This window comes from Stigmatopora nigra, chromosome 7 (assembly GCF_051989575.1).
Source record: "Stigmatopora nigra isolate UIUO_SnigA chromosome 7, RoL_Snig_1.1, whole genome shotgun sequence".
In the NCBI taxonomy this organism is placed as follows: domain Eukaryota; kingdom Metazoa; phylum Chordata; class Actinopteri; order Syngnathiformes; family Syngnathidae; genus Stigmatopora; species Stigmatopora nigra.
In genome coordinates this window covers 12,210,001-13,342,500 of record NC_135514.1, presented here as the reverse complement: position 1 = coordinate 13,342,500, position 1,132,500 = coordinate 12,210,001, and the positions used below count along the sequence as shown (strand labels likewise).

The 1,132,500-nt window shown below is 38.0% G+C and overlaps 71 protein-coding genes, 6 long non-coding RNA genes and 3 other non-coding genes across 131 annotated transcripts in view; 43 read left to right on the top strand and 37 right to left on the bottom strand.

Moving 5' to 3' along the window:
- znf385d (zinc finger protein 385D) overlaps window positions 1–81,203 on the bottom strand; it is a 104,147-nt gene extending 22,944 nt beyond the window's left edge. For 3 of the 6 annotated variants that reach the window (XM_077720167.1, XM_077720165.1, XM_077720162.1), the window contains exons 1-2: window positions 35,221–35,392; window positions 16,393–16,541 (exon numbers count right to left, since the gene is read on the bottom strand). In XM_077720167.1, the coding sequence (XP_077576293.1) occupies window positions 16,393–16,541; window positions 35,221–35,242 (171 nt within the window). In that variant the 5' untranslated portion in view covers window positions 35,243–35,392. Of the gene's footprint in view, window positions 1–16,392; window positions 16,542–35,220; window positions 35,393–35,549; window positions 35,645–56,681; window positions 56,792–59,677; window positions 59,830–79,766; window positions 79,894–80,372; window positions 80,457–81,127 lie in introns of those variants that run through there. The other 3 variants (XM_077720163.1, XM_077720164.1, XM_077720168.1) reach the window with 3 other exon arrangements.
- A 13,026-nt stretch (window positions 81,204–94,229) lies between these two features.
- On the top strand, window positions 94,230–114,649 carry LOC144199283 (ubiquitin-conjugating enzyme E2 E2). Of its 2 annotated transcripts, none has more exons than XM_077720804.1 (6): window positions 94,230–94,547; window positions 96,521–96,707; window positions 98,764–98,814; window positions 110,589–110,721; window positions 112,322–112,469; window positions 113,247–114,649. In XM_077720804.1, the coding sequence occupies exons 2-6, from the start codon at window positions 96,529–96,531 to the stop codon at window positions 113,342–113,344; spliced, it is 609 nt and encodes a 202-aa protein (XP_077576930.1). In that variant the 5' UTR covers window positions 94,230–94,547; window positions 96,521–96,528; the 3' UTR covers window positions 113,345–114,649. The 2 variants fall into 2 exon arrangements, with proteins under 2 accessions (XP_077576930.1, XP_077576929.1); XM_077720803.1 differs by lacking the exon at window positions 94,230–94,547 and adding an exon at window positions 94,666–95,196.
- A 1,195-nt stretch (window positions 114,650–115,844) lies between these two features.
- Window positions 115,845–120,687, top strand: LOC144199633 (ubiquitin-conjugating enzyme E2 E1). 3 transcript variants are annotated; one of them, XM_077721400.1, is made up of 6 exons: window positions 115,845–116,211; window positions 117,107–117,290; window positions 118,539–118,589; window positions 119,455–119,587; window positions 120,245–120,392; window positions 120,510–120,687. In XM_077721400.1, exons 1-6 carry the CDS (start codon window positions 116,202–116,204, stop codon window positions 120,605–120,607), a joined length of 624 nt encoding a protein of 207 aa, XP_077577526.1. In that variant the 5' UTR covers window positions 115,845–116,201; the 3' UTR covers window positions 120,608–120,687. The 3 variants fall into 3 exon arrangements, with proteins under 3 accessions (XP_077577526.1, XP_077577527.1, XP_077577528.1); XM_077721401.1 differs by having other exon boundaries at window positions 115,853–116,182; XM_077721402.1 differs by lacking the exon at window positions 115,845–116,211 and adding an exon at window positions 116,606–116,750.
- Window positions 120,688–123,774: 3,087 nt separating this feature from the next.
- Window positions 123,775–130,243, top strand: nr1d2a (nuclear receptor subfamily 1, group D, member 2a). The gene is made up of 8 exons (XM_077721539.1): window positions 123,775–124,137; window positions 126,523–126,750; window positions 126,829–126,917; window positions 127,007–127,151; window positions 127,732–128,282; window positions 128,370–128,555; window positions 128,863–129,073; window positions 129,458–130,243. The coding sequence occupies exons 1-8, from the start codon at window positions 124,107–124,109 to the stop codon at window positions 129,655–129,657; spliced, it is 1,641 nt and encodes a 546-aa protein (XP_077577665.1). The 5' UTR covers window positions 123,775–124,106; the 3' UTR covers window positions 129,658–130,243.
- Window positions 130,244–137,328: 7,085 nt separating this feature from the next.
- On the top strand, window positions 137,329–153,184 carry LOC144199148 (septin-7). 2 transcript variants are annotated; one of them, XM_077720576.1, is made up of 13 exons: window positions 137,329–137,431; window positions 141,320–141,426; window positions 143,520–143,620; window positions 143,682–143,816; window positions 146,715–146,832; window positions 146,955–147,047; window positions 147,824–147,920; window positions 148,585–148,636; window positions 148,716–148,844; window positions 149,810–149,830; window positions 151,054–151,189; window positions 151,266–151,408; window positions 152,230–153,184. In XM_077720576.1, exons 1-13 carry the CDS (start codon window positions 137,422–137,424, stop codon window positions 152,267–152,269), a joined length of 1,182 nt encoding a protein of 393 aa, XP_077576702.1. In that variant the 5' UTR covers window positions 137,329–137,421; the 3' UTR covers window positions 152,270–153,184. The 2 variants fall into 2 exon arrangements, with proteins under 2 accessions (XP_077576702.1, XP_077576703.1); XM_077720577.1 differs by lacking the exon at window positions 149,810–149,830.
- A 3,031-nt stretch (window positions 153,185–156,215) lies between these two features.
- On the bottom strand, window positions 156,216–167,799 carry col28a1b (collagen, type XXVIII, alpha 1b). Its single transcript, XM_077721500.1, has 34 exons — window positions 167,528–167,799; window positions 165,976–166,541; window positions 165,323–165,343; window positions 165,177–165,236; window positions 165,049–165,102; window positions 164,933–164,977; window positions 164,451–164,477; window positions 164,298–164,342; window positions 164,183–164,227; window positions 163,298–163,351; window positions 162,384–162,452; window positions 162,219–162,287; window positions 161,902–161,970; window positions 161,375–161,443; window positions 161,195–161,263; window positions 161,057–161,125; window positions 160,785–160,853; window positions 160,031–160,102; window positions 159,860–159,928; window positions 159,713–159,784; window positions 159,575–159,643; window positions 159,447–159,515; window positions 159,315–159,383; window positions 159,176–159,244; window positions 159,041–159,109; window positions 158,904–158,972; window positions 158,766–158,834; window positions 158,606–158,686; window positions 158,391–158,426; window positions 157,963–157,999; window positions 157,347–157,901; window positions 156,977–157,140; window positions 156,476–156,677; window positions 156,216–156,385 (listed from the first exon to the last, which is right to left on the bottom strand). Exons 1-34 carry the CDS (start codon window positions 167,646–167,648, stop codon window positions 156,216–156,218), a joined length of 3,462 nt encoding a protein of 1,153 aa, XP_077577626.1. The 5' UTR covers window positions 167,649–167,799.
- Window positions 167,800–168,764: 965 nt separating this feature from the next.
- On the top strand, window positions 168,765–179,556 carry mios (missing oocyte, meiosis regulator, homolog (Drosophila)). 2 transcript variants are annotated; one of them, XM_077721025.1, is made up of 12 exons: window positions 168,765–168,860; window positions 169,391–170,269; window positions 171,204–171,697; window positions 172,765–172,859; window positions 172,918–173,172; window positions 176,305–176,474; window positions 177,133–177,198; window positions 177,284–177,442; window positions 177,520–177,672; window positions 177,800–178,004; window positions 178,080–178,209; window positions 178,912–179,556. In XM_077721025.1, the coding sequence occupies exons 2-12, from the start codon at window positions 169,448–169,450 to the stop codon at window positions 179,000–179,002; spliced, it is 2,640 nt and encodes an 879-aa protein (XP_077577151.1). In that variant the 5' UTR covers window positions 168,765–168,860; window positions 169,391–169,447; the 3' UTR covers window positions 179,003–179,556. The 2 variants fall into 2 exon arrangements, with proteins under 2 accessions (XP_077577151.1, XP_077577150.1); XM_077721024.1 differs by lacking the exon at window positions 168,765–168,860 and adding an exon at window positions 168,867–169,070.
- Window positions 179,557–181,623: 2,067 nt separating this feature from the next.
- LOC144199413 (glucocorticoid-induced transcript 1 protein-like) lies at window positions 181,624–196,478 on the top strand. Of its 5 annotated transcripts, none has more exons than XM_077721030.1 (9): window positions 181,624–181,785; window positions 181,905–182,271; window positions 186,699–186,847; window positions 190,872–190,961; window positions 192,368–192,490; window positions 193,417–193,542; window positions 193,747–193,924; window positions 194,008–194,128; window positions 194,878–196,478. In XM_077721030.1, the coding sequence occupies exons 2-9, from the start codon at window positions 181,983–181,985 to the stop codon at window positions 195,116–195,118; spliced, it is 1,317 nt and encodes a 438-aa protein (XP_077577156.1). In that variant the 5' UTR covers window positions 181,624–181,785; window positions 181,905–181,982; the 3' UTR covers window positions 195,119–196,478. The 5 variants fall into 5 exon arrangements, with proteins under 5 accessions (XP_077577156.1, XP_077577159.1, XP_077577158.1 ...); XM_077721033.1 differs by having other exon boundaries at window positions 181,902–182,271; window positions 192,371–192,490; window positions 194,881–196,478; XM_077721032.1 differs by having other exon boundaries at window positions 181,902–182,271; window positions 192,371–192,490.
- ica1 (islet cell autoantigen 1) lies at window positions 196,479–202,667 on the bottom strand. 4 transcript variants are annotated; one of them, XM_077721035.1, is made up of 11 exons: window positions 202,557–202,667; window positions 201,349–201,386; window positions 201,121–201,265; window positions 200,409–200,481; window positions 200,217–200,340; window positions 199,174–199,498; window positions 199,021–199,077; window positions 198,877–198,953; window positions 198,138–198,180; window positions 197,650–198,044; window positions 196,479–196,718 (listed from the first exon to the last, which is right to left on the bottom strand). In XM_077721035.1, the coding sequence occupies exons 2-10, from the start codon at window positions 201,366–201,368 to the stop codon at window positions 197,793–197,795; spliced, it is 1,116 nt and encodes a 371-aa protein (XP_077577161.1). In that variant the 5' UTR covers window positions 201,369–201,386; window positions 202,557–202,667; the 3' UTR covers window positions 196,479–196,718; window positions 197,650–197,792. The 4 variants fall into 4 exon arrangements, with proteins under 4 accessions (XP_077577161.1, XP_077577160.1, XP_077577162.1 ...); XM_077721034.1 differs by having other exon boundaries at window positions 199,021–199,498; XM_077721036.1 differs by lacking the exon at window positions 199,021–199,077.
- An 11,755-nt stretch (window positions 202,668–214,422) lies between these two features.
- LOC144199687 (neurexophilin-1-like) lies at window positions 214,423–232,285 on the bottom strand. The gene is made up of 4 exons (XM_077721499.1): window positions 232,252–232,285; window positions 230,548–230,960; window positions 216,755–217,121; window positions 214,423–215,990 (listed from the first exon to the last, which is right to left on the bottom strand). Exons 1-4 carry the CDS (start codon window positions 232,283–232,285, stop codon window positions 215,584–215,586), a joined length of 1,221 nt encoding a protein of 406 aa, XP_077577625.1. The 3' UTR covers window positions 214,423–215,583.
- A 3,616-nt stretch (window positions 232,286–235,901) lies between these two features.
- Window positions 235,902–238,081, top strand: LOC144199418 (uncharacterized). The gene is made up of 4 exons (XR_013326904.1): window positions 235,902–236,098; window positions 236,191–236,280; window positions 237,117–237,308; window positions 237,752–238,081. It is a non-coding gene; the product is annotated as an uncharacterized LOC144199418 (long non-coding RNA).
- thsd7ab (thrombospondin, type I, domain containing 7Ab) lies at window positions 236,867–307,041 on the bottom strand. The gene is made up of 29 exons (XM_077721038.1): window positions 306,636–307,041; window positions 277,368–278,193; window positions 274,629–274,868; window positions 274,371–274,555; window positions 273,040–273,108; window positions 270,629–270,784; window positions 270,260–270,463; window positions 268,648–268,842; window positions 267,507–267,738; window positions 266,251–266,366; window positions 264,783–264,918; window positions 264,590–264,693; window positions 262,470–262,664; window positions 261,385–261,624; window positions 256,252–256,430; window positions 254,731–254,736; window positions 254,508–254,641; window positions 253,196–253,349; window positions 250,485–250,626; window positions 249,208–249,323; window positions 246,274–246,391; window positions 244,988–245,133; window positions 244,199–244,382; window positions 242,282–242,455; window positions 241,000–241,098; window positions 239,830–239,912; window positions 239,548–239,761; window positions 239,396–239,483; window positions 236,867–237,653 (listed from the first exon to the last, which is right to left on the bottom strand). Exons 1-29 carry the CDS (start codon window positions 306,766–306,768, stop codon window positions 237,560–237,562), a joined length of 4,962 nt encoding a protein of 1,653 aa, XP_077577164.1. The 5' UTR covers window positions 306,769–307,041; the 3' UTR covers window positions 236,867–237,559.
- A 15,009-nt stretch (window positions 307,042–322,050) lies between these two features.
- LOC144199871 (transmembrane protein 106B-like) lies at window positions 322,051–326,005 on the top strand. Its single transcript, XM_077721752.1, has 8 exons — window positions 322,051–322,173; window positions 323,168–323,356; window positions 324,125–324,188; window positions 324,281–324,440; window positions 324,542–324,685; window positions 325,051–325,100; window positions 325,179–325,232; window positions 325,344–326,005. Exons 2-8 carry the CDS (start codon window positions 323,182–323,184, stop codon window positions 325,459–325,461), a joined length of 765 nt encoding a protein of 254 aa, XP_077577878.1. The 5' UTR covers window positions 322,051–322,173; window positions 323,168–323,181; the 3' UTR covers window positions 325,462–326,005.
- A 1,694-nt stretch (window positions 326,006–327,699) lies between these two features.
- Window positions 327,700–329,907, top strand: LOC144199417 (uncharacterized). The gene is made up of 5 exons (XM_077721039.1): window positions 327,700–328,071; window positions 328,748–328,843; window positions 328,915–329,019; window positions 329,479–329,574; window positions 329,670–329,907. Exons 1-5 carry the CDS (start codon window positions 327,849–327,851, stop codon window positions 329,780–329,782), a joined length of 633 nt encoding a protein of 210 aa, XP_077577165.1. The 5' UTR covers window positions 327,700–327,848; the 3' UTR covers window positions 329,783–329,907.
- On the bottom strand, window positions 329,793–340,304 carry LOC144199686 (uncharacterized). The gene is made up of 20 exons (XM_077721498.1): window positions 340,191–340,304; window positions 338,523–338,787; window positions 336,882–337,111; window positions 336,711–336,800; window positions 335,960–336,122; window positions 335,683–335,894; window positions 334,970–335,189; window positions 334,533–334,670; window positions 334,186–334,377; window positions 333,733–333,900; window positions 333,579–333,674; window positions 333,323–333,418; window positions 333,160–333,255; window positions 332,256–332,351; window positions 332,080–332,175; window positions 331,708–331,803; window positions 331,541–331,636; window positions 330,927–331,022; window positions 330,754–330,851; window positions 329,793–330,115 (listed from the first exon to the last, which is right to left on the bottom strand). The coding sequence occupies exons 1-20, from the start codon at window positions 340,302–340,304 to the stop codon at window positions 330,101–330,103; spliced, it is 2,673 nt and encodes an 890-aa protein (XP_077577624.1). The 3' UTR covers window positions 329,793–330,100.
- plin6 (perilipin 6) lies at window positions 337,236–346,433 on the top strand. Of its 2 annotated transcripts, XM_077721026.1 has the most exons (9): window positions 337,237–337,442; window positions 340,175–340,331; window positions 342,871–342,913; window positions 342,989–343,187; window positions 343,266–343,348; window positions 344,050–344,287; window positions 344,362–344,543; window positions 344,630–344,896; window positions 345,833–346,433. In XM_077721026.1, exons 2-9 carry the CDS (start codon window positions 340,327–340,329, stop codon window positions 346,211–346,213), a joined length of 1,398 nt encoding a protein of 465 aa, XP_077577152.1. In that variant the 5' UTR covers window positions 337,237–337,442; window positions 340,175–340,326; the 3' UTR covers window positions 346,214–346,433. The 2 variants fall into 2 exon arrangements, with proteins under 2 accessions (XP_077577153.1, XP_077577152.1); XM_077721027.1 differs by lacking the exon at window positions 340,175–340,331 and having other exon boundaries at window positions 337,236–337,442.
- Window positions 346,434–347,101: 668 nt separating this feature from the next.
- On the bottom strand, window positions 347,102–353,128 carry dcst2 (DC-STAMP domain containing 2). The gene is made up of 15 exons (XM_077721127.1): window positions 352,988–353,128; window positions 352,241–352,506; window positions 352,008–352,178; window positions 351,841–351,942; window positions 350,986–351,180; window positions 350,800–350,865; window positions 350,051–350,264; window positions 349,820–349,977; window positions 349,519–349,683; window positions 348,693–348,860; window positions 348,522–348,622; window positions 347,668–347,789; window positions 347,520–347,605; window positions 347,363–347,456; window positions 347,102–347,279 (listed from the first exon to the last, which is right to left on the bottom strand). Exons 1-15 carry the CDS (start codon window positions 353,038–353,040, stop codon window positions 347,144–347,146), a joined length of 2,097 nt encoding a protein of 698 aa, XP_077577253.1. The 5' UTR covers window positions 353,041–353,128; the 3' UTR covers window positions 347,102–347,143.
- A 441-nt stretch (window positions 353,129–353,569) lies between these two features.
- On the top strand, window positions 353,570–358,602 carry dcst1 (DC-STAMP domain containing 1). Of its 2 annotated transcripts, XM_077721368.1 has the most exons (14): window positions 353,570–353,695; window positions 354,326–354,454; window positions 354,524–354,663; window positions 354,740–354,881; window positions 355,013–355,156; window positions 355,630–355,751; window positions 355,814–355,971; window positions 356,050–356,149; window positions 356,426–356,521; window positions 357,074–357,200; window positions 357,267–357,383; window positions 357,444–357,586; window positions 358,274–358,366; window positions 358,450–358,602. In XM_077721368.1, exons 1-14 carry the CDS (start codon window positions 353,614–353,616, stop codon window positions 358,519–358,521), a joined length of 1,665 nt encoding a protein of 554 aa, XP_077577494.1. In that variant the 5' UTR covers window positions 353,570–353,613; the 3' UTR covers window positions 358,522–358,602. The 2 variants fall into 2 exon arrangements, with proteins under 2 accessions (XP_077577494.1, XP_077577493.1); XM_077721367.1 differs by having other exon boundaries at window positions 357,074–357,383.
- Window positions 358,603–359,978: 1,376 nt separating this feature from the next.
- Window positions 359,979–370,891, top strand: adam15 (ADAM metallopeptidase domain 15). The gene is made up of 25 exons (XM_077721632.1): window positions 359,979–360,126; window positions 360,222–360,329; window positions 360,773–360,864; window positions 362,036–362,112; window positions 362,201–362,279; window positions 362,355–362,431; window positions 363,065–363,305; window positions 363,885–363,950; window positions 364,015–364,086; window positions 364,164–364,333; window positions 365,106–365,190; window positions 365,258–365,406; window positions 365,860–366,037; window positions 366,135–366,227; window positions 366,655–366,850; window positions 367,050–367,158; window positions 367,227–367,422; window positions 367,813–367,890; window positions 367,950–368,061; window positions 368,770–368,920; window positions 369,023–369,131; window positions 369,812–369,880; window positions 370,210–370,275; window positions 370,347–370,447; window positions 370,538–370,891. Coding segments are annotated over exons 1-25 (2,742 nt in total). The 5' UTR covers window positions 359,979–360,125; the 3' UTR covers window positions 370,605–370,891.
- A 235-nt stretch (window positions 370,892–371,126) lies between these two features.
- LOC144199685 (semaphorin-4A-like) lies at window positions 371,127–379,178 on the top strand. Its single transcript, XM_077721497.1, has 14 exons — window positions 371,127–371,253; window positions 372,056–372,195; window positions 372,280–372,342; window positions 372,896–372,994; window positions 373,700–373,790; window positions 373,863–373,985; window positions 374,628–374,755; window positions 375,360–375,529; window positions 375,605–375,740; window positions 376,254–376,443; window positions 376,508–376,623; window positions 378,109–378,296; window positions 378,400–378,473; window positions 378,537–379,178. The coding sequence occupies exons 1-14, from the start codon at window positions 371,127–371,129 to the stop codon at window positions 379,061–379,063; spliced, it is 2,172 nt and encodes a 723-aa protein (XP_077577623.1). The 3' UTR covers window positions 379,064–379,178.
- A 408-nt stretch (window positions 379,179–379,586) lies between these two features.
- On the bottom strand, window positions 379,587–381,986 carry pkdc (protein kinase-like domain containing). Its single transcript, XM_077721020.1, has 3 exons — window positions 381,926–381,986; window positions 381,078–381,460; window positions 379,587–380,317 (listed from the first exon to the last, which is right to left on the bottom strand). The coding sequence occupies exons 2-3, from the start codon at window positions 381,449–381,451 to the stop codon at window positions 379,717–379,719; spliced, it is 975 nt and encodes a 324-aa protein (XP_077577146.1). The 5' UTR covers window positions 381,452–381,460; window positions 381,926–381,986; the 3' UTR covers window positions 379,587–379,716.
- A 706-nt stretch (window positions 381,987–382,692) lies between these two features.
- dpy19l1l (dpy-19-like 1, like (H. sapiens)) lies at window positions 382,693–392,230 on the bottom strand. The gene is made up of 22 exons (XM_077721366.1): window positions 391,878–392,230; window positions 391,619–391,643; window positions 390,847–390,934; window positions 390,545–390,682; window positions 389,675–389,795; window positions 388,805–388,898; window positions 388,682–388,739; window positions 388,519–388,610; window positions 388,345–388,444; window positions 387,475–387,552; window positions 387,302–387,388; window positions 386,239–386,298; window positions 386,089–386,169; window positions 385,797–385,898; window positions 385,652–385,723; window positions 385,493–385,578; window positions 385,332–385,356; window positions 384,613–384,732; window positions 384,366–384,540; window positions 383,660–383,759; window positions 383,464–383,589; window positions 382,693–383,140 (listed from the first exon to the last, which is right to left on the bottom strand). Exons 1-22 carry the CDS (start codon window positions 392,092–392,094, stop codon window positions 382,978–382,980), a joined length of 2,208 nt encoding a protein of 735 aa, XP_077577492.1. The 5' UTR covers window positions 392,095–392,230; the 3' UTR covers window positions 382,693–382,977.
- A 400-nt stretch (window positions 392,231–392,630) lies between these two features.
- Window positions 392,631–411,659, top strand: LOC144199937 (uncharacterized). Its single transcript, XR_013327010.1, has 3 exons — window positions 392,631–392,712; window positions 397,068–397,202; window positions 411,584–411,659. It is a non-coding gene; the product is annotated as an uncharacterized LOC144199937 (long non-coding RNA).
- Window positions 393,977–395,865, bottom strand: gbp (glycogen synthase kinase binding protein). Its single transcript, XM_077721711.1, has one exon. It carries the CDS (start codon window positions 395,761–395,763, stop codon window positions 395,242–395,244), a length of 522 nt encoding a protein of 173 aa, XP_077577837.1. The 5' UTR covers window positions 395,764–395,865; the 3' UTR covers window positions 393,977–395,241.
- A 9,354-nt stretch (window positions 411,660–421,013) lies between the features above and the next one.
- Window positions 421,014–493,826, top strand: LOC144199665 (neural-cadherin). Its single transcript, XM_077721478.1, has 34 exons — window positions 421,014–421,943; window positions 453,970–454,158; window positions 456,918–457,143; window positions 458,574–458,778; window positions 461,067–461,178; window positions 461,242–461,491; window positions 462,524–462,666; window positions 463,924–464,096; window positions 464,188–464,356; window positions 465,199–465,369; window positions 466,104–466,276; window positions 466,345–466,512; window positions 468,948–469,197; window positions 469,272–469,399; window positions 469,468–469,654; window positions 469,738–469,881; window positions 474,124–474,407; window positions 478,064–478,693; window positions 479,640–480,636; window positions 482,129–482,222; window positions 482,870–483,054; window positions 483,846–484,078; window positions 484,336–484,613; window positions 485,346–485,563; window positions 485,922–486,049; window positions 486,268–486,380; window positions 486,444–486,555; window positions 486,626–486,806; window positions 488,035–488,204; window positions 488,280–488,523; window positions 491,461–491,641; window positions 491,825–492,084; window positions 492,729–492,886; window positions 492,953–493,826. Exons 1-34 carry the CDS (start codon window positions 421,028–421,030, stop codon window positions 493,388–493,390), a joined length of 8,508 nt encoding a protein of 2,835 aa, XP_077577604.1. The 5' UTR covers window positions 421,014–421,027; the 3' UTR covers window positions 493,391–493,826.
- A 1,237-nt stretch (window positions 493,827–495,063) lies between these two features.
- ube2s (ubiquitin-conjugating enzyme E2S) lies at window positions 495,064–497,573 on the bottom strand. Its single transcript, XM_077721554.1, has 4 exons — window positions 497,386–497,573; window positions 496,396–496,543; window positions 496,108–496,298; window positions 495,064–495,501 (listed from the first exon to the last, which is right to left on the bottom strand). Exons 1-4 carry the CDS (start codon window positions 497,386–497,388, stop codon window positions 495,142–495,144), a joined length of 702 nt encoding a protein of 233 aa, XP_077577680.1. The 5' UTR covers window positions 497,389–497,573; the 3' UTR covers window positions 495,064–495,141.
- Window positions 497,574–498,199: 626 nt separating this feature from the next.
- On the top strand, window positions 498,200–501,822 carry josd2 (Josephin domain containing 2). The gene is made up of 4 exons (XM_077721555.1): window positions 498,200–498,755; window positions 499,729–499,854; window positions 500,149–500,346; window positions 500,929–501,822. Exons 1-4 carry the CDS (start codon window positions 498,625–498,627, stop codon window positions 501,056–501,058), a joined length of 585 nt encoding a protein of 194 aa, XP_077577681.1. The 5' UTR covers window positions 498,200–498,624; the 3' UTR covers window positions 501,059–501,822.
- A 1,270-nt stretch (window positions 501,823–503,092) lies between these two features.
- Window positions 503,093–523,438, bottom strand: ttyh1 (tweety family member 1). 3 transcript variants are annotated; one of them, XM_077721653.1, is made up of 15 exons: window positions 523,118–523,438; window positions 518,623–518,788; window positions 515,405–515,634; window positions 513,162–513,273; window positions 511,717–512,051; window positions 510,894–510,989; window positions 510,740–510,812; window positions 508,883–508,958; window positions 508,687–508,742; window positions 508,310–508,402; window positions 507,725–507,817; window positions 507,284–507,423; window positions 506,375–506,536; window positions 504,751–504,829; window positions 503,093–503,787 (listed from the first exon to the last, which is right to left on the bottom strand). In XM_077721653.1, exons 2-15 carry the CDS (start codon window positions 518,755–518,757, stop codon window positions 503,704–503,706), a joined length of 1,764 nt encoding a protein of 587 aa, XP_077577779.1. In that variant the 5' UTR covers window positions 518,758–518,788; window positions 523,118–523,438; the 3' UTR covers window positions 503,093–503,703. The 3 variants fall into 3 exon arrangements, with proteins under 3 accessions (XP_077577779.1, XP_077577782.1, XP_077577781.1); XM_077721656.1 differs by having other exon boundaries at window positions 506,476–506,536; window positions 523,118–523,436; XM_077721655.1 differs by lacking the exon at window positions 504,751–504,829 and having other exon boundaries at window positions 506,476–506,536; window positions 523,118–523,437.
- A 2,444-nt stretch (window positions 523,439–525,882) lies between these two features.
- On the bottom strand, window positions 525,883–533,698 carry leng9 (leukocyte receptor cluster (LRC) member 9). Its single transcript, XM_077721759.1, has 8 exons — window positions 533,679–533,698; window positions 533,364–533,455; window positions 532,088–532,208; window positions 531,627–531,748; window positions 530,477–530,803; window positions 530,173–530,335; window positions 528,977–529,079; window positions 525,883–527,881 (listed from the first exon to the last, which is right to left on the bottom strand). The coding sequence occupies exons 2-8, from the start codon at window positions 533,452–533,454 to the stop codon at window positions 527,249–527,251; spliced, it is 1,560 nt and encodes a 519-aa protein (XP_077577885.1). The 5' UTR covers window position 533,455; window positions 533,679–533,698; the 3' UTR covers window positions 525,883–527,248.
- Window positions 533,699–533,914: 216 nt separating this feature from the next.
- On the top strand, window positions 533,915–540,626 carry flcn (folliculin). 2 transcript variants are annotated; one of them, XM_077720766.1, is made up of 12 exons: window positions 533,915–534,100; window positions 534,196–534,402; window positions 534,985–535,131; window positions 535,243–535,464; window positions 535,799–535,965; window positions 536,166–536,257; window positions 537,054–537,193; window positions 537,337–537,450; window positions 538,571–538,694; window positions 538,769–538,888; window positions 539,725–539,827; window positions 539,917–540,626. In XM_077720766.1, exons 2-12 carry the CDS (start codon window positions 534,196–534,198, stop codon window positions 540,122–540,124), a joined length of 1,644 nt encoding a protein of 547 aa, XP_077576892.1. In that variant the 5' UTR covers window positions 533,915–534,100; the 3' UTR covers window positions 540,125–540,626. The 2 variants fall into 2 exon arrangements, with proteins under 2 accessions (XP_077576892.1, XP_077576891.1); XM_077720765.1 differs by having other exon boundaries at window positions 534,985–535,464.
- Window positions 540,627–543,543: 2,917 nt separating this feature from the next.
- On the top strand, window positions 543,544–551,509 carry LOC144199825 (uncharacterized). The gene is made up of 5 exons (XM_077721700.1): window positions 543,544–543,928; window positions 544,912–545,012; window positions 547,515–547,586; window positions 547,683–547,829; window positions 548,735–551,509. The coding sequence occupies exons 1-5, from the start codon at window positions 543,916–543,918 to the stop codon at window positions 549,101–549,103; spliced, it is 702 nt and encodes a 233-aa protein (XP_077577826.1). The 5' UTR covers window positions 543,544–543,915; the 3' UTR covers window positions 549,104–551,509.
- A 1,263-nt stretch (window positions 551,510–552,772) lies between these two features.
- Window positions 552,773–558,247, top strand: grwd1 (glutamate-rich WD repeat containing 1). The gene is made up of 7 exons (XM_077721409.1): window positions 552,773–553,047; window positions 554,269–554,386; window positions 554,684–554,840; window positions 555,543–555,753; window positions 556,408–556,553; window positions 556,618–556,809; window positions 557,561–558,247. The coding sequence occupies exons 1-7, from the start codon at window positions 552,831–552,833 to the stop codon at window positions 557,867–557,869; spliced, it is 1,350 nt and encodes a 449-aa protein (XP_077577535.1). The 5' UTR covers window positions 552,773–552,830; the 3' UTR covers window positions 557,870–558,247.
- Window positions 558,248–558,817: 570 nt separating this feature from the next.
- On the bottom strand, window positions 558,818–561,254 carry cdc42ep5 (CDC42 effector protein (Rho GTPase binding) 5). The gene is made up of 2 exons (XM_077721410.1): window positions 561,092–561,254; window positions 558,818–560,328 (listed from the first exon to the last, which is right to left on the bottom strand). Exon 2 carries the CDS (start codon window positions 560,324–560,326, stop codon window positions 559,511–559,513), a length of 816 nt encoding a protein of 271 aa, XP_077577536.1. The 5' UTR covers window positions 560,327–560,328; window positions 561,092–561,254; the 3' UTR covers window positions 558,818–559,510.
- A 3,327-nt stretch (window positions 561,255–564,581) lies between these two features.
- Window positions 564,582–573,238, top strand: leng8 (leukocyte receptor cluster (LRC) member 8). Its single transcript, XM_077720692.1, has 15 exons — window positions 564,582–564,909; window positions 565,514–565,649; window positions 565,741–565,863; window positions 565,939–566,016; window positions 566,936–567,347; window positions 568,079–568,232; window positions 568,315–568,485; window positions 569,282–569,524; window positions 569,609–569,767; window positions 570,310–570,604; window positions 570,689–570,790; window positions 571,779–571,847; window positions 571,910–572,039; window positions 572,116–572,323; window positions 573,076–573,238. Exons 1-15 carry the CDS (start codon window positions 564,869–564,871, stop codon window positions 573,236–573,238), a joined length of 2,484 nt encoding a protein of 827 aa, XP_077576818.1. The 5' UTR covers window positions 564,582–564,868.
- Window positions 573,239–576,233: 2,995 nt separating this feature from the next.
- rbfox1l (RNA binding fox-1 homolog 1, like) lies at window positions 576,234–585,376 on the bottom strand. The gene is made up of 12 exons (XM_077720496.1): window positions 585,110–585,376; window positions 581,611–581,847; window positions 578,746–578,922; window positions 578,302–578,355; window positions 578,147–578,239; window positions 577,993–578,062; window positions 577,864–577,923; window positions 577,665–577,797; window positions 577,344–577,383; window positions 577,199–577,260; window positions 577,019–577,100; window positions 576,234–576,688 (listed from the first exon to the last, which is right to left on the bottom strand). Exons 1-12 carry the CDS (start codon window positions 585,194–585,196, stop codon window positions 576,644–576,646), a joined length of 1,140 nt encoding a protein of 379 aa, XP_077576622.1. The 5' UTR covers window positions 585,197–585,376; the 3' UTR covers window positions 576,234–576,643.
- Window positions 576,851–583,237, top strand: LOC144199815 (uncharacterized). Its single transcript, XR_013326972.1, has 4 exons — window positions 576,851–577,103; window positions 577,218–577,327; window positions 577,669–577,753; window positions 583,099–583,237. It is a non-coding gene; the product is annotated as an uncharacterized LOC144199815 (long non-coding RNA).
- Window positions 577,444–577,516, top strand: trnak-cuu (transfer RNA lysine (anticodon CUU)). The gene has a single exon. It is a non-coding gene; the product is annotated as a tRNA-Lys (tRNA).
- A 783-nt stretch (window positions 585,377–586,159) lies between the features above and the next one.
- rps9 (ribosomal protein S9) lies at window positions 586,160–588,681 on the top strand. Its single transcript, XM_077721802.1, has 5 exons — window positions 586,160–586,273; window positions 586,833–586,948; window positions 587,036–587,158; window positions 587,269–587,455; window positions 588,407–588,681. The coding sequence occupies exons 2-5, from the start codon at window positions 586,852–586,854 to the stop codon at window positions 588,582–588,584; spliced, it is 585 nt and encodes a 194-aa protein (XP_077577928.1). The 5' UTR covers window positions 586,160–586,273; window positions 586,833–586,851; the 3' UTR covers window positions 588,585–588,681.
- A 163-nt stretch (window positions 588,682–588,844) lies between these two features.
- Window positions 588,845–594,575, top strand: mboat7 (membrane bound O-acyltransferase domain containing 7). 2 transcript variants are annotated; one of them, XM_077721707.1, is made up of 9 exons: window positions 588,845–588,919; window positions 589,420–589,505; window positions 590,023–590,152; window positions 590,233–590,359; window positions 591,065–591,203; window positions 591,504–591,699; window positions 591,790–591,942; window positions 592,653–592,829; window positions 593,471–594,575. In XM_077721707.1, exons 2-9 carry the CDS (start codon window positions 589,430–589,432, stop codon window positions 593,838–593,840), a joined length of 1,368 nt encoding a protein of 455 aa, XP_077577833.1. In that variant the 5' UTR covers window positions 588,845–588,919; window positions 589,420–589,429; the 3' UTR covers window positions 593,841–594,575. The 2 variants fall into 2 exon arrangements, with proteins under 2 accessions (XP_077577833.1, XP_077577832.1); XM_077721706.1 differs by having other exon boundaries at window positions 588,849–588,919; window positions 589,423–589,505.
- Window positions 594,576–594,581: 6 nt separating this feature from the next.
- On the top strand, window positions 594,582–600,458 carry tmc4 (transmembrane channel-like 4). Its single transcript, XM_077721496.1, is given in 16 exon segments — window positions 594,582–594,814; window positions 594,902–595,118; window positions 595,201–595,352; window positions 595,792–595,941; window positions 596,706–596,791; window positions 596,862–597,007; window positions 597,636–597,783; window positions 597,866–598,024; window positions 598,094–598,251; window positions 598,458–598,578; window positions 599,338–599,435; window positions 599,508–599,691; window positions 599,766–599,896; window positions 599,965–600,120; window positions 600,190–600,268; window positions 600,348–600,458. Coding segments are annotated over 16 exon segments (2,148 nt in total). The 5' UTR covers window positions 594,582–594,762.
- Window positions 600,459–600,674: 216 nt separating this feature from the next.
- On the top strand, window positions 600,675–603,690 carry leng1 (leukocyte receptor cluster (LRC) member 1). The gene is made up of 5 exons (XM_077720742.1): window positions 600,675–600,753; window positions 600,996–601,167; window positions 601,954–602,136; window positions 602,967–603,286; window positions 603,351–603,690. The coding sequence occupies exons 2-5, from the start codon at window positions 601,036–601,038 to the stop codon at window positions 603,568–603,570; spliced, it is 855 nt and encodes a 284-aa protein (XP_077576868.1). The 5' UTR covers window positions 600,675–600,753; window positions 600,996–601,035; the 3' UTR covers window positions 603,571–603,690.
- Window positions 603,691–604,509: 819 nt separating this feature from the next.
- Window positions 604,510–620,010, top strand: lmtk3 (lemur tyrosine kinase 3). The gene is made up of 16 exons (XM_077721495.1): window positions 604,510–604,707; window positions 607,230–607,363; window positions 608,086–608,230; window positions 608,353–608,426; window positions 608,489–608,607; window positions 608,682–608,769; window positions 609,393–609,541; window positions 609,607–609,691; window positions 609,903–610,024; window positions 610,105–610,254; window positions 610,938–615,948; window positions 616,032–616,174; window positions 616,244–616,371; window positions 617,540–617,874; window positions 617,946–618,021; window positions 618,935–620,010. The coding sequence occupies exons 1-16, from the start codon at window positions 604,617–604,619 to the stop codon at window positions 619,051–619,053; spliced, it is 6,969 nt and encodes a 2,322-aa protein (XP_077577621.1). The 5' UTR covers window positions 604,510–604,616; the 3' UTR covers window positions 619,054–620,010.
- A 206-nt stretch (window positions 620,011–620,216) lies between these two features.
- On the top strand, window positions 620,217–628,549 carry prpf31 (PRP31 pre-mRNA processing factor 31 homolog (yeast)). Its single transcript, XM_077720751.1, has 14 exons — window positions 620,217–620,388; window positions 620,860–621,078; window positions 621,833–621,893; window positions 621,972–622,055; window positions 622,126–622,223; window positions 623,229–623,335; window positions 623,413–623,582; window positions 623,652–623,809; window positions 624,648–624,737; window positions 624,813–624,940; window positions 625,013–625,085; window positions 625,154–625,282; window positions 625,366–625,464; window positions 628,296–628,549. Exons 2-14 carry the CDS (start codon window positions 620,860–620,862, stop codon window positions 628,407–628,409), a joined length of 1,530 nt encoding a protein of 509 aa, XP_077576877.1. The 5' UTR covers window positions 620,217–620,388; the 3' UTR covers window positions 628,410–628,549.
- Window positions 628,550–628,731: 182 nt separating this feature from the next.
- On the bottom strand, window positions 628,732–639,565 carry cnot3a (CCR4-NOT transcription complex, subunit 3a). 5 transcript variants are annotated; one of them, XM_077721091.1, is made up of 18 exons: window positions 639,321–639,565; window positions 638,682–638,752; window positions 638,472–638,539; window positions 638,326–638,400; window positions 637,443–637,532; window positions 637,249–637,377; window positions 637,082–637,177; window positions 636,776–636,995; window positions 635,455–635,588; window positions 635,221–635,277; window positions 632,833–633,715; window positions 632,649–632,754; window positions 632,437–632,578; window positions 631,884–631,983; window positions 631,610–631,805; window positions 631,399–631,531; window positions 631,190–631,315; window positions 628,732–629,570 (listed from the first exon to the last, which is right to left on the bottom strand). In XM_077721091.1, the coding sequence occupies exons 2-18, from the start codon at window positions 638,704–638,706 to the stop codon at window positions 629,472–629,474; spliced, it is 2,679 nt and encodes an 892-aa protein (XP_077577217.1). In that variant the 5' UTR covers window positions 638,707–638,752; window positions 639,321–639,565; the 3' UTR covers window positions 628,732–629,471. The 5 variants fall into 5 exon arrangements, with proteins under 5 accessions (XP_077577217.1, XP_077577219.1, XP_077577218.1 ...); XM_077721093.1 differs by having other exon boundaries at window positions 635,455–635,582; XM_077721092.1 differs by having other exon boundaries at window positions 638,682–638,737.
- Window positions 639,566–639,694: 129 nt separating this feature from the next.
- Window positions 639,695–642,946, bottom strand: tfpt (TCF3 (E2A) fusion partner). Its single transcript, XM_077721102.1, has 7 exons — window positions 642,721–642,946; window positions 641,832–641,933; window positions 641,622–641,744; window positions 641,474–641,544; window positions 640,824–640,893; window positions 640,561–640,719; window positions 639,695–640,465 (listed from the first exon to the last, which is right to left on the bottom strand). The coding sequence occupies exons 2-7, from the start codon at window positions 641,928–641,930 to the stop codon at window positions 640,391–640,393; spliced, it is 597 nt and encodes a 198-aa protein (XP_077577228.1). The 5' UTR covers window positions 641,931–641,933; window positions 642,721–642,946; the 3' UTR covers window positions 639,695–640,390.
- On the top strand, window positions 642,902–643,897 carry ndufa3 (NADH:ubiquinone oxidoreductase subunit A3). Its single transcript, XM_077721099.1, has 4 exons — window positions 642,902–642,996; window positions 643,258–643,332; window positions 643,400–643,477; window positions 643,571–643,897. The coding sequence occupies exons 1-4, from the start codon at window positions 642,939–642,941 to the stop codon at window positions 643,660–643,662; spliced, it is 303 nt and encodes a 100-aa protein (XP_077577225.1). The 5' UTR covers window positions 642,902–642,938; the 3' UTR covers window positions 643,663–643,897.
- Window positions 643,898–656,592, bottom strand: LOC144199454 (BAR/IMD domain-containing adapter protein 2). Its single transcript, XM_077721100.1, has 15 exons — window positions 656,271–656,592; window positions 654,195–654,327; window positions 653,433–653,508; window positions 653,274–653,360; window positions 651,236–651,297; window positions 651,075–651,146; window positions 650,869–651,006; window positions 649,856–650,008; window positions 648,662–648,838; window positions 648,078–648,594; window positions 646,933–647,149; window positions 646,764–646,853; window positions 646,510–646,669; window positions 646,390–646,430; window positions 643,898–645,777 (listed from the first exon to the last, which is right to left on the bottom strand). Exons 2-15 carry the CDS (start codon window positions 654,240–654,242, stop codon window positions 645,705–645,707), a joined length of 1,911 nt encoding a protein of 636 aa, XP_077577226.1. The 5' UTR covers window positions 654,243–654,327; window positions 656,271–656,592; the 3' UTR covers window positions 643,898–645,704.
- Window positions 656,593–658,444: 1,852 nt separating this feature from the next.
- Window positions 658,445–664,821, top strand: LOC144199452 (neuronal pentraxin-2). Of its 2 annotated transcripts, XM_077721097.1 has the most exons (7): window positions 658,445–658,592; window positions 660,667–661,249; window positions 662,042–662,158; window positions 662,201–662,348; window positions 662,819–663,066; window positions 663,161–663,340; window positions 664,099–664,821. In XM_077721097.1, exons 2-7 carry the CDS (start codon window positions 660,746–660,748, stop codon window positions 664,306–664,308), a joined length of 1,407 nt encoding a protein of 468 aa, XP_077577223.1. In that variant the 5' UTR covers window positions 658,445–658,592; window positions 660,667–660,745; the 3' UTR covers window positions 664,309–664,821. The 2 variants fall into 2 exon arrangements, with proteins under 2 accessions (XP_077577223.1, XP_077577222.1); XM_077721096.1 differs by having other exon boundaries at window positions 662,042–662,348.
- A 2,795-nt stretch (window positions 664,822–667,616) lies between these two features.
- Window positions 667,617–676,048, bottom strand: cyth2 (cytohesin 2). The gene is made up of 12 exons (XM_077721101.1): window positions 675,856–676,048; window positions 674,524–674,674; window positions 674,386–674,452; window positions 674,185–674,303; window positions 673,399–673,479; window positions 673,201–673,313; window positions 672,276–672,424; window positions 671,512–671,623; window positions 671,046–671,122; window positions 670,899–670,970; window positions 669,897–670,051; window positions 667,617–669,073 (listed from the first exon to the last, which is right to left on the bottom strand). The coding sequence occupies exons 1-12, from the start codon at window positions 675,920–675,922 to the stop codon at window positions 668,986–668,988; spliced, it is 1,251 nt and encodes a 416-aa protein (XP_077577227.1). The 5' UTR covers window positions 675,923–676,048; the 3' UTR covers window positions 667,617–668,985.
- A 394-nt stretch (window positions 676,049–676,442) lies between these two features.
- Window positions 676,443–689,641, bottom strand: sphk2 (sphingosine kinase 2). Its single transcript, XM_077720626.1, has 9 exons — window positions 689,468–689,641; window positions 689,291–689,376; window positions 685,114–686,141; window positions 683,756–683,905; window positions 682,925–683,019; window positions 682,736–682,851; window positions 681,853–682,056; window positions 679,624–681,130; window positions 676,443–678,955 (listed from the first exon to the last, which is right to left on the bottom strand). The coding sequence occupies exons 3-9, from the start codon at window positions 685,595–685,597 to the stop codon at window positions 678,893–678,895; spliced, it is 2,619 nt and encodes an 872-aa protein (XP_077576752.1). The 5' UTR covers window positions 685,598–686,141; window positions 689,291–689,376; window positions 689,468–689,641; the 3' UTR covers window positions 676,443–678,892.
- Window positions 689,642–689,660: 19 nt separating this feature from the next.
- On the bottom strand, window positions 689,661–692,874 carry rpl18 (ribosomal protein L18). The gene is made up of 7 exons (XM_077720627.1): window positions 692,768–692,874; window positions 692,130–692,216; window positions 691,918–692,025; window positions 691,044–691,142; window positions 690,846–690,969; window positions 690,507–690,576; window positions 689,661–689,806 (listed from the first exon to the last, which is right to left on the bottom strand). Exons 1-7 carry the CDS (start codon window positions 692,768–692,770, stop codon window positions 689,731–689,733), a joined length of 567 nt encoding a protein of 188 aa, XP_077576753.1. The 5' UTR covers window positions 692,771–692,874; the 3' UTR covers window positions 689,661–689,730.
- A 154-nt stretch (window positions 692,875–693,028) lies between these two features.
- Window positions 693,029–694,031, bottom strand: LOC144199440 (mpv17-like protein). The gene is made up of 4 exons (XM_077721076.1): window positions 693,689–694,031; window positions 693,490–693,560; window positions 693,401–693,430; window positions 693,029–693,323 (listed from the first exon to the last, which is right to left on the bottom strand). Exons 1-4 carry the CDS (start codon window positions 693,999–694,001, stop codon window positions 693,204–693,206), a joined length of 534 nt encoding a protein of 177 aa, XP_077577202.1. The 5' UTR covers window positions 694,002–694,031; the 3' UTR covers window positions 693,029–693,203.
- A 539-nt stretch (window positions 694,032–694,570) lies between these two features.
- trnae-cuc (transfer RNA glutamic acid (anticodon CUC)) lies at window positions 694,571–694,642 on the bottom strand. Its single transcript has one exon. It is a non-coding gene; the product is annotated as a tRNA-Glu (tRNA).
- A 3,255-nt stretch (window positions 694,643–697,897) lies between these two features.
- On the bottom strand, window positions 697,898–734,989 carry myh14 (myosin, heavy chain 14, non-muscle). Of its 7 annotated transcripts, none has more exons than XM_077721383.1 (44): window positions 734,653–734,989; window positions 729,926–730,097; window positions 726,448–726,654; window positions 725,309–725,465; window positions 723,376–723,403; window positions 722,501–722,615; window positions 722,241–722,288; window positions 720,297–720,389; window positions 720,171–720,234; window positions 719,932–720,030; window positions 718,707–718,850; window positions 718,423–718,637; window positions 717,796–717,948; window positions 717,544–717,717; window positions 716,713–716,886; window positions 716,521–716,635; window positions 715,824–715,892; window positions 714,985–715,193; window positions 714,780–714,901; window positions 714,512–714,581; window positions 713,437–713,597; window positions 711,961–712,069; window positions 711,743–711,874; window positions 710,855–711,061; window positions 709,891–710,028; window positions 709,692–709,815; window positions 708,503–708,887; window positions 707,484–707,628; window positions 707,199–707,405; window positions 707,007–707,111; window positions 706,771–706,923; window positions 705,985–706,233; window positions 705,795–705,908; window positions 704,857–704,955; window positions 704,575–704,787; window positions 703,481–703,642; window positions 703,261–703,389; window positions 702,617–702,705; window positions 702,415–702,538; window positions 701,271–701,479; window positions 701,099–701,207; window positions 700,275–700,447; window positions 700,080–700,103; window positions 697,898–699,042 (listed from the first exon to the last, which is right to left on the bottom strand). In XM_077721383.1, exons 2-44 carry the CDS (start codon window positions 730,082–730,084, stop codon window positions 698,853–698,855), a joined length of 6,165 nt encoding a protein of 2,054 aa, XP_077577509.1. In that variant the 5' UTR covers window positions 730,085–730,097; window positions 734,653–734,989; the 3' UTR covers window positions 697,898–698,852. The 7 variants fall into 7 exon arrangements, with proteins under 7 accessions (XP_077577509.1, XP_077577503.1, XP_077577505.1 ...); XM_077721377.1 differs by lacking the exon at window positions 722,241–722,288 and adding an exon at window positions 721,475–721,486 and having other exon boundaries at window positions 734,653–734,988; XM_077721382.1 differs by lacking the exon at window positions 722,241–722,288 and adding an exon at window positions 721,475–721,486 and having other exon boundaries at window positions 698,896–699,042; window positions 700,076–700,103.
- Window positions 734,990–735,775: 786 nt separating this feature from the next.
- Window positions 735,776–743,399, bottom strand: kcnj14 (potassium inwardly rectifying channel subfamily J member 14). Of its 3 annotated transcripts, none has more exons than XM_077721386.1 (6): window positions 743,214–743,399; window positions 741,302–741,411; window positions 741,147–741,214; window positions 739,548–741,056; window positions 737,907–738,224; window positions 735,776–737,398 (listed from the first exon to the last, which is right to left on the bottom strand). In XM_077721386.1, the coding sequence occupies exons 4-6, from the start codon at window positions 740,433–740,435 to the stop codon at window positions 737,216–737,218; spliced, it is 1,389 nt and encodes a 462-aa protein (XP_077577512.1). In that variant the 5' UTR covers window positions 740,436–741,056; window positions 741,147–741,214; window positions 741,302–741,411; window positions 743,214–743,399; the 3' UTR covers window positions 735,776–737,215. The 3 variants fall into 3 exon arrangements, with proteins under 3 accessions (XP_077577512.1, XP_077577513.1, XP_077577510.1); XM_077721387.1 differs by lacking the exon at window positions 743,214–743,399 and having other exon boundaries at window positions 739,548–740,864; window positions 740,970–741,056; window positions 741,302–741,559; XM_077721384.1 differs by lacking the exon at window positions 743,214–743,399 and having other exon boundaries at window positions 741,302–741,559.
- Window positions 743,400–753,732: 10,333 nt separating this feature from the next.
- uts2r3 (urotensin-2 receptor 3) lies at window positions 753,733–754,989 on the top strand. The gene has a single exon (XM_077721183.1). The coding sequence runs from the start codon at window positions 753,733–753,735 to the stop codon at window positions 754,906–754,908; it is 1,176 nt and encodes a 391-aa protein (XP_077577309.1). The 3' UTR covers window positions 754,909–754,989.
- A 7,429-nt stretch (window positions 754,990–762,418) lies between these two features.
- khdc4 (KH domain containing 4, pre-mRNA splicing factor) lies at window positions 762,419–766,995 on the top strand. The gene is made up of 14 exons (XM_077721167.1): window positions 762,419–762,597; window positions 762,824–763,004; window positions 763,087–763,215; window positions 763,356–763,435; window positions 763,524–763,576; window positions 763,649–763,812; window positions 763,889–764,100; window positions 764,500–764,560; window positions 764,621–764,681; window positions 764,753–765,102; window positions 765,168–765,314; window positions 765,541–765,650; window positions 766,024–766,115; window positions 766,628–766,995. The coding sequence occupies exons 1-14, from the start codon at window positions 762,569–762,571 to the stop codon at window positions 766,849–766,851; spliced, it is 1,893 nt and encodes a 630-aa protein (XP_077577293.1). The 5' UTR covers window positions 762,419–762,568; the 3' UTR covers window positions 766,852–766,995.
- Window positions 766,996–767,072: 77 nt separating this feature from the next.
- On the bottom strand, window positions 767,073–772,489 carry LOC144199498 (NADH dehydrogenase [ubiquinone] flavoprotein 1, mitochondrial-like). The gene is made up of 10 exons (XM_077721168.1): window positions 772,286–772,489; window positions 772,049–772,125; window positions 771,330–771,500; window positions 771,083–771,266; window positions 770,025–770,214; window positions 769,733–769,945; window positions 768,829–768,995; window positions 768,670–768,751; window positions 767,847–767,992; window positions 767,073–767,777 (listed from the first exon to the last, which is right to left on the bottom strand). The coding sequence occupies exons 1-10, from the start codon at window positions 772,355–772,357 to the stop codon at window positions 767,682–767,684; spliced, it is 1,398 nt and encodes a 465-aa protein (XP_077577294.1). The 5' UTR covers window positions 772,358–772,489; the 3' UTR covers window positions 767,073–767,681.
- A 182-nt stretch (window positions 772,490–772,671) lies between these two features.
- On the bottom strand, window positions 772,672–776,219 carry LOC144199239 (nuclear inhibitor of protein phosphatase 1-like). The gene is made up of 7 exons (XM_077720743.1): window positions 776,133–776,219; window positions 775,715–775,775; window positions 775,225–775,378; window positions 774,933–775,147; window positions 774,717–774,861; window positions 773,930–773,994; window positions 772,672–773,843 (listed from the first exon to the last, which is right to left on the bottom strand). The coding sequence occupies exons 1-7, from the start codon at window positions 776,183–776,185 to the stop codon at window positions 773,490–773,492; spliced, it is 1,047 nt and encodes a 348-aa protein (XP_077576869.1). The 5' UTR covers window positions 776,186–776,219; the 3' UTR covers window positions 772,672–773,489.
- LOC144199993 (small Cajal body-specific RNA 1) lies at window positions 775,428–775,566 on the bottom strand. Its single transcript, XR_013327021.1, has one exon.
- A 401-nt stretch (window positions 776,220–776,620) lies between the features above and the next one.
- On the bottom strand, window positions 776,621–786,097 carry drd2l (dopamine receptor D2 like). The gene is made up of 8 exons (XM_077720697.1): window positions 785,990–786,097; window positions 782,244–782,614; window positions 780,503–780,612; window positions 780,283–780,419; window positions 779,395–779,597; window positions 778,491–778,574; window positions 778,056–778,413; window positions 776,621–777,319 (listed from the first exon to the last, which is right to left on the bottom strand). The coding sequence occupies exons 2-8, from the start codon at window positions 782,586–782,588 to the stop codon at window positions 777,123–777,125; spliced, it is 1,434 nt and encodes a 477-aa protein (XP_077576823.1). The 5' UTR covers window positions 782,589–782,614; window positions 785,990–786,097; the 3' UTR covers window positions 776,621–777,122.
- Window positions 786,098–786,963: 866 nt separating this feature from the next.
- xrcc1 (X-ray repair complementing defective repair in Chinese hamster cells 1) lies at window positions 786,964–801,478 on the bottom strand. 2 transcript variants are annotated; one of them, XM_077720705.1, is made up of 18 exons: window positions 801,375–801,478; window positions 801,089–801,162; window positions 800,890–800,982; window positions 800,473–800,580; window positions 799,987–800,145; window positions 799,718–799,792; window positions 799,518–799,629; window positions 798,873–798,976; window positions 796,771–796,924; window positions 796,463–796,697; window positions 795,001–795,117; window positions 791,772–791,853; window positions 791,606–791,690; window positions 790,111–790,156; window positions 788,652–788,773; window positions 788,491–788,581; window positions 787,451–787,526; window positions 786,964–787,382 (listed from the first exon to the last, which is right to left on the bottom strand). In XM_077720705.1, the coding sequence occupies exons 2-18, from the start codon at window positions 801,137–801,139 to the stop codon at window positions 787,275–787,277; spliced, it is 1,818 nt and encodes a 605-aa protein (XP_077576831.1). In that variant the 5' UTR covers window positions 801,140–801,162; window positions 801,375–801,478; the 3' UTR covers window positions 786,964–787,274. The 2 variants fall into 2 exon arrangements, with proteins under 2 accessions (XP_077576831.1, XP_077576830.1); XM_077720704.1 differs by having other exon boundaries at window positions 801,089–801,476.
- Window positions 801,479–801,817: 339 nt separating this feature from the next.
- LOC144199536 (B-cell receptor CD22) lies at window positions 801,818–805,407 on the bottom strand. The gene is made up of 7 exons (XM_077721243.1): window positions 805,009–805,407; window positions 804,413–804,718; window positions 803,506–803,769; window positions 803,152–803,427; window positions 802,919–803,027; window positions 802,329–802,482; window positions 801,818–802,167 (listed from the first exon to the last, which is right to left on the bottom strand). The coding sequence occupies exons 1-7, from the start codon at window positions 805,373–805,375 to the stop codon at window positions 802,027–802,029; spliced, it is 1,617 nt and encodes a 538-aa protein (XP_077577369.1). The 5' UTR covers window positions 805,376–805,407; the 3' UTR covers window positions 801,818–802,026.
- Window positions 805,408–807,634: 2,227 nt separating this feature from the next.
- On the top strand, window positions 807,635–810,088 carry lim2.5 (lens intrinsic membrane protein 2.5). The gene is made up of 5 exons (XM_077721795.1): window positions 807,635–807,798; window positions 808,743–808,955; window positions 809,034–809,183; window positions 809,702–809,836; window positions 809,947–810,088. Exons 2-5 carry the CDS (start codon window positions 808,781–808,783, stop codon window positions 810,006–810,008), a joined length of 522 nt encoding a protein of 173 aa, XP_077577921.1. The 5' UTR covers window positions 807,635–807,798; window positions 808,743–808,780; the 3' UTR covers window positions 810,009–810,088.
- A 503-nt stretch (window positions 810,089–810,591) lies between these two features.
- On the bottom strand, window positions 810,592–817,618 carry vsig10l (V-set and immunoglobulin domain containing 10 like). The gene is made up of 11 exons (XM_077721797.1): window positions 817,476–817,618; window positions 816,732–817,061; window positions 815,910–816,188; window positions 814,675–814,941; window positions 814,357–814,596; window positions 814,017–814,289; window positions 812,592–812,684; window positions 812,176–812,394; window positions 811,228–811,367; window positions 811,071–811,154; window positions 810,592–810,982 (listed from the first exon to the last, which is right to left on the bottom strand). Exons 1-11 carry the CDS (start codon window positions 817,537–817,539, stop codon window positions 810,908–810,910), a joined length of 2,064 nt encoding a protein of 687 aa, XP_077577923.1. The 5' UTR covers window positions 817,540–817,618; the 3' UTR covers window positions 810,592–810,907.
- A 522-nt stretch (window positions 817,619–818,140) lies between these two features.
- Window positions 818,141–820,753, bottom strand: etfb (electron transfer flavoprotein subunit beta). Its single transcript, XM_077720693.1, has 7 exons — window positions 820,588–820,753; window positions 820,072–820,230; window positions 819,836–819,994; window positions 819,699–819,761; window positions 819,177–819,335; window positions 818,630–818,852; window positions 818,141–818,483 (listed from the first exon to the last, which is right to left on the bottom strand). The coding sequence occupies exons 1-6, from the start codon at window positions 820,639–820,641 to the stop codon at window positions 818,682–818,684; spliced, it is 765 nt and encodes a 254-aa protein (XP_077576819.1). The 5' UTR covers window positions 820,642–820,753; the 3' UTR covers window positions 818,141–818,483; window positions 818,630–818,681.
- A 1,269-nt stretch (window positions 820,754–822,022) lies between these two features.
- Window positions 822,023–839,792, top strand: usf2l (upstream transcription factor 2, c-fos interacting-like). Of its 6 annotated transcripts, none has more exons than XM_077721506.1 (11): window positions 822,025–822,390; window positions 822,820–822,860; window positions 823,420–823,517; window positions 824,586–824,705; window positions 826,760–826,922; window positions 829,801–829,885; window positions 832,678–832,716; window positions 834,746–834,804; window positions 834,992–835,086; window positions 836,132–836,260; window positions 838,585–839,792. In XM_077721506.1, the coding sequence occupies exons 1-11, from the start codon at window positions 822,356–822,358 to the stop codon at window positions 838,672–838,674; spliced, it is 954 nt and encodes a 317-aa protein (XP_077577632.1). In that variant the 5' UTR covers window positions 822,025–822,355; the 3' UTR covers window positions 838,675–839,792. The 6 variants fall into 6 exon arrangements, with proteins under 6 accessions (XP_077577634.1, XP_077577633.1, XP_077577632.1 ...); XM_077721505.1 differs by having other exon boundaries at window positions 824,583–824,705; XM_077721508.1 differs by lacking the exon at window positions 832,678–832,716 and having other exon boundaries at window positions 822,023–822,390.
- A 3,937-nt stretch (window positions 839,793–843,729) lies between these two features.
- On the top strand, window positions 843,730–845,053 carry hamp (hepcidin antimicrobial peptide). Its single transcript, XM_077721714.1, has 2 exons — window positions 843,730–844,005; window positions 844,629–845,053. The coding sequence occupies exons 1-2, from the start codon at window positions 843,919–843,921 to the stop codon at window positions 844,812–844,814; spliced, it is 273 nt and encodes a 90-aa protein (XP_077577840.1). The 5' UTR covers window positions 843,730–843,918; the 3' UTR covers window positions 844,815–845,053.
- An 11,003-nt stretch (window positions 845,054–856,056) lies between these two features.
- Window positions 856,057–1,003,553, top strand: iglon5 (IgLON family member 5). The gene is made up of 9 exons (XM_077721482.1): window positions 856,057–856,306; window positions 868,083–868,763; window positions 977,462–977,540; window positions 981,650–981,882; window positions 985,093–985,212; window positions 996,328–996,459; window positions 996,533–996,653; window positions 999,243–999,394; window positions 1,001,157–1,003,553. Exons 2-9 carry the CDS (start codon window positions 868,703–868,705, stop codon window positions 1,001,261–1,001,263), a joined length of 1,005 nt encoding a protein of 334 aa, XP_077577608.1. The 5' UTR covers window positions 856,057–856,306; window positions 868,083–868,702; the 3' UTR covers window positions 1,001,264–1,003,553.
- Window positions 1,003,554–1,019,702: 16,149 nt separating this feature from the next.
- Window positions 1,019,703–1,048,454, bottom strand: LOC144199094 (free fatty acid receptor 2-like). 5 transcript variants are annotated; one of them, XM_077720472.1, is made up of 11 exons: window positions 1,048,083–1,048,454; window positions 1,042,886–1,043,032; window positions 1,042,700–1,042,781; window positions 1,040,065–1,040,400; window positions 1,036,697–1,036,960; window positions 1,035,058–1,035,345; window positions 1,032,784–1,032,897; window positions 1,032,235–1,032,302; window positions 1,030,701–1,032,131; window positions 1,030,471–1,030,548; window positions 1,022,169–1,022,314 (listed from the first exon to the last, which is right to left on the bottom strand). In XM_077720472.1, exons 3-10 carry the CDS (start codon window positions 1,042,740–1,042,742, stop codon window positions 1,030,519–1,030,521), a joined length of 2,574 nt encoding a protein of 857 aa, XP_077576598.1. In that variant the 5' UTR covers window positions 1,042,743–1,042,781; window positions 1,042,886–1,043,032; window positions 1,048,083–1,048,454; the 3' UTR covers window positions 1,022,169–1,022,314; window positions 1,030,471–1,030,518. The 5 variants fall into 5 exon arrangements, with proteins under 5 accessions (XP_077576602.1, XP_077576598.1, XP_077576597.1 ...); XM_077720471.1 differs by having other exon boundaries at window positions 1,042,700–1,042,763; XM_077720475.1 differs by lacking the exon at window positions 1,042,700–1,042,781.
- On the top strand, window positions 1,042,490–1,049,993 carry LOC144199095 (uncharacterized). 2 transcript variants are annotated; one of them, XM_077720478.1, is made up of 6 exons: window positions 1,042,490–1,042,802; window positions 1,047,211–1,047,270; window positions 1,048,100–1,048,477; window positions 1,049,151–1,049,390; window positions 1,049,468–1,049,567; window positions 1,049,718–1,049,993. In XM_077720478.1, exons 2-6 carry the CDS (start codon window positions 1,047,219–1,047,221, stop codon window positions 1,049,776–1,049,778), a joined length of 831 nt encoding a protein of 276 aa, XP_077576604.1. In that variant the 5' UTR covers window positions 1,042,490–1,042,802; window positions 1,047,211–1,047,218; the 3' UTR covers window positions 1,049,779–1,049,993. The 2 variants fall into 2 exon arrangements, with proteins under 2 accessions (XP_077576604.1, XP_077576603.1); XM_077720477.1 differs by lacking the exon at window positions 1,042,490–1,042,802 and adding an exon at window positions 1,046,258–1,046,404.
- Window positions 1,049,994–1,055,842: 5,849 nt separating this feature from the next.
- Window positions 1,055,843–1,076,340, bottom strand: ago3a (argonaute RISC catalytic component 3a). Of its 4 annotated transcripts, none has more exons than XR_013326832.1 (20): window positions 1,075,637–1,076,340; window positions 1,068,125–1,068,296; window positions 1,067,920–1,068,040; window positions 1,067,641–1,067,849; window positions 1,066,544–1,066,680; window positions 1,064,874–1,065,008; window positions 1,064,707–1,064,794; window positions 1,063,542–1,063,689; window positions 1,063,333–1,063,452; window positions 1,063,119–1,063,262; window positions 1,061,844–1,061,977; window positions 1,061,585–1,061,769; window positions 1,060,456–1,060,615; window positions 1,060,306–1,060,396; window positions 1,060,030–1,060,224; window positions 1,059,045–1,059,179; window positions 1,058,720–1,058,821; window positions 1,058,082–1,058,281; window positions 1,057,145–1,057,386; window positions 1,055,843–1,055,956 (listed from the first exon to the last, which is right to left on the bottom strand). XR_013326832.1 is itself a non-coding variant. In XM_077720440.1 (20 exons), exons 2-20 carry the CDS (start codon window positions 1,075,653–1,075,655, stop codon window positions 1,057,278–1,057,280), a joined length of 2,604 nt encoding a protein of 867 aa, XP_077576566.1. In that variant the 5' UTR covers window positions 1,075,656–1,075,957; window positions 1,076,072–1,076,340; the 3' UTR covers window positions 1,056,682–1,057,277. The 4 variants fall into 4 exon arrangements, 3 of the variants coding, with proteins under 3 accessions (XP_077576566.1, XP_077576565.1, XP_077576568.1); XM_077720440.1 differs by lacking the exon at window positions 1,055,843–1,055,956 and having other exon boundaries at window positions 1,056,682–1,057,386; window positions 1,075,637–1,075,957; window positions 1,076,072–1,076,340; XM_077720439.1 differs by lacking the exon at window positions 1,055,843–1,055,956 and having other exon boundaries at window positions 1,056,682–1,057,386.
- Window positions 1,065,101–1,075,183, top strand: LOC144199075 (uncharacterized). The gene is made up of 2 exons (XR_013326833.1): window positions 1,065,101–1,065,205; window positions 1,073,972–1,075,183. It is a non-coding gene; the product is annotated as an uncharacterized LOC144199075 (long non-coding RNA).
- A 731-nt stretch (window positions 1,076,341–1,077,071) lies between the features above and the next one.
- ago1 (argonaute RISC component 1) lies at window positions 1,077,072–1,091,386 on the bottom strand. Its single transcript, XM_077720720.1, has 19 exons — window positions 1,090,986–1,091,386; window positions 1,087,485–1,087,671; window positions 1,085,942–1,086,062; window positions 1,085,239–1,085,420; window positions 1,084,925–1,085,061; window positions 1,084,697–1,084,831; window positions 1,084,527–1,084,614; window positions 1,083,708–1,083,855; window positions 1,083,509–1,083,628; window positions 1,083,311–1,083,433; window positions 1,083,093–1,083,226; window positions 1,082,253–1,082,437; window positions 1,082,021–1,082,180; window positions 1,081,855–1,081,945; window positions 1,081,039–1,081,233; window positions 1,080,815–1,080,949; window positions 1,080,642–1,080,743; window positions 1,080,356–1,080,555; window positions 1,077,072–1,079,728 (listed from the first exon to the last, which is right to left on the bottom strand). Exons 1-19 carry the CDS (start codon window positions 1,091,008–1,091,010, stop codon window positions 1,079,620–1,079,622), a joined length of 2,577 nt encoding a protein of 858 aa, XP_077576846.1. The 5' UTR covers window positions 1,091,011–1,091,386; the 3' UTR covers window positions 1,077,072–1,079,619.
- Window positions 1,091,387–1,091,902: 516 nt separating this feature from the next.
- Window positions 1,091,903–1,095,548, top strand: dhdds (dehydrodolichyl diphosphate synthase). Of its 2 annotated transcripts, none has more exons than XM_077720774.1 (9): window positions 1,091,903–1,091,993; window positions 1,092,298–1,092,378; window positions 1,092,707–1,092,823; window positions 1,092,891–1,093,033; window positions 1,093,719–1,093,835; window positions 1,093,905–1,094,006; window positions 1,094,507–1,094,621; window positions 1,094,696–1,094,803; window positions 1,094,972–1,095,548. In XM_077720774.1, the coding sequence occupies exons 2-9, from the start codon at window positions 1,092,316–1,092,318 to the stop codon at window positions 1,095,212–1,095,214; spliced, it is 1,008 nt and encodes a 335-aa protein (XP_077576900.1). In that variant the 5' UTR covers window positions 1,091,903–1,091,993; window positions 1,092,298–1,092,315; the 3' UTR covers window positions 1,095,215–1,095,548. The 2 variants fall into 2 exon arrangements, with proteins under 2 accessions (XP_077576900.1, XP_077576901.1); XM_077720775.1 differs by lacking the exon at window positions 1,091,903–1,091,993 and adding an exon at window positions 1,092,000–1,092,207.
- Window positions 1,095,549–1,097,189: 1,641 nt separating this feature from the next.
- On the top strand, window positions 1,097,190–1,098,210 carry LOC144199253 (uncharacterized). Its single transcript, XR_013326874.1, has 5 exons — window positions 1,097,190–1,097,228; window positions 1,097,310–1,097,336; window positions 1,097,446–1,097,493; window positions 1,097,555–1,097,608; window positions 1,097,681–1,098,210. It is a non-coding gene; the product is annotated as an uncharacterized LOC144199253 (long non-coding RNA).
- A 1,118-nt stretch (window positions 1,098,211–1,099,328) lies between these two features.
- LOC144199927 (uncharacterized) lies at window positions 1,099,329–1,105,064 on the top strand. Its single transcript, XR_013327009.1, has 3 exons — window positions 1,099,329–1,099,477; window positions 1,103,149–1,103,241; window positions 1,104,425–1,105,064. It is a non-coding gene; the product is annotated as an uncharacterized LOC144199927 (long non-coding RNA).
- Window positions 1,105,065–1,111,281: 6,217 nt separating this feature from the next.
- Window positions 1,111,282–1,113,245, top strand: LOC144199682 (uncharacterized protein C1orf232). The gene is made up of 4 exons (XM_077721493.1): window positions 1,111,282–1,111,406; window positions 1,111,995–1,112,075; window positions 1,112,143–1,112,249; window positions 1,112,870–1,113,245. Exons 1-4 carry the CDS (start codon window positions 1,111,326–1,111,328, stop codon window positions 1,113,243–1,113,245), a joined length of 645 nt encoding a protein of 214 aa, XP_077577619.1. The 5' UTR covers window positions 1,111,282–1,111,325.
- A 348-nt stretch (window positions 1,113,246–1,113,593) lies between these two features.
- The window catches only part of slc9a1a (solute carrier family 9 member A1a), a 64,743-nt gene continuing 45,836 nt past the window's right edge, over window positions 1,113,594–1,132,500 (top strand). The window contains exons 1-2 of the mRNA XM_077720604.1: window positions 1,113,594–1,113,679; window positions 1,128,654–1,128,845. The gene's annotated coding sequence lies outside the window, so the exon portion shown is untranslated. The remainder of the gene's footprint in view (window positions 1,113,680–1,128,653; window positions 1,128,846–1,132,500) is intronic.
- fam110d (family with sequence similarity 110 member D) overlaps window positions 1,121,585–1,132,500 on the bottom strand; it is an 11,707-nt gene continuing 791 nt past the window's right edge. Inside the window, exon 2 of the mRNA XM_077720605.1 lies at window positions 1,121,585–1,123,846. Within this exon, the coding sequence (XP_077576731.1) occupies window positions 1,122,216–1,123,457 (1,242 nt within the window). The 5' untranslated portion in view covers window positions 1,123,458–1,123,846 and the 3' untranslated portion in view covers window positions 1,121,585–1,122,215. The remainder of the gene's footprint in view (window positions 1,123,847–1,132,500) is intronic.

Genomic DNA, 1,132,500 nt, shown 5'->3' with positions numbered 1-1,132,500 from the left:
AGATTTGGCCCCCGGGCCGCCACTTTGACACCCGTGGTTTTGTTAGTAGTTGCGTTCGGACCGTGGAACCAATTAGAGAATTTACATATAAAGTACACATCTACTTACGAAATTTTCAAGTTAACCAAAAAAAGTATTGGAACCAATTAGTATTGTAAGTAGAGATACTACTGTGTACATATCTTATATTGATATATGACTCATTAAATTCGTGTAGGAAAAGCCGCGAATGTCAGATTTTAAAAGCTGAACCCGTGTTGCATTCAGGGACCTCGGTTGTTTTATTCCAGCTTCATCCACCCACCGCTAGACTCGAGGGTGCCGTCTAACCTCGGGCTTCCCGTGAGCCACGAAAACGGAGAACACCCACGCACTTCCGACAACATCCCATAACGCTCTCTTCTCTTCCTGCGTGAAAGGCCGCCACTCGGAGCTGTCAATCATTCGGATGAGTCGGGCCTCAAGAATGAAGGAATTACACAATTTGCGGGGGTTGACATTTCAGAAAGGACGTCATGCCATCCACGTCAGTTCAAATCAACACAATTTCAATATCATACTGCACCCTTTTATAATAAATACTTGAGTTATTGTAAAAATATCCTCAATTCCATTGCAATAAATACTAAAATTGAGGCAGGTACTGATGTACCAATTATGATAGAATGCTTTCGATCACTGGTGTCAAAGTGGCGGCCCGGGGGCCAAATCTGGTCCGCCGAATCATTTTGTGCGGCCCGAGAAAAGTAAATTATGAGTGGCGACTTTCTGTTTTAGGATCAAATTAAAATGAAGAGTATAGATGTATATTAAATTTCCTGATTTTTCCCCTTTTAAATTAATAATTTCCATCATATAGCTCCTCCCCCACTGCAAGATTTTATACAAAAAAAAATCCAAAACATCAACAATGGCTGGCTCTAGAGGAGACTGTGGTGTAGTGAGTGCTTCATACCTGGAAGTCAATAGCAATTACCGTATTTGCACCACTATAAGGCGCACTTAAGTCTTACATTTGCGCCTTATAATACAGTGCGCCTTATATATTGAAAAAATGTCATTCATTGAGGGTGCGCCTTATAATGCGGTGCGCCTTATAGTCGTGAAAATACGGTAATTGTATTTTTGACAGAAACCCAGTTAAGCTAACTCGCCCTACCTGTCAAAACGGATTAGACATGTACCCTGTTCGATTGCGGCCACTGAGTTAACCTCTCGTTTGATTGGCTAATCCTCCGTCACGCTGACATGGAAGTCGGACGGACCATTATTTCATCAGCTAGCGTCCTTTCTTAATAGAAATGAGCACAGATTGATACTTTTTGCAAAATATTATGATTATACGTTTGAATGGAGTCCAGATGGCAACACTGGCTCGGCAAGTCGGGATCGACTCCAAGAAATGCTTTGGACAGCACATTACTTTCAATGGCGTACTTTTTTGGACATGATAACACGCACACTTGCACTCAAACGTCATCTCACACGATATAAATCAACTGACGGTAAAATCAAGTCTGAGTTAATAAATCAACAATTATTTGGCTGGTGTATTAATCTGATTATTTTTAAGGGGGAGTTGACGTATGGTAGGTGAAAAGGGAATAATGTTCGTGTTTTAAGATTAACATGGGGGGGGGAAACAATGAAAAAATGCAATATTTTTTATATCGTAGATATAAAATATATAATATATATATAGAGCCTAGTGCAGGGGTGGGCAAATTTTTGGGCCCAGGGGCCACATTGACTTTAAAACTTTGACAGATGGGTCAGCACAAGATATGATACATATAAAAAAGTGCATCCGTTAAAAGTACATAAACAGAAAAAAAGGACTAAAGTATTAACATACTCATCACTCATCATTAAAGTCAAAAGTATAAAGTACAAAGTAAAGTCAAAAGTATAAACTACAAAGTCAAGTCAAAAGTATAAAGTAAAAAGTATAAACTACAAAGTCAAGAGTATAAAGTAAAAAGTAAAGTAAAAAGTACCAAGGAAAGTAAAAAGTATAAAGTAACAAGTAAAGTAAAAAGTATAAAGTACCAAGTAAAGTAAAAAGTATAAAGTACGTAGTAAAGTCAAAAGTATAAAGTACAAAGTAAAGTAAAAAGTACCAAGGAAAGTAAAAAGTATAAAGTAACAAGTAAAGTAAAAAGTATAAAGTACAAAGTAAAGTAAAAAGTATAAAGTACCAAGTAAAGTAAAAAGTATAAAGTACAAAGTAAGGTAAAAAGTACCAAGGAAAGTAAAAAGTATAAAGTAACAAGTAAAGTAAAAAGTATAAAGTACAAAGTAAAGTACAAAATAAAGTACAAAGTACAAAGTAAAGTACAAAGTATAAAGTAAAGTAAAAAGTACAAAGTAAAGTATAAAGTACAAAATAAAGTAAAAAGTACAAAGTAAACTAAAAAGTACAAAATAAAGTACCAAGTAAAGTAAAAAGTATAAAGTACAAAGTAAAGTCAAAAGTACAAAGTCAAGTAAAAAGTATAAGGTACAAATTCAAGTCAAAAGTATAAAGTACAAAGTCAAGTAAAAAGGAATGTATTAAGAAATATTAAAATGTCATTTAAAAGAGATAAAAGGGCTGTAAAACACGAAAAACTAATAAGAGTGGACACAGCCATAATAATAATAATTTGGACAGCGTCAACGGGCCGGATTTAAAAAGGCTAACGGGCCCATATGCGGCCCACGGGCCATAGTTTGCACATGTCTGGCCTAGTGTCGTCCTCACTGGATGTAAAAAAAAAAGGTCTTATTTTTCCCATCTGTGGTCTTCAAAGACTTCTGGAGTATGTCGTGGTGGCCTAACCCTGCCCTAACCTTTGACCTTTTCTCTGCTTGAATTCCTACGCCACCCTCATTTTAAGAGCCCTTACCTCAGCTTGAACCCCGACTTAAAAAGTCGACAATTGGTTTTTCCAAAACATGCGCAGTAAATCTTTTGAAAGTTAAAAAGAAAACGGTGGCGCGTTTCAGGGCGTATAAATCCTCATCTGTCCGCCGAATGGGTTTTCGATCGTTTTTTTTTTCTTTCAAAAATTCCCTTTTGGGGTCAATTGTAATCTATCATCGGACGGAGCCACGACGGACGGACGGACGGCGTTCGATAAAACGCCAGATTAAACCATTTATCTTGCTGTAATATTCCATCATGAATATCAAACGCAGTAATGAAAGAGACGGGGGAAAAAAACAGTGTCCTTGAACGTGCCAAAAGGAGGAATTATTAACGTCTTGGCGGCCAGTGACCGTGGTTAGATTTCATGTGGTGTCCAATCCTTTTTTTGCAGTGAATTTACGTCTGAAAATGGTCGTGGATTGGAAGTCCGTGCTTTAACGTGATTGGTTGAGGGATGTTTAGGTTAGTGAATGGCATAGGTGTTCAATAAAGTGGCGTTTTTCCACTTTTTGTTGTGATTTTTTTAACTAATTTGGAGGTAGTAGACGTCTAGTCTATTTGAATTCAGCGAGTGTAAATATACCGTATTTTAATGACTATAAGGCGCACTTAAAAGTGTCAATTTTCTCCAAAATAGACAGTGCGCCTTATAATCCAGTGCGCCTTATATATGTACAAAAACAGAAAACCAAAAATGAAAAACCACCACTGTTGGATATTAAAAAAAAACACAAAGGCCTGAACTGAAACAATACTGTTAAATATGCAGATCAGCCATCTTAGTTTACAAAATCTTCCATCATATAGCTCCTCCCCCACTGCAAGATTTCATACAAAAAAAATCCAAAACATCAACAATGGCTGGCTCTAGAGGTGACTACTAGTGAGTGCTTCATCCCTGGAAGTCAATAGCAATTACCGTATTTTCACCACTATAAGGCGCACTTAAAAGTCTTACATTTTCTCCAAAATAGACAGTGCGCCTTATAATACAGTGCGCCTTATATATGGGAAAAAATGTCATTCATTGAGGGTGCGCCTTATAGTCGTGAAAATACGGTACTTATTTTTTTTGGTTTAAAATATGGATGTTTTAAATTGATAAGTACAAAAAAATGTTTTTTTCTTTTTATATATATATATATTTTTTAATTTTTTTTTATTGTATTCATTTTTCTTGAAAAGAAATATTTAAATATTGTATCTAATATCATCCTAATAGATTAAATAAGTGAATATAAGTTAATTTTATACTTGTATAATGACAATAAAAGCATTCAATTCATAGCATAAAATAATATAAATCTGATTTCTATAGTCCTCAATGAAATCTAATAAATATAATACATATAATATATAATAACTATAAATATCATTTTTACAGGGAAAACCAGATATTTGAATGATAATGATAAAAAAATAAAATAAAATAAAAAATCTAAAATAATAAAAATTATATATATTCAAATATGTACCTTTCACTGGCAAAAAATATGATATTAATAGTTTTCTACTACTAAAATATTACCCTAAATCGATATATACCACCTCATAACCCAACTAATCACAAAAATAATGAGCCACCACTTTTCTCCCAAACCATTATCCATCATCAAAAATCTCAATTGAACATTCTCGCTCTACTTTAACCAACTTCACCCTTTAAAGTAAAAAAAAAATAACAACCAAAACAAATATAATCTCTTCGAAAAAAAACTCCATTGCGCCACCCAGCCAAGATTTTAATCCGTTATCGATCTTGTCGAAGCCGCCATGCCAAAAGTACACATAATAGATGGCGATCAGCCACTTTCAATGGAGTCCCTGCGTAGCCACAATAGCTCATTACTTTTTTAATAATACCCATGCATTCAAATCAATAAAAAACAATTTAAAGTCCGCCTACAAAAACTCACGATTTTGCCGCATTTGGAAAACGCCAAAATTGACTTAATTCCAAACTCAATATCCAACCATCTGTCTTTTTAAACGAGTACAGTTAGCAAATGTTAGCCTCCAGCATGGCCTGTACATTAGCCTCCCGTCGCTAAGTAACTAGCTCCATTTTTTGTCGGATCTTTTTAACGACCTAGCGGCTTTTAAGGATGATTTACGACAAAGCGGGTGGGGGGTGGGGAGCCCCCTCACCGCCGATGACCACCTTCAAAACCAAATGACCGGTGGCAAAAATTCATAGAGTTCATTAACTCCCAGTGGGCCAATTTGGCATAGACGGACGAAGGGAGGGACGGTATAAATTCTTGGTTAATGTGTTTCATTCAAGTCTAACTATCGACCATTTTTACACAGTAATTCGATGATATAATCTCTCAAAATTCACAAATTTATCACTATTCAAATTAATTTCCTTCATTTTCAACACTGCTTATCCTTGTGAGGGTGCCGGAGCCTATCCTAGCTGACTTGTAGAAGGCCCATGACAAACTAGATCAGGAGTGGGCAAACATTTGGGCCCGGGGGCCATATTGACTTTAAAAATTTGACAGATGGGTCAGCACAAGATAGGATACATATAAAAAAGTGCATCCGTTAACAGTACATATTAAAAATAAAGAGAAAAAAAGGACTAAAGTATTAACATACTCATCACTAAGAAATACAAAGTAAAGTCAAAAGTACAAAGTCAAGTCAAAAGTATAAAGTACAAAGTCAAGTCAAAAGTATAAAGTACAAAGTCAAGTCAAAAGTATAAAGTACAAAGTCAAGTCAAAAGTATAAAGTCAAGTCAAAAGTAGAAAGTACAAAGTCAAGTCAAAAGTATAAAGTACAAAGTCAAGTCAAAAGTATAAAGTACTTCAAGTCAAAAGTATAAAGTACAAAGTCAAGTCAAAAGTAGAAAGTACAAAGTCAAGTCAAAAGTATAAAGTACAACTTCAAGTCAAAAGTATAAAGTACAAAGTCAAGTCAAAAGTATAAAGTACAAAGTCAAGTCAAAAGTATAAAGTACAAAGTCAAGTCAAAAGTATAAAGTACAAAGTCAAGTAAAAAGGAATGTATAAAGGAATATTAAAATGTCATTTAAAAAAAGATAGAAGGGCTGTAAAAACACCAAAAACAAATAAGAGTGGACAGAGCTACTGCCCCTGGCTACCGCGTTACGGCGCCATCTTGGGGCAAAAAAATTGTGGACAATGTCAGCGGGCCGGATTAAAAAGCCCCTATGTGGCCAGCGAGCCGTAGTTTGCCCATTTCTGTTATAATCTACAATTTAACCATTATTATTCTACCACTACCTTTTGTCATTATGGTTCCCCTTGTCTTTATTACCACGCCACCTAGCCCATATGCTAACTAGCTCCTTACCTAGCGCAACCCTTTTTACACCTATCGGCATTCCGGCATAGCATGCAAAGCGTCCAATCAGCTTCTTGCACAAGTTTAAGGTGAACAAACGAGATTGCTTTTTACTCTTTTTCCCCGAAGGGAAATTGGTGGCGCGCCCGGACAAATTTCATTATGTTCACTTCACGCACTCCAGACTTTTTTTACTCTTTCATGGCGGCTAAACGTACACGTTATGGCAAGTGGCGTTCTCTACGTCGGCGTTCCCCGGGGGTGACTAAATCTTCATTTTTGAAGGTCTGTCTCGGGGGAAATATTTACGGCAAAGTCGTCTGATGTTTTTTTTTAAAGAATCATTCGTTCTATTCGTAAAAAATCCGTCATATAAAGTCATCCCAAAAGGGGGCGCCGTCACTATTGATTTATTTGTTTATAGCAGATGTTTTAGCCAGCTGATGTTAATCCAACATTTTGTAATGATGATGTCATTAACGGCGTTTGACGAATATTCCAAATTGACTGAATGTTGCGCAATAATCATTAAAATTAAAAAAAATCCAATCTGATGAAGGATTTTTTGGATTGTTTTATGCCATAAAAAACGATAGAATCACTTAATATATAATTCACTTGTATTGAAGTTCATTATTCACTTTGCAAATATCTTCCCTGTAGTGAATAATTAATGAGGATTATTTAAATATGAGTTTTAGTAAGTTGCATTATTATTTTAACAGTTTGTAAAAAATGATATTCATATAGTAGGTATGGTGTATTTGATTAGTTGTTTCAACTTGAATGTTTAAAAGAAATGTATTTGATTTCTTACTTTTGTTTTTGTAAATATTATTAATTCTATGAACTGACAGTACTTAAAGAATAGTTTTGCCATTGAATCAACTTTAGAATTTACTATTTAAATGTTAGTATGTAATTATTTTAATCCATAACATAATCCATACATTAGATAAGGAGCATTCAAGCCACATTTTAAGACGCTATAGTTTACTACATCAAAAGTACTACTATAGGGATGAATAAAAGATTATTTCAGGAACAATTGCAAAGTTATGTGGTTAAAAAAAGAGCATTTGATGAAGTGAATTATCAACAACAAAAAAGAGCAATTGATGAAAATAATTATCCCAAAAAAAGCATTTTATGAAGTGAATTATCAACAAAGAGCATTCAATGAAGTTAATTGTCAAAAAAAAGCATTTGATGAGGTTAAAAATCACAAAAAAAGTATTTAATGAAGTTAATTCTAAAAAAAAAAGAGAATTTGATGAAGTTAATTATCCAAAAAACACAATTTAAGTGAATTATCAAAAATAAAATAAAAAAGAGCATTTGATGAAGTGAATTATCAAAAAAGAATAGCATTTGTTTAAGTGAATTAATTATCAACAAAAAGGAGCATTTTATAAAGTGAACTATTTAAAAAGAGCATTTGATGAAGTGAATTATTTAAAAAGGGCATTTGATGAAGTGAATTATCACCATAAAAGCATTTGATGAAGTGAATTATAAAAAAGGGCATTTGATGAATTGAATTATCAACAAAAACAATAGCATTTGTTAAAGTGAATTATCAACAAAAAAGACCATTTGATGAAGTGAATTATCAACAAAAAAAGTGCATTTGATGATGTGAATTATCCCCCCCAAAAAAGCATTTGATGAAGTGAATTATGCCTAAAAAAAAGAGCTTTAAATGATGTAAATTATCCCCAAAAAGTGCATTTGATGAAGTGAACTATCAAGTGTCTTCAATGACTAAAACAACGAATCAATTGACCCTTGCAAAACAGATTAGCTTTCTGCTGTCGAATCACTTTAAAAAAAATCAATTTCCAACGACAAGGGACTATTTGATTAATCACATCCATGACTGACTCTTCTATCAAGTGATTAGCGACCATTCCATAAATTGTTTCCATCCCTGATTGTGCTATTTAGTCCACTACTTATCAAAAGTCAATGATTTCCAACAGTTTGATTTCAAAGCTCAGCCGGAGGGCGGAGTCACAACAACGTTAAGAAACTACAGCCTGAAGACATTAAGGTTATCAGCAAAGCCCCCCGACTTATCGGTGGGTCGCCACGGCAACCGATCTTGAAATATGCCGGCCGGCTCGTAAATCTGGCAACGCATTATAGTTCGTTTTTTCCACCCGTTTTTTTTGGGTTGCTGCTTTTTTTTGGGATATGTGATGAGGCGTCGTTTAGAGGCTCCGCCCACTTCTCCCGGTCACATTCCGATGGTTGAGGTAAGACGTCGGGGTTTTAAAAGACGGGCGCTTTACGAGTTAGGCGATACGCTAAAAGCTCTTTGGGTGTCTTGAGAGTCGTCTTATCGGAGGGTTTAGCCATGAGCAGATGTGTGGCGCTAGCTGACGTAGCGCTTTAGCTATCTCCTTTGAGGAGACTGAGAATATTACAGACAATGGAGACAAAAGTTGGGTTTAAATCAAGGGTGTCAGACTCAGGTTGGTTCGCAGGCTGCTTTAACGTCAACTTGATAACATGTGGGCCATTTTGGATATAATATTTGGATTTTTTGTTTAATAAATGGATTAAAAGAACTGGATTAAAAGCCCAGAATAGTCTGTTTTGTATAGATCTAAAACAATGTTTATTTTAGCATTTTTTTAAAATATTTTTTAGATTTTACAAAATTATTTTTGGACTAAAAACATGGATTAAAAAAAGACAATTATTGATTTAAAAGGAGGAAAATCAGGACATTTAATATATATCTATACTCTTCATTTTAATTTGATCCTAAAACAGAAAGTCATGATTTAGCTTTTTTTTTTTTTAGATTTTACAAAATGATTTTTTAACTAAAAACTGAAAAAAACATTAAAAAAATGACAATTATTTATTTAGAAAAGGGAAAATCAGGAAATTTAATTTACACTTATACTCTTCATTTTAATTTGATCCTAAAACAGAAACTCATGATTTAGCTTTTTTTATATATATTTTTTTTAGATTTTACAACATTATTTTTGAACTAAAAACACAGAAAAAAATGGATTTTAAAAAAAGACAATTATTGATTTAAAAAGGGGAAAATCAGGAAATATAATATACATCTATACTCTTCATTTTAATTTGATCTTAAAACAGAACTAATGATTTACTTTCCCGGGCCACACAAAATGTTGCGGAGGGCCAGATTTGGCCCGCGGGCCGCCACTTTGACACCAGTGTTTTAAATTAAGGGTTTGCATGTTCCCCCGGGGCTAGCGTGGGTTTTCTTCGGGTACTCTGGTTTCCTTCCATGTGCCCAAAACATACATGCTAAGCTATTTGTAAGCTAAATTGGGCTTTGGTATGAGTGAATGGTCGATTTAGGTTGCCCATAGCGGGTTGGGATAGGCTCCAGCACCCCTGCGACCCATGTGAAGCGGTAGGGAAAATTAATGTATTATTTACACAGAAGTTCTTTATGTTTAAAGGACATGCCCTTTTAAATCATGTCCTGTTCTTTTTTTACAAAATTAAGTCAGAATTAAACATCGATTTTTTACGGCAATTCATTGAAAATGTAATAGATAAAATTTACTTAATTTTCCTCTCCGGGTTGATTTATTCTCCAAAATGTCATTGTCTGTTGGATGTTTTGCAGCATTTTTCCCCTTTTGACCTTTTCATTCCAAGACACGCCACATTCACTTTAAAGGACTTTTTTACAAGACTCACATGTTTCCAATGAATGGTCACCAGCGCATTCCTGCCCCATGCCCTCATCGTCTGGAGAAGGGCGTCCAATCAACGACACCAGAAACAACAAAGCCCAATGGCTGTAAACATGGGAGCGCAATCTCCTCGCCTCGCCTCGCCAGGCCGGAGAGTTCACGTGGCGACGGGAAGAAAATATCATCCGAGGCGCTGCCAATCAAAGCTGCCCATCTGTGGCCGCACCTGTCGCTCGCTTTCCAGGTGGCGACCCATCTTTGTGCATTATACGGTTAATCCTTGCCAAATCCCCAATTTGATCTCATTTTTTCCCAATTGAAATGAATGGACAAATTCATGAATATATATACACGTTATATGTATAGACATAAATACACATGTATATACACTTTTATACACAAATATATTCATATATATATATACACGTGTATATATATATATATATATATATATATATATATATATATATATATATATATATATATATATGTGTATATATGTATATACGTATATACGTGTACATGTGTGTATATGTGTATAAGTGTATCTGTATGTATGTGTATGTGTATATATATATATATATATATATATATATATATATATATATATATATATATATATATATATATATATATATATATATATATATATATATATATATATGCGTAAATATGTGTGTAGATGTGTATAGATGTATATATATGTGTATATGTGTATCTCTATATATATAAATATGTATGTGTATATATATGTATCTATGTATATATGAATATATATGTGTGTGTATTTGTGTATATATGTATAAAAATGTGTGTATGTGCCTATATATATGTATATATGTATATGTATATATATATATATATATATATATATATATATATATATATATATATATATATATATATATATATATATATATATATATATATATATATGAATATATGTGTATGTGTATTTGTGTATATATGTATAAATATGTGTGTACATGTTTATATATGTATGTGTATATGTGTGTATATGTATATACGTGTACATGTGTGTGTATATAAGTATGAGTACGTGTATCTATGTATGAGTACGTGTGTATATATAAATATATGTGTATTAGTGTGTATATGTATATATATGTATATATATGTATATGTGTGTATATATATGTATATACGTGTACATGTGTGCATATATGTATGAGTACATGTGTATATATGAATGTATATATGTATATATATATATATATATATATATATATATATATATATATATATATATATATATATATATATATATATATATATATATATATATATATATATATATATATATATATATATATATATATATATATATATATATATATATATATATATATATATATATATATATATATATATATATATATATATATATATATATATATATATATATATATATATATATATATATATATATATATATATATATATATATGTATATGTATATATATGTGTGTATGTATATATCTAGCTGGTCATTTGAATCTCAACACAATTCCCTATTGCGGGCCTCACAAAATGATACAGTGGGTCCAGATCTGGCACCCCCTTTCCCTGCACTTGAACACCGATAATTCGAAGAGTCCAATCGGCTGTTACAGAGGGATCAAATAACCCTAAACAAGCAATGATGAAGATCCCTGGACTTCTTGAAGCCGCTTCAAATGGCGAAGACAACGCAAACGCTAACATTGATGCCGAGCGAGGGCGGGGCCACGCCCCAAACGAAGTATGATGGAAGCCTCCACAAAGCAATTTCCCAGCGTGCACAATCAATAAATCACACTACTGATTACTCTGCAGGGGGAAATGGACTCGGTATTGTTTCTCCAAGACAAATGTCGGCCGCGGGCGACACAGATCTGATTTTTTTTTAAAGGCAACGTACAAACACACACACACACTTGATGTGTTAAGCCCTGCTTGAAGTTTCTCTTTCATTGCACTACAAAATACTTCAATTCTGTCCTTCTTCTAAGATTTCATCCATTGAGAGCTGCCATCTCATCACAATCTTCACGGCTCTTATTTTTTTCTTCCTTTTTGTATCCGAGCGGCACAATAACAACATCTAGCCGAAGCTCACCAATTGTTGGACTTCTTGACGTAAGTTAAGTGTTCAGATTGTTATTTGTGAGAGAGACAAAATAACTCCTGTACTTCAGTAAATGGAATGAAATAGAAAAAATTGCTAGGAACCAAGTTGTTGTTAGTTGAAGAGCTCTACATTGGAGAGTCGTGTTCCGACACAAAGAACTACAGCATTTACTCGCATATAAGCCGCCTCTGCATATAAGCCGCACCCTAAAAATGGCCTTAAAATTGTTTGGTTAAGAGATTCTAAGAGAATTATCGTATTTTCTCGCATATAAGCCGCATCCACATATAAGCCGCACCCTTAAAATGGCCTTAAAATCGTTTGTGTAAGAGATTTAAAAATAATTATTGTATTTTCTCACATATAAGCCGCATCTGAGTATAAGCCGCACCCTTAAAATGGCCTTAAAATAGTTTGGTTAAGAGATTTAAGGAGAATTATCGTATTTTCTCGCATATAGGCCGCGTCTGCATATAAGCCACACCCTTAAAATGGCCTTAAAATTGTTTGGTTAAGAGATTTAAAGAGAATCATCATATTTTCTCGCATATAAGCCGCCCCACATATAAGCCACACCCTTAAAAATGTTTGGTTAAGAGATTCAAAGAGAATTATCGTATTTTCTCGCATATAAGCCGCATCCACATACAAGCCGGATCCTTGAAATGGCCTTAAAATCGTTTGGTTAAGAGATTAAAAGAAAATTATCGTATTTTCTCGCATATAAGCCTCATCTGCGTATAAGCCGCACCCTTAAAATGGCCTTAAAATGGTTTGATCAAGAGATTTAAAAATAATTATTGTATTTTCTCGCATATAAGCCGCCCCCACATATAAGCCACACCCTTAAAATAGTTTGGTTAAGAGATTCAAAAATAATTATTGTATTTTCTCGCATATAAGCCTCCCCCACATATAAGCCACACCCTGAAAATGGCCTTAAAATTGTTTGGTTAAGAGATTAAAAGAAAATTATCGTATTTTCTCGCATATAAGCCGCCTTAAAATTGCCTTAAATCATTGAATTTTACAATTTCTCTCGTATAAGCCGCCCCTGATTTACAATTTTCACCTCCATATTAATTGTTTTAATAGGGAGTACAAATATCTTACTTTGAAGGGCAAATCTTAAGAAAAATTGCATTTTGGTGACAAAAAACTACGTTGAGATGAGTTGAGCCACTTCATGAAAAAATGTTTAGCTATCATATTAGCTTGGATAATCACCAATTCACCTGGTACCTGTGGTTAGGAGGGATAGGCTCCAGCACCCCTGATAAGCAATTCAGAAAAATGAATGAATTAATCTACCAATAGTGGCAAGGATTTGTTTTGAAATGATTTAAAAAGCTTTATATATTATTTATAAAGGCATTCATGTGCTTTTTTTGTCTTTTCCGTAAAAATTTCCACTAAAAGTCAAATCCAATCATTCAAAAACAACCAAAACCTATTTTAAAACCATCTTGTATACTTTTGTTGCTGAGAAACTATGTTGGGAACACATGAGGAGCTCCAATTCAAAAATATGTTAAGAAATGTTGACAATATTGCAAAAAAATGCAGTTTTAGACTTCCCAACATGATAAAACATTATTTTTCCACATTTTAAAAGTCTCCAACTGTTTTTTGTTGCTGTTTTTTGCAGTTTTTTCCCATCAAAAACGTGGATGTTCAAACACGACATGTGTCAGCTGTGCGGTTGATAAATTGACTGACATTTTAATGTGAATCGTTTTGATTGAATGCCGGGGAAACATCATCATCATTCGCTTCAATGTAAAATAAAAGTGTCGCCATGGTAACCACACATTACAGCATTGTTTGGCAGGCTTAGCATAGATTTATTATTTTTTTTACATGCCTTGGAGAACATTTTTGCGATGAGGAAGCGGCGAGAATATCTACCGACTGTAAATCATAACGTCGTACGCCATTGGTCGTAAATTTAAAGACGCTTTGACACAAAAAAAAAGACCAGATTGGCTCGCAGGGGGCGCTATAAACTCGTCGGGTGACAATTTCTTCTCCCCCAAATCATAAAAAGCTAGAAGTTAAGTCATGAAATTTGGCGAGTAATTTTTACAGATTTTTTTGGAAGCGCCAAAAAGCCTGCATGCCTATTTTTTTGTCATAATTTATAACGCGGAGATGATTTTTTGAGGAAGAAGATGCCAAGTGCGAGTCATCTACTCGTTAAATCTCACACGTGTTCGCTCTCGCTTGGCGAGTAAAAAAAAAAAAATGAAACCTCACCTGAGAAATATGCAAAAAAGAGGCCATGGCGTGCTTAGACGTTTTTTTGCAAATATAAATTTCAAACGCGGGTGAGAGAACAATTTATTCTAGTTGACAGTTTGCACATGGAAGTTAAGAACGTACAAAAAAAATTTTATAATGTCGCTTTGAGATTCATTTCGGGGTTTGCCTAAACAATAATGAGCAATTTGAATTCCGGAAAGGGTGACTTTGATATATTAAAACATAAAAAAGCCTCAAATCGTCGTCAATTTATGCATGGAACGTGATTGGACTGAATTGTTTTTGACGTTTTGTTAAAATGTTTGTTGAAAAGTCTAACTAACTTGAAAAATCACTTTCCCGGGTAAAAATACAAATATTTATATATGTAAGAACTAATGTATGGCCTGACCCACATTTGCATACAACATAAAACCTAATATTGCTATCTTCTGATTGGCAAATTAGAGCTAAAATTGCTACAAGTTGGATATATAATGAGGTTTATTAATACAATGCTAGCTAGCAGCCTGAAACTCATTCTGGGTGTGACATCATCATTTGTTTTTTAGTGGGTGGGGCCAAGGCAGTAACAAAACCCTGACCCCCTAACCCTAAACTCGTCCCTAACCTCAACCCTAACCCTAAATAAAACCCTAACCTTAACCCTAACCTCAACCCTAACCTCAATCCTAACCTCAACCCTAACCTCAACCCTAACCTCAACCCTAACCTCAACCCTAACCCTAAATAAAACCCTAACCTTAACCCTAACCTTAACCCTAACCTCAACCCTAACCTCAACCCTAACCTCAACCCTAACCTCAACCCTAACCTCAACCCTAACCTCAACCCTAACCTCAACCCTAACCTCAACTCTAACATCAACCCTAACCCTAACCTAACCTCAACCCTAACCTCAACCCTAACCTAACCTCAACGCTAACCTAACCTCAACCCTAACCTAACCTCAACCCTAACCTAACCTCATCCCTAACCCTAACATCGACCCTAACCCTAACATCAACCCAAACCTTAACATCCTCCCTAACCCTAACCTCAACCTCAACCCTGACCTCATTTCTAACCTCATTCCTAACATCATCCTAACCTCAAGCCTAACATCATTCCTAACATCAACCCTAACCCTAACCTCAATCCTAACCTCATTCCTAACATCAACCCTAACCCCTTCCTAACCTCAACTCTAAGCTCAACCCTAACATCATTCCTAACATCAACCCTAACCCTAACCTCAACCATAACATCAACCCTAACCTCAACCCTAACCTCAATCCTAACCTCAACCCTAACCTCAACCCTAACCTCAACCCTAACCTCAACCCTAACCCTAAATAAAACCCTAACCTTAACCCTAACCTCAACCCTAACCTCAACCCTAACCTCAACCCTAACCTCAACCCTAACCTCAACCCTAACCTCAACCCTAACCTCAACCCTAACCTCAACCCTAACCTCAACCCTAACCTCAACTCTAACATCAACCCTAACCCTAACCTAACCTCAACCCTAACCTCAACCCTAACCTAACCTCAACGCTAACCTAACCTCAACCCTAACCTAACCTCAACCCTAACCTAACCTCAACCCTAACCTAACCTCATCCCTAACCCTAACATCGACCCTAACCCTAACATCAACCCAAACCTTAACATCCTCCCTAACCCTAACCTCAACCTCAACCCTGACCTCATTTCTAACCTCAACCCTAACATCATCCTAACCTCAAGCCTAACATCATTCCTAACATCAACCCTAACCCTAACCTCAATCCTAACCTCATTCCTAACATCAACCCTAACCCCTTCCTAACCTCAACTCTAAGCTCAACCCTAACATCATTCCTAACATCAACCCTAACCCTAACCTCAACCATAACATCAACCCTAACCTCAACCATAACATCAACCCTAACCCTAACCATAACCTCAACCATAACCTCAACCCTAACCTCAACCATAACCCTAACCTCAACCCTAACCTTAACCTCAACCCCAACCTAACCCTAACTATTTTGCATTTAAACACACCCTAACCCTAAACTCTAAACCCTAAAACCCGAAGCCGCAAAGACTTACCGTGTTAAATCCGTGGAAGAGGCTGACGGCGGGAGAGGCGTTGTTGTCCAACGGGAAGGGAAGAAAGTGCTTGATGCCCAGAGCGCGGTGAACAGACGGCAAGGCCGAGCGGGCCATGGGGGGCACTAGCCCGTTGTGGCATGTGTTACCTAAAACGCAAGGGGAGAACACAAAACAAAACACTTATGAGTACATATGTGTACATATGTGTACATATGGCCTTCAAACGATCCAATTTTTCATGCTTCTTGATGTGGTATATATTTTTTTTAAACATTGAATTAGTGTAATTCATTCCATAATCTTTAATACAACAAAGTATACCAATTTTGTAATATGTATGTAAATGTATGTACTGTATTTTTCGGACTATAAGTCGCACTTAAGTATACGTCGCATTAGCCAATGAAGTAGAAAAAATATATAAAAGTAATGCTAAAGTATAAGTTGCATTTATGGTGGGAAGATTTTGAATTAATCAAAAACCAAAAATAAACATTTTAAAGTGATAGACAACAACAAACAAAATAAGTATAGCCAAAATATTTGTAAAAAGTGTATAGTGTAGGAACAAAAATACAAATACAAACACTAGTAAATAGTCCAAATACTATGAAATAAACACCATAAAAACATTGTGTTATTCCGGCAGTTTTTGGTACCGAAAACCCGCAATAAACGAGGGATTACTGCATATTTATGTACTTTGTGAATGCCAAAAAAGCTTTAAAAAGGGAAACAATAGTAAAAATTGGTCTAATGATGTCTGGTATGTCGAAAAAACGCGGGTTGTCGCTATCTGAAAGCGCAGATGTAATTATTGAAGGTTAGAAAAGTTGAGAAAAATGGCAAGAATTCCCACGGTATTTGAAGTAGACATGGTAGTTATGTTTAATTGCTGTGATTATGAAGATGACCTTGGAAAAAAAATCATGTCAAACTGCACACAGCTGAACTCTAACCAAGATTACATATTTCAAAAATGGATACAAAATATGCACATATCGCCTTTGCCAAAAAATATTTCATCCTTGTGGGCACTTTTGTTTCATTCCATTTTTTTTTTTACCTTGAAAATATTAACTTAATAGCTGCCCTTGACAAAATAAAAAAATGAAAATATCATTTTCCAAAACAAAAGCAGATATTATTTAATGTTTCAATCCAAAAGAAATGTAAACCCGAATGACTGGATTTAGCTTTAGGTTCCATTTTCTGAACTGCTTATTTTCGCAAGGGTCGCAGGGGGTGCCGGAGCCTATAAATATTTTTTATCTATTTATTTGTTTAAGAGTTGCTATGTGAAAAATAACAATATAAATATATATATAAATGAAAATCTCTTAAAAATTGAGACAATCCGCATTTAAATTTGTATGATAATATCTAATAAATCAATTTAGAATTTTTATATTATAGCTATATTATATTTAAAAAATGTGCTATATTATACATAGTCCATTTTTTAAAAACTAATTAAAATGAGAATGAACTTATTTTAATTAATGTTTTGAAAATGTACTTTCTTTTTATTGTTTTTTTTTAATATAATATAGCTTATAAAGAATTTTAAAATGAATTATTAGATATTATAATACATTTAGATGTATTTTAATTTAAGAAAACTATTGTTTCTATTTTAAAGAGATTTTTATTTTAAAAGTGGTAAGCACGGCCTCGCAGTTCTGGGGTCGAGGGTTTGAACCCTGGTCAATTTTCAAAAAATGTATTAAAATTAGAATATGCTCATTTTAATTAATGTTTTGAAAATTGACTTTCTATTTAATATGATCATACATGTATTCGATATTATCATACATTTGTTAGATATTATCATACATTTGTTAGATATGATCATGCATTCATTAGATATGATCATACATTTATTAAATATTATCCTACATTTATTAAATATTATCCTACATTTATTAGATATGATCATACATTTGTTAGATATTATCACACATTTATTAGATATTATCACACATTTATAAGATATTATCATACATCTATTAAATATTATCATACATTTATTAAATATCATCATACATCAATTTTAAAGAAATTTTGTTAGATATTATCATACATTTATTAAATATGATCATACATTTATTAAATATTATCCTACATTTATTAAATATTATCCTACATTTATTAGATATGATCATACATTTATTAGATATGATCATACATTTATTAGATATTATCACACATTTATTAGATATTATCACACATTTTTTAGATATTATCATACATCTATTAAATAATATCATACATTTATTAAATATTATCATACATCAATTTTAAAGAAATTTTGTTAGATATTATCATGCATTCATTAGATATGATCATACATTTATTAAATATGATCATACATTTATTAAATATTATCCTACATTTATTAAATATTATCCTACATTTATTAGATATGATCATACATTTATTAGATATTATCACACATTTATAAGATATTATCATACATCTATTAAATATTATCATACATGTATTAAATATCATAAATCTATTTTAAAGAAATTTTAAAAAAGCTTTTTAAAAACCTTAAAAAGCAGGATTTCAAGTACTTTCAGGTAAAACAATCCTTCCAATCCACCATCTTTTTTCTTTTTTGCATGCTTTTTAACTTCTTTGATAAAACAGCCCCCCGAATCCCACTTTAGGAACAGCTATAATTTTATCAGGCATCTTGGACATGGAAAATAAAATAAAAAAATAATAAATCTCCCCCCCTCAGGCTTTCATTCCAACATATCCATTACTTTTATGACATTATTAACGCTCTTAAATCATTGACGCCAACTCTCACACTGCTGACCTCCAATCAGGTCAACCACTAAACACTTTTACCACGTTTATTTTTAGCATTTTCACTCACCTTAACCCACAAAAAACGACCCAAAAAAAAAAACAACGCAACCCGATCCTAACATGTTTTTGAATGACGTCGACTTGTTGTGTTTTTTTCGCAAAGTTACGAGCCCAACATCTGCTTTAAATGAAAAAAACTTGGCGACCGCTCCGACATCCAAAAAGACAGACACCCCCCCCCCTAAGCCCCTCCCCCCCTTCCAGATGAATCCTCATTCCGACATTCTCACAAAAAAACACAAAATACTTTCAAGTAATTAAAGATTAAAGAGTCTTCTGGGCAGATTTAATCAAAAAATGAGCAAGTCTGGTTTTAAACAAGAAAACAGGAAGAAATAAAATGATGGGATGGCGCAAAAACACACAAAAAAGTGTCCATTCTTGGGTGATTTAGGGTTATGGCCGCCATGTTAATGGTGGAGATCCAAATTATTCATAGCTTGGCCACTCGCTAAGTTTACGGCGTCTCCAAATCTTGGAGAAAGGACTCTTAATGATGAACGGCCATGTTGCCTTCCTCGGAGGCCCTGAGTCCTATCGGATTTTTCCAGAGCGTATCGTGAGCCGCTACTTTTTCTTCGGTTTGAAACCCTGAGGCTTTTAAAACAAAGTTTTTTTTCATGTTTTTAATGGGCTAGCTAGCATTGTTCGCGCTCTATTCGTTTCTTAAGTTTAGTGTCAGAGTGATGTTGTCACTAAGGGGTGAATTCCCGAGTTTCTAGCCAAGAGCGCTAGATGGGTTTGTCTATCTATCGCACAGGTGTCAAAGTGGCGGCCCGCGGGCCAAAATTGGTTCGCCGTGTCATTTTTTGTGGCCCAAAAAGTAAATCATGAGTGCCGACTTTTTGTTTGAGGATCAAATTAAAATGAAGAGTATAGATGTATATTACATTTCCTGATTTTTCCCCCTTTTAAATCAATAATTGTCATTTTTTTAATCCATTTTTTTCTGTTTTTAGTTCTAAAATAATTTTGGAAAATCTAAAAATATATTGAAAAAAAGCTAAATGTTGACTTTCAGTTTTAAGATCAAATTAAAAAGGAAGATTATAGATGTATATTAAATTTCCTGATTTTCCCCTTTTTAAATCAATAATTTTTTAATCCATTTTTTTGTTGTTAGTTTTAAAAAATCAGTTAGTAAAATCTAAAAATATATATTAAAAATGCTAAAATATATATTTTTTAAATCTATAAAAAACGGAATATTCAGGACCTTTAATCTATTTATTAAAAAAAAACAATCGAAATATTATATCTTAAATGCTCCGGCCCACTTGAAATCGTTGAAGCATGTTTTTAGTTCAAAAATATTTTTTTAAAATCTAAAAATATATTTTAAAAAAATCTAAAATAAACATTGTTTTTGATCTATAAAAAACTGAATTTTCAGGGCTTTTAAATCCAGTTTTTTTAATCCATTTACAAAACAAAAAAATCTTAATATTTTAACTAAAATGGTCCGGCCTATGTGAAATCAAGTTGACGTAAACCAACCCGAGTCTGACACCCTTGGCCTATCATATGACTCAGAAGAAGACCAATCAGTGTGCTAGGAGGGTTGTTTTGGTTAAGAAATTCAAAAAGAATAGTCATATTGATGGGTACAGCTTTCCACTAAAAATGAGAGCAAAAATATGAAAAAAAAGTGGTCAAAAAATACTTTTTGTCCATTAAAAGCAGTGAAATGACTAAAAAAAACACACTTTCATGCATGTTTTCTTTTAAATCATGAAGAATAACATTGAAAATTTGAATTTAAGTCTGTTTTTGTCCAAAAAGCTTCCCGAGTCATCTCCAAAACCATCAGGTGGTTTTATTTTTGATTAAAATTGGGCACCGTACTGCTGAATATGCAATGCGGGCGGTGTTACCGTTTTGTTTAGCAAAGCTGAGTCCCAGAAATGAAATAAGTGCAATTACTAGTCTTTCTCTTGAACTTGACGGTTGTGACATCATGCAAAAAAAATAGAGTGGAGCCAACGTCCAAAAAAAAAATAAAAAATCAGATTTTCCTGTCAACACACTCGGTTTTTGTCTCCATCCCAGCCGCAGTTTTCCACAAATTCCACTTCGGGTGACTCAAAAAAAAAAAAGTGGAGCGTGCCATGTAGACCCAAAGGCCAAATTTTTGTAAAAAACGTATAAAAAACGTTAAAAAAATATACAACGACAAAACAACGATGACCACCTGTGTCCTATCCCCTCATTTGAATGACGAGTAGGTCATGCCAGCTGAAGATTTCATCAAAAACTAATTGGAAACAGGACGCCATTTGAGCCAAAAACCAAAAAAAAAGAAAAAGCAGGCGGCTCAACGAAAAAAAAAAAAAAAACGCGGAGGCCGTTCTGAACTTGAAAGAATTAAAGGATTGGCTAATGAAAAGCAGAGAAGCGAAACGGGCAGGCAACGTTTCAGTCGAGAGTAAATAAAAGCAAACATCGTAAAAAAACAGGCCGGAATGTGATAGGACGAAAGCTTGAGTGGTGACGCCGTCGCCATCTGCTGCCAGGGAGGCTCTTCTGTCCAAAAAAATGGGAAGAAAAAAAATGGCCTGAAGCCTAGAGGCATGTCTTGTCCGGGTTTTTGTTCGGGATAACTCAACGCCTTGGTTGACATGTGGTTCAGAAAAATGGGGAGGATTGACAGTGAATAATCGTGTTTCAGTGTTATTGGTGGCGTCTTTGAAAATTCAGCCCCGGAAGGCAGTTTTAGTTATCTGTATGAAATTTGGTGGACATGTTGGACGAGGGTAGAGCTACAAAAAAGTCTCAAGAGGCGGTGCTGAAAAAGATATCAGAACTGGGCTACGTTGGATTGAAAACAGTTAACGTTGAAAACAAACAGCGACTCATATATAGGGAAGGAGAAAATGTAATCAACTTTAAAAATTCAGCCCCGGAAGGCAATTTTGGTTATCTGTATGAAATTTGGTGGACATGTTGGACGAGGGTAGAGCTACAAAAAAGTCTCAAGAGGCGGTGCTGAAAACGACATCGGAACTGGGCTACGTTAGCTTGAAACCAGCTAACGTTGAAAACAAACAGTGACTTATACTTATATATAGGGAAGGAGAAAATGTAATCAACTTTAAAAATTCAGCCCCGGAAGGCAGTTTTAGTTATCTGTATGAAATTTGGTGGACATGTTGGACGAGGGTAGAGCTACAAAAAAGTCTCAAGGGGCGGTGCTGGAAAAGATATCAGAACTGGGCTACGTTGGATTGAAACCAGCTTTTTAAAGGCGTACTTGGACATGGATTGAAGTTGGAGTCGTTTCAATTGTTTGGACATTTTGTCCCAGGAGTGAATTTTTACTTTAAGATTTGAAAAATGGTGGGTGTATCAGAACAACAAAAGAAGTTTTGGGAAAGTGTTTCAAAATAAGTGGATTATGGGGAAATTTTTAAACAATTATTTGACTCATGGAGAGGGGAGGAGAAAAATAATTACCTTTAAAAATTCAGCCCCGGAAGGCCGTTTTGCTTATCTGCTTGAAATTTGGTGGACATGTTGGACAAGAGTAGAGCTACAAAAAAGTCTTAAGAAGTGATGCTGAAAATGACATCGGAACTGGGCTACGTTGGCTTGAAACCAGCTAATGTTGAAAACAATCGGTGACTCATGGAAGGAGAAATGTAATCAACTTTAAAAATTCAGCCCCAGGAGGCCGTTTCACTTATCATCATGAAATTTGGTGGACATGTTGGACAAGAGTAGAGCTACAAAAAAGTCTCAAGAAACAATGCTGAAAAAGATGCCCGAACTGGGCTAGGTTGGCTTGAAACCAGCTAACGTTGAAAACAATCAGCGACTCATGTATAAGGAAGGAGAAATGAAATTAACTTTAAAAATTCAGCCCCGGAAGGCAGTTATACTTATCTGCATGAAATTTGGTGGACATGTTGGGCGCAGGTAGAGCTACAAAAAAGCCTCAAGAGGCGATGCTGAAAAAGACACCTGAACTGGGCTACGTTGGATTGAAACCAGCTAACGTTGAAAACAATCAGTGACTCATGTACAGGGAGGGAGAAATGTAATTAATTTTAAAAATTCAGCCCCGGAAGGCAGTTTCACTTATCTGTATGAAATTTGGTGGACATGTCGGACGTGAGTAGAGCTACAAAAAAGCCTCAAGAAGTTTTGCTGAAAAATACACCGAAACTGGGCTACGTTGGTTTGAAACCAGCGATTTAAGGCTTACTTGGACACAGATTCTAGTTGTAGTTGTTTGGATTGTTTGGACATTTCGTCCCAGGAGTAAATTTCACTTTGAAATTTGCAAACTGGTGGGCGTATCTATAAGTAGCAGAGCAATAAAAAAATGTTTATGGAAACTATGTTAAAAAAAAAAGTGGATTCACAGGAAATGTTTAAACAATTATCGACTCATGGAAAAGGAATGAGAAAAATAATTAACTTAAAAAATTCAGCCCCGGAAGGCAGTTTAACTTATCAGCATAAAATTTGGTGGACATGTCGGACGTGAGTAGAGCTACAAAAAAGCCTCAAGAAACAATGCTGAAAAAGATGCCCGAACTGGGCTATGTTGGCTTGAAACCAGCATTTCAAGGCCTACTTCCATGAATTATAAGAGTCAATTTAATAACTAATTTCCTATTTTAACCTGCTATTTGACTACCATAAAAAGTCTTCCAATTTCAAAATGCCTGTTTACTTTAATGAAAAAATTCCAAATCAACGTTATCACAACACTTTTAAAACGTCTCAATCGACAACAACTCCATCGAGACAAAAACTCAAACATTTTTCTTCCATTCCGCCAACGCGTTGACCTCAGTCCAACGTGTCCAGACACAAATTGGTACATTCCAAACTTAATAACTGTCAGCCATGTTTACTGGAAGTCCTAAATCTCATCAACGGTCGCCAATGGCAACATGTCAAAGGCATTAAAGCCGGTCAGCAATAATGAATTTAATACACTGGACAAAAAGGACAACATAGCTTCGCAGTTTCCACATCCCCTTAAGACGAGCGTGTCTTTTTGTTATGGCGTCTTCGAGAAGTGAACGTCCAAATGGGATAACATCCTCGAATGGAGCCTGGAATGACTTGCGAGAAGCCGAAACTCAAGTCAGCCTTGACGAATTGGCTCTCCGACTGAGCTAAAGTACTCATAAGACAAGGTTGCGTCTCTGTGAGGAAGATAAATGGACTACCGTATTTTCACAACTATAAGGCGCACTTAAAAGTCTTAAATTTTCTCCAAAATAGACAGTGCGCCTTATAATCCAGAGCGCCTTATATATGGAAAAAACAGACAACGAAAAACCACCACTGTCGGATATTAAAAAAACACAAACGGCTGAACTGAAACAATACTGTTAAATATGCAGAAGCCATCTTAGTTTACAACATCTTCCGTCATATAGCTCCTCCCCCGCTGCAACATTTTATACAAAAAAATCCAAAACATCAACAATGGCTGGCTCAATAGGTGACTGTAAAGTAGTGAGTGCTTCATACCAGGGAGTCAATAGCAATTACCGGATTTTCACCACTATAAGGCGCACTTAAAAGTCTTACATTTTCTCCAAAATAGACAGTGCGCCTTATAATACAGTGTGCCTTATATATGGAAAAAATGTCACTCATTGATGGTGCGCCTTATAATGCGGTGCGCCTTATAGTCGTGAAAATACGGTACATGTCGTAAATGCTTGTACCAAAAAGAGCTTTTTACCCATTTTTCGATATTTTTTGCTATTTCCGATTTGTGATTATCTCTTATTTACTCCATTTTTTATTTTTTAACTTGCTACATGGTCTATTCAGTCCATTAATTCTTCCTTTATTTACTTTTAAAGCAGAACAAGTTCACAACCTAAATGAATTAGCCAAGTTAATTACTTGCATTAAATCATCCCCGATGAGTCAATATGAATAAAATGTAGCTTCATTTGGCAGCACATTAAAAATAAAATTGTGTGTCGCTACTACTTTTGAATTCGTTATCAGAATTGTGGGCGTTACCCGAGTGATTAATTGCGGTTAATCCAGGGTAATTAAGCGTGTCATCGTTTCTTTTATAATAAAAATGTGGAATTCATTATGGGATGGCGTGTATGACGCCGGGATAAAGTAATGACAGGGAACCTGAAATTAAATGAGTTTGTGACCAGCCTAGTAGTTTTTGGGACATTCTTAGGTGAGGTTAAATTCATATTGTAACTATGTATGGTAGTACCTTGAGATATGAGCTTAATTTGTTTTGGAACTGAGCTCGTGTGTCAATTTACTCGCAATTTAAATGAATGTTTCCCATAGGAATGAACTAAAAACTAATTAATTTGCTCCCAAAAACACCAAAAACAGGAAATTGCTAAATTTTACTCGTATCTCAAGATAAATATTTGCCCAAAATTTGTCTTGTATCGCAAGATAAATATTTGCCCGAAATTTTACTCGTATCACAAGACAAACATTTGCCCCAAATTTAACTCGTATCTCAAGATAAATATTTCCCCAAAATCTTACTCGTATCTCAAGATAAATATTTGCCCAAAATTTTACTCGTATCTCAAGATAAACATTTGCCCAAAATTTGTCTCGTAACTCAAAATAAATTTGCCCGAAATTTTACTCGTATCACAAGACAAACATTTGCCCAAAATTAGTCTCGTATCTCAAGATAGATATTTGTCCCAAATTTGTCTCGTATCTCAAGACAAATATTTGCCCAAAATTTTACTCGTATCTCAAGACAAATATTTGCCCAAAATTAGTCTCGTATCTCAAGATAGACATTTGCTGCCAATTTCTCTCGTATCTCAAAATAAATATTTGCCCAAAAATGTACTCTTATCTCAAATTGCTCGTATGTCAAGGTGCTACTGTATAAGTTCGTAGCGCATTCATACAAAATTAAACCCTCTTATTTTTGGGACACTGGTGCCATAAAACCAAAATTTTGGAGCGATTTTTGATAGATTTGCACTTGGCTGCCTTTCCCATCCTTAAAACAAATTCATAATTTTGTCAATGGCTGCCGATGAGTTAACGAGGAACCTTAAAAAACGCCCCAAAACCGACTTGAAGTAGATCATTGACAGGACAAATTGGATGCAGTATCTCCCGCAGAGGAAAAAGAAAATTATTAGGTCAATCCCGAAAGGCATCTGTGGCTATATCACGTGAGGTGGGGGGGGGGGGGGGGGGGGGTGGGGGGGGGGGGGGTTGGAGTATTAGTGCCCGGGTGCATGATGGGTAATCGGCGCATCTGCGAGGCTGCCACTCTCAACGCTGGAAGGGCCGAAGCGATTTTGGCGCCACATATGCTTCCACGCACGGATGGCGCTCGCCTGCCCGCCCGCCCGCGGTGCTCATTTCGCCAAAACCAAATTTGTTCATCCAGCACAGATGGGAAATTAATTAATTGATCTTTTTTTCCTTTTTTTTTTGTTAATTTATTTTTAATTCGCTCTGGTGACGCAACACACATGTAACGTGATGGACACCAACGAAGAAGAATCCAGACTTTGGTCTCGGAATTCTGAGTTGAAAAGAATGGAAGGAAAATAATGTGTTGAACAAGAATGGGACGTTCATGTCATTATTCTGATTTGATTCAGATCTTACTTCATTGTCATAATTCTGTCTTAATCAAGATTTTACTTTATTGTCATAATTCTGTCTTAATGCAGATCTTACTTTATTGTCAGAAATCAGATTTTACTTTATTTTCTGAATTCTCACTTTGAGTTAAAGATCCGAAATTTGAAAAAAAAAGGCGGCCAAGATTTTGACGTTAAAGTAATATATACATACATATATACATATGTAAATAAATATATACACATATATACACATATACATATGTACATATATATACACATACATATATACATGTATACACATATATACAAGTATACACATATATATACAAGTATACACATATATATACATGTATACACATATATATATACATGTATATATGTATATATATATATACATGTATACACATATATATATACATGTATATATGTATATATATATATACATGTATATATGTATATATATATACATATAAACATATGTATACATATACATACATACATATATATATATATATATATATATATATATATATATATATATGTACATATGTATATGTATATTTATGGATATATGTATATGTATACATATATATATATATATATATATATATATATATATATATATATATATATATATATATATATATATATATATATATATATATATATATATATATATATATATATATATATATATATATATGTATATATATGTATATATATATATATATATATATATATATATATATATATATATATATATATATATATATATATATATATATATATATATATATATATATATATATATATGTATATATATATATATATATATATATATATATATATATATATATATATATACCTATATACATATATATATATATACCTATATATACATATATATATATATCTATATATATATACCTATATACATATATATATATATACCTATATATACATATATATACCTATATATACAGATATATACCTATATAAACATATATATACATATATATACCTATATTTTTTTAACTTTAAGGTGCAATGCGTTCATAATTGATTTTATAGTAAATAATTGTCTACTTTAAAATCAGCAACAAGAATGAACTGAAAAAAATAAATGTAAAAACAAAAATGCACGTTCTGGATTTCCTATGTGGCTCCATTTTTTTTAATTAGGTCTACAATGTCTTCTGTGTCTGTCTTACTACTGAAACCAAGAAATTTCCCAAATACGGGAAGAAAAAAAAATCTAATCTAATCTAAAACAGTAGACTTTGATATTTACATTAACATTGAAAAATCCACCTCTAAAGTCATCCTGAACAGTATTTCCCAAAAACACTTAACTTACTCCGAAAGATTTGACAGCAAGTGCTTTTATTGTGAAATATCAACTACTTTTTACGTTTCAATAAAAAAAAACCCAACCACAAAAGTTAGTCAAGTCGAATGAGACGTGTTATGGCTACCTTGCCTTTTATTTCACATTATTGCTCTGCATTTCTAGCCGTAAATGTCCAAGAAGGACCATTTTTGGACATCATTGAGACGCTTTTCCACTGGCCTACGGGGCAGAAACCTAACCGCAACATTTAACGATATCATCCTTCCCGATAAAACCAAAATTCCAGGCTAAGTACTGCACTCAACTGTCCGAACTGGCGTTTATTAGCGTGTTGGCGGAAGAGACTTAAGGTAAATATATCTGGCGTGTCCTGAAAATAACACACGAACGACCCCGAGCAAAAAGCAGCTCTTGAGCAGTAAATATTTGACTTGTTTTTTTGGGATTTTCTCTACACAGGTGGGTTTGGCACGAAGGCCAGAGGGTCCAGGTGTCCCAAAAAAAGGATGCAATGTCTCCTCCAGGTTCTAATGAGGACAAAATAGTAGGGACAACAAGGTGGTGAGAACCCAAAACAACCTATAAAAACGTAGTAAAAGTGCTTAAAGGTTGTGTAAAGTCAAATTAAAATGGATATATTGTCATATTGGGTAAAAATGTCCTGTTAGTCAGTGCAAAATGGCGGAGCTTGTTCGCTAATACGAGAGGAGTATATAATACTTCTTGTTTGTGTGTTATCTTATTGTGAGGACATTTGTGGGCATTATTTTGGGAATATTTTGAAGGGAAGACAAAAGTAAACAACCCTTGATAGGTTGGATCTGAAAGTCAGGGTGGGGGTGGAGCCTATAGAGACAAACAGGAGAAGAAAGGTATCAAAATTTTAAAGAAAATTAGAATGAAGTTTAGTGTAAGGTTAGATTAAATGTATTTTTGAGTAAACTATAAAGTAAAAACTATAAATTAAAAACTATAAAGTAAAAACTACGAAGTAAAAACTACGAAGTAAAAACTACGAAGTAAAAACTATGAAGTAAAAACTATGAAGTAAAAACTATGAAGTAAAAACTATGAAGTAAAAACTATGAAGTAAAAACTATGAAGTAAAAACTATAAAGTAAAAACTATAAAGTAAAAACTATAAATTAAAAACTATAAAGTAAAAACTATAAAGTAAAAACTATAAAGTAAAAACTATAAAGTAAAAACTATGAAGTAAAAACTATGAAGTAAAAACTATAAAGTAAAAACTATAAAGTAAAAACTATAAAGTAAAAACTATAAAGTAAAAACTATAAAGTAAAAACTATAAAGTACAAAGTAAAAAGTATAAAAGACAACATAAAGTAAAAAGTATAAGGTAGGCACAAAGTCAAGTAAAATGGAATGTATTAAGAAATATTAAAATGTCATTTAAAAAAGATAGAAGGCCTGGAAAACACCAAAAACAAATAAGAGTGGACACAGCTACTGCCACTGGCTTCCGCGTGACGGCGCCATGTTGGGGACAAAAAAAACAAAACATTATTTGGACAACGTTGGCGGGCCTGATTAAAAAGCCTAATGGGCCGTATGTGGCCCGCGGGCCGTAGTTTGCCCATATCTGCTCCAGACGAATCTTAACTATGACATTTTCTGTGAAAAATACAACCACCCAATTCCTTATTAGTTGTCAAACTCACTAAATCCCCCAAATAAGAGTCCTTAAAAACCAAACTAGCCAACTTCCAGTACTATGACATCACAGCATTTCCGCCATTTTCACTTAACCTCGACAACACCACCAAAAAAACATCGTCACCTAACTAAACTAATTCTACAAGTCAATTATTTTCCGAACTTTCCAGGCACGACTACAACAAAAGTTTGATTTCCCCTTAAAAAAATAAGTCCAAATCCACCTCGCCTACACAATCTGACAAAAAAACCGTCTCAGGCTATAGTGAGGCGTCTCAAAAGGCCATTGGTTTGTCGGAATCGGCTCACTCGGGAGTGTAATCACATTGGAATAACTATCAAAATGGGTTCATCATAATTGGATTTCTTCTATTTGCTGAGAGGAGAGCGAAGCGGCGGTGGCGATGGCGGCGATGGCGTTCAGACCGCCGGACTCTCTCGACCTCCATCTCCAGTCGGCGACACGAAAAAAAGAGCGAGTAAGCGCCGGGAGGCGATTCATTATTAATGTCAGTCGGCGTCCTCCAGACATTTTTTTTTTAAAACTGGCTCTCGCCACAGCTCTGTGTCCAGATAAGTGAATGTTGAAGGGTAAGGCAGAGGACGGCCAATGAACTTCCACCGCTAGGCCGTGTGACGCTTAAGGCCGCCTGTTGGTAATATCGGACTCGACATATAGCAAATATGAATTCAGATATATATTTTTTGCATGAAAACAACGACAGTAGTGCCTATACTTACAATATGTAATGGATTTTTCGTATAAATAAGTAGTATTTTATCTGTAGATATTCTAGTTTGTTCTGTAGTCCTAAAAAATAAAAGTAAAACAATTTAAAATTGACCAATTCAACCCCGAAGATATTTGCAGTCTCCAATTTTTGTATATAAGACATGAAAAAAACACAAAAAAGATGAGAAAATTAGCCATTATTGTATTTGGGTGAATAATTTGGGGGATTTTGTCACTTGGATCTTGTTTTAGTATAGTGGACGAATCATTTGCATATCAAAAGTGTTTTTGTAACTTGAGACTGTTGTAAGTAGAATCCTTTGTAAGAAGAGTTGTTAGTAAGTAGATTCGTTTGTAAGTAGACTCGTTTGTTAGTAGATTCATTTGTAAGTAGTCATTTGTAAGTAGATTTATTTGTAGGTAGAGTCATTTGTAAGTAGTCATTTGTAAGTAGAGTCATTTGTAAGTAGAGTCATTTGTAAGTTGATTCATTTGTAAGTAGAGTCATTTGTAAGTAGAGTCATTTGTAAGTAGAGTCATTTGTAAGTAGAGTCATTTGTAAGTTGATTCATTTGTAAGTACAATCATTTGTAAGTAGTCATTTGTAAGTAGAGTCATTTGTTAGTAGAGTCATTTGTAAGTTGAATCGATTGTAAGTTGAATCGATTGTAAGTTGAATCATTTGTAAGTAGAATATTTGTAACTTAAATCATTTGTAAGTCGAATCATTTGTGAGTCGAATCATTTGTAAGTCGAATCATTTGTAAATTAGAATCTTCTGTAAGTAGAATCATTTATAACTAGAATGACTTGTAAGTAGAGGTACGACTGTATCAAGAAAGTACTTATCTCCATCTCCACCCCCGCCCCCCCCCCCCCCCCCCCATGTTTTCACCTTTAGTAATTGGAAGTGCAAACCCACAGCTGCGGTAAACCAAATCTTCCCGGCAATTTGTAATTATAGCTTCCTGTGATACGAACTTAAAGGGATAGCGAGCGCGTGGCAACCCCCTCTGGGGGGGGGTCCTCTCGGTAATCTGAGGTTAACCAAGGAGGCGTTGAAATCCGGCCCGCCGCAAAGCAAAGCCGCTTCTTTTTTTGCCTTTCAAGTTAACGCCGGCCGGGGTCTTTTGGAAAGGCTGACGTCGGTCGGGCAGGACAAACTGTTGGATGAATAATTGAGGAGACGCGTGGTCTTCTATTGGCCACTCAGGATGCTTAAAAGGTTGAGCCATGCGCTTGTTTCACTCGGCTTTGATCGCAGATGAGTTAAAAACATCGATCGGTTGCGAGAGAGGGAAACAACGGAGGAGATTACAAGGATGATGTTTAGGCTCTTGGATTTGCCCAAAGACGGGGATAGACGTCAACAAGCTTGGTTGGAATGGGTTTTTGGCTTGGATAAACGTCATTGGGACTCAAATACGATTGGTCGCTGTTAAAAAAAAATGGATACAGGTCTATTGTCATAGATGGAGATGGATTTAAATTCAATAATTTATGGTTTTCAGGAAGGAATGTATTAGCATTTTTTAATGAAAATAAATAAAATTTAGAAAAATTGTTCTATTTAAGGAAATTAAAATGAGTTAAAAATATGATTTATTTCGCCATTGAACAATTATTTTTTAACTATATACGGAAATTAAAATGAATTAAAAATATGATTTATATCCCCATTTAACAATTATTGTTTTTACTTTATACGGAAATTAAAATTAATTAAAAATATGATTTATTTCCCCATTGAACAATTTTTTTTAACTATATATGGAAATTAAATTTAATAAAAAAATCTGATTTTTTTCCCCATTTAATTTTTTTTTTAACTTTATACAGAAAATTAAATTAAATAAAAATCTGATTTATTTCCCCATGAAACAATTATTTTTAACTTAATACAGAAATTAAAATTAAATAAAAATCTGATTTATTTCCCCATTTAACAATTATTTTTTTACTTTATACAAGAATTCAAAATAATTAAAAATCTGATTTTTTCCCCATTTAATTATTATTTTTTTTACTTTTCCAATAATTTATCCTCCAGAGTCTTGGGGGTGCTGGAGCTCACCCCAACCAAGAACACCTCAAACTATTAGCCACCCAATCACAAAGCACAATTAAACTCAAGCTCACAAATCACCAAGTCGGGAATCGAACCCAAATCCAATTTTACCGCAAACCTCAAAGTCACCACAAAAGAACTTTCTCGGACCACCCAAACAAACATAACAGTCCACATCTAGCCCCCTACCCTACCGTTGTACCACCCTAACAACAACCAGATTCTCCAAGCCCACTCTTACTCCCTCTAGCGGCCACAAACCACATTACACCCCATTTAACAACTACCCCAACCTCACCAGCATTCTCCAAATAAAGTTTGACAACAAATAAACTGGGCTACACCTTTTTTATGTTTTTGATATTCCGCCACCCTCGGCGAATAAATTTAGTCTAACAAGCCCGACGCGTATTGTCGAAAAACGGCGACCGGTCTCCCGCCGGCGTTGGCGACCTCGTCGAAAAACGTCCCGCGGGCTGGCGAGAACGGGGGAAGCGATATTTTCCCGGCAAATTGGACGCGGGTAACGACATTTTCCTTTTCATTAGGGGCACTTGAAAAAAAAAAAAATACAAACGTTATTACTCAGCTGACCCCCCCGCTGGGAGCATTTTTCTCATGATTGTTGCGCATTATCTCGCAAAAATTCATGCAGAGGCCCAAGGCTGACAGTGTGAAGACAATTTCTCCTTTTAAAAAAAATGATGCATAATACATACAGAGAGGTAGAAAGGGAAATGAAAAATGAACAGAATTCTGTCTTAAGAAATATTAGGGTACCGTATTTTCACGACTATAAGGCGCACCGCATTATAAGGCGCACCCTCAATGAATGGCATTTTTTCCATATATAAGGCGCACTGTATTATAAGGCGCACTGTCTATTTTGGAGAAAATTGAAGAGTTCTAAGTGCGCCTTATAGTGGTGAAAATAGGGTAATTGCTATTGACTTCCAGGTATGAAGCACTCACTACACACACAGTCACCTCTAGAGCCAGCCATTGTTGATGTTTTGGATTTTTTTTGTATAAAATCTTGCAGTGGGGGAGGAGCTATATGATGGAAGATTTTGTAAACTAAGATGGCTGATCTGCATATTTAACAGTATTGTTTCAGTTCAGGTGTTTGTGTTTTTTTAATATCAGACAGTGGTGGTTTTTCGTTTTTGGTTTTCCTGTTTTTTTCCATACATAAAGCGCACTGGATTATAAGGCGCACTGTCTATTTTGGAGAAAATTTAAGACTTTTAAGTGCGTCTTATAGTCGTGAAAATACGGTAAATGAAAAGTCAACTGAGTCAGGATGGAAATCGCCATAAGTCACTTAAGGGGGAAGTATACTTAATTAATGTGAGGTCGGGAAAGTGGAATCAAAAATGATGATGTATGTTTTTATTCATATTCCAGGGCATGCTAGGTAAGGTGAGGGAAAAGTTTTGAGGGTGCTGGAGCTTGTTTCACATAAAAATTCAAAAAACAACTTTTAAAAAACAACCACCAATTCCGCAAAAAATGCACAATCTACAAAATCACCTAAAAATTCAAAAACCAACATTTTAAACCCAACCACCAATTCCGCAAAAAAATGCACATTCTACAAAATCACCTAAAAATTCAAAAACCCACATTTCAAAACCAACCACCAATTCCGCAAAAAATGCACAATCTACAAAATCACCCTAAAATTCAAAAACCAACATTTTTAAAACCAACCACCAATTCCGCAAAAAAATGCACATTCTACAAAATCACATAAAAATTCAAAAACCAACATTTAAAAACCAACCACAAATTCCGCAAAAAAATACACATTCTACAAAATCACCTAAAAATTCAAAAACCAACATTTTTAAAACCAACCACCAATTCCGCAAAAAAAAATACACATTCTCCAAAATTACCTAAAAATTCAAAAACCAACCTTTTAAAACCAACCACCAATTCCGCAAAAAAATGCACATTCTACAAAAACCCCTAAAAATTCAAAAACCAACATTTTAAATCCAACCACCAATTTATGCAAAAAAAATGCACATCCCACAAAATTACATAAAAAATTCAAGCCAAAATATTCACCCAAAAAACTTCCACCCAAACAATACATTCCCTCCCCACTCAAACATCCACCAACCCACCCAAAAAACACATATTCTTTAAAAAAGTTTGTAATTCCCACCCACAACAAAGCAAGTCAATTCCCACCACTAACACCACTACCATCATGTCCACCCCCCCCTCCCTCCCTCTCCTCCCATTTCAAGTCCAAATGCCTTTATAATCCCCGGGATTACTCCCCCGCTCGCCCGAACAAGGTCACCCCCGCCCTCCTACCCCCCCAAATCGGACCCTGTCTCCCTTTCCCTCTCCCTTTCCCCACATCTCCACTCTCTTCTTCCCCCCCTGGCGACCTCTCTTTTATCGTTTCCCACATTTCTCCGAGCGTCTCACCTGCCGGACGCCACGGCACGCCACGCGCGCCTTCACTTTGATCCAAAACGCATTTCAAAACCCGCAAAAAAAGGGGGTTACTCACCGAAAAAGATGCTTCCCTCCATGTCCGCTGTTGCGTTAACTCCCAGTCAGCGTGTGCATTTCTAAAAGGATTGGTCGTACACTTGTGCGTGCGCGCCTGTCCGCTTTCGCCGTCAATTGTCGGTCGGCAAACTGCACGAGGATCGCTTTCTCTCTCGTCTCCTCCTCCCTCCTCTTTCTCCTCCCCCAATCTCTCTCTCTTTCTCTCTCTTTCTCTCTCTCTCTCTCTCTCTCTCTCTCCCCCTAAAGTGTCTATCTCCATTTTCCAGCCTCTCCTCTCCCAGGAGGTCCTCTCATCTTTGTTTTATGTGTCAACCAAGACTCTCTTACCTTTTATTTCATCTGGCGGCTTCTTCCTAGCTCAGGTTTGGAGTGGAAATCTCTTTGGTTGCCATTGACGGCGATTGGCGTCCAATCCGATTCAGCTAGGGAGAGACAGGGATTGGTCAGAGACAGGAAATGTGTTCATCAATTCAATGACAACATCATAAAACATCCCGGCTTCTACCACTTAGACCTACTGCCCTCGAGAACACTGGTGTGAAAGTGGCGGCCCGGGGGCCAAATCTGGCCCGCCGATGAGTTTTGTGCGGTCCGGGAAAGTAAATGATGAGTGGCGACTTTCTGTTTTAGGATCAAATTAAAATGAATGGTATAGATGTATATTATATTTCTGGATTTTACCCCTTTTAAATCAATAATTGTCATTTTTCATCCATTTTTTTGTGTTTTTTAGTTCAAAAATCACTTTGTAAAATCTAAAGATGTATTATAAAAAAAGCGAAAATAAACATTGTTTTAGATCTATAAAAAACGGAATATTCAGGGCTTTTAATCCAGTTCTTGAGGAAATTCAAATGAAGATTGTACATTATTACCCATTTTTGCACATTTTAAATCAACTGCAAAAATTTGTGCTAATTTGAATGTCCAAAAATTAGCGACTAGCACAATCGAGAAAGCTGTCCATATTATTAATCGATTAATTTTGGCAGCCTAGTTGGAAGACATAAAGGCATAACAAAAAAAATGAGTTAGACCCCCATGCTCTAGAGGGCGCTATAGAGCCATAACAGCCAAGACAAACAGACTCAAGAACAGTTTCTTCCCAAGAACAGTCCCCATACTCAGTTTCTGCACCTAAAACCTAATCAAGACTTACTACTACTACTAATACTACTACTACTACTTATACTACTTATTATGTTGACCACTTATTAATCTATTACTATTTATTTAACATCACTATATACTAATTATCTATGTATTTGTTTTCTTGTTTGTTGTTGTTTGTCCATAGCCTCAGTTGTTATAAAATACATAATATTTATGTAACCATATGTACGTATAAATAAATATTTACCTTGTCCCTTTTCAAATAAGAAATGCACAAAAGAAAAAAAGGGAATATTTTCTTTTCACCAATTTTCATTTCATCGTTTCCCCTTTTATTTCATTTTTCTTTTCAAAGCTAAGCCTTCTGGCATGGCTTTTTTTTTATACATTTGTGAAGAACTATTCATGACCAATGGCCTGTTCTTAAGTCAAATTGGTTGGCGGCGATGCAGTTTCTAAAGGAGACCTGAAAATGTCCAAAATTAAGACACACTCAAAAGTGTTGCTTCTAGTTCCAATGGCTGCCTTTCTGTGTCTTTTGCAGTTTAGCTTCTTCAGACATTTTGGTGCTTCTACCTCGACAAAAATCCCTGTTAGTCATAGCAAATGGCGGAGCTTTTTCGCTAATACGAGAGGAGTATACTTACTACTTCTCGTTTGTGCGTTATCCTATTTTGAGGACATTTTTGTGTATCATTTTCAGACTATTTGGAAGGGAATACAAAAGGAAACAACCCTCGATAGGTTGTATCTGAAAATCAGGGTGGAGGCGGGGCTAATAGAGGGGGGGCGGGGCTAATAGAGCCAACTCAAGAGAACAAAGATATCCAAATGCTAAACAAAATTTGAATTAAGTATAGTGTAAGGTTAGATTCAACTTATTTTTGAGTGTCTGCATTGTAATATAAGTTCATTTAAATTTTTTGATGTTATGTTACGAGCGCGTTGCCATGCAAAATGTTTACCCCCTCTTGGCCCTCTGCAAAATCTGTCTAATTTTAGTACTAATAAACACATTTTAGTACTATTAAACACATTTTTGTACTATTAAACCACTAGTTATTTGTTACTTTGTTAATAGATGGCGAATTAGAACAAATACAAAAATATTCCAAACCAATATCCTGTTTTTGGTGTTTTTTCAAAAGATTGAAACAAATTAATTTGTTTTTAGTTCATTTCCATGGCAAACATTGATTTGAGTTACAAGTCAATCGACATATGAGCTCAGTCCCAGAACAAATTAAGCTTGTATCTTAAGGTACCACTGTACATAGTTCCAATATGAATTTAACCTCATGTATAATGTCTCAAAAACTACTAAGTAACCCCCTATTGATGACAAACTCATTTAATTTGAAGTTCCCTGTCAAATGGTCGTGTGTTATCCTATTGTGAGGACATTTATGTGCATCATTTTCGGAATATTTTGAAGGGAAGACAAAAAGCAAACAACCCTTTATAGGTTGCATCTAAAAATCAGGGTGGAGGCGGGGCTTATAGAGCCAACCCGGGAGAAGAAAGGTATCCAAATGTTAAACAAAATTTGAATTAAGTATAGTGTAAGGTTAGATTCAAGTTATTTTTGAGTGTCTGCATCGTAATATAAATTCATTTAAATTTGTTGATGTTATGTTACGAGCGCGTTGCCATGCAAAAAGTCTACCCCCATATCTGCACTTCGCAAAATCTGTCTAATTTTAGTACAATTAAACACAATTTAGTGCTAATAAACTACTAGTTATTTGTAACTTTGTTAATAGATGGCGAATTAGAACAAATAAAAATGTTTTTCCAGAAGGTTGGAACAAATTAATTCTTTTTTAGTTCATGTCTAGGCCAAAATTTACAAATAACTCGACATACGAGCTCAGTCCCGGAGCAAATTAAGCTCATATCTCAAAGTACTACTGTACATATACATAAAAATGTATATACTACTTCTCATTGGCAAGTGGTGGTACGTTATCCTATTGTGAGGACATTTATGTGCATCATTTTGGTAAAATTGTGAAGGAAAGACAAAAGCAAACAACCCTCGATAGGTTGCATTTGAAAGTCAGGATGGGGGCGGGGCTAATAGAGCCAAACTGGTAGAAGAAAGGTATCAAAATGCCAAACAAAATTAGAATAAAGTTTAGTATAAGTGGCTGAATTCTCATAATTTCTACAGCTGGTCTCTCATTGGTCCCTAAAACCAAATGACTGATCTTCATATCAAGGTCATCAAGACCCACATGTGGACTGCGTTTTCAGCGCCAAAATATGTGGCACGCGCCAACAGATTTGGATTGACGCCTCCAAGCGGCAGGTGGTGGCTAATCTTCTCCAAAATGGAGGTAATGATGATGCGGGTCGTTCAACAGCCACTCAGCTGGGGCTGTTTGGATTTCACAACCCCGTAACGTCGGAATCGCTCTTCGCCGACGCCATCTATCAAGTTGGCGTTGAGATGGCGAGTTCCAGAAGGCGGGGGTTGGGCCGAGAAAAATATAAAACTGTTATGCTAGCTGCTAAGCTTCAAGAGCACAGCTGCTTATTTCCCTGAGGGGTCACCACAAAACCCAAAACGGAAAAAAAATCTAAATAGTCAATTTGAGGTTCATCAGGTGGACTTGCGGTGATTTAGCAAAGTTGACGTCTTAGAAATAAGACGCCTAGTGGTCATAAAGGGGAATGGATGGGAAAAAATGACTAAAATGGCAAATTATGTCAAAGGTCATAGATGTCAAAAGAGTTTGTTTGCAGTTACTTATTATTTTACTTTTTTTGTTAAATTAACTTCAAAATACATATAAAATAAAAATTAAAAAAAACAGTCTTTATATATTTTATCTACTTTTTGTATTAAAATAATAATTTTCAAGTTTTACGATTAGCCGAGTATATGTTTGCAGTTCCTTAATCCTTTACTTTTTTTGTTAAATTAATTTTAAAATACATATAAAATAAAATAATAAAAACTGTAAATATTGTATTTTTATTTTTTATCTATTTTTTTAATTAAAATAATAAATTTCAAGTTTTATGTTTGCAGTTCATTATTTTTTTTACTCATTTGGTTAAATTAACTTCAAAATAAATATAAAATAAAAAAATTAAAAACAGTAAACATTGACTTTTTATTTTTTAACCAATTTTTTAATTAAAATAATAATTTTCAAGTTTTACGATAAGCCAAATTTATGTTTGCAGTTTCTTATTCCTTTACTTTTTTGTTAAATTAACTTAAAAATACATACAAAATAAAATAATAAAAACAGTAAATATCGTTTTTTTATTTTTTATCTAATTATTTAAATTAAATAAATAATTTTCAACTTTACTCTATGCATTATTTTTCCTTCGGTTACGTATTTTATATTAAAACGTAAAATCCAGATTAATATGAGAATAAAAAAATAATTTATGCATGAAGCAATTGATGGACAGGTGTATAAAATAACCACTAATTAATTAATCATCAACAAAGAGGTAATACTTGTGCTAGCAAGTGCTAGCATTCCCAAGCTAGCAGAGCTAACAAACATGTTAAGGGTTCCAATTACTGAAAAGACCACAAAAGAACCAAAAGGCTACCATTTGATATACTATATCATTATTATCAAATATTTATTGAAGAAAGCTAGCATTTGAAATGGCAAAATCAAAGCAAAATCCCGCCCTCTTTGATTACATTTACATGAGTGCATTTAAATTGCTTCAAGATTAGCAAGCGGGACAAAAAGCCAGCACGGAACCCGACAACAATTACCACTGGAAAAAAAAATGTCTTCACTAAAGTAAAATGTCACGCCACACATTTTTCCCATCAAGTTATTATCTTTTTTTTTTGTTATCCTTTAAAAGTCAACATGCTAATTATCCGCATTGTTGGTGTAAAAAAACTTTCTATTCCGCCACACTGTAAAAAACTAGCTAAAATCATGGAGGAAAAATAATAATAATTTATATAATTATGCAATTCATTCATTTTCCAAACTGCTTATCCTCACAAGGGTCGCTGGGGGTGCCGGAGCACACCCTAGGGCACTAGGCAAGGGACACTGAATCGGTTGCCGGCCAATCACAGGGCTTCAGGAGACAAAAAGTGACCAATCTTATAGCTAAAGGCTATTTAGCGTGTTAGCCAGCTAGCCTAGCGTGCATATTTTTGGAATTTGAGAGGAAACTGGGGTCCCCGGAGGAAAAAAAGCAGTGGACCCCAGTTTCCTCATATCCCAAAAATATGCATGCTAGGCTAAATGGCTAACACGCTAAATAGCCTCTAGCTATATGATTGGTCACCTTTTGTCTCCTGAAGCACTGTGATTACTATTGCTATATCAAGCAAGATCACCTTGAATTGGTAGCGGCCAATCACAGAGCTTCAGGAGACAAAAGGTGACCAATCATATAGCTAGAGGCTATTTAGCATGTTAGCCAGCTAGCCTAGCATGCATATTTTTGGGATTTGAGAGGAAACCAGGGTTCCTGGAGATAAACTACACAAGCCCAGGGAGAACAGTCAAACTCCACACAGTAGGAACCAACCTAGGATCGAACCCACGACCCGAAAACTGCGAGCCCAAGGCGCTAACCACTTATCCACTGAGCCAAAAACTGATTCTTTTTCTTTTTTTTTGTTGAAAGAAAATTAGAATCCATTGAAACGGTTGTGCTTAGATCATTTGTTAACTTGGCAATAAGTCATTTAGCTAAAGAAAGAAAGCAAAATCAATTAGCAAAATAATCAATGACAACGTGTTAGCGAGTGATTGCGAAAGGTCTCCAGCGCAAAGCTTGGCACTGATTGGCCGAGTGTATCGCTACGGCTGAAGGTCAGACATTCATTGAGCGATTCCATCCCGTGAACATGCTATCGACTACAAATGAGATGCTTTTCTTAATCAAAGCCACCCGCGCTGAAAATGACACGCGCATGTTGTGTTGTGTTGTCGAAGCCGAGCTGAACGCCGCCAATCAGAAAACAAGAAATAAAAATGTCTCGGCATTTCTCGCCTTCGGGCTTCTTTCAATTTATCCTGGATTCTCGTTCTGGCTCAGAGGGAAGTGGATTGCTGTAAATAATATTTTTTTGGGTAGGTTTTCTGTCAGGGTAGCGAGGGTGCGGGATCATACGTCGTTAGCTTGACGGTCACTTTAACAGTGATTTCAACAGGTGACATTTAAACAATTAATTAACGATTTGTTTGGGAGAAAAAAGTCTGTTATTTTTTTTTATGTAAATAAATTGGGTTTTTATTTATTTATTTATTTTAAATTTAATTAGATTTAAATCTTATTTAAAAAAACTGGAAATATTTTAAAATAAAAGGGAAACTGATTTTTTTCATGGTTTTAATTTTTTATTAATGGATTTTTTTATGGATTCTTAATTCATTCAAAACAAATAAAGTGGAAAGAAAAATATTTTCTGTTTACTGCAATCAAAGTATGTTGAATTATCGTTGTAATGAATTAAAATAAAATATTTATAAACATTTGCTTTTCCAAGCAGTTAGGACAATTCAGGAATCAAACCCTCGACCCTACAACTGCGATGCGCTAACTGCTAATCCACTTTTTTAATCCACTTAATTACTCATAATTCATATCTCAGAAAATGATGAAATCTGGTCACTCAGTCACAAAAAAACATTACAATTTAAATTAGGAGTTTAATTGGTCATATTATTTAATTTTCATTTATTATTTGACACCCCAATGATCCCATTTTAGATTTTTATGCTTTTATTACTCAAGTATAAGTAATTCATTTCAAGACCATTTTTAAAAAGGTTCATTTGAATGACTAATGAGCTTTTCGCTATCGATTAGCAAACATACACGTCTTATTTTTTCGTCCAATCATAGCCATCGATGTTTTTTAACCTTGTTCCAAAGACGTTATTTGTCACAGTGTGGAGGAGATGCCCAAGTGTGCTCCGACCTGGAAGCCCGGATACGCCATTAATCCCCATGTCACTTTCACGACGCTTTCCATTAGTTTTAGGACGCCGGGATCGCCGGGGAAGCCAAAATCGGGTTCCGTTGGGAGCGCCATGACCCGCCGGACCAAAAAAAAAAATGAAGCGCAATCGTCCTAACCGAGCTCTTCCGAGACGGAGGAAATTGCACCCCCGCTTTGATCATCTCCAGCGGAGGAAGCGCGGCAAAATGTATTCCGTCCGCCATGCGTATCAAACGGAGACAACATATGTTTCCATATCAAAGCAATTTTTTTTAACCAAAAAAATAAATAAATTGAGAATAGCATCCAACTAAAAGCATATAGCTTCAATCATGCAGTTTTAGAAATCATGATGGCGCTGGGACTAAATAATTATCTGATTTAAATGTGTAAATATTGTCTTAGTTAAAGAAAATATATCAAAATCTGGGAGCCATTTTGGGTGTTTTAATTTTGCTAGTTATTGAGGGAAAAATACTTATTAATGCAGAAGTATTTTTTGAAGTGAAATTTCTTAGATACAGTATGAATCAAAAGCACATTATTAGGTTCAATATCATAAGGACGTAAGTATGCCTGTATTTGTAAATGTAAAAAATATGTAATATATCTTGATGAGCGATTTAGTGTTCACCAAGTCTCTGGGAGCAATAATAGCATGGGATACACATCACCCAGGTATTGCACAGGTAGACATACATACATATATATACATACATACATATATACATACATATATATACATACATACATATATATATACATATACATACATACATAAATATGCATACATACATATATATACATACATACATATATATATATACATATACATACATACATAAATATGCATACATACATATATATACATATATCCACATATATACATATACATACATACATATATATACATATACATACATACATACATATATATACATATACATACATACATATATATACATATACATACATACATATATATACATATACATATACATACATGTACATATACATACATGTATATACATACATACATATATACATATATATACATACATATATACACATACATATACATACATACACATATATACACTTGTATATATACATATACATACATACACATATATACACTTGTATATATACATATACATACATACACATATATACACTTGTATATATACATATACACATATATATACATATCTACACATAGACTTATATATATACATGCTTATACACATATATACATACACATATATGTATATATATATATAAATAGAAAAAAATATATATACTTATATGTATGTGTATATATATAAATAGTATATATATATATATATATATATATATATATATATATATATATATATATATATATATATATATATATATATATATATATATATATATATATATATATATATATACATACATATATATATATATACTTATATGTATTTGTTTATATATATATATATATATATATATATATATATATATATATATATATATAAATATAAATATATATATATAATTATATATAACCCTATACACATGCATATATATGCACACACATATATATACATATATATGCAAACACACATACATATGTATGCACACAGACATATATAAACATATCTGCACACATACATATATAAACTTATATATGCACACAGACATACATACATATACACACACATATATACATATGCATGCACACACACACACATATATATATATATTTATATACATATATATGCATGCACACACACATCCAAGACCCTTCCATTTGAACAATAACCTTCATTATTTGTACATTTGTCTTGAATTAGTCTGGCTACTTGACCGCCTTGTTAGCGAGCGCTCGCGCAGCCGTTTTGCCAGATCATTCTCAATTAGCCAAGCAGGCTTTGACGTTCCTGAAAAGTGGCCAAATGTCTATTTGTATACATTTAGAGAAGGAGGCTACACGTATAAAAAGACGCAAGCTAGGTGGAAAATTGTTCCAAACGGAAATCTTTCTCCCGTTGCGTATGAGAACATTTGTTGGCGTACGGCGCCGCGGGTTCTCGCCGTGGCGCGCAGGTGCTCCGGATTGAGCGTCTGCGTCAACTTGTCCTCGTTGATGAGTTGGACGCCGTCCAAAATGATGTAACGCTACGCGAGGGCTGCGACTGATTCACCGCGCAAGAATGTCCTGTTGTGCCGCTTGGTGTTTGCGCGAGATTTATTGAGCGCTTGTCACGCTTTGAAAACGCGCACAATTAAACCTCTTAAATAACAAAATGTGTTTTGGAGTTTGAATTATTCCTTTTTTTTTGCGGGGGAGTTAGATTTACATCACTCAGGAAAAAGATTTTGCCTAAACCCAGCCCGATTTGATAGCAGATTTATTCGTTTTCACTCAACTTTTATACGATTAGATTCCAAGATGACAAAGTCGTAACTTAGCAAAAATCTCATGAGAGTCTTCCATAATTCATGTGACTTTTTTGGGACTTTTACAAGCAATTTATTAGATTTTTGTTTTTATGGAAATCCATCTGATACAAAGCGCATTATTGCTAAGCCAGGAGTTGCGAACATGTGGCTCACGAGCCACATGCGGCTCCCAGCAAAATGAATGCGGCTCTTTGCTGATCTGTTTCACTTATTTTTATTCTCTCTTAAAAAACACTTAAATGTATCAGCGCCCATTAAAACAAATAAAAAAATAAAATAAACAGCATAAAAAAATTCTATCTGCCAAATTATTAGAAAAATTTAAATTAAAAAAATAAAATAGGCAGCATAAAAAGAAAAATCTGCCAAATTAATTAATAATTATAATATATTAATTAATATATTATAAATTATATATATATATAATTTATAATATAAATTATATATATATATAATATATGAATAATAAAAAAATATGCATATTTATTTTTATATGTATGTATTTTTTTAATTATTATGAATATTTTTTTTAATTATTATTTATATTTTTTATTAATATGTATTTATATATTTTTAATTATTATTATGTACATACATTTTTTAAATTATTATTATGTATGTATTTTTTATTAACATTATGTAAATATATTGTTTTATTATTACCATTAAGTATAAATATGTTTTTAGATAAAAATATAAATACATAATTATTTAATATATATATATATATATATATATATATATATATATATATATATATATATATATATATATATATATATATATATATATATATATATATATATATATATATATATATATATATATATATATATATATATATATATATATATATATATATAAAAATAAAAATAAAATATATTTTGTATTATTATATAAATATATATGTATATTTACATTATAATATGGCAGATTGAATTTTTTTCATGCCCCCTCTCACATAAAATATGGCTCTTTTGACTCATGTTCAGATTTCGGCTCTTTACATATTACATGTCACCCCCCCTTATTCCCCCCCCCCCCCCCCCACGCTACGCTAACAAGAGAGACCTTTCACGGCAGCGTCTCGGCTTCACATGGGAATTTGTTAGGAACACGCAACCCCCGCGCGTGGCCCACGACCCCCACTTAGCCTGCTCCAACTTCCCGGCGCTTTTTTTCCCCCGCATGTGTTTCTTATCAACGGGGTCCAGATACACCCTCGTACCCACGGGCGTACGAGCCGAGCCCCCAAGGCGGATGGGCCAAGGCTGGAACAAGTGGCAGGCAGCACCTCCCAACAATTCGGCCTCTTTCCATTCCCAGCTGTGACTCATCCAGCCCGGCAATTATTAATACGAAACCTTAGCGGGGGAAAACGTGTCCAGTTAAAACCCCCAAAAAAAGCCGACGTAGTTTGTCAAACTCCAAACTTTTGACCTTTTTGCCTTAACTTGTTTTATGTTTTATTTTCGGCGGAGAAGATCTAAATATGCTTGCTATTTTTTCCCTTTTTGACGTGGACTAACGTTCGTAATTAGAAGCAGACGTGGAGTTACAGCGCCCCGAATGGCGGACGTGATTGTTAGCAGGCGGCCTTTGAAAACGCGGGTGAACACGATGAAAACGAGGTTGTCGTATAGTTAAAAAAAAAAAAAAGGGAAAAGCGTTTTGCTTTACAGCAAGCCAACTCGCAGTTCGTAAAGTATTTCACAGATTGTAAACGGCTCGAGCCGTGGTTACATTTAAAGTAGATCAAAAAGAATGGGATTTACGCCACGTGCGACCAAAAGACAGTCGGAAATCATCCGGGGTGCGATCGGGTTCGGTCCAAATAAGGATGAAATTTTGAATATGTGGATTTAGCAGTGTCGTTGTAAATATGGAGGGAGATAGGAAGTTTTGGCAGATATCTGGGGAGAGTTTTTGACTGGGATTAGGTGGAAGTTTTGCACCGTTTTGCATTACAATGGCATTGGATGACACTGGTGAGATTTGAAAGAATCTCGCGAGATTTGGGGAAAGTGGCAGGAGATTTTGGTGAAGTTTTTGAGAGATTCCAAAAAAATCTTGAGCAGCTTTTTCATATTTCTTGGAAGTTTATGATTTGAGCAAGTCCCATAAGATTTAACAGATGTATGGAGAGGCTTAATGGATGTTGAGATTTTGAGAAGTTTTGCAAGATTTAGGAGGATTTTTGAAAATTTTGCAGAATTTTTGTGACTTTGGTGGAAGTTTATGAGATTTTGAACAAGTCCCATAAGATTTGGCAGCGGTGTGGAGAAACTTGGTGGATGTTGATGAGATTTTGAAGAAGTCGAGCAAGATTTAAGAGGATTTTAAAAGATTTTGCAGATTTTTTTTAAGTAGTTTAGTGGAAGTTCAGGAGATTTTGAACAAATCCCATAAGATTTAGCAGTGGTGTGGAAAAACTTAAGGGATGTTGATGAGATTTTGAACAAGTCTTGCGATATTTTGAACAAGTCTTACAAGATCTAAAAGGATTTTTAAAATTTTTACAGAATTATTGTGAAGCACTTTGGAAGTTAATGAGATTTTAAGAGGATTTTAAAACATTTTCCTGATTTTTTTATAAAGCAGTTTAGATAGAAGTTCATGAGATTTTGAACAAGTCTTGCAAGATTTAAGAGGATTTTTGAAAGATTTAGCAGAATATTCGTCAAGCAGTTTAATGCAGATTTTGGACATACATTCAACTTACAAGAGTCAAGAGAACTTCACAAGATTTAACAGAGATTTTAAATCGGAGTTGAAGATTAAGATTTGGAAAAAATCTCACAAGATTCCTGAGAGATTTTGCTAGAAAAAGCAAAGGTAATTTTAAGAAAAACAGTGATTTAACTTAAGTTTTAGGCGACCCCAATCCCACTCATTCTTTCTTCCCCACCCCCACCTCCTAAAAACAACAAATGACGGACATGAACTTAAAAAAATACTGCAACAACTTATAAAATACAGTAAAAATGAAATAATTGGCTGCAATACACATCAATAACCAAGTTAATGTTATTCACTGCCAAGTAATGGCATATATGTACAATTCCTCATTAAGAATCCCCCTATGTATATACATATACATAATTAATAATCATCAAAAGCATGACCTATACTTGCTCTCCGAAATATGATTTTTTTCTCCCATAAAATTACAAGAACCATTTTGCAGTTCCCTGCTTACAAATATTGTCAAAGTGTTTTTCATTTTATCGCAGCTGAAAGTCAATCAAAGGCGGGCAAGTGGCGTTTTGATCCGCCAAAAAAAAAAAATGTCCGTAATCTATACAAACCGACGTGGACGGCGTCTTTTGTCCCGCATGCCTCACTTGACAGTTTTTTTTAAATGTTTTTTCCCGTTTTTCGTGGGCCAGCGGCGTTTTTTGACTCCAATTTGTGCTCGTTAGACTGCGGCGACGGCGCCTAGCCCCCCGAGATCAATACCTGCGTTCTGCTCGACAAGCTGCTGGGACAGATAACGCAGAAGAAGACGAAGAAGACGAAGGAGAAGAAGTGGGAGATTGCCGAGAGACGACTTTGCGTGTGGAATGACAACGAGCTAGAACTGGAATTGGTTTTATAGCGGAGGCCGCGACCCCTGGTGGACCTCTCGCCGACCTTTTTGCTGGACTTTTAATTAGAGTGGCGATGAAACCGCTGGAGGTTGGCGGAGTTTGGGGACATAAAAAAAAAGCTGGCCACTGATTAAGAATTTGGTTCAATTCCAGGAAATATTATTTATTTGAAAGAGAAACTGAGTGGAGAGGCGTGTTTTTTTTTAATTAATATTATTAAAGACTGTGGGACATTCATTTTCTGAACCGCTCATTCTCACAAGGGTGACAGGGGCGGAGCCTATGCCAGTTGACTTTGACCACAAGGTGGGAGGGCATCCTGACTTGGTGGCCAACCAATGGCAGAGGAGATGGACAACCATTCGCGCTCAAACTCATACCGAAAGGCAGTGTTAGCTAGCTAGCCTAGCATGCATGTTTTTGGATATGTGAGAGCAACCGGAGAAAAAATATGCAAGCCTAGGAGAACTAGCAAACTCCACACAGGAGGAGCCACCTGGAATCGAACCCAAAACCCCAGAAATGTGAGCCCGACATACTAAACACTAGGAACCCCCCACCCCGCGGTGCTCAGACGTTTGGCCGCCGGTCTTTTGGTCGCCGGTCAAATGGTGACAGTTTACTGTTGAAACCAGATCTCTAAATTATATTCATGAGAGTTTAATATCAAAGTATTGTTTAAATACCTAAGTACTGTTTAAATATCTAAGTACTGTTTAAATATCTAAGTACTGTTTATATATCTAAGTACTGTTTAATATCTAAGTACTTTTTAATATCCAAGTACTTTTTAATATCTAAGTACTCTTTAATATCCAAGTACTGTTTAACATCCAAGTACTGTTTAATATCCAAGTACTGGTTAATATCTAATTACTGTTGAAAACAGTAGATATTTAGATATAAACTCTCATTAATATAATTTTGAGAGCTGGTTTCAACAGTACTTAAATATTAAACAGTACTCAGATATTAAACAGTACTTGAATATTAAACTCTATCTCTTAGATATTAAACTCTCTCATGAATATAATTTTGAGAGTTGGTTTCAGCAGTAAACTCTTTGTTACCATTTGACCGGCGACCAAAAGACCGTCGACCAAAAGACCGGCGACCAAAAGACCGGCGGACGTTTGGTCGCCGGTCTTTTGGTCACCCGCCATAATATCTAAAAATAAAAATTCTTGAAAATGTAACTTTCCACAAAACATTTAGACCTATTTCTGTGTATGTTTTTAAACATTAGTTAGATACTCTCCATTACTGCTCTTCTAGTAGTCTCATTTTAGCAAAACATTTTTTTTAAAACTAGATTTTTTTTCCCCCCACCTTTCCCGACACGTGACTTATTTCACGGAATAACTTCATCCACCAAATTATTTTCATAGGGATCAACCACATGTGTCGCTATTATTTTTTCAACCAAAACTCCCCAAAAAATGTATCCATTCACTGTAGACAACCTTGGAGACCTTCATCCAATATCAATGATCCAATAATGGCTGCGGTATGAAAATATCATTACCATTGACCAAAAAAAATAAATAAAAAATACAAATAATAAACTCCTCCCCTCTTTGATAGACTGACAATTGGTCCCTACGCTCCACGGTGGCTGGGATTCGACTTCATTGGTGGAAGACGGCCGTTTTTGACAGACTAATTGGACACTGCTGTTTTCCCCGGCGACCTTCTTCCCTAATGCTCGGCAAAAAGCGTTAAATCAAACTCGCGGCAGACGGCTACTGCCTAAACAAATCCCATTTTTTTTTACTTTACGAGGAACGTCCAGAGTAAACTGCGGTTTTTGTGCGACTCGTAACCCTGAGCGAAAGCCGCCCCGGGCCGGCGGCCGGGGAGAGGATTAAGACCAAGGACGGATACGTTGCTATTCAGCCAATCGTATTGCAGCAAAAGTCAAGACGGGCATTGGAATGGGGCCAAATGAAGTTGGGGACAAATGAAGGCCTCGGGGCTAACTGGGTGGAGGGGGCGGAGTCTAGTTGGGGAAGGGAACTTTGGAACAATAGCGGGAATGGATTGGAGAATGAATGTTTTGCACATGCATGGCCAAAATAATTTAAAAAATGGAATTTCCTACTTTGGTTATGTAAGCTTAATTGTAAAATTAAAAGATGTCAAGGATATTTTAAGGGTGAGGCTTATACGTGAGTAAACAGGGTATGTTTATCGAGTGGGAGGCAGGTTTATTTATCATTTACATGGGCAAACTAAGGCCCACGGGCTACATATGGCCCGTTGGGCTTTTTAATCTGGCCTGCCAAAGTTGTCCAAATCATTTTTTTTGTTTTTTTTTCCCCAAGATGGCGCTGTTACGCGGAAGCCAGTGGCAGTAGCTGTGTCCACTCTTATTTTTTTCGTGTTTTACAGCCTCTTTATCTTTTTTAAATGATTTTTTAATATTTCTTAATATATTCCTTTTTACTTCACTTTGTACTTTATACTTTTTACTTTCATGATGAGTATGTTAATACTTTAGTCCTTTTTTCCTGTAAATGTTTCATAGGTACTGTTAACGGATGCACTTTTTTATATGTATCATATCTTGTGCTGTCCACTCTTATGTTTTTTGTGTTTTACAGCCCCTCCATCTTTTTTTAAATGACATTTAAATATTTCTTAATACATCCCTTTTGACTTGACTTTGTACTTTATACTTTTTACTTCAATGATGAGTGATGAGTATGCTAATACTTAAGGCGTTTTATTCTCTTTATATTTCATATGTACTGTTAACGGATGCACTTTTTTACATGTATCCTATCTTGTGCTGACCCTGCCCATCTATCAAATTTTTTAAGTCAATATGGCCCCCGGTCCCAAAAAGTTTGCCCAACCCTAATCTATGATATCTATTAAAATGGAATAGAAGAGAAGAATTTGCGTCTTATGACAATTCCTGATTTTCTTGACATTGGACACGAGTTCATTTGAATTAGGGGTTTATCTTAAAATGTTTATTTTGTACATTCACAGTCTGTACTTTTCCCCCTTTTTTATTGAAGTCAGCAAATCTAAACTCTTAACTTAATTTACATAAGAATCAGCACTTGCGAGTGCTTTTTTTTGCTACCTCGCATGAAAGAGGGATTCCGTTCTACCGCTCTGCGGCTCATCTGCCTTACATTTCGTAGTCCAAATGCAATCCCGATGTCTGGCGTTCCCAGCCAACCAGAAGTGACATCATCATCAGAGAACCCATCCAAGAAAGAAAGCCCCGCCGGCAACAACGGCCGCCGTCCAAGCTGTCAAATCATCAAAGCAGCGCAAAGGGTTGAGACATGGCTCTTAATCCATTCATCAATCAATCAGGATCACAACAGGAATGACACTCCCAAAACCGGGTTGCCAAATTTGTTCAAAAACTATGGGGAAGTTCCTTTTTTTTGTGTTCCAAAACAGGAATTTGGGATGAAACGACCCCGTCAGACCTCATAAATGTACAGAAAAATTAAGATTAAGATTGAGAACAACTTTGACAGGACCTACCGTACGTGGTTTCAATCTGTTTTGCTAAAAAAAATCGGATTTGTGTGTGTATATGAATGTGAGGATTCCGGAATAAGGGCGTATGATTGGATGGAAAACAGTCGTCGAGACTTGTTGTCCTTAATTAAGGTTTCACGTGGTATGTGGAGTTGGACTCAAATGGAGAGTGAGGGAGTAGTAATGAAACTTTAATGTTCAGAAAGACAACAAGGCCTTAAATACTAAAAACTGGGGATAGTGTCAAACTAAGTCAGATTAACCAAACTTTTGTGTTTTTAGCATCGATTGGAAAAATATTTTTACTTATTGTAATTAGCCATGTGTTAACAGAGTAACAAATAACTAGTGGTTTAATTGTACTAAAATTAGACAGATTTTGAGGAAGGGAGACTATTTTTTGCATGGCAACGCGTTGGTAACATAAAATAAATAAATTTTAATGAATTTGGATTACAATGCAGACACACAAAAATACATTTAATCTAACTTTACACTAAACTTAATTCTAACTTAGTTTTAAATTTTGATACCTTTCTTCTCCCGAGTTGGCTTTATTAACCCCGCCTCCACCCTAACTGCACGGCAACGGGCTAGTAACATAACATAAACTAATTTAAATGAACTTGAATTACGATGCAGACTCACTCAAAAATCTATTTAATCTAACCTTACACTAAACTTAATTCTAATTTAGTTTTAAATTTGAATACCTTACTTCTCTATTGGCTCCGCCTCCACCCTGACTTTCAGATGCAACCTATCGAGGGTTTATTTTAACTTCCCTTCAAAATATTCCCAAAATGATACTCCCAAATGTCCTCACAATAACACAACACAAGACCACTTGCCAATGCGAAGTAGTATACACTCCTCTCATATTAGCCAACAAGCTAACAAACAGGGAAAAACACTTAAAACCCCAACAAAGACGCAAATTCTTCTCTTCTATTCCATTGAATACATATGATATATCAGGATTGAGCAAACTTTTTGGGCCTGGGGGGCCACATTTACTTTAAAAAATTTGATTGATGGGCCGGGTCAGCACAAGGTACGATACAAATAAAAAAGTGCATCCGTTAACAGTACATAAGAAACATAAACAGAAAAAAAGGACTCAAGTATTAACATACCCATCACTCATCATTAAAGTAAAAAGTATAAAGTACAAAGTAAAGTAAAAAGGAATATATTAAGAAATATTAAAATAGTTTAAAAAAGGTAGAAGGGCTGTAAAACACCAAAAACAAAGAAGAGTGGAGAGCACAAGATATGATACAAATAAAAAAGTGCATCCGTTAACAGTATATATGAAACATAAACAGAAAAAAATATTCAAGTATTAACATACTCATCACTCATCATTAAAGTAAAAAGTATAAAGTACATAGTCAAGTAAAAAGGAATATATTAATTCTACACTAAAAACCCCAATAAAATACGACAGAATCTCTACCTAACAGTTCTATTCAATCTGCTACTAATTGGAACCTTTCCCAAATGTATATAGGAAGAGGCCTGATTCCAAATCTGAGGGTTTTACCCTCTTCCCGCGTTTCACCGCAGTGCCACTTGAGAGCAACAAAAAAAAATCTAAACGCTGTAATGGAAGCCATGTAAATCCAACCATTGGTGGTAAGGCAAGAGGAGCCCCCCCACTGTGAGTTAATCTCTTTAGTCAACACGATGCCACTAAGAGCTTCTTTGTATGGGAACGTTGTACGACCAGTCGACTCGAGTCGACGTGACGGATGACCCGCTGTGTTCGAACCCCCCGCGGTTTGCTAATCCGTCGCCGATGAAACATCAACGAATCTTTTGAGGGATGTGGGGGGGTGCTTTGTAAGGGGGCCCGGAAACTTTGGCAGGCTAACGTCGCCCGAGTGAGGATGGCGTACCTGTCGGTGTTGGTAGATATTTTGGGCTTTTATGCCTGTGCATGCTTGAAGTGTATTTTGGGATTTATGAGGACTTGTGGGTGTGTTTTTGGGAGATTTGCGTGACCGTTTGTGTGTATTTTTTTGGGGGTGGTTTGGTGGTTTGTGTGGTGGATGTGTAGGGGAAGGGGGTGGGGCTTATGTGTGTGGTAGGGGTATGTTTTTGGTTTGGGGAGTTGTTTGAATTTGTGTGTCCAGTTTGTGTGTTTTTGTATGAGGGTGGGTTTTTGGGGAGTCCGGTGGGATTTTGTGCATGTATGTATATTTGGGTTGTTTGTAGTTTGTTGGGTTGTGCGTTTTTGGAGGTTTGCATTAGATTTTAATTTTGTTTTGGTGGATTTTTGGGGTCAGGTTTTATGTTTGGGTATTTCTTGCATGTTTTGGTGGATTTTGGGGTCAGGTTTATGATTTATTTGGGTATTTCTTGCATGTTTTGGTGGATTTTGGGGGTCAGGTTTTATATTTGGGTATTTTTTGCATGTTTTGGTGGGTTTTTAGGGTCAGGTTTTATGTTTGGGTATTTCTTGCATGTTTTGGAGGATTTTGGGGTCAAGCTTATGTTTTTTTTTTGGTATTTCTTGCATTTTTGGTGGATTTTTAGGGTCTGGTTTTATGTTTGGGTATTTCTTGCATGTTTTGGTGGATTTTGGGGTCAGGTTTATGTTTTATTTGGGTATTTCTTGCATGTTTTGGTGGATTTTTGGGGTCAGGTTTTATGTTTGGGTATTTCTTGGATGTTTCGGAGGATTTTGGGGTCAGGCTTATATTTTATTTGGGTATTTCTTGCATATTTTAGTGCAGGTTTGTCTGTTTCTAGATTGAATGCTTTGTTTTGTGTATGTTTGAGTTTTTTGGGTTGTGTTTGTTTGGAAATGTATGTTTTTTATGGAGATGTATTTATTTATGTATGATTTTCTGTATGTATTTGTGTTGTATCTTTGTTCTCGATATGTTAGGGTATTTTCCATGGGTATTGTATACTTGTATTTTGTGTGTGGGCTTGTAGGTACATTGCAATTATGTATATGTGGACATGCTGATGCTTTTTTTGTGTATTCTTGCGTGTTTGTGTGCATGTTTGCTTGCTTCATGTTTTGCTTTCTGTGTTTGTTTTCCGTGTGCTTATTTATGTTTTTCTGAGTGTTTGTCGGGGGCTGTTTTTTTATTCTCGTGTTTGTGTGCTTGCCTTTTGAGTGTAGTTTAGTGTGTGTACATGTACATGTGTCTTGGCTCCTATTTTTAGAAGACTTTGAGCAAGTAAAAGAGCATTCATGCCATGTTTTTTTGTGCACTTTTCCGCACCAGTTTTTCATTTGTTCTTAACTCAGTGAAAATATGAGTTTGCCTTGTCACTGTATTTTTTTTTTTAACAGTTAAAGTAGAGTGGAATTGTCAATAAGAAGCGAAATGGAATAATGTTTGCGGCGTCCCAGTGAAGGGAAACAAATTGCTCGTTTGAAGGCGTTATAGTCGACGCTCGCCAGATAAAAAGACGAAAAACGTCTTTGTGGAGATGGATTTTCAAATCAAGTCCAACTTAAGAGTGCTAAATCTTCCAGGGTGAGGAAAAAAAAGTACCGAGCTTCTCTAAACAGATGCTGACAAGAAGTAAACGTGCTAGCGGGTCGACGTATGTTAAGCGGATTTTAGCTGCCAGCCGTTTTGCTTTGTCCGGTTGGTTGGTGGCTTTTGAATGGGGAAGCAGCACAGCTGCGACAATGCCGCCACGGCTATAAATCAGCATTCAATAAAATATGCAAGCGTGAGGTTATTTATGGGGACCAGCGACTGCCATCATCGCCGGCGTAATGCTCGTAAAGAACTCGTCACCCGCATAAATCCAGGCGGGACTATTTTCTCCGTTTAGCAATGACCGGCGTCAAGGTCGTGCCAGGACAACGGTGGTAGAGTATTTGGATGTGACCACGTGGAGGGTTATTCTTAGGGGGGGCGGGTGGACTGAAAAGATTGTGAAATTGGAAAGTTTTGGTGAGAGCTGAAGTGTTTGTTTTGGGTTTTTGGGGGAATGGAGGTGAGTTGGATTATTATTAGCAGATTTTTTCGGTTATACGCTGAATTTTTCGCTAAAAAAATTATATTGGGTCAAGGGTAGGGCTTATATGCGCATAAATTAGACTTGATATGTACGAAACTCAATAACAAGACAATACGGTCATTTTTTTTGCAAAGTAGAGAAAAGATAAACAGATAAAACCTTTTAAAAAATTATATTGTGACGTCTATGAATGAAATTCAAGTAAAAAACTGAAAATTTGAAGAAAAAAAATACTAAAGAAATTGTCTGAATTCAGGGTACGGCTTATATGCGCATAAATTAGACTTGACATGTACGAAACGCCATAACACAAGACAATGCGGTCATTTATTTCAAAATAGAGAAAAGATAAACAGATAAAACCCTTTAAAAAATTATATTGTGACGTCTATGAATGAAATTCAAGAAAAAAACTGAAAATTTGAAGAAAAAAATACTAAAAAAATGGCTGAATTCAGGGTACGGCTTATATGCGCAGAAATTAGACTTGACGAAATGCCACAACGCAAGATAATACGGTCAATATGGTCATTTCTTTCAAAATAGAAAAAAGATAAACAGATAAAACGCTTAAAAATATTATATTTTGACACCTATGAATGAAATTCAAGAAAACAAACATCTTTTATAAAATGTGACCAAAAGTACTGCTAAAAATATTGGCTGAATTCAGGGTACGGCTTATATGCGCATAAATTAGACTTGACATGCGCAAAACGCCATAAAAAAATATATGTATTAAAATAGAGAAAATATAAAGAGATAAAATGCTTAACAAAATATATATTTTAACATCTATGAATGAAATTCATGAAAAAAACCTACCTTGCATAAAATGTAAAAAAAACTTACTTGTGCCTGTCTTTGCTCTCTCAGGGCGCCGCCATCTTGACAATTCCATCATCACCATTGCACAAATCTTGTAACTTGTAATTTTTCAGCTCGTTTTTGTTGTTTCTTGCCTGTAAAACAAAAAAAACTTAAGTCACGGAATCCAAAACAGGTTTTTAATCAAAATTAATCTCATCTTAATCAACTCAATTCAATATTCCTACTTTAATTCCTCATCCTAAAATCTGTTTATTAATTTATTGATTTTCTATTTGATTCCACCTGCTGTGTCATTTGTACCGTGAAGCAAACATTTCCAAATAAAAGTCCTTTTTTGTTGTTTTTTTTGTGCTTTTTCTGATTTGATTTCTATTCTAACGCCAGACGCAATATCTCCGACACAGATTGGAGTTTTTGGTTAAACAAACACAGCTGCACGCCCAGTGGAAATAATCATATTGCCTGGTTAAAGCTCAACAGTCAAAGCAAATAACCATGAACTTTTTTAGTTTTTTTTTAAGTTTTTTTTTTTGGTCAAGCCTTTCTGCGTGCGCAAAAAAGCCAGAAAACCAAAAAAAAAAAAAAGATGAAAATAATTGGAAAAGGAAGGCAGAACATCTGCATGAAAGAAGTTAACCGCAGTACATTTTCCATTATTTTTACTAGCTCATTTGGTATAAAGTATTTTTTTTTTTTATAGCCGTCTTGTTACAACTCACTTCATTAATGAATCATGACGATTCCAGCATCTCATCAAGCTTCTGGGTGGTTAATTGTTATGATTATTGTTGCAATTAATCAACTTTCAAAAGGAAATTATTATTATTATTATTAATTACAGTATTATTGTTACTATGGTACAACATACTCACTATAACAGCAACTAGATGATCTTTTTGGGCCGTTTTCATAAAGGAAATTCATTATTTAGTTTTTTTTGTCTTCTCTTAAAGGCGTACACACACTTATAGCCAACAATGAGGCACTCTGAAATCTTCCTAGAAGTCAAACTTGTGCAGAAAAGTGCAAAAAAAATAGCAAAAAAGTTGCTAAAATTCTTGTGCAGTTCTTAATTTTAAGTTAATTTATTTTTAGGACTCCATATTGACTAATTTATGTATTAAATCGAACAAAAAAGTATGTAATATTGAAATATATGCCTACATTTCAGCTCCACTGATGAAGACAAACATAAAAGTCTCTGAGGTAGGAGTTTATTCACTAGCTTGAAAATGAATAGAAATGAAAGGGCTCAAGTGGTTAGCACATTGGCCTCACAGCTCTGTGGTCCTGGGTTCAAATCCAGGTCATGACCATCTGTGTGGAGTTTGCATGTTCACCCCGAGCCAGCGTGGGTTTTCTCCGGGTACTCCGGTTTCCTCCCACATTGCAAAAACATGCATGGTAGGCTGAATGGACACTTTAAATTGACCCTACTATGAGTGATTGGTTGTTTATATCATCGTGCCCTGTGATTGGCTGGCCACCGATTAAGGGTGTCTAGCCTGAAGTCAGCTGGGATAGGCTCCAGCACCCCCCATGCCCCAAGTAAAGACAAAGCAGTTCGGAAAATGAATGAATAAATGTAAAATAAGTCAAAAATAACACTGAAAAACCTGAAAAAACACAATAAATAACACTAACTAAAAAAAACTAATTCAACCGCAAAGGTTCTACCGAATGGCCTCATTCTTCCAACAAATTGGACATCAAGCCATGTCAATGGCCGCCAATAATAAGTCAAGGATAAACCCAACACATACAGTTGGTCATTAATAACCCAGCATGTCCAGCATGACCAAACGAAGGGTCGCTAACGGCACCTTCATTTTTTTTTTTTATCCTCTCGGTTTCGTGCCGGTCGGTCGGTCGGTGTTCAGCAAATATGAATCATACAACACAATCCAGCCCGGCGGACGCACGGGAGGCCCACTCGGCCCCTCACCTGACAAATAGGAGATGACAAGATGGTGCCTGGTTCATTTGTCACCCCCCCCCCCTCCCTATGTCGCTCTGCATAGAGATTGCAAAGCCTCATGGGAAAAAAGCACATCTGTGACATGCTCACTCAGCTCAATCGATGCGTATTATTTACATTGTGTTTAATGTATCCTATTTACATAGAATTGATTGTATACAATATGTTCAGCTAATGAAACCTATTTACACTTTCCTGATTTTTTTTTTTACATATACATATGCAATTCCAGTTTCTATAGTCGTTTGTATTCCTCTAATGTACAACAAATGTGCTCTATAACCTTTTCATATTAGAATTAATGGATTAATGGAACTAGCTTGAATGTTAGCATGTAAACAAGATCATGTTGAAGCCACGCCCCCCACCCCCCAGAGTCAAATGATTGGATGTTTTTTTGTCATTTGTGGTGGGGAAAGAGTTTATTAATGGCTGACTGTATTTTGCCTGTAGTTTCAAGGTGTGGCCATAGAGGGAGTCGGGTGGTCGTAGTTCATTTTTGACTTGCAGCGTCAAATTTTAACAATTAAATTTTGGTTTTTAGAGCATTTTTAATATTTTGAAGAATACATTTAACATCTATATATTATATATATACATTTCAGACAAAATTTTTAGTTGATAAATCATACCTTCATTTAAAAGCAAATTTCTGTTATTTATACATTCCATTATGACATTAAATTTAATGTCTAGATTCCTGAAATTTACATTTATTCTGCGCAAAAAAATAAAGGTTCTATGCCAAAAATGTAACATCCTATTTTTTTAGATCAAATATATATTTATTTTACCTCAAATATATATTTTCTTACCTCAAATATTTATATTTTTTTTACCTCAAATATATACATTTTTCACATCAAATTTAATCTCTTTATAGCTCAAATGTACAATTATTTTTGTCCAATTACAAGACTCAAACATGCTATTTTAGCTGTCATGCACTTGATGATAATATTTTTATTGGAAACTTGAGACGTATCCGAGGGAAAAAAAAATACATTCTTACTTTGAGATAGAGAAGGAGAACACTCACCTGGTATCGCTCCGGAGACGCTGCGCTCCTCGATCCATTAGCGGACCCCCACAATTCCACCTCGTGCCCCCGGAGACCTCATCGCAGTCGTCTTGCTGGCGAAGGAAACGTTTTGAAACGAGACACCTCATTTGTCTGGAATATTGGCCTGCCTGACAGGAACAAAAGAGGTTCAGCTACAAAAATCCAACTAACAATGGTGCTTACAAGGGAAAAGTACTCGGAATATATATTAAATATGACTCAAGTTATACTTCATTTGTATCACAGCGGGTACATTACATTTTCAGGTCATCAAGAACACGTTATGATGGAAAAGGGAAGGCAAAAAGGTGGAAAAGGGGAATAAAATAAAAGCAAGAAAAACAAATATACAGTCCAGGATATCCGAATCAATTATTTTGAGGGTTAATAAATCACTGATTAGTGACATGTGTGCTTATATAAGTGTATATGTGTGTGTGTGTGTGTGTGTGTGTATAAATGTATATGTATATGTGTGTATATATATATATATATATATATATATATATATATATATATACATATATATATATATATATATATATATATATATATATATATATATATAAAAATGTGTATACATGTATATATGTGTATACGTGTATATATGTGTATACATGTATATACATACATGTGTACATATATATATATATATATATATATATATATATATATATATATATATATATATATATATATATATATATAAGTGTATATATGTATATATGTGTATGTGTACATATGCGTATATATGCATGTGTGTACATGTGTATATATATGCGTATATATGTGTATATATGTGTATATATATGTGTGTATATGTGTATATATATGTGTGTATATGTGTATATATATATATATATATATATATATATATATATATATATATATATATATATATATATATATATATATATATATATATATATATATATATATATATATATATATATATATATATATATATATATATATATATATGTATATATGTGTATGTGTGTATATATGCGTATATACGCGTATATATGTGTAAATGTGTTAGTGTATATATGCGTATGTGTATATAAGCGTATGTGTATATATACGTATATATATGTGTAAATGTGTATGTGTATGTTTATGTGTATATGTGTGTGTGTATATATGATTTCATTCATTTGATCACCAATAAATTGTCGATTTGTTCATTCATCATTGCAGACCTGAAATTTGTAGTATATGAAAGTATCCCACCATTCCTGCAACTAAAGTTGAGGTTGGTAGATGTTAGCCATTGAAAAAAATGGCTGCCGCGTCTTCTACTTAGCGTCTATTAAGCACACTTTCAAATAAATCATTTCAAGTATTTTCTCACATAGTCCTTTAGCCTTTTTTAACACTGCAAAGTTTTGGTCACTTTGCTCTAATTAGTGACAGCTTAGCAGGGAAGTCCTGGGTACAAGTGGGAAATAAATGTAATTTCCTGTCAACTTATGAACGCAGCATGACTTCAGTTTAGCACATTCCAGTTACTTAACCGCGGCAGAAACACACGAAGACGCTCTGCGGGACACAAGGGTTGTTTGACATGGCCGCTTAAAATTTTAGCTTTGACCTGACAGACATAAAATGAAGCTACGCTAAGTAATAAGTAACTAAGTAATAGAACTCCTAGACGTCCAATTCATTTGAATTGGTGATGATAATCATTTCCTTCTCTCTTGACTTATCTTAAACACATTGATAAAAACAGACAGATGTAATAATGTTCCCCTAGAAAAGTATTTTTGTTAAATTTTGCGTGTACTTAATTATACATTAGAAGAAAATTAGTCAAATGTCCTGAAATGTGATCTAAAAAGTCTTGTCAGTAAACATAATAATAATTATGTTCACGATTATTATGTTGACTACTACTTTATCGATTACTGTATTTTCTCGCATATAAGCCGCATCTGCATATAAGCCGCATCCGCATATAAGCCTCCCCCTTAAAATCGTTGAATTTTCCAATTTCTCTCGTATAAGCCGCCCCCTGATTCACAATTTTAACCACCATATTCATGGTTTTAATATTAGTCCAATTTTTTTTTACAATTTTATCTGTTTATCCTTTCTCTTCTGGAATAAATGACCGTATCAACCGCATTTTTTGCGTCATGGCATTTTGTGCATATCAAGTCTAATTTGTGCGCATATAAGCCGTACCCTCGATTCAGTCAGTCAATTTTTTAGCTGCAAATACGGCTTATATGCGAGAAACGTAACATATTTGTGCCCTTCATAGTGAAGCTTTAATCTTATTACAACTGTATAATGATGACAAAAGGCATCCAATTTAGTTATCTGACCTAAAAAATACACCCTCAAAAATTTGTTAGACAGAAATCTGCTAGCTAACATCAAAATCCCAAACATCTCAAAGAAGCTATTAAAGCTAGCATCGTTTTGATGCAAATCTAATTCTCAAAGTGCCCGTATAAAAACGCTAACCCCTCCAAAAAATCTCGACTATAGCAAGAAACAAGATGGCTTATACGAACGACATGAGCAAATCACCGCACAAGGAGAAAATTCCCTTTACAAGCTCCCCGGTGAGTGTAAGCAGCGACGGTGGCGGAACATTCTGCTGCTCTTGTTCTTTAAAGAAATAAATCATCCTCCCATTTGGAGTCCCCTTTCTCACCTCCAGCCCGAGAAATAATGTGCAAAAGAACAAATCAATGGCAGAGAAATTATCCTTAGCGGATGAAGGAACCGCGGCGATACCAGAAAAAAAAAGCAAGGAGTCATCCCGCTTGCCGTCGATAAAACTCGAACGTGTGACTCGAATTTGATCAGCGAGGAAGACGGACGGGAATTGCTTGGCGTTCATTTTATTCTCCTCGGGAAAAATAAGCCTATGAGCCAGGCTGGGCTTCTTCGAGGTGGGGAAATAAATGAACAAATAATGGTTGTGATTTGGGTCTAAAAGTAATTAAAGTTGCAAACGGAGTGCAAAGTGAAGGGAATAAATGGGCCGGAGTTTGAAAGAAATGGCGAGTCGGGTGATTAACTTGTGGACATGACAAGTTAGTTTGCGGTTTTATGGCAACTTCAATTACGCTACCATGTTCGACTCCCAAGGAAACGAGTCGAATCCCAAGAAAACGAGTCGAATCCCAAGAAAACGAGTCGACTCCCAAGAAAACGAGTCGACTCCCAAGAAAATGAGTCGACTCCCAAGAAAACGAATCGACTCCCACAGAAACGAATCGACTCCCACAGAAACGAATCGACTCCCACAGAAACGAATCGACTCCCAAAGAAACGAATCGACACCCAAAAAAACAAAATCGACTCCCAAAAAAACAAAATCGACTCCCAAGAAAACAAAATCGACTCCCAAGAAAACAAAATCGACTCCCGAAAACAACTCGACTCCCGAAAACAACTCGACTCCCAAAAAAACGACTCAATTTGTCATGGTTTTGTCTTGAGGTTCAAATTCGGAGGCCACAAGAAAGAATCTAATGGTTTAACCATAAATGACACTTTGAAATAAGCCAATGTATTAAAATGGCCACTTGGAAGAATATTTTTTCATTAAATATTTGGGAATCATCCCAACAAGTATTAAATATCATTCCATAAGTTCCATATAGGCCGTATTTGTCGAAAAAAAATGATGACAGAATCAAGGGTACGGCTTACATGCACATATATTAGACTTGACAAGGACGAAACACCATAAAGCAAGACAATATGGCCGATACGGCTGAATATTTCAAAATTGAGAAATAGAAATACTTAACAGATTAAACACTTAACAAAATGTATTTTGACATCTATAAATGCAATTCAATGGGAAAAATGACCTTATCTTGCATAAAACATGAAAAAAAAAACACTTGCGCCTTCCATTGCTCACTCAGGGTGTCACCATCTTACTTAGGGATGACAATTTAGACCGCTATGAACACACTTCCTGGTTGTACTGCTCACATGACTTACTTTTTGAATTTGTCTACATGCAAACAACATGCTTTAGCAATGTCCTACCTAGCAATTCATAAACAGTATCTCAGAAATACCACATGCGATTTTTCTAAAGATTTTCCCTTCAAAGTAACACATTTGTACTCTATTAAAACCATGAATATGTAGGCGAAAATTGAGACTCTTTCATGAGAGAAATTGTAAAATTCAACCATTTTAAGGCCATTTTAAGGCTACGGCTTATTCGCGGAGCCGGCTAATATACGAGAACATACGGTCCCACTTTTTTTAAATGACTAATGTTTTCCTCCAATACGTTAAGTATACTTGTTAAATATAAATGCAGTGATCAACGGTTTCAACAGGCTTCAGGGGCTGTATTTCCAAACATTTCGGTATTGGGCCAACAGCAAGGACCTTTTTCTAAACATGCACAGAATTTTATTAGAAAATGCGCCGTATTTATAAGCCATTTGGACATTTTATTTATATTTTGAAGCTCCCTATGGAAGACAGAGAATGCAGAGTTGCAACATAACAGAAAACATTGGAACGTCAGAGGAATAACAAAACATTCCGGTCGGTCCCTTCCCGCTTGAGACTTTTATTGTGTGTACTATCTGACGACTTGCTTATCTTTTTTTGCACGATAATCAGAGTGCGAAGGCGCACTGTTGATAAAACGGCATTTTCACGCTGCTTTTGCCAACAAATCGTGTCAACGCAGTGAGTGCTATCAGTGATAGCATTTTAGTCGGTGTTTATCCACCCAAAAGGCACATGAGAGGGACCCAAGGGAGTCACATGGGAAAGTCAAAAAATAGCGTTGTAGTATTTACATGTAGATTTAAATACTCATGTATTTGGACTTTGAAGCCTGCTCATTAAAATTGTGCTTTTTGTTTTCGATTCTTTGAGTGAACGCACGAAGCACTAAAAATCCAGCGAATTCGCAAAATGGGTGCTCCAAGTACTGTTTAATATCCAAGTACTGTTTAGTATCGAAGTACATTTGACCGGGGACCAAACGTCTTCGGGGACCAAACGTCTTCGGGGACCAAACGTCTTCGGGGACCAAACGTCTTCGGGGACCAAACGTCTTCGGGGACCAAACGTCTTCGGGGACCAAACGCCCGGGCGACCAAACGCCCGGGCGACCAAACGCCCGGGCGACCAAACGCCCGGGCGACCAAACGCCCGGGCGACCAAACGTCTTCGGGCGACCAAACGTCTTCGGGCGACCAAACGTCTTCGGGGACCAAACGTCTTCGGGGACCAAACGTCTTCGGGGACCAAACGTCTTCGGGGACCAAACGTCTTCGGTCGACCAAACGTCTTCGGTCGACCAAACGTCTTCGGGGACCAAACGTCCGGGCGACCAAACGTCCGGGCGACCAAACGTCTTCGGGGACCAAACGTCTTCGGGGACCAAACGTCTTCGGGGACCAAACGTCCGGGCGACCAAACGTCTTCGGGGACCAAACGTCCGGGCGACCAAACGTCCGGTCACGGCGAAATGGCTAATATACATCAAGGCTTGGTAGGCCGCAACGTATTCCATCTCGCCATGATGTTTTTATTTTCCCACGCAGGTCGTTAATGCAAATTAATAACAACCCGCCAAGAGAATAGCGGACAATGACGATGATGACCCCGTCTAAATGCTGGAGCGCAGACTTCATCGCTACTCGGTGGCTTTATAGGCCGTTGAAGGGCTTCATCTCGGGGGGGCGCTCCCGCAGACAGATCGGATAATTACATATTGATAGAAAGATGGTAATTAATGACGAGTAGGATGGCGATATTATCCGCGTGGGACCGAGCGGAATGGAAAGGGCCCGGGTTGGACCTGCGGGTCAGCGTAGCGCCGTGCCGCGCCGCTTCAACGCCGGTCGTTTGTCAAGCTCGCTGACCCGATTCCGTAGCAGTGCTCTGAAAAGCGGCGGAGCGACAATGAGCACGATTGTTTTGGTTTTCTCCTTTGCTGTTTTTGTAACGTGTCAGTGACAAAGTGTCGAGTATTTTGGGAGGTGAAGGTCATTTGGCATTGCACCCTTAGTATTTTAAAGAATCCACATTAAGAAAAAATTTAAAACAGACAGTTTTTGAATAAAATAAATTGTCTAAAGAGCAAATTCTGTATTTTCTCGCATATAAGCCGCATCCGCGTATAAACCATACTCTTAAAATGGCCTTATTGCAATATTCAGTAGTATTAATGAGTACAAATGGGTTACTTTGAAGGGAAAATCTTAAGATAAATTATTGCATGTAGTATTTCTGAGATACTGTATACATCAATTACTGGATTGCACATTTTAAAATGGTGTTACCTGCATGTAGACACATTTAGAAAGGGAGTCATGTGATCAGTATAACCAGGAAGTGCATAGAGGTCTGGTTCCAAGATGGAAGCGCCCTAGCACGAGAAATGGCAGGCACAAGTCAATCAATAATCAATAAAAAGGGGATAATAGTGGTTGTGATAAAAAGCTAACATCAGTAGTTACTGGAATTATAGCAAATATGGATGTCAAAAATAGTCACTAAAAAATATTACCATTGAAACATGAATATGAGCCAATCAAGACTTCAATAGTTTATTACATATTATTGATGACAACGTTTTAAAAAATACCAAAAGTGAAGGCTTTATTATTGAACTATTTTGAAGTCAAAATCCTGGAACTGTCCACAAATGTTGAACTTTTGTCTCCTATTCTCATGATGTACAACCTGAGCAGCAACAAAAACCATATTCAACGGTTGGAACAAGGATTAAGATCTCACTATTTGGCAGGGTTTTTTTTTTAAACCATGAACTGGGGTTCGCAATACTCCAAATCAAAACAAAGCGACCCTATGATGGATGCTTAATAATTCCATTTTGAGGTTCCTCCACATGCCTCCCAGTTTTGTACATCCTTCACAGCAAATACATCTTCTGTGGATTTAAATCTGTTGGAATTCCCGCCGAGTGACTGGGCCACAGCTGGCGTGTCTTTCCTAAAGACGAGGCGGTGTGCCGTCCCCGTTGTCCTCCTCAACCTTCTCATCATCTTCTGCTAATTAATAACAGTTCGCTCCAATGTTTCTCATTTATTTTCTTTTCCCCTTTCCTGAGCGTCCAGATGTGCGGGTGTGTGTTCACTTCCCCCGTCCATTTACCGCTCCGTTTGTTTTTCCAGCTCCGGACGAGAATCGGCGGCTGCTCATCCTTCTCGTTAGTCGGCTAATTATTATTGGGGGGAAGGCGAGTGGGATTATTCGCTGATATGATCCTCGTTAATAATGTTTTGACCTCGAGGGAATGAAGTGGAGAAGTACGAAGTTGCCCGAGGGACTCCACCACGTCAGCGCCTGACAACAAGACACAAGATGGAGATCCTTCAAGCGGAGTTGAAGGTTAGAGGTTGCTTGAGTAGAGAGTATGAAAATAAAAACAAATATAAAATGATGTGTAGTGCAATAATCCAGTCTTAAAGTATCTCGGTATGTCGTCAGTAGGGGCTTGTAGTACGAAAGGGGGTGGAGTCACAACTTGCCAATGATCTGTAAAGGCCTGTGTTGGGTTTATTCTGTTTTATTATTATAATAGTTATATTAATTCATTTCTTTATTAAATCATTCTCTTTCTTTTCTCTGTATTAATTCATTACTTTGTTAAATCATTCTCTTTCTGTTTTTCAAAAGTGTTAAGGTCACACCAAGTCATCTTTAACCTAGACAGCCTGTTCCAGGATGGTTATACAAACAATCCACCCAATCTGGGTCCTTGAGATTTGGTGGGCCCTTGGTGACGAGGACAGGGCTATTCGGACAATAACAAGAATATTGTTATCGTTATGTAACCGTACACTTCGGGTTTTTCTGTATGTAACGATTATATGATTATGATTATATTATATGATTCTTAGGTCAAGGAGGTTGTATAATTACTCTAATCTAAATGTTGTTAGGTCTAGTCCCTGTTTTTGTTATTAGTAAAATACTTTGATTGTTATTGTAGTCCCAGATGTTGTTTTTACTCATACGTGATGGAATGATCAACAACTCTGTAACTTGTGACCATAAGAATGGGACGAAAACGTCTGTTCGAGGAGACGTTCGGAAGTTGTAAGGGACACTTGCTGTAACTCTCCCTTCCGGAGGCTATCTGTTGTATCCATTTCTATTTAATTAAATGTCAATAATTGAATAAGATGTCTTCCTGCAGTTATTGATAATTACGGACGAAGGTAATTATTAATGAACCTGACATTTTGGTCCTTCGAGCCATGGAGGTCAATATACCGGAGCGAGAACCCAGGCGCTGCTGTTCGACATCTGGTAAGTGACCGTGCGCACGGCGTCTTCAAAACCCTTGGTGGGCCGGAGTTTTCGACGGGGGCGCCTGGATTCTCGGCGGTTGAAGACTTTTCCTGCTGGAGGGAGACATCTGATGGATCTCGGGTAAGTCCACATTAATGTCTGCATGTTGTGAAGGTGTTTACAAATGCGTTAAAGGGACATTGTATGTGAGGCCCATTGTTGGGCTGGTTTCGCGTCCTGGGTGACGGCGATAAAACCCTGTGTTTATACTAGTCAATGGCAGGTACGGTGGGGCACTTTGCTGGAAAGTGTCCTGTGTCTCAGGGGTAGGCACGAATGTATTGTACTAGAGGTACAATATTGGGGCCGGGGAGTGTCCTGTGTCTAAAGGGTAGGCACGAATATACGTTGTATGTTGTTTGTGTGGTTTCTGCAGTAAAATTAAGATAAGCCTAGGAAATACAGTCGAAGGAGTGATAATAATAAAAATAGATATAATAAAGTTAACTCTGTGAGGCACACGAACTCACTACAAAAAAGTAAAATATGGGAAACACGTGTTGTAAGGCGGGTTTGGATGACGATCCAAAAAATACGTCTAACTTGTAAGGATTGGAAAAAAAATTGGAAAGACAAAGCGCTTTAAAAATATTACACAGCTATATTTATGGATAAATAAATATGGGTTTGCTGGCCAGCTTAAAATGCATAAAATGCAGGATAATATATGCACTAATGCATAGAGGTAATATACATATATAAATAATATGTGAGTGGATAAAAGTGTAACAGCTTGTTCCACAGACACTAATGGAGGTAATATACATATATAAATAATATGTGAGTGGATAAAAGTGTAACAGCTTGTTCCACAGACACTAATGGCGAAATAAGGCCGGGGAGAAGTTAAAAAATACTATTTTGGGAAAATAGTGGGGGCTCCCTCGGATAACGGGGATATATTTAAGACCGTGGCGGCGGGAAAGTACTGTTTGGTAAGGAAAAATAGCGGGGCCTCCTCGGCTGACGGGGAAAATATTTACCGAGATAGGTGACGGGCGCGGAGGAAGTTTAACAAAAATAAAGGGAGCTAGAAAATTAATGGGGACACTGGTATTTGATTTGGTTAATCCGGGTATGACGTTTTGTGATTACAATAAATTGGGTTTTTTTGTGATGCTTGGGCTTATATAACAACAATTAGAATGGTTATTTCCAAGTGCTGGTGGTGCTTTGTTAATATAACCTATATGTACTGTCAATTTACAGCAATGTGATGGCTTATTGCAGCTTGGTTTTTGATCCCGTCCGCTAGCGGGAAGATGGTGTTTAAAAAGACAAAAGAATATATACAAAATGATCATTTAAATTTTAGCAGGGAATGTCACCTGTGTTTTTATTATGCTCTAGACTTGCCAAAAAATGTGTCGACTGCGGGGGAAGCGTTTCTGGTGCAGCGGCTGCTGATTAGATGGGAGTGAAACATGTGGGCCGCGGGGCAGACGATTTAACTGTGTTGGGCTTTCGGGAGCGTTCGGACCGTGTAAACGACTAAAATTTTGTGATCCTTTCCGTGAAGACATTATAATAATAATAATTGGCCTTGGGGGTGCTGAAGCAAACTTGAGGGCAGAAAATGGGTTTTTGCCATATTGTTGTGCTTGCAGCATACATATTCTGGATATATGGGGTCTTGGAAAAATATTGTTATGTAGTTGAATATCGGAAGAGGGGTTAATTTGACGTTTTAATGGTTGTCTTCTCTAAAAAGCGTTGTATTTGGGCACAGGGAAAAAGCTGGTTTGTAAACATAAGATAACAATGCTGTTTTCGCAGCAAGAGTGGAGGTCATAGTTAACGGCTAATTGCGTTTTCTGTTTGGACTTTTCAGAATAAGAACAATACATGGGCTGCAAGAAATGCAAGGTTATGCGAATGCTTTCGCATTGATATTTTGGGTTTTAAAATGAAATGTATTAAGAGGATAGAAAATCTGTTTAGTAAAAGGTTGATTTGGTAAAAAGCTTTGGATTTGGGAAATAGACCAAAATAGTCATTTTTGAGCAATTGTGGATTTCAAAGGGCTCTTAGTTAAAGGAAACTAGCTTTTGGAGGATAAAATAATATTAATACTATTTCAGAATTTTTTGATTATTCAAAATACTTTAATCCAGGAGGTTGGCTGTTTAAAAGAAAAAAAGGCCAGGATGACAAAATTTACAATATTATGGTATATTGGTGACGATAAGGTTTTTAAAACATTAAAGTTTGTAATTAGGAATTGTCTAACAAAAGGTTGATTTGTCTCATTTAATTGTTGTAGATTTTTGTTTTGGTAACAGGCTATGGGAAATGACTCGTGTCTTAAGTAAACATCATATGAGGTGATTTACAAAGTATAGTAGGTATTGAATTATTTGGCTGTTAACGACATCAGATGGGAAATTTACAATGCAATAGTGGCATGATAAAATTCATGGCATTCATCCAAATAATTAGGTGAATTGTAAATAAAATAATTGGTTTAGGATGAGCATATTTTCCCTAAGAATGGAGTAACATGGAATGTTTTTCAAAGTGCACTTGAAAGAACATTGTCTGTTGTCCTGGCAGGAGGAAATATGCTTTGTCACAGGTCATATTGATGACTTTAAGGATATTACGGATTGGATAAGCATTGGTCAATTGATACAACCAAATAACGTTGCTTTTACGGCTTTAAGGGCATGCAAATTGGTTAGAACTTTAGCAACGATGGGGTTAATACGCCTGAATGTTACAGTGATAACGAGTGACAATAACAAGCTTAGATAAGGGAGGGAAAGGAGAAATTCTCCAAATTCCAGAATCTGGCTTAGAAACAGGTTATGTTAGTCGTTTTGGGTTTTTGACAGGATGTGGTAGTACATAAATTCTGGGAAATTTTGGGAAATTGGGGACCCCATATCTAAAACAAGTTTGAGACAAATGTGTAAATAGGCTCTATTTGGCTGGATGCACGAATTCTAGTGGGGCCTTTCATGTTTTGAAACAAGTGACGCTTTAGGTAGATGGGTTGTCTATGAACAAAATGGGATGGGCGAAATTCGCTTACAAATTAGGCGTGTTATCTTGGTTCATAGAATTTGGAGTCAAGGCGACGTAATAAAGGCCATAGGCGTCATGTTGTATAAAATAGGCGTGGATGAATTAGTTTTACAAATGGGGGAGATTATCTTATCACCTGAAACAAGTAGAAACAAAATTGGATGGCCGCATTAAAAGGTGATTGGCATGCTATTAGAGGGAATTGGGATTTTCCAAAAAACCTGATAGGGAGCCATTAGGTCATGGCGGCTGTAAAAAATAAAAACTTTAGATGTGAAACTATTCCCACCTCAATTCGGGGAACAAACAGGTAAACGGATAGCATTAAAAAGGATATAACTTTGTGTGAAACTTGAAGGTAATTTTTTACAAACGGTTAAAATGCTAGAGTGGGGGTGTGTATATTAAAGGATCTACTAATGAATGCGGGGTGGTTCCAGACCTTCCGGAATGTGGGGTATTCATGGCGTCCTCAATGAATTTGTGGATTTTCTCCGGGTACTCCAGTTTACTCCCACAAAATGAAATTATGGATGCTAGACTGGTTGAACACACTAAATTCTTCTGTTTATGAGTGTGAGCGTGAATGATAGTTTGTCTTTTTGTGTTTTTTGATTGGCAGACCACCGAGACATAATCTATCAATAAAAGATCAATAAAGAAAATAATTTGGGCTTGAGTCAAGGGAAGACCTATGTCTCGACAAGGGGGAGGTGGCCTTGCTACAACGGCACTACAAGGCTTAGGGTTTAAATCTATATGCATACCCACATATCCATTTCAAAAAATACATATAGATTTTATTTTATTTTTATTAGATCATATTGATATCATTCCATGATATGGAATTCCAGAAACTATTTATAGTGATAATGGCTCCCATTTTGTTAATATAATAGTTGTCTACCATCCACAATTGGCGGACCTTATATGAAGTCCTGTTTGGTAGACCTTACAAATTGTTATTATTCACTACACAATGACAATTGGATGATGAGGCGAATCTATCAGAGAGAAAAAAAAAAAAAAACGCACACACCAAATTTAGACTATCAGAGGGAGATTTTGCTTCTCAACAGGAAACGGACGAAGCGACGGTGATTCTTGAAGACTGGATGCTGATAAGCAGCATAAAAGAAGAAACATCGGAGCAACGCAAAGTGGGAGGGTCCTTGTTACTGAAAGGGGACACGGATGCACCTTTCCCACAGTAAGAAGGTTGTCTAAATTGAAACGTTTCAAGAGGAAAACTCCCTAAACAAAGACAAAAAGTCATGTTGAAAACAATTATTGCTTTTGGGGCAATGAGATTAATGATGATTGTGATTCTATTCCTTTCCACAGTAGGGTTGTTTTCTCCAGTTGGAGAAAAAGGCGGAGGCGTTTCAATTGAGGATACACCTTCTTACGGGAGGGTAAACCGAGAAACATACACATTTACATTTAATTAACATTACCTACTAAATCAAATTTCCACATTGAAAATATATATTTGGACTCGGCGACGTCCCGGTTGCCATACAAAAAGAGATGGTGGGAAATATGTGTGGTACATTAACAGCAAAAAATTAAAGATTGGGAAAAGCCTTGTTGCAGAAATTGGTCAAGATTGGAAAGCTTGGACTGACATATTAACCTGTGAAATTTATTTCTGAAACAGGGATTTCCCAAACGGGGGATAATTGGGCGCTGTTAATGGAGTGTAAAGAAGGCAAGCACTATGTGGAGCTACTTTGGTAAAAGGGTGGTCTCAATTGAAACATTGAGGGGACGGGTAAGATAAACTTTCTGACTTAATAAGATACGGGAAACACCAATATTAATTGAAAAGATTATTGCTCAGCAAGCAATACCATAAAACTATAGGGAACTCTTTTATATTGGGTTTGACGTCTCCATATGGTTTCAATTGAGACTAAACCATCTTACAAAGGATTAGGATAACCTACCAGACAAGAGAAAATACGATGGGGTCTAACAACTCCCTCAATCACCATTCTTTTGGGGAAAAGTGTTTTTACAAATGAAAAAACGTGTCCTACTTGGCAAGAAAGAAAAAAAATATTGAAACAGTGTTTATCTTGTTACGCAGTAAATAGGAAGTCAATTTTTCCACTGTTTAATCATTTTACCTGCTTAAACCTTACAGGGCATGGTCTGAAGCTGGGGGCGATAAATGAGACGTGGTGTACCGGCGTTCTAAAACAAACTACACCCCTGATACCACGTTCTGGCCTATGGTGGCGGGGTGGTAGATAAATTATACGACTCCTGCCGACACGCGGCAGGACTAGGTACTTTGGTCTCACTGCTCTTACCGATGTCTGTTTTTCCATCCACAGTGGAGGAGATACAATTGGCGGCTCATAATTCGGAAGGGTCGACCCTCCCGACATCGTCGAGAGGCATGGAGGGAAGGAGATCCAACATACATTGATGCGATTGGCATCCCCCGGGGCGTACCAGATGAGTATAAGCTGGCTAATCAGATCGCAGCAGGTTGGGAGTCTATCTTCCTTCTAATCACCCCAAACAAAAATGTGGATAGAATAAATTACTTACATTACAATGTTCAAAACTTGGAAATTATACTGAACAGGGATTTGTGGCCATGAAGGAACAACTGGCAGCTACCAGTCTGATGGCGTTCCAGAATCGCATAGCGGTGGATATGATCCTTGAAACAGGGGGCGTGTTTGCAATGTTTGGAAAACAATGTTGCACCTTCATACCGAACAACGCGTCACCCAGTGGATCTCTCACCAGGGCCATTACTGGCCTGCAAACACTGAACCGCAATATGCAAGCACTCTGGAGTAGATACGTCCGCATTGTCAGATTGGTGGGATAAGACCTTTGGAAAATCTAAAGATTTGGACTATAGGCACAATTACCGCTATCCTAACATTGTGTGGGTGATGTAGTATCCCCTGTTTGCGCTCCTTGCTAAGCCGACTTATAACTACTGAAATTGCCCCTACAAATTCTAAAGTACATGAGTTGTATCTTATGGGACGGTTTGGGGAAAGCAGTGAGGTCCAGGAGTACGGTAAATCCGAGGACCAATTGGAGGAATATAATTATGTTTTTTCTCTTTCAGACCAGCCATGGGAGTAAGGAGTAGGCGGATAAAATCGCAGTCACCCGACATTACCATTTAGTGATTACTAAGAAATGACTAATAACATACATTTTATAAAAACGGGGGAATGTTGGGTTTATTCTGTTTTATTATTATAATAGTTATATTAATTCATTTCTTTATTAAATCATTCTCTTTCTTTTCTCTGTATTAATTCATTACTTTGTTAAATCATTCTCTTTCTGTTTTTCAAAAGTGTTAAGGTCACACCAAGTCATCTTTAACCTAGACAGCCTGTTCCAGGATGGTTATACAAACAATCCACCCAATCTGGGTCCTTGAGATTTGGTGGGCCCTTGGTGACGAGGACAGGGCTATTCGGACAATAACAAGAATATTGTTATCGTTATGTAACCGTACACTTCGGGTTTTTCTGTATGTAACGATTATATGATTATGATTATATTATATGATTCTTAGGTCAAGGAGGTTGTATAATTACTCTAATCTAAATGTTGTTAGGTCTAGTCCCTGTTTTTGTTATTAGTAAAATACTTTGATTGTTATTGTAGTCCCAGATGTTGTTTTTACTCATACGTGATGGAATGATCAACAACTCTGTAACTTGTGACCATAAGAATGGGACGAAAACGTCTGTTCGAGGAGACGTTCGGAAGTTGTAAGGGACACTTGCTGTAACTCTCCCTTCCGGAGGCTATCTGTTGTATCCATTTCTATTTAATTAAATGTCAATAATTGAATAAGATGTCTTCCTGCAGTTATTGATAATTACGGACGAAGGTAATTATTAATGAACCTGACAGCCTGCTTAGTAGTAAAGGGTCACTTGACCTGAAAAGACTGGAGTGGGTGATCAATACAGGCTAAAAGATCATCAATTTTCTCCTACCTACCCTGTCCAGCATCTCCAAATCCTGTTCCCTTTGAAGGGCAGAGAGCATTATAAATTCTCAATTCACACTCTGGTTTCCAACATTTCAACCAGCTGCCCTTCTGGTAGGCGCTACAGAACCATAACAGCCAAGACAAACAGACTCAAGAACAGTTTCTTCCCAAGATCTGTCACCATACTCAACTCATGTTAGGAACCTAAGACCTAATCAAGACTTATTACTACTACTTATACTACTTATTTATTAAGTTGCCCAGTTATTTATCTATTACCGTATTTTCACGACTATAAGGCGCACCCTCAATGAATTACATTTTTCCATATATAAGGTGCACTGTATAATAAGTCTATTTTGGAGAAAATTTAAGACTTTTAAGTGCGCCTTATAGTCGTGAAAATAGGGTAATTGCTATTGACTTCCAGGTATGAAGCACTCACTACACCACAGTCACCTCTAGAGCCAGCCATTGTTGATGTTTTTTGTATAAAATCTTGCAGTGGGGGAGGAGCTATATGATGGAAGATTTTGTAAAGTAAGATGGCATCTGCATATTTAACAGTATTGCTTAAGATCAGGCGTTTGTGTTTTTTTAATATCCGACAGTGGTGGTTCTTCGTTTTTGGTTTCAGTTTTTTCCATAGATAAGGCGCACTGGATTATAAGGCACACTGTCTATTTTGGAGAAAATTTAAAACTTTTAAGTGCACCTTAGTCGTGAAAATATGGTACTATTTATTTATTTACCCCCAAATCCTGTTCAAATGAGTTCCACCACTGTTTCAATGGCATTTGGAGTTTCAAATTCCTTAAGCACCCCGTTAACTATCCTGACTGCCTTCATACACTCTAGAAAAATGCCAGACTACCCTTTAATGCAACGTTTACATTACGAACACCCAAACATAGTCCGACCTTATTGTTTTTTCTCACACTCCATCAGGATAGCCATGACAGGCGTCGAAGGGGGAGGAGCCTCAGCTTCGTCCCTTGGTCTCAAAGGCGCACTACATGGTTTACAACAAATGCTGGGAGCTCCTTCAAATTTCTCACGGTACGTAGAGGTTTTCCCCAGATTGTGAAATGAAGCCCCCCAACGCGTGGGAGGGGGGCGCTTACAGCAAACAGCTCAATAAAAGTTTGATTACATTGGCTCTATGTCAACAGCTAATTCGCTAAGCAGCAAACAAAGACAAGAGAGACTAAACTAAACAACGCACTGCAGATGACTTCCAATATGGAGTTCAGTTAGGTTCATCATGGCCAATTAGGTTTCTCATCTTCACCGTGACTGGTCGTATTTTGAAGATTTCTCACGGTCAATGAGGTTATCTGAAAAACAAGCCGTAGGGGAGCAGGGGGTGCCGAATTCCAGAGACTCAGAAGCACTTAAGGGTTCTGTCCACAGTATGCCAGATTTGTTTTTCTGATATGTCCTTTAGAGATGAGGTTCCATCTTGTTTTCTTGAGTTTCAGTCATGATCCAACTTGTTTCTTCTTATGTTTTTGTTTTTATTAAATCCTCTGGGCAACTTTAGAGCTCCATTTTGGCCAAGGCAACCAATGTTTAGTCCACAAAAGTCAAAATATATGAGTGACCTAAGGCAAACTGGCCCTCAATAATGCATTTTTTTTCGATCCGGTATTCCCCGCATTTTCTGAAATCAGCCAAAATCTTAAACACGTGAACTGAGTTCAACAAGGCGAAGGAAATGAGCTTAGATAAGTCCTGTCTTTGATCAACAGTAAAGAAGCCAGAAGCGATGAATCACCGTCACTTATCTGACAAGCCGTGAACACCATGAAAAAGATCACTTCTACACAGCGGCCTTGGCGGCCGTTTTTTCGAGAGAAAACGACACTTTGTTGATTTATAAAAGGTACCAAAAAAATGCAGACGTGCACACATATTTTCATCTTTGAATTGAATTTGATACTCCACAATTTTTTGGACTTACCGTTTGATTTTGATCCCCTTTGCTTCCTGATGTAGAAACATTAAAACTGACAAAAAGCAGAATTCAATGGTCATGCGTTGATGTTGGACAAGATTTTAGGGAGCGTTTTGGTAGAAATTTTGTTCGTCTAATGGCCAGGCTTTAAGATGATTGGCCAAGAGGTTCAGAGACAGAAGTTCAGCTATGTTAATTGAGTTACAGGTATGAAGAGAGAAGTAGCTTTGGCTAATTTAGCACTGTTTTTTGAAGGGAACTACACAGTCACCTCTAGAGCCAGCCATTGTTGATGTGTTGGATTTTTTTGGTACAAAATCTTGCAGTGGAGGAGCTTTGTGCTGGAATATTTTGTAAACTAAGGTGGCATCTGCATATTTAACATTATTTTGAAGGTGCAGAGAAGTGCATTGGCTAATTTAGCTATCTTTTAAAGAGAACTACACAGTCACCTCTAGAGCCAGCCATTGTTGATGTTGGATTTTTTGTTGCAAAATCTTCTAGTGGAAGAGCTTTGTGTTGGAATATTTTGTAAACTAAGGTGGCATCTGCATATTTAACATTATTTTGAAGCTGCAAAGAAATAGCTTTGGGTAATTTAGCACTGTTTTTTAAGGAAACTACACAGTCACCTCTAGAGCCAGCCCTTGTTGACAAGTTGGAATAAGTAGAAACAGAATTGAATTGTTATATTTTTACTATTTTACCTGTGTATACAACACATTTGCTCACTTCTAATCACAGAGCACTTATTTTAAAATTGAGTTATACACTATTATAAAGCTACGTGAGAGGCGTTCTTTTTTAACCATAATAAAAAGATGTCTATTAAATCCAAAAAGGACCACACCGAGTGATAAAAAAAAAAAGTCCAGTCTGGAGGGGGATTCATCTTTTACGCTCCAAACCTTCTGGCTGGAGCGAGAGTCGACCGCTTGGCAACGTTTACGAGCGTGGACATAAAACGGAGGCCGCGAGGAAAACAATCGCTAAACAACGACAAGTGAACGAGGCCGCGAAGCCACGCTGTAAAAATAAAAAGCAGCATTTTTTTTAAAAGACTGCTGCTCTTCAGGTATCAAAAGGTTGACATGTCCCGTGAGGGCCCGATGCTAGAAAAGTCAGTTGTTTGGATCTCAATTCGACCATCAGATAACAGCAACAAGTCAAGACGTTAACTCCACTGAGAACCCGTGTTAACTAGCCGGGGGGGAATTACATTCCAGACCCGCCCTCTGTAGATGACGAGTGTTGTTTTCGGATATAAATACCACAAAATTCACGTGTAATGAGTCCTGGAATCAACGCGTAATTTGTCTTTACGGATATTGGGCCATGTGATGCTTCATTTTTAAATCGCTTCATTACAGCGTGCACTGAAAACTGACTGAGTAATAATAATTACTAGAAAATGTGATTTGGAGAGAAATTGCTATGGTAGCCTTGCTGTGATGGTCGGTAACAACTAAGATAGTTTCTATTGATTTGGGGGCTTTTCTAGTTGTTTTGAGGCAGTTTTGGGTCAGTTCCTATTGATTTTAGGGGCAGTTCTGCATTATTTCCAGATACTGTTAGGTCACTTGCTGTTGATTTGAGTTAATTTCAGGGCTTTGATTTGATGGCCTTCTGGGGTCACTTGTTGTTCATTTGGGAGCATTTTGGGGAGTCTATGGGGGGTCTTCGGGGGGTCTTCGGGGGGTCTTCGGGGGGTCTTCGGGGGGTCTTCGGGGGGTCTTCGGGGGGTCTTTGGGGAGTCTTTGGGGAGTCTTTGGGGAGTCTTTGGGGAGTCTTTGGGGAGTCTTTGGGGAGTCTTTGGGGAGTCTTTGGGGAGTCTTTGGGGAGTCTTTGGGGAGTCTTTGGAGAGTCTTTGGGGAGTCTTTGGGGAGTCTTTGGGGAGTCTTTGGGGAGTCTTTGGGGAGTCTTTGGGGAGTCTTTGGGGAGTCTTTGGGGAGTCTATGGGGAGTCTTTGGGGAGTCCTTGGGGAGCATTTTTGGGAGCATTTTTGGGAGCATTTGGGGCCATTTTTTGTGGGAATTGAATGAATTTTTTCTATTTTGTGTAATTGACAGATATAGTGGTCTTTAAAATTGACAGAAAAATGTCTCATTTAAATTATATAGTAGTCTTCCATTACATTGACTGACATTCATTCAACACTAAAACAGCCGCAGTGCCTAACATAGTTCTAACCTCAATGACTCAATGGGATTCGACGGGGAGATTTTAATTAAGAACAAAGACCCCCAATGGAGATTTTTTTTGTTCGTAAAAACGTCAATGTTAGCCAATGGGTATTGATTTTGTACCCCGTTGATCACTCAATAAGACCCAGTTTCAAATGAACTGAATTGCCATTAATGCCGGTAAATGTTTATTTTTTTGTGCTTAATACAGAAAAAAGAATAAAGTCTACCAAGAAAATGGTCTCAAATCAAGCAAGACCAGTTTAAAATGTCAAACAAAACACCGGACAAAAAGGTTGACTGTATCAGAGCGTGTCCATTCGTCCAGCGGTCGACCTTGACGTCCCCCTACCGCGACACCCCCTCCGGGTCAAAAGCGGGTGTTTGAGATTCAACGCTGTGCCGGCGAAACCCACGACGCAAGGCAGTGAATCAAGATGAGGCTCCATTACGGCGCTGCCCTATTACCACCATTCTATTATAAGTGCGCTATTATCAATCACCACTTGAGTCACCTTGGTAAACGACCCGGCGTGAACAATGACCCGGCGTTAACACGGCCCCAATGTGAACAATTGTCACCTGAGTTCTTTTGTCCTCGCCTCACGTTGTCCACTGCGGGTTGGCGTCCACGTGCTTTCGTCATTGTTATTGGACGTCCTTCCTTTCTTATCTGAAGGGCGACGGCGTCGAGATCTCAGCGGCAGTCCTGGAAGCCAAACCGTTACTTCATTGATTGAAAATCTTATGACCTCTTCTGAGGAAGACATATTTTTCCGGAACGTTGGCGGAGGTTGTTGTTGTCGTTTGATTTAGTTCGGGTGCTATGGGAAAAATTAATAAACTAAAATAAATAAACTATTTTTTTATTTTTTTTTAGCTTTTTTGGGCCGTCATGATGAATCGAGTCATTGGGATTTGTTTTATAATTTGTTTTTGAGCGACTTTATAGTAATACAACATGGGGAAAACAAATTGATTTTTTTCTTTAACTTTTTTAGACAATAAGTGGGGCTGCCAAAGTTGCTTTCATTAAAACATTTTACTGAAAACTGCTTTAACCAAGTAACAAATCATGAGTTACCAATGAAGAGTTGTTAACAATGACATGGAAACTGGAAAAAAGGCTTTTGCTAGCCCAGATAGCGTCATACAAAAATATTGTATTAGTTAAAATACAAAACCTACCAGCAATTTTGACTATTTCTTGCCTCAAAATAGTTATTTTGCCATCTTCACTCAATATACGCATTTTCAGTCTTGTTTAGGTTCCTGTGAACACATTTAACAAAATAAACATTACACATTTTAATCATCAAAACATGTACTTAGTCATTTCACATTTCTACTGTAGTCATTTACCTAATTGACATAATTATGTTAGCTGAAACTTTTAGTCCAAATATTTTACATTCCTTATGAGGACGCTTAATAAGAGAATAAGTCTCTAACAGTTAAAACAACATTCACACAAAGATTCAGCAATATGTAAACAGTATAGAAACATTTGCCCTAAAATGGCGCCTAGACGCCATTTTGACACGTAGTTAAATTGAACTAACTCCGCAAACAGGACTCTACTATGTGTAGGCCTCAACCTGGTATCTACGTTAACATTGCCATTAGTTGGCTACATATAAGCCTGAACCTGCTAACTACGTTAGCATTGCTATTAATGGCCAAACTCTGAACTTAAAGCACACTCATTTCACTATAGTTCACGTAATTGCCTAAATTAAAATAAGTTACAAACACACAGGACCCACAAAATGTTAAATTAATGATGTTACCAACTTCCGTTTAGCTCAGAGCTAGCTGCGCTAACAAACATTTTACAGGAGTACTTAAACCAGGCTAAAATTCATTTAGTATAATAAATAGACATCACATCCAACCCGTTTATACTTCTAACGTTGATCTCATAAATAAAATATAAAACAAACCTGTTATTAGACGAAATATCAGCAACAGGGAAATCGTGTTGCTCGTGCTCCATTCAATTGGATTATGAACTTCCGCTTTAAAGTAAAAAAAAAAAAAAACAACGTCTCGTTTATTGAGTGTTGCCACCCAGTGGCCAAACACTAGAACTGCGTTAGACGGAAAAAGCGTTACAATTGTCTAGAAAAAAAAATGTTTGAAGACATAATAACATTATTTAAAACTAGTTTCGGGAATATCACATATATTCTTTTAAATTAATTTGATTTGGGACCGCCGTGTGGCGAGCCAGCCCGGGCTTACATAACGTGTCGTTATTAGTCATGTTCCAACAACTAATTGACAGTAATGGCGACTATCAGCAGTGAATGGAAAAGCTTTTGGAAAAAAAAGGCACACATGGTTTTGCTTTTGCTTCTTCCCGTCTCAATTTTTTTTTCCATTTCAAAATGACACGCCAGCGGACGACGGGCCGACCTCTGGGAACGGCGTGTCGCGTCCCGCCCGGCCGGCTGTCACTCTTGCCGCCCTAGTCGCAAAAGTCCAATCAAGTTGTTTACGTGGTTGGCACACGGGGTTCGTATTTTGGGCTTCCCCCCGTGTGGAATGTTTTTTAAGAGGTTTTTCTGATTAATGGTGGGCACCTTTGCCCCTTTGCGGTGGATTTTTCTTCTCTAAAAAAAACAGTCACATAATACGTGGTTTGTCTGAGTCTCGCAAAATGGCACGCGAAGAGTCGGGATTCGATCCCAGGCCTTGATTTTTTGGGGGGATTCAAAACATGAAATAGAAATAAAAATTAGATAATGACACACTTGTGGGTGTTTTGAAACAGACCACGTGTTCAAATGTTCAAAGAGAAAGAATTGGAAAACACTTTTCGACATGAGATCAACTTTGTCAGTTATTTTTTTATGCTATTTTGTTAGTCTACATCAGCATGGGCAAGCTACGGCCCACGAGCCACATGCGGCTCGTTAGGCTTTTTAATCCGGCCCGCCGACGTTGTCCAAATATTTTTATACGGAAGCCAGTGGCAGTAGCTGTGTCCACTCTTATTTGTTTTTTTTTGTTTTACAGCTCCTCTATCTTTTTTTAAATGACATTTTAATATTTCTTAATACATTCCTTTTTATTTGACTATGTACTTTATACTTTTTCACTTTAATGATAAGTGATGAGTATGTTAATACACTTTAGTCCTTTTTTTCTGTTTATGTTTCATATGTACTGTTAACGGATGCACTTTTTTATACGTATCCTATCTTGTGCTGACCCCGCCCATCTGTCAAATTTTTAAAGTCAATGTAGCCCCCGGGCCTAAAAGTTTGCCCACCCCTGGTCTACGTCATATGTGTGGAAGAGTTGTCCATGTTTGTGTTCTGTCTGTATTTTCAAAATAAAATCCTTCAGAACAAAATTACAGTATTTACTCGCATATAAGTCACCCCCAGCATGTAATCGACACCCTTAAAATTGCCTTGAAATCATCAAATTTTATTAAAAATAGTTATAAAAGTAATTACAGTATTTACTCCCATATAAGCCACCCGCCATGTGTAAGCGACACCCTTAAAATTGCCTTAAAACGGTCAAATTTCACAATTTCTCTCGTATAAGCCGCCCCCTGATTCAGAATTTTCACCTCCATATTCATGGTTTTAATAGGGAGTACAAATGTTTTATTTTGAAGGAAAAATCTTAACCAAAATCATCACAATTGGTATTTTTGAGATACTGTATGAATCAAAAACACATTATAAGGGTCAATATCATAAGAAAATTACTAATTCATCCAGTAATGATTGTTTTCGTACAGCAAAACAGAAAATAACCAACAAATAATAAATACTACTGGTGAAAAAGAGCATAACAACACTTTAGTCTTCTATGTCATAATTTTTACGTTACAAATACAGCTTATATGCAAGAAAATACGATAATAAACACTAAGAGGACATCCTAACACTGGATCTACTGTACTACCCTGACACAAAACTTCCAAACCATCAAACAGAGGACCATAAAATATCCCTGTGTGCACCAAGTGGCCCCCAGGCTTCATGTTAAAAACCATTTTTCCATCACTGGAAGATGTGTGATATCACAATACGCCAGAATGTGCATAAGACTGATGATGGCTCCCACTTCTCTTTCTACAGCACCGGCGGGCCAAACACACAACATTTAGCTCGTTAGCATTATCGTCGCTACGCTAAGAGCACAAATGAGTCCAAGTGAGTAACACTTGCCTCATTTTTTTCTTACAGGCAAGCTATGAGCGTTGACCTAAAAAAAACACGGGTGGAAATGTCAAATTATAGAAAATGCTATCGTTTCTTTTCAGAGGAACACACACACACACACACACATACACAGAAGCGCTAGCTAAGTTAGCGGTGTTCCCTAGCGGTGTTGCGTGGGTCAGAGGAGGGGCCTCGTCGGGTAGTAGACGGTGGCGTTCATTTCACACTCGGGTGCACCCACATAACACTTCTGGGTCGACGCAAACCATCACTCAAACACGTGCTGGATAAATTGCCTGCTTCACCTTTTTTGTGAGAATACAACGTGAACACAAACGCCTCCTTTTGTTTCATTGGTATTCAGACAGGGGTTGAGTTCTATGTTTTAATGTCCAATCCGGGTTGGACTGGGAGAATGAATGGTGATTAATGTTAGGATTCTAGCTTGGAGGCATTAATGTGAATTGTAGGATTGTTTTGATTTGAGTTTTGGAGTTGGTCATCAAGTAAAAAGGTTACAAGGTTTTGTTGTTAATTTTAGTCAGTTCATTTTGTTTGGTTGACATTATCTGCATTATTCTAGCCAACTGGTGTCAAAGTGGAGGCCCGCGGGCCAAATTTGGCCCACCGCATCATTTTGTGTGGCCCGGGAAAGTAAATGTTGAGTGCCGACTTTCTGTTTTAGGATGAAATTCAAATGAAGAGTATAGATTTATATTACATTTCCTGATTTTCCCACTTTTAAGTCAATAATTGTCATTTTTTTAATCATTTTTTTCTGTGTTTTTAGTTCAAAAATTATTAAGTAAAATCTAAAAATATATTAAAAATAGGCTAAAAGACACATTGTTTTAGATCTATGACAAAAAGAATATTTTAAATATTTATTTTTAGATTGTACAATATGCTTTTTGACCTAAAAACACCAAAAAATGATAAAAAATTGCAATTATTGATTTAAAAAGGGGTAAATCTGGAAATATAATATACATCTATAATCTTCATTTTAATTTGATCCCAAAACTGAAAATTGACACTGGTGATTTACTTACTCTGGCCGCACAAAAGGATGCAGCGGACCAGATTTGGCCCCCGGGCCGCCACTTTGACACCATGTTCTCGGGATTAATGTGCTATTGTTACTTTAACATATATTTGTTTTGGATTTCTAATAAGAAAACACTTAAAATTGCCCTTTTAAAATTTCAATGTATAACCCCAGTTACTCTTAATTATGTATTCTTTAGCTAGTATGAAAAAAATGTTAAATATTTCATACACAAGAATATTCTGAGGTTGTAGAATTGTTAGTGTTGTGCCATTTTGTTTTAGCTGTAAATATTTTAAGGGGAAATGCCATTTTTTTCTCCCTCCGCAGGCACTAATGTGAAAATATGCAAATGAGAAGATGAATATTCATGAGCAGAAGTGTCTGGGCCCAACGCGACAGTTAAGTTCAGAGTTCATGTCAGCGACGGGGGTGTCGCGACTCCATTTTCTTGTCAAGTGCGTGTTTGGGTATGATTTGACTTTGTTCTTGTGAGGCTCTTTCCCAGGCAGTGCTGCTTTCTTCTGCCTGAGTGCACTCAGGGAGTCGAAAAATGACTTTTACGAGGCGCTCGCATGACAGCCCAATAAAAGGCCGGGAAAAAAAAAGATGGGATGAATGAATGAACGGGGTGTAATCCGGAGCTCTCGAACCTCCCGCCGCATCCACACGGGAACGTATTTGAAATAATGTGCCATTGGCGTCTCTAGGCGGAACGCCACTCAGACAGTGTCAGCTCTAGACTTGTTGCCGGGCAGAAAAGAAATGAAGTGCTGTATACATTCATTGGGTTTAATGTTTGGTTTGAATATAAGACGGTGTTTTTTTTGCATTGAAAAAATAGTGGAAAGTGTGGTGGATTGTAGTTGAGTGGTTAGTGTGTTGGCTTTGCAGCTTTGGGGTACTGGGTTCAAATCCAGGTTGGTCCACCTGTGTGGAGTTTGTATATTTCACTGGGCTTATATGGGTTTTCTCGGGGTAATACAGTGGTAGCTTGGAAGATGAGAAATTTGAGATAGGAATAAAAAATTTGGGCAAATAATTATCTTGAGATACGAGTAAAATTTGGGGCAAATGTTTATCTTGAGATACGAGTAAATTTTGGGGCAAATGTTTATCTTAAGATACAAGCAAAATTTTAAGCAAATATTTATCTTGAGATACGAGTATAATGTTGGGCAAATATTTATTTTGAGATAAAAGTACAATTTTGGGCAAACATCTTCAGATAAGAGTAAAATTAGGGGCAAATATTTTTTTTGGAGATAAGAGTACAATTTTAGGAAAATATTTATCTTGAGATACGAGACAAATTTTGATATACAAGCATACAACTCCCTCTTTGTGATGTCTCTACGAGCACTGGGCGGGGCATTGCATTTTTTGTTTTTCCAATCCAATATTCTGTTTTTGGTGTTTTTTTCAGACGATTCGAACAAATTAATTTATTTTTAGTTCATTCTATGGGAAACGTTCATATGAGTTACGAGTAAATCGACATACAAGCTCAGTCCTGGAACAAATTTAGCTCATATCTCAAGTTACCACTGTATTAAGACATTTTTTCACCCTAACATTACAAGAAGAGCCATTTTGTTTTTACACAGACTTAACATTGACATAAATTGAAGCCTGGAAAAGCATTATTAACAGTAATGTAATAAAATTAACTTTCTTAAATGACATTTTTTTAACCTTCTTCTATTGCCATTTTTTGCACGGCACTTTTCCCTCCATGTTGACGTACCGCCTGAAAACGGGTCAATAAAAAACAAGGAGAAAATGTAAAGCAATCACAACAAGCAGCTGTTTGTAGCCTATAATACCTATTTTTTTATTTTCTTACACTCTAAAGTCTAAAGGCCTTTTTTTAACGCCTTACATTGTTTCTTTTTCGCCGACCGCCCACCAGTTAAAAAGCAAGTTGGAAATCTGTAACCGACTTCAAACATTGTCTCTTTTTTAAAAGGCGTCTCTGGTGAACAGATTCAATTCTTTTATACTTCAAACGAGTTTTTTTTTCGGCGCGCTGGGTTCGCATGTTGCCATTTTTGTGGCAGCTTTTTTTTTTTTTTTACTATCAGAGCAATGACTCAGAAAGTTAGGACGACCCGAGAAACATGCCGTAAAAAAGATGCGGTTGAGGTTTTTTTTGGATATTTTTTTTATAGCACACGTAAAATATCAGTACCACAGACCTCGCCGCGGGATTAGCATCCAAAATTTATTAGCGTCTGGACAATTGGTGGAGACGTGTTGTCAGAATTTTGAAGGAAATTCATTAAAAAAATGATTTTTTTGCCAAAAAAGGCAGAATTTATTAGCGCCCGGACAATTGGTGGAGACGTGTTGTCAGAATTTTGAAGGAAATTCATTAAAAAAAATGACTTTTTTTGCCAAAAAAAAGCCAGACATGTTGTCAAAAATTTGAAGGAAATTCATTAAAAAACTGATTTTTTTTGCCAAATATAGCTCAAGGAAAAATAATTTTGTTTTGCTACATTTTTTTGCCAAAGATAGCCAGAATTTATTAGCGCCCAACAATTGGTGGAGACGTGATGTCAGAATTTTGAAGAAAATTCATTTAAAAACTGTTTTTTTTGGCCAAATTTAGGTTAAGGAAAAAAATTCTGTTTTGCTACATTTTTTGCCAAAAAAAGCCAGAATTTATTAGCGCCCAGACAATTGGCGGAGACGTGTTGTCAGAATTTTGAAGAAAATTCATTAAAAAACTGATTTTTTTGCCAAATTTAGGTAAAGGAAAAACATTTCCGTTTTGCTACATTTTTTTGCCAAAAAAAATAGCGTCTGGACAATTGGCGGAGACGTGTTGTCAAAATTTTCAAGAAAATTCATTTTAAAAAATGACTTTTTTTGTCAAATTTAGGTCAAGGAAAAAAAATTCTGTTTTGCTACATTTTTTTTGCCAAAAAAGACGGAATTTATTAGCGCCCGGACAATTGTTGGTGACGTGTTGTCAAAATTTTAAAGGAAATTCATTAAAAAAATTACCTTGTTGCCAAATTTAGGTCAAGGAAAAAAAATCTGTTTTGCTACATTTTTTGGCTTCGATTGCTGGTCCCAAAAATAAAATAATAATTCAAAGACAATCAGTGAAAGGAACACTGGGTTCCAATTGGGCCACTGAACCCGCCATAAATCATCGCTTTTGTTTGCCTCTCTGGGAGCATCAAATAAAATATAAAAAAATAAAAAAATAAACATGGCTGTTTTCTTTTCTCGGGACAGATTTGCTGATCGTTTGTTTTGGGTGTTTTGGATTTTTCTTGGCAGCGCTGTGACGTGTTTTGGGAAAACAATTTGAAAAGAAGAGAAAGGGGGCCAACAGAGCGAAACGTGGAAAAAAAAGAAAAAGAAGAAGAAGAAGAGCTGGGTTGGGTTAGGAATGGAGCTAATTAAAGAAAGAGGATATATAAAGTCATCCTTAAAAATGACTAAATGTCATTCTGGTTCCCTCTACAGTTCACTATGAGGACTGCAGTTGGTCTATGTGTTTCTGCTCGCGTTATTTGCCATTTAAAATGACATAAAAAAACATTTTCAAAGCATACCTGGCAACCTCGGCCAATTGCTCCCCTTATTAATGTTTACTATTTCACGTATTAAGCAATTAAAAAATGTGCAAATGCAATATGGGACATATTTATTCACATAGGGTGCACTTAAAAGCCTAAATTTTTCCCCAAAATAGACAGAGTGGCCAATCAGTTGGTGCAATAAATGTAAAATTCTGTAGATGTCGCGATATGACGCTGATATGATGATTGTTTGGGTACATTGCTTGCTGACACGCTATATTTAGATAGTGAAAAGGCATATGGACATCTGAAAGGGGACTATTGTGAGCATAACACTATGATCGTGGGCAATGGGGGTGCTGGAGCTGCATTGGTGGCCAGCCAATCGCAGGGCATGAGGAGAAAAACAACCAGATACAGTTTACCATACAATTAGCTTAGCATGCATGTTTTTGGAATGCATTAGGAAACAGAATACCCAGAGAAAACCCACGTAGGCACATGGAGGACATGCTAACTCCACCATATGGACCTCCTGGATTCGAACCCACGACCCCAAAGCTGCGAGGCCAAAATGCTAACCACTCAAGACACTATGCTAGCCTCAATTACAAATTATGTTAGTTAAGTCAATATCTATTAAGTTTGGTAAGTTGTTTTTTGGGGGTTATGTAAGTTTATATGTTAGTTAAAGAACTTTAAATTGTTAGTTCTTGGCTTTGTGACTTTATATAGTCATATTTAGTTAAAATAAGTTAATTTGTTTATCCAATTTTGTAGCCTTTGTGTCAGTTTCTCAATTTGGCTGTTTTGTTCGTAATGGCCTAAGAAAAGAGCTATGTTTTATAAATATATATAAAAAGATGTGAGACATTGGGACAAAAGCGTTTTGACCACCGAAGCGTCCTTGGCAAAAGTGAGTGACCAGGCCGCAGCCTTTGGTCGGCAATCAGGCGCCATTGTGTTCTTAAATTGGACAGCTTTTCTTGTTCTTATTCTCTTGAGTGCGGCCTCTTGATTGTGACTCAATAGCCACTGATTGATTTGCGCCGACCTCCCACAGAGCACGCTCAAAAAAATTGTATTCTCGTCACTAAAAGGGAAAAACAACTTAAAAGAACACCATTGTTTGTGTGATTGTGTGTGTGTGTGTGTATTTGTGTTTGTGTTTGTAACACGACTTTTATGTCCGGCATTGTGTAATCTGCTCTATTATTTCCAATAACGACTACCACGCACTCAGGAATTATGTCGATAGTACAATAACATCACACTTGAAATTACATCTTGCACTTTTTGTGTTGCATTTTGTTTACCAGAGATAGCGTAACCCAGTCGATAATTTGCGAGAAATTCAATGTACTCTACATGGACTTCAAAGCAAAGAAACACACACACATACACAAACATACAAACACATACAAACACACACAAACACACAAACACATACAAACACACACAAACACACACAAACACACACCAACAAACACACAACCCCTCCACACACACACACAAACACATACCCACACATACATAAACACGCACACAAACACACACAAACACACACACAGAATCACACACACGTACACACAAACACAAACACACACACACAAACATACACACAAACACACACGTACACAAACACACACGTACACAAACACACATACACACACTCAAACATACACACACAAACACACACACAAACAGACACACACAAACATACACACACACAAACAAACACGTACACAAACATACACACACAAACATACACACACACAAACATACACACTAACACACACACATACACACGTGAATACACTCACAAATATACAAAACACAAACACATACACACAAATAAACACACAAAAGAGAAGGGGAGAGGTTGATCCGATGCTTATGCAGGTCCTTTACCGCCCCCTGGTGTTTAAACTGAGAAAACACCCAAGACAGACATAAACACTTCTATTAAGCTGAAATTTCATTTATTTTCTGAACTGCTTCTCCTCCCAAAGGCCACAGGTGGTGCTGAAGCCTATCCCACCCAACTAGGGGGACACTCCGAGTTAGTAGTCAACCAATGACAGGGCACAAGCAGGACAACCTAGTGGCAATTTAGCATACAATTAGCTTAGCATGAATGTTTTGGGGACTATACTTGTTTATTTGTTACTTATTTATTTAATGATTTTTTAAAAATTGTGTATTTTTATCGTTTATTTGTAAGTTTATATGTTGTTTTTATTCGTGCACTTGGTGGTGAAGCTTTAAATCTCATTATACGTACTTTTATAATGACATTCAATTCAATTCAATGACCTGAATTATAACTCTCATTTCAATATAGGTTTCTGGCCACTAGATGGAACCAAAGCAATGTTTCTATATTACATGGCTTATACTAAGAGAGCTTTTTTTTTGGTCCAATCAGATTTCCATCCTCTCTATGTTGCAATTTCAATCTCAACAATGAAAAAAATCAATCATAGCTTTGCAGTCTAGACTTCTCTTTCATGATGTGGCATTATTTGAGTGTTATTGAAAAACAGATCTTGTTTACATGTGTGGATTTAAAGCCAAAGATTGAGCATTTTCTTCCTCTTAGTTTTCAAAGTATCCCCTCAGGCGCTCATACTCATCTCCAAGGATTTCGGAAGGAAATCCTGGAGAGGAAAAAAATGGCGAAGGGGGGGTGAGTGGGTGTGGTGGTGGGGGGGGGCGTCTTATATTCAACCACTGAGCGCTTGCTAATCCTCCAATGGAGCACAATAGAGCACTTTAAGATAAAAAAGGAGTACAAGAACAACCCAATGTCATGTTAATGTAACTAATCTTTACTTTATTGGTCTGCCATTTACAGTAATAGACGTCCAAAGTAGATTTGGTCGTTAAATTTAAAAAATAACACAAAAGTGTGAAAATATTGAACAATTTTTGTTTTTTTAGTCAAATTGACTGATTATTCACCAAAAAAACCCACAAACAGTTCATTTTTTGGTTCGAAATCACAAAAAAATGACAAAAATGGGTTAATTTGCTTTAATAATTGTTTTTATCATTAATCTTATAACATATATCAAAATAACAATCATAATTTAGAGTTGCTATCGTTTTCTACTCATTTTTTAATGAAAAAACATCAATCTGACACACAAAATCAACAAACAATTGACCCCAATTCAAATGAGTGATGATAAACTGAAAAAATGTCAACATACAATTCAAATAATCTAAATTTAATAACCCATAACGTCTAATTCATGACCAAATAGGATCTATCCATCAACTTTAGCCCACAAGTCGAAATAAATCCCGCTTACCTTTCATTAAAAAGCAGATTTTTATCCATTTTACGATACTTTTACGAGGTCCGTCACCTCCAAAACGACAGCCATGTGTTTGCAATTATCTTCCCAAACTTTAGCTGTTACGCATTAAACGCAATCAGGGCCACGTCCAAGCTCCGCACCACGTGTTGACCCCCCCTGGAGGCCTTTTCGTGTCACAATTAAAATGGAAATGTGAGGATGTAAAAGTTAAAACACGGGTTTGTCCCCGCGGGGCGATTCAATGGTGGCGGGCAAGAGTCAAGTGTTACTTATAGAGGTCACGTGATTACCCTCGGAAAAATTAGCCCGGAACACTGCTTTTACTGAGAAACCCGAAATTGGGGCAAAGGGGGCGTGTCTAGGAAGACGAGACACACCAAAAAAGCCTCAGGAAACTATCTCATGTCATTTTATGAAACTGCTTTAGGGTCGTAGGGGGTGCTGGAGCATATCCCAGCTGACTCCGGGTTCGAGGACAAATCCAGGCTGATTACGAAATACCATGTGCGATGATTTTTCTGAAGATGTTCCCTTCAAAGTAAGATATTTGTATTTTCTATTAAAAAAACATGAATATTGGGGGCTAAAATTGTGAATCGGGGGGGCTTATATGCAAGAAATTGTGAAATTCAACGATTTTAAGGCAAATTAAGGGTGTGGCTTATACATGAGGGTGGCTAATCTATTCATTTTCTGAGCCATATAGCCTCACAAGGGCCGCGCGGGGTGCTGGAGCTGATCACAGCTAACTCCGGGTCAGAGGAAAAACCCATAGCTGGTTGTTGATTTATGCTAATTACGAAACGTGATGATTTTTCTTAAGATTTTCCTTTCAAAGTAAGATATTTGTAGTACCTATTAAAAAAAATATGAATGTGGGGGTAACATTTGTGAATCAGGGGGCGGCTTATATGCGAGAAATTATGAAATTCAACAATTTTAAGGCCATTTTAAGGGTGCACCTTATACACGAGGGTGGCTAATCTATTAATTTTCTGAGCTGTATATCCTCACAAGGTCCGCGGGGGTGCTGGAGACTATCCCGGGTGACATCGAAGACCAGGTGGGCGTCAACCTAAATCAATGACCAGCAGTTAGCCTAGCATGGATGTTTTAGAGATTTATAGGGAAACTGGTCGACACAGGGAAAACCCACAATTTGGCTCAAAGCGGCCATTTTGGAAGGATTCTATGGGCCAAACAAAACAAATGAGGCCAAGAAACCATTTTCACAAATGAGAAAATGGATGAACACGCCTATCATGACAGGATCCGCCCAAAAGCCTCAAGCTAAAACTGAACAGGAAATTTCATGTTTAGCATTCAAGCCGTCATTCAAGATCAGATTTCAGAGTTCACACGGTCGCAAAAAGCTCCCAAATAGATTATCACCAGTTGAATCAATAATTCGTAATCAATACGTAATTGAACGGGCGTGTCTATCCTGATTGGACGCAAGAAGCCATCACTAAAATTCCAGTATTTGTGTATGTTAGCATCATCTAAGTTAGCTTGAAGCAATTTTAACGAATGTCTTTATGCATTGTTTGTATTTATTCCATTTTCTTCTGTTTATTTATTTTTGAAAGTGTTTGCTTGAGGGCCCGACATCCCATGACGTGAAAGTCGGACCGTTTAAATCTCGTGCGTTCCCCGCTAGCCAAGCATGAAGACGCGTTGACGTAATAAGATTTTAACTCGCTTGCCCCAAGCACTTTTGGGATCTTTTTGGCAGGCTTTTGCATTTGTATTCAACTTTAGGAAACAAACTTAAGCTATGTGTGCATGCTGTAAATATATCATGAAAACACGGATGCTAACACACTAATACCTTGACATACGAGTGCCCCGGCATAGGGATATTTGAGTTACGAGTCAAATTCACATCTGCCTTGACATACGAGACATTTTTTTTTAGATATGAGCATCCGAGATAGCCTTTTTCAAAGGATGGGAATGAATTAATTTCTATTTAGTTCATTTCTATGGGAAAAGTTGATTTGAGATAAGAATAAATCGACATAAGAGCTCAGTCCCGGAACGACTTAACTCGTATCCCAAGGTGGGAATGAATGAATTTCTATTTTGTTCATTTCTATGGGAAAAAATGATTTGAGATACGAGTAAATCGACATAAGAGCTGTGTCTCGGAACGCATTAACTCGTATCTCAAGGTATTACTGTATTTCAATCTTGAAATTGTTTGTATCCGTCTATTTTCAGCAGTCTAGTCATTTTATTTATTTATTTTTTAATCCCAACTGATTTTAACTTTAACAGCAAAAGACAGTTATTTTAATAGTGGGTAGTTAGAATGCAATAATTAATTAAATACAAGTTTTAAGTAAATACAGTTTTAATGAGTCTGATTTCATGGAAGGTTACAGAAATCTGAGATATAAAAAAAGGAGAATAATTGTTCACTTTTTGGGTAATATCATTATAAATAAAAATAAATAAAAAATAGAAATTAGTTTAAAAAATATCAAAATACAAAATATAATGAAAGAAATGTCAAATCTGGGTCTTTCTGTATCACTGCCAGTGACGGTTATGGACGTCAAATCTCCCAGTCCAAATAAATTGGGCATCCAGCTTCATCAATGGGTCTGAAAAAGGAAGAACACACCTAACTTAACATTTTTGGGGTCGTTTTTTTAGTTCTGATAACCCAAAATACTTCAATAATTCCTCATATGACATGTGGCTGCTAACATTTTGATGTTATTTATACTTCTAGTAAGTTAAAATACTTCAATGACTTCAAATATAACAACTGCCTGTTAACTACCTGTAAACCAACCTAAACAATTATCACAAGAATTGAAAATATTATGCCTAAATCTCTTAACATTCCGAATCTTTTGTTCTCACAGTTTTTTAATTGATTCATTAACGCGCACGCGCAGTTTAGTCCTCAGCAGTGTTGCGCGTCCCCGTGTGCACGCATCGTGTCGGGAGCGCGCACGCGGAGGCGGTCCGGAGGCTTACCTCCTCGTCTCTCCTCTCTCAGCTTCTTCTTCTTCTCCTTCTTCCTCTCCTTCTTCTTCTTCCTCTCGGTGCTGTTTTGCTCCTTTTCTCACCGCTTGCTTCCACCACGCGAGTTTTGGGGGAATAAAATCACCAAAGGACAACCGGGAGCGAGCGAGCCAAAGGCGGCTGTGTGACTAACTGGAAGCTTTTCGTTCCTTCGACCTTTTTTTGTTGTTGGTGGGGATTAAAAATCACGCCGAACGCAGCGTTGACGGCCAAGCGCCAAGCAGGTACACGCCGTAAAGTCGAAGTCAACGTCCCGGGGAAAGTGTTTGTGTTTCCCCCGCGAGAAGGAGGATGTTCCGGGGGAAGGGGGGTAGCGAGCCTCCCTTTGTGCGGAGGCGCCAGCGGGGTCACAATGTGGACGTTCGACGGACGCTCCGTCGGCCCCGTCGTCGAGCGTCCTCCCGGAGCAGCCGTCGTTCCCCCGGCCCAAACGCCTTCTTTTTTTCGGTGTCCTTTCTTCAAGTTTCCAACTCCGAGGCCTATTTCTCACCCCCTTCCCCCTCGTTTGCGTTTAAACCCCCCCATCGGCGATGTTGTAACGCACCCTACTTTTAGCCTTGTAGCTAGCTCCCCTGTGACGTTCACTGACGGCTCGGTTTCCAGCCCCCGCTTGACCCCCATTGTGTGTTGAACCCCGACAATGCGGCGAGGAGGGGTTTGTAACTAACGCGGGGGGCTATGGCGTACCTTAGCCGACGTCGGTTGTTGTTTTGGGGGTGTCGTTACCCCCGAATGTACGGTGATATAGCTAAAGATTCGGTTGAGTGCCGACGTTTACCATCGCCATGAAACGCCCCCCTCCGCCAGCCCCGCCAAAGGAAGGCGAGCTTGTTGTCTGTCCACTTCGCTGTCCTGATAGCATCCAAAGATACTGTAAATATGGATAAATATACGTGTTTTAACCTCATATGTTGTGAATGGGATGCATGCTCGTGTTTTAGCCTTGTTTTTGTCACCTGGGAAGGGCGTAAATGATGGTTTTCTATCGAATTGCTGATGTGTCACCATTGTTTTGGCTTAATTTGGTACCATGCTATCGTAATGCCATGCTAAAATAACCTAACACGACGTAAAACGTGAAAATAATATGTATTAATTGTGTAGAATGGCGTGGTTTTGTCAGAGTTGTACATTCTTTGATTGAATACAGGAACTTTCCATAGGAATTTACTCCAATTTATGGTGATAAAAAGGCATTTTTTAATATAAAACTTTACTCTAATTTCATTTACTGTCAGGCGTTTTTAGGGTCGACTTCACCCGTTTGGCTCACCTTTTCAGGACCCCAAAATATTGTGTTCTGCTTCAATAAACTTGGCTTTACTAAAAGAATAAATAAATAGAAGACCCTTCTTATTTATTCTGGGAAAGTCCTGTGTTTGTAAATACTGTTTTAAAAAAAAGAAACATAAATTGTTTTCAAAAAGTGACTATGATGTTCTGAGTTTGAGGGTCTGCGATTGGCTGGCGACCAGTTCTGGGTTGTACCTCTCGCCTATAATCGGCTAGGATATGCTTCAGCGCCCCCGGGACTCAAGTGAGGGTAAACGGTACATTAAATAGATGGATGAAAAATGTCAAGCAGAGCAGTGACTGTGAAGCTAATGATTTTGCCTTTGTGACATGTCAATCTAACAAAAATGTCTGTGTAACGATAGCAAAAGGGTCCTTGTTGTTAAAATGATTTTGATACATTTTTTTTTTGAGAAATGGGCTCTGAGGATGGTTGTCTGCTTGGCTCGAGTTTAAGGAATAAGTGGCTTTTTAGAATTACGTGATGTTAAAGATTCAATCTGATAAGATTTCCCAGAATGTCAAAGTATGGTCTTGTTGGATTGGTCATTCCAATAAAAAAAAAATCAGATGTTTGTGACGTCTTAGTCAAAATTATCCATCATTAAATTTGTGGAGGCCAATTTTTTAACAGATTTTCAGAGTTTAATTGTCAAAATTACTGCAAATTTGGTTGCCAGATTGGATTATTGGTATTTTATCTTCAGTTTTTTGGTGAAATTTTGACCAAAAGTATATTTCAGAATTTAAATGACATAAAAGTCTCTTTGCTAAGAATAAAGGCAAATTGGAATGAGTCCAAAAATGCTCATAATAGATATGGACAAGATAAGAGAGTGTATCTAAAAGGCAGAGTGTTTTTCAGGCATGTCCATTTCCACTAATGTTTCCGTTCCTCTTTTAGGCCCCACCATGTCCAGCGAAGTGCAAAGACCGGACGACAGCCCCAGCACCAGCGGCGGCAGCTCGGACATCGAGCAGCGAGAATCGTCGGTACCGGCCGAGCAGGAGCGCGAGCAAGCGCAACCTAAAAAGAAGGAGACTAAAATCTCCAGTAAAACCGCTGCTAAACTCTCCACGAGTGCCAAGAGGTAAGACATGCTGGCACCCCCTTTATACGCCCCCTCCTCCCCCTTTTCCAGTGTAGAGGGTACACTGAGTTGTTTGTTAAAATGGCGCCCCGAGGGTGTGAAGCTGTGTTAAAAAAAAACAAAAAAAAACACTGCAGTCCCGAAGGTATTGTCATTTCAAACATGCTTGCTATTGGACAGGACTGTAAACCTTTACAAAGGGGCTGACACACGCACCCACGCAAATAAATGGGGGTTCATTACCCTCATTGGAAGCACGTTAGTCAATTCGTCAATAAGTCATTGCCTTCCGTTGACATTGATAGACATCTTAGAGCTTGCACTATTGAATTGAATGCAGTTATAGTCATTATATATGTATAATGAGATTTCAAGCTTTCACCACAAAGTGGACAAATAACAACAATGGATAAATGAGGAATAAGTGGTTATGGCATAAAGAAGTAGGTAAGTGCACAAATAACAACAAACATATAGATAAATGATCCATCAATAAGTTATCAACAAAGAAGTAATAAATGAGTAGTCAACATAATAAGTGGTCTACATAATAAGTACGTGGTCAACATAATAAGTAGTCAACATAATAAGTATGTGGTCAACATAAATAGTCAACATAAGTAGTGAACATGAAAAGTAGTCGCCATAATTAACAAGTAGTCAACATAAGTATTCAACATAAGTAAGTATTCAACATAAGTAAGTATTCAACATAAGTAAGTATTCAACATAAGTAAGTATTCAACATAAGTAAGTATTCAACATAAGTAAGTATTCAACATAAGTAAGTATTCAACATAAGTAAGTATTCAACATAAGTAAGTATTCAACATAAGTAAGTATTCAACATAAGTAAGTATTCAACATAAGTAAGTATTCATCGTAACTAAGTAGTCAACATAATTAAGTAGTCTACATAAGTAAGTAGTCAGCATAAGTAAGTAGTCAACATAATGAATAAGTAGTCAATATAAGTAAGTAGTCAACATGATTCATAAGTAGAAGTAAACACAATAGATAAATAAGTAACCTCCATTTATGGGAGCAAAACAAATGCTTTTACCCCTGTGACGTGTTCAAACCGATGCAAAACCACTTCTTCACATGTATTCTATGGTGTTTATTCACTGAACATTGTATATTTGAATACCCCGAAGTTCAGCCAAGCCGTCATTCAGAATCAGAAAGCCCCTTCTTGGCCAAGTATGTTTGAAATCCACGTTGAATGAATCTTTTCACTTCCAATCTGCCAAAGGAACATAAAGACCACATGTGTTAAAGCCACACGCAACCTGGGCGCCACATCCGACCCGTGCGAGTCAAATCATGCATCAAATCGAGCGATGACCTCCATTTTCCACCAAAATGAAATTGAACCAAAATTTACGACTACTGTACACATCACAAAGACAGAATATTTAATGTGCTTTGTTTTTTTATTTTTTTATAGGAATTGTAAACACCTGCTACAAGTGTCATTTCATCTGAAATAAGGTTGACTAAAGTATTTAAATATGCAAATGTTGCTTTTCTTGGTCAAAAAAGGTCCAAAGTAGCTTAAAAAATGCTTAAAGTTATAGTTTTTGTACCTCTGCAATCTATCTTTCTCAATTTTTTTGTAGTTTTTTTTGGTCTGCAACACTTTTTGCGTCCACTCAAGGTTGTTGTTAATGCATAATTGGTACCCAAGACACAAAGTAAAATACTCACATTTGATTGGTTGAAATAGTACTGGCATTTCAAACAGGCCAAATTTTTGTTTACATCCGTAAAAAAATGTATCTTTCTCACAAAGCTGTTCAATAAACTCCGAGCGGAAACTCAAAATTAGCCACATTGGTCTTCAAGAGTTGAAAGGAAAAGAAAATAGCAGTTTATAGTCCGGAAAATATCAATGGAATTTCACATTTTCGCTTCATGTTCGTTTACTATGCATCTGCTCAAGTGTTGCCTTCAGGGACCATCTCTAGGGTGGGAAACGGGAAATAATCTCATCACATTTAGAGTCTATATTCACTGTGACATTCAATAAATGGCTATTTTTCCTTCTTTTTAGGATTCAGAAGGAACTGGCTGAAATTACATTAGACCCGCCTCCTAACTGCAGGTAAGACGCTTTTTTATCCATTTCCGGACGATTGCCTCGTAGATGTTTTCGTATTTGTGTCGGCCCGCCTCGTTCTCACGCTCGAGTGTGGTAAAAGGTGCTGCGTTATCACTTTTAAAAGCCCTTTCTATTTTTGTATGCCATTTTTTTGTACGATTAACCCCGCCTCTATGCAGTCCCTTCGGGGATGCCAGGTTTTTTTTTATTCGTTTCCGTGACGATGCCTTTGTTGTTTGAGGAGACCATCATGGTGTTGTTGATGATTTCTGGCTTTGAAATGGGGATGCCGGTTTACTGTTGTCTGCCTGTTGACTGCTTAGATTGCGGTGTAAAGCTAGCAGGGTTTATAAGATGTAATTTTGGTTGTTTGCAGAGAATTTGTTGACTGATTTATTTATTTTTGTTGTTGTTTTTAGCATTCATGGTTTGGTTGATGCTACAATATACAATGCTAACTATTTCTACTGTGTTTAGGGGGATTGCCTGCCAAATAATCAGCAACTATTTTAATTATTGTTCACTTGTTGATTTTGGGGGTTCTTTGATGAAATTAGTAAGTCTTTGGGAGGAATCTAAATATTTGAATATAGATGCTTTTGCTTAGCAAAATACTTACAATTGATATGGTTCATCTGATCATAATAGCAGATCCGTTGACTATTATTTTTTTCAGTTTTTTATGTTATATCAAAGACACTTCAAAGACACCTCAAAGGCACCTCAAAGGCACCTCAAAGGCACCTCAAAGACACTTCAAAGACACTTCAAAGACACCTCTAAGACACATCAAAGACACTTAAATGTATTTAATCTGTACCAAAACAAACATCATTTGCGCTAAATATTATTCAACCATTTAGCTTTTCTCAAAGAAATTACACAACATTTTGTCAGACAAAAACTTTTTGTCAACGTTTACATTCAGTACATCAAAGACACTAGCTCCTAGGGGACTGTTAGCAAATGAAAATCACAATTGGCACAAAACATTAAGTTTTCCACTACTAATTTTTGATATAACATGAGGTTTGCTAAAGAAGCGTAAATGATATTCAATGTTTATAAACATGATTAGCCCCGTTTATCAAAGAGAGCATTTTCCACCATGATGAAAACATGCAAGATTGATTAATCAAAGAAGCTCCATCATCATTTTGGCAGGCTTTGTTGGTCCCAACGTTTTGAATCGAAGTCATCTGGCCGTTGACGTCCTCATTTACAACCAACATCAATCACTGCCACTGCGGTTAGCCCTAACACCAAGCTAACCTTTTTCGCTACAGTTCCAGTCCCTGTTTGTTATGATACCCCAGGCTAAAAAGACATGTTGTTTTCCTGGAGGACTCTAATCTATTTCAGACCGCCCCCCCCTCTTATTTAGAATGAGAAAAATAAAACCAGGTTAGCTCACATGAAGGATTTGACCGGAGGAAGTCATTTTGAAAGTAGAATAATCGCCAGAGGAGATTTCGGGGTAGTGGTGGTAGGGGGGGTTGCCGTGGAAACAATTAAGCTTTCTCCAGATAATCCTTACCAATGTGTGTGTGGGTATGGGGGGAGGGGGGGGGGGTGATACCTAATAATTACCGTATTTTCACGACTATAAGGCGTACTTAAAAGTCTTAAATTTTCTCCAAAATAGACAGTGCGCCTTATAATCCAGTGCGCCTTATATATGGAAAAAACAGAAAACCAAGAACGAAAAACCACCACTGTCTGATATTAAAAAAAAACACAAACGCCTGAAGTGAAACAATACTGTTAAATATGCAGATGCATTCTTAGTTTACAACATCTTCCATCATATAGCTCCTCCCCCACTGCAAGATTTTATACCAAAAAAAAATCCAAAACATCAACAATGGCTGGCTCTAGAGGTGACTGTGTAGTGAGCGAGTGCTTCTTACCTGGAAGTCAATAGCAATTACCGTATTTTCACCACTATAAGGCGCACTTAAAAGTCTTAAATTTTCTCCAAAATAGACCGTGCGGCTTATAATACAGTGCGCCCTATAATACAGTGCGCCTTATATATGGAAAAAATGTCATTCATTGAGGGTGCGCGTTATAGTCGTGAAAATACGGTACTCTACGTTGATGTATATGGTAGGGCCGCTAGCGTATGAGTAGCGACATTAGCTCAGGCTCGTTTGGTATGCCACCCGCCCGCCCGCCCGCTCCCCCGCAGCTTTTCCCCCGGACCGAGCCCGCTTGAAAGGTTATTCATCGAAGCGGCTGCGACAAATGAAGTCACAGGCTGTTGGCCGTCTTCGGGAGGCAGGAAGGAGAGCGCCGCTAAAGACATCCACTTGGGAGCGTTCCATAAACCTGGTGGTGGGGGGAGTGGGGGTGGGTTGCTCGGTGGGAGGGATTGGGGTAGGGGGACGGTTGATTTATGTCGACGTATCCTCACCGAACCCTGTCGGTGGGGATTTTCCAGGTTGTGGTAGGGTGTGTTTATGTTTCATGATTTTGTTGGTGGCTAATGAATTTAACCTGGGAAGGCTGGCTTTGATTTTTCTTAAAATTTTCCCTTCAAAGTAAGACATTTGTACTCCCTATTAAAACCATGAATGTGGAGCTAGAAAATGTGAATGGGGGAGGCTTACATGAGAGATACTGTCAAATTCAATGATTTTTGGGGTGCGACTTATATGCGGAGTGGCTAATATGCGAGAAAATACGGGGTATACAAAGGGTGTCAGACTCCATTTTAGATATAATATTTACATTTTTTTTAAATAAATTGATTAAATGAACTGGATTAAAGGGCCTGAATATTCCGTTTTCTATAGATCCGAAACAATTATTTTAGCTTTTTTTAAATACAATTTTAGATTTTACAAAATGACTTTTGAACTAAAAAACAGAATAAATGATTAAAAATGACAATTATTGATTTAAAAGGGGGAAATCTAATATACATCTATACTGTTAATTTTAATTTGATTCTAAAACAAAAAGTTGGCACTCATGATTTACTTTCCCGGGCCACACAAAATGTTGCAGCGGGCCAGATTTGGCCCCCGGGCCGCCTCTTTGACACACGTGGTGTATACAATCAATTATGTCATAAACAGCATGACTGCAATGGTTATTTAACACTATTTTTTACAGTATATGGTTACAATAATTGGTTACGTTCAAGTGTTAAGGTCATAATTCGTTTATTTGTGGACAGAATCAACTTGAAGCTGCAATTTCAGTTTTGATTAGCATAAAATATTCTATTGCAGCCATTGAGTTAAATAGCAAACTTGAACATATTTGACACGGTCATTATTCTCCATTGTGTTTACATAACGCTCCCACCTGTACACACGTCGCTGTCATTTTAGCGTTCGTTAAACACCCTTCGACAAAGAGAAAGCCACATCCGGTTCGCCATTGGCTCGTTCCACACACTCGCGAAAGAACCGATCGGTGTCATTCCGGCGAAGAAGATCAAGCGCCGTCGTCATGAAAGGCGACAGCAAAGTGACAGACGGCGTTACCTCCGAGCGGCGGGGGGCAATTAAAGTGTAGCGGGCGTCAAAACGCAAGACTTGAGTAATAACCCGACTACTATCTCGCTAATCCCGCTCTGTCGAGTCTATGAGTCACTCCATCTTGGTGGAGGCACTTTGATGACAGGGCTGGGCTTTTTTGATTGACGCTACCAAAGAGTGGTGGGGATGTTTATTCCGATTGTACAAGTGCGTCGTGCTCATATCTTAACTGAGATTTTATACAAATGCCAGATTATGACAGATTATTACATTTGCACCCACTTTGACAAAAAATAAAAACAAAAAACAGTTGGTTGGAAGGGTGTTTTATTCAATTTTGGTCTGTTCCAGTTGATTTTGTAACAATTTTAGTAATTTAGTGTAAATAAAAAGATTAAATTTAATGTTTTAAATTTTGTTGCATTTTTTTTAACTAGGTCTACAATGTCTTCTGTGTCTGTCTTGCTACTGCAACCAAGAGATTAAAAAATAAAATGTATAAATTTAGTAAAAAATGTTTTAACTAGGTCTACAATGTCTTCTGTCTGTCTTGCTACTTAAACTAAGAAATTTAAAAATAAATAGTATACATTTAGTAACAATTTCTTAACTAGGTCTACAATGTCTTCTGTGTCTTGCTACTGCAACCAAGACATTTAAAAATAAATAGTATAAATTTTGTCACATTTTTTAACTAGGTCTACAATGTCTTCTGTGTCTGTCTTGCTACTACAACTAAGAAATTTAAAAATAAATAGTATAAATTTAGTAACAATTTCTTATCTAGGTGTACAATGTCTTCTGTGTCTTTCTTGTTTAAAAATGAATAGTATACATTTAGTAACAGTCTCTTAACTAGGTCTACAATGTCTTCTGTGTCTGTCTTGCTACTGCAACCAAGAAATTTCCTGAATACTGGTTAAAATAAAGATCTAATCTAACATTTACCGTATTTTCTCGCATATAAGCCGTATTTTTCGCTCAAAAAAAGATGACTGCGGGCCATATTTGTCGCAAAAAAGATGATTGACGGCTTATATGCGCACGAATTAGACCTGACATCACTGAAGAGACTGCAATCGTTTATTTATCAGCATCTATGCATCATATGAGCTGAAGATGCTAATGACATCATAAATGTCGCTTTCATATCGTGATTCATCTCCAAACAAGCCATTTTTATGGCATATCGCGTCCTCCAACTTGTCATTTCGCCGCTACTTGTTATCAATATTCACCACGGGTTGTTTTTGGGGTAGGGGCGGGGCTTTGGTGTCGGGTGACCCGGGTGGCTTAACTGCGGTGATTGTTAGCTGAAAGACGTGAGCAAAAACAAGAGTGCCGTTTGCGTTTGACCTCCACTGATCGATTGTTGTCATCGCCCTTACTTGCTTATGAATATTGATGAATCATATCCAGCCTTCAGTCAGCGCCATCCTATACATGACATTAACCTTTCAAGGGCTTTTAGGCCATGGAATTCCGAGGATTTGGGTCACTACAGAACCTTTAAACAGGGCAGTTATTTAAGAGTTGTCAGCAAGGCTCATTTTAGTACACAAAAAATGTTTTTTATTCACTGGTGGTATTATTTTTTACAGGTTTTAAAACATTTAGCATCCCTACTAACAAGGTGGCGTGTTATTTGAATTAAATTGAATTAAATGCTTTTATTGTCATTATACAAGTATAATCAGATTTAAAGTGCACAAATAACCACAACAAACCAGCAGACATCAACATACCTGGCAACCTCGGCCACTTGCTCCCTTTTGCAAGTGGCCGAGGTTGCCAGGTATGTTTATTAATGACTGCAAGTCCCCTTATTAAGCAATAAAAACTGTACAAATGCGTAAAAAAAATCCCAATACAAAGGTTTTTACACCACATTCATAATTTGAAAATGAACAAAAAAAAAAAATTTAAATACGAAAAAACATAAAATCAATAAATAACAATAAATAATTATTGAATAAATAAGCAGTCAACACCATAAATGAGGAAGTGCACCAATAAAAACAACAACCAAACACAGATAAATAATGAATACATATTAATAAAAATAACAAATAAGTAGTAGGCCATGTATGCACGCAACCTTTATTAATTATTATTATTTCTATGCTATTTATCCATCCAAATTTTTAAGTTGACGTCCCACTTCCATTAAAATACAATGAGAGAAGGAAAATATATGTGAAAATGTTCCATTGCCTGAAGCTTAAAAGCTCCAAAAACTGTCAAATTGACAAAATACTTATTATGTAAACACACCCTATCGCAGGTGTTACTTCTCTGTTACCGGGTAGAACATGTGTGGGAAGACACCCCCGCACACACATGGCGTGTCAATGCCGACGACCCGGAAAAAAAAAGTGGGAAAACAATTCCGGCTTCCAACAGCTAACATATGCTCAACGCCGACTCCCAAACGTCGTATTTTCCAAACTGCTCTCCATTTCCCACAATCCTTTTCTCCCGTTTTCCCACCCGCGTACGGAAAAGTCAACGCCGTTTCCCCTATTCCATCATCGCGTGCCAGAAAGTGTTTTATTTCCTCGCTAATGTTTAGCAATGCGCCCCTCGCGTCTGATTCATGAGCATCATGGAATTCTCGGCGCTCTCTTGGCGGACATATTTTTTTTTCACGTAAACGTCCTCGTACGTTATCGATGGCCTCGCCGCCACCATTTACGGAGCGTTATGTCGTCGCTTGGACGTAACGACGAGAGGAATATCCTTTTAAACAGAGAAAATACAGATTATGTCCCCCATAAAAATGATTTCTGGGATTAAATACCTATAAAAAATATAAATGATCGCCGCCGTTCAAATGGATTGGTCATCGATTGGTCTCAACATCGCTGAAATATGTATTTTCACGACTATAAGGCGCACTTAAAAGTCTTAAATTTTCTCCAAAATAGACAGTGCGCCTTATAATCCAGTGCGCCTTATATATGGAAAATAAACTGAAAAACGAAAAACCACCACTGTCGGATATATATATAAAAAACACAAACGCCTGAACTGAAACAATACTGTTAAATATGCAGATCAGCCATCTTAGTTTACAAAATCTTTCATCATATAGCTCCTCCCCCACTGCAAGATTTGATACCAAAAAAATCCAAAACATCAACAATGGCTGGCTCTAGAGGTGACTGTAAAGTAGCGAGTGCTTCATACCTGCAAGTCAATAGCAATTACCGTATCTTCACCACTATAAGGCGCACTTAAGTCTTCAATTTTCCCCAAAATAGACAGTGCGCCCTATAATACAGTGTGCCTTATATATGGAAAAAATGTCCTTCATTGAGGGTGCGATTTATAATGCGATGCGCCTTATAGTCGTGAAAATACGGTATATATATAATATATTCCCTTTTAAATCTTAAAAAGTCATCTTTTATTAGAGTAGGACTTTAATTTATGGCAATCCAATTGAGGTCACTTGACTTGAATATCATTTTATAATATCTCAGATTAATGATGGTTATTCCATGCCATTCAACGATACTTCACTTCACACATCATTATTCATTCAGTAGAATTTCTTACATTTATGCCAAGTCACTGCCGTTTATAAATGATTCAGCATGTGTTGATATCGTGCGATGATTGCACGTCACAAAATGATTCCACTTGATTCAACATCACGTACATTTATTTCACAAAATCATTATTCCGCTTTATTCATTAACAGTCGTCCTCATACTCAAGTATTGGATATCAGGCTTCCTGATTGGACATTATTCCACATCTGTTTACATTTCAGTCTTCACGCACAAGTGCTTTCTCAAATTTTGGATTAGTTTTATAATCTACTGTTGCAAATACACGTGATTAGCACATTTTTATACTTAGTGTAGCTAACAGCAAGATGCTAACCTGAGTTTAGTCACTTGCTTTATTCATTCATTAATTTTCTGAACTGTTTATCCTCACAAGGATCATGGGGGTGCTGGAGCCTATCCCAGCCAACTGGCAGGAGACACTCTTAATTGGGGGCCCACCAATCGCAAGCCACAAAGAGACAAACAACCAATCTTATCTAAAGACCATTTACCGTATTTTCACGACTATAAGGCGCACTGTATTATAAGGCACACTGTCTATTTTGGAGAAAATTTAAGACTTAAGTGCGCCTTGTAGTCGTGAAAATACGGTATTTAGTGTGAGCCAGCTAGCCTAGCATGCATGTTTTTGGAATGTGGGAGGATACTGGAGCACCTTAAGAAAACCCACACAAAAACATAAGGACCCACCTAGGGATTGAACCCTCTACCCCAGAGTTGTTAACCCACTCGACCACACTTTACTCACTTTTTTCCAATATTGATTTCATTAGAACAAATATGGATGGTGTCAAAGTGGCGGCCCGAGGGCCAAATCTGGCCCGCCGCATCATTTTTTGTGGCCCGAGAAAGTAAATCCTGAGTCCTTTCTGTTTTAGAATCAAATTAAGATGAAGAGTATAGATGTATATTAAATTTCCTGATTTTCCCACTTTCAAATCAATAATTGTCATTTTTAATTTATTTTTTTGTGTTTTTAGTTCCGCTAAACGGCGCTCTTGAAAAGCATACTGCGCCATTGGCGTCACCTCCGCCCCGCGTCGCCGCGTGCCAATTGGCAGCGGGGCGCTTTCACGGTCAGCGCCAAAGATTGCTTCATTAAAGCTCTCCTCCAGTTAGCGTCAACGCTGCAGAAAGGAGACGGCGCCATTAGGAGGAGATCAGCCGCAATTGTAAATAATGCAGATAATGGCTTTATTTGCGCGCCGCTCTACTCCAAAAGCGCCATGCACGCGCAATCAATTATTGCTGCTTCAAAATGGCCGCCTATCATTCCCTGGAAAGCTAATTATTATATTTTCTCGCATATAAGCCGCCTCCACGTATAAGCCGTACCCTTAAAATTGCCTTAAATCTGTATAATTTTACAATTTCCCTCGTATAAGCCTTAAAATTGCCTTAAAATCGTTGAATTTTTACAATTTCTCGCATATAAGCCGCCCCCTGATTCACAATTTTCAACTCCATTTTCATTGTTTTAATAGGGAGTACAAATATCTTACTTTGAAGGGAAAATATTAGCAAAATCATGGTATTTCTGAGATACTTTATGAATTGTAAGGATTGTCTGCTGGATTACGCATTACGAAAGGGTAGACAAATTCAAAAAGTAAGTCATGTGAGCAGTACAACCAGGAAGTGTGTCTGTAGTGGTCTAGTTTTTCATCTGTAGGTAAGATGGCGGCGTCTCGTTTATTTTTATTCTTGAATTTCATTTATAGACGTCAAAATATATATTTTTTTGCGTTTTATTGGTTTATCTTTTCTCTATTTTGAAACAAATTACTGTAACGGTCACATTTTTTTGCATTATGGCATTTTGTGCATGTCAAGTCTCAATTTATGCGCATATAAGCTGCGCCTTCCATTAAGTCATCATTTTTTTAGCAACAAATATGGCGTGTATGTGAGAAAATAGGATATTTAATGATCTGTAATGTTTGTATAAATTGAGAGTAAAAGTGAGATCATTTTTTTGGATTCTGTACCCCAAAATTAGCTTAAAAAAGCTTTTTGACTTAAAACAACACCCACCAAAAACATCGCCCAGTAGTGTTATGATTCTGGTTTGGTCCGGAAATTCTTTGGCAAAATAGCACAATGTAATATTTCATTTTGTTGAAACCCACTCCAAAAGTTTGAGACCATTTACCAACTGAAGGCTTATTAACTTTGGACTCATTTCTTGCTAAATAATATCGTCAAACAAACAGTTATCGTAAGTGAAGGTTTCAAACTACCGCTACACTGATGCTAATTATTACGTCAATCACAAAACCCTGAGATTTGGGGGGGTGGATGTCGGGGTGCTTTCCCCCGCCTGAGTGTAATGTCGGCAGACAGGACCTGGGCGAGAATCCCGCCCGCTAATGTGTCCCAGACCCTTGAAAGAAATGACCCAAATAGTCAGTGAATTCAAGCCTCGGGCTGACAGATGCGGATCCGTTCGCTTCCAGCTTCTGGCAAGCGGTGGCGGCGGCCCAGGAAGGTCGGCAGCTGCGCCACGCTAAGGATTTGAACCCGCATGATGCTTCATTAGGAACACCTGCAGCAAGACTTCGATCACAATTTGGGGTTTTTAGTGGCTTAGAAGTGCATATTTATGTGTTGATTGAGTTTATCCCAGTTAACTATGGGCACTTGGCGGGGGACAACAACCTGAATTGCTGGACAGCCAATTAATTCAACCTAGAGGCAATTTATTTATTTAGTACTTATTTAGTATCTATTTGTTTATGTATAAAAATGTGTTTTCCTGTGTCTGTATTCTCACCCTCTTGCTACTGCGACAGTGATTTTCCCAAATACGAAATGAATAAAATTATCTAATCTAAAATAAGATAAGATAAAGTAAGTTAAACTAAGATGGATCAAAAAAAGTTAAGATGAGTTAAGGTAAGGCAAGATAAAATTCAGTAAGGTAAACTAAGATGAGATAAATAAGTTAAAATAAGTTAGGATGAGTTAAGGTAAGGTAAGATAAACTAAGATGAGTTAAGGCAAGGTAAGATAAAAAAATAAGGTAAGGTAAACTAAGATGAGATAAAGTAAGTTAAGATGGGGTAAGATGAATTAAGATAAGGTAAGATAAAACAAGTTAAAATAAGATAAACTAAGATAAGATAGACTAAGATAAAATAGGCTAAGTTAAAATAAGGTAAGGTAAAATAAGATAATGTAAAATAAGATAAAGTAAGATAAGATAAAATAATCTAATCTAGAGTGTTCAACCAGCTAGCCTAGCATTTTTGGGATGTGGAAGGTAACCCAGACTACCCAGAGAAAACCCACGCAAGCCCTGGGGAGAACATGCAAACTCCACACAGTGAGGGCCTCACTGGGATCGAACCCTCGACCCCAGAATTGTGAGGCCAACGTGCTCACCACTCCCATCACTTGATCACCTATATAAACAAAATAAAATAACAGTCTGTAACATTTAGTTTGAAAACACTTGCATTTGTCACAACCGGCTACCAAAATCCACCTCATATGATCCCCAATTAACCATAGCGATTCCTATAATCGTTCCGACGGCTCTTTCTCCGGAATTCCTCGCCGACCTGGCGCTCCACACGCCTCGACCTTCCGCCAAGTACCGTGAAAATCCCCCCGTGTCCTCTTTTTTTTTGCAAACTAACAAACAACCCCCTTCAGCTTTCATCTACACCGAGAAGGTCAAAAGCCTGATTCCCTATAACACAATAAACCAACCCCCCCCCCCCTCCTACCAACACCAGGAAAAAAAACAAAAAGCCGATCCCGGACCGATTTCTGTCGGACTCTCCTGGGACGTTGCGCCTCGTAATGAGCTAATTAACTAAGGCTTAGTCAGCGGGGGCTTCGGTAAAGAGAAGTGGCAAAGTAGATTACGCCTCAATGGCGGAAGACCACTCCTATTTGTCCAGAACCCGTCTTATTGTGACGGTCTGTTTTCAGGAAGTCCCTCTTGGGGTTTTTTGTCCATATCAAAAAAAGATGGAGTGGCCATTTATACACACTTTGTGTGTGTGTGTGTATGTGGAAGGGGGCGGAGTCTTGGCATCCAACACCCTTGCCGGTAATTACATGAAATCACAAGGCTTGTTCATTGTTCCCAGGCTTTGTGATGTGGACATTGTCCCCGGTGTCTCGCTGGCGAGGTGCCAGTTAAGGGTCTTATCGTAAACAACAGTGCCAGCGGGATGGGGGGGGTCTTCATTATGGAAATGGGATTGACCACAACAGATGTGGTGACGCTCAAACCGGCGCGAGATTGAAAGTTAGTGTAAATTCCGTGTTATGGGGATCACCTGATTTTAAGCCAATGATATTTAAGGGGAGAAAATACCCCAAGAAAAATTCCCCAAGATGGCGCCGTCACGCGGAAGCCAGTTTCAGTAGCGGTGTCCACTCTTATTTGTTTTTTTGTGTTTTACAGCCCCTCTATCTTTTTTAAATGGAATTTTAATATTTCTTAATACATTCCTTTTGACTTGACTTTGTACTTTATACTTTTTACTTGAATTCCCAGTGATGAGTATGTTAATACTTTAGTCCTTTTTTTCTCTTTATGTTTCATATGTACTGTTAACGGATGCACTTTTTTATATGTATCCTATCTTGTACTGACCCCGCCCATCTGTTAATTTTTTAAAGTCAATGTGAAAGTTTGCCTACCCCTAATCTATAACGTCATAATATATATATATATATTTTATTTTTCCAGTGCGGGCCCCAAAGGAGACAACATCTACGAATGGAGGTCCACCATCTTGGGACCACCGGGTTCCGTGTACGAGGGAGGCGTCTTCTTCCTGGACATCGCTTTCACGCCAGACTACCCGTTTAAACCGCCTAAGGTAGGCTACTCCCGACCCTAGAACTTAAGGTCACATGACACAGTGTTTAAATTTGGGGGTTGCCAGATCCTGGCGTGCACTAGCGGTAGCGCAGCGTTTTTTACCGCAGTGCACCTCCTTCTCGCCTCTCCGTCTTTGTCGAGATAACTCGGCAGACCCCGCCCACACTTCCCCTCTCTGGAGGGGCTCGAGTGCTTCCGCCTATGCCCCCCCCCCTCGCTCTCCACCCCGTCGTGATGAGCAGCCAAAGCTTCGCTTTCTCACAAGTCGGTGGTCTTGGCGGCCCACAGCTGCTCAACGCTTTCTCCCGGCCGTGTGAATTCTATGGCGCGAAGTGTGCGCTCAGATAGACGTGAGCTGTTTCGTTTTGTTTTTAAGTGAGGGTGATTTGAGGCGGTTTTGGTAGATTTTGGGAGATGGGGGATTGCTGGTTGAAAAATATGGGATTTATTGGGAGTAAAAGGGGAATTTTAGATTTTGGTGGAGAGGAAAGTGGGAGATTTATGTTGTTTTCGGGTTAATTAGTGCTAAAAAATGACACTTTTTGGATAAAAAGTCACTTTTTGGACAAAAAGTTGTCTTTTGTGAATAAAAAAAGTTGTCTTTTGTGAATAAAAAAGTGAGTTTGATGCTGGAAAAGGGTTTTCCAATGCAAAATTTAAAAAAATGCTGTTTTATTTTTTGACTTAGGTGATGATTATTTACATATATTTTAATTCCAGTTCAATTTTTTCCCATTTGATAATATCAATAATTATTTTTTATTTTTTTTAACCCGTGAATCTGATTGTTCATTTATTCGCAAGCTAGATTTAAAATTTACAGTGCAGAAATTAGGCTAATTGATTGATTCAATTGTATTTTTGGATGTAGCATATTAAATTATAAGTTTTTAATGTAAACAGTTTCCTGTCACTTAAAAAGACTTTATTGAAACCAATTATTTTCAAGCTATTTTAATTTAATTCTTTCAATTGACCTTTTGCCCTCTGACGCCACATTATAACTTTTAAGGGAACATTTTGCTGACTTTTTTTCCTTTTTTTCTCATCATTTTAATCCATACGTTTTATTTCTCAACTGAAGCTTCCAAGCTTGCAAACCTCGGAAAAGGGGAGGGGCTTAAGGAAGGTGGAGGCTATTAATAACGTCCTGTCTTGTGGGAGTTTGCAGAATGTCCAGGCCTATTACAGCTTTGGTCTGTGTGGGTGTGTGTGGATCAAGCCAGACCAGATGTTGGTACTGGGAGAAGTCAAGGAAAAACACTGGACTCTTGTGTTCGACCCAAAACGGATATCCAAACCCCTTAGGACACAGGTGTCAAAGTGGCGGCCCGGGGGCCAAATCTGGCCTGCCGCGTCATTGTGTGTGGCCCGGGAAAGTCAATCACGAGTGCCGACTTTCTGTTTTAGGATCAAATTAAAATGAAGAGTATAGATGTATATTAAATTTACTGATTTTCCCCCTTTTATATCAATAATTGTCATTTTTTAATAATTTTTTTCTGTGTTTTTAGTTCAAAAATCTTTTTGTAAAATATATTTTAAAAAATGACTTGAAGTGGACGATAATCTGGCTGTGTGTGTATGTGTGTTGCTAGGTAACTTTCCGCACTCGGATCTACCACTGCAACATCAACAGCCAGGGCGTCATCTGTCTGGACATCCTGAAGGACAACTGGAGCCCCGCCCTCACCATCTCCAAGGTCTTGCTGTCCATCTGCTCCTTGCTCACAGACTGCAACCCAGGTAACAATTCAGCCACTATGATTTTTCCCACATTTCATGTGGGCCGGACCATTTTAGATATAATATTTATATATTTTTTTTATAAATGGATTAAATGAACTGGATTAAAAGCCCTAAATATTCAGTTTTTTATAGCTCTAAAACAATGTTTATTTTAGCTTTTTTTAATCTATATTTTTAGATTTTAAATAATGATTTTTGAACCAAAAACACAGAAAAATGTATTAAAAATGACAATTATTGATTTAAAAGGGGGGAAATCGGGAAATTTAATATATATCTATACTCTTCATTTTAATTTGATCCTAAAACAGAAAGTCGGCATTCTTGATTTACTTTCCCGGGCCGCACAAAATGATAAGGCGGGCCAAATTTGGGCCCCAGGGCCGCCACTTTGACACCTTTCATTTGGGCCGTTTTCATGGCCCCTAAAAAAATTAAAAATTCAACACTTTAAAGGCCATTTTAAGGTGCGGCTTTTACGAAGAGGCGGCTAATACACGAGAAAATATGTTTTAAGAAAAATATGGCTATTTTTCAGTCATTTTAAATGAAACTATTGCTGTTTTCAAGAGTTAAGAAATAAAATATGAAAAAAACGAGACCTACACTACGGACTTATACGAGAGAAATTGTAAAATTCAACCATTTAAAGGCCATTTTAAGATATGGCTTTTACGAGAAAATAAGTTCAAAAAAAATCTGGCAATTTTTCTTTCATTTTAAATGAAAATATTGCTGTTTTCAAACCCCTCCCCCTTTTTAATTATGTTTCAGCCGACCCCCTGGTGGGAAGCATCGCCACACAATACCTGACCAACAGAACCGAGCATGACAGGATAGCCAAGCAGTGGACCAAGAGATATGCTACATAAACACACACACACACACACATACACACACACACACAAACATGTACACACAAATGAGCCATGCTCTTCCTCTTCTTCCTCCTCCTCCTCTTCCTCCTCCTTCTCACTCTACCACTCTACCTCTTTCTCCCCATCGGTCCGTCAAAGCACACTCACTAAGTGCATCGCTCCAAAACCCGATCCTCCTCTTCCTCCCCAAACATTTTATGTGTTGAAAAAAAACGAAAAAGGCCCAAAAAAATTATAATAAACAAGAAAAAAATCCTCTTTTTTCCGTTCCTTGTTGACTTGAAAGCTTCTTTTTATACAAAGAGTAGATTGGGGAATTATTTTCCAATTGTGAATGTCGAAAGTATTGTTTTTGGTCATAAAAACACGCACGCATTTATAAGCAGGGGGCGTGGCTTAGTTTACTCATTAGCTGAGATTGATGGTGAGGGACGTCGGAGATGTTTGAATTGGGGAAAAGTCGTTAAAATAATTCAAAGTTAAATGAACTTAACCCATATCAACACAATTTAACAAGTTTTCGATTTTTGCAACATTTTCATAAAGTGGGAAAACTTCTTTATTGTCAAATATGAAATTAATTACAGGCTATCGTCGAATTTAAAATAAATTACGGACATTTTTTTACCATCTTCTTCGTTAACTGAAACTTGCTCTAAAACTAGCGTTCACTTTCGAAACAGCGCCCCCATTCTTGCTTGTGTTTGAATTGTGTAACTACAGTTTCGATTCATCCAATTTTATCCAAAGTTTTTATTATTTGTTGAAAAAATTGAGTTGACCATAATTATCCTCATTATTTTATCGCCCAGGCCTAGCTGCCGACCTCCCCATATTCAAACAAATTGGACCTCTATCGCCTCAAACCCATCAAAACATAAAAATACCCACGTACCCCTGATTATAAAAAAAAATCATCCTCTCTGCTACACACACACATATGTAATTCTTATCTTCCGTGGCACCCGGAATAAAAATGTACGCTTTTGACTTTTTATTTTTTCGTTGTTGTTGTATTCGTCTCGACGTGCATGGAACACGAGTCCTCGTGCTTCTTTAACTTCCTCCGCTTTTTCTTTGTACTGTATGTATTTTTTCAAAGGCTTTTTTTTTTCAGGCAGACCGCACGAAAAGCGAAAAAAAATTGCGTGCGTGCGTGCCGGTCTGCCTGTGAAAAGAAGGCAGGACTTGTATATTTGACTGGCAACCCGCGCCGCTGCTCTTGTGCACTTGTATTACTGAAAACACCCAATAAAACACACTGTGGTTGGCTTGTGAGGAAAGAAAAACACACCAAAAGGCTCTTCTTGCTCTATTTTTTGACACATTTCCGCTTCTTTTTTTCATTTATGTATGAGTGCAAGCAGGGATTGTGTCATTTTTGGACAGGTAAAACTTGTTTATGGAGAAAGTGTAACAAATATGGCTATTTTGTCTATTGCGGAATTGAAGTAAGTGCCTCAATTCACTAATAATTAATGTATGTTAACAGCAATTTTATTGAGTTCCTGGAAATATTGACTTTTTTGTTTTTTTACAGGATGACTTGGCAGAAAAAGGCATGTTTTTTATTCAAATCAAGGTCTTGGAAGGAAATAATTAAAAAGTGATGCACATCTTTTGCTCAGTAAAGGGAAAATCACAGTAGCTTTTTGTGTATATTTTAAAGTGGTCTTATAAAATTGCATTTTTTTCTGAAATGTGAAATTCAGATAAATATTTGCTGAATTCATATGTCATAGCAGTTGACAGAGTGCTGAAATCAAGTAAAAAACGTCAGAGGTCTTCCTTTTGTTCTCCTCTCATCACTCAATGCTATTCCTCGCCACAGGAGGGTGCTAAAGAGCAAGAATAGTCTCATCCAAAACGGACGGCTCCTGGAAACGAAGATGAAAGGTACTAATTGTGTGTACATGACCCTAGAATAAATTGACAAATGGTACTTGAAAGACTGTTTTTTTACAGTGTAATCTTAATCCAACAGTTCCTGCAAAGACAACAAAGAAAACAAGATTTTGAAACTGTGGCATGAATGGTAATATCAACATTATGCTCCCCACATAAAAATGTTGATTGAATTCCAATCTGATGGTTAAAACCAGCAATTACCACTAGGATTTATGACCCCAAAAATCAATTTTTATTTCTGACAGCACCTTCCCAACACTATCATTGGAAAAACAATGAAATTGACCTTCCCTCAGAAATGACACCCAAATAAATCAATTACCAACTATTTAATTGAACCAAAATGAATTGGACGTCTACCACCGTCATTCCCACATAAACACAATCATTCCCCTCCATAACTTCTTAAACTGCCATATTAAATGCTAAAATATTCCCACTAAATCCCCAAAAATGCCAATTCAGGAAAAAAAACAATCTTTTAGAGATTCTCCTAGCATACCCCTTGTGATTTGCCACTATGACGTCATTGTTTACCCAGCACTTTTTTGATCTTCGACTAAAACCCACGTTTGCCTTTCATCCCATTCCCAATTGGATACTCCATAAAACAGGCACCAAAGGCATATCTCATGATTGCACTTGACTTTGAACTTTAAAAAAACATATATAATAATAATTTTATTAAATGCTCATACACTTGTCCGTGTGGGGGGTGACGGCGTCTTTCTGAAAGGGTCGTTGCGGTTGCGGCTTTTTCCATCTCCCATCACCACCACCACCACCTCCATCACCTTCCACCAGGCACCGACGCAGTCCAACCCCTCACGCCGAGGAAAGCTACTTCCGTTCCGCATAGGGCGACAAGGCAGCAGCCAGCCAGCCAGCCAGCTTGCCGGCGGAGGTCCAGACACAAAAGACTGGGTGAGTTCGGTTCCAAGTGATGAACTCGGGTATGTCACGAAGCTAAAAACGACATTTATCATACCACCATTTAAAGACATTTATATACCCCGACGGCATTGTTTTTGGTTAATATTGTTGTGGCCGCTGAACAGCGTTGAGAAGCCGAGACAAAACATAATAGACGGCAACGGGAAAAGCGGCTACGGCTATAAACTGGCAAGGCCTCGTTTTGCGTTCGGTTCAAATGTATTTTGTTGTTTCAGGACGCACTTTGTTAAGACTAAAATGGTTATTCGTGCCTTTGAAGATGTTTAAACGTTATTGTAAAAATGGGCGCTTGTTTAAAGGTACGTCGCAGCCACGCCGTTTCAGGAAGTAGTCCTGGCCCTCATTGGGCCTGATGAAAAGCTCTTTCCCGTTAACGTTTTTCCCCTTTGCAACATTTTTTTTTTAAAAACAACCCTTTAGAAAACAGTATAGCGATTTAAAACCACCCCGTGACGCAACGGTGACATTTGAACTTAAACGACATGGGATGGAAATGATAGCGCTGTTAGCTGGGAAGCTAACGGGGATGCTAACTAAGGTTGGAAATAAGTCGATTCCTCTCGTTCTCAGGTTGATAAAAGTATTGTAACAATTGTATTTACATTTTTGTTAGGAAAGGAAACTAAAAAGGCAGATGTTAGACCCGTTCTTCATCGACCTTGTGAGACAAGTGATGTAATGGCGTTTAAAGAGAAGCACCAGAAGAAAATAACATAATTCAATTCGGATTCAATGAGAACCAACGGGAAACATAACATGAAAATCCTTTGGGCTCTTTAGCGTATCATAATTTACATTATTACCAAGTTCAAATGAAAAGCCAAACTGCGATTGGGATTTTCTGATCATTTACAAATGCCAATATGTCACTATTTTTGAATCTATCTTTAACAGGTCTCGGTTCTTCTCCAATCCAAACCGGAATGTCGGATGAGGATTCTCGTGCCAGCACCAGCTCTTCATCGTCGCCGCCCTCGTCCAGCCAGAGCAGACAGAAGGACACATCTTGCAAGAAGAAGCGCGAGAGCAAAGCCAGCATGAGCAAGACCTCCAAGCTGCTTTCCACCAGCGCCAAAAGGTTAGTTACAGCACCACCATTATTCACCACCTACCAACGCCACACGGTTCTTCACTTCCTATTCCACCTTCTCCATCACCCTGGAATGTTGTCGTGTTCTCATAATTCTGGTGCTCGGTCTTTTGGTCGCCGGTCAAATGGTGACAGAGAGTTTACTGTTGAAACCAGCTCTCTAAATTATATTGATGAGAGTTTCATATCTAAGAGAGAGAGTTTCATATCTAAGAGAGAGAGTTTCATATCTAAGAGAGAGAGTTTCATATCTAAGAGAGAGAGTTTCATATCTAAGAGAGAGAGAGAGAGAGTTTGATACTAAGAGAGAGAGAGTTTAATATCTAAGGGAGAGAGAGTTTAATATCCAAGAGACAGTTTAATATCTAAGAGAGGGAGTTTAATATCTAAGAGAGGGAGTTTAATATCTAAGAGAGAGAGAGTTTAATATCTAAGAGAGAGTTTAAGATCTAAGAGAGTTTCATATCTGAGAGAGAGAGTTTCATATCTGAGAGAGAGAGTTTCATATCTGAGAGAGAGAGTTTCATATCTAAGAGAGAGAGAGAGTTTCATATCTAAGAGAGAGAGTTTCATATCTAAGAGAGAGAGTTTCATATCTAAGAGAGAGAGAGTTTAAGATCTAAGAGAGTTTCATATCTAAGAGAGAGTTTCATATCTAAGAGAGAGAGAGTTTCATATCTAAGAAAGAGAGAGTTTCATATCTTATCTAAGAGAGAGAGAGTTTAAGATCTAAGAGAGTTTCATATCTAAGAGAGAGTTTCATATCTAAGAGAGAGAGAGTTTCATATCTAAGAAAGAGAGAGTTTCATATCTAAGTTAAATATATAGGTACTGTTTAATATCTTAGTACATTTGACTGGCGACCAAACGTCCGGCGGCCAAACGTCCGGCGACCAATCGTCCGGCCACGCATCTTCCAGAGAGACTTCCTGACTCATCTGTCCGTCAAACAAAAAGGGTCTCAAAGGGGAACCCTGGGGCATTCCCATCTTCTGTCACGCCCACTACACACTTGACTACTGTAATACACCTGTCAATCATGTCCAGAAATTTGCTTTCTGTCAATGTACAAAGACGCAATGCAGTTCCTTCCCACTATCCGCGTACTTCTCCATTCTTAGCTTCAGCTTAGCGATAGCGTCAATTCAGTGCAAAAATAGCAACTTGCCCATATTTGGAAGACAAGTTTCCACTTTTTGTGCTGATGAGGTTCTCCTTTTTTTAATGCTTGTGTAGGATTCAGAAAGAGCTGGCTGATATTACACTGGACCCTCCACCAAACTGCAGGTCAGTCACAATACAATGGCTTCTTTTTGTAGAATTTCGACGATCGAAAGTCGAAACCGCCAAGTAGACTTCCTCAAGATAATTTGCGATCAATTGTAGTGATGAGTGAATTTCAAAGATCCTTTTAACATTTTTTTGGACCAAAATTTTAACGAAACCAGCCATCTTCAAACCACTTTGGCACCAGATTGTGTCGGTTTTGTGTGCTCTGTCCAGTTGAACCATATCAACTAAAAAATGGCCATTTCTACAATGTAAATTAGGGATGTCCGATCGCAAATATTGGCACGTGGTTTTGTGGATATGCCAAAAATTAGTATCCAACAATTTCAGCTAAAATTTCAATCACTGTCAATGTTATACTTGAAATAGATCAATAAAAAACTGTTTTTTATTTATTTTTTATTCTTCTGATCCATTCAAAATGACACAATCCATTCCCAATCTAATGTTGGACATCCTCTATCTAAAAGTCATATATACAATATTCAGCCAAACTAATTTTGCCTAATTTTGACCCACATTTTTACTCCAATTGGAAAATGTATAGTCCTGAAAAACTCACCAGACTTTCCATTGTTTAAATGTTAAATATTAGGACTTTTTTGGTGGGTAATGACTATTTTCTATGAATAACCCAATGACACTGGACAGCCAACATAATTCCCCCAAAAAGTCGGAATACCAACTGACCCTTAAATGTATTCATTTTGATCAAAATGTTACTATACCCACTTTATTTAGATATCTTAAATACCCACTTTTCACATTTTTTTTATGTCACTTGACTTTTCAGGATGTGGTTTTGGGGCGCCACTCTCCCTTTTCTCACTCTTAATGTTCTATTTTTTTTTTTGACGCACAGTGCGGGCCCCAAAGGAGACAACATCTATGAGTGGAGGTCCACCATTTTGGGACCGCCGGGCTCCGTGTACGAGGGCGGCGTTTTTTTCCTGGACATCGCCTTCACGCCCGACTACCCCTTCAAACCCCCCAAGGTGCGTCTCCCGATTGCATCCATGCTGTATACTTGGGAACGAATGGTCGTGTAACTCGGTTAATGCCTGTTAAAATGGAGAAAAGCGTCCAATCGTCTTCTCCTTTGAATTTAGAGGAGTTTGTCACTAGTAGATGATATTGGACGTCCAATTCACTTCCAGCTTGGTATACATAGACGTCCAATGCATTTGAATTGGAAGGTCTGAGAGTGAATCAATATGAAGGAATATTGAACGGCATGTGCATACTAAAAGTAGCCGCCAGAGGGCGCCAATGATCTCTAGGAAAAAAGCTCTTCTCGTTAGTCTGTCGTAAACCGTATTTTATACGTTTTTTTTATTATTTCAAAATGTGTAAGCTATATAATTTTTGTTTAAGTTTTTTTTTTTTTTAAAAAAACCGATTTTACCCATTTTGGCATCAGAAAGCCATCCAATTGGGAGACATTTTTAGACTTTTACATGCGCCCTATGTGAGTAAATATAGGCTGTGTTGCATTTTTATGTTTTTTATTGCTTAATAAGGGGAATTGCAACCATTATTAAGTGTGAGTTTGAGAATAGTTTATTTTTACTGTAAAGTAAATGAGTTTTGGACAATTATATTAAGTTCTTGTCTTTTTACTGTCCATGTTTTTGCCACTTTTGCCTTTTTAGGTGACTTTCCGCACTCGGATCTACCACTGCAACATCAACAGCCAGGGCGTTATCTGTCTGGACATCCTGAAGGACAACTGGAGCCCCGCCCTCACCATCTCCAAGGTCTTGCTGTCCATCTGCTCCTTGCTCACAGACTGCAACCCAGGTAACAATTCAGCCACTATGATTTTGCCATAGGAAATTCTTTAAAAAAAATTCAGCCAATTGAATTTGGTGGACATGTCCACCAAAAAATAAGTGAAATATCCCATTTTACCCACAGCCGACCCTCTGGTGGGAAGCATCGCCACCCAGTATACGACCAACAGAGCCGAACATGACCGAACGGCCAAACAGTGGACCAAGCGATACGCCACATGAACCCCCAGGGGGCGACGGCGAGGGATCTAAGTGGGCGAGGAACGAAAAAACAAAAGGTGGAAGAAGTGGTGGTGGCGGGGTTCTGCTTGGTCTGTGCTGGGGGGCTTGGGTGGGGGAGGGGTTTTTGGTTTTTATCTCAGATTTTTAGTACTTTATTGTCTGGTATATTTTTTTGCTTCCTGATTAAGTTATCTGCGCAAATATGAAATAAAAGAACACAACGGAAAAAGAAGTGTATGGTTTTTTTTGGGGGGGTTATTTTGGATTTTTCGAAATTGTAGTTTTTAAATGGTATTTGAAAAGTAGACATCAATGGAAGTTAATGAATAGTACCGTATTTTCACGACTATAAGGCGCACTTAAAAGTCTTAAATTTTCTCCAAAATAGACAGTGCGCCTTATAATCCAGTGCGCCTTATATGTGGGAAAAACAGAAAACCAAAAACCACCACTGTCGGATACAAGGGCCTGAACTGAAACAATACTGTTAAATATGCAGATGCCATCTTAGTTTACAACATTTTCCATCATATAGCTCCTCCCCCATTGCAAAATTTTATACAAAAAAAATCCAAAACATCAACAATGGCTGGCTCTAGAGGTGACTGTGGTGTAGTGAGTGCTTCATACCTGGAAGTCAATAGCAATTACCCTATTTTCACCACTATAAGGCGCACTTAAAAGTCTTAAATTTTCTCCAAAATAGACAGTGCGCCTTTATAATACAGTGCGCCTTATATATGGAAAAAAATTAATTCATTGAGGGTGCGCCTTAGAAAATACGGTACACGTTGGCTTTTGTAGTTTTATTGTTTTTAACTCGTGTACTTGACACGTGCATCGTTTAGATAGAATAAAGCACCTTAACCGCAATGGAGGAAGATTTCTTTGAAATATCTAATCTAACAAGTCTGTGTCACTTCTCGGTTTCCTTATTATATAATATGACGCCACTGAGACAAAAGAAAGATTTTGCGGATTGTATGCAAATGTTGCCGCTTGTTAATTAAGGAAGTAAGAGTCAAAAAGTTAATGATACAAACGTGAACACGTTGGATTTGTTGCGTCACCAGTTGTGGGTGCTGATAACGTCTTGAAAATGAACATGATGTTCAATCAGTAGTTTTGACTGTGTCAGGAAATATTGGATCAAAAATTACTAATGGGAGATATTGAGGTACATTATTTAGGTATAATATAGGTATTTTTTAAGTTAGGGATTGGAGAAAATGGTTTTTTACATTTTTTAAAGAGGTTTTTAGGTGTGGCAGAAACTAAATGCATGGGTTTTATTGTTTGTTTTTATGGTTAATTGATGTATTTTATTTTTTTGGTTTGGAATTTTTAAAAAATGCTTCTTTTTAAGCAAATTTATAGGATTTTTAAGAATTTTATTTAGGTGTGGCAGAAACCAAATGCATGTTTGTTCTTTATTTTTTTATGTATAATAAATTGATTTTATTTTTAAGATTGAAATCTTAAAAAAATGCTTTATAACGTTGAATTTGTTTTAGTAGGTTTCATTGTAGGTCTTTTTTGTCCAAAAAAATGGATTTTATTTTGAGTCTGGCACGAATGTATCAAAGTTAAACAAAATTCAAGTTTTTAAATGGAAAAACAACATTTTGCAACATTATTATATTGTTCTTAGACTTCAAAAATAGTAATAAACATTTTTTTTAAGGTTAGCATGACAGAGAATAAAATAACATGCATGCTTTTCAAAGTAAACACATTTCTTCTCAATAAAACAGCCAAAAACAACAACAAAATTTCGAAATAAAACCATCATATTTGTTAAAAGCCAGTGTTTTGTTTACAATACAGTGCCATGTGCTGTACATTGTCAAGAGGAGCATGCGGTCCTGCCAACACGTGCGCCTACTGTGTGTCTTTTCAGCTGTTGTGAGCACACGATGTTCCAGGGCCGCAGGAAAAGCTCACTCTAAGGAAAACCTCCATAAAAGAGGGAAAAAAATAGAAAAAAATCTCCCGTTCAGGGTGTTGTTGCCTTTAAATAGATGGTGTTGCTCTCCAGTGTGTTTTAGTGGTTTTCATGTGTACATAACACTTAAAACAAGGACATAACAGACGCCATGGAACATTTTGGTGACTTTTTGTGTTTGTTTTTAATTCAAAATATCAATGTTGTAGGTCATCAAAGTGTTTTTTGGGTGAAAGTTTCCCGAGAGAGCTCTGGGAAAATTTTGAAATTGTTATTAGGTGGAATTCGTAGCGGGGTGGGGGCAGGTCATTCTGGTCCACCGCTAGGGGCGCTAGAGTTGTGGTTCAATTTGGATTTTACGAGGGAAGTGCAAAGTTTAATTTTTTTTTATTAGGAAAAGAAAGTGTTTATAAGGAGTTTTATGTTGAAGGGGTGGGGTTAAATTTTACTTTTATATTTTAAATTTGTTAAAATTTTGAATGAAAGTTAGGTAGTTATGTTACAGATATGATTTTTTATCATTTTTTATCTTCCAAACCAACAAAAATGCATGTTTCTCTTAGTGTTGTTTCATTTTAGAAGGATTTTTCTATAGAATTTCCCCAAATGTCATATTTTTAAACTACTACCTAATAAAAGTACAAATAAATGCATGGTTTTCATATCTAATTGAATGCCAATTCTTTCAATAATTGAATCCCAGTTATGTGCATCTATCTATTGATGTAATAATTATACAAATTAGCACTAATCACAAAATCAGACGTCTGAATCATAACACATGAACATAATTTCCTGTATATATTTTTAAACTGCCATTCATCCACACTCCCATTGTTAATATCAGACTTATTACACCACTCTTTGACCAAAAAAAAAAAAACATGTGTAATTATTTCCATTCACTTACAAGACTTTTGTTTCACTAAAGGTCAATCTATTACATACTTGTTGTGTGTCATTTAATTTCGTGTTTACACAAGTAAACGCATTGGAAAAAAAATGAGGTTGGGTGAGGCTGCCACTGCTTTTGACACGAGCTCTAACTTTAAGCGCATGCGCACATGGACTCGTCTCACGCAGCACGTTGTGGCTGCAACGTGACCATCGCGTATGCTGCCTCGATTGCGTGTGTTACGTCACTCGCGTCGACCCAAGCTCCGCCCACGCTGAGGACCTGAAAGTGTGTCACTGGGTTAAAGTGGCTGCAACGGGGCTGGACGAAGAGGCGTGGCCTGGGGGGAGAGGCTGGAGCTTGGTCACATGGGCGGACAGCCCATGAGCGCAACGACGGTGGTGGAGAGGAACATTCAGTACTAGTGCGGCCAAGCTGAGCACAAGAGGAGGGGGGGAGTTCCTGCCATTACGGGTCCCTCCTCTCGCTCTCATTTTTTTTTCACTCTCTTAGTCGTTACCTCTCTCATACACAAGCTTTTGAGTCACCGAAGACGACCTCAAGAACCTAACCGCCTAAACCTACTCGTCGCAGTCTCAATTTTAGCTGCAACGTTGTTATTTTGAGTTTATTTTGCGGTCTTTTTCCTCACCGTCGACATGCCTGAGGACGTCGGACCAGCCAAACCTGGTAAGTTAAAAAAACTATTTAAATGTAAAAATGCAGTTTAAAGTGACGAATGTGTCGTTAAAATGTTTGCTAGTTTATTTGTGGAACCGAACACCTGAATTTAATCACCCGATACATGTGTAACATTGAGGATTTTACGTCAGGCGGATTGAATGGGCACCTCTAAATGTGTTATTTTTTTGTTAAAGTCGTAAGATGCTAAAAATAGCTTTAAATGCCTGATAATGTGTTTATAAACGATATGCACGACGATAAAAGTCGAATTTAGTGTGTTTTCGGCGTTTTTACTTGTCACATTGACCTCTTTGCACTCCCTCGACCAGAAATAAATCGTTTTAAAAGTCAAACTTGGTTTTAAATGTTAAACGGGTTATCCTTTAAAAGTTGCACCGTGAAAAAGTCGACTTTAATCATGTTTTGGGGTGTAAAATATATGTTCAGACTGGCAGTCCATTCACTCCCATTCGACACAACAATCCTCTTTTCTCGACATTTACCTTTATTTTCAACGCTATACATTCAGAGTGGGGCTTAAAAACCCTTTATGGGTGTTCAGGGTGGGCTTTCGTGGGGTTAAAAGTCGAATGTACCCCCGTTTTGGTGTCAAAAAGTGGGTTAGGAGTCCTTGCTTCCCTCACTTTCCACTTGACACAACAACCGTGTTCCACTTCCTCGCCCGGCTCACATGGACACGACAGCCTAGCCATGTGCCTCTGTGTACACGCTCGTCTCCAGCTGTTCCCTCATTGGCTAAGAATGGAGAGGTAGGCGTGACGTCGCTGTTACTTTTCGCGAGTGTCCTGCACTCTCATTGGCTGAGGGCGAGTCTGTGACGCGTTGTATTGCATAATCAAGCAGCGGACACCAGTGCTGGGTACACGTGAGTCCGGATGACCCACATTCTCGACGGCTCGGCGGCCACCCACGGCCAGGACTCGCGACACGTGTGCGTGGGGGCAGAAACATAGAAGTCACGGTGCATGTTAGGTAATCACTTACGTGGATATAGCGACCAGAATGGAAAAAAGGCTCATTAAGTCTCCATCCGAATCACGGTGTCTTTAAGTGGGGGAAAAAGACGTTTAAATGCCGTTCGTTGGCATTCTAAAATGGCCGTTTGTAGTTTTTTGGGGCTTTTTCTAAAAATCACTTAATTCATCAATTTAGATGCAAAACTACTTACAGGAAGTAAATGTTGACAAATTGAATTAGAAAATGTAATAGAAATCAGAAAATATTATTTATTTTCAATGTAAGTGACGGTAATAGACGTCCAAAACCATAATTTCTGATTTATTCATTCATTTAATTTTTTTTTTAATTCTGAAATGTAAGAATACAAATTTAAAAAAGTCCTCAATAGATGTTAGTTATGTTGATACCGATTAATATTTTACTCCCTGGCCGCCATTGATAGAAATAACCGTCCAACCCACTTGAATAGGTTCAAAGAATCTTGACGCTAAATGGAAATTTCCTTAAACATTGTTTGGAACGTGTCATACAAGATATCAAATATTCAAATTGACAAAAAAAAACCCTTCTTGTATCATCCCACAAAATCCATTAAACCTTGCCAAAATTCAAATTCGCCTCCCCCGTCACAAAATATGTCATAATCCAATTGGAATATTGCCCAAATATATTTTTCTTTTTTTGTCGTCCTTTGCACGAATGCATCGTTTTATTTAAATAAATAAAAATTAGATCTTTTTGTTGTTCCACTGGTTTAGTGACCCGTTGTCAATGTACATGATACAATGTGTTCACATTTGAACACATGGCTACATGCACATGGCCTGCCTCTTATGTAATACTCGTTATCCAACTCGCAGGGTGGAGGTGATGAAGCAGGTCTCACAAACACACACACACACACACACACACACACACACACACACACACCCACACACCCACACACCCAAGTATCACCTTTAAATTTAAAAGGGACATGTGGGAAAAACCTTTTGAATGAACTGTGCCTGACAAAAAAAAATCTGCTAAAACACCCGTTATCTTATTATTATTTCATGTTTGAAATTTTAGTTTATGTTTAAATTTAGATTTTTAAAACTTGACTTCAGGAATTTAAAGTAAAAAAATTAACCATGTTTTTTTGCCTAATTATCTTTAAAAAATAAGTTAAACCAAGAGAATCATTACAAGTGAAAGTGACCAATTAAAATGCTGCAAAAACTCAAAAATCTGAACAAAAAACAACAAATATTGACCACCAAAAATCTTTCTTTTTTCCAGGCATTATCTTTACAAAAAATACATCAAGTTAAATCAAGAGAATCATTACGAGTGAATGTGACCAACTAAAATGCTGCAAAAAAATTAAAAATCAACAAATATTGACCACCAAAAATCTCTCTTTTCCAGGCGGCGTGATCGCCTACATCTCATCGGGTGCCGCCTCCAGCCCCGAATCCTGCATGAGCACCAGCCCCAGCGCCGGTACCGGCTTCCTATCCACATCGCCGGTCCCGACACGCCCCTCGCTGCCCAGCAGGGCGGTGGGCATGCTGGTGGACATTGCACCACCTACCAAGACCTCTACCCGAAGCTCTGACAAGACAGGGCGCTCCGCCACCAAGAGTGGGATCACAAGTAAGTCCAGTTAACTTCCTTCGCCACCATTGCACGGACGCCGTTTCGATCCTAATGCGTCTTTTCTGCCCTCCCCAGAAATTAACGGCATGGTGCTGCTGTGTAAAGTCTGTGGAGATGTGGCGTCGGGCTTCCATTATGGCGTCCATGCCTGTGAAGGCTGCAAGGTGAGAGACCGCAGCGATAATTTGGCATTTTATGCAAAAGAAAATGGCGTACGTTTGTAGGCTAATGTGGTGTGTTGTTGTTTGTTCAGGGATTCTTCCGCAGGAGCATCCAGCAAAATATACAGTATAAAAAGTGCCTCAAGATGGAGAATTGCACCATCATGAGGATTAACAGGAACCGATGCCAGCAGTGTCGCTTTAAGAAGTGCTTGGCTGTCGGGATGTCCAGAGATGGTCAGTACTTGTGGGATGAGGGGGGGGAAATAGTGGGTTGTTTGAGGATGGGGGGTTGGGGTAATGGGAGGGGGCGGAGTCGATTGGGGGAGGAATGGTCTTGGGAGTAGGTGTCTTAAAAAGGAGGAAATTGGAAATTAATTAATTGACTTGTTTGAGTCTAATGAATTGGAATTTTTTTTTGGGGGCAGGTTAGTTTTGGAAAAGAAAAAAAATATGGCTGTTGTGACACAAGTTGGCCAACAGAGGGCGACAAAGCCAATTCGAGAAAAATGTTCCTGAGAACATTTTCATTACAGAATGGGATGAAATGATTCGAATTGTATAAGTACGGTTAAAATAATTTTCTTCATTATTATTCTTTTTTCTTATTTAATTTATATCGTGAAATGAACCAATTATTTAATTATAATATCTTAATTCAAAGCAATTGAAAAGTACCATGTAGGACACTTGATACAGAACTAATCTTTTAATTATTGCATAAAAACTGAAATATACATTTAAAAAATAGCATTTTTTTTGTGATTTCACTAAATGTAGAACATCAAGTTTTTAACGATAATCTTTTCTGTTGCAGCCGTGCGATTCGGCCGCATCCCCAAACGCGAAAAGCAGCGCATGCTCCTGGAGATGCAAAACGCCATGAACAATATGATGAGCAACAACAACGAGTTGCACGGCATGCTCCACGGCCACCAGAGCCCGCCACTGCCGGCCGACGCCAGCCCCTCGCCCTCGGCGTCCTCCAACTCCAACTCCTCCTCGTCCTCATCCTCATCTTCCTCCTCCTCCGACTCGCCATCCTGCTCCAACCCCTCGTCCCCACGCTGTCCACTGCGGGACGCCGAGTCGGCCGTCTCCATGGACACCAGTTCGTCCTCGTCCTGCTCCTCGGACAGTGGCGAGGACGAACTGCGGCCCGCCGAGAAGACCCCCTCGGCGGCTGGCCCCCACGCGGAAACCTGGAACCGCTGGAACGATAATGACAATGCCCCGGCTGCCCCCTCGGGGTACCGGGAACCCCCCACCGCCGATGTTTTCACTCGCTTCGAGCGCCACGCCGGCGCCCACGCTTGTCCCGCCGAAGCGCAGCGGCAATATCGGCGCTCTAACGGCAGAGCTCACTTGGTAAGAGGCGGACCGCCACTTTCTCTTAAGTGGGGCGGGGTCTTTGTCACCGACTGGGTCACTGACGTCTCTCTGGCACCCCTACAGGTGTGTCCTATGAACACATCGCCATATGTGGACCCTGACAAGCCCAGCCAAGAAATCTGGGAGGAGTTTTCCATGAGTTTTACGCCGGCCGTGCGTGAAGTGGTGGAGTTTGCTAAGAGGATTCCGGGCTTTAAAGACCTCCCCGAGCATGACCAAGTGGGGCTACTCAAGGCTGGGACTTTTGAGGTAAGATGGCCGCCCTAAAATCCTACCTATTTCCGTGGTGCTCGGACTTTTGGTTGCCAGTCAAATGGTGACAGAGAGTTTAATTTTGAAACCAGGTCTCAAAATTATATTCATGAGAGTTTAATATCTAAAAGAGATAATTTAATATCTAAGAGAGAGTTTAATATCTAAGTACTGTTTAATATCTAAGTATATTTGTCCGGGGCGACCAAACGTCCGGGGCGACCAAACATCCGGTCGACCAAATGTCTGGCCACGATCTCCGTCATTCCCTCCGTTACTTAACGTCATGTCGCCTCCCCCTCAGGTTCTGATGGTGCGATTCGCCTCGCTCTTCAACATGGCCGAACGCACGGTGACCTTTTTGAGCGGCAAGCACTACAGTCTGGACACGCTGCGGGCGCTGGGCGCCGGCGAGCTGCTGGCGTCCATGTGCGACTTTAGTCAGAAGCTCACCGCACTCGGGCTGGACCGTGATGAGATGAGCCTATTCACCGCTGTCGTACTTGTCTCTGCCGGTAAGAAGACACGCCCTCAGATTGACTTCAAATACCGCCATTTTTAAATCAGAATGGTTAATCAAAAAAATAGTCGTTTTTGGTGATTGTTCTTAATATTACCCACAAAAAGTGGGATGAAATAAATTAAAAAATCTCATCCATTTTTATTACTATTTCATGCAAACACAGTCATTTTAAAACGTCAATCAAATAGTCATTTTAATAATAATAATATTTTGTGATTTTTTTTAATATTACCCCCCAAAAAAGTGGGATAATAAATAAAAAAATCTCTTCCATTTTGATTAAAATTTAATCCTCATTCAATGTCTGAAATTAAGAAAACACCAGAAATGAGCCATTGATTTTTCATTCTCCAACATTTTATTGTTTTTATTTCAGACCGTTCAGGCCTGCAAGACCTTCCCGCAGTGGAAGCCCTCCAAGACAAACTCATCCGAGCACTACGCCAACTCCTGATGCAGAATCACGGCGAGGAGGCGGGCACTACCTTCACCAAACTCCTCCTCAAACTACCCGAGTTACGCTCACTCAACAACATGCACTCGGAGGAGCTGCTCTCCTTCAAAGTTCACCCTTGACTGACTTACAAAAGGCCCTTGGCTCAAACACGGCATCGAACCCGCGAACATACCACCTCCGAACATTGTGAGAGGACCCACCAAGCCGACCGACGACCCCCCCAAAGTCGAGCGGCTTTATGCAATCTGTTTTGGACGGTTCTCACGCATGTTGATGGCGACAAAAAGTGACCAATGCTAATGCTAATGCATGGCTAAACATGTTCGTGGCCACTTCCTCTTAAGGTGCGCGTATTCGTCGTGTTGCTCTCATCTTTACCGTATTTTTTTTGCGCCTCGAACGCACCATCCGGAGATTTTCGGAACTTTCACAAACGTACTGTACGCGCTCGAGGTGATGTCATGTTTTTTGATTTTTTTTTTGGTTTATTTTTCGTTTGTTTTTTTTACTTGGTATGATTTTCTCATTTTTTGAATCAAATGTCGTGCTCGACAAGGAAAGAAAAGTGTTTGTGTTATTGTACTTGGCAACACTGTCAATTGTAAATAAGTATACATACAAATATATATATATATAAATATCTCTTGGACATAGGCAAATATGTATAGTTATTAATGAATAAATATGGGATATGATGAAAAGAAATTGTGTGGTGTTTTTTTCTATTTTTACAATTATTTTAGCCATCAACATTTTTTTTCATGATCATATCTATGCAAAAAGTTTTAGTTTATTAGATATTAATATTCTATAAATCCACAAAAAAGACAAATTTTCATACAAAAATAGTAATATTACAGTCACAAATCTGTATTTTCACAATGAGAAAAGCTTGACCTAAAAACAACATCAAAAATATGTAAAAAAAATCATATTTTTTATTAATAACCCCCCAAAAAACTCATTCTAACCTACCTATCCCATTGACGGCAATAGACGTCTAATCAATTTGAATTGGGCAAATGTACAGGTGCTAACCTAGCTAAAAAAAATAGCTCCATGATTGGACGTCCATAACCGTCAATGGCAAACTGTTAATATAAACCCAAACGTCTCCCACAAAAAAACAACAACTACCTAACTCTTCCCCCCGACCTACTCTCTCTTACATACAATATCCAAGCCGATATCCGATATAACAAGGCTCCAAAGTACCCCCGACATACTTCCAAATCGTCCGGTTGCCTTTCACATCCGGACAACATGTCAACATGAACTCGTCAACCTCTCATAGGGATCTTCCCTGTTTTAGTGACCCACATATAATCCCACGCGTTAGCGTTACGTAGTCAACTCAGCTTCCAATTGGCCGAGAGATGGTCACGTGGCCTCAGAAACAGCCTGTGACGTGTTACGTAACAACGACTTCACGTGGTTCTGTGCACTATGACACATACGCTCAAAACATGCGCGGAGGAATACGAGAAGGACGTCAGAGGAGCAAGTGCCTTACATTAGGAAGTTTGACGTAAAGACACCCAAGAAGAAGAAGAAGAGGGCGTAGAAGAAGAAGAAAATGTAGGGCAGCCTATTGCGTAACTATGGTTGCACACGTGTAGTAGACAGTGGGACGTTTTATGCCATGTGGACGGACAAAGACTGAAAAAACTGCCATTTTAGGAGAGAAAAGTCACTTTATGAGAACAAAAAGGCGTCATTTAATTGGAATTGGTTGTAATCAAGGCGGTGTATTGGTACCAAAGTAAACATGTTTGTGTTTGAACAGCAGGTGGCTTTTGGTGTATCATTTTTTAAGTTTATAGTCCAGATATGCTTTTGTGCAAGCAGTTTTAGTTCAAACCTGCCCAATGCAGGATTCTAAATGTGAAAAAACATTGGAGGATGTAATGTATACTCAATATGGGATTTGAAATGGGCTGAGAGCTGAGAAACAGCGCCTTCGAACGTCCTAGGACGATTACTGCTTGTCAGGGCATTGCAGCTGATTACTGCCGACTAGTGGACGTAGTGGAAGTGCAGATACTTATAGTTTATTCCCAACGAAGTGTAAACTTTGACATATTTTAGGAAAAAGTCATAATGTTGAATTTTTTTCGTGATATTTGTGTCAAAAAGTGTCAAACAAGAAAAGGAGATCATTTAAAATTGTATTCAAATTCAATTTAAAATATACCTGAACATTTTTATTCTAATTTATTTTATACAAATAAATGATATTTTTAAGATATGTAAACATTAGAATTTTCTTTTTTAAGTAATAGATTATTTCTAACAACATTTCTTTCAGTGACAAATCTCATCTCTTTATGTCCTTGCTAGAGTCGCAGGGGGTGCTGGAGCCTATCCCAGCTGACTTCAGCTGGGGGACACCCTAAAATCATGCAACTGAAAAATGTATTTCATTCCAAAATATTCACTCGAAGGAAAAAAAACTTCAACACACAACAACATGACGGCAAAAACTAGTAAGTCACTCATCTTAGGGGTCTCCGTCAACACCTAACAGGCCTCGACATTGTGAGCTCATTTCCTCCATAAACTTGTTTTCCTCATTTTTATTTGGCCTTGCAGTTTTGCACACACACACACACGGACGTGGGTGTGTTTTTGCCACCTACCAGCGGGCTGGCCGTTCGCACAGGAAGCAGCTTGTCACCACGGCGACGCTCACCCGCTGCCTGGTGGTAGCCTCTTTCATCCACTCTACCGGTGGACAATTTTTGCTTTGAGCTATATGGGCAACTACCCAAGGTGCAATCTATTTTGGGGCGCACCGCAACCCTTATATCAATTCCATGTCAAGTTATTTGATAAATACTAATATATATGATATTTTTGTGCTGTACTAAGTCAGGATTGGAGGGTGCTGGAGCCTATCCCAGCTGACTTTGGGGGAAAAAGGTAGACTTGTGGGTGACCTTATGAGTCTTTGCTTGAAATTTGAACCTTTATTTTGTCCAATTGAAATTCCTCCTCACAGCTGCGGTCGGGAGGGTGCGAGCTGTGGAATCTGTTGCCGCCCACCTTGTTGTGATTCAACACCTGCAAAACACACCATCTTATTGTCGTTGGACACACCCGAAGAAAGATGAGCTGGGTTGTATCGTCATCAAAATGGTGTTCTTTGTTATCATTTACCTGGTGTATAGGATTACTCAGTTCAAATGCCCTGTCAAACAAAAATAGGGTCAAAATAACACCCTAATTTTCCCACAATAGGACAAAATGTGGGCCAGACCATTTTAAATATAATATTTCCTTTTTTTTTTTTTAAATAAATGGATTGAAAGAACTGAATTAAAATCCCTAAATATTCCGTTTTATAGATCTAAAACAATGTTTATTTGAGCTTTTTTTATATATTTTTAGATTTTACAAAATGATTTTTGAACTAAAAACACAGAAAAAATGATTAAAATGACAAATATTGATTTAAAAGGGGAAAATCCGTAAATTTTATATACATATATACTCTTTATTTTAATTTGATCCTAAAACAGAAAGTAAGCACTCATAATTTACTTTCTCGGGCCACAAAAATTGATGTGGCGGGCCAGATTTGGCCCCCGGGCCGCCAGTTTGACACATGGAGTGGCATAGAGTGTTTACTGCAGTTTTACTCAGGAAAACATTGACATTAGAATACCAACAAAGAAGAAACATAGTCATCACACCCTGCAATTTGATGTCATTCATATTTAATTATGAATGATGTCACAGACACTATTGGACAACAGCCCAGAGGCGCCTTTGCTAGTTCGCTTTGGATTGCAGAGGATTTGAAGGCTTGTCTGTCTCCCTTTTTGACTTGTTTGGACATTTTCAAACGCGACTGAGTCACCCATGGAGGTAAACACAACAATTATAGCTAAATTGGCAGCTAGCATTTGCTATTCAAGAGTTGCCTTGGTTTGGCTAGCAAAGCTAATCAGTCGCAAAGTAACAGTATAACCTTTCAGAATTTAAGCAAAATTAATTTATTTTTAAAGTACTCATTGTTGTTAATAGTATTTTCTCTAAAATAATAAAACAAGAAAAAAAATAATTGTAGCAGAGACAGACTTGGTTTCCATGGATACAAACGACGCCTCATGTTTCGTGATGGAATGTGCTAAATATTATTTTAAGTCTCTATATTAAATATATTTTATTCAATTGCGTAAAATATTAATGCGTAAAAACACGTATTTAATTTAATTTTTTTTTTATTGATATGTCACAAATATGTACGATACTTCCTGGGCTGAAACACCGCGATACTACGCCAAGTGTGAAAAGAACTAGGCGTTCTCGCGATATTGCAACGATTTGGAATTCCCGTAGAAGTTGCGTAGAATTTCCTGCTTAAGAATTTGGACTCAAAGCGGCACTGCGCAATTTATAGTACGTTACGCTGGGAAATGCGTTGAGACTGGGGGAATGTCGGCTCGTGAATGATCGGCTATTGAGGCGGCAGGGAGCGTCAACGCTATGGGTGAGAGTGCTCGCTTCTTCTGCTCGCGTTTTGACACATTTATCTCCTAAATTGGTTATAAAAATGTGACGGTTGTGATGAGGGTTTCTTCCCATTCCGATACACTTAAATGAGATGGCTTATTGTAAAACTTATAGAGTGTTCCGAGCAACCAACGCCCAGTCGTCCGCCTCCAGTTGGATACGCTAGTTTAGCTTTAGCCTCATTTTTTGCTTAGCAGCTAGCGGGAGTGTCATTTCCTGTCGCCTGCTCTTTAGCAAAACTCCTGAATTAAAATATCCAAAAACTCATAAAAAACGACAACACACGTTCGTTTATAAAACTAAATATTTTATTTCGACATAAATGTTATCTTAATTTGTCCCTAGCTGTATTTATTCAGCTATTCTTGGTCGTTTTATGGATTGAACGGCGATCGATAATTGTTTGTTTGTGGGAGAAAAAAGGCTTTCTCGTCGCCTGCCTGTTTTGTTTCTAGATTTATTTTTCAAATTGTTAGTTTAAAAGTCACAGAATTTAAAACAAGGACATTTTAGGTCGTAATTGTGACCCACGACGATAAACTTGGGGTCCGTGCTGTAGTATTTCCATGCGTTTTTTTGTACTAAAATCGTTATAAAATGGCGTAAAAATGGCTTCGCTAATTGTTTGAAACCAGACAAGCAAGAGGATGGAACGTCAAGGTTTAAACTCAAGAAGAAGAAGACAGGCGGCTGCTGCTTTCTAATCTGGATTAAAGTGGATCTTGTCTCTCACGGGGCATGTTTTGACTTTTAAAATCACTGCACTCAGACTATTGCAGTCTGAAAAGAGTATTAACTTACCCTGTGATTCATTATCATTAGTTTATTAGCTTTTGTCATAAAATGTTTGGGTTAAGGGGATTTTGGACTGTTCTTGGAGGTTTACTTGCTACAAAAGAAATTGGATTTAATCTTGTTGCTGTATTAAATTGAGGTTTTATTACAAGCCATTTGAAGGAAGGGTAATAAAATCATGGAAAAGTAATGGAAGGCGAATAGAATGATGTGATTTGGTTCTATTCCTATTTGACATTGTGCACCAATGCAGTTTTTTTCGAAGTGGAAACAGGAACTAACTAAATTTAAAGTATTTTGTTAAAAAAACGAGCATCTGGTAGTAAATTTACAGTGGCGTACTCTTTTTGTTTATGATTGTGGTTCTGTGGTAGCCCACTAAGGTCCGGTTGCCCGCCATTTGAAATATGTGACCTACTCATCGTGTTATTAAATTGTCATTTTTTTTAATGGAATAACATAATCCAAAAAGGAGCGCCAAATAGTGGAATGCTAAATCCGAGATAAAAAACAAATTGGCAGGTTGTCATAATTTAGCATTTGCATATTTGGAGGGTTTTTGAACCAAGAGAAGAATTAAAGTCAGGAGTAACTTGATTTATGTTTTAATTCTTTAAATTTGGTTGAAAACTTGGGACATTAAATTTAATTCAATCTAGTTAGCCATGATATTGGTTTCTCGTGGCTATCTATTTATAATTGTCGCTCTGTGGTTATAATCTAAATATATCTTACTAAATTCTTTTTTTTTGTATGAAAAATCTGATTAGAGGTCAGTGAAAAATGATAAAACATTCTAAAATATTACTAGTGTATTTTAAAAACCGCATCTAACTTCTAATCTCAGTTTTCCATCTTGAAAGAACCATTTTTTTATCTTTAAAAGACAAACAAACAAAAAAACTAGATTAGTTTTAATCTGAAATGAAAATAATAAAACCGTTTTTCATGCCTGTCAAACTGATTAAATTAGATTAAAAATAGGAAAAATGGCAAACCATTTTAAGAAAAGATTTTATGAAAAAAAGGAAAATATTTTCGCTCAATTTTTAAAAACAAAAATATTTTTAGTGCACCCTTTCTCCCCAACGATGAAATGACTTTATATTTGTTTGTGTTGTAGATAAAAACATTGATTATTATGTTTACAGTTCATCTGAGATGAAAAAAATCCATTTTGAGGTTATGAGGTCAAAGGTTACGGATTACAGAATCGTGCAATGACTTGTTTTAGTCTGTCCGACTTAAATTTGCAAGGTCCAGTGCCTGTTCTTCTAAATATGGCAATGCTTTGAATTGGGCTGCTTTGGCTGAAATCCATGCTTTCTAGCCTCAAGCTAACACTGAAATAAATAAAGCTTTTTCTTCAAACTCTTCAGTCAGATGTCTACTTTTGCTACAATGTCATTTACAGTATTGAGGTAGTCGTTAAATATATCAGTCATGTGCTCTATATCTCATTTTGTGTCTTCTGTTTTTTTCTTTTTTTAATTTTCATGTCTCCTTCTCTTTCTACATCCCGATGTTGGAATGTTCCGCCATGCCGATCTTCATAAAACAGCTGTAAGTATTCAAAATGTTCTGACGTGGCTTAGTCGTGACAATGAATCAGAATTGGAGAGTGGACTAATAAAGACGCCCACATTTTTTGACGGAAATTACTAAAAGAACTAAAAATGAGCTGTTAATTCGCGTCTTGGCTGCAATTGATGATGATAGGCGTCCAATCATATTTGACTGGGGGGGTAGTGGTCATGTGATGTGGCTAAAATGTGGTTAAATAGTGTACAGTAATTCCTGGAATATCATGGTTAATGTGGATCAAAGATGGCCGCCATAATGGAGAAATCGTGATAAGGTCACCCCTATAATATTTTTTTATTTTATTTATTTAGATTTTTTTTCGTCAGTTCTGAGTCCCAGTAGCAATAGTAGCATGAATTTTCATTTTTATAAACTTAAAAAAAAATAAAATAATTTCTAAAAAATGTAATAACAGGGTTAAAAAATCAAAATGTTGAATTTGCAATACGTGAAGACACAATAATTGAGGGATTACTGTATTTGTTGACTTTTGTAGACCAGTTTTAGCCTTGCAGAGTGTACAAAAAACATTCTAGCGCCCGCCAGGTTTATAAATCAGTAGGGGAAACCCATTTATTGCTATTTTCTTTACCTTTCTTCTTCAAAATGATTTTTTTTTCGCGTTAATCAAGGGATTACTGTATTCGTTGACTTTTGTAGCACAGTTTTAGCCTTCCAGAGTCTCAAAAAAAGATTTTAGCGCCCCGCTAGGCTTATAAATCGATAAATGAAACCCATTTATTGCTATTTTCTTCACCCTCCTCCTTCAAAATGATGACAAAATCTTTCCCATAGTATCTTGACAGAGCCCACCACGACACCAACTACCAAATATCTCATTTAAGCGCTGCTTAAACCCCCCACCCCCACTTAAACATTTATTTATCTTGCAGCAGCAAAAAAACCTCGAAGGCTACGTCGGCTTCGCAAGCCTCCCCAACCAAGTGTACAGGAAGTCGGTCAAGAGAGGATTCGAATTCACCCTAATGGTCGTCGGTAAGTCCAAACAACTCTCCCGCCTTTCTTGTTTGTCTGTCATTTGTCGCATTGTCCTCCCAAAAAGACGACAGGCATTTATTTCAATGCCTCCTCCGCTGTGGTTTGTTTTGCGCAGACCAATTTCGCCACAAAATCGCGGAGGCGGCGCCGAATAATCGCCGACATCTTGCAGAAACTCTCTTGGAAAAATATGTGCTTTATTCTGCTAGGAGGGAAAATGTTTGCGCGGGTCCCAAAGCATTTCCTGTCCGCAATGCTTGGAATAGCTAACGCTGCATTTTTTTTTTGTTGCTTCAATGTGCAACTGGACTGACTCCAGAAGTATCAGCAGGAGCATCTTTGGCGTTGTACTTTTTTTGTGAAAAAAAAGGCTTCTTTTTGGCGCCCCCGCGTTGACGCTATTTATAACAGTGTGGTGGACTATTGGTTAGCAAGTCCGTATCGTTGTTTTGAGGTGTTGGATTTCGGATTTGGGATGAGAAGTATGTGCGTGTTGGGTGTTTTTTTTGGTTGTTGTTATTGATTGCTTTGGTTTGTAGTCGCTGTTGTTGGAGTTAAGTGCTTTATTGACACTTTAATGGAGGGGATACCAAGATGGAGTTGGAATATAGGTCGCATTTTTAGAAACAGCATTTTTTTTTATCTAATCAGCAACCAAGAACTAATATATTTTAAAGTAAACAGTTATTTTCTAACATATTAGTCGCCTCTGCGCGAAAGCCGTACCCTTAAGATTGACTTAAAATCGTTGAATTTTACAATTTTCCTTATATAAGACGCCCCCTTGATCCACAATGGCAGGCACGAATACATCTTTTTTTTACGTTTTATGAAATACAAGGGTTATTTTTTTCTTAAATTTCTTTCATAAAGGTCAAAATACATTTTGTTTAACACTAACTGTTATTTTTGTCTCTCTTTTGATATAAATGACTGTCTCGGCCAAATTATCTTGCGTTTTGCGCATGTTACCTTGCAGTTTTGGGCATATCACGTCTCATTTGCGCATATAAGCCGTACCCTTGATTCAATCATCATTTTTTTTGAACAAATCCAGTGTATATGCAAGAAAATACGGAAATTGAACATCTAAAGAGGCACCTGCTAATGTGACAGTTTTTAATGTAACGATAGCCTTAAAAAATGTCACAGGGGGAAAAACATAAGTGCGACCTATAGTCCGGAAAATACGACACGTTAACAAAACTTACTGAAAATGTACAAACAAGTCATCAAATAAAAAAAAATCATTAAACATAAAGTCCGTTTCAGTCTACTCACAGACTATTACTATAAACAAACATTCACACAACTTTCACACAGTTTGCACAGATGTTAAAGTCAAAGTCAGGCCAAAATTCCCCCTTTTTTTCCCCAATGAAAAAAATGGAATATAGTTTCCGTTTTAATATATAATTTTTGGAAATCTGTTTAACAGCCCTGATTTACAGCGTGATTTATAGCTCCATGCTAACAAGCTAACATGTTTTTGGAATGCTCACTGTGCTACCTAAACAGTTGTCTACTGTCCTGCTACAAAAAGCTAATTTGCCCATTTAAAAATACCTTTTAAGATGTTTATAGTTAATTTACCCATTTAAAAATATCTTTTAAGCTGTATTTAGAGCTAATTTTCTCATTGCAGAAGGCAACCCGTCATCCAAAGCATTTTTTTTCCAGTCCACATTTTAGCAAACGGCTTGTTTTCTTTGTATTGCCACTCTCACAAGCACACACTAACTGGAGTGTTAAGCTTTTCTTGGCTTTTGTTCGCGTGGATCCCACTCGGCCCCACAGCGCAATTCAAAACGTCACCGAGGGAGGGGTTCATCGCCGGCGTGCCAGCGTTCCACGCCACGGGCTTCCTGTTCCCTTGCTCCGGCCAGCCTTTTTTTTTTTTTGCTCCAAAACAAATTCTTTAGCCACCACCACCCCCCACCCGTTCTGTTTCAACCGTCAGCCGGACCCGGCGTTCACGTGAGCTGGTGATCCTTTTGGAACGGCTCCACGCCACAGCGCCACAGCGCCGTGGCTTGACGGGGATCCAACACCCCAACAATGAGATGCTGTGTTGGTGAACACACTCGGATGCTTGTGCACTTGCTTTGTTGCAGTCGATTGTAATGCCACGCCAGAATCTCGGAGGTCCAATGTGATCTGTTCCGAGCCAGCGCTTTTATAGAACGGCCGGTTGCAACTTTGTGTAAATGAGGTGCTAGCTTTGCCCTTTTAGTTATTCGTGAGCTACCGATCGGAAACCCGGGATCGGCACCCCATATACAACTATTTTTTGTAGTATTGGATTTGCTTACAAGATGGTTGTGTGTGTTTTCAGTTCTGATGGAAATTAAACTGTCCAAAGTATGTATTGGATTGGATTGGGTAACTTTATTCATCCAGTTTTGGGGAAATTTCGTTGTCACAGTAGCAAGAGGCTGAGAATATAGACACAGTAAAATACATTATAGATGTAAATAGATAGGTAATAAGTTAATAAATATATACATGAATAAATATATAAATAAATAAGCGTGTTTCTGAAAAAAAAATAAAAAAAATAAAAAAAAATATATATATATATATATATATATATATATATATATATATATATATATATATATATATATATATATATATATATATATATATATATATATATATATATATATATATATATATATATATATATATATATATATATATATATATATATATATATATATATATATATATATATATATATATATATATATATATATATATATATATATATATATATATATATATATATATATATATATATATATATATATATATATATATATATATATATATATATATATATATATATATATATATATATATATATATATATATATATATATATATATATATATATATATATATATATATATATATATATATATATATATATATATATATATATATATATATATATATATATATATATATATATATATATATATATATATATATATATATATATATATATATATATATATATATATATATATATATATATATATATATATATATATATATATATATATATATATATATATATATATATATATATATATATATATATATATATATATAAGCACATATATACATACACATAGATGTACATGCATGCATATGGTAGGTCTTAAAACACAGCCATTTTCTTTGTTAAAGAGCCCGACTGCAGATGAAAGGAAGGTTCTCCCATCAGTACCTGTCAACTTATGTTTTTTTCTTATTTTTCCTTATCATTTCAATTTGTGTGTACTATACAGTAATCCCTCGAATATCGCGGTTAATGTAGAGCAAACATGGCCGCCATCATGTAAAAACTTCAAATTAGGGTCATCCTTATTATAACTACCTTTTTTTCCTTCAGTGCTGAGTCATAGTAGCAAGAGTGGCTTTCACTTACAAGTTTCAGCTTGGATTTTCACATTTTTATGAATTTAAAAAATAAATAATTGCAGAAAAAAATGCCAAATGATTTCTCAATAAAGGAAAACTGTAACAACTTTTGTACAGGATTTCTTTGTACATTTCTTTTTGCAAAACCGATCTGGTTTTACCCGTTTCAGTTGTAATCTGGATTGTCTCGGTCACTGCTAGCAGACGAAAACGCTATTGACTGCTAATATTGTCATGCTTTAAGCATAATAATCTAATATTATATTCTTCACTATCTAAATATAGCGTGTCAGCAAGCAATGTACCCAGACAGTCAAGCTGACAGCGTCATACACTGACATCTACACAATGTTGAATTTAGTCCATACAAAAGATTTACATAAACAGAAGTTAACTGTGTTTGCTTTTTACTACTTTACATTCATTACTTATCTACATTCTTTTTTTCTACAGGCGAGTCCGGGTTGGGCAAATCCACGTTGATCAACTCCCTCTTCCTCACCGATCTGTACTCATCGGAGTATCCGGGACCTTCACATCGAATCAAGAAGACGGTCCAGGTACTAATCAAGAACTAAATGGGGCTAATATAAATAGGGGTCAACATTTTATTTTTGAAATATTGGTTCAACGAACGTGGCATTCAGTTAAAATGAATTGGAAATTAGATGTACCAGGAAAAAGCAAAAACTAAAGTATATTTTGTAATATCCAACATTTTACCCAGATCAGAAATCGGTTGTTTTAAATTTTTATTTATTTTTTTAATCGCTACAAAGCAACAAAATAACCAAGATGAGCGAGGATATTGTCAAAATAAACACGAATGTATGTTTTGTCGCCAGTTCATTCTAGAGTATCATGGGCAAACTACGGCCCCCGGGCCACATCTGGCCCTCGAGTCCTTTTAATCCGGCCCGCCGACGTTGTCCAAATTATTATGAACAATATATTATGAACAAGAGAATAACATAAGAACATAAATAAATGTCAATTCATGTTGTCTGCACGTACTAAAACCCCCTAGCGGATAATACAAGAACTACACATTTTAAAGAAAATTCTTTTTTTTTTTTTTACAATGCAGCTTTCTTCCCCGGGCCGTACCAAACCACCTGACGGGCCGGATCCGGCCCGCGGGCTGTATGTTTGACACCCCTCTTCTAGAGGCCTTTGTACCCAGACTAAAACCCCACAAAGCATTACTTTTTCTTAATCATTCTACGAATTTGTCTTCACCCCAAAAAAAAAAACCCATCCAGTAATGACATGAAAGTATTTTCCCACAAAAAAATACTCGTGTTCACTGTCAGCTCGCCGTGTAAAATTGACGTCCGCGACACTTCTGTCTGCCTCGCCTGTGACGAGGTCCCCATTTTTTGTTCTACCGGTTAGTCAGCATAGTTGACTAATAGCGCGGAATGACAGTGGCCTGTTTGGACACGCCGCCGGCCGGCCTCGTGTACGGTTGCCGATAGCCGCCCGGCGCTAATGATTTTAATGAGCGACCTCCAAAGTCATTAACCTTCAGGGAAGTGATTAACCATTCCAATCCATGCATTAACTCCATTGAATGAGTCAATTGACGGGTTCATTTACAAGACTGGTTATTTATTATATCACGTTGGGCTTTTGCGTTTTAGCTGCAAAATAGTGTGAGATGAGAAAAGGTGGACAGTGACTATTATGTAAGCAGTATTGAATTAGATTATGTAATGCTATAATTGATTTTCTGCATAAGTAGTGTTTGCAAATGTCTCATTTGGATTGATTTCAAACGATGCTCATCTGCTTTCATGAGGATGACACAAATGAGCATGTTTACTGCTTTTGAATACATAATATCTGTTTTTACACAGTATATTTTAAAGACTATAAGGCGCACCGCATTTAAAGCCGCACCCTTAATGAATGACACATTTTATTTTTTTTCCTATATATAGAGCACACTGGATTTTAAGACTGTATTTTGGGGAAAATGTAAGACTTAAGTGCGCCTTGTAGTCGTGAATATACGGTAACTCAACATTTTTAAAAATGAGGGGGGGAAAATAACATTACAATGTGAAAATAGCAAGAAAAACTATTTACCGTATTTTCTCACATATAAGCCGTATTTGTAACTAAAAAAAACGATGATTGAATCAAGGGTACGGGTTATATTACAGTTCCTATACTGTTTTTTGTCAATAGATGTCAGCTAATTAATATTTACTATTTGTTGGTTATTTTCAGTTTTGCTGTAAGAGAACAACCATTACTGGATGAATTAATAACTTCATTATGATATCGACCCTAATAATGTGCTTTTGATTCATATAGTATCTCAAAAATACCAATTGTGATGATTTTCATTAAGATTTTACCTTCAAAGTAACACATTGTTAAAACCATGTATATGGAGGTGAAAATTGTGAATCAGGGGTGGCTTATACGCGAGAAATTGTCAAATTCAACAATTTAAGGCAATTTTAAGGGCGTGGCTTATAATTGGTGAGGCTTATATGTGAGAAAATTGGTAGCTCGGCAGCCAATAAGTTCAGTATATGAAATATAAGTCAAAATTAGCTAGAATTTTTCTCTTTTACATGCCATAGTTTATTATTCTTGTCGTTAACCATTTTGTCATCCACCTGTTTCTTTCCCATCTCAGGTGGAACAATCCAAAGTGCTCATTAAGGAAGGCGGTGTGCAGCTGTTGCTCACAATCGTCGACACCCCCGGCTTTGGAGATGCCGTCGACAACAGCAACTGGTAACAAACCCGACCGATTACCCATAGTTCACCTCGGCAATGACACGGTCTGTTTACGCAGCTGGCAGCCAATCATCGACCACATTGACAGCAAGTTCGAGGATTACCTGAACTCGGAATCGCGGGTGAACCGACGTCAGATGCCCGATAGCCGAATCCACTGCTGCCTCTACTTCATCGCGCCGTCGGGACATGGGTGAGTGATGGAGGGAGGGGAAATTTGGGAATCAGGGGGCTTCTTATACTAGAGAAATTGTCAAATTCAATGATTTTTGAAGCAATTTCAAGGATATGGCTTATATGCGAGAAAATATGGTATATCTCTTTAAAAACCCATGAATAGGATCTTATATCTCAATGGATGTGTGTCAAAGTGGCGGCCCGGGGGGCCAAATCTGGACCGCCGCATCATTTTGTGTGGCCCGGGAAAGTAAATGATGAGTGCCGACTTTCTGTTTTAGGATCAAATTAAAATGAAGAGTATAGATGTATATTATATTTCCTGATTTCCCCTTTTTAAATCAATAATAGTCATTTTTTAATCCATTTTCTTCTGTGTTTTTAGTTCAAAAATCATTTTGTAAAATCTAAAAATATAAAAAAAGCTAAATAAATATGGTTTTAGATCTATAAAAAACTAATTTTTCAGGGGTTTAATCCAGTTTTTTTTAATCCATTTATATATATAAACAATCTAAATATTATAACTAAAATGGTCCGGCCCACATGAAATCAAGTTGTCGTTTTTTAACAATTTTTAATGCCAGCACTAGAAAAAATATGCAACTTTTCTTTTTTGGGTTATTCCTTGAAAAAATAGTGAAAATAATTCGGCTGTCTATTTCAAAAAGACAAAAAATGTTTATCAAGATTGGAAAAAAAAACGGCAGCCACCAGCTAATTGAAATCTCCAAATGTTTCAAGGCGCTAACAACATGAAAATGAATTTTAGCATGTTAGCATGTTAGCATGCACCCACAGTGTGGCAGCACAAACTCTAATTAATAAAGAAAGCTCTGTCCTCTTTTACGAGACGCCATATTTGCGCAAGCCATGTCCTCGGTCTGCACTTTTGCGTCCAAAACTCGAGAGGTTACGCTAGATTTTATTTTTTGGGGGGGCGTAGCTGACTCTTTAACTGTTAATCATCCCCAAATTCTTTCCATATAGGACCGCCACCGCACGCACACGTGTTTTCAATAAAAAGGCTCGACGTGAAGCCGCAGATAAAACGACAAACTTGATACTCGCCGGCTTTGCATTTTTTGCTGAATGGGCTGCGGGAAAAAGTACGGAAAAGGACGTCGAAATGAAATATTCATAGCGGAGAGACGCCCTTTTGAATTTAAGCTATTAGCGTGTGCATAATTGTCATATCCATGTTTAAGTGGAATGTGTTGTGACTTGTTTTTGGTGCTGAATTCCTGTCTTGGTGATGGATGCGTTATTATGAGTATCAAAGGCAACTGACTGAAAATAAGTTACATTTTAATTGGGTTATTAATTTCACATTCTAAGCCTTCAGCAAAGTATTTTGTGGTGGGAAGCTTGTATTAGCAAGTCTTTTTGACTCGTTTGTTTGCATTATTAGACGAATTGAAAATGGGGGTTTGTATTTATAATATCCAATTAGAAAAATGAAAGGGTTTTCCGCCATTTTTTTTTGAATAAAAATCTGTAAATATTGAAATTTTGCTAACCTTTGAAAAAATGAGGATTTTTTTCCCATTTTTTAAAAATAAAAACCTGTAAATATTCAAATTTTGCGAACCCAGGAAAAAAATATCTGTCATTTGTTAAATAACCTGTAAAAATTCAAATTTCAATAGCCCTTGAAAAAAATAAGGAATTTTTCTATAATTTTTAAAAATTAAAACAGATTTTTTTCCCGTCACTTTTTAATTAAAAACCTGTAAATATTCAAATTTTTCTAGCCTTTAAAAAAAAAATTCCCGTCGTTTTTTAAATAAAAACCTGTAAATATTCAAATTTCGCTCGCCCTTTAAAAAAATTAAGATTTTTTTCCCCATTTTTTAAATCAAAACCTGTAGATATTAACATTTCTCCAACCCTCCAAAGCATACGGTCTTGTAATTAATCAAAGTTAGCATGTTTGCAAACCTCTAGGAAAATAACAGTTATGTAGTTACATAGTATTAATTGTCCATTTTTATCCCAAATACTGTGATTCATAGTAATGGCGTCATCGCGAAAATAATCACAGATTAAAACAATGATTTGTGGCTAGGCCTATTATACAAACCAAGTCTGCTTCCTTATTTATGGTCGCATGTATGTGGAGGCTCCACGTCAAACAAAAGCTTAAACAAATGTAATTTGATGCCCAAACATGCAGTGTTAGCATGCCATAAATGTCAGGGGGTTATTTATCCAACTCTCAGACAGGCCGAAAATAACCCTCTTGCTTTTCTCATGACTGCGAGGTCACTCTTCACATTCCGAACATCCATCTGCTGCCGCAGATTCCTTCCTTCTTTCTTTCTTTCTTTCTTTGTGCTTTCCATCCCAAAAGTCCCTAAAAAGAGAACCAAAAAAAATGCAAATCCTCTCCAGTCCTATAGGGGGCGATCTTTCTCAGCTCGTTGTTTGCTAGCTTTTATTAAATGCAACATAAAATAAATAGTTGAGAATTAAATCTGGGCAAAATGACAAAAAAATAGAGATAATTATCACGAGAATGTTCATATGAAATTTGATGGTTTTAAAAATTATTTTGTTGTTCTTTTGTGTAATAAAGATAAAGCTACTCCCTCCTTATACTATGAAAAGTAAAGAATAAAACTTGCAAACATTTTGACAGGCGTTTTTTATTTTTCTTAATTTGCCTGGAATGTGACTTGTTTACGTTCATTTCACAACAGCGCCCCCACTCTTCGTGGTGGTGGGATGGTGTAAGTGCAATTTAAAATGATGGGATTTTTATCATTTTTTTTCATATTATTGTTGACAAAAATTATTTCAAGATAATTATAGTTATAATTTTATCGCTCAGCTCTACCTATAATGTTTTATTTTGATAGACTTTTTGTAGCGCTTTTTGATGTCCGCTAATTTTCATGTCCTCGTCCCACAGCCTGAAGCCGCTGGACATCGAGTTCATGAAGCGTCTTCACGAGAAAGTCAACGTCATTCCACTGATCGCCAAAGCAGACACGCTCACGCCAGAGGAATGCCAGCAGTTCAAGAAGCAGGTCAGCAATTTCCACCGCCCCCCACCCCTCTTTTTCTTCCCTCCCAAAAATGTCCCAAAGGCTCCCTTCCACTTCCTCTTCCCGTGGTGGACCACCTAAAATGGCACCTCTCTTGCTCACAGATCATGCGGGAGATCCAGGAGCACAAGATTAAGATCTACGAGTTCCCCGAGACGGATGACGAAGAGGAAAACCGTCTCGTGAAGAAGATCAAGGTGGGACTCGTACCCATCACCCACATTTTAAAATTAACACTTATAACTTTACAAGTCAACCTAAACAAGAATATGACGTTTAGGACTCATAATATAGCTCATAATGCTAATTGCTAGCTTGCCTTAAAGTGAAAAAAAAAACATATTTTGACCATCTAACTTGTCAAAATTATCAATTTATAAGTAGAATAAACATGGTTAACATTAGACTGTGATAATGTGAGCTAATGCATAAATCGCTAATTTAAATGCTAGCTTGAATTGTTACCGGCTAGCTAGCAATAAAGACAATAAAGCACATTTAGCATTTAGCTTTTTCCCTATCAACACCCTACTTAATACTATTTTTGACACAAATCACATTAACAGACTGTGATAACATGCTAATGTTTGCAAGCCAACCCCCAATGCTAAATGCTATCTTGAATTGTTACCGCTAGCTAGCAATAACAAAAAAAACACTTTTCATTTAGCTTTTTCCCTATCAAAACCCTGCTTAATACTATTTTTTGACACAAATCACATTAAAATAGACTGAGATAACATGCTGATGCTAGCAAGCTAACCCCCACTTAATACACCAGCTTCAAACGGGCCAATGTGAGATGCAAGTTATCATAATACAAAACAACATATTTTTTATGTCCTATTAATATGAATACCGCACATGACTCATCTATACACATGCAAAAACGGTGCTAGGTCCTGCCATTTTTGTTTGTGGTTTAGAAAATGGGATGTTTGTGGCATAATAGTGATGTAAATGTCATTTGCAGGACAAGCTGCCATTAGCCGTGGTGGGTAGCAACACCATCATCGAGGTGAACAGCAAGCGTGTCAGAGGACGACAGTACCCTTGGGGGGTTGCAGAAGGTTTGGATTGTTTCCATTTTTATTTTTTCATTTCTCTACACTTAATCAACACACAAAGAGAGCATTGCTGACCCACTATTGAGATTTTAACCCCAACAAATGGTGAAAAATGTCTCCCAGAGGGTCAAAAAAACAGAAATAGGCACAACATTTTAACATTCTTCATTAATTGCATTAACTGACAATTTTAGAGCATTTTGCCATTTTCCTCATGACCCGCTAATGAACTGATTTTTACTAAATAAAATAGATGTCAAAGTGGCGGCCCGGGGGCCAAGTCTGGACCGCCGCATCATTTTATGCGGCCCGGGAAAGGCGGCCAACTTTCTGTTATGGGATCAAATTAAAATGAAGAGTATAGATTTTGTATCCATTTTTTTCTGTGTTTTTGGTTCAAAAATCATTTTGTAAAATCTAAAAATATATATAAAAAAAAAACCTAAAATACACATTGTTTTAGATCTATAATAAAAACTAAATATTCAGGGTTTTTAATCCAGTTCTTTTAATCCCTTTATTAAAAAAAAACTAAATATTATATCTAAAAAAAATTCCAGCCCACATAAAAGTCTGACACCATTTTGCCTGAACAAAACTATAAAAAAAATTAATTCACCCATTTTTTTTATTATTCCTATATTGATGGATTTGTTTTGCCCCCTAGTGGAGAACAGCGACCACTGCGACTTTACCATCCTCCGAGACATGCTCATCAGGTACGTTTGTTTGGACGCTATTTCAGAAAATGGCCACGATTGGACGCGAGTGCTCAAAATAGGCTTGTCATCCACACAGGACTCACATGCAGGACTTGAAGGACGTGACCAACAACGTCCACTACGAGAACTACCGCAGCAGGAAGCTAGCTGCCGTCACCTACAATGGCGTGGAGAACAACAGGGCTAAAGGACAACTGTCCACCAAGTAAGACATACGCCATTATTTTAGGACTGCTAATTTCACTAATTGACCACTAGTAGGATATCAAATTAATGACAATTCCTTCGATAGTCGATACATTTTGGTTTTTGTCTTCAATTTTGACCAAAAAAGTTGGGGTGCTATAATCTGAAGGGTCCCTTAACAGCCAATACAAATAAACAGTAAATTTTTTAAATATTTCTTTATATAAAAAAAGCAGAAAAATATTTTGACTTAATTAAATAAAAGAATAAATATTGTAATTCATTTTTAAACCAACAAAACTGACAACTGTGCTAATTATTTAGTTCTCTACGTCCAATCAAATTGGGGCTGGTCGCCTTCAACAAAACTGAAAAATAAGAAAAAAATGCTAATTATTTAGTTTTTTATGTCCAATCAAATTGGGACTGGTCGCCTTCAACAAAACTGACAAATAAGGAAAAATGTTTTTGCTAATTATTTAGTTCCGCATCCAATCCTATTTGGATTGGTCGCCTTCACTAAAACTGAAAAATGAAAAAGAATTTAGCTATGTAAAAAAAATCATTCAAAAATTAAATTGAATTACAACCTAGAAAATCACCTAAAACCTATTTATTATTTACTATCTATCTATTATAAAATTTTCTCAATGCATAGTTTTTGACTACAATTAAAACATGATTTACACACCAGCAAATTGACCAAAACATGTCAAAAATAATCACCCAATGGACTAGTTAGCTCATCTGCTGCCGTTGACGTCCAGTCCATTTGCACACTTTAAACCGATTGGACGTCAAGTGCCGACACTGACATCACAACACACTGACTCACTGTACAATTGCTAGATTTAGCCACTAAGCGCTAACACGCTAAGCTAAAACTACAACTCCTAACACGCGATGTGCGACACACTTTTTTTAGTGCATGAGCTCATCACCGCATGCCCTGTGTGTGTGTTTTGTGTCGTCTTTTTTTTTTAGACTTGACGCAGTTGAAGGAATGTAAGTGGTCATTATTTTTTTGTTCTTTCACTTTTATTTTTATTGGTTTTACCCACACCTTTTTCTCTCTTTCATTCCTTTATTGTTCCCTCTGGGTTTGGCCGCCGTGCGCTCGGCGGCCAGCTGGCGGTCGCCTCCCGTTTCTGGGCGTGGCGCCAATGTATCACGCGGCTTGTCCAATGGACAATGGGGCATTGGTCGGTGGCTTGGCTATTGTGGTTAAAGTGGGGGTGCACATATTTTAGAGTTAGTTTTAGACATGATTTACTTGACTATGAATACAAGAATTGTACTTTTTGTTACTCAGTGTATTACAATGGTATTAATTTGTGTCAAAGTCAGGTAGAGATGTTCAATTATAGTGAAGGAAGAAAATGTAGTATTTTCAATTCAAATTGGTTAAACAGTATCATTGTATTATTTTTAAATCTAGTATTAGTATATCGTAATATTGACTACAAAAATATAACACTTTTTTTTGTTTATTTTAGTCTAAAAACTAGTATTGTATTTTCAAGACTATAAGGCGCACTGCACTATAAGGCGCACACTCAATGAATGACACATTTTTTCAAATATAAGGCGCACTGTATTATAAGGCGCTCTGTCTATTTTGGAGAAAATTTAAGCCTTTTAAGTGCGCCTTATAGTCGTGGAAATACAGTATTATGTTTACAGCTTATGTAGTCAAGTATCCATTTCATTTGCACTAGTGATAAGCCATATTTAGTTATTACTTACTTAAAATACAAAATACTTTTTTATTCCATTATAATTTCTTAAATTTAAATTTGTAAAAACACCCGTCAAGTATAGTCAGAATATGAAAAGGTGTATTTTGTATTGTTTAAAAAAAAAAAAGTACACCAAAAACGTATTTTATACATCTTGTATTGTTTAAAAAAAATACACACAAAAAACTTCATTTTATACATTCACAGAAAGGAAAACAAGTAAATTTACTGAATTAAAGCACCTGGAAAATCACATCAGCAATATTTCTCCCCTAATATTATCCCCCATTAATATATATTTTCATTTTAACACATCCAATCAAACCGTTATCCACTCAATGTGAATATGTGCACACCCCGGAAGAGCATGCCAATTCTCCTTTCTCTACCCCTGCTGCCCCCTACCTGTCATCTGTGCGCATGAACACCCCCCCCAAAAAAAATCATCCCCAAAAAGTCCAGTCGTTGACGACACTAATTCTCGTTTAGGAGTCCTCTGGCCCAAATGGAGGAGGAACGGCGGGAGCACGTGACCAAGATGAAGAAGATGGAGATGGAAATGGAGCAGGTCTTTGAGATGAAAGTCAAGGAGAAAGTGCAGAAACTCAAAGACTCTGAAGCGGAGGTGACGATCTGGCGCCCATTTATATTGACTTTTTTTTTTGTCCGTGCCTTGACATTTTTTTGTACCGCTTTTGCAGCTTCAACGACGCCACGAGCAGATGAAGAAGAACCTGGAGGCGCAGCACAAGGAGCTGGAAGAGAAGAGGCGTGTCTTTGAGGAGGAACGAGCCCATTGGGAGGCCCAGCAGCGCCTGGAGCAGCAGAAATTGGAGGCCTCCAGGTGGGTGACAAAAAAAAGGAAAAATAAACAAATAGCATCAAAGTCACTCAACTTTATTCCTTTTTTAAATAATTAAAATGACTAAAAATAAATGAGACCATTTTTACAATGATCGCTTCAAAAATTATCAAAATTGAATTGGATTATTTTAGTTAACAATCTCTCAACAATTAATATTTTGCTAATTATTTAGTTCAAGATGTCCAATCAAATTGGGATTGATTGGTCGCCTTCAACCACTGAAGAATGAGAAAACATTTTTTGCTAATTATTTAGATCTCGGTGTCCAATCAAATTGGGATTGGTCACCTTCAACAAAAACAAGATTTTTTGCCTATTATTTAGTTTTCTACATCCAGTCAAATTGAGATTGGTCGCCTTCAACAAAACTGACAAGAATTTTTTTTGTGCTGATTTAGTTCTGTGTCCAATCAAATTGGGATTGGTCTCCTTCAAAAAAACTGACAAATAAGAGATCAAAATTGCCAATTATTTAGTTCTAGACGTCCAATCAATTTGGGATTGGTCGCCTTCCACAAAACTGACAAGATTTTTTTTTGCTAATCACTTAGTTCTGTGTCCAATCAAATTGGGATTGGTCACCTTCAACAAAACTGACAAATAAATCAAATTTGCCAATAATTTCGTTCTAGACGTCCCATCAAATTGGGATTGGGCGCCTTCAACAAAACTGACAAATAAGAAATCAAAATAAAAAATTAAAAAAAAAGCTGCCATCATCAATGCCAGTCAAGAAATTCCTTAAAGTCCAAACAAATATTGCATAATATTTGAACAAAAATGTATTTTGTCTTCCTCAGAACTCTGGAGAAGAACAAAAAGAAAGGCAAGATCTTTTAAAGAGACAGTCACCCCCCGCCCCCCACCCCGGAACGCCTCGCGTCCGCTTAGTTCGGTTTGCCAATATTTGCCGCTCAGGGCACTGACGCCCCTCCCACAAGTAAGACCAACCGTAGCCCCTCCCCCTTTCCATCTTCCTCTTTCTTCCAGTGTTTGTCGCCTCGGGATTGGTCATCCTTGAAGAACGTGTTTACCTTAACAACAGTAAAATCTACACATTAGCAAAAAAAACAAAAACAAAGGCCAAACCCTTTATATTACAATTATTATTATTATTATTATTATTATCGGTGTTGTTCTTATTATTGTTAATACTGGCCCGGCCCCTTCCTGCTGCGCTCCGCCCCCTAGCCACGCCCATAGCCCCGCCCCCGACCTCATTCACAGTTTGTGAATGATGAAAAAAACGGCAATAAAATACAATTTGGGCCTTTTTCGCCAAATAATAGTTATTTTTTTTGTTTTCCGTATATAATAAACGAATTTTTTTCCTCCCACCCTCGCCATTTTGACGCGTTTTTCCATCGGACCACCCTTTATACGATGTTCAAAGTATTATATTCCACGTTAGTTTTATTTTTCTATATAAATATATTTACCGAGCCAGCTAAAGTAAGGCCAGCTTTTGTACGTGTAGAAGAAGAAATAAAAAAATAACGCCGACAAAACGCGAAAGCTCTCGCGTTCACTGTTTATATTGTTTTGTAATCAAAAAATAGGAAATTGAGATCACGAAAAAACCTGAAAATATTTCAGTCACGCTGCGTTCAAATGCCAGTGGGAAATGAAGAGTCAACACCTTTTTTTTCTTTATTATTTTCTTTATTTGCTTTTTGGCTATGTACTCCATCTTGTATTTTTAATGTTATTTTTCATTTGTATTGTACAAAGTCACTTAATAAACCTGTGATCATGTGATTGACTTTGTTTTGTAGGGAGGACGTGAAAAGGGACGATTTTTTCAAGTGACAGTGAACTCAACGGCAATGAATGAGTTCATATCAAAAGTTTTGAGACACTTTGTCATTTGACTCAATGGTGTTGTGTCTCAAAACTTTTGACAACACATTTTTCTATCTAATTTAATTATTTTTTATATACTTTTTGTAGTTTTGAATGTTAATAGTACTTTTTGACACAAAATCATACTAGGCAAATGTTTTTGTTATATTTTTTTGGTAATTTTAACAAGTTGATATTTTTAAATTCTTATATTTATAAAATGCATATTTTTATTAGTTAATTTTAATAACGTCATTTAAATAATTGTACCGGAACTAATGTAATTACATTGTTTTAATGATTAAGCAAGTATTTGCAATCTGTATTTCTTTTTGAAAAATAGTTGGATTTTAATTGTTAGTATTTTTTTAAAGAAATCCTTAACTATTTTTTACCAAATAATAATTAATGAAGATAATTTCACATGAACAAATTTATATTTCCCATTAAAATAACAGTCAAACTTGTATAGAGTAACAATATTAAATTCGAATATAAATACTAACGTACTTTTTTTCATCCCAATATGTATAGAACAATGACGTCACTTGTTGCAGGTCTTCACCCCACCCCTAGATGTCACTACTCTACCATACTTGTAAGTTGGACATCACAAACTAAAAATATACAACTTAAAGTACTACAGTAAAGTTATGAAGTTTCCTGTAGTGGCCATTATGTAAAACATGCTTAGTATTTTTGACGCTATTGTTGAATATTTTTGTTTTTTTCTTTATTCTTCCTCTTCAGCTTCTTTTGCCCATCAGACCGACAAAGGTTTGAAACCGCTGGACTGCCAATTGAAGAAAGAAAAGAACCAAGTCAAGATATATACAAGGTATTTTTAGATTTACATTACTTTTATGATGATGTGTTAGCTTACGTTTGCGTGCAGCCCGACTTCTTGTGCCTTTAGTGGGGAGATTGTTTGAATTAAAATTAGGACTTTAAATTATGTTAGACTCGGGTCAGGGGTGTCAAGCTATCACATTCATAGCATCATTTTGTGTAAAAATAAAAATTAAAAAAACAATACAAATATTGTCACGTTTTTCCATAATATGACATTTTTATAGTCCAGAAATTGGAGAATATTAACTTATATTTATTTTGGTTTCTTTCCTCTTAATTCCTTCATTTAAAAATACTTTTTAATCCAAACTAATAGAAAAATTGTGTAAATGAAATAAAAATGACAAGTAAAGATATTTACGTTTATTTTTGTATTCCTTTTTAACGTTAAACATTGTTTTTAAACAAACTATATTTATTTTCCCACACTTATTTAGCTCAAAAAATATTTTTGGCCCTTTTTTCTAATTAAAAAAATAAAATAAATGTAAAAATGATCATCAAATGTTTTTTTATTTCCATTTAACAAAGGAATTATTTACAAAATAATCCTATTTACTACCAAATGAATAATGTTAAATAAAACTAAATAATTTGGTCAATTTTAAGAAAAATCTTCATTAAAAATTCAATACAAAAACAAAAACTAAAAATACTTTTTTTAAAAATACAACACTATCTTAAAAGAACATCTAATATCATGAATTGTGCTTGAATGAAACCCAAATAATTACAAAAAAATTCTCTAATATGAACAAGCTTGGCACCCCCTGACTCGAGATAATTAACTCACCTGCATTTTTCCCGACAAATCTCAGCGGCGGTGCTTTTTTGGCCATCCTCGTCAAAATAGTCCCAATCCAATTGGACTCTGCACATTTCACCTTTTAGGAAAAAAACTCAAAATTCTATTACACTAAATTCCCCCATCAAATACAAAATGACCCTTCTTACCTGATTTGTGCACTCGCCAACATCCAAACAAACAACGTTTGCCAACAGGAGAAACAAAAGGGCAACTTTCAGCATCTTGCTTGAATTCCGCTTCATTTGCAACACTTTTAACACTTTTAAAATCGTCTTTTGATGCTTCGATAGCTCGTGACCGCGTCTCGTTTCTCTACACGGTTCGAGTGTTTACCTCCATGCGTAATAAATTGCACACACACACACACACACACACCCACACACACATACACACATACACACACACACACACACACACAAAGTCAATTGACTTGGCTCCCTTCATTAAGTGTCAGTCATTTAATTTGACTTTCCTCAAGAGATGTTTATGAATACTGACAGCAGCTTGAGTCACTCATATTCAATTTAAACTCCACTATGGATGACAGACTGTGTTCAAAAATGTAAATGGAATTAATATTTTCTGAATATGTAGATGGAGAAAGTATGACAGCCATATTATAGTATTGTATCAATATATTATATATGTGTACGTATGTGTATGTATGTGTAGATATATGTATATATACACATACATATATATATGTGTATATATATACATATATACATATATATAGGTGTATATATACACATATATACCTATATATATGTATATATACACATATATACATGTGTATATCCACATTTATACATATACGTATATAAATGTATATATAAATACATGTATGCATGTCCTTTTATATTAATATATTTTGGGATTAATGTATGAATTTTATATATTAATATTCAGTATGTGATATTTGATTTTAGCAAACACTATTTATTTTTCTATTTTTTTTAGTAAGTATTGTTGTTAAAATCATGAAAAAACTAAACTATGACTAAACTTCCCACTTTTATAAAACAAATTTAAATTTGAAATTCAGAAAAATAACTTCATAGGTATTTATATTTTGTTATTTTAGCTAGGTATTTTTTTTAAAACAAATGTGTGACAAGAAGGATTCAAAAATAACATTTATTCATGCCATTAACAGTAAAAGTCAAATATATGACACGGAACTTAAAAAAATATAAAGTAAAAAAAAGTTAGTGTTTAAAAATGTTCAAGTACGTAATGTTACAGACATCATTTTTTTTTAAAGAATTGACAAGTCCGCTTGATTCAAAGGCGTACGCAGGTTTGCTTGCACGACTTCTCGCTTTCAAACTGGTTGTCGTTGCCATGACAACCGCCAAACCAGAACTGAGCACAGGCGTTGGCTTCCGAGTCGTAGTACCAGCGCATCGTGTATTCCCGGCACGGACCTGGATCCAGGGGTGCCGTGCACCTCTCTACTTGGACAAAAAAAACATTTTTACCGTTTTACTCATACATATGTTTATGAGGCTTGTATTTGTTTTTTTTTTAAGCATAAGGAATACCCGGGCTGGCACGTTGAGTTGTGATGGGCGTCTCCGGGGTTGGCGCGGTGGGACCGACCAATCCCGAGCGAGCCTGGTGTCGCATGGGCCTGCCGTCCGCTCTCAAGTGCATCCTATCCAAAATTGGAGGTTTCCACTCCTCCGGGTTTGGTGGGGGACTGGTCGCTTGTCTGTCAGGATAGGGCACTGGGGGGACGGGCTGCTGGCCCACATAAAAGTCACAAAGTCAGCCATTTTGGCTCAAATGTTCAATTTGAACTGTTCCAGTCTTTAAAAGAACCAAACCGCTTAAATCCCTCCACATGAAATTTGGTAGACATTCCTACCATAAGAAGATTCACAAAAAAGTCTGAATTTCCTGAAAACAGACCTGGGAGTCCTCCATTTTGTTTTGAAGAACCCCATTTTGAAACCCATTGGTCTATTTCCAGAAGATATCATCCACATTTGGCAAATTTACAGAACAGCATTTAATAACCAAGAAGCCAAAAACATCCTTACCGTGGACTGAACCCGACCAAAGTCCCCCGCCACGGTACCCCCAGTCCGGGGAGGCTCCCTGAAGTCACTACCAAGAACTGAAGAAGATCCTCCACTTGGGATGGCGCTCCACAGAAAGCCGGTATTGTCTTCACAGATATGGCTCAGTAGTTTCTTCTCCAGGGCTTAAAATCGACACATAACGAAGAAAGAAACCATCAATGTGGACTTAAAACAGGCCCCACCCCCAACCAAAAGCATCTAGCCACGCCCCACCCGCAACCAAAAGCATCTATCCCCGCCCCACCCCCAACCAAAAGCATCTAACCACCCCCACCCCCAACCAAAACCATCTAGCCCCGCCCCCAACCCAAAACATCTAGCCCAGAACCTGGCAATGTCTTGAAGTCATCAATCAGGTACACATGGTCTTCATCCGGTTCCGAGGCCATAAAATCCAGCTCCCTTTTGACCTGTCCGAAAAGTGGTTCACTGGAATTGACCACCCCGATCACAAAAGTCTCGATTCCGGCGGCCCTGGACTCGGCCACGGCGCTCTCCAGACTGACAGAGTCCCTCTGGTCGGCTTGACCATCCGTGATGACCACCGTCACCTTCCGGACCCCCGGCCGGGCCGCCCTTAAGAGCGCGTTGGCCCGCCGAACGGCGCTTCCAGTGAAAGTACCCTCGCCCACATAGGTCATTGAACGCAAAGCCGCTTTGACCTGGTCCCGTGACGCATCCTGGCCCAAACCCACCACCACCACGTCCACATGGCTGTAGAGCACCACGCCCACCCGTGTGGTGTCCCGGCCCACCGAGGCACGGTCCACTAGGGCGCTGACGAAGTCTTTAACCGCCTCAAAGTTGTCGGGGCCAACGCTCTCGGAGCTGTCGATGACGAAGACCAGTTCCAGGGGGTTCTGGCGGCACTCCAACCCGCAACCTTCGACAAGAAACTCTGAGGTGAACCCAATCGAGACCCAGAATGGATCATGAGGACTTACTGCAGATGGACCGCACAATTTGGATGATTTCTTCCCTCTGCCCAACACAAAAAAACAAGTTTTCATGAATGAGGGTAGTTTCAAGGTTTGTGGACAGCCAATCACAGGCCACAAGGAGAGAAAAGGGCAACCAATCACTGCTAAGGCTGATTTCAAGGGTCCTATCAGCCTACCATGCATGTCTTTGGAACGTGGGAGGAAACTGAAACCCACATAGGCCCAGGGCAAACATGCAAACTCCATACAGGTGGTCTTGACCAGGATTTGAACCCAGATCCCCCATTGTGAGACCGACACACTTACCACTCAGGTACTGGACTGTCCCTCTTAGCTAATTTGACACCGAAAAATAACTAAACCTTTTTTCAAGGACAAAACCTCCCAAAAATAGATTGTAAAACAAGTTATTAGGACAGAATCCCACTTACCGTAAGTCCAGGTTCTCCTTTATGGCCGTCTTTGCCCTGCAATTTAAAAAGGATTAGTCCAAAAAGTTCCTTTCAGACCTTGTTAGGACAACCCTGAAAAAAAAGACTATAAAAAACTGCACAGATTGGACTTGACCCATATAGTCCCATTCTTCGGAACTTGTTCCCCTTTGTAAAAACTCCAAAACTGAAGAAAGAACCACCAAATTACATACCGGTGGTCCAACAGCCCCCGGTTCCCCAGCCGTGCCTCCGTCTCCCTTTTTCCCTTTGTCACCCGGAATACCCCTGTCCCCCTGTAGAGAGAATGGCCGCATCCAACTCATGAGGAAGGTTGTCCCAGTAATCCACCAAGAGAAGTTAAGACCCAAGTACCTTATCGCCCTGTAGTCCAACACCAACAGGACCCCTTGGTCCAGGGATCCCTTGAAATCCAGGCTCCCCCTGTAGGAGGAATAGCAGTATTTTCACTTAACCAATGATTGGTTAGAATTTAGAGTCCACAACTTGTACCTTTTGTCCTTGGATGCCCTCTCCTGGAGGTCCTTGTGGACCTGGAGGTCCTATCATACCTGTGGAACCCTGCAGTTTCAAGGCAAAAACTTTATATTTTTCAGAGGTGCAGATCTTAAAGTGTACTTAAGGTCTACCTTTGGACCCTGTAGTCCTATTCCCGGTGGTCCCACTGGTCCAGAAGGTCCAACCAGTCCGCGGTCTCCCTGGATTCAAATCAAACTTGGCTTCAAGCCTTTATCCTTTCAGTACTTCTGTACTTCAATGTGTACCTTTGCCCCCGGTAGGCCTACACCATCTGCTCCAGTTTCTCCCGTCAATCCAGGTCGCCCTGGAGGACCCTAAAACCAAGATTTAGGCCAGGTGAAAATTTGCATAGCCTTGGTTCCGATTTTGGACTTTGATCCTTACCGCTGGACCTGGAAAACCTTGGCCTTTATCTCCAGGTAGTCCCGAAGGTCCGCTCGGCCCTCTATCCCCCTTCAAAACAAACCAGATAGTCAGGACCTAGACTCCCAATCGAAGACCGGTCCAGAATCTCACCTTGGGTCCAGTTGGACCCCTTCCGGGTTCTCCCACAGCTCCAGGGAGACCTTGTGGACCTGGATCTCCCTGAACAGACAAGGCAATTAAAGTCAAAACTCGTAAATCAAGGTCTCCAGTGGTCTTACCTTGGGTCCCAGTAGTCCTAACCCCGGTTTTCCAGGTGTACCAGGTGGCCCAACAAATCCAGGATCCCCCTGGTTATAAAAAACACCAGAATTGAGCCCAAAATACCCGTGGTGACTTCTTCAGAAGTCAGTCCTTACTTTTGGACCCTCTGGCCCCACGGGACCAAGAGCCCCGGACTGGCCTCTGGAACCTCGGTCCCCTCTGGCTCCCTGAAAAAAAGGCAATGCAAAGTTTTCATGTTGAAAAGTCTAATTTAAAGAAGACAATTTAATCAAGAGATTCACCTTCTCCCCTGGGACACCTTTACCAGGACTCCCATCCAGTCCCCTCGTCCCAGGATACCCGACGTCCCCCTAACGAAGGAGAACTAAATTAATTGATAGCTTCATTGGAATGGGCATGGGAATCCGTCCTTAGAGATGAAAGAAAGAATTCAACCATCTGATTGGTCGCACCTTTTGTCCTGGGGTTCCGTCCTCTCCTGGCTGACCCGGTATGCCTTGTGGACCATGGGCCCCTACGTCCCCCTTGAACAAAGTCCAGTCAGTGGTCAGTTTTTCCTCAAAAATCTTATAACCATTTTAACAATCTAAACAAGATTTGTAGTACTGTATTTTCACAACTATAAGGCGCACTTAAAAGTTGTAAATTTTCTCCAAAATAGACAGTGCGCCTTATAATCCAGTGCGCCTTATAATCCAGTGCGCCTTATATATGGAAAACAACAAAAACGAAAAACCACTGTCGGATATTAAAAAAACACAAACGGCTGAACTGAAACAATCCTGTTAAATATGCAGATCAGCCATCTTAGTTTACAAGATCTTCCATCATATAGCTCCTCCCCCACTGCAACATTTTAGACAAAAAAAATCCAAAACATCAACAATGGCTGGCTCTAAAGGTGACTGTGTAGTGAGTGAGTGCTTCATACCTGGAAGTCAATAGCAATTACCGTATTTTCACCACTATAAAGCGCACTTAAGTCTTAAATTTTCTCCAAAATAGACAGTGCGCCTAATAATACAGTGCACCTTATAATCCAGTGCGCTTTATAATCCAGTGCGCTTTATAATCCAGTGCGCTTTATAATCCAGTGCGCCTTATATATGGGAAAAAAATGGTCATTCATTGAGGGTGCCCCTTATAATGTGGTGCGCCTTATAGTCGTGAAAATACGATATGTAGAATTCATTTCTAAATACGTACTTTAGGGCCTGGTACCCCGACACCCGTCTCTCCAGGCGATCCTGGAACTCCTGGAAATCCTTGAATTCCCTGAATTTCACAGCAAAACCTGGTTAATTTATTCCCCCACCTCGTTTTTATTCATCATACCAATCAATGAAGTTAATTCCCAAAACAGCCCCATTTTTAAATCACTGGCAGCTGGAACAATTCCACCGTAATCAAAATGCTAAATAGCCAATTTGTCCATCAGGATTAGCCACGGCGCTAACTGACGGTTTCTGTTGTCCTACCTTTAGACCTTGTATTCCCAGACCTGGACCTCCTCGGGGGCCTATGGGTCCAGGTGTGCCTTGATCGCCCTGAAAAAAACGTAAAAAAAACTGTCTTTTGCAGTTTTTATGAGATAGCCCGTTACGTCACATTTGTACCTTTTCTCCCTGGATTCCGATCCCGGGGACGCCAGGCGGACCTGGTGGGCCGAGGGGACCCAGATTACCCTAAAACCAAAAACAAGTATTTGTCAAGATCTTTTTTTACCCATTATTTAGCTAATGAAGCCATTATTTTTTAATATTTAATTAATAAAGCCGATTTTTAATTTTATTTACCTTTTCACCTTTGTATCCAATGCCAGGCAGGCCTCGACTCCCCCGGGGTCCTTCAAATCCTCGATCCCCCTGTAACATGAAAAAAATGAGGTTTTAGGGATTATTAATTAGATTATATTAGTGGTTGTCAAACTGTGGTATGCGGGCTCTCTCTAGTGCACAGATGTCAAATTGGCGGCCCAATCTGGTCTGTCTAAGGATTTGTTTTTCTCAAAAATATAAAAATATAAATAAAATTTCTGATCTGGCGCTCCAGAAATTAGAGAACAATTTGATTTTTGTTTTTTTACCCCCATTTTTTCAACAAAAATTTGATGAAAACATTAATGAAAACAAAATAATTTTTGGAGTTAAAAAATGAAATATAAAAATTCCTCAAATAATTATTGAATGAAAAAACAATAGTTTTTCTTTTTGGAATTAAAAGAACAAAAATAAATATACTTGATACTTAAAAATACCCAGTTTATGTATTTTTAAACTGTTACTTGCTGTAAAATAATTGAAAATGTACATCTAAATCTTACTTTGGGACCTGGAAAGCCTTCTCCGGGTAATCCCGGGTTTCCCCGAATTCCGGGCGGTCCAATCGAACCCTAAAGGCGACAAAAAAAAAACACCCAAAAAAATTTACAAGTTTATTAATCAATAAGAATCTGTGGTATTAACTAACGTCTGTTTTTACAGGCCACACAGTAGCAGTGTATGTGTTTCGTTTTTATTTCTTTTAGTGCTTGCAGTATTTCCTTTCCTGTGCTTTTATTTTGAAATTTTCAATGTTTGCCCTTAACATTTCTTGAACACCAGCATACTTACTGAAGTTCTACTTTGTCTTGATACTCACTGGTAGTCCAGGTTCCCCGATACCAACCGGACCAGTCGGTCCTGGTCTTCCGGGGTTGCCCTTTTCTCCCTAAAATAACAATATGTTTATGTATTTTTAGTTCAAAGATTTAGATTTGAATACATGTCCTATAATAGGATAAAGAATGGATGCAATTTGAGTCACCTTAGCCCCTGGGAAACCAATGGCAAAGTCTCCTGGTGGTCCAGGATTTCCACTTGGTCCTCTGTCACCCTGTTGGCAAACGCACATTTTGAGTCACTATCAAAGACACTTTGAGTCGCTCTCAAAGACACTGAGTCAGTCTCAAAGACACTTGGAGTCAGTCTCAAAGAGACTTTGAGTCACTCTCAAAGACACTTTGAGTCAGTCTCAAAGACACTTGGAGTCACTCTCAAAGACACTTGGAGTCACTCTCAAAGACACTTTGAGTCACTCTCAAAGACACTTGGAGTCACTCTCAAAGACACTTGGAGTCACTCAAAGACACTTTGAGTCACTCTCAAAGACACTTGGAGTCACTCAAAGACACTTGGAGTCACTCAAAGACACTTTGAGTCAGTCTCAATGACCCTTTGAGTCACTCTCAATTACCCTTTAAGTCAGTCTCAAAGACACAGTCACTTTCAAAGACACTTTGAGTCACTTTCAAAGACACTTTGAGTCACTTTCAAAGACACTTTGAGTCACTTTTAAAGACTGAGTCTTTCTCAAAGACACTGAGTCACTCTCAAAGACACTGAGTCTTTCTCAAAGACACTTTGAGTCTTTCTCAAAGACACTTTGAGTCTTTCTCAAAGACACTTTGAGTCACTCTCAAAGACACTTTGAGTCAGTCTCAAAGACACTTTGAGTCAGTCTCAAAGACACTTTGAGTCAGTCTCAAAGACACTGAGTCACTTTCAAAGACACTTTGAGTTACTCTCAAAGACACTTTGAGTCACTTTCAAAGACACTCAGTCCACTTTGAGTCACTCTCAAAGACACTCAGTCCACTTTGAGTCACTTTCAAAGACACTTTGAGTCACTTCTAAGCCAGTTAAAACAGTCACATGAAGACAAAAAAAAAATCCATGTACTTTTTGTCCATGGCGTCCCTCAGGGCCAACTTCTCCAGGGGGTCCCAGCTCACCCTGTAAAACCCACAAAATGACTTCATCCAACCCGAATTCTAAGAGATGTTAGAAAGGAAACAGAAGAAGCTTTTGGCGCGGCTTCTCACGGCAAAAGAAGTTTGATTGGGACGAGCCGGCGGCGGCGGCGGCGTCCAGGTCGCCGGCACTAATCCCGTCGCACAAAGTCCAAGAAAAATATCCCGGCAGGCCGGATTCCCCCCGCTTTTGGGACGAGGATTAGCCGGAAGCCAATTTTCACATTCCATGTGTGCAGAGGTGAACAAACCCAAATTCGGCTTCCACTCGTGTCGTCAAGCTCGCTTTGAAGTCCACGTTTTGTAGCAAAAAAACAAGGGATGGGAAGAATTATGTCGCCGTTTTTGTTCATATTGCCGCAACAGTACGGCGGAGGCGGAGCTAGAACGGCGCCAAGTTGAAAGGAGGCCAAAAAGTCAATTTGATTGGTCCGAACAATGAGGGACTTAGGTTGGTTTTTCTTTTCAACCAAAAAAGTGGAAAAGGTAAAGATGACAAAACTTTGTTGTCAAAAAGGGGGATAGAGGACAGAGTTCAAATAAATATGAATTAAAAAAATCATATTTTTATATAATCCTATTCACATAACATTATCTTTATAGACAAATTTAACTCCAAAATGTTTAAAAAATTAAATAAAAAAGAGAATTAGGTTAGAAAATGATTGTTTTTGGTCTTAAACATCATTTTTTGAGAATATTTTAACCCATTTTGTCAATTAGATTCTGCTACTTTTCTCCCTTTTAATATTTTACTTTTGTTTTTGGGTTTTTTTTTTAATTTATTGACTTTAATGTCCATCCAAAATATTACCTGTTTTCCCTTTGGTCCTTGTGGTCCTAGAAGTCCCTGCAAACCCTTAAAAAAACACCATCACAAATTAATATAAGCAATAATTGTGAGCTAACATTTTTATTTGGGCAAATACCTGGTCACCTTTTAGACCCGGGGGTCCACAGTCTCCCCTCTCACCCTGAGAAATGATATATTAATATTGATGAGTTATGTATTAGTGATTTTTTTTGCATTGGACGTCTATCACTGTCAATGGCAGCCTAGTAAGAGCCAAAATGGCACCCACCTTGCTTCCATGGTAACCTGAACGTCCCTGCAAGACAATAGCCATGATAACTCGTAATAAAACATAGTATTTGTTTTTTTTATGTGATTTATCTAATTTTTCTTCATACAAAATTTAAGATTAAACATTTTTTTCCATAACTAGCTCATGAAAAAAACTTTTTTTAATAATCCCGTGCAAATGGTCTTATTTTTACATGTTAATTCAACAAATGAGTCATTTTTTTAAATAGTTGACTTTTTTGTTTATTTTTTTTACATGTTAATTCATCAAATTTGTCTTTTTTTTAATAGTTCAATTGCGGTTGATTGCTAATTGTCTCATTTTTCATGTTAATTGAACATTTTTTTAATATTTTAATATTTTTTTTTATATTTGACCAATTTTCCTACTGTTAACTAGCAGTTAACTCCAAATTAGTCCCATTATTGTGGTAAATAGTCCCTTTTTAAAGAAAAAAAACTGGTTAAAACCAGATTTACCTGTAAACCGTGACTTCCCGGTGGACCGTCCACACCATGCTCCCCCTTGAATGGCAAAAACCACATAAAAAAACCCCACATAGTTTTTGTTACGAATGAAATTTTTGATATGTTACCCTGGCGCCTTTGGAACCGGGCGGTCCCCTGTGACCCGGATCTCCTTTTCGACCCTGAAAAGTTTTCCCATTGAAAATCTGACGATCAGTTTCCGTCGCTAACTCGGCTAGCTAGCTAGCTAGCTCACCTGAACTCCAGATGGGCCCGGCGCACCGCTTTCGCACCCGCACGCCTCTGTTTCCGTGCACTGATTCAAAAATCATAAAAAGATAGTTAGATGGATTGTTCAGGTAGTTGAAATTGAATTAAATAAATCATTAAAATTAAATGTACCTCTTGTAAGACAACTTCACCCTGAAAACAAAAAAGTCATTTTTCGTCAAAATGATAAATATCGTATTTTCTGGACTATAAGTCGCTATGCAGTATATATATATTTTTTTTCAGAGTATAAACATTATACTTTATCAAATCTTTTAAAATGGTGTCAAAGTGGAGGCTCGGGGGCCTAATTTGGCCCCAACACATTCTTAACACTCCCTACATAAGGTCTCCATCTTGAATTTTACTTGTGAACGACTTCAAACTTTTTTCATTCATCCATTCATTTTCTCAACTGCTTTATCCTCACCAGGCTCGCAGGTGGTGCTGGAGCCTATCCCATCTGACTCCCGGGCCAGAGACAAGGACACCCCACTAACCATCCAATCACAAGGCACAGTGAGACAAACAACCAATCACAGTAACAGCAAAGAATAACATAGCATCCAATTAGCCTAGCATGCATGTCTTTGGAACGTGGGAGTAAACTGGAGTACCCAGAGAAAACCTACACAGCCCGAGAAGAACATGCGAACTCCACAGAGCAAGAACCCACCTGGATTTGAACCCAGAACCCCAGAACTGCGAGGCCGAGGCACTAACCACTCAACCACCGATCCACACATTTCAAAGAAACAAAAAATATGGCATCCATATTTGCTCACCATCTCCCTGAGCAGTTTTTTCTCCAGTTGAGGATCTTGAAGACTCTGCACAAATTGGCGCGCGGGGGTGCTAGCCACAGCCCTCAACTTGGCGCTGTTCTCCCCCCGCCTAGCCGTGTCGGACAGCCCCACGGCGAAGACTTTAACTCCAAGTTCCTTCGCCCGGATGGCGGCCGCCGCCACATTGGGATTCCGCGGATGGTCGGCGCCGTCGGTCATCAACACAGCCACGCGTACGGCGTCCCGCGGACTCTCGGCGGCCAGCAACTGGGTGGCGTTCCCCACGGCGTAGGTGGTGTAAGTACCATGGCCGATGTAGCTCATGACGCTAACGCCACCCTGGAAGGCGTCCAAGTCTGTCCAATCGGAGAAGCGGCGTTCCACCGATACGGAGCTGCTGTACTGGAGGGCCGCCATGCGTACAGCGGGGGTCCGTCCGGCGACTTGCAGTGCCGACAGCCGCGTGCTGAAACCCAGGACGAAGGCTTTCTGCTTCTCGAAGAGGAAGATTTTGGCGCTTTCTGAGCTGTCCAGGATGAAGACCACGTCCAGTGAACAAGCCCCACCTGACCAACAAAAAAACAACTGTCTGATTGGTCCTTTCAATCAACTAAACCCAATCAATTTATGACCGACCAATCACAGGGCACCAAAAGACAAAGAATCAATCACACTTACATCCAAACCTAGTGACAATCAATATATAGCATGTTATTAGCCTAGCATGGATGCCTTGGAGATATAGAAGGAAACAAAAAATAGTACTTGGAGAAGATGCAAACTGGTGATTGAACCCCTGATCTTCAGACTGCGAGGCAGGTATGCCAACCACTTTTCCACCGAGTCGCCTACTCAAAATTAACTGACCTAATTACAGCAAGTACTTAAGATGACTCCGTGACCGACCATTATTTTGTCAAATGAACTAAACTTACCGACTGTATGACTTAAGTTAATTGAGTCAAGTATTATTTACAGTAATCCCTCAAATATTGCGGTTATTGTTGACCAAACATGGTTGCGCTAATCCAAAAGTTGCGTACTAGCGTAACTATAACTACTTTTTATTCAGTGCATGGGTTTTCACATTCTTAGGAACTTAAAATATATATATATTTTTAAATAATTAATAGCAGAAATACTGCAAAGAAGTGAATTTGCGATAAGTAAAGTTGCAATAATTGAGGGAAACTATAGATAATAGAAAAACATAGGGTCACCCCTATTATAACTACTTATTTTTCAGTGCGTGTATTTTCACATTTTAATAAACTTAAATATATAAATATATATAAATATTTTTAATAATTAATAGCAGAAAAAAATCGCTCTAAGTGAAGTCGCGCTAATCGAGGGATTACTCTAGTCAGTTGAACAAACTCAACTAACTCACTCATTCATCCACCTCACAGAGCAACTCAAGCAGGGTTTTTCTAAGCCCCCCCACCCATTCCCAAGCCCACCATCTGATGAACCACCCCTGATCCTATAAAGCTAATAATCTAAATAATAATAGCTTTAGCTATCAATTTGGAGGCCATTTTTTCCTCACCATTTTGTCCATGTTCATACATCTTGTAGTTATTCCTCCGTCCGTTCCGCCTCTGTCCGTCCATCCCACGCAGCGAAGCCCCCAATAGGAGGAGGATCCACGCCAATTTGCACCCCTCCATCCCCCTCACATAGACGGGATACAATTCAAACTCATTCACATTAAAATAAGTTGAAGAAAATGTCAAAATATCCTCAAAATGTCATTGGACCGAGGTCACACGATGCAGTTTGGTCACCTGTGGTGCTTTTGGGGGCATCCCAACTTGGAAATCCCAGTTCTGACTGACTGTGGGAGAAGCTGATATGTGCGTATATGTGTTGTATATGTGTGTGTATTCATGTGTGCATGTTTGGTGTGTGCCAGTGAGGGCGGGGAAATCACTGGTTTACAGTTTAGTTCCATCATACACAAAAAAATTGGTCCCCAATTGTCCAAGTAACATTATTTTCCAGTTTTTTTCTCTTGTGTTTTCAGCTGTTGTACATAGGATGTTTTTCTGTGCAAAAAAAAAAAAAAAAAAAAAAAAAATCCAACAAGAAGCCATCAAAAGTTGCATTCTCGCCCATTAATGCAGAAAACAGATTTTGTTGTTTGTTTTGCAGGTTTTGAGTTGTTTAGAGTGCTGAAATCTAGTTGAAATAAGCAAATTGTTTGTTTAATTTAACATCTTGACTTGCGATTGACTATCAAATCAGTGAATGAGTTCATTATACATACTGTACTTCAAGTACTACTTTTTATTAGCTTTTAGTTATTTGTTTATTTTTAATCAAGTCCACCCCAACATTTTCACAATGGTTTAAAAGTGTAAACGACAGCAACCTCTGGTGGCTAAATATCAAACTTTTTTACCAATTAAAAATATCCATATTTCCTGATTTAAATAATTTTCATGGTGTTCAGGTTTATTTATTGTTTAAATTGTATTGTTTTGTTGTTTTAGGATTCAAAGGTGAATTTGGCGACGTAAGTAAATAGCGGCCATCTTTCAACGCAGCAGATCGATAGTAGCCGACAGAATGAGGAACTCGCCTTAATTTACTCAGTTTCAACGGATATATAAATATGTTTTTCAAAACGCAAGAATGTAGTTATGTTTCATGCTGTCGGAAAATGAATAAATTGACCATTTCAAAGTACACGCTCCGTTTTCTAGAATGATTTTTAACCAACGGCTCTGACACAAGATGGCCGACATGTGACGACATTCATTCGCATTGGTTTACCATATCTAGTTTGAGAAAAAAATTGGAGGGGAACTTTTGAACCAGTATTATTTCAATTACGGACCTGTATTCATGTTACACACAACAAGAATACTACGAGTGAAGTAAGTCGTCACCGCCCATGCATGTGCAAATTTAAGTTTTAATAGTTATGCAGTTTAAGCATTGAAGTTAAACGTAAATTCTACTCATAATTGCAAACTACAGCTATAGAATTATTACACAGCTGCACAAAAGCTCATAATCAAAATTCTTAACTCCACTCCGGTTGTGATTAGCCTTGTGTTGCTAGCATGCCAACAAAACTACAACTTGTAAGTATTCTTATAACTTTGCGCTGGAAAATTGCAGTCATAAATTTGATGTTTGTAAGTCTCTTCATTTTTTAAGTGTCTACATTTACTTAAATTAACTCGAGTCGGAATTCGGCACTAATGTGTCACATATTTGGAGGGTATTTAAGGTACTACATTTATTAACTGAGTTGGAAACACATTTTAGTGAATAACTTCAGCCCTTTATATAATCCTACGAATTGGAATGAGTAATATATCCCCATTTTATAATGTTTTAGCAATTTAATTTTTCACATTTCCAACCTTTTCATGTTAAAATATTCTCTTCCCATACCTAGGTAGGCTTTCCTACATAAAGCAGATCCACAGGAGGATCTTTTCCTCACCGGTCAATCATGAGCGGCTCCAAACCGGACATATTGTGGTCCCCACACCACCCGGACCGCTACGTCATCTGCGACTCCGAACTGGGCCTATACCGCATCGGTCCAGCAGGTGGCGGGGGCGAGGTCAAAGCCGGTACGCTACCTCTCTCCGGGGAAACAGCCGCTACTTTGCTAGCCATTAACTCGGACACACCTTACATGAAATGCGTAGCATGGTACCCCAAACAAGAACCAGAGTGCCTACTAGCGGTGGGACAGGCTAATGGCAGGGTGGCGTTGACTAGTTTGGGTCAGAACCACAACTCGGCGTGTAAAGAACTCGTGGGTAAAGAATTTGTACCCAGGCACGCCCGACAATGCAACACATTGGCATGGAACCCGGTGGATAGCCACCTACTGGCGGCGGGTTTGGACAAACACCGCGCCGACTTCTCGGTACTCATTTGGGATGTCAGCGGGAAGTTTTCCCCGGATGTTGCCACCTCGGCTGAGAAGATCCGACTGTCATCCTCGGATGTGGACCCCGGTTCGGTGGTGACCAAGCCTTTGTACGAACTGGGACAAAATGACGCATGTTTGTCCTTGTGTTGGCTTCTTCGGGACCCAAAGCTTCTCTTGGCTGGCATGCATCGGAATTTGGCTGTTTTTGATTTGAGGAATACAAGCCAGAAGACGTTTGTTAACACTAAAGCCATCCAGGGGGTGACAGTGGATCCGCATTTTCCTGACCGGGTGGCGTCCTTTTTTGAGGGTCAGGTAGCCATCTGGGATTTGAGGAAGTTTGAGAAACCTGTGCTGACCCTCACTGAGCAGCCTAAACCTCTAACTAAGGTAAAAACAATTTAAAAAATACCCAGAATGTACGCTAGGTGGTGGAAATGTTGCGCAATTTCATTTTTTTCGAGTTTTTTTTTATTATTATTAGAAACCAACTTTTAAATTCACGTTTTTTGTTTAATATTAACATCAAATTAGCCATGTTGGTCATAGTCAATTATACTTTAATAATTATATAGTATACTGATAGAAACAGAGTAGTACAAGGTAGCCATAAAACACAGGTGTCAAAGTGGTGGCTCGGGGGCCAGATCTGGCCCACCGCATCATTTTGTGCGGCCCGGGAAAGTTAATGATGAGTGCCGACTTTCTGTTTTAGGATCAAATTAAAATGAAAGGTATAGATGTATATTAAATTTCCTAATTTTCCCCCTTTTAAATCAATAATTGTCATTCTTTAATCATTTAGTTTTCTGTTTTTAGTTCAAAAAATATTTTGTAAAATCAAAAAATATATTTAAAAAAAGCTAAAATAAACATTGTTTTAGATATATAAAAAACACTGAATATTCAGAGCTTTTAATCCAATTCTTTTAATCGAATCATTAAAAAAAATCTAAACATTATATCTAAAATGGTCCGGCCCACAAACCACCCTTGCCATGAACAATTCATATTTTTTAAAAGTAACTCCAGACCTAGAATTTCAAAGTTAAAGCAAATTCGTCCATTTCTTAGTCATTAAAACACTCTTAAAGTACAATAAGCATCTAAATTCTTTTAATACAATGGTTATGTACAATGACCTACTCATGCCCACTAGTGGACATACGCGAAATTGCAGTCGCCAGTTACTTTTCTTTCCACCCAAAAACATAGTCGCAAAGCTCAATTCAGGGCAATTTTAATCCAATCATCCCATGCAATATCACTATATCTCACAAAATCAATTTTGTTGACCACTTTTTTGTATTTTCATGTCCATCAGGTGGCATGGTGCCCAACCCGCACAGGCCTCCTCGCCACCCTAACCCGCGACAGCAACATCATCCGCCTCTACGACATGCAACACACCCCCACCCCCATCGGCGACGAGACAGAACCCACCATCATCGAGCGTAGCGTGCAACCCTGCGACGGCCTGATCGGCACCTTCGCCTGGCACCCGTCCCGGCAGAACCGCATGGTGGTGGTCTCGGCCGCCAACCGCGCCATGACCGACTTCACCGTCTTTGAACGCATCTCGTTAGCGTGGAGCTCCACCGCCTCGCTCATGTGGGCGTGTGGGCGCCACCTATACGAATGCGCCGAAGACGGGCCCGACGGCGCTCAGGGTGTCCTGGAACGGGACATTGCCACCAAGATGCGCCAGAGGGCGCTGTCCCGCTACGGCCATGAAACCGTACAGGTGTGGCGGAACCACCTGCTGGCGGGAGGAAGCGATTCGCAGCTCAAGTCTTTGTGGTTTGACCTCTTTTATATCCTTTTTTTAAAGTATTGCCACTTATTATCAGTAATTATATGATTTATGATTATTGATAGTGCACTTTCAATTCAAGAATGATTTTTTTAAAGATGTTATGTAAGGGGAAAGTGCTCTTATCAATGGAGATACAAACAGTCGATCGTTTGTTGAAGTTTTAATGTCGCCTTCATTTGATGTTTTTTTTTGTAGTCACATGAATAGACAAAGTGGTTTTGAGATAGGTTAGCTGGGAAAGTAATATAAGGCTTTTTATTCATACAAATATTTATTTATTTAGATATATATTTAGTAGTGAGTGCAGGGTAGCAAAAACTTAATTAAAAAAATAAAAATACAAATAAACAATATCAAAAAATATAAAAAATGGACAGCTCAGGAAGAAATATTTATTAAATTATATAAATATGATATATATATATATATATATATATATATATATATATATATATATATATATATATATATATATATATATATATATATATATATATATATATATTAAAAAGTATATTGTTTATTTAAATATTTTATATATATATACACACATATATATCTATATTTAATAGTGAATGCAAAGAACCAAAAACATTTTTCCTCAGCTCTCCATTTAAAAAAAAAAAATATATATATATATATATTGTTTATTTGAATATCTTTTTTAACTGGACAAAAAAAAATCATTAAATGACCAGTTAAGAAAAACTATCCAGACAAAAGTATTTGTTAATCTATACAATGTTAACAAAAGCACATTTTTAACCTTTTTAACTCATTTTAAAAAGTGAGGTATTTTATATCCTGCCTGCTTCTTTATTTTTTAATTCTAAACTGTTTTACAAGTACTTTTGTCAAACTCAGTGTTTCATTTGATGATTCGCTGCCATTAACTTCATTGACACTTTTTATGTATGTGACTATTTTTCTCATTTCAAATGATTAATCACTTCTGAACTATACAAAAAAATAGGCCATTTCATAGATGTGTATATATACATATATACATATTTTCAAATAATCTCATCTCCAAGTACTATGTAACCATTCCTATCAAAGTCCCACATATGAAGCAATGCGCCGAAGACCCGGAACCAAAAACACCGGCGAACAAGCAGGCGGCGGCCTACTCTGGCATCAAAAACATCGTCAGGACCAGTTCGGGTAAGCCAACATCTACTCCATCCATACTCCAAGAAACCTCATTCCCGTCCCTCGCCAGGTACGACGGAGAGCCGCAAATGCTGGAGCGGCTCGGAGCGGCAGACGGAGGCCACGCGGTACCACAGCGAGGAACGCGGCCTGGCGCTCCGCCTTTGCGGCTGGACGGCCCGGACGGCCGACGCCGACGTGGAGCCATTTTTACGCTCGCTGGAACAAGAGCGAGAATGGGAGAGGGCCGCCGCCGTGGCGCTCTTTAATTTGGACATCCGAAGGGCCATCCAGATTCTCAACAGGGGAGCCATGGCCGACAAGGGTGAGTATGACTTCAAATTACCGTATTCTCCGGACTATAAGTATACGTTTTTTTCGGATTGTAAGTCGCACTAGACCAGGGGTGGGAAAACTTTTGGGCCCTGGGGCCATATTGACTTTAAAAATTTGACAGATGGGCCGGGTCAGCACAAGATAGGATACATATAAAAAAGTGCATCCGTTAACAGTACATATGAAACAGAAAGAAAGGACTCAAGTATGAACATACTCATCACTCATCATTAAAAGTATAAAGTACAAAGTCAAGTCAAAAGGAATGTATTAAGAAGAATTAAAATTTCATTTGAAAAAAAGATGGAGGGCCTGTAAAACAACAAAAACAAATAAAAGTGGACAGAGCTACTGCCACTGGCTTGATGGCGCCATTTTGGGGAAAAAAAATAAAAAAAACATTATTTTTTTTAGACTTGGCCAGAAAAAACAACAACTGTTGTGCCATTTACAAAAATAAAAGTCGCAGGCCTACCAAAACAATTAAAAAAATGAAACTTATAGTCCGGACAATACGGTAGGTAACCACATTTTAATATAATTTCATTTTTTTTTGTCTCTCTGACCACCGATAGCCAATTCTGTTCTTTTTTAGGCTTCAATAATATTAGTATCTGAACAAATGAAACTTATAGTCCGGGAAATACGGTAGTTTAACCACATTTTAATTTAATTGAAATATTTTTTTTCTTTTTGACCAAAAATAGCCAATTCTGTTCTTATTTTTATGCTTTAATAATTTTAGTATCTAAACAACAGATGCCCAATTAGCCTGTTATCCGCCATTTTTGTTATTCTAAAGCATATCCAATAAAAAATCGCCATCCAAAACATGCAACTCATCCACATCAATGCTTTTCATACTACATTTTTTTCTCTTTTTTGTGTACTTTTGGAAAAAACACACTCATTTCCAAATCCCTATTATCTAATTCCATCCTCCCAACTTAATTTTACTGACATTCAAAACATTCCTCCATTGATCTCACCCCCCCCCCCCCAAACTTCGCTTTCCATCCATGTGTCATCCATCTTTATGTCTTCATCTAAAACCGCCATCTATAAATAAACCGTGAAGCAATTGTATCGCAATATCCTGCTGTTTTGAAAGGAAATTGGGCAAGTCGCTCTACAAAACACAGACTCCTCCTTTCCCTTCCATGTTTTTATCAAAACCGGATTTGTAAAATACAGTGTTCCCTCGCTTATCGCGGTTAATGGGGACCGGGACCCCCCGCAATAAGTGCATTTCCGCGAAGTAGGCGTGCCCTTTCAAAAATGCTTAAAGAAACATATAACACGTGTACAAAAGTACCACCAAGCAAAAACATCATAGTAGTCCGTATGGAGGATCTTCTGCAGTTTTTTTGCACGTAAGAAACATCGTTATTGGGAGTTGTGAACATTGTTTTTTTGAAGATGCGCCATGACGTCATCAATTAGATTCCTGAACTCTGTTATTGACCATTTTTTGGCCTTTTTTTCATGCAATTATTAATTCTTATTGAATATTTTGTTCCCCCCTCTTGTAAAATGATGTCATTTATCATTTTAACTTAATATCTTTACATTTTTTATTTATTTTTTTCCTGAAAAAAATCCGCCAAGCTCTGAGTCCGCGATAGCTGAAGCGCCAAGTAGCGAGGGAACACTGTAACCCAAAAAATGCCCGAATCCTAAAACCCAATGAAAGAAACCAAGTTCCCGAAAAATGCGTCCGGCGCTGCGAGATTTTTATGAAAAACGTGCGCTCTTGACTCACCGCCACCGGGCGGCCGGTTTGTCCATGTAGGTCAGATGTTTTTTTCTACTGTGTGCGCTAATGAGGCTTTCCTGAGGGCAAGCAGCTGCCCGCGTCATTAGATAAGACCCGTTAACGGTCGCTCTTAAGTGCATAAAGCTGGGGAATGGACCGTATGTCACATGCGGCGGAACTACACAATAGAGCCAATGGCGGCTTGTTGTTTTTTTTATTAAGGACCAAAAAAATTGGACCCTGAAGGCAACACTGTTGAGATAAAGATGACGAGTTGGTTTAGAATGGGAGGGTCGGCAGAGACAATAGGTGTGAAATTGACATGTAATGGGTAATAAGTAATATTTTTTTATGTAGAAATGTGATATTGTGGGTTTATTTTTTTTTAAAGAATATCATTTTTATGGCAACCATTTTTCATACTATCTACTACTTTTAAAAAATACTTTTAATCCCTCAGTATAATCTTATTCTTACATTTTTAGCTAGGCCAGCAGAGACAATAGGTTGAGGAGAAATTGACATGTAATGAGTTAAAATAAAAATGTATAATTATTTTTGTGTAAAATGTTTTAAAGTCTAGTTTTTTAAAGAATATAAGTTGTGTAGCAGCATTTTTAAATATTTTTTAATTTTTTAATGTATATTATAATGCCAGTATAACCCTATTCTTATATATATATATATATATATATATATATATATATATATATATATATATATATATATATATATATATATATATATATATATATATATATATATATATATATATATATATATATATATATATATATATATATATATATATATATATATATATATATATATATATATATATATATATTCTTATGTAATCATTTGTTCCATTTATTATTACAACTAAACTTCCTCTTTTTCATTTTAGCAACATCCTGCAAGTTTAATAATAATTACATACTTTTTCAGTTATCACAACATAATCTCATATTCATGACCTTTGACCTCTGACCTCATTATCCAATTATCTGGTTCTTTTCATTAGTGCTAGAAATTTAGATAACTTTGTCACTAATAGAGACCGAATTAACCAATGGTCATTCGCTGCCGCCCTCCCAGTTCAAACCAATTGGACATCTATCACTCTCAATGGCAGTCAATGAGTTAAGTTTAATTCCATGACCTCTGCCTACCGTCATTTTCACTTACTTGCAAAGATAAACATTCACTTACTCAAATGTTACACACAAAACAATCTCACGCACGCTAGAAAACACACATGAAGGCAGCCATTTTGGTTCGGGCGGCCATTTTAGGCCTGATTTCTTGAAAGGGGAAGATACATGTTTTGATTACTAATATATTTTTTTCCATCCTTCGTCGCAGGTGACTTAAACTTGAACGTGGTCGCCATGGCGTTGTCGGGGTACACAGACGAGAAGGCCTCGCTATGGCGGGAAATGTGCGGGTCGCTCAGGCTGCAACTCAACAACCCTTACCTGTGTGTCATGTTCGCCTTCCTCACCAGCGAGCCGGGGTCCTACGATGGCGTGCTGGTACGCAAATATCTTTCCATCCCCTAAAAAAACGACATTGTCTCCTCTATTTTTATAAATGGAAAACATTTACATATATACATACATACATACATACCTATAAACTACATACATACATATAAACTGCATACATACATATAAACTGCATACATACATATAAACTGCATAAATACATATATACTACATACCTATGTACATACATACATATATACTACATACCTATGTACATACTTACATATATAGACATACACATATATATATAAATATATACATAAATACTACATACATACATACATATATATACACATACACATATATATAAATCTATACATATACACATATATATAAATATATAGATATATACATGTATAAATATATACATATATACATATATATACATATATAAATATATATACATATATATACATATATATACATATATATACATATATATACATATATATACATATATATACATATATACATATACACATGTACACATACATATATACATATATGCATATATCCATATATACATATATACATATACACATACATACACATACATATACATACAATATATATATATATACATATAATTACATATATATACTTATACATACATATACATCTAATATTGAAATATACTTCATTCCAGTACGAAAGCAGCGTGGCTGTTCGCGACCGAGTTGCCTTTGCCTCCATGTTCCTCAACGACAGTCAGGTACTACAGTTCAATCTCGCCAAACCTCTAAATTTTTACAAAACACGCCCTTCAACCGTCCCCGTTTTGACGTCTTCTGCCGCAGCTCCCTCGCTACGTAGACAAGCTAACCGGTGAAATGAAGGAAGCCGGCAACCTGGAAGGAATTCTGCTTACGGGCCTGACCAAGGACGGCGTGGACCTCATGGAAAGCTACGTGGATCGCACCGCAGACGTCCAGACGGCTAGCTTCTGCATGCTAAAAGTAACACTTGAATTATTTCGTTATTATTAGTTCAGCGTATTTTCTCGCATATAAGCCTTTACTTAAATTCAAATTAGGGTTCCCCAGGCGAAGTGCTGAAGGACCCCAGAGTCCAGGGCTGGATTGAAAACTATCGCAACCTGCTGGACGCGTGGAGGTTCTGGCACAAACGGGCCGATTTTGACATCCATCGAGGAAAACTTGACCCCAGCTCCAAACCTCTGGCGCAGGTGAAAACTCCCAATTTTTCCTTGACCTTGTTATTTTAAAACCTGAAATGGCGAATAGCATTATGGGAAAGGACATACTGTATTTTCTTGCAATGAATTTCGCTATCTCCTCATCTATCCTCCACAGGTATTCGTCAGCTGCAACTTCTGCGGCAAGTCCATCTCGTACAGTTACGCCGCCATGCCGCATCAGGGGCGTGGCTTCAGCCAGTACGGCGTCAGCGGTTCTCCCACCAAGTCCAAAGTGACCAGTTGCCCGGGTTGTCGGAAACCTCTGCCGCGTTGCGCCCTGTGCCTCATGAACATGGGCACGCCCGTCTCCAGCTGCGCCGGTGGGTGGCAAACAAAAAAAAAGTGCGAGGGGGCGGAGTAACCAAAACCTGAGCGCTTCCCTTATTTTTCCGCAGGAACGGGGAAATCCGACGACAAGGTCGACCTGAACAGAGAGAACAAACTGGCCCAGTTCAACAATTGGTTCACCTGGTGTCATAACTGTCGCCATGGCGGCCACGCTGGACACATGCTCAGCTGGTTCAGGTGAGCGGGCGCCGAGACGTCCAATCGCGCCCATTGTTTTTTCTGTTGTGGAGTGAAATACCTGTCCGATCCCGTGACTGGACGTTTGGTCTCTGGACATTTGGTCCCCAGACGTTTGGTCCCCGAATGTTTGGTAGAACAGACATTTGGTCCCCAAACGTTTAGTCCCCGAATGTTTGGTCGAACAGACATTTGGTCCCCGGGCATTTGGTCCCCGGACATTTGGTCCCCAGACGTTTGGTCCCCGAATGTTTGGTCCCCAAACGTTTGGTCCCCAAACGTTTGGTCCCCGGACATTTGGTCCGCGGACATTTGGTCCCCAGACATTTGGTCCCCGAATGTTTGGTAGAACAGACATTTGGTCCCCGAACGTTTGGTCGAACAGACATTTGGTCCCCGGACGTTTGGTCCCCGGACGTTTGGTCCCCGGACGTTTGGTCCCCGGGCGTTTGGTCCCCGGGCGTTTGGTCCCCGGACGTTTGGTCCCCGGACGTTTGGTCCCCGGACGTTTGGTCCCCGGACGTTTGGTCCCCTGGACGTCCGGTCAACCAACCGTCCGGGGACCAAACGACTTACCGACGAAACGTCCGAGTGCCGTCAGATACTTTTTTAAATGGGAGGGCCGCTAGCCAATGACCGTTGGTTGTGGCCACCCTCCCACTTGATTGGACATCTCTGAATAACCATCTTGTGGTGTTCTAGAGATCACACGGAGTGTCCCGTGTCGGCGTGCACCTGTAAATGCATGCAGTTGGACACCACGGGAAACCTGGCGCCATCGGACAGCGGCTAAAATGAAGGTGGGACCCCTCGCATCACTTAAAGGGAAACTCTCAGGAGAATCAATAAAGGGCCTGAAGCTGCCTAACCTGAATTATTCAGGCTCAAGTCAAGAACTTGAAAAAGTCATCATCATAGGTGCCAAAAATGTTTTTTTGTATTTAATCAAATGATATTCATACCTCATGAGCATTGGTAGGATGAAACGGAAGCAAGTTTGGAGACACTGTCAAACTCATTTACTGCCTTTTGACGTTGATACGCGTCAATGGAAGCAATCAGTTCAGGTTTGTGGACACCAAAAGCTATTGTTACAACAAAAACGATTGTTTTTAATCGCAAATTGTGCCGTAAGATGACAATATTTCAGCATGCTATGTAAAATACTATTCTATTTGATTGAGAAGACTGTTAATTCACAGAATATATCAATCATGAAAAAATGTACTCTGACATACCTCCCAAAAAATGATTTGTTTGGAAAATGTGGCGTGAAAGATTGTTACAAGCCAATGAAATCCTTATTTTGGCCTACATTTTCTCACTAAATGATCATTTTTATATCAACTGGTTGTAAAATGTCATATTTTGCTTTAACCCTTTCATACACCAATTATGATTTTTATATTTAATCCCTACAAGACACTCATTGGATTCCACTAACTATACTAATTCCCTTATTTGCCCCTCCCAGTCAAAATAAATTGGACATCTAGCGCCGTCAATGTGCAACACAAATTTCATCCAAAAAAATGTATTCCGCAATGTTGGAATTTATCATAACTACGACCCAAAATGAGTTCTAGGGAAACTTTGTTTTTAATAAATCCTCATAATTGCCCTTATCATGTTCAGTTATCATGACAGGAAGTACGGCATGAAATAAATATGATTCATACCCGATTTAATCTCAAAACTATGCTTGACATGTTCAATTTCCCCCTAAACAACTATACTTTTTGTCTTTCCTTATTCATAACAGCCCAAAAACGACTAACATCATGCAACTCATGTATTCTTCATCCTCTGCAAAGAACAACTCATTGCCAAGCAGTACTTTTTGTCACATTAACTCAAATATTGCTTATTTCCCATCCAAAAATCATCATTCCTATTAACCCATTGCATACAAAAACTTGAGTTACACCCGATTAATCTACTTTTACCTAAAGAAACTTCGACACAACCATTTTTTCCGTAAAAAAAACCCTAGCGCAGGTGAATCCAACTTTCCTTCTTTGGCCATTTTTGCACATTTTCAAGGGAGTCTCGTGGCAAGGGGGGGTTAGGTTAGGGAGTTCGCTTGTATTGAGCTTAGCCACTTGAGGCTCACCCTACAATGAAAAGAATCTCCCCGGAATACAGCAGCTGCTCGGCACTCGGGACAAGAAGATTGCCCCCCCCCCCCTCCACCCCCCCCCCCCCTCCCGCCTCTTAATACAGAAGCTCAGCTGCCCATTTGAAGGAAAAACACAACCCTACACCCTCGCTTTCTTTCACCATACCCACATTACCCCCCGAAACTATGCTTCATCAGCCCGAACAGACGGCGCCCGTCCTCGTACTTGTATTTTTTTTTGTGTAAGCCCCCCTAACCACCAATTTTCCTTTCTTTTGCCACCAAACCCGAGCAGGCCAGAACTGGATAAATCACTTTAGTCATGGCCATGTGGATCTCTAAGGTTTTTATAGGCCCGCGTGGCCTTTTTTTAAAGCATTTTGGATGGAACTAAAGGCTGACAAATTGGAGGGTCTGTGTAGAACCATGATTGGAATGGCATAACCACATAAATATGATTTATTTATTCATTTATTTAGTTTATAAGTTTGTTTTTTTGAATAGTACGGTGATACAACTGGTATTGATACAAGAGTAAAGGAAGTTTTTTTGAGTAAACAGCTGCCAAAAGGTCAAAAATCATATTTCGTAATGGGTAAAGAGAAATTTCAGATTTAGTTTTTGTGTATAAAAGCTCAATAAAAATGCCAAATCTAAATAACAAGTCACTTCTCAGTGAAAAAAATACTTTTGTGTTAAATATATACTTCATTTGATCCCATAAAGTCACTATTAAGTCCTCGTTTTATATTTTACAATAAAATGTCATGTTTAAAGTAGTTTTTCATGTTTAGTTACAGGCAATTTTTTTCCATCAACTTATTTTTACATGAGTAAAATACCATGGAAATTTAATATCTCGTAATTAAAAGTACATTTGTTTGATAAAAATACTTAATTTGACCACTTTGAGCATAACAAGAAATATTGTTTCAGTGGCCTATGATAATTTATCATGTAAAGTTTTAGATATATATTTAAATTAAACCAAATTTGCTGACAGAAATCATCTAAAAAGTCACTTCAATGGTCAATAGAGCTGCAAAAAGTTTAGTTTGAGCGTTCTTCTATAATTATTAAGCAGGTGTACGAATTGAACCATATTTTAATGAATTACTACCATCGCCATCAAGAACAATACAACTTCCCCCTTCATTACTACTCAACTCCTACTTGGAACGTCATTGGCTGAAAGTGCAATCTTAGATAGACTCGGACCAATGGGTAACATTACTGTACATCAAATCTATCCAATCACAAGCCATCACTGATTCAAACGCCCGCCCCCTCGAGACGTCAGCTAGTAGTCTAGCCGAAACAAGTCATTTCACCGAGTGGGCGAGTTGGTCAGCATCTACTCGTGGTCTCAGCTAACCTCCAAAATAAGTTATACATCCAACTTTAATCTTTCCATATTATGACTAAACTTAAACTTTGCTAGTATTCATAACTTGAAGGTAAGTTTCATGTCCCAAACGCCTCTTTGTTGCTGTTTTTCTTCGAGCGCAAGAGTCGAGTACACACAAAAAAAAGAGGAAGCTAACGTGTTGTGCTAACTGTTCTTCCACTCCAGCAGCTACTGCTGCTGCACTTTTTTCTCTCTCCTGCCCCCGGTTTCGCTCTCCAAACTGCGCCTTTTTCGGTGAAAAGAAGGATGTCAGGCCCCGGAAACTCGCTCCAACAACCCCGAGTGAGGCGCAACAACGCGGGTTCCCCGGGCTGCCGCCTGCACCCGCTCCGAGCCACCGTGCCCTACCAGCTGCTGCGCGGCGGGCAGGGCAGCCCAACGCGGCCGCCACACAGCCTCCACGGCGGGGCCGCCGGAGGCAGTCGAGGCTCCAGCCCCCCCTCCAGTCCGACCCTCCTTCTCCCAGGAAGTAAGCAGAGGTTGTCGCCCGAAAACAAGGACGCCTCCTGCCCACCAGACTCGCCCGTTTCCAAAGGTAAACAACATCTACACACTAAATACTCTTGCCACGTTGTAGAACAGCGCACTTTTGGGGGAAAAAAGTACTAAAACTTAAAAGTTGAAACAGTTTAAAATTCCCGCATGTTTTTTTGAGTCAGTGGAACTTTTTAACCAAAAATTAACTATCTCTTTAGTCGGAAACTTTTATGTTAACCCTTAATTGGGCTTTAGCTGCCATAGACAGTGTTAGTCGTCCAATTTATTATGACTCGAAGGTCTTGTAGTTACTGTAAATGGTACTGAAACGTGACAATTCAGTCAATGCCTGCTTTTTTTTGGGCAACTCCCGTCCACAAGGGGCGCTATTGGGTCTGTTTTCCATATCTCCCCCCACAAACACATCTGAATCAATTAATCAGTAATGATCCATTTGATTCAGGTGTGGTAGAGAAGGGAGATATGCAAAACAGACCGGATTCCAGCTCTCGAGGACCGGAGTTGGACATCCTGGCATTTAAAAAAATTAAATAGGCTATTTTTGTACTCATCACAAGTGTATTTTCATTCATAAGGTTGAACTATGTATAAGGTAGGTGCATTAATGCATTAATATTCTGCAACAACCATCCCACACAAACTCAAAGACAACACATGCCCTCTACTGGCCAAGTCCAAAATCCATTCTTTCAAAAATAAATGTAAAAAGGTCACTAAATTTACATAAACCACAAAATATCTTGCCTTACAAGTTCAAAGTTGTTTAAACCTTCCCCATAGCATCTTATATATAGAGGCCCAAGGGCTAATAGCTAGCATTAGCCCATAACATAGCAGCTTTTATGTAGCGTTGTTTAAAAAGCAAAAGAGTCAAAACACTCGGGGCTAGCCGTAAACTATTCTTCCGTAATGCGATCACGCCTCAAATGTAAAAATATCCTGGTAAATAACATCATCTGGTTGAAAGCAGCTAATGGGAGCTAGCATTAGCATTGCGTCCTCTTGTCGTAGCAAACAGTTTCTGTCCATCTTTTCAAAATTGTTCTTTTTTAGTAGCATTTAGCATCAGATGGAGTCCAAAACATTTGTAAAATCCAGTTTTTTTTAATATTCTAGTCTGAAGAAGCTTCTGACAAGCTTCGTTGGCTAAAGTTTAGCAGCCGAGAAGCATAAAACAGCCAAATTTGGGTATCCTTTCTTTTAAAATATGCTTAAATAGACTCAAATTGGTCTTCTGTAGCAAGGTTTTTCTCTTAAAATGTTATTTACTTGATACTAGCAAATAAAACTAACTGGCTGAGGGCGTGTTTGGAGAACAGAATACACACCGATACCCTCGAGAATTTGTCAAAATCAAACACTCACTATAGTGGTTACAGACTTTGAACACACCCTAAGTCATCATAAAATCCTAGCCTGCAGAATTAAATTAAAACATTTAAAAAACTAAAAAAATATGAAAATACATGAAAAAATATTTAAAAAATGACACCCAAAAAATGGCAACTCCCTTTGAGAATGGTGCTTTTAGACAGAATAACATTAACACCGGTACCCCTGCATTCCTTCCACGCCGCAGGAAATAAGAAGGAACGTGTTTTCTTCTTCTAAATCCACGACAGGTCGCCCGTTTCCCGGCCCGACCGCATGCCCGGCATACTTTGGTCCCAGCGCGGCGGCGACCTCTCGACTTGTGGCCGGAGTGCACCGTCGCTTAACTGTAGAGACAAAAGACTAGCATGCTACGTAGCTTAGCGTCAAACTCCACAGTCTCCGCTTTGCCGCACCTGGCCCTGAGTCTCCTACAAAAAAAAATTCCTCGTTCTTTGCGGTTTCTTGACGGCGTCGAGGCACTTTTTGTTTTGTCTTGCAGCGACTCGTCCGCTTTTGCTCGTTTTGCCGACTTGCGCAAAGATGCTAATGAAGCTAGCTGACTAATAGTGAGCTTTAATGTGTGGTATTGGTTTAGAAACTTATAATTCTTAACTCCTTGACTGCTATTGACCATGAAAGATGTCCAATTGTGGGTGGAGGAGGCACTATATTAGTTTACATAATTATTTCTATGAATTATATTTAATAAAAATAGGGAAATTTGAAAATTAGCATTTTTTATTTGCAGAAAATAGCTAAAATAGGACCAAACAGACAAATTTTGTTTAAAATAAAGTATTAGAAACCACAAAAAATGAATAGAAAAAATAAATAGAAATTATTTAAAAAATAATATTGCCAAACACAAACCTCAAAATTTCAAAAAGTTAAAAAAAAACTGATATTCATTAAAAATGTACACAACTTTTGCCAATTATACACAGCCTCAAATACATTTTTTTACAACAAAACAAGGCGATAAAAATTCCTTTCACCTACCAAATTTGTGGCATAATACTATTACATTAAAAAAATGAACAATTGGCATATAATCATTAAAAAAAAAATCTACGTCCCAAACCGCAATTCCAAATCAATTTCAACGAGATGCTTTAAGATAAGAGCAATGAATACAAGTCTTATCTCAAGCCCTCGCCGCGCTGCACACGAGGATTTTCCCATGAGCCCCGCACGAGGAGTTTCGAAAGGCCGCCCGCCACATTCGTTTTCACCTTTGGCTCCTCCCCCTTATCCACAAACCGCCGACACTTCTCTGGAAAATCAGCCCCAGCTAAAGGGAAAGTTTTCATTATACCACCAGCCTCAAAAACAATCCCACTTCATCCCCCCCGAACTGAGGGCGCTTTGATCGTCTTGGCCGCCGCCGGGACGGTCGGGGGGGGGGAGATTATTCTGGTCTGGCAAGTGCGGAGACGCTGGAAAACAAGCGCTTGCGGGGGCCTGAATCAATATTGATGGAAAATGGAGCCTGCCGTCTTTGTTAGGGGAATTGTACTGTAGCCCGGCTAGCTTACTTAGGCCATACCTTTGGCTGGACTAGGCCCTGTATGTTCTACCAACAATGGCTGCTTGTGTGGAAGAGATGGGAAGGGGAGGTCCTCCCCCCTCCGGGTTGGTTGTAGGGACAAAATGTACAGCATCTTTAAAGGGATTCTCATGTACGAGGAATTCTATTGGTGGAAACTGGAAAGCTTCATGCTTGGTGGAGATAATGTATTTGGGTGCATGTAATATTTATGTGCATTAGTTGCAATTAGTAGTTCACATGGTAAAATGTACTAGTGCATTATGCGGAGTATAAGTTGCAGTTTTTTTTCTAGAGTTTGGTTGTGCTTCAAGTGCAATGTGTTTTTGTTGTTGTTGTTTTTTTTAAGTTTCTGAGCATGTTATGTTGTTTTTTTAGGTTATAGTGGAAAACATGTTAGGTTAGTAGATGACTATTTAGTTTAGTTACTTTAAAGGTATGTTTGGTTAAATTTAACAAAAAAATGTCTTAAAAAATTGCAAAAAAAAGCTCAACGACTAAGTATCCCCATTTTGAACAATGTTATCCAACTTTTTAAGGAATATAAGAAGGTTTTGATGAAAAAAAATGAAAAATATTTTTTTTTCATTGATAACCTTATATTGCTTAAAAAGTTGGATAAAATAGTTCAAATTGGGGATACTCAGTAGGTGAGTTTTTTAGCAAATTTTGGACAATAATTTTTTTCAAAATTTAACCAAACATACCTTTAAAGTAACAGTAGCAAAATTGAAAACAACATGCTAAATATTCATCTATTAAACCAACATTTTTTAACTATAACCAAAAAAATACAACAACATAACAGGGTGCTCAGAAACTTAAAAAAACAACACATTGCACTTGAGGCAAAACCAAACTATAGAAAAAAAAACTACAACTTATACTCCGCATAATGCTGTTCAAGTTGGGGTAAAACATAGGTAAGGGTACAAAAGTATGTGATGTATAATCAGATGAAACAACATTTTAAAAGGCCAAAAATACAAATAATTCATTTTTTAAACAAACAAAATAATATAAAACATTCGACAATGCCCAACATTTGGATGACAATGTTAAAAATGACCAAAAATGATTTAAAAAAAAAAATGGAATTTTTCAAACTAGCATTTGTAGCTAATGTGGAACATTATTAGTATTTCAACACATATTAAAGAGTAAATACCATTTCCCAGAATAAAATCGAGTAACTACTGTACAAAAATGTGCAAATAGCTGGAAATAATAAAAATATTACAAGGAAAATTAATCCTTTAATGGTAAAGCCATCTCGAGACCACGTCATAAACATAATGTCCACAACTTAATGCACTTTTGTTGTTGTTGTCAAGCTCATTTCCTTCTTTATGCACATGCAATATTAATGCGTCCATGAGCTCATACGCCGCCTTGTTTGTTTTTCTCGTACGAGCGCCGGCCGTTGCGCAACGCCGTTTTAACTACGCGTTGAACTTTGCCGTTTTGACGCCACGCCAAAACCAAACGCTGGCTTTAGACTAATAGCCGTTATTGAAAGTGCCGTTCGTCCTATTTGTTTGTAGGAGAAAGGTCCAAGTTGCAGACACGGAGCTCCAGCGCCATCCGCCGGACGTCTTCATTGGACGCCATTACGGGGCCCTACCTTACCGGGCAATGGCCACGAGATGCTCATGGGCCCTACCCTTCCTGTATGAAAGACAAGTCCACTCAGGTACTCATTTTTAACCTGTGGGAACGTGTGGTTGACGTCCGTGTTTTATAGTGGGTTCGAAATTACAGTAATCCCTCGAATATCGCGGCTTCACAACATTGCTGATTTTTTTTTTTTGCGGAATTTTTTGTTTTTATTATTAATATTTTTTTGTAAGTTCGTAAAAATGTGAAAATCCATGTTGAATCTCGCAAGAAGAAGCCACTCCCCTTTCCTCCGCTGGCTACTAGGACTCGGCACTGAAAAAAAATTAATTATTTTTTTTAAATAGAGTTGCCCCTGTTCTGAAGTTAAAATATATATATATTATTATTAGATTTTTTTTAGATAGGGGTGACGCTACTTTGCAGTTTTTTGTTCATGGCGGCCATGTTGGGTCTACATTAACTACGATAATCGAGGGATTACTGTATACTTCATGTGAAAAAGATTCGTTCCAAGATATGTTAATTTTTTCGTTGGAAATGAAGCTGGTAGGAAACCTGTTTTTGACAGAGGCGGTATCCGAATGTATAAAAATAGTTTTATGCTAAGTGGGAGGTGTTTATGCAGTGAATTTATTTTCAATGGGGTTTAGTTTTTGGTCTGACAAACCGTTTTTTTCACAAAAGTGAGTGTCCAGATGTCCTAGTTGCTTGTAAAGTTATTATGCTAACATTATAAGTAACTTGGATTAGTACAGGAGCTTTAACTAGCATCTTAATATAAACAAGCTAGCTATGCTACAGTTTTTACCTAAGCAACGCTGCCCTCTATGGGCAAATATCCAAAAATAAGACCATTCAGCCTATTGTAGCAAATTTATCACATTCTAAATCAAATTTCCCAAATATTAGCCGTACCCGTGAGTCATTTTTTCGACATACATGCGAGAAAATTTGGAAAAATATCTTATTTTTACTATACTACTACAGTTGTCTGGGATAGACGCCGAAAGGTAATTATTTAGGGCCTGCGAAAAGGCTTTGGACGGCCCCACTCCCGTTTTTACTGCGGCGTAAGTGCATGTTATTGTGACTTACTGGGCGATTATCTAAACAATGCGAACGCTGAGTGAAGCTGCAGTCCGACGCGCATTTGCTGAAATGGGAACTCGTGCTAGATAGATAGAAAAAGAACCCGCCACTCTACAAACCTTGAGCAAATAAACCAGGGGAAAAAACACCATTGGGCAAGGTTAGCGACATTAACAACGTTAGCGAAATTAGCGCCACATAAAAAGGACTTTTTGGGGAATTTTTTTTTCTTTCTTTGGGCTACGCGGGTGGTTTGCACCTGTCCCGATGGGTGAGGACAAATCCCCCCCCGCCCGTTCGCCACCTGGCCCCGTGGAAGGGCTTTCTTTTGTGTCGCTCATAGACATGCTAATGTCCCCAGAGGCCTAACACACAACGTCTCTATGAACCTCAGGGAAGCTCGGCACAAAAGGGCGACTCATCAAACTGTTTTTCCCTATGAAAACGTTGCGCTACGGCACCACCCCGCTCAGAATTAAGGGCTTTATGATAGTTTATACACCTGGAAAAATATTAACTGGTTATACGAGTTCATATTGTATTTTAAAGCTTAAAGTTGGCTAATTAATGAGGATTTTTCGGGTATGTTTACTAAGCTGCTCACAAGATAACAATCCTGTTTTATGTTGTAATAATATTTTAGCTGCGGGAATGGATTTGAAGCAAAAATGTGGTTGAATACTAGCTAGTGGGTTATTAGCATAGTATGGCTAACAGTGCTAAGGCCTTTCTGTACATGTTTTCTCTGTGCCTTAGTGTTTTTTTGGGGGGTACTAAGCCAATAAATTTCCCATAAGTGTAAATTTTACTTCATAAAACCTGTTAGTAACCTGAATTATGTTTTTTAATTGTTTTATATCAAATCTATTAGCATAGCAGAGCTATGTTGATGTCACTATTTGCATTTTTTTGTTTTTTATTAAAACTTTTCACCCCTAATCTGGAATCTCCCAAAACCAAACCTGTTGTCCATGGGAACAAAACTATTTGTACAAAAAAGAAAACTGTTAACTCAGATAGTTGGCAAACTACGGCCCCCGGGCCACATACGGGCCCATTAAGCGTTTTAATCCGGCCCGCCGACGTTGTCCAAATAATGTTTTTAATTTATTTTTTCCCCCAAGATGGCGCCGTCACGCAGAAGCCAGTGGCAGTAGCTGTGTCCACTCTTATTTTTTTTTCCGTGTTTTACAGGCCCTCTATCTTTTTTTAAATGACAATTTAATATTTCTTAATACTACATTCCTTTTACTTGACTTTGTACTTTATACTTTTGACTTTAATTAATAAGTGATAAGTATGTTAATATTTGAGTCTGTTTTTCTGTTTATGTTTCATATGTACTGTTAACGGATGCACTTTTTTATATGTATCCTATCTTGTGCTCACCCGGCCCATCTGCCACATTTTTTAAGTCAATGTGACAATAGACGTCAATTCAAGTCCCCAGTTTAAATAGATTCCATGTTTACTAGGTAGGAAGTCATTTCAATTCCCCAGCAAAAAGACGATTGGACGCCACACGTTGGTGGTAGCTTTAAACCAGACCCCCCCCACACGCCAAAACGTTTTGTTTTGGACCCGTATCACATGACGGATAAGCGGACTAACTTTCATGACATGACTCCGACAAACCGTAGCGGCGAGCGTGCCCCGGCGTGCAATCTAAACAATCGGAATTCCACGGAAGCAGCGAGCCTGTTGATTTCCTGCTTTGGGATTCTTGAGGATGTCGCCTGCGTGCCGCTCACTGGGTGGGATCGCCGCCGGGGAGTTTTTATCTGCCGGACGGCGAGCATTCGGCGTCGTATTCGCCGTCTCGGTTAACTCATTGGCCGCCAGCGTGGACGCCGGTTTTGCTCATTTTGGGCCAACCCGAGCGACATCGCCAAGTTTTTTACGAGACGTCGTCAAAGACAGCAGTGTGTCCGCCGACTTATCTGCGAACACACACACACACATATACACAAGTAAATGGAGGAATTATGTAAATGTATGCAAAAATAAGCGAACCGGCAAACAAACTCGTTTTATCCCCATGATGGCGAGGCCTGAGTTTGACCTCAAGCGGTAGCGTTTAATTGACCAGTCTTGGTTTTTTTAAATTAGTGTTTTGTATTTGAGGTAAAATGCCAGTTAGAAAAAGGAACTACCGTATTTTCACGACTATAAGGCGCACTTAAAAATCTTAAATTTTCTCCGAAATAGACAGTGCGCCTTATAATCCAGTGCGCCTTATAATCCAGTGCGCCTTATAATCCAGTGCGCCTTATAATCCAGTGCGCCTTATAATCCAGTGCGCTTTATAATCCAGTGCGCCTTATAATCCAGTGCGCCTTATATATGGAAAAAAACTGAAAACCAAAAACCAACACTGTCGGATATTAAAAAAACACAAACGCCTGAACTGAAACAATACTATTAAATATGCAGATCAGCCATCTTAGTTTACATCATATAGCTCCTCCCCCACTAAGATTTGATACAAAAAAATCCAAAAATTCAACAATGGCTGGCTCTAGAGGTGACTGTGGTGTTGTGAGTGCTTCATACCTGTAAGTCAATAGCAATTACCGTATTTTCACGACGATAAGGTGCACTTAAAAGTCTTAAATTTTCTCCAAAATAGACATTGCGCCTTATAATACAGTGCACCTTATATATGGAAAAAATGTCATTCATTGAGGGTGCGCCTTATAATGCGGTATGCCTTATAGTTGTGAAAATACGGTATTTGAAAGTGGTTTGCGGCCATGTTAAGACTTGTTGGTTTGATAAAAAACTTTTTGAGTGAGTTTATGAGCTTCATTTAGAAAAAAAATTGGGATTTGTTAACAACAATTTGAAAATAGAGCTTTGCTGCCATGTTATGGTATCTTAGTTTGAATACATTTTTTTATGAGTTGAGGAGCTTCAGACAAAACATAGTTTTCTGCCAAAAAACTATTTGTAGAGTTTTTCTTCCCCCAGTCAATGAAAGCCACTTATTTTCCAACCTATTATTTCAGACTCCGGGCGTGTGGATGGACGAAAGCTCCGACCAAGGCAACCCGCATCAGAGGTCGGCGTCATGGGGGAGTGCGGACCACCTCAAAGAGGTACGCACACGCATCCTCGCATGGGTTCACTCCAAGACCCTCCTCCAATGCACGCCGCATTCAAATTGCGTCCAGCCACATGTGGGAGTTCGCAAATAGAAGCGTCTTTGTGGCGGTTTAGCGCCTGAAGACCACGTCGTTTGTCTGACTGGGACAAATGTGTCCCTCAGGGCCATGAAAGCCATCTTGTTTTAGCGACTAAGCAGGGTAGACAAATATATCATATTTTCTCGGATATTAATTGCTTTTGCGTATAAGCCACGCCCTTAAAATGGCCTTAAAATGGTTGAATTTGACAATTTCTCTCGTATAAGCCGCCCCCTGATTCACAATTTTCACCTTCCATATTCATGGTTTTAATAGAGAGTACAAATGTGTTACTTTGAAAGGATCATACTATTTGGGTCAATATAAGGGAGGTAAATTGAAAAAGAAACTTTTTATTTATTTTTTTTCTTTAATTTTAATCGTAGACATCAAAATAATTTTTGTTAAGCGTTTTTATCTGTTCATATTTTCTCTATTCTGAAATAAGTGATTGTATTGGCCGCGTAGTCTTGCGTTATGGCACAGGTGTCAAAGTGGCGGCCCGGGGGCCAAATCTGGTCCGCCGCATCGTTTTGTGCGGCCCGAAAAAGTAAATCATGAGTGTTAACTTTGTGTTTTAGGATCAAATTAAAATGAAGAGTACAGATTTATATTACAGTACTGATTTTACCCCTTTTTTAAATCAATAATTGTCATTTTTTTAATCATTTTTCCCGTTTCTAGTTCGAAAATCATTTTATCATTTTTTTTCTGTTTTTAGTTCAAAAATCATTTTTTAATCAATTTTGTCTGTTTTTTGTTTCAAAAATCATTTTTAATCATTCTTTTCAGTTTTTAGTTCAAAAATCATTTTTTAATCATTATCTGTGATTTAGTTCAAAAATCATTTTGTAAAATCAAAAAATACATTAAAAAAAGCTTAATTAAACATTGTTTTAGATCTATAAAAAACTAAATATTCAGGCCTTTCAATCCATTCATCAAAAAATCTAAATATTATATCTAAAATAGTCCAGCCCACATAAAATCAAATTTAACTTGTGCGCATATAAGCCTTACCCTCGATTAAGTCATCATTTTTTTGCGACAAATAAGGCCTATATACGAAAAAATACAGGTAAAGTGATTTTCCCATGATCCGCCAAACTACCAAAAAGCATGTCATTGCCTTTATGTCATCATACTAAGTCATTACTGATAACTCAACAACAAATCTTAAAAAGGCCGCATCATCCCCTTTAATTTGACACACTACTCCATGTGGTTATTCTTCAACAAAAAAATCCTTTTATGCCTACTTATTCGCTCTCTGACTTTAGTTTTTTTTCTCTCTCTATGTTGCCATGTTCATTTTCCAGCAGATTGCTAAACTGAGGTTGCAACTCCAGCGTAGTAAACAAGGAAGTCGACAAAGCAAAGAACGAGACGCTACATCCGGACCCCCCCACGTGCAACATGGCGCCGCTACGTGCCCCTCACAGGTTTGTTAAAAAAATATAAGTAGCGTCATTTATGGGCAAATTGACCAAAACTTAAGAAAAACTAGATATTTGGAAGAAATTGTGTTTTACTATAGGCTGGTCAAATGTCATTGTCATTCTCATTCGTATGCGAAAATATGGATAAAAAATACATGTAACTCTTAACTGGTTGGCTGCCATTGGACGGCTAGAGATATCAATGGCATCCAATGAAAAACAAGTTTGTTTTTTTAAAGGTAAACATTGCCAAAATATACATAAACAAGGAGAAAATATACAAAAAAAATACATGACAATTGTATATCTCTAAAATGAAGTTTAAATAAGAAAATATGACAATTACATATCTCTAAAATGAAGTTTAAATAAGAGAATATGACAATTACATATTTCTAAAATGAAGTTTAATAAAAAAACATGACAATTATATATCTAAAATGAAGTTAAAAAACAGGACAATTACATATTTCTAAAATGTACTTTAAAAAACATGACAATTACATATCTCTAAAATTAAGTTTAAAAAAAATATATGGCAATTACAGATCTCTAAAATGTAGTTAAGAAATATGACAATTACATATCTCTAAAATGAAGTTTAAAAAAAACATTACAATTATATATCTCTAAAATTAAGTTTTAAAAAAAGTACATGTATTAAAGATATATAAAACATTTATCTCCCTATTTTACAGATCTTTTTGACCTGAAATGAAATTTTAAAAGCTTATAATTTGACTAAAACCAAACTTTAACCTTTTTACTACTATTTTCTTTTTGCATTTGGTTCAGACCCAAGCAACACAAATTCCATCTTTTCAGGCCAGAAAAAAACATGGTGTTATCTGACTTATTACTACACACACCCTGCTTTCAAATATTGCTATGTTATGGTTTCATTTTATGTCTATTTTTTTTCCCCCCAGCATAAAGGGTCATCTTGTTCATTGTCCACCAAATCGCTGATCTGCCGAGTTCCCAGCAGCGTGGAAGCCATCAACCACGAGTTGGAAAACGTCTTCATCAGACACGACTGGGAACACACCGTACATGTACTTACTTTCACTATTATTATCATTCATATTTCCATAATTGTGACACTTATCATTGCTGATAACTTCATCTTAGTTGGCATCATTCAAAAATCAACTAAAACCTCTTTCTTAAAAATGACCTTTCTCCTATTTTTTATGTATTTTTTTTAAATAAAACTTTGGCTTTTCTCAACAATATTAATTATTTCTTGTTTTCGACAGGCAACAGACGCGGCAGACGGTCGCCGGGCGCCGTTCCCGCTCCAGCGTTACATCGGAGAGACCCGGGACACGGACACCCAGGCCCCCTCCAGCGGCGAGTCCAGCCCGTCTCCCCGCCCCCAACACCCGCACTCCCCGGACGGAAGCCCCTCGTCTTCAGCCGACGACGTGGACAAAGGTGAGTGACGCCACCTCCACGGTCATAACATTTATTGTTATTTACGGTCCTGACCCGAATTGTTGTATTTTTGTTCTTTTTAGATGGTTTGTGTGGTTCGCCGCTACCCAAATTTGCCACATCCCCAAAACCCAACAACAGCTACATGTTCAAACGAGAACCCCCAGAAGGCTGCGAGCGAGTCAAGGTCTTCGACGAGATGCTGTAAGATCACTTTTTTTAACTAAAATTTTGACACACTTATGTTTGGCTGATAGTCCTCCAAAACCTAATATTTTTAAACCAGTAAAAAATACTGAAATATGATGTAAATCTTTTTTATTTTTTTATTTCAGATATAATATTTAGATTTTTTTTATAAATGAATTAAAAGAAGTGGATTTAAAGCCCGGAATATTCCGTTTTTTATTGATATAAAATAATGTTTATTTGTGCTTTTTTAAAATATATTTTTAGATTTAAAAAATGATTTTTGAACTGAAAACACAGAAAAAATTGATTAAAAAATGATTTTTGAACTAAAAACACAGAAAAAATTGATTAAAAAATGATTTTTGAACTAAAAACACAAAAAATGATTAAAAGATTTTTTGAACTGAAAACCCAGAAAAAAATTATTTAAAATGATTTTTGAACTAAACACACAGACAAAATTGATAAAAAAATGATTTTTAAACTAAAAACACTAAAAATTGATTAAAAATTATTTTTGAACTAAAAACACAAAAAAATGATTAAAAAATGATTTTTGAACTAAAAACAGACAAAATGGATAAAAAAATATTTTTGAACTAAAAACAAAAAAATTATTAAAAAAATATTTTTGAACTAAAAACACAGAAAAAAATTGATTAAAAATGACAATTATTGATTGCCACCCTTATGTGTACTCCAATTCGATTGGACGTCTATTGATATCAATAGTGAAATTTGTTTTTGTTTTTTTGTTTCAGCAGTTGTGGCCAATCCAAAGGCTTCCCTCTGTTTTCATGTCCCGACAAAAACAAAGTGAACTTCATCCCCCGGGGTTCGGCCTTCTGCCCGGTCAAGCTACTCTGCTCGTCCCTCTTCTCGCCCGTGGCCCACATCAACGACGGCACCCCCGGCGGGCTCCGCGGCGGCGACGAGCCGCCCGATTCGCCAGAAGCCGAGGCCTTCGTCGGCAGGAATATCAAAGACGCCGCCACGCTATAATTACCGTAAGAGAAAAAGCTTTGCACTCCGTTAATTCCAAATTGTGAGTACTTGTCCACACATTCAGCAGTATTTTCGAGTGACTTTTTTGGTAGAAAAATCGGGAGGAAATGGGTCATTAAAATGCCACAAAACATAAAATATTTTTTAAAAAAAAATAGTTTAAAATATGCTTTCTGGTAGTCTTAAAAGATGAAATTATATTTTGAATAGGCTTTGTAAAAAAAATCAATTAAGTCGTTCAATGGCAGCCATTTTAAACATTTTTAAGTCCTATAAAATATTGTTCTATAACCATATATACATAAGAAAATCTAGAAAATGCAAAAAAAATAAGAAAATGTTATAATAGTATTTTTTCCACTTTTTTATTAATATACAATATATTGTGGTTTTTAAGATCCAAAATTTCTACCAAAAACTCTCAAAATGGGCTCTACTTTGCTTATCTATGACCTTTGACCTCAAACCAAAACAAATTTGAGCATTACTAAATTATGGGCGTGTCCAAAAATGTTTGTGTGCGGCCATTTTGACAAAAAACGTCTCTCCATAAATGGCAGAAAAATGAGTAAAATGGATTGGCCTATATTATAAAATATTTAATTTATAGTCACACAACTGGAAAAAAAACAATTCATCATTCCATGTTATTTATGTGAAACTAAATATTGAAAATCTAGTTTCTTACATAGATTAAAACATCAGCTTTTAACCGCTAAGCTAATGGAGACACACCTTTTAAGTGACTAGCTCCCACTAGTGTTAAAGCTTGAGAAGTGCAAGACAATTGCCTAAACTCAAGCTTCTTGCGCGGGCCTTATTCAATAATATTTTTGTTCTCCATTTTTTAAGGGCCACTAAAAAAAGGCAGCTTATTTGTCCTTGCCATATCCAGAATACAAACACGCCCCCATCGTTTGGGCCAATCAGAACGGAGGGCTCGTAAAATAGTGCCGATTGTGTGGACCAGTCCTCCACTTTCCGCCCCCTGTTGGCTAAAGCAACTTTGTTTTGGACCGGTTTCCGTAGCAACAAACTCTCCAAACAGCTTTTCCCGCCACCGACGACTCTGCTGCTCTTTGTTGTCCGTGACTAAATGACCCAATTTGGCTATTATTTTTTTTATTAAGAGTGACCAAAAGACTGCTTTTTTAAAAAATCTTCTCGTACAACCTCGAAAAAGCTAGCTGGCACATTCCGGAAAAGTGTTTGGTGGTGGATGGTGACTCCGCCCATTTTTCCCAAGTGACAAAATGTTGGACCAAAGCGTAGCACGGAGAAAACAATTGGACCAGCCAATGGCGCCCGGCCGGGTGTGCTTTGATTCCCAAATAAAAAGGATCCAGCCACACCACAATTTGTGTTGTCGTTGTATCATGATATGTTTTATTTCCATTTATAGTCGTCTTCATACAGTCAAAAGTTCATTTAGGGGCATTGCCACTGTGACGGCGGGCCAATCACGCGTTGTGGAGTTGCTGCTCGTCGTGGCTTTTGCCCACAGCGTCCGGGTTGGCCAGCGGGTCCAAGACGGCCAAAAGGTTGAACCACGCCGACAGGTCTTTGGATGGCCCCCGGCGACTCCCGGAATTGGACTCTGAAAAAGTCATTTGGTTCAAATTTCATTGTCCTTTTGAAGGAATATATATTTATATGTATATATATGTGCATATATATGTACATGTATATGCGCATGTGTATATATGTATATGTGCATGTGTATATATGTACATATATATATGTGCATGTGTATATATGTATATATATATATATATATATATATATATATATATATATATATATATATATATGTGCATGTGTATATATGTATATATATATATATGTGCATGTGTATATATGTATATATATATATATGTGCATGTGTATATATGTATATATATATGTGCATGTATGTATATATGTATATATATATATATATATGTATATATATGCATGTATGTATATGTGCATGTGTATATATGTATATATATATGTATATATATATGCATGTGTATATATGTATATATATGTGCATGTATGTATATGTGCATGTGTATATATGTATATGTATATATATGCACATGTGTATATATGTATATGTATATATGCGCATGTGTATATATATATGAGCATGTGCATATATATGTATGTGTATACGTACGTGTATGTATGTGTGTATATATATGTAGATATATGTACATACATATGTATGTATATATGTAGATATGTATATACATATGTATGTAGATATGTATATGTACATATGTGTATGTAGATATGTATGCATATACATATGTATGTAGATATGTATATACATATGTATGTATATATGTAGATGTGTGTATATATGTAGATATATGTATGTATATACATGTGTATGTAGATATGTATGTATATACATACATATATATATATATATATCTACATATATACATGTATGTGTATGTATATCACTGCTGTCAATGGTAGCCAATAGCATAAGTTAAATCTCCACAAGTAATTCAAAAATACAATTGCCCCTTCCTTACCTTGTATGCCTTTCAGTCCTCCGTCTCCTTGAGTGGTCGATGCGGCGACAGGCTGCACAGTAGTCCCGCCTCCTTCTGCGCCAGTCCCCAAAAAATAATGATATCCAATAACGTCTTTGTCTTTCAATTTGACTGTTTGACATTTAGTCGATACCTGAAACTTGAACTGATTGCAGCGCCATCAAATTTGAGTCCAAAAGCTGAGAAGGCAAAAAGACAGCACGGGAGTCCGCGGGGGTGCCGTGTCGGGCTTCTCCGAACAGCGGACTCAGCTGTTGGGAGGTGGGTTCAGGGAAGGGGGCGGGGTCTTGGAGTGATACCCCGCCCAGGATCTCCTCTAGCAAGGCTATGCTGTCCTTGTCTTCCTCCCAAGATGGGATGGACGGTTCCCCTTCAAATTAAAAGCAAAAAAATCACTATTGACCTTAAAACTATATATTTTAATACCCATTTCCTCTTGATTTTAGGCAAATTAATTCATATTCACCTTTTGATGTACTGCAAGTGCTGTCATTTTTTAGTGAAACCAGTCTGCAAAAACAAAAACATTTATTTTATAAAATACATATTTTTGAAGTTACATGTTTTTGCAGATTGGGAAAAAAAAACTTTTGATGTGTGTAAAAACCTTTAACCATTTATATAAATGTATTAAAACTAGTCTCTTTTTCATCCATTTTCTGACCTCCTTAATCCTCACAAGGGTTGCGGGGGGTGCTGGAGCCTATCCCAGCTGACATCAGCACGAGAAGAGAACACCCTAAATTGGTTGGACAGCCAATGGCAAGACACGAAGAGACGAAGGACAACCAATCGCATTCATAGGTAGGGGAAATTTACAGTTAAATTAAAAATAATGTAGTAATTTAATTTTTAAATTTAAACCCTCAACTCAAATAATAATAAAAAATAATATTTAGAAAATACTATTAATCCATAATATTTTGGTTTATATATATTTTTTTATAATTGTCAGTATAGTAACAATATTAAATGTTGATAAAAATAATTAAAATGACTAAAAAACTGACATACACAACAGTATTTTTAAAGAATATTTTCTCGGTAATATTTGACTTTTCGCATTTATTATTCAGTAATTTTAAACCGAGAAGACTGCCAGTCAATACCCACGTTTCAGTACCATTGACGGCTATAGACGTCCAATCCAGCCAAAACGAATGGACGTCCATAATTTACAGTTAACGAAGTAAAAATCTTACGTACTCTTCTTGCGCTCCCTTGTCTTCATCTTGCGTCTCCACTTTATTTTTCTTCCTCTTCTTCTTCCCCCTCGACGCCTCCTGCCAAATTCCCACCATCGACATCAACAAGCGACTACGACACCCCCGCAAACCTCGAAAAACCCACCTCATATCTTGGACATCCCTTAAAGTTCTCATGAATAGCCGCCATGTTGTGAGACGTCTTCTCCCAAAAATGCAGTAACGTAGTCTGCGGGCAAACGAAAAAAACTAAAGGTAGGCGGGACTTTGAGGGGAAGGGGCGTGGCCATAGTCTTACCTGATAGGTGGCGAGTACGTGCGAGAGGAGGTTGCAACGACTAGCGCCGAGTAAGTCCACTTTTTGACATACGTCCGCTTTTAACTGGTCGAATGCTAGTTTGGAGACCCGGACTTCGCTTTGGACTTTGCGGAAGCGTTCCATGTGTTTTCCCGCGTCCGGGTCTAGCTCGGCAGAGACGTCTTTCATCCACAAGAGGGCGCCACGGTAGTCAGTGCGCCCACGTTCCATGCGTTCCACTGTCAGCCAAGTGTCCGACACGGCCCGGAAGCGGAAGGTCTCCACTTCCTGGTACAGGCGGCATAGAGGCTTCCTCAACGCCATTCTGCCCGGCAACAAGGGTTATTTCATTTTTTTTAACACTTTTAAATAGAATGTTAGGGTGATATTTTGGATTTTTACCTGATATATTGAAATAATGGATATATTTGATTACTTATCTTTCCTGTAAAGGTCAACTGATATTTTTGTTAGCCAATAGGTGGACTTGTTTGGTAATTTTTTTGGAAGATTGGTTATAAGTGATGTAGAGTAACATATACTATGTGTGCTGTTTGGGTGATGACCTTTCCTGTAAGGGTCAATTGATATTTTTGGTGGTCGATAGGTGGACTTGTTTTCAAGATATTAGGACTATTTTTTTTGGATAGCCTATATAGAATAAGATACTGTGATTACTGTTTCGATTTATCATGTTACAATATATATACATATATTTTTTTACTGGTTAAAAGGTCAACTGATATGCAAATTAGGTGGTCAATTGTTTTCAAAATCAACAAAATTTACATTTTTATGAACTTAATTTAAAAAATATATATGTATATATTTAATAGCGGAAAAAAAACACTAAGTAGTGAATTCGCGATAATCGAGGGATTACTGTACTTATGTTTTTGCTGTTTGGGTGGTGACCTTTCAGGTAAAGGTCAATCCATATGTTGGCCAATACATTTTTTAGCAGCTTTTTTTGCAGTTTTTAGCATTGAACCTGTGTTTTGAAGTTAGGGCATTTCTACTAAGCATGCTAGCGTGATGCTAACCTTTGCTGAGAGGAGAAACATAGTGCCTTTCCCGTGGCTTGCATGATCTTGCCCGCCTTGCTCTTGTCCTGAGAACCTTGCGAGCGTAGAAAGCGACCCAACTCGTTCTCCTCCTGAGAAAGAACTGCACAAAAAAATACTCGGGACGCTTGACTAGTCGTTCCCGATGATTATTTCTAGCAGGTCACTTACAGCAAATCCTTCTCTGGTACTGCTCGATTACTTTGAGGAGCTCCATGCATGTCTTCTGAATAGAGTGAAAGACCTGGACCCAGTTTGAAAGCCAAGTGTTACTAGATTCTATCTCAGCCAATTAGGGACACCCTGAATCGGTGGCCAGCCAATTGCAGGGCACAAAATTTAGAGGACAGGTGTCAAAGTGGCGGCCCGGGGGCCAAATCTGGCCCGCCGCATCGTTTTGTGTGGCCCGGGAAAGTAAATTATGATTGCCGACTTTCTGTTTTAGGATGTAATTAAAAGAGTATAGATGTATATTATAATTTCTAATTTTCCGCCTTTTAAATCAATAATTGTCATTTTTTAATCATTTTTTTCTGTTTTTAGTTCAAAAATTATTTTGTAAAATCTAAAAATCTAATTAAAAAAAGCTAAAATAAACATTGTTTTAGATCTATAAAAAATAGAATATTCAGGCCCTTTAATCCAGTTCATTTAATCAAATTATTACAAAAAAATCTAAATATTATATCTAAAATGGTCCGGCCCACAAACCAACCCGAGTCTGACACCCTTGAGTGAGAGTGCTAGCCAGCTAGCTAGCCTAGCCATGGGGGATGTGGGAGGAAATCGGAGTACCCGGAGAAAACCCACACAACTCAAAACTAGCTGGGATTGAACTGTCAATCACTTGAATTTTGCTAAGAAAAAAGTAAAAGCAGGTTACCTCCAACTTAGCGTCCAATTCGGCGTCCGAGGCCACCACATGCCGGTCCTCCTTGCCGCTCGCCCGGATCAACGTTTGCTTGGTTTTCCAGTAACGCTGACGAAAGCGGCGAACCACAGACCGGGAGTCCTCGCCCATCAAAGTGCTAATGCACAAATATGGTCGTTTATCCATGAGGAGTTCAGAAAATGATGTGGTGGTATTGTAGTGACCGCAAAGTTAACTTACAGGGAACTACTGGCTTCCATTTTTGGGGGGGCTGAGCTCTGAAAAAAATATGTCATTCTTTTAGGTCAACAGGACTTTATTTCAGTTTTTTTTTCGCAAATCAGGTGGGCAGCATAAAATAATATAGCTAACAAATGGTATTTAAGTATTGTTTATGTTGTATACAAATAGGTTTAGTCATCCAATATAATGAATTGAGCTAGTTTAGTGGGTTTTGGGGGCTTTTTTTTTGGTCATAGCTAAACATTTCAGGAATTAGCTAAAATACAAAGTAATTTAAATCATGGTATATATCTTTAAAATATTTTTAATAGCTACTAACAGTTATAAATGAAGGACAAACCCTGCTAACCCTCTCGATTAAAATGGATTTGACGTTTATTAGGGTCAATTTGCATACAATTTTGGCAAAACAAATTAATAAGCATGCAAAAAACTTGAAACAACGCATTAAAATATCTCACTATCTTATAAAACTTTATTTTCATTCTGACGAAGTTAAATTCTAAAACATAAAGCTAAAATTAGCATGGAGGAAGCGCTCATTTCCTGTTTCGAGACATGTCACGTTTCTACTACATCGCCCCTAGCGTCCAGGAGGACGAATTAAATACTATTTTTTTATTTCCACTATTTTCTGGTTTACTTTTCCCAATTACGACCATAAAACACGCTTTAACGTCCCCCATATGATTAAGATAATGCATTTATGAATAACTTATTCTAATTTTAGAGTGTTTAAAATACATATTTCCGCACATTGCCTATTTTACGAGTTAATGGGCGTTTTCAATGCACTAGCGCCCTCTGTAGGTTACGGCTAACCAACAAATGTGCACAGAAGTATACACATTAAACCATTAAATTCCAGTAAGAGCCTGATTACTGCTTTCAGTCACAATCGTCATTAATATATTAATAATTATTTCCGCCGCAGCACACTCGTCACGACTCCTACTTTCTCGTGCACGCGCTTTTGTACGAAGATGTAAACATCCCACGAGCATATAATATCAACATTTTATCATTTAACAATCATTTATACACTTAAAATCGCATTAATAACTAATCGTGTGTCGTAGGGCGGCACACAAAGTCATTGCGGAAGCCTCGAATGTGCTTCAAAACGACATATTTTACCCGCATTATTTTCATGTGGAATATTAATATAGGAATTCATTACAAATATGGAATTTTAAGACACATACCTTGCCGCAGATGTCCTTAAATTGTGTCGATAATGTGCCGTCTCATCATCAGCACTGCATCGTTTTTTTGCATTGACGGTGTCTTTGAGGGAGGGGCGATTCCCTTTTGCTCTTCTCTGATTGGCTGCTTTAAGATAGTGTTTGTCTTAGCTAAATAAGAGATGGCCATAATATTAAGCATGAATGAGTCGATTGTACGTCAAACTGGTTGGACGGGGTTCACGTTTAATGGGTTGTGGTGGATGATGTCATCAAATATTTAAAGTGTTGTATTTATGTAGCTAACGGCTAGTATGTGTTAGTGGCTGCCATTGACGGCGATATACGTCCAATCTAGGAGTATGAATATAGGCTAAAGGCTAAGCTATAGTCACCAAAAACATTAAAACTCAATTCAATTACTGTATCTTCCATTAATTTTACACATATATACTATATAAAATAAAATAAAGTTGTAATAAAAGAGTATATAATACATACTTGTGTATCTGAAGCTATAAAAAATAACCTAAAATAACAACAAATGTTAAATATATATTATATACACGCATAAAATAAATCATAATAAATAAAAGCATAACTGCAGACGATAAAAAATATAATAAACGGGATCGATTAAGAATAGGGCCACCAGAAAATGTCACATTTATATTATAATGAATGAATAAAATACATAAATCTTTAAAAAGGAACAATACAAAATGTAAATACATCCTTGCAGATGAAAAAAAATAAAAAAACAACATAATCTTTCAAAATTCGATTACCAAACAAATACATAAACAAAAACAACACATTAAAATACAATATACAGTAAAAACAACTCCACGGAGGATAAATAACAAAATCTAAATTAAATAAATGAAACTAAATTCAATAAAGAAACCAAAAACAATCCCAAATCTTAAAATTAACAATACAAAATATAAACCCATCTTCACAGAGGATAAAGAATCCATGCACAAAATATTTATTTACATGCGGGTCAGTAGCTCATGACTCAGGGCTGCAGTTCCTCTATTGACCCATAGATGACAGTAAAAGACAAACAAAGCGCTTTCCTGGCGACCCCCAGCCAAGTCAACTCCCTCCCTGGCGGGGTCCCCTAGTTTTTTTTCTCCCCATCTCTCCCTAGTGCGGTTGATCTAATAGCGTGTAGGTTTTCTTGTCACCCGAAGGCACTTTGTTGTCACGCCCTAAATGGATGTACCTGTTTGGAGAGTTCACACAATTTTACAGCTCAGCTCACCGCCGCATTACACCTCCGCGGGTGTGTGTGCGTGCGGGTGTGTGCGTGCGGGTGTGTGTGTGTATGCCAGCTTTCCAAATTGATTAAGTCGCGCGGCCCCTTGATCCGCGGGCGGGCGGGCCTCCTTCGGGTCGCCCTTCGCCGCCGGCGCCTCGTAAATTAGCGAGGCGTTTTTGCATCTCGGCCTTTGAGGCGAACCCTGAACCCCCCTTCACCCACCGCCTTCCTTTTGGACGGACGTTATCCAATGAAAGTCGTCGCCGAGGTCGCTTTGATTGTCGGGTGAGGGAGTCGTAGTCAAATGAGCTTTGACGGTTAGATTGATGGGATGTTTAGAGTAGGGGTGTCCGGAGTAGTGACGGGAAAAGTTAGCGGGGGGATTCGGGGGCAATGCGTGGCAATGGGATCCTTTACTGGGTTAATGAGATATGGTAACAAAATTATCTATAAGTAGTAGGTAGTCAACATAAGTAAGCAGTCAACATAAGTAAGTAGTCAACATAAGTAGTGAAAATATGTAAGTACTCAACATAAGTAAGTAGTCAACATAAGTAGTGAAAATATGTAAGTACTCAATATAAGTAAGTAGTCAACATAAGTAAGTAGTTAACATAAGTAAATAGTCAACATAAGTAAATAGTCAACATAAGTAAATAGTCAACATAAGTAAGTAGTCAACATAAGTAGTCAACATAAGTAAGTAATTAACATAAGTAAGTAGTCAACATAAGTAAGTAGTCAACATAAGTAAGTAGTCAACATAAGTAAGTAGTTAACATAAGTAAGTAGTTAACATAAGTAAGTATTTAACATAAGTAAGTATTTAACATAAGTAAGTATTTAACATAAGTATTTAACATAAGTAAGTATTTAACAAAAGTAGTTAACATAAGTAAGTAGTCAACATAAGTAAGTAGTCAACATAAGTAAGTAGTCAACATAAGTAGTCAAAATATGTAAGTACTCAACATCAGTAAATAGTCAACATCAGTAAATAGTCAACATAAGTAGGTAGTCAACATAAGTAGGTAGTCAACATAAGTAGGTAGTCAACATAAGTAAGTAGTCAATGTAGGTAAGTATTCAAGATAAGTAGTCAACATAATAAGTAGTATAATGAAAAAAATGTAAACTATACATTTTGACACTTGAAAACAAACCTTTGAACTAAAACAAGTAAACAGCAAACAAATCACATCTAAAATACCTCAATTGACTCCATTGGGTGACTCTGAATCAATGGACAGCCAATCACAGGGCACAAGCAGACTTGCCCAATTGCAAAAAAATGGGATCACCACACTGGAAACAATGTATTTTGCCTAACTTCCAATCCTAGCGCTCCAAATTGGTACCACGTAACTCGTTAGCCTCCGTTGACGTCTGCTCGATTGGAAGCGGGATCCCGGTCCGACCCCACGGATTTGGAGAGGCGGCCAAGGAGTCAAAGCCAAACGGTTTAGGCCTCTGGGACGCCATTCCCCCTCCCTCGCTTCCCTTCGCTTTCCTCGCCAGTAAAGCCCGAGCGGAACACATCCGGGCCAGCCGGCGACTCCCGGGCGCCCACTCATCACTCGGCGCCGCGTTTGAAGATTACGGCGCTCCGAGGCATCCTCGGCGGGCGCTGGGGCGGCTTAAAGGTCCGTCCGCCGTCCCTAATCCCTTCCCCTTCACGGGGAATTCTCCACGCGCCGAGATGCGCCGCTCGCCGGGGACTTTGGGCGCCCCCGGGCCCCGGGGAGCCAGATTGCGAGATGGGCCACGCCGAGGCCGAGGCCGTTCAAAGTCACGCTTTCGTGCTCGCCGCGTTTCAGGTGACGGGTGGGAAAAAAAATGGGATCAAGTCTTCGTCCTTCAAAGCGTCTAAATCGTCCACGGTGCAGTCGATTCCGTTTTTATGCTTAGCGATTCCTGGGCCGATTCCGATTCTTTTTTTTAAATAGAAAATCGGGATCTTTTTTAAAGAGTAAATGCCATTGATGCCGATGGATGTCTGTTCTATTTAGAGATGGGGAGTTGGTAGTGTCGTTTGTTGCTTTAAACAAATGGTGTCAAAGTGGCGGCTCGGGGGCTGAATTTGGTCCGCCGCATCATTTTGTGCGGCCCGGGAAAGTAAATGATGAGTGATGACTTTCTGTTTTAGGATCAAATTAAAATGAAGATTATAGATGTATATTAATTATTCTTATTTTTTCATTTTCCACTTTTTAAATCAATAATTGCAATTTTTGTGATCATTTTTTTCTTTTGGTGTTTTTAGGGCAAAAAACATTTGGTAAAATCTAAAAGTAAACAAAAATATTTTCGGTTTTCCACTTTAATATTGAATATGAATATGAAGTATTAGAAGTTTTCCCTCACTTAGAAAAAAAAGTTCAAATAAACAGTTTTATATAAAAAATGGGCCATTTTAGATATTATATTTAGATTTTTTTTTAAATAAATGGATTAAAAGCCCTAATTATTCAGTTTTTTATAGATCTAAAACAATGTTTATTTTAGCTTTTTTTATATATATTTTTAGATTTTACAAAATGATTTTTGAACTAAAAACACTGAAAAAATGGATTAAAAATGACAATTATTGATCTAAAAGGGGGAAAATCAGGAATTTTAATATAAATCTATACTCTTCATTTTAATTTGATCCTAAAACAGAAAGTCGGCACTCATCATTTCCTTTCCCGGGCCGCACAAAATGATGCGGTGGGCCAGATTTGGTCCTCGGGCCGCCACTTTGACACCAGTAGTTTAAAGTGATCCCTTTTTAATGCCAGCATTCATCGCTGGCGGCCATCTTGGGTAGGGCAGTCAAACAGTAGATGTCCAATGTACATATTATAGAACATCATCCATTTTTTGGACATATTGGACGACTATTGCCGTCAAATGTTGTGAATAGTTTGAAGATGAGGGTGGCAGCGAGGAGTAGTGAAGGTGAGCAGATCTGACAAAGACGGATGATTCGCTAGCTGACAACCGAGAGAAGGATGATGTCGTAGGTTTTTCCTTTTTTTTTTTTTTTTTTTGGGCGCCTTGTAAAAAATGCATGGGCCGACCTTGAGCGGACATATCAGTCCGGCGCCACGGCGTGCATGTCAAACAGCCTGGCTACTTTTGGTCTTCAAAAATGTGAAATAGGTCAAGAAATACTTCTGGCCAATCAAAATGCGTCGGACGTTTATCATCGTCAATGGCAGGGACGGTTATGATTCAAAAAGTACTTGAACTATTGTCGATTCATTTACATCACTGGTGTCAAAGTGGGGGCTCGGGGGCCAAATCTGGCCCACCAGATTATTTTTTGTGGCCCGGGAAAGTAAATGATGAGTGCCGACTTTCTGTTTTAGGATCAAATCAAAATGAAGAGTATAGATTTATATAAAGTTTCCTGATTTTCCCCCTTTTAGATCAATCATTGTCATTTTTGATCCATGTTTTTCGTTCAAAAATCATTTTGTAAAATCTAAAAATATATTTTAAAAAGCTAAAATGAAGGGTATAGATGAATATTAAATTTCCTGATTTTTTTCCCCCTTTCAAATCAATAATTGTCGTTTTTTAATCCATTTTTTCTGTGTTTTTAGTTAAAAAATTATTTTGTAAAATCTAAAAATATATTTTAAAAGAGCTAAAATGAAGAGTATACATTAATATTAAATTTCCTGATTTTTCCTCCTGTTTTAAATCAATAATTGCATTTTTAATTCATTTTTCTGTGTTTTTAGTTCAAAAATCATTTTGTAAATTCTAAAAAAATATTTTAAAAAAGCTAAAATTAAAAGTATAGATGAATATTAAATTTCCTGTTTTTTCCCCCTTTTAAATCAATAATTGTATTTTTTTAGTCAATTTTTTTTGTGTTTTTAGTTCAAAAATCATTTTATAAAATCTAAAAATATATTTTTTAAAAAGCTCAAATAAACGTTGTTTTAGATCTATAAAAACGAATATTTCGGGCTTTTAATACATTTCTTTTAATCCATTTATTAAAAAAAAACTAAATATTATATCTAAAATAGTCCGCCCCACATTAAATCAAGTTGACATTAAAGCAGCCCGCCAACCAACAGTCTGACACCCCCTAATCTACATAAACCACTTTCAACATTAGCATTAGCTTAATAAAAACCCCCCATTAACGTCAACTTTTTAAACGATCACTCCATAATCCTCAAACATTAGCATCGATCACGACACAACAAAGTTTCCCGGTTGACGACATGACGGTTCAAGTACACGAATTAAAATCCATATTTATGTTTTTTAAAAATATGAAGAATTTGACCACACACACACAAGTGTGCTTGACAATAACGGCTATGCTGCGTCAGCTGAGAGGAGGATTAGCGTTAGCTTAGCGTCAACGGCACACAAATAGCCAGCGGGCGGACGAGTAAACGGCGCGCGGGCGCATCAAAATACTTCTTCCCGAACGCCCCGTTTGAAATGTCAGCGCTACAAATTTATTTTCACTTGTTTTTAAGCCTGCCGGCGCTATGCTAATGCTGTTAGCGACTCGGAGTTAGCTTTTACATTCGTTACGCTTCTAAAGAAAGATCTTGGGGATTTTTACCGGATGCTAAATTCGGAAGCTTTTATTTATTTATTTATTTTTAGAAATTGGATACACTAAAAAGTATTTACATGGCTTGTGTTGGTGTTGAGAAGGAGTGGCAGCCATTTTGGTTGAAGGTAGCCATTTTGGGAACATTGGTTTGATGTGTTTACTTTAAGGAAGTGGATAAAATATGGAAGTTAGCTATTTTGTTTGAAAGTAGACATTGAATAGGAAGTTAGCCGTTTTATTTCGAAAGCAGATATTGAATAGGAGGTTAGCCATTTTGTTTTGAAAGCAAATATTGAACTGGAAGTTAGCCATTTTGTTTAAAAGCAGAAATTAAAGAGGGATTTAATGTTTTTAGAAAAACAAATTAGACTCTAAGACTAGTTTAAGTGTGTAATATGAAAGTTTTTGGTCATTTGAATTGTGATAGTTTTTATATCTTAAGGTTTTGTGTCCAGTTTAATAAAAAGTCCGCCATTTTGTTTGTAAGTAGACATTCAAGAGGAAGTTAACCATTTTGTTTTGAAAGCAGACATTGAATAGGAAGTTAGCCATTTTGTTTTGAAAGTAGACATTGTAAAGGAGGTTAGCCATTTTGTTTTGAAAGTAGATATTGAATAGGAAGTTGGCCATTTTGTTTTGAAAGTAGACATTGAATGGGAAGTTAGCCATTTTATTTTGAAAGTAGACATTGAACGGGAAGTTAGTTTTGTTTGAAAGTAGAAATTAAAGAGGGTTTTATTGTTTTTTAGAAAAACAAAAGAGCCTCTAATTAGTGTATTTATATCTCAAGGACGCCATTTTGTTTTTAAGCAGCCCATTTTAGGCGAATTATACTCTTTGTACTTTAAAGAAATGTTACAAAACAAATTAACCGGACACAGCAGTTTTTCAAATATAGACAAATTTGTGGGCGTGTCCATCTTATCAAAACACAGGAAAAGGAACCCAGTTCAAACAGGAAGTCAGCCATTTTGGCTAACCGATTTGTACTTTGTATACATTGTTGTTGTTGTTTTAATGTTTTACATCTTAAATTTGATTTTTTTGTGTTTATTTTATCTATTTTTGCTGGGGAGCAAATAGAAAAAGAATTTCGTTGCGTAGTTTGTTTTCCGGCGCATTAGACATCGATGAAATTATTTGATCCTGTCCAATCCGCCGGAGGGAATTTGGACGTTTTTTCCGAGGCGGGCGGAGTTATCGTAGCGTGGGCGGGAAGGCGCCGGAAAATGGCATCCCCGGGAGTCCTTGGTGACAGCTGCCCGGGTAAACAGGCGACTTAGCGTTGGCCTTTTGGCATCCGTGCGTGGCGGAAAGATGGCGGCGCGTTGACATTTGGCGGGATTAGAAAATGGCCGTCTCGGCGACGCAATCACGTGCGACGAGAATTATCCGCCGAGAAGCCGGAAAAGTCTTTGGGGTAACTAACTGACCCGGGAATGCCCCCCAAATCATTAGAAAGTCACCAAAACCAAAAAAGTAACCAATCGACGAGAAAGGAAATGGGAACCGCCCAAAATCATCAAAAAGTAACCAAAAGCAACAAAGTTTTTCTTCAGCTAGAGGAAGTGACCCAGAAATTCCCCAAAAATTAATAAAAAACCCACAAATTAACAGAAAATACCCCAAAAACTACAGGAAATTAGAAAAATCGATAGGAAAGGAGAGGGGAAATACCCCCAAATCATCAAAAAAGAAACAAAAAACAACAGGAAATGACCAAAAACAACAGGAATTGACGAAAAACAACAGGAATTGACCAAAAACAACAAGAATTGACCAAAAACAACAGGAATTGACCAAAAACAACTGGAAAGGAGAAGGTTAATACCCCAAATCATAAGAAAAACAACAAAAAACAACACAAAGTTACCAAAATCAACAGGAAAGGATAGGCCAATACCCCAAATCATCCAAAAAGTAAACAAAAAACAACAAGAAATGACCAAAAAACAACAAAAATGACCAAAAACAACTGTAAAGGAGAGGGTTAATACCCCCAAATCATAAAAAAATCAACAAAAAACAACACAAACTGGCCAAAATCGAAAAGATAGGCGAATACCCCAAATCATCCAAAATTTTTTTTAACTCAAAACAACAGAAAATGGCCAAAAACCCCAATTTTTATATATATATAAATGTGTGTATAAATAAATAAATATATATAGTTTTCTTATATAGTTAACTATTTTTCAATTCCTACTTTCATTTCCCACAATGCATTTTGACAGTACACACTTTTATAGTAATGTCAAATGTTAAAGGCTTCAAAATGTATAACATAGACATACTAGTTGGCGTACTTAATGAATTGTTGCATGTCAATTCCCCACTGTTGGTGTTTTTCGTTTTTTTTCCTTTAATTAATTGTATACTAATTTGCGTACGAGGTAAAATGGAAGAATTCATTAACCTTTGTCATCTTAATTGCTTTGGGGGCGTCCCGCTGCCAGATGAAAACTGAGAAGCTCATTAAAGTGGAAAGACGCATTACAACGTCGTTAAGGCGCAGAACAACAAAAAAAAAAGAAAAAAAATCAGGCTTTGTAAACATTTGGCGTGACGCATTACGCTTTTATTTATTCAGAGGAATGTGATATAATCATAATATTGATGTAACCAAGTTAAAATAATACATGGATTTATAAATCGGTCTGGATGATGAAATCCCTAGGTTAAGACTTTCAAAATAAGATAGGAATGTCATTAGAAATATGTTTAAATAATGTAAAAAAAACAATTTTACATTGAAATAACTATTATTTTAACATATTACTTTATTCTCAAATAAATGGTTTGCTCTTTTAATTTTTTGATCGATTTAAATAGTAATAGTAGAATTATTTTGAAAATTGTTCTTAAATGATTAATTCAAATGCAAACAAATTGACTGAAAGCCAAAATGAAGCCAAAAATCAACAATATGGTTAAGACTTTCAAAATAAGATAGGAATGTCAATAGAAATTTGTTTAAATGATGTAAAAAAACAATTTTACATTGAAATAACTATTATTTTAACATATTACTTTATTCTCAAATAAATGGTTTGCTTTTTTAATTTTGTGATCGATTTAAATATTAATAATAAAATTATTTTGAAATATTTTTCTTCAATGCAAACAAATTGACTTGAAAGCCAAAATGACCCCAAAAATCAACAATATCAAATTCATCAAATATATATCATTAAAAAAATAATAAATAGTAATATTTCGATTAAAACAATATCTAAACCCACAAAATATTTGTACTTTACAACTGTAAATGTGCTTATTTGCTTTTAAATTATTATTTTCCTCCAAATATGTAAAGTTACATAGCATCTCGACATGAATCTAATTTAATATTATGACTTTAACCCTATAATATTACGACGCGTGACTTTACACTCGTAATATTAGAAGATTAAAGTCGTAAAAGTGGCTTTATTCCTGCGTGCCGACTTTCTTAGCGTGGCGCTAATGCGCCGTCGTTGCGCCGACTCATTAGCGTGGCATTTTATTCATACATTTTACGACCCTGACCTTTTTACGCTGTTATTTACACTACTTTGTCGTGCTAAACTTTGAAAAGTTTAGCGATATCCCCACCAAAAAGGGCTTAAAATTTCTTATTTACATCCCAAAGCAGGAAATGTGCATTAAGGCTGCTAGCTAGCTAAACAAATTGGAATGCTAACGAGCATTTGCTCCATATTGCAATGCCAAACAAACTAGGAAAGGAAAAGGTATAAATGAAGTTGCCAAATATATAAAAGGTTTTGTCTTTAGTTTGCAGTGAGTACTTTAATTTTGAAAGTTTGCTGTTCATCTTGTTGTTGTTCTTCTTGTGTTTACTAACTTGACGTCCTATTTCTCTCAAAATTCTGGACTGGTCGTTTTGAAACATTATAGTATTCATCCTTAACTTGAACGTATTTTTAATGTGACAATAGTAATCAGCAGGCCCTATTTCGGACACAGGTGTCAAAGTGGTGGCCCGGGGGCCAAATCTGGCCCACCGGATCATTTTGTGCGGGCCAGGAAAGTAAATCTTGAGTGCCGACTTTCTGTTTTAGGATCAAATCAAAATGAAGAGTATATGTGTATATTACATTTTCTGATTTTGCCCCTTTCAAATCAATAATTGTAATTTTTAATAATTTTTTTCTGTTTTTAGTTCAAAAATCATTTTGTAAAATCTAAAAGTATATTAAAAATGCTAAGTTTTTTATAGATCTAAAACAATGTTTATTTTTGCTTTTTTTAAATATATTTTTAGAGTTTACAAAAGGAATTTTGAACTAAAAACACAGAAAAATTGATTAAAAAATGACAATTATTGATTTAAAAGGGGCAAAAAAATCAGGAAATTGAATATACATCTATACTTTTCATTTTAATTTGATCCTAAACCATAAAATCATCATTTACTTTCCCGGGCCGCACAAATTGATGCGAGGGGCCAGATTTGGCCCCCGGACCACCACTTTGACACCGGTGCCTTAAATCATTCCCTACCATTGACGTCAATTAATTTGAACTGCGAATCTTGATGGGAATTCAACTCCCAAAAAGTCATACAAAATTCTAACCCACAACCTCGATGGCGGTGAAAAAAATAAAAAAGAAACCCGGCATATAATTCACCGACGCAAAAAAGCGGCGCGCGGCTTCCATATTGGCGTTAACGAGAAGACGGAAAGCCGCGAAAATAAAAGTCGGCGGACATCCGTCATCCCTCCTCCGTCGCCGAAGGGGGAAGAAGAAGAAAAAAAAAGTCTGCAATTTACGAGCGGGCCGCCCGCAGCTTTGTTCCGCAGCGTCGTAAATTGTTTCTTTGTGTTTTGGCTCGTCCTTCAGGAGTCGCCAGCGAGCGCCGCGTGGATTTTCCGCTTCACCTTCCCGCCGAGATCATTTCCTTTAAAAAGTTTCACGCCGAGACGAGCATTAGCGTAATAACGAAGCCACCAACGCCATTACGCTTAATAGGCTGGCGACGGCGTGCCAGTCCAAGGCGGGGTTCGACGCCAGGCGCCCCCTGCTGGCTCGCCGCACGCCGCGTTCGCTAGCTAAAAATTTGCATAGTGGTGTATCAATTAGCTTAACGCGGGCGGGTATTGTATTACAATTAGCGATGTTTTTGATATCATTAGAAATACGGCGTCAAAATGTAATATTAATTATGAAAAATATATACATATATATTTTGAGGGTTTTTTTTCAAAACATGCATGCTAGGCTAGCTGTGTAAAACCCTAAATTGCTAGCTGTGAATGGTTGTTTGTGTCATTGTGCCCTGTGATTGGCTAGCTAAACTGGTTCATTTTAGCTAGCTAAAATGAAGCTGTTTTAGCGAGCTTAAATGAGGCAGTTTTAGCTAGTTATAATGAGGCAGTTTTAGCTAGTTATAATGAGACAGTTTTAGCTAACTAAAATGTAGTTTTAGCTAGTTAAAATGAACCTGTTTTAGCTAGCTAAAATGAACCTGTTTTAGCTAGCTAAAATGAACCTGTTTTAGCTAGCTAAAATGAACCTGTTTTAGCTAGCTAGAACGAACCCGTTTTAGCTAGTTATAATGACGCAGTTTTAGCTAACTAAAATGAAGTAGTTTTAGCTAGCTAAAATGAACCCGTTTTAGCTAACTAAAATGAACCCGTTGTAGCTAGCTAAAATGAACGTGTTGTAGCTAGCTAAAATGAATGGGTTTCTTTTAGCTATCTAAAACAGGTTTATTTAGCGAGCTAAAACGGGTTTATTACAGCTAGCAAAAACTGGTTAATTTTAGCTAGCTAAAACTGGTTAATTTTAGCTAGCTAAAACTGGTTAATTTTAGCTAGCTACAACGGGTTCATTTTAGTTAGCTAAAAGGAACACGTTTTAGCTAGCTAAAATAAAACCATTTTAGCTAGCTAAAATGAAACAGTTTTAGTTGGCTATAATGAAGCAGCTACCCCCCAAAAAGATAAAATAAGACAAATATTTGTATAAATGTGAATATTCCGGAAGCTCCGCCTTAAAAAAATGGAAATAATCGCATCTCATATTTTTCGGTGTATTTTTATTCACTCACTTGATGTGATTGGTCGCCCCCGTCGTTTAGGCGACCCTTTAAACACATGACACACAATAAAGACATTTTTTGAATGAAACAACAAAAGTTAATCCCTGACACGAGCTTCAAAGTAAAAGTCATTAACGACATTCAATGTATTTTGAAGTAAATTTTGGATTAAATGTACCGTAATTTCCGGACTATAAATCCACGACACCCTGTTTTTTTTTAGGTTATATTTATATCAAAAACATATATTAAGGGATGCATATTTAGCCCGTTTTTTCTCCTTTTGACTATTGTTACTTTATTTTGTATATTTGTGCAATTGACAGTGGTACCTTTACTTACAAAATTGCTTTTTTTGTTATTTTTTTGTAACTTGGATTTTTTTGTATATAAAGCAACAAGTACAGAATTTTTTAGCATAATTTGGTACATAATCTTTAATATTAACTAGTATAAACCCTTTAGAATTGATAAAATTATACCAATTTTTTATGAAATGTCTAGATATCCCAAGACCAAAAAATATGAGAAAATTTTGTTAAAATTACTTGATTATTATTATAATAAATCATTAAAATGATGAAATAAACCAAAAAAATAATAAACACATGCAATTTTTGGAAAAAATTATTGTATCTTGGGACAGAAAAAGTATTTTTTAAGCTAAAAATGTTGTCTGGTATAACATTCGTAAGTAGAGGCAACACTGTATGCATATTTTTCCTCTTGATGGTGCATAATTTGTCCAGTCTGGCTTATAGTTTGAAAAATACGGTATATATAATTATGGAACACAATGTTCTTTGGGCGTCAGTCACAATCCTCTGAAACGTCTCGTTTTTTTTTTCTCAAAATGGCATCAAATGTTTTTTTTTTTTGATAATCAAATCCTGTGATGAAGAGGAAACGAGCGCAGACAAAAAGCCAATTTTCCCCTCCGGGACTGATTGTTGGCGCATGATTGGCGTCGGCGAGCTCGCCGCAGATGACAAACAAAACAAATAAACGAAAAAAAACAAAAAAAAACAGTCTGGGTCCGCATTCTGGGTATTTACACGATCTCATTTTGTTTGAGGGAGTTGTCCCAGGTTCTCTAAACTCACCACCGAGTGGCCCGGAGGGGGCGGAGTCCCATATTACTCTTTATACCTAGTGGGCGGGGTCAACCAGTGGGCGTGTACGGCGTGTCGCTATGGTAGTTGTAGTCGGGACAGACCTTCTGGACCAGCTTGTAATCGGTACTGTGGAAGGTGATGAAGATACAGATGACCTTGAAGGGTTTGGAGCACAACCAGGACACGTGGCTTTGGGTCTGGTCCTGGGGGCAGCTCTGTGACGGGTCGTGGGTACACAGGGAGTTGCGGGTACCACGCTCCACCTTCTCGTATTCCACGCGGCAGTTGAATAGCTTGCTCTCCTTGCTCTCCATCGCCGTCTGCTGGCGAGGTGGAGGGAGGCGCAGCTCCTGAGGGTGGACTTGGAACTCTACTGCCTTGGTGGGAGGGACTAGACCCACTGACACGTTGCCCTGGCCGGTGGAGTTGTGGCGGAAGTAGACGCTGAAGGTGCCTGGGGGGGATGGGAGGATGGGTGAGGTTAGGGAGGTGGGGTGGGAGGAAACTAGAGAGGATGTAAAAGTAGGCAGTTTGGTTTGGCAATTAGAGCTCATAGGGGCTGGAACTCATACCTGGCAACTCATACCTGGCAACTTATACCTGGCCACTTGTACCTGGCATTTTATACCTGGCGATTTATTCCTGGTGACTCTTACCTGGCAACTTGAAACCTGGCCACTCATACCTGGCCACTCATACCTGGCAACTTATACCTGACCACTTATACCTGGAAACTTATACCTGGCAACCCATACCTGGCCACTTATATCTGGAAACTTATACCTGGCAACCCATACCTGGCCACTTATACCTGGCAACTTATACCTGACCACTTATACCGGGAAACTTATACCTGGCAACCCATACCTGGCCACTTATACCTGGCAACCCATACCTGGAAACTTATACCTGGCGACCCATACCTGGCCACTTATACCTGGCAACCCATACCTGGCCACTTATATCTGGCCACTTATACCTGGCAACTTATACCTGACCACTAATACCGACCGGGAAACTTATACCTGGCAACCCATACCTGGCCACTTATACCTGGTACCTAATGGTCTCCAAATCAATAGGGAGTTACTCCAACTAACAGCGTGTTACAAAATAGTAGGAAGTGACCCAAAATCAACAGGAAATGCATTGGAATTGTCCCAGAATTCACCAGGAAGTCAATCAGTAGAAATTTAAAGGGACAGTGTCATTAATTACCGTTGCCATGGTCCACGATCTTCCCGGTGATGAGCAGGTTGAGTTTAACCGTCTTGATGTTGGAGTGGAAGTCGCCCCAGCCGAACATTTTCTTGAACTTCCCCGTCTTGACGATGGGTCGCCTCTTAGCCCGAGAGCGTCCCGCCGAGGCCCACGGCAGCGCCGCCGACTCGTACGGCCGACTCCACCCCTCCGCATCCTCCGCGTGGAAGTCCAAATCCACCGAGGTGAAGTTGTCACGGCCATCCGACGCGCCCATCAGAAGGCGGCTGACTGATAGGGTCTCAGCCGCCTTGCTGCCGGACCACCAGTCCGGTTTTGTCTTGGATTGGTCGCCCTTTGTCGAACTGGAGTCCCCACCGAGCACCTGGAACGGAAAGATGGACCGTTATTGGCGGCAAACAGGTTGGAAATTGACTCAGAAAAGCTTGATAATGAACATAAAGTGATTACCGTATTTTCACGACTATAAGGCGCAACGCATTATAAGGCGCACCCTCAATTAATGACATTTTTTCCATATATAAGACACACTGTATTATAAGGCGCACTGTCTATTTTGGAGAAAGTTTAAGACTTAAGTGCGCCTTATAGTCCTGAAAATACGGTAATTGCAATTGACTTCAAGGTATGAAGCACTCACTACACAGTCACCTCTAGAGCCAGCCATTGTTGATGTTTTGGATTTTTTTTGGTATAAAATCTTGCAGTGGGGGAGGAGCTACTTGATGGAAGATGTTGTAAACTAAGATGGATGATCTGCATATTCATATTTAACGGTATTGTTTCAGTTCAGGCGTTTCTGTTTTTTTTCATATATAAGGCGCACTGTCTATTTTGGAGAAAATTTAAGACTTTTAAGTGCGCCTTATAGTCGTGAAAATACGGTAAAAATGAAAAATGGAAGTTTTGAACAAATTGGACGTCTATTGACGTCAATGACAGACGAAGAATTAATCAGTTTTTCAAATGCTAACAACCGTCAACGACGATGCTATGTCCGCTAAAGTGTCTTTTGCATGCTGGCTAAATCAAGACAGAGGGATTTTCTCGCCAACTCAGCCACGGCACCCCCGCTCGGATGACGGATGAGTGGTCGGCGACAATCGCGCAGATGACGGCGCCAGGTACACGAGCGGCACTTCGCCGCGACATGACAGCAGATCCATCTGCGCCCGGCCTTCGCCGTTTTGGGGCCGATCGATAGGGTGAAAATAAGCTCTTCTTTCACGTCGCACAGGTGCATTGTGGGAGGCCGCCAGTGATCTTCTACAGCGAAGGACTTTGAGAGAGAAAGATGGCCTCCGGTTGTTTTTGAAGGCAACGGTGTGACGGACGACCCGCTCGCCGTGCTAAAAAACGTGAGTAGATCGTTTTTTTACCCCCCTCTCTTAAAAGGTATGGTGTCAAAGTGGCGGGGCGGGGGCTAGATATGGGTCCGCCGCATCAATTTGCACGGTCCGTGAAAAAATATTCGCCATGTTCCATGCTAAAATTCAAATGATTTTTTTTAGATTATAAATTCCATTAAAAAAATAGATTTTTCCATTTCTTACTTTGCCAAATCTAAAAGCAAAGTACTTTTGTTTTCCACTTATTCTTTTAATATAAATGTAAAAAATCTTAAAAAATTAACTTGCCTTTTGTTGTGGAAAAAAATGATAAAAAACGAATTAGATCTTTCTACTAAGAAAATAATTCCAGTTATTTTTTTAAATCAAAAAATACAAAAATGTAAAATAAATCCGGTTATTTTTTAATTCAAAAATATAAAAATGTAAATTAATTCCAGTTTTTTTTTTTATTCAAAAATATAAAAAGTAAATAAGGACCTGATTAGTGTTTGGACATAAAAAAATAAATTTAAAAAATACAAATAGTCTGGCAACCAATTCAATTGCCTACTGCCCATGATAGATAGGCTCCAGCACCCCCTGCGACCCTTATGAGACAAACCAACACAGAAAACAAATGAAAAGGAATATTAACAGTCTTTTCTTTTTAATTAAACCAACTATATTAAAATTAAAATATAAATATTCAATATTTCCCCCTTTTTCATATGTAAAAATACAAATACATTAAAAAATATATAAAATAAGAATATTTCCTGTTAATAGTCTCAAAAAGAGAATTTGGTCAATATAATTTAAAAAAAAGACACCCCTATTTTAAGGAAATCATGGCGGATAAAATATTTGCGCTGACAAGGTGAGATGAAGTATGAATTGGAATGTTTTGTGGCTCAGCGGCGCAGTTAAACGGCGTTAATGAAGCGCGGCTTTTGTCTAACGCCGCCGTGATGAATTATCCGGAGATGAATTCGGCAGCCGGCGTCGGCCGCGCGCCGGATTTATGGACGCCATTACTCGCTGACGTAAAGCTCCTTAAGGATGGACAAGTTCAAGCGAGTGGCGTCTCGCAAAGTGCCGAGCAAGCAACAAAGTGGACTCTCCTTCATTTTTACGTTAAAAAGACCAGCGGCCTTTTCGCCTCCGCCAAGACAAACGTCCCCTAATTAAACAGAAAAATGACACTTCCATTTCACCGGGCGGCTGTGCTATACCAACGTGTATTTTACGTGAAAATGGCTGTGTTTGTATCATTTTAACAGTCGTTTCTGGACAACAACAACCCTGTAGAGGACGTTTCCTGTCACTCACTCTTAATGTTATCAGTCAATATGTTAAAATTAGTACTATAAAGTGGTCATTTCCAATCTAAATTGAATTTTTCTGTATGTATAAATATTTTATTAATGCTAAAAATAATATTCATCTTGAGCATCGCCGCAAAGATTGCAATTTAAATACAAAATACGTTTCCTGAGTGCTTCAAACTTGACAGAATTGCGTTCAGGCAAAAAACTTAAAGCCTAAATTGGGTCCTAACGCCATCATTTACAATAATACCAACACAGGCCATACAATGTGAATATAAATATCTTTATATAGTTTAGTTGAACAAGCAAACATTTTCAGCAAAAAAATCCCCATACTGTATTTAATAAATCAGTTAAACATTAATTACGGAGGACCCTTCGGGTTTCAGTGTCCCCAAATTATGGCGTTTTTTTGTCCCCTTTTTCTACATCAATAATTTGGTTGTGAGTGTGGGTCAGAGGTCACGAAGGTGCTGCTCTGCTATTAGTCGACGTATATACGTCACTGAGATTCTGGTCTGCCATTGGTTGGCGTCACACATGCGCCCGGAGATTGGCCAAATCCCCTCCCACAACGCCTGATCCAGGTGATGCCCCTCTCTGCATACAGTCAATTCTATTGCCCGACATACGACCCCTACCCCGAAATAGATTAATGTCGTCACTTGGGGGTCCACGCACAGTAAGTTGTACATGAAGTGCATCTTCTATCGTAGCGATTAACCACTCGCAACCAGCGCTCGCTTCGTGTTAATCGCGCTAGTGCCGTATTTACACATTCGCAACCAGCGCTAGCTTCGTGCTAATCAAGCTAGCATAGCGAGTAGCCTCTCGCAATCAGCGCTAGCTTCGTGCTAAATGCTAGTTAGCATTACTGTACCTACTCAAAAACAATAATATGACGTCTACAATAACATTGGACGCTTCTAGGAGTTTCATTAGATTGTTAATGGATTGTTACATAAGTCGTAGTTTAGCTAAATAACATTTTAGACCGTAATTTGACATTGAGGCTTGACCTATAGCATGCCTTGCTTTACAGAGTTCATCATGGGTGACCCAGCTCTTCACAACAAAATGAAGGAAATCGTCATTGTGCTAACAAGTAAGTAACTCGTTAGACAACATAGGATTATTGTTTATATGTTTTATTGCATTGTATTTCGCCCCGGAAGCTTTCTCTACTAATTTAGATGCTCACAAAATGCATCTTAAATATGCCCATGGCAGACCAGTTCATAGGGTTGTTCTTATTACCACCAGAGGGCAGTGTATTCTCCTAAATCAATTCAACTAAATGTAACACTTAAAAACGAAAAAAAAAACATTGCAACGCCACTCTAATAATTAATCCACGCAGTTAAACTGAAGCTTTTATCCCAAATGAATGAGTCGATTAGACCAATTAATCGTCGGAGCTCTGCTTCCATTCAATTATTTTCTGTACCGCTTATCCCCACGAAGTTTGCAGGGGGTGCTGGAGCCTATTCTGCCAGAAAATTTCAGTTTTTTTCCAAATGAATCACTCAATTAGACCAATTAATCGTCAGAGCTCTGCTTTCATTCAATTAATTTCTGTACCGTTTATCCTCATGAGGTTCGCAGGGGGTGCTGGAGCCTATTCTGCCGGAAAACTGATTTTTTTCTCCAAATAAATCACTCAATTAGACCAATTAATCATCAGAGCTCAGCTTTCATTCAATTATTTTCTATACCGTTTACCCTCACGAGGTTCGCGGGGGGTGCCGGAGCCTATGCTAGCCCACTAGGGATAGCCCTGAACTAGTTGACAACAAATTGTAGGGCTTTATTGTGTTAGCCATGATATGTAGCCTATGCTAGCTAGGATTTCCTCATCAATGTCACCGTGTGTAGTTTTTATGCCAAATCTGGCCATATTTTTTTTAGAGAAATCCGAGATTCACGAACCGGCGTAGCGAAATAGTCTTTGGAAAGTGACTTTTGAAAAACGGGTCACCGTGACTCATATTTGGCCACGGCTTGCTACACATGGCAACCCAAAGCCTGGCTGGCCTCGACCGTGCGCCACTTGTGAGAAAAGTTGTACTTCAAATGGACTTTGCTGTCGTTTTCTATTCCGAGTCATGAAAGCGATTCGGAAGCTTCTCAGCTAAGTGGGTTAAGTCTCAACAGATGCGCTGCCGTCACAAGAAGGGATGTCAGGAAGCCGCTTTACGCATCCACACACACTCAAAATGGCTGCCAAAAGGACTCAAAAACTTGCACGAGAGAACATTTCGGAATTTGAAAGAACAAAAAAAACCCAAAACAAAAACGTTGGGGTTTTTCCATCCGTTTCCCGCACCTTTGGGCAAGCCCCCCTAACATGTCACCGCGGCGACACATAATTAGCTGGCGCGTAAAAGCGCACCTGACAGGATTAGCGGCACAATCGCCCGGCGGATTACAGCGCCGACCTGTAATCGCAACCGGGAGATTAGAGGAGATCACCACTTGGGTGTGTGAGTGCTTGCGCCTCAAGGTGAAAGCGCCGCGCTGTTTAAAGGTCAGCGGTGGCACCCAGATGACTTTGCCCAGCCCGGACGGAGAGATATCGATTGCCAGGCTTTAATGACGTTGAAGCCGCTGTCATTCCTCCTGGCCAGAGGGGGCAGCAGCAAAAGTGCAATGTGTTTAATGGGTGCACACAGTGCAATTCAGTGTGGATTTTTTAAAAGTTTTTTTTAAACGTCCAATTTGGCCAGCGTTTCAGTATCAATGATAGTTGCAATTTTGCAAGGTTTTAGTCTATTTGTTTTTGTTGTAATCTTATGGGAATAGCTGTCATTTTTTAAAACTGTCCCGTTTTGCACAAAAAAGTTTTTTTTCAACTCGGCTAAAGTAAACTGGATGAAAGTAAGATAAAGCCTTTGCGTATTTTTTTGGTGAGCGTGTTAGTTAATGTTTGTAGAATTTTTTTGTAGAAAAATTTGTCAATTTTTTTTAAAACTATCCCGTTTTGAACAATTTTTTTCAATTCGGCTAAAGTAAACTAGAGAAAAGTAAGATAAAGCCTTTGTGTATTTTTTTAGTGAGCGTGTTAGTTATTGTTTGTTTGTAGAAAATTTTTTGTAGAAAAATGAGTAAATTTTTTTAAAACTCCCGTTTTGCACAAAAAAATGTTCAATTCGGTTCAAGTAAACTAGAGAAAAGTAAGATAACGCCTTTGTATATATTTTTTGTCAGCATGTTATTATTTGTAGAATTTTTTCAAAATTTTTGTCATTTTTACAAGATTTTTATTTTTTTTTTACAGAAAAGTTGATCCGAAGAAAACTTCAAGAAGAACAACAATCTATGAACGGTAAGATTATTTCTGTCAATACGTTTCTATCAAAACGGTGATGTTTTTTTGTTTAAAAATGTAACTTAGACATATTAACTCAAAAAATTTGGAAACAAATGCAGTCAGTGTCTGCCATTGATAGGAATGAATTTTCAATACGTTTAGTTTAAAAACAAAAGAATAACTTCTCTAATTTATGCACTTATGAGGCCAGTTGTACAAATAACTTATTTACGATATAAACGTACAATAGTGCCGGGGCGACATGGGGCACGGCCAGGTTAGAAAAAGTTGTTTGATCGGCTTGAAAGCGACAGGGAAGATGAATAATATTGATGGCGACAGGCAGAAACATCATCAGTTATCCGCCAGGGGAAGAACAAACGATCATCTGTCACGCAAACGACCTCAAAGAAAAAAACATCACGTGCTACGCATTCTTGATTCACACATTTCACATACGACCAAAAAAAAAAAATAAATAAATGGAACCAACCTGACAACCATGAAAATATTTGTTAATTTTTTATGCATGTTTGAGGAATTAATGAATAGTTCAAATGGGATAAAATGTACTTTTAGTGGACCTGGAAGTGGGAAAGATGACCGAAACTCAAGTTTTTTTAACTATTTGTTTTTGAATATGCTTATAGAATTGTAGTATGAATATAAAACCATAAAACACGCAATTTTTACGCAAATTTAACTACTAGTGTAGCCCAAAGTAAGAATTACCTTTTTGTAGTCACAAATCTGCTTAAGTAAAAAGTACTTTGTAGTAAAACTACTCATATTAGTATTTTTTTTTGCTGTAAAAGTTAGATATTTTTCAATCTATAAATCGCACTAGCCAAAGATGAATAATGAAAGCGAGAAAAAAACATTCTGGAGTATAAATTGCACTTTTGGTGGCGGGTTTTGAATTTATCAAAAACAGACAACAAATGGGGTACATTAAAGTAGGAGTAAAATTGGGAATAAAAGACTAAATAATGAATCATATTAGCCATTTATTTAGATCAACAATGTAAGCATTCAGAGATAAACATGACTATTAATATAACCAGATTAAAATTAGCATTGACTGGTGTCAAAGTGGTGGCCCGGGGGCCAAATCTGGCCCGCTGCATCATTTTGCGCGGCCCGGGTAAGTAAATGACGAGTGCCAAAGTTCTGTTTTAGGATCAAATTCAAATGAAGTTTATAGATGTATATCATATTAGCCCCTTTTTAGATCAATAATTGCAACTTTTTATCTTTTTCTGGGTAATTTTAGGTCAAAAATCATTTTCTAAAATCCAAAAATAAATATTAAAAAAATAGTTTTGGTTTTCCACTTTAATATTGAATATGATTTAAAAAAATGTTTCCATTTGAAATGAAAAAACAAATTATTAGATGTTTTCCCTTACTAAGAAAAAAAGTTCAAATAAACAGTTTTATATCTATTAAAAAACTGAATATTTAGGGCTTTTGATCCAGTTCTTATAATCCAGTTAAAAATTAAAAAAATATCGAAATATATCTAAAATGGTCTACTTGTTTTAAATGAAAAGATTTTCATTGTGTTTTTTTAATGCAAAAAGTGTGCCGCAGTTCAAAAAACTTTGGTAAACACTAATTTAGATAACAATAGTCTGAAAAAAAGCATTAAATAAAGCTATTGCCGATCAGAGTGGAAAAAAAACAAAGACGTTCTCAAGTATAAGTCCAGCCAAACTCCAAAAACAGAGCGTATTATAGTGCATAAACTACAGTAACTGTAAAACATCCCTACCCACCTCAATTTGAACCCCCCCCCCCCCTCCGGTAAACACGACTTTCCCTAGTACCAAGTCCATTAGTTTTATCGTAAACCATTTTGTGTTTAGCTTAGCTTTACAGTCCATCCTTTTCCTTTTTTTCTTTTAATTGCATTTCTCACACGCCTTATATAAAAAAAAAAGAAAAAAAGTCAACGTCCCTTCTAATAAAAAAAAAAAAGTGTCGTTATCTCGGCAATGGAACATTTTATTGCTGGCGGCTCGGACACTTCATTTACATTTTACATTTACCGCACGCCCACTCTACCGCCACAAAGTCTATTTAAGGGCTAGCTAATATGATTCCAGGTTTTTCCATGAATCGCGGCGGCGGTAACGGCGGCGCCGGCATTCCGGGCGGGCGCCACCAGAACAGATAACGCCACGCTCGCCCGCAAAAAAAAAAAAAAAAAAGGCGCTTGTCGGACAAACGCAACGCTATCGGCGCGGCGCCGGGGCGGGAGATAACGCGAGTACGCCGCCGCCGCCGCCGCTTTTAAGATAAACAAGTGCTGCCGCTTCTAAACGTGCACCCCCGCGCGCACGCACTCCATCGCCCGAATTGAAGCAAAACGGCCGGCCAAGACAGAGTGCGCGTGTCAATTTTCATTGGCTTCAATGTGTGCGCGACCATTCAAAATGGCCGTGAATGGAGTGTAGATAGGCAATCTAGGCTGGGGAAAGGCGAGATTTACTCGCTATTATATACACGACGCTGATTTATGGATGGGAGGAGTCGTATATTTACCCCCACCCCCCTGGAGAAATGGCGACTTTAAATCGCAAGTGGGGGATTGGACACTTGAAGGGGATTAAATCGGAAAGTGAGAGGGTTGGGGGATGATTAAAAGGGGAACAATTTAAACATGACAAACACAATACCCACTGTGTTTGTCATGTTTAAATGGGAAAGACAACATCATGTTACAATGGGAAATATCCATTGGATGATGTGGATTGGACGACTAGTGTTGTCAATGACGGCTGATTGTGATCATTTAGATTATGAGTGGCATTTTTTTTTCGGTTTTAGTTTGAGGGTCGTTGTGTCGTCTATTTAGGCTGCATAAATTAGTTTGTTAATTAATTGATAGCTTTTTTGACTGTTAGTAGATCATTTTTGGAGATTAAAATTAGTACAAGTCTAATGAAAATGTTGATTTAAAAAGGGGAAGATGGAAATATTCCATATATATCTAAAACAAGGGTGTCAGACTAGGGTTGGTTCGTGAGCCGCTTTAATGGCAACTTGATTTCACTGGACCATTTTAGATATAATATTTAGATTTTTTTTTTGAAATGGATTAAAAGAACTGGATTAAAAGCCCTGAATATTCAGTTTTTATATATCTAAAACAATGTTTATTTTAGCTTTTTTTGTATGCATATTTTTAGATTTTACAAATTATTTTTGAACTAAAAACACAGAAAAAAATGGATTAAAAAATGACAATTATTGATTTAAAAGGGGGAAATTAGGAAATGTAATATACATCTATTCTCTTCATTTTAATTTTATCCTAAAACAGAAAGTCAGCACTCATGATTTATTTTCCCGGGCCGCACAAAATGATGTGGGGGGCCAAATTTGGCCCGCGGGCCGTCACTTTGACACCAGTGATTTAGACCAATGGGGTCACACGTACAGCCTACTATAGCACTTAGCTCAATCTGCAGTCAAAATGGCGCCCTCAATAGCAGCCAATGCGTTAATAAGGAACCTTAAAATGGCCCAAAATCAGCAGAAATCAACCAAAAAAACATGAAATTCCTCAAACGACAACAGGAAATGACCCAAAATTTACAGGAAGTGACCTTTGAGTACCCTATAACATCAAGAAAGTGGCGCAAAAATTGACTAATTGCGCTAATAAGTCCAAATCACTTAAATTTGGGAGGAGAAAAACAGCATTCAGTGGCGGGCCGTCAATTCACTTGGCAAAATTAAAGTGGCCACGCCCACATCCTATCGAATTGGCGTTAATGTCACCCCTGATTCAGATTGTAAATTTAAGCCAATGATATTACAATAATTCCCCCAAAAAACGGGTTATGATAGCTTTAAGGTTACACACTAAGTTTTGGAAATCTTTTGAGGTTAACTTTTAAAGCTTTAGAAAGTTTTACAAAGATTTTAGGGGCTTCCATTAAAAGTCCTACTGTCCCCTAAGGGGGTGCTTTACTCAATTGGATAGATTCAAGTTGCCTGAGCTACAACCCCGGCCGGCGCCCTTTTCGGTAGAAAAGAAACACCAAAAAAAGCGCAAAACACAGTTTTAATTCCATTTCGCTGTTAGCCAAAGTCACTTATAGAATTGGTGCAAGTTGTAGATAAGTTTTAGGAAAATTTGACGATTTGAAGGGCAAGAAATGACTCACATTGACTTGTTATGTTACAAAACAAGGTTCTGATTTATGACTAGATTTTAGAGCACATAAAAATGTCTTGGCAGGTTCCAAAACAGACTTCTGTGAAGAGTTTAAGACTACTTGCTAATGGTTTAGCACCTCTACCATGAATTTAGGCTGGTGATTAAGGTTTTATATAGTTCCATTAAGGTTTTGGGTTGTTCAAATACGGGAATTTGAGAAATACTTTATGAAAATTTGAGGTGAACCCTTTTTAAGAACCAAAACGGTGGGAAATCCGAAGCTAGTTTGGCTAATTTTGGGTCCTAGCATATTTTAGAACCCGTTAAAATACTTTGGCAGTTTTAAAAACAGGTTTTCATGAACAGTTTAGGACCATTTCCAATGTTTTAGGACCTTTACCAAAACTATGGGATTTTTTTAAAGGCTTTTTAAAGTTTTAAATTTGAGGCGACCCCTTTTTGAAGAATTTAAGGGCGGGAATCTCTAAAATATTGAGACGCTACAAAACAGTTTACTGACTTCCATTAAGGCCATTTGTAGTTTTTTAACCATATTTTAGAACTACACTAATAATAGTTTCCAAAACATGATCCCATTAACACTTTAAAACCACTTACCGTATTTTCACGACTATAAGGCACACTGCATTATAAGGCGCACCCTCGATGAATGACATTTTTTCCCATATATAAGGCGCACTGTATTATAAGGCGCACTGTCTATTTTGGAGAAAATTTAAGACTTTTAAGTCCGCCTTGTAGTGGTGAAAATAGGGTAATTGCTATTGACTTCCAGGTATGAAGTACTCACTACTTTACAGTCACCTCTAGAGCCAGCCATTCTTGATGTTTTGGATTTTTTTGTATAAAATCTTGCAGTGGGGGAGGAGCTATATGATGGAAGATTTTGTAAACTAAGATGGCTGATCTGCATATTTAACAGTATTGTTTCAGTTCAGGCGTTTTTTTTTTTTAATATCCGACAGTGGTGGTTTTCGTTTTTGGTTTTCAGGTTTTTTTTTCATATATAAGGCGCACTGGATTATAAGGCGCACTGTCTATTTTGGAGAAAATTTAAGACTTTTAAGTGAGCCTTATAGTCGTGAAAATACGGTACTAATGTTTTAAGACCCCTTACCAAGTCCTTCCCTTAAAGTTTTAAGTTTTCCAAGTTAGTCCTTTCCCCCTTTCCAAACTAGTTTTAGAGGTCCAGCTCAGATTTTTTTTAGAATTCTTCTTACTAAGCTCTTAAAGACATTTTTTGCACTTAGTTTGGGGGTGTTTTGGAGGCCCCCGCTAAGTGTATAGCAGTTTTTATCAAAGTGCTACCTGAGGGCAGGAGAGATGATGATGACAAATCAAGAGTGTGGCAGGAAATCACAGGTGGATGCGGCTTATCTCCCGAGGAGTTGAGGGCACAATTACCAGCGTGACCCCTCGCTGCCGATATATGGGAAAGCGACCCAATTGTAGACTGGTTTTCTGTTAAAAAAATAGTTTTTTTGGCTTCAAAAGTGGTGCCGTTTGGACGTCCATGGCCGTCAATGGCAGATTTGGAGTTTGTCGTCTTGCTTTTTAGGAGTTTTGGATGCGGTTTTAGTTTTTTTGGGGGGCTGGGGGGCGGAGTTTGTAAATGATTAGCGAGCTCAGTCGGCTGTGAAATTGAGTTTATGCTTTTCAAGACTGCAAATTCAATTGGATAATGGGAATGAAGTTGTAGAGAATAATTAATAGTAATTGACTTCTTTCCATCACTATGCAAATTAAACACTGATAACGCCGCGGGAGCTTTTTAAGTGAAGTTTTTACGCGGATTACGGACGCTGTTTCCCGTCGATTGCTTTGTTGACGCCAGGCGGGACGATGGGGCGGCGAGGTTACTGGCTCACGCCGGATTAAAGCAATTGGATTGTCACAAATGCCAAGCTTGACAAAAAAAAAGACATTTTGGAATTAAACCGTTAAGGCTGTTTTAGTTCTTTTTCTTTTTTTTTTCTCGAAGGGGAATGTACAAAAGGTTAGTTAGGATTTTTTTAAATCTTATTTTTTAATAGTTGCTAATCAATGGAATAGTTGTGGAGTAAAAATGCATGTTCAATAGATTGCTTTTTTATAATATTTATTCTTATAATTAATTTTATGTTTTTTTATTTTTAAATGTATTAGTCATTTATTTTTATTTTCTTTATTTTTTAGAGTCATATTTTGGTATTTTTATATTTTTTGAGTACAAATGCAAGTTCAATAGATTGCGTTTATTTTTTAATATTTATTTTCATGATTTATTTTGATGTTTTTTATTTTTAAATGTATCAGTAATTTATTTTCTTTATTCTTTAGATTCATTTTTGAGTATTTTTTTTTTTGGCGTAAAAATGCAAGTTCAATAGATTGTTTATTTTAGAATATTCACCTAATATTTTATTTTGATAGTTTTTCATTTTTCATTACTTTAAATGTTTTCGTAATTTATTTTCTTTAATTTTTAGAATCATTTTTTTGTTTTTTTAATTTTTTTTATTTAAAAAAACAGAATTAAAAATATTTATTTCATTTAAAATTTTTGTTAGAAAGGGTTAAAATTATGTGTATTTTAGTCTTTTATCACCTTTCCCCCAAAAACATATATTTTCATTAAAGAAGAAACAATAGAACAAGAAATATTCTGTTTTATTGAGATTTTCAATAATACTTTTGATAAAAATCTAAATATTGAATTTTTGTAGATTTTTTTTGGTCAAATTTGTTGTTTTTGCATGAAACATGAGGTTGACTCACATTTTTTTTTACTTTTGCAGGCCTCACTAAATGACGTTTGTTGCTCCGCCCCTTACAAATGGATTGGACGTCTAGCACCGTCAATGGCAACCATGTTCAAGGTTAGTGACTTTTTGGTGAGTTTTCTCAAAACAACACACCACACACATCAAATGTAGCATCCAAAAAACATATACTGCACTTTTTAAAGGCTCAAAACATCTTTTATTCAATTTTGGGGCAATCAGGTGAAAGGTCAAAGGTCAGAAAGGGCACTTTTGTGATAACTCAATAACAAAAACAAAGTATTTTTCCTCCAAAAAACTTGCAGGAATTTTTTTTAAAATGAAACAGGACAGGTGAGGAATTTTTTTTGGGGGGGTCAGGTCAAAGGTCACAGAGGTCAAAATAGGATTTTCATGATAAATTAAAAACTAATTAAGGGATTTACACTTGTTTGGAATATGAAATTAATTATATTTAATGATTAGATTATGGGCTTTTTAGGTTAAGGGTCACAGGGGTCAGAAAAGAAATTTCACAATAAGATAAAAAAGTAATTATTATAAGTAATTATTTCAAAACTTGCTGATTTTTTTTCAAAATAAAACAAAAATTTGTGCATTATGAGGTCAAAGGTCACCAGGGTCAGAAAAGTAATATGCCTTAATTTTAATGTAGCTTTTAAAATGACACATTAAGTTTCTAAATCTGGTTTATTGTCATTAAAAATATAATATTTATCCCATTTTGATCATTTCAATAGTGTCAGAAAGTCCCATATTTACATTTCAAATCAAATTCCTCGCAGCTAAACTAAAAAAAAACATCTACTCGACAAAAACTGGTTTATTTCCGAGAAATGTTGCAAAAATAACGGGACGCCAACTCACCAGAGAGATGATTGACAGCAACAGAGCCCAGCAATAGCGTGCGGCGTGCATTTCGGGACCGCCGAGCGTCTCGCCTCGTCTCGTCGTCCTCTCGGATACGGGGGGGAAAAGAAAGACCCCCTCCCCGAAAAAAACAAAACGAAAGCTCCCGTCCACCCAACTTGAAATCGAGTGTGGGGTCGGATAAAGGTGGTGGTAGGGGGAGAGGGGGGCTGGGTTTCCCCCCTGGCCAAATTGATGAGGGGGTCCGAGGGTAAGGGGGGGCGCGGACGCTGAGTTCGGGGGGCGACGCCGCGCTGTTTGTACATGGGAGCGTCGGCGATGTTTTATACTCACACGCCGGGATGCGGGATGAGAGTAAGTGGGGTGGTGGGGGAGTGCGGGTGGGGGTCTCAGGGGGGCGAGAGATGGAACTGAAGTTGAGATGTTGTCAGGGTGCCCTCATGTGGACATAAGACTTACTGCAATGTATTTGACAGCGAGGCAATGGGAAAAAATAATGATAATCAATAGAATGTAAAGTTAAATGTGCTTTAGCCCAAAAATATATTAATTAAATACATGCAAAAATTAATATGAAGTAAAATACTAATATACAATGAATCAGAACACCAAAAAATAAATTAGATATAAAATATAATTTAAATAATGGATAAAACATAAACACTGATATACATTTAATTCTTGATTGATTACTATAGAATTAAATAGAATATAAAAATATGTGAAAAATAGTCTATCTAAAATACAATAATTAACAATGTTACAAAGAAATTAAGTAAAAAATATATTCAACAAAAAAATAGACTTTTAAAATGCATAAAAACAGTTCTCAAATTTAATGAATATTTTATAAATATTATAAATTCATTTTATCTCATTTTCTGAACCGCTTTATCCTCATTTGGGTTGCGGGGGGTGCTGGAGCAAATCCCAGTTGTCGGGGGAAACCCTGAATTCTGCCTTAAATTACACACAAATTAAAATATTTGAAAAATACTAATACACAAAATACACAAAATAAAATGTAAAGAAAACATAAAAATTAAAGCAAAAATATATCAACTTTGATTAAGAAATAATACATAAACATCTAATGTCTATTCAATAAAATAATACATAAACAGCCAATATTATCTCAATAAAATTAAAAATTTACAACAGCACATATATTTTTAAGATAGCCAAAATGACTTGCAAAGGGGTATAAATCATTATATATATTTTTTAATGAATGTGTTAAAATAATCTACATTGACCATCCTCCATATTTTTAGGTAGACATTTTTTAGTCATAAATTGCCCACTACAGCATCTAACAAAAAAAATGTCCCCCCTTTGTATTTCGACCCGTAAAGTGCTTCTTGTTCCATGCTCGTGACCTTTTTTTCGTCCTTGCTTCCCCAAGTAAATCGATAACCTTATCTTGTCTTCTATCTTATCGGCTAAAAAAAAAACAAAAAAAAAACGACACATCCACCATTAAAAAAAAAGTCAAATTAACGTCAGTCCGCCATCTTTGCTATTGAGAAAAAAAAGGCACACAAAATCCGTCATTATGACATCCATCAAAGAATGTTTTTTTTGGAGTACTCTCGCCATTTGACAAAAACAAACAGAAAAGGAGACAAAAAAGAAGAAGTAGCATACGAGCAAAGATAAGAGGAAAGGTCAAAATCAATCTTGTAAATGGTGCCGCGTCACAATCCGTTGGAGGTTGATAGCATCTCAGCTGCATCCAACCCCCCCCCCCCCCCACCACCACCACAAGCCCCCCAACCCCCCCAAAAGATGGGCCCGCGGCTCAATTGGCTTCACTTGACCGCAAGATTGCGTTTGTTTTAATTTTTTGGCGAGTGCTTTAGCATGAATTGTTGTTGCCAGTGTTGTGTAGTGTAGTATTGAGGCTAGCAGTATTGGTACTCATGTAATATCTGGCAACCTCAGCCAATTGCGCCCCTTATTAATGATGGCAATTTCCCTTATTAAGCGATTAAAAAAAATAATCGTACAAATGCAATACGGCACATATTTACTCACATAGGTCGCACGTAAAGGTAAAAGTTTTTTTTTGTAGTACACAATTTGAAATGATCAAAAAATGTATAAAACATAGGGAAAATGTATAAGTTGACAGTTATGCGATACTAGTGTTAGGCATCGCTAACAATACTAGTATTGGGTATTGGTACAAATACCGATGCTGGTGTTGGTATCGGTACAGATTACAGTATTGGCATCAGTACTAATGCGATATAATACAATTTTAAAAATTTTAAAAAATGTATAAAAAATAATAAAAAAGGGACTAAGGATGGAAATTAGCTGGCGGCTACAATACACACAATATTTATATTTAGGTATGGATGTATAGATGTATAGTTGTATAGATGTCTAAATGTATAGATGTATAGGTATAGTTCTATAGGTATGGGTATAGTTCTAAGGTATAGATGTATAGGTATAGTTCTATTGGTATAGATGTATAGGTATAGTTCTATAGGTATGGGTATAGTTCTAAGGTATAGATGTATAGGTATAGTTCTATTGGTATAGATGTATAGGTATAGTTCTATAGGTATGGGTATAGTTCTAAGGTATAGATGTATAGGTATAGTTCTATAGGTATGGGTATAGTTCTAAGGTATAGATGTATAGGTATAGTTCTATTGGTATAGATGTATAGGTATAGTTCTATAGGTATGGGTATAGTTCTAAGGTATAGATGTATAGGTATAGTTCTATTGGTATAGATGTATAGGTATAGTTCTATAGGTATGGGTATAGTTCTAAGGTATAGATGTATAGGTATAGTTCTATAGGTATGGGTATAGTTCTAAGGTATAGATGTATAGGTATAGTTCTATTGGTATAGATGTATAGGTATAGTTCTATAGGTATGGATGTAGTTCTATAGGTATAGATGTATAGGTATAGTTCTATAGGTATAGACGTATATTTTTTCAAAATTAAACGCCTTTATTGTCATTATACAACAGCTGCGTTTAACACAATTAGTAGTTCTACTCCACAAAGTGCGTATTTCAATAAAAACATAATTAAGTCATTTAAAAAGTCACGTCCAGGAAAGATATATTCTAAAATATTGCACATTAACCTGTTATGAACATGCACATATTTACCAGTATGTTAATTTAAATGAATTTAAATTTGTTAATTAGTGTGCTGTCCCTTATCAAATATATTAATATCTCAATAATACGTTACAAATGGATTTGACCTCTATTGTTGTCAATAGGATTAAGAAATATCTGAAAAAGTTATAATCTTAGTACTTTTTACTGCAGACTCGAACGTAAAGTACTACATTTTTAAAAAAAAAAAACACAAGCTGAAACGCGTTCTTTCACAATCGTAAGCTAACATAATTGTAGCCAACGTTAAACATTTTTTAAAGCCTGAAGACTAACAAAAAAGTAAACAAAAAACTGAGTCAACACCATGTTTTTATTGTTTATTTTTTTATTGTGTTGTTTTCATCCCACACACACAAACAACCTGTACAAAAACGGAAGAGCTTTTTTATCTTTTGTGTTTTTGCTCCTTTTGTTTTTTTTGTGTTATTTTTTTCATCCGCTGTTACAGAAACAGCAAAAAAAAAAAAATATCATACAGCCACTTTTTTTTGCAATATTCAAACTAAACATTTTCTGTGTAATACAAAATAAATGTACACATATTTTTCCAGAAAACAAGAAAATAAAAAAGTCGCCGCCTGGTTTTTTTTTATTCATTATTTACAAATTCAAAGTAAACAACGTCTTCTCGCATCAGTCGTTCTTTGTTTTTCTCGCTTATTTTCCCAACTCATGAATAATAATAATAATAATAACGCTTATATGAAAAAGATGAGTGTTCATTTGTGACTGACTGCGTTTTAAAAATGGAGCCTCTCGAGTAGAAAAAAACTGCAATTGAAAGTCAGTAAGGCAGATCCAAAGAAAAATAGGGAAGGAGATCCATTGGCCACTAGGGGCGCTAAAATCGCGTTGTTGGTTTTTTTTTGGTAAATTGGGGAAATTCGCTCACGCACTATGACTTCACAAACAAAAAAATACATATTTTTTGTTTAACTAGCTAATGTACGTGCTGGGTAACAATCAGGCAAAATTTAAAGGAATAGTTTGTCTTTAATCGATAGGCAAAATGACTTAAAAATTAGGTAAGTGCAAAGTTTATGGGATTTTTGAGACATTTTTACAGAGGTTTTTTTTCGTGGGTTTATGTAATAGGCATGTTTACCAATTTTAATGTTGCTATGTTGAACTTTTTTTGCAGATTTTTTGACTTGCCAAGATTTTTTTTTATCAAAAAGTGGCAAATAAAAATTCAGATTTTTTTTTTCTATTAGACTTTTTGGTGGCCATATTTCTGATAGACGTGCCTACCAATTTTCATGTTGCTAATTTGAATTAGCTTTAAAATAGCTGCAAAATTGTCATTTTCTGCTTTAAACCAAAATTCAAACCAGATTTATTATTATATCTACTAATTTTTATTTGGTTAATTTGAACTAGTTTTTGGGGCTGAATTTTAATAAAAATGTCTTTATAAATACTTGTACTAAAATGGCTGTTTCAAATCAGAATGGCCGACTTTCTGTGTTGTTTTGGAACGTCACTGTTGTTTTTTTTAGACTCACAAAATGGCCGTTTCAAGCAAAAATGTCTTGTTTTATCGTGTTTTAAAAGAATGAATATGTCTTTCAGCTTTCACGTGATACATAAGATGACCTCCACAAACCACAAAAGGTACTCATTCTTTTTTTTTGCAATAAAAAAATCTGTACATTTAATGTTATCTACAAATTAGTGTTAGGGTCACACTTTAAAGAAAAAAAATGACAATTTTGGGGGCAGAAATCATTCAAATCCAAATAATCGCAAAAAAAGTCATTTTTGGAGATTTTAATTGTTTTTGCAATTTGAAAAAAATAAAAAAAAATCCAGTAAGATTAAGGTCAGGGGTCACAAATATTTGAAGAGGAATTTTGCAGTAATTCAATAATTTTTATTTAAATTGCAAGATAAATTTGTCAAATAACAATATTTTTTATTCAAATTGCAAGATAAGTGTCAAATTAAAATATTTTTTATTCAAATTGCAAGATAAATTTGTCATATATTAAAATGTATAGAGACATCAATTTAGGGATCAAAAGGTCAGAAAAAGGATTTCCACTCTGCCATTTTTGTTGTCATTTGTTATAATGGTCTAAATAAATAATAAATAAAATAAATACCTTTTGAGATATGTATTTTTTTTGGGTGAAATTTTACCTGAGGAAAAAAAAACATTTTTTTTTCCCCAATTTTTTTTTTTTTTTTTTTGTCATTTGCAGTGTGTCCCTAACACCGTTTGTTCTTTTTCTCATCTCTAGCATCGGCAGTCATGCGCCGCACTAATATAGTGCACGTTAGCGGCGACGGGTAGCGCAGTTTCCATGGCGACGGGATCCCCCTCCACCCCTCCATCCCTCCCCATCCAACAAGCAACGGCAATGGCGGGCGGCGTGGCTCTTTTGTCCAGTGTGAGGATTGGGCCCCATTTTGAAAGCGCTTTCTGGAGATTTGCCTCACGTACGTCCCCCTTATCTTTTTTTTTTTTTTTCTTTTTTGGCAGGAGGAGGATGCGACATATCCCGTAAAGCCTCCGGCAGCTGCGGCTCAGCGTAGAAGAGAAGAAGAAGAAGAAGAAAAGAAAAAAAAGTCGGTGGGTCTCTGGGGCTGAGTGTGGAAAAAAAAAAAAAGGAAGGCATTTAAGTCCATACTACGGAAGTGGAAGAGGATTAGGGACACTGACTGACAAAAAGCAAGAAAAGTGGCCATGATTCGGACTTTTGAGTCATAATCGCGGCCATCTTTTGAGGGCGACTTGGAGGTTGAAGTTAGAATTTTTTGATTTTTGGAAACTAAGTCAGAAATGTGTGTTTATTCCCAGAATGCAGATTTTAATTTTAGTCACTTAGTCTGTTATGAGAGTAAAGTTAGCATTATTCTGAGAATTGTAAGTAATTCTCAGGATGAACATTTTAAAGTCTGGATTGTTACTTTTGTGACTGGACGTTTGGTCGCCGGGCGATTGGTCGCTGGTCAAATGGTGACAAAGAGTTTACTGTTGAAAGCAGCTCTCAAAATTATATTCATGAGAGAGAGTTTAATATCTAAGTACTGTTTAATATCTCAGTACTGTTGAAACTGGCTCTCAAAATTATATTTGGGAGAGTTTAGTATGTAAATATCTACTGTTTTCAACACTACTTGGACATTAAACAGTACTTAGATATTAAACTCTTATGAATTTAATTTTGAGAGCTGCTTTCTACAGTAAACTCTCTGTCACCATTTGGCTGGCGACCAAAAGACCGGGGGACCAAACGTCCGGGCACCCTCACTTTTAATCTAAAAAAATACAGGGTGTTCCAAAATACCCCATTCCTTCGGCCAATAATTTTGACAATTTTTGTCGTAATGACCTCAAATTTTCACAGTTTATGTTAAATAGTTTCAAATTTTTATGTCTAATCTTTGCCATTTCTCTCTTTTCAGGTTAAGAAATCCAACTGACTCCAAAAGAAAAGACATTTTGGCTGTTCAAGTGCTCGGATTTCGTCACCCAAGCAAGAAAGTACAAATTTTGCAGAGAAGACACCAACTAGAAAACCAATGAGGACCAAGAAAAGAACTGGAATGTGAGTTCCAACACCTTCTCCACTGTTGATGGTCTTCCTGGCGATTTAGGTATGCATACGTTTTAAATTTCTTATCTTGAAACTCCTAATTTTTATTAGATAGTCCTTTTTTTGCAAAATTTGTGAAGAAAGTGACTAAAAATAGCTTTTGAATTCCAACTTGTAAACTTTATTTGTTCTTCAGTGGCCCTAATCCACTTCCAGTATAGTAGAGGCAAAAAAAATGCAATTGGGCAAAATTAAGATGTCGTCCTTCACTGTCAACATAAAACAAAAAAAGTCCCAAAAAGGGGGAAAAAACTACATGTCCGTGTCACCGTCGTAGGCCAACGTCAGCGGTTTGAGACGGTTGTTCTGATGCTGCCTTGCTCGTTCCACTCGCTTTGGCTTCTTGCTGCCGTTAGCACACAAACATAGATTAGCATAGTTAGCCACGATATTGTGTTTATGTGCACCAACTGGTAGAAATGTGACAATACTGCCCCCTTACAGGAAAATGAAATCAACACAGACCATGAAGAGGAGCATGCAATGGCGGGATTTGACCACAAGAGGACAGCAAATCAACATCTAACCATCTCAACATGGTAAGCTCCATTTGTCATTTTTTTGTTTTTAGATTAAGAAGTAAATGTTGACTTCATCTTTTTCTTAGAAAAATAAATACTTTATTTGGTATTTGTTTAGAAAAGTAAAGGTATAGAATATATTTTAAACAGCAAGATAACATTGTAAAAGTTATATTATATATTTTTTATCTACCAAAACTGCTTTATCTTTACTAGGTTCACAAGAGGGTGTTGGAGCCTATCCCAGCTGACTTCAGGCCAGAGGTGAGGGTCATCCTGGATCAGTGGCCAGCCAATCACAGGACACGAGGTGAAGGACAACCATTCACTCCCAAACTCATACCTTATGGGCAATTTCGAGTGTCCAATCAGCCTACTATGCAGGTTTTTGGAATGTGGTAAGTAACTGGAGTACCTGGAGAAAACCCACGGAGGCCTGGAGGGAACATGCAAACTCCACACAGCGAGGAGCAACCTGGATTTGAACCCATGACCCCAAAGCTGTGAGGCCGACATGCACACCGCTCAAACCACTGGGCCACTTAACATATAAGTGGAAAACTGGGCAGCATGGCGGCCTCACAGCTTTGGGGTCCTAGGTTCAAATCCAAGTTGCTTCTCACTGTGTGGAGTTTGCATGTTCTGCCCAGGCTTGTGTGGACTTTCTTCAGGTAGTCCAATTTCCTCCCACATTCCAAAGACATGCATGGTAGGCTGATTGGACACTGGAAATTACCCCTAGGTATGAGGTTGAGCGTGAATGGTTGTCCTTCTCCTTGTGCCCTGTGATTGGCTGGCCACTGATTCAGGGTGTCCCTCTGTCTCAGGCTCAAGGTCAGCTGGAATGGGCTCCAGCACCCTCTTGTGAACCTAATGAAGATAAAGTGGTTAAGAAAATGTAAGCAAGAAATAACATAAGTATTTTATTTTTACTTACCTTTTAAAAGTGCTTTTTGTAATTCAAAACAAACTGTAAAAATCCAAATAAAACATTTGTTGAACTAAAACAAACTGTCGTTATTTATTTTGTTAAATTGGAAAATAGTAGCAATTGTCAAAATATATCTTTAGTCTACACTTTCAAGTTTAGCCTGAAACATGACGTCGATCTACACAAATAACATTAAAGGACCGCTCTAAATGACGCAACGGGCCCCAAAGTAGCCCCCGCTCCGCCTATTTCACACCCGCTAGCTAATGAATCAATTATGCTCACCTGCTCGTCGGAGTTGACCAACATGCTACATGGCGAATGGCGCGAGGGGAGGGGCCGCAGGCACTTGAGGAATGGCATGCGGGAAGGGGCGTGGCCTTTGTTTCCCCCCACTTCCTCTCATCAGCCTCCATTTTGAGCCAGCTCCTGACAGTCGGGGCAGGTATAGGCATCCCGCCGACCTGTCGGCACGGCAACCCCGTCCACGCCGCGCTCCTGGGAGGCCAGGGAGCGGTGTAGCCGGGCGCAATAACTGCTGCGCTCGCCGTCGGGGAGGAACGCGGGGGGTGACGGATGAAGGATGATGAGGACGTGACGATGAGGAGGGTGAGGATGAAGGATAGCTAGACTTACCAAGCCAAGTAGATCATGGACACCACGAAGATGAGAAGCACGAAAGCGCCAGCCGCTACGCCGTATACCCAAATTTTCAATTTGCCATCTGTGAGGGAAATATCGGTTAGCGTGACACTTTAGACGCCATTTTGGGACAGTGGAATTACGACCTGGTCCATAAGGCTGCAGGTACCACGTGCGTCCCGAGCGGCCGGGCAACGTGGTGGTCGTTAAAGTGGGGTTGACGGCACGGCTGGTTTTCACGTCCCCCTTTTTGTCGCCCCCTGTGGGGATTTCCAAGATGGGGATGGGGGCGCACTGATCCAGGAGCCCAGCACTTGACAGCACTTCCGTGTAGCCTTCCTCGCAGACGCATGTTGCAGCCTGTGGGAGGAGACAGACGGACATTAATTATTTGGGATTTTTGGCCTGGTTTGGATGTCCTGTCTCGCCTCGCTGCAGTATGACGTCGGGGGGATGCAGGGGGGGTCGCAGGCGGTGCCGTCCAAGGCGGGGGTGGAAGGAAGGCAACCTCCTAAAATAGGGAAAATACATTAGCATGTTTCTAATATTATTATATATATATATTTTGTTATTTGTGTACCTTCCTACTTATTCATGTTGTTGCCTACTGATTTATTTATTAGTATTTTATTTTTAAAATTATTTATTATTAATATTTATAATTTATTGTTAATAGGTATTTATTATTTATTGGTAATATTTATTGGTTATTTATTGGTAATATTTATCGATTATTTATTGTTAATATGTATTGATTTTTCATTAATATTTATCGATAATTTATTGTTAATATTTATCGAATATTTATTGTTAATATTTATTGATTATTTATTGATTATTTATTGTTAATATGTATTGATTATTTATTGTTAATATCTATTGTTAATATTTATTGTTAATGTTTATTGATTATTTATTGTTAATAGTTATTGATTATTTATTTGCCTATGTTTTTGTTTGTGCAGCTTTAAATCTCATTATACTTATTTAATAACAAAACAATCAATTCAATATATTATAAATGTGTATTTATGAATTAACTTGGAAGTTATGAATAATGTCAGATGCCAAATACTATAAATATTCCGTTAATTACTACGCCTGTTTTTTAACTACTAAAATAAACATTTTAGATCAAAAGTACATTTTTTTCAACAATTTACAAATTATACAAACAAAATTTTAATACGTTTTAATATGTTTTCATCATTTGGCTCACCATTTTAGCTTAAAAAAACTTAGTCAAACTGTCATTTTATAATTCAATTAAGTCCAATGTTGATTGGCTAAATTAGCATACATGCTATCAATTTTAGGAATATCTTATTGAATAATTTTAGAAAAATTTGAGGGCGTAACTTACTTATCACAAATCAACCAAAAATTGTGTTTCCAAGTAAAACTAGTTATTTTTGTCTTTTTTGGGGCCATGATTCAGCAAAAACAAAATCTTAACAGCTTAACATGACCCAAATTTGTAAAAACCCGAATTCATCCATGCGTCCGTACTTAAGTCAAAAAGTGCAACCGTGACTTTAAAAAGCTAAATTTTCCCCAAATACTTAATATTTACCGTCGAGTGACGCTAATGTTCTTACCGCTGACGTTGAGTCCATCAGAGCGCTGACACCAGATCAGCGCTCGTGACGAGTTGACTCGAAAGCTGCTCAGCCACTTGTACTCAAAACATTCGCCTCCTAAAATTCCCCCAAAAAAAACAAGAATAACTTGAGGAAACGATCACAAAAAGCAATAACGTCAATTTGTACGCCTGTCGGCCGTTAGCATTAAACGAGCGAAGCCGAGTATTTTAATGTTGGCCCGGAGCCCGGCCTTAACGAGCGCCGAGAAACGATAACGGCAATGGCGTCTCTGCGGATTCGGCTGGAGGAAATGAACAATTTAACCTTGGAACAAAGAAAGGACGCCATTTTTTTATCCGTTCGTCATTTACAGGCTCTCGAATAGTGATTTATCTTCGTATCTTAGGCAACCTACTGGAAATGGAGTCTTTCCGGGGTGAAAGACAGCCGTAGGTAGACATTTTTGATCAAAAAAGTCTCAAGAGATGAGCTAAAAAAAGACACTGTGAACGTCAGCTATTTTGGTCGAGCTTCGTTCGAAGCTATTTTTCAATTTGGAAAATTCAGCCCCCGAAGGCTGTTAAACCTAGCTAAATGAAATTTGGTAGAGATATTCAGGGAGCGTAGACGCACAAAAAAGTCTCAAGGAGTAATGGTCAAAAAGACACAGGAAGTTCGCTATTTTAACTTAAATTCATTCAAGACTTGGTAAGAAATTCTTGTTTACGCATTATTTTTAATTTAAAAAAATTCAGCCCCTGAAACCTGTTAAACCTAACGACATGAAATTTGGTAGAGATGATCAGGGTGAGTAGATGCACAAAAAAGTCTCAAGAAGTCATAGCCAAAAACACACAGAAACTTGGCTATTTTAACTTAAACTCTTTCAAGACTTGGTAACAAATTCATGTTTGCGCATTATTTTTCATGTTAGAAAATTCAGCCCCTCAAGCCTGTTCGACCTAGCAACAAGAAATTTGGTAGACATATTCAGGGAGCGTAGATGCACAAAAAAGTCTCAAGGACTCATGGCCAAAAAGACAGAGGAAGTTGGATATTTTAACTTAAATTGTTTCAAGACTTGGTAACAAATTCTTGTTTGCGCATTATTTTTAATGTTGAAAAATTCAGCCCCTCAAGCCTGTTAGACCTAACGACAAGAAATTTGGTAGACACTTTAAGGGTGAGTAGATGCACAAAAAAGTCTCAAGGAGTCATGTCCAAAAAGACATGGGGCGTCCGCCATTTTACTTTGAATGCTTCAAAGATGCTCTGATAATGCCAAAAAAAGTCATACCTGTGCAGGGTTCCGATTCCCAGACTTGATCCGGACACAGTTGCAGGTTCTCTGGCTCCTGAGCCAGCACGGCTCGCGATCTCACCCGAACGGAACCAAAGTCCACCCCGGCGTCTTTAACGCAGATGCTGACGCAAGAGCTCCAGTCGGACCACTCCATCAGGTAACATTCGCCTGACCACAAAAAAGACCAAAACACCATTTAAAGTCATCAACCAGCTAGCTTAGCCTAGCCTAGCATGCACGATTTTTTTTCAGATGTTGGAGTAAAGCGTACCCAGAGAAAACCCACGCAAGACAACATGCCAACTCCACACTGTAAGAACCAACCTGGAATCGAACCCTCGACCCCAGAACTGTGAAGCCAACACGCCAACCAAAAATTATTCCACTTTGCTAACTAATGAATGCTAATCCAATTCCGCCAAAAGTAAAAGCTTCGCCATCGGATGTTATCTCGCCATTTTTTTTTGCGTTAAAACGTCGAAGCGACCGCTAAGCAAACACGTCGCCACCGCGCCATTTTTTTTTTTGCCTTTTAACCGCTTCAAAGGTTAATTACGCATTCCATTTGTCGGCGGCCTCGGCTCGCCAAAGAGCGTCCGGAATCGATTAGCTTCATTTTTTTGCGGATAATTGCCGATGACCGCGGCGATGGCGCGGCGCTAGTTGCTCATTTCCTCCGCGGCGTTAACGGGCGTGGGAACGGATGAGTGAGACTAGACGTGCTTGGAATTCTCGCTGTTTTCATTCAAAAAGGGACAACATTTTTGTACAATCTGGTATTAAAAAAGTATGTCAGAAAAATACAGCCAAAAATAAAATGAAATGAGATGCGTTAAAAATAAATGTCACCCAAGTGAAATCTTTTTTTTTCTCCATAGATGACCATCTATAGTAGTATAGTGAGACTTTTTTTGTTAAAAAAAGACATAGTATAGTAAGGCTTTTTTTCTTTAAAAAAACGACATAGTATAGTAAGGCTTTTTCCCTCCGGTAAAAACAACATAGAATAGTAAGGTTTTTTTTTCCCTAAAAAACTACATACTATAGTAAGGCTTTTTTCTTTAAAAAATGACATAGTATAGTAAGGCTTTTTTACCTAGAAAAACAACATAGTATAGTAAGGCTTTTTTTACCTAAAAAAACGACATAGTATAGTAAGGCTTTTTTACCTAAAAAAAACAACAGAATAGTAAGGCTTTTTTTCTTACAAAACGACATAGTATAGTACTAAGGCTCTTTTCTCTAAAAACGACATGGTATAGTAATCTTTTTATCGTTAAAAAACGACATAGTATAGTAAGGCTTTTTTCCCTAAAAAACTACATCCTATAGTAAGGCTTTTTTCTTTAAAAAACTACATCCTATAGTAAGGCTTTTTTCTTTAAAAAACGACATAGTATAGTAAGGCTTTTTGTCTTCAAAAACGACATAGTATTGTAAGGCTTTTTTGTTTTAAAAAACGACATAGTATAGTAAGGCTTTTTTTCTTTAAAAAATGACATAGTATAGTAAGGCTTTTTTTCTTTAAAAAACCAACATAGTATAGTAAGGCTTTTTTTTCTTAAAAAACGACATAGTATAATAAGGCTTTTTCCCCTAAAAAACAACAACATAGTATAGTAAGGCTTTTTTTTTCTTAAAAAACGACATAGTATAGTAAGGCTTTTCCCCCTAAAAACGACATGGTATAGTAATCCTTTTATTTTTAAAAAAATGACTATGTATAGCAGGGCTTTTATCTTTAAAAAATGACGATGTATAGTAAGACTTCTTTTCTTTTAAAAAATGACTATGTATAATAAGGCTTTTTTTTCTTAAAGGGCTGTGTTATGGCCAATGTATGGAACGGCCACTCGGCATTGGCCAATGATAAAAACCGCAATGGACGTGGAAGTGTATTGAAGCACTCACCAGGGCAGGGAAGCGTGCAAGCCTCCTTCAAGCGGATTCTCTTATCTCCATCCACCGACAACTCCAGAGCACCGCACAGTTCCTCGTCCACTTGGCTACCGTCGTCCACGCCGCCGCCGTCACCGCCATCCGACACCAGGCACGTCAGATTTCGGTAGCGAGTGCCATGTCCGCACACCACACTCTGAAACGGCAAAAGAAATATAATATCTAATATATCTTAATACATTCCTTTTGACTTGACTTTGTACTTTATACTTTGGACTTTAATGATGAGTGGTGAGTATGTTAATACTTGAGTACTTTTTTTCTGTTTATGTTTCATATGTACTGTTAACGGATGCACTTTTTTATATGCATCATATCTTGTGCTGTCCACTCTTATTTGTTTTTTCGTGTTTTAAAGGCCCTCTATCTTTTTTCAAATGACATTTTATTATTTCTTAATATATTCCTTTTTACTTGACTTTGTACTTTATACTACTTTTTACTTTAATGAAGAGTGATGAGTATGTTAATACTTTTAAAACCTTTTTTTCTGTTTATGTTTCGTATGTACTGTTAACGGATGCACTTTTTTATGTGTATCCTATCTTGTGCTGACCCCGCCCATCTGTCACATTTTTTTTAAGTCAATGTGGCCCCCGGGCCCAAATGTAAGATGTACTGTATTATCCGCACTATGAGGCGCAACTCAAAAAAGCTTCAATTTCCTTAAAAGCCACCACTTCACCTTATAAATATCAATTGATCACCATTGTTATAAGACAAAAATAAACAGTCACTAACCTCTACCCGACACTCTGACCAGGCGCTGTACCGCCACTTGTAACATGGCCGCACCGGGCACGGTTTCCACTGCTCCAGGGAAGAAGAACATGGCCGACCATCGCCCTGCGAAGCCTGCACTACCGTTCTCTGACGCCACATCTTGCCTGGAACAAAGAAGCAACTGATATTGAAGAAGAGCCTCCGGCACCCCGGCGAACGAAGTGTCACACAACAACAACAACAGAAGTTGATTGAACTAGCTTTGCAAAAACGATCAAAAACTGACAATGTTTGATTGCAATGGTTGATTTTGCAGCACTTCTTGTTAGTTATGGTGTTTAGGGCACCCCTAGTGGCCGTTCTATAGCAGTGCTTTCATGAATGTGTAGTAGTTTATTTGTATTTCTGTGTAAATTAGCACAACTGCTATTGAATTTTGGATGAGAAAGTGTTTTTAATTATTTTTAACAGTTATTAAGCAAGAAAATAATCAAGATGGACACTGTTAATGTCAAAAAAAAAACATAAATCTTTTGTAAAAAAAAAAAAAAAAAGAATATCCACAGTATGCACCCTCAAAATCTGCAAAAAAATGTCATCCGAACTGTAACGACAATACATAAATTACTACCATTTTTTTCTGATTTATATTGTAATAGCTAACTTTAACCACCAGTGTGCACTATAAATCTTTTGTGAGTTGTCTCGGTCATTTTATTTTTTAATTGCTTGAGCTATCTTCTCATTTTTTTTTTGATTTTCATCATTTCATCAATCAGACAAATGTTCCTGTTGAGTTCATCTGGAACATTAATCACATGACCCATGAGAGCAGGTATAAAAATAGGCGGGATTACGTAAGAGACCACGTTTGAGTGACCCTGTTTCCATCAATAGTGGATTCATACACACACCTTTCATCCCACGCACACGTGTACTGCAAGGAACTAAAAAAATAAAAGCACAAAAGTAAAAGAAAAACAGCAAAAATTGAAAAAAAAATCATACCCAAGCTTTTTTTGTTGGATAAAGGCATCCATTGTTGTTGTTGTTTATACTATATATTGCATGACTGTTTGTTTTATAGTTCAAATTTGAGTTGAAGCTTTTATTTTGGTAGGATTGTACTTCCCTGTTTCGTTATACAATGTCGTATTCTTTAGGATTCATTTCAAATGAATTTGAACTTTAATTGCTGAATAGTGTTTTTAGAACATTTTTCAATTCATTTAGATTTTATAATAACTTAATGAATACCTAAAATAAACCTTTTTCTTCAAGGAATAGTGTGATAAATGACTTACCGTCTAAACCGCAGGTCTGCGAACACTCGGACCAAGCTGACCAATCGGAAAGCTGGCAGTTGACGGGACATTCCACCACGCAGGAGATGTTCATTTGCCACTTTTTCTCCAAGTTTAACTACGGGAAAAAAGCCCAGAAAAATTATTAATACGACTACATCTTAAAACCAACAAGAGAACATTTATAAATTGAAAATGCGCCACAATGAAAAGAGAATTATTGATTTAAAAAGGGGGAAAATCAAGAATTTTAATATACATCTAAAACAGAAAGTCATGATTGACTGTCCTGGGCAACACAAAATGATTAACCCTAACCATGTCGTTTTTGGTCTTTTTCGAGGAAAAGAGCCTTACTATAATGTCGTTTTTGGTCTTTTTCGAAGAAAAAAGCCTTACTATACTATGTCGTTTTTGGTCTTTTTCGAAGAAAAGAGCCTTACTATACTATGTCGTTTTTGGTCTTTTTCGAAGAAAAGAGCCTTACTATACTATGTCGTTTTTGGCCTTTTTCAAGAAAAAAGCCTTACTATACTATGTCGTTTTTCAAGAAAAAAGCCTTACTATACTATGTCGTTTTTGGCATTTTTCAAGAAAAAAAGCCTTATTATACTATGTCGTTTTTGGCGTTTTTCAAGAAAAAAGCCTTACTATACTATGTCGTTTTTGGCCTTTTTCAAGAAAGAAGCCTTACTATACTATGTCGTTTTTGGCCTTTTTCAAGAAAAAAGCCTTACTATACTATGTCGTTTTTGGCCTTTTTACAGAAAAAAGCCTTATATACTATGTCGTTTTTGGCCCTTTTCAAGAAAAAAAGCCTTATTATACTATGTCGTTTTTGGCCTTTTTCAAGAAAAAAGCCTTACTATACTATGTCGTTTTTGGCCTTTTTCAAGAAAAAAGCCTTACTATACTATGTCGTTTTTGGCCTTTTTCAAGAAAAAAGCCTTACTATACTATGTCGTTTTTGGTCTTTTTCGAAGAAAAGAGCCTTACTATACTATGTCGTTTTTGGTCTTTTTCAAGAAAAAAGCCTTACTATACTATGTCGTTTTTGGCCTTTTTCAAGAAAAAAGCCTTACTATACTATGTAGTTTTTGGCGTTTTTCAAGAAAAAAGCCTTACTATACCATGTCGTTTTTGGCCTTTTTCAAGAAAAAAGCCTTACTATATATACTATGTCGTTTTTGGCCTTTTTCAAGAAAAAAGCCTTCCTATACTATGTCGTTTTTGGCCTTTTTCAAGAAAAAAGCCTTACTATACTATGTCGTTTTTGGTCTTTTTCGAGGGTAAAAGCCTTACTATACTATGTCGTTTTTGGCCTTTTTCAAGAAAAAAAGCCTTACTATACTATGTCCTTTTTGGCATTTTTCAAGAAAAAAGCCTTACTATACTATGTCGTTTTTGGCCTTTTTCGAGGAAAAAAGCCTTACTATACTATGTCGTTTTTGGCCTTTTTCAAGAAAAAAGCCTTACTATACTATGTCGTTTTTGGTCTTTTTCAAAGAAAAAGCCTTACTATACTATGTCGTTTTTGGTCTTTTTCAAGAAAAAAGCCTTACTACACTATGTCGTTTTTGGCCTTTTTCAAGAAAAAAGCCTTACTATACTATGTCGTTTTTGGCATTTTTCAAGAAAAAAGCCTTACTATACTATGTCGTTTTTGGTCCTTTTCAAGAAAAAAGCCTTACTATACTATGTCGTTTTTGGCCTTTTTCAAGAAAAAAGCCTTACTATACTATGTCGTTTTTGGTCTTTTTCGAAGAAAAGAGCCTTACTATACTATGTCGTTTTTGGCCTTTTTCGAAGAAAAAAGCCTTACTATACTATGTCGTTTTTGGTCTTTTTCGAAGAAAAGAGCCTTACTATACTATGTCGTTTTTGGCATTTTTCAAGAAAAAAGCCTTACTATACTATGTCGTTTTTGGTCTTTTTCGAAGAAAAGAGCCTTACTATACTATGTCGTTTTTGGTCTTTTTCAAGAAAAAAGCCATACTATACTATGTCGTTTTTGGTCTTTTTCAAGAAAAAAGCCTTACTATACTATGTCGTTTTTGGTCTTTTTCGAAGAAAAGAGCCTTACTATACTATGTCGTTTTTGGCGTTTTTCAAGAAAAAAGCCTTACTATACTATGTCGTTTTGTGGCCTTTTTCGAAGAAAAAAGCCTTACTATACTATGTCGTTTTTGGCCTTTTTCAAGAAAAAAAGCCTTACTATAGTATGTCGTTTTTGGTCTTTTTCAAGGAAAAAGCCTTACTATACTATGTCGTTTTTGGCATTTTTCAAGAAAAAAGCCTTACTATACTATGTCGTTTTTGGTCTTTTTCGAAGAAAAAAGCCTTACTATACTGTGTCGTTTTTGGCGTTTTTCAAGAAAAAAGCCTTACTATACTATGTCGTTTTTGGCCTTTTTCGAAGAAAAGAGCCTTACTATACTATGTCGTTTTTGGCCTTTTTCAAGAAAAAAGCCTTACTATACTATGTTGTTTTTGGTCTTTTTCAAGGGAAAAAGCCTTACTATACTACGTCGTTTTTTGGGTGAAAAATCAATTACTCTTTACTTCTCCTATAGTGATACACCCTAACCCCGTCAACAGCGGCAAGTTAACTTAACATAACATTTCGGGCCCAAAAAATAAATTCCATCACCCGAATATCACATTGTCCATGAACCAAACCGACCAACCCTGACTCCCCCCCCCCCCCTCCTAAAACGACACCAGTACATTAACAGCAACACAATTCCCAGAAGGCTTTGCGTGTGCTTCACGAGTCCCACGACGAACGTGGCGAGCTCTCTCAACGGCGTCGCAATCAAAAGGAAGCGGCAACTCGTTAGGAGTGATTACAATTCCCCGGCCCAAGACATCCGTGCGATAATTTACTCTCGTGGAAGGAACAAAAATTATAAAAATGGAAAATGGGTGACTTGCCTCTTCGCAAAACTTGATGTCGACCGATTTTCCGTCGCTTCGGACGCAATCCAACATGCGTGTTTTGACGCCTGGACCGCAAACGCCGTTTGGACTCAGTTGGCAGGTGCTCCAATCTGAAATAAGTAAACATAAAGATATTAATATTCTTGTCATGGAGAGTCTGTTTTCTTGTTGTTTGGTTTCTAGGGAGTTGATTAAAAAAATGTCAATCAACTTTGAATGAATGTGGCTATTTCGTAATGACAAATATGAAAGTTTTTATCTATAATGGAGGCAATTAAGTATTGGAGGGAAATATAAATTAATATTTGGGATGGGGGGGTGTCTGATGGTGTTTGTTTGTGATGAAGTCGAATCGAATGCAAAAATACACAAAGTTAGGAAACTTAGAAAAGTTTTGAAGGAAAAATCTGCATGTAACGTAAAAAGAACAAAATGCTAATACATGACAATGTCATCCAAAAAATTCTGTCCTTTTTTGGACTAAATAAAGAATTTTGACAGTTTTTTCTTCATATTGTTCAACATTTTTAAATGAAAATGATGGAAAATGAACAAAAAATGTAATGTCAACAATGTCCACAAACAAGATTTTTTTCTATTAAAAAGAAAATTCGAAACTGAAATGTTATCAACACTTAAAACAAAAAATATGATATCTACAGCTGTTTCCAACCAAAAAACAAATAAATAAATAAAAATAAACATTAATTCTCTCCTTTTTTAATCGAAAAAAATGGTTTGCCTTTCCCTCGTTTTTAATCCAAATTCCAAATCAACCAAAAAATAGACCTCATTCATTAAAATACTAAGCATATATATTTTTTAAATGATATTTTTGTATTCCAAATGGCACACTGGGTTAAATAAACCACATGAAAAAAATGGAGAATGGCAGGCATCCAATTGTTTGACTCGCCGTGTGTTAACTGTTTTCTCCCAAAAATAAAACAACGGGGCTGCTTTTAAACCTCAGCAGGCGCCCCGCTTTACCTACAAAAAAATAAATAAACACCTGAAACATCAGGGAGGCTACCGACAAAAACAACTAAGTCTGTTTTTAGCAGCCAGTTCGTATAAAAAAGCACAACAACAACAACAACACTACCAGTGTGTGTGTGTATTTGTGTGTGTGTTTTCCAGCTGGGAGTAAAAAATGCGAAATGATGGTGCGCCAAATCTTTGATGAATAATGCGCTCTTTTGCATATTTTTTCCAAGATATGTATTCCAACATATAGACGTCCAAGCCGTTTGGAGTGTGAGGGATTTTACCTGTGATGTTGTAGAAGTAGTTGAAGCAATTGAGGTTGAGGCCACAGGCTTCTTCTTCGTTGGTATCGGGGCAAAGTCTCCCCACGCTGGGTGAACGGAGTGTGTAGGCTGCCCGGATGCGGCTTTTGTTTTTGGTGCATGGCTGGAAAAAACATGAAAAATATTTTAAGATAAAAAATTAGGCACTTTTTGCATGGTAACGTGCTAGTAACATAACATAAACAAATTGAAATTAACTTGAATTACAATGCAGACACTAAAAAATAAATTTAATCTAACCTTTCACTACACTTAATTCAAATTTTGTTTTAAATTTTGATATTTTTCTTCTCCCGGGTTAGCTCTATTAGCCCCGCCTCCACCCTGACTTTCAGATGTAACCTATCAAGGGTTGTTTGCTTTTGTATTCCATTCAAAATATTCCGAAAATGATGCACATAAATGTCCTCACAATAGGATAACGCACTACCACTTGCCAATGAGAAGTACTATATCAGGGGTAGGCAAAAATGTTGGGCCCTGGGGCCATATTGACTTTAAAAATTTGACAGATGGGCGGAGTCAGCACAGGATACGATACCAATAAAAAAGTGCATCCGTTAACAGTACATATGAAACATAAACAGAAAAAAAGGACTCAAGTATTAACATACTCATCACTCATTACTAAAGTAAAAAAGTATAAAGTACAAAGTCAAGTCAAAAGGAATGTATAAAGAAATATTAAAATGTAATTTAAAAAAGAGAGAGGGGCTGTAAAACAAGAAAAACAAATAAGAGTGGACAGAGCTACTGTCACTGGCTTCCGTGTGACGGCGCCATCTTGGGGAGAAAAAAAAACATTATTTGGACAATGTCAACGGGCCGGATTAAAAGGACTAGCGGACCGGTTTTGGCCCGCGGGTTGTAGTTTGCCCATGTCTGTACTATATACCATTCGCACTGACTTCCGTGATTTTTTTTACTCGTATCTCAAATTGCTCGTATGTCAGATACCTAATTTACTGTCCATAAAACCAACCAACCAATGAACCAAATACTCTCCTCAAAAAACCTCCCCAAAAACCAAGCAAAACACTATCTGACTAACATCTAAAAAACTACCAACTCCACCAATTGCCACCAATACAAGCAAGCCCAATTAACTTTGAAAGCAACTAAACAACCTCATGCAACTTTTACCATCTTCAGCTTTGGCTTCCTGTGTGAACCCACCACATAAAATCCATCCCAGCCGGCTCGCCTTCCCGCAAATCTAGTTTTCATCAAAATATAAAGCACCAACTTTCATTTTATCTTATTTTTTTTGTAGTCTCGACTCAAGAGCCTGACGGTCCAATTAGGCAGCCTGAACCGAGAAAACGCGTTCCGGCTCGGGAGCGGCGTCGTCCCTCCTGGGAAACGTTCCAATATCGGAAGACGCTTACCAAAAAGGCAGAGCGGATAGACGAGAGCCAAAAGGCTCTCAAAGTTTCAAGGATGTCGTCGACGTCTGAGCGAGCGCCTTGATTGGGAAGGTTAAAAAGCAACTAAGTTTCTCCTTCATTTCAAACATAGACGCATTACACACTTGGTACATTCCGCTAATCCAGGGGTGGGCAAACTTTTGGGCCCGGGGGCCACATTGACTTAAAAAAAATGTGACAGATGGGCGGGGTCATCACAAGATAGGATAACATATAAAAAAGTGCATCCGTTAACAGTACATATGAAACATAAAGAGAGAGAAAGGACTCAAGTATTAATAGACATCACTCATCATTCAAGTAAAAAGTATAAAGTACAAAGTAAAGTCAAAAGGAATATATTAAGAAATATTAAAATATAATTTAAAAAAAGATGGAGGGGCTGTAAAACACCCAAAACAAATAAGAGTGGACATCGCTATTGCCACTGGGTTACAATAAAAGTTGTTATACGACATGCATAATTTGAAATGATCAAAAAAACATTTAAAATACGAAAAAAAACGTATAAAATACAGAAAAAAACCCTATAAAATACGAAAAAAAGTATAAAATACGGAAAAAAATGTATTAAATACGAAAAAAAGTATAAAATACGGAAAAAAATGTATTGAATACGAAAAAAAGTATAAAATACGGAAAAAACTTGTAAAATACGAAAAAAACATAAAATACGGAAAAAACATAAAATACGGAAAAAAACAAGTATGGTATGAATTTGGTTTTTGGCTACATTAATGCCAACTAGAGACATTATGGCCAGCAGAGGGCGTTAAATTTGTACAGCCCTATTACATTGATTTTGCTAATAGAAACGCCCAAGCCATTTAAACTTGCATTCCGGCAGCGAAAAAACTGAACATTCATCCACTACCAGTTGAGATACGAAAAAGTGTAAAAAAACAAAAAAAACAAACTCCCAGTCCAACCAGATTGGACATCTCTCGCCGTCAATGACCGCAAATAAGAGCATTTTTTTCCCCTTCATAACCCGCTTTTGCAGATTTAGGGATTAAGCGTTAAGACTTTTAGAGGATTTAGCGACACCTTGCACTCAGGGCCGCCCGCCGTGGTTATTAATGCCAAAACATTCACGCGGCCACGTGAAATTTGGCGGCGTGTCGAGGGGGTGACGTGGGTCATCTATCACCTCGCCGAGTGTGAAGGCCCCAGCCTCCATCGTCTATTATGCACGGACTCTCTCGCTACGCACGCTAGGCTAATATGAGCTAATATTTTTCTTACCAGGCTGCAGCGGCTCCAGGGGCCCCAGTCGTTGAGGACACAGTCTTCTGGGCAAGGTAGCCGGCTCTCACGGGCCCCCAAGGGCATCTCCTCGGGGTCACACAAGTAGTCCTCCACCGCCTCCGAGGGCCCGTCAATGGTGTTCAGCATGCACCTGAAAACAGCAACAGTTATGTCACATATTGAAGTGATTGATGATTGTGCTTAATTCTCTAATTTGGAGAGTTGTCCCAATAAAATAAAGTTAAACCCCCCAAAATGACCACATAAATCTGTTTAGAAGGTGAAATCATAAGGTGTAATTTTTGTAAGGTGGGCAATAGAAAATATTGTTATGGAAGTAAATCATGTAAGATTGGCAGATGCAGCATGTCATTTTGGCCGCCATGTTTGAATTTTGTATCTTTTGGTAGTGAGAGAAACTCTTGTTGATATCATAAGACATGGGTAGGGAACCTATGGCTCGGGAGTCATATATGACTCTTTTGATAGGTGCATATGGCTCTTTTGATGGGTGGATATGGCTCTTTGGATGGGTGGATATGGCTCTTTTAATGGGTGCATATGGCTCTTTTGATGGGTGGATATGGCTCTTTTGGATGGGTGCATATGACTCTTATGGATGGGTGCATATGACTCTTTTGATGGGTGCATATGGCTCTTTTGGATGGGTGCATATGGCTCTTTGGATGGGTGGATATGGCTCTTTTGATGGGTGCATATGGCTCTCCACTAACCTGTGAGGTAAACTATGGAAACTGCGAGTGAGAAAGCGCAGTGAGTGTTACGTTTGTATTATGTCATTGATACTACTACCCCGAGTGCCTTATAATCATTTTTTTTGCCATTATACTCTTTACCATGTATTTTCTCATTGATACTCCTTGATTAGCAGTAAAAAAAATATCAAAAGAATTCAGAGACTTTTTTGTACTTTAAAAGTAGTGAAGTGAGTAAAAAAAGGTACATATTCTCAATGTATGTTGACTTCTAAATTCGGACAGAGCATTGGCTCTCAAGGATTAACATTGAAAAAATATGAATTTTATATGGCTCTTTTCATCAAAAAGATTCTACAATTTTTTTTTTGTGGATGCCTTGACCCAGGAAGGTCTAAACCTGGGACTCAAGTCTGGATTTTAGAACTTCGAGGCCAACACGCTACCCACTTATCCACCGGCTAGCTTAATGCTATTATAGAAACAAAAACAAACAAACAATTGACATGCTAACAACCATCATTGACATCTCAACTCGCAAATTAACTTCTAAAACAACAAAAACACACATAAACACCCAATATTTTCCATACCTGACTTTTCTGGTCTGCACGCCTTCTCCACAGTTCTCCTTCAGGTCCACATTGCTGACCTTCCACACACTCCAAGGCTCAGCCACCCACACATACTGGTTGCAGTCACTCCGGCACGGCACCACCTCGTACACCTAGAGGGGGAGGTCACACCCACACCTTAAGCCACACCCTTTTTTCCTCAAATTCTCCAGAAAAAACTAGAATGGTAAAAAAAGCCAACCTGAGCCTGCAGCCATCATGGTCGCCCAAAAAGTCCGATACAGCAGAGGGCATAAAAAAAATGAACACAGAGGGGAAAAAAACAGTTCAGTAGTGACAGCAAAAGGCTTTTAACAGCAACATTATTATTACTGTTAAGGGCAAGGAAAGGTTGCCACTTTAAGTTTGGCGTAGTCATTGCTCAGCAAAAAAAAATAAAAAAATTGCAGGGACTGCAATAACCGCAGTGGGCTTCCGCCAATAGCTCATTAATAATCAACTCCTCTCTCTGCACCACCCGTATCATCGTTGTGTCATAAAAAAAAGCTTGGCTGCTTGTAGGTGTTTAATGTTTGGACGTATAATATTTTTGAAATGAACAAACGCTTCATTTTTCTAGTTTCGATATGCCGGGGAAACAAAACAAGTGAGTGGAAAGTACATGAAAGGGTTAAAGAGAAGAAGAAATGGTTCTCTGGAATGGGGGCATAGTCTGGAGTTGGCAAAAAAACATGAATAAATTCAAATAGGGTGTGGAGTGTTAGATTGGAAAAGGGAAAACAAAAGGGTGGAAGAGGGAAAACTGCGGAATACAATGGGGTAATAACAATTTAGAATTTGGTTTCAATATTCCCAATAAACAAAGATATTAACATAAACAGGATAGGAAAGGGTGGAAGAGGGAAAACTGCGGAATACAATGGGGGCAATAACAATTTGGAATTTGGTGTTATTAGTCCCAATAAACAAAAAAAAAAGATATTGACATAAAGAGGATAGGAAAGGGTGGAAGAGGGAAAAAAACAATGATGCTCTTATGGAAGGGGGACAAAGTGTAGAGATGGGGAAAAATGACTTGAGGAAATTAAATAAACAGTGTGGAATGTTAGATTGGAAAAGGGAAAACAAAATGGTGGAAGAGGGAAAACAGTGCAGAATACAACAAGAGCAATAATTTAGGAATTTGCTTTCAATATTCCTGATAAACCAAAAAAAAGCTACTGACATAAAGAGGATAGGAAAGGGTGGAAGAGGGAAAACAGTTGCTAATTATCCACCTATGGAAGGGGATTCAGTGTGGAGATGGGAAAAAATGACTTGAAAAAATTAAAGAAACAGTGTGGAATGTTAGATTGGCAAAGGGAAAACAAAATGGTGGAAGAGGGAAAACGAAATGGTGGAAGAGGGAAAACGAAATGGTGGAAGAGGGAAAACAAAATGGTGGAAGAAGGAAAACTGCAGAATACAAAGGGGCAATAACTTGAACAAAATTTGGAGTTTGGTTTCAAGATTCCAAATAAACAAAAAATGCTACTGAGATAAAGAGGATAGGAAAGGGTGGAAGTGGGAAAAACAATTGCTAACTATACTCCTATGGAAGGGAACACAGTGTGGAGTTGGGAAAAAAACAACACTGCAAAAAAGCAACAGACAAACATTAAAAGGTTTGAGATGCTAGATTTGAAAAAGGGAAACAAATGGGTGGAAAAGGGAAAAAAAAAATCTCAACTATGCTTCTAAAGAATGATCGCTGGTCCACTACCTGATTGACGTGGTCCAGCTTGGGACAAGGTCTCCCCCCATTGTAGGGTTTCTCCCTCAGCCACTTGGAGCGCACTTTGACCCCACTTCCGCACGACTTGCTGCATCGCGACCAGTTGGACCACTCGCTCAGCTTGCAGTCGGACGGACATGGGATGATACACGCCTCCTCGATGTAACCTGCCAGGGAAACAGTCACCAAAAAATTAATTGGCTGTGCTTCGTTTTTTTACCGGTGAAGACAATTAGGCACCGCGGTCATCATCTGTTGCTATGCTTGAAAAATATTTAGCAATTAGCTAAAGTACATTCAAAAACAGGAGGATAAAGAGGACATTTTTTCTGATCTTGGTTATTGTCGCCATGGATTTTTACAATGGGTTTTAGCTCAAAAGATTGAAAGAATCTGTTCTGAAAAACGACAAAATATTAATTTTTTTATCACTTTGTGATGTGAGTATCAATACAATGGTTAATGGATTAAATTAAGTTGATTAAAAATAATATAACAAATTTTTGCTGGTGTTATAATGGTTTGTTTTGAAAGTTTTTTGTTGAAATCTTATAGCAAAAAAATGATATCGTAGTTTAACTTTTAACTACTTTATAATGCGAGTATAAATACAATGGTTAATGGATTAAATTAAGTTGATTAAAAATAATATTACTAAATTTTACTGCTTCATTTAATTTTTTTGATCATAATGGTTTGTTTTCAAAGTGTTTTATTTCAATCAAATAGCAATTTTACTTGATTTTTTTTATCAAATAGAACCATACAATGTATTCTCTGGACTATAAGTCGCATCGGCCAAGTCAAAACATGCATACAGACATTTTATTTGATTAAATTGTAACTTTAATTAAAAAAAATGGTAATTTTGTCCAATATGTAGAAATTTTGAACTATACACATGTTTTAAAGCATATAGCATGATATTTTTTGTGTTTTTTTTGCACATTTTGTTGTTATTCTGCATTGTTACACCCCCCCAAAAAGTTTGCTTATTTTATCAAAGTATTTCTGACATTTTTTTCCTCTTTTGGGGGTGATTTGTACACACCATTATGTTAGAACTCAACGGATTGGATGTCTATTGCCATCAATGGTAGCCGGGTTATATTTTTTTGTGGGATTTACGAGTCTTTACGTCTTTCTTCTTGCACGGCAGCATTTGCAAAGAAAGAAAGACACTCAGCCATCCTAAATCAGCCATCTCATCTTTACACAGTCTCCAGGGCCGACCACCTGTCGGGTGCATTAAATCTATCGCGTCGTCAGGTCGACTCATCTCCACTCAAGGGCGCCGAAAAAACACTCCTGGCAGAACGCGACAAGAGAGGAAGTTGGGTTTTATGCCTACCGGCGACGGTAGAGAGAGAGAGGATTTACTTTGGAAATACTAGTTCAAAATGCTAGGAAGATTAAAGTGTTTTGATTTCAAGTCTAGTAAATGAAATACAGTGTTCCCTCGCTACTTCACGGTTCAGCTAGCGTGGACTCAGAGCTTTGCGGATTTTTTGGGGAAAAAAATACAAGAATTACATTGAAACAACATATTTTACAGTTTTTTTTTTTGTTATAACATGAATTTTACTCTCTCTACCCGTATTCTTTATGGTGAACTGTATACAGGGGGTAAAAAAAAATAAAAAATTAAATTAAATTAAAATAAAAAATTGAATTAAATTCAAATTAAGCATTTTTGAAGGGGAATCCCTACTTGGCGGAAATTCACTTATCGCAGGTGGTCCCGGTCCATATTAACCGCGATAACCGAGGGAACACTGTAATAAAAAATATTCTCTATTAGTTATTGATTGCGATGTTAGCTAACATGTTGACGCTAATGTAAGCGTCGATAGATAATTATTTATTTATTTATTTTTGTGCTGCTCCAAGATACAAAAAATGAACTCACCTTAAGAATTGTACATACTTAAGGTTGTAAAATAAAAAAAAATATATATATATATACATATATATATTAGAGGCGGTCAATTGATAACCATCAATCTTAATTCCTTTTATTTGTTATGAGAAAATACTTTTTGTATTTTATTTTTTTCTGCCAAACTTGAATTAGGGCGGTACGGTGTGAAAGTGGTAGTAAGTCCGCCTCACAGTTCTGAGATCGAGGGTTCAAACCCCGGTGGGTTACTGCATGTTTTTTTCCGGTTATTCTGGTTTATTCCCAATCTCCAAAACAAGCATGCTAGGCTAACAGTACGCTAATTTGTCGCGAGGTAAGAGTGTGATTGGTTGTTTGACCCAGTTTGCCTTGTGATTGGCTGGCTGGCTCACCTATGGTTGGTTGGTGTGGGCTCCAGCACCCCCAACATACAGGGAATTTTAATAGTCTAGCCTTAGGGTGATAAAATCCTGAATAATTTTGATTCAAAGTAAACATTAATAAAATAAGTTAATAGTTAATAGTCGAAGTAAAGGGAAAAAAAGCTAGTTTTAACTAAAATGCTATTGTTTAGGACAGTATTTTCATTATTGTCCATATTGTTCATTTGATTTATTTTTTGGTCTAATTTCTATTTGCCCTTTTAAATGCAGTTTTTAAATGTCTATCCATCTTTTTTGTTTTGTTTATTTATTTGAATAATACCACTTGCCGCCTCTTTTGCTTGAAATTAAAAGCAAAGCAACATCAGACAAACATTGTTTTTAGCTAATGACGCTAATATTTACTTTAGGGAAAAACAGCGAAATTTCTCCTCATTGAATTGATTCAATGACCAACTTTATTTTCGCTCTCTTCATCACTTTTCTTGTTATTTTTCTTTACCGTGGCACAGCAAGTTTTTTAACAACTCCAAACCAGCAAATATTCCAATTGCTTTTTTTCCCTTGCCATTAAGACGTCTATGACTTTTCTCCCTAATTTCTAGGTTCCCAATTTGCAATCTCCATAGTGCTCAGTATTTCTGGTTCATTAGAACTGCAATCCAATCTTATTTGATAGTCTAAAGCGTTTAACTAATTCACTGCCAAAGACAGCGAAACACGTCCAATGATTTAAAGTGAGTCGTCAACGGCAACAATCGAGTTAACATGCGAGACGACAGCTTTATTTTTCACTCAAAATTGATTTGTCGCACTTTTTCTAACGTGTATTTGTCAGCGTGACGCTGGCTTTTCCCGCCTCATCACCTCATTGATTTTGCCAATCAACGGCGGAACAACAAGACGTTGGGGAGGAAAAAACAGGATGATAAAGACCTACGCGTGTAGTTTTTGAATGTTTCCTCTTATCTACTTTTAGAAAATGAAAAAACTGTCTTTCGGGTCTTTGATTTTTATGTGAAAATCAAAGACCTCAAAGAGAGTTTTGGCCATCAGGATGATAAAGACCTGCGTGTGAAGATTTTGAGTGTTTTCTCTTACCTACTTTTAGAAAATGACAAAACTGACTTTGGGGTCTTGGATTTTTATGTAAAAATCAAAGACCTCAAAGACAGTTTTGACCATTAGGATGATAACGACCTGTGCGTGTAGCTTTTGAACGTTTCCTCTTATCTACTTTTAGAAAACGACAAAACTGTCTTTGGGGTCTTTGATTTTTATGTAAAAATCAAAGACCCCAAAGACAGTTTTGACCATTAGGATGATAAAGACCTGCGCGTGTAGCTGTTGAACGTTTCAGCTTACCTGCTTGTAGAAAATGACAAAACTGTGTTTGGGGTCTTTGATTTTTATGTAAAAAATCAAAGACCCCAAAGACAGTTTTGGCCATCAGGATGTTAAAGACCTGCGTGTGGAGATTTTGAATGTTTTCTCTTACCTACTTTTAGAAAACGACAAAACTGTCTTTAGGGTATTTGATTTTTGCTTAAAAATCAAAGACCTCAAAGACAGTTTTGACCATTAGGATGATAAAGACCTGCGCGTGTAGCTGTTGAACATTTCATCTTACCTGCTTGTAGAAAATGACAAAACTGTGTTTGGGGTCTTTGATTTTTATGTAAAAATCAAAGACCCCAAAGACAGTTTTGGCCATCAGGATGATAAAGACCTGCGTGTGGAGATTTTGAATGTTTTCTCTTACCTACTTTTAGAAAATGACAAAACTGACTTTGGGGTCTTTGATTTTTTTGTAAAAATCAAAGACCTCAAAGACAGTTTTGACCATTAGGATGATAAAGACCTGCGCGTGTAGCTGTTGAACGTTTCAGCTTACCTGCTTGTAGAAAATGACAAAACTGTGTTTGGGGTCTTTGATTTTTATGTAAAAAATCAAAGACCCCAAAGACAGTTTTGGCCATCAGGATGTTAAAGACCTGCGTGTGGAGATTTTGAATGTTTTCTCTTACCTACTTTTAGAAAATGACAAAACTGACTTTGGGGTCTTTGATTTTTATGTAAAAATCAAAGACCCCGAAGACAGTTTTGGCCATTAGGATGATAAAGACCTGCGCGTGTAGCTGTTGAACGTTTCAGCTTACCTGCTTGTAGAAAATGACAAAACTGTGTTTGGGGTCTTTGATTTTTATGTAAAAAATCAAAGACCCCAAAGACAGTTTTGGCCATCAGGATGTTAAAGACCTGCCTTTGGAGATTTTGAATGTTTTCTCTTACCTACTTTTAGAAAATGACAAAACTGACTTTGGGGTCTTTGATTTTTATGTAAAAATCAAAGACCTCAAAGACAGTTTTGACCATTAGGATGATAAAGACCTGCGCATGTAGCTGTTGAACGTTTCATCTTACCTGTTTGTATGAAATGACAAAACTGTGTTTGGGGTCTTTGATTTTGACAGACAAATCAAAGACTTATTTTTGACCATCAGGATGATAAAGACCTGCGCATGTAGATTTTAAACATTTCCTCCTTTCCGCTTATAGAAAATGACAAAACTGTCTTTGGGGTCTTTGATTTTGACATAAAAATCAAAGACCTCAAAGACAGTTTTGGCCATATGGATGATAAAGATCTGCGTGTGAAGATTTTGAATGTTTCCTCTTACCTACTTTTAGAAAACGACAAAACTGTGTTTGGGGTCTTTGATTTTGACATAAACATCAAAGACCTCAAAGACAGTTTTGACCATTACCACATTTTGAGACCATTTTAAAGTTGAATACTCTCGGAAATGTTATAATTGTCAAAGTTTTCGGACTGACCGTGACTGTTGCACCTGGCCGTCTCCACCAGTCGTCCGTCCTGGTCGTAGCAGACCATGGCCTGGTAGCGGTAGCCCTGTCCGCACTCCTTGGCGTCCTGGGGGCCGTCGGAGGAACCCAGGATGCAGTCGGACCAGTTGCCCACCGGCTGTGCGTTGTACTTGTCACATGGGCAGTACTGCGTCTCACTCAGGGGGTACATCTGTGTGTTCTTGCACTTGTCCTTCTTCTTGCTACGCCCTGATTAAAAAAAGTTTTTAACAATTTAAACTTGACTATTTTGACGGAAGGAATTTTCATTGTTTACAAACTGCGTAGAACTGAAAATTGTTAAATTGCCATTTCTTAATATTCATTTTCTGACCCATGTGGGGTGCCGGAGCATATCCCAGCTGACTTCAAATACTAGGCAGGGGACAGGATGTATTGGTGGCCAGCCAATCGCAGGGGAAAACAGAAGCCCCACCCCCGCCCAAAAAAACAATTACACATCTAACGTATCAACACAAGAATGTATGTCATTATTTATGTTTATCAAATACAAAAGTAGGTCTTTTAATATACCATATCATTAAAAAAAATCTAATTTAGACCCAACAGACGAGTACAAACAACATAAACAGCAATTAAAATTGCACAAACCTTGACCCACTAATATAGAAGAGAATACATTTTAATAGTTTCAACTCATTAACATAAATAATCTTAATAATTCAGTGCTTAGACTGTAACAGTTTTTTGTGGAGCCATTTTTTTCCAAAATTCTGTTCGAGACCATTGCATTAACCAAAAAACTTTTTGGCCTCTAACAAAAATCATAAAAATTATTTATGTTAAGAAAAATACATTTTTCCAAAGGCAGAGTGTCTACTTTAAAAAAATATAGATTCAAAATGAGAGATAACAATCTAGACTGCTAATATCATTAAAATATATGTATATATAAATATTTAGAAAAAAATATATATATATATTTGAGGGTTATAGTGTGCCCCCTTACAAATGGCGCCTTAGGCAGTCACCCACATTGCCCATAGGTAAAAGCTGCCCCGTCCCAGAAAGCAAAAATACAAAAAGGAACTCACCAATCAAGGCCCTCTTGCGGGTGCGCACCCCCACGCAGTCGGCAGAGCAGGACGAGAACTTGGACCAGTTGGTGAGTTGGCAGTCGTCCTGGCAGGGCAGCTGGCAGCGCTGGGTGAGGGTGGGCATGCCGCGGGCCAGACGCAGACACAAGCCCACGTCCGCCTGGCTTCCGTCGGATCGTCGACACGACACCGCTGCGACACAGCAAAGACACGGACAAAATGAGAAAATGTCAAAATTAGATTTCAGCATGGTAATTAACTTTGTCATTTTATGGTGTTTATTTTAAATGGGAATGAATTGTTTCTATTGTATTTTGTGGCAAATGAGTAATCTATTTTTTCAAAATATTAAACATATTCCTTATATTCTATTTTGGCTTATTTGGGGGAGTGGAATTAAATTGTTTTTATGTATGGATTGATTTTTCCCATACATCAACTACTTCAAGAATAATGGAAAAGATAGGAAATCTATAAAAAAAAAAAAATGAAAAAAAATTGAAAACCTAGGAAATTGATTAAAAATTTGTTAAAAAATAAATAAAAAAAGAAGAAAAACAAATATATACACAGGAAATTGATTGGAAATTTTAAAAAAATAGAAAACAGAAAATTGATAAAAAATTAAAAAAAAATTGAAAACAGAAAATAGATTGAACAACTTAAAACATAATAAAATTCATCCGTGCTACCCTGAAATAAACAAAATAAATGCCAACAAAAATCTTGTCATTTTTTCAAGTGTCAGCAATTAATTTGATGCTGCCTTATTTCTTAAATTGGTTAAAAAAACAACAACAAAACCATAACTAATCTATTTCAAATGGATTGTGCATCTCTCTACTCCTTTCAATTGACAGCATATAGAAAATTGAACATCTATTTCACCCAACGCATCAACAGAAGACATTTCCCATATTCCCAGTAGAGATCCAAACCCGAGCTAACTTTTCCCAACATCAAGCCGCTTCCCGACCCACGCGTCCGTCCATCTTAAGGAGAACTTCTCCTCAAAGTTCCGCGGAGAACCCCGCAGAGTCTCTTGGACGTCTTCCACCCTCCCCTACGGTCGCGGAGGGCAGCTTAAAAGTTAATGAAAAACGGGAGTGCTCGCTATTGCGAAAGCCCCCCGGCGGCGAGGCGAGCTCGATAACGGCCGGCGTTATTTCGGAGAGAATCGATCCCGAAGCCCGGCGGCTACGGCGAGTGTGCCTTTTAGAGGTCGCGTTTGATCCGCTCTTACTCCGGAGACTTTTGCTTCCTGTCCATCTCGAGGTAACGAGTACTGCCTCTCGACCTCGGGATCCTTCTTTTTCTGAACCGTTCATCTTCACAAGGGTCGCGGGGGGTGCTGGAGCCTATCCAGCTAACTACAGAACATGTCTGGCTAATCGCAGAGCACATGGAGCCAAAGAACAAAGTTTTTTGTCATAGTTTTTCGATTTTATCTGGAGAATCCAACTAGTTTGCCAAAATTAATTGATTAATGAATTGACAGTTTTTCTAGAGATATTTTTTTGGACATAAAATGTAAAAATTGAGCCTCATAATATAACAAATATTCTCTTGTAGTTGATTTTTGACATTTATGAATATTTTTCTTTAAATCAGAAAAGGGTAAATATACAATGTTTATTATGTTTTAACCTTCAGTTTTTTTATTTAAAAAGGAAAAGAGTTAAGATAGCTTAATTTACAGTAAAAAAATAAAAGCATTTTTGATATAATATTAAGATATTTAAAAAAGATATCAGATTCAAAGTAGTGGATCAAAAGCCCTGAGTATTCCGTTTGTTATAGGTCTAAAACAGATTTTATAAAATTGCTTTTTGAATTAAAAACAACACCAAATATTTTTAAAAATCACAATTATTGAAAAAAAATTTGAATGAAGCAAGTGCATTTTTTGTCAGCTTAGTCATAACAATTAAAATAAAAATAATGACATTATCATACTCGAGTATAAGCCGCACCTGTCAAAAAAAAATCACTCTATTGGCCTTATTTGCTTGACTACATTTCTTCCGATTTTTATTTTTTTTTCATCCGACCAGATGCGTTTCTCTAACGGACGGTGCCGCCCACACCCTGTGTTTCCCCGCCAAATTAAGATGTACCTCGCGTTTGAAGTCCCGGACCGCAGTTCTCTTGAGCACCGGGTCGGTCCTGCCGGAGTACCCACGGAACCAGTTGGCATTTTCTCCACTTGTGGGTCTTCCACCTGGAAGGCACACCATTGGCTTGAAATAATGTTCATTCATTCATTCATTTTTCTAAGGTGCTTAGGAGTAGGGTAGTAGTGTTTCCTACCTGACGCCAGGACAGGTTGACGGCGGCTGACAGTCTTTCTCCTCCTGGAGCACCTCAGGGCAATCCTGACCTCCGTTGGAAGGCGCCTGGATGACCAATCGCTTTCTGTATTGTTTGCTCTTCAGCGCGTTGCCAGCTGTGGAAAAACGAGACGGATTTAGTGAGCTGGAACAAAAGCGGCTGGCATCGTTTTGAGTTGTCAATCAAACTATTTTGGTCTGTATCCAAGAGAGTGAAAAGTAGAATTAAAAAAAAACAATCTAGAACAGGACTGTCAAATTTATTTTTGTGGTCGGCCACAATAAAACGACAATTCTATTGACAGCATTTCTGATTAAATCCAATTGTCCAAATCCTGTCTTATTCCCAATTATTGTCTTGTATTCTTATATGTAATATATGTAATATATGTAATATATGTGATAAATGTGATATATGTAATATATGTAATATGTGTAATATGTGTAATATGTGTAATATATCCAATACATGCAATATATGTAATATGTAATTTATGTAATATGTAATTTATGTAACATATGTAATTTATGTAAAATATGAATTTATGTAACATATGTAATTTATGTAACATATGTAATTTATGTAACATATGTAATTTATGTAATATATGTAATATATGTAATTTATGTACTATATGTAATATGTAATATGTACTATATGTAATATGTAATTTATGTAATATATGTAATATGTAATTTATGTAATATATGTAATATGTAATTGATGTAATATATGTAATATATGTAATATGTAATATGTAATATGTAATTTATGTAATATGTAATATGTAATTTATGTAATATATGTAATATGTGATTTATGTAATATATGTAATATGTAATATGTAATTTATGTAATATATGTAATATGTAATTTATGTAATATATGTAATATGTAATTTATGTAATATATGTAATATGTAATTTATGTAATATATGTAATATGTAATATGTAATATGTAATTTATGTAATATATGTAATATGTCATATGTAATACATCCGAGAAAATACGGTACTCGTCAACATCCAATTAAAAACGCATTAGCGCGTCGAGGCGCTCAATAACGACCTCAATTCCAACCTGTTGACCCGGAAGGCCAACATCTCATCTCATTTTCTAAACCACTTAACCTCACTAAGGTCGCGAGGGGGTCCTGGAGCCTATCCCAGCTGACTTCAAGCCAGAGGCGGGGGTAACCCTAAATCGGTGGCCAGCCAATTACAGGACACAAGGAGACAACAATCCGCCAAAAAAAAAAAAACAGTGCAAACGAATTGTGAGTCTATCAAAGTCGACCTTTTAAAAATGATGTCCTGCATTGAAGCGGACTAGAAAGAAAAAAACAAATCAAATCAAAAACAAAAAAAAATAATGGAATCCACTGCCGGTTTTTGCATGAGTCACTGAGCAATTTGGTGTTTTTTTTTTTACCCTGGGTCAGCGTACCTGCGTCACAAGCGGCGGGGCATGGCGTCCATTCGCTGAACGGGGTCACGATGCAATCCTTCCTGCACGGCAGCTGGCAGGGACGCACCGTGCCGGGACGTGGACCGTCTGGACACCTGCGCCGGAAGACAAACGTCAAAATCGCTTGTCCAAACGAAAAAAAACATTGTTTTTTCTTTAAATCCTGGGAGGAAAAAAAACACAATTTTCCTAATGGCCCTTGAAGTAGCCGTGTTGATTAATTAGCGTCATTGTGACAAAGTGGCGAGAGTTAATTAAAGCGCTCGTTTGATTTTTATTTATTTGAGCGTGGCTGCGAGGGAGAGATTGCGTGGATGGCGGCGTCTTTTTTGCTAGCTTGGCGTCGAATTAGTTGACTTTTGATGAATTGAGTTACAAAATGATTTGTGAGGAACGATTAGTTTATTTGGCTTCAGACGTATTAAAATAGTGGCTTGTTTGGTATCTTTTGAAGATTTTTTGTGGTACTCATTAGTTGCCGTGGCAACAAAAGGCATACGACAGACAAAATGGACGTCTATTGCCGTCAATGGCAGTGAACTGTGATCACTTAATTGTTTTTTAATTATATTCTAATACAATCTATTTAATTCTCTACTTTCCATCTAGTATAATAGTAAAGTACTTTCTAATTTTAGTATTAAAGTATTATACATGCCTTTAAAAATATAATTAAGCATTTTTTCCTTTAACATTTTCAAATTCATATTTAAATTATGGTATTTTGGGAGTATATTATTTTTTTTTTTAATCTATAATCCGTTTAATTATTTTCTTTTAAATTGCTAAATTTTTAGTTTAATTAATTTCTTTTTCAAATATGTTATTGTTTTGATGTTGGATGCCCTAAAATCCATTTTTAATTAAATATTTGATAATATTTAAAACATTGCATTAACATCCATTTTTTGTTAAATAATTAATATTAAAATATTGCAATATTTTTAGTTTAATTCAATTTTTTTTCCAAGTTGTGCTTGTTTTCATAATGGATTCCTCTAACATAATTTCTTTGTTAAATAATAATACAAATGCAATATATTTAGTTTCAAATGTGTCCTTGTTTTTATCCCTTAACATCCATTTTTGCTAAATAATTTATATAAAAAAACTGCAATATTTTTAGTTTAAAGCAATTTCTTTTAACAAAAGTGCGCTTGTTTTCATGTCGAATGCCTTTCCATTATTTCTAGCAACATACATGCATATTTGTCAATTTTCAACATAGAACTCACTTTTTGGGGGGCACCTGTCCCACGTTGACACGCACACACATGACCTTCCTGGTCTGGACACCTCGGGAGCAGCCGATTGGCTCTTCGGACGTCCCCGAAGTAGCGTTGGGGGCGGAGGGGTCTTCGGCGCAGGCCCCCCAAGGACCCGTCTGCCAGTGGTAGACTGCGCATGCGTGTTCGTTGCAGTTGCGTACCTCTAGCAGCGCACTGCTGTTGGGGCACGCTGCGCCACCTCAAACAAAACAGACATACACTTGACTTGAAAACGGTTTGACGTTTATCGCTGTCAATGGCACTTAAAGTGTGACTAAATCACGTTGACTATTCAAAACAAAGAGAAAAATTACCCAAAATTTCAGGAAACTTGGGCACCCGTGAAAGACCTTGGAGAGAAATCAGCATCAACATAACGGACGAGCTAGTTAGCTAGCTAGCTCGTCAGCTAGCTAGCCATCCTGTTTTTAAGTGGTGCTAACGATCTAGCTAGCAAAACGTTCTATTTTTAAGAGGTGCTAAAGGGCTGTATAGCTAGCTAGCTAGTCGCTAATAACTTCTAACTATTTTTTACCCTCCATGACTGTAATCCAAGCCACAACCATGGCCGTGACTGCATAAAACAAACAAACATACACATGGTTGAAAGTGCTAGTTAGAGACAGGAAGTGACGTCATAGTCACACAGGTGGGGTGGGAGGGGCCAAGATCCCACTTGCCAAATGAGTTTGTGCGTCGACTTTATTATCAACATATTTAAAATATATTTTTTTACTTAATTCGACAAGATGGAATTTATAAAGATGTTTATACAATACAAAAAATGTCATATTTTTTTCTTTTTTAAGGGAACATTTTTTTTACTTTTACTTTGTACATAGTAATATATATCTTTTTTTTCATTTATTTTTAATATTCATTAGTATTTCCTTTTTTGCCCAAATCTTTGCTCTTTTTAAATGAGACAAATAATTAAAACATTAAAAAGCAAATAATTAACAATTTCTTCTTTGAGCAAAAACCATTTGTGAAATCCCAAACTGAATATTTAAGTTGTTTTTTTGAACCATATCTTTTTTAAAAACCAAAGGGAATCTAACATCTAACCGCCACAATAACACGACTTTGGACAGCGTCTCTGACTCACCCTCTCCGGCGTTGTAGGCCAAAACGGATCTCGTCCTCTGCTGCTTTCCCTCTGCCGTTTTGCCGGAACACGTCTGCGAACAGCTCGACCACAGCGTCCAGTCGCTCAGCACGCAATCCCTTGAGCAAGGCACCCGGCAGGCAGCGGGATTCGGACGCGTCGCTGCCGAGCACAAGCCCTCATCTGCCGCTTCCCCTGATGGACACAAACGCCACTTATTTTTTTCAGATTCAAGTCTTGGCTCCTCCCACTCCAAAATTCCCAAAATTCAACAAAATTATTATTGTATTTTTTTATTCACCGGGAATCGAACCCTTGACCCCCAAACCGTTAGGCCAGTAGGCTAACCACTTGGCCACCATGTCACCCATTTTTTTTTATATAAATGTATTTAATTAATGTGCATAAATGTATAAAAACATAAATGGGAGAATATTTGAGAAGAAATATGCATCTATAAACAGATTCCAGATCAGCCGTCGTGTCAATATGTGCATCACGTCACATGTTTTTTTATGTATATGTTTTTTTTGTTGTTCATTTCTTCCAATATTGGAGTGGCAGTGCATTTTAGTTATTTATTTTTTTAAAGGCAAATCCATGGAGGATTTAAACTGGAAAGCGTATGAATTATTAATAACGTGGATATAAACCTGACATACTTTCTAAGAGGTCAGCATAGATATGGAAGAGGAGAAATCTATATGTTGATTTAGTTTTGGAATCAATTGAAAGTGCTGTTTTGTTGGGTTGCTTGCAAAAATAATATCGTTTAAAGTAGATGGAGAACATTGTTTTTTTACGGAATTTTCATCTAATAAATTAAAATCATATCACGACATTACAAGAAAATTTGCGAAAACAATAATTTTTACCATATGAAACTAGTAAAATGAAAGATACATACATTATATACATATTTAAACATCAAATATTGCAAATCTAGCGGGCATAGCTTGAAATCGGAAAAAGATGGCTTCACATATAAATGATAATAATTTAAAACTTGAATTTGAGTTTTTAGCTTTTAGCAGCTAGAATAGGCTAGGCTAAGATATGCTAAATTAGCCTTAACTAGGCTAAACTAGGCTAAGATAGGCAAAACTAGGCAAAGCTAGGGAAAGCTAGGCTAAACTCGGCTAAATTAGGCTAAAATAGGCTAAGCTAGGCTAAGATAGGCTAAAATAGGCTAAGCTAGGCTAAGACAGGCTAAGACAGGCTAAGCTAAGATATGCTAAAATAGGCTAAGCTAGGCTAAGACAGGATAAGCTATGCTAAAATAAGATAAGCTAAGCGAATTTTCTGCTATTCTCGACTAAATTGATCGGCACATTAGCTTAGCTAATGGCTAATGAATCTGAAAAATCCAATTATATAACAACCATTAATTTTTTAAAAATCTATGTTTGTCTAAATACAGTATATAATGTGCCGGTCTTTAAATAATTCAACCACATCTTTTTACTAAGGTAAATACGTTTTCGTATCCATAAGTTTTCTTGTTTTTCTACCAGTAAAAAGATCTCAAGTAGATCACATAAGTTTTGGGACATTTCACCATTAGAATGAATGACAAATAGTCTCAAAACTTTTGACCCGTGGTGTTTCTTACCGCTACTGTCAACGCACTCAACCCGGATGGCCTGCGTCCCGGGCCCGCACGGCTTCCCGTCGGCGGGCTGGCATCGGTCCAAGCCGATTGGTCGCCAGTCGTAGCAGACGGGTCGGTCGCAGGGCAGCGCCTCCACCAGGTGGGGGCAGTCTGCTGGGCCGCCGGTGGGCTCGTTGCTGATCTGGCGCCGCCTCAGTTTGAAACCTGCCGCGAGAACCAATCATTACGTTTGATTTCCTTTCATTAATAGCTACCGACGTCCAATCCGTAAGAAATGAACCAACGTCCATTCGTGGCAAACAACCAATCAGAAGCTGTGGCTAACATAGGAAGAACGCAATGATTAATGGGAATTGACATTGTGTTTACCTTTCTTGGCCGACTGTTCGTCGCAGTTTTCGAAGGTGCACGGCCCCCAGGCACTCCAGGGGGTCACCTGGCACTCTACGGGACAGGTCACTTGGCACAGCTGCGACCGATCGGGAACTGGGCCCCGACAAAGGCGGGTCTCGACCGGACGGGCCGCTGTAAAAAGGGGGAAAGATGGTTAGCTTTAGTTAGCGATAGCTTTAGCAAATGATTGTCTTCTAATGACAATTCAATTGAGTTGAATATTTTAGTTTTTTTAAGAATACATGTGAATTATTTTATGATAAAATACGTCTGGTTGGTGATATGATTTTCATGCAAAATCTCATTTCATTATTAAACAGTAAATAAAAGATAATTTCTACATTTAAATAAAATTTATAAGCGTTCCGATTTCATGGCAAATTGTGACTTGTTAAATTGCTTGTTTTATTGAAATAAATGGATGTATTTTATATTTTTGGGGGATGAATTTGACAATTCCCATTAAATTCAGACATTTCTTTTTAAAATGAAACCTCCAAAAATGGCAAAATTTCCACCAAAAAAGCCAACAACAAAAAAATTACATTAACAATTTTTTCACCCAAAAAACATTTTAAAATAAGTACAACCATCCCATTGAGAATAGAGCCTTATATTTCTCTCATCAATTGCAATAACTGATAATATGACAAATAAACCGAAAAATAAATATTTTCTATATCAATAACTAATAATAATTTTTAAAAAAAATCATTTTTAACCACGTTTTCTTGCCCTTTAAATGACACCCTTTTGAATTATCAATCGTATAATTTCGTATAATTTCTGCTAGCATTGGCAAACTAGCCCCTCCCACTTCAAACCGATTGGACGCCGCCCCCATTAAAGTCAGCTCACGAGATAAAAAAATAAATAAAAAATTCCAAGACTTGCAGAGGCTTAAAACCTTGAAAGCGTGCGAGGAAAAGCTGAGTGGCAAATCCTCGGCGCACGAGTCAAGTGGGCCGCGTTTGAAATGCAAAAAAAGGCCAATTGCACTTGTAAATAATTCGCCGGTAAAGCTGCGGCGCGCTGGCGGGACCCCCGTTAATCTGCCGCTCGTTAGGAAAAGACACCTGACCGGCAGGCGCTTTGTTACTTCTCCTTGTTCATTTGCATGTTTGACAGCGGGGGGGCCGACGCCACAGCTTGGCCGTCCCTTGTTGGGATTTTAGCCCGTTTTTTTTTGAAGACTAACACTGACAATGATTAAAAAAAAACATCAATACGTGGAGTCGTCAGGCATGGTTGTATTGCCGTATTTTTCGGACTATAAGTCGCACAAAACTAAGAAAAAAATGGAAGATGAAAAAATAAATACTGTATTTTTTGGAGTAAAAGGCGCACCAAGCAAAAAATAATAATAAATACCGTATTTTTCGGACTATAAGGCGCACCAACCCAAAAAATAATAATAAATACTGTATTTTTTTTTACTAAAAGGCGCACCAAGCAAAAAATAATAATAAATACTGTATTTTTTGGACTATAAGGCGCACCAAGCAAAAAAATAACAATAAATACTGTATTTTTTTTGGACTATAAGGCGCACCAACCAAAAGAAAAATAAATACTGTATTTTTCAGACTATAAGGCGCACCAATCCAAAAAATAATAATAAATACTGTATTTTTCGGACTATATGGCGCACCAATCAAAGGAAAAAACCAAAATCGTATTTTTTGGACTATAAGGCGCACCAACCAAAGAAAAAAAAATACTGTATTTTTCGGACTATAAGGCGCACCAACCAAAGGAAAAAAAATACTGTATTTTTTGGATTATAAGGCACACCAACCAAAGTAAAAAAATTGAAGAGGAAGAAAAAAAGTATTTTTCGGACTATAAGGCGCACTAAGCAAATCATGAAGGGGGAGGTATACAAGTCTCATTTTAGGGAGGATTCTTTTTTTAAATTAAATGGAGAATAACAGGCTACAATGGCACTTGACGATCTAACATTGAAAAAAAATGTAGTCTGAAAAAAACAGGCTTTTGGTGACCAGAGATATGAAAAAAACCCATAAAAGTCGCATAAAAGTCAAGCTAAACTAAAAATACATGCGACTTATAGTCCGGAAAATACGGTAAGTCAAATTTAATGTAAGTACATCGCACTATTGGGAAGGTATTTATTTTAATCGATTATAAACTAAGGACAAAAATACATTCAAAGTTCATCCCTAATGATAAAAAAACAGATTGGACGCCTACCACCGTCAATGGCGGCAAGTAAAGCCCAAAAAATAAACTTGTAAAACCAAATTGAACGCCAACCAAACTGATTTTGACAGCCAAACTGTTCCAATAAAAAGGAAAAGAGGGAGGAGCCAAAGCCAAAAGGAGGATGGACAAAAGAGGAGGAGTCTAATAAGAAGTGAACCTACCTGTGATGTGATAGGAGACGGAGAGGATTGGGGGGACGCTAGGCTTCTGCTGTCTTTGGCTGGGATTTGCTGCAAAAACATCAACTAGTTCAACTACTACAGCAAACAATGTTTACTAAGATACCACAAATACACAAAAAATACACACTTATGTACTACACGTAGAGCAAGAAGGGCACGTTAGCGGTCTAAGATCCCATCTCAGTTCGGGGGGGGAGTTGCGTTTTGGCGGGATTTGAAGCGACGGATTAGGAGACCCCCTGCCTGCCGGAGAACCCCCCTCCGTCACCCCCAGTCCGGGGGTGAGCTCCTGCTCCTCGGAGATAAACACTCCACTGGTTTTTGATCGGTGTGTGTGTCCAAAAATGCCGCGCGACACGTTTCTAGCTCAAATATCAGCGCCAGGTATCGTTTTTTAATTTTTTTGCTATTTTTTTTCTGTCGGGGAGGAAAATCGGTTTTAACAGAGCTGACAAAAACGAAGATAGTTTTTATTGAACTGCTAAATACACAAAAAAATAAGTAATGTATTATTTTAGCAATTTAAATGAATATTTTTTTTTCGTTTTTGGTTGAAATTTTTTTACCGAATTACTAAATACGCATTTTGTATCAAAACTACAAAGAAAAATAAATAAAATGTTTATTTTTTTAAGCAATTTACATGAAAAAAACTAAAATGTTTGTTTTGGGCTGTCCATTTTCTACCAAGATACTAAAAATAAGTTTTTTTGATCAAACTATACAACAAAACTATGAGATACATTTTTTTTATCAAACTATGAAAACAAAACTATTATATACATTATATTTAAATCAAAACTACAAAAACAAAACTACTAGATACATTATTTTTAAATCAAAACTATGAAATCAAGCAATGTTTTTCCAGCAATTTACATAAAAATTAAATAAAAGGTTGAAAGTTTATGTTTTTGTCTTTTTGGCTCCCCCGTTTTTTAATCAAAACACCAAAAACACCCCAAAAAATCAACTAAAGTTTTTTTTTTTTTTCAGGAATTTCCATGGGAAAAAAAACCAAAATGTTGAAATATTCATTTTTGGTTCGCCATTTTAATTTACCATGACATTAAGTTCAAAACCCCCCCAAAAATCCAATAAAATATTAATCCGCACTTTTGTTTACATTCAAACTGCTGATTATTTCTTCAAGATGGCAACCAACACATAATTTCCCATTTCCACCTTTCTGCTAACTTTTTAGCTAACCACTGCATTTTTTCTACTTAATCCTGTCCTAAAACTCTTTTAATTTTGTCCCAAAAATTATTTTAGACACAAAAAAAAGGGTCAAAGTCGTCTTCGTTTACCTTTGTCAGTCTCTTGGAGGTTGTTGACGTACTTGAGGAGTTCGGCATTGGCTTGGACACAAAAGACCTCCCGAGTCTGAAGACCCCCGCCACAAAGTCCGGTCAAATTAGCACGGCGCCGGTCCTGCTGGCTCAAGAGCAAGTCCACCCGGCATTCGGACCACTCGGCGGTCCTCCAGGCGTAGCTGTTTTAGAGAGAGTTAGCCAAGTTAGCGGAGTTAGCCGGGTGGTCCAATCCGGCGTCCAGTCCACACTCACACGGCGCATGGGATGATGGCGTCGCCCTGAAGTTGGCAAGGCTCGATTTCCTCGAGTGGGGGGCATTCGGAACCCTCGCCAGCGGGCATTTGCAAGACGCGTCTGAGCCGTCGTCGACTGCCGGGGGTGTCGGAGCAAGCCTCGGAGCAGGGTGACCATTCAGCCCATTCGCTCAGCTGGCAGTCGCGGGGCATCACGCATGTTTGGATGGTCAGGGCCGCCTCCCGCGGAGAGCATAAGCTGAGAGAAATTGGTAGAAAAATATTATTCATAAAAAAACAACAATATTTAGTGTTTTTAGCTTGGATTTCATTGGATTTTTTTTTTTTTGCAGGAAAAAAAGGATGTTTTTTCCCTATTTTTTCAATAGAGAAATGTATGGGATTTTTATAGATTCTAATGTGTATTTTTTCTTAGAGAAAGTTGAATAAATAAAAATTTTGAATGAATTATGAGAATAAAGAGAGAATTTGTATTGAATTTGTAGCTTTTTTGTTCAAAATAAAAATGAAATTTCAAAAAATTCATTCAAAAATACAGAGAAATTTCAAAATGGATTTTTTTGTCTGTTAATGTATAGGATGAATAAAGTTTAATCTAATATAATCTAATCTAAGAAAAAATATAAATAATATGAATTTAGGGGTTTAAGAATTTACAAATTTCCCTTATTAGAAAATAAAAATGAAAAATACTTTTTTTAAAGAAAATTTGCATTGAATATGTAATTTCTTAGAACTTCAAAATGAAACTTAGTATTTTTTCCATTTTCACTTTTTTTTCAATAAAAAAATTCATTTTCAATGCAAATTTTATATTACTATTGTATTTTTACCCATGTTTTTGCAGAAAATTTAGTTATAAACAAAGTAAAAAAATAAAAACTCAAATATCTGGTAAAAATATACTTACTTAGTTTCAACTAAAAAAGAGAACTTGAATACATACAAAATAAATACATAAAAAATAAAATACATTTTCCACTTTTTGTTTTCAAACTACGGAGACGAGAAGTTTCCTGGTCTTTTTTTTTGCGGTAAAAAAAACAAGCGTAAATATTTCAACGTGAGAAATCAACAAGGACGGATGAATATTCAATTGCGTACGTTCCGCGCGCTCTTTGAAACTGCCAATGGGCGTCGCCAGCGAGCAACATGAATGAACGCGTTTAGTACATAATGCATCACACGCCGTCCCCCACCTGGGACGGGACGCGGGAATGGCGGCTCGCCAGTGGCGCTTTCCTGGAGATTAAAGAGTGTCAACAAAAAAAAAAAAAAAAAAACGCAGCACTCGACGTTGTGGAAAATCGAGTAAAAAGCAAGTGGAAAACGTTGTGGGTGGCAGAAAATTGGAGCGCAAAAACACACTCAAATATTTGTGCTGCTTTCTCTAAGTAGTCCTCATGGCAATAGATGTTCAATTCATTTTGACTAAAAAGGCCTGGCTGTAAAAAAATGTGTAAAAAATGTGAAAAATATGGTAAAAAATAACGTTAAATAACAAAAAGTGCGACTATAACATGACACGTAAGTCACACTGGAGTATAAGTCGCACTAAAAACTACAAAAAAAATGTGAAATAAAACAAAACCCACACCCACCCACGGACACTTATAGTCCAGAAAATACGGTTAAATATAACATGTGTAATGACATAATAACATGTGACTATAACGTCACTGGAGTATAAGTCGCACCAAACTATATAAAAAAAACACACACACGGCCACTTATAAGTCGAAACTATAAATACATAAATAAAACTAAACACCCACAGCTATTTATAGTCCAGAAACTACAGTTAGAAATAACATAATATGACTATAACGTCACACATAAGTCGCACCAAACTATAAAAAACACACACCCGCGGTTACTTATTTTCCAGAAAATATGGTTATAATAACATAATTGTGTGCAAATATGACGTCACACACAAGTAACACCAAACTATATAAAAACAGACACACACAAATGGTTGCTTATAGTCCGGAAAATACGGTCAAAAATAATATATGAAAAAACAATAATGTACGACTATAACGTCACACATAAAGTCGCACTGGAGTATAAGTCCTACCAAACTACAACAACAAAAATTAGCGAATAAAAACACACACACACACATACACACATGGCCACTTATAGTCCCAAAAATATGGTTAAATATAACGTGAAATTACATAATCTCATGTGACTATGACGTCACATATAAGTCTCACTGAGTATAGGTCGCAACAAACTATTAAAAAAACAGTCCGCTTATAAGTCAAAACTATCAAAAAAACAAATATATAAACACCCACTGCCACTTATAGTCCAGAAAATACGGTTAAAAATAACATGTCAAATGACATAATAACATGTGACTATAACATCCCACATAAATCGCACTGGAGTATAAGTCGCACCAAATTCTAAAAAAAACAGTCCCCTTATAAGTCAAAACTATAAAATAAACAAAAAAATAAACACCCACGGCCACTTATAGTCCGGAAAATACGGTTAAAAATAACATGTTAAATGACATAATAACATGTGACTAAAACATCACACATAAATCACACTGGACAAAACACGAAACTATAAAAAATAAATAAAAACAAACACCTACGGCCACTTAAAACGTCACACATAAGTCGCACAAAACTATAAAAAAAAAACAAAAAAAACACACACACACGGTCACTTATAGTCCGTAAAATACGGCATCAACACAAATATAGCGTCAACTCACTTGCGTGGCACGGCGCTGCCATTCCTGTGAACACAGGCGACGTCTCTCGTCTGGTATCCCACCTGCACGTCCCACGACGAGCCCTCCTGCCGGTTCAGCCTATTCCTAGTCCTCTTCTTCTGGATCAACTCCCTAGTCTCGGGGTCCTTATCCCCGCCCCGCCCCTTACCCTTCCGCCGCTTGGCCTGCCTCGCCGTGCGGACGGGAGCCGGCGACGACGGCGGCAGGGCGCAAAGCGTCCAGGCGCCCACCCTCAAGCTATAAGCCCCCTCCGGTCCAACACAGGGCCCCAGTTTACAAGACTGGAACTCTGTCAAGTTGCCACAGGGGGCGCCACCGAACAGCGGAGGCGCTAAGACGCCACGGACTCGATTCCGAAGCCCCGTCCCGCAAGTTTTGGAGCACGCCGTCCACGGCGAATAGTCGGAGAGGACGCAATCCCTCGGGCAAGGGATTAGGCAAGCTTGCTCCAGGCGGGGTCGTGGTTCAAAATACTCGCAAATGGCGTCCTGGGCGGGGGAGGCGTCTGATTTGAGGACGCAAGCCACTTCCCGTGTTTGGATGCCTTCCTCGCCGCCGGCGCAGGGGAGGGAACGCCAAGCTCTAGAGGCCACGGGGGTGCAAGGGTTCCAGGGACCCAAACGCCAGTCGTATAAGTCCTTGTGCCAGTCGCAGACGCGGAAACAGTTGCGTTGGTTGGATGGGCGCAGGGATTGGTCGCAGTTGGTGTGTAGGGTGGTCCAGCCGTCCACGTGGGCGCACCATACTGCACGGCTTTGGCTGCCGCCCGGGCCGCAGTCGCTGCCCATGCATCTGCCCCAAGGACCTGGATAGGGGAAAAACATGGTTAGTTTCGATTGGGGACGCTGGGGGGCGCTGTGACATTTGGCGGTGGTGAGCTGGCGACCGATCGTTTTGGAATACAGTGTTCCCTCGGTTATCGCGGTTAATGGGGACCGGGACCACCCGCGATAAGTGAATTTCTGCGAAGTAGGGATTCCCCTTCAAAAATGCTTAATTTGAATTTAATTTAAAAAAAAAATATTTTTATTCTTGATTTTTTTAATGTTTTTATTTTTTAAGAAACAAGAATCCGTAGGTACCTCTACTTACAAATGTAAGAAACAGAATGCGGAGGTACCTCTACTTAAGAATGTAAGAAACAGAGTACATACCTCTACTTACAAATGTAAGAAACAAGAGTATGGCGATACCTCTACTTACAAATAAGCGTAAGAAACAGAGTACAGAGGTACCTCTACTTACAAATATAAGAAAAAATACGGCGGTACCTGTACTTAAGAATACGTAAGAAACAGAGTACGGAGGAACCTCTACTTATAAATAAATGTAAGAAACAGAGTATGGAGGTACCTCTACTTACACATGTAAGAAACAGAGTACGGAGGTACCTCTACTTAAGAATGTAAGAAACATAGTATTTACCTCTACTTACAAATGTAAGAAACAAAGGTGCCTCTACTTACTACGTACATAATCTATACTTTTTTGTTATTTCTATAAAATTTCAATAGGTCTAACTAGGTTTAAAGCAATAAAAATTTGTAAATATTAATTTTCAGTTCATTTATTAATAGAGTACATGAAATGCGATTTTTGATGAATAATTTGAGCATTGCCCTGCAATTTTTACTTAATAATAATGTATTTCATATAGAAAAAAACATATAATCTGTCCCTAAAAAGCACCACTGTAATACAAAAAAAAATTGAAGAATATTCTCTTAAACAATTTGTGTCTTAGTCCACTACCCCCCCCCCCCCCAAAAAAATACAAATCTCAAACTCAACGTCAACTAGCCGATAGCGCTAACCAATCTCCGTCCAGAATCAAACGTGAGCCGACAAGCCCGTGAGGTGACCTCCCCCCAAGGCTGGCGAAGGTCAAGAAGAGGACAGACACATCACAAAAAAAAACCCGCCATTTGTCAACCAAAACCTTCCCAATCCAAGTCCACGTTAACGTCAATCCCCGTCAATGGCGTCCAATACCTTAAAAAAAACCCTCTAATATGCGTCCGGTTTGTATTTCTCATCCACAAATCCAAATCCCTGACAGCAATATCCCACGCTAATCTTTTGCTATACGGAGGATTAAAACGTGTAACAATCCGTGAATGAGTTTTATGTATTAAAAAAGCAAAAGTGTCAAATCCAGGTTGTTTTTTTTGTGAGAGTCGGTGATGATGATGTGGCTTTATTAAGACAAATTGTCAAATGGTTTGTCAGGATGCGCCGCCTTCAGCGTCGGGGATTCGATTAGCGTCTCCCACAATGCATCATTTTTTACATCCCGATCTAATAATGGGTGGAGAGCGGTGGTGTCGGGTTGCAAAGGCGTGGTGAGACTGGTAGGGGAGGGGGAGGGGCAGAATTAGCCTGGGGGGGGGGGTGTAACCAATCAGGAAGTTGTATTAGATCAAAATTCAAATTAGTGATGTGTAAATCAAGAGCCTCAAATGACTTGAAATTGTTTTTTTCACCAAAATGGCTGTAAATATGTTTTTTTTTACTAGATGGAGCTCCTCAATTTACTTCAAAGCATCGACTGATTTAGAAAATTGCAAAGTTGGAAGTTCCTCAATAGGTTTGGGTCAGAAAATGACATTAGTTTCTTAACTAGGTCTACAATGTCTTTTGTGTCTTATGTTCGTGTCTGTCTTGCTATTACAACCAAGAAAAATCCCAAATACGGGATGAAATTAAATTATAATCTAATTTAATCTAATCTAAAATAAAGTAAAATAATTTAATCTAATCTAACCTAAAATAAACTAAAATAATCTAGGCTAATCTAAAATAAAATAAGATAAGATAAAATAAAATGAGCTAAAATAAACTAAACTAAAATAAGCTAAACTAAAATAAGCCAAACTAAAATAAGGTAAGATAAGATAAAATAAGATAGGATAAACTAATTTTAGGTAAGATAAAATAAGATAGGATAAACTAATTTTAGGTAAGATAAACTAATATAAAATAAACTAGATAAGATAAAACTAAGCTAAGAGCTTAGATAAAACAAGATAAGCAAAAATAATAAGCTAAAATAAGATAAGATAAAATAAGTTAAGGTAAGATAAACGAAGATAAACATAGATAAACATAGATAACCTAAGATAAACTAAGATAAACTACGATAAACTACGATAAACTAAGATAAACTAAGATAAACTAAGATAAACTAAGATAAACTAAAATAATCTAATCTATTTTTTGTCTCAATGAAGCTCATCAACATACAAAGTGGTTTATTTCCACTCAATCGCCCGAAGGTTGTTAACAAAGTATTGACCTTCTCCAAAATACCAGAAGGAGGCAGCAAAGTACTCTCTCGGTGAAAATGAAGCTGCTCAACTCAGTTCAAAATAGTTTGGGCCTCAAAATACCATTACAATTACCCAAATTATATCGTTTTTGACTCAAAACAAAGTACTAACGCAGATTTTCCCAATTCTACGGTAGTATACAACTAATAATCTTCCAAAAAAGTGCTTCCCGTTAACTAATAAATACTCAAGTCTCGAACCGACTTTATATGGTTAATAATTTGGCATGTACTTGTTACCTTATTTTTTTTGTATTTTTTACTGGTCCAAAAATATGGGAATATCTTGGAATAAAAAAAATCGTATCGTGAGTGAAACAAAAAAAAAAATCATCACCGAGACATCCTCGCTAATAAAATGACAGCTCTGCAAAGAATGCTGGCAGAAACGGGCTAACGTGAATTCCACAATCCGACAAATCATTTTGCTCTTTCCGTGACACACTTTCTTTAAAAAAGTGGGCTAGGACGCCTTGAAAAAAAAAACTGCGACTGGAAATACCCGACGAATTCAATGGTCCGTGAGCAATGCAGTCAGCCTCATTAGTTGCAATTCAAACACACTCCAGCAATCTCAACTTCCAATGCAAATACTACTAGCGCGCTACGCTAACGTAGCGCCACGTCATTTATTCATGGCGGAAACGAACGACAGGTGGAGGTAGCGGTCTCAAATTCTCGGACTTATTCCTTCCTAATGACTTTTCTCTTCTTTGGCTGAGAAAAAAAATCCCTGACAGAGTAATGAGACATTTTCCGAGGCTAGGCGGCGACCGCTCTTGACAGCGTCTCTCGCTCGGGAGGGAAGGGAAGCCTTGTTAGCTCTGGTTAGCTTGTCTGGCTATAATTGCGCGAGATGTTGTTGTGGGGTCGTGGAGGACACCCTTAAGTCTATTCTACAATGGATATAGGGACATGAGATATTCCAGATTGGATTTTAGTATTTTTAGAGGATGGAAATTGGGTAGAAAATGGTACATGTTGTGACAGAGTGAGGTATTTACTGACATATAAGTCGCATTTGTCGGACAACTAAAAAATGATGACAGGGGTATGGCTTGTATGCGGATAAAAAGACAACATGCACTAAAATGCTATTAAAGACAAAATACCATAACGCCATGACACCATGACGCCATGACACCATGACAAAATACCATCACACCATAACGCCATGACACCATGACACTATGACGCCATGACACAATGACGCCATGACGAAATACCATGACGCCATGGGACCATGATGCCATGACGCTATGACGCCATGACACAATGACGCCATGACGAAATACCATTACGCCATGACGCCAAGGCACCATGATGCCATGACGCCATGACGTCAAGACGCCATCACGTCAAGACGCCATGCCACCATGACGCCATGACACAACAACGCCATGACGAAATACCATAACGCCATGGCACCATGATGCCATGACACTATGACGCCATGACACAATGACGCCATGACACAATAACGCCATGACACAATGACGCTATGACGAAATACCATAACGCCATGACACCATGACACAATGACGCCATGACGAAATACCAAGACGCCATGGCACCATGATGCCATGACGCTATGACGCCATGACACAATGACGCCATGACACAATGACGCCATGACACAATGACGCCATGACACAATGACGCCATGACACAATGACGCTATGACGAAATACCATAACGCCATGACACCATGACACAATGACGCCATGACACAATGACGCCATGACACAATGACACATGACACAATGACGCCATGACAAAATACCATAACGCCATGACGCCAAGGCGCCATGACACCATGATGCCACGACACCAAGACAATGAGTCCGATACTGTCATTTATATCAAAATAGAGAAAATATATACAGATAAAACTGCAAAACTAAATTTATTTTGACATCTATGAATAAAATTTGAAAAAAACTCACTTATCCCTGTCACTGTTCGCCCTGAGGGCGTCGCCATCTTACCTAGAGGCGTGGCCATCATAACTAGGGCGCCACCATCTAAACCTAATTAACCATGCTAATTTCTATCATTAGAAAGCATCAAGTTCTAATCAAGATAGACTAATTTCTATCTTCAAATTGAATAATTTAATATTTGTCTTTTTACAAAGACAAGGCATATTAACCCCAAGATTGGACGCCCGGTACCGGCGATGGAACTGAGACAAGCGGGGGTTGAAAGACACTCATTCCTCAAAGCTTGCTGGGTATTTTTAACAATGCCCCGCCCCCCCGATGGCGCAAAGCGGAGCGAAACGAACCCCCCCCCCCCTTGCTTTGTTTGTCACAACGCTATGAATCATTCAGCGCTTTTCTTGTGGCTGACACACAGATGATGGCATGTCACTTTTTTTTTCTCTTCTTCTTCGTGTACTTCTAAAGTCCCGGCGGAGAAATTAGGAGCGAGCGGTCGCCTGGTGCAACTCGCTCGCCGTGTTTGTGTAATTGAGTCGCTCCCCTGAAAGCTACCGCGTTGCAAAATAACAACACAAGACGCAAAAACACTTTGGAAAAATCCACTTTTTGTCATTTGAGTCGAAAAAAAACCCTGCCGGCCTGCCCAAGCAAAATTGATTGGACTTCTACGCGTCATAAACTCATTGGCTACCATTAAAAGCATAAAAAGTCCAATCTATTTGACGTGGGAGGGTTGGAGGGAAGAAAATATTTGAGAAACGCATTGGCTGCCATTGAAAGTGTGAAATGTCCAATTAATTGGACATAGGAGGGTTGGTAGGGAATGTTAATTTGCTGCCACTTGACCACTTTCGGATGGATTGGTCGTAGAGTAGTGCGGAATTCATAGGTGGGAGGGTCATCTTGTTTAGAGGGAGATTAATTGGCTGTGATTGACTTTGATGGATGTCCAATCTATTTGAAGAGGGAGGGCTGGTAGTCGATAAACTCAACTTTTGGATTCAGTTCAAATGGATTGGACGTCTATGGGTGATGATGTCGGGTCAGCACAAGATATGATACATATAAAAAAGTGCATCCGTTAAAAGTACACATGAAACATAAACAGAACAAAAGGACTAAAGTATATTAACATACTTTACTTCCACGACTATAAGGCGCACTTAAAATCTTAAATTTTCTCCAAAATAGACAGTGCGCCTTATAATCCAGTGCGCCTTATATATGGAAAAAACAAAACCAAAAACGAAAAACCACCACTGTTGGATATTAAAAAAAAACACAAAAGCCTGAACTGAAACAATACTGTTAAATATGCAGATCAGCCATCTTAGTTTACAAAATCTTCCATCATATAGCTCCTCCCCCACTGCAAGATTTGATACAAAAAAATCCAAAACATTAACAATGGCTGACTCTAGAGGTGACTGTAAAGTAGTGGAGTAGTAGTAGAGTGCTTCATACCTGGAAGTCAATAGCAATTACCATATTTTCATGACGATAAGGTGCACTTAAAAGTCTTAAATTTTCTCCAAAATAGACAGTGCGCCTTATAATACAGTGCGCCTTATATATGGAAAAAATGAGGGTGCGCCTTATAGTCATGAAAGTACGGTACTCATCACTCATCATTCAAGTCAAAAGTATAAAGTACAAAGTCAAGTGAAAAAGGAATGTATTAAGAAATATGAAAATGTCATTTAAGAAAAGATAGAGGGGCCGTAAAACACCAAAAACAAATATGATGACTTTTGGGAATTTTTGGTTGTTGTCCACTCGAATAAAGATTGTTGTTGACTGTGTTGTGACTTGCGCCAGCCTGAAAACCCCAAATCTCTAGAGTTGAAAACTTCTCTAATTTGTAAAGAAAAAAGATAACGCTCAAGTCATACATTTATGTATGGAGAGCTATTTTTAGTGGTGCACAAGATGAGAGAAATTTTACAGCAAGGAACAGCAAAAAAACAGTCCATAAAGTCCTGTAGAACAGCAAGACATTTTTTTAAATGGATGATTAACCACTGTGTCCAGATTCCTGGTCCAAATAAGTTGGACATCTATTGGCAGTGAATGAGATCAATCTTAAAAATCAAATTCTATAAATACATTTTTAAACACTCAATTTTTAACACCTGATTAAGATGGCCTGAAACTGAAAAATAAGCTAATATTCATTTATAAATTGATTTATATTTATTTTTTTATCATTTTGTATATATATTTATTTATCAATTTATTTATTTATTTTTTTCCTCAATTTTTATATATATTTATTCATATATGTATCAATTTATTTATATTTATCAATTTATGCATCAATTTATTTAGACATTTATCAATTTATTTCTCAATTTATTTATATATTTATTTAGATATTAATTCATCAGTTTATTTAGATATTTATTTATCAATTTATATATATATTTATCAATCTATTTATCAATTTATTTATATATTTAGATACCAATTTATCAGTTTATCTAGATATTTATTTATCAATTTATTTAAATATTTTTTATCAGATCATCTATATATTTTTTTATTAATTTATTCTTCTATATGTATTTATTTACTACCTATTTATTACCTAAAACATATATTTGCTGTGTCTGTATTCTCACCCTCTTGCTACTGTGACAATGAAATTTCCCAAATACGGGATGAATAATCTATAAAAAAAAAAACGACCTAAAAGCCACAAAAAGCCCCAAAAAAACACAATTAAGAGGAAAAAATAGATATAACTCAACTTATGGTTGGAAAATAAGAACAAACATACGTTAAAATACCAATAGCAGAATGCCCAAAAAATTTAAAAATGCGACCTATAGTCCGCAAAATACGGTCCACTTTCTGTATTTGGAGTTGTTCAAAGTCCTGATTGGCTGACCGACGAATTAATTTGAATAATGCTAAAAGTTTCAAATTGCCCATAACGCTTCAAATCCGATAATGATTTCATGAATAAGCCTTGCGGTAAAAGCTCTAAAAAAAAAATGGTGTCTCCTAATCTCATCAAAATTCATTCAGACTTTCTGGCTGCTCTTTAAGAAAGAAAAAAATGATTTCATTTGCAATAGAGCCCCAAAAAATGGTTTAACCTAATTTACTCTGATATCAAGACGTTGAGTTTGCCATTGAAGCCCAGACGGCGCTTTTTGGGGGGGTGGGGGGGAGCGGATATTAGTGGGAGGCGGCCCCCCGGGGGGGACCAGTCGCTGGCTCGTCAGATCTATTCTCTGACAGCTTTGGCGGTAATCAATCAGCCCTCCCTCGGCACGCTGGCCATTTGATAAAGGCGGCGGCGGGGGAAATAAGGCCAAGCCATGCTTATTTGACGCCATGCTTTTTCTACTCTACTCTACTCACTGTGTACTACTGTGGCTGCGGTCAAGTGGAATTATTGTAAATGGAAATGGGAACATGTCACGTTGGCTGCCAAAAAGTAACAGCCACGTTTCAAACAAATGGATACTTGACCCTTTATGGGGGTGAAAATACAATTATTTGAAAATGTTAAAAGAATGCAAATTTAGATTAGTAGTCTTAGATAGTAGTAGTAGGTAAGTTAAGGAATAAATAAGCGTGTTACACAAAATAAACATATATATGTGTATGTATGTGTATGTGTACATACACATACATACACATGTATATATGTATATGTGTATATATTCATATATACACATATACATACACATATGTATACATATATACATACATATATGTATATATAAGTATACATATATATAAGTATATATATATATATATATATATATATATATATATATATATATATATATATATATATATATATATATATATATATATATATATATATATATACATATATACATATATACATATATTCATATATACATAAATATATACATATATAGATATAAACATATATATACATATATGTATACATACACATATATATAAATATATACATATATACACATATATACATGTATATACATAGATATATACATATATATATATACATATATATATATATATATATATATATATATATATATATATATATATATATATATATATATATATATATATATATATATATATATATATATATATATATATATATATATATATATATATATATATATATATATATATATATATATATATATATATATATATATATATATATATATATATATATATATATACATATACATATACATATACATATACATATACATATATATATATATATATATATATATATATATATATATATATATATATATATATATATATATATATATATATATATATGTATATATATATACACATAAATATATACATATATATACATAGATATATACATAGATATATACATATATATACATAAATATATGCATATATACATACATATATACACATATATAGATATACATATATACATACACATATATACATACACATATATACATACACATATATACATACACATATATACATACACATATATACATATACATATATACATATACATATATACATACACATATATACATACACAATTATACATATACATATATACATACACATATATACATACACATATATACATATACATATATATTAAACACATATGCATACACATATGTATATATATGTGTGTATAAATACATATACTATACTGTATTCTTGTCCAATTTTTACCACATTTTTAACTGGGAAAGACAAGGATAAAATAAAAAAATATTAAAAAACAATTTTGCCACTTTGACTAATCAACACAAAATGTGTATCATGAGTACACCCGCAAAAATAAGTCTCAAATCAAGAAAGTTCCCATGTTCCTTCAAAACTGAACACTTAGGGCCTAGCGCCTAGCGGCTAGCAGGCCCAAATTTGCTCATCCGATGACAGTCATTTGGTGAGTGATGAAGAAAAAACCCAAATAGCACCTGGGCCAACCCCCAAAATAGCCAAAGTGTCAAATGGAAAGAATGAATGTGCCACCTCCATCTGGAGGGTGTAACGTACGACACCCCCCTTCCTCCCCCTTCCACCCCCCACCGCCTCCTCGGCCTGTTAATTGGCTGGATTCCAAATTAGCTAGCCCCCGCTTAACTGTTGCTAGGCGATCCATCCGCCTCAGGAACTTTAAACGCTCAATTTGTCCTTTCGTCATTTTTTTAACCGCTTAATGGTCGCAGGGGGTGCTGGAGCATACCCCAGCTTACTATGGACACCAGCAGAGAAAAACCCTAAACTGATGCCCATCCAATCATAGGGCACGATGAGACAAACAAACAACCAATTACACTGACAATTTAGAGTGTTAGCCTGTTAGCTTAGCATGCATGTTTTTGGGGATTTAGGAGGAAAACGGAGTAGCCGGAAAAAAACCCACATAATCCCAAGGAAAACGTGCAAATTCTCGACAGGAAAGTCCGGACTGGAGTTCGAACCCTCGACCCCGGAACTGCAGAGCGGACTCGCTAACCACTTCTCCACCGTTTTGCAACGTTTTTTTTGTCATATTTTGGGGAAATTTTCATTTTTTTATAGTTATTATGTAAATTAACTTTGTAATTTTATGGGTTTGTCATTTTATTTCAAATGTTTTTAATTTCGTGGGTTAGAAAGTGGTTATAAAAAATAAAATACATAAATGTTAAGCTAATTCTGAGTTGGTTGCGTTTTTTTTTTTTCTTTTATGGGCAATCAAAGTCAGACCAGATGGAATAATAGGAATTCTATAAATAATCATTTTGAGGAAAAGCGTGTCTTCATAATGGAAAAAAAACAACGAAAAAAACCTTGTCAACAACATCATCATCATCGCTCTGTAATTCCGCCGGGCGAGCAGAAAACGGGCGAGGCGCCACGGCGTCCATATGGCGACATGTGACGACGACACGCCAGTGTTGGGCTGCCAACTGTAAGCGACCAGTCGAGCGAAGCCAATCGGGCTGATTCAGCATCTCGCAAAGCCTGTTACTCTCATTAAATCTCCTTTTTAACACCATTTAAAAACACACAAAAAATACATCTATTCATTACCAGCTGTTTGAAGAACAGCCAAACATTTCAATCCCTCCACAACAATACATGTCCAATCTATTTGAACTGGGAGGGTCGATCATATTTGTCGTCATCAAACGATTCGTCGAGGCAAAACGTGGCTCCAAAGCCAATCAGCCGTCGCGGCTTTTCCAGGCCGATGAAACATTCATGACCGTCGTTATTTACGATATGTCTTATTTATAGCGCCTTATTAATAGGAATATGAATAGTGGGAATATTAAATGAGCTGGCGTCTGCCAAATGTCCCCCAATGGAGATGGCATCAACTAAAATAATTAAAAAAAAAAAACAGCCTGAAATAATAATAATAATAATAATAACAGATTTTATTAGTTTGCGTGGGTTTTTTTACGGGTACTCCAGTTTCCATTCCAAAAACATGCATAATATGAAGTTGAGCGCCATTGGCTGGCTACCAATTCAGGGTGTCACCCTTCTCTGGCCGAAAAGTCAGCCGGGATAGGCTCCGGCACCCCCCACGACCCTAACGAGGATAAAAACCATTCAGAAAATGAATGAAAAATGACCTAAAGTACCCTAAAATGGATAAAGATGTAATTTGTTTACCTTTTGGGCCATAATTTAAACTAGTATACGGTTGTACCTCTACTTACGAAATTAGTTGGTACCAAGACTTTTTTCGTAACTTGAAAATTAGTAAGTAAAGGTGTACTTTCTATGTAAATTGTCTCATTCTTTCGATGGTGCGAACAAAACTACCAATTAAACTCTTTAAAATTGGTCAAAATGTCTCAAATTTCCATGAAATGTGAGGAAATACTTAAAAGAAGAAAGAAAATCATAATGAAATTATTTATCAATGTCTTAACATTAAAAAAAGGATAAGAAAATGGTACCCAGACTTTTTTTTGAAAAATTTCGTAAGTAGAGGTGTACTTTATACATAAATTCCCTCATTAGTTCCAAACAACTACCAATTAAACCCTTTAAAATTGGTCAAAATGTCTAAATTTTCGCATGAAATGTGAGCAAACGCACAAAAAAGTGAGAAAATTATAAGAAAATTATTTATCAATGTCTTAAAATGAATTAAAAGGATAAAAAAAATATGCCCTGAAATACTTCCCCTCCCGTAGCCGTTATTATGGGAGACGTAATACCCGTATTTGTCCTACAGATGGCGGCAAAAACCAGTTCTACCAGAGACGAAAACCATCCATTTTGTAGTACATTTTAGACTTTTACGTGTACCCTATATACATGTGTGAAAATATTGCATTTGTAGTATTTAATCGCTTAATAAGGGGAATTTAAAATAAAATAACAGATAAAGAAATGCATTTACTTTTTGGTGGATTTTTAAAATATTTTTTGTATGTCGAGCCACTCATTTGCATATAAAAATCATAATGTGAAACTGTATTTTATACCCTTGAGTGGCTTAAAGTGAGAGCATATTGGAGTCAAGCACCACTTAAGATCAATACTTGCAATTTGCATGGCGCCCATTGCTTTTATTTCATATTTTTTTGCTCCGCTTTGGGCGAAATTAATTGTCGCCGCTTTTTAAAGCTTTGCGGATCGCACGTATCGATGCGTTAAATGCTTATATTGAGATGGGGAGGGAAAAAATGGCTTTCACGGCAGGGATTTGTGGCCTTTGCCGTCGTCATGACAACGCCGGTGAGAGGCGGCACAGTTTGATTGACAGATGTATTAAGTGGACATACGCCAAGGGAAGATTGCTATTAAAAAAACAGACATTGATGGATTCAGTTTAGTGGGCGATATATTGTTTGGCAAATTGTTGTTGATAAGCCATATTAGCGTACAAAAATAAACGGGTTAGATTTAACGATGAATGTCGTATGTGATGAATGTTTGTCATAAGATAGGCAAAGTATTTTTAAATAGGAAGAAATATTGGGGTTATATATTATATTATATATATACATATATATTACATTATTTTTAGTTTTCTTTAGTTAATAATTATTTCATTATTTTTGAATAAACTTCTACATACCGTATTTTCACGACTATAAGGCGCACCGCATTATAAGGCGCACCCTCGATGGATGACATTTTTTTTTCATATATAAGGCGCACTGTGTTATAAGGCGCACTGTATTATAAGGCGCACTGTATTATAAGGCGCACTGTATTATAAGGCGCACTGTGTATTTTGGAGAAAATGTAAGACTTTTAAGTGCGCCTTATAGTCGTGCAAATACGGTAATTGCTATTGACTTCCAGGTAAGAAGCACTCACTACTTTACAGTCACCTCTAGAGCCAGCCATTGTTGTTTTGGATTTTTTGTATAAAATCTTGCAGTGGGGGAGGAGCTATATGATGGAAGATTTTGTAAACTAAGATGGCTGATGTGCATATTTAACAGTATTGTTTCACTTCAGGTGTTTGTGTTTTTTCAATATCCGACAGTGGTGTTTTTACCTGTTTTTTCCATATATAAGGCGCACTGTATTATAAGGCGCACTGTCTATTTTGGAGAAAATGTAAGACTTTTAAGTGCGCCTTATAGTGGTGAAAATACGGTATTATAAATTAAAAGTAAAAGAAAAAACAATATCAATTCAATCATTCTGAAATAATAGAAACAAACCTAAACTGGAATCATGCCCACGCCTATTTTTCCTCACATTTCATTTTTTCTCCATGCATAAATTAAAACAGAAGTTTGTGACAGCCCTGGTGGCCAAACCTGGAAGTGCATCCCCGAAAAAAGTAACCGCAACCCAAAATCACGACTCGCCCACTACTACTGTAAAATTCCATCAGAGAAAAAGGCTCACTTGAAAAAAAACAAGTGTGATAGTGGTGCAAAACACGGCACCCCGCAGCTGCCTTGCCGCTAATGAATGTGTGGCCGACGTGTTTTGGTGGTGCCAAGCGTTCCCGTGCCGGTTGCGGCTTTTCCGCTGCCCTGGCTTGACTCCAGATGTTGTGAAAGCAAGGATTTTATGCCAGTGGGAGTGTCAAAAGATGTGTGTGTGTCCATGTGTGTGTGTGTCCATGTGTGTGTGTGTCCATGTGTGTGTGTGTGTGTGTGTGTGTGTGTGTGTGTGTGTGTGTGTGTGTGTGTGTGTGTGTGTGTGTGTGTGTGTGTGTGTGAGTGTTTAAAATGTAGGTCAGTCCAAACAGTCTTGACCTTCCGTTGAACCTTTCAGTCACAAATTTGTGGTCAATGGAGGCCTAAGGCCTAAGAAAGCCACCATCTTGGGAAAAAGCACTCATACACATCAGTTAAACCAACAATTGCTGTCCAACTATTCCAGTACTGTAGTACCTCGATTATCCACTATTAAAAAACATATACAGTCAGTACTATTGAACATTTTTATTCTTTTTTAATTTAAGACTCCAGTAACCCCTGCGACCCTTTTGAGGATGGGCGGTATGGAAGATGAAAGAATTAAAAAATGTAAAAATTAAATAAAATAAAAATGTAAAAAAATAAATAAATGTATAAAAAATAATTAATGTAAAAAAAATGTAAAAATAATAAATAAATGTAAAAAATGTAAAATAAATACATAAATAAATGTAAAAAATCTAAAATAAATACATAAATAAATGTAAAAAATAAAATAAATAAATGTAAAAATGTAAAATAAATACATAAATAAATGTAAAAAATTAAATTAATAAAAGTAAAGAAATAAATAAATAAATGTTAAAAATTAAATAAATAAATGTAAAAAAAATAAATAAATAAATGTAAAAAATTAAATACGAAATGTAAAAAATAAATAAATTCCCCAGAAAAATAATGCGATTATAGTAAAGCAGCAATAACTGAAGCGTGAAATAGCGAGGTATCTCTGTAATGTCAAAAATACTGCCTATGGGCTATGGCTCTTGCAAAAAGCCAAAAAATCAACATAAACTGACTTGAAAATCAATAGAAAATGATCCAAAATTTACATTAAGTAACCTATAAGTCCCCTAAAAATAACCAGAAAATGCTACAAAATAACCTACTACCTACCATTGCCAATGCTAACTTTACATTACCATCTACGAATAAGAGAACTTTTTCAACCATAAATAACACAGTAACATCCATGAATATGGCCTGCCAATCAAACTGAGTTTTCACTGGAAAAAAGGGACTGATGGCTTCACCCCCCCCCCCCCCAACCCCAACCCCCCCACCTACCCCCCCAGGACCGGATTTCCATGTTTATGCTGCTGTTTCATAAAGGTCGGGGTCAACATCAAGCACGTGTCAAATTCAATCTGCGCCGCTCGACATGTTTCCCGTACGTACGCCTTTGTTTACTACCATGGCGGACAAAGACCGCGTTTGGGGGGCGGGGACAAACGCCTGGCGGCGCGTAACCGGCCCGATCGGGTGGAGGAAGGGCTCCGTGACGAACCCCAACGGCGGCGAGGGGCGGGGCCAGGAGCGTCGTGACGGATTACTCTCCACGCCGTGGTGGTTTTTCCGCAGCTTTTTCCCATTAATGAGTCCTCTCGGGGGCGGAGGGGTTTTTGGGCGGCGTTGTACTCGCACTTTACGCGTGTCCCCGAATGCGGGTATTAGCATAATTTATGCTTGCGCTTGTCTTGCGTCAGTAGGACCAAAAAATAGGGGAAAAAATGGACGCCATCAAAGAAAAGGGGGCTTTCGTTGCTTAAAAATATGATGGTCGAGAAAAATGGTTGTATATAAGCCCCACCCCCTGCGGGGAAAGTCGCCTGGCGATTGATTTGAACTTTAAGGGAAATGTTAGTTGGTTTTTTCACTTTGGTGTGTGAAAAAACACACCCGCGTTCTTTTTGGGGTGCGTTCAAAGTTTGTAAAATGTGAACTGAATGATGGGGTTTGTAAAAAGGGTAATTGGAAATGAGTGAGAAACATTGGCAGAGATGTGTAATGACTTCTTTTAAATAAACGGGTGTCAAAGTGGAGGTGTGAGGGCCAAATGTGGGCCGTTGAGGGATTTTGTGCGGTCCGGGAAAGTAAATCGTGAGTGGTGACTCTGTGTTTTAGGATCAAATTCAAATGAAGAGTTGAGATGTATTAGATGTTACTGTTTTTCCACTTTTAAATTAATAATTGTCATTTTTAAACATATTTTTTTGTTTTTAGTTTAAAAATAATTTTGTAAAATCCAAAAAAATATATTTTAAAAAATAGTTAAAATAAACATTGTTTTAAATCTATAAAAAAACTGAATATTCAGGGCTTTTAATCCAGTTCTTTTAATAAAATTTATTTTAATAAAATCTTAATATTATATAATATATAATAAATGGATTAAATAAACTGGATTAAATGGCTTAAATATTTCGTTTTTTAAAGATCTAAAACAATGTTTATTTTAGCTTTTTTGTATATTTGTATATTTTACAAAACTATTTTTGAACTAAAAACACAGAAAAAAAGATAAAAAATGACAATTATTGATTTAAAAGAGGGAAAATCTGGAAATGTAATATACATCTATACTCTTCATTTGAATTTGATCCTAAAACAATGTTTAATTTAGCTTTTTTGTATATTTTTATATTTTAAAAAATAATTTTTGAACTAGAAACACAGAAAAAATGGATAAAAAATGACAATTATTGATTTAAACGGGGAAATCTGGAAATATAATATACATCTATACTCTTCATTTAAATTTGCTCCTAAAACAGAAAGTCGCCACTCACAATTTACTTTCCCGGGCCGCACAAAATAATGCGCCGGGCCACATTTGGCCCTCAGACCGCCACTTTGACACCCACACTCTAAAACAACAGGTAATCATGACCCACGACTATCTGAAAATGACAAGGAAGTGACCCAAAATAACTCCACACACAGGATTGGATGTCTATGGGTTCATTGATTGCGACACGGTTCATTGATGGCGGACGGGGTCGCCATCTGCCAGACTGGTCTTTAATCCGAGGCCCCCCGTCTCCGCCAATTAGCCGGCCGCTCCGTCACCGTGGCGACGTGGCGAATGGTAGCGACTGGCGTGGTATTACGTCCACGCTCCACGCTGATCCTTTTATTTTTCAACCCGGCAAATCCGTCTTTCGACGGACGGCGTCCTTTCCGTCACCTTTATGTGTTCGCCGGGGTGCCGTTTCGCCGTTTCGGAGGCGGGATTGGCGGTCTCGATCGCGGGGGTTGTTGGACGAGCCCTCGAAGTGGCGTAAATACTGAGCACTTGTGGTGATTATGAGGGGAAAATGCCACAAGTGCAATTTTGTTTTGGTTGAGCGGTGAGTGCTAATCAATGCTAATTGCTAATTGTTTATTTGCGGGATTTTTTCTCAGATATTTTTTGTGGGTCTAGTTGAGATCGACAAACCAATTTTACGCTAGGACGCATTAAAAGTGGGTTGTGGTTTTTGGTATGACTTTTTTGTGGGTCTATAAGATTAAAAAAACATTTTAAAAGGACTTAATTTCCAGTTATTAAGTCGAACTAGTTGAATTTTGAAGCAAAATGGCCGTCTTTTAGTGGGTTTTCATACAACAAGGCATAAAAAAAACTCTGTTTTTAGGTATATATATTTTTTGTGGGTCTAGTAAGATTTAAAAAATAATAAAAAAGGACTTAATTTCCAGTTATAAAGTTGAAATAGTTTTGAGAGCTGAATTTTGAACCAAAATGGCCGACTCGCAGTGGGTTACACATTACCACGCATCAAAAATAGTCTGTTTTTAGGTATATTTTTTGTGGGTCTAGTAAGATTTAAAAAAATAAAAATACGTACTCAATTTCCAATTATAAAGTCAAACTAGTTTCAAGAGCTGAATTTTGAACCATAATGGCCGACTTCCAATGGGTTTCCACACAACCACGCATTAAAAATACTCTGTTTTTAGGTATATATTTTGTTGTGGGTCTAGTCAAGATCGACAAATCAACCAAATTATACGGTTTAATTTTTACGGTCTCAATTTTGAAGCAAAATGGCGACCCTACTGTCTGTTTTCATGCTTTTCTGCATCAAAATTCCAGTTTTTTTAAATGTCATTTTTTTGTGGGTCTAGATAAGCTCTAAAAATCAACCAAATTTCCAGTTATAAGCTCAAACTGGTTCCACAGGCTGAATTTTGAACCACAACAGTCATTTTGTGGGCGATTTCCAGGTTACATACTGCTCATTTTGTTTATTTTTGGGTCATTTTGTTGATTTTGGGGCATTTCCGGGTTCATTCCTCACAATTTTGGGTCATTTTAAAGTCCCTCAATAGCTGCCATTGACTATATCTAATCACTTCAATCCTTAAAACACAGAATTTTTCCCCCATTTTGAGAAACAAGAATGTAAATGACGGCGCCCGTGGCTAAAAACAAAGCTTTCGCCGCTATCGCCGTTTCCGACCTTGAAGGAACTTTGCGGCGCCGCCATCGCCGCCGCATCCGTCATAATCCGTCAAGGACGTCACGGCCTTTCGGGCCACGGCGAATGTGTACGTTCTTTACTTAGCGACACGTTCATTAAAAGCCGTCCAGAAAACGGCGCACGCCTTCAGATTGAAAGTGAAGGCGTGGGATTGCTTTAGCTAATTGTTAGCGACGGTGTTAGCCGATACTTCTGTTGACGGACACCACGCTCCGCTAGACTAAATGGGCGCTAGCTCTGTTTTTGCGTCTTCTCGCCAGCCGCCAAAGGAAAGTCGCTAACGAGCAATAATTAGGACAACAAAACCATAGCGACTATTTCTCTCAAGCCGCACGCTAATGGCTAATTACGCTTTAATATCTCCCCGTCCATCATAAAACAGATGCTTGGCGAGCGCTGGAAGGATATTCAGATGCCGAATGTCATTTTAAAAATGGATTGGTCACGGATTTGGGAGACTAAAGTGCGGAAAATTTTGCGTTTTGTCACAAAAGAAAACGCAAAAAAGAACAAAAAATGACAACAAATACTGGAAGTTGGCGTTTTTGGTTCTAAATTAAAGTCCAAAAGCAGTTATACTTTTACAACTCAAAATTTACGTTTATCACTCTTGAGTAGACCCGCAAAAAAAATCTGTCCGTTTTGGTGGAGTACTTGAATTTTGGAATAAAATGCATGGATTTTGGCTGTATTAATAAATTGGATAAATACAAAAAAAAACGGACTAAAACAACGATCCACAACATGGAATTTGGTTACATACCTATCATGACTAACCCCCCCCCAAAAAAATATTTAGCCGTAAAACACTCGAATCCAGTCGGGTCACCTGTGTGGATTTTGCATGTTTTGCACCATTTTAGATAGAATATATATTTTCTTTTTTATAACTGTGTTAAAAGCCCAAAATATTCAGGTTTTTTTTATAGATTTAAAACAATGTTTATTTTAGTTTTTTTTAAATATATTTTTAGATTTTACTAAATGATTTTTTGAACTAAAAACTGAAAAAAAAACTGATTAAAAAATGATAATTATTGATTTAAAAGGGGAAAAATCAGGAAAATTAATATACATCTATACTCTTCATTTTAATTTGATCCTAAAACAGAAAATTCAGCACTCATGATTTACTTATCGGGCCGTACAAAATGACGCGGGGGGCCACATTTGGCCCACGGGCCACCTCTTTGACACCAGTCCTCTAAATTGTCCCTAGCTATGATTGGTTGTTTGTATCATCATGTCCTGCCACACCGGACCACAAATTCAGCTGGGATTGGCTCCAGCACCCCCTACTGAAGATAAATCAGTTCAGAAAATGAGATAAGCATTAATATAAACATGTATGTATAATAATATATGCTTTCCCATATTAAATAAACCAAATAAACTATTACAAATAACCACCCAAGGCTCTTCATTGAATGCCATTGGGAGACAAATAACCCGTTTTTTTGCAGGTCTCCCATTGAGTTTTTTTGTGGGTCAGTTCAAAGTCAATAGGAGTCCATTTCAGGCTGTTTTTTTAATCAATAACATTGTGGATTAAATGAGGGTTCTGTCCAATTTCTAACCAATGAGGAATTTCTCCCGAGCCAATACCCGAATATCATGTTTTTGGTATACACCCGCGTATAATAGCGTTTAATATCCGCTGCCTATGTGAAATCGCTTTCTGTTTACATGTTTTTGAGTGAATTACAATCTATAGGATTTACCCATTTTCTATCCACGCGAAAAAAAGAAGAAAAAAAAAACAATGAACAAGAGATACGGAGGATTAAGGACAGCGCGGTGGATACGCGGGATATTTACCCCCCATGCCTCGACGGCGATATTGGAAAAAATCGTGCGGGGAAGCGGAAAAAGAAAAAAATCCGGGTAAATGTCACGGTGGGAAAGACTAGGTGGATATTAATGATTTTTAAGCTGTCCCAAGATGGCTGCCGGATGTGTTTGTTTTTGGATTGGTGGGAGGATGGAGATGAGGTGAGCTTTTTAAAAGTGGGGAAAATAAATGTAAGCAATGTTTTTTGGGGGATTCGGGAGTTAATGTGGGAACACGGGGAGCAGATGTTTCCCGGATTTTGCCTGCAGCGTCACCGGGAGAATCCGGGTTGGGATGGGTGGGGGAATGCGGGTAAAGAGTCGGCTTGCCTGCGGGTATGCAAAGAAGATTCGTCTTTTTGTAGGTTTTACGATACTTTTGAATAAGCAGCTTGTCAAGCGAAGCAGAATTTTTATCCTTTTTAGGAAGTTACGTGGCAAGAAAGTTGGATTTTTTGTGGGTGAGTCGGGGTCACCCGCATATCATTTTGAGTACTATTTGGGTTTTTTTGGACAATATTTTTGTCTATCTTGATTTTTTTGTTGCTATGTATCGGTTCATTTAAAAATAAAGACATGACTTTTTGGTACCGCTCTTCCTTACGAGGGTCGCCGGGGGTGTTGGAGCCGACTATGGACACCCTGGAAGAGTGGCCGGGTATGTAGAGAGAGATAGGCATTCATTCTAGGGGCAATTTACAACAATAGACAACAGTGTACAAGCAGCTAGCCTAGCATACATGTTTTGGGGATGTGGGAGGAAACCAGAGTACCCGAAGAAAACCCACGCAAGCCCGAGGAGGACATATTAAAATGAGAAAATCGAGCTCTGGCCGACTTCTTCCACCCTAACACCTGACTTCTGCCGCCCTGCCTGTCTGCAACCCTAGTGCGTGGCCGAGATAAGAAAAGCGCAGTACCCGGAGAAAACCCACACAAGCCCAGAGTAAGACATATTAAACTGAGAAAACGAGCTCTAGCCAACTTCCGCCGCCCTACGACCCTAACGCCTGACAGCGGCCCTAACGCATGGCCAAGATAAGAAACCGCAGTACCCGGAGAAAACCCACGCAATCCCAGGGAAGACACATTAAAGAGGGAAAACGAGCTCTCGCCCAATTCCACCGCCCTACGACCCTAACGCCTGCCAGCGGCCCTAACACATGGCCAAGATAAGAAACCGTAGTACCCGGAGAAAACCCACACAATCCCAGAGTAAGACATTAAAGTGCGAAAACGAGATCTCACCAACTTCCACCGCCCTGCAGCTCCAACACATGACAGTCGCCCTAACACATGGCCAAGATAAGAAACCACAGTACCCAGAGAAAACCCACACAAGCCCTAGGGTAAACATATTATAGTGGAAAATACAATTTCTCTTCCTGGCCACGGCCCTAATTGGTGGCCTAGACATGGCACTCCATTTCCCAGAGAATTTTCCCGTATGACCCGGATTGATTTGTCCGGTAAACGACGGAGGCATTTGCTAAACGGCGCCATCTACGGCGCCATCCACGGCATGATGCCAAAAAAGAGTTTTGTTCTAAATGGTGCGGCTTACACTAAACCCGGCTATTACTGATACAGCAAGCACGCCGGGTTTAGAGATTACACTTTATCCAAAAAACTTTATTTAGAGTGAGATAAGAGGATTCCAGTCGCCGCCACGGCCGCCATCGCCGCCATCGCCGCCATCGCCGCCTTATTTCGGCCATATTATGACAACTGCAAAGCATATTTTAGATTACTGCTTGAATAACAGCCTTGTCCTGAAATACACCGCTCGCACTGAGCGGGGGCGGGTTGGGCGTAAGAGGGGCGGAGCTTGATTTTTTTTTTGTTTAATCTCGGTCTTTCGAGATGGAAGTACCCACTCGAGTAATCAGCGCAGCGCTTTAGTCGGCGCTCAATTTTCTTTCAGTGCCTCTAATGATGATCCAAGTCTGACTGGATGACTATTAAGGATTCAAAATGCCTGATTGGAAAAAATATATAGAAATTACCCACAGAAAAATTGTATTTAAACCAAAAGATGTATTTCAGGGGTGTGTAGACTTTTGATTATAGGATGCAAAGGCTATTGCATTTCATGTGGGCCGGGCCATTTTAATATTTACATTTTTTTTTTTATAAATGGATTAAAAGAACTGGATTAAAAACCCTAAATATTCAGTTTTTATCGATCTAAAACAATGTTTTTGAGCATTTTTTCTTAGTAAGAGAAAACCGTTTATTAAATTATTTGTTTTTCATTTCAAAAGAAAACCATTTAAAAAATATATGTTGCATATTAATTGTTTTGTGTAAAATTGCTTTAAAATTGCCGAATGTTTTCAATTTCTCTCGTATAAGCCACACCCTTAAAATGGTTGCAAAATCGTCCAAATTTTCAATTTCTTCAATTTCTCTCGTATAAGTCGCACCCTTAAAATTGCCACAAAATTGCTGAAGTTTTCAATTTCTCTCGTATAAGCCGCACCCGGAAAATAGCCGTAAAATAGCTGAAGTTTGCAATTTCTCTCATATAAGCCGCACCTTTATTATTGCAGATTTTTTTCCAAAATCTCTCGTATAAGCCACACCCTTAAAACTGCCGTAAAATCGCCAAATTTGTCAATTTCTCTGGTATAAGCCGCACCCTAAAAAGTTCTTCGTTTTTTTTAAATCATTCACAGCAACAAAATAAATGTTGTTAAGAGTTGTATCTGTTTATCTTTTCACTATTTTTGAAATAAATGACCATATCGGCCATATTGTCTTGCATTAATAGCGTTTTGTACATGTCAAGTCTAATTTATGCGCATATAAGCCTTACCCTCGATTCAGTCATCATTTTTTTAGCTCAAAATACGGCTTATACGCGAGAAATCACACTAAACATTTTATCTGTTTATCTTTTCACTATTTTTTGAAATAAATGACCATATCAACCATATTATCTTCGCGTAATAGCGTTTCGTGCATGTCAAGTCTAATTTATGCGCATATAAGCCTTACCCTCAATTCAGTCATCATTTTTTTAGCTCAAAATACATCTTATACGCGACAAAATACCCTTCAGGTGACATTACATCAGCAATACAAAATACTAAATGCTAAAATGCAACTTCAATTGTTACCCATAATCTTCCACCCGCAGCTTTCGAGCAACATAAGCAGGTAAAATTGAAGAAATGCCTTCCTTTTATATAAAAATATACACCAGGAATTTCTCCTTCCCAAATCAAAGACTACTAAACCACTTTTTTTTACTTAATCCAAAGTCTTTTCATTCTTCAATTTAGCACAAACTAAAAAAAAATGGTGACTTGAGGATTCCCTAACGAGTCGCAGCCTAGAAATTCCACTCCAACTAATGAATGGAAATGAAAACACACGCGTAAAAAAATAGAAAAAAAAGGGATTTGAATAAAAGCCAGGGGCTCCCCAAAATCCCAAAGAAGGCGTTTGTTATGATTCTTATGCGTGGCCTCAATTTCTTGCCAAGTAACTCATTTGCGTTCAACCCCAGGTGCTCCGCTAACGAGGGTCACCCAGAGTGGAAGTGGAATTTGTTATTCCCGACGGGGCTCCGCCTCCTGTTGACGCTTTCCCCTCCCCCCCGGGCTGGAATTGGCGTTTGTCTTGGGATGTTTCCCCCCTATAAAAAAAAGGTGTAGACGGCGTACTTCTACGGGATGTTTATTTTTCGACGTTTGCTCACAGCTGCCATATTTAAGTGGGATAACTCCCAATGACAGCTTCCATTAGTGCTGTGTTTTTTAATAGGAAGTTGAAAATGACAAAAAATGGGTTATTTTCATCGATGATGCCAGATGAGTTGGCTCGGGCATCGGATCAGGATGCCCACTAGGCCAGGGGTGGGCAAAGTTTTGGGGCCGGGGGCCATATTGACTTTAAAAATGTGACAGAGACAAGATATGATACATATAAAAAAGTGCATCCGTTAACAGTACCGTATTTTCACGACTATAAGGTGCACTGTATTATAAGGCGCACCCTCAATGAATGACATTTTTTATCATATATAAGGGGCACAGTATTATAAGGCACACCCTCAATGAATGACATTTTTTCCATATATAAGGCGCACTGTATTATAAGGCGCACTGTATTATAAGATGCACTGTATTATAAGGCGCACTGTATTATAAGGCGCACCCTCAATGAATGACATGTTTCCATATATAAGGCGCACTGTATAATAAGGCGCACTGTAATAAAAGGCGCACTGTATTATAAGGTGCACTTTATAATAAGGCGCACTGTCTATTTTGGAGAAAGTTTAAGACTTTTAAGTGCGCCTTATAGTCGTGAAAATACGGTAATTGCTATTGACTTCCAGGTATGAAGCACTCACTACACCACAGTCACCTCTAGAGCCAGCCATTGTTGATGTTTTGGATTTTTTGGTATAAAATCTTGCAGTGGGGGAGGAGCTATAGGATGGAAGATTGTATAAACTAAGATGGCATCTGCATATTTAACAGTATTGTTTCAGTTCAGGCGTTTGTGTTTTTTTTTTTATATATCCGACAGTGGTGGTTTTTCGTTTTTGTTTTTCTGTTTTTTCCATATATAAGGCGCACTGTATTATAAGGCGCACTTTCTACTTTGGAGAAAATTTAAGACTTTTAAGTGCGCCTTATAGTCGTGAAAATACGGTAATCTTATTTTTGAATGTGTCTGCATTGTAATCCAAGTTCATTTAAATGTATTTATGTTATGTTGCCATGCAAAAAAAACTTCCCAAAAGCCTGATTTTTTTTTTCTCCTGAAAATGACGCGAGTCTGATTTTACCGAGAATGATCGTCAACTCGAGTGTAAATATTCAAGGCGCAGTTGACTATATTGGCATTTTACAGCATTTTGATTGCTTTTTTGCACACCTCCAAAAAATCCATTTGAAGAGAATAAAAGTCAAGAGCAGCAAAGAATGCGCTCAAATAAATGAAAGATTTATTCACAGCGCTTGTCATTTTTTTTCTTTTAGTTCGCTCGCTAGTCGTCGAAAAAGTCGTAAATGTTGAACGTTTGAGCAGGAAGTGAACCTTCATGTTTTTCCGCCATTGTAAAGTCAAACTAGGAAAGATGAATACCCGAATAAAACCCCCCATGCGCTTTTATGAGGGGAATATGTACTATTTTTACCGTTTTTATTGCCACAAAAGGGGAAAATTGACGACAAAAGCACTTTAATGAGACGTTAAATTAAAATGGGAGGTTGTTATCGATATGATCATGTGATCGGAAAGAGCAATTTTGAGATTATTGGCTAAAAAGTAGCTTTAAAAAGTATTTGGTTACATTTTCAATATTCAGGGTTTTTTTAATCAATAATTGTCATTTTTTTATTATTTTTTACTGTTTTTAGTTCAAAAATCATTTTGTAGAATCTAAAAATACATTTAAAAAAACTAAAATAAACATTGTTTCAGATCTATAAAAAACTGAATATTCAGGGTTTTTTAATCAATAATTGTCATTTTTTAATTCATTTTTACTGTTTTTAGTTCAAAAATAATTTTGTAGAATCTAAAAATACATTAAAAAAACTAAAATAAACATTGTTTCAGATCTATAAAAAACTGAATATTCAGGGTTTTTTAATCAATAATTGTCATTTTTTATTATTTTTTCCTGTTTTTAGTTCAAAAATCATTTTGTATAATCTAAAAATACATTAAAAAAAACTAAAATAAACATTGTTTCAGATCTATAAAAAACTGAATATTCAGGGTTTTTTAATCAATAATTGTCATTTTTTTATTATTTTTTTACTGTTTTTAGTTCAAAAATAATTTTGTAGAATCTAAAAATACATTTAAAAAAACTAAAATAAACATTGTTTCAGATCTATAAAAAACTGAATATTCAGGGTTTTTTAATCAATAATTGTCATTTTTTTATTATTTTTTTACTGTTTTTAGTTCAAAAATAATTTTGTAGAATCTAAAAATACATTTAAAAAAACTAAAATAAACATTGTTTCAGATCTATAAAAAACTGAATATTCAGGGTTTTTTAATCAATAATTGTCATTTTTTTTATTAATTTTTACTGTTTTTAGTTCAAAAATCATTTTGTAGAATCTAAAAATACATTAAAAAAAACTAAAATAAACATTGTTTCAGATCTATAAAAAACTGAATATTCAGGGTTTTTTAATCAATAATTGTCATTTTTTTATTAATTTTTCCTGTTTTTAGTTCAAAAATCATTTTGTAGAATCTAAAAATACATTAAAAAAAAACTAAAATAAACATTGTTTCAGATCTATAAAAAACTGAATATTCAGGGTTTTTTAATCAATAATTGTCATTTTTTAATTCATTTTGACTGTTTTTAGTTCAAAAATCATTTTGTAGAATCTAAAAATACATTTAAAAAAACTAAAATAAACATTGTTTCAGATCTATAAAAAAACTGAATATCCAGGGTTTTTAATCCAGTTCTTTTAATCCATTTAAGTAAAAAAATACCTAAATATTATATCTAAAATGGTCCAGCCCACATGAAATCAAGTTGATGTTATTGCAAACAAACCCGAGTTTGACACCCCCTTACTATAGTGACAAATAACTACCGCATGGGAATCGAACCCACGCCAAAGTCAGGCGAGGCAAGTGAACTATTACACCAACTAACTAACCCCCCCCCCAAAACCTCACCTAAAGCTAGACCCTAATCAAGCTAGCTAAACAAGCTAACATAACAACACAATGAAATGATACAATACACCTATCCCAATTACTAATACTACCAAAAAAACCTACAAATTCCTTCCAAAAACTGCACCAACATCATACAAAGAAAAAGAAAGACTCCTTCCACGGACTCCGACGCAACTGGATTACATTTCAAAGCACGGAGCCCCCCTGGAGCGTCCCCCCCATTGACTGGCAGGAAGAAGGTAGCGCGGCATGGCGCGGCGTGGCGTGGGAGCCACGGCCTAATCGGCGCTGACCTACAGTTGGGTGGATGTAGGTTAAGTTGCTGGCTGTGGGCTGACGGCACGCCGTTTGCTGGCTCGCTGGCTGGGCTGGGCTCGGCTTCCCCTTCCTCAATTCCGCTCCCTTTCCTGGCTGGTTAAATCCTGGTTGCGTTAATCTCCTTAGCGAGCTACATCCTCTTTAAAGATGCGAGAAGAGGCGGCGAGTTGCGTCAAAGCATGAGGCCGACACGACAGGCACGGGTCGGCGTCGGAGGGGTAAAGTTGGAGGTGAAAATTACCCGGCAACAAAACCCTGTAGCTGTGTTTCAACACTGGATGACAATTAGCGATTAGCTGTTAGCGGTGGTGATATGATATTAGCTGATATGATAGTGGGTATGATTATAATTGGTTGGTATGATGGGTATGTTTGAGAGAATATGAATTATTTTAACTAAACTGCAGTTTTTGGATGATTTTTTAATGGGATTTGAAAGAAGATCGACCGCTCTAATTGGATGGTTACCAAATTAATCAATGTATACATTTAAATTGGTGGTCAATTACTGTAAAGCAAGGGGTTGGTTCATGTCAACTCAATTTTATGTGGGTGGGACCATTTTAGATATATTTAGATTTTTTTATATATATTTTTAGATATAATATTTAGATTATTTTATATATATTTTTATATATAATATTTAGATTATTGTATATATATTTTTATATATAATATTTAGATTTTTTTATATATATTTTTTAGATATAATATTCAATTTTTTTTAAATAAATGGATTAAATGAACTGGAATAAAGGGCCAAAATATTCAGTTTCTTTATAGATCTAAAATAATGTTTATTTGAGCTTTTTTAAAATATATTTTTAGATTTTACTAAATGATTTTTGAATTAAAAACACAGGGAAAAAATGATTAAAACATTACAATTATTGATTTAAAAGGGGGAAAAATCTGAAAATGTAATATACATCTATACTCTTTATTTAATTTGATCCTAAAACAGAAAGTCAACCCTCCTCATTTACTTTCCCGGGCCACACAAAATGATGCGGCGGCCCAAATTTGGCCCCCGGGCCACTACTTTGACACATCTGCTCTAAAGCTAACCAATAATAAATCCAATACTAACCAAATAAAATTCCGAAAATTCCATTTAAACACATTGAACATGAATCCACATTAGCCACGCGAACGCTAGTTCATTCCTCCATTAGCAACATTAGCTAACGCCACGTGAACACACCTAAAGCGCTACCACACAATATTCCTTCCACGCCATTCCTCCCATTTCCCAAAAGACGACGTCCTTTTCTCGTCATCAACGACGTCGTTACGACATGACCGAGTTAACTTTAGCGCCGGCAAAAGTCCAACTAAGTCCATTGCGGGCGCACGCTAATTAACGTCAATCCTTTTGTAACCACGTTAAGTAAGCGAGCGGCGAATGGCGAATTGGGTGGCGTGCGCTCAGATTAACGGGCGCCATCATCCTCCCGAGTCATCTGGCACGTCAAAGTCCAACTCACAACAATCGCCTTGTTGACCGACAACGTCCCACGTTAATTAACGCCAATCCCCCGCTCTTTGACCCCGTGTCAAAATCTGTCAAAAAACCTCCGGGAATCAAACCCGAACACTACATAACCTGCGCCTCACATAAACCAACACAAAACCACTCACTACTTCCTTCAAAAATCACATTTTTTCCAAATTTTTCCCATTCTTTTCACATTTTCTTCTTATATTCGGGTCTCCCGGCGCTAACGCTAATTAGCTTCTACCTGTTTCCCAGAAGTAAAGCGACTTCCCGCCATCTCCAACGTCCGTTTGCGCCAGATCCCGGCGCAAAACGCATCCCAGCAGAAGCAGCAGGGACGCCGGGAGGTGCCGGCCGCCCCTCCGCCGCCACCCCATGGTCCGTAAAAGAAAAAAAAATAATAAAAAATACACCCTTTCCTCCCACAAATAACTAAAACACCCCCCAAAAAATTAAAAAGTAAATCCAGTAAAGTGCACGAAATGGAAAGAAAAAAAATATAGTCCTAGTGGTGTCCTAACGGCGTCCTAACGGCGTCCTAACGGCGTTCACTTTGAGGCAGTTGAAGGACGCGGGGGGGCTTTCTGGGGCTCCGGAGACGGAGAAGCTCCTTCCATGGCCGTGTCCTCCCCCCTCTGCTGGCGGCGGAGAGAAGCGAGGGAGGATCTGCAGTCTGTGTGCTCTACCAACTCTCTCTCTCTCTCTCTCTCTCTTTCTCTATTTCTCTCTCTCTCTCTTTTTGTCGCTCGCTCGTTTGCTCTTTCCATTTGAGCCCCCCCCCCCCCTTATTCTCATTACCTGTCTTGTCATTGGCTCTCCTTTTATGAAGGCCTCGGCAGACCAAAATTGGCTCTGTGGGGGCTTGTTTGAAATTCAGTGCCTCGCCATGCTTTCGCCAAATTTGCCTTTGCCTGTGTCTATTCAAGAGAAGGGTAGATATAGTTTTATTTTTTATTTTATGGGTGGATTTTTTTTTGTTCATTTTGGGTCATTTTTGCCAATTTTGTGTCAATGTTATAATAAATATACTTTCTACATACTATAAAAAATTAAGCCCCTGAATCCCGTTTTGCCCACCCCCATGAAACTTGGTAGACATGAAGTCCATAAACAGACCCACAAAAAAGTCTCAAGAAACCACATCCAAAAATGCAATGCAAGGCAGCCATTTTGTATCAATGTTAAGATAAATTGTCCAAGTACTTTCTAGATACTATAAAAATTCAGCCCCCGAATCCCGTTTTGCTCAGCAACATGAAATTTGGCAGAAATGTCTCTCATAAGCAGACCCACAAAAAAGTCTCAAGAAACCACATCCAAAAATGCAATGCAAGACAGCCATTTTGTGTCAAAGTTACGAAAAATTGTCCAAGTACTTTCTAGATACTATAAAAATTCAGCCCCGGAATCCTGTTTTGCCCAGAATCATAAAACTTGGTAGACATGAAGTCCATAAAAAGATCCACAAAAAAGTCTCAAGAAACCCCATCCAAAAATGCAACGCAAGGCAGCCATTCTGTGTCAACACTACAATAAATTGTCCAAGTACTTTCTGAATATACTATAAAAATTCAGCCCCCGAACCCCGTTTTGCCCACCCCCATGAAACTTGGCAGACATGTCCCTCATAAGCAGACCCACAAAAAACTCTCAAGAAACCCCATCCAAAAATGCAACGCCAGGCAGCCATTTTGTGTCAACATAACAATAAATTATCCAAATACTTTCTACATACTCTAAAAACCCAGCCCCCGAACCCCATTTTGCCCACCCCCCATAAAACTCGACAAACATATCCCTCACAAGCAAACCCACCAAAAACTCTCAAGCCACCAGACCCAAATAAACCAACCCCAGCAGCCATTTTGGTTCAAACCCACCATTCCATGCAACCATTTCTTCAATATTCCCTTCCATTTTCTTCACAACCTCTCCAAAATCAAGCACCAGAAAAGCACATCTCATGAATACATACCCCCCCCCCCCCCCGCACCCCCCACCCTCCCAAAAAATGTCTTGAAAAAAACCTTGCCAGATAAGACACAGGAGGTTTCCCATTTCGGGATTAAAGCAACATTCTTAGATACAGCTTAGCTTCCAACTCAATGTACTTCCTATTATTACCCTGCTCCTATTTCTCTCTCTCGGGGCACGGGGGAAGGAAAAACACCCCCTCCCACCCTTCCTCCATCCCTCCCCTCTCTCCCCCCCATGATCTCGCTGTTCGGCGTTCCACGGGGGGAGCAGCGGGGGTCTGAGAAACGCCGTTCCCGAATCAGAGAGGCAGTCGAGAAGGCGGATGTTCAGATGATGGGAAGGATGATGATGATGATGATGATGATGAGGGTGGTGGCAGCGGGTGGGAGCAAAAGACGCAAAGCCAAAAAACGGGGGCGACCGCGGGAAAGAATGGAGGGAGCCATGGGGGGGGGGGGGGGCGTACAGTGGGAAATTGGGCGCCTATAACGAGCGGTTGACTGCAATTGGAAAAATGAGTGGTGGCAAATGCGGGGGGTTCGTTAATAAACCTGAGACGTCCCACTTTGCGTCGTCTTACCAAATAAATCAAAATGTGTTCAAATAGGGGCTCTCATTGTTCGGGAATTTGAGTTTTTGTAGGGTACAAGAAGTCAAATTTCTGAAATTTGACTTCCAGTATGGTACAAAAGGTCAAATTTCTGAAATTTGACTTCTTGTACCCTATAAGAAGTCAAATTTCAGGAATTTTACTTGACTTTGTACCCTACAAGAAGTCAAATTCCTGAAATTTGACTTCTTGTAGGGTGTCCCAATACTTTTGTCTCAACTCATGGGCTGTCATGGACGCCACCGTCTTTTGGACCGGGACTAAATGATCGGTATGGGTTATCCGTCTTAATATTCCACTTTTTGTGTCAAGATTGGGCTTTTCTCAATTTCTGACATAGTGAAACACATGGCTCTCGAGCCGCATGCGGCTCCCAGCCAAAAAGAAGGCAACTTTCTGCTTCTTATCCTATTTTGCATATACAGTAATCCCTCGATTACCGCATATTCACTTATCGCAAATTCCCGACTTTACATTTTTTTCCACGTTTTATTATTATTTTTTAAAATATAGTTCATAAAAATGTGAAAATCTATGCTGAAACTTATAAGCGGAATACACTTTTCCTACTAGGTCTCAGCACTGAAGAAAAAAATATTTGCGTACGCGGTAAAGATTTATCATTTGGGGAGCGAGCGCATCAGGTTTTGGATGCGAGCCATGGCCTTTGTTTAATTGAAGTGTTTGTTTTCTTGGGTGGCGCCGAGCCCCCCCCCCCCGGAGAAAAGGTCCTGTTTACATTTAACTCCATTATACATCGACTCAATACACACCAGCTGCGCCGCTATTTTCCATGTTATCTTTTTTTTTTTTCATTTCCACTATGAGTCAGTCAGGTTGCCTTTATTGTAAAGTCCATATTTCACTTTTCCCTGGCTGAAGGTGACCGATACTTTTTTGGAAAGGTCTCTAATAATAAGATTTGATTTTTAATACAAAATTCATTGTTGTTGTCCCAATACTTTTGACCAAATTCCTTCTTGTCCCAATACTTTTGACCAAATTCCTTCTTGTCCCAATACTTTTGACCAAATCCCTTCTTCTTGTCCCAATACTTTTGACCATATTGCTTCTTCTTGTCCCAATACTTTTGACCAAATTTCATCTCCTTGTCCCAATACTTTTGACCAAATTCCTTCTTCTTGTCCCAATACTTTTGACCAAATTTCTTCTCCTTGTCCCAATACTTTTGACCAAATTCCATCTCCTTGTCCCAATACTTTTGACCAAATGCCTTCTCATTGTCCCAATACTATTGACAAAATTCCTTCTCATCGTCCCAATACTTCTGACAAAATCCCTTCTTCTTGTCCCAATACTTTTGACCAAAATCCTTCTCATTGTCCCAATACTTTTGACCAAAATCCTTCTCATTGTCCCAATACTTCGGACAAAATTCCTCCTTCTTGTCCCAATACTTTCAACAAAATCCCTCCTTCTTGTCCCAATACCTTTGACCAAATACCCGCATTTCCCATTATATTACCCGCATGCGGCCGTAAATGTTCTTTCTAATTACACGGCCTCCATATGAGTTGACAGGCTAACAATAGCGCTAAAGGGTCAGCTAACGGCGCGGCGTCTGTTCGCCAACGCCGCTTCAGTAGGGGGGCGGAGCTCATATAAGGCGCTGTGGGGCGTATCTGTCAGGGTGTAAAATCAAAAGCAGAAGGCGGCTTAATCTTTATCTGCGTGTGACAAATTGCGCTGCAAATCAAATTTTACTTTTCTCTGATTTGTGGGATTGAAAAGGAGGCGGACTCATAAAAACACACACACACACACACACATTACAGCCCTGCTTAATCACCCCCAACCTCCTCTTCCACGGCAAATAAACACCATCAACGAGCTAGCACCGCCCATCCCGGAACATAGACCCTAAAACCCGATAAACACTCATGTCATATTCACTGTGGCCACCAGAGAGCAGTATTTCCGGCCAAGTCAATCAAACCAAATACAAGACTTTCAAAACAATCCATTACGAGGCATTTGACTCGATTTGATCGATTCCTCGTTAAACAAACCGTGTTTTTGTTGTTGGGTGTCAAGTTGTAATTGGCTCAACTTCCTCCCCCGACCTCGTGGCGTCCCCCCGGTAACCCCCGTGCCGACATCTGAGAAGGAATATGTTGACAAGTTGTAGAGTACGGCAGCGAATGGCGTGCATATTTATGACCATCTGTGGGCCTGGAAATGCTACGTCTGTTAGCATTGGGAGGAAGTTATTCACTGCCATTGACGGATATATACATTATATACTATATTTGCTTTTGTACAAAAAATATATACCTATACCGAATACCTAATAGTTAATAGCTAATAGCTAATAGCTAACAGCTAACAGCTAACAGCTAACAGCTAACAGCTAACAGCTAATACCTAGTACGTAGTACCTAGTACCTAGAACCTACTACCTACTACCTACTACCTAGTACCTAGAACCTAATACCTACTACCTACTACCTACTACCTACTACCTACTACCTACTACCTACTACCTATTACCTACTACCTACTACCTACTACCTAATACCTAATACCTATACCTATATAGAGGTATAAGTATATATTTGGTTCAAAATATTCAGGTTACAACATTTTTTTAGTGACTTGAGAACATATTTACATATAAAGTACACCTCTACTTACGAAGTTGTCAAGTTTTGGAACCAATGATTTTTTGTAAATAGACATACAACCGTATATCGATTTCTTTACTTCTATGTTGAAGATGTACTATGATATTTTCCATTAGCTGTCCCTTTCATTGACAACTACAGAAATCATGCTAACGCTAACATTAGCCAGTGAGAAAGAGTAAATACAAGTACAACTTCGAAAGGTACACGGTGTTAAAATTGAATTCCGCTGCATTGATGCGGTGACTCACGAAGAACACCACGACCTCGTAGAAGCAGTGACTCATGTGCTTGGAGGGGGGGCAGGGGTCCTTTAGGGGGGGGTCACCACGCCACAACAATACCACAACGCAACAGACGCGTCCAAACACATTAGCACAAGGACACTTGACATGAAAACTAAAGTTCACTTCATATTTTTGAAACAACCAAGTGCATGAGTTAACGTTAGCGAGCGGTTAGCGCGTCGGCCTGAGCGTTTCGGGGTCGTGGGTTCGATCCCAAGTGGGTCCTGGCTGTGTGGAGTTTGCATGTTTTATCTGGGCTTGCGTGGGTTTTCTCCAGGGTACTCCGGTTTCCTCACATGTGCTAAAAATGTGCATGCTAGGCTAGCTTGCTAACACTCAAAATTGTGTTTTGGTAAGAGTATGATGGGTTGGTTGTCTCTGTATGTCTTGTGATTGGCTGGCCACTGACTCAGGGTGTTAATTCGAGTCCTATTAGGACTGGTGTCAAAGTGGCGGTCCGCGGGCCAAATCTGGCCCGCCGCATCATTTTGTGCGGCCCGAAAAAGTAAATCATGAGTGCCGACTTTCTGTTTTGGGATCAAATTAAAATGAAGAGTATAGATGTATATTAAAATTTATTTATTTATTTAAAAACATTTTTTAATCCATTTTTTGTGTGTTTTTAGTTCAAAAATCATTTTGTAAAACATAAAAATATATTCAAAAAAAGCTAACATAATCATTATTTTAGATCTATAAAAAAGGAATATTCAGAGTAATTTAATCCAGTTCTTTTAATCCATTTATTAAAAAAAATATAAATAAAATTGTCCATTTTGTTTTGTTTTTATTTATCTTCTATTTTAACAATTTTCTCCGTTCCCTTAATCGTTTTACCGGAAGACGGTCACGATAGGTCGGATGTCGGATAGCGTAGCGTGTACGTCTAAAAATCCTCCGAATGAGAAGTTTTTTGCTTCTAATGCTTTGCGCTTCTTAAAAAGCCAGGCCACTTATTTCCTGACATCCCCATGACACGCGTTTAAGCTTTGGAGAGCTAATGTTGCGTCGCTAACGCGAGAGGGAGTTCAACCCAAATCCGAGTGTTTGAAGGCGATCCGCCCACGCGCCTTAACACCTTGCCCATAAATCCGTGAAAAAGCAGCAAAGAAGAAGAAGTTATGTTCTTAGCCGCATTGTTTTGTCTCTCAGTCGGATTAGAAGAGCAATTTTAAGGGAAAACTTTGTCTGTCGGGGGGATTATGGCAAATCTGACGCATGCGGGGGGTGTCGGAACCACGGCCCGATGCCCACTTTTGATTGGAGCGCAGAAATTGATGAGCTGAACAACCCAAGTCAGGCAAATGAACTATTATAAACAAACTACAGTAATCCCTCAATTATTGCGGCTTCACCACATTGCAATTTTTTTTAGGGAATTTTTTTAATTATTTTTTTTTTGTAAATTCATAACAATGTGAAAATTCACGGTAAAACTCGCAAGCATAAGCCCCTACCCTTCTCCTCCACTTGAACTAGAACTCACTCCGAAATGAAGTAAAAAAATAGATAAAATTAAAAAAAATCTTTTACATTTTTTTAAAAATTTTAATTTTTTTCTTTACGTTTTTTTGTTTATCGCGGCCATGTCCAGTCTACATTAATCGCACTAATCGAAGGATTACAGCAATATATTAATACTGCCAAACAATAAACGATTAATTAATTCAAAATTTAGTTCAAAATTCACTTCCAAATAATAAAAAAAATAAAATATTTCACATTAAAAAAATGATTCTATATTTTCTTTAACCATCTAGCTAGCATTTCCGGATATCCCCTGGCTGTCTCCCCAAAGATAGCTGTGATATGCTCCAGCACCCCCTGCGAACCTTACCTGGATAAAAAAATGAATGACTGTACCCGAACAAATGATGAATATTTTAGAATATTCTTATACCTCAGCATTGCTAATGGCGTCACAATGTCAAGATAATATTTGTAAATACATTTTAAAACTTTTTATGGCTTTTAATCCAATTGGCTGTGGAATCTTTTGATCTTTCTTGAAGTAAAAAAAAAAGTTTGGATAACCCTGCAAAAATGGCGGAATTTGGGTCGAAAACATAAAATAAATGCCACCTCGACTTCCTCTGCTCGCTGTGTTGTTTCCTTTCACAGGAAGTTGACAGCAGGGTGAAAAAAAAGTGGGACACCTTGACGGAATACGCAACACCGTGTGCGTGTATATGTGTGTGTGTATATGTGTGTGTATTTGGGTGCGTATTTGGGTGTGTGTGTTAAGGATGGCACCATTTGATGTTTTTAAGTTAGCGCTAATGTGATGAAAATCATGTCGACATCGACGAAGAGCTGATGACAATGCTAAAAATGTATCGTTGTGGTAGAAATGGCTGTAAAAAACAATGATTCAAGGGTGCTTGAGTCTTGTTGTTGACGGTGATTGACGCCCAATCTATTTGAACTGCAGCCCATTGCTGTTTGTGATTGACAGTGGAAGGAAAAGGGGGAAAACAATTGGACATTCTAGCAAGGGGGGAAAATGATTGAGCTCAACTATGGTGTATTGTTTTGTGGTTAGCTAATGCTAACAGACAATGTAAAGTGTCAAATTTGTAAATAAATGTTATGTAAATAATCTTTTCTTCATTAAAAAATGAGGTATTATGAAATAAAAAAATATATTCATTCATTTTCTGAACTGTTTTATACTCACTAGGGTCGCGGGGGTGCTGGAGCATATCCCAGCTTACTTCGGGCTCTACTCTTAATGGCCAGCCAATCGGTGGCCAGCCAATTGGAGGCCAGCCAATCGCAGGGCACAAGGAAACAAACAACCAATCAGAATTTAGGGTCAATTTAGAGTGTTAGCCTGCTAGCCTAGCATACATGTTTTTGGCATTTGGTAGAAAATTGAAAAAAAACATGCAAGCCCAGCGAAAACATGCAAAATCCACACAGGGAACCGACCAGGGATCGAACCCAGAACCCCAAACTGTGAGGCCGATACCCTAACCACTCCCCAACGTAAACATGTAAAAAAAAATTGAAGTCTATAAATAAAACACTGTGAATTCATTATCCAGGTAATTTTAGCATACCTACATAACCAACAAATCAGGCTCCGCCCCCCTGCCTAGTGCCCGTAGTTAGCTGGAATAGGCTCCGGCACCCCCCACCACAACCCTCGCGAAGATAAGCGGTTCCGAAAACAACGGAATGAATACATAATGGCGAGCAAAAGTGAGTTGGACACCCCCTGGTGTAAAAAAGCAAGTCAAATAGGGAATTGCATTGCCAGATAAGAAACTGAGCTACGTAGGCCACCATTTTGGAGATAATGCCTGGTTTCATGTTTTCATGTTCCCTTGGCGGATGTGAAATGAAACCACAAATGTACCTTAACATCGGGGATTGTCAGCGCTAAATCCCGATGGTCGGGGACGTTTTTTTCGAAAGGCACGCAGGCGGGATTAACGTGATTTGTTTAACGACATTTTCAGCCTAAGCATGTACCATTGTATTGTACTTGTTACTTATGAGGGGATTTGCTGCCAGATGGGAGGGGGTGGGGTTTAAAGGTCAGAGGTCATGGCTCCCAGATGCTCAGATTGGATTGGACGTCTATTGCTGTCAAAAGTTAGGTAAAAATACATTGATTTTGGGATTGGTTTGGGTTTGGGCTAATTGTTTTTGGTTGATTATTTTATTTTATTTTTTTAATTAGATGTATGACTGACCTCTACTTATGAATTTTTCAGGTTAGGAATTTTTTTAATGCAAATGAATGACTCGAGATACAAAAAAGATCCAAGTTACGGAATCCGCCAAAAAGTAAATGTCTTATATGTTGTTTTATTTTGAAAATATGGTCGCGAATGCATTGATTGCAATAAAGAGGGAATTATTTTTATGTTTTATTTGTTTTAAGATATTAATAAATCATTTTTTTATATTTTTATTTCATTGAAATGATTTACAGTCAAAACAGTTGTATAAGTCTGCATTTTAAAAGAAAATAACTTCAAGTTTACATTATGATTTTGGTTTTTTTGCAAATAACTACTGTAAACATGAATAAAATGGAGAAACCACCAAAAAAATGTGTAAGGTAGAAAAATCTCAACTGAAAATTATTATCGAAAAGTGTTTATGCTGTTTAAAAAACTGCCTTTCAGTGTAATTTGTTTCATATTTGTTTTATATTGCTTTTTATTCAAGTTAATATGGTCTTCTTTTTGTATTTATTGATAGTCTTTAGCTTTAATGTTATTTTTTATTTAATTTAATTTTTTTTTGTGTTTTTTGTCTTGTTTTGTTTATTTTAGTACCTAAATGTACAAAAAAAAACAACAAATAGCGTAATTTTTTCTATTTTTGCTACATTTTTGCTACATTTTTGCTACATTTTTGCTACATTTTTGCTACATTTTTGGTGCTTTGCGGCTTTTTTTGTTTGTTTGTTTATTTTACTAATTGATTCCGGGTTTTTTTGGCCCACAAAAAAAATCCCGCATGATGGAGTTTCAAAAAATATGGGTCAGTATCACCACCCCGAGAGAAATAGAGGGAGAGAGAGAGCGCGTGGCGCACAACGGGGTCACATACAGTCCGCTCGTTGCTTTTAAATGCTATTCTGCCTAGCAACAGGAAATTCTGGAAAATAAATAATACAAGAAAATCCCCCAAAAACAATCTTGACGTTTTTTTGGGCGGATTACGTCCACGATTGTTTACCAAATCTGTTTTCCGGCGTGATAAAATGGTTGCGCTTGACACGTTTTTGTTTTGTTGGAAGCTGTTTTTTTTGGCGTGGGCGGGCTTGCACTTTGATGGCCAAGGTAGGGGCGCGCCAACGCCGTATTTGTCAGGGTCTTAGCATTAGCGCGTATTAATTCCATCAATGCTTCCACTTTTGGCTCGTTGATATCAAAAAATATAACTTGGCAATGTTTATTGGCGTGTTTTTGACCCCGTCGTCGTCGCCCAATGGAAACGGAGGGAAATAAGCCGTGGGGTTTCTCGCATTTTTTTTGGTTCGGGTGGAAGACGTTTTGATTGATTCAAATTGAAAAAGATATTTTTATTAAAAAAAATATATGTTTACCCTATTATTAACTAGTTCCTCTTGTAATATTCTGACTTATGTTAAATGTCTGACTTTTCAAGGAATAAATCCCAAAATTGATCATCAATTTGTTCCTTTACAAACTTCCGACAATCCAATTTGATCCAATCCGATTTCCGATCCGATTTCCGATCCGATTTCCAATCCGATTTCCAATCCGATTTCCAATCCGATTTGAATCCGCTTTGAATCCAATTTGAATCCAATTTGAATCCAATTTGAATCCAATTTGAATCCAATTTGAATCCAATTTGAATCCAATTTGAATCCAATTTGAATCCAATTTGAATCCAATTTGAATCCAATTTGTGTCCAATTTGTGTCCAATTTGTGTCCAATTTGAGTCCAATTTGAGTCCAATTTGAGTCCAATTTGAATCCGATTTGAATCCAATTTGAATCCAATTGAATCAGATTTGAGTCCGATTTCCAATCTCCAATCCAATTTTTGATCTCCAATCCAATTTGAATCCGATTTGAATACAATTTCCAATCTCCAGTCCAATTTCCGATCTCCGATCCAATTTGAATCCAATTTGAATCAGATTATCGATCTCCAATCCAATTTCCAATCTCCGATCCAATTTCAATCCAATTCCCCTTTCCAATCCAATATCCCGATATCCCATGCAATTTCCTCTCCGATTTCCTCCAATACCCACCCAATAAATCCAATCCAACTTTCTTTTGTCTCTCTCTCTCTCTTCTTAACGAAGGCGATCAAGCTAACAAGCATTTTTGTGTGTTTTCATTGACGCTTGTGTGATTGCGCCAGAATGAAGACCCAATGAAGCATACATTAAAAAAAAAGGAAAGGAGGGGGTGACAGGCGGCAATCCAGTCGTCAGCGACAGACATTTTTTGCCGTCTCTCTCCGCGCTGCCATGGCAACACGAGCAGGCAAAAAAAGCAGGCTGACCTGACGTTAATATGATCTGACAAGCCAGAGCGTGCGCGTGCGTCTGAGTGTATTTTAGCCCGAGACACACTTTTTTTTTGTTAGCGTTTTGTGCCCCAAGTCATTGTGTTTGGGCGCGTGAACGCACGCTTCAACGTAAAGCCCGTTAACGTGCCGTTGTTCTGCTTCTTAAACTCCACACAAGCCAGCGAAACCCCCGAATATTAAGCGCTCACCCACCCAGGAGGTTAGCTAGCGCGCTACAAATGCTAAAATTACTCCACCTGCGCTCCATATTATTATTATATTAATATACCAATTTTTATATGTCTAAATCAATGTTTATTTTAGCTTTTAATTATATTTTTTTTTTAGATTTAACAAAATGATTTTTTAACTAAAAACACAGAAAAAATGGATTAAAACATTACAATTATTGATTTAAAGGGAGGAAATTTAGGAAATTTAATATAAATCTATACTCTTCATCATAATTTGATCCCAAAACAGAAAGTCGGCACAAATGATTTACTTTCTCGGGCCACACAAAAAGATGCGGCGGGCCAGATTTGGCCCCAGGACCACCACTTTGACACATGCACTCTAACGAAATTAATTAATTCCAGAACTTTTTTGTAACTTGAAAATGTTGTAAGTAGAAGTGTACTTTATATTAAAATGTTCTATTTCGTTCCACGGTCTGCACATAAATACCAACTAAACCCTTAAAAAATTGGTCAAAGTGTCCCAATTTTGTATGAAAGATGTGAAGAAACATACAAAAACGTTATAAAATTATAAGGAGAGGATTTATTAATGTCTTAAAATAAATAAAACATATGAAAAGGCATCCTGTGCTTCTGAAATAGTTTGTTCTGTGTTGTATTAGTACAGTTTTTAATCGCTTAATAAGGGGAATTGCATTCATTATTAAGGGGAACCTTTAGAGAAAGTGGACAAATGACAAAAAAAGGCCAAATCTGATGCTTTATTCTAAAAAATGTGGCCATGTTTTCTATGAAATCCATTGAAAAAAGCCCCTAAATGTATCACGTTCTTAATCGTTTTGGTCACAGTGAAAGAAACCTCCGTAATGACTTTTCTCAAGTCGTTAGCAAAGAAATAAATGAAATACAAATCCCCAAAAGGCTGCACGTAATCACAACGCTTCCCCTTCGCCGCCCCCTTGTCCATCCATCCGTCCAAGCGGCATTTCACGCCATTTTGACTCTCCGTTCGAAAAAAAACAAAACAAAGAAAGCGACCGGTTGAGCCAAGCACCAAAATGTCCGCCCGCCGGCTACTTAATTCTGCCTAACGTGTGGCACAAATAGAAGTAAATTGAAATGTGACATTGTTGGGGAGGGGGCGGAGCTTGGGGTGGTCGCAACTCTGGTCCTTGGCGTTGTCCTCGCGCGTCCAAACGCGGCGGGACGTCCAGTCACGAGCCGCCAAACTGCGCTTGGACACTTCAGGGAGCAAATAGAGCGCAACGGGGGCGCGGGTGGGAACGCCGTGGCGGTGACAACGGCGGTCATGTTTGTTCATCTCTTGTTTGACCTCCAGAGTGCGGCGCCCACCCACCGTTCAGGCCCCTCCCCCTCCCCAAACCCAATCAAAGCCACTGAACCAGCTGAGTTCACATCTGTCCCGGTCTGTTTCTGGCATTTGTGGATCTTCTCATGACGGTTTTAAAGCGACACGGCAATTTTATTTAAGATGAACCCCCACGAAAACTCCACACAGGTGGACCGACCTGGATTCGAACCCAGAATCCCAGAGTTGTGAGGCCGACACGCTGACCACTCGCCCCACCGAGCCGCCCGCTAATGAATATATTATATGTAAATATGTAAGATTGTAGCGGAAAGCTAATTTTCAACTTTAGTCCATTGTGTTGGTTGAAGGTAAACATTGAGTTTTTGACAGGATTGTGATAGCAATTTTGTTTAAGATGATTGGCCGAGAGGTTCAGAGACGGGAGTTGATGTATGCTAATTGCTATTGACTACCAAGGTATGAAGAGAGAAGGTGTTTTGGGTTAATTTAGCACTCTTTTTTGAAGGGAACTATACATTCACCTATAGAGCCAGCTATTGTTGATATGCTGGAATTTTTTGGTACAAAATTTTGTAGTGGGGGAGGAGCTATATGATGGAAGAGTTTGTAAATGTAGGTGGCATTTGCTTATTTAACAGTATTGGGTTTTTTTTGTTATAAATAGAGGTACAGTATCTCATTTTTGACACAGGTGTTAAAGTGAAAGTATATGATGAGTGCCGACTTTCTGTTTTAAAATCAAATTAAAGTGAAGAGTATAGATGTATATTACATTTCCTGATTTCCCCCTTTTTAAATCAATAATTGGAATTTTTTAATCAATTTTTCTGTGTTTTTAGTTGAAAAATCATTTTGTAAAATCTATTTTTTAAAGCTCAAATTAACATTGTTTTAGATCTATAAAAAACTGAATATTCTGTTCTTTTAATCCATTTATTCAAATTAAAATGAAGAGTATAGATGTATATTAAATTCGCAGATTTTCCCCCTTTTAAATCAATAATTGTAATTTTTTTAATAATTTTTTCTGTGTTTTTAGTTCAAAAATCATTTTGTAAAATCTAAAAATATCTAAAAAAAAAAAAAGCTAAAATAAACATTGTTTTAGATCTATATAAAAACTGAATATTCAGGCCCTTTAATCAAGTTCATTTTATCCATTTATAAAAAAAATCTAAATATTATATCAAAATGACGTTAGGTACGACTACTGTACAACTCGAATAATATTTAGTAAATGTTCAAAAGTTGTAGCAAACCTACGCAAATATAACTCCATTTTATCTCATCCATTAAAAAGTGTTTTGATTATTTCCTAGACGTTAGGGTTCAGGCGAGAGGCTATTTGCTTCATAACATCTATTAAATAAAGCACTGATATTCCAAAAAAAAAAGCTTCTGGTGATGCTAGAGCAATTTAGTTTAGCGCATTTCCATATCAGCCACTGCAGATGTGCTTCAAGCTTTGGCAAAGTTTCAAATTTGGCTCTTGGACTTATAAAAAAAGACAACCAAGGCGCCTCTCGATCAGAAACTGGAGACAATTCTCGATTAAAACCTTGGAAATGTGACAGCGATGCGTCATTAAAAGCACATTTGCAGCGGAAGTGCTAAATCTGATCTAGCGGAGGATATTTACAGCCTGATGCCCATTCTTGTCATTTCGCCCGAGTACTAAGACGAGGCTGTTAATGGCGCCAAGTAGGACATTTGGGATGGCCGAAATTGCACTTTGTATTTTTAGCACGGTGGTCACGTGGATGGCAAACGCCATGGCGGGAGAAATGTGTAATTCCGTCTAATAGTGAGGTCCGTTTGGCTGATTGGACATCCCCAATGTGGTGTTTGGAGTCAGTTTGATTTGTGAGAAAACCACTAGCGACCCAATGGAAATGTTGACAGTGATTGGAAACACTACGTGGCTCCACACTGCCCCCATCTGGACACTAAGGACATTGCAGGTCCGAATCAAAATGAGTTAGACGGCTAACACAGTCAATGGCACCAAACAGGGATAGTTCAAGGGAATTGGAAATTTTAACTGTATAATCTATTAAAAAAATAAATATGCAGTTGCCATAAAACGGTGCATTTTAATGATAATTATGTCTATTAGAATTTCCCATAGTATATGATTAAAATAATGTAAAATTACCTTGTTAATTACTATTGTTAAGTGTTTTAATTAATTAAAGTTTTATACTATTAATACATACTTAATAAAATCAACTTTCAAATGAAACTGGATGTTGATATTTTAGTGAATTATTTATTAGCTTCTTTTTAATTCCTGATTCACGACACGTTGTTATTGTTATAATTGACAAATAATGTTCATTCTATTCATAACCAGGTTGTATTTATCTTTTAATTGACCTACATTTTCTTTTCTTCATAAAGTACTTTTATTATTATATTAATAATATACAAGTGTTATTTTTTGTATCAAGTCTAAAATAAAAATTAAAATTTAAGTATCCACTCTGTGTAAAGGGTTAAATAACATTAATAAAAATATATATTTCACCTAAGAAATGTAAACTTCCGCATGTTGACGCAGCCTAGTGACGTCACATGTACATTGACTTCTGACCAATGCGAAGAAAGGAGGGGGGCGTTCCCAACGACCTACTTCGCCCTGCTGATTAGAAGCACAACAAACCCGGCTATCCAAGCGCATGACGAACAAATAACGCAATATAAACACCAGCAAACGGGTGAGTCTAACTGCATCTCATTGATATTTTAAAATACAAAAATAAAGATAGGAGGGGGAAAAAAAGGAGCTTATGCAAACTGGATAGATTCCTAAGTGTCATCCATCGAGCGTTTTTCTGGTCAGAAGGGATCACTGCGGCACAAAATGACGACGTCACAATAGTATCGCGTCCACCGCTCCAAAATCGAATATTTACGTGGAATAATTCCATATACGAAGGTTTGCAAGCGATGATAATGATTTTAAGCTGTTTGTACTTTGCGTTCCCGACTGTGTCGTCACTTAAAATAACAATATGGCGGCGGCCTATAGCTGAAGTTTCATATTGTCGAATATATCAACACAAATAATGAATGTTCTCACCCAAACTACACCGCGATGGCTATTATGTACACGCAATTTAATTAGAAAGAGTATAACTATTCCGTAAGACTACACGAATGATGTTGCGGTTTAAACGCGACAAAATGGCTGCAGAATGTTATTTATTTGCGGACTACAGGTGGCTAAATTCAATACATTCAAACGTATTATTGTAGTTCATTTTTATGCTCATTACGATTAAATGCAAATGATGTTATTAATAGGGTGAAGAAGAAAAAACAATCACAAATTTGGCATTCGAATTTCATCACTAAGTAAAAAATAAATTATTTTAGATATAAAATAATGAAAATCTCTGTATATCACCACAGGGATTAACATCTAGTGAGCTATTTTATTTTTTTGTTTACATTTAAATAAAATACACACGAGTCGTTTCTTGGGGTGATTATTGATGCAAAGTGTCATCATATATAAAAAATAGAAGCGAAATATTTCTTATAATATGTTTTCTTGGCATAGCTTTCCATTGTAGCACACACACACAAAATAGCATATTCTACAATATATACAAACATACATAAATACATGGACAAATTTCAAGTGGGAGGGGCTGGACATTCATATTGCTATAATGCAATCATGTGTTTTTTTTCCCCGCTATTTAGCAACCGTGCCAGCTATGGGGAAGTCCCAGTCACTGCTAGCCAGGCACAAAGACGAGACTCAGGAGGCGCTAACGGCTAACGGGGAAGAAGCCAAAAATGGCGACGTGTCGCAGTTTCCCTACGTGGAGTTCACCGGACGGGACAGTGTGACATGTCCTACATGTCAGGGCACGGGTCGCATTCCACGAGGTAAATTTAAAAAAATATATCTTTCCACAAAAGGCCAGTAACCTATCGCTATCTCCCGATATCATTTGTGATACAACACAATAACTAATGCTGAAAGATGAGCATTCACAATTTAACATACAGGTGTCAAAGAGGCGGCCCGGTGGCCAAATCTGGCCCGCCACATCATTTTGTGTGGCCCGAGAAAGCAAATGATGAGTGCCGACTTTCTGTTTTAGGATCAAATTCAAATGAATAATATAGATGTATATTAAATTTCCTGATTTTCCCCCTTTTAAATCATTAATTGTATTTTTTTAATCATTTTTTCTGTGTTTTTAGTTCAAAAACATTTTGTAAAATCTAAAAATATCTAAAAAAAAAGCTAAAATAAACAATGTTTTAGATCTATAAAAAACTGAATATTCAGGGCCTTTAATCCAGTTCATTTAATCCATTTATTACAAAAATATATATAAATATTATATCTAAAAATGGTCCGGGCCACCTGAAATCGAGTTAACGCTAAAGCGGCTCACGAACCAACCAGTCTGACACCATTACTCTAACACCTGATATTTTGACACAATGATCATATACACCACTGTCAGATATTAAAAAAACACAATCGCCTGAACTGGAACAATACTGTTAAATATACAGATGCCATCTTAGTTTACAAAATTTTCCAACACAAACCTCCTCCTCCAATATGTTGTACAATAAATCCAAATAAATCCCCCATGGCTGGCTCTAGAGGTGACTGTTACCTTGCCAATGCTTAACTAGGTCAAGAAAACCAGCTGGTGGCACTGATTCCCTACAGCGACCAACGACTGAGGCCAAGCAGGACGTGAGTTAGAACGCCCCGACCCCACAAATCCATCAAAGCTCCGCCCCTCGGCCAATTGAAACACCCAACAACGCTTTTGTTATAACTTGCAGGAAACTTTACGTGACCACGTCCATTTGCGTATGCCTACTGCTGTCCAGTCTGGCTGTCTTCTTCCTGTTTCCCCGAACCATCGACGTGGACTACGTGGGCGTGAAGTCGGCCTACGTGGCTTACGACCAAGAAAAGAAGATCATCTATCTCAACATTACCGTAAGAGGATTTCAACTTTTGCCTCTCTAGTAGAAACCATAAAACATTGGTGGTCAACAATTAGCGTGTGGGATTTCTCACGGGTTTTGTCACAATTCCAGAATACCCTAAACATTACGAATAATAACTACTACGCCATATCGGTGACCAACATCACGGCCCAAGTGGAGTTCTCCAAGACGGTCATCGGCAAGGCTAAGTTGGAAATCAACAACACCGTCATCGTACCTCTGGAGCAGCGACAGGTTACGCCCAATTTTCTTTTTTAAAAAATGTATCATGATTAAAAAAATAAAAATAAAGACTATTCATAATTAGTTGGTCAGCTTAATGTTGTCCTGCATCTCATAATCGCTTATTTTGGCCGTGTTATGGTCATTTTCGGTTCGTGCTACGTGTTAGCCTATATTGCTAACACATTTCTTCATATCCTGAGCATTGGTCTGGAACTAGCATTCATCGTGAAATAGCGCCCCCAGTCTCCGTGGTGGTCGGATGGTGTAATTACAGTTTAAAATTCTCGATTTTTTTTAATCGATTTTTTATATGATCATTGACAAAAATTATTTACAATAATTATGTCCTAAAATCCTCTGCTTTTGTTTTACAGATTGACTACACAGTCCCCACTGTCATTGCTGACGAAATTAATTCCATGTTGTGAGTAGCCTTTCCTCCATTTTTTGTGTGTGTGTGGATTATGGACTTTAGTTTCACGTGGTGTTTTATTGTTCACAGCAAATTTTGCACACTGCCGAGCATCAAAGTACACAACATGGTGGTCATGATGCAGTAAGTCCAAATATTTAATCATTTTAATGCCGCATTGGCACCACAATAGCCAATGCAGATTAATAATTTAAGTAAATTTATCTGAAGGATATTTTTTCTTGTTTTGTCCAGGATTACTGTGACCACGTCGTATTTTGGACACACCGAGCAGGTGTCCCAGGAGAAGTTCCAGTATGTGGACTGCGGGGGTAATACTACATCGTTACACGGCCACATTCGGGGATTCTAAAGACCACAAAACTAACGTAGTTATTAATAAGAAAGCTCAATTGCTTGATTTGAACTGGATGCCGGCACCCTCGTCTCTCTTTGGTACTTCTTCAAGCGCAATAAATCCTCATATTTTAGCATTGAAGTAAAAAAAATTAAGGGAGAGAGGTACTTTCAGTTTAAAAAGATAATTGTTGGGGTGTTTTCCCCTCATTTATTATTATTTTGATGTGTTTTTTCGATTGCTGTTGTAGTGTTTTGATTTTTTTTAAATAACAATTTAATACAAATGCGATTACAGTAAAATAGTCTTCTAACGAGAATCTGAAATAGTGTAGTCGTGTTTTTAGAGTCACAAGACAATTTTGGAGCTTCATTTTTAACCGTGTTTAACTGCAACATATTTTGTCTTTATTTCAAAACTGAATTTTCTTGTCACTTGTAATATATGTAATTCAATTTAACTGGCTTGTATTATTTTTTGATTAAAGAGGAAAGTTGGAGAATGCAGAAAATTTGATTTTGCACGCAGAAAGGACGAAAATAAAATCATGTTTTGACAATTATGTCTTATTTTGTTTATAGCCCAGGTGGCGCTGTTGACCATCCAATCATTTTACTGAAGATGGTGCTTCAAAATAAGAGTGAATATGTCTGACGTAAAGCAGATTATGTCGATTTATATTATTCCAAATCCACAAAGGATTGTTAATAAGCAATAAAAACAAATTCTCATCCGTCATGAGACATTTTTGTTTGGTAAAACACATATAACACACGTTATTTTGCTTATGGCATTCCATAAAAGTAATACAGCTACAAAATAGCACTATAAATACAAATAGTACAAACTAGATACACCAAAAAACACACTAACCATCCCAAAAAATACTTAAGCACTACACTGCAATGTGAACGGAAACCAAGTACGCATAAATCGTACATTACTCCCTTATTTATTAGATTGTTTTATGCTCCCCGTAGTATTTAAAAGACTCCATGTCCAAGTTATTTCGACAACTTCCTCGACCTAGAAACGGCGCCAGACGTCTCCGGGGTATCGCAGTATATTCGCATCTGTTATACTCATTTCCTGTCCGAAAAACTAACAGTACATAGCTAGAAAATTCACTTTTGACTGTACGTATTTGCACATATAAAACCATTGATTCCATATTTTAACAGGCTTCATTTTCACTATCACTCTTAGTTACAAATAAGTGGCAACTTTTGATGACGTCATCGGTTTCTCAACCCTGATTAAATTGACAGCAAAATTCACACAAATGAGGAAATTATGTCGTGTTTATCATCACCCTCATAAAAATAATCACTAAAATTGTTATTTTTTAGATTTTCTTGAAAACATTTGTTGAATTGAATGATTTTACAGTTATTATACAAGTACAATGCAATTAAAAGCTTTCACTGCGTATTGCACAAATAAAAACAATGATTATTTTAAGAGGGTGATGATATATTTAAAGACACATTTCTACATTAAAAATATGTGTTTAGTGACCTGAAAATGTGACCCACAAACTCCCCCGGCAGGTTATATAGGCTCATAGTTTCCTTCCACTGTGTATTGGCTAATGACTTTTCCATGTGTAAACTCGGGCGATGTACGTGAACTGTTTTTCTACTTGTGACATTCTTCAGAACATCCAGTTAGACTGAAAAACGTTTACTGAATACTGAAAAGTTAAAAGTGGGCTAGGAATGTAATGGCTACAAGTTGAAAATTGGGACATTGAGACAAACAGGGTTTGAACAAGTGTACATTCATATATTTGACATTAAATGAAAAATAATACAGTTGGGAAATCACTCAAGTGAAGTGAACCATCAAATTATGACTTTGATATGAAAAGCTAATGATAAATTCCTAGTTTCATTTGCAAGCCAACGAGCTAATTAAGAAGCTAATTTCCGACGCTAGTACACTTTAGCATGTCACATTAGTCAAAGTTAATTTGAATTTAAACCATAAAACTTCTTGTCAACTTTTTTTTAGAAAAGTGTAACACAATATTAATATCAAATTGCATATAGTTAGAAATATAAGCAAGTTAATGTTTCCGCTAATAAAATTAAACATCAATGCTAACATGGCTAACACGTTAGGTAGGCTACATAATCACTTCTAGTTAAGTTTCTTGAAATTAATCATAACCCCTAAAACAAAGCATTTAAGGTCTTATTATGGTTTATAAATTAATCTTTGCATAGACGTCAAGTAAAAATACCTCCAACTCGGACCCTCCCCGCATGCATGCCACGCCCGCCTCCCCGGCACTGACCTCCCGCTTGACTCCTTGAGTGCTCCCGGGCGTCGGAAGGGGGGAGCTCCATCATTGTTGCGCCTCCATTAGCGGACTTTCCTCACTCCCTTTTCCGTCGATCATGGGCTTGTTGTGGGGACCCGGTCCGGGGGCTTTTGTGCTTGCGGCGTGGTTGTGCGGGTCTTGTTGCTGGGCACGATCGGACGCTCCTCGTGGGGTCGCGTTGGGCTTCGTTTTTGATCCAAAAGCGATTTGTCAGCCACCGTGTGAGCACGCCGGAGTTTGCATCCGCAACGATACTTGTCTCTGCAGTCGTGGATACGAGGGAGAAACCTGCCAGTATGGTAAGAACTGATAAAATAGCTCAACTTTTTTCCACCTGCGAGCTTCATTGTGATGATTTGTTTGGTAAAATGGCGCAACTTTTGCCAGCTGCAAGTCTGATTGTGTTGATTACTGTTTTAAATAAAGTTATACCTCTGCGACAATGTACACTCCTTTCCAAGAGTTTCAAACTATACTTTTATTTTTTAACTTAAATGCATCATTACAATGTTTATTGCACAATTACATCTTTAAATAACATTAATATACATGTTTTAATTACAGATTAAGTGCTAAATTGGATAGTTTACATTTTAAATAAAGTTTTTACGATGAAATGCTGATTTGTTTATTTATTTTTATTTTGTCCAAAACACGACAATGCTATTTTTTAAACTATTGTCACAATTAAAAGCTGCTTAATTTTAACGTTAATAAAGTTTTAGTTGTAGTTTTTTCCCCAGAACGTGACAATTGACGACCATTTTATTTAGTATAATTAGTCATATTTTTTTGCGATATTAGTGGCAGGTAATGAGTTTTAAAAAATGTTTAAATGGTTAACTCTGTCTTTGCCATACATAGCGATAAACTTCCAATCCATTTTTAATTGTTTTAGTCAATTATATAAGTGTAAGTAAAAAAAAAAACCTCAAATTTTTTGGTGTTTTTGCCTAAAAACTTGTCCGTTTGCAGCCAACTGTTTTCCCAAATGCAAGAATGGAGGCTTGTGTCTTCGTCCCGGAAAATGCAGGTGTCCACCCGGCTTTGGTGGGAGATATTGTCACAAAGGTACGGTTTTATCATTAAAAATTGTCAATAAAGTGCAATAATAATTATATTCATCGACTATTTCTGTGCAGTGACGTGTGACGACGGCTGCTGGAACGGAGGCGAATGCAACGCTGTTAACGGCGTAGCTAAATGTATTTGTCCTTCCAGCTGGACGGGCTCTAAATGCCAAGAAGGTTTGTCATTTTTGTCCTTCTTTGTTTTAATGAAGATAAAAAATATATATATTTTATGTTTTTCCCTCCTTTATTAAAATGCTAAAGGTAAATAAATCTAAATATCAAAAATACAAGAGAATATTATAAGTGTGATTGGTTATCTGTCACCATGTTTGACCTGCGAATGGCTGGCGACCAGTTGAGGGTATCGTCCACCTTTTGCCTGAAGTCAGTTGGGGTAGGCTTCGGCACCCCGCGAGCCTGAAAAGGATAAACGCTGTTGAAAATGAATTTTATCTCAAAAATGGTACAATTTCTGCCTTAAAAAATGAAATTCATGGTATAAATTGGTGTTTAATTTCACATTTAGCGACAAATTTAGCTGAATTGGTCCATTTTAAATGATAAATTTGATTCACAATTTGATGTGCTGACTATTTTTGGTCCGAATAATGCCTCAGCTTTATTTTCCATTAGCCATTTGTCCCCAGGGCTGTAAAAACGGGGGGCTTTGCGTGGCCCCTGGAATTTGCAGCTGTCCTGAAGGCTGGTTGGGAGGCGCCTGCCATATTGGTACATTCCCAAAATGTCTCCAAATTCTTAAATAATGACATAAAGCTTTGTTAAAAGCGGATTAAATGTTATTTTTTTATTGTCTTTCCCCATAGCTGAGTGTACTCTACCTTGCCTGAATGGAGGAAAATGTATTTCTCCCAATAAATGCCGCTGCCGATCCTCCTTCTCCGGCCCTCGATGCGAGGAGAGAAAGAAGCGCCACTAGAGCCCAGCGATTGTTTTTATATTAAGCATTTATTCTCTTTAATTTTACTGTTTTAAACTGTACTTTGTGTTATTAAACTGAAATATGTAATCTGCACGCTTGTGTCAATAAACAATAAATTCCAACAACAATGTTTTTGTCGACTAATATGTGAAAATATAGGAAAGTGTGTTGAGTTGGTGAAAAAACAAGTGCAATACACCTACTCACCTCTAGGTGTCATTTGTACTAATAAATCTACATTTAATATATACGTAGACTTTGGGTTTATCTGCTCACATATATTTTGTGTATAATCTTCTTTTACTTCATTATGTGTCACGCTTGATTGACCTAAAAAACACAGAAAAAGATACATTAGTACTTTTCATGGTAAATAATTAAATTTAAAATATTAATAATTCTAGAGGCCCCTTGGTTGTCTCCTTGTGCCCTGTGATTGGCCCCGCCTCTGGCCTGAAGTCAGCTGGGATGGACTCCAGCACCCCCCGCGACCCTAGTGTTTAAAACAATGCAATATTTTTTTCAAAACTGAAATTGTATATGTATTAAGTAAATGGTAGTTATATCATGACAATTGTATTATTTATCATTTTTTAAAATGTTTTAAAAAATATTAAAAGTAAATCAATTAAATTTTTGGGGAAATATTCATGTACAAAAAAATAGGGATTTTTTTTCAATTGAACAAAAATATATTTTATTGTTTGCCCTAATCTGTATTATTATTAAATTATTCATTTATTAGTATTTATTGCCTTTCAGTTTTTTTCAAAATAAAACCCAATAATTGCAATAGGGAAAATTTATAGAAAATACAAAAGCACAAAGGAAGTTGCATTATTTTATCTTATATTGGGAATTTTAATATTGTGGTTACATTTTGCAGAATACAGAAAAAAAATATGAAAAAACTTATTATAAAATGTCTATCCCAGTCAATGGCAGCCCACTACCTAATCAATATTCACCTGTAGGTCGCAGGTAAGGCCCAAGAAGCCCCTCCGACAGTGGCAGTAGTCAGGCAGCACGCAGCGGCCCCCATTCAAGCAACGCCGCCTGCAAACCGCTGTAAGAACAGTAAAAAAATGATTATAATTAATATCTCCACTAAAAAAGAATCCCAATTAAGATGACCACTCACGTCTCTGACACTGAAGCCCCTCCCATCCGCTGGGACAATGGCACGTATTGGGCCCCGCACACTCGCCGCCGTTTTTACATTTTTGCAGACACACGGCTAAGACGGCAACACATAATAAAGGGAAATTATATTTTGCGTAATAATAATAATAATAATGATGCGTAAACATATTTTTGTATCAGTTATAATGATACAACCAATAAATGACACCCCTTTTTGAATAAAAAGGCCACTCCTGATACTACCTAATGTTTTTATTGAGTTTCTAAAGCACTGGTGTCAAAAGTAAGGCCCGGGGGCCAGATGTGGCCCTCTTCGAGAATCCAATGCGGCCCACAGAATTTTTTTTTCCACACAAGTGCGGTGAAACCAGATTTATTTTTGTTATCGTTCCCTAATGCCGTAAATGACCCAAAAAATGCCCTAAAAATCTACAGAAAGCGACCATTCAATACGAAGTGACCAAGAAATTCCTCCAAAACCAATAAGGAAATGATCCCAAATTTCCAGGAAGTGAAAATTGACAATAAATCAAATTTTGACAGCAATTCCTCAGCTTTTCTACCATAATTATATGCAACACCTTTGATATTTGCATGATTCAATATACGTACGAATATGGCATCTGTTTCCTCTCCACCCGGACGCACACGAGCATGTGTTGGGCCCCACGCATTTGCCGTCGTTCAAACACGTGGGTTCGCACACGCCTGCAAAGTCCTCGTGTTATTAGCGTATAAAACGGGTGTGCCGTGAGCGGGCGTGCTCGGGTGCGACTGACCGTTTTGACAGCGTTTCCCAGTGTAGCCTTCGGGACACCAACACACGTTGTTCCTCATGCACTGACCGCCATTCTTACAAGGTGGGCTGCATACAGCTATGGTAGAAAAATGACATTTAACTCACTATGTACACATTTTTTTCATTTTTTTGTGATTTAACCCCATACATTTTAATTTTATTTTTCCTATGTGTGTTTATTAGGATTTTGTATCATAATAAAATAGTATGGTTGAAAGAAAACTTTATTTACAATCACACAATCCATGGTTAAATAATAAACGATTACAATAACGTACAGCAAATTAAACGATTAATGTAGTAATGCTTCATAAAAAATAAAAAAAGCAGTTTTGCTTTTTATATTTCTCACCAATTTGACAGTTCAAACCGTAGAATCCAGTAGGACAAGCGCACGTGTTTGGTTTGATGCAGTTTCCCCCGTTCAGACACACCGGACTGCACTGGGCTGGGCATAAAGACATCATAATAATGCATCTTATTGCAATGATGAGCATTAAAATTGCTGAGAGTCATATTAGTTTGTACCCGAGTTGCAGGTTGGACCATTCCAGCCTGCTTTGCATTTGCACACGTCGGGAGAAACGCACTCGCCGCCGTTTTCGCAGTGCCTGTTACACACCACTGAGATGCACACAAATCATCCATTTTAGTAATAGTAGTAGTACTAGTCATGGTAGTAGTAGTACTAGTCATGGTTGTAGTAGTACTAGTCATAGTAGTAGTAGTGGTAGTAGTCATAGTAGTAGTGGTACTAGTCATAGTAGTACTAGTACTAGTCATAGTAGTAGTATTATTAGTCATAGTAGTAGTAGTACTTGTCATAGTAGCAGTAGTACTAGTCATAGTAGCAGTAGTACTAGTCATATTAGCAGTAGTACTAGTCATAGTAGTAGTAGTACTAGTCATAGTAGTAGTACTTGTAGTATTTATAGTAGTAGTCATAGTAGTAGTATTACTAGTCATGGTGGTAGTACTCATAGTACTCACAGTAGTATTAGTCATAGTGGTAGTACTCATAGTACTCAAAGTAGTACTAGTCATAGTAGTAGTAGTCATAGTAGTAGTAGTAGTAGTCATAGTAGTAGTAGTAGTCATAGTAGTAGTAGTAGTCATAGTAGTAGTAGTAATAGTAGTAGTAGTAGTCATAGTAGTACTAGTCAGAGTAGTAGTAGCAGTCATAGTAGTAGTAGCAGTCATAGTAGTAGTAGCAGTCATAGTAGTAGTAGTAGTAGTCATAGTAGTAGTAGTAGTCATAGTAGTAGTAGTAGTCATAGTAGTAGTAGTAGTCATAGTAGTAGTAGCAGTCATAGTAGTAGTAGTAGTCATAGTAGTAGTAGTAATCATAGTATTGGAAGTACGGAGTGTCTTTATGAAATGACGGTCTCAAATGATTGACGGTAAATGACTTATTCAGTGAATATGATCTGACTGATTTGGCATCTGGGACCCACGTAGCCGTACGGGCACGTGCAAAGATTCCTGTCCACACAGGTGGCTCCGTGTTGACATGGCGGCTCGCAGATCGCTATTGGAAAGAACAAGAAGTGAAAATCGGTGGGAAAAAGTTGGAAATTTGAAAGCGCGTGTGTCACCTTCCTGGCAGGTGGGCCCACCATAGCCGAGGGGGCACTCGCACACGTTGGGGCGCACGCATTTGCCCTGGTTTTTGCAGTCAGGGCGGCACACAGCTACAGTTGAAAAAATATATATAAGTATATATAAATCGCAAAAAGTGTTACATATGGGGAAACGTGACTGTATACGTTTCCTTTCATTGTTTGCCTCTAATACTCCCGAGATTCCTGAAAGGCTTAAATAATAAAATTAAAATAGTCCAATATTTCTTACCTATATGACAGTTGTATCCGGTGTATCCCTGCTTGCAGGTGCACGTGTTGGGCTGTGTACACTCCATGTTTTTACTGCACTGAAACCTGCACACGGCTGGATGACCGCGTGTCAGTTTTTCAAGTCACCGACCACGCGTCTAATTGGCTGCTACCTTTACACGTGACTCCGTCGCCCTCGAACCCGAGCGGGCAACTCCTCCTTTTGGGGAGCTGTCCCTGCGAGGAGGAAGGTGAAGGCGTGGGGATGAGGGTCGGCGTTGTTTCCCAGCTGTAATCAGGCGCGTCATCGGGCTGCAATCGAAGGTTGACACTGGCCACGCCTACAAAAAAAACAAAAACACCTGTTTACTTAACAATTTCCAAGATTTTAGTGTATTTTTTCTAAGTGTGAAAGGACTTAGAAAAAAATCCAAGATTTCTTAAAGGTACGGGTTCGCTTAGCTTATACACGGGTGGTGACTAATAGGCTAGAAAATACAGAAGTTGCCATTTTAGGGTACTCTTTTTAATTTGGGGTAACTTTACTTAGATTTTGGATGACTTCATATAGATTTTCTGGCATTTCTCAGTCATTAATATTATTTATATCTTAGTTGTATCCTCACCTGTTGGAGTGCAAGTAGTCCCATTGCCACGGATACCAGGCGGACAGGCTCCACAGACGAAGCCCACCGCCACGTGCGGGCTCGGGAAGCAGCGAACGCCGGGGTGGCATGGACTCGGGAAGCACGGCGAGACTGGGGGTCTCGGGGGGCCCCGCGTTTTCCAGGTTAGCGGATCCACTCTCCCTCGGGAGGCTGACAAACAGGAAATCAATCAAAAAACTACAAGTACAATAACCAAACGGCACATATTTTGAACATAAGACAAAAATATGGCATTTGCATTAGGCATGCCATGCTTTGCGCCTTATAGTCGTGAAAATACGGTAAGTAAAAATAGACATGCGCACATGTACAGATGACGCCATCGCCGAAGAAACCTGAGGGACAGGCGCCGCAGGAGAAGGAGCCCAGCGAGTTGGCGCAGTCCACGCCCGCGAAACACGGATGCGAGGCACACTCGTCCACGTCCTGGCGACACGTCACCCCTGAGTGTGAGACATGTGCGCATTTTGTCATATAGAGGAAAAATAGAACAATATACACAACATAGATATGTATCAAAATGTTTTTGCCATCTATTTTTGGAACACAAGTGGTTAGTGGCACGGTGCATGTGGCCTGGAGACTGTTTGGATAGGCTCCAGCACCCCCCGCGACCCTAATAATTTTGAATTTCTTTGAAAAAATTCAATAAAGATTTTTTTTCAAATGAAGTAAAAAAGTGGTTACATTGATTGACACATGACACGAAATGATAGAAATATGGTAACAATATGTGGCATGCCTGTCATCCCCGGTGGACAAACACAGGTGAAGCCATTGGGCGCGTCCACGCAGCGCCCGAGTCTGCACGGATTGGGCTTGCAGTCGTCCACGTCCACCTCGCACTGCTGACCTTTGAACCCATCCGGACACGTGCACGCGTAGTCGCCGTTGCTGGGAGGCGGGATCTCATTGCTCACGCAACGCCTGCCATTGGCACAAGCGCATGGGCGCACCCAAATCTGCAACCAATCGATAAAAAAATGTTAAATAAACTCTTTTTGCACATTTATGCAATTTTTTGCACATCTGTGCCACTTTTTTTGCACATTTGTGCCACTTTTTTGCAAATCTGTTACTTATTTGCACATTTGTGCCACGTTTTTGCATATTTGTGCCACTTCTTTGCACATATTTGCCATTTTTGCACATTTGTGCCACTTTTTTGCACATTTGTGCCACTTTTTTGCACATTTGTTCCACTTTTTTCCAAATTTGTGCCATTTTTTTGCACATTTGTGCCACTGTTTTTTGCACATTTGTGCCACTTTTTTTGCACATTTGTGCCACTTTTTTGCACATTTGTACCACTTTTTTTGCACATTTGTGCCACTTTTTGCACATTTATGCTACTTTTTTGCACATTTGGGCTACCTTTTGCACATTAGTGCCACTTTTTTCCATATCTGTGCCACTTTTTGCACATTGTTAACATTAAGCATCATTTTCATTTACCTGTACAGGCTCCGGCGTATAATCGTTCCACACAAAGTTGCTAGTGAGGAGAGGCTGGACGGATATGTTAGTCGCCCGGTCGGGATCTCCCGCAAACTCGGCCACGGCGCGAAAATGCACCACTGCCCGTCCGCATACGCTGTCTCGGCACGGCCCGTCGGACAAATCCACCGAATAGGAGGACAGCGAGACGGTGGCTGGAGACGACTGATCTGGAACAATTTGAAATTTGCCTTATTGCCTTAAAAAAATAAAATAAACATTTTTACATGTTCACCTTGGCTGTGAGTGGTGAGGGTCAAAGAGAGGGTGCAATTTTCCAACGCAGGCAACGATGTCAAGGCCTTCGTTTCTCTTAGACACGGAATGGGAACGGTGGTCTCGATCACCAGCTTGTACAAACTGCCGTCCTCGGATACGAGGCTCGACTCGGGTTTCAGCTGCAAGAAGTTAGAAAAATGTATTTAATTAAAAAAAAAAAAACAGCCACAAAAACCTATTTACTGTATATTTTAGACTATAAATCGCACTGGAGTATAAGTCGCACTGGAGTATAAATCGCACTGGAGCATAAGTCGCACTTGAGTATAAATTGAATTAAAGTCATAGTAAAATGGGAAGAACAGACAAAATAACCAACTGTTAATATAACATTAACATTTTTGGTGGATCACCATAGCCTGAAAAGTAACTAAAAATGAATCAGAGGATTAATTAGGGATTCTTGCTTTAATTATGAACATAAAAATGAAAAAAATAGATTTCTATAAAATTTGCATGTGTAAATTAGAATGCAAATTAATGTGGAAGAATGTTTTAATGCTGAATGCTGTGGAAGACTAGAATTATATAGAATCATTTGAATTTATGCGAAAGATTAATATGTATAAGTGGAAAATAGTAAGCAAGCACAGACACAGAAGACATTGTAGACCTAGTTAAAAAACTGGAGCCACACACAGAAAATCCACAAGAGACTGAGGTTAGATTCCCAAATTCTGGAAAAAATAATGCCTTTCTCAATTTACCCGGATGCCAGCAAAGAACTGCCGACTTTCCACCGAAGCGCTACGGACCTCCGGCACATCCAAGAAGAAGCTGTAGACGGAGCAGTAAATCTGCAAAAGAACGACCTTTATTTCCCCAAAAGTCTAAGCAAACACTGTGAAATTTGAGTTTTAAAGACCAGCGTGCCTTACCCGGTCTCCCAGTCGCAAGTTAAAACCATCCAACTCGATGAGGGACCACGTTCGGACGGTGGTCTCGCGCTTCAGTTCCTCCCGCTGGCCTCCGGGGGAGGCTCGGGTCCAAGCCACCACGTGACCCAGGGAAGCATCGGAGTCGACGGAGAAGCTGCATTTCAGACTCACGCCACCGGGGGTCCGCTCGGGGGTGATTGAGGGTCCCCACGGAGCGGTGGGCTTCTCCGCTGATTGCATGTAAAGACAATAAAAACATTCAATTCAATTTAATTCATTTTAATTCAATTTAATTTAAATCTCCTTTATGCCCCGCCCCCAGCATATCCCATAAGCTCCGCCCTTGCCTTTGACATATAGGCAGCATTATCAGAGCAACTTTTAACATAAAAGTAACATAAAGATGTATTTGTACATTCGTTTGTTGTCACGTTTTGGGATTCTAGCAAGAATTGCAATGTCGACAGAAATTTCATCAAATCAAAAAGTCTAATTTGAATTTTGGTCCGAAACCAAAGAAGGCAAGAATTTGGTCCTGAGATGGAATTGACGACCTAAGAGGTAAAAATCAATCCATCCATGATATTAAATCATCTCACTTTGAAATGTTTTCATTCTTGAAAGAATCAACAAGTGGTCAAAAGTTTAGGAACCCCGACTTTGAACTTGGCAATGGCAATTTAGCTTCAAAAGATGTCGACCTATAAACAACCATTTTTATGTGAGGATAGAATGTTATGACAGAGATAAAGATAAAGCAACACATTTTTAAAACTATTAAAGCCACTTTTAAGACTGACAAAAATTTGGGAAGCTAGAAGTATTACAACAACTATGATGTAATGATTTGGTTAACAAAAACTAACCCTTGTGAGGATATGGGGTGATGATTTAATGTAAACTTCAAAGCTAACTTACTTACCTGACTAAGGAGTTAATTTCTGGTGCCTGTAATTGTTTATTTGAATGAATGTAATCCAGAAATTTATGACGGACTGAAAAACACTATGAATATGAGCCTAGCTAAGGAATCATTTATGCTAGCTTTTTGTATTAGCAAGAACAGTAAAAATTCCATCTTTTTAGCCTAGACAAAGATAAAACAACACATTTTGAAAACCATTAAAACAACCTTCAAGGACGAAAAGCAATTTAAAAAATATAACAACTCGAAAAAAATGCCTGACAACAAATGTTAAAATTCATGGTTTAACTTTGAAGCTAACTCACAGTTCATTTAAATTTATTTCACCAACTAATTTATGGAAAACTATATTTATGAAATGTGAAACCCATTATGAACATCGAGCTACATTCATAGAACTAAAGCTATAGTTAAATATTATGCTTCAGTAAAAATAAATGAAAATACGTCAACATTACCTTCGCTAATTGACTAGCCAACAGCTAGCTAGTCAGTTAGCTCGGCTAAGCTAGGCTACATCGTCGTAACTAATTTAATTAAAACGAACCATGTCAACTTTTAAAAGTACACCTCATAATTATCTTCAAAATAAAACATTTTACCCAAAAATGCTATCAACCTTCGGTGAGGATACTTCCAGAGCGGAGTTCCAATCAACAAAAAAAAAAGGCAACCGAGCCACACAGGTGTACCGTACAAAATGGCAGTTCACCCACCCGTTGGTGGACGTATCGCATGGGGTAGCGCCCAAGCGACGCAAACCACCACAAGTCGGAGCAACGTCCCGACTCCAAACTGCATCGTCCGCCTCCTCGCTCTGCTTTCCACTCGAAAGAAATCCTTCCGTTCTCCTCCACCGTTCGTCGTGGGAAAGCCGGCTCCCCAGCAGGACTGGAGCGTGCGTGGACTGGAAGCTGAGCTTGTCAGGCTCCCCGAGTTCCGAACGCCAGAAGGGGAGGGAGCTTCCAGGCACCTCCGCCGCTACCCAAAATACCCGAAACGGCCACAAAACACACCGGCGCGTGCCCAAACTATACTTCATTTTGAAGTACTACAACTATGTACACTGGTGTCAAAGTGACGGCCCGCGGGCCAAATCTGGCCCACTGCATCATTTTGTGCGGTCCGAGAAAGTAAATCATCAATGCCGACTTTCTGGTTTAGGATTAATTAAAATGAAGAGTATAGATGTATATTAAATTTCCTGATTTTACCCCTTTTAAATCAATAATTGTTATTTTTTATCTTTTTTTCAGTTTTTAGTTCAAACATCATTTAGTAACATCTAAATATATATAAAAAATGATCAAATAAACATTGTTTTAGATCTGTAAAAAACTGAATATTCAGGGTTTTATCTAACATTACACCCTTGATATACAGTGTACTACTAAAGTGACTGGTGTCAAACTCGAGGTTCAGGGGCCGAATCTGGGCCACCAAGTCATTTATAGGGGATCAGTAAATAATAAACAACCATCACATTTCTCTTTAAAATAAACTTCATATTAATGGATTATATTTGATTATTTTCCTCTTTTAATCGTCACTATAGCATATCTCCATCTTTAACTATTTACAGAGCAAGTCATTTTTAGCCATTAAAAATTATGATAAAATGTACCAATTATTTTTATACCCAAAAATTAATAGGGAACTGACCCCAAATGTCCGCCATTGAAAAATAATAGATTTTATGATGTTAGATTTTTGACATTTATTCGGTCATGGCCGTCAATTTCTTTTGACCTGAAACTGTGAATGGACAAATGTTACCACACAAAATTCCTACAAAGTTCAAACACCCAAACAAGAGTTTTCCAAAAAATTGACACCAAAATCCCACATCAGAAATTCCTGGAAAGACTTACCCAATAACCCACATTATTTGCGAGACGCATTCCTACCCGTATAATTGCGTGTTGGTGCTATTCGGGAAGGAAAAGAAAGGCGCCGCCGACATTTAAAACGACCTTGCGATCGTCACGTACACTAAAAAAAAGTTCACTTAAAAAAAATGGACATTTTGCCCTGAATTTGTCCAAAATTGACCTATTTTTTACACATTTTTTTTACCCAAAATCGTGTCCAAATCACTTGATTTTCATCTCCGGATATCTTTGGAATGATTACAATGATGTCATCCATTAATTTAATAAATTAAAACATTGTGCCAGGAAAACTGCCTAAAAACTTCTTTTAAAAAAACGTAGAAATTCTCCAAACCGATTTGACGAAAAACGACCAAATTGTCCAAAAAAAATTGGACGTCAATCGAGCAATTGAGTTTATTATACATGTCTAAAAGACATTAAATGGGACAAAGTAGATGATCAAACTCCTATAAATGAATCGATTCATCCGGCAGGGCGCTGACATCACACCACGTGGCGTCCAATCACGTCACGGCTCTCCTCAAAAGTGCTCCTCACGCATCCAGCGCAGCTCACATCTCCGCCGTTTGTCTTCATCGCCAATCCGCCGCGACCGCTCTTCATCTACACCAGTGCAGCCTTTCTGATGGGGTGAGTTCCACTTTTTGTGTGGCTTTTTTTCGGGGTACTTACATTCCCGAAAAGCTCAAATAGGATTCAATTCATGGCGAGTTATTGGGGAGCGACTGTAACAAAATACGTTAATTAGTGGGCTACAATACGCTTTTATGCCAAATATGAATTAATTTTTCACAATGACCTTGAACAAAATTAGGGGTCGACTAATTAATGTAAGGGGGTCAGACTCGGGTTGGTTCGCGAGCCGCAATAATGTCAACTCGATTTCACGTGGGACCATTTTAGATGTAATATTTAGATTATTTTTTTTATAAATGGATTAAAAGAACTGGATTAAAAGTCCTGAATATTCAGTTTTTTATAGATCTAAAACAATGTTTATTTTAGATTTTTTTCTTAGTAAGGGAAAATCTCTTTTAATGATTATGTTCTATATTAAAGTAGAAAATAGAAAATATTTTTATATATTTTTAGATTTGACAAAATGATTTTTGAACTAAAAACACCAAGAAAAACATGGATGAAAATGTGCAGGGGGCGGAGCTAGAAGTAGGGGAGATGAAGATGCTGAGGTTGATTGGCCGTGGCGAACCCTCACGGGACGAGTTGAACGTTGTCAGGGTGCGGTCTTTCAAAAACAAAATATTTACATTTCAATACATAACACATTGAAACTTGTCCTAAATGAGATGGTGACCTTTGACCTTTTCATGAAACACATCAGTGGCACATTCGGGTTTAATGTCAACTTGATTTCATGTGGGGTGGACCATTTTAGATATAATATTTAGATTTTTTTTTTAAATTGATTAAAAAAAACTGTATTGAAAGCCCTGAATATTCTGTTTTTTATAGATCTAAAATAATGTTTATTTTAGCTTTTTTTAATATATTTTTAGATTTTACAAAATGATTTTAGAACTAAAAACACAAAAAAAAATGGATTAAAAAATGACAATTATTGATTTAAAAGGGGGAAAATCTGAAAATTTAATATACATCTATACTCTTCATTTTAATTTCATCCAAAAAACAGAAAGTCGGCACTCATGATTTACTTTCCCAGGCCGCACAAAATGATGCGGCGGGCCAGATTTGGCCCCCGGGCCGCCACTTTGACATGTAACATTTTGATTTTGCCAAAAAAGGACATATTGGACTACAAATATCACTAAAAACCCCATTTAAAAAATGATAACATCCGCCAAGCTAGCTAACCACAATGCACTTTCGACTGGTCACCTTTCCATGGTGTTCTAATAAAGAACGGTCGCCATCGTCCAATCCGCTATTGACGTCAACGAAGCGGTCACGGTGGTCTGGCGCCACCGCGTCGAAGAATCTTCCCCAAAATACTTGAAAGAGTCGTTTGTGCCTTCATCGACATCTGCTTGTTGGGTCGAGTTGGCGATTTCCACGCTGGTTTTCCGCCGGAACGGCGGCGGAAGCAGCTGACGGTCTCATGGCGAGAACGCCGATGCGGTCGCTTCTTACATCTGACTCGTAGTTTGTCCAAAAATAATAAAAAAAACGCCATAGTCACCGTTACGCCTCGGGTCGGGAATTATTTTTATTTATTTTTTCAAATTTGATCATGTAACACTTCAGGACAAACTTGGCCTTGTTTCTGTCGAGGGGGTCGAAAATTATTCAAAACGTTGGTTTAAAATGTCGTGTCGGATTATAAATGGATACGGTTGTCAAAAAGTAGCGAATTATTGAAACTATAATGTGAGATTTCTATGTAATATTTGATTATTTCTTTGTTTTGGAGCTAGCACCAGTTAGCTGAAATTTGCTGACTCATGCTAGCTTGCTATTTAGTTGGCTGTCATTAGCAGCGCTAGCTAGGGCTTGACCTAATTCAATTTGTTAACATATTTTAAGCATTTTTTGTCTTACTACTTCCCAATGCTAATTTTTATTTTATAATACTATTTTTTTTATTTTTGTACCGGTACTGCAATCAAAGCTGTTTTTGGTATCTTTATGACACTAAAAATCAACAAAAAATCCCCAGAATCCACTAAATGCATCAGAACGTCATCGAAATTCAACAAAAAGTGACTATGAGTGCCATAAAATCATCAGAAAGTGAACAAAAAATAAATTTAGTGCAGTTTTGATACCAAAAAAATCACACAAAAAATAAATTTTTTCATCAACTCTATTTTCGGTCATTATTTTGGACAAAAACTTGATTGACTTGCTCCAAAATGAACAGGATTTAACTCCCAAAATCCAAATAAAGTACATTTTTCGAAGAAAAAAAAAGAATATAAATGTCTCAAAACTTGATTAAATTGCCCCAAAATCAACAAGATTTGAAGCCCAAAATCCATATAAAGCATTTCTTTTTTTAAATAGACCGTAAATGCTTCAAAACGTGGAGAAAATGACCCAAAATCGAGCAAAAATTAACAAAAAGTTACCCTAAAATCACCAAAATGGGGTTCCCAATCAACCAATCATGTTACAAATCACTGCTCTGTGTCCTAATTGGACCAAATCCCACCCTAATGATTCCGTCCACTGCTTTTTCTGTCCTCAGATTTGGGGAAAGAGACAACATGTCTGCTCGTCACAACCACGAGGTGAGACGAACGACGATAACAAGTGGGTGGGCCTTCATTAGCGAGCATGCTAATGCTAACATCTTCTTTAACCAGATGAGTGCGATGGTGAGGGTCTCGCACCTCCCCCTGGTCCGCTCGGCACTGCAGTCGGTGACCTCGGTGTACTCGGAGGCCAAGTGTCGCTACCCCCTGCTGGGCCTGGTGGGAGACGTGGCCGAGGTGGGGGTCCGGAACGCCTCCATGGCGGCCTTGAGCGGAGCCACGCCCCTCATGCAAACCCTCCGGCCTCAGAGTGAGTAATTGTAGTATTGAAGATTGGCTTTGCGCGCTACTTCCTGGTTTTGGACTTGACGCTCTTTGTGGTTTTTAGTCGAAGTGGCCAACAGTTTTGCTTTGGTGGGTCTGGACCAGCTGGAGAGGACATTTCCCATCTTGCACCAGTCCACTGATGAGGTCGGTATCGGCCAGTTTATTCGCAGGGTTTTGTCGAGACTCGGTTGTCGCCCCATCCAAGATGGATGAATAGGCCGTAAAGGCCCATTCAAGACCTTGATAAAATCTTTTTAAAACATTGCTTGTGCAGAAAAAAAACATTTTAATGTCAAACCATCGACTTCATGTGGGCCGGACCATTTTAGATATAATATTTAGATTTTTTTTTTTTATAAATGGATTAAAAGAACTGGATAAAATGTCCTGAGTATTTAGTTTTTTTATAGATCTAAAACAATGGTTATTTGAGGTTTTTTTTTACATATTTTTAGATTTTACAAACTTATTTTTAAACTAAAAACAGAAAAAATGATTAAAAAATTACAATTATTGATTAAAGTGGAAAATAGCCAATATTTTGATATATTTTTAGATTTGACAAAATGATTTTTGAACTAAAAACAGAAAAAATGGATTAAAAATTTACAGTTATTTATTTAAAAGGGGCAAAATCAGGAAATGTAATATACATCTATACTCTACATTTAAATTTGATCCTAAAACAGAAAGTCAGCACTCATAATTTACTTTCCTGGGCCACACAAAATGATGCGGCGGGCCAGATTTGGCCCCTGCGCCGCCACTTTGACATCTGTGACTTAGATGTAAAAATTTGCCGACTTGCATTTACCATGACATCATCGTCCATTCTACTCCCCCAGGTGGTGGGTCACCTGAAGGACGCCTTCTTCCTAACTCTGGACGACGTACAGTTGTGGATGGTGGACGGTCTGGACGGCGCCATGGACCAGATGGAGCGCCTGACTCATGCCGGTTGGACGGTGGTCAGGCAGCTTCAGGACACACAGGTGGGACGCGCTGCCTCATCGGGTCTGGACGACGTCCTCAACCGCCTGGAGAACGCTACCGCTTACTACCTACCGCTGCCACCCACTCTGCGTAAGCTCAAATCGGCCATTTTAGTCCGACGGTTCTCGGCGTGGACCCTCTGTAAAAATCTGTATGACCTTAAGGTCGCGAGTGGGAGATGCGAGTTTTGGAATACGAGGACGAAGACGACGATGACGAGCCTAGCGTGTGGACCAGGGTCCGCAGTCTTCTCCTTAGCATTAGCCTGCAGCTTTACCATCGCTTGGCTAAAGTCCAAGACCAGCTGAGGGATGCGTCCAGAGCCCTGGGGGACGCCGTCCGAGTGGTAAAGTCATGCTAGTTAGCCAAAACCGCGTCAAAAACTGCAAATATTCAAAGAAGGTGACGATGGAAATAACATTTTCCTCGTAGACGGGAGTTGGTGCAGTCCTGGATCTCCTTGGGGACCTCATGCAGTACCTTCAGAGACTGCTGGTGGCGCTGGTGTACCGCACCGAGAGCCTGAGGGAGCTGGGTCTGGGCCAGATTCGGGATCAGGCCACCATGCTGGTGGAGATGCGTCCGGTGCAACAGATCCGGGAGCTTCCGATTCAGGTCCAGCAGCAACTGAAGGATCTTCGGGAACTTTCGAAAATCCTCCTGCAGCTGATGGTCAACGCCACGCCGCTCTACAAAATGGTGGGAGCGCTAAACACTGTCTGATGATTGTTAAATGGTGCTAGGACGTTTGGTCGCCGGTCTTTTGGTCGCCGGTCAAATGGTGACAGAGAGTTTATTGTTGAAAACATCTCTCAAAATTATATTCATGAGAGAGTTTAATATCTAAGAGAGAGAGAGTTTAAGATCTAAGTACTGTTTAATATCAAAGTACTGTTGAGAACAGTAGATATTTAGATATTAAACTGTCTCATGAATATAATTTTGAGATTTGGTTTCTACAGTACTTCAATATTAAACAGTACTTGGATATTAAACAGTACTTGGATATTAAACAGAACTTAGATATTAAACAGTACTTAGCTATTAAACACTACTTAGCTATTAAACAGTACTTAGTTATTAAACAGTACTTATATATTAAACAGTACTTAGATATTAAACAGTACTTAGATATTAAACACTACTGAGATATTAAACAGTACTTAGATATTAAACAGTACTTGGATATTAAACAGTACTTGGATATTAAACAGAACTTAGATATTAAACAGTACTTAGATATTAAACAGTACTTAGCTATTAAACACTACTTAGCTATTAAACAGTACTTAGATATTAAACAGTACTTAGATATCAAACAGTACTTAGATATCAAACAGTGCTTAGATATTAAACAGTACTTAGATATTAAACAGTACTTAGATATTAAACAGTACTTGGATATTAAACCCTACTTGGATATTAAACAGTACTTGGATATTAAACAGTACTTCGATATTAAACAGTACTTAGATACTAAACAGAACTTAGATTGTAATATCAAACTCTCTCTTAGATATTAAACAGTACTTAGATATTAAACAGGTGACCAAAAGACCAGCGACCAAACGTCCAGTCACATTGTTTTGAATGAGTTTCGATCAAGTATGTCCGCCCCCTCTTTGTCGCCATTAGCTTCAACAGCCGTCCGCCAAAGACGTGGACGACTTCCTGAGCCAGGATGACTTCCGCGCCGAGGGTTCGTCCCGCCGCAACTCGGCCAACAACCTCTTCCTGAAGGCCATGGACGGACGACCCCGCCGCCGCAAGAGTCTCTTCTCCAGGGCCCTGCGTAGCCCAGGGCCCGAGCCCGCCCCCTCCGCCGGTCGGCGCTCCAGCCTGAAGCAGGACTCGGAGGCGGAAGGCTTGCCGGCCCCCGCCGACGGCGCCGGGGCACGGCGCCCCTCGGCGGCCGAGCTCCTCCTCTCCCCGCTTAAGCAGTTTGTGTCTCAGAGCCAAAGGGCCTTCGAGTACCTCAACCCCACGGAAGATTCCATCGGCGGCGGGAGCGACTGAACCGGGTTCAATCCCCTCCGTCGCATTGCGAGCCGACCAGAACCGTCGTCAAAGTCAATTAAGCTCCGCCCCCAACTTCCCCATTCTATTTGGTCTAACTTGAACGCCAAGTGGTGTTTTGTCAATGGTTGTTAGGTGACAGGTTATTGGCTAGAGGGAAGTTTTGGGGATGGTCTGTCTGTGTTTTGGAAATGCTTCAATAAAGCTTGTTTTAGGCATACTATTAGGTGTGTGTATATGTGTGTGTGAGTATGTGTGTATAGGTGTATATGTGTGTGTATATTTGTGTGTATGTGTGTGTATATGTGTGTCTACATGTGTATATGTGTGTATGTGTGTATGTGTGTACATGTGTGTATATGTGTATATGTGTGTATATGTGTGTATATGTGTGTGTATGTGTGTATATGTGTGTATATGTGTGTATGTGTGTACATGTGTATATGTGTGTACATGTGTATATGTGTGTATATGTGTGTGTATGTGTGTATATGTGTGTATATGTGTGTATACGTGTGTATGTGTGTATATGTGTTTATACGTGTGTATGTGTGTATGTGTGTATACGTGTGTAAGTGTGTGTATGTATGTGTGTGTATACGTGTGTATATGTGTGTATATGTGTGTATATGTGTGTATATGCGTGTGTATATGTGTGTTTATATGTTTGTGATGACAGCAAGATGGCAGCTTGTATTTTTTTTAATTTTTTGATCCTAGTGAAGGATTCTAAAAGTAATTAAAAGCAAATATATTACATATTTCCAATTTTTAAAAGTATTAAGTATTACATTCTAAAAATCACCATAACATGGCAGAGGATGCGACGACATCAAAATATTTCCGACTTCATTAACTTCGGCTCTAGGTTTACGTTTGAATATTTTTCTTACAATTTGCTGGAATGGTACACACCAGCAGGGGGCGATCTCAATTCTGACGGCCACTAAGAACAGAAGTGACGATGGAGAAGACACCCGGGTTGGACTCCCGCGGGGGCTCCGGCGACCTCCGACGAAACACGTTCAAGATGGAACCTAGGCCTCCTTCATCCTCACTAGAGTCGCTGACATCCACAAATAAACATACTGTATTTTTTTTCGCTCTTTTGGTCACTTTTTCTACCTTTTTACTATTTCTGCCACTTACATTTCTTCCTGGCCGTCCTTCTTGAAGGACGTGGGTCTCGCACAAACGTCACACTTCCTCCCGACACTTTTGAAACACGACCTACAAAAAACACCTCCACGCAAAAAACAGAAAACTAAAAACCCAGCAACATCACCCAACCCAGCCGCCATCTTACCTGGGCACCGCTGGACATCACAGACGAAGGCACCAAACCCCGCCCACTCGCCACAGGTCACGCAAACGTCTGTTCCCGCCGGTAGCCTGACGACAACACGACATTTGATTGACAGCTTGAGCTATGGCGGACATTTATTAGGATGTACCGGAGACAGCCGAAGAGCTTGGCTCTTTCTGGAGGTTGTTTCTTAGCCGTGGCGCTCAGCACGGCTCTTCCCGCCGCCCGCCGCTCGTCCAGGATGTGTTGGCGAAGGAAGTGGATACGCGCCTGGGGGGTGAAGAAAAACATGGCGTTAAACAGAGAAAAACATGGACGTTACGGTCAAAATCACCAAGAACCCCTTTCTTCATTCTTGAGTTATCTAAAAAAAATTGACCTATGTGACCTTTGACCTCATCCTCATGACCCCAAAATAAATATTTTGTTTCATATTGTTAGGTTCATTAATTAAATAAGTCTCTGTATTGGGTTTTAAATTATCGCAAAACTATTTTATAACCTTTGTGACCTTTGACCCCTGACCTCATGACCCCAAAATTAAATCACCACTTCCACTTCATATTATAAACATATGTTAAACATTTAATTAGTCTCTGTATTGATGTTGAAATTATCACCTAATTTTTTTTCTGAACTTTGTGACCTTTGACCTTTGACCTCATGACCCCAAAATTAAATCACATCTTCAATTTCATATTACAAACATATGCTTTAAGTTTGATAACACTCCATCAATTTGTTTTTGGGTTATTGCGAAATTCCTGATCTCATCAGTGACCTTTGACCTCATGAACCCAAAATTTACATCATCATAATTATTTACCCTTCATATCACAAAATATTATATTATATTATGATTCACTAATAATTTCTTTGTTCTTGAGTTACCAGACAATTCCGGGTCTGTCCTCTCTGACCTTTGACCTCATGACCCACAAATGGCATCCCATTTTCTATTGATATTCATAAATATTATTATATATATATGGTTTCTTTTACCTTCTCAGTTTCAGGGTAGAAATACGCACAGATGAGGCGACGCGATCGCAGCACCATCCCTCTCCCTAGCGCCACCATCAGCGTCAAGCCCAGCAGGAAGCCTGAAAGCGGAACATCTCGGGGGTCACTTGAGGGTCACTTGGGGGGTCATCACCCGCCCTTCCGTCCCACCTAAAGCAAAGTTAGTGGCGTCGTCGGGTTCGGACGGCGTGAAGAGACACTGCTTGCTGATGACCGTGACGTTTCCCGCTTGCAGGACGTTGAAGGACGCCGCCAGGTCGCGCATGATGTCGGCCAGGTAGCCCAAACCGCTCACCTGGACGGACACAGTTACGGGGGCTATGGGGGTCACATGATTGCCAGAATTTAATATTAAAAAGGATGACATTTAAGTGAATTAAAAGTGCTGCATATAGTTTTAGGGTTATGGTTTGGTTAAATGTGTTTTTGTGTCTGTTTTTCTTTATTGTTGACACTGAATTTAGTAGATGTTAGCTTGTTTGTAGTAGCATGGAATGTTAGCATGTAATAAAAGAGAATTATGAAGGTATTTTTGTGTTAAATGTGCTTTTGTGTCCATTTTTCTCTATTGTTTACATTCTTAATTTAGTATTTATTAGCTTGTATAAAGTAGCATGGAATGTTAGCATATTAATTACAAAGTTATAGTTATTTTAAATGTGCTTTTGTGTCTGTTCTTCTCTATTGTTTACACTTAATTTAGTAGCTGTTAGCTTGTTTACAGTAGCATGGAATGCTAGCATCTAATAAAAGAGAATTACAAAGGTATTGTTGTGTTAAATTTGCTTTTGTATCTGTTTTTCTCTATTGTTTACTCTCCTAATTTAGTAGCTGTTAGCTTGTTTGTAATAGCTTGGAATGTTAGCATCTTATCAAAGATGATTGGCAGGGGTATAGCTGTGTTAAATGCGTGCTTATTTGGAACTTTGTGTTAAATAAACTTGTCAGTCAAGTCAAATTGTCAAATTTTGCCCACCTCGGGCTGTGACGCCCCCCTGGACCAGGCGGTGGACCTGATCCAGAAGCCAGAAGACTAGGTAGTCTACGCAGATTAGAACCGCTGACATGGTTGCATGTCTAAGCACCCAAACCACGCCCATTAGGACCGCCCGACGTTCTCTATTTGTTGGCCGTAGAGCCACTGAAACAGTGAAAATACAGGAAGTGATTGGTAAAAAGTGGTAAACAGAACGTGAAAGACACAAAATGGCAGACAAGAAAGGTTGGTCAGAAAGTGGTAGCAATAAGATAGCATGACTCGGCTATCGTTGACTCACTTGGCTTAATGTAGAGGCGGGACTCCTTGCGTGTGATTGGCAGGACGGATTCCCCGCCCTCTGAAGTCACCTGACGTTCCACTTGTAAAAACTGCGCGCTGATGTAAACGTTGTCGAAATTCAAGCGTGTCAAGTATCTGCGCTGGTACATAAACGCCCTGAATTTACACATTAGCAACCGTTAGCGAGCGTTAGTGCTAAAAACAAAAGGATAGGGACGATGGCGGTCACCTGACAAGGGAGCAGCCGAGGACCAGGAGCCCCGCCCACACTAGCGGTCCTCTGAGCTCGTGGAAGATTTTGAAGTCTTTGGTTAGCCCCTCCAGGATGAGTTGGCCCGTTTCGTGAGGCGAGCGGCTAATGTTAGCTTCCGCCTCAAAGTTGGCTGATATCGACAGGTTGAACTCGAAGTGGCTTTTCATTTTCCGGAAAGCGGACACGGCGGCTAAAAAAAAAGTGGGATGGTCAAATTAGGGAATCGAACACGGGTGTCCAAACTCGTACACGGTCCAACGGCGGGCCCGAAAATGTTTGGTATTGGGTCAAATGTATTTTTTTTTATTTTTTAGGTTGCTTGATTATAATAAAAGTCATGATTTAAAAAATGTAATTAATTTAAAATAAATTAAACTAAAATAAGACATTTTTTCTTTTTTTTAAATTAGAAAATATTAGGAAATAAAAAGTGACTAGTGACAATTTTTGTAAAATTAAACATGTAAATAAAATAATCATTGGAAGCCATCTTTGTATTTTAACTAAATAGCAGCCATAAAAAATCAATAAAAAATGTAAATATACAAATATATTAAATATTAAAAGGATAATAATTCGAAAAATAATTACTGTCTTTTAAAAAAATTATAAAATCCTGAGAAGTGAACACAAACGGAAGATTAAAGGCCAAATATTTCCATAAACAACAAATTGCTAGCAAGACACTGGAATTTGGACCCAAAATGGCGGCTTGACAAACTTACGCTCAGCCAGATGCTCCTTTAGCTTAGCGGAAATGTACCCTGGGATAATGCAGAACAGCTTGGCAACTGAAAAACACCAAGCAACACATCTTTGACATGGGCGACCATTCAAGCGACCTATCCATAAGCCTGCCACCATAACAAATTTTAGGAAAAAACAAGAGTCCATTTTGAGGCGAGACGCACCATCAGCAATTTTGCAAAGCCCTTTGACCAGGCTGACGATCTCGCAGAGGATTTTGATTTCCCCCAGCTTTTCTTCGCAGTCGGCTTTGGCCCGATCAAAGACGTCGTAACACTTCCTGGCCGGGGCGCCCATTTTGTCGTTGCAGACGTTCCCGATGTTCTCCAGGAAGTGAAGGACGTTCCTCAGAGTGCGAGCTAACATGGTGGGAGGGGCGGTCATAGAGAAAAACATTAATACTATTTTTGTTCTCATAATACACTTGTTATCGGCCATTTATGGACCAAAACCACACAAAAATCACCATATACTCGCATATAAGTCGACAAACTACGGCCCGCGGGCCACATACGGCCCATTAGGCTTTTGAATGTAATTTTAATATTTCTTAATACATTCCTTTTGACTTGACTTTGTACTTTATACTACTTTTTACTTGAATGATGAGTATGTTAATACTTTTAAAACGTTTTTTCTGTTTATGTTTCGTATGTACTGTTAACGGATGCACTTTTTTATATGTATCATATTTTGTGCTGTCCACTCTTATTGTTTTCTCGGGTTTTACAGCCACACTATATTTATTTAAATGACATTTTATTATTTCTTAATACATTCCTTTTTACTTGACTTTGTACTTTATACTTTTTACTTTAATGATGAGTGATGAGTATGTTAATACATGAGTCCTCTTTTTCTGTTTATATTTCATATGTACTGTTAACGGATGCACTTTTTTATATGTATCCTATCTTGTCCTGACCCCGCCCATCTGTCACATTTCTAAAGTCAATGTGGCCCCCGGGCCCAAAAACTTTGCCAACCCATGGTATATATATATAGACCCGATTTCTCACCTACATGGCGGATGCCGTCGCTAATGGCGCCGAACAGCTTGTTGACTCTGTTGGCCACGGCAGCGGCGTTCCTGCCAATTTGTTTGATGTGATCCACAGCAGCTAAAAAAAACAAAAAGCCGCGCCTTATAATCCGCTAAACCACCCCACCAGAGGGCGTGTCTTACCCTGAAGGGGCGCGGCTGCGTTCTTTATCAGCTGCCGCGTTTGATTGGCCGCCAACTCAGCGCCGCACATCAGACTCGAAGCAGCACGCTCGGAATTCTCCAACGTGTTGGCCACTGGACCGGACATGAGGACGGACGTGCTCACCAACAACAGGAAGTTGCGGCCATTGGCTGCAGGTGCAAGTGGTCACGAATGGGCGGTGCCAGGTGGGTGGCTAGGTCATGTGACTTACATGAACACAGCGAGGGTAACATGATCATGACGGCGGCACGCACACCGATGGACGTCCCCATACCGAAGGCCGCCAGAGTAGCCACGGCTAGCGTGCTGTACACGCAAGTCCACAGTGGCGCCCCCTTGAGGACGAGCAGCATAACGCCGTAGGTTGCTGCTAATGCGAGGCCGGCGAGGAAGGCTAGCAGGTTCCGTAACGCCGCGCAAATGTCGATTCGTAACTTTCTGCGAAGACGGATGTCCAACGACCAGGAAGAGCGCGACCTTGGGTGAAAATAAATAGAAAATAATTTAAAACAAAACCTTGATATAAGAGTTTTCTTCATTCCATTGCAGGCTCATAACTAAACAAAATCAAATTGGAGGATTGAATGGAATTGTTTTTATATTTATAAACAATAAATGTAATATTCCAAATTGAGTGACAGAAAGTTTAAAATTAAAAAATGTGAATATTTTTTTTGGTTTAATTAATTATTATTATTATTTTATTTTATTTTATTATTATTATTTGCCAATTTCGTCACACGCAGCGTCAATAATGATGACAAAGCCTATGTATTATTTTTTAATTCAAATTAATATACTTGATTTTTTTGATAAATTTGAACATTTAGTGTACAATAAAATTAGCTAAAATGTTTTATTCTTTAACTAGGAGACTTAAACAGACATTTTAAATCCACAAAAACTTAAAATTAATTGTCAGATGAAATAATAAAAATGAAAATATTAAATTTTCGACCTTCGCCGCCGCCACGTTGACCACTGACTTCCTATCGACGACTGACCAGCCATTTTTAAAATTATTATTATTATTTATTTATTTTTGCATACAGTCACGATTTTTTGCAGCAAACAACAAATTACACGTCACTTTGATCACCTTAGGCGCTCACGTATGACGTCATAGCGTCACACAGTGCTTTGATTCTTTCAAATCTCTCCCAAATCGACCAAAACTCTGCATGATGGTCGCAAATATCCATAATAATCATCATGACTCGTGACGAACAACCTCGCAGCAGTGAGTTTTTTCAAAAGTTTTAACATTGTCTTATTCCTTAACACCCTCTGGTGGCGTAAATCTGTCTTGCAGCATTGGAGCAATTGATTAAACGCTGCCTCCCACGCGTTTGCCAGCAGTTCCTCCTCAGCCAATCAGATGAAGTGAGGTTAGCCTACGTCATCATCAGGGGCCTCTTTGGAGCACTGAGTGGCTCGGGTAAGAAAAGTTCAGTAACGTGTTGAAAACTGTCGTAACTCACTGGCTGCCACTGACGGAGATGGACGTCCGCTCTATTTTACATTATTTTTGTACAAATAAATTGGACGTCCATCTCCGTCAGTGTTACTGAAATGTAATCATCCATGTCAGTAATGTTCCTGGCCATCGCACCGGGCCTGCCGCTGAACTACGACCTCAAGGTGATGACAGGAAGCATTTTAACAGGTAAGAAAATGGGCGTTTTGATTATTCATGTTTATAATACAATGTAAACATTTTTTTAAAACTTTTTTTTATCAATAGCACCATTCATATTTCCAAACACCAATCTTTAGGAGCACAATTTTGTTAAACAATTGCCCATTTTTTAATGTTCTTATTATTATGTATTAGTATTTATTATTGTTTATCTATTTTACTAAGGGTTAGTGTCTTTACTATTGTTTATTTATTATTGGGTTAGGGTGTGTTTAAATACAAAATGGTTAGCATTAGGGTCTTTACTATTGTTTATTTATTATTGTTTAATATTTTTACTATTGTTTAATTATTGCTTAATATTATTTACTATTGTTTACTATTATTTATTATTTACTATTATACTTACTATTATTTATTATTATTTACTATTACTGTTGTTTATTAATATTTACTATGCATTATGGTGGATTATTATTTATTATTTTTAATGTTTTTATGATGTATAATTATTATCATCATAATGCTTTTTCTTATTATTATAATTATCTTTTTTTTTTTTTTTTACAAAAACATTTTTTGGGTAGTTTTGTTTTTTTGCAAGCATGATTTTGATCCCATAGACACCCACCTGTCTCTTGTTGTGGGCGTGTCCAGGCCTATGTCTTTTAGGCGGGGCCTCATCATCGACCTTCCGCTGCGCCATCCTGTTGATGTTTCCCAGCATGCTCGGCTCCCGCGGACGCGCCTTCCTGCTGCTGCTCGTCCTGTCGGCCCTCTACTCGGGTATGAATAGGAATACTCACTTACTTTGAATATGGCAGATTATTAACCCTAACCTTGTTTGATTGACAGGTCCGGTGTCCAACATTCAGCGCAACGTTGAGTCGGCGGCGGCGTCTCTTTCTTGCAATTTGGACCTTCAAGTCAAAAACGCCAAATTGCTGTGGAAGGACGCCGTGGAACCCTTTCGGAAAGTGGCGGAGGGAGTCGTCGTAAGTTTGGGTTTTAGGCTTTTTGTGTTTTTGGTCCCAAATAGTAGCTCATAACTGCCATTCTCTCGGAGTCCAGGAGGGGGAGACACAGTTCAAATCGGACGCCGGCAACAACGACCGCGTTTTCGACGGCATCCGTAAAGAAGTGTTCTCCGAGGACGGAAACGGGAGCAGTACGCAGGAACGTTTTACTTTGAAAACCCTGAGTCGCTGCGAAGGTGAGGCTTCCTGGGGTGGTCAAACTGTGGCATGAGGGCCCATATTTGGTCCGTCGTAGCATTTTGCGCGGCCCAAAACCACGTTTATTGTGCTTTTGCGCTGAAATTTTTTTTTGTTGTGTTTTTGGCAGATTTGGTGAACCAAGGCATCCAATCGTGTCGCGATTGGTTCGCCGACAAGTACAACGAGTGTCTGAATCAGATCAAAGTGCCGTACATCATGCACGCACTTTGCTTTCCCATGAAGTTCAATTTCCTCTGCGACATTGTTCGAGGTGAAATTAAAATCAAGAGTATAGCTCAGACATGGGGCAAACTACGGCCTGCGGGCCACATGCGGCCCGCTAGGCTTTTTATTCCGGCCCGCCGACAATGTCCAAATGTTTTTTTTTCTCCCCAAGATGGCGCCGTCACGCAGAAGCCAGTGGCAGTAGCTCTGTCCACTCTTATTTGTTTTTTTGTGTTTTTCAGCCCATCTATCTTTTTTTTAAATGACATTTTAATATTTCTTAATACATTCCTTTTGACTTAATTTTGTACTTTAGACTTTTGACTTTAATGATGAGTGATGAGTATGTTAATACTTTAGTCCTTTTTTCCTGTTTATGTTTCATATGTACTGTTAACGGATGCACTTTTTTATATGTATCGTAACTTGTGCTGACCCCGCCCATTATGTCATATTTTTAAAGTCAATGTGGCCCACCGGGCACTCAATGAGTTAACAATGTTTTTTTTTTGTTACTAGTGATGACCGGCTGGTGCGAGGAAAACATTCCCGTGGAGAAAAACTTTGGTCAACTCTACGATAAACTCAACAATTCGGTAGATCTTCTCCGGACGCAATTCACCAGCAAGCTGGTTGTCAAGGTCAGTCTGGCAATCCTACTTCTTCTTCTTCTTCTTTCCTGACGCCATTGTGTGTCCAACAGGAGAAAAAGACACAGTTGCCGTTGGACGGCCAAATCCTGGACGGCGACTTTGAGCGTGAGATCCAAGCTTCCATCCAAAAACTGGAGGCTCGTACGAGTCAAGTCGTCGGCATTCTTCGCCTCATTATGTCTTTCACTTTCATTTCTGTCTTCACTCAGTAAGCATATTTCATTCTTTTCTTCACCCAATTTATCATTTTTATTATTATTGTTATATATATATATATTTTTTTTAGGTCGCTGGGGTATGTACGAAAATTTCGAGGCGACCTGTATTTCGACAACATGTACATCACAAAGTACTTTGGCATCGTCGACCAACGCAGGATGTCAGGGGTAACGTTTTGGACGAGGCTAAATTGAAATGGGTTTGTCATGGTGGACGTGGGGTGCTGGAGCCGATCCCATCCTGAATTGGTGGCCAGCCAATCGCAGGGATGCAGTTTTCATTAATTAGCATTTTTCCAAAAATTCATTCAATGCCACCCTCCCACTTCTAACAAATCGGACATCTACTTGTGACAAACCCATTTCAATTCGCACATAATAATGTCTGTATAATTGGGCATCTATTGTCGTCAATGGCAACCGTGCCTCTTCTTCAATTTTCAGGGGAAGCGTTTTTTGTTGCCCCTAAACCGGCCTGAAAGGCGAACATTTGTGGACCCCTGGAGTCCTAAAATCCACCCCGAAGAACTCAAACAAGTGGTAGGCTAATCTGCTAACTTGCTAATATGCTAATATGCTAATATGCTAACATGCTAACATGCTAATATGCTAATATGCTAACATGCGAACATGCTAACATGCGAACATGCTAACATGCAAAATGCTAATATGCTAATATGCTAACATGCTAATATGCTAACATGCTAATATGCTAATATGCTAACATGCTAACATGCTAATATGCTAATATGCTAATATGCTAATATGCTAACATGCGAACATGCGAACATGCGAACATGCTAACATGCAAAATGCTAATATGCTAATATGCTAATATGCTAACATGATAATATGCTAACATGCTAATATGCTAACATGCTAACATGCTAACATGCTAACATGCTAACATGCTAACATGCTAAGTTGCTAACATGCTAACATGCTAACATGCTAACATGCTAATATGCTAACATGCTAACATGCTAACATGCTAACATACTAACATACTAACATACTAAAATGCTCACATGGTAACATACTAATCCCAATGATATTGCTAATTAGCCGTTAACACTAATATTTTGTGTGTAGTTGTCGAGCGTCTTTCAGGTGTTGTCCGCCGTCCTTCTGGCTGTTGTCCTTTTCACGGTGGACATTTCTGTCTTTCGGGTTTTGGACGTGGTTAGCAAACACACCCACACCACCTTTAACTTTACCAGTAAGACACGCCCACCACATTTCAATGCAAAATCGGACGAGTCGTTTTACATTTTTGTATTTCCAGGCAGCCAGGATGTAGACATCAAAGTAGGCGGGGACTCCATGATGGCCCGCCTCCTCAGGAAGTCCTTTTCCGCCTTCAACGTCTCTTCCAAGGTTCACATCTTCTCCGACAACAAAGGTAAGTCATTCGGAGGCGGTCCGATGGGTCGCCACGGTAAAGCTTGCTCCTCTTTGGCAGAGTGCGTGACTCCGCCCACATACTCGGGCGTGTCCGCGTACGGCTGGGTGGGCTGGTGCCTCCTGCTGGCGGCACTCTTTAGCTGTCTTCAGATTTACGCTAATCGCCTGCGGAGAGTCATCGCTGCCTTCTTCTACCCACGGGTAAATGCCCATTTTTTTGTGTTAGCATGCTAATGCTAATCATGAAATTTGGTTATAAAGTGTCAATTACTTTTGTGTTGAATTGTTGAAACGTACAGTTAACCCTTCTCACGGGTAACACAATTTTTTCCAAATGTGTTAGCATGCTAATGCTAATCATGAAATTACGTCATTATGTGTCAGCTACTTTTGTGTTGAATTGTTGAAACGTGTACAGTTAGCCCTTCTTCTACCCACAGGTAACACCCGTTTTTTTCAAACATGTTAACATGCTAATGCTAATCATGAAATTTGGTTGTTATATGTCAGTTTTGTGTTGAATTGCGGAAAACGTAAACATTTAACCCTTCTACCACAGGTAAAGCCAGTTTTTCAAATGTTTTAGCATGCTAATGCTAATCATGAAATTCCAATGGAGTAAACCTCTTATTATATTCATGTTCCTGGAGCTCAACTGATACTTATACTATTCAAATAATCCGCTTATTTGCCAAACGCGTGCCGCGGTCTTTACACTTTGCTAACTCATCGTTGGGCGGCAGGAAGTGACATCACCAACTATTTCCAAAGACTGTTTGTTATGGTAAAAGAACACATGGCAGGTGCTGGTCGACAAAATAAAACATTTAAACCTTTTTTTTAAAGAAAGTGCCTAGTATTTTAGGTTTATTTTTTTTTGTCTTTCAGAGGGAAAAAACAAGAATCCTGTTTTTGTACAATCTCTCCTTGTACAGAAGAATGCTCCACAAACCCACAAAAACGGAACACGCCCACACAAATGTAATCAAACTGCCGTTGAATTCCGCGTAATATCTTTAAGAAGTGGACGTTGTGTACTCAAGAAAAAATGTGCTTATCCGCAGGCCCCGGAGTGGTTTTCCCGACTGTGGCGGCGACGGGGAAGGTCAGCGTCTAACCCGCAAAATCCAGTCTGAAATGCTGAATAAGAACAGTACATAAGCAAAAATATTGATTCTTTTTAGGCTTTTTTGAAAAATCCTTATTTTATAATAAAGTGCCAATAATATGCAAAAAAAATGCATGTTTTATGTGGGTTTTCTTTGGGTTGGACCATTTTAGATATAATATTTAGATTTGTTTGTATAAATAGATTAAAAGAATTGGGTTAAAAGCGCTGAATATTCAGTTTTTTATAGATCTTAAACAATGTTTATTTTAGCTTTTTTTAAATATATTTTTAGATTTTACAAAATTATTTTTGAACTAAAAACACAGAAAATATGGATTAAAAAATCACAATTATTGATTTAAAAAGGGATAAATCAGGAAATTTAATATACATCCTAAAACAGAAAGTCGCCACTCATGATTGACTTTCCTGGGCCACAAAAATGATGCGGAGGGCCAGATTTGGCCCGCGGGCCGCCACTTTGACACACCTGCTCTGGTTAGGCTCCAGCACCCCCTAACCCCCTAAAATTGGGACAATGGAGTCATCGACTATCAAAACAGTATCGACAATTCTTTGTGAATGAACTTGGGTGTTTGACCCTTAAAACCAACGTGGGTGATGTCACAAAGGTCTTTTGTGGGCCCACGTGTGGGTGGTATTAAGGGTGTTGGGCCAACCCCAAGAAATTCCACTCGGGGCCTAAACACAAATCAGCTGAGTGCGGCACGTGCCTTGAGCTCTTGTCCTCACGTGAAGAAATTATACAACCTCAATCCATCCATTATTTCCCCACCATTGGGTTCGCGTTAGGCTAAATCGGGAGGGCGCCGGAGCATACCTCGCCCGAAAGGTCGCCCGCTAATATCGGGGTGCATTGGGACAAGGAGCGGACCGCAATGTCAGGGTGTGTTGTTTATCCCGGGTGTGAAACCGCTGTTACCGCATTATTTTCTGTTCCTCAGGTTTGCTGGGGTGCTGTAGCCGATCTTTGCCAAGTAAGGCGGGACCTGAAAATAGCATAAAATCAATTGAAAATGCCACAGAAATGTAGGAAGTGATCTGAAATGCCACAAAAGTAAAATAAGTGACGTGTTATTAACAGAAAATGGTCCAAAATAGCCCCCAAATCAAAATAAAGTGGCCTAGAATGATTAAATATACTTGTAAATCTCTCAAAATGAACAGGAAGTGAGCTAAGACGTAGATGGGACAAACCACTAGGTCTTTTGTTGTCTTAATTGGACGTCTATGGGGGTCAATGGCACTAAAACATGGTCAAATAGAATGGACGCATGTGCCTGTCAATGGCAGCCAATGAATGAAATTAAATGAAGCGAACACGTCAATGTGTTCTTATGAACTGGAATGAAAAAGCCAATTCCAAAAAAAAAACCACTAATCAACCTTTACTCTGAAGGCTTATTTCACGACTTCCGCCAAGTTGGAACGCCCGTATACATATTCGGCCGATGACGTCACCAGTACAGTCCGTTATAAACATTAGCAGTCCGCCCGTGACGGACTTTATTTGTCAGAGTGGCCGCGAGTGAGTGAAGTCTCCGCGGCTTTCCGGTGGAGACGTGCCGGCGGGCTCGACTACTTTTACCGGACGTCAAACCAACACTCAGTAGGACCTTTTTTTGTTTTATTCCGTGTTTTTAAACAAGGAATACCGGCGTTTTGACGGACATGTCGGCTCTCCGACGCCACACCGACCGGAAGTGTGCCATGGCGGCGAGATGAGACAACTTTTGCCGCCGCAGTTGCTCTTGCTGTTCAGCGCCGGTGTTGCGTTGACGGACACCGGGTCCTTGAACGCAACACGGGAAGGTAATTTGAAGACGAGACACTCGCCTGTCACGTGCTCTTTAATTTCAGTCAAAGTTGGAGAGTTCAAGCGTGTGTGTGCGTTGGATTTGGAGAAGTGTGTTTGTGTGTCATAAGAGGTTTAAGTGTGTTTAAAGAAAACAAATAGTGTGTGGGAGATAAGAGGTTTAAGTGTTTAAACCAAAGAAATGGTGTATTTAGTTCAAAATGTAGTTCGGTTCGTCGAGTTAACCCTTTAAAGGACACGTGATTTATTGACAGTGATAGGCATAAGTAGATTTACATACGTTTTCTTGATAATGTGATATTTAGCTTTTCGTTATTTCGCTTTTTATGTTCATAAAATATTTCCCCAATCCAGAATTGATAAAATATTCAATTTTCAGGGCTTTGTAGACTTTTTATAACCAATATTCATGTTCTAAAAGTCGTGTTTACATGCTCAGATGCTGGGAAATGGCGGCGCCCCCTACTGGAGAGGACTCAACCTTTCGTTGTGGTTGGTGGACAAAGGCGGAGTCTGAAGGAGGTATTGCAGGTAAGGAAAAAAATGATTGGTTGGTTGTCACCATGGTTACGAGACTTTAGTTAGTTGGTCAGGTCTGGCTGCCAATGACGTCACTAGACGTCCAATACATTTTGACTGAATTATTGCATTGTTGTTGTTGTACTTTTTGGAGTTTGCAATTATTATTATTATTTTTTATAGTTTTGTGGACTTGTATTGTTGTTATTGTTGTCAATGGCAACCAATGAGTTAAACCAAAGTGCTGAGGCGGGTCCCCTCTTTCCGTTATTGTCTTAGATGATGTCATACCTTGTGAGTCACGTGACTTTTTCTGAAGAGGGTCGCACACGTCTAAGAGGGGGGGGGGGGGCTTCCTGCAGAAATCCCCCAACATGAACCACACCCGCCCGCACATGCTTTCACTGAAGGATTTTATTGTGAGAAATTGAATTCCTGCGCCATGCCGTTGACCACCAAAATAGTCATGTACCACTTTGCTTCGGTCAGTGGGGGCGCTAGATCGTATCCTGGGTCAGTGGTCGCCAAAAATCGGGTCACGGCCGACTAGTGGTCCGCGAGCTACTTTTTGTGGGTTTACTTGGAAAAAAAATGGCATTTTAAACCTTTGACTGTCGAATGGAAGTGTGTCAAAGTGCTGGCCCGGGGGCCAAATCTGGTCCGCCACATCATTTTGTGTGGCCCGGGAAATTAAATGATGAGTGTCGACTTTCTGTTTTAGGATCAAATTAAAATGAAGAGTATAGATGTATATTACATTTCCTGATTTTCCCTCTTTTAAATCAATAATTGTCATTTTTTAATCACATTTTTTCTGTTTTTAGTTTAAAAAAATTGTAAAATCTAAAAATGTATCAAAAAAGCTAATATACACATTGTTTTAGATCTATAAAAAACAGAATCCATTATAAAAATCAAAATATGTATATCTATTACATGCCTTGTTTTGCGGAAATTAAAATGTAAACAAAAGATGAATGCGGCCAAATGTTTTACTATTTCCGTAAAATAATCTCTTTGACTTGTTATTTTTATATGCAATACCCTATTAAGAAGTCTCTTAACCTGTACACATTATTATATTTATTTTGAATCAATAATTTGCATATAAAAAATTATCGATTTGCCGATTTAAAAAAAAAAATTGCCTTTTTATGATGAATTTTTCCACCCATGTTTTCAGGGTGGTCACCCCGAGAGCCTGCAGTGTGGCCTGGAGGTCCGAGGGGAGGTCCTCGTTCTGGACCTGCAAAAGAACGAGTGAGTGATGGCGTCCAAAACAAAAAAAAAAACAAAAAAAAAACTACAAAAAACATTGCTTATGCATATTGGTCTACTTTTCCCTCAGCGACCTCCTCCCCAAAGCACCAAATGTTTTCTTCTACCTTCCCAACGGCACCGGAATCTCCCTAACCGACGACCCCGTGGTCGGTCCCGGCACCCCCCGCGTTCTTTGGATGAGTGATTGGCTAGCTAAGCTGCTTTTTTTTGTACCTCAACAGACACATTGCTACTACCATGGCAACGTAAGAGGATTCCCAAGCTCCAGTGTGGCAATCAGCACCTGCGCAGGACTCCGGTTAGCACTTTATTTATTCATTTTGACATCCTCATGAGGGTTAAGGGGGGTGCTGGAGCCTACCCCAGCCAGCCGATGGACAACCTGGAGTAGTGGTGTCAAAGGTGCGGTTCACGGGCCTGGAAGTGGCCCACTAGGGAAGGGTGTCAGACTCGGGTTGGTTCGCGGGCCGCATTCTTGATATAATATAATTATTATTTTTTTTTAAATGGATTAAAATAACTGGATTAAAAACCCTAAACATTCAGTTTTTGAAATGTTTTTTTTTAGCTTTTTAAAAATATTTTTAGGTTTTACAAAATTATTTTTGAACTAAAAATACAGGAAAAAATGGATAAAAATTACAAATTTTGATTTTAAAGGGGAAAATTCAGGAAATATAATATACATCTATAATATTCATTTTAATTTGATCCTAAGACAGAAAGTCAGCACTCATGATTTACTTTCCCGGGCCACACAAAATGATGCGGCGGCCCAGATTTGGCGCCCGGGCCGCCACTTTGACCCCCGTGGGCCATCTTATTTTTTGCCTCAAAAAGTTACATTTCACCCCCTATTGGTAGCGCTAGAAAATGGCACTAAAAGATGAATTTAAGTAAATAAAGTAAATCGTTCTGCCTTCCTCCTCAGTGGCGTGATCGCCATCAACGCCTCTTTGAGTTTCGAAGTACGGCCGCACGACACCGCGACGGAGGGGGCGGGGAGCGCCGAAGCAGGTGGACTAGGAGGTGAAGAAGATTGGCGAGGAGACGGAGACCACCTGATCTTCTCGAGCAGTCACTCGGCGGAAGAAGCGGCGAAGGGTTGCGGGGTCTCCCACGACTACGCTGAGGACACGTACAATCACACTGGCGCCCATGAACTTCACAGAGTGAGTAACACCATGTAAATCAAGGGTGTTGGACCATTTTAGTTACAATATTTAGATTTTTTTTAATAAATGGGTTAAAAGAACTGAATTAAAAGCCCTAAATATTCCTTTTTATAGATCTAGAAAAAAATGTTGATTTGAGCTTTTTTTAAATATATTTTTAGATTTTACAAAACAATTTTTGAACTAAAAACACAAAAAATGATTAAAAATGGCAATTATTGATTTAAAAGTGGTAAAATCAGGAAATTTATTATACATCTATACTCATTTTAATTTAATCCTAAAACAAAAAGTCGGCACTCATCATTTACTTTCCCGGGCCGCGCAAAATGATGCGTCGGGCCAGATTTGGCCCCCGGGCCGCCACTTTGACACACTTGATGTAAATGTAAGATCCAGTGGTACCTCTACTTACAAAATCCTCCACTTACAAACTACCTAATAATGCAAATAACCATTCCACTATACAAAAAAATGACCCAAAAACTCCCAAAACATCCATATATTTCCCTCTATCTATCATTTTATTTTGAAATGCTCACCTCTAACCCCCTATTTTGCATCTATTGGCCACAGAACAAGAGGAACATCCTTTCCGAGACCAAATACATAGAACTGGTCTTAGTGGCAGACCACCAGGAGGTGCGTTTATCCTTGACAGACAACCCTAAGCTTACCACAGAGACCAATCTCATACTGTTTCCAGTTTTTGAACTACCAGAAGAACAACAAGACCATCATCTACCGCATGCTGGATGTGGCCAATCAAGTGGACTGGGTAAGAAGACCCCGCCCACAGATGCTGTGACACCCACAAACCACACCCCCTCACTTCCCCATCCTCCATTTTCTTAGTTCTACCGCCCCCTGAAGGTCCGAGTGGCGTTGACTGGTTTGGAGGTGTGGAGCGACCAGGATAAAATCCACGTGGAGAAGAACCCCAGCGCCACCTTGAATAATTTTCTGATGTGGAGGACCAAGGAACTTTTGCCACGCCTCCGACATGACAACGCTCAGCTCATCATGTATGTAAAAAAATAGAATATGGAAAATGACAACATATCCTATGCTACATTTCATTGCTAAATGTCCAATTCATTTGAAGTGGGCAGGGGTGTCAAACTCTGATTGGTTCGTGGGCCGGACCATTTTAGATATGATATTTAGATTTTTTTTAGAAATGCTTTAAAATAACTGGATTAAAAGCCCTGAATATTCAGTTTTTTATAAATCTAAAACAAGGTTGATTTTAGCTTTTTTAAAATATATTTTTACATTTTACCAAATGATTTTTGAACTAAAAACACAGAAAAATGGATTAAAAAATGGCTTATTGATTTAAAAGGGGGAAATCAGGAAATTGAATATACATCTATACTCTTCATTTTAATTTGATCCTAAAACACAAAGTCGGCACTCATGATTTATTTTCCCGGGCCGCACAAAATGATGCGCAGGGCCAGATTTGGCCCCCGGGCCGCCACTTTGACACCAGCTGATTTTTTTTGGGATGACTTCCTGTTGATTTTGCACCTCATTCCATCTTGATTGTTTTTTTACTGAAGAGAAAGTGAGCTGGGAATGTCCCTAAAACCAGTTGGATTTGATTACAGTATTTTCTGCACTATAAGAGGCAATTAAAAGACTTGCATTTTTTGGCAGTAAGCCTTTATAAATGGATCAATATTGGTTAATTATGTTATAAAATTCCCTCTAGCACAGCTCCATCTAACCCATTTTTAAAATTTAGAATTTAGGCATACAATTAAATGTTTTTTGGGTTTTTTTTACCAAAAGGGGCAGCGCCTTGGACGGCACAACGGTGGGCATGGCGGCGCAGGCATCCATGTGTTCCAGGGACCGCTCTGGAGGCGTCAACGTTGTGAGTTCAGACGCAAAAAGACCTCGCTGTTTTTACCCCCTTGTTGACCGTCCCATCCCATGAGCAGGACCACCTGGTCAGCGTTCTGGGCGTGGCCTCAACGGTGGCTCACGAGCTGGGGCACAACCTGGGGATGAGTCACGACACCCGGGAGCGACGTTGCAGTTGTGCCAACCAGCCTCGCATGGGTGGCTGCATCATGGAACCCTCCACCGGGTGAGTAGTTTGAGTAGCGCTAGGGCACTGGTGTCAAAGTGGCAGCCCGGGGGCCAGATCTGGCCCACTGCATCATTTTGTGTGGCCCGGAAAAGTAAATCATGAGTGCTGACTTTCTGTTTTCGGATCAAATTAAAATGAGTATAGATGTAAATTTAATTTCCTGATTTCCCACTTTTAAATCCATAATTGTCATTTTTAATCTTTTTTTCTGTTTTTAGTTCAAAAATCATTTTTGTAAAATCTAGAAAAATACATAAAAAAGCTCAAATAAACATTGTTTTAGATCTATAAAAAAACTGAATCTTCAGGGCTTTTAAACCAGTTTTTAAAATCCATTTATTAAAAAAAAATCTAAATATTATGTCTAAAATTGTCCGGCCCACATGAAATCAAGTTGACGTTAACGCGGCCCGCGAACCAACCTTAATGGCTCCTCACCCTTATGCGCAGGTTCCTGCCCGGCCAGCAGTTCAGCAGCTGCAGCGCGTCCGATCTGTCCGTCAGTCTTCTACGGGGAGGCGGCATGTGTTTGTTCAACGTCCCGCCTCCGGAGCGCCTACTGGGTGGACCCCGTTGCGGGAACCTGTACGTGGAGACCGGCGAGGAATGCGACTGTGGTCTTCTCCAGGTACGCACATGTGGGTGGAGCTTAAGGAATGAATGGGTACCTCCCCATAAAATGGGCATTTAAGAAAATGATGCTAACTTGCGATCTGATTGGTCAGGAGTGCCAGGACCCTTGCTGTAATGCGTCCACGTGTCGCCTGCACCCCGGCGCACAGTGCTCGGCCGATGGCGTCTGCTGCCAAGATTGCAAGGTAGGAAAGTCAAATTTCCGTTTGGGGGGAAAAAAATATGTTGGTGGTTCGGTGGGGAAATGGTTAGCATTTTGGCCTCGCTGTTCTGCGGTCGTGGGTTTGATCCCAAGTGGGTCATATCTGTATGGAGTTTGCATGTTCTCCTCAGCCTTGCTTGGGTTTTCTTTGGGTACTTTGGGTTTCCTCCCACATTCCAAAATCATGCATGCTAGGCTAACGCTAGCTTGCTAATGCTATTGGCTAACGTATTAAATTGCCCCTTACTATTAGTCTTTGTCCTTTGTCTCCTGTGATTGGTTGGCCACTGATTCATGGTGTCTCCCGCCTAGTGCCCTTAGTTCGCTGGGATAAGCTAAAGCACCCCCTGCGACCCTTTTGAGGCTAAAGAGTTCCGAAATTGACCAAATAAAATGACAAATTTCCACAGCTACGAGCGGCGGGCTCCGTGTGCCGAGAGCCAATTGGAGAATGCGACCTGCCCGAGTACTGCACTGGCTCCTCCCCCTTTTGCCCCCCGAACGTCTACGTTCAGAACGGCGAGCCCTGCGAGGAGGGCGCCACCTACTGCTTTGGAGGGGCCTGTGCTAGCATGAGGGCGCAGTGCCAATCGCTCTGGGGTCCTAGTAAGTTTGTTTTTCCTTATGTGCACTCCATTTTGGAAAATTGATCTGTTCATTTTGATCCGACTCATTGGGATTTTATTATATATGATGCCTTAAGTTACGCTTAATGTAAACAACCTATCACAGCTGCTGGTTAATTGGATGTTGTTACCGCTACTATGCTAACATTTGGTACCCATTGCACCCATCACCCAATCAGACGCCACCAGCGCGCCGCCCGTCTGCTTCTCGTCCGTCAACAAGCAAGGAAACAAATATGGAAACTGCGGTCAAGGGAGCAACGGTTCTTACACCCCCTGCGCACCCAGGTGAGTGAGACGGTCAACGTGCCGACTTCTGCCGACCCTCCTTAACCCTTCCATGTTTGGTATGGCAGTGACGTGCAGTGTGGCAGGATCCAGTGTCAAGATGGGACAGATCGCCCCCTGCTGGGCACTGATGCAGAGATTCTGACCACCACGGTGCGCTTCAATCTTCGCGATCTGGTGTGTCGTGGAACTTTCTTCCACTTGGGGGATGATGTGTCTGACCCCGCCTCTGTGGCCCAGGGGACCGCCTGTGGGCGTGGCAAGGTGGGTGTGTTGTTTGTATATCACAAAATGATATTTTAATTTTTTTAGTGAGCTATATTTAGGCCAAAAGGGGAAAGAAATTACCAAAAAAATTGATAACTTTATTAGTCTTTATAGTTTGTTGCCACTGATGGCGCTAGAGGTTCAATTCATTTGGACAAAATGACATTTTTTATATGATTTTTGATCCAAGGCTAATGATAACAATTGTCTCACCATTTACAGATCAAAAATTCTGAAAAATTAGGTGCTCACAAGTCATATTTTTAAGCAAAAATGTATAGTACTTGATTTCAAATGGCTCCAATTATGAAAAAAAATAAAAAATTAAAAATAATTATTTAAAAATCCCAACAAAAAAAAACTTAATCAAAACTTTGTTGTCTCCAGGCTTGTTTGGACCACAAGTGCCAGGACGTGTCCGTCTTGGGCGTGGACGAATGCCGCAAAAAGTGCAACGGTCATGGAGTGAGTGGTCGCCGCTGTACGTCGTCGTGGCGACCGCTCACCCCCAGCACGTTTTTCAGGTGTGCAACAACGTGAACAACTGTCACTGCCAGCCCGGGTGGGCGCCGCCCGACTGCGCCTACGCCGGACACGGGGGAAGCGTGGACAGCGGCCCTGCGCGCGTCGCCACAGGTTGGAAACCACTAACGGGAATATATTAAATAATCATTATATATGTATTTATTAATCTTTATTTATTTATTTATTCATTTATTTATTAATCTTTATTCATTTATGTATGTATTTATTAATTAATCTTTATTTATTTATTTATTCATTTATTTATTAATCTTTATTCATTTATGTATGTATTTATTAATTAATCTTTATTCATTTATTTATGTATGTATTTTTAATCTTTATTTATTTATTAATCCGTATTTATGTATTTATTGGTCTGTATTTATTTATTTTTTTATTTTATTTATTTATTAATCTTTTCATTTATTTATGTATTGATTAATTCATGTATATTTATTAATCTTTTTTCTATTAATCTTTATTTATTAATCTTTTTTCATACATTCATTTATTTATGTATTTATTATTCATGTATATTTATTTATTTACATTTTTTAATTAATGTATATATATTTAAGTTCACATTTATATATATTTTTTTATTTATTTATATTTATTTACTTATTTATATATATTTTTTAATTTATTTATATGTATTCATATATATTTATATATTAATTTATGACCTTTCTTTATTTATGTCTATAATGTCTTTTACTGTGTCTGTATTCTCCCCTTCTGGCTACTGTGACAGTGAAATTTCCTGAATATGGGATTAAAAAAATTAATCTAATCTAATCTAATGTGTGTTTTGCGTAGAGTCGGATCCGGTCCTGGTGGCCCTGCTGGTGCTGTTCCTGATCATCCTCCCGGGGGTGCTCATCTTCCTGGCGCTTCGCTTCCCTCGCGTCCGCCGACTTTGCATGGCTTTGGGAGCTAGCAAACTCTTCCCCAAATCCTCTCACAACAGGTAAAGCCACAATGGCTTACGAGCCACAGCCATTATTTTTTTAAAATTTTTAAAATATTCTTTTAAAATATTTTTTTTAAAGTTTCCAATTTTCCCCCGTAGGACTCCGGCCACAGAGCGCAGCTCGGACCGCAACATGGATCAAATGCGTCCGTTGAGGTTTGACGCCAACGCGTTGACGGACATCCGAGAGACTCCGCCCCTCAAGGAGGTACCGAATTTTTAAAAAAGCAACAGGAATAGTTTGGCGCTTGGTTGTGAGGCTGTCCTTTCTACTTTGCTACTTCCTGTTTTTTCTCCTATCAGCTTCTTGACAGACCTGCTCCTCCTACTAAGCCACTCCCCCCTACCCCCACTCTAAACCCTTCGCCACAGGTAAAACACCTGAAGACGTTCGTGTCATTAGAAAGGCCCTGAATCTCCGATTGTGTTTAATAATAGTATGCCTTTTCCAGAAGGTTCTAGTGGTTAGAGTGTAGTAGAATAGCATCTGTCAAAAGGATCTAGAATGCTAGCTAGCTAGCTAGCTGTGTTGTGTTCTAGATGCTTCTAAGAAACTGTTGCAAGGGTTAATGTTTTGTTTTGTGTCTAATTGTGTAGAAGTTTGTGTTGGTTAGTAGTGTTAGCGGTCTGTTCGTCATCCAAAAATTATTACCTTGGAAATGGGGGCGTGTCTTTCCGTATGTCGCCACGTTAGGGTTAGCGAAACAAGTTATTTGCCAATTTTTCGTTTAGATTAGATCTATCTGATCTAATTTAATCTAAAAAAATTTACTCTGGCTGCCATTGGGGAAATTTAGGGCTACATTTTGGGGTATCTTGGGGACACGCCCCCTTTCCTCAGACACGCCCCCAAGGCAAAGATCGGCTAATTTCTTGTTGTGACTTCAGCCTTCTGAACGGCGTCTGGCACCGCCCACCAAGCCACTTCCTCCAGCTCCTCCCACCAGAGGCGTTCAGGTACGCATCATTGGTCGACCATTGATTGGAGGGATGGAGAATGATGACCAGTGATTGGTCGGATTGATCGAATCAGTGATTTTAGTTTTTAGTGTCTATATGTCGCCATCTGCTGGGCAAAAAGTGCAAATCGGAGGCCGGATTGGTCTCGCTAGCAATAATTCATTTGATTAGGTGATCAATAATCAATGATCAAGACTTCTTAACGTTAATTGACTTGTGCTAATATTTAGCGACGCGAGTTAGCATCCTAACAACAACCAACTCATTTCTCTACCCACACATCCATCCTGACTTTCTTCTCGTTGTCATCCTCGCTAACGTTCAAGCTGCTAGCGAGCCGACCGGCTCCGCCCACTAAGCCCCTCCCCCCTGACCCCGTCTCACCTGGTCAGGTACTCACCTCTCTGCACTTGGCTAGCCTTTCCGTTACCCGCCGTGATTTATCCCACAATTCTTTCGGCAGGTTTCGGGAGGCCCCGCCCCCAAGCCGCCGGTGCCCAAAAAGCCCTCCCATCTCCCTCCACACACCCACTTGACCTCCACGTCTTCGGCGGCGACTCACAGGTGGGAAGCGCCGCTAGCCGTCGGCTAATCCGAAGCTAACTAGCCTTAGCTTATGGGAAATAGTCACTAAGATTTTATTCCTCTCGCCAGCCGAGGTGGTCGACCTCCTCCTCCTCCATCGCGACCCAGAATCCCACCCAGACCGGACCAACGGTGACAAAGCCCCGCCCCTTTTTCCTCAGTTTTGGGCTGCACCACTCGCTTTTTATTGGCTGTCTGTAAGAAGCCCCGCCCACTCCCAAACGCGCCTTAGCAAGAGGTCACGTGACCAATGAAGGGAAGATCGATTATGAATGAACTTTTACTTTTTTTGTAGGAAAAAAAAATATAAAAAACACAAAAACAAGATGGCGGAAGTCATTCATGTTGGCAGGAATTGAGGTCATTGACCTTTCTGTCACTTTTTGTTGCTGCTTGACAAAATAAAAGTCATCGAATTACTAATTTGTTACGCCAATTTTGTTTATCAACGTTGTGAAAAATAGAGGATTACTGGGTGTTTTTTTTTTAGATAAAAAAACAAGTTGACATGAGAAAGAGTCATAAAGAAACTTGCGGTTTCATCAGACAGGAAATGAAAGAAGAAGAAGTTGCTCGGAAGGAAGTGGCCAACACAAAAAATTGCTCTTTTTTGAACACACGGCGCGGCATGGCTTGGTTTTGTCGACACGCGTAGAAAATGGCCGTCTTGCTGGTGATGCTGTTCGCCGCCGTGGGGATGGACGCCGCCGTGGGGATGGACGCCGCCGTGGGAACCGGCGCGGGTGTGGTCCTGCCGCTCCTCGCGCGTTCATCCTTCCCCTTTAGTGAGTGATTTATCAGATTTTTTTCATGATTTTTGCAACCATTTCTGAATTTTCTTCTTTTTTTTTTAATGTGGCTATTTTATTTTCACTCTAAATTGGGCTTCTTGTATATATTGTTGTATTATTTTAGAATTATTAGTTAGTATAGTTTGTGTTCTAAGAATGCATTTTAAAAATTGGGCTTGAAATATTTCTATTTATTTTGTTTGAGGGAAGTTGTGGTTTTTCTTTTTTTTTTTTTAAATTTCCCTACATTGTGAACTGCTTTCATAGATGATATTTCTTTTAATCATTTTAAAAAATGTATTATTTAGAGCTCTTACTGTTTTCAAATTGGTGCCGCAATATTTTACATTTCCATATTTTCTCGCATATATGCCATATTTTTAACAAAAATATGCGCACAAGACTTAGCGTTGTTATACTCTTTTTCACCCGTAGATGTCGGCAAATTAACATTTATTATTTGTTTGGTTATTTTCTGTTTTGCAGTAAGAAAACAACCATTACTGGATAAAATATACACAAGAAATTGTAAAAAACAACAACAATGATTTTAAGGCAGTTTTAAGGGTGTGGCTTATACTCGAGGTCGGCTTATATGCGAGTAAATACAGTATTTCAATTTAGTTGATATTTATACTATGCATTTTATTATTTTGCATGAAAAAAATAGCATTATATATTCAGGCCAGCAATATTTTACATTTATTTTACGCAATGCTAACGGCTACTTGCTAACATCCACCGCTCAGGCTCACAACCCAGACCCCCTCCCTCTCTGAGACATTATTTCCCCCAGATTCGATGGACAGGCCGCTGAATCGCTTCCCACTCCGCAACTGTACCGCGTTGCTGCTGAGTGGCGACCGCCTCTACGTGGGGGCACGGGACGGCGTGTTCTCATTGGACGCCAGTGACGTTACGGTGCCCAGGAGCCAGGTGAGGCTCAAGGACCAATGATAGTAGGAAACACATTCTTGTAAGCTTTGAACTCGTTTTAAGGCCAGATTTTTTTGTCCACAGGTGTCCTGGACTCCGGAAGTGATGGACATACTCGCCTGCGAGAGTAAAGGGAAAAACGCCACGGTAAACCCTTGACCTTTGACCTCTGTGGGGTTTTGTAAGGCCGTGTGACGTCAAAATAGGTCAAATGAGAATGGCCTGTATAAGAAGCTTAACTTTATTTAATTTTATATTTTTCTGTTTGACTCGGAAAATTGACAACAAAACGATGAATAATCTCAGTTATTTGTTTTGGATTAATTTTCTTTGTTCGGTAAAATTTGTTTCATAAGTGTTAATATATGTGAAATATTCATATTTACGTTAAATAACCGGCAGGGCGGTATTATCGTTAGACTGACGTGTGGTCATGTGACTTTTTTGTTTAGCCGGATTTGTTGCTTGGAGTCACGTGATTACAGGGGCGCCTTCTCTGAAACTACCAACCGGAAGAAAAAAAACTAGTAAAATTGACAACTAGTTAAACTAAAACAAGTAACATTGAATTTGGTGTTCACAGAGGAAACATTCAACGATTTTAGTTGCCATGTTTCTTCTTCACAAGTAAAAGAAGGAGTATAAAGCATGGATTGAGAAAAACAGTCGTATGTAACATTTGTTTTTTGTGTTGGGGCAGGTGGATTGTGCAAATTTCGTGAGCGTTTTGCACCGCTTGAACGCATCGCACGTGTATGCCTGCGGTAGCTTCGCCTTCAACCCACACGAATCCTTTTTGGTAAGTATTTCAAAAATGTTTGTACTATTTTAATTTCAATTAAATTCAATTTAATTAAAATTATCGATTGATGATCACAATAGCTGTCCGTTACTCCAATAATTGATTACTCGCCGACTAGTCTAAGAATCGTAGAAGCCCTACCTACCAATACTATTAACTATAAACACTATATCAATTATATTCCCTAACTGTATTTTTTAAATAGATATATTAATTATTATTCTTGTTTAACCCCTTAACATAGGGAACGGGCTATTTCGGGTCATATAATACATAATATTTAGTATTTAAAATTATTTTATCATTTAATTGTTACTTTAATTGCTCGCTTTATGAAATTTTTATTATTATTTTATTGATCATCACATTATTTCATAAAATTATTAATTTATTTTCATTTTGTACAGTCATAAGTATCAAATAAAACTGCCAAAAACCATCTAAACTTGATTTGATAGCAAACATTTTACACATTAAATAAGAAATATTGTCAAAGTATTAAAAAGTAAATTAACTAAATAACGATTATTTTTACACATATTAAATGAGAAATATTGCTAAAGAGTATTAAAAAATAAATTAACTAAATAACAACAAAAAAATGGCATAAAAAACACAAAAATGTGACGGTTCGCCTCTGCATGGTTGAAACCCACGACATAATCAGAGGTCGGGATGTCTTCTTGACTTGTTCACCCTCAGGATGCCGAAACCCTGGCTATGACCCCCTCGCGGACAAGCAAAGGTCGCTGCCCCTTCAGCCCATTTGAGAGAAGCGTCGCCGTGGTCGCGGGTTAGCACGTCGTCGTCACGGATTGGTGCGGAAATCTGGTTTTCTGATGCCTTTTTTGGGGGGGCGGGGCAGACGGAGAGCTTTTCACCGCCACCACCATGGACTTTTTGGGGGTGAGGCCGGTCATCATGCGCCATTTCAGCAAAGATGGACGTCCGGATCTTAGCCAGGAGTCGCTGAGCATGTTGCTGGAAGGTAATACCACGTGGGTGGGCGTGGCCTCTGCCTTTTAATTGTATCTGTCTGGTGGCCAGAAGGGGGTGCCACTGCTTTTGCTAGTTTCTGCCATTTTACGCTAGCTCCCAGTTGAAATGGATTGGACTACCGCTGTCAATAAGTATTTGTTTAAAAAGGGAATAAAAAAACTGTAAATATTAATTTAAAAAATATATATTTTTGATATAAATTATATAATTTAAAATTTAAAAACAAAAGGCAATAAAAAACTAAATATACTTTTCTTAATTTATTTTTTATATAAAATGTATTTTTTAAATCCAAAAACAAAAGGCAATAAAAAACTAAATATTCCTTTTTTTACATTTATTTTTAATGTTAAATATATATTTTAGATGTAGAATTTACAACAGGGCAGCAATCAGTAAATCTATTCTCATATTTTTTGCTTTTTTATTTCAATAAACAAAATTTAGTAACTTATTTTTTTACTTTTTAATCCCATTTTTACGTTGAAAAACAGGTGGGAAATATAGTTTGTTTTTCAAAATCAATTCACAGGTATTTTCTTTCTTTTATTTGTTTATTTTTTGTTTATTTAACGTACTTTTGATTGTCGCTAGCTTAGCCGCGTTAGCTAACGTGACTTTTTCCTGGCAGAACCGGATTTTGTGGCTTCCGCATTGGATCCGGTCCAAAGGAAAGTCTTCTTCTTCTTCAGCGAGGTGGCCAAGGAGTTTAACCTCCATGAAGACATGCGTGTGGCGCGCGTGGCTAGCGTCTGTCAGGTATTTACATTTTGTACCTTGTTAATACGTTCCATTATTTTGAAAGTTAAATAGCGTGCTCATTTCCTTCTTTATGGCATTTGGAAATTCTCACTTTTTTTGTATAGGGTTTTATTTTGAAAGTTAAATAGCGTGCTCAGTTCATTTTCAACAACAGATGGAAATTCTCACTTTTTAGTAGTTTTATTTTGAAGTTTAAATAGCGTGCTCACTTATTTTTCAATGGCATGTGTAAATTCTTATTTTTTTTGTATAGGGTTTTATTTTGAAAGTTAAATAGCATGCTCAGTTCATTTTCCACAGCACATGGAAATTATCACTTTTTGTAGTTTTATTTTGAAAGTTAAATCGCAAACTGCATTTTTAATGGCATCTGGAAATTCTCACGTTTTTGTATTGTTTTATTTTGAAAGTTAAATATCATGTTCATTTATTTTTTTGCAAAAATGAATGATTGTAAAAGGAAACAATTTAAAAAAAATAGAAAATATTGAGCTTTATTTTTCACCAAATCCAAAAATTCGATAAAATCCACTACAAAATCAGATTTTTTTACCATTCTTTCAAATTTTCTAAGCTAAGCTAACGTGGCTATTTTTTGCAGGACGACGTGGGCGGGTCCCAAGTCCTCCAGAGAAAATGGACCACTCTGGTGAAAAGTACCCTGAGCTGCCTTCAGCCCTTCAACGTGCTACTAGACATATTCCACCATCCACCAGCAGAGGGCCAAGACCCCGCCCAAACGCGTTTCTACGCCATCTTTGTCTCGCAGTGGTAGGGAAGCCCGACCAAGACAAGTCATCTCAGCCAGGTGGCGTCCTACCCACCTTCCCGTCCGTCTCCTTCCAGGTCTCTTCGGCCAGAGTCGGTGGTTTGTTCCTTCTCGTTGGCGTCCATCAGGGCGGCGTTTACCGGCGCGTACCGGATCATCGACGCCGATACGCAACGTTGGAGCACCTCGGTGACCAAGAACTCTTTTGGGCAGGTAAGCAACTGGAAAAAAAGGCTTTAAGTCGTTAACATTTTGGTGTTTGTGCTAATTGATTGGACGTCTGCTGCTGTTAAAAGCTGTCCTATCAGTTTAAAAGATTTTTTTATCGATATTCATATGGTTAAATTTAAAAAAGAAGATTTAATAGTTGGTAAAAGGTTTAATCTCAGTTTATTTTGTTTGTAAAAATGATTTTTTTTGCCATGCAAAGAGTTAAATAAATGTTTTTTATGTAGAATCTTTAGTTTTTTTGCTTTTGAATTAAAAACCAAATTAATGAAATTAAAAATTTATATTGAATTATACCCATTTTAAGTTTAAGATTTGATCTAAAAAAATGGAACACATTTTCTATCTTTTTTTAGCGTAATGGAATAGAAATAAAACTTTTATTGACAATACTATTACAACTACAAATTTATCATAATATTGTTGATCATATTTATAAATATTTTATTGTTATAAAATTCAACATACAAATATTTACAAAAAAACTCTTGCGTTTAGTGCAACATCAATTCTTCATCACACGCCAAACTGGAGGAAGTCAAACGGACTTTCCTGACGGAAGGAAGCGTGGCCCCGGAAGAGGGGCGCCCCCTGCTGGTGTCCAACCACCAACGCTATAGTCGTCTGGCGGTCACCACGGCACGGGGGGTCGACGGCCGGAGCTACCCGGTTCTCTTCCTCCTGACGGGTGAGACGCCAACGTCGCCGATGACCCTTTGACCCCAATCCCGAGCGGTCGCCTCCCGTTCTAGAAAATGGACTCCTGCACAAAGTGGTCATTTCCACGGGGGGTCCTCGACTGGTGGAGGAGGTGGAGGTGCTGGAGCGCGCCGGGCGTGTCACGGCCTTTGCGCTGTCGCCCGCTAAGGTAATAATCGGGGGTTTAAAACTGGCAGGGTGTCTTTGAGGAATGTGTCTTTGAGGAATGTGTCTTTGAGGAATGTGTCTTTGAGGAATGTGTCTTTGAGGAATGTGTCTTTGAGGAATGTGTCTTTGAGGAACGTGTCTTTGAGGAACGTGTCTTTGAGGAACGTGTCTTTGAGGAACGTGTCTTTGAGGGAACGTGACTTTGAGGGAACGTGTCTTTGAGGGAATGTGTCTTTGAGGGAATGTGTCTTTGAGGGAATGTGTCTTTGAGGGAATGTGTCTTTGAGGGAATGTGTCTTTGAGGGAATGTGTCTTTGAGGGAATGTGTCTTTGAGGGAATGTGTCTTTGAGGGAATGTGTCTTTGAGGGAATGTCTTTGAGGGAACGTGTCTTTGAGGAACGTGTCTTTGAGGAACGTGTCTTTGAGGAACGTGTCTTTGAGGAACGTGTCTTTGAGGAACGTGTCTTTGAGGAACGTGTCTTTGAGGGAACGTGTCTTTGAGGGAATGTGTCTTTGAGGGAATGTGTCTTTGAGGGAATGTGTCTTTGAGGGAATGTGTCTTTGAGGGAATGTGTCTTTGAGGAACGTGTCTTTGAGGAACGTGTCTTTGAGGAACGTGTCTTTGAGGAACGTGTCTTTGAGGAACGTGTCTTTGAGGAACGTGTCTTTGAGGAACGTGTCTTTGAGGAACGTGTCTTTGAGGAACGTGTCTTTGAGGAACGTGTCTTTGAGGAACGTGTCTTTGAGGAACGTGTCTTTGAGGAACGTGTCTTTGAGGGAACGTGTCTTTGAGGGAACGTGTCTTTGAGGGAACGTGTCTTTGAGGGAACGTGTCTTTGAGGGAACGTGTCTTTGAGGGAATGTGTCTTTGAGGGAATGTGTCTTTGAGGGAATGTGTCTTTGAGGAACGTGTCTTTGAGGAACGTGTCTTTGAGGAACGTGTCTTTGAGGAACGTGTCTTTGAGGGAACGTGACTTTGAGGGAACGTGTCTTTGAGGGAATGTGTCTTTGAGGGAATGTGTCTTTGAGGGAATGTGTCTTTGAGGGAATGTGTCTTTGAGGGAATGTGTCTTTGAGGGAATGTGTCTTTGAGGGAATGTGTCTTTGAGGGAATGTGTCTTTGAGGGAATGTGTCTTTGAGGAACGTGTCTTTGAGGAACGTGTCTTTGAGGAACGTGTCTTTGAGGAACGTGTCTTTGAGGAACGTGTCTTTGAGGAACGTGTCTTTGAGGAACGTGTCTTTGAGGAACGTGTCTTTGAGGAACGTGTCTTTGAGGAACGTGTCTTTGAGGAACGTGTCTTTGAGGAACGTGTCTTTGAGGGAACGTGTCTTTGAGGGAATGTGTCTTTGAGGGAATGTGTCTTTGAGGGAATGTGTCTTTGAGGGAATGTGTCTTTGAGGGAATGTGTCTTTCAGGGAATGTATCTTTCATGAATGTGTCTTTGATGAATGTGTTTTTCATGAACGTTGTTTTGATGTGGCAGGGTGTCATGTTTGTGGGTTCCTGGGACGGCGTGGCTGCCGTCCCCGTGGCTCGCTGTTCCGCCCACGCCACATGTGGGCGCTGCCTGTTGGCCAGAGACCCATTTTGTGGGTGGAGTCAAAGTGGAAGGCGCTGTGTTCAATTGGATCGGGAACATCAAAGACCCCAAGACACGCAACAGGGAGATTTGTACGTATGCATTTTGGTTGGCCATGTTGCGAAGGGAACGCTGTCATCATTTTCCATTATTTAGATATGTTTTAAGCCTAAGTGATAGGAATTGTGCTTTCAGGGTTCAACTCCTGGACGGCAGTGACGTGAGGAACTTTTGTCACGGAAGCCACAACGCCGGCCCTCCGGTCAAGAGTAAGTAGAAAATCCCGACCAAACGTGACCCACGTTTGACGCGTGGCGTGAAATGTGTCGCAGACGTGGTAGCTGGCGCCGGCGAGGTCGTCGAGCTCTCCTGTTACAAACCGTGGGCGTCGTCCACATTGACGTGGCATCGCTCTCCGTCTGGCGTTTTGACAAGGCGTGTCTTCATCTGGTCGGATGATGGCGGCCTCAAATTCTTGGCCAATCAAAACACTTGGGGCGGGTACCACTGCCAAGCAGAGGAAGATGGCTACACGGAAACGCTAGCTAGCTACTGTGTCTTCCCGGCCAATGGGCTGCATTTGGCGTGCCAGGACGCCAAGCCCGTCCCGGTGGAGTTCGTCCCGGCGGTGTCCTCATCACCGCCGGCGGCTCGCTGTGAAAAACGGAGCTACCACGGCTGGTTGGTGGGCGTGGCCGTCTGTATCTTCGTCCTCTTAGCAGCCGTTAGCGCGGCGTACGTCCGCAGGAAGCGCCTCGCAGGCCGCATGATTCCGCTCCACGCCAATGTCGACCGATGCGAGAGCGGAGTCCCAGAAATGGGGGTGGAGTTAGAGGAGAAACTGAAAAGTGACACTTGACTGATAGGTGCTCGGACGTTTGGTCGCCGGTCTTTTGGTCGCCAGTCAAATGGTGACAGTTTAATGTTGAAACCAGTTCTCAAAATTATATTCATCAGACAGAGTTTAATATCTAAGAAAGTTTAATATCTAAGAGAGAGTTTAATATCTAAGTACATTTGGCCGGCGACCAAACATCCGTCGACCAAACATCCGGTGACCAAACGTCCGACGACCAACCGTCCGGCGACCAACCGTCCGGCGACCAACCGTCTGGCGACCAACCGTCTGGCGACCAAAAGACTGGCGACCAAACGTCTGGCGACCAAACGTCTGGCGACCAAACGTCTGGCGACCAAACGTCTGGCGACCAAACGTCTGGCGACCAAACGTCTGGCGACCAAACGTCTGGCGACCAAACGTCTGGCGACAAAACATCCGGCGACAAAACATCCGGCGACCAAACGTCCGGCGACAAAACGTCCGGTCATGAACTGATATGCTGGATTATTTTAGCATCATTAGCATGGCGAAGCACATCTGGCAATATTTTCTTTCATTTATTTTTTACTGGTTATTCTTCCAAGAGGGTGCTGGAGCCGATCCCAGCCAGCTATTTTTTTAAAGAATGAATTAAATGGGTTAACTATTATTTTTTCTGGTGTCAAAATGAGTCACAGTTTTTTAGACGCCAGCTTGTCCAGGACCTCGTCGGCCATTTTCCGGTTGTAGCGGTGGATCTTGCCGTGTGTGGGCATCCATCCCAGCAGAAAACGGCGAAAATCCGTCCAGGCGAAGGCGAACATCTCCCTCCACTCGTCCTCCAGCGCCGCCCAGTCCGTCCCGGCGTCCACCGCCCCTTTCAACTGCTCCAAGTAATAATCAAACAACGCCGGCGCCTTTTTCTCGCACCCCCGTTCGTCCAGGCAGCTGCCCAAGAAGTAAACCACGTCCTTCACGCCGCAGCCGCCGCCCACGTATTGGAAATCCACGGCCGCCACGTCCCGCCCGTCCGGGGAGAAGCAGAAGTTGGCCAGCTTGGCGTCTCCGTGCACCAACGTCAGGAAGCGGCAGCGGTTGAGCGCCGCGTCCACGGCGCCGGCGTTGGCTTTCAGCCGGCACTCCTTCATGGCCGCCAATTCGTCTGGGCGTGTCTCCAGGTGCCAGTAGGTGCCCACCGGCCAGAGGCCTTGGGGGGCCACGCCCAGGAAGCGGGCGTGGAAGTGGGCAAGCCAACTCAGGCAGGCTCGCATTTCGCCGTCTTTCACGCTGGTTCTGTTGGGACCAATGAAAGCGCTTTAACAATAAGTAGAACCCCTGCTGCCCTCTGGGAGGCGCTACAAGAACATAACAGCCAAGACAAACAGGACTACAGACTTCCCTCGATTATCACGAATTTACTTCTTTTCAATTTTTTTTATGCTAAAAAAAAAAAAAATTTATAGTTCATAAAATTTTGAAAATCCAAGTCAAGGTAGTTATAATAGGGGTGACCCTACTTTGCAATTTTTCAATGATCGTGGCCATGTTTGGTCTACATTAGGGGTGTCAAAGTGGCGGCCCGGGGGCCAAATCTGGCCCGCCGCATAATGTTGTGCGGCCCGAGAAATTAAATCATGAGTGCTGACTTTCTGTTTTAGGATCAAATTTAAATTAAGAGTATAGATGTATATTTGCCCACTTTTAAATCCATAATTGTCATTTTTTAATCATTTTTTCTGTGTTTAGTTCAAAACTAATTTTGTAAAATCAAAAAATATATTTAAAAAAAAAAAGCTCAAATAAACATTGCTTTCGATCTATCAAAAATGGTATATTCCGAAAACTATATTCGAGGGATTACTGTAATTTCCTATTTTACACTTTCACTCAAACTATATAGGCTACTAACCATTTTAATTATTTTTTGTACCAGACTAATTAATGTGATTACTTAATTATTTATTGATGATTTATTTGTGTGTTGTTATTTGTGCATTTGTGCAAATTTGGCTAATCTAATGCTAATGTTTTTCTAATTAAAGGGAACACCCACCTCCTTTGATCATAACCAGCCACATCCAAGTCCTCCAACACGATGAGCATCTCGTCGCCATGGGAACAAACTGCCAGACATGCCGGGATCCTGCACTTGGCATCGGTGGCGTAGTTCTGGTACCAGTAAGTCTCCACCTCGTAGGATCTCACCTTCCTCAGGTGGGACCGAAGAGCGGCGGGATCATCAACGGCGGTAGCGGCTCGCCGGGGGAACTTGACGTGCTTGACGACCACAGAAGGACGCTCGCAACCATCCAGGTGAACACGTACGATCTCGCCGTAGCCGCTCCATAGCGTCTGGATCTTGGCGCCCACGCGGAGGGAAGTGGCGCCACATGCCCTCAAGATGGCTTCCGTGTGGGCAGGGTTCATTGAGGCGCCCTGTGATGACATGTCAAATCTGTTTGAAGAAGGATGGCTGGCTTGGAGATGTTTAAGGTGAATGCCGGCCCTCCCAGGCAAAGCGCATTGGAGGTCTATCCCATCAATGGCAGGAAAACATCAAATGGATTGGACGTCTATCAACGTCAATGGCAGTAAAAGGTAAGAAAATCAATAATATTCCTAAAGAAAATGACACATGCCACGATTGTATCTGTTTACTTTTTAGATATTCGCCACGCCAGTATTTTTGCTAACAAATGCTCTTTGCAATTAAAAAAAACAATAGTCCTTGAACGCAGCATGTGACGTTATCCTAGAACTACAAATTTATATGTTGTTTGCAAACTAAAAAACTAAATCCCAAACACAAGTCACATTTTGTCTCTTTAAATAATTTGACGGTATAAAACACGTTTTTCCAAATAACTAGCGAGTGTGTCATCGTGCAAATTTAATACGAACCGAGTAGTTTTCAACTTCCGCAGAGAAATGGCTAATTTGACGTCTCCCATTAATCGAAAGTGCTACTGGAGCTAGCTAGCAAGCACCAAGAAACTTCTACGGCAACGCTACTTGGACAATTAAGATATATCTTATATACAACTAGATGCGAAACGCGCAGTGACCGCCATTATACTCTGTCGGCCATTTTATGTCAGTACCGTCCCCCAAAAAGTATTAATAGAACGTGAAAATGCTCAATTTTCAACGAATTTTCAAAGCTCTTGTTTTTTACAAACTTTTAACATTAATCCTGGAAAATACTTCACTCGTTTTTCAACAAACCTAAACTTCAGTTGTCACCGTCAAAATAATAATCACAACCAGCACAAACAATTTCAACTTTCATCTTTTATTTCAATACAAATCAAATACTATAAAATACAAGTGCAACATGCGTCAACAGCGGCTACTTTATAAAGGATGAAAAACATTCATTTAAAAAAGCCCCGTACATAATTTTTTTTGATACGTCCAGCGCTTGTTTTGGCACATGAATTTGTCCCGTTTATCTTTTCACAGCGATGCATTCCTCTAAGCTTCACAATTTAGCTTCTTCCACGCGCTGTTGCTACCGCTAACGTGTTCACCCGCTACAGTAAATTCGGCAGTGTGAATTGCAAAATACCAAAAAGCAAATGAAATATGCTACTGTTTTTTTTTTAATTTTAACTACAGGACAACTGAACAGAACAATTAGCATTTTTTTCATAATGGCTAGCAAATGAAAAACCGAGTAAAATGTAATACTTCCATGTTTTTGTCACGAAACCAAATAACTGGCAATTAAATTATATAAAAATACGAACTATAATAACACTGGTCAAAACATCTTTGCGGCCATATTGCTTGGAAATGTTAGTAGTTTCTTTCACACGGCTAGGTAGTACCTGAGGTGTAACCTAAACGAAATGAAGTACGAAAGAAGCTACTTAAACCAAAGAAATACTCGCGGTTTCCCAACTTTGTGTCCGTCATTGCATAAAAAAGAATAAAAGAAGAAAAAAATGCTGTTATCTTTCGTCTTTTGGCACTTTGAGGACTTTGTAAATGTGATTGGCGAAGACGGTAGTGAAGTGAGGCCGTGAGTTCCTGGACATGAGCGTACATAGGGGTACTTTGCCCTTGTTTTGGGGGTCCTCCACGTCCCAGATTTCGGGCATGCTGCAGCCGGGTCTTGTTAAAATAATAGGGAAAAAAATGTTAGTCAGTTATCAGTTGGAAATATTGTCGAAATTAGCAAAATCTTTTAATATCCGACCAGCTAATACGAAGATATCCGTTTTTATTTTCATTCATAGACATCAAAATACATTTTGTTAAATATTTTATCTTTTTATCTTTATCTATTTTTAAATAAATGACCATATCAGCCATATTGTTTGGCGTTATGGCTTTTCGTGCATGTCAAGTCTAATTTATGCGCATATAAGCCGTCCCGTCATTATTTTTTTTAGTGACAAATACAGCGTTTTTGCGAGAAAATATATTAGTCGTACCTTGTTCTTCTGGTGCACCAAGAATCTTCCAAAACAAAAAAATCCACTCCCAGCTTGTTCAAATTACCCCTGACAGTCTCTGCAGACATGCGGCTGTACATGGCGTACACCATTTTGGTTCTCTCTCTATACGACAAACACGAACAAAAACATTAGCATTCGCCACAGTCTTCTCTATAGCGCAACCTCTCCTGACCTCAGACCAGCGTCTTCATAGTGGGGGTGGTTGACGATAGGGCGACCCGTAGACAGTTTGACGCTGGCCATGGTGGGCATTGCACCCGCAAACACGGCATCTGTGTAGGAGAAACGTTGGGATTGTAATTTTTGTTCATTCGTTATAAAAAAATGTGAAAATCCATGCTAAAACTTGTTAGCCACTTTTGCTACTAAGTCAAAAAGCTTTAAAAAAATGTAAATATTTTTTGATTATGTCTGGTAGGGCAAACTAATGCAGGGTGGGCAAACTATGGCCTGCGGGCCATATCCGGCCCGTTAGGCTTTTTAATCCGGCCCGCTGACATGTCCAAATGTTTTTTTTTTTAATTTCCCCAAGATGGCGCCTTCACACGGAAGCCAGTAGCAGTAGCTTTGTCCACTCTTTGTTTTTTTGTGTTTTACAGGCCCTCTATTTTTTTAAATGACATTTAAATATCTCTTAATACATTCCTTTTTACTTTAATTTGTACTTTATACTTTTTACATGAATGATGAGTGATGAGTATGTTAATATTTGAGTCTGTTTTTCTGTTTATGTTTCATATGTACTTTTAACGGATGCACTTTTTTATATCTTATCATATCATGTACTGACCCGGCCCATCTGTCACATTTTTAAAGTCAATATGTCCCCCGGGCCCAAAAGTTTGCCCACCCCTGATTTAGACTAACGCATTACTCACCAGGAACTGTGTTGTCCCGTATCCACTCCAACAGCTCCTCCTGTGGCATGTTGCTGAACTCCCCGATGATTCCCCATTGAGATCGCAAATTGGACACGCCCTGCACGGCCATGAGGGCCAGAACCAGGATGGTGGCGGCCCGGTGCCTGCTTTTGTCGCCGATCCAGCCCAGCAACTGAGGGGGAAACATGGGAAATGAAGATGAGCCCGGGTGGACACTCACATTGCCATCGGAGGTTGACCTGACCTGTCTGGAACAAATGAGTGAAGCCACGATGCACATGTGTGGCGTGAGGAAGAGCTTGAGGCGCATGATGAGGACGGCTAAGACGCTGAAGGCCAGGAGTTGCAGACTGTGATAAGCCAACTGTGAGAGTGTCAAACATCATTCCATCAATTGTAAGTATAAAAACTGGCATGTTCAGAAAATGAAATGAACTTAAATGACAACACACAATGTAGACTCCATTTGATAACAACATATTTGTCAATTTATTAGTTTTTCTCGTATTTTATACGTTTTTTGATCATTTCAAATTGTGTATGACATAACTTTTGGATAGATTTTTTTTCAAGTAAGTTTTTTGGTAAAACCGATCTCGTTTTTATCCATTTCGGCTCTAATACAGATCGTATCGGTAACGTTAGCAGACTTAAACGCCATTGTCAATTGCTAATAGTCATGCTTTAAGCATGATATGCGCATGCACATTCCGCCTTTTCACTATCTAAAATTCTAACTATAGCGTGTCAGCAAGCAATGTACTCAGACAATTAAGATATCAGCATCATACAGTGACATCTACAGAATTTTAAATTTAGTGCATACTTTTAAATACGCCTGGGTAAACAAGTGCCGCATTGCATTTGTACGTTTTTATTATTATTATTTATTTCAATTGCCTATGAAGAAAAATTCCAATCATTAATAATAGCAAGGTATATAGATGGAGGAGGGGTGCTTACCTCGCCTTTAGTTGCAACTTCACATCTAAAACAGAAAGGCATAGAAACACAATTAGAAATCACATATACTTCCATTCTTGTCATATACTAATAAGTATAGATGACAATTTTCAGATTTTAACACTGTTGCTTTATGCAAATTGTTTACAAATTCAACTAACCTCAAAGATTCTTCACTGTTACGATTGGCATTTTCATTAAAAGTCTTTCCTCCATTCCTCAGGAAGCGGAAAACATCTTGCACGACCTAAAAAGACCCCAAAAATACTCAATTTCCATCTTTTTTTTACATTTTCGTCATCCAACGACATTTAACTCACCGTCTTTGCAATCAACCCCACCAGCAACAAATTGACCGGCAGCAATAGCGTTTTTAGGTAGCGTGTAGGAGTCTGGTGCAAGAATATGAAAAGAACATATTAATATTTTAGATAAATATCCATAAGGCGTGGATGACAAACTCACCTCTAACTCCATGAAGTCAAACTCAGCAGCACACGTGTACATGAGTGTGTGGAAGTCCTTATAGCTGGTAAACTTGGATTTAATCAGGCCACTGATGTGCGCCTGGGAAAGACATTTTTAGATTAAAAAAAAAACACTAACATAGGCGAAAAAGACAGTAAAATGATAACAAAATCATGATAGAATGGATATATAGTGTCATTGGAACCTTACAGAATATTCTGAAATATGTGTAGTAGTAGTAAAACCTCTTAAATATGCAATAGTAACTTTTAAAAAGACATTAACTCACGTCATCGAGGGCGCCAAGGATATTCGACAGCAGGAATTTGAGTTGAACGGTCCACACCACCCAAATTAAAGTTTGAATGACCTGAGAAAGTAGTACAAAAAGTCAGATTTTTGAAGTATATATTTTCGGATGCATTGGGGTCTTTCTTACCCAAAAGAATAGTCCGTTCCCGAAATATCGGGTAATTCGATCCCTCAATGCGACAATGCACTAAAAAGGAGAATTAGGAAGATCATTATTTGCAAGTAATACATAAACAAAACTTTATACAGTATTCCCTCGAATATCGCGGTTCATGTGGAGCAGGCAGGCATGGCCGCGATAATCAAAAAAATGCAAAGTAGGGTCACATACCTGTCAACCTCGAACCATTTGTGATCTTACCAAATTTTGTTTTCGCCCTTACATATATGTATAAATACATGGAAAATCTTACCACTTTACTTTTTTGACAGGAAACGGAAATCACATGGTGAAAGTGTTACAAAACGAAATGTTTATCATGATCTTTTTTTTTTAGCCAATCAGAGGCGCCGGTACATATATCACTTGGCAGACATGCGTTTCCGGGAAGAAACAATGGCGGATGGTGAAAAATGGCTAGAAAGTGCCTTAATTTATTTTTTTTTCTCAAAATCACCGTTTAGCGTACCATTTTCATGTGTACAGCGTACCAATATAAAAATGGGCTTTCAGTTGTACCAATTACGGCGAGAACGTACCAGTTGACAGGTATGGGGTCACCCCCATTTTAAATAAATAAATAAAAAACATTTATTCAGTGTTAAGTCTTAGTGGCTTCTAGTTATGAGTTTCAGCGTGTATTTTCACATTTTTTAACCTAAAAAATCCAAAAACACAAATAAAAAAAATCCAAAAATTAAAAAAAATTCCTTCAAAAATTATCCACAATGTAGTGAAGCCTCAAAAAAAATACTGTATTCTGTCTAATCTCACAATTCAGCTTTAAAAATCCAAATTCAGAGAATTTTTGACTTCACTGGTCTTACAAAACTCATACAAACAAATATATATACAACAGTGCATTTATAACTACACAACATTCATATTTGCAATTGCTTTGTGGATGATCTACATTTTCCATAGCAATAATCCAATTTAAATTGTTTTTCCATGTCTTGCTTGAACCGAAAATCCCATAATTTTGTCTCTTTTAGGTGGTTAAAGACAAGATTTATGATACGATACACACCCAGATGACAACGAGTGACGAGGCGTAAAAGGATGTAAGCAGCATGGCGTTCCCAAACATGAGCGCAAAGCAGGCAGCCAACGCCACCTGCAGAATGACAACACATAATAGACATGTTTTGTTGTCATTTCCAGGTGGTGAGTTGCGAGAATCCATGAAAAAGTTTGCTATACCAAGTGAGTGACCAGCACTGACTGCATTTTAGTTGCACTGAGATAACCCAGGATGTAGGAAGCAAACAAGGAAGCCACCTAAGAAATTAAAAAATAAAAGGTTAGTGTTGATTTAATATACATTAAACCCAAAAGTGGATGATTGTGTCATGAAAATTTGAATGACTGACATATGTCAGGTTGTTTATGTGAAGTGATTTTTTTGATTAAATGTGACAAATAGGGATTTATTTCACAATGATAACTATAATTTTTTTTTTAAATCAGTTAAAAACTGGTGTTTTATTTTTAATTTTTTTTTAAACAAAGTAGACCTAAATGATTAAACAAAAACATGTTTTTTTATATTCATGAAAGTAACATTTTATTCGTATATTACAGTAAACAAATAGAAAAATAGCAAATATTTTCTCTAGAAAATATTTTTGTTAATTTTTTAAACTTATAACAAACTACATAGTGTGTTGTTTTATTTATCACAAATATATATTTCCTTTAAAAAATATTTTAATTGATTTTTATTTCACAAAACTAAATATTTATTAATTTATTAGTCATTTTTAAATAAAAAGCAACAACATAATTTTGATGGTTTCTACTTTCCTCAATGAACAATTAAAACAAATATTTAAAAAACTAACTGAACTACACTATCAATGATTTATTCCAATCATTTAACTTTATAATTATCCTTATCATTAATTATAATTGTAAATCCAGTTTTTTAAAAAAAGTGATCACAATTGAAATTAGGGAATAAAAAATGGACTATAGACATATATTATTTTGCCATAACCCCCCCCCCCCCCAAAAAACATTTTTAACAGATTTTTGGACTTTCTATCTGCCTTTTGTTTTGTTTTTTTTTACTTGAGTGAGCAAGACGAACTGGGCAAACTGCCACGGCAGCATGAAGCACAGCGTGGCGACTCCCAGGGCGACCATTGCCATCCTGCTCGGTTTCCGGGTCCTATCAGCAGGAGGGCGATGATAAACAGACTGGTCATAAACTCCCTCGACAAACCTGGTGGAAATTCTCCATACCTCAAGATGAATGTAAGCAGCAACATCTGCAGAACCAGGAAAGGGTAGGCGAAGCTTTCCCGTAGAGGAGGCGTCCACATCACACGGGTGCTCTATCACCCCCGAAAACATGAAAGATTAGCATCTCGTTAGCATCCATAGCTTCCCGAGAAAGTCCACCCACCTCGCCGTGATTGAAAAAGAAACAAACGGTGGTCACGACGCCGCCAAGTCGGCTTCCGCTGAAAAAGACGAAAAATTGTTTTTTTATTGGGTTTAGCGATATTGTTGTAATTCCAAAGATTACCTGAGGTAGGCGCCATAGAGGAAAAAGAGGCTCATCATTACGCCGTTGAGAAGGAAGACGCACGCCACGTAGAAATAAGCTGGGTCGCCCAAGCCTGACATAAAATAAATAGTAAAATAAGTAAAATATAAAATAGTGAATAAGAGTAAAAGGTGTATTGTTAAACCTGAATTTCTACTTTAGGTCGGATTTCGATTGTTAAAGTGGCAGATGCGCTTTTCTATATAATTTTAAGTAAATTGTGTTCATAGGCTTTATATTTTTTGCTAAAATAAAATTTTAATCAAATTTATAAAGTACAAAATATATATATTTTTATAAATAATTTTGTGGAGATTAACTGTTTGCATGTTTTAGTTAAAAAACTTAAAATAATGATATTTGCTGGTTTTAAAAATTAATTAATTAATTAATTAATAAAAATTAAAAATATTTTTTTAAATAAGAATTTTTGCAGATTTTTTTTTAAATTCCAAAAAGAAAAAAAAAATGGTAAAATTTACATTTCCCCCGTTTTTGAGTTAACAATTGCATCTAACATAATTATTGGACTACCTGGGCTCACCTGAGCATAAGCCACACCCACCAAATTTACCACTAAAACCATATTTGGTCATACATAACCTTATTATCTTGTAAAAATCCAAAATCAAAATACACTGAAGTATAAAAACAACAACAGGGTTCATTGTACTGACTTCCAGGACCCCCAGAATTTCTCTTAGTACACCATAAATAATTAACTTGCCCTTATTTAGGACTATTTCCACTGTTTGTTTCTTTCGCAACTCTACCCAAAGTCTTCCAAAAAAACCTAAAAAATACAAACAGAACTCGCTTCCATGAAACCTTTGTTTAAATTGGCAGTACCTTCACAACTGTCCACCGGCGTCAAACCTTCTCCTCTGTTAATGGACCAACACATTTTGGTGGGAAGGCCAAAGTAGCCCATGACACCCGTGTAGACCCGGTACCCACCGGCTAGAACTACCTGGAAGTACAAATGTACACCAAAACGGTCAGTGTACTGAGTTAGAAACAACTTTGTTCCAACACTGATGAAATTAAGGTATTAGCTAGCTAGCTTAGCATTTTGGCATGGGTTGGACTGTCAGAATTTGCGTTAAAATTGATTGAAGTTAAGAAAAAAGATGTATGGGGATTTAGGCTATCCAATGGTTTATTTGCATAGTGATAAGTTCCCTTTTGTTGTAATTGCAAGAAAATATATAATAATGTAAGTTAAGACTAATAACCTGCGTTATTACATTATTATGCTTATTTTTTTTTAGGTTAGGCTAGCCAAAAATTGACTTTGAATACAAGAACAATGCCATTAATAGTGATGGTTTAAATGTGTGTGTTAGCTCAAATCAAAACATGAGTTTAAAAATGCGTAAAACCAAAACATGTGAATTTTCTCGCAAATTGGCCATCTCCGCACCCTTAAAATTGCCTTAAAATGGATGTAATTTACAAATTTATGTCTAATTTGTGCGCATATAAGCCGTACCCTTGATTCAGTCATCATTTTTTTGATTGACAAATACGGCTTATATGCGAGTAAATACGGTAACTCTTGAAAAAATGTTTTTTTTTAAAGCAGTAGAAATTTAGATAATATTGATTTTTTTTGTACGTGTTGTTGATAAATGGAATCTGGAAAATCCGAAAATTCTCACTACGATATTAGATTTTTGACATTTGGTAGCTCAGCTATTGCTAATGTTAGCTTTGTACCTCTGGGTAAAGGTTGAAGCGCTTTAGCGTGTTTATGACCAAGGGGTACTCGGTCAGTCGGTCATTCATGATTACGTGGAGGCCCTGCAAGAAGGTGGGCGCGTCGATGATGGTCTTGTAGTAGGAGTAGTACAAGCCCTGTAAATAAGAAAGTAGATCAGACATTCAGAATTCAGATGTCAAACTAAAGTTATAGAAATAGTGATGAACTCAGGAAGTGGCGTTCAAGCTTTCGCAACACGACATGTTGGGCAATTAGTACAGTATTTGAGATGGAAAATTTAGGGAAGTTTGTTTTTCACCATTTCTGTACGAAAAGCCATTTCTTTCTCCAGGTTGGACAAGTGTGAGAAGTGTCTGTCATTTTCAAAGAGTTGCGTCAGATGAAACCTGAAAGATGAGAATAAAAAATAAAAAAAGATGTTAATTAAGGACTTATTAAATATAGAAATCGTGTAAATTGTAGTGTATTTTTTCCAGAACAAATGCAGTCCAGTTAAAAGTATTTTTTATTCATCTATTTTATTCAAGCGGTCCCAAATTGGGAGAATATTTTCTGATTTGTTTCACTATCAAGTTATTGAAATAAAATAAAGATAAAAATGTTTTAAAAAGACAAAAAAATATTTACTATTAATTAAATTGTCTTCATTATAAAAAGTTTAAAACCAATTAAATTTTCTAATTATCACAACTCCATAATAAAATAGCTAATTTCACTAGTTATATAATATAATAAAATATAAAAATAATATAAAATATTAGAAAAATCTAAAATCACTAGTTAATTATATCCAGCTGCAGTATAATGACAATAAAGGCTGTTGACTTTGACTAATCAGTCAGTTTAAAATTTTAATTTATTTAATATTGTAATAAAATAAATTTAAAAGGGTTAGATAAATAATTAGGTTGAATTAATTGCCACACAAAATTATTTACAGTGAAACGATACTTTTACGAAAAACACTCATTTTATTTGACCAGTGCAATCGGGTGGTGAATGGGATTTTGACGTCATGTACACATTTCAATGACGCCATTATAACTTTCTGGATATTAATAACAACTCACCAATGAAGATATCCGCTTAGGGCAGCTGTGAACAGACAGACGTATAATTTAAATAATCACCAAATAAATAAAATAAATCAACCAATTCGAGTTGATAAAGGCACTAGGATCATGGTGGCTAACGCTCGGCAGCTAACACTCAATCACACACACAGGTGAGCTAATGTTAGCCCGGATGTTGATGAGCGCCGGAGATAAAACAAGTTAGTTCGGCCATGCGTTTAGCTCATTTAAAGACGCCGAAAAACTGCGACTTTACCGAGAAAAAACGTGAATCCCAGCCCGGCCGCTCTGGAGGGAGTTAGCCCCAGTCTATGCCGAACCCCCGGTAGCCCGTTTGCGGCTTTGGCATCCCTTCCAGCGGCGGAGGAGGAGGAGGACGAGGCGGCTCGTTTGGTGCTGCTTTTGCCGCTGGGAGAAGCGAGTGTGGAGGTCTTGTCGTTTTTCCCCGCCTGCTTTCGGCTTTTGGCCGCCATGGAGGGCCGCGAGAAGAGGGAGGACACAAAGACGGGAAGCCGGAGGTGAGAGCGAGCTGGGCGGCCACAGAGCGGCTGTGTGTGCCGGTCTCTTCTGGAACTCTGGTTGTGGAGAGACGCTTTCACTTACTACTACACTGGTGGGCGGACCACTCCAAATATACATGATAGTACACTAACGGCTGTATTTTGAAGCACACATTTTGTAGTTTTATGACATTTGAGCTAAGTTTACTGAAAAAGTGAGGTTTGCTATTTTTAACATGCATACCAAAACTTAAAACTCTGATTTGAGTGGCTATTTCCACCTCGAAAATGTCATTTAAACAACTCCGAGCATAATAAGTAAACACAATTAATCAAAACATAATATGAGTAACTATTTGACGTAGATAGACGTCCAATTAATTTGAAATGGATGGTTGGAGGACCAAAAATTAACAGCACCAAGTAATGTCCAATATGTCATACTGCTAAGATTCATGGTTTATGTTTAATCTTCATTTCATTAATGCATTTTTACTTTTTTTTCAGTTATACTGAAAATGATGGAGAAAACCGGTGGAAAGTGGTCAGGACATCGGGCTCACAGTTCCGAGAACGAGGCTTCAATCCCAGGTAGGTTTTGCGTGTTTTCCCCGGCTTGTGTGGGTTTTCTCCGGGTACTCTAGTTTCCTTCCACACCCCAAAAGCAAGAATGGTAGCGTAAATGGTCATCTTCAATTCAGTCCCCCGGTCGTTATAAGGTGTATTTTGGTCACTATCAGAGTATTATACAATATGGGGATCAATACATTCATTATTTATTCTGTTATTCTAATTCTATTGTGGTAAAACTATATTTTGATTCATAATGATTTATTTATAACTCTAGTGCCCCCCACAATATTTTTGTAAAGAATAGATATTGAATGCATTAATTAAAATTGTCGGATTGGTGCTGCTAATCTATTCTTAACACACTTAATAATCTTATATAATAATCACTGTCTTGCGTTTATAACTCTTGAGAAACTTTCCCTCGTCACCTTATTTAACTCTCATGCAAAAGATGTTGCAAAATACTGCCCCCTATCGTGTATTTTGGGCAACTACAACTCTGTCTGGTTACCATGGTGACGCCACGCGTCCAGGAACTAACACTTCCTCCAGAACCGGTATTGAATTCCTTGGAGACTGAATCAAAAGTCTGGCAACACATTTAACTTCCTTCCTGCTAGCCTTTTGTATTCTCTCTATTCGAAAAGCAAAGTAAAAGTGCAAATTCAAATCCAATACTTTAGTCAAATCAAATACAAAAGAATAGAGACTAAAATGTATTTGTTTACATATCTTAGAGAGTAGTCATAGGCGTTTAATTAAATTTTGAGGTATGGGTAAACATTTTTAGAACGTTAAGTACAATTGCTGTCAGTGTAGATTAAACAAATAATCTAGACTTATTGTAATAAATCACAACTCAACAATAGATATCCAAATAATAGTAGCTAGTTTAGACCCCCCTGCAGATGATGGTACAGTCCTAATATATCTCTACACACTTTAAACTACAGTAGATTACATTTTAAAACGTCTTAAAATGTTTTAAAAAATACAAATACATGTAATGTGAGCGTCAGTCGTCATATTCGAGTGAGTTTCCTAATTCAGGGAAAGATGACGACGCATTGAGTCACAATATTAGTCTGAACAGTAGAGGGCGTTGTTGTAAACAAGATGGAGGACGCTTCAAAACATGTTTTCCTCCACATAAGTGGGGGTATTTATAGTCTAATAATGAACATGTGTCCTCCAGTACCACGTTGCCTTAACACACACGTGGAGAAAGTGTCTCATAACACTCTCAATGAGTCTAGAATCACAACAACAAAGTCACAACAGCTTTTGGAAAAACAAGTGTTTATTAAGACAACCCCAAAAAACAAAACAAAAATCCCCTGAATATTCAGGAACATTGCGATACTTCGTTACGAAGCAGTTGTGCATTTTTTCATTACACGGAGCACATATACAAAAAAATCGAAGAAAAAAATAAACAAAAAACCTACAGAACTCCCAGTAAGAATTCCGGAAATAGGTGAAGAGCACCACAAAAGTGTTGTCATGTGACCGTCAAAAGACTCTTTTTACGAGCAAACAAATAGAAACAAGTCATAGTGAGCCCTGTGGGAATTGGCTTTACTTTCCCATAGCCCCCCCAAAAACCCCCACTATCCTGCATTTTTGCCCACCAGGATCCCCTTTCAGTGGATACCTAAGACTTCCATCCACAACAGACTTTTTTGTAGCAATTTGAGGCACCATAGAATAACTATAAGCCATTTATAGACTCCAGGATAATTTACCAATCTCTAATTAACCTTTGTGGAATGTAGACAGAAAAAGCCTATGGGGAGGAAACCAGTTGAGATTGAAACTTGTTTTGTAGAAAAGCTGTTAAGAAAAATAATCGAGATAGACTGTGTTTTAGTTGAGGTTTTCAAGTGTGAAAGTAGCTGCTCCAGGAAAAGTTAAGGGAGATAGAAAGAAGGAGAAAAAAAGTCGAAAATGGTACACACTTGCTTCCTGTCTCCTCTAACCGAGTGTAAACAAAATGGCCACACACACAACACAGTAACCCTCCTCCACGTTGAACTTTGTGTACGTGAAGGGTAAGTAAGACGAAGAGTTTTAACTCCGGCCTTAAAACGAGATAACAGGTTAATGAAAGAAATGTACCAAAACAACAACAAAACGTATTTGCACGTGTGCGTGGGGGGGCTGAGTCGTCTTGAAAATGGCGTCCATTTTATGATGAAAATTGGAGACGTAAAAACGCCGCAGACGTGAAATTTCATTCAACTAAAAGGTCAGCAGGGTAATGTCGAAGGGGAAATGAGCTAATTCCGGTTTAGTCCGTGTCCTTTGGGCCACCCCTGCACCTCTGGCGAGAACGTTTTCAAACATAAACAACACGGTTCATTAGCCGGGCGGCTAACTGGGGAGCTAGCCGCTGACGCAACCGAAGCCGGGTTTCGAATGAAACGGGTTGAAGAAAAAAATGGGAGGCAATTGGGAGGAAAGCAGGGTCTGATTGAGTTTCGTTTTGAAAGTCCCCGACAAAACCGTGTCGGGCCCGGGGGGAGGGAAAGGGTATCGGACACCCCGTCAGCACGGCACGTTGTCCGCCGTCTTGGGGAAGTCTGCACAGTCCGCCCCGGTGAATTGCAGTCGCCTAACGGCCTCCTTAATCAGGTTACCCGATAGGATGAGCTCTTGTAGGAGGCGATGTGGGTCGTCCTCGTCGGCGTGAAGGCGTTTTTTGTTCCACGGTTTGATTTGGTCCCACTCCTGGTCGCTCGAGCCGGGGATGTGGTAGGGGCTCGCCCGACTGCTTCCGCGGTTTCGCAACCGCATACAGCAGCCTTGTCGTTTCGGGAGTTGGGTTCCCGTGGCGTTGGTGGTGGCTATGGTCGTACCTCCGGGGCCACCCAACAACCCCGCCGGGTTGACCACGCTCCCCACGCCGGCGGTGAGTCCATGTAGGCAGGCGGTCTTCTTTGGGTGACCGCCGCTATTGTTGTGGAGCTGCAGTGCCTCGCCGATTTTCGTCACCAAAGCGTCCACTTCTTTGGAGTCGACGGTGACGGACTGCTCCAAAAAAATGTAGTTTTCCTTTCGACAGGGCATGTTGTCCGCCCGTTGGTTTTGTTGTTGTGGAGATGAATGAGAGGGGAACCGATCCTCACACCGCTCCTCGGTCCGGGCTCTCGCCACGCCGCCGACCTACCAAACAAGATCGTTGATTTGTAAACAATGGGTGACGTGGGGATGGAACGTACCAAATTATCTGCCGAGGGGTGTGCGTGATGATGTTTTGGTCGAAATAGTCACTTGTTACTCCAAATAAAAATGGGCACGAGGTTTTAATAAACATATTCTTCGTTTAAATTTTAAATAAGACGATTTTGTAATTATTCTCATCAATTTTATCATTAGTTTAGGTAGTCAACCACTCACGCTTTAACCCCTTCTCTCTTTCTCTTTTCGCCTCTTCTCCACAAATGGACGTTACATAACATCCAACCGCCTGTCAAGTGTACTAAACAAAGCACGTTTTTGGTAAAAGGAGGAAGAAAGCGTGCAATTCTTTCATTTTTGCCTTACATGCAAGGACATGTCGTTAATTCATTGCCTACCAATGACAGGGCTAGATTTCACAATAGTATGGCAATATATTTTTTAGTAAACAATTGAGTTTTTATTAAAAATAAGACAATTTAAGTTAAAACATGTGTATATGTAGTATATGTTTGTTCATTTTTAGTACTGTTTATCCTCACAAAGGTCGTGGGCAAAAAATATACATTTATAATACAAAAAAATTAATTGATAAAAATAAGAAAATTTACCGCCAATGACGATAGACGTCCAATTCATTTAAACTAGAATGAGAATAGGATGAAAAATTACCATTTGTACAAGCATCCACCCCAGTCTAAATAAATTAGATGATTTAAAAAATAAATAAATTAAAATTTGCATAGTGAAAGCTACTCTTTATAAATTCCAACCACCAACATTACCCAACAGTTCTATTACAAAACGTTAACTAAAACAAGGAAGCACATTTTTAAAAGCATTTTGCACCACAAGCATTGATTATTATGAACCAAAACGAACTAATTACTGTGTAAAAAAAAGGTATGTTTTGCATGCATTGTGTTGTGTTATCATTTAGAACAAAAATAAGGAATTTCATTGTTGTGCAATCAAAAAAAAAAAAAGTTAAAATCTCTCATAGGAAGAATAAAATGTATGCCATTGTGCATTGGAGCTTTAAAAATAGCCCACATCAACTCTTTGCGCGTGTACACTTGTAATGTGTAGTCAGCGTGGCACCCCAGCATGTAGTCATGCAGTCACAGACAATAGAATTCAGGGTGTGTGTTGCTACGGGGAGTAGTACACCATGTTCTGTTATGCTTTCTCAGAACCATCACGGATAAACCCGATGCTCCAGTCAATGAGAGGCCCCGTCACCATATAAGGAGCTACTATGGCAGCCGGCACGTGGCGTGGACGACCAATAGGAAGGCCCTCTGACCTATAGACTTCCTGTGTGGCAAGTAAGAAAATGGCGGGGGAGGGCGTTAAATGCGGAGATGGGAGTGGTTTAAAAAAAAATAGTTGCGGATGAGTGTGATTGGCAGCAAATGTCAAAGTGGGTTTAGCAAGTTTTTTTGTAAACACTAGACCGCAAAACAACAGAGGAAGTTGATGATGAATTTACTCTTACTGGAAGGAGTTACGCCATTTTTTTTAGTGTGTGTGGTAAAGTGGAACAAAGAATGTGGCCTGCTGTTTTTGAAATTTGAGTTTGTTATTTACTGAACTGAGAATAGCTAATATTATTGGTTTATGTATTACAGAGCTTTGCTGTGTTGCCGGGTAAACTTGTAGTACCTGTAAGTATAGTCATTTGTTGTCCCAAGTATATGGCAGTAGACATATTTTGAGTACAAGTACCCGCAAGTTCATGTACTTGTTGTACAAGTGCATGCATGTTTATGTACTTGTTGTACTGGTACACGCCAGTACAAGTACATTTATGTATATACAACTAAATTAATTATTTTTGTAGTACAGGTCATAGTTCTAATTATACTTTTTTTGTAGTATAGGTAGGCATAGTATAAGTACACACAAATACACAATGTCTGGTTTCCTCCCACAACCCTTAAACAAGGATGCTAAGCTAGCTGGCTAATACTTTAAATTGCCCCTAGCTATGAGTGATTGGTTGTTTTTGTCGTCGTGACTTGTGATTGGCTGGCCACCGATTCAGGGTGTCTCCTATATACTTGTTGCCTAAATTCAGCTGGGATAGGCTCCAGCACCCTTTGTGGGGATAAGTGGTTCAGAAAATGAATGAATATCACATTTTCTGAACCAATTTATCCTCATAAAGGGGGTGCTGGAGCCTTTCCCAGTTGTCTCCGGGCCAGAGGCGGGGGACACCCTGAATGGGTGTGGCCAGCCAATCACAGGGCACGATGATACTCTTAAATCTGGGAAATTTAACCTGTAGCCACCTAGCGCTAGCGTTAGCATAGCATGCATGTTTTTGGAATGTGGGAGGAAACCGGAGTACCTAAAGGAAACCCACACAGGCCCGGGGAGAACATTCAAACTCCACATAGGTGGATATGACCTGGATTCGAACCCAGAACCCCTAGAGTCGCGAGGCCAACGCTCTAACCACTTGGTCCACTGGTCCGCCTTGAATGAATGAATATATAATATAAAATTAGCCACCCAAAGAAAAGAAAATATGTCGTTTGGGTGCATTATTTCTGAGGGAGCAACAACAATCAAACAATTTGAATGACAGTGAAGTCAAGTGACACCATTATACAAAGTGTAAGTTGTAGTATGAGGCGACTATTTGGGCCACCGTGTCAAATATTATTAGAATCCCGCTGTAAAATGGCAGAAATAATACAAAACATGCCACGTCGTAGCCGAGAAATCTTTACAAAGTCATCAACATGTTTTCTCGCGTCTGCATTTGTGGCGCGACCTCCCTCAAGGACGTCTTGCAAGCAACGGCTCTTATTTCGACACCTTGTTAGGATTATTTTAGTGACCTTGTATAAATAAAGCGGCAGAGTTGATCGGGTTCGAGTCCGTCAGTTCTGTTTTGGGTGTTTTTTTATAACCTTTGAGCAAATGTTGTCATTTTCTATTAAGGACTAATCTACCATTCAATTTAAATGTTATGACGGAGGTACCTTGAGATATGAGCTTCATTTGTTATGGGACTGAGCTCGTATGTCAAGTTACTTGTAACTCAAATGAACGTTTTCCACTAAAAACAAATTAATTTGTTCCAACCATCTGAAAAAACACCCAAAACAGGATATTTGATTGGAAAAACATTTTTATTTGTTCTAATTTGCCATCTATTAACAAAGTAACAAATAACTGGTAGTTTAATTGTACTAAATGTGTTTAATAGTACTAAAATTAGACGTATTTTGTATGGCAACATGCTTGTAACATAACATAAACAAATTTAAATGAACTTGGATTACGATGTAGACACTCAAAAATAAATTTAATCTAACTTTACACTAATCTTAATTCAAATTTTGTTCTAAATTTTGATATTTTTCTTCTCCCGGGTTGGCTCTATTAGCCCCGCCCCCACCCTGACTTTCACATGCAACCTATCAAGGGTTGTTTGCTTTTGTATTCCCTTCAAAATATTTTTAAAAAGATGTACACAAATGTCCTCACAATAGGATAATGCACAACCACTTGCCAATGAAAATATACTCCTATCATATGATTAAAAAATGCCAGGCTCCGCCCAGTGCTCGTAGAGACATTACACAAGAGACTTGTTATTGTTATTAATCAACGTTTGTTTGCCACGTTGTCAAAAGTTGACGATAAACTTTTATCACTTTATGACACACTGGCATATCTTGTTGCCAATCCGCCATTTTGGTTAGCAATACGGCTAATTATTAACGACCGCTCGTAGAAAGAAATGTGTGGCCATTTTCTTTTAAATGAAATAACAGCTTGACTTCCTCTTTAAGATTGAACACATTGGAATATGACTCATGTTTTTATCTTGGCGGTAACAAACAAGCTTTTCTTTTACATTTCCGGGACATTCTTTGCTCGGGGGGGGGATGTCCACGTCCAATCATGTGGTGTCCAATCATCCAACATTTAATGGAAAAGTACAGCTCAATGGTGAGAAAATAAAATTCAAATGAAAACAAATCCCTAATAGAAAAATAAGATAATTAAAAGTAAATGTATGAAAATGAATGAGAAATATTGGAGGACGATGTGAGTTATTAAAATAGTAAATGTAGAAAATTAATGATAAATGTTAGAGGAGTGCAGAAGTTGATAAAATAGTAAATAAGGAAAAGGACATTGGAAAATAAAACAAAAAATGAGAAATAAAATTGAATATAGAAAATGAATGAGAAATATTGGACTACTTAAATTAATAAAATAGTAAATGTGGAAAATTAAATTGAAATATACAACAAAAAATGAGAAATTAAAGTAAATTTAGAAAATGAATGACAACTATTCGACTACATAAGTTTATAAAATATTAAATACATAGAAAATTAATTTAAAAAAAGATTAATAATATTAAATTAATAAAATGAATGACACATATTACACTACATCAGTTCATAAAATAGTAAACTTAGAAAATGAAATTAAAAAATACAGAAAATCATAAATTTTAAAACAAATCACCAAAAAAGCATTAAATATAGAAAATATTTCACATTTTACACAATTTAAAAAATAATTATACACTTTCCCCATTTAATTTTCAATATAAATAAATAAATATTTTTTTCATTAAAAAGAAAAGATAAAAATAAATACTTCACATCTTCCCTCTATTTAAATCAATTAAAAAATACCAGCAAATATTTTCTATTAAAACCTTCAAAATTGTTGTTTTTATGTCAATTTAATATCTCAAAATTTTCGATTAACTCTACAAAAAAAGCTGTCAATTTTTTTAGCGACCAATCGTTGGCAGCCAGGAAATCATAACCACGCAAAAATGAGCAAAACAAAAACAGGACAATTGTCCCCAAACTGAAAAAGAGCGTCTTAGCAGCAGCTGTTTTCATTAGCATGACATCATTTCCTGGCCATAATCTTCGCGACCTTTGACCTAGTGCTCGTTGCTTTTTCTGACCACACTCGACCGTTGCCAAACACTTGATAGTCGACATGAAACCTTATTTATTAGACACACGGCGCTATAAATCCACACACAGCGGCAGCGGTGGTGTCCAAACACGTGCGGCCATGTTTGGTGTTTAATCCCGTCAACAGATGGACGCTAACAAACAAACAAACGGGACGAAAACACGCTCAATTACTGGATTTGCTATAAATCTTAATCGTATGATTCAGTGTTTTTTTGTTGTTGTTTTTTGTTATTCTAGTTAACAATGTGAATGTGAACAAAAACATGTTTTTAGACTCAAATTAATTAAAATAACATTTAACAATTATATTAAAAGTTTCTTTTTACCCTTCTCAAAGGTTGAATTAATAAAAAATATAAAATGTACATACAAAAGTACTATTCCTTTGTGATTGAATTGAAAAAATAAATAATTATAAATTTTCCAGGTTTTTTTCGTCCTCTAAAACTCACAAAGATAAAAATAGAATATTAAAACTAGTATATTAAATATTTTTAAAATTCATTCATTTACCCCATTTTGTTTTCTGGTTAAAAATGTAAATACACAGGAAAATAAATAGTAAAAATACTGTTTTGATATCCTCCTCTTTTTAAAAAATAAAAATAATAAAACATTTTAAAATCCTGTTCTGATATTCCCTCCTTTTAAAAAAAGAATACTATAGAAAGGTTAAGTAACAGAATAGAATAGAGTAAAAAAAATAATGAAGACATAAAATGACAAAAATATAATCTCAATTTCCTTGGTTAAATTTCAACGCCCCAAAATATGACAAATAAGTATATATATATTTACCTCAAGCCCATTTTAAAAAAAAATAGCTCTGTATTTCACCATATACAGTAATCCCTCGATTATCAAGGTTTCACTACATTGTGTTTTTTCCGGGAGAATTTTAATTTTTTTTATGTTTTATTTTTTTTGGGTAAATTCATAAAAATATGAAAATCCACGATGAAACTTTTTTTTAAATAAGGGTGACCCCAATTTAATTTTGTTATTTTTTTTAAATAGGGGTGACCCTACCTATTTATTTTATTTTTTTAAAATATGGGTGACCCTACTTAAATTTATTTATTTTTTAAATAGGGTTGACCCTACTTATTTATTTATTTATTTATTTTTAAATATGGATGACCCTAATTAATTATTATTATTTTTTAAATAGGGTTGACCCTACTTCATTTTTTTTTGTTTATCGCGGCCATGTTTGGTCTACAATGACCCGCGATAACCGAGGGATTACTGTAATCAAAAAAATTCCAAAAACACAGCACTCCTCCCCCTTTTTTCCCATTTCCCCAAAACAAGTTGAATATTTAAAAGGATTGGGATTAAGCCAACAATTAGAAAGACAACTTCTTTCTCAATGCCACGGTCAAACATTTGCCTTTTATGTCGTTGGGCGCTGGCGTCCGCAAAAGAAAACAAGAGGATGAACTTTGATAGCAGTTGGCGCGTGGCCAGACGTTCAAGTTCACCGAGTTTCTTTCCTCCATTGAGAGAAGCAGAAAAAAAAAAACATTTTTGACACTCTCTCCCGCTGGAGGAATGCGGCACGTCCGTTGCTACTATCAAAGGATTTATTTGTAGGCGCATTTGTAAACACCAAAATGTGACTCCATGAATAAAAGATCAAGTCAAGAGAAAAATATTTAGGAGGAAGATTTGCCTTAAAATTTTTAGCTACCTGCTACGGGTTGCTGATTAGGACTTGCTGACCCGCACAATTGGCAGTTTGCTGGTTTAAATGTGGGAGTTTGTCTCCGGGTGAGAATGTTAGTCATACACTTAAGCGTTAAAATAAATAAATAAATAATAGTACCGTATTTTCACGACTATAAGGCGCACTTAAAAGTCTTAGATTTTCTCCAAAATAGACAGTGCGCCTTATGATACAGTGCGCCTTATAATACAGTGCGCCTTATAATACAGTGCACCTTATAATACAGTGCGCCTTATAATACAGTGCGCCTTATAATACAGTGCGCCTTATAATACAGTGCGCCTTATAATACAGTGCGCCTTATAATACAGTGCGCCTTATAATACAGTGCGCCTTATAATACAGTGCGCCTTATAATACAGTGCGCCTTATAATACAGTGCGCCTTATAATACAGTGCGCCTTATAATACAGTGCGCCTTATAATACAGTGCGCCTTATAATACAGTGCGCCTTATAATACAGTGCGCCTTATATATGGAAAAAACAACGAAAAACCAAAAATGATAAAACACCACTGTCGGATATTAAAAAAAACAAACATTCAGAAAATAATGATGTGTAGTGATGTGGAATAAAGATCAGATTAATGTGGATTAAAGTTGAATGATGTGGAAAAATAATTTTATTTTTTTTTTGCATCTCAGAGGATAGATTGATAGGGAATACATTTGAACGTTACATATTAATGTGGAATAGTGTGCAGTTACAATGGATGAAGTGTAGTGATGTGGAATAAAGATTTGAAATTTGGATTGAAGTGGAATGATGTGGAATTTTTTTTGGGGGGGGGATCTTGTGATGGAAAATAGATTGATGTGGAATACATTTCAACGTTACTTATTAATGTGGAATAGTGTGCAGTTACATTAAATGAAATGAAGTGTAGTGATGTGGAATAAAGATTAGAAATTTCGATTAAAGTGGAATGATGTGGAAAAAGAGTCAATTGATGGGACCCATTACGGAGGATAGATTGATGTGGAATATATTTGAATGTTACATATTAATGTGGAATAGTGTGGATTTAAACGAAATGATATGGAAAAATGTGGAATACAATTGAATGATGTGTAGTGGTGGGAAATGAAGCTCAGAAATGTGGATTAAAGTGGAATGATTTTGAAAATGTTTTGTGTCGCAATACCGGAGATAGATTGACGTGGAATAAATTTGAATGTTACATATTCATGTGGAATAGTGTGCGATTAAATTAAATGATGTGGTTGAATGTGGAATAAAGTTAAATGATGTGGTATGAAGATTAGAAATGTGGATTAAAGTGGAATGATGTAGAAAAAATAGTGTATTTATGTCATTAGTGAAGATAGATTGACGTGGAATAAATTTGAATGTTACATATTAATGTGGAATAGTGTATACTCAAATTAAATGATGTGGAGGAATGTGGAATAAAGTTGAATGATGTGTAGTGATGTGGAATGATGATCAGAAATCTAGATTAAAGTGGAATAATGTAGAAAAAAAGCGTATTTATGTCAATAGTGAAGATAGATTGATGTGGAATAAATTGGAACATTACATATCAATGTGGAATAGTGCGCAATTGAATTAAAAGATTTGCTGTCAAAACGCCAAGGCGGAGTACTGTCAGACCAAGTTAAATTTGGTGGAATATAGTTGAGCAACATACAGTAGAATGGCAAGTGGAATAAAGTAAGTGGAATAAAGTTGAACGGTATGGATTCCCAGGGTGGCAGAATCGTTTTTTAATGACCGGGAACGCCATTCCAAGTCAGCATGATGCAATCAGCGGCACCATATACACCATTACATAATTCCTCCCAAAAAGCGCCACCACAACACGTCTTGAACGTCCCGTTCCAAATCCAATCTTTACCAAGACGCTGCTGTTTGATGGACGGCACCCCACGTGCGCATCCCCCAAATACATACTAGCCTACACACACACACACACCATGTAAGTACGTAATGTTCCTTTAACAACGTGAGCTTGGGGGTCCCGACGAGGTTAAATTTTGGAGTAAGACGAGGACGTGTCTTCACTTTGTCCACCAGACCAACTCATGTTATCGTCCGTGACTAATACTATTGACATTATGTAATATTACATATAGTATTTTGGTATGAGTGTTTATTTAGGAGAGTCTTTACACATGTTTAGAATAAAAATGGAGGCATTTTTAGATTGGAACCCAGCCATAGTTTGCAGGCCGGGGACAAAATGGCGACTTTATGGGTCGTAAACCTAACTAGAGGGTGGTAATAGAGTATATTTGTAGCATATGTGTGGTGGTAGTTAGCAGAAATGTATGTAGTAGTGCAAGAGAAAGTTTTGTTGTTAGGAAGTTTAGGAATGAGTTCACATTTAGGCTAATTCTTGTTAGCCTAGCTATGTTTTTTTGCATTGTACATTAGCATTAAGCTAAGTATGACAGAAAATGAAACTTTTTTTTATTATTGCAAACTTTGGAGCTGAATTGTGGTTAGATGTTTTTATTGTTTTGTTATACTGACACACACACACACACACACACACACACACACACACACACACATAGACACACACATAGACACACACATAGACACACATGTTATTTGAACTGATAAGATGTACTCATTCTTTCTATTTCAACTCTTATCTAAAGAAACAAATGGGCCGCGATCAAACTGACATCCGTTGTCGGGTAAATTGCACGTAAACACACGCAATAAAAAGCCTTTTTAAAAACAAAACAAACACAAGAAAGGACAAAACAGAAATCAGGCAAAAATATAGAACTAGATAAATTTTAGATAGATAAAATCAAGGAGAAATGTAGTTTGTTTTTATACTTATAGTTGCTTTTGTGTTAAAGATTTTAAAATGACATGTAATATAACATCAAATTATGTAAAATAGCAACTTTAATTTTCATAATTTTAGCATTTTTATCAATATTACAACTTTTTTTGCTATGAAATTACAACTTTTTCCCGTAATATTCTCTAATTTATCAACATTTACAGCTAATCACGTAATGTTATGTTTTTCTTATAATATGACAACTTTAATTCAATAAAATAGCATCAAATTATGTAAAATTGCCCCTTTAATTCTCATAATTTTACCATTTTAATTTCGCAATATTACAACATTTTTTCTACCAAAAAATTTGCCTAATAACGTAATATGTTTATGTATATGACAACTTTAATCTAATAAATGTATGTAAAATTTCCCCTTTAATTCCCATAATTTTAGCATTTTAATTTTACAATATTACACCATTTTTTCTACCAAAAAATTATGCCTAATAACGCAATATTATGTTTTTTTTCTCCTAAAATGACAACTTTAATCCCATAAAATAACGTCAAGTGACATAAAAGTCCAAATGTAATTCTCTAAAACCAACTTTCTCCACATATTACAAATTTAATCTCATAATATCCCAACATACAACTTTATTCTCTCAAAATTCAATTTATTTTTCCGTAACACTGCGACTATTATCTGAGAATTTCACATAATCAAATCCTACTATCTTTGACCCAATACTTCTGTTAATGTTTGTTAGCCGACCGTTGCTAGCGCTAGCCACGCCCTTTTTACTCCCATCCTTGCGCATATTTATCAAATAAGCACACCCATGTGTCCAGTCGTTAGATTGGAAGACATTCCTCCTTTCGGTTTGGATTGCGTAACAGTCGTAAATCATATCTTTTGCATATATGGCGAACAACCCGGGCTCAAAGCCACAAATCCAACCACTTGAGCATATGGAGTTACTTTGGCAACTCTGTGAAGTACTACACTGTCACAAGGATGTGCTATGCCGAGTTATTTACGAATACGCCGCGTGTATTTTGGAGGCTCGAAATGTACAGTTGGACAGGACAATCTGGCACGTGGGCTCATGTGATGTCACATGCTTTCTGGAAAACAAGGACATTGAAACAATAATAATAATAATTATAATAATGATAAGTCGAAAATGCAGTTTTTACAGGAATTTCCTTGCATTTATTTTCCTGTAGATTTTATAAGACATCAGATGAAAGACATGTTAGATATAACTAAATAGGTAATAAATAAGTTAATAGATAAATAAATGGAATACATAAAAAAAAATATATATATAAATAAATAAATATATGAATGAATATGTAAATAAGTGAATAAATATACAAATAAATATATAAATGTATATTTAGAAACAAATATATAAATAAATATATAAATGAATATATAAATAAACATATAAATAAATATATGAATAAATATATACATAAATCTATACATAAATATATAAATATATAAATAAATATATAACTGTGTATATTTCGAGACAAATATATAAATAAATGTATACATAATATATAAATAAATATATACATAAAATGTAAATAGATGTATAAATAAATATATAACTGTGTATATTTCGAAACAAATATATAAATAAATGTATACATAATATATAAATAAATATATGAATAAATATATACATAAAATGTAAATACATATATAAATAAATATATCAATAAAATATAAATAAACATAGACATAAAATGTAAATAAATATATAAGTCAATATATAAATAAAAATATAAATAACTATATCAATAAATATATAAATAACTATATAAATAAGTAAGCGTGTTGCTGAAATATAAATATATATACATACATACACATAGATGTACATGTATACATTGTATATTGGTAGGGTGAACATGTTACAATACAAAAATGTGCTTATTTTTTTATTTTATGTGAGTAAAAAGACAAAATAACACCAAAAAAACAGGCCCCAAATTTAGGTGTCTTTTATTGATTTGTTTTCTGGAATATAAAAACCGTGCAGCTAAAACTAATTTATTTTCTAAATGATGTATGCTAAAGTTACTTTATAAAGATACAATTAGTATATATACGATTTGATATATATAATGAAGGAAAAAGAAGATAGTTGAGGCTATTATTGATTTTAGCTAGCTAAGCAATATAGTACTTAGCTAGTAGCTCGCTAAAATCAAGAATGGCATCTCATCTTCTTTTGTGTCTTTTTGACGTTATTATACTGCCCCTAGCGGCAAAGTACCATACCACAGGGACTAGTAACTACTGACTCGTTCATTTTCACTGCCATTGACGATGATAGCCGTCATTTACAGCCAATTTTGAAGCGCACACGAGCGAGCACGAGGTTGATAGCGGCGCTATTTCTGTCCCAAGAGGATTCTGGGAAGCCGCCATCTCCGGCGAAACTTCACACCGACCCACTTGGAAGCAGAAAATAGAAAAGCAACATGCAAAATTGGCTGAGGGACGGCGTGATGCTACAAAGTCCGCACGCCGCTTCTGTTTGCTCGCTGTCGGCCTCGGGTCACTGCTTTGATACTCTGGCCAAGTTAGCATTTTATCTGGTTCATTATTTTGTTTTTGTTTTTGTTTTAAACATGGCTTCCCATTAATGGTCAAGCCTCATTAGTCAGGTGTTTGAAGAGGATAGTCATGTTGCCATGGTTACTAAAGTACACAAACGGCAATCAAAGCATCCTTTATCTGCACGGTAACCATTGCATCGCATCTTGTATCGCCATGGCAACAAAAGCCTTAATATTCTGTTTTCAGGAAGTAACTTTAAACATCCTTATTTAATTTTAAATTTAATAATAGAACAATTTCACACTTTCAAAACAGACTAACAATAAAAAAACCTGAAATATTAACATTAATTACAAAGTACTATTGTTTGTGAATTTCTTTTTTAAAATATAAATTAATTTTAAAAAATGGAACACAGATAGGATGTTTTAGAGCTTTTCGATGTATTTTAGTTTTTATTTTACTTTGATATAGATTCAAAATAAGTCATTTCTACTTTTAAAGCAAAAGAACCATCTTTTTTTCCATTTTTGCTGCACCGCTCTATTTTTCCACTAGAGGGCAGCATGTACCCTGCACACTAATGATGGGTTCTTGACTTTGGTCTCTATGTAAAAGTTAATTTTGTTTTCTCACAAGTGTAGCCGGGGGTGCTGGAGCCTATCCCAGCCAACCCTGAGCAGTACTTAATTACTATACTACTACTTAAAGTACTTTTTTAAAGAACACCTGATGACAGAAGACACTAATTTATGTCATCACATCTACACAGCACAACTCATTGGAATTTACAGCCATGGTTAACAATATTCCAGGACATGTTGTTACCATTTACATCCGCTCGGGGGCGCTGTGGGTACTTGAAGCAATGTCTATTTGAAACCATTTGTCACAATAGAATATTACATACAGAAAGCCTTCTTCCCTTAATTAATGTGGGTCCAGCACATTTTGAGGACTATCTGGGTCACTTCCTGTAAAAATTGGGCCATTCATTCATCACTTCCTGTTTACATCAGGCCTCTTCCGGCACATTTTTGGGAATTATATGGGCCACTGCCCATTCTGAGGCATTCCAGGGTCACTTTCTGCATATGTTGAAACACTTCCTGTTCTTTTTATGACGTTTTGGGCCACTTCCTGTTGACATTGACTATTTTTTTCACTTCATTGGAAATGAATGAGGCCATTTTTTGATCTAAATTAAAAAGTGAACAGATAAGAAGTAGCATTAATGCATGATGGGAAATCTTTTGGATGACCAGTCGCTGCTTTGCTAGTGCGGTTTGTCTCTCTGCTTTTGAGCTGAGCATCAAAGTGTGGATTTACAGAGTTTACGCCCCCCCCCCCCACACAGGACAACCCCCCCCCCCCACTCCCTGTTTTTTTGATTCATGTTATGTTAGCGGCCTCAAGGTTGTCGTGGTTTAGGTGGCCGGCTGGAGTGGAAAACGGCGAGGCAGCCAGCCGCTTATACGAGCACGCCGCCTCATCCATCTCGCTGACGTGGCCGTAAATTATGGACGGCGAGGCGGCCGAGCGGTCGCCCGCCGCGCCTCCGCTCCGCAACAAACGCCAATGCTGTGTAAAGTCAAATGTTGATGCTGTCGGAGGTTTTACGCTAGCATTTTGCGGCTAGGCTATACACAAATGGATTTCCATTGGTGACAAATGATAATAAGTATGATGATAAATGATAATGCATTTTAATTGATGCAAAAGCTAGCGAAAATCCTTTTTTTAAATACGTAGCTGTTTTAATTCACTTCTTCATTTAAATTTTTTTTTAGGTATTTTGAGTCATTTTTTTTGTTTATTTGGGGATTTAAAAAAATACAAGTATAAAGTAACATTAAACTCAGTGAGAAGTGCTAATGTGTATTTTTATATTTAAAATTTGTCAATGTTATAACACCATAATCAGAAAAGAGGCAAAAATAAAACATTCGCAATTAAATTTATTGGTTACTTTATTTTTTATCAGAAAAATATTTTGTTTTTGTTCTTTGTTTAAACTAAAAATTGTGTTGTTTCCAAGTCATTTATTTATTTTTTTTTATTTGGAGGAAGAATTAGCAATTTTTTTTTAAATATATTTGTTACATTTTCAATAAAAACAATATAAAAATCTAAATTTAATTTTACCCCAAAAAAAACAAATTTTGCGTACCACGTAAAGTTGATGCGACGAACCAAATTTGGCCCCGGGCCGCAGGTTTGCCCACAGTACCCTTCCAAAAAATTTTAAAAAGTCGTCTGACATTGTCTTCATCTCTTCCCCATAGATTTTGCAAACCGTTGTAAAATGGCGGCCGTAAAAATGTGATTCCCGGCCGAAGTCGTCTTTTCTAATAACACGGCGAAGCTTCCCACTTCCTGGGAATCGGCCAATCGGAGCTAGGCGGAGCTAAAGTTGACATTGTGGAGATTTACGGGGTCTTATTTCACGCGGGTTTAGGGGAGTGTGCACTTGAGTGTGTGTTTTGTGTGTGTATAAATGTGTGTGTGTGTGTGTGTGTTAAAAGGGGCTACTGGGAGTGAAGAAGAGGAGCAACATGAGGCTGTAAATCCTCATCTTCGCTTCCTGAGATTACACATCGCTGTGCTGGGTGTTTGTTTGAAAACTTTAAATATATCCTGCCCACCAGTATGCGTTTTTGTGTGTGTACGTGTGTGTGTGTGTGTGTGTGATAATAATAATCCCCTTTCCTTCGGGGTTTGTGTACATGCAGTGCATGTGTGTGTGTGTATAGTCCTGTTGAAAAAAGAGCAAGATTTGGTTGAAATTTAGCCCTCCAACTTGAGCAAAAAAATATGTATCATATAAAAATATATGTCCAAAATATGACATTTGTCTCATTGTAGAAAGAGTCAATGTTATTTTTCTTCATTCATTCATTTTCTGTATATATAATAATATTTATGAATAAAAATATAGTACATTAAAATGGCAGGTACCTAAATTTATATAAAAATATGTGTATCTTATAGTATAAAAAGGACACTTTTTATATATATATATATATATATATATATATATATATATATATATATGTTGATTTTAAAATTTAAAAAGTAACAATAATAATCCTAATAAAAACTACATATATACTATAAATTTGCATGTACTCATTTATATAAAAATATACATGAAAAAAAGTGAAAAATGTCCCTTTTTTAATTAAAATGTAATGTTCAAATATATATGATTAATATATTTATATATACTTACATACATACTATGTATTTGCTTATACATATTAGTCTTAAGGATATATAGAAAGTGATTATCTATATATTTTTCATTTTTGAATTAAAAAGCTATTTAAACCAAATTTTTTAGATGAAAAAAATGCTCCATTGGGGCTTATTGGTGCCCGATTGGATTTGTGGTGTCAACCTTTGCCTGACGTTAAACCAGCAGGAAAAAATATCTGGCGCCTGCAGACTGACATGGCCAGCCCAAGAAAAAAGGTCCGCCGTGACAGCCGGCGCAGGTCGCCGTCGAGCGAGCGGCGGTCCCGTTGCGCCGACTCGGCGGCGCTCCCGTCACATCGTGTCAGCTTTTAAATCCGAGTGGAGTTGACGACGGCTCCACTCCAGAGTCAGCCTCAGCGTTCTGCCTTTAAAACGCCCGCTTGTGCTTTTTCACCCCCAGATGGCCCCATCGCCGCTCGCCGCCGCTTGCCATCGTCCGGGATTTACGCCGGCCCAGAGTTAATCCAAGTGTCGACAGGATTCTCCAAAGGTGAGTTGACCTGGTTTTCCCCCAAAGTAGCAAACAGAACATGCGCGAAAATGGTCAAATGGCGTTTTGCTCGTGGCGACGCCCCTTTTTCCTCGCCATTTTTGGGCTTTTTCCAAAAGTGGATTTCACTGGAAGTGACGGCAATGAGCGTTGTTGTCAAATTAAAAAAAGAACGGGTGATTAACTCTTTTTATTTACGACAAAAGCCTGAAAAGAGCATTTTTCGCCCCTACCAAGATGGCCGCCCCAAGGCAACATTCCCATCAAAGTCCATCCATTATCATTACTGAAGTCCTAACTAGCTTATGTCTCAACCTAATTTAAAAATGTTATTTCTTCACCGCAAGGACCAAAACAGTCTTTTTTGCTCATACCAAAATGGCCTTAGGGCGGCCATCTTGGTAAGGGCAACATTCTTGTCAAAGACTGTGCATTATCATTAAACGGAAGTCCTCACTAGCTTATTTTTCAAAGCGTTTTAAAAGATTATTTCCTCACTACAAGCACCAAAAAAAGTCTTTTTTGCCCATACCAAACCAGCCCCGGGGCGGCCATCTTGGTAAGGGCAACATTTCTGTCAAGGTCCGCGCATTATCATTAAACTAAAGTCCTCTCTAGCTTATTTTTCAACCCTTTTAAAAAGATTATTTCCATACCGCAAGCACCAAAAAAACCTTTATTCGCCCATACCAAAGCAGCCTCCGGGCAGCCATCTTGGTAGAGGCAACATTCCTATTAGAAGATCATTGCATCACTTTCAAAGCATTTCAAAGCTCGTTAGGACTTCATTTTATTGTGAATGCATCCACTTTGGTGGGAATGTCGCCTTTGGGCGGCCATCTTGGTAGGGGCGATAAATGGTAAATTCATGCTCCTGCTGTGAATTGAAACAATTTCATCACCAGTGGACGTGGCCGGTCGGCAGCGTATAAAGAAACTTTCAAGACTACCATCACTTGACACCCAAACGTGGCGCCGACATTGATTTCCTCACGTTTTAATTAAATAAAAAATCCAAAGCGCAGCCCGGCATCCACGCCTCTTTGAAGCCACGCCATTTGGCCGCCGTCCAAGTCGCTCATCTCATCCCAAACTCCCTTTTTTATGCTGCAATCGCGCACATTTACAAGCGGGGAGGGGCGGGGGGTTCGGACAAGCGGTTCTCATGCGCCCGCCCGCCCGCTTTGACCCACTTTATCACACGTACGCTAACGTCGGAACGGTCGGCAGTTGGGTTCTCGAGTTTCTTTTGCCAAGTCGTTCGTCAAAAGAAGGATTTGCACCGGGAAATTTCCCAATGGTGTCATTGGGCCAGCTCGGGTGCTAAACATAAGGAGTGGGGGCCAAGGTTGGCACGCCGAGGCATTTTGTGCGGCCCGGAAATTGAAGAAAGTCTAGGTTTTTTATGCTTAAACCTTTTGGAGTAAAATGATAATGAAATATCCAAAAATCAGAGAATACATATTTTGTTTTGTTTGTTTATGGTGTTTGTTTTGGGTTTTTTAAATCTATTTTTTTTAGTTCTATTTGTCTTTTTAACATGTTGAAATCGTCATGTGGAAACATTAGCTTTAGGTAAGATGCTAGATGAATCTAATCCAATCAAAAACTGAGAAAAACAAAACAACAAACTGGAGAAAACAAAGAGCCACTGCACCCGTGCGGGCGCCATCTTGGATCCAAAATCTTAAATCATTCTGTTTATCACGTTAACATGCGACGTTTATCATGTGACCTGATATTATCATATTCAAAATATGAAACAAATGAAACTTTTGCGCCTTATGACATGAATTTACAATGTTAGAATATCATTTTATTGTGAAATTCATCATGTTATTATCATTTATGGTGCAAAACCTAGCAAGTATTTGAAATGATTACTTTACAATGTAAAAAAAATCAATACGCAAGGACATAAAAGTCATGCTAAATGCTAAATTAATCGGTTAAAATGGAAGTTTATCCCATTTAATTTTAATAACACGCTCGCAGCTGTTAAGGGATAAAGAAACCAAATGTGAAACAGCTTCATTTCCCTTTCAAAATAAAACATTAAGCTTAAATTTACAAATCAAATGAGGTGTCAAGTGATGTAACCTTGGGGTGAAGCTCTTACCACCTCTGGTCATGTGACATTAAGACCTCATGAATATTAATGAGCCCAACGCTGCCGCCCTGTGGACACGTTTTAAATTTGCCGTCATTTCTCGCGGCTCGTCATATTCACGTGGTAATTATCATGGTAGCCTCCAGGGGACGACGGCGAACACGCGAGATGAGGCCATGAATAAATGTTTGGGAAATGTCTTAGCATGTGGCTAATATGCTAATATTTTTCCGGTAATGTCACGCTACTAATGCTTCAGAGCATCTTTTATAGGACGTTAATTTACGGGACAAAACAGGAAGTTAGGCATTTTGTTTTTAAGCAGCTCGTTTTTAAATCCCCTTAGAACGGGGGTGAGCAATGTGGGGCTTGCGGGCCAGAAGTGGCCCGATCTGGCGTCCAATTTAAACTGGAGCTAATGTCAATAATATCAATTCCTTCGCAATTAAATATCATATCGATATTTTAGTATAAATAGTTTTCGATTACTGTATTTTCTCGCATATTAGCCGCCTCTGCGTATAAGCCGCACCCTGAAAATTGCCTTAAAATGGTTAAATATTTACAATTTCTCTCGTATAAGCCGCCTCTTGATTCACAATTTTCACTTCCATATTCATGGTTTTAATAGGGAGTACAAATGTGTTATTTTGAAGGGCAAATCTTTAGAAAAATCATTGCACATGGTATTTCTGAGATACTATATCAATTGAAAATAACTTATGCTGGACAGTACATTATTTGGCTCTATTTCATAAGAAAGTTAATTTTAAAAAGTAAGTCATGTGACCAGTACAACCAGTAAATGTATCCATTGCGGTCTAGTTTTTCATCCTTAGATAAAATGGTGGCACCCACATTGAGTTTTTTCCCATTTTATGCAAGATATGTTTATTTTTTTTCTTGAATTTCATTCTTAGACATCAATATTTACATTTTTTTATCGTTTTATCCATTTATCTTTTCTCTATTTTGAAATAAATGACCATATCAGCCGCATAGTCTTGCATTATGGCGTTTTTCGCATGTCAAGTCTAATTTATGCGCATATAAGCCGTACCATTGTTTTTTTTTTGGAACAACAAATGTGGCTGGAGTGTCCCAATACTTTGGTCCCACGCTAGAAAGACGGCAATTTGACTTCTTTGAAGGAGGGAGATGTAAACGCAGTAGGAGTTGAAGGATTAATATAGTGACAGTTACACACACACACACACACACACACACACACACACACACACACACACGTATAGGCAGTCGCACACTGATTGAGTGATTGGTTGACGGCCATTTCCTGTCCGTCTGCATGTGTTTAAAACCTGGAAGATGTTGGAGTGCCAAGAACGAAATGCAGACTCACAGACAATGCGGAGTCCGTCTTGAAGACAAATCAATCACGCTTTTAGGGGTGCTTAGGACAAGTTTGCCTTCACTAGCAAGTTTGGGGTGAGAATACAGACACAGAAAAAGACCATTTAGACGTAAATAAATACGTCATGAATAAGTTTTTATTTATTTTTGGCTTAATTCATGGTATTCATGACAACCAAATTTCACATTGACACAGAAAAATACGTTTTACACATAAATAAATAGCTCATAAATAAGTTTTTATTTATTTTTGGCTTAATTCATGGTATTAATGACAACCAAATTTCATGTTGACACAGAAAAATGCATTTTACACATCAATAAATAGCTCATAAATAAGTTTTTATTTATTTTTGGCTTAATTCAAGGTATTCATGACAACCAAATTTCACATTGGTATAGAAAAATACATTTTACACATAAATAAATAGCTCATAAATAAGTTTTTATTTATTTTTGGCTTAATTCATGATAAACATGACAACCAAATTTCATGTTGACACAAAAAAATACATTTTACACATAAATAAATAGCTCATAAATACGTTTTTATTTATTTTTGGCTCAATTCATGATACCCATGCCAACCAAACTTCACATTGACACAACAAAACTGCTTCTGGGGTTGAATTTTCAAAATAAAAGTATCAAACAAGAGTCAACAATTTAGATTTTTCTGCAAAAACTGTTTTTTTTTGTATCTTTTCAGGCAAATCGGAGTATTTTATCACCCTGATGCCTCAACACCAAATTTTGGGCCAGCCAGGTCACTTCAGATGACGCTAACCGCTAATTCTTCGCTACTATTCGGAACCCCTACAAAAACGGTAGGTTTTACGCGGGTCGAAATTCTCCAAATGGGTTTAAAAGCAGTCGTTAGCAAAATGTCTTTTTGGTAGTGGAAAGGGCACAAATGGAGGTTTTAACACCTTAAAAGCTAGCGTTAGCGCATTAGGGGAAAAAAACAACCAGTATTAGCTCACCACCGTTAGCCTTTTAAATGTTAGACTACCCTCGTTTAGGTTTTAAAAGTGCCTGGTGTGCTTTGGTGATGGAAAAACATCATTATAATTTTTAAGGCAAACTAAAAATATATTTTGGTGTCCTCAATCTGCAGCTGCCGACGTTAATTACACCTCGTAAAGGGATTACACGTGCGCGCTAAAAGGGATAATGCGCCATATTGCGCCCGCCGTGTTTACATCACGCGTTTCGTTGGCTAATGCCACTCGATAAATTAACGGACATAAATAACAAGATGGCTTGGCTGACGGGCCTGAAAAATAGCCTTTGAAATTTCAAATCAGAAACAATAAGCAGCTTTAATTGGTTTTGAGCGCAGGACGGAAAATGGAGGCCATTTTTTTTGCATCGGGCTCGCAGTTCTGGGATCGTGGGTTCGATCCCGGGTGTGCATGTTCTCCTTGGGGTTGCGTGGGGTTTCACCGGGTACTGGTGGACACTAGAAATGGCTTCGTTTGATTCAGGCTGTCCCTTAGAACACAGTTGGTGTCAAAGTGGTGGCCCGCGGGCCAAATTTGGCCCGCCGGATCATTTTTTTGTGGTCCGAGAAAGTAAATCATGAGTGTCGACTTTTTGTTTTAGGATCAAATTAAAATGAAGAGTATAGATGTATATTTATGTATATATATAATTTTTTCCCCGATTTTCCCCTTTTAAATCAATAATTGTCATTTTTTAATCCATTTTTGAGTTCAAAAATAATTTTGTAAAATCTAAAAGTTTATATAAAAAAATCTAAAATAAACATTGTTTTAGATCAATAAAAAAACTGAATATTCAGGGACTTTAATCCAGTTCTTTTAATCCATTTATTTAAAAAATATCTAAATATTCTATCTAAAAAGGTCCCGCCCACCTAAAATCAAGTTGACTTTAAAGCGGCCCGCGAACCAACCCGAGTCTAACACCCTTGCCCTAGGTGGTGGCAAAGTCAGCTGGGATAGGCTCTGGCACCCCTCGCGACCCTTGGAGAAACACACATGTTATTTGGTAGCTAGACCCCCAAATAGACAACATGGCACGGTTTGACTTTGATTTTTGTTTTGGTTCCGAGCGAACATCTCGCCAGTTAGTTTTCTGTGCAAACATCAAATTGCATCCCATCATGCATCTGAGTGCAGGAGACGCGGGTGCCTTTTTTGATTGACAGCTCTTTGAAAACACTGTTATTAGAGGCAGAGTGGAAAGAAATAGCTTCAAACAGACACTCCACGTGGCTTTTAATGTGCGCCTTTGCGTCTCAACTTTCTTCTACTTCGGGGGGTGTCGAACTCGCTTTGGTTGGCGGGCTAAATTCATGCCAGAGGATCTCGGTTGGATATTTTTGGCTAACTCACCTTCCACCATACAACTTACCGTATTTTCTCGCATATTAGCCGCTTTGCATATAAGCTACACCCTTAAAATTGCCTTAAAATCATTGAATTTGACAATTTCTCTCGTATAAGCCGCCCCCTGATTCACAATTTTCACCTTTGTATTCATGTTTTCTCTCTCTCGCATATTAGCCGCTTTTGCGTATAAGCCACGCCCTTAAAATTGCCTTAAAATCATTGAATTTGATAATTACTCGCGTATAAGCCGCCCACAGATTCCCAAATTTCTCTGTATACATGTTTTTTGTTGGGTTTATTCTGTATGCTATTATATATGTGCCCATTAATCATTATATGTATGTGTGGAATATTAATCATTATATGTTAAAATGATATATTAAGTTTTAATAGGGAGTACAAATGGTTTACTTTGAAGGTAAATTTTAAGAAAAATCATCGCACGTGGTATTTCTGAGATAATTTATGACTCAAAAACAACATCTACTGGATTGCACATTATTTGGTTCAATATCATAACAAAGTGAAATTAAAAAAGGAAGTCATGTGACCAGTACAACCAGGAAGTGTGTCTTTAACAGTCTAATTTCTCATCCATAGGTAAGATGGCGGCGTCCCGAACGAGCTAGTAAGTGAGTTTTTTTCACATTTTAAGCAAAATATGTTAATTTTTTTTTCTTGAATTTCATTCATAGACATAGAAATAAATTTACTTCAGCGTTTTATCTGTTTATCTTTCCTCTATTTTGAAATAAATGACCATATCGGCCACATTGTCTTGCGTTATGGCGTTTTATGCTAAGTTTTATGCTAATTTGTGCGCATATAAGCCGCATTTGGGTTTTTTACATTATTTTAACTAACCCTTAAAAAAACATTTTTTGCAAAAAATGAACCCATTTAATTCTTTAGGTACATTCTGTACTCTATTATTTTTTTTAAATGATTTCTTAATCATAATTAGAGTTTGCGGTCATTATGATGGGGGAAGGAAAGCAGGTTAGATAATGATACAATTTGGCTGTCAGTCACCTACGATTGGAAAACATGGCCGCAATTTGGAGTGTCATTGGACGGCTGGTCTCCATCTGCTGCCAAAACATGCACAGACGTGAGCGCACCGCAATTATACGTCCGTCAGGTTGATGCTTGTCAGATTGCCGTGCGACATTTTGCGGATGGATTGAAAGTGATTTTGAAGCATCTGTCGGAAGGTTGGACCACACAAAGGTCTTCTTGGTGGTCAGGTGACTTGACATATGGTTGTGGAGATTTGCCATGTGGTCATGTGACTTGTTTGTGGCATGGCGGTGGTTCACTGTAGGGTCGTGTGACTTGATGATAAGGTCACATGGTTTCAGGGTGCTGTGTGGCTAAGTTGTGTGGTCATGTGACTTCACAGTATGGCCATTGGGATGCTTTAAGGCAATGGTGTGAAAGTGGAGGTCGGAGGGCAGAATGTGGCCCGCCGCATCATTTTGTGCGGCCCGGGAAAGTCAATGATGAGTGCCGACTTTCTGTTTTAGGATCAAATTAAAATTAAGAGTATAGTTGTATATTACATTTCCTGATTTTGCCACTTTTAAATCAATAATTGTCATTTTTTAATCAATTTTTTTCAGTTTTTAGTTAAAAAATCATTTAGAAAAATCTAAAAATATATATAAAAAAAGCTAAAATAAACATTGTTTTAGATCTATAAAAATGGAATATTCAGGGCTTTTAATCCAGTTCTTTTAATCCATTTATAAAAAAAATATCTAAAAATTATATCTAAAATTATCCGGCCCACTTGAAATCAAGTTGACGTTAAAGCGGCCCGCGAACCAACCCGAGTCTGAAACCCTTGCTGTAACACCATGTGACGTCACTGTATGGTCATTTGACTTCACTGTATAGTCATGTGACATCAATGTGAGTTCATATGATGTCACTGTATGGTCATTTCACTTCGCTGTATTATCATGTCACTTCACTGTGTGATGACATCACTGTATGGTCATGTGACTTTATGGTATAGTCATGGTACTTCACTGTAAGTCCATCCGACTTTACTGTATGGTCATGTGACTTCACCCTATAATAATGTGACTTAATTGTCTGATCATGTGACTTTACTGTAAGACAGGGGTGGCTAAATCTGGTCCTCGATACAATAAAGGCAGACATTTTGAGGCCATATATTGGCGGAAATTCATATTTTGAATATTTCACGTTGTCTATTTTTCCTAATGTTGGAACTGACTCCGTCAGAATGACAACCCTAGCGATTAGGGCGCGGTTTTGATGTCCGTTTTATTTCTTTTTTGTCTCGTTTGAAGCTTAACTGGAGAACAAGGCAATAAAAGCCGCAACAAAGTCGTTGCGTTGAACCTCAGCGTCATTTCGCCATCTCGCTCTCAAAGCGCCGCTCGGCTTTCATCGCCAACATGTGGAGATCATTCTGACGTCTCCGAGGGGGGCTTCCTCTCCCCAACGCCGCTTTGAGCTGTCATTTTCTTTCAAAGCAAAGAAAGCGCATTCATGTCGACAAAAGTGTATTTCACAATCCCCCCAATTCAAAACATCTGAGAACCGCTGACGTCTCGCGTCACAAAGCAATTAGTCAAAACAGAAGAGCGTCAAAACGTCAACTGCGCTCGACCATTCCTAAGGGGATTGGTCGCTAGGTGCCTTTTGTTTCAGTGCCTTTGACGGCGCTAGGCGTCCAATCCATTGTGAGTTGAATGAAGACAAAATGGGATAGACTAATTTTAATTTTTGATTGTAGTTCTTTTGATACCTAAAATATTACTCAGAATTATTTTTTGTCACTCAATATTATGTTTTTTTTTAAATAACTATTTATTTTATTTAAATAAACAATTGTATTCCAAAATACAATGTGGGCCGCAAAATATTGACCCTGGGCCGAATTTGGCCCCTGTGCCACAGGTTTCACAAACCATTTATTTATTCATGCATTTATTCATTTTTAAAATGAAATAAATACATTCTCATTGCCTATTGGAAAATACTGGTATACATTTGGGCCGAAAAATATTGACCCTGGGCCAAATTTGGCCCCTGTGCCCCAGGTTTGATTCCAATGATCTATTTGAATGTTCAAAAAATAGAATAAAATAAAATAAAAAGCTAAAGTATAATAAAGTAAAGTATAAACGTGGTGATCCTGCAATTTAGCTTTAAAAAAATAGCCCAAAAATAATGTCTTTCTTCCTCCCTGTCATTCAAACCTGCCTCCTGCTTTCCAATTGGTCCATCCCCTGATGGGCTGGGCGGAGCCTAGAGAGCCACATGGAACCCTTGGGGTCGCCTCTCCCCCTTTTCACTCTCATCCAGTATCCCGTCGCATCCACTAGTCACTCCTCGCCTTTTCTTTTTCTTTTTTTCAACTTTACCAAGTTATGGACGTTAGGCTTTTCAATGTAGCATTCCAAAAAAGGCAAGTTTAACTAAATTATCATTTTTTGGAAACGTTCGCTTTTAAGCTTTTTTTTTATCTTTAATGGAAACATGGGCAAAAAAGAAGTCTTTGCTCACTTCCTGCTCTTGATTTGCATCTCGGTCCACCTGCTCGCCACTTCCGCTCGGCACTTGCACTACTCCGGGCGAATCGCGGAAAACTCCCCGCCTGGGACCCCCGTAGCCGGGGTAGCCATCCCCGTGTTAACCGGCGTCTGCTCCGGACGTGGAGCCACGTTGAAGGGCAGCTATGCGTCCGATTTCCGCCTCGTTCGCATCCACGGTCGTCGACCACGCTGGCTTCTGGTGTCGAACAAACGTCTGGACCGAGAGTTCATCGCCATGTATGAGCTCAGCGTGGCTCGGTGCGCCGGAGTTTGGGTTCCGGTCCAAGTGGAGGTGACGGACATTAATGACAACGCACCTCGTTTTACTTCGGCTAACCGGAGCGTGGAGGTGGACGAGTCGACCCCATTCGGGACAGAGTTGGCTCGCTTGGACGCTAAAGACGAAGACGCCGAAGCGAATGGACGCTTGACTTTTTACGCATGGCCCCACTCTGCTTTGCTCCGGGTGGAGCCCGAGAGTGGACAGGTGACTCTGGTAGGCTCCCTCCGCGGCTTGAGTCGCCTAATTACCCGGCTGTACGTCAAAGACGGCGGGGAGCCGCCGCTGGTTGGTGGGCCGCTGGTCCTGGAGGTCCTGGTTCGGCGTGGTTCAAGGCGGAAGTCGCGCGCCCTGCAACGGGAGGAGGAAGACACTTATGCCGTTAGTGTTCCGGGAGGAACCGGCGTTGGGGACTTGCTATTCACCGTCCCCGATCGGAGGTTCGAACGCCGATGGTTCGAGGTGAACTCCGAGGAAGGATCGATGCCGGTGCACGTGGAGAGAGACTCGGGGAGAGTTTTCCTGGCACGTCGTTTGACGGAATCCGTGGAAGTCTTGGTCAAGATTCACAAACAAGGGGGTGAGTAAGAATATTTTGCTTATTATTTATGTGATGGTTGAGTCTGGTTCAGAAAATGTTATGCAGGGATTTGTTTGTTTTGGCGTGGGTAAACATGTTGTATCTCAAAGAGCAGGGGTGGTGGACTAGTTCGACTCAAAGAGCCAAAAAATGTAAACTGAGTCAAAAAGGAGTCACTTCGTACATCAGAAGCAAAAAAAAAATACAATCTGCCAAATTATTTTTAAAATAGATTATATTTGTTTTTAGATGGGTACTGATGAATTGAAGTGTTTTAAGATAAATAAGGAAATGTTAAAAAAAATATGATAAGAAGTGAAGAACCGCATTCATTTTGGCCAGGAGCCACGTGTGGCTGTAGAGCCGTGTGTTCGCCACCCCTGTCAAAGAGAGTCACACTTGTCAGGTAGGTGTTGTTTTTTTGCGCCATCTGGTTTGTCTTAGTGCTTGTTTGTTTTGGTTCCATTTTACAAAGAGTAGGCCGCTTGTTTTGTGTGCTAAGGTAAGTGTTTGAAGGCAGTCGCAGATGTTTTGGGGGGTCTTGATCTCAGGGAAAGTGACTTTTGAAGTGTGTATTTGAAAAAGATGTTCTGGAAATTGAGAAAAATGGCCGCATAATTGCTGTTTGCATGGATTTGACAGTTTTTTTGTGTGTGGGTACACTTGTTTCATTTTGCTGAGTCAGGTTTTCGAATGCACCTTGGGGTTGTGTTTACGACTGTTGTCCACTTTAAGACAAGTAACAGACTTCCTGTGCATTTTTAGAGATTGTTCCTTGAGACTTTTTTGTGGGTTTCCTGATGATAGACATGTCTACCAAATTTCGTGTTGCGAGGTGAAACCGTATTCGGGGGCTGAATTTTCGAATCAGATCAAAGACACTGTAAATTGATCAAATGTAGGCACAGCCGTTCACTTCAAACCAAAATAGCAGACTTACCGTGTATTTTCGAGTATAGGTTCTTGAGACATTTTTGTGGGTCTTGTTCTGATAGACATGTCTACCAAATTTCATGTTGCTAGGTGAATCCATATTCAGGGGCTGAATTTTCAAAACACATTAAATACATTGTAAATTAATCAAATTTAGCCATAGCCGTTCACTTCAAACCAAAATAGCAGACTTACCGTGTATTTTTGGGTATGGCCGCTTGAGACTTTTTTGTGAGTCTTCTTCTGATAGACATGTCTACCAAATTTCATGTTGCTAGGCGAATCCATATTCAGGGGCTGAATTTTTAAAACATTTCAAAGAACACCAAAAATCACTGCAGTAAAATGGCCACCTCAGCAATACACCGTCCTTGTTTGCTTTTAAGTACTTTTTCAAACATTTTTGTGGGTCAACTTATGATAGACACAGCTGCCAAACTTCAATTGAATTAAATCAATTTTAAAAACAAATAAATCCGTCTACAAGCCGCTTTCCGAACTAAAACAAAAATTGAAAACTCGCAGATTCATTAACGTTTATTAGTACAGAAAATGTCGAAAATATGTGGTCTCCTAAAACCTCCCAAAAAGTCTATTTTCTTACTCTAACTTGATTGACACGTTTTCAATGTAAAGGTCAACGTGTTCTTCATCCAAAACGGCCTTGCTGAGAACCAAATCCTTTTCAAACAAACTCATCGAGTGTCCAAGATGACAACGTCCTGTTTGACAAGATGAAACGACATCCAGATGCCGCTCACTAAGCTCCGCCCCCCTGTCCCTCAAATCTTGAAGCGGGGGGGCTCTAAACCGGCCCCCGTCTGGGCATCCGTTTGTTCAATCAGGGCTAGCCTCGCTGTTTATTTGCACTAATTAGCCATGTTTGCTCACCTGGACGTCCGACTGGTCCCCGTTTCTGTCAGCGGGGGGTGCCGGATTGACCCCCAGGACTGGTATTTTCCTTTTTTTTTTTTTTTTTAAGTCTGGTGGTCTTGTCTGGAACCTGATTTGTGGGACATGACGCTAAATGCTGACTAAATTCCGGCTTTGATTGAGGCGCTCTGGTTTTTGTCAGCGCGGCGCGACCAGTCGGATGACAAAACGCGGTTGTTTGCTATCCCCTAAAAATGTAGGGAGGGACGATGTAAAAGATCAGTGTGGTGTGGAGGCTTGAGGATTGTGATGAAAATGAGGTGAGAAAAATATCAGCTTGATGATGATTGATTGCCGTGACAACCGAGTGAAAGCGGTTTGTGACGTCCAATCATTTTTATTTATCGCTTTTTTAGGTTTTGGAATGAAAATTGTAGTTTTTATGAGTTAATGTGCATTTTTTGACCTATCAGAAGTGACTCTTAATACGAAAAAAATAAATTTTTTTGCTATCTGGTAAATCAAATTTCATTGGCTCCCATTGACCAATAGCAGCCAATAAAATAGTGACTTTCAATTTGTCCATTTGCAACCACTTTCCTTCCCAGTCCAAATAGATTGGACGTTTGTTAATGCCAAAAAATGAAAAAAACTCTATTGCCATCAAAAGTTATAAAAATAAAATAAAATTTACCGTAAATGTTAAAAACACTCTAATTAATCTGGTTGTAAAAAATACAACTCAATACTGTTAACAAATAAAAAGAAAAACAAAAATTTATACGACCAAAATATCTCATCTCACTTTCTGAGCCGCTTTATCCTCACTAGGGTTGCGGGGGGTGCTGGAGCTTATCCCAGCTGACTTCAAAACAAAGGTTAGGGACACTCTGAATTGGTCAGCCAATCACAGGGCACGATTATGACAAACAACTATTCACATTCATTCCTAGGGTCAAATTTAGAGTGTCCAATCAGCACCATGAATGTCTTTTGAATGTGGGAGGAACGCGGAATACCCAGAGAAAACCCACACAGGCTTGGGTAGAACATACAAACTCCCAAATAAATCCCGACTCACCCCAAAATGACCAAAAAGTGACCCCGAAATCACCCAAAATGTACCCGCATTGACCCAAACTCCAAAACAAATTCACGACTTACCCCAAAATGACCATAAAGTGACCCCGAAATGACCCAAAATGACCAAAAAGTGACCCCGAAATGACCCAAAATGTACCCGCATTGACCCAAACTCCAAAATGACCAAAAAGTGATTCTAAAATGACCCAAAATGTACCCGCATTGACCCAAACTCCCATTTTTTTTAACTTAAATTCCAATCTATGCTAGCTAACGACCACTTTAGCCTAGCCTGGCCATATTAATGTCTTTGTATATTCCATCTTTGTTCCCCTTTAAAAAGGTCAGACTGGAGCGCGTCAGCATGTGGTCGCCATCATTTCCCCGCCGGCGTTTTTTTTGCACACGCTAACACGCTAACACAAGCGCACACGCACCACCGTGTGGATCGAGAACGGTGTGATCAATGTTTGTGACAATGACAGACGCACAAATGCACTCGTGGTGAAGCCCACCCACCCGGGGGGCACGCCAGCTACTTTTTTTTAGCGTCGCGCGCAAGCTAACGCTCACGCCGCTGTGGCAGGTTGCTTTCCCCCTCCGGTCAAAAACGCACAATGGAATAAACCGTGGCGACAAACTTTGTGTTTCACCTCAGGGGTTCAAACAACCGCGTAAAAAACGCTTAACCTCACAAAGGGGGGTGTTGCTTTTTTGTATTTTGTATTTTAGGGGTCACTTTTGGTCAAATTTGGGTCATTTTCTATTGTTTCGGAGAGACTTTTGCAGATTTTTCTTGTTCGTTTGCTGATTTTGGGGTATTTCTAGGTGACTTTCTGTTGGTTTTGGGGTACTTTAAGGAATTGGTGTCAAAGTGGCGGTCCGGGGGCCAAATCTGGTCCACCGGATTATTACGTGTGGCCCGGGGAAGTTTATCATGAGTGTCGATTTACAGTTTTAGGATCAAATTAATATGATAGATATAGATAATAAATTTACTGATTTCCCCCCCCCTTTTAAATCAATAATTGTCATTTTTTTAAGTTCCAAAATCATTTAGAAAAATCTAAAAATACACAAAAAAAGCTGAACATTGTTTTAAATCTTTAAAAAACTGAACATTTAGGGTTTTTAATCCAGTTCTTTTAATCCATCATAAAATGTATATTAAATTTCCCTGATTTTTTTTCCCGCCCTTAAATGAATAATTGTCATTTTTAATAAATTTTTTCTGTGTTTTTAGTTCAAAAATTATTGTAAAATCTAAAAATATATAAACAAAGCTAAAATAAACATTGTTTTAGATCTATAAAAAAACTGAATATTCAGGGTTTTTAATCCAGTTCTTTTAATCCATTTATAAAAAAAATTGAAATTTCGAAAAAATGACAGCACCCACAGAAAACCCACAGAGCACAAGGACAACACGCATTTTTGGCAACTTTTCCAAGCCCAAACAAATTGCTCTTTTATTGTAGTCCGTGTCAAAATGAATTTGACACCTACAAGCCATAGCAGGACATCCTAATACTTTATCGACGGCCTTTAATCGGCCGTCGCCCGGAGCGAGGCCGCTCGCCGACCGGGACAAGGTCGTCCGATCGGAATTGGCACCCGAGCGGTCACCGTGGAAACGTCAATGGCATTCCCGGAATCAACCGATTTGGACGTCTATGCCTGTCGTCATTCGTCCTTCAATAGTTTAAGACGGAAAGTTGGGATTCTTGACAAAGACGGCGTAGCGTGGCTAATGTCGTTAGCGGGTGGGACGTCCGTCAAAATTTGAATCCGTCACGCCGGGCGCCCTCGAGGGATGACAAGGGCCGGGGGGAGATGAGGGCCAGGGGCTTATCTGCAAATGGCGATTCTCATTTGGTCATTCAAAGGCAAAAAAGGGCCAACTTTGTTAAAAAAACTTGTCATGAAGTAGTAAAGGGACGTGCTAAGAATGTTAAATTTTGATGAGATTCCATTTTAAACCAAGTCAAATCATTCTTAGGGGCCATTTTGTAGTTTTACATTGAGGAGGTCAAAGGTCAGGCCGTCATGGCGGTCATTGCAGTGTAAATTTTTTGGAGACCGAGTGTTGTCTTTGGTAGTCTGTGAGGGAAGTTTTGGGTTGATGAGGTCAAAGGTCATACAGTTATGGCGGTTTTTCCCAGTATAAATGAATTGGACATCTATTGCCGTCAATGGTAGTCTGTGAGTTAACTTTTGGGATGATGTCAAAGGTCATGCCAGACTCTGGGCGTTTAATGTCATCATTGGCAGCCTGTGAGGTCAATTTTGGGCTAACCAGGTCAAAGGTCAGACAGTCATGGCAGTCTTCCCAATTTAAATGAATTGGACATCTATTGCAATCAACGGCAGCCTCTGAGTTAAATTTTGGAGTATGATGGGGTTAAAGGTCAGATAGTCATGACTGGTTTTCCCAGTTAAAAACGGATTGGGCGTTTAACGTCGGCATAGTCAAAGGTCAAACAGTTATGAGTGGATTTCATAGTCAAAACGGATTGGGAGTTTATTGTCATCATTGGCAGCCTGTGAGTCGAATTTTGCGGTTATAAGGTCAAAGGTCACAGTGTTGAGACAATTGCTGCCAGGTCTCCTAGTCAAAACGGATTGGCAAGTTGATAATGAATGAACATTGGAGGGCTAACCAACAGACATCAAGTCAGGATGTTGTTTGGTCTTGTATCCTCGTTAACAGACTTTTAAAAAAACCTCTACGACAGGGGTGTCAAACATACGGCGCGCGGGCCGGATCCGGCCCGTCTGGTGATTTGGTACGGCCCGGGGAAGAAAGCTGCACCGTATAAAAAAAATATGAATTTTCTTTAAAATGTGTAGTTCTTGTATTATCCACTAGGGGGCGCAAGGTTTTAGTACGTGCAGACAAGATGAATTGACATTTATTTATGTTCTTTTGTTATTCTCTTGTTCATAATATATTGTTCATAATGTAAAAGGAAAATTCTTTTATCAAACATTTTGATAATTTACTCATTCTTTGCACTAATTATTAGTATTAGTGATTAATACAAAGTTAAAAAAGTGGGCTTATTGTTAGTTTTATGTAATTTTGCAATGAGTTTACTGGTCCGGCCCACTTGATATCAAATAAAGCCGTATTCGGCTCGCAGACCAAAGGTTTGACACCCCTGCTCTACGCCATTAAATTTGGAATATATATATATACATATTTATATGAATTTTTCCGTCCATTTCCGGTACTCGTAAGCAAGTAGATGCACTTTGAAAGGCCAAAATCAAAGATCCTCTACATGAAATATATAATAGCGACCACATCCGCTCTTTAATGGCGTCCCCGTAGTGTTGCGCGGTGGGCCTTTGGCGTCACTGCCAGGTTAGCGGGGGTCGCTCGGGGTCCGCTTGTCGTCAATTAAAGCTCAAAGCGCCAACGCCGACCCAGGCGGGAAGCGGGAGGACTTCATTCGACGGCGAGTGGCGAGGCAGCTGTCGGAAATCCCTGGAAAGCTGACCCACATGCGTTCCCGGCCACGCCGACACGCAAAATGGCGCACGCTTTCATGTCTGCTTCTTTGATAGCCAACCACCGACGCTTGGTTCGTGGCGCGCTGTTGGGATTTGGTCGCAAATCCCGTTAAATTCTCTCCATTCGTCACACTTTTAACATGCGCTTTATCGGTACTTTTTTGCTTATAAAAACTCCAAAAACTGATGGACACCTTTTTAGAAAAAAATCAATTTTTTCAACCGCTTATCCTCACAAAGGTCATGGGGGTGCTGGAGCCTATCCCAGCTGATTTCAGACTCTCTGAAATGGTGACCAGCCAATTGCAGCTTTTTAAAATTCGGCTAAAATTTCATGTTTTAACACCAAAAAAATGATTCCAATTAATTTTTATTGTTTTCATGAAGCAAATCCATTGACGTGGCTTAATACATTATTTTTTTACTTAATAAAACCATAAAAAATATTGCTCCAAGTCAGTTATGAACAAAAAGTGACAGGAAACTCAATAGGAAGTGATGTAGAACCAATAGGAAGTATTTAAAATGAACAGGGACCCCCATACTGCTTTAAAATCTACAGGAAGCCATTCCAAATCAACAGGAAATGACATCAATTGACAGGAAATGATCTCATTAGACAGAAAAGGATTTGGGAAATCGGAAGTAACCCAAAAATGTAACAAAATCAAAAGGAAATGACCCAAAATGAAGAAAAAATGACTCAAAATCAACAAAAAAAACCTGATTCTACCCAAAGCAAGTGGCAACTGCTCCAAAATCAACAGGAAGTGGCCCAGAAATTCTCCAAAATCAAAACAAACGTGACCAGGAAGAAGAAGTGACCCATAATTTCCATAAAATAAACAGGAACCAGTAAAATGTAGTCAGTGAATTAAAAAAAATATATACATATATATATACACACACAAAAATATGCAGTTAAAATCACATACATAAAGTAATAACAGTAATAATTCACACTCGTAGATTCCCAAACTTGCACGGAGAGCAAAATTTATGATGACAACAACGTAGTGGCGCGCCCGAGGGTGCGAGCCCTGGCCGTCTTGTCGCGCCCCATTTTCAGGCGCGCCGTCGCCGATGCTAACCTGCTTCAGATCCGATTACCGGCCGACCCGCCAAGAGGTGCGCGCTAACGCCGTGCCGGGGTGCCGTACCCGGGGGGTTAGTAGGATCACCTCCCACTAGAACTACAAAATACAAGTACACAAGTACAATGATCAAAAACTATATTTATTCAACATTATAGCTAAAAGAATATAATCTATACAATTAAAATGGTCACTACTTTAAATACTGTACTCCCAGTAATAATAGTTCATCTCCAATTGGTCTATAATCCTTATAAAGCATGATTTATGTGTGTATGTTAAGATTCTCTCGCTAAGTTTGTCCAAACCGTGCAACGTAGAGAGTTGAAATTTTTCAGGGTGGTCAGAAACAGTTGTCAGATCATAATAGATAATTATTGATTGATATCTGATAGTATAAATTTAAAAAATGGCTGTTTTAGTCCAAGTACTTTGTCTTTTTGTGGCCATGGGTTTGTTGTATGCGATATTTGATGGATTACTGTAACAAACATATTTAAAACGAAATTTTAAACTGGATTAGATGTCAATCACTGTCTATGGTAGTGAATGAATGATGCTCCTTGACCTTTGACCTTTATGATAATAACCTTTACTTTTTTTGTGGAGGGGGAAGGATTTAGTCCGCCTATATTGTGAAAAATGAGGAATCATTTAACAAAACTAAAAAAAATGTTTCCCTATGTGTTCAGTATTGGAGAAAATATTTAAAGTTGTTTTTATTCTAAGATTAAAAACATATTTTGACATCCTTTTTTTAAGAATGTTACAAACATGGAAGGAAACGATTATTTCTGCTTGCTTTGGCTTTTTCTGGAACTTTTTGATGTTTGGTGTGGGATGATAAAAGAGGGGGCGTCTAAAAAAATAAATAAAAAGAAAGTGGCTTCCAGGCCAGAGCGTGTTTTAACAAGATATGTGGACGCCATTTTCTTCTGCTTTTTCTCCTCTGGGCATTTCTCACAGTGGATTTTTATATTTTTTTATTGATGTAGCATTGGCACTTTGTAGCATTTCCTTTGACAAAATCCCATTTTTTCTTTGGGTGTGTGTTTTTGGGAATGTGGGAGGAAACCGGAGTACCCGGAGAAAACCCACGCAGGCCCTGGGAGAACTCCACAAACTCCACATATAGGTGGATTAACCTGGATTTGAACCCAGGATACCAGAGCTGTGAGGCCAATGTGCTAACCACTCCATTATTTACCAAACGTCCGGCGACCAAACGACCGGCGACCAAACCTCCGGCGACCAAACCTCCGGCGACCAAACCTCCGGCGACCAAACGTCCGGCGACCAAACGCCCGGCGACCAATTGTCCCACTATTTATAACTTATATCACAGGTGTGTTGTTATTTGTGCACTTCATGGTGAAGCTTTAAATCTCATTAAACCGTATTTCCACGACTATAAGTCGCACTTAAAAGTCTTAAATTTTCTCCAAAATAGACAGTGCGCCTTATAATACAGTGCGCCTTATAATACAGTGCACCTTAAAATACAGCGCGCCTTATAATACAGTGTGCTTTATATATGGAAAAATGTCATTCATTGAGGGTGCGCCTTATAGTCCTGAAAATACGGTACTTGCATATAATGACAATAAAAACATTATTTTAGGTGTCAAAACCAGCCTATGTTAGCCAACGTACCGCTAACCGTGCGCCATTTCCCATCATGCCGCTGGCTATGGAAGCCCATCACGACTACAAACATAAATGTTTTTGGTGGCGTTCGCACATAAAGCAAGAAGATTCACTCAAAAATTTCAAAGCGAGCGGAAAATAAGGCAGGAAGTGAAAAAGGGCGTCTCCGGGCTGTGCGTGTTTAGCTTTCCGCCATTAAGCTTGTTTTTGGGCCTTGAAAAAAACTAAAATAGTCCAAAATAAATAAATAAAAAGACCCTTGCTGAGTCAGGTGCGCACGCCTATAACCCGAGGATAAAAAAAATGAAGAAAAAAAAAACGTGGAAGATGAAGAAGGAGGAGGAGGAGGATGATGACGGACGGCGCGGCGCCCTCACATCACAGGCGGTTTGAAGTCGCTCGCCAGTGGTCGAAAAGCTCGGGGGGACGCCGCGAAGCCTCCAGCTGTTGCCGCCCGCTTCTTCGACATATTTGCTAATTGGACGCATATTTTTTAAAAAAGAGCGAATCAGCGGATTCGGTCACGGCGAGTTTTTTTTTTTTTTTTTTTCGTTTTAACGAGAACGCCGTCCCGACCAATTTGGACGAAATTGCCAATGTTACAAAATTGAATTAAATGCTTTTATTGTCATTATAAAAGTATAATGATATTCAAGGCTCAAAATAGCAGAAAAAAATAAACAGACAAATAAGTAATCCAAAAAAGTAATATCAATATACTTATATATTTAACGGACCATTTTAGATATAATCTTTTTTTTTTTATAAATGGATTAAATGAACTGGATTAAAAGCCCTGAATATTCAGTTTTTTATAGATCTAAAACAATGTTTATTTTAGCTTTTTTTAAAATATATTTTTAGATTTTACAAATGATTTTTGAACTAAAAACACAGAAAAAATAATAAAAAAATGGCAATGATTGATTTAAAATGGGGAAAATATGGAAATATATTATACATATATACTCTTCATTTTAATTTGATCCTAAAACAGAAAATCGACATTGACTTTCTCGGGCCGCACAAAATGATCCGGCGGGCCAGATTTGGCCCCCGGGCCGCAACTTTCACACCTGTGGGTTAGCTCGTCTGCTTCACAGTTCCGAGGTCGAGGGTTCTATTCTAACTGGGTCTTCAGTGTGTGGTGTTTTTATGTTCGCCCCAGGCTTGGGTGGATTTTCTCCGGGTACTCCGGTTTCCTCAAGAATCCCCAAAACATGTATGCTAAGCTAACAGGCTAACACTGTGTAAATGATCTTTGGACAAGAGTGTGGTTGGTTGTTGGTCTCCTTGTGCCCTCTGATTGGTTGACCGCTAATTTAGGACGTCTTGTATTGGCTGGGATAGGCTCCAGCACCCCCGGCGATGGCAGACTGTGAGCTGGTTCTTTTTCTGGTGGCATGACGTGCCAAATGAAAAGTGTCCTCCCATCGGATCTATTAAGAAAGAGGCGCCTTTCTTTGAAATATGAGAGAAATGGCCTGTAAAAAAGCGAGAAAAGTCCACTGGGGAAGCTCCTCTTTTAATTGAATGAGCTTTTCATCGGGGTCGTAATGTTGTTAAGTGCTCGCACGTGTTCCACATCTGCCTAAAAAAAAAAAAATGTTTCTATGAGGCTCAAAAGGGGAGAAGAAGCGGAAAAGATTGTGGGGAAGCAAGATGCCAATTTGGTGGCTAATCTTAATATTGATACAAGAAGGTACCTTTTAGGCCTAAGCGGCCAAATTCATAGCAATAGCGTATTTTTACTCTTTTTCTTGTCTGCATATGAAAAAAATATGATGTTCCTTTTTTAGTTTCTGTGACCTCTGTGACCTTTGACCTCATTCACCATTTTTTTTTTAAATGATGCAATATGTACTAGCTCTAGTGTCCAAACACAACTTGCCCTACCAAAAATGGCCGCCAGCTATGCGTGATGTTAAACTAGCTGAACTATCTGAACTAGCGAAACTAGCCAAATTAGCTAACCTGGATAAACTAGCTAAAGTAGCTAAACTAGCCAAAGTAGCTAAACTAACAAAACTAGCTAAACTAGCCAAACTAGCAAAACTAGCAAAACTAGTAAAACTAGCCATACTAGCCATAATGGCCAAATTAGCCAAATTAGCCAAACTATCCAAACTAGCCAAACTAGCCAAACTAGCAAAGCTAGCCAAACTAGCTAGACTAGCTAAACTAGCTAAACTAGCTAAGCTAAAAGTACTCTGAGTTTGCAGAAACGTAGAATTAAAAAAAAAAGAATATTTCTTTTCCACAAAATGATACATTCTGTCCAAATATTATCGTTAAAACACAAAAAAATCTCATCAGTACAAGACTAACATTTCTCAATGTGAGCGAACATTCAATTAATAATTAACGCTGTGTTTTAGGATTAAAAAAACCCTCCACACAACAGATGCTATTGACACGAACAACAATAATCGGGCTCACCGGAGCACAGACGGCGTTTTGTTTATTTGTACTACCCGCGCAATCCCTCCTGCGGCCCGGTGTACCGCGGGGCTCTGATCCGGGCCCCGCCCCCCCTCCCCCGAACTTCACTACCGCTCGCCGGATTAGCACGACAGGCGTCTGCTCGGATTTAGCGGTGAACAAACTGCTTGGGCGCCACAAAAGCCAAACCAACAAATGACCAAAAACATAACTTTAAATGGAACCAAAACATGTAAATTAGATTCTAAAATGTATAAAATAAAATGTACAAACTACTACTATCACTACTACTACTACTACCACCACTACTACTACTACTAATACTCCAACTACTACTACTACTACCACCACTACTACTACTACTAATACCCCAACTACTACTCCGACTACTACTCCGACTACTACTCCGACTACTACTCCGACTACTACTCCGACTACTACTCCGACTACTACTCCGACTACTACTCCGACTACTCCTCTGACTACTACTACTCCGACTACTACTCTGACTATTCCTAACACTACTAATAATAATATTACCACGCACCACTACTACTAATACTATTATTCCTACCAATACCACTACTACTAAAACTACTATCACTACTACAATTACTACCACTAACACTACTACTAATATTATTACTACCACTAACACTACTAATAATATTATTACTACCACTACTACTAATACTATTATCATTACTACTAATACTATTATTTCTACCATTACTAATATTATTACTCCCACCACTACTACTATTACTACCACTACTAATAATAATATTACTAGCACTTGTACTACTACTACTATTATAATCACTACTACTATCATTGCCACTACTACTACGACTACTCCTACTACTGCTATCATTACCACTACTACCACTACTACTACTAGTACTGTATAATCCAACCCAATACTCCAACTGCTACCACAAGATCATTATTATTTTGCTAATAACCCCAGCTAATAATATAGCTTTAATTTTTGAATCGCTTTGTTCATATGTTCCCTTTTTAAAGCATTGGGAGCCCGCGAGACTGCCTATTGACTCAAAAAGTCTGAGCGGTCGGTTGTACTCATTCCCCAGCAATCAGGTAGGAGAGCGAGCGACGCAGGTCGCAGAGACCCACAAAAGCCTCCATTGACAGACGGGAGGGAGGGCGGCCGAGGCGAGCGGTCGCCGCCGACTCCTCCGAGGCGCGGCCTTTTGTCGACGTTGGCGTCTTTGAGTGACAGCAATTATGGGAGGGGTCACGCGGGAGAGCGCTGCTTTGTGTGTGTGTGTGTGTACGTATACACAGCAACAACAAGTGTGTGCTCAATGGAATAGACGTCTAATTAAAAGAGCTCATTGAAATGTAAAATAGATGCAAAGCTTTCAGTCTCTAACGGACAAATAATGACAATGTTATTCTTTGGACTGGAAAGTTTTATGATAAATTGACATTTTGATAAGAAAATGAAGACATCAAGAAAATTCTCTTTTTTTTTTTTACTTCTTTGTATCCAATGGTAATGTGATTAATTACTTTTAATTAAAATACACACTTAAGAGCTAATATTACATTTTTTTTTCACTCAAATACATGTCATTTAAATGTCATTCTAAATCTTTTATATATTTTTATTAGCAATTTTAAGGCTGCGGCTTATACGCGGATGCGGCTAATATGCAAGAAAACACGGTAGTAAGCTAAATCGGCACTTTTTGATACAAAATATCTATTTCGTCTTCTGGTAAAGACCATCCAAGTAAAGTACAGTATTTTCACAACTATAAGGCGCACCACATTATAAGACGCACCCTCAATGTATGACATTTTTTCCATATATAAGGCACACTGTATTATAAGGCGCACTGTCTATTATGGAGAAAATGTAAGACATTTAAATGCGCCTTATAGTCGTGAAAATGCGGTAATTGCTATTGACTTCCAGGTATGAAGCACTCACTCACTACACAGTCACCTCTAGAGCCAGCCACTGTCGATGTTTTGGATTTTTTTGTATAAATTCTTGCAGTGGGGGAGGAGCTATATGATGGAAGATTTTGTAAACTAAGATGGCATCTGCATATTTAACAGTATTGTTTCAGTTCAGGCGTTTTTGTTTTTTTTAATATCCGACAGTGGTGTTTTTTTCTGTTTTTTCCATATATGAGGCGCACTGTATTATAAGGCGCACTGTCTATTTTGGAGAAAATTCCCGACTTTTAAGTGCGCCTTATAGTCGTGAAAATACGGTACTGCAAATTTATTGTAATTAACAGCTCTCCGAATTCATTTCTTCTTCCGTTTTCGACCCTCCGTGTTTTCACTCCGCCCTTTGACCCCGCCTGCCAATCACACGTAAGAGAGGGCGGGACCTCTGTGGCCACGAGGGCACCCGGGGTTTCCGCGGGTGACGGCTCACGGCGGGCGACACTCATTCCGAGGGTGTGTGTGTGTGTGTGTATGTGTGCATGAATTTGAGTCATTATTGACATGACACGGGGCAGAAATTCTATGTTTGTCATGCCCTCAATACGCCTCATTGTCTCTTATTGCATGAACACACACATTCACACACACCCACACACACACACACACACACACACACACACACACACACACACACACACACACACACACACACACACACACACACCACACACACACATATACACACTTCCACAGCTTTATGGCTGGCTGCTTCGTGTCGTCCAATTGATGCATTTCTCATCTTTTCGTGTCCCGGGGACATTTTGAAACATATTCTGACTAATTACCATGAGTCGGACGGATGACGGGTTTTACAATTTGTGCACTGGAAACCTTTCATTATTGTACGCGTTTATGGAAATGTCGGCAAGTCGAGCAGATGTTTGAATTTGTTCAACGGAGCGAGAACTTTGGCCGTTTTGTTGTTTTACCGTATTTTCACCACTATAAGGCGCACTTAAAAGTCTTAAATTTTCTCCAAAATAGACAGACAGTGCGCCTTGTAATACAGTGCGCCTTATATATGGAAAAAACAGAAAACCAAAAACGAAAAACCACCACTGTTGGATATAAAAAAAAAACACCAACGCCTGAACTGAAACAATACTGTTAAATATGCAGATCAGCCATCTTAGTGTACAAAATCTTCCATCATATAGCTCCTCCCCCATTGCAAGATTTTATACCAAAAAAATCCAAGACATCAACAATGACTGGCTCTAGAGGTGACTGTAAAGTAGTAGTGAGTGCTTCATACCTGGAAGTATTTTCACGACTATAAGGCGCACTTAAAAGTCTTACATTTTCTCCAAAATAGACAGTGCGCCTTATAATACAGTGCGCCTTATATATGGAAAAAACTGAAAACCAAAAATGAAAAACCACCACTGTCGGATATTTAAAAAAAACACAAAGGCCTGAACTGAAACAATACTGTTAAATATGCAGATCAGCCATCCTAGTGTACAAAATCTTCCATCGTTTAGCTCCTCCCCCAATGCAAGATTTTATACCAAAAAAATCCAAAACATCAACAATGACTGGCTCTAGAGGTGACTGTAAAGTAGTGAGTGAGTGCTTCATACATGGAAGTCAATAGCAATTACCGTATTTTCACCACTATAAGGCGCACTGAAAAGTCTTACATTTTCTCCAAAATACACAGTGCGCCTTATAATACAGTGCGCCTTATAATATAGTGCACCTTATAATACAGTGCGCCTCATAATACAGTGCGCCTTATATATGGAATAAAATTGTCATTCATTGAGGGTGCGCCTTATAATGCGGTGCGCCTTATAATGCGGTGCGCCTTATAGTCGTGAAAATACGGTACATTTTTCTGCGCCGTTTTTGGGCATCCGGCCAGGCGATTAGGGTCAAATCGGGGAGCAGTTGGTTAGTAATTCAACCCGTCCTTGAGGGATATGACGGAGAGGTGTCGCTAGATTTAATCGGACAACCAGGCTGGGAGGAATTTACTGCTTAGAGGACTTGGAGAAATGGAGCGTGTTAGTATGGCGTGTTCAAATTGATGTTTTGGATGGGGAATGGATTGGAGTTTTTTTCAGGGGTGAGATTGCTTGGGGTTGATGTGCATGCTAAAGGTCAAATTAGTGGAGTTTTTAAAACGCGAATGAAATTGACCACAGAATGGGAGGTTGAAATTAGAGTAGCACGCTGGGTGTGGATTTTTGGGTGTGGCTTCTTGAGACTTTTTTGTGCGTGTGGTTGAGTTACATGTGTCTGCCAAGTTTGGTGGAGCTAAGTGGAACTGGGTCTAGGGGCTGAATTTTTAAAGTCTTTTAAGATTCTGGCTAGTTGTATAAACTGTCTCAAAAGTGAGAGCTTTAAACCAAGATGGCGTCGTTAGCGTGTATTTTAAGGCATGGGTTCTTGAGACTTTTTTGTGGTTCTATCTATGATGAACATGTCTACCAAATTTGATGGAGCTACGTAGAACTGGGTCTAGGGGCTGAATTTTTAAAGTCTTTTAAGATTCTGGCTAGTTGTATAAACTGTCTCAAAAGTGAGAGCTTTAAACCAAGATGGCGTCGTTAGCGTGTATTTTAAGGCATGGGTTCTTGAGACTTTTTTGTGGTTCTATCTATGATGAACATGTCTACCAAATTTGATGGAGCTACGTAGAACTGGGTCTAGGGGCTCAATTTTTAAAGTCTTTTAAGATTCTGGCTAGTTGTATAAACTGTCTCAAAAGTGAGAGCTTTAAACCAAGATGGCGTCGTTAGCGTGTATTTTAAGGCATGGGTTCTTGAGACTTTTTTGTGGTTCTATCTATGATGAACATGTCTACCAAATTTGATGGAGCTACGTAGAACTGGGTCTAGGGGCTCAATTTTTAAAGTCTTTTAAGATTCTGGCTAGTTGTATAAACTGTCTCAAAAGTGAGAGCTTTAAACCAAGATGGCGTCGTTAGCGTGTATTTTAAGGCATGGGTTCTTGAGACTTTTTTGTGGTTCTATCTATGATGAACATGTCTACCAAATTTGATGGAGCTACGTAGAACTGGGTCTAGGGGCTCAATTTTTAAAGTCTTTTAAGATTCTGGCTAGTTGTATAAACTGTCTCAAAAGTGAGAGCTTTAAACCAAGATGGCGTCGTTAGCGTGTATTTTAAGGCATGGGTTCTTGAGACTTTTTTGTGGTTCTATCTATGATGAACATGTCTACCAAATTTGATGGAGCTACGTAGAACTGGGTCTAGGGGCTCAATTTTTAAAGTCTTTTAAGATTCTGGCTAGTTGTATAAACTGTCTCAAAAGTGAGAGCTTTAAACCAAGATGGCGTCGTTAGCGTGTATTTTAAGGCATGGGTTCTTGAGACTTTTTTGTGGTTCTATCTATGATGAACATGTCTACCAAATTTGATGGAGCTACGTAGAACTGGGTCTAGGGGCTCAATTTTTAAAGTCTTTTAAGATTCTGGCTAGTTGTATAAACTGTCTCAAAAGTGAGAGCTTTAAACCAAGATGGCGTCGTTAGCGTGTATTTTAAGGCATGGGTTCTTGAGACTTTTTTGTGGGTCTATCTATGATGAACATGTCTACCAAATATGATGGAGCTAAGTAGAACTGGGTCCAGGGGCTGAATTTTTAAAGTCTTTGTATGATTCTGGAAAGTGTTAGAAATTGCCTCAAAAGTGAGACCTTTAAACCAAAGTGTCGTAATTAGCTTGTATTTTAAGGCATGGGTTCTTGAGACTTTTTTGTGGGTCTACCTTTATTACACATGTCTACCAAATTTCATGAAGCTAAGTAGAACTGGATCTAGGGGCTGAATTTTTAAAGTCTTTGTTTCCCCCCTCAAAAGTTACCACCACTGCACAAAATTCTCCAAAAAATGTCCAAAATGACCTCAAAATATCTCCCAAAATTTCTAAGCCAAACTAGTTTTCCACCCTCAATTCTCCAACCCATCTTCCCAAATCAAGTCAAAACCAGCAGATGGCGCTCCCACTGACAAAAAAAAAACTTTCTCCTCAACCTAACTCTTTACAATCCAAGATCTTTTCCTGCATAAAATCTCAGTTTCAATGCGCCATCATGTTTGCGCGCTTAAAACGCCATCTCACCGGCGCATAATAAATGTGACATCACTTCCTGCAGTGAGGAAACGCAAAGCCGACATGCTCGTTCATAATTTAAACCAAAACCTACTTTAGAGTTTGGCACAGTATATATATATAAATATATATCTTTTTTGTTGTTTTTGGTTGTTGTTGTTTTTTTTGGGAGGAGGCGGGGGTGCCGTGGTGTTAGAGCAGTGCCGTTGCCATGGCGACCCTTGTTCAGCACCACTGTTTCGACTCACATACACACACACACACACACTTAGCCTTTCTGTTTAATTAAGTCTATTAAGAGACTGGCGGGCTGGGATCAATTCTCACCTGAATGGTCGCCGGCTAATTGAAGCGTTAGCAGGGAGGCACGGCGGCGTGCGGGGGGGTTAACGGACAGATCAAAGACGTTTGTGATTAGTCGAGTGAGAGTGGAAGAAGTGCAAATTAATGGGGAAGGATGCCGAGAGTTTTATTTGCAGCTTTATTTTATTTAGACTGGAGTGTTAATGAACTGTAAATCAAGATGTTGCATGCTAGCTCGCTCGACACCTGAGGTGAGACCAATCCGGGATGTTGAAATGGTGTTCTGTTCATTTTTTTTTGATTGGTGGGGAATGGTTGTTTAAGGATTTTGGAAGAAGTTAAATTGATTTTTTTGAAAAAAGGGATAATAATTGGACAAAATGGAAATGCTAACATGATTAGCCGAAGAAGCTAATTTGATTTTTTTTATTTAAAGGAATAAAAATAGTACAAAATGGAAATGCTAACATGTTTAGGCGATTAAGCTAAATGTATTAAAAAATACAATTTTAATGGATAAAAATAGTACAAAGCATAGCATAGCATGATTAGCGGAAGACGCTAAATATTTTCAGTTCATTTTTCCACAACTATAGACATTCAAACCCCCCCAAAAAACATTAAAAAATCCTAACCGATGAAAATAATGACAATCCCCATCTTTTTTTGCGACACTTCCGCTCATATGATACCAAAAAAAAAAAAAATAGAAGACAAAGAAGGCTAAAGGCGATGACGAGGATGAGCCAGTCTGCGAAAACAATGAACAAGTTACATCAACAGCCACCAAATAAGGGCGCCAGTAAGTGTGTGTGTGTGTGTCTATATCTGTGTGTGTCTGTGTCTGTATGTGTGTGTGTGTTGCCTTCAGGGTTGCTGCAACTCTTAGCCCTGATGTCCATCCGGCCTCGATTACAGTGGGGCCTGCCAGGCTTGCATCACACACACTTACACACATAGATTGACACACACACTTACACAATAACACACACACACATTCCCAGTGTTTTCCAGTTCTCAGGAGAGTCTAGAACGTTTGATTCTTCCATTGTTCTCGTTTTTGCGCACTTTACGCATCTATTTCTTCTCCTGTTATCGGTTGCATTTGTTTTTTTTAAATTTGCTTTCACTTTTAAGGTTTTTTGCTGAAAATAAATTGAGCAAAGGTGACATGTTAATGAACTAATGTAAGGAAGTTGAGAACTTGTGTTTTGGATTGAGTTTTTTGGGAGAAATGGGTGGTAAATATTTTTTTTCTCCGTATTTGTGCTGTCAAAACCCCCAAAAATATATGTATAATATTTCGAATATTGAAATCTATGCTGATGACGTCAAAAGTGACCATTTTTTTCATAATTCGCACAAAAAAATTGAAAGAATTCACAAAATTTAATTTACTGATTCAAAGTTGAGCAAAAATAATCTATATAATGTCCAAAACATTAGATTTTCCCCCTAATTTTTATTGTTTTCTTTCAAATTTTGTTAAGTTTTTTATAGATTTTTTTGGGTCAAATTATTTTTCTTGCACAACACAACGTTACTAGGGCTAGTATTGTTTTAGAAAAATCTTTTTGCTGGTAAGTTTTTCATTTCGCTTATTCTGCGGCATTTTGGATCTTGGTGGTTATCTCTCGGTAAGTGGCAAAATGGTAGGGATATTTTTTTTTGGGTGGGGGTTGGCGTCAGTGTCCCATCAGCGTAGATGATGAGTCAGGCAGACGTTCACATTTCAAAGTGCGCCACGTGAGTCACCTTCACTCTGCCGTCGAGTCCGACGGGAGCCCAGAAGCCGATCAAGTCCGACATAATGAGAACACGTAATAAAAAATAAAAATGATAAAAAAAGAATGGCAAAGCTCAGCTTTAGTTGCATTTTGTCTGTTTGTTGTGACTATTCGTAATATGGCCAAGTAGTGTTTGACTTGTTGTAATTGGGCTTCATGTTGTGGCCAGTTATGGTTCCTGTTGTGACTACATTGGTACCTCAAGATACAAGCTTAATACATTCCGGCAGTACAAAATCTTCCATCATATAGCTCCTCCCCAACTGCAAGATTTTATACAAAGAAATCCAAAACATCAACAATGGCTGGCTCTAGAGGTGACTGTGTAATGAGTGAGTGCTTCATACCTGGAAGTCAATAGCAATTACCATATTTTCACGACTATAAGGCGCACTTAAGTCTTACATTTTCTCCAAAATAGACAGTGCGCCTTATATTCCAGTGCGCCTTTATATATGGGAAAAACAGAAAACCAAAAACCACCACTGTCGGATATAAAAAAAAAAAAAAAACGCCTGAACTGAAACAATACTGTTAAATATGCAGATGCCATCTAAGTTTACAACATCTTCCATCATATAGCTCCTCCCCTACTGCAAGATTTTATACAAAGAAATCCAAAACATCAACAATGGCTGGCTCTAGAGGTGACTGTGTAGTGAGTGAGTGCTTCATACCTGGGAGTCAATAGCAATTACCGTATTTTCACCACTATAAGGCGCACTTAAAAGTCTTTCTCCAAAATAGACAGTACGCCTTATAATCCAGTGCGCCTTATTTATGGAAAAAAACAAAAACCACCACTGTCGGATATTAAAAAAAACACAAACGCATGAACTGAAACAATACTTTTAAATAAGCAGATGTCATCTTAGTTTACAAAATCTCCATCATATAGCTCCTCCCCCACTGCAAGATTTTATACAAAAAAATCCAAAACATCAACAATGACTGGCTCTAGAGGTGACTGTAAAGTAGTGAGTGCCTCTTCATACCTGGAAGTCAATAACAATTACCGTATTTTCACGACTATAAGGCGCACTTAAAAGTCTTAAATTATCTCCAAAATAGACAGTGCGCCTTATAATCCAGTACGCCCCTTACATATGGAAAAAAAACAGAAAACCAAAAACGAAAAACCACCACTCTCGGATATTAAAAAAAACACAAACGCCTGAACTGAAACAATACCGTTAAATATGCAGATCAGCCATCTTAGTTTACAACATCTTCCATCATATAGCTCCTCCCCTACTGCAAGATTTTATACCAAAAAATCCAAAACATCAACAATGACTGGCTCTAGAGGTGACTGTAAAGTAGTGAGTGCTTCATACCTGGAAGTCAATAGCAACTATCCTATTTTCACCACTATAAGGCGCACTTAAAAGTCTTAAATTATCTCCAAAATAGACAGTGAGCCTTATAATACAGTGCGCCTTATATATGGAAAAATGTCGTTCATTGAGGTTGCGCCTTATAGTCGTGAAAATACGGTATTTGCATTTATGCTTTGGCCAATATGCATAGGTGATATTTTTTTTCTCCCTCTGTGGCAAAGCGTTTGGAATTTGCATTTTTTGGGGGTTGCTAAAGTGTCTGGACTATGCCGTTAGCCCGACACATCCGTAAAAAAACGGCGCAGGGCTCAACATTGGTGGTTGGCGGCCAACTCTTGACAATAACCTCCTCCTCCTCGGTTGGAGTTAAGCCGCCAGAGGACTCCGGAGAGCCACCACACCGGCGGCGGCTTTACAAGATTGGAGCAAATTGGCTCAATGTGCTTGTTTGGATGTTGCGCTTTGTTCACATAATACAACAAATCACAAGCTTTGTGCGTGCGCGGGGGTGCCGGGGATATTCACAAGTGCATCAAAGTTAGATTCTTTGCATTCATCCTACTTTGGGCGCTCGCTTATTTGGGATTTGCATATTTTGTTGATATGTTCCAATTTTCAAGTTTTTGGCTATTTATATTTACTTGGATTTTATTGTGTGGTATTTTGTTGGCTATATTTCATTTTTTTCATGTTTTAGTTGTGGAAAATGCCAAAATGAAAAGGGTAAATAATTGAAAAGAGCCAAATGTCAGATGAAATGTTATTGTTTAAATATTTATTGATACATTTTGATTTATTCATTGTTGGCAAAAATAAAAGCGGGTTTGAATCGTGACATTTAAATGCATAAACAAGGAATTAATGCATATAAAATAATATAATAATAATAATAATATGTCCAAATAAGAGTCAAATAGGTTTAGAGAATTTAATTAAATGAGTTAAAATAGCAAAAAAAATCATTAAAAATTAAATTAGCTAATTAATTTAATGACATTTATTTTTAAAATTGTATGTTTTTATTTTATTTCACATTTTTAACAGCATTCAAAGTACTAATTAAATTATTTAGATTTTTTTTGCAATTTTTATTTCAAAAATGTCTATTTTGTTGTTTATTTTGTTGTGTAAATAACAAAAAAATAATAAATAAATACAAAACCATCATACTATGGGGGTGCCGGAGCCTATCCCCCCCAAACACAACCAAATTAGTCACCCTCCAATCTCAACCCACCCTAAAAACAACAACCAGGACTCAAACCCAGAACCCCTCATCAAAATCAACCCTAAAAACCACTTTACCATCTTATAACTGACATTTTTTTTAATCATCATCATATCTATTTCATTTTTCTCATCATTTATTGACACTCCAACCCCTCAAGGGACCCACCAAAAAGTCCACAGGCAGCTTTAAAATAAAAAACTAAAAAAAACAAACCATCACACTCTTGTCGATATCCGACTCATCAAAAGAAGGCGGCGCCTTCCATTCCGAAAGTCCCAAGTGAGAATAACGCGGCGCACCCGCACGACATAAAAGAACGCCATCGATGCGTTTTTTGTCGCCGATGATGACGGCCGCCCGTCCTTCCCGTAGGATTTACGGCGAGGAAATCCCTTCAGCCGAGTTGAAAGCGCTGCGGGCTGACAAGCACGCACCAAAAACATATTAAAAACACCCCCACAAAGACACTCGCTAGTCCCAGATCTCAAAAATCTAAAAGTTTGGACTCGGGTTGCCATATTTCCCCCAAAAAATGAACAAAAATTGATCTAAAATATCACCAAAACGATACTATACATTTTTGATACTAATATATGATTAAAAAAAAGGTAACAACAAACTTGTTTAGTGTTTAACATTTGTGGTCGTTATTTTTGACAAAAATCTTTAGATTAGATTAGAATAAGCATAAAAAAGTTGATCAATTTGCCCCCCAAAAATACCTTAAATTTTGATCATTTTGCCCCAAAAAATACCTTATATCTTTATCATTTTGCCCTAAAAAATACCTTACATTTTGACCAATTTACCCCCAAAAATACCTTAAATTTTCATCAATTTACCCCCCAAAAAACCTTACATTTTGATCAATTTACCCAAAAAAATACCTTAAATTTTGATCAATATAGCCCAAAAAAAACTTACATTTTGATCAATTTACCCCCAAAAATACCTTAAATTTTGAACAATTCGCCCCAAAAAATATCTTAAATTTTCATCAATTTACCCCCAAAAAAACCTTACATCTTGATCAATTTACCCAAAAAAATACCTTAAATTTTGATCAATATAGCCAAAAAACCCTTACATTTTGATCAATTTGCCCCAAAAATACCTTACATTTTGATCAATCCCCCCGCCCCAAAAATACTTTAAATTCTGATCAATTTGCCCCAAAAAATACCTTAAGTTTTCCTATCTTTGCCGCTAAAAATCTTGGCGGCGACCATTCCGCCTACTGCCGATCGTCACAGATGCCGACTCGGCGTAGAACACGCGTGTACGTCGACGTCATGACGCGGGCTAGCGGCGGACACGCTCCCACACTTGTCAGCGCGTCGTAACATCCATAATGAAGGAGGCGCCCCATCAAACATTTACGGCTTTATTTTTTAATGGCCGACAAAAGTCATGAGCTATTCATAATTCAGAGCATCACCGTCATTCCCGCGCATGGCGGCCGATTGGTCTTTTTCCTGAGGCGCTGCGACCAGTGCGCTTATCCCCGTCGTCCTGGTCCTCATCCTCCCAAGGGTCATCCGCAGAACCTGACTCTAGCGCCCCCAAGCTTTGTTTTCTTTGCTACGCTAGTGAATTTTTAAAAATTCAACCCCCCGAGCTAGTTTTGGTTAGCAAACGTCAGAATTTTGAGGCCTGTCTCAAGAAGTGATACCCGAAAATATACAACTAGTCAGCAATATTCAACTTTGGGCTTTAGAGTCAGCCATTTTGGCTCAAAGTTGCAGTTTTATAGTCTATTACATAAAGTTGTAGTGTCAATTGAATTTCACTTTCTGTATCGCTTATCCTCACAAGGGTCACAGGGGGGTGCCGGAGCCCATCCCAGCCAACGACTGGCATCAGGCCCTGAATTTGTGGCCGGCCAATCGCAGGGCACAAGGAGACAAAGGACAACTAATTGTAGCTAGGGGCAATTTAGAGTGTTAGCCACCTAGCTTAGCATATTTTTGGCATGTGGGAGGAAACTGGAGTACCTTTAAAAAACCCACACAAGTCTGGGAAGATCATGCAAACGCCTCACCAGGAATTGAACCCTCGATCTCAGAACTGTGAGTCTAACACGCAAACCACTTGTCCACTAGGTCAATTAAATATTTTAGATATTAATTTCTGGAAACATTTTTACCAAGCAACTTTTAATTTGGTAGGAATGTCCGTCAAAACGCACAAATAAATAAGTATAGTCTTCCCTTAATAATCGCAAATTCACTTCTTAGCGATTTTTTCCGCTATTAATCATTTTTAAAAAGGAGAATATTTTTAAAAGTTCATATAAATATGAAAATCCACGTTAAAACTCGTAGAACTGAAAATAAAGTTATTATAGGGCTAATTTTAAACATTTTTCAATGATCCCGGCCATATTTAGTCTTCATTAACCGCAATATTCAAAGGATTACTGTACATTGTCTATCTGTGACTATTCTGCCTAGCAACCAAATCTGAAGCACCAACCAATGTAAACTTTGACTGAAAAAGTTTTCTTCAGATTCTTCTTCATGTTTAATTTCATCTTCTGTTGTCACTCTGGCGCAATCCATCACAAATGTTCTTTTTCCGAGACGCTATCTCCACCCGTCTATTCCTGGAAGGTGATTAAAACAAACGCCGCCAAGGAAGGATCACTAAATCCCCCCCTTTCGACCCGTGGGCTTGGCCCACTTCCCATCATGCCTTTCCCACCCGTTCTCAGCTCCGACAACCCGACAGATTCGATTCCTTTTTTTTTTATTTTTTCAACCCCCTTGTCTTCGCCTTTTCTATTTGTTTGTTTCTCCCGCCTGGATATTTCCCCGCCGCCATCGATCGCCGATAACACGGCGAGTGGAAACGCAACGGCGCCAAAGGTCCCGCGGGTCCGAGTCCGTGGGAACGTGTAACAATAACGCGGCTGATGCAAACGCCTCATCATTTTTCCTCATCTTTCATTTTGGAGTCTCATTATGGCCGATCTACGTTTTGGGCTGCGATTTTTTTCTTTTTCGTCCTTAGGGTCGTCTTGTCTTGATTCTTTTTTAAAGCGCGTGGTCTTGACGCTTAACCGCAACCTGCAGCCCTAAGTGACTTTTCGTGTTGCGATTCGCCCCGGCCTGCACGCTTCTCTCGAGTCCTCCGAGTCTCCGTCAGGATTCGGATTGGTTGAGGGGGGGGGCTGGTGGTCAGGGAAAAGCACATATACACACATACACAAACACACACAATGCACACGCGTGTTTAAACGCACTTAAGCACACGTGAGTATCATAACAAAAGAAAGATAAACAACAATGACAGGTGACGTCCAGAGGGGGTCTTTTTTTAATCTTGCGCTCTAAGAGGACACAAATTATACTATATTTTGTTTTTATCAAATAGGATGATGCGGTGGAGTAAGTGGTTTGTTTGTGGGGGCTGGTAGTTTTGGGGTCGAGGGTTTGATCCCGAGTGGGTTTTCATTGTGTGGAATTTGCGTGTTTTCCATGTGGGTTTTCTCCAGGTGGTCTAGGTTCCTCTCAGATGGTAAAAATGTGCATGCTAGGCTAGTTGGTAGGACATTAAATTTGGCCTTGCAGTTCTGGGGTCGAGGGTTCGATCCCAAGTGGGTCCTCATTGTGTGGAATTTACATGTTTTCCATGTGGGCTTTCTTCAGGTGGTCTAGGTTCATCTCAGATGGTAAAAATGGGCATGCTAGGCTAGCTGGTAGAACATTAAATTTGGTCTCGCAGTCCTGGGGTCGAGGGTTCGATCCCGAGTGGGTCCCCATTGTGTGGAATTTGTGTGTTTTCCATGTTGGTTTTCTCCAGGTAGTCCTGTTTCCTCTCTAATGGTAAAAATGACCATGCTAGGCTAGCTGGTAGAACACTAAATAGCCCCTAGCTGTGATTGGTTGCCTGTTTTGTTGTGCCCTGCTATTGGCTAACACTCAATCACAAAATTCAAGTTTTAAGTATGAGTGTGACATTTTTTTTGTTCTTCTCGTGATTGGTTGCCAACCCATTTGGGCCTCCTAGTTTGCCAGGAATAGGCTCCGGCACCCTGTTCCCCGGCCCGCAATGGAAAATGAATGATTGGCTAATGTTATGGTGGACAGGCGTCCAATCGTTAAGCCGAGCTAGCATCAGAGTTGAGTTGAAATGGATTGTGGGTCTTTAGCCATCGATTGCGGTCAATGACTTCAACGTGCTCTAGTCGGACTTTTTGTGGGTAAAGTAAGGGGGGGCTGGTGTAGGGGTGCTCATTAGAATGCAGGCGGCATTTCCGCGGGCTGCATCCCACGGACCGGACGGACCCGACAAAAACTGCTCTCTTTGTGCGCAGACACGCTTTTTTAACGTCTTTGCCCGTCACGTGGCACGTATACGGGGGGTCGGGGGTGACTGCTTTTTACTCGTCAGGGTGACGCGTCGCCACGGCGCCCGCGGGGACACCTGCGCTGGAGCTGGTTGCCACGGTAACCAGTCCCGCCCTGTCAATCATGCGAATGTGGGTAGAGTAGTGTTTGCAGAGTTAGTATGGTTTCCCCTTAGTACCCCCCAAAAAGAGGTTTTGACTAAAAATACATCATTTCTACTTATAGAAAAATTTAAATAAAATGTTAAGATATATTTAAAGTGTTTCCTTTTATCAAAGAAATGATTGACAAGTGAAAAAAGGTCATTTTTTTGTATCCAAAAAAGTAAGATTTTTCTCCAAATTTTTTAATCGCTAATTTTTTGTTTAAATCTACCAAATCTAAAAAATTTAACAAAAACTTCCCGATATTTTAATCATGAATAAAAAAATAGCCTATTTCCTCTTTTTACTGTTTAATTAAAAAACAACGAAAATAAATAAAAAATATTCTCCCCTTTTTTTAATTAACAAAATCTAAATGTCTTTTTTTTTAAATAAAAAACTACAAAAACATTTTTCCTATTAAGAGACCCCCAAAAATATTTAAATAAATCTAAATAACAGAAAAAAATTTAGTCAGATGGCTAGCAGTTAGCATGCGCTAACTACAATTTTCTCATTTTCATTGCGTTTTTTACCTGGCTCCTCCCGCTTTCCATCCCTCCCCCCTCCGAGGCATCCATTTTTCCTCCCCTCCGCTAATTGCACGCTCCCCCGACGAGGTGAGACGGTATGCCGTAGTTCCTTCTACTTCTCGGGCGCCTTCACGGCGAATCACGTCACATGGCGGTGGCTGGCCCGGCGCTCCCCTTGAAAAGCTGCCGGTGTGACACAAACACGAGTACACAAACGTGTACGCGCTGACGTTAAAAGACTTTTTGGCATCCCACGCTTATTTGGCTTAAGCTGATCTGAAGGTTTGTCATGACAACAATGTTAAGACTCGGAACGGTGTAGACTTGTTGTTGAAAGTTGCAGTCCGCTGATAAGCTCCTGGAAAAAACATTTTACGCTGGGCTTGTTAACATTTTTAGCTGTCAATCAGCATTGCAAACAATTATATAAATACTTGTATATTGTTTGGGGTTTTTTTTAGATTTTTTTTGCCCCAACCCATGAATATTTATATATATATATATATATATTTTTTTTTTTATAGCTGCTTAAACTTTTTGTATTTAATGTGTATTGTCTTTGTTTTTGTTAATGTTACAGGAAACCAATCCACTAAAAAAATAAAACAGAATCAAGATTAAACCAAAATGGAACCAACCAAAACAACATAAAACAACAACAATACTAATGTCTACTACAAAAAAATACCAAAAACAAAGACCTTACATGAAACCAAAACTTACTTCACTGCAGATTTAGCAGACCAATCAACACGAAACCAAACTAATATAAAAAAAACAACAACAAAAATAACGCCCACTCAAAATAAAATCAACAACCGGAAAACAAAACAAAAAACACCAAAATGCAACCAAAAAGACAAAAACAAATCGAACACCCCCTCAGACAAAAACAACCGAGACCTTTCCCAGAACCCAAACAACCCAAAAAGAAAACCAGCAGACCAATCTTCCCAAAACCAAACTAAAATAAAAAAAACTTAACAAAAATACCGTCCACTCAAAATATAACTACCCAAAAACACACTAAAAGTTGAGCGGACCAACCCACACCAAACCAAAATGCAACCAAAAAAACAACAACGAAACTAACATTCCCTTCAAAACTAAAACAAAAACAAAAACCTTTCCCAGAACCCAAACAACCCAAAAGGAAAACCAGCAAACCAATCATCACAAAACCATAAGAACCCTAACACCAAAACAACACAAAACAACCAAAAAACCTCCATAAAGCCATACAAAACCAATCCAGAACAAATCAAGACCTTAACAAAGAACCAAACCCCCAAAACTTCAAAATCCAGACCACCCAAAACCCTCCAAATTCAACAATAATTAAACAACCAACCATCCCAAACACAACAAGATTCACAACAAACCCAACTCTGCACTTTCAGTCAGGTGAGGGCGTGGCTAACGAATCACAGTAAGGTATAATGATGTCGACTTGCGTTAAAGTGTGGCGCTAGCTCAAGTTCATCGAGCCGCCACCACCGTACGTATTCATGAAAGAGCGCCCTGAGGGTTTCGCTTTCCGCCATCACCTCTCCGCATGAAAAATGCAGCGGACACAAAGAGACAAAAGAGCGACAGGAGGCGCCCGCCGTCCTAACAATCCTTAGCTTTCGTGTCAGACAAGCGTCGCGTTAGCACGCGTGAAAGCGCAAACGCGCAAACGCGTGCCCGCTTGCGGTCAGCGACCATTTTTTTTTTTGTCTTACGGTACGCTTCAGCTACCCTGCGTTGTTTTTATACCACGTTTGGGCTAATGTGAACAAAGAAGTGAAGAGTATATAATTCCTATCAAATTGAATATAAAAGTGTATTATTTATATTTTAAATACACAATTATTTCTATTAGGTATATCCTAAAAACATTTTTTTTAAAAAAAGCATGAAAACAATTCAAATAAAGTGCATTTACGGTCTGTTTTCGAAATAGGCTAGCAGTAGCATGCTAATAAGTAGCATACTATTGTACTAATAAACTAGCGACAGACTCTTATTCCAACAGCATTTTAATTAGCAAGTAAAAAGTGTATAGAATACAAAAATCTTTTTTTATAAATATTTGATTAATTGATAACATTTATGTTTGCTAATACAGAGCCTATGTTAGCTAAATTTCCTAAATAGGCAATTTAGCAAGCTAGCAATAACATGCTGGTGATCTTAAGTTAGCATGCTAACTATCATGTACTAGCTAGCTTATGACAACATAGATACAATAACATGAGCTAATGAACTTCTGATAGCAAAGTGACAACATACTAGCAAGCTAACAGCAAAATGCTAACAATAATTAATTACTTAATGAAATTATTAATTAAATAATCATTCAAATGTGATGTTTTAGCTTTGTTTTGCTTAAAAATGACATGAAATGATGAAAGACTTTGACATTTGTAGAAGAATTTGTCTATTTTATACATTTATTTACATATATTGTACTTTTAATATACCCTAGCTAGAATTGTACCTGCTCTTTCCACGGCACCTCGTCATCGTGCCGTTGTTTTTTGAGCCGTCAGGCCGTGTTGATGTTGATTGCGCTAATGGGCCACGTTGCATTTGTCCGCTGGAGGGTCGCAGCGTATGTTAAACAAGAACCTTTAAATAGACGCCATTATTCTGCATTTAGGCAGCCACGAGTGACGGGGCACTTGAATATGATACAATTCTTATGCACTGACAGCAAATAATTGCTGCTAAAATTTAATTGGATGTCCGTCACTGTCATTGGCACACAAATAATATCTTTCTTAACCTTTTTGGGCAATTATGGGGCATTTTTTGATGATTTTCTGTACATTTTTTGGGCACTCTCGGTCACTTGCAGTACATTTTGGGCCATTCAAGGGGTATTTTAGATACATTTTGGATTGTTTATTATTGATTGGTAGTTTATTTTCAGTTGCAGTACATTTTGGGCCATTCAGGCGGATTTTTTTGTACATTTTGGATTGTTTAGTGTTGATTGGCAGTTTATTTTCAGGTGAATTAGTGTTAATTGATCAATTCCTGTTGATTTTGGGCTTTTGTGAATTAACTTTTTGGTCATTTAAGGGTCAATTCCTTTTGGTTTTGGGGCACTTATTGTCAATTTTATGTTTTTTTGTTTTTTTTAACATATTGCAAACAATTTTGTTATTTTTTTTGACAACTTACTGTCAATTTTTTGTCTTTTTGTTTTTTTTCGAACAACTTACTGTCAATTTTATGTTTTGTTGTTGTTTTTTTATCAACTTACTGTCAATTTTGTGTTTTTAATTTAACAATTTACTGTCAATTTTGTGTTTTTAATTTAACAATTTACTGTCAATTTTACATGTTTTTTGTTTTTTTAACAATTACTATTTTTTTTGAATTATTTTCATTTATAAATTTTTTTGAATTATTTTCATTTATTATTTTTTTTACTAGCATTTTGTTGGTACCCTAAAATTAACTAAGGCCAGTTTGTTAATGTTAATTTTTCAGTGCCATTTAATCTATTTGATCAAAACAAAATGGCCCTTACATCTATCCCCGTCAATAGCACCACGAATATCTTATTCAATTGTTCCGCCAACATAGTTTGTTAGCATAACTCAACGTGAAGTTGTTGTTTTCCCGTCTTCTTGACAAATCCCTCCTCGCCTAAAAAAAAAAAGAGCACAAGGCAGAGTTTCAAAACAAAACCTGTGTCTGTTTTTGTCGCCGTCGTCATGAAAAAATAAAAAAAAAACGTCACTGTTGTCTTCCCGGAGAACAGGAAGCAGATAAAAGACGGAGTCGGAGCCGGTTGACTAATGTCAACGCGTCCCCTCGGGGTCTGTGAAGACGCCGTCTTTCATGGCGCTGACGGAACGATGCGTAGCGCTAGCTACTTTAGCTACAAAGCCCATACGTGGAACAACAGCTAACAAAAAAAACACTAAAGGCAAACAGACGCTAAAACACACAAAACAACACTTGAGTTTGTCAAGTTGCCAGCATGTGAAATGACGAAAGCTTAGCATCGCGCTGTTAGCATATAGCTAAAAACGGGAAAATGCCAGTAGAGCTAAAATGGGGAATGTTTATGCTAACATTCATGCTATTTTTTGTGTTAATGGAAGATTGAATGCAGAAAAGAGAAGTGTTTTTGTTTGTTTGTGTGCCGTGCGAATTCTGTATTTAAATTAAAGTATTTTCTCGCATATAAGCCGTATTTATTGCTAAAAAAATATGACTGAATCATATTTACGGCTTATACGCGCACAAATTAGCATAAAACTTAGCAGAAAACTCCATAAATCAAGACAATATGGCCGATACGGTCATTTATTTAAAAAATTGTGAAAAATAAACCGATAAAATGCTAAAGAACATTTATTTTAACTCTTATGAATGAAATTCATTAAAAATATAAACCATATTTTGCATAAAACTTTTTTAAAAACTCACTTGTGCCTGCTATTGCTCACTCATACTTTTAAGGGTACGGCTTATACGCAGATGCGGCTTATATGCGAGAGAAAATACAGTAATACTTCTTTACTGTTTATTAAGATGCATTTTTGGAGGGTGAGGGTGAACTGCTAGTCAAAATCTGAATGAACACATACTAAAGCCTTGTTCAAAAAATTAAATAAGTTGTCATAGCGCCACCTAGAGCCTCAATATATGACTAATTTTGCTTTTTCCTCCCCCGCAGGTGACGAGTGGTACCCATGTCGTTTGATTCTGAGTACATCCGGCGAAGCCCACCTGCAGTGGACCATGTTCCCGGCCCCCTACTTAGCGGCAGTGGGCCCCGACGCCGCCCCCGGGTCGCTGGTTTACCACCTGTCGTCACGGCAACGCGACAGCACGCCTGGACAGCCTCAGTTTCTCCTATTGGACGGTGAGCCTGTTTTACTTTATGTGGATTTTATTGTAAAGCTGCGGAAAGTTTTACGTCACATAGGTCCCGCCCCTCGATGGGTCACCAAATTAAGAAACCAAAAAAATTTGCATTATATTACACATAATACTACCAGGAAAAAAAAATGTGTTACGTCATTTTAAATAATATTACAAAGCAACGTGATGGTAGATGTAAATATTTTTAATATTCATGGGGAAAATGTCTCAATATTTTGAAATAATTTATCTAATTTTAGGAGAAAAAGTTAAAATGATTCGTAATGTTTACTTAATATTACGATATTAACGTTGTTATATTAGATAAGTTTGCGTAATATATGTGAAAAAATGTTTTGTAATTTTTTCTTATGTTAATTTTATGAGGAAACATAATAATAAACATAATTGACTTCATTTACGAGATTAAAATCCTAATATTACACGTAAAATGTTGGAATATTACGGAAATTTAATTATATTTTGTCAAATTATGAGAAAAAAGTGGCAAAAATATGAGATTCAGCGAATTATATCATGAATTTTGACATAAAATTAGGCAAAAAATGTTGTTTACTTTGATTTTGGCGACATAAGATCTGTAAAAATAATATTTGGAGGCATATTATTATAATATTGAAGTCATATTAGTTGGAAAAAAGTCATCAAATGATGAGCTAAAAGTCTTTATATGACTTTTTTTCATGTTACATGAGCTGTAATCCATAATTTAAATGTAAACTTTGACTAAGTCTCAGAAGAAACAAATCGACCAATCATAGCGTAGGAAGTTTTTTTGACATTAGCTTGACACCAAATAGTGATGCATTTTTTTGGGGATGTTTTCTATGTAAATGAACTGGTTTTTATCCCTACGCACTTGCTCGGAGGCACGCACATTTATAAATCGAAATAAAAAGTGACTTGTTGAATTTCAATTAAACGCCGTTTAGCGCCGCACACGCTAAACGTTCCCCCGGGGGTGCCAGAGAGAGAAAGAGAGAGAGAGAGAGAGCTTCCGTCTCTTGGGAGAGGGCGACGTGGGCGAGCGACGTGGGGGGGGGGGGCAACGTGGGCGGATGGATGGGCGCCGCCGGCTGGGAATTTTTTGGAGCGCACAACAAAAGGAAGAAGAATCTCTTTCAAGAGTTTATTTTTATTTTTTGATGCGTCGCTTTGGTGTAACGTGATGAAACGTTTGCTCGCAGATAATTCACTAATTGACTTTTTTATTTTATTTTTTATAGTTTGCCAAGTTGGATTTAAGTGAGATTAAGGCCCACTTTATTTGATTCTATTTATATACAAAGTACTTCATTAGGGACGTCAACTCGGGAGATGACACAAAATATGAAGGTTTTTAGGCACAAATTAGGATTTATGTTGTTTTTTTAAGTGTTCATTAGATGACATGATAGACGTACAGTGTTTTTGGGGGGAGGAGCAAAGGAACGCTATAAAAAGTGGACTAAAAACATTTAAATTAAAAAAAGATTCAAAAATTGTATATTAAAAATGTTGTAGACTTAATATTACACACTTTCTGTATATAAATAGATTATATAGGAATAAATTATTAAATAATTAATACAAATAAAATAACTTTGAAAGGGTTATACAATATGCAGAACCATATTATATAATATAATAATTGAAAATAAAATGAAGTTTAGTGTTTTTTTTAGTGTGTTTTTGTTATTTTTTATTTATATTTTTTTTAAAGTGATATTTTGTTGCAAATTAAATAACAATTTTACAGAACGCAAATTAAACTATAAATCTAAAATAAAATTTGAACATAAAAACATTAAATACCATGTTTTACTTTAATAAACTATCTTTGTATACTACATTCTTGATTTTCTTCAATTTTTTATATGAAATTTGATGTTAATTATACATAAACGAGAGGAAAATTTAACTGTAAGTCACTTTTTATACAAAAACAAGTCATAAAGTCATAGTTAAGACAAATATGTTACATTTTAAAACCCCCAACTCTGATTTCCCTCTATTTTTAAATCCATTTTTTTGCACTGCAAGTTTTGGATAAAAAAAAAAAAACACCCGCAGAGCAAGAACTTGACGAGAATGAAAAAAAAAAAACTTCCAAGAAGATGGAAAGTGGTCCTCAGCTGTTGACCAGAGGGCCTCGACTGGTCGCAGCTGCATACCACCTGTCAATCATCTCATCTCCCCACACCACATTTGAACCTCCATCCCATCATCACTATTTTCTATTAAATCTTTGGTTGCTTTTGAGAAAGATGGAAAAACCAAATCTGCTCTAAAATGAACTTTTTTTTAAACCATACTGTATTTTCTGCACTATAATGCGCAGCTCAAAAATGTCAATGAGTATGTTGTGTGTTATGTAATATTTTGTTAAAGTTAATTAAGTTTTTGTCCATTATATTATTTAAAAGCCAAAAGTGTAGTGGTTGTAGAAATGCTACTCTAAACTTTTTATCCATAAAAATATTAACATTTTTATTCAATTTGGGGCGACTAAATGGTTAGCATGTCAAAATTTCGAAGAAAAATATGATTCAATTTTTTAGGGTCACACAAAATCATGCTTTACTGTCATAATTCATATCATTAATTTTATTAAGCAATTCAAAAATCCCCTTATTTTGTTTAACTGCCTTCTGTCAATCAAAACCAAAAAAAAACTCCCAGGTGACACATTAATAATAATAATAATTTTCCAAATTCACATTCATGCAACTTAAATTTTTTTACATTTTTTTGTTTCAGGTGGCGAGGACTGCTTCGAAGTGGACCGCCGCTCGGGTGACATCAGGACCACAGGGCGCCCCCTAGCTCCCAGCCATGAATACCACCTGCGGGTTCAAGCCGTGGATGCGGACGGCAGTAAAGGCCCGCCCGCCACTGTCTCCGTCCTGGCCGGATTCCGCCCGCCGCAATTCGCCGAGGCCACTTACCAACTCAGCGTGGCTGAGAACGCAGTCGTCGGGCAACCGTGAGTATTCGGGGATGGGAGGGGTCGATTTGTCGTGGAAGGTCAACTCCATTTCATGTGGGCCGGACCATTTTACATATAATATTTAGATTTTATTTTTTAATAAATGGATTAAAAGAACTGGATTAAAATCCCTGAATATTCAGTTTTTAATAGATCTAAAACAATGTTTATTTTAGTTTTTTTTAAATATATTTTGAGATTTTACAAAATATTTTTTGAACTAAAAACAGAAAAAAATGATTAAAAAAATGACAATTATTGATTTAAAAGGGGGAAAATCATGAAATTTAATATACATCTATACTCTTTATTTTAATTTGATCATAAAACAGAAAGTCAGCACTCATGATTTACTTTTTCGGGCCACACAAAATGATGCGGCGGGCCAGATTTGGCCCCCGGGCCGCCACTTTGACACATGTAGCGTAAAGTAATGGAGAAATAAAATAGCAGGTGTGGCTAATATGCGAGAAAATACGGGAAGTGCCCCTAAACCACAAAGTTAACAAGGAAAAAGGCCAAAAAAGACTATCAATAGTAGTGCAAAATCATATTTCTGTCAATACTTTTGACGAGCCTAGAAGGGAAAGGCAATGAATGAATGGACGGAGGGATGAAGAAGAGGAGGAGGATGAGGAGGAGGAAGAGGAGGTGGTGGTGGTGGATGAAGAGGACCCAGATGCAAAAGTCTGCGTGTGGCCTGAGGCTGAGAGTTTGAAAGTGTGGCAAATTCAAATATTTATTAAAAGCGAGGTCTGGATAAACATGAAGGCTTGTGTGTGTGTACATGTGTGTGTACATGTGTGTGTGTTTGTGTGTGTGTGTCCCTGTGGGCTTTTGGCGCAGAGCACATTGTGTTAATAATATCCAAGTGTCCATGCCACCCTGTAAGGAGTGTGTGTGTATATGTGTGTGTGTATATGTGTGTGTGTATATGTGTGTATACGTGTGTATATGTGTGTATGTGTGTGTGTGTGTGTGTGTGTGTGTGTGTGTGTGTGTGTGTGTGTGTGTGTGTGTGTGTGTGTGTGTGTGTGTACAGTCTCCCATTGAAGTCCATTTGATGTGTTGCTAGTATCGTCCTCAGATTTTTTATTTTTTTTGGAAGATGTTAGAGTCTTGTGTCGGTAATTTTTGCAAAAAATTGCTTTTTTAAAGATTATTTTAATGGTGAAACTATCATTTTTGGGGTTTTTTGGTGGTTAAAATGTGACTTGTTCACTATTATTGTTGGTGATGGATGTCTATTTTTGGGGTGGTGAGGGCAAAGGTCACGGAGGTTGGGAAATGACTTTTGTAAGGATGAATGGATTGAGTGAAATATGGAATTAATATATTTGCTGGATGTTTGAAATGGTGATTTGGGGGAATGATGTCAAAGGTCGCAGAGGTCAGAAATACTGAGGTTTGTCGTGTTTGTGTTGCAGCGTTGGCGCCGTTCAGGCCGTGTCCTTCCAGAAGAAGACGTTGGCTTACGTGCTGCAGTCCAACCCCGGCAATCTGTTCAGCATCAACCAGGAGAACGGCGCCCTCAGCCTCACGCGCGCCGTGGATTTCGAGAGCGGACACAACGTGCACACGTTGCAGGTTCGGGCGTCTGAGCCCGACACGGATCTCAGCGCTGTGAGCGAGGTAAGCAAAATGTGTAATACCAAAAAAAATGCCTATTTTTTTAAAGGAAGGTGTACTTGCTAGATAGAATTGAATACGAAACTTAAGATGGTGATGCGTTCATATACAAATGAAAAAGTAGGAGAATGTATGTTCACCTTATAATTAATTACTCTTTTAAAATGTATTACTAAAAGTACACGTGTCAATAGATACTTTAAATAATATTTCAGTCCATTTAGAATGTATTGCATATTATTGTTATTATTAATGATTAAAAAAATGTAAACCAATTTCTTTAAATAGCTAATTTCAGTTCAATATTAAGCTAATTTCAGTTAAATATTAAGATAATTTCAGTTAAATATTAAGATAATTTCTGTTAAATATTAAAATAATTGCAGTTAAATATTAAGATAATTGTAGTTGAATATTAAGCTAATTTCAGTTGAATAAGCTAATTTAAGTTAGATATTAATATAATTGCAGTTAAATATTAAGATAATTGCAGTAAAATATTAAGATAATTTCAGTTGAATATTAAGATAATTTTAGTTAAATATAAGCTAATTTTAGTTAAATATTAAGATAATTTCAGTTAAATAAGCTAATTTCAGGGTATTATTAAGCTAATTTCAGTTAAATATTAATCTAAAGTATTTATTTTAGAAAAAGTACTTATGTATACATTGACCTAACCTTGTAAACAAAGCACAATTCAACCCCTCTCTGACCTTTGACCCCACGATTTCAACCCATAACAATCTTTCACCTCATCCCAATCATATTAATAACCTCTTCAAATATCGCCGTCATTCCAAAATTTATATTCTGACCTCTGCGACCTTTGACCCCACCCTCCCCAAAATAAAATCACCTCTGACATCCACGCAGAACCAAAATGGCGGCCAATAAGTTCACTTCTTTCTCCCCAAAATAAACAGGCTCACCCAACCTGTAATCTGATTGGCCGAAAACAATTTGCTGAGGTGCCGAATTGGACTTTACGGGGCAAGTCGTTCCATTTGCCGCCTGGGTCGGTTGCACGCCGTACGCCCCCCCACCCCCCTCCCCCCTCCCTCGCCGCTGCCCTCATTTCCGACGGTGCGTTTAATGAAAAGTCAGCACATCAAAGGCGCGTTCTCGAGCTCGGTTGTCGCGTCGGCATTTCTACGGCCCGACGGAAGCGCCCAAAGTTAGCCAAGCCGAACCCCGCGGGGGCGGGAAGCCGCCAAGATGGCGTAGGACACTCAAACGCACCTGGAGGAGTACATTATCACCTCCCCCTGTATGCCAAATGTTAGTAAGTACTTGAAAATGGCCGCCAAAGTAGCATCGGTACCCTCAAGGCTCGATTAAGGGGGGGGCTCGGATAATCCACTTGGAGTGTGTGGACATTTGCGCAAATTTGTGTGTTGCCTGAGGCGTTCAAGGACATTTCGGAAGAAATGTCATCTAGCACCACTGGACATTAAAATGAAAAATATATATATATATTTTTTTTTTTGAGCAATGTATTTTATAGAGATGCATATTTAATGCAATTTAGGTCAATTATTTGAGTTAAAATAGGATGAGGTTTATCCTTGGGTGCAATTTTTGGGTCATTGAGCCCACATATAGAAGTTTGGGTGGATGGATATTGATGTTGTTTATTCGTTTTGTAGTTATTTATTTTATGATATTGCGTTTAAATTTTTTAGTCGAAAGATATTTTGATGCTCAATTCATTTAGTGTTGTTTATTTTAATACATGGTATGTATTTTTTGAATGTTTATTTTTGTTTAAACCAAAGGCTTGACCATTTTAGATATAATATTTAGTTTTTTTTATATAATAGGATTAAAAGAACTAGATTAAAATCCCTGAATATTCAGTTTTTTTATCGATCTAAAACAATGTTGATTTTAGCTTTTTTTCTATATATTTTTAGATTTTACAAAATGATTTTTGAACTAAAAACACAGATAAAATGGATTAAAAAATGACAATTATTGATTTAAAAGGGGGAAAATAATCAAGAAATATACATCTAAACTCTTCATTTTAATTTGAACCTAAAACAGAAAGTCGACACTCATGATTTACTTTTTCGGGCCGCACAAAATGATGCGGCGGTCCAGATTTGGCCCCCAGGCCGCCACTTTGACACCTCCGAGTCCTAAACCTAATCACAACCAAACCTTTGACCTCCATCTATCCCCATCAATATAATGATCATTCAAATCCATCCTCTGGTGCAATACCGCAATCCCTGTTCCTTCAATGGCGGCCATTATCTTAATAACACTTGGACGCCATTTTGCAGGTCGTCATTCACATCACGGACGAAAACGACTGCACTCCAGAGTTCCTTCACCCCATCTACACCCGCGACAACGTCCCCGAGAACATCGCACCCGGAATCTCGTTACTCCAAGGTAAGCCCTCGGCCGCCCTGATTGGACGACCAAAGTCCGAAAACATGCTCCTACCCCTTTCAGTGGTAGCCCGAGACTGCGACTCCGGCGCCAACTCGGAGGTGTCCTACTCCATCCCCGGCGCCGATTTCCACATCACCTCGGCGGGTGTGATCAGCGCCGCCCGGCGACTAGACTACGAGCGGCCCAATCACATCTACGAGTTCCAAGTGGTCGCCGTGGACGCGGGGACGCCACCCCGCACCGGCACCGCTTCCGTCCGCATCCGGGTGGCCAACACCAATGACGAGACGCCCGTATTCTCGCAGAGCGCGTAAGTCACAAAGACGGGTTTTTTGGGGGTGTTCGGACGTTTGGTCGCTGGTCTTTTGGTTGCCGGTCAAATGGTGACAGTTTACTGTTGAAGCCAGCTCTCAAAATTATATTCATGAGAGAGAGTTTACTGTTTAGTACCTAAGTACGATTTAATATCTAAGTACTGTTTATTATCTAAGTACTGTTTAGTATCCAAGTACTGTTTAGTATCCAAGTACTGTTTAGTATCTAAGTACTGTTTAATATCTAAGTTCTATTTAATATCTAACTAATGTTTAATATCCAAGTACTATTTAGTATCCAAGTACTGTGTAATATCTAAATACTGTTTAGTATCTAAGTACTGTTTAATATCTCAGTACTGTTTAAAATCAAAGTACTGTTTGATATATAAGTACTGTTTAATATCTTAGTACTGGTTCATATCTAAGTACTGTTTAATATCTAAGTACTGTTTAATATCTAACTACTGTTTAATATCTAACTAATGTTCAATATCCAAGTACTATTTAGTATCCAAGTTCTGTGTAATATCTAAATACAGTTTAGTATCTAAGTACTGTTTAATATCTAAGTATTGTTTAAAATCAAAGTACTGTTTGATATCTAAGTACTGCTTAATATCTTAGTACTGGTTAATATTTAAGTACTGTTTAATATCTAAGTACTGTTTAGTATCTAAGTACTGTTTAGTATCTAAGTACTGTTTAATATCTAAGTACAGTTTAATATCTTAGTACTGTTTAATATCTAAGTACTGTGTAATATCTAACTAATGTTTAATATCCAAGTACTATTTAGTATCTAAGTACTGTTTAGTATCTAAGTACTGTTTAATATCTAAGTAATGTCTAAACCAACTCTCAAAATTATATTCATGAGAGTTTAATATCTAAGAGAGAGAGTTTCATATCTAAGTACTGTTTAATATCTACGTACATTTGACCGGCGACCAAAAGACCAGCGACCAAACGTCCGGTCTCGGTATTTTGGGGGTGTTTCCACCGGAATTGAACCCAAACGTCTTCAGCTACAAGACGTTCCTGAGCGAGGACGCCGGGCCCGACACGCTGGTCGCCATCGTCCACGCCAACGACCCGGACGGAGACGGCGTCTCGTACGCCATCACCGGCGGCAACGAGGATAGCAACTTCCTATTGGACAACCAGAAAGGTAAAACTCTACTATTGGCAAACTTCCCTTGATTTAACTCCGCCCCCTTCCCCAACAGAATAACAAAATGTAAATCAATTCCAATTATTTTGACAGCGCTTCCCGTAAACATGGCGCCTGGTGGCCGCGTCTCTCCGGGTCGTGGCCACGCCGTCGTGTTTGTTAGCGGCGTATTATCATAACAACGCGCCACGGAGACGTGGAGGCACGTTGGCGCCCGGGCGATTGTTGCCGTGGTAACCGCTGTATCGGGGACAAAGCCAGTCAACCCCTGAACAGGCGTGAATATAAAAGACGTCATTATTTATTGATATGCGATGCCGTTGCGTCTTGTTTATGGTTTGTGTGTTTTGGCGCCTTATCGCGAGCGCTGAAACGCATAAACGATTTTAATGGAGGTTTATTGGAGAAGACGGCCTTTGCTTGTCGTACTTTCTTCTATCAAAATGTAAACAAAGTATTTTTTTGATTTTAGTGGAAGTTTTGTGGCTATATTAGGGCTGCACAATTTGTGTCTACAAAAAAATCGTGTTTGATCTTAATTATTGCACTTTTTTTTAAAATATGAAAAACAATTATGATATTTTTTAAGAAGTTTTAATTTTAAGAATCTTTTATTTGCAGGAGGAGGTTTTAAACTCGATTTAAATTTAGTTTTTGAGACTTTTTTTTAATGATGTTTGGGAAAAAAATTGATTTTTATCCATTTATGATTTAGTAAATCAGGATTTTGTAGACTTTTTTTCTTGACAAAGTTTATATATGATCTCAAACAAACATATTTTTTATTAATCTATGATTAATGATGCATTTTAATTAAGATTGAATATCTCACCACAATTATGATCAATTTAATATCTACCAAAACAATATTTTTCACCAAATTTAAATGTTGTTAAACATCTCCCAAAAAAACAATTTTTATCAATTTGATCAATGTAAATAATCATAAAATCGTAGTTCCTTGGACACACAATCTTCAATTATGATTTCTAATTTTAAGTATGATTAAACATGTCACCACAATTTTGACCAATTTAACATCTACCAAAACACAATTGCACCAATTTTTTTCACCACATTTAAAAACAATTTTTATAGATTTTTGGACTTTTTCAATGTAATTAATAATAAAATTGCAGTTCCTAAGACATCTTTAATTGTAATTAAACATCTACCACCATTTTTAAATGAATCGACCATGTAGTAAATTATAAAAAGCCATTTACAGATAATTTTTGTTGTTGTTTTTTTCAGGCATCATTAAGCTCCGTCGTAGCCCCCCGCCACGTCTAAGAGGACCCCAATACGTCTTGACCATCACCGCCACCGACGACAACGCGTCCGGTGGTCCGTTCCCGCTGAGCAGTTCGGCGCATGTTGTGGTGGGAATCAACGACATCAACAACAACAAACCCGTCTTCAACGAGGTGACGAGCGTCGACGATTGTTTGGACGCCCGAAATTTGAACTCACATAGAACTGACTACTCATATTTTTTTTTTTTTTTTTGTCACTTAGTGTCAGAACTACAGTTCCAGGGCAGCCATTTTGGAAAACCAGCCCCCTGGGACTTTTGTGCTGAGGGTCCAGGCAGAGGACGCCGACATGGGGGTGAATGGAGAAGTCAAGTATGGAATTATGCATAGGGACGGAGTTTCGTCCGGGTTCGACATTCATCCCGATACCGGTGAGTTATGGTGGCTTTTCTGCGGGTGAAACATACTCTCAATTCGGAAATGTATCGGGATACAATTTTTTTGTATGAGTGGTTAGTGAGTTGGTCTCACAGTGGGGGATCTGGGTTCGAATCCAGGTGGGGTCACCTGTGTGGAGTTTTCATGTTCTCCTGTGTGGGTTTTCTTTGGGTAGTCCGGTTCCCTCCCACATTCCAAAAATATGCACTGTAGGCTGCTGATTGGACACTAAATAGCCCCTAGCTATGACCGTTTGGTTGTTTGTATCATCGTGCCCTGTGATTGGCTGGCTAGGATGTCCCTCACCTTGTACCCAAAGTCAGCTGGGTGAGGCTCCAGCACCCCCTGTGACCCGAATGAGGATAATGTAGTTCAGAAAATGAGATGGGAGATGAAATGTTTTGATGGTTGACTTATTTATTGGTAGTGTTATTCCAGTTTAAAGAAATTGGACGTCAAAAGATGTCAATTGCAGGGAGTTGTTTATTTTTGTGATGTTTTTTTGGTCATTTTAGGGTACTTCCAGGTCACTCGTATATTTTCTTTTTTTTGGGGAATTTTCCATGTTGACTTTTTCACTGCCAATGTTATTTGAGCCTGTCAATCTAAATTGACTCGATCAATAATACTTCAAAATCAGAAATTGATAAAAATATTTTTAAAATGTCACATGATCTGTAAAAAAAGTCGTGTGTTTTGATCCGGTGGTCAGATCAAGGACACCCCTTAGTATTTTCTACAAATAGCAACAGGCTAGCGGTGAGGTCAAAAGGTCGGACAATGTGTTTTAATGGGATTTCTGTGTTTGTTTGTTTTTTTTTTGTGTTTTTTTTAGGCGTGATTACTTCAGCGGTGACTTTCGACCGTGAGCGCCAGAGGGAGTTCACGCTGTCGGTGACGGCCACCGACCAGGCGGAAGAGCCGCTCATCGGGATCTGCCAGATCGCCGTCCTGGTCGCCGACCAGAACGACAACGATCCCAAATTTGAGAACAGCCGTTACCAATGTGAGTTTTTTTAAAGATTGACCTTTAAACTAAAACAAGAAATACCACTTGAAAAAAACAAAAATTCCACCAATTAAATGAGAGAATTTGATTTACTGGTTGATGTCATTTCCGTGACCGGACGTTTGGTCTCCGGACGTTTGGTCGCCCGGTCGTTTGGTCACCCGGACGTTTGGTCGCCCAGACGTTTGGTCGCCCGGACGTTTGGTCGGCCGGACGTTTGGTCGGCCGGACGTTTGGTCGGCCGGACGTTTGGTCGCCAGGACGTTTGGTCTCCGGACATTTGGTCTCCGGACGTGTGGTCGCCCGGGTGAATATAATTTTAAAAGCTGTCATGTTGTCAAATGTCCGGTGACCAAACGTCCGGGCGACCAAACGTCCGGGCGACCAAAAGTCCGGGCGACCAAAAGTCCGGGCGACCAAAAGTCCGGGCGACCAAAAGTCCGGGCGACCAAAAGTCCGGGCGACCAAAAGTCCGGGCGACCAAAAGTCCGGGCGACCAAAAGTCCGGGCGACCAAAAGTCCGGGCGACCAAAAGTCCGGGCGACCAAAAGTCCGGGCGACCAAAAGTCCGGGCGACCAAAAGTCCGGGCGACCAAACGACCGGGCGACCAAACGACCGGGCGACCAAACGTCCGGGCGACCAAACGTCCGGGCGACCAAACGTCCGGGCGACCAAACGTCCGGGCGACCAAATATCCGGGCGACCAAACATCTGAACACTGTCGTTTCAGACTTCCTGCGGGAGGACACGCCCGTCGGGACCAGTTTCCTCCGGGCGGCGGCGCACGACGACGACCAAGGCAGCAACGCGGCCATTGCGTACTCGCTGTCCTCGCAGACGCCGGCGTATCTTCACATCAACCCAAGCACGGGCTGGATTTACGTCAACCAGCCCATCTCGCAGGTAACGCCACTTTGAGGATTAGCCAAAAATATTGTAAATATTTATTTGCAATTGTTTCATTCTGTCAGACATCCAAGATCAACCAGCAGATCGTGGCGTCGGATGGCGGCGAGCGCAGCAGCTCGGTGGAGCTCACCGTCATTATCACCAATGTCCACAACCAACCGCCCCATTGGGAGAAACCAGAGTACTGGGTCACCGTGCCCGAAAACACCATCAGGGATGCCAAGATTCTGGTAAGTTACGCTCAAAATTAAGAAAATGGCCCAAAAAGTAATAATTTTGGATATAGAAAACAAATTTGGCAATTAAATGTGTCAGTTTTTGACCATTTTCTAAAAAAAAAACTAAGAAAAACGCATCAAATTCATTCATTTCAGCAATTCTAATTGTGACATCACAACCAGAATTGATGATCATGTCTTTTTTAGCTAGCTAATACATGTCAATTAAATGTTAGCATGCTAAACCCATTTTGGATGTAGAAAACTAATTCGGCAATCAAACGTGTCCATTTTTGACCATTTTCTTTAAAAAAAAAACCATCAAATTCATTCATTCCAGAAATTCTGGTTGTGACATCACAACCAGAATTGATCATCATGTCTTTTTAGCACTAACTAGTACATGTGTATAGATAGAATGTTAGCATGCTAGCAGGCTGTAAAAACCTGCTGCTTATTCTGGGCTTGACATTGTTGTCTTTTTGGTGATTTTTTAGTGTGGGCGGGGCTTAGGCAGAATGAGTCATTGGCATCTAGTTTGTTTCTATTTGCTGAATTTAAAGGCGATAAAATGGCGAATAAGTGAATTACGTACGACTATGAACACTAATAAATATGCTAAATAGTTAAGTTTTGCGTCGACGTCGATAGGCGTCCATTCATGTGGCGTCCATTCGTGTGGCGTCCAATCCTGCTGCTAGGAGTTGAAATTTTAAGTTGTACCTAATGAAGTGGCCCGACGTTGCGGGCTCCTTCCTTTCCGCTCGAGTGCTAATCACACGCCGGAGGAGCGCCGGTTTTAAATTTAGCCCTTCTTGTTAATTACACCGCTAACGAGGTAGAGAGGCAGGCTGTCATTCTGTGTTAAGATTTTTTTTTCTTTCTTTCTTTCTTTTTCCCCCCCTTTACGGCATATGTGCCGGTATTATTTTTAAAACTTCACAAAAGTTCTCCTTCAAATCTTTGAAGGTGTCGTGCTGCACTTGGCTGATTATCGGCGCTACTTTGCCGTAGGTGGCAAAGTGGCGGCCCGGGGGCCAAATCTGGCCCGGCCGCATCATTTTGTGCGGCCCGAGAAAGTAAATTTATGAGTACCGACTTTCTGTTTTAGGATTAAATTAAAATGAAGAGTATAGATGTATATTACATTTCCTGATTTTCCCCTTTTTAAATCAATAATTGTAATTTTTTAATATTTTTTTCTGTTTTTTGTTCAAAAATCATTTTGTAAAATCAAAAAATATATTTAAAAAAAAGCTAAAATAAACATTGTCTTAGATCTATAAAAAAAAACTGGATATACAGGGCTTTTAATCCAGTTCTTTTAATCCATTTATATAAAAAAAATGTAAATATTATATCTAAACATAAAATCAAAATGATGTTAATGCGGTGGATGTCTAGTTTTGATTGTAATTCACAGGAGAAAGATTGGACGCCACAGAAATGGATGTCCAAGGTCTTCAATAGCATTGAAAGAGTTAAATGTCACATTTATTATTTGTATTAGTTGTACGTGTTACAATCATTTGCTGTTTAATCCTCTTGTATTGAAATGAATGAACAATTTATGGGAGATAAGCTACGCCGTAAATTAGCGTTAGCATTCGGTCAGCGTGTTACCAGAAGAATTTTTCCCTGAACGGCAGCCGCTCCTCCGTGTCCTTACAAGGTCGGACTCTTAAAAAGTGACACGCGGCAGCCGTTCTTTTCCCACGTTGTCATGGCCCAGAGCGCCCAAGATTGTCCCATTTTGATGTCATCAATATTATAAATGTATGAAAAGAACTGGATTAAAAGCCATAAATATTCAGTTTTTTATAGATCTAAAACAATTTTTATTTGAGCTTTTTATTAAATATATTTTTAGATTTTACAAAATTATTTTTGAACTACAAACAATGGATTAAAAATGACAACAATGGAATAAAAATGATGAATAATGGATTACAAAAAGCAAAAATTGATTAAAAATGACAAAAAATGGTTTAAAAATGACAAAAAAAATGATTAAAAATGACAAAAATTGATTAAAAATGTCAAAAAATAGATTAAAAATAACAAAAAATGGATGAAAAAAATATCCCAAAAATGGATGAAAAAAATATCCCAAAAATGGATTAAAAATGACCAAAAAATTGATTAAAAATTACAAAAAATGGATTAAAAATAACAAAAAAATGGATTCAAAATCACAATTATTGATTTAAAATTTCATTTAAATTTTATCTGAAAACAGAAAGTCGGCGCTCGTCATTTACTTTGCCGGGCCACACAAAATGATGCGGCGGGCCAAATTTGGCACCCCAGCCGCCACTTTGACACCTGTGTTCTACGGCATTCATAACTAGCGTCCATCTTGAGTGGGGCAAGAAGTAAGAAAGCCAGAGATATGAGCGGCGAGTCTAACGGCGTACTCCACCTCGGGTTCCGCCCCCTTTTCCCAGACAGTGAAAGCCACGTCGGCGTTGGGCGACCCCCGGGTCACCTACAACCTGGAAGAGGGTCAGGTTCCCGAGACCAACATGCCGGTGCGCTTCTACCTCCGAGCCAACCGAGCGGGCGGCTCGGCGTCCATCTTGGTGGCCGAGAACTTGGACTTCGAGACCACGCGCTTCTTCGCTCTCAGGGTTCGAGTCCAGAACGTCGCCGCCGTGCCGCTGGCGTCCTTTGCCACCGTTTACGTCAACGTGACAGGTGAGTTTTTAAAAAAATATATTAAATTTAATATCTAGATGCAATGGAAAATGAAATTAATTTTCTTTTTCCAGACGTAAACGACAACGTTCCCTTCTTCCTGTCATCCACGTACGAGGCCACGGTCCCCGAGGGTGCCGAAGCGGGCACGTCGGTGGCCCAGGTGTCGGCCGTGGACTTGGATTCGGGTCTTCACGGCACGGTAACGAGTCTCCGCCGGACCCCCGCCGTACTAATGCGTCCCCTGACACGATTCCACTGACTTTCCAGGTCCGCTACGCCATTTTGAAAGACGAAAGCCAAGATTTCCGATTGTTCAGCATCGATCCTGAAAGCGGCGCGGTGGCTACGCGGGCCTCTTTCGACCGGGAACAGAAATCGTCCTACCTGATCGAGGTCCAATCGCGGGACGCTTCAGAATCGGCCAGGCCGGGACAGCAGGGGCAGCCCAACACGGGTAACAAACTCGGAATTGGGGGATGTGGGTGATGGGAAATTGTTTTTTTGAAATGGGAATGGTCTCTTGCTGTTGATGGACAGACACGGCTTATGTGAGGATTTTCGTGGCCGACGTGAACGACAACGCTCCGGTGTTCCCGCGCGCCGTCTATGAGGCCAGCGTGGAGGAGGACAAGGAGGTGGGCTTCGTGGTCATCACCGTCACCGCCAACGACCACGACGAAGGTCAGTCGCCGTCAAGGGAAAAAAATGGGTTGTTTTTTTATTTGTATATAGTTAGGTTGGGTTGGCTTAGGTTGGGGTTAGGTTAGGTTAGTTTTTATTTGAATTGAATATATTTGGATTTGAATTTAGTTTGAAATTGATTTGAATTTGATTTAATCTGAATTTGATTTGGAATTGATTTGATCTGAATTTGGTTTGATCTGGATTTGAATTGATTTGGATTTGAATTCATTTGATCTGTATTTGAATTTGATCTGGATTTGATTTGATCTGGACTGGATTTGATTTGGATTTGATTTGATCTGGATTTGATTTGGATTGGATTTGATTTGGATTTGATTTGGATTTGATTTGGATTTGATTTGGATTTGATTTGGATTTGAATTTGGTTTGAAATTGATTTGAATTTGATTTAATCTGAATTTGATTTGGAATTGATTTGATCTGAATTTGGTTTGATCTGGATTTGAATTGATTTGGATTTGAATTCATTTGATCTGTATTTGAATTTGATCTGGATTTGATTTGATCTGGACTGGATTTGATTTGGATTTGATTTGATCTGGATTTGATTTGGATTGGATTTGATTTGGATTTGATTTGGATTTGATTTGGATTTGATTTGGATTTGATTTGGATTTGATTTGGATTTGATTTGGATTTGATTTGGATTTGATTTGGATTTGATTTGGATTCGATTTGATCTGAATTTGGTTTGATCTGGATTTGAATTGATTTGGATTTGAATTCATTTGATCTGTATTTGAATTTGATCTGGATTTGATTTGATCTGGACTGGATTTGATTTGGATTTGATTTGATCTGGATTTGATTTGGATTGGATTTGATTTGGATTTGATTTGGATTTGATTTGGATTTGATTTGGATTTGATTTGGATTTGATTTGGATTTGATTTGGATTTGATTTGGATTTGATTTGGATTTGATTTGGATTCGATTTGGATTTGATTTGGATTTGATCTAGATTTGGATTTGATCTAGATTTGGATTTGATCTAGATTCGGATTTGATCGAGATTTGGATTTGATCTAGATTTGGATTTGATCTAGATTTGGATTTGATCTAGATTCGGATTTGATCTAGATTTGGATTTTGACTGGGATTTGGATTTGATTAGGTTAGATTAGAATTTTATTATATTAGTTTTTTAATTGCCAATGTTGGCTTACCAGTCCATTCCTAAAAACTTAAACATTTTAAAACTCAATCATTTTTGTTAGCCCAACCACCAAAAACGACGCAATCGGAACCGCTTTCTGATTCTGAATCCCTCAGAAATCCATTTTGCAATCTTCATCTCGAGACATAGAAAGGCAAAGTAGAGGATGGATGAAGCCCCTGGCGTAGACCGCCACCGCCGCCCCCCCCCCCCCCCCCTCTTCCGCCGCCAAAGCCCCCTCCCCAACCCCCGTAAAGCTGATTAGTCTCCGCAGCTCTTTGTCACCCGGCGCGATTTGCACATCCTGCTCGCTCGGCCCTCCGACTGGAAAATGTGCCGAACTAAGTGCGTCTGCTAATGAGATCAAAAGGCTGTTTAAGATTGTGCCGAGTCGGCGTTTTGACGCCGGCGCCGGTGTCGCCCGGAGCTGGCTTTAACACCGTCGTCGCAAACAACGCAGAACGCAAACACATAAGTCACGGATGAACGGGCCCGCTACACTTTGCAAACTTGTAAGCCATTTACAAAGCAAACATCAACCACATTTTACCGCCGTAAAAATGTCAGCCGGATAAAATAGGGTCGCAATGCTGAGTAAAACGCAACAGCCAAACGTTGTGGAACCACATTCGTGTCAACTACAGTATTTTCTCGCGTATAAGCCGTGTTTATAACGCAAAGAAATGATGACTGAATCAAGGGTGCGGCTTATATGCGCACAAATTAGATTTTAACGTCATAACGCAAGATAATGCGGACGATACGGTCATTAAAAATGTGAAAATACTCATTTACAGTAATCCCTCGAATATCACGTTATTTCTGGGGGACATTTTATTCTTAATTACATTTTTCGTAAAAATGCGCGGCAAAATATGTGATCGTCATTTAAGACGACGATAGGGCACGGGTATCAAAGTGGTGGCCCGGGGGCCAAATCTGGCCCACCGCATCATTTTGTGCGGCCCGAGAAAGTAAATTATGAATGCCGACTTTCTGTTTTAGGATCAAATTAAAAAGAAGAATATAGATTTATATTAATTTCCCGGATTTTCCCCCTTTCAAATCAATAATTGTCATTTTTTAACCAATTTTTTTCTGTGTTTTGAGTTCAAAAATCATTTTTTTTATTTAAAAATATATTTAAAAAAATCTAAAATAAACATTGTTTTATATCTATACAAATGGAATATTCAGGGCTTTTAATCCGTTTATTAAAAAAAAAATCTAAATATTAAATCTAAAATGGTCCGGCCCACATAAAATCGAGTTCGGCCCGCGAACCAACCCGAGTCTGACACCCTTGCGATAGGGTGTAGAAAAGGTGCAAGCGGAGCGTCTCCGGCGGTGGGATGCCCGCGGCGGCCTCGCTAATGATCAAGTGGACCATATGGCGTGGTCCTCTCCGCACACGCCGATTTAATTGGCAAGCCGGCAGGAAGCTCTAAAATGAGATGAAGGTCAGGAGAAGGCTCCTCCTGAGGTGGACCTGAGGGGGAACTTGTCCCCCAGCTGTGACAGATACTCCTTCCCAAGGACTCCATTTCAACGTTACAGATGGCCAAAATGTTGCCGGGACGCCGTGGCATGGGGGAGCGCCATTGGCGGTGGAGGATTTGAGCACATTTATTCCGTTTCGAGGCGTGAGCACGTTTTGGTGGCGTTAATGGAGGCGGGTGACCAATTTGCATGGACAGGGAGGGGTGGCACCTAAGAAAAAGCATACAAACATGTTTATAAATGGAGTATTGGACATTTATTTAAAATAGAATACACATATACACATAGTATACACTTGGTATACACATGCACATAGTATACACACAGTATACACATACACATAGTATACACATAGTATACACATACACATAGTATACACATATACACATATTATACACGTATTATACACATAGACACGTATTATACACATATACACATAATATACACACCCATATACACATAATATACACATAGTACACACATAGTACACACATAGTATACACATAGTATAAACATATACACATAGTATACACATATACACATACACACATACACATATACACATATACACACCCATATACACCTAATATACACATAGTACACACATAGTATACACATAGTATAAACATATACACATATTATACACATATACACATACACACATATACACATATACACAGTATACACATATACACATGGTATACACATATACACATAATATACACATATACACATAGTATACACATATACACATATTATACACATAATATACACATATACACATAGTATACACATACACATTATATACACATACACATAGTATAGACATACATATATACACATATACACAAAGTATACACACATACACGTAGTATACACATATATGTACATATATACACAAATACACCTATACACATATACAGTATACACAGTATACACATATACACGTACACATTGTATACACATATACACGTACACATTGTATACACATTTAAACATATACACATAGTATACACATTTAAACATATACACATATACACGTTTAAACACTAAAGGTGAGCACCTCACAATACAATATATGACATATTCATTTATCTACTGCCATCCCTCCCACTTCAAACCGATTAGGCATCTTTGGCCATCTATTGTAGCTGATGACTTCATTTTGAGGCATTCCCAAACATTTCCTGCTAATTTCTTAGTGACTTTTGGTTGATTTTGGGCATTCCTGGGCCTATCCTGATGATTTTTTTGCCATTTTTTTATGTTGCTAAAGCGTAATCATTCACCCTAATCAATTCATATGAATATTCAGTAAAAAATGTCAAAACGACGCCAATATAAACATCCCGCAAACTGCTTCTCATTTGCATACGTAGTAATCCCACGACAGGTGACAATAAAAGACACAAACATACCTGCCAGCTATTTAAATATTTAAATATCTTCAACAAACACAAATTAATCAAACATCCAGAGACGTAAAAACAACATTGTTATTCATTTATTGTCATTTTATGTGACAAATATTCCACCAAATTTTTTGTGTTTTTTTTTTTCAGGCGCCAACGCCAAACTTCGCTACCAGATCGCGGCGGGCAACGCCATGGGCGCCTTTGACGTGGAACCCGAAGTGGGCACCATTTTTGTAGCGCAACCCTTGGACTACGAAACGGAACGGCGCTTTCAACTACGATTGGTCGCCTCGGATGGCAAATGGGAGAACGAGACGCTGGTGGTTGTGCACGTGGTCAACCGCAACGACGAGGCGCCCGTTTTCGGTCTCAGCGAATACCACGCCGTGGTCCAGGAGGAGCAAACGGAGCTGCCGGTTTTTATTCTGGAGGTACGTCATCTAAATTTTGCTTATTTTGTCTCAATATTTTTGTACATTTACCATATTTTCTCGCATATAAGCCGTATTTTTCGCCCAAAAAAATGATGACTGAATTTAGGATACGGCTTATATGCGCATAAATTAGATTTGAGATGCAAAATGCCATAATTTAAGACAATATGGTGATTTATTTCAAAATAGAGAAGAGATAAACAGATAAAATGCTTATTTAAAATTTATTTTGATGTTTAACTAAACTGTATTCTCCCTAAAAAGTGAAAAAAAACTCACTTCTAGCTGCCATTGCTCGCTCAGGGCGCCGCCATCTTACTTAGGGATGACAAATTAGATCGCTATGGACACACTTCCTGGTAGTACTGCTCACATGACCTCCTTTTTGAATTTTTGTACGTACAGAAAACTACTTTTCGGAATTTTTATATTCTTTGCATTCTTTTGAGTGTCCCAATATTTTTGGACATTTTATTATTTGGTTTGTATGTCCTTCTGCGGCTTTGGTCAAAAGTTTTTGGACACTTTATTAGTCATTTGCATGGGAAAGCGTCTCTAAACTTTTGATCACTCATGGTAAAGACATCAAAATCAATTCAATCCTTTTTATTTTTTTACGTGTCCCAATACTTTTGCCCCAAGTACTTTTTAACTTCGTGTGTCCACTTTTGTTCAAAAGTTTTGAGACACTTTATCAGTCATTCGCATGGGAAAGCGTCTCTAAACTTTTGATCACTCATGGTAAAGACATCAAAATCAATTCAATCCTTTTTATTTTTTTACGTGTCCCAATACTTTTGCCCCAAGTACTTTTTGACTTCGTGTGTCCACTTTTGTTCAAAAGTTTTGAGTCACTTCACCATTCATCCGGATGAGAAACCGTCCCAAAACTTTTGATCCAACAAAAAATGATGAAAAATCCATATTTTTCTCGTCGTCGTCCCAATAATTTATCATGATTTTCCTCACTTTTTTTTGCATGTAGGCTCACAAGACGTCCTCTTAAAATGTTGTTTCTCCTCCCCTTATTTCTTTTTCCCTCGCCATCCCATGGCGTTCATCCGCCATTGGTCACACCTTCCCGCCGTTTCGCCTTCAATCAGATTAACAAAATGGTGGCGCGCCGCAGAGGGGAGGGAAGTAATCCGCCGTGTCAGCCGGTCGGCCGCCCGTCCCAGCTCGCCTCGGAATTGATTTGATGTGCGCCCATCCGTTAGCTCTGGCACACCGCGCCACCGCCACGCCGCGCCACCGCGCCGTCCCCTGCCCTCGTTTTCATCCCCGGACGCCAACAGATGGGAAAATCCAATTTGAAATGACTTCTTTTCTCCTCACCTGTGCTTCTGTTTTCCATTTTTTTCCTTTCTAACTAATGCCTAAACTGCAAATCAGCATATTTTAACATCAAGCCAACTCAAATGTAGCTTAATGCTAATGTAAAATGTAAATATCATAGACAGGCTAACAGAAATTAGCAATAATGTTACAACCTATTATAAATTCATTGTAGTTTCTTCGTTTCCTTTCAAAATATGTCCCTTCACTCTTACTTATTTTTATCTTGAACCTAAATTTAATATCCATGAGTGGTCATAATTTTTGACAAAAAAAAATATACAAAAATTGACGAAAAATTAAAAATAAACTTCTTGGAAATGCCCAAAAATCAACAGGAATTGGCTAATGAAAACGAAATGACCTGAAAATACCCTAAAATGTAACAATAAGGAACACAAAAACAACTGAAAATACCCCAAAATGCCCTAAAATAATAAAAATAATAATTAATTTACATATAGTGACCCGTAAAACCCCAAAAAGTAACAAAAAGTAACACAAAAACAACAGAAAAGACCCAAAAATCCCCTAAAACTAGCAGGAAAGGATCCAAAATGTCCACAACATGGCCCCAGAATCACCCAAAATTGTAGAAAGTGGCCCATATGTCCACAAAAAACAACAGAATGTGACCTAGTAATCTCCCAAAATTAACGGAATGTTTTTGGAAATGGCCACATATCGCCAGTAATTAACCAATAAAAACAAAATGACCTGAAAATGCCATAAAATAAGACGGAAATTATCACTAATGTATAGAAATGGACCCCAAAATACCCCAAAATCTGTCAAAAGTCAAAAGAGGCCCACAAATACCCTAAAACGACAAACCTAAAATCAATTATCTCCCAAAATAAACAGATATCATCACCATGGTAACCAGAAGTAATGCCATAAAACCAGTAGGAACAGGAAGTGACCTAGTAATGTCCCAAAAAAATGAGTTTCCATGGCGACGGGATCCATTTTTTTTTTCAGAATGAAATCATCGAAGCTTTTCGTAAACAAGTCGGGGACTCCAAAGTGTCATTTGGCCTTTTTTTTTTTACGCGCCGACTTTGACATTAAGTTTTAATTGGGCGCCGACAGCCGGGGGGGAGATAAAAAGGACACCCGTGCCGAAGGGGAGGGGGGGGAGGGAGAATGTTTGTTTTTATGGGGCTGCTTAATGAAAAAAGTGGCGATAAGAAGGGGGCGGGGCTTGTCCGACAGAGGCGGGAGATTGTTTTGTTTGGTCCGAGTAGCGGTAACGTAAGAAAAAGATCGTTAAAATTGTGCCCACATGTTAATTGTGTGTGTTTTTGCCATTTGTAGTGAGTATATATATTATATTATATTCATTAAAATAGATACAAATATTTTCTGAATTTTTTTTAACTAAAAAAAATGCATTAAGGCTCCAGCACCCCTATTGTGTTTATTGATTTTCCCTTTTTTTGTTTTTATTTTTAAGAATGGCAATTAATTTTTAAAAAGTATAAATAAATTTATAAGAATATTTATAATATTTTTTTGTACAAAAAACATGATGAACTATAGAAAGGCTCCAGCACCCCCAACCGTATTTATTGATTCCTCTTGTATTTGTAAAAATATCAATTAATTCAAAAAAATACATAAACTAATAAGTAAATATTTACAGAATTTTTTTAACAAAAACAAAACAAGACGAACCGTGGATAGGCTCCAGCACCCCCGACCGTTTAGTGACGTTCCCTCTTTTGCTTTTATTTCTAAAAATGTCAATTAATTTAAATATATATACATGTATAAATAAACAAATAAGCTAATATTTATTTTAAAAAGTTTTTAACTAAAAAAAACACTGAAAAGCTCCGGCACCCCCACTCTGTTTATTGATGTTCCCTCTTTTGCTTTTATTTCTAAAAATGTCAATTATTTTAAATATATATACATATATAAATACACAAATAAGCGAATATTTACAGATTATTTTAACTAAATAAAAACACAGAAAAGCTCCAGCACCCCCACTGTTTATTGATTTTCCCTCTTTTGCTTTAATTTCTAAAAATGTCAATTATTTTAAATATATATATATATATACATATATTAATACACAAATAAGCCAATATTTACAGATTTTTTTAACAAAAAAAAAATACAGAAAAGCTCCAGCACCCCCACTGTTTATTGCTTTTCCCTCTTTTGCTTTAATTTTTCCGAATGTGAATTTTTTTTCTAAACTGTGACTATTTACTCAATTTTTTTTAACTCAAAACAAATGAATACTCAACAAGAACTCGGCTCCGGCACCCCCACCCTGACAAACCAAACCATCTCTCTCTTTCCAGGTCTCCGCCAACGATCCCGACCAAGACGCCGACCAAAGCGCCCTCCGCTACTCCCTCCACGGCCAAGGCGCCGGCGGCGAATTCACCATCGACGAACGTAGCGGACGAATCTACGCCCGGCGCCGCCTGGACCGCGAAGAACGCCCGGCTTGGAGATTCCTCGTCCTAGCCACAGACGAAGAAGGGGCGGGGCTAACGGGATTCGCCGACGTACTCCTGGAAGTGGGCGACATCAACGACAACGCCCCATTCTTCCCGTGCCCGGCCACGGACGCCGATACTTGCTTCGTGGGACGCGTGGCGGAGAATTCCCCCGCCCACACTTCGGTCATGGAAATGCGAGCCGCCGATTTGGACGACGGCGAGCGGGGGGGCAACGCCGTGTTGACCTACAGCATCGTGGAGAACGTACGCAACCACATCAACTTGGATCTTTTCTCCGTTAACGCCGCCACGGGGACCATCTACACCGTGCTACGTTCGTTGGATCGTGAGGTTGAAGAGCGCTACCTGCTGGTGGTGGAGGCGCGGGACGGCGGGGGATTGGCCGGGACTGGGACCGCCACCATCTTGGTTTCTGATGTCAATGACCATCCGCCTGTCTTCTCCCAAGAGCTCTACTCGGCTCAGGTGAGTTTATTACTAGTAGATGTCCAATTTATTCAAAGTGGGAGAGTGGGTGGGAATAATGGTTTGTTCATTTGTTGCCGACCTATCCTTCTTCAAATGGATTGGACATCTAATGACATCAATGGCAGCCTTATTGGTTTTTTAATTGTTATTGACTTTATCATTGGTATTTGATGTCCAATCCATTTGAGGGTGGGAGTGTGGCAGCCAATAAAAGTTTTGACATAGTTAAGTCCAATAATTCTATCAAGGCCCAGTGGAGCAAGTGGTTCGTGATTTGGCCTCACGGCTTTGGGGTTCTGGGTTCAAGTCCAGGTTGGTCAATGTTTGCGGTGGGTTTCCTCTGGGGTACTTTGGTTTCCTCCCATATTCCAAAAGAATTGCATGGTAGGCTGATTGGACACTCTAAATCAAGGGTGTCAAAGTGGTGGCTCGGGGGCCAAATCTGGCCCACTGCATCATTTTGTGCGGTCCGGGAAAGTAAATCATGAGTGCCGACTTTCTGTTTTAGGATCAAATTAAAATGAAGAGTATAGATGTATATTACATTTTCTGATTTTCTCCCTTTTAAATCAATATTTGGAATTTTTTTAATGATTTTTTCAGTTTTTTTAGTTCAAAAATCATTTTGTAAAATCTTAAAATATATTTAAAAAAATCTAAAATAAACATTGTTTTACATCTATAAAAAAATTGAATATTCAGAGATTTTAATCCAGTTCTTTTAATCCATTTATATAAAAAAATCTAAATATTATATGTAAAATAGTCCGGCCCACATGAATTGGAGTTAATGTAAAATGTAAATCTAAATATACACAAGTACATATTTGGGAGAATTTGAAAAAAAGACCCTGACGTCGAATCAATTACAGAAAAAATTGTCCATTCTTTTGAATATCAATTTTTTGGTGATGAATTTGAAATTTGATACCTCCTTCTTCAGGTATCTGAGGACCTGGAAGTCAACAGCGAAGTCCTGATAGTCTCCGCCTCCGACGGCGACAAGGACGAAAACGCCGTCGTCACCTTCAGCATCGTTGGCGGCGACGAAGACCGAAAATTCCTTATCGAGACGGACAAGGCCGAGCGGCGTGGCGTCATCCGACTCAAGAAGAAGGTGGACTTCGAGAAACCCCAAGAAAGGACCTTCAACTTAACCCTCAAAGCCGAGGACGCCGACTTCTTCACCCTGGCGCACTGCCTGATTCGAGTCCGCGACGCCAATGACCACGCCCCCGTTTTCCTACCGCAGTTCTACGAGTCTCCGCCCATGAGCGAGGACGTCCCCGTGGGGACGGTTGTAGCCCAGGTGACGGCAGCAGACTTGGATTCCGGACCTAATGGACGTTTTTCATACAGCGTGGCTAAAGAGTCGGACCCTTACGACCAGTTTTTGGTGGACCAATCCGGTTGGGTTGTGGTAGCTAAACCTTTAGACCGTGAGAAGATTTCCCGCCATCGTCTAGCCGTCCTCGCCACCGACAACGGCGAACCCGGCTTAACCGGAACGGCCGTGGTGGTCCTCAGCGTTCTGGACGTCAACGACAATGGACCCGAGTTCGAGTCCCCGTACAAGCCGGTGGCGTGGGAAAACGCGGCGTCCCCGCAGGCCGTTTGGATGAACGCCAGCTCGCGGTTGCTCCACGCTACAGACCGCGACCTGTCCGTCAACGGGGCGCCGTTTTCTATCCGTCTACTTCCGCTCTCGCCCGACTCCGCCCACTTTAACCTGACGGACTTCAGGAATGGAAGCGCCGCCATCACCGCCTTGACGACGTTCGACCGCGAGCGGCAGAAGGAGTACCGACTCGCCGTTTTGATGATTGACAGTGGTTCGCCCGCCATGAGCTCTACCGGGACGCTAACCGTGGTCATCGGGGACCGGAATGACCATCCACACTCGCCGGGACACGCCCACTTTGTTGTGTACAGCTACGAAGGTACGTCGTGTCCGGGTTTATATTTTAGGTATTAAGAGTTATTTGGTTGTTAATGATATCAGACATGAATGTAACAATGCAGAAATGGCATTGGAAAATTCATGGCATTTGTCCAATTTATTAGGTAAATTGTACCAGTACTCAGACGTTTGGTAGTTGGACGTTTGGTAGTTGGACGTTTGGTAGTTGGACGTTTGGTAGTTGGACGTTTGGTAGTTGGACGTTTGGTAGTTGGACGTTTGGTAGTTGGACGTTTGGTAGTTGGACGTTTGGTAGTTGGACGATTGGTAGTTGGACGTTTGGTAGTTGGACGTTTGGTAGTTGGACGTTTGGTAGCCGGGCGTTTGGTCGCCCGGATGTTTCGTAGCCGGACGTTTGGTCGCCCGGACGTTTGGTAGCCGGATGTTTGGTCGCCGGATGTTTGACAACATGACAGAGTTTACTGTTGAAATGAGCTCTCAAAATTATATTCATGAGAGAGTTTAATATCTAAATATCTACTGTTGAAACCAGCTCTCAAAATTATATTCACCCGGGCGACCAAACGTCCGGGCGACCAAACGTCCGGCGACCAAAGGTAACCTGATAATAATTAATCCCTGTTGTTGTCAAGATATTGCAAAATAGTCTGAGAACTTTGACTTTAGGAACCCAAAATTCAACCCCAGAATTTCCCCACTCCCAGTCAAAACAGATCGGACGTCCATGTCCTTCAATGGCAGACAATGAGGAAATACACTCAACAACAACAAAAAAAACCCTTTTATGCCGAGTCTCCCTGACCTTGATTTCCCCCCAGCTTGTCTTTTACAGCAGTTAGCCTAGCCACACTTAGCCACTCCCGAGCTCATAAGACGTCTTTGTCACAGTCGAGTGCTTCCGACGTCTCGCTGCGGAACACATGACTTATTTAGTTCTTGGGACCAGCTGTCAGCAATCCTAACTTACTGCCAAGACTGACAATTTTTCCCGCCAATTTTGTTTTCATAGGCTCCCTTTTTGAACCTTTTCACGGTGGGAAAGTGTTTAGTGCCTCTGCCTCGCAGTTTTGGGGTCCTGGGTTCGATCCCATGTCGGTGTTTGCATGTTCTACCTTGGCTTAGGTGTTTTTTTTTCTCTGGGTTCTCTGGTTTTCTCCTACATTTACAAAATGCTAGGCTAGCTGGCTAACACTCTAAATTGCCTCTTGCTACCATTCGTTGTCCTTTGTCAAGATGCCCTGTGATTGGTTGGCCACTGATTCAGGGTGACTAAGTCAGCTGGGATGGGCTCCAGCACCCCCTACGGCCCTTGTGAGTATAAGTGGGTCAGAAAATGAATAAATAGTAACAATAACAATGGAAAAAGAGGGGTTTTTTAAACCTTTTGTTGTGAATTGTAATGTAAAATCCAGACTGGAGGACATTTTCTGTTCATTTTTGGGTCATTTCTAGGTCATTTCCTGTTAAAAGTTGACATATTTTCTTGTTGTCTGGCCCCTATTGGAAAGCAGGTGTCCTACCAACAACGCCGCTGGGTCAAATCCCGTCCCCAGATCTGGACGACTGGAGTGAGAAGACGTACCGATTTGAAGGGAAACCATCCAGGTAGGAGATATTAGATATTAAAAATGGCCGCCATTGATTAAACACCAACTTTTAGGTCAAAAATGACTCGACAACTATCGACATCACATTTTAAATGAGTTGATGCCCTTTAGTTACCATATTTTCTCGCATATAAGCCATATTTGTCACTAAAATAACAAAAATTGTGAATCAGGGGGCGGCTTATACGAGAGAAATTGGCAAATTCAATCATTTTAAGAAAAAAATTAAGACTATGGCTAATACGGAAAGTGGCTAATATGTGAGAAAATACACCAAGTCGTCCTTGCTGGTTGCCTTGGCAACCTAGGCGCAATTTTTTTTATTTTTATGACATCGCTAAAAAAAAAAATACGCCTTCAATTTGCGATCCTTGTTATTCCGGGAACCGAAACAGCCGAGCGGGGGATTCCAAAAGTAAGCGCATAAAAGTATATTGGTGTCTTAGTTACATATTTATAAGTGCGCGGCTGCCACGGAAGAAAAAAAGTAATTAAACGGCAAGAATTTAATTATGCAATTATGCAAAAGTGGCAGCGTCGGGAAAATATTGTTTTTAATTTGGGAGTTTGCGGGAAGGAAATGAAGCGCCGCGCTTTTATCGTCTATAAAAGTCTTGTTTTTTTGTTGTTTTTTTGTTTTGTTAGGTTGTTTAGCGTCAACCACAGTTCGGGTCAGCTGAGCATCAAAGATGGCGTCCCACCCGGCGTTTATCAGCTCCAGGTGCGCGTGTCCGATCCCGCCTGGCCGGATGTGACATCCACGGCACAAGTGGACGTGTTGGAGCTACCGCGGGAAGCGCTAATCAATGCCGGTTCACTCCGGATTCGCAGTAAGTGGCGCCAAAATTGGGGTCCAATGTGGGAAATCTTGTTTTTGGTGCTGATGCGGATGTCCAGAAAGATAACCGATGATTTGAATCCTTAGAAAGCGTGGTTTTGGGGTTTTTGAGTGTGTATGTTAAGATACTCTCGCTATGTTTGTCCAAACCATGCAACCTAGAGAGTTGAATTTTTTTATGGTGGTTAGAAATGGCTGTCGGATCCTAATAGACGAGTTATTTTTTTCATTTTGTGTAAACTCAATGTTTTATGTGTTAAAAACCGATTTTACAATAGAGATTTTTTTAATAGTGCAGCAATTGTCTTTTGGTTCTAAACAAGCAGAGGGGACCGGCAAAGTCAGCTAAAAAATATGCTAGAAATGTAAAAAAAGATTAACAATAAATATAAAAAATAACTATATAATCTAATATATTTAAATATTTGCCGAAATAACTTTTTTAACAAAATGTTTTCAATGTTTTAACTTCTATTCTGTTTAGCTTTTGGGGTTCTAATTGTACCCTTCACTTTAATTGTTTATATATTTTTTAAATTCTCATTTTACTTTTTTGTAATCTAAGGTTAAAATTTCCTACTATTTTTAACATTAATTCAAAAATCAAGGGGCTAAAAAAATGACTAGAATAAAAACCTAAAATGTGTTCATTAACATAAATATTTGTTCATTAATATATATTGTCCTTTTATCAAATAAATAAAGCTCAATATATACATATATTTCTTGTACATATATGTATTTAATGAAATATTTAAATATATATTTTTATTTTTTTTAAAGATATGAGCGTGGAAGAATTGTTCCGGTCCAGAAAGGGCGAGGAAAGCCGTTTCTCGCGATTGGCTGCAGCACTAGCCGAAATCCTGGAAACGGCGCCGGAGCAACTCCAGGTCTTCTCAGTAGGGGGCGCCCACGGCCTCCATCGGGAGACCGACGTGTGGTTCGCCGCACACGGCTCATCATACTACAAAGCCGAGAAGCTACACGGCTACGTTGCGGCTCACAAAGCCAAAGTGAGTCATTTTTATGTTCTGTGGGTTTTCTCCGGGTACTCCAATTTCCTCCCACATCCTAAAAAGACGCATGCTAAGCTATGCTAGCTGGCTATCACTCTAAATTGCCCTTAGCCATGATTAGTTGTTTGTGTTTTTATGCCCTGCGATTGGCTGGTGCCCGAATTGAATTATGATAGGCTCCAGCACCCCCTGCGAGCCTTGTCACAAATGAAAAATTGCCTGCTAATGGATTTTTTCGATGGTTGTTTTGGCAGCTGGAAACGGCGCTGGGTGCTTCCGTCTCCCAAGTGGGCGTGGACGACTGCCCCCGCACCGATTGCGCCCCCTCTGGTGGTTGCTCCACTCGGGTGGCGTTTGGCTCCACCCCGATGGCACTCAATGCCGGCGACCTGTCTTTGATTTCCCTTCGGGGTGAGACGGAGGCGCAATGCGGGTGCCGAGGAAGGGAGGCCGCGCACCCGCCTTGTTCGGCGTTCCCCGTTGACCCCTGCCTTAATGGGGGCGTGTGCAGGGATGGACCCCTGGGATACAGGTGAGGAAAATGTGGATTGGTATAGGTTTATCACTTGTGGGTGTCCAATCTATTTGAAGCGAGAGGGTGGCATCAGATAAACAAAAAAAATGTTCACTTCAAATGGATTGGACGTCTATTGACGTCAATAGCAGTTAAGCAATGATTTCTAAAGTACAATATATTCAGGTTTTTAAATTTAGTATTACAGAGATATATGTATTTTGTTCATGTATTTTTTTAATTCCCATCTGTACACAGTCAGATGATTCCCTTAATTTTTTATTTATTTAAAAAAAATGTATATAATATAAGTAATATTGTAATCAGTCTTGGTTGCCCAAAAAGTGCAACATTATTTTTTCATTTTTTTAAAAGAAAATACAGTTAATATTCTGTTATTATTATTATTGTTTGCATTTTTATTCTGGTCTATAAATATTATTTAAATGAGAAAAATATATTTTAAAAAAAAATATTTATTATCAGTATTGATATTCTCCCCAAAATGTATCAGTGCAGCCTTAAATTTTATTTAATATTTTAAAAAGAAAATATAGTTAATATTCTGTTATTATTATGACTATTTTCATTTTTATTCTGGTCTATAAACACTATTTAAATAGGAAAATATTTTGATTTTAAAATACAAATATTCATTACATCCCTAAATATAATATTCATGTTTATATTCATCTTTTTTTGCACCAATCTGATTGGCCGATGAGTTAATTACCACTTGATGTGTTTCAGGTGCGAGTGTCCGCCCATGTTGGACGGACCCGAATGCCAGCAGACCAAACGCAGTTTTGGGGGCGAAGGTTACGCATGGTTCCCCCCGTTGACGCCATGTTTCCAAAACCACATTTCCCTGGAATTCCTGACCGAGGCGCCCGACGGGCTGCTCTTCTACGACGGGCCACTAGCGGGCGCCACCCACCCGGGCGAGCCCCGAGACTTCATTTCCATCGGTAAGTACATCTCGGGGAAAAAAAAAAATCGATGCGTCCAGTCAGCAAACAAAGAGCATCATGGGACATTCACGTCAGTTCCAGGCAGTCAAAGTGCTTCGTTATCGAATTGGCTCCGCCCCCGGCCTTTTTCCCAGACTTGCGTAATCAGTTAACGTGACGTAATTAAGCTGGCTTGCGGGGAAATCAAATATGGCCGCCCGAGAGCGTTTGTCGTTAATGACGGTCGATGGGTGACGGAAAATTTGATCAATTGGTTGTTTTGTAATGGAAATTGGCCTTATTTAAGTTTGGAGTCGTTTGTCGCCATCTGGTGTTTGTTTGTGGTATTAACAAGTGGAAATATGAACTCCCGCAGAGTTGAAGGACGGAATTCCGGTCCTGAAAGTCGACCACGGGTCGGGAACTCTTACCCTGGAGATGTCCCCCCAAACCAATGTGGCAGACCGCCGCTGGCATCGATTGGACGTCATTGACGACGGAAAGGTAGGAAGAGATTGGTCGCCGTTGAAGTTTGATCTATTTTAGTTGACTTAAACTTCATTTACATTTGACAAATATACATACAGATTTGGAGGAATACATACGTTTTTTTTTTTTCGGAACCGCTTTATCCTCATTAGGGTCGCAGGGGGTGCTAGAGTTTATCCCAGCTGACACCCTGAATTGGTGGGCAAGCACAATGATACAATTGTGTGTTTAAGGTGGTGCAGCTGATTCTGGATCAGTGCTCAGGGGCACCGATGAGCAAGTCGGACTCTGGAGAAGCGGACGAATCGGCTTGCAGGGTTGCGGGGCAAACGCCGGGAAATGACAGGTGAGTAGCGGGCGACGCCCACAACACCCAGGGACGACCGCCAACCTTGAATTTGTTCTTCAGGTTTCTCAACGTGCATCAACCGCTGCAGCTGGGGGGCGTCAAGCCCACCAACCACGGACCCCGTTACCCTGGTTTCAGAGGCTGTCTGCGGAACCTGCAGGTGGACACGCAGGTATGGATGCCAAGGGGGCGTGGCTACCCTTTGAGTCGACGCCCCGTTCAACCTTTCACCCACCTTGTAGGTGTACGACCTGGAGAGAGCGGGTGAAAGCCGGGACAGTCGTCCGGGCTGTACCGCCACGGATGGTGCCTGCGTGACGGGGGCCGGGCCCTCCTGCGGGGTCCACGCCTCCTGCTTGGCGGACTGGGGGGCCTTCAGCTGTGAATGCCACCCGGGACGTGCCGGGCATAAGTGTGATGCAGGTGAGTGGTTGCCCGCCCGACAAAAAAAATATTGTGTGTTGTTATTGTGTGGAATTGTGGTTGTGTATGTAAACGTGTGTATGTAAATTGGTTAAGGGCTTAGGGTGTGTTTAAATACAAAATGGTTAGGGTTAGGGTGTGTTTAAATACAAATTGATTAGGTTTGGGTTAGGGTGTGTTTAAATACAAAATGGTTAGGGTTTGGGTTTGGATTAGGGTTAGGGTTATAGGGTTAGGGTTATAGGGTTAGGGTTATAGGGTTAGGGTTATAGGGTTAGGGTTATAGGGTTAGGGTTATAGGGTTAGGGTTATAGGGTTAGGGTTATAGGGTTAGGGTTATAGGGTTAGGGTTATAGGGTTAGGGTTATAGGGTTAGGGTTATAGGGTTAGGGTTATAGGGTTAGGGTTATAGGGTTAGGGTTATAGGGTTAGGGTTATAGGGTTAGGGTTATAGGGTTAGGGTTATAGGGTTAGGGTTATAGGGTTAGGGTTATAGGGTTAGGGTTATAGGGTTAGGGTTATAGGGTTAGGGGGTTAGGGTTAGGGGGTTAGGGTTAGGGTTAGGGGGTTAGGGTTAGGGGGTTAGGGGGTTAGGGGGTTAGGGTTAGGGGGTTAGGGTTATAGGGTTAGGGTTATAGGAATAGGGTTAGGGGGTTAGGGTTAGGGGGTTAGGGTTAGGGGGTTAGGGTTAGGGGGTTAGGGTTAGGGGGTTAGGGTTAGGGGGTTAGGGTTAGGGGGTTAGGGTTAGGGGGTTAGGGGGTTAGGGTTAGGGTTTGGGGGTTAGGGTTAGGGGGTTAGGGTTAGGGGGTTAGGGTTAGGGTTTGGGGGTTAGGGTTTGGGTTAGGGTTAGGGTTAGGGTTAGGGTTAGGGTTTTGACAATCCTGAACCTAACTCGCGACCAAACATCCTAGCACCGTGTTTTTGTTTTGTGTTGTGCAATTGTATATTCTTGTGCCGAATTGGTTTTTTATTGTTTTGTGCTATTGTTGATATATATTAAGATGTGTTTTTTGTGTATTGTGTTTTTGTTATTAGGTGCAGTTGTTGTGCATGTTAGTTTTTGAGATATGTGTCTTATTGGGTTTGCTAGCATTTTTTTGACCCCATTTAATGCTTGTTTATTTGTTTTATTTATTAGCCAATCACTTGCTTGATGTAAAAGTTGTGTATGTTTGCGCCATATGGAGGGAAACGTTCAAAACCTTCCTGCTCCTCTTCCTCCTCGCAGTGGTTCCAGAGTTCTCTTTGGACTCGGAGAGCATCCTGAGGTTCCACGTGGGAGGCGCCATGGGGGACGGCCGGCGCACTGACGTCCAGCTTCTCCTGCGTACCCGTGCCACTTCCGGTACCCTTCTGTCCGTCACATCTCGAGAAGCCCACCAATCCGTTGTGCTGGAGGTGCGTCGAGAAATCGTAAAAAGCTTCGGCCAAGCAAGAATCTGTCGATAACCCGCCACATTTTTCCCGCCGCAGATCGCCGAGGGTTTCCTGTCGGTGCGGGCGAACCTCGGCGACGGCGCCCATGCACTGCGGCTAACGGGCATGCGCGTGGACGTTGGCCAGTGGGTGCCGATCAGCCTCAGTCGCCGCGACAACCTCTTCACCTTGAAGCTGGAGCGGGGTGGCGGCGAACGGGAGGTCTGGGCCCGTCTGGGGAACAGCCGCCGGATGACCCTTGACCCCGCCAGCGTCACCGTCGGGGGCGGAGCTTTTCACGGTGAGCACGGCTCGAACGCACGCCGCTGTTGATGGCGGTCAATGCTTTGCTAGTTAACTCGATGTGTAAGCTTGTGGTTTTTGGAAGTTTATGGTGGTTACTCCTAAAGCTTTTTCAGTCAAAAAAACGACATAGTATAGTAAGACTTTTTTTTTGATAAAAATGACATAGTATAGTAAGGATTTATTTTTGGTCAAAACGGCATAGTATAGTAAGGCTTAATTTTTGTACAAAATTACATAGTATAGTAAGGCTGTTTTGTAAAAAAAACTACATAGTATAGTAAGGCTTTTTTTTGGTCAAAACGACATAGTATAGTAAGGCTTTTTTTTTGTAAAAAAAACGACATAGTATAGTAAGGCTTTTTTTCTTTAAAAAAACGACATAGTATAGTAAGGCTTTATTTTTGTACAAAATGACATAGTATAGTAAGGCTTTATTTTTGGTCAGAACGACATAGTATAGTAAGGCGTTTTTTTTGTAAAAAAATCCGACATAGTATAGTAAGGCTTTTTTTTTTGTAAAAAACGACATAGTATAGTAAGGCTTTTTTTTTGCTAAAAACAACATAGTATAGTAAGGCTTTATTTTTGCTAAAAACGGCATAGTATAGTAAGGCTTTTTTTTGTAAAAAAAAAACGACATAGTATAGTAAGGCTTTTTTTGTAAAAAAAATGACATAGTATAGTAAGGCTTTTTTTGTAAAAAAAAAACGACATAGTAAGGCTTTTTTTTGTAAAAGAAAACGACATAGTATAGTAAGGCTTTTTTTTGTAAAAAAAAACGACATAGTATAGTAAGGCTTTTTTTTGCTAAAAACGACATAGTATAGTAAGGCATTATTTTTGGTCAAAACGACATAGTATAGTAAGGCTTTTTTTTGTAAAAAAACGACATAGTATAGTAAGGCTTTTTTTGTAAAAAAAAACGACATAGTATAGTAAGGCTTTTTTTTGTAAAAGAAAACGACATAGTATAGTAAGGCTTTTTTTTGCTAAAAACGACATAGTATAGTAAGGCATTATTTTTGGTCAAAACGACATAGTATAGTAAGGCTTTTTTTTGTAAAAAACGACATAGTATAGTAAGGCTTTTTTTGTAAAAAAAACGACATAGTATAGTAAGGCTTTATTTTTGTAAAAAACGACATAGTATAGTAAGGCTTTATTTTTGCTAAAAACGACATAGTATAGTAAGGCTTTTTTTGTAAAAAACGACATAGTATAGTAAGGCTTTATTTTTGCTAAAAACGAAATAGTATAGTAAGGCTTTATTTTTGGTCAAAACAACATAGTATAGTAAAGCTTTTTTTTGTAAAAAAACGACATAGTATAGTAAGGCTTTATTTTTGCTAAAAACGAAATAGTATAGTAAGGCTTTATTTTTGGTCAAAACAACATAGTATAGTAAGGCGTTTTTTTGTAAAAATACGACATAGTATAGTAAGGCTTTATTTTTGTAAAAAACGACATAGTATAGTAAGGCTTTTTTGTAAAAAAAAACGACATAGTATAGTAAGGCTTTATTTTTGCTAAAAACGACATAGTATAGTAAGGCTTTATTTTTGATCAAAACGACATAGTATAGTAAGGCTTTTTTGTAAAAAAAAAAACGACATAGTATAGTAAGGCTTTATTTTTGCAAAAAACGACATTTTTGTAAAAAAAAACGACATATAGTAAGGCTTTATTTTTGTAAAAAACGACATAGTATAGTAAGGCTTTTTTGTAAAAAAAAAAACGACATAGTATAGTAAGGCTTTTTTTGTAAAAAACGACATAGTATAGTAAGGCTTTTTTATGTAAAAAAACGACATAGTATAGTAAGGCTTTTTTTTTGTAAAAAAAACGACATAGTATAGTAAGGCTTTTTTGTAAAAAAACGACATAGTATAGTAAGGCTTTTTTTTGTAAAAAAAACGACATAGTATAGTAAGGCTTTTTTTGTAAAAAAAAAAAAACGACATAGTATAGTAAGGCTTTTTTGTAAAAAAAAAAAACGACATAGTATAGTAAGGCTTTTTTTTGTAAAAAAGACATAGTATAGTAAGGCTATATTTTTGCTAAAAACGACATAGTATAGTAAGGCTTTTTTTTGTAAAAAAACGACATAGTATAGTAAGGCTTTTTTTTTGTAAAAAAACGACATAGTATAGTAAGGGTTTTTTTTGCGAAAAACGACATAGTATAGTAAGGCTTTATTTTTGGTCAAAACGACCTCGTATAGTAAGGCTTTATTTTTGTAAAAAACGACATAGTATAGTAAGGCTTTATTTTTGCTAAAAACGAAATAGTATAGTAAGGCTTTATTTTTGGTCAAAATGACATAGTATAGTAAGGATTTTTTTGTAAAAATAAAAAACGACATAGTATAGTAAGGATTTTTTTTTTGTAAAAAAACGACATAGTATAGTAAGGCTTTTTTTGCTAAACACGACATAGTATAGTAAGGCTTTTTTTTGTAAAAAACGACATAGTATAGTAAGGCTTTTTTTTTTGTAAAAAACGACAGTATAGTAAGGCTTTATTTTTGGTCAAAATGACATAGTATAGTAAGGATTTTTTTGTAAAAATAAAAAACGACATAGTATAGTAAGGATTTTTTTTTTGTAAAAAAACGACATAGTATAGTAAGGCTTTTTTTGCTAAACACGACATAGTATAGTAAGGCTTTTTTTTTTGTAAAAAACGACATAGTATAGTAAGGCTTTATTTTTGTAAAAAACAACATAGTATAGTAAGGCTTTTTTTGTAAAAAAAACGACATAGTATAGTAAGGCTTTTTTTTCGTTAAAAAACGACATAGTATAGTAAGGCTTTATTTTTGTACAAAATGACATAGTATAGTAAGGCTTTTTGTGTGGAAAAACAACATAGTATAGTAAGGCTTTTTTGGAGTTTTTTCAGAGATTTGGACTTTCAACTTTTGTGCATTCAGGTTGCCTGCGCGACATCCGCCTCAACGGCCGGGCGCTCCCATTGGATGGCGCCGACGTCGAGTCGGTGCGCGTCCTTGAGAGGCGGGGCGTCACCCCGGGGTGCTCCAGCGACGCCTGCCGGAATCAACCCTGCCCCGAGCCGCTTCGCTGCGTTGACCTGTGGAGGAAAAATGAGTGCAGGTGAAATTCTAACTTCATTTTGCAAATTGCACCTCCTCACAAGGGTCGCGGGGGGTGCCAGAGCCTATCTGTGCAAACTATAGACACCTGCGGGGAAGAAAGTATGTTTTAAGTTTTTAAATATGTGATATTTGGTGATTATACATGATTTTTTGTTCAAAGTCTGATCATGTTTGTCATCAGGTGTCCTGTTGGTCAAGTGGCGGTGGCAGCGGAGGAAGAGGAAGTTGGTGGGCGGCGTTGTGCGCCATCCCCGTGTGGGGCGTCGTCGTGTCGCAATGGTGGAGTGTGCCAGGCGCTCTCGGCATCGGGATTTCGCTGTCGCTGCCCGCCGGGCTTCCGGGGGCGGCGTTGCGAGATGGGACAGTATCGGGGTCGTAGATTGGCAGCCCTCAGCCCCAGCTCCATCTTGGCTATCAGCATGTGTCTGCTTGTCTTCTTTGGTAAGTGCCATTTTTCATTTTCTATAATTTTACAAAAAAAGCCTTACTATACTATGTCGTTTTACGTTACGTAAAAAAGCCTTGCTGTATTATAGCGTATTTTTAGGGAAAAAAAGCCTTACTATACTATGTCGTGTTTCTTTACGTAAAAAAATGACCATGTATAGTAAGGCTATTTTCCATTTAAAAATAAAAGTAGATTGTATAGAAAGGCTTTCTTTCATTCAAAACGAGGCCATTTTCTTCCAAAAAATAGACATCCAAATAAAATATAATAGTATATTTCTTTCAAAAAGTCACAATGTTTATATTTCATCCAAAAAGGCAATTTACCAATTTAAAAAGTAGATTGTATAGAAAGGCTTTCCTCTTTCAAAACGGGGCAGTTTTCTTTAAAAAAAATGACATCCAAATAAAATATAATAGTATATATCTTTCAAAAAGTCACAATTTTTATATTTCATCCAAAAAGGCTATTTTCCATTTTAAAAAAATAGACTGTATAGAAAGGTTTTCTTTCATTCAAAACGGGGCAGTTTTCTTAAAAAAAATGACACCCAAATAAAATATAATAGTATATTTCTTTCAAAAAGTCACAATGTTTATATTTCACCTAAAAAAAACATTTTTTTTCCAATATATAGCGGTTTTAGTGGCAGTTACAGTATGGAACCAAAAAGGCAGCCGCAACAAATTCCGCAAACGTGGCGTTTACCACATCCCGGCCGAGCGTCAAAGCTGGGAAGACGTCCGTGAGAACATCCTCAACTACAACGAGGAAGGTGGCGGCGAGCAGGATCAGGTAACGGACGACAACCGGCGATCAATCACCACTGCGACCAGCATCCAATCGTCTTTCCCCTTCCAGAAAGCTTACGACATGACGGAGTTGAAGCGTCCGCTGCGTTGTAGTCTGTCTCAGTCGTCTTCATGCACCACGGCGCCGCTCATCAAGTCATCCCCGGGCTCACAGGAGGAAGTAGCTCCCCACAGCGCCCCCTACCTGAGCGTGCCGCAAGCACGCCACCGCACACAAGCTCCACACTCACCTCGTTCGCATGCCCACTTCAAAAGCTACGTGGAACGCATCGTACGGGAAGCAGACCGTGACGACGGCGCCTTGCCAGAGGACGCTTTCCACGTTTGGCGGGACGAGGGTGCCGGAACACCGGCGGGGAGCCTCAGCTCGCTGGATAGTAACGAAGAAGGTGATGGTCACATGCCGCGGGAACGCTTGGCGCGTTGGGGACCCAAATTCCACACGTTGAGTGAGATGTACGACAGCCCGCAGGGGGCGCTCTTGTAAGAGATGTTCAGTTTACTCACCACCAGAGGGCAGACTTGAGTTAGTCTCATTTGAGATTTTTCCGAAATGGACGCCAGGATTTGACTTGGAATTACGTGGCATTTTGCCAAAATGGACATTTTGGGATGTGATTTTTTAAAGTGTTATGGTGAGTTTACCATATGATGAGAAAAGTCATAAAACTGTGTTTAAGGTTAAAGTTGTCAAATTACAATTTAGCTTTGCCACTTTCCATAGTTTACGTTTTCTTATAAGATTACTTTACTCTTGTGAATATGACTTTTCTCTAGTCTACAGGGTGTTCCAAAATATTTGACACCACTTCATAGGCCAATAGGACAATTTTTGTCGGAATGACCTTAAACGTTTGAAGTTTTTGTGTGTTAACATTCGGCATTTCTATCTTTTCAGGTTAAGAAATGCAGCTGACTTCACAAGAAAATACATCTTGCATGTGAGAGTCCTCGGACTCAATCAACCAAGCAAGTAAGTACAAATTTAGCAGAAAAGACACCAACTTCAAGACAAATTAGGACTTGGCACTTAAAAAAAGCTGGAATGCAAGTTTCCACACTTACTCTACACAGGAAGGGTGCTTGGACTTTTGGTCGCCAGTCTTTTGGTCGCCGGTCAAATTGTGACAGAGTTTACTGTTGAAAGCAGCTCTCAAAATTATATTCATGAGAGAGTTTAATATCCAAGTACTGTCGAAAACAGTAGCTATTTAGATATTAAACTTTCTCTCATGAATATAATTTTGAGAGCTGCTTTCAACAGTAAACTCTGTCACCATTTGACCGGCGACTAAAAGGGGCCAAAAGACTGGCTACCAAAAGTCCAATCACGCACAGAAAGTCTTCACCAATCTGCTCCGCTATGCTCAACTAGGATATTAAATCCAATATTTTGAAGAGCATCTATAATTTTAGCAAAAGTAAACTATAACCTGTTAAGTGCACATGTTCTATATATATATATATATAAATTATATATAGCATTTTAAATATTTGAACCCATTTTCCAAGCCAATTATTTTGAGACAGTGAAGCAGGTTGGTGAAGCCTTACTGTGTAGCCCTCAGAATAGCAAGTGTGGAAACTTACATTCCAGCTCTTTTCTTGGTGCCAAGTCCTAATTTGTTTCGTAGTTGGTGTCTTTTTTGCAAAATTTGTACTTACATGAATGGTTGTTTGAGTCCGAGCACTCTTACACACAGGATGTCCTTTCTTTTGTAGTCCGCTGCATTTCTTGACCTGAAAAGAAAGAAAAGTCAAATGTTACACACAAAAACTTCAAACATTTTTAAACAAGCTGTGAAAATCTGAAGTCATTCACACAAATATTCTCAAAATTATTAGCCTACGAAATAGTGTCAAACATATTGGAGCACTATTGTTTTTCCTTTGTGGCCCTACGACTCCATTAACAAAATAAAAGTTTGTAAAACTGTTCAAATGCTCAACTATGCAGCTGTTTAAAATTGTACAAAATGTGTATATGAACGTTTTCTAAGTGTGTGCCAGAATATTTCTTTTTTTATACATGAAATTTAATAAAGAAAACTAGTTTTCTCCCTGAAAAGCCTCTTTTACTCACTTTAAGGAGTCTTAAATGTACGATAAGGTTAAAAAGGCTACTTTTTCCTTGTCGTAAATGAATGGTGACCAAGCACCTTAAAACAAATCATATCTTTATTTACACTCTTCCTCACTCACGCATTCAAACACACTGAAAAGCTTGAATAAAAAGCATTAAAGTCGCCTCAAGGCGCGCTTTTTATCCGCTTTCTTTTTTACCGCTATGTTATTGATGGGGCTACTACTGCTGGCGCCGTTTCCAAGAGCGGCGGGCACGGCGGGTAAGACCACGCCTCCGCCGTTAGCTCCGCCTCCCGTCCTCTTGGCCAGGTCGCCAGCGTGTTTCTTGGGCTGGGGTCCGTCGTTAGCTTCCGGCGAGGCCCCCGAGGAGCCGGCGGGTCCCGTCATGGCGTGGATTTCCGTGAGGAGGCGGGCGCGGGCTTCGTATTCCGTATAGTCCTCCAGGAGTAGGCGTCCCGCTTCCTCGTTGAGGGCCGATTCCGGGTTGGGGTGGATGAGGAGACATTTGATGGTCTGCAAAGGGGGGACATTGCCAGTTAGAAAATACCCTCAATATCACAAAAAATATAACTATTAAAATTTACATCCTATCAGATTCGACCTTAAAATAAATTCTGAATAAAATGTTTGTAGTCGTAAAGTACTGCAAAAAATATATATATATATCTGAATTTTGCTGCTTTTCTTTCATTTTTTTCCGTAAATGCGTAAAAATAATGTATTTTTTTTTTATAAATGGATTAAAAGCCCTGATTATTCGGTTTTCTTATAGATCTAAAACAATGTTTATTTTAGCTTTTGTATATTTTTAGATTTAACTAAATAATTTCTGAACTAAAAACAAAAAAAATGATTTAAAAAATGAAAATCAAGAAATCTAATATTTATCTATACTCTTCATTTAAATTTGATCCTAAAACAGAAAGTCAGCACTCATGATTCGCTTTCTCGGGCCACAAAAATGATGCGGCGGGCCAGATTTGGCCCTCAGGCCGCCACTTTAACACCTGTGCTCTATCGGCTTCTACAACTCTGTCAGTTTACGTCTACCAAATCGCAACACTACGCCAAGTTTGTATCTACCTAAAAAAAAAAAACAACGTAACAAAAGATACTCACCAACAAAACGTGCCTGAGCCCCAGTTCCGCCTTCCAATCCCTCTTCAAAACATTGACGCAGATTTCTCCTTTGTGGCCCACGTTGGGATGAAAAATCTTGGTGAGGAAATACCCTTTGGGTGGAACGGCGGGGAAGTCCTTCCCGAGGACCAGGCGCATTCGGAAAATGCCGCCGACGAACGGCGTCCCCTCTGTTGTAAACAGAGAATGCATGTGTGAATGATTCAAAGATAGATAGACGTCCAAGCCACTTAACCGGAATAGGGCGGCAGCTAAACGGCCTCTTACCGGGTCCTTCGATGGCGGTATGAAGTTCGGTTATATCTTCGTCGCTGGGGTAGATCTTAATTCCTTCTGGGGGGTCTGCGGCTAAGGCGGAAACTTCTTTGTACACCAGGCGTAGAACATGAGGGGGTAAATTCTCCACATTGGAGTTCTGGGGTAAGAAAACAAAGAAGAATAAGAGTTAAATCGCTTGTTGTTGCACCATTGGAAACATAACAGCTATGTGTCAAGACTAGGATAGATTTGGTAGTAGCCTAATTGATAGATGTATTGTTTATTTTGCATGTGGAACAAGTTTTAAATTATTTTACCCGTATTTTACTATAAAAACATTTTCCCTGTGATAAACGGGGGGTTACTGCATTAGAAAATATTGGAATTTGCTGTTTTTACCATCAGAAAATATTGGAATTTGCTGTTTTTACCATTAAACATGAACAAAACCTGCTATTTTTTTAGTTTTATTGAGTAACTGTTAATAATGGAGAGTTAGAAAACAATAATTGGAGTCCGGAAAAGAAAAGGGAAATTAATACATCAAACTCTTTTTTTTTTTTTTAAACACAATCGACACAGGCAGGTGTGGTAATTTATAGTAACGGCTGCATTTCAATTGACTTAATGAATGGATTCGTGTGTGCGTTTAATGGGTTTGAATACAAAAATAATGTATTTTACAAACAAAAGTAAGTCGATGGTTGATTTTAAGTCTTTGAAAAGGGCCAAAATATATCAGATAGGGTTCTAAATTGACGTCACGCTGGTTACGCTAGCCTCATCAAACACGAATCATAATTAGTGGAGTCTATCACCCTTGACCGATCGGGACACTAAAACAAATTCTAACTCGTCAGAACATTTAAAGGACGCCATTAATTGTGTTTTAGGAAGACTTTGATGGAGATATATTCGACGCCTAGCGACGAAGAAACACCGAAACAAGCTAACAGCTAACTCCGGCTAGCCGTACAAGCAAACGTTGACGTGTCTTACCATCTTAAAAATGAGTTCTTCGAAAACGACGGGGTTTGATGATAGGAAACAGCCTTTACGCTAACGTGGGAATAAAATAAATATTTAACGGAAACTTCTTGGGGTCCCACTAGCTGCTGTTTTCCCCCTTTTCCGTTGACACAGGAACAAAAATACGTTGCTCGGTTAACCTGACAGGATGGGCCAATCGGATCACGACAGTGAGGTTGGTTGTTTGAATTCAACCAATCAGAACGTGGGGTTGTACACGTCACTAGCATGCGCCCAATAGTCCACTTGTTAAAGGATAATAGTTGTCGGTCATTGGTCCGTTTGAAAAAACAAACTCTACCAATAAGAACGAAAAAGGAAATGATAAAAGGAAAAGATATACAACATGGAAATATATTTTGACAAAAAAACACTGAAGAGGAAAACTTTCACTTAGCAGTTTAGCAAATAATACTAATCCTGGTCCCAGCGCGTAGTTCAACAACTGAATTAAGAAAATGTGGTAACAAAAACTCAACTCTAGGGGGCGGGCCTGTCTTAGATGCAATGGAAGAAATCTAGGCAATATTTATGCAAATAAGTAAACAGAAGTAACTTTTTCCTCTCTGTATTAGTTCCGTAAATTTACGACAGAATCACCAACGTTTTTTTATATTTATGTCACCAAAACAGTGGTTAGCACGTCGGCCTCACAGTTCTGGGGTCGAGGGTTCGATTCAAATATTCATATATGGCTCGGGTTCAAAGCAGGAATTCGTACGCCCTGGTAATAAACAAGTGAATAAAACGTCCTTTAATAATATCTAATAATTAAATAAACAAACATATTTGTCCACACAAACTCGGAAGCTGTCAAACCAGTGTGCGCCCCACCGAGTTCTAGGCAGTACTGATTGGCTGATCCATCCAGGAAGTAAACGCCCTCATGCCTAGAACATCAGTGGGATTGAAGAAAAACAGCGCCAAGCGCGTATTACCTCTCATGTTTTTGTCTGGAAAATGCTTCGTCGGCAGCTTGTCATTCTCTAGAAACAACACCACACACGCCTCTTAGAAACAAGACAAAATTCTTCACTTAAGTTTCATTTTTAAATGATTCTTTAGCCTTACCCGCGTCGTGTTGTGAATGTTAGCTAACATGGGAGCTAGCTAACTGTCAATGTGGGCTGCAACACGCCTCTGTTTACTTAGCTTTCGATTTGTTGGAGTCGAAGTTATTTTTTAAAATTATATATATTATTATTATTAATGTTTACCATGAGTGAGGGGGAGGTTTTCCACGAGAAGCAGCGACTGGAGCTGTGTGCCATCCACGCGTTGAACAACGTGCTTCAGGAGCGGGTGTTTACCAAGGAAACTGCCGACGACATCTGCAAACGGTACGGCGATGAATTTATATTTGCGGTTGGTATAAAGTGATTTTTTTTTTTTTTTAAATAACATAATTTCTACAAAATTTCGGAAAAAAACATTTGCTTAGTGTTATTGCTCATTATTCAGTTTATTTCTATATATTAATTTAATTTACCATTACAAACGCATTCAATTCAAATGGCAGGCATACAAGCCTTATTTGGATTCAGATTGTTTGTTTACGTTTGAAATCAAATGTAAAGGCATTTATAATAGAAATCTAGGGTTTGTCATTTTTATTTTTAAACATGCAATTGTAATGTAACGTTTAATTTTTAAATTACATTTGTAATACTACCAAAAGGCTGGTAAAACACATTGTTTACATTTTTTTTCTAGCTTAATGTGGAGTAGTTTTAAAAAACGGGATTTTTTAATGTTACTAATAGTTTAAATATTTCTTCTAAATTTGCAAAAATATTGGAAGAAAACGTGTTTTTTAGTTATTTAGATACAAAAGTAATATATTTTGAATAGTATGTTGTTAATTACATAACATATCTCATTTTCTGAACCGCTTTGTCCTCACTAGGTTCGTCGGGGGTGCTGGAGCCTACAATGCATATTTTTTTACATGTGCATTTTATTTTACTTTTTTTCATACTAAATTTCCAGTAGGGTTCAAAATAATTCTTTTAAATTTATAAATAATTCTTTAAATCTGTTTTACTGACAGTTTCAGCCAATAACACATACCGAAACTCATGGAAACAAAAGTCATGTGTTGGTTAATAATCAAACTGCGTTTTTAAAAAAATGCGAGTCACATGAATAAACGTCAACACACAAAGTTAACCCGAATACAATCATTGTCCTTCGACGCATTTGAATGGAATGACTCAGCGACCAGAAAATTAAATTCCAGGAATTCACATTCCACCAATACAAACCATGGAATAGCCATTTTCTTATTATTTTTTTTGCTCATTTTTTTGTCAGGCTTGCCCCACAGTGCGTGGTCAACCCCCATCGCTCCGTCTTGGGGACGGGCAACTATGACGTCAATGTCATCATGGCGGCGTTACAGAGCAGGGACTTGGCGGCCGTTTGGTGGGACAAACGCAGGTGAATATTGGTCATCGCATTAACCAATGAGAAGCCATCATGGGCGTCCAATCCATTATGTTGCTAAGCATTTAGCTATGCTATGGCAGTTACGGAGTTAATAGATATGAAATGACCGTATTTTCCGGACTATAGGCCGTACTTTTTGGGTGTTTTTTTTTCCTCTGACCACCGCAATTCTGCAAGGTTGTTGTTTTTGTTGTTGTTGTTACATTCACAGTTGACTATTTAGCCTGTTTTTCTGCATTTAGCTATTTTTTACTTTAAAGTATGTTTTTTGTTTTCTTCTTTCAGGCCAGTGCGCAACCTTTGTGTCTCCAAAGTGGAAGGCTTCATCCTCAACGTCCCTTCATGCGTCTCACTTGGCGTCCTATCTCTGCCTCTCTTGCGCCGACGCCATTGGCTCGCCGTCCGTCAAGTTAACAGTCAATTTTACAACTTGGATTCCAAGCTCAAGAGTCCAGCATGCATTGGAGGCGAAACCGAGCTACGGTACGCTACATAATCTTTCCGTCTCGTAGCAAACATTCCTTTGAGGGTTACTAGGGGGTGCTGGACCCTATCCCAGCCCATCCCGAATCGGTGGCCAGCCAATTGCAGGGCATGGGGAGACAAAGGACAACCAATAATAGCTAAGGGCAACATAGAGTGTTAGCCAGCTAGCCTAGCTAGCATGTTTTTGGGGTGTGGAAGGAAATCAAAGGCTCTAATCTCATTTTCTGAACCGTTTTAGCCTTACTAGGGGTGCTGGAGCCTATCCCAGCTGACTTAGGGCCAGAGACAGGTCACATCCTGAATTAGTGGCCAGCCAATCATAGGGCATCAGTTCATGTCAATCTATTTAAAAATCCCTATTTGGGTCTTAAGCCACTCCCTAAAAAATTCTAGGGGATACCAGTATACTTCCTGTTGATTTTGGGTTATTTCCTGTTGATCTTCAATTAACTTACTTTCAGTTTAGAGTCCTTTTGGGGGCAAACTTCCTCATTTTGAAGATTTTGGGGGATTTTAAAGACAATTTCTTCCTGGTTTTGGGGTATTAATGAGTAATTTCCTGTTGTGACTTTTAAACAGGACTTTTTTGGGCGACCAGCTCTCTCAAGACGTGGCTGAGATGCTCCTGGTGGTACAACGGGAAGTGGAAGAGGACGGTTCTTGGTTGAATCCCGAAATCGCTAACGAGGGGGCCAACAGTGCACCGTGAGAGACAAATTTAAGACTTCTTTTTGCCTTTTTTTCTTCAGGGAACAAATATTGAGCGCTTCACAAATACACGCCAAAGAGAAGATGCTCACGTTTGCATTCCGATGATTGTAATTATGGGAAGAAGCTAGTTAGCTTAGCATTTCAAGCTAACTTGGGACTTTTCATGGGAGTTACACACGGAAGCACTGTAAAAAAAACAACAACAGATGGATTAACAGTGATTATAAAATAGTGATCATGGAAAAAAATAACAACTTTGGGACCTTGACTTACTTACCGTCATTAAAAAAATATGTTTGTCAATATGTAACACTTTTGTGTTTACTTTCTATGCACCAGGTTTTTTATTTTGTTTTTTTGGCTGATTTTGCGCATGCATTACGGTTTTTGGATTGTTTTTTTTTCACAACCTGTTTTTGAAGGGTAGGAAATATTTATATTTGAAATATTTTAAGGTCAAATTAATGCACTATTTTCAAATTTGATGAGTAAAAAAAAGTGCTATTTTTGGCTTTTTTTAGTTGCTTTAAAAGCACTTAAAAGATGCCGTGGGTGACTTTTCTACTGTTTTGCGTCCTAGGGTTGAATGTTAATGTCATTTAAGAATTGACAATAATGGAAAAGAAAATAAAAATGGCCGATTCTAGGTTTCCTATCGATCTATGCATATCCATAAAAAATTGTGTGTTTGTTCGTGACTCATTGACTGATGTTTATAATGTTGAAATGTTGTATTTATAATAAAGTTGGTTGTTGTTTTAAAATTAATGACTGTTTAGTTTTATTTTGTGGACGAGGTATGTAAGAATATTTTTTTTCTAGAATGCAAACAAAAATGTACCGTATTTTATGGACTATAAGTCGCACTTTTTCTATTTAACCACTAACAGACTTGTGTTTTTAGACTATATTTGAGTACAAAACTATTATATATGCCTATTTAGTCTGCAGTTGTAAATTATACTATTGTTACATAGTGTTTAGGATTAAAAAAAATATCTATAAAAATGCGACACTCTGGAAAAAAAATTAAAATGCAACATACATATTTTTTTGATGCAACAACATATTAAGATTTTTTCAATGCCATTTAGTTTATTAAATGCGACCAAATTATTTTTTAATGCGATTTAGTTTATTAAATGTGACCAAATTATTTTTTTAATGCGATTTAGTTTATTAAATGCGACCTAATACATTTTTTAATGCGATATTTTATTTAAAATTTGACACTTATTTGTTTTAAATGTGACATACTCCAAAAAATGCAGTATTATTAAGTATAATTTATACTCCGATGCACATTATAAAAAATCAATTTTTCTCACATTTCCAACTTAAATAAGTGAGTACACATCTACTGTCAATCTTATTGTCTTTTTTTCTTTTTTTAATTACTCTTTATTATTCATATTAGACTCTTGAGTGTAAAAGGATGCCATTCAAAAGGAGCATTGTACAAACTCAATTGGACGGGGATTAGAACACAATCAGTGAAGGGGGGGGGGGTGTCTGTGTGTGTTAGGGGGCGGGGCTTCAATTTCCATCTCCAACATAACCAATATACACAAAAAAACATTTTGGAGACCCAACATTGTGCTATTTGGCGGATTAAAAAAAGTCTACACACCCTGTCAATCAAACAGAAAGTGATAGATTTTTTACACCCACTTTTTACCTTCACTTTTATTGCTTTGCCTTAGCTCAGGGGTAGGGAACCTATGGCTCAAGAGCCATATGTGGCTCTCCGCTAACCTGTGAGCTAAAAAAAAAATATATATATTTTTACGCATAATTTCGTTAATTAGCAAGAAAAATGTCTTTTTTTGTCATTTAAGTGATGAAACGACTAAAAACAAATGCAAACTTTATCCGATAATAATAATAATATTGAAAAATATGTTTTTTTATGGCTCTGTCCGTCAAAAAAAAGGTTCCCAACCCCTGTCTTAGCTGCGTTTCATTTGTATATTTTTTAATAGGCTTTCTTAACCTATAACTGTGCTTATTTTTTTGATATTAATCATGTAGGTAATGAGTATTATTCCCATATAGACAGTGAAATATATATATATATATAATAATACCATAAGGTCATACACAGAAAGTACAGAATTACCAACTATAAAAAGTAAGAATAAAAAAAATGTATACCAAGTGGTGGGAAGGGGAACTGCATAACCATTGACAGAAAAAAAATGTGCTTTGTTGCTACGTGCCAGTGCTTTTTCTACAACAATTTCATATTTGTTTATATATATATATATTTATATTTATATTATATTATATAAAACAACTTTCCAAGAAACGGGTGACACAATGAAGAATATAAAACGACATAACGTAGTCACGTTAATACCAATTCTCCAATTCCTTCACCACTTTTTCACAGTTTTACACAGTTTTTTTGGACAAGGGAGGGTTCGATTCCGTGTCCTACCAGTGCGAGCCGTAGTCCTTGTCCACTTTCGCGTCATTTTTTGTCTTTTTTGTCCTCATAAGTGCTTTTAATAATTGAGAATTATATACCGACGTTCTACGCGACACTAAAGCCTTCCATTTTTTTTTTTTTTTAGGATTAGTTTTCGTTGTTTTTGAAAGTGTCCGTTCGTATGAAAACTAAACTTTTGCTAAAAATAGTTATCAACGTGAATACAGGTTTCTTGAATGGGCGGGGTTTGGGTGTGATTGACTTCCCCCGTAACCAGTCAGCATGCTGGGAGAATACTGTGGGAAAAAAAACATAAATGGGTTATTCCAAATACATTTGATGATATCTGTGTAATTTTATGATATTTTGTGGAATTGACACCGGTGTCCAAACTGCAGCCCGCGGGCTAAATGTGGCCCAGATGTGGTTCCAGTTGGACGTTTTATTAGCGCTCATTTTCAAAGAATAGGTCGTGAATAATTGATCATCCGTACGTATAAAGTAGTAAAAAATGTAAAATATAAAGTGTAAAGATATGTAAAATATAACCATTTTAATTTCGTAATGTTATATTTTCTTGCTGAATCTCGTAACATTATGCATTTTTTTTCTCGTAATATGACTTTAATCTGGTAATATCTGGTAATATAAGCATTTTAATTACATAAAATTATGATATTTTTGCAGTTTTACTGAGGATTATTTTGTGAAATTCAGATTTTTTTGAAATATGACTTTTATTATACTATTCTAATATCATAATCTAATACCATTTTTTTCAAAATATGACTTGTAATATACCATTTTAATCTCTTAAAATTCAATTTTTTTCAAAATATGACTTGAAATATACAATTTTAATCTCGTCACATTCCGATTTTTTTACTCATAATATTATTACGACTTAATTCTTATAAAATAACCACTTTAATCCTGTAATATCACAATTTAAACCGCATAACATACCAATTTTTTTCTCATATTATGACTTAAATCTGGTAATATAACCATTATAATCCTGAATATAATAACTTGCACCTAAAAAAATTACAATTTTGTGCTCGCCTTATGACTGTTTAATCAAAATATGACTTTAATCTTGCACTATAATGACTAACTTCACGTCACGTCACATTTTTCCCCACACGTAGTCCATTTTTTTGCCTATTTTTTCATTATAATTCGAAAAAAAATGCCCACTTCTATACTAGTGATGGTCAGGATGAGAAAATGGCACAGACAAGAACAGAGGAACTCACAGAAGGGGGTGGGGACTGCCTGTCAGTCAAAGGGAGGCTCTCATAGCCAGGGTTGCCATTGGAGGAAACGTTTGGAGTCCTGCGTAGAGAGTAGAAAAAGACAAGGAAGGGACGGGAAGGAAGGAAGGAAGGAATGAGGAGAGGAGACGACAGGACAAGATGAAAGATGAAAAAGGACACGTCCAGAAAAGACGGGTGGCGGTGGGTCGGGATTGTCCACGATGGGTAAAAAGGGAAGAGGAAGAATCAGCGGTTAGATATCAAGCGCACAAAACCTATCTCCCATTCACACATACACACATTTTCCCTTTCTGTCACTTTCATTTAAGGCCAAAAAGTCGTGGTGATGTGTTCAATGAAACTCCGGAAAAGTGTGTTAGTGCCATTTTTGTGGGATTTTAAGCAGTAGATTGAAGTGGATTTTTTTTGTTTTAACGGAGTGGATATTATGAGATTGCAAATGTTTATGATGTGGGGCAATATATCACGTCAGCAAGCAATGTACCCAGACCAGACATGGGCAAACTATGGCCAGCGGGCCACATCCGGGCCGCTAGGCCTTTTAATCCGGCCGGCCTGCCGACGTTGTCCAAATAATGTTTATTTTTTATTTTTTTTAATTTTATTTATTTCTTAATACATTCCTTTGGACTTGACTTTGTACTTTATACTTTTTACTTTAAAGATGAGTGATGAGTATGTTAATATTTTAGTCCATTTTCTCTGTTTATGTTTCATATGTACTGTTAACGGATGCACTTTTTTATATGTATCGTATCTTGTGCTGACCCGGCCCATTTGTCAAATTTTTTAAGTCAACGTGGCCCCCGGGTTTGCCCAAAAGTTTGCCCACCCCTGGTCTATACATACACAAGGCGCACTGACTGATTGGGCGCCACATCTACAAATTTTAGCCTTTCAAGTGCGCCGTAATTGAGTAAATAAATGTTACATTTATACAGTATATTATCAAAATTGCCCGAGGTTGACAGTTATAGATTTTTTTTGTTAAACTATATGTACATGTAGCCTAAATCTGTAAAAATGTCTTTAAAATATTAGTATGATGCTCTAAAAGTTTTCCATTTTTGGGACTCAAACCCAAATCTTTCCATTGTGGGACTCAAACAAGTTGTTAGAAGAGGAAAAAAATTAAAAATAAAGTCAGGAAAGATCACAGTGAAAGGACAAGCGATGAAGAGTGATACGTCACCTAACCCTTGCTAATTTAAGCCCCGCCCACCCCCAAAAAAGCGGCGATCTGGGTGACGGACCCGATATCAAATCAAAAAGGGGCGGAGTTTTAACGAACCTACGCGGTCTGTCCCAAAAACACCGGAAACGACGGACATACGGACGAACAGACGAACGGACGGACAGACAGACAGACAGACAGGCCTCTGCAGTTGCGTCCGCTCTTGTGTCTACACTGTCGTCCATGTTGACCTGTCTGTGTGTCTGCTGGTCCTGCGGTTGTGTCCAATTTGGACATCCATGGGCCTCAACATGTGTGTGTGTGTCCTTATGTGATGTGGACTGCCCTACAACAACTGGAAGCTTGTCTGTCTGTCTGTCTTTCTGTCTGTCTGTCTGTCTGCGTGTCCGTGTGTCTGGTGTTACTCACGGGAGGGGCGGCGCGCTAGAAAAGGGGGGTGTCCACCCGGCCCCCGGGTAATTATAGAAGGGGGCCCCGCGTTGAGACCCAGAAGCCGTCTGTCTACGTGCCTGATGGGAGGTGAAGGGGTCCTCACTTTCGCTGTCCGAGTCTTCGTATTCTTCCGAATCGCTGCTCCAACGGCGGACATGGAAGACAGAAAGGTGGACGTGTGTGAGGACAAATGGAATGCTAACAAGAGGAGAATACTGGATTTTTCCGGATTACGAATGGCTCCTTTTATGATGTTTTTTAGTGATAGCATTTCCCAGGCTATGTTATCTACCTGTCAACGTTTTGAACAATTTAAGGCTAATATGACCGATTTGAACTAAAAAATGTAGTGGCACGTTTGCTAGCATGTTGCTAGCCAAGCGTATTGGACACAAAAATAATTTTAGCATTTATTAGCATCTGCTAGCCAGGCTTATTTGACACAAAACATTTTTTAGCGTTTGCTAGCATGTTGCTGGCCAACCGCATTGGACACAAAAATAATTTTAGCATTTGTTAGCATGCTACTAGCCAGGCTCATTTGACACGAAAATAATTTTTGCGTTTGCTAGTTTTCTGCTAGCCAGGCTTATTTGACGCAAAAATAGTTTTAGTGTTTGCTAGCATGCCGCTAGCCAAGCTTATTGGACACGTTAAGAATTTTAGCATGTTGCTAACCAGGCTTACTGGACCCGAAAATAATTTTAGCGTTTGCTAGCATGCTGCTAGCCAGGCTTATTTGACACGAAAACAATTTTAGCGCAGAATAATTGTATATTTAGAGCCATTACGAAAGGCCAAGTTAAGATAGCTACACGTATTTTGTCAAATTAAAAAAAAGGAAATCTGCAGTGTGCTATGCTAGCATGCTAGCATGTTATTCACCTGGGAAAGCTCCTCCAGGCACCAGGCAGAGAGCAAAGAATGGCAGTGAAGGCCAGAGCCGAGAGGAAGGAATAAAGGGAGAGGTAGAGCAGTCCTTCCATTCCGTCGTAGCATAAACCTTTCAGCGAGTCGATGTAGTCCTGTGGGACAAACGGTGACTTCCAATCAGTTTCAAAATGCTGGACCTTCATTTTGTTCCAACCACTGACAACAAAGACACTATAAAATAAATACGGTATATAGTAAAATCTCCCTGGAATCAGCTTCTATGGGACGTCATGAGTTTCAACTATGCAGAAGCAAACCGTTCTAAAAAAATATTTTCATTGCAATGCTTTCATGGCTGTAGGTCTGTGTGAGTTTTTATTAGTTTTTGATCAGATTAATTATTAAAATTATTTAAAAAGTGGTAGTTTGGTGTTATTTTGTGATCCTTCTCACCTTGTTGAGGCCTCGGCAGTTCAGCAGCGCCACCAGCTGGTGGAAGTTGCCCTCTGTGCTGTTGAGGATTTGTTGAACATCCCTGAGTGATTTCTGTGAGGGAAGTAGTGACATTAAATTAGATTAGATTAGATTACTTTATTCATCCCGTACTTGGGAAATGTCATTGTCAGAGTAGCAAGAGGGTGAGAATACAGACACAGCAAAATACATTTTAGACAAATATATAGGTCATAAATAAGTTAGTAAATAAATAAATATATAAATATAAAAATATATAAATAAATAGGCGTGCTGCTGAAAAAATAAAAAACTAAATGAATAAAATAAAATAAATACAAAATAATACAAAAATAAAATAAATAAAAAATAATTAAAAAAAAAATAGATAAAAAATTATTTAAAAAAATAAAATAACAATAATATAGATACACATACGTATGCATACATATATATAAATATACATATACATACATACTCCAGTGTGACTTATATATTTTTTTCTTATTAATTATGATTTTTTTTATGGCTGGTGCGACTTATAGTCCAGAAAATACAGTAATCGTAAGGACTTTTCTAACTCACTTCGGCTTTCGGGAACTGCGTGAGGGCGTTGCGTTCCACGCTGGAAAGATGGCTGTGGATGTTGGAGAGCGCCCTCTGTGATTGAGTCAGGAGCTGAAGAAAGAATTTGATAGGAAAATGAGGATGAAGAAGGTCAGTAGGTCATAGAAAAATACAATCATTAATAAGGGGAGCTATTGGCCGAAGTATGCATTCGTATTTTGGATTGATTGTCATTGACAGTGAGAGAAGTTCATTTCATTACATTCATTAGTGGCATTTAATTTATGTACAATATTTTTTCCCAAATAACAGCAACAATCTTGAGTTTTCTGTTGAAAGCCGTTGCCATGGAAACCCTGTCCAAATGCCTGTGAGTTCTATTCTAGTCAACGTACCTGCTGGAACGGGCTGTTCATGCGTCGACTGCAGGTCAGGTAATAATCCAGCACATCTGAGTGGGAAAACAAAGAGCCACAACACAAAGGAGGTCGTGTGGGATTATCAAGCATCACTATAAAGTGATCTGCTGATGTGGCGGCAAAAGAACGGTGTGGCCATGCAAAAATAAATAAAAAAATAAAAGAGGGATACCTGAGCTGGTCCCTGTGTTAAAGTTGGTGGAGTTGAGCACAAATACATTGGGATCGGTGCAAAAGTCACTGAGGGCCTGAAAAGGGAGAAGAAAATAGGTCAAAAAAAAGAACCATATCGATGGAATATAGCGTATGTCACGTATATGTCGTATATTTTTATATATTTTAAGATTTTACTAAATGATTTTTGAAATTAAAAACAGAAAAAAATGATTAAAAATGACAATCATTGATTTAAAAGGGGGAAAATCAGGAAATGTAATATACATCTATAATTTTCATTTGAATTTGATCCTAAAACAGAAAATCGGCACTCATGATTTACTTTCCCGGGCCAAACTAAATGATGTGGCGGGCCAGATTTGGCCCCCGGGCCGCCACTTTGACACCTGTGATTTAGGTGAAGACAATGAATTTGTGACAAATGTTAAAAAGTTTTTTTTTCATACAATTCCCTCAAAACGACGGGCCCAATTTACGATCTAATAAAAGAAAAACGTATATATCGTCGTTACTTCGAGTGAACCGAGACATGTCCGCCACAAGAGGGCGCTATTGTACCGGAGAGCCGATCACAACGCTCCCTTTGTTTCCTTGTCAGTAGCCAAGGACAGAGCGTCTCTGTGTGGACTAAGAGGCCTTTGGGACAGCTCCGCGTGGTACAAAAAGAGCAGCGGAGCAGAAAAAGAAGAAAAAAAAGAGCCACAATTTGGCCTCTTTGCACATTCTTCCACGTTGGAAAAGCCGCAAACGGACATGAGTCGCGTTACCACATCCTCCCGTTTGGGACTTTGGCCTTGGCCCACTTGCCCTCTGGCGGCGTGGCCTTGGGATCAAGCGCCAGCTTCTCCTTCCTTTCCCGCCCTCCGTTTCGCGTCTTAACGTTTCCGAGGCGGGCGCCCACGCGTCCACCGCCGTCGTCGCCTTCTTGTTCGCAGACGGCGCTTATGCGCGCGCGTCTTGAATTTTTAATCTCTGGCCCATTTTTCGGGCTTTTTTGGGGATCTGCCATCACTGTGGCGCTCCCTCGGAACTTGTACCTTCCACACGATATGTGCGGATGTTGTTTACACGGTAGAGATCGACATTTTTTTTAGGCCACCAATAGCCCAAAAATGGCCATTTTTCGGCCATTGATTGCAATAGGCGTTTGGTCCCCGGACGTTTGGTCCCCGGATATTTGGTCCCCGGGTGTTTCGTCAAACGGACATTTGGTCTCCGGACATTTGGTCTCCGGACATTTGGTCTCCGGACATTTGGTCACCGGACATTTGGTCTCCGGACATTTGGTCTCCGGACATTTGGTCTCCGGACATTTGGTCTCCGGACATTTGGTCTCCGGACATTTGGTCTCCGGACATTTGGTCCCCGGACGTTTCGTCCCAGGACCTTTGGTCCCCAGACGTTCGGTCCCCGGACGTTTGGTCCCCGGACTTTTGGTCCCCGGACGTTTGGTCCCCGCATGTTTCGTCGAACGGACATTTGGTCCCCGGGTGTTTCGTCGAACGGACGTTTGGTCCCCGGATGTTTTGTCGAATGGACGTTTGGTCGCCGGGTTTACTGTTGAAAGTGATCAACCAGGTAATCTCTCGCTCTCAAATGTATAATCATGAGAGAGAGAGAACCGTCTGTGGACCAAAGGTCCATTCGACCATACGTCCGGGGACCAAGTGTCCGTCGACCAAACGTCCGGGTACCGTGTAAAATACGTACATATTAAGCGCCTGTGTGTATAAGCCGCCCCCTTAAAATTGCCCTAAAATCGTTGAATTTTATGATTTCTCTCGTATAATACATCATTGTCCATAAATGAGGTGATAAAATTCCTTTTTTTAGTATTATGGAGCTTACTCACCACAACTGTGGCCGTCTCCAAACCCAGCGAGCCCCAACTTAGAAAGAGAGCAAGCCACGCCAGCACTGTCATTCTGCAGACAAAACATAAAAATAAATAAAAACCACACACAAACACACATTGTAAAAAATACTCTTGTGGACATAGAACCTACAAAATAAGAAGCCATCTTGCTTGCTTGGCCAGTCCCAACAGGATGAAGAGACACACGATAAGGTCGAGCAGCAGCAGCATGACGTATGACAACCACCTAAAAACAAACCAAATTCAAAAAAAAAACAAAGATGTTAAATTTTCCCCATAAATCAAGCACACGCATCACTTCCTGACGTCAAGAATGTTGTGGGGTGCGGACATTTGGCCGCTCAAGCCTCGTCTTTCCCGGACAGTGTCGTTTGCGGTATAAGATGTCATTGATTAAGCTTCAAATTTGACATGTAGGTGAAAAAGTTAGTAGAAAAAATGTATCAAGCCAACTAGATGACGTCATTGAACTAAATCCATTGCAACTGGAAGGCCAAGGGGGTGCTTGAGCCTATCCCAGCCAAGTATGGACCCTGAATCCCAGGGCACAAGGAGTCAACATGGCTAAGGGCAATTTAGAGTGTTAGCCAGTTAGCCTAGCATGCATGTTTTTTAGAATGTGGGAGGAAATGGGAGTACCCGAAGACAACCCACTAAAGCCCAGGGAGAACTTTGCAAACTCTACACAGTGAGGACCAACCTGGGATCAAACCCACAACCCCAGAACTGCTAGGCTGCCGGGCCACTGTCCCCTAATGGGTACAATTAAAAAACTATATATATATATATGTTATAGTATATAGGTTTTATAGCCATAAAATACTTAAAGGGTTGTATTTATTCACACACAGCACTACTGAAGGCCTATGTATGAAATGCACAGCCCGCCACTTATATATATCTAAGAGTTAAAGCAATTCTTTTGACAAAAATTTCAAAATAAACTCAAGCACCTGTAGTCTTCATTCATCATTAAAGTGTTGGCCGCCCAACCAGGTGAAAAGGGTCCGGGTATAAGCCCACCGGAGGGCGCCACAGTGGGGGCAACCGAAGGCGGCACTGGGGTCAAAGGGATGATGGAGGCCCCGCTGACGGCGCTGTCGTTAAGCCCCGCCTCCAGACCGGAACGGGCCACCGAGATGGAGGAGAGGAGGCTGATGACGTTCTCGGATAATCTCCGGCAGTTGCGAGTGGAAACCAGGAAGGGCTTGCTGCCCGTAAACATGTCCTCCATGGTGGTCAGGGGCCCCGAGACGGATAGCTGCAGGCTGTTGATGGTGTCGGAGATCTGAAAAGGTTGCGAGTGCAAAAACCACAAAGTGGGGATGACGTTAAATTGGGCTCAGATTTGCACTCCACTTTATTTTTAGTCTAAACCGCAAAATGCATATGTATAAAATGATTGAGTTTTTCATGATTTGAAGGCATTGAAATATTATTTCTACTATTACAAGAGGAGTTTTATCTTATTAATGATATAAAATTTATCCTACTGGGCGATTATAGCGCCATCAATGGCGGTCAATGAGTTAAATGAGGGCGCTATAGAGCAAGGGTGGCGACCAAGTGGGACACAAAGACCCGAAAATGTTAAACTGTGAGAGTCAAAGACCCAGACTTTACGTCAAAAGCATCATAAAAAAATCAAATCTGCCAAATTATTTTTTTAATATATTTTTATGATTAGTTTTTAATGGGATTTGATGAATTTAAGTGTGTTTTAAGACACAATAAAAATAAGAGAAACATGAAATGGGGCAAAGAGCTACAGTATATGTATATAAAATATGATAAGGAGATGCATTAAGGCTGGGAGCCGCATATGGCTCGAGAGCCACCCTTGCTATAAAGGGTTAATATGGACAAATAGGCTTAAGGAGAGTTTTTTTTCACACATCTATCAGGACTCTAAACTTGCGGTAGCACGACACACAATCCTTTCTGTGTAATAACTTTGGGGTGAGGTAACATGAAGAGTAGATTTACTATTATTATTATTATTATTAATAGAAGCAAAAAAAACCTTTAAAAAAGGGCAAATTGTCTTATTTTCGATTTTTCTTATTTTTAATGCTGTCAATGGAGTTGATCAAATGCCATAATGGATAATCCTAAAGTTTTTTCCCATTATTATTCATAATATTGAACAAATTTCCTGCCATTGACAAACAAACAAAAAAACTGCCTGATTAAAATCCCTAATTTCAGTACAACCACTCGATTAGATTGACCTGTAACATTAGCAGCTTGACACACTAACCTATGTTTGACCAATGGGGGGGAATCAATTAGACAGACATTTGTATGCCACACATATACACACATATACACACATTTATACACACAAGTACACGCAAAGGAAGCTACATGACATTTCCCTCACAGGAGCGGCACTCACCAGCAAATCGATGGAAGCTAGCGTGTAATTGGCTGTGAGAAGAGACGAGGTCAACTGATACATCCCATCATTAGCCTCGCTGTTGCCATAGAAACCGATGCCTATGGCAACACTGCAAAAGAGAGGAGGTGGAAGAGGGGGGTGGGGGACAAGGCAAAAAGACTGTGAGAAAGCAGAGTGTGGTGAATATTTAATTGTACATTTAACGGCGGGCAAAACGTGCGATGGCGCCCAGGACGAAAAACGCGACGCTGTGTTTACTACACACGCTTCGTTTATTTAAATATTCAGATTAAGATTGAGGCCAGATGTTTGTCAAATCCCCTCCGAGTGGAGAGGAATGGTAGGGTCCAATCCCCCGTATAAGGATGTGACCCAGATTAGAAAGCAGGAGGGGGGGGGGGGGTTAAGGGAGGAAACCAATGTCTGCGTTATGCGTGGCCAATGCGGCCCGGGCGTTTTTTTCCCCTTTTTTTACACCAAAAAAGGCTGCCATCTGCATGGAAAATCCGGTTTTGTGTCAACAAGCTATTAATTGTTCAGTGGATGTGATCATGGATGATGGTAATGTTGGCATTGTCCACCAGGGGGAGTCGTAGAGTGAGTGAGCGGCATATGATTGTGTATATTCAAGCAGATTATGCCAGTGGGATTGTTAGGGTGTTTGTTTTAGTTTTAATTTATAAAATATATATTAAAATGTGTGGGTGTCCAATCTTTTAGGAATGGTCATTTATAGGAGTGCCTTATTAAAGGGTTAATAATGCCAAAATTTGGAAATATTGAGATTTTAAAGGGTTTATTTGTGTTGTTGTTTAAAGTGCAGTAATCCCTCGAATAGCGCGGCTTCACTACATTGCAGATTTTTTGTTTATTTTTATTCTAATATGATATATACTGCAGTTATTTTTTTATGTGATGATTTGGGGGAGGGGGTGTTATGTCTGATTCATGCTTTGGAATGGTCTTTTCACCAAAATATGGCATTTGAACTCGCGTGCAGATCTTTTAGATGTCCGGTAAACAAACAAGACTAGCGTGAAAAATATGGCGTTTGTTAAAAGGTCATGAATTAAAGTGCCAGTGACATGTATTTGATTAAATTAGAGAGATTGGATTGAAACGGAGCCATAAATCAGTTTTTGACTGTAAAATAAAGCAAAGTAATCCAATATGGCGGCAGCTTTTGTTTACTTCCAATATGTTCGCAATAGCGTTTTGGCGTCATTTCAAAATAGAGGCCATTCAATTTTTAGTGATTTTTCAGGGCAGTGGATTTGTTACTGTATGAAGTGCCAAGTTGTCAATTCATTCAGCTAAAAAAATTCTGGAGTTGTCATCAGACAAGATAAAATATATATATATATATATATATATATATATATATATATATATATATATATATATATATATATATATATATATATATATATATATATATATATATATATATATATATATATATATATATATATATATATATATATATATATATATATATATATATATATATATATATATATATATATATATATATATATATATATATATATATATATATATATATATATATATAATATATAATATAATTATTTTTTTTAACTATTATTTTTTTTCTATTTTCTTGCCCAGACGTAACTTTTTTAAATGACTTATTTATATTTTTATTGGAAAACATGCACTTTGTGGAGTAGTTATCAGACAAGATAAAAAATAATATAATATAATATATGATATAAATTATTTATTTATTTATTATTTTTATTCTATTTTCTTGCCCAGACGTTACTTTTTTAAATTACTTATTTATATTTTTATTGGAAAACACACTTTTTGGGGTAGTTTCAGACAAGATAAAAAATAATATAATTAATAATATAATCAAAAATAAGAATACTTTTCTATTATCTTGTGACTTTTTAACATGTACTTATCCATGTTTTTATCCGGGAAAACGTCTACTTTGTGGACTAGCACGACTAATTTAATAAAGGTTTTTGACTTGATTAAGTTCAAACTAGAGTTTTTATCGACTATTACAGTACGAAATATTTGGAAACATTTGTTGCGTTGTAGATCAAAAAATAAAGTTTTCCGTCTAAAAATGATCAAATAAAAAAAATAACATTAATCCCAGATTATCTGAAGTTTGACGCAAAATTTTCATGGAGCACAGCAGTACTATAAACCTTTGTTTTCCCATTTTGTAGCATTATCACCACCATTTGCGTTTTTTTTCTTACCAGCACAACGTGACGGACGCCACAGCCACCCACGTGACGCAGCAGATCCCCCGGCCCTTCTTGCCGCCGTAGCCGTGACCGGCGCTGCCGTCCTCGTCTTCCTCCTCCTCTTCGGACCCCTCGCCTCGGTCGCCACGGTGACAGCAGCAATAGTGTATGAGGAAGGAGAGAATCACCAAGAGGGAGATGACCAGGGCGATGGCCGACGCGCTGGACAAAACCAGCAGGGTCTGATGGAGAGGGTTGACACAAAATGAATACAATATTGGGACACTTTGAGCAATTTTTAAGGGTTTAGTTGAGGGTTGGGCAAAGTTTTTGGGCAAACCCGGGGCTACATTGACTTTAAAAATTTGACAGATGGGCGGGGTCAGCACAAGATAGGATACATATAAAAAAGTGCATCCGTTAACAGTACATATGAAACATAAACAGAGGAAAAGGACTTAAGTATTAACATATTCATCACTCATCATTCAAGTAAAAAATATAAAGTACAAAGTCAAGTAAAAAGGAATGTAGTATTAAGAAATATTCAAATGTAATTTAAAAAAAGATAGAGGGGCTGTAAAACACGAAAAATAAATAAGAGTGGACACAGCTTCTGCCACTGGCTTCCGTGTGACGGCGCCATCTTGGGGAGAAAAAAAAACATTTGGACAACGTCGGCGGGCCGGATTAAAAAGCCTAACAGGCCGTGTGTGGCCCGTGGGCCGTATTTTGCCCACATCTGGTTTAGTTGGTAGTTGTGTGAGGACCATGGAACGAATTAGCAAATTTACATATAAAGTACACCTCTACTTACGAAATGTTCAAATTACCCAAAAAGTCTTGGAACCAATTGATTTTTTAAGTATCAGTACAACTGTATTTTAAAAAAAATATTGTATACTTCAATTGTCAATCTCAATCAATCTATCACCATGGGTACAGTCATGCCTCTACCTACGAATGCCTCTACATACAAATGCCTCTACATACAAATGCCTCTACATACAAATGCCTCTACATACAAATGCCTCTACATACAAATGCCTCTACATACAAATGCCTCTACATACAAATGCCTCTACATACAAATGCCTCTACATAAAAATGCCTCTACATACAAATGCCTCTACATACAAATGCCTCTACATACAAATGCCTCTACATACAAATGCCTCTAAATACAAATGCCTCTACTTACAAACACCTCTACTTACAAATGCCTCTACTTACAAATGCCTCTACTCACAAATACCTCTACTTCCAAATGCCCCTACTTCCAAATGCCTCTACTTACAAATGCCCCTACTTCCAAATGCCTCTACTTACAAATGCTCCTATATACCAAACTTTCAAGTACAAAAAAAAGTTCAAATAAATTTCCTAAGTAGAGGTACCCATCCAACATACTCTCTAGTGACCATCTCACCCGCATATCACCCGAAAGTCGGCCATGTCGCTAAGCCATATCAAGCACTTGATCATAAACTCAACATTACTAAAATGCATTTTTATCAGCACACATCTATCTCCCTGTATATTATCCTCTGGTCCATCTGGCTGTCTGCCACTCCCCCTTTTTAACAAGCCCCTCCCATTCCTCTTTCCCCACTACCTCTCTCTCTCTCATTCTCTATTTCTATCTGTGTTTTTTTTTCTTTCTGCCCCCACTCAAGCCTCTCGTTTCTTTCCATCTATCCACGGCTGAATCTCCATTAATAATGTGTGACCTACTTAAATACTTTTGAGTGCGACTGTGGCTGAGTTGGCGGCTTGGCTGGCACTGAAGCACCCTCCTCGCATTAGTCATTCCCTCCCTTGGCCTTCTCCGAACACTCGCAAGTGGCTTTTGTTTTCGGCGTTCCCCGGGATAATTTGCACTCGCTTTTGTGTCACGGGATCGTCACAGACTGGCATTGTGAGACTTTTTTTTTCTTTTTCGGGTGGAGAATCTTTCTTCACTAGTTGGTAAAAACCGACATGCACTTTGCAACAAAAATTAAAGTCTGTGATGCCGGTGGCAATTTGGATTTTAACGCTTAGTTGATAATAGGATGTGTGCACGCAAAGGAGCAGGTGCAACTAAGTGACCTGGTAGAGTATGACATTAAAAAAATAATATAAAATAAAACAAGTGTGTTGAGAGGAGGAATGTGAAAAACTGTGATTTTTGTTGGGATTTTTTTGGTGTTTTTTTTCATTTTTAAAGACAAAAGGGAATAAACTGTCGATATTCTTAAAAAATAACAAAAAAAATCATACATTTTTTAGATGCAAGTAAGTGACCCGGCAGAGTATGACACTAAAAAATAAATATAAAGTAAAACACACAAGTGTGTTGAGAGCAGGAATGTCAAAACTGTGTTTTTTTTTATTTTTTTTTTAGAATTTTTCTTTTTCATTTTTTTGGAACTACAAATACTGCATACATGCTAGAAAATACAATTTATACATACCGTATTTTCACGACTATAAGGCGCACCGCATTATAAGGCGCACGCTCAATGAATGACATTTTTTCCATATATAAGGCGCACTGTATTATAAGGCGCACTGTCTATTTTGGTGAAAATGTAAGACTTTTAAGTGCGCCTTATAGTGGTGAAAATACGGTAATTGCGATTGACTTCCAGGTATGAAGCACTCACTACTTTACAGTCACCTCTAGAGCCAGCCATTGTTGATGTTTTTTGTATCAAATCTTGCAGTGGGGGAGGAGCTATATGATGGAAGATGTTGTAAACTAAGATGGCTGATCTGCATATTTAACAGTATTGTTTCAGTTCAGGCGTTTGTGTTTTTTTAATATCCGACAGTGGTGGTTTTTCATTTTCTATTTTTTTCCATATATAAGGCGCACTGGATTATAAGGCGCACTGTCTATTTTGGAGAAAATTTAAGACTTTTAAGTGCGCCTTATAGTCGTGAAAATACGGTATACACCCATACATCCACCCCACACACACAAGAACCAAATATTGTCACTTGCCCTTTAGAGCCAAAAAAAGTTCATACAGAAAGTTAAGTTAATAAAAAAATGACCCAAATGAAGCCAAAAAAAAAACAGCTTGAAATATGTTTTAGGGGGGAATTTTCTAAAAAAAAATGCTTTCACAGTGATGTGACAGATTGCATGACATCCAGTTATAAAAAAAACTGTAAAAAAAGCGTGTGCAATGGTGTGTGTGAGCTCATTTTTATGTGTGTGTGTGTGTGTGTTCTTTTATTACCTGCTGGTACTCCCAGCTGTCAGGGGCAAAGAGGTTGTCCCTCATCTGCATGCTGAGGTCCAGCCGCGGGAGAGCGTGACACATCCGCACCCAAAGCGAAGGGCTGTAGCTGGGCACCGTCGTCATGGCAGCCATTGTCCGCCGTCACCGGAGCCCCTCCCCCACCCTGCGGAAAAAGAAGAACGTGCCGTCAGGGTCGCTGGGACGGGCCGAGTCGGCGAGAGGAGGATACGTCGGATTATTTAAGAGAGGCATCGCCTGAGAGATGCCGGTGGGGGTCAAGAGGTCACGTGTACTTACTGGGAGAGGACTGGTGGGGGGCGGGGCAAGTTTTTTTTTGACAGTGGAAGATGCTGAGATGTTCGTTTTGAGGTAAAAGTCAAATTAAAGGCGAGGTAGTTTAGGTAGGGAAGTTTGCAGGTTGTCTTAATGTGAAAATATGGAAGTAGAACTTTTAGGAGAGGAAATTAAATATGGTTGGGTATTTTTGTGATGTTATGGGTCCAGTTTTTAAAGCATTTTTAGCTGGTGAGTGAAAAGTATATAAGATTACAGTAGCATTTGTCTGTTATTGTTTAAGAAGGAAGAGTTAAAACCGGTATGGAGGAATGCTGTAAAAAGTGTTGTCTAACGATTTCATGGTGTGTCAAAGTGGCGGCCCGGGGGCTAAATCTGGCCCGCCGCATCATTTTGTGCGGCCCGGGAAAGTAAATTATGAGTGTTGACTTTCAATTTTAGGGTCAAATTCAAATGATTATAGATGTATATTAAATTTCCTGATTTTCTCCCTTTTAAATCAATAATTGCATTTTTTAATCATTTTTTTCTGTTTTTAGTTCAAAAAATCATTTTGTAAAATCTAAAAAATATATTAAAAGCTAAAATATACATTGTTTTGGATCAATAAAAAACGCAATATTCAGGGCTTTTAATCCAGTTCTTTTAATCCATTTATTAAAAAAAATCTAAATATTATATCTAAAATGATCCCACCCACATAAAATCAAGTTGACATTAAATCGGCCCGCGAACCAACCCGAGTCTGACACCCTTGCAGTACCACAATAGCACCAACAGGGGTAAAACCCCAATTTCATACAATAACAAGACGCCATTTGGGCTCTACATCCACACTACATCATCTTTAAAATCCACCCAAGTGTACTCAAAATGCTGCTAAACACAAACAACCAATCCGGTTAGCCAACTAAGCTAACACTTAGCCTATTCAGCGTCTGATACCACCATCGCCGCCTCTAAAAAAAAAAACATTTTCACCCCCAACACAGAGCTCCAATCATCCTCCCATACAAAGCCGGCGTACAACTCCCGAATTTGAGATGCCTTGAAACTAAATGTTTGATTGAACGATGTAATGGCGGCTATTATTCCAACCAAACAAGGGTCGATATTCAGCGTTTGGGGCCCTCCCCCGTCGATGTACACAGCGGGCCATGTCGTTCAATACCATCCAAGATAAAAGTTTGTATGGAGAAAGGCGTCAAAGACAGACAATTTCCTCATTGAAATTGAACAAAAGACAGTTAAAAGCGTGCAACGGGCCGGATGGAAGCGAGCGATGGGAATGCGTCTCAATCAGCTGGTTGAGGCTAATGGTTCCGGCGGCCCAACTGCTGCAAATCAATTGCTCCATTTCACTTATTAAAATGGAAGCTGATCCAGTCTTTTGTTTTGGATTTTTTTCTAGAGGACATGTAGTTGACATTGTTTTTTTTTTTTTTTACTTAACAAAAGTTTATAGGCCCATTTAAACATTGAAAGGACGTTTTATGGTATTTACTCGCATATAAGCCGCGCCCATGTATAAGTCGCACCCTTAAAATTTCGTTGGATTTTACATTTTTTTGTATAAGTCGCCCCTTAAACACAATTTTCACTACCATATTTATTGTTTTAATAGGAAGTATAAATAAATATGTTATTTTGAAGGGAAAATCTTAAGATAAATCATCATAAGTGGTATTTTGGAGATATTATATGACATTATTTGGGTCAATATCATAAGGAAGTTAAATTGAAAAAGGAAGTCAGGTGACCAGTACAACCAGGAAGTGTGTAAGTAGCAGTTTAGTTTGTCAACTCTAGGTAAGATGGTGGCGCCCTGGGCGAGCAATGGCAGGCACAAGTGAGTTTTTTCCAAGATAAGGTTGATTTTTTTCCTTAAATTTCAATTTACAGACGTCAAAATAAATGTTATTTAGCGTTTTATCTGTTTATCTTTTCTTTCTTTTGAAAGAATTGAATTGAATGCTTTTATTGTCATTATACAAGTATAATGTCATGCTTTATGGCGTTTCATGCATTTCAAGTCGGATTTATGCGCATATAAGCCATATATAAACCCATCAAAACCCTCAATAGTCATTTTTTAGCAACAAATATAGTGCAAATTCGAAAAAATACCGTAATAAATGGATTTTTGACAACAATAACTTTCATAATGACGTCACGGCGCATCAGTGTTTTGCACTTTCGCCTCACATCGAGGGTTCAATCCCCAGCAGTTTCCAACTTTCCTATTTGTGTGTTTTTCCCGTGCCTATGTGGGTTTTCTACGGGTACTTCAGGCCCCAGCACCCTTGTGAGGATAGGCATTACCCAAAACATTTGAAAACATAACATAATTCCAAAAAAAAAATCTATTTCTCAACGACATCCATTGATTAGCAACAGGAAGTTAAAAATTGCACATTCTTACGCACAGCCGCAATGCATTATGGGTAGGTGTGGGTAGCCAACTACGGGAATGAGTCACTAAGCAAAGCAGAGGCGGTCTGTTTACATGAGCGCTTCACCAAATGAGCTACTGAACATTTCCGCTGATGGGTGACAACACGGCAATCGAGGTGACAAATGAGGCGCAAAAATGGCCGCCAAACGGGGCAAATGAAATGGAATGACCATCACCTGTTTCAAACGCGAACTTAACTTTATTGAAAGCGTCTCATTCAGTTTTCCTTTAAATATTTTCGATCATTTTTCCCAATATGCTGAAATGCTGGCCTTTAATTTTCATGTGCACCCCAAAATTCAGCAAATCTGTTTTGACATACACACCAAGTCCTTGTACAAATTATATTCATATGTCAAAGCACCACTGTACTGCATGTTAGTCAGTTTTTCCTTAAATATGTCCGATCTTTTCGCACAAAATTCTGAAATGCTGGCTTTAATTTTGATGTGAACCCCAAAAATCAACAAACCTGTCTTGACATACACACCAAGTCCTTGTACAAATTATATTCATATGTCAAAGCACCACTGTACTGCATGTCAATCAGCTTTTCTTTAAATATTTCCCATAATTTTCCCCAATATTCTAAAATATTGGCCTCAAATTTTGATGTGCACCCCAAAATTCAGCAAATCTGTCTTGACATACACACCAAGTCCTTGTAAAACTTATACTCATATGTCAAAGTGCCATTGTACTCCATGTGAGTCGGCTTTTCTTTAAATATTTAGTCATTTTCCCCAATATTCTAAAATATGGGCCTTTAATTTTGATGTGCACCCCAAAATTAAGCAAATCTGTCTTGACATACACACCAAGTCCTTGTAAAACTTATACTCATATGTCAAAGCACCACTGTACTACACGTCAGTTAGCTTTTCTTTAAATATTTGGGATTCAGAATGTTATTTGCAGACTTTTATCGACATATAGTCTGTAATATATATATATATATTTTACGAGTTTTTGGGGTTTCTTTAATGAGAATGACTTTATATTGTAAATAGAGGATTTACAGGAGAAGACATTGTGGTAGTGGTGTGCAAAAAAGAGGGTGCTGTAGCTCAAAACCAAGCGAAAATGTTGAAAATTAATAAAGCAGAGAGTGCAGGTGGGCAGTGGACAACAGCAGCTACACTTGTCACACTGACACGGTATCATCTTGTCGCTTGTTATCTTACATTAGCAAAGACGAATAAATGCTTTTTTTTGGATGCCGCCAGCGAGACTCCGTGACGTCTGAATGTACGACGGGAAAAGAAGAAAAGAGCCATTTTGGGAGGCGGCTAATGAGGACAAGCCGTACAAAAACGACAGCTTTTATCCAATTCGGACGGTTAGGGCGTCAATATCCATCAAATTGCTGTCTTTTATAAACACATTTCCATTTGTGGTCAGCTTGATATCACATTCTTCCTTGCAAATAGAAAGCAGCACTTAAGAACAACCTTTTTTTACCCGCAATTTATAGGCGGGCATTAAAGGCTTACGACATTCATTAACATGTTGTGTGTTTATGGGCTTCATTTGGTATGCAAAGCCCCCCAGACCCCATTTTTTTTTTGGTGTCCACTACCCCAAACGCGCGCTATTTCCTCTGAAAGTTGACGTAAAGAAAAAAAATAGAACATCATTGCGGCGTTTTACTGCAGGACGGGATTTGACGTGATGGCTGCGGAATTTATATTCATGGAAATTGTGTAATATGAAAAAAAATATATTAAAAAATCAATTTCTTACCTTGGACAGTCGCGTTGGAAGGTGTGTTTTGTCGTGGTTTGCCACCGGGGGTGATTTTTTTTAGCCGCTTAAAGAAGTGTAGCGGCGTTAGTCGATGCCCGATGCTCTGGCAAAAACATCCTGGGGGAAAAAAAATGCTTGAGGAGATGCCCAAAAAATGTTTAAAAAAAAAAATGGAGTCAAAATGTGTTAGGGAAGCGAGTCATTGGATGATATTAAAGAGATGATAATTGGATGCTTGACGGGTGAGAGTGGAGAGCCGTTGGTGTTGATGGATGGGTGAGGAGCTCGCAGTGAGGGCGAGCGAGTGAGAGAGGAGGAGAGAGAAAGAGAGAGAATGAGAGAGAGAGAGGGGATTAAGATTGAGGAGACACCCCTCGGGGACTCTCTATCATTTCATTGTCGTGGTGCAATGCCATGTTGCCTAAAGATAATGAATCTGTTAGCAGGGATTAAACGTGCGGCTTCTTATTCCGACCCCCACCCCGGGGTCCAATTTGACCAATCTCCACCCAGAGCGGTGGAATGAACCTTGACCAGATTAACGGAGAGGGGGGAAACGGCGTGGGACGTTTTAGCAATCCGCTCACATATAGAATGCCGAATAGTGCCGGTTAACAGAAGGAGGGGAGCTAATGTACTTGAGGAGAGGTGCACGTTCAATGAGTGGAAGTGGTAGCTAAGCACTCTGGGTGAATGTAGATGGGGGGAGGAGGGGGGATAGGGGGTGTCGGAGTGGGTTTTTTTTTCAGGGAGGGAGGGGGGGGGACAATGAATGGCGATTTGGTGGTGGAGATCGGGAGAGAGTGACAATGTGTGATTACATGATGGAGTGATGAGGTGGGAGAGTTGGGAAGGGTGGGGAGGGGGAGGGGAGAGGTTTACAATAGCGCCCCCTAGGGGTGGTTAGGGAGGGGTGTAGAAATTTTTGGTTGTGAAAAGGGAATTTGTTGAATTTATTGAGAGGTAGACGTCCAAAAGGGAAGGAAGTTGGTGGTTTGTGCTAAGTGGATGTTAAATGCATATGTCAAGGCAGCACTGTGTACTGCATGTTAGTTCGTTTTTTTTTTTTTAATATTTTTTTTCGATCATTTTTTCACAATATTCTGAAATAGTGGCCTTTAATTTTGAGGTCCCAACCCAAAATTTAGTAAATCAGTTCAAACAATTAAAAAATATTACTCTCAGTTGTCTTATAGGAAAATGTGTCTCAACATACACACCAAGTTCTTGTACAAATTATAGTCATATGTCGAAGCACCACTGTAGTGAATGTCAGTCAGTTTTTCTTTAAATATTTAGACATTTTCCACAATCATCTAAAATAATGGCCTTGAATTTTCATGGGCAACCCCAAAATTTAGTAAATCGGTCTTGACATACACACCAATTACTTGTACGAATTATATTCATATGTCAAAGCACCACTATACTGCACGTCAATCAGCTTTTCTTTAAATATTTACAGTCATTTTCCACAATCTTCTAAAATAATGGCCTTGAATTTTGATGTGATACCCAAAAGATTAAGCAAATCTGTCCTGACATACACACCAAATCCTTATACAAATTATATTCATATCTCAAAGCACCACATTTCCCATCATTTTCCCCAATATTCTAAAATATTGGCCTTTAATTTCCTCTACACCCCAAAATTCAGCAAATCTGCCTTGCCATACACACCAAATCCTCATACAAATTCAATTCATACCTCAAAGCACCACATTTCCCATCATTTTCCCCAATATTCTAAAACCCTGAGCTTTTAATGTTAGTGTACAAGCCCAAGATTGAAAGTCTCCCACTAGGCCACCCCAGTGCATAAAAAAAAAAAAAATCACCAGTGGAGTAAGCAAACAAGAAAAAAAAATGGGTGAGGGAGGGGGCGCTAGTTTTCTGTGTCAGTGAAAAAAAAATGGAAGAGTGGGGGAAGGGATAATGCGAGCCTCGGCACAGAGCATGCCCGCTGACTCATAGGGAGCCTATGTATAGTGTACAAGTGTGTATATATGTGTATATATGTGTGTATACGTGTGTATATGTGTGTATATGTGTGTGTATGCGTGTATATGTGTGTATATGTGTGTATATGTGTGTATATATGGGTGTGTGTCCTAGAAGAAGGGGGCAAAGAGAGGAAATCTCGTTACGTATGCAAGACTCGCTACTCTGGCTACGACCAAAGCGTGGCCTAATCCAGGCCATCCATCATGGAAAATACTTCTGGCATAACAGCGTAAATAATTAACTACCTTGGACAGATCGTAGATTTCAAAAAGAAGGAAAGCCGGAACACTTGTAGCTCCCGAGTCCAATCAGCGTTGATCTGGAATAGATGACATAAATCTTAGAATTATGAGCCGCACAATACAGGCACTCCATGTGAAGTCAAGGCGATTTTTTTTTGCCTCGTAAAGTATTTATGAGGCGGGTGTAAATGTTTATAGGAGGCGTCGATGTATTTTTTTTGATCGTACAAGAGGGGGGCTATGTTTTTTTTTTTTTTTTTTAACGTTGACGGTAGTGGATGTCCGTTCGCTTTGAGTTAAGAGCGGCGGGTGATCTCAGTTCAAGCGGAATGGACATTTAATGACATGGTTTTAGAGGGGAAGAAAAATGGCTGACAATTTCTATGTTTATTTTTGTATGTTGATGGTAGTGGATGTCCGTTCGCTTTGAGTTAAGAGCGGCGGGTGATCTCAGTCCAAGCGGAATGGACATTTAATAACATGGTTTTGGAGGGGAAGAAAAATGGCTGAAAATTTCCATGGATGTTTTTTGTTTTATTCAATTTGATGAATGGAACCATGTATTAGTACAGAAGCATTTTTTAAAAAGAAAATTAGTTAAAGTGCATGTCTTTAATAATCAAAATGTTCTACTTTGATTTTCATTCAAATGAGTGCATTAATAGTGTATACATTCATTTTGGCATAAATCAATTTGACATATATAATAAGATAAAATGATCAATTCCAAAAATATGAAATCAACCCTGGCTGGCAGGTCCTGCAGCCTAAAACAATTTCCTCATGATCTGACCCTTCATTTAAAGCCCTTTTAAAAACATTCAAACATGACTATAAATAACTTACACTAAATATGATCTGATGTATTAGTTTTAAAAGACATTGAGATAGCAAGCGCACACACACAGTTCATTAACAGTGACAGACGGCAAATCCATCCAATCTGGGAGGATGGCAGGATTTGACCTCTAAATGTGATTAATCAACAATCAGATGATTATGAAAATAATCTATCACTATTCTACTAAAAGAAATACTCTAGTACACCAAAAGATATTCACTGAAAAATAGGGTTATTATTGTGGCGTGACCGGACGTTTGGTCACCGGTCTTTTGGTCGCCAAACTTTTGGTCGCCGGTCTTTTGGTCGCCGGAGTTTTGGTCGCCGGAGTTTTGGTCGCCGGACTTTTGGTCGCCGGACTTTTGGTCGCCGGACTTTTGGTCGCCGGACTTTTGGTCGCCGGTCTTTTAGTCCTTTTTGGTCCTCGGTCTTTTGGTCACGGGTCAAATGATGACAGAGTTTACTGTTGAAACCAGCCATATCTAAGTACTGTTTAATATCTAAGTACTGTTTAATATCCAAGTACTGTTTAATATCCAAGTACTTTTTGATATCTAAGTACTTTTTGATATCGAAGTGCTGTTTAATATCTAAGTACTGTTTAATATCTAAGTACTGTTTAATATCTAAGTACTGTTTAATATCTAAGTACTTTTCAATATCTAAGTACTGTTTAATATCCAGATACTGTTTAATATCTAAGTACTGTTTAATATCTAAGTACTGTTGAAACCAGCTCTAAAAATTAGTTTAATATCTAAATATCTACTGTTTTCAACAGTACTTAGATATTAAACAGTACTTAGATATTAAACTCTCTCATGGATATAACAGAAACGGACCAAAAGACCGGCAACCAAACGTCCGAGTACCTTATTGTGGTTGCACTTTTCGTTGAATCATTTTGAGTTAACTTTTTGCTATCTTAAATCAAGACAAAACAAAGAGGATACCACCAGAAATCTGAAGTGCAACGAAAACCTCCTGAAAATCCTTGTAAAAGCACAAAAATGTTGGACTTTCCAGCCAATGGATGGATTATCTAAGACTTACCGAACTTACAATCTTGTAAAAACCGTCCACGTCGTCCTCCCCGATGACGCAAAGGTGCAACGTGTTGACGGGCAAACGTCCGAAATTTAAACCTTTGCCCACCTTCAGGGATCCCACGTCGTTGAAGATTCGTTCGCCGCCGTGGTCGCCCGTGATCTTGGCCAGGGTGAGATGGTAGCGTGGGTTGTAGGAGTTCCTGTGGAGGAGACCCCGACTCCAGTAGGCCTCCTGCAGGCCCTCATTGAGCAACTGGAGCTTGATCTGAGGCTGCGGGCTGAGGTACAGAACCCTACCGTTGAAATGCTTCAACTTCACGGGGAAGCCCAGAGTCACCGGCGGATTGTGATCGAACTGGGCGAAGTGTGCGAGGATTTGCACCGCCTCCTCCACTTCGGAAGGGGTCCGAAGAACCAGGAGGCACATGGTGACGTGCAGGGAGCTGGAGGTTTGCCAGTGAGGGGCGGACGACGGGAGGAGGGCTCTAACCTCGTCCTGGAGCTGCTGGAAACAGGTGAGGATGGCGGGGGTGTTGGCCCGGAAGGTGATGAAGTGCGTGGGTTTCTTTTTACGCCAAGGGTCTGGCACGTTGGCTCCTTTTTCGGGAGATTCTGAAAGATTCTGGGGGCGGAAAAGGTGGACCAATGTTAGCTCATATTGATAGCGTCAAAAGTCGGAGACTATAGTGTTTTATATGCTAAATTGTTCATTAACTCAAGTGATCGACCAATGTTTTTTTCAGGACCAAAAGGATTAGGAGAATAGGATTAGCATATTTTCTCGCATATTAGCCGCTTCTGCTGTTTGGTGGCCCGGACGTTTGGTGGCCCGGACGTTTGGTGGCCCGGACGTTTGGTGGCCCGGACGTTTGGTGGCCCGGACGTTTGGTGGCCCGGACGTTTGGTGGCCCGGACGTTTGGTGGCCCGGACGTTTGGTGGCCCGGACGTTTGGTGGCCCGGACGTTTGGTGGCCCGGACGTTTGGTGGCCCGGACGTTTGGTGGCCCGGACGGTTGGTCGGCCGGACGTTTGGTCGGTCGGACGTTTGGTCGGCCGGACGTTTGGTCGGCCGGACGTTTGGTCGGCCGGACGTTTGGTCGGCCGGACGTTTGGTCGGCCGGACGTTTGGTCGGCCGGACGTTTGGTCGGCCGGACGTTTGGTCTGCCGGACGTTTGGTCTGCCGGACGTTTGGTCTGCCGGACGTTTGGTCTGCCGGACGTTTGGTCGCCGGGACGTTTGGTCGCCGGGACGTTTGGTCGCCGGGAGGTTTGGTCGCCCGGACGTTTGGTCGCCCGGACGTTTGGTCGCCCGGACGTTTGGTCGCCCGGACGTTTGGTCGCCCGGACGTTTGGTGACCGGGACGTTTGGTCGCCCGGACGTTTGGTCGCCCAGACGTTTGGTCGACCGGACGTTTGGTCGACCGGACGTTTGGTCGACCGGACGTTTGGTCGACCGGACGTTTGGTCGCCCAGACGTTTGACATGATCGTTTACTGTTGAAACCAGCTCTCAAAATTATATTCATGAGAGTTTAATAGCTAAATATCTACTGTCGAAATCAGCTCTAAAAAATGTTATTGACCCAGGCGACCGAAAGTACGGGCGACCAAACGTCCGGGTGACCAAACGTCCGGTCACGATGGTGGTAAGAGGAGGCCGATAACTGAATATTAAGTCGATATTCATCTGCCGTAAAAGTGGAAAAACAATAACCTACCAAATGCTTCAATCCTTCTAAACTCTCGTTCCCTTTTGCCAAATTTTCATTGGTGTCTCCACCTTCCACATTGGATGCTTCTTTGTCCGCGGATGTCTTGGTGCTAAATCGAGAAAACAAAGGGGATTACTCAACAGAGCCTCTCAGGAATTGTGCACCACTTGACAATTGGGAGCAAGCTTCTCTGTCATTATGTAACACTGCACCTGACCTCTCGTCTGTTACTCCATATCTTGGTTCTGCTTGGAAATTTGCTCTCAAAACAAGGAATCATGCATCCATTTTGGCATTTGAGTGAAGGAGGAGCTCACAAATCGTTTCTATTTGGTTCACGACAAGAAAAAAAAACAAAAAACATGAACACAGATGTCAAACTCAAGACGCGGGGGCCAAATCAGGCCTGCCACATCATTTTGTGTGGCCGCAAAGGTAAATCATGCAAATTGCCTTCATGCTTTAATGCATTTTTGAATGCCTTCAAAGGGAGATCAGTTATTTCTGAGAATACTTGTGGTGTAAAAAAAAGAACAAAAAAGCCCCACAAAAATGTAAATCAATGATAATTAAATAACATAAATGAAGATTATATGTTTTTTTGTCTTTTTTAAAACAATAAATGTAAAAAAAATCTAAATAAATCAAAGAATATTTACAGTTTACAGAAAAAATAAAAGAAAATTGAAAATGTTTAATATCATTATTATTATATTAATTACACCAATGGTGAATTCTAAATGATTTTTTCATTTTTTTTACTGAAATTAAAAAATTGAAAAAAATGTAATAAAAGGTTACCATTCATGTTTTTGGAATGTGGGAGGAAACCGGAATGACCGGAGAAAACTCCCGCCGGGCAGAACATGCAAACTCCCCACAGGTGGATCGACCTGGATTTGAACCCAAGACCCCAGAGCTGCGAGGCCTACATGCTAACCACTAGTTGTCGTCACTTGCTATTTAATTGTCTGTCAATTCGTCTAATAAATAAATATGATAACTAAAATACGTCCCGTGACCAAAACGAGTTATGTGCATGAAATACAACCAGTTAGAAAAAGAAAGCCTCCACAAAGCTCCGAATGGAGCTGTTTCAACGAGTCAATTCAAGTTGGTACGGCGAGGAAAAAATGTGGGCTGAAGATAACAACGACGGGTGTGATTTGCTTTCTATTTCCAGCCAGGGTGAAAAAACAGACCTATTGGGCGCCTCCTCCGCAAAACATGCCGGGGCCTGACACGCTTGCGCTGACTCAGAACCGCCAGCGCTCCTTCCGTTGTGCTCTTCTTGCTCCAGATGTGCGTTCTGGCCGTGACTTGACTCCATTTTCTGCCCGGTAACAGCTGGGGCTTGCTCTTGAGCTGTTTCGGGGTGATTCAAAAGGTCACGGTTAATTATTTCTCTTGGCCATCGAGTTGCATTGCCTTTCCTTTAAATGACGGCAATGGCTGTTTTTTTGGTGGGGGAAATGAAGCAACATTTATTTGCTAATCTTGGTATACCTTTTACTTTCTCCTCCCCTCCAAAGGGGGGAGCCAGAGATTGACCAGTGGAGCCAAAGACCTTATCGGTCCTGCTGTGGCGGTCCCATACGCGGTGGCCTCTGTAGCTGAAGTACTGGATGCGGTGTCGGGGCAGAGCCAGATCGGTGGTGTAGTCGCAGTCGCACGGTTTGAGGTCCCAGTTGAAATCGGAAAAGGGGCGATCCAGCACGCCCAGGAAACGGTCCAGGTAGCCCACTATAAATTCGGAGCCGTCCAACGAGGGGTCCCAGAGGATCCGAGAGATGACGTCGTCGGCTGTTCGCATGCGAGGCTTTTTGTTGACATCTAGGCGTTAAAAAAATAAATAAAAATAAGCTAAGTACTGTTTAATATGTAAGTACTGTTTGATATGTAAGTACTGTTTAATATGTGAGTACTGTTTAATATCTAAGTACTGTTTAATATCCAAGTACTGTTTAATATCTAAATATTGTTTAAGATGTAAGTACTGTTTAATATCTAAGTACTGTTTAATATCCAAGTACTGTTTAATATGTAAGTACTGTTTAATATCTAAATACTGTTTAATATGTAAGTACTGTTTAATATCTAAATACTGTTTAATATCTAAATACTGTTTAATATGTAAGTAATGTTTAATATGTAAGTACTGTTTAATATGTAAGCACTGTTTAATATCTAAGTACTGTTTAATATCCAAGTACTGTTTAATATCTAAATACTGTTTAATATCTGTTTAATCATAGTTGCGTTTATCTTTTTCTTCATTTTTCATTCATTTTCTGAACCGCTTGGCTCGCCGGGGGTACTGTTTAATATGTAAGTACTGTTTAATATGTAAGTACTGTTTGATATGTAAGTACTGTTTAATATGTAAGTACTGTTTGATATGTAAGTACTGTTTAATATGTAAGTACTGTTTAATATGTAAGTACTGATTAATATGTAAGTACTGTTTAATATGCAAGTCCTGTTTAATATGTAAGTACTGTTAAAGTCTGCCATTGTAATCAAGTGATTGTGGTCAGGTGCTGCTCCTACCAACACCCACTTGGCTCTTTGTGGATTTAGTTTGACGCCCGTGGCCTAAGGCAACAATAACATATGTGAATCTATATGGGAAATGGGAAATAAAAATCACAGTCACCCTCGTTTTTTTTAGGTTTGCCAGCTTTGGACCTTTTGGCTCTCTTCTTCTTTTGTTTTTCTCGAACCTGTTCTTCAACGTGATCAGGAATAAGAGTGTCGCCAATTGCAATAGCTGGATCCCTGTAGACATGTGAATAAAAGATAGGTCCAAATTCAGCTAAATATTCAATATATATATGAATTTAAATGAAAAGAGTGAAGGGAGAATATAAACTACAGAGTTAACATATAATAATACCTAGTTAGGAGAGTGCATCTTGCACAAAGAAGGAATGAGTTTACCATATTTATGGACTATAAGTCGCACCCGAGGATGAATCTAAGAACTCGGACTCTATTGGGGGAAAAAACTGTACATATAACTGTACTACAAAAACGTGTATGGCCTTTTTCAACTGGAATGCAATTATCAAAGTCATCAAAGTTGTGAAATGAAACATTTACAATGGGATATCTTACACAGAGCTGTTGCTGGGTACTTGACAGGTCACCTGGCTGGACTTGTGAGACAAACGACATCTGACACCAAAGCGACATTTTCCCTCTAGGAAGAACTGGCACACGTCGACCTCTTTTGCATCTGTCGGAGCCATATGAGGAGAAAAAGTGCAAAGGTCAATGCTTGTGTCAGTGTGTCTGCCATGTATTGATTCTCTCATGGGTTATGAAAAGGAACACAAACATGGTAGACAAAATAAACATTGTTGAAATGCTGCGAGAGCAAAATAAAGATGATGTGAATTTAAAGGATATTATTTAAAGATCATTGTCCTAAAAATGTGGAGTAAATGTTCATTTTAACATTGACTCAGCTCCATAAAATTGTGGTTTTCATATTCATGATGACTCCAAAGAACTATGTCGACTAAAAAAATCCCAAAATGGAATTTCCAGAGAAACTGTCATATCAATTATCCCAAAAAGTGAATATTTGTGAAACTTAGTCAGACCTTGATAAAATTTCCATTTTTCTTGCCTCACTGAGGAGACGTCTTATGTGGTGGACTGTTTTTTTTTTTTGTCCTCCCTCAATTCCAGTAAGATAAGTCAACACTGGTACAGATACTCGTGTTATATTGGAATTTATCTTGTTAAACTTTATATGCGGCTGCAAAATACTACAAAATGTACATTGACGTTTTTATAAAGTCTCTTCACAGAACAGAAGGGGTTTAGATTCTAAAACTGTCCCAAAAACAGAAGTGTGGGGGGTTTAAATGAAAACATGTTACTGTAAATCCTTGTTAATTTTAGGATGCATTTTGCAACCAATTTTTATGAGATTATATCCAGCTGCAGTTGATTTAAATCCAGATAAATATTTATGAGAAATTTCAGTCTGGTTTTAGACCAAGAAACAGTACAGAAATTGCTCTATTGAACATTTATTTTTAAAAATGCGCTTTAAAAAGCTGACTCAAGTAGTCGTTTATATATTTATATTGCATTTGATTTTTTATTTGTTTGTTTTACTTGATTTTAGCTTGTGCGCAGGACTTTGTTTGCCTGGTGTCGTTTTAAATGTGCTCTAAAATGAAACTAATTTGACTTGTAAATTATTTTGTATGGATTTTTACCCTTTTATAATCACAAATATTTTGCATATATAAAACTCACAACGTTTGTACAGAAATGTCCACATTATTTTTTAGACAAGTAGCTGCTACTGAAGTAGGGCGTGAGTACTTTAGTCACGTCTTAAGAATGAAAAATGTTAAACCAATTTTGACGTCACCTGTTTGGTCCACTTCTGTATCAACTGGACAGTCTATTTGAACATCAGCATTCTTCATTTCTGAAGAAAATCCATCGTTTTCTGACGCCATGCTGTAGATTTAAAAGACCGAAATTAGTCAAATGGCGACTTCGTATTAACAATTGCGTACAATGTACAACCCGGAAGAGACCAGTGGAATAACCCAGAACAAAAAAATAATATGATTGTTATAAAATATGTAATTATGACAGTAAGATAACCTAGTAAATGTTAGAGAAAAACACAAATATTGCCCTTTTTTTACCGAACAAAGTAACAGTTTTCGCAACTCACGTTTTGACCCCAAATGTGCTTTACCGTGAAGAATTATGGGTAATGTAGTATTCATTTGTTATTAGTTGAAAATACACGACGTTTTCCGTGTACAGATATTAATATAAACAAATAGCAATTTCAGGAAATATATTGTAGAGAATAAAATATTATAATTATCAGTAACAAAATTTAAAAAAATAAAAAACCTTATAATCCCATAGCGCGTGACTCCGTGTCACGTGACGTCATGCTAATGTTAGCAAAACAGTGCTGAGGTAAACAATAGAAGATTGCTGTTGCGCTCTAAAAAAAATAAAATATTACTTTTTCTTTAACTTCTCAAAATTATGTTTATCGTTACGCAAAGTAATTGGAGGACACGACGAATAATGGAAGTATTTCTATAAAGTGAGTGGATAGTCAACTTCCCTACATCGAAGGTGAGACCAGCTGTCACTTATGACTAAACCCAAGTTTATGTTTACTTTGTAAATATTGTATTCAAATTTCTAATTTGAGCTCATAATTCGTTTAGATGAACGCTTTGGTGGCTCTGTGTCATTTCTGTGAGCTTCATGGACCCAGGACACTGTTTTGCACGGAGGCTTTGCACCCTCCTTCCCCGTCGCCTTCGTCCCAGGCGGGCATCGCAGTGTCCGGGGACGGCGACGTCGATCGGGACGGCGAAGGACTCACGATGAGGGCCAACAGTTCGGCCAGCCAAAGAGGAGAAATGTGTGAGGTGAGCTAAAATAAAGATAAAAGTACAACTCAACGTTCACCTGGCAGTGAATACTTGCGTTTTATTGCCATTGACGGCGATTGACGTCCAAAAAAAGGATGGATTGGACCTCTACCGCTGACAATGGTAGTCAACTTTTCGTACTACTATCATTACTGACATTTAAATAATACTGTTTACATTTCTGGGGTAGAAGGTAATGTATTGTGGTATAGATTAGATTACATTACTTTATTTATCCCGTATTTGGGAAATTTCACTGTCACAGGAGCAAGAGGATGAGGATGCAGAAATAGGAAAGTATTGCTGAAAGAACTTTGGAGGGACTTTACAAACTCATGTTTTGTCGTAGATTTTAGCAAAGATCTGAGAATACAGACCCTGTAAAATACATTATAGACAAAAATGAATGTGTCATATGTTAATAAATAAGCGTGTTGCTGAAAAAAATGACCTCATTTGCAGTGATGAATCAAAATAGGTATCGCTGTAAATGGCAGCAATATTGTTTTAATCTAGACGTAACAAGACAAAAATTGTGCGCTATGTTCTCCGTTTTCACCAATTTCATCAACTTTACAGGGGTGCCGCTCCCTACCCGCATCCCACCCGGGCTTCATGAGCATCGACGACGAGACGGGCATTCGCTTCCTGAGCCATCAACATCCCAGAGAACCTCAGCTCTTTAGCGTGGTCCGCCAAGCTTGCGTACGCAGTCTTAGCTGTGAGGTAACTAACTGTCCATGTACCGCTGTCCTGTGGACCCCCCAAACCACGGGGTGGTCTAGTCTCTTTTTTAATAAATGGTTATTCATATTCATCCTGATTTCTATCCGCCAGGTGTGCCCCGGACGCGAAGGCCCAATTTTCTTTGGGGACGAACAATACGGTTTTGTGTTCTCGCACACCTTCTTCATCAAGGATAGCCTGGCGAGAGGCTTTCAGCGTTGGTACAGCATTGTCATGGTGGCCATGGACCGGATCTACCTCATTAATTCTTGGCCATTTCTGTTACGACATCTACGGTTGACCATACAAAGTTTGCAAAGTACAGCTATGAAGGTTAGAATGTTAAAATGTAATTGTGCTTTTACAAAAGAAGTTATATGGGTAATGTTTGAGTTCATAGTTTTGGAAGTATTGTCGTTTTGGATTGGATTGGATAACTTTATTCATCCCGTATTCGGGAAATTTCGTTGTCACAGTAGTAAGAGGGTGAGGATGCAGAAATAGGAAAGTCTATTGCTGAAAGAGCATTGGAGGGACTTCACAGACTCATGTTTTATCATAGATTTTAGCAAAGAACTCATTTAGATTCATTATAGGGAAAAAATGATAACACTTTAATTTAGTCCCACACTAAGCAGATATATTTTATTCTGAACCAATCCATCAGGTGTTTGAAAACGAGCAAGGCATTTGCCCCCAGCGCGCAGTGAGGATGAACAGCGTCTTCTCACCCGCCGTTTTTCCGCACCAACGAAGCGGCAATGCGGCGCGTTCCCTGACGTCGCTGACCAAGCATCCCAATCTGTGGTCCAGCCTACACTCGTCTTTCAGCTGGTGAGTACCAAACCCACATATTTACACTGGTCAAATTAGCCAATAGCTTCACTCCGCTACATCGCATCTACATCAATGACCATCAATGACGTTAGGATATTTTAAATAACCAAAATACTTTTTTAAAAAGACCTGTGTCAACATTATCATCCCGAAAAGTGAGATGTTATTCATTTAAAAACTTTTTTTCCGGTTTGCAGGCTACTGAAGGCTTGCGGTAGTCGTCTGACGGAAAAGTTGTTGGAAGGGGCCCCTACCGAAGACACATTGGTGCTCATTGAGAGACAAACAGGTGACTAAATTCGAGGATTACTGTATATTATCGCTTACACGGCTTATTTGTTGCTAAAAAAATGATGGCTGTATCAAGGGTGCGGCTTATATGCGCACAAATTAGACTTGACATGCACAAAACTGCAAGGTGACAAAGACAAAATGCCATAATGCAAAGACAATGTGGCCAATACGGTCATTTATTTCAACATAGAGAAAAGATAAACATATAAAGAAAATTTAATTTGACGTCGACGAATGAAATTCAAGAAAAAAATAAACCGTAACTTGCATAAAATGTGAAAAAACTCACGAGGATGACAAACCAAACCCTTCAAAGTAATACATTTTTACTTTGTATTAAAACCATGAATACGGAGTTGAAATTGTGAATCAGGGGGCGGCTTATACGCGAGAAATTGTAAAATTAAACCATTTTAAGGCTATAGTTTATACATAGAAGTGGCTAATATGCGAGAAAATATGCTTACTAAATGATTCATAAGCATAATGCAAAAAAATATAGCTAATACTACATATTTTATAATTTTTCTGTATTTATATTGACACTATTTAAACATACTTTGCTGTAAAAACAACACATCTTCACTAAATTTACGCTATGGGGCGACCAGTTTTTTTTCCGCTCTATAAGATAAGAAAAAAACTGATGATAAATGATTAGATTTACAATCGCCAGCTTCTTGTCATTGCGTGTTTATAATCTGAGTGTTTTTATCTCAGGGTTTTACCACCGCAATATCACTTATGTTGTAATAGTACTCTCGGAATGTCTTTTATCTGCTTTTTACAAGAACAAGAGGAGGAAATGAACTGCTGGGAAGGAGCCCAAGGAGACATTTCCAAACCACGGGGGCACCAATTTGATAGCGAACTGGTTCCGGAAGACCAATCCTCCGGGCCTAGGTTCAGGTCATTACGTCATTTAAGACAGGTAATGACCAATCGGTGTACAAAAACAACAACAACAACCACATAATGAATGAGTATTTGGAGGGAAAGTACATTCATATTTCAACCCGTGACATACTAGGAGGAGATTTTTTGTGAGTCACTGTCTGATCGGTCCCGTGATAGGTCCTCGGAGCCGCTGAGTTCCGCCAGGTGGCGTGGCATGTGCTCATGGGAAATCAGGTCATCTGGAGGGGAGCGGACGCCAGGCTCATACAGTCTGCCTTCACAGTACTTAAGGTATTTGAGTATATATTCACTAAGCCTGCTTAGATTTCTTATCATTGTTTTATGGTTAGTGCACAGGTGTGAAAGTGGCGGCCCGCGGGCCAAATGTGGGCCGCCGCATCATTTTGTGAGGTCCGGGAAAGTAAATGATGAGTGGTGACTTTCTGTTTTAGGGTCAAATTCAAATGAAGAGTATAGATGTGTATTAAATTTCCTGATTTTAACCATTTTAAATCAATAATTGTCGTTTTTTAAGCATTTTTTTCTGTTTTTAGTTCAAAAATTATCTTGGAAAATCTATAAATATAGAAAAATATTTTGTGTTTTACACTTTAATTTGGCAAATAATAATTAAAAAAGATTTTCCCTCACTTAGAAATTGTTTTTGATCTATAAAAAATAATTTTTACCTTATAGATTAATAATTGTCATTTTTTAATCCATTTTTTCTGTTTTTAGTTCAAAAATTATTTTGTAAAATCGAAAATAAAGCTAAAATCAATGTTGTTCTAGATCTATAAAAAACTGAATATTCAGGGCTTTTAATCCACTTCTTTTAATCCATTTATAAAAAAAAAAATCTAAATATAATATCTAAAATGGTCCGGCCCACCTGAAATCAAGTTGACATTAAAACAGCCCGCGAACCAACCCGAGTCTGACACCCTTAGACTAGACTCTGTATATAATAACTGACAATAAAAAAGATTGATTTTAATTCCCTCTGCCTAGGGCTCTAACTTTATTATTTTCTTAACGTTCCGCACCCTGATGCGTTCTTTGCCTAGACTTGTGTATCTGACCCGGTTCTACCAGAAGGAGGGGCTAACAGCTGTTATCAGCCTTGTTGTTTTTTTCAGGAGGGGAGGGGGGAGTGCGCATAGTTAAAACGCAACTGGCTCAGATTCACAATTTCCGAATGGAAAACGAATTCTCTGTGACTTATTTGTTCGTATTTGACATGAACAATTATCTTCTCACACACTTTAGTCACATGACCTTCCGGTATCATCATGACCTCATACTTATGGGTCATGAATTGTTTTGAATATGACTAGACATGTACGTCTTTTGGTCCTATTGTTCATATTTTTTTAATCTATTTTGTTTATCTTTCTGTCTCGTATGTCAGTCATTGCTCCCGGTAGGCTGTTTGCGTTCGATTCCCTACAGTTCGCACTACGAAGAAGCCTATAAGTGTAATTTCTTGGGTTTGAGTCCAGATGTGGCTATTCCAGTACATGTCAGTTCTTCAGGTAAAACGCTATTTTACACAATCGATATAGGGGGAGAAAAAAATGATGATTTATATGTGTTTTTGTCCTTATAGAGTTTTCAGTGCTTGTGGATGTCAGTGCAGAAACGGGCCATCACAGCCCAATACAAGACAATATTTCTTCATTTTATCAGTTCTACATCAGCAGTGCCAACACACAACCCACAGATAAAGGTGAGCAGTCATGCTTGGTTTAAAACACAGGTGTCAAAGTGGTGGCCCGGGGGCCAAATCTGGCCCGCCGCATCATTTTGTGTGGCCCGGGAAAGTAAATCATGAGTGGAGACTTTCTGTTTTAGGATCAAATTAAAATGAAGAGTATAGATGTATATTAAATTTCCTGATTTTCCCCCTCTTAAATGCATAATTGTCATTTTTAAATCATTTATTTTCTGTGTTTTTAGTTCAAAAATAATTTTGTAAAATTTAAAAATATATATAAAAAAAGCTAAAATAAACGTTGTTTTAGATTTATAAAAAAAACGGAATATTCAGGGCTTTTAATCCAGTTATTTTAATCCATTTATATAAAAAATATCTAAATATTATATCTAAAATGATCCGGCCCACGTGAAAAGGCAAGTTAGAGTGTTCAACTAGCTAGCTTCGCATGCATTTTTTTGGAAATGTGGGAGGAAAATAGCATACCTGGAGAAAAGCCACACAAGCCTAGGGAGAGCATACAAACTCCCCACAGTGATGACCGACCTGGAGTCAAACCCTGGACCCCAGAACTGCAAGGCCGATACGCTAACCACCTGGCCTAGTAATGTTGTCAAATGGTTTAATTAAAAATTCTAGGCAGCTTCAAAATGAAATATTCTATAATTAATACAAAAAATCATTTGTAAAACAAAATAAAAACAAACCGTAGAAATTATTGATTCTGGTAACATTTTTCACATGAAGTGCTCCAATCTACGTGTTTTCCTTGAACGCATCACGAGACTGACTGAAATTTCAGATTCAGTAGACACTAAAATAACAGTTTTTTTTTCTTTCTCACTCAGGACCAACGTTACTAAACAAACTAGAGGTGGCGCTGTCCAACGAGAACTTATCAGTGGACGTAGTTTCTCACTGTCTGCTATGTTTGAAAGAGGAATGGATGAAGTAAGACCCCCTTTTTTAGCCGTTGTTCTACCTCGGTTACACATGTCAACACTCAACTCACACTCGGCATGTTCTCCCTCTCATTTCAGCAAGGTCAAAGTGCTATTTAAATTCTCCAAAGTAGACGGGCGAGGCAGGGAGGACACACAGAAGGTCCTGGCCCTACTCGGTACCACGGGAACCGGCGAGGAGGACAACGTGAGACTACTCAAATTTTGGATGACTGGCCTAAGTAAAACTTACAAGAGCCATTTGATGAGTGCTGTCAGGGGAGGGGAAAGAAGCCCTAGCCAATGAGTGAGTGAGTGATCCAGACTCAAAGACGAAGAAGGCGTTGTGTTGAGGAAAGGAAAATGAAAGCAGCCCACTTTTACTGGAAATCAATGAAAGGACATCCTGTGTCTCCATTGTAATGAGATTTCTATTTGATTATTGTCCAACTCAGATTAGATAAGGGTATTTTTCTATTGCAATGATAGCAAAAGCTTATTTTATGAACTGCTTTATACTTGATATGGTCGCAGGGGGTGCTGGAGCTAATCCCAGATGAGGTAGAGGGAGGTGGGGGACCCTGAATTGGAGACAAAGGACAATTGGGTAACTATAGGAAACCCATGCAGGCCTGGGGAGAACATGTAAACTGGTGGACAGAACTGGATTTGAACCCAGGACCCTAGAGCTGTGAGGCTGATGTGCTAACCACTTGTTTCACTGTGTTGCAATGATATGAAAATGTACATTTTAATTTATTACAAAAGCCGTATCTAATGATTTGGTAATAAAAAATGATTTAATGACACGTGGGTATGTGATGGTATAAGTGTGTATTCAACTCGCTAGCAAGTTAGCATGTGAAGCTAAGTGTTTTCAACTAGCTAGCAAGTACGTGAACCTAAGTGAATTCAACTAGGTAGCATGTGAGCATGTGAAGCTAAGTGAATTCAACTAGCTAGAAAGCTAGCATGTGAAGCTAAGTGAATTCAACTAGCTAGCAAGCACATGAAGCTAAGTGAATTCAACTAGCTAGCAAGCACATGAAGCTAAGTGAATTCAACTAGCTAGCATGTAAGGATGTGAAGCTAAGTGAATTCAACTAGCTAGCAAGAACGTGAAGCTAAGAGAGTTTAACCAGCTAGCACGTAAAGCTAAGAGAATTTAACCAGCTAGCAAGTAAGTACGTGAATTCAACTAGCTAGCATGTGAGCATGTGAAGCTAAGTGAATTCAATTAGCTAGCAAGTACGTGAAGCTAATTGACTTCAACTAGCTAGCAACTGAGCTCTTGAAGTTAAGTAAATTCAACTCGCTAGCTTAGGCAATTTTTCCAACAACCCAAGTCAAGATTCAAACTTAAACTACGAGGCAGTTTTCCCAAACACTGTTGAACTTTATGTCCAAATTGAATGACGTTTTTGTTGTTTTTTAATTCCACAATTGGTGCCCTCTTGTGGCCAGTAAGGGATAGAACGATGGAATGAAATAAAGGAGGAATGCTGCTCCCACGCATTTCTTTTTTTTCCTTCCTCCCTTTTGGGCGGCTTTTTGGCAAACCACAAATCAAAAGTGATTTAAGTCGACGCTTTGTCTGGTTTTACTTGAAACCTGAAGAAAACACATTGTTTGTATGTTAACAATTTGGAATCCAATGACCCCCAGCGGCCATATCGTTTTAATGAGCCACATCTTGGACGTTAACTTATGTTTTTTTTAATAGTACAAGTCGTGTTACTTTGCTGACATTTGCAGATTTTGCCGATAAAAATAAGTTAAAACATTCTGCTGTTGATTTAAATGTGGGGGTGTGCAAATTACATGTCGCATGTAAACACTGGGAAACGAGAAAACTCTTAAAAAATGAATCTGTTTCTATTTAACGAGGTCCATAACAAAAGCAAAGTCGTATTTTGTACTGTTTCGACTAATCACTTGCATATTTATACTTTACAAATATGCATTTGTGAATCCAATGGGAAGAAAGGATGGATTTTACACACCATTTTGTCAAAAAGTGGGTTCAAAGGTTGTGCTATAACGATTCCAGGGGGGATTTTTATATATGTATACATATATATTTTATTTCTTTTTTTGTTGTTACTTTCTTTGGAAAGATTTCTTGCTTTTGAAAGCATAATAATGAGGCTGGGAATTTTTTTCTTTCTTAGCTAGCCTCAGGCATGATAACTTGAAGGAACTTGATTATTTCGTATGTTAGCATTTTATGTTAGCGCACTCAAAGGATATTGATTAAATATTAACTGGTTATCTTTGTCTATGAGTTAAAAAATACAATATTGCTAGTTAAATAAAACTAGGCAAGAGTTAACAATTGTGGGATATTGTTACAACTAGCTTCACTCGTTAGCATTGCTAGCATTGCTATTATTAGCATCGATGTAATGAAATTCTTTGAATTATCTTTTGAAATTTTCCCTGATTAGCATTAATAGCATTATTTTGCTATCATTAAGCCAAAGCTGTACTTGTAATACTCATATTTTGGTTTCAAGATAGAATATACCCTAAAAAAATATTTAAAAATAGACCCTAAAGTGTTTCAAAAAAAGCTGAACTCAACAGTATTGTGTTGTGTACAAATACATGTATTAGTATTAACATGAAGAATAGTCATTTTCCACATAAGCTTCAAAAACAGGATGAAAGGACATTAATCAAGAATTTGTGCTAACAAATATTTCCCCCATCCTTTTGACCTAAAACTACCTTAATTGTGCAAGGAAAACGACCAAACTTGATGTTTTTGGTGCTATCTTATGGTTGTACTCTAATGTGCACTTATATTTGACATTTAAGCTCTTATCTCAAGACATGAAGTGTCTTATTGAGGGAAATCGTCACTGTAGTGGTCAGAAAATGTCCATTTTAAACTCTAGTAAGCCTCATGTTGTCATTTCCTAGTATTATAATATAATTTATGATTATTTCTTGATAAACAAAACCAGTAACAAATGATGCTATTTGACCATTAAAAAGTACTTCAATAGTGAATCAAACATTTTTTTTACCTAAAATCCAACACGATTAGTCGGATACATCAAAATGTCTTACAAAAGAAAAAAAATGTATCCAAGATGACTGACGAAAGGTCGTAGGTCAAACTGGGCTCTAGGGGTCTAAATCATCTAATTTTGTGCACAAAAAATGTCTGATTTGTGATGACTAACAATGCAGTACTCAACAAAGACCATGTCGCAATTGTTTTTTTTTGTTTTTTTTGGCTAAATATTCCCGATTTGAACCTCCGGATCATGTGAGGATGACGAGGCCAGGCGGACATTACGCACCGGGCGGGCCCCCTCCGGGATAGAAAAGATTCAGTAGGTGTCGGAGTTTGGGGGGGTTCGGGGGTTGAGGGGGGGGCGTGTTTTAAATCCAAATGGAAACCAGACGATCCGTCGAAGTAGAGGAGGAGGAGAATGGAGGGGGTTTCAGGGAATGTGGGGAGCAAAGGGGGAGGGGCCTGGTCTGGTTAATAATGAGGTAAAACGTGTGCGTGGTGGGCGGGGCTGCCACTTAAAGGGAGCACACCAGCCGGAGCACTTTCACTTTGAGCTGTCTGAGGAAGAGGAGTGGAAAGAAGAGGAAGGCTAAAAAGCTACGGGACGGGTTCCATTAAGCCACTTTCCTAAAAAAAGGGGGGGTGGGATTGAAATTAGGCTGCTTTTAGGTCAGCAGGGGAACCGGGGGAGGGTGGGTTTGGGGGGGCGTAAAGAAGAGAAACAAAAGCTTTGACAAGGCTGCAGTGGGGAAAAATACAAAGTGAAGGGAGGAGGATGGCGTGAGACGATCCACGCCGAAGGGGGGGAGATCGGACCGGATCGTACCGACAGACTATATAGGGATGTCAGTGGAAGGGAGTTGAACAGGACGGGGGGAGGAGGAGACGAAGAAGAAGAAGAGGGTCCCGGAGTAGAGACAGACAGGAAAAAAAGTTTGCTTTTCGCCGATAGACGCTAGGGGGAAAAAAGGAGACCCCGTCTCGTCCGGGCGCCGGAGCCGGCGTGGAGGCGTGTGAGGGATTGCTGTCATCCAGAGAAATGGAGAAGTGTCCATTTTGGGAATAGAAAAAGGATGTCACTGCCAGGTGAGTGAGTGAGTGGGGTTGGGGATTGATTGATTGGGGGGTCGTGTTTGGACAGGAAGTGATGCTTTAAACTTGTTGTGTTGAGGGGAAGTCGTGTTTGGTAGGTTTTTTGATGGCGTGTTTATGATTGGATTTGACATGTGTTAGTTTTGGGTTGAAATAGTAGTTTTTGTGGCTGGAAAATATACAAAGTATGTTTTTTTTTCACGAGTCAAAGTGCTAAAATGTAATAGTGCAATTTTTTTTAAAGTTGGTCATTTAGTTTAACTCGAATGGTTTGGGGAAATCTAATTTGAAAATGTATTTCAATTTAATATATTAGTATTTATATTGTTAATATTTATATTATTTGTATTTAAATTATTTGTATTTATATTATTCGTATTTAAATTATTCGTAATTATATTTTTCGTATTTATATTGTTCATACATTTATATTTTTCATATTTATATATATGTGTATTATACATAATTATATTATTCATATTCTCGTGACTGAAAATTATATTATAACCCAAAAAAAGGACAGTTTTATTCAAAAGTTAGCTTAATCGATTCACTGTCAGATCAGGTCACAAACTGTGGTTGTAATTATTCAGAGGGAAATTAATAATTAATACACCTGACCGTAATGTAATCGTTTAGCCCCTCCCCCTTAAAACAGATGTTTTGCCAACAATTACAACCCTAGAGCTAATCTATGTGGTCACAAAAACAATCGATGAAACACTAAAGTTTTATTTTTTTCTAATTCATTCAGTTTGAAAACATTATTTATATATTTTTATAACATGTGCTGTTTTATTCTCTTTTAAAAATAATAATTATCTTTATTATACAACTTGTAGCTAGCATAAAGTGTACTTTTTGCTAAATAGGGCATGCGAGCTAGTGCTTTGGCTAGTTGTGCTAATTCCTGTGAAACAAGGTGACAAACCACAGAAAGTTTCCATGCCGACTCTCCTGTTTGTTTCCTCCGACAGTTTTGCTCTTGCTATCACTCTTGACTGTCCAATGCGGTGGATGTGAACGGGAGGTGGTGAAGAACGTCAAGACGGCTATCGACGCCAACCCCACCGGATTTGTAAGTTCTACTCCATGTTTGTCCTTTGCTTTTTGTACAAAACAGTCTTTCGTTTGGGTAAAATACTTCCAAATAAATATATATAACTTGGTATATTCCTTCAAATGATGTAATTTGGCTAATAATTACAATAACTTTTGATTTGGCGCAATGTTGATGCCAGTCCATAATCGGTCAAATCTATTTATGTTTAATTAAATGGAAGAAATAACAGTGACAGCCAAGACAAAGCATCATATAAATGTTGAAAACTCACTTTTTGCCTAAAATGAAGCTTTTATAAAACTATTTTCTGTAAATCCTAACCTGGATGCTGTTATAATGAGGGAACACATTCTGATTATGTCAATGAAAAAAACAGTTTTGCGCAATAGTGGTCTATATCCATTCACATTAAATCAATATTTCACTACATATTATAAATTATATTCACTTTGATTAATATTCAGGTAAACTGAAGGAAATAATGGGATAGGAAAAAACATTTTGTGCAATAGTGGTCTAAATCCATCAACTATATTGCTATGTCATGGCCAATTTCATCTTAAATTAATTTAGAAAAATGAGCAGATGCATTGAAGAAAACAAAGTGGGATTAAAAACAGAATATTTTTGTGCAATAGTGGTCTATATCCATTCACAATAATCAATATTCCATGACATATTATAGATTATATTCACTTACCTTAAGATTCAGGTAAATTGAAGGAAATAACAGGATAGAAAAAACTTTTTTTGTGCAAGAGTGCTCTAAATCCCTCAACTATATCGCTATGTTTTGGCTAATTTCAGATTAAATACATTTTAGACAAACGGACAGATGAATTGAAGATAATAAAGTGAGATTAAAAACAAGGGAATTTGTGCAATAGTGGTCTAAATCCATCAACTATATTGCTATGCTATGGCCAATTTTTGATCAAATTAATTCAAATAAACGGGTATATGAATTGAAGATAAAGTGGGAGTAAAAACAAAATATTTTGTGCAATAGTGGTCCAAGTCCATTTGCCATATTTCATTGCCAATCACTTCCACTCAGGCAAACCATCTAAAAAAAACAAATTGGGTTTAGGAAAAACAAATGCAACAATGGTCCAAGTCCTTCCAAAATATCGATCTTCCATGACGGACTGTGAATAATTTGAACTGGCACCCAAACAAAAGTACGACTCATTCTCTGAGTCATCCTGGACTTGATTTTCAAGGATCTTTTCTTCAAGATTTGAAGCCTGTTTTCATGTCGTTTTGGAAATGGAAGTTGGAACAGCCTGTCTGTGACCAATCAAGAAAAGTGCTGAGTGCATTAAAGGGCAGCCAAAATGTGAAAATTGCAAATAAACCTCAAAAATTACACCAATATTTATCTTTGCGGAGGGCCAAGTTACAGTAAATGACTTGGATGAATGAAAGTATGCAACAGGTTTTCATAAAAAGAAGCAAAGAGGCTAAAGTTGTAGATAAAAATGAGAAAATATGAAAAAAAGATGTCATCCTGAGCCAGTGGAGCAATTGATCATCTGCAATCTGTGATGTAATCACATGACAAAGCCTTGTGAAAATAACATTGACCAGCTCATGTTATCATCTGGTTCTCATTTTTTCACTTCTCTTTTAATGGGTAGAGTGAAAATGAGAAAGGAAAAGTTAAAATAAATACATCAATATAGGCATAAATAAAAACATAAATACATAAATAAAGGCATAAATAAATACATAAATAAAGGCATAAATAAATACACAAATAAAGGCATAACTAAAAACAAATATGTCAATAAAAACACAAATACATAAATTAAGGCATAAATAAAAACATAAATACATCAATAAAGGCATTAATAAAAACATAAATACTTAAATAAAGGCATAAATAAAAAAGAATAAATCAATAAAGGCATAAATAAAAACATAAATACAGAAAGTCACTAATAAAAACAAATACATCAATAAAGAAATAAATAAAAACATAAATAAATACTGTATTGTCTACAAGGACAATAATAATTATTAATAACAATAATAATAATGATTATAATATCAACAATGATAATGATAACAATAATAATAACAATAATAATGAGTCATTAATAAAAACAAATACATCAATAAAGGAATAAATAAAAACATAAATAAATACTGTATTGTCTACAATCTACATGGACAATTCCAATTTGGTCAGTCACTTGGTGGTGCATTCAAGGAAAGTACGTAAAACACATCGCTCCACACTTCAATTTTTTTTCCACACTTATATCTGTTTTTTTTCTTTTCTAAATGTTATTGTTTTGTTTTTCTAAATGACCATATCGGCCATATTGGCTTTTGTCATGACAACGGCGCCATTTTTGTCGTGACATCACCATGTCACGGTGGCGTCAACTTGCAGTTTCGTGTTTTTATGCGCGTACCTTTGAGTCAGTCATCTTTTTTTTACAGTTTGACAAAAGCGGCTTATATGCGGGTGATTACAGTAATCTCTACTTCCTTCTTTTTTTTTTTTAGCGGACCGTGTTTCCCAAAGATTACTATGTGTCGCATTACTACACCAAAAGTATGCTGTGTGACACGGATCCGGTGAGTCCACTTTGAAAATCCGGATTTACCAACCAAGGACTTTTTTTTGGCATAGCAAACACTAAGACGTCCTTGTTGTTGTTTTTTTTCCCGCAGTGTTGCGTGTTCCCAGCCGCCATCGTCCTTCTAGAGTCGTGGAATGTCCTTTTGAAAAACCTCTGGGATGAGCACTTAAATCAATCGTTGATCTTCGACCTAAAGCAGACACTGGATATAATCATCAGCAAGAATAAAAACACGGAGGTAAGATGTGTTATGGCTGTCATTGATTAATTTTATTGATCAGATGATCAGATTTCCAGTTAAAAGATGACAATTTGGACGTAAGTCACCAATTTGGTGACAATACGGTATTGTTTTTTGACGATTTTACGAAATCGGCCCAGATTTGATTGGATTTTAAGGGATTAGGATCAATTTGATACTATATCAGGAACACTGCTAACACAGAAAATTGTAATTTTAACAGTTTTGCTGCTTAATGCTTCCAGACATTTGAATGATAACATTGATCAAATTATAATAATGATAATGAAAATAATATCATGATAAGGATAAGGATAAGGATAAGGATAAGGATCAGGATCAGGATCAGGATCAGGATCAGGATCAGGATCAGGATCAGGATCAGGATCAGGATCAGGATCAGGATCAGGATCAGGATCAGGATCAGGATCAGGATCAGGATCCGGATCCGGATCCGGATCGGGATCCGGGTCCAGATCAGGATCAGAATCAGGACAATAATAATAACAATAATAATTATTATTGTCATAACAATAATAAGCATTATTATAATAACAATAATGATAATGATAACAATGATACTGATAATGATGATAAAAATAACAATAATAAGTATTATTATTGTAATAACAACAAAATAAAGATAATGATAATACTTGGCGGCCTGGTGGCGCAAGTCGTTAGCGTGTCGCCTCACAGCTCTGGGGTCCTGGGTTCAAGTCCAGGTCGGTCCATCTGTGTGGAGCTGGGATAGGCTCCAGCACCCCCCGTGACCATAGTGAAAACAAAGCAATTTAGAAAATGAGAGGAGATAAGACATTTTAAGCTAGTAGTGTGTCTTGACATTTTTTTTTAATGCAAAAAGTCTGTTCTAACCACGGACCCATGTTGATCTACCACAGCGTTTACAAGAGGAAATGGACCTATCCCAGTTTTCCCCGCTCACCTCCTCACCCGAGGAGCTCCTCAAGCTCACATCGGAGTTATTCAGCCGCTGGCTAGAGGTGGGCTGCTCGCCTTCCATGGAAATCTGCGAGCTACCCACCCTAGCGCCCCCGTCCCAGAAGAAAGACAAGGAATACAGTCCGTCCAGAGTCCGTCTCCTGACCACCCGAGCCATTAGCGCCAAAATGGAGGAGCTACAGCTAGCCCACATGAGAGACGTTACCCAAGCGCCAATTAGCAACGCCGCGCCGCCGTCCTTCCCAGTCCGTCCCGCTTTGGCGTGGAGCCTCTTGCTTTTCAGACTCTACCGGTGGTTGTTGCCATAGGAACCGTAAAGGATCTTTTTTGGGGGATGCAGGAAAAAAAATGCAAGACATTTCCTGGCACTGAATGATTGTTTTTGCTTTTTATTTGTGTTGTTGTCATGCGCAGGTTGCATTTTTTAATTTTTTTATGTTTTTTGGAAGTCCAAAGTTGAAAACGACGAAGGAAGGGTGTCAAACACCAATTTCAGGACGATGCAAATGGATTATTTGGAGGATTTTTTTGCCAATATGACATTATCTGGATGGATTTGACGCAATTCAAAGGCCTTGGATTGGTTTAATAGGAAGTTTTTTGCTGATTTTAACACTTTTGTTACATTTTAAACTTAGAAAGGCAAATGCAAGGCAATTTTGTTGCTATGAATCTCAGATATTTTAAGAAATGCATTATTTTTTAACAAAATGGAGGAAGTTTTTGTATTCATTTTACATTTGATTGACTAATCTAATCAATATGCTATTGATGCATATCAATGTATTGCTACTTAGCTGAAATGAACCATGCAACTTAATACCGAAACATAATTTATCAATGAAAATAAGCAAAATTCAATACATTCACTCTAAATTAATTAGCTATGTTCTGATACCGTTTTTTGGTACTATGCAAATACACAATGTTAGTAGAAATAGCAAATATTTTTGGTCTAGTTACTAAAACGTCCAAAATTCTACTTAATGTGAACAAAAGTTTTCCTCCTTTATGATTTTTAACTAAAAAAATACATAAAGTATCAGCACTACTATTTGTGAGTATGCTATCGATGCTAACATTTTCATATTTACCTCTTTTCGATGCTAATCCCGGTACAACACTACAATATATATGAACTATTTATGAGAATAAATGTATGCAAATTGCTACAAATATTTTTGGTCAGTTAAAGTTTTCACTCTTATTGACAAATTGTAATAGATAAATAACAAGAAACACACATTAAATTGCAAGAACGACTCTTTTTAAAGGGTTAAAACATATTAAATGGATGCTAACATGCTGGAATCTGATTGGATTAAAAAAAATATATAGTAATTATTAACATCAGGTAAAAATCGTTTTTGTTATTTTTTATTTCAACTGATTAATGAGGAAGGAACAATAGTACCCATTTATACAAAAAATAAAAACTTTTTGACATAGGATGTTTCAGCTAGATGCTAACGTTAGCATCTTGGGAAATAACTGAACGCCATTTCTTTCAAGAAATGTTATTATTAGGGTTGTAAATGTAAATCAACGCTTTTGATCATGTTTATCCTCCCAACTGATTTAAAGCCATCCTACATATAAGCATAGTACAAATACAGTACTTAGAAAATACTGCTAAGCTCCAGCTAGCTAAGCTCGTCGTGCTAACAAGAGATACTGCAAGCTGACATGCTAGCTAATGCACAATAAGCTTTCGCATGCGTCTAATGTGGAATCTGTCACGTTTGTTTACAACTTCTGTAAAATATGACATCTTTAGACTTTTACTTTTGTATAAAAAATGTGAATTTAAGCCATTTAGATTTATATGTCGTAGCGGTTCTATCGGGAAGAGTGCACACTCTAAAAAATGTCATATTTTGGGGTATATAGGGTTGAATTCCCCCTATTTTGGGAAGAGTGCACGCTCTAAAAAATGTCATATTTTTGGGGTAAATAATGTTGAATTCAACCTTTTCGGGAGGAGTGCACGCTCTAAAAAATGTCATGTTTTTGGGTAAATAGGATGAATTCCTCTTTTTGGGGGAAGAGTGCAAGTTCTAAAAAATGTAATTTTTGGGGTAAATATGGTTGAATTCCCCTTTTTTGGAAGAGTGCACGCTCTAAAAAATGTCATATTTCTGGGGTAAATATGGTCGAATTCCCCCATTTTCTGGAGGAGTGCCCACTCTAAAAAATGTCATGTTTTTGGGGCAAATAGGATTGGATTCCCCCTATTTTTGGGAAGTGCACGCTCCAAAAAATGTCATGTTTTTGGGGTAATTAGGATGGAATTCCCCTTTTCCAGAAGGAGTGCACGCTCTAAAAAATGTCATATTTTAGGGGTAAATAGGTTTAAATTCCCCTTTTTGGCTGCAACATTAGACTTTTCGAAGCTCTACTGAACTCCTTGTCCATTGTTCAGTCTCTAAAAAGACTTGCACACAAAAAACAAACAAAAACAACAAAAAACTGACAGAATGTATTTAGACTTTTTCATCCAGTGGCTTGTTTCAATGATTCATTCAGTTTGTTTATTCAATCCCTAAATTTAAAAAAAAAGGCTTGTTAATGATTTGTTATGCTAGTTTGCAGAACACAAAGTCCAATTCTTTTCATGCAAAAAGAAATCATTCCAAGACAGAAATACTTTTGCAGCTCTTTTTTTGTAACTCTGGGAGAAATCAAATAAAACTGCCAAAAATAATCCAGAAGAATGTGCGGGTGAGACTTTTTTTTTTTGCGAGCGTGGAGGGATGTTCACGTGAACAAAAAAACTCGCAGCTGTGGTTTAAATGCTGGTACTACTTGCCCCTACTTGTACACACCCACACGTTGTTTTGTAAGTCTTACAATACCCAACCGTGTTGTCCTGGACACAGTAGGGGCTCCATTTTTATTCATTTGTTTATTTTTTTTAACCAAACTATTACAACATAGTAGACTTTGAGCTCTGGAAGGCCAAATTCGGAGGGATGACATTTTTTTGGGGAGGGTTTTGCAGTTTTTTTTATAGGCCCATGGGACGATTGAGGATTTGTATGGGTTTTTTTAATGGATTTTTTCGTTGACGTTTTGCAGTATATCATGTTTATGCTTGTATAGGCGGTGGGGATTTGAGTGATGAGTTTAATATGTTTGCGATGGACATTTTTTTGTCTTGAACAAGCCAGAAAAAACTTTTAAAAATATTTAAAGAAATGTTTAATTTTTGGTTTATTTTATGTTACAGAACAGATTTTTAACATTTTTTTTATTTTTTTTAGATCCCCAAAAGTATTTTTTTATTTTGTAATGATAAATTATATCAGCCAAGTGATGTCTAGTAAATTCATATTGATGGGCGTGGCCTAAACGGGCATCAATATTTTGCCCACTAAAATGATTTAAAACTTTATTGAACATGCTCTACATGTAATAGCAACACAAATTTATTTATATTTAAAGAGAGCATTAGTTCAAGAATATTGCACTTTATAAAAACATGCAGCTGTGATTGGCTGATGGTTGGCTCCAGCACCCTCTGCGAACCCTGATGCTAAGCAGTACCTGAAAATGAATGAAAAACATGCAGTAATAATACTAATAGTATATTAGTTGAGTTTTTCTACATTTATTTTTCCAAAAGAAGAATGATGGTCATACTTTAAGAACTATTCTTTGCGTTAAAAAAAAGTTAGTATTACAGTACTCTTAATAGTTTTACGACTTGATTGATGGTCTCAATAAATAAACAAAAAGACTCTTTCTCTTAAAAGTACATGTTCTTCGACAAGACAAGAGCGTGGGTGTAATGCTTATTATGAATTCGCCTTAAAATAAATGTTCCTGGCAAGCATAAACGAGTGTTATTTAACCTTTAACGACATTTCCGGGACATATATTAGCATTTAAGCTCTTTGTTGGCGCCAGCTGTCCGCGCGCGAACAGACCAGCTGACTTCCAGTAAATCAGGCGGGGAGGGAGACAGGGAAAGTGGGAGGGGTTTCAAAAAACCATGTGACCGGAAGTCAGCCCTCCTCTCTCCTTTTCGCCAACATGTCTGCCTCCGACGAAAACACGTTTGCCGAGGAAGAAGAAGGCATGGAGGACCAAGTCCACAACGACAGCGACGACGACGACGAGGGAGTCGACATGGTGGAAGACGGAGACGGTGACAAGAATGTCTACGTGCCCGGAATTGAGCCACTTAAGCCGGGAGAGCATTTAGAGATGGACCAGTCTGCCTACCGCATGTACCACGAGTGCCAAACAGGTGAGTGAATGGTGGCAAATTGAAGCAAAATTGTTCTTCACATGGGCTTTACTATTTTATTGTGCACTTTCTCTATAAAGGGGCAAATTTTTGCTCATATATCTATATCATTGTTATATTTTTAAGTCATTAAAGTAATAAATAACCAATAAATACATGTGGGTATCAGATAACTTTACAAATATACAAGTACTTGTAGTTAGTTACGTATAATTATTTGATTACTATATTTTTTTCAGACTGTTTCACTTTTTTTTCATAGTTTGGCTTTAATTTTGTTCACTTTGGCCACCAAAAGCTTACGTTATGTGTTTTAGGTTATAGTTCTGCAGAACACTGTTTAAGTTTACATGTTACATTAACAAATTCTCTATTTTACAAAAACATTAACGTACAATGTTTGTTGTCGGTTTCTGAAAACAAAAAACGAAAAAGGATTTATACTCGTGTGCCACTTTTTTCCCCCATTTATTTTGCTTTCTCAATACAGTTCCATAGAAACTTCTTCTATCCTTATAAACGTAGATATGTCTTCTAAGTTGCGTGCTCATTACTGCCCCTAAGGGTCAAAGCTGGAGCAGCAGCACAAGCAATTAAAGGCATTTATGACAAAATGTAGCACAGTCCCCCTTTTAAATCAATAATTGTCATTTTTTAATCAATTTTTCAGTGTTTTTAGTTCAAAAATCATTTTGTAAAATCTAAAAAATATATATTTATTAAAAAGCTCAAATAAACATTGTTTTAGATCTATTAAAATGAATATTCAGGGATTTTAATGCAGTTCTTTTAATCCATTTATTTAAAAAAACAAATCTAAATATTATAACTAAAATGAATAAATAATTGTCATTTTTTAATCAATTTTTCTGTTTTTAGTTCAAAAATAATTTTGTAAAATCTAAAAATATATTTATAAAAGCTCAAATAAACATTGTTTTATATCTATTAAAAATGAATATTCAGGGATTTTAATACAGTTCTTTTAATCCATTTATTAAAATTAAAAAATCTAAACACTATATCTAAAATAGTCCGGCCCACATGAAATCAAGACCCGCAAACCTTCATGAGTCTGATTCCCCGATTAATGTATTTCGCGTCTCGTATGCTCGTATCTCAAAAAATGTCTCGTATCTCAAGGTAAATATTTGCTCGGAATCTGTCAAGTTATTCCTGTTAATCTGTCTAGTTTTTCTTATAATATATTTCAATGTACAGGCGCGCCATGTTTGAGCTTCGACGTAGTGACGGACACCGACGGAGACGGCCGGGAAGAATTCCCATTGTCCATGTTGCTGTGTGCGGGAACGCAAACGGACTCCGCCATGGCCAACAGGTTAGTGTTGCCTCATAACCATGTGATCAAATCAGTCAATTCTCAGGCTAAACGACTCAATTCCCCCGACCGGGTTTAACATTTGACTTCTCCCGGCATGTGATTTTTAGCAAAAGCGGCGCGAGCCCAGATGGAAACAATAACTAATTTTAATGATGGCTCGGTTCCACAAACTGTCTCGAATAAATCATGTGAGGGGGCGGGGCTTAGACTCCACTTTATTGTTCTTCACATCCGTCTTGCCGCAGCAGCAGAAAAATATTAAATTTTTGCCAAAAAATGTGTCTTTCCTTGCAGATTGCTGGTCATGCGCATGCACAATCTTCACGGAACACAAAAGGAGGATGAGGAGGAAAGCAGTGAGGAAGAAAGCGACGATGAGGATGATGAGAATAAAAAGCCACAGATGGAATTGGCCATGCTGCCTCACTATGGAGGCATCAACAGAGTCAGAGTACGTTGACTTTATCAAAATGTGAACTTGTTGACATCTACTTAGGAAATTAATTGGTTCCAGAAGTTTTTTTGGAACTTGGATATTTTGTAAGTAGAGCAGTACTTTGTATGTCAAGTCCGTAATTCGTTCCAAGGTCTTTAAAAACGACCATTTCAACCTTTTAGAAATTCTAATTTGGCATGAAAGAGGCAAGAAACTGACAAAAATGATAAGAACATTATTTCTTTCAAAATTATTTATTTTTATCGTACTGCACAGGTGTCAAAGTGGCGGCCCGGGGGCCAAATCTGGCCCGCCACATCATTTTGTGCGGTCCGAGAAAGTCAATCATGAGTAGCGACTTACTGTTTTAGGATCAAAATAAAATGGAGAGTATAGATGTATATTAAATTTCCTGATTTTGCCCCTTTCAAATCAATAATTGTCATTTTTTAATCAATTTTTTCCTGTGTTTTTAGTTCAGAAATCATTTTGGAAAATCTAAAAATATATTATCAAAAAGCTGAAATAAACATTGTTTTAGATCTATAAAAAATAATATTCAGGGGTTATAATCCAGTTCTTTTAATCCATTTATTGAAAAAAAATGTAAATATTGCATCTAAAATGGTCCGACCCACATGAAATCGAGTTGACGTTAATGCGTCTTACTGTTTAATAACAAAAGGCCATTCAATTTTTTTTTTTTTTAATTCTCAGGTGACCCAACACGAAGAGCAGACTCTTGCCGCCGTCTGGTCCGAGAAGGCCAAGGTCGAAATATTTGATCTGCGGTCTCAGCTGGAGGCGGTCCACAGTTCGGCGGCCATGGCCACCTTCATCCAGCGGCAGAAGGAAGCAACGGCGCTCTTCAGCTTCTCGGGTCACATGAGCGAGGGCTTTGCCATTGACTGGTCGCCTTTAGTACCCGGTGAGTCGAGGCCTTTTGAAATTCAGGGTGGCCCGTGATTGGTTGATCAATTAGCTCAGTGAATTTAAGACAGGATCATTAAAAGCAACTTTAGAATAGAGTTAAAATTTTGAGACTCATTTCACAACCAACCTAGCAAAACAAATCTAATTTCTAAAAATATATATATCTATTGAAGGCCAACTATTATTAAGATAATTCCACCAAAAATAAATTTGAGAGAAAATTGAAGTATTTTTAGGACCCCCATGTCCAATAAAACGACAAATATTTTGATCAATTTATCAATGAATTGACTGAAAAGTTGTCAGTAATTGTTTATCAAGTGCAACTTACTCTTTTAAATGAAAAAAATATTTTTTTTCAGCTTTTTGCTTTAAAAAAAAAATGGCAAAAATTGTCAATATCGTCTGTTTGTTTTTACTCATTTTAGAATTGTGTATTTTAAAATAAAATGAAATAACTCCCCAAAAAATATCAAGATAAGTCATCTACTTTCATTGAGTACTAGCAAAATTACAAAATATTACCAGACTTTATGCTTATATATATATAAAATCAATAAAATATAAACACCAAAAATATCAATTTCACAAAAATGTAATTGACTGAGCTTTTTACAAACATCCTTTGACTTTTCAAACATCCCGACAGGTCGTCTGGTCAGTGGCGACTGCAGGAAAAACATCCACGTGTGGGAGCCACAAGAGGGCGGAGCCTCGTGGAAGGTCGACCAACGGCCATTCAGCTCTCACAGCAAGTCCGTTGAGGACCTGCAGTGGTCACCTACCGAAGCAACGGTACTTTTCCCCCATCACAAAACGGCTAAGCTACGCTGGACTCATTTTGTCATCTCCCTTTCAGGTTTTTGCATCATGCTCAGTGGATCATTCCGTCCGCGTTTGGGATATCCGGGCCCCGCCCAACTCCATGCTGTCGGCCGACGAAGCTCACGAGTCGGATGTCAACGTCATCAGCTGGAACAAAACCGAGCCTTTTCTCCTTTCTGGGGGAGATGATGGGCTTCTCAAAGTGTGGGATCTGAGGCAATTTAAGGTAAATGAACTGAATGTAATTGTTTTCACTCTATGGTGTCAAAGTTGCGGCCCGGGGGCCAAATCTGGCCCGCTGCATCATTTTGTGTGGCCAGGGAAAGTAAATGATGAGTGCCGACATTCTGTTTTAGAATCAAATTCAAATGGAGAGTATAGATGTATATTACATTTCCTGATTTCGCCATTTTAAATCAATAATTGTCATTTTTGAATAATTTTTTACTGTTTTTAGTTCAAAAATCATTTTGTAAATTCTAAAAATATATTTTAAAACAAGTTAAAATAAACATTGTTTTAAATCTGTAAAAAAACTGAATATTCAGGGATTTTGATCCAGTTCTTTCAATCCATTTATGATAAAAAAATCTAAATATTATAGAATCAAAATCTTGCTGTTTACATTTAATCCAAATCTTCCTGTTTACATTTAATCCAAATTTTACTGTTCACATTGAATCCAAATCTTAACATTTACATTGAATCCAATTCTTACTATTCACATGTAATCCAAATCCCACTCTTTACATTGAATCCAAATCTTACTATTCACATGGAATCCAAATCCTACTGTTCACATTGAATCCAAATCTGATCCCAATGACCCATTTAGTAAAAATTTCACACTAAAAGTTCCATTCGATATATTGCCTGGACCAAAAAGAAATAGATATTAATGAATTTAAGATTTTAGGCAACTGAAATTCAAAACTAAAAAAAAAAATCCAGACTAAATCCTCTCCCATTTTCTTCAGTCCGGGCGACCAGTTGCCAACTTCAAACAACACTGCGCTCCCATCACTTCAGTGGAATGGAACCCGGCGGACTCCAGCGTATTCGCCGCCTCCGGAGCGGACGACGTCCTCAGCCAGTGGGATTTGTCGGTGGAGTCATGTGACGCGGGCGCCAGGGTGGAGGCTACCAAAGACCTCCCCCCTCAACTGCTCTTCTTACACCAGGGCCAATCAGAAATCAAGGAGGTCCACTGGCACCCGCAGATACCCGGTGTGCTCGTGTCCACCGCTTTGTCGGGATTTAACGTTTTCAGGACGATTTCGGTGTAGCTTGGCCGTGACTGATAGCGTCATGCTAGCTTCAGCGCTAGCCAAACCGATTCTAAGTGACCCGGAAAAAGAATATTTCACAAAAACAGGTAAGAAAGTTACTTTTCTATCAATTGTAGTCAGTTTTTCTATCAAAATGTTTAGTTTTTGTCATTCTTGAGCATTTCTAAGTGCTTAAAATATTTAGTTTTTGTCGTTCTTTGTCCCAAAAAATCAAGCAAAACCAACAAAATCACGCTTGAACTTGTTTAAAATCCCAGTTTTTTTGTTTTATTGTTTTGACTGTAAACCACAGGACATTAAATGCCAGCTAGTTTAATGGATAAACAAGTCCGTCTCCATATTACAGCATCAATAAAAAGACATATTTGATTTTTTTCAGCATATATCCCATCTTTTTCCAGCACTGCAGCCCAAAAGGGAAAAAAAAGCTTTGGTAGTGTATGAAAACATGCAAAACACACTTAAAAAGAACATTTTTTGGCAAATATATCGATTAAAAACTCACATTGTCAAGACGTGGAATGTAACATGGACACTTTCAAAATAAAAGACAAACATTAAGACACAAGTAAACATGCAATGGAAAAAAATAGAAAGATGTCCACAACATAAACTAGAATACTTGCTTAATTTAAGGCACTTTAAAAGGTGAATAAAATTGAGATTAAAAAAAGGCCTCTGGGGTACAAAAGTGCAACAACTTTCAAAAAACAACAAATGCTGCTTGTTTTAATTAAAATGGGGTCTTTGGCATATTTGCTACCCTTTGGAGATAAAATGTCTTTTTCCAGCTAAGCAACACTGTCGTCGTCGTGCTGTACAGCTTTTAGGAAGAAAAATAAAATCAAGTTTTTTTTTTACTATCACATTCACCCTTGAATGTCAGTTAAAACTCACAAAAAATGGGAATAACTTTTGAGTTAAAATTCAGGATGAGTCTAGTGTTTAAAAAATGGCGGTTTTGGTTAAATTCACTTGAATTTGATGGAAAATGTAAAATTGTAGTAGTGAAAACTTCACATTTTAACTCAACTGGATTTAAGTACTGTATTTTCACGCATAAACGCACTATTTTTGGCTAAAAAAATGACTAAATTGAGGGTAGGGCTTATATGCGCATAAATTAGATGGTCATTTATTTCAAAATGGGGAAAAGATAAATGGATTAAACTCTAAACAAAATTAATTTTGACGTCCGAATGAATTAAAAAAAAAAACCTGACAAATCGACCACTATGGATGCACTTTCTAATTGTACTGCTCACATGACCTCCTTTTTGAATTTGTCTACCTGCAAGAAACACCCTTCAGGAATGTGTAATCCAGAAATTGATTTATACAGTATCTCTAAAATACCACGTGTGATAATTTTTCTTAATATTTTCCCTTCAAAGTAACATTTTTACTCCCTATTAAAACCATAAACGTAAAAAATGTTCACGGGGGCATCTTAAAACTCAAAAAAATTTAAAATCCAACGATTTTAACAGTCCGGCTTATACGTGGATGCGACTTATATGCGAGCAAATATGCTAAATTAGCATTAGCATTTTTTCTAACAATGTGAATTCATCCTGAAATTAAACTCAAAAGCCAACTTGTAGTGAGAAGTATATCCAAAACTTGGCCACAATCATATTATAGTCCAATCTCATCATCAAACTCGTCTTCAAAAGTATATCCCCGCCCCCCTTCCTCTTCCTCTGAGTCACTCTCGGAGTGGCTACTGCCGACCCTCCTCCTCCGGTCCAAGGCGCTAACCCCATCATAGTCGGAACTATGAGACGAATCCGGGCTAGGTGGCGCCACTTTATGGGGGGTTAACTCCCTTTGGACCCTCTCTCTGGTAGGACTCGTCGTCAGGTCTTTCTCCTGGAACTCGAACTCTTGACCTTCCTCTTCATCCTCCTCGTCATCATCATCGTCATCCTCCTCGGAGGCTAGACGAATAATTTCCTCTCGTTTGTCGCTGAATCTCACCTTAGGACGTGGGCCCTTGGGTTTGATCCCATCTGGTATTCTACCGTCGCTCATCTGGTTTTCATCCGGGTAACTTCCGTTTAGCTCGTTGTGCTTGTTCACAACACTCTCCACTGGGGGCATGACGCTTTTAGACTCCAGTCCCAAACCGTCCATCACTCCCAGTACATCCCCTAACATAGAAGGACCTAAATCCAGATCCAAATCCAACGCAAAAGACGGTAAAGGCTCGAAGAAATCCGGTTCGTCATTCACCGGTTCTCGTTTTTGATCCGCATAGTCCGAAGACGGCGACCCCGGCGGGCTCCCCAAATTAGGTTTAGGCGGACTTGGACCCAGCGTAGAAAGAAACGAGGTGTCCCCGAAGGCATCACCACCCCGGCCGATGTGCATGGTGTGCCGGAAGTCGCCAAGGGGTGCCGAAATCATGGTGGGGTCCAAACGGGAACCTCGGCTCGATTTATGGAGCGGCATGTCTGTTAAAATGATTAGAGAAAAGGTTTTAGGAGGGGAGGAGGGGAAAAAAGTGAGGGCTGTGCAGAATGGAGACGATAACGGAAGGAAAACACACACTACGTTGATTAGAAAGAAAAGTGTTGTGCAATAAGACGGGGCGTTTTTTTCTGTTTTTTTTTTGCTACTGAAGGCCATGCTGAGGCTTGTACTTTACCACCATTGCATATTTTTGGATGCCCTCAGGGGTGGGATGTGCTTAAAAACAAGGTTTACACTATTTTTTTTGCAGATTACTTGTACTCTTTTGCAAGATACTGCGTTGTCTTTATGCCAAATAATATTAGGTTTGGAATAAAATAATATTGGGACCTTTTTAATGGTGAATTTTTAAAAAAAATATTATAATAATTCCACCTGGTGTTCGACTAACACTAGAAAAATACACAATTATTAATAATTAATGGAATATTGATATTAACTTAACATGTATATTAAATTTTATACTGGATATTTTAGGCATTAAAATTTCGTAAATAAAAAGTAGCAAAATACACTAAGTTATTAATAGTTAATGGAATATAAATACAAACATAACATATTATATATTAAAATTCGTACTGGATATTTGTGCATTAATATTTCGTAATTACAAAGTAATTTTTTTTTTTTTTCGAAATTACTAAATTATAACTTAAGCTAGCAGCCCCCAAGTTTCTATCAACATGCTAGTCGCGCTCCCGAAGAAAAACACGTGAACTTTTTTTATAGGACCAAACTACTTACTTTTTAAATGGTATTATCGTGCAGTTTGCTTCACCCTCTCTCGTCCGAATGTCCGATTTTCTTTTACATCTGGATATTTTTCTCCCTTCTGGACTTTTGAGCGTCTTTTTTCCCCTTCGTTCTTTTCCCTCGCCGTCGTTTTTTTTCTTCTTCCAAAGGGATGGGCGCTAGTCCCGGAAGTGACGTAACGTTTGGAGTTGAAACTCGCTAAAACAAATAAAAAATAAAACTTTTCAGTCATTCATTTCATTTTTTAAACGAGCGCCACGTTTCATCACAACAGCGCAATATTGCAGGTTTGTAATTTCTACTTGTTTAAAAGTACCACAACTGTTTGTTTGAGTACCAGTACTGAATGTAGTTAACAGCTAGCTAGCTAGCTCCCGAACTTATTTTCCATTGTTATAAACTTCTGATATTGCTCAAATGTAGTATTTTGGGTGGGCTATTTCACTCTTTTATTGTAGTTTTTGTCATCAGAAATGACAACAGGGTTGGTTTCAACATCCTGGAATGGGTTTTGTGGTTTTGACTCAAAATAAATTATACTAAGTTACCACATTCAAAAAAAATTTGTAACCCATTATGTTCAAAATGACAATTTATACAAGACGAAAAAAACCTCAGTTGTTCACATGTCAGCTGTTAAATTTGTGACCTTCACAATAAAATACATGCACGGAATTTGAACATGTACATATAGTATACATTTACAAAAACTCATTAATGAAAACAAATCACTGTTTAAGAGAGTTACAAAAATAAATCTTGAATTAGCTCCTTTATAAAAGTTAGAACACGTGTCAAAGTGGCGGCCCGGGGGCCAAATCTGGCCCACGGGATCATTGTGTGTGGCCCGGGAAAGTCAATGATGAGTGCCGACTTTCTGTTTTAGGATCAAATTAAAATAAAAAGTATAGATGTACATTACATTTCCTGATTTTTCCCCTTTTAAATCAATAATTGTCATTTTTTAATCCATTTTTTTCTGTGTTTTTAGTTCAAAAATCATTTTGTAAAATCTAAAAATATATTTAAAAAAAGCTAAAATAAACATTGTTTTAGATCAATAAAAACTGAAAAGTATAGATGTATATTAGATTTCCTGATTTTCCCCCTTTTAAATCAATAATTGTCATTTTTAATCCATTTTTTTCTGTTTTTTTAGTTCAAAAATCATTTTGTAAAATCTAAAAATATATTTAAAAAAGGTAAAATACAAACCCTTGGTTTAGAGTATGTAAATGGGGGATAAAAATGTGAACCGAAGCAACAACAGTTTTTTTTTTTTTTTTGGACAATGGAATGGCGCTGAAGGAAAAAGCTGCATCAGATTTTGGCACCTTGGTGACGGGACGGGGACAGCTGCTTCTGCCTTGACTTGTGGGATTTGGGGGGGTGGAATGAGTAAATGAGTGCAAGATGTCCAATTCAAGTGGCAGAAAATCTGGCAAAACGCTCACTAAAACTTCAATACAACTGAATGAACTCACTCTTATTAGTATTGTTATGTACTGTCACTTTAAAGCCAATTGATCCATTCAAATGAAAAAGCCCTTTGTTTTATTTTGCTCAATTGCCAGGACAATCCAATTGTCATTTGCTTCATTCCTAAATTGGATTAAAAATTCAAAAATATAAAAAATATTTCGTAAAACTGTTGCTTTTTCATTTCCTAAAACAAGTTTACAGGTTTATTTACATGAAAAGACACAAATACTACTTTTCATTATTATTTAATTTTCTAAACTGCTTATATAAGGGTCGCGGAGGGTGCTGGAGCTTATCTTTTTGAATTTAACTTCCTTATGATATTGACCCAATTTACAATATTTCTACTACCTATTAAAAAAAGTATATGGAGGTGAAATTTTTGAATCAGGGGAGGCTTATACGCGAGAAATTGTCAAATTTGATGATTTTAAGGTAATTTTAAGGCTAAAAAATGGTATTTGCACTATGAGTGTGTTATATTGAATCCGAATATTGGACATGTGTTTCCATCCCTGAATATATGGAATCTACCACATGCAGCTTCCTTCCCAAAGGTAGAAAAAAAACAACAATAGTTGCCAGTGAGTCATTGTTTTGAAGGGGGAGTCACAAACGGTCAACATATTTGCGCGATGAGGTCGCAACTGGTTGACAATGAGGACGGATATGTTCGTTTATACGTTAAAATACCACAAAATACGTAAAACAGAACTTTTAATGGTCGACCTAAACCCAATTAAACTTCACAAGCCATTGGAATGAAATACTAAGGATAAAAATAGCAGGAGTGAAACAAATGGGAAGGCAGGATATGACTCTGCTTTCGGTAATTCATAAACACACACATCCTTTTTGGAAAAGGTCAGAATGAAAACATCATGATTATATTTCCGTCTCGTTTTTTTTTTCTTTGGAAAGAGTCTGAAATAGTCTTGGAATTTTTCGGTACGTGATTCTGGAATGTTGCATCATTCCAAATGAATACAACAGATGATGAGGGGGCTTAAGGGTCCCACAATATATGGACGTTATTCAAGATTGCTCAATATATAGCTCTATAGTCACATTTTCTGAACCGCTTTATACTAATTAGAGTCATGTGGGGTGCTGGAGTCTATCCTAGTTAATAGGCTAGCGACTATGAATAATTATATGGGATTTTTTTTCAAGTTTGGCCGTTATAATAGGTCCCTTTTTATGTATTTTTGTGTAGCGCGCCGCCTAGTGGCACGTATTAGAAAAGAAAATATATAATTTCCATTATATATATGCATTTAGGTCATGAGTGTTTCAATTGTTTTTTGCATTGATTCATTTTCAGAACCACTTATCCTCACAAGGGTCCCAAACAATTACTTCTTTTGAGAGTGAAAAGCAATAGGCGTCCAATCCATTTGAAGTGGAAGGGTTGGCAGCTAATGAATATTCATCAGTTAAAAAAAATACGTTTCTGCTAGGATGCCAAGGTTTTGTTTTCCTATTATTTCGAGAAACAGTATAGTGGTGTCATATTCAGAAATTATTTCTATTTATTTTATTTTCATGGGAGATATTGTGTATATACTGGTCACTTAAAGTCGCTTTTGCCGGAAGTAGATGTGACGTCATAGCTACATTTACATCTCATTAACTATGGTTGAACAACAAAGTTAATGCATTAATGAATAGGACATTATCAGATATTATATAAAATATAGTTTTCAGATTTAAAAGCAGTTATTATCTAAAAATATGTTTTCAGATTTAATAAGCAGATATTATCTAAAAAATATGTTTTCAGATTAACTTAAATAGTCGTCTGCAAAACAAACTACAAACACGGCAGTGTTTGTACTTTGTAAATTCTCACCACTGTAAAGTAAAAATGATATAATCTAAATGAAATACGAATTATTACATCATTAATACATCTTCGGTCACATTTTCGATTTTTTTTATCTGCTCTGAAGTGTTCAGGACGTTAAAATGACGCACTTCCTGTCAACTATGTCATAGGGCTGGGTTTACGACTGAGCTGCCATTTTGTATTCCTGTATTTCTTGTCAGTGACGAATCAGCTAGTTACTTCTTTCTCGTATTGGTTCTTCGTCTAATTTAAACATTGAATCACTGTTTTGATATCCGTCGTTTAGTTCCCTGACGAGTTAATCGCTGTTTTTTTTTTAGGTTAGGCCTTTAACACCACCGAGTGAGGCTCTGGCTGTGTTATTTTAGCATCCGTGCTAGCCAGCGTGCTAGCGAAGCCGTCCAAGCTAGCATCAAGCTAGTTTGATCGGAGGCGAAATGGCGGCCAACGCGGCTCAAGCAGTCCCGAAAAATAACTGGTATGTAACACATGTCAAAAAAGAAAACACGTGGTTATATTCTCACATTGAAATGCGATTGGAACATTTAATGGTAAAACAAGTTAACTATTCAAGAAAAGATTAAGGTTAAGATTATAGTGTTGACGAGTACACTCGTCTACCAACAACACGGAAATTGTTAAGAATGTTTTTAATAACAGGTTTCCACTGAAATAGTTTAGTTTCTTTTTTAAATGCGAATCGTCGCCGCATTATCTACAAAACATTTTTTAGACTTTTAAAACTAAAGCATACCTAGAATGTTGTCTCATGGGCTTGGCCCAAATAATCTCGTAGGACATAAATGGCAAAAGTAAAAACAGAAAATGGCGATCATATAATAACATTCTCTGTACAACTAATGGAGCTTTTATAAACTAATCAAATGCCACTGACAAAGATAGACGTCTACGCAATTTAAACTCGGAAGTTCATGTTTTCAGTCCCATTGACTGTGCTGGACGTCCCATCCATTTTGACTTGGATTTGTTAAATTGTAAAAACTTAATAGATGACCTGTTATTTTTCCCTATTCTGACACTCTTTCCTACTCCTAAATTATCAAACATTGTTTTCCTGACAGGTCTTATGTCGGTGGAGGTCCAGATAATCATATTCAAGAAAACCCCGAATGGGAAAAAGCAAGGCAAGCACTTGCCTCTATTACCAAGAGTCCAAAAAATGTCAAGAATGCACCAGGCAATATGGCGTCATTAGAGGTAAGATTTGACTAGCTTCAACTTTACCAACACCACGAATGACTTGCTTTTTTTTTAATGCACAGTGTATTTTTCTCCAAATGCTAACCAGTTTCAGACCGGATTGACCGATGCTGCCGTCCAGCACCAACAATATTATCAATGGTATCAGCAAAATCCACCCCAGTATCCGGGATACACATACCCGTATAACTACTACTATCCAATGAATCCGGTATGTACATATTTGAGATTTAGAGATTTGAAAAAATCCCTTTATCTGTCCTAATAGAATAATTTTACATTCCAGTATGGCGTTGGATACCCACAAAATCAGTATCAAGTCCCACAAGGACCTTATCAAGCACCACCTCCTTCAAATGGACAAGTAAGATATTAAATATGCAAAACATACTTGCAATCAAGCTTGAGAACAGCTGAAAATTATTAATAGAAGTATTATACAATTATTAGTGTATCATGCATTTAACTAAGAAGAGTGAAAAGTTAATGATGATTTTTCCGCAAATTTGGTAGCTACTTGAAGGCAAAAATACAAGTGAAAGATTCTTAAATTTGATTATTATTATTTTGATATTGCCATCAAATTGATACAATATATTTTGATCCTCTTTAATTTTGATGCCTGTAAAATATTCCAAGATAATTGGGAGTGGAACAAGGGGCAAAAAATGCTTAGGAATGTCGAGTTGAGTAATTTACCGTATTTTCACGACTATAAGGCGCACTTAAAAGTCTTACATTTTCTCCAAAATAGACAGTGCGTCTTATAATCCAGTGCGCCTTATATATGGAAGAAACAGAAAATGAAAAACCAACACTGTCAGATATTAAAAAAACATAACGCCTGAACTGAAACAATACTGTTAAATATGCAGATGCCATCTTAGTTTACAAAATCTTCCATCATATAGCTCCTCCCCCACTGCAAGATTTTATAACAAAAAATCCAAAACATCAACAATGGCTGGCTCTAGAGGTGACTGTGTAGTGAGTGCTTCATACCTTGAAGTCAATTGCAATTACTGTATTTTCACGACTATAAGGCGCACTTAAAAGTTACATTTTCACCAAAATAGACAGTGCGCCTTATAATACAGTGCGCCTTATATATGGGAAAATTGTCATTCATTGAGAGTGCGCCTTATAGTGCGGTGTGCCTTATAGTCGTGAAAATACGGTATGTCAATGTTTTTGCTAAAGTACACAAGAAGTGTTGCGCAATAAGGATCTGTTACAGTTGGCTGTTTTTTTTAAGCCTAAAGTTATCCTGTATCTTCTTCCAGCCTCCCCCAATTCCCGGAATGGAGGAACCGACTCCCAAGTACCCCCCTCAACCTCAGCCCCCTTCCACTCCTCAACCGCCCCCAAACGCAGGCACCTCTGACCAACCTAGCGCTCCCCCACCCCCACCTTTACCTCCCCCACCCAATTCCCAGTACCCCCCTCCCCCACCCCACAATCCTTACAATTCCAACAATTCGGTGCCGTATCCACACGTGGACCCCGGCCTCATGTACAACTCTTCCACCGGACGTCCCAACTATGGGCCCGGCTATCAGCCCCCAAACAACTATCAGCCCCCGCCCACTCCAAACCAGCAGCAAGCGGGGCCGTACGGCGGGGGAATTGGCAGAGGAGAGGTTAATAAAGCCAAGAACCAAACACAAGGACAGCAACTGTGGCATCGCATGAAACGTAAGTCAGCGGACACTCAATTTAACAGCGTTAACCCTTTCCATTCTTGCATGTACATTCAGCAAATATGTATAAAAGTTTGGATAAATATTAATACATATATAAAAAATTATTAGATGACTAAAATGAAAAATACTAGAAACAAAAATATGAAAATCGGAAATTAATAAAAAGGAAAAATGTGTATAGACTTCTAAATTGTATATTTGTAAAGTGTATAGAATTTTTCCCCCAATGTTTTTGAAATAATAGTAAAAAATATTACATATTAAAAAGATAGAATACTAAAATGGAAAATACTAGAAACAATATGAAATTAATAAAAGGTGTATTTAGGATTTTTAAAATGTTTTTTTCCCCTAATGTTTTTAGAAAGTCAAAATATTTTTTTATTTTTTATTTTTCATTGTAATTTAGCAAGTTATTTAAATATCTTGATGTATTCCCCATACTTCATACATACAAATAAATGGTCATCAAGGGGTTAATCTTTAAATACTGTTAGTGATTAAAGTGATTCAAATAATTAAAAATATATATTAAAAGTTATTTGAATATTTTGATATATTACTCATATTTGTTACATATAATAAATGGTCATGAAGGGGTTAATCTTTAGATACTGTTAGTGATTCAAATAATTTAAAAATATCTATATTTTGTGGAGACATTTTTCAATTTTGGCCAATGAGTTACAAGCGGTTACTGAGCTCAACTCTTTATTTTTACAGAGTCACCTGGCACTGCCCCAATGAAGTTCAATATTCCCAAGAGGCCCTATCAGGCGACTGTTTCTAGCCCGACTTTCACGCCGAGCGAGCAGCCCACTGGATCAACTCCAGCCCCTTCGTCCCCCGTGAACGCAAACGCAGCAGCTCAAACGCGGTAATAAAGCACACCGATCGGCTCAGCCGGGGAGTCGTGACTCTTTTTGGCCGACGTTTGACTCGCTAACTTGTGCTGACAGACCGCAGGACTGGCCGCCGGCCATGAAGGAGTACGTGCAGCGATGTTTTACGGCCTGCGAGTCGGAGGAAGACAAAGATCGCACGGAGAAGGTGTTGAAGGAGGTTTTGCAGGACCGTTTGAAGGATGGATCCGCTTATACTATCGACTGGGATCGTGAACCCTTGCCTGAGTAAGAGCACTAAATACTGATGATGTCTAGTGTGAATGGACTTTATCTAAAGGATGGTTGCTGATAGTATTTTAGTATATGAAAAGGTAATTTTCTTGGACCACCGGTAATGGCTAATCTAGTGTTTTAAAAAAGGATACTGCTTATTTAGCCGCCATTTTGTGACGTTTGGTTGCTGGTCAAATGGTAACAGAGAGTTAGTTTACTGTTGTAACCAGCTCTCAACATTATATTCATGAGTTTAATATCTAAATATCTGCTGTTTTCAACCATACTTTGATATCAAACTGTACTTTGATATCAAACTACTTTGATATTAAACAGTACTCTGATATTAAACAGTACTCTGATATTAAACAGTACTTTGATATTAAACAGTACTTTGATATTAAACAGTACTTTGATATTAAACAGTACTTTAATATTAAACAGTACTTTGATATTAAACAGTACTTAGATTATTAAACTCTCTCTTAGATATTAAACTCTCTGTCTTAGATAATAAACTCTCTCATGAATATAATTTTTAGAGTTGGTTTCAACAGTAAACTCTGTGACCATTTGACCGGCTACCAAACGTCCGAGCACCAACTGGAATAATTACGGAATTGGAAAGACAACAAGATTTGAGTATTTAGTTGTTGTTTTCTTCGGGTGAAAAATTCTATAAAATCTGTAATTTTCATGTTTTAAAGCCGTTTGTCTTGATGCCTTTTAAAAATAGTCATGTCAGCAGAAATTGTTTATTTTTTTGTGCTGAATTTGACAATTTGTTTTTTGTCTTCTAAATTCATAGTTTAAAGAGCAAACAAGCACCACGCTGGCACGCCGTCCCACGAATTGTGGAAGTTTCAATCAGTCGGGGTGGAAGTACGACTGCTTCGTCTCGAGGCAGAGGCGGAGGCCACCGATTGGGCCACTACAGAAACGTCTTTTCTCAGCGGAGCCCGTCGTCGAGTTCTTCACGCTCCTCCTCGCGCTCGCCATCTCCAAACCACGGCAGAAACCGCGACCGGAGCAACCAGCGCAACCGACGGAGGTAGATCTTTTTTTTCTCCGTAAATTTCGGATAACATGTTTTGAAATGGCCGTCCTCATCTATATTCTGTCTTGGTGTATCTAGCGATTCGGGTTCGCAGTCAGACAACAGCCTCTCCAGCGACCTTCGACCTCAACTGTCAAGACGAAACCAGAAAGCCGGTCGCGGCCGTAGCAATGACAGGGATCGAGGACATGGCGGAGAAAGGGGACGAGGAAGAGGCGGAAAAGCTAGGGGCAGGAGGTAACTGCCGTATTTTCATGACTAGAAGGCGCACTTCAAAGTCTTAAATTTTCTCCAAAATAGACAGTGCGCCTTATATATGGAAAAAAACCAAAAACGAAAAACCACCACTGTCGGATATTAAAAAAAACACAAACGCCTGAACTGAAACAATACTGTTAAATATGCAGATGCCATCTTAGTTTACAACATCTTCCATCATATAGCTCCTCCCCCACTGCAATGATTTTATACAAAAAAATCCAAAACATCAACAGTGGCTGGCTCTAGAGGTGACTGTGTAGTGAGTGAGTGCTTCATACCTGGAAGTCAATAGCAATTACCGAATTTTCACCACTATAAGGCGCACTTAAAAGTCTTAAATTTTCTCCAAAATAGACAGTGCGCCTTGTAATACAGTGCGCCTTATAATACAGTGCGCCTTATAATACAGTGCGCCTTATAATACAGTGCGCCTTATAATACAGTCCGCCTTTATAATACAGTGCGCCTTATATATGGAAAAAATGTCAAACTTTTTGTCAATCCTTTCCATTCTTTAGAAACACAGAAGACTCCAATACACCCGGTGGTAAGAAGAGAAAAGGCGGCAGTGCCGGTTTGGATTTCCACGACCCCGACAGGGAAGCCAAAAAGCAGAGTCGAGCGGCACGTTTCCAGAAGCAACTTCGCTCCGAGCCCCTAGTCTTGTCCGTTAACTCGCTGGATCTCCCCGATGGGACACAGGAGGGCCTCAGCTGGGAGGACTGCCCCATTGTCGGTACATGTCAGGACATCACCAAGCCTTACCTGAGGCTCACCTGTGCCCCAGACCCGTCCACCGTGCGCCCTATTCATGTGAGCTTCCTGCAGTGGAGGAGAATTTTGTGTTGACGAGAAATGATAACGTGCTGTTTTTGTTTTGTTTTTTTTGCTCGACAGGTGTTGAAAAAATCTTTACAGGCCGTGAAAGCTGACTGGAAGAACAAACAGGACTACGCTTATGCTTGTGAGCAGATGAAGTCCATACGACAGGACCTCACGGTTAGTAATCGACTTATTCTACCGTATTTTCACGACTATAAGGCGCATCCTCAATGAATGACATTTTTCCCATATATAAGGCGCACTGGATTATAAGGCGCACCCTCAATGAATGGCACATTTTTATTTTTTCCCATATATAAGGCGCACTGGATTAAAAGGCGCCCTGTCTATTTTGGAGAAAAATATAAGACTTAAGTGCGCCTTATAGTCGTGAAAATACAGTACGTTTTTTTTAATAGGATTTTTTGTTTTTATTCTGCGTGGAGGCTACTATTGGTTGAAGTACTATTGTTTATTCAATATATTTTTTGCATTTATCAGTGTCAGTACAGATTTTGTTGTTTTCCCAGCCTTATTCTATTTCAAACTTGACTGTAGAAGCTAAATACCGTATTTTCCATATATAAGGCGCACTGTGGATTTTGGAGAAAATTTTAGATTTAAGTGCGCCTTATAGTTATGAAAATACGGTACTTTTTGTTTTGTGTGCTTTTGGCAAAATTAGCAAGGAGGCCCTTTTTGGGTACTTATTACTTTTTTAGGCAAACAAAGGTTAAGAATTTTAACTGACAACCGTCAAGGGTAAATTTAGCCTGCTGAGGCTAAGCTATTAGCTTCCATTGAATTAATCATCATAAGTAAAAATGAATTACGACCACTACTGGATAACTCGTACATACTAAAGACAATAATTCTGCAAATAATATATTTACTTAGCCCATGATACATAAAAAATAAAAAGGCAATTGGGCTCTATGGACCATTTAAGGATCAATATTTTCACAGGCTAAGTTCTAAGAACTATTAAAAGAATTGAATTGCCCCTCTGGTGGAGTGTCAAATTTAATGGGACCCTTTTTTAGGCCAAGACTATTGACAATAACTATTTTCGCAATGTTTGGATTAGAAAAATTTCTAAGCTGTCATCTTGAAAGACAGAAGCCGAGATTTTCATGAGTTTTTCCCCCCCATTTTGCTTACGCAGGTCCAAGGAGTTCGCACAGAATTTACTGTGGAAGTGTACGAGTGTCATGCACGTATTGCCCTGGAAAAGGTAAGAATTCCTGCTTTTTAGCAGCTATAAAATAAAGAAACTAAGTATTTTTTTCTTATCAGGGTGACCATGAGGAATTCAACCAATGCCAGACGCAGCTGAAGGCCCTCTACAAGGACAACCCCTCAGAGAACATCGGCGAGTTTACAGCGTATCGCTTGTTGTACTATATCTTTACTAAAAACTCTGGAGGTATGTGGAGTAAATACATGCGTCCGTTTCTTTGTGATCTCCTTTTTTTATTTGTTTTTATTCTTTCCAACTACAGATCTCATCACCGAACTGGTCTACTTGACCCCGGCGCTTAAAGCTGACGTATGTGTTGCTCACGCTCTCGCTCTCCGCGCCGCCTGGGCTTTAGGAAACTTCCGCCGTTTCTTCAAGTTATATCAGGAGGCTCCACGCATGGCTTCGTACCTCATTGACAAGTTTGTTGAAAGGGAAAGAAAGATTGCTCTTCGGGCTATAGTCAAAACGTAAGATACATTCATTACAACTACAGTGTTCCCTCGATTATCGCGACTTCACTTATCGCAAATTTGCGTCTTTGCGATTTTTTTTCTGCTGTTTTAAAAATTAAAGGATACATATATTTTATTGTAAAATGTATATATTCAGTTAAGAAATATATTAAATTTAAATATGTATATATATTCAATTTAGAAATATATTAAATTTAAAAAAATATATATTAAATTTAAAAAATATATATTACATTAAAAATATATATTACATTAAAAAAATATATTACATTAAAAAATATATATTCCATTAAAAAATATGACATTAAAAATATATATATATTACGTTAAAAAATATAATTAAATTTGAAAAAATATATATTACGTTAAAAAATATAATTAGATTTGAAGAAATATATATACACTACATTTAAAAATATTACATTTAAAATATATATATTTCAAAATATTTAGTTTTATTTAAAAATATATATATTCTTAATTTAAAAAATATATATATTTAAAGTTCACAAAAATGTGAAAATCATCGCTAATACTAGCAAGCGGAAGTCACTTTGCTGCTGTCTTCCACTTGCTAATAGGACTCCGCACTGAATCAGAAAAAGCTAGTTCTAATAAGGTCGATACCACTTTGCGATTTTCCGATTATTAACCGTGATATTCGAGGGATCACTGTATTCACAAACGTAAAACCTAGACCCCAAAGTGCTAATAATATCTTCTGTTTTTTTTTCCCCCTTTCACAGGTTTAGGCCCGACTTGCCGGTCGAATATGTGCAGTCCACATTAGGCTTCCTTAGTTTAGACTCCTGTATGGAGTTCCTATCTGGGTTGGGTGTTACCTTCACCCCCTCTGACCCCCTAAGGATAGACTGCAAAATCAGCACCACTGCCCTGGCTGCCTCCTGAGTGGGTGGGTGGGTGGGTGTTTTGTCATTAGCGGCTTTTAAAAGGGGTCAGGGGAGCAGTATGGGTTCGAGCAGCGCACTTTACTATCCCTCAGACATTTTAGGGAGGCAAGCCAGCACCTATCTATATAGGAACCATATAGAACATACTCAAAAGTCCCGTATGAGATGAAAATTTAAACAAAAAAGTCATTGCGCACCCAAGTTCTTATGACAAAAAATGCTACTTTAGTCTTTAAAAAAGGCATTTGAGTCACGCACCCACCCGCAAACATGAGAGGGCAATCGCACTATGCTTCCTGTTCCATTAGCGCTATCAGATGTCAACGCTAACAGTGTGCTGTTATCTTTTCTTCCTTCCCCAAGTCAACAGCTTCAAGACTTCAAAACTCAAGAAGAAGACTCCAAGAGGGAACGCCATTCCGTTCCAAAAAGACTTTAAAAAAACAAAAGACGAAGATGGCCATGGTTGACAAGAAGAACAAAGTTGTGGTTTGTATATCCTGTCGGAGGTGGCGCCCTCTGTTGCCAAGGAGGTGCTTTTTTTTTGGGATCCGAATTTGGGACTTTAAATTCAACTTGGCGTTCAGTCAAGTCAGGAAGCATGGACTCTTCAAGTAGAGCGTTGTTTTCTAGCCGGTTAAGGCGAAGAAAGGAGTCTTGTCGTCAATCCCAGGGTGGGATGAAGCTCCTCCCACTACAGTGTTGATCCTCAACGCCGAGCGACGCCAGTCAAGGCCAGAGATGACAGCGAACCGGTTTGTATGCAGAGTCTTAAAGGTTCTCCTGGAAGGCTGGTAAGAGATGGACTGCGGAACCATGCGGATACCCCCCCACAAAACCCACCCGATGACCTCCCTGACAACTCAATTCGATTTATTTTCTGGAATCTACATATTTGGCCTCTAAATTGATGCCATAATATTGTTGCTTATAGAAAAGATGTTTCTATAAGCCTCAAATTAATTGAAGTGAAATTCTTTAGTTGAACCAAAAAGCTTAAATTTCCCATAAACTGCTGTTTGAGGATTTTAATTAAATCTAGCTATAACATCGTTAATGTGGCAGAAATTGGAGAAAACATTAGAGCAAGGACGTCATATTTCGGGAGATTTGAAGTGTTGTGTAAATTATTGAGCGTTTTTTTTGTTTTGCACAATACATTGAATTTTTTTCTGTAAATAGTGTACAAACGTTGAATTTGCAGTTTGTAGCGTAGGTGATCCACACATGGTAAGTGTGTTCACTTTTCTATTGCTGTGTGCTTATCTAAAAGAAAATGCTTAAAAAAATCACCCTGGCTGCCAAAAATGTAATAGAGGGGTGGGAAACCTGTGGTGCGTGGGCTATACGTGGCCCGCGAGATAAACGGCAGGGTCCCCACCCCGATCTGGAAAAAAAATGATGTGCAATTTGGCATTTTGTGCATTTGGCAAATGATTTCAACATGTTTTCTTTTTTCTCCCCTTTTTTTTTGTTTTTTGACCCGATCTCTCGACCCTTCCCCCTTTCCCCCACCAGGGGCGCTGGCCCTCTCCCACCAAACCCTCTTTAGACGCTCGTGCGTGCATTGCAGGAGCGAAAGAGGAGAACATGAGGAGGATGCTGGGAAAAAAAGCAAGGCTGTCGTGAGCAAGTCCAGTCTCGCGTCACTCAAAAAAACAAAAAGCAACGAGTGAGCCTTATGTCCTGCTAACTAGCCACAAAGTTATTATTTTTTATATCAAAATTCTTTGTTTCCTCCCTTAACTTTTATTTTAACACGTGGAATAATGAACTACCCCCTTCAAGTTGATTATGTTTGTCCAGTTTAGTTTTAAAAATGTGATGTTTTTTTTGTTTAAACTAGTTGGATTTAATTGATTCAGTTTCTTTACCCTCAAAATCGAAGCTAAGATTTCACAAGTACACATTTTTTTTTCATTTTTAGAGGCTAGATGGTTTACAGTATTTTTGCTCCCATGTACTATTATTGATTGCTCATCAGTCTTTTGCCACTTTTTGATGCCCCGCCCCCCGTATGACCTCATCTACTCTCGTTTCATCATCTTCTCCATCTTTTCTTTCTCTTTCTATCAAAACTCGATCTTTCTGACCTCCATTTCCTCGCATGGTCTGTCTTTTTCTCTTCCTTCTCATAGATGTTGTCATTCATTTTATGTTGAGTATGTCACACACTCGCACACCATCATTGGTAGTAAGTATGGACATTGCAACTCACTAACATAGTCTTGGAAAGGTTATTTTCAAATGCCTCTCCTCTTTTCCCCCCTCCAAAAAACAGATTTTGATATCACCAGCACCTTTGTACATTTTTGTGTAAATATTCGCTCCTTTTGAAGAATATAATAAAACGTAAAAGCAGATGCTAATGCTGTTATGTTGGGATGAGAAGTACAATTAGATGGATTTGAGTTTAATGTTGAATGGTTTTTTATTGTAGTTTGTATAGGTTTCAGAAATTGCTAGTTTTTTTTAATCACTTTGTAGTGGGATACTTTTTGCCTGGTGGAGGTAACAATTAAATGTAAATAAATTAAGCAAACAATTGAAAAATCAAGCAACAAAAAGCTAAATACAAGAAATTGCAGGTGTTTTTTTAATCAATTTTTGCCTGGTGGAGTCAACAATTAAATTTAATTAAATTAAACAAAAAAAACGAACAACAAAAAGGAAAATACAAGATTTAGATAGAAATGTATAAAAATGAAATACTACTAAGGCGATCTACAAAGAAAGCTGATTAATACATGCAAAAAAATGCGGGGGAAAAAAACAAAATTCAGTTTCGAGGCAGAAAATGCATCAAAAATAAAATGTCAAAATAAAAGATGGAAAGTAGAAAAATAGAGCCATAGGAAAGAAAATATTAAAAACCACAAGTAGAAATTAAAAGGAAAATCTATATCTATATGAAGCCTTGTAATTTGAAGGGTCATTAGGCTGTAGTATTAATGTAGGAAGCAGAAAGGAAATTAAACAAGCAAGAAGAAGGAAAGACTCAAAAGAGTTTTATTTATAAGCACAGCAATACCAAGAGGAAAAGCCAAAAGTAAAGAGGTAGTTAAGGAAACTTTAAAAAAAGGAAACTCCACTTAAATCCAATCAACTCTACAACAGACTAAGAAGTACTGACAGTGAAAACGTTCTCGTACACAAACACACTTAAATAGAAATCAACACATCATCCAAACGTGTGAAAATGTACATTTTAACCTATGGGGGGAAAATCCAGATGTCCTATAAGCTGTTTCATAGCACTTGAATTTCCCATTGAAATGCAATTGAAAAATACATAAATAATGAAATATACGTGTTCAACATGAATTGGCAGGGAGAACAATAAAGTACACAGTATATTTACAATTTCAGTCTTAATATCCAGTCATGTGTGATGCCTACGTCATCAATAGGGAGTAAATCTGTTGTATCCGCCTCTGTACAAACTGGCCTGTAAATGCATTGCAAAACATGATTATGGCACATTAAGGAGCAAGAATTTAAGTATAAAATTGCTGAATATGTACATTATTATTATTTATTGTGCTTTTTAATGTTTATCATTTCAGAGTTCCGGGTTTGGTCACATGACATTCAAGTCCTCGTTGTGACGTCAATTTAAGTCGACAGCAGGTGGCGGTATTAAACTAAAGGGCGGCCTTCTAAGTCCAATCAACGTCGACAAATGTAGTATATTTTGATTTAATTAAGCGAAGTCATGTAATTTAAACATCCTTAATAACTAATTTAGTCGATACCACAGTTTAATTCAACTACTCACCATAGTTCCAACGCCATACGTGGTTGTTGGTCCCACAGAGTGATGATAAGGGTCCGCAGCTGCGGCATACACGCGGCCATATCTGGTATAATCGTCACACAGTCAATATTTAACATACACCGTCATCTTGAAGGAAAATTTAGCTCTATAACGCTCTTTTTCTGTCATTTTTCGCCCTACCCGTCACTGTATGTTGCAGCAGCAGATGGTGATTGGGCGACCCTATATGCTGGATAACCTCCCTGCACACAAACGCATCACATCATCAAAGCCCGAACAGATGATAGGAAATGAATGGTCGCTGTCAAGGTAGGTAGTGACTTACGTAGAGTTCTGCTCCATAGAGACCTTCTTGATACACGACCCTGAAAACATTAGTAAATTGTTTAGAGTATTTCAATACACGTAGTATTGGTAGCGGGCAGGCCCGGCTAGCTCAGTCGGTAGAGCATGAGACTCTTAATCTCAGGGTCGTGGGTTCGAGCCCCACGTTGGGCGCTCTTTTATCATAAACCTAGCTGCAATATTCCTAGTAATTATTGAACTAGTATTTCTTAGCTCTGTTAATTCGAGGGATATTTTAGTTTTAGTACTTTTATTCGATGCATTTTACTGTGATATTCTTAATAAACATTTTTAATTTTACCCAGGGTAGGCAGGCATAGCAGCAGGTGCGGCGGCAGAGCGGATGGTGTTATAAACAGTCCGACCTCGACCCCTCAGCGCTGAACCACGGTAAGCCAAAGCGGGCGCCGCCACCGGGTACGGGAAACCGGCGACTGTACGAGAAATGTATCATTTTTTTGTGGCTAGTTATGGCGTTGTAGTGGGTTTTGTTTACTGACCTGTATAAAGTTCGGGTGCATACATGGCGCCCATGACTGGGTTGATCTTCCACCCAGAAGCTGCACAAGCAAGAATGTATTATTCAAAATAATGAAATTAGACGGATGAGTGTTGAAGTTATGTCTTACTTGAAAGGTCACCATTCACTAGAGCCGTTTGTGGTTTTTTGGTGACTACCCTTGCAGTTGCGTTATTGACCTGAGGAGATATATATATGTTTTGCCTTAGAAATACCTCAATATTTGGCTTCCCACGACAAAAAAATGGGTAGCATAAGCGTACCTCAATTTTTCTTCCCTCCACGACCGTTCCATTCAATTTTTCACGTGCTCGATCAGCCTCTCCTGCACTCTCGAAGGTCACAAATCCAAATCCCTGCACATATATTGTATATAAATACACATTTTTGTTGATTTTTTAGTATAATAATCATTTACCTTGGATCCCCTCTCATTGAAGATAATTTCTACATCCAGGATTTTTCCAAATTGCTAAAAAAGAGATATAAACCTTTGTATCGGATAGATGTTATTTATAAAAATGTTATTTACAGTACTGTGAAAAATAGTTTTTTGTCCATATTATTCTTACTCCAAATTGAAAGAAAGTCATTTTCTATAACCAGCACTGTCTTCCACCTAAATATGAAAGTTTTTTGGCCTACTTTTCTTCTTAAAATGATTTTAACGGCAAAATATATCCACAAATCACCAAGTCCTTAAGAAGCAAAGCAGCCCCAGTCATTACATTGCCTTCCATTGTACATTTTTTAGTCTTTTCCCTTTCTAAAATGTCCTTTTTTCATTTTCTTTAGTCACCAGAACATTAAAAATCAATTTTCACAGCACTATAAATACACACACACACATATAATTGCGTACCCCAAACATCTGCCGAAGATCGGGGTCCCGAAATCGGAAAGGGATGTTTGACACATGGAGGCGTTTGGGTTGGGCCTTACCGGACCCCTCGTCATCACTGCCACTTCCCCCTCCACTGGATGCTACCGATACACTGAGAGCTTGGGGGTCCGAGGTCACGGGGGCCAAGGCTTCCTCCTAATGACCGACGGGTGGACAAAGAAAGGGGGAGGGGTGAGAGGAAGTGGCGGGACGAATAACGAGACTGGCAGGCGGGCATGTGATCACTTCCTGGTTGGCATAACATTAGACAAGACATTTCCACCAGGTCAGGTGATCCAAAGCAAAACGAGCATTCCGCAACCAGTGATCCCTCTCAGGCAAACGCAAAGGAGGCGTGAATGGAAGGGGGAGGGGCTCCAGGTTTAGTGAGGCATCTCAACGACATGCCTGTCGGAAAATAGCGCCTCGAAAAACTCAGAATTGTTATATACACGCTCGCAATTTTTGGCTAATAGTTTTATGTTACACTTGTTAGATTTACAGTATTAGAATTTGTAATAAATGACCTAAATGACCAAATTTTATTATGTTATGTAGATAAAAATGGCTTAATTCGTTTTGGAAGAGATTCCGCTAAAATGGCCGACATTTTGTCTGTTTTTGTACATGCATTTTTTTGTTTTTTTGTCTATTTTCAATCGAGATAACTACAAAATGTTACGTTGCCAGATAAAAATTGACTTTTGGAACTGATTGGGCTTATTTTAAGCATGAACATAGCTTCAAAATCCATTTTTTAATTTTTTTGACCTTTTTTTTCTTCGTTTTTTAAAGAAAATAAAGCACTTAACTCTCTCTATTTAACCTAAAATAATAAAATACTACCAAACAGCTTATTCTATACCAAAAAAACAGCAGTAATGTCATTAAAAATCCATCTAAATTTAAACGACTCCATGCAACAACAACAAAAATTCGAATTTTAAAAAGGGAGTAAAAATAAAAAAAAACATTCACTTTCCCACAATGCACCACGATGCTAATGCGCGCTCATATTAAACGTGTGCATCAACGTGTTGAGGACACCAGCGTGTTAAAACCAGTTTTTTTTTTCATGAAGACAAAGTGGATGAGTTCAAACTTGAGCAGTGAAGGGAAGGTGCAAAACAAAATAAAAATTTAGATAAATATATACGCACAAGATGGTATTATTAGCTTTCCAGGGAGGCCTGAATATAGCATAGCAGAAGAAGAAGAAATGAAGCAACAGAAAGCTTTAAAAAAAGAAAAGAAAAACAGATTTAGGAGAGAAAAATAAGAGCAAAACTAAATGTTCCAAACAGGTCAAGGTGCTGCTTTTCTGCCAAGGGTTAAAGGTCAAATGTAAGGACACACACACATATACACATACACAAATATATATATACACACACACGTCACAATGGAAAAAGGTGGGAGAGCTGGTTTGGTGGTGTCATGTCACGATGCAGAAGAGTATTGTGGACCTGCGTTGGGTTATTTCAGAGTGGGGGCGGGGCTCATCGGGGTAACCCCTCCCCTATTTCCATGGCGACGCCGCCTCAATTTTCTCCCAGCATGTGGAGCCTTGTGTGTCTGAGGGAGGGTGGAGTAGTCGTAACATATACGGACGGGCGGGGCCACACAAAATACCTTTTAGCAGGAGAAAGAAACATCAGAGAATATTGTCATGTATTTGTGTATTTGTGTGTGTGTGTGGTGCTCGGGCGGGCTTGTAAAGTTTCAGTTTCGTGATTTTTAAAAAAGAATATACTGTATTTTCTCGCGTATCAATGTAATAGTAAAATATTCTGTATTTTCTCGCATATTAATATAATAATATCATATTCTGTATTTTCTCGCATATTAATGTAATAATATAGTATACTGTATTTTCTCGAATATTAATATGATGATATAATATACTGTATTTTCTCGCATATTAATGTAATAATATATATAATATACTGTATTTTCTCGAATATTAATATCATAATATAATATTCTGTATTTTCTCGCATATTAATGTAATAATATAGTATACTGTATTTTCTCGAATATTAATATGATAATATAATATACTGTATTTTCTCGCATTTTCATATAATAATATAATATACTGTATTTTCTTGCATATTAATGTAATAATATAATATACTGTATTTGCTCTCATATTAATATAATATACTGTATTTTCTTGCATATTAATATACTAATATAATATAATGTAAGTGATTTTTTCTCTTGAATTTCATTCATAGACGTCATAACAAATTTTGCTAAGTGTTCTATCTTTCATTTTTTATGATATTTCTCAGTTTATCTTTTCTCTATTTGGAAATAAACGACCATATGGGCCGCATTGTCTTGCGTTATGGCGTTTCGTCTTGCAATTTTGTGCATGTTAAGTCTAATATATGCGCATATAAGCCCTACCCTCAATTCGACAAATACGTTGTATATGTGAGAAAATACAGTCATTGTGAGTCGGTTTCAAGACTCACTTGAATAAAAGTAAAGGCTGTGTCAAAGTAGGAATACATTTATAAAAGTAGTTGACGACAGGTGTACTTTTCCACAGTAAGAAAAGTCGGCCTACAAAAGAACCTTGACACGCGTTCACCTCATGAATCCACCCGTGAAAGCCAATCTGTTTTATTGCCCTTTTCTCAAAGAGCCAAAAGAGATTTATTTGCGACAACACGCTCAGCTGTCCTCCTTTACTGCCTGTCGTCAAGGGGGCGGAGCTTAAACCAAGCTTTTCACTTAGAAATTGGACCTCCGGTAAAATAAGCTCTTTCAAAATATAGATTGGCAAACTTTCCTTCCGTGAAAACCCGACGCGCTAGTCTCGCCGTTACGTACCGTGTTGGCGGTCGGTAGAGGCTCCGCCCCCTCCAGCTGTGGGCCCTGAAACACCCTCAAGTGGGCGTGCTCGGGGTACTCGGAACTGGGGTGCGCCGGGCTGAAATCCAAAGGGGGTAGTCTGCCGGCACCGCTAGGCGGGACTTGACCCGGGGTTGGGTACGGAGGGGGCGCGGCGTACACCTGCTGAAGGGTGGGGTCGGCGCCACCTGGCCCCGCCTCCTGGCCGGGCCCGCCCTATGGGGGAGGATGGTGGGATGTTAGGCCTATTTTAATTGGGAGGCTTAGTAATGGCAACCAATGGGTCAATAGAAATGATCAGATTGATGATTAGTTAATTGTAGGTAAGTGGAATTGTAAAAAAATTGACATTTTCATTCATTTGTGGGAACGTTTTTGGATGAAAAGGTTTTTTTTGTTTTCGAAATTCATTTACATTTGTTTTTTTTGTAATTCTTCATTTTGGTTTAGCGTTTTTTGTTGTTGTATGCTTGGGGTTTTTGGTATTATTATTTTTATTATAGTATTGATTAGTATATTTTTTTAGTATTATTTTTATTATAATATTGATTAGTATATTTTTTAGTATTATTTTTATTATAGTATTGATTGGTATATATTTTTTTTATTATGGTATTGATTAGTATATTTTTTAGTATTATTTTTATTATAGTATTGATTAGTATATATTGTATTATTTTTATTATAGTATTGATAAGGATATTTTTTGTATTATTTTTATTATTATAGTATTGATTAGTATATTTTTTAGTATTATTTTTATTATAGTATTGATCAGTATATTTTTTTGTATTATTCTGATTATAGTATTGGTTAGTATATTTTTTCAGTATTATTTTTATTATAGTATTGATTAGTATAATAATTTTAGTAATATCTTTACTGTAGTATTGTTTCATATTTAATATCATTTGAAAAAAAAAGCTAAACTAACATTTTTACCTTAGCGTTTATTTATTTTATTTTGAACAAAAATACAATTTTTAATCACTGTTTAATTTGGTCAAATTAGTCATTAAGTCACTATAAAAAAAAATCATCAGCAACACAGAAATTTGAAAAATCAAATTGCAAAAATGACAACATGGACACACACACAAATGATGGACTCACCCTTTCTGCACACCCCTGGATTTCTAAGACCCTCAACATCAGCTTCTTCTGGCTTTATGTCCAACTACGACCACCCGCCCACTACCCCTCAAATGCACCCCCTCCACCAATCACGTCAAACGATCCCCACCGCTACCCAACCCCCCCAAAAAACCCAAATTTTCCTCGCCATTTGTCCCCATCTGCATCCGTCAATCATCACTCCGAACATCCAACATCCAATACGTCATTTTCATTAAAACTACTACCCACTTATTTCAAATCCCACCGACCAATCGCACAAGTGCTTTGTCACCCCCCCCCCCCCCTCCCACCATCTCCTCATTTGTCATGTGTCTTTGTCTCCTCTCGTAGTACTTCAACTCAGCTGTCAGCTCTGGGGTCAAAGGTCAACCACACGGGGCCAGTTGCCCATCTTGACAGCTGCCGCCTTTTTTTAACAGACAAAGTCGTACATGGTGCCGGTTACAGATGTGGTCAGCCCAATGTTCGATTTTGAGGGGTAGCGAGTAGCCAATCTGAGTTTAAACATGTTTTAATTGACTACAGTAATCCCTCAATTTTCGTGGTTAATTTAGATCTGACATGGCTGAGATGAACAACAAAAACGCGAAGTTTAAATATATATATATGTATTATTATTATTATTATTATATTCATTGTTTTACTTCTGTGCTGAGTGGAGGAAAGGGGAGGGGCTTCCCCTTGCAAATTTTAGTGTTGATTTTCACGTTTTTATGAATTTTACCCAAAAAAATGTAATTAACAAAAAAAATTCTAGCAGAAAAAAATATGTGATGTAGTGAAGCCGTGATATTCAAGGGATTACTATATTTAACTATTAATTTGGCAGTTTTCTTTCAAATTACTAAATGCAAACTTAAAAAACATCACCAAATACCAACATAATAATTTGAATCCGGCCTATAAAGCCTGACTGTTTTTTCAGAGCTAAAGTAATGAAATGATTGCAAAATCGATATATTCAACAACTCAAACTACTACAAATGGAACCAATTTATTCCGCATTTTCAGTCACTCTTGTTACTAATTAATTTTTGCTCATTTAGCATCCGCCACCTTCCAGCAAAATTCCATCACGCGCTAGCATTCCGTGAACGTTATTTTGGAGCCCTTGGGTTGTACTATCTACACCCAGACACTCTATTTTGAGAGGAGCTGATTGCAAAAAACAAGATAGGTGACAGAATCTCCTCCCGTGATTATCCGCTCACAAGAGCAAGCCTAAAAATACAGCTGACAAGATGGAGGCGTGCCAGACCTTCTAACCTACCACAAATGCATTTACACACTCTTAACGGTCATCATTTTGATGTTCGAGCTTTAAATGGTGGTTAAATTAAAGTACAGTACAATTAATAATATCACAAAACATTTAGATAAAACAAAACATTTTGTTGTAAGGAGGAAGAATAGGGAAAGTAGGCTAGCTAACTTCAATAGTGGGCTAGCAACAGCCATTTGTTGAAGGAGTTAAGCTAATGTTGTATGGTCTGGTTGCTAAAGTGATTAGCTAAGAAGCTAAGTTAACACGCTGATGTGCTGTTAACGTTTGGAAAGATGTTAGCTTTTGTGTAAGGAGGGAAATTAAGCTAGCAAACTTGTGTTGTATGCTAGCAAAAGTGCTTAACAAACAAGCTAAGCTAACCTAGTGATTGAGTGAGTTAGGCTGTGAACTTAATTTGTTTATAATAGTCTTTTCACAGTTTTTTTTTCAAGTCACGATGGAAAAGTGTTATTTATTTATTTTATTTTATTTAAATACTATTATTATTATTATTAAGGAATACAAATTATTATTAAGGAATACAATTGTATACAAAAATGTTAATGAAAACAAAATTAATAAGATTTCATTGAAGAAAAACTTAATTACATTGTTAGGAATCACTATTTTTTAAAATGTTTTTATTAAAATCATTTATTTAACCCATTATCTGCCATTGAGATATCATATTTAGATTATTTTTTTTATAAATGGATTGACATAACTGGATTAATATCCCTGAATATTCCGTTTTTTATTTATCTAAATCAATGTTTATTTTAGCTGTTTTTATACTTATTTTTAGATTTAACAAAATGATTTTTGATCTAAAAACAGAAAAAAATGATTTAAAAATGACAATTATTAATTTAAAAGAGGGAAAATATGGAAATTTAATATATGGTATTCTTCATTTTAATTTGATCCTAAAACAGAACGTCGGCACTTATGATTAACTTTCCCGGGCCACACAAAATAATGCGGCGGGCCACATTTGGCCCCCGGGCCGCCACTTTGACACACATGGTCTCGCACAAGAACTGAGTGAAATGAGCAGACAACAACACACAAGTTTACCTGTACTAAACCGGGGTAGCATGCGGTGGTCTGCGGATAGACGGGCAGTCCGTAAGGCTGGAGGATGACAGTTGGCGAGGACAGCATGGCCTCAAAAAACCTCACGCCAAAAGATGAGGAAAAGCCACAAGTAGGCCAAGAAAGGAAAACTTAGCAAAAAAAGTGAAGTAGTCCAAAATGGCAGATTCCAAAAGTTGGTAAAAGGTCAAATTTGCGGAGGTGAGACAAACTCTCTCCACCCCCCCACCACCACCGGCACAAAAACAAGCGACGTCCTGTCCGGTCAAGACGAGATGTGGAGCAGTGAAAAGAGCTTTCTGTGTGTCCGTGAGGCGATCATGCAACCTGACGGACAGAAACACATGCTCGGGGCTCCCATTTCAGAGTTTTATAAATAGTCCCACATGTCCTTACTTTTGAATTTACCACCTTGCCACCATCGTCTGTTTTACCAAATTCAATGGATACCCAGTTCCATTCCAAAATGTTCAACATTGGGGTTCAATTTTGACAACATATCATTGTAATTTACAAATTGTGCCAAGTAAAATAAAATGGGAAAATACACTTACAGAGAATATAAAACTTCATATGAACACTTTCATCGCATGTTCATTTTTTATTGATTTTTTAAATCACATTAAGGGCAAACATATATAATATTTGGCTGCCATTGACGACACTAGACGACCAATACTTAACAACTATGAAAAAAACTACTTTATATAGTGTTTCTTAGGGCTTTTATTCGCTTTATTTAATTTAATTTTTATTAACATTATATCGCGCAATAACTGGTATTTGATATTATATATTTTATGTAGCTAGCATGTATCCATCTATATATGCTCGACTTATATTTATATACGTTTTACTAAAGTAGCAATTACAATATTATTAACTGGGAGTTAGAAAAAATTAATAATTTAAACTAAAATTGTAAAACATAGTGAATAAAACATTGTTAAAATAGTAATATTTTATTCAGGCATTTGGCATTTCAGTTTATATACTTTTCCAGCAACAGGGGGCAACAAGGCAAATATCGTCACCCCAAATAGCCTAGCGAAAAGCATTGTGGGAGATGTAGTGTATTATTTGTCATATAAAAGACCAGCGGCCGACGTTTTCTTCCTCTTTACTGACCCAGCCTGATAGGAGCAGGTACGAAATGCTGTCATAGTTTCCCAACCCTTATACATAAATTTTGTATTTATTTGACGTCCTGGTGTTGGTTATTTAGACAAATAACTTCCCGCGTGACTATTTTATCAATTGTGATGGTTAATGTGCCGTCCCGTCGTATTTTTAAAGGGCTAACGTGGACGCTAATGCTAACAAGTCTCGTGGTGCAATAAAACATGCGGCCTTGTCGTGTGAATGCTAAACTACCCTTTTGTAAACATTTAAGTCGCAATGCAATTTTGCTTTGTAGTTTCATATCGAAGTAATCGCCGACTCAGCTCTGTAAAAAGAATGTTACATATCCAAATGACTCGTTTTCCTATCTATCGATGCATATCATTGATGGCAATAAATGTCTCATTCAAATCCAGCTTTATTCTGAAATCTTGCTGCGAATAACGTCCAATAAATAAGTTTAAATTGCGTCCGTCCATCGCCGTCAATTTTAGGTTTAGTTATTACTATACTTAGATATGACTTAAAAATTAATCAATTATTGTGAATTGTGTTAATGAATGTCTTTTATTTTGTAAAACAGGCACTACTAATACACCACCATGCCCGTTGCCAGGAGTCGGGTGTGTCGTAAGACATATGTCACCCCTCGTCGTCCCTTCGAGAAATCTCGTCTCGACCAAGAGTTGAAACTCATTGGTGAGTGTCAGAAAATGTCAATATTACGATTTAAAACGTCTACCTCTGTATGGTCTCAGACTAATAAGTCATTTTTCTGTTATTTAGGGGAGTATGGACTGAGGAACAAGCGCGAAGTGTGGAGGGTCAAGTTCACCCTGGCCAAGATTCGCAAAGCTGCTAGAGAGCTTCTTACTTTGGATGAGAAGGAACCAAAGCGTCTTTTCGAAGGTATTTACAATATTTGTCTTGATGCCCAAAAATTCTCAATCGTCTGAAATCCTCGTCAATGATACCTTGTGTACTATTTGACATGTAATCAATGGCTTTTGTCTTTTTAGGAAACGCTTTGCTCAGGCGTCTGGTGCGTATTGGCGTGCTGGATGAGGCCAAGATGAAGCTTGATTACATCCTGGGCTTGAAAGTTGAGGACTTCTTGGAGAGGAGGCTGCAGACTCAGGTTTTCAAGCTGGGACTCGCCAAGAGCATCCACCACGCCCGCGTTCTCATCCGCCAGAGGCACATTCGGTAGGTTGACGCCCCCTACCCGACGCGGCAGAACGGACAGATGCTTTTGGATGAGTCTCACGAACCGAGAACTTCCTCTTCTGTCAAAAGGCCGCTGGCTTTTTTAAAGCACTCTGATGAGACGGGTTAAATATCAACAAGGTCAATTCGGTATCAAAGCCGTATACCTTGACAGATAAGGCATTGCCTAGAGCCAATCCTGCCGATGGGTACTCGGACCGGGGCCCTCACTTAAGGTACGGGTTGCACCTCGGGCAATGTTGGCGAGACTCGACGGCCAAGTGATTAAGATAAAACGTGCAGATTTTCTGTGGTGTCAAGAATTCCTCGTGAATGATGGCCGTGTCGAGTAAATTTGGGGTGTTGTGGGAAATTTCAGGATGAATTAAAACTCATTCACTTTCTGACCAATCCAAAAAAGTTCACCCATTTTCATTCACAAAGCTCACCCATTTTCATTCACAAAGCTCACCCATTTTCATTCAAAAAGCTCACTCATTTTCATTCAAAAAGATCACCCATTTTCATTCAAAAAGATCACCCATTTTCATTCAAAAAGATCACCCATTTTCATTCAAAAAGATCACCCATTTTCATTCAAAAAGTTCACCCATATTCTTCCAAAAAGTTCACCCATTTTCTTCCAAAAAGTTCACCCATTTTCTTCCAAAAAGTTCGCCCATTTTGTTCCAAAAAGTTCGCCCATTTTGTTCCAAAAAGTTCGCCCATTTTTTTCCAAAAAGCCCGCCCATTTTTTTCCAAAAAGCCCGCCCATTTTCTTCCAAAAAGATCACCCATTTTCATCCAAAATTTGAAATGAGCTTTTTTTTTTGTCGTGAAAGTCATCCATCCTGAAATTTCTCCTAATAGTCCAAAGCAGTAGAAATGCTTTAAAAAAGTGAGTTTGATTCCACTTTTAGACAAAATGTTTTCCTGTTGACGTCTCCGCAGCGTCCGAAAGCAGGTGGTGAACATCCCCTCCTTTGTGGTCCGTCTGGACAGCCAGAAGCACATCGACTTCTCCCTCCGATCGCCATACGGTGGTGGACGCCCAGGCCGAGTCAAGAGAAAGAACATGAAGAAGGGCCAGGCTGGAGCTGGTGGTGGTGATGATGAAGAGGAGGACTAAGAAGGACCTCAAATGGGAAGCATGTCATGAAACTTTCTGTTATGTTTCCCTCTATCAAAGAAAATCAATAAACACTTGTTTTTGAACAAAAAGCAAAGTTGATTTCTTATGTTTTTTAGTCAAACGTTTACATTCTTAATATTTAAACTTTTTGGAATGAGAAGAAAGAAAAAAACTTGTGGATGACGCACCCTCATAAAATTTACATAATGGTATACTCCACTGAAGAGCTAAAATGGCCGCGCCCAATAATGACGTCACGAACCAGGAAATACTTTCTTCAGTGCAGCCTCGTTCTCGAATGGCAAAACTGGTTTGGTTTCTCACGTAATAGTGTAAGTATGTTTATTCAATTTTGCATAGGTATGTAGGTTATGATTACGCAAACCTTTTAAACTATTTGGGCCGTGTAACGGTTACGTTTTTAAACCTTTGCTAGTCTGTGTTATTCCGTTTCTTCGCCTCGTCCGGAGTCGAGTGTGCTATTTTCTACTGTATCTTTCAAGTAAAATGTTGTTTTTAAACAACTAACCAGGCTTCAAAGCCGAAATATTAAATAAATGCCACTATGTAGTCATTCTAACGTTTTCCATCTAATAGATATTGCCAAAACCTGTTCTCTGAAACATGTAAAACTTCTAATTTGCAATGTAAATGTAATATTCGTGATTTTTCCTACGCTAATACTCATGTAACAATTAACGTGGACCGAATATGAAACAACCATTAATTTAAAAAAAACGTGTTTTTTATTTAATCATTCCTAAATGTTACTGCCATGTATTTCGAAGCTTTGTATAATTTAAAAAAAAAATATATATATATTTTTCCCAAGTAGAGCAACAATGTGTCCCGATGAGCTGGTCTACATGGGAGTCCTGGCAGCCTCAATCCCTGTCGGGTTCCTTTTCCGTTACCTCAGTAAGTGTATTATCTATTTTGTTGAATTTTTTATATACCCAAAGATGTGTTAACGCGCTGTGTCAAACATACTGCCCGCGAGCCGGATCCGGCCCGTCTGGTGGTTTGGTACGGCCCGGGGAAGAAAGCACCGTATAAAAAAAAATATGATTTTTCTTTAAATTTTGTAGTTCTTGTATTATCCGCTAGTGCGCAGTGTTTTAGTACGTGCAGACAACATGAATTGACATTTACTTATGTTTTTATGTTATTCTCTTGTTCAGAATCTATTGTTCATAATGTAAAAGGAAAATTCTTTTAATAAACATTGAGTAAATTATCAAATTCTTTGCACTAATTATTAGTATTAGTGACTAATACAAAGGTAAAAAAAGTGGGCTTATTGTTAGTTTTATGTCATTTTGCAATGAGTTTACTGGTCAAGCCCGCTTAATCTCAAATTAAGCTGTATTCGGCCCGAAGGCCAAAGGGAGTTTGACACCCCTGTGTTAACGCTTCTTGACTTTTTGGTTTTCAGGTCCTCCCGTCAAGAAGGGGGCAGCATTGCTTCTGGGTCTTTCCATCATCATCTCCACTTGTCAGGTGCACACACTCCACTCACTGGTGACGGTGATTGGAACCTGGATTCTAATCAAGTGCAACTGGAGGTACTTTGCTTTGTTTTGGCCTTTGGAATTGTGGTCAGGGTTTGAATTCTGAAGCATTTTTCTCTTTTGTGTGGATCAAGACTGGCTCCTATGTTGAGTCTTTGCTGGACTTTTCTATACCTTCTCTTTTTTCGATGCGTCATGTGGTTCGGTTTCCCGAAGCCGACGCCTTTCGCCAACGCCGTCCAGCTTCTTCTCACTCTCAAGGTATGTCATTTCATTGGAGGGTAAATTCAAATAGTCTGTGTTTTTTTTTTAATGGTTGGGATTAAATAGTATAGGGAATAAATAATTTATTTGATGGTCATTGTTTAGCAAGACGGAAGACCTAAATATTGTAAAAAATAAAATAAAAAGTAGTCTCTTACTTGCAAATAATGTTCTAAAAATAGATTTGGATATATATAGTACTCAATTGAAAAATAAAATTATTATTTTTTATTTCTTAAGAAAAGTAAATACTGCAAATATTCTCATATTTTTGTCAATTAATAATTTGTTTTTATTTTAAAAACTATGTATTAGAAAAATGAAATAAAAAAGATTCTTCTAATTAATAATAAAAACTGTGTTCATTTGATTGAAATTGTAATTTTAATTGAAAATTATCATTTGTCATTAAAAATAGTAGAAATTGTAACAAAAAAACCCACAACAACAAAAAAACAGGGGTTTTTCTTTATTTTTTAATTAAACACCTAAAACAAATACAAAAAAAATAGTTTAACATATTTAAAATCTACTTCCATAGTCATTGAAAGTTCTAGAAGTGTTCTTAACTTTTAATTTTAGTTGTCAGTGCACATAATTTATATTTATTTATATTTAATTTTGATTTATTTTCTATAGCTATACAAAAAATAAAATGGCGTATCAGATCTGACTCCTAAACTCACTTTGACTCCACCTCAGATGGTCAGCCTCGCCAACGAAATCCACAGCTTCCACATGGAAAAAAAGAAGGAAATCGGTTCCGTCGGCGTTCTCTCTCGAGAACCTTCACTTTACGATATCATCTCCTACAGCTACTGTTACATTGGTGTAATGACAGGTAAGTCAACTCATTTTAAATTCAAAACAACACAAAACATCATTTGTGGAAACATTTGTATGTTGCAACATTTTCATTTGCATGACTTAACTACTCTCTCCTTGTCTCACTCTGCCACATGTCCACCATCTTGTGAGTCCATTTTCATATTTCTCATACCATGAACCGCTAACGGCGCTAACGTAGCTATACTTTCTCTCCAATTCCTACCTTTCCCTTCTTTTGCGTCTCCATTTTGACATTTTTTCCGCCATTTTGTGTCATTTTCTTTCCCTAATTGCTTAACCTCCCGTCATATAGGCCCGTTTTTCCGCTTCCAAACCTACTCTGATTGGCTGGAGCAGTCCAAACCGCTAGCCCTCCCTTCGTGGGAACCCTGCCTGAACCGGCTAAAACTCGTCCCTGTTTTCGGAGCACTGTTCTTGGCGGTAAATTTGGTCTTCCCTTTGGCGTACGTCCGGACCAATGACTTCCTGGAACACAATTTCTTCTTCAGGTGATGTAACCTGGCAGCCCGCCTGGCTTATAAAGGGTGATCTTTGTATTAAAATACATATTTTTTCCAATTTTTCCAACTTTTCTTTAGGTTTTTCTACATGGTGGTGGTTTTCTTCGTCTTCAGGATGCGTTTTTACGCGGCGTGGTGCAGCGCCGAAGCCGGATGTATCAGTGCCGGTCTTGGTTGTTACCCAGAACGGGCCGAGTGCAAACCGGGAAGGGGTCCTACCGTCAACTACAGGTATTTTCTCGCATTTACACTGTATTTGTCACTGAAAAAATGATGACTGAATCAATGGTAAGGTTTATATGCGCACAAATTAGACTTAACTGTAAAGTGATAAAGACGAAACGCCATAACGCAAGACAATGCGGCCATTTATTTCAAAATAGAGAAGGGATAAACAGATAAAATGCTAAATACTATTTATTTTTATGTCTATGAATGAAATTAAAAAAAAAATAGCATAAAATGTGAAAAAAACTTACTTGTGCCTGTCATTGCTAGCTCAGGGCTCCGCCCTCTTACCTAGGGATGACAAACAAGATTACTATGGACATTTTCTAGTTGTACTGGTCACATGACTTCCTTTTTTAATTTGTCTATGTGCAATCTAGTACTTTCCATTCATAGAGTATCTCAGAAATACCACGTGCGATGATTTTTCTTAAGATTTCCCCTTCAAAATAACACATTTGTACTTCCTATTAAAACCATGAATATGGAGGTGAAAATTGTAAATCAGGGGGCGGCTTATACGAGAGAAATTGTCTAATTCAACCATTTTAAAGCAATTTTAAAGGCACAGCTTATACGCTAATATACAAGAAAATACGCGACTTCAAAACACAACTTGCATAGCATAAAAACAGACATCCAATCAAAACCTTTTGACTAAAAACATACATTAAAAGGCCTGTTTTTTCTCTCTATTTTCAACTTTTATCAAGCCCCAAGTCATTATCAGAGGAGAAATATGACTTTAAAACAATCCAAAACATCGACTGCTACAACACGGACTTCTGCGTAAAAGTGCGGCATGGCATGCGCTACTGGAACATGACGGTGCAATGGTGGCTACACCACTACATCTACCCAAATGCCCCCTTCAAGTCCTACACACTCAGGTAAGAAAACAAAATCCATCTTTGCCCTGCTTAAATTGAATTAGATAACTTTATTCATCCCGTATTCGGGAATTTCATTGTCACAGTAGCAAGAGGGTGAGAATACAGACACAGTAAAATACATTATAGACATAAATAAATAGGTAATACCGAATTTTCACGACTATAAGGCGCACCCTCAATGAATGACATTTTTTCCATATATAAGGCGTACTGTCTATTTTGGAGAAAATGTAAGACTTTTAAGTGCGCCTTATAGTGGTGAAAATACGGTAATTGCTATTGACTTCCAGGTCTGAAGCACTCACTACACAGTCACCTCTAGAGCCAGCCATTGTTGATGTTTTGGATTTTTTTGTATAAAATCTTGCAGTGGGGGAGGAGCTATATGATGGAAGATGTTGTTAACTAAGATGGCTGATCTGCATATTTAACAGTATTGTTTCAGTTCAGGCGTTTGTGTTTTTTTAATATCCGACAGTGGTGGTTTTTCGTTTTCTGTTTTTTTCCATATATAAGGCGCACTGGATTATAAGGCGCACTGTCTATTTTGGAGAAAATTTCAGACTTTTAAGTGCGCCTTATAGTCGTGAAAATACGGTAAGTAAGTTCATAAATAATGATTGTCCCCTTCCAATCAGGGCGGGTTGGACCATGTTCATAAGTGCTTATTGGCACGGCCTCCACGCTGGATACTATCTATCATTCCTCACCATCCCTCTGTGTATCGCCGCCGAGTCTGCCATGGAGTCGTCGGTTCGATCCCGGCTGGGTCCGGGCGGCCAGAAGATTTTCGACTGGGTTCACTGGTTCTTAAAAATGCGTGCTTATGACTACATGTGCATGGGATTCGTGTTGTTGAAAGCGTCTGATACCATCAACTACTGGTCGTCCATCTACTTTGCTATGCATGTGGTGGCCGTGCTTTGCATTGTAGTGGGCGGGGCTTTAAAGGGAGGCCGGAGGAAGGAAAAGGGAGGAGACAACTTCAGCAATGGAGGTAAAAATTAGAAAAAGGGGTGAAAAGGACTGAACTTGGAGGGATGGAAGGTATTGTTTGCTTCAGATTTTTACTTCTAAATGTATATTTTCGTGTGTGTTGGTGCTTTGAGATATGAGTGGGTCAACTTGTTTTTTTAATGTATACAAGGAATTCTACTGATTATTTGTTTGTTTTATTTTGAAGGGTGCAAAGAAATGTATTGCTGTAAATTATTTTGCATATACAGTGTTCCCTCAGTTATCGCGGTTAATGGGGACCGGGAACACCCGCGATAAGTGAATTTCAGCGAAGTAGGGATTCCCCTTCAAAAATGCCTAATTTGAATTTAATTCAATGTTTTAAATTTTTTAGAATTTTTTTTTAAAAAATTTAAAAAATATATATATTTTTTTTCTTGAATTTTTATTATTTTATTTTTATATTTTTACCCCCCCCTATATACAGTACACCATATAGAATACGGGTAAAGAGAGTGAAATTCATAATATAACAGAAAAAAACTGTAAAATATGTTGCTTATAAGTAATATTTGTATTTTTTTTACCTAAAAAAATCCGACAAGCTCTGAGTCCGCGGTAGCTGAACCGCGAAGTACCGGGGGAACACTGTGGATTCACTAAGTAGTACAATATACTTCAAATTGTACCCTCAAAAAATGTGCAGTCATCGTAATTATGTCATTATTCTTAGTACTATAATCAGACTATTCTTTTTTTAAAAAATAAATGTCATATTTTTATTGATTCGATATTTTCCACAATAAGACTTTCCCAGGTTGGAAAGAGTTAAATTATACAAGGAAGTGTTTCTACATAATGAGTGCAAAGTCCATCTAAGCAATGGACACAGTCAATACATACATAGATAGCTATACATTATTTTGTTATATATAGATATATTTTTCGAACTTTTATTTAAAGTTTAAAGGAAATGGATCCACACCGACAAGAATCTTTGGACTACTTCGATGAATACACTGAATGTGAGTATTTATTTTGTGTTTTTGAAGATTGAATATTTTGTGTCAGTCTTTTTAACATGGCGTTTTTTATTGTTTTTTTTTTTACAGCAAATGACGTTTATTCGCTTGGTCGGGAGTCAGTCAGATTTCGACGGCCTTCATCTCGAGGGTCCAATCACAACTACCCTCGTTTTAATTGGAACCCGGCAGAGGAGGATGATGAGGAGGAGGAGGAAGATGAAGTGGATGGATACTTGGATTTGGAAGAGGAAACTCGGGATCTTCGCGCTGTACCTCTACCTTTAGCTTTGAAAAGAGCTGTGAGGTCTGAAACTTAAAAAAAAAAATGTTTTTAATGGATTGGCGGCCATTTTGAATGTGTAATGTATAGATTTGTCATTTTTCAGGCAGGTGCAGGAAAATCACCTTCCCTTGGCTTCCTCCAGAAGGATTTTGTCCATAAAAAGGCATCGCAAAAGCCGGCAAAAAATTCAAAATGGTGCCAAAGAGTTTTTAAACCTCTTTGTGTTATGGCGGAAAGCTTTGCAAAGGATTGGAGGTATACTAACTTTTAGTTTTTTATATTAACTGTCAGTTTTGGGCACAGTTGGAAGCTAATTTTTGGTTTTTTTTGTACAAAAAGGCACTTATGGCTTCTAATTTATTTTGACTTGGTAAGGTGAATTAAGTTTTTTTACTAAAAACTCAAAAAAAAAAGTGCTAGCATAGGCTAATGTCAAGTTTGTAAATTTTTTAGCCAAAGTCGGGTCATTTAGAGGGTTAAAAATTGTCCAAATTCTTATTTTTTAGCCTTATATTAGCAAGTACTTTTAAAAAAAATGGGAAAATCCAAAAACTTCTCTTTGTTTTAGCAGTAAATGATTATTATTTTCTTTATTAATGTCAAGATTTTTTGTACATGATGTCAACGCACATAATTTACATTCCCAGGCCACACAAAATGATATAGCATAACATAATTTCCTTCATCCCATTAGGCAACTTTGGTGGTGGCGTCCAATCATACTTCATCTTCCTGCGATTCCTGGTTCTCCTTAATTTTGTCTCCTTCTTACTCATCGCCGGATTGGTCCTCAGCCCAAGCATCATTTTCAGATCCATCAACACCAGCCTTATAAACCAAACCGGTAACCACCACTACCACACATGCCTCATGTTACGTACACTTTGACCTTATACAGTGTTCCCTCGCTACTTGGCGGTTCAGGTACCGCGGACTCAGAGCTTCGCAGATTTTTTTTGGAAGAAAAAAAATATACAAATATTACATTGAAACATATTTTAGTTTTTTTTGTTATAACATAAATTTCACTATCTCTACCTGTATTCTATATGGTGTACTGTATACAGGGGTTAAAAAAATAATAATTAAAAAAAATAAACAAAAACATTAAACAAAAAATAAAAAAAAAATTAAACAAAAATTTAAAAAAAAAATAAACAATTTAAAAAAAATATTGAATTAAATTCAAATTAAGCTTTTTTGAACGGGAATCCCCACGGTGTATGGTATACAGGGGGGTATTTTATATATATTTTTTTAAATAAAAAAAATTGAAAATAAAAAAAAAAATAATAATAATAATATATTTTTTTTAAATTCAATTCAAATTAAGCATTTTTGAAGGGGAATCCCTACTTGGCGGAAATTCACTTATCGTATTCTATATGGTGTACGGTATACAGGGGGGTATTTTTTTTAATAAAAAAAATAAATAAAAAAAATAGAATTTTTAAAAAAAAAAAAAAATGTTTTTGAATTAAATTCAAATTAAGCATTTTTGAAGGGGAATCCCTACTTGGCGGAAATTCACTTTTTGCGGGTGGTCCCGGTCCCCATTAACCGCGATAACCGAGGGAACACTGTACATGACCTCTTATGGTTTTCCAGGCCCAGAGGAATGCACCAAATACCCTCCCAAACCCGAAGACTCCGTCCCCTTCTATACATATATCCTCGATCTCCTTTCAGGAATGGTAAGAACCTCCATTGACCCCGATTGAGCTCTTTGTTAAGCATTTTTGGGGGGAATTTTATGTTTTATAGGGCTTCATGGAATATTCGTACCTGTTTTACGGCTACTACAGCAACACGCTAGTACGCGCTAGCCACTTTTCCTACAACCTGCCGCTAGCCTACCTTCTCAGCGTCGTCTCCTATTTTGCCTTTTGCCTCTTCTGCATCGTTTTTCGGTAAGTTTCCTAGTTGTACTGGTCACATGACTTACTTTTTTTAATTTGTCTATGTGCAATCCAGTAGACGATATTTTCGATTCATATATTATCTCAGAAATTCCACATGTAATGATTTTTATTAAGATTTTTCCTCTCAAAGTAATACATTTGTACTTCCTATTAAAACCATGAATATGGAGGTGAAAATTGGGAATTAGGCGGCGGCTTATACGAGAGAAATTGTCAAAGCTGTCCAAGCCGGTCGTCTGGGGATGCGGGTTTGGATTTCAACTGGAAAAAAAACATATTTTTTGCTAATCTGGCATCTTAAAAAATTTAGTTATTTGATTGACGTTAGGTTTCAGAAAAAAATCTCATTGGTCAAACAAGAGGTCATTAACCTTTTTGATAGAGAAAGCCATAATTATAATTTATATTTTCAAATTTTAAGCCTTAAGAGTCATGAAGATAGTTTACGAGGCCTTTCAGAGCCATGTGCACCCATCAAAAGAGCCATATATGGCTCTCGAGCCACAGATTCCCTACCCCTGGGTCAAACTATGTACTGGACTAGTCACAACAAAAATTTGCACCCCTTGCGCCCCTTTGTGGAATGGTTTGGACACCCCCCGATGCTTCTCTACAGGATGGGCTCGGCGGCTCGGGTTGCCGTGGCAACGGGAAGCGGCGCTGTAAGCGACTACAGCGCCACCGTCTTTACAGGGTGGGACTACAGTTGCCTGGAAGACCGAGCCACCAAACTGAAGCAGAAGAATATTCATTACCGCTTACAGGTCAGGGACACGCCCAGATTAATAACTCAATTGCTACTAGTTTAAGGGATTGGTGTTGTTTGGCTGTTTGGGTAAATTTTAGGTGGATCTGGAGGAGCAACTTTTGAAGAAAAAGGCAGCCGCTCGGAGCACGTGTCAAAGAATACTCTTGTACGGGATGAGGGTTTTCCTGGGGGTTCTCGCTTTGGGACTCATCGTTTCGGCCTGTTTGGGTATCTTTGTGGCGACCATTTTTAGTCAGGTAATCAATGGGACATTGACTTGATTGGGCGCCGTTTTCGTTGATTTTGGGTGATTTCTCTTGCCGCAGGGGAAGATTGGTCAGCCGGGGATCCTGGGATTGGTTTTTGAGTTTTTACCCTCCATTGTGATCACCGCTGGAAATTTTGTAGTGCCGTTCTTCTGCGATTTGATCGCCCTCGTCGAGCGATATTCACCGAGCACTACGGTTGTGCTGGGCCTGCTGAGGTTTGGAGTTTGATTTTGTATTTGATAAAGAAAGAATTCAGATTAAGGAACATCACGTTCCGTTTTCTGTAGCTCAAACTAGTCTATAATCTTAAATAATATGTCCCATCTGAATATATGTGGCGGGTTCAGGCAAACTAGGAAATGAGTAGAATTTTTAGATGAGAAAATATGTTTTTTGAGGACATTTTTTTGGTCATTTTCAGGGCAGTGTTCCTCCGACTGGTGAGCTTAGGAGTTCTGCTCTTTACTCTGTGGAGTCAAATCACGTGCCAGAACGACAAAAGCAAGTGTGATGTGTGCAAGTACAACTATGAGGAGTACCCGGTAATATTCAAAAAACAAAAAATGACATGAATGTATACTCATAATCACTCAAAATGGATTAGACGTTTAAGGCCGTCAGTTTTTCCTTTTACACCCAAATAGTGACACCTTGATTTACCCTTGTATTTTCCCTTTTACAACCAAAAAAATAGCAGCCCCTCATCCCCCCCTCTTTATTTTCTTTTTTACCTCCAAATAATAATGACCTCTTATTTAGCCATTTTATTTTTCCCATTTCCACCCTAGAAGTGGTGGCGCCTCACCCACCCTATTGTTTTCCCTTTTCCACCCTAAAAACAGTGACTTTCCAACCACCCTCTTGCTCCCCCCTCCCTCATTCAGTGAATAGTGTTCCCTCATCCAACCAAGTGTTTTTCCCTTTTCCACCCAAAGAATAGTGATCCCTCATTTACCATCTTGTTTTCCCTTTTCCACCCTAAAATTGTGACTGTCCAACCACCCTCTTGCTTTTCCACCCCTCATTCAGTCAATAGTGTTCCCTCATCCACCCTATTGTGTTTTCCCTTTTCCACCTAAAGAATAGTGAGCCATTATCCACCTTCTTATTTTCCCTTTTCCACCCTAAAAACAGTGACTTTCCAACCACCCTCTTGTTTTTCCCCTCTCACTCAGTCAATACTGTTCCCTTATCCACCCAATTGTTTTTCCCTTTTTCACCCAAAGAATAGTCAGCAATTTTGTAATGATTTTAACAGGAATTTCGCTTCATCGTCAACATTGTAAGATTTCTTTTGCCAGTGCTGGGAAACACGAGTGGGCCAAGAAATGTACAAGTTAACACTCTTCGATCTCATCGTCACCGTCGGCACGTTAGCTTTGGTGGAGTTTCCACGCAGGTACACCAAAACAAAACAAAAATGCTAAACTGTTTTTGGGGGGGAATGAAATCTTACGTTTTTTTTTTCTAGGTTGCTGGTGGACAATTGGTCCAACAAAATAACTCGATGGATCGGTCGACAGGAGTTTGTGGTATACGCCAACGTCTTGGGCCTGGTTTACGGCCAGACCGTGGTCTGGATTGGAGCTCTCTTCTGCCCTCTGCTGCCTGCTATTAACACAGCCAAGTTTGTCATCCTCTTCTACTGCAAGAAGGTCATAAATCCTTGGAAAAAAAAGCCAAATTGATCATTTTTAGGGGGTTTTAAACTTTCATATTCCCCTTTTAGTACACCCTCTTCCAGAACTGTCGCCCCGCTCCCAAAACCTTTCGTTCCACTGCCTCTACTTTTGTTTTCCTGGTGGTGCTCCTCTTCGGATGGGCCATGGCCATGTTGGTCATGATCTACAGTTTAGCAGCGTATGTAGCCGCCACATTATTGAAAGAATGTAGTCCGTACTTTAAGATTGACATGTTTTTTGGCGCAGTATTCAACCATCTTTCGGATGTGGACCACTCCGGTTCTTTCCTTACATGTGGGGCATCGTTCCGACATCATTCCAGGGCCTCTCCAAAGTCACCAAAGAGTTTCTCTCCTTCATCGGATCCCAGGCTTTTTCCATTCCACTGTTTGCCTTGTCCTGGTGAGTTAAAATGCCGGGATTTTTGGTTTTGGCCGTATGTAAAATGTCTTTTGTGTGTCCTCTAAACAGTGTTGTGATGTGTTATTTCATCGCTCTTGCTGCTGTCTATGGGAAAAGTGTTACTTTACTCAGAAATCAACTACAACAGGTACTTCAGGGTCCATTTACTTTTTTAAATCTGTTTTTTGGGGTGTTCTTGAAAGGTTTATATGCTGGCTTTTTTATAGGAGGGTCTTGACAAGCAGTTCTTGGTCAAACAGATAGAGAAGCTGAGTCGTCAACTTCAGATACCAACATGAGATTTTTTTGTAACATACTTTTTTCCCTTTTGTGAATGAACTTATTCCAGTTTATGTAGCTATTAAAATGACTTTTTTTCAACTTCATTTCAGGGCTGCTTGTCTTATGGTACGTCCAATCCAGTGTTAGTACAGATAATATATTTTCTTTATTTTTTTACCGTCTTTATTTTTTTGGTCTATGTGATGTAGATATTAAACTAATTAACAATTTTGAGTAAAAAACGAGATTCGTAGAATCATATTAATAAATTCACTCTGCACTGACGTACAATTTGTTTACTTCCGGTTGTACATTTCCGGTAGCAAGCTAGCCAACACAGCCGGTTCCCAAGTAAGTTAATTACGTCTACTTTTTCATCTTTTCTAAATGTTTGGTGCAGTTAAACCGCTACCATTATTTGCCAGTTAATGTTAAATATCAACTAAATTGTATAGCCAGCTTTGAAATGAATTTTGTTTATTTTCGCGAGGGCAATGCTAAAAACCAAATGTTTGCTAGTTGGTAAACAACCACACGTAACCAAGCGTGAATTGTTTTTAATTGTAGTTTTTCTGTTTCAACCTTGACTACAGTCGATGTTCTTGGAGATAACGAGCAAAATCCGGGGTAACCATGAACATTCTGCCCAAGAAAAGCTGGCATGTCCGTAATAAGGACAATGTCGCCAAGGTGAGGAAAGACGAAGCAAAAGCAGCCGAAGAGGAGAGAGAAGCCAAGCGGAGAGTTGAACGTGCCGAACAGGAGGTAAAAAAAACAAGCTTAATACTTGTACATTTCCATATAAAAACGTCATTTGTAGCATTATTTGTCGTTTTGGAATTGAGATAATGGGTTGAATGCAAAACCAATGGAAAATATGGTCACAGCTGTTTTTCTAAGAGTTAATTTGGTCTGTAGTCTTTCAATATCATTGACACACAATGGCGTCCATTTTGCTATGAATTGAAATTAGTCCTATTCATTCGAAGTGGAAGGGGTGGTAGTATCATTTTTATTTGTGGACTTGCATGTCTATATGTAAATTTGGGATCATTTCCTATTGGTTTTGAGGGAATTTATGGGTTTCTTAATATTCATTGGTTGCCCCCCCTGATTTTTTTGACATTTCCTGGTCACTTTTTGTTGGTTTTGCACATTTTAAGGTTACTCGTTAACTCATTGGCTACCTTTGAGACCTATATTTAGAAAAAATAATAATTATACATAGTATAATTGAGCTAGAAAATTAATGTCAGGCAAAATAATCCTGTGGGCCGCCTCGGAGCTCACATTGGGTCAATTTTGGCCCGCGGGCCGCATGTTTGCCTGCCCCTTTTAGACTCAAAATCAAGACTTTTTGTGACAATTTCACAAGAAAAATGAAATATTACTTTCCAACTTGAAAGAGGGGACTTGAAACTGCGTCGAATTTTTCCGGGTGTAACATGCTACAAAAACATGAACGTTTTTGGGTGATTTGACGGATTCCATTTTGGCACGACCATCGTACGTTCTCAACAATGACGGCGCCTCCTCTTTTGCGCACCTCAGGCTCGCACCGAGTTTTTGCGAAGAAAAGCCCGGGCCGCCTTGTCGGCGGACGGAAACGGAAATGGCGATCTTAAAGTTGAGGAAGTTAACGGCGCTTGGGAACATCTCAACCTCTTCCCTCTCGAGGAGTCTGTGGAGAAAAAGGACAATGAAGAGTATGTTAAGGAGAAGAAAGAAGAGCAGGTAGTACTCATGCTCCCTCTTCTGCCTTATCAGGACTACAGATTTTTTTAAATCGCTGATTTTTGCGGGAATGCTTTGACAAAAAAATGCTCCATTTTGTTCTTTTTTTTATTAACATGCTAACACACAAAAATTCTAAAATATCCATTTACTGTCATCAAGAATAAAATATTATCTCAAATTGACCAAAACCTTCATTGGTGCACCTGCAAAAAATATCTATTTTATTCCATTTAAATCATGATATATAAAGAAATTTTTGATAGGTTCAATTTACTATAAATTAAGACCCTCCATAAAAATCACTCTCAGACATACAAAAAAAATCTCTGTTAGTTGTCAATGGTTTTGACCAAAAAACTGCATTTAAAATCTGACACATTCAAATATTTTTTTATACAGTAATCCCTCAATTATCGCGAATTCACTGCTTAGTGATTTTTTACCCGCTATTAATTAAGAAAAATATAAATATATTAATTTTAAATCCATAAAAATGCGAAAATCCTCACTGAAACTCTTAAGCAGAAGCCAGTTTTGGAGAAAAAAAATAATTATAATAGGGGTGACCGTACTTTGCAAATTTTATATTATCGTGGCCATGTTTGGTCTACACTAACCACAATATTTGAGGGATTACTGTACATAATATACATTTCCACATACAATCAATGAGACATTTTACTTTGGACTAAAATGTCTTTTATTTTATCCCATTACAATTTGAAAACATTCCCGCAAAATAGTCATTTTTTTTCGTATTTCATCACAAAATTCCAAAAAAAAGGGGCGCACATTTTTCTGAGCAAGGGTGTGGTTTCTAACCCAAGGAAAAACAAGAACGCGCCATCGGTTTACTGGTATCCCTCGGACCCCAACCCGGTAGCGAAGCCACCCCCTGGTACATGAAAACGGGCCCGGAGACGGAAGAAGAGCGAAAAGAAAGGGAAAAACGCAATGAACAACAGCGCCACGCCAACAAGAAAGAATTGAGCGAAGAGGAACGAGAAAAAAAGGACCGCCGCTTAAAGGATAGCTTAGACCCCTTGAAGGAGATGAAGAAAGTCATGGGTGAGACCACCATCAAACCCCACAAAAGCAAGAAAAGGGATAAAAAAGACGTGGTGGACAAGAAGAAAAGTGGCCTAAGGTAAGGAAGGCGTACAGAGACGTCTTTTGTGAGGTCAGGTTAACCCGTTGTTGGGTCTCGGCAGCTCCGTGGAAAAACTCCGGGCCGAACGTCTACAGCGCGAGGCGGAGGAGCGGCGGCGGGCGCAGTCGCTGATGGCGCAACGGGATGGTAAGAATAAGCGGCAGGACGTGGAGGTGAATGAACGCGAGCGCCCGTATAACAGCGCTTACTTCCCGGAGTTGGCGAGGAAGAGGCAGCGACGGGATAAGGATAGCTGGCGGGATGAGATTTTGAAATTGTGAGGCTTGTTTTTGTTTAAAAAAAATGTATTATGGAATTGTTTATGTAGATATTGTGTTTAAGAGTGATTGTGGTGTTTGGTGTATCATGGAAAGGAATGAAATAAATCCTTAATTAAGCTACTACTGGATGTTGTTTACCTTTTTTTTTTAAATGTAATATTGAAGTACTACAACCCTTGATAGTAAACTTTGTATTTTGGTAATTTTCCGATATTTTTTTAGATGATTTCTACTGCTTTTTGGGCTCTTTGACGGCTATAAATGTCCAGAATTTAAATAATAATAAAAAATATCCCAGAGCAAATATACATTTATTTAAGAATTTAAATAATAGTGAAAAAAATCCCAGTGCAAAATACACATTTATCTAAATTTCAGCCATGGGCTGCATGTTTGTACTTCAAAATGTAATATCAATAATACCAGTAAAACTGGATTGGACATCCATGACCGTCAATGGCAGTTAAACATGATTTCTCAATGCTTATAACCATATGAATGTATAAAACAAAATGCTGAAAATACCATTTCCTACATAATGAAGCACTCTGGCCCGCGGACCACAGTTTGGACACCCTTATGACGTTGGTGTTATGTTGTGGGCGTGTCCAATTTGACATGATATTTTCTTAAGCTATCCTACACAAGTATACTAATGTCCCGTTATTTACTATTATCACCTTACCATGCGGGCGTGACGTCACCAATGCTGTGAATATATTTCTGGGTGCTGGGGGGCGCACAAGAGGAGGAGGAGGTAGTGTGGGGGGTGTTTGACGATGGCTGGATGTTGTCATGTATGAGTAGCGCGAGGATGCACAATAGCCGGCCGAGACCACCGTGCTCAATTGCGGATTAGAAGAAGAAGAGTCAGTGAGGGAGGAGGAGGAGGAGTAGGGGGGCCATTTTATTATTGTCAAATCAAATCAAATCGACTGGAAGTAGGGGGGCGAGGTGGAGAAGGAGGAGGAGGGGGCGCAAGGAAGCAACGAGGCGAGCCGGCACCGGAGGACACCGATGCCGTTGTTGTTGTGGCGGCGGCGACGATGCGGCCCCACTGCTGGCTGATGCTGGCTCTGGCGGGGGTCATGTCGTACATCAGCCCGGAGAGAGCGCTCGGAGCCCCGCAGAGGGAAGGTGAGGTGACTCGGTCGGTCTGGAGGACGGGGCTCGGAGCTTCCTTCCAGACATAACGGGATGGTGGAGGAGGTGGTGGGGGTCGTCTTTATGATGCTTTATTATCAAGGATGATAATGACAATGATTATTGCAGCAGGAGAATGCTGCATGCATGCAGTGATGCAAATAAAAGGGGGCGCTATTCGTTATGGCATTTTTGGGCCTTACATCAATGGTATTCAAGCATTTTTTTTTAAATAATGACTTGGATTTAGACGCCTTTGAAGCCATGCTAGCTTCTATTTTGGTGGAATTGAACCCCCCTCCAACTCACGCCCCTTTTGTAGGATGTCACAGTCGTGTAATGTGAGCGAGTCTTTGTGTTGTTTTGATATGGGCCTGATGGTAAGACCCCCCCCCCCCCATTTTCTATAGGTTTTTCTCCTATTTGGGGGTGTCGTAGCTAACGTCAAATATGAAAATATGGTTATTTTCTTGCTATTTTTGATGGTGATTGCATTCAGTCTGAATAATGAAGGTGCGGGTGACTTTTTTTTTTACCCCCCCAACTCTGCAGGTCGTTGTCCACTTGGAGTCCAAAGTGTCCACCGAGGACGCAACAAGCGTCGCCAGTTTTGACGTGTCTCGTTTTTAGCATTTTTGGGGGTGATGCATGCATTTTTAAATGGATTTTGAAATTTACGTACATGTTTTTGACAGTGAGGTGACCTTGCCGGGGACTTGAATGGACAATGGTGCTGATTGGACAGTTTAAATTTAGGGGTTGGACTGCCATTGACAGGAATGGACGTCTGATTCTTTTGAAGGCCTCCAAGTCATGTTTGGTTCAGAAAATGAATGAATTATATACAAAATGTTAATTGATTCAATTTTCCAGGATGCTTATATGTATTTACCAGGGTCACGGGGGTGCTGGAGCATTTCTCAGACAACTTTTGGGGCAGGGATAGGACACCCCAATCAAAGGACAAGCAATCCTAGCTAAATGGCAAATTTGAGTGTTAGCCAGCTAGCCTAGCATACATGTTTTGGCTAAGTGGGAGTATACCCGAGTACCCAGAGAAAACCCATGCAAGCCTGGGGGGAATATGCAAATTCTGAGTGATGTGGTATTGAACCCACAACCCCAGAACTGTGAGGTCAATGTGTCAACCACTTGGCCACTGGGTTAGTAGAAGAAGAATTTAGTTATAATTTTAAAAAAAAAAGTTTTGACTTTAGTTTATTTTTTTGTCTTTTGGGTTGAATTAAAATATGAGTCGTTAAAATCAATACTGAAATCTAAAGAATAAGATTTTTGATTGCAAAAGGATCAATAGTCAATTATTTATTCATGTTTTTGTTTAATAGTAAAGGTCACCAGAAATGTGTTGTCATGGGCTTCATTTGATTAGCTACTATGTACTCTATTTTTGTACTATTTTTGCATTTTCCATGTTAACTCATCGGCTGCCATTGAAAAGAAGGTAAAAGTTAGTTTTTCCTTCTGATTATAGTATCAAAAATTCTATATTCGGATGTTGATATGGTGATAAAAGTAGCCGCACTCCCAAAAAAAGCAGCACCCCTATATTTTTCTGGGTTTTAAAACAAAAAAATCTTTAAAAACTTGCATTTATGAATATCCAAAGATTTGACACAAGCACATTACACTTATTTTATTCTATTCTCGACCATAATCCATATTTCCCACCCAAAAAAAGCTTGAAATCTAATCGGTAAAAACAAAAATATTTAAAAACCTTTGGGCAGATTAGCCAATAGTACACGGCAACAGCTCTGTGATTGGCCGGAAAAAAACAAACCACCAAACACACCATCCTTTACGAATTTGCCAGTGTTTTTTCCCAAGCCTTAACCCGAAGAACGTTTGTATACTTTTCCGACGGGGGGGTCTCCATATGTCAGGGTGTTTAACCATCCTGCCCCCCGCCCCTATTCTTTTCTACAGATGGTTCAGTCCCCACCATCGAGCAATTTGAGGTACAAATGTCCACGTTGCCCCTTTCCTTCTTTCTCTCTCTCTCACCTGAGTATTATAACCTTGACCCCTCCCCCTCCCCTCAATTAGCAACTCCAGCCCCGCCCCCCCCCTATCCCCTCAATTAGCAACTCCAAGCCCCGCCCCTTTTCCTTCCTTTGCTTTCTTAACTGTGAGTGGAATGCTGACACTTCCCCTCTCCTCGTGCTTTTTCTGTCCTTTAAACTGGAATGAGCCGGGCTGCTACTTTTCAAACTTCAAACTCTTGATTCCAGTTTGTTCTTTTTGTTGTTCAACCTTGGACTTTCTTTCCTGCTTTCCTACCTGATTAAAAAAATCCTCATTGGCGTTGGTTGACCTCAATTTTGGCGTGGTAGGACAACGCTCCAATGGCTATAATGTGGAAACGCGATTTCACATCTTTGTGTTTCCAGCAAGTCTCCTAAAAAAATAATAAAAAAAAATACTGATGCTTACAAAAGAGAATATGACCCAATTGAGTTTTGTTGTTGTGTTTTTGTTTTGTTTTTTTCACTCAGTTTCTCAGGGCAGGACGGCCTCGTTATCGCCTCCACCGTACGTGGTCATCCTCATCTCTTGCTCCGGGCTGGTCTCTTTTGTCCTTCTGCTTCTCACCTGCCTTTGCTGTAAAAGGGGAGGAGTCGGATTCAATGTAAGTAAACCCCACCTCTCAAAAATGCTAAAGCTAGTTGCCGTATTGTGCCAAAAACTACTTTCTGAATGCCGTTAGCCACACCCAATATGGCCACCAGCTCCGCACAATGGCCTTTAAAAAGGAGCCAGATTCAATGTACGCGCACCTCACCTCATCTCTCAGGAAAAATGCTAACATTAGCGATACATCATCGTAATGTGGTAAAAAGTTCTCCCCGAACGCCGGTTGCCACCCCCAATATGGCCGTCGATTCTGCACAATGCCCTTTAAAAAGGAGTCAGATTCAATGTAAACGCACCTCACATCTCAAAAATGTCAAAACTTGTTGTAAATCTAATATGCTTAAAAACTAGTTTCCGAACACTGGTTGCCACACCTAATATGGCCGTCGGTTCCGCACAATGGCTTTTGAAAAGGAGTTAGATTCAACATACGTGCACTTTACCTCTCAAAAACGCTAAAACTAGCAACGTGTCGTCGTAACGTGCTTAAAAGTCCTTCCCGAACGCCGGCTGCCACATCTAAGATGGCCGTCTGCTCCGCACAAAGCCCTTTAAAAAGAAGTCCGATTCAATGGACGAGTACCTCACCTCTCAAAAAAAGCTAAAACTAGCAAGACATCATAGTAATGTGCTAAAAACTACTTTCCGAACGGCGGTTGCCAGACTCAATATGGCCATAAATTATACCCAATATGGCATTATTTTTCTGTCTTGCAGGAATTTGACAATGCCGACGGGGAGGAGTGTTCCGGGGGTTCAAGCCCCATCCAGGAGGACAGCCTGTCGTCCTGCCCTTCTCTCCCGGAGGTCTACACCTTGCCCGTCAGGGAGAGGCCCAACTGCGCTACCTTGCACGGTGGAGGTAAAAAATTTAAAAAAGAAAATCTCTGGCCCCTGCCCGGCAACAGGCCAAAGGAGGGAGCCAATCAGATTCCAGAGTAGATATTTGAGAATGATGGACACCCTGGTCTTGTTTTTGCGCAGACTCCTCATCCCAGGGCTTCAAAAGGCACTCCTTGAACTACCTGCAGGAGATTGGAAATGGATGGTTCGGAAAAGTAAGCGCACACAAATAACATGTACAGATTATAGTCCGGGAATTACGCTCCGTTTCCTGCAGGTGATCCTGGCCGAGGTGCTGTGCGACTGCGGTTCCTCGCAAGTGGTGGTCAAGGAGTTACGTGTCAGTGCCGGTCCTCTGGAACAGAGAAAGTTCTTGGCTGAATCCGAGCCGTACAGGTCAGGAAAATATAGATTTCCCTTTTAATTAGACGTCATCTCCATTAACCAAATATGGACACTTTGATTGACAGGAGTCTGAAACATCCCAATATACTTCAATGTTTGGGCCAGTGCAATGAAAGCCTCCCTTATCTGCTGGTGATGGAATTCTGCCAGCTGGTAAGTACACTGTTACATTTATTATTATTTTATACATATACACTGTTTTCTTTATTTGCTTCTATATATGTATATGTGTATGTGTATATATGTATGTGTATATGTGTATGTGTATATGTGTGTATGTGCATATGTGTATATGTGTACTTCTATATATGTATATAATGTATATATGTATATAATGTATATATTTATATTTTTATATATGTATATAATGTATATATGTATATTTTTATATATGTATATAATGTATATATGTATACGTATATGTATATATGTATATATGTATATCTGTATATCTGTATATCTGTATATCTGTATATATGTATATATGTATATATGTATATATGTATATATGTATATATGTATATATGTATATATGTATATATGTATATATGTATATATGTATATATTTCTATATGTATATGTGTATACATGTATACGTGTATGTTTATACATGTATATGTGTTTGTGTATGTATGTGTATATGTATGTGTATATGTGTATATATTTTTTTCTATATATATATATATATATATTTTTTTTTTTAAACATATATATATATTTATTTTAAAAGAAATCTCTATATATATTTGCAAGTTGACTTTGCGTCTCCTCGGCAGGGCGACCTGAAGCGCTACCTTCGAGCCCAGCGTAAATCGGACGGGATGACGCCGGATCTCCCCAATCGGGACCTTTTGACCCTCCAGCGGATGGCTTTTGAGATCGCCTCGGGTCTGCTGCACCTTCACGACAACAACTACATTCACAGGTGGGCAATAGACAGATTCGGGCCAATGAAAATGCGGCTAACATGTCATATGTTGTTTTTTGTAGTGATCTGGCTTTAAGAAACTGCCTGCTGACCTCCGACCTCACTGTGAGGATAGGTGACTACGGCCTCTCCAATAATCATTATAAGGTATTTTTTTTTCTCATCAGTGCTACAATATGTTATAAATAATAAGACACCATGGGGGGATCACCAGGGTGGCATGAAGGGGCAACTGCCACCATAAAAAAAAATCAAAAAGTTTCTCTGAGTTGGATTATTTTGAGTGCGAAACTCCAATTTTCCACTACAGTGAATGCAACACGAGTTGACCTACAGTGTCATTTTTTTGTGCGTGCAGGAGGATTATTACCTAACTCCCGACAAGCTTTGGGTCCCTCTACGATGGATCGCTCCCGAGCTCCTGGAGGAGTACCGAGGATCCCTGATCGTCACCGACCAGACCAAGACCAGCAACGTGTGGTGCGTTTTCAGCCAAAAACCACCTTCAAAGTTACCCCTTTTCCAGCCCTGAATGGTCTCCTCTGGTCCTCTTTTTGCAGGTCCTTGGGGGTGGTGATCTGGGAACTCTTTGAGTTTGGATCTCAGCCTCATCGCCACCTCAGCGACGAGGAGGTCCTGACCTTTGTCATCCGGGAGCGGCAAATCACGTTGGCCCAGCCCAGACTCAAACTCTCGCACGCCGATTACTGGTCAGTGGCCCAGTCATGGGATTTTTTTTAATTATTAATATAATATTTAACCAGTCGTGGGATTTTTGATTTTTTTTTTTTTTAACCACTCATGGGATTTTTAAAAACAATTAATATTTGTTTTAACCAGTCATGGGATTTTTAAAATTTATTAATATTTTTTTTTAACCAGTCATGGGATTTTTAAAAATTATTAATATATTTTTTAACCATTCATGGGATTTTTAAAATTTATTAAAAAAATTTAACCAGTCATGGGATTTTTTAAAATTATTAATATTTTATTCAACTAGTCATGGTATTTCTAACAATCATTAATGTTTTTTTTTTTTTACCAGTTATGGGATTTAAAAAAATATTAATATATTTTTTGGGATTTTTTTAAATTATTAATATATTTTTTAACCATTCATGGGATTTTTTGAAATTATTTATATATTTTTAACCAGTCATGCGATTTTTATAAAATTATTAATATTTTTTTTAACCAGTCATAGGATTTTTAAAAATTATTAATATTGTTTTTAACCAGTCATGGGACTTTAAAAAAATTATATATTTTTTTTTAACCAGTCATGGGAATTTTAAAAATTATCAATATTTGTTTTAACCAGTCATGTGATTTTTAAAAATTATTAATATTTATTTAACCAAACTTGACTGAGCATTTCCCTCTCCCTCAGGTACGAGATCATGCAGTCCTGCTGGCTCCCTCCACAACAGCGCCCCTCAGCGGCCGAGGTCTTCCTCCTCCTCTCCTCCCTCCTAGCGGCCGAGCGAGGAATCACCGGTGACTCCGACCAAGACTCCGACTCCGACTCTGGCAGGCGACGACGAAACGAAAGCGAGGAGTCCTTCGAAAGACGCTGGGACTCGCTCCGCCCCCCAGCCTTCCGTGCGGCGGCCCACCGACGCCAGAGGGAGCGCCAACGCGCCGGCGAGGACCGCCACGGCTCCTCCTACCCACTACTGGAAACAGTTGGCCACCGGGGGGCGGCATCACATTCCTCATCCGAACTGGACGACATTCTAACCGTAACCGAAACCAGCAAAGGCTTAAACTTTGAATATTTTTGGGAGAAAGCCCACGCCCGCCGAGGCTATAAGCCCCTCCCCCCTGCCCAAGCCATCCCCTCATCCAACAACCATCACCGCCAATCCCTGGACACGCCCACAGTTGTCCCAGTCATCAGCGCACGTAGCCCCTCCCTCGCTAGCGAGTACTACATCCGATTGGAGGAGCACACCCCCAGAGACCAATCACCTAGCCTACAAGGGAAAACCCAACCCCACCGTCGATCGGACGCCGCCGCCGGTGGTCCGGGAGACGTTGAACTAGTAGAAATCCGTAGCGGCCTACTGGGAAAAGAACGAGCGCCCCACCCCCTCTCAGACAACGTCCGCACCGTACGATGTGGCGAGGTCAAGCTCCAAGTGGCGGACGCCGGCGTGGCCGAGTTTGGCCACGCCTCCAGCCGAGTTAGCGACTTCTCAGTGATCAATTTAGGGGATGACAACGACCAAAACTTGAGTCCAGAGCTAAAACCCTCATCCCATCCTCAAGCTCCCGTCCTCCCCCCAAAACCTCGTTCCTTGTCTTTCTCCTCGGCTAAGCCCCTCCCCTCACGCCCCCTCCCGGCCCCCCCACTGTCCTACCGAGGACTCCCCCATTACAGCGCCAGTGGCAAAATCCAAACCGACCCCCTTCAAATGAACAGCTGTCCACCTTCCAGTTACGGCCACTTGGGGCTCCACCGCGCCCGACACACCTTACCCCCCTCGCCGTCCCTCTCGCCCTCCCTCCCACCCTCCAGTCACCCCATTTACCCGGCAACACAGGGGTGTCCACCCCCCTTACCTCCCCACTTCAAACAAAGAACTCGACCCGGCTACCAACCGGATTCTTACCCCGGATACAGTCACCGGCGCGTTCGAGATCCGCCCTCCGACACCAGCGCCCCCTGCAGGAAAGACTTTGAGTCCCCCATGCGTAGGGTCAACCCCCTTCGCCCCATTTACCGTCACGTACCCCGACTCGGAAACGGCGGTAGACAGTCCCCGTCCAGTCCCACCTACTCGGACGAAGACGACTCTCCCTTGGCGTCACCCGGCGGTGGGATTTCCCAGGTCCCCGAACCTCACTCAGCCGGCCCCTTTTCCATGGGGATGAAGAGAACCCAGTCCCGTCTAGACACCATCTTGCCGGCTATTTGGAAGGAAGACGCAGACCGTATCGCCGCGGCCAAGAAATCGCCCATGCACTTATTTTTGACGGAAATTTCCACAACAACGGAAACAAACCAACCCAAGTCGGACCCTCCGTGCTCAGGTGGACATCGGGGGAAGACAGATGGTGAAACATCCCCCCATTTTGTGTTAACTGACCCAGGAATGCGCCATTGGCGGTCTCCAATCACGGAGCCTGTGGAAGACAAACCTGACAATGGCGTCGGAACGGAAAAGGAACCTGCAAGCCCATCGTTCCAGGGAGATCTTTTTCTGACGGAAATCAACGCCGACTCCCCCTCGGGCGTCAACGGAGGATCTGGAAACGATACGGTCAAATACCTCTACCCAGCAGGAGCAAGTCTACCAGCTGCTTCCTCATCCGCCGAAGCCGAGGACGGCCATTCGATGCCCATCCCGCAAGAAACCGAGATAGAATCACGGAAACCGGACGAAGAAATGACCAGAGAGGAGTTCCTCAAAGAGATCCAATCAGCAGAGACCTTCTTAACCGAAATCATATCCAGACAAAAGCCGCCCTCAAACAAAAAGGACGCCGATAGCTCCCCCACGCCGCTCTCCCCCGTGTACGAGTCCATCTGCATCGACCCCGACTCGGCTCAGACCATCCGCTTTCAATCGGAAAGCTCTACCGGCTCATCCGGTAGAGCCAAAGACGAAACCCCAACCGAAGCCATCTACGCACAAGTCACCAAACGCGCCAAAAAAACTGAAATCAAAGTAGCCAGCAGACCCGAGATCCCCATCCTCCACATAGGCTCGACTATCCAATCCGAGACCCCAGAACCCCACACGGGTGACGTCCCTTCCCTCAAAACCACCATGGAGACTACAGACGGACCCGCTCTACCTGCCAGGACGGAGGAACTCCATCTTTCTGAAGGTTCCCCTAAAAACCAGAACCAAGACTTCCCAGGTTGCAGCACCGAAACTTATTGTTCCCAAAATGGTCCGAAGATCCAGTTTGGTGAGGGAGGAGATCCTATAGCGGTTCTCGGTTCTGAAAACGATTCTTCTGATTGGGACCTGAATAGATGGCAATGTAGTGGTCCCCCAAACACCAAAATGGCGGACAACCATTCCCTGGATCACAAAGACAGCCATTCACAAAAAGGTGTAACCCAACTGGCTACAGCCCCGCCCACTCCGGACTGGGACTCCTCAAACGACGTGTTCCCGCCAACCCCAACCGACTCAGTCCTGTCCCCCATGACGTCCAGTTCGGCGGACTGTCTTACTCCCAGCGACTCCTGGACTGGATCGGGAGGCGGAGCTTGGCGGGCTCTCGGGAACGAAACACCTCATCGAGACTCCGCCTATTTCTCCGACAGCGACTGGGAAGGGGAGGGGCCCAACCGGAGGGGCGGAGACGGACTCCCCGGATCCAGACCCAGGGGGCCACTCACTGGGATCGAAGAAAAAACCGAAACGGAAGAAGAAGGTGAAGGGGAACACAAGAACTTTGCCAAGAACCGAATGCAGTTCTCTGAGAATGTGACATCGTGTCTTAATGTTGTCTCTCATCCAGAGGGCGCCAGAGAGTTCCCCAAGCAAAGCTTCCAATCAGGACTGAGAGATGATTCTGGCATTTTTCTGAACGGTCCAAAGTTAGTAGACGGTCTTCAAACCCAAGACCGCAATGACTTTATCGATACTTTGTTCTCTAAATTAGAAGATGCACCACTTAAGCGGTTTACGCAGGGTGACGGCTATCCGGCGGACCCTCAATCAAACATGGTTGCCATTTGCAGAAAAGATGGGACTATACACCCCCAGTACAGCAAAACTGAAAACAACCTTCTTCCTTTAACTATCTGTGGAAAAACAATTGGAGAATCAGAGTCCAAATCGTTAGCATTGCCCAATGTAGCTTTAGCTTCATTAGCGGAGGAAATATTTGACGACCCTGACATGAGAAACAAGTTCCCAGACCTAGATCCGCACCATTCTGACCAGAACCAGATCACCCTGACAGACTACAAGAACATCAGGACCGAATCCGAGCTAGCGCTAGTTAGCTCAAAGCTAATTCACGAAAAGTCTTCCCCAAGAGAAGCCCAGAATCGAACTGACGATGTCCTCGATGACTTGGATTCTGACAAGATGGCCGAATTACCCGTTTTACCGGATGAAAACGACCAATGGGCTTCTCCGGAGACGAAATGTCCGGGTAACGAGCCGAGGTTCGAATCCTTCCGAGCCGAAGAGTGGGAGGTAGCCGAGCGTCTGGTGGTGGGTCGGGAATTCTGGGAAATGGAGGGAAATGACCAACTAGCGGGAAGTCAACCTCACCCTGCCAAGTCGGTTGAATGGGAGGAGTCGGCGAATAACGAGAGGCGGGGTTTAACGGGAAGTCTTTTAGCGGAGCGAAAGACTGAAAAAGATGAAGAGGAGTTTGTTCTACAGGTGGAAAATCAAGAGAGTTTGGAGAAAATTGATAGATTTGAGGTGCCTGAGAATTTATCCACGGAGGTTGAAAACAATGAAATTCCTGATCCAGAAAATTCGGAGCTAAAGATGGACCCCAAGAGGGAGGAGCTTATTTTAGGCTCGGAGGAGAACCAAAATTTCAACACTTGGCCTCATTGTGAGCTCCAGAAAGACAAATCGTCCCTCAAACTTGATGAGGAAACTGCTTTGGTCAACTGTTTCTCTCATATTTTAGTTAGCGAACATGCTAACGTAGCCGTTAGCATCGCTAAAGCTCCACAGGAGAACTTCCCAGAGGAGGAAAACCTGGATTTCACTATAGAAAGACAAAGTTCCAGTCCTAAAGAGTTCTCTACAGAAGCTAGTGCTAGCATAGCGACTTTAAAAGAGGACTTTAGAGACGTAGCAGATCCCCCAGAAGACAATTTTAGCTCAGTGGACTTCCCAAGTCCTCCTCAAAGTATTGACTTGGACGTCCAAGATGAGAAACTGGAAAGTTTTGAGGATTCTTTCCCAAGTCCTCCGCCATGTATTTCAGAAACAGAGGCATTCGGCGCCATCAAAGTCGACTTTACAGAGACGGAATCTCCCAAAACGGACTTAAGTAGCGTCTCATTGGAGACAGAAGTCCAAGAAGACGCCACCCCAATGAATATCCTTCCCGAATTATTAATTTCTGAATGGAAAGACATGCATGAAGAAGCCCTGGAAGACTTTGAAAAACTGGAACAACTTTGTCGTATATCTGGGGACGAGGAAGAGACATTGGGGGACGTTTTCTTGGAGAACCTGGACCTCTTGGAGTCCCTCAAAAAGACATCTGATCCAAAGGGTGCTGATTCAAGCATTTCGGGAGAAGAGACCAGTCATTTCCAAAGTCCTGATGGATCCTGTGATCTGATAGAGTCCTCAGATGTGGACCCAGATGTCCATTCGCAGTCTACAGGACAAACTACCGATGTTAAGGACCAGAAATGTCTTTCCAAGATGACTACAGAGAATGGCCTGATGATGCAGGTCAGAAACCATGTTTCTACCAAAAAGAAACTCTTCAGTTTGTCTTCATTTTACCGTCTTAAGTCTGTTTTTGTCCTCTTCAGGTATGCGAGGAACGACTACAGTTCTCCTTAAGCGAAAATGTCAAAACAAACGTCCTATGGGGGACAACAGTCAAGGACGCCGCCACAATTCGGCCCTGGGGGGAAACAATGACCGACATGCCCGCCACTGTGGAAGAACAAAGGTAATAAAAACGGATGATTGGATCTCATTTCACGTCCTGAGAACTAAACGAGTCTTGTTTTTTTTGTAGTCCAACAGAGGACGAAACTATTTCGGACCAACGACCTGATACGGAAGGTGAAGAAAGTGAGACGTTGACTGTGATTGAACGAGCAGAGGTTACCACGTTGCAGTCATCGGCTAACCAGGCTATTAAAGGTTAGTTCGTTTTGTTCTTTGATTGACAGCTAATTGTGGGATATGGAATGTATTTGTTTTGATTTTTAGGGTTCTTAGCTTTAGGAATTAGAATAGAATTTTACACAGTCGCTGCCTTGTGGAATCGTACAGTAATAACATACCGTATTTTCACGACTATAAGGCGCACCGCATTATAAGGCGCACCCTCAATGTATGACATTTTTTCCATATATAAGGCGCACTGTATTATAAGGCGCATTGTCTATTTTGGAGAAAATTTAAGACTTTTAAGTGCGCCTTATAGTCGTGAAAATACGGTAGTTGCTATTGACTTCCAGGTATGAAGCAACCACTCACTACTTTACAGTCACCTCTAGAGTCGGCCATTGTTGATGTTTTGGATTTTTTTGTATAAAATCTTGCAGTGGGGGAGGAGCTATATGATGGAAGATTTTGTAAACTAAGATGGCATCTGCATATTTAACAGTATTGTTTCTGTTCAGGCGTTTTTGTTTTTTTAATATCCGACAGTGGTGGTTTTTCGTTTTTGGTTTTCTGTTTTTTCCATATATAAGGCGCACTGGATTATAAGGCGCACCGTCTATTTTGGAGAAAATTTAAGACTTTTATGTGCGCCTTATAGTCGTGAAAATACGGTATATAGTAGAGGTAGGGAATCTGTGGCTCGAGAGCCATATGTGGCTCTTTTAATGGGTTTATATGGCTTTCTGCCTTTTTAAATCATAATTTTTCTTTATTAGATTCTTCTACATGTATTCTCTCATTGATACTCATTGATTAGCAACAGGGAAATAATGTTTTCAAAATAATAATAACAGTTTTGAGTTGGCATGTTCTCCCTGGGCTTGTGTGGGTTTTCTCTGGGTACTCCACTTTCCTCCTAGATTCCAAATATGACCATGCTAAGCTAGCTGGCTAACTAAATTGCTCCTAGCTATGATTGGTTGTCTTTTGTCTCCTTGTGCCTTGTTATTGGCTGGTCACCAATTCGGCGTGTCCTCTGCTTGGTGCCTGCAGTTCGCTGGGATAGGCTCCAGCACCCCCTGCGAACCTTGTGAGGATATGCAGTTAAAAAAATGAATGAATGTATGAATGAATATTCATATATTTACCTGCAACAAAAAAGTATATATATATATATATATTTTTTTTTTTTGTCTGTTAGCAAAAGTAGCCCGTCTATCTTTAGCCCTGCCCCCTTTGGCTTTGACTCTGCCCCTCACCCCAACCGGCAAAGGGGGGCTCGGGGACGGCGCCATCGGCAATCGGATCGGCAGGAGGAGGGGCTTACTTACGCCGAGCGATCCCGAGGAGGACGAAGAAGACGAGGCGGAGGACGAGAGTCGGCGGAGGGTGATTGTGGTCACCGAGACGGATGTGGACAAACGAGTGGGTCTGAGGAGTTTGCTCAAGTCGCCCAAGGAGCCGCTGGACAGTGCTAGAGACAGGGGGAGAAACGTGTCCTTTTTTGATGATGTCACCATTTATCTCTTTGATCAGGTATGTGGTCCAGGTGACCGTTTGTAGATGTTGGTCTTTGAACCAGCTGTGTGTGTTTTTTTTTTTTCTAGGAAACTCCAACCAATGCGCTGAGTTCGGCCACGCCCACCGCTCCAGCTGCGTTTGCTGTCAAAAACACGCTACATGGTGAGCTAAAGATCTGTTTTTTTAACTGTCATTATACATAATAAGCTTCACCACAAAGTTAAAAAAAATAAGTCATGAATACATAAGTAATGAATAATAAATAGGTACTCACAAGTAATCAACAACATACAAATAACAACAAACAAACACACTGTCAGATAAATAATTAATAAATCATAAATATTTAAATAGTCAACAGAATCAATGTGGGAGTGCACAAATAACAACAAAAATAAATCAATACATAATAATAATACACAAACAATCAATAAATAATAATAAACTAGTAGTGTTAGTAGTAGTAGTAGTAGTGTTAGTAGTAGTAGTAGTAGTGTTAGTAGTAGTAGTAGTGTTAGAAGTAGTAGTAGTAGTAGTAGTAGTAGTAGTGTTAGTAGTAGTAGTGTTAGTAGTAGTAGTGTTAGTAGTAGTAGTGTTAGTAGTAGTAGTGTTAGTAGTAGTAGTAGTGTTAGTAGTAGTAGTAGTGTTAGTAGTAGTAGTAGTGTTAGTAGTAGTAGTAGTAGTGTTAGTAGTAGTAGTAGTAGTGTTAGTAGTAGTAGTAGTGTTAGTAGTAGTAGTAGGGGTAGTAGGAGTAGTAGTAGGAGTAGTAGTAGGAGTAGTAGTAGGAGTAGTAGCAGGAGTAGTAGTAGTAGTAGTAATAATAATAATACATTAATTATCAATCAATAATAATAATGAATAAATAATCAATAAATAAGTAATGAATAAGTAGTCAACACAATAAGTAGTAGTCAACATAGACATTTAAATACATGTGTTAATTAAAGCCATCTAATTTTTCAAGCAATATTCCCATGCACATATTCTTTATCCTCTGCCAAAAAAAAAACATTTCGCTCATTGATTAATTACATCCAAGTTAGAAGGTGAAATGTTGTCTTTTGCTGTGGAGCAGGTCCCGGCAACAAAAGCAAAGACTCCAAGCGCAAAGAGGGAAAGGTCCCCGTGGGAGGAGCCAACTCCATGACATCCCGCTTCACCGTCAGTCCCGCCAAGGACCCCCACGTGGCGTGACGAACGCTGGGAGACTCCAGCGAGCACAGAGGCTATTTTTCTACCCGGGTTAAGGCTTGACGCAACACTGGAAAAGAGAATCCAGTTTTGACCAGCGACACTGTTTATTTCAGAGTTTCATTCCACCATCTTTGGAAGGAGGAAAAAAAGCTCAAAAGCTAAAGTTGTTTCTTTGCTTTTTTGTTTGGATTAGGATTTATTTATGTATTTATTTATTTATTATGATATTTTTTAGGCTCTTCATTCCAAGCCTGACTTCACATATGCTTTTTTTTCATTGAAGACTGACATTTGTACAAAAAAACATCGTTATACAAAGGGAATAAGATATCATTTTAAAGATGATTACTTTTAGATGTCTTAAAATGCATGAAAAATTCAATACACATTTTTTTTGTTGATTTTTGAGTTCCCGATAGCGCTTTTTTTGCTTAGCCAACGGCTATGCACTTCTTTATGCACTAAATCTCATTCTTTTGATGCTATTAGCATAAAATAACTTATTATTTAGGACAGGATCTGCATCTAGGTTAAATTTCTCGAAGATGGACTTATAATAAAAAAGCAAAATATTTTTTAAGACGTCTTAATTGCGCCAAAAAAAGTATTTTGTATCATTTTTTTTCTTGCTGATGTATTCCAATCTGTATGATAGTTTCCCGTCTTTGTATGTTTAGCAGTGTCGTCATTTTTTTTTTGAGACAGTCAGCGTAGCTTAGCATGAAAAACTGGAAAAAAACAAGCTTTTCATCAGTCAATAGCTTTATTTTTTATTGTGTGTATAAGATATTTGATTTTTTTTAAATTAAATGCAGTCCATCATGCAGTCAAAGTCCAAATAGTTTGTTTAGTCTGTTTAAGTGTCGGTTTAAAACCTGTATTGTTTTAAAGAATTGTTTTCAAGGGATAATGTAAAAAATAAAGGGGAAAATAAAAAGTACAAAATGTGGACTTCCATTAGAATGCTGTATTTACATGCGTCAATTCCTTTTTTAAAATTTTCATTTAACACTTTTACTTAAATTAATTAAATGTCCTTCTTGAAAAAATACTTTTTAGAAATAGTTTTAATTCAGTTAGAATTTTTAATAATGATTAAAAAAAGTCTAACGATATAACGTTAAAAAAAATCCAATCTGACTGCTTTTCCCATGAAGCCCTTCGGCTCTAGTGACGACATCACAACGCGACAAGCGCCATTGCACGCCGTCGTTCTGCTATTTAAAACTAAAACAGGCATATCGAAGCATTTCGTGGGCCATTTAAAGTGTTCAAATCCCACGAACCTATTTTACGTCCTTTTAATATTATTTTCCAGGAGTTTGAATATTCAAGGTAAGTTTTTGTTCTATTTAGAGAGTTAATTATCTTTCGCCGGTACGTCTTGCTAACGTTTGCTATCTTGTAAATGAAAAATGAGGTAGTAGCTTCGCACTTAAGTGTATAACATGTGACTTTTATTTCTGTTTACTACACTCTTCTATGTATTTTTTCTTGTTTTTTTTATTTCTGGTCCTTCGCTTGCTGTTGAACGGAATGTTTATTTCAATATAAAGTAAATCCTCCTATCACAAGAATGGCAACCCATATTGAACACTGCGACGTTGTTGTACATTGAGTATTCTTTTTACATGTAGGTATACAACTTAAATTGTTTTTCAGACTCTATTCATGCTCTGAATAATAATTCTATAATCATTTGTGGTATCATTAGACAACTACAGAGACTAGAATAGTTAGTGAAAGGCATGAATGGTGGAAAATCCCATTTTTGGTGTTCATGAGCTGTTGTTTTGGGGTTTGCAGATGTCTCTAGCAGACGAACTCCTGGCGGACTTGGAGGAGGCGGGCGACGAGGGCGATGACGGATTGTACCCGGAAGGTGAAGAAGGGGAGAGCGATGGCGATGCCGAGCAGGAGAGAAACGATGGCGGTGGCCTGGAAGACATCCCTGAGGAAATGGAAGTGGACTACAGTAAAGCGGACAGTGTTGCAGCTATTGCCAAACTACGCAATAGCAAACAGGTGAGTTTTTGGTACACTTGCCGCATTTTTTTCGGAATATAAGTCGCACCCGAGTATAAGACGTACTACGTAAAAAGTGCAAAATGAAGAGGAATAATAAATATGTCGCATGGGAGTAAAAGTTGCATTTTTTTGTTTGGGAATAGTAAGAAAATGGAGAACAATGGGCTAAATAGCCATCTGTTAATGTAAAAACAATTCAGATAACTATAACAAAAAAGAACATAAGCTGTCAGGGTTTGGACAAAAATGTCTTTTGCGGACTACTAAATCACAATTTTTTTCTTCACTTTTTTGACCTGCGACCAATCAAGTGTGACTTATATTTTTTGATATATTGTTTTGGTTTCTAACCGCCAAAATCCTGTTGTGTTGTTTTTTTGGCTCTAGTTTTCCGCAAAAACTGTAAATGTTACTTTACCGAGTACCTATTTAGCCTCAATGCAACTTATTTTCCGAAAAAATATTATAATATATGAGTATTAGTCGCCAAATTGTGAAAAAAAATTTACTTATAGTTCAGAAAATTTTGTCTAACCACCAAAAAAGCCTGTTATGTTGTTTTTTAGACTATAGTTATCCGCAAAAACTGTAAATGTTACTATAATAAGTACCTATTTAGCCTCAATGCAACTTATATTCCCCAAAAAATATTATAATATGAGTATTAGTCGCCAAACTGTGAAAAAAATGTTACTTATAGTTCAGAAAATAATGTGATTTTACATTTATTAATGATGCTGTTGGGTTAAAGTTTTCAGATATCATGGAGAAGATTGCAGTATATGTCGGAAATCAACGCAAGCTCTCAGACGGTAAGCTAAAAGTCTTTATTTTTTGTTTTTTTTACATAAAAAACTAAGCAATACTGTTTTTTAATATTTGTTTTTTAGTGTCAGGCCCCGTGGAGGCCGACCCAGAATACAAGCTCATCGTGGCAGCCAACAACCTGACCGTTGAAATTGACAATGAACTCAGTAAGTGTCTGCTTGTTCACCATTTTTTTCATTATAATAATAATTTTTAATAAACAATCTTTGCTTGTAGATATCATTCACAAGTTCACCCGCGACAAATACTCCAAAAGATTCCCGGAGCTGGAATCTCTCGTGCCAGATTCTTTGGACTACATTCGTACGGTCAAGGTTAGAAGTTTGTTTTTATTACAAAAATTATCATCACAATTAAACACAAAAAAAATCATTCTATCGATAATTATCATGATAACATTACATCTTTTTTGTTTCAAATTTGAAACTTCAAACTTCTGAAAAGAAGTAAATGACTTTCCTCTTTATTCAAATATGAAAGTAACTGTTACCTTACTTTATAAGAAAATAGAATATGACAAATGGTAAATTAAAAACTAAGTAAAAAGAAAACGCAAGGCATCTGCATCTCATAATCGCGAAATTTTGGCCGTATTATTGTCCCTTTGTGCTCGTGCTCCGTGTTAGCCTCTATTGCTAACATGCTAAAAACATGCATCTTCATCATCCTCTTCTAAGTGTTGATCTGGAATTAGCGTTCATATCACAACAGCGCCCCATTCTCCGTGGTGGTCATTAGGTGTAATTGCAGTTCAAAAAGATCAGATTTTTGTTTTTTAATATTATCGTTGACAATATTATTGTTGACAAATAATGGTCTGGAACCAGCTTTCATTTTACAACAGCGCCCCCATTCTCCGTGATGGTCGAGTGGTGTAATTGCAGTTTAAAATGATCAAAATTTTCTCAGTTTTTTTTAATATTATCGTTGACAAATAATGGTCTGGAACTAGCGTTCATCTCGCAACAGCGCCCTCTTTCTTTGTGGTGGTCATTTGGTGTAATTGCAGTTTTAAATGATCACATTTTTATCAACATTTTTTAATATTATCATTGACAAAAATAATTATCTGGAACCAGCGTTCATCTCGCAACAGCGCCCCCATTCTCCGTGATGGTCAAGTGGTGTAATTGCATTTTAAATGATCAAATTTTTATCAACGTTTTTTAATATTATTGACAAAAATAATTATCTGGAACCAGCGTTCATCTTGCAACAGCGCCCCTTCTCCGTGGTGGTCAAGTGGTGTAATTGCAGTTTAAAATCATCAAATTTTTATCAACGTTTTTTAATATTATCGTTTTATTGCCGTCCCCCAGGAGCTTGGGAACAACCTGGAAAAGTGCAAAAACAACGAAACCTTGCAGCAGATCCTCACCAACGCCACCATCATGGTCGTCAGCGTCACAGCCTCCACCACACAGGGGTGAGCATATTCGACAAATTAGCCTTAGCGAGCTAGCCTTAGCCGCAGATTAACGATAACTCCCGGCCTCTACACAGCTCGCTCCTCAACGAACTAGAGCTGAAGCAGCTGGAGGAGTCATGTGACATGGCCCTGGAGCTCAACCAATCCAAGCACGGCATTTATGAGTACGTGGAGTCCAGGATGTCCTTCATCGCCCCCAACTTGTCCATCATCGTCGGGGCGTCCACAGCCGCTAAGCTCATGGGTGAGTGTCTATATTGGTGAGGTGTGGCGCCCCTGAGGCTGAAACGTCGCCCCCTATCTGCTCTTCCAGGTATTGCAGGAGGGTTGACCAACCTGGCTAAGATGCCCGCCTGCAACTTGATGCTGTTGGGAGCTCAGAGGAGAACTTTATCGGGTTTTAGTAGCACTTCTTTGCTCCCCCATACTGGGTTCATCTACCATTGCGATGTGGTGCAGACACTGCCGCCTGTAAGTATCCGGCACCCCCGTTTTTGGCTTTGGAAATAGCCCAAGTTGAGGAAAAAGTGGTAAAAAGTGCAGTTCTAAATTGAAGTCCAGATTTTTAATGATAAGATCTCGGTTTTTATGATATCTGAAAATATCACAGTGCTTATGTTGATTTTGGGGTTTAAAAATCACCCAAACAGTTGAGTCAACTACTCATTTTGTTCAAAATGAAGCATTTAAAAAAAGATCTCGGTTTTCTTCAAAAACTGACATATGAGACTGTCACAATGCTTATTTTGATTTTAGCCTTTAAAAACCCCAAAAAAGTTGAGTCAGCGGCAACCGACTAATTTTTTTTGGAGCGCTGAAATTCAAAAGTGAAGTAAAAAATTTAAAAGATGATCTTGGTTTTCTTCAAAAACTCTGACATCTGAAAATATCACAATGCTTATGTCGATTTTGGTATTTAAAAACAAACCAAAAAGTTGATTCAGTGGCTACTAACTAATTTTTTGATGCACAGAAGTTCAAAAGTGTAGTAAAACATTTTAATGATAAGATCTTAATTTTCTTCAAAAACTACAAAATCTGAAAATTTCAGTTTGTCGATTTTGGTATTTAAAACCCCCTAAAAAAATTTGATTCACCGGTTACCGACTCATTTTTTGAGGCGCAGAACCTCAAAAGTGAAGAAAAAAAAATTGATAAATTCTCGATTTTCATCAAAAAACCTCTGAAAATACATCTCTTCCCAATTTTCATAATTAAAACCCCCCAAAAATGAAGCCACAGATATCACCCAAATCTTATTTTTTCACAGCCACACACATTTATTGATTTATTTATTTATTTTTTACAGGATCTACGTAGGAAGGCGGCCCGACTGGTCTCTGCCAAGTGCGCATTGGCCGCCAGAGTGGACAGTTTTCACGAAAGCTCTGACGGGAAGGTAATCTTTTTATTCAAACTAAAAAAAACCTCATTTTTGTACGTCGTTTTGCCGCATTATTTAACTCTTTTGCAGGTGGGTTACGAACTCAAAGAAGAAATCGAGAGGAAGTTTGACAAATGGCAGGAAGCCGCTCCCGTCAAGCAGGTCAAACCTTTACCCGCCCCCTTGGACGGCCAGCGTAAGAAAAGAGGCGGCAGGAGGTACTGCATCTTCACCCCCCCCTCGCTAAACTCGTAAAAATACACGACATTTCACTCCTCCCTTCCGCCAAGGTACCGAAAAATGAAGGAACGTTTGGGCCTGACGGAAATCCGCAAGCACGCCAACAGAATGACGTTCGCCGAGGTTTGTGGGGCGCCGTGGCACGGGTTTGACTTTGCTTCCGTTTTGGAGCTGGGATTTCCGTGTGGTAGATTGAAGACGACGCCTACCAGGAGGATTTGGGCTTCAGTTTGGGTCAGCTGGGCAAAAGTGGAAGTGGGCGGGTCAGGCAGGCGCAGGTTAATGATTCCACCAAGGCTAGAATCTCCAAATCTCTTCAGGTAAGGAAGGCAACAATGTTTATGGATAGTTTGTGTTGAGGAATGTTTGAATGGTGTTTGTTTTTTGGTTGTTTTTTTTTTAGAGGACGTTGCAGAAGCAGAGCATGACGTATGGCGGAAAGTCTACCGTGAGAGATCGCTCGTCCGGGACCAGCTCCAGTGTGGCCTTTACGCCTCTTCAGGTGAATAATATTTGCATTTTTTTCCCACCAAAAAAGTTCTCACATTTATACAGTTCCTAAAAAATGACATAGTATAGTAAGGCTTTATTTTTGGTCAAAACGACATAGTATAGTAAGGCTTTATTTTTGCTATAAACGACGCCTTACTATACTATGTCATTTTGTACAAAAATGAGGCTTTATTTTGGGTCAAAATGACATTGTATAGTAAGGCTTTATTTCCTTAAAAAAACGACATGGTATAGTAAGGCTTTATTTTTGGTCAAAACGACATAGTATAGTGAGGCTTTATTTTTGGTAAAAACGACATAGTATAGTAAGGCTTTTTCTTCCTTAAAAAACGACATAGTATAGTAAGGCTTTATTTTTGGTCAAAATGACATAGTATAGTAAGGCTTTTTTGTGAAAAACGACATAGTATAGTAAGGCTTTTTTGTAAAAAAAAAAAAACAACATAGTATAGTAAGGCTTTTTTTGTAAAAAACGACATAGTATAGTAAGGCTTTTTTTGTAAAAAACGACATAGTATAGTAAGGCCTTTTTTTTTGCTAAAAACGACATAGTATAGTTAGGCTTTTTTTTGCTAAAAACGACATAGTATAGTAAGGCTTTTTTTTGCTAAAAACGACATAGTATAGTGAGGCTTTATTTTTGGTAAAAACGACATAGTATAGTAAGGCTTTTTCTTCCTTAAAAAACGACATAGTATAGTAAGGCTTTATTTTTGGTCAAAATGACATAGTATAGTAAGGCTTTTTTTGTGAAAAACGACATAGTATAGTAAGGCTTTTTTGTAAAAAAAAAAACAACATAGTATAGTAAGGCTTTTTTTGTAAAAAACGACATAGTATAGTAAGGCTTTTTTTGTAAAAAACGACATAGTATAGTAAGGCTTTTTTTTGTAAAAAACGACATAGTATAGTAAGGCTTTTTTTTGGTAAAAAAAACGACATAGTATAGTAAGGCTTTATTTTTGCTAAAAACAAAATAGTATAGTAAGGCTTTATTTTTGGTCAAAACGACATAGTATAGTAAGGCTTTATTTTTGCTAAAAACAAAATAGTATAGTAAGGCTTTATTTTTGGTCAAAACGACATAGTATAGTAAGGCTTTTTTTTGTAAAAAACGACATAGTATAGTAAGGCTTTTTTTTGGTAAAAAAAACGACATAGTATAGTAAGGCTTTATTTTTGCTAAAAACAAAATAGTATAGTAAGGCTTTATTTTTGGTCAAAACGACATAGTATAGTAAGGCTTTTTTTTGTAAAAAACGACATAGTATAGTTAGGCTTTTTTTTGCTAAATACGACATAGTATAGTAAGGCTTTTTTTTTGCTAAAAACGACATAGAATAGTAAGGCTTTATTTTTGGTCAAAACGACATAGTATAGTAAGGCTTTTTTTTGTAAAAAACGACATAGTATAGTAAGGCTTTTTTTTGTAAAAAACGACATAGTATAGTAAGGCTTTTTTTTGGTAAAAAAAACGACAAAGTATAGTAAGGCTTTATTTTTGCTAAAAACAAAATAGTATAGTAAGGCTTTATTTTTGGTCAAAACGACATAGTATAGTAAGGCTTTTTTTTGTAAAAAACGACATAGTATAGTAAGGCTTTTTTTTGGTAAAAAAAACGACATAGTATAGTAAGGCTTTTTTTTTGCTAAAAACGACATAGTATAGTAAGGCTTTATTTTTGGTCAAAACGACATAGTATAGTAAGGCTTTTTTTTGTAAAAAACGACATAGTATAGTAAGGCTTTTTTTTTGTAAAAAAACGACATAGTATAGTAAGGCTTTTTTTTTGTAAAAAACGACATAGTATAGTAAGGCTTTTTTTGTAAAAAAAACGACATAGTATAGTAAGGCTTTATTTTTGCTAAAAACGACATAGTATAGTAAGGCTTTTTTTTTTGCTAAAAACGACATAGTATAGTAAGGCTTTTTTTGTAAAAAAAAAACGACATAGTATAGTAAGGCTTTATTTTTGGTCAAAACGACATAGTATAGTAAGGCTTTATTTTTGTACAAAATGACATAGTATAGTAAGGCTTTTTTGTAAAAAAAACGACATAGTATAGTAAGGCTTTTTTTGTAAAAAAACGACATAGTATAGTAAGGCTTTTTTTGTAAAAAAAAAAAAAAAACGACATAGTATAGTAAGGCTTTTTTTGTAAAAAAAAAAAAAAACGACATAGTATAGTAAGGCTTTTTTTTTGTAAAAAAACGACATAGTATAGTAAGGCTTTTTTGTAAAAAAAAAAAAAAAACGACATACTATAGTAAGGCTTTTTTTGTAAAAAAAAAAAAACGACATACTATAGTAAGGCTTTTTTTGTAAAAAAAAAAACGACATAGTATAGTAAGGCTTTTTTGTAAAAAACGACATAGTATAGTAAGGCTTTATTTTTGCTAAAAACGACATAGTATAGTAAGGCTTTTTTTTGTAAAAAAAAAAAAACGACATAGTATAGTAAGGCTTTTTTTGTAAAAAACGACATAGTATAGTAAGGCTTTTTATTTGTAAAAAAAAAAAACGACATACTATAGTAAGGCTTTTTTTGTAAAAAAAAAACGACATAGTATAGTAAGGCTTTTTTGTAAAAAACGACATAGTATAGTAAGGCTTTATTTTTGGTCAAAACGACATAGTATAGTAAGGCTTTTTTTTGTAAAAAAAAAACGACATAGTATAGTAAGGCTTTTTTTTTGTAAAAAAACAACATAGTATAGTAAGGCTTTTTTGTAAAAAAAACGACATAGTATAGTAAGGCTTTTTTTTTGTAAAAAACGACATAGTATAGTAAGGCTTTTTTGTACTTTCTGTTTGCCAGGGTCTGGAGATCGTCAACCCACAGGCCGCGGAGAAAAAAGTGGCCGAAGCCAACCAAAAGTATTTCTCCAATATGGCGGAATTCCTCAAAGTCAAGAAGGAAGTCAAAAAGTGATATCTTTCTTCTTATTATTATTTGTATCGCTTAATTTTCATAGCCCAATGAAACACACCAATCTTGAATCTTAAATGTATAATGTACACAATTTTCTTTTTTGTGCCTACTGTAAAATAAACTGTACTAACCTAAATTCATTCATCTTCCAAACCGCCGATTCTTGAAAGGGTCGCGGGGGTTGCTGGAGCCGTACCCAGCTATCTCTTGATGAACACAGCGAGACGACAATCAGCGGGAATCGAGCTCACACCTCTTCGCTCCAGTCAGGCAAGTAAACCACTACACCAAGACGTAATAATGATGCAGTACTTTTGAGAGGTTTAACTTAAAAACACACTTTATTGGTAAAGACAGAGGGAGTCAGAGACCAGTTCAATTGCATAGCAATTTAATCCAAGTCCGTTAAGGACGCTATCCCTGTCACAGGGAGAGGCCTTCGAGGTGGCTCTCCGTCGGTTTTCCTTTCACTGGACCACAACAATATCAATAAATCTATTGATAACCGCTCACTATGTCTAATAGTGACCATGACAGGCATTTGACGGGGGTCTTAAAACGAAGCCAAATCTACACACCGTAACTAAAACGTCCACTGTAGCTCCCCGCTCTAGACCAGAAAGTTACAGTAAATAGAATATAGGGCAGTTTACTTGACAATGTTCGCGTGTCGAATTTAAAAACAAACAAAAAAAAGGGGGTGGGGCTAGGCGTCCAGGTTTGTGTTTACACAGAATGTTTTTTTTTGTCAAAGAAAAAAAAAACAAAAGCCTGAAACGATAATAAACATGCATTTGAGGAGAGGGCGGGGCTGCGTTCCTAATGCCACATAGTCGGTGTGCGCACACAAACGGGCACAAGACGTGCGACGAGGCGGGAGACGCCGACGTTTTATACAGACGCCGCTCTCCGTTTTATTTCATTTTTTTTTTCAAGGTCGTCGTTGTTGTTGTTTCTACTACACATCACAATCTCTATCCACAGTTTTTTTGGAGTTCAGTCTTGGAATGTCGACAGCAGTACATTTGTGTCTGGGCGTACTCCGGCTCGGGCGGGCGTTGGTCACTGCAAGTCTCGGTCTTCCAGGTACCTGTACTCGAAGGTGAAGCCCTCCTTCTTCCGCTGGCCCCACTTCTCGTAGTCAAAGTAAATGTAAGTGCCCTGTGGATAGACGGAGAAACAAAGTTAGTGGCCATTCACCAGGTAACTACTCTTCCTTCAGATATCCATTAACTGTGTGAGTGAGTGTGTATGCATATGTATACATACATACAAGTATGTATACATACAAGTATGTATACATACATGTATACATACATGTAGACATACAAGTATGTATGTATGTATACATACAAGTATGTATGTATGTATACATACAAGTATGTATGTATGTATACATACAAGTATGTATGTATGTATACATACATGTATACATACAAGTATGTATGTATACATACATACAAGTATGTATACATACATGTATACATACAAGTATGTATGTATACATACATGTATACATACAAGTATGTATGTATGTATACATACATGTATACATACAAGTATGTATGTATGTATACATACATGTATACATACAAGTATGTATGTATGTATACATACATGTATACATACAAGTATGTATGTATGTATACATACATGTATGTATGTATGTATACATACATGTATACATACAAGTATGTATGTATGTATGTATGTATACATACAAGTATGTATGTATACATACATACAGGTATGTATACATACATGTATACATACAAGTATGTATGTATACATACATGTATACATACAAGTATGTATGTATACATACATGTATACATACAAGTATGTATGTATGTATACATACATGTATACATACAAGTATGTATGTATACATACATACAGGTATGTATACATACATGTATACATACATACAAGTATGTATGTATACATACATACGTGCATGTATAATACATACAAGTATGTATTATACATACACGTATGTATGTATACATACGTACAAGTATGTATGTATACATACGTACAAGTATGTATGTATACATACGTACAAGTATGTATGTATACATACGTACAAGTATGTATGTATACATACGTACAAGTATGTATGTATACATACGTACAAGTATGTATGTATACATACGTACAAGTATGTATGTATACATACGTACAAGTATGTATGTATACATACGTACAAGTATGTATACATATATACAAGTATGTATACATAAATGTATACATACATGTACATACATGTATGTATACATGTATGTATACATACATGTATACATACATGTATACATGTATGTAGACATACATGTATGTATACATGTATGTATACATACATGTATACATGTATGTATACATACATGTATACATGTATGTATACATACATGTATACATGTATGTATACATACATGTATGTATACATACATACAAGTATGTGTGTATGTATACATATATACATACATGTATGGATACATACATGTATGTATACATGCATACGAGAATGTATGTATACATACATGTATACATACATGTATGCCACAACACTTACGCCGCCAAATTTGTTGATAACTGTTGTCTTGGTTGGTTGAATAAATTCTTGTCTGGAAAAAACATTCATGCGTCCTGACATCGCTTTCTTTTGACTATGTACATTTGCATTTGAAAATGTGTGGTGTGGTTTATTCTATCGAGTTCAATTTCAATGGATTTAGACACGCGTGTAATTGCTCGAATTGTCTGTCGAGTTGCACGTTTGGCACCTGTTCAAACTCATCGGTGATGGTCTTGGGCTCCTCGTGTCTCTGGAACCACATCATGTACTTGGTGTGAAACCTCCACGACTGCTTCTTCAGCGCTTTGGCGGATAGATACTGCGCCTTGGTGCCCTGCAAAAGATCAACCGACCGCCAGGTTACATACAATTCATCCACACCTCGACCGAAGGAGGTCCTTTTTGGACCGCGCTCACCTCCAGGTAGTAGAAGATGAAGAAGAGCGTTTCCGTGGACAGTCGCTGGTAGAACTCAATGGAGTCCGAGTGATGTGGTGGCATCTGGTAATGGAAGGGCAACGTGGGGCACGGGTTCCTCATCAGGTATTGCCTACAAACACGAGAATGTAAAGGACAAATGAGACTTGGACAATAAAGAAAAGTGGCCATTTTTTTCTCAAATTCTTGCCTGATCCTTTCCGAATCCGACGGATGCGGCATGTGCGTCCACGCCGACTCTTGCATGGCCTGCTGGTACAGCTGGTCTTTGGGCAGCGGGGTGGGTCCCAAGGGGCAGACGCCCAGCGACGGCGGGATGCTGACCTCGGACACGGACGGCTGCGGGGCGGCGGGCGTGCCGGGCGCGGCGGACGATGAGAAGATGTCTGCGGATGCATTAGTAGCATTGTACACATTTTAAAAACATGTTGATGACGAGAGGCGGTGGCTAACGGACTACTGACCTCGCTCGGTTAGGTGCAAGTTGGGAATCTCGCCATCGAGGCCCGAACCCAGGGCCGCCCTCTCCGCCATGGCCTTTAAGGAGATGAGAGGCTCGGGAGCCTGACGGCAAAGAAGCGCAAGGTTAGAGCAGCACCAACTATAAGTTATAGAATAAAGTATTTAAAAAAAAGTCAGAATATACACTAATTTAAAGTCACAATCATTGATATATAGTACTATACTGGTCAGAAACGAAAGTATATCAGGTATATATTTTTTTACATCATTGGAGTTTAACCCCAAAAAACTGAAAAAACACTGTTTGAATTGATGTGAATTAAAAATCTGAAGGAAAGCCTCACAAAGAAATATTTACAGCCAATTTCATAATCATATCATGTATATGTTAATGTACATTGATTTACCCCATTTTAGGACATCAAATTCAAGCAATGTGCAAAGATATTTCGAAATACTCAATCAGAAATACACTCAACACCAGTTCTACTTTCATTCAGACAGTTTCCGCATATATCAAATCATTTAAAATGCCAATCAACTGAAGCGACTCACCTTGAGGCCTTCAGAGGCTTGCGCGTAGGAGTGCGGCCCGTTTAGCAGGTTCCCTCCGCCTGGCGTGCTGTCCGAGAAAGATGGCGACGGCGAGCTGGGCGGCAGGGTGATGGAGCTGATTAAACTGGGGCCGTTGTCCAACCTGAGCAAGAGCGGGCGGCAAATCGTTAAGGGTGTATTTTGGGGGCGGAGTAACGGAAAGGCGGACTTACGGCTGACTGGCAGAAGAACTGAGGGACGACGGCTGGCTGCTTTGCGATTGGCTCGGGGTGCTGAGGGCCGATTCCGTCGAACTTTCCGCCACTACCGCACTGTAACCTGTGGAGGAAAATGTCTTTAGATTTTTTACTACAAAAAGTGAAAACAAGTGAAAAAAACAAGTGAAATTCCACATACTTGTGTTCCCATTCTGCTTGAGTCCACTAGGGGGCCGCGCTGGGGCATTGCCGATCATCCCCACGCCGCCTCCGTTGCCCCCCATCATGCCGACGGCTCCCGGCGAGGCGCCGACGGAACCTGGCGGCGCCTGGGAGACGGCGGGCGACGCCCCCTGCCCGGATACCAGACCCAAGATCCCTCCACTCAGCGATCCGTGTCCGGATCCCAGCAGTCCGAGCGCCGCCCCATTGGAGGAGGCGCCGATGACGGGGACGCCGCCGTCCGTGGAAACATTGGACGCCGAGCTCAGCCCCAAGCCGCCCGCCGCCGCTTGTGCGTAGGGAGCCGGCGTGGAGCCCGACATGAGCCCCGCCATGGTATTTAAAGACGAGGAATGGACGCCGAGACCTAGCGCCGACATCTGAGCGGCGGTGGGGGCGGTCCCCGCCATGTTGCCTTTTCCCAGAGCCAATCCGAGTCCGAGTCCCAGACCGGGGGCGGACCCGGACGAGGGCTGAGGCAGAGAAGCGGCGGGCGACGAGATGGGCGCGCTGGGCGTGGGCAGCGACGGCACGGAGGACGCCGGGAGCAACGGGTTGCCGGGCGGACTCGGGTTGCTGTTGGAGGGCGCCGGGGCTTTGGACAGGGGCGGGTGCTGTTGCTGGGCCGCGTTGAGGGGCGGGGCTTGTTGCTGAGAGGCTGCCAGATGCGGTTGTTGTTGGTGTTGTTGGTGCTGTTGCACGGCGCTGCTGAAGCTGGCGATTAGGCCGCTGCTGGTGGGGACCGCCGGGACTCCGCCCACCACGCTGGCCATGGAGACCAGGGACGAGGAGGAGGACGAGCCCGACGTGGAGGACGAGGAGAAGGAGAGTAGGGAGGGCGTGCCGTTCTTGACCGGTGACTGGAAGCGCAAAAAAGCGCCATGGAGAGGAGAAAAAAAAACACAAAGAAATGAGGACGCCATCATGGAATACTTGCTGTGCTAAGTGTACACAGATTTTTGGAATGAGATGGTTAGTAAAGTCAATAGAGAAAAGTATGGGTGGTTATTTTTCTTAAATATTGATATGGTGGGCTTATGGGATCTTTTTGGCAAAATATGGGGATTTTCAGATTTTGGCATCCTATTTTATTCAGTGGCATTTACAAGCTAAACATACAAAAATAAATCTTATTATTTTCTATTGCTTTTCAAATAGTGGTTAGTGTTTTTCAATTGTTATTTCTTGCAAAGGAATACAAAACACAAACGGCAAATCAACTATTAGCTTTTTTTATCACATATGGGAGGCGCTAGTGAGTCAAAAAGGAAATATTTTGCCCCATAGACAGCAATAGTAATCATAATAGCGGTTTCCATTATTGGTCATTATTAGCAAGGCTCAAAATTTCACCATGAAAAGCTGCAAAATCAAAGCACCGAAATTGTGAATAACACACCAGAAAGCCATTTTTCCCCTGATTAGAACAGCACAGCAGGTGACAAACCAAGCCACACACAAGACAACAAAGATTTTTGGGCGTCCATCTTCCCTCTGTAAAAATTTCACAGTGCTTTTTTTTCGGAAAGCGAGCTTTAACGGGAATAAAACGCACTTGAGTTACAATTATACTTAAACACGAAAAAACTTCAAATAATTTGAAACGTAGCTTTTACTTAGCGAAAAACTATCGGAAGCGCATGTAGTCAATTGTGCACTACTTTCGTCTTCTCTTCGCAGCAGCAATCATATGTCGCGCAGTAAATAAAATCCAAACTTTTTTTTTACTCCTTTCCCCATGATGGCGCCGTTTACTCGGCAGCCAATGGCAGTAGCTCTGTCCACTCTTATGTTTTTCATGTTTTACATCATGTTTTACATGAAAAATTAGAGGAAACATTGCCCAAAAACGATGCAAAACAAAGCACTTTGTCCATCTCTACCTTTTCCAACTAAAAAAAACCCAATACAACTCATTCCTAACTGGTAAAAGTATATCAAAAGATATTTGAAAAAAAAATCTGAAATAAAAACTAGCAAAGCTCCCTTTTTAAAAAAATATATACGAACCAGCGATTTTTTATAGGCCACATTTTCGACTACCGCGAACTCTGACGGACGTCCAATCCATCGACCAATCCCTTAAAAATCCCACTTTACGTGTACTACATCTTTTCCCCAAAACATCCGTGTACTCGCCGGCGCATTTCTTAAAACTAAAAACCCCAACGTAAGTGGAAGATGAGACAACCAAAACCAGAAGTCCCCAGCCGTGGTCCCACAGAGCATAAACCAAAAAAATAAATTAAAATAACTAAAAATAAAGCGCTTTTCACCCACATAAAGTCCCTCCTGAGGACCAAGGCTGAAGAAAGTACCACTAAACTGTTCATCTAGCCACACAGCACAGATGAGAGCCTCTCACCTGACTAACTTCACTGTCTGTCGACCGTCCCCTTTTCTTATCGTCCTCTGAGTTCTCCTATGGGAGGAGATACCTTCATGTGACAATACACTTTTTGGGGGGGGAAAAGGGATGGTGAGTCAGCACAGCACACGAGCCGGTGTGAATTAGGTAGGAGGAACGCCACTTTTGGTTCGAGGGAAAAGGCCGGTAAATCACGTAAAAAGGAGAAGAGAGAGAGAGAGGACGACTTACGGCGGCGCAGGTAGCCGGCGAAGGGGGGATGGGCGACGACGAGGTGGTAGACGTGGGAGTGCTGCTGGAGTGGAGGTACATCTCGTCTTCCATGTTGCCTTGACCTGATGGCGACGTAGCCACGAGTGCTGCAGCTTGGAGAAAACGGAGGCGGTCGTAAGAAAAAAAATGCCAGTGTTTTGATTTTGACACACGGGGAGGCGGGGCTTATGTATGCCAGGGTCAAATTTAATCTAATGACATTATGTGCATGCAGAGAAATGTCAAATGTATTTGACTCTAAGGAAGGCCCACCTGACAAAATATAGATATTATTTGAATTTGGCTGCTTCCTAAAATTGTTCATCTAGTTTTCTATACGGGAATCCTTCACCTGACAAATAATCCAAATTATGCAAAAAAAAACCTGTTAGCTTCTTCCGTACTGCACTATTGTTGACAAATGATGGAATTTACATATAAAGTACTGCTATACTTACAAAATATTCTAGTTACGAAAAAAGTTCTGGAACCAATGAATTTCCTAAATAGAGGTAGAACTGTATACAAATTTCATTTTTTCATTCATGTTTTCTTTGACCCCTGAGCCCTATGCGGTGTACATCTATGTATATGTATGTATATATGTGCTTATATATGTATGTATGTGTATACGTGTATGTGAATACTATTGGTATATGTGTATACCATGTGTATATCTGTATACCATGTGTATGTGTATACTATGTGTATGCTATGTGTATACTATGTGTATACTATGTGTATACTATGTGTATACTATGTGTATACTATGTGTACATGTGTATACCATGTGTATGTGTATACCATGTGTATATGTGTATACCATGTGTATGTGTATACTATGTGTATACTATATGTATGTGTAAACCATGTGTATGTGTATACTATGTGTATACTATGTGTACATGTGTATACCATGTGTATGTGTATACCATGTGTATATGTGTATACCATGTGTATGTGTATACTATATGTATATGTGTATAACATGTGTCTGTGTATACTATGTGTATACTATGTGTATACTATGTGTATATGTGTATATATATACATACACACATACATACATTTCAGCAAGAGGCTTATGTATTTATATATTTATTCATGTATTTACTTACTTATGACCTATTTATTTATGTCTATAATGTATTTTACTGTGTCTGTATTCTCACCCTCTTGCTACTGTGACAACATAATTTCCCAAATCCGGGATGAATAAAGTTACCCAATCCAATTTCATATTACAAACAACAGTAAAAAGGCAAAGCCGGGTAGTAAAAAGGCAAGAAACTGTACTCACGGATGTCTTCCAAGTCTAAGTCGTCGTAGAGAAACTCATTTTCCTCAAAATCGGGATCTTGCGACGAATCGATGTAGTAATCCACGTCGTCTTTGATCTTCTGAATGGCGTCCACCGGCACCGAGTCGTTGTCCAGCATTCGTAAGATGGTCTCCAGCATGCGGATGTGATACCGATGCCTTTCGATCAAGCGCTTGAGTTCCTCGATTCGATCTTGTTTCTGCACAAAAGCAAAGATTTCAATTGGAAATCAGAATCAACAAAAAATTGTAACTTTTTGTAGGGCAAAACTGGAAATAACTTTACCTCTTTATCCCCCTTTTTCTTTCTGGTTTGGACCGAAAGTGACTCCACTTCACTTTCGAATTGATCCACCTGCATATTTAGCGTGTCTATCGTGTTCTAATGGGAAAAAAAGTTGTTAGATTGAACAATATTTTAGCATAATAAAAAGATAACGGATATTGTCGTACTGTTAGCCACTGTCCCGTTTCTTCCTTTTCCCTCTGAGCCGGATCCACTTTTTGCGCCAGGCCCAGGCCTTCTTTGGAGTAGGCTTTCGTTTTTGTTTCCCGTTCCACCACCTTGAAGCGCTCCATTTGCTGGAAAGGTGCGACAAAAGGCCAGTGAGCATTTCGGGAATCGAACGATTAGCGATTAGACGTACCGTCTCGATGAGTTTGCGGTTCTCCACTAGCTGCCGTTTGTCTTTGATTTCGTTGGAGGCCACCCATGTTTTTATCTGATCTCTCAGTCGCTGCAAAAAACAGAATAAAACAAAAAAATGGGGGAAAAATTAATGAATCGCCATTGACGGTAATAGACGTCCAATACATTGCGAACAATAAATCCATTGTTGTCAATGTAGTATTTGTATTATTTGATAATCCAAAAATAGCAGTATTTGATTGGGAAATGACCATATTGACTTAAAAAATTTGACAGATGGCCCGGGTTAGCACAAGATACAATATATATAAAAAAGTGCATCCGTTAATAGTACATATGAAACAAACAGAAAAAAAGAACTAAAGTATTAACATACTCATCACTTATCATTACAGTAAAAAGTATAAAGTACAAAATCAAGTAAAAAGGAATGTGGTATTTAGAAATATTAAAATGTCATTTGAAAAAAAAGATAGAGGGGCTGTAAAACGGGAAAAAAAATAAGAGTGGGCAGAGCTAATCCCACTAGCTTCTGCGTGACGGCGCCACCTCGGGGAAAAAATTAAATATATAAATAACATTTTCAAAAAATTATTTGGACAACGGCGGCGGGCCGGATTAAAAAGCCCAACGGGCCATATGTGGCCCGCGGGCCGTAGTTTGGCCATTGTGGTTTAGACAATATAAATATACAATAATATAGTCAAATGAAAATCATGACGACACATTTTCTATAAACGTTGAGCCAATATAAACAAACAGTAATGTAAATAGTCAAATGAAAATCATGATGATACATGTTTTACTAACGTTTAGATGACATAAATAAACAGTAAACAGTAAAAAGTAAATAGTCCAAATCACTAATAGTGCCACCATACCTGTAGTTTTTTAATCTCTTTCTTAAGGTCAGCTTCATATTTTTCCTTCTGGTTGGCATTGGCTGCATTGTGAAGCTGAAAAATAGACAAAATAAATTCTCTATTACACATTTTTTTCTTCTCTAGCAGTCAAAAACACTCCTCACCTTTTGCCAAATGTCTTCAAACTGCTCTACACCTTCAGCTACTTTTTTCAAACATCGGTCAATCTCACCTAAGTGAGTAAAAACAACATTTAAATCCACAATATTTTTTAATGCACGTAAACGTAACATTTTATAGCTATGTTGCCTTAACTTTGTACGGGTTAGGAAACGAAACCTAATATTTTTTTCAGGCAGTTTTCAGTTCCTTACCTTGAAGTTTTCTTTTGTCAGCCATGGCTCTGACTACGACGATGTCCACATTCCGTCTGTCACAAAGTTGGCTATTTTAGGAGCAAAATGAACAAAAAGATGTAAAACTAGAAGCCTTACACAGCCTCACAGCATCAAAACCGAACACAATTAATTCATCAGCTCTCCTTGCACCGTTTTCATACCGACATTAATTCGAGTTCCAACACATTAACTACGCACATTTCAATGGACATTCAAAAAACAACAACTACATAACCGCCGGTTTTCCAAGTATCATTACACGATTTTAGATTTAGTCACATTCTGACAGATATGGTTAGCGGCTAGTCGGCTAACGTTAATGCTAACCAGCTGCTAAGATCGTCGAGCTCGCTTGGAAGAAGCGGCGCGATGCATTACGGTGTATGAAAATCACATTCATGCATTATTTTGTGCGTAGCTTTAACATAGTGGTTCTGCGTGGTATAATGCGTAATATTTCATAAAGCGTTCAAAAGCTGCTCGCTAATTTGGCTAAAGCAGAAAATGCTAACTAGCAACTCGGCTAGCCACATTTAAGAAAAAGGGAAACTGGGTCGAGGCGACCACCAAGAGTCACATTATTTTCCTTTTTGGTTGTTTTTTTACGACATTTACCTATAACATGGGCTTTCGTTTTTCTTTTTTTCAATAACAGCCAAAACTTATTCCAGAAAGTCTTCTTTACTTCCGAATTGTGTTTTCTTTTCGACAAGCTCGCTCACTGGGATGAAGCTCAGTGAAGATGGACGGTGGCTAGAAAAAAAAAAATCCCACCTCCGCACGAGTAGCCCGCCCTAATCGAATTCAAGCCCTGTGATTGGTCAAACTTCCTGTCAGTCAATGACGAACTTCCGCTTTCTGTTTGATAAATAATGACCTCGCGCACTAATGGGACGTATAATATTGATTTTTTGTCCTCGTCTGGATTTAAACAACCGAAATTCACAATAATGTTCATAAAAGAAAATACAGCTCTTTTACCATGTCCATTTTACCAGAAATAATCTTGTTTAAGTAAATGAAAAATTAAAAAAACAGTAAAAATTAGGGGTAGCATCCACCAAAAATACATTTTGTCAATGCAATAAAATTCTAGCAAATCAAATGTTTGTCAATATTAAAACCATGCATGATGTTATGAGCATAATATTCACATTTTAGCTGCAATTGACAGTGATAGACGTCCAATCCAATTGGACTGGAATGGCTAGAAGCGATGAAATGATCCTCAATGATATTAAAACATCAACATAGGCAGTGAATGAATTAATAAATAAAAAATAAACAAACATTATAAGGGTTAAATCTTTGCCTGATTTTGCTGAAAACATAGGGGATAAAAAAATGACATTTATTTAACCTTTCTCTAAACAGAAGCACCAAATATACACAAAAAAGCAATTGTTTACCATAATAAATAACATAACTAATTAAATCCGTCAATACGAACATGCAGAAAATGTAAACTATTTAATCATTACACGGATATTTGCCACCATTCAAATGAATTGGACGTCTATTGCTGTCAATTGGAACTATAGATGGTTAATTTGAGCTATTTTAAAGGAACAAAAAGTATAAAAACAGTAGAAAATACTAGATGTCGCCCTATTTTTTCCAATTTTCTTCACACTTTAGCCTGTAAGCTGTACATTTATGAATTTATTAATGCATCTATACAACTATTAATGGGATAGCGAGGTCGGGCTGGGCATTTCTCCAAACTGGGAGTCGGACAGCACCGGCATGTCTGCTTCATTCTGGGAAGAAAAAGACGTTCTATCGTTCTTAAACACATCCATAAACTTCAAATTCAGTGATAGAAATCATATAGAAAACTTTAATGCAACCCTACTTGGATTTCTTTGTCCTTTTCTTGCTTCGGCGTCAGGTGTTTTCGTCTTTTGGGTCCCGAGGGATGGTGGTAAGCAGGAGAAGGGGCGGAGCCTGACACGCCGTTTAGACGATCATCCGTTACTCCGGACGCCATTGCCGAAGGGGTTTCGGGGTCATCCTGGAGCACATTTTGGAAAAATATTAATATAAAATTATTAATATTACTAAAATGTTAGGGTCAAATTGAGTTGGTTGTAAGGAAAGTCCAGTTTTATAACTGACCTCCAGTAGCATGGTTAGCTGAGCGTTCCTGTAGTCGTCTCCGTGAGCATCAAGGGTTTTCATTAGGAACCTATAAAAAAATAAAATGAAATGTGGATATATAATGCTTGAAACATAACACAATGAAAAATCTCAATATTTTTATAATGTATATGATGCAACCTTTTAAAATTTTAGCCTTTTGGGAAAAACTAGAACAAAAAAAATCTGATTTACTTAAATCACAGGTGTCAAAGTGGCGGCCCGGGGGCCAAATCTGGCCCGCCGCATCATTTTGTGCGGCCCGACAAAGTAAATCAGGAGTGCTGATTTTCTGTTTTAGGATCAAATTCAAATGAAGAGTATAGATGTATATTACATTTCCTGATTTTTCCCCTTTTAAATCATTCATTGTCTTTTTTTAATCATTTTTTTTCAGTTTTTAGTTCAAAAATCATTTTGTAAAATCTAAATATATATATATAAAAAGCTAAAACAAACATTGTTTTAAAACTATAAAAAACTGAATATTCAGGACCTTTAATCCATTTATAAAAAAATGTAAATATTATATCTAAAATGCCCACATGAAATCGAGTTGACGTTAAAGCCCGTGAACCAACCCGAGTCTGACATGTCGTGACATAGATGAAAACAAACATATTTTTTACCGTCTCTCTTTCTTTAAACGTCGAGTCAACCTCTGAACTTGGTGAAGGCGCCCGAGGATCTTGTGATTGACCTGAATTTATCAGGATAATAATAATGAAAAAATATATTACATTAATTTCATTAGCTGGAGATAAACACCACAATAACCTGCTCAATTTCTTTGCAACGTCTGTTAAGTGCCAGATATTTCCTCTTATCAAGGACTCTTCTTTCTTCATCCTCTGGGGCGGCGCTCTCCAGAATTTCATCACCTCCAGGGCCTAATTCCACCTGTAGACACACAGCAAGCAAATTCTCTAATAAGTTTCACTTAAAAAAATAAATAAATAACAGAGTAAATACAATTTTAAAAAATACCTCTCCGGGTCCTAGCTCCACCCCACCTGGCTCCAGTTCTGCTTCAAGGATGTGACCCCCAAAAAGAGGGGGCAGGGCCAAGCCAGAGAAATCTTCCATTGTCTAAAAGACAATAATGGTGTCTTAGAGGGATATATTTTTAAAAATGCATCCCAGTGGAAACAATCTTGTTTGGCTGTCATTGAGTAAAAGATAGACGTCCAAATTTGAAGTAGGAGGCTATACTAGTGGTTAACTCATTTAAATTCACAGCAGAAGAATACATATTCATTATCAGTAACACTTAAAGACATAGAAATATTTAATACATTAAAATAAATCAGTTCTGGAGGAGAAAAATGTAAATAAAGCCTATTCAGCCAATCAAATGCAAATGTTCCAGATTGCCCGCCCATATTGGTGACACCATCAATACAAATAATCACATTCATTTGTGCTCCAATCTATCAGTGTACACAAGTGTGGGTGCAACTGACACAAAATGGCTGCGCCCATGAATTGGGTCATTTTTTTGTTGTTGTTTAAATATTTTCTTCATTTTCATGATTATAAGAAAATTAGTTTTTAGAGCAACTGACTATTCACATGGTTTTCATTTATAGTTTATAGTTATATCATAACTTCTAAAGTGAAAATCATAAACATAACGAAAAGAGCTAAATGAGAACAACATATTACTCATTCGGCACGTGATATTTTAAGGGTTGGGACGGAAAGAAATTACCAATCCTTCTTATTAATAAAATATGTTTTTGCTAATTTGAGTGCGCAGTCTATCTCTTTTGTTAACACTCCCAACATTATTACAAATGATAAATAAAGAAAAATATGAAGTCTCATTGTCAATACGCTATGTTCAGGAGAATTAAATGTTGTAAACCGTACTTACCTAAATTCCAGTCGAAAGTCCACAAATCTTCAAAAGCTACGAAATAAACATAGTAGTAAAAAACAATAAAACACTTAGTTCATGTATTCCCACGAGTCTTGTTTGCTTTATAAATACAAAAGAGCAAATAAACTAGCATTAAAGCGCGTGCTCATTTCGCCTCCTTTCACTACTGTTTACATGCAGCTGGCGCACGAAATAAACGTCACAACAATAGCATGACTACATTTCCCACGAGCCTTTACGTCGGAGCTACGCCACAAACCAAGATGGCCGGTTAGTTGATCCTGTCTTCATCGTTAAAGCTAAAATTATTAAAAATAAACATTCTTAATCCTAAAAATACATCCGCATGTTATAAAATTCACAGTTAACGGTTAAGATAATGTCAAATTGTGTGTCGAATTGATATCTCTATTTGTTTTAAACCAAAGTATGACCTTGGGTTGTCGGCTAACTATAGTTAGCTTTTCCATGGCTGTACTACTTTGAAGAGAAATGACATATTTAACATTATTTATGGTTGTATTTTAGCAGCAGTTGGAGCCTTTTTGAAAAATGCGTGGAATAAAGAACCTGTCATCTTTGTGGCATGCGCCATAGGACTAACAGGTGAGTTAACTGCATGCAAAACAAGACGTTCACTTACACTTTTAACTTATAATTCCATTTATTTCAGGTGCTGTGCTTCCATTTATTAGTCCAATCACAAAGTATACCGCAATGATCAACGCAGCAACACCATATACATACCCAGGTAAGGTCTAATGTGTGAATTTGTCCATTTATGGTTGAAATATTGTTTAAAAAATGCCATTTATGTATTTTTTTATTTGTTTCTCCTCTGCAGTTCCTATGCGAGATGACGGAAACCTGCCCGACGTTCCAGCACATCCATGCGAACAACGGGGAGACAGGCTGGCATGGCTTAAAAACCTCTAAATTCACATTCTTTCTCATTTCCCAGTCTGTAATTATCAATGTACTACAGTAAAGATTGTTTATTTAATTCAACATGGCCTCGTTCTGCGTGATTTGCACGTCAGACAAAAAGGATTAAGGAACAACGAGTTTAGATTTGTTTTATCCCTTGAAATCTCACAATATTTCCCGTTGATCCAGTTCGGGGAATTTTACGCAGGACCAAACTTGAAGCTGATTAAAATTCTGAAATGAATTCATTGTTTTGCGCGAGCTTTATTTGAGAAAATAAGCTAAATTGAATTAGAACAGATGTCTCACATTAAACGACTTAAATTGACAGATTTGTTTTTAATTTCATGTTAGGAAATGATGTTTTTACAGTGTAAATTTCACATGGTTATTTGTATGAATTCGCAGCGTTAAAAATTCACTTTGGTAGAAGAGTTTTACTATATCTAAAAAAAATAACTTTTACTTTAACTTGGATATTTTGCATCATTAATGTAAGCCGAAAAGTTAAATCAATAAAGTAAAGATGTAAAAATCAAACTACCAAAGTGAAAATATGCACAGCATGGGTAAAAAAATTATACTTTTTTAATTAATTAAGAAATTTCCCCTAATACTAATAATGTATTGCAGAGATTTAGAAAATAAAAGCTTAGTTAGGTCACTTTTACCCATGTTGAGCATTAAAGGGTTAACTGAAAAATGTGAGTCGTAATTTTCCATCATTCCACAAAAGACAACAACGAAAAAAATGCCATTATCTTGAATTTAACAAACAAAATGTCTCCCAATTTAGAGACTTAAAAAGGCAAGACGATATTTTCATCCCACGCTGGACTTTCCACTTTCCCATAAAACTTACTATTTACTTTCCAATATACTTTTATCCATACAAAATACCCATTTTCCTCCAAATCCCGCCTTCGTGATGATTATATTGTGGACTGAAAAAGAATGCAAAACACCCATAAACGAAAATAAACTTGTCTTCAAACTTCCTGTCTGCAACTTTCTTTTCCAGATAAGAAAAGCAACCTTTCAAAATAAAACCACCCCCACGGTCCTGATGTTAACTTTTTTAACCCAAACGTCCTCATTGGTGTTTTTTAACTCACAAAAAAATCATAATTACCTACAATTACATTTCAAGTCTATTACACAAAAAAAAAAAAGTCACTTTTTTTGTTAAATTTTACACCAAAAAAAAGTTTTTTTCTACATTAACATTGTTGATTTGTAACAACAAAAAGCAGCAAAATTTATGACTGGCCTTAACGTTTTCTATAAAAAAAGTCGAAATCTGACATTTTCCTTAAAAACTACCTCTAAAAGCAGTAAATTAATTTAAAACTACAAAAACTAAGGCAAGAATTCCGGTCGAAACCTGTTTCCGAGGCACAATACTTGAATATATATGTATCAAGATGTAACATAGGAGCCAGTCCTTCATTATAATTATTGATCTATAAGCCCCACCCCCCTGTAAAGAAGCTAAGACCAAAATGTCAAAATCACGATAAAATATTGATTATAGTAGATGTATCATTTACACAAAAAACTATATTTGTTTCATTAGTCTTCCTCTAGAGTAGGGGTGTCCAAACTACTACATTTTATGATGAAAATATGGAATATGTCCCACACAAGAAGCTTAAGTTGAGCCAACATTAAGTTTCAGTTCAGATTTTTAACAATAGGGGGTGCTAGTCACTTAAACGGTAAGAAAAATAAGGTCAATAATGTGTAATATACTTCTATATCTCTGGATTGTTATTATATTTTTTGCTAAATTATTCACTGTGATTGACAGCAATGGGCGTCCAATCCAGTTTGACTGAGCTTTCCCAGTCAAAATGGATTGGACGCCTGAATGCTGTTGATAAAAGTTTAGACACCCCCACCTTGACGTTTATGAAAATATGCCATGCAAATTTTGTCATGAATTTAGTGTGACGCTCCTGAAAATGGCCGCCCAATTTAATAATTTCGTTCTATTCTCTTGGAGTGGGCGTCCAATTAGAAAAATAATGCGAACTAAAGAGAGGAAGGTCTCACTCGATGATGGGGGCCGACCGATCGTTGGTGACCGTTCTTCGGAGACGAACGTGAGCAAATGGATTGGTCCTGAAACACCAAATACAAGAGTTATAAGTTTCACTATAGAACGGAAATTGGAAAAATATAATATTTAATCACTAAATGTATTTGTTAATAAAAGCTTTAACTCATTAATCGGTAAAAAATAACTTAAAATAAAAGTTAATAAAGATAAGAGATGGATATGTTAATCTTGAACTAATGGTCAGAATCTAAGATTAAATAAAGAGAAATAAAGATATAATTAATCATTAACTTGAATTGTTTGAGTTAAAGCTTTAAAATGTTAACAAAAATAAATACTAAAAAGTTAAAAAAACAATTAAAAATAAAAATTAATGAATAAAACTAATTTAGACACAATAAACAATATTTTCCCCAAAATTTGACCTATTGACCTCATAACTTTATTGACTATTTTAAATGTTAATAATGTCTGTAAAGTGTTCTAAAACTTAATACTTTTTCTACAGTATAAAACTCTGCTTTTGATATATTTAAAGTACAATTATCTTTCTAATTTAAGTCGTTTTTTTTTGCAACTTCCCAAATGAATATCGGTCTAATAATAACCATAAGAAGCCATTTTGGCTCAAAAGGAAAAACAACATTGGACATTCTGTGTTAGCAACAAAATACCTAGTCGGAGACGGCGGAGAGGCGGCCAACTGCGCGCAGATCTGTCGTAAATAACATACAAAAATAAAAAATAATAATAATTAGAGTTATTACTCCCTCACAGGTCGGTATTTGTCTGACCTTGCTACTGTCGGCCATGCTATACGGGCGTGGGCGGAAGGTGCTGATCCTCTGCGGGGGCAGGGAGCGTTCCTCCTCCGAGTCGGGGGTGAGAGCGGGGGACACCAGCTGGTCCAGCTGGCTCATGCTAGTGCTATTAGTCTTGGACAGGAAGAAAGAACTGCAAGAAGAGCTGTTATTAGCCACTTGCTAGCCGTTAGCCGTGTATTGTCTGAATGGTTGGGTAACAGTGGCCTAATTGTATTTGATTGCACCTTTTCGGGGTTTGGTCGAGGCTGACTCTCCTCTCCAGGTGGTCTGTTCTGGCTTGTGGTTGAGTGTAGGAGTAAGGGAACCAGCCTTTTCTATGGTAAATGTGAAAAAATGGCTAAGTTTAATTAAAAAGTGGTTCGAATTTTGTGTTTTCAGGGTAGGGTGAAATACCGTCCAGTTCGATCATTCTGCCCGTAGTGCCAGCCGTCTCTCGGCTCGGAAATTAGCAGGGTGACCATGTCGCCGGGTAGGAATGTCAGTAAGGAAGCGCCGGCGGTTCCGGCGCCACCCCCGCCGGCGGCTCCGCCGCCGACTTCTAAAGCGCCCGGCGAGTGAGCGAATATGGCCTCCACGCGTATGGGTACAGAGAGTCCGCCCATTCTGGGGCCTGAGGAGGAAAATAAAGGGTAAATAGATAAGGCACAGTGGAAAATAGCTGGGAAAATTATTAAGCAAAATGGCCTGTTTTGAGCAAATTTGGTCCGTTTTAGATCGCATCAAAACAATAAAGGACGGCAGCGACTACCTTCTGAAGAGCAAACAGGTATCATTTTGAAGTCTGACCAATCTAAGGGAGTGGATCAACTTTTCTCCGAGTTTTTACAATGCACATTTGGAGTCAACATGGTAAAACTCGGTTAAAAAAATAGCAATAAATAAGTTATTTCTCTCTCAGGCAATTAACTGCAATATCAATGGGTTAGTAATGGTGCTCAGACATTTGGTCGCCGGTCAAATTTTGACAGAATTTACTGTTGAAACCAGCTCTCAAAATTATATTAATGGGAATTTAATATCTAAGAGAGAGAGAGTTTAATATCTAAGTACTGTTTAATATCCAAGTACAGTTTAATATCCAAGTACAGTTTAATATCCAAGTACTGTTTAATATCTAAGTACTGTTTAATATCTAAGTACTGTTCAATATCTATCTACTGTTGAAAACAGTAGATATTTAGATATTAAACTCTCATGAATATAATTTTGAGAGCTGGTTTCAACAGTACTTAGATAATAAACGGTACATGGAAATTAAACAGTACTTAGATATTAAACAGTACTTCGATATTAAACAGTACTTCGATATTAAACAGTACTTCGATATTAAACAGTACTTCGATATTAAACTCTGTCTCTTAGATATTAAACTCTCTCTTATTAATATAATTTTGAGAGCTGGTTTCAACAGTCAACTCTCTGTCACCATTTGACCGGCGACCAAACGTCCAGTTACACATTACAATAGTGTGACTGAAGGAAAGGATAGGATAGGAAAGACTCGGGTATGATAAAGCAAATGAAATTTGAATGGTCACCTTGAAAGCCACCCGTCTTGAATTCATTCCCGGGTCTCTTGGGTAGCGGAAGAGTCGCCGTGGCGCACATTTCCGCGGACTTCATCAGCCACGGGTGAGCGGAAGGGAGCGTGCTGTTGCTCCCCGGCCCCAGCGGCACGGGGGTCACGGCCCTGGACATGGGGGCGCTATGAGGCAGCGGTGGGCTACGGGGGACGCCGTGCGCGATGGCCAGTGTGACGCCCTCCGAGGAAGCGCCGCCGGGGGGCACCTGGCTGAGAGACATGACCGTGGAGGGGATGAGGCTCGGCGACAAGTTGCCCGTGTTGGCCGCCGCGGGGAGCGAGGACGACGAGGGGGTGCCGGAGTCGGCGGCGGGAGGGGAGCGCTCGGACTCGGCGGAGGGTACGGGACGGAAGGTCCCGGGGGACCCCCTGGGGTCGTCCTCGGCCCGAGAGGACGAGGATGGGGGTGCTCGATCTTGTTGCTGTGAGCGGTCGCCGTTTAAAAGGGGCGGGACTTCTTGAACTGACATCCTCTGTGAATTTGGAGTCTGTTTTAGTCATGGTGGAAGGGAAAGTAGTGATTGGTCGATGTTGTCTGACCTGTTCTGATGGAACGGAGCCCAGTTTGGTGTGGCGGAGGACCTCGGCGATTCCGGCGGCGCCCGATGTTTGCGGCGCCGTGTGGCGGAGGAGGTTGAGCGCTCGTTCTGGGAGTTTTGTCGGTTGAGTGCACGACACCTGCCATGATGAGAGCTTCTGTGATAGGAGCTCCCGTACCTGCATTTTCAGGATTATGAACATTTTATTTTTATTCACACATTATACTTTAAGAAACTAAGTCACCACTACAAATTTTGTATATTTTTTGGCCTATAAATCGAACATTGAGCAGAATTTCCACAGCCAAAAATTACATTACATTACAAAATATACTACTGCATATTCTCCCATAATGTCGCCTTAAAAAGGTTGAATTTGACAAAGTCTAATATGTGTGCATATAAGCCGCACCCTGGATTCAGTCATAATTTTTTTTAGCAACAAATACGGCTTATATGCGAGAAAATATGGTAAGTCTCACTTTTGTAAGGGCAATTTTTAATTTAATCGGAAATATACGTTTTATTTCAGATACTATAACTATAAGATATTCAGATACTATAAGATATTCAGATGCTATAAGATATTCAATACTATAACTATAAAGATATTCAGATACTATAACTATAAGATATTCAGATACTCTAGAACTATAAGATACTCTAGAACTATAAGATACTCAGATACTATAAAATATTCATACAATATAACTATAAGATATTCAGATACTATAACACAAATATATTCAGATACTATAACACAAATATATTCAGATACTATAACTATAAGATATTCAGATACTATAACTGTAAGATATTCAGATACTATAACTATAAGATATTCAGATACTATAACTATAAGATATTCAGATACTAAAACTATAAGATATTCAGATACTAAAACTATAAGATATTCAGATACTAAAACTATAAGATATTCATATACTATAACTATAAGATATTCAAATGCTATAGAACTATAACCTATAAAAAAAACTAACAACAACATGGCTGTCGTTGTCTCAGAGAAACAAAAACTGGACTATAAGTCGCAGACTCAGCCTAACCATGTAAAAAAAATGGCGAATTATAGTCCGTAAAATACGGTCCGTGCACAAAATAGCATGCCAATCCTCCCCTACGCCAAAGTTTGACACCTCAGTAGGATAACGCAATGCAATAGGCCCCGCCCCACCTTGCTATGGTAGTTGATGAGCAGCTTGGTGACGCAACACTGGCGGTCCACCAGGAAGCAGTACCTCCTCCTCTCTTCGGTGAGCGCCGACCTGTAACCCGTGGCGACCAGCGAGTCCAACTCCACTTGGCGCCGACTCATCAGCTCCACAAACTGAGGAGAGAATCAAAATCCGGTCGGCTGCAAATTGATTGGCGACCTTTTTAAAGCGCATTGTTGTCATTTCCTGCCTCAGCAAAAGATCCAAAACGCCACCGTGTTGACCTTTCCTCCAAAATAAGACTGCTAGCTCGTTAGTTGCCATTTGTTTATTTTATCACCAACTAAGTTAAAGAAAATGTATTTTTGCATTTTTTTTAGCGATTTAGAAGTGAATATTCAAAATTGTTTCATTATTATTTGCTTATTTACATTTAGTTCAACTTATAAGAACTAATAGATAAATAGATAGATAGATAAAAATAGCATTTAAAAGATATATATTCATTTTCAAAAAAATATTCAAATGAAACCGAAAACATTACAAAAATTATATATTTTTTCCCAATGTTTGTATTTAATTTTAGCCAAAATATTTCATTTTTAATTTCATTTATCTACAATTCTGCTAATCCTCACAAAGGCTGCAGGATATTATTAAATAATTAAAAAAATATATATTTAATTAAAAATATCTGACCAAAACAAACAAAAAGCAACCAATGTTAATTAAAAATAGTAAACATTTTCCTTTTATATTTAAATTTCTAAATTGGATGACATCTTGTTAATTTAAAAATCCTAAAACTAAAATACAAATAAAAAATTCAATACCTATATTCACGATAGCATTTAAAAACAATTAAATAAAAAAAGTTTTTTTTTTTTTTTTAAAAAAGGGGCAAAAAAACTCAAATATTCTTTGTTTTCTGGAAGATTAAAATTCTACACAAATTAAATTTGACCCAAAAAAAACAAAAAGTCAACAGAGCGGTCTGGAAAATGACAATAAGATTGAACTTTGGGGTACTCACTTGCATCTCTCGGTCGCCATACTTATTGGGGTGCCGGCTTCCCAAGCTCTTCCTGCGGAGCTTCTTCAGCTGCGCCTGGCAGCGCTCGATGGAGTCGCTTTTGCTTCGACGCTCCGTCTGGTACTTCTTCAAAGTGGCCTGGAAAAAAAGGACAAAAAAATAGTTCTGGTCCGGTCTGGTCCAAGACCCATGGGCAATTTACTCACGGTGAGGTATTTAATGTCCAATTCCAGCTTCTGCTCCAGCTGGGCCAGCAACTCGGAATGAAACAACTTGAGCTGTTGAAAAAAGACACAAAATGTTGATATATGTACCACCAGTAGTTACTTCTATTGTTATGGACACATTTTGTCTTCCGTCGTCTTACCACGTCTTCCAGCTGCACCTGGATTTGTCTGTGGACTTCAGCCATTTGAAACAATGTATCTCCTGCGAAACATAGTAAACAATTCATTTTCCCCCCATTAACATATGTACATGTATCATAAAAACTTTTAAAAAACAGCCTTGATTGTGTATTTTTTGTCCTCCTAAAAAATGAGTGCTGAAATGACAATTTTTGGTTTAAATATACAAGTTTGTCTTTTTTTAGGTGCACTAACAGTTAGCTAACAGTTAGCTACACGAATGTTAACAGTTAGCTAAAAGTTAGCTACACGAATGTTAGCTAACAGTAAGCTAAAAGTTAGCTACACTAATGTTAGCTAACAGTTAGCTACACGAATGTTAACAGTTAGCTAAAAGTTAGCTACACGAATGTTAGCTAACAGTAAGCTAAAAGTTAGCTATACTAATGTTAGCTAACAGTTAGCTACACGAATGTTAACAGTTAGCTAAAAGTTAGCTACACGAATGTTAGTTAACAGTTAGCTAAAAGTTAGCTACACGAATCTTAGCTAACAGTTAGCTAAAAGTTAGCTACACGAATGTTAGCTAACAGTTACCTAACATTTGTGTAGCTCTCCAATCCTTAACTGTGATTATGTTGCCTAATATTGAAAATTAGCAATTACATTGTGTATTAAAATTATTTCTTGACTATTGCTAATGAATATGGAACATAAATATAGATCTTTGAAGCATAAAAGTCTTCTAATTGTAAAGTTATCCAATCCAATTGCACTGCAAACTAGCTAGATGGTAATAAATCTTCTCGGTCCAAGTTTTAACGTCTTTTTTTTTTTTTTTTTTTTTTTTAAAGATTTATGGCACTCTAACACATTGGACAAGTGACCCAATTCACGGCAGCTTTTTCCAAAACACTAACTATTCATAATCTAATAGAGATACTACTCATTCATTGAGCCAAGCAAAGTCTAGTTTACTAAAATAGCCCATTTAGACAAGTAGTCAAATGATAGATGCACAATATGGCCTGAAATAAAAACTTAGTTTTTATTTTTCTTTCAGAAAAGTCAACACAATGAATAAGAGTGAATAGCTTATTGATAGTGCGGCATTTTAAAAATAAAATGGAGTTAAATACTGCTTTTAAATGAATTACTTACTGGATTGTGTTTGAAAATGAGATGCAGCACAATTAATCTTGTGTGAATAATCTTCAATTTATTATGGGATTATGCATCTGAAAATTAGATTAAACGCAATTAATCTTGCAATTTTTCCCTTTTCATAAACACTAAAAAAATATTATTGGATTGTGTGTGGAAATGAGATTAATTGCACGTAATCTCACAATTAAACTCATTTTCATACAAATCCGATTAATTATCGATCGTATGCAAATGAGTTTAGCGCAATTAATCTCATTATTATTGTGTATGAAAACTAAATAAACATCTCATGTGCCAAATATAATCTTCAAACTCCAATTTCTTATTATTTGTATGCAAACTACCATATTTTCACGACTATAAGGCGCACCACATTAAAAGGCGCACCGTCAATGAATGACACATTTGAATTTTCTTCCATGTACAAATCACACTATTATAAACCGCCCTGTCTATTTTGAACAAAATTTGAGACTTCTAAGTGCGCCTTATAGTCCTAAAAACACAGTAATCTCATTTTCAAACAGTCCAAGTTATCATCGAACGAAAATGAAAACAATGGCGACAAATGTCCGCAAGTCCCTTAAAAAATGTGTACTGGTGACCTTCTTGGGGGACTTGGACTATTTACATTTCCACCCCTACGGAGGCCACGCAACACGGTATGCGGCGAGCGGCTGGCACGTCGCCCTCTTGACACCCCCCTCCCCTCCATCACCCCCTCCCCCGCTGTTTTGGGCATTACAATGAGATCATGTGGTGTTGTTAATCTCCCAACAATGAGTCCACTTTCTCTCTCTCTCCCTTTTCCCCCACGTTTCCTCGTCGCCGGCAACACCCCCCCCCTTCATCTACTCATTTGGCCACGCCCCCCTCCCCGAGCTCACTCACCCAATTCCTTGGAGCCTTGGCTGTCGCTGGCCAGTTCTCCCAGTTTGACCAGAGCGTCAAAGTAACCCTTGGCGGCCACTGTTACTCCTGGGGGAAGTGGGCGGGACAATGAGTGTTTTGGCGATTGATGATGGCGAGGTGGATAGGGGCGGGACTAACCTGTCAGGGCTTTCTCGTAGTGTTTGCCCATGGTGACAAAATTCTTCAAACTGGGGTTGAAGTGGTCCAGAATGCCCTGTTGGGGAAATGTGAATGTTTGTTAATGTGAATAGGAGTATGTTCATTAATATGCGCCGTCCCTTTAAATAAATAAAACAAGTCAAGCTCAAGCAGAGGCAAAAATAAGCCTAAATTGACAGAAAAATATATTGGATTATGTATGAAAATGTGAATAATTGCACGTAATCTCGTATTAAATTCCATTTCCAGTTCATTAATATGCGCTGTCCCTTTAAATAAATGAAAAGTAAAACTCAATCAGACGCAAAAATAACCCTAAATTGACAGAAAAATATTGGATTATGAATGAAAATTAGATTAATTGCACGTAATATCACAATTAATCTCATTTGCAGTTCATTGATATGCGCCGTCCCTTTAAATAAATAAAAAAGTCAAACTCAAGCATAATGGAGGTTCGAAATAGTATATTATCTTTTTTTTATGTTTTAATGAATGCATGTTTATTTCATTTATTTATGAATTTATAATAAGATATATTTTTATGAAAATATAATGTATTAATTATTAATATGCATGTATTATTAAAATGTAACTTTCTGAATAACTAAATTAGTTTATTTATTTTTTTTATATATTTTTAAAACCATCTGTTTTTGCTTTTTGGGAGAGAAAATATATATATATTCATCTTCATTTTCATCCTCCATTTAGGAAAATATGATTTTTGTTATTTCATACCTTATAGACATTTTCCGTCATTTTGTTGACTTCATCCGTTCGGGACATTTTGTTATTTTTGGATATCTTGACTCTTCTGCGTGGGTTTTATTTTTGTAGAACTCTTTCTTTCTTTATACTTGGTCAGGAATCTCTAAAAAAAAAAAACAAGTGATTAAAAAAAAATAAAATAAAAAAGATACAATGAGTTGTAGAATTTCTAAAAAGTGAGTCATCGTATTCATTCCAACATTCGAAACAACTATATCTAATTCACCCAAAACTCCGCGATAAAAAAGCCACTAGAGGTTGTTTTAGAGGTCACGGCGACCTCTCGTCAAGATATGAGCGGTCGCCCTTGACGGAAAACAGATATTTTCTCACGGATTTCCTCCCGGGCCCATTTTTGACGTTATCACGCTAATAAAAATATCACGCCAGATAACAGCAGGTGTCCCAAAAAACAAAACAAAAAAACCCCTAAATCCAGTCTGGTTTTGGTGGCCAAAAAAATCTGCAAAAACATTACATTTAGGGAGATTACAAGGTAAGACGTTAGTTGACCTAAATCGGCTAATGCTATGTGACAAACACACACAAAAAAGAACACATTTTTTGGTCATGAGGGCCACCCAGGTATTTTTTTGTTGATGGATTTGATAAAAGAAGGGAAAAGAAACCAAAAGAAATTATAATTTTGGTGGAGAAAGTGTCTAGAGATTTTTGATGAAGGGTTTTGAAATGTTTTTGCATAAGAGGGAAAAGCCTGCAGGTGGTTGGGCGCTAACACAGAAGATGCATTCATGTGCTTGAGCCTCTTTAAATGTGAAGCAGGGTGCGAGGGGGCGGTCCTAATCGATGTACTTTAGTTCATTTGAAGCAAAAAGGATACCTTTTACGTCTAAGATTTTGATTGGTTTATTAGAATGTTTGGGGGAAGATGAAATTCTGCAAAAAAGGGGTTGAATGTTGAAAACAAGTTTAAAATGAACTACGAACACCAGGCTGCTTCTTCTAACTTGGAACTTAAAGCTGGAATTAATTCATGTCTTTAACCACATGATGTCTGAATTCAAATTTGACAAAAAAAAAGAATTTTGAGGGGTTTATGAAAATAATTAAATTTAGTGGAAGATGGAGAGTATTTAAATGAAAAATACAATTAAAAATTTGGAAATGAATTTTTAAAATTGAATTTAAAAACATTTAAAACAAATTGAAGATATGCACACAAATTTCAAATATAAAGTTTCAAAACTTAAATATTTTTGAGGAATTATTTACATAAAACAGAATTTTAAATAATTAATTTAGATCATTTTCAATACATTTTCTGTATTTACTACATATCTATATATTACTTTTTATTTAAGGATATTTACATTTTTTAACTGCCATTCTCCCACTCCAAATAGATTGGACTTTTTGACAAACACGTCTAAAAACAGTCAAAAGCCAAAGTTTAGCGAGCTTTAAGGTGGGTGACTTTAAAAAAAACAAAAAAAAAACAACACTGAAAGTGCTGATTAGCCTGTCCAAGCTAGCTCATCTTAGCCTATTGACAAAACAAGGTATTACCAAACGTGATTAAAAAAGGCACTTGTCATTAGCCTAAAATGTGCTAGCACTATTTTGCTAACAAAAAATAAATTAAAAAAATGATAGAAAGAGAATACTTACTGTTCTTAAAAAAAAACTACATTTAAAAAGAGAATTAAGACTATTTGCTAATAACATTAGCAAACCAAATCTGTCCATGATTACTTTCTTAAAAAAACTCTAACCAAACTCTCCTATTTCAAATAAAATGGACATCTATCACCATCTATTCTAATTCTATTAACAGTAATTAGTCAACATCCCTAAATTCATAACAAAAAAAGTAAAAAAGTACATTTTTATCCCAACTCTGGTCCATCTATCACCATTCATGCCATAGAAAAATGCACTACTTTTTGACCTCTAACAAACCAAGTTGGGATTCCTACACTCTATGACATTCCAACAAGTAGAAAAACTCATATTTTACTGAACCAAAACACTAAAAAGGAGTAAAAAACACTAAAAAAAATCAAGTAATCGGTCGCTAATAGCTACCTTGCATTCATCTCATTGTCGGAAGCGACGAACGGTGATGACCAGTCCTCTCTTTTCTTGCCTCGTCGAGTTTACTGAGTGAGTGAGTGGGGGTTGTTCATTGGGCAGGCCACTAAATCTCCAGTCCCCTCCACCCCTTTTTCACATGCTCTCTCTCTCTCTCTGGCCTGTGGACAAGAATGGAGGTCAGATATTTGGTGCCGTTCAGTACCTCTGCTCATTACTGAGCCGATTAACAACAAAAAAGTGGCAAAAAAAGTGTCCAAAATGCTTCTGTGGCTACGCTAACGTGCACATCTTTCCCCAGTGGAGCTCTAAACTAGTTCTGAATAACAATGAGCTGACAGGACCTGGTCTGAATAGCAGTGGGAGAATAATGACTTGGACTTTTTAAGCCAAAAAAAGGGGGTAGGAGGGGGTGGGGGGGTAATCGACAAAAAACCCGGGTGCAGTAAAACAGGCATGGCCTAGATAGATGGAGAGTAGAGTATAGTACACATTCCTGGTCTCTAAAAGACACACGGTGGACAGGAGGAGGCCTCGCTGCATGCAAACAAGGCGGAGGAAGCTTTCATCTCAACTTTTTTTATGGTTTGGGATGTGGTGGCCAAGATGGAGGCCATTTTTTACGGTCACATTGTTATATTTGGATTAGTAGGCCCATTTTTTATTATTATTATTTTTAGACTGATACTGTAAAAGCCGGAGAATTTTTAGTGCGTTGGCTTTATGGTTTTAAGGTCAAAAGGTTCGATCCTAGGTGTGTTTTCAACTATGTGAGTTTTACCTGGGTTTGTGTAGTTTTTTTTTTGCGGGTACTCCGGTTTTCTCCCACAAAAAAACATGGATGCTATGTTGGTTGAATACTTTAATTTGCTTCTAGGTATGAGTGGAAGTGTGATTGAACCAATTCAGGGTTAGTTAAGATAGGCTCCAGCACCCCCCGTGAGCTTTGTGGTTGGGAAAATGAATGAATGCACTGTTAAGCCCCTTTTAGACGTGCTTGGAATTCTAGTAATGAGACTGCGTTTAAGTAGTTCACGTTTAGATGTGAACAAAATGTGTGGACTCTATTTACACCAATGGGGATTTACAGCTGTAAAACGTACACTGCAAAATACACACACAAAAATAGAGTAAAATATACGAACAAAACAGTTTAGTTCATTGATAATGGTAAAATTAACGGCTTATTTTTTCTCTCAAAATAATTATGAAGTATTAATAAAAAATGCTCACCTAACACCGTCTATTATTTAACTTACAAAATACAAATACAATAATTTACTGTTGTGAATGGTAGCAATCAATGACCCTCTTGTCCACTAGAGGGCAACGCATCTCAACATATCGCTTAGGATTAGTTTGCAAATATATATCATTTTACCGTACTTTCCGTGGATATTAAGCAAGATTAAAGCAACGGGAACAGTTATTTCACCCGTTTTCTTGATAAAAGACAAGCTAAGACATCTTTGGTGAGGGTAAAAAAACGTCATTAGGTCAAGTCACCTGAAGTTAAAAAGGAAGGTACTATTACGTTATCAGATGACGCTATTGTGCTGTTAAAGTTTGAAAGAAATTAGATGGTCACTCAAAATAACATTAGTCGGGGATTTTTGGAGGTAAAACAACTTTTGAAAGTGAAATTATTGTTTGTCAAACAGCTTTATATTTCTGTATTGCATTGACGTGATGTACTAGTGAGCAGGCGCGAGGAGGATTGTTATTTTTCCTACTTTTTGGAGTTGCATTTGAACGCAACACTGCGGTGTGTTCAAAAGTACTCGCTAAGTTTGTAAAACAAAAGCTGTCAATCAAAATACACATTGAATCGAATTTGACTTTCTACCTCATTTAAAAGGGATTCAAATTTGGTTAAAATGTTTTGTTTTGATTTATAATCATTTAGATTTTTAATAAACCATTTTCAATTTAATTATTTAAACAAATGTCCCTTCTTTTTCCCCTATTTTAATAATTTCCTTGAAAATGATTGTTTAATTAATTTAATATTTTTTATACCAAATTATTCATTATTTTATTTATTGGAAAATGCAAAAATACTTGTTTTGACTGACAAGAGTGCTCGTGTGTGTGTGTGTGTGTGTGTGTAGAGTTCTTGACCTTTTCCATGCCGCGGCGTGTCGTGCCGCCACTTGACTCGCACGATCGGCGGTGGCGTTGCCAAGGCGACGTCATGGCCATTGTCGGAAGGCGTGGTCTTCAAAGAAACTCCTCTGGAGTAAATCCCTCTGGGACAGATCAGTGTCCTACTACAACTCCAGTGCGCTCGCGTGGACACTCAAGCCAGAACATCAGGTAAGATATATCATTTTCTATAGGCAAAACAGAAGGAATATCTCATTAATTGACTTTTTCACTTGGCAAACACGATATAAGTTTATCTACAACAACTTATGGAGTCATACTTGTCATCAGCAACAATTAAAAATAAAATCTGAATATTTTTCACTTGGAACTATATTAATATTAGGCCAAAAATGTGTTTTTTTATTTAATGACAGGTGAGAAAAAAATTGTATATATATATATATATTTTTTTACATTTTATATTTTAGCCATAGAGATAGAAAGCTCATTTAGATTTTTTTTTAAACCCATAAATGGAAGCTATAGTTAAGAGAAATATAAACAATAAAAACGGGCGAAAATAGACTTCTTGCCTTGTTGGGAAAACAAATCTTTGCATACTTTTTTGTGGCAAGTAATACTCCAAGAAATGTATTTCGATGACATCACAATCATATCAGATATTTTTCTTTGCCTGCTTTGCTTCTGGCCTTAATATGAATTGTCTTTATGGTTTTCCATTTTTCACTATTCCTCATAGTGGAAACCGACAGGTGAAATGTGAGCATTAGAAGCTTCCCTCAAACCAGAAGTGGGTTCTTCTGCCTAACTACCTCTTTGTAGCTCATTTATACCTTAACATAATTTAATGCTTTTATTTTTTCAACAAGGACACGGCAAAACTAGAATTTTGTATGATCGACTGCACTTTGCTTAAAAGTAGGTTAACTTTTTGGGCCAAAAATAAACTAGTAGGATCTAGTTGGCATGAATATGGCCTACCACTCAAACTGACTGTGATTCCAATGTTTGTATTGAGTTGATTTGAGAAAATAAACCCTAAAATTTCCATTAGAGAGGCAAAAATGGTGTTTAATGGCCAATCATTGCCTATTATTTCCAATTCAATCTGAGCTTTGAACCACCCAGCCAATGAGACTTATTAAATTGACTTGTATTGGCACTACCTAAATATCCACCTCTACCATATGGTGGCTTCGGATTAGCGCCACGGCGGACGAAGGAGGCCGCTGATCTGAGGGTTAGGTAGCGCACGAGCGCTAGTAATTAGGTTAATTGGGCTAGCGAGCGGGTGCCACTAAACTGTTGTAGCGGCTGTAGATGGCTGTTGACGCGTTTCTCCAATGGGACCATCTGTCTGCTGGTTAAGCCCCTCCCAAGTCACATGCATCAATGGAATCGGGGTCGGAAAAAATATTCATAGGTCAGCGAACGCAACGTGGGGTGGTGAGTTCACGTGCGTGCCATTTGAAAATGACCAGCTAAAAGGACAGGTTTAATATTTAATATTTGTTGGTTGCTGTCAACATAAATAGACCTGGGGGCGGGGTTTAAGGGTCTAATGTGTTAATTGGTTGGTGGTTGCCAGGCGGATTGGACGTCTAGTGTTGTCAAAGGAGGCCAATTAGATAAGTTGTTACAATGTTATTATGAATGGACTTTACGTGACTATTAAAAATGAAAACAAATCCCTTTCAGATTGGCATTGAATGGTGTTTAGTTGACGTAGATAGCAACAGGCGTTCAATGTTGTTGCTATGTTATTGTAAAGTAATTACTAAGGAAATTTGAATGAATTGGACATTGCCAATAAGGCTTGATATGAGTTAAGAACTACAAAAAAAAACTGTTTTTTTCTGGGGTAGGACTTAGTATAGACTTCATTAATCTTCTATACTGCTTTTTCTATTATTTTGAGTTAATTTAGTTTTTAATAAATTTGTATTTATTTAGAAAATAAATGTAGAGACAAAATGACAATGATGAGTAATTAATTTAAAAATATATATTTTTTATAGTTTTTTTGGGGGGGAATATGTATTTTTTGAAGACCAAAAATAGTTACTTGTATATATTAAGGGTAAGTTTATTTTTGGGGGTGGGGAAATTCTAATATTTTCTCGCAAAATAACGCAAATGCGTAAATATCCAACGTTAACCATATTCTAATAATTTGCCATTTTTAATTGAAATGAATGTGAGTGGCACTTTATCACTGACCACATTAAATATCAATATTTCTAAAGGACTTATAATTGTTTCTGACATTTTCTTTTGTAAGATTTCACCAAGAAAAACAAAAGGGTCCACCTGGATGACGATGGGCATTCTCCCTTGATGATAACTGGCACTCGTATAGAATGGCGCCCAATCAGTACATGGTCGCCTTCCTCTCCTTGCTCATCTTCCCCACATCATCCGCTTTCGATAACTTGGCCCAGCCACGCTTTGTGTGCACCCCCATTCCGGTGGACGCCGACCCCGCCTGCTTCCCGGGCGTCGGTGGGACGACGGCACAGCCTCCCCCGGGCTGGTGGGCGGCGAACGACGAGGCCAAGACCACCATCCTGCGCCTTCGGGAGAGCCTGCTTGGCCAGAAAGAAACAATTTTGGACCAGAGGGAGACCATCCGGGAGCTGACCGCCAAGCTAGCCCTGTGCGAGGGTTTTAGCAGCTCACCTCACAATGACCGCCCGGACACGCCCACGGAACAAAGCGACGTCGTACCGGATTCGCCGCATTCCGATGGAGTGGAACACCAGGAGAAGGACCCCCGCCAGGGCGCTTTGGTGGACGAGACGTCTTCGCCAGAGCAGGTGGAAAGGATGCTTCGGGCACTGAAGGATAGATTGGACAACTTACAGGTGAGATGCATCATGGGAAAAATTGTATTAAATGCTGTTATTGCCATTATACAAGTATAATGAGTTTTAAAGCTTCACCACAAAGTGCACAAATAACTAAAACAGACATCATTTTCAACAAAAAACATATTCCAATTCAACCAAAATTATTTTCTGAACCGCTTTAGCCTCATTAGGGTCGCAGGGGGTGCTGGAGCCTAACACCCTGAATTGGTGGCCAGCCAATCGCAGTGCACGAAGGGGATAAAGGACAAACGTACACGCTAACGATTGTAGTTAGAGGCATTTTTTTGTGTTGTTGTGGAGTTGGGAAAGAAGGAAGATCAGTAGTAATTACGGTGATCTGCCTTGATTGAGGTAATCGGGCCACGCACATGCACAAAGCCCGGATTACCTGAATCAGGCGACTCAATCGTCTTGTCCTCATTAACCCGTCCACTGCCACGGTAGACATCAAAATCCATTTGAGCTGGGAGACCAGCCAGGTCAAGTGGATTGGACGCCATCAATGGTTGCCAATGTCTTACTAGTTAAGATGGAGCCTATACTATTTTTTGGACAAATTCTAACTATTTTATTTAAATATTCCAAACTTTTTTATTCATTTATAAACAATAACCGGCAATAACATGACAACTATTATATGTACACACCTTTATTCAAAATAAGGCCTTATTTGGAAATTACAGAACACAAACAAACCAATTAAAATAGTGTTCCAACTTTGGGATGTAATGCGTCAAAAACAGGCCCAAATTTTAATCAAACTATTTTTTTCAACCAACTAAACAGAAGAGGAACTCATCTCTGGCCCACTCGAGTTCTTTGAGAGAGCTTCTACAGAGAAAAATCGACACTTTGGAGGAGCAATTGCACCCGCACGACCACCACCAAAACCCCAATGACCACCACCAAAATCCCAATGACCACCACCAAAACCTCAACGACCACACGGATGAAAACGCCGACGAAACCCAACCGGGACACCCCGACGAGAATGTCCACGAGGACAACGAAGCAGGCACTCACGCTTACCTTCCACGCAAGGGTTACCACGGCAACAAACTGGAAAGTATGCTAAACCAGCTCCACCTAACGGGTACGTAAAGTTTGTTTACGTACTTTTGAGTTCAGTTCCTACGCTGGCGTCGTAACCTCAATTGACGCGAAGCTCGGATTTCACAGTTAAAATTGAAATTTATGTCAAAATACTGAAAAATACAATCATAAATAAGTTGGACTTACCATTATTGCTGATATTGATAGAGTTATCTTTCTTAATGGTTTATTTGCAAGCAAAAGAATGCAACACGACAAATGTGATGCCAACAAACAAAACTAATTAGCCACCTGGTTCCTACCAGTCAGACGTGTGCTGCATTCAGGGACAACTCGGAAAACACAGTACTCAACACACCAACATGTCACATACATGAAACTTGATTAATTACAATACTGCTTATTATTCCTTTATGCAAAACATACGTTTTTTACCTTGCCTGTCGGTGAAGTAAGGTCTGAAAGGGGTGAAAAAGTCACAAATACATATTTTAATATTTCCTACTTCAGGTTCTAACGGAAAAAGCCACCCCGAGGCCTTCCAGCTCAGCTTCCCCATACGGAGCAACTACATGTACGCCCGCGTTAAAAGGACGCTGCCTCAGGACATCTTCGCAATGACATTGTGTCTGTGGCTCAAAGCCGGCGCGGGGCCCGCCATGGGGACGCCATTTTCCTACTCGGCCCCAGGCCAGGCTAACCAGGTGGTGCTGATTGAGTGGGGTGGGGACCCCGTGGAGCTGCTCATTGACGACAAGGTGAATAAGTGTTACAATATAATCAGGGCGGTCTGATTTAATGAACTAGGGTGGGCTAAAAAACAATCTGTATGATTTGGACCTTATTTTGTAGGCCGTGTCTCTGCCTTGGACGCTGAGTGACGGAAACTGGAACCATGTTTGCGTGACGTGGTCCACACGGGATGGACACTGGGAAGCCTACCAGGACGGCGAACTGAGGGGGAGTGGCAGGAATCTTGCTTCCTGGCGTCCAATCAGAGCGGGTGGAGTCTTCATCCTAGGACAGGAACAGGTAAAGACAAATACAAATTTAGTTTTTTCATGAAGTTTTCAACAACAACAAAAATTGCCAATTGCCGATGTTGATAGCCGATTTAATTTGGATTTTAACGCATCCTGACTACAAAAGCTTACATTTAAAAGCATGCTAATTAGGAAACACAATATAAATGTATCAACAATTAAACTCTTAACACGCCTTCAACTTTAAACCTATAAAACAAAAAGTGTAGAACAGGTAAGCAGTAAAAATTAACAAATCACAAAATTCTAGAGTAGTCAATGTTAGCTGTGGCACATGACTATTAGCATTAGCGGTTAGCATTTTCAGTTATCTTTACTGAAAAGCAATTAGCAAAGAGCTTCCACATTAGCATAGCATATACATTTCGGCGTAGGTAGGCTACACCAACTCACTTAGCTCACAGACGACAGAAACAAGTTTTTAAGCTTATTTAAATTACAGAATATAGATAAAATGATCATAATCAATTACGTTAAAGGTAGACAACCCCAATGATATCAGAAACTTTTGTGTCAAACAAGAAAACTTAAGCTCTAGGAAACTCATTCACTTCCAGTCTTTCTTTTTCCACTACTCCTTCTGACCACTAGGAGGTGCAAAATCGCAACATAGCGACCAAACGATTACCCTATTACATACATGGGCCTTTTATTTCTATTTAAGTCCCTATATATCGGTCAATTTCTAGTAATTAGCCCGACTTTTTGGATTTTTAGTAACTCAATAATTATATTTCTTACTTCCAGGATACTTTAGGAGGCCGCTTTGATGCCACGCAGTCCTTCGTAGGCGAGCTCGCCGACGTACAAATGTGGTCATCGGTCTTGAACGCGGTTGACATCCAAAGGTTGGCATCCTGCGGCGGTCTCCTGACCGGTGACGTCATCTCATGGTCAGATTCGGAGTTTGAGCTTCATGGCGGTGTGGTGAAGCACCCCCAAGAACCCTGTCACTAAAATACTTCTCATTATGTTGACCGATAACACTCAATAAGAGAGGTGACAAACAAAGACAAAAAATGCCTCTGAAACGAATAAGAAATGCCTTTTTTTGTCTTATCTACGTAGCAACATATTTACCTCTTCTCGTAGGTGAAATCTAACGAACTCGGGTTCCGTGTGTCTGCTCGTTTTCACGATAACTCAAGAATGAATGAAGGGATTATCACCAAAAGAGGGTATGATTGTGATCTGGAATGAAAGAGGTTAGACAAAAAAAAAAAAAATCAACCTTATCTACCAAAAATGAATAAAAAGGGAATCTGTTGGGTATTGTGACATATTGTCATGTTCATAATTGTAACTTGTACTGTATTTAAAACAATATGTTGACAAAATAACCACTTGGAAGATTTCCATATCAAGTACAGCTAAACACCAAAGAATTTGTCATCATTTTGTTAGATTTACATGTTTAGTTTTTTGGCATCGCCTGGTAAAATGTAGTAGCTGTTATCACATTCAATATACTGTATTTGTCAGGTTCATTAATAATTACCTTCGTCCGTAATTATCAATAACTGCAGGAAGACATCTTATTCAATTATTGACATTTAATTAAATAGAAATGGATACAACAGATAGCCTCCGAAGGGGAGAGTCAGCAAGTGTCACCTTACAACTTCCGAACGTCTCCCCGAATAGACGTTTTCGTCCCATTCTTATGGTCACAAGTTACAGAGTTGTTGATCATTCCATCACGTATGAGTAAAAACAACATCTGGGACTACAATAACAATCTAATAACAAAAACAGGGACTAGACCTAACAACATTTAGATTAGAGTAATTATACAACCTCCTTGACCTAAGAATCATATAATATAATCATAATCATATAATCGTTACATACAGAAAAACCCGAAGTGTACGGTTACATAACGATAACAATATTCTTGTTATTGTCCGAATAGCCCTGTCCTCGTCACCAAGGGCCCACCAAATCTCAAGGACCGAGATTGGGTGGATTGTTTGTATAACCATCCTGGAACAGGCTGTCTAGGTTAAAGATGACTTGGTGTGACCTCAAGACTTTTGAAAAACAGAAAGAGAATGATTTAACAAAGTAATGAATTAATACAAAGAAAAGAAAGAGATTGATTTAATAAAGAAATGAATTAATATAACTATTATAATAATAAAACAGAATAAACCCAACATTCCCCCGTTTTTATAATATGTATGTTATTAGTCATTTCTTAGTAATCACTAAATGGAAATGTCGGTGACTGCGATTTTATCCGCCTACTCCTTACTCCCATGGCTGGTCTGAAAGAGAAAAAACATAATTATATTCGTCCAATTGGTCCTCGGATTTACCGTACTCCTGGACCTCACTGCTTTCCCCAAACCGTCCCATAAGATACAACTCATGTACTTTAGAATTTGTAGGGGCAATTTCAGTAGTTATAAGTCGGCTTAGCAAGTAGCGCAAACAGGGGATACTACATCACCCACACAATGTTGGGATAGCGGTAATTGTGCCTATAGTCCAAATCTTTAGATTTTCCAAAGGTCTTATCCCACCAATCTGACAATGCGGACGTATCTACTCCAGAGTGCTCTTGCATATTGCGGTTCAGTGTTTGCAGGCCAGTAATGGCCCTGGTGAGAGATCCACTGGGTGACGCGTTGTTCGGTATGAAGGTGCAACATTGTTTTCCAAACATTGCACACACGCCCCCTGTTTCAAGGATCATATCCACCGCTATGCGATTCTGGAACGCCATCAGACTGGTAGCTGCCAGTTGTTCCTTCATGGCCACAAATCCCTGTTCAGTATAATTTCCAAGTTTTGAACATTGTAATGTAAGTAATTTATTCTATCCACATTTTTGTTTGGGGTGATTAGAAGGAAGATAGACTCCCAACCTGCTGCGATCTGATTAGCCAGCTTATACTCATCTGGTACGCCCCGGGGGATGCCAATCGCATCAATGTATGTTGGATCTCCTTCCCTCCATGCCTCTCGACGATGTCGGGAGGGTCGACCCTTCACCTCCGAATTATGAGCCGCCAATTGTATCTCCTCCACTGTGGATGGAAAAACAGACACCGGTAAGAGCAGTGAGACCAAAGTACCTAGTCCTGCCGCGTTTCGGCAGGAGTCGTATAATTTATCTACCACCCCGCCACCATAGGCCAGAACGTGGTATCAGGGGTGTAGTTTGTTTTAGAACGCCGGTACACCACGTCTCATTTATCGCCCCCAGCTTCAGACCATGCCCTGTAAGGTTTAAGCAGGTAAAATGATTAAACAGTGGAAAAATTGACTTCCTATTTACCGCGTAACAGGATAAACACTGCTTCAATATTTTTTTCTTGCCAAGTAGGACACGTTTTTTCATTTGTAAAAACACTTTTCCCCAAATGAATGGTGATTGAGGGAGTTGTTAGACCCCATCGTATTTTCCCTTGTCTGGTAGGTTATCCTAATATATAGTATATATATATATAATATATATAGTATATACATTTTTTTTTGTTATTGTATTCACTGCATTTCCTTGGTAAACTCATTGACTGCCATTGATGGTGATCGTGACCGGACGTTTGGTCGCCAGTTTTTGGTCAAATGTACTTAGATATTAAACAGTACTTAGATATTAAACAGTACTTGGATATTAAACAGTACATGGATATTAAACAGTACATAGATATTAAACAGTACTTGGATATTAAACAGTACTTAGATATTAAACGGTACTTGGATATTAAACGGTGCTTGGATATTAAACGGTACTTGGGAATTAAACATACTTAGATATGAAACAGTACTTGGATATTAAACAGTACTTAGATATTAAACAGTACTTAGATATTAAACAGTACTGAGATATTAAACAGTACTTAGATATTAAACAGTACTTAGATATCTCTCTGTGACCAAAAGACCGGCGACCAAACGTCCAAGCACCATGGCGATAGACGTCCAATCCATTTTGACCGGGAGAGGTCGCCCCCCACTCTCCCAGTCTATCGCCTTCAATGTGTTATTTTACATAACTTTGGTTAGTGCAGATTATGATCCTTTTTATACGTGTAGTTTAGATTAAAATGTGTTGGAAAAACATATAAAATGCATTACGAATGTTAAAAAGCATTGGATAAGTAATAAGCTTTAGCGAAAAAAAATTGCAGGATGAAAATTAAAGCTCTAAAATGTATAGTTTTGCAAAAATTGGGCTTGGTGAAGCGGGTTTGACGCCCGTGATTTACCGTATTGGACTGCTTGCCTGTTAACCCTAGAAAAAGCACAAATCAAGCAACAGTCAATCATCACCTTTTTATTGTTATACAGTAGTTTACTGGCACCGATGTGTATTTGTGTGTATGTGTATGTGTGGTTTACACCGTTTGCTACATTTACATCATATATAGCTCCATCTTCACCTTGCCGTAATAAATAAATAAAAATAAAGACATTTTCTAAAAGTAGTGGCTCAGAAATGGTAATATTATGTTGTTTGGATTTTGTTTTTTTGTGTTTTTTTTTGGCAACTTTGCACTTTAAGAATTCAGGGCGAAGAAGAAGGCCAGCGGGAAGAAAAAAAATAAGAAAAAAAAATGCAAAGCACAAACGGGAATGGCTAAAGGCCATTTTTTTTCTTTCTTTCTAAAGCTTTGGGAGGAAAAACGACGAACGTAAAGGCAACTCACAAAGTTTAGCGACAGCTAACATCTGCAAAAAAAGGTCCAAATTCATCATTCAGCTTCATGCTACTTTGTTATTATTATTTTTTTTTAAACCACAACTAAAACACTACGAAGAAGAACAGCAATTACAGCGTGAACGTCTGAATTTCAAACTGAAGTGGCGCAGTTTTAAAAAACTAAAAACAAATTCTGTAATATCCCACTTTCGGGGTTCATTAACGCGCGTCAGTCGCAAAAACTGATAAAGTGCAATAAAACAAATAACCTAGCTCCATTTTTCCTACAAAATTCATCAAAAAAAGGTCACATAAGCGTTTTTATCTGAATGAATCAGTAGATTATTTGTGTTCTATGGACATCGGGAAGTAAATCATTCAAATACCGTATTTTCACGACTATAAGGCGCACTTAAAAGCCTTAAATTTTCTACAAAATACACAAAGCGACTTATAATCCAGTGTGCTTAATATATATGGAAAAAAACGTAAAATGTGTCATTCATTGAGGGTGTGTCTTATAATGCAGTGCGCCTAAAAATGCATTGCGTCATGTAGTCGTGAAAATAAGGTAATCTAATGACAAAAATCGGACAAAATCCCCTAGAAACGAGGACAAAAAAGACTTCTCGACTCAGTGCACTAACGCCCAGCGACATGCGCTCCTACAGTAAGTTGTACAAAAAAGGAACAATAAATTAAACAATCTCTACATGTGCGCCATAAAGAAATTTGCTAAAATATTTACACAAAAAAAAAATGGTATATTGGAAGGAAGTGCCTTCGACAGGAGGAGAAAGAAGTCAAAAAAATGTCTTCTTTTAATGTCGGGATGGTTGGTGAATGTTTTTTTTGTATTTTTTCTCCAAAATAACAATTACTTGTTAAGTATTTGCTTGCCTGTTAGCAATTGGCTAGTCTATAACTCACCTATTTTGCTGCAAATTGGATGTTATGTTAAAAAGAAGGATGGTGGTACTAATCTAAGGTTGTTCTTCTTTCTTCTTCTGCGATATACGTTTCTTCCTGGCGGCGAGCATTTCGTAGAAGGGGTCCACGCTGACCGCCGATCTGATGTAACCAAAAAAAAAAAAAAAAAAGAAAAAAGTAGATTTGAGACTGAGGCTACCTTTCTCTGATAAAAATTAAGCCTGGCTGTTTTATACAGTGTTCCCTCGGTTATCGCGGTTAATGGGGACCGGGACCACCCGCAATAAGTGAATTTCCGCGAAGTAGGGATTCCCCTTCAAAAATGCTTAATTTGAATTGAATTCCCAAAAAAAAAAAAAGTTTTTTTAATTTTATTTTAAACATTTTAAAATACCCCCCCCCCCCCATGTAATGTTAATGAGGACCGGGACCACCCGCAATAAGTGAATTTCCGCCAAATAGGGATTCCCCTTCAAAAATGCTTAATTTGAATTGAATTCCCCCCCAAAAAATTTTTTTAAATTTTTTATTTTTTTTTAAACATTTTTTTACCCCTCCCCCCCGTAATGTTAATGGAGACCGGGACCACCCGCGATAAGAGAATTTCCGCGAAGTAGGGATTCCCCTTCAAAAATGCTTAATTTGAATTTAATTCCCCAAAAAATAATTTTTTAAATTTTTTTTTTTAATAAAAAAAAAAAAATGTAATATTTGTATTTCCCCCCCCCCAAAAAAAAAATCCGCGAAGCTCTGAGTCCACGGTAGCTGAACCGCGAAGTAACGGGGGAACACTGTATTGCGTTAATGAATGTGACTTGCGGTGTGAAGTAATGTTGCATCGATGCCAGAAAAGCAAAATAAAGAAGCTGGTCGAAAAAACAATCGAAGCTGAAGGCGTTCCCGGGCAAATATTTGAGTGTCTGACCTTTTTTTGTGTGATTAAGTCTAAACTTTTTGGGCGTACTTGATGCTGTGGATCCATTCGTCCTTCTCCTCCGGCGTGGGGGCGGAAATGCGGTAAACCATGTGGTTGCCCTCCACCACCCGCCCGTCGGCTTCTGTCTTGCAGGCTTTGATCAGCTGACCGCGATTGTTGGGGATGTACAACTCGAAGCAGTTCTGGTTGGGGGAAACAGTAGATGTCAAATATGTAGTATGATTCAAATACTTGGGGAAAGAAAGTATTCTTGTTTTTTAATGATATATTTTAGGGCAAGGGTGTCAGACTCGGGTTGGTTCGCGGGCCACTTTAACGTCAATTTGATTTCATGTGGGCCGGACCCTTTTAGATATAATATTTAGATTACCGTATTTTCACGACTATAAGGCGCACTTAAAAGTCTTACATTTTCTCCAAAATAGACAGTGCGCCTTATAATGCAGTGCGCCTTATATATGGAAAAAAATGTCATTCATTGAGGGTGCGCCGTATAATGCGGTGCGCCTTATAGTTGTGAAAATACAGTATTTTTTTAATAAATGGATGAAAATAACTGGATAAAAATCCCTGAATATTCAGTTTTTTTTATATATCTAAAACAATGTTAATTTTGCCTTTTTTAAAATATATTTTTAGATTTTACAAAATGATTTGTGAACTAAAAACACAGAAAAAATGGATAAAAAATGACAAATATTGATTTAAAAGGGGGAAATTCGAGAAATGTAATATACATCTATACTCTTCATTTGAATTTGATCCTAAAACAGAAAGTCGGCACTCATGATTTACTTTCCTGGGCCAAATTTGGCCCCCGGGCCGCCACTTTTAACACATGTTTTAGGGTTTGCCCTAATATTTCGATAAGCCTGGCGGGTTGCCAGACTACTCTTTCCGACCACTAGTCTGACACAGTGCTCTAAAACAACATAATAAAAACTAGTCCCTCTGTCCTACTTAAAAACAAAACGAAAGCACACATTCACAATCCATGGCGACACTCATCTACATGGAATGCGAACTTACAGGTTTGCGTGGGTCCTCCACTTCACGGATGCTGAGATTCTCCAAAGGAATGATGCCTCTGGGTTCTTTGTCCTATTTAAGGAACACAATTATTATACTTCATTCTTTACTCCTTCCATTCAATGTAATGCCCATTTCCAGACTTACTGTTGTATACTCAAAATAATAGAGGCAATTATCAGTGAGAATAAACCATCGCCTCTTCCAGGTTTTCACTCTTCCCCCTGTAAACAAATGGGGACACCAATCAGGACGAGTCGCAGTTGCGAGAGTCCACCACCAGGCTACGAAATACCCTTCTGAGCACGAGAACCCAAGGCAATACATACCTCCTGACAAACAAGCGGCGGCAGCGGAAGTTGGAAATCGTGGGAGAGGAAGCGCAAGATGAAAAGGCGATCGGCGTATTTATTTAGAGGCGAGAGAAGAAGACAGAGAGGAGGACATAGGACACATTAGTGACACGCATTGCAAGCCCAAGGCAGCCATGCAATAATAAAAACTCAAATCCTGCAAAAAAGGTCAAAACAGAAGCTCCCTCCATAGCCAATCCTTTGGTCACCAAACAAGCCAGAGAAGACCACGGCGAATAAAGATGGCGCTTTGTTCATACCCAGTTTGAGGAGCCACCCCTCTCTGTCGGGGTTGAAGAAAGTGTGCGTGAGGTCGTTGCCGTCGTCCTCGGGGATCTTGAAGGGCTCGTTTTTAATACTTTCGTAGAGGTTCTTCAAAGGAGAGAAAAGTGGCTGTTAGCGTGGCACTTTAGCTAGAGGACTGGTGTCAAAGTGGCGGCCCGCGGGCCAAATTTGGCCCGGCGCATCATTTTGTGCGGTCCGGGAAAGTTAATCATGAGTGCCGACTTTCTGTTTTAGGATGAAAATTAAGATGAAGAGTATAGATGTATATTAAATTTCAATAAATTTAAATAATATTTGTATTTTTTTTAAATCAATTTTTCAGTTTTTAGTTCAGAAATAATTTAGTAAAATCTAAAAATATATTTAAAAAAAAGCTAAAATAAACATTGTTTTAGATCTATAAAAAACTGAATATTCAGGGCTTTTAATCCAGTTCTTTTATTCCATTTATAACCCTTTTTAATCAAGAATTGTAATTTTTTAATCAATTTTTCTGTGTTTTTAGTTCAAAAATCATTTTGTAAAATCTCCTAAATATATTAAAAAAAGCTAAAATAAACATTGTTTTAGATCTATAAAAAACTGACTATTCAGGGGTTTTAATCCATTTATAAAATAAATAAATCAAAATATTATATCTAAAATAGTCCCGCCCACATGAAATCGAGTTGACGTTAATGCGGTCCACGAACCAACCCGAGTCTGACACCCTTGAGCTAGATGCTGAAAAACGGCCTACCCGTAGGAGGTCCTCGGGCAGATCCCCTCCGTCGTTGATGCCTCGGTTCATAGAAATGAAGCGATCCACGCCCGGTTTGTCTCTGACGTTGGGGTTGTGGAGGCTGGTGTTCAGCATGATGATGGCGAAGGATAGCACGTAGCAGGTATCTGGGGTAAAAAAGGGATGGCGGATTAAAATGAAGCTATCAATAAAAATAAAAGGGCTGGATAGCATTTTTCATACTACATAAAGAAACAAAAGCCCAAAGTAAAAGACAATGGAAATTATCAGACTGTGTGGTTCTTAAAAACTAAATAAAAAGTATTTATGTATAGAGTTTATCATTTGACAACACCAATTGGAACTGAGACGTTTTGTGTTGTCAATGGCAAACTTCAGTGAGCCACTTTAGATTCCAACATGGACTTACACTAATTGTATGTATGTAATTTTACATATATATATATATATATATATATTTTAATCATTCTGACTGTATGATTGTGCTGCTGCAACACTAAAATTTCCTCTAAAAGATACATTTTAAAAAGATCTTATCCTAGCTTACCACGGAAATTGCAAAAATATCCTTCATAACTGTCGCCAATGATTTAATAACTCCCAAATCAGATTACTTATGAATTAAGTGTAAAATGCGCCATGCTGAAGACTCCAATTTCTCATATTTTAAATCAATCTTCCAGCATGAGCTTCTTTGAAATGCCACTAATACCAACTGAAGACTGAACTTGTCTCACAAAGTACGGACAAATAGGCTTAAGGACAGTTTTTGGTAGCATGACACACCGTCCCTTCTGTGTAATAACTTCGGGGTGAAGTAACATGAAAAGACGTTGATCTGCCTCCTACTGGCTGACTGAAGGTAAGTGAACGACAGTGAGATATACTAAATATATTTAAAAACATAAATGTACATATTTACCCGTGCTCTGGAAGACGCCCGGGTTACAGCGACAGTATCTCTGGGCGAAGGCCTCCATCATTCGGTCGATCTTTTGGGCCTCGCCAGGTAGACGGAAACTCCACAAAAATTGTCTGTGAGTGCAAAAGGTAAACAACCCGACCGAATTAGTCTTCAAATAAGATATAGAGCGGGTCGGGCTATAAATTGGAAGTCTACCTGAGGGCCTGGACCAAGTTGAGATCCGTGAACTCGTGCAGGTCAACGAAAGCCTGGAGAACTTTGATGTTGAAGTCGTCCCTGTGGAAAAAAACATTCATTTCGAACGTTCTTTGTTGAGGATAAAGAATACACACAGCTGTGACTATGACTGTATGTAGAGGAACCCTTTGAGAGGTCAATACAGTGGAAGTCTAATAAAAAAAATCTTCAGCTAAACTGATTTACTGCTAGGGGAGGTTACAGAGTGTATGTGCTGTGGTAGTTAGTAATAGAGGGAAAACTACAATATTATTATTAGTAGATTTATAAGTGGGAGGGGCCAGAAGCTGGACATCTATTGCTGTTGAGTTAAGCTACGAGACGTCAAGAGTTATAAAATGAAAGTAGGGCTGGGCGATATGACAAAAAATGTTGTCATGATAAGAAAAAAAAAATCAGTCAATATTAATAATTATCACAGTAACTATCAGATATTTTTTGTTTAAATGTGAAACTTCAAACTTCTGTGAATAAGTAAATAAATGACTTTTCTTTCTCATTCAAATATGAAAGTAACTATTTTACTTACTTAATATCAAAAGAAAATGTGAAATATGATCATTTTAAAAAGTATATTTGTTGTTCTGTTGTGCAGTAAAGATAAAATAACTCCCCAAAGGAAAAATACATGCCAACAATGCTAATACTACGTACAATTGGATTGTCATACAGAGTCTACAATTATTGAGACCCATTCCCTATATTAATATAATAATAAAATGAATGACTGTTGAAAATGGGCACCTTTCTCCTAGATAATCTCCTATCGCCGTCTTGTTGAGGCCTTCGCCTTTGTAAAGAAACTGAGCAATGTCTTCGGAAGTGTGTCGGAGAAGCTCGTTCTCCACCAGAAATACGATCCCCTACAAAAAAAACAAAAAAACATGTCACCCATCTGAAAAAAAAAAAAAAAAAACAACACTTTCCAAATGTTAACATTCCAACCTTTTTGGGATCCATGTTAAACTTCTTCCTTCCCATGGCGACATGTCGGTTTTTCTGAAGAGTTTTACTGCACACCGACAAGACGTGAACAATGAAACCAATTTTTTATTGCTTATAAGAACATTTGAATTAACCCACCTTCCCTCCGTGCTAGCCTCCAAGCCTTCCACCTCTAAAATGGCCTCCCGGAGCTCCTCGCGGAGCCTCTGAATCTCTTGCAGGAGCACCCCCTTCCTCTTCCGGATGTCCTCCAGCTCTGAGCGCTCCTCTGGGCTTAGGTCTACTGGGACTACAGGGGGGGAGGGGCAGGAAAGAGCGTTAGCCCGTTAGCGCCGATAAAAAGCCCATTTCTCTCTAACAATATAGTCCAGGCTATTTCCAGTTTGGCAATGACAGATGACTACTATTGTTATCAGGAAGTTCCAAGTAAGCACATTGACGGAGGGTGGAGATTTCAAATTAAACATACAATGGATACCATTGGCAAGTCATCCATCTATTATTCTGTAGACTATATATAATTTTTTTGGTGCACCATCCCTATTTCTAATGTTTTCCGAGCCAAATCCCATATTTTATGGCTATTCAAAAATCATTCATTGTCTGAAGCGCTTATCCTCACAAGGGGACACCCAGAAATAGTGGGGAGCCAATCACAGAACACCACCCATAATCTATTCTATAATATTTTTAATTTAAAAATATTTATTTGAAAAGTAACATACTATTACTATGGCTTTTAAGTATTTATTTCAATTTTACTTGCACAAAAAGCTTCAAAAGGTTTGTTTTCTGTACTGATTATCCGTATAAAGGTTGCGGGGGTGCTGGAGCCTATCCCAGCCGAGTTAGGGCATCCTGGATTGGTGGCCAGTCAATCACAGATGTTCAAAACAATAAACATAGAAGTTCCCATCTCATTTTATGAATCTATTTATTCTCATTGGGATCCAAGGGGGTGCTGGAGCCTATCCCAGCTGACTCCGGGCGAGAGACACCCTGAATCGGACACACAAAATGAGGAGGCGGGCCGGACCTTAGTCCCCGGCCCCCGAGTTTGACAGCCGTGTGAACTCGTTCATTGTGAAGCCAAAACAAAAATTCTGCTCTCCCCCAAAACCACGCCCACAGTCGGGCTACAGTACAGTAATAACATGTTTGGAACTAGTCAGGATTAAGCAGCAGCACATTCTTTAACAAATAAGACGCATTAGAACGCATTAAAAGAATCTACCGAACGACCGGCTGGAACCGAAACACGAGCCGATAATCGATAATCAGTTACCGTCTATGGCAATGAAACTGTGCCACTGCGTGACAGTGTTTTAATACTGTAACCACGGACGTTTAACGAAAGTGTCGATGTCAAAACAAATGGAATAATTCAAACAATAACAGATTTGGGCGAGTCGCAGCTAGCTTGACGGTAACGTCTACATGAAACTAGCTAGCTTCTCGTTAGCAACTTACTGTAGTCCAAGTCATCCATTTTCGGCGCTTTACTTTTAGGCATCAATATTTCCGAGTCGACGGTCATTCAATAGGAGAAAAATGTGGATATATATGCAAATATATCCTCAAAATTGAAAGGAAAGATGAAAACCACGACTACCAGTGGTTTCGATACGTCGGGCCGGAGACAAAGAAGGTGGCGACACCGGAAGTGGTGTGTAATGATAAATAGAATTTCCGGTCAAGCTTTAATTTTATCCTTCAAAATATTGGCATTATTTAGATATGAAGAGTTTCCGGTCAGCTCTTTTCATGTGAATTAATGCAAGAGAAATTAAGTTTTGTATCACTTTCAGCAAAAATATATTTAATTATTTAGTCACGGAAATAAAGTCATTTTTATAGAAAGTGACAAGTTGTAGTGTTACTATATTATAATTTGCATGTTTGTATCATTGCATAGTTGATAATCCTTATTATTGTAACTGATTATTTTAGTAATTTAAAGACTTATCAGAGGTTAAATGCACCAGATTTAATTACATTATATAACTGTGTAAATACTAATTTTCAAGATACAAATATGTAAAAAATACCCAATGAAACCCATTTTAAGTTACATTTATTCCAAACATATACAACTATGAACTGTACACTGTAATAGTATATCTTCTCTCATTTTAGTCCTAAATTTCTCGTCCAAACACGACCAGGACATCCATTTTCTGGACACTAATTTGTTCGCTTTCTACATCCACAAAAGTATATTTTGCCATCTTAATATTGTACATTTGGGCAAAAAAATGCCATTTGCAAGAATCTTCCACAAGCCAAAACCAAGACTTGCGTTTTTGTGTCGTTACAGAGAAAAAAATAATAAAATAAGTAAAATAGCAGCCTGGTGAGCATTATTCCACTCGACGCAGTCACGTTTAAACAAAAATTCTCGATAGGATTATCATAAAAAAAGGCATTGCAATGGATTTCCAGGCATGACCAGGACATGCACGCTTTTCCGACAAGTTTACGCCAAATCCCAGCGGATTGATACAGTGCACATGCTATTCATTGAACCAATCAATCAGCAGGTCTCATAATTCCATATTCATAACAACTCTGGTGGGATTTCAACTTGAAAATATCATTTTAAGGCAAAAAAACGTCATTTCCTTTTTTTAATCAGCTATCAACGCTGTAATTCAGTCCAAATGTGAGAAAAAATGCCGTTTTTAGTCCATTTTATACTTTCCCTTTTCCAGCTAAAACATAAAACAAATGTCATCATTAATCATTTACGGTAGAGTTGTTCTAAGGTACTTTACTAGTGCTGTAAAAAATGATAAAAAATAAAATGGGTGCGCCATAGTGATATGCCTTTTTTTGTTGTCCCGTTCAACACTTTTTGTAGCGTGCTTTCAAAATGCCAATAACAAAGTGTTGCATTCTAGTGTTGCGATTTTATCCATTTTCACCCCAAAGAAAGTTTATTTGTCCCTTTTTTAATGTTGCTGTACTGCAAAAAACACCTTAAGGGAGCCTAAAATGGATAAATTAACATTTTATGATTTATATCATAAGTTATTAAGGATGTCACTTGAAAATTGTTGCAAAATAACCCATATTTGATTAAAAATGCCTGTGAAATTCTTGTAAAATGTTGAATTGATATTTGAAATTATTTAATATAATTTCCTATTTATTTTGTAAAGCAATTTGTTCTGGTTGACGAAAAACGAGGCAAATAAAAATAATATTAATACTACTACAATTCGCCAAAGTAGATGATAGCATGTCAATTTGTAATTCTTCTGGCTCATTTCAAGTGTTGACAGGTTTGAAACTAAATCTGACAAAAATATGACGTCATTCCTAAAAATGCACCCTTTCAAGTGTTGTTCTTTAAACTCGATTAAAAGTCTTTGTGTGTCTAATAGGTGCGCAATGTAGTAAGTGAATTGAACTTTGTAAACGGAACATTGGAAAGTTCTAGTTCAGGGGTGTCCAAACGTTTGCCTGCGGAGAATTAAAATGTGAAATTCTGCCATTTTTTGCCAGAAAAAAAGGATCGTAATCGGTAAAAAACAAAACAAAAAGGTTCGTAATCGGTAAAAAAAAAGGGGGGGGCGGGGCTTAAAATGATTGTTTTTGTATGAATTCATTGGCTGTCATTGACGACAATTTGCCTCAAATTAAATTGGACAACTATCCCAGTCAATGGCAGCCAATTCTTTAACACAATTGTTAAAATATCCTTAAAATATGTAAAATATTCTTACATAATTGATGCTAATAAATGTCCAAACCATTTTTTCAGCATCTGTGGGTGCTTTTGTTGTAATTATAATAATAATTAATGATTATAATACAAATAATAATAATAACAATTATTATTATTATTATTACACAAATAATAATAATTATTATAATACAAATAATTATTATTATAATAATATTCCTATGCATCACAATGTAAATTTAAAAAAATCGGTTTATGGAAAAAAAAACGTTTTTTAAAGTTTCCTACATTGCTTTCAAAATGAAAAGCAAATAAAAAGGCACTTTTTAGTGACTAGCACCGTCTAGTGGCATGATTAAAAAGTGCAAGGGAATATAGGTTGAACTGAAACGTCTTGTGTGGATCACAATCAATGATATTATCATCTTTTCCTCAATTTTGACGTGCCGAAATTTGGAACACCCCTGTTCTAGTTGTTGTTTTTTGTCAGAATTTAATTGACACTTCATGTCAGAAAACCGGTAGTGCTTACTTACTCATGCACGCTATCGTGTACACACACTCACACACACACTTACCAACACATGCACTATTTTCTAACTCTTCGTTCGATTGTACTTCCCTCATCATGCGTTGCGTTAGCTTAGCTTAATTTAGCTTAGCGTCCGTCGTCCCGCGGCTGTGCAAGGTGGTGCCATTTCCCTCCTAAAAAAAAATAAAAATAAGAAAGACGATGCGTGGCTCGGATAGATTTTTCCTTTTTCCCGCAAACGTTTTGTGCAATCCAGCTTTCGTCCATCGGCTGCGACCAATCCCTGATCAGAAGCGGGTGACTTGCACCCCCGAGTCGCCGACGATGAGGCGTGCCATGGAAGGGTGAACCTGTAACAACACAAAAAAAATGATACCAAAATGAGTTAAATTGTTGAGAGAAGTTAAGAAGGATCCCGTTTTGGATCTAATTAATTAATTATTTAAGTACTAGTATAAAAAATAACTTGAGAAATGCAAATTTTATGCAAAACAAAAAAAATAAAACTGGTTTGGAAGCAGCAGGTGTCATCATTGTTTTTGGTGAAAAAAAAATGTATATTTTTTTTACTAAAAACATTTTTAAAATAATTAAGAAATGAGGAAAAAACGAATAAACATGATTTTATTAATGAAATATTTAATTACATTTTTGATACAAAAACTATCCAAAAGGTAAATTAATTCTATTTTTTAGCTTAAAAATTAAAAAAGAATATTCATGAGTATACTAATGTATTCACATTTTCAATAAAATAAAACAAGCAAATTGCCTTTTTTAAAATTGGAAATTAATTCTCATTTTTTTAATCTTAAAAATAAAAAAAATGAATATTTATTTTAATACTTATATTCTAATTTATTCCCATTTTTAATATAATAAAACAGTGCAAAAAAACAAATGGCCTTTTTTTAAATTAAATAAATTAGAAAATCCTGATTTAAGAAAAGCCAAGTACTTTTTCCAGCGATTTTTTAAAAAAATGTACATTTTCTTTAAAAAATTGAAAGTAACTGACCTGCGCTTGTAAAGGCCCATACGGCACCAGCTCGCCATCCACCGTCAGTGTCCCTCGCGCCGACAGCGGCTGCAACCGGAATGCCCGACAGGAAACATGGCTGACGTACGGCGAGCTGACCGAGTGGTGCGTCCCCCTCTCCATGGCGAAGAAGAGCCTCAGCAAAGTAGCTCGCGAGATACCCGCCCTCACGAAGGTCAGATGGATCAACCCGTCGTCGAACTTAGCCTGCGGCGCGGCGTGCAAATCGGCCCCTAGGTGGCTCTGATAAATGGCCAAGACCAGAACAAAGTCGCCCTCTATGGTCACCCAGTCCCTGGTGGGGAGGGGTCGATCCAACGGGGGTAAAAGATCATCCTTCGGGACGTTCAGGGGTAGCGAGTAAGGACGATTCCTCGGGGTTCCGCCCGGTTCGCCGAGGTCAAAGGTGAAGGACGGCGTGCGTGCCAAGGGGGACGGCGAGGCCGAACCGGGCGTGTTGGGCCGCGGGGACAGGTAGGAGGACGCGTGTGGCGAGGTGCAGGATGGCGAGGACGGCGGCGTGGGGGACAAGGATAGCGATAGGGACGGAAGTTTGGGTGGGAGGGAGTTGGAGTGCGAGTGTTGGAGGAGGGACAAGGGTCTAGGGCGGGTCGAGTTCTGGTTCTGATCGGCGTTCCGAGACTTGAAGGAGAACGGCGAATGGCGGAATGGCGACGACGAGATGGTGAGGGCACGTTCGCGGGCGACGTCTGGCGAGTTGAAGAAGCTTCCGTTCAAATCCAGTTCCTCGGGGCCGTATGTGGGAACCGGATCGGGCTGGTTTGGCCTGGAAAGGGCGTCGGCGATTTGGCCGGATGGAGCAGAGTTCTTTCGGAGGGCTCGACGGGCGGGTTGGAGTCCATCTTGGTAGGGTAAAGGACCTTCGTCTGAATCTAAGGATTGGTTGAGTTGTCGCACAGGGCCGTCGCCGGCGGCGACCCGTACCACCTCCTCCTCCTCCTCTTCATCTGATTGGCTTAAATCCTCCTCTGTCCGGCTTCCATCCTCTCGCTCGTCCGAAATCCTCGCCAAAACGCCGCCATTGGTTTTACGGTCGCCTCCTTGGGCTTTTAGTCGCTCCTCCTCCATCTCCATCTCCACTTCTCCTTCCGTCTCCTTTTCCCTGTCCTCCATTAAGCTACTGGCCCTGACAACCCGGGTCCGTCCCCCCCGTGCTCGTTCCCGTCTCCTCTCTCGTTCACGACGCCGGTCCTCCTTCTCCCGCTCGTTGTCGACCCGACGGAGGCTACGCTGTTCGCTGATGCCCATGTCGGAGGAGGTCCGGTGGATGGGGGGTTTGCAGAAGCCTTCAAGGCCTTCTGTGATGCTGCGGGAGAGGGGTCGTCTCGGTGGGGGAGGCGTGGCGTCGGGTGATGGGGGCGAGATGGACGGAGGGAGGTAGGAGAGACGGCCCTTGTAGGAGCGGAGGGATGCGATGCGGACTAGCGTGCCTAGGGTGAAGCGGGCGGAGCCTAGGCCGCGATACCTGGTAAGGAAAATATAAAGTACATATTAAGTACAATACTTATGAAATTAATTGGTTGGTTCCAGAACTTTTTTCTTAACTTGACAATTTCGTAAGTAGAAGAGTACTTTATATATAAATTCACTAATTCAAGGGTGTAAAAGGTTGGTTCGTGGGCTGCTTTAACATCAACTTGATTTCATGTGGGCCGGACCATTTTGGTTATATTTAGATTTTTTTTTTTAATATAAATGGATTAAAAGAACTGTATTAAAAGCCTTGAATGTTCATTTTTTTATAGATCTGAAAATGTTTATTTTAGATTTTTTTTAGATATATTTTTAGATTTTACAAAATAATTTTTGAACTAAAAACAGAAAAAAATGATTAAAAAAATACAATTATTGATTTAAAAGGGGAAAATTAGGAAATTTAATATACATCTATACTATAATTTGATCCTAAAACAGAAAGTCATAATTTACTTTCCCGGGTCACGCAAAATGATGAAAAAAATGATTAAAAAATGACAATTATTGATCTCAAAGGGGCGAAAATCAGAATATATAATATACATTTATACTCTTAATTTTAATCTGATCCTAAAAAAGAAAGTCAGCAATCATGATTTACTTCCCCGGGCCGCACAAAATGATGCAGCGGACCATATTTGGCCCCCGGGCCGCCACTTGGACACCAGTGACATATTTCATTTTACCGGAACAAAAAGTCAGACAACCTACCTCTCACTTTCTATATCCACGTCCGACACGAATCCCCAGGCGACAGACAGGAAAGAAAAAAGCCTCCTGGGCGTCAAGGTCGGCGGGCGGCCGTTGGCGGGCGGGCTGGTCGTCACGGAAACCAGGTCCATGGGCCGCACGCCGCCGCGGCACAGCAGGAAGCAGCAGTTGAGGAGGAGCGGTTCCCGGAGGCACATGTCGTACCTGAGACACCGGGAACATTTCCCCAGAGACTTTATCTCAATGTTGACGTCAAATATTACGTAACAATCTGAATTTCTTTCATAAATGGGACCATTCCACTTCAATGTTTACTATTACATGAAAAAAATGCCTTATGTTAATCTCTCAGTGCCAAAATATTCAATAATTACTTTTTGCCTACCTGAACAGTACTTTTAGAATATTAATTCTGTGTGTACTGTGTTCTTTGTGTATTTTTAACGCTGTGTTTTATACTTGAGAAACGTGCTGTATTTTCCGGACTATAATATGCATTTTTTTCCAAGCTTAGCTGGGATTGCGACCAATAAAAAAGTGCAACTTTGTGTTTTTTTTAGCCACATTAACGCCAACTCGATTTTATGTGGGCTTGACCATTTTAGATATATAATTAGATTTTTTAATTTTTATAAATGGATTAAAAGAACTGGATTAAAAGCCCTGAATATTCAGTTTTTTATAGATCTAAAACAATGTTTATTTTAGCTTTTTTTAAATATATTTTTAAATTTTACAAAATCATTTTTGAGCTAATAACTGAAAAAATGGATCAAAAAATGACAATTATTGATTTAAAAGGGCGACAATCAGGAAATTTAATATACATCTATACTCTTTGTTATAATTTGATCCTAAAACAGAAATTTGTGAGGTTTCTTACCCGGCGTTATGGTTGATCGAGCCAGCCAAGGCGTTGCCCGAGCCGCAGGGTAGAATGCCAACGGGCGTTTTGATGGCTTGCTCCCAATCTGGACGCTCCATGAGGCCGTTGATCACCTGCCGGATGGATCACAGCACGCGTTATCCATTTTGGACGGGTGGCGTGATGGAATAGTGGCGTTTGTGGTACCTCGTGAAGGAGGCCGTCCCCCGAAATGATAATGACGCCGTCCCACTCTGGAAGCGAAATCTCTCGTATGAGCTCTCTGGCGTGGTTCTGGCGCTCTGAAAATCAGATTTTTTGTTGAAATGACATTTCTCATATCAGAAAATGTTGACAGTTTTTTCCTTTAATAACCTGATATGTTTTTCCCATTTTTTAACAAATTATTTTCTTTTTAAATAAAGAATAATAAGACTATCAATAATTAAAGAAAAAAATTAAGATCTTGATTCAATTACAAAACAAAACATTTTGCCACTTGTTTCATCAAAATAAAAAATAAAAATAAAAAAATATATATATACATATTTTCTTTTGTATTAAAATTTTAAATACTTTAATTAAAAAATGTCATTTCATTAACAAAATAAAAATACAACAATTCATTTTCCAATGTATATATATTATATTATATATATTATTTTATTATTATTAAATTATAAATATTATTTTATTATAATAAATATTATTATATCATTATTAAACTATAAATATTCTTTTATTATTATAATTATTATTATATTATACATATTTTATTATTATATTATATATATTATTTTATTATTATATTATACATATTATTTTATTATTATATTATATATATTATTTTATTATTATATTATATATTATTATATTACTGGTATTATCAGTATTAAAAACGTAAATAAATCATATGGATATTTGCTATTGATTAATAGATGGCCATTGATATTTCAACTCTAAATAGATTTAATTAAAAGAGCTGTCATGAGTTAATAGGCTCAAAAACGAAGTTTTCCAGAATTAGCCTTGTAGTACCTGTCTGAATCAGGTTGTAGCTAATGTTAGCTTCTCTAATCATAGGCAGGATGTGTGTCTGACACCATTGCATGGCCTGTCCTCTCCCGCTGAAGGGATTGACCAATAGGAGCAGTCGCCTGGGACGAGGTAGGAGACTTCTGGAAAATTCTAATAGTCAAAAACAAGAAAAAAAAACAGAAAAAGTTGGGTTAAGTTAAACAACTGGGCCAGAACGCGTGATATAAGCAAACGCTGAGATTAATCCTGGATTACATAACAACAATCCGCCAGTACTCTAGCGCAGGTCAACGAAAAAAAAGCAATAAAGCTTTGGGAGTTTTGGTCAGCCAGTTGCTAGGGAAGAAAAAAGAAAGAGAAAAGAGAAAAAAAAGAGCAGGGATGATGGATGAAGCGGGCTAAAAAGTGAGGACGGATGATGAGGTCTTTGTTGGGGTCAGGAAACTAAAGGAAAGAAAGAGATTAAAGCAGCAGAGGGAGACAGGAAAAGGGGGGTAGACGCTTGCTCAAATTCCAACATTGAAGACTATAGAAGAATATAATCCCAATTGTTTTGTCTCAATTTGCTTCAGGAGGTATTAAAATACACGGTTTGGTCAATATGACATTAGGCTAAATTTAGATGGAGTTAACAATGGGTTTGGGATTTTTTTTTTGGTAACTGGATCGAGTGGTTAAGGGCCTTGGCTATTGTGTTGGTCTCGCAGTTCTGGGGTCGAGGGTTCAAGCCCATTTTAGTCCTCACTGGGTTTGTGTGGGTTTTCTCCAGGTATGCCATTTTCCTCCCATAATTCTAAAAACGTGCATGCTAGGCTAGCTGTCTAACACTCTAAATCAGGGGTGTTAAACGTTGGTTCACGGGCCACATTAATGTCAACTTGATTTCATGTGGGCCGGACCATTTTAGATGTAATTTTTAGATTTTTTTTTATTTATAAATGGATTAACAGAACTGGATTAGAAGCCCTGAATATTCAGTTTTTTTATAGATCTAAAACAATGTTTATTTTAGCTTTTTTCAGATATATTTTTAGATTTTACAAAATGATTTTTGAACTAAAAACACAGAAAAATGGATTAAAAATGACAATTATTGATTTAAAAGGGGGAAACTCAGTAAATTTAATATACATCTATACTCTTCATTTTAATTTTATCCTAAAACAGATTGACTTTCCCGGGCCACAGAAAATGATGCGGCGGGCCAGATTTGGCCCCCGGGCCACCACTTTGCCCCCTAACTATGAACGGTGGTCTCATAACCACCAATCGGATTTGAAATTTCCCTCACCTGGTGCTGTAGTTAGCTTGGATAGGCTCCAACACCCCCCACCAACCCATAGAATCGGCACACTCACCCGTTTCAGCAGTGACCGGCACCCCTCGAAGTAAACACTGCAACGCTGCGGACCACCTCTCCGCCTCCGGCCTGCTTTCAGCCAAGTACGCCCTCACCTGGCGGCGCCGCGACACCCCTTTGCGTCGTTTCCCCGGCGGGTACCAGTACAGGACCAAGAGGGGGGGTGCGGGGGCTCTTGGGCAGCTGCATCCCACCAACTCCGACAGCGGTAGGAGGAGTCTAGCTTCTTTACCGGGGCGTGGCGACAGACGTTGAATGTGGATGTGGGCGTGGGTTAGGGTCAAGGCGTAGTTGGAGGGCGGAGCCGAGGTCGGAGAGGCCGCCGGGGAGAGCCCACCCGGACCACCGGGGCTGTTGGGGCAGCTGTTGTTGTTGTTGTTGCCACTACCGCTAGCATTGTTAGCGCCGTTGCCCCAGCTAGCAAACTGGCCGTGGAGGAGGGCTTCGGACGGGGGGGTGCGGGACGGTTCCGGGGAGCGCATTTTTGCTCAAAAATGGCGGAAAAGCAGCAAAAAATGTCTTGTTGTTGAAATTGCGATAAAAAAAATGATTTTTTTTCCAGATGCTAGCAAAAATAAAAGTTTTTTCCAGTTTGTAGTGTCAAATGTTTCAGTCCAGTGTGCAAGTCAGCTTATAATTTAAAAGAGTAAAAGAAAAACGAAAAGAAAAGGCCACTTAACAGCCACAACATTGATAATAAAGGTTTAAATAATTATAAAAAAAAAAAGCTTCACTGAGAATACTGATCAAATGTGAATGATCGTTAAATAAATGGGTTTGTGTAGTTTAGTGCCTGTCAGGTGTTGGATATACGTGTCAAAAGTGCAAGATTGTCCTTTTTTTTTAGTAATAATGTGAATTTTTAGAGACAGGGAGTGCCTGGTGGTCCTGTCGTTCCTCCATGTGACAGCAGGAGAGGAAAAACAAAACAAAAAAGACAAAAAAGAAAACCAAGTGGCTCCTTTGTTCATGTCATGGTAAAAAAATTGCAAGTGTCACGTTCCCTCGCGGAGGAGGTCTTTGCTCCTGAAACAAAACAATATTTTCATTAAGACTTTTTGGCATAAAACATTATAAAAAATTCAACATGGTCATTTTTTCAATATAATATTTGGCATAATCAAGGTTATAAAGCTGTACTAATGTTTTTCTTCTTTAATTCAAGCTAGTTGTTTTGCAATTTGATTAGCTAGCTGTTTTGCTAGCTGATTGGCTAGCTATTTTGCTAGCTGATTAGCGAGCTGTTTTGCTACCTGATTGGCTAGGTGTCTTGCTAGCTGATTTGCTAACTGATTAGCTAGATCAGTCATGTCCAAAGTCCGGCCCGCGGGCCAATTAAGGCCCGTGGACAAATTTTTACCGGCCCGTGGCCTCTATCATGAAATCAATAATACACGGCCCGCCAGCACTGTTGACCACAGTATAAAATACATGAGTTCATTATTTTTTTGTGATGGTCAAAATCACAGTTTGAATATGCAGTGATCATTGTTTTGTTTTCAGCACTGTTCCTACAGTGAGCATATAATAGTGAATAATATGTGATGTTTCACATGAACTTAGATATCCTTGATAGTTTTCTTAATTTTTTGTGGTTTGTGATTTCGGTAAAAACCTAAATGTAAAAAAAAATGTAAAAGTAAAAGTATGCCATTTGTAATTAAAAAAAATCCCAAAAGGTTAATTTGTATTTAATGTTAATGGTTCAAAGAATGTCAGGCTAAATAGTCGGCCCGCACACATTTTCACCTTACCAAATCTGGCCCTCTTTGCAAAAAGTTTGGACACCCCTGAGCTAGATGTTTAAGTAGCTGTTTTGCTAGCTGATTAGATAGGAGTTTAGCTAACTGATTGAGAGGACACTTTAAAGGAATTTTAGAAGCTAACAGTTTAGCTAGCTACCTATCTAACTAAAGGAGAAATTGACATCAAATACATTTGATTTCATTCATTTTCTTAACCGGTTAGCCTAACAAGGGTCGCGGGGGCGCTGGAGCCCATCCCACCCAACAACAGGACACTTGAAATCAGTGACCAGCCAATTGCTGGGGATGGAAACAAAGGATAACTAGCTAACTAGCCTAGCATGCACATTTTTGGTATGTCGGCTGAAACCAGAAAAAAACCCACGTAATCACAATCCAAACACCACACACTAAGGACCAACCTGTGATCAAACCCTCGACCCCAGAACTGCGAGGCCTATATGTTCACCACTTTCACACTGCACCGCCAGAACATTTTCATTTTTGGGGGGTGTTTTCTTTGTTTGATTACAGCCATAATCTATCTCTTCTGGATTAAAAAAAATAGTGAAGCGATGGCATTATCGTCACAATTTTCGGATTTTATTACAAAAAAATCCATTGAATGAAAACAAGACAATAAACAATCAGCACGATGATGAGTCAAAGTCACACACGGGTCACTTGCTGACGCACAAAAACTATTTTGACCAAAAGCTTTCAAGTCGACGAGCACTTTTGCTTCCCATTTGTTACATTTTTTTTTCGCCATCTCAGAAAAAGTGGTGTTTTTTTTCAGTTTTTTCTTCCAAGTAGCACGAAACGAATCTTGGCCTTGCACGACATGGCGGTTATCTCTGACTCTCTTTCAACTTTTTTACGACGTCCAGGAAGAATTACACAAGCAGGCAACACGACGACGCAGACAGAATCAATGCCCGGCCGATGTCCTGTTTTGATAAGGTGGACCGACCGGCGTTCCGATAGGAGAAGCCCGCCAGTCCGCTCCGCTGACCATTGTTGCACCTTTGGTCCTTGAAACAGGGCGTGGAACGTCAAATAATAATACAAGCGGGGGGCTAATTTGGACTTGTGCACAATGAGCTTGTTGTTGACTGACTTGTGGGGTATTTTGGGCATGTGTGGGCTAGTGCTTGGCTTTTTAACCCTTGACTGCATCGTTTTGTTAAGACGCTGATCTTGTTCATTAATTTTACAGCTTGATGCGTGACTAAGCATAATGCGTAGGACGTAATACGGTACCATCAATAATGTGTCTCGCCATTCAATATATGGTAAAGGACATTAAGATCTATTTAATTAAGTAAATGGTGCAATATTTTTTTGATATATGAATTTGTTGTGTGGGAAGTGTCGCTTGTTGCTTATTTTTTTTTAAATCAGTGAGTAAAATGAGTGACTAAACTGTTCCATATATGCAAAGATGGAAATTGTTGCAAAATATTATAGAATTGGTGTTCAAAAATAGTGTTTTGGGAGGTTATGTAGACTAAAAATACACAAAAATGAAGGTGTTCTGTATTACACTTTGTTTTTTACTCTGTTTTACATCTAAGAAGTTTGGTCTTTTGCTTGTTTTTAAATAATTTAGTTGTTGGTAGAAGTGAGGTTATTTTTTGAAATTTAAATGATAGCTCTCCATTAATGAGATGCATAAGACTGTCTTGTTTTTTTTTTTTTTGTGTTCACTTTAGTCTTTTAGCAATGCTTGAACCGAATCAAAGTCAAATGTATTTATAGCCCTAAATCATCAAAACAAAAGCTCTCTCACAAACACCTACTTACAAACAGTAAACATTCAATTTGGGGGGAAATTAAAAGTCAATACTTTTAAGTCAATTTATGAGGCATATCACTTTAAACACTGATAACATCACATAAGGCTGAGTCGTAAATTCTATTTTATCATTTATGATAAAAGGTCCCTTTTATGTCATCACTAAACCGCACCTTTGACCACGAATAGAATGATCAGACACTCGTAATACCCCCTTTCATATAAAACAATATTATTTGTATTTTTGACAATTTACTGAATCTAATTTAGCCTAAATTCCGAACTACTTTTTGTCTGCTTGAACTTTACCCAGTTATGCATGACATCTAGCCACTCTTAAAAACCCACTAATAAAGCAAAACAGATAACTACGAATCCCCTAACCAAACCAGGAACTAATTAACAAAAATACTTTCCACTAAATTAACAAAAAAAAACTACATTACGCTCATAATTCTCAGCAAGTGTGATGCGTTAGCTTGATGCTAAAGCTCCGCGCTAAACGCCAAACTCCAGCTAGCTAGCTTCAGATATTGCAACGCGGAGGGATACATGTCCACGCCTTTCCCTTATTTTCAAAGGCACCGCTATTAATTAAGCGTAAAGATAACAAAAATAACATTCTTTCTTACCTCATTTTGTCTCCGGGAGACAAGCGGTAGCTTCTTGTGACAAGTGTCGGCGTTGGAGGAAGTATACGCGCGGCTCACGGCGGCGTCTATGAGCGGCGCAAAGGAAACCCAATGACCACAAGGAAAACATAGCAACACCCTCCGACATTCTCCAATCATTGACAGAGCGTCACTCACTTCCTGTTTGGAGCAGAATTCCACGGCGACCAATCGTTTCCACTTAAACTCCTCCTTCCCTTTCACGCTTTCGTAGTAAAGGCGAGTCCAACTCTGTGGAATGTACTATATGACTCCGCTTCAAGGTTAATTTCCGTCAAGTATGCAACACCATATTTGGAAAGAGAGTAAAGAAACAAAACAGGATGTGACGTTTTTTTTTTTTTTGCTCAGGCAGATTTTTATTTTGAATCGGCTTGTGTGGTAAACAAAGAGAGACTTGTTTAGTTCTTGTAGCCACGGCTGGCTCGGCGACCACGGGCTTTCTCGAATTTCCTGCCCTTGGAACGGATGTAGGGCCTGGAAATGAAAGGTTGGTTAGTCAAAATCACTTCAAAGCCAATTAATTCTCCATGTTTAAATACATTTTAAGTCAAAATTAGCATTGTTTTAGACCTGACGCGAGTTTACAAAATAACCATTACTCAAAACGCCTTTTATAGACAGAGTAAGTGGAGCAGGCAATCCCAGACAAAGAATGCTTTACAGACTAAAATGAGTCTTTTGTTTGAGATTTAAAAAAATAAAATGCACATTTTCCAGACTAGAAGTCCCACATTTTAAACAGTTTAGCCAGGCCTGTTTTTCTCCTCTTTCGAACCACCGACATTGTTATGTTTTCCGACATCTATCTGAAAAACTGTTACGGTAACAAATGCCTATAAAACCTGTTGTTCTCAATTTTACCATTGTTTCTTAAATGTAGTTCTGATAGGGAAAATGTGCCCTCCCAAAAATGACTACAGTGCAACTCCTCTACGTTGTATAAAAATACTGTGCATCTTTCTACTTCATTAAAAAAGTATAATATATATAATATAAAGGACGCTATTTACAAAAATGTGGTGCATCTTTCTACCTCATTAAAAAAATAATATATATATATATATATATATATATAATATAAAAGACACAATTTACTAGAACAAATTTCAATAAATATAAACAGAATAGTCCCAAAATGTTGAAAAGCCTATTAAAACAGTGTGCTGGTACATACTTGGTGTGGCTGTGAGGAGTTCCAGGAGCCTTTCCAAAGTGCCTGTAAACCTCTCTGCCCTTGCGAGGACCTGAGAAAGGGAGACAGAGACCATTTTCAAACAAATCCATCTCACTATGAAGCCCATTGAGACTCCTTTAGGCTTGATGAATTTGACAAAGCGCTAAATCAATTCTTCCATGAAGATGTGGCCTGATGCCAACAATGAAAAACAACGTTCGCGTGGTTAATGTTTCATGAATCGCTCAATGGGAAAGAACATTGCTATCTGGACGTAGGGAACAACAACGGCGAGGAACACGGGCGCCATTTATCCGGTAACTTTTGCTTTGTCCTTACCAGACAGCAGCACTGTGCCCTTTCCTTTGGGTGCAGTCAAAGCCAGCTGGTCAAAGGTCATCACCTGGCCACCGGCTTTCAGGATTCTGCGGCGAGCATCATCGGTCACCCTCAGGGAGCACACCTGGAGAGAACCATGGCATGGTCATGATTGGCGCCTTAGACTTTTGAGTGTCACGGGCGAGGAGAAATGCCGACCTTGAGCTTGGGAACAGTCTGGACCCTGACGTCGTCCGTGATCGTGCCGACAACGACGGCGATTTTGTTTTCACGGCCGGGCAGCTTCATCTTGCGGATCTGCAATTTAATGGAGGACAAATTAAAAAGCCGCGATTGGACTTATGTCTATCACTCAATGGCAAACCTTTCAAAAAATGAAGCACTCCATTAAAAAAAAAAAAAAAAAACATTAAACTAGTGTATCACCCATTCAACCTATTTTCAACTAAAAATAGTATAATGCCCAATAAACCGATTTATTCCACCACTCTTGGCTGTCTTAGATATTACAAATTCATTTAAAAAAGCTCTAATTTAAATAGTTAAAGAACTTCCAGTCTATCGACAAATAAAGCAAATTGATATAATCATCCAGAATGATGCAAATTGCAAAATCAAAATACTGTTATAGTTCGTAGCCTGAAGGAATTTAAAATTGAAATTATTTAATAATTAATTATCAATGTAGATGTCTGCCAACCAATTGGAAATCAGGTTGATTAGATAATTTAGGATTAAAATTAGGTACATTTTAATTTTGTCACCTCAATTCATTAACTGCCATACCAAAACATTAAATAAATTAAAAATATATATACATTTTCTGAAAAAGCTGCAATTGTCCAATACAATCTGATCAGATTTCTGTTCCGGGATATCCCAATTGACAAAAACAAGAGCTCCACTTCATGAAAATTGACAAAAGTGCCTATAAATGCACATTTTTCAACACCAATAACTTCATTTTCCCTCCCACTCCAGATAAATTGAACGGCATGACAAATATGTCCAGATACATACATTTTAAAGCCTTCCTACCCTAAAAATTTAAACTTTTAAGAGTGCCACTGACCAAGCGAGAAATGGAGATGGGAGGCCTGTTGCTCCTGCTCATGAAAAGCCTCTTCAGGACAACCTTGTTGAAGGATGCACTGGAACGGCGGGCCAAGAACCTATACAGCTACAAGACATTTTATTTTAGTTGAAAAACATCATTTCACTCAGAGAAAAAAAGACAATGCATTAAAAAACGTTTTCAAAAGTGTCTCCATGTGTGGAACTTACCTTAACCAAGAGCCTCAGGTAGATATCCTTGCTTTTTGGCTCTTTCCTGTGCACCTTACGGTCCTTATTGTGTCTGATATCGACTCCCTTTCGGAAGAATTAGGACAAAACAGTTCAACATTAGAATCATACATTACGTTGACTGCATCAGTACTTCCTGGAGTACTTAAAACCACAGCCATAAGTCATTATAGGTTTAAAAATATTTTACGAAATGTCATTGAATGCAACCTGAATAGAAACGTAGGATTTACACGTTGACTATCATGCTAGCTGCTAACGGCAGCTAATGACACATAACATGGCGAGTTTAGCAACAACTTTGCAAAATGACATACTAGTTGACAACCAAGACGTAATATTTTTAGATATTAGTCCCCATGTTTAAAATTCGGAGACATTTAAACGTGTGTTTCGTGTCCAACGTCATGACTGAAGACTGGTTGCCAGTCAGCACCGAGAAACGAAGCTAATTCGGTTTGCGGGGTCTTATAGCACGAAAGGTCGGTCGTTTTGAAAAGTCAACCGTCCCCGAAACGAGTTAGTGTTATGATTAAGAAGTTAAACAGTGTAAATTTAGAGGATGGCTGCGGATAGTTTAACTGTTGTGTTGTAAAAATTGAACTTGTGCTACCTACCATCTTGGACTCGGATGGAAAAAGGGAGAGCTAAGGTCTCGCGATAAACATTGTATTGAATCTCGCGTCTGTGATTGGTTCATATGGAAACTGCTTCCGGTAAGGACACGCAACCACTGCGGTGTTCTCAATGGTGCTAATAGCGTTGGGAAGAAGAACTGCATCCATTTTCCTGCAAACGACTGTTGAAATATAGGATATAAAAACGAGTTAAAATGACTAAATAGACTTTATTATAAAAAATTACGCAGTTATATTCAATCCTTTCACCATGTTTAATTTATTTAAATGTTATCACAAAATACATTACAGTTGCCATCATATGACACAATGTTAAGACAACACGTTTTGCATAAGTTGCATTGCTTATTTATTTAAAAATCAATTAAAATGATTGTAAGTGTTTTCTGGTCATGAAATCCCAAAGTTTTGAAATTTATTCAAGTTTGCCGTCCTTCTGCTGTCTGAGATGACACAAGAAGACGGTGAAGACCAGGGCGACACCCCCGAGGAACACGGTTCGAGCCACTGGCGGGACAAAAGTAAAGTTCACCGCCTGCAGTTGAAAAGAAAATGGTGGAAATGAGCAAAAGCTGGCTTGCCGGGAAGCTAGAAATCCAGACCAGATCTTACCTGCATTGTTGACCAGAACACCACACCTGTCTGAAAAGACCATGTTACACCATTGTTAAATTATAAAAAACAAAACTTGTAGTGTTTACCTTGTATGATGTCCAGAATTTGTCCCTCCAGTCTTCAAATAGGTCCTCTTTGCTTTCAAGTAAACTCAAACCTGGAGGGATCATAAACACAATTAAAGCATATACTACAAATAAGTAGGCCCAAATAATTTTGAAAAAAATATATTTAGAAATATATTAGATATTTTGAAATATATAATTCAAAAATCCCTCATCTTACCAACATAAAAGGCGCTAATGGTTAGCGGCGCCGCTACAAGCTGATCCACAACCACCTTCCCCGTCACGGCTTTGACTCCGCCCCCTGGCAGCATCTTCTCCAGCCAGCGCAGCCATTGGTAGTTGAAGTTGGCATGGAAACAGAAGCCCACCGTGGCCACGCGGGCCGTCTGACGCCAGTCCACGCCCGTGGCGGCGCCCCCTGTGCCCAAAAAACGTTGTTGGAAAAGATCAGCCGAAGCAAACAACGCCGTGTAGCCGACCACGTTGCCCAAGTACGGGCGGGCCTTGAAGGCCAGCCAGGCCCTGTTCATGGTGGGGAAAAAAGGAAGTTACAAAAAGGAACTCACGGCCAGGCAGGGAGAAGTCTACGACCTCGTTTCTGATTGGCTACTGAGCTCGAGGAGGAGTTGTAATCAATCTTCGGAGGGGGTTAAAGTTCAGACTCCCCCTGTTCAAGACGCCTGCTGATATGGCGTTTTATCGGCCAGCTGTAGAATAAAAAAGGGGGACAAAAACAAGAAAGCTATTTGAAAAATGACTTCGTAGGAGAGAACTGTTGTCGTGATGGCCTGAGTGCTAAAAGAGAAATGTAGCTAGCTAGCTAGCTAGGTGTCTACTCATGTCTCCTGGGCTAAAAATAGGCTTCCATGGAATAAAGTCAAGTTAAATTAGAAGTATACATAAAGTGGATTCTTTTTTTTGTCATCATATAAACTAAATCAGGTCATTTTTAAAATCTATTGTTATTAAAAGAAACGGAGATCAAGTAAAAACTGAAATTCCCAACTTATGACAAAAATAAGCCTTTTTTTATAGAGAAAAAATGCAAACAGACAGGTTTAGAGTTAGAATGACAACAAAAATTTGTTGAAAAAAAAAATTCCCTGACCGGGAATCGAACCCGGGCCGCGGCGGTGAGAGCGCCGAATCCTAGCCACTAGACCACCAGGGAGTGATGACCTCCGGACTCTAGTTAGTCTTTAAGTACCAGGTTACGCCGAGTTTAAGAAGTTAAATTAATTTAAACTGGCTGTAAATGCTTTCAAAGCCATTGACGGCAATAAACGCCCAATCCATTTTAACACGAATTCCTGAACCTCAATGGTGGCAACTAATTGAACTTTTTGGTTCAAACTAACCCAGCTCAAAGACATACCTACCTCTTGTATTTGTTCCAAATGGTTCCACCTGCTCCTGTGCTGCCTTGGAAATGCTAAAAAAAAAGCAGTTAGCGGGTATTATACAGGTCAATTAAAGCCACTAGCAACTATGTCGCTTCTTCCCTTTAAAAATGTGCTAATGAGGGCCATCGTTTGGCACATCAATTAAGAAGCAAACGGTGGGTTTTGCAGGCAAGCGAGCTTTTGTGAGGACACACAATGACTTTGACTTCTTTGATAATTGCCTGCGTCAGTGGGTGACTACGTGGAAATGGGGAGTCTATTTGGGGTGGGGGCTGGGTGGGTTATGGGGTGGCGTACAAGAAAAGGGGAGACGTCAAGTCGCCCTGATGTCATTCAGGTTGAAAGGACGCGCAAAGGTGGAGGCAGAGGACATCCATCGCTTATTGACAAGCAAAGGAAATTGGGCAAGGTAGGTGGGTTTTGAAAAATTGGATTATCTTGATTTAGGGGGGAAAATTTGACAAATTTATATTAAAAATGTTGGTATTTTAGTTGTCTTGGGTGACAGGAATAGATGTCCAAGTTTGATGAGTTTAGCAGTAATCTGAAGGCAAAAAAATGTAATTATTAACAATTGTATGCATTCTCTAAGAATATATTTTCCCAATTTTTATAATGACATTTCATGTGTACTTTGTTTTTATTTAAGTTTTATTTTATTTTAATTTGTTCAATTCTTACCCCAAAAGGTTATTTTTTACATTTATACATCAAATAATGCCCAATTTTTTATAAATTCAAAATATTTTCTATAAATATACATTTTTATTTGTATAAATATTTATTTTTTAAAATCTGAAAATACATCAAATCTATATATACATACATTTAAATTTATACTATATATTTTTACATTTTAATTTATACTTTTCAGTTACGTGAATTTAACTTAATACTATTTTGGGGTTGCTTTGCTTATTCACGCCCTGGCGTTCAACATAGCAGCCATGCAAAAATCCATCTCAATGACCATGGAAACGGTTTCGGAGCGGGCAGTCCCTTGGGGGCGGGACTTGTACACATTTGTGACATCAGCAGCGGGTCATATGATGAGGACCCTGCAAAAACCACGCAAGAATCGGCCTTCCAAGCGGCAGGTCAACCATCGGCGTTTCCTGCATACCATGATACAGAGGTACGCATCAATGACTAATTAGGGGCGTGGTCTAAATTCAAGGCACTTCATTTCTGTCTCGCTCTTTCCAAACAGGAAGTTTGCCGACATCGAGGCGGCCAATCGGCGACTAGAGTCCGCTCTCTACTTAAAAGAAGCAAAGCCGTCGACCTCTGACCCCGAGGATCCAAGGGAAAATCAAAGTGCCAATCAAGAGAAACAAGACACGCCCTCGATGGACTGCACTGAAAATGCCCCGCCCATTTCCCCAGCGCTTACACTACCCCCGTCATTCTTCGAAAGCTCGGATGATTGTTCAAACTTGAGCGACTGGGCGGACATCTTGGATCTTTTCTTCGAGGACGAGGAAGCCGCGCAACGCGTGGACGACGAGTCGATGGGAAGTGGCGTGCCCGAGCCACTTCCCACGTTGTCCGGCTGCCAGCACGACGTGAGGTGTTCAGGGGGCGTGGCTCAGTCATTTTGGGCCCCGACTTGCTCCGCCTCTACACATCACATTGCCACGCCCCCTCATGAAGATCACCTGACGTTTGAGGACATCCTGGTGGATGTGGAGTCGCTCGAATGTACGTCTTTTAACACGTTTTCTTACCATGATCTTTACACTTAAGACAATTAATGTGGTAAAAACTCATTTTTGTCATTTTCACTTTAACTGGTTATTTTTATGCAATTGTATTTTAACATTGGATGAGGCTAACAAGCTAGCAAGCGCCTGAAAAGTGTATTTTAGTGAAGAAAATGTTTAATTTATGCATAAAATGTGTATTTTAGTGCAGAAAATGTGTATTTTAGTGCAGAAAATGTGTATTTTAGTGCAGAAAATGTTTAATTTAGTGTATAAAATGTGTATTTTAGCAGAAATAGTGTTTAATTTAGTGCAGAAAATGGGTATTTTAGTGCAGAAAATGTTTAATTTATGCATAAAATGTGTATTTTAGTGCAGAAAGTTTATGTTAGGGCATAAAATGTGTATTTGAGTGCACACATTGTTTAAAATAGTGCATAAAATGTGTGTTTTAGTGCAGAAAGTGTTTTATTTAGGGCATAAAATGTGTATTTCAGTGCTGAAAGTGTATTTTAATCCGCCATGTGTGTATTTTCCATTATTTTTTCTTAACAATTCATTTTACTTGCCTCGATTGACGTAACGTTTCTCCAACAAATTAAAATACCTCAATTCACCTCTACAATAGACCCAACTGCATTTTGATATTCCATACGAAAATGTCTTTTCCTGTCAAATCTGTGAAATAAAGCACACAAATACAGGGAGTGAAAATCAACAACATATATTAAAGTGGACCCCGGACAGTGTTTTTTTTTTTTTTTTTTTTATAATACAGCATGTCAATTACAAACAAACGATGAAACAGGAAAAAAATGCATCAAGTTGCACATTAGCCATGAGAAAAAACCACGAAAGAAGAAAACAAAAACCTTTGACAAGCAGCTTGACTTCCACCTTTTTTTGTGTGGTTGAAAATGCACGCGCGTCGACGTGTTCGAGATGCCGATATGGACAAAAAATACCCGCCGCCTGTGTGCAAAGTGCATCCATTATGCAAAGTCATCAAAACACAAAAGTCATTTGCATATTGCCCAGACAAAAATGACAACAAAAAACAAAATGGCGGTCTAACAATTAGGTCCAAAAGGATTTGGGTATTCCAGAATATTAAATTTGATCTTCATAAACCATCAGGAATAATAGAAATATTAACTAATGCAATTAAAAGTGATATTTTCAATTTGTTATCTGATCTAAACCCAATCGAGTATGCATATTTCTTTTGCTAATTTGAGCCCAAATTTTTTTTTGGCTAATGTCTGAAAAATAGAAGCCTTTTGTACGTGAATATTAATAAAAATTCTTCACTGCCAAAAACTTTTGGTCTCCATTTTTATTCCATTTTATGCATTTATTTGAAGATCTTTAAATATGCCAATGAAACGTGCGTAAAAGCGTCATTTAAAACTTAAGTTAAGGGCCAGGGTTAAAAAAAATCACTTTATGACCTATTTTTTTTTTAGTCTATTCTAATCTAATTCTACAATATTTCTATCTAGGCGTCATCCATCATGCTGGATGATGTTAAATTTATTCTATTCTACTTGTTTTAGTCCCTTTTTTCGTTTTTTAAATCCATACGCCGGCTTTCATTTCCAGTTTTTGAATGTGGAAGGTATAATATATTAAGACTACATTGTGCAAGAAGACGCCCCGCTTAAAAAAAGTTCGGCTTTTGGATAGAAAAAAAATGTCTCCCCAGTGAATCAGACTCGTTTATACAGCAAAAAAAGTATTGATCTTGATAAAAATGATATAAACTCAAATGAATGCTTTTTTGTTGAATAAATTACGACTACGTGATCATGTGACCAAGCTCACAAGTCGGTGGCTACTTACGGGTGGGTCCTTTTTGGCTAATTTCCTAATTTGACCAAAACGTGGTCTTATAAAAAGTCCAGTGAATGAATTTTTCCTCCAATTTCCTAATTTTTAACCAAATATAAATGTCTAACTCGTCATTTTAAAGCTGCCCCTTCATTTTGGGTCAAATTAACATCAGTGGTGTGCAACCTGTGGCTCGTGGGCCCTACGTGGACCCGCCAGAACATTTGATGGGTCCAAACGTCCACGGAATAAATAGCAAATTGGGACTTTGAGATAAGTTAGCAAAGCATCTGAATTTACGTGTTGAGAATTTGAATCGCGGCGTTATTTCGTACGCTAAAAAAATCCATCAAAATCGTATTTTTTTGTACTTGTCGAAGGAAAAAAGCAATTCATTGATTTTAGATATTAAACTAGAGTTGTGTAAGTGTGTGTGTGTGGTACATCACTGTTGTACGTTGTTGACAGTGTAGGGTGGCGGATTTGGGTCCAGGTTCTGCTCAGAGGACGGAGTCGGGGTTCGAGGAATTAGCGAAGACGGCGAGGCAGGCGGCTCTTCGGAATCCGAGTTGTCCAACGAGTAGTCCTCCACCAGGGCGCGACGTCCGCGCATTGCTAGCGGCAAGGGAGCGCGTCTGCATAGCCAAAAAATAAAGCTCTTTTTTAGTGATGTCCCGATCCGATACTCGGTATCGCTAATCCAGATTGAGTATTGGATTTGGTCATAAGATTCCATTCGGGATTCAAACATATTCAGATATGATTTTTGGATGCTGGAAATCTAACCACGAGGCAATCATGTTGGAATACTTTAAAAATGAATGATAGTAATAGAGTATCGCATCATAATTAAAAACTGAGCATTTATACCACTTTACTACCGTATTTTCAGGACTATAAGGCGCACTTAAAAGTCTTCAATTTTCTCCAAAATAGACAAGGCGCCTTATAATCCAGTGTGCTTTATATATATGGACCAATATTAAAATTGTCATCATGATAAAATAAAATAAATCAGTCGATAGGGTACACCATCCTCTACAGCCCCGGCTCTACCATTTCCCCCCTAGAAAAAGTACTGCTTGGATATATAATTCTTTAAATAGTAGCTAGCTACTAGCTAGCTACTATTTGCGAATGCATTGTGGCCGCCTGTACTAACGTATAAAAAAACTCAGCGTTTTCGAAGACAGATTTGGACAATTGTTCAATTCGGACACAGAAAATGAGGACTTTGATGAATTTGGGGTAAAATGGCTAAACAAAGTACTCAGTTTTGCTTCTGTTGCCTTTTTAAAAACATGTTTTTAGCGTGTCTGTATGTTTAAGTATGCGTCTTTAAAAACGGTGGGTCCTTTGTGTGTCCAATACAGAAATAGCACTTGTTACTGACTCTGCGCCTTTAAATGCGATGCGCAGAATAGCCGTGAAAATATGGTCAATTTCAATTTTAAATAATACTGATAAAATATAGGTATTGACTGCGATTGGCTGACCACCAATTTAGGGCATCCCCCACCTAAAGGCAACTGGGATAGACTCCAGCACCCCCTCACCTAGTGAGGATAATGAATGAATGATGGATCAAATTTTGAAATCATCGGATCAGAAAAAAACATAAAAATGAGCATTTGGACATAATAAAGCAGAACAAAAAAACACAATGACCTACTGCTCTTGTCTCCGTTCGGGGACGCTGATTGGTGGGGTGACGTGGACAGATGGGACATTGTTAGATGAGGACAAATGGATGCGATGAAAAGGAGGAGGAGCAAAGTAAAAAAATGTTAATGTCAAGGGATAACTTAAAAGGCGGAGTTAATGAACAGGTAAAAACTGGGAGTGAGGGGAGGCGGGGCTTATGTACCTGAGCTGATTGCGAAGGGTGGTGATTTCACGCATTCTGCTCTGGCTGTTTTCCGTCAGCTCTTCCAGTTCTCGTTGCAATTTCCTCTTTTGCGCGTTGGAACGCGAGTTTTCCTCTTCTACTTCTTCTAGTTGACGCTTCAGCTGTCTCAGGCGAACCATGGATTTGTCCAGCTATAAAAGAGACGCAACAATTGTCACCATAAGTCCATTTTTTGAATCTTTTACAATATTGGTAATGACGTGAATCTTGCCAGAATTGCACTTGTTCTATTGTGAGCCATTTTCAATGTTATATTCCGACTAATTACACAATAAAGATAACAAATATCAACAGACTATCATTTCCCATACTATAATTCTTCCCACGGAACAGGTCATTGATTTCAACTATGCAGAGGCAAACCTTGACATAAAATATTTTTATTGTAAACCTTCAAAAGCGATGAATCATTTATTTTTGAATACGCTATCTGTTTATAGATCTAAAATAATGTTTATTTTAGCTTATTTTAATATATTTTTTTAGATTCTACAAAATGATTTTTGAACTAAAATCACAGAAAAAATTGATTAAAAAAATGACAATTATTGATTTAAAAGTGAGGAAATCAGAAAATTTAATATACATCTACTCTTCAATTTAATTTGATCCTAAAAAAGAAAGTCGGCACATATGATTTACTTTCTCGGACCACACAAAATGATGCGGCGGACCAGATTTGGCCCCCGGGCCGCCACTTTGACACCTGTGCATTAGGGCATCTTGTTAAAATTGAAACGAAAACCCAATTCTACCTACATTTCATTCCTATTTGCACTTACCTGGTCTCTATATTGATCGGCGTGCCTCCTCTCATCTTCGGCCTGCATCAACACCTCCTTCAGTTTCTTCTCAGTTTTCCTCACCAGCTTGTTGGCCATTCCGCGCTCCCTGGCAGACCATAATATCAATCACTGTGCATTTTCAGAGCGTGGAAGTGTTTGTGTGGCTCACTGTCGCTCTTGTTCTAGCTGCTCCTCCATCGATTCAATTTTAGCCTCCAGGGCGGCGACGCTGAGCCTGTGTTTGCCCCGGACAGTGCCCTCCAATTCCTCCAGTCGTGTCTTCATGTCCTTGTTGTGGCGCTCCAGCTGCTCCCGAGCCGCCTCGGCCTTCTGAGCCACCGTTCTCTCGCCTTGCAGCTGAACGGTCAGCGCCTCCACCTAATCCAGAAAAATCCAGTTCATACGACCAATCAGACTCGGGTTGGTTCGCGGGCCACTTTAACGTCAACTTGATTTCACGTGGGCCGGACTATTTTAGATATAATATTTAGATTTTTTTTTTTAAATAAATGGATTAAAAGCCCTGAATATCCAGTTTTTTTATAGATCTAAAACAATGTTTATTTATTTTTTTTATAATAGATTTTTAGATTTTACAAAATGATTTTTGAACTAAAAACACAGAAAAAAATGATTAAAAAATGACAATTATTAATTTAAAAGGGGGGAAATCAGAAAATATAATATACATCTATACTCTTCATTTTAATTTGATCCTAAAACAGAAAGATGCCACTCATGATCACAAAATGATGTGGCGGGCCAGATTTGGCCCCCGGGCCGCCAATTTGACACCCAATTTGTTTTAAGTAAAAATAACATAAAATGAATGACTATTTCCTTAAAGAAAATATGATTTCATGACAAGGGTACTGTTCAAAAGTACAAAAAAAACTTGTTCAAGTGTTTAGTTAAATAAAGGTTGAGAATGAAAAAATAAATGATCAATTACATATATTAATGATCAAGTACAAATATAAATGATCAATTACCAATATAAATGATCAAGTACTAATATAAATGATGAACTACTAATATAAATGATCAATTACTACCAATAAATGATCAAGTAAAAAAAATAAACGATCAATTACTAATATAAATGATCCATTACTAATATAAATGATCAATAACAAATATTAGTGATCAATTACTAATATAAATTATCAATTCCTAAAAAAATGTAGTGGAAGCCACGAAAATTGAACCATGAAATGGCGAGGGATTACTATAAATAGTACCCACAAATAGTTGTTTCAATATTGACAACAAATACATTTACACTAGTCCAATAAATTCCAATGTGAACCAACCTGTAGCGCCATCTTCCTTTGTCTCTCGGACAGAAGCTCGGCGTTGGTCTGTTCTTCCTCCAACTCTTCCTCCAGCTGGCTCACTCGCATTTCTAACCTGCGCTTCTCTTCAAATAGCGCCGTTCTGCAAAAAAAAAATGGCCTCACCTCAAATAACCGTTTGACTCAAAAAATTCCAAAAGATGGACCACCCGATACAGACTTTCCGGAGCTGTTGTTGACCATGTCGTCGGCCATTTCGTCTCTTTCCTGCTGAGCCTGTCTTCTCTGTCGGTCGGATACTGTCAGCTCCTGTTTGTACAAACGTTAGCCTCGTTAGCTTAAAAGCGCTTAGGCACTGGTGTCAAAGTGGCGGCCCGGGGGCCAAATCTGGGCCGCCACATCATTTTGTGTGGCCCGAGAAAGTAAATCATGAGTGCCGACTTTCTGTTTTAAGATCAAATTAAAATGAATATTATAGATTTATATGATTTTTCCCCTTTTAAATCAATAATTGTCATTTTTTTATCATTTTTTTCTGTGTTTTTAGTTCAAAAATCATTTCATAAACTCTAATATAGATGTATATTATATTTCCTGATTTTCTCTCCTTTTAAATCAATAATTGTACTTTTTTAATCATTTTTTTTAGTTCACAAAATATTTTGTAAAATCTAAAAATATATAAAAATATTTTCTGTTTTCCACTTTAATATGGAACATAATGACTAATCCTTTAAATTCCTTTAATAAAAAAAAGCTCAAATAAACATTGTTTTAGATCTATAAAAAAATGGAATATTTAGGGCTTTAGATCCAATTATTTTAATCCATTTATAAAAAAAATGTAAATATTATAAAACTTACCTCAGTGAGCTGCAGGACTTCAGCCTCGAGTGTTTGAATTTTCTTGTCATTATCTTTGGATTGCGCGATGACCTCATCTCGAGTAATCTTGGACTCGTCCAATTCCCGAAGCGCCTCCTTCAGTTGAGCCTGAGACAGATACACGAAAATATTTCAGATGGCATCAAGTTGTAGTGAATGGGCATGACCACGGACGGATGGAGGTTTTCGATTTGTTGACCTGGAGTTTGCGCAGGTGCTTGACGGCCTCCTCCTTGCTGCGACTGGATGTTTCCACCTGAGCTTCCGAGTCCTGCAGTTCCACTTCCAGTTGCTTCTTGGTCAGGACGGCCTGGGAGCGCTGACTGCGCTCCTCTTCCAACTGGATCTCCAGTTCTCGCACCTGATGACAAATGTGCAAACAACTGTATAAATATATATGCTATATCGATATATATTTTTCTAATTATATTCTTAGATGTCAAAATTAATGTAGTTTGGCATTTTATCTGTTTATCTTTTCTCTATTTTAAAATAAATGACTGGCGTAATGGCGTTTTGTGGGTGCTCGGACTTTTGGTCGCCGGTCTTTTGGTGACAGAGAGTAAGTACTGTTGAAACCAGCTCTCAAAATTATATTCATGAGTGTTTAATATCTAATTACTGTTCAAAACAGTACATATTTAGATATTAAACATCTCCCATGAATATGATTTTGAGAGCTGGTTTCAACAGTACTTAAATATTAAACAGTACTTAAATATTAAACAGTACTTAGGTATTAAACAGTACTTAGATATTAAACAGTACTTAGATATTAAACAGTACTTAGATATTAAACAGTACTTCAATATTAAACTGTACTTAGATATTAAACTACTTAGATATTAAACTGTACAAAGATATTAAACAGTACTTGGATATTAAACAGTACTTGGATATTAAACAGTACTTGGATATTAAACAGTACTTGGATATTAAACAGTACTTTGATATTAAACAGTACTTTGATATTAAACAGTACTTAGATATTAAACAGTACTTAGATATTAAACAGTACTTAGATATTAAACAGTACTTAGATATTAAACAGTACTTAGATATTAAACAGTACTTAGATATTAAACAGTACTTAGATATTAAATTCTCTAATGAATATAAAGACCAGCTACCAAAAGACCAGCGACCAAACGTCCGGTGACGCCTTTTGAGCATGTCAAGTCTAATTTATGCGCATATAAGCCGTACCCTCGATTCAGTCATCTTTTTTATGTGACAAATATGGGATATTTTTTAGAATCTCGACAAATCAATCAATAAATGAGGCATGTGTACCTGCTTGCTGAGGGCCCTCCTCTTCTCCTCTCCCTTCTCCTCACTACTACTGAGTTCCCTCTCAAACTGAGCCTTCAGGGCCTGCAGGGTGACCTCCAACCTCAGCCTGGAGTTCTCGGCCTCCGTTAGTTCCTCTTCCAGCTCCATCGTCTGAGTATGGAGGCTCTCTGCTTCTGCTTCCAGGGCTCTGCGGGTTCTCTCCAGCTCGTGGACCTTAACGTGAGAAAATTAGTGTAAACTCAAATGACAAGAATAGCATAGAAATAGAAATAAAAGCCTTACATTCTTGCCAACGTCATCCTGCTGGTTGACTAGTTGTTCCATTTCCATGCGAAGCTGCTTGTTGGACCTCTCTAGCTCATCTCTCTGGTCTTGGGCTTCCTACAAATAAGGTGATCATTTGTTAGTAACTCAGAGATACCCAATGTAGAGATGGAGGTATTAATCGTTTGAGAAATCAGAAATATATGGGATAATTAGCTCAATTAATGGAGTATAGCTGTACACTTAGCATTCACAATGTACCCATTGTGACTGCCTGGGTAGCTAGCGCTAGCCTCGTGCACAATATGAACAAATGTCAAAATGTGGTCATGATAGACGAAAGTTATGTCAGAGTTGGAATTTTAATGAACTTAAGTATGTATAATTATGCCCCCATGAACACCATACAAATCTTGCCAAAAAAAGCAGAGTTGCCGTTTAATATACCCGGGTATATTAAATGGCAGGGGTACCGTATTTTCACAACTATAAGGCGCACTTTAAAGTCATAAATTTTCTCCCAAAATAGACAGGGTGCCTTATAATCCAGTTTACTTTATATATAGAAAAAAAATAAAAATGTATAATTCATTGAGGGTGCGCCTTATAATGTGGTGCGCCTTATAATCTATAAGACCCAGTGCATTATAAGGCGCACCCTCAATGAATGACATTTTTCCATATATAAGGCGCACTGTATTATAAGGCGCACTATATTATAAGGCGCACTATATTATAAAGCGCACTGGATTATAAGGCGCACTGGATTATAAGGCGCACTGGATTATAAGGCGCACCGTCTATTTTGGAGAAAATTTAAGACTTTTAAGTGCGCCTTGTAGTCGTGAAAATGCGGTGTATTAAATGGCGCACAAACGGGAGGCTATAAAAAAAGCAAAAATCATTTAATATATCCGGGTATATTAAACAGCAAAATATACAAGTGAATGAAATACCTGCAGAGCTCTGGACAAGGCCAGATAACGCGTCTCCTTCTCTCGACTGTCAGCTTCGGCTCGGTCCTTCTCCTCGGCCAATCGAGTGCTTACTGCTTTCTCCTCGGCCACACACTGCCAAGTAACAAGCGACGTTTGAGTGCCAGATATGGCTTTTTTGCGGGAATTTTAGGTTATAACTGCTCCATACCTGGTCAAATTTCTTCTGTCTTTTCTCCAGAGCAGTGCAATTCTGCCTTTCACGTTGCAGGGCCAGAGTCAAGTCCTCAATCTCCTCCCTGAGGCGCTCACGCTGCCTTTCCACACGGTCTTTCTCCTCTTCTCGTTGTTTTTCCCTTTGCATGGTGGCGTCTAGTTCCCTCTGGATTTTTCTGCGGGATTCTTCGCTGGTTTCTGCTGTACCGTTGACTTCCTCCACTTGTTTACGCATCTCGGAGAGCTGGGAAATGGAGAGATAGGGAGGTTATTTTGGGGGGAGAAGGGGTGCTGGATTTGGGTTAGTCTTGAAAAGTATGCAGGCAACTTTACAGGTTTACAGCACTAAAAAATGAAAAAAAATAATCATTTGGCTAGTATTTTTAATTTATAAATAGATTAAAAGAACCGGATTAAAAGCCCTGAATATTCAGTTTCTAATAGATCTAAAACAATGTTTATTTTAGCTTTTTTTAAATATATTTTTAGATTTTTCAAAATGATTTTTGAACTAAAAACACAGAAAAAAATGATTAAAAATGACAATTATTGATTTAAAAAGGCGAAATCAGGAAATTTAATATACATCTATACTCTTCATTTTAATTTAATCCTAAAACGGAAAGTCAGCAGTCATGATTTACTTTCCCGGGCCGCACAAAATGATGCGGCGGGCCAGATTTGGCCCCCGGGCCGGCACTTTGACACACATGGTCGATAGAGTAAAAAAAAACAACAATATCCATGTATGATATATTTGAGTGTGGTCAACGAGGCTTACCTGTTGACTATGAGTCTGAATCTGCCGAGTCATTTCTCTGGATTTTTCCTCTTCTTCCTCCAACCTGTCCGTCAATCCATTCCTCTCCTCCTCTAACGCTCGCACCCGAGTAGCCAGAGACAACTTCTGCCGAGTTTCTTCTTGCAGCAGATCCTTGGAGGGGGCGGGGCATAAGAGAATGTGAGTAGGTTTTGATTTTCCCCCACAAAAAAACATGACCCTGACATATTTATTACCTGCGCATCATGAAGCTGACTCTCCAAACCGGAGACTTCTTTAGATAAACGTAGGGATTTGCTGTCAAACGTGGACAAATTGCTGGAGAGAGATTCAATTTCACTCTGGAAAACAAGAGTACATTTTTTTATGGGATGGATTCTGTAAAAAATGGAAAAGTTTATGTTTTTTTGATGATTTTTTTTCTTTACCTGAAGTTTTTGCATCCTATCTTCTCTCTCTTCCTTCTCCTGGTCGGCCTGAGACAGTCGAACCGTGAGTTCCTGCAGTTGACTTTCGGCTCTCTTCCGTGCCCGGTCGCTCTCGGTTCGGCTAGCCTGGAGTGTCTTCAACTCTGAGGTCAAACTCAGCTTCTCTTCTTCCAAGACCACCTTGGCTTTCTCCAAGGATTGACGAGCCTAGATTGACAGTCCAAATTTAGAGATGGTTGCTCTGTTTTTTTTAATTTTATTATAGAAAAGAAACAATCCACTCACCCTTTTGTTGTTGTCCAGCTGCTCCTGGAGGTTGTCAACGGCAGAGCTATGCTTGACCCGCAACTCTGACAGTTGAACCTCGTGGCGACGTGTTTCGTCTTCCACGCAACGCTGCAGGTCGTTCAACTCGGCCTCCCGACGAGATCTGCGCAAATTCGAACTCAATGTACCGTATTTTCACGACTATAAGGCGCACTTAAGTCTTAAATTTTCTCCAAAATAGACAGTGCACCTTATAATACAGTGCGCCTTATATATGGACCAATACTAAAATTTTAATATATTTGGGAATAGATTGTGGCCGCCTGGACGAACGTATAAAACTTAATGTTTTCGATGACTTTTTTGGAGAATTGTTCCATTCGGACACAGAAAATTAGGACTTTTGATGGATTTGTGGATGATGATAACGCGAGTACATTGTAAAATGGCTAAGTAAAGTACAACCGAACTCAGTTTTGCTTCCGTTTAACTTTTTAAAAACGCTTTTTTAGCGTTTTTCCATATGTTTAAGCTGGTGTATGTTTTGCCTTGCCTTGGCTACGTATTTAAAAACAGCGCATCCTTTGTGTGTGTCAAATACAGATATAGTACTCGTTACTGACACTGCGGCTTTAAATGCGATGCGTCGTATGGTTGTGAAAATACAGTACCTTAATTTAGTTAGCTTAGTTTTCGTTTCAATGTTAGTTATTAGTCTTTACTATGTAAGTACACAACTTAATTAGTGATTATGATAAGTCCTAATTAGCTTTGCAATGCTACTTCTAGTCAGGTAGCATATACAACCGGAGCCAAAAATAGGGAAACCTTTAACACTATTATTATTTTTTTAAAGCTTTGAGGAGTATCAAATATCTCATCAAATTTTCTGAACCACTTTATATCCATATTAGGGTCACGGGGGGTGCTTGAGCAATTAAAAAAAAAAATAGTCGAGAACTACTTTGCTAGTTTCTGTTATCTCTCCACCACGATTAAACAAAAAATGATTTATTTTCTGGTTAAATCGGTCCTACCTGAGCTCCTGCTGTGCGGCAGTAGTATCAAGCGTGTCTTCCAGCTCAGTCCTCAACGCCTCTAACTCCTCACTAAGATCCCGCCTCTGCTTCTCGGCCCTCTCCCTCATCCCTCGCTCATTCTCCACTTCCTCCTTCAACTCGGACACTTGCGACAGGGCCTCCCTCATGGATCTCTGAGCTTCGGAACGCCTCGCATTCTCCTCCTCCAAACGAGTCTGAAGGGCGGTGATTTCCTTCTCCTTATGGCTCAGGTTGCCTTTCAGCTCGTTGGAGACCAGTCCCATGTCGGAGAGTTGCTCTTGGGCCTCCAGAGCCTCGCCTTCCATTCTCCTCTTCCATTTCTCCTGCTCCATACGACCTTGTTCCTCACGTTTTAGGCGATCTGAACACATGTAGAAAGATTTTTTTAGGGATAAGGCACACCTAGTTATGCTTCAACAAATGCCACTGCTTACTAGAAGCAGCCATTTTGGGGTCTTGCTTATACCCTGGGACTAGAGCAGGGGTGTCAAACTCATCTTTGTCGCAGGCCACATCGCAGTTTCTGTCAGTGGGCCATTAAATCTGCCAACTAGGGTTGCCAAAATGCTAAAAAACTATTTTTCTAGTCAATTCATTCAACATTGTTGCGCTAAAAATCCTTTTAAAATCAAAAATCTTTTAAAAAAATCGAATTATCATGTAATGGATTGAAAAAAACAAAGAAAATTCTACAAAAAAAACACTTAACTATTCAATGTTTTTCATTAAAATAGCCAAAAACATTTTCTATTTTAAATTACGGACCCCTTAAACATATATATTTTTTGTCAATTTATCAGGAAACCTGAAGTCGATGATGCACATGTTTTGTGAAGCACACAAAACCATGCGGTGGGGGGCCAGATCGAGCCCCCGACCCGCAAGTTTGACACCTGCAGACTAGAACACAGGTGCATGGAACTGAAAATGAAAGTCACATTTTGATTGGCTAACACAGTACCAGCAGCATTGATAAAATGGCTGACACTTGCTGGTATATTACGGACCTTTTATTTACATGACATTCTGCAGGATTACACATCAGACAAATGAAATTCTTTTGTATTTTTTTTTTGTTTTTTGGTTTGGTTCTTTTTCCATTAGCAGTGACGACGATGATGTCGACTTGTGCCTTTAAAATAGTGAGCATTTCTTCGAGTTTCACCTTCTAAGTCAGCGATGACGGCCTCCTGTTTGTTCTTGAGCTTGTTGAGACTTTTGCTCTTTTCCTCCTCCTCCGTCAGATGATCGGTCACTTCGCTCAGTCGCTCCTCCAGCTGCTTCTTCTCCTGCTCGTCGGCGACCATTCGTCACTCATTTTTTATTTATTTTTTGCTTTACGGGGGAATTGTGCCGACACATACCTTAGCAAGGCGATCTTTCTGCTCCACTGCAGTGATAAGGTCGTTTTCTAAACTTTTGACTTTAGTTTCTAGGGAGACTTTGTCCAGCAGAAGGCGCTGTCTGCCGCTTTCTTCCTCTTCTAACTGTTCCTCCAGGTCCTAAAAGAGGGGGAATATTAACAACGTGGAGTGAATATACATTTATTGTTAACAAAAAGAAAGTATTCAAATATATAATGAAGCGGATTAGGGTCATTGGGAAAAAAACGTGGCCAAGATTCTGCCTGTAGAATTCTTAAATTGGGTTTTTTCTTCTGAATTTTGACAATGAAGGAAAAATAGGTGGCCAAGATTCTGCCTGTAAAAATCTTACTTTATTCATAGTTGGGGGTTTTTCGTCTGAATTTTGACATTGAAAAAAAAGGTGGCCTAGATTTTGCCTGTAGAATTCTTACTCTATTCAGAGTTGGATATTTTTCTTCTAAATTTTGACAATTAAAAAAAGGTAGCCAAGATTCTGCCAGTAAAATTCGTACTCTATTAACAGAGTTGGATTTTTTCTTCTGAATTTTGACATAAAATTTAGAAGTATTTTTTCTTTAGTGGCCTTTAATCCCTACACAAAAACTACACTGATACATACAAATGTGAAAAAATAAGATTATTTACTTATATTGCAGAAAATAATTCTAAAATACAACATAATATTAATATGTTGACAAAACTAAATATGTAGCCTACCCTTAACCTTTCTAATACACGATAAAATTAATAATCAGTATAAAAAAAAATCAAAAATAAATTAATGCTGCATCTAACAGGAATTAACTTCATGTTTTCTTAATGTAATCCAAAATTATTATTATTGATGCTACAAAAAACAATTGCAGTCTCCCATTGTGATGATCCAAGTGTACTTCAGAACAGTTTCATGCTAGCTAATGAGCTAGATTTTTAAGATTAGAATGTATGATGTCTTTCCTACCTGAATATTCTGCTGCATCTTCTTCTTCTCATTGGTCATCTGCATGGCTCTTTCCTCCTCCTCCTCCAAGCGGCTCTCCAGCTCGGTCAGGACGTACTCCAGCTCCTGCTTGCGGCCAGCCAGCCTGGAGCGCATCTCCTCGGCCTCCGCAAACAACTCCGCTTCGGCCTGGAGCTGGTCGGCCAGAACGGCTTTCTCCTCTAACAGCTACAAAATATGGAGGACGGACAGAGATGTGTCAAATGGCACCTTTCATACTGTGTAAACAGCATCAAATACTTTTATATTTTGAATTATTATTTTCCTATTCGCAGTCAAATTTGATCTTTTGACCCCTCAGTCAAAATGGCACCATCAATGAGTTAAGGAATCTCACGAAATGGCCAAAAATCAACAGAAGCAACTAAAAAAAGACAAAAGCAAAAAAAAAACAACAGCCCAAAACTAATGAGAAATGACCCAAAATTTATAGAAAAAAATTGTCCCAAAATTAACAAAAAAATTGACCCAAACTTTACAGGAAAAATTGACCCAAAATTTACAGAAAAAACTGACCCAAAATTTACCCAAAATAATTGACCCAAAATTTACCCAAAATAATTGACTCAAAACAAAATTTACAGAAAAAACTGACCAAAAATTTACAGAAAAAAACTGACCCAAAATTTACACAAAATAATTGACCCAAAACAATATTTACAGAAAAAATTGACCCAAATAGGAAAAGGGAGTGACACAAATTTTAAATTATTGTCTACCTGACAACAAGATGCCCAATCACTTAAAATGTCAGTGGATGCTTATCTTTTAGTGCCATGGACATCTAATAAGTTAACTTTTTTTGACCAAAAATAAACTGTATTGTGAATGTAAACAAGGTTGACTCACCGAAATGTGTTTCTTGTCCAATTCGGCAAAATCCACCTCCACTCGGGACAGTTTTTCCTTGGCTTTAATCAGCTCGGCATCTCTCAGCTGAATCTCCTCATCCTGTCGGGTCACCTGGAGGAGGGGCTTCACCTGGCAAGCCCATGTGGATTAGTTTCATAGTGCACTTGTTTTTCATATGCCAATTAAAAGTATGTAGTAATAATAGTATGTGAAACCTTTGTGAAAAGCCGCCACCACTGCCAGTTTTTGAGTATGAGATAAGCATGACAGTTCCTTTGCATCACCCTTAGAGCGCTGAGCTGCTGTTGCTTCTTCGTGAAAGCTCTTGAGAGGACAGAAAAATAGCACATTAACAATAATACACTTTTGCATTAAACTGTTAAAACATGTTAAAACAGATTTATCCCTTTGACTGCCCAATGAACATTTTTTTTGCACTAATTAAAACCTGCCAAATGTAACAGATGCCCAAAAATGTTTTCAAGTTAATGCCATATTTCCTACACCCTTTAATTAAAAAATAATGTATAGATTAAAGTAATTTAGGGTCCACCATTAAAAAAAAATAATAATAAAAAAATCACTATACGCAAAACAACTTTTATAATGTAAAGAAAATAGATAAGTTTTTTGGCTTTTAAAATGCAAAAATTAAAAATAAATTGTCATAAGAAATATGTGAATTATCTCAGAAAGCTAATAATGGTATTAGATTAGATCAGAATTTTATCCCGTATTCGGGAAATTTCTTGGTTGCAGTAGCAAGACACACAAGACACAGAAGACATTGTAGAGCTAGTTAAAAAAACTGGAGCCATACACAGCAAATCCACAAGGTGGAGGAGACCTTCTGCAGTAGTCTGTTTTTTTTGTTAAAAGATAATCTTCTTATATTTAGATGGGAAGTGGTCAAAATAAATAGAATAGAAACCTTCGTATATCCTAAATAAAATGCACTGTTTTGGAAGCATTAAATTCTTGCAAAGGGTTGTACCAGGGGGGTGTCAAACATACGGCCCGCGGGCCGGATTCGGCCCGTCTGGTGGTTTGGTACGGCCCGGGGAAGAAAGCTGCATTGTATGAAAAAATATGAATTTTCTCAAAAATATGTAGTTCTTGTATTATCCGCTAGGTGGCGCAGTGTTTTAGTATGTGCAGACAACATGAATTGGCATTTATTTATGTTCTTATGTTATTCTCTTGTTCATAATATATTGTTCATAATGTAAAAGGAAAATTGTGTTAGTAAACATTTTGATAATTTACTCATTCTTTGCACTAATTATTAGTATTAGTGACTAATACAAAGATAAAAAAGTGAGCTTATTGTTAGTTCTATGTCATTTTGCAATGAGTTTACTGGTACTTGATCTCAAATTAAGCTGTATTCGGCCCGCAGACCAAAGGGAATTTGACACCCCGGCATTAGACGGTCCACATTTTTCAAATGAACTTACTGCTCTCTCTCAAAAGTGTGACGTTAAAGCAGTAAAACGCTTGTTCGTACATTCTTGGAGTCGTGTGGCAATGTCAATGAACTGATATTTCCAGTTGGATGTATTAATTAACCCGCGTGCCCCATTTTTCATGCCATTGCTGCATTCTGAAGGCCAAGCGCCAAATTCCTGTCAAGGACGCATCGCTTCCCACGTGACCGATGACAACAATTTAACACTTTTTGAGTTCCTTACTTGCGAGCGAGGAAGCCCCTGGCCGCACTTTGGAAACGGATGATGGTGTCGGTGATTTTTAAATCTCGCTCTTCTTCCAAGTGAGCCAACACGCCGGCTCTGAAGAACACTTTGCTTTGACCCACTCGGTATAGATTGGAATCCAGCTCCAAAGCTTTGATCTGAACAGAAAAAAATAGGGGTTAAAATTGTCCTGACCAACATTTAAAGGCCAAAATTGTGAAATAAACGTTGCCATAATGGCTATTTGTCATGCTTAAAAGGACGATGTTGCGCAATATCAGTATTTACCGTATTTTCACAACTATAAGACGCAATGCATTATAAGGCGCACCCTCAATGAATGACACATTTTGTTTTTTTTCCCGTATATAAGGCACACTGGATTATAAGGCGCCCTGTCTATTTTGGAGAAAATTTAAGACTTTTAAGTGCGCCTTATAGTCGTGAAAATACGGTAAATGATTTCTATTCTCCCCAAAAAATATTCATGAATATTTTTACTGGGATTTAGTGTGGAAGACATCAAATATAGCAAAAAGGGAGGAAAATGTTGGTAATTCCATTAGGTTAAATTGTTGGTAAAAAAATGAAGCCAAAAGTACAATTAGCGTTAGCTATGCTAGGCTATAAAATTGAAGAAAATGTAGCTGAAAAGAGTTATTTTCTTTTGATCAATTTGTTCTATTTGTCATGCTTAAAAGGATGGTGTTGCGCAGTCATGTTTAAATGATTTATATTCTCCCCAAAAATATTCCTCAATTTATTTACTGGTAATTAGTGTGGGCTACACCAACGATAGCAAAAACTGGAAAATGTTGCTAATTCCGTTAGGTTAAATTAGGTTAAATTGTTGGTCAAAAAGTACAGTTAGCTTTAGCTAGGCTATAAGATTGAAGAAATGAAAACAAACCAGATTTAGCCAAAAAGAGTATTTTTCTTTAACTTGGGGGTTTGAAAAAAAATTAAAAAGACATTGTTGATGGGAAGATACCATTCAGAGAGTAAAAATGGTGACCACCAATGGCATTCTCCTCTATTCGGCGAAACTGGAGCGCGCAGAACGAGGACTCACCATAAGTTCAGAGGCCTGTTTTCCATCCATGAAAGTGCGAGGAATAGCATTGGGAGTCAGAATCTCATACCTATAAGACACATTTGAGTCAGTGCGTGGCTACTCAGGCGCCGAGATAAGTTCACCACATGCAAATTACAGGGAGTGCTTGGGTTACGAGGACCTCGACCCGTGTCATTCCGACTTTATGATGCTATTAAGTCCCTGCTAAGCAAGTCCAGGGGGCGTATCTTTTATAGGGAAATCCGACAAAACTAATACAACTAACCTCTGCCTGAACTCCTGGAAGGGGATGCGGTTAGGGAATCCCTGTCGGCAGATACGGATTCCCTCAAGGACCCCGTTACACCTCAGTTGGTCCAAAACTAAGTGGGGCGCTAGCTTGCCGGCCTAAAATAGACACACAAAAAACACAGTTAGGTTTTTAAATCTGTCTTTTGTTGTTGTGAGAGAGGAAGAATTATTTTACTCACTCTTTTCTCATGGTTTGGAATAATGCAGCGTAGGAAATTGGGGTTGGTGTTCCTCAATGTCGCCATCAGTTTGGCCAAAGATTCTTTGTAAAGTTGTCCCACCGTTCTAAACATTCCCTTCTTGGTTTTTAGTCCGGATGCGCCGAATGTGACAGGTCCGGTGCTCTCGGCGGACGATGACACTTGGTCCAGACTTATGATGCGGTCCACTGGATGGAAATTTTAAAGTGGAATACAGTTCAGGTCTTTTTAAATATAACATAGCACTATTGCTATTCGCTTTGGCCTATAAAATGATCTGTTTTTTATCCATATGATCTGATCTTGACTCATCCTGGTCAAATTTCATGTCTACTAGTTTTTTTTTTCCAAAAATGAAAAGAAAGAAAACAGTTATAATACCTCATAATAGTCACAAATATCAAAAATGTTCACTATCAAGATTGGATAATATGAACAAAAAATCAAGATCATTTTTTTTTCATGTCACTATTTACTTACGTGTCCTTAAAACAATATTTTTCATCCCATTTCATTTAAGAACAATTTAGTGGCTTTTTTGGTCACCAAACTACTGGATATTACACTAAAACTATGAAATCTACTCATTCTACTTCTACTGGTAGTAGGATTGACACATAAAACGGACAAAAAATACAGGGAACCCCCATATTTTCAAGTCATTTCTTGCTATTAATAGCAATAAATGTTGAATCTAATCATTTTTAATGAGCCCCAATGGGATTAAGGGGGGTTCGCCGTATTGATAAACAAACAAACTAAGACAAACACATTGAGAATAGAAGGGAGGATTCATGCAGTGGTGAAGAGGAACCTACTGTCGGAGCCATTTGCCTGGAGTGTGGTATAGTTGTCAAAGAAGTAGACGCGAGGTAGAGTTTGAATATCTGAGGAGGGATGCGGGAGAGTAAAGAGGAGGAAAAAAAACAAGTCCGAGCCAGGAGTGAATCAAGAAGAATCAGGAAAGATTGAGTTGAGGAGAGACGAAAAAAAGATGATGCGTGATCCACACAAAAAAAAAGGAAAATATTGAAGTTAGTGGACCTTTGTTGCTTGTATGAGGAGGTCAACCTCGATTTCATGTGGGCTGGACCATTTTAGATATATTTAGATTTTTTTTATAAATGGATTAAAAGAACTGGATTAAAAACCCGGAATATTCAGTTTTTATAGATATAAAACAATGTTGATTTTAGCTTTTTTTTCAATATATTTTTAGATTTTACAAAATGATTTATGAACTAAAAACACAAAAAATGGATTAAAAAATGACAATTATTGATTTAAAAGGGTGAAAATCATGAAAGGTAATATACATCTATACTCTTCATTTAAATTTGGTCCTAAAACAGAAAGTCGGCACTTTGATGATTGACTTTCCCGGGCCACACAAAATGATGTCGTGGGCCAGATTTGGCCCCCGGGCCGCCACTTTGACACATATGTTGTATTTGATCGAGGGCCTTAAGGAGAAACCGTAAAGTAAACCCGTGAAAAAAAATAAATCGATCTCACCTTCCTTCCACAACTCAGAGACAAAGTGATCAGATGATTGGTGAAGGAGAGACGCCACGTTGTCGTTAAGGGGGTCCATGTTTTTCACCAACCAATCGTTGGCTTTGTAGTCAACCTGACGTTGAAAGGAAGAAAAAAGGAGATGAGATTCTACTCTATTTGCCATTGTTGTTGTTGATCCTTTTTGCATACCTTGCCAGCGTAGTGAATGATGGAAAAGTCAGCCTCGCCGCGTGGCTGCTTGGATTTGAAGAATTTGGGGTGATTTCCTTGCTGACTGGTCAGTTTTTCCACAAATGATTGGTCAGTCGCTCGAGGGAACCAGCACTCTTCGTCCAGTAGGGCCAGGGTTCCGGGAGGGTGGGCCTGGGCCAGACCAGACAAGTTTTGTTTTCCCCTCACAGATATCAAAGGACACTAGTATAACTCTTGTATGTGTTAAACAACATAATATATAAACTATATGAATATAGTATAAGGATATTGCAATATTTCTATTGGTACCCGGACGTTTGGTTCCTGGACGTTTCGAGCGAATCCCGCGACCAAACGTCCGTTCGACCAAACGTCCGTTCGACCAAACGTCCATTCGACCAAACGTCCATTCGACCAAACGTCCATTCGACCAAACGTCCATTCGACCAAACGTCCGTTCGACCAAACGTCCATTCGACCAAACGTCCATTCGACCAAACGTCCATTCGACCAAACGTCCATTCGACCAAACGTCCGTTCGACCAAACGTCCGTTCGACCAAGCGTCCGTTCGACCAAACGTCCGTTCGAACAAACGTCCGTTCGACCAAACGTCCGTTCGACCAAACGTCCGTTCGACCAAACGTCCGTTCGACCAAACGTCCGTTCGACCAAACGTCTGGTCACTATTTTTATTTATTTTTTAAATAAAACTGGCAGAAAATTTTCAGGGAGGGTGAAAAAGTAAAAAATAAATAAAATAAAATCCACCAAAATGAATAAATTTACAGGCCATATTTTGAAGAAGCGTGCCCTATCATCTACATACCGGCCTTTCAATGAGATCAATACACGGCTGCAGGTCGAGTCCAAAGTCGATGAAGTTCCACTCGATGCCCTCGCGTTGGTACTCTTCCTGTTCCAGGATGAACATGGTGTGGTTGAAGAGCTGCTGCAGTTTCTCATTGGTGTAGTTGATGCACAGCTGCTCGAAGGAGTTTAGCTGCAGAGGTGACGAAGCAGACGTGAGAAGACATTTTTCGAGAAAGGAAAAAAAATAAATACCATGACACCAACTCACCAGGAAGATCTCAAAACCAGCAATATCTAGAATGCCGATGAAGGAAGCTCCCTGTCTCTGCCTACGGTCCAAAGCTCTGTTGATTCTGTGCACCAGCCATCTGAATAGCCGCTCGTATGTGGCTTTGGCCAAGGCTTCCACGGCAAAATCAGCCTAAAAAAGGGGCGTCAAATTCAACTCTGGTTCTCGCGTTAAAGCATGAATGCCGACACGATCTGGAAGGGGTTTAATAACACTGATTTTTGGACATTTCTAGCTTACTTACTGTTGTTTTGGGGCATTTTAAGGTTCTTTATTAACTCATTGTCTGCTATTAAAGGCTGAAGTTTCATGGATTGCGGATAGGAAATCGAGCAAAATTGGATACATTGAATAGTTATCCAATCAAATTTAATCCAATTCAAAATGCACTTGATTAAGCAACTCAAGGTTATGTGGCGCCCTTGTTGAAAAGTATTAAAGTATTTATTCTGTAAATCCAATATGAATGAGCTACAAAATGACTAATAAACTAAATATTCTGAAAGTTAGGGCTAAAAAATGTTGAAATTTTCATCAAATTGACAGCAGAAAGACAAAAATATCCACAGTATTGCATTATTATTATTATATATATAATTTTTTTACCTGTTCTTTAGTTTGGGCCTTCTGCACGTACTCCCTGCCCACTTTAATCCTCGGCGTGAGGATGGCTCGGGTGAACTCCAGCACGTTGATGCCCAGCAGGTGGCACAACTTCTGAGCCGCAGTGTTATCGGGCATGGACGCTTGATCGTGGTTCTTCTCCTTGGTGAAAGAAATGTTGCCGAACTGGAGCACGGCCGATATCACCTTCAGCATGGCTGTGGAAACCACAAATAATTCAGGGGATGCTCTATGCTAGCACGCAAACAAACCATAACGCCACTTACATGTGCATTCCTCTGGGGTGAAACCCATGATCCCCATGGAGTCCATAGTCTGGGTAAAGTTCTCTGAATCACTCTGACCGGCAACGCTTATGGAACCTCCGCTAAGAAAGCGGTACTCGTCGGCAGTTCCTAAGAGCAGGTCAGCTGTGAACACATCGGAAAAATCAAATTAGTCTTGAATCACAAGCACTGACCCATATTTATGGCCAACATTTTAATATACGTCTCATATGACTGAATAGCACTGATTTTATTTTCATGGGTCATTCCAGAATTAGACTAAAAGTTATTTACCAGTCATTAAACTTGAAAAAAGCCAGACAAAATACTAAAAAAGTGACGTTTCTGAGGTCAGCAATAACAGCTGGTAAACAGCTAGCTTTTACTACTACTGAGGATTAGCTAAAATTAGTACAATTAGGCAAAATAGCTCTTTTAATCCTGAGGATTAGCTAAAATTAGTACAATTTTGAAAAAAAGCTCTTTTAATACTGAGGATTAGCTAAAATTAGTACAATTTTGCAAGCCTGTGACCTGTAACTGCTCTTATTTACATAAAAACCCTCTTAGAAAGCTAGCAAAGAGTTAGCTTCCATTAGCAAGAAAAGCTAACAATAGAACAGTTATGCAACCCGGCTACCTGAATTATGTCAAGTATTAATATCCCAGATTTATTTACATAAATTAGTTTCAGCCGCTTGGTCAGCAGTAGCAGCTATCTTAAAAAGCTACTTCTGAGGAAAAGCTAACATTAATACATTTTTGTATTGAATTGAATGCTTTTACTGTCATTATACAAGTATAATCTAGGTACTCACAACAATCTTACTGCCTCGATGCAAAATATTTAGTATTTTTTCTTCACTTGTACATACATGGGTAGCATTAGCAGCTAGCTTAAAAAGCTACTCGAGAAAAAGCTAACATATTTTAGTTTGGAATTGAATGCTTTTACTGTCATTATAAAAGTATAATACAGGTTGCAACAATATTACTGCCTCAATACAAAATATTATTTTCTATGTTTTCTTCTATTGTACATACATGTGTAGCAGTAAAAGCTAGCTACATGCTAGTACTTCTTTGACTATGCTTAGTATATGACCCGTTATTTAAGAATATGTAGCAGAAAAGTTATTATTTTTCATGTAATCTTCAACTGAAATGTGATCTAATGTAGGAATAATGCTCATATGTTTTATCCAAATTCATATTTTGGACTCACATTTAGTTGCGTCAGGAGCTCCATGCAACATTTGGTAGAAAATGTGAAAGGTCCTCTCATCTTTGGCCTGCCGGGTGGCCCGGGACTTTTCCAGGAGGTCTAAAGTTTACAAGTCAAGGATGTTCACACACTGATAGGGAGAGGAAGGAAAGACAAATGACAATATCCTCTTTCAATATTGAACAACAGCCAAAATCACCCCCATTTTATCCGCAACCTTGACTTTTCAAAAAGGATACAGGTTTCAATATTGGCACCAACGATGTAGCCCGTAACATCGAAATTAATGCGTATGAATTTACCCTACGGCATAGAAAAGATAGTTTAGACAAAGTCAAATTCAAAAGTCAAATAAAATCTCTTACAAATCGTGAGGAATTATCATTTTTCGTGGTTTTTGCATTGCCAAAGGCCTCCAGTATGGGGTTGGCTTGCAACAATTGTTTCTCCAGCTCCCCCTGTGGAATTAATCACAGTTAAATCAAATAACTTTACACAAAATACAACAATCGACAATACAAAACAAGACTCAAGAATATTCGCAAGTCATCTTTGGGTCGAGGCGACACAAAAGGATGGCTAAAAATAGCTGCCACAGAGACACAACAATGGTTCTCAACACTCGTCAGAACAATGGACGGACTTTTACGAGGGAACGGCTGGGATATCTTGACTTTAGAATCACCGTCACGGGACTGAAGAGGGTCGTCTCCCTGGTCTGTTGCAATTTGCGACTGTAGCTGTTTTACAACGCTAGTCATGGACGGACAGGCGCGATGACAGATTATTAAGTGCGTCAGCAAAAAGCCATTTTTAGACCGTGCGGAAATTGAACGCTGTATTTGAACGTGGCATTTGGTTTATCAGCACGAGGAGATTAGGAAGTAATAAGACAGTGTTTGTTGTTCATGGAAAAGCCTTGAAGTATGACCTGGTAGTTTTTGAAATATTTTTTTGTTAAGCACTGATTTTGTTTGCTTTGTTCTCACTATTTGTATTTTTGGAAATGTCTCAACTTTAGTAAATATAACCTTACCGGTAGTTATAGTCTAAAAATTAATATTATGTACAATACTCCTATATATACTTACTTTAAGGTAGAAATATATATACATTCATGCATAGAAAGAGTGTAATGATTCACATAGATGTATTAATTTGCATTTTCGGCTTGGTTTACTTGTGTAAAGTCTTGGTTCGGTTTGATTAATAAAAAAGTATTATTATTAGTATCAACCATCCGGGAAATTTCCACACATTGAATGACAACTCTATAAACTTTGATTATTCCATTTTTTTGTCATTTTCAGGTTATTGCTGGTACAGTTGTGTTGGTACGTTTGGGTTGACGGACACTTGGTCCCCAGACGTTTCGTTGAATGGACACTTGGTCGCCAGATTCGCTCACTCTCAAAATTATAATCATGAGAGAGAAAGAGAGAGAGAGAACTGTCCGGGGACGAAACGTCCGTTCGACGAAACGTCCGTGTACCGTAATACTTCCTCCTCCCAAATAAATCCCCCAAAGTTAGTGCATACTCACATATTGCATAATCTGAGGAATTGTGCAGAAAATTGGAGTGATTGAGTTGTCAGGTGAACACAGATGTGTGGGGGGGGGGGGGTCAACAAATGGGACAAAAAAGACAAGAGAAATTATATGAAAACAAATGAAAGCTGTTAACATGCAAACACAACAGACAGGCATGAGTCACTGTTAAATGTTCACAATCACTGTTAATTGTCACGGTCGATAGAACGTTAGGTGTCAAAGTGGTGGCCCGGGGGTCAAATCTAGCCCGCCAAATCATTTTGTGCGGCCCGGGAAAGTAAACCATGAGTGGCAACTTTCTGTTTTAGGACCAAATTCAAATTAAGAGTATAGATGTATTTTAAATTTCCTGATTTTCTCCCATCTAAATCAATAATTGTCATTTTGTAATCCATTTTTCTGTGTTCTAGTTCCAAAAATCAATTTGTAAAATCTAAAAATATATCAAAAAAAGCTAAAATGAAAATGAAGAGTATAGATGTATGATTTCCCCCTTTTAAATTGGTTAGTTAAAAAAATTTAAAATCTAAAAATATAAATAGAAAAATGCTAAAATAAATACTGTTTTAGATCTATCAAAAACAGAATATTCAGGGCTTTTAATCCAGTTCTTTTAATCCATTTATTATTATTTTTTTTTTTAAATCTAAATATTATGTCTAAAATGGCCCGCGAACCAACCCGATTCTGACACCCTTGAATTAGACGAAAGCTGAAAGAAAAAGGAAAGTAGGATAGCGGAAAAGAGGCAACTCACCTTGTTGACCAAAGTGGTGCCTCTGGTTAAAGAGCGATTGCCATCCATCTGAGCAAGCAGTTAAAAAAAGATGGAGTAGGAATAAGGAGGCGGAGAAAAGCGAGAGATACGATTTCAAAGTGTCGCTTTGGAATCAAGAAATAGTAGCGGAGATAAAAGTGGAAGAGTGAATTCCGGCCGGGTGCTCATATTTCACACAATTTAGTGCGAGTCGGCAGTATTGAAGAATTTAAAAGGGGGAAAAGAAAATGAGACTGTACCTGCAATGCTTCTTTGGTCCGGCTCGGGGTCGCGCCCTTGTGAGAAGAAGCCACGTGAGCCAGATATTGAATGACTTTTTTGGTGTTTTCCGTTTTGCCGGCGCCAGACTCGCCCCTGAAAAAAAATCACGTGCAAAAATAGCCACAGTCAAAGTACGAAATGTGTAAAGTAAGAAGTATAAGTAAGAAAATAAATGATTTTTTGTGTAATATTCTTAAAGTGTATGTAATGCAACCTTATACAATTTTAGCCTTTGGGGAAAAACTAGAAGAAAAAAAAAACAGATTTACTTAAATCATAGGTGTCAAAGTAGCGGCCCGGGGGCCAAATCTGGCCCGCCGCATCATTTTGTGCGGCCCGGGAAAGTAAATCATGAGTGCCGACTTTCTGTTTTAGGATCAAATTCAAATGAAGAGTATAGATGTATATTAAATTTCCTGATTTTCCCACTTTTCAATCAATAATTGTCATTTTTTTAATAATTTTTTTCTGTGTTTTGAGTTCAAAAATCATTTTGTAGAATCTAAAAATATATTTAAAAAAAGAAGGATAAACATTGTTTTAGATCTATAAAAAACGTAATATTCAGGGATTTTAATCCAGTTCTTTTAATCCATTTATTTAAAAAATCTAAATACTATATCTAAAATGGTCAAGTTGACGTTAAAGCAGCCTGTGAACCAACCAGAGTCTGACACTTTTTGACTTAAAACTAGATTAACTAAAAAAAAAAAATCAGATTTACTTTAAGAATTTAGTAAAAAATCAGATTTACTTAAAGAACTTAAAAAAATCTGATTTACTTACAACCATGATTCACACTATAATATTTAAAATAAACACAAAACAAATGTAGCAAAAACGTCCTACTCACGTGCAAAGGATTGACTGATCTTCTCGATCTGCATGATAAAGACAGAAAAAAAATAAACGTTTAAAACCGTGACATCACCTATTTGCATGTTGATTTCTAGACAAATTGCGTGTTCAAACAGTGCCAAGCGATTCAAGTTGACGTTGGCTTCCTTCATTACGTTCTACCCTTTTGCACGCTTAATTACACCCACAAAACTTTTTCTCCTGCTGGCAAACCTCGACCGGACATTTTTTTGGAGCCGGGCTACTCGTAACTGCTTTCACACGTGTTGAAGTGGCGAAGAATTCATACTGGTCTTACTGGTTCTGTTGCCATGGTAACATGCCTTCAAGCTATCCTTTAGGGTGGTGGCTAACACATTTTAATGTGCCCCGTCCTGTTATCGATGCAACTGAGATATTGCTCAATAAACTGTCTTTTATAATACATATTTCCAATCGGTATTTTTTTTATATCATTGAGCAGTTTTATTAGTTTGGTTCCAACTGTCACAAATCATAACTGAAATCAACTAGTAAATAAAGATGTTAATTCATCTCCCACGACAAAAAGAATTTGACAAATTGTATTGTGAAGTATAATTAAATGATAAAAATAGAAGTCTAATTTGACTCAAGAGTAAGAGAAAGCTATTACATGTTTATTTAGATAAAACCATTTGTGTTGATGAAGAATTTCCTAATAAGGTACTAGGATAGATAATATAGTTACATAGAAATATACTTTAACAACTACAAGAGATTAAAAAAAATTGTATTGAAAATATTTGCCTGTGTTCGGTAATTTTTCAGTAAAATTTTTGATAATCTTTGTACGTTGTTCAGTGGTTAGCATTGTTTGATTAAATTAAGCTAAGTGGGTTTAAGGCAAAACTATGTAGTAGTTATTTAAATATGCAAAGTATAATAATCTTACTGCAGATTTTCTATAAAATCTTGGCGTTTGTTAGCTTGTTCTTTGTTTAGCCTTGTCTGATAACATTAAGCTAAGCTAACTTGCGAAAAAGCTGTGTTTAAATGTCTGATTTAAATTTAGTTTGACTGCAAACTTTAATAGAAAGAATTTAACAGCTTTTTTGTTACAACTGGCATACTAGTGTGCTAAAGTGGGGTTTGTTAGCATGTTTAGCCTCGTTTGGCTAGCACTTAACTTTAAAGTGCTAGCCGAACGATGCTAAACATGCTAACAAATCCCACTTTAGCAATGCTAGTATGGAAGTTGTAACAAAAAAGCTGTAAAGTTCCTTTAAAGTTTAAGTGCTAGCCAAATAGGGCTAAACACGATAACAAACCCGACTTTAGCATTGCGAGTATGGAAGTTGTAACAAAAAAAGCTGCCTAAATGACAACTTTAAAGTTTAAGTGCTAGCCAAATAGGGCTAAACACGCTAACAAACCCCACTTTAGCATTGCTAGTATGGAAGTTGTAACAAAAAAAGCTGCCTAAATGATAACTTTAAAGTTTAAGTGCTAGCCAAAAGGGCTAAACACGCTAACAAACCCCACTTTGGCAGTGCTAGTATGGAAGTCGTAACAAAAAAGAGCTGTTTAAAGGATAACTTAAAAGTTTAAGTGCTAGCCAAACGGGGCTAGACATTTTAACAAGGAAGTTGTAACATTTTTTACATAAATATGGACACCTGAAGCTTTAAGTACTTTTGAAAACCTGTTACTAATACTCAGTATGACGTCATAACGTCATAGTAAGGCGTTAGCAAAGCCACTCCTTAGCCTCTTGAAGAAAAATACAATCTCCACAAAGTTCTATCCACTTTTGATAAGCGAATGACCACTCCTCGGAATGGCGCGCACGGTGCGGACACGCGACCAAAGATCACGCGCGAGATCGGGCACGGCATTCCATTGGAGTCGAACTGATAGCGGGATCGGCGGGTCTCGCTAGGATGTCAAAGATAGTAACGGTTAAGTACCTTGCAGCATGCTGCGATAGGCCGCTTCAGATATGGCGTATATGTGCGGCGGCATCTCGTGTCGCTTTTTGCCTCGGTACATTTCCACAATGGTCTCCGTGTAGATGGGAAGGTTCTTGTAGGGGTTGACCACCACGCAGAAGAGGCCTGAATATGTCTGAAAATTTAGCAAATGGTCACTTTAACTACAAATGCAGGCTTTGCAGAAAGTATACTTTCAAAAACAGTCATCAAAAATCCATTTCTTTTAAATTGATAGGCAAAAAACATCCAATGATTGGTAAATTAAACAACCCATTTATTAATATTACTAAACAAAACAGTAGATGAAAATGAAAGAGTCCATTTATTTATTAGGCAAACTGAAATATATTAGAAATAATGAAATTTGATTATTTTATGGAATAGGAGTTTTTTTTTTAATAATAATATTTATTTTTAGTTAATTATTGCCATTTTTCTTTCTATTATATAACTAGATAATTTATATATTTTTTCTCTAATAGCTATAATTTATTTCTTGTAAAATAAAAACAATTTTTGACATAAAACCAACCTTTTTCCCAAGCAGAATTGTTTCTATTTAATCGAGGTCAAACTTTTTAGGACAAAAACTATTAGGAGTTTAAGTAACTTATTTTCAGTCCATTTTTTTAATAATAATGTAGCCCTCTATTAAAAAAAATAAGCTTTTTTTTTCCACATAAACTCACTTTTTTTCAAATGAATATACACCACTTGTCTTACTTTAGTGTGGATGTTGATTTTTTTTTGGAAATTCTCTTAAACAATTCATTTTCCTAGTTCAAAACCCAAATCCCTTCTGTACAAGCATCATTAACAACAACACCACCAAATTCAGTTCCGCCCCATTCCCCAACTGACCACTTGAGTTAGAATTTAGCACCCACATGGGGCTAGCTAGCTAGCATCTTTCATTAAATCCCTCAATCAATCTCTCAAGACCACATCCGCAAATTGATCAAAATCCTTTTAGCTCTCGTCATTCATTCCGTTAATGCACGACGACATTCCAATTCATTGACTTTATGGTACTTGACGGTCAATTTCATTGAAAATTGGACAACCGAACCCAAACTGTAAATGTTAATATTCTTCTGACATGACTTATCACTCACGTAAATTAAACCTGAGTAATATCTTTCCCTCAGGTTGTGCAGCACGGATGCTTCGTTGAGGCAGGTGAGGTCGGCCATGTCCTCTACTTTGCTGAAGCGTGGCGGGTTCATCCGTTGCACTTCTTCTCTGGACAGCGTCATCAATCTCTGGCTGTCGCTAAGCTCCACCTCCACGGCGTCGCCACGTTCCTCCTTGATGCTGGCCGCCTTTTAAAAAAACAAACCCCCCCAAAAAAAACTCAGTTTCAATTTCGGCACAGAGAATTCTTAAAAAATAATACCGTATTTTCACGACTATAAGGCGCACCGCATTATAAGGCGCACCCTCAACGAATGACATTTTTCCCATATATAAGGCGCACTGTATTATAAGGTGCACTGTATTATAAGGCGCACTGTATTTATAGGGCGCACTATATTATAAGGCGCACCGTATTATAGGGCGCACTGTATTATAAGGCGCACTGTTTGTCTATTTTGGAGAAAATTTAAGACTTTTAAGTGCGCTGTATAGTGGTGAAAATACGGTAATTGCTATTGACTTCCAGGTATGAAGCACTTACTACACAGTCACCTCTAGAGCCAGCCATTGTTGATGTTTGGGATTTTTTTGTATAAAATCTTGCAGTGGGGGAGGAGTTATATGCTGGAATATTTTGTAAACTAAGATGGCTGATCTGCATTATTAACAGTATTGTTTCAGTTCAGGCATTTGTGTTTTTTTAATATCCGGTGGTTTTTTGTTTTTGGTGTTGTTTTTTCCATATATAAGGCGCACTGTATTATAAGACGCACTGTCTGTCTATTTTGGAGAAAATTGAAGACTTTTAAGTGCGCCTTATAGTCGGGAAAATACGGTATTCCTCAAAGGTCATAAATAATAACATTCAGTTTGAATTTTTAGTATTTTTTCACTGTACGTAGAAAAACTCATTTTGATTGGCTCTGCTATGTTGTGTTTGTTATTGGTATGTTGCCATGGTGACAAGTGTTTTCGGATTGAATGACTCAGCAAACGATAAGGCTGAAAGTATTCTTGATACTCAAGGAAGAGAAAGTAGTGTTATTTAACAACATGAAAAAAATCTAGGAGTGCTTTTATAAGCTATTATTAATTTAATTTATGTGTAAACCCGTTGGAATTTTACAATCTGTGTTACATACCGACTAAACAAACAAAAACTATTTCTATGAAGCAATACATTGTTCTCAAATATTATGGTCATAATTTAGGGGTTTTTTTTTGGTCTTGAATGCAAGTAAATTTAATATTTTGAGTCCTGGACTGTATTAAGAAAAAGCAGTTATTAAAACAGACATTGTCATACTTTTACAAGCTAACATGATGCTACATTAGCATTAGCGTCCCGCAAAGATTTTGCTTCCAAATATAACCGAAATTTTAAAAATCAAAACAAATACAATTTAATAATACACAATCTTTTACAGTAAAAAGTACTTTATTCCTATTGTGACATTACTTCTAGTAACAAAATAAAAACCTGTACAATTATATTGCATTTTTCTACTGACATTTTATGCAACATTGATTTTGTTTTCTTTAAAAAAAATATTGTTTCGTAGTTGCACGAGTATCATAACCATTTAAAATTGGGTTGCTGAAATTATTTAATTAAGTAAATAGTGAATTTCTTACCCACGCATAATTACACTACCAGGAAGGGCGGGCAAACCAACAATACTAGCATTTGATTGGCTAAAATAGCATTGGCATGAATAAAATGGCCACCCACAAGTTGTGCGGCCAAATCTTGGACATTATGACTTTAATTTACATTTATCAACTGTTGACATCGGGAAAAATGAAATTGTTTTAATTTTTTGGAATTAAAAAAAAAAAAAATATATATATATATATATATATATTTTAAATGCTGTAATACAGTCAAAGTATTTGTCCAAACCAGAACAATCCTTCTGCCACTACACAGTACTTTTGAAATTCCATTTAGCGGAATGCAAAAAATGTTTTTACGCATCGCAACTACGCAACGTGACGTTATAGTAGTAACAACAATTCTCACACCTTTTAAAAATTTCAGTATGACCCTATCAATCTTGTATGCACTTTTCCTAACAACATAAGTCAAATGTTTTCATACAAAACCTGTCATATCTGAAAGTTTTTTGGGTGGAGCCCATTTTTTTTCAAGGCAACCATCTTGGACAGTATTCTCACACATGAATATATTCCTCCCATTTTTTAAGAGCGATGACTACATGCTACATCAAATCCAACATTCTGTAAATTCTCATCATGACAGAAAACACAAACAAGAACCACCATTGTCATGTCACGCAGTGTCATACATCATTCAAAACTTCGGAAGTACATAACGTATCAAATTTCTGCTAAAAAATGTGAACGTCGTGACTGTCAAATGAAGTCGGCGTCTGTTTTGTTCAGGGACGCCATTTTTCTGTGGCTTTTTTTACGAAAAAGGACATCAAATTCACATGACGTCCCGCGATAAGCGAACAAATTGGAACTAATTGATATTACGGCAAAAAAAATGGATTGGGTCCCGAAGCTATGTGGATTTGTCGTAGAAATGACAACAGGGTGTACTTGTTTGACACGCCCTGCCCTAAAGGTGTATACGCTCAGGGGTAAGAATTGAGTATGAGATTCAAGGGTGGTAGTCAAGCCAAAAAAGCAATCTTATCTTATTGTATGACTAGGAGATAGAGAAGTTAATTGCTTAGTGATTACATTTATTGGGCTTTGTGTTTGTGGAATGTAGCATTGTGTTGCTAAAGTTCCAGAGTTGATGAGGAATGAATGGGTAGCGTGTTTTTGTATATGTTCACCATGTTTGATTGGTTGGTTTTTCACCAGGTTTTTTCGTGTTCTACGTTGAAATGTTAACATTGCGCGATGAGATTTTAACAAAACCAGTAGTTTATCAGCCAGAAAAATATTATTTCGTTATACTTGAATTCAAGTGCCAGGATTTGAAAAATTCAGATACAAATTATGATACGTGAAGCTTATTGTTATGTTGAATTGATGTTTTTTTGTCTAACTTTGTTATGATTTTTTGACAGGTGCGACTTATACTCCGTAGCGAAAAATATGACTAATTTACGTGTAATTTCCAAAATCAGGTAGCGAATACAATATTAAGAAAATCCCTTTTTTAGATAAAGTAATACCTCGAATATTTCGGTTAATGTAGACCAGACATGACCGCGATGAACAAAAAAAAACACAAAGTATTAAAAATAATAATAATAATATATATCTATATTTTTTTACTTCAGTTCTGGTAACAAGTAGAAGAAAGGGAGTGGCTTCTGCGTGGATTTCCACATTTTTATGAAAAAATAAAAAAAAATAATGAAAAAAAATTCCTCCAGAAAAATAATCAGTGATGTAGTGAAGCCACAATACTCGAGGGATTACTGTACAATGACAGATGAAGGTAGTAAGTTGGTTTTTACAAGGGTCACTCACCTCGAAGCCATGTTTCTCCGAGGGCACCCATACCAGGCGCTTGGCCGCCCAGTCAGCCTGACCGGCGGCGGACAACATGGAGGCATTGGGGGCGGGGGTACTTGGAGCCACCCCCGACTTGAGGAAGCGGGTGGCTTCATTCACGCCGCCCCTGGACATGATGCTTTTGGCACTGTGATGAGGAGAAGCAAAAGTCAAACCCAAAAATATGTATATGTATTACAAAATTGATGCACTTGGCATAACTTAACTACTTTTGAAAATTGCATTGCTAGTATTGCAAAAGTAACATTTTTTTCCGGACAATAAATCATTTTTTTTCTTAGTTTGTGACTTGTACTCCAGTAGGAATTATTATTATATCATTTCACAATATTTTTAGGTCTGTGTTGAAGGTTTGAACATTGGCATAAAATCACTGGTAATTTATAAAATCAACTGAAAAGGGTTGACCCTAATTTTTTTTAATAAACTTTTTAAAAATGTATTTAATAAAAGAAAAATATGATAATAATAATGAAAAAAATAATAAAAAATAACGTTTTAAATAAGTATTATAATAAAATAAAAATATGATGATGATAATAACAATAATAAAAAATAACGTTTTAAATAAATATAATAAAATAATATATGATAATAATAACAACAATAATAAATTGTAATTGAATTTTTAAAAAATTAAAATATTGTATGATAGTAGTAGTAATAATAGTAATAATAATAACAATCATTAAATAAAAATAATAGTCTGTACTGACATACATATTTAAATATATTCTTTAGCCTAGTGCAAATTATAATTAAAAAAATATGGTTATCAAAATAGTATTAAAAGGTGAACTAAGTTTGTTAAATCACCACTTGAGTCCCACACACCAAAAACACAACACACTACTAATCAAATAAATCCATTTGTTTGTTAGCATTAGCATAAAAAGCATTTTTACAGTATTAGCATTCAGGTCACATACAATATAAACGTGGACCAGTAATGCTCTAATTGGAAGACAGAACAAATCAAGGCGAAGACAGCGATGGAGGAAAAGCTGAGTGAACTGACATGACAGCTCAGTGGAGGGGGAGGGACGGCGCCATAGGAAGTATAGCAGAGAACCAAGGTTGACAACACAACTAAAATTAGACCATCATCTACTATCCTCTTTCGAGAGGGGGGAAAAAGTATTGACAATAAAGCCTTCTAGAGCGTTTTTCTGGCGAAATGGCGAGGTGACCAGCGTGAAACGAGGGCGGAGGGTCGGCAGGAGGAGATGTGTTCTGACGTGGAAGTCGTTTCGTGAGAGGCAGTCACTCGAAAACTTCTCAATGAGGCCACGGAGATTGAGACGGTTTTAAAACGATGGCCGCTCAACCCTTAAAATTATTATTCAAGGCGTCGTTGTGATTAGCATGTAAGCGCTAGTTTTATTAGCCTATCTTGTATGTTTTACATTATGTGTTAGCATTAAGTTAGTGGAGCTTACATATAAATGTTAGCTTAAAAACGGTCATTTTTTTCTACTCATTCTTCAATATAAGGTCATGAATTCCCATTAGCTGGATTTGTTTAGCGAAAATAACAATAGTAGTTTTGATTTTGATGGTTTCATTTGCCATTTAACAATATTTGAAACTATCACAGATAATGGTTGCTAATTTAGTGATGTTAGCTTGTTTCAAGCTAGCTGCTTAGCTAGCTAGCGTCAATTAGGAAGATCAAACTCAGTAATAAGAAAAAATATTGTCGTTTTTTTGTTCATACGCATACCAGAGTGACATCAAGTCAATCAAGTCTATTTATGTTATAAAAATATAAAAAAACAGAAGCCAGTAAATAGAATATATGTACATAAATAGTCATTCTAGCCATTTTTTTGGAAAACTACCTGAATTGTTAGTTTTTTCATGCCCAAATTCGCCCCCTAAACACAATGAATCCATGAAAGGACCACTAAATACTTCAAAAACTTCATTTTTAAATTCAATATATGGCTAAAATACATTTTTTAGTCCTCCAATTGTGAAGAAAACACATCAAAATCACTTCACTATGTTTATATTCATTTTTTTTTAGCAAGCACGTCCAATAATCTCAAGCTTTCACTGATTAGCGAAGCATGCTGATAAGAAATGAAAAGTATGGAGCCGCCCTCCACTGTATGTATGTGTATGTATGTCAACTATTAGGTGTATCCCAGCTACGGCAGGTATGTCATCAGGCCTGATTCTTGCCATGCGTGATTCTTTTTTCGCTCTGCAATGTTTCTTGATGACAAGGCGGAGAATTTGTAAACCTGGCCACTACCATACCTGTTTCAATAAGACAGGGTGTGTAACAGACAAAAGAGCCAACACCACCTGGCCAGACAGCCTGTCAGTAGTAAAACAAGAACTTTGCATTGGTTCGCGTGAGGATAAAACTGCCATTTTAATTTTTCCTTCTCCAATTAGCATGTTACAGTTAAAAATATCCACTAATAAGCTCGTATAGCTTCGCTAAGAGGAGTTAAAATGACAGTAACTCAATTTCCCTGATGCTGAGATTGCCAGAAACGCTAATTCCACAAAAAACTGCCGATAAGAACGATATTTAACTGTTAGTTAACAAAAAAACAACCGTAAGGAAATTAGAAATACAACTGCTGCTTTTACTGTGGCAGTCAAACTTGCTGACCGCTGAGCTAATAGACCTAGCTAGCTTCAGATAGCAAAATACTTTGATGTTTGCGGGTTGTAAAGTTTCCTAAAACTTCTACACGCACAGAACTTCAGTAGCTTAGTAGTTAGCATGTTTAACTACCAAGATAAATGTGACGTTATTTAAAATTGACAGTTACACAAGCAATATTCAGTTTTAGCCTCAATTTTATGACCACCCTGACAATTTAATGTCAAATTAAACTTAAAATTTTGTTTTTTTTCCCATGTAATTACATTCAATGATAAATATTTTACGTTACATGAACAGGGTAAATTTACATCTGAAAAAGTCAATAATGTGAACATGATAAATGCCCAAATAAAAATATCATTACATTTTTTAAGCATTATGATGCGTTACAAGGAACTCTCACAGCAGCAATATCTCCATTAATTCGTTAAAGTCAAGATCAAATGGCCTTAATTTAAAAAAAGTGACACACAATGAGTTTGACTGGCAACCCCGTCCGTAATAGAACAGTAAAAGAGTTGAATGGGTGGTAATAAACTAGTCAATTTTTGCAATCCCAATGAATGGGCAAAAGTCAGTAACAATGAGACAGTCATGTGACGGAATGTGGCCATTTCCATAACATTGTCATCATAAACCCTTTGTTATGTGCAACCTCTTGTGAGTTTGGCGAGCGTGGGAGATGTGGACTCATTTGTCCACAATTCCGTCTTGTTAGTCCTGTTCCGACAAACACACACACACGTGTACATTCACAGGAAGACACACACACACACACACACATTGAGAAGCAAACAGCTGCCCTCCATAGCAACATCTTGAATGCTGCATTTAAAAAAAAGACAACAATGCCCTAAAACAGGGGTGTCAAAGTCATTTTGGTCATAGGCCTGGGTTTCCTTCTAATATGTCTGTCAAATACAATAACTACAGTTCAATGATTAACATCGGTAACTAATGGATTACAAAATGAATCAACTACTGCTTTGATAGTTGATAAATCCAAACCTCAATTGTCCAAATATTTAAGGTTTTTTTAGGTCTCTGCCTTTTTAATTTGATCTATTTTCAATATTTTTGGGAAAAAATATATAAAAACCAAATATCCATGGAAAAAATGTGAAACATATATTTTTGTTCGACTAAAAATGTGAAATATTTTGCCCAATTTTGAATATTATTGTTATTTATTTACATTTAAAAAGAGGAAAAGCTACAAATAATGCAACTGTAAACACACAGAAACATATATTTACCAAACTGGGTTTTAAAGTTATGACTAAAATATAGAAATGAGTAAGAAATAATGAAAAATGAATTTATGCTCAGAGTTCAAAGCAAGACAGGCAAAAATGAAGGTAATAGAACAAAAATGAAGGTGCTATTGGGAACCACTAAACCAAGAAATGGAAGAACACCCCATTTTTTGGTCATTTTATAAAAACAATTTACCCAAGATAATACATTTTTATATCCTTTTTTAGGATAGTCAAATTGGAATCAAATGGAATTCTAATTGAGCTAGACACGCCTTTCTCCTCCCGGCTTTTAAGGTGCATGATGAAGAATTTTATCACCAGGGCAAGGGTTGTAATATGGCTATTAATATGTGAAGCACAAAGCACACCTTATGCGGCGTTTGGTGGGGGGGGGGGACCCTAAAAAAATTGATCCCTCACAAAACCACGCCTTGATCGATCGATTACAAGGATGACCAAGGATCTTTCATGTAAAATCCAAAAATGATACTACATAATATGGTAATTTTCTCCCTTACAAAACGTGAAAAGCTCAATCAGCCACACCTCACAAGGCTTACACTGCGTAATGAAACGGTCATAATCAGCTGGTGGCTTTTCCCTTTGTAAAAAGCCATTACAAGGCACAAAGATAAATGGCAAAAAAAAGGGGGACCGTGAACGCCTCACCAGCAACGTTCATTTTAACGCCACCGTATCTCTACTCCACTAGCGTGTTAGCCGACTACAAGGCACAAATATGAGGCGTTCAATGCCAAATGTTAAAGTTGAATTTGAGTCAAAGTCAAAGCTCTTACCTTCAGGTTGCGCTTAGGGAACGGTTAAAGGTGTGCGGGGGAGCGTCCTGAGGGTTTTTCTTGGCTATTTTGCTCTCTGATAGGTGTGTAGCCTACCGCAGAGGCGTCTTTTATCATTGCACCGTTCTAGCTCAGTGGAGCCGCACATTCAAAGCACACATACACAAGTCCTGCTTGGGAATAAAGTAGAATCAGAGAGAGAGAGCGGTGAGGGCAAGGAGTATAACTTCAGCCCAAAAGCTGTACTTCCTATCGAACCGCCAATCAGAATCGTATATTCGAGCCCAGTTGAGGAAAAACGCCAATGGGAAACTACGAAGGGACCGTGAACCCACCCTAAAGACTCGCTAAAAGCCGTCCGCCCCTTTAGTGGCACGACACGGAAGCGGTGACGAATGGCGACAAAGCAATGACGCCGCTGACCAATGACGACACGCGTAAGGCGGGGCTTAGGTGGCAAACGACGTGCGGGTTAGCCAATAGGAGAGCCGTAGCAGGTGCCGACTCGTCAGCCTCGTGCAATAGTACGGAGATTTGCGCGCCCTTTGTTTGTAACGACGCAGCTGCGAGGGGAGGGCTCTTACTGATCTGGGATCGGTTTCACTAACTCCGAAAGTTCTGACGAGTATGAACAAGACGGTTTATAAACGAATTTTGCAGGTAGTATGAATTTGTATTTTACTCGAGAAGCTATTTTTATGACGTCATTTGATCATTAAGGACATTTATTTTTTTGGGGAATATGACTAATCCACTTTTGTTACTGCCATCAACATTTTTCAGTTAAGTTATAGATATATAGTCACGATTATGCATGTTATTATTGTTTTATTTCCTGGGCACTCTTACATTGCATTGTTTATACGTTACACAGACATGCATTTTTTGTATCATTTGAAATATATGACTAAAGTAGGGCTGCTAAGAAAAATATCTATGACTGACCTTTCCATTTTAGAACAAAACGCCATTAAATACAAAAAAAATTGCTTACCTGAGGTCAAAATACTTGGAGTTATAATGGAATAAGTGCCATGATCAAAAAGTACCCATCACAATTTTTCTGCAATGTTGATTATTCAAAGTGTTGCACTGTTGTGGCTAAAAAAAGAAGAAGAAAAAGTTGAATTTACGTTTCATTTCAAGTGAAGACGGGCCCCATGACCCACCATGCAGCCTTTAAAATAGAACTTGAGGGTGGACGTTTATGGGAAAACAACAAGTGACAACATTCAAACACGTAGGTTACAAAATAAGTGAGAAAATAAGGCCAAGTCGTTTATTCCTAAAGTGAGCGGTCATTTACGATGAGAAATGTCCAATCAATTTCAACCAGGAGGGTCCGGAAGCTGCCAACCCTCCCGATTAAAATAGATTGGACATTAAATGAATGATGCCAATACACTGGCTATAAAGATAACATCAGATTAACACTAGTACTTCTATAGTAAAATTTCAGTGTAAATTACCTGTTGTAAATGATGGAATAAATTCAAATCGTTGCCAAGATTCACAAGTCACTTTGTCGCCCTCTTGTGGAAATAAATATTTCGAAGAAAATGAGTTAGGGATTTTTCATTCAGCAAAATAACAATACTTGCTTCAAGTGACCAATCCTCTTGGTGTACATTCATTGTTCTACTAAAAACAACAAAAGTTTAAACAACTACAATCATAAGAAAAGTTTTAAATACTTTTACATACATTTTTTCAAATGCTGTAAAGCAAGGGTGTCAAACATAGGTTCACGGGACACATTAATGCCAACTCGATTTTTTGTAGGCCAGACAAGTTCATTTTTTTGGCCAAAAAGTTAACCTACCATTGACGTCCAATCCATTTTGACTGGGAGGAGCGGATGAAGGTTAATTTAATATCACTTATTTTTTTCAATTCAATTTTAGGGTACTTACAGGTCACTTCCGGTCATTTTTGGATCATTTTGGGAGCACTTTACTTCTTGTTGGTTCGTCATTTCCTGCTGGTTTTAGGGCATTTCCAGATTGTTCCTCATTTTGACAGCCGCTTATGGCCCGTGGGCCGTTTGACACCCCTGTACTTCAATAAAAGAATACAAAACATAACAGTAAAGCCACATTTCTTCATAACATTAGACATTTTGAAAAAAACAACGGTAGACAGTAATTACATAGAAAAAACTCAAACTTGGTAGACAATAATTACATGGAAAAACTCGAACTTGCTGCCCGTTTATCTCGTTTTTCCACATAATCATGTCTAATACCCACCCAAAAAATATATATGTACACACACAAAAAGTATGTATATATACATATATATATAATTCATACTTACCAAAAGAAAATTACGATAATAAATGAGCATGAATACATTCCTGAGGGAATACACAACTTTTTCACTGCATACAAACACTCTGCTGGAAAGTGCAATTGCATGGTCCAGCCACAGGGGCGCTGTTGCAGTGCTGCGGTGGTAATGGGCCAGTTTGGAACTCGACAGACTCCAGTTTTTTTTTGGTAAGATTGCCAGGGCCAATCGCACAACAAGTTGAGTGGAGACTTGTTTTTTTTCACCACTTTTCTCAGTTAAAGTGGAGGTGGCCAGATAGGCTCCCATTTTGTTCCTCCTCGGGAGAAATGAGTTCGTTCTCATAGGAGAGAGATGAGCGAGAACTCTTAGTGGACTGGAGCTCAGTCAGATCCTTAGCGCTACACAAGGGTGTGTCAGGGATTTCGTATGTTCGGTGGAAGAATGAGTAGTCTACCTGAAAACCAAGAAAAATGTCAACGATTAGGAGGAGGAAAGTCTAAAAAATATTGGGTTAATTTGGTGACAGAGTCTAGAAGTTTGGGAGCAGGTCTGGGACTCTAAAAGTTTGGGAGCAATTCTGGGACTCTACAAGTTTAGGAACAGGTCTGGGACTCCAAGTTTGGGAGCAAGTCTGGGACTCTAAAAATTTGTGAGCAGGTCTGGGACTCTAAAAATGTTTGGGGAGCAGGTCTGGGACTCTAAAAATTTGGGAGCAGGTCTGGGACTCTAAAAATTTGGGAGCAGGTCTGGGACTCTAAAAATTTGGGAGTAGGTCTGGAACTCAAAGTTTGGGAGTAGGTCTGGAACTCAAAGTTTGGGAGTAGGTCTGCGACTCAAAGTTTGAGAGTAGGTCTGGGACTTTGCAAGTTTGGGAGCAGGTCTGGGACTAAAAGTTTGGGAGTAGGTCTGGGACTTTCTAAGTTTGGGAGCAGGTCTGGGACTCAAAGTTTGGGACTCCTCACCTGGTATCCGTCCTTCTTCTCAAAGAGCACAGGTTCAAATCGATGTCCCCACTGTATTTCCGAAGCCAGATAGGAGGTCCGGCATTGCGTAGTCATGGAGGTCCCCTCCACCACGCCCTCTAGCATCACCACCACTTCCATTTCCGTGTCGCTCTCCAACATCCTGCGGTCCATCTCGAAGAACGGCGACTCGTCGTTGATTTCGTGCGCGATGGTGACGGGCGATACCAAGAAGATTCGGTCGGTGCCCGTGTCGAAACCCACGTTGATGTCCAAGTTGTCCAGTGGGAGGAACTCTCCTTCTTGCGTCACTCTTGACTGTTCTCCAGTTGAAGAAGAAAGGGATAGAAATAGGTTAGGTAATTGCTATTGACTTCCAGGTATGAAGCACTCACTACTACACAGTCACCTCTAGAGCCAGCCAGTGTTGATGTTTTGGATTTTTTTGTATAAAATCTTGCAGTGGGGGAGGAGCTATATGATGAAGATTTTGTAAACTAAGATGGCATATTTAACAGTATTGTTTCAGTTCAGGCATGTGTTTTTTTTTTAATATCCGACTGGTGGTTTTTCGTTTTCTGTTTTTTTTTCATTTATAAGGCACACTGGATTATAAGGCGCACTGTCTATTTGGAGAAAATTTCAGACTTTTAAGTGCGCCTTATAGTCGTGAAAATACGGTAGTTTGGATGGAGGCCACCTGAGACGCGTCTCGTTAACTACAAAGAGTGGTGAAATAAAGATGTTCATAATCAAAGTAATGACTTAACAAGCAGCTGTGACAGGTCGTATTAATTAGCCTAGGCCGTACTCCGGTGATCTTGTAAAACCTAATCCCATCTTCCCTTTCCTCTTTCCCCGACTGTCCTGACCAATCAGTGGACAAATTTTACCCCCTGGATACATTTGGGAACCTTTTCATATTTTTACCCGAGGGTGCTTATGAATCTGAGAGAAAAATGAGATGAGGGATGACAATGGGGCGAGTTAATCCATGGTAAATCTTCCTAAACCCAAAGGTAGAATAAAACAAGAATTCATTAACTGTAGACGGCTGAATCAGGCCAGATGGTCAGCGCATTGGCTTTACTATATCCCACTGGTGTCAAAGTGGCGGCCCGGGGGCCAAATCTGGCCCGCCGCATCATTTTGTGCGGCCCGGGAAAGTAAATCATGAGTGCCGACTTTCTGTTTTAGGAAAAAATTAAAATGAAGAGTATAGATGTATATTAAATTTCCTGTTTTTCTCCCTTTTAAATCAATAATTGTCATTTTTTAATATTTTTTTCAGTTTTTAGTTCAAAAATCATTTTGTAAAATCTAAAAATATATTTAAAAATACCGAAAATAAACATTGTTTTAGATCTATAAAAAAACTGAACATTCAGGGCTTTTAATCCAGTATGGATGTATATTAAATCTACTAATTTTTTCCCTTTTGAATCAATAATTGTCATTTTTTAATCCTTTTTTTCAGTTTTTAGTTCAAAAATAATTTTGTAAAATCTAAAAACATATTAAAAAATTCTCAAATAAAGTTTTAGATCAATAAAAAACTGAATATTCAGGTCTTTTAATCCAGTTCTTTTAATCCATTTAAAAAAACCTATATACTATATCAAAATCACGATCATGGCTCACCTTTAGCAGTTGCGCCCTTACATGAGCCTCAACCAGATGACTTTTTCGTAGATTCCCAACTCTCCACATCATGCAAAGTTTCCCATCCCTGAGAGCCACCACAGCCGTTTCGGAGAAAACCAACGTTTGATTGCGCTTCTTGGGCTTAGCCATCTTGGCCATAACCGCCCCGATGATGAAGGCGTCGATAATACAGCCCACGATGCACTGCAAAACGACAGCCGCCACCGCCAGGGGGCAGCGTTCAGTCACGCTTCTGAATCCATAACCAATAGACGTCTGCGTCTCCAGGGAGAAGAGGAAGGCGGCCAGGAAGCCGTCGACTTGTAAGAAACATGGCTCCTCCTCTTCCTCTTCGGGTCGACCGGACGATAGGTCGCCGTGCGCGGAGGCGATGAGCCAGAAGGCCAATCCGAAGAGCGACCAGGAGAGGAGAAAGGAGAGGGTGAAGATGACCAACATCCAACGCCAACGGATGTCCACGCAAGTGGTGAAGAGGTCGCTTAAGTAGCGCCGACCCCTCTGGCTCATGTTGACCAAGGCCACGTTGCAGCGCCCGTCCTTGTCCACAAAGCGTTTTCGGGGTCGGCGGCGCCGGCGTCCGGCGGTGGTGGAGGAGGACGAAGAGGAAACTCCTCTTCCTCCTACACTACAACCTTTTCCCCTCTTCAGGTCTGAGCACAACGCCCTGGCGCCCTCTCCACTTTCTCCCTCCGTCACACTCAGCCTCCGCGCTTCGCCGGGGGCGGAGCCATCGACGTGTCGGGTCGGTGGCGTCCCCCCGCCGGCGATCTCGGCCGCACTTTGCGCCAACTTCATGACCTCCTCATCCTCTACCGGCCCATCTACCGCAGCACTGAAACGTCGTTTGACACGGGCCGCGGTCATGACGTGGGTTCGAGTCTGTCTGTCCTTTTGGGGGCGGAGCTTAAGTTCACAATGTGTGGTAATGTGGTAAGAGTCTGGAAGTGTCCATAGGGGGTGGTCCTACATGTTGGGCGTTTTTGAGAAGACTTTGTTGATGGGTTTGAGTCCACTTCACGGCGAGATGTTTTTTGTCGAGGTCATTTTCGGGTTTGTTCATCGGAAGGGTGCCGGAGCAGACTGGACTGGGATGTTAGTTGGGTGGATTTGTGAGGGAAATGTGGAAAAAGCATGCAGGGTTTGTTCAATTTGAAGGAATTGGATGAGGTATGGAGGTTTTTATGAATATTTTGGGAGAAAAGGTGAACTAAGCTATCATGCAAATGAGGAGTGGGCGGGGCATGCCGTTTCTTACGATACTGTCCTTCTGTTTCATGGATTTTGCGGGATTGGCTTGCCGAAGGAGAAAAAATATGGAAGAGATGAAATACATACTTTGAGTTGGAGAATTGAAGACAAGTGACAGATGTTTAGAAAGCGAGGCGATGACATTCCCACCTTCGAGAAGTCCGATAGACGTCAATTCTTTGCTATTTTACTCTTGCTCTTCAAGATTTTTTGTGTATAAATCCCATTGTGACTTTCCTGTAAAGAGAATCACCTTATGAGAAGACGAAAATAAGGGGCAGCTATCATTTTGTTGATCAAGTTTGTTGGGTGAAGTATAAGGGTCACCTGAAGGGGTCGCTGTTCTCGTAGTCAAGAGATTTTGGGAAGACAAAATAGGACTTTGGTTCATATTTCTGTTGAGGACAAACCTCCAAAAAGTTACAAATTATAAAAATACGACAGCTGAGATGTGAATATATATGTAGATTGTTGTTATTTACCTTGTAGACTCGTTTTAGGGTTGTTTTTGCCCATCAAATTTGGTGAAAACCAAACAATCAGACTTTTAACTGTGTATGTAAAGGAGTCATTGTTGGTTTCTTGCATTTTACTACAACAAATGAGGAAAAAGATTTCCCCCAAAATGGGAGGTGATCACTTTGTTGGCGTTTTGGAAGAAAACAATCCTGAATGAGCATTTTTTTTGTCCTTTTGTGTGTCAGTTTTCTTTCTTGCTATTATCTAAACACACGAATTGATCTAAAAAATACACATAAGGAACACAGAAAGTCTCAAATTTAATTTTGTGTGTCCAAAAAAATCCAGGATCAATCAAAAAAATGTCTCCCTGACAACAAAATTTCAGTTCTTCCATTATAAGATGCACTATTTCCAATAAAACTTACATCCAGATGTACTTCTGAGTCACTATTTGGACCAAAACTGCTCGTAAATTTCATATTACCGCAATATACATTTCATATTTTACTGTATTGAAAATAAAAATGGTAAAAACAGATGATCTTACCATTCAGTCTCTGTCTTTGGGGATGTTATTCATGTTTAAAGTGCAGGCATATACCACAAAGTTCTGTTATTAAAAGACATTTGAATTAGGAGATATTTACACCATTAAATTGGGATTAAGTAGAAAAAAATGAATAGAATTTAATCCAAACTGTTTTCAATCCATCAGATTTTTTGGATAATTTTTTAGTGGGGATGGCTATATATATTTTTATTGTTGTTAGTGTGTTTAAATCAATCAATTGTTTTGTGTCCAAGCCATGACGATGCAAATATGCACACGTCAATACGTTTCCTATTGATTGATGAAACCAGGACACAGATTACAACATTGTCTTTCACATTTGACATTTTGCCCTCTTTTAACTCCAACGTGGGATTGTAATTAGCTTCTCAAATGGTATTTTTCTCAAATTTAACAGAGAAAAATAAAGGAAAATGTTTTTTTAAACAAATAGAGTGGCGTCCTAAATTTGTCCCTGGCTTTGTAAAGTCAGTTTAATCAATAAAAGCGACCGCTAGTTTGTGCTGTCAGTTGCCCGGCACATTTTGTGTCGAATTAAGGTGATATACACACAATTACTACATTTTTCGGACTATGAAACAAAGAGGAAAAACTATATATAAGTCGCAAGTTGGTTTTTTTGGGGGGAGGGCAATTTTTTTGACAACATTTTAGTAGAACATATGTTTAATCACGATAGTAAAATTGGAAATGACAGGCTAAATAGGTATCTGTTAGCACTGGTGTCAAAGTGGCGGTCCGGGGGCCAAATCTGGCCCACCGCATCGTTTTGTGCGGCCCGAAAAAGTAAATCATGAGTGCTGACTTTCTGTTGTAGCATCAAATTAAAATGAAGAGTATAGATGTATATTAAATGTTATGATTTTCCTTTTAAATCAATAATTGTCATTTTTAATCAATTTTTAATCATTTTTTTTCTGTTTTTAGTTCAAAAAATCACTATGTAAAATCTAAAAATATATATATATATAAAAGGTAAAATAAACATTGTTTTAGATCTTTAAAAACGGACTATTCGGGGATTTTAATCCCATAATAAAACCTCAAATGAGATTTTTAAACATTCAAATTATCTTGCTAACAAAATCTTGTTGCTAAGTGTGCTCAAAAAATGCTAATATTAGCCTAAAATGTCTACCCTACCACCAAACTAACATATTTTAATATTCCCACCTTCATTATCTACTTACTTTAAATGAAAAACAAAATTAAGCACATCTTTTCTCCAAAAAACAACTTATTAGACTTATTACCTGATAATCCCCCTTTTCATAGCTAGCTAACTAATCAACAAACTGAATATATCAAATAAAAACCTCATTTTTAAACATTATTTAAAAGATACAAAGAAATAGACTCACCAAAACTTTGCTCAGGTGAAATCAGGTTGTCATTTGAAGCGTTTTAAAAGAGTTTTTGAGGAAGGTGACAATTTTAAAAGCTCCCTCCAGCTGAGCGCGCCGCCATCAACTGTGTGCGCGATCCCGAGGGTGCTTGTACGCTCTGGTGAGCGCGTGGCGCCGTCACTGACCTTGTCACACAACCACGATGCGTTCAAATACTGTAAGAGATTACATACGACATAGAAGTCAAGTATTATTAATAAAGGATGCTTCTTTTCAAAATCTATTGAGGTTTTTATCTTAGTAGTTTGCCACAATTTGACCTAAATCAGGGATGTAAAATAAGGGGTACGTTATTGCTACCGTATTTTCACGACTATAAGGCGCACTTAAAAGTCTTACGTTTTCTCCAAAATAGACAGTGCGCCTTCTAATCCAGTGCGCCTTATATATATGGAAAAAAAACTGAAAACCAAAAACGAAAAACCACCACTGTCGGATATTAAAAAAAAACACAAATGCCTGAACTGAAACAATATAGTTAAATATGCAGATGCCATCTTAGTTTACAAAATCTTCCATCATATAGCTCCTCCCCCACTGCAAGATTTTATACCAAAAAAATCCAAAACATCAACAATGGCTGGCTCTAGAGGTGACTGTGTAGTGAGCGAGTGCTTCATACCTGGAAGTCAATAGCAATTACCGTATTTTCACCACTATAAGGCGCACTAAAAAGTCTTACATTTCCTCCAAAATACACAGTGCGCCTTATAATACAGTGCGCCTTATATGTGGAAAAATGTCATTCATTGAGGGTGCGCCTTATTATGCGGTGCGCCTTATAGTCGTGAAAATACGGTACATTTTTAAAATGGCCTCCACTTTTTGTTTAATCTTTGTCATTATCAGTTAATTTTAAATGTAAAAGGTTTGCAAAACGTTTTTCCATTTGACAACACTAAACACACATTAAAAATTTACACATAATGAGCAGTAAAATACAACATATTTTTATATTTCAATGTCTGAATACACCAGCTAGCTTAATGCTACAATGTATAACAAAAATTAGCATTCATTCACTTTAATGAACTGTTAAAAGAATACGTCATTCCACTGGCAGTCGGCGCATAAAAAATACTTTTTAGTGGTTTTATGAGCTTCGTTTGGCATCGTAAAATGTTCTGACCTAAAACAACGAAATATGTATTCATCTGAGAAAGAACTTTCCATTTGTGTTGTTTGACTGGAAATGAGGCATGAAACAAGCCACGCTTTTCTCACTCAATATTTCCATTCTTTAAATCAAACATGGCTGACTGCGGCTATAAAATTATTCCTTCGATGGGAAAGATGACGCCAACATGATTTTTGAACAATAAAAAGGGAATTTGTATCGGCAGCCAGTGAATGAATACCCGTCCGATGACGACATTATTAGTATTTGTAGGCATTATAGTATTATTTCAAGCTGCAGTAACCTTTACCAGCCGCCAGTGGGCGAACATGTTTTGTTTTCTGTGCTCTTTCTCAGTTAATAAACCATTTTACATCACCTGTTTTTGTGGGTAAGTTATTATTCCAAACAAATTATTACGTTAACTATTATTTCTTTATTATTTATTATTATTTACTGAATATGTTTTTGTTTGTCGTTGGTATTTGTCATTACACTTGCATAATGACAATAAAGTTGCAATAATAAAATTGCACTGACTTTTGACAACCAATCAAGTTAAACTGGGAAGGTTGGCAGAAATCATTCTTACCATCAGGCAACAATAAGTCTGCAAGTAAATAATGAGCAATGAATGAAAACAAATTCCACCAAAAATTCCAAAATGAGAAGAAAATGAAACAGTAAAATTTGTGGTACCTTTGTTTTTTGTTATTTTTTTCGCGAGACGGGCAATTACGAACCAACCTAAAAGCTGGAGCATAGGTGTCAAAGTAGCGGCCCGCGGGCCAAATTTGGCCCGCTGCATCATTTTTTTGCGGTCCGGGAAAGTAAATGATGAGTGCTGACTTTCTGTTTTAGGATCAAATTAAAATGAAGAGTAAAGATGTATGTATATTAAATTTCCTGATTTTCCCATTTTAAATCAATAATTGTCATTTTTTATCCATTTTTTTCTGTTTTTAGTTCAAAAATCATTTTGTAAAATCTAAAAATATATTTAAAAAAGCTAAAATAAACATTGTTTTAGATCTATAAAAAACTGAATATTCAGGGCTCTTAATCCAGTTCTTTGAATCCATTTATCAGAAATAAAATCTAAATATTATATCTAAAATGGTCACTTGAGAAAGACGTAACTTTAGCGAAGGAGGATTGGTAAACATTTGATAGCCGACCATCGTAAAGAAACAGTCCGATGGGATCAATAACTCATCGGGAGTTCAGTTCATCAGTTTGATCCAACGGCCGTTTGTCACCCAACAAAATGTCCGCCCATTTAATCAAGGCTATGATACTGAGGACGGTCATTTGTCAGTGCGTTTGCGGGGAAACGCCTAAGCTAGTTAATTAAATGAAGACGGAAGGCAAGGACGAGCCAGGATGAGGTTAGGGAGACATTTTGGTTTTAGAGTGGAGGGTCAGTTGGGGGGGGTGAGTCGGGAAGGGGACCGGAACCCCCTACGGATTGGACGCGTTTACAGTGCGCTCATTTGGGTGGGCTGCGAAAACACAGTCGTGTACACTTGAAAATAAAGGCTGTTTTATCTAGCGGCTGTGAGTGTGGCTTGTGTGTTTTTATATGCCGGACGTTTGGGAGCTTCTGGAAGCGCTATGCTGGACTGCCAGAATTTTAGGAGGATGTTATTCAGTCTTTTTTCAGGAGCGTTTCACTTTTTGGCGGTCGTTGCTGGATGCTCAAGCCATTTTGAATGGGAGGGTTGACAGTGCTGGAATGGAATTATAAATTAAAATTCACTTTAGCCCAGTTCCACCCAGTTGATGTACAAATAATACAAATGCTAACCATTACTACTACAGCTCTATATAGTGGACATAGTACAGAATCCACTACTATTACTGCTGCTGCTGTTGTTGCTTGTACTACTAGTGCAAATGCTATTGTTGCTGCTACTACTATTACTACAACTACAACCACTACCACTACTATCATTACTATCAAAATTATTAATACCACTACTGTTACTACTACTACTATCATTACTATCACTATTACTGGTACCATTACTGTTACTACTACTACTATCATAACTATCACTATTACTGGTACCACTACTGTTACTACTACTATCATTACTATCACTATTACTGGTACCACTACTGTTACTACTACTATCATTACTATCACTATTACTAGTACCACTACTGTTACTACTGCTATCATTACTATCACTATTATTAGTACCACTACTGTTACTACTACTACTATCATTACTATCACTATTACTGGTACCACTACTGTTACTACTCCTACTACTACTACCATTACTATCACTATAACTAGGACCACTACTGTTACTACTACTACCATCACTATCACTATAAAAGGGACCACTACTGTTACTACTACTACCATTACTATCGCTATAACTGGGACCACTACTGTTACTACTACTACTATCATTACTATCACTATAACTGGGACCACTACTGTTACTACTACTACCATTACTATCGCTATAACTGGGACCACTACTGCTACTACTACTACTACCATTACTATCACTATTACTAGTACCACTACTGTTACTACTACCACCACTAACACCACTACCACTACTATTACCACTACTACCTCTACTACTGCCATTACTACTACTGCCTCTTATAATTCTAAATAATTTCTGCATTAGCTTTGTTATGAAGTGCAAGTCAAGTGTGTGTTTTTTTCAAAGTGTTTTCATGTCTCCGGTAAGAAGCACTGACTGAACCCCTTCTCATTTGCATATTTAAGATTGATGCATAATAATTAACAAGCAGAAATGCATGAAGAGCAGGTCAAAGCACTAGAACAAACCCATAGCTCATATAAATGTAATCATATAATGTGTCAGAAGGGATGCGTCATGACGAAAATAAAGCACGCCATGCAAGCATTATTATTTTCTTTTTCATGTAGCATTTAAAACTAAAAAATCGTATTATATTTGTGTCATTTCCACACTTTAAAATCCCCCAAAAACTAACACTTGACACTACACTAATCTCCTTTCTAACGTAATGTCACAGGGCCCATATTATTTTACAATATTGAAACATTTGCATTCCAGGAAAGAATTTTATGACTATTTTCAGTACTTTGAATTTCTTCCGACATATTTTACAAAAGTCAACTTCAACCATATGACTTTTCCACACATTTTGAGGTCAGTGGGAGTTCCTTTAAGTATTCTGTTCTCTACATTTCACTTCCCATCCACGCTAACGTGATAGCGACTTAGCGGGCATCTCGTATCTCAACCCACGCCTCCTGGTTTTGGCACGCCGGTGACAAGTATTTTTTCAAATTCCTCACACCCCGTGGGGATAGGTATGTCCACCCTCCTAACGACGCGCAACACCCGCGTTTTTGGTGGCGAATGCCAACTACCGTATTTTCACGACTATAAGGCGGACTTAAAAGTCTGAAATTTTCTCCAAAATAGACAGTGCGCCTTATAATCCAGTGCGCCTTATATATGGAAGAAACAGAAAACGAAAAACCACCACTGTTGAATATTAAAAAAACACAAACGCCTGAACTGAAACAATACTGTTAAATATGCAGATGCCATCTTAGTTTACAACATCTTCCATTATATAGCTCCTCCCCCACTGCAAGATTTTATACAAAAAAATCCAAAACATCAACAATGGCTGGCTCTAGAGGTGACTGTGGTGTAGTGAGTGCTTCATACCTGGAAGTCAATAGCAATTACTGTATTTTCATGACTATAAGGCACACTTAAGTCTTACATTTTCTCCAAAATAGACAGTGCGCCTTATAATACAGTGCGCCTTATAATGCGGTACGCCTTATAATACAGTGCGCCTTATAATGCGGTGCGCCTTATAATACAGTGTGCCTTATATATGAAAAAAATGTCATTCATTGAGGGAGCGCCTTATAATGCGGTGCACCTTATAGTCATGAAAATACGGTAAAACCTCCGGCTTCTCGACTTGGCAGGTGGGCTTCTATGAGTAGTGGGCCAAAAACAACTGGGCAAATAACAGGCAACTGTGAGCTATGCTCGAGAAGCCCAGAACGGCCGCGTTTATCCGGTGACCAGTCCAACGTCTCGTTAACTTTTAAGCCTTTTTCCTCAGCCGGAAGCAAATGAGGTTTTTTTTTTTTTAAATGCGGTCCTTGGAGGGCCATAAGAACTGGATGAGAAAAAATATCTGTATTTTTTTTTATCTGGAGGAAGCACTAATCAAAGTATGAAAGGCTTGATTATGTATTTTTTATTTAGAATATATATATATATATATATATATATATATATATATATATATATATATATATATATATATATATATATATATATATATATATATATATATATATATATATATATATATATATATATATATATATATATATATATATATATATATAGTATGAATTAATCCCTTTAATCATTATTAAGTTATCCTGGACAAAAGTGCATAAAAAAATCAATTTGGCCCTAAAATCTTCTGTTTTTTTGTTCCTAATCGCTGTATTAGTTTTTGAGTTATCGTAAAACATAAACACTGAAGCAAATACCTAGTTCCTAGAATATTCAGTTTTTTATAGATCTAAAACAATGTTTATTTGAGCTTTTTTAATATATCTTTAGATTTTATATATATATATATATATATATATATATATATATATATATATATATATATATATATATATATATATATATATATATATATATATATATATATATATATATATATATATATATATATATATATATATATATATATATATATGTACATATATATTTATACAGAAAGACAAAATCCAGGCTATTTATTTGCTCTCAAGCCTAAGTGTATAATTCTATGGAATATGGCGTTTAGTTTCCTACTCATTTGAGTGTACATTTGGCCGTGTGGTTAAAGAGAGCAAGAACCACAATCTTGATACCTTTAACAGAAAAGGGTCCATCAGCACTTCTCGAAAATTGCTTGAGACAGATCAGGCTTTTTCCGTGTTTTCTTTTCACGTAAGCACACCAGTTAAATGAAAGGCTCTCACCGGACGGAGTCTGCGGGAAAGGTAGTCTTACATACCATCTGAGGGAGCCAATGTATCATCGCTGTCGTCTCGCAACAATCGCTCTTCAATCCTGACCCCAGGTCAATTTACTCTAGTAGATTCACTATCTCATTTATGAAAGAAATGATCTTATTAAGGCCTGTGGGAACTTTTTTTTTTGGATGATTTAAACCGTGGCTAGAGCGTCATCATATCCAGCACCTTCGACATAAATGCGTCATTCTGAAATGTTGAGCCTAAAAGTAAACTCCATTGAAATTAAGATTGAATACAGTGTTCCCTCGCTTATCGCGGTTAATGGGGACCGGGACCCCCCGCAATAAGTGCATTTCCACGAAGTAGGCGTGCCCCTTCAAAAATGCTTAAAAAAACATATAACACGTGCACAAAAGCACCACCAAGCAAAAACATCATAGTAGTCCGAATGGAGGATCTTCTGCAGTTTTTTTGCACGTAAAAAACATCATTATTGGGAGTTGTGAACATTGTTTTTTTGGGCCTGTAAACAGCCATGACGTCATCAATGCCATTCCTTGAACTCTCACCATGTTATTGACCATTTTTTTGGCCTTTTTTTGATACAATGACTAATTCTTATTGAATATTATGTTTCCACCTCTTGTAAAATGATGTAATTTATAATTTTTCAGGAAAAAAAATTAAAGATATTAAGTTAAAATTATAAATTACATCATTTTACAAGAGGTGGAAACAAAATATTCAATAAGAATTAGTCATTGCATCCAAAAAAGGTCAAAAAAATGGTCAATAACATGGTGATAAGCGAGGGAACACTGTACTATTTTGTCTAAAAGCAAATGAAAAAATATTTTTACATTTCAATAATATGAAAATGATGATAATTATATGCGCCATGACGACAGTGAGGTTGATATGGTATTGTATCGGAAACCTGTGGTGTTGATTTACGGTAAAGTAGTAAAATACGGACTTGGGTTGTAGTGGCAGAATTTCTTAGTGTGATTAAAGTATCTAATTTATGTTTGCTGATCTTTTCTTTTGAGAGCTGTCAAGTATTCAACCCTCTCTCCGATTGGTAGTTGAGAAGCAGATGTGTTTTTAAGGCGTCCAAAATTCATGAAATGGTAGACACAACATATTGAGAGGCGTCTCAACATCTGTGACAAATAACTGATATTTTACCAGCTGTAAAGCCAAGAAAAAGCCACTTGGCCAATAAGATGAAATAAAACGAAATGAAAAGATTCCAAGAGAAACAGAGGAAATGCACCAAGGTTTCTTTGGTGTTTTTTTGTTTTAAAAAAATTGGAGCGAGTCCTGCACACAAGTGCACCAAAAAAATCAAATTTAGCCCCTTACGACCTTAAAATGTACTATTTTCCTTTTTAAAAAGGTTCTTTAAGCAGGAAATTCATCCCTTTTTTCGTTCTTGTGTTATCCTGGACAAAAGTGCACCAAAAAATTAAATTTGTCTCGTTGAACTTTAACCTCACGACCCTAATTTGTACTATTTTCCTTTTTAAAAAGGTACTTTAAGTATGAACTTTATCTCTTTTTTCATTCTTAAGTTATCCTGGATGAAAGTGCATCAAAAATATTCAATTTGGTCCCAAAATTTTACCCAAAATGTTCTGTTTTTGTTCCTAATCGCTGTATTAGTTTTTAAGTTATCGTAAACATAAACATTGAAGCAAATACCTATAAGTCCCTGAATATTCATTTTTTTATAGATCTAATACAATGTTTATTTTAGCTTTTTTAATATATTTTTAGATTTTCCAAAATGATTTTTGAACTAAAAACAGGAAAAAATGATTAAAAAATGACAATTATTGATTTATAACGTGGAAAATCAGTAAATTTAATTAAAATCTATACTCTTCATTTGAATTTGATCCTAAAACAGAAAGTCGACACTCATGATTTACTTTCTCGGGCCGCACAAAATGATGCGGTGGGCCAGATTTGGCCCCCGGGCCGCCACTTTGACACCTGTGTCCTGGAAGTCAAACCGGGTCATATTTTCCATTTTTTTTCAATCCTTTTTTTTTTGCTCATGTCCTAAACCCAATATTACGAAAGTATTTTCTTGCGGTCTTTGCGAGGGGTCCAACGTGTGATTTACACTCCTCTCAAAGCTTTGAAACCATTAGCAAACCATCAAAACAAGAGCAGACTCGCCGTTCCCACAGAAGTCGCACATTTTGAAAATAGCGAGTCATGCTTGAGAGTACGAGAAATCTGGCGTCATCCCGTCGGCGTCTTTCAAAGCAACTTTGATTGGATACGCCACAACGCCACTTTCGGTAAAACTGGATTTAGAAAATTTATGACCTCTCAATTGATTGCTAGCGATACAAAATCCACAATTAGATCATTTCTAAAGCTGCCAATGAATTAAAATAAATAAATAAATCAACTTACAAGGACGTAGTTGTCAAAGCGGCGGCCCTGGGGCAAAATCCGGCACCCCACATCACTTTTTTTGGGCAGCAAAACCAAATCATGCATGTCACCTTTAAAGGAAATAAAAATGATTGAAAAATTACAATGATGATGGCTAAAAGATATAGAAAATTGTGTTTTTGCTGTTTTTGGAAAAAATGAAAATCAAATAAAACATATGATAAAATATAGTTTTAATAGTTTTTTACCATGTTGCATTTGTAAATTAAAATAAAACTAAGTTTAGAAAAGGCACTATTTAATGCCCCATGTTTTTTAGAAGAATAATTTAAATAAACAATAATTTTACCTAAAAAACCCAAATTTTATGGGCTTTTTTTAAATTTAATTTTTTTTTTTAAACCATAAATGTGAAAACATAAATGAGAATGCTTACTAAATTAAAATAAGACTAAGTATATAAAAGTAAATATTTCATGTTAATGTTTTTTTAGACCAATAATTGAAATAAAAAATAATTTAACCTAAAAAAAAACAAATTTTCTGTTTTTCATCCAATCATTTCTTTAAAAAAAAACCACAAATGTGAAAACATAAATGAGAATGCTTCCTAATCCCCCTTTTATTTTATCAATAAGAATAAATACATGACTTTGTTTTCCTTTTTAATTAAAAAACACCAACAAAAAAAACAAAAACAATGAATATTTTCCCATTATATTTTCTTAATCAATTAAAAAAAAATCAATGCAAATATAAGCTGTCAAAAGACCCATAAAAAGTATTAGGACAATATTTACCATCTAAAAAATACTATAACAACCATTTAAAAAGCTGTCAATTAATTACCCAATGAATAACCCCCAAAACCCCCCCAAAAAAGCAGACAAAGCACGAAAAAAAACATGTTTGCCACGCCTCCACTTGGACCACCTGCTTCCAGTTTAGGACCACACAACTTCATATTAATATTCATCAGTGTGTAAGGATATGTCCATCAGTCAGCAAGCCACCCCCATTTTCTCCCCCCTCAAACACACCCACCTACCCACCCACACATCAAAGAGGACGGTGGGCAAGAGGGAGCCTCGTCGAGACGGTCCGCCTCACGTCGCAAACTTTGCCGCTGCGTCTCCCTCATTTTTCCACCAAAAAAAAAACAAATCGCCTGTGCAAGGACCACCAAAAAGACCCCAAAATGGAACGTCAACTTTCCCAGGAGACCAATCGTTGGGGTATTGTTTTAACGGCGCCTTCTTAGAGGTGAGATTTATTTTTTATGGAAAAAATTGGTGAAAAATACGACTTTTGCCGACGACGAGAGAGCTTTAAACTTTTCTAAGATGTGTACATTTTGTAAAAAATCAAAAAAGGACTCGTGTGCTTTAAAGCTGAATAAAAACAACAAAAAACTAGCCGAATTCGGACCACGAAAGCGCGGTGGTTAATGGCATGGCGATGCTATTTCCGAGCGAGCTGGTAAACGTGGAGGCACGCGGCGCAGTGGGGGTGCCGGCTCCACAGTTCAACATTGGCTCTTAACCCCGTAGCCGCCCGGGTCGCCACGGGTCGCCTATAGGTCCCGGCGCCCCGCTGACGCTTTGATGCGACCGAACAATTTTTAACCCGATCTTAAAAACAATCCATCTTGGGCGTATCGGGACCGTCCCACTAGCCACCCGTTGATCGGCGTCCGACATTTTGACCCGAATCGGTACCTGAAAAAATAAATTTATTAACCAGAACAACCGTTTAAAATCACTTTTAAAATGTTTAATGGTGTCAAACATCTTTGTAAACAACATCATCTCCTCCTATCAATGTGCTTCCTCATCTCCATCCACTTCCTAAAACCAAGCAAAAAAGCACTAAAGCACTAACCAACATCCTAACGAGCTAAGCATCTAACGATGGATCCCACCCCGCCTCCCCCTTCCCCCGCCCACGCTTTGCCGTCGCTCCCCGACCCCTCGACGTCCCCGCTACCCCCCGGCCCCCCGTCGGCCTCGCCTTCGCCCAGCCTGGCGTCCACGGCCGTCTTCTGCTCCTTCCTCTCCCTGCTTTCCTCTCTGGGCATCGTGGGCAACTTATACACCCTGGTTCTCCTCTTGAGGCGCAGGAGGAGGAAGAGGAGCGGGAGACGAGGCGGCGCGGGGCCCGCCGATTGCTGGCCGGCCCGAATCCCCGTCCCCGCTTGCCTGTCCCGGCCGTCCTCTCCCTCTTCCTCCTCCCCTCTTTCCTCCGGCAACTCCCCCTCTACCCGCGCCTCCTCCCGCACCACCTCGTCCTCCTCCTCTCTCCACCTCCAGGTGCTGAGCCTGGCCCTGGCCGACCTGCTCTACCTATTCACCGCCCCTTTCATCGTCTACGACAGCCTGACGTCGGACTGGGCCTTCGGCGAGCCGGGTTGCCGCCTCCTCCTGAGTTTGGACCTCCTGACCATGCACGCCTCTATCTTCACCCTGAGCGCCATGAGTCTGGACCGCTACCGGGCGGTGGCTCGGCCCCTGCACGCCTCTTCGGCCAACGCCTCGGGTCTACTGCGGGTCACCTTGGCGTGGGGGCTGGCAGTGGCGTTGAGCCTACCCATGATGATCACCTTGCACCTGGAGGACGGCGAGAACCAGGAGGGACGCCTATGCGTCCCGGCCTGGGACGAACAGAGCTCCAAGGCCTACCTGAGTGTCCTCTTCTGCACCAGCATCCTTGGACCGGGCCTTGCCATCGGGGCTCTCTACGCCGCCCTGGGCCGACTCTACTGGGTGTCCCAGACCAGAGCTCCGTGGGGCGCCTGCCCCGCCCGGGCCCCCAAGCCCAAAGTCCTGCTTCTGATCCTGGGTATCGTTCTGGCCTTCTGGGCCTGCTTCCTCCCCTTCTGGATCTGGCAGCTGCTGCCGCTCTACCAGCCCGACTTGCTGAGGACGGTCCCGGTGGGAACTCAGGTGACGGTTAACCGGATCCTCACGGGCCTGACGTACGGGAACTCTTGCGTCAATCCCTTTTTCTACACGCTGCTGACCGGCAAGCGCCGACGCAACCGGCCGGCGTCGGCCAAGCGGCTCTGCCGCAAGACCAGTCCGCCTTAGGACTGGCCGGCAACATCCGTGAGGGGGGGTCGAGAAGGTACTGGAAATTCTGCATTTTAAAGTATTCGCTAACGACGCCAAAGATTGTTAATTGCACCGGACGAAATCAGAGCACTTCGCTTTTGGAGTAGGTTCAGAACCCAAACGGACGACTTGAGTGTTTTTGGTTCCTGCTACCGATTTTTGGATCCCTGCTTGGTAAAACCTGATGCCGATACTTTCTAATATCTTCTTTGCCATCTTAAATTACTGCATAAACTCTCCATTGTATGGATTGGACGTCTGCAAGTGGTAAACTAATTAGGGGGGAGCATCTTGGACAAGAAAATAAGAAATTTAATTCTCTACCACTTCAAACGAGATACTCACTTAAATTCATAGCAAAAAAATGATTGGACACTACACAACTGGACGTCTAATATAAGATAAGGGAATGGAAAAAAACTATATTTCCGGGGAGTAACACCCTATTTTAGCCAATCAAATACGAGTATCCTAGATGCTCCACCCATCCTGGTGACATCATTAATATTCCTATGCTTGTCTCTTTCAGTGTTTATGTGGGTGTAATGGTGTCGCATAATGGCTACCCATGCTAGCATTAGCATTAGCATGATCACATTATTTCTCCATTTGCAAAGGTTCAATTTTGCATCCCTAAATATTCTGTTCTTTGACTTGTTATCTGCCATTGACGTCAATACATTGACTTAAATACCATAAATGTAGGTGAGTGGTTGTTATTATTGTTATTAAAAAATGTAAAAACAGCATTTTCTGGGATTGTCGGCGATTTGAAGGGCGATTTTTTTTGCATGCGCAAACATTTGCGGTCCGATATTAATGCACTTCTGCCAAAAAAAAAAACTAAAGGAATGCTTTACATAATTTTGGGAGTTTTTTTTGCAAAATTGCCGACAAAAGACGCATGGCTTTCGCTGACTGATGTTTGGATTCATGCTTAATATAGCGCTCTAAATAAATAAAGACTTTCTGCAATTCTATGAGTCATTTCATCTCTTACCCAAGTGGAATGAAAGGTGATTGGTGGATGTCATTGTCTCCCATTGACGGCCATAGACGTTTAATAATCTGTGAAAACAAAAATCAATCATGATTTGGGCCATATTGACATGTCAGGGTGGAATAGAGATCTGATTATTGGGTGAAATATTATACAACTAGCATGGTTAGTGCGTTGGCCTCACAGTTCTGGGGTCGAGGGATTCGATCCCAGGTGGAGTTAGCATGTTGTGTGGGTTTTCTACGGGTATTCATCGGTTTTCATCCCACATCCCTAAAATATGCATGCTAGGCTAGCTGGTTGAACACTGTAAAATTTAGGGTGTCAGACTCGGGTTGGTTTCGCGGGCCGTTTTAATGTCAACTTGATTTTATGTGGGCCGGACCATTTTAGATATAATATTTAATTTTTTTTATATAAATGGATTAAAAGAACTGGATTAAAAGCCCTGAATATTCAGTTTTTATAGATCTAAAACAATGTTTATTTTAGATTTTTTATATTTTTAGCTTTTACGAAATGATTTTTGAACTAAAAACACAGAAAAATGTATTAAAAAATGACAATTATTGCTTTAAAAGGGGGAAAATCAGGAAATTTATATACATCTATACTTTTCATTTTAATTTGATCCTAAAACAGAAAGTTGACAGTCAAGATTTACTTTCCCGGGCCACACAAAATGATGCGACGGGCCAGATTTGGCCCCCGGGCCGCCACTTTGACACCTATGCTCCAGCTTTTAGGTTGGTTTGTAATTGCCCGTCTCGCAAAAAACAAAAACAAAACAAAAACAAAGGTACCACAAATTTTACTGTCATTTTTTTCTCATTTTGGAATTTTTGGTGGAATTTGTTTTCTTTCATCGTTATTTTTCCTTCATTTTTCATTCAAATGTCTAAAATAGTGCCATAAAAAATGTTAAGTATCAAAATAGCTCAGGATTATTTAGTAGCATAAAGTACACTTTATAATATTGTTTAAAGTACAAAACTGGTTTAAAAAAAGTCCACTACAGTTTAGCCTAATCATCACCAACGTGCTCACCAAATTTGGTTCAAACTAGTGAAGGGAGTCACTTTTTTTTCCCCCCAAAAAACGTTCCTGTTGGATTACAGCTCTTGTGTTAGGAAAGAAAATTTAAAAGCAGTGATATTTAATACGACTCCAAAAAAAAAAAAAAAAAAAAAGATTGACGTCTGGTCACATTTTTTTTTTTTGTTGGCTCACTCGATGCCCACCTCAGAGGCTCCGCCCACTGTACTTTAGCGCAAATATTGTTACACCGGAGGGTGTTGGAAGAAGGAATAAAATGAAATAAAAATGAAAAAGGGGCACGACGGGTGTTCAAATGTACTGGCGTGATCCAATTTTTTGGACTGACAGTTGGACAGAGCTGTCAAATCTGGTAGAAACATTTGTAGCCAGGGCAGATTTTTTATTTTTTTTCTTCTCCAGAGTTCATAATTCCTAATGAAAGCCATAAACGTCGATATTTAACGGTGCGGGAGAAGAGGGCTAATATGAAGTTACTTTAACGGTGACTATAAAGTTTGCTTTTGATTGAAATCGACTTTTGATGACTTTCCGGATGGTCTGAAATATTTCCACGAGAGCGTGTCGTGTGGGAGATTTCCAAAATAAATCAAGACATTAAAACGGGGAACTGGTGTTGATTTATTGGAATGTGGGAAAACATTCTCAGTGTTTATGGCTGTTTTTTTTTTATTCTGCCAGGTTCATGAAAAACATGGCATGATACTGTAAAGTACTGTACAATGTAAAATAATGATGTCTTAAAATTTCAAACATAAGGTTATTACAGTTTATAAAAAAATCTTTATTAAAAAAATGTCTGCCACCCCATATAATTTGTCTTGAATAATCCTAAATCTGAATCTGAATCCTAAATCTGAATCCTAAATCTGAATCCTGAATCTGAATCCCGAATCAGAATCCCGAATCAGAATCCCGAATCAGAATCCCGAATCAGAATCCCGAATCAGAATCCCGAATCTGAATCCCGAATCTGAATCCCGAATCTGAATCCCGAATCTGAATCCCGAATCTGAATCCCGAATCTGAATCCCGAATCTGAATCCTAAATCTGAATCCCAAATACCAATCCCAAATCAAAATTACAAATCAAAATTACAAATCAAAATCACAAATCAAAATCACAAATCAAAATCCCAAATCAAAATATCAAATCCTAATCCCAGATCCCAATATAAATCTCAATGCCAATACCAAATCCCGCCATGTTTTCCCCTCTTCCTATTCAAAAACCAAATCCCACTACCAAATCCCAATGCCAAATCCAAATACCAAATATAACTACCAAATCCCAATTCCAATTCTAAATTCTAAATTCCAATCCCAAATCCAAAACCAATCCCAATCCCAATCCCAATCCCAATCCCAATCCCAATCCCAAATCCAACTACCAAATCCAACTACCAAATCCAACTACCAAATCCAAACATCAAATCCAAATCCCAAACCTCAATTTCTCGATCCCGTCTGCACCACCAAGGCTTTCCTACGGTGGCCGCATGTGTTTTCATTTACCTGGCGACCGCTCCCTTTGCACTTATCATGGACAGCTGTGTGCGCTCCCACCACAGGGGGGGCTGCTCCCGTTGAGGCCTTAATGTAGCAAACATGCACGGCCGCCGCTATCTCGACAACATTGTCCCATTCAAAGGAATGTAACATCGACAAAACGCCAGGAAGAAAACAAAACACTCACGGAGATCTACTATCCACTCAATGAAATATGGCCAAAATGTCTTATACCCTCTTTTAAAGGGCAACATTTTTCCATAACATTTTAAAAAAACATAAATAGAAAGATAAAAAGAGCAAAAATTATTATTACACACTCAAGTAAGCAAAGTAATGGGTGCCTATCATTATTTTTTTCAGGTGCCTAGTTGACATTTCCAAGCCGTGACGTAGAAAACGCTAACGCTAACTAGCGTGAACTCATATCAACGTGTACCTTTTAGCATTATAAAAACTCCAGATATGAAATTGAAGGGATTTGAATCCTCCCTGGTGTCTGCTAGGATGACTGAGTGCTTGATAAACTTCACGGATGGAAAATATTGTGTCATTTGGCAGGCCGGCCCATCTATAAACTTTGGCCTTGTTGCTAGGGGGGCCCGTCCAATCAAAACCCTCGTTCCGCCGGCGGACGACAAAAGCCTCGGCTAGCTAGCCTCGTTAGCCTCGGCTAGCTAAGAACGGGGATAGGGACGGGAATGTCCGTCTTCGCTCTACCTGAAGATTTCATCCATTAAACAGATGTCCGTTTCCTGGAAGCGGCTGGTGTCTTTTCCATCCCTCCCCTCCCCCGCCAGCCTCCTGACCAGTCATCGTGCCCGCTCGCAGGTGCCCCTCCCCCCGGAGTGGCCGGCTCAGGAAAGCACCCCGCCGGGCGGACCAGACGAGGCCTCGCCCCGGGCCAAAATCCCGCTGCGAGCTGTATAAGAGGCTCCCGCCCCGCGTAGATTTACGGCGAAAAGATCCAGGCGCCGCTCGCCGCTCTCTTTGCCTGCGAGAATACAATCCCGCCGCCATATGTTTTCCCCTCTTTCCTTTGACCCTTTTGCGATTTCCTCTACATACCCTTCATGGGTAAAAAAAACGGCGTTATGCATCATGTTATGTCAAAACCGGGTTAAGCTATGGCAAGGGTGTCAAACTCGGGTTGGTTCGCGGGCCGCATTAACGTCAACTTGATTTCATGTGGGCCATTTTAAATTTAATATTTAGATTTTTTTTTAATTAATGGATTAAAAGAACTGGATTAAAAGCCCTGAATGTTCATTTTTTAATTGATCTAAAACAATGTTTATTTGAGCTTTTTTTATATATATTTTTAGATTTTACAAAATGATTTTTGAACTAAAAACACAGAAAAAAATTGATTAAAAAATGACAATTATTGATTTCAAAGGGGGAAAATCAGGAAATTTAATATACATCTATACTCTTCATTTTAATTTGATCCTAAAACAGAAAGTCAGAACTCATGATTTACTTTCCCGGGCCACAAAAAATTATGCAGCGGTCCAGATTTGGCCCGCGGGCCGCCACTTTCGCACCAATTTTTTTTTAATTTAAAAACAAAAAGGTATAATATTGAGGGAACATTTAGTTTTCCCTTTTTATGTAAAAATATTTCAATTAAAATACAATATCTACTTGTTAAAAACAAAAATCTAAAAGTATAAATCAATACAAATTCAATGTAAAATAGATTATTTGCCACCAAGAGGCAAAAAAAAAAAAAACGATTTATGTAATTTCTGTAAAAAACACGTCTTGAACACCGTCTCTCCCAAAAGGGTCAAATATGGCCGCCCTCCGCGTAATTGCTAGTTTGACGGCAAAGCCGCAAGCCGCTGACAGTGTTTCTTTGTTGGAGTCAACGCGACCCCGCGGCACGGCGCCCTCCTCTCTATCGCAGCCGGGGACTTCGCACGTGGGTGTCGGCGGACAGGATCAGGCGAGGACCGGACCGCGGGGCCCCCGGGGGCCGGAGGTTACATCAACCGACATACGTATTACGCTTCGCACCTGGGCTCGTACTGGCAAAGACAGTAAATATGACACGTCTGCTCTTTCCCGCCCCTTCTGGCGCATCAACGGGCGTCTGTGTGGAGTCGGGCCCGGCCTGACCTTTGACCTCCTGACGCTGAACTAACACATGTGAACACCACAAAGTTTTTGGCCATAACAACAGATAATCTCTTTCCTTGACCATGTTTGGATTTAGAGGCTCAAAGTACGTCCATTTTATGTTGAGCAAAGTATCGTATTTTCACGACTATAAGGCACACTTAAAAGTATTAATTTTTCTCCAAAATAGACAGTGCGCCTTATAATGCAGTGTGCCTTATATATGGAAAAAACAGAAAACCAAAAACGAAAAAACACCACTATCGGATATTAAAAAAAAAACACAAACGCCTGAAATGAAACAATACTGTAAAATATTCAGATGCCATCTTAGTTTACAAAATCTTCCATCATATAGCTCCTCCCCCACTGCAAGATTTTATGCAAAAAAAATCCAAAACATCAATTATGGCTGGCTCTAGAGGTGACTGTAAAGTACTGAGTGCTTCATATCTGGAAGTCAATAGCAATTACCGTATTTTCACGACTATAAGGCGCACTTAAAAGACTTAAATTTTCTCCAAAATAGACAGTGCACCTTATAATACAGTGCGCCTTATATATGGAAAAAATGTCATTCATTGAAGGTGGGCCTTATAATGCGGTGCGCCTTATAGTCGTGAAAATACGGTACTCGTAATATTGTAAAAATGTTGTTTTTCTTCCAGTACTCACATTTGAGTTTATAGTGACACCTACATGCGAACTGCGTCATTACAATAATCGAATGGCTCAATTGAATGATAATAACTGCTATTTCAGTAGAAAAAGTATAGATAGACAATTGACTTTCATGGTTTTGCTTATGGGTCCAAAAATACAAATTATTGACTACGTCATGTAACAACAACAAAAAAATACTCACCATTTTGGTGAATTAGAGATGAGACCAGGTTTAGACGTAAATCCATTTTAAACCGTAAAACTGGAGTGGTTGTTGTCCACCTAAAAAAAGAGAATAATTCCAGATGTTAAACACTTCCAAATACTACCAGTTAAAACTGTGTAGAAGAATACAAAATAAAAACAACAACTCCATCTTATACGTTATGCCACATAGGATGACATTATTGTTGCTTCAAACTTTGAATGTGTTTTATGTGCACAATTGTGTGCAAAATTAAACATTAGACTGCTACTTAGTAACGCAGGTCTGGTTTATTAATGTTTTTTTTAATTCATTACTGGTTACTAAATGTTAACTGATTCTCTTTAACAAGCAAACATTTTGAACACCACATGGATACAATTAAGAAAGCTGAATACAACAATATAATACAAATATTTTGACCTAATTGGTTTTAATAAAAACTTTGGCCAGAAAATGCTGCTTTTCTCCGTTTAAAATATCTCTTTTGGGATTAATATTTAATACTTTTATAAACGTACCTCTATGTGCGTGTTCATAAACCGAGCAGGTGAACGCCACGATTTTCCAAAAGGACAAACTTTCCTCTGACGCCTTCTAGCGGCGACTCAATAACCGGAAACGGAAGTGTGTATTTCCTAGATACGGGGACAAGCATCGGCCATCTTGCACCGGGGCCATTAACTAAATATAGCAATTGTCAACGGAGAATATCGGTCAAAATTTCCACTTTCCAATCAATCTTTAAAATGCTTGTCTTTTTTAACATACCATCTTCAATTATTAACCTAAATTGATAAAAAAAAGCAATTGTAAATTTTCATTTTTAACATCCAAACAAATTCATAGCAAATGTCTCCATCCCCCTGCACTACAATTAAAGCCCAGCATCTATATTCCGCGACGCAAGATGGCCACTCATCACGTACGCCGCCGACCCCGTCCGCAGACATCTAGACTTCCATAGCTTTGCTAATGATAGTTTTCTCGCTTAGCTACTATCATACCTGTGCTAAACATAAGAAACTACAACCATCTCGTGTCTTTACCCATCGAAAGACGCACAATTCGAGACATATATGTCATTTGGTGGAAGTCAAAACGGCGGGTGAGTTTGTTGTTTGCTTTGGAATAACGGTTTACCTTCCTTAAACGAGTCAGCTGCTTTACGTAATCATGGAGGACTCCTTCGGTGTACATTAGCTCTTTGTAGCTTTGCATATGGAACTGTTCTTAAACCTGCATTTACTGTGCATTTTTAGCTATGATTTTTCAATTGTAATGGTTGTAAACATGTAATAAACCTTCCCCCCATTGTTGTGTTGTCTCGCCAGCCGCCGCGCAAGCAAATGGGACCAGCCGAGCCTCGACTCCGGAGCTCCGGGGGAGGCCGAGGCTGCACCCACCGGGGCTCTGGATGCCGCTGCCGCCGTGGCCGCCAAGATCAATGCTATGCTGGTAGCCAAAGGGAAACTTTACCCTTCTCAGATCGGCGCACCTGGCCCTGTCGATAAGGTGAACGGCAAATACGTATTGACTGTGGTGTTGGGGGTGTTTTGCCCATTTAACTTTGTAGCTTTATGTGTTGTTGTGGCAGATTTTGACCGTGGGGAAACCTCAGATGGCACCCAAGGCTAAAGATGACCTAGTAGTGGCGGAGGTCGAGATCAACGACGTCCCAATCACATGCCGGAACCTTTTAACGCGAGGACAGACTCAGGATGAGGTGAGCAATTGGATTGGTTAATTAATGGAGTCAAGGTTGCCAGGTTGGTGTCAAATCCTGTAAAACCTAAGCTAAATGCTGCAAATCCTTTCATTTTGAGTTAGGAAGTCTTATTTTCTTTTTGTCTGTTTTGCTTCTAGATTAGCAAAGTAAGCAGCGCTGCCGTATCCACTAGGGGGCGCTACATGACGGCAGAGGAGAAGGGCAAAGCACCACCAGGGTGACTAAGACGTTCCTTTCGAGCTATCAGTGAATTGTTAAGTTTGATCGTTTACCTTTCAACACGGATTCCGATCTTTCCCTCTCAGGGATCGGCCTCTGTATCTTCACGTTCAAGGACAGACGCGGGAGCTGGTGGACCGTCAGTACTTGTCCTTCTACAAGTCCTTTATCATTATTTTTCCTCAGTTTTTTCGTTTGATTGCGTTTTCAGGAGCTGTAAACAAAATCAAAGAAATCATCACCAACGGGGTGGTGAAAGCCGCCACCGCTTCCTCCTCCGTGTCCTCCTTCTCGTCCACTGTCACTTCGGCGACCGCTTACCCGCAAGGACCTCCGCCGTCGTTGCCCCCCGTCAAGCCACACTTCCACACCGGGGTAAGCCCTGACACTCTGCGGAAGAACAAAAAAAATCATGGCGACGGCGTCATTGCAAATGTGTTTGTTTGGACAGATGCACTATGTTCAAGACAAGACCTTTGTGGGCCTGGAGCACGCCGTCCCCAGTTTTGCCGTCAAAGAGCGGGTGGAGGGGCCAAATTGTTCGTACCTGCAGCACATCCAGGCCGAGACCGGAGCTAAAGTCTTCCTCAGGGGAAAAGGTTCGGGCTGTCTGGAACCCACGTCTGGAAGAGAAGCTTTTGAGCCCATGTACATCTATATTAGGTAGGGTTCCTTTACGCTATGTTAAGTCCAATTTCAATGGCATGGAATCAGGACCGGATGTTTGGTCGCCGGTTAAATGGTGACAGAGTTTACTGTTGAAATCAGCTCTCAAAATTATATTCACGAAAGAGTTTAATCTCTAAGTACTGTTGAAAACAGTAGATATTTAGATATTAAAGTCTCTCATGAATATAATTTTTAGAGCTGGTTTGAACAGTACTTAGATATTGAACAGTACTTGGATATTGAACAGTACTTGGATATTGAACAGTACTTGGATATTAAACAGTACTTGGATATTAAACAGTACTTGGATATTAAACAGTACTTGGATATTAAACAGTACTTGGATATTAAACAGTACTTGGATATTGATATATTTTCCATCTTCCTTTCCAGCCATCCCAAACCAGAAGGTCTGGCCGCAGCAAAAACATTGTGTCAAAACCTGCTTCAGACGGTAAGTAGCACTTCTCGCCCATCATCTCCAGTACGAGACTTTTTTTTGCCGTCCTTCTAGGTTCATGCAGAGTACTCTCGCTTCCTCAGTCAAATGAACACGATGATGCCATCACAACAAGGCACATTTTAAATTTGTAAAAATCATATTAATGGCCCTCCATGCCACTAAAACACGTTCCTCTTCTGACAGGCTTCCCACCACCCCCAGTGATGAACGGGATACCCCCACAACCCAGCTATTACCCCCCAGCCGGTTTCCAACCAGGCTACCCCATGCCGGTGCCCCCACCTCAACACCAGCCCCCACCTATGCCCTACTCCATGCCCCCTCCCATCCCTCCACCCAACCAGCTAAAAGTAGTCTTACCTCAGTTCCCGCCCACTCCCGGCCCTCCGCCGCCTCCTCCCCCCAATCTAGCCCCGCCTATTTGCCCGGCCCCTCCCGTCACAGCTCCTCTACCGACGCCCCTGCCGCCGCCGCCCATTCACCCGCCGGTCCGGGCCCCCGTTCCCGCCCCGGTTTCCGCTTCAGTAGTTCAGGTAAATGGAAAACGCAGCCATTTTTTTTCCGGCCGACTCCACCGTTCCATCCTATCTCGACGCAGACGGTGCCTCCAGTGAGCTACATTCCGTTGGGCGTGGCTCCGCCCAAAACGCAGGCTCCTCCCTCGATGTCGGCTAACCCCGCCCAGAAACGACGCTTCACCGAAGAAGTACCCGACGAGTGCGACAGTAACCTTCTAGGCTATCAGGTTAGCGAAACGCCTATTTTTTTTTTCGTTTTTTGTTGTTACTCTTAATATTATACGGACAAAAACCGCCGTGTAGTGGTGAACTTTTTTTTAAAACATTAATATGCGCGTCATGACTGGGTAAGAAGTAATAAAGTCCAAACAATGACACTTGGTTGATAGCGTGGCCGGTCGAATCTGGTTGAGAATGTCTGCTAACGGTGCCTGTGTGTCTTTCTGCTCATAGCATGGACCCATTCATATGACTAATTTAGGTGCAGGCTACTCCACGGGCAGCCCCGAGACCGTCAGAACCCCAACGACAAGTTCCTCGGGCCCACCGAATGAGAGGGACGGGTATGCCCACTTTTTTACAGTCACTATTATTCCAACTATCATTATAACAACCATGCTAAACTAATTTTCCGTTATTTTCTAACATGCATTATTCAATCAATTTTAGTCATTGCAGTGGTTACCATATCAAATTATTATTATATTTAGTATAATACTTTTTTTCAACATTTTGTAAAAAGATTAATATAGTTAAGATTTGGTGTTTTTCGTTTTTCCAGAAGGCAACTAGTGCATTATTTGATCAATTTTAGTCATTGCAGTGGTTACCACATCAAATTATTATTATATATATATATATTATATTAAGTTTTTTTCAACATTTGTAAAAGATAGATATCATACCTGAGATTTGTTGTTTTTCCCCTTTTTCCAGTCGGCAGCTAATGCCTCCACCGATGATTCCCCTTAATGGCGTCCGACCTAAGATGGAGGAAAGAAGGCCACCACCACCGCAAGGCCTTGTGGGTAAGTACATCATGGCATTTCTTTGGTCAAATTTCTCCCCCTCCCACCTCAGTAATTGAAACTTAAAAGTTAAAGATTGTGTGCGACGGATTCACCTCGGCAAAGCATTGCCGCTTTTGCTGACTCTTCCAGGATTCTCCCTCGGTGCCTAAATAGCTCCAGTCTCTTGTCCCGTTCTGATGACATCATCACTGTGCAGTCTTTGGCCCTCCTCACTAACGAGCTTCTCTCCTGTTTTTGTGTTTTCTCTTTTTTCTCTGTTTTTCCTTCTCTTCCATGTTGTCATCCCCGGGGGGGTGCCGCCGCCATTTCCACGCCGTCCTGCCCCGTCCTCCATTGGACACACCCCCCACACTCCCGCGGCGGCGGCTCCGGGACGCCATCTGCCGTACTAATGTGTTTCTTCCAATTTTGGACGGTTTTGAAATGTTGCCATGTTTGTCGCCGATGCTGCTGTTGTTGTTGTTGTTTTCTTTCTTTTCTGCGTCTTTTCCCCAAATTTCCGCCAACAGAACCTGCGGGAAAGAGACTGAAAACGGGCTTGGTGGCGTACGCCGGCGACTCCTCCGACGAAGAGGACGAACACCCGATTGGCAAAGCCTCGGGGTCAGGTAACCCGGGGGGTTCCCTGTCTGCCTCCTTAGACTGGATTCAGGGGTACCGCTGCCCACCCCCGCCCCCTCCCCGTGCCAAAACGCAGTCGCAGCAGTCCATGCCCTTCTGGATGGCGCCGTGAAAAGACGTACGGACGACTGGTCGCCGTGGTTCTTAACGGAGCATACACCTGTACAGTTAAAAGTTTTAGGACTGACATGAATGGTCGCGTAAACAGTGACGGAATTTATTGTCTTTGTGAAAATAAACGTGGGCTCGACTTTCATGGATAGTTTTGTTTTTGTTTGAAATGTGTGTGTGTGTTCATGGCAGTGAATGAGTTAAAGTTTCTGTTGAATGACATGCATTTAAGCACATTTATTTGTCACTTTGGAACAAATAAACATTTGCATCTTATTTGATACATCAGGTCACAATTGTAAACATTCTTTTGTTTCTTTTAAATCATTCTACTAATTGTTAAATATGTGGAGGGCTAGAAAATTCATATTTAATACATTTGATGCCTTAGGCTTAAGTTGGAATGTCTTTAAAGCCCAGATACACATACCAATGCCCTCTAGTGGCTAATTAGGAACATACAGGCAATACTAAGTCTGCAGTTAGGCTAGAAAACTCATTTTTAATACATTTGATGCCTTAGGCTTACATTGGGAGTTCTTTAAAGCCCAGACACACAGACCAATGCCCCCTAGCGGCTAATTTGGAACATGCAGGCAATACTAAGTCTGCAGTGAGCATAATTAACCAGCCCCGAGACAAAAAAATGGGCTTTTAAGTTCGAGTGCCTAAAATATACCTAGCGGACTTAATTATCCACAAATAAGAGAAAGAGGAGGAGTTTAACTGGTGTATGCAACATGAACATAACCAAGAAGGTGACCCTTGTGGACTGATTTGGACACCCGTGCTTTAAGTACCTCCTGGAAAGAATTCCAACATGACTTGATTTCAGATCATCTCAATTTCCGTCTGCCTTGGAACGTTCTTTTGGTTGTACTGAGCAATGCGAGCCTCCATTTCTGGACGGAAATGGCGAATCAGACCCTGTAGAAGGTTAAAATAGGAGTAGATTAGACTTAATTTTTGAAAGTATTTTTGTTTTTTTGGGCCTACCTGCACAGGCCACGCGGCTCCATCCCCCAGAGCGCAAATGGTGTGTCCTTCTATCTGCTTGCTGAGCTCCCAGATCATGTCGATTTCGGGAACGGCTGCTTCGCCCCGCACGAACCTCCACATCATCCCGTTCATCCACTCCACGCCTGAGGACAAGTTAGTAACAGATTTTTCTCCACAAAAACTTTTTTTTAAAATTCAACACCAATATTCCCATTAATTTTCCATTGGTCTGGGCCGCAGGGGTGTCAAACTGCCTTTGGTCTGCGGGCCGAATAGAGCTTAATTTGAGATCAAGTGGGCCGGAGCAGTAAACTCATTGCAAAATGACATAGAACTAACAATAAGCCCACTTTTTTTCCTTTGTATTAGTCACTAATACTAATAATTAGTGCAAAGAATGAGTAAATTATCAAAATGTTTCTTAACAGAATTTTCCTTTTACATTATGAACGATATATTATGAACAAGAGAATAACATAAGAACATAAATAAATGTCAATTAATATTGTCTGCACGTACTAAAACACTGCGCCCCCTATCGGATAATACAAGAACTACAATTTTTAAAGTAAATTCATATTTTTTATATAATGCACCTTTCTTCCCCGGGCCGTACCAAACCACCAGACGGGCCGGATCCGGCCCGCGGGCCGTATGTTTGACACCCCTGGCTTAGAGGGAACATCGGTGATTAGTATTGTGATCACAAATAATGTTTTAACATTTTAGGATTGAATTTCATAATTCTGAATATTTTTAAAGAAATAATTAAAAAAATACATAGCCATACATTTTAAAGTTTTACAACATTGTTCCTTACCTTCTCTACACGGCGTGCACTGGCCACAGCTTTCGTGCTTGTAGAACTCGATCAGTCGTGCCACGGCTTGGATCACGTCAGTCTGCGAGGAACAAAAAAAAGAGGGAAATGGATCATCTTCCACAATGATGGACGCTCGTCTCAATAGTTTGTATTTACCGACTTATCCATGACGATGACGGCCGCCGTGCCCAGGGCGCTCTCCGCCCGTACCAGATCGTCGAAATCCATCATGACGTCATCGCAGACGTGGCGGGGGATGATGGGGGTAGACGATCCCCCGGGGATCACCCCTAAGAGGTTGTCCCAGCCACCTCTTACTCCTCCTAATGATGCATAGTAAGGTCACACACAGTTTTTGGACTTGTGTTATGAAATCGATTAATTAATCATTTCGTGCGAGATATGGAAATTTAAAAAAAAATACAAAAAGTGGATCTCAATCAGCTGGAAATATTGTTGTATTTAATTTTGAAAAAAAAAGTGTTGCGTACCGGGGTGCTCGGACGTTTGGTAGCCGGTCTTTTGGTCGCCGGTCAAATGGTGACAGAGAGTTGACTGTTGAAACCAGCTCTCAAAATTATATTCATGAGAGAGAGTTTAATATCTAAGTACTGTTTAATATCTAAGTACTGTTTCATATCTAAGTACTGTTTCATATCTAAGTACTGTTTCATATCTAAGTACTGTTTCATATCTAAGTACTGTTTAATATCTAAGTACTGTTTCATATCTAAGTACTGTTTCATATCTAAGTACTGTTTCTCATCTAAGTACTGTTTCATATCTAAGTACTGTTTCATATTTAAGTACTGTTGAAAACAGTACATATTTAGATATGAAACAGTACCTCGATATGAAACGGTACTTAGATATGAAACAGTACTTAGATATTAAACAGTACTTAGATATGAAACAGTACTTAGATATTAAACACTTTTTAGATATTAAACAGTTCTTAGTTATTAAACTCTCTCTCATGAATATAATTTTGAGAGCTGGTTTCAACAGTCAACTCTCTGTCACCATTTGACCGGCGACCAAACGTCCGGTCACGGCGTACCGGCGTGCCTCTCGATCAGCTCCCTGAGTGGGATGGACATCTCCTCCTCCACGGTGCAAGGTGTGTTGACGTGACCCGAGATATTGAAGAGCTTAGTTCCAGAATTCCTCTCCCTGCCAAAGCTGGCGAACCAAGCTCCGCCCCTACGACATATGGCGGGCGCCACGGCGATCGTCTCCACGTTGGAGACGGTTGTCGGGCAGCCGAATGCCCCTAGTTGAAGGTGGAAAATAAACAAAATATAGTCAATTCCTTGGTGAAATTCCAATTCGATGTGACGTGTGGAGGTCACCAATGTCTGCAGGAAAAGGCGGCTTGAGGCGGGGTTTTCCTTGTTTGCCCTCCAGCGACTCGATGAGGGCCGTCTCTTCCCCGCAAATGTAAGCGCCGGCACCCCGCATCACAAAGACGTCAAAGTCGTAGCCGGAAGCACAGGCGTTCTTCCCGATGAGCTTGGCTTTGTAGGCCTCGTTGATCGCCATCTGGGTTGAGAGACATTTTTGAGTGACATTGACATTGACCTATCTCTATTTTTCCCAATCCAGATTTAAAAAAATATATATATACATATATCATGCACAATTAACATTCTAGTCTTGTTTTATTGTCTCTAAGTATATCTCTACTTATTTATTTTGTCAAGAAATTATTATATGACAATGTATGTATTGACGATCGATGTATTTTTATTATTTATAGATAAATTCATTATTATTGTTTATTGATGATCTATTTATTATCATGTGTTGATGTATTATTATTGTGTATTTATTATTGATTATCATAATTTATTGATGAGTGATTTATTATTTATTCATCAATTATTCATGCATTATTTATTGAATTATTCTGTATTGGTTATTGATTTATTATTATTATTTATTGATTATAAAATTATTATTATTCATTGAGTATCTATTTAATATCATTTATTGATGTATTATTATTATTATTTATTATTGATTTATTATGATTATTTATCATTGATATACTATTATTAATTTATATTGATTCATTATTATTTATTGATTAGTGATTTATTATTATAGATTTAATATTATAGATTTATTATTATTATTTATTGATTAGTGATTTATAATTTTAGATTTATTATTATTATTTATTGATTAGTGATTTATAATTTTAGATTTATTATTATTATTTATTGATTATTTATCTGTGCACTTCATGGTTAAGCTTTAAATTTCATTGTACTTGTGTAATGTCAATAAAAGCATTCAATTCAATTCAATTCAACAAGTGAAGGCTTAGTACCCTAAGAAAAGTACTTTGGAATTTCAAGCTACACAGCGAAAACAAACTTTAGGGTCTATCTAACGCTAATCGTACCTGAACATTGGACGACTCGTTGTAAAACTCTCCCCTGATGTAGATGTATGCAGCCCGGGCGCCCATAGCCCTCCCCGCGATCAAACACCCCTCCAGCAACTTGTGCGGGTCGTGGCGCATGATCTCACGGTCTTTACAGGTGCCGGGTTCGCCCTCGTCAGCATTCACCACCAAGTACTTGGGCCTAAAAAACAAAAAAAATGGAGGTGAGCGGACTTCCTAATTTTTTCCATGATGGCGTGTTCACCTGCCATCACTTGGCTTATTCATGAAGCTCCACTTCATGCCGCTGGGGAATCCCGCCCCACCTCGGCCTCGGAGACCGGACGTCTTCACCTCATTGATGATCCAGTCGGCTCCTTTCAGGAGGATTTCCTTGGTTTTGTACCAGTCACCTCTCATAAAGGCCCCTTTCAACCTGAAGCAAAGAGAGCATCCAATATCAGGCTGTAGCCCATATGTGTCAAAGTGGAGGCCCGAGGGCCAAATCTGGCCCGCCACATCATTTTGTGTGGCCCGGGAAAGTAAATAATGAGTGCTGACTTTCTGTTTTAGATTAAATTAAAATGAAGAGTATATATGTATGTTAAATTTCTTGATTTTTCCCCTTTTAAATCAATAATTGTCATTTTTAATCCATTTTTTTCAGTTTTTAGTTCAAAAATCATTTTGTAAAATCTAAAAATATATTTCAAAAAACTTCAAATCAACATTGTTTAAGATCTATAAAAAACTGAATATTCAGGGATTTTTAATCCATTTATAATAAAATAAATCTAAATATTATATCTAAAATCAGCCTACCATGACTGTTTTTGGAATGTGGTAAGAGAGCAAGTACCCAGAGAAAACCCACACAAGAGAACATGCCAACTCCACACAGGTGGACCGACCTGGATTTAAACCCAGAACCCCAGCGCTGAGAAGCCGACGCACTAACCACTCAGTATATGACCCTGTACTCACCTCCAGTCATGTCGGCCATATAAATTTGTGAATATTCGGTCTTCGTCGTTTAGAGGTCCAAACTTGGTCTTTTTTGGCTTTAACACAGGAAAGAAGGCATTTTTTAAAATTAATTACCGGACGCAGCTCGGGTTTATACATATTTTGAAGACGGAAACAAATAGTATTAAAAGTACAAGTGAGTAAGAGTGGGTATGAGGCTATTATAAATTGTAATTTGTAAAAGAAAGCAGTTACCTGAGACTGAACTGTAGTTGAGGAGGTCACGTGACGCCTTAAAGTCGTCCATATATTTCGTGCTAATAACATTCTAATGTATTGAGTTATAAAAGTGTAATTTGTCTTTTTGTGCACCTTTTTTTAGACCTTATGGAAAACAAAAGCCAAAGCCGAAAGTTAGCAAAGGTGGCTTCATCTGCTCATTAGCGTAACAAGATTAAAGGGGTATACACGTCACTTCCTGTCACGGAATACTTCACGGTCTTCTCTAAAACAACGTTTCGAATTGAACAATAACAAAATTGTTTATTTATCATTTTTTTGGCTTCGGCTTCATGTCAAAGTGATCAACCTCTCCTTGGCGTATTTATTACTAATAAAATAACTAAAGCTTTGAATGTGTCTGTCTTGTAGCTGCAATAATTGCAAATATTTATTAGAATATAGTCAAACAAATCACATACATGTAGAATGTTATGAGCTCACAGTTCATACGACCTTAAAACCTTGGAGAATTTGGCTTTTGAGTGAAATTTTTGCGGGAAAAATGCCTCCATTATTTACATAAACCCTTCTTCAAATTTGATAAAGGTTTACATTTTCCCTTAACAAAGCTAAAATGCACTAAAACTCATGTAGGTGAACATAGTTTGACGTTCGTATGTCGCCATTGACCTTAAACTATAGAAATCCGGAAAATTTGTCTCTGGTACATTGTTAAATAACAGCATGTAGTGATAAAAAGGATAAAAAACATGATAAATAGTAGCTAAAAAAGATGCTAGCAAGTATCTTTAGCTATAACACTATTCAAGTAGTAGCTATACGCTAGCTAGCGTATACAAAATTGAAGTTTCTTCTTTAATATCATGAAAAATACATTTCCAGAAAAGGTATTTTTAGTACATTTTAGTTCCATCCTAAAATTCCACTCAAAAAAACCAAATATCTTCAAGTTGTCTTGACGGTATCAGCAATAGAGTTGTCACCAAAACCGCATTGCTTTGCACACAGTAAAATATCGGATAAAAAAATACTCTTTTGCCATTTATTAATAGCGCTTGCAAAAAACATTGAAAAGAGTGTAAAACAGAACCAAAAAAAAAAAAATCCATTGAAGTCTGTGACACAAAACCATTCTAACAGTGGCTGGAAAGGTGGTCTTATCTTGCGTGTTGGCCGTATTTCAACACTAAACGCTAAAATAAGACGCAGTCCGCATTCAGATGAGTAGCGATGGCGTGGGTTTCTTGCCCGGCCACGCTTCTTTGGCGTATTTCTTTTTACGCGGCTCGTTGTGGCTTTCTTGGAGGAAGGGCACGCTGGCCGGGGTGGGGTTGAGGGTGACGGGACGGCGGGGGGCCTCGGGGGCCAGGTCCACTTCTGGCGCGGGGTTGGGGAAGGGTAACGGGAGGCCGCCCTGCATTGAGGCGCCGCCCGGGGCCCCCGTGGGTTGGTTTTCGTGGCTGGTAGGGGGCAGGTCCCCGTATAGACCACCGCTCATGGAGTAACCGTGCATACGCTTGGAGTTGAAGTCGTCTAGACCTAACGTGTTGTGGCCTTCTGAGCGACGTTTCTGAGGAGAGTAAAAAAAAAACATAAACAAACTGTTTATGTCAATAGACATCCAATGATTTGCCGCTGATAAGAAGCTTGACTAACCTTGATGGGGACAACGGCCGTCTGTACCATATTCCTAAAACGTCCCACCGAAGGGTCGATGTCCTCTGCCACAATAAAAAATAGTTGTGAGAATTTACCCCTGATATTATGAGATGCGTACATTTTATAGAAATAAAAATTATTGTTTTGCCTTTTCTATAGTTTCAAATGTAAAAAGCATTGTTCAAATAAAAAAAGGCAAAACATATATGCATACATACATATAAGCACTCTACATAGATACATACATACATGTATATAAACACATATATACATACATATTTATAAGCACATATATATATACATACATACATATATACAAGCTCATATCTATGCATAGATACATATGTATATACATACATACATACATACATATACATACATACATACATATACATACATATACATACACATACATACATATACATACACATACATACATACATACATACATACATACATACATACATACATACATATACATACATACATACATACATACATATATAAGCACACACATACATATATACAAGCAGATATATACATACATGTATATATAAGCAGATACATACATACATATATATATATAAGCAGATATATACATACATGTATATATAAGCACATATACATACACATGAATGTACATGCATGCATACGGTGGCTGGGTTAGGTTTCAGCACCCCCGCGACCCTTGTGCCATTGACACAATGCAAAGAATGGTAACTGTGACAAAATACGGGTAACGGCTCAGGAGTGCACGTGACTCCAACATATTAAGTGGCTGTACCGGGATTGATGATTAAGTCCTCATCGTTGAAGGTCACCCGGGAATTCCTCCTCTTCCTCTTGGGCCTCTGAATATCTAGGTTACCCTCTTCTATGGTCAGCGTGGAGATGCGCTTGTTGTGCGCCGTGTTGAATTCCGTCAGGTTCTGGCGGGAAGGACAAATACGAGGTCAATTCACCAGGTCACGTCACATGACTAAGTCGTTTTGGGCCACACCTCTAATTCCGTCTCCTCCTCGGGCAACCCCAGGAGCCCCTTCAGCTCGTCTTCGTCACCGACTTTAATGTCGGCGCTAAGGCCCGACTGGCTCTGGGGCTTTTCTCGAATGGTATAAGTGCGCGTGGATGCTCCGAAAGACAGGGTGGAGTCGATGGGAACCTGCTGAGGTTTATGAGGCTCCAGGCGGATGTGGCCTAAGAAGGTACCGTGGGCTTGGAACAGAAAAAAAATAAAAATAAAATATAAACACTCCTCAAGAAGACAGCTTTCAATTCGAACGCGTTCTTACTGCTGTTGAGGTCAATGAGAAAAAGCCTCTTAAGGTGTTTGTGGTACACGAGGGCGGCATGGACGCGGGAACACGACTGGTGGTCGATGGTGAAGTCGCACCAGTCCGGATTCCTGCCGAACAAGTAGAACTTCTTTTCGTCTATGATCAATTTCTGCAGAGAAAAGGTTGGTTGGTTAATTCCAATTTTCCTCTTTTTTCAGTGTTGTGCCTCTGAGCCATAACTCAACAGTGGTACTCTCCACTGAGAAGCTTAAATAGCAGGGCTTTTTTGTTGCTCTAGCACCCTTGAAAAGCGGAGCAACCACCGAGTCGGGTTGCCCGGCTTGTATCATGGTGCATATTTTGGTCCTTAAACTTTATACAGATGACAAACTATAGCAGGATGTCATTTTTGGAACAACTATGAATGTACTACATTTATTGACAGCCATTGTCAATGAATTATAAAAGATGATAACAATAACAGACGTCACACTGAGCTTCTTACCTCGACTAGTTTGTCTCCCTTCATGACATCCAGGTGGAGCCCAACGGGTGGCTTGCCTCCCCTGGAATCGAACACACTTTCAATTGACATTTTAAGTTGCATTATACCTTTATTTTTCGACATAACACTCCATTCTACAAATGAGAGAAAGGCTATCGAACGTTAATTTTATTGCAAGTAAATGAAGAGAAATTAAACAGCTCCCATCTTTTGCACATACGATATTCATTGACTAATAGTCGCCCTCGCCGCTAACATCGTTAGCCACTTAGCTTTAGCATCGCCGACACAGGTGAAATGCAGCAAAAAGTCTCTCCGAAAAAGGTGCGTCCAACTTTCTTAACGTTGGCGTTATTAATGTGCACCGCAAAAGCACGCCATTCTGTTTTTTAATCGATATACAGGTGCAATATCTCACCATGTTGGACAATCAAATGGAGGGGGGCCCTCGGTGATAGTTTTCGTCGCCATCTTGGCTTCATCTTGCCGGAGCCGCGGTGTATGGTGGGTAAGGGGGTACAAGGGGATGCTGGGAATTGTAGTTTATGCAGGGAAATAGAGACCGTCGTACGCACACATTTGAGATGAGTATGGCAAACTTTTTTATCTTGTTTATTTAGGAAAATCAGGTTATATTTACGGAACAATTTCTTAATACCATTTTGAAAAAAAATCAACTCAGTTTCATGTGGGCCGGACCATTTTAGATACAATATTTAGATTTTTTTAATAAATAGATTAAAAATCCTGGATTAAAAGCCCTGAATATTCAGTTTTTTGTATAGATCTAAAACAATGTTTATTTGATCTTTTAAAATATATTTTAAGATTTTACAAAATGATTTTTGAACTAAAAACAGAAAAATGATTAAAAAATGACAATTATTGATTTAAAAGGGGGAAAATAGTAAATGTAATATACATCCATACTCTTCATTTTAATTAGATCCTAAAACAGAAAGTCGGCACTCATTTACTTTCTCGGGCCGCACAAAACGATGCAGCGGGCCAGATTTGGCCCCCGAGCCGCCACTTTGACACCTGTGCTTCAGGGTATCCATTCAACAGTATGTTATTTTTTTATTGCATTCTAACGAGAAACTGGCAACAAAAAAAGTCCAGTTGTCATAAAAAAAATAATAAAAATAATAATATAACAAAAATATTACCCAAAGAGACTAGCTATGTTTTTTTTTAATTCATAGAAATAATAAATAAATAAAAGTATGAAAAAAATGTAAAAATGTCCAATATATGACATCGACAATGTAACATCAATTGTAACAGTATTGTAGTAGAACTTGAACCTAAATAAAAACACATGGACAGCAATAGACGTCCAATCCATTCGGTATTGAAAAGATTGGACGTCAACCGCCGTCATCACCTGGTTTTCCCCAAATGGCAGTCAACAGAGGAGGATCTTGATGAAGGCCTTGCGGAATTCCACGTTGAAGGTGGTGTAGATGACGGGGTTGACGGCGCTGTTGAGGTAACCCAGCCACGTCACGGCGCTGTACAGGGACGGCGAGATGCAGCAGCTGGCGCAGTGGGCTTTCAGGACGTGCGTCAGGAAAAATGGCAGCCAGCAGATGATGAACACGCCTGCGGGGGGAAAAGAAACAAAAAGAAATATATGACAGGTGTCAAAGTGGCGGCCCGGGGGCCAAATCTGGCCCGCCGCATCATTTTGTGCGGCCCGAGTAAGTAAATCATGAGTGCCAACTTTCTGTTTTAGGATCAAATTCAAAGGAAGAGTATAGATGTATATTATATTGCCTGATTTTCCTGTTTTCAAATCAATAATTGAAATTTTTATAAATTTTTTTGGGTGATTTTAGGTAAAAAATCATTTTGTAAAATCTAAAACTATATTTTAAAAAAAGCTAAGTAAATCATGAGTGACAACTTTCTGTTTTAGGATTAAATTCAAATGAAGATTATAAATGTATATTATATTTCCTGATTTTCCCCTTTTTAAATCAATAATTTTATCCATTTTTGGGGTGTTTTTAGGTCAAAAAACATTTTGTAAAATCTAACAATAAATATATACAAATATTTTCTACTTAAATATTGAATATAATAAGAAAATCAATTTGAAATGAAAACCAAATGATTATTAGATGTTTTCCCTTACTAAGAAGTTCAAATAAAAAGTAATAATAAAATAACTGACTATTTAGATTTTTTGATCCAGTAAAAAATCTAAATATTATATCTAAAATAGTCCGGCCCACATGAAATCAAGTTGATGTTATTGTGGCCCGCGAACCAAGTTTGACACCCTTGATATAACATATAACACCACAAATGTTGTTATCATACATATGATGCTCACCTAACACAATGGCGAGCATCTGCGTGGCCTTCCTCTCCTTCTGCTGCGACACCCTCCCCCTGGCCCGCTCCTTGACGACGGCCGCCCAGCCGCCGCCGCCACTGTGCTCCCGCCATCCTTCGCGACCCCGCATGCCATCCTCCAGCGTGGGGGGCCGCGGCGTCAGGGCCGAACGCAGCGCCGCGCACGGGCGTTTCGGGGCGGGCCCCACCGACACCGACATGGAGACGGTGGCCCGACAGCCGTGGGCGGAGGGTGTCCGCTCGGCGGGGGGCCCGGCCGAGGTCCGCTCGGGCTGTGGCAAGAAACGACCCGGTTCCACCTCTAGGGGGTGCACCAACGCCTCCTTCACCAACGTCTGATGTGATCACCGAACATTTAACCATGTTAGCAAAAAAAATTAAACATGTACGCGCCATTTTGTCGCCGACTTACAACTCGTTTGCGCTGGGGGGCCGCGGTGGAGGGTCTCAAAATCAGAGCGCACAGTTTCACATCTTCCGGCTGTGTGCATTTATTCTACAAAAGACAAAGAAAAGGACACATTTGTAAACAACATTGCAAAGACAGGTGCTCGGACGTTTGGTCGCCGGTCTTTTGGTCGCCAGTCAAATGGTGACAGAAAGTTTATTGTGGAAATCAGCTCTCAAAATTATATTAATGAGAAAGAGTTTAATATCTAATTACTGTTTAATATGTAAGTACTGTTTAATATATAAGTACTGTTTAATAAGTAAATGCTGTTTAATATCTAAGTACTGTTTAAAATCTAAGTACTGTTTAAAATCTAAGTACTGTTTAAAATCTAAGTACTGTTTAGTATCTAAGTACTGTTTAATATCGAAGTACTGTTTAATATCTAAGTACTGTTTAATATATAAGTACTGTTTAATATATAAGTACTGTTTAATATCTAAGTACTGTTTAATATCTGAGTACTGTTTCATATCTAAGTACTGTTTAAAATCTAAGTACTGTTTAATGTCTAAGTACTGTTTAATATCTAAGTACTGTTTAATATCTAAGTACTGTTTAATATCTGAGTACTGTTTCATATCTAAGTACTGTTTAAAATCTAAGTACTGTTTAATATCAAAGTACTGTTTAATATCTAAGAACTGTTAAAAATCTAAGTACTGTTTAATATCTAAGTACTGTTTAATATCTAAGTACTGTTGAAACCAGCCCTAATTTTATTTTATCAGTTTAATATCTAAATATCTACTGTTTTCAAGACCAGCGACCAAAAGATTGGCAACCAAACGTCCGTTCGGGGCCCTTTTAGGTCACTTCCTTTAGATTTTGCAGTATTTTAGCTCAAATTCCATTTCGCCGTCACCTTTCTGTGCCTCTGTGGTTCCGAGGCTTCGGGCCCTCGGCGCCCAGACGGGGGTGCCGTGCGTCGGCCGCGCCGGCGTAGAACCAAGCAGATCTGAGCGTACACTAGGAGGGTGACGATGAAGGGCACGTAGAAGGACGCCACCGACGAGTACACCACGAAAGCTGGGTCGGCAAAGCTGCATGTGGTGCCTTCACGGTCCACTGGGGAAAATGCAAGTGTTACATTTTCCAGCTGATAAACCAAGATGGAATAATTTACATGTCAAAGTGGCGGTGCAGGGGCCAAATTTGGCCCGGTGCATCATTTTGTGTGGCCCGGGAAAGTAAAGTGCCGACTTTCTGTTTTAGGATCGAATTAAAATGAAGAGTATAGATGTATATCAAATTTCCTGATTTTCCCCCTTTTAAATCAATAATTGTCATTTTTTAGTCCATTTTGTCTGTTTTTAGTTCAAAAATAATTTTGTAAAATCTAAAAATATATTTTAAAAAAGCTCAAATAAACTTTTTTTAGATCCATATAAAAACTGAATATTCAGGGCTTTTAATCCAATTCTTTTAATCCATTTATAGAAAAAAAAATCTTAATATTATATCTAAAATTGTCCGTCCCACATGAAATCAAGTTGACGCTAAATTAATTAAAGTGTTATTATGATGTTTTTTTAAAAATAAAAGTTGCCTGTATTTTACATTTTTAGGATTTTGTAGGAAACCGGAATACCCGAACAAAACCCATGCAAGCCCAAGTGAGAACATGCAAACTCCACACGGTGAGGACTCACCCAGGGCTCGAACCCTCGACCCCAGAACCGTGAAGCCGACAGACTAAACACTTTTTTTAAATGGAAAGAGTAAAGATACATTTTTTTCTTTTTTGTCTCACCCGTGTTGTTGAGTCCAAAAAGCAGCGGGCAGGAGATGGCGAAAGAAAGGAACCAGACGGCGGCGATCATGAGGACCACTCGCCTCCTGGAGCTGTAGCGCGTGTTGTACAACAGAGGCATGGCCACGGCCGTGTACCTGTAACGGATAGCCAAAACAAACAGATGACTGACTGACTGACTCAGGGCGTCCAATCCGTAAACGCCATCACAACGGCGTACCTGTCGATGCTGATGGCGCACAGGTTGAGGATGCTGGCTGTGCACATCATCACGTCCAGAGTAAGTAAGATGTCGCAGTGGATCAAACTGAAGCGCCATTCGCCCACCACCTGGAAAACATTTCATTTTCACTTCACTTGGTTTACGTTCTTTGAATAGCACAGTTTAAAGCACAGGTGTCAAAGTGGGGGCCCGGGGGGCAAATCTGGCCCATCGCATCATTTTGTGTGGCCCGGGAAAGTCAATCATGAGTGCCGATTTACTCTTTTAGGATCAAATTCAAATGATGAGTATAGATGTATATTGAATGTCCTGATTTTACCCCTTTTAAATCAACAATTGTCATTTTTTTATCATTTTTTTCCTGTGGTTTTAGTTCAAAAATCAGTTTGTAAAATCTAAAAATATATTTAAAAAAAGCTAAAATAAACATTGTTTTAGATCTATAAAAAGCGGATTATTCAGGGATTTTAATCCAGTTCTTTTAATCCATTTATTAAAAAAAAATTCAAATTCAAAGGATCAAATTCAAATGAAGAGTATAGATGTATATTAAATTTCCTGATTTTCCCCTATTAAATCAATAATTGTCATTTTTTATCAATTTTTTCTGTTTTTAGTTCAAAAATAATTTTGTAAAATCTAAAAATATATATAAAAAAAGCTAAAATAAACATTGTTTTAGATCTATAAAAACCGGAATATTCAGGGCTTTTAATCCAGTTCTTTTAATCCATTTATTTAAAAAATATCTAAACATTATATCTATTATATTAAATCGATTTGACGTTAACCCGAGTCTGACTCCCCACGTGATGCAATGTTCCTGCCAATATAGTTTTCTAATTAGCCCCTTAACATGAATAGTTCATTGTCAGCCGAGACAAGAACCCTGTCAATTATTAACGCTCATATTTTAAGTTAACTCACTTATAGAGGTTCAAACGACAACCGCTACTGAAAATAATTGCTGCCAGTGGAATAACAGCCGTCAATTTCAAGTCGGGAGTGTATCTAAGAAGTCTTTTCTTCATGGAAAAATTGGACAGTGAGGATTCTTATAGTGTATTTGGCAACAAGAAGGGTTGGCAGGGATCGTTTGATCTGGAGTCAAACATAATTAGAGTTAAAAAAATGGATTTTATGTCTATGGCAGTGAATGAGTTCGATGTGATCTAGACTGAATTTAAGATTCTTTAGTGGGCCATATCCAAAATAAAAAGTTCTTAATTGACATAGTTTCAGTTCTCCATAAAAACGGTGAATTCATTAGTCACTAGGGCCAGTGGTGTCAAACATACAGCCCGCGGGCCGTATCCAGGCCGTCTGGTGGTTTGGTACAGCCCGGGGAAGAAAGCTGCATTGTATAAAAAAAATATGAATTTTCTTTAAAATTTGTAGTTCTTGTATTATCCGCTAGGGGCGCAGTGTTTTAGTACGTGCAGACATCATGAATTGACATTTATTTATGTTCTTATGTTATTCTCTTATTCATAATATATTGTTCAAAATGTAAAAGGAAAATTCTGTTAATAAATATTTTGATAAATTACTCATTCTTTGCACTAATTATTAGTATTAGTGACTAATATAAAGGAAAAAAGTGGGCTTATTGTTAGTTCTATGTAATTTTACAATGAGTTTACTGGTCCGGCCCGCTTGATCTCAAATTAAGCTGTATTCGGCCCGCAGACCATGTTTGACACTCCTGCACTAGGCCTAAACGCGGTTATAAACCCACCTCCAGATAGACCCCCCACGGCATGACCAGGGTGGCCAACAGCAGGTCGGACACGGCCAGGGAGACGATGAGGTAGTTGGTGGTGGTCTGCAGCGCCCTTTCTCGCGACACAGCCACGCACACCAACACGTTGCCGAACACCACGCAGAAGATAAGCAGCACCAGCAAAACGGCGTAAAAGTTGTACGGCGGCGAGGGTGCCGAGGATGACTCCCCGCTGCAGTTCCTCACGGTGGACGGCGGGAGGCCAGAGGGGGCGCCGGAGGAGTTGAGGTAAAGTGTTGACAGAAGAAAGGACCATGTTGGAGAAGGGGAAGGGTCGGCGGAGTTGTTGTAAGAAGTCATGGTGACGCTCCGGTGGACATGGCCGCCTTAAAAAAAGAGAAGATAAAAGTGAAGATTATTTTCTGAGCTGGCGGGGAACTGGAATGGGGGTCCGACGGCCGGGATTGAAAATGTCACGGCTGAGAATAACTTCATATTAGATGCAGGGAGGAAAGTAAATTGGCTTTTATACCGGAAAAACAACAAGACTATTGCAAGAAGTGTAAGTATTGAGATATAAACAGAAAACTACAAACATGGATGACTTCACATAATTGGTCATTATTAGCAAAGACAAAGTGCCATTTGAATTTTTTTGAAGAGATCAAGGAAATTCATGACCAGACGTTTGGTCGCCGGACGTTTGGTCGCGAGGACGTTTGGTCGCCAGGACGTTTGGTCGCCAGGGCGTTTGGTCGCCAGGGCGTTTGGTCGCCGGACGTTTGGTCGCCGGACGTTTGGTCGCCGGACGTTTGGTCGCCGGACGTTTGGTCGCCGGACGTTTGGTCGCCAGTCTTTTGGTCGCCGGTCAAATATTAAACAGTACTTGGGTATTTACCTCTCTCTCTTAGATATTAAACTCTCTCTCATGAATATAATTTTGAGAGCTGGTTTCAACAATAAACGCTCTGTCACCATTTGACCGGCGACTAAAAGGGACCAAAAGACCAGTGACCAAACGTCCGAGCACCAAGAAATTGGCCAAAAAGATAATAATTCATAACAATAATTCATTGGTTGTCATTGATAGGGATAAACATCAATCCCTTTTGACAGTTTTTTTGGATGTAGATCGCCGTCAATGGCAGCGAAACGTAAGTAATAAAAATATTTCCTAACTTAATAGGAAACAGACTTGGAATTAGCATTTTCTTTAGACCATCCTTGACTTGCCCAAAGCAAGTTATTGATCTACCACAGAAACCGAAGAATAATAAAGATTTGAGGTGGAATTAATTTCACTTTAAAATTCATTCTGTATCAAAATTCCATTGAACCAGACAGTAGTAGAAGTCTTGGTTGGTTGATCGATCGCTATACAAACAACATGACCGCCATTTTCATTGATTTATACCTCAGTTTCATTTTTCAAGTTTTTTTTCTAATTTTTCACTCCAGCTGTCCTCACATCCAATCAAATCAAAGCTTTCCTGGTATGCATATGTACCAGAAAAGTGTTTAAAAAAATACCCGACTGCTCTTGGGACGATAAAATCTATTTAAATAACGTTTTTTTTTAATCATCCTGCATCATTTAAATTGCCACATTAAATGAAGGTTGTTTCTTTGTTATGTACATCTGCTCGGCCATCTGTGTCTAAAAAAACAACAACAAAAACAACAAAAAACAAAGCAGAGTTGCCAACAGAAATAATGCCGGGGGAAACCTGTTCACTAATCTCATTAAAGGTAAGCCATTACCACAATGTTTCAGGTGGTAGAACAATTAAAAAAAATCTAATTCTCTAGATTTAATAATTCAGAAGTCAATTAATTCAAGCCTGCACCTAACGTGACGACTTTCTAATTATGATCCAATTGAAGAGCCACTTTAGTATGCATAACAGAAAATTTCTTCCCATTTCATAACATTGCCGCCATATTAGAACTTAAAAATAAACCAACATAACAAAATTAATCAATGCAACCCCTCAAAAAGTAGACAAAAAACTGAAAAAAATCACCCAAAAATATGCACATCTTCCGACAAGTTTTTTAAACAAAAAATAAAAAAATAATTAGAGCCCAAAATTCAGCATTTTTAGTGACAAAAGTGAAGCATAAAAGATGATAAATGACTAAAAAACTGGAGAAAAAAAAATCACCAAAAATATGCACATCTTCCGACAAAAAATGTACACAAAAACAAAAAAATAAACAAATAATTAGGGCCCAAAATGCAGAATTTTTCGTGACAAAAGTGAAGCATTACAGATTATAAATGACTAAAAAACTGAAAAAAAATCCCTAAAAATATGCACATCTTCCGACAAAAAATTCAAACAAAAAAAATAATAATAATTAGGGCCCCAAATGCAGAATTTTTAGTGACAAATGTGACACATAACAGCTGATAAATGACTGGCCTGAAAAATATTAAACAACCCAATCAATTTTCACTCATTCAAATTTGAGCACCAAAACAAGACTGACATTTAAACATAAATTTTGGTTGAAAGAACACAAGTAGGCCGGCCTTTTTGGTTTCCTTCTTATTTTTCCTTTCCTTTCCATTTCTGGATAATTAAATCTGGATGGCGCATGTCACAAAATTCTTAAGTCGCAATGTCATTACTGCAAACTGGATTTTTTTTCTGGAGTTGTGATGAACATTTGTGAACATGTGTCATTAAGTTTGGCCACCTGGTTTTCTTTCCGAAAAAAAAACCCATCACGATAAGTCCTTGAAATGACTTCTTCCATTTGATGCTGCTATAAAACGGCATTATGAACAAACATGGTTCTATTATGCCATCAAAATGAGTGAGAGTTTGACCTACAGTTTGCTTTTTGACAGCAGAGCTCCACAAATAAATATGTATTCATGCATTTTTATGACTAGCTCCAATCTGGTTGAGGGTCAACCACTGTTTACTATTCCATCAGATCTGGGAAGGAAATACTATTTAAGTATTTACTACCAACATACATAATGAATTTATTTTCCCAATCTGCTTTTCATGCAAAGTCAAACTGCACGGTGGCCAAGTGGTTAGCACATTGGCCTCACGATTCTGAGGTCGTGGGTTCGATCTCAGAAAGGTCTTAGTTTGCATGTTCTCCCCGGGCTTGTGTGGGTTTTGTCTGGGAACTCTGGTTTCCTCCAAAAACATGCATGCTAGGCTAGCTGGCTAAATCTCTAAATACCTTGACTTACAACATTTTTGAAAAGGACTCTAATTTGAAATAAAAATATTATGCATTATTTTTTTTAAATCAGTCAAAATACAATGTATGACATATTTAACATCATTTGCTTTATCAAACTATATATATATATATATATATATATATATATATATATATATATATATATATATATATATATATATATATATATATATATATATATATATATATATATATATATATATATATATATATATATATATATATATATATATATATATATATATATATATATATATATATATATATATATATATATATATATATATATATATATGTATACTTTCTCAATATATAATTAACATAAAATTCCCCAGCATGAAAAAAAGGCAATACAAAACCTTTCCTCTATTATTCACTCACTTCTAAAAAAACATTTGTGAAACCAGAACATTGAACTACATAAGATTACTGTTAAAAACAACAACAAAACATCTCATTGTCACTCTAGAAACATGTCAGTATACGGCAATGTAGTAAATAGTAGATGAAGAATAACACATTGTTCATACCGGTTGTCGGTTAGTTTCTCCCCGGGGCTTCCTCCTCCGGCGTGGCCGCCTCTGGACGTTCGTGCTGGGCTGCGCGAGGCATGTGAGGGAGGTGGAGCTCCAGACTTGAGAGCACATTCTGGGTCTAGACGTGACAAGCTCCAGCTGGCTTGCTATTGGCTGGGAGGAATTTATTGATGGGCGGGGCGTCAGTCCTCTTTTTCTTTTTTTTCTTAACTCACCTGAGGCGTTTTGACTGACAGGTGACTAAGTCAATTAAGGAGAAATCTGAAGAAAACTCCCTCGTTGGACTTTATAATGAATAAATGAGTGAATCATAAATGAAGCGTCATGCACCTTAAAATAGACATAACATTGAAGCTTATTTCTAGTAAATAAATAAATAAATAAATATGTATATATATAAAATGATTAAAAATTTATATATATACATATATATATATAAATTATTTTTCATTTTTATCATTTTTATTAAATAAACTCAAATATTTTTGCAGTGCTGGGCTAAGTGTAGAAACCCAATTTTCCACCTCAGCAACTATATAATTTTCATTATTCAAGGGAAGCCTCCGGAGGTGGAAAATAAGGATGATAGTTAAATTTATGTGAAAATCTATCTTTTTAACAACTTCTTTACCTCACTGGCTGGTCTAATAAATGATGGTTTCTGTAGTGCTGTATCACACACAGCTTCCCTGGTTTCTTGCTGGTCGATTACCTCCATCCATGCCTCTTCCTTCTGCTTTTTTTCATTTCATAGGAATTCAACTCATTCCCTGCCCTGGAAAAGGCTTGACGTCCAATTCTGTGCGAATGAGATCAATAAGAATGAATGAAAGACCTGTAAAAGTTAAAAAGAAAATACAAATAATAATTGATTGGTTAAACATACAGACCTTTGAGAACATAGAGCCAAAAACTAAACTAAAATACATACCCAAACCTCAGCTGAACTAAAATCGATTCACTCGAACTCAAAATTGACTTAAGTTTATTCAAATAAAAATAAGAAAAATGGCCTTGCATGTGTCGTATCTCAAGAACAATATTAGAAAAACCTACGGCTGGTGGAACCTTGCACTTGACTTTAAGACCACAACCTCGTAAAAAGCATCTTTACAGCTTCTCCACTGCCATTTTAAATCTTCCAAACCCCCAAAACAAGTTCAAATTGATGAACTCTTCTTCACTTAAATCACAGGCTAACAGCATTAACCATTAAAAAGTAAACATCTGTATTTCGTGCCAAGAAAACGTACTAAAATAAAACTAAAAGTGTTTGTTTTTATGGGACGACAGTGTACGGCTGGTAGGGCAAAAGCTTCTGGCGTTTGTTGATGGCGTAGATCCACGCCGGCTTGACGAAGTTCAGGTTGCCATTTTCCATCAACGCCTGCAACAACACATTCACATTCACTTGTAAAACTCAAATGGAAAAACCCAAAGGAAGAGTGAACTTACGTCTTCGAAGGACTCGTGCCATCCTTCGCCGGTTACCACAAAGTGTACCGTGTCCGACATGTAGTCTTCCAGTTCGCTGTAAGAGGTCAACACACAAAATGTGGAAATACTACAGTAATCCCTCGAATATCGAGGACAATGGACTCATGGCCACAAGACGACAAAGGACTTGGACTAAAACTCCCATTAACTTGTTTTTTTTTTTTGTAGATTTATATCAAACCTAGAGGAAGTATTTTTACTGTGAGTAAAGTATTTAAAGATGGATAGATATTAATACTTTACAGGGTGTCAGACTATTTTAGATATAATATTTATATTTTTTTCATAAATGGATTAAATGAACTGGATTAAAGGTCCTGAATATTCAATTTTTATAGATTTAAAACAATGTTGATTTTAGTTTTTTGATATATATTTTTAGATTTTACAAAATGATTTTAAACAAAAAAATGGATGAAAAATGACAATTATTGAAATTTAAAAGGGGGGAAAAAGTAGGAAATTTAATATACATCTATACTCTTCATTTTAATTTGATCCTAAAACAGAAAGTCGCCACTCATGATTTACTTTCCCAGGCCACACAAAATGATGCGACGAGCCAAATTTGGCCCCCGGGCCGCCACTTTGACACCTGTAATTTACAGTCTTATGATATGCTTATAGCTGTAATATAATATAAACACTCTAAATTGCCCCTAGTTATAATTGTTTCCCCCTTTGCCTCCTGGTGCCCTGTGATTGGCTACCCCCCGCTTCAAGGTGTCCCCCTAGTTAGCTGGGATCAGCTCCAGCACTCCCTGCGACCCATAAGTGGTTCAGAAAATGAAAGTATAATCGAATTGCATTGGGAGCAATGAAAAAAAGTCCATTCAATGCTAGCCTTCCCAATTAAAATGGACTTGACTGGACTAGTGACAAGCTCATTTAAATTCAGAGCAGAAGGGGTAAAAAAACATAATTAGATGTCAATCATCTAAGCTTAATCCACCCTCATTTAAAAACGGAACCTAGAATGAATACAGTAAGTTTGTTACCCATTAAAGGCAGCAATGTAGCGTGTCAGTAGTCTCCTTTCATTGTTGGGGAACTTTCCATAAAGGAAAAAATGCTTTCCGTTGAAGTATTCTGCAAGAAAGAAGGATGACGCATTAGTTAGAGTTTTAAATTTACACATATAAAATGTGGTGTGATTTACCAGGCAGATCTGGGATGGGATAATCCTGTTCAGGTTCGGCGTCCGTGTTTTCATCCGTCGAGCCGGCATAGGGATCTTCTTCCTGATTGGCCATTTTCTTCTGTTTGTTCTCGCTTTCCACTCTGAAAGGACAAAGAAAATCAATGTTAAGATAGCTGGAAATTTTCATTATTTTTTTTTAAAGTTTCTTTTTGCAAAGACTAATATTTGTATTGTTTGTCAGAAATGAAAAATTGAAGAAGAATAGCAGAATTGCAGAACTTGTATTGTTTCTCAAACCACAAACCGAGACACTATTTGATTTATTGCATTGATTTTGGCTGTACTTTATCTTTAATATTTATAAAAGGCTTATTTTGGAGTTGGAAAAACTAAAGTATAGAAGTACATTCATACCTCTACTTACAAAATTAATTGGTTCCAGAACTTTTTTTGTAACTTGAACATTTCGTAAGGAAAGGAGTACTTTATATGTAAATTCTCATTTGTTGCACAGTCCTCACACAACTACCAACTAATTCCTTTAAAATTGGTCAAAGTGTTCCAATTATGCATAAAAAATGTGAGGAAACACACAAAAATAAGAGAAAATTATGATGAAATGATTTATTAATGTCTTAAAATAAATAAAGCATATGCAAATGAGCCCTGAAATTGTCGAAAGCGTGTGCACTTTGTGTGTGTGAAAATGTGTAAAATTTTGTAAAATTGTATACTTTATTATCAAAGGTAATGCCTGACTTTCCTTTTTCAGTTTTGGGAAAGTAGCGTATTTTCACGACTATTAGGCGCACTGCATTATAAGGCGCACCCTCAATGAAAGACATTTTTCCCATATATAAGGCGCACTGGATTATAAGGCGCACCCTCAATGAATGGCACATTTTAATTTTTTCCATATATAAGGCAAACTGGATTATAAGGCGCCCTGTCTATTTTGGAGAAAAATCTAAGACTTAAATGCGCCTTATAGTTGTGAAAATACAGTACTTCTGTTTTTATTCTGCGTGGAGGCCACTATTGGTTGAAGTACTATTGTTTATTCGATATTTTTTTTTGCATTTATCAGTGTCAGTACAGATTTTGTTGTTTTACAGCCTTATTCTATGTCAAACTTGACTGCAGAAGCTAAATACCGTATTTTCCATATATAAGGCGCACCACATTATAAGGCGCATTGCCTTATAAGGTGCACCCTCAATGAATGGCACATTTTATTTTTTTCCATATATAAGGCGCACTGGATTATAAGGCGCCCTGTCTATTTTGGAGAAAATGTAAGGCTTTTAAGTGCGCCTTATAGTCGTGAAAATACGGTACCCCTTATTTACTCGCTGATAGTCTGGGACTTTTCATAGTCTGATTTTAAGTTATTCATTGGTCTTAAAATTTTGATATTTCATTGACGCAGGAAAGTTCATTAACTATTCATCCATCTTGATATCTTGTATTTGTTTACCTCTGCAACTCATCTTCCGTGTCAACGGCAGAATCCTCGTCAGCACCTGTGCAAAATCAAGCATTTACGTGTCAATCCGTCCTTTCTTATACACACACCCACACATGCAAAATAAAATGTCCTTTTTTGTTCCAATATTTTCATCTCTTGACATCAAACGAGGAAAGGTTTAATGCATTTGTGCTTTTTTTGTGTCGAGGCAAATTAATGTCATTCGGGGAAAGTTATGTTCAAGCGGGAGGGAAAAGAATAAAAACAGGAGGTATCGTAGCAATTGTGACCGGTGGCCGCGGAAGGCTAATTAAAACGCTGTGCCTCTCGTAGGCGTTTTTATTGCATCCCCTGGCCACTTCACTTGTGGCCCGGAATTAACATAGAAATGAGAATCATGCCCAAGTTCCGTCACGGCTATCCTCAAACGTTTGTTGTGTTGGAGAAAGGTGAAGAAGACGATGGCGACAAACCTCTGTGTCAACCACAATTTAAACAATCAATGAGAAATTATTCATTTAAATCGTGTTTTCAAACGTCCACCATAAAAAAAAGCCATTAAAACCCCTATAAAATTCACAGTCAAATAGTTTTCAGCTATAGATGCTAATATATCGCCGGGAAACGAGAACATTATAAAACGGGTGTAAAGCGTAAAGTACTAACGTAAAGTACTAACGGTAAATTTTAGGGTCGATTTTGGTATATATGGATGTATATGTGTTTGTATATGTATATATGGATGTATATGTGTCTGTATATGTATATATGTATGTGTATGTATATGTATATATGGATGTATATGTGTCTGTATATGTATATATGTATATATATATGGATGAATATGTATATATATGAATGTATATGTTGATGTTTATGTATATATATGAATGTGTGTTGATGTTGATGTATATATATATATGAATGTATGTGTTGATGTTTATGTATATATGTGTATGTATATGTATGTATGTGTTGATGTTTATGTATATATGTGTATGTATATGTATGTATGTATGTATGTGTGTGTGTATGTGTGTATGTGTGTATGTGTGTATGTATGTATGTATGTATGTATGTATGTATGTATGTATGTATGTATGTGTGTGTGTGTGTATGTATGTATGTATGTATGTATGTATGTATGTATGTATGTATGTATGTATGAATGTATGTATGTATGTATGTATGTATGTATGTATGTATATATATATATATATATACATATATATATATATATATATATATATATATATATATATATATATATATATATATATATATATATATATATATATATGAATGGATATGTTGATGTTTATGTGTATATATGTGTATGTATATATATATGGATGTGTATATATGTGTGTATGTGTACGTGTGTGTGTGTGTGTGTATGTGTATGTATGTATATGTATACACAGTTATTTTTTTTTTTCATTTTCTGAGGGTCATGGGGGGGGGGGGGGGGGGGGGGGTCTTCACATTTTCGAATGTCACCAACCTGGCTCGTCGTCCACATCGGTGGAGCCAGCGTACTCGTCGCTTTTCGTCTCTGCTTCCTTTTTGGGGGTGACTTGTTTGGGGGGCTGCAAAAATAATAACAGTCCTACTCATTATGGCCAAACAAAAGTCACAGTTGTTTCATGCGTTATCATGTCTAAACATACCTTTGGGTTGTCTTCCTCCCCACTTTGGTCGTCTGCCTCCATGTCGCTCTCGGAGCTTGACTCTGCGCCATCCATCAAATAACTGCCGGGCGCACACAAAAGTGGCAGGAAGATTAAAAGCTTGTGTGAACACACGTCATTCGCCAAGAGGTTTGTTTTGATTTTTGCTTTGTTCCTTGTGAAGGTTAACTAAGGGTCACCATCTTGTTTTCTTTTATCGCTCGTGCCTTATTGCATTTGAACTTTTGGGCCCTCTGTTGTCTACATTTCTTTATATATATGGGAAATGCTCCAGCACCCCCCCCCCCCCCCTATTTGTGAGTGGTACAAAAAATAATTGGTCTCAAATACTCACATATTTTGCTTTTCAAAATCAGGCCCTATAACTGAAACATACTGAATAAAAGATATAATTCAAGCAAAAACGTACCTACCAGGAGAAGTATCAAGTGTTTAAAAGTCAACTGCAAGCTCATTAAAGCCAAATAACGAGGATAAAGAAGTCGGGTTTTATCACCAGCATTCACTAGAATATCTTAGACGGGGTCACCTAATGGTGAACGTGCAACAGCATAGTAACTGAGCTTCGTTTTTTTTTTTAATACATTTATATATATTTTTTTTAAGGTAGCAGTCACTTGTCTTGTGACGTTAGCGCAGACGCTCGAGTGCTTGTACGGGCCCTCGCCACCATCAAAGTAAGTGCTGGCTTTAATTAAGCATAGCAGATGTGGCTGGTAAATAAAGGAAACACCGTTGAAGCACAGGCGGACCACAAAGGTGAGGGTGGCGGTGGGGGGTTTATTAGGTTGAGGTGTGTGATAAGGAATGGCGGAGTGTCTCTGGGAAGAGAATTCGCAAATAGAAAAGATACATCACTGCAAATTTAGTGTGGCCTACGACACGCGTCGCGTCTTATCGTCTGTCTGGACACTTTGGAGGACGTGTGGAAAATGAATATCTCTGGGGAGGGTGTGCTATCGCTTTATTTTGGCGGGTAATCTCCTCCAATGATAAAAGTCTTGCTGATCAACTGGGAGCTCAAGCATCACAAGAAGTTGATGACTCGGTATGTTAAACTGACTCGGTATGTTAGACTGACACGACATGTTAGACTGACTGGATATGTTAGACTGACTGGATATGTTAGACTGACTCGATATGTTAGCCTGACTAGATATGTTAGCCTGACTCAATATGTTAGCCTGACTCGATATGTTAGCCTGACTCGATATGTTAGACTGACTCGATATGTTAGACTGACTCGATATGTTAAACTGACTCGATATGTTAAACAGACTCGATATGTTAGACTGACTCGATATGTTAAACTGACTCGATATGTTAAACAGACTCGATATGTTAGACTGACTCGATATGTTAGACTGACTCGATATGTTAAACTGACTCGATATGTTAAACAGACTCGATATGTTAGACTGACTCGATATGTTAGACTGACTCGATATGTTAGAGTCTAACATATCGAGTCAGTCTAACATATCGAGTCAGTCTAACATATCGAGTCTGTTTAACATATCGAGTCAGTTTAACATATCGAGTCAGTCTAACAGTTAGACTGACTCGATATGTTAAACTGACTCGATGTTAAACTGACTCGATATGTTAACCTACTCGATATGTTAGACTGACAGGATATGTTAGACTGACTCGATATGTTAAACTGACTCGCTATTTTAAACTGACAGTATGATAAACTGACAGACAGACTATGTTAAACTGACTCGGTATGTTAAACTGACTCGGTATGTTAAACTGACTCGGTATGTTAAACTGACTCGGTATGTTAAACTGACTCGGTATGTTAAACTGACTCGGTATGTTAAACTGACTCGGTATGTTAAACTGACTCGGTATGTTAAACTGACTCGGTATGTTAAACTGACTCGATGTTAAACTGACTCGATGTTAAACTGACTCGATGTTAAACTGACTCGATGTTAAACTGACTCGCTATGTTAAACTGACTCGAAATGTTAAACTGACTCGCTATGTTAAACTGACTCGAAATGTTAAACTGACTCGAAATATTAAACTCATTCACCCCCACTGACGGATGTTCAACGTATAATTCATTTGAGCGGATTGCATTTATAGCGTGATAACGCGTCCCAAGCACATTTGCCAGATGCTGATTTTCGCTCATGCTGACCTTAACGTTGCCGCAATATTTCGAGAGAAGACCTTAATGATTATCTCAAGACTCCATGAATAATTTCTGCCACGGTTGACTCGCGCCTTCAATCATTAGAGGAGGAGTAAGGCACTAGGGCAGAGTTTGGTTTGTTCACAGCTCATTTGGAGTTGGGCGCCGTGGCCTTGATCTTGAGAACGAATCGCGCTACTGCTGCTACCGCTAAGGGTTCATTAGGTAAGCATAGTTAAAATTTGGGAACTTGCAGATGTGAATTATTCACATCTGACATGTATCACTCGACTCGAGAGAATTTAGAGCACATGTGTCAAAGTGGTGGCCCGGGGGGCCAAATATGGCCCGCCGAATTATTTTGTGCGGCCCGGGAAAGTAAATCATGAGTGCCGAATTTCAGTTTTAAGATCAAATTAAAATGGAGTATAGATGTATATTAAATTTCCTGATTTCCCCTTTTAAATCAATAATTGTCATTTTTTAATCCATTTTTTTCTGTTTTTAGACCAAAAATCATTTTGTAAAATCTAAAAATATATTTAAAAAAAAAGCTAAAATAAACATTATTTTAGATCTATAAAAAACTGAATATTCAGGGCTTTTAATCCAGTTCTTTGAATCCATTTATTAAAAAATACATCTAAATATTATATCTAAAATAGTCGGGCCCACGTGAAATCAAGTTGACGTTAAAGCGGCCCGCAAACCAACCCTTGACTTAGAGGTACAGACAAGGATTTTATTTTGTGAAATATTTTGCACTTTAGTAAAAAGCTTTACGTGCTTCTTTTTATAATAAAATAATACATCTTAAGCTGAAAAAAAACACTGAATTACTAAAACACTCTGGATTTTCTGAGTCAACCTTAATAATCATTCTTTTCTTGATTGCACACAGTGATGGTTGTAATTAACACACATTGGTTGCCATCATCCAATTGCACAACTACTGGTGACTGGAATTAATTTCAAAAGTTTCAATGTGTTTGACACCCCCTGCGGTACAGTATTGGCCATGAAATTGCAACGTGCGTACACAAGCCGACTTCATTAGCTTACCTCTTGTAGGAAAGTTTCTGTTTACTTTTGTGGCAGTCAATAACCCATTCCTTGCGTACGATGGTGCCGCCCGCTGACTTCACCTGGCTGTACTTGGGGGTGTTAGCGAAGGCACAGCTGGACATTAATGAGAGGAGAGAAAGAGAAACGCACGCACGAAGGAGATTAGTTTGCAAGGAGAGTGCAGACGAGGCCGATCTTGCCGAGGACGGGAGCGCTAACTAATAAGGCCGTCCGTCGTCAAACGGTCTTCACGTCATCCTTGAAACTAAGTCATTCGGTGTTGAGGCTTTAAGAGTGCGCTGTACTTGTATGGCATGAATATAAAACATATTGGTGGCTACAGTTTACGATGGAATAATTCACAGGTGTCAAAGTGGCGGTCCGGGGGCTAAATCTGGCCCGCCACATCATTTTGTGCGGCCCGGGAACGTAAATTATGAGTGCCGACTTTCTGTTTTAGGATCAAATTAAAATGAAGAGTATAAATATATATCACATTTCCTGATTTTCCCCCTTTTAAACCAATAATTGTAATTTTTTAATCATTATTTTCTGTTTTTAGTTAAAAAATAATTTTGTAAAATTTAAAAATATATAAAAAACAAAAATATTTGTAATTCAAAATGAAACCAAAAGCAGATTTAACATGGATAATCCTAATAATGTCTTAATAATAGCTTTCTGCCATTGCTGTTTAATATCTAAGTACTGTTTCATATCCAAGTACTGCTTAATATCTAAGTACAGTTCAAGATCTAAGTACTGTTTATATCTAAGTACTGTTTAATATCTAAGTACTGTTTAATATCTAAGTACTGTTTAATATCTAAGTACTGTTTAATATCTAAGTACTATTTAATATCTAAGTACTGTTTAATATGTAAGTACTGTTTAAAATCTAAGTACTGTTTAAAATCTAAGTACTGTTTAAAATCTAAGTACTGTTTAAAATCTAAGTACTGTTCAATATCTAAGTACTGTTTAATATCTAAGTACTGTTTAACATCCAAGTACTGTTCAATATCTAAGTACTGTTTATATCTAAGTACTGTTTAATATCTAGGTACTGTTTAATATCTAAGTACTGTTTAAAATCTAAGTACTGTTTAAAATCTAAGTACTGTTCAATATCTAAGTACTGTTTAATATCTAAGTACTGTTTAACATCCAAGTACTGTTCAATATCTAAGTACAGTTTAATATCGAAGTACTGTTTAATATCTAAGTACTGTTTCATATCTAAGTACTGTCTAATATCTAAGTACTGTCTAATATCTAAGTACTGTTTAATATCTAAGTACTGTTTAATATCTAAGTACTGTTTTTTATCTAAGTACTGTTTAATATCTAAGTACTGTTTCATGTCTAAGTACTGTTTAATATCTGAGTACATTTGACCGGCTGCCAAACCTCCGTTCACAGATTAAAGTCACGGCTCAAAACTGCAAATCTGACTCACATGAGATGTGTGGAGTCGGGCGTCCAATCGGGCCGGTACTTGGCTCCCATGTCTAGCGCCTTCTCCCTCAGTTCTCCCCTGAAGGGATTCTGGAAACCACTGAGGACGAACACCACTCCTTCCATGATGCGCTTGAAGGGCACTCGCTCCGGACTCTTGGCCCTTTTGGACCGAGGCTCGTTGGCATTTGGCAAACTCTTACGCTTCTTTTCCGCAGACTCCTTCACTGTCGACACTAGAAAGATCATTGGTGTGAAGATAGCAATAAAAATGTTTTTTAAACTATTTAGCAGTTGTAAGAGTGCCACCTTTGGAGGCGCCGGGGCTTGTCGTGCTGGTCTTGACTTTGGGAGTCGTGGCTTTAAATTCTGGTGAGTTTCCCGGACTGTTTTTTTTAGGTGGTGGAGGACCCGGGGCTGACTGACGCTCTTTGCTGAACTCAAATTTCCGCTTTGCAGGTGCCTAGATAGATAAGATATATGCACAGAAATAAAAAAAAATGATGACATCACCACTTGAACAAAATAAATAGATGGGTGGTTTGTTCCGTGTATGTGGATGGATGAAAAATGCTTCAAATTTGACCAAATCAGTAAAAGTGTAAAATTCCCTTATAGTCCTCAATTTCTAACTAAAAACATGGATAAATCATTATATAATGTTGAAAGATTCAAAGATATAAATGATTGTTATTATTACATATATACATTTGGTTTAAATGTTTTAACAGACCCATTCATGGATTAAAAGCACAGGTGCCAAAGTAGCGGCCCGGGGGCCAAATCTGGTCCGCCGCATCATTTTGAGTGGCCCGAGAAAGTAAATTATGAGTGCAGACTTTCTGTTTTAGGGTCAAATTAAAATGAAGAGTATAAATATATATCACATTTCCTGATTTTCCCCCTTTTAAACCAATAATTATCATTTTTTAATCATTATTTTCTCTTTTTATTTCAAAAATCCTTTTGTAAAATCTAAAAATATATCAAAAAAGCTAAAATAAACATTGTTTTAGATCTATAAAAAACTGAATATTCAGGGCCTTTAATCTAGTTCTTTTAATCCATTTATAAAAAAAAAATCGAAATATTTTATCTAAAATGGCCCACGTGAAATCGAGTTGACGTTAAAGCGGCTCGCGAGCCAACCCGAGTCTGACACCCTTGGATTAAAGAAAAAAAGATGATGTCAACCATTTCACTTGAAGTAAACGCTTACTTTAGGGTTTTTATAACAAGTCATGATAAGCAAGCATTCTTAGGACGCACACAATGTCCCACCCAAAACCCGATTGAGGCCATTAAGTGCACATTCCGAGCACCATGTTTAGCATCAGGGCTCACAAAAAGACCCTTTTTTTCACATTCCCAAGAAAGCAAAACAAGGACACAGCATCAGAATTAAGTGTTTGGACTTAAGCATCCCATATTATGGCGCTGAGGCCCATCAATTGGAAAGAAACATTGCAAGAATACCAGCCGGACACATTTATGTCATTACCAGTGACGATCTTTGAGTTGCTAGGCAACTACTAATCGAACATCGACATCATTCTACTGTGGCAGGAAAAGCTTGGAAGAGAAACTAATGGAAAATGGACAATTTTACTGGGGGTGTATAAACATGGTTGGTCCCTGTTGTGCCCGTCGAACCATCAAGTGTGAAATTAAACAACAGGGCGAATCTTAGGCATTTGTGTATTCTTTTTCCAGACCGTTTATCCTCACAAGGGTCGTAGTTGACAGCCAATTGCAGTGGAAAAATCTGAGATACGACCAATCGCACTTTAGATTTAGAGCAAGGGTGTCAGACTCTAATATAATATTTTTTTTGTTTTTAATAAATAGATTAAAAGAACTGGATCAAAAGCCCTCACTATTCCATTTAAAAAAAACAAAAACAAAACAATGTTTATTTTAGTTTTTTTGTCGTAGTAAAGGAAAATCTCTTTTAATAATTATGTTCCATATTAAAGTGGAAAACAGAAAATATTTTTATATATTTTTAGATGTTACAAATTGATATTTGAACTAAAAACAGAAAAAATGATTTAAAAAAATCATGATTTACTTTCTCGGGCCACTCAATGTGATGTGGCGGGCCAGATTTGGCCCTCGGGCCGGCACTTTGACACCTGTAGTTAAGAGTGAACATGCAAACTACATATCGAACCGGGGATCAGACCCTCGATCTCAGAAGTGCGAGGCGAACGTGATTAACCACTCTTAACCGGGCTGCTGATCTTGGAATAGTTAAAAAAAATGTAAATATCAAAACAAACACCTCATCTCATTTTCTGAACAATTTTATCCTCGCTAGGGTCGCGGGGGTGCTAGAGCCTATCCCAGTTGACTTTAGACCAGAGGCGGGAAACAACCTGAATCCTAAGAATGAAGATGAGCTTTATCACCTGTGGTGAGGGTGTGGATGATGGAGGGCTGCTAGTAGTGGAGGCGGGGTTCGTGGCTTGCAGGGTGGCAGCAGCATAGCTCAACTTGTTGCTTTGTGGTGAAGCTAAAAGAGCAAAACAAGTCAGATGAACAAATAAATAAAAGTCTGTTGGTACTTGCAACGTGTGTCAAAGTGGCGGCCCAGGGGCCAAATCTGGCCCGCCAAATCATTTTGTGTGGCCCGGGAAAGTAAATCATGAGTGCTGACTTTCTGTTTTAAGATCAAATTAAAATGAAGAGTATAGATATATATTAAATTTCCTGATTTTACCACTTTTAAATCAATAATTGTAACTTTTAATACATTTTTTCAGTTTTTAGTTAAAATCCTTTTGTAAAATCTAAAAATCGATAAAAAAGCTAAAATAAACATTGCAAAATGAAGAGTATAGATGTATATTAAATTTCCTGATTTCCCCCCTTTTAAATCAATAAATGTCATTTTTTAATAATTTTTTTGTGTTTTTAATTCAAAAATAATTTTGTAAAATCTAAAAAAGTATTTAAAAAATATAAATATAGTTTTAGATCTATAATAAAATGACTATTCAGGGATTTTTATCCAGTTCTTTTAATCCATTTGTTAAAAAAAGGTATATATTTGCCTTTGGGGGAAGTACTGGACTTGGCGCTGAAGAAAAGACTTCCAGGTTGCATGCTGGAGCCTGAAGAGGCAGTGTCTTCTTTCACTCGGAACTGGCCCAACTTAGTCAATTTCTGATAATCGGGAAAGAGATAAGAGAATAAGTATAAATTAAAAATCTAACAGATAGCCAAAATAAATAAAAAACTTGTAATGTCTTACCGGGGATGTCACTGGAGGGTCATTCTTATCCGGAGGGGAGTGGAACTTTACGAAAGCGAGGCCATACGCTATGTTCTAGTAGGAATACATTTTTCGAAAAAAATGATTTAAAATACTTCCCATAATTTTACAATCACAATAAATGAACCATACTCTACAACTCAAAAGGTAAAAAACAGCCATTTTTAATAGTTGCTTCATTTTAGGGACCCTTCTGATACTAATATTGGTATATATAGATATATATCATTGTGTACTAAGTTACTCACTTTACTGTAAGGCTGGGTGCAGACAATTTTTACACGGTCCCATTTCCCTTCTGCCGTACTCTTCTGTAGTTGCCCGGGTCCGAAGAAGCGCACCCTGCTCAAATTAGTGCCGTTACGGCTTTCCGTGGGTGACATGAAGGATGACGTGACCAGCAGCACCTGAAAAGTTAGTTACATTTCATTTTGTTACTGTAACCATGTGTTTTTTGAGCAATTTGTACTGAAAAACTAAAATAAAAGTAATTTTACTTGCATTGAAATACCGTTATGTCTACAATACATCCCACACTTCAATTTTTCAAGTAGAATATCAATGCTCACAAAAAATATATTGTTGCGCTCACATTATTACATTTTTTTTTTTTTTTTGCTGTTCATAAGGTAAAAATGTATTGTAGTATGTAATGGAGTATATTTTATTGGTACACAACTTATGGAATGAGATGAGCCAACAAATGAGGTAAGGAATGCGGTTTAAGTTACTACCTCGTAATCCTGGTCTCGGACCGAGGAAGAGTTCCCCACCAGAACCTCGACAAAGGCAGAACCTTCATTTCCAATATCGATGCTGTGGACTTGTTCTTCCTTCTCAAACTGGCAGAGAACAGAGAAATTGTGAAATTTAACACAAGAGCAAATGAAGGAATGAACAGGAAAAAAACTATAATAATTTTGTGATGGCTGGTGTGTGCAGGGAGAGCAGTTTGGAATCATAATGTTGCTTATTTTTAATGCTAATAAAGGCAAGGCCCGTTTCAAAATGGTTTCTTTTAACATTCTTTTGCTCCGCTTGCTTTCTCAAGGCAGCCTTCGTTTCACTGGCCATAGCATAAATTAAGGTGAAAGTAGGCAGGAAGTGACGGCATTGTGACGTCAATAAGAGGAGGAGCTTAAATGTCCCACCTGCAGAATGACCGATGTCTGCTTCTCCCCTTGTCGGGCAGCTTTCCACTTTCTGTACGTGTCCGCACTCAGCAAATTATCTGCCTTATGAGTCTATTGTTTGCAAAAAAATATGTCACGTGTTCATATAAACAATAATAAAACAACTCTCCATCACCGCCCTGAAGCTTCCACATCAAAAGTGTAACACATTACTTACATTGTCCTCGGTGCTACAAGACACGACGTGCTGGAGTTTGATTTCAGGCATTGCAGACACTTTATAATCCACTCCTACGCGCAAATAATAATAAGAATAATAGTCCCACCTTTAGTGTAATTTACCACATGTACTTTCGCATGGGAAAGTAGTACTTTGACCGTAAGAAATCACCTCACAATTGCTATCATGCTAGCAAACAAAAGGGAGCGTAAACTTTTTATATCCAAATAAACCAAAAAATGTTACGGAATTTAAATTAAATATTAAAATTTCTTTCACTCACTTATCACGCTTGCATACTCTTAATAGTACATTATGCATGAATATTATTTAAAGGTACTCAGTGGAGAAATCATTTTCCCACCGAAAGCTGCGTGTTATTGTGACGCCTTTTCCGGAAGATTCGACCAATCAGATGGCGTGTTATCTTCTTCTTGAGGTACTTATTACGCGGGATCTCAATTTTTCATTACTGCCACTGTGTGGCCAAACAACGCATTGCAAGTACTAAGAGTTAATCCATTCTACATACAAATCTGAACAAATTAGTATGGGAAACTTTTGTTTTATTCTTAATACCCCTTACTGTACTTTGTAAGTAAAATAATAAAAAAACAGAGTAACATTTTTATTTAATTACAGAGGAATATTACTCTGTGAATCAAGTTTTTTTCTTTTTTTAGATGACAATTTAAAGCTAAACAACATCTCATTCCAACCATGAATACAACAAGCCAACAACAAAAAACTGCATTGTCAACTTAATCTAATTTTTATGTCTGCCCACGCTCAGGAGGAACATAAAATATCTTGACAAGAATCCATTTGTGTGTACCAGAGGAAATAGGATCAAACAAGACAAAGTGGCCATCAAAGCTGTCACATAAATAAAATAAAGTAAACAGAGGAATGTCACAGGGTCATCATCAAGACTTTTAGAGGACCTCCAAGTAGATAGCTGATTCCAGATCAGCCGCAGAGGCCTCACGTACCTCTGGAGGGGGGACACGTATTTCTGGGGGTCCGGGTGGACCCCTTCGCCTTCTCTCGCCACCTCGTCTGCCCATCTGACGCACCTGAGGATTGAGAGATGTAAATTCTATTATCAAAATAGTTGATAGTTAGTAGGTAACCATTGTTTTGGACATAAATGACCTCACATAAATGACCTCCAATAGGAATCATAACAACAAGAAAGCTATACAAGTTATATGTACACAGTTTGGCATAGGCATACCTGTTTGTTCCGAATAAAACATGGCGTGCAGTTCTGGTAGAGCAACTGGTAACTTCCATTGGTGTAGACATGGGTCACCTCAGAACAATTGATGTAGACCGGCCCACGGGTTTGGCACGGTCCAGTTCTGGAGAGATGTTCGCTCAGCGATCGTCTGGAATGGGATGTCAAGACATGTAGCAAAAAAATAAGAAAAAGTACTAGTGCACCTGTGTCAAAGTGGCGGCCCGGGGGCCAAATCTGGCCCGCCGCATCATTTTGTGCGGCCCGGGAAAGTAAATCATGAGTGCCGACTTTCTGTTTTAGATTCAAATTAAAATGAAAAGTATAGATGTATATTAAATTTCCTGATTTGCCCCCTTTTTAATCAATAATTGTCATTTTTTAATCCATTTTTTGTGTTTTTAGTTTAAAAATCATTTTGTAAAATCTAAAAATATATTTAAAAAAAGCTAAAATAAATATTGTTTTAAATCTATAAAAAACTGAAAATATAGGGCGTTTAATCTAGTTATCTTAATCAATTTATATAAAAAAAATCTAAATATTATATCTAAAATGGTTAAATGGCGCTAGCGTTAGTAACTTACTTGCCCGACTTCTTTCGACAGCAGCAGAAGAAAATTAGCACTGTGAGGGAGATGGTGAAAAAGATGGCGGCCATGGTAAGGATCAAGAGCCACGGGAGAAGCCAAAGGTCTGCAGGGAAAAAGTGTCAAGTCATTTTGCCCCGTAATGGACGTTGATGGACGTCTAAAATGTTTAGTATTTGTTGCCAGTCCACCCATCTCAAATGGATTGTAATGCCCACATGTAAACTCACCGCTCTCTCCTTGACGCTGGAGCAAGATGGCCGAATCATTTCCGAGAGCGTTGTGGGCGGAGCAGGTGACCCGCTGTAGCCCGTCCTCCACTCGACCCCACATGGTGGCCGTGAAGGCGTCAGCCGAAAGCGACGTGTTGTAACCCCACGGCGGCGCGGTCCCGTTGACGCTCCAGCGGATGGCGGGGCGCGGGTTCGAGTGCGCTGAGCAGATACAGTTGAGATGGCCGTCATCCAACGTGCAAACTGACGAGAGGCGCTCGATGGCAGGTTTATCTATGAAACACATGATCGTATTTACTGAATTTGAAGAATGAAATTTTCACCTTATAGTGCGGAAAATACGGTACTTACATTGAACCTTGAGGAAGGTGGCCCGCGACTGGGCGCGTCCCGCCGAGTTTTCGGCAATGCAATGGACCGTCGTGTCCCGAGTGACGTTGTACAAGCGGACGCTATGCGTGCGCTGTTCCAGGTGGATGGTGTGGCCGTGCCGGCTGTAGGACCAGCGGTATTCGGACACTGGCGGGTCGGCTTTGCACGAACAAGTCAGAAGGACGCTGCCCCCTTCCTGCACCAACAGGGTCTGCACCTGCACGGTCACGTCTTTTGGTGGGACTGCGGAGAGGGAAAATAAGATTCAAAATCCCAAAATTAAGGGGACATATTGGTGTATGAGATTTGTTTGATTTGAACAACAACAAAAATCATAATTTTTCAACATGCTAACTCTTATCTAGTTCTAATCCAATTCCAATTCCAATTCCAATTCCAATCCCAATCCAAATCCAAATCCAAATCCAATTCCAATTCCAATTCCAATCCGAATCCGAATCCAAATCCAATTTGAATCCAAATCCAATTCTAATCCGAATCCAAACCCAATTCTAATCCAAATCCAATTCTAATCCAATTCTAATCCAAATCCAATTCTAATCTAAATCTAATTCTAATACAAATCCAATTCTAGTCCAAATCCAATCCAAATCTATTTCTAATCCAAATCTAATTCTAATCCAAATCTAATTCTAATCCAATCCAATTCTAATCCAATCCTAATCTAAATATATTCTAAAACGGATAACATTTATATCACTACAAATTTCAGACAATTAAACAGACAAGTAAATCATGAAAAAAAATCTCCAACAATCATTTTTTTCTCACTACAGGGAAAAAAAGACAAAATAACATCCTCACTTCCATTGACACCCAATAGGTTAAGTATGTGAAAAGTCCAAAAATAATGTGATGCTCTTACATGTAATAAGCAGGTCCTTGATTGCCACCACCGAATTGGCCCCGGGGTAGCTGAGCACGCATCGTAGACCCGTCTTCACCCGCCGCGTCACCTTGAACGTCAGCGACGACTGCAGCAGCAGTCGGCGGTCTTGTCCGTGGAAGGTCCTGGCTTCCTGGTCCCCCACCGGATGCACCCCTCGCTCCCATCGCCAACGCAAAGTCGGGGGCTCGGACGGACACTGGTAGCGAGCGCTACAGTTGAAGGTGACCGTCTGACCATCCGCCGCCGATGACACGCCGCTGATAACGGGAGCCTCGGGGGTGTCTGCCAGGGTAAACATCTGTTACCATATATTCCCGCATAATAGCCGCCTCCCCATATAAGCCTTACCCTTAAAATTGCCTTCAAATCGTTGAATTTTCTCAATTTTGAAATAAAAGACTGTATAGGGTGCAGTGCCAAGTCTAATTTGTGCGCATATAAGCCGCACCCTCAGTTTAGTCTATTTTGTAAGTGACAATTACGGCAGTGTCAATTTAGTCTATTTTGTAAGTGACAATTACGGCATAAATGCAAGAAAATACGCAATTTTAATAAAACAAAGTACAACTAACCTACAACATCCAAACTGAAAGACCTGGCCGTCCCCCAATTCGATTCTCCGGTCCTCTTTAAAGCCACATCGTAAGTCCCGGCGTCCGCCGAGCCGACGCCGTCAATCTTCACGGAGCAGTCGCCATCCATCAGCGAGCCCGACAGCGACACGCGTCCTCGGAAAACGTTGTCGACGTCCTCGGCGTCTTCGCTGTTGAAGGCCACGTGGAACGTACGCAAGAAATACAGGCGGCCGCGACCACGCAGGGTCAAACGCACGTCCACCTCGGAGCGTTCCAGCGACGGAGGGGAAGTGAAGGAGCATGGGATGAGAGCGCACGAGCCCACCACGGCAAGAACTCGCTCTGGCGTGGAGGGCTCCGGCATTGAGGCCTGCAGGCCCGTGCAAAAGGCCGCTGTTTGGGTTCACAAGGTCACAGGGTATTTGAACACAAAATAACAGCAACGGCAGTATAAATATGCTTTTATACAAACATCGGAGGGTAATAATGACAATATTGTCAAGTTACCGTATTTTCAGGACTATAAGGCGCACTTAAAAGTCTTAAATTTACTCCAAAATAGACAGGGCGCCTTATAATACAGTGTGCTTTATATATATGGATCAATACTAAAATTGTTATCATGATAAAATAAATCTGTTGATTGGGTATACTATCATTACAGCTCTTTTGCTTATGTTGCCTTTTTAAAACGTGTTTTTAGCGTATGGATGTAGTCTGTATGTTTAAGTTAGTGTATGTTTTGCCATTAAAAATGGTGTGTCCTTTGTGTGAATCAGATACATATATAGCACTTGTTACTGACACTGCGCCTTTAAATGTGATGCACAGTATAGTCTTTAAAATACGGTATATTTCAAAAACAAGCAGAAATGAAGTGGTGATGCGTTCATGAAATGACAAACAAGTACATATCGATATTATCATATATTATGAATAGTCATTTATTCATTTTTCGGAAATGCTTCTCCTCACAAAGTTCGCCGGGGGTACTGGAGCCTATCCAAACCAACTATTATTCAAAACAAATATGCAATAAAATGCAAGAAACTGTGGACTCACCCAAAAGCAGACGCCACATTGGTGCAAAAAGCGCCTCCACATGCGAATGACTACGTCTTCCGTCAAAACCGGGCCAGAAGAGGAAGAGGAAGTCCTTTTAGGATGAAGGATACTTGCACAATTAATTTCCTTCCAACTCATTATCCCACACAATAATCTTCAGCCATGTTGGAGATGTCCATAAAATTTACTGAGAAGACTCTTTTTATTAAAATTGAATTTTGAAAATGAAGTTTATGAAGATAAACATTGTGGTGTCACATGACTCACATGAGTCATCCATACACTGTTGCTTTAAAATCACATTGTTGATATACTTACAATTCAATATACTTGCATCCTTTATTTTTTTTAATAGGAATGCATGGAGATGGTCATCTCAGAATGTTATGCTGGATTTTAACTGACCTGAAACCAGGTTGGAATTAAGCTAGTACATTATTATTATATGACTTTAGGACTATATATGGAATAGTGACATCATCATCATCCACAAAAACAAAAGACAGGAAGAGGAACGAGGCAGATAGAGCACCTTCAGCAAAATACACTTCTCTACCAAAGCTAAACTTAGTGCAAAAAAAAAGCAAAGCAGAGCTCCCGTTGCGAGTGATTGGTCGCTTTTGACTCAATAACAAACACACATGAAAAAAAAGCAGTGAGATTTTGCTAAATGAAAATAAAATTTCAAAACAATTGCCATGAAGTTGGAAAAAAAAGGAATACATAGTATATAAAAAAGTGAAGAATCTAGCTGTAATAAGCTGGGATAGGATCCAGGACCCTTAAGACTCTTGTGAGGATAAGCGGTTCAATAAATGAATGACTGAATGAAAATCTCATCTCATTTTCTGAACCACTTTAATGCTCGCTTGGGTCACGGGGGGTGCTGGAGCCTATTCCAGAGGGGGGAAAGCCTGAATTGGTGGCCAGCCAATCACAGGCCCCCCATTGTGAGGCCGACTAACCCACAGGTGTCAAAGTGGGGGCCCGTGGGCCAAATGTGGCCCGCCGCATCATTTTGTGCGGCCCGGGAAAGTGAATCATGAGTGCCGACTTTCTGTTTTAGGTTCAAATTCAAATGAAGAGTATAGATGTATATTAAATTTCCTGATTTTCCCCCTTTTAAATCAATAATTGTCATTTCTTAATGAACATTTTCTGTGTTTTTAGTTCAAAAATAATTCTGTAAAATCTAAAAATATTTTTAAAAAAAATCTAAAATAAACATTGTTTTATATCTATAAAAACAGAATATTCAGGGCTTTTAATCCAGTTCTTTTAATCGATTTATAAAAAAAAAAACAAATCTAAATATTATATCTAAATTGACCCAGCCGTTAATGTGGCCCGCGAACCAACCCGAGTCTGACACCCTTACGCTAGCCACCCGAAAATATGGTCTTAGCTGTCCTCAAATACTATTGGACATGCACCCATCCGCCCTGATTTTCCTCTCTGGGGGGTCCATGAAAGAAAATCGTTCCCATCAGCAACTTCCATTGCAAAGCTTTGCTGAAGCAAGCTTTTCCCCCCATCGTCCACCCCCCCAAGCCCAGCCATACCCACCAAAGCGGCCCCTGGACCACCACTAAAGGATTTTGCCTCCATCGACAGAAAAAAAGCAGGGATAACTTTTTGGACTTGACCGCCGCGGTCCTCTTTTGACGTCGCGCTCGCTCTTAGTTTCAACTCTCGGTCGCTCTTGCCGACAGAGGAATTAAGGTAAGGGGGAAAAAAGGCATTATTTGCTTGTTTCTTCTGTTTAAAATTTGTATGTTTATTTATTGTTGTTACATTGGTGTAGGTGTATTTTTTGAAGACATTAAAGGAGAAAAAATGTTTAGCAGTAGCTTAGAAAATATAGAGAAAGTTTAAAAGTAAAAATTATATTGTATTTTGCACATTAGAAAGGTTCATAAACATATTTAAATGAATAAAATAAGATTAAGGGAATAATCAATAATTATTTAGTATTCTATGCATTTATCCTGAATGATAAAATCTGTAAAAAAAAGTGTCTTAAAGAGAAAAATATTATATATTATTGATTTAGTAAGTTAAAATGAGTTACTCTTTAGTACAAACAAAACAATCAAAAAAAAAATTCACATTTTTATGTTTATATGCGCCGTATTGTCCGGACTATAAGTCACCTTTTTTCCCCCTCATAAATTGACTTCTACCCAAATGAGACTTAAATATTTTTTTCTTTATCTTTATGTTATCTTTATTTTTTAACACAATAGTCATCTAAAAAAACTGTTATGCTAACGTACACCAATTTAGCCAATTATTCTCCATATTAATATTGTTACTTTAACATACCATACTTTCACGACTATAAGGCGCACTTAAAAGTCTTACAATTTCTCCAAAATAGACAGGGCGCCTTATAATCCAGTGCGCCTTATATATGGAAAAAAAATAAAATATGTCATTCATTGAGGGTGCGACTTATAATCCAGTGCGCCTTATATATGTGAAAATACAGTAGTCTTGTTTTCTGATCAAATACCCAAAAAAACATCCCAAAAAATGCAACTCACATATTGTTTGTTGGTGTATTCTTCAAATGGTGCGACTTATAGTCCGAAAAATACGATCACAAATAAAAATAAGTGCTCGAACGTTGAAATAAACTGTCAACTCACCTTCCATGTCATCAGGAGCCCGAAGAAGAAGCCATTGAAGGCTCACGCTCACAATGTACAGCTTCATGGGAGGGGGGCTGTTTTGCGCTATCGTGGGGAACATCTTACTGGTGGTCTCCACGGCTACCGACTACTGGATGCAGTACCGCTTGTCCGGCAGCTTTGCCCATCAGGGCTTGTGGCGCTATTGCATGTCGGGAAAGTGCCATATGCAGACAGACAGCATCGGTTTGTAGATTTTTTCTCATATAGTTAAGCTGCTATGCAAAATTCTCACCTTTTTTGTCATTTTTTTTCTTTTGGCAGCTTACTGGAATGCCACCCGTGCTTTTATGATCCTCTCAGCTATGTCCTGCTTTGCCGGCATCGTGGCAGGGATTCTATCCTTCGCCCACTTCTCGGCCTTGGAGAGGTTTAATCGTTCCTTCGCTGCCGGAATCATGTTCTTTGTGTCAAGTGGGTAGAAAGAATTGGTCAAAAGAGCTTTGGAAATGCTTAGAACAGGGGTGTCAAACTCCCTTTGGTGTGCGGGCCGAATACAGCTTAATTTAAGATCAAGTACCAGTAAACTCATTGCAAAATGACATAGAACTAACAATAAGCCCACTTTTTTTCCTTTTGTATTAGTCACTAATACTAATAATTAGTGCAAAAAATGAGGAAATTATCAAAATATTTATTAACAAAATTTTCCTTTCACATTATGAACGATATATTATGAACAAAAGAATAACATAAGAACATAAATAAATGTCAATTCATGTTGTCTGCACGTACTAAAACACTGCGTCCCCTAGCGGATAATACAAGAACTACAAATTTTAAAGAAAATTCATATTTTTTTATAAAATGCAGCTGTCTTCCCCGGGCCGTACCAAACCACCAGACGGGCCGTATCCGGCCCGCGGGCCCTATGTTTGACACCCCTGGTTTAGAAAGTGGTTGAAAAGTGTTAATTTTGTTACCTGGATTAGCGCTGTTTGTGCTGCTGGCCATGGCGATTTACACGGGGGTGACGGTGAACTTCTTGGGCAAGCGTTTTGGAGATTGGCGCTTCTCGTGGTCTTACATTCTGGGATGGGTGGCGCTGCTTATGACCTTCTTTGCAGGTAAAAAGGATATTTTAAGTTGGGAAAATGAGTGACATTTGTGGACTAAAAGGTTGTGTGTGTATTTGTGCATTTGTGTGTGTGTGTGTGTGTGTGCGTATATATTGTAGGTATATTCTACATGTGTGCATACAGGATGCACGAGTGCAGAAGAGTGGCTGGCCCACGTTGAACGCGAGACACGAACAGGTGAAGAAAAGAAAAAAGCAATTAAAAAAAGCAATAAAATTTGCAATTACACTCATGCTAAAATGCAGTTTGTATGGAAATGACTGAAAAAGTTGTATGAGTAGAAAAACTGGATCTAAAAACGAAGGTTTTACGTCATTTTTTGATTGCAATGATTCATCCTTAATTTCAGGTTATTAATTTCAGGTTCCGGCGCCATGGTGATTAGTCACATGGTCTTTACATGAATAATAAATAAATAAATTTGGTCACAGAAAAAGTATTAGGCTCAATAAATTTGGTCTGTGTAAAAATTTATTCCATTTAAAACGTCATAGGCTATTAGAGAATATATCAAACATAAGACATAATATAAAAACAACTACTGTACAAAATTCAGTTGCTTTAGACTGCAGGTGTCAAAGAGGTGGCCCGGGGGCCAAATATGGCCCGCCGCATCATTTTGTGTGGCCCGGGAAAGTAAATTATGTGCCGACTTTCTGTTTTAGGATCAAATTAAAATGAAGAGTATAGATTTATATTAAATTTACTGATTTTTCCACTTTTAAATCAGTAATTGCATTTTTTAAATCATTTTTCGGTGTTTTTAGGTCAAAAATCATCTTGCGAAATCTAAAAATATTTAGTTTTCCACTTTAATATGGAACATAATAAAAAATGGTTTCCTTTTGAAATAAACACCAATTATTAAATAAATTATATTCTATTACCAAGAAAAAAAGATCAAATAATCTATAGAAAATAATATTTAGGGCTTTTAATCCAGTTCCTTTAATCCATTCATAAAAAAAAATCTAAATATTATATCTAAAATAGCCCGGCCCACATAAAATTGAGTTGACATTAAAGTGGCCCGCGAACCAACCGTCTGACACCCTTGCCTTAGACTGTTGTTGCAACTCTGACGGGTGGAGGCGGAACAAAAGAGGGCGGGGCCACGGAAAGAACGGATGACGTCTGCAAGATACAACAACAAATAAAAATAAAAATGTCTAACTAATTGCTTGTTCATTCATCAAATAAAAAAAATGTCTGGAAAGCTTACCGGACGTAATCTGTTGTAGTCAGGGGGGGATTTAGGGGGTCCGGGCAGCACAATATGTGGTGTTTGCATTTGGGTGGTTGTTACCTGTGAGAAGGAATGTTTTAAGGCAGGAAAATTGAAAAATTAAGAACAAAAAAAGGAAGTTTTTTAGGATTACCGGATATCTAGTCTGCCGCGTTTTAGTCTTTCTCCAGTAGATGGCCGAACAGATGAGGCCGCAAAGCAGAAGTAGAAAGAGAATGCTACACGGGATGCCAGCTGCAATGCCCGCCACGGCCGGCCCACTCAGGCCCGAAGCTGGTTGACGCAAAAAAAATGTTAAATGAGGCAGATAGAGTTATAGCTAACATATGTTAATTCATCTTGTTATGTACTTTCTGGACTATAAGGCGCACTTTTTTCTATAGTATCATTGGGCTTGTGTCTTTTATGTCTTTTACTTTGTTCACTATGACCGCCAACAGCTTGTTATGCTGCTTTTTTAGGCTAGTTATCAAAAAAATGTTAATATTTTGCATTAAGAGATGCAAATTTTTAATGTTTGTCCCTATTTTCCAATTACGTACAATGATCCAATTTCGGGGAAATATATAATATATATATATTTTTTGATAGCTATTATTATTATTATATACAAATAAAAACAAAAAAAGTATAGTAAAAATATTGAAAAAGACTTTTCAAGTCAAGCTAATTGATCAAATAAATCACAGGTGTCAAAGTGGTGGCCCGGGGGCTAAATCTGGCCCGCCGCATCATTTTGTGTGGCCCGGGAAAGTCAATCATGAGTGCCGACTTTATGTTTTAGGATCAAATTAAAATGAAGAGTATAGATGTACATTAAATTTCCTGATTTTTCACCTTTTCCATTAATAATTGCAATTTTTTAATATATTTTTCTGTGTTTTAGCTCAAAAATCATTTTGTAAAATCTAAAAATATATTAAAAAAAACTTGAATAAACATTTATTTAGATCTATAAAAAAATGAATATTCAGGGGTTTTGATCCAGTAATTTTAACCGATTTATAAAAAAAAAAATCCAAATATCATATCTAAAATGGTCCTAAAATGGAAAACATATATTATGACAGTTCAAACTTACGTGGACCAATGCGATCAGGTCTCGACGGCTGACCCTCCGCCATCAAAGCTCTGGGAAGAACCCGGAATCGATATGTAGACTTGGGATTTAAGTGAAAAACATCAGCGCTTCGGGCCGAGCCGGGTTTACGCATGATTGTGCGAAACTCCTCCCCTTTTTCCCGACTGTCAGTACCGTCTCCAACCACCAGGCGAGGCCCACACATCTGGACGTCAAAACCTGAAATAACATTGGATGCTGGCAATGTTTATGCCACTTTGCATGTGTTTCTCCCCAAACACAACATGACACACTATTTACACAAAATATTTATCCTTTACTTGCTTCCTTACACACTTTTGCTTAGATGAACAGATTGGAACAGGTCAGGCGGGGTGCTAGGGTAACATATTATTTATTATTATTATTTTTTTTACCTGTGACGATGGAGGTTGGTGGGATTTCCCATGTTAACGTGACGATGGTTCCGTCCTTGTGCGGGAATAGACTGAAATTTGAGATGGATGGTTCTGGAGGGATTGAGTTGGGAGGCAGATAATAACAATTAAGAGCTTTGTTCAAGAGTAAAATGCAACCTGAGTTATTCCCTCCCACTTTATCTGAAGCTTCTTTGTTGTCTTTGACTTTGGTACTTTGAAATTAGAGGTAAAGTAGAATAGAAGTCTTTATGCTAGAAATGCCTTTAATATTGACTGAGTGACAGGTAAGAATTCCAAGTATGATCATTCCTAAAAAGTGATGAGGAGAAGGAAGAGTGTATTTTTTCATTCACTAAAGCTTTAAACCCAACTGGCAGCGAATGAAAATCAGTTCATTTGCTATCAGCCTGGAGTGGATGTCTATAAATGACAGATAATGACATAATAATATAAACCGATGCGCCTCATATCTGGATCAATATTGATTAATTGTTGTATGAAACTCCCTTTAGCACACCTCCATCTAGTTTATGCATAACAAAACTTCTAACCACTACTACTAAAGCTTCTTCTAGTGGATGTATGACACAATCCCCTACTACCACTACAAATACCACTACTACCACCACTACTACTACCACTACCACTTCCACTAATAGTACCACTACCACTAATAGTACCACTACCACTAATAGTACCACTACCACTAATAGTACCACTACCACTAATAGTACCACTACCACTAATAGTACCACTACCACTAATAGTACCACTACCACTAATAGTACCACTACCACTAATAGTACCACTACCACTAATAGTACCACTACCACTACATCTCCATCTAAGTACATGTATGACAGAATCCCCTACTACCACTACTAGTACTACTACCACTACTACATCTCCATCTAAGAACATGTATGACAGAATCCGCTACTACCACTACTACATCTCCATCTAAGTACACGTATGACAGAATCCCCTACTACCACTACTACTACTATTACTACATCTCCATCTAAGTACATGTATGACAGAATCCCCTACTACCAATCCTAGTACCACTACCACTATTACTGCTTCTGCTAGTACCACTACCACTACTACTATTTCTCCTAGTACCACTACTAGTACCACTACCAATACTATTACCATTACTACTACCACTACCAATACTATTACCATTACTACTACCACTACCAATACTATTACCATTACTACTACCACTACCAATACTATTACTACTACTACCACTACTTCTCCTAGTACCACTACCACCACTACTAGTACCACTACCAATACTACTACTGCGCCTTATAATCCGGTGCGCCTTATATATGAAACAAATTTTAAGATAGGCCATTCATTGAAGGTGCGCCATATTGTGCAAAAAACACTTATTTAAGTGCAGTAAAGTACCTTGCAGATGAACCACCTTGCTCCGCCCACCCAGGGGGTTGCGGCAGCTGCAGGTGTAGTTTTGAAAAAGGAGAACGCTGACGTTGTAATGACGGATGTCCAGCTGGGTGGTGTCGTCGCTGATGAGGTTCCCGTCGCTGACCGGCTCGCCACCACGGAACCACGACACTACGGCGGGGGGTTCGGCACGGCTCAGGCAGCCGATGCTCACTACTATTTGACCCGCGGGGTCAACGTCAGTTCTCACGGTCGGCAAAAAATTCTGCGGACTTCCTTAGAGGCAAGGCAAGTATATTACAATTTGAATTTTTGGAAGAAATAGTACCCCAAAGGCACCTACTAGCTGTGATGTTACACCGACTATTTTCCACAGGATGTTGTGCCTGGCAGGTCACAATTTTCCCATCCATTTCACCTGATGCATTGACAGTCAGGGTTAGGTTTTCCAGAGTGTCGCCTTCACTGAAATCCGGAAAGGACAGCTTCGCTGGCGGCGTTCCACCTGACCACCGGCACTCGTATCGCAAGCTTCGGTTGTTATTGGCCATCACTGAACATCGCGCCCTCCCAGATGGTCTTTCTAGACATGTTAATATTTTTTTTAAATGGTTTGAAGGTCTTTTCTATGCTTAATTTTTAATAAAGAAAGACATCAAACCATAAATGAGCAGCTCGACACTCTGGTGTTGTCGCACTCCTGTCATTTGGTTGCGGAGCTCGCAGGTGTAAACACCTCCTTGATTGGTCAGCACCCTGCTGAGATTTAGGACCCCCGCGGGGGTATCAGGCAGGGTTTTGCCAGCAAATGTCCACTCCACTAGAGGCTGTGGTGAGCCATCTGCTTGGCAGGATAGGGTGAGCGAATCTCCAGATAAGTAAAAGTCCTGAAGTGGGCTGATTTGGATTCTGGGTTCATCGGGACCATCTGAAATGGACCAAAAAATGATAAGTACTTTACATCCTTCTGGGATGAGATTTATATTTAAAACAGGGGTGTCCATACTTTTTATTTTCTCCAATGAGCTTGTTCGATCGCTGCCGCCCATTCAACTGGATTGGACGTCTATTGCCGGAATAAAACATGATATTTTAGTGCCAATCTTCCCATTACAAATGGATTATACGTCTACAACTGTGAACAAGAGTGGGCTAGTAGCGAGAAAATAATCCTGAGGATGTAGCAAAATATATCATCATTGTTGCACTTATTACAAAAATAATCTATAAAATTCCAAATAAGATAGTTTAGATTGGATTAAAAACGAAAAAAGTAGAACAAAACTAAAAATAGCTCTATTCTGGGCTGTCCTTTTGACTCTGTGGAGGAAGTGGGAGAGCGGAGGTTGCTGTCAATCATGGACAGCACCTCCCACCCCCTGCATGAGTTTGTGGAGTCCCTCCAAAGCTCTTTCAGCAATGGACTACTGCAGGAATTAGCGCTTCCGCAGACCCTTCCTCCCATCAGCTGTCAGGCTCTTTAACAAAACAAATGGCTGAGTGTTAAGACCTACCGTAAGCATGCATGTACATCTATGTGTATATATGTGTATGTATATAGTAATGTATTTCAGCAACACACTTATTTATTTATAGATGTATTCATGTATTTATATATTAACTTACTTATTACCCATCTATTTATGTCTAAAATGCCTTAAAATGCATCCTCACCCTCTTGCTACTCTGACAATGAAATTTCCAAAATACGGGATACATAAAGTTATCCAATCCAATCTGCTGATAAATGGAAGAGAATGTATGCTGTATTTAAGATAAATTATGGGTCATAATTAATTTTAATTTGCTGGGGTCAATAAAAACTAGGCAAAGGGCCACAAGTAGCCCATTGGTTGTAGTTTGGACACCCCTGATTTGAAGAAAAATACATCATACACAAAATAGTGACATTCTGGTGAAGCGTCACACTGCTGAAGGGGTTACTCAATGACACTGTGTAGCGTCCCGTGTCATTACGGTGGGGATGGCGGACCGCCAGGCTGCCGGGACGCTCAGAGTATCGCGGGTTGTCTTCTGGCGTGATAGGGCGCCCATTGAAGAACCACAGTTGGTGTTCCAACACCCCACGCAGCATGCTGTACTGCAGTAGGAACTGCTCGCTGCCTTCTATGATTAAGTCAGGCCAGACAGTTAAAGTTACATTTTGGAAGGATTCTGTGGGAGGAAGAACCAAAATATGTTAAATGTAGTCATAACATTTCAATATGAATTAGAATTTAATATATGATTATACAAGACAGAAAGTTCCAAGATAATAATTGGGTCAAAAAAGCCATATTTCTTAAAGAACTTATTTAGCTCTGAGAAAAGTGTTCTTTTTTTAAATGGATTAAAAGAACTGGATTAAAAACCTTGAATATTATTTTTTATAGTTCTAAAATAATGTTTATTTTAAGTTAAAAAAAAATTTTTTTAGATTTTACAAAATGATTTTTTGAACTAAAAACACGTAAAAAATCATTAAAAAGTTACAATTATTGATTTAAAAGGGGGAAAATCAGGAAATTTAATATACATCTATACCCTTCATTTTAATTTGATCCTAAAAAGGAAGAGTCACTCATAATTAACTTTCCTAGGCCACACAAAATGATGCAGCGGGCCATATTTGGCCCCCGGGCCGCCACTTTGACACCATGGTATATATGCTTTGTAGCAATTTTCAATACTGCAAGAACAAAGTGAGTAAAAACTTACCAAAAACTCTTAGCGTGAAATTAACAGAGGCTGTTCCAAGTCCAGATTTAGTCATCTCCACCGAGTAGTCACCACCGTAGTTCAGTGGAACGTGGACAAAACCCAGCGACCCGTTGGGTTCGAGCCTCAGAACTTCCTCGTATTCCGTTGCCACATCCGGAGGAGAGTTTGAGCCAATAATCCAGGTTATGACAGGCAGGGGACCTTTGAACCAAGTCACAGCTGGATCCGGCGCCCCGCTAAAGGACACAACCAGGGTTAGATTGCTGCCTGCGGTGGTGTCGACCCTGGAGGGTCCCACTGGGGATACCACCAGCTGGCCTTGTGAATCTGGAAAAATGTTGAAAAAAAACATATATTTTACAATGGGACCATACAATGGAAAATTACTTGGTCATTTATTTGCGGGATGTGATTTGTCAAATAATCCACAAAAATTAGGGGAAATTTCTGTTTAAAAAAAGTATATCAATAAGAACATTTAGAATTAATATTGACTGCAATTTATTTAATTTATGTAAAAAATATTTTTTAATCAAAAGAAAAATACAAAAATAAAAGGCAATAAAATGAGAAGTCATTTTATTGTAGCAAAAATATATTTTAAATTTAAGCCAATTTTTTGAGATAAATTAAATAGATTTTTTTTTTAAAAAAAGCTACCCTTAAGAGTACAAATGTTATAATACACATTTATTGTATGCTCTTAAATACACTATTATTCAACAAATAGCAGTTACTTACCAGGAAGAGTAAATCCGAAAATAATACTAAAGACAAACCAACTTAATCCATCGTGTTTTTTCATTTTTCAAAACTCACACACCCCAGCAAAAAAAAAATTGCGGGTGGGTGAACGTGTCCTTGAGCAGCCCGAGTCGTCACCTGAGCATGGGAACGGAGTACCTGTACTAACCCATGCTGAAGCCACGCCTCTCCCGGACTCTTAGCCAATCACATAAAAGTTCAGCAAAAGGACCTGCAGGTGATCTGTGCGAATATACTTTATTAAATTGGCATACACAATATTTGCATTGTAAACAAATATTCCTGCAGTATTTGGAAATTCAATCATGTAATGTAAATTATTATATAAGTACTGTGTATTTTTTGGTGATTTTTTCTATTCATTAAAATGCTTTTCTTTTTAATCACGTGTTTGTGAGACACCAATAGTAAATCTGCGTCCTTTTACAGACTGAAACAATTAGATGTTTAGTCAAATAATTATTTTTGGTTAAAAAAACTAAACAAAAAAACTTTATTGACCAGGGAATCTACATTCTAAGACCGTCATAGTGACAGGCAATGAGTGAACAGATTTTTCTTATTTTTTTAATCTCCATTTTTTTGCCTTCCATGTGTGCCAGAAAAATCTAACTACAAATGAATTGATTATGAAAAAAAAAAAAAAAGGCTGATTTAATGTGATGATCACTTACAATCGAGGCGCTTGCGGTAAAAAAATCATTTTGATGGTACTGAGAAACACCGTCCTGAATCCAGTTCACATTTTTTGCATGTACGGTGTACTCTTCTCTGTATACGGTATTTACAATCATTTACAAATGCACCGTGCCTAAAAGCATTTCACTTTAATGTTTGACTTATAAGGCGAAAACCTGGTTTTAACTTAACTCTTAAAGTGGATCCTTATCTTATAGTCCAGATATCATGATTTAAACAAAAAAACAACTAAACTTGAGGTTGTAAGGCTCTCCAGCAGCAGTTGTAGGACAGAGTTTCCCAGTACTTGTCCAGTGAAACACAGAAGAGATGACAGACAACAATAACAAGGACATAGTCACAAATAGAAAAAAAACTCATGTTATTCAAAAGGAGTCCACTTTACATATTTCCCATGTCAACATATACCACATTAATCCCTTGCTACTTACCTTGTTAATATGTTCTTATCACCATTGCGTTTTATATAAACTGAGAGCTTCATTATATGCATCCAGTTTCCTTAAGTTTGCCCACCAAGTCGCCCACCGTCTCCACTTTGATGCCAGCTTCCCTCTGTGCGGGTTCGTCTACCTGTAGCACCTCCAGCCGAGACGTTAGATCCACGCCCAGGTCAGCTGGCTTTACATTGGCAATTTTCTTCTTCTTTGCTTTCTGTAAAAAAATAAGTAAAAATTGAGTCCTATGTATTGTTTTCCTACAAATACAATGGTACCTCTACTTACAAATAACTCAACATAAGAATGTTTCAAGTTACGAAACACTGACATGTAGTGTAATTTTACGACTATATGGCGCATCGCATTTAAAGCCGCAGTGTCAGTAATGAGTGCTATTTCTGTATTTGACACACACACAAAGGACGCAATTTTTTTAAAGACGCAGCCAGGCATGGCAAGACATACACCAGGTTAAACATGCAAATTTTGTAACTAGGAGGTACAACTTTATGTACTATATTTGGTTATTACTACTTACCATAATATTAGGGAGGGTGGCGTAGCGGGGCGTGTTGAGTCGAAGGTCGGCGGTGACAACCGCAGGCGTGTTGATCTTGATAGTCTCCAAGCCGCCATCAATCTCCCGCACCACCTTCACTTTGTCGCCTTCTAGCGCCACCTCTGATGCAAAGGTTCCCTGCAAAAAAAAAAAAAAAACATTCAAATAACTAGCAAACTCGTAATAACTGTGAGAAAGTGTGGAAATACTTCATTTAGTCGTGTAATTAAGGACATACAATATTAAATCAAATGTATGGTCCTGTGCGCCATCATATGGTCAATCTGTGAACTTCACCTTGATTTATACAAAAAACCTTTGACCTCCTCTGGACTAGTTGTTTTTTTATAGCTCAAATTGATAAGATTGCTTGGACTGAGGCAGTGGAAGTCAAAGATTTTACTACAAGTACACCCTCAAAAACAACTAAAATTCCAAACAATCATGAATATTGAATATTAAAAAGATATATTTACTAAAGCCACAGTTTTGCTTTCTTACCTGAGGCCAGTCCAGTAGAGCCGCCGTCATTTGTCCGGTCTGATTGCAGTCGTCGTCAATGGCCTGTTAAAAAAGGTAAAATATGAATAAAAGCAAAGTAGCAGGTTGTAGCAACAGTTTTTTTAATAGCTGGTTACCTGTTTTCCAAGAATTACAAGCTGGGCCTCTTCCTTCTTAGCCAAAGCGGCCATTATCTTAGAAACCTGGAGGGGTCCTAAACTTTCATATTCTTTGGCAGTCACTTCCACGTGGATTCCGCGGTCGGCTCCCATGGCGAGGGCGGTGCGGATGGTTTCCTGAGGAGGCAATGGATGACGAAAGCCAATTAATTTCTGACATGACTGATTAAATATGGATGCCAACTTTTCCAGACCTGTGCCTGTTGTGGCCCACAGCTTACTGCCACCACCTCCTTGATGAGCTTCTTCTCCTTGAGTTTGACTGCCTCTTCCACGGCGATCTCACAGAAGGGGTTCATCGAATGCTTCACGCCATCGGTTACTACGCCACTTTTGTCCGGCTTAACCCGGATCTGTGGGTAGAGGGTAAATGAGGACAAAGTCACCTTTGGGATGAAATCAATGGTCAAAACAAGGCTTGGTTTATCACATTTCATCTCAATTGGGTGGAAAACAGAATAATATAATTCAATTCAATGCAAGACCAGATACTATAATATACATATATACCCTAAAAAATAACTACATCATATAAAAGGAAATATATCCTGACGGATCAATGCGGTTCTTCCCAATTGAAGGAACGCCTTCTAGTACCTTATGTCATAGTAGTTCTGCCATAGCAGAGTTAGCATACAAAGGATAGCTAGTAAAACATAGAAGATCAAGCGTGGAAAACAATATTAATACAAGTTGATATGTTCTATTACCTTAACTGCGTAGTCAATGACACGTTTGACTCCGACGAGAACGCGGCCAGACATGATGGACAAGGTGGATAGAAGTTATGGACAGCGGACGTAACCGAGTCACCGCAAGTGAACCTTCACCAAAGGAGGAGTCGGAGTTGTTTAAATGTAACACCTAGAATACGGGTGGGCAGCTACCAATTTAACCAATCAGAGTTAAAAATACTGGGTATACTCGCTACTGATTGGCTAAGTCTCAGATATGTCTGTAATGTTCAAATCGTATAATTTAACCGTATTTGGACAATAAAAACACAATTTTGGGCTATAAATAGTCTTCAGTGTTGTTTTAGCGTCCCTAGTGAGTTTCAAAAAGGATTTAAATACATGATTTATGGAAAAATGATGTGGGACTCCTTTTAAATTGTACCGTGTATAAAACTAGACAAGAAACGGTTCCGGTTATCTGTGTCAAAGTTCAAGGAGGTATAAATGATTGTTACAGTAAATAGAATTGTTTATACATTATTTATAAGTACTTTTGATAAATAATTGTATAAACCAAAATGATACAAAAATACTTGGAAAAACGATTAAGCACTTGGTTTTGTTCTACTTGTTAATCTTAGTGCAGACATCTAAATGAACTAAAAATACTCAATAAAATATGGGCAGCCTAAAATCACAACAACAACAAAATCATTAAACAAAAACTTTTTGGGGCACTATAATGGTAAAGCTTTTGAAGAAAGACATTCAGTATTAATTTAAATCAAAGAATACTTTCCAAATAATTCAATATTAGAAGCTAAAACTTTTATTTTTCATCAGATTTGACTAAACAAGTACACTATTAATTGTACCAGGCATTTAAAAATGTGCAAAGAACTGGAGAAACAAATACATGTCACAATTAAATGTTACATCAATTTAATCAATAGAAAAGTGCAGTTATCCCCAATGATGATGAGTAAACATGTACATCTTGTGAATACAATAGTAAAGAGTTTATTGTCAAACTAAATCTTACAATAAGATGACCATGTGTTTTTATGTACTTGCATTTGGTTAAAAAAACAGACACAAAGAGAAAACCTCACTTCAATTACAAAAAAAATAGATCTCAGAGAATTATAATTATTAATTATAGACCCACTTGGAAAAATATTGGTGAATCTAATTAAATACATTTATTGTCATTATACAAGTATGACATCTAAAGCTTCACATTCAAGTACTTAAATAAATAATATAATAACAAATAAATAATCAATAAATAAGTAGTCAATATGATAAGTAGTCAACAACATAGATACTAAAAACAAAACAAAAAACTTATTAATCGAGGTGACCCATTCAAGTGTCGTAGTAAATCTTGCTATTATCTAATAATAAAGTCAAAGAATAAGCAGCGTTAACTCAGATGTTGCGTTTAAGGGTTGCATACATACGAACATTTAGAAATCCATTCCTTAGTTGAATCGTCCGTATTGTAGCTAAACGTCAACATTTGGACACTACGCGTCTTTTTGAGGACTATTTAGCTGGCCCGGACTTGACAAATTACTGCTAGGATAGATGGAAATTAAGCAAGGTTGCAGTGACTCGGCTTAACCAGCCGCAGTGGCAGCCCCGCCGGACTCCATTTTGCCTGCGAAGCCGAGCTGCGTCTCACGTGTCCTGGGCTGTCTCCTCTCACATGACCCGAGTGTTTGTTCCCGTGATCAAGTACTTCCATCCCCATCCGTGGAATTGAAGATCCATTTTTTTTTTTTAAATTCCAACCCTGATGGATATGCTCGAACAGAGTCTGGACAACGCCAGGTAAAACCGTATCCCAAAAAATGGCTAACATACACAAGCTAAGCACAACATGCTAATAATCCTTTCCCGAGTGAAAAAGAAAAGTCATACTTTATAAAAGAGGTTGTACCTGCATCCACAAGATTTTTTTGACTGAAACGTGCAACCTTTTTGAGACAAATGGACCGTTATTAATACCACAAAGTAGTTTTAAATTGTGAATAAGTTACTAAAAACAGCCTAGCAAAGTTAGCTTTTGGTAGCTCTTTAAACTAGTGTAATGATGTCAAGTCATTTAAAATATATATATACGCTAGACCAAAAAATCCTTTACATTTCTATTTTTTTGTATGTATGTATCAAATGTATAAAATGTATTAAATCACCCATAAAAAACGACTAATGAAGGTTATCGTACTAAAGTGACATTAGTGTTGTGTTTATCCGCAGCCAATATAAACAAGAGGAGGAGGCGGTACAGGCATCAGACGGTAAGAAAAATATCAACTTTATGTCATATTTCTCATTTATATGATACGTAATAATAATTAATATTCACCTTGCTCACATTTGCATTTCTATTTGTTAGAGTCGACTGTCCACTCTTTTAAAGTTTTTGTTCCAGTCACTTTTCAGTTCAGTTTTCTCACAACTTATTTTTTACCTTGAGTTACGAATTCGTAAGTCAAGATAACTCCGTTTTTTCATTGCAGCATGCAGCACTTTATCAACAGGCCTCTGAATTACACTGTGAAGTAATGTTGTTACACTACTTTACTACTACTAGTACTACTACTACTACTACACATCTATGTATGTGGTGTATGTAAAATTCACAGTACACACCCAACCATATCAAGATGACAACGTCTCCATGCGAGTTGTGTTTGTTTTTGTTTTTAACCCCCCCCGGGTGGAAGCGCTCAAGTTCGGCGTGACTTAGGATAAAGGCCGTTTTAACCTCTGGGTCTTTGTTTATTCTTGATGAACTAATCTAGTCAGAGTAAACAAAGTAACAAAATGTTATTTTTTTTTTTTGAATTCCTTTAGACGGAACCGGGGACGAACAGACGTCGGTGACCATAGAGCAGGACACAGCGTTCGTGGATCACAACATACAATACCAGTTCCGCACTGAGGGGGGACAGGTGAGTGGGGAGGAATTTTAATGTGGGCCGGACCATTTTAGATATAATATTTAGATTTTTTTTAAATAAATGGATTAAAATAACTGGATTAAAATCCCTGAATATTCCATTTTTTTATAGATCGAAAACAATGTTTATTTTAGCTTTTTAAAATTTATTTCTAGATTTTACAAAATATTTTTTGAATTAAAAACTGAAAAAAATGATTAAAAATTGTAATTATTGATTTAAAAGGGGGCAATCAGGAAATTTGATATACATCTATACTCTTCATTTTAATTTGATCCTAAAACAGAAAGTCGGCACTCATGATTGACTTTCCCGGGCCGCACAAAATGATGCGGCGGGACACATTTTGCCCCCGGGCCGCCACTTTGACACCTGTGATTTAGTTACTAGTCATATTGAGTTTGGATGTTAAGTGCCATTAATGGTATTGGGAAAAAAAACATCCGGAGCCAATCCTTCCAGTTTTTAATGAATTGCACATAATTTGTTGTCAAATCCATTGAGTTGAACGTTGACCCTACCAATATGGCGGCCACATAGACACAAATGGTGCTTACTTAATCTCGCCCTCTAAGAAAGGCGATAGTTAACAATTATGACTGATGATGTCACTTTCAGGTTAAAAAAAAACTTTTTTTCCTCAGTCAAATTATTTGAGTCTAGCCATTTGTATTCGTACTATTTATTATCACTAAATTAGCGTGCAGGTAAAGTTGGTACCCAGCCATCCATACGTGCACGTTTTGGCGTAAACATGGGTTGAGAAAGAGAGAGAGCGTGAGCCTTATCATGTGATTTCAGTCCGCGATGGGATTGGCATGAGGCCGCCGTCACATGTTAGTCAGGGGAGGGTGAGAGTCACATGACGTGTGGCAACAAATTGGGTCTCCCTTGCAACAAACAAGGCCATTTTTAAGTTGGGTCAAATCCATTCGGAAGCATTCTGTGTTGGACCTTGTGTGTGAGATGATCAACAAATCTGCCAGCCAGGTATGATTGTGCAGAAAGTGGAATTTACAAAAAATAAACAACCTAAACTTTCTCTACCTGTTTTAGCAGGTGACGTACAGGGTGGTCCAGGTCACTGACCAACAACACGAAGGACGGGATGACGGTGACGGGACGGTGAGCGTCGTTTCCACGACGGCGTTCAGCAGCGCTTCACAGGCTGTTGCTCAGGTAAACCATTTTTTAATGTAGCTATTTATTTACTTTTTATTTTAAATGTATCAACACTTGTTAAATGCCATGTTGCATATTGTTTGCAAACATAAAATACCAGTGTGCAGTGGACTTATGGGACTTTTCTAGGGAAGAACCATTGTTGTTGTAGTGGCTTACTTGGCCGCTAGAGGGCAGTGCTCACTATTGATTAGGTACACTAACACTGTTATTGAGGTAGATTAATGAGGAATTAATGCATTAACTGTTTTCTTATTACAGTTATTTCTAAAAATGCTATTTAAATGTTTTTTGAGCAGAGATATGTATTAACTTGTATGATTCACACTGGAAAATCAATCAAAATATATTTTTTTATGACATTATTTATAGAAATTGTTGGAATTATCAATATTTTGCGTCATTCACTATGGAAATTATCTCTTGAATTAGTAGTTAAACATTCTTTCCTAGGTAGACTTATAACATTTTAACTTTCTCATGAGACTACTGCCTATGCAAAAAAAGATCTCACTTTTATTTGATTATTTATGTGTATGGTGTAAAAATGTGGGTGTGTTGTGGTTAAAACTGTACAGCATTGTACTAAAAATACACTTTATCTTGTGGAGGAGAAAAGGTTCTGTTTCCTACCTCTTGTTAGACTGTGTAGGTGTTGCTAATGACGTCGTAGCTAACCGAGTGTATAGGTGCAGAGGCACTTTAATTTGAAGTGCTCTACCCTTGAACGTTCAAATGAGGAAGGACTTAATGAGAAACTGGATTCCTACTGACCTTGAATGTGGTTGGGCAAGACTTGCTATCTCAAAAATGGGACACCCACACATCTATATTAGAAACAAGAGCAGCACATAGCAGCATACATTTTTCTATGTACAGGTGTAAAGATATCTAGTAAATTATTTATGATTTAGTACCTGTGGTTACTCTTCTTTTTTGTTTTGTTGATTTTTGTGGCCATTTTGGATGTTACAGTTACCAATACTTTTATCTTTCCTGGCGGTTATCTTTTGGAAAAAGTTAGCAATAATTATGTTTTATTTTTTAATTTTTTTTTTGTTAGTCGCAAATTCTTGCTTAATTTAGTAGTAGTGTGTGTTCACACACTTCATGGTTTTATTCATACACCATTAGTTTGAGTTGTGTGGTGCGCAGGTGTCAAAGTTGCGGCCCGCGGGCCAAATCTGGACCGCTGCATCATTTTGTGTGGCCCGGGAAAGTAAATCATGAGTGCCGACTTTCTGTTTAAGGATCAAATTAAAATGAAGAGTATAGATTTATATTACATCTCCTGATTTTCCCCTTTTTAAATCAATAATTGCAATTTTTTTAATCAATTTTTTCTGTTTTTAGGTCAAAAATCATTTTGTAAAATCTAAAAATAGAATCAAAAAGATTAAAATGAAGAGTATAGAGATGTATGCGACCTGACACACTTGGTGTGGTGCCTTATGAAATATGACATTTGACCTCTGACATTTTTGACTCCTAGAGACGCCTAGTGGCTATTCCTCGCTATTGCTCCTAGAAGTATCATCTTCTCAGTGTTGTATTAAGTAGTCAGCATCCATACCCCATGCCTGATAAATGATGATAGTAAAGGACAGAAGGAAATTATGACAGTACTAAATTATAATGAATACTTCAAAAATAGGTTTACTTCCTCTTTAAGAACGGCTCGATTTGATCCGCCACATAGCAAGAGGGTTAATGACTTGTCACAGTCACAAAGTGCACCGAAGGGTGAAACGTTTGTCTGCCAAGGCTGAAAAATTTAAATTAACTGTTGGGTTTGAACCAGCTTTGTTCAGCAGGAACGCTGCTTATTTTAGCTGAGCCCACCACTCCATTTTTTCCACTTCTTTTCCCTCTTTATCGCAGCTGTCAAAGCACTTTGCAATGCCAGGGATGGGTGGGGGTCTCACACATGGACCAGACACGCATTTGGTCTGACAAGAAAGCGAGGTGGTCTCTTTTTTTTTTTTTTTTTTTACCTGGCGCCCGCTCACGCTCGCTTCGTCCGCCGTCTGCTTCTCTTTTATCTGTCGCAGGCGGTGATCCAGAACCCTTTCAGTAATGGAGGTAGCCCAGCGGGGGAGTCGGCGGGAGGTGAGACTCGCTTCGCCTACTTCCCCGCAGCGGCGGTGAGCGACGGGACCGTCTCGGTGCAGGCCGCCGCCGCCGCCGCCGACCCGACCCTCACACAGGCGGGAGGTGAGTGCCAGAGGGAGGTCTCTGGCTCAATTAGGAGAGAAGTGCACCGAGGACAGGGTGACGGGAGGCAGAAGGGCAAAAGATTGAACATTTTTTTTCCATTTTAATACATGTCAAGTTTTTTTTCTCAATATTTTCCCCTTGCCTCCCTTTGCTCTTCCTTCAGTACAGTTATTTCATTCTTGTATTTCTTTTATCATTTTTTTAAGTAAGTCAAAATAGATCATATGCAAAATATTGATTATTGTCATCAATTTATTGTTTATTTTTGTTGTTGTTCAGACAAATAAATAATCCATAAATAATAAATTAAAAAAATAGTCTAATATAAGCAATCAACAACAATCAGACTAATAAATTATTCTATTTAAAATATGTGATTTGAATTGAAGGCTTTTGTTGTCATTATAAAAGTATAATGATATTTAAAGCTTTTACCACATAGTGGACAAATAACAACAACAATCAGACAAATAAATAAGAAATAAATAAGTAGTATACAATCGTCCAACAACAATCAGACAAATGGATTATCAATAAATAAGAAATAAATAAATAAGTAGTAAATAAGTGCCCAACTACAACAATCAGAAAAATAACTTATCAAGAAATAAGAAGTAAATAAACTAGTAAATAAGAAATACATACATAATTAGTAAATAAGCATCCAACAACAATCAGAATAAATAATAAATAAATAATCAATACATAAGAAATAAAAAAATAGTTTATAAGCATCAAACAACAATCTGACAAATAAATTATCAATAAATAAGAAACACATATAAGTAGTAAATACATGTTCAACAACAACAATCAGACAAATAATTAATCAATAAATAAGAAATAAATAAACCAGTAGTATATAATAAATAAATAAATGAATCAGTAAGAAGTGTCCAACAACAACAATCAGACAAATTAATTATTAATAAATAAGAAAGAAAGAAACAAGTAGTAAATAAGAAATAATTAAGTACTAAATAAGCATCCAACAACAATAATGGAGCCAGTAACTGACAAAACATGTATTTTTTGTTTTAAATTAAGCCCTGCTGGTACCTCTTCAAGAAATGCTTTGTTTGCAAATATTACAGGATTACTATTATTAATTAGAAGTTGCCTAGTTGTTTCATTTATATCAGCGAAAAAGTATGATACTGAAAAAAAAACACAACTACTAGCTAAAGGTTTTATCTTGTGTCCAAATTTGACACGGTCCAATCCTTAAAAAAATCCTCATGAGTCATTCTGAGATATGTGTCTCTGTGTAAGCTATAATTCACCACATAATTACTTGGATGGATTTATGATTGACAGTTACGCTAATCTATCTGTCTTAAGTAGCAATTTACAACAAGGAGCTAATTGCATTACACGCGTATCACATAAATACATCACAAATACACTCGCATATTTGTGAAGTGACAGATAGTGGAAAATCTATTCATAGGACGTAATGGATTTAAACCTCCATAAAACTGCGTTAACTTGTCAAACGCGGCGTTAAGAGACTGTGATTAAGTGAATGGAGTATCTTTGCTGAATAGGACTAATTTACGTACTCATTTCCGTTTTTTTGTGTGGTAAGGTTCAGCTTCGTTTCCCGGTAAATAGTGGGACATTACTATACATCCCATAGATGTAATTTAATTCACCATGCATGCCAAGGTATGTTTCCTCTTTTAAGATCTAATCACATGTTTACTCTGCATCACAAGAAGGCAATCAAAGGCATCGGGATTTTAAACTTAACGAGTAATATGCATATATTACCAGAGTTTTCAGTTTACTAGTACAGCACGTGATAGAGATGAATTCAACAGTAATCGGACGTTTGGTCGCCCAGACGTTTGGTCGCTCAGACGTTTGGTCGCCCGGACCTTTGGTCGCCCGGACGTTTGGTCGCCCGGACGTTTGGTCGCCCGGACGTTTGGTCGCCCGGACGTTTGGTCGCCCGGACGTTTGGTCGCCCGGACGTTTGGTCGCCCGGACGTTTGGTCGCCTGGACGTTTGACAACATGTCAGAGTTTACTGTTGAAACCAGCTCTCAAAATTATATTCACCCGGGCGACCAAACGTCCGGGCGACCAAACGTCCGGGCGACCAAACGTCCGGCGACCAAAAACGTCCGGTCACAGAATTGGACCCAGTGGGTTTTTAATTTCTGATGAATTTGCTTTCAACTGTGATCTAAAACTAATTTCCATCAATTAAAAAATGATTCAAAATTACTTTGGAAAAAACACCTATATACAAAATGCGTCGTGTAACACCATTTGTTGACAACAAATCTCTATTTTGACTGTTAGAAGTGTCCCAAAGTCTTCAATTTGATGTTTTTTAGTGCTCAGAGAGTCGTCTTTTGGCACATAGAGCTGATTAACGACGCTCGTGCTGCCCATTGTGTCTCTAGGACATATTTTTTAGGGGCGCGTGACACGCGCACATGGAGAAGACAAATGAAAAGTGAGTAACGGCGGCAAGCGATCCACGTGAATGGATGGGCCTCATTTGTCACAATTGCAACGCCGAGTCATGTGAGAGAGGCTAGCTGATGTGTCATACTTAGCGCTGAATTGTTGCTCAAACGCCCGACAGGTTCCCACTTGTTGGCGTTTTTTTTTGTAAAATCACATGCCACTTTTAACAAAATTAAGGGCATCCCATGGCTAAGAATACCATCTATGAACACAATAACTCCATCTTTGTTTTGTTTTTACAGTGGTTCACTTTTTTAAAATCTTGTTTAATGCTAGTAATACTCAAATGTTATTGTAAAATAATGCCAGTGCAGGTGATAACAGTTATATGATGATAAAATGTATGCTGAGAGTGTCAGTGTGTTTTAATGTTTAATGTTTGATGCCCTCGTTAGGCCAATTCTACGTGATGATGACGCCTCCTGATGTCATCCAGACTGGCGCCGCGAGAAGCATCGCCCCACGCACTCAGTCCTTCTCGTGAGTATCATTGACATCAGGACATTTAATATATATCTATACTCTTCATTTTAATTTGATCCTAAAACAAATTCGGCACTGATAATTTTCTTTCTTGGACCGCACCAAATGATGCGGTGGGCCAGATTTGGCCCCCGGGCCGCCACTTTGACACCTGTGCGCTAGCATTAAAAAAATGTCAGACAAACTACAAGAGCATAGTCATATTTTTCTATTTTTTTATGATAAGCCATAATATTTTACTATAGTTAAATATAGCGCTATAAAAGCTACTTATTGCCTCACGACATTTTCTTTGCATCATCTTAGTTTAACAGTCAACTGTGTTTTTGCTATCTCTGTACAAACGTCATACATAACGACAGTGCCTGGAACCCCCAAAGCAGAACGAAACCCATTTCGTAAAGATTGTTTTTTCCCCTTAGACAATAATCTCAGGGAATTATTTTCAGGGTCAAACGCTCATGCTTGTGAAAACCTTTATTCACTATACCAGTAACTGTCAAAGCACAAAAATAACCATCCTTTTTTTTCTTTATGGCTTTTCAAGCAATTCCCTGCTGATTTTTTTAGCAACAACTATTTATATTCAGGTTCACTCATTGGTTGTCAAAAGTCGGACATCCATATGATGTATTGGAAAAGTTAACCACAAAACTACCGTATTTTCACGACTATAAGGCGCAGTTAAAAGTCTTAAATGTTCTCTAAAATAGACAGTGCGCCTTATAATCTAGTGCGCCTTATATATGGGAAAAAAACAGAAAAACGAAAAACCACCACTGTCGGATATTAAAAAAACACAAACGCCTGAACTGAAACATTACTGTTAAATATGCAGATCAGCCATCTTAGTTTACAAAATCTTCCATCATATAGCTCCTCCCCCACTGCAAGATTTTATACAAAAAAATCCAAAACATCAACAATGGCTGGCCCTAGAGGTGACTGTAAAGTAGTGAGTGAGTGCTTCATACCTGGAAGTCAATAGCAATTATCGTATTTTCACCACTATAAGGCGCACTTTAAAGTGTTAAATTTTCTCCAAAATAGACAGTGCGCCTTATAATACAGTCCGCCTTATATATGGAAAAAATGTCATTCACTGAGGGTGCGCCTTATAATGCGGTGCGCCTTATAGTCGTGAAAATACGGTAGATAAAATATCCAATCCTATAAAATTACTGTTAGCAAAAGCTTAATTAAAAAAAAATGTATTCCCCTTATGTTAATATCAACCAAATGTGTACTGTAATATGGCTTTAGTCCAGTAGATGAAATCAATGGCCTGCTATTGGTCCATGGGTCATTTCTTTTAGTATTATTTTCTTGATTGTCAATTATCAAAGGTTAAAAAAGAAAATTCACCATCTGCAGACTTTAATATTTTGAGTAACCATCACTTGGTTGCCATTTCACTTCCATAATAAAGTTATCTGTCCCTTACACTAATATTACAAAAGGCCAAGCAAGTAGACAGATGGCTCCATGTCAAAAAAAGACCAAAAAAAGAGCTGCATTTAACCGAGACCTATAAAAAATATAATTTTATCGCGATGAGTGAGTCCCACGCACCAACCCTCTCTACATGGTACGTACCGACCAGCTCTAATGAGGCAATAAAGCATTAAAAATGACTTTGATACTTGAAGAGCAATTGCCCTCCCAATTTTTAACAAGGAAAAATAAAAGGACAGAAGCCATTACTGATATCCTTTACATATTTACTTTTACAAATGACAGTATTATACCTGCTGAGGACCCCTATTGCTAAGTAAGATAGTTCATTTTATATTTGCCAAATACCTAGTTCTATTTTGGTTGTGTCAATTTTTAGGCGGTTTTACTCACTTAAAATATGTTACTTGCTGATCTATAAAAATCTGTATAAAAGTCGAGGACCGGTATTGTTATAAAAGTATTCGTCTGAAAATTTTAGATATAATATTTAGGTTTTTTTTTTTTAACAGATGGATTAGAAGAACTGGATTAAAATCCCTGAATATTCAGTTTTTTTATAGATTTAAAATAATGTTTATTTTAGCTTTTTTTAAAATATATTTTTAGATTTTACAAAATGATTTTTGAACTAAAAACACAGAAAAAATAATAAAAAAATGACAATTATTGATTTAAAAGGTGGAAAATCAGGAAATTTAATATACATCTATACTCTTCATTTTAATTTAATCCTAAAACAGAAAGTCGGCACTCATGATTAATTTCCCGGGCCGCACAAAATGATGCGGCGGGCCAGATTTGGCCCACGTGCCGCCACTTTGACACCCGTTTTTTAGGCATTCAACTTTGAGGGTTCCATCGCTTGTTTTATCAAGTTTGCAGCAAAATCATCCTAAAAAACATTACATTTAACACTCCTCACACAAAGCAAAATGAGTTGCCTTATAGTAAAGTTTCCCCCTCCGTCAGGGCAAAGCCGCTTACCTTCTACAACAAGCACATGACCAATTGTCAAATCGAGTTAAGTTAATATCAGCACTTGTTAGCGTTTAGCCGCTACTAAAAAAACCTGCTGTTGTTGTTTTGGCTACAAAAGCCTCATTGTTCTACATTAACCACATGACAACCAGGAGGAGGCACAGCATATGAGAAAATCATTTTTTTTAGGGGGTGTGTCATCGTCATCGTTGTTGTTGTTGTTGTTGTGTGCATGATTGTTTCCGTCTGGGCCTTTTCTGTTTTTTTTGTTTTGAGTATGAACTAATCAACAGTGACATTTCCCGTTTGCCAAAATGAAGTAAAAACCTCCCCACCTTATGTGCCATCCGCAGAGATGAAAACGAGACGCTGCGGCACGAAGGTTTAAACTGGTGAGGAACGCTTTGCACATCTTTTCTTCCCTTCCTTCCTGCTCTTTTTTTCCCATCACCACCATCACAGCAAATTCCCGTTTGCCGCAAATGAACTAATCAAATTAGATCCCCTAGCCAAGAAGAGCTCCCTCTCTTTCCATCCCTCCCTCTCTACCAATCCCCCCGGTGATTCCCCCCTTCGTTCTTGATGTGTGAGACGCAGATGTAGCGTTCCCTAAGCGCTAACCCTCATCCATTGTTGTTAGCCCAGCAACTCATTCCCCCACCGTCAGGAATTAGAAATTAGGTCGGTGCGCTGCGTCTGGAAACAACATCTCCAGTCTGGTTGCGCTCTGGCCTCGCACGTATCTATAGCAGCTATGTTATTTGTCCTGATAACGAAATGATGCGCATTCGCTAGACAATTTATTAAGCTGACAAGATGATGGGATTCTGTTAAAAACCTATTTCACGTAGAGATCCTACAAAACGCTCACATTAGAGACAGAATAGAAGACCCAGCAACTCTGAAAAAGGGGTTGTTTAAAAGAGATGCATAGATTCTAGACTATAAGTCGCATTTTTTTTTTACTGGATCAGAGACTTAAGAACTAGCATTAAGTACACTGGGCTGCTAAGCAATGGGTGGTTATTTGATAATGGGGCTATGTATTTGTGTATAAGTGCACTTCATTACATGAAACCGGAAATAATGTAGTCGTTTCTGGTAAAACGCACAGAGGCAAATTGGATTGGATTGGATAACTTTATTCATCCCCTATTCGGGAAATTTCGTTGTCACAGGGCCAAGAAGGTGAGGATGCAGAAATAGGAAAGGCATTTTAGACATAAATAGATAGGTAATAAGTAAGTTATTAAATAAATACATACACACATATTGCTACATCTATGTGGATGTATGTATATATGTGCTTATATATGTATATGTTTGTATATATACATATATATATATATATATATATATATATATATATATATATATATATATATATATATATATATATATATATATATATATACATATATATACATACACATACAAATATATATATACATACAAACACACACATATATATATATGTATATATATATATACATACATACACATAGATGTAGCAACAATGGGCAACAAAAGCAGGAAAATACCGCTTTCACACTTAACACAGCAGATTGCAGGCATGTAATTAGTTGATTTTTACAATAGTTGTCAAGTAGCCATATTAGCTGTTGATTAAACATCACCTTTTATATTATTATATACCATTAAGCAGTGATTTTGTGTCAAACAGACCAAGCAACTGTGTGAAAGAGCTTGCCTACTCATATGACTTCGACTGAACCATGTTGAAATCAATATTGCCATTGTCCATGAAGTACTTTATACCTCACACTAGAACCCGATGTCACCTAATTGTCCGATTATAGGATCACTCGTCTCTTGAGTTAAAGTACAGCAATGTCTCCTCGCTTGGCTGACTTTTGTGTGAAAGGCACAGTTTGGTAGCTCTCCTGCTACTTTTTCAAAATGAGTAAAACGATAGAAACCGGGCCTGCAAAAGTCTTTAATATTTATACTCAGAGGTGATACCAGAAACCTTCATGCTTTGCTGCGCGGTTGGAAATGGTTTCATTGCCACGTCTTAATTAACGGAATACCTGAGGGAACGCGCCTAGACGAGAGACAGTTGTCTCATTAGCCGGCAGCTCCGGATGCCAACAGACGGTTCCCTCTGTCATCACCCGTCGTTTTACGGCACGTTAAAACGCCATGCTACCCCTCCAGGTCCCACCTGGGAAGTGGAAAAGGTTGTTTCCGCTCCAGGTGGACATTTAGGATGACGCCATTCAAGTTTGGTGTCAGTACCACCATTAGAAAAGACATTGTCAAAGATAACCGTGGAAAACGGTTAGTCATGTTTTCGGGGGATTAGGTGAAAGTCAGGGTTGTGTCTGTTGTAGTATGTGACAAGGTAATGTGCGATTATTGTGGCGTGTTGAAAAACAAGCGTGTTTTGTTTCTTTGAAGGAAAATGGAAGGCCCGCGAACGCCGCGAGATGAAAGAAGGAGAGCACAGCATAATGAAGGTTGGTAATTAGCCGTGATTGCGGCCTTTTCACTTGGCTGACAAGGTAACACAATATTACAGGCGGCCTTTCGGAATCGATGTGTGTTGTGATTGAATTGATTCCAATGAAGCCACCAGAGGCTGCTGTGGAGCTGTCAAAATCCGGGGGATCTAAAAGGAAAATTATGTCCCCTTTTTTTTTTAAGTTGAAAGGAGGCGGAGGGACAAAATCAACAACTGGATTGTGACGCTCTCCAAAATCATCCCTGACTGCAACATGGACAGCACCAAAACTGGAGCAGTAAGTTGGTGTCTCAATCACAGTACTACAAGATGAGAGGCTCTGAAAATCCTTGAAAAGAAAGGTCAAATAAGTACCGTATTTTCACGACTATAAGGCGCACTTAAAAGTCTGAAATTTTCTACAAAATAGACACAGCGTCTTATAATCAAGTGTGCTTTATATATGGAAAAAATTAAAATGTGTTATTCGTTGAGGGTGCGCCTTATAATTCAGTGCGCCTTATAATGCATTGCGCCTTATAGTCGGGAAAATACGGTATTCAGGATACCAATGGTATCACAGTACAAAGTGGATTCATCATTTAAATTAAAACTTAATAAGCAATTATACAGTAGTAGAAGCAAGCAATAAAGTGAAACGGTACAAAAAAACTGAATGGTTAGGTAGTGTTGCCTTGGTTTCATGGTTTTCATGTGTGACCAGCATTATGAGTAGCTTTTAATTAGCAATTTGTGCTAAACCCAGTAATGTATTTATCTATTTGCTTTTGGTCAATTTGGCTATTTAAGAATTTGACCTTAAAGCAGCCCAAGTTTTTTTTAAGTGTTTCATAAGAGAAAATTGACTTTTGTTTATACACAAATACATTTGTTTTACACTCCCCATTAAGTGTGAAATAAATAAAAAAAAGTCAATCTTATAACAAGCTATTATTGATGGTCAGAGTGAAAAAAATAAATTACGTTTAAGTTGCAGGCCCAGCAAAACTATGACAATCTAAAAATGCAACTTATAGTCCGGAAAATATGCACATTGGTCAATAATCTCCTAAATTGTGTAACTATGAAGTTAAAAATGCAATGTATGGTCCGTAAAATACACACATTGTTCAATAACCTCTTAAATTGTGTAACTATGAAGTTAAAAATGCAATTTATAGTCCAGAAAATACTCACATTGGTCAATAATCTCCTAAATTTTGAAGTAGTTAAAAAAAGGGGGTTAAAATATTTTATTCATTAAAATAGCGGGTATGTACCCAATTATTGTGATGGATGAGGGTTAGACTTTAACCCAAAATGTGACTGTTTTGCCCTTCCAGAGCAAAGGAGGCATCCTATCCAAAGCATGCGACTACATTCGGGAGCTCCGCCAGGGCAACCAACGACTGCAGGATAGCCTGAAGGAAGTGGAGAGGATCCAGGTTGACAATGAGCTCTGCAGGCAGCAAGTAAGGCAACATCAGATAGCAAATAGCTTTTCAGGATGTTTGTGGGATTTACCCCCCAAAAGAAAATATATTCATTTACAACGAGCTGCTGTTATTTTCAACTACTTCACAATATCACTATCACCAATGCAATAACACACAAAAAATATTTTATGAATCATCATTAGGATTTTTCTAAAATATTGTTTTGACTAAATTAAAAATATAAAATAATTTTCACTTCATACGCAAATTTAGAAATTAAACTAATGTGGAAAACCCACAAAAACAGCCAAAAATATATTTTTTAAAAAGCCTATGTCTTATTATTATTATTATTATTATTATTATTATTATTAAAAAGGGGGAAAAAAACTAAAGTAAACTTCATACCCTCACAAAGCCTATGTCCGATTATTATGTCCGATGACTTTGTCCGATAATTTTGTCCGATTATTACCGTATTTTCACGACTATAAGGCGCACCGCACATTTTTTCCATATATAAGGCGCACTGTATTATAAGGCGCACTGTCTATTTTGGAGAAAATTTAAGACTATTAAGTGCGCCTTATAGTCGTGAAATACGGTATGTCCGATTATCATGTCCGATTATTATATGGCTTGCCCTTCTTTCAACAGACAAATCCATTGTAACAGTTTTAATTTAACAAACATTTAATTAACACTACAGTTAGTGTGTTCATAGCCAAAATATGCAAATATTTCTTAACACACATTCATACTTTCCCCAGTGGCAAACACAGATGAATCAGGTTAAATAGACCCATTTGCTTCTTCAAGTCTCTTTCCCACAAGAGTGAAATCCACCATCTCCCCGAAGTCTATCTCTTCATTTCTTTTCCCAGTCAATCCCAGAGTGGTTTTGGTGGTTTTGTGCCTCCCTCAATCGTACCATCAAAGTACTCTGTATTTACCGGGGAGTGAAAACAGTCAGGCAGCCAACTTGCATTCTGATCTTTATCTGAGAGTATAGAGTTTGACAGTGGACACCTCTACACCCCGCTTCTTAAAGCTTAACATGATCTTTTCCGGAGCCCCCCATGCTCAAGAGGTAGGAGGTGAGTTGGCACCCAGCAGAGTTGACGCAGCGCATCTTCGGGTAATCCCTTTGCTTGGTGCCTTGATGCTTATGGCCTACTGTGGTTAATATAGGTTTACGGCAATGGGACAAGGGGGGATTGGGACACAGAGGGATGAGTTATGAGGAAGTACGGTGAGGGAATCGGCTCACGGGATGAAATGTGAAACATCATTGATTCCCCTGAAGAAACTTTGCCTGATATTATATAGGGCTGCTAGGATGAATTGCCAACTCATATATTATTAAGTTAATCGACATCTATTCTGATAGTAGATTCATCATTTAGTGCCAATATTGTTCAAAAGCCTCTTGATCGTACAGTGTCTTTGACAGTAGATAAGTATTATTAGATGTTTTTATATACCGTGTTTTTACGACTATAAGGCGCACCGCATTATAAGGCGCACCCTCAATGAATGGCACATCTTGGTTTTTTTCCATATATAAGGCGCACTGGATTATAAGGCGCACGGTCTATTTTGGAGAAAATTTAAGACTTTTAAGTGCGCCTTATAGTCGTGAAAATACGGTAAAAGGAAAAAACATTAAAGTTTCCACTTTTATGTCTTCCTGAAACATTGTTTTCCTTTTTTTTATTTAAAAAAATGTTTTTGACTTTGGTAATTCTCATTAGAAACAGGTGATTTCTTTTGAGAATTTCTATTGAGAATTTGATATTTTATAAGTATTTATATATATTATAAGTATTTCCTTTTGCTTTGGAACATTGAAAAAAATAGTTACCATATTTTCACGACCATAAGGCACACTTAAAAGTCTTACATTTTCTCCAAAATAGACAGGGAGCCTTATAATCCAGTGCGCCTTATATAAGGAAACAAAATTAAAATGTCATTCATTGAAGGTGCGCCTTATAATGCAGTGCGCCTTATAGTCGTGAAAATACGGTAATTAGCTAATATTCATAGTCTGACCATTCACAGCGTATAGTTTTGGTGTTTTTTAGTGCACTTTTTCAGATAAAAAGTAAAACCCAAACTAACATTACAGCGAAGAAGATCAAATCAGATGACAAATAACAAAAACGCATTCATCAACTCTCAATTCATCATTTCTAGCAGATAAATAAACAACTAACACTTCAATACAAACAATTCAACAACACACACAGAGACAGTATTGACCACAAAAAAAAAATACAACTGAACCTGACCCCTATTTCTTATGTGGTACAGGACAAACATATGGCTAACACTATCCTTCTATTTTGTCTGTCGAGATCGAAGAACTGAAGAACGAAAACGCTTTACTGAGAGCGCAGCTCCAGCAACACGGCATCGACGTAGTTGGGGAAACGCCGCCGCAGTAGCCACGCAACAGCCTCCATCACAGCGCTACTCGGAAAAACCAACAAAAGACTCGCCAAGAATCACATCGGGCGAACTTGTCGGAGACGTCCTCTTCCGAAAAGATGCAACCGACATGGAGGCGACTCACCCGAGGACGATGATATCTAATTTCATAAAGTCTGCCGCAAAAACCCCGCCCACCACTACTTCCCTCTTCCACCCAGGATGTTATGATCATGACTTTGGACTATTAGTCGACGCTTTCCGACTCCTTTTATTAATGTCCTTATTTTTTTTTAGCTTCTTTAATTTATTAGTCTGCTTGGCGATACAAATCGCTAGACGAAGACCAGTTACGTGACGAAAAAAAACGCCCGAAAAAGTCAATCACTCAACTCGCTAACTTTGGCACAGGCCTTTTTTTTCAAGTGTGCAATTTTAAAGCTCCCCACTAGAGCAAATACTTGAAATGTTGGGCATTTTATAGAGGAATCCCATTATCGCAACATGCTAACGAAACAAGGTGTTAGCATAGGACGTGTGGATGGAAACCTTAGCGATAATTGAATATGCCGTCAATGCTAACCAGTTTTTATCCCTCGAGTGAATGAAATAACAGCATGTGTATGTATATTATTATTATTATTTTATTTTTAAACATCACTAATCCATTCTCTATGTAGGACTCCTGAGCCAAAAGCAGAAAAGATGGGTACTTTCTGCAAAATGGGAAGTCGAGGCAAAGAAAGCAAATGCTACGCAGACATTCGCTAATTTGCTAATCATCAAAAGGTCGTATCATGGCTGATTGGTCCCCAACCCCTGCCCTCAAATCTTCTTCCGAAAGGGCAAAATGAAGAAGCTGAAGCACCCCCTCCCGACCCAACCCAACCCCGCTCTGTAGCAGGCTTACTGTCTCTCAGGTTAGATTGTAAGACATCTTTTCTATGTATAAAAGAAAGGTTGAAAATAAACATTTAGCTAGCTAGCTATTCTCTTTGACAAAGCTTGGTTGTCACTTAGCGACTCACCCCTCAGATTTGATGTCAAGATAAGGAATGAAATATTTGTTTCACCTGTAAAATATTGGTAAGCTCTTGTTATATTTTTCAACTAAATACAAATTGTATTTGATGCATTTTAGTTGTGGATTGATTTATGTTTACTGCTCGTTTGTTGCTAGGCAGAATTCGCTGAGTGTAATTAATTGTGGAGAAGGAGAGAATGGACAAGGAGATGGAGTCAGGTATGTGCTGGGGATTTTGGAGATGGACTATAAGGCGCACTTAAATGTCTCAAATTTTCTCCAAAATAGACAGTGAACCTTATAATCCAGTGCGCCTTATATATGGAAAAAACAAAACGAAAAAACACCACTGTCAGATATTAAAAAAACACAAACGCCTGAACTGAAACAATACTGTGAAATATGCAGATGCCATCTTAGTTTACAAAATCTTCCATCATATAGCTCCTCCCCCACTGCAAGATTTTATACCAAAAAATCCAAAACATCAACAATGGCTGGCTCTAGAGGTGACTGTGTAGTAGTGAGTGGTTCATACCTGGAAGTCAATAGCAATTACCGAATTTTCACCACTATAAGGCGCACTTAAAAGTCTTACATTTTCTCCAAAATAGACAAACGGTGCGTCTTATAATCCAGTGCGCCTTATATATGGAAAAATGTCATTCATTGTGGGTGCGCCTTATAATGCAGTGCGCCATATAGTCGTGAAAATACGATATGTTAATCATTTTCATGCAATAATTACATTGTCAAACCATACTTAGCATTTTTAAAAGTCTTTTTTTCAGTTTTTTTCCTACTTCCTATGTGTATTAAAGGGAACTTTTGCTTTCCTTTTCTCGGAAGAGTTGCAGCCATTGTGGAAGTTCCCCAGTGAACAACAAAATGTTGCAACACCATGGGCCCCTCCAAAACTAGCTTGAAATTCCTCTCATGTTTGCTTCCTTTCACAAAAACAAAACAAAAAAAAGCTTTCCTCTTCATTACTCCCTACTGACCGCTTGCATCCTACTGTATTTTCTTTCACAGACTGACTGACCTCCCTTGCCTCACTTTGTGTGCTATTGACGGGGTGACGCAGAGTCATACTGGAGTTTTTCTTTCTGGCGGGGTCAAAGCCGCCGTGAGGGTTTTGCGCAACCGACAGGGGCGACGGCCTCGATGAGGAGGACCACGGCGGCGCCTGTTGAGGTGAGTCTGGCCGCCGACATGGTGCCTGGCTTTGTTTGGGGCCCCTTGCTGATAGGACCCTTGCCAACAAAACATAAGTCCAAATGTACACCCCCAGTGGACAGTTTTTCGGTACACCAAAGCAAACGCGACTGCATTTGATCGTGGATGGTTGAATTTTATACTATTAGAACAAAAAAAACCTTATAAATTCATATTTTTTAAACTGTTTTGGTGACAAAAAGTGGTATACTAGAAAAGGCCACCGTATAATGTGGTTATCTTCTGTTATTTTATACTAAACTTTGCAAGGCCATTAAAAAGGGATTTGGGTCCTGTTAAAAGAATGCTAAAATATGAATTGTTTTTATTCTTTTGTTTTTAAAACCGTAAAATGGGTATCAGTGAAGGGGACTGTTTCAAATCAGATTTAAAGAGTTAAATGTTGTTAAAATGACATGTCAATTTATCAGTTTTTTTATTAGTTTTGAATATACTCTGACCTCAGCAACATTCACTTCATACTTTGCATTCTAAAAATGTGTAAGCAGCTTTTTCATGGAAAAAACAGCTAAAAAATACATTTTTAAATGTATATAATCAAAATAAGGGCCAAAATTAAGGATTAAAACAAAGTTCAGAAAAACATTAAATAGAACTTGAATCATATTAGGCAGGTATTTTAAATTACATTTTAATATTTCTTAGTACATTCCTTTTTACTTTACTTTGTACTTTTTAATGATGAGTGATGAGTATGTTAACACTTTAGTCCTTTTTTTCTGTTTATGTTTCATATGTACTGTTAACAGATGCACTTTTTTATATGCATCGTATCTTTTACTGACCCCGCCCATCTGTCATATTTTTAAAGTCATTGTAGCCCCCGGGTTTGCCCAAAAGTTTGCCCACCCCTGATCTAACCTCTCATGCTAGCATAAATATCCAACAAACAATATTCTTGGCAGTCTAAATTGATTTTGCGTAATTGAATAATTTCCCAGCACAATTTTTGATACCACTGTCCTAGAACATTAGTGACATCATCAACACGGGACGGTGCGTGCTACATCTTAGCGGTCAAACTTCCCATAAAAAAACACGTTTTGATGCATGACGGCGAGCCCAACACATGTCGGAGGCCCCCCGGGGTAGTTTGTTGACAGTGACGCAACCTCGGCCGCAAGGTTATCGGCGAGCGAGACAGACCGGCGCGCGGTCGCCGCCGGCGCCCATTCGCCGCCGTCGCCGCTAATTGAGTCTCCGCAGGCAATTTGTTAGCACTTTTAAGGTGAAATGAAAATTCAAGCGGCTGTTGATTCTATCGACGCTTTATCTATACTTACCCCCTTCCTACCCTGGCAATGTCTACCCCCCCCCCGCCCCCGCCATTTTGTTTATTTCACTTCCACCTTTATTGATCTCGACGTTTATTTCACTCGTAGGTTAATTAACCATCGCTTGTTTATCTCAGATAAGAAGAAATAGAATAATCCGTTTTGATTTGTTTGTGCTGTAATCTACTTTATTATGCTTATCTTTTTTTTGTCATAGGATCCGGGCTGTTTTTTTATGAAGTTATGATTTATTAGTTGTTAGTGTTCATTCTTATCAAGAATAAACTATAAACATATAAAAGAAACCTAAAAAAAAAACATGTCGGCATTCATCAATTTAATGAATAGAAGAAAGTAGAGAGAATTTCAGAACAAGTTTTACTTGTCATAAATACAATAGAAATAAATGTCAGGAAATTTCAAGTTTGTACTAAAGTAGGATTCCAAAGTATTTTGTACTAGTCATCAAAATGATGAATTATACAAAAAGGCTGTAACAATGTAGGATTTTCCTGAAATTCAATGAAAATGTTTCAAGAAATATAGTATGTGACTCAATTACAAAAATAAAATCAGATTAAACCTTTATTGATTATAATTCTGGCTAATCATGTTTTAAACATACAACACTAATTGCCCCAAGAATCTAAATTTGTTGATAACAACACTACATTCTTAAATGTTTGAACCCACCTGAACATGCTATGTTATGCTAATATGGAAATGCTATGTAGCAATAGCGCCAAACACAACTCCATCGGTTACCTTAACCCACAGGTGTCAAAGTAGCGGCCCGGGGGCCAAATCTAGTCCACCGCATCATTTTGTGCGGCCCGGGAAAGTAAATCATGAGTGCCGACTTTCTGTTTTTGGATCAAATTCAAATGAAGAGTATAGATTTTAATTAAATTTATTGATTTTCCGCGTTTTAAATCAATAATTGTCATTTTTAAATATTTTTTTCCTGTTTTTAGTTCAAAAATCATTTTGTAAAATCTAAAAATATATTTAAAAAAAGCTAAAATAAACATAATCCAGTTCTTTTAATCCATTTATAACCAAAAAATGCAAATATTATATCTAAAATGATTCGACCCACATTAAATCGAGTTGACATTTACGCGGCTTGCAAACCAACCCGAGTCTAACACCCTTCCTTAACCAAAAACTCCCAAAACCGAACCAACCCACATTTCACCTAAAAAAAAATCCCAGTACCGTTCAAACCAAGAAACCCCCCAAGGTCAAACACCTGGACGACTATCCCCATCAATAACATCCAATGAAATCACCATTTATGATAATGATGATTCACACTTAACATGCGATTTTTTTCTTCTCCCAAGTAGATCAAACACTGCCTCATTCACTTCTTCTTTCAGCTTTAAATAGAAGTAAAGGGGTCAAAAACTTCCCCTGGCGTAGGTTAGATAACACGTACCGGGAAAGAGGCCAGACGGACCCCCCCGGGGGCGCGGGGGGGCCGATGAGGCAACGAATGACACTAACCCTCCACCCCTTCCTTAGCTTGTGCGTATATATTTATACCGAACCACTACATCCACACAGACACATTTCTAGAATCGAGGAAGCTGACGATAAAAAACAAAAACAACCGCATTTTCTGGACGCTTGTCGGTGGCGCCCCATGAGAGAGACCACCGCTCTACTTTTTAGGATTTTCAGCATCATTTAAAAGCAAAGACCACCCAACCTAATCCTCAAAGATGAAGGCATTTAGCATTGCAGTTGCAGTGACACTCGTGCTCGCCTTTATTTGCACCGTGGAGACCTCAACGCTGCCCTTTAACCAGGTGAGATACATCAAAATATGTTGTTTTGATAGTGTTAACTGCCATGGGTTGGTGAGAGGTGTCCAATTTATTTGGAGAGGGATGTCTGGCAATGTCAATGGCAGTTATTGGGTTAGGTTTAAATGGGTTTAGATCAGGGGTGTCAAACCTTTGGTCTGCGGGCCGAATACAGCTTAATTTGAGTGGGCCGGACCAGAAAAACTCATTGCAAAATGACATAAAACTAACAATAAGCCCACTTTTTTAACTTTGTATTAATCAGTAATACTAATAATTAGTGCAAAGAATGAGTAAAATATCAAAATGTTTATTAAAAGAATTTTCCTTTTACATTATGAACAATATATTATGAACAAAAGAATAACATAAGAACAAAAATAAATGTCAATTCATGTTGTCTGCACATACTAAAACACGGCGCCCCTAGCGGATAATACAAGAACTACACATTTGAAAGAAAATTCATATTTTTTTTATACAATGCAGCTTTCTTCCCCGGGCTGTACCAAACCACCAGACGGGCCGCATCCGGCCCACGGGCCGTATGTTTGACACCACTAGTTTAGATGGTCGGTTGTGTTAGTTTGGCTATTTTTTTGAAGTTTTTTGGGGGGTTTTTGCAGGTGCAGAAAATGGAGGAGGTGATAGGAGATGACACTCCAGTGGAGGGACGGCAGGATGATGATGGCGGACAGATTTGGACGCCGTATCACGGGCGGCAAAAGCGGCAGAGTCATCTGTCGCTGTGTCGCTGGTGTTGTAATTGCTGCAAGTCCTACAAGGGATGCGGTTTCTGCTGCAAGTTTTGAAAGAAAATTTTAAAAAACAAAAAAATCGTCGCATCACAAAGGGAATCATAATTTATTGTGCTTAAGGAGTTTTTTTTTTTAAAGATATTTCTTGGTGCAATGCCATCAAATGTAATACAGTAGTATTTATTGGTTGTTTTTAACACTTTTGTAAAGTTTTTTTTTAAATCAAACCTCTTTTTAAATGAAGAAGAAGACCAGGTTCTTGGTTTGTGACGAATAAATGAAGTTTAAAATCATTACATTGTTTAAATGTGTTTTTTTCTACACTTTTATGGGCTAAAATTTGATTTAAAAATGTAAAACTTTAAAATTTATGGCTATGTATTATTCAAATATTTCTTAAAAAATCATAATTATGAAATTAAATCCTAAAATGGTAAAACCTTATTTTTTTAAAACTTCTTTTTAAATTAAGAAAACCTTGTACTTGTTTTTTGACGAATAAATTCATGTTTAAATTTTATTGAATTGTTTAAATGTTTATTTTCCACTTTTTGGGGGGTAAAATTTGATTTAAAAATGTAAAACTTTAAAATTTATGTCTAAATTTTTTAAAAATTATTTCTTTAAAAAAATCACAATTGTAAAATTAAATCCAACAATTTTAAAACCTTATTTTTGATCGCCAATGTCCGTCTTCTCTGTGCAGCAGCAATCATATGGCGCGCAGTAAATAAAATCCAAACTTTTTTTTTTTTTTTTTTTTACTCCCTTCCCCATGATGGCGCTGTTTACGTGGCAGCCAATGGCATTAGCTCTATCCACTCTTATATTTTCCGTGTTTTACAGCCTGTTTTACATGAAAAATTAGATGGAACATTGCTAATCACCAATACATATTTTAAAAGGATTTCTTAAATCATCACTATCATCCACCAAGTATTTTTTTGCGCAACTGTAGAACAATAGTTACATAATTCCGTAACGCCTCAAATCGTCGAAGACTCGGGTTTAAATCTCGTAGATCCCCGTTTTTACTTTCAGGCTTCTTTATTACATTTTCATCCCAGAAAAACGATGATACTTTACAGTTCAATCCCATCCGCTTGTTTAAGATATCCAATTTGAATATGGAAGAAATCCCTAAATCCCTTCAATTCATATTTCTGAGCTTTGGGGAGTTCCAAGTTAGAAAAGCTTCGTGTTTGGTAGCCAATTGTCACAATGATGAAATATGCACGCTTTCACTGTTGGTGGCAATCTGGTGAATTTCTTTGGAGCTATTTGAATATGCTTGCCGTGGAAACACGGACAGCGGGACACAATCGTTCAATTATTCTGTCATTCAACAGTTTTTCTTCGCTTATCAATAATTCATGACTTGACTTGTTGAGTTTCGACGTCAACTCAAGCACGTAAAAGACAAGTTGTGTCTTTATTTCTCTATTGTGTTTGTCTTTATGTTCTTGTTTTTGTTAAGTATAACTCGAATGAGGGAAATGTTACATTTTTGGGTTGTAAGGTCACAGAGGTCCAAAAAGAAAATTTAATTTAGTAATGGATTAACACCAACGGTGTCAGACTTGGGTTGGTTTGGGGGCCGCATTAACATCAACTCAATTGTAACCCTAAGCCTAACCCCCTAACCGTAATCCTAACCCTAACCCCCTAACCCTGACCCTAACCCTAACCATTTTGTATTTAAACATACCCTAACCCTTACCCTAACCCTGACCCTAACCCTAACCATTTTGTATTTAAACACACCCTAACCATTTAGTATTTAAACATACCCTAACCCTTACCCTAACCCTAAACCCTAACCCTAACCATTTTGTATTTAAACACACCCTAACCATTTTGTATTTAAACACACCCTAACGCTAACCCTAACCCTAAACCCTAACCATTTTGTATTCAAACACACCCTAACCCTAACCATTTTGTATTTAAACACATCCTAACCCTAACCATTTTGTATTTAAACACACCCTAACCCTAACCATTTTGTATTTAAACACACCCTAACCATAACCCTAACCTTAACCCTAACCCTTACCCTAACCCTAATCCTAACCCTAACCCAAACACACCCTAACCCCAGCCCTAACCATTTTGTATTCAAACACACCCTAACACCCTAACACATTAATACCCTAACACCATAACACCCTAACACCCTAACACCCTAACACCCTGACCCTAACACCCTAACACCCTAACACCCTAACACCCTAACACCCTAACACCCTAACACCCTAACCCTAACCCTAAAATGCAAAGTCAGCAGTTTCCACAGCTGACATTCACAAATTGTAAAAAAAACAACAACCTAAAAATCTCAATTCATTTTTTTTCCATTTACTTCTTACAACCATGCATGACATCATCATCATCATCTATTGTCCAGTATACTGTCACCCATTTTCCAATCCATCATGTAGAAAATGAAAATTCAGCTTGCAGCCATCTTCTTTGTTCCCTTTGGCTTTTTTTTTACTCAACCATATTTTACACTGCAAGAGAGTAGCCAAACTACCAATTTGTCATAATTATGATTGTGTGTGTGTTGAGTTATGTGAAGATAATGAAGGTGGGAATGTCGGGAGGAAGGTGTTCCCTATTGATTGGACGAATAGGAACATTTGCATTTAGATGGGCCCCTTTTGCTACCTTGTGTGTGTCAATACTCGCTCGCCTGCTTTTTACTTGAACATAATGGATCTGTATGGGTGTGTTGGTGGTCACCAAGCCAAATAAATCGGTGCAATATGCCATGTTTTTTTTAGGAACCGCCACAAAATGACACAATCGCCTTATCGTTAGTTTTAATTACGGGAAATAACCGAAACTCGGGCTACGAGTTCAGTGCCAAACAAGTTTTTTTTTGTTAATGCAAAAAAATTTAAAATACTATTTTGAATGCTCTAAAGCAGGCGGGCTGATTTAACGTCAACTTGGGCCGGATCATTTTAGATATAATATTTAGATTTTTTTGTATAAATGGATTAAAAGAACTGGATTAAAAGCCCTGAATATTCAGTTTTTTATAGATTTAAAACAATGTTTATTTTAGGTTTTTTTAAAATATATTTTTAGATTTTACTAAATGATTTTTGAACTAAAAACACAGGAAAAATGGATTAAAAAATGACAATTATATATTTAAAAGGGAGAAAATCAGGAAATATAATATATATTTATACTTTTCATTTTAATTTGATCCTAAAACAGAAGGTCGCCACTCATGATTGACTTTTCCGGGCCACAGAAAATGATGTGACGGGCCAGAATTGGCCCGCTGGCCGCCACTTTGACACCTGTGGATTAACCTGCTTAAGTCAAATTTGTAGGTTAGGCCACATGAGAAGTGGATAAACATTTTTCGAAGTGGGAAAATCAGGAAATGTAATATACATCTATACTCTTCATTTGAATTTGATCCTAAAACAGAAAGTTGGCACTTTCCCGGACCCACAAAATTATGCGGTGGCCCAGATTTAGCTCCCGGGCCGCCACTTTGACACACGTGGCTTAGAGCAATCTATATTCCTTGTATATATTTGGACTTATATTGTAGAATGATTTGATTCGCTGAAGTCTGGACACGAAGGCAAAGAGAAAATCCCTTGCTTTGACTTTGGGTGAAGAAAAGCAAATTGGAGGAGGATTTTCCAAGCGTCCTTTTTTAGCCTGAAGGAATATCAATCCAAACCGGGGCAAAACTGTCAAGTCAAATTGACTGCATATGAGTGTATTTTATTTGAAAATTTGATCAAAGAAAATGTCTTGGCATATCCTCATCATGCAGGTCGTTTTTTTTCTTTGCATATATTTACATACAACTAAAATCTCTAATGACTTTTGAATACCGTATTTTCACGACTATAAGGCGCACTTAAAAGTCTGAAATTTTCTCCAAAATAGACAGGGCGCCTTATAATCCAGTGCGCCTTATATATGGAAAAACAGAAAACCAAAAACGAAAAACCACCACTGTCGGATATTAAAAAAACACAAACGCCTGTACTGAAACAATACTGTTAAATATGCAGATCAGCCATCTTAGTTTACAAAATCTTCCATCATATAGCTCCTCCCCCACTGCAAGATTTTATACAAAAAAATCCAAAACATCAACAATGGCTGGCTCTAGAGGTGACTGTGTAATGAGTAAGTGCTTCATACCTGGAAGTCAATAGCAATTACCGTATTTTCATGACTATAAGGCGCACTTAAAAGTCTTACATTTTCTCCAAAATAGACAGTGCGCCTTATAATACAGTGCGCCTTATAGTTGTGAAAATACGGTAGTGAATATATTTTAAAAGGACATATTTAAATTTTACAAACATGTTGTTGATCTTATTTTAAAAATTTGTACATTTATCAAAAATAGAAGAATTTTTACATAATATATTTTTGGATTTAAAATGTTATTTTGTCATTTTAAACATGATTTTGCAGCCTTTTCTAGAATTTCCTCAAAAAAATAGAAGTGCTATTATGTAAAGTGCCATCAAACATTATAACATCACCTTGAGTTCTTTTGTTTCCTGGGATATCTTTTTGTGCAAAATCCAAGTCAATTCCAAAGAGATTTGATGTGGAATATTGCCTTGAGGTGTTATCTTTTCAAATGTGTGCCAGCGGCCATGTTTCTCCTCACGTACACAAACAAGATGACACCAGCAGCATAATGATTCTTCTTATTTTTCTTTCTAAAATATCAAATCAAAGAGTTTTTTTAGAGAATTTAGGTCACCTGTCCAAAGAGCAAAAGGTTTAAGTGTTTTTTTTTTGGTATGTTTACATTCAAAATAACTGAAGATTGAATAAAGGGATATCAATTTATTATTTTAATTTGAAATATAAGATGTGGTTAGAATTTGTGGTTAAAATTTGCAGTAATTGGGGTCAAAGGTCAGAAAGGGGTCACCATAATGACGCTAAAGGTCATCAAATATTTGTCATACTGAAAATGAGTACCCACTCTACCAAATACAGAATACACCTATAGTTTAGAATATGGACATTTTCATATAACATTTCTTTTTTTTTAATAATATACATATTTTTTTTGCATCTTTGTTTTTTTCAATAGATATTTTTCATACACATACTTTCAGATTTTCTTTTTGCTTTGACTTTGACCTTAACTTTAGAGTTATGTGTCAAAGTGGCGGCCCGCGGGCCAAATCTGGCCCGCCACATCATTTCGTGTGGCCCGGGTAAGTAAATCATGAGTGGCGACTTTCTGTTTTAGGATCAAATTAAAATGAAGAGTATAGATGTATATTAAATTTCATGATTTCCCCCTTTTAAATCAATAATTGTAATTTTTTAATCATTTTTTTCTGTGTTTTTAGTTCAAAAATAATTTTGTAAAATCTAAAAATAGATTTTAAAAAAGCTAAAATAAACATTGTTTTAGATCTATAAAAAACTGAATATTCAGGGCTTTTATTCCACTTCTTTTATTCCATTTATGAAAAAATATCTAAATATTATTGACGTTAATGTGGCCCGCGAACCAACCCGAGTCTGACACCCATGCCCGGCTGCATTTTTTTAAAACCCATCCCCATAATACTCCAAACAACTTTCATAATATGAGCCCCCCTCCTTTCCATTCCTTTCGTCGGCATCCGTCAGCGTGATGGGCCTCCGGCCCGAAGCGAGCCGGCTTCGCCGTCGTAATGGATGGTCCAGATTAGCCGCCTTTAGACGCGCGGCACGTTGGCCAAAGCGGAATGCCGGCAGTCTGGTGATTTGTAAGGTCGCGTAAGGTGGCGCGAATCCGCAAAACGGATATTGGTTTCTTGTCCCTGGAGGGGGGCCGCTCGTGCTTTTGTGCTGATGTCATTGAAACCCGGGTCTATAAATGAGTCTTAAATTGGGGCGTCCATTGCCCCCCCCCCCCCTTCCCGGAGAAAATGGCACATTTGGGTCAAAATTCAGGTTATTTTTAGGTTCACTTTAAATGAAAACTGCAATTCAGAAGTTCAAAAGTAGACGTGACCTTTTAACCTTAAAAGCCTAAGTGACAATTTCTAGTTTTTTCATTCATTTTCTGAACTGCTTTTTCCTCGCTAGGGTCGTGGGGGAACTGGAGCCGATCCCAGCTGACTTTGGGGACAATTTTGAGCAAGGGTGTCAAAGTGGCGGCATGCGGGCCATATCTGGCCCGCCGCATCATTTTGTGTGGCCCGAGTAAGTCAATCATGAGTGCGGACTTTCTGTTTTTGGATCAAATTCCAATGATTATAGTATATTGTAGTATTATATTATAGTAGAGTATATTATGTTTCCTAATTTTCCCCTTTTTAAATCAATAATTGCAATTTTGTAATTCAATTTTGTGTTTTTAGTTCAAATAGCATTTGGTAAAATCTAAAAAAAAAAAATATGTAAAATATTTTGTTTTCTATTTTAATATTGAACATGATAAAAATATTTTGTTTCGGTCCTCTTTGGCTGCCCTCTATGGGTCTTACAAAGTACAGGCAAATAGGCTTAAGGACATCCATCAGGACTCTAAACTTGCGGTAGCACGACACACCGTCCCTTCTGTGTAATAATTTCAGGGTGAGGTAATATGAAAAGACATTTAGGCGGTGATCTGCCTCCTACTGGCTGACTGAAGGTAAGTGAAAGACAGTGAGAGGTAAGTGATCCACTCGGGGGGTGATATGATGTATCCTTCACGGCAGAATGTCAAATTACGAGTCTGAAATTATCACTTATTTGGGTCTTTTACCGGGAAAACATACTTTATGGAGAAACACTACCAATTTCGTCATACGCAGTTTCTGTGTATGATGACAATTAGGCTTTTTGTCGAGTCAATGATGATAACAAACCCTATGTCCGATTATTATTATTATCATTATTATTACCGTATTTTCACGACTATAAGGCGCACTGGATTATAAGGCGTACCCTCAATGAATGACACATTTTAATTTTTTTTCTTATATAAAGCACACTGGATTATAAGGCGCCCTGTGCATTTTGTAGAAAATGTAAGACTTTGAAGTGCGCCTTATAGTCCTGAAAATACGGTAATATGAATCAAAATTGTTGAGATCCGCTTTGGATTCCGCAAACAAATATTAGACATAAAATTGTTTGTATTCAACGCAGTTGAAACGATTGGTTAGGCGGTGAAGGTTAAAGTGGGTTGGGGGGGAGGTTAAAATCCAGGTTGGAGGTAAAATAGGCACCCCTACCCCCACCCCGATTTGTGGAAATGAAGGCGTCAGCAGGATTTGGACGTTAAGCCGCAATGATGATGGTGATTTGCGTTGTCGGGCCTCGGCGGGGTCGGGGGCTCCGCCGAGTATCGTCGGCGCTTCCTCGTGCATGCATAAAAAGCAGCCTGTTTTTGTTTATGTATATTTGCCAAACAAACGCACGACGGGGGAGTTTTTCTCGCTGATGCAAGGAACCGGGAGGCGATGATTTGAGCGAAGCCTATGAATATATTTGGACTTTATGAGCTGATTTACGCCCGGAATATCTTTTAGTGCTCTCCGGTGCTTCTTGGGGAATGCTTCATTAAAGCCAACATTGCGTGATGGACTTGCTTCTGCAAAAACTCACGTCATTCTCTCCATCAGATGACTTTTTTTTTTTTTTTTACTTGAGTAGTTGACTACTTTTCACAGAACGGGCGTTTGTTATGTAGTTGTCTCTTAAGGGCGGGATGTTTGTGTTCAGGATAACGCAAACATGGAGAAATATGTTATTATTAAACTTGCGGGCGATGTTGGTAAGGTGAAAGGAAATTTTGGGTGGCGAGGACAAAGGTCATAGAGGTCAACATAGGAATCTTACGATAGTAGTAGAACTGGAATTTGCTGGGTAGGTTAATATTATGGGATATATATATATATATATATATATATATATATATATATATATATATATATATATATATATATATATATATATATATATATATATATATATATATATATATATATATATATATGTATGTATGTATATATATATATATATATATATATATATATATATATATATATATATATATATATATATATATATATATATATATATATATATATATATATATATATCAATGTGCCCCCCCCCCCCCCCCCCCCGGGCCAAAAAGTTTGCCCACCCCTGATTTAGAGTGTCCAATCAGCCTACCGTGGATGTCTTTGAAATGTGGGAAGAAACTGGAGTACCGGGAGAAAACTGGGTTAGAAAAATGCTCCAAAATCTATTTCTGACTCCATTTATTTATATATTGACTTTGGCATACCCTTGAAAATCCGCAATTATTCCAACGATAAACCCGATTTTACAGCTGACATGAAGGATTGTCATTTTTATTTCCTTTCTAATTTTACTCTGAACCGGTTGCCAGACTGCCGCCCCAAAAGTCAGTCAAATGTAGCATCGCTGACACCAGGAAATTTATCACTCCAACTTAGATTTCTAGGCCAGTCAGAAGTACAGATAAAAGTAGTAGAAGTATGTCTGTTAGTAATCCACAGGACCTTTGGCAGTAGACAGAATATTATCACTGTTTTCTCAGGCACTTTTCATGTGGTGAAGTACAAATTTGTTCTTCTGAATTCAGGGAAGAGATATGGGCCTCCCTTGTGTGGACACAATCGATACACACATTACTTTGGTATTGTATCAGTCAAGCTCATTTAGAGCCAGAAATGAATATTTAGCATCTGACAGTAGCCGTTGTTTGAATGTTAAAATGGGTCGGTTTTTGGATAACGTTTTGTTTGTTCATAGTTTGGTGATCATGTGTTTGAGGTTGGAAACTAAATGACTGATTTCTATAACTGTATTTTTCTGGATTTGGTCAATTAATTGAGTTTTACAAAGGTCTCAAAGCTGTGGTTCGGGGTCAATTGTGGTCCACGGGACAATATTTGGAGATTTGATTTGGGTTTGTCATGGGGTAATATTTTATATGAATAATTTTGTGGATTTTTAAAATGTATTTAAGGGACTGTGTGGTATGTGTGGCTCCAGTTTTTTTAACTAGGTCTACATTGTCTTCTGTGTCTGTATTGCTACTACAACCAGGAAATTTCCAGAATTTTGGTTGAAATTAAGTTTTTATCTTATCTAATCTAATGTAATTAATAAAAAAAACATATTTTTGTTGATTGACATACATTTGTAAAAGCAATAATCACTTAAAAATGCTGTATATTTTTCTATCTGCCTGTTATGTTAAAATTATAGTTATCTGAAATTTGTTTTTGTCTATCCGTTATTTTACGTACATTTTTTTCTTGGTTTCTGAGCAAACAAAAAAATTGTCGACTCAAAAAAGCCACTTGTACTCCTGCTAGAATTCCCATATCTTAATTTTTGGTGCGACTTATACTCAGGTACTACGTTTAGTCCAAAAACTACAGTACTTGTTTTGGTATGTTCAGTAAACTACTGTATATAATTAAACTTTAGTATACTAGCAATGGACCTAAACCAGTTTTAGTCCAAAAATGACATTTCTTCCCATGAGAAGATGGAAATCATTCCGATTAACTTGAAAACAAAAAAAACACAGAGGTCTTAAAACCCAAATATAAAAATAAAGCAGCAAAAGATGTAGATAAAGTTCTAATTAGGCCACTCAGACAAAGCACAACTCTTCTAATTGTTCCAGCTTGTCTTTTGTTAAGTGGCTGTGTGAGTTAATGAAGGTTTTATCTTGATGTGCTTCTTCTCCGAGAGGAGAATGCATGTTGTTTTCAATCTCTGCCAACCAAAAAGAATCAGAAATCTCCAAAAAGAACAAACCACATCTTGCATAGAACACTTGTCGGAGTACCCGACGAAAAGTACGCTGCGTTTTCTGCTCCGACACCCCATAAAATTCTCGCCCGAATACAACGCTACTGAGAAGAATAAATATTGACGTTGAATTTTCTAGAAAGAAATCCCGAAAGGACAAAAAAACGTCACGTTTGAAAGTAGGTGCGCTGGGGGGGACAGACGCATAGACAGACAAAATGGACGAAAGCGAGAGCTTTGGCGGCCTGGCAAAGTGAAGGGCGTGAAATGAACAGAGCCGGGGCGCCGGAGTGTGTCCTGCATGGGAATGAGTGCCACGGGGTGAGCGTGGAAGCGGCTAAAAAGAAGAGAGAGATGGTCAAGGCCCATTAATCCGGGATGGCGCCTCGCCCCGGGGATGGGGTGGCAGCCCGCGTCCTCGCTGATGGGAAAACGCAAAGTTTGCAGGAGGCCAAAACCAGATGAGCGCGTGTATTAGAACTAATCACTTGCATTTTTTTAATTTTATTTCATTTTTTTTAGCTAATGTAGAGCAGAAAAGTCTATTTTGGTACAGTTTTACCTTGAGATATGAGCTGAAAGCCTTCCGGGACTGAGCTCGTATGTCAATTTACTCGTATATCAAATCCATTGAAAATAACTGAAGTTTCTCGGGCCGGAAAAAATGATACGATGGGCCAGATTTGGCCCCCGGGCCAGATTTGGCCCCCGGGCCACTACTTTGACACCATGGTTTTAGCCACAGTAGCTCTGAGGGGAAAGACAGGAGGCGGAGCTAATTGTAGTGAAAATGAAGATTAATATAACTGAGAAATTGATATATTAATTCTTGACAAGAAACTTTAAACATGAATTTTAAATAAGGTATTTTTTTATTATAAGCTAAAATACCTTCATTCTAAGCAACTAATTAAGGACATTAAATCTTTAAGGAAGTTTCTATTGTAAATATTGAGCAACAAATAGATTAAATTTGACTTTCTATGGAAAATTTTAGGATAAAAAACTTATATTATTTTAATAAACAGCCATATTTACCTTGATAAGATAATTGACAACAGTTCTATTGTGTTTTAACATTAAAATATTTTCTCTTGACATGAATTATGTCAATAAAAATGATTTGTTTTAAGATAAAGTGATATTTTTTAAATTTTAAGGAGACAAAAGTAAAGTTCTTATTTTAAGATGATTTAAAAACATTGTTTTTTATGGACTCAGGGAAAAAAATGTCCAACTTTTAGCTAAATATCTATGTATTTTCTTTCCTAGTTCCATTCTGTTAGTTAATCCCTACTTCACTACCAATGTCTATGTTAGCTAATTATCTCCACCTGGTTGCAGCTAGTCAACCAATCAGATCGTTCCAACCTCAGGTGTGCTTCCTTGTCTCATCAGTTTGCTTGCATTTTGCATCCTGCTTTTGTTTGGTGGCTGTCAAGTTAACAAGTAATCTTATCTTAATTCACAAGCCTGTAAAAAGAAAAGAGTTGTCCATTGGGATCCATGCCTAACCCGTCTCTGAGGATTTATAATTTATGTTGAAGCAAAAAATGCTTTTAGCAGTTCAGTTTATGAGTTTAGTTATTTTTTCTTTTTTTTCTTGTGACAATCCACCACAGGCTTGGCATTTCAGAGCCAAAATGGCCGAAGGTGCTGGCCAAAATATCCGGGAGGCCATGCAGAAGCAGATGTTCATCTCTGGGGGGGCCGCAAGTGCAACCACATCCAAACTGGAGGTCTTTCAACAGGTAAATTGGAATATTTCTATTTGTCTTCTGGGCATACTAACCAAAAAAATGTTATTGAAAGGGGAAAAAATACTCATGCTTACTTTGTATTCTGAACAGTGAGATTTTTTTTAATTATGTTAACCCTTTGCAGGACACTGATTTAACTTGACATTTTGTTCATTTCATTTGACATTTATTAGATTGGACTTAAATGGCACTGAAATATGAGAATTTATAGCCAGTTCTCGTCTTCTTTGCGCAGCAGCAATCATTTGAAGCGCAGTAGATAAAATCCACATTTTTTATTTGTATTTTTTTATTTTTTTTTATATTTACCCCCCAAAAAATTAGAGGGAACATTGGTCTTCCCTGTTAAAAATAACCTGGATATCTATCCAAAAAACGTTTTTAGACTTGTGGATACTGGTAAAATGTTTGAGTATTAGAAATGATATAATTTTACAAGAAAGAAACTTGAAATTTGTGCTAAATTCATGGTATTTTTAAAATGAATTTGACAGCTTAGATTGTTTTTTTTCAAGTTTATATGAATTGGATGTCTATTGTTGTCATTGGCAACCAATACATTAAGTCATAGGAACCAGAATGTCATCACAAATGTTTTTAAGGTTTTTAGGAGTAGTTATATTACAAAAACAAACATTTATAATAACAAAAAGTAATGTGATATTGTGAATCAAAAAAGATCAGTGGTTAGTTTTTTCAGTTTAAATGAATTGGACGTCTATTGTTGTCATTGGCAACCATTACATTAAGTCACAGAAAACAAAATGTCATCCCAAATTTTGTATTTTGTTTTCAGGAGTAGTTATATTATAAAAACAAACATTTATAATACAAAGAAATGTGATATTGCAAATCAAAGCAAGATGAGCGTCCAGTTTTTTCAGTTTAAATGAATTGGATGTATATTGTTGTCATTGGCAACCAATACATAAAGTCACAAAAAACAAAATGTCTTCTAAATTCTTACTTAATCTGTCTTCAGGAATATTTTTTATTACAAAAACAAACATTTATAATACAAAAAAATCAGTGATATTGCAAACCAAACTAAAAAAACAAGCCAAAACTTGCCTTTAATTTCAAATTTCGTGTTTTTATCTGTTTTCAAAATCTCAAAAAAGGTCAAAACATGCCAAATCAATACAAAAAAACTTAAAAATCTGAATAACATTCCACTCTTAATCCCCACAATACGCATCCTAATCTCCAATTTCCTTGAAAACTTCTCAACAGGTCGTACGATTAACCATAACCCCCCCCCCCCAAAAAGCCATCTTGTCTAAATTTGCATCCTCACACAAAGCCCACCGTATAAGTAAAAAAAAAGAGATAAAAGGTGCATTGAGTAGTGTAGATCAGACACAGCAAAGGTGGCAGCCTCCATTGTTCGGGCAACACAAGCAATTTTCTCTCTCTCCATCTGCTCTTTGTGCTTTTTTAATTTTTTTTTTTTTGGATGACGTGCCGCTCCGCCAGGTCTTGACACGCGGCGTATTATCCAGTTCGCGCACTTACAAGGTAGCGACACGCTGCCTTCGCTTCTTTTTGTGCCGACAAAGCTACATTATTATATGCGTGCCGCCAAAGAGGGTCTCAAACTCTATCGTTTGACCTGTCCCAGATTATAAAAGCAAATTAGGGTTGTAGTCAATTGAAAGATGGGTGGTTTAACTCTTTGACTGCCATGGGGTAATGATAGAGGTCTAAATTAGATTAGATCACTTTATTCATGTATTTGGGAAATGTCACTGTCATAGTAGCAAGAGGGTGAGAATACAGACACAGAAGAGGACATTGTAGATATAAATAAATAGCTAATAAATAAATTAATGAGGAAATAGTTAATTTTTATTTTTTTACTGTATTGACATCAATTCAGTTTCATGTGGGTTGGACCATTTTAGATATAATATTTAGATTTTTTTAAAATAAATGGATTAAATGAACTGGATTAAAGGCCCTGAATATTCCATTTTTATAGATCTGAAACAATGTTTATTTTAGCTTTTTTTAAAATAGATTTTTAGAATTTTCAAAATAATTTTTGAACTAAAAAATGATTAAAAAATGACTATTGATTTAAAAATGGGGAAAATCAGGAAATTTAATATTCATCTCTACCCTTCATTTTAATTTGATGCTAAATCAGAAAGTCGGCACTCATGATTGACTTTCCCGGACCACACAAAATGATGAAGCGGGCCAGATTTGGCCCCCGGGCCGCCACTTTGACACTGACAGTTGACCATCGATCAACCTTAAAACCGTGTTCGTGGGTTTAAACCTTTCCTACGCACTTAAAAAATCAACCTTTTTAGTTTTTCCCCTAATTCCGAATCCGACTCTTTGATTAAAAAAGCTAAAATTTCATTTTCTGAAGTTAGCTAACTCAAAATTTCAATAACTGTAGTTCTTACCGGTAACAACTGACACCATTAAAAATGTCTTTCTTAAAGTACTTCCCTATTTCAACTGCAAATTTCCTATACCACTAATGAAGAAAATGAATAAATAAACAAAAAATTGGCTTTGCTTAATAATAAAATGTACCTCAACCCCCCCAAACACCCCCAAAAACCCCAACCTCACCCCCCCCCCACTCTATTCAATCCACTGACAGAAATCTCCAATAATTTCATCAGCCTGAAAAATTGACATCTCCATGTAAAACCCTTCCGTCTTTGCAATCAATTCCTTTAACTAGCGCGCATATGTGATTGTCAAAGCCTTTGACAATCCCTCTTTGATTTTTCCTTGTTTTGAAGTAATTGCCCGGGAAAAAAAAAAAAAAACGAATACCGTGGCATCAACGGCGGAACGTTTCCCAACCAACCGTATCATTACGATTATTATTATCATTAACATTATTTCAACGGCCCTATTGACGTTTTTTCTCCCTTTTTTCATTGTGAAATAATCCCCCTTTTTTTTGTTGAAAACCTTTCCTCGCAGACAGTTCTTTTTTTACTCCTTTTGGTCTTTTCTTTGGCGTATTGATTAGCTGCCGCCTTCGTCTTGATGCACGCCGACAAAAGTGATTATCGCTCTTGATTAGGCTGCAAACCTTTCACGATTCTGTCGGAATACTCGAAAAACAAATTAACAAACGTAGTGTCATGGAAAAAAGTATTGTTTTTTCGGGCCTCACGTTTTTGGGAAGTACATTGAAACAACATATTTTACAGGTTTTTTTTTTGTTATAACATGATTTTCACTCTATCTACCCGTATTCTATATGGTGTACTGTATACAGGGTGAAAAAAAATACAAGAAAATTAAAAAAAAAAAATTAAACAAAAAAAAAAATGTACAAAAAATATTTTTAAAAAATGTACAAAAAAATTAAAAAAAATGTACAAAAAATATTTTTGACAAATGTACAAAAAAAATTTAAAAAAAAGTACAATTTTTTTTTTTTAAAATGTACAAAAAAAATTAAAGAAATTAAAGTTAAATTCTAATTAAGCATTTTTGAAGGGAATCCCTACTTCACGGAAATTCACTTATTACAAGATGGAGACTCAGATAGGCCAGATGACCAGACAAAGTCCAAGGATTGCGTCAGTGCTAACAAACGAGCGAATCAATGGCGGCCAGAATGAGATGGTCGCCCAATTCCCAGCAGGACAAAAGGAAACGTGATAAGGGGAGAGGGAAACCAGTGCTTGGAAAGATGATGCAAGAAGTGATAGAATTATCAAAGTATAGCTGGGGAAATGGATCTAGATGTGATGTTTGATTGCTGAGGTCTCAATATTCTGGTAGTTGGTTGGTGGTACTTTGTTGACTAGGAATGTGATAGAAGTATTAAGGTATTGCGGAAATTGAGCTGCATATGAGTTATGATTGTAAATTATCATTAGTTGGTCGAGGATTTCTTGAAATTTATCTGGCTATAATGTGATTGTAAATGGTTGAAGTACATGTGTCAAAGTGGCGGCCCAGGGGCCAAATCTGGACCGCTACATCATTTTGTGTGGCCCGGGTAAGTAAATTATGGATGTCCACTTTCTGTTTTAGGATCAAATTCAAATGAGGAGTATAGATGTATATTATTTCCTGATTTTCACCCTTTTGAATCAATAATTGTCAATTTTTAATCATTTTTTTCAGTGTTTTTAGTTCAAAAATCCTTTTGTAAATTCTAAAAATATATAAAATTTTCTGTTTTCCACTTTAATCAGGAACATAATGATTAAGAGATTTTCCTTTACTAAGACAAAAAAAGCTCAAATTTACATTGTTTTAGAGTTATAAGAAAATTGAATAGTTAGGGTTTTTGTTCCAGTTCTTTTAATCAATTTATTTAAAAAAAATCAAATGAAATCATAAATGGTCCGACATAAGATTGCAAAATTATTCAGGTATAAGCATGTCAAAAGATCTACATATAATGTGTATATATATGTAAATAGTTTCAATACTGTCCTCACAGTGAAAATAGTTCCTCTCCGATTTGATAGAAATCGCCCGAAAACTAGTTAATGGGTGTTTTAGTCCAAGTCCTGGAAGGTATTGTGATGGCTTTTGAGATCCACGATTTCCAATTTGGTCGTCCAGTAAACAGGCAGCATGGCTTTCTTCTTAGTTGTATTGAGTTCATTTTGTCATGTCTGGTCTAAATTACCTGTAATATTCGAGGGATTGCTGTATTTTGAGAGTCCATGTTTTTCGTCCAATCACGCGTCACCAGGAAAGGCCGTTGCGCCTTACTCAGTCACCACTGACTCTTATTTTGGAGCCACATGAGTGCCGGCTCAATAACATACCTGTCAACTGGTACGTTCTCGCCGTAATTGGTACAACTGAAAGCCCATTTTTATATTGGTACGCTGTACACATGAAAATGGTACGCTAAACGGTGATTTTGAGAAAAAAAAATAAATTAAGGCACTTTCTAGCCATTTTTCACCATCCGCCATTGTTTCTTCCCGGAAACGCATGTCTGCCAAGTGATATATGTACCGGCGCCTCTGATTGGCTAAAAAAAAAAGATCATGATAAACATTTCGTTTTGTAACACTTTCACCATGTGATTTCCGTTTCCTGTTCCCTTGTTTATGTTTACTTTCATTTTCACTTGTTGTTCGTGATTTTTTACAAAAAAGTAAAGTGGTAAGATTTTCCATGTATTTATACATATATGTAAGGGCGAAAACAAAATTTGGTAAGATCACAAATGGTTCGAGGTTGACAGGTATGCAATAATCCTCCATAATTAATCATCCATTGATTAACGACTCAGTGGCCAAAGTAGCTCGCTGAGTGCCAGTAATGCGCACAACAGCACTCCTGATAATAACAAAGCGTGGAAGTTTAGCCGCCGACACAAAAGTTCTGCTTTTTTACGGCTCGTTTGCGCCCAGATCGATGGCGTGCGCGCATGATAAATTGCGCGGCGACGGCTATTGACGCGCTATCATTAAGACTTTTTTTTTTTAATTAGTTGGCAAAAAAGCGTAGCGTGCCGTCAGGGGGGTTGCTCGGATGTTTGGTCGCCGAGCGTTTGGTCGCCCGGACGTTTGGTCGCCCGGACGTTTGGTCGCCCGGACGTTTGGTCGCCCGGACGTTTGGTCGCCCGGACGTTTGGTCGCCCGGACGTTTGGTCGCCCGGACGTTTGGTCGCCCGGACGTTTGGTCGCCCGGACGTTTGGTCGCCCGGACGTTTGGTCGCCCGGACGTTTGGTCGCCCGGACGTTTGGTCGCCCGGACGTTTGGTCGCCCGGACGTTTGGTCGCCGGCCAAATGGTGTCTGAGAGTTTACTATTGAAACCAGTTCCCAAAATTATATTCATGAGTTTAATATCTAAGAGAGAGAGAGTTTAATATCTAAGTACTGTTTAATATCTAAGTACTGTTTAATATCTAAGTACTGTTTAATATCTAAGTACTGTTTAATATCTAAGTACTGGTTAATGTCTAAGTACTGGTTAATGTCTAAGTACTGGTTAATATCTAAGTACTCTTTAATGTCTAAGTACTCTTTAATATCTAAGTAGTCTTTAATATCTAAGTAGTCTTTAATATCTAAGTACTGTTCAATATATAAGTACATTTGACCGGCGACCAAAAGATCAGCGACCAAACGTCCGGTCTCGCCGTTGGGGGGTGCCGTGGACCACGTGGGGGTGTCGCCTTGAAGGAATTGGAACAAAATTCGCTTAGTTATTTGGAATGCCGGCATCTTACGCAGTTTCATTTTTTTGTGGTCCTTGGCATTTTATCATTTTCCATCCGTAATCCCACGGCCTGATTCGTCCACCATGTTTCTACGAGATGAGGCGCTCCGGCCACAATTTCCTCGCCGACTATTCTCCTATCTTCATCCTCATCGGCCACGTTGCCGTGCTTCCACGAGCCTCCATAATGGAATTCAGACGTAGACCATCTTTTTCCAGACCCAACGGCGACCCCCTACTCTTTCTTCTTCAATCACACTCAGCGGGACTCTTGTGAGGCGTGGTGATTGCAATGAGGGCGCCGCAGCCTCCGCCACGACTGTTAGGACTGCTTTGCTGGTGTTCACAGCCAATGAATGACCTTTTTAGGAAGCTTGAAGAATCACTCAAGGTGTCCACCTTACTCTATTGCTGCAATCTGTCCCGTGTCTACTTTTGGTTCTGGAGGAATTTGTCTAATGCTTTGGAAGGAGTTTGTTGAAAGCCAAGTTTAAGAATCGGACCCAAAATGGCGGATTTCTTGTCTTCAATTTGAAGGTGAATTAGTTTCGTTAAGTAGTTTTCTTCCTCGTTTTCCTCAGATTTTTACTTTGAAATGGTTATATGTCATCATTTTTTTTGTTTTCTGAACTGCTTTATTCTCAAGGGTCGCAGGGGGTGCTGGATCGTATCACAGCAGAATCCGGGTTAAAGACCCCGAATCGGTGGCCAGCCAATCGCAAGGCATGAGGAGGGTGCCTAAGGGCAATTTAGTGTAAAATCAAGTATGCACTTTTTTTAGGATTATGGGAGGAAACTGGAGTACCTGGTGAAAACCCACAAAGGCCCTGGGAGAACATCCCCAAGATGGCTCCGTTCCGCTTCTGCCAGTGGCAGTAGTTCTGTCAAACCTTATTTGTTTTTCGTGTTTTACAGCCCCTCTATCTTTTAAAAAAATGACATTTTAATATTTCTTAATACATTCCTTTTTACTTGACTTTGTACTTTATACTTTAGACTTTAATGATGAGTGATAAGTATGTTAATACTTTCGTCCTATTTTTCTGTTTATTTTTCATATGTACTTTTAACGGATGTACTTTTTTATTTGTATCATATCTTGTGCTGACCCAGCCCATCTGTCAAATTTTTAAAGACAATGTGTCGGCCCCCTGGGCCTAAAAGTTTGCCCACCACTGGTTTAGACACTCCTGATTTAGTGTCATAACTAACGGGGCTGTTAGTCTGTGATTGAAGCTTATTTGGACAAATGACTATTTTTTAAAAACGTATTTCGCCAGCGCAAGGTGTCCTTCACGTGTTTGTCTTGGCTCAACGAGGGTGCCGATGGCGGACATTAAAAAAAAAAAAAAAGTGGAGGTCCGCTTTCTACTTTATTAATTGGGTGTGAAATGATCGTCATTCCATCCGAGGCGCTCAAGGTGTCCGGATGACGGAGCGTTCGGCCCGAGACGACGCCGATAGCCTCGCCGCGCATTTAAGTGCAAATGCAGACTTGCCACCCGTAAACGGGTGAAGCGGTTTTTTTTTTTCCACTTGAGAGAAATGATGGATGGTCATAGGTTCGGTGACACGTGGCAAGGCAATGAGATTGGCAAAAAGTGATTGTGTTGGTAATCAGTTTTCTTGGTAAAGAGATGGAAATAAAGATAGGAGCGTTCAAAGGTTGGCGCCATTAGACTAACGCTCCAATTAGTCTTTAGAGCACCATTTTGGCATAATAATGAGGAATTAATGAAAGTATATGTTGACTTGGAAGAGATTGGGATTGGTTCCAGACACGGAAAAATTAAGGTTTTTCCTAATTGGTTTGCATTTGTTTTGGATCATTGAAAGTTTTGGAATTTTTTTGGATTTGACGGAGAAAGACGTCCAATCAAGTTGTATTGCAAAGTGCATCTTGAAGTAAATAAAAGATTATCATTTTGGTCTATGAACTTGTTTAATATGAATTCATAATGAATGTACAGCGCCACCTAGCGTTTAGAGGAGTAACTAAAACCATAGTTACGTCTATCAATTGAAAATATAAGTCAACATGTTCAACTTTGGATACTTTTTTTGTTAAATAACGGTTTTCATTCAAATGCCTGAAAAGTCTTAGCCTTAAAATTGGCAAACACATTCAAATCTTTTCTATTAAATTATATTTTTAACTAATTTCATCATATCAAATCCCCTCAATTTGAATTGTGGCAGAAACTTCACCAAATACTTGAGAATTTGTTAACCATATATAGCATGTAGCTCAATTAACAATCTTTTGCTCTGTTTTAACATATTCTCTCGCATATAAGCCTCCCCCACGTATTACCTTTACCCTTAAAATTGCCCCAAAATCGTTAAATTTTACGATTTCTCTCGTAGATAAATTAAAAAAGGATGTCAAATGAGCAGTACAACCAGAAAATGTGTCCGTAGAGGTCTAGTTTGTCATCCTTAGGTAAGATAATGGCGACCTGAATGAGCAAAGTCAGTTTGTTCTCGGTTTTAAGCAAGATACGTAATTTTTTTTCATTCATAGACATTAAAATAAATTTTATTTAGCACTTTATATGTTTATTTTTTCACTATTTTGAAGGATTTGACTGTCTTGCACTATGGAATTTCATCACCTTGTAGATTCTGTCAAGTCTAATTTGTGCGCATATAAGCCGTACCCTTGATCCAGCCATTTTTTTTAGCATCAGGGTAATTGAACAAAGCTAAACGGGGAATTGAACATGCCATAGGATCGATTAATTCAAAATAAATCACAATTTCCTTTCAATTTTCACCCTCAACTCTTTATAAAACGCATTTTGGAACCTCATATTCCGACTTTACTCAATTACAAAGCCATTAAAGTCCGCGTTTTTTGCACAAATGACTTTGTAAATGGGACAAGTCTGAATTTTTGGTGGAAATTGCCCCCTTTTGGGACCCCCAGTTCACTTCCATTTGACTCCATTGGCACGTCATCTGGAACAAGACTCGCTTTATGTCGGGTTTTCTGCACAAAAAGCGCCTTTGTGAAATTTTCTGTCTCCTTTGACACGTTGTCACCCAAAAAATGAAGATTCGGGTGCCGAGTTGAAACCCCCCGCCGCGTGCCTTTTTTAGTGCTCCCGCGGGTTTGCCGCCACGGGAAAGTGTCGAACTGCACACAATAATTGTCTTGTTTTCTTCGGGCAAGAAGATGGAAATTTATGCTGTGGCTTTGTCGCATTTTTATATTTTTATCTGGAAACTTTGCTCTTGAAATAGCATAACAGAAAAATGGCGAATCAGAAAGTGTTTGGAAAGGAAGATGTGGCAATGATATTTATTTGGGTATTTTTTTATGTGATTGATTAACATTCTTTGAGTGGAAAGGGAAATAATCCAGTAAGTGTCAAATTGTGTCTTTTAAATAGTTACAGACTCAAAAAAAATCAAAAGGGTGCATGTTTTTAATTGTCTTGTACATTCCTGGCAATTGGTGTAAATACAGAGTTAATTCTGGTAACTGTAAAATGGATTAAACCAACAAAGGCATTCCCCAAAATTGTCTGGAACAAATATGGGTAGCTCATTTTTGTCCCAGAGTCTTTATTAGTTATGTTTTCAATTAAAGGGCCATTGTAACTGTGAATTGCGAGACTACAGTGTAGTGCAGTCTTTTTTTTTTTGGTCTTTAAAAAGCAACTATTCTTATTTTTTTACTCATTTTCATGATAAAAACAAGAGGAAATACTGTTCTTTCTAAAGTAAAATGTGCATTCTTATAACCCTCACATACACCATTTTTTTTTGGTAGAAATTGAAACACTACAAATTTATCCACTTAATTTTATTTTTGACTTTTGTCAACCAATCCAAAAAAAAAACAAAGGGTGAATAGACCTTTTTGAAATTTTATATCGAAAAAAACTGTAAATCTACTCGTTTAAAATCTTTTTTTTAAATTTATTTATTTAATTAATATTTATTAAATATTTTTATTTTATTTTTTACTTATTTTTTTACTTTTTTTTTTTTTATTTCAGAGTGAGAAACCTTGTCAACCCACATAATTTACATTTCCCGGGCATACAAAATCACAGGACGGCCCCGATTTAGCCCCTGGGCCTTACCTTTCACACCAGTTTTTCGAGCATATCCCCTAATCTGTCTACAATTTTCTGATAACTCACAAGTGTCTCATTTCCAAGACATTCCCATAAATCTCCAGCCCTCATTCTTCCGTATCGTTAACTGATAGCTCTCAAATAGTGTCAATCAATTGTCTATGTTAAAAAAAAAAAAAATTATATAATAAGTCCTCTAGTCCGCCATTGACATACTGATGTATTTTCTTTGAATTAAGAGACAGAAAAGCCGTCCATTTAACAAAGGAAGCGCTGTCAAGAGTCCCTTTTCTAGTTTCGCCTGCTGACTTCCCATGCGACCAAGCTTTGATTGACATTCATGACGGCGACTCGGATCTCATTTTTCAAATCCACGTCTCGATAGTACTGATATACTCCATCTAATCATGTAGCTCTTTTCATCATTCCACAGTGAATTGAAATGAGTTTATCATTAGCAGATGTCCATTCCATTAGAAGTGGGAAGGTGACAGCCAATGAACTTTCCTTCAAATGAGTTTATCGCTAGTGGACGTCCAATCCATTTGAAGGGAATGAGCGAATGTTGACAAATTTGCTATAAAATACACATTTTACAATTTTCCTTCAATCAGGTATTTTCAATGATTTGAGTCTGTAGAGCAAGGGTGTCAAACATTGGGTTGGTTCGCGGGCCGCATTAACGTCAACTTCATTTCATGTGGGCCGGACCATTTTAGATAGAATATTTAGATTTTTTTTAAATAAATGGATTAAAAGAACTGGATTAAAAGACCTGAATATTCAGTTTTTTTATAGATCTAGAACAATGTTATTTTAGCTTTCTTTTATATATATATTTAGATTTTACAAAATTATTTTTGAAATAAAAACAGAAAAAATGGATTAAAAATTGACAATTTTTGATTCAAAAGGGAAATAAATCAGAAAATTTAACATACATCTATACTCTTCATTTTAATTTGATCCTAAAACAAAGTGGGCACTCGTGATTTACTTTCCCGGGCCACACAAAATCATGTGACGGGCCACTTTTGGCCCCCGGGCCTCCAGTTTGACACCATTGCTCTAAATTGTGCAAGTTTTGATGACCTCACACTTGAAATGAACTATTTGTTTCTCATTTGCCTTTGCTAGAACCTCAGTTTTTCCTTTTAGTAAAGATCTCAATACTATGACTATTCTAGAACAGGGGTAGGAAACCTATGGCTCTTGACCCACATATGGCTCTGAGGTCAAATCTGGTAACCGCTGGTGAGCGAGCCGAGTACCAAAGACACCATTAGGAGCATCACATCCAATATTCCCATTGATTAGCCTCAACATAACAATGTTGTCAAAATAATTCACAGACTTTTATATAAAAACATCATGTATTTTCCATCAAAAAAGGTTCCTGACCCCTGTCCTAGACCAGTCTACCTTTCCTTTGCATTGTGACCACCTGACCCTAAAATCACTCTAAAACCCCCCTTCTCTCTTTCCCTTGTGATCTGTTAGCACTGCAGCGCCCCCATTCCCATAAATCACACGGCACCCCCCCACCACCAAACCAGCACTCCAACGACGTGCACATCTCACGCACGCCCCCCGATTGGCCAAGCAAGAGAACACAAGCCCCGCCTCCTATCGGCTCACCCATTGGTCGAGCCCCTCTCCACGGAGCTGCCACTCAAGACACCGGAGCTTCCTCGTTGCGCGCGCCCGGCGTGCGTGCTCTGCTGCGGGCTTGACAAGCGACCGACGAGGCTCGCTGCATACCAACACTCACTTCCACGATATCCGCCATCAAAATCACAAAAAAAAAAACACCAACGCCAAGTTTTTCCCACACGGCGAACCAAACTCCCCCCTTTTGGAGGAATATTCATCTTTTTGTTGTTGACATTTTGATGTTTTTTGATACCAAATCTTGCCACGGGAAAGACGACAAGTGGACCCAACGGGTGTCCAGCGAGTAGAGGACGCTTGTTTTTGCCTGACATTTTCCAAAGCAGGAATATTTTTTTTATTTTTTTTTGTTGAAATCAACAAAAAACACAAGGAATCGAACACACACACACACGAGGAAGGACGCGTGTGTTTTTTTGGTGTGCGTGGAATCCATCACAACTCTCATCATGGGCTGCCCCCTGTTGCGGAACATCTTGGCTGCTTTGGTCCTGATGCTGGTGCGCAAAGGTAAGTTGATAAAATCAGCCAATGGGGTGTTTTGCTTCATGCGTTTATGGAAGGGGGTGCTGTGTACACGCGCGTTTTTTTGTGTGTGTGCGTGTTAAATTCAACAACGCGGGGCCAGGGTTGAGTGCAACGAGTGGTGCATGTTAAGATGTTTACTCAGAACCAAAATAACAGAGATGAGAAGGGGGGTGGGTGGTCTTTTTTCTTTTTTTTTTGGGCGACGTGACACGAATGACCGCCCGACCAACCGCAGAGGAGTTGGGTTTGGTGTCCCTTTCCAGATCAACAAGGTCGACTGGGACAAAGAGGGCGCACAGAGACTGGGGGTGGATGGCCGGGGTCAAAGTTGAGGTCAAGGGGATGGGTAATGCCTGTAGGGGGGTTGGAAGGGGAGAAAAATATGGGAATATTAGAAGGATGTGTTTATTTGAAAAATGTTATTTAGGGAGAGTTGGTTTGGTTTTTTTAGTGGTTGTAGTTGTAACTATGTCCTATAGGTGTCAGTGATGTCTTTTTCAAGTGTGGCAGAATGGGGAAGTGAATGAGTAGACTTGAGTTTAATTGGTTTATATAGTGGTTTTATGGATGGGTTGGAGGAAGGTGTTTGTGTTTAGCATGTTTTTGGTTGTTTTGGGTTAGTTTTGGGTGACTTTACATTGGGGATTGAACAGGTTGTGATGGGGGGATTGGAAATCAATTTTTTTGGCTGGAAATCGCAGTTTCATTCACGATTTTTGTCATGGTTAACTCTTTCAGTGCCAATGGAGAAAGTGTTTTTTCCTCCCATTTAAATGAGTTTATTTCAACATGACATTCAGTCAATTTAACAGTCGTTCATTTGCTGCCATTTCAAATGGATTAGATTTGCATTTACATAAGGGATTTGTGATCATTTTTTCTTTAAGTGTTCCATTCATTGACATATCAGACAGTTGGAGTTTTTCTACCGATAATGCAGTATTGATCAAATCTTAAGTGAAATATAGTATCGCTGTAGATTTAAATTCATCCCAATGGCAGTTATGCTTAAAATTGCATCATTTTTAGCACCTTGTGTCCCAAATGTGGCCTAGTAGAGATAGAACTTTCTTTATTAACAGATTCTGGATCAGTTAGTAGGACATTAAACCCATACAAAATCTGCATCCTATTTAGTTTTTTGGTGGACACTACCTCATTTGTTTAAGTGCCACTGCAAAAGGTTAGCCCACAAATCATCTGCACTGATTCTTTCTAAAAACAAAAGTTCCTCACTGTTAGCAGTTTTAAAAAATGTTGAGCAACCGCAAACGTTTTTTTTAACATGTTCATTTTATCACTCTGATTCATTTTCAACTATACATGCTTTCAGAAATTTGGAGACACTTTCTTATCCTAATGCACAGGTGTCAAAGTGGCAGCCCGGGGGCCAAATTTGGCCCGCCGCATCATTTTGTGTGGCCCGGGAAAGTAAATCATGAGTGGTGACTTTATATTTTAGGATCAAATTAAAATAAAGAGTATAGATGTATATTAAATTTCCTGATTTCCCCTTTTAAATCAATTAAAGAAAATTTTAATCAATATTTTCTCTTTTTAGTTCAAAAATCGGTTGTAAAATCTAAAAATATATTAAAAAAAACCTGAAATAAACATAGTTTTAGGTCAATTTAATTTGATTCACTCATAATTAACTTTCCCGGGCCGCACTAAATGATCCGGCGGGCCAGATTTGGCCCGCGGGCCGCCACTTTGACACCTGTGGTGTACAATATTCATTTTGCTGACATCAAGTGATCTGGCCATGATGGCAACTGTTCCTATATATCTAGCAAAGCTCTCTACGCTTAGATAAACAACGCTGACATCAATGCAAAGTGCTCAAGCATCTACCCTAACATGCTTAGTGATCAATAAAGTTTGGAATGCATTAATGCCCTCTCCAATCTATCTTCCCATCATCCCTCAGTGCTATGGGATGTCCCTACGTTTATTAGTTTTGCAAGACATACTCAGCATGCTCAGTAATTAAGCTCACACCCCCATAGAACACCCCCCAATCCTCACACACATACTACATAGTTTTTCCATCTACGCACGCATGAAATGGAGAAGTGCGCAAACACCCACCTGCTGCAATTAGTCCCGCCCGCTTTTTGCCCTGTGGGAAATCAGTATATAAATAAATTAGCCCGACCCTCAATAACAGTAATTGATGTGTCAGTGCAATAAGGCGGGGGGGTTAACAACCTACAGTAGGACTCCTGCCTCCTGGGGGGCAGGAGTGAGTAGTCGGGGTCTTACGGGAGGCGACCGGTCACGCTTGGTGGCGAGCGGTCGGCGGGGGAGCTGAGGATGTGCGAAAATGTAGCTAAGTCAGACACATATTTCTAATAACTATGTTCTGTGAAGTGTTTAAGGTAGGTTTTTTATGGACAATATTTTTCAAGTTCTTTATAGTGATGATTAATGCATGTTTTTGTAGAGCAGGGGTGGGCAAACTTTTGGGCCCGGGGGCCATATTGACTTTAAAAATTTGACAGATAGGCCGGGTCAGGATAAGATACGATACACATAAAAAAGTGCATCCGTTAACAGTACATATGAAATATGAACAGAAAAAAGGACTAAAGTATTAACATACTCATCACTCAAGTAAAAAGTATAAAGTACAAAGTACAGTAAATAGGAATGTATTAGGAAATACTAAAATGTCAGAGGGGCTCTAAAACACGAAAAACTAATAAGAGTGGACAGAGCTACTACGATTTTTTTCTGTTTTTAGGTAAAAATCATCTTGCAAAATCTAAAAATATTTAAAAATATTTTCAGTTTTCAAATGAAGAGTATTACATTTCCTAATTTCCCCCCGTTTTAAATCAATAATAGTCATTTTTTTAATCATTTTTTTCTGTTTTTAGTCCAATTATTTTGTGTAAAATCTAAAAATGTATTTAAAAAAAAGCTAAAATAAACACTGTTCTAGATCTATAAAAAACAGAATATTCAGTTCTTTTAATCCATTTACAAAAAAGAAAAATCCAAAAATTATATCTAAAATGGTCCAGCCCACTTCAAATCAAATCAACATTAAATCGGCCCGCGAACCAACAAACCCGAGTCCGGCACCCTTGCTCTAGTCCAATCTAGCCACCCCCCTAACCCCTCAAACACTCACCCCATCATAAGATCCCCAAAAGAAACACTCATGGCAAGACCTCAGGGTGAGAGCATTTGAGGCCCATTTGTTGCTTGGCTCACATCCTTCCAGTTTAAGCAGGATATGTGAGTTGAATCTCAGTGAGTCTAACAAAACCCTTCTGCACATCGACAAACACATCCATGCACATTCACACTGGCTGGATTTAATGTGTTGGCGAGCAGTAGAAGAAGTGAAGGGCCTTGCCAGCGTCAACAGATGCCTGGTGTTGCTAATCTAGAAGCATTTTTTCCTCTTTCCATGTAAAATCCTCAGTTTGTTCTCCACCAACAAACGTTTTCTCCTCATTGGCTGCTTTAATTTTCTTTTAAAGCACCACCATACCGAGTCAAGAGCCGCGGGGAGAAGGGTCGGCGTTTTAGCCTCGCTTGGAGTGTGCTCAATGTATATCTACGCCATGACCCCCTTCCCTTTGGCCGGGGGAGCCGCTTTTAATTCCCTGTTTTTCGGCAAGCTACGCTGCAGTGCCTCCGACATATGCTTATTCCCATTGCCGAGACGTCGCTTTTTGTAGAAGAAAATCCTGCTGGTTTTTGACCTGAAACTTGAAGCAACAGGGACTTGTGATTTAGAAAAAAAATGATAAGAAAGCTCATTTATCACGCTGACAGTTTTTACAAGGCGTCGCCACCAGTGCTGAGATTTCTCCATTTAAAGAGCTAATCAGTTTGAAATGGGCCCAGATGTTGCCTACAAACGAGTCAGATGTCAGTGACTCATCGAGTCTTAATATTTCGCTGAATCCCCTATGCTTGTTTCATTAGGGAAATTCATTTCGGTATAAAAACTTGCATGATTTTAGGAATGTGAAGCTTTTTCTGATTTTTTTTTGGTAGAATTTTCAAACATTTCATTTTGGTTCTGACATAGGCTTTATCTTCAGAACTTTACATCTCTAGGATTTAACATTACGGTAACTTCAAATTCCATCTGGCATATTCTCGTTCTGGTTTAACAGATTGTGATAAATGGTTAAAAAAAAACTAGAATTGTCTGTTCTAATCTAGTAAAAGTTCAGGCTAGTCCAGTAAGTACCAACTTTCTAATTTAGGATCAAATATTTAATTTTCAAAGGATCAATTTTGGGGGCCACATGACTTGAAAAATTTGACAACACATGATACGATACAAATAAAAAAGTGCATCCGTTAACAGTACATATGAAACATAAACAGAAAAAAGGACTAAAGTATTAACATACTCATCACTCATCATTAAAGTATAAAGTACAAAGTAAATTAAAAAGGACTATATTAAGAACTATTTAAAATGTCATTTAAAAAAAGATAGAGGGGCTGTAAAACACCAAAAACAAATACAAGTGGACAAAGCTACTGCCACTGGCTTCCGGGTGACGGAAAAAAAATATTTGGACTGGGTTAAAAGGCCTAGCGGGCCAAATGTAGCCCGCGGGCCATAGTTTGCCCATATAACCTAACCTCTTTAAAACAACTCAATAACTTCACATTTACATAAATCCCCCCCAAAATCTGGAAACCATAGCAATCTAGTCCAGACACTTCTCAGCCAGCTACACTCCAAAGTCTTCCCTCACCATTTGGCGTCTATCCCACTTCCCATCGACCGTCAGGCTCGAATGGCTACTGTAAAAAGGAATAACCGTCCTCCACCTGCATTCTTCCCGCATCACCATAAACAACCATTAAGCACCCACTTGTTTGCACTTCTAATTAGCGTCACTATATGGAGTGTGTTGTAGCATGACGCGAGGGGCACTTATAGCGGTTAATTGCTGTTAGCTGCTCACTCCTCGGCTCCTGGCGCCTTGGGTAGGGGATAAGATGAATCCCACCCTTGTAAAATGTCTGAATGCTAAATCAATGGAAAGCCAATTGAAACCAACCTTGTCATATATAAACATGTCTGGCTGGCTATTAATAGCGCTTATCCAATAGAAATTATATGGAGACAATAAAATAAAGGCCAGGCGGTAGAGAGCCTCTGGTGTGATCTTCCTACCGCCGACACCTTTATGTTGTCAAAGATGGGTGTGGGGGGTGTTGGGGGGTCCTCAGGGAGGAGGGTCCTACTTCCCTATCTGTCCTCATTACCACCAGACAAGGAAGTGGCTGGCAAAATCAATGGAAAAGGCTTAGGTGGTAATGCGGGCCGTGGCATTGCTTTTGTGTGGGGTTTTTCTTTCTTCCGTGAAAGTGTTTGGACTCTACAGTGTCGGTCCGATGACTCACTTTGTTTAATTTAGCCTGGAAAAGCTCTAGTAGTTACTGTCAAGTAGTATTCCAATCTGGGGGTACTGTATAGTTAGAGCCAAGTAGGATATGGGCGCTATTTTGGTCGATATTTTTGCTACAGTTGCTAAATCCACAACTGAGAGTTATCTGAGTCTAGAAATGATTGAGAACAAGTAAAGATAAGGGAGTCAGTACTAAGTCTAAGATCATGTTAAGACTTAACCCAAGTGTGTCAAAGTGGTGGCCCGAGGGCCAAATCTGGCCCACCGTATTATTTTGTTTGGTTTGGGGAAAGTAAATCTCTCACCAGGGGTTTCCAGATTTGACATCAGAGCCACATGTGGCTCCAGAGCTATAGGCTGTTCTAGGATAATCGTATTTATGTTGTTAATAAAGGAAAAACTGGGTTCTACTATAGGTATATCAGAAAAAAAGTTAATTTCAAGTCTGAGGTTATCAAAACTTGCATAATCTAGAGCACTGGTGTCAAAGTGGTGGCCCTGGGGCCAAATCTGGCCCGGGAAAGTAAATCATGAGTGCTGACTTTCTGTTTTAGGATCAAATTAAAATGAACAGTTTAGATGTATATTAAATTTCCTGATTTTCCCCCTTTCAAATCAAAAATTGTCTTTTTTAAATAAATTTTTCTGTGTTTTTAGTTCAAAAATCATTTTGTAAAATCTAAAAATACACAAAAAAGCTAAAATTAACATTTTAGATCGATAAAAAAACTGAGTATTCAGGGCTTTTAATCAAATTCTTTTAATTCCTTTACAACAAATCTAAAATTATATCTAAAATGGTCCGCTCCACATGAAATCGAATTGACGTTAACGTGGCCCACGAACCACCCCGAGTCTGACACCCTTGACTTAACCCATTTGGCATTTTAAATCCTGCAACTGTTCCGGAAAGTTCAACATTTATTCGAAACCATATAAAACCTAAATAGATACCTCATTTTTTGGTCTAGTCATGAGAAAAAGAACATCACAGTATGGCATCTTGCCAAAACTGGTCTTAGTTGGACGGCACTAATGTTTGGGACATTTTGGTTGTCGACGAATCAATCTTGCGTTCAGCCAATAACTGTCACGGGCGGTAAGTGTTCAGCATTTTCTGGTGATTGATCTGGCATCCAATCTATTCCAGCAACTCATTACAGTCAAGTACATTCGTGTAATCATTGAATGTATTCAGGTCATTGTTTAGTACATTTTGGTCAAATTTGAACTCATTTCACTAAGCGATTTCTGCACAATGTGTTCAGTAAATTTTGGTCTGTCACGAGCGCTCGGTGACCAATCAAAGTGTAGTAACGTATTTTCACGACTATCAGGCGCACCGCATTATAAGGCGAACCCTCAATGAATGATGTTTTTTTCCATATATAAGGCGCACTGTATTATAAGGCGCACTGTCTATTTTGGAGAACATGTAAGACTTAAGTGCGCTTTATATTCGTGAAAATACGGTAATTGCTATCGACTTCCAGGTATGAAGTACTCACTACTCAACAGTCACCTCTAGAGCCAGCCATTGTTGATGTTTTGGATTTTTTTGTATAAAATCTTGCAGTGGGGGAGGAGCTATATGATGGAGATTTTGTAAACTAAGATGACATCTGCTTATTTAAAAGTATTGTTTCAGTTCATGCGTTTGTGTTTTTTTTAATATCCAACAGTGGTGGTTTTTCGTTTTTGGTTTTCTGTTTTTTCCATATGTAAGGCGCACTGTCTAATTTGGAAAAAAATTTAAGACTTAAGTGCGACTTATAGTCGTGAAAATACGGTAAATATCCAAGTGATTCTTGAGAATTCTATTTATTAGCATTCTTTCATATGCAACGACAATAATAATCGGACATAGGCTTTGTCATCAAGTTATTACACAGAAGGGACGGTGTGTCGTGCTTCCGCAAGTTTAGATTCCAGATGGATTTGGGAAAAAAACTGTCCTTAGGCCTATTTGTCCATCCTTTGTGAGACTTATGTTTAAGTTAATTGCACAAAATTTGTATTCATCTGTAACTTTGGGATTGCTAATGCTAGAGTAATTTCAAGTGTAGTGTTGTTTTTCTTCGACATGGACCCGAACAAAGACCATCTTGGTTTTTTTTTTCAGTCCACAAAACCCCCGCGGCAAATACCGCTAGCTTCAATTCCATTTTCTTTATTGTTTACTGTTTACATGCCCCTAAAAAAATATAGCAGGGGCAACACATGCTAACGTAATAGCTTCATGTTGCACAAGGTTTTTCAGCTCGCCTCGACTCCAGCAAGGAGTCGGTAAAGTAAATAAAAATTGCGTGAAAACAGATCAATACATATTTCAACAGCTTCTCCTGAAGCCAAGAGAGATGCACGCAGAGAGCGAGATTGAAGGAAGGAGTAATTGTGTTCCACACTCTCATTGTCGGGAGTGTGCGGGAGATATGGGGATAATTGCGTTCTGGGCTTTAATGGGTAAAGAGTGAAAAGATGGAGAAGCGCTAACGAGCGTTGCATAGCAAACATACCAAAGGCTGAGATTCTTGCACTGTGGCTCTTCACAAATATGTCTAATAGAATAGAAGACATTCTTGTCACTGCCGAACACATTCTGATAATAAATGAAAACCCACACACATTCTGGTTACTCTTTTAAACATTCCAGGAACTAGTCTGTTCCAGAAACTAGCTTGTGCTGTCCTAACTAACCCGTCAGTCTCCTCGTGAGCTGTGATTGGCTGGCCATCGCTTCAGGGTGTTCTCTGCTTATGGCTCAAAGTTAGCTGGGATGGGCTCCAGCACCCTGTGACCCTAAAGCGGTTCAGAAAATGAAGAAATTAAAGAATAATGGCTTGAAAAATAAGCTTTTGGTGGCCTGAAAGGGAAAAAAAACATGCATATTCAAGTTTGAGGTGAGTGTTAGTTGAAGTATAGTCCAAAAAATACGATTCAGAAAATGAAATTAATGAATAACAGCTTAAGAAATAGACTTTTCGTGGTCAGAGCAGGAAAAAAACATGTATTAGTTGAATTTGAGTATTAGCCGGAGTATAGTCCAAAAAATACGGTTCAGAAAATGAAATGAATGAATAACAGCTTAAAAAATAGGCTTTTGGTGGTCAGAAATGAAAAAAAGCATATATAAGTTGTGAAAGTATTAGTCGGAGTATAGTCCAAAAGACATGGTTCAGGAAATGAAGAAATTAATGATAAACAGCTTCAAAAAAACAGGCTTTTGGTTGTCAGAAAGGGAAAAAAACATGCATATCTAAGTTTTCCGTGAGTATTAGTCGGAGTATAGTCCAAAAAATACAGTTCATAAAATGAAATGAATGAATAACAGTTTAAGAAATAGGCTTTTGGTGGTCAGAAAGGGAAAAAAATGCATATATAAGTTGCACGTGAGTATTAGTCGGAGTATAGTCCAAAAAATATGGTGGATATGAAACATGTCAGTAACTGTCTATGTGCATATGACAATTACGTTGTCATATAGAAGAAAAGTATCTCTGGCCTTTTTCAAATTAATAACAAAAGGACAAAAAGGTGGAGAAAAAGCGACAGCGGCTGCCGCACTAACGAGGACAGCAATGCATAGCAAACATGCTATTTGTGCCCCCCCCCCCCCCCCCACACCACCACCTCGCTGGCACTTCAGAAGGCGTGGAAGAATCCACCCCGTTTTATTCGACTTCCCGTTTGCTAGAAAGGATGCTCGGCGGTGAGGATAATGAGCGCGGGACGAAAAATAAAAAAGAATAAAAAATGACAGGAGGAGTGTGATGGTACGGTGGGTGGGTATGCAAAGATGGAAAAAAAAATAGAAAGGATGGAAAGAAGCAGATGGCGTGGGGAAGAGGCACGCAACAGGAGGCCGTGGCGACCGATTGATTTTGCAGGTGTGTTCAGGGTCATCGCCAAGGCGCTATTGACTTGAGGCCAATGTGGGTCAGTGCTATTGTCATGCTAGCATTGCATTAGCATATACGTTATTTGATGGACAATGAGTATATTGCTTAAGATAGGGCACATGTGTGTGAAAGTGGCGGCCCAGGGGCCAAATCTGGACCGCCACATCATTTTGCGTGGACCGGGGAAGTGACATTTTTTCCATATATAAGGCGCACTGTATTATAAGTCTATTTTGGAGAGAATTAAAGACTTAAGTGCGCCTTGTAGTCGTGAAAATACGGTAATTGCTAATGCTACTACCGTATTTTCACGACTATAAGGCGCATCGCATTATAAGGCGCACCCCCAATGAATGACATTTTTCCATATATAAGGCGCACTGTATTATAAGGCGCACTGTATTATAAGGCGCGCTGTCTATTTTGGAGACAATTTAAGACTTAAGTGCCTTATAGTCGTGAAATTACGGTAATTGCTATTGACTTCCAGGTATGAAGCACTTACTACACAGTCACCTCTAGAGCCGGCCATTGTTTTGGATTTTTTTTGTATAAAATCTTCCAGTGGGGGAGGAGCTATATGATGGAAGATTTTGTAAACTAACATGGCATCTGCATATTTAACAGTATTGTTTCAGTACAGGCGTTTGTGTTTTTTTAATATCCGACAGTGGTGGTTTTTAGTTTTTGTTTTTCAGTTTTTTTCCATATATAAGGCGCACTGGATTATAAGGCGCCCTGTCTATTATGGAGAAAATTTAAGACTTAAGTGCGCCTTATAGTCGTGAAAGGACGGTACTAAAGATAACTAAACTCTGGCGGGCATCTTGATTAAGTAGTGGTGTGTGTACGGGAGGTAAAAGGCTTGAGGCCCCGCCCTCAAATTGTTTACTTGATCAAGGCGCTCGATGGCCACTTTAGCTTGCACTTTTTTTTCCGTCCTCCTGCCTGTGACAAGCATAATCACAATTGATCTGTATTCCAGCGGGGGGAGGCGGCTCAATCAGACGTGACAAATGCGGGTGGACAATGCAGGTGTTTTCTTCATCAGGCCGACGGCGTCCATCTTTGCTTCAATCCATCACAATCAGGCCCTATTGACGCCGCAAAGTTTCGATTAAGGTTTTTTTTTTTGGTACCTTCGCTCTTAACGATAACGTTTCGAGATATAAAGTTTTTTTCTGCGGTGGTTACAATAAAAGTAGGCAAAAAAAAAAGTTTTTTTTGCAGGTGCCATTGATTTGACATTAGTTATAATTGCACACCTGCGCGTTAATTTAAAAAAGCCGATGTGTCATATTTACTTCACAATCATTTACACTTGAAGTCAATAGGGGACAGTGTGTCAAAGTTGGATAAAAATGCAATCATTTTTTTTCTTTAGAGGATAATAAATAAGAATAATGCTTGACATGATTATCACTTTACGTGGTATACTAAGTCTTTTAATGTAGGTGGTGAAGATAGACAGCCAATCAAGTGGCTGCTTTTCATCTTTGTTTGTCTCCAGAGAGACGTCAATCCATTTAATGGTTGCCATTGGCTGCCCACTTTAAATCGATTGCAAGTCTCATGCTGTCAATGAGTTAAAATGATCCATCTTGATGATTAAAAATGGAAATTTAAATTTTTACAATGACGTTTTGGTCTTTCAGTCTAAAGTTAAACAAAATGGTTGAATTTTTTTTAATAATTCCAAATTTAGACAGTTTTCTAGGGATGGTATGTTCTTATTTTTAATAAAAGAGCAATGTAAAATTTTGTTTAGCGCCATATTAGTATTCTTAAAATAGAGAAAATATCAAAAAATTTGAATTCATTAATATTTGTATTGGTATATAGTTATGTATGTAGTTGTATTGTATAGGTATGTGTATATCTTAACTTATCTTTTATCTCAAGGAACAATAGATACATGTTTTTTGGGTGGTATTCCTACTGTTCTATTATTAGTTTTGAATACAAACATTGCAATTTAATTTTGTTTAATTCTGATTTTAATCCCCCAAATAATTCTTCAATAATTCAAATCAAAAAGCTACCTTGCAGTCTCATTTATCTTTTTTTAACACTCGCGGGCAGGCGCCCCCGGGCCGTGACGGGTCGCAAATCACACCCCGACACGAATATAATGCATACAAATCGACGGTGGCGAGACACGCAACATTTTTTTTGATGAACTATCATTCGCAGGAAGGTCAAAAAGACCCAATTTGACTCTGAAAGTGGGGGAAAATGGGGTTGTGGGTTTCAGGGCGACGTTGCGCTATATTAGGGGTGTCAGACTCGGGTTGGTTCGCGGGCCGCATTAACGTCAACTTGATTTCACGTGGGCTGGAGCATTTTAGATATAATATTTAGATTTTTTTTCATAAATGGAATAAAAGAACTGGATTAAAAGCTCTGAATATTCAGTTTTTTATAGATCTAAAACAATGTTTATTTTACCTTTTTTCTTACATATTTTTAGGTTTTACAAAAAGATTTTTGAACTAAAAGCTGAAAAAATGATTTAAAAAAATGACAATTATTGATTGAAAAAGGGAGAAAATCTATACTATATGTCCCATTAATTAGAAAAAATAAAATTACAGCTACAAAAATATGACCGTAACAATAAGTCGTCTCATCCAAGTGCAGAAATCACAGTTAAGCAGTAAAGACTATTTTTAATATTAAATACCTAATAAATACAGCTATCAATTTTCTTTTTAAATGACAATTATTGATTTAAAAGGGGGAAAATCAGGAAATTTAATATACATCTATACTCTTCATTTGAATTTCATCCTAAAACAGAAAGTCGGCACTCATAATTTACTTTTTCGGACCACGCAAAATGGTGCGGCAGACCAGATTTGGCCCTCGGGCCGCCACTTTGACACCTGTTCTAAATTGAAACACTCCTACAAATGTTTAGGTTAACGCCCACTTGGAATCATTTAAAAAAATGGAGTCCGATAACACAATGTTGTCACTTTTTTTGCAAAAAAAGCAAGAAATGAACTTAAGAATTTTCAGTCTATATCTATTTGTCTTTGTATCTTCCAAAAAACCCAAAAATCTTCCGGGCCGCACAAAGTGATGTGGCGGACCAGATTTGGCCCCCGAGCCACCACTTTGACACACAGATGAAAATAGCGGAGACAAACACACGCAATATGGCGGAATGGCTCCGCCTGTACCCGAGTCGGCATTTGCTTGTTTTATTTATTAACCGTGCCACATTCATTTCATGGCTGCGTTCTTCCACCTGCATCGTTATTGGCCGATAACGAATTTTCCAAAGAGTCCAAATGAGGACAAATATTCAATCAATACAAGAGATTAACACCTGATTAAGTCCATATTTGACTTTGACGCTAGTCGAAACTTTTGATTGGCCACACACTTGACATTTCGATCTTCTCATTATCTATGCAGATATTCCTGTATGGAATATAAATATAGAAATGAAAGAAACTAGGAGTATATTTTTTTTATATGCATCTGGCGTTCTTATTCTTTATTCTTAAGTGAATCAGAAATGGACAACTAAAAGATTCATGTTTGGACTTTGGCTCATTAATGAATCATCTGGAGAGCCGAACTTCATCGGGAAATTTTACATTCATAGAATGGACTTGCACACCTTTTTTTGTTGATTTATTCGCCCCATGTTGGCGAAGCGGGAGGGACTTCAGGGTCACCTGCTTCATTAAGGCTCCCTCGCTGTAGATACGTCAAAAAGTGGAGATTTTTTTCCTGAATAGGCCACAGGTTTTCGTCAAAACGAGGTGTGGATAAAAAATGGACAAATCTTTGTTGTCCAATAGAATTGTGATTAATGGATGAGATCGTGTCTCCAGTTTTATTCTTGAATAACAAACCACTGCTATGAATGGAGATCTAGATTCGACAAAAATGGCAGTTCGGAATGTAGTTTGTTTGATATAATGTGAAATTTTTTGCTTCCTGAGCCTTGTGAGGATAAGTGATGTGGAAGATGAATGTTTTGATCATATTAAATTGGTCAAAGGCCGGGATTTCTTTCAGATTCATAGTAGAATTTATAATATCAGCAAATATACATGATTTCAGGGTCGTGGGGGGTGCCGGAGCCGGTCCCTGCCAACTATGGGCACCACTCTGTTGTAAAATGACTAACTATATATAATGACATTACTATGTATAATGACAAACTTTACTTTAATAGTCTTTAATTATTGTTTTTATAAATATTTTACCCTGATCATTTTTAATACATTTAATTTTCAATTACCGTATTTTCATGACTATTAGGCGCACCACATTTTAAGGCGCAGTGCGTTATAAGGCGCACCCTAATTGAATGACACATTTTGATTTTTTTTTTCCATTTATAAGGCGCCCTGTCTATTTTGGAGAAAATTTAAGACTTAAGTGGTAATAAAGTGTTTCTAGAAACTAAATTAATAGAATTAAAATGAGTAATAACAGATATTTTTGGCTGTTTTGGGGTGTTAAATTAGTGTTTCAATGACTGCCGGATAAAGAGTTCAATTGTAGGTCTACATTACCATACAAAATTTTAATGAAATTCAATTATGACATTAATTATATCAATGCCCAAATATGGTCAATAAATTGGTGATTTATACCCCTAATCACAAAACTGCCATCTTTAAAATTGCCCTTATGAACTGTCCATAAGCCATAAAGCCAAAATAATTAATATAACATCATTTCAAAGTATTTAAGTCATGCAGTGCTTATTCTTCTGTGTATTTCCCCATGCAAAAGCAAAGTATACTTTGAAGAATTTACCTTTTTTATTGTAATCTAAAAGTTTTCCAAGCGTCTTATGGCAACCCAAGCACTCAAACACGCATGTAAAAGTGACGTCAGGGCGCAGGCGAAATGCCGTGTGACCATTTAGTGCCCCGATCAATAACTAATCTTGAGGTCAGTGCGTTTGTTTCACGCCTGCTCTGGTGTTATTTCTTGAAATGAAGTCCTGCAGTTGATCACGTGACTCTTATTGGATTTTTTTTTGTGTGTTCTGGGTTTGATGCAGTCATTTTTTTGCTATTTTTGCTTAGTTTTAAAGGTGGAGTTTTTGTGTTTTTTTGCAAACTGCTACTAAATGTGAAACCATATTTTTTGAAATGTAATACCTCTTTGGAAATTCAGCTTCCAAAAACATCAAATTAAAATGAAAAGTATAGATGTATATTAAATTTTCAGATTTTTTCCCCCTTTTTTAATCAATAATTGTCATTTTTTAATCCATTTTTTTATGTTTTTAGTTCAAAAATCATTTAGTTAAATCTAAAAATATATTTTAAAAAGCCAAACTAAACATTGTTTTTGATCTATAAGAAAACTTAATATTCATGGATTTTAATCCAGTTCTTTTAATCCATTTATGAAAAAAATCTTGTAAAAATCTTAAAAATATTATATCTATAATGTTCCAGCCCAAGTGAAATCAAATTTAATATACATCTCTATACTCTTCATTTTAATCTTTTTAATTCTATTTTTAGATTTTACAAAATGATTTTTGACCTAAAAACAGGAAAAATTGATTAAAAAAATTGCAATTATTGATTTAAAAGGGGGAAAATCAGGAAATGTAATATACATCTATACTCTTCATTTTAATTTGATCCTAAAACAGAAAGTCTCCACTCATAATTTACTTTTTCAGGCCACACGAAATGATGCGGCAGTCCAGATTTGGCCCTCGGGCCGCACGTTGACACCACTCCTAAATTAAAACACTCCCACAAATGTTTAGGTTAACGCCCACTTGGAATCATTTAAAAAAATGGAGTCAGATAACACAATGTTGTCACTTTTTTTGCAAAAAAGCAAGAAATGTACCTGAGATTTTTAGTCTATATCTATTTGTCTTTGTATCTTCCACAAAAAAACATCTTCCACAAAAAAATACATAATAGAACGGCAGGTCAGTTCGGCCACATTAGCGAAACATGTTGACAAAGTCTGATGATTTTATTCAGAAGATATCAAAGATGTTTTTTTTTTTTTAACATTCAATTCCTATTCTCGGGGAAAAAAGATCAAGCAGGGTACAGCAATTTATTCCCACTATGATTTATTTTTCTGTTGGTGTGTTTGAGCCTGCACGAAGGCTACACTTGCCCAGCAGACATTATTATTTATAGAAAAGTCTAACGCCTGTCTGTCAGCGCACACAGTTGAATTTGGTGGTGACGTGTTCCCTTTTCCAAAGTTAATATATGCGGACTACAAGTCCAAACAGTCGTTTGAAACTGTCAAAAATCAACGGGAGCTCTTTTTTTGTCGCCGAGGGGAATTTGGTTTTATTTTGTTCACTTTTAAAATTTAACACAACTTTGTTTTTTAGGCCATAATAGCAATTTATTCATCAATTAAAACACATTATTGTATTATTAATTGACGTCAAGCTTCCTGTCGTTACACCAAGTGGCAAATTTAACTTCCTCAATCAAATTTTAATTACCACCAAATTTGGGTTACCGTATTTTCTCGCATATTAGCCGCGTCCACATATAAGCCTCACCCTTCAAATTGCCTTTAAAAATGTTGAATAAAATACCCCTATGTTAGATAAGTTATTTAAGTCTTTAACAGTTTATTACTTTTTATTTATGAACCACCAAATTTTGGGTTATCGTATTTTCTCGCATATTAGCCGCGTCCAAGTATAAGCCTCACCCTTCAAATTGCCCTTAAAAATGTTGAATAAAATACCACTATGTTAGGTAAGTAAGTCTTTGATAGTTTAGTACTTTTTATTTATCAGTTAAAAAGCAATGACTGGCAACTTTAACATCAATTAAATTTGAAATACTACCAAACTTTGGTTATAGTATTTTCTCGCATATTAGCTGTGTCCACGTACAAGCCTCACCCTTCAAATTGCCTTTAAAAATGTTGAATAAAATACCACTGTTAGGTAAGTCTTTGATAGTTTAGTACTTTTTATTTATCAGTTAAAAAGCAATGACTGGCAACTTTAACTTCCTCAATTAAATTTGAAATACTACCAAACTTGGGTTATAGTATTTTCTCGCATATTAGCCGCGTCCACGTATAAGCCTCACCCTTCAAATTGCCTTAAAAAATGTTGAATAAAATACCGCTATGTTAGTTAAATTAATCAAGTCTTTGATAGTTAAGTACTTTTTATTTATGAAGCACCAAATTTGGGTTATTGTATTTTCTCGCATATTAGCCGCGTCCATATATAAGCCTCACCCTTCAAATTGCGTTTAAAAATGTTGAATAAAATACCACATGTTAGTTAAGTTAATCAAGTATTTGATTATGGTAGTACTTTTTTATCAAATAAAAAGCAATGACTGGCAACTTTAATTTCCTCAATCAAATTTAAAATACCACCAAATTTGGGTTAACGTATTTTCTCGCATATTAGCCGCGTCCACGTATAAGCCTCACCCTTCAAATTGCCTTAAAAATGTTGAATAAAATACCACTGTCAAGTTAATCAAGTCTTTGATAGTTCAGTCCTTTATATTTATCAAATTGATTTATCAGTTCATCTATTAAAAATTACAAGAAAGAATATTAAATCCAATTTACTGATATGTATAAAAAACAAAAAAGTAAAATCCTACATCGTTTATTCATAATCCTTTTATCGGAAAAGGTTCTAAACGCCTAAAAATATGTTAGAGGAGAAAAATAAGTGTGTAAATTTATACTTTAGTATGTTACAGATTAGGTATAAAAAGTAAAGCGTGAAGAGAATCAAAAAGGCAGTGAAAGAAAGGATTACACCCCCCGCTTGGTTGGAATATATCAATGTGTAAACACAAATATTTTTGCATGGGCGTGACGCTGGGAATTAGCAATGACAGCAGGGGGAAGCCATTGCGCTGATTATCGCCGTTGATGATCGCTACGTCGGCAGGTTATCGCAGTGATGGAGGCGAACGTCAGACGCTGACAAAAAAAAATAAAAAATGATGGGGTTGGGGAGGAGGAAATTGATGCAAGACTTGATTACAGCTTCCAGCTGGTGTTTATTTTAGCCCAACACTTTCATCACACAGATTCAAGGCTGTTTGTATGTTTTTTTTCTTCGCATGTCTCCCGTGTTCAAGGTATTTGCCTTTTTGTTTTCCAATACTAACAAAAGCTCTCGAATGGAACTAGTCAACTTGTAAATCAGTGTTATCCTGATGGATATATATGGAAAATACTATGGAATATTGAGTGTTTGCCCATCTGGTTATGTTAGATGTGTCAAAGTGGAGGCTCGGGGGCCAAATCTGGACCGGCGTATCATTTTGTGTGGCCCGGGATAGTAAGTTATGAGAGCTGAGTTTCTGTTTTAGGATTAAATTAAAATGAAGAGTATAGGTGTATACTAAATTTACTGATTTCACCCCTTTTAAATCAGAAGTTGTCATTTTTTAATATTTTTTTGTGTTTTTAGTTCAAAAAGCATTTTATAAAATATAAAAATATATTTAGAAAAAGCTCAAATAAACATTGTTTTAGATCTATAAAAAAATAGAATATTTAGGGATTTTAATCCAGTTCTTTTAATCCATTTAAAAAAATCTAAATATATCTATTATTTTAACGTCTATAAATGAAATTCAAGAAAAAAAATGTATCTTGCAAAAAACGAAGCACTCAGGGTTCCGCCATCTTACTTTTTACCAAAGACTCCGACACACTTCCTGATTGTACTGCTCACATGACTTCCTTTTCTAAAATTCGTCGACATACAAGCACACAACACACACATTGCTTTTCGCAATTTATAATCCAACAGACGATCTTTTGTTGATTGACAATCTCAGAACCAACACTTGCGATGATTTTTCTTACGATTTCCCCTTCAAAGTAATACATTCGTACTCCCTATCAAACCCATAAAAATTGAAAATCAGCTCATATCTACAAGATAAATCATAAAATCCAACAATTTAAAAGCAATTTTAAGGGTACGGCTTATACGCAAAAACAGCTAATATGCGCAAAAACACAACACCTATAACCAAGCTACCCAAATCCACCAACAATAGAAACCAACACTTAAATCAGTGTATGTAAAGTCATATATGCCCTACACTACAGGATGGCAAGAATATACATTTTTAAATACATAGTAGTTCCCACCCTTCTGGATTGTGATCTGAGACGCCATTTGGCTATCGGGTAGTCGACTCACGTCTGCCCTCCTTTCCCTCCCTGTTCTTTCCTTTTCAGCCTACTCTCTCCCTCCATTTTTTTCAGTTTACTCCCTTCGTCTTTATCCTTCACCGTCTGCTTCAGGCTCTGCGGAGAATTTGCCTGAATTACCTGTCATAGCGTCTGTTACGTGTAAATAAGGCCAGCTAGCTAGCACATGGCATTTCTAGGCTTCTGGTTCTGGGTTGGAAGTAGCTTCCTTCTATCTTTCCTTCATCTTCAATCCATCTCATCTCTCTGGCTCTGTTTTCTCTCTTCCGTCTTGCCCTTAACCTCAATCTTTTAGCGTCCCTTTCTCTGGCAACGGCACGGCAGGGGGGATGGCGGGGGTCTTTGTGCTTTCTCTTTAAGTTGGGAAATGAGTTTGTTGCTGACTCGGTAGGAGATGAAGCACGCCGGGGATAGAGGTCATTGACTACCTGTCATTTAGCTCGGGGGGGCTTAGTGAATTAGAAATAGCAGGTGGGGAAAGTCTTTGTGTCTGTGTGTGTGTTGTTCAGTGCCATGTTTGTTGGCCCTAAATCGGGTGACGAACTCCAAAGTAACGTGAAGAGACGGGGGGTGGAGACGAGTGAGCCAGAAGTGCCTTTAGGTAATGCGGCAAAGTTCTCCACCAATCAGATGTAGGGTCTTGGATGCATGTTATTGGCTAGAATAGTAGACTAGCAGTCCATAGTGTTGCATTGGTGGTGCTTTTTTAACACTGATTGATATCATACTTGTCAATTTATTTACTTGTCAAGAGTTTTCTGTATTTTATAGGTTTTTTGATTGTTTCAAATTGAGTACGCTGCATCATATTTTTTTGCGGGATGTTTTTTTTTTAAATACCGTATTTTGCCTTTTAATATACCTGGGTATATGAAATAATTTTCGCTTTTTGGAGCCTACCGTTTGTGCGCCATATAATATAGCCCTGCCGTTTAATATACCCGGGTATATTAAACGACCACTATGCTTTTCTGGCAAGATTTGTATGGCGTTCATGGGGCATAATTATAGATACTTACGTTCATTAATATTCCAAGTCAGATTTTATTTAGCAATAAGTAGTTTTTAAGTAGTTGTAGTCTGCAAAATGTTGATGCACCCCGTCACAGCATAGAGTGTGTAGTGGATCGTACCTTCCCGTTTGTGCGCCATTTAATATACCCCTGCTTGTTGATTATTAAAAATTTAGCACATGGTAATTTCGAGGCCTGGTCATTGATTTTTAATGTTATAATATATTCTCAGGTCCTAAAAAATCAAGTCAAAATGCTCCAAAAATAATTGACATTCAAGCATTTTGAAATAAATGAATGCTAATGCTAATCATGCTAATCCTAATTTAGCACATGGCCATTTTGAGGCCTGATCATTGATTTTTATTGTTATTGTATATTCTCGGGTCCTAAAAAATCCAGTCAAAATGCTCCAAAAATAATTGACATTCAAGCATTTTTGAGATAAATGCATGCTAATGCTAACCACGCTAATCCTAATTTAGCACATGGCCATTTTGAGGCCTGATCATTGATTCTTATTGTTATAGTATATTCTCGGGTCCTAAAAAATCAAGTCAAAATGCTCCAAAAATAATTGACATTCAAGCATTTTTTAGATAAATGCATGCTAATGCTAATCACGCTAATCCCAATTTAGCACATGGTCATTTTGAGTCCTGATCAATCAGTGGGATCATTGATTTTTACCATATTTTAAAGTATATTCTCAGGTCCTAAAAAAATCCAGTCAAATATTTTTTTAAATAAATGCTTTTTATAAGTTTTTTGGTCCACATTTAGCCTTAAACTAAGTCTCCCCCCCAAAAAAGAATCCATACATACATAATTGAAAAACCTCCCCAAGAGAGACATCCTATTCCCAATAAACAGTGTCTGATTATATTCATGCAAGAGTGGCATCCATTCACATCATTTTGCATTGATTCATGCCAACACAAATGGAAATCACTGTTATTGGCATGCCCCGTTCCAAAAGTCCAGCCGGCGTCCGCCCACTACTTTGTGTGTAAAAAAAAAAAAAAAAAAAAAAAAACCCTGCTGTGCCTTATACATTTGTTCATCTCCTCTTATTTTTTTCCCTTCAAATTCCTCTTGTGAGCAAAGATTTGCTGAGCTGATGGCACCTGTTAAGCCAAAGAGGCTTCAATCACAGTCGGTCACGCTTCGCCTTACAATCGCCTCTCCGAACACGTTTGCGTCTATATATGATCGCCATTCCGAGCTATTCACGCTAATTCATGCACACGGTTGTAATATATGCACCCCGAGGCTTGAGAAGCAAGAAATAAGAAAAAAAAAACGCTTCTTTCTTATTAACATACGGTCAGAAAACTGCTAGAATCGAGCCTAGTTTTTTTTTTTTTGAGGCGGACATTTTTCCCGGGAGAAAGTGAATTGCAAATTTAGTCGAGGTAAATTTTTTTTTACTGATTCTGACCGCGATTGGCGTTCGATTCATTTTAGTGAGCGAAGTTTAAATTGGTTGGAAAATTATTGTCGTCAATAGTAGTGAAGAGGTTTAATTGTTATTAATATATACTTTGCAAGTTCGTTTTTATGCTGTTAACTTTTGTTTTTTTGACCTCGGTTTATTTATATTCGTGGTATTAATTAATGGCGGTTCAGAGAAGCGGATTTAATTGTTAAATGATGTGGAATTGAGGATATTTTAACTGTTGGGTTCGTTTCTATTGTTGTTATAACAACCGGATAGCAATAAGATCATTGTTCACATTATATATTAAATTGTATGACTGAAATTAATGATTATGTGATGAAATGATTGAGCTGTTGAATATTTTTTTTAAATGAATCACTCAGTCAATGCCAAATAATTAAATAATTACACTTAAATATGAAATCAAATTGTAAATAACAAATGATGATGACTTGTAATAGACTAAATTAGCGGAAACAAGGCAATTAAAGTACACTACATTTAAGAACAAAAGAATGTTTTCAATTCAGTGTGTATTGCATTAAACATGAGATTTTAACTACCGTATTTTCACGACTATAAGGCGCACTTAAAAGTCTTAAATTTTCTCCAAAATAGACAGTGCGCCTTATAATCCAGTGCGCCTTATATATGGAAAAAACAGAAAACCAAAAACCGAAAACCACCACTGTCGGATATTAAAAAAAACACAAATGCCTGTACTGAAACAATACTGTTAAATATGCAGATGCAATCGTAGTTAACAAAATCTTCCATCATATAGCTCCTCCCCCACTGCAAGATTTTATACAAAAAAATCCAAAACATCAACAATGGCTGGCTCTAGAGGTGACTGTAAAGTAGTGAGTGCTTCATACCTGGAAGTCAATAGCAATTACCGTATTTTCACCACTATAAGGCGCACTTAAAAGTCTTCAATTTTCTCCAAAATAGTCAGTGCGCCTTATAATGCAGTGCGCCTTATATATGGAAAAAATATAGTCGTGAAAATATGGTTGTTTGCTCAGCCTGAAAAGAAAATGTTTACAAAGTTTTTTGGTATTTTTCCATTTCCTTCGTCTTAACATCCCACCATCACCTCAGGGGGTGCTTGACTTAATTCTACAGATTGGACTTCACTGAGCCACAACTAGTAGCACTTTTCTTCGCAAAATAAACCCAAACAACTATGATTTCATTTCGCTGTTGGCCGGGAAGTAAGAGTCACTTAGCTCAAATGGTGTCAAAAAAGGTCGGCTTTTTCATCCGTTTAGCCGCATTGCTGTGGCGGCTTGCATTTTAGTTGTTTATCCAAAAAATATACAAAAAAACGTACCGTATTTTCACGACTATAAGGCGCACCACATTATGTTTTTCCATATATAAGGCGCATCGCATTGTAAGGCGCACTGCTCTGTTACACTGGTCTTCAGTAGAGGCTGGAGTTCCGTTATGCATCCACTAGATGGTGCTGCGCTGAATGCGGAATGTCAACAAAACAGTCAGATAGGTCAGCTAAACTTTATTATTCGATTACAAATAAGCTTTCTGACAACTAGATTAGCTCCCAACATGAATATACAACAGTTTTTTTATAAATTTTCGTCGAGGTTTAAGTATTAGTGTATTAGTGTATTAGTACACAGCAATATCTCGGCATTCATCGTGCATATCGAATGATTTATATTATTTTATCGTGACAATTTTAATATTGGTCCATATATCAGGCGCATTGGATTATAAGGCGCCCTGTCTATTTTGGAGAAAGTTTAAGACTTAAGTGCGCCTTATAGTCGTAAAAATACGGTAGTTAAAAAAATTTAGTTGTATAACATACACTTAAATGATCAAAAAACGTATAGAATACAGGAAAAACTTATAGAATTTGGGAAAAATGTATAAAATACGGGAAAAATGTATAGAATATGGGAATTTTTTTATAGAATATGGGAAAAACATATAAAATATGGGAAAGACATAAAATATGGGAAAAATGTATATAATATGGGATTTTTTTTATAGAATATGGGAAAAACATATAAAATACGGGAAAAATGTATAGAATATGGGACATTTTTTTTATAAAATATGGGAAAAACATATAAAATATGGGAAAAACATATAAAATATGGGAAAAATGTATAGAATATGGGAAACATTTTGTAGAATATTGGAAAAAACATATAGAATATGGGAAAAACGTATAGAATACAGGAATATGTATATGTTGATAGGTATGCATACCTTAGTTATTCTTTGACATGATTGTATTGTATAATTAATTAGTGTGTATAAACCTGTGATACCCACAATTCAAATTCCCTTGAAAATGTAGCAGGAATTTCTCTAAACTTGCACAGTAGCATCCATCATAAATAACCGTTATGGAAGGATCGCATTGCAGGAATTCTACGATTCGTCAGTAAGCCGCAGCGCTCTGTTTTTGAGGTCAAATGTGTGTGTGTATTGTTGCTTTAGAAGACATTCCTCAATAGGCCACTGGGCACAGAATAAGAACGCATTCAATCAGCGTGTTGTGTAGCATTATGGAGGGAGGAATTAGAAAACATGCTTTCCCTAATGAGCTCAGCTATAAAATTCCCCACCACGCCGTGTTTCTTCTTTTCATGCTTTAGATTTCCATTCATCCGCCCCCTCGTCGGCAAATGGGTTGGAGGATTTATGCATTTCCACCGCGTCGCTAGTGGAGGCGCTATCAAAAGAGGAAAACTGCCTCTCAGATGGGAGTAGCGATAGTAAAAAGGAAGGAAAAAAAAGATGGGGGATCGATTGAGTGAACTTATATGTGTTGAGCCAACAACGTGGACGTGTAAGAGAGATTGAAGGCGCCGGAGCCAAATGGCGAGTAGACAAAAGAGACCATGCGGCCTTGTAACACAGTTGTGAGGCTTTGATTTGCCATCAAGAATGAATGGCTTGGATAGCTGTACCGTGTTGTCCATCTTTGCTATTTCCTGGCAGACTTTGTAGTTATTGGTGGGTCTATCAGGACTGGAAAGCCATTCTCAGACATCGTATTCACTTTGTAGGAGAACTACTGTATTTTGACATATATGCAGTTTTTGTCGTACATGAAAACATGATGACTGAATCAAAGGTAAGGCTTATATGCGCACAAGTTAGATGCATGAAAGTATAATAGTGACAATGACAAAGTACTATAACGCAAGGGATGTCAGACTTGGTCATGTGGGCCGGACCATTTTAGATATAATATTTCGATTTGTTTCTATAAATGGATTAAAAGAAGTGGATTAAAATTCCTGAATATTCAGTTTTTTTATAGATCTAAAATAATGTTGATTTTTAGCTTTTTTTAAATATATTTTTAGATTTTACAAAATTATTTTTGAACTAAAATCACTTTTTTTCATAGATCTAAAACAATGTTTATTTTTACCTTTTTTAAATATATTTTTAGATTTTACAAAATTATTTTTGAACCAAAAACACAGAAAAATTTGGTTAAAAAATGATAATTATTGATTAAAAAGGGGGAAAATCAGGGAAATTAATATACATTTAAAGTCTTCATTTGAATTTGATCCTAAAACAGAAAGTCGGTACTCATGATTGACTTTCCCGGGCCACACAAAATGATATGGTGGGCCAGATTTGGCCCCCGGGCCGCCACTTTGACACACGTGCCATAAGGCAAAACCATGCAGCCGATACGGTCATTAAAAAAACTTAACTTGCATAAAATGTAACAAAACTCACTTGTAAAATGTAAAATATATGGCTTATACACGGCTAATACGGCCTATATGCGAGAAAATACGGTAAGCAAGACCCCTCCCCCCAGCTATGAGCATTACAACAAAAGTTTCATTTGATTTTTCCTTCAGCAAACCTAATTCACCATCATTGATTTCATTGGTTTTGTGGTTTTTGCAAATGAGCGACTTATGCGAACCCCGCGATGCTTTCCGATTAGATTATGGAAGACGGGATTCAGGAAAATGGCGACTGCATACGTTTCCATCCAAGTCGGGATTGATTTAAACGGCGCTCGTTATTCTCTGGTGTGTGCCTGACTGTCACGTTATCCTGTAAAAATCTGATCAAATTTATCCTCCTGGACGCACCGCTAGGTCGACAGGTGTCGGAATTGTCATTGTTCCAGTCGTGAGATTCGCTATTCCTCTGGGGAAGATGGAGTGTGTACTCAAAGGTTTACATTGTAAACATTGTAAACATTAAAATATTTTGCCGCTTTATCATGCAGTTCATAGTTGATTAAATTATAGTGTTCATTAATGACTCTTAAATTAGGGCTGTTGCCATTGACAACTTTTGATTCATCGTTTAGAGATTGTCGAAATTCTCATTTTTCAGCCATTTAATTCTAAATATCGTATTTTACCAGTATAGTTTTTCATATTTTTAAAACCTAGCAATGATTTTTTTTATAAATTGAATATAGGTAGCGTTTTAAAAGTACCAAAAATGACATTAAATACATTATAACCTGATGTAATCCAATTCGATTTGAATGTGTTCATTTTGTCTAAAAAAAGATAAAAATAAAATAGTTAATAGATAATAATTAATACTTGTTTTAATTTAGGTTATCTCTAAAAACGTGTACACAAACTCCAAAAAACACTTCCGAAACCACTTCCCAAACCACTTCCCAAACCACTTCCCAAACCACTTCCCAAACCACTTCCCAAACCACTTCCCAAACCACTTCCCAAACCACTTCCCAAACCACTTCCCAAACCACTTCCCAAACCACTTCCCAAACCACTTCACAAACCACTTCACAAACCACTTCACAAACCACTTCACAAACCACTTCACAAACCACTTCACACACCACTTCACACACCACTTCACACACCACTTCACACACCACTTCACAAACCACTTCACAAACCACTTGACAAACCACTTGACAAACCACTTGACAAACCACTTCACTTCCCAAACCACTTCCCAAACCACTTCCCAAACCACTTCCCTTCCCAAACCACTTCCCTTCCCAAACCACTTCCCTTCCCAAACCACTTCCCTTCCCAAACCACTTCCCTTCCCAAACCACTTCCCTTCCCAAACCACTTCCCTTCCCAAACCACTTCCCTTCCCAAACCACTTCCCTTCCCAAACCACTTCCCCAAACCACTTCCCCAAACCACCCCCCCCCCCCAAACCCCCCCCCCCCCAAACCACTCCCCCCAAAAACCACTCCCCCCAAAAACCACTCCCCCCAAAACCACTCCCCAAACCACTTCCTCTTATTGCTCTTCACTGACGCTTATAGACGCCCATCAAATTTCTTACATGGAGCGAATCATCCATCTATTATTATTATCATTGTTATTAATACTCAAGCGCCTTCACTAATGGTGAGCTCATGACAAAGCTGTAAAAATTCCACCAAGGTTGCGAACCAGTTAAGGCAAGAAACGGCAAGGACAATTAGTCATTGTCGTTCTTTTCTTTCTTCCCCCCCTTCCTGTCTTTATCCAAATGACTCACAAGGGCAATTCCATTTGATGTAACTCCCCAGGCGGATCAGCCCGGGGAGTCTGCAAGGTTGGGTGTCGGTGGGAGGGCGGCTGCGATTGGCTGCCGAGCGAGCTAGATGCCGACTTTTCTGGAGAGCGGCACCTACCACTGCTGCTTTTTACTGAAAATATAAAAGAGTAGAGGGCACATAAAGTGAGGGGGAGGGGATGAAAATGCAAGACTATTATCGATGCCGTGAACACCCTTCATTGCGAAAACCCGCATTATAGACAGACCGTATCATTTTACTGATACCATACACTGGAGAAACATTCAAAGCTATTTAATGACACTTTATAAACATGTTGTAAATTTGGGGATGCAGTTTTAATTTACTAATTTACACAGACACGTTTTTCTCGCTTGATTTATTTGAAATTTAAATGTCAGTTGGGTACACTTGAATGTAAGGAGTGAAAAGATTTGGTTCAAAGCTAATATGTTAATGAATACATTCAAAATAAATGGGACTCTACATTATTTTAAAGGCTAGTGAAAGATAGACCATGTATAATAATTATAATATGTAATGTAATATATTTGGCTGAGAAGTTTGGCATTTTAAGTGATTGGGTTAAGGTTATGGACATTTAATCCATGTTTTGACTAATACTAAAATATATATGTGCCAATTTACTCTGCTCCACAAAGTGTGGAGGGCCAATGAGGATCCTGAACCTCGATGTCAATATTCTAGGGCAAGTGTGTCAAAGTGGTGGCCTGCGGGCCAAATCTGGTACGCGGCATTACTTTGTGGGGCCCCGGAAAGTCAATCATGAGTGGCGACTTTCTGTTTTAGGAACAAATTAAATTGAAGAGTTTAGATGTATATTAAATTTCCTGATTTTCCCCCTTTTAAATCAATAATTGTCATTTTTTAAATCATTTTTTTCTGTTTTTAGTTCAAAAAATATTTTCTAAAATTTAAAAATATATTTAGAAAAAACTGCTAAAATAAACATTGTTTTAGTTCTATAAAAACTGAATAATCAGGACTTTTAATCCAGTTCTTTTAGACCATTTATTAAAAAAATCTAAATATTATATCTAAAATGGTCCGGCCCACATGAAATCAAGTTGACGTTAAAGCAGCTCGCGAACCAACCCGAGTCTGACACCCTTGTTCTAGTGTTACAAGCCTTGTCTTCTATGATTTAAGTAAAGAAAAAATCCCAGAAAACCCTTCAAAGCACTCCCACCTAAAGAAACCCCCCATTTATTACCTTTCTTCATCATGTAAACAACCCCCTACAAATTAAATGACAACAACCCTAACACAGAACAACCAAACAAAGTTTCTCCATATCCATATAATAGGACAGTCACTATTAAAAAGCCAGCTCCGAGCTCAGCCTCGGACTCATACATTATTACTAGCCTCATCGATCTGGCCGGCGGGAGAAAAATGAGATTGTCTTTTAAGCCAACGACACTAGATGGAAAACCTGAGCACGGCGGATAGATGAAACATTCGCCGTCAAGCCCGCGGACAACACGCCACAAAACCTCGCCTACAATCCGAACCGTGTCTCTCGACAAAATGCCCCTGCTATACTGTATGTTTACATCAGGGAGGCTAGCCGATAAAAGATGGAGTCAGTTCATGAACGCTATCAACACTCACAGGGAAGACAAACTAACTGCATGTTTACCATTCCTTGATTGACCTGACCCCCCCAAACCCCCCAACCACCTCCTTGTCGATGCCCCCTACAGGCTACACGCTCTCATGGATGCAATTAGCAAGTCAGCAAAGAGAGATATTGCCAAACGTTGGCTGGTGACCTTGAAGTGTACGCCACGGTGCAAAAACTTGACATTAGGTGTGTAATCAAATGTTAAAAGTCAAGGATGTTCGCATTTTTACAGTGAGGGGGGAAGAAAAACAAGAAAATGGAATAGTGTCATGGGAGAATTTATTGAATTGGAAGGAAATGTTTATTGAAAGCAAGGGTGTCAGACTCGGGTTGGTTTTCGGGCCGATTTGATTTTATTCGGACCATTTTAGATATGATATTTAGATTTTTGTTTATAATTGGATTAAAATAATTGGATTTAAAGCCCTGAATATTCTCTTTTTTATAGATTTAAAACAATGTTTATTTGAGGTTTTTTTAAATATATTTTTAGATTTTACTCAATGATTTTTGAACTAAAAACTGAAAAAAATGATTAAAGATGTCCAATTATTGATTTAAAAGGGAGAAAATTAGGAAATGTAATATACATCTATTCTCTTCATGTTAATTTGATCCTAAAACAGAAAGTCAGCACTCATTTACTTTTCCGGGCCACACAAAATGATGCAGCGGGCCAGATTTGGCCCCCAAGCCACCACTTTGACACATAATTTGAAGGATTCATTGGTTACCAGTGGTATTACTAGACGCCCAATTTGTTTGCAATTGGAGGATTGGCACCAAATGGGGAAATCCTTAACATTATTTTCATTATTTCTCCTGTAGTACGTGATTTTTCTTTTAAAGCACTATTTATCTATTACATATATATTTCCATAAATATATAAACTGTGTGTAAACTGAACGTCCATTGTAAACATAGCGTATGCTAATGCTAATCGCGAATGTTAACCATTTAGCTTAAAACAGATTTGAAGCCTTAATCTTTCAATTCGATAAACAATCCCTAAAATATTTTACATTAGGTTAGGTTAGAACTTTATTTCATCCCATATTCGGAAAAATTCTTACATTTAGATCCTGAAACTCTTTCAAAATGCTAAGTTAAATAAATTCAACCACTTGGCATCCTGTAAAATTGAGTCCATCCATACTTAATAATCCAAGTTTTGAAAAGAAAGATGCTAAGGAAAAGCTGCATAATTATTCGCAGGCTTTCCCAACATTGGGATGCTTTAAAATGCCATTTTTTGGGTCCTCTGGTAGTTCCCTCGTCCCCCCCTGGGGGTGAAACATCAACCCCGTCATCTCTGTCTACAGATGAGACACTGGAGGTTTTCCAAGGGGGCTCCAGGCAGCTCAGGTGGTGGTCCCACATGCTCACATTGATCCCTCGGTATCTCCCACTCCGGGAAATGTCATCCGTGACGACGGAACGAGTTCGGTGGCGGCGAAGGCCGATCAAATGAAATCCGTATCGCTCGCTGACTTTTCCTAATAGAACTGAAATTTCAACTGCCAACTTTGGCTTCCGAAAATAGTGCTGATGTTCATTCATATTGGCTTTTTTTTGTCGTCGGAGTGAATATTTAAATGTCTCTTTTGGGCTTTGTTCCCTGAGCGGAAAACATAACGTTTTATTTTTTTTCTTCTTCTTCTTCTTCTTCATTTTCTCCCTTTTTTTGTACCTGTGCTATGCTGGCGCCAGCAAGAATATGACTAAGTCATTAAAAATAAACGTCTATGGATAAAGTCGGTGTGTATTGAGACAAGCTAACAATGGAGACATCTAAAGAAATGTCAAATAATTCTAGTGGATCATCAAAGAAACATTGGGTCGAGTAATACGATTAAAAAAAAAGGGGATATGAGACAGAAATTGAAAAGACGTTAAGAATTAAAAAAAATACACACACTGGATATATGTATAAAAATATTGTATTTTCATGATTATAAGGCACACCACATTATAAGGCGCACCCTCAATGAATGACACATTTGAATGTTTTTTTTTCCATATATAAGGCGCACCCTCAATGAATGACACATTTTAATGAATGACACATTTGAATGAATGACACATTTGAATGTTTTTTCCATATATAAGGCGCACCCTCAATGAATGACACATTTTAATGAATGATACATTTTAATGAATGACACATTTTAATGAATGACATTTTAATGAATGACGCATTTTAATGAATGACACTTTTAAATGTTTTTCCATATATAAGGCGCACCGCATTATAAGGCGTACCCTCAATGAATGACACAATTTTAATGAATGACACAATTTTAATGAATGACAATTTTAATGAATGACACAATTTTAATGAATGACAATTTTAATGAATGACAATTTTAATGAATGACAATTTTAATGAATGACAATTTTAATGAATGGCAACTTTAATGAATGACACATTTTAATGTTTTTTCCATATATAATGCACATTTTAATGAATGACACATTTTAATGTATTTTTTCCATATATAATGCACATTTTAATGAATGACACATTTTAATGTTTTTTCCACATATAAGGCGCACAACATTATTAGGCGCACCCTCAATGAATGACACATTTTAATGTTTTTTTTCCATATTTCTGACACATTTTAATGTTTTTTTCTCCATATATAAGGCGCACCACATTGTAAGGCTAACCACCCTACATTACACTAGTCTACAGTACTAGTACATTTAATTTTTTTATATATTTTACATTTTTTTGCCATATATAAAGCACACTGGATTATAAGGCGCCCTGTCTATTTTGGAGAAAATTTAAGACTTAAGTGCGCCCTATAGTCGTGAAAATACAGTATTACTGAAAGATGGGGAAAAAATATATACTAGAATGTACAGTAAGAAGAAAAATAATAATCGTAGTCAAACACTTAATTGCTTTTTGTATTGTTTAATTGTTTTAGAGGCTAATTACTAGCATGAGTGACACTCCAAAGTAGTCTAGCCCAGATCCTGATGTGACTCTGGAGTTCTTCTAGTGGCAGATCCCACAAGACGTCATTAACATTATCTCTCGCCGGGCCGGTTGAGGGAACATATTCCTGCTGTAATTCGGCCGCCTTGTCTTTTTGAGTAATCCCCCGGTCACAATGCGCTCTTTAAGAAGCCAAAGAGCGGTCATTAGTGATTCAACCAGGGAGGCCCGAGGTTGCAAATGATGAGTGTTGAGTCTCGCGTTTTTATTTTTTTCCAGGCCGTCGCCTGTGGTTTCTGTTTTGGTGTCGACTGCTTTAGTCCATTTTGTGTCATCCCAAGATTTCAGTTCAAAGATAGGTTGTTTCCTATATTTTTCTATTTGATCCTGACCACCTGATGGTGTAGTACAGCCGTGTTAAACATATGGCCCGCGGTAGGGGGTCTGATCTAGCCCATGGGGGTTTTCGGTCCGACTTTGTAGTTCATTCGTATTGTACGTACACAATCAAATGCTTTTATTTGTCCAATTTTGTTCGTTCTGCGATTGAGACTGTGCACTGTAGTACACAAATTTCTTATTTGTAGTTAGATTTGTTCTTTACGGGAAAAATGGCGGCAGTAATGGCAGCCTATGAGGTAACGTGGAGCCTTCAAGTGTCCAAAAACCAACGGGAGGTTACTTGACAATGGCCAAAAATCAGCAGAAAGCTAAAATCTATAGGAAGTGATCCAATATGTACAGGTGGTGACCTGTAAGTACTTGAAAATGATGTAAAATTAGCTCATTGTCTGCCATTGACGATTATAGATGTCTAATTTTCTTAAACAGGCTAAAAATGTTCATCTTTCAGTGCCATTGATGGCACTAGACGTCCCATCCATTTTGATTGGGATGTTTTTTATTCAATTTTAAAACCAAAATATAAATAAAATTACATATGTGCCTCATTGAAAAAAAATACAACAAATATATTATTATATATAGTATATATTTCTAAAATAAATGCAACAAAATGAATAAACTGGATTTAAATATTATAACTATTTTTTATTATGCTACTATATTATATTACAGGAACCACTTATGCGGATAAATGTCTTTAAAAAAATATGCAAATTAAATTAAAGAAAAAAATACAACATCAAATAGAATTAAAATAAATACAAAAAACGGAAATGAATGAACTAAATTTAAATATTATAGAAAGTAAAATATTTGTTATTATTCTGCTTTATTAAATTACAGAAATTGGCTATTATTGTTTTAATAAAAAATAATAATAATAATAATCAGAACACAAAAAAATACAATCTCAGCATGACGCACACCCAACTTTGACCTATAATATTTATTCTAAAATAAAACAAATAAATACAAGCATTTTCCTATACTACTTGGATTGTCGCTATTAAAATATAAGCAAAACAATAAATTAAATTAAAGCTATTGAAGCTCAGCGGCATCAATCTGTACAAATCTTGTCATTTAACTCACGGAAGCTTTTTTTTGATTGGCTAACTTGGCGTTACATTTGCAAATTTAGAGAGAATAATACACCGCTTTGTACACTTCTCCAATGCCACTATTCCAAATTATTTTCCTTTTGGTAAATGCTGTGAAATGGCAGCCGTCTACGACATTTTTCGCACGTGCCTTTTTTTCCCTTGTCGGCTTCGTTGAGTGCGTTTCAGGCGAATGCCATCTGCTCCTTTTGGTTTGGCTTGCGGGAGCTGAATGGTCATTTTTCTCCGACAAAATAAGATAGCTTTGACTTTTCATCTCGATATTAGCGGCGCTTCAAAAAAGACGCTTTGGATAGGACTGGGATTTGTCAAAGCCTGGTGATTAGTTTGGCTGAACTAACTAGCATCTGTCACAGCTGCAAATGTCTAATTTAGTTTTAGATTAAATAGTGAACAGAATTGACAGAAAAACCTCACACTGATCATTTGTAGCTTTTCTGTTCATTTTTACATGCCGTAAGATCAATTTGTTCTAAATACTGTATTGATCTGAATATAAGACGATGTTTTTTTGCATTGAAATCAGTGTCGGTCGTCTTAAAATCGGGGTTTCGACATTATACCCATTCACAATGCTAGATGGCGCTAGATATCTTTAAAGTGAATGCTGAACACGTTGATGGTTAATGCAGTTTTTGCACATTAGTTGTTTTATCACAGTTTAGTGGTTAATTTACATTTTTAATAACAGAAGCCATTCATTTAAGAATTTTATTTATATTCTAATGTTCTGATTATAAGATGTGATAGTTTTTGCATGATTTGAATGAGGCAACGTTATGTTTTTTCTCAAATGTAGTGTTATAGTTATTTTTTCAGATATGATTTCATATTTAGTGTATAAAAATTACATTTGGCATTTAAAAAGTATTTTTTCAAACTTGAGTCTTGAAAAAGAAGGGGTAATCTTATAATCAGGGTCATCTTATAACCAAGGTCGTCTTATATTCGGGCCAATACGGTACTTGAAATCAATGTGAAAATCAGCACTGAGAACCATTGACTTCTAAATATCTGAGTTCTAAATAGTACATTATTACTGCTGTACTTTATCTTTAATATGCTTTACTACTACCGTATTTTCACGACTATAAGGCGCACCGCATTATAAGGCGCACCCTCAATGAATGACATTTTTTCCGTATATAAGGCGCACTGTATTATAAGGCGCACTGTCTATTTTGGAGAAAATTTAAGACTTTTAAGTGCGCCTTATAGTCGTGAAAATGCGGTAATTGCTATTGACTTCCAGGTATGAAGTACTCACTACTACACAGTCACCTCTAGAGCCAGCCATTGTTGATGTCTTGGATTTTTTTGTATAAAATCTTGCAGTGGGGGAGGAGCTATATGATGGAAGATTTTGTAAACTAAGATGGCATCTGCATATTTAACAGTATTGTTTCAGTTCAGGCGTTTGTGTTTTTTTAATATCCGACAGTGGTGGTTTTTCGTATTTGATTTTCTGTTTTTTTGTCCATATATAAGGCGCACTGGATTATAAGACGCACTGTCTATTTTGGAGAAAATTTAAGACTTTTAAGTGTGCCTTATAGTCGTGAAAATGCGGTACTACTCTTTATTACATACTAGTCTTTACTATTGTCCAATCCACCAAAAAAAAATGCTAGATATCCAATCCATTTATCCAAGTCATATTTGATAAACAATTGAGACAAATATCAAGTCTTATTTATCAACGCTACTAAAATCAGGACGTCATTTAATTGATCCTAACCTATTTGTACTTGTCACCGTGACAGCTAGTATTAAAATACTGCAGTCTGTAGAAAAACTAAGAGCTGTTGCAGTGACTTTTTTAAAAAAAACAATTCTTCATTCAGGCCCGTTCTCATTCATTAGCATAATGTTCAAAGATGCTCGTCTTGTTCATTCCGTCGGCGACCTCGGCAGGCGAATCTCCTGAAATAACTACAAATAAAGCGAAGCGTCGTTAAGATCCCTTGTGTGCCACTGGTGACGAGACAGAAGAGACTGTGGATATGAAAGGACATCCGCTTGATGGCAAATGATCTGAACTCCGCTCGTGAGGGGAATGCAAATGCGTCCTCGTCGTCTTCGTCGGGTTGGTCGAACCCGCTGACCTTCCGTCGCCACTTGTTTTAATATGCGTATATGGTTGAACATCAACCAAGCACAATCATTTTATCTGACAGAAATCCATTCAACCGTCCACCCATTTTCCGTCTTTCATCTTGTTCCTGTTTGGGATTAGTGGGTGTTTTATTTGTTTTTATTTTTTATTTTATGTCATATTATATTATGTTTTATGGTATTGGATGACATTTCAGATCCAAGAAACACAAAAAAATACATAAATATATATACATATATTTGCATGTTCTTTTTTGTAATGGTTAGCGCTTTGGCGTCATAGTTCTGGGTTCAAATCCAGGTCGGTCCACTTGTGTGGAGTTTGTATTTTCTCCCTTTGTGGGTTTTCTTTGGGTACTCCGTTTTTTTGTTCCAAAAACATGCCTTGTAGGTTGGTTAGATCATCTAAATTGCCCTTAGATATGATTATAAGCATAATTGGTTGTTTGTCACACCGTGCCCTGTGATTGGCTGGCAAAAGTAACCTGGGCTAGGCTCCGGCACCCCCTCGTGACCCTAGTGTGGATAAAGCAGTTCAGAAAATGAATTAATGAATCTTTTGGGTGCATTTTCTATGGGTAATCCACATTACCAAAACATCTACGCTAGGATAAATCTATGCTGCTTATGATTAGAATTTTAATGTTACTGGAAAATTATATTTATGAAAACAAATATTGTCACAGACACAAAAGACAACAATGAAATAATTGCTTCCTCATAATGAAAAAAAATTCTATTCAATTTGGTTTGCTTTGTTTGAGAATCAAACGAAGTGGTGACAGAGAAAAATAGCTTTTTAATGGGAGTACTTCATAAATATTTGCTATTTTGGTGTTTTTTTGTGTGGATTACATAACATTTGAAGGATGGGGAAATAGAAAAAAATGTCCAGTTATGTCCAGAGCGTAATTGCAGTGCAGGTTGGATGAATTCAAGGTACACTAATCCTTCATAGGACTTTAAAGGGTATACAGGGAAGTACGTTACATACATAAAACTCTGTTACTACTTCTACTTGGTACTGCATTAAAAACCAAGGGCAGGAGAAATAAAAATCAGTGTAGCGAATTCCCACAATTTTTGCCACTGCATTGCAATTGTACGTTTTTAAATGGCCGTGAAGATGCAGCAAAAAAAAGAAAAAAATTCAGTATTGCATTTTTAAAGTCAGTTTTTTCTCCCCAAGGACAAAGTACCAAGCGTTTAAAAAAAAAAAAAAAAAACGTCCTCCACACCTGGTAGCATTCGAGAGTTAGCCGCAATGGAACAGAAGTTGGTGGAGTTCAATTCCGGAATGAGCAAAAAGTAGTTTAGAAGTTTGAATACGTATTTTCACGACTATAAGGCGCACTTAAAAGTCTTCAATTTTCTCCAAAATTGACAGGGCGTCTTATAATGCAGTGCGCCTTATATATGGAAAAAAAGTGCCATTCTTTGAGTGTGCGCCTTATAATGTGGTGCGCCTTATATATGGAAAATACGGTATTTAGCTTCTACAGTCATGTTTGAAATAGAATAAGGCTGGAAAACAACAAAATCTGTACTGACACTGATAAATGCAAAAAATACAAGTAATAAACAATAGTACTTCAGCCAATAGTGGCCTCCACACAATAAAAACAAAAAATCCTAAAAAAAAACAACTAACTACTGTATTTTCACGACTATAAGGCGCACTTAAGTCTTAGATTTTTCTACAAAATAGACAGGGCCCCTTTTAATCCAGTGCGCCTTATATATGGAAAGAAAGTGCCATTCATTGAGGGTGCGCCTTATAATCCAGTGCGCCTTATATATGGGAAAAATGTTATTCATTGAGGCTTCGCCTTATAATGCAGTGCGCCTTATAGTCGTGAAAATACGGTAAATAGAAAATAGCCTCAAATTCTCTAGTTACGAAGATTTTTTAAGCGTTTCGGTTACTTCCACGGCTCTGAAGCAAGACAGAATACAGTCCCATGGAGAGCTATTGTCTTATTTCTGTCACTTAGTCGCTTTGCAGCTGCCTTAATCTAATACAATTGGAAGCACTTACATTTTTCATGCCGCCCGCACTAGCCAGTTAGTATTGGCTGAGTGGGCCAGATTAAGGGCGAGTGTGCAGGCAATCAGAGCTGCGCAGTGGCCTACCTAACACCTCGTTTTATGGCCGTGCTACCTTGGAAATGATTGCAATTATAATACGAAGGGTTCTTAAAAAATGTGGGTGTTCAAGACGGTTTTTCCTTTTTAAGAAATTCGGTAAAACTCTTAAAGTATTGGAAGAGTTTGGGGTCGTCTTTAGCATAGCAACAATCATTTGTTAGCCATACTGGGTACTCTCAAGGGTGCTGGAGCCTATCATAGCTGACTTCAAGGGTAGGCAGTGGGGGATACCCTCAATTGGTGGCCAGCCAATCACGTGAGGAGACTGACAATCATACCTAAGGGTAATTTAGAGGGATTAAATAGACTATCATGCATGTTTTTGGAATGTGGGTTAGGGTTAGCCAATGAAAACCTGTGGACGGCCTATATGCGCATAAATTAGACTAGAAAAAGCCCTATCTTGCATAAAATGCCTGGCATTGCTCTCTCAGGGAGTCGCCATATTACCTTTTACCGGAGACTCGGATATACTTCCTAGTTGTACTGCTCACAGGACTTCCTTTTTGAATTTATTTATGTGTAGACGACACACTTTCCGAATTTGCAATCTAGCTGCTATTTCTTTCGATTTATAGTGTCTTAGAAATATCAAGTGCGATGATTTTTCTTAATATTTTTCCTTCAAAATTACATATTTGTACTGCCTATTAAATCCATGAATATGGTGGTGAAAATTGTGAATCAAGGGCGGCTTATATGAGAGAAATTGTCAAATTCAACGATTTTAAGGCAGTTTTAAGGGTATGGCTTATCCGCCAAGGCGGTTAATATGCAAGACAATATGGCAATTAAGTCTAGAAAAGTTTATTTCCTATAAATGTGTCGTTGAAATCCAGAAAATTTCAGCTTTTTAAGATTTATTAGCCAAAATGTCTTCAATTCTATAATGACCCATATCATCGCTTACTGTTCGTTAAACTATGCAAATCACATGGGTAACTGCATTGTCTGCCATCTAGTGGTAGAGCATTATATAGCCCTAGGGTACAATTAAAAGATACAATAGACCCGCAACAAACATTGTTAACGCTAAACAAAGGATGAGGAAAAAAAGCCTGTTTATTATTCCACAGGTAATTGACGTCCATGGCAAATTTTCTATTGAATGTCATCCTAATAGAATTCCCCCTATTTTTGCAGCAATACCTGTCGAGACTTTTAATCCCCCCTATCGATTGGACACTTTGGGGACGAGCTGGAATGTACGTACAGACAAACATAAATCTTGGCGTGGTGCTCACCTAAACCCGATCATAACGTTGTCTTGTAAATGTCGGAGCTGTGGCTTACCGTTAAGAGGGAACGGCGCTAGTAAATGAAGTCTTTATGAGCAGGTTCGGCCTTGACGAGCTCACTTATTAACGTGTACTTTCAAGGCAGCTACACTTTAATTTGCATACTCTTCTGTAGCCTATAGTATGTACAGTATGTACACTAGGATTTACACAAAAGATTGTTAATCAAATTGACTAATCCAATTTTGGATGTATACATATACATGTATAGTATACAAGTGTATTACTAAAGATAAAGATTACTAAAGATTTTTTATTTTGGTTTTCCTTAAAAATATTTTGGATAATTTTGGCTATAAATATATTAATCTTCCTTGCTAATTTTATGTGAATACACACAGTGACCATACATATGCATACATATATACATGTGTGTGTATGTATATATACATTATGTTTGTGTATATATATATCTGTATATGTATATATGCAAGTATATATAGGTATATGTATATATACATTATGTGTGTATATATATGTATATGTATATATGCAAGTATATATAGGTATATGTATATATGCAAGTATATATAGGTATATGTATATATGCAAGTATATATAGGTATATGTATACATATGCAAGTATGTATAGGTATATGTATATATGCAAGTATATATAGGTATATGTATACATATGCAAGTATGTATAGGTATATGTATACATATGCAAGTATATATAGGTATATGTATACATATGCAAGTATATATAGGTATATGTATACATATGCAAGTATATATAGGTATATGTATATATGCAAGTATATATAGGTATATGTATACATATGCAAGTATATATAGGTACATGTATATATGGAAGTATATATAGGTACATGTATATATGCAAGTATATATAGGTACATGTATATATGCAAGTATATATAGGTACATGTATATATGCAAGTATATATAGGTACATGTATATATGCAAGTATATATAGGTACATGTATATATGCAAGTATATATAGGTACATGTATATATGCAAGTATATATAGGTATATGTATATATGCAAGTATGTATAGGTACATGTATATATGCAAGTATATATAGGTATATGTATATATGCAAGTATATATAGGTATATGTATATATGCAAGTATGTATAGGTACATGTATATATGCAAGTATATATAGGTATATGTATATATGCAAGTATGTATAGGTACATGTATATATGCAAGTATATATAGGTACATGTATATATGCAAGTATATATAGGTATATGTATATATGCAAGTATGTATAGGTATATGTATATATGCAAGTATATATAGGTCTATGTAAAACACAAAGTAAACGTAGAAGGACAGCAAAATGATCCTTCTTAAGACTTTTCCAGGACACTGGCTACAAAAACGAATTGTGATGACAGTTCTCCAGTACTCACTGTAGATAACAACCACATTTATCACAGTTGGAGACCAAAGAAATCCGCCTAAATACCCCAAGCTGTTACAAAATGCCGCTTCTCGCAAACTGACGGAAACTAGAAAGAGCGATTATAGACTAATCACACAAGAGCAAAGAGCTCCTCCTACTTTTATTCAGTACAGCTTCTTAAATTGTGAGGGCCAAAAAAACAGTAACCTTTGACTATATTTTCCACATATATTTGTGGAGAACTTGATTATTTGCTCATGACTTTTTGAATCCAGTATCTTTACAAGCAAGCTCACAATAAAAAAAAAATATAGGGCAAGTTTAAAGTGTAAAATGGGAAGGGTGGGATGGCACAAATGGGGCCAGAGACTCTTGGCAGTCAGAGAGGGAAGTACTGTGATGTCTCCCTTGGTGATGGCAAGCTTTCCCCGAGAGGAAACGAAAAGCTCTCAAGCTTGAGGTGGTTCACAGTGTGAGACACTCTTCTTCCCATAGTTGTATCCCAAAAGCAGTTTTTTTTCTAGCAGTCATTGTTTGAGGTAGTAGCGTATTTTTACGACTATAAGGCGCACCGCATTATAAGGCGCACCCCCAATGAATGACATTTTTTCCATATATAAGGTGCACTGTATTATAAGGTGCACTGTCTATTTTGGAGAAAATTTAAGTCTTTTAAGTGCGCCTTATAGCCGTGAAAATGCAGTAATTGCTCTTGACTTCCAGGTATGAAGCACTCACTACACAGTCACCTCTAGAGCCAGCCATAATTGATGTTTTGGATTTTTTTTTGCATAAAATCTTGCAGTGGGGGAGGAGCTATATGATGGAAGATTTTGTAAACTAAGATGGCATCTGAATATTTTACAGTATTGTTTCATTTCAGGCGTTTGTGTTTTTTTTTAATATCCGATAGTGGTGTTTTATCGTTTTTGGTTTTCTGTTTTTTCCATATATAAGGCGCACTGGATTATAAGGCGCACTGTCTATTTTGGAGAAAATTTAAGACTTAAGTGCGCCTTATAGTCGTGAAAATACGGTACATGGAATGAATTTTTATTTTTTGGGACTGGAGGAAAGATTCGAAATTGTGAATCGAGGCGTTTTGTCCTCGAGAAATCGTAAAATTCAAAACTTTTAAGGGCTTATACGCGAAGGTGGTCAATATGTGGGAAAATCTGGTACATAAAACCTTGCTAATCAATCCTTGCGCAGTAGTAGCCCTTTTGGACCACGCGGAAAGATTTAGCGAATCTCCGTCATCCACCTGATTGCAGAACTGGAAAAACCTTCCACAACTGCCAGCCTCATTACTCGTGGAGACAAGCGCATTCTTTACTTCCTCTGGGCCATTTCTCCAAATACAAAGCCAAGTTGCACAGATCCCGAGGGCCGAACACTCTGTTTTTCCCCTTTTTGTTTTTACCGCATCCATCCTTCTCCCACATCCCATCAGTCTGACGTAGTGGTGAAGCACTTGTCAGAGACGGAGAGGAAGGAACTCCAGCCAGAGAAACCTGGCATCGATTTGCTCACTCGCACCTAAAACTTGCTGACTGCCTACAAAAAACGAGGTAGAAAACAAATATGTTATCACAAAAAAGTCAACCCTCGGCTTGTATTTTTTTCAAAGACTTTCCTTGTACCCGATTTACCATCAAGCATTTTGTGACTGGACGTTTGGTCGCTGGTCTTTTGGTCGCCGGATGTTTGGTCGCCGTTTTTTTGGTCCCTTTTGGTCGCCGGTCAAATGTACTTGGATATCAAACAGTACTTGGATATTAAACATTACTTAGATATTACACAGTACTTGGATATTAAAAGGTACTTAGATATTAAACAATACTTAGATATTAAACAGTCCTTGGATGTTAAACTCTCTCTCTTAGGTATTAAACAGTACTTGGATATTAAACAATACTTGGATATTAAACAGTACTTGGATGTTAAACTCTCTCTCTTAGGTATTAAACAGTACTTAGATATTAAACAGTACTTAGATGTTAAACAGTACTTCGATATTAAACAGTACTTAGATTTTAAACTGTACTTAGATATTAAACGGTCTTAGATTGTAAAACAGAACTTAGATATTAAACAGTACTTAGAAATTAAACAGTACTTAGATATTAAACAGTACTTAGATATTAAACAGTACTTAGATATTAAACAGTACTTAGAATATAATTTAGTACAGTACTCATGAATATAATTTAGTACAGTACTCATGAATATAATTTTGAGAGCTGGCTTCAACAGTAAACTCTGTGTCGCCATTTGACCGGCGACCAAAAGGGACCAAAAGACAGGCAACCAAAAGACTGTCGACCAAACGTCCCAGCACCAAGCATTCCGGTCACCCTTTCATCGGTCACTACCGTTTCCTACCATCCACCACAAGACCGCACTCTTGGTCCCATGTTTGTTTGGTTCTTTTGGGTGGCAAGCCGTGATCCAATTTTCCGAAATATCCACTCCCATCGCTCATCCTTCAAGCTGCTACCCATTAATCTTTCACCTCGTCCTCGTCTGCATCCTTTTTTTTTTTTTTTTTTGCCTCTGCAGTTCCATCTCCTCGCGAACACATTGGCAGCAAAACCCATTTATTTCTGTCTCTCCCCTTCCCCGCTGTTTGGTGCACATATCAGAGGCTCAGTCATAGGGGATTAGCCACAGACTTGATCAGAGTCTCTTGCAGTGACCAAGGTTGAAACTGCAGTCTGAAGATTTACACCAGACACTTAATAACAACCATGTCGGGGTCTTGAGCCTGATGTCTGTGTTTGGCGTCATGTCGAAGGACGGACTGCTGGTTTTCATAACCTTCTTCTTGTTAAAGGTCGACGAGTACAATGTGGAGATGATGTCATTTTGGAGATTTTGTCCTTTTTGGCTATTGGTTTGGTGCAATAGTGGATAGTGTGTTGGACTCACAGTTCTGGGGTCGAAGGATCGATCCCAGATGGGTCTTCATTGTGTGGAGTTTACGTTTTTTGTACTCAAACTTGTTTCATATTGCAAAAAATGTGCATGCTAGGCTAGCTGGTTCAACACTAGAAATTTCCCCGAGCTATGATTGGTTGTCCTTTCTCTCCTTCTGCCCTGTGAATGGCTGGCCAATGATTTAAGGTGTTGCCATTCTGGTGTACGTAGTTGGCTATGATATGCTCCCGGGTTCAAATCCAGAAACTTTGACAGATTAAAGCTAGATCGATTTGATGGCTTGATTTAAAATCTGACATGCTCATACGTCAATGCCGCATTGTTCAAAAACATCTTTGCACGTTGTCAATCTTGCTATATTTTGTAGTTGTTTTGGTTTGGAAATTTTGTACAATTCATTCATGGGAGGGATTTTGTTAGATTGCTAACCAAATTTTTACTGACTGTACTAGAAATATGGCAGCATGGGATCTGATAAAAGACTTAATAGTCATCCATCATAAAACTTGAACTTTAAGAAAAATCAGCGTCTTCTATTTTTAGACAAAAAATAGCAATTTCTGTGGAAACTGAGATTAACATTAGGACGCATACCGGTAAATATATGCTGTGTTTAGACCAGACATGGGCAAATTACGGCCCGTGGGCCACATTCGGCTCACCAGGCTTTTTAATCCGGCCCGCCGACGTTGTCCAAATATTTTTTCCCCCAAGATGGCGCCATCACGCCGAAGCCAGTGTCAGTAGCTCTGTCCACTCTTATTTTTTTCGTTTATTCCAGCCCCTCTATCTTTTTTTAAATGACATTTTAATATTTCTTGATGCATTCCTTTTTACTTTACTTTGTACTTTATACTTATTACTTTAATGATGAGTGATGAGTATGTTAACATTTTAGTCCATGTTATCAGTTCATCTTTCATATGTACTGTTAACGGATGCACTTTTTTATATATATCCGATCTTGTGCTGACCCGGCCCATATGTCAAATATTTAAAGTCAATGTGACGGCCCCCGGGCCGAAAATATTGCCCACTCTTGGTTTAGACCAAAGTTAAAAAATTTAATACTTTTGACACAAACCATACGTCACCAACAGTCAAAGTCTTGGAAATATCTGGTTCGCATAATATAATAAAAGGACAGTAATATAACAAAATCAGGTTAAATCTATACAAGTTGTGGCATCAATGCGTTGCATTTAATCTTTTCTGGTTTTCTTAAATCCCTTTTTATTGTACAAAATCATTCATTTAAAACCTTGAACTCTCCATCCACCTCTCAGTAATAACTACCGAATCATATTCTTTTTATTTTCATGTATTTTAGTCTTAATATTTTGACGAAAATGTCAACTTTAATGGTGAAACCCAACAGAGTGGGAATCCGTCGCCAATTATGGATGGAACCCCTTCGGAACTCGAGGACTCCCCGTAGTTTTTCCTGAAATGGCGACGTGATGTAAATGCCAGATTGTTGAGTTTTCATTACCGCACGTAGGTGGCGCAATTCGGCTTGATGATTCCCCGAAAAACTGAGCTCAAGTTGGAGGAGGCCCATTCATCACTGTTCATGGCTTTAATTGCTATAATTATTACTGTTGTTGTTATTATTCAGAAGGCGTTGCCCTGACGATATCCCATTTTAGCCTTCAGGAATGAGATTCAATCTGATTACACTCTGCCCCTGGACCAATTACCTGATGGCATCATTCTTAATTACTTGCTGAAGCACCCCCCACACCCCCAGGTGGGGTATTATTCAAGTCCAGTGATTAAAAATAGTTCATTGAATCAATGAATTAAATCGCCACCATTACGCTGAAGGGAAAAAAAACTTTGTCAAGGGCAGTATGTTACAAAGCAAGGTCGGTTTGACTAATTTTTGGTTGTTGTTTTTTAAATATACAGTGGTACCTTGAGATAAGAGCTTAATTCGTTCTAGGACTGAGCTCGTATGTCGATTTTCTTCTACCGTATTTTCACGACTATAAGGCGCACCGCATTATAAGGCGCACCCTCAATGAATGACACTTTTTCCATATATAAGGCGCACTGTATTATAAGGCGCACTGTCTATTTTGGAGAAAATGTAAGACTTAAGTGCGCTTTATAGTCGTGAAAATACGGCAATTGCTATTGACTTCCAGGTATGAAGCACTCACTACTACACAGTCACCTCTAGAGCCAGCCATTGTTGATGTTTTGGATTTTTTTTGGATAAAATCTTGCAGTGGGGGAGGAGCTATATGATGGAAGATTTTGTAAACTAAGATGGCATTTGCACAATTAACAGTATTGTTTCAGTTCAGGCGTTTGTGTTTTTTTAATATCCGACAGTGGTGGTTTTTAGTTTTATGTTTTTCCATATATGAGGCGCACTGGATTATAAGGCGCACTGTCTATTTTGGAGAAAATTTAAGACTTTTAAGTGCGCCTTATAGTCGTGAAAATACGGTCACTCAAACAAACGTTTCCCATTGAAATGAACTAAAAAGTTATGAATTTGTTCCAACCCCCTGAAAAAACACCCATGGCAGGGTATTGGATTGGAAAAAATGTTTTATTTGTTCTAATTTGCCATCTATTAACAAAGTAACACATAACTAGTGGTTTAATATTACTAAAATGTATTTAAAATGTCTACTCAAATTAGACAGATTTCGCAGATCTCAAAAATATGTTTTAAAAAAATCTATCTCAGTTTATAGCAAACATTTTCAGATTATCCTTCAAATTGAAAACTCCCTTCAACTGTAGAATTTGAATTAGCTACCCTAAAAAAAAGAAAATGGCCACCGTAAAATTGCCATCCATTGAAGTTATTCCTTACTCGTTGACTCTGTAACACCGCTAAAAAGACTTTTGAAAATATAGCTTTTATGACTCAGCAACATGAAATTTGGCAGACATGACTTTTACAGGCAGACCCACAAAAAATGTCAATAACCAAAGCGTGGAAGATGCCACTAAAAAAATTATGGCTTACCATGAAACATAACGTCAAACTCCAAATAGTCAAAGCTAGCTCCATTGGGAGAAATGATTGAGCTAACATAGTTGTTATGTTATCATAAATATCTGACATGAGTAAACCTACATAGCATTATAACTTAGCCAAGCAAAATCCTGAGAGATTTTAGCATTAATATTTTGTCTATGGGAGGAGCTTGGCTATGAAATTTGATACCCTGCCATAAAACCAGAAACGTTACTAACGCTATGATAAAAGCTCAATATGTTAGCTGTTATTTGTTCCAATACGTGAGCAATATTAATCCCCTACACCTGATTTATTATGCTAGCAGTCTTCCAAATTTGTTTAAGCCTGTCATTCTAATTCAGGGGGAAATTTAACCCAAATGGCCAGAGCCCATTGGGATGGAAGTCTAACGACAGCGCCGCCGGCTTTTTTACGGCCTCGGTTTGAAGCCGAGGTTACGCGGCGGATGACAATGAGCTGACACTCGTAACGGGTCGAAGAAGCGCTTGGCCTTCATCTCAACGAGCGTGCAGTTGAATAAAAAAATAAAAAAAATATATATATATATATATATATATATATATATATATATATATATATATATATATATATATATATATATATATATATATATATATATATATATATATATATATATATATATATATATATATATATATATATATATATATATATATATATATATATATATATATATATATATATATATATATATATATATATATATATATATATATATATATATATATATATATATATATATATATTTGTATACAATTGGCAGCTCACCTTCGCAAACCCGCCAATTGAACGTTGTTATCATTGCTAAGAAAGAACTGTCATCCCTGTTTATTTTTTTTTATTTAGTAAATGTTGTCCAATGGTTTAAAGGACATGTGTCAAAGTGGCGGCCCGGGGGCCAAATCTGGCCCGCTGCATCATTTTGTATGGCCCGGGAAAGTAAATCATGAGTGGTAACTTTCTGTTTTAGGATCAAATTAAAATGAAGAGTATAGATGTATATTACATTTTCTGATTTTCCACCTTTTAAATCAATAATTGTCATTTTTAAATAATTTTTTTCTGTTTTTAGTTAAAAAATCATTTTGTAAAATCTAAAAATCTATCAAAAAAAGCTCAGATAAAAATAGTTTTAGACTTTTAAAAAACTGAATATTTTTTAATCCAGTTATTTTAATCCATCTATAAAAAAAAATCTAAATATTATATCTAAAATTGTCTGGCCCATGTGAAATCAAGTTGACCAACCAGAGTTTGACACCCTTGGCTTAAAGAATAGAATTAAAATTCAATAAAACTACATAAAACAACACATTTTCCCCAAAAAAATAACAAACCAGAAACAACCATCTGAATATTCAGCATACCCACATAATCAATCTTATGTCAAATTAATGGACACCATTACCAAAACACAATTCCAAAAGTACAATACCCACAAAATTCAAACTCATTAAGTCCAAAACAGTTTGCTAAGTACACTCTAAGCAATACACTTCATTAAATAGCAATGACATCCCGAAATTAATGATCATTTCTACAACATAAAACTCATTCCCCCTTACCAGTACCTACAAAATGCTAATTTCCTCCTTTTTAATTACGTTACAGTCAAAGGCAGAGTAGTTTATTTTAATTTTATCACTAAGTAGTTAATACCTCTTTAGTCATCTGAGCTTTGAGAATATGAAAATGTCACTTAGAAAATTGCACCTACAGCCCATAAAGGTTGAAATCAGCTAAAATTGCGCTAATAGTTCATAGTTTAGGGGGGGACTTGAGGGGCAATAGTTAATTTGGCCCCCCGGTGAGCTTCCATTTTTTATTACGGACCTCAAAAAAGGGCAAAAAAACTGCAATATAAGCAAATATTTGAGTCCATGTGCATGGGGTTGCTGGCAATATGTCCGACAACCCCGAGAAATGTCGGAATGAGGCAGCGGGCTAATGAGGCCAAGGGGGTTGATTCCGGGCCGTCGCACGCCAAGCGTGAAGGTCGCGACACGGCGACAGAGAAACTCTCGCGTGACACCGCTTCACTTGACTTACTTGGTGATTCATTAACCTCATCGGGCTAATTGAAAATCACACGGCGCCACCCGAGGTGGAATTAGTGTACTGTTATGTTGAGGAGCTTGGCTTTGTGTTGATGGCGTCCTTCGCTTTGTGGAGGCTGAAAAACACATTGGGGTAGAGGATACTGTGAATGTTAGAATGGTAGTTGTTGAAATCTATTAAGTGGGACTTTAATTGTAGTAGTCTTGATAAACTATAAAGGTCTTGTAAGAACCATATAAACCAACATAGGGTCTAGCTCAAGGGTGTCAGACTCGGGTTGGTTAACGTCAACTGGATTTTATGTGGGCTGGACCATTTTAGATATAATATTTAGATTTTTTAATGTTATAAATGGATTAAAAGAACTGGATTTAAAGCCCTGAATATTCAGTTTTTTATAGATCTAAAACAATGTTTATTTTAGATTTTTTTAAATTTATTTTTAGATTTTACAAAATTATTTTTGAACTAAAAACACAGAAAATATTAATAGAACAATTACAAATGTTGATTAAAAAGGGGGAAAATCAGGAAATTTAATATACATCTATACTCTTCATTTTACCAAATGATTTTTGAACTAAAAAGACAGAAAAATTGATTAAAAAATGACAATTATTGATTTAAAAGGAGAAAAATCAGTTATAGATATAATAGATATAATTAGATTTTTTTTATAAATGAATTAAAATAACTGGATTGAAAAATATTCAGTTTTTTTAAAGTCTAAAACAATTTTTATCTGAGCTTTTTTGATAGATTTTTAGATTTTACAAAAGGATTTTTTAACTAAAAACACAGAAATAATGGATTAAAAAATTACAATTATTGATTTAAAAGGGGGAAAATCAGGAAATGTAATATACATCTATACTCTTTATTTTAATTTGATCCTAAAACAGAAAGTCTACTTTCCCGGGCCACACAAAATGATGCGACAGGCCAGATTTGGCCCCCAGGCCGCCACTTTGAAACATGATCGGAATAAATGTAAATATAAATAGCCATGAATACCCTAACAAACAAAGCAGCCATGCATTTGACTCAGACACTTGCATGAAACGTAAAATGACTGTCTTTTTTTCGAGTCTTTAAACACATCCTCCACATTTCCTATTGAAAGCAGCGCCAGCGACAACACGAGTCTGGCCCGCGGTTCTAATCGCAGCTTGGACCTGTTTCAAAAAGGCCGCCAGCGATCATGTGGTCAACACATGTACAAATTTGGATCAAATACGAATAGGATTGAAGCGAACACATAGAAAAAAAAAAGCTTGTTTGCTGTTTAGGCTGTCGCTAGAGATGGCGTGGGTGTTGATGACGGCCGACTCTGCCAGATCTTCCTCTTAAGGCTAAAATGTTTGCACTTGACAGAAAGCACAACACCCACGTACACGCACACAACTACACCGATACATTCGAGTCCTTCAAAAAGTAGCAGTATGTTATACAACTTCAATACAACTGCACGCGGAAGCGTTTTGTGTTCACGGCCTTTCCGGATAGAGGGATAAATGCTGTTTGAGCGTTTTATTTTTGTTGTTGCTATGGGCAATGTGGGCGACCGCTCAGGGCGACATCTATTTTGGGGGGGCGCAGGAGAGCCCTATAGAGAAAAAATAGAGCATCAGTTGTAGTCTAGAGGGGGAATTGCCGTTTCTTAGTGTTGGAAAAGGGTCTTTGCATGGGATATTATGATTTGGGGGCAGGGCTGTAAATGCTATGCTAGTTAGCTAGACAACAGGTGTCAAAGTGGCGGCTCGGGGGCCAAATCTGGCTCACCGCATCATTTTTTTGTGGCCCGGGAAAGTCAATCATGGGTGCTGACTTTCTGTTTTAGGATCAAATTAAAATGAAGGGTATAGATGTATATTACATTTTCTGATTTCTCCCCTTTTAAATCAATAATTGTCTTTTTAATCCATTTTTTCTGTTTTTCGTTCAAAAATCATTTTGTAAAATCTAAAAATCTATTTAAAAAGGCTAAAATAAACATTGATTTAGATTTATAAAACACTGAATATTCAGGGCTTTTAATCCATTTATAAGAAAATTAAAAAAATAAAAATGTCATTTTTAATCCATTTTTTTCTGTTTTTAGTTCAAAAATCCCCTTGTAAAATCTAAAAATCTATAATAAAAAAACTAAAATAAACATTGTTTTAGATCTATAAAAAACCTGAATATTCAGGGCTTTTAATCCATTTCTAAAAAAAAATAAAAATATCATATTGTCATTTTTAATCCATTTTTTTCTGTTTTTAGTTCCAAAATCCCTTTGTAAAATCTAAAAATCTATAATAAAAAAGCTAAAATAAACATTGTTTTAGATCTATAAAAAGCAGAATATTCAGGGCTTTTAATCCAGTTCTTTTAATCTATTTATTTAAAAAAAATCTAAATATTATACCAAAAATGATCCGGCCCACATGAAATCAAGTTGACATGAACCAACCCGAGTCTGACACCCTTTCAATAGAACGATAACTGACGGTATACAAACCACAATATTAGAATAAAAGTGTGCTTTTGTACGTGTGTTTATGAGTTCCTTGAGTGACAGCTAGGGCACAGACCATGAATTTAATGGAGGCTGGTGGGCGTCGCCAGAGGCCGACCTGCCGCCGCTCTTCTTCATTGACCCTTTTCATGCGCCCCGGTGTGCGTGTATAGAATGAGCTTTTATATAAATCTCCAGCACGTCTTTTGTGTGGGTATGTTTCAGTTCCATCAAAACGTCCTGTATTATTAACATCACTTTACCGCCCCCACCTGCAGCGTAACTGCCGGCCATCTTTCAAGCGCATCTATTTGCGTCCGCCATCTTTTGTTGTCCTCCCGTAAATCGTTTCTCGGAAGTTTGGCGGCGTGACGACCATAAGAAACGTCGTCGGGAGTCTCGAACTCGCCCGAAAGCGAGCTTTGTGGGTCCGCCGCTTGTCGCTCATCGTAACAGCGATTTGCTTTTATTTATTTATTTCTTTTTAAAAGGAGCGGCAATGTGTTTATACCTCAATAACATGGAAATGAGTGTTTGTATGCTTCCTTTTTGAAAAGATCAAGTTGGCAATACTTGACCCTTAGGGCGTTTGGCTTACAATAAATCTCCATGAAATGATTTCTTGAGTCTATATATGGTTTGCTAGTGGCGTGTTATTACTGCTTACTGTAGTTACACGTTTCATGCTGATACTTTTGATATAATAACAGTTTAACGGAGGAAGTCATTTAACCCCATTTTAAGAAGGAGGGCACCGGTTATGCCCGGCTGACTTTGAGTGAGTGAGTATTGAAAACCTGGATTGGTCGCCTGCTAATCTCAAGGAACATAAAGACTGTCTTTCGTAATATGTAGTATTTTCCGATATTATAAGTTTGACTATGTAATTTTTGAGGAAATGTTCAGAATCTGACAAACTGTGTTTTTTAAGGCATTTATCCAATTTGAAATTTGTGTTTGGGCCAAGGCAGTACCCGGACATTTGGTCCCTGGACGTTTCGTCGAACGGATGTTTGGTAGACGGACAGTTTGCTCTCTCTCTCTTTCATGATTATAATTTTGAGAGAGAGCTTAGCTGGTTGATCGCTTTCAACAGTCTCTCTCTCTCTCTCTCTCTCTCTCTCTCTCTCTCTCTCTCTCTCTCTCTCTCTCTCTCTCTCTCTCTCTCTCTCTCTCTCTCTCTCTCTCTCTCTCATGATTCTAATTTTAAGAGCGAGCAAATCTGGCGACCAAACGTCCGTTCGACCAAACGTCCGTTCGACCAAATGTCCATCGACCAAGTGTCCGTCGACCAAACGTCCGGCCAAGGTATTTTCCCATATGTGTCTGACTATGTAATTTTTGAGGAAATGTTCAGAATTTGACAAACTGTATTTGTTTTTTAAGGCATTTATCAAATTTGAAATTTATGTTTGGTTGGCACAGTGGAGAAGTGGTTTGCGCGTCGGGCTCGCAGTTTTGGGGTCGAGAGTTTGATCCCAGAAGTTTGCATGTTTTACCCAGGCGTATGTGAATTTTCTCTGTGTACTCTGGGTTTTCTACATTTTGAATACACAACAGAAAAGCTTTTCTGGCTCAGTGTATTATTTTTGAAGGGAAGTACACAGTCACCTCTGGAGCCAGCCATTGTTGATATGTTGGGATTTTTTTGGTAGAAAATCTTGCAGTGGAGGTGGAGCTTTGTTTTGGAAGATTTTGGAAACTAAAGTGTCGTCTGTATATTTAGCAGTATTGTCCTAATTAAGTTGTTTGGGGGTTTTTTTGTTTGTATTTTTTAAATATCTTACAGTGCTGGTGCGTTTTTGGCTTTCTTTCCATTCGTTAAAACTAAGTTACCGTAAAAGTTCCCCTCCGTGTTCACTATTCATTTTTTTTAGTAAATCATCAAAAAGTAGAATGCAATCCTCAGCCAAATTCCAGATGTTCATCTTTAAAACACACACTTGATTTAATTGTTTGCCTCTAAAATGCAACGGCCTCGGTCTTGGCCTGTGTTGCACACCGCCACCCAGTTTTAGCTGACCTTTTTTTTTCAGGAAAATTAGCTCCACAACACGGCTAAGAAGTCATTAAAGTCTTTGTGTTGATACTGCCGCAATGGATTCTTTTGAAGACGAATACACGGGAGCATATTTCGCACTCGGCACCTGGCATCAAAGTGTCCTTCTTGGCTCAGCCAGAAACTCATTAGAACATCCTTCAATGTGTGCATGAGACACTTGGAATTGCTGGATTTATTTTTGAGAAAGTGTAAGAAAGGGAATGTTGGTGTTGGTGGAGATGGCGAGTATGGAGATTTGTTATAATAAGCCTTTTTTTTTTTGCCATATTGCCGTGTTTGTCCGTGTCCTGTTTTTGTTATTATCGAAAATAATCTTGCACAGGATGGAATGAGCTTGTTGGAATTTTGGGGATATTTTGGTAGGTTATTTGGTGTTTAAGAAAGGTTAAATGAGAAATTTTGTGTTAAAAAATTGTACTGGCTTGGAAGTTTTGATGGAAAATGTTATTTATTTTTATTTTCAATGTAAAGGGAAAATTTTACAGCCAAAATGATAGATGGGGTTTAAAAATGTGCAGTAAAATCTTTATAATTTGAATGTGACAGGCTTTTTTTTTACAAAAATCTGTCAAAAATTCAAGTTGGGCATTCGGCTAGTATTTTTTTGGCAGAAATGTCAGTTAACAGAGTTTCGTAACACCACATTATTAGAGTTAATCAAAAAAGTCCTAGCATACCCTGAAATTTATGCAGGTTAAAATTAGATCACCAAAAAAATTTTGCACAATAAATCTGCCAAAGTTGCACATTTCTAAAAAAATGTCTCCCTGAATCCCCCCATTGGTTCAAAAAAGTTGTCAGTAAATCCTCCTCTATTTTGCCAAATGTATAATACAGTATTTTTGACATAAATCTGTCAAAATTCCACCAAATCCATGAAAGTCATGACTGCCAAAAATTCCCACCCAAACAAAAGATCATAAAACCTACAAAAAGTTAAATTCTGTACTACAAATATACAATTAATCCAACATTCTATCAGAGTTTAAATGAGATTTTCATGAATCCCCAAAGTTTTACCAGTAAAAAAACAACAACCGTAAATTTCAACCAAAATGAACCCATTGTCTCTCATTAATCCAGCAAAATTGCACAGGTTAAATCAGTCTAATCCCTCCCACGAGTGTGCCAGACAAAATCCACCCTTCACATTACGCCTAAGTGATTGTCTTCACTAAAATCCAAGGAAAGGCTAAATTGTTTCCCCGGATTGGCAAAACAGGCAATTGGGACTTGTCGCCATTCTGTTTATCCGTAGTAATGTCAAACGTCGGTCGCTCTATGTTGCGACTGTAGATTCAACAGCTGAAGCTATTTAATGGTGTGGCAAATGAGCGGTAAAAGTGTGTGAAAGTGCAGAAAATGGTGGGAAACTTGGGACTTGTGCTGGATAGCAGCCAGCGTGCATGTACTTCATGGCTCGTAAATTGTCTTCCACGGCCTCTCTGGGAAAGAGTCTATTGATCGCCAAAAGACAAACAAGGAGTCCTCAGGTCTTGAGGAGACTTAATAACGTCACTCACGTTTTGAGAACAATCTGTTATCGCAAGGGGGGAGGGATGACAAGACTATTCGATAGTCCTTCGTCCTGCATGGATATTTACTACTTAATCCCCAACAGGATTTTTACAGCTTGGATTAATAGTTAAAAATAATGTGAACAGAAGTTGGAGGCTGTTTCTAGGCGACCATAAATCGTTCAACATTGCTGATTTTTTAATTTTAAGTGATTAAAAATCTGAGAATGTTAAACTACCGTATTTTTTGGACTATAAGTTACTTTTTGGTTGTTGTTTTCTTGGGCCTGTGAATAATATCTCAAGTAAGACGTATGTTTTGTGTATTTTGGTTTTCTCTCAGCCTGTTATTTTGTTTTTAACTAAAGTAATCATGTTCAAATATCACTATTTTGAGAAAAAAATTGCATAAATGTCTAAAATTGTAGTAGTTTTTTGCACAAATTGTTGCTAACTAAAAATAAGCCAATGTAAGGTGAATTCATAAATGTCCATTTAGTTTAACATTTAACATTTCAAATTTTGAATTAATTTTAAGGCCTTCAAGAAGGCACAGTTTGACATCAAATATCCATCAATCATAAAAATCCTAAAATAAAAGCAAAACTCAAAATCTCCCAAGTAAAATACTATCCCATGATTTAAAAACACTGTCAAATTTACACATGTTCAATTTAAACTTCCGTAAACCTAAAAAAATAAATTGCAAACAATCCCAAGTCTTACATAAATCCCTCAAAAATCCTGTCCGCTAAAAATCCGACTATACTCAAAATCCCCAGAACGTGCGTTTAAAAAAAAAACCCAGTTTCCCCATAAATCCTCCAAAAGTTACCCATAAAAATCCCCAATCTGTCTCACAGTTGAAATAAGTCTCCCGTAAATTGCAGCAAAGTTGCAATAAATCCCAACTCTGGCTTATACTCTATTGCTCTCATTCCCCGTAAAGCAATATTTACATGACAGAACTGTCAGCAGCTCACAAATTGCCTTTCAGAGCCTTGCTAGAAAGTGTCTATCGATCGTCAAAAAGACAAACGGGGCCAACTCGGGTCTTGCGGAGACTTAATAACATCACCGGCACTTTCACAACCATTTTTCATCGCGGGGGAGGACAAGTTGCCCTCTTAGCATGCAGACCTCGAGGGGGGTTGTGCCGAGGTTGCGGTGGCACCGAACGAACTGCAGCCTCCCGGGTCATAATGAGACCATCTCGTCGGGAATGTCAGTCCGGTGTCTGTCAGGCAGCCGGCGGGGATCAGCCAATATGCCACGTGGGTTAAATGCTAGCTAGCACGCTGTGTATATATATATATATCTACGCCATCAGTTGTCACCAGGAGCCAGACATTGATACAGATTAAAGCAGCCATGCTCTCTTTATCCTCGAGAAGAAGCAAAAAATGTGGGATTTTTCAGTCCAAAATATACTGAAAGTCACTCCAGATGTGATTTCCCGAGAGGTGAGTTCTTCTTCATGCTTTCCTAGCACGTACCGTATTTTCACGACTATAAGGCGCACTTAAAAGTCTTAAATTTTCTCCAAAATAGACAGTGCGCCTTATAATCCAGTGCGCCTTATATAAGGGAAAAACCAGAAAACCAAAAACGAAAAACCACCACTGTCGGATATTAAAAAAAACACAAATGCCTGAAATGAAACAATACTGTTAAATATGCAGATCAGCCATCTTAGTTTACAACATCTTCCATCATATAGCTCCTCCCCCACTGCAAGATTGTATACAAAAAAATCCCAAAACATCAACAATGGCTGGCTCTAGAGGTGACTGTGTAGTGAGTGCCTGGAAGTCAATAGCAATTACCGTATTTTCACGACTATAAGGCGCACTTAAAAGTCTTAAATTTTCTCCAAAATAGACAGTGCGCCTTATGATACAGTGCGCCTTATGATACAGTGCGTCTTATAATACAGTGCGCCTTATAATACAGTGCGCCTCATAATACAATGCGTTTATAATGCGGTGCACCTTATAGTCGTGAAAATACGGTACTTCTACCTCAAGGGGGGCATTGGAAATAAGATCGGTAGAATTTGCGCAGATTGAATCAAGACTAGCGGCGCAGATCCGTTTATCGTTGCATGGTTTTAAAATAAAGGTTCTTGTAAATCCACCAAATGTTGCATGGGATGAAATGAGATTGGAAAAAAGTCTGGAAGGATGAAATTAGGATATGTTAAGTTACACAGGATGAAATAGAGCAATCGTAAATCCAGTATAAGCTTAGGAAGAAGACGGAAGCAAATCTTCAAGATGATGCACAGGTTGGGGTTGGATTAAGGTCAAGATGTGGAAATGGGGAAGTTAACGCTTAAACGACAAAGAATCTCCAAAGGATAAAAAATGTGTTTTAAAAATCAATAAAAATCGAGAAACATATTATTGTATAGTCGGAAAGTTAATCAATCCTTCAAAAGTTGTTTTTTTGAGGAATAAGCGTTGCTTCGAAACTCCAAAAATGAGTTTTTGTTGAAAAACAACAACCATTATTTTCTCAAAAGTTGCTTTATTAAATAATGAGAATACCAAAAGATATGTCCTAAGACATATATAACTTAAATCTGTCTAAATGCCCTGCAGGTAATAGCCAAAAAATTAAAAAAATGTGTCTTAAACACCAATCAAAATCGAGTAAAATATCATTGTATGGTTGTAAAGTCAATGAATCCTTCAAAAGTTGGGTTTTTGAGGAATAAGCTTTGCTTCTAAACTCCAAAAATGAGTTTTTATGGAAAACAACAACCATTATTTCCTCAAAAGTTGCTTAATCAAAAATTAAAATACCAAAAAATATGTCAAATGACATATAACTTAAATCTGTCAAAATGTCATGCAGGTTAAAGCCAAAAAAACCCATCAAAAATCCCCCAAAAGTTACAAACCACAATATTATACACCAAGCCACGTCTCATAGCTTGAAATACCACGAACAAAAAATCCTTCAAGTTACACAAATCTCTCAAAAAGGATCAAATTTGTGCTGTCTGGTGTAAATTTTTCCCATCATTTTCCCCCCATAGAATCCAATGATACAGATTAAAATAGCCCTGCTTTTCCTCATCCCGGTGAAGAAAACAACAACCTCAGGCTTCTTAGTGAATCCGAAGGCTGCTTGAAGTCGCCAGAGTTGTGATTTCCCAAGGGGGAGTAAATCCCTCGTCTGGCTTGGGTTTGATTGTCTTTTCTCCCCGAATGCCCAGCGTTCTTTGAGGAGCTCTTTGAGGCCCTAAAAGTGGGAAGGCAGGAAATATGCCTGTCTACCAGGTACAAAAAAAGACCATCGGAAATATACCCAAAGTTAGAAAAGTTTGAGTCCAACGAAATTTACATTAAATCTCCTAAAAGTATTCATAATTCTCCAAAAACTGTTAAAATTAAGATTGTGAATCATCAGAAAGAAGCACAGTTTAAATATGGACGAGCATAGATCCACAATGAGTGGCACAGTCAGAAGAACCAAATGACTGTTGTAAATCCTTCAATAGGAACATATGTTAAAATAAGTCTACTGTCACAATCCCTCAAAATTGTGGCGGTTAAAATAAGATTACAATAAAATCCAGGAAAATTAAGGGAACATTAATATAAATCCCAGAAACTAATTGTACCGAGGATAATATAAAATTTCCATAACTCACCAAAACTGAAATCCAACAAAATTGTTGCAGTGGAAATAAAAATATTTAAAATCCTGTAAAGCTGTTGAAATGTTATTGATGTAAATGCTCACAAAATTGTACTGAATAAAAAAATATATATTTTTTATTATGGATTTGTAGATGCTAAACATGGTGGGTAGGGGGGATTGGTAGATGCTGGACAGGGTTGGTAAGGGGGATTTAGTAGATGCTGGACAGGGTAGGTAGGGGGGATTGGTAGATGCTGGACAGGGTAGGTAGGGGGAAATTGGTAGATGCTGAACAGGGTAGGTAGGGGGGGATTGGTAGATGCTGAACAGGGTAGGTAGGGGGGGATTGGTAGATGTTGGACAGGGTTGGTAGGGGAATTAGTAGATGCTGGACAAGGTAGGTAGGGGGAAGTTGATGGTCTTTTGGGCTGCTTTTTTTGCAGGTGAAAAACCGGTAAAATGGAGAACAGTCTCATTTGGCATCGTGCAACATACTGTGTGTTTACCAAGCTGGATCTAAGTTACTACAAAATCCAAAAAGTGGAACAGTTTGTAAGAAAGCCACCCGATGGTGCAGTGGTTCTTTCGCCTCTCTTTGTTGTAGGCACTGTGGGATCGATTTTCACTTGTTGGCGGGATGATTGTGAGTGCGTTGGACTCTGTATGCCCTGTTGGCGACATGTTTACATGACAGAGCTGTGAGCGTAGCGTTGAAAAGGTTAGCAACTAGCATGCAAACCAACTATTTTCATATGCTTGGAAGCCGTGCCTTCCCATCGTTCAATCTTGGCTACAAATTGCTCCTCCGACGCCAGAACGTGATTGCCACGGTAATCTTTTCAGAAGGTTAGCCAATGCCAGGTGGCCCGCTAGCTAACTTCTTCTCACTCGCTTTTAATGATCAGAAACAACCGGTCATTTGGCGGTCCTTGTTGGATTGAGTTTTCAAAAAGCGCCAGGATTGGGGCTGTAATGTGGAAACGGCGGGATAACAATCACCGTATTTTCATGACTATAAGGCGCACCGCATTATAAGGCGCACCCTCAACGAATGATTTTTTTCCATATATAAGGCGCACTGTATTATCAGGCGCACTATTATAAGGTGCACTGTCTATTTTGGAGAAAATGTAAGACTTAAGTGTGCCTTATAGTCATGAAAATACGGTAATTGTTATTGACTTCCAGGTATGAACCACTCACTACTACACAGTCACCTCTAGAGCCAGCCATTGTTGATGTTTTGGATTTTTTTGTATAAAATCTTGCAGTGGGGGAGGAGCTATATGATGGAAGATTTTGTAAACTAAGATGGCATCTGCATACTTAACAGTATTGTTTCAGTTCAGGCGTTTGTGTTTTTTTAATATCCGACAGTGGTGGTTTTTCGTTTTTGGTTATCTGTTATTTTCCATAAATAAGGCGCACTGGATTATAAGGCGCACTGTCTATTTGGAGAAAATTTAAAACTTAAGTGCGCCTTATAGTCGTGAAAATACTGTACCTGGCGGAGGCGGTTCACCTTTTGGATACGGCGCAAGTATTCTTCTCTTGTTTCCCTCTGAGGGGATGATAAGCGCTTGTGAAATGAATACAAGGAAAAGGCCAGGGAATTGTCTTACTATCTAGCCGTTAGCAGAAGCCCCAGGGAGGGGGAGATGGTGGATCGTGGCGCTAAGCGATCGCCGCCGCGTGTCAGCGGGTATGCCGCTAACCGGTGGAGGCTAGAGGTCATCGTGTCGGACGCAACGAGGGGGGGAAAGCCCGGTGATTTACGGTGTTGCTGTTAATTAGTCTGCTGGAGCGTGTTAGTATTGCCGCCATGATGGTAGACTTATTACACATGCACCCCTGGACAAGCTACAGCGACTCACGACATGATTGGAGTGATAAGACATGAGCTAAGTGTCGCTTTTAATGCTCTTGGGTATTTTTTTTTATTAATTTATTTTTTATTAGAGGCTTTGGACGTGAAATATGGTAACTAGTGGAGATTAAAGTAAGGATTTTGTGGCAATTGTTGAAATGTCAGCGTTTTACTTTTGGTAGGGTTTGCGTATCTGTTCTGTGTAGACATGAATTGACATTTAGGTATATATTTAAAATGTCTTGCTGTCAAAGGTAGGCAATGGATTACTAGTGTATGTGCTGGTTTTATTAATAAAAAGTTAGTATTGACATTCAATAAAGTATGAAAGAAAATAGCATGTATTTGTCATAATATGAAGATTTTTTTTAACTTAATACTTGTCCATTTTAGCATTTTAATATTACTGGGATAAAGTAAAATGGTGTTATTCTTTCATAAACTTTAAGTGAAATTGACGATGAAAGACGACCAATCATGTCTTTAAAATGAAATTCAAACTCTTTAAATTAGTACATATAAAAAATAAGTGTTCGAATTTCGAAGTAATTTGACACCTAGCCCCGTCAAAAAGGCCAGTTATCAACAAACATGCAAAAAACAAGGTTAAAAAATAAAAACAAAAAATTGGTGATAGGCGACCAATCAAATTTGACTGGGATTGGTCATTCGAAGTAATTTGACACCTAGCGACGTCAAAAAAGGCCATTCAGTTATCAACAAACATGCAAAAACCAAAGTAAAAAAATAAAAACAAAAATTAGTCATAGGCGTCCAATCACATTTGACTGGGATTGGTCATTCAAAGTAATTTGACACCTAGCAACGTCAAAAAAGGTCATTCAGTTATCAACAAACATGCAAAAACCAAAGTAAAAAAAATAAAAACAAAAAAATAGTCATAGGCGTCCAATCATATTTGACTGGGATTGGTCATTCAAAGTAATTTTTCACCTAGCGACATAAAACAGGCCATTCAGTTATCAACAAACATACAAAAACCAAAGTAAAAAAATAAAAACAAAAAAATGGTTTTCGGCGTCCAATCAAATTTGACTAGGATTGGTCATTCACTGCTATCCTCGTAATTCAAATACATTGCACATCCACATATCTTCTTCAGTGGAAACCATTGACTTCAATGAGTCAGCAGTAATTAAATTTTCACTGACAGCAACGATATAGCAGGAAAGACAAGGGAATGACTGGGCATGGTTGAACCTCATAGCTAATAGGGATTGGACATCCATCAACATGGAAAAAAAATCAACTCTACCTTTTTTTTTAAAGCCGTTCATTGAAGCTGGACGCTGATGCTGCACATTACTACCGCTGCATCATATTGTCCAACGTTGCAATTTCCCACTGCCAATTACATCCATAATGCACTCTGACGGCCTTTTAAATACCTCATTTGATTTCCGTCTCGGACGATGACCCCGCCCCCTTTTCACCTGACAGTCCTCACGCTCGATAGGGTTGAATTCCCTGCCTTTTTTTGTGCTTTTTCGAGCTTCCTCTGCCAGCTGTGAGATGAGCTGGCGGGGGTGTGATAAGCGGTGGTCAGCTGGTCTCCAGATGGCAGCCCCCCTGAGTAGCGGCAGCTGCCCGGTGTGGAGGGGGGATGCGAGTGTTGGTGTAGTGAGGGCGGGTGGTTCGAGTTTTGGGATGATTATAGTGGTGTTGCATTTCCAGGTTGAAAAGGGGAATGATGGTTTGTGTGGTGGTGGTGGTGTGTAGTATCTAGAAACTCAGTAAGGGGGTCCCTTGACATCCCAAAAAAACACATTCTTGGGTTATGTTAAGGGTGGAATACTTGACTAAAAAGTATTTTGTAGGTACTGGTAGGAAATTAGTATTTTGTAGGTACTGGTAGGAAATGAGTATTTTGTAGGTGCTGGTAGGAAATGAGTATTTTGTAGGTACTGGTAGGAAATGAGTATTTTGTAGGTACTGGTAGGAAATGAGTATTTTGTTGGTACTGGTAGGAAATGAGTATTTTGTTGGTACTGGTAGGAAATAAGTATTTTGTAGGTACTGGGACTGGTAGGAAAGAAGTGTTTTGTAGGTACTGGTAGGGAATAAGTATTTTGTATGTACTGGGACTGGTAGGAAAGAAGTGTTTTGTAGGTACTGGTAGGAAATATGTATTTTGTAGGTACTGGTACTGGTAGGAAATAAGTATTTTGTAGGTACTGGTAGGGAATGAGTATTTTGTAGGTACTGGTAGGAAATAAGTATTTTGTATGTACTGGGACTGGTAGGAAAGAAGTGTTTTGTAGGTACTGGTAGGGAATGAGTATTTTGTAGGTACTGGCTAGAAATAAGATTTTGTAGGTACTGGTAGGAAATAAGTATTTTGTAGGTACTGGTGGGAAATAAGTATTTTGTAGGTACTGGTAGGAAATATTTTGTAGGTACTGGTAGGAAATAAGTATTTTGTAGGTACTGGTGGGAAATGAGTATTTTGTAGGTACTGGTAGGAAATGAGTATTTTGTAGGTACTGGTAGGAAATAAGTATTTTGTAGGTACTGGTGGGAAATGAGTATTTTGTAGGTACTGGTAGGAAATGAGTATTTTGTAGGTACTGGTAGGAAATAAGTATTTTGTAGGTACTGGTAGGGAATGAGTATTTTGTAGGTACTGGTAGGAAAAGAGTATTTTGTAGGTACTGGTAGGAAAAAGTATTTTGTAGGTTATATACTGTATCTCGTATGATCTGGACTATATGATTTATACGATATATTGATTTGGTTTGAACAAATTCATTCACAGCGTTTTTATTCATAATTACATTTTTTTCTAAATTAAACCTCCGTTAGGAATTCCTGAGCTTTTAGATCAGAACTCAAGACACAAAAACCTCATGAATGCTCACGCTTTGTAAATTTCTATGGATGTTCTTCTTCTTTTTCACTGCCAGACAAAAGGGGCCACATTAAATCAATCCTCTCGACATTGAAACGAATGAGCCGAGGCTTCCTCCTTTGACTTTGGCAGAATAAAGTACCTTAAAAAAAAATTCAAATAAAAAGAGAACCCCCACGTTTTCTCTTCCCATAGCGTAACTGAAGGCAAAACAAAAGGACATTCCTTTCATGTTCATCTTAAAATGGGGGTTACATCACATGCAAATAAGTACTACACTGTATTTTTATGTATTGCATAACCCAAATGTGTCAAAGTGGCGGCCCGGGGGCTAAATCTGGCCCGCTGCATCATTTTGTTTGGTCCGGGAAAGTAAATTATAAGTGCCGACTTTCTGTTTTCAGATGAAATTAAAATGAAGAGTATAGATGTAAATTAAATTTCCTGATTTTTCCCCTTTTTAAATCAATAATTGTCATTTTTTAATCCATTTTTTCTGTGTTTTTAGTCCAAAAATCATTTTGTAAAATCTAAAAAAAAATATATAAAAAAAGCTAAAATAAATAGTTTTAGATCTATAAAAAACTGAATATTCAGGGATTTTAATCCATTTATAAAAAATAAAAATCTAAATATTATATCTAAAACGGTCCGGCCCACATAAAATCAAAACGGCCCGCCAACCAACCCGAGTCTGACACCCCTGCTCTATGGAAAACTATAATCTGAGTTGCCAGATAAAAACCTAAAACGTCCCCCAAAAAAATACAATTCACGCAATATAAACACGCTAAACCGAACTCGTAAGTCAAAGAAACAATTCCCCAAACGACAGTTCGCTCTTATCTCAAGGCTTCGACGCAAATGATGCATCCCCCATTTTATGCCACAATCCCATAATGATCCCCAATGATATTTCCCCCATGAAAAATGCGCTTGGGCGCCATGACGATTTGGAAAGCAGCCTTCAAAGCAGGATTGTTGCCATTTGGAGGCCGTCCCGCCCCAACAAACCCATTGACGACCTTTTTTTTTACGACTCTACTTCATCACGTCAAACTCTCCTCGCTAACCTGTCTGTTTTCCTAGCTTGTATTTACATTCACGTCCAATTAGCAGACGGCGAAATCCGCCATCGACCTTTCTCTCGTCCTTAGGAATCAAAAACGAAGCGCTTCAGCGTTCCGCGTCCTTTTCTCATCTTACTTTTAATCAGCAGGAAAAAGATGGGACTTTGCAGGCTTGTCTGAGGTAATCAATGTCGGGAGCCTGGACGCCGGGCTAATTGAATGGTCGCCTCATTGTCATGCGCGGCAGGTTGTCCACACTTCACAATTGTCAGTTTCTTTGCCATCTTGGTATCCCTGGGAGAATGTTTGTGCTTGCTTGGATTTTTACTGAAATGTTGAAAACTAGGTTGAAGTGTAGAGTTTTCAGTAAGAAACTGAAGAACTGAAATAACTGCTTTTTAATGGAGGCTCATATATATTCGTTTTTTTACCAAAGAGGGGCTCAATAAGAGTTTGAAACGTAAAGAGAATGAAAATGGACCTCATTATTTAGAGCAAAGGGTGTCAGACTCGGGTTGGTTAGTGGGCTGTTTTAATGTCAACTTGATTTCAAGGTCGGCCGGACAATTTTAGATATAATATTTTGATTTTTTTTTTATAAATGGATTAAAAGAACTGGATTAAAAGCCTTGAATATTCAGTTTTTTTATAGATCTAAAGCAATGTTTATTTTAGCTTTTTTCAAATATATTTTTAGATTTTACTAAAGGATTTTTGTACTTAAAACAGAAAAAACTGATTAAAAAATGACAATTATTGATTTAAAAGGGGAAAATCAGGAATTTTTTTATACATATTTACTCTTGATTTTTACAATGTTTATTTGAGCTTTTTTTAAATATATTTTTAGATTTTGCAAAATGGTTTTTGAACTAAAAACACAGAAAATATGATTTAAAAAATGACAATTATTGATTTCAAAGGTGGAAAATCCGGAAATTTAACATACATCTATACTCTTCATTTTAATTTTATCCTAAAACAGAAAGTCACCACTCATGATTTACTTTCCCGGGCCGCACAAAATGATGCGGCGGGCCAGATTTGGCCCGCGGGCCGCCACTTTGACACCTGTACCCACCTATATGCTCCGGCCTCGTTTCACTGGCTCGAGGTCGGAAGGAAATCCACGCCTTGGGGCCTTGGAGACCTCATCCAATTCCTTCTCTCATCAAACCCCGCCTTCTAATCTTCATCCTTTAGTCATGTCAACATATTTCCTGGCTTGGAAATTTGAGATATAATATAACAGCCTTTGTTTGAAACTATATTCCGCTTTTGGTATCTGTCATTTGAAACCTTGACACAAGGGACATATTTCATGACAATCTCAACATAAAGAGTCGATTGGCTTATCCTTACAAGGTTCACGGGGGGTGCTGGAGCATCCTGACTCCCAATTGAAAGGCGATTTTGCAAATTAAAATGGCAACAACTTCTCATTTGTCTTTAACGAGCGTTTCAATGACATTTGCCAACGCCTGACTCGTTCTTTCAGGGTCAATTACGACAAAACGTCGACTCCCTCCTCCTCCCGCCTTGATTTCCGTCAAAAATGTCCGTCACGCTCCTACTTGGTTTGGCGGCGAGCTTTCTCTCGGGCTGTGATGTCAGCACGCGTTAGCTGTCGTCGCCTTGTCACATCTGACGAAACGTGAACGCGATTAAGGCGGTTTTTGGAAATGTTCTGCCATGACTGACCATTGCTTTTCCACCACAGTTGGGTTTCAAACTCAGTTTGGTTCTTAATACCGACCCAAATTTTATGTTAGGCCCAAAAGGTTAACTTACTTGCCGCCATTGAATCAGTCAGTTCAATTTCGAAAAAAGTACAACCCTGTATTTAAGCCTTAATGTGTCAAAGTGGCGGCCCGGGGGCCAAATCTGGCCAGCCGCATCATTTTGTGTGGTCCAGGAAAGTAAATTGAGTTCCAACTTTGTTTTAGGATCAAATTCAAATGAAGAGTATAGATGTATATAAAATTTTCTGATTTTCCCCCTTTTAAATCAATAATTGTCATTTTTTAATCAATTTTTTCTGTGTTTTTAGTTCAAAAATCATTTTTTAAAATCTAAAAATATATTCAAAAAAATCTAAAATAAACATTGTTTTAGATCTATAAAAACTGAATATTCAGGGTTTTTAATCCAGTTCATTTAATCCATTTATTAAATCTAAATATTATATTTAAAATGGTCGGGCCCACATGAAATTGAGTTGACATTAATGCAGCCCGCGAACCAACCCGAGTCAGACACCCTTGGGTGTAGCAAAGAGCAGCTCGTGCGTCAAGAAAATCTATGCAGAGTGGGCGAGCGTATGTGCGTGGTGCTCGGCGGCCTCTGACATCTCTGCCTGGTTGATTTTTTTTTTCGACTCGCATCTCCAGTTTTTCATCCACTCGTTTATTCTTTTTCATTTAAATTTGGAGAACACGCCCAATAGGAAAACCATGAGGGGAATGATGATGTCAAAAGTCGGTGCTCGGACGTTTGGTCGCTGGTCTTTTGGTCGCCGGTCACATGGAGAGTTTACTGTTGAAACCAGCTCTCAAAATTATATTCATGAGAGTTTAATATCTAAGAGAGAAAGTTTATTATCTAAGTACTGTTTAATATCTAAGTACTGTATCATACCTAAGTACTGTTTAATATCTAAGTACTGTATAATATCGAAGTACTGTATAATATCGAAGTACTGTATAATATCTAAGTACTGTATAATATCTAAGTTCTGTATAATATCTAAGTACTTTATAATATCTAAGTACTGTCTAATATCGAAGTACTGTCTAATATCCAAGTACTGTCTAATATCCAAGTACTGTCTAATATCCAAGTACTGTCTAATATCCAAGTACTGTCTAATATCCAAGTACTGTCTAATATCCAAGTACTGTCTAATATCCAAGTACTGTCTAATATCCAAGTACTGTCTAATATCGAAGTACTGTCTAATATCCAAGTACTGTCTAATATCCAAGTACTGTCTAATATCCAAGTACTGTCTAATATCCAAGTACTGTCTAATATCCAAGTACTGTCTAATATCCAAGTACTGTCTAATATCCAAGTACTGTCTAATATCCAAGTACTGTCTAATATCCAAGTACTGTCTAATATCCAAGTACTGTCTAATATCCAAGTACTGTCTAATATCCAAGTACTGTCTAATATCCAAGTACTGTCTAATATCCAAGTACTGTCTAATATCCAAGTACATATGACCGGCGACCAAAACGTCCGGCGACCAAACGTCCGGCCGACCAGTGGAAAAGCCACTAAATCCGTAACTTGTGATGTTCGGCCTCTTCCGTATCAGAGTCGCCATCTTTTTTTTCTTCTTTTTCAATCCTCTATTGATCCCGCCATCTCATCAGGCACGTTTCCTTGAAGATGCAATTTCCCCCCCACATCAATACAGCCAACCCAGGCACTTTGTTCTATATGGCCGCACACTCTGTCGCGTCATTGATCCCGCCTCGCCCTTCACTTTGCGCCCGATCCCTTTCATTTTCACCGCCCACGTAGGGACCCGACGCTAAGAGGCTCCCCCGGCGAGCGCCGGACAACGCACCGCAGCACATGGCCGAATTAACCAACGGGGGTGGTACAATTAAATCTTATTCCACACTAAAAAAAATGTGTTCAAAAGGCTATTTAAAATGACGTCGTGGTGCGAAATCCAGAAATATCTCACTAAATATACTTGATAGCTTTCCAATTTTTTTTTTTTTTGGGCCGCCATCCAAAAAAACGGATTAAGAACTTAACTTTTGTTCACTTTGGTTATAAGCTGGCAAGCCGTCACCTCTGAAAATGCATCTTGCTTTCAGATTCACTTTACTTTAGAGTGTCTTGTTGTCTGCTGTCTGTCTGCCTATAAAAATCCAACATGACAGCCGACGTGTGTCCTAGAGCTTTATGGTAAATTCATATGGACGTAAAGTGGTGCAAATATAACTTGTGGTTGTGTGTAAAATAAAAAAAATACCGTATTTTCACGACTATAAGGCGCACTTAAAAGTCTTACATTTTCTCCAAAATAGACAGGGCGCCTTACAATGCGATGCGCCTTATATATTGAAAAAAAATTCAAATGTGTCATTCATTGACGGTGCGCCTTATCATGGGGTGCGCCTTATAGTCGTAAAAATATGGTAACTTGTATTTTAGTCAAGTATTTGCTGGACTATAAATTTCACTTTTTTGTTGTTGTTTGGCTGGGCCTGCAATTTATACTCGGGTGTTTTTTGTCCTCTAAACAGTTTGTTTTGTTTTTTAAGGCCATAGTTATCCCTAAAAATATTCATATGTTACATTGACAGGTGCATATTTTGTTTGTATAAATTGCAACTTAGACTCAAATGCCACTTTTAATTTTTCCCTTTCATTGTGCATTATTTTTTTAGTGCAACTATAATGAAACTTGTGGTAGTGTGTACGAAAGATAACTTTTTTCGTATTTTCCGGAGTATAAGTTGCACTTTTTTGTTGTTGTTTGGCTGGGGCTGCAACTTATACTCGGGTGCGACTTATATATGTCTGATTTTGTCAGTCTGACCCCCAAATAGTTTTTGTTTTTTAAGGCCATAGTTATCAAAAAAACTATGAATATTTTACATTAACAGGTGCCTATTTTGTCTATGTAAAATGCAACTTATACTCAAGTGCCACTTTTATGTTATTTTCCCTTTCAATGTCCATCATTTGGTTAGTGCAACTTTAAATTTGAGATTTAGACTGAAACATTGCCACTTTATACAGATTTTAATATAGCGACTCTCCACATAATATCCATTATGCAATCCCCCGCCAAAAACCACTTTTACTCACCCATTCCTAGTCATAAAATCCCCTCTGAATGCCAAAATCATGAATTCACACTACACCAAAATACATTCCGATAAGCTAAACAACATTTAAGAAAAAAGTCCCCCCTACCAAATGTCACCTGGGTCTCTATATCCCACCAATAGTAAAAGCTATTCAACTGCTTTGGAATTGAGCTGATTCCATTCCACCAGCGTAATCCCCCTATTGGCCCAGTGTGGAAGCATTAAACAGGTTTTTGGGGGCTTTTAAATGGGCCTGCCACGTATGAAGCCATATCACCAATCAAACATCCCCCTGGTTCGCTGCTACCGTACAATTGGATCAGTGCCACATTTTTGGCATGCCAGAACTCTACTTTTTAAATAATAAACACACAGCATTTCTCCTTTGGCTGCATTCTCCTGTGTCATACCCGTATACACACGTATACACACGTATACACACGTATACACACACATATACACACACATATACACACACATATACACACACATATACACACACATATACACACACATATATACACACATATACACACACATATACACACACATATACACACACATATACACACACATATACACATATACACACATATACACATATATACACACATACACACACATACACACACATACACACACATACACACACATACACACACATACACACACATACACACACATACACACACATACACACACATATACACACATATACACAAATACACACGCACACACACACATACACACACATACACACACACATATACACACACATATACACATATACACGCATACACGCATACACACATACACACATACACATATACACACATACACACATACACACATACACACATACACACATACACACATACACACATACACACATACACACACACACACACACACACATACACACACACACACACACACATACACACACACATACACACACATACACACACATACACACACATGCACACACATGCACACACATGCACACACATGCACACACATGCACACACATGCACACACATACACACAAGCACACACATAAGCACACACATAAGCACACACATAAGCACACACATATACACACGTATATACACACATATATACACACATATATACACACATTTACACACATTTACACACATTTACACACATTTACACACATATATACACATTTACACACATATACACACATCTACTCACACACACTTATCCAAGTCAAGCAATGCGGCAGTGATTTTTTTTTATTTATTTATTTTTTTCCTCTCTCTCTCTTCCCCACCCCTCGCTTGCTCTCAATCCCTTCCTATACAAGTGTTTCCATGGCAACAGGCTCGACTTTCTGGCATTGATAGTTGCGAGAAATAAAATAATAAAAAGTTAGAGGAAGTATGTGTGGCCTCGAAGGGTGGCAGTAGGGGGGGCTTGTGTTTTTTTTTTTTGTATTATTTTTTTATAGATGTCAAGATGCCAGATTGGGAAGATGCGGGTGGGGTTAGAATTCTCGCCAGCGGGCGTTCCGTCTCTCCGGTGACGACGCGATGGCTTGATAAAAGCGGACGCTGCCAATGCCATGCAAATGAGACGTTGACGGCGGAGGGTTGGTCAAGGGTGCTTAGAGACAAGTGGTACTTTTATGTTTTTTTATTGACATTGTATGCCCACAAAGTGCTTTTTTGGGGGAGTTTTTTTTGAAGGTTTAGGGATGATCATGAAAGAAAATTACGTTAAAGTGGCTGTAATCATCAGGGGAGAGGTGCAAAATGTCAAAAATCCTATTTGGTGGTGGTTAAAGTGAATTTTCAGATTTTGTGAGGCTTTTTTGGAGTGGTTTTTGCAAGGCAAGTTCAATGTTTTCTAATTTTTGGATGCTTTTTGGATGTGGTTTGCTTTTTTTTAGTGATTCTTGGAAAGTCATTCAAAACACAGACAGCAAATCGACTATTAATTGTGTTTTGCACATCTATATGATTTGAAATTACCGTATTAGATTAAAATTTTATTTCGTACTGTATTTTGGAAATGTATTGGTTGTAGTAGCAATACAGACACAGAAGACATTGTAGAACTAGTTAAAAAAAATGAAGAAACTTATTTCGAAACAAATCGTCATGGAAAATTAAAACTGGCAGCCAAAAACTCAAATTTAAACATTTTATTTCAAGTTTTCATGCATAAATTTCACAGAAAAAAACATTGCTTGATTTATTTTTTTAGTATTTTTGATACAAAATTCGTCTTTAGTAGTTTTGAAGACTTGTAGTAAAGTACAGAAGATTTGTAGTATTTTTTTTAGCTATTATGTAAATCAGGGATGTCAAACTCTGATTGGTTTACACAACTGAATCCCAATTAATTTTTCCTCCAAAAAGTCACCCTACTGGCCAGCATTGATGACTACAACTGTTTTGACAGGCAAAAAAAAGAATATTTACTTAAAAAATACCTAACAAATCTACAATTGTATAAAACAGTTCTTGAGCCTAAAAAAAGACACAAAAATCCCTTTCCATACCGACTTTGTGTTTCCAATTATTCAAAAATGACCTAATAACACGAATTGTATAAAAAAACGTGCCTATTTTCACACAAAAAACGGTAATAGTAAACGTGTGAAATATTCAGCCGCTTTTATCTGGCTATGGATGCCCATTAGAGATGCGTTTTATTCGCCTAAGGGGAACAGGCAGCTCAGCTCCGGCACCCGCGAACGAACCCCAGGGCATATTCGCACCCTCTCGCGGCACTCCACCGCTCAATTAATGCATCTTCTCCTCCTCGGAATTCGTGTTTGTGGTTTTCTCCACGCCTTCGCTTGCTATCTGGAGAAGGTGTCGCCAAGATCTAAGAGTCTTTCTTCCAACTTTTCTTATTCCTTCCCCTGCTTTTTTATTTTCCACTTCTGTCTTTCTCGGTAACATCCGAAGGCTCCCACGACTGACGCATGACGAGCCTCGGCATGTCGCTTTAAAGACTGTTTTCTCCCCGCCATCGGTATGATCTCGCCGGATTTACGCATTTGCAAAGATATATGGCAAGTAGGGGGCGGGGGGCTGTGATGTTGGGAATTTGGGTTTTTGCTGGAGAAGTGGTTCGGGTAGTTCGCTAATGGAAGAAAGTGTGTGGAAAAGGAAAATACAAAAATTGGAATTAGTCAGTGGTTCGGTGGGTGAGTGGTTGACGCGACGGGCTCGCTGTTCTGGGTTCTGGGTTCAAATCCAGTTTGGTCCATGTGTGTGGGTGTCAAGTTTGCCAGTTTGACATTTTGTAAATGTGGGAAAACTGATGGAAAGACATCTTTTCTCTGTTGATTTGAGTATTTCAGCGCTATTAAGACATTAATATATGGTAGCAAATGTAGGAAAACTCATAAATGATAGATATGATGATAATAAACAAAATATGTTTGGTCGCCCGGACGTTTGGTCGCCCGGACGTTTGGTCGCCCAGACGTTTGGTCGCCCGGACGTTTGGTCGCCCGGACGTTTGGTCGCCCGGACGTTTGGTCGCCCGGACGTTTGACAACATGACAGAGTCAACTGATGAAATCAGCTCTTGAAATTATATTCATGAAAAAGTTTAATATCTAAATATCATCTGTTGAAACCAGCTCTCAAAATTATATTAACCCGGGCGACCAAACGTCCGGGCGACCAAACGTCCGGTAACGCCCAAAAACATGTATGGTAGGCTGGTTGGACTATCTCAAATGCCTGTAGATAAGTGTGAATGTTTGTTTTTTTATGGCCAAAATCAGATGGGATAGGCTCCAGCACCCCCCGTGACCCGAGTGATGAAAATGCAGTTTTTCCCCCAGTGATAAAATTGTCTGATTTATTCTGAAACTGTTACGCCGACTACAAGCGGCTGCTTTAAATGAGTTTTTTTTTTTTTTTTTTTTTTTAACTTTATACCCTCACCGCACTCGGTTTTTAATCCTCCTGCGAGTCTGTAGTGTTTTTTTTTCTTCTTCTTATCTTTACACTTGCTTACCTTTTTGTTTTCTTGCCGATCTGGCCGAGATAAACCAAAGTTCTTCTGACCTGTTGTCGAATTGTTGTCCCGCCTTGGGTCTTTCCGCTGCAATGAACACATCCGATGATAAATTCTCCGTTCTCCCACTTTCTGTTTTTCAACGCACGTAGAGTCAGGCAGCGAAAGGTCATCAATTGCGAGTGGTCGCTACTTGCTCGGCAATAGTTACACATTCCATAAAAACTTCACATCTAAGCATTACAACCTCAGTTAGATTTTGGTAATTGATTCTACCATGAAAAATGTCATTAAATAACAAATTATTCCATTGAGATTAATGGATAATATTTTTAATCTTAGTCTGGCTGATGAATAATTTTGTCATTTGATTATGGGAACAAAAATAATACTTTTTTTATGTTTTATTTTTCTATTATGGTGATTAATACTAAATCTGCTATGCTAATTACAAAATTGCAGTCAGCATTTTTATAGTTTTTGTTGAGGAAATTCAATTTTTTCCCATTATTTGAGCCTAAATGGATATTAAATGAAGTATATTTATATTCTAGTGACGTCAATCCTTTGAAAAGAAAAATATTTATATAAATATGTCCTTTTTGGGGGGGATTTAAGGAGCGTGACATACACTGAGACGTAATGTTGCATGAATCATGAAATATTATCATAAATGCTAATTCTCCTGACTTGTTTTCAACATAGTAGTTTAATTTTTCACCACAGTTACCTTTTTACAGCTAATATTTAAATATATATAATCACATTTGCCATATCTTTGTAAAATAATAATAATTTTAAAGACGACTAGTACTAATATCTTTTTTTAAAACATTTTTCATTGCAAAATCTCTTTTACCCTATAAAAGTCATTTAAAATAGAAAACTTAATTATTATGATATAATTTGAAAATATAAAATGAATTTAAAATATTCCTATAAGTCAAAATGATTTAAATTGGAAAAACAGCTGATAAAACTCATTTATCTAAAAATATTTAGCCTTTAAAAATATTCCTAAAAGACAATGATTTTAATTGAAAAACCACTGATATAACTCATTTTTCTAAAAATATTTAGCCTTTAAAAATATTCCCATAAGACAAAATGATTTCAATAGAAAAAAAACACTCATTTTTAAAAATTTAAATAAATAAAACTGATACACATTATCATTTTGTAATGCCCAGTTCAAATTTAAAAACTTTATTTAAAAATCCTCTTACCATTTAAGCTTGTTTAGCAAACCCCCCCTTTTGTTAATAAATAAATAGAACATTAAAACAGTCGTCGGCAAATAAATCTATCGTCAGCAGGTACGTTTGTTATTCTCCTTCCGCTCCCACCAAATTGATTCTTGATATCTTCTCTTGCTCCGGCGCCACCGCTGACCCGCCAGGTCCGTGGACGCCTGGTTCCCGCTTCATCTCTAATTAAAAAGTTCCTGGGTATCAACACAAGTCGTGTTCCTGAGGAGCCATTCCGAGTCAGTTCATTAAATGGGGTGTCTCTTTCATAGTATACGCCTGGTGCTCGCTAATGGGAATGCTCCGCCATTAGTCTTCGCCACGTTGTGGAACAAGCCGAGAGGGGTGAAGACAAGCTTTTGCTGTTTCTTTGTTTTTATTTCTTTTTAAATGAATCTGCCATGAAAGGTTGTGTGCGGCTTTGAGATTGTGTTGTTGTTTTAGATCGGTGGTGTCAAACCTGTGGCCCATGGGCCACTAGAAGGTCCTGTTTTGCCTTCTGTAGTTTTTTCATACACTAGTGCAGGGGTGTCAAACTCCCTTTGGTCTGCGGGCCGAATTCAGATTAATTTGAGATCAAGCCGGCCGGACCAGTAAACTCATTGCAAAATTATATAGAACTAACAATAAGCCCACTTTTTTCCACTAATTATTAGTCACTAATACTAATAATTAGTGCAAAGAATGAGTAAATTATCATATTTTTTATTTACAGAATTTTCCTTTTACATTATGAACAATATATTATGAACAAGAAAATAACATAACATAAATAAATGTCAATTCATATGTTCTGAACGTACTAAAACACTGCCCCCCCCCTAGCCGATAATACAAGAACTACATTTTTTAAAGAAAATTCATTTTTTTTTATACAATGCAGCTTTCTTCCCCGGGCCGTACCAAACCACCAGATGGGCCGGATCCGGCCCACGGGCCGTATGTTTGACACCCCTGCACTAGTGTAATGTACTTTGCTTAATTTGGTGTCAAAATCCCGCCTTTAATGGCAAAACATACTTGTCAACTTGTACATTTTATTAGTTTTTGGATCATTTCAAATTGTGTAGGCTATATACGTATATATAATTTTTGTAGGGTATTTTTTTGTACGTTTTTTTGTAAAACCGATCTCGTTTTAGCCATTTTGGCTCTAATCTGGATTGTCTCGGTCAATGGTAGCACAAAAATGTAATCAACAACTACTAAAATATTGTCATGCTCTAAGCATGATATGAAAATACCATTTCACGATAAAAATCTAGTGTCAGCAAGCAATGTACCCAGACAGTCAAGCTATCAACGTCATACAGCGACATCTACAGAATCTTGAATTTGGTGCATACTGATTGGGCACTTCATCCACTTTTTGGAGAAAATTTTTAGACTTTTAACTGCGCCCTGTGTAAGTAAATGTGTCACAATGCATTTATAAGGTTTTTGTTTCATAATTAGAAGAATAACAATCATTCATAAGGGGAGCAATTGGCCTAGATTGACAGGTATGCGACAACAACCCAATAAGGAACCTTAAAATGCCCTAAAACAAACAAAAAGTCACTTACAAATGCCCAAAAATCAGAAATAAACAAGAAGCATCATAAAAAGTTCTACAAAATCAATAGAAAATGTTCCAAAATTGACCTAAAGTGACCTGTAAGAACCCTAAAATCAAAAGAAATGACGCAAATCCAACTCATTGCCTGTAACTGACTCTAATAGACGTCCAATTCAGTTAAACTAGCCCATCTGAAAGCTAGTAAAATAACCTTTAGGGCCAGAAATAAACTGGTGAGTTGGCCTGAACATGGCCCGCGAACCAAACTGACTTTGACACCCTGCCTTAGATTGTTTGGCTCCTAGCTTTCCTGAAAAAACCCAATCAATCTCACTTCTTCCTTCTACTGCGGGGTCTTCATTAAATAAGACTTGCTCCGACTGCGCCGGGGAGGAGTTCCAGCTGCATCTCCTGGCGTCTTTAAATGAGATGACCCGGGTTGAAGCTGTTGGGTCCGTTGTTTATGGCCTAATTTGCAGGGACGTGGTTAGCTTGAACACTGCGCCAAGTTGTGGGGTCAGTGGTTAACAGCCACCACCTTGTGCTGTCTAGAACATACACATTTTTCAAGTGAAAGGTGCATTAAGAGTTGAGGAGACCCTTGAGCGTTGAGCTTATAGACCCGTTTACACTTGCAGCGTCCATTTTGTTTGCAGTAAAAGCTTCCTGGCAACTAAAGACAGAAAAATTAGGCATAATGATCGTCATAATGGGGCATGTCATGAAAACCACTATAAATATTACTGTATTTTTTGGCATAAGTCGTATTTGTAGCAAAAAAAATGATGATTTAATCAAGGTAAGGCTTATATGCGCACAAATTAGATTTGACATGCACGAAACTGGAAGGTGACAAAGTCGAAATGCGAAAATGGAAGACAATATGGCCGATACGGTCGATTTGATGTGGGCTGGACCATTTTAGATATAATATTTAGATTTTTTTAATGAATGGATTAAAAGATCTGGATTAAAAGATCGGAATATCCAGTTTTTTTATAGATCTAAAACAATGTTTGTTTTAGATTTTTTTTAATGTATATTTTTAGATTTTACAAAAGGATTTTTGAACTAAAAACACAGAAAATTTGATTTAAAAAATGACTTATTGATTTAAAAGGGCGAAAACGAGGAAATTGAATATACATCTATACTTTTCACTTTAATTTGATCCTAAAACAGAAAGTCGGCACTCATGATTTACTTTCTCGGGCCGCACAAAATGATGCGGTGGGCCAGATTTGGCCCCCGGGCCGCCACTTTGACACCTGTGCGCTAGTCAAAATTTATTTTGACGTCCATGTATTTCTGTAAATGTAAATGTAAATATTCATATTTTGATGTATTATTTTAAAATGAACCCACTTCACATCCCATTAATTTTTCTCCACATTATTTTACTCATCCATTTCATTCCCAGTCCCTAAAATCTCCCAACCCAGAGTCCAATACCCCAAAATAACTCCTAATCTAGATCAACCCCCAATTAAACAACAAACAAAAGAATAATTTCAACCCCCATTTGTCATCAAATCTGTCTAACCACCCACCCAAATGTCCGCATTTTGACTTGCCATCTTATTTTAAACTGGCAAATCCACCTTGCACAAATGATCATAAATAATCCAAAGACTGAAGAATATTTCAGTCCAACAACACTATAGAACCCTTAGGCCACTTGAGTAGAAAAAAAACCCCTACCAAAGCCTGTATAGATCGCATACAATCTCATCACTTCTCAGAAATCATCATGTTTGCCAACCCCAACAAAAGCATGTTAATTTCTAATTTCTTCCCGTAGGCGGCGCCGCCATTGAGATTTCACTGAACTCACCCGTATAATTAGAGACGGTAGTACTGAGGACGCCATATTCCGCCTCAAAAGTCCACAGATGTGCAACCCCCCACGGCGTTTTTCCCTCTACATTTTTCCTCTGAGGCTTTGAGTGTGCAAATGGACAGCCTAGCGCCACTGCCCCCCCGATCCCCCCCCCCCCCCCCCCGATCCCCCCCCATCCCCGACCTATGTCTTATTCATAAGCGCAGGTTGTCACGGCGCCCCTCGTCGCGCACCATGTCAGAAACACACCAGAGCTTCTTACTCACAGTGGCTCCCGCATGAAAAAGCGCTTCGTGGTCGCTAAACCTCCCGGAACATTCCCTGGCTTTTGGTCCCATGCCACAGCCGAAAGAAAATGATTGGGGCGTTGGGGGGGTTTTATGACCTATAAAGGGGGCATCAGCTTTGTCATAGCTTGACTCTAACTTTGCTTTCCAAACTTATAGCTGTCAACATCGGCCATAAAAGTAACGTACACATACAACGCGGCATATATTTACTCACATAGAGCACATTTAAATCTAAAATGGTCGCCGGGACGTTTGGTCGCCGGGACGTTTGGTCGCCGGGACGTTTGGTCGCCCGGGACGTTCGGTCGCCGGGACGTTTGGTCGGCCGGGACGTTTGGTCGCCGGGACGTTTGGTCGCCCGGGACGTTTGGTCCCCCGGGACGTTTGGTCGCCCGGGACGTTTGGTCGCCCGGGACGTTTGGTCGCTCGGGCGTTTGGTCGCCGGGACGTTTGGTCGCCGGGACGTTTGGTCGCCGAGACGTTTGGTCGCCCGGACGTTTGGTCGACCGGGTGAGCATAATTTTGAGAGCTGGTTTCAAAAGTATATATTTAGATATTAATCTCTAATGAATATAATTTTGAGAGATTTCAACAGTAAACTCTTTGTACTATTATGTACCTCAACCATTTCAATACTATTCACTATTCCTGCACTCACTAGAACAAATGTTAAATAACATTTAATATTAAATAGAAAAAAGGATGGCAATCAAGCAATTACATTTGGAAGACGCCAGATTCGTTCAAAAATGCCGCCTTGTTTTTGTCATAGTTTTAAGACCCTCGCTGTATTCAACTTTAGACTCAAACCTCCCACTCTGTTTTAGAATGACAAGCCAAGAACTAAAACTCCTTACTAAATATTCTCATAAAGACTAAAACTCAATATCCTATATCAATTTAACAAAAACCACAGGTTGTCCAGATGAAAAGCCATAACTCTTCTTTTGTTTGTTCAAAAAACACCATTCCTAATTTCACTAACAACCAAAATGCCATTTCGCGGTCAGGCTATCCCATCGAGAGAGGTCAAGCCAAAACGTGGGTCTACAATTTCATGAAGATCCTTCCAAAAACAGGCGCAATGACATCAACCGTCTGACATTCAGACTGAAATGTCTACCGTGTGGGTGGTTCGATAACAGAATAAAGCTGTCTCGGAAACTTGGGCTTTGCTTAAAGGTCGAGTTATTTCGCGATACCAAGCAAAGGTGTCGACTGCCGCTCACGTGACGGGGAACGTTTCTCTCGCTAATTGTCCTCCCGTGTATCAATCATGATGGCTTCACTTTGACCTTGTTTCAGGACTCGCAGGTGATGTGTTGATCAGCTCACAGCGTCCCCTTGAAATGTTCTTGTCGGAAAGGATTACATTCTCCCGAGATAGAAAAGCATTCGTTTTTCAGCCCGTTTTATCTTCTAACGTTCTCACTAGCTTCTTTGACCATCAACCGATCCATTAAATTTTAACAATACGCCAGCCGTCGGCTGCCCGGCGGGCTTTTTGACACCTGATCTTTCTTTTTTGGCGGGACGAATCCTAACGGGGGACTCGATTTGTCTCTCTAACTGGTGAAAGAAATTATATGCTGATTAAAAATTAATTAAAAGCTATTTAGCTCACTCCCAATGGCTTCTATTGCCCTTAACAAAAAACAACTTTGCCCTCCAGGTGAGTTTTTTAGAAGGTATTTAACTCTTAGGTGAACTTTATTTGACCTACTAATAGCAACAGGTTCATTAATTTTGTTGTATTATTTTACCCCAATGGAAAGTATTGTTAATGTTTTAAAAGGTGTTCTACAATGACAATAAGGTGGGAGAGAAAATTACTTCTTATAGATAAAGTTCGATGGATTTTGTTATTTAAGACATGGGTGTTAAAACTAAAGGCCTAGGGGCCAAATGTGGGCCACTACGTTATTTTATGTGGCCACAAAAATAAATTAGATGTCAATTTAATAGTTTCTTAATAGAATACATTTTAAAAAGGAATATTAAAACTTTTTTTTTAACTTGTAAGATTTTTTTAATATTGAATTTTATATGCACAGGTTTTTTTTAATTTGAAAAAATAGCATTTAGATAGAGATGTAATGTTTCAGAGACCATATTTTTTGTTATTTACCGTATATTTAACGTTAAATATTTGCCTTAATAGAATACATTAAAAAAGAATGTTTAAATATTTTTAACCTTTTAGTATTTTTCCGATTTTTAAATTAATATCCAGTTTTTTTATTTGAAAAAAAATGTTTAGATAAAAATGTAATTTTTCCTTTTTATTAAAGACTACATTTTTTAAAATTATTTTCTATATATTTAATGTTAAATATTTGCCTTGAAGTGGGAATATAACTAAAATTTATCATTTTTAGGTCTAACAAAGTCTGGAATTAATACATTGACTCCCAAAATAGTTATCAATTAATTTGTTGATCTATTAGTTGTTGATTTGTCAATGAATTAAATGTATTTTAGTTGTAATGGCCCTCTAAATAAAACCATACCTATGATGTTACTCGTGAAAAAAAATAGTTAGAATCACTTGATTTAAGTGCTTTAACAAGACCTCGAAAAGTCTTTTCAGACCACTTAAATAATGAAAGCCATTTAAAATGTGTTTGTTAAACCAAAGGAAGGGGAATCAGCTCTCATTTGCACCCTAATTGTCCATTCTTCATCCGTCTTTGGAATTCAATTAAATTCTCCTAGGAAGTTAGTTGTTGTTTTCACTAAAACAAAACGAAATAAAAGCCACCAAGTTTTGTCCTCAAGCGCAATTCCTACTCTTAATAAAACAAATAGAATCAAGGATTATGGAAATACTTTTCTTCCAAGTACCAAAAATAATAACCTGGCGTTGCAGATAGATTGTTCCATATTTCCACAACAAAAAAATATATGACAAATATAATTCTGGGAAAGCAATTGAGATGTTTTTTAAATAATAATAATAATAATTGGACATAGGCTTTGTCATCATCTTTGACTCGACTAAAGCCTAATTGTCATCATACCCAGAAACTGCGTATGACCAAATTGGTAGTACCGTATTTTCACAACTATAAGGCGCACCGCATTATAAGGCACACCCTCAATGAATGACATTTTTTCCATATATAAGGCGCACTGTCTATTTTGGAGAAAATTTAAGACTTAAGTGCGCTTTATAGTCGTGAAAATACGGTAATTGCTAATGACTTCCAGGTATGAAGCAATCACTACACAGTCACCCTTAGAGCCAGCCATTGTTGATGTTTTGGATTTTTTTGTATAAAATCTTGCAGTGGGGGAGGAGCTATATGATGGAAGATTGTGTAAACTAAGATGGCATCTGCATATTTAACAGTATTGTGTTTCAGTTCAGGCGTTTGTGTTTTTTTAATATCCGACAGTGGTGGTTTTTCGTTTTTGGTTTACTGTTTTTTCCCATTTATAAGGCGCACTGGATTATAAGGCGCACTGTCTATTTTGGAGAAAATGTAAGACTTAAGTGCGCCTTATAGTTGTGAAAATACAGTACCTTTCCACAAGGTGTGTTTTTTCGTCAAAAGACCCAAATAAGTGATAATTTCAGACTCGTAATTTGGCATTCTGCCGTTATGTATATACCGGGTGATTGGTCAAGCCACAGTATATAAAATATGTTTTTTTTAAGACAAAATTGGCAAACTAAATCCCATAGAAGAACTACTTTGCCCTTTCTCATTGCATATAAGCAGATAAGTACTTCCTTCCTGGTCACGTCTCAAGCTCTAACACACACTTCTCATCTTTGATGCAAAGACTTCAATTATATTAAAAAAATCGAATAAAACTGCTTGAACAATACTCCCGGCAGTCAGTGCAAGTACTTAAAATCAGCATTAGAAAAGCTATTTTCATGCTTCTGCGCTTCGTATCTAGTTTGCTGTGCCCTTGGAAGCTAATTAGCTATTCAATACATTATTTCCATTCAAAATGCATGACCCTGACCTCAAGCGTTACTTGGCGTTGGATAGCAAAACTCCCCTGGTAGCGCCAGAGTGAGTGCATGGGTGGGTATGTTCATACCGAGGCTACCGCCTTAATGACCTGTGCTGTACCTCGGGGAGTTGAGGGGGGTGTCAGACCACCATGACTAACGATCTGGTCTCTGATTGCCTCATGACAACAACTAAGGCAAAACACACAAATACACACTTACAGTCTCCTTCTGCTTGGAGTCCTTTAAATGTGTTTACGTGGCAGTAGATGTCAGCCCTAAGATATCATTGGGAATGTGTGCGCTAAAACTATCTTATACTGCAAGATGAGTCTGATTATTTTATTTGTAGTAAGAAGACGCATCATTTGTTGTAGGAAAGCCTTTAGGCAGCATTCTCACCTTCATATTTGGACTCCCAGGTTCAATTGTGTACTATGTCTTAGAAGACATGTGTCAAAGTGGCGGCCCGGGGGCCAAATCTGGCCCGCTGCATCATTTTGTGGTGTCCGGGAAAGTAAATCATGAGTGCTGACTTTCTGTTTTAGGATCAAATTAAAATGAAGAGTATAGATGTATATTAAATTTGCTGATTTTTTTCCCTTTTATATCAATAATTGTAATTTTTTAATTATTTTTTGTGTTTTTAGTTCAAAAATCATTTTGTAAAATCTAAATTTTTTTAAAAAAAAAGCTAAAATAAACATTGTTTTAGATCTATAAAAAATTGAATATTCAGGTATTTTAATCCAGTTCTTTAAATCCATTTATTTAAAAAAAATTAATTATATCTAAAATGGTCCGGCCCACGTGAAACCAAGTTGAAATCAGTCTATACTATATAAGTCTCAACTAGTGTTTTTTACGGCCTCTGCCAGCATCCTCGATCACAGTGACATCATCAGTTTCTACTATGCAGAAACAAACCCTTACCTAAATGACTTTTATTGCACAATTTCATTAAATACATTTTTACTTGACTTTGTACTTTATACTTTTTACTTTAATGATGAGTGATGAGTATGTTAATACTTTAGACCTTTTTTTCTGTTTATGTTTCATATGTACTGTTAACAAATGCACTTTTTTATATGTATCGTATCTTGTGCTGACCCCGCCCATCTGTCAAATTTTTAAAGTCAAGTTTTCCCACCCCTGATGTAGTCAATCTTTTAGTCAACTTCGTCTAGGTTGGCTTCAGAATTTATCCCGAACATGCGTCTAACGCCAGCCAATAATACATGTTGAATACAGCAACACTGTATAGTTTATTCAAATTCAACCGCGAGGAGCCTTCCAATTCGACGTCTGAAGAAAAACGGCTTAGAATGATCGTGGCGTTCAATCAAGAGCAAAAGAACAAAGAACGAATTGTAAAAAAAAAAGCGTTCTTGATAGCAAACGCCGTACGTGAGAAGCGAAACGATGGAGCGAACTTGCCGGCGAAATTGAAGTGGAGAGAGTCCATTGCAGATGTATGGTTGGAGGCTTCAATCAATTATTAACGCTATGCAGATTAGCAGCGGTGGCGCCGACACGCCATGACGGCTGTCGTTTTTTTTTTTTTTTGTCTTCAGCTTACCTGCTTGATGATTTAGGGCGAGGAAAACGGGGTGTCGTGCAATGGTGGGGGATAGTAAATGAGGGCAAGGGCAAAGGGAAAAAATCAAAAGTTAGATGTAACTTGTTTTGTGTTTTGCTCATACCTCCGTTGAGAGTTTTATTGCAATGGCAATAAAACGTGATCATTAACTCCTTACAAGATGGATGACGCTCATCTGGAACTGGCGCCTCATGATGTGACAGATGGGCGGCGAAGACATAATCAACACACAACGACGTTCAATAACCAGAGCCATTTTTTTCTCTCGAAATAATCCGACTTTGTTGATAAAATTGCGTCAGTTCGTTTATTGATTTCTAGAGACGTAGTGTAATGGAAAATTCCAAATTTTATAGGGATATTTAGTACTAGTATTTGCATTTAGTGGGTCTTTTTTTGTACATTAAGTCTTATCTTTATATGCCTTCTCCTGGATAACTTTGGGGGCTGTAAAATGGATTCTTTTGGGGGTATATGGAAGATTTTAAGACTCATGAAGGAAGGGAGGGATGTTTTGAATGTTAAAAGATGATTATGGTTTTTTACTGGGTAGTTCTGTTCAAATCCTGGTCTTGAGAAGATATTTTGAAGGTTTTGGTATTTTTGATGGTGTTTTTCCTCCTGATTTGGGTCTATTTAGCTTTATGCTATGCAGTATTTATATACGTTAATAAGGGAAATTTCAAAATGAATGGCGGTTTTGACAGTTGTTTACCATTTTCTACAAAATTGGAGAATTTTCCGCAAAAATACCTTTTAAATGATATTTTTTTCATTTTTATTTTTAGTTACCGTATTGTCACAACTATAAGGCCTCAATGAATGACATTTTTTTTTAATTTTATTTCCATATATAAAGCGCACTGGATTATAAGGCACTTTGTCTATTTTGGAGAAAATGTAAGACTTTTAAGTGCGCCTTATAGTCCTAAAAATACGGTCATTTTTTTCTACATTTAAGCAAACCTGAGACAAAAAAACAGATAGAATAAAGGCGTCTCGAAGTCAGTTTATAGTTTTTTTTAATCTATTTATTTTTTCGATGGAGGTCTGCACTTCACTTTGTGCTATTTCAGCTTTCCTCCATGTTTTCTTCACTGGCCAATCAATGTGAAGACATCACTTTCAACGATGCAAACTGAAATTGGTATTTTGCATCGTCTTTCTGACATTTGCTGAAAGAAGTAATTAATCGGTTCATCACATAGCGTGAGGCCTGAAATCTATAACTGCCGCTTCGCTATCGTCGTTATTCATTGTCTTCCAGTGCATTTTCTTCCCGTGATGAAACACATTGATTTTTTTTCTTACCTTTGATTGAGTGAAGCCTACATTAACATCATTTTTGTCTCATGAAGACATCACAGAGATGCTATTCAAATGTTAATTGAGGGTAACATAGTTATATAGTTTTATGTAATGACTGTCATCCATGTCACTCTTTCAGGTTATCTTAATTTTGGCTAAAGAAGTGGCTTGGGTAACTATTGGTTTGCCATTGAGGCGTTTGTTTTTATAGATATACAAAAGCTGGAATGCGGTAGGGTGACAGTTAGCTCAACCTAATATGATAAGAACTCCCAAGAACATGGCAACTTGGGTCCACATAATTAACCTAAATACTTGTGCTTTACATACTGTAGATCACTGTAAAATTTATCTCATAAAAGCATTGACTACTTCCATTTCAGCACTTTATAGCTCGCTGCATTTCATAAATCATTCAGTGTTACCTTAGGCTATTCTGACCAGGAAGATGCACCAGAAGAAGATACAGAAAATACATGTGTCCCAAAGCTGCAAATACTTATTACTTATCTGTGTTTAAGACATCTAGTTTTTATAGGGGAGTGGATTGGGTTGGTCATTCATTTGTTTGTGTTTTTTTTTAATGTAGTTGCTTAGTATTTGGTTTATTAGGTCATTAGGTGGGTTTAGTTGTTGTTTTTTTGGTCAATTGGGATTTTAGCTTGGCTATTGTTGGGTTGTTTGGTTGGTGGATCCATTGACAACTTGAGTCATACTTGGTTAGCCAACAGTCAGTTAGCCAACAGTCAGTCAGATTGGCCTGATGTTATTTTGGTTTTGCGGTCAGATATGGAGGGGTTTTTTTTTGTTTGTTGGTTTATCTTTTGGGTTTTTTTCCCATCAGTTGGTTGCCGTGATTGGAAATCTGATCTGTCATTTGGTGAGCTGGTCATCTGGTTGGTTGTCACTTGGTTTGCGGGTTAAGGGAGCAATTGATAGGTCAGTTGGTTGATAAATTAGTTTGTTGGTATATCTGCCAATTGGCTGTGGTTGTTGTTGTTGAGTCACTACGAGCGCCTGAGGATTACCCTCAGACAGCGCTAGAGCTGCCACTGGAACGCGGATTAGTTCATCCGGGGCGTAGTCGGAGGTGAGGGGCAGTCAAATATCTCCGGCTGGATGAAAAACGTAGGGTGCCACGTTCCTTGTTGGCAGCTCTGAGTGGTATTTGTTGGAATTCGCAGGCCGCGGCGAGCGGCCTCTCAGGAGACACCACGTGAAGGTTTCCAACTTTGTCTCCCATTGGCTGTGGTTGTTTTGTGATGGCTGAAGATGTGATAATTACTCTAATGAATTAGTTGTTTTAGTCGGTTGTTGGTTTATTGGTTGTTCGATTTAGTGGTTTATTTGTGTATTGGCTGATTAATAATTTGGTGAGGTGGTAGGTTACTCGATGGTAAGTACATGGTTAGATAGTTGCTTGATTGGTTAGTGAGTAAATTAGTTTGTTGGTCTATCTTTCAGTTTGAAAGTTGATCATTTCTGTTTGTAGTTGATCATTTGTCAGGCTTTAAATTGGCTAATTGGACCAGATGACCAATCCAATGACAGATGAATGGTCATCAGGTTGAATAATCAGTTGATGTCCGGTGTTCGAGTAGCTGTGCAAGCCAAAGCTGTGCAAGCCAACTGGCAGAAATTGGGTATATATAAATATATATAATGGAAGATATGAGATATACTTCCCCTGTAATTTAATTGGATTGCAAATAAATCGCTAATATTTACAACAGTTACCCGTAGCCTACTTTTCAAGCTTCTTGGAGTTATTACAAACAGGATTGTGCCAGTAACACCCCTGGTGTAATGGTGTAGTGGTGGTCTCAGTTGTATTCTTTAATTTTACTTGTCATACGGGTAATTCCTCATGAGATATTGGGAGCAACTTCAGTGTCATCGCCACCCACAACAAGAACACATTACAATTCTATACCCAATAGAATTCTCCTTTAATAATACATATGGAGAATGTATGGTAGGGGAGAGAGTTATTCAATGCCTCCTAATGGTAGTTCCCATCAAAAGCTCTCTCCACATTATGTCCAAAGCCATTTTTAGGTTCTTTGTGGTAAAGTGAAGGTGGAATTATGCTACTTTTCTCCCCAGTTTTCAGACGCTTGCAAAAACGGGTTCGGTGAACAACTGTGAGGGGCTCTAACTCGTCGCCTTAGGCATTTCATGCAAGTAAAGTGGACAGACGACAAGGATTTGCTATCAAGTAGAGAGCCACTGAGAGAATCTGTAGTTGATAAAAACGGCTTAAACGTCTTTGTTTAAATCTTTGGTTTTGGGTTCGTTTAAAAAAAGGACTTGACTAAATTTGCCTGCAGTTTTATTTTTTTTTACTTAGAACAAATTCAAGAAGGAAGTCACAAGGTCATGTCACGTTAATGGTAGAAACAGTTTCAAGGATTCAATACGTGACCGGACGTTTGGTCGCCAGTTTTTTGGTCACTGTTCAAATGTACTTAGATATTAAACAGTACTTGGATATTAAACAGTACTTGGATATTGAACAGTACTTGGATATTAAACAGTACTCCGATATTAAACAGTACTCCGATTTTAAACATTACTCCGATATTAAACATTACTCCGATATTAAACAGTACTTAGATGAGCATTACTCCGATATTAAACAGTATTTAGATATTAAACAGTACTTGGATATTAAACAGTACTTGGATATATAACAGTACTTAGATATTAAACAGTAATTAGATATTACACAGTACTTAGATATTACACAGTACTTAGATATTAGACAGTACTTAGATATTAGACAGTACTTAGATATTAGACAGTACTTAGATATTAAAACATACTTAGATATTAAACAGTACTCCGATATTAAACAGTACTCCGATTTTAAACATTACTCCGATATTAAACATTACTCCGATATTAAACAGTACTTAGATGAGCATTACTCCGATATTAAACAGTATTTAGATATTAAACAGTACTTAGATATTAAACAGTACTTAGATATTAAACTCTCTCTCTTAGATATTAAACTCTCTCTCTTAGATATTAAACTCTCATGAAAATAATTTTGAGAGCTGGCTTCAACAGTAAACTCTCTTCTGTCACTATAAGACCGGCGACCAAAAGACCAGCGACCAAACGTCCAACCACCAATTCAATACAACTAAATCCTGGAATTTGAACAGTCTGTCCATCTCGGATCTCTTTTCTTTTAAAGATTTATTTTGCCACGGAGCAAGGCAACGACATTTAAACATGAGACATATTCTTTGCTTGATGTTCTGTAAGCTGCAGTGAGGTCAAGGTGAGGGCAGTTTATATTCTCCATTATGAGATTGACAGACGTTTGGGCAAGATTTATCTGATGAGACGAGAAAATGTGTCGGATTCACACCAGATCGACATTCCAAAGGGCTTAAATATTTCCTCTTAACCTTGGTACAATCCTGTTTATATTTTCACATTTATATTTTTATTTTGATGCTCCCTAGAAATGACAAACTGCTTCCAGATGTGCCTATAAGTAAGAACATTTTTATTGAAGACTTTCAGATAAGACCAGTCAAAGCATATATTTTATTCAGAAGTAAGAGATTAAACGTAGAAGTTGTTGAAGTTAGCGTTTTAAGAACTTTTAACCTTAAAAGTTTGTCTTTTGGGGAAATGAAGCGTGAGATCTTGATTCCTGTTGACTGGTCGGTCTTTTGGTCAATCGGTTGATTAGGTGGAGGTATGTGTCGGTCTTGTTTGGTCATTTTGTCAGTCACTTGTTTAGCCAACCGGTTGGTTGCCTTTGTCCTTCAGTTGTTTGATCAATCGGTAGTTGATTGGTTGTTCAGTGGGAAGAAGTAGTAAACAAACCTGAGATGGTACAGAAATTTGTGTTTAGTACTCTGGGTATTCCACATTCGATCACAATTTCGATGTCTAAGTATTGCCTTATATCTGGCAACATAATTTGATCTGGATTATGCCAGATACTACACTTCTAAGTATTGCCTTATATCTGGCAACATAATTTGATCTGGATTACGCCAGATATTACACTTTTTACTCGATTATTTCAATTTTTGTGTATCAAAATGGACGGAAAAGTACATTTATATCGATTTATTTCTGAAATCTCATTCAGCACTATCATAAATGTTTTATTAACATAAAATATTTTTTAAACATAAAACATTTGTTAGTGCTGAATGAGGTTTCGGAAATAAATCGATTCGAATGAAGGTCAGATGTCGTTTTTGACGATTTTTTTGTGCTTCTTAATGGATGCAAAAGTACATTTCTATCAATTTATTTCCGAAACCTCATTCAGCACTAACATAAATGTTTTATAAACCTTAAACGTTTGGTAATGCTGAATGAGGTTATGGAAATAAATCGACATAAATGTACCTTTGCGTCAATTATAATGCACACAAAAAATCGTTAAAAACAACATCTGACCTTCATTCAAACATTTTTCCATTTTTAATGCTGATATCTTTTAATGCAAACCCTCTTTAGTCCAAATCTGGATTAAATGCAAAAAACACAACATTCAATATAGAACGTGACCTGGGATAAAGCACCCTTGCGTGCCAAAGCATGATTAGTACATGTTAAGGCACGGCTATTGGTCTAGTGGACGTTTAGCCAACTATTGTTTATTTCCACCCAAAAAACAACTTTAAAAAACAATTCATTTAAACACATTGGCAGAATTCTATTATGATGTCACTGTAAATTGAAATTCCAATGACATAATCTGACTTTCACTTTCCTACTCCATGTTGTGTCACTAGGAATACTATTGCTTTCCTTCCTGACATAATCTGCCTTGACATGTGACCAAACGAATCAGAACAGATGAAATCCTTAACTCAAGTCGAACTACCCCCCCCAGAAAAGGTTGATTTACACTTGGAGCAGGAAGCTCTTGTTACTTCCTCCTACTGATTTCGCCAAATATCCATCACCATCTGTTAGCCACTCACAAGCTCTTCCCCCCTTGAGCTTCTCTCGAGTTTGGACTCCCCCAGACCGTCTGTCAAGCTCCTTACCCTTCCCTCCAAGCCCCCTTTTCCCTACACCTTCGTCATCCGTCATGGCAGACTGACTTATGATTCCCTCATAGGGGCGGCCAGGCGACAGGGATCATGCAGCTTTATGGAACTGGTGCTTAGATAAGCTGGCGAATTAGCGGATGGAGGAGATGAGCGGTGGTGGCATTGCAAAAGGGAGTGTGCATAGATAAGCCAAAAGGGGCTGTGATCAAAATGCAAGAAAAAAAAATGAGCCATAAAAATACGAGGGGAGAAAAGTAATAGGTTGTTGCTGAAAGTAGAATAGGGGAGGGAGAAAAAAAATGTGATAGTGGGTTTTTATTATTTTTTTTGATACCACATAGACAACTTAATTGGAAATTGAAACAGGTCTGTTCGGATAGAGATTAGAAATTTGGCCAGGGAGGCTTTTTTGTTTGCTTGTTGGTGGTTGGTTGTTGGTTCGAAGGGGGGGTGGGGGTCGGGGTCCAAACTATTCCGCAAAAAGATGCAGTGGGTGCTGGATTTTAGTCCAGACAAATATGATAAAAAATGTCTCCAATTTGGTGTAATCAGTTCGTCGCCGGACGTTTGGTCGCCGGAACGTTTGGTCGCTGGAACGTTTGGTCGCCGGACGTTTGGTCGCCGGACGTTTGGTCGCAGGACGTTTGGTCGCCGGACGTTTGGTCGCCGGACGTTTGGTCGCCGGACGTTTGGTCGCAGGTCTTTTGGTCGCAGGTCTTTTGGTCGCAGGTCTTTTGGTCGCAGGTCTTTTGGTCGCAGGTCTTTTGGTCGCAGGTCTTTTGGTCCCTTTTGGTCGCCGGTATATATTTTATTTTTTCCCAAGATGGCGTTGTCACACGGAAGCCAGTGGCAGTAGCTCTGTCCACTCTTATTTGTTTTTTTTGTGTTTTACAGCCCCTGTATCTTTTTTTTAATTGACATATTGATATTTCTTAATATACATTCCTTTTTACTCTACTTTATACTTTTTACTTTAATGATGAGTGATGTGTATGTCAATACTTTAGTCCTTTTTTTCTGTTTATGTTTCATATGTACTGTTAATAGATGCACTTTTTTATAAGTATCGTATCTTGTGCTGACCCGGCCCATCTGTCAGATTTTTAAAGTCAATGTGGCCCCCGGGATGAAAAGTTTGCCCACCCTTGGGTTAGTTCCTTGTTCCTTCAGTCAATTGGTTGTTGGGTTGGTTTGCTTATTGGTCTTTGGGTTGGTCCCTTGTCCCATCAGTATTTAGTTTGTCGATCCATCTGGTTGGTCAAACATTTAGTCATTCAGTTTGTCAATCAAATATCGGTCAGTTGTCCAGTAGATCAGTTAGTGTGCACATTGAATTCAATTGTTGCTTGGCCTGCGAAAAAAATAGACTCCATTAGTTATGTCCTTTTGCTTTGTGACAACCGTATCACCCTTGCAATCAGAAACAGAAGATGAAGACGAATTTGACCTTTCAGCATGTCAGTGACCTAAATGGCACATCAACATCAACAAAAGAATACCTGTCATGAAAGTTGATGATAACGCCATCCTTCCACTTTCTGTCACATCGTGAGTCTGTCAGTCAAGAGTTCATGACCCCCATATCTGGCAAGGGGGGGTCGGTTCTTGCTGATGAGCGCCATTTTTATTTTTTATGGTTGATCAGGCGTGCAGGATCATATGTGAGGTGGTTGTTTTGTCAGTTTGGACAGTGAAAAACATGGATAGAAGGTAAAATACTGCTTTAACTGGTATACAGTGTTCCCTCGCTACTTCGCGGTTCAGCTAACGCGGACTCAGAGTTTCGTGGATTTTTTTTTGGCAAAATAAAATATAAATATTACATTGAATTAACATATTTTACAGTTTTTTTTGTTATAACATGAATTTCACTCTCTCTACCCGTATTCTATATGGTGTACTGTATACAGGGGGGTGAAAAAATAAAAAAAATTAAAAAAAATTTTTTTAAAAATAAATATTTTTTTTTGAATTAAATTCAAATTAAGCATTTTTGAAGGGGAATCCCTACTTTGCGGAAATTCACTTATCGCGGGTGGTCCCGGTCCCCATTAACCGCGATAACCGAGGGAACACTGTATATTATGGACATTTACTTTTGAATGACTTGTAAACAAACAATTTTGGTCACTAGTATGCCTAGCTAGAGAGAAATAGAACATATTGACTGCAATTTTTCAACAGATTTCACAATTGTTACTTGTTTTTTTCCCGTTTGGACATTAGATTTGCGACAAGATAGAAAGGAAAACTTCGATCCAGACATTAGAGCACGTGTTATGAGTAGTGGAGCTAACATGAACTGCTTTGACATTGGCTACTGTGGCTGACAAATAGCATTAAAATCAAAGCAGTTCTTTCACTGTGACAAATTTTATAGCAAATACAAACGCGCCAGAAAATAGCGAGCCAGAACGTTTATTTTTCTCTCTCTCTCTCTTGAAACCCATTGCACATGAAGGAGCATTAATCCAATCCAAACAGCTCGGAGGAGACGGCTCTCTAATAACTTACGGTGACTTAAGAATCTGTTTATGTCGGCAACGGGCCCGTGGAAGATTAATAACTGCCACAATGAGAACGCCGCATATCCGCGGGAAATAAAGAGGACAATAGGAAAATAATGCAGAGATGTTTGGATAAATTAGATTGCAAATTAGCTGCTGGCGACATCGTTTAATTAGAAGTTACCTCTGTTGCTGTTTGATTTTCTGGCCTGGGATTCGAACTGGCAAATTTGATGGTAGTTTAGAGATAGAACTGTCTCTAGAGTTGTCCTTGTGGGATTTTTGGAGTCAATGGGCTTCATGGAACATGAGTTGTAGCTTTGGGGGTCTGCAAAATGGTTTAAAAAATAGGCAGGTTTGCATTTTAAAAATTGTGCTTCTACATGTAGCGGTGGCAAGTTAAAATTAGATTTGGGTGTTGTAATTGTCTGCCAAAATTCAATCTCAAATTGATATGAGGGCCTTAAAATCATATAAATTCGCTATTTTGTACATATTTTCACCAAATAACGATGAAAAAAATTTGAGGTCAATTTGAAGTTTGACAATTGTTTGGCTGAAAATTTTTAGACATTTTAACAAAAATGCAAACTTAGAAAATGACTATAATGATCTGTTTTGCCTCTTAATTGATATCGATTTATATTGTGCTTTACATAAATCAAATCAAAAGCCTTTATTGTCATCATACACAGCAGCGTATAACAAAATTGGTGGTCTTTAGGCCTTCAATCAAGTTAACTCGCTATTTTGTACATATTTTGACCAAAAAACAATAAAAAAGAAAAATCTGAAGTCATTTTGAAGCTTGACAATGTTTTTGCCAAAGAATCTTAGACATCTTACCAAAAATACATACCTAAAAATGACTATTATTATCTGTTTTGCCTCTTAATTGATATCGATTTGATTGTACTTTACATAAATCAAATCATCATGCACAGCTGCGTATAACAAAATTGGTGGTCTTTAGGCCTTCAATCAAGTTAACCCGCTATTTTGTAGATATTTTGACCAAAAAACAATAAAAAAGAAAAATCCAAAGTCATTTTGAAGCTTGACAAATTTTTTTGCCAATTTTTTTAGACATTTTAACAAAAATAAATACTTAAAAATGACAATAATGATCTGTTTTGCCTCTTAAATCCAATCAAAAGCCTTTATCGTCACCATACACAGCTGCGTAACACAAAATTGCTTATGCTACTCCACAAAGTAATATAAAAACATATTGATATATTGAACCAGATCTATAATAAATCAACCCCCATATTCCCCTTTACATATAAACATACCCAAAACAAAGGTCACTCGTATTCTGCTTACAAACACAGATTTTTTCAGTGCACGTGATATATTTCTCAATTCGATGTCTTTAAAGCAGTGATTAGGTGTTCTTATTGTCTTAGTTTAAGAAATGTGTTGACTTTTTGTCCAACTGCAACCGTGCTGTGGCACTTTTAGGTGCTCCTGGCCAAACACATCCCAGAGCCAATTGCCATTTGGAATGCAAATGAAGAGCGTGCACAGCTGTAAGCGTGTCTGTGGGCACAGCCGGCCTGCTTCCAAAACTGCACACAAACAGACGGAATTCTGCAAACACACGCACAAAACCCACACACACACACACACACACTTCATCAATCCCGCCATTGCATACACGCGCTAAGACTTCCAGGCTTGCGTTGCTATCTGTTACCTCCACAAAATCGATAGCTTTTGTATTCTTCTGGGATTGTTATGCAAAAATTAAGAAGCATGGAAAGTTTGGTTTTGGAAAGTTAGGAAATTGTGTATACAAATCTCGACATAATTTGTAGAGACTGAATATGAATAGCTATTTAGTAACGTTGCACCAATACAGTTTCATTGTCTATGATTTTTCATGGCTACTTATGTGTATACTTTAGGGCACAGGTGTCAAAGTGGCGGCCCGCGGGCCAAATGTGGCCCGCTGATTCATTTTGTGTGGTCCAGGAAAGTAAATCATGAGTGCGGACTTTCTGTTTTAGGATCAAATTAAAATGAAGAGTATAGTTATATATTAAATTGACTGATTTCCCCACTTTTAAATCAATAATTGTAATTTTTTTAGCATTTTTTTGTGTTTTTAGTTTAAAAATAATTTTGTAAAATATAAAAATATATTTTAAAAAAAGCTAAAATAAACATTGTTTTAGATCTATACAAAATTGAATATTTAGGGATTTTAATCCAGTTATTTTAATCCATTTATTTTAAAAAATGAAATATTATATCTAAAATGAGAGGTTCTGACACTTGATTTAAATTTGTTCAAATTTCTTTAAGATGACAAACTAGGAACAGCGAAATCGTCGATTCCCAACAAAATGGTTTCTAGGTTTTTATATATGTTGTTAATTGAATGATATAAATAGCATTTAAGGTAAATTTGTGGCTTTTTGCGGGTTTTTTTGGAGGGGTAAGGCGGGGTTGATTCAACCACCAGTCTAGTGCAATTTTGTCAAATTTGTGAGTCACTGGGTAAGGCGAAAAATCTTGGCCAATTTGTCTTTTGAAGCATTGGTAAAAATGGCTAAATTGACCCTGAAATGGCTACTTTGAAGCAAAACTGCCAGCTTCCTGAGCATTTTACGGCATTGCCCCTTGAGACATTTTGTATGTCTCTTCATGTGAAACCTTGCCACTGAATTTCATGCTGTTAAGTGGTCTTCTGTGGGTGAACTTTTTTTCAATAGCGACCAAGCGATGACTACGGTGCCTTTGTCATGACTTTCAACAAAAAAAGCCATGTTTCCATCACATTTCTTCTTTCAAAATGACATGGCATTAATCGTCTTGAAATGGTTAATCTGATTTCAATTTTAACTTCAGAAAGTGTCTTATTTGAATTTACTGTGAAGTACAATTTTACTTACCGTATTGGATTGCTCTAGCTTACCATAATTTCTCGCATATAAGCCTCGTCTGCGTATAAACCGTACCCTTAATATTGCCTTAAAATCGTTTAATTTGATCATTTCTCTCATGTAAGATGACCCATGATTCCCAATTTTTGCTTTCATTTTTACCATATTTACTCGCATATTAGCCTCGTCTGCATATAAGCCTTATCCTTATTATTATTGTTTAACTTGACCATTTTTCTTATGTAAAACGCCCACTGATTCACAATTTTTGCCTCCATTTTATTGTTTTCTCTCGCATATTAGCTTCGTCTGCGTATAAGCCGTACCCTTAATATTGCCTAAAAATAGTTTAATTTGACCATTTCTCTCATATAAGATGCCCCCTGATTCACAATTTTTGCTTCCATTTTTACCATATTTACTTGCATATAAGCCTCGTCTGCGTATAAGCCTGATATTGCCTTAAAATCGTTTAATTTGACCATTTTTCTCATGTAAAACGCCCATTGATTCTCATTTTTTACTTCCATAGTCACAGTTGTAATAGGGAGTATTACTTTTAAGGGAATATATTAAGAAAAATCCTTGCAAGTGTTGTTTTTTTGGTACTGTCAATCAAAATATTCGTCTGCTGGATTGGACATTCCGAAAATGGTGTTGCCTGGACGTAGACAAATTAAAAAATGAAGTCATGTGGGCAGTATAACCCGGAAATGTGTCCGTACCCATCTTGTTTCTGTTTTTTCATGTTTTTTGCATGATATATATTTAGTAGATTTCATTCATAGACTTCAAAATACTTCAGTTTTCTCTATTTTGAAAGAAATGAGCGTATCGGCCACATCATCTTACGTTATGTTGTTTTGTCTTTGTTACTTTACAGTTTTGTGCATTTCAAGTCTTATTTGTGCGCATATAAGCCGTACCCTCGATTCAGTCCTTTTTTGAGCGACAAATACGGCTTATATGCGAGTAACTACGGTAGATTTCTCCTTCCAACACTGTCTAATTACCCTCTATTTAGTCATAACATCTATGAAACCCTCTTATTCCTCTATTTCCTTCCTCACACTTTCACACACACAAACTTGATTGTCACGGTAGAAGCAACCAAGAATTAGTAAGCGAGTGAGTGCTGACTGTGAAAGCTTATGACTGCAAAGCTAAATGATTTTTTTTCTCTTCCCTTCTCTCTTTTCAATCCATCTCTGCATTGTCTTGAGACTCTGCCGGCAAAGTTGTCTTTGAGCGCTTTCGTTGCTGATGAAAATCAACGTTATTGTCCCCCCAAAAAACATCTGTTTGCACTCATTAGCGCTGCTTTTCGACTCGAGCTGAAAATGACAGCTTGTGTTGTCCACTTGTCCATCACAAACCAACACACTTAGTTGACTTCCATTTTTTATGGTCTTATCTTGCCTCATCAGTCAGTAATTGCTTATTTGTATTTGTCCCATAAGAAGCTCAAGTGTATAAGTTATATAAGTTATGACGAAATGGGTTTACATCATAGCCTATGAACTACTTTTAACGATAACAGTATGTCTATTTATAGCAGTTTTAAGTCTCAAATGTGGCTGGGAAGACATTTTGGACAGGACTTACCTTCTTAATAAAGCTGTGAATGTACACAAATGGTCTTTTGGACGTTCACAAATATATATAGAGAGAGACAGATAGATAAAATGGCAATGCACAGTAAATCTTAAGGTGTATTCACATCAGAGTCCATTGTTTGCTTTCTTTGGTGCAGCTAATTTTCACATTCCAATTATTGCCAGGAGCCCGGGATTTGACCCATAAAAAAACCTACGCATTGGCAGTGATCATTTTAAATTGGTGCTCGGACGTTTGGTCGCTGGTCTTTTGGTCGCCGGTCTTTTTGACGCCGGTCTTTTGGTCGCCGGTCTTTTTGGTCGCCGGTCTTTTGGTCGCCGGTCTTTTGGACGCCGGTCTTTTGGACGCTGGACTTTTGGTGCTCGGACATTTGGTCGCTGGTCTTTTGGTCGCTGGTCTATTGGTCGCCGGTCTATTGGACGCCGGTCTTTTGGTCGCGGGTCTATTGGACGCCGGTCTTTTGGTCGCCGGTCTTTTGGTCGCCGGTCTTTTGGACGCCGGTCTTTTGGACGCCGGTCTTTTGGTCGCCGGTCTTTTTGGACGCCGGTCTTTTTGGACGCCGGTCTTTTTGGTCGCCGGTCTTTTTGGTCGCCGGTCTATTGGTCGCCGGTCAAAGGGTGACAGACAATTTACTGTTGAAGCCAGCTCTCAAAATTATATTCATGGGAGAGAGTTTAATATCTAAGTACTGTTTAATATCTAAATACATTTGACCGGCGACCAAACGTCTGGTCACGTTTTAATTTGGGTAACAACTTTTGTACAGGATTTTTTTGAAGTCGTTTTTTGTCAAACCAATCTTGTTTTACCCATTTCGGTCGGATCTAATCCGAATCGTCTGGAAGCAGACGAAAACTTCATTGTTCAGCTAATATGTGCCGTTTTGCATTTGTACATTTTTTTTAATCGCTTAATAAGGGGAATTGCATTCATTAATAAGGGGAGCAATTAGCCGAGGTTGACAAATATGTATATCTGAAACAATTTTGGGTAGAAACACTATTGTGAAAAATTCTGGAACCTTTCTACCTGGGCTCCCCCTGTCTGTTTGTGTAAGGCTCTAAAATGTAGACTCCATTCCTCGATTTCTTACGTCGCACTACATGAAAAACACTGCTGACTTTGCTCTCCCCGATTTTGTCCAAATAGCTTTTGTCAGAAAAGCGTTAGTAGGTTTGAACTGAGAATCTACACAGACATTTACACGCTTGCTTAATTTCATTCTTGCTACCCCAGCACTTCTGGGACACAACTGTTTGTACACAAGCAATTAAAAGGTCCATTTTCCATAATAGGTTCTCTTTTATAAATCAAAGAGAAGTCCAAGAAAAAAGCTACATAGCTCATAAGTCTTCGAGTATATAAGCACAGAGCTGCCAAAGACAAAATGTCAGCGTCTTTTTTTTTCTTGATGACAAATGGTTCAAATCAGACGTCGGGCCTTGGCAGTCGATAAAGAAATGTGTTATGAATGTGCTTCATAAAAGAAAACATTGCGAGGAGTGTTCCCATATTGCAATGTGTATTTATAGCATTTTTAACCAATGGAAACTTGGTGTCTTGGTACATGACGACAGTTTTGACTTGGTGACGTTTGTCATGTTCTATTTTTCTCTTTAAAATATAGAATTGGTGCAGAAAAACATTGTATTCTTTGAGATTGTACAAAATAGGGAATGTAGTACAGGTTGTTTTTGAGGAATTGGAACAAGTTTTTATAAGAAGTTGAGTAAGTAAATCATGAGTGGTGACTTTCTGTTTTATGATAAAATTTTAGAGGAAGATTATAGTATATGTATTGGGAATATTTTTACACTATTTAAATCAATAATTGCAATTTTATTTCATTCAAAATTGAATTTTTTTCTGTTTGTTTTGAGTATTTTGTTTAAATCTAAAAGTAAATTAAAATATTTTCTGTTTTTCACTATATTTTTAAACATAATTAAAACATTTTCTTTACTTTTAAAATGAAAAATTATTAAAATAATTTTTCCCTTGATAAGAATAAAAGCTCAAATTAACATTGCTTTGACAAACTGAATATTTAAGGAATTTAATCAAGTTCTTTTATTTTGTTTATTTAATATATTAAAATATTAAAATATATCTACAATTTTACCTTTTATTTTTCCCTTCAAATAAACAGATCTCAAAAATACAATAATCTTTCTTTTTACTTTTTAAATAATTACCAAAACATATAATAGATTCAAAATTTTCCCTCTTTTCTGATTCAGTTTTTTTTAAACAAATGTGAAACATCCACTACAAAAGAATATTATGAGAGATTATATGAAACAAATTAAGATATGGCCTTCATTGAAGGTGCGCTGTATAGTCCGTAAAATACTGTAATTTCGAAACAAAACTTTTTCTATAGATACTTCACCCCAAAAACGTTGTATCAGATTAAAGCTACCTGAGCTTTATGTAGCCTTCTGAATACTTGTGACAGAAAATACTTGATTAAAACAAATATTAACAATAAAATAAACCAGGCTTCATTATTGCCATTTTTCGTGCCAATATTGTCTCAAGAAGGTGCAAATAGTTTCCCTCTTTGAGGACATCTGTACTTGTAAAGTACATCTTTCAAAGACATGACAAAACTGAGCCTTACAAATGTGTTACAGGACCACCGAGTACATTTAGGGGCTTCTAGGGGGCCTTGTATGTGAAACTAAGTAATAGTTTAACTCTTTTATTGATCTCAAGAGCGTATTTAAGGAGTGTACAAAAAGATGGCGGCGTTAAAAGATAGCCAAACGCAATTTTTGTCATCGCTTGGCTGCACTTGACTCAATGTCCGTGATCTGCCACTGCCCATTGAGGTTGCACAAGTGCTGCATTGAGACGCCCACCGCCTCCACCCGCGTTCCGCAGCGCTCTATTGATTGCTGTGTGAAGAGGGATTAGTGGCCGGGAGGGAAAAGGAGATGTAGAGAGAGGGAGGTGAGGTGAGGCGAGGAGGGGAGGACGACTAAGGGGAAATTGTGGTGTATAGGGGGGAGGGAGGAGGACCACGGCCAGGTAAGGCTTGGATTTGTGAGACAGCGACAAATGGACTGAGAATGGAAAAGATGGAGGAATGGAATGAGGAATGACGAAGAGTGAAGGTTGTCAAGAGGAATGGATGGAGGGGGGAGGCAGGGAGGGGGGGGGATATGTGACTGGGGAGGGGGAAACAGGAGTCAAACCAGACTAAGACTTTTCCAGAAATCATTGAGTACAGATTAAGACAAGGCACCAAGACTCAGATGAGTTTTTTTAAGGGTTGAATATAGTATTAGATAATGACCTTCAAAATAAGAGCACTAAAGTGTAAAAATGGAGTATTTTGGGGGTTAAGACCAAGATGGAGTAGTTTGGGTACAGGTAAAAACCTTCAAATTGCGGTGTCTACCATGAACAGACTCAAATGTTCAATAAAAATCATGATGGAGAGGAAATCCAATATATTGCAAGTCTGATAAGTAACATATTTTGCTGTTTAATATGCCCGGGTATGTTAAATAATTTTAGATTTTTTGAGCCTCCTGGTTGTGCGCCATTTAATATACCCCTGCCGTTTGATATACCTGGGTATTTTAAACGGCAACTCAGATTTTTTGGGCAAGATTTGTATGGTGTTCATGGGGACATAATTATAGATATTTAAGGTCATTAAAATTTTAAGTCAGATTTTATTCAGCAGTAAGTAGTTTTGGTCTTCAAAATGTTGATATACCCTGTCACGGCATAAATAGTGCGTAGTGGATCGTACCTACCTGTTTGTGTGCCATAATAATAATAATAATAATTATTATTATAATCTAATTGTCATCATACCCAGAAACAGCATATGAAGTTTATACCCGGGTATATTAAATGAGGGGATATATTAAACTGCAAAATAGGGTATGTACTTTTGTCATATCTTTATCAAATGTGTTGAGGTATTTAGTTGAAAATGACTGATTCAAGTGAGCTAAATTACACAGTTTGGCTTAAAGATATTTCATTTTACAAACAAAATCTGTCTGTTTTTGTTCCGCTGGTTTAAATACATGTGTATTTTTAATGTCTATCAAATATTAGTGGAATTTTTGGGGGGTTTTGCAACCTAGTCATTATCCCCTAAGAACAGCATGAGTTTATTGAATTTTGTGGGTTGACAATTCTGTCAAAATACTCTAAAGTCAAGTTTGATTCAAAGAGACTGCGAGTACTCGTCTGCAAACCCGTTGATTGTGTACGCGGGAACCGCAGAGGGGAGTTTCTACTCCGTCTTTGTTCGGCGCAGTCGAGGGTCCTCGTTTTGGCGCACTTTGACGATGAAAGTCGATTGTCTGCCACAGTCGTTTAAATATGGAGAGCTCACCGATGACACCAACGTAGCAATTTTGAGTGTATTCGCTTCTCTCTTGGGAACAACAAACATTTGTGGCCCAGGAGGGGATAAAATCGACCTTAGCAGATTGATTCCCAACAACTCCTTCCGTCTATGACAGGTGTCACATTTTCCCTTCAGGCAGAATGCTGGGCAGACCGTTGTAGCAGCCAATAGAAATTCAGCAATCTGCACTTGAAGGCATTACAGAAACTTTGTTACAGTACTTTTTGACGTTTTTATTCCTGGGATATTTATTTTCCACATTTATTTTTTGACTTTACCGACGATTGAAAACATTCTAACCTCTATTTTCTATTATTGAACATAATTAAAAAATATTTTCGTTACTTTTAAAATGAAAAACGATTAAAATACATTTTCCCTTACTAAGAAAAAAGCTAAAATAAACATTGTTTTGATCTATAATAAACAGAATATCTAACAATTTTGATCAAGTTCTTTTATTTTGTTTATTTAAAATATTATATCTAAATTTTTTACCTATTTCCGCTTTTACTTTTACTAAAACTGCAATACATCTATACATCTGTTCATCTATACATCTATACATCTATACATCTATACATCTATATACATCTATCCATCTATACATCTATACATCTATATACATCTATATACATCTATATACATCTCTATACATCTCTATACATCTATATACATCTCTATACATCTCTATACATCTCTATACATCTCTATACACATCTATATACCTATACATCTATATACATCTATACATCTATATACATCTATACATCTATATACATCTATACATCTATATACATCTATACATCTATATACATCTATACATCTATATACATCTATACATCTATACATCTATACACATCTATACACATCTATACACATCTATACATCTATACACATCTATACACATCTATACATCTATACACATCTATACATCCATACACATCTATATACATCTATACATCTATATACATCTATATACATCTATACATCTATATACATCTATACATCTATATACATCTATACATCTATATACATCTATACATCTATATACATCTATACATCTATATACATCTATACATCTATATACATCTATACATCTATATACATCTATATACATCTATATACATCTATATACATCTATATACATCTATATATACACACAATCTATGACAGGTGTCACATTTTCCCTTCAGGCAGAATGCTGGGCAGCCAATAGAAATTCAGCAATCTGCACTTGAAGGCAGTACAGAAACTTTGTTACAGTACTTCTTGACGGTTTTCCACTGTCTTTTCTGCGATATTTATTTTCCACATTTATTTTTTTGACTTTACAGACGATTGAAAACATTCTAACCTCCGTAGTGTCGGCCCATGAGGACCACATTATAAGCCTGCGGGCACTTTTACTGCCTCGACTAGCTTTCATGTGTTTCCCAGCACCGTGCAGTACCACCACACACTGCGGAAATACACGTTGAGGTATTAGCGATTGGACGTGATGGTGTCTGTCCAGAGTTAATGGGATCACAAGAGAGAAAGACGAGATATCGCTAACGGTTAATGTTTAATCCTTCACCTTCCCAACTTTCTTGCTTACTGCCGGCGTCTTCTCGCATCTGATAATCCTCACGCCGACTTCTCGTATCATGGAGGTACGTGTGTAAATATTTAATTGGATGCCGCGTGACGTTCTTAATTATGCGGGTGCATGTCACATTTCTCGCTCTCCCTCTGGCTGCCTTCATACTGTCAAACTGGGCACCCGTTTCGGATAAGATTTGTTGTGTTTTGATATTTATGTCGACTCAGTTGAATTGAAAACGGCTTTTTTTGCCCCGGGTTGTGGAATTTAATGATTTATTTCCTAAGGGTGTATTCGCACCTGGCCTTGTATGGTTTGGGCTAAACCCAAAAAGTTTGTGGTGGGTTTTAGTGTGATGCAAAACCGGTTCAAGACATTGGTAGAGACGTGGTCTTGATTCGCTTTTGACAAAATTATATCTGAAAATTAGCTGTTTTGATAATCTTACACTTTTTTTTTACACGTTCTGACTTGGGCGATACATTGTTTTGTTTGTATAGCAACACTATATCTATTATTTTCCTATCTATGTTTGGAACTGAACAAATTAGTTCTTCAATTTAGACCAATTGTGACACATTCTTTGTCCAATCAATGAAATTAAAGCAAATAGAATTCAGGTGCAAGTACGATCAGGAATTTATTGTTTTTAGTGATTTGCTGCTGTTCACATTTTCCATTCCAATTGCTCTCCTTATTAATGATTGCAATTACCTTGATTAAGCAATTAAAAATAAATAAAAACGTACAAATGCAACGCGGCACATATTTACATGCATTTAAAGTCTAAAATTTTCTCCAAAGTGGACAGTGAGCCTAATTAGTATGTACTGAATTCAAGATAATGTAGATGTCGCTAAATGACGCTGATAGTTTTACTGTCTGGGTACATTGCTTGCTGACACACTATATTTACATACCTATGACGTTTTCGACCGTTCCAATCCGGATTAGAGCCGAAACGTGTAAACCAAGATCGGGTTTACATAAAAACTTGTTAAAAAAATCCCATACAAAAGTTGTTATCCGGCATACACAATTAAAAATGAAAAAATACAGGGAAAAAAATTCCCCTAATACATCTTTGGGAGTGACATCTAGACAAGAAAAATGTACCTTTCATATAATTTTATGTTTCTTTTTGTCTGAACAAGTCATATTTAAGCCCTATCCTACCTCCATTCCTGTTTCTATTCCTTCACCAACCCCAACATTTCCTACCTTCAACTTAGCCTTACCTCCCCTAACCCCATCCACTAAAATATTCCAACCCTCATCCTCATAATCCTGACATCAACCTTCATCCTACAAGCAAATACAGCCTCGTAAAGCTAACCAACGACCAAGTTCATAACTACCAAATGCTTTTTTATACCCTCCTACTCATCCCCATCCTCCCAGACAGGTTTTCCCATAGTTCCCTACACCAACTGGGCACCATTTCCATCCATCTCCACAACCCATCGCTTCTTCGTCAACCCTCCCACCGTAGCCCCTCGTTTACCGAGACTCGAACTCTCACAAAACGCGCTTTTAAAACCCTTTCAAGCTGGCGTTTAAATGTATTTTTGTCTTGTTTTCCTTTTTATTTCATTATTAAAGACTCTTCTGTTTCTCATCTTGAAGGCGATCGTGCTTTTTCAGAGGATGTCATCGTCTTCTCCTTCTTACGCGTGTGGGTATGTGTGGGTGTGTGGGATTGTCAAGGGCAATGCAAAATAGATGAGCAGCACAAAGGAAGACGCCGGGGCTAAAGTCGTACAGCTCAATAGAGCGCCGCTCACAAGTGTCTGCCGGCAGCGAGTGCAATTACAAACACGGCGCATGTAAAAGTCAAGAGAATACAAATCACATAATAGACGCCGAGCTTCCCGAGCGGGTGCGATACGCACATACCCGCGTTCGTACATCACCGTTCGACTATTCCGTAGCGGCAGTGTAACGTAAAAAAAAAGTGTCATACAAATACATTTGTAATCCTTCTCTGTCCTTTTAAATGTTATTCGTGTAGACATATGGAGAATTGCAAGTGAGTGGTGATGTGCCGCCAACACGGGTGAATGTGGGTGTGGCCTATGAAGGTCGTTGCAATGACGGGGTGGGAAGGAATTGGGGCAGGCTATATTTTGATATGTTACCAAATGGGTTGTTTTGTTTCAGGTATGTTAACTCATTCACTTCTAGTCCAAATGGGATTGACTACTACCGTGTTTTCACGACTATAAGGCGCACCACATTATAAGGCGCACCCTCAATGAATGATTTTTTTCCATATATAAGGCGCACTGTATTATAAGGCGCACTGTCTATTTTGGAGAAAATGTAAGACTGTTAAATGCGCCTTATGGTCGTGAAAATACAGTAATTGCTATTGACTTCCAGGTATGAAGCAGTCACTACACAGTCACCTCTAGAGCCAGCCATTGTTGATGTTTTGGATTTTTTTGCATAAAATCTTGCAGTAGGGGAGGAGCTAGATGATGGAAGGTTTTGTAAACTAAGATGGCATCTGCATATTTAAGTGTTGTTTCAGTTCAGGCATTTGTGTTTTTTTAATATCCGACAGTGGTGGTTTTTTGTTTTTGGTTTTCTGTTTTTTCCACATATAAGGCGCACTGTCTATTTTGAAGAAAATGTAAGACTTAAGTGCGCCTTATAGTCGTGAAAATGCGGTAATTAGTTTCTGTATCTTTAAGATTTGACTTGATTTGTTGTTGTTGTCTTTGGTGAGGATATTAGCTAAAATGGCTATTTTGCAGTTATTCGAGGATGGAAAATGAAGTTTGATGGGGATATTGTAGGGATGTGTGTTTGTGCAAAACATATTTAGAAAAAAAATCCTCCCCATTGAAACCTTCACTACAATCTTACCCATGAAAAAGTCTATTTGATTGACAGTTGATCGGATCCCTAACGAATACATTCTCTTTCCAACCCAAATAATTGTCTGCCACCAATCTAACCTGTTACCAAATATTTAATAAAATAAAACAGAGAGGTATGCTCTGTTTAATATGAAAAATATCTCACCAAATCAAAAGTGTTGCTCATGCAGCTGTGAAGCAAATACATGCCTGCTGCTTTCGTTTGCCAATACGAGCGTTGCGAGCATGCTAACACTTAAATGTGTCTTTACGTGGGGAATTTTTGACCCGGTTGTTGTGCAGAATTTGGCATGCCGGGTGCCAATCGAGCTGTGAAAGTAGCAATTGAGTAGGGAAAAGGGGAATAGCACCTCACCATTTTGTAACCTTGGAGTGCGCATGTCACTCATTCTATTGGAATATATGTGTGTGTATATATATGTGTGTATACATGTGTGTGTATATGTGTGTGTGTGTTTTGGCAGAATTTGTATTTAGGATGTGAAAGCGTGTCACAGGCGTATCCGAGCCCGGGGCTCATAAAGGGAATAGAATTAACCCAAATAAAATGGGGTGTGAAGCAGGGGGAACACATGAAAAGGACCAACGATGCTATGAAGCCAGAGGGCGGAGTTGCAGTGTAATTCTGAAAAAAATGGTAAATAACGTTTGTGGTTGGGTTTTTTTAACCATATGGCATGTGGGTTTTTTTTGGGGGGGGGGGGGGGGGGGAGATAATGGAAATTTGATAAGTTAGGGTAATGTTTTTGTGGAGGTTTGGAAAGTTAGAATTGTGGATGTGTTTGTGTTAGGGATTTTTAAGTAGTGGATACTTAAAATGAGGGGGGCGGAGTTATATGGGAGGTTTTTGAGTACTTTACATGGCTTTTTATTTGGGTTGGTAGAAATGAATATTTTGAGGGTGGTTTTTTTGCATTTTATTGGATTTTTGATGAATTTTTAGGTCATTTTTGAAAAAATTAATTATTGAAATAGTTTATAATTGAGTAGTTGGTTGATTGTGATATTGTTTCAAGCCTTGAATGGTAAAATTGAAGGATATCTTGTATTTTGAATGATAAATTTGGTTACCATTTTCCCATTACATGGTTTTTTAAAGGCTAGCATAGTTTTTTAACAATAAGATGTTCGTTGGAAACTTTTTATTGTCAACGGTCGTCTATTTATTTACCATTTTCTTGTTTTTAGTCAGGTTTGTTAGCAAATTATCACCAATGCAAGCAGTAAAAAGTCTTAAAGTTGGAGGTTTTAAACATAATAAATTTAAAAAAAATGTTAAAAAATATTATTACAGATTGTTAAAATGTAAACAATAAAAAAAATGGAAATTTTCAATTTAAATAAAAGAATAAAGTCCCAATATGGACGTTTTTAAGGACGCGATAGTGTGTAGCAACAATGTTTTTCAAACCTAAATTGCCAGAAAAAGAAAGTTTTTTTGATCAACGTCAGCATTTTAGGCTCCGAAATGCTAGTGAGAAAAGGATCTCATTTAGAAATCCATCCAACGTTGGAATTGAATTTCCATTCCCGCGGCAAAAGGCAAGACAGCAAGCAGACTTGTGTGGGTGTCCCTCAACCCCGCTTGTGAAACCTTCCCATCACCTCCACACGGAGGATCATTTGTCTTGATGAAATGATAAACGAGGCGCCACTTGACTTCGCTTCCCTTCCGTTTAGCGTAGCTCGCGCTCCGAGACGAAAAACTCGTCCGCGGGTCCGACTGGGGATCGTTTCTACTTTTACGAAGATTAATTTATTAAAGCTCAAGGCTTTATATTGAGGCCAACCCTCCATCGTTAAGAACAGGTTCTCCCTGATCAAGGATTTTAAAGTCAGTTTAGTTCGCGGGCCAGATTGATGCTAACTCAATCTGGACCTGTTTTTTTGGGCCCAAAAAGTGAACTAACTTGACATCTATTATTGTCAGCAAGCAATGAGTTAATTTTGCATCAATTCCTTGCCATTTTAGGGCACTAACAGGTCATTTTGGGTAAATTTTGGTCATTTCCCATTGGTTTTGAAGGACTTTCCAGGATGCTTTTGGTTCATTTGTCGGTTACTGCTGGTTTTGGGGGATCTCCAAAGGACTTTTTGTTGGTTTTGAAGGACTTTCCAGGATGCTTTTGGTTCATTTGTCGGTTACTGCTGGTTTTGGGGGATCTCCAAAGGACTTTTTGTTGGTTTTGCAGGACTTTCCAGGATGGTTTTGGTTCATTTGTCGGTTCCTGTTGGTTTTTGGGCATCTCCAGGGGACTTTTTGTTGGTTTTCAGCCATTTTAAATTAGATTTTTATAGATTAGAACTGTATTTTATGACGTATTCGTGAAATTTCCTTGTTTGCAGTAGCAATACAGACACAGAAGACATTGTAGAACTAGTTTAAAAAAACGGAGCCATACACAGATTTCAGACTGTGGTTATTTTTTTGTTATTTCATATTTTAGGGTCACCTGCTCCCGACGTTTTGACAGCAAGGGGCGAATGAATCAATGTGATTTGCAAATAGCAAATTAAGCAAAATACACTTGATAAAACAACTTTAAAACCTGGTTTTGTGGCACCGTTATCAAATGCATTTGGTTAAATAAGTAGAGTATAAATAACAAATTTTCCCATAGGCCAGATCAGACTTCCTACTGGGACACTTCCAGCCCACAGGCTGTATCTTTGAAACCCCTATTCTTGATGAAATCAGGTGGAAATATAAAAAACGATTTTTTTTTTTTTTTGGCTTCACCCAAGTGTCCGAAACAAAATCACATTTCCTCGTTAACAAATGTCTCTCTGGCTGTGTCAGTACTTTTTCTTGGGCAATTGTGTGTATGTATGTGCGAGTTTCCCTTCTGTTACTAGCCCTTCATTTCACGGTCCGGCACCCCCGCATGAATCCTTTTCCTTGGGCTCATTATCAGAGACGTTCCACGAACATCCTGGCAGAATGCGGGAAGAGGCAAACTGATTATTCTGGGGAGGGTCAACGACGACGTTGTGACTTTTTGGTTGTTTTGTTTTGCGCATTCGGGACTTGAGATGTCCCAGATTTGATGGGAAATACGACCTGATTGCGTTATTTTTTGAGGAAAAACTTTAAAATGTAGTATTTTGAAGTAGAAACTTCTTGGCTGTCATTGATGGAGATTGATGTCCAATCTTAATATTCTGCTTTAAAAAAAAGTGCTAAAAAAATACTATATTGAAAAAATTCTATAAATTCGACCAAAAACTGCAAAAACATCTTTTTAATCCGATTTCTTCGATAAAGGATAAAACATTCACTGTACTTTCATTTTATACATTTGTTTGCAGTGCATTTATATTTAACTAAAGAGAAAGTACTTCAAAAATTTTTTTTACAAAAACTTCTATTTTCTTTTCTTACTTGAATGTATTTAATTAAAAAAGGTAAATGTCAATATCCCCTAATTACCGTAGTAGTACATTTTTTAACTTTTACAATTCAGTCATTTTCTATAAAGTAAATCCAAAAGCTAAATATTTTTAAAAAATATCCATTTTAAGAAATATTTGTATATATTATATATAAAAAAATGATATTTTTAATCTCTCACTTATATAGATGACATTTTTAGTTGTGTACTTGTTTAAATTGTCACATAATTTAAATATCTTTCACATTAATATTAGAATTTTTTTTTAAAAACATTAAAATATTTGATTATTCATCAATTTATTCCCCGTAATTTTAATATTAAATGTGACTAAAAATAAACTTGAAATATTTAACTATTCATCAATGTATTCCTAGTAATTTTAATATTAATAGTGATTATGATGATAATGATTCCTGTATAAGAACTTAATCCTCCTAATAAAGCCAGTTTCCAATTTACATTTTTTTAGCTACTTGCCCTTCACAGCCAATCAATAAATTGAACACCTATGGTCGCCAATGGCCCCCATGCGCGTTAATTTTTCTTGTCCATCGATGATCTCGAGAACATCTGCGTGCTCATCTGTTGCCATCTTTTTCTATCCTCACCGGAGTGTCCTATCGTCTGTTCTTGGCAGGCTGGAGTGCACACAGCGGCGAATTTGAGCACCTGCCGGAAAACATTACGGTTCTCCAAGGCGAAAGCGTCACATTGAGGTGAGTCTTGACTTCGTACACCTGCGCCCGCTAATTACGTTTGGAAAACCTTTTCGTCTTGACACGCACACAGGAATACCGTATTTTCACGACTATAAGGCGCACTTAAAAGTCTTAAATTTTCTCCTAAATAGACAGTGCGCCTTATAATACAGTGTGCCTTATAATACAGTGCGCCTTATAATACAGTGCGCCTTATAATACAGTGCGCCATACAATACAGTGCGCCATACAATACAGTGCGCCTTATAATACAGTGCGCCTTATAATACAATGCGCCTTATAATACAATGCGCCTTATAATACAGTGCGCCTTATAATACAATGCACCTTATAATACAATGCGCCTTATATATGGAAAAGATGTCATTCATTGAGGGTGCGCCTTATAATGCGGTGCGCATTATAGTCGTGAAAATACGGTACACAAATACACAAATACACATAATCAAATCACTACATGACTAGCCAATCATCTGTCATGGCCGCCATTGCCAGTCAGCCCACTTTGCGACATATTCTTTAACTTTGTTCAAAAAGCATTTTGTACAATCTAATAAAATATTTTAAAAAAGCTAAAATAAAAATTGTGCTAGTTCTATAAAAAACAGAATATTCAGGGCTTTTAATCCAGTTCTTTTAAACAAAAAAATCTAAATATTAGACCTAATATCTAGTTAATGTTAAAGCAGCCCCCGAACCAACCATACCCATACACACCCTTAGCCTAACTGTAGCTATGATTGGTTGTCCTTTCTCTCATCTTTCCCTGTAATTGGCTGGCCACTGATTCCAGTTTTCCACCACCTGGATCCAGTAATTGGGTGATCTAAGCTAACCCATGTCAAAATGTATAAATGAATCGAGTATTGTTAGTAAAAATTCCAAGCCTGCTCTCTAGAAAATTCAATTTTCAAAGTATTGATTAAATACCTCATAAATATATACTACTTTGATCCAAAAAAAAATCCTTTTTGTTGCTATGTTTAGGTTTATTTTTCACCTCGTTAGCCAATCGACATGCTTTGACCCAAATGACTCCGTGTAATATTACTCATCAAGCTTTTACGACTTCACGAGTAGCAATCAAATAACCTCTTTTGTAATCAAAAGTGTGTTTTATGCATACCAGCCAGCCTGCGGCTGACAAACAAAACACAAAAGTGCTTTATAAATAAACTTCCACTTCAATGTAAATCACTTTTCTCTTTTTTTTTTGCCCGAGTGGCTGAAATTCTTTTATATCTTTATTTTTTTTCTTCCTCTTCTACTCCAGACGAAGCCGTTTGATGCGGGCCATTAAGACGAAGTCACATTTGATGTTATTATGCTTCTCATTTCCTCTGGGCTCCAAGTGCTGCTGTAGCAGTAGTAGACGTGATTAAGTTTAAAATTAGATTAATACGCCATTTGTACACTGATTTTTATGACAGAATTACTGGCATAGATGCTTGTCAGTGCATCTGCAAGACAAGTATCAACTTGGAGACTATTTATGTTGAAGGAAGTTTGATTTCATGAAGTTTTGGAAGGTTATTGCAAAGAGCAAAACAATTTAAATTGTGAGAGTCGAATAATGTCAAAAGAAACTCCAATCTTACAAATTATTTTTGAAATTAAACATAATATATTTGTTTTTAATGGGTCCTAATGAATTAGAGCCACAGTATATTCATGGTCACAATCACATACCTGGCAACCTATACGTTTTTTTCTGTATTTTATGTATTTTATACGTTTTTCGATCATTTCAAATTGTGTATTGATTTTTTTTTTTTAAACATACATTTTCTTGTAAAACTGATCTTGGTTTACCAATTTCGGCTCTAATCCGAATCATCAATGCCATTTTACTATATAACTATAGCGCGTCAGCAAGCAATGTACACAGACAGTCACGCTGTCAGCTTCAGATAGCGACTTCTACAGAATCTTGAATTTATTGCAGCCAAACGCGCCGATTAATTGAGTACCCCGTCTATTTTGGGGAAAATTTTAAACGTTTAAGTGCGACCTATGTGAGTAAAAATTTGTTCCGTTGTTTGTACGTTTTTTAGCGCTTAATAAGGGGAATTGATATCATTAATGTTTAATAACATCAATAAATTAATGTATAAAATGTATTATTTATTGTACTATAGTATAATTAATGTATAAAATAGAATAGATAAAAATTAAAAATAAAATATATCTATAAAAAGTATTTTTATAGTATGATAGTATAATTTATGAAATTGATAAAAATTTAAAATAAAATTAATGTATAAAATGTATTATTTATAGTATTATAGTTTAAAGTATGAAATAGATAAAAAATAAAAAATAAATTAATCTATAAAATGTATTGTTTATAGTATAATAATGTAATAAATGTAATAATGTATAAAATAAAATTGATAAAAATTAAAAAATTACATGTTTTTTATAGTATTATAGTATCATATAGTATAATTAATGTATTCATTTAATAAAAACAATAATAACAAGAGCATTTGGCCGAGATTGACAGTTATGTAATCATACTGCCATGCAATGGGAGTCGAGCCCACGGCTTTCTGCAGTGAAGTCGCCAGAATGATCAACTAGAAATAAAAACGCATCTAAAATAATCTAAGCTCACGTCAAATCAAGAAGATAAATATACCCCAAACCATTTCTAGCATAAAAACAGATAAAATCAGTAGATGGATCTCAAGCAAATATCAGTCAGTCACAAGAATTTTCACTTAATCATCTTAAACATGTCAAGGTACCACTGTACACATCTCTATAATAACTTTGAATACTTCCTAAACAAACCTGATTTACAGTTAGTGTACTCCTCAACACATACAAAGGTATTCATCAGCATAACATGAAATGAATAGATGAGCATAGACAGTGTAAAGCTAGGGTAACATGAATCACACGTTATTCACGGACAATCTATTTTTTTTTTCAAATTAACAATTGAACACAATTCAACAGATTCTTTTTTGGCATGATTTGTTGTGAAACCACTCGAGGCGGAGGCAGTGGATATGCGTCAGTGTCGTCATTGTCATGGCGGCGGTGGCGGCGGCGTACCGACGCCAACGCACAACAAGCTCAAGGCCGGCAGGAAATCTAGTGAATCTTTGTGTTTATTTAACAAGAAGTACTGAGGCTAAAAAAAAGAAAGGCTTGACAAGACCGAAGTAACAAAGAGAAAGACGCAGGTGGGATGAAGGCATGCGAGGGCAGACGTGAAAACCAGGAAACCGACGTGAAAGACGAGGCTGGGTGATATAGAAAAACATCTAGAGGGAACATTTAGAAAGGAACTGACAAGTTGTGTTCAGAAAACATGAGGTTTTTGACAATGGAACGTGTTATGAAAACTCATGGAACTTTGAGATGGGTTAGAAATATTGTGGTTGAGTTGTAATATGAATGCGGTAGTGGAAATATGATAGTATTTTTATTTAAATGGGTGGATTTTGAGTAAATTTATCGGGTGGTAAGGCCATTTTTTGGGAGATTTTATGAGGGATGGATTGTTTTTGATATATGTTTTGATATTTTTTTTAAAAATCTTATTAAAAGGACTGGAGCAAAGTAGCTGGGTATGAAAGTTTTTTTTATAGATCTAAAATAATGTTGATTTGAGCTTTTTTTTTTAAAGAAAATATTTTTTTGCGTTCATTATTAAAGTGGAAAATGGGCTGGACCATTTTGGATATATTTTTTTTAATAAATGGATTAAATGAACTGGATTAAAGACTCAGAATATTCTTTTTTTATAGATCTAAAACAATGTTTATTTTAGTTTTTTTAAAATATATTTTTAGATTTTACAAAATGCTTTTTGAACTAAATTCACGCAAAAAAATGATTAAAAAATTGCAATTATTCAATTAAAAGGGGGAAAATTTGGAAATATAATATAAATCTATAATCTTCATGTTGAATTTGACCCAAAAACAGAAAGTCGGCACTCATGATTTACTTTTTCGGGCCGCACAAATTGATGCGGCGGGCCAGAGTTGGCCCCCGGGCCGCCACTTTGACACCATGCTATAATTTGCTATATTAGTCAATTGTGTTTATGATGCAATATCTTGTATAAAATAAAAAAATTGTCTTTATAGTTGTCGGATCCACGAGGAAGTGACACACAAGGCATGGCTGAACCGCTCCAACATTTTGTTTGCGGGAAGCGACAAATGGTCGCTGGACAAACGCGTCACTTTGGTCAACAGCAACAACAGCGACTTCTCGGTCCACATTGAAAATGTGCGAGTGAGCGACGAAGGGACGTACACGTGTACATTCCAGGCCAACCACATGCCACACATCGCCCACGTCTACCTCATTGTGCAAGGTAAGAATTTTCACTTATTTTTTTTAGTATGTTGTAGAATGTAAAGAAATCAAGACAAAAATGTGGACTACTGATTCATATTTTAAACCAATAGGTTTTAGAAATTTTTATTATGGGATTTAAACCAGTTTTGGGAAATATTTATTTTTTATATTTTTATATATTTAATTTATATATTTTTATATATTTAATTTATATATTTTTATATATTTAATTTATATATTTTTATATATTTTTTTAATATTTAGATTTTTTTTAATAAATGGATTAAATGAACTGGATTAAAGTTCCTGAATATTCCATTTTTTATTTATTATTTTATTTTATTTTTATATTTTTATTTTGTATATTTTTATATATTTATGTTATATATTTTTATATATTTATTTTATATATTTTTATATATTTATTTTACATATATTTATATATTTTTTTAATAATTCGATTTTTTTTTATAAATGAACTGGATTAAAGATCCTGAATATTCAGTTTTTTATTTATCTAAAACAATGTTTATTTGAGCTTTTTTTTTTAGTATATTTTTAAATTTTAAATTCAACCACTAATCGGCAAACCGTTCCAAAAATATCTTTTATTGCATAATTTGAAGAGTTCTAGATCTGTGTGAGTCTTTATAAATGATTTTTGAAAACATTTTGTCATTGAATTAGTGTGGAAAAAAAATGTAAAAATAACCTATAATATTTTCTCCCGCTTTTATCTTATTGTGAAAGGTCAACCTAGGTTTTCCCTCTCAAGTGCCACATCTGCCAAATGACTTAATTACGTGTTCTGTCGATTGGCCGGGCGGGATTGATACCACGAAAGCAATCAGGCGTTTTCATGGTTGACTCAATTTGCCTTTTCCTGGTAAATCGTACCTAACAAGTCCTCATGGCATTTTAAAATGAGAGTCAAGTTATGTGAATATAGTCTTGGATTCATTAGGATTCCCATGAAAAGCAGCCAAAATAAAAGATAGGCTAATAGTGCAGGTGCTGGTTGACAAAGTGGACGAATGAGAGGCTTTTTCTCACTTAGCTGCCGTTGAATTGGTCGACTTGTCTTGATTTAGGAAGTCAGGCAGATTAGAAGTGAGCTGAAAGCCGCATGGAGCCCGGGGTTGCCTCTGCTGGGAAAAATGCTGCAAAAATGTCGCAGCAGGGTAAAGTGATCGCCGATTAGCGCTGGGAAAACAACATCTAAACCAAGCATCCATATCCAAAGGAGACACATTTTGTACCTACTGCTAAAATTGGCATGAAATGATTGTGTTGAACATGAATAATTTAATTGGTATATTTTCTCTTTCTATTTAAACAAAATACAACGATGTTTCCCCTTTTTTTTATTGAAATATTTTTTAGATCCAAAATCAAAGCGATAATTTACTGTTGAAAGACTCAAAAGGTACAAATTAGTACATATTATAAACAATAAATGATTTGTCGATCATCCAAAAAAATCAGTCAATTCATTAGTCGATTAATTGTGGCATCCCAGTTTATGAAATCATAACTAAACGTGACCTGAGACAAAAATGAATTTAATACCCTTGCTGGAAACCAATCAGGTATTTGCTCTCATCCCTGCACATTTGAAATATGTCTCTGATTGTAAATCATACAATGGAAAATAAAAGAAAAACATTTACTATATTTTCTCGCATATACGCCATATTTATAGCAAAAAAATCAAAGGTACGGCTTATATGCGCACAAATTTGACTTGACATGCACAAAACTACAAGGCGACAGACAAAACTGGTACTCGGACGTTTGGTCGCCGGACGTTTGGTCGCCTGGACGTTTGGTCACTCGGACGTTTGGTCGCCTGGATGTTTGTTCGCCTGAATGTTTGGTCGCCTGGATGTTTGGTCGCCCGGACGTTTTGGTCGCCCGGACGTTTTGGTCGCCCGGACGTTTTGGTCGCCCGGACGTTTTGGTCGCCCGGACGTTTTGGTCGCCCGGACGTTTTGGTCGCCCGGACGTTTTGGTCGCCCGGACGTTTTGGTCGCCCGGACGTTTGGTAGCCCGGACGTTTGGTCGCCCGGACGTTTGGTCGCCCGGACGTTTGGTCGCCCGGACGTTTGACATGAGAGTTTACTATTGAAATCTGCTCTCAAAATTATATTCATGAGAGAGGTTTAATATCTAAATAGCTACTGTTGAAACCAGTCATTTATTTCAAAATAGAGAAAATATAAACAGACATAACGCCAAACAACATTTATTTTGACTTCTATGAATCAAATTCAAGAAAAAACTCACTTATACTTGAATATGCAGGTAAAAATTATGAATCAGGGGCGGTTTATACGAGAGAAATCATAAAATACAACAATTTTAAGGGTAGTCAATACCCAAAAAAATACGATAATGTGAAATCCAACCTCAGCTCCAGGAACCCTAACTCACATCTGCTCGTTTTTAAAGATCGCAGGCTTTTTCAGTCGCTAACGACTTCTGAAAAAAACTCTAATCGCCCTAAAAGCACAGAATGTCTTTGCAGCTGACAGGTGGCAGCGAGCTGCTGACTGACGCGTCTTTTGCAAGCAAATAATCTTGTCTGGCGGCTAACTCGTAACTTGGCGCTTGGCATAGAGCACCCAACCTATTGTTTGTGTATATGCATATATAATTGTATATTTACTATGCGTTGGTTGAGCCGATTGCTGCAATTGTAGAGTTTGTTTGTAGCGGCGTCTCGTCGCCGCGGCTGTTGTTGGCGACGACCTGGCAAGTTGCAAGAGAAATGATAGCCGCGGCGGAGCCAAGCTCATTAAAAACAATGATAATGGCCCGTTTAAATTCAAGGGCCGTCTCGTTATCAATTTAAGTAGGAGCGCTACGCGGTTAAACGGGTTTGTTGTCGTCAAGTTGCTTGATCAAGAAGAAATTGACACTTTTGATCAATTTTTCTGTTGAAATTTGCATCTCTTGAGTTATAACATATTAGCTTTTGGCACTGATATCGTAAAGCTAACACAATAATTGACGATACTGTCAGTAGTTTGGAAATTTGCTCTTAATTTTTTGTCGATTTTTAATTTTGGGGTTTTTTTGACTTAAATTGGACGGGCACTATTGTTGAGGATCTTTATTGTTCAATTTGGGTTTTTTAATTTTAGCATTAATTACCTCTTGAAAATGATATGATTGCTCAAACTTGGATTTTGTTTGTTAAAATATGTATTTGTGATTTCCGCAGTACCAGCCCGAATTGTCAACATTTCCTCGGACGTGTCGGTGAATGAGGGTGAAAATGTTAACCTCTTCTGTCTGGCTGTGGGCCGACCCGAACCCACCATCACCTGGAAGGACCAAAAATGTAAGTACCACAACTATTTTAAAGTGACAGACACCACCTAGTATGAATGACCTTCATCTATAACCCCATTCCTCAAAGTATTTAAATAACAAATGTGGGAAAATCTTCGTTAAACACAAAAAAATATGACTGCACTTATTAGTGCAGCCATTTTATGCTGTCAAGTTATCAATCATAAGTATAAATGACATCACAAGGAAGGGTAAACAAATTGGGGAGCTTCCTTTTGATTGGTTGAAAAAAAAGCACCATCATTGATCAAATGATTGCTAATTTTAATTTACTTATTGTAAATAAGGATTTTTAAAAGGCCACCCACAAGAAAATAGTTCATTTTTATTTTTTAGCCTGTATTGGCAGAAATGAGCATGGTGATTTTCAACCATTTTAGTAACCATGGTAAATTCAGGATGAAATTAACAGTTTAGGCATGTTTTCACGTTTCATGTATTTATTTATTTTTCATTCCGTTTATCCTCACAAGGGTTGCAGGGGTGCTAGAGCCTATCCATCTATAGTCAGTAGGTGGGGGACACCTTAAACTCACATGGTCTAATGAGACAAACATTCACGCTCATACGTAGCGACAATTTAGCATGTTCAGCCAGTTAGCCTAACATTTAGGATTTTGGGATTTGGGAGGAAACCAGAGTACCCACTAAAAACCCACTCAAGCATCAGGAGAAAATGATGTATATAGATAATTTCATTAATATCTGAAATCCCTTATCAAATTAATCAATCAATCAAACATGCAACTCACAACTGTGAAACAAACGTGCTAACCGCCGAGCATTTTACAAAAAAACTTGAATATTATACCAAATCCGCTTTAAAATTAACTTGTTATATGTTAATTATTATTCTTATGTACATCAATCTTGGTTCTATTCAATTATTAAAAAGTTCCCATTTTATTTATCACCCAATATTTCATATTTGGCCAATATTTGGCGCATTATAATCCCCTTTTTAAAGCCTGCTGCTTAATACGTCCTCTTCCATCTTTCAAATCCACACAGCCTTATTTTGCCCTCGTCCTGTTGTTTTGTCCCAAATAACCGCTCATTACCCATGATTATCCCCGCCGCGCGGCCCGTAATCATCGGCATCTGTCTTCATCGGGGGGCCACGTCAAGCGGCGTGGTGCTGCCAACTGAAGTTAACCGCCACTTTTGGAACTTCACAGGGGGGCTATTTTTAACCCCACCCACCCAATGCCAATGTTTGAGGGTGGTCAGCACTAGCGTGTGGTTCATAAATGGCCACTGATTAGATTTGATAGGGACTGGATGTATGCCTCTTTTGGTCTGTCACTATTAATGTCTGCCGGTGAGTTAGCATCATAGAGTGGCTTTCAAATGGAATGCTGCTTCTCTCTCATCTGTTTAGTGCAATATAATGAGGCGCAATGTTGTATTGCATAGTCACTTTCAGTCTATTTTTATCACTCTGATGTTTCCAACAAACGACTTTACGCCATACCTGTCAACTTATACAGTTTTTTGATCATTTCAAATTGTGTCTGCAGTATAATAACGTCTATATGGGATTTTTTAAAGTATTTTTTTTGGAAAAATTGAGTATTGGAAGGTTATTGCAAAGAGCAAATGTTTTTAAATTGTGAGAGTTGAAAGCAGGTTAGAAGTAGCTTAAAAAATCCAATCTTATGAATATTTTAAAAAATTAAATGTAATTTATTTGTTTTTAATGGTCCTTGATGAATTTGAGACAAAGAGCTACAGTATATGTATGGTCACAATGACATACCTGGCAACCTATACGTTTTTCCTGTATTTTATACGTTTTTCGATTATTTTAAATTATGTACGGGATTTTTTTTTTTAAACATATTTTTTTTGTAAAACTGATCCTGTTTTCCCCATTTCGGCTCAAATTCGGATCATCAATGCCATTTCACTATATAAATATAGCATGTCAGCAAGCAATGTACCCATACAGCGACATCTACATTTCGGCTGTAATCCGAATCATCTCATTCGCTAATAACAGACCAAAATGTCATCGTCCATTGCTAATGTTGTCAAGCTTAACAAATTCCCCTTTCACCCATCCATCTTTTTACTTTATAAATATATTGCATCAGCAAGCAATGTACCCAGACAGTAAATCTTTCAGTGTAATGCATTGACATCTACAGAATTTTTAATTTAGTTTATATTCTGAGTGGGCACCATGTCTATTTTGTAGCAAATATTAGACTTTTAAGTGCGCCCTATGTGAGTGAAATGTGTCGTGTAGTATTTTACGTTTTTTTTTCTTAATCGTGAAAGTTCTTGCGTAGAAACTGTCTTTGAATCTGTTTGTCTTGGCTGTTAAGGCTGTGTAGCCCCTGTCATCTGTTTAGTGCGATATAAAGTGACATAATTCCAAGAATTATGCATTTTTCTTGGTTTTTGACGATCCAAATCGCCGACTGCTTAATTCTTCGCAATCTTTTCTCTTTAGTTTTTTTTTCTTACTTTTAAAGCTCATCCTTCACTTCAAAAAAACACAGTCCTCTGCTCCAGAGTTATGCGTGAGAAAAACTTTGAATCTGGCAAGGATTATTTTCTTAAACTTGTCCAACATTTGATCTGCTGTGATAATTAGCTGTTTGCCTCCGAGCAGACGAAAGAAGTTGCGAGCAGAGCCTGTTTTTTAATTCCAACGCCGGCAGCCGATGAGATGCGGCGAGTGCAACGGCGCTGCACTGTAGATCACTGGGACAAGCAGCAGTAAATAGGTCAGTGCGTACAACCACTGAACTCCACGTAATTAGGCTCTTAGGGCAAAGGATGTGCAACCTACTCCCCTCTTCTTGCTTGCGATTGGGATTCCCTACCGATGATGTCTGCAAAAGTCAGCTTTTAATTTGTTTTGGAATGCTACAAATTGGCTTGCCAACCTTCAAGACAATAATATGAATTCTGCAAAAATACACTTGGAATTTGTTTGCCAATGTTTTTCCTAATCAAGCAGTGAATTTTGCTTGATGAGAGTTTTTTTCACTGTTTTGATGTGAAGAGCAGCACGGTGGTTGAGTGGTTAGCGTTTCTGCTTTATGGTTCTGTCTCAGTTAAGTTTTCGGGTTCTTACCAACATCCCAAAAACATGGTAGGTCGGTTGAACGCTGAAAAATGTCCTGAAGTATGAGTATAAGTGAGTATGATTAGTTGTTTGTCTCCTAGTGCCCTGTGATTGGTTGGCAACCTATTCTGGGTATTCTTAGGCTCCAGATTGAAAATTATTGTTGTTTTTATACCTACTTGTGTCATCTAAATATGAACCTAGTTAATTCAGGTTTGGGTGGTTCGGTGGACGAGTGGATTGACGCGTTGGCCTTGCAGTTCTGAGATCGAAGGTTCAAGCTTAATTTTGATTTTCCTGTGTGGAGTTTGCATGTTCTCCCTGGACTGGCGTGGGTTTTACCCTCATCCCAAAAATATGTATGCTAGGCTAGCTGGTTGAAAACTCTAAATTACCCTTAGCTATGATTGGTTGTCCTTTGTCTCCTTGTGTCTTGCGATTGGCTGCCCACTAATTCAGGGTGTCCGTATTTAGCTGCTCCCCCAACCCTTGTGAGGATAAGCAATACACAAAATGAATGAATAATTCAAGTTTAGGTATCTAAAAAAGAACTAGACTGACAGTTAATAGGCAGGCTGGCTCTTCTAACAAGGTTTCCCCCCGTTTTTTTCAGGGAGTTGGCAAGCCTAATGTTGGTGGTGGTAGTAGTAGTCGTAATAGTAGTCGTAGTAGCAGCAGTAGTAGCAGCAGCAGTAGTAGCATTAGTAGAAGTGGCGGTGGTAGTAGTAGCAGTAGTAGCAGTAGTAGCAGCAGTAGTAGTAGTTGTGTTATACATCCACTAGATAGAGCTGTAGTAATGGTTAATTATTATACAAAAAGTAGATGGAGCTGTGCTAAAGGGAATTTCACACAATGATTAACCAATATTGATACACATACAAGGCGCACCAGATTTAAAGGCGCACCGCCAATTTTTGAGAAAAAAGTCTTTTAGTTGCGCTTTATAGTGCAAAAAAATAGGATAGTCTGAATAACTCCTGCAAATAGACTGTTTTTGCAAAATAGCTAACATTAGTCCATGAAAACGCCATGTTTTCGAATACCAATTGAGCTCCAGACCGTCGCAAACAAGCCGTACAAACAACACCTGAGTCGTTACAGTACACGCCGTTCCCTGGCCAGTATGGATATATCAAACAGCTGGAACATCCCCGCACACACCCACCATGACACACTCACACATACATTACCAGCGGCGAACATTTGTCCTCACTCGCACGCCGACAGCGTTTCTCCTCTGTCAGCAATAATCTTCCTCCCCCTCCCTCGTCTTCTCGCCACCCCCCCCCCCTCCCCCCTGTTACATCCCCCGCGCCAACCCGTTAGCTCTCTGGAGATAGCGACCGCATTGCTATTCCGATAGAGTGTCTGCAAGCCGCCATCAATTGCCTGTGACTTGAGGGGCCAGTGGAGGAGAAAGAAGGGTGGACAAGCCCACGGAGACGGCAAGAAACCAGCAGCCATCACTTCCTATTATTCACTGGCTTCATTCAAACTCAACAGATGGGTGTTGGGAGGGTGGATTTAGTTCTGCGGTGTTGCTTTGGAGGTCACTTATTTTGGTTAAAAAAAAAACTACTGTATTTTCACGACTATAAGGCGCACCGCATTATAAGGCGCACCCTCAATGAATGACTTTTTTCCATATATAAGGCGCACTGTATTATAAGGCGCACTGTCTATTTTGGAGAAAATTTAAGACTTTTAAGGGCACCTTATAGTCGTGAAAATACGGTAATTGCTATTGACTTCCAGGTATGAAACACTCACTACACAGTCACCTCTAGAGCCAGCCATTGTTGATGTTTTGGATTTTTTTGTATAAAATCTTGCTCTAGGGGAGGAGCTATATGATGGAAGATTTTGTAAACTAAGATGGCATCTGCATATTTAACAGTATTGTTTCAGTTCAGGCGTTTGTGTTTTTTTAATATTTGACAGTGGTGGTTTTTCGTTTTTTTTTTTTCTGAAAATACAGTATACCGTATATACTGTATTTTCTCGCATAAATCTGAAATTAGTGGAATGACTACTAATTCATTTAATGTAATCATGTAATTTTTTAGTTCAATTATGACAGGGGTAGGGAACCTATGGCTCGGGAGCCACATGTGGCTCCTAGCTAAAATATGGAAACCAGTGGTGAGAGAGCCGAGTCATGAACGCACCAATAGGAACGTCACGTCAGGACTGTGTCATTAATTTCAGTGATACACAATGAACTCATTGATATTCGTTGAACTCATTGATATTCGTTGATTAGCAACAGCGTAACAACGTTGTCAAAGGAATTCAGAGACTTTTTATACTTTAAATGTGATAAAATGACTGCAAATTTTCATTAATTTTGACTTTTAAATTGTGAGGATGGCTCGTAAGGACTAACATTTGAAAATAGGAATTGTTTATGGCTCTCTCTTTCAAAAAGCTTCCAAAACCTTGACTTGTGACATATTTTCACAATAGCAATTCTGCAAATTATGTTTTTCATTTTATTCATAAAGTCTCATGATTAGACTTTAAATGAATTTTTTTTGATAGATCTTACGAGTTCATAACATCGTTTTTTTCGCAAAAAATACCATCTTCTCCATTTGTGACCGACATTGAGGAGGTCTCTTTATCTTAAGCGTATCACTTGACACACCATCAGTTAAAACACGGCAAGAAACGAGCGCCATCCCTGATAGCCGTTGACCGGTCGCCGAGAATGAGATTGGCAGCCCCCTTGCAAGAACAGACTAAAAAAAAAATAAAAAGCATTTTCTTGAAAAATGTGTGTGCTCGAGCAGAACGAAGCAAAAGTGTCCTGGTGAGGAAAATGAGCAGGCGAGTCCATCAACAGCCTCTAGAAAAAGATTCAACCTTCCATGTCTCGGATACAGTTTGGAATTGAAAATGGAATGGATTGTTTCGTAACAAAAGAGATCCTGAGAGATGATGGTTATGTGTTGATAGCCTCTACAAGCGCACTTATCTTTTGTATAGTTAGTTAAGGTTGGAAAAAAATAGTGACAGTTGGACAAAGAATACATTTGGGGTTTGTATATAAAGTGGTTTAGTCCATTTATCCATGTTTATCCATTGTGAACTGTATTAAGGGATGCAAAGCTCTGCAAAGAGTCTTGGTTGATGCGTTTTTGAGGAAATACTTGAGAACACGATTTGGTGTATTTGTATGCGTACTTTTCAATTAGAACTAATGTGTTAAAGGAGCGGCCCGGGGGCCAAATCTGGCCCGCCGCATCATTTTGTGTGGCCCGGGAAAGTAAATTATGAGTGGTGACTTTCTATTTAAGGATCAAATTAAAATGAAGATTATAGTTCAGGGGTGTCAAACTCCCGAATGCGGCCCGAAAACATCTTAATTTGAGATCAAGTGGGCCGGAGCAGTTAACTCATTGCAAAATGACATAGAACTAACAATAAGCCCACTTTTTTCCACTAATTATTAGTCACTAATACTAATAATTAGTGCAAAGAATGAGTAAATTATCAAAATGTTTATTAACAGAATTTTCCTTTTACATTATGAACAATATATTATGAACAAGAGAATAACATAAGAACATAAATAAATGTCAATTCATGTGTTCTGCACGTACTAAAACACTGCGCCCCTAGTGGATAATACAAGAACTACAAATTTTAAAGAAAATTCTTTTTTTTTATACAATGCTGCTTTCTTCCCCGGGCCGTACCAAACCACCAGACGGGCCGGATTCGGCCCGCGGGCCGTATGTTTGACACTATTGGTTGGTTTAAATAGTCCTTGATGTCTTTTGAGCTGGCACCTGTGATTGGGCGACTGGAGCACACCCAGCTTCCTAACTTGCCCTGGGCCTGACACATTGAGAAACTGGTATTATCTCTCCAATATGGGTTGACCCAGTTACTATGGGAAGTGCCCATAGCAGTTCACTAGAGGGTTGTCCACAAGGCACCCTGATAAGATCCTCTTGCCAGAAGGGGTTTAGCGTGAGGGTGAAAGAGGGAAGAGGAGGGTTGGATTTGGGAAGGTGGGGTAATGATTAATTTTTTTACTGTATTTTACTTTTTACTTTACTTTGTACTTTATACTTTTTACTTTAAGGACAAGTGATGAGTATGCTAATACTTTAGTCCTATTTTTCTGTCTATGTTTCATATGTACTGTTAACGGATGCACTTTTTTATATGTATCGTATCTTTTGCTGACTTGGCCCATCTGTCAAATTTATTTTCATTTTTTTCCCCAAGATGGCGCCGTCACACGGAAGCCAGTGGCAGTAGGTCTGTCCACTCTTATTTTTTTCGTGTTTTACAGCCCCTCTATCTTTTTGAAAATTATATTTTACTATTTCTTAATACATTCCTTTTTACTTTACTTTGTACTTTATACTTTTTACTTTAAGGACAAGTGATGAGTATGTTAATACTTTAGTCCTTTTTCCCGGTTTATATTTCATATGTACTGTTAACGGATGCACTTTTTTATATGTATCGTATCTTTTGCTGACCTGGCCCATCTGTAAAATTTTTAAAGTCAATGTGGCCCCCCCGGTCCTAAAAGTTTGCCCACCCCTAGTTTAAGGGCAAGATTGTTCCTGTTTTAGGGAAAGAGTAAATGTTTCGGATTAGGATTTTTGTCAGGTTATGTTTTTTTTAGTGTATGAGTTGGGACAAGCAGAGAAATTTAGACATGTAAAAGTTGTTTTTTTCCCTAGTTCCTAACTGATACTCCATAACAACTTGTCATCAGTCCTTTTCTGTACTGTGTTGTTACTAAAATGTGAAAAGACAAGAAATGCTGAGAGCTCAAGTGATCTTCTCTGGCTCAAAGTGCCGGAAAACACACTCTGTAGTGCTGAACCCTGGGAAACCTTCTTTCACTTTCATACCCTCCGCCTCCTAACCAGGTGGTCAGGAGTCAAGCCCCTTTTCCAAAGCTCCTAAGTGCTTGATGGAGTTATATTTTTATACAGCACCGTACAAGTGCCTGCCCGCTGGCTGCAGTCAGATATCATCATCATTACTTGACACCCGCTTTGCAGCTTCCACTCTTTCCTCTTCCTCTATTCTGGGACCATTTTTTTTATTTCCAACCCAATGAGTGTGAGTTCAAATTGGGGTTAAGAGTACTTTCTTGTTGATGTTTGTGACACTTTGAGTTAGAAGTGTCACGTTTATCCACAGGTGTTTGTGTTCAATTTGAAGGACATCAAAGATTGTTCATATAGCTCCTCCCCCACTGCAAGATTTTATCCAAAAAAAATCCAAAACATCAACAATGGCTGGCTCTAGAGGTGACTGTGTAGTGAGTGCTTCATACCTGGAAGTCAATAGCAATTACCGTATTTTCACGACTATAAGGCGCACTTAAAAGTCTTAAATTTTCTCCAAAATAGACAGTGCGCCTTATAATCCAGTGCGCCTTATATATGGAAAAAAACAGAAAACCAAAAATGAAAAACCACCACTGTCGGATATTAAAAAAACACAGACGCCTGAACTGAAACAATACTGTTAAATATGCAGATGCCATCTTAGTTTACAAAATCTTCCATCATATAGCTCCTCCCCCAATGCAAGATTTTATACAAAAAAATCCAAAACATCAACAATGGCTGTCTCTAGAGGTGACTGTGTAGTGAGTAAGTGCTTCATACCTGGAAGTCAATAGCAATTACCGTATTTTCACAACTATAAGGCGCACTTAAAAGTCTTAAATTTTCTCCAAAATAGACAGTGCGCCTTATAATCCAGTGCGCCTTATATATGGAAAAAATGTCATTCATTGAGGATGCGCCTTATAATGCGGTGCGCCTTATAGTCGTGAAAATACTGTACATTTACAAACAGTAGATGCGGTCAATTTTTTTCTAATCCCGCCTCTTGTTAGCTAGTATAGGCTCCAGCGCCCTCTACGACCCGCAGGATTTCGCAAAATGAATTAATGTTAGAGATAGGCCTTCATTCCATTTCAGGGCACGGTTCATAAAACTATTTGAATCTGGGAGAGGTTAGAATTCCCCATACATAAAGATACTTGGTTGTAAATATTCATTGTGTTTAATATTCAAAACAATCATCCCTGACTTGTTTTCGGACCCTGCTATCAATAAAAATCTCTTCCCAACGTACCACCGACCACTGGAGGCGTAAGACAATCTACAGTTTTTTGCCTTTGGTCGGAAACTGCAAAAATTATGGAAAAAATAACCTGATTATTTCTCTGTGTGAAGCCGGCTTTACCCTTGAGTCGTATATAACAATGTATTGCTTTACCTTTTATCCTCTTGTGTTGTGTGTCTTGTATTTTTCTCAACTCCCACCACCACAAACTGTTTATTTCTCCACACGTGTGCCCTAAATCCATCTTTCCTGGCGCTTTTGTCACCAGTAATGTCTCACACGGGCGCACCGTTGACGTGACTAATGCGACCAGTGAGCAACAGCGCAACGAGCCTATCAGCCGCCACCCAAAAAAAAAAGGCTTCAGTTTCCCCTTAACGTCGTCTACGGCTCGGTGCTAATAATCCTGCGGCTCTAATCTTCAATTAGAAGCAGTGTGATAATCTCTGATGTGAATAATAGTGGGTTTTATCAAGGTTTTTGGGGTGCTTGGCCTATGCGTGTTTTTGATTGACAGCAATGATCCAAGAGAAGGATTTTCTTGTCGGAGATGATGTGTAACGTCTCGTTTCGTGGGTTGCCCGCCTTTAATGGGAAGAGGGCGGGAGGGATGGGATTGTGGGTTTTTTTTGTTCTCGGAAAATGGGAACTCACACAGGATGTGGACTACAGGTGTCAAAGTGGCGGCCCGGGGGCTAAATCTGGCCCACCGCATCATTTTGTGCGGCCCGGGAAAGTAAATTATGAGTGCTGACTTTCTGTTTTAGGATCAAATTAAAATGAAGAGTATAGATGTACATTAAATTTCCTGTTTTTCCACTTTTTAAATCAATAATTGTAATTTTTTAATCATTTTGTGTTTTTAGTTCAAAAATTATTTTATAGATTCTAAAAATATATTTAAAAAAACTAAAATAAACAGTTTTCGATCTATAAAATGATTATTCAGGGCTTTTAATCCATATTAAATTTCCTGATTTTCCCCCTTTTAATTGTAATTTTTTAATCCATTTTTTCTGTGTTTTTAGTTCAAAAATCATTTTGTAAAATATAAAAATATATTTAAAAAAGCTAAAATAAACATTTTTTTAATCTATAAAATAACTGAATAATCAGGGCTTTTAATCCAGTTCTTTTAATCCATTTATTAAAAAAAAATCTAGATATTTTAACTAAAATGGTCCAATCCACATAAAAGCGAGTTGACGTTAATGCGTCCCGCGAATCAACCCGAGTCTGACACCCTTGACATGGACAATAATTCTGTCCTCTGCGAGACTTTGTTCAGGAGCTGAGACTCCTGGGACTTTGTCTGTGATTTGAAGGCGGGGAAAAAATAAATAAAGGTTTATTGTGTTTCCTCTGATGAATAAATAAAAGAAGGAAAAGGGGATTTTTTTCCTCAATTGCCATTCATACATTTTTAAAGTTGAAAGAAAGGGAAAGTCAATAAAGGGGTATGGCTTTTTAAAACTAGAGGGAAAGTGTTGTTTTTTTAAAATAATAATAAAATGTGAGTTTGGCTTTTATTTAAAGGGAAAGTGGAAAAAAAATGGGGAAAAAATATTGATTCGGTTCAGACGAGGAAATTTAGGAAAGGGAAAAAAAAGTAAAAAAAATCTGATTATCGATAGGTAAGCCCTTCTAAAAACTGGAAGGAAAAACTAAGAACACTTATTTATATTTACACAATTTTAATTGTTTTGTTAGGTTGGGAAAATGTTAGCAGTGTCCCAAAAAAAAAGCAAAAATATTGTTCAAGTTGTCCCAAAAATGGAACTTGTATGTCTAAATATATATGTATATACATACGTATTTGCTTCCAGAATAAGGCAAAGTAACCTATGTTCCACTGCCTAACTAAGATTGAATACATATTTATTCTATTTTTCATTTTTGTGTGATCAACAGATGGTCTGGTGACTGAGGGCGAGTTCCTGGACATCACGGAAATCAAGCGCCAACAGGCCGAAGACTACGAGTGTATCGCCTACAATGGCGTGGCCACGCCCGACAAGCGCAAAGTCAAAGTCAACGTCAACTGTAAACACAATCGGTACGTCCGCCTCCTGTCACATGATTCTGAACTCCCTGTTTTTTTTGTGTCCCAATGAAGACCCACCTAGCATCACCGATATGAAGAACTTGCCCGCCCACTTGGGGAAGGCCGTGGTCTTGCGTTGTGAAGCCATGGCGGTGCCCCCGGCTTTCTTCGAGTGGTACCGCGATGACCACAGGTGAGGAAAACTTCTTGATCATCCCGGTATCAATAATAATTATCATTCTAAACCATAATTTTTACAAAAAAAATCAGAAAATAATACACAGCAAGTGTTTGTGTTTCTTGGTGTTTATATATATATATATATATATATATATATATATATATATATATATATATATATATATATATATATATATATATATATATATATATATATATATATATATATATATATATATATATATATATATATATATATATATATATATATATATATATATATATATATATATATATATATATATATATATATATATATATATATATATATATATATATATATATATATATATATATATATATATATATATATATATATATATATATGTATATGTATATGTATATGTATATGTATATGTATATATATATATGTATATATATATATATATATATATGTATATATATATATATATATGTATATATATATATATATATATATATATATATATATATATATATATATATATGTATATATATATATATATATATATATATATATATATATATATATATATATATATATATATATATATATATATATATGTATATATATATATATATGTATGTATATATATGTGTATATATAATGTGTGTGTGTGTGTACATGTGTATATGTGTACATGCATATACACATGTATGTGTAAATGTATATCTGTACATGTATATACACATGTATGTGTAAATGTATATCTGTACATGTATATATGTATATATGTATATTTGTACATGTGTATATGTATATATGTATATTTGTACATGTGTATATGTATATATGTATATCTGTACATGTGTATATGTATATATGTATATCTGTACATGTATATATGTATATCTGTACATGTATATATGTATATCCGTACATGTATATATGTATATCTGCACATGTATATATGTATATCTGCACATGTATATATGTATATCTGCACATGTACATATGTATATATTTGCACACATGGCAAGAAATATAATTTTTTTGTAGTTATATACTTTGTTATCTGCTATTTTTAAATATTTAGTTTATTTTTAAATCCTAAAATCAACATAATATTCCTATTATTTATCTATTGTTACTTCATCCGTCATTATATGACAATTTTCATTGAGAACCACTAAAATTTTAATACATTTTTCTTTGAGCTACAAAAAATTAGGTAACATGCCATATCCTGGCCCGGTGCCTCGGGTTTGACCCCCTTGTTATCCTACACTATGTGCAAATATTTATATACAGCATCTGTGTACATAAGTGCACTTACAGTACGCTGTATATATACCATATGGTTGCCTTATCTTTACCAACGGTCTTAACGTTAAATGTAAAAAAAAAATGTCTGTCACCTATCTAAGGCTTTTTTGGAAAGAAAAGCAACAATTCACACCCTAATGATGACAAAGACTGTGCCTAATGGCGAACAGCGTGAAACAATGAGGTGAGAAGGACATTTGTGCTCAAATGGGGCAAGGTCACAGTGTCACTTTTCTGCCCATTAATTTTGGCAAAATCTAGGCCCTCCACTCATTTCCTAAAAATGACTTTGAATGGCTTTTTTTTACCCGGAGGAAGTCATTGAAATTGAATTATGAGGTTCCAGGGTCAAATTGTAGCCTCTGTTAAACCTTTATTTATCATGCAGAAATTTTGGGAGAACCCTTCATTTAAATAATGGACTTTTTAAATCATTTACTGACAGCTAATGGACAGTTTATGTATACTAGTATTCATAGTAGAAGGTTATAAAATACGTAAATCAAGGAAAAGAGGAAAATGAATGTAAAAATATGTCTTTTACTTTAAAACCATTTCAATATGACCGTTAATTGACCAAAAAAAATACTTTTCCTTTCATATGTCAAAACAAATAATTTCTTTGTCATAATTCACATACAATCCCCATCCAAAACTGAAATTTGATTGACAATTGCTTTATTAATAATCAACAAAACGAAATAACTGACTAATTTACTGAAAACCTTTCGTGCTCTCAATGCCAAACAGGTTGCAAAACTACGGCCCGCGGGCCACATCTGGCCCGCTAAACCTTTTAATCCGGCCCGCCGATGTTGCGCAATTTTATTTTCTCCCCAAGATGGCGCCATCACGTGTAAACAAGTGGCAGTAGCTCTGTCCACTCTTATTTGTTTTTTTGTGTTTTACAGCCCCTCTATCTTATTTAAATGACATTTCTTAATACATCCCTTTTTACTTCACTTTGTACTTTATACTTTTTACTTTAATAATGAGTGATGAGTATTTTAATACTTTAGTCCTTTTTTTCTGTTTATATTTCATATGTACTATTAACGGATGCACTTTTTTATATGTATCGTTTCTTATGCTGACCTGGCCCATCTGTCAAATTTTTAAAGTCAATGTGGCCCCAGACCCGAAAACTTTCCCCACCCCAGCATTACCACACCACCCTCTACAGGCATATGTTCCTCATGACAGATTGTTCCCCAACTCAAATTTCACAGACAAGCTGAACCAAAACATCTTATTCCACATAAAAAGTACCAAAAAGTCCTCCATATTCTCCTTCAGGCCCGTGAGGAACGAAGTCACCATCCAGATCAAGAACGAGAAGACTCGTTCCATCCTGCTCTTCACCAACGTGACAGAGAAGGACTTTGGCAACTACACCTGTTTCGCCACCAACCGTCTTGGAGCCTCCAACGCCAGCATGTTACTATTCCGTACGTATCCCCGCCTCATTAAGTCCGACCCCCTACTGGTTAGACATCATTTCTCTCCAATCCCAACTCCTCTCACCCACGTTTGGGCATTTACCGTCCAAAGTGAGTCCCTCATCTTGTCCATTCCCCATTATCCCAGCCTGCACCCCTTCAATGAGTTACAAAAGCAACGACAATAAACATATATAATGACCTATATTTTATTTTTTATCGGCATTAAAACACCAACACAAACAAGAAATATTCATTTTAAATTATTTATTCATTTTGATAGGCCTTAAAAATTATTTTTCCTTAAAAAAATATTCCCTATATCTTTACGCATCATTAGAATTTTAGCCTAACACATCAATGCACATAATTAATAGAAAATGAATGAATGAATAATTTTACATGACATTATGCTTTTTATGTCCTTCAGGGGAATGAATGAATCCCGCTGATTATTATGAACAGTTATTCATGCCCAACAGTAAAGTTTTTTTTGTGTATTCAGCCCTACTGTACACAAAAAAATGCAGTGTGTGTACACAGGATCCTTACAGACATATTTTTGAATTGTGTCCAGATCATACTTGTGTTCAAATCATTTCAGGTTCAGTGCTCTTGGCACCTGCCATGTTTCTTTCCCTAGGTTTGGACCAGTGGAGAAGTGTTTGTCTTTTTGTCTGTATGTCATTCATCATAACAGCAGCAGCAGCAGCAGCAGCTGTTGATGCACTCTCGTCCTTTCAAAATAGGAGCTTTCACCAGACTTGGGTGTCAAACTAATTTTTTTGTGTTTGGGCACTATCTTATTATGGGTTTTTACTTCCAGGGCTATTATTATTATCTAAAAATCATCTACATTCTACAGTGTTCCCTCGGTCATCGCGGTTAATGGGGACCACGACCACCCGCGATAAGTGCATTTCCGCCAAGTAGGGATGCTCCTTCAAAAATGCTTAATTTGAATTTAATTTAAAAATATATATATTTTATTTTTTTTATATTCGCCTTATATTCCAGTACGCCTTATATATGGAAAAAAAACTGAAAACCAAAAACGAAAAACCACCACTGACGGATATTAAAAAAAACACAAACGCCTGAACTGAAACAATACTGTTAAATATGCAGATCAGCCATCTTAGTTTACAAAATCTTCCATCATATAGCTCCTCCCCCACTGCAAAGTTTTATCCAAAAAACCGAAAAACATCAACAATGGCTGGCTCTAGAGGTGACTGTAAAGTAGTGAGTGCTTCATACCTGGAAGCCAATACCAATTACCGGATTTTCACGACTATAAGGCGCACTTAAAAGTCTTACATTTTCTCCAAAATAGAAAGTGCGCCCTATAATACAGTGCGCCCTATAATACAGTGCGCCTTATAATACAGTGCGCCTTATAATACAGTGCGCCTTATAATACAGTGGGCCTTATAATACAGTGCGTCCTATAATACAGTGCGCCTTATATGTGGGAAAAAATCATTAATTGAAGGTGCGCCTTATAACGCGGTGAGCCTTATAGTCGTGAAAATACGGTATTGCTTATCTTTCACCTGATTTGTATAAATATATAAATCCATCAACATATTTGTTTACTCATCACAAAAAATAATGGCTAATTACTCAAATATCAAAATAATTGTTAGTGGCAGTCCTATATTCAACACTCGAAATTGCTTAATGATGCATGAATAATCCTATTACATCGTTTTCCGAGTATGCAATTTATCATATTAGAACAATTTTTGTTTTTTTGTTGTCCTTCCAGGACCGGGTGCTATACAGGGTCAAGCAAATACTCTCCAATCAGGATCGAGCATCGTCCTCAGTATTTGGCTGTCCCTCTGTGCTGCCGTATTGCTGCAGGTGTATTGATCGCAACCCCTCCCCCCCACCGGGAAAACGCAATTGGTCCCCCCCACCCTCCCCGCCCCCCCTTGACGAAAAACGAAGGAAATTAAATTCTTTAATTAACGAACCCATCACTGTGAACAAAAAAAAAAGAATATGCATTGAATCATTCCATCCAACTTGGAGATAAACACCCAACTCGCCCTCTCGCCCCGCCCTCCCATCCCCTTCAATGACACGCCCTCCGAGCATTGTCATGGTTTGTCCGTCTCCCACAATGCCTTGCAAATTTGCGTGTACATTATTAATGATTATTGTGACCAGTGAGGAAAATGGCTGTAATAACAAAAAGGGATTTTAATGTGTATCTATGTACTAATGACTGACTTATAAAAAGTCTGCCTTATGGAAAAGTGAATCATCAAAGTCACGCTGTGTTATTATGGTGGACATGTATTGGTAAAAATGTGTACTATGTGTACTTTAAGGCTACACACACACACACACGTACGTAAGCATATTCACAGGTGTGGTCAAAAGTTTACAAACACGTATTATGGGCATTCATTTTTTTTTAGACGTTATTGATGGTGATTGGCCCTAAGAATTGTCGTTTAGTTAATCGATCGATTAATAGAGAATGGTTATAAAATTTGTATGAAGTGACCAAAACAAGACAGTTTTAATTTTGACACATTTCTGTCTTTTTTGTTGACGTTGGTGCCATCTTGTTGTCCAAAAGATGCTTAAAATTTCACTGTCAAAGGTAGTCGAACGTGCTGACTACTGAGCTAAAAGCTCTAGCTAGCAGATTTTGTCTAGGTTATTTTAATTGAATGCACATATTTATCATAGTCTGTGGTACCTCTACTTATAAATTTAATTGTTTTTTTTGTAAGTTGGATTTTTGGTAAGTAGAAGCATATTTTACATTGAATTATGTGTTCTACAATCTTAAATACTACACCCTAGACTTTTAAAAACTGTCAAAGTAGACCAATTTTATATGAAATATGCAAAGCTTTTCGTAACCTGAATATTTCGTATGTAAAAGTATTCGTAAGTAAAGGAACCACTATATAATTAAAATACTATTTTCACGTTTTTTACCAGTTTTGTTGCTACTAAACCTAGCTTATACATACGCTGCCAATGCCACCGTCAAGCATGCTAACTACTGAGCTAACAACCCATGCTAGCAGCTATTTTGAACCCATTTATTGAGTTAACCAATCAACATATCTACCCAAATCGTCCTATTCCTACACCCATCATTTGAATGCTATATAATCCAAATGCCCTGAATAAGTGTGCCTAAACTTTTGAGCACAACTGTCTATATTTAGTATATATATACATATATATATAAAAAAAATAGTGTATTGTATAGCTTATTTCCATTTCCAACCGTGCAGCAGTTCAATCTGCGACGAATGATGTCAAAAGGTGCACAAAATAATAAGACCGGGGCGGGGTTTGACGTTTCACCCCCGCCCAGGCCTTTTTAAGCCCCTCCCCCAACCCATATATCCATCCATTCCACAGCATCAGTGTAAATATATGATGTACAGGAGTAGATGGGCAATTGATTGCCTGCTCCACAGCTTTGTTGCTTGTTGATAGCATGTTAGCCCTGTTGTGACTCCATTAGACTCCGCCCCCCCACCTGGCTTTTTTTTCGCGTTGCTTCTACTACCAATGCTGATGTTAATATGTATTTGAATACCTATAAATAGTCATTTCATTGTGAAAAGACACAAAAATATGGTGATAATGATTTATTTGGAAGGGTGGCTTGATGTGGATTTAAGTGCGGGGGGGGTTAATTTTTTTTATACTTTGATGCGTCTGGGTGGAAAAAAAAGATGTAAAGTTTACCTATTTTGCCATGGCAAGCTTTTTAAAAAATTACTTCAAGGGGTATTTTCATTATTATTATCATTTATATAACACTCACCCCCGTCATATACGGTGTATGTGTCCACTTGTCTGAGCACCTTTGTCAATGGGGAAATAAAATGTAATCATTTGCCAACTATGTCGTGTTGTATGGTGGATGAAACGCAATTTCGGGGGGATGGAGCGGGGGTGGGGGGTAAGAGGGTCCCCCTCCCGAGTGTATGACAACAGCAATATGAATGTGTCCGAGCAGCAATAACCCCCTCGCCCTGGAAAAAAAGAGGAAAAAAGTTCTGTTGTCATATTGACTGTATGCTGTGAAGTGTATGGAAAAGATGCTGAAAATGTTGGAACGCACCATTTGTGCATGTTGGTAAAAAAAATGAAGAATAGTCCATTTTATTTTATTTTTTTTTCAATCATCTCACATTTGTGTCTATGTAATGTGTTTATGATGAAAAAAGAGCAAAAAAATAGAGGCAAAAATATTTCTCAATGTGCGATAAAGGTGGTGGTGGTGGTGGTGGGGGACAACAGGGGGGAAAAAGCACGTTCATGTACGTTGTTTGGATGGATTTTGACAGTAAAAAATGATATTAAAAATTGTTGGATTTGTGATGGGTTGCAGTGAATGAAGAGTGAGGCTTTTGATTGGTTTTAAAGGTTTTTTTTCCTCACAGGATGCGTGACCGGACGTTTGGTCGCCCGGATGTTTGGTTGCCCGGACGTTTGGTCGCCCGGACGTTTGGTCGCCCGGACGTTTGGTCGCCCGGACGTTTGGTCGCCCGGACGTTTGGTCGCCCGGACGTTTGGTCGCCCGGACGTTTGGTCGCCCGGACGTTTGGTCGCCCGGACGTTTGGTCGCCCGGACGTTTGGTCGCCCGGACGTTTTGGTGGCCGGACGTTTTGGTCGCCCGGACGTTTGGTCGCCCGGACGTTTTGGTGGCCGGACGTTTTGGTCGCCCGGACGTTTGGTCGCCCGGACGTTTGGTCGCCCGGACGTTTGGTCGCCCGGACGTTTGGTCGACAAAAAGTTTGGTCGCCCAAACGTTTGGTCGCCCGGGTGAATATAATTTTGAGAGCTGGTTTCAACAGTAGATATTTAGATATTAAACCTCTCTCTCATGAATATAATTTTGAGAGCTGTTTTCAACCATAAACTGTGTCATGTTGTCAAATGTCCAGGCGACCAAATGTCCAGGCGACCAAACTTTCAGGCGACCAAACGTCCAGGCGACCAAACGTCCAGGCGACCAAACGTCCAGGCGACCAAACGTCCAGGTGATCAAACGTCCAGGCGACCAAATGCCCGGCGACCAAATGCCCGGCGACCAAATGCCCGGCGACCAAACATTTATTATTATTATTAATATTTTTGCACCCGGTTTTAAATCCAGGTTACTTAATTTGAGGATCTGCCAAAACCTTATCACTTAAAAAAAATCATATTTCATAGTGGCTAAAAAGAATGTTCAGATATTGTGACCCTTTTCCCTATTAACAAATACCATTTCAAAAATTAAGCTTAATAGTTAAAGGCATTAAAACTTAAAAATTCAGACCAAAACAATATCTAGCTATAACCCAGCTATTTTTTTCCAAACGGATTTCACGTATTTACTTTTAATGTTCCACTTTCTCTTTCCAAATTGAAAATGTTGCAGTCTCCCCCAAGGAAATAGCAAGTAGGGTGTCTCTGTGTGTGTGCCACACAATATGTCATATGAATAATAAACACAAAGTGGCCTATTTCACGTGTATAAATAACACTCCTCAAAAAAAAAACAAGTCTGGGCAAACGCTAATGAGACATTTGCCACGTGAATGCTAATGAGGACCCTACTTGTGTTAATAAGGTCTTGTGAATTAAATTTGAAGCCGCTTTCTGTTTGTTTTCTTGTTTTCGGCTGTTTGAAAATGCGTTTTTATTCGTGTATATTTGTTTTCTTCTGTTTTTTCGTAACTGGAGTGGAATAATTACCACGCTTTGAACATATTTCTCATCTGGCTGCACATGTGTAGCATCTTAATCGATAACCCTGGCCGAATGGCTTTGGAGGATGGAGCGGTCGCTGCACATAACGAATTGATCAGGTGCCTGTAAGAGCGGTCGTATAGCGGACCGCATAATTCAGGGCGCCTGATACGAAGCTCTCCTAATTGCGCATCGATTGGTCGCTCCTGGATGTAAAAAAAAAATGATGAATTCATTTTTGTCTTAGCTATTTTTGTCTCGAGCACATGTTGCTGCGATTTGGCTGATTGGCGCTTGATTTATTTTCTCCCTAGAAGTTACCCGCTAACATTAGCTTAAGCGACATAGTTTTATTTATGAGTGATGGTTGCCACTTGTTTTTTTGAGTACAGCCTAAGAAATGGTGAACATTATCCTAATTGTCCCATGTTGATCAAATATATTTAGTCTGGTTGATTCCTCTTGGGCTCAGTCAATGTTACGAGTCTATTAAAGCCTCGCTATGCCATTAGCGCTGCTAATGAGTGCATTAGTACACATTGATGGCGAGATAGGATACAATGGAGGTGCGTGGCATGTAAACAGATGGATTGGCTTTGGCGGATTGTGCTCTTGTTTTTATGAGCCATTCCACTAAAACTAGGCGCGTGAGTGGAAAACTGAATAATGAGATCAGCTGCCCTTGTTATGCTCTTGATAAGCTTTAAAGATCTTTGAAATCAGATTGTTATTGGCAATAAAAGCCTCTTTTTTTGCCCTGATTGGCTGCTATTGATAGGGTCGCGTCTTTGCGCACTTGCTAGCTAAGATTTAACTCCAGTTTGGTTGTCTGACCTTTCTTAATGATGTCTAGATTTTTCCTGAAAAGTCTTGAAAATGGTTTTGATAGTTAATCTGTATATAAATGCATTTGTTTGAATGCTTCAGCCATTTTGGGTTGACAAAACTGCTATTAAATGTTATTAAGATACAGTTTGGTAGCTAAAGCTAGTCCTTCGAGAAACTCTACGTTGCATTGTTTGTCTCCCAAATGTTTAACTTTTAATAGATTTAGATGGCCTGGAATTAAGGTGAGTTGATTTAAAATACAAAGTAAAAATGTTCCTAAATATTTGGTAAAATTTGGGTCCTGAAGCATACTTTTCAATAGCATCAAGACCACAACTATTACAACTTATCTACGTTATCTTTAAAACATAGACATTGAATTGAGAGGACAAACCACCTGTTGGAGCGCGGTAAGTAAGCCACCATCTTTCTTTTCCAGACTCTGAACTTTAACCTTTAAGTGCGCATTGAAAACAGACCTAAGAATACATTGTTTTCATAAGAATGTGTATTAGACTAATACACGTTATTATAAATACATCATTTTTATAATAACATGTATTTGACTAATATACATTATTATGAAAACAATTAATGTTTTTGTTTATTTTTTTGTACATTTCACATCTATTCCTACAATATTGCATCTGAATCAATCCAAATAACTATTTTTATAGCTATAAAAACATTTTACTGCAGCTACAGCTGCGACACAAACAAAAAAACATCAATAATAACTTCAAACAATTGAAATATTATTTAGGATTACTATAGCCAATACTGCAAGGCCTGCATAACTGATATTAATTATTCATGGACAAAATATCATTGAAATCCATCTGTTTTTCCAGATATATTTGTCCATAACCATTATTTTTCATTCTTCCAGGCATTTTTGGTGTAAATACGAAGCCCAAACGATAACAAAAACGCAAGGTAAACCAAATATATTTCATTATTTACCTTAAAAGACTCCAAAATGACACATTCAACTTGTGTACACTACTAATTAGTTTGGTTATAATGAAAGTGCTGTTATTTCCACTATGCCATCAACTAATAACCATGTTTGCTCCACAATCTTATTTCCCCAAGTTCTACTTCTCTTAATTACAACACATCACTTAGCCTTCCCCAATCCTCTGAAAGTGCGATGAGAACGACGACTTGGCTGGCGCCACGGCGACAGCAAGCAGTGTGTAATCAAATAAGTGAAACAACCACAATTAGCAAAGAATATGTAATGAGGCTTGGTTTGACAGCCACAGATGGCTTCTAGTTGCACTATTCCTCTCCCAGAGAGTACACAAAGAAGCCAGCCTACCCTCCCATGGTCGTCATTAAGTCGCCCACCTCTCATCTCGTGGTCCCATTACCCCAATCCTCGCGATCCAGAGGCCCACGCTTGCCATTTTTCTCGTCGATCAACTTCAGGAAATGTGGCTTGTTGCCACCGAGAGCTGACGGGAGATTGTTTTATGGCATTTTTACAACAGTTGACAACAATAACTGAAGATTGATGTCGCTTATTAGAGGGAGGCACCGTGCTAGGAATTGTCAAAGAGGAAATGGCCGTACCTGATGAGTACCGTGTTTTCACGACTATAAGGCGCACTTAAAAGTCTTAAATTTTCTCCAAAATAGACAGTGCGCCTTATAATCCAGTGCGCCTTATATATGGAAAAAACAAAAAACCAAAAACGAAAAACCACCACTGTCGGATATTAAAAGAAACACAAACGCCTGAACTGAAACAATACTGTTAAATATGCAGATGCCATCTTAGTTTCCAACATCCTCCATCATATAGCTCCACCCCCACTGCAAGATTTTATACAAAAAAATCCAAAACATCAACAATGGCTGGCTCTAGAGGTGACTGTAAAGTAGTGAGTGCTTCATACCTGGAAGTCAATAGCAATTACCATATTTTCACAACTATAAGGCGCACTTAAAAGTCTTAAATTTTCTCCAAAATAGACAGTGCGCCTTGTAATACAGTGTGCCTTGTAATACAGTGCCCCTTATAATACAGTGCGCCTTATATATGCAAAAAAATTTCATTCATTGAGGGTGTGCCTTATAATGCGGTGCGCCTTATAGTCGTGAAAATACGGTAGCTTGTTCGTCAAAGGGTAGTCATGGATTAGTTGTGGTGCAAATATGGTTGAGTCAAAGTCTAATTATGTCCCTTCTTGACAACGTTATGGACGCTGTGATGGTTAAGACAACTGTCAATTGAGATCCTGTCAGAGGTTACTCATGTGTTGATTATTTTCTAGTAACGGGACACTCGTGGTGCAAGTTTGGGGTATTAATGGGTCTTGTAATGTTCCATTTGTGCCAATCATGATCCCGTAAGAGGGCTTTTAATGGAGCAATCTTGGACACTGTCATGGTCAAGTCATGTGACGGATTTAGAAGCAGGTCATTTGGGTGTCAATCATTATCCGGGAAGCAGTCAATTATCGGTAACAGATAACTTTTTTCACAACAGATTAGTGCATGTGTGTCAAAGTGGCGGCCCAAGGACCAAATCTGGGCCGCCGCATCATTTTGTGTGGCCCGGTAAAGTCGATAATTTCTGTTTTAGGATCAAATTAAAATTAAGAGTATAGGTGTATATTAAATTTCTTGATTTTTTTCCCCCTTTTAAATCAATAATTGTCATTTTTAATCCATTTTTCTGTGTTTTAGTTCAAAAATCATTTTGTAAAATCTAAAAACATATTTTAAAAAAGCTAAAATAAATATTTTTTAGATCCATAAAAAACGGAATATTCGGGTATTCTAATCTAGTTCTTTTAATCCATTTATTTAAAAAAAAATCTAAATATTATATCTAAAATGGTCCAGCCCACATGAAACCGAGTTGACATTAATGCGGCCCACTATATAAGAAAAAAAATGTTATTAGTCATTTTGTTCTGTTAATGACCCAATGTGAAGGAATTTGACTGAAAAGCCAATGGACTTATTTGCAATCAGATGAGATTTTTAAACAAGTGACAAATCTGTCCTCCACACACCTACATGCAGGAATTTCATTACCATCACCCTCTAAAAATGTTGCCCACGCTAAAATCCCTGCTATAAACGTTGTGTGTGTTTTTGTGATAAGACAAAACTTGTCTCGTTATGCAGACGATTTAGGTTATTTTTCATCTTTCTAATTCCTGAACTTGTCATCTTTGACTTTGGTTGTCACGATTGTTTTTCTCTTAAAAAAAACACACACAAAGCGACATTGAAGGTTAAATCAAACGGAGGCAAGGTGAGATGAAAAAAATAATTTGGTGTCTTGATGAAATCAGAAGTCTTACTTGTGTGTAGTCTTCGTGTTTGACAGGAAGTGAGGTCAGTGGGGGATCTCCTTGACGTTTTTGCTTCTGGCTGATGGCGGACATGTTTTTTTTTGCTCTGTTATAAGTGTGCCAGACGTGAGTAGCTCATCAAAAGAATACATGGATGCATTGTGTTCTTTTGCAAGCAATCCACTTCTGAATTATGTTACTTTGTAGTAGAGTGAGTGAACAGCCTGTGATAAATGTTATGTTCACCTGCTGTTGAATTGATCTTCTCTCTCATATTTTCCTTCCCGCGAGGTCGATCCGTTGGCCCGGCACTCGACTAAAGACGCCCCGGGAAGCACTAAATCTCTCCAAGCCGTCGACCTGGACCAGATGAAGTGTCATATTCATCATAGTCGACGTCAAGTGTTGGGCCCTCCGGCTAACTTCATCTCATCCAGAGCTAAGAAGTATATGGCTGCCAAATGTAAAACAGTGGACCTGTAATGGAATTGAGAGATTTTTTGAATAGACTATAGTGGAAATGCTATAGTGTCACATCAGGAGGTATCATGGAAGTTGACACTTTGCCCTTGAATTATTTGTGCTGTTATTCTCAATATATGGTAGTCAAAGTCGATTTCGGCAAATAGTTTGTCCATTGTTGTCGCATAAAATTATTCAAATGTTCACTCTTTTGATAACATCTAAATTGAGTTTTCCAGTTCGTTTAGGCCTAAAATCCAATGTTACATCTACTTACAAATGCTTTTACTTAGATTCTATTTTTGGTTACGAAACCATTTGATATTCAAACAACTGTTCCAATATACGATAACGATCTAAGTTTAAAATTCCTCCCCAAAATATATAAATTTGCCGTACCCATTATTTTATTTTGAAATTGCCTTGCGTCCATTTTGACACTCTGCTGGCTTCCCATTGGAATCTCACAACAACAAAAAACAACATCTATCTTTTGACCCGTGACCAGACGTTTGGTCGACGGGGACCAAACATCTGGGGACCAAACGTCCGTCGACCAAACGTCCGGGGACCAAACGTCCGGGGACCAAACGTCCGGGGACCAAACGTCCGGGGACCAAACGTCCAGGGACAAAACGTCCAGGGACCAAACGTCCAGGGACCAAACGTCCGGGGACCAAACGTCCGGGGACCAAACGTCCGGGGACCAAACGTCCGGGGACCAAACGTCCAGGGACCAAACGTCCGTCGACCAAACGTCCAGGGACCAAACGTCCAGGGACCAAACGTCCAGGGACCAAACGTCCAGGGGATCAAACGTCCGGGGACCAAACGTCCAGGTACATTTTTGACCACCGTTTGTTGTCACGGAGTTCTTAGTTTACAAGATCCAAGTTACAAAATCTTCCAAAATTTGGTAGTTGGTAGTATTTTTGAGGATTTTGTAAGGCATTTAAGAATGAAAATACAACACACTGCTCTACTTACGTAACTTTGTAAGTAGAGGTAGCACTGTAATGTAATTCTTTGTCGCAAATATTGATGAAATAATAATTTGTACAGATACAATAAGGACCTCCCAGCAATTGTTCACCCGGCCTAATAACCACTCTATATAATGAAAAAACTCACTGCAATTTATTTATGCCAAGTGGCACCTGTACGCATGAATAATGATGACATTGTTACATTACTAGCTCTTTGTTAGTGTCAATCAAATGAAATGTGCGCTTCTCGTTATAATGATGAGCTTTCTCGTGACTGTTAACATTGACCTGCTTTGATTAACGTTGCAGAATCACATGGGAATAGAAGTCAACAAGTGGGCTAATACGCTAATGTATATTTTTGACTTTGTTTTTCTTATTATATTTTGTGCTGCAGTGGTTTTGCGCCTTGGTCTTATCTGCGGCATTCAATCTCGCCGAGGCGTTCGTTCGCCTCGGCATAAATCAGGGTCGTGTTGTCGTGTCGGAAAAGCCGATTTTTAAGTGAAGGCAATTACAGCGCCAATCCTTGAAGAGGCGCTTTGTGGTCCGCCTCGTCTGATGGATCATCTGGTGGCTAAACAGCCTTTTACGAGGACTTCCTGTTTATGGGTTGTACTTTTGCAAACTTTGCTTTCGCCGCTTGACAGCATAACTATAAAATTGCTTTACGGGGATGACTTTGACGCATACTTTTTGGTTCTTATTGATGCCTTTGGAAGAGGACCATTACCGTTGAATTTCCCAGGCTATTCTAAGCCGCTCCTAATTTATATGTACATTGGCCTGGGTTTCTATTAACCCTTCTAGGAACATTGGGTCAGTACAGTGGACACCCATTCAAATTTTTGACAAAGCCTTACTATATACTGTGTCATTTTTTGAAAAAAAGCCTTACTATACTATGTCGTTTTTGAAGAGAAAAAGCCTAACTATACTATGTCGTTTTTTAAAGAAAAAAGCCTTAATATACTATGTTGTTTTTTTAAGAAAAAAGCCTTACTATATTATGTCGTTTTTTTAAGAAAAAAGCCTTACTATACTATGTCGTTTTTTTAAGAAAAAAGCCTTACTATACTATGTCGTTTTTTTTAAGAAAAAAGCCTTACTATACTATGTCGTTTTTTTAAGAAAAAAGCCTTACTATACTATGTCGTTTTTGAACAGAAAAAGCCTTACTATACTATGTCGTTTTTTTTAAGAAAAAATCTTTACTATACTATGTCGTTTTTGAAGAGAAAAAAAGCCTTACTATACTATGTCGTTTTTTTTAAGAAAAAAGCCTTACTATACTGTCGTTTTTTTAAGAAAAAAGCCTTACTATACTATGTCGTTTTTTTAAGAAAAAAAGCCTTACTATACTATGTCGTTTTTGAAGAGAAAAAGCCTTACTATACTATATCGTTTTTGAAGAGAAAAATGCCTTACTGTACTAGGTCGTTTTTTAAGAAAAAAAGCCTTACTAAACTATGTCGTTTTTGAAGAGAAAAAGCCTTACTATACTATGTCATTTTTGAAGAGAAAAAGCCTTACTATACTATGTCGTTTTTTTAAGAAAAAAGCCTTACTATACTATGTCGTTTTTTTAAGAAAAAAAGCCTTACTATACTATGTCGTTTTTGAAGAGAAAAAGCCTTACTATACTATGTCGTTTTTTAAAGAAAAAAGCCTTACTATACTATGTCGTTTTTTAAGAAAAAAACCTTACTATACTGTCGTTTTTTTTAGAAAAAAGCCTTACTATACTATGTCGTTTTTAAAGAGAAAAAGCCTTACAATACAATGTCGTTTTTTTAAGACAAAAAGCTTTACTAGACTATATTGTTTTTAAAAGGAAAAAAGCCTTACTATACTATGTCGTTTTTTCACGTAAAAAAGCCTTACTATACTATGTCGTTTTTTCGCATAAAAAGCCTTACTATACTTTGTCGTTTTTTCGCATAAAAAAGCCTTACTATACTATGTCGTTTTTTTCGCATAAAAAAGCTTTACTGTACTATGTCGTTATTTCGCATAAAAAAGCCTTACTATTCTATGTCGTTTTTTTGCAATAAAAAGCCTTACTATACTATGTCGTTTTTTCGCATAAAAAAAGCCTTACTATACTGTCGTTTTCTGCTATAAAAAGCCTTACTATACTATGTCTTTTTTTCGCATAAAAAAAGCCTTACTATACTATGGCGTTTTTTCGCATAAAAAAGCCTTACTATACTTTGTCGTTTTTTCGCATAAAAAAGCCTTACTATACTATGTCGTTTTTTTCGCATAAAAAAGCTTTACTGTACTATGTCGTTATTTCGCATAAAAAAGCCTTACTATTCTATGTCGTTTTTTTGCAATAAAAAGCCTTACTATACTATGTCGTTTTTTCGCATAAAAAAAGCCTTACTATACTGTCGTTTTCTGCTATAAAAAGCCTTACTATACTATGTCTTTTTTTCGCATAAAAAAAGCCTTACTATACTATGTCGTTTTTTCGCATAAAAAAGCCTTGCTATACTATGTCGTTTTTTCGCATAAAAAAGCCTTACTATACTATGTTGTTTTTTGCGATAAAAAGCCTTACTATACTATGTAGTTTTTTCGCATAAAAAATCCTTACTATACTATGTCGTTTTTTCGCATAAAAAAGCCTTACTATACTATGTCGTTTTTTAAAGAAAAAAGCCTTACTATACTATGTCGTTTTTTAAGAAAAAAACCTTACTATACTGTCGTTTTTTTAGAAAAAAGCCTTACTATACTATGTCGTTTTTGAAGAGAAAAAGCCTTACAATACTATGTCGTTTTTTCGAATAAAAAAGCCTTACTATACTATGTCGTTTTTTTGCGATAAAAAGCCTTACTATACTATGTCGTTTTTTCGCATAAAAAAAGCCTTACTATACTATGTCGTTTTTTCGCATAAAAAAGCCTTACTATACTATGTCGTTTTTTCGCATAAAAAGCCTTACTATACTTTGTCGTTTTTTCGCACAAAAAAGCCTTACTATACTATGTCGTTTTTTTCGCATAAAAAAGCTTTACTGTACTATGTCGTTATTTCGCATAAAAAAGCCTTACTATTCTATGTCGTTTTTTTGCAATAAAAAGCCTTACTATACTATGTCGTTTTTTCGCATAAAAAAAGCCTTACTATACTGTCGTTTTCTGCTATAAAAAGCCTTACTATACTATGTCTTTTTTTCGCATAAAAAAAGCCTTACTATACTATGTCGTTTTTTCGCATAAAAAAGCCTTGCTATACTATGTCGTTTTTTCGCATAAAAAAGCCTTACTATACTATGTTGTTTTTTGCGATAAAAAGCCTTACTATACTATGTAGTTTTTTCGCATAAAAAATCCTTACTATACTATGTCGTTTTTTCGCATAAAAAAGCCTTACTATACTATGTCGTTTTTTAAAGAAAAAAGCCTTACTATACTATGTCGTTTTTTAAGAAAAAAACCTTACTATACTGTCGTTTTTTTTAGAAAAAAGCCTTACTATACTATGTCGTTTTTGAAGAGAAAAAGCCTTACAATACTATGTCGTTTTTTCACATAAAAAAGCCTTACTATACTATGTCGTTTTTTTGCGATAAAAAGCCTTACTATACTATGTCGTTTTTTCGCATAAAAAAAGCCTTACTATACTATGTCGTTTTTTTCGCATAAAAAAGCCTTACTATACTATGTCGTTTTTTCGCATAAAAAAGCCTTACTATACTATGTCGTTTTTTCGCATAAAAAGCCTTACTATACTATGTCGTTTTTTCGCATAAAAAAGCCTTACTATACTATGTCGTTTTTTTCGCATAAAAAAGCTTTACTATACTATGTCGTTATTTCGCGTAAAAAAGCCTTACTATACTATGTCGTTTTTTTGCAATAAAAAGCCTTACTATACTATGTCGTTTTTTCGCATAAAAAAGCCTTACTATACTATGTCGTTTTTTGCGATAAAAAGCCTTACAACACTATGTCGTTTTTTCGCATAAAAAAGCCTTACTATACTATGTCGTTTTTTCGCATAAAAAAGCCTTACTATACTATGTCGTTTTTTCGCATAAAAAAGCCTTGCTATACTATGTTGTTTTTTCGCATAAAAAAGCCTTACTATACTATGTTGTTTTTTGCGATAAAAAGCCTTACTATACTATGTAGTTTTTTCGCATAAAAAAGCCTTACTCTACTGTGTCGTTTTTTTGCGATAAAAAGCCTTACTATACTATGTCGTTTTTTTCATTAAAAAGCCTTACTATACTATGTCGTTTTTTCGCATAAAAAAGCCTTACTATACTATGTCGTTTTTTAAAGAAAAAAGCCTTACTATACTATGTCGTTATTTTGCATAAAAAAGCCTTACTATTCTATGTCGTTTTTTCGCGTAAAAAAAGCCTTACTATACTATGTCGTTTTTTCGCGTAAAAAAAGCCTTACTATACTGTCGTTTTCTGCGATAAAAAGCCTTACTATACTATGTCGTTTTTTCGCATAAAAAAGCCTTACTATACTATGTCGATTTTTTGCGATAAAAAGCCTTACTATACTATGTCGTTTTTTCGCATAAAAAAAGCCTTACTATACTATGTCATTTTTGAAGAGAAAAAGCCTTACTATACTATGTCGTTTTTTTAAGAAAAAAGCCTTACTATACTGTCGTTTTTTTAAGAAAAAAGCCTTACTATACTATGTCGTTTTTGAAGAGAAAAAGCCTTACTATACTATGTCGTTTTTTAAAGAAAAAAGCCTTACTATACTATGTCGTTTTTTAAGAAAAAAGCCTTACTATACTATGTCGTTTTTTAAAGAAAAAAGCCTTACTATACTATGTCGTTTTTTAAGAAAAAAGCCTTACTATACTGTCGTTTTTTTTTAGAAAAAAGCCTTACTATACTATTTCGTTTTTGAAGAGAAAAAGCCTTACAATACTATGTCGTTTTTTCGCATAAAAAAGCCTTACTATACTATGTCGTTTTTTTGCGATAAAAAGCCTTACTATACTATGTCGTTTTTTAGCATAAAAAAAGCCTTACTATACTATGTCGTTTTTTCGCATAAAAAAGCCTTACTATACTATGTCGTTTTTTCGCATAAAAAAGCCTTACTATACTATGTCGTTTTTTCGCATAAAAAGCCTTACTATACTATGTCGTTTTTTCGCATAAAAAAAGCCTTACTATACTATGTCGTTTTTTTCGCATAAAAAACTTTACTATGCTATGTCGTTATTTCGCATAAAAAAGCCTTACTATACTATGTCGTTTTTTTGCGATAAAAAGCCTTACTATACTATGTCGTTTTTTTCGCATAAAAAAAGCCTTACTATACTGTCGTTTTCTGCTATAAAAAGCCTTTCTATACTATGTCGTTTTTTCGCTTAAAAAAAGCCTTACTATACTGTCGTTTTTTCGCATAAAAAAGCCTTGCTATACTATGTCGTTTTTTCGCATAAAAAAGCCTTACTATACTATGTTGTTTTTTGCAATAAAAAGCCTTACTATACTATGTAGTTTTTTCGCATAAAAAATCCTTACTATACTATGTCGTTTTCTGCGATAAAAAGCCTTACTATACTATGTCGTTTTTTTGCATAAAAAAGCCTTACTATACTATGTCGTTTTTTCGCATAAAAAAGCCTTACTATACTATGTCGTTTTTTAAAGAAAAAAGCCTTACTATACTATGTCGTTTTCTGCGATAAAAAGCCTTACAATACTATGTCGTTTTTTCGCATAAAAAAGCCTTACTATACTGTGTCGTTTTTTCGCATAAAAAAGCCTTACTATACTATGTCGTTTTTTTCATAAAAAAGCCTTACTATACTATGTCGTTTTTTCGCATAAAAAAGCCTTACTATACTATGTCGTTTTTTAAAGAAAAAAGCCTTACTATACTGTCGTTTTCTGCGATAAAAAGCCTTACAATACTATGTCGTTTTTTCGCATAAAAAAGCCTTACTATACTATGTCGTTTTTTAAAGAAAAAAGCCTTACTATACTATGTCGTTTTTTCGCATAAAAAAGCCTTACTATACTATGTCGTTTTCTGCGATAAAAAGCCTTACTATACAATGTCGTTTTTTTGCATAAAAAAGCCTTACTATACTATGTCGTTTTTTCGCATAAAAAGCCTTACTATACTATGTCGTTTTTTAAAGAAAAAAGCCTTACTATACTATGTCTTTTTTCGCATAAAAAAAGCCTTACTATACTGTCGTTTTTTCGCATAAAATAGCCTTACTATACTATGTCGTTTTCTGTCTTAAAAAGCCTTACTATACTATGTCGTTTTTTCGCATAAAAAAGACTTACTATACTATGTCGTTTTTTCGCATAAAAAAGCCTTACTATACTATGTCGTTTTTTCGCATAAAAAAGCCTTACTATACTATGTCGTTTTTTCGCATAAAAAAGCCTTACTATACTATGTCGTTTTTTCGCATAAAAAAGCCTTACTATACTATCTCGTTTTCTGCGATAAAAAGCCTTACTATACTATGTCGTTTTTTTGCATAAAAAAGCCTTACTATACTATGTCGTTTTTTTCGCATAAAAAAGCCTTACTATACTATGTCGTTTTTTAAAGAAAAAAGCCTTACTATACTATGTCGTTTTTTCGCATAAAAAAAGCCTTACTATACTATGTCGTTTTTTCGCATAAAAAGCCTTACTATACTATGTCGTTTTTTCGCATAAAAAAGCCTTACTATACTATGTCGTTTTTTAAAGAAAAAAAGCCTTACTATACTATGTCGTTTTTTAAAGAAAAAAGCCTTACTATACTACGTCGTTTTTTCGCATAAAAAAAGCCTTACTATACTATGTCGTTTTTTTGCATAAAAAAGCCTTACTATACTATGTCGTTTTTTTCGCATAAAAAAGCCTTGCTATACTATGTCGTTTTTTAAAGAAAAAAGCATTACTATACTATGTCGTTTTTTCGCATAAAAAAAGCCTTACTATACTATGTCGTTTTTTCGCATAAAAAGCCTTACTATACTATGTCGTTTTTTCGCATAAAAAAGCCTTACTATACTATGTCGTTTTTTGCGCTAAAAAGCCTTACTATACTATGTCGTTTTTTCGCATAAAAAAGCCTTACTATACTATGTCGTTTTTTCGCATAAAAAAAGCCTTACTATACTATGTCGTTTTTTTGCATAAAAAAGCCTTACTATACTATGTCGTTTTTTTCGCATAAAAAAGCCTTGCTATACTATGTCGTTTTTTAAAGAAAAAAGCATTACTATACTATGTCGTTTTTTCGCATAAAAAAAGCCTTACTATACTATGTCGTTTTTTCGCATAAAAAGCCTTACTATACTATGTCGTTTATTCGCATAAAAAAGCCTTACTATACTATGTCGTTTTTTGCGATAAAAAGCCTTACTATACTATGTCGTTTTTTCGCATAAAAAAGCCTTACTATACTATGTCGTTTTTTCGCATAAAAAGCCTTACTATACTATGTCGTTTTTTCACATAAAAAAACCTTACTATACTATGTCGTTTTTTCGCATAAAAAAGCCTTACTATACTATGTCGTTTTTTTAAGAAAAAAGCCTTACTTTACTATGTCATTTTTTAAGAGAAAAAGCCTTACTATACTATGTCGTTTTTTTAAGACAAAAAGCTTTACTAGACTATGTTGTTTTTAAAAGGAAAAAAGCCTTACTATACTATGTCGTTTTTTCGCATAAAAAAAGCCTTACTATACTATGTCGTTTTTTGCGATAAAAAGCCTTACTATACTATGTCGTTTTTTCGCATAAAAAAGCCTTACTATACTATGTCGTTTTTTTGCGATAAAAAGCCTTACTATACTATGTCGTTTTTTGCGATAAAAAGCCTTACTATACTATGTCGTTTTTTCGCATAAAAAAGCCTTACTATATATACTGTCGTTTTCTGCGATAAAAAGCCTTACTATACTATGTCGTTTTTTCACATAAAAAAGCCTTACTATACTATGTCGTTTTTTCGCATAAAAAAGCCTTACTATACTGTCGTTTTTTAAAGAAAAAAGCCTTACTATACTATGTCGTTTTTTAAAGAAAAAAGCCTTACTATACTATGTCGTTTTTTTAAGAAAAAAGCCTTACTATACTATGTCATTTTTTAAGAGAAAAAGCCTTACTATACTATGTCGTTTTTTTTTTTAAAAAAGCCTTACTATACTATGTCATTTTTTAAGAGAAAAAGCCTTACTATACTATGTCGTTTTTTAAGACAAAAAGCCTTACTAGACTATGTTGTTTTTAAAAGGAAAAAAGCCTTACTATACTATATCGTTTTTTTCGCATAAAAAAGCCTTACTATACTATGTCGTTTTTTTTAAGAAAAAAGCCTTACTATACTATGTTGTTTTTGAAGAGAAAAAGTCTTACTATACTATGTCGTTTTTGAAGAGAAAAAGGCTTATTATACTATGTCGTTTTTGGTCTTTTTCGAGGGAAAAAGCCTAGCTATACTATGTCGTGTTTGTTCTTTTTAAAGGAAAAATGCCTTACTACACTATGTCGTTTTTGTTCTTTTTAAAGGAAAAATGCCTTACTTTACTGTGTCGTTTTTTGGGTGAAAAATCAATTATTCTTTACTTCTCCTTTAGTCAAAAACCTACACACTATGCTTTTATATTGTAAACATGAACTAAGCAATTTTACTATGCTTACACACGTAAATGTGCACATTTCCATTACGCTTTGATTCTAGAAAAAAAATAGGACACACTGATAAGCTTTAATAGCACTGATAATGGCAAGCATCAGATTTAAAAACGGTACTCTAAGTTTCCCTTTTTATTCCGAGGACTCAAAATCATATTAATATTTTTGTCCTGTTCTCACTTTATGTACAGAAAGAACCAGCCATCCTGACCAAAAGTCAAACCTTAACAATACTTTAAAATTAAATTAAAGTCGAATTCTTACTTAATTTTATACCCTCACCTCAATTTTCCTAGTATGAGAAAATATCACTCAAACAACTTTTCCCACAATAAATGTCACAAGCCAAAAAAGTAAAATAAAATGTATTTGATCAAAAACCAAGAACCATAGAAACAGTAAAAATGGAGACCAACAGGCATCTGTTAACAAGTTTTTCAGATAACTAGACCCAAAAACAACAACTATTGTCAGTGATCACACAGAAAAAAACATATTTAAAGTAGAACATGAGTATGAGTTGCAGGTCCGGCCTAATTATGAAAAAAAGTGCAAACAATTGTCCAAGAAATATAGTAATACAGATAATAAATAACTTTGGAATGCAAGAAAATGGGACTTACTGGATGTTACATCTTGTTGGGCATGGAACATAGTTAGATCCAAATGTAGGGAAGCAGGCAATGGGTGAATATGTGGGGTTCTCTAACAAAACTTTAAAATCCATAAGGCAGGAATCTTCAGAAAATAACAAGGACTTAGAAATAAAATCACAAAACTGTGGAACATGCAAGTGCAATAGGCATGATGCAAACAAAGAACACATGGTTTCAGACATGGCTTGATTACAAAGTTCACACACCTGATCACATGAGGGAAGGGAAACCAAGTGGGAGGGGCATAATAGGCTAAAAACATACAAATTCAACAAAATCTCAACTAACCCTAACAATGGGTTGAGATGAGAGTATTTTCTTAATGTATTAGTTTGTAGTTTTGTTTAGATTGTTTTAATGACAGTATACAGTGAATTAATCTACAACACAGGTGTCAAAGTTGCGGTACGGGGGCCAGATCTGGCCCACTGCATCATTTTGTGTGGCCCTGGAAAGTAAATCATGAATGTTGACTATCTGTTTAAAATTGTTTAAAATGAAGAGTATAGATGTACATTAAATGTCCTTATTTCCCCCTTTTAAATCAATAATTGTCATTTTTTAATCCATTTTTTTCTGTGCTTTTAGTTCAAAAATAATTTTGTAAAATCTAAAAATATATAAAATAAACATTGTTTCAGATCTATAAAACACTGAATTTTCAGGCCTTTTAATCCAGTTCTTTTAATCGATTTATAAAAAAAAAATCTAAATATTATATCTAAAACGGTCCACCCCACATGAAATCCTTGATTTACACTTATTATGCACCAAAACATTGACATGGAATATTAATGACAATGCAAGATGATACTAGCTGCACTCTATTTGGGATATTTTTTCCAAAGCTTAGCATACTATGATAAAGTAGCACAATTGGTTAGTTTAAATTTACAACTTTACATCTGAAAACCATGATCAATGCAGATTAAGCCTCTAAAATCCCTCCCTCAGTCGACCCCAACTAAAACAATAAACAATCCAACCCCTCCATTCATATCTTTGTCTACATCCATTCATTACATTAGCTTATTAAAAATGTGACACCACTCCACCCCATTTACCTCACACATCCTGAGAGGAAACAGTCCTTTTAAGGCAACATCACAAAACCCTCAGAAGAAGCGTCTCACGTGCAACCAACGTAAACATCTCATTAATTTCCTGCCAGCTTAGGCGATAAAGAAATAAACCAGTCCTTTAGATAGCATTTATCTGTCCTTGTTTGCTCTGGCTATCGTCCTCGCTCCGTTTGGGGGTCCGGCAAGACAGGCAGGTGCTTAAACGAGCTTTTAGCGCCCCGGTAACGCCGCCTACCGTCCCCCTTACGGCGGAGGACGAAAAGTAAAAAATCAACGGGTCCAAACAGGCATTGAAGGTACTGCATAGTAGTGCCTTATCCCGCCACTGGGGGTTTTTCCAGGTGATGAAACCCACCACGTGGGATACGTTGTAAGGACCGAAGCAAACGGCAAAAACTAGAAGTGTTCCTAGCGCCATCCCGATGGCGCGGAGACGGCGTCGGCGGTCGATATGCTGCAGGCGAGAAAGAATCCGGATGAAGTTGATGTAGCAAAAACTGCAGATGAGGAAGGGGATGCAGAATAGGACTAAGCAGAGCTCCAGGCGGACTGGTAGGAGGACCTCCAGCTGGGCTTCGGAGAAGTTATCGTAGCAGACTTCTTCGGGATGTGAAGGCGGGGTTGTAGCGTTGGGTTCCGCCCCCGTTTGGATTGGTTGGTCTTCCGTTCCAATGAAGGGCATGATGAAGACGATGCTAAGATGGCTGAAAGAGAAGATCCAGAAGAAAACGCTAGCGGCAACGGCGTAGAGTGGTCGGCGTTTCAGGCTGTGTTGGATGGGGAAGGCCACGCCCAGGTAGCGTTCCACGCTAACGGCGGTCAAGAAGAAGGTGCTGTTGTAGATGGTCATGTAGAAGATGAAACCAGATAGCGGGCAGAGTGGGTAGGGAAGCTCCCATAGCATGTTGTTGACCGCCTCTTGCATTTTGAAGGGTAGGAATAGAAGGAAGAGAAGGTCGGAGATGGTCAGGTTGAGGAGGAGGATGTCGATGGGCGTGGCCTTGTGACGGACTTTGCTGCAGAATGTGTAGAAGGCTAGGGTGTTGGCCGGGAAGCCCAATACGAAGGTGATGACGTAGACGGATAGGCATAGTGCCGTGCCGCACTCCTGGGTTGGGAGGTCTTGTGGAGACATCGGATGGGGAGGAGCCAAGTGGTGTATGTGGGAGGTCCAGAGGTGGCGTGGTTTCCGGTGAGGGAGTTCGGAGGTTAGCTCATTGTTTCTGTGGAAGAGAAGACGAAATTACTTTAGATCAAGGGTGTCAGACTCGGGTTTAAAACATTAAAAAAACTGGATTAAAAAACCCTGAATAACCCGGATTAAAGAACTGGATTAAAAACATGAATATTCTGGATTAAAAGAACTGGATTAAAAACCATGAATATTCCGGATTAAAAGAACTGGATTAAAAACCCTGTATAATACGGATGAAAAGAACTGGATTAAAAGACCTGAATATTCCGGATTAAAAGAACTGGTTTGAAAACCCTGAATATTCCAGATACAAATAACTGGATTAAAAACCCTGAATATTCCGGATTAAAAGAACTGGATTAAAAGAACCAGATTAAAAAAACTGAATATTCCGGATTAAAAGAACTGGATTAAAAAAACTGAATATTCTGGATTAAAAGATTTGAATATTCTGGATTAAAAGAACTGGATTAAAATCCTAGAATATTCTGGATTAAAAACCCAGAATATTCAGTTTTTTATAGATCTAAAACAATGTTTATTTTAGCTTTTTATATATTTTTAGAATTTACAAAATTATTTTTAAACTAAAAACAGAAAAAAATGATTAAAAATGACAATTATTGATTTAAAAGGGGAAAAATATACATCTACAATCTACATGCTTAATTTTAATTTGATCCTAAAACAGAAAGTCGGCACTCATCATTTACTTCCCCGGGCCACACGAAATGATACAGCAGGCCAAATTTGGCCCCCGGGCCGCTACTTTGACACGTGGATTAAAGCGTGACAGGGCGTGTGGTTTATTTTAACTTCCGGCAACGTGTTTCTGCATCGCACGCGAGTTTGTGTCAAAACAAAATATCTCCACAAACATAACAGTGTCTTGTAATTAATAAAATGGCTGCTGGCCTTCTCATAAAGAAACAAACACTTCCACGTGACGAACCATTTTACAAATATGATGTCATGGACAACAAACACGTTTTTTTTTCTCCCACCTTATGTCCGTTATCCATGTTTAGCTTCAATAAATCATGAAAATTAATTAAACTTCAGTGGAAGCCATGTTCCTGAAGGAAACGATATCATAAACAAACATAAAAAAATGGATTTAGCAGAACAGCCTAACTCTTAATATTTAATTTTCCTCGCGGGCTGCGTAAAGTATCTATTTATCAAATAGAATTAGTCGAGGGCTGTTTTTGTATGTTTGAAATTGGACTATTGAAAGCAATAAAAGCAGTGTTTTAATAATTTAGTGTTACAATGTCTTTCAGGCATTTCTCTTTATTAATATTTTTTAATATTAGACTGGGAGTTTTAACCATAAATGCACATATTTGGGAGGAAAGGAGATTTTTAAAGTTATTAAAGTTGCCGTGGTAACTTGGCTCAATAAAAAAATAAAATAACTTTAAAAAAATCATAATTTAATGTTTAAAAAATTGTTTAAAAATAATTTATAATAATAAAAAAATATTAAATACCCAATTTACTGCTATGTAAAAAAAACTTCGAATTGTTCCTTTCCTAAATATCCGAAATAATTATCCCAAATAAAAATAATTCGATTTTTTTTTTTACCCAGAATATAATTATGGCTAAATACTTTTTTTCTTATTTACTTTACAGCAGTTCTAAAATATTTCTGTGGTTTAACCATATTGTTTTTACAGATGCTAATACTTCTTACATATTTGAAAAAACAAAAAAATCTAACATAAATTTATTACAAAACAAAAAATATTTGCATTACTCAATAAAAACCTGCAATCTAAATAAAAATGTACTTTAACAAACCTAGCCAGGGGTCTAAAATGCTATTTTATGCCTATAAATCCTCATTTAACTTTAAATAATATATCCAATACAATAATAATCCATATCACACAACCCTTTTTCAACAAAACCAAACAAACAACAACAAAACTTGTCCCATTTCAGAATAAAAACGTTAAAAACAGTATTGTAACTAAGTGAAAATATCTGGAAAACAGTGTATAAACAACATATTAATCTGAAACTGCCCTAAAAACAATGTTTTTTCATTGCAACTACGTAATAAAACAAAAAAATTCCCTCCAGTTTATCCCTTACAAAAAAATGCAAAACAAATCCTTACCTTCCATTTACAAAAGATACACAAAAGGCCCCAAACTGAAGATAATCCTCCAATGTTTCCCCCCCGTTTTAGACTTAATCGACGCTGTGCTGGCCTTATTGGATCAACCTCTTAACTGTGCACCTACTGTGGGTTTTTCGCTTTATTTACATGGCGCTTCCGAACATCCAGTACGCGGATAACAGTAGTTATTGCCAGTGCTGCAATTTATCTGCTGGCCAAACAGCGTCTCCCCGGCGACGAGCTCACGACTCGGACAGCCCGATGCGGGTTATTAAATCATCTCGGGTTATCTGCGCTTCTACATGGATGCGTGGCGTTGTCGGAGCGAGGCGGGTTTTAAAAACGAGGGGCCGCAGACGCGCCGATATATACATACATTACGGCCACGTGGCTGATCAAATAGTCGTTGTTTGCATGCTCGTATTGTGAACAAGGTTTCATTCAAAGCTGGAAGACTTGAAGATGCTAAAGTCCAATATACGTTTGCTAGTTAGAGGGCAAGTGTTTGTTTTAACTGTCTTGAAAGTCAATCTAACGGGGTATTTTAGTGAATTCGGTAGATTGGAGTTTTTTTTGGAGTTTGGCGTGGGTTTTTTCAGGGTATTCAAGTTTTTTTTCCACATGACATTATGGTAGGCTAGCTGGTTTGCATTCTAAATTGCCACTACTGTATATTTCTGTTTAATATATCCCCCCATTTAATATATTAGGGTATATTGGACGGCAGGGGTATATTAAATGGCGTACTAACTGGAAGGTACGATACACTACGCCAAGGGTGTCAGACTCGGGGTGGTTCACGGGCCGCTTTAACGTCAACTTGATTTCATGTTGGAAGGACCATTTTAGATGTAATATTTTGATATTTTTTTGATAAATGGATTAAAAGAACTGGATGAAAAGGCCTGAATATTCAGTTTTTTTATAGATCTAAAACAATGTTTATTTGAGCTTTTTTAAATATATTTTTAGATATTACAAAATGATTTTTGAACTAAAAACAGAAAAATTTGATTAAAAAATTACAATTATTGATTAAAAGGGGGAAATCAGGAAATTTTATATACATCTATACTCTTCATCTTAATTTGATCCTAAAAAAGAAAGTCGGCACTCATGATTTACTTTCTCGGGCCGCAGAAAATGATGTGGCGGGCCAGATTTGGCCACAAGGCCGCCACTTTGACACAGTAACACTACGCACTCTTTATGCCGTAACGGGGTGCATCAAAGTTTTGCAGACTAAAACTACTTACTGCTCAAGTTAAACCCAAAAAGTGCAAGTTCAATTGTGTAAAAAAAAAAGATGGACTTTTCAAAATGAACTTTTTTTATATTAACTCATTTTTTTGCAATAGACAGCGAGAAGTGACCAATCCATTTTAACTGGAAAGTTGAATTATAATCCTGATTCATTTAAAACTTTCTCTTTTATATTCTAAACTCAAAACTTGACAAAAATCAATATCGAAGATAAACTATCCGGAAAATAAATGAATGTTTTGCAAATATAGAACCAAAAGAAACGATTTGATGCCAATCATTCAGCAAAAAAAAAAAAAAAGTTTGTTTACACCTTTTCTTTCCTTCCATGGTGAATAAAAAATCGAAAAAAACACCATTAATCGCCACCAGCGAATTGCGACTCCGATTTCAAGAGCTAATTTTGTTTTGTGTCCCTTCCTTTCCTTTCCCTTTTCTGGCTAATCCCTCTTTTAAAAGCCAGAACATGAACCCATAAGCTTCCTTTCACATTTTCGGTGGTCCGCAAATAAGAAGACACCCCGAGTCATCGCACCAGACGAGCTGAGTCGCTGCTAAGCCGCCATGTTGCTGCTTGAAGGGTGTCTCTTACGGAACAACTAGACGTGCCGTAAATGAATAAACACACAGATAATCTCATGTAGTCGACTGCTACAGTATAGCATCCGCTTGTTATTAATCCCTTTATGATGATATCAATTATTTGTATAAAAATAAAAACACGTTCCAAGTTTTCGCACCCTTAAACTCTTAAAAAAAAGCCATTTTGGATTGTTGAGTTTGTTTTTTATGGCGCATATAAGCCGTTACTTCTATATTTCTTTTCATTGGAGTTATTTTTAGCATTGGTTATTGTTTGGGTAACTTATTTTTGTGCCAATAAAAATAGTTTGCATTGCGAGAGCCAGTTTTGGAGATAAATATGGCGGAGCTGAGCCCCAAAAAAGAGAAACTGATGTTTAGATGGAGGCAATAAAAATGTTTGGAAAGGTCAATAAGCAGACAGATTTGAAGAAGTTTTTTAGGAAAAAATGGTGATTGATTTGGGGATTCGAGGAAAATTATTGCAGAGTTGGGTTATTTTTTATTTTTTGCACGGCAGCACGCCCGTAACATAACATAAAAAAATTTAAATGTCCGCCTTCTGCTCGTATATCAAAATGTGTGACGTATCTCAAGATAAATATTTGCCCGAAATTTTACTTGTATCTCAAGATAAATGCTTCCCCGAAATTTTACTCGTACCTCAAGATAAATACTTGCCCGATATTTTACTCATATTTCAAGGTAAATATTTGCCCAAAATGTTACTCGTATCTCAAAATAAATATTTGCCCGAAATTTTACTTGTATCTTAAGATAAATGCTTCCCCGAAATTTTATTCGTACCTCAAGATAAATATTTGCCGGAAATTTTACTCGTATCTCAAGATAAATATTTGCCCAAAACTTTACTCGTATCTCAAGATAAATATTTGCCCGAAATTTTACTCGTATCTCAAGATAAATATTTGCCCAAAATTTTACTCGTACCACAAGATAAATACTTTCCCGAAATTTTACTTGTATCTCAAAATAAATATTTGCCCCAAATTTTACTCGTATCTCAAATTGCTCGTATGTCAGGGCACTCGTATGTCGAGGAACCACTGAAAATATTTTCCAAAATATCCCTTTTCAAATTAAAATTTCTTTTTTAAAGTTTTTTTGGGCCAGCTAGCTCTACCAATCAGGTGTTCCTTATTTATTTTCAGCTATTTTTTACGCACTGTTACAAGGTCTTTATCATAAATACATCAATAAATAAATGCAATGCCAATATAGCAACGCAGGCAACAGTAAATGGAAAAAAAAATCCACCTGTTATCTAAAAAATGTATGCATTGGGGCGCAAAAAAACCAATGGCGAACACATCATACATCACAAACTTCCTGCTGAGTCGGCCGCTTGTGCAAAAAGCCATGCAAATGTCTGATAGTTTCCCCTTCTCCGACAAAATGTCATCGCCCGCAAGAACATATTTTACAAAAAGCTCTCCAGCAAAGTACTAGAACTTTTTTCTTTTTTGCTTCAAATGAACCCTGACAGAAAGAAAGCGTAAATGTCACCGTTTAACGTTGTCACGTGACCGCGGCTGACATTTGGAAGGGCGTTGCTTTCGTGCAAAAATTGGCGTTGTCGCTTCTACAAGAACACTTTTTTGAGGATGATAATTGAAAGCTATGCAAGAACTGCAGTTGGGTGTTAAAGATCAGAAAAATAAATAAATAAAAGTATAACAAACTCTGTTTAGTTTGGGCCAACTAGAGTATGGTATTAGTTTGTAATAATCGGAGTGATGCTACTTTAGTGATGTCAGTCAACTTGATTTCATGTGGGCCAGACCATTTTAGATATAATATTTAGATTTTTTTTAAATAAATGGATAAAAAGAACTGGATTAAAAACCCCGAATATTCAGTTTTTTATAGATCTAAAACAATGTTTATTTTAGCTTTTTTAAAATATATTTTTAGATTTTACAAAATGATTTTTGAACTAAAAACAGAGTAAGAATTGATTAAAAAATACAATAATTGATATGAAAGGGGGTAAATCAGGAAATTTAATATACATCTAACTCTTCATTTTAATTTGATCCTAAAACTGAAATTCGGCACTCATGATTTACTTTCCCGGGCCACACAAAATGATGTGCCGGGCCAGATTTGGCCCCTGGGCCGCTACTTTGACACAAGTGGGCTACTCTATTGTATTTGGCTACTATACTAAAGGATGCTCTCTTATTTTCATGATTTACATCTGGTCTACATAATCCACGATATCCCATGGATTACATAACTACTTTTTAGACTATAAATTGCACCTGAATGAATATAAGTGGCAAAATTGTCACATTAAAGTTTCAATTGCATTTATTGCTGCAGTTTTTGAATTGAACAAACATTTTACTTTAAAGTAATCATAAAATAGGCACATGCAGGCCCATCTAAAGGTAGAAATACAATCGTGCAATTTAGTACTATAGTCCAGAAAATACGGTAGATCTGTTTAGTCATTTTAGGGTAAAGTTATAAGTTTTGGATCATTTCCTATTGATTTTAGGGGAATTTCTGGGTTGCTTCTTGTTCATTTGTCACTTTTTGAGTATTTACAGGTGACTTCCTATTAGTGTTGGCCATTTTTAAACTTCCTTTTTAAATCATTAACTTGTTTTTGAAGCACTGGAAGTCAAAAAAATGAATAAAATTCGAATTTATAGACCATCAAAAACAATGTTTTCAGCAGCCTTAATCATATTCCTATGATTTTCCCCCATTGCCAATCATCCGCGGTAGACGTCCAATCGATTTTCTCTGGAAAAATTGTTCCCGCATGTTGTTATGTTTTTATTTATATATTTTTCCGATCTTTCTTCTTTCAGCATCTCTTTCAAAAACAAACAAACAAACAAACGTCCTTCCATTGATGCGCCAATCTTGAGAAGCGCTTAGCAGGATCATTTACAAAAGGTTTTTTTTTTTTTTTCTTTCCTTGTAGTAATTGAATTGAAAGCAGCAGGTGCATTTCTATTGAAAATGTTTTTCCAGGCTGTCTTTTTCGCTTCCGAGAAAAAACGAGGCGCTGCCCATACAAATTTCGACAGGAAAAAGACACAAAAGCGTCGCTCTGGGGGTAAAAAAAAAACAAAAAAAACGACGGCACTTTTCCCAAAAGACGTTCGTTCACCTTCAACAACAAGCCTGTCGACTTAATTTGTGTTATGATTTTTCAAATGGAAGGGAAATTTTGACGTTTCACAGATGGCGACGTTCCATCCCCCGAGGAAAACCATGCAATAATAACCCCGTACGGCTCCCCCTTGTGGCTATTTCAAAGTATCATTTACATTTTTCCGCACTCTAGTTTGGAGCTATTTACGGTTATGAACCGTCGGGGATTTGGCGTCCCGCTCAAGGACGAGTACGCTGGGTTTTTTTTTTTCATGTGCGGACCAAAGCGATAAATTCAGGGTCACAAAATGGAGTTGGCTTCAAAGCCGTAAAGTCCATACGTTTGTTTTATTTGATGCGAATCCTCGGGGGTTGTGTTTGGGGATCCCTAAATGGACTCAGACTGTCGATGAAGGACGCTCGGTGCGTGATTTTTTTGGGACAATACAGTAGAAGGATTGTAAAATATTTATTTTTATTTTTTTTGTTTGCACTAAATTGGACTAGAATGTTCTGGAAATATTTTGTAGTCGATACAGATCTGTTCAATGCATTTTGACTGGGAGAGGCTGGCAGTTTATAGTCACAATAATAATTAATATTCATTGCTTTTTGATGATGCGGGTGTAAATATTGTTTAAAAAAAATAATTCCCTGAAAGTCCTAATTGTAGATATTTCCTCCTTATAAATATTTTTTTATTTACATTTGTTTAAATCTAGAAAACCTAAAAAATAAAATATTGTATTTATTTAAGAAATGATGACTTTTTTAAACCTATTTTTATTCATTGGTTTGACAATAACAATGGTTGATCTAAAAATAGTTCAAATACACTTTATTCAAGTCTTTTAAAAAGTAAATTATTTTTTTAATATTTCATTTTCCTCTACTACAAAAAAGTATTTTTTTTTTTTAAATTAAAAACCAAAACGATTGACTCAAGATGAATAACCCCAGTGTTAGCAGAATTGATTGGACACCTATTGCAAGTTTTTGAATGACTTAAGTTGATTACCATTTATCAATATTGTTTTTGTTGTTTTTTATGTCAGAATAAAGAACAAGGAACCTACCTTTTTTGCTGTTGTTTCTGTATTTGTCCAGGCCGTCGACATCTGTGGTCACCTGGGCCTCCCTCGGTGAGCCTGATGCTGAAAACACAAAAAAAATCTAAATTCTTGAAACCAAATAATCCCAAAAAAATTATATCCGTTTCATTAAAAACAAAGAAAAAAAAAAACAACAACAAAAAAATCGGCATGTCACCTGAATGAAGACTAAAATCAATGACTTTAAAACTCACCTGGCGCGGGTGGGTGCCGTGGGCGTTTCGCCCATGGCCGTTGTGGGCGACTTGTCCTCGGGCGTGAGTGTTCCCGCCCATTTTTGCAGCTTGTTGACGGTGCCCGCCATTCCCAGGACGCTGTTGATGCGATTGGTGATGGCCGTGGGCCCTGGGAAGGCTCTGAAACTGATTCAACGGGATAACAGGCGGAGGAGTGGGCGCTCTCGGTCCCCCAACCGCCGGTAGAACCTGAGGTCCAGGTTGAAGAAGAGCTGCTTGTGTTTGTTGTCTCCGATTTTGGAAAACCTGCGCTTGGGCCGTGTGTGATTTCAATGCCGTCTGGGTTAAGCCGGCGGAGTGACGCTGCTTAGAAACTGGCGCCATTTGGCGAGGTTGGCTGGCGCTACGAGTATTATTCCCTGGGTTTTGTCTTTGGGACTGTGTTGTCCTCCCATGCTGGGCCACATGTCCTTGAAGGAGGTGGTTGGGATCAGCTTGTGCTCGGGTATCAGAACTAAAGGGGTTGCTTTGCCTGAAAGCCACCTGCTGGTTGGCATGTGTGTCGCGGTTTTGCCAGGGATCCTGGTCCGAGGCCGGCTGGACGCCGGGGAGACGACTACGGCTATGTGCGGGTGGGATTCGGTGCGAGTGGTTGGCGGGTTCTAACTGCGGTACTCTAAGAGTGCGTGATTCCCAAACATCAGCTGATTGGCTCCTGGTTCTGTCCTGACCAGCGTTGGTGTTTGCGTCTTCCCGAAAAGGGTTTCTACCTCGCGGTTGCGTTTGGTTGGTGTAGTCTGTAGTTTCTGAGGTTATTCCTCTTGGAAAAGTCTCGCTGGGGTACGCTGGGGTTCCCCGTAAACGATCCCATGACATCTGCTGCCGGGAAGAGGTCTCACGGACTTCTTCTGGGTAGGTTTGTGTCCTAGCATTGCGTTGGGATGCCTGGGATTGGGTGTATCCCATTGGTTGTGCTTGAAAATTAGTAGCAGGTCCGCTTTGCATTCTGGGATTGGCCTGGAGTAATTGTGGTGCATTACTAACGGCTTCCTGCTGAGGGAAGGAGTTCAGGTTGACGTGTATGGTAGGCATTTGCGCGTTCTGGTTGGGACCTCGCGCTAGGCTAAGCCGCACCCCGGCGGGGCGTCCGGCGCCCTGAGCGGAACCCGTGTGGATAAATATGTTCGGATTAGCCTGTGGTGCTTCCGTTCGGGTGAATGCCGGGTTCTCGATGCCGCCAAGTGGATATGAGGAGGCATTGCGGGTAGTAGGGTTGCTGAGAAATTCCGGCGCGGGGATGTTTTGTCGTGAAATTTGCGTCTCTTTGGGGGTTTGTCGCCGTGTGGCGTTCAATCCTGCCGGCTGGGGGGTTTGCGTGTTTGATTGAAAGAGAGGTGGGTCGGGACCTTGGCCTGGGTCTCTTGCGATGTTAGTGCGTGTATCTAGAGGCTTAATGGAGATGTGGAAAATCAAGGACAAGGGTTAGGTTTCAATGCCGCCATGGCGTGTTGCTTAAAATCAATAGTGAATGATGATGTGGCGGGTGGCTTACCAGAGGTCGAGGATTTGTGTGGTTCTTTTGTACCATGGCTGCTGTTCCTCCTCCTCGACGTTGCCGGGCTAAACACACACAAATGCAAATAGATATATAGTTTAACTACTGGTATCAGTATCTAGATCACATGTGTTAAAGTGGCGGCCCGGGGGCCAAATCTGGCCCGCCGTATGATTTTGTGTGGCCAGGGAAAGTAAATCATGAGGGCCGACTTTTTGTTTTAGGATCAAATAAAATGAAAAGTATAGATGTATATTAAATTTCCTGATTTTCCCTTTTTAATGAATAATTGACATTTTTTAAGCATTTTTTTCTGTGTTTTTAGTTCAAAAATCATTTTTTTAAATCTAAAAATATATTTAAAAAAGCTAAAATAAGCATTGTTTTAGATATATAAAAAACGGAATATTCAGGGCTTTTAATCCAGTTCTTTTAATACATTTATAAGATAAAAATCTAAATATTATATCTAAAATGGTCCGTTGAGTCGGACACCCTTGATCTAAATCGTCCAAACAAAAAAACGAAACAAATAAAAGTCCTTACCTCGCCTCCTCAGAATGAGACACACCAGCAAGACGATGAGTACTATTAGAATGACGAGTAGCAAAAAGCTGCCAATCACGATGCCCGCTACTTCTCCACCGTCTAAACAAATGTCTGGAATGAAAAAGAAGGGTCAAATTGTTGCTTTTAGTAATATTAAGTAGACTTTTTTCCCTATTTTTTTTAAGTTGAGCGAGTTTTTTGGGCCATTCTAACTTTGCAGTGTGAAAATGCAGCATTTTTTTATAAGTCGTTCACATAACATTAAAAATTTCTCCAATATTTGGGAAAGAACGATATGATGGAAAAATAAAAACATTACCGCTGTGGTTTCCAGGTAGAAAAAAAATTAAACCAAATTTTAGAGTAGAAAAAAAAAGTTAATGTAATTCTTTTATACTGTAATCCCCATGTGACCATTTTTTAATTATTCATTTACCATTCCCAACTATTTCCAATCGGGATTCAAACCCAAACCAGTAGTTGAACTGGTTTTAACAAATGAGCTATTGAAGAGAAAACTCAGTTAGAAAAACGTCACTCCATTAGAATTAGCATCTTAAACAAAACTGGGCTATTAGCTCAGTAGTCAGCACGCTAAACTCCCACAGCATTTAAAAACTACCCTTTTATCAAACAAAAATTAAAATATACTTTACTATTTACTGTTTCTCAATATTTTTAAACAGCCCAAATTCAGAAAACAACAGCCATGGTACTTGGCCATAAATCTAAACGTCATTTTCTATCCCGTGTATTACAATGTTATCATAATTGATGGATTCTTCCATATAAAGTGATAGCTTGTCAAAAGGCTGGGAGGAATTGAGTGTTAAGATTACCATCTGAGGTCACACATTTACGACAGCTGTCATAAATTCTGATCTCTACATCCCAAAAAACGCAAGTGCCATTGGGGAAGAAGTTGTACAAATGAATGATATGACTTCAAACCATCCATTTCAAGTATTTTCAACTTCAATGCAAAAAAAAAAACGCTAGGTGGAAATGAGTTTGGGAGCTTTTTCCAAGTAATGTTTTTGCTTTGGTAAAAACAAGCGCTTTGCCCTTTCAGCTTGGCAAAGGTAACAAACAAAGATAATGAGGCCAAAGAGAACAGATAAGGAGGAGGTACCGTATTTTCACGACTATAAGGCGCACTTAAAAGTCTTACATTTTCTGCAAAATAGACAGTGCGCCTTATAATCCAGTGCGCCTTATATATGGAAAAAACTGAAAAACAAAAACAAAAAACCACCACTGTCGGATATTAAAAAAAACAAAAACGCCTGAACTGAAACAATACTGTTAAATATGCAGATGCCATCTTAGTTTACAAAATCTTCCATCATATAGCTTCTCCCCCACTGCAAGATTTTATACAAAAAAATCCAAAACATCAACAATGGCTGGCTCTAGAGGTGACTGTGTAGTAGCGAGTGCTTCATACCTGGAAGTCAATAGCAATTACCGTATTTTCACGACTATAAGGCGCACTTAAAAGTCTTAAATTTTCTCCAAAATAGACAGTGCGCCTTATAATCCAGTGCACCTTATATATGGAAAAAACAGAAAACCAAAAACGAAAAACCACCACTGTCGGATATTAAAAAAACACAAACGCCTGAACTGAAACAATACTGTTAAATCTGCAGATGCCATCTTAGTTTACAAAATCTTTCATCATATAGCTCCTCCCCCACTGCAGGATTTTATACAAAAAAATCCAAAACATCAACAATGGCTGTCTCTAGAGGTGACTGTGGTGTAGTGAGTGCTTCATACCTGGAAGTCAATAGCAATTACCGTATTTTCACGACTATAAGGCACACTTAAGTCTTGAATTTTCTCCAAAATAGACAGTGCGCCTCATAATACAGTGCGCCTTATATATGGAAAAAATTCATTCATTGAGGGTGCGCCTTTTAATACAGTGTGCCTTATATATGGACAAAAATGCATTCATTGAGGGCGCGCCTTATAATGCAGTGCGCCTTATAGTCGTGAAAATACGGTAAGTGAGAAAGAAATATAATTGAAACAAAAAGATGGAAGTGTGTAATGTGTGTTTAATGCATGTGTGTGTGTGTGTGTGAGTCACCGAATGACTTTGACCACATTCCCGCCAGATCAATCTCCCAGGATGCATTGTGTCCCTCTGCTGTCATGAAGACAGATATGTGAACGTTGTCGGGCGGGGTGGGGGTGCCGTTCCACAACCTAGCGCCTTCATCATTACCCGCCTCATAGAGGTCAACATTGCTCATAACTCACTTTCCACAGAAACGTCGCTCGCCCGCGTCGATTCGCCGCCTGTGACGCCGTTCTGGGCGGTGCACGTATAGCGCCCACTGTCATCCGTGGACGAGGTCTGGACGCTGAGTGTACCGCTGTCCGGTTGTGTGGACGCCACCGGTTGGTCGTCGCGTTGCCAGGTGAAGACGGCGGGGGGGAGGGACTCTGACACGCAGGTGAGACGTATGGTTTGACCCGTCTGGACGTCGGCGCTGCCTATGCAGTCTTTGGGGGCGTCTTTGGTCAGGACTGGAGTGTCTGGGCCGTCTAGAGAAAAATGGAGGAACATGGGAGTTAAATGATTGAAAAAAAGGGGGTTGAAAACTATGGCCTGTGGGTTAAATGGAGCCTGGGAAATGTTGTTGAATATAGCCTGCACAAGAAGCTTGAATTCATCCTGTGATCTATGGCCCTGGGGGGGCCACATTGACTTTAAAAATTTGACAGATGGGTGGGGTCAGCACAAGATATGATACAAATAAAAAAGTGCATCCGTTAACAGTACATATGATACATAAACAGAGGAAAAGGACTAAAGTATTAACATACTCATCACTCATCATTAAAGTAAAAAGTATAAAGTACAAAGTAAAGTAAAAGGAATGTATTGAGAAATATTAAAATGTCATTTAAAAAAGATAGTGGGGCTGTAAAACACGAAAAACAAATGGTCAAAGGTCAAAAAAAGGGTATTTTGCCTCCATTAAATGCCTTATTCTACCTAATTATCAGTACTCTGTGCAGTTGAGTAAACGACTGTCAGTTTAGTCTGGTGCAGTGATGAACATGGGAGTTGTTATCAGCACCACTAGATACACTTACTATAGATTTGTTTTCACCTCCAAAGACCCAAAGACTTTGTGGGGTCACTGAAGCCACCCCCTCAAAAAAAATCATGTTATATATTGCAGCCGAAAAAACTGGTTAATGGATTAGTATATAAGTAGAGTTTGAGTGTGGTTTTGAATTTTCAAAAAAATTGGCTTGTTGGTTCCATGATTAATGACCAAAGAAACAATGCAAAATCCTAAATACTTAGAAAAAGTAAACTTGTAAGGGAGTTTAACTTTGACGTTCCGATTAGTCATTACGAGGAATAAGTCTGAATGTTTATATGAAAAATATGTTAACCCCTAAAATCTATATCTAAATCTAGCACACTTAAATATATTTGACGTTTTATTCAACGATTAAGAAGACAATTTATATCGGAAATTCTTGATTTTCTTGTTTCGTTATTTTTTTTTATTTATTTAGAAAATTCTTGATTTTCCCTTTTCATTTATCTTTTTATATATTTAGGAAATTCTTTTTTTGATTTTTTCATTAATCTTTTTATATATTTAGGAAATTCTTCATTTGCTTTTTTCATTTATTTCGTAAATTCTTGATTTTCTTCAGTTTTCTTTTTTTAAATTAAATTTTCTCCATAATATCTATATTACAGAAATAATTGTTTTCTTTAGCATCACCAAAATGCAAAAACAAAAATTTGCATCATTTTGTGACAATCAATTTTCATACCAAAATCTCTCACCAAACCAATGTTGCTAAATCATTTGACTTTTTAAATCAATGCTAATAACTTTTACAATATTAACAACATTCGTCAACTCACAGAAAACGGTGAGACTCCGTGTGACGGCCCGGGCGCTGACCGGGTTACTGACAGAACACGTGTACTCTCCGGCATCTCCACGTTGGCTCGGGTTGATAACCAGCGATCCCCCGATAATGGTGGTCCTGTCATCTTCCACAACATTCCCACCACCCTTCCCCCATTGGAAGGTAAGCTCGGTGCCACCAGCGGCGCACGTCAGGGTCACGTTCCCACCTTCGATGGCTACCGACGGCACGGCGAGCGTCACGTCAGTCACGGCATCTAAAACAAGAAAAATAGTATCAACATGACAAAAAAAAAAACACCAATTCCAGATAAAAGTTGTGTTTCCAGAAACAATGGTTGCATTTCCCATTAAGTTATACTCCCTCTGTCATAGTTATATCATGACTTCAGTTTCATCTATGCAGAGGCAAACTGTTCCAAAAATTATTTTTATTGTACAATTTAAATTATTAATCCTTAACCATTTATTTTTGAATACTCTGACAAGATTTTAGCATTTATTTAGTGTGTAAACTGGGGATAGTTGTACTTAGTGTATTTTCTCGCATATTAGCCGCCTTCACGTATAAGCCGTAAACTTAAAATTGCCTTAAAATCGTTAGAATTTTCAGAATGTTATTTGAGAAAAATCAACCAGGAAGTGTGTCCATAAGAGTCTAGTTCAGTGTTGGGCCACATTGACTTTAAATATTTGACAGACGGGCCAGGTCAGCAAAAGATACGATACATATAAAAAAGTGCATCCGTTAACAGTACATTTGAAACATAAACAGAAAAAAAGACTAAAGTACTAACATACTCATCACTCATCATTAAAGTAAAAAGTATAAAGTACAAAGTAAAGTAAAAAGGAATGTAGGAAGTATAAAAAATCAAGAATCTTTAAAATACGACTGTATATTGTGGTAAACAAGGCAAAAAAATAATTCTCCCTTCAAACTGCTGATTTCTATGATGTAGCTTCTATTTCGACAACAGGCGAGTAGATATCTTTGCGATCTAGCGGGAACGGCACAACAGAGGGCAGCTTGATGTTTGCGGTGAGGAAACGGCACGCAGGTGCGGGCACAGATGGTGAATAAAGGCCAGATGAATGAGTGGCGCAGAGACGCGAGCTGGCGGTCGGCCTCAGTTTAATCACTACACGGGGAGCAGCGCTTTAAGGAGAGACTGCGAACATGGTGTATTGATGCCACGCGCCCGTTGGCTTTGAAGTCAATGCTATGAGGGTTTTGATTGAAAATCTAGGGCCTGCCAGTTGTCAGCTGAGCAAATCAATCAAAACAAGAGCAGCGGTTTTTAGCAAATTTTGTATCAAAACTATGAAAAAAATGTTTTTTTTTAGCAATTGACATGAAAATGAACTTAAATGTTGAATTTTTTTTTTGGTTTCCCATTTTAAGTCGGTATGACGATTCATTTCAAAACGCAATGTTATGTTGCAAATAAGTTTTACATTTTTCATGTTTTTAGATAAAAAGTCTCACTTTTTCAACCACTTGTGCATTGTTGTCAGTTTTAAGTAGCTAGCTCCAAATAAGTTTTGCATTTTTCCCATTTTTTAGGTCAAAAAGGCTCACTTTTTCAACCACTTGTGCATTGTTGTCAGTTTTAAGTAGCTAGCTCCAAATAAGTTTTGCATTTTTCCCATTTTTTAGCTCAAAAAGGCTCACTTTTTCAACCACAAGTGCATTTCTGTCAATTTTAAGTAGCTAGCTCCAAATAAGTTTAGCATTTTTCCCATTTTTTAGCTCAAAAAGGCTCACTTTTTCAACCACTTGTGCATTGTTGTCCGTTTTAAGTAGCTAGCTCCAGATAAGTTTTGCATTTTTCACGTTTTTAGCTCAAAAAGACTCACTTTTTCAACCACGTGTGCATTGTTGTCAGTTTTAAGTAGCTAGCTAAAACAAAAACATAAGTAACAATGTATTTACTGTTTGTGTTTTTTGTTTCTTTGCAAGAATTAACAATTGAAAAAAGTCCAACTATTTGAAAAGCATTACAAAATTAAAAAACAGAGTTATATGGGAAATGCCACGTGTAAAAAACCAAAAATTCTCATTAAAACACTACAAAATACAATTTTTGACATTTATCAGTGGTGCTATATTGTGGTTATTTCCTCATTTTCATTCTCATCTGCGATTCTCTTGTTCATAAAAGACCTTTATACTTGCATAATTTATTTTATAATTGAGCTCCGTAATTATGTGGACGGAGGAAATTATCGTCAATTTCGCTAATGCGCAGTTTTCTGTTTCCCCGTTGCATCGACTCAAAGCGCCTGGTAATTTTTCCGAGCGTGGCGAGCCAGACGTACAAGGACGTGACATCGCCGTGCTCTTTGCCAACGCCACAACCTTTTCGGGAATAATTCGCTCCACCCGTCATCCCATTAGCCAACGGAGGCGGCCTGGACCGGGTGAGGTGGGGGGTGTGGGGGGGGGGGGGGGGGGGCGATCACAATAGTGTGGCGGCCTTCATGGAAATCAATGCAAATAGAAAACAGAGTGCGCCATGACGCATCTAATTGAGCGAGCTGCACAGCAATTTCTTTTGAACTTGGAGGGTCGGCAGGGGATGTTTCGATGCTATCGACGGCGATAGATGATTGGTCGCTGCAAGCCGCTAATGGCAATGAAATGGATTGGACGTCTTTTGGTACTGATGCTGGTAAATTAGCATTTTTTTCTTATGCAAAATAAACTATTGACTTGGTCCATACGGTCATGATTTATTGATGATAAATTGATGGATTAACGCATAGTAATTAACATTAAATGTGTTCCAATCCCTTTATGAGCAGTTTAATAGCAGACATTTTTACTTTTTTTTTTTAAGTTAGCTTTTTTATTTTCATAATTTTGGGTGAAAATTGTAAATATTTTTAATTGAGATGACTATTATTATTTTAAAAAGAAACTTAAAAGGAAATAAAAGTAACTTTGTAATAATGTATATTTATTTTTTATTTTTTTAAATAGGGTTTTTGTCATTTATCGCGGCCGTGTCTGGTCTACATTACCCGCGATAATCGAGGGATTACTGCACATTAAATTGCATTGCTTGATCACTATATTTTTAAGTATAAATTACTTTAGTCACTTTTAACCCAGTACTTTTAATAAAGTGGCATTTCTATAGATTTATATGGGCTAACATACCAAGTAACATGCCATACTTGAGAATCACCTCCATCACACCTGAATTGCACAATTTTTGCCCTCAAACGTGATTATGATTCAGTAACTCTCACATCTCGTAGCATATCAGAAAATATGGAAACTAATTGATCGTCGTTTTTAAAGTATATATTTACAGAGCCACGTGATTGGACGTCAATCATCATCGGTCCTTACCAAAAACTCTGACTTGGACCGATCTGGAGGCCGGCGATAGCCCCGTGGAGGCGAGAGGCACCACCTCCACCGTGTAGGATCCGGCGTCGCCCAATTGGGCGCTTCCGATGCGAAGCTGCGTGGCCGTGATGGCGATCCGGCCTTGGAACTGAGCCACGTCGTTGATGACGGACGAACCGCCGGCGTACAGGCCCAGAGAGACGCCCTCGTACAGCCATGTCATGGAAATCACGTTGGAGATGGTCTGTACCGTCAATTGAATGTCGCTGCCACTCAGAACCAGCACCGGGTCGGCCTGGAACTGGATCGGGACTTGGTCTTGGGACTGGCCGAGGACTGGAAAGGAAATAAGAGGATTTAGAGCAAGGGTGACAGACTCGGGTTGGTTCACGGGCCGCTAACGTCAAGTCGATTTCATGTGGGCCGGACCATTTTAGATTTTTTTCAATAAATGGATAAAAAAACTGGATTAAAATCCCTGAATATTCAGTTTTTATAGATCTAAAACAAATTTTATTTTAGCTTTTTTTAAAATATATTTTAAGATTTTATAAAATGATTTTTGAACTAAAAACTGAAAAAAATGATTAAAAAATGACAATTATTGATTTAAAAGGGGAAAAATCAGGAAATTGAATATACATCTATATCTATCATTTTAATTTGAGCCTAAAACAGAAAGTCGGCACTCATCATTACTTTCCCGGGCCACACAAAATGATCCGGCGGGCCAGATTTGGCCCCCGGGCCGCCACTTTGACACATGACTTCGAGTAAGCTTAGACATAAACGGGCCGAAGGAAAAACACAATGTCGTAATAGGCGTTGTCCCTCTTTTAAATAAATAAACTCAATGTTTGTTTTTATTGTTGGTTTTCAGAGTCAGATTTCAACAGTATTGACCTGATTTAAACCATTTTTTTTACATTTATCCGATCCTGAACACCTATTTAACAAAAACAAACTATCCCATTGCAGTCTTTTCATTTTTCAAAGCAGTAATCAGAAAAAAAACTTTAGTTGACCTAAAATATGAACATTTAGACCACCATTTTCTATCAAAAAGCCCCCTGACATGTTCTTGTCAAGGTAAAAAATGTATATAAGACATGTTTACACTGAATCCATTCACATGAATAACATGAAAATGAATAAACATGTGAAAAATAACTATCTTTGTATTCTTAAAACAATTTTCCAATGTGTTGGCAGAACTAAACAAACGACTGCAGCAATTATCCTGACCTAGATGGATAATTATAGTGAGCAAGCAACATTTCATTGATGTCCATCCGTCTACTACATAAGTTAATGTGTATTTATACAAAGTCATGTAGAAAGGACACGCACAATTCCCCCCTTTTGGATGACTCCAGAAGTCCAATTAGTTGATATTCGCCTAACGGACTTAATTACTTTGCATTATTTATTATTTCAGAGAAGTTCTATTAAGGGGAAAAAGGTAAAAAAAGGACTTTGCCAGAACGTCCTCACACTGCACGTCGGGCTCAATCACCATTTTGCCAAATCAATTTTCAATAGGCAGCGGGGAAAAATGACTATTTAATTAAAGTAGAATGTTGCCGATTACGACTTTAATTATTATCTCTCATGCGTGAACGGCAGGCCGCGGACGGCAGGCAAATTGAAATGTAATTTCAAATTCCCGGCACCTCATTTTCTACGCTCGTTTGCTGCATAGAAACGAGTGAATATTTTGGACGATTGATCTAGGTTTGGGTTTTTTTTTTTTTTTTGGAGAAGACCACCAAAACACATTATGTTTGCATTTGGTATGCTTTTAAAGATATTAAACGCTCAATTTGAGGATGATATTCTTGGTTTTTGTCTCGTAAACGACGACAGTGAAAACTCAATTATGTATTTTTTGTGGTCAGGAAGTGAAAACAATTAAGAATTCCTTCAAAATACAAACATTATATTAAATAAAGTTAGCCATTGAAAAAACAATAAAAATGTGATTAAAATTAATAGAAATAGTAATTAAGTGATTAATAATTTTCTAATTACTATTATAATTTTTGGGGGACAAAATAACAGAAAACTACTAATTAGGTTTCATGCAATACAAATTTTAAAAAAGACCCAATATTCTTTTAATCGTCAATTGATTTTTAAAAGTTGTTTTTTTAGATTTTTCCCCCCAAATTTCAGTGGAAGATATATTCATATTTCTTATAAAGATAAAATTTCACGTGTTCTAAATTGGAAACAGTGAAAAAAACAAACTAAATCTCTTTTTATATAATTCCAAAGTATTTCATTACTCTGAAATATTGATATAGTTCATTGATATGTTGATGTTTATCATCCTTGGGTTTTTTTTTTTTTAAAGACGTAATACTATTTTCATTTTGATAAGTCAATAACCAGAATTCCGAGCCTCGGGAGAGTCCCTGAAGGCGTCACGGGGGAATGTGGCCGTGCTCGTTTGGTAGAGATGACAAATGAAGCAAAGCGACTTTGCGGTTTCATCTCATTTTTTTCCCCTTTTGTGGACGTGATTGCAATAACACGCAGCTTATCCCGTTTTCTTCTCACGTCATCGACACAGAGGCCATTCCGGATCTATTTATGAAAGCTGGAGGTGAAAGAAACTATTTTTTTGGGTTACCTGCCAGCAAGAATACGACGAAGAAAGCCTGGAGTTGATTCATATCGCCAGTCAGGACGCCAACCTGAATGGGACAAACATACTTTTTTTCAAAATTAACGCTGTAAGTTACTTACTTCCGAGTGTGCGTCATTCAAACACACTTATTCCATCTTTTATTGAATAAAAAGTTAATGATTAACTTACCCGATCTCGTTTGATTGATGAGCATTTTGGTACGTGATTGACGTCATGCTCACTTTAGCTCCACTAAAGTTAAACATGTCAACTTCCTGCTTCGTAGCCACGCCCATCTATCACAGGTACACCTGGTCCCTTAAAGGGCCAGCCGTCCTTGAAAGCAGAGTTATAAAACATTCCTGAAATAAACATTTAGCGTGTTACTGAACAATAAACAACCAGCAAAGTTGGAAGACTTTGAAAAACAAGTTAATTTCCCCACTTTATTAGAAAGTCATTGCATTTCCGTGCTTCAAAATAATATTTATGAGCTGACAGAAAATGACTTTGGCGCCCAGCTGTATCGATGTAGAGGGAATTTAGAAGAAAAAGTGATTGAACAAACAATTTGTCTGCTGTAAAGCTGCACTGTAGGCAATGTTCACTCTTAATCGCCTTCTTCCAAAATGCTTCCTGCCAGCCGGCCGGCTGAGGCATTATGCGTGAGGAACAAGGTCAAAGAAAGAAGCTGTTCAATTATTAAAGACTCTGACTCCTCGCTTTGTTTTCCTGCGCTTTCTGCAATGCCCTTCAACACGTCTTGTTGATTTCATGATAAACATACAATACATGTCAAGGACTCTAGTCTACACAATTGTCTGACGTTTTTTCTTTGTTTTTAATTGTCCCTCCCACGAGGACTACCGCCTTGTTAATCACTATTTTATAGCGAAGCTACGACTATTGGAATTGATTTTTGATCAGGATAAATTGAAATTCATTGTAATTAGGTGGCCAGGGAAGGAAATGTCTTCAAAGATGCGGTAAAGCCAAAGATTAGGATTTAATTTATGGGGCAAATGAGTAATTTCATGGTAAAATGGAAATTGATTTTTTTGGATGAAATAAATATATCTTCTGAACAGCTTTATACTCTATAGGGCCACAGGGGGTGCTGGAGGATATCTCAGATGACTTCAGGCCAGAGGCAGGGCACTCCCTGAATAAGTGGGTAACCAATCGGAGAGCACAGGGAGAAAAACAACCAAGATTTATAATTGTTCTTGCACGATGCTATTTTAGCGTTAGCTTGAAAGTTGTCACAAAATAAAATTTGGAGGAAAAAATGTTGTTTTGTCGTCACAATGTATGAATTTCCCGAACATAAATTTGTAGTTGTCACTCATCTTTATCAAAACAATACAAATCTGGGCAATATGTTATCGGGTTTTGACCCCAAGCTAATAAAAATGACTACCTCCATCTAGCGTTGAAGCTGGGAACTGCAAGTAAAGTATACACTATATTAAAGCATCTTGCACAGGCTATATTTTATGATATTCTCCAAATCTCCCCCCTCAAACTATGCATTGTACCCCAAAAACTCCAGGTTCCTGCCACATCCCCAAAACATGCATGCTAGGCTAATTATGCTAGGCTAATCGGATGCTAAATTATCTTTAGCTATGAGTGTGAGCCTAACTGGTTATCCTTTCTCTCCGTATGCGCTGCAATTGGCTGCCTACCGATTCAGGGTGTCCCCAACCTGGTGCTCATAGTTAGCTGGGTTATGCTCAAGCACCCCCTGCGACCTTTGTGAGGATACACCATTCCGAAAATGAATAGATTAAACACAATAGAGGAAATGCGACAGGCTTGAAATTAAGTGTTGGATTCCTTCCAGGTCCGACTCACAATCAAAACCCCCCTCCGTACCCCGTTAAGTGCGACCAGCTTGTGTGTCAGTGCCCCCCGCTGGTTAAATATGGTCATCAGAGCCCCCAGTGGGAGCAGAAGCAGCGTAATTGTTCCTAAAGATTGCACGAAATGGCAAGCGTGTCCGTAATCGTCCTGATAATGGCTCGTTTCTATTCCGACAAACCCACTACTCGTCAATAAGCGCTGATTTGACGGGAAGATTGACAAAACAGTCCGGACAAAATGGCCGACGTTCCCGAGGGAAGAAATTTGTGGACAGGTTGCTTTTCTGACGTAGAATTCAGATGCAAAGACAATACGTGTTGTTCCTTGCACAAAGAGTATTTGAAAGAACGCGGGAGTTTCATTGTCGACGGTTTCCCTTTGCGTTGAGCGCCGGAGCGGTACTCAGAATGTGGCCTGCGAGCCGTTGATAACATTTAGTTGTTGGGAATTTTTTAGCAAATTGATGGACTACTTTGATTTTGACTTGATCTCTTAATTTTGGCCCAAAAAGTGAACTTATTTACCGTCAATGGCACTGATAGATGAGCATCCACAACAAGTTGAAGTCAATTGGACATTTTTCGTTGACCAGGATAGGCAAAATAAAGTCAATTTTGGGGTATTTACAGATAACTTTCCGGTAGTTTTTTGTGTCTATTATTGTTTTCCTTCTCAGGAGGTTTCGTTACAAAAATCGAGGGGACTGGCTGCAAGACAACATGGACGACAACATTTAAATATGGCTTTTCCAGTTCATTTTTGGGTACTTACAGATCAATTCTGGTAAATTTTGGATCGTTTATTAGTGATTTTGAGGGACTTTCTGGGTTGTTTTTTGTTCGTTTGTCAGTTTCTGTAGGTTTTAAGGCATTTTCAGTTTACTTACTGTTGGTTTTAAGGCATTTTCAGTTGACTTATTGTTGGTTTTAATCCATTTTCAGTTCATTTACTGTCAGTTTTAAGGCATTTTCAGTGTATTTACTGTTGGTTTTAAGGCATTTTCAGTTTCCTTATTGTTGGTTTTAATCCATTTTCAGTTCAGTTACTGTCAGTTTTAAGGCATTTTCAGTTGACTTTCTGTTGGTTTTAAGGCATTTTCAGTTTACTTATTGTTGGTTTTAATCCATTTTCAGTTCAGTTACTGTCAGTTTTAAGGCATTTTCAGTTGACTTTCTGTTGGTTTTAAGGCATTTTCAGTTGACTTACTGTTGGTTTTAAGGCATTTTCAGTTGACTTACTGTCAGTTTTAAGCCATTTTCAGTTTACTTACTGTTGGTTTTAAGCCATTTTCCATTGACTTACTATTAGTTTTAAGCCATTTTCCGTTCAGTTACTGTTGATTTTTAACCATTTTCAGTTGACTTACTGTCAGTTTTAAGCCATTTTCAGTTAGTTGACTTACTGCCAGTTTTAAGCCATTTTCAATTAACTTTCTTTTTAAGGCATTTTAAGGTTTTTGATGAATTCATTGGCTGCCATTGAAGGCACGAGTACGATTTATTGTCACTATGGATTTTTTGCCTGTCACAACTCAGGTTTAAATATTGTTTTCGTTGCTTTAATGGAGACGTAACTTGACTTTTCGAGAGGCCTGTTTTTAACAATGAGGATGTCAAATGGCAAGGGAAACTTGTAGTGGACAGGAAAGAGGGGCGGAGGGTGGAACGTTAGGAAACAGCTTGAAAACAAGGCGACGCCTCGCTTAGACGGCGTCAGAGACCGCCATTCGTGTTCATCTCTTGGTTATGCGCTAAGATTTGGGGATTTGGGTTTTTCGGGAGGATTTTGGCAGTTCTGTGTGCTTTGACTCTTGGGAAAGTGACGGAAAGACTTTGGAGGAAGGTGGGTGGATTTTTCTAGCCATGGTTGCTACAGCGCTAATTTGGTTGTGGAGAGAAAATGTTGCTAAATTGAAAGATACTTATAATAATTTGTTCGAAAAATAAACTGTTACTACTTCTGACTTGGTTGTTGTTGTAGCTAGTTATAGTGAGTAAAACTAATGTTTTAAACAATGTTTTTTTTGCAAATGAAATTGAATTGGAAGCTTTTGAGTGGATTTATTTGTTTTTATCATTATAAAAAAATGTATAAAATATTTTTAAATTGTTATCATCAGTTTTTATCTTTAAAAAAACTAATGTAATTAAAATTGGATCTGTTTTTTTTTTATTGAAAATGTTATATTGATTTAAAATGTACTCTCAAAATGAAAAACTGACTTGAAATCTATTGTAGGTAGATTTTTTTTTACCTAAAAAAATCCTAAACTGTTCAAATATGCCATTTTAAAATAAAATAAAATATCCAGCTCTAAAAAAAAAGGAATAAAACAAAGTAACCTTCAAAAACAAGACTAAAAAATAACCTAAAAAAGATTAATAACACTACTAACTGCATCACACACCTACACAAAATCTACATAAATATAATTTTTGCTTTCTTCAATTAGTAAAACCCCTTAAAAAAATAAAAACTTAACCAATTTCTACCTAAATTTGAGACCGCATGAATTTTCCGAAAAAAACTCCTTCCTCACCATTGACATTGGCTAACAAAAGATGGCTGCCAGCCCTCCCAGTTAATCGGATTGACCACCAATGTACCTTGTCCAAAATATAATCTATGTATGCTTGTGTTCTCATCAGCTGGCGTGATGGCGCTGTTGGAATTCCTGTGCTGGAGAGCTGCCACGTTGCTGCTACTGTGTAAGTGATGAATGGCTTGTTTGGCTCACTTGGACTATTGTCCCCCCGAATGGACACCCTGGGACGCTAGATCCCTTCCCACCGACCACTTGGCTGGCCTCGACGGGATGTCACGTCGTCAGGAAAGTCGCCATTAAAAATCAATTGCGGTGGTGGAAAATTGGGTGGGAACACAGAACAGGAAATTTCATTTTTTTTAAAGGGTTTTTAGATCAACAATAGCTTTTTTTTCGGGGAATTTTAAAGGTGAAAACTATGGAAAGTGAGTTTTTTTTAATGGTCTGTCAGGGGATACGTCAGGAAAAATGTATATTTTTTGTCAGTTAAATACTTTAATGAGATAATTTAGGGTTTGTAATGATACCTTTCCAGCATTTAAAAAAAAAAATGCTCTAATTGCTCTACTCTAATTTATATTGTGTTTATTTATGTGAATTTGTAATTAGATTAAACAAAATAGTCACAAATAAGCTATATTTTCCAATTTGAGCCGTTTATTCGAAAATTTAGGTTGGAATTTTTGCTAAAGTCAAAAAAAAAATCTTCAAAAATGTGATGGTTGGCATAAAATTAATTTTTTACCTTGAAAATATTAACAGTAAAATTCAAATCAACTTAATACTACTTAGATTTTTCAATATACTACCATAATGCATTGCTATTTTCATTATCATGGTCAAGTTTACAAGCTACTTGATTCTTTTCAATTAACCTCAAAGATCCAATATTATATCTACACTCATACTTTTTTAACTGAATAGTCTTTCATTATAATCATGGTAATGTGTAATGTATTTGTGCTAGCCACTTACATGCATTTTTTTCGCAGTTTCTGGCGTCGTCCACGGCATTTCGGTCCACATCTCCAACGATGAGCCCATGTACATCATGCCGGGCTCCACTCTGGTCCTCCGCGCCCACATCGAGCACAACTCCCAGGAGCAACTGTCGGCCGTGACGTGGGAGCGGGCGCCCGAAAGCGGCGCCCCGGACGGGCGTACCTCACTGGCCGCCTGCCCCGGCGGGAGCCTCCCGCTGCCGGTCCAGTGCGCCGGGCTACGGCCAAACGTGAGGGCCACCTTGGAGTCTGGGGCCAGCGTCCTGCAACTCAGCAAGTACGGCAAAAGCGACGCGGGGGTGTACTCGGTCAGCGTGACGGGGAAAGGCGGGCAATCCAGTACGGCGCGCTGCATCGTAAGAGAATATGGTGAGGTTTTATGTCATTGTTTAAAAATAGTCTTACCTCTACTTATGAATGTCTCTGATGCAGATGCATTTCTACCTCTACTTATGAATGTCTCTGATGCAGATGCATCTCTACCTCTACTTATGAATGTCGCTAATACAGTTGTACCTCTACTTATGAATATCGCTAACACAGTCGGACCTCTACTTATGAATATTGCTAACACAGTCGTACCTCTACTTATGAATGTCGCTAATACAGTCGCACCTCTACTTATGAATGTCACTAATACAGTCATACCTCTACTTATGAATGTTGCCAATACAAATCGTACCTCTACTTATGAATGTCACTAATACAGTCATACCTCTACTTATGAATGTCACTATTACAGTCATACCTCTACTTATGAATGTTGCCAATGTTGCTAACACAGCCGTACCTCCACTTATGAATGTCGCTAATACAGTCGTACCTCTACTTATGAATGTTGCTAATACAATCCTACCTCTAAGTATGAATGTCGCTAACAAAGTTGTACCTCTACTTATGAATGTCGCGAACAAAGTTGTACCTCTACTTATGAATGTCACTAAGAAAGTTGTACCTCTACTTACAAATGTCACTAACAAAGTCATACTCTACTTACGAATGTCACTAATACAGTTGTAATAACCCATTTTTCCCGTCACAGAGGCGGTGCACCACGTTTCAGTGAGCATCAACATATCACACTCGTCGCTAGTGTGCGGCGAGGCGTGGGGGACGGAGCCTCAGTTCAGCTGGCTGCACGAACAAGACGCCGTCACTGGCAGCGTGGGCCACGTATCCCCCGACGGCGCCACCCTGCTGATCACCAAGGTTCCCATCTGTGGACACTTTACCTGTGTGGTTAGCAACAAGCTAGGCTACAGCACCGCCACCTACACAGCAGGTAAACATGGCCATGTTTTCATTCTTGACACCATCTGTGCTCTAATCTTCTGTTTTTGGTATTATTATTATTCTTAGCTCCGTGCGAACCAGAAGGAATCAACGGGGCGACGGTGGCCATCGTGTGTCTGGTGGTCCTTCAGATTTTAGGGGGAGGTCTGGCCTTTCTACTTTGGAGGTACAAAAACAAATTAGTGCAATCTACTTATTCCTTCAAAGATGTCATGTTATATATAATAATTACATCCAAATGATATCCAATGAAACTTACCTCAATGTAACATGAAAGTGTGATGCTTTGTTTTGCTCGTTATTGTTTTATTTCCAGGAGGTACCGTTACAGAAATCGAGGAGACAGGCTGCGTGACAACATGGACGACAACATTTAAATAAAAATGCCAAGATGATAGGAAATGGACTTCATGAATGTTTATTTTACTTGTACTACTACAATTTGTGTGGTAATAGTCGTATATATATCTACACTGCCTTCTGCTGGGCAGTTATTGACATTGCGCATAATCCTGCCAGTAAACAAGTATTAATTAACCTGAAAAATCTGAAACACTGCTGACATACAATAAAATATATTTGATTGATTGTATTAGCAGGATGTTGTGAGGACAGTTTTTTTTTAAATAGAAAATAAAGCAAAAATACTTTAATATTTAGTGGTGAATTACTAACCCAAAAAGTAAACCGAATCAAGGTAAAGCAAAGCATTTTATTGCAAGTATTAGTCAAACGTACACTTCAAACAGAAGCAAAGCAACACTAAAAAAATAATAAAATAAAACAAAAAAAACGCAACAACCTAAATTGAAGTTACAAAAACGAATCAAGCAGTCGCAGTACAACATTTGCGACAAAATGCCAATCACAGAGTCGTCGCTAAGATTTTTAAACATGCGACTGACGCAGAGATGCTACGCTGCAAAAAAAAATTAAAAATAAACAAAAAAAAGTGTCATATGAAATGTTTCCTTGGCCACGAACGAGCAATCGGGACGTTTAATCTCTTTCGCAATATTTGGTTCAACTTCAGTACTGGAATGACGACGGGAACGTGGAAAAAAAAATGTTCGGATTCAAGAAATGATTTCGTTCGAGAATCACAAACGGGTGTTACGATTGACGATATAAATCGACACTCGCGTTGACCAGACGGGAAAGAAAATACGAAGAGGTTAGCATCCCCCAACGTAGCCATTTTTTTAGTGGTTTTGGAACGAAAAGAGACAAAACGTACGATCGTTTTCAAGTACGCAGGCTTAGGATACATTTAAGGCTTTGTTGTTCTTGACATCCGACCTCCATGCGGAGACAAGATCTTTCGTAGATAGGTAGGCTACTCACAGAAAAGTTCGTAATAATAATCGGGATTAAGGGAGTCAAATTTCACGGTAAAATTCGATGACGCACAACAAAGTTCAAGTGCATTTTCAGTTCAACTTTACGCAACTAAGCAACCTCCATCTGATGGAGTTGAAATCCGAAAACGGATGATGACATCGGGTTTGGCGTTTGGAAGCAAAATAAAGGAGCAAGTCTGCTTGAAAAAAATAAAAATAAAATGATTAAAAATCCGCCTGTCCTCAAACATTGTTGTGCTTGCACGTACGAGAATAAGGCTCCAAAAAACCTTCCCAAAAAAAAAAAAAACACTCAATAAATACGCCATAAAATACTCCGCATATATAGGCTTCTTGTATATATATATTTCCATAACACATTTAAATAGGACAACAAAAAAAGGAAAAAATTGGCTCAAGAACAAACCTTAAAGAAAAAAAAAAACAAATTAAGACAAAAAAAACAAAAAATACAGTTATCTATTTGGACTCTAAAAGTTATAAGAATGTCAGACATTACTTGATCACGATATATATATATATATAAATGTATACATATGTGTCGTAAAAGCATTTGCAGTTCTTTCTTACGTCGTAGAACATTATGCAGCATACCAAGGTAAGTGAGGTGCAGTGTTTCTTTAAAAAAAAATTTGAAAAAATGAAAAAAAAAAAACGGTTGCTACCCACCAAATCCCACCTGGACCGAAAACCCCCTTTGACTCCACCCCCTACTGGCTTGCTCCCATCCTATCCCCAACCCCGACCCAAACCCCATCCCAGCATTGCATTACATTAGCATTTGCATTAGCATTAGCATTAGCTTTAGCATTAGCATGTGGGAGCGTTCCAAACTCTCCAATACTGATGCTGGTCTTCTCTTCAATTTTTTTTGTCTATTTTTACCCATTTTATTCATTTTTTTCAAATGCCCTTCAAGATGAATAAAAGCTTCAGATAAACCCCTCCCCCAAAAAACATTTTGTTCATATCAACCCATCGAAAAATATCCAAGTGGTGGATTAAAGATTCCAAGCTGAGACTGAACCTTGAGAGTGTAAAATGGCATTTCTAAAGTGCTGTGGTTGGTTGACATTCATGGTTTTCTCCACATGGCGCAATATCAACAAAATACAAGGTCCAAGACGCTGCCAGTATTTGCCAGTCATCGGGGGGAGGGGGGCATTAAAGAATCAAGAGGAAAGGCACTTTCTGGGTGGGCCGTTACTTTCTGTGGAATAACACTTTCCACTTTAAAGGGAGACTTAAGTTTTTCCTGTAAAAACCTGGCGAACCGTCCCTTGAATTTGCACCGTTTGTCTTCACGAGAGTTCGTTTATAGCCAAGCGTTGGCTTTCCGGATGAAAATATGGCCATGTTAGCGCGAATCGAACCGCGATTAAACATCACTTAACTGAACTTTCTCGAAAAAAAAAAACTGTAAATAATAAGAATCTCCATCAAAATACGTTCTTGGACCGAGAAGATTGGTCTCTGGGGTCAGGGGGGGGTTCCACTGTAGATTTCCGGGTGTATAAAAGTCTCCAAAAACTAAAACCGTTCAACCAGCTAGAGGAAGAATCAACACCAGGTAAGCAAGTATATATTTTTTTGCCTTTTAAGTACCTATCCTACATACAAGTACCCATTTTTCAGTTTGGTGTGAACCTAGAACCCAAAGACTAGTGGGGCTGCCCTATAAAGAGGAAGTAGACTCTCTAGTCCAAGTGCTATCCAAGTCTCAAGAACCACTCCAAATCTTGACATTGCGAGATAATATAGTCATGTGGGCATTGGAAAACCACCATTGTAGTCTGGTTAATCCTACTTGGGCTGTTTTAAGTCTGCTGGCGTATTTGATTGGGTCCCAAAACCAATGGACTAGAGTCGCTAGCCGGGAACTAGTGGGCAGTCCGCTAAAACCTAAGTTGGGAGTACTGGCCTGAATCTTGAGTGGTATTGGCAGGATATTTGGGTAGTGGGAGGCAGTTAAACACACTTTTGTAGTTCTTTACCCTATTGACGTATTCGGCCCAGGACCAACAGCTACCCTAGTCACAGGTATTGCACTAAATCTTCAGGATTATGGTTGGAGGCTAAGCAATACCCATCGAGATAGTACCATACCATACCCAAGTCCAGAAACCTCTAAACCAAGGGTCAGGAACCTTTTAGACGAAGAGAGCCATAAACAAGTCATATTTTCAAACATTATTCCCTAAGAGCCATACTACGAATTTAAAAGTCAAAATACATACATGTAAACAAGTGCCTTTTCAATTTTTTGGGGTAATTTCACCACTTTTAAAGTGGAAAAAAAAGATATTTTTTAAAAGATTCTTATGCTGTGGCCAATCAAATGAGAGGATGTATTCCAGAAGAGTCTACAGCAAAAAAAAAATGAGGATTAAAGCAATTCTAGATGTAGTATTTCAGTTTTGGCCCTAGCAGTTTCCATATTTTAGCTCACAGGTTAGCAAAGAGCCAGATACACCCATAAAAAGAGCCAAATTAGGCTCCTGAGCCATAGGTTCCCTACCCCTGCTCTAAACCGTCTCACATAGGGGGCATTAAGCAACTAGAATGAACTACCAAAACCCAACAGGGTATTGAACGCACAAACCAATGAAGTCGTAAGATTGCCTCTTAGCAACCGGGGGTGTTGAAGGTCACATTTTTCCACCTGTGTGGTTCTCAAAACAACAAAATGAAAAATGGTGGCTTTCCTAGTTTTCCTACTAGCCTGAGAAGTTCAACCATAGAATCTCCACAGAGAACTGCCATATCTGTCAGATTGTGAAAGTGTAAAACAACAAAAAAATAATAAAACAAAAATAAACTACTACTTATACATCAGTCTTTCAACAATCTCTAAAAAAATGAATCACTTGCCCTTTAAGGAGCAAGCGTCAGCACCAAGGTGGACAAAAGAAAAGCCAAAAGAACATTCAGGAGCAATACGACATTTTTTTTTTTGCACTCTTTTAAATACACACCTACAAAATAAGCATTCGACGTCCGGTTGGCGATTGGTCGCCGCCCGATCGCTAACAGTACGACAGTCACGGTGTCAAGACACGTCACCACGTTGGACCACCTGTCACCGTTCGTACATCCACACGATACGAATTATTACAGCGACACACCAGTCAACAGTCTATTGCAATAATTAGAATAAAACTTTTGTATTTAATATGCTTTTTTTTCTTAAACCCTATCCTATACGTCAATACATTTATTACTAAGAATAAGTAGACTACATCTTTTTTTTTCATCAATCTGTTAGCAAAAATAATCGGTGTGCATTACATTTCAAATGTACAAATATACTTATGATCTGGCTTTTTTATTATTATTTTTTTAAAGGCGTTTCATTAAAGAGGGTTAGACTACCTCAATGTCCTCTAAAATGTAGTCCAATATAACAATGGACTTTCCTAAACAGTACTTTTTTCAGGGTTTCCCAAGTTTTGGCCTTAGGCCAGACCATAACATGCCGTAAAAAAGGTTAATAAATAGTTAAAAGAAATTTAAATTTATAGTAAAACACTGGCAGCTGTGGTTGAAATTTTATCATTAAAGAAACAGGGGGGAAAGTCTAAGGTTTGCAGTTTAAATTAATGAACTACCAATAGAAAAATTCAATTTAAACTGCAAAATACAGCCTGTAAAATGATGTACAACCAATGTAATTTTCACATTCTAGTGTCTTTCTAGGCTAAGGTTTGAATTTGTATTGTCAATGTGGCAGTTAAACATGCTAACTACTGAGCTAAGAGCTAATTAGCTTCTGTGCGGCAGTTAAACGTGCTAACTACTGAGCTAAAAGCTAATTAGCTTCTGATACGCAGTTAGGTTATGGAGAACTATTGTTATAATAAGGAAAGTACTTTCTACCTTAAAAACGTCTTCACTAACTTGCTAGTCATTACAATGAACTGCCAAAATAACCAAAAATAACAGAATAAAATAGCCAAATTTTTTACTGTACTATGATTTTCACTTTTTAAAAAGTGAAAAACTTTACCTCTATCACATCTATGATTTTCAATTTTTCCCAACATAAAGCCACAGCTGCCAGTATTTTACAATAAACATAACTTCTATACTTTTACTATGTAAATGTTCAATGAAATTGGGTATCTGTCCTAAAAATAAAGGGGACTTTGAACCATCTTGACTTTAAAAAATAAAATAAAATACAACTAGTAGTACTGGGCTTTTCCCAATAGTTTGTTACGATACTGTTGGGGCTGTCTAGTAATTCCTAGAGAAACAAAAAAGCTATCCAACACCCAAAAAAACGAACAAAAAAGTGTCCCAAATCAACCCCGAGCTGTCCTACAACATGCCCACTTCATAAATTCAGTTAAATCTCCGATTCCTGTCAGTCCAAGTAGCACCACGCCTGCGTTCATACCAGAACACATGCTTCTTTTAGTGCAGTTAACTTTATAAAGGCTTACTCCACCCACAACCCCCAAAAAGCTTCAGACTAGGAGCATCGCAAAAGAATTGAGTGGCAAGGGCTCTCCGGACTTGTTTTTTGACCAAAGTAAACCACAATAAAAAACCCAAGTCCACTCAACTCTTCCACTTTTTTTTGTTCCGAAGTCAGTCTTACTTAAAGAACAACTAAAAACTGTAACAATGATTATAATAAAGACAATCGGACTGCTGTGCCCAAGCAAAAAAAAGCTAACAGCTAAAACACTGCGGTTACAGGCAAAAAACATGATAAACGCACATTGAAATCACGTTGATTTTGTGATGAAATCGTGTATAAAAGTCCGTTTTTTTTTTTTTTGAGAAGAACGCGAGGCATTGGGTGAAACTTGTCATTTTTTTTGTCTATTTTGCCCGCTCGGCATGGCGCGATTCACCCTTAAACCAGGCACTTAAATACTCCCGCCCTCTCTTTTATGGCCTTTGAACTCCACGTTGTTGCAACTAGGTCCAAAATAAGTTTTGTCGGAGTTTTAAAATGACGTACGTGTAGAAATCCTTCAAGTAAGAAGCTGAAATGGCGTTTAAATACACATTACGTACACTGGAAATGAGCTAAAAAATTATTTCTTCCAAAAAAAAGTGCCAAACAGACTGTTAACTACTCACCAAATGCTTCAATTATTTCAATTTTTCTTTCCTTCTGCATATTATTGCACAAGTGGAGACCTTTTCGACATGATCTCCCACTTTTTGGGAGGAAAAATAGCTGCGGGGAAAAATCAAATGAGAAATACTAAGAAAGTAAAAGAATGTCGAAGCTTCACAAGATGCAAAAGTCAATTAAAAAAGGGGGGGAGGTGACATCACGATATATACGAGAAAAACAACAAGAACAGTGTTATACTTTAAATAAGACAAAAGAAACAAAATCCAGAAATGGCTGCGATGAATATCAAGACAATATAAAAGTGACAGCGGTTATTTTTAACCCTCTTATTATGCTGCAGGTCAAATTAACCCATTAATATTCATATTGGGTTGTGTGATAAAATGAGCTATTTTTAAGGAATACTTCTTTTGTTGTTTTTCAAACTGACTATTTAAATTTTAACATTGCATTAATGTTTGTTTATTATGCACTTTATAGTACACTCCTATTTAAATATATATATATTTTTAAATCATCTTTTGTATTCAGATTTTATTTTAAACGAATTAAGTTAAAAATAAAAAAACCTGAGGAAAAATATAATATAATTGAGATTTAGATATTTTTCAAAGGGTATTTTTTCTAAAATTTTAATCCAAATACATTTCAAAATAAAAACTTAAATTCCATTGGGCGAGCAAATAAAGCTAAAAAATCTACAGTAAAATTGACCTGCAAAAATCAATGAAAAACTAGCCTCACAAAAACCAACAAAAAGAGGATTTAAAACGTGTTTTTACACATTAAACAAATTATGTAAGGAAAAAAAACTAAGATACCTAAATTTGACCTGCAGCAGAACAGAAGGGTTTTAATTTTAAATACAATATCAGAAAAGAGGTCATTCTACCTCATAACCAGCTGATGGCAGTGTGCTCAAAGTGGATATTTCACAGGGTGGGTAGGTTTAAAAAAAAAATGAATCCATAATCTTTGAGCCATTCCACTCTGCTCCCTCGTTTGCTTCAAAACCACACACACAAAAAGAATGTAAAAGTGCTCCTTTTGCTGCTGATTAACCGACTTGAGTTGCTGGGGAGCAGTTGGGTAGAATCGAACGGGAGGGAATCGGAATACAGCTCCAAATACAAGTAAACAAAAAAAGGGGGGCGGGATTGGAAATAAAGGAGTTGGCTGGTTTCTATTGCATATTAGTGCTGAGTTGTTTGTTTTTTTCTGGTTAAAAGCAGCATTTTTTTGCATCTTTTATCCAGTGTGGGGTGCCGTATCCTCCTCCCTGCTTACCTCTGCACAGTGTCGGGTCCGGATTGACTAGGTCAGTGTGTGTGTATGTGTGTGTGTGTGTATGTTAGAGTGTGTGTGTGTGTGTGTGTGTGTTCATGAGTGTAAGATGGAAATGGTGGTGGTGGGTTGCAGCTCAGGCGAAGTACATGGTCCTCAGGGTGTCATGGTGGATCTGGACAGCTTTAGCCAAGGCCTGGGGGTCTCGACCGTTACTCTGACCGGAAACGTGGCTGCCCTCGGCGCTAGACGGAAAAGAGACAGTAAGTAATAAGTGTCAATGGCGGGAATGAGTATTTTTTTCCCCATTTTTGTGACCGAGACATAAATAGTCTAACAATCATAACATTAGTCAATTGTACTGGTAAATTGGCTGATTTCAAATCTAAAAATGGTGCATCCCAGCTATCTACTATCCAATTTTTCAGAATGTCAACTTGATTTCACGTGAGCTGGACCATTTTAGATATAATATTTAGATTTTTTTTAATAAATGGATTAAAAGAAGTGGATTAAAAGCCCTGAATATTCAATTTATTATAGATATAAAACAATGTTTATTTTAGCTTTTTTTTCATATATTTTTAGATTTTACAAAATGATTTTTGAACTAAAAACACTAAAAAATATATTAAAAAATTACAATTATTGATTTAAAAAGGGAGAAAATCAGGAAATTTAATATACATCTACACTCTTCATTTTAGTAATTTGATCGTAAAACAGAAAGTCACTTTTGATTTACTTTCCCGGGCCATACAAAATAATGCAGCGGACCAGATTTGGCCCCCGGGCCGCCACTTTGACACCAGTGGGTTAGCTTGTCGGTGGTTTATAAGCTCAAAATTGACAGTGCCGAATGTTGACTGTAAAACTAATGTGTAACTGAGCTACAAAATGAAGAGCCATTTTGTGTCAGCACTTGCTAACCTATACCTACCTGTCATGTTCTTTATCGACCAAATGGTAGCGAGCACGGAAGGCCACCAAATGGGCGTAGTAGGCAGGCGCGGGTATGGACACCGAGCGGGTACAGCGTACGTAGGTGTGGCACAACTGGTAGGTGAGCAGCTGGAACTCGTCGGCGGTGAAACAGTTGTCGTCCCACAGCACGTGGTAGTGGGAGGGTCGGCTAGTGCCCTGCCAATTCATTGCAATTCATAATCAGATATGCAAGAAAATGCTTACTTCTAAGTTGTATGGGGACAGACTTTAATGTTATGATTTCTTTGTATAGGGGCTGATTAGGCAAATGATTATTATAGTATCAGTTATCCAAAAAAAGGCAATATTACATGAGTAAAACTAAAAAACATTTTTAATTCTTTTAGATTTTTTAGGAGGTAAAATACTGTAAAATTTGTTGAAATAATTAACAATCATTTTAATCATTTTAGTAAAAAAATGTAAATCTTTTTAATTTTGCAATAATAGTTGTGTAAAACATAATTCTATGTAATTTTTGGGTGTAAAAGAACATATCCGTCCCCCCCCTTTTTTTTTCATTACTTAGATGTAACCCACAACATTTGGGTTGGGGGAACAACTATACTATTTAATGGTAAAAAGAGAGCTTACTTGTATTCCAGCATGACTGCAGAGGTAAAAATCAAACTCGTAAGGATGGGTAATATCCGTATCCACGGTCGTACCAGCGGGAATGTTGCCACTGCGTCCCACCTGACAATCATAGAAATATTTACTGAAGCAAGATAAGCACATTTTGGTTTCATTTTAGTCTTTTGAAGAACAAAAAAAAAATCACATCGATTCAGTCAAAGGGTTTAAAGCCTAATGCCTTTAGGATGTTGAAACCCCGCATCATCTTTGGACCCAATTCTTTCACCGAAACAAAACGATCGGAGTCATATTTTCTTGGTATACGGTCGGAAGGGGGACGTACTCGTTCATTGCGATCGGCGCAGAAGAGGCGTGTATGGTGTCGTTTTTGCACCACAATGTAGGTAATGCCCGGCTGGTACTCTTTTTCCAGGCTGATGCAGGCCTCACGGATTGCCAGCAGCTCATAATACAGCACCTGAACAAGAAAAAAAATGTAAAAAAATATATAAATATAAGTAAAAACCCTTTTTAGGTCTACTTTTAAATGTTTCAATGGGAATGAAATATACTTTTCCATGGGTTAGTTGTCACATTTGCTATAACTTGAGCACCAGATTGTCAATATTACTGTAATGAAAGAGTCCTAAGTACAAATTCTCTTATGGTCATTATTCATTTTTAGCTTAGCAATATTGTGAATTTTTTTTAGAATTTTAGAATTCTGTGCAATATTTTAGAATTCACCTAACAGGGATGTGACTTTTTATACTTTTATACTACTATTTATGTGTTTTGAATTTGAATTTTTATTGTTTAAATGTAAAAAAATCTATATATTTCTAAATATTGGTAAAAATCCCTTTTAGGTCTACTTTGAAATGTTTCAATGGGAATTAAATATACTTTCCCATGGTTTAGTAGTTGTCACATTTGCTATAACACCAGAGAGCAGTATTGCAGAATATAGGTACGTATTGCTATTATCAAAATAGTGCCAAGAAAAAAATATATTATTTTTACTTTAAGATCATTGTGCTGATCCCGGAAAATCATCAAAATGAATTTTCAGATTCATCATATATTTTTTAAAACTTTAACATTGCATATTCCAAACTTTCTATTATTTATAGTTAGAATTATTTATACTTTTAATGATGAGTGATGAGTATGTTAACACTTTAGTCCTTTTTTTCTGTTTATGTTTCATATGTACTGTTAACGGATGCACTTTTTTATATGTATCGTATCTTGTGCTGACCCGGCCCATCTGTCAAATATTTAAAGACAATATGGCCCCCGGGCCCAAAAGTTTGCCCAACCCTAACCTGTCTGAACTGGCCTTCAGAAACTCCATCCCTGTAGAAGATGATGCGTGTGGGCTTGTAACGCGTCGACTTGTAGAACTGAATAAGCAGCTCGCGCACCATTGAGGCCAAGTCCTGGATCACCTCCTGCCTTGGCCTCTGAACCCGCACGGTGGCACAGTAGCGGCTGGGGTGGGCGTCCATGCTGCCCACCACCTAAGAAAGAAAAACACATGATGTCAAGTAATGGGTAATGGCTACACAAACAGTAATAGATACGCAAAGATTTAAACATACTGCTGCAATGGAAGGCTTTTTGCCATCACCAGCGGGTGGATGAGTAACATCTGCTCCCAGGAAAATGACGGGTTGCTGAAACACTGATGGCCTGAGGAAACGTGTAAAAAATGAAATGGTGTCGAGGTGGCGAGAGAAGGTAACGCTTACCGTTGGTGTGGCACAAGGATGTTGTTGATGCCCCCCAATTTAACATTGATCTTGAGGCAGAGGTTGGAGAGGGTTTGAGGGGATGTCTTGACTACATTCTTAACCTGGACGCACTGGGTGGCCATGCCCAGCAGAGTGTCTCCAACACGCTTCACCTCGGCTAAATAAGGACAGCATTTCAATGGGTTTTAGAGAAGGATGAATTAGAAGTTGAATGGGCAGAAATGCCAGGTTTTATATGGCAAATGCTGGAGAACCACGGCAGGTCAGTTGGGTTGGACGTTTGGTCGCCGGTCTTTTGGTCGCCGGTCAAATGGTGGCAGAGAATTCACTGTTGAAGCCAGCTCTCAAAATTATATTCATGAGAGAGAGTTTAATATCTAAGAGAGAGAGAGTTTAATATCTAAGAGAGAGAGAGTTTAATATCTAAGAGAGAGAGAGTTTAATATCTAAGAGAGAGAGAGTTTAATATCTAAGAGAGAGAGAGTTTAATATCTAAGAGAGAGAGAGTTTAATATCTAAGAGAGAGAGAGTTTAATATCTAAGAGAGAGGAGAGTTTAATATCTAAGAGAGAGAGAGTTTAATATCTAAGAGAGAGAGAGTTTAATATCTAAGTACTGTTTAATATCCAAGTACTGTTTAATATCTAAGTACTGTTTAATATCTGAGCACTGTTTAATATCTAAGTATTGTTTAATATCTAAGTACTGTTTAATATCTAAGTACTGTTTCATATCTAAGTACTGTTTAATATCTAGGTACTGTTTAATATCTAAGTACGGTTTAATATCTAAGTACTGTTTAATATCTAAGTACTGTTTAATATCCAAGTACATTTGACCGGCAACCAAAAGGGAGCAAAAGGAACCAAAAGACCGGCGACCAAACGTCCGATCACGGTTAGGTAGTAATAATATTTTTTTGTAGGTTCTCTGAAGTAAAACTTTTTGTTGTTCGTAATGATTGGATTTTTTATTTTCTTTCCAAGGGCTGATTAATTAGGTCAATTAATTCTGATTTCCCAAAAAAATCCTTTTCCTCTACAAGATTTGTTATAGCTTTAGTAAATGGATTTTAATAGTCATCACTATTTACAGCAGTGAATAAATTAATATGAAATTATCTTACCATAGACGGGAGTTTTGCCGGGAAGGATGACGATGATGAGCTGGAGCCCGGCGTAAATGTTCTTCAGATGTCTGAACATGGGTTCTACGCTGTCCGCTCCCTGGGCGTACTTGCAAAAGCACGGCTGACCCTGAATTGGCATTCCGGCGTCTTTCGAGATCTTGCGTAGCTGGTCTGTAAACGCTCTGAATAAACATTGCAATTACGTTAACACCATCAAAGTCAATGTCATCACTTAAAAGTTCTTAAAAATTCTAACTTAAGAATATCCTCCCGACACTGGCGTTGTGTGGCGAAGCAAGCGATGGCCCACATTTTGATCTCAACACCCGTATGGAACTGCTTGCCTCTCATGTCCCAGACGCCATGACTGGGCGTTGCCACCGTGCGGTTCTGAAACGACAAGTGCAGTCTCACCTTGTGTACGCGGGATTATTAGAGCAAAACGTGCAGACACAACACAAAAACATACAAAAAGACGAGTTAAAGCAACACATTATGTATGTTGCACTGTGGAAAATAATCACATTGCTTCCTTGTTTTTGGACAATATTTTGCAGATTCACTGCATAATTATAGTTTCAGAAGAAAAGGAGTATTTTTAATGAGGTTTCAAAATTTAAATTAAACTCTTTTTAAAAGGAGAAATAACATAATTATTTCGCAATTTAAAGCCATTCAGGTGACTCAAACTATTTTTTTTAAATTCAAAATGTATAATGTTTAATTTCTAAGTACTGTTTAATATCTAAGTACTGTTTAATATCCAAGTACTGTTTAATATCTAAGTACTGTTTAATATCTAAGTACTGTTTAATATCTAAGTACTGTTTAATATCTAAGTACTGTTTAATATCTCAGTACTGTTTAATATCTAAGTACTGTTTAATATTTAAGTACTGTTTAATATCTAAGTACTGTTTAATATCTAAGTACTGTTTAATACCTAAGTACTGTTTAATATCTAAATACTGTTTAATATCTAAGTACTGTTTAATATCTAAGTACTGTAAAATAATGTAAAATAGTAAAGTACTACACAGAAAAAACTGCTGTTATCCCAGATGACCGCCAGAGGGCGTTTTTTTTTGTTTTCAACTAATATTTTATTCACAATGGCTTCTGGCATTGTAATGTTAGAATTTAGTTATGTTTATGTTTATATTTTAGCATACAATACATGTAATTGTCTTCAGATTGGATTAAATAACTTTATTCATCCCGTTTTTGGGAAATTTGTGTGTTTAGGTTTACAGTTTACCGAACTGGGATTGCAAAAAAAAATGCCAAAATTCATCAAAATTGGACTCAAACTCAATTAAACAGATGTTAATTTCCATTATGGCTAAGTCTCCAACAGTTAATCAAATTTTACATTTATAATTAGCATTATTCCAAAAATTCCTATCCATTATATTACAAATGACAAGTTGAGCCACAAGTACCAAAACCGATATTGGCGCAAAGGAAAATGAGGCGGATAGCACTTCAGACAAAGACAAGAGAATATGGTTGTGATTTAAAAGAAGGGTACCATAAAGTGCTCTGTGCTCACCCTGCCGCCGTACTGCAGCATGGGGGCGGGTAGCACTCGCCCCGTCACGTGGGCCATCTCGTCGCGCACTTTGAACTGGAACTCTTGGACGAAGGGGTCGGCATCATAGTTGGCGCTGCGTACCTAAAAAAAAAAAAAGGAAAAACACACTTTAAAACTCAATTCAACAAAAACAATTCTCTATGGATCTCACCAGCCGACTGATTTCTTCCTGTCTATCAGGTGCAGAACGAGCCGTAGCCTTAATCATGGTGGACGTCTGATTATCTGTCAGCTTTTTAATGCAACGTTGACCAGCTACAATGTTACACACCTACAAAAACACACCGAAAAAGCTTGATTTTTTCTTCTGTGCTTGTTTTTATGCACGTTTTTTTAAAGTAGAGTCTTTTTTATTCTCACCTCCAGTGGCAAATAGGTATGCTTTTGCTCCTGGCCCACTTGCAAACATGGCAGGTGTGGATACTTGAGCTGTAGGCTGTACTTTTCCCTGAAGTACAGGGCTACCGTGCGCTCCACGGTTTGGCCGTTTTCCAGCTGGAGGGGGAACCTGCATGAAGATAAGAGTGCAGACATCAACATAGTAGACAAATACTATAGAATAGACCACGTGTGTCAAAGTGGCAGCCCGGGGGCCAAATATGGCCCAGCGCATCATTTTGTGTGGCCCGGAAAAGTAAATCATGAGTGTCGACTTTCTGTTTTAGGATCAAATTAAAATGAAAAATATAGATGTATATTAAATGTCCTGATTTTCCGCCTTTTAAATCAATAGTTGTCATTTTTTGATCAATTTTTCTGTGTTTTTAGTTCAAAAATCATTTTGTAAAATCTAAAAATATATTAATAAAGCTAAAACAAACATTGTTTTAGATCTATAAAAAACTGAATATTCAGGGATTTTAAATCCAGTTCTTTTAAGCCATTTCTAAAAAAAAATCTAAATATTAAAAAAAAAATTCTGCTACATAGTGGTGTATGTAATATGTGTCTAATCTTCATCTGTAATGGAACTATTTTTGATATTTAATTAACATTTTATTCCTTTCTAATGTCATTCCTTCCAATATTAAAATACAATGGAAAGGGATTGTAACATGATTTGCTCTAACTACAAATAGTTTGTAACACATTTGAAGAAATATAAATCCTGTTTAAAAGTTAAAAGTTCTGCATGAATTAGAATTAACATGGTAATACATTACTGTCCATACTGCAGGGTTTAAACATATTTCTTAATCTAAACAAATCCGTACACTCTCAATGATCTCATTTATAAAACACACCAAATTGGAACTAAAAAATGTCATTTTCAACCGAATCTTAATACATTTCTGTCCAACTTTAAGTGAGATATAACACTTCAACTATTCTTGTGTTATCTTCATGAATAAATAAACCAGACTAAGATGATGAACAGTTCTCGCCACTCTTCTACTGAATGACTAATGCCGAATCAAAAAAAAAAGCCAGTTGGCAAGCATCTGGTTTCCTTGATTTTCCACCTGGAGCTGGTTCTATCCACCCCCATCCGTCCCAATGACCGCAAAAGCCGGTTCTGACTCACGTTTGATGGCTAGCTGGCCGACGGGTTACATTGCAGACGCGGTACTTCCTCCGCATGGTTCCACAATGCGTCACTTCTACTTTCAAACCTAGAATACAAAACAAAATGGTCTCCTCCATCCATCCAAGTTCATTTTGGAGACTCACCCAGCCCAGATATTTTTGTACCTTTGATTTCTTTGGTGAATTTGACCCGGTGCGAGTCGGTGAGGGGGCGGGGCTGCTCATCAATGTTGTGAATATCCAGCACTTCGCACATAAACTGGATGACCGGCTGGGCTTTGTAGAAGGCGGTGGCCGACACTGTCAGATAAAAGATACGGGGATGACGTCATTGATCCTATAAAATTGCAACTGAGTGTGAAATAAAGGCAATGGTATCAAAGGATTAAAAAGGGTAAAAATGATGCAAAATGCACAAAGGAGCAGAGCAGTAAGTCAAGACTTTTCTATAGTAGGGATTTATGAAGAATGAATTTAAGGCAGCAAGAACATTTTGGGTGAGTTTGACATTTTTGAACAAAATAGGCAAAAAAAATGGTTTGAATGTTGGTCTATGGGGAAAAACTTTTAATTAATGGATTACATTAGCACATGATGGGCAAAAAAAATCTGAAACTAGAATTTTTCATCACAGGCAAAAAGGTAAGCAGAGCTGTGTTGAGTTTTTAAGGAGATTTTATTTTAATGAAGTTTGTATGCTTTGACGAGGCTTTGAAAAGTCCCAAAATTGTCTGTTTGTAAGAACTTTGTTAACAACTTTTGAGCTGCCAAATACTATGAATCATCTGTAGTGTACTACACTAGTTTTTACTCAACTACTAAATATATTCAGTGTATAAAAACGCCCAAAAAGCATTGTTTTTATTGATTGGCAAGATTTAACTAGTGAAAAAGTAAACTATTTGAAAAGCATTAGAACATTAGGGAATATTGAGCTTTATTTTAGTTTGCATCGCTGTTAAATGCCACTACAGAAAAAGGATAAAAAAAATCTAAAAATTATTTTTAACTATTATGAAACATGATTTTTGTTGATGTTTGTAAGCTCTGCAACTTTAACCAGAGCCTCAGGAAATGCACCAAGTTGAATGGTTGCCATTCCAAGCACATGCTCAAGAAAAATGACTCATTTTTTAAATATGTCCGGAACAAAATTAACTAATCATAACTTCAGATTCTTTTCAAAAAACAAAAATACACCCACACAGGAGTGGAACATATTTTGAAAATGAATATTTCTAGAAAAAAATCCACAAACGTGCCTATTATTATTATTATTTTTTGTTTCGGTAAAATCAGAGTCATGTTACTAACACCTAAAAATGAACGGACTTTTTTCACTAACATTTAATAGTGACATAAAAAGAGACGACATGTGTAGTCATCTTTCATGACACATCACTTTCAACCCCCACACAATAACCATGAGTCAGTCACCCTAAATGCAAAATTAAAGGGTGTCACTTTCCTGTCACTACCTTCATTTCAGAGAACTAGCCTAGTCTGTGCTATTAAATATGGACAACAGACATTTCTTTCCTACCCAAGAGAATACTTTCCAACCACATTAGCTTTGAAGACTTATTATATTTTTACGACATAGCTTGAATCGAGTGAGTGACACAAAAAAAGACCGGCCGGGTCACTTTGAAGTACTCAAGAACTCAAGAAATCTAGAACGCAAATGAAGTAGTCTCCCACTATCCCTCCCACATGCTGCTCTGTTTCCATAGCAACCAATTAAGTTGGAAGCTTTCTTACCCTCCAACTACAAACACAGTCGGTCATCTTTTCACTACCAAACGCCACAAGATGTCTGCATGCTAACTGCTCACCGTCAATGTTGAGCATCATCTTCCACATAGCGGGACGTACGGATTGGTGGAAGCCAAACCACACCTCCCGGCCTCCGCCCAATGGATGGTCGTAGCCCTCCGGTGATGAGAAGAAGGAGCGGCCCACCGGCGTGTACCTTGGGGGGGAGAGGGGTTGGACTATATGAATTTTACTTTAACTAAAATGTAATACAATTCCTGTGAGTTCCCATGTTTAAAACTCAAAACATGTGAACATTGGATACTAAAAGCCGTCCTGCAGGCTGATTTAAGTTTACAGTATATACCATATGTGTCAAAGCGGCGGCCTGGGGGCCAAATCTGGCCCGCCGCATCATTTTTTGTGGCCCGAGAATGTAAATAATGAGTGCCGACTTTCATTTTTAGGATCAAATTAAAATGAAGAGTATAGATGTATATTAAATTTCCTGATTTTCCCGTTTTAAATCAATAATTGTAATTTTTTTGATCAATATTTCTGTTTTATTAGTTCAAGAATCATTTTGTAAAATCTAAAAATATATAAAAAACTAAAATAAACATTGTTTTAGATCTATAAAAAAAACTGAAAATTCAGAGATTTAAATCTAGTTCTTTTAATCCATTTATAAAATTTAAAAAATCTAAATATTATATCTATAATGGTCCGGCCCACGTGAAATCGAGTTGACGTTAAAGCGGCCCGCGAACCAACCCGAGTCTGACACCCTTGCAGTAAACAGTATGAGCAGACATCAAGCCAGTGGCAAGCTCTTATTAAACTATATTATGGCATCCCATTGCAAAGGCCATGCTTGTCCATTGTGTCAAAAGGCCAATGTGATAACAGACATTGCTGTAAACAAACCCAATATGAAAGATAAAAAGGTGCCTTGTGATAAAGCTTTATTGAAGCTATGGTAACATAATTCACTGATACGATTTTGCCTATGTTCAGCCAGGTAAAATTGTGTTAGAAGACGGCCTGGCTGGAGCCACTAACATCCTGTTTGAACCGGGTTTGATTTCCGGCTGGATGTGGTGACTGATATAAATGCGGTAGGAATACATGACAAAAATCCCAAGCGTAAAACGATTTTTTTTTTATTTAAACCTACTTCATGGACGGTAGATGTCTCAGCACCACATCCACGGCGTGCACAGGGTTCGTACTGATGGGCTTGTCCAGTTCCAGTGGTTCGGACATGCTGCGTCCCGTCAAAACCTCGTGAAGCATGTGCCAGCTCACCAGAGACACAAACTTGATGGACACCTTAAAGGGACGATCTTTTCCGCCCTCACCCGGCAGAGTGACATCTAAATCCACCTGAAAGAGGCATTAAAAGACGTCAAGTACAGATCTGAGGGTTTTCACTCCATTTGAGTATATCTCTGACCCCTGCAGGTGCCACAGGTAGTGGGTTGGCTGTGTACAGACTCCTCTTGCCATCATAGACTGGCCTTCGATCCCCAAATATGGTCACCTTGAAGTGTTGCACCATGGAGTCCACCACCTCCCTGTAAAAACCAAACAAAGCATGCTTTTTCTCCGAAAAGTCACTACAAATGAGGTTAAAATGGTCGTCAGGAGAGAAGGTTTACCTGTTGACTCGGCGCGGACACTTGTCAGGCTTGATGTCCACCTCGTAGAGGTAGACATCCATCTTGGGGATCTCCACCTGGAAGCAATTGGCCAGCAGTTTGATGGGCTTGCCCATGGTGCCATAGCCGGGCCGCCGAGGCATGGCGAACAGGGACTGGGCCCCAACGGCTCCTGTGGGAGACAAAGACGATATTTCAAGATTATTTTTCACAAGATTAAAACACTGGTCAGAAGATCATTGGCTGCTCTCTGCCCTCACTGGATGACATTGCTAGCCATCGCTATCTCAGCAGAACAAGGAACATTGTCAGGGACCAGTACCACCCTGGTTATAACTTGTTCCAGCTGCTGCCCTCTGGCAGACGCTACAGGTCTCACAAAGCACGGACAAATAGACTTAAGGACAGTTTTTTTCCCACAGCCATCAGAACTCTGTGCAATAACTTCGGGTGTGCAATAACAATGTGCAATATCTTAGAAATCTGTGCAATATTTTAGAATTCTGTGCAATATTTTAGAATTCTGTGCAATATTTTAGAATTCACCTGGGACTTTTTATACTTTTATACTACTACCTATATTTTTTTTTTTTACTGGGAAAACAAACTTTAGAAAGCTTGGAGTAGCACCACCAATTTGGTATTTTAGAATTCTGTGCAATATTTTAGAATTCACCTGGGACTTTTTATACTTTTATACTACTATCTATGTTTTTTTTTTTACTGGGAAAACACAATTTGGAAAGCTTGGAGTAGCACCACCAATTTGGTTATACACAGCTGTGTATGATGACAATAAAGGATTTTGAATTGAATTTAGCGTGCACCCGTTTAAACTAGCCCGTCACCACACTCTGGGAATCAAACATATTTATAGCACAGAGATAGCTTACACATGATCCACTCTAACTCCCCTCTCAAAAAAGTACTACAGCTTAAACGTGCCCCACTCACACTTTATCTTTTCTAGCGTCTGCTGAACTTTGACTTAAAAGCCACGCTTGAGAAAACAAAAAGTTATTGAAGTCAATATGCTACTTGTGCTTCCCCAACCTAAAAAAAAAAAGTCAAGTGATTCATCAGTGATTTGACTCACATGTGTTGAGGGGGAGTACAAAAACACAAGTCTTGACTGAACTAGTGATCTTTTACAGTCAGTAGTTTCAATCTCTGAGAAATGTCTGGAATTTCAGCCACGCCAAAAAAAATGAAATGTTTTGTTATGGTAATTCCCCCAAGGCCTCCCATGTGAGACATAAAAGACAAGAGTCCAGGTTTGACTCAAATCCTTCAAGCCAGAGGGAGAGACATCCAGACCGGAGAAAATGTCACCTTAATCGGTGCATGATTCAATTTAGCCCCGGATGTGAGAGGGCTGCTAATGCTTAGCCGCCAGGGAGGATGCAAGGGAGTGGCGGGATTAAGCAGTCACAGGCGTGGACGTTTGACGCCGTTACAATCAGGAAACGGCGAGACGGTTTCCTTTTCATGGTAGTAAAGCAATGACATTTAAAAAAAACAAGATTGACATTATTAATAATTCAAAACAATGCTCTTGAAGTAGGTTTTTTTTTTACACCGATTTTGTTTTAACCTTTCTATCGTTTATTGGTACAGGGATCGGGAACCTTTTTTTGACTTAGAGAGCCATAAACAATTCATATTTTCAAGCATTATTCCTTGAGAGCCATAATCAGAATTTCAAAAGTAAAAATACATGAAAATGTGAGCATTTATTATTCATTTCACCACTTTGAAAGTAAAAAAAAAGTCTAAATTCTTTTGAGAACATGATTTCACTGTTGCTAATCAATGAGAAAATGCATGAAAAAGAGTCTAATGAAGAAAAAATATGATTTTAAAAAGGCAGAGAGCCATATACACCCATCAAAAGAACCACATATGGCTCGTGAGCCATATAGACCCATCAAAAGAGCCACATATGGCTCCCGAGCCATATAGACCCATCAAAAGAGCCACATATGGCTCCCGAGCCATATAGACCCATCAAAAGAGCCACGGATGGCTCCCGAGCCATATCGACCCATCAAAAGAGCCACATACGGCTCCCGAGCCATAGGTTCCCACCCCTATTAGTATCTGAAGCCCTAATTTTAGTTCACTTCATGATTGATTCTCTAGCCTTGATCCGATATCTTACCAAAACTCTGAAAATAAACCACAAAAACACACTGGTCAAGAGAACAGAGTCGCTTAGGAGCATTGAGGCAAAAAAATCAACATCCATCATTTGTGATACACGTCTACAGCTCTCAAGGGTGCGCACGCACTCACAATACTGCTCTTGTATTTGTAATCCACAGAGGCTTGAGCAATGAGAACAGAGCACAATGGCGTCAGTCACATACACAAGCATAAACGCCATATTGATTGGCAGGATTTGACTCCTCCCCCTCCCTCCACATTCATTTCCTGGGCCTCTCTAGAGTTTCGCATCTGGCATACATGGTTGTCGCCAGCCAATGCCGCCACATCCTGAACGTTTAGTCGCGACAAAGTGGTAAAAATACCAAAGGACATGATTGGATGGAAAAATATCCGTGGTCCAGCCTTAAGGGATCACTGGATGCGCGCCAGGGAGTGTCAGCTTTTTTTTTTTTTACGCCAACTGAAGCCACTTGAGAGCAATTCACACAGGGCAGTAAATCAAACTGAGTAACTGTTAGATAAAAGCCTCCCAAGTCTACTTTAAGGCCAAAGTATCTGCAATTGCTGCCAGAACAGCTCTTCATAAATGTTTGAAACGCGTATTCCAAAATGGGATTTTTGGGGGCTAATTATGTTCAATGAGGGAATTCTATTTTGAGACCATCTGCTGGTGGGTGTAGCTCGATTTACTGTATTTTCTTGCATATACACCATATTTATCGCAAAAAAAGATGACTGAATCAAGGGTACAGCTTATATGTGCAAGACAATGCGTTCGATATAGTCGGTTATTTCAAAATAGAGGAAAGATTAACAGATAATACAATAAAGTAAATTTATTTTGACATCTATGAAGGAAACTCAAGAAAAAAAATCAATCATATCTGGCATAAAACAAGAAAAAACTTGGTTGTGCCTGCCATTGTTTGCTTGGGGTGCCGCCATTTTACCTAGGGATGACAAACTAGACCACTACGGACACAATTCCTGGTTGTACTGCTCACATGACTTCCTTTTTGATTTTTTTTTTTCGATGTGCTGGCGTCACCGTTTCAGAATTAGCAATCTACGAATATGGAGGGGAAAATTATGAATCAGGGGGTGTCTTGTATGAAAGAAATTGTAAAATTCAACAATTTTAAGCCAATTTTAAGGGCAAGTTATTTGGGGGAGGCGGCTAATTTGCGAGAAAATACAGTTTGTCTGTTTTTCCATTTGAAATCTAAACTCCCTCAATCACAATTTTACTCATTTTCTGAAAAATTACCAGTATAATGGAACCCATTTTGTATAAACATCTCTAAAACTTGTTAATTGCAGTAATTGTGCTGAAAAAACAAGCCTTTTTAATAGTGTCTTATGTGTAGTTTAAAGTATAACCAGGAATTTTAGGGAAGTAAAGCAAAAGAGTGGCCACCAATGGGTGGATGGAAATGATAGGCATGGGATTAGTGGGGGTCTTCAATTGTCTGTTGAAAGTTTGAATGAAGTTAGCGCGATGGGGAGTGACTGCAAATGAAGCACTAAGCCAGCCTTGAATTGTGTGACTACATTAAAGCTGTCTACATAGCAGAATGAGTTGCTTTTTAAGAACTGAGAAGAGAGGCGGTGACCCTGAGGGGGCGGGGTTATTGTCAGTGCCAAATAAAGTGCGGGAAAACTGACGTAAAGAAATTGGGGGTACTTTTGAGATTCGCCCGTTATTTGCCAATTACACCCAATTTGTAGACCTTGAGTTAAGATGCAAATTGTTTAGTTAAGCACTGCATTTTCCAAATGGGATGTTATATTTAACTGAATAGAACCATAATATCTCAATTCTTATCAACCATGTATGCAATTATAAATCCATGCATGTATATCCAGTAAATTGTTTAACATTACCATATTTTCACGACTATAAGGCACACTTAAGTCTTAAATTATCTCCAAAATGGACAGTGCGCCTTATAATCCAGTTTGCTTTATGTATAGAAAATAATTAAAATGTGTCATTCATTGAGGGTGCGCCTTATAATGCGGTGCGCCTTATAGTTCAGAAAATACGGTAGCTTTACACGAGGCTAATGCAATTATGAATCCATGCAAGTATATCCAGTAAATTTTTTAACAAATTACTGTATTTTCATGACTATAAGGCACACTTAAGTCTTAAATTATCTACAAAATGGACAGTGCGCCTTATAATACAGTCCGCCTTATATAAGAAAAATAATTAAAATGTGTCATTCATTGAGGGTGCGCCTTATAATGCAGTGCGCCTTATAGTTCAGAAAATACAGTAGCTTTCCACGAGGCTAATACACTGCAAAAAGAACTGAAACCTTATTCTTGTCTGAGTCTAAAACTGAAACCGTGACTTATGTTTAGTTTCACAACCCCGTCGGGTAACATTGACAAACCTTGGTGTCAAAAAGGGTTTGAATTTATTTCCAAGGAGCCATTCCTACATTTATTCGGCAGCCGGTGTTAATCTGTTCTGCCGCTCGGACAAACCCAACAGTGTCATCTTTCAAAGCCAGCCCGTTGGCTGCATTCATTTGCATTTTCTTGTCCGTTTATATCGGATATATTTAAATGAGGGGGTAAAATGAGTGTGCAACAAGTGTGTGTGTGTGCCTAAAACTGGCACGAAAAGCAGGTCAAATTTCAACAAGAAGTGGGCGGCGGGGGCGTTTGGCGCCGGTCGCACGATGGAAGCGAGAGAGGAAAGCTCAAGGCTGACTAGGAGCTAACTCTGTGTGATTCCCACACACAACAGCGGCTCTGTGAGCAAACACCACATTGACCAGAGGGGCCCCTTCGCAGCGGACATTTTGGATCTGTGTTACTACCTACTGTTTACATCTTAATAGAGCACAGGTGTCAAATGCAACCCATGGGCACCATTGGGCCACAATGTCATTTTGTGTAGGCCATGAAGGTAAAATAATTCATCTTAGTTTTTATTTCCACTATATATATATTTTTTAAATCAAATTTATGTCATCTTAAATGAAGATCAATATCTACTGCAAGGGTGTCAGACTCGGGTTGGTTCACGGGCCTCTTTAACCTCAACTCGATTTAATGTGGGCCAGACCATTTTAGTTACATTTTGATTTTTTATAAATATATGGATTAAAAGAATTGGATTAATATCCCTGAATATTCTGTTTTTTTATAGATCTAAAACAATTTTTTGTTTTTTTTAAATATATTTTTAGATTTTACAAAATGATTTTTGAACTAAAAACACAGAAAAAAATGGGTCAAAAAATTGATTTAAAATTACAATTATTAATTTAAAAGGGGGAAAATCCGTTAATGTAATATACATCTATACTCTTCAATTTGATCCCAAAACAGAAGGTCAGCACTCATGATTTCCTTTCCCGGGCCGCACAAAATGATGCAGCAGGCCACATTTGGCCCCCGGGCCGCCACTTTGACACCTATGATCTACAGAAGAGGATAATTGCTTTTTCCCCCATTATAAAATAAAATAAAATTATTTGTATGACAACAATGACTCAAAATATATCAACTGTCATATCAGCTGTGGATTCATTTGCTCGAGTATTTTTTCGCATATAAGCCGAAATCAGTCTTTTTTTTTTTTTTTTTAAAGATTTTATTTTTTTGCTTCACAGGACTTGGAACAGTACTTTAATAGTGCTTATTGTGTTTGGTTGGCAGGTAAACCCCCGTTCCAATCCCCCATGTTTCACACCATGGGAAGTGCCTTGACACTAAGGAGGAGGATGAGATGAGGATGAGGAGGTGGTGGTGGTGGGTGAAGATCAAGTGATGTCAAACGTGCCGGCAGTCAGTCGGTTTATACGCTCGCGTAAGTGAAACGCTTCCATTACACTGAGGACAAAGGCCGGCAGTTTGCGGCATTTAACCGCCACTGGGATCACAAACCGGGAGGAGGTCACCTGTCAACACTCATTCTAGGGTAGACATTTACATGATGTCTAAATGCACAAAGCAGGTAGAAGTAATTAGTAATGGACAGAGAAATTTTAATTTGTTGTCATTTTCAGGGTCTCCAAAACAATTTCAAATGATCCTACAAAGTAAACCAGCTCCTACAAAAGATAAGTGCTCAAAATAGAAAGATCCTTTTGTCGAAAATTTCCCCTAAAATGAACCCTCTAAAATTCCACCTATTGTTTGTAATGATTGCCAGCACTTTAAAGCGCTCAAGATTGTCAGTCCACTTTTTAAATAATCACTCAAGGCCTCAATAACAACTGCAGACACAGCATGTTTCCCACTAGCCAATATGTCAAGGGTAATTCAGGACAGGTTGCTAACAGGCTATAGCTCAAAAGGAAGCTAATGTAAGACCACAGCAATTTATTCACTTTAGAAAGTTAGCACAAATTACTTCTGGAAAAAAAAAAACAGTTGAAATGATCTCAAAAAGTTTCTTTATTTACACTTTAGAGTTGTCCAATCAGAAATCTGGGCCAATCACATCATTTTTGGCTGATTGGTATCATCTACAAAGCGGTGGTTTTATTTTTCTCAAACAACTGTGTGCACGAAAAACCTAAGTGCCTACAATTAGGGAAGCTAAAATCTACTACAAGATGAACTAAACCACATAGACCGCAAGAGGAAACAGTATGGCCTAATGTTGTGCTAAAAACCAAGACTTACCCCAAAAACAGGAATTACTGAAAGTCTTACGACCAATCTCAATTTCTTCAACATTACCATGTCCGAATAGCTGGTTGAACAAGATGATCAGGGTTTGAAGAGTGACAGTTAAATATGAAGATCTCAAAAATAAATCTAACATGTACCAATGATTTTGTGACAATGGCACTTTTTGCAATAAAATGTTAATGTGTCATTGAATAAACAGTTTGTATGAATCATTTAAAATGTTTTTAATGAGGTATAGTTGCTCATTTCAGTCTAATTTTTGTCATCAGCATTGCTTCACTGTTCATCATCAATGATTCACAACCATTGCAGATTATTTCAATGCACTGGGATTAAAATCATTCATTTAATACAAATAATTTATGTAGTTTATCTAAGCATCTATGCCAGCGGCGTATTGTAACAAGCAGCACAAATGTACTTGCATCTTGGGTAAAAAAAATTTACATACCATCTCCAATGTACTTTTTGACAATTATTAGTTCACATTATCATTTTAATTCCACAAAAGTGCATTTTTTTTGGAGTTTCCAAAAGCCTCCATTGTATGCAGGTCGATGGCAGTTTCCCTGACTACGGTAAACAATTTCGCCGGGTGTTTAGTAACCTGCTCGGCCTTGGATAAAACCATTTGTGGTACTACTATAAATCAAAATAAATACTTTTTTTTTTAAACAGTCTTACCTGTAGTTCCGATTTCCATTCATGAGGTCAGTGTCCGGTTTACTTCCCGGATCCCACTTGTCAAAAAATCCGCCTGGTCCAGCGCCTTCTCCTCCCCTCCCTTCAAGCCGGTGTCTCCCCGCGGCTCAACGACGCTTGTGCCCCCGCAGAGTGGCGGACTCCGGGCCTCTTCGAGCCCGCCTTACCCAGGGGGAAAGTGTCAAGCCTTAGGCCGCCCCTCCACGTCCTCCTCCCCGTTGGCGACGTGCCCAGTCCCAGTGTGTCACTGCAAACGCGGCGTCTCTCGGGGTTAGCTCCGATTAGCCCCCTCGTCAAGCCGCTCTTATTTTTGGATGGAAAAAGTACATCGGCAACCAGGAAGTCATTAAAACGGAGCCAAATTGTTCAAATAGAACAGAAAGAACGTCTTTAGGTGGATTTAAAGCCGTGTCATACCCAAATACTCGTTGGGGGAAAGAGGCTAATGTTAGCCTTGTTAGCACGATCTCAGCGAGGTGGAATTTCGGCTATGGTTACTTTTAAGAGGGATGGGGGGAGAAATACAAATAGGCACTTTCACCGGATGGTTTACGCGACAAGATGTCCGAAAAATGGGGGAAATCCAGCTGTCGGATCGTCAGGGCACGCCGAAAGAGTTGAGATTTTTCCGGAGGATGACAGATGAAGTATCCGGCTGGCTGGATGGGGCTCTGTGCGAGGCGAGCCTGCTAAATATGGGCAAGTCAGGCACTGCGCCGGTTACGTCACAGATTTAGCTCCGCCTCCTACTTCCTGTTCAAATGGGTTTACGCAGCAATGATGCATTCAATGACATTTGTGCTTCCCCAAGGATCCCCTCATAACGTTTTTTTTAATATATTTTTTTCAGAAATGGTAACATTTTATATTGTGACTAAAGATAGTAATTACCAAAAGTAATATTTAGCATTGCATCACAAATATAACTTGTCATTTAGTCTGAATTTTTTGATTACTTATAACCCAATAAAAAATGAATTTTCAGATTGATAATGTACAATGTTTTCAGCAGAATGAAAAAAAATCTGATCAAAATATATCTTAATATTTTGACACCAAATATTAACATATCTTGGAAACTCCAAGTACGACACACTGAAAAAAAATAGACTTCATATTATTCCTCCAAATCCAATCCTTAAATTGCATACATGTGCCTAATTAGGAATACAAAAACAGACTTGCACAGAATTATTTAAAAAACAAATTTATTTTCTTCTTAAAAAATAACCCTCCCCAACAGTTTCCATTACTACTATCACATACAGAGCCAATAGAAAGTAACACTTCCAAGTCCTTTTTATTCCAAGTCTATTGGGAAGTGCTTTGATAAGGACTGTTCTTGATCAGTGGCTTCGATATTGCTTAGTCAGATGGTGAGGCTGCCGGCTGTCATACTTTCAGTAACCCCCCCACCCAAACCCCTCAAATCCCAACCGGCCCTACCGCTCACCTGTTCGCCCCCTCCTGCAAGGTGCTTTGTGGCTTCAGTGAGTGAGAACTGCATCTGTTTTTCAGCGGTGCTCGGAAGTACCCTGAAACTTAATATCATTATTATATGAATAGAGGGGAGCGAACTAGGTGGCGGTTAGACTTTTGGCCCCCGATATTCTGACAAGGCCTGGCGAGTGGTGAGCCAAAATACATAACAGGTTAATATCATATATTTATATGTACAGATCACTTTCAACACAATGACGGATCAGTAAAACGTTGTACAAATGTTTTTTTTTCTTGATTACTCGATTTCACAAATGTGATTTAAAAACACCCCAGTGGGAGACCGACGTGGTATTTTGGACTGAGGCCTCTTTCACACAGGGATATTGCGCAAAAATCCCATGAAGAAATCCTGATTGGCGGTACTTATCTGCTGGATTGATTATACTATTGTACTATTACTATTGTCCTACTATTGTAACTGTGCAAGAGAATCTTTTAACGTGACTTTCTCTCACAAAAATTGAGGCCGTGTGAAAGGGGCTTCGGTCTCCACAAGCACTCGGTTGTTTGGTCGCCCGGACGTTTGGCCGCATGAAGTTTGGTCGTCTGGACGTTTGACAACATGACAGAGTTTACTATTGAAATCAGCTCTCAAAATTATATTCACGAGAGAGTTTTATATCTAAATATCTACTGTTGAAACCAGCTCTCAAAATTATATTCACCCAGGCGACCATACGTCCGGGCGACCAAACATCCGGAGACCAAACGTCCGGTCACAGTCTCCACATACACGCGTCACGATACTCAATGGATTTTGTGAAGAAAAAAAAACTTTTTGTCACCATTTCACAATCGAGGCAAATAGGAAATAATGCCCACCGCACAAAAAAATTAGGTGGCTCAGATAATCCAGTTTTACAACGTATTTCATGCATTATTATTATTATTATATTTAAAAAGGCAGGGTGTATTAAGTAGTCGCAACCCCCTTACCCGTGCCAGCCATGCACACGGAGCACCAAGGGAAATTGACTGACACTAAAAAAAAAGGCAGGGTTTCCCAAACTGTGTATACATTCCTTACAGTAGGAGGCGCTAATGAACTGCTTCAATATTTATTTGGATATTGATCAATATTTCTTCTAAGAGCAAAGCATTCCTGTTTTAGCAGCAAGAACAGAATCACTAGCTTGAGGGCGGACTATACTGTTGATTTAATTTTTAAAAAGTATCATTATAGCACATATTAACTAAAAAATAAAAAAAATCTTAATTGGGAATCACACCAAACAGTGTGCACATAGTCTTAAGTATCATTAGCATAGTTTTAATATGTAGAAAATGCTATCTAATGATAAAAACAAGGTAAACTACCAAATACTTCAATAAATCAAAAAGGGAAATATGATTATCTTTTAGATACGTTTCATTAAGAAGAAAATTTTCGGCGATAAAAACGTTTCTGGACATTTTTTTCTCACTATGAACGAGTTTGGGAAACCCCGCATGATGAGATTGGCAAGCGAGAAACACATGTTAAAGAAGGAGAGAAAGATAACCATGTTGTGTGATGAGTATTGACAAGAAGTGTGCTTGAATAGTGATATTTTTTTTTTTGAGTGTGCTTCTGCTGTCCGGGCGGTGAGGTAAGAGCTAATGTGTACATAGTGTGCGGGTTTTTTAGTGTACAAAGATGAGGCCATTAGGAAGTAATAAAAAAAAAAATCAATAAGTAAATGAAACAAAAAAAGTGCCTTGTAAATTCTTAAAGAGCATGTCGACAAAAAAAATAATAAAAACAGCTCCCGGTTCAAGTGCCCCTTTTTCCATTGGTTGTTCTTTTTTTGGCTGGTTAATAACGCTGGTTCAGGTGCATGGGGTGCAAGTGTCTAACATACAAGGGCCACCAAAGAAGTATACTTCATCCGGCCCACGGTTCTATGAGATGCTCCTTCTATTGTTATGCTATGCTAAAGGCTCTAAAATATGCTACGTCCGCTTACGAAATTTTTAAGACGAGAGCCTACATCTTGCAGGCACCTACATGCTAAACGCTAAGTGCTAATGTACCTCAAGGCGGGTTTGGGAACAAAGGTATAAAAAGAATAAACATCACTTGTAAAATGAAACAATTGAAAACCACAAAATGCAAGCTAAGGATTCCCCAATCTTCATGATTTTGGAACACTGGTTCAGGCAGCATTGTGGACCATCTACTTTCCTCCCTTTGCATACTTACTTGCATTTGTGAAGGTAGCATACAATTTGACATTATAAAACCGAAGAAATAACTAAAACCGCCCCTTTAAGTAAAAAAAAACGACAATAACAATGACAAATAATAATAAAAATATTCATAACCTTTTAGTGGGTGAGGCTGGAGTGTTTTGAAGATTGGATTGATGCAGCTGGTTGAGGACACTCACATAGGGTAAAGGGAAGAGGGTGAGGTGGTCGTCATGGTGGGTAGGGGCTGTGGTGACATGGACAGGGGAGTTGTGGGTGGTTTGGAATGCAGCTCAGGCAAAGTACATGGTCCTCAAGGTGTCGTGATGGATTTGGACCGCTTTAGCTAATGCCTGGGGGTCTCGACCGTTACTCTGTCCTGACACATGGCTGCCTTCTCCGCTGTAAAAAGAGCATGTGTTAAGGTAGGTCTGGATAATACATTGATTTCATTCACTACCAATGAATACATAAAAAAATGTAAAGCTATATTTGAGTGATATAACAAGTACCGTATTTGCACGACTATAAGGCGCACCGCGTTATAAGGCGCACCCTCAATGAATGACATTTTTTTCCATATATAAGGCGCACTGTATTATAAGGCGCACTGTCTATTTTGGAGAAAATGTAAGACTTTTAAGTGCGCCTTATAGTCGTGAAAATATGGTAATTGCTATTGACTTCCAGGTATCAAGCACTCACTACACAGTCACCTCTAGAGCCAGCCATTGTTGATGTTTTGGATTTTTTTTGTATAAAATCTTGCAGTGGGGGTTGAGCTATATGATGGAAGTTATTGTAAACTAAGATGGCATCTGCATATTTAACAGTATTGTTTCAGTTCAGGTGTTTGTGTTTTTTCAATATCCGACAGTGGTGGTTTTTCGTTTTTGGTTTTCGTTTTTTTCCATATATAAGGCGCACTGGATTATAAGGCGCACTGTCTATTTTGGAGAAAATTTAAGACTTTTAAGTGCGCCTTATAGTCATGAAAATACGGTAGCTTTTGGTTGATGTTTTCCCCACCTGTCATGCTCTTTATCCACCAAATGATAGCGGGCACGGAAGGCCACCAATCGGGCATAGTAGGCCGGCGCCGGGATGGACACGGAGCGGGTGCAGCGTACATAGGTGTGGCACAACTGGTAGGTTAGGATCTGCAACTCGTCGGCTGTGAAACGATTGTCATCCCACAAGACGTAATAATGCGACGGGCGACTTGTACCCTGGAGATGGAAAGGAATAAATAACATGATTCATTGCCTCTTGAAACTGGATTAGGAGTAGCCATGCTCTTTCTTGTATGCTTTACCTGTATGCCTGCATGGCTGCACAGGTAGAAATCAAACTCAAAGGGGTGAGTGATGCTGGTATCCACTGTGGTGCCAGCCGGAATGTTCCCGCTTTTTCCGATCTGGGGTGGAAGAGGGATGGGATTTCCGGTTAAACAATTTTTTATTAAAAAGGGACCATTGTGCAAATTACCCTTTCAGACTTGTCGGCGCAGAATAGGCGTGTATGGTGGCGTTTTTGCACGACAATGTATGTGATGCCAGGCTGGTAGTCCTTCTCCAACTTGATGCAGGCATCCCTGATGGCTAGAAGCTCATAGTGCAGTATCTGAAGGGTTTTTTTTGGGTACAGACACAAAGAAATACAGTTAGATTAAAGAAAGAAAACTACTGATGTTTCTACCATCTCGTTCCTACCTGCGGCAGCTGTCCCTCGGGAACGCCATCCCTATAAAAGATGATCCTGGTGGGCTTGAAACGGGTGGACTTATAAAACTGGATAAGGAGCTCGCGCACCATGTAGGAAAGGTCCTCGATAATCTCCTGCCGGGGTCGTTGAACCCTCACGGTGGCGCAGTAGCGGCTGGGATGGGCGTCCATGCTGCCCACCACCTTAAGGAGAAAAGACAGGAAAAGCAATGCTAACATTAGCATGCACTTGTAGCAATTTGTTTTTATAAAACTAAAAAACAAAAGGAACCACTGTAATTGTTGGTTAAGATGATTAACAAAAGCTAATATCAATAGTAAGATAAAATTTATCACTTCAATATATTAAGTGCCGCCAAGTGGTTTGTGCATTGGCCTCACAGTTCTGGGGTTTAGGGTTCGATTCCAGGTCGGTCCTCAATGTGTGGAGGTTGGGTACTCTCCGATTTCCACAAGGATACGAGGCTAGCTCTAAATTTTCCTGAATCGACCCCAACCATCCCTGCACAGCCTCCTTCTTTCCACCATGTAATTCAAGCATCTGTCACTATCGCTAGGCAACAAGGCAACCAATCGCCTCTTGGCTGATGTCACTAGCAACTGACGGGTTGACGTCATGTCGATTTTACAACGTGACTCAGTGGGATGAGACATTACTTTCCTTTTATCCTTTTTCCGAAAACCCTTTTATTATTTTTTTTTATTACAAATAGTGAACTTATTATATTTCTATCATGTTCATAAATTACCACTAGATGTCAGTATAATAATAAACTCTCAGGCATTCTACATGATAACACCTACAGCAGTGATGGAGGGTTTCTTGCCATCGCCAGCAGGAGGGTGCGTCACATCAGCTCCCAGGAAGATAACTGGCTGTTGAAACACCGCCGACCTGAAAAATGCAAGCGAGTCATTAACAAAAAACGGCCGAAAAGGTGCGTTATGCATCTCTGAATTTAGCTCGAACCTTTGATGAGGCACCAGGATGTTATTGATACCACCCAGCTTGACGTTGATCTTGAGACAAAGGTTGGAAAGGGTTTGAGGGGACGTCTTGACCACGTTCTTAACCTGGACACACTGAGTAGCCATGCCCAGCAGAGTGTCTCCAACCCGCTTCACCTCGGCTGAATTGCAAATAATAACATTAAATGATCCATCATGTTAAGATGTCATCATCAAGGACATCATCCTTTTACCGTAGACAGGTGTTTTGCCAGGCAGGATGACGATGATAAGCTGTAGCCCTGAATAAGTGTTCTTCAGGTGTCTGAACATGGGCTCCACGCTGTCCGCTCCCTGGGCGTACTTGCAAAAACACGGCTGGCCTTGGATGGGCATGCCGGCGTCCTTAGAGATCTTGCGTAGCTGATCGGTGAAGTTCCTAGAAAGACAAAATCTGCATTTAATAGTGTTGGTAATACCTTCAAATCTTTTGTCAATAGATGGGCATGAGTGGAAATTTGGTCTTCAGGGTATACATTTTTTTTTACTAATTACCATATTTTGCTGTTTAATATACCCGGGTATATTAAATTATGTTTGCTTTTTTTTTAGCCTCCCGTTTGTGCGCCATTTAATATACCCCTGCCGTTTAATAAACCCGGATATATTAAATGATTTTTGCTTTTTTGAGCCTCCCGTTTGTGCGCCATTTAATATACCCCTGCCGTTTAATATACCCCTGCCGTTTAATATACCCAGTATATTAAATGGCAACTCAGCTTTTTTGGCAAGATTTGTATGATGTTCATGGGGGCATAATTATTGATACTTAATTTCATTAGAATTCTAAGTCAGACTTTATTCAGCAGTAAGTAGTTTTAACCTGAGCACTAAGTAGTTTTAGTCTGTAAAACATTGATGCACCCCGTCACGACATAAAGACTGCAAAGTGGATCGTACCTTCCCATTTGTGCGCCATTTAACATACCCCTGCCATTTAATATACCCGGGTATATTAAACAGCAAAATATGGTACTATGTGAGCTGTGATAGACAGGCAAAGAAAAAGCAACCAAATCCTAAGGTGAACTTACTTGAGTACTTCTTCTCTGCATTGTTTCTGCGGGGCAAAGCAAGCAATGGCCCACACTTTGATCTCAATACCATTGTAGAATTGCTTCCCCCTCATGTCCCACACACCCTGATTCGGGGTGGCTATGGCTCGGTTCTGCATTTGGGGCACACGCCAAATATCATTGAAACCAATTTTTTGGACAGCGACATCTCAGCTTGTCCTGCTTTAAATACTTACCCGCCCTCCGTACTGCAAGATCGGGGCTGGGAGAACTCGACCCGTCACCTCAGCCATGTCGTCCTTAACCTTGATGCCAAACTCTTGGATGTACGGGTCGAGGTTGAAGTTGGCATTTTTCATCTGGGAGAAAGAACCGAGACTTAATTCTCAACAATTGCTCATTTTCATTGGGCGGATGGGTGGTTTTAAACTCACCAGCCTGCTGATCTCTTCCTGCCTATCCGGCGCCGAGCGAGCGGTGGCTTTAATCATGGTGGACGTTTGATTATCCGTCAGTTTCTTGATGCATCTTTGGCCTGCTACAATGTTACACACCTGACACAATTGGAACAGAAAAAAATTGTAAGATAAAAAAAAAAACGATACATTATCATGATGTAATACAATTCCTCACCTCAAGGGGCAAATATGTGTGCTTCTGCTCCTGCCCCACCTGCAGGCAAGGCAGGTGAGGGTATTTTAGCTGCAAATTGTACTTCTGCTTGAAGTACTGGGCCACGGTGCATTCAACCGTCTGCCCGCTTTCCAGCTGGAGGGGGAACCTGCCCAAGATAAAAAAATATATATATATATAATTTCTCACTCATTTTTACGGCCATTGGTAGCCTGAAATGATTGGTAATGGCCCCTGGGAGGGAAAGGGTTCTTCACCCTGGGAATAATGGCCACGTTCTTCAAATTTACAACCTCCCATTTAATAAATATACCATAATGAGTGGACGATATGTGTATATTATTATTGAAGGAATGAATTGCGCATGAGTGACAGATTGGTTCTGGTTTGGCTGATTTAGAGACCCACTACGGCCAGGGGTGGGCAAACTTTTGGGCCCGGGGGGCCACATTGACTTTAAAAACTTGACAGACGGGCCGGGTCAGCAAAAGATACGATACATATAAAAAAGTGCATCCGTTAACAGTACATATGAAACATAAACAGAAAAAAATGACTAAAGTATTAACATACTCATCACTCATCATTAAAGTAAAAAGTATAAAGTACAAAGTAAAGTAAAAAGGAATGTATTAAGAAATATTAAAATGTCATTTAAAAAAAGATAGAGGGGCTGTAAAACATTGGAGTTTCTCCTTTTTGTTGGATGACTAACAAAAATATGATCTCACAATGACCTCATGGGGACAAGGTCTCATTGAAAAAATGACATTGTCATGTTTGCACAAAATCATGGTGACCACCTTTGTCATTACTTACGTTTGGTGACTGGCAGGACGCCGGGTGACATTGCATACTCGATACTTCCTCTTCATTTGCCCACAATGCGTCACCTCCACCTTGAGGCCTGCAGATGCGGGATACACGAGACCTGACGCTACGACATATTTATGACTTTTCTATACTAGCAAGGGTGCAAAATCTCCCACCTTTGATTTCCTTGGTGAACCGGACTCGTTGCGAATCTGTAAGCGTTTTGGGTTGCTCGTCAATGTTGCGAATGTCGAGAACCTCACACATGAACTCGATGACTGGTTGAGCTTTGTAGAAGGCAGTTGCGGACACTAGAGGGAGCCAAAGAGCATACACGAAGATAAATTGTTAGAGTTTATTTTTATTTGTTTGTTATTTTAACATGTTAAGGTCAAGTCATTCACCATCGATGTTGAGCATCATCTTCCACATGGCGGGTCGTACTGACTGATGGAAGCCGAACCACACCTCACGACCCCCGCCCAGAGGGTGGTAGTACCCCTCTGGTGGGGAGAAGAATGAGCGGCCCACTGGAGTGTACCTAATTGGAATAGGTGGGGTGGGGGTGAGGCGGAAGGTGGTAGTCAGCGTGCGGGAAAATTATTCAGCGTGACTTCATTTTTCATGATGTAAGATGAGTTGGTAGTGTGTCACCATCCAAAAAATAATGAAATAAAAACCACAACAACTTTTGAAGTTTCACACTAAGAAGGTATACCTCATAGAGGCCAAGTGGCGCATGGCCACATCCAGAGCTTGGACCGAATCCAGTGGCACTTGCAGCCGTCCACTGACCAGCGTCTCCTGAAGTAGGCGCCATGACACCTTGGCCAGCCAACGGATGGACACCTTAAAGATTCGGTCCTTGCCTTCGCCTGGGATTGTGACCTCGAAATCCACCTGGGGGGAAGAAGTCAAAAGAATAGAATAAAGTTGAATTGTCCAAATCCTATTATTAACATTTTTGCAACATTGATTCATTACAGAGGTACCTCTACTTACAAATTTTTCTACATACAAATATACAAAAGCAAAATCCAAGTTACAAAATCCCCTAAAAAGTCAATACATCTCCTGTATAAGTTATTTTAGTTTTGAAATTGGCACGTTAGCATTGCATTCTGCTTGAGAATCTCCCTACACTCTGCTGGCATCCCATTGGTTGTCTCTATTTAATGCTAAGTTGTTGTTAAGTCATAATTTGAAGTTGTTTAGATGTGCTAATTCGCTAAAGTTAGCTTCCTCCTTACACTTGTGTACCGGCACAAATAGAAAATATTTTTCCACGCCTGTTATTCATTTTAAGATATTAATAAATCATTTTGTATCATTTTTTGCATGTTTACCTGGAACCAATTAATCGTAAGTAGAAGTACCACTGTATGGAAATGTTCACTTTTTAACATAGTTAAGTTCAATACCTTCTCACTACCAATGGGAAGTGCCAACACTGTGTAGATATTCTTCTTGCCATCGTACACAGGTTTGCGGTCTCCAAAGAGTTGCGGCTTGAAGTGCTGAACCATATACTCCACCACCTCCCTGACGACACAAAAAAACCATGGCGTTAACACACGCCACCCATTGCGCGCCATCAGTTAAAACCATCCCCTTGATCGTTCCATTGTGACCCGAAATAGCGAATTATCGATTGTGTGCAATGCAGCTGTCATGGTCATGGCAGGAGGTGGGGGGAGGAAAGGACAAAAACAAGGAACAAGGCGGGTTGAGGAGGCCAGGGAGGCCTTTTCAAATGTGAGAGAGGGGCTCAGGGAGCGGGGGGTCAAAGGCCGTGATCTTCGGATACCTTCTGGGTAGCCTTTGTCAGAAAACCCTCAAGTCAAGAGGGAGTGAAGCTCAAAGACTCGCTACGGATTTTAGAAGAAAGTTTAACGGGTGGTGTGGAGCTGATTGACCACTGATTGGCTAATGTGAAAAAAAGGTGGGTCTTAAAGCGTTCTCACAAAATTTTCACAAAACAATGGTGTGTGTACATTTTCTCTTCTAAACTGAATGTTCCAGAAAAGAATCCGGATAATGAGTCCAACTCATTCTTCCTGGTAAAAAGAAAAGTACAAAACAACCTGTGGAGTAAAAAACAAGGACTTTTATTTCTGGGATTTAAGTTCACCAGAATTCCATGTGGAATTTTCAAGCTATTATATGAATCAAAAAGACATTATTTTGGTCAATATCACAAGGAAGTTAGTAATTCATCTCGAAATGGCTGTTTTCTTTCTGCAAAACAGAAAATAACCAACAAATAGTACATGTTAATTTGCTGACATCTACTGGTGAGTAGAGTATAGCAACGCTGTGTGACTTATGCGCATATAAGCCGTACTAATAGTCATCATTTTTATGAGTTAGAAATATGGCTTATATGCGAGAAAATATGATATCTTCTTATTAGAGCTATCATATCAAGTCAATCCCATCTTAATTAACATCTTGAGACTCAGTGATATCAGAATACAATTTAAATGAGGTCGGAAGGACAGTTAAAACCTGAAATTGTACGGATTTGGCGCTGTGAGAAAATCTTGTAATTGTTGTGGCTGAAACATGAAGGGAATGTGTCAAGCTGACATGTTTTCACTCTGAAGCAGACAAACAAGATGGCTGAAAAGGACTCTCCAGAGACTTCATGACAAAGAGTCGGCAGATGATTCCTTCTTTTGGCTTTCATGTTTGTTTACAGCCTTTTGGATCGAGGAATGCGTCAAATCACAAACAAGAGAACTGCTTTTTCTCTTTTTTCCCGGCAAGTGACATTTGAATTAGGAAAACATAATTGATATCTGAGCTTTATTCTATTTCTCGTGCTTTCCTAAGACCAAAAACTTCACCAACTGGTGCATGTTGTCAATCTCAATTCAGTTTGAACTGTAAGAGTTTAATTATTTTAATTAAATCGATACCTCTAATGTCAGTGAGTGAAAAAAGTAGCTTGGAAACATCTACCTGTTGACTCGCCGCGGACATTTATCCGGCTTGATGTCCACCTCATAGTGGTAGACGTCCATCTTTGGGATCTCCACTTCGAAGTAATTAGCCAGCAGCTTGATTGGCTTGCCCACGGTGCCCATTCCTGGCCGACGCGGGGCGTGGAACACCTGCTGCAGGGGTGGGGGTAAGACCCCCATGGGCACTGAGGATAAATAAATGGGAGGGAGAAATGCTATAAAATTTGACCAATTGCAACAACATTTCAATTCATGACAGTTGGGCAAAGTTAGGACACAATATATTTTTGCTGTAATTCTGATACCGGCAGAACCAGTTGCACTGAGCAACAGTGTAGTTTCCATGGTCTGCCAGGTGGATGTTGCTTTCCTCCTACATCCCAAAAACATGCATTCCAGACTGTTTGAACACTCTAAAAGTCTAAATTTTCCTTAGGTATGAGTTTGGCTGTGATTGGTTGGTTGTTTTCATTGTGTCCTGTGATTGGCTGGCTTCCAATTCATGGTGTCCCCTGCCTGTTGCCTAAAGTTGGATAGGATAAGCTCCAGCACCCCTTGCGACCCTTGTAAGGATAAGTGGTAGAGAAAATAAATGAATTAAAAATATTTAAAATATATAATAAATTAAAAAATATTGTGCCCTAAAATACACAATGTGATTTTTCAAACGCCCACTAGCTTAATGCTATTATAACATCATTAACATTATTCTACCAAAACAAGTAAAAAAACCATTAAAAACAATTAAAAACATGGAGAAAAAAAAACCTCCATCTTGGGCAATATGGGAAAAAAACTCCAATTGTTAACAAATTTGAATTTAGAGTTCCAAGTGATGCAACAGTAGCTGTGAAACACTAAATCCGAACGAGAGAAAACCAGTGTCAGTGTCAATACCTCCGCACGAGGGGCCCCCGTGTCTTAACCCCTCAGGTCCCCAGAGGACCCCAGCCACCCTCCCTCCCCCAGCACCAACAACAAAGACCCCAGCTGCCCCGTTCCTGCGTCTGCGGCGCACATAAACAACACCGGGCGGCTCGACGGAGGGGAGTGCCCTCGCGAATTCGGGCGAGCCCCCCGCTTCGGCATTCCCAGCCTCACCATGGCGACACCACGGCAACACGCTATTGTCATGGATATCAGGAGACCTGTATGTGTGTACGTGAGGGGTGCTTGAGGGGGGGGGGTGCCTGTCGGATGGAAGGAGGGGCCGGGACCTTGGCCTCTCCCGCCCCACCGGGGCAAGTTCCCACATCAGTCCAACCTGGAAAAGCCCTTCTTTAAATAGCTGCAAGGGATTTCCTCAAGGTGAACCGGCCCACTCGCTGGACAAATCAGAATGAGTGTGGGTCTGGGGTTGTGTACTCTGAATATTTTGGCCACCGATTCCTCAATATAAAAGTGAGGGCTCTGACAGTCAGGGTTTAAATAGACAGACAAGGGTTGATTACCAAGTGCTGGTTAAGATAGGAAGGGAAGCCTGGAGGGACGTAAGAGGCAAAAACCAAACAAACAAACCAAAAATCCAACCAACCTTAACAAAAACAGCCAAAATACTCAAACCGTTAAGTATCCAAGATGAAATAAGGTAGATATCAGATAGGATCAGATAAATTTTAGGATCGAAAAATATTCAATTCAATTAAATAAAGAAAACCATAAAAAGAAAAGTGAATTATAAAATTCTCAAATAGATTGATGAATTGATATATTCTTTAAAATATTAATACAAATAAAGTGAAAAAAGAAAGAACTAACTTTTGACAAATATTAATGAAAAAAAAATACAATAAAATATTCATATAATATACTGTAATAATTAAGTTAAATGGAAATCAAACCACAGAATAAACAATACCAAAATATATGAAGAAAAAGTACACAACATTAGGACAAAAATATCAACATACTAGTTAAAAAACTATCACAAATATTACCCAAAAAAAATCAATGTGATTGACCAACTTTTTGTTAAGATTTCCACTTGATGTTTATTCCGAGTAGAGACAAAATCATGCATTACGACACACTACCTTGCAGCTTCTCACTACTTCTCCCAAAAAATGACATGCGTAAATATATAATATTATTAGGCCACACATTAGGCAAACGCTGGAAGGCCATATTCAAGATTCATGACGGCCACGCGCTAAAACACAGTCACTCAGGCCCAAACATGGCGTCCCCATGCCAGTGAAGGCAGATGGTGCGAACCCGAGCCAGATCTCCCCGACGTCCCGAGACAATAGTTTTCCGGGCGTTGAGACGATAACAACACAGCGTCCCAGCGTCCTCGCTACGTCATTTGCATCTTTATCACAACGCATTCACAGGCTCGCGGCATCTGAAATGCAAAGGATGACCTCGACGTATCTTGAACTTTTTACTTGGCTTTGTGGCAACACTTGTTCCAAAAGACAGTTGGTGGAAATCCCACCAGATGTTAGCAAACCACTTGAGCGCTTTATTTCAGTCAAAATAGCTTCAGGAAGCGATCAAGGCATTACCTCTGCAGATGTTTGTTCATTTCTATTGGATTTGTTTCAAAAGATGGATTTTAAGGTTCCTTATTAACCACCAATGATGTCACAGTTTTTGAGCATACATATCTCAAAACCCTTCCTCTAATAACGTGAAAGGAAATGCCAATAATGTTTAGCAGGCTGTCAAAAACAATAAAAATGTCATTAAACTGTGACTATTTTTGGAAGATTTCCTCATAAACCACCCAAGTTATGTTTGTTGTGAAGTCCACTTCAACCATTTCGAGCGTATTACCCAATAGTATTTTTCTCCCAAAACAACAAAATCTACCAAACAACCATTCCTTTCTAAAGAAAACCCCCAAAAAACAACTTGGCTAATGTTTCCTCTATGGAAAATTTTCCTTCTTTTGCATTTTGTCACAAATAAAAGAACTGCACTTGACCATACTTCCACAAATGTAAGCAATTAAAAGATTAACCAATCATATGCCATTTTCAATCATATTCCCCTTTTTAATTGTCCCAAACTCTCATCATAATTGCCCATCATCCAAATACTATTCACCCAAACACTTTGTGAATCAACACTTCACACACAATAGGCAACTTCGCAGATAGTCAGGGGGGCCCCCAAAGGCATACCCCACCCACAAATCCTAAATCACCCAAAATATAACCCACATTACTACACCAAGTTTACATATATACGCCCAGAATTGATTATTACATCGTATAAAAACACAACCGAGTTAATAAACAGTTAGTAAAAGGTGAGGAAGAGTAGCCCATGTCTCAGCCAGATGCTGCCGGTGGAAGGCGGGCTTCGTTCCCACGACCTCCGTGGCCGCCCCTCGCCCGAATAGAAAGTCAACCTCGTTTAAGGAAAGGCTCCTTCCAGGTTAAAATTTGGGGGTAAAAACTCAAAAAAGAAAACCTTGTATGGTCTACAAGGCTGCAGCAAAAGAGTATTTCATAAAAATAAAAAAATAATGTGCAAATTTGAATTTACATACCAGCGCCAGACGGTCCCGGCTCCATCCCATTCACTTAGCCGTGCGGACACAAGCTAGCAAATCCAGGGTGGTATGTGGCCGAAGCGCCGCCGGCCCCTTCAGCCTGGAACGAAGACTTCCAGCCACCGTCCTCTCGGCGTACCGTCTTCGTCCCTTCTCGGTGTGCTGTGTGCCCCGAACCCGCCCGTCCGCCCCCCGAAAAAAAAGAACCACAAGAGGAGTTATAATCCTAAATAGAGGCGATAACCGGCCCCCGGTTATCCCACAAGACCCCTCTTGTCTCCGGGTGCCGTGTGCTGCTGCATCGGTGTCCTCCCCCGTCAGACCGCCCCGGGATTGAGCCAACTGTCCGCGGTGTTTGGGTGTCTCAAGCAGTGTGTTGTGGGTCTCCTCCCCGCGGAACAAAAAGGGCCGATCCCCCCCTTCGAATCCCCTCACTGCCCCCCAAAAAATGTGCTTAAACTTCTTCTCTGCCATGAAAACTGCAAGGGAACTGCTGGATAAGTTACTGACGTACCCTAGTGGTGATAAAGAGAATTACACTGCAGGCTTTCACCTGATGTAACCCTTTTCAAATTGCAGGTAAATTATGTGCATGGGAAAATGGGCTATTTGCTTGCTAGAATGGGGGTTACACATTGGGATTTAGATTGATATGTTTATTTGTAAATATGTTGGCACAAACTGAAGTGTTATTTAAAAAATATGCAAGTTCAAAAGGATTTGACGTCTAATGCTGACAATGGCAATGATTGATTGGTCAAAAGAACATGTGCAAGAAATTCCATCCATCTCCCATGCCACGTATCGAGTCGCATTCATTACAATATATATATTTTTATATTTATATTACTATAAATAGTTTCCTTATACAGTATATAGATAAGAACATTTGTGAAGAATACACTCGTATTTTCTTTTATTTTCTTAACATTTTGTGTTTCACGTGACCGGAAATATTGTGACGTCAGGTACCCCGTGCGGAAGCGGTCGTCATCATAAACAGCGGTGAGTTGGAGCTTTCTTTAGATGTGTACAAATTCTCGTCGTTTTGTGCTCACGCGCGCATTTTGCCGTGTTTTTATGTAGTTCTGTGTTCTTTTACGCATGCTGGTAAATTTTCCTGCTTAATGTTTGTGTTTTATTCAGAAACTAATCAGTTTTTTTCCTAGACTGAGTCAGTGCATGTCTCGTAAAAATCGGATCTCTGCGACGTTTAATTGTAAAACCCAAGATTTCATTCAACCACTACCACATTTGATTTTCTTTAATTTTGGCAAGTTTGGATGAACATTTTCCATTTTTTTGCCAGAAATCTCATTTCTCAAACATGTCATGGATTAAGGAAGGCGAGTTAAATCTGCTGGAGAGGATATCAGCCAATATTCTCAAGGTATGTTTGAAAATAAATCTGATCGGGCATTACACTAGGCTACTATAAAATGATGCATTGTCAGTCTATTAAAACAGCACAAGTATAGGCAATGAAAAAAAAGTGTACTTAAATGCTGAATGGAATAAAATTTCCCAGTGTTTCTTTTTAAAAATTTATTTTCCTGGTGTTATGATTAAAATATGTATTTTTAAAACTTTTTGGACATTTTTTAGGTAAGGACAGTTAAGTGTGGTTAAAAGCAACATATCTAAATTTAGACTCTCACTCCCAAGTATTGCTTTCAATGATATTTCACAACCAGATTTTTTTTCTCTCCCCTTCCAAGGCAGGACCAATGCCTAAACACGTGGCCTTCATCATGGACGGAAACCGTCGTTTTGCACGTAGGAAGAACATGGCGCGCCAAGAGGGACACATGCAAGGCTTCAACAAGTTGGCAGAGGTAAAAAAAGTCTTTAAATTTACATTGAAATTGTCATCCTGTGAACATCCATTATGTCCTCCTTTAGACACTTCGTTGGTGCAAACACCTGAACATACCTGAAGTAACGGTGTATGCATTCAGCATTGAGAACTTCAAGCGAACTCAGGGTGAAGTGGACGGCCTTATGGAACTGGCCAAGCAGAAATTTGAAAAACTTTTGGAGGAGCGGTAGGTTTCCTGATCTTAATTTTATACCCGTATTAGATTTCTTCAAAGGAAGAGCTAAGTAACATTTTATAAAGTGCGTTTTGATATATTAAAAGCATGTGGGAGGGGTGGAACGATTTGATTAAAGACTGCAGTTCATTAAATGAAACTCTTTATATAAGCGCTTTATTTTGTTGCTGTTGAACAGAGCTTCACTGTATTAAAAGTGGATATTCAGGCAAAAGCTTTGCTCTTATAAAGCAATATCTTTTTGCTCATAATTTCGCATTCTGTTAGAGGAAGAGGAAATACAATAGTTGACAGATAAACTTACAGCATGTGATGGGAACTCCCCCCCCCCCCCCCTCCTTTCATTGGAGACTACTTTCTACTTCCTAAATGGAATACTTCATGTGGTATACAGCAAGACCTTGATTATTGCGGTTATTGTGGACCAGACATAATCGAAAAACTGCAAAATCGGCCCATTAAAAAAAATATATATATTTTTTAATTCTTTCAGTGCTAAGTTTTAGTAGCAAGAGTGGCTTTTGGCTTCAGTGTGGATTTTCACATTTTTATGAACTTTAAAAAATAATATTAATCAAAAATACTCAGAAAAAAAATCAACAATGTAGTGAAGATGTGAAAGTTGAAGAGCGAAATGGCAAGGTATTACATTATTTTCTTTTCCTTTGAATGGCAGGGAGAATCTGGAAAAACACGGCGTTTGCATCCGGGTGTTGGGCGATTTGAACCTGCTGCCGCTAGACCTCCAAAAGATCATTGCCAAAGCAGTGCTCGCCACCCGATCACACAACAAGTATACTAGATTTTAGATATTGCTTTTTGGTTTAGTTTTTGAAAAATATTAATAATAATTTTCCCACAGGTGTTTTTTGAATGTCTGTTTTGCCTACACTTCACGATATGAAATGACCAATGCCGTGCGAGAGATGGCCTGGGGGGTGGAGCAAGGACTGATTGAAGCCAGGTAAAGGTTGGGAAAAGTTGTCATTTTAACATCATTTTTATTTATTACTATTAACATTTTTTCCAGGAGAGGAGGGTGTAGTTGAATTAAAATCATTGTATAAACTAGAGGAAGCTATTGGAATGAGTTATTAGCGTTAATACTAATTTTTAATTTTTGGAGAAAAACATAATTTGGACAATAGTAGTTTGAAAAGTTATTTCCTTTTGTGTTGGTACAATTTACAAGTTATACATAACTAAACTTGTATTTTTATCAGAACAAAGTTGCCAAAAAGTCATAATTTATGGGAAAAATGTACAAGAATAATGCTTGGCAATGTTCATTTAGCTTTAGGGGAATGACATTGCCATTCACAAGAATGATGAAATAATTGCCTCAATCAAATTTTGTTTTTCCAAATAAAGACATATGCAAAGTCTTGCATAGAATACAAAAAAAAAATAGAAAATGTTTATCTTAAAGTATGAAAGTAACAATATTTTTTTTTTCTGGATTAGTGACGTATCCGAGGCGTTGCTGAACGAATGTCTGTACAGCAACAACTCTCCCAATCCCGACCTTCTCATACGGACCTCTGGTGAAGTGCGCCTCAGTGACTTTTTACTCTGGCAGGTAAAGACAACATTTCTTTTTTTCTTTCTTAATTTATCTATCATTAAAAAAAATCTTATCTCTCCCCAAAACAGACATCCCATACATGTTTAGTATTTCAGTCTGTTTTGTGGCCTGATTATTCCTTTTGGAACTTATGTGAAGCCATTCTACAGTATCAAGTCAACCACAAATCCATTCAGGTAAAGCTTTCTAATGGGAAATTCCAGTCTACTTCATCACTAAGACACCTTACCCAATTTTTTTTTTTTTAAATGCGGAAAAGATTAGATGTTGTTGCCATTATTTTGGTCCGCAAACCAAACAGACTTTGACAAATTTGCTCTAAATTGGAAAAACTTGCATTCCAGAATGCACGAGACGTCCATCGAGAACACCAAGCACTGCAGCAGATGGAGGCAGACCGCGCCCGTGCCGCCGAGCACCTGCAGCGCCACGGCAACGGCAAGCCCGCCGACGCCAATCGGCGACAGGAGGCAGTGTTGAGGCACACCGCTCAACGGCAACAGCGAGTGCGCAACTTCCTAGAGGCGCTCACGCAAAAACGGGACTCTTTCTTTACCGACCTGCATGACGGCGTGTCTGCTTGTTAGCGCCTCCGTAAGGACAACCTTTTCCTACAAGGGCTCCTGCTGCTAGGCAACCGCAGTCTGTGGTCATGAAGAGAGGAAGATCCAACCCCCATGGGGCAATAGAGTTACTGGCATATTTATAAATGTAGATTTAAAGAAAAATTATAAATTGAAGAGTTTATGTATCTGGTCAAAATATAGTTAAAATGTGTTTATTGTCTAAACGTGCATGCTGTGATTTGTGGAAGTGATCACTGTGATGTTGTATAACCTATTCAATCCAGTCCAGTTATGTGATGTTGATGACAGAACTACATTTTGACCAGTTTAATCAAAAAAATAAAGGGATTATTGATTGTCAAATCATAAGGATTGTGATTTTTTTCATTCACACTATGTATACTTTTAATATTACTACTGTGACATGATAAAGTGCTTTTAGTGGTAAATATTGGTGTCTTCAAACTTGCTCTTTTTTAATTTTAAAATAGATTGTGTTTTATATAACTCCCTAATCAGCGCAACTCTATATAAAAATAATTGATTTACCATTTAACGCCCTCTAGAGGCGCTAATCTCAATTTACAACGAGACCCTCCAATACTCCCACTTTATTTCTTTGACCAAAAGGGGGCGAAGCCCCGTGACCACGTGACATGGCTTCGTCCAATGACAACCGTCGCCATGTCCAACTGGTTCTAACTGGTTCGGCTCTTATATTTCATGGTATAAACTAGAAAAACATTGCTGTGCGATATACATGCGCCATTTTAAGCAGCGTCCCAGTCTGTACGGCACAGTGACCCAGTTGTGAAGAGGAAAAAAAAAAACCCTTTTCACCCGTCATTTTTTCCAAATTTTTTTGACGGCAATATGGCTAAAGCGAAGGTAAGATGTTTTTTTTACTTTCGTTTTTTTTTGCTTTCCACCTTAGAGGTTGCAGGTGTTTTTATTTTTTGGGGGAGTGAGGGTCAAGTGAGGTTGTCGTCCTTCGTGTGTGGAAACGTCACCGCCATGACAGCCAACGCTGGCGCGCACACTGCAAAAGCCTGCAGTCACTTAAAATATGCACACTATTTTTTATTGTTATTGTTTGCCTTGGTTAAACAAAATAATGATTGTTTTCTAGATAATTTAACCGCGGATAAAAACGTTTTACGTCGTTTATTATAATGTATTTTTAACCCTTAATGGTCCAACTTGTTATTTTCGGCGCCAAATTCCATATAAGTTCGTGCTTTGTTTGTATGGTTTTGCACGGCTGACAGTTGCCTGTCAATCAAATGTATATTTTGAGCGCGAGGACTACAGTGGGGGAAGGGAGTTGATGTGTCGTCTTTTTCTTTTTTTTTCTTTTTTTAAATTTAACCTCAAAAATAGTTTTTATTTCTCTCTTGTTTTTTGCAGCATAAATATTCCGCAGTTTAATTAAAATATATGTAAAGTCGTTGTGTTTTGTATCCTGATGACGTAATGTTGTTGTCGAGCTTCTGGGGTAGCCATTGGGTGATTTGATACGAAACTGATCACTTCCGGAAATGGAGTTGTTTTTAAAAACGACATTTTCCTCGTTTTATTCTAAGCTAAAAATAGTTGGTAATGGTTTGTGTTTTAGCTATATTTGTTTAAAAAGCCATAGTTGTATCTTTGCTGAGGCGGTAATTTCATCAATTTCCTTTCACTGTTCGCTCGTCTCGTCGCGCCTACATGCAAAAAAGGGGGAGGTGGGTGGGACAAAGAGACCTGTCAAGGCGCCAACGCGTTGTCATGGTAACATCTTGCTCTTGCTCCCCCGCCCTTCCTGATTTGAATTCAAATAAGAGCGGGAAGGTCACGTGACAAAGACAAAAACAACACAAGTCCTTAGTGTGTTACATTGACATAAACAATTTGTATTTGTAATTAATGTTGTGGCAATAATATAACATTGGAAATGTTCAGTTGAGCAAAATGTTTTGATAGCTTTTGTTATTTATCATAAGTTAATAATGTTTTTTCTTTTTTTTTCATTATCCAGACAAGTGGAGCGACTGAGGTTTGTTATACTTGCATTGAGTTTTAATTTTTATTTTTTTTATGGATCAGAGTTGTAATGTTGCCTTCTTTCTCTCCACAGAGACGGTTTTCCCGGCGCTTGGCAGCGGTGCGTTGCAGTCATTTATATTAGTAAAATAAATAGTGATTTTTAAATAATCAAAATATTAATGACCTCAATATGCTCACTAAAAATGACTGTTCCTCTCACCTCACAGAAACCCAAACCTCCTCAAGTGGAAACCAAGAAGAAAGCTCCCATAAAGGTACATTTATCTTTACTTAAATACTTAGTATGAGTAACTAAACTTTCTTGTTGTGTAATAGAAAGCGCCTAAAGGAAAGAAGACGAAGGCAGAAAATGGCAACACCAAGGCTGAGGTATTGAGAAAATCACTATGGAAACATTTCCATTTTTTTTTTTAAATAAAAACCTATTTTTCTCCCCCGCAGGAGCCCAAGGCCGCCGCCGCAGAGGCCAAATAAAATAAGCTAATGCCGACGATCTCCCTCTCATGCTCCCTCCCTCTGCCCCTCCTGTGTACTTGGTGATTGTACAGTTTGAAATAAGTATTTTTTACCAAGTTTTATATTACAAATGTCATTTATTAGTATGCCTTGCACTTGATGATGTTTTCACGACGCTCACGTTTATCTATTTTGGAATATTTACACCCGTGCCGTCCGTATCCCGTAGCTTGCCGCCTATCTCCTTTCTGTCTATTTTTTTAGGTCTTTTAAAGTTTGTTTTTCTTTTGGATTTTTTTTTTACATGAGGCAGCTATTAAAAAGTGTTATGAGTCAAAACTTACCATTTTTGGGGAAACACGGTATAGTGTTTGGAAAAAATCAATCTGCCATCTTACCCAAAAAAAACATATCACAGGAATCAAATCACCTAATGAAGAAATTTATTGTTAAGCTATGTTTATGACTCCAATAGTCAATCTAAATGTTACTGAAATAAACATTTCTTAAGAGCATTGTATACCTTCTTTCTCAATCTCACCAACAGAGAGCACTGCAGTACCTTATTTAATGAAGTTGACGTAATTCTTGTTTTGACCACAGGGTGGAGCGTTGCGTTTGTAACAGATAGTTAAAAACTGGGTCAAATATGACAGCGTTCTCTTTTGAAAACCATAAAAGAACAAAATGTAAGACAATTGGCCAGAAATGGTACTGCAACCAGGATTAAAATATTAAAGAGTACAAAATCCCTTCCCCATTGGCTTGGCAGAAAAGTACTTTGAAATAATGAGATATCATAGTAATTTTGGGTTTTAATCAGAAATAAACATCTTAACAAACTACACATTAATATAGCAATAATCCTGTAAACACACAATGTATTATGTACCAAAATTTCAATTAATACAGGCTTCAGTTTTCAAAAAATAATGGTTTTTAATTACACCGGGGTTAAGTTTGTGGATAAAATCTTTTTGTGGTAGGTTAGGTTAACGTAAAAGCACTTGTTAGCATCTCCGATGATTATTTTTATTTGTGGTAGGCGGAACATGCACAAAAGTTAAACAATAAGTACATTTTACATATTGCATATTCCTTTAAACCACTTTGGAACAAGACTTTTACCCTTTATTGTACACTTGAGTGCTCTAATGGTGAAAATCTGAAGTTGTAAACCTATATGTCTGTCTATATTGGTACAATGGGCACCATATGGCCCATAACATGTGGCACACTTGCTTCTGGGATGTACTTCTCATGTTTATTAATATTAATGGCTAACTATTTATTGTGAATCCAACGATAGTATTAAATGCAAAAAAAAACATGCAGGTTATCACCACCCTCTAAATTAGCACCAACGTGATTTTTCCATACAATGTTCCAAAACCTGTCACATTACTCCTTATGTCACTGTATATTGTTTATAGATGACAAGTATGTACAGTATGCAACGTATACTATTGCAAATGTCAGCACCTTTCGGTTTGCACAGCAGTCTATGATAGGACAAAATGTTCCTTACACATACAACACATGGAGAAAAAAAGAAAGTGGACGAGCTCATTTTTTTCAGGCGTAGGGGTGCGCTACACATGTGTTCACGTGCACGTATATGCCGGCTTCTATACTTTTGTGGCCACCTCCCCCTCTTGAACATGTAGAACAAGCCCACCGTGCCTCATAAAGGAAGTACATACCCGTACTTGACTACTGCGTTCAAACATTTTATTGGGTCAGAAGGGTCCCAATAAAAGTGTCAGTCGAGCCCAAGATCAGGTAAGAACTATTGTTTGATTTATAAATAAATGAATGTTACTTATTGGGCAATGTTAGCCTTATTTATGGGTACTATACAGTGATATCATAAAATTGAACTTTGATTAGATGTTTAATGGATACAACTACACTATGTTAGGCAATAAAAGTGAAAAGTATGCGTTTTATTGCTAGTTAATGTGATTTTAGAGTTGCTCTCATTTTATGCCGTTAAAAACTTTAATTTAGAGAATGGATCACATTTTTTTCATTATTTGGATTGACCCCAGGCAAGTATTAATGGTAGTCATCGACTGCATGTTTTTTGATGTTGAATCATTTCTAACTTTAATTCTTTGTGCGCAATTATTTATGTATTCTAGGTTTGTGTAGCTGAATGAAAAGTATATTAACGATCTCACTTATATAGTGTAGCTATATACTTAATCTGTATAAAACTGCAGTTTTCCCCAATAGCTTTGCATGATTTACTCCTAATATTATTTTTCATTACTTTTTCATGTTAATCTTTTTAGTTGTAATAGTCTTTTGAATGTTCAACCGACAGAAGTGCATATTTTGGTACCCTTTTAAATATGTTGCATGTAAACCAACAAAGCCAGTATATCACGTACTCTAAACTAATTAGGAAATCACTAACAATAGGCACACCCACTTAAAGTTTTGCAAAATCCTGAATGTTACTTGGAAGTATCAACTATAAAAACCACTAATTCATTTCCTGCCATTGACTATAGATCTCAATCCATTTGACCTGCAATCACTGCCAGCCATTTCCATTTAAATGACTTCCCTGTTTTTTTTTTCATCAATTATGATTCCAACTCGTAAGTTAAATTATTTAAGATATCTCATTTAACTTTCCCACAATGCAGCAGTATGAATCAGCTGCTTCCTACCATAACTATGGAAACAGACATACAAATGATGCAAAATCGCAGCTTCTGATTGGCCACATCCATTGTATGTTTCGCTGGGGTCTTCCTAATTCAATGTGCAAACCCCCTACACACTACTACAGAGTGAGGAAAAAAAGGGAGGGTGGGGGTCCTAAAAGGGACAGTGAAAAGGCGGTCCTAAGACTGACGAAGGAATTTCATTGGTTGTCGTTGGTAGAGTACATGATGTTCCCTATATATGTTAATGTCCATTTCTGGATGATGCTGATTTAATGTAAATGGTATACAACTGCTACAAGCCTATTTTTTAACTTGGTGCATCATTGCATTATGATTTTTGTCAAATCAGTGTTTTATTTTTTGATAATATACCCTGTCACATGAACCTTCACATAGTAATTTGAGAGTGAAAGACTCCTTTTGTTGAGTACTCCAAAGCAAAAATAGTTCCCAGCTGATTCAGCAGGGCTATTGGCCAATAGCTCATAGCATGAACCACTCCTTTTTATAATAGTAAAGATACAAAATGCTTTTAAGATGTGCAATTGCGGGCATTATAATAGCAGAACTTGCACCACCTTTGGTCTATTTATATTAGTCATATTATTAACTAAAGCCACATTTGTTTAGCAGAACTTGAATTTTTATTGATTTTGAACAAACAGGCATCCGTTTAGTTAACTACTCAAATTGCACTCAATTCTTTCTTGGGGTTTTCTATGAGTAGGAGTTAATTTATGGGCACATTGTTTTAAACACACCCTGTAGTTTTTGTTTGTAACCAGTCATCAACATGAATTGGTAAAATGGAACGTGACAAACGGCGTTCTCCATATTTAAACTTGAATGGCTTTGTTGTTTGTCTTTTTTTAATTTGCCACCTGGGGTGTGTTTATGGGTAACCTTCATTCCTAGAGGTGTTTGCTGGAAGCTTTTTTTAACCAACAGAATTGTGCAACAAGTAAATGGTGCACGTGTGTTCAAAAGCAAAATGGGTGGAGAACCTTTTGGGACCATTTACAGCTAATTAAAACCTGTTAATAAGGGACGTAAATATTAAAACCGCATGTGCTCATAATGTTTGTTTTTGGTTAAAAACAAGTTTAATGAAGATATTTGGTTAAAAAAATAATGCAGATTTTTGGTTGAAAAAAAATGTAATGCAGATTTTTGGTTGAAAAAAAAATGTAATGCAGATTTTTGGTTGAAAAAAAAATGTAATGCAGATTTTTGGTTGAAAAAAAATGTAATGCAGATTTTTGGTTGAAGAAAAATGTAATGCAGATTTTTGGTTGAAGAAAAATGTAATGCAGATTTTTGGTTGAAGAAAAATGTAATGCAGATTTTTGGTTGAAGAAAAATGTAATGCAGATTTTTGGTTGAAGAAAAATGTAATGCAGATTTTTGGTTGAAAAAAAATGTAATGCAGATTTTTGGTTGAAAAAAAATGTAATGCAGATTTTTGGTTGAAAAAAAATGTAATGCAGATTTTTGGTTGAAAAAAAATGTAATGCAGATTTTTGGTTGGAAAAAAAATGTAATGCAGATTTTTGGTTGGAAAAAAAATGTAATGGCGATTTTTGGTTGAAAAAAATTTAATGCAGAAAAAACTGATGAAAATATACCCCAAAAAAACACAAAATTTCATCCCATTGAAGGAAGTGTTGCTAGTCTAGGATTTAGTGGCTTTCAATGACAGAATTTGTCTGGTCAAACATCTTCAAAATAGTAACTGGAATTGTGCTAATTCTTTCAAAATAACTTCCGTTTTCCGAGTTTCGTCGCCTAGTCCTTAAGGTCTATGCGTGTCATCCCCGTCCGAAAAGGCACGCATCAAAAACCGTTGCGTAATCCAACTCTCGGACAAGCACGTGCTCAGTCAAGAACGCATTGTTCCTCATTTTTGTGTCTTTGATGGCTAACGAGCTAATAACATAGTACAGTTTATTTTGTGGGGGGAGTCTGGGCCAGGGTGGGGTAATGTTTTGGTAGTGCCACTCAGTGAAAGTAATGCTTTCTGACAGTCTCGGTGTTCCTGCGAAAAGTGGGCGTGTTCTCCACAGCCCAACCTCGCAATTCTGGTTGGACGAAAGCCTCGCTTTTTTTAAAGGCGGAGGCAAAAAGTACCTCGTTTTTGCTCACTCTTTGGCTTCGTAGGGCATAGGGTGTCATCGTCTTGGAAATCTGGAGAATTCCTAAGAACTGAAATAGTTCCGTAGAGTTGAGGAATTTCTAGACTGCTGGAAGGACTTGGATTTCAAGCTTTGGCTGTCCTGAAAGGACCTCGCCTCTTGATTTGTAGATTTTTTTAGGAACCTTTTGGACCTATTAATAGAACTTGTCAAGTCCAATAATCAGGAATTGCTGTGCAAATTGCAAACAGGTCGGCATTTTAGTCTTCTGGATCCTTCAAAATATTCCCTAATGGTCTTTTTGTATGTTTATATTCAGATATTTAGCCGATCTTGTGACAATAGATGACTTGGAAAATATATTTTAAGGACTGCTACCCCTTAAATTAACTCCTACTGTAATTTGAATGCAAAATTTTGCAAGATAAACGTTAAAATCAAACTCTGTCCTACCAAATGCATCAATCCAGATAATGAACAGATCAAAACTTGACATGTCAATCGGTTCGATTCCATGCTAAGGCCTCAGGGTAGAGTTGTTCCTTCCTCCTACCATGGGGTCATCTGGTTCTCGTTTACAAGCGACATGTTATCCAGACCTCCGTTCATGAAGTTGACTGAAATATTTTCACGCTTCCAGATTCTCGACTACCCCCAACCCCGCCTCACTTCACCCGTAGACATGATCATCAGGCTGGGAAGACTGACACCGGGATATTTCCGCCTCCTCCAGGTAGGAATCTTTTAGCGGATTTCCGAATTTGCATCTCTCGCGCTTCCGTTCTCCTGAAACGCTAATTCAAACTGACGTCGGCCATTGTGATCGCTTCCCATGTTTCTTTTTGTACCCATCAGAGTCGCCTAGTCGCGACCCGGACGCTTTTGTTCCTAGTTTTTGTTCAGTTATTTACACTAATTGGTAAAACTAAAGGTCAACAGACGTTACATAAGGTTTTTTTGGGGCGATATTGTTAATGGGGACTTTTTGTTATTGAAAGCGAAGGCTTGATGACGCAGTTATTAAAGGGGAAAATGGCGACCTTACTTTAGAGCTGACGACTGTTGAAGACAATAATTCGGACTGTAAACAAGTCAGATAGAAATTATTTAGGTTTGTCGTTTTAAAGTCAAATGGATATTTTCTATATCTTGGAATGGCTAAATTGGGTATAATTTTCTATATTTAGACTGATTCAGCTGCATGCAACTCTTAAGACAGGTTTCTTTCTCCATGGATTGGTCCAAACAACTGGTAATTGTCGAGGGTGATTTAAAATTGCAATGTAAACAAGCCAGATAGAAATTATTGACATTCGTCTTTAAATCAAATGGACATTTTCCCTATCCTGGAAGAGCTAAATTGTGAATAATTTAATTCAGTTGCATGCAACTCTTAAGCCAGATTTCTCCATGGACTGGTCCAAACAACTAGTTATTGTCCAGGGTGATAAAAATCGGACTATAAACAAGTTGGATAGAAATTATTGAGATTTGACTTCAAGTCAAACGGATATTTTCCCCATCTTGGAACGGCTAAATAGTGAATAATGTTCAATATTTAAACTAATGCAGTTGCATGCAACTCTTAAGCCAGTTTCTCCATTGACTGGTCCAAACAACTGGTTATTCCTTGTAGTAGTTTGCGAAATACAAGACTCACATTTTTGTAGAAAGTTTAGCTTTTCAAACTTAGAAAAGCCTTTAAATTGTTCTGGACAAGTGCAGACAAGCACATGATATGATGACAAGATGGGAGGCTCATACTTATTTACCTGCAATTTTCTATGGTAGGACATTCCAGAAGTTAGTAGTATAGGAGTTCCAGTTTGTGAGAGTCTCACGATTGTTGAACTGTTTGGCATGGTACAGTTACATTTTTTATTTATTGTCTTTATTTTTTAATATCTCTGATCCAGAGGCAAGTGGCTGGTGAAGTCCAGACACAGCCGCAGGACCGAGCTGTAAACCAGATCGCAATGATGCTGGCCATCATGGGTCTCAGTTTATCCTACTACAGCGCCAAGCAAATGACAGAAAAGGTGCAAGCTCACCCGGCACCTTGAACCCGAGATGGATGGATGGATGGGAAGGAAGGAAGTCATGAAACTGGAGCCATGTTGGTGGTGGTCTCTTGGCTGTCTATCTGTTTGCAGAATATAAATAATGAGGGAGGGGTAGGCTGTATCTGGCCTTAAGTGGAATGTTCCAGTTGGATCCAAGTTGTAATGGTTCATGTTGGCAGTTTTAAATTAAGGTTGGAGAAGGAGTAGGGGGGCATTTTTTATACTTGAATTTTCAATGTTGGTTGCCATGTTGAAATTCTTGGGAATATTTTGCACATTCATGAGGAAACTGTTAAACACTGGCCCCTTTTTAACAAGTCTTTTTAGGGGGGGTCTTATTGCAAAGTCACACTTGGCATTTAATCAATGATGTGTCGTGTACCGAGTGCATGTGTGGACTTTTAACTAGTTTTATTTGTTTTTTTTTTAAACATGTATGGGAAAATGTGTCACTTTATTTTTTAATGATTTAATAAAGCTGTGAATCTTTTTTCAGAGAATGGCTTGTTGTACTTTTTCTAACATTTTGATAAAATCAGACTGGTTAACTACTATATAATCTGAATTTAATGATCTTGTAACTATAGGTTTTCACATTTAGTAGTTTAGAGTTGTATTTTTTATTTATGCAAATTCAGATTCCAACTAAAAATGCATTAAAATCAGATAAAACTTGTTAGTATGTTTTTGAAGTGCAAAAGTAGCCTTTAATGGCAAAAAAAGTCAATTGGTGGAGCACTTTTGGTAAAATTTTAAATTCAAACATTTCCTGTAATGACCAATCAAACGTCAGAAACAACCAAAAACTCACATTTTTAGCAGCCAAAAATCTTGCCAAAAAACATCTCCTCTCCAACAATATTATTTAGCAACCATAATAGACTATTTTTTATGCAGATAAACCACTATCTAAAAACATGGATATCAATTGTTCTGAGCCCAAATTCCATAATGAATTAAAGAGATGAATTAATTATTTAAACAAAAAGGCATTACAGCCAGCAAATTAGGGGCTTTGTGCCCATTTTGGCGTGGTATCGTTCCCTCTCATTAATGATTGGCATCTTTGCACGTAGCCCTTTATAATTTTCTATATCTGCGCATGCCCACTTCCTCTCCATCACAACATGTCCTCAGACCTCGCATACCGCCGCGTGCTTTTCTCAGTCCATCCGCCTCCCTCCCAACTGATGCTGCTTGCTTAGCAGCCATTGGTTAAGCCTTGACGCATCCTCCAATCAACATGGTCGCGAAGTGTGGAGACAAAGAAACAAGGATGCGCTTATTGGTGTGGAAAACCGATGTGAGTGAGCGCCTTATCACGTTGGGTGACATGTGTTAGAACATTCAAATAATCATATTTCAGCGCCATTAGCAGTCTAATCCATATAAATTGGATGTCTATCTATGTCAATGGTGGCCATTTAGTTCTTGTTTACTTGCTGTTTATGTGTTTTTTTTAGTGTTTTTTTGTGCTGTATTTAATGTAGTGATGTCGCCACATCGCCTGGTCATGCACCCGCGTGTTGCATAACGTGCGTGCTGAGGATGCTGTTGCGCTCAAACTGGAGGGACAACGTGCAGACTGTAGGGAACAAAAGGTCTCTGTTAACAGACACCGCAGACCCCCACTACGACAACAAAGTGATTACTCAAAAAAGGCCCCTTTAGAAAATGGCTAAAAATGCTATCATTGGAATGCAGTTACCTGTCATGTATTTGTTCTTGTATGGGATTGGAATGTCAAATGTGAATGATATCCAAATTTAGGTGAAGGGATTTTTTAAAATTTGAAGCACTGTACTTTTTGGGGACCTATGAAATTGAACATTTTTAAATTTTGAATATTTTTGTTGAGATTGTGCGCTTCTGTCTTTTGTTTGGCGTGTATAATATTCAGATTTTATCATTTATTTGACCCATTGCAGGACTCCAACCTTAAAATGATAATTTTTTAAAGCACTTTGCTGACTTATTATATTATATTATATCTTCTCACCAAAATAGGACACATTGTTCTGCATCCAAACCACACAATTTCTTGTATGTATATTTTCTTGTGTTTTTTTTACCTTTGCTTTTAATTTAAATCAAATTCCATTTGAACACATTTAAAGTCAAAGTTCTGCATTCTTTCATTGTTATTTGCCTTTTTTTGGCAAGATCAAAATGTTATGCTGATTTTTATTTATTACTCACTATGACTGTCGTTTTTTTTCCCAATCAGGATTACTGAAAAGCTGCTTAACTCTTACTGGATAAACTCCACGATCCCCCCGCCATCCCCCCATGGCGACATCATTTTACAAGATGATGTCATCACCTCACAGCAAGATTCTGGAAAGTCATTTTTTTGACAAAACGTAAGCATATTCTTATTTACATGACTTTTTCCAATAATAAACACACCCTGTACATACCACATTCCGCTCTAAGCTAAAGGCTAAACATTCAATTGTGGATAGGAAATGAATTTTTCCACGCCAATGGATGTTACCATGCAGGAGATAATATAAACATTCCAACTATGCATGGTTAAAACAACTTTCTCATGCTGTGAATTTTTTTGGGAAACAAGGGTGTGTGCTTTCTCATAACTATTGACTGTTAATAGCGGCTGGCGACCAATCCAGGGTCTGCTTTTTATTAAAAAATAAGTGGAATAAAATGAAGGATCATCTTGAAAGATAATGTTGGATTACTTAGCAGGTGTTGCTGATCCGTCGCCCCTGAGGTCATCTTGTTATATTTAATAAACATGGAGTTCATGACAGATGTATGCATGCCACTCATGTTTAAAGTTTAACATGTACACACTAGGTAGGGGCGGAGCTTAAGGGGAGGTCATAGGGGTATAGCTAAAATAATCAAACAGCAGAAAAACTGACTAATTTATAGTTTTTTAAATATTTTTTTTAAAGATTTTTTTAGGGGTGGAGGTTAGGGGGGTTATGGGGGTATAGCTAAAAAAATCGACCAGAAAAAAATCGGAATAATTTATAGTTTTTTGTTTTTTTTTTTAAAGAATTTTGCAAAAATGGTTCAAAAACTCTCTCGTCAGAATGTAGTGGGAAGCTTCCATTTTTTTTATTAGGATTAAAATATAAATAAAAATGGACTTATGTTTGGTGCAGAAAAGATTGACATTTATTATACATTATTTTTTTGATGATGTCGTCGGGAAAATTTAGTTTATTCAAAAAAATGATGTTTTCAAAATTTCTAGTTCATAATTTCAACAAAATTTACACATGAAGAGTCATTTTAAATATTCTTTCTTCCTCCAGGCCATTTGCAAACTGGTTCAAACCAGGTTTTCTGTTGGTCCCGGCAGGTAACCGTCCCAAAAAAAAAAAAAATTCCTTCATAAGAACACAAACTTCTGAGAAAACAAACCAAAAACTGAAGTAAAAAAAACTTCCTAAAAGCACCAAACTTGCTTTCTATATGTACATAAAATTCCGCATTCATACTACCGTCTTAAACACCCTCATTCATAAAAAATGAAGAAAAAATATTGACTGAATGCATAGAGGCGCCTGCCTGCAGGCTTTCATAAATCGCTCCATTATTTACAAGACATGTACATCATTTTATTTGATTCTCCACAAGCTGTAACTCAATGTGAAACCCAGTCGTAAAACAAACTTGTTACATTTTATGATCATAATGCATTGAGTTGGATGTTATATAACATGAGTCTTGCTCCTTTGTTTTTTTTTATTTTTACAAGCCCCTTCAGGCACATGCGTGTTACACAGTTATTTCCAAATTCTTATGCAACCTCCAATTTCCTTTAAAAAACAAAACAAATAAAAATACCTAACTCATTTTGTTGTTTTTTACAAGCACTGCAACTTGTTAAAATGTCAACAACTTATCAAATAACAACTAGGGTGGGACACGTAAAGTTTATTTCAGTTTCTGGCTCAGCAGGCAGATGCCATGTGGAATCATTTTTATTAATAGAGCGACACACGCACTGGTGGTGATCCTAAAAACACATTTAATGTTTAATGGTGAGGTGAGTTTAAGTTGATTTTCAAGTTTAAAATCAATGAGAGTGAATGTGCATTTTTTGTGGGTTTGAGTACCGTATTTTCACGACTATAAGGCGCACTTAAAAGTCTTACATTTTTTCCAAAATAGACAGTGCGCCTTATAATCCAGTGCGCCTTATATATGAAAAAAGCAGAAAACGAAAAAATGAAAAACCACTACTGTCGGATATTAAAAAAACACAAACGCCTGAACTGAAACAATCCTGTTAAATATGCAGATGCCATCTTAGTTTACAACATCTTCCATCATATAGCTCCTCCCCCACTGCAAGATTTTATACAAAAAAATCCAAAACATCAACAATGGCTGGCTCTAGAGGTGACTGTGAAGGAGTGAGTGCTTCATACTTGGAAGTCAATAGCAATTACCGTATTTTGACGACTATAAGGCGCACTGCATTATAAAGCGCACCCTCAATGAATGACATTTTTTCCATATATAAGGCGCACTGTCTATTTTGCCAGCCATTGTTTATGTTTTGGATTTTTTTTGTATAAAATCTTGCAGTGGGGGAGGAGCTATATGTTGGAAGATTTTGTAAACTAAGATGGCATCTGCATATTTAACAGTATTGTTTCAGTTCAGGTGTTTGCGTTTTTTTAATATCCGACAGTGGTGGTTTTTCATTTTTGGTTTTCTGTTTTTTCCATAAATAAGGCACACTGGATTATAAGGCGCACTGTCTATTTTGGAGAAAATTGAAGACTTTTAAGTGCGCCTTATAGTCGTGAAAATACGGTACTCAAATTTTGGGTGTGCGTTATACTCCAATATATACAGTATGTCAAAGTTTACCACAAGGCCCTTCTTGAAGGCCCGCTTCATGGCAACCTATATAAAGAGATAACCTTTGCTATTTAGATATAGGAGCTGTCCAGATAACTCAAGTGGAGCAAATGTGGAAACAGGCCAATTCCGGAACCTGGTAAGATATGGATTATTGATGTTAGTAGGTCAACATTTGGTTTGTAACAGGGATAATATTGCAACATAAATGTAATTAGACACCATGTAGTGCTGTGATATAAATAATAATAAATGTTCAATGCATGCCATTGAGGCAAGGACACTGTGTTCTGGACATGGTGTCCCATTTTTTTTCTTTGGACAAAGTGGAGCAGAGTTGAGTTGCCCTAGTGGTGAGTATAAAAAGGGCAGTGTTTAAAAAAGGGGGGATTCCTCTGTTTTTAATTAATAACTGCCTTTCTTGTTATAAAGCAGCAGTTTGTGTTTAACCAATGATGCGAAAAGTAATGGAAAAAAACAGTTCAATGTTACTCGGAATTTGGAAAGCCAAGTAATAATTTTGGAATTAATTTAATGAATAGAATTGAGGTTTTAATACAAAAATTTGAAAAATAATTTTTTAAAAATGTTTTCTTCTCACTTTAAAGACACTTTATTTCATGCAAATTAACATTTCGGTAAATATGTTATATTTGGATGCATTTGGCTTTGGCAAAAAAAATATTAACGATCAAAATATTAAAAATGACAAAAATAAATCTGGAAATGAAACCATTTCCAATTTGTTTGGGGTTATTTCGCCACCTAGCGGAAATTTGCAGATATTACCTTACTACCTTTATCTTTTATACGTTCGTGTATATTTAGTAGCTTAAAGTGTATTTATAGTTTTGTTGGATATTTGGACAATTTGAGAATTTGAGTTAGAATTTGTGTGTGTGTTTGGGTCAAAAAGTGTTTGTGTGTGTGTGTGTGTGTGTGTGTGTGTGTGTGTGTGTGTGTGTGTGTGTGTGTGTGTGTGTGTGTGTGTGTGTGTGTGTGTGTGTGTGTGTGTGTGTGTGTGTGTGTGTGTGTGTGTCAATTCCATTGAGAAAGCTGAGCTATGTGCATTCATAATTCATGTTCACTTTAAATATCCTCCCACAACCGCAGGATTAAACATTAAGATGATGCAAATATAGCTGCACACCAGACTTAATAATACTTAGTAGTACATAGTAGTACATAACAATACTTCTTAACTTTTGATTCGATTTTTTTTTAAGATTACAAAATTATAAAGGCCAATATGGCTAAGCAGTAATCAAGTTTTTAATACATTGAAACGTGTAATTGAGCCACAAAGTCGAGTATTTTTTTAAACTATTTTGATTAGTACTTTTTTATTATTATTTTTTTAGAAAGGGATTATTAGTCTTCTATATGTGACAAACTCACGTCCACTCAGAGCAGAAGGATGACTAGACGTCACATGATTGGACGTCTTGCATAGTCAATCTCACTGAAAAAAAAAATTCAGGCAATAAGAGCTTTAAACAAATATAATTTTTAAGTTGCTGTATCCAAAATAAGGATGATATAAAAATTAAAAAAATGTGGGTTAGAATGTGTGCTATTTGGGACAGTAAATGAAATAAAACATTTTTTTAAACAACTGAATGAAAAATATATGTGTGTGTGTGTCATTGGAGCCAACGTTGACTGACAATGGATTGCGTGAAATATGCATGGCGAAATGCACACCTGTTTCCAGGTAACTCAGGTAGGCGTCCTCAAGCGTGACATCCCTGCGGGTGTCCTTCCAGACTCACCTCGACTGGATGTTGACGCCAGGTCCGAGGCTGCTCTGACCGCTTGATGAAGGCCGAAAAGGGGGAAAAGGCAGAAGAGTGAGACCGAGTTCGAGTCCCGATTCCCGAGACCCGAGGCAGATCAGCATCCGTCCATGAATCCCACGTGGAGGCTTTATAAGAGCAAAGTCATGAAGACGCTCAACCCGGAGTACGAGGACGACTTGGCGGATGAGGTACTTTTTATTAATGATTAAAAAATATAGTCAATTCTAGACATGATCAAATATTTTGGTTCAAAAGATAAAGTTAAAAAAATATGATTTCAAAATAAATATTCCTTTTTTTAACAACTTTGAAGAACATAAATATTTATTTCATTTTGTAGACTTTATTTTAATTTAAAAATTATTTGAATAATAATGAGAATAGTAAATGTTTGGATATATTTCGCTAACTACATAGTATTTGTAGTTTTAAGTACTTTACTTCTTAAGCAAATTGACTGCAAAAATATAAAATAACGGCAATCAATATGATTCATCATCGAGCTGATTTGCCGACTAATCGTAGAAATAGTCTGTCTTTAATTGATTTAATTAAATGAAATATTTCAAGTTAAATACAACTGAACTTTTTCACTCCTAAACCACTAGAGGGAGTCACAAACCTTTTTTTTTCTTTTAACTCAAGTGACCCACATTTTAAGACGCCAGGTGAGCAACACAATCTGGCACCAGAGTACAACCACCGGATCAGTTGGCGCTGTTAGTCGAACCCGAACATACACCAGACCACCATTTTGTGTATGTTTATACATTCAGGTGCGGGAAGTGGAAGAAGACGCCATGAGTCCAACCCAGCAAGACGAAGGCCAGAACTCCGTCTTCCAGTTAGCCCGAAAAGTATCTTTCAGTATAAGTCACTCTGTTTTTTGACCTTTTGACCCCATTTCTGCACTTTTGTTTTCAGATGCAAGGAGCAAGCGCCAAGAGCTGGAACAGACTATCCACCCTCTTCAACAAAGATGACGAGCACCAACTACTGCAAGAGCCAGAAAGTCCTCCAGTGGCCGACCAGTGAGTCTCTATCTTTGATTTTTTTTCCTTCACAACGCCACAAGGGGGAGCAATTTTATATTTCATGTGAAAAGGCCCTCCAAACTACACTCAAAAATACCATGAACCAACTCAGAGGCGCATATTTTTCCCCTTAACATAGTTAGTGATTATAAAGTATATAAATTCATTCATTTTCTGAAACACTTATCCTCCCAAGGGTCACGGGGGGTGCTGGAGCCTATCCCAGCTAACTACAGGCATCAGGCTGGGGACACCCTGAATCAGTGGCCGGCCAATCACAAGGCACATAGAGACAAAGGACAACCAATCATAGCTAGAGAACATGCAAACACACACTGGGATCGAACCCACAATCCCAAAACTGTGAGCCCTGAAATTCCTTTTTCCCAACCTTAGTGACCTTTGACCCCACGACCTTAAAATTTCATGGACACTGCCATTTCATACTAAAAACACATCCAATAAACATGATTATTATCCCTTTATTCGTTCTTGAGTTATCCTGACCACCTAATTTTGACTTGTGTGACCTTTGACCTCATTACTCTCAAATGGAACCCCCTTATTTCATATTACAAAACACTAATATTGATTTTTAACGTATGTATGCCTGGTAGTCCCCTCGCAGTTAAACCAGAGGTGCCTCCCCGGCCCTCCAAAGGACGCAATGCATTCTGGGATAGCTTCGCCTCCAACTGGGCCGCCAAGAAACAAGCGGAGGCCGAGGCCGCCGCTCAAAAGGCGGCCGAGGAAAACCACGCTGGGACGCCGGAGTCAGAAGAAGCTGACCAAATTGAGGAGGGGGCTTCTCCGGGACCCTTGGAGGAGGCTGAGATGGACGGCGTGAAGGAGGAGGCGGAGCCACAGGAGAACGCCAATCACGGTTTTTCCAAATACACCACGCTGGGCGGCCATGACGCCTCCTTCAAGTGGAACTTTGTCACCAGCAAGCTGGCCGAGTTGAGGCGAACCGCCCCAGCCGACGGCGACTAAAGCGCCACTTGCGCTCCCGTGTGGAGAATTCAGGTATCGCACTCAATGTCACTAGCACCGTCAACAAATTACAACGTATTTTGTTTTTTGTTGGCTTTATAGCGGACATTTTTCCTCAATGTCGGAAAATATGACCGTTTATGTCATTTTTTTTTTTGGTCTTTGGACATTTCAGGTTTTAAATTTCAATGTGTCCTGCACACAAAAGTTGCATCAAAACAAAAAAAAATAACAAAGATAACTATATTACAAATAAACTACAATGTTTGTCTTTTTTTTGTGATTGCACATTGATTTCACCTGTTGAACTTGCATCTGCTGTGTTGACCAATCAGCTTCGTCTCACTACTTCCTCATTGTCGACATTATTTTTGGATGTTTTTGTTGGGTTCTTGCCTGGATTATCATCATGTGGATCATCTTTCCATGCTTGAGTAAGTTTTTATACAAACCATACTTTAAATTTTCATCTTTTTTTGCAGTTAGTTTATGTTGAAGTCCAACTATTATGAGTTTTAAACACTAATTAAATGAGAGAATTGTCACATACTGTTCCAAAATGAATGATCAAGACCCATACAACTATTGAAATGATACATTAACCAATCATATTATAATATGATGCATGAATATTTTTTTCCTTAATGAAAATGGATGAATCATACAAATAATTTTAGTTCTTAAGTACATTAAAGGTCGAATTGGGGTTTAAATGGTTAAAATCAGTGAAAATTGCAACAACAAAAAAATACATTTTAAGAAAAATAAAGTATTTTATTGTGTAACTAAATGCCTTGAACATAAATGTTATAATATTTAAAGATATAACTATAATAATTTTTGCTCCCTTCAACCAATTGACAGTTCTTTTGTCCAATCATGTTAATTTTGACAAATTTTCTAAAGTGAGACACCTTTTCTGGCCCTGTTGGCTACAACATGTCAACATGATGACTTTGTGTTCTTGTTAAATTAGTCACTGGGGAGAAAGGTGTGCTAAAAAATCAGCCTAAGGCTTTTCTTCCCTTCCTGTCTTGCTTTTGTATGACTAAATGTTATATTACAAGCAAAGGTAAAACGACAGATACACACAAATAAATGCATGTCTAGTGGCGTTCAGGTAGAAAGAACCCTGGTGGGCGTTTTGGTGGTCATGAGTCACGTCACATCTGGAAATTCCACATGCACTAACTTGCATTCATTCATTTTAATGAACTGTTTACCCTCACAAGGCTCCCTTGGGGTGCTGGAGCCTATCCTAGTTAACTTCGTGGGGGATAACCTGAATTGGTGGTCAGCCAATCACAGGGCACAAGGATATAAAGGACAACCAATCATAGCCAAACTGGGATCGAACCCACAACCCCATCTGGAAAAAACCCACACAAGCCTGGGGAAGAATACAGTTATAATTTAAGAAGTATATTTTTTTGGATAACCAAAATAAAAGTTTACAAAAAAGGCCAAAGGTCAAAAACAAAATGGTAATACACAAATGATAATTAAATATATATGAAAATATAATTTATAAATGCATGTGGATGGAATGTTTTTTTTGGCTATTATAAATTAAAATGTAATATTAAGTTAATTCAAAAAGTGTCTTTCAGTTCATCTTAATTTTCTGTATTTTTGAAAATTTAATATTTTGGTTTATTTCATTTTTTTCTAATTTTTGTGGGCTTTTTTAAGGTACTTTTTGTATATATGAGTAAATATGTTTGTGTAGGTGTGTATACGTGTATGTGTGTATATGTGTGTATATGTGTGTATATGTGTGTATATGTGTGTATGTGTGTGTATGTGTGTATATGTGTATATGTGTGTATATGTGTGTATATGTGTGTGTGTGTATGTGTGTGTATGTGTGTGTATGTGTGTGTGTATGTGTGTATACGTGTATATATGTGTACATTTTTTTTCTTTTTTAAATACTGGCAACTGTTGGGCTTTGGTGTGTTGAAGCGTGCTCGGGTTACTGTTACAACAGCTGGCTCTTTCCCTCCATGTTGTTCTTTGCTTCTGCAAGGGCACGCAGTGCGAAAAGCAATAAAATTCAATGAGTGTAGAAATAATCCACGTCGGGGTCAAACGACACTGCTGCGAGGAAACCACCCGCTGACACCAGAGGAAACCCATGTCAAAAGACGTGACAAACTTAGAATGCTAAGAATAGTGACAGAATAAAACGGGTCGGATGTAAAATTAAGTTTAGGAATGGTGTCCAAACTGTGGCCCGTGGGCCAAGTCTGGCATGGGACTCTGTTTTTATTTTCCTTCAGCAAATGATTAAAATATAATTGAATATGGCCTGCAAAAGAAGCTGGATTTCAGCATACATGGCAATTCTCGGTTTTAACCCTAGATCACCGGTGTCAAAGTGACGGCCCGCGGGCCAAATATGGCCCGCGGCATCATTTTGTGCGGCCCGAGAAAGTCAATCATGAGTGGTGACTTTCTGTTTTAGGATCAAATTAAAATGAAAAGTATAGATGTATATTAAATTTCCTGATTTTCCCCCTTTTAAATCAACAATTGTCATTTTTTAATCATTTTTTCTGTGTTTTAGTTCAAAAATCATTTTGTAAAATCAAAAATTTATAAAATACATTTTCAAAACCTGATTTTGTTCAATCAACTAATATTTTTACCCTTCTTACCATTCATCATTTTGTCCTTTCCCCTCCAAAAATAATGGTTTGAACACAATTAGACCAATTTTTTTGTCCAAAATTTGACATTTTTCCCCCACATTAAATCTGTAATCCATTTTTTATCTCTCCAAAACCCAAGCACAATATTTTCTGTCATATGCATGGCAAACCAAATGCAGACTCTACCCTCCCACCACGCGTCACATGGGTTGCCTGGTGTGGTTTTGTCGCCAAGCAAATCCTCCGGGGAGGTCCGGCCCGTGGCGGTGGCGCCTCTTCCTCCCTCCCTCGCCCAACAGGCCTAAAATTGGGGTGCGGCCAAACCCCGAAAGCACCGCCGAGCGGAGGTTGAGGTCGACGTTGCCTTTGATGAAGACAGACAGACAGACAGCCAGACTGGCTTTTCATCTGGGGCATGAATATTTTTAATTTGGGAGGATTTCTCTCCTTCTAATTTTGCTGTGATTTCATTTTAATGGCCGATAGTATGTCTACTATTTGTCCTTTTTTTGGTTCCCCTCTAAAAGTTTGGCTCAGTCGGTCTGTCTGCCCCCAAATTGATTCGTCACGGGGATAAAGAGCTTTTCACTTGGGCTCCCAATGTTTTCATGAACAAAATCTGTCCAAAAAAAAGGACTTCAGCCCCTTTGACGCCATTTTTCTCATTTAAATATAATGCAGTAATCCCTCGAATATCGCGGATAATGCCGACCAGACAAGGCCGCAATAATGGGAAAACTGCAGAGGATTATTAGCACCATAGATAGCTTTTATGGTATTTTCTGTCTTGTAGCTTTCTTACTTGTAACTTATATTTTTTTTATAGTTTGAAAATTATGAAAATTTATTTCCCGTCATTTCCAAATATTTGCCTGTTTTTTTTTTGTTTTTTTGTGTATTTTTTACAAATTAGGCACCCAAGGCAGTTTTTACTTCATATTTTTTCTTCATATTTATATTTCTTATACCTTTAGTGTTGTGCTGATACTACTGCATGATCTAAGACAGCTCCAGCACCCCCTGCGAACCTTATGAGAATAACCAGTTTGGAAAATGTATGAAAGTATAATCTTATCAGCAAAAATCACCTAACAATTTTTTAAAAAAAATTTGTAACTTGGCAATTTTTTTCTAGAAAAAAAGTTTTTTTTTTTTGAAAAATTATGTTCTTATTTAGTTTTGTTATCTAATGTGACCTGATTAGCAATCATTCATTTTTCAAATGGCGTCCGCTGTATGACCCTAAGCAAGCTCAACTGAAGATCATGGTCATTTTTATTAGCTGAAATATTTTTGCACGTTTTTTTCCCCTATTTTTCCCGCAGCTTAGCAGGATAAGTGTGGTATGTCCAAGTCTTGATTTAACCTACTTTCAAGTCCGAACATTCTGAAGAGGTGAAAACAAGCGTCGGGATTACATCACTTGCTACTGTCGAGTTCTCAGACGCTCGCTCTTAAATTTTTGCTATGACAAAATATTCGCTTAATCCCGTTAGCGGGCGAGCATGGCTATCGGTAAATAAACTTTTTAAAAAATAAATATAATGGAAGACTACGCTAAGAGGCCTTCTGGAAATAAATAGGGTCCATCTGAACTACTTTATTTTGCTAATTTCGCAATTTTATTCCATTTTGTCACTTAAATTTGAGTATTTTTCTTTAAATATTCTCTAAAAAATTACATTTTTGTTGTGAATGGGAAAATGTATTGAGTCTACTAAAGAAATGGTTAACAGCAGTATAATGTAATTCTTTAAGAACTTTTAATTACTTAAACATGTTTTATGAAATAATACAATAACTATATTATATAAATTACTTTTTTTCTAGTTTATTTTAAAAATGACTTTATAACATCATCACTTCTTTCAGAATCTTGCAAAAATTTCTCATTCAAACATTTGAAAAACCAACCAAAAACAACTCAAAACATACCAAATTCTTTGTGATATATTGCATTTTTCACGAATAAAAATTTTAATTTTAACAATAAACGTTTGCCTAAACTGGTCCAAATTCTTAACCTTCCTACTTTCCATTAAAAAAAATCCCTTTTAACATTCATAGGCTGGTCTAGAAAAAAAAATCACATTATTGAATCTTCAACAAACAACATTGTCATTGTCTATCATTGTCGATTTTAGATGTTTGCAAGCATTGGGATGGATTTTGTACCATTCCTCTTTAACATTATAGTTTTTTACCAAGATTACTTCTTTTCTGGTATGACAAACTCTCTTGAGGAATGTCCCTCTGCTGCCCAAAAGCACCACGGCAGCTTTGTTCCTCCAGACGTTAAAAATCCGGCACTTCATCTTCAAACATTGTCTTCCTCTTGAGCCCATCTGCTCCATAAATGCTCCAACTTGTCTTCTCCATCCACGTAAAGACCACCCCCCCACCCTTCCCGACGTCCCACTCAGGTTTCCCACCAGGCCGAGACCCCTACATCCCCCCTACATCCCCCCCACCTCTCGAGGCAGAGGTCACGTACGAAAGCGAAGGCAATGAAAGGATCCACGATGTGATTTATGACCCTCCACCGTCATCCAATACCGGCAAAGGGACGTTCCTCGTTACCTGAAACCTATTTGCTAACGTCAGGTGCAAAATTTCAGCAATAATCTTTTATATTTATGCAAAAAAAAAATGTAATTCTGCTAGGTTGTAGTCACCAGGTGTGAATCATCTGTTAGATTTTGGAGGACGACTTTGTTTAAGAGCTCACGTCGTACCGTGGATTCGCTTGTCAGTTGTTTGGTCTGCTTCATATCAAGCTTGGAGGTCAAGTCCTGTTTTTTTTTGGGAGAATTTGGAAGGAAATGTTGTTGTTTTTCGTTTTGTTTAACCTTTATGTTGGAGTAATTGAGTTTTAACAAAGTAACTATTGCTTGGTTTTCGTATTATGGTTAGTCAACAGCTTGGATAGCTTTAATCTAGCTAGCCTTTTTTAGCCTGGGTAATAAAATCTGTAAAAATCTCTAAAATCTAATGTTCTGTTACCTAAATAGAGAAACTATGCTGCAAATTAGGCAGTTTTATGCTACTAAAAGCTACATTAATTTCCTGTCTTTTGTTTTATACAAGTTAACTTTACCTCAGTTTTATCCAATCCTGTCCTGGGTCATAAAATCTATGTTTTGTTACCTTCTTCTCATACTAATGGAGAAAAAGGCATCAAAGTAACAGTTTTATACTACTAAAATCCACATTAATTTCCTGTCTTTTGTTTTATCCAAGCTAGCTTTACCTCAGTTTTATCCAACCCTGTCCTGGGTCATAAAATCAATGTTTTGTTACCTTCTTCTCGTAATAATTGAGTAACAAAGCATCAAAATAGACGTTTTTAAGCTACTAAAAGCTACATCAATGTCCTGTCTTTGTTTTATCCAAGCTAGCTTTACCTATGTCTTATCCAATCCTGTTCTGGGTAATAAAACTTAGATTTTGTTACCTTCTCACACCAAACTGGACAGATTTCTGCTACTAGAACCCACATCAATTTCCAGTGTCTTTGTTTAACCAAGCTAGCATTAGCTTTGTCTTATCTAATCCTCTAAACTCCTAGTTTTAATCCTCAATTCTACTCTTTCTATGATATTTTAAACAAAATTACCCATCATTTCCCACTTTGTAACAAACAATCGCTACTCAATTGGATATCTCCCAACGTCAATAACAGCGATGAGTGAAAAGTTCACCGCGTCCGTCCCTAAAGCCGTTAAAACAACATAGACATTCCCGGCTTCTGAAGCTACTGGTGCAGAATAACTAGGCCAGATTTGACACATGTCGTAGGTCAGACCAAAACGTTGCCTTCCCAGATGATGAGTGGATGGAAAACTCTATGATAAAAAACATGGACTCACTTGTAGGCCATGTGGTTATCTGTAAACGGACATTTTCCATGTAAAGTAGTACCCAAAAGTGGAAGTGACAACTGGATTCCAGAAGCTTTTCTCATCAGAGACAAACTTTTAGGTCAGGTTGGAGGTCTTGGGACTCCCTGTGGACGTTTCACGTGAATGAAAAGACACATCAGCAGTGTAGAAAGGTTTTTTTGTGGAGTTTTTCAAGGTTTTTTTCTGTTCCCTCAGACTTTGCTTGCTCAGCACAGCCCTCAGTCCTTTCCGTCCCTACAATTACACCACGGGAATTGTTCTCTGCCAGCTGCTGTCTTGTTTATTTCAGGGCAGCAGACACGATGGATGGGAATGAAAGACTAAGCTAAAACACGAACATATGTTCAAACTTTGTCCTGTGAACTCAGAACAGGATGTCACACAGCAGGTTATCCGGTAAATCGGGTGGATATAGGAGGCTAATTGTCTTGCTAGTGCTATTTTTGGAAGAAAACGGGCTGATTTATTGGTTTTTTTCTGTCCTTAATGTAAATAAAGGTGTCTGGTAGTCTGCAAATACAGATCCGTGGAACCTTAATAGTCCAGAAAGGTGATATTTAAAAAAATATTGATGTATATATAGTTTTTATTTGAGCAAAAATGAAAAGTTGAGGGTTCGGTCAACTGTTGGCATTTGGTTTTGTTCTTAAAAATATATTTTCATGCACTTTTTAAGAGAATTATTGTACAATTTTTTACAGTGTTATTATACGATCCAAATATGATAATTCAAAAACAATTTCTCCAAAACCCACTCTGAAAGATTAGCAAACATTTTTGAATCAGTTTCAACAAATCGGCGATAAAATGTACATGACATTCGTCCACTTGTTTCTTCATATTTTGTTTTTATATTTTGTCCATGTTTGAGGTCTCTTGGCAAAGTTTAGCATGTTCTATCGAGAGAGTCAGAAAAATAACATATTCATTCCTATCCTATTCCCAAAGGCTTAGTTGCCTTCCATTACTTCCCCAAACAACAAACCAGAGAAATTGTCCAAATAAGTCCTTATTTGCTTTTATTGACTGTGCACACGACACACATCACGTTGTTTTATTCCAAAGTATTTCATGTAAATATCCATCACCAAAGAATGAGACATTTTGTAAACATGCAACCAAAAAGCAGGTTGAGTTTGTAAGGAGTGTGCCTGGGAGTTGTTAAACACACAGTGAGTCATTCCATTGATTTATTGCATTAGTCATACATCAGAACATTTCATTTAACCCCCAGCATACCTCCAACAAATTTATGTTACAGTGGGGACCAGACACAAAAAGTGACCTATTCACAGAAATCGTCAGTGATGAATAAAGTGAGGTAGAATCTGTGGTTTTTCTTTGGGGAATTTACTACCACATGCAGTTCTTTGCTAACCCTTGACTGTCTTTTTTGGGGTTAAGCCCCTTTCACAATGGGCTTTACCATTAAAACCATGTGGAGGGTGAGTTTGAAGTCAACCTGTGTGTGATTTATGACGTAGCATCAGAGGCTAAAGGCACTGGCCACGCCCCCTTTGACACTACTTGATATTACATAGCATTTGATTACCTGAATGTGCATGACTTGGTCAAAAGGGGTTGGAAAGGAATTGCTTATTGTTATGATAGAGGCAATTGATTTTAATTAACAATTAGCATCGGAGGCTAAAGGCATTGGCCACGCCCCTTTTGACACTACTTGACATCTAGCATTTAAATATCTGAATGTGTACGAATTGGTCAGAAGGGGTTGGGAAGGAATTGCTGATTGTTATGATGGAAGCAATTAATTGTATTTAGCACGTAGCATCAGAGGCTAAATGCACTGGCCACGCCCCCTTTGACACGATTTGACATCTAGCCTTTAACTATCGGAATGGGCATGACCTGGTCAGAAGGTGTTGGAAAGGAATTGCTGATTGTCATGCCGTAATTAATTGATTTTGAGTGCTGACTTTGTTATAGTTGAAGCTTATTGGAAAACGATTTTTGTAACGAGCAGTTATCAAGACAGTGTATAAAAATAGGGTCAATCAAAAGGGAGACACAATATTTCAATTAACCCTTTCTCTGTTCATTTTTGTTGCAACCCCACAGGGGTGCTGTGCATGTTTGTTCCAACGCCTGCGTTTAAAATGATAAAAAAAAATGAAAAAATATATACAATACACATTCAACTTAAAGAATTGTGAATGAGGTTCTGGTAGATTATTCACACAGAATTTTTTCCCCATCATTTCATCTCACTTAACTGCAGTTTCATGATAGCTATGTGCCTCAAATATAAAGTTTTCGAACCCGGCACTAAAGCTCCGTAAATGGAATCAGTCCATTTGCTAAGAGGTTTCCATGACAACGATAAATAGTTTCATAGGAGTCAAACAGTTTCAGAGTAACGAACAAGACAAAGAGCTACTTTCGAGTCTTCTAGGTCAAACTGTAGATTCTTTGGGTCCTTCCCGAGCAGCATTTTTGCACCCATAGAGCCATTTGATGACCCTAGCATTCCTCTCGATGATTGACACGCCAGTTGGCGGCTGATCAGCTAGTTCTTCCCGAAACAAACCATCTCCAGAGTGGCGTGAGAACTCACTGGGCTCCGTCCCACCATCCCCGGCGATGCTACGTAGGGCTAAAGAAAGCGTATCTATGGAACTAGCCCCGGACAAAAAGTTTTCTCGACCAAGACGCTCGATTAGTTCGGCATCCAGGCCACAAAAGTCGAAAAACTGCTCTTGATCCGACAAGGCGACTGAGCAACGTAGCTGGAGATCCGATTTCGATCGGTGTAACCCTCGAAACTTCCTCCGTAACGAAGGAAGCGGCGACGCCCGTTTCCACGGATCGTCATCTCCCGTTTCGTCGTCATTGGTGGTACATTTCGATCCATCCTTGCTACGAGCTAACGTAGAACCAGAAACGGATACCGAGGAGTGTTCCTTATCTGTTTTACTGGATCTCCTACTTCCTGGTCCTCCGTCTGTCGTATTAGTCCAAGACATACGGGAGTCTTCGTCCCTTGAGGGTGCTTTGTCCTCCCCGATGACCATTTTTTGGACTCCCCCGCTAGCTTTCTCTCTCATGGATCCCTGAAAGAGTCGACGAACAAAGCCGTATCCCTTAATTTCAATATTTACGTTTTCTCCATTAGGACTTTTGCATTCCTTCTTCTGCCGGTAGATAACGAGGGAATCCGGTCTTAGCATACGCTTGCCGGTACTCCTGCGAAGAACTGGTGCACTGTGTGGAGCTACTGGGGTGGTAAACGCGGGTGTTCTAGGGCTAGGTGGTTTCCCATTGATAATGTTGTTATGGACTTCTATGTTTATGGAAGTCTGTTGATTTTCCTTCCTGGAGTCGTCGTTTTCATTCTCGTCTCTGAAGGATCCAGAGAATGGCGTGCTGGATAGATGACGTGGGAGTAGCTGGGGGCTGGTTAACGCTCTGCGGGTTGGCGGTGGTGTGGCGCAAGGCACTAATGCCGGTTCTTGTTTGGTGTTGATAACCTGCTGGCTCTTGACGTACTTGGCCTTGTCCGCCTCCAATCTTTCAACGGCGCTAATCGCTCGACCGTGTCCCCCGCCGTCGATTTGCCGCCGTAGGTAATCCGGACCTTTGTTAAGCAGCCGCAGGGGGGACGGTGATCCAATGGGGGTCAACGGCTTCATCTTCATTCGGCGAGAGAGACCAAAGACACCCAAACTGTTGTCGGCGTTTCACCACAAGACTTTCATTCTTGAAGACCGTGAAAACCACAACGTTTACGTTTGGTGTCTCTTTTTTTTGGTTCAGGGTAATTTTAGCCTCTTAAGCTAATTGATATCCAGTTTTTTTCTGTCTTTTTGGATAGGCGGGCTGCCTTTCTAAAAGAGACACTCCCTGGCCACAGTGGAGCTAAAATAGCAGCCAGAGTACTCTTTTAAAAGTCGGCTTATTCTTCTTCTCCACGTTTTCTTTTAGCTTATCTTGCCCGGCAACTTGTTTGCATCCGACAGCGAGGTACTCGAGGCGCCGAATGACAGATGGGCCGACGTCCTTCTCGATGGCCTTACCTATGCGGACCCTGGGGGGCAAAAGGGGGAGAGTGAGAAGGAGATTTTAGTTGTTTGAATGAACAGATGGCAGACGCTGCTATTGTTGCTGGTGCTTATTTAAAGCAGGAGGGAGTCTAATGTTCTCAGTGGGCTGCCATGCAAAGCTGGCACATGTCATTTATATACAATGTGAGTAGGATTTTTACACATGTGGCAAACAGGTCCCAAAATAAACATGAATGGTGCAAAGTTAGTACCGTATTTTCACAACTATAAGGCGCACTTAAAAGTCTTAAATTTTCTCCAAAATAGACAGTTTGCCTTATAATCCAGTGCGCCTTATATATGGAAAAAACGGAAAACCAAAAACGAAAAACCACCACTGTTGGATATTAACAAAACACAAACGCCTGAACTGAAACAATACTGTTAAATATGCAGATGCCATCTTAGTTTACAAAAACTTCCATCTTATAGCTCCTCCCCCCCTGCAAGATTTTATACAAAAAAATCCAAAACATCAACAATGGCTGGCTCTAGAGGTGACTGTGTGAGTCAATAGCAATTACCGTATTTTCACGACTATAATGCACACTTAAAAGACTTAAATTTTCTCCAAAATAGACAGTGCGCCTTATAATACAGTGCGCCTTATATATGTAAAAATGTCATTCATTGAGGGTGCGCCTTATAATACGGTGAGCCTTATAGTCGTGAAAATACGGTACTAGGAAAATCTATGTAAATTCACCTTGTATCTGATTATTTGAATATGGGAAGCAGAGATGACATAAATTATTAAATGCATACATTTAATAGCCTGTTTTCAGAAGTTTTGTCTCATAAGGAACAGTTTGGAGAACTTTAATGAGGAACTGAATGAGCCCTGATTATAGAATTTATGCTGATATGTAGCTTTTGTTTGTATTTTATTTTATTTTTTAATATATATATTCGAAGTAGGACCACCCATAGAGTGCTGCTTAGATATAAAGGGCAATAAATATTTTGCAGTGCTAGTTAATGAGCCCTGTTTCGAAATGACGCAACCACAACAAACTAGAGTTCGAAGACCCCAAGCTGTGTGAAATGTAGCTTTAATCATTCACATGTTTATGAGCAGCATATTTATGGCATGCAGAGATCTGAATTTAGTTTGAGTGGGATCAGAAGTGTGCATTGGAGTGACCAAGAATAGACCGGAATAGTTTTTTCCTAGTGGGGGTGAAACAATGAAAATCATTGTTTCAATCTTAAGTGTAAGTTAGCATTATCATTAACGGTTTTGGATGTCAAATCCACTTTAACTGAGGCCGATGGTGGTGTCATGGTTCTTCTCATTGGCTGCAAATCAGTTAAATTTATGTCCATTTTGTTCTTACATAAGTGTTACATGAAATAGTTACAACTTATTTAATGTTATTTTAATTGCAGCACCATGTAAACTTTAGCTAGCTACTTTTGCACTTTCACATGACCTTTTCGCTTCCACATCCCAAATGACGTGCTGCTATAAATCCTCTAAGGGCCCGACAACCTGCTGGTTATGTCTTTTTCCCCCCAGATGTTCGGGTACTAGCTATGGGAAAATCCTTGTTGGGGAGCGGTAAAACGGATTAAACAGAGCAGAAACAAAATGAAAACATGACTACCGACCGAAAGGGCTGCGCTAGCAGACAATTAGAGTGAAACATTTGAGTAGGAAAACAGAAAAAACTTAGATTTTTTTTGCCCTGAAGCTTTGTAGATGTGTAAGGTCATTCTTAGGACTCGTAACTTATGATTGTTTCACATTTAATTCAAACTATGTAGTTTAGAATGACATATAAAGCTAAAACTGATACAAATTGTAAGTGAAAACAACAACTTGTTTTCAGGTGAACTATTTTCACTGAAACCTCTTTCAAAAGTGATTTACAAGACATTATTTCAATTCTAATTTAATATAATAACATTACAAGTCATTTAAAAGGATTGTAAGCACTTGTTTTAACCTTAAATTAGAATCGCTAGCATGCTAATGCTAATCTCAATTGTGTTAAACGTCAGTAGATGGTGAAGGTGACCTGGTAGTGACTTTTAAAATGAAAAAATCAATTTTAATATTTCATTTTAGAGCTAATCATCATATGAGGACCAATGCAAAGCCTAAAGAGCAGCAAAATGTCTCCCGAAATGTTTTGTAAGCGCATTCTAATCACCGCTCTGCCAGGCGGGATGGCCCTCGCCCGGCATGGGGGTTTACGGGCTTATCCAGGCGACCCCATGCTGTCTAAAGCAAAACCAGATGTTTGATGTAAAACCGCTTTGAGACACTCTAGTTTTAATGTTGCCCTGTAATCACCAGGATAATTGCTTTTGTTTTCCAACTAAAAGAAACAAACAGTAATAAATGTTTTCATTAAAGGTAAAATATGATGAATATACATTTTCCTAAAAGCCTTTCCCAAAAACTAGTCACTATGTGGTGCCAATAACAACAACAAACTAAATGCAATAAGACTAAAGTCCATTTTTTTTAAAGAGACGCAATCAAATGTAATATTAAGCAACTGGAAACTATTGAAATTGTGAAAATGTGCATTGCGTCACAAAAGTTCAAAGGCGAGCATCTGTTGTCAGGCAGTGTGGAATTGCGTCATCACTGACATCTCCATGAAGTAAACACAAGATAAGAGTCCACTCTTTGAGACCTCTTACCTGCCAAATTTATCTTGAGAAAGACTCGAGTGAACATCTGGCATCTAAATAGGACTTGAACACCTCAAAGTTCCTCCTCTACCTTTTGTACATATTTATTTCAACACATCAACTAGGGCTGGCTCTAGAGGTGACTGTGTAGTTCCTTTCAAAAACTGTCCATTCAGCCAAAGCACTTTTTCTGTATCTGGAACTCAATGCCAATCAAAAAAGTTCCTCCTCCACCGCAAGATTATGTACCAAAAAATTGCAAAACATCAACAAGGGCTGGCTCTAGAGGTGACTGTGTAGTTCCCTTTAAAAACACTCCATTCAGCTAAAGCACCTTTTCTGTACCTGGAATTCAATCCCAATCAAAATACGTGAACCAAATTGCGACCACAATGCTGTCTAAAACCTTGTGTGTGTCTAAAATGTTTCATTATTTATCTTCAACCTACACAAGCGACTAAAGATGGAAATTAGGCTACAATCTTACATATTTACATAATGTTCATTGACATGAATATAAATATGTTCATTAATGTGCTGTTCCTTATTAAATAAATCAAACTCAAATCCCCTTGAAAGCTCTTGACAAAAATTCTATTTGACGCTATATCATTTTAATTTCAAAACAAAGCCCCCCTGGCTTTTGTTGACACTATTAATGAATCACAACAAGTCGTCCTGACTGTTAACCTCATTAGTCAATGAGGGGGGGGGGGGGGGGTTCTACAGACACCAAGCTGCCATAAAATATAAAAGACCAAGTACTGTTCCCCCCCCCCCCCCCCACCTAAAGACAAAGAAAGCAGACAATGGTGTAAATCTTGCGGGTATTATCACGTCTGAGCTGCTGGAGCTTTCTAATGACTTTCTCTGTAGTGACCCCCACTATTGGCGGCCCCCCAACTCCACCCTTGGGACCCTCCCTAAGCGCAAAATGGATAACACGAGCTCTTAACTGCCTGCTTTTGTCATTCAAAGACAAAGACAAAAGCAAAGGAGACAAGGCTGCTACTGGGTCACAAGATATGAGGACTCTAGTGAACCCCCCCCCCCCCCCCCCCTCGCCCTAAAATGTGTCATGTGACTGGCCACACCAGGTTTTAATCGGATGGCGTGCGTGATGAAACACTCCATCAGATCAGGAATCGATAGTGGCCCATTTAAAGATGGCAGCAGGCTATCAAGGGTCGAAAATGTTGGATGGGGGGGGGGGGGGGTGATTGTTTGAGGGTGTTGTGACCTTATGTTGCGTTCAGGGCCGTCACGGTTTGTCGTCGTTTGCGTTGTTGGCAAATGGTTGTTTTGTTTTCAGACAGACGTTACGTCGACAAGGCGTGAAACCAATCAATTTCCAGTTTATGTCATGCAAAAATGTTTAATCTTGGAAATTGGGGACTTTTTTGCTGTATTATTACTACAATCTTTGAATATTATGGCATTATTGGTATTATGGTAGCATTTTTGTGTGGGCACATTTCTTACGTCACCAAAATGAAAAATGACTTCAGGTCATATCAAAATAAGGAATATAATAACTTAAATCGGGTTATTTATCACTTAAATCTGGTCATTTTTCACTTAAATCTGGCCATTTATCACTTAAATCTGGTCATTTATCACTTAAATATGGTCATTTATCACTTAAATATGGTCATTTTTCACTTAAATATGGTCATTCTTCACTTAAATATTGTCATTTTCACTTAAATGTGGCCATTTATCACTTAAATCTGGTCATTCATCACTTAAATCTGGTCATTCATCACTTAAATCTGGTCATTTATCACTTAAATCTGGTCATTTTCACTTAAATCTGGTCATTTTCACTTAAATCTGGTCATTTTTCACCTAAATCTGGTAATTTTTCACTCAAATCTGATCATTTATCACTCAAATCGTGTCATTTATACCTCAAATCTGATCATTTATCACTCAAATCTGGTAATTTATAACTTTTCATCCTCTTAATTTTACAAAAAAATGGCCTATGGTCTTAGGCACAATGGAGTCCAATCTATTGGATTCAGTATAGTAGTCAGTAAGCTAATTCGTACACCAAATTGATTGGACGCCTATTAGCAAACCTCACGAGAGATTCTTTGAAAACTGTGTTTAACGTCAAATTTGTGTTGTTTCTTTTTTCAGGGTGTCTGCCACGCACGCTTAGCCGTTAACCTTTTTTGAACCTGCCAGCTGTCTGGTTTCATTCCGCCCAGTTTCCTGACAAGCTAGCCTTTCCTCAACGGAATCACACGGCAACATCCGACCGGCGACGTCGTCACGGTCCAACGGAGCGCCCTGACGTGATGCGGCGACTGCTCGAAGCGTGAACAAACGGTGAGGGCGAGCCGTTCGCAGCTGTCGGACGTACGCCGGGGATGGCGATCTGTCAGGTTGACTTTGGATGATTGCGAAAACGGCCGTAAATAATGGATGAAATCGTGAGTCCGTTTGATGGAAGCGTCGTGACGAGAGCGGCCATGACAGTCGAGTCGGCGTGACTCCCAAAATTAGATGTTGACATTTGAGGCACTATTGGACAAATTTATACGGTCGTGGAATAACTAAATTGTGGAAAAAGTCTGCCTGTAAATGATGCTGATTTATGAGTTTCAGTAGATAGGGCGGAAATTCTTAATTTTAATAATTTGTGGATTTAAACTCATTCAAGTTATATTTTGGATTTGAGTACATTAGTTCAATGCGTTTAACTCAATGGCTGCCATTGATGGTGTTAGACGTTCAATCTATTTTGACTGGGGATGGGTGTTGAATGTCAATGTCCCGATTACAGATTTTGGTTTAATTTGGTACCCTCAGTCAAACTTTAATCTCGGAATTATGGAAATTCTCTTCTTCTGAGAATAACGTTTCTTTTTAAAGAATTGGTTGGCAAGATTTTGATTTTTTTTTTACTTTATTCTCGGAAATCGGACTTTAATCTCGGTAATTGGACTTTAATCTTGGAAATCGGACTGTAATCTCGGAAATCGGACTTTAATCTCAGAATTATGGAAATTCTAACTTCTGATAATTGTTTTTAAGCAATTGGTGGCCAAGATTTTGATTTTGGAATCGGAATTTGGAATTTAATCTCGGAAATCGGACTTTAATCTAGGAAATCGGACTATAATCTCGGAATTATGGATTTTTTTTACTTCTGAGAATATTTCTTTTTAAGCAATTGGTGGCCAAGATTTTGATTTTGGAATTGGAATTCGTATTTTAATCTCGGAAATCAGATTTTAATCTCGGAAATCTGACTTTAATCTCAGAAATCAGATTTTAATCTCGAAAGTAGGAGTTTAATCTTAGAATTATGGAAAAAATATTTTTAAGCAATTGGTGGCCAAGATTTCGATTTTGGAGTAGAAAGTCTGATTTAGATCTCGGAAATTGGATTTCAATCTCGGAAATTGGATTTTAATCTGGGATATCGGACTTGATCCTCAGAACTCTCTGGACAATAACAGAATTCTTTGAAAATCCAATTTTGCACAATCTTGGTCAACATTTCTTGCTTTTCTTCACAAACCCATCCCTTCTGTATCATCAAAACAATTAATAATCAATTGAAATTGAAACTCCTGCCAACTTCTTTTCGTACAGACCCTACATACGAACAAAAGTAATGAAACACCCTAATTAACCTTCCCCATAAAAGCCCATTTTGTTGACCTAACATTTTTTTTAAAGGGGAAGTTCCCAGCAGCACAAAGGTCCAACAAAAACAAGGCGACAGCGAGCAGTAAAGTCAAATTATAAGGTCGCAAGGGTCCACATCTAACATCTTAAAGCAGCTGCTGCCCAGGCTGTGCTTGCTTGAGGGTTCAGGGGTGGGCTTTCGAAGGGGTTTGATGATGTCATTAGCGAGGGGGGTACCTTGGCCCTCTAATTAGAAACTTAAGCTTCCCAACATAACAGGGGCGGGGGTAGAGGGGGGGGGGGCGGTCTTTACGTTCAATGCCTTGCAGAAAGATTCAACAGGGCGCTCTTTGAAGGTGATGTTTATGAGGCGAACGCGTGACCGTGATACGAAACACATGGACGATCAATCAGGTCGATACCTCGGAGGAGTTGTTATGCCGTTACGCAACATTCCTCTGACCCTTGAACAACTGCTACGTTAGCTTTTTCAAATGGATCAGCGAGAAGAAGGTCATTTTTACTAATCAACATATAGTGGAAATAGATATGGTACCCCAATGCATATTTTTGGTCTTTTTATATGAGTGTTTATGGTTTATTGTTGTAGGACAGTGGTGTTTAGATATAACGTGTAATTTGGGTCAGGTTTTTTAGATGTGTGCTAGAGTGAGTTTGTCTTTGTCAGGTTTGAGGTTGAAAATATTCAACAAAAATATTAAACATTGAAATTAGCAATAGGAAAAAGTTACAGGTACATTCAAAATATATTTATTTTTAATATTAAGATTTAGAATATATTTACTATTAATTCTGTGATATTTGAAGCTAAATAAATGAATTAAAAGACAGTTAATAGTCATTGATATTTGAAACTAGGAATTAAAAATGTTCAAATAATGAATTATAATCTTTTTTAAATATTGGTAATACATAACGTTAAAATGGAAAATGTTAAAAGTTGGAAGAAAAATAATGTATTCTATTTAATTTATTATTTATTTACTATTAATTCTGTAAAATTTGAAGCTAAAAAATTAATTAAAAGACAAAAATGTTCAAATGAATTATATATATATTTTTTTAAAATTTTGGTAATACATAACATTAAAACGGAAAGTGTTAGAAGAAAGGGATTTATGTAATTTTCGTTTAAAAATGTAGATTTAAAAACAGTACAAAATATGAATAAATTGAATAGATATCTACATACAGACTGCCCGGAACATTTTGAAGTTGGCGGAGTTAAAAACACACCCATAGACACTATCTAACGTCACGTACTCATTGGAAAGCAAGCTCTTACATGTCCATAAACAACACCTGCAAAGTGATCGACCCATTTGTGAGTCAAGTGACGATTGGTTGAGTCACGCCGGATGACATCATGACAAAAATCGGACGCTTTCACTCTGGAATCCGACAAATACAACCGTCATTCCGCAAAAATCCTTCATTTTTCATTCATTTCCTGAACCGCTTATCCTCACAAGGATCGCAGGTGGTGCTAGAGCCTATCCTAGCATCCCCCCTGAATCAATGGCTAGCCAATCACAGAGCAAAGAGGACAAAAAGACAACCAATCATAGTTTAGGGGCAATTTAGAGTGTTCAAACAGTTAGCCTAGCATGTTTTTAGGATGTGAGAAGAAATTGGAGTACCCAAAGAAAACCCACACAAGCCCAGAAGACAAAAGGACAACCAATCATATTTTACTGGCAATTTATAGTCTTCATAGAGCTAGCCTAGCATGTTTTTGGGATGTGAGAAGAAACTGGAGTACCCAGAAAAAACCCACACAAGCCCGGGGGAAAACATGCCAACTCCACACAGTGAAAACCCACCTGGGATCAAACCCTCGACCCCCAACACGCTAACCACTTGACAACCGGACTACAGCCGCAAAAAAATCAATAATTAAGCATTTTCTGCGGGAACGCGGCGGTCCTCAAGGGGGGTTTAATCTGGGTGAATGTTTACACCCCACGTGCGCTGTGTTTAGTCTGCCACCCCCGCGTCCCTCAAAGCCATCCAGATTGTTTATCGGAATACGAGAGAACGATTGGTCGCTGTGCAGGCCCTTGTCAATATTTGCTGTAAAGCGGAGTTAAGGCTATCAGCTTTAATCAAGGATCGTTTGACACTTGTGTTCGCTTTTTGGGTGGGTTTTGTACGTGTAGGAGGGAGAGGGGGAGACAAGGGTGTGCAAAATAAGGCACGGGGGCCATTGGCGACCAGTTGTGATCGTCGAATGGACGATAAAATGCCAATTCAATCCATTTCTTGTAGTAGACTTTCAATCCATTTTCATGTATTGGACGTTTATAGACGTCAATGGCGGTTAATG

Coding starts and splice junctions, on each gene's coding strand:
- LOC144199283 (XM_077720803.1), top strand. CDS start 95,109: ATGAAACGCCCCCCTCCGCCAGCCCCGCCAAAGGAAGGCGAGCTTGTT. Junction 110,722..112,321: donor ACCCGTTTAAACCGCCTAAG/GTAGGCTACTCC, acceptor GTGTGTTGCTAG/GTAACTTTCCGCACTCGGAT. Junction 112,470..113,246: donor GCTCACAGACTGCAACCCAG/GTAACAATTCAG, acceptor ATTATGTTTCAG/CCGACCCCCTGGTGGGAAGC.
- iglon5 (XM_077721482.1), top strand. CDS start 868,703: ATGGGCTGCCCCCTGTTGCGGAACATCTTGGCTGCTTTGGTCCTGATG. Junction 977,541..981,649: donor GGCGAAAGCGTCACATTGAG/GTGAGTCTTGAC, acceptor TTGTCTTTATAG/TTGTCGGATCCACGAGGAAG. Junction 996,654..999,242: donor TGGTACCGCGATGACCACAG/GTGAGGAAAACT, acceptor ATTCTCCTTCAG/GCCCGTGAGGAACGAAGTCA.
- col28a1b (XM_077721500.1), bottom strand. CDS start 167,648: ATGGAGGGGTGCAAATTGGCGTGGATCCTCCTCCTATTGGGGGCTTCG. Junction 161,126..161,194: donor TCGGAATCCAGGGAGAAAAG/GTACAAATGTGA, acceptor CGTTTTTTTCAG/GGCGATCAAGGCACACCTGG. Junction 158,687..158,765: donor TTGGACTACAGGGCGATAAG/GTACTTGGGTCT, acceptor TTCTCTCTACAG/GGGGACAGGGGTATTCCGGG.
- leng1 (XM_077720742.1), top strand. CDS start 601,036: ATGAACATTCTGCCCAAGAAAAGCTGGCATGTCCGTAATAAGGACAAT. Junction 602,137..602,966: donor AGGAGAAGAAAGAAGAGCAG/GTAGTACTCATG, acceptor TTCTAACCCAAG/GAAAAACAAGAACGCGCCAT. Junction 603,287..603,350: donor AAGAAGAAAAGTGGCCTAAG/GTAAGGAAGGCG, acceptor GGGTCTCGGCAG/CTCCGTGGAAAAACTCCGGG.
- nr1d2a (XM_077721539.1), top strand. CDS start 124,107: ATGCCTGAGGACGTCGGACCAGCCAAACCTG. Junction 126,751..126,828: donor CACCAAGAGTGGGATCACAA/GTAAGTCCAGTT, acceptor TGCCCTCCCCAG/AAATTAACGGCATGGTGCTG. Junction 128,283..128,369: donor CTAACGGCAGAGCTCACTTG/GTAAGAGGCGGA, acceptor GCACCCCTACAG/GTGTGTCCTATGAACACATC.
- pkdc (XM_077721020.1), bottom strand. CDS start 381,451: ATGAACCCTGCCCACACGGAAGCCATCTTGAGGGCATGTGGCGCCACT. Junction 380,318..381,077: donor GCTGGTTATGATCAAAGGAG/GTGGGTGTTCCC, acceptor TGGTCCCAACAG/AACCAGCGTGAAAGACGGCG.
- LOC144199685 (XM_077721497.1), top strand. CDS start 371,127: ATGGCCGTCTTGCTGGTGATGCTGTTCGCCGCCGTGGGGATGGACGCC. Junction 375,530..375,604: donor GCCATCTTTGTCTCGCAGTG/GTAGGGAAGCCC, acceptor GTCTCCTTCCAG/GTCTCTTCGGCCAGAGTCGG. Junction 378,474..378,536: donor CGCCGGCCCTCCGGTCAAGA/GTAAGTAGAAAA, acceptor AATGTGTCGCAG/ACGTGGTAGCTGGCGCCGGC.
- rbfox1l (XM_077720496.1), bottom strand. CDS start 585,196: ATGCTGTCCTCGCCAACTGTCATCCTCCAGCCTTACGGACTGCCCGTC. Junction 578,923..581,610: donor CTCTACCGACCGCCAACACG/GTACGTAACGGC, acceptor GTCGGTCATTAG/GAGGAAGCCTTGGCCCCCGT. Junction 576,689..577,018: donor CGTATGGCGTTGGAACTATG/GTGAGTAGTTGA, acceptor ATGCATTTACAG/GCCAGTTTGTACAGAGGCGG.
- mboat7 (XM_077721707.1), top strand. CDS start 589,430: ATGTGTCCCGATGAGCTGGTCTACATGGGAGTCCTGGCAGCCTCAATC. Junction 589,506..590,022: donor GTTCCTTTTCCGTTACCTCA/GTAAGTGTATTA, acceptor TTTGGTTTTCAG/GTCCTCCCGTCAAGAAGGGG. Junction 592,830..593,470: donor TTCAAGTCCTACACACTCAG/GTAAGAAAACAA, acceptor CCTTCCAATCAG/GGCGGGTTGGACCATGTTCA.
- ica1 (XM_077721034.1), bottom strand. CDS start 201,368: ATGGAAGCCAGTAGTTCCCT. Junction 201,266..201,348: donor ATGGAAGCCAGTAGTTCCCT/GTAAGTTAACTT, acceptor TTTGTGCATTAG/CACTTTGATGGGCGAGGACT. Junction 199,499..200,216: donor TGTTTCTCCTCTCAGCAAAG/GTTAGCATCACG, acceptor GTTGCCGGGCAG/AATGGCGTTGAGGAAGCCTC.
- LOC144199687 (XM_077721499.1), bottom strand. CDS start 232,285: ATGCAGCTGAGATGCTATCAACCTCCAACGGATT. Junction 217,122..230,547: donor TGCTGTCAATCATCTCTCTG/GTGAGTTGGCGT, acceptor TTTCCGTTCCAG/GTGCTCGGTGGGGACTCCAG. Junction 215,991..216,754: donor GATCGTGGACCATGGCAACG/GTAATTAATGAC, acceptor CATCCCCCCCAG/GCACCTTCAGCGTCTACTTC.
- tfpt (XM_077721102.1), bottom strand. CDS start 641,930: ATGGAAGATTTCTCTGGCTTGGCCCTGCCCCCTCTTTTTGGGGGTCAC. Junction 640,720..640,823: donor AGCTAACCATGCTACTGGAG/GTCAGTTATAAA, acceptor AATGTGCTCCAG/GATGACCCCGAAACCCCTTC. Junction 640,466..640,560: donor AAAAGGACAAAGAAATCCAA/GTAGGGTTGCAT, acceptor TTTTCTTCCCAG/AATGAAGCAGACATGCCGGT.
- myh14 (XM_077721383.1), bottom strand. CDS start 730,084: ATGTCCAGGGGCGGCGTGAATGAAGCCACCCGCTTCCTCAAGTCGGGG. Junction 716,636..716,712: donor TCATTCACTACGCTGGCAAG/GTATGCAAAAAG, acceptor TTTCAACGTCAG/GTTGACTACAAAGCCAACGA. Junction 706,924..707,006: donor GTCAGCTTCATGATGCGCAG/GTAATAAATATG, acceptor GCCCCCTCCAAG/GATCTGCTGCAAGAAGAAAC.
- rps9 (XM_077721802.1), top strand. CDS start 586,852: ATGCCCGTTGCCAGGAGTCGGGTGTGTCGTAAGACATATGTCACCCCT. Junction 587,159..587,268: donor ACCAAAGCGTCTTTTCGAAG/GTATTTACAATA, acceptor TTGTCTTTTTAG/GAAACGCTTTGCTCAGGCGT. Junction 587,456..588,406: donor ATCCGCCAGAGGCACATTCG/GTAGGTTGACGC, acceptor ACGTCTCCGCAG/CGTCCGAAAGCAGGTGGTGA.
- ube2s (XM_077721554.1), bottom strand. Junction 496,299..496,395: donor TACCGCCATCGAAGGACCCG/GTAAGAGGCCGT, acceptor TGTTTACAACAG/AGGGGACGCCGTTCGTCGGC. Junction 495,502..496,107: donor GGCTCAGGCACGTTTTGTTG/GTGAGTATCTTT, acceptor CCCCCTTTGCAG/ACCATCAAATGTCTCCTCAT.
- LOC144199498 (XM_077721168.1), bottom strand. CDS start 772,357: ATGTTATTAGCACGAAATATATGGACGACTTTAAGGCGTCACGTGACC. Junction 771,501..772,048: donor TATGGCCGACATGACTGGAG/GTGAGTACAGGG, acceptor TCTTTGCTTCAG/GTTGAAAGGGGCCTTTATGA. Junction 769,946..770,024: donor GCCTTTTCCTGCAGACATTG/GTGACCTCCACA, acceptor ACCTTCAACTAG/GGGCATTCGGCTGCCCGACA.
- xrcc1 (XM_077720705.1), bottom strand. CDS start 801,139: ATGCCTGAAATCAAACTCCAGCACGTCGTGTCTTGTAGCACCGAGGAC. Junction 800,581..800,889: donor AGACATCGGTCATTCTGCAG/GTGGGACATTTA, acceptor GTTCTCTGCCAG/TTTGAGAAGGAAGAACAAGT. Junction 788,774..790,110: donor ACGGAAGATGAGTTGCAGAG/GTAAACAAATAC, acceptor TTGTCCTTTCAG/AGTGGAAAGCGAGAACAAAC.
- LOC144199633 (XM_077721400.1), top strand. Junction 118,590..119,454: donor GACCCTCCACCAAACTGCAG/GTCAGTCACAAT, acceptor TTTGACGCACAG/TGCGGGCCCCAAAGGAGACA. Junction 120,393..120,509: donor GCTCACAGACTGCAACCCAG/GTAACAATTCAG, acceptor TTTTACCCACAG/CCGACCCTCTGGTGGGAAGC.
- dpy19l1l (XM_077721366.1), bottom strand. CDS start 392,094: ATGGCGGCCAAAAGCCGAAAGCAGGCGGGGAAAAACGACAAGACCTCC. Junction 385,357..385,492: donor AACAGTGAAGAATCTTTGAG/GTTAGTTGAATT, acceptor TTTCTGTTTTAG/ATGTGAAGTTGCAACTAAAG. Junction 384,541..384,612: donor CACTCATTTGTTCCAGACAG/GTCAGGTCAACC, acceptor TTTCCCCCTCAG/TTGCTGGGCTGGATCGGCGA.
- ttyh1 (XM_077721653.1), bottom strand. CDS start 518,757: ATGGCTGCCATGACGACGGTGCCCAGCTACAGCCCTTCGCTTTGGGTG. Junction 507,424..507,724: donor ACTGCCGAGGCCTCAACAAG/GTGAGAAGGATC, acceptor TTTGTCCCACAG/GACTACATCGACTCGCTGAA. Junction 504,830..506,374: donor TCTAGCGCGCCGCCCCTCCC/GTGAGTAACACC, acceptor CTCTCTACGCAG/GACTCCAAACGTTTCCTCCA.
- usf2l (XM_077721505.1), top strand. CDS start 822,356: ATGGATATGCTCGAACAGAGTCTGGACAACGCCAG. Junction 826,923..829,800: donor GACCCTCACACAGGCGGGAG/GTGAGTGCCAGA, acceptor TGCCCTCGTTAG/GCCAATTCTACGTGATGATG. Junction 835,087..836,131: donor ACAGCACCAAAACTGGAGCA/GTAAGTTGGTGT, acceptor TTGCCCTTCCAG/AGCAAAGGAGGCATCCTATC.
- LOC144199536 (XM_077721243.1), bottom strand. CDS start 805,375: ATGCCGGAGCCCTCCACGCCAGAGCGAGTTCTTGCCGTGGTGGGCTCG. Junction 803,770..804,412: donor CAAGGACCTGCTTATTACAT/GTAAGAGCATCA, acceptor CCCTCTCCGCAG/TCCCACCAAAAGACGTGACC. Junction 803,028..803,151: donor CCAGCGTCAAGGAGAGAGCG/GTGAGTTTACAT, acceptor TTTTCCCTGCAG/ACCTTTGGCTTCTCCCGTGG.
- ago3a (XM_077720439.1), bottom strand. Junction 1,063,263..1,063,332: donor AGGAAGAAATCAGTCGGCTG/GTGAGATCCATA, acceptor TTTTTTTTTTAG/GTACGCAGCGCCAACTATGA. Junction 1,060,616..1,061,584: donor CGGCAAAACTCCCGTCTATG/GTAAGATAATTT, acceptor GTCCTTATTTAG/CCGAGGTGAAGCGTGTTGGA.
- drd2l (XM_077720697.1), bottom strand. CDS start 782,588: ATGACTTCTTACAACAACTCCGCCGACCCTTCCCCTTCTCCAACATGG. Junction 780,613..782,243: donor CGTGGGGGGTCTATCTGGAG/GTGGGTTTATAA, acceptor AATGTTTTCCAG/GTGGTGGGCGAATGGCGCTT. Junction 778,414..778,490: donor CCCCCCAGCGCAAACGAGTT/GTAAGTCGGCGA, acceptor TGATCACATCAG/ACGTTGGTGAAGGAGGCGTT.
- LOC144199417 (XM_077721039.1), top strand. CDS start 327,849: ATGGGCTTGTTGTGGGGACCCGGTCCGGGGGCTTTTGTGCTTGCGGCG. Junction 328,072..328,747: donor GGGAGAAACCTGCCAGTATG/GTAAGAACTGAT, acceptor GTCCGTTTGCAG/CCAACTGTTTTCCCAAATGC. Junction 329,575..329,669: donor GGGAGGCGCCTGCCATATTG/GTACATTCCCAA, acceptor CTTTCCCCATAG/CTGAGTGTACTCTACCTTGC.
- dcst2 (XM_077721127.1), bottom strand. CDS start 353,040: ATGGCTGGTCAGTCGTCGATAGGAAGTCAGTGGTCAACGTGGCGGCGG. Junction 348,623..348,692: donor CGCCACTAACTTTGCTTTAG/GTGGGACGGAAG, acceptor TTCCGCTTTCAG/GCTTCCTGCTGGGCTTGACG. Junction 347,606..347,667: donor AAGCTCTTCGGCTGTCTCCG/GTACATCCTAAT, acceptor TGTTGTCGTCAG/GCTACCGGCGGGAACAGACG.
- gbp (XM_077721711.1), bottom strand. CDS start 395,763: ATGCCCTGTCGAAAGGAAAACTACATTTTTTTGGAGCAGTCCGTCACC.
- plin6 (XM_077721026.1), top strand. Junction 344,288..344,361: donor ACCGCTGCCACCCACTCTGC/GTAAGCTCAAAT, acceptor TATGACCTTAAG/GTCGCGAGTGGGAGATGCGA. Junction 344,544..344,629: donor TGGGGGACGCCGTCCGAGTG/GTAAAGTCATGC, acceptor TTTTCCTCGTAG/ACGGGAGTTGGTGCAGTCCT.
- LOC144199095 (XM_077720478.1), top strand. CDS start 1,047,219: ATGGCGCTGTTGGAATTCCTGTGCTGGAGAGCTGCCACGTTGCTGCTA. Junction 1,048,478..1,049,150: donor CTGCATCGTAAGAGAATATG/GTGAGGTTTTAT, acceptor TTCCCGTCACAG/AGGCGGTGCACCACGTTTCA. Junction 1,049,568..1,049,717: donor CTGGCCTTTCTACTTTGGAG/GTACAAAAACAA, acceptor TTTTATTTCCAG/GAGGTACCGTTACAGAAATC.
- leng9 (XM_077721759.1), bottom strand. CDS start 533,454: ATGGCGTCAGAAAACGATGGATTTTCTTCAGAAATGAAGAATGCTGAT. Junction 530,336..530,476: donor AGGGGAGGAGAAAGTAAAAG/GTATACCAAGAT, acceptor ACCCCGAAACAG/CTCAAGAGCAAGCCCCAGCT. Junction 529,080..530,172: donor GCGGAGGAGGCGCCCAATAG/GTCTGTTTTTTC, acceptor TTCTCGATTTAG/CACCAAGACATCCGCGGACA.
- LOC144199239 (XM_077720743.1), bottom strand. CDS start 776,185: ATGGCGACGAAAACTATCACCGAGGGCCCCCCTCCATTTGATTGTCCA. Junction 775,379..775,714: donor AGGGAGACAAACTAGTCGAG/GTAAGAAGCTCA, acceptor TTTTCTCTGCAG/AAATTGATCATAGACGAAAA. Junction 774,862..774,932: donor AGGAGGAGACGGAATTAGAG/GTGTGGCCCAAA, acceptor CCTTCCCGCCAG/AACCTGACGGAATTCAACAC.
- adam15 (XM_077721632.1), top strand. Junction 365,407..365,859: donor ATCATGGAACCCTCCACCGG/GTGAGTAGTTTG, acceptor CCTTATGCGCAG/GTTCCTGCCCGGCCAGCAGT. Junction 367,423..367,812: donor CCGCCTGTGGGCGTGGCAAG/GTGGGTGTGTTG, acceptor TGTTGTCTCCAG/GCTTGTTTGGACCACAAGTG.
- LOC144199413 (XM_077721030.1), top strand. CDS start 181,983: ATGTCAGGCCCCGGAAACTCGCTCCAACAACCCCGAGTGAGGCGCAAC. Junction 182,272..186,698: donor AGACTCGCCCGTTTCCAAAG/GTAAACAACATC, acceptor ATTTGTTTGTAG/GAGAAAGGTCCAAGTTGCAG. Junction 186,848..190,871: donor TGAAAGACAAGTCCACTCAG/GTACTCATTTTT, acceptor CTATTATTTCAG/ACTCCGGGCGTGTGGATGGA.
- hamp (XM_077721714.1), top strand. CDS start 843,919: ATGAAGGCATTTAGCATTGCAGTTGCAGTGACACTCGTGCTCGCCTTT. Junction 844,006..844,628: donor CAACGCTGCCCTTTAACCAG/GTGAGATACATC, acceptor GGGTTTTTGCAG/GTGCAGAAAATGGAGGAGGT.
- LOC144199686 (XM_077721498.1), bottom strand. CDS start 340,304: ATGAAGAGCGGTCGCGGCGGATTGGCGATGAAGACAAACGGCGGAGAT. Junction 336,801..336,881: donor ACTTGCGACTGGGAGACCGG/GTAAGGCACGCT, acceptor GTTCTTTTGCAG/ATTTACTGCTCCGTCTACAG. Junction 333,901..334,185: donor GACTACTTGCACTCCAACAG/GTGAGGATACAA, acceptor TTTTTTTTGTAG/GCGTGGCCAGTGTCAACCTT.
- flcn (XM_077720765.1), top strand. CDS start 534,196: ATGAACGCTTTGGTGGCTCTGTGTCATTTCTGTGAGCTTCATGGACCC. Junction 536,258..537,053: donor GCTCATTGAGAGACAAACAG/GTGACTAAATTC, acceptor GCTTTTTACAAG/AACAAGAGGAGGAAATGAAC. Junction 537,451..538,570: donor CTGCCTTCACAGTACTTAAG/GTATTTGAGTAT, acceptor CTCGTATGTCAG/TCATTGCTCCCGGTAGGCTG.
- josd2 (XM_077721555.1), top strand. CDS start 498,625: ATGTTTACCATGAGTGAGGGGGAGGTTTTCCACGAGAAGCAGCGACTG. Junction 498,756..499,728: donor GCCGACGACATCTGCAAACG/GTACGGCGATGA, acceptor TTTTTTTGTCAG/GCTTGCCCCACAGTGCGTGG. Junction 500,347..500,928: donor GGAGGCGAAACCGAGCTACG/GTACGCTACATA, acceptor ACTTTTAAACAG/GACTTTTTTGGGCGACCAGC.
- leng8 (XM_077720692.1), top strand. CDS start 564,869: ATGGCGGCCAACGCGGCTCAAGCAGTCCCGAAAAATAACTG. Junction 568,486..569,281: donor GATCGTGAACCCTTGCCTGA/GTAAGAGCACTA, acceptor CTAAATTCATAG/TTTAAAGAGCAAACAAGCAC. Junction 570,791..571,778: donor CCATACGACAGGACCTCACG/GTTAGTAATCGA, acceptor TTGCTTACGCAG/GTCCAAGGAGTTCGCACAGA.
- lmtk3 (XM_077721495.1), top strand. CDS start 604,617: ATGCGGCCCCACTGCTGGCTGATGCTGGCTCTGGCGGGGGTCATGTCG. Junction 607,364..608,085: donor GGGGAGGAGTCGGATTCAAT/GTAAGTAAACCC, acceptor TCTGTCTTGCAG/GAATTTGACAATGCCGACGG. Junction 617,875..617,945: donor CCATTTATCTCTTTGATCAG/GTATGTGGTCCA, acceptor TTTTTTTTCTAG/GAAACTCCAACCAATGCGCT.
- rpl18 (XM_077720627.1), bottom strand. Junction 690,970..691,043: donor AGACTGTTCCCAAGCTCAAG/GTCGGCATTTCT, acceptor GGTTCTCTCCAG/GTGTGCTCCCTGAGGGTGAC. Junction 690,577..690,845: donor GGGCACAGTGCTGCTGTCTG/GTAAGGACAAAG, acceptor TCCCTTTCTCAG/GTCCTCGCAAGGGCAGAGAG.
- ndufa3 (XM_077721099.1), top strand. CDS start 642,939: ATGACTACATTTCCCACGAGCCTTTACGTCGGAGCTACGCCACAAACC. Junction 642,997..643,257: donor GCCACAAACCAAGATGGCCG/GTTAGTTGATCC, acceptor GTATTTTAGCAG/CAGTTGGAGCCTTTTTGAAA. Junction 643,478..643,570: donor AACACCATATACATACCCAG/GTAAGGTCTAAT, acceptor TCTCCTCTGCAG/TTCCTATGCGAGATGACGGA.
- dhdds (XM_077720774.1), top strand. CDS start 1,092,316: ATGTCATGGATTAAGGAAGGCGAGTTAAATCTGCTGGAGAGGATATCA. Junction 1,092,824..1,092,890: donor GCTTCAACAAGTTGGCAGAG/GTAAAAAAAGTC, acceptor GTCCTCCTTTAG/ACACTTCGTTGGTGCAAACA. Junction 1,094,622..1,094,695: donor GTGACTTTTTACTCTGGCAG/GTAAAGACAACA, acceptor TCCCCAAAACAG/ACATCCCATACATGTTTAGT.
- thsd7ab (XM_077721038.1), bottom strand. CDS start 306,768: ATGGGGTGGCGGCGGAGGGGCGGCCGGCACCTCCCGGCGTCCCTGCTG. Junction 246,392..249,207: donor ACATCAAGTTTTGCGAAGAG/GCAAGTCACCCA, acceptor TTTTTCCCGTAG/TTAAACTTGGAGAAAAAGTG. Junction 245,134..246,273: donor GCAGACCTGCGGTTTAGACG/GTAAGTCATTTA, acceptor TCTTTGTTCCAG/GCAAGATGTGGCGTCAGAGA.
- cdc42ep5 (XM_077721410.1), bottom strand. CDS start 560,326: ATGCCGCTCCATAAATCGAGCCGAGGTTCCCGTTTGGACCCCACCATG.
- lim2.5 (XM_077721795.1), top strand. CDS start 808,781: ATGTACAGCTTCATGGGAGGGGGGCTGTTTTGCGCTATCGTGGGGAAC. Junction 808,956..809,033: donor TATGCAGACAGACAGCATCG/GTTTGTAGATTT, acceptor TTCTTTTGGCAG/CTTACTGGAATGCCACCCGT. Junction 809,184..809,701: donor AATCATGTTCTTTGTGTCAA/GTGGGTAGAAAG, acceptor TACCTGGATTAG/CGCTGTTTGTGCTGCTGGCC.
- LOC144199665 (XM_077721478.1), top strand. CDS start 421,028: ATGGGCAAAAAAGAAGTCTTTGCTCACTTCCTGCTCTTGATTTGCATC. Junction 458,779..461,066: donor ATCTCAGCGCTGTGAGCGAG/GTAAGCAAAATG, acceptor GCCATTTTGCAG/GTCGTCATTCACATCACGGA. Junction 466,513..468,947: donor TCAGGGATGCCAAGATTCTG/GTAAGTTACGCT, acceptor CCCTTTTCCCAG/ACAGTGAAAGCCACGTCGGC.
- khdc4 (XM_077721167.1), top strand. CDS start 762,569: ATGTCATTTGGTGGAAGTCAAAACGGCGG. Junction 763,216..763,355: donor GAGGACAGACTCAGGATGAG/GTGAGCAATTGG, acceptor TTTTGCTTCTAG/ATTAGCAAAGTAAGCAGCGC. Junction 765,315..765,540: donor GTAACCTTCTAGGCTATCAG/GTTAGCGAAACG, acceptor TTCTGCTCATAG/CATGGACCCATTCATATGAC.
- LOC144199682 (XM_077721493.1), top strand. CDS start 1,111,326: ATGAATCCCACGTGGAGGCTTTATAAGAGCAAAGTCATGAAGACGCTC. Junction 1,111,407..1,111,994: donor AGGACGACTTGGCGGATGAG/GTACTTTTTATT, acceptor TTATACATTCAG/GTGCGGGAAGTGGAAGAAGA. Junction 1,112,076..1,112,142: donor TCTTCCAGTTAGCCCGAAAA/GTATCTTTCAGT, acceptor TTTTGTTTTCAG/ATGCAAGGAGCAAGCGCCAA.
- LOC144199454 (XM_077721100.1), bottom strand. CDS start 654,242: ATGTCCCGAACGGATGAAGTCAACAAAATGACGGAAAATGTCTATAAG. Junction 648,839..649,855: donor TCATCAACTACCATAGCAAG/GTGGGGCGGGGC, acceptor CTGAAAATGCAG/GTACGGGAGCTCCTATCACA. Junction 646,670..646,763: donor CTCGACCAAACCCCGAAAAG/GTGCAATCAAAT, acceptor CTCTTCTTGCAG/TTCTTTCTTCCTGTCCAAGA.
- grwd1 (XM_077721409.1), top strand. CDS start 552,831: ATGTCTGCCTCCGACGAAAACACGTTTGCCGAGGAAGAAGAAGGCATG. Junction 554,841..555,542: donor GAGGCATCAACAGAGTCAGA/GTACGTTGACTT, acceptor TTTAATTCTCAG/GTGACCCAACACGAAGAGCA. Junction 556,810..557,560: donor GGGATCTGAGGCAATTTAAG/GTAAATGAACTG, acceptor CATTTTCTTCAG/TCCGGGCGACCAGTTGCCAA.
- LOC144199440 (XM_077721076.1), bottom strand. CDS start 694,001: ATGAACAGGGCCTGGCTGGCCTTCAAGGCCCGCCCGTACTTGGGCAAC. Junction 693,561..693,688: donor CATTAGCGCCTTTTATGTTG/GTAAGATGAGGG, acceptor TGATCCCTCCAG/GTTTGAGTTTACTTGAAAGC. Junction 693,431..693,489: donor AATTCTGGACATCATACAAG/GTAAACACTACA, acceptor TGGTCTTTTCAG/ACAGGTGTGGTGTTCTGGTC.
- dcst1 (XM_077721367.1), top strand. CDS start 353,614: ATGTCAGTAATGTTCCTGGCCATCGCACCGGGCCTGCCGCTGAACTAC. Junction 356,150..356,425: donor ACCAACGCAGGATGTCAGGG/GTAACGTTTTGG, acceptor TTCAATTTTCAG/GGGAAGCGTTTTTTGTTGCC. Junction 357,384..357,443: donor CATCTTCTCCGACAACAAAG/GTAAGTCATTCG, acceptor CCTCTTTGGCAG/AGTGCGTGACTCCGCCCACA.
- LOC144199148 (XM_077720576.1), top strand. Junction 147,048..147,823: donor GTCTCGTGAAGAAGATCAAG/GTGGGACTCGTA, acceptor TGTCATTTGCAG/GACAAGCTGCCATTAGCCGT. Junction 151,190..151,265: donor TCAAAGACTCTGAAGCGGAG/GTGACGATCTGG, acceptor CCGCTTTTGCAG/CTTCAACGACGCCACGAGCA.
- uts2r3 (XM_077721183.1), top strand. CDS start 753,733: ATGGATCCCACCCCGCCTCCCCCTTCCCCCGCCCACGCTTTGCCGTCG.
- cnot3a (XM_077721091.1), bottom strand. CDS start 638,706: ATGGCTGACAAAAGAAAACTTCAAG. Junction 637,378..637,442: donor ACCGCAAACTCATCGAGACG/GTACGTCTAATC, acceptor GCACCTTTCCAG/CAAATGGAGCGCTTCAAGGT. Junction 631,316..631,398: donor TCATCTTCTACTACCTGGAG/GTGAGCGCGGTC, acceptor GATCTTTTGCAG/GGCACCAAGGCGCAGTATCT.
- etfb (XM_077720693.1), bottom strand. CDS start 820,641: ATGTCTGGCCGCGTTCTCGTCGGAGTCAAACGTGTCATTGACTACGCA. Junction 820,231..820,587: donor TCATTGACTACGCAGTTAAG/GTAATAGAACAT, acceptor CTCTACCCACAG/ATCCGGGTTAAGCCGGACAA. Junction 818,853..819,176: donor CCACCCTCCCTAATATTATG/GTAAGTAGTAAT, acceptor ATTTTTTTACAG/AAAGCAAAGAAGAAGAAAAT.
- kcnj14 (XM_077721386.1), bottom strand. CDS start 740,435: ATGACCGCGGCCCGTGTCAAACGACGTTTCAGTGCTGCGGTAGATGGG. Junction 738,225..739,547: donor TAAGGGCGCAACTGCTAAAG/GTGAGCCATGAT, acceptor ACTGGAGAACAG/TCAAGAGTGACGCAAGAAGG. Junction 737,399..737,906: donor AGAAGAAGGACGGATACCAG/GTGAGGAGTCCC, acceptor CTTGGTTTTCAG/GTAGACTACTCATTCTTCCA.
- prpf31 (XM_077720751.1), top strand. CDS start 620,860: ATGTCTCTAGCAGACGAACTCCTGGCGGACTTGGAGGAGGCGGGCGAC. Junction 623,810..624,647: donor TGGTGCAGACACTGCCGCCT/GTAAGTATCCGG, acceptor TATTTTTTACAG/GATCTACGTAGGAAGGCGGC. Junction 625,086..625,153: donor ACAGAATGACGTTCGCCGAG/GTTTGTGGGGCG, acceptor TCCGTGTGGTAG/ATTGAAGACGACGCCTACCA.
- LOC144199825 (XM_077721700.1), top strand. Junction 547,587..547,682: donor TGCTGTGTGACACGGATCCG/GTGAGTCCACTT, acceptor TTTTTCCCGCAG/TGTTGCGTGTTCCCAGCCGC. Junction 547,830..548,734: donor GCAAGAATAAAAACACGGAG/GTAAGATGTGTT, acceptor GATCTACCACAG/CGTTTACAAGAGGAAATGGA.
- vsig10l (XM_077721797.1), bottom strand. CDS start 817,539: ATGAAAAAACACGATGGATTAAGTTGGTTTGTCTTTAGTATTATTTTC. Junction 814,290..814,356: donor TCGGTGTAACATCACAGCTA/GTAGGTGCCTTT, acceptor CTTGCCTCTAAG/GAAGTCCGCAGAATTTTTTG. Junction 812,685..814,016: donor CAAGGTGGTTCATCTGCAAG/GTACTTTACTGC, acceptor CAATCCCTCCAG/AACCATCCATCTCAAATTTC.
- LOC144199452 (XM_077721096.1), top strand. CDS start 660,746: ATGGCGCCCAATCAGTACATGGTCGCCTTCCTCTCCTTGCTCATCTTC. Junction 663,067..663,160: donor AGCTGCTCATTGACGACAAG/GTGAATAAGTGT, acceptor CTTATTTTGTAG/GCCGTGTCTCTGCCTTGGAC. Junction 663,341..664,098: donor TCATCCTAGGACAGGAACAG/GTAAAGACAAAT, acceptor TCTTACTTCCAG/GATACTTTAGGAGGCCGCTT.
- LOC144199094 (XM_077720472.1), bottom strand. CDS start 1,042,742: ATGAATCAACTCCAGGCTTTCTTCGTCGTATTCTTGCTGGCAG. Junction 1,036,961..1,040,064: donor GGTCCAAGTCAGAGTTTTTG/GTAAGGACCGAT, acceptor TTCTTGTTTTAG/ATGCCGTGACTGACGTGACG. Junction 1,030,549..1,030,700: donor ACGGCACCCACCCGCGCCAG/GTGAGTTTTAAA, acceptor TTGTGTTTTCAG/CATCAGGCTCACCGAGGGAG.
- LOC144199871 (XM_077721752.1), top strand. CDS start 323,182: ATGGGGAAGTCCCAGTCACTGCTAGCCAGGCACAAAGACGAGACTCAG. Junction 324,441..324,541: donor TCATCTATCTCAACATTACC/GTAAGAGGATTT, acceptor TCACAATTCCAG/AATACCCTAAACATTACGAA. Junction 325,101..325,178: donor GACGAAATTAATTCCATGTT/GTGAGTAGCCTT, acceptor TATTGTTCACAG/CAAATTTTGCACACTGCCGA.
- ago1 (XM_077720720.1), bottom strand. CDS start 1,091,010: ATGGAGCCGGGACCGTCTGGCGCTG. Junction 1,082,181..1,082,252: donor TGGCAAAACACCTGTCTACG/GTAAAAGGATGA, acceptor TTTGCAATTCAG/CCGAGGTGAAGCGGGTTGGA. Junction 1,080,556..1,080,641: donor GCAGCCATGCAGGCATACAG/GTAAAGCATACA, acceptor TTCCATCTCCAG/GGTACAAGTCGCCCGTCGCA.
- sphk2 (XM_077720626.1), bottom strand. CDS start 685,597: ATGCGCTCCCCGGAACCGTCCCGCACCCCCCCGTCCGAAGCCCTCCTC. Junction 683,906..685,113: donor GCCGGTCACTGCTGAAACGG/GTGAGTGTGCCG, acceptor TTTGACTATTAG/AATTTTCCAGAAGTCTCCTA. Junction 682,852..682,924: donor GGGACGGCCTCCTTCACGAG/GTACCACAAACG, acceptor TCCATCCGGCAG/GTGATCAACGGCCTCATGGA.
- cyth2 (XM_077721101.1), bottom strand. CDS start 675,922: ATGACCGTCGACTCGGAAATATTGATGCCTAAAAGTAAAGCGCCGAAA. Junction 674,453..674,523: donor GAGGCTAGCACGGAGGGAAG/GTGGGTTAATTC, acceptor GTCGGTGTGCAG/TAAAACTCTTCAGAAAAACC. Junction 669,074..669,896: donor GAATGGATCCACAGCATCAA/GTACGCCCAAAA, acceptor TGGTTACATCAG/ATCGGCGGTCAGCGTGGACC.
- mios (XM_077721025.1), top strand. CDS start 169,448: ATGAGCGGCTCCAAACCGGACATATTGTGGTCCCCACACCACCCGGAC. Junction 170,270..171,203: donor AGCCTAAACCTCTAACTAAG/GTAAAAACAATT, acceptor CATGTCCATCAG/GTGGCATGGTGCCCAACCCG. Junction 171,698..172,764: donor TGGTTTGACCTCTTTTATAT/CCTTTTTTTAAA, acceptor AGTCCCACATAT/GAAGCAATGCGCCGAAGACC.